This window comes from Podarcis pityusensis (assembly GCF_964106645.2).
Source record: "Podarcis pityusensis genome assembly, chromosome: 14".
NCBI lineage: Eukaryota > Metazoa > Chordata > Lepidosauria > Squamata > Lacertidae > Podarcis > Podarcis pityusensis.
In genome coordinates, this window is record NC_138039.1 from 2,278,534 (window position 1) to 3,410,084 (window position 1,131,551).

At 44.9% G+C, this 1,131,551-nt stretch overlaps 10 protein-coding genes and 5 long non-coding RNA genes across 26 annotated transcripts in view; 9 read left to right on the forward strand and 6 right to left on the reverse strand.

The window, feature by feature from the left end:
- Positions 1–43,487, forward strand: part of RADIL (Rap associating with DIL domain) — a 72,981-nt gene extending 29,494 nt beyond the window's left edge. The window contains exons 1-14 of one of the 3 annotated variants that reach the window (XM_080980960.1): positions 5,779–6,091; positions 11,228–11,562; positions 14,834–15,517; positions 17,578–17,615; positions 20,579–20,739; positions 21,344–21,456; positions 25,231–25,468; positions 26,760–26,932; positions 29,501–29,651; positions 32,192–32,382; positions 36,978–37,392; positions 39,560–39,699; positions 41,235–41,374; positions 41,538–43,487. In XM_080980960.1, coding sequence (XP_080837086.1) covers positions 6,085–6,091; positions 11,228–11,562; positions 14,834–15,517; positions 17,578–17,615; positions 20,579–20,739; positions 21,344–21,456; positions 25,231–25,468; positions 26,760–26,932; positions 29,501–29,651; positions 32,192–32,382; positions 36,978–37,392; positions 39,560–39,699; positions 41,235–41,374; positions 41,538–41,646 — 2,895 coding nt within the window. In that variant the 5' untranslated portion in view covers positions 5,779–6,084 and the 3' untranslated portion in view covers positions 41,647–43,487. Of the gene's footprint in view, positions 1–5,778; positions 6,092–6,331; positions 6,619–11,227; positions 11,563–14,833; positions 15,518–17,577; positions 17,616–20,578; positions 20,740–21,343; positions 21,457–25,230; positions 25,469–26,759; positions 26,933–29,500; positions 29,652–32,191; positions 32,383–36,977; positions 37,393–39,559; positions 39,700–41,234; positions 41,375–41,537 lie in introns of those variants that run through there. The other 2 variants (XM_080980959.1, XM_080980958.1) reach the window with 2 other exon arrangements.
- A 1,665-nt stretch (positions 43,488–45,152) lies between these two features.
- On the reverse strand, positions 45,153–67,862 carry AP5Z1 (adaptor related protein complex 5 subunit zeta 1). Its single transcript, XM_080981024.1, has 17 exons — positions 67,709–67,862; positions 66,445–66,582; positions 65,949–66,135; positions 65,513–65,657; positions 63,671–63,780; positions 63,149–63,317; positions 61,012–61,152; positions 59,588–59,625; positions 59,323–59,485; positions 58,064–58,242; positions 56,018–56,160; positions 54,052–54,198; positions 53,242–53,353; positions 51,932–52,029; positions 50,216–50,348; positions 48,570–48,784; positions 45,153–45,796 (listed from the first exon to the last, which is right to left on the reverse strand). Exons 1-17 carry the CDS (start codon positions 67,747–67,749, stop codon positions 45,526–45,528), a joined length of 2,430 nt encoding a protein of 809 aa, XP_080837150.1. The 5' UTR covers positions 67,750–67,862; the 3' UTR covers positions 45,153–45,525.
- Positions 67,863–88,157: 20,295 nt separating this feature from the next.
- FOXK1 (forkhead box K1) lies at positions 88,158–175,872 on the reverse strand. The gene is made up of 9 exons (XM_080981056.1): positions 175,445–175,872; positions 129,435–129,632; positions 105,394–105,550; positions 103,564–103,710; positions 103,242–103,435; positions 101,917–102,083; positions 100,551–100,832; positions 98,678–98,902; positions 88,158–92,041 (listed from the first exon to the last, which is right to left on the reverse strand). Exons 1-9 carry the CDS (start codon positions 175,855–175,857, stop codon positions 91,821–91,823), a joined length of 2,004 nt encoding a protein of 667 aa, XP_080837182.1. The 5' UTR covers positions 175,858–175,872; the 3' UTR covers positions 88,158–91,820.
- A 39,797-nt stretch (positions 175,873–215,669) lies between these two features.
- LOC308462462 lies at positions 215,670–216,019 on the reverse strand. Its single transcript, XR_013979164.1, has 2 exons — positions 215,969–216,019; positions 215,670–215,729 (listed from the first exon to the last, which is right to left on the reverse strand). It is a non-coding gene; the product is annotated as an uncharacterized lncRNA (long non-coding RNA).
- Positions 216,020–230,779: 14,760 nt separating this feature from the next.
- Positions 230,780–259,984, forward strand: LOC308462994 (cytochrome P450 3A12-like). The gene is made up of 13 exons (XM_080981113.1): positions 230,780–231,082; positions 237,691–237,784; positions 237,935–237,987; positions 239,336–239,435; positions 240,858–240,971; positions 241,445–241,533; positions 242,582–242,727; positions 246,348–246,475; positions 251,516–251,603; positions 252,841–253,001; positions 254,716–254,942; positions 255,783–255,945; positions 259,613–259,984. The coding sequence occupies exons 1-13, from the start codon at positions 231,012–231,014 to the stop codon at positions 259,709–259,711; spliced, it is 1,533 nt and encodes a 510-aa protein (XP_080837239.1). The 5' UTR covers positions 230,780–231,011; the 3' UTR covers positions 259,712–259,984.
- Positions 250,895–347,157, forward strand: LOC308462996 (cytochrome P450 3A9-like). Its single transcript, XM_080981116.1, has 14 exons — positions 250,895–250,900; positions 327,034–327,106; positions 331,827–331,920; positions 332,721–332,773; positions 334,212–334,311; positions 335,114–335,227; positions 336,640–336,728; positions 337,533–337,681; positions 338,792–338,919; positions 339,674–339,761; positions 340,889–341,049; positions 343,046–343,272; positions 344,708–344,870; positions 346,298–347,157. The coding sequence occupies exons 2-14, from the start codon at positions 327,036–327,038 to the stop codon at positions 346,385–346,387; spliced, it is 1,527 nt and encodes a 508-aa protein (XP_080837242.1). The 5' UTR covers positions 250,895–250,900; positions 327,034–327,035; the 3' UTR covers positions 346,388–347,157.
- LOC308463122 lies at positions 265,344–267,753 on the reverse strand. Its single transcript, XR_013979454.1, has 2 exons — positions 267,529–267,753; positions 265,344–266,106 (listed from the first exon to the last, which is right to left on the reverse strand). It is a non-coding gene; the product is annotated as an uncharacterized lncRNA (long non-coding RNA).
- LOC308462993 (cytochrome P450 3A9-like) lies at positions 267,900–282,473 on the forward strand. Its single transcript, XM_080981112.1, has 13 exons — positions 267,900–268,059; positions 271,589–271,682; positions 271,833–271,885; positions 272,043–272,142; positions 272,412–272,525; positions 272,665–272,753; positions 273,145–273,293; positions 273,790–273,917; positions 274,307–274,394; positions 276,358–276,518; positions 277,189–277,415; positions 281,569–281,731; positions 281,978–282,473. The coding sequence occupies exons 1-13, from the start codon at positions 267,989–267,991 to the stop codon at positions 282,071–282,073; spliced, it is 1,533 nt and encodes a 510-aa protein (XP_080837238.1). The 5' UTR covers positions 267,900–267,988; the 3' UTR covers positions 282,074–282,473.
- Positions 285,914–298,935, forward strand: LOC308462992 (cytochrome P450 3A29-like). Its single transcript, XM_080981111.1, has 13 exons — positions 285,914–286,073; positions 289,931–290,024; positions 290,175–290,227; positions 290,385–290,484; positions 290,763–290,876; positions 291,372–291,460; positions 291,624–291,772; positions 292,324–292,451; positions 292,822–292,909; positions 295,032–295,192; positions 295,858–296,084; positions 297,747–297,909; positions 298,540–298,935. Exons 1-13 carry the CDS (start codon positions 286,003–286,005, stop codon positions 298,633–298,635), a joined length of 1,533 nt encoding a protein of 510 aa, XP_080837237.1. The 5' UTR covers positions 285,914–286,002; the 3' UTR covers positions 298,636–298,935.
- A 12,377-nt stretch (positions 347,158–359,534) lies between the features above and the next one.
- LOC308462995 (cytochrome P450 3A24-like) lies at positions 359,535–382,836 on the reverse strand. 2 transcript variants are annotated; one of them, XM_080981114.1, is made up of 13 exons: positions 382,601–382,824; positions 380,319–380,412; positions 378,521–378,573; positions 377,655–377,754; positions 376,352–376,465; positions 374,662–374,750; positions 373,344–373,492; positions 371,181–371,308; positions 370,998–371,076; positions 369,037–369,197; positions 366,409–366,635; positions 363,899–364,061; positions 359,535–360,798 (listed from the first exon to the last, which is right to left on the reverse strand). In XM_080981114.1, exons 1-13 carry the CDS (start codon positions 382,675–382,677, stop codon positions 360,703–360,705), a joined length of 1,530 nt encoding a protein of 509 aa, XP_080837240.1. In that variant the 5' UTR covers positions 382,678–382,824; the 3' UTR covers positions 359,535–360,702. The 2 variants fall into 2 exon arrangements, with proteins under 2 accessions (XP_080837240.1, XP_080837241.1); XM_080981115.1 differs by lacking the exons at positions 359,535–360,798; positions 363,899–364,061 and adding an exon at positions 364,505–365,566 and having other exon boundaries at positions 366,359–366,635; positions 382,601–382,836.
- Positions 382,837–405,582: 22,746 nt separating this feature from the next.
- Positions 405,583–972,395, reverse strand: SDK1 (sidekick cell adhesion molecule 1). 7 transcript variants are annotated; one of them, XM_080980906.1, is made up of 46 exons: positions 972,267–972,395; positions 967,990–969,535; positions 856,128–856,287; positions 846,057–846,163; positions 838,057–838,204; positions 747,696–747,829; positions 658,732–658,843; positions 657,445–657,638; positions 641,082–641,165; positions 631,784–631,978; positions 623,374–623,490; positions 623,075–623,242; positions 618,356–618,458; positions 615,897–616,028; positions 605,315–605,451; positions 588,073–588,220; positions 587,181–587,321; positions 577,392–577,573; positions 563,630–563,745; positions 557,980–558,172; positions 548,750–548,848; positions 542,825–543,016; positions 541,627–541,748; positions 522,073–522,182; positions 518,377–518,527; positions 516,161–516,398; positions 506,469–506,584; positions 504,749–504,938; positions 502,050–502,148; positions 488,101–488,295; positions 480,691–480,892; positions 476,447–476,550; positions 473,262–473,332; positions 469,159–469,297; positions 468,184–468,243; positions 466,260–466,361; positions 445,960–446,075; positions 442,460–442,646; positions 440,817–440,954; positions 437,825–437,986; positions 436,743–436,868; positions 429,149–429,313; positions 424,299–424,436; positions 419,340–419,511; positions 417,153–417,282; positions 405,583–406,239 (listed from the first exon to the last, which is right to left on the reverse strand). In XM_080980906.1, the coding sequence occupies exons 2-46, from the start codon at positions 968,432–968,434 to the stop codon at positions 405,967–405,969; spliced, it is 6,813 nt and encodes a 2,270-aa protein (XP_080837032.1). In that variant the 5' UTR covers positions 968,435–969,535; positions 972,267–972,395; the 3' UTR covers positions 405,583–405,966. The 7 variants fall into 7 exon arrangements, with proteins under 7 accessions (XP_080837032.1, XP_080837031.1, XP_080837033.1 ...); XM_080980905.1 differs by having other exon boundaries at positions 615,897–616,031; XM_080980907.1 differs by having other exon boundaries at positions 419,340–419,460; positions 615,897–616,073.
- Positions 406,255–408,812, forward strand: LOC308463136. 2 transcript variants are annotated; one of them, XR_013979470.1, is made up of 3 exons: positions 406,255–406,957; positions 407,805–407,855; positions 408,639–408,812. It is a non-coding gene; the product is annotated as an uncharacterized lncRNA (long non-coding RNA). The 2 variants fall into 2 exon arrangements; XR_013979471.1 differs by lacking the exon at positions 407,805–407,855.
- LOC308463147 lies at positions 502,797–506,441 on the forward strand. Of its 2 annotated transcripts, none has more exons than XR_013979486.1 (3): positions 502,797–503,030; positions 504,337–504,400; positions 506,155–506,441. It is a non-coding gene; the product is annotated as an uncharacterized lncRNA (long non-coding RNA). The 2 variants fall into 2 exon arrangements; XR_013979487.1 differs by lacking the exon at positions 506,155–506,441 and adding an exon at positions 504,640–504,737.
- On the forward strand, positions 533,589–549,786 carry LOC308463119. The gene is made up of 3 exons (XR_013979451.1): positions 533,589–533,698; positions 547,036–547,131; positions 548,777–549,786. It is a non-coding gene; the product is annotated as an uncharacterized lncRNA (long non-coding RNA).
- A 143,641-nt stretch (positions 972,396–1,116,036) lies between the features above and the next one.
- The window catches only part of CARD11 (caspase recruitment domain family member 11), a 308,118-nt gene continuing 292,603 nt past the window's right edge, over positions 1,116,037–1,131,551 (forward strand). Inside the window, exon 1 of the mRNA XM_080980956.1 lies at positions 1,116,037–1,116,210. The gene's annotated coding sequence lies outside the window, so the exon portion shown is untranslated. The remainder of the gene's footprint in view (positions 1,116,211–1,131,551) is intronic.

A 1,131,551-nucleotide genomic window follows, 5' to 3' on the forward strand; every position in this document is an offset into this window, starting at 1 on the left:
AGGACCAAGGCAGGACACGAGGCAGGAAACCAGGCAAGGTCAGGCACAGGGTCTCAGGCAGGCTCTAGCAAACAGCAATGTTGCTCCCGCAACCTGGGGAGGGATCCGACAGCCTTTTATCTTTGTCGGGGTAACGGCAGGTCCTGATCCTCCGGCGACTCACCTCCCTGTCTTGCCCAAAGGCGAGCATTCCTCCTGCGAGTACTCAGGTCTCTCCTTCTCTCAGACCTCAGTCTCTGCAGCTCGGGAGACGTTGGTGGGTTACTAGACCCAGAGGCCGCCTCAGCCTCCCCTGACCCAACCGCTAGTGGAGCAGCTTAAGTGATGGCCCAGCTGAAGGCAACGAGGGAATCCCTGCATCTGGAGCCAGGGCAGGCTCAGGACCCAGACTCGGCCCAGCTGGTGCTTGTTGTAGGGGAACCTGTGCAGACTGGGACTCTTCAGGATCAGGCCCCAGACTTGGTACAGATCATGCTTGAGGCAAAGGATCCAGTGCGGACTGAGACTCCTCTGGTTCCGAGTCCGAGCCCGAGTCCCAGGCCATCACAAGTCATATAGTTGGTGGGGCTTCCATCCTAAGCCTCTGCAGGGATTGCTCTCCTCCCGAGGAGGCTTGGGAGGCAAGCTGCATGCCCACATATGGTTGACAGGGCACAGCTGGTGGGCGTGCAGGGAAAGGGGAAGCCGCACAGCTCCCCCACTCCCTGGGGCGTCCCTGAGAGGCTGGCACCCTGGCACGAAGCGCCATTAAGCTCTATGGGAAAGACGGTTTTGATCGCAGAGGGTTGGACTAGATGTCCCTTGGGAGTCCCTTTCAACTTTACAGTTCTATAATTCTATGATATCCCTGTTTGTAAAATGCGGGCAGCTATACCACACCGGAGATCGACAGGAGGGTGGAAGGGGAGCTGCTAGCGAGGGACTTCGACCCCAAGAAAAGAGGTATAGAGGGACTTTGTTATGCTCAGGAAAAGTCCCTGTTTATCTTTCCAGTGTGGCATGGAGAGTTTGAACGGTGTTAGAAACGGGAGCTCTCTCCAGCGTCAGAAAACGCTGTGATTTCCCACCCCACCGAAGCAAAACACACACAAAAAGCCCTGTTTTTTGCTATGCAAAATAAATACAGAAGCTTCCTTTCCTACAGATAAGGAAACTGAAGGCTGCTTTCTCTAGTGAGAGAGCGTGAGAGTGAACTTCGAAACAAGCGTATAGTTCCAGCAGAGCATTTCCCTTTCAGCCGCCTGTCATTGCGTCTGATTTCACTGGAGAGGCAGGGCTGGCTTTCAAGATTTGGGAGGGAGGGGGCCACGGGGTGGGCTACAGATCATTGCCAGACCCTTTCGCCACAAAGAGGCAGTGAGTGCACAGGTTTAGGGTCCACAGATTGTCTGATTCATTCATTTATGCAGTTGATATACAGTGGTACCTCGGGTTACATACGCTTCAGGTTACAGACTCCGCTAACCCAGAAATAGTGCTTCAGGTTAAGAACTTTGCTTCAGGATGAGAACAGAAATCGTGCTCCAGCGGCACGGCAGCATCGGGAGGCCCCATTAGCTAAAGTGGTGCTTCAGGTTAAGAACAGTTTCAGGTTAAGAACGGACTTCCAGAATGAATTAAGTACTTAACCCGAGGTACCACTGTATAGTGGTACCTTGGTTCTCACACTTAATCTGTTCCGGAAGTCCGTTCCAAAACCAAAGCGTTCCAAAACCAAGGCACACTTTCCCATAGAAAGTAATGCAAAACGGATTACAGTGGAACCTCGGGTTACAGGCGCTTCAGGTTACAGACTCCACTAACCCAGAAATAGTACCTCGGGTTAAGAACTTTGCTTCAGGATGAGAACAGAAATCGTGCTCCGGCGGCACAGTGGCAGGCCCCATTAGCTAAAGTAGTACCTCAGGTTAAGAACAGTTTCAGGTTAAGAACGGACCTCCGTAATGAATTAAGTTCTTAACCCGAGGTACCACTGTAATCTGTTCCAGACTTTTAAAAACAACCCCTAAAACAGCAATTGAACATGAATTTTACTATCTAACGAGACTATTGATCCATAAAATGAAAGCAACAATCAATGTACTGTGCTATAAAATAAATAAGACAGTATTGTAGATGATGAAAATTAAAATTATTTTTTTTCCTTACTTGCTCTGATGATAGTCATTGTTTGGAGGGGGGCTTTTATCCATTTCCGCAATCACACAATCAATCAATCAATCAGCTGAACTGGGTTCCACACAGTCACAAAAACAAATTAACGGAAAAAGCCTCAAAAACAAAATCGCAAAATAAATAGCAAAACCAAAAGCGCCAAATACAGTGGTATCTTTGTTCTCAAACTTGATCCGTTCCAGACTTCCAAAGTCCGTTTACTTCCAAAATGTTCAAAAGTTGAGGCGTGGCTTCTTATTGGTGCAGGCGGCCCGGAAACAATAGCCGACAGCCGCATTGGACATCCAGCTTCTGAAAAAAATTGAAAACCAGATCACTTACCAGTACTTTGTTTTCGGGTTTGGGAACCAAAGTACCACTGTACTTCCCTTCGTCAAAAGACCACAGTGCTGTTTGCAACACAGAACGCAAATACCAATACTGATGTCTAATATCAACACGCAAATGTCAATACATAGATAGCTGTGGAGGATAAAAACCGAAACAGTTGTACGAATACAATTACTATAAGGAAAAAATACAGATTCTTACAACCACAGAGAAAATCAGAAACAGGAAAAATACGGAAAACAGTGCACAGGTACAGAATCTTCCTTCTGCCCAAAGGTAGCTTTTATTTGTGTCTTTATTTCAAAACATTTGTACACTGATTGATTGTCAAAAGAGAAACCTAAGAGTGGTTTACAAAAAAAAAGAGTGGTTTATAAAAAAAAAATTGGGGGGGGGGGAGAATCAGTGCATTAAAACATGCAATAAGTTAAAATTCACATCAGCTTTCTAAGCTTTCTGGGGTAGGCTTGTCTAAACCAAAATTGTCTTTAGCAGTTTTTATATTGACCTGCGCAAAAGGGTTTATATCTGTGTAATAAATGTATTAATAAATGAATAATATATTGTGACCTGTATGTCACTCATAATGGGGTCGGCCTTTTTCGTTTTATGGTGTTTCCTTTGCAATCTGCCTGTGCAATGTCTCTGGTGAAAACCGGGAAGAGAGCTGGGCTTGCAAAGGGAGGCAGGGCTGCAAAAAGCGCTCTGCTGCGTCCGATTCCTGCACCGTCGTCCCCAAAGCCTGCAATTTCGTGGCACATTCCTCCTCCTCCTCCTAGGCCTCATTCCTGCCGCTTGCCAGGAATAACTTGGCACCAGGGCTTCCCATTCATGGAGGAGCTGACTTGCTCTGCTCAGCACTTTCTTCTGCAATAGCCGTTCCGCATTGGTAGGAAAAAAACAAACTTTCGGCATCTGCACTTTGGAACTCCCTGCCGATGGACACCAGGCAAGAAACTTCGCTGCACTGTTTGCAGCGCCTGCTAAAAACATCTCTGTCTGGCCAGATGTGCAAAAGGCTGGTGTGTGTTTTCACCTGCTTCTTAGCCTATTGCTCTTTTTAATTACAGCGGTACCTCGGTTCTCAAATGCCTTGGTACTCAAACAACTTGGAACCCGAACACTGCAAACCTGGAAGTAAGTGTTCCGGTTTGCGAACTTTTTTTGGAAGCCAAACGTGCTCTGTTTTGAGTGTTACGCTTCCATTTTGAGTGTTACACTGAGGTCTGTCTGTTTTTGCTATTGGGTTTGCGTTTTTGTTTTTCCGGCTTTTTTGTTTTGTTTTTGTGATTGTACGCAGGGGTGTACGAAGGGTGGCGGGGGGGCGGTCCGCCCCAGGTGCCACCCACGGGTGGCGACAAGATGGCCTGCTGCCTCCCCCCAGCTGTAGAGCGGCCGAGGCCGTGTTGTCAGTCTTTATGGGCTGCCGCACATGCGCAGTCCGTACAGACATTGCGCATGCGCAGCTGGGCGGTTCACTCCGCTCCTCGGCTTCCCACCCCGGGTACTGGAGAGGGTTCCTCCACCACTGACTGTGTGGAACCCAGTTCAGCTACTGATTGATTGATTGTGTGACTGCAGTACATTGTTTATTGCTTTCATTTTATGGGTCAGTGGTCTCGTAAGATAGTAAAATTCATGTTAAATTGCTGTTTCAGAGGTTGTTTTTAAGTCTGGAATGGATTACAGTGGTACCTCAGGTTAAGTACTTAATTTGTTCTGGAGGTCCGTTCTTAACCTGAAACTGTTCTTAACCTGAAGCACCACTTTAGCTAATGGGACCTCCTGCTGCTGCTGCACCGCCAGAGCATGATTTCTGTTCTCATCCTGAAGCAAAGTTCTTAACCCAAGGTACTATTTCTGGGTTAGCGGAGTCTGTAACCTGAAGCGTATGTAACCTGAAGCGTATGTAACCCGAGGTACCACTGTAATCCATTTTGAATTACTTTCTATGGGAAAGCACGCCTTGGTTTTCGAACGCTTTGGTTTTGGAACGGACCTCCAGAATGGATTAAGTTTGAGAACCAAGGTACCATTGTATTTAATTCTTTCTCGGTGCCACACATACATGTGGTCACTTGTGGCTAGAATGCACGCAAGTCGGGGAGACGCCTGTATTTAGTTTGTTTTTATTTCACAAATTTGTACACTGCTTGGCTGTAGAAAAACCCCACAGGCCAATAGGATGAAACAAGGAAATCTAGAAAGAAAACCAGAGCCATGCGGTCAAAGCATACAAAAAGTTCAAATACCCAAAGAGATTGAAACTCACACCAGCTTTCTAAGCTTGCCTAAGCAAGAATGCTTTTAGCAGGCAACAAAAAGAGAACAGCGTAAGCGCCTGCTGGGTATATCAAGAGGCAGGGAGTTCCAAAGTGCCACACTGAACGACTGAGTTCTTACAAATGCAGAACGGGGATCTGGTGGCACCTGTAGCAATGCCAGTTTGGCTGATTGAAGCGGCAAAGTGGGATAAGTGCTCCTGTTGCGACCCACCAGTTGAAGACCAGTGGATGGAGGACTGCCCTCTGATGGCCGCCCTGTCTGACAAACCTCTGACATTTGAGAGACGAAGCTGTGGTCCTCCAGAGGGTCTTGGGCACCTTCAATCCCAGCCCCCTTGGCCATTGGCAACGCAGTCTTGGGGTGGTGGTGAGTCAGAGCCCCTTTAAATATAAATTTAATAAATAATAATAATAATCCTGCAAGGACTCAGTTTCCTCCTCTTTCTTGAAAAGAGTCTGGCTTTGGCCCGTTCATCTTATCTCTCTCTCTTTTATTCACGGAAACCTGGCAGAGCCCTGCAGCTGGCATCACTCAGGTGCCATTGCAGGACTCTGAAAAGAGCCTTGGTGCGAGTTCACGCGCATGCAATTCCTTGGCAAAGGGGCGTCCAAATTTTGCCTTGTCTTCTGGCCGCGTGCCACGAACGCAACTCCTGCGTGGACTCGCGACTGCCTTCCTTTGGCTGAGCGGCTGGGGCAGGTTTGTGGCCGCGCAGGACTCTGGTTTTGCCTAAAACGGCTGCAGGCCACAGCGCCGGAACACTGTGCTCTCTCTGTCCACCTCTTCTAATCCCCAAGGCATGTAAACAGTATGGGCAGCCCTCCCCGCTCTCCCCCTTTCCCTGGTCACCTCTTTAATTTTCCCAGCAAAGGAAGGATGGACTTTAAAAGAACAACAACAACAAAAATGAATTTTGGAACCCAGGGAGAGTTCCTCACCAAATAAGGCACTAGCTTGGATGTTGGGATCAACATGGGACACACAGCTGGCTGGCTCAGACTTAGAGGGTTTTGCCTGCTCTGTAAAAGAGTCTTGCTCTCTCGTGAACAAGGTGGGGGTGCCTTTCCCGGCCCCCTCCCCAACTTTGGCAGAGGGGGAAATCTCTGTTTCCAGAAGAGTCTGTCTTCTGCATGTGTCCAGGCGGTCATTTTTAGCAGAGAAGAACCCAAAGAAAATGCTTCAGGGGCTTTTTGCTTTTGGATTATTATTTTTTAAAGCACAGGAGTGGGAAATGGTGGCATTCACCAAGTAGAGGCTCCCGCTGGATTTACATCATAGACAAGATAGCAGTGGATGCAAGGTATGAAAGTCGCCCGGCTCTGCCATTGGGCAGGGGGGGCAAGCAGATTTGTGGGCACCATGCTCATCATTTCGCCGCTCGTTACATTGCTGCGTTTGGGGTTTGCAGCCTCTGGCACACAACTGCTTCGGGTCCTCTTTCTCTGCCTGCTGAGAAGCTCCCTAACTTTGCTCCAACTTTACACCTTGCAGCACAGAAGAGCGAGGATGATTTGCAGAGGACTGTTCCACTTTGGGGAGGGGGAGGAGACTCTACCACTTGGGTCCAGAGCAGGGACGCCATTTGGGCTTTTGCATTTGGGTGCTCGCAAAACGCCCAGAGTCCCACATTTGTCTTCCTGGCAGCCTTCCTCTTCTTTTTTTTCCTGAAGAGACGGTGTAGAGAAGTTAATTATTTCTTGCCTCTGCAGCAAAGCGAACAGGAGGCTCACTGCAGTCTGCAGGTCCTGCCAGCCTTGACTGCAGGAGGCAGGTGCCCATAGCCTATGCCAGAGAGGGTCTGGGACACCGCACACCCCCTGATCCATGGTAAGCCATTGACTCCCCCCCCCCAATCCATCCCTCTCAGCTGGCGGGGGCAGGGGGTGTATCGCCTTCTGCGTTCCAGCTTTTGCTTTTAAATTTCTTGTTTGGTTTTTTGGAAAAATGCCCTCTCTGCTCACTACAACGCCAGCCAGCTGTGGAGGGATGCTGTCAAGCCCCCAGATGGGTTTCTTTGATGGGGTTGTGGGGGGGGGAGGTTGGGTTTCTAAGAAAAAGGAGAGTGAGAGAATTTGGGAGGGGGAAAGGGAAGCTGGAGAGAAAGCTGTCAGGGAAAGATTGGACTATTGCCGTTGTTTTTACAGCTGAGCCAAGCAGACAGTTAGCGGGGATGGAAATGGTTTTGTCTCTCTCTTTCCCCCCTTTTCGCATCCTCAGTGTGTTGTCTTGGAATGAATTTTGCAATCTGGATTATATCGCTGCATGTTTCGGAGACGAGAGCCAAATGGGGGCCAGGAGGGTGGGGCATGATGGTGTTTTTTTTAAATGATGGAAATCTGTTATGCTTCCTGCCCTCCCCCCTGGTCTGTTCCTGAACTTTTCTTGCTAGTTTAAAAGCAGTCATACCTTGAGATCCTGCACACCTATGGTGGGGACTTCCATCAATGACTTTGGTCTTGGATACACAAGCCCTGTGCTCTAATCCTGTGACTACCCCGATAGAAACCAGCGTGGCTTTGCTTCCCGGTAAATGTGCTTTGGGAGGGCAGCCTAAAAACTGCGGGGGGCATAGCGGGAGAGCTGAGTGCAGGAGCTGTGAGCCAAGAAGTCCCTGGCCAAAGTCTCCTTCCAGCCAGACGTCCGCCAAATAGCATTTGCCTATCCACAAGCATTAAGTAATAACTCCATATATCCAGGAGATATCTGCAACTGAAGACGGTACCTTCAAACAACTCTCTGATTTTTAGAAGACATCTGAAGGCAGCCCTGTTTAGGGAAGTTTTTAATGTCTGATGTTTTATTGCGTTTTTTTATATTTTGTTGGCAGCTGCCCAGAGTGGCTGGGGAAACCCAGAAAGAAGGGTGGGGTATAAATAAATTATTATTATTATTATTATTATTATATTATTATTATTCAGATCTATATCAATCTCACATGCATCGTCTCAGTGCAGGCCGGAAGTGGCAGAGAGAGAAGGAGGGGCGGATATTGGCCATCAGAAGAGCTGGTTGTGTCGACCTTGTAAATAAGCCCATAGAAATTACTAGCCTGCAGATTTTTTTACTACCCAGCTGGCAGAGGAGCGACAGCGAGTGCCCTCCCCCCTACGGCATCTGTCCTGCATTTCTTGGTTGGTTGCAGAAGAGCTGGGCGTGGGCTTTCTTCCCCTGGCATCTGCTTGCTTCCTGTGACTGCCAGTGACGTGTGGTCAGTGGACTAAGGGGACGTGGCTAGTTCCCTAAATGTTCCTGGTAAATTAGAGTAGTCATACCTTGGGTTGAAGTAGCTTCGGGTTGAGCATTTTTGGGTTGCGCTCCGCGGCGACCCGGAAGTAACAGAGCGCGTTACTTCCTGGTTTCGCCACTCACGCATGGGCAGACGCTCAAAATGACATCACGCGCATGTGTGGTAGCGGCGAATCACGACCCGTGCAGGCGCGCAGATGCGGGTGGTGTTCACTTCAAGATGCGAACGGGGCTCCGGAATGGATCCCGTTCGCATCCAGAGGTACCACTGTATTAAAGTGTTGTAAACAAAATCTGCCCTTTTCCCCTTATGGGGTACCCAGAAGCCCATATAGAGTCCTTAAGTGGGTTCCCTATCGGTAGGAGAAAATAACAGGGGCCAAGCAGAGAACATTGAGAAGCAAAGCCTGATCTTTATTGAACTTCTGCAACAGGGTCCTCACTCACCCCATGCAGGAGGGACCCCGAACAATGGTGTGCACAGCCTTATATAAACTTTTTAAATTGCCCACCCTGCAGCCCAAGACTCCCCCCCCCCATACATCATACATACCGTATTTTTCGCTCTATAAGACGCACCAGACCACAAGACGCACCTAGTTTTTGGAGGAGGAAAACAAGAAAAAAAATATTCTGAATCTCAGAAACCAGAACAGCAAGAGGGATCGCTGCACAGTGAAAGCAGCAATCCCATTTGCTGTTCTGGCTTCTGTGATAGCTGCACAGCCTGCATTCGTTCCATAAGACGCACACACATTTCCCCTTACTTTTTAGGAGGGGAAAAGTGAGTCTTATAGAGCAAAAATTACGGTACATCACAGAAGAGGCATCTACAACAGAATCCTGTCTGGCAAGAAACCTGTTGATGGGTTTACCTGGCTGTTAATGGGTTTACCAGGAGAGCCTGGCCATCCTTTTGTGATGATAAATACTTAATTCCTGAGTCAGGGTCACAGGCTCCACCATATTCATGTGCCCTTATGGCAGGTTTTGTGAGCAAAGAGACAATGGGGAGGTTTTTTCCATTTCCTCTCTCCTTGCAGAGAAACATTTGAGGTCAATTTGGGAGAGTTAAAATGGTTCCAGGACTATTTTCCTGTACTGTTTCAGACATGTGGTTTATATATTTATTTATTTGTGTGTTTGCCTTGTAAATTTATGAACATTTAATTTGTATATTTGAGACCTTAAATTCTTATGACAAAAGTACAGTGGTACCTCGGGTTACAGACGCTTCAGGTTACAGACTCCGCTAACCCAGAAATAGTACCTCAGGTTAAGAACTTTGCTTCAGGATGAGAACAGAAATTGTGCGGCGGCAGTGGGAGGCCCAATTAGTTAAAGTGGTACCTCAGGTTAAGAATGGACCTCCAGAACGAATTAAGTTCTTAACCCAAGGTAAAGGTAAAGGTAAATGTAAAGGGACCCCAGTCATGGCTGACTTTGGGGTTGCGGTGCTCATCTCGCTTTATTGGCCGAGGGAGCCGACGTACAGCTTCCGGGTCATGTGGCCAGCAGGACTAAGCCACTTCTGGCAAACTAGAGCAGCGCACAGAAACGCCGTTTACCTTCCTGCCGGAGCAGTACCTATTTATCTACTTGCATTTTGATGTTCTTTTGAACTGCTAGGTTGGCAGGAGCAGGGACTGAGCAATGGGAGCTCACCCTGTCGGGGGGATTCGAATTGCCGACCTTCCGATCGGCAAGTCCTAGGCTCTGTGGTTTAACCCACAGCGCCACCCGCGTTCACTGTATTAAAGCCAGGCGCCTTCTTCCCCAAACCCAGGAATCTTCTGCTCAGCTTAGGGAGGGAGGTGTGATGCTCATGAGCACGAAGTTGGGACATCGCGATGTCGCCCCCCCCCCAATCGCCCTCGTGAGCTGGCACCTCTTTCCCTAATTGTTCCCCTGTGAAAAATGTCACTGCCACTGACGACTGCTGTGCTGAGAGCTACCTTTCAGCGGCTCAAAAGTTTTCTTCCACCCCAGAAGAGACTTCTGTTTGCACTGTTATTTTTATAATGATGGAAGGGGTTTCTTCCCCCCTCCAGCATGTGGCGTGTAACCCCCCCCCCCTTTGTTCACACACAATGTCTCCTCAAAGCACCACATAACGCACAACACCACACAACTCCCAACGTTGTTCTGCTCAGGGAAAAGATGGCTACCGAAGGGGGGCGGGCTTGGGAAACTGGCAAAAGACAGCCGTAATCCCCGAAACCTGGGATCAGCCTCTTGCATAAGAGATCATAGCTGGCATCCTGGCAAATGCGTGCGAAAACAGGTCGGCATCCTGTGGACAGTAGCAAACCATCCAGGAATGGATGAGGTTCTTGGTCAAGAGGTGTGATCAACCAGGAACTTGTCAATATTTCTTTTGTCTTACTTGATGGGTGTGAGGTGGAGGTTGAGGGAATTGTTGTCCTTTAGTCGTGTCCGCCTCTTTGTGACCCCCTGGACCAGAGCACGCCAGGCACTCCTGTCTTCCACTGCCTCCCGCGGTTTGGTCCAACTCATGCTGGTAGCTTCGAGAACACTGTCCCACCATCTCGTCCTCCGTCGTCCCCTTCTCCTTGGGCCCTCCATCTTTCCCAACATCAGGGTCTTTTCCAGGGAGTCTTCTCAATTATTGGCACTATTTAGTGGGAAGAAACTCCCATGAAAAGCCTCGTTATTGCACCTTTTACATGGCTGTTTATTTGTATATATTTTAAAATTTTATATATGGATGTTTTATGATGGCCTATACTTGTAATGCTTAATAAAGGTTTGGCGAAGTAAGTAAGTATGGTTTTAATAGATTTTTCTTTTTTTCCCTTTTTATACATTTTTATTAGTTTTTTAACATATCATTTCCAACATTCATTTAACATAACTTCTTATCTTATACAATATTTTAGACTTCCGTCAACAACCTCTGAAGATTTTTCGTTCTTTATCACTTGTTCTGCATTTCTTAATTTCTCTGTTACTTTTAAAATTGTCATTTAACTAATAATTCTCTTCATGGTTTTAATAGATTTTTCACATATGTATGCTTAACTTTTTAACAATTCCCCACCTGTAAGCCGCCTTGAATCTCTGCCAGGCAAAAAGGCAGGGCAATAGTAATAATAATAATAATAATAATAATAATAATGTGTGTTGTTTTGATGCCTGGCATGAAATCCCCTCTTGTTCCCCCTCCCAGGGATCAATGCTCAGGCCCGGAAGCTCCAGCGCAACCGCACCAAGGGCACCATGACGCTTCTGACGGGGTGCAAGAGCCATGCCACACAGACCTCCCTCCGCCGCACCGTCAGCGAGACCAGCCTCAGCCAGGCGGGCAGCGCCAGCGCCGAAGGGGGGCAGCAGGAGGAGCAGCTGAGGAGGCACTACTCCACGCTGCCCGAGACCCTCCAGTGCCTGGAGAGCGGCAGGGATGCACAGACGGCGCCCGCAGGGGACCAAAGTGGCAACAGCCTGCGCTACTCGCTGTACCAGTCTCCGCACCTGCTTCTCCTGCAGGGCTACAGCCAGCAACACGTAAGCAGGCGAGACGCGCCTTTGCTAGGCTCTGCGGCATTTAGGTCTACCGCTTTATATACAGTGGACCCTCTGGGTACAAATTTAATTTGTTCCGGGGGTCCGTGCGCACCCGGAAAAATCCGTATCCAGATGCGCTGGTTATGCGCATGCACACAGCACGATAGAGTGCTTCTGCGCATGCGCGAGCGGCAAAACCTGGAAAAATACTTCCGGGTTTGCCATTTTTGCAACCCGAAGTTTACGTTACTCTAGAGTAACATAACCCAAGGGTCTACTGTATGTCTGTGTATGTATATGTGTGTGTGTGTGTGTGTGTGTGTGTGTATTTGTGAGTGGTGTGCAGAAAAAACCGAAGCAACAGCAGGCAACTTAATCCGTGACAATTTTTGCAAAATCAAAGTTGCTGTCATTATTACTACAGTGGTACCTTGGGTTACATACACTTCAGGTTACATACTCCGGTAACCCAGAAATAGTACCTCGGGTTCAGGATGAGAACAGAAATCGTGCTCCGGTGGCACGGCAGCAGCGGGAGGCCCCATTAGCTAAAGTGGTGCTTTAGGTTAAGAACAGTTTCAGGTTAAGAACGGACCTCCGGAATGAATTAAGTACTTAACCCGAGATACCACTGTACAGTGGAACCTCGGGATCCGTTCCAGAGACCCCGCCGCAACCCGAAAATGATGCAATGCAAAGTATTGCATCTGCGCACGTGCACGATTTAGCGCTTCTGCGCGTGCGCAAACGTTGCGAACCCGGAAGTAACCGAATCTGGTACTTCCGGGTTTGCGCTGGTCTCAATCCGAGGGTGACCTAAGCCGGAGGCAACGTAATCCGAGGCTCCACTGTATTTACCAAGCTTTGTACAACCGTCCTTCATTCGAAGATCTCAGGGCGGTTCACAATGTAAAAAAACAAAACGAGAACATGAAATGCACAATCAGGCAAAACCAATGCACCAAGAATGCACCAAAACCAAAAATGCACAAGGCAAAACCAATAACCCACAAACACATGTAAGAGGACCCATGTGTTAGCAGCGAGTAAGGCAGATTTCAGTCTTACATGACAGCACCCTTGAATTCGGGAGGGCTGGGGCCATGGGATCGGCTACAGATCGTTGCCAGGCCCTTTCACCACAAAGAGGCAGGGGGTGCACAAGTTTAGGGTCCTCAGATTTTTTAATTCATTCATTTATCCAATTCATTCCTCACTGCCTCCTGATTTGGGGAGTTCCACAGTTAACTCTGTGCTGCATGGAGGATTTCTTTTTATCCGTCCCAAATCTTCCCGTTCTCAGATTCATCGGGTGCACATTCAAAGCACATCCTTTCCCTAAAGCAATTCTGGGGGCTGTAGTTCACCCCTGAAAACAAAACGGCCAATAACCTAATGGCATTAAAGAAATCTCTCGTGCAACCGTGTTTGTCATGCTATGTACGGTTCCGGTGACCACGCGTCAGAAATATCTTACGGAGCTGAAAAAGGTTCAGAAAAGAAGTGAGGGAAGGAACAAGTCCCTTTCGAAGAAAGCTTACAATGTTTGGGGCTTTCTAGTTCAGAGGAAAGGTGAGCGAGAGGAAACACGATAAGAGATGTATAAATTTATGCAAAGCGTACAGAAAGTGGAGAGGGAGTTTTTCTCCTTCTCTCGTTACACTAGAATTCGGGGAGATCCAATGAAGCCAAATGCTGGGTGATTCTGGACAGGCAAAAGGAAGCTCTTCTTCATGTAACACAGAGTTAGACTGTGGAACTCCCTCCCACTTGAAGCAGGGATGGCCATCAACTTGGATGGCTTTAAAAGAGGACAGATTCACAGAGTGACAGATCAAGTTGATGGATTATGCCAAAATGGCTAAAATGACCAGAAGAATCAGAAATCAGGAAGACCAAAATTTTAATAAGGAATGGGGAAAATGTATAACTTATCTTAAAGACCATTGTAAGCAGTTAAAATCATTAGTAGGATTGGAATAAACCTTGTAGTTTAATGGTGAATTTTGGATACAATGGAGAGATAAAAGATTTGGAATTATATTATAAAAGATGCAGGAGGAAATGATTAACAACAGGACCCACAAAAGGGAGGAAGGAAGTCCGGGAGATTTGTGTTTATGTTGTATGTTGAATATGTGACTGTCAAATTTTAATCTGAAAAAGCAAATATATATACAAAGAGAACAGAAACTAGCCAGGTCAGCATGGAAGCTGCTCCCTGGTCTCTGGTCTCCTGTGACTCGGTAGTGAACGGAAGGCTCTCTGCACATCCTCAGAGGCACCATCTCCTTGCTTGCCACGCCGACCACAGCTTGCAGTAGGGTTGAGCCTTGTCATTTGGAAGGAGCTCAGGGAACAGATTGATACTGAGTCCATCAAGGCGGGCCTGATCCAGCAGGCTCTTCTGACATTCTTAGGTTCCATCCTTAGCATCTCAGCACCTGAAACCTTGGAGAGCCATTGCCCCCCAGTGAAGACAATACGGAGACAGATGCTCCTTCATGGACTCAGCATCAAACTATTTCTTGGTGCTTGTTCCCCTGCAAAAAATGGGAACATTATTAGGAAAAGGGAAACCTCAAAATGATATATAATGAGGACCCACAAAGGGGAGGAGAGACGTCCAGGAGATTTTTGGAACCTTGTGTTTATGTTGTATGTTGAATATGTGACTGTCAAATCTTAATCTGAAAAACCAAATAAATACATTAAAAAGAAAACAGGATGCTGGCCCAGATGGGTCATTGAGATGGACCATTGACGGTGGAATATAATAGGAATAAAGATAAAGGTAAAGGGACCCCTGACCATTAGGTCCAGTCATGGCCGACTCTGGGGTTGCGGCGCTCATCTCGCTTTATTGGCCGAGGGAGCCGGTGTACGGCTTCCGGGTCATGTGTCCAGCATGACTAAGCCGCTTCTGGCGAACCAGAGCAGTGCACAGAAACGCTGTTTACCTTCCCGCCAGAGCGGTACCTATTTATCTACTTGCACTTTGATGTGCTTTCGAACTGCTAGGTTGGCAGGAGCAGGGACCAACCAACGGGAGCTCACCCTGTCGCGGGGATTTGAACTGCTGACCTTCTGATCGGCAAGTCCTAGGCTCTGTGGTTTAGACCACAGTACCACCCGCGTCCCATAAATGGAATAGAATCATAGAATTTTAGAGTTGGACCTCAAAAGCCATCTAGTCCACTCAGTGCAGGAAGGAAGGAAAATATCGAATAAACGTCTTTCTCTGTGTATGTTTGTGGTTTTCTCTGTGCAGGACAGCTTGGTCTATTTGCTGAATCGCGACCAGCACACCGTCGGCCAGAGGACTCAAGCCAGCAAGCCCAGCATCAGCCTCTCTGCTCCCGACATCCTCCCCCTCCATTGCACCATCCGGAAGGTCAAGGCGTCCAGCCGCTCCAGCCACCGCCCTGAAGAGAAGCTGGTCCTGGAGCCCATCGCAGGGGCGGCCGTCTCCATCAACTTCTCCGAGGTGGGCAGGACGGCGGCTCTCCACCACGGCGACCTCATCTCCCTCGGCCTCTACTACCTGCTGCTCTACAAGGACCCCGTGAAGACGCAGCCGCTGCCCGCCCAGACCCTCATGAGGCTGAAGGCCGCGCGCCGAGCCTCCGAGCCTGAGCTGCCCTCCACCTGCAGGGTCTGCGGCAGCCAGGCGAGGGACAAGGGCTCGTCGGCCAAGAAGGCGCCAGCGCCGCCGCAGGGACCCTCTGGGCGGAGGGGAGGCCGCCGGAAGCTGCAGCTGGAGTTTGACAAGGCCAGCGAGGACCTGCTGCTGCGGAGGATCGTCACGCTCATCGAGCCCACCAGCGACGACCACAAGCTGGCACCCGCCTTCCTCCTCTGCCTCTGCGTCCAGCACTCGGCCGGCCACTTCAGGCCCGGGGAGTTTGGCCATCTCCTCCTCAAGTTGGCTAAGATGATACAGAGGACCGTGTGGGTCAGTATATATTGGATATATTGTGGGATGTGGTACGTAAATAGCAGTCAAGTACAACATTCCTCGTTTTCCTAGAGTGGACATGCAGGGGGATGTTTGGTCCAGCCAGTCGAAAACTTCCTGTTTCCTCCTGGACTGGGACATACTTCCTCTGGCATGTGACCAGGTTACCTGTGCAGGTAACAAAAGCACAAGGCCCGCAGCCCTCCTCCTTTCTTTTCCATCTTCCTTTCATCGAAGTGACTGCCAGTCTGCAGTCACTGGGATTAACCCCCCATATGGGTTAGACCCACATGTATATATCTTTGTAACTAAGTCTGCCTTCAGGGATCCAACTGTGAACTGATGATGTGAGTAAACTACTTTTATATACTTTACACAAGATTGTGGAGTGTTTATTCTTTTAAGAGGGAAAGGATCTTACCAGGAATCTATACTGAGAAGCTTAAACAAGCCTGCAACCAGCTACCTGCTGTGCGTTCAAAGGGGAATGTTAAAACTCTGCTCAGTTATAGAACTTGCTAGCGCGAGTTAGGAAGGATATTGAACATTCCCACATATATAACATTCCCACATATATAATTGAATCTCTCTCCTTCTTTCGGTCAAAGAGAACAGGGCCTTTTTAGTGGTGGCTCCCCATTTGTGGAATGCTCTCCCCAGAGAGGCTCACCTGGCACCATCACTGCACGTCCTCTTTAACCAGGCCTTGGGCCGTTAAACCATCTATATGAGCTGTTAAATGCGTGGAGAGGAGGGACTGTTATTATGACTATGTTATCATGATGCTGTGTATTATTAGGCTCTGGGTTCCGTTTTCCTTATTATGCTGCGTAAATTGATTCATTGATTGATTGTATTTCTATGCCGCTGTTCATTCAAAAGAATCTCAAAGCAGCTTACAACCAATAAATAACCATAACATAATAAAATGTAATAGCACATTGCGAATACAGCATGCATCATATAAAATAATTAACCAATTATCAATAAAACAGTTGCAATCTAAGAAAAACACACACACACCTTAACAAAACAGCAACTAAAAATTAAGCTAAACCTCACAATTACGGCAAGTCATGTGATTAACAAATCAATGCAGCATTTAGAATTTATAAAACGATATTTAAAAAATTAGCAAAATAGCAGCTAAAAATATATGCTAAGCACTAAGTTCATTCAGACAATCTCTGCAACCCCATGAGGTTATTAATATTGTACACCACCCTGGGATCTTTGGCTAAAGGGCAGTATATAAATAAAATAAAATAAGATAAATAAAATAAGATAAATAAAATAAGATAAATAAAATAAAATAAAAGTTAGGTGCACTTGTGTGGGAAAGCAAGGTGGTTAACCAGTTTTGGCCCAGGGTGTTTTCCTTAATGTCAAGCATCACTCGACAAGGCCTGCTTAGATTCCAACTAAACATTAGGAAGAACTTTTTCCAATGGTAAGAACCATTCAACAGTGGGACAGAATCAACACAGTCCCAAGTAAAGCCTTTCTCTGCTCAATACCCCAGAGAGGAGCAGCTGCCAGTCAGAAGAGATAATAACGAGTGAAATGGACCAGCAATCTGACTGATTCATCAGTTGCTTTATTCCTTAGTATAAGACAGCTACATTGGAAGCCGCCCAGAGTGGCAGCGGAAACCCAGCCAGATGGGCGGGGATAAACGTTGTTGTTGTTACATGGACTCCTTTTCCTGCAGCATGGAGTTCCGCTGTTCAAGATTCCAGCCTCTCCATTCTGTCCCCCTGTTTTCCACAACACCCGCCGGTAATTCCACGGCCACTGAGCATGCTCAGTCTTGATTAGCCCGTCCTTTGGAATTTTCTCCTCTGAAGATTGGTTATCCTTCTGCAAATCTTTGGGTTTGCCTGCTGCGAATGAACACTCACTAGGGGGGGAGGGATGAGAAGTTTATTGTGAGAAAACGTGGCTAGCAAGCAAAATTGGGACTGGCTGTGCAGATTTGGGCACTTTCTCATCTTCACAGTGTCAGTGATATTTCATTCCCTTTCCCTTTCTTTCTTTGTTTCCTTCCTCGATTCCAGGAGAAAACAAACGAACTAGCCGAGAAACAGTCGCAACAGTAAGTCTTCTGCATCCAGGATTTCCGCTTCTTTCTGCGAAAAGTTGCTTGCAAATAAATGTGCATGTAGGTTTCGGTTTGCATGTCTCCCAAACCAAACTCTGTGTCATCCTGGGGGGTGAGGAGGATGCCTTCAAAATATAGCATGCAAATGCATCATATAACAAGCAGTATTTATCTTAAAGGCAGTCTCCTAACGAATGCAAAGCCTATTCAGTTGCAAAGCAAATGCTAAAAGGACCTGGTTCTCACAGTACAGCAAGCCATGGTTTATTAGTGCTTTGTGTGAATACCTGAACCTAGTGCAGCAGACTAGCTCTGTTTTGTTTTCTGGGAAGAAATTGTAGCGCAATGTCATCGGTCGTTGCTGTTCTCGTTGTTTTTGCTAATTATTCACAGCCTGGAGAAAGGGGAGCGAGATTTTTCTTCTTCTTCCTACCACTAGAACTATTGGACATGTAGTGAAGCTAGATTGGAAGATTCTGGGTGGATAAAAGAAAATTTCCTTTTTTCTATTCCGAATCTTCTGACATTCAGATTCAACTCCCAAGAGATAGCCTTTAATAGGAACATTTCTTAATTCAATTTGCTTCTGCGGTTGCATAACCATTCTGGAGAGAAATACAACCTCGGTTTTTGAGCGTCTTGGAAGCAGAATGATTCGGAAGCCGAAAACCGGGAAGTAATTGCTTCCGTTTTCGAATGCGCCTCGGAAGTCGAATGGTTTCCGCTGTGTGTTCTTCCATTTTTTCAATGGATTTTGCCAGCCGCCCATTGATCCTTGGTTTTCGAACATTTCAGAAGTTGAATGGTCTTCCGGAACGGATTATGTTCGAAAACCGATGTTCCATTGTACTTCCTCCAAGAGAGGGGATGAAAAAAGGGTCGGAGTGGAGTAAATTGGCTTGAGTCCAGATCTGCTTCCTGACATGTGTATTCTGCAATTCTGCTCAAGTACAGAAAGGCCTCAGAGACCCCAGAGGGATTTGGGATTTAGCATCCACTTAAACCCCTAGGAGAACCTTCGAACGTCACCCAAAGGCATCATTCTGCCTGCTGGTAGCAGGAACCAATGTCACAAACCTGTGTCCCCTTCCCTCCAATGCCTGGCCACACACAACATACAAGGCCACCTCCTGTGATTCCTAATTCATACCCTAGAGTCCCTGATACTTGTCTATCTGTTTGTCTATTGCATTTATTTATTGCATTTATAAGGGACATGGGTGGCGCTGTGGGTTAAACCACAGAGCCTCGGCCTTGCTGATCAGAAGGTCGGTGGTTCGAATCCCGGCGATGGGGTGAGCTCCCGTTGCTCGGTCCCTGCTCCTGCCAACCTAGCAGTTTGAAAGCACCTCAAAGTGCAAGTAGATAAATAGGTACCGCTCCGGCGGGAAGGTAAACGGCATTTCTGTGCGCTGCTCTGGTTTCGCCAGAAGCGGCTTAGTCATGCTGGCCACATGACCCAGAAGCTGTACGCCGGCTCCCTCAGCCAGTAAAGCAAGATGAGTGCTGCAACCCCAGAGTCGTCCACGACTGGACCTAATGGTCAGGGGTCCCTTTACCTTTATTGCATTTATATCCCACCCTTTTCTCCAGGGAGCTCAAGGTGACATACATATTGCTCCCCCCCCAACCTCATTTAATCCCCACAACAGCCCTGTGAGGTGGGCTAGACTGAGAGGCAGGTAACCAGCAAGCAAGCTGGCTGAGCAGGGATTTGAACCCTGGCCTCTCCCAGATCCTAGTCTGATGCTCTAACTGCTACACCACGCTGCCTCTCACACTGCAAATTTTGCTCCAGATGCATAATCCACGTGGGTTGCAGAATGCTGCTTGCCTTGGCACGGAATTAGGGCTGACCGCCTTACAGAAGCCTGATCACTTCTTGCGGTTGTTGTTCCGCTCGATGCTGACAAACGGAGTGTGGAAAGGACAAATGTCTCTGTGTGCCAAGTCCGGCCTTTTTCGCTCTCCTTTTCTTTGTGTTTATTGTGGCCTTATCTTGTTTGCACAGCAACTCAGCCAGGCTCTTTTAGTGTCCTTTATTTGCTCGGTTGCATTCCTCCTCCGATTCCTTAACAACCCGCGAAGGCATCTGATGAGAGAAGGAGGGGACTTGATTAAGACAATCCATTCAGACAGGCTTGAATTATTATTGCGGCAATCTATATATAAAGCAAAAACAAAAAGCAGCACTACGTTGCAAGGGGAAGAATGAAAGCAGATCCAGATTTCCTTGTCCTCTTTAGGTAATTGGAACAGTCTTAATATAAGGGAGCAGAGCTGGTGTGTGTGCAGTCTCTCTCTGGAGTCTATCATTTTGGTGAAATGATCCCATATGATTTTATTTATTCTTTTGGAATAAACAACCAGTCTTGGCGCCTGGAGACTGGAGAGACTGTAAGGAAACGCTGGTGGGAAGAAGAGGGGCATATCCTTCGGAAAAAGAAGGCTGTTTCTCAGGAAGCTGGGGTTAAGCAGAGCCATGTGGTGCAGTGGTTAGTGCAGCCTATGCCAACATCTGGCACTCTCCAGATGTTTTGGACTATAGTTCCCAAGTGCCCCAGATTTTCTACAGGAACCTCAGGCGGAATAGCCATCCCTGCACCGATCAAAACCCTTCCACGTTGTGCCACATCCAACTTGCGCAATTTCAACTTTGTGCGCTTGGCAGCTGGCCGGCTGAACTCGCCCAAATTAAATGCACGGAAGGCAAAGAGCTTAAAAGCTCTTTTGGGGCAGCTTTCTCCCTAAGCTCTCCGCCTTGCATTCAGGGCTCTGGGAGGCTCTTGCGGAAACCCAAGGCGGTTGTGTGAGATCTTGCGAGGGTCTCTCAGAGCCTGGTGAGCAAAGTGGAGGTTCGAAGATCTGTTTGAAGAGGGGTGGTGTTGTGTTTGTGCGCGAACTGCATACCTGTAGCTCTGCCGGGATGCCTCTCAACTCTGCGCTTGTCTCGTCAGCCAGGATCCTGCGTCTCTCTCCCGCTTCACCATCAAAGACCTGCTGCCCGATTTGCAGCACGTCCTTTTCTGGATGTCGAACTCCATTGAAATCCTCTACTTTGTCCAGCAGAAATCCCCGGTTTACATCCAGAGCATGGAGGAGGAGCTGGACATGAAAGGTGTTTTATTATGCTTTTAGATTGGTTGGAGTGGGTGGGGTCAGGGCTGGATTTAGGTGTGATGAGGCCCTCAGCTACTGAAGGTTATGGGGCCCTTGATATGTCCAGGTGTCCTTTGTCAACAAGAAAGTGCCGCTGTTTTTTGTGTTGAATATATGCTAGTATATGGTAATTTATGGACCTAATAGGTATCGGTTTAAAAGCTTAGCAAACTTCACTGAGTTATTTCACACACGCAGAGTTGTGGGAGTCTCTCCATCTTCACATTTGTGGAGTTGGCCGTGTGGCTCTTTCCATGCTGACTTGGAACCCCTTCGCATTCTCTGTCTTTTCCTGGCGCATTATCTTAACGCGATTTTTAAAAAATGATACTTAAATTAATTGCTTTATGGGATTATTAAGCGTGTTCACCTCTCTGGGTTCCTGCAGCACGAGGGGCAGTTTGCAAACGTGAACAATAAATAAACACATTAAGGTTTTGGCCTCCGAATGCAAGGCTTTTTGGGAAAAGCTGCAGAGGTGCCTTTTCTCGAGAAGCAAATGCTCAGCCCCAAATGCTGGGCTCAGCTCTCCTCATTCTTTCTTTTTCCTGTTTCCCTTTTAGGATCCAAGGAATCTCTCATTTCCCTGACCATCACTGCCAGCGAAGAAGCCATGACGGTCCTTGAGGAAGTCATTATGTATACCTTCCAGCAGTGTGTCTATTACATCTCCAAGGTAAATATATGTCCCAGGGAGCAGTGGGGCTGAGGGTTGCTTCTCCTGACCGAGGTCCAAAGACTGGGGGGGAAACCCCATATTTATTTTATTTATTTGATGCATGCGCCACTCAAGCATAGAAATCCTCAAGGCAGTCTACGGAAAGAATAAAACAGTGAGGTTATCAGTCAGACCAGCTAAAACATTTGAACATTAAAAACTAGCAATAAGCTAAAACACACACCAGCATTCTATTCTTCTTCCTCTTCTTCTTCTTCTTCTTCTTACTATTAAATTTGTATTCCGTCCTATACAATAGATCTTAGGGTTCACAACACAAAATTAAGATATAAAAAATACACAACACATTCTAGGTATCTGGGTAAAGGTAGAGGGACCCCTGACCATTAGGTCCAGTTGTGGCCGACTCTGGGGTTGTGGTGCTCATCTCGCTTTATTGGCCGAGGGAGCCGGCGTACAGCTTCCGGGTCATGTGGCCAGCATGACTAAGCCACTTCTGGCGAACCAGAGCAGCGCACGGAAACGCCGTTTACCTTCCCGCCAGAGCAGTACCTATTTATCTACTTGCACTTCTTGCTTTCGAACTGCTAGGTGGGCAGGAGCAGGGACCGAGCAACGGGAGCTCACCCCGTCGCGGGGATTCGAACCGCCGACTTTCTGATTGGCAAGTCCTAGGCTCTGTGAAAAGGTTTCTTCAGCAGGTGGCGGAGAAAAGACAGTGAAGACTGCCGCTGCTTGGTGTCCATCGGCGGGGAGTTCCAAAGTGCGTAGGTGACGCCAGTCTAAAAGATCAGACTCCTTACAGCTGAGGAAGGGGTATTATGTGGGTCACTTCCTCAGATCGAAGGGGTCAAGAGGGTATGCAAGGGGCAAGGCGATCTTGCAGGGAGACTGGCTTGCGGTAGACATTTCTGAAGGGTGGACATTTCTGAATGCAAGGCAACCCCCCCCCCCCCTGCAAGCAGAAATCAAGCCTGTCGGGGAGAAGGTTAATGTTGATCTTTGCCTGTCGTGTGAAAGGGGCCCTTTTAGCTGCCAAACCAACCTTTCTGAGGATGAAGAAACTGAGGTCCATGTATCATGGTCTTTACCCAATGTTGCAGCGGAGGGGGGGGTCCTCGTTCTAGACCTCCCCAGGAGCACCCAAGATTGCTTATTTAGCTCAAATCATTCCCCAGTTGCAGTCAGAGGCACAGCTCTCTCAACCTTTGCAGAGCTCATTCTGTCCCCCCATGCAGAGAAACGGCTGTGTCTCCAGGCCTGGCCCTCTGCTGCACGCATGGCTGGCACCGCGCAAAGAGAAAGCGTCTCCTTGCAGATGTAGCTCTGCACATCCTGCACTGCACCACAGGCGCAGCCAGCCGTGCATGGCAGTGACAACTGTCGCTGGCTGTGGTGATGTCACAGGGAGAAGGGGAAAGGGAGGGAGGGGGAGATCGGAGGGGGCCAACTTCCAGCAACCTGCAGACATGATACATTACAAACGGTTTTGGGTAGACATCGAGAAGTCAGCAAAACAGAGGGCTTGTCTTTTTAATCTCCTGTTTGCAAACTGTAGGGACGTGGGTGGCGCTGTGGTCTAAATCAGAAGATCAGTGGTTCGAATCCCCGCAAAAGAGTGAGCTCCCGTTGCTTGGTCCCAGCTCCTGCCAACCTAGCAGTTTGAAAGCACACCAAAAGCGCAAGTAGATTAATAGGTACCGTTCCAGCGGGAAGGTGTAAAATCCGAAGTGTAAGCTCCTCGAAGGCAGGGGACTCCTTGCTCTCCCCACCTCCCTGCTTGCTCCTTTGCAAAGCTCCGAGTACCCGGGTTGCGATGCTCTCGTCTCGAGCGCCAGGCGTCTGGCCGAGAGGAACCTCTCGCGAAATGAATCAGGTCTCGCAGCCTGGAAGGCCAGAGAAATGAACACTTTTACCGGAAGGGTGGGAAAACACTTTCCGAGACGCTATATTTGGAGGGGTGACTCTGCCTTTCGCCAGTTCTGGCGCACATTCGGCAAGCCTCCAGGTTGGAAATCTGCCTGTTCTTTCCCTTCTCAGCTTTTCCTGGTGCCCTTCCCACTCTCATCTTAATTTTTATTATTATTATTATTATGGAGAAAGCAAGAAAAGCGACTCAAGGGGGAAATGCCACGCAGGGTTAACAAAACCCTCAATAGTGTACTCCACGCTGGTGCAATAAAAATAGAATGATATGACTATTGATTTCAAGCCCAGAATAAAATGAAAACCCACGACTGTTGTGGGTTGAGATGAATCTTAAAGAGGAATAATATGCTATGGTATTGAATTAGCCAAAATCCATTGATTAGCAGAGGGAGGGGACAAACTGTTTTCCTCTTTATTGACATGTGTTAACACAATCAAGCCAGACAGCTGCAAACTTCTCATTCTTTCCATCTTGGTGATTGGTCCAATGTTCCAGCCGTCTCCATATCTGCCTGCCCTGCCCTGCCCTCTCTCACAGCAGACTTCATCAACGCCAGACCACTGGCAGCTATAAAAAAATGCATTTCTGAAAATTAAAAATGTATGAAATATATGGCACAGCAATAAAATTGCTAGCATATTTGCAAAGCTAAGCAGGGTCCAGTATGGTTTCGAATTGGAAGGGGATCCACGTTTCGAAATTCCTGTATTGCAGAGTCCCTTCCAGCGCTACAATTATATGATTCCAGTCCTGATTTATTGCCTTCTCTGCAATACTCTTCTATTTGTGAGGCCTTTCATAGAATCATGGAATTGTCAAGTTGGAAGGGACCTCGAGGGTCATCTAGCCCAACCCCTGGCAACCTGAGCGCATCTTAGTTTAATTTGTGTGCTACCCAATTATATTTTTTTTTTTAATTTCAGAAATGCAACTTTCCCAAAATGCCAGATTTGCACAAAAGAGCTGTCAAAAGCAAAAGTTTGAAAAAGGTGTGTGTTTGTTGGCTCCAAACCAGGAATCCTGAGGCCTGTTGTGGGTGCAGAAATAATAATAATAATAATAATAATAATAATAATAATAATAATAATTTATACCTCGTCCACACTCTGGGTGGCTTCCAACAAAATATTAAAATACAGTAATGCATCAAACATTAAAAGCTTCCCTAAACAGGGCTGCCTTCAGATGTCTTCTAAAAGTCTGGTAGTTGTTGTTCTCTTTGACATCTGATGGGAGGGCGTTCCATCTAGATAAATAGATGTTGTTGTTGTTTAGTCGTTTAGTCGTGTCCGACTCTTTGTGACCCCCCTGGACCAGAGCACGCCAGGCACTCCTGTCTTGCACTGCCTCCCGCAGTTTGGTCAAACTTGTGTTGGTAGCTTCGAGAACACTGTCCCACCATCTCGTCCTCTGTCGTCCCCTTCTTCTTGTGCCCTCCATCTTTCCCAACATCAAGGTCTTTTCCAGGGAGTCTTTTCTTCTCATGAGGTGGCCAAAGTATTGGAGCCTCAGCTTCACGATTTGTCCATCCATTGAGCACTCAGGGCTGATTTCCTTCAGAATGGAGAGGTTTGATCTTCTTGCCGTCCATGGGACTCTCAAGAGTCTCCTCCAGCATCATAATTCAAAAAGATAAATAGATACACACACACACAAATATCTAGATAAATAGATACACACACACACAAATATCTAGATAAATAGATACACACACACATACAAGCTGCAACGCTTCCCCAGCGCTACGTGGGACCAAAGTGGGTCACCCGCCCCTCCTCAGAACATTTGGTATGAGAAGTTCAGAGCTGAGCCGCCCTTTCTCTCTCCCCGTCCCTGTCCAGTCTCTGTACGTGTCTTTGCCACCCTTGTTGGACTGCAACCCCTTCCAGAGCGAAGGGCGAGAGGGCTGGCTCTCTTCCCCGCCTCTTCCTGAGGAGATACGCAAAGTGGTGTCGACCTACCAGGCCAGCTTGGACCTCCTCCGCCAGTATGAGGTGCACCTCGAAATCAGCTCCCAGATGTTTGCCTACCTGTTCTTCTTCTCCAACACCCTCCTCTTCAACCAGCTGATGGAAAAAGGTGAGTGGTGGGAGGAGCTTCCAGGTGGGAGGTGTGGGGTGTGAAACACAGAGCAGTCAAATACAACATTCCTAGAGTGGACATGTTTAGACATGAAGAGGGATGTTTGTCCAGCCAGTAGATAAACCACCTGTTCCCTCCTGGGCTGGGACAAACTTCCTCTACAGGTGAGCAGAGGTGGGTGTGACCTTACCTGTGCAGGTAACAAACAGGGCAAGCAGCCATCTCTCTCTCTCTCTGACTCCATTCCTCAAAGAAGCAACATCTCCTTAGCCTGAGATGCTCTCTTGGTTTCCAGCCAAGAGAGGACAAAGGAACTATCTCCTTATGGGATAGATTCCAGGTGTGTATACAGTGGACGCTCGGGTCGCAAACGTGTTCCGTGCGGGATGCACGTTCACAACCCACAGCGTTCGCAACCCACAGTGGCGCGTCTGTGCACGCGCGGGTTGTGATTCGGCGCTTCTGCGCATGTGCAAAGCATGATTTAGCGCTTCTGCGCATGCGCGACCGCCGAAACCCGGAAGTAACCAGTTCCAGTACTTCCGGGTTTCGCCAGTCCATAACCTGAAGAAACACAACCTGAAGCGTCTGTAACCCGAGGTATGACTGTATTTTGTAACTTAAATCTGCCTTCTGGGATCCATTTGTGAACAGAACGTGTGAGTAAAGTCTTTTATACTTTTGTACAATACTGTGTTGTGTCTATTCTTTTTAGGAGGGAATAAAAGGGGAATTACCAGGAAACTTATTTTAGAGGCTTATGCAAGCCTGGCAAACCTATCTGCTGTATAAATTTAAAAGGGGGTGTGTGTTACTCTGCTAAATCATAGAACTTGTTAACACAAGTTGGGAAGGATATAATTAAACAATATATCCTCTCCTGCCTCCCAGAACATTCCCACAGGAGGACCAAGGATGCTGGCAAGAGATCATCATCATTGTCATTTTATTTGTACGCCGCCTTTCCATAGTTAAAACAATGCTCAAGGCGGCTTGGTCTGGAGACGGGGATCTGGAGCGAGATTTAATTCTATCAAGGTTTAATTGTTTCATAATTATCGTTCCCCACACCCTCTGTTTTTAGCTGTCAATCAATCAATAATTTAATAAGTAAATGAAATAAAATCTAAGAAGCGCTTGTAAATTATTTGAAATGGAAACACCTGGCAGAAATGAGGATCTCAAGAGCATCATGGGGTCAGCTGGGCAATCTGACAATGCACATCTGAAGCTGGTGATCCTTCCATGACCTTCCTCTTCTCCTCCTCCTCTTCCTCCTCCTCCCCAGGCTCCTCCTTGGGCTGCTTCCATTGGTCGAAAGGCGTGAGAGTCCGTGCCACCCTTCGGCTGCTCCTGGAATGGGCACAGCGTGTGGGCTTTGGGCAGCTGGCGGACGAGTTCTTTGGCAAGCTCTCCAGCGTGGCCAGCCTCTTGGCCATGCCAAACTCCCAGCTGGCGCAGGTGAGGAGCCCTTGGCCTCAAAGGGGCACGTCCAGTTGGGCAGTCCAGCAGGGGGGAGTTTTATGTGCCCGCAGCCACCGTCTTGTGAGTAGGGTTGCCAGGTCTCCGGGGGCTGACCCAAAGTCTCCAGGCTTGTCTGCTAACCCCTTGCAGGTGTCAGGACGGACGGAGGGGGCTTGACTCTCCAGCTGGGTGAGGGCACCTTAAAAAAAAAATAATTTAATCGAGGAGGCTGCCTGCAGCTTGAAAGCTTCAGCCCAGCAGGAGCTGGATGAAGATTGTTGCATGGCCTCAAACGGGGCAGGAGTGTCCTGCCCTCCTCCCTTCTCCCAATCAACTTCCATCTCTTATTGCATAGTCTTTCTGGGGGTAATGCTCTCCTCCCCTCCCTCTTCCCCTCTCCCAATTAACCTCTATCTCTGAAAATTTTTGCATAACCTTTCGGGGGGTTGATGCTCTCCCCCCCCCCCAATTAACCTCTACCTCTGCAAATTATTGCATAGTCTTTCTGGGGGGTGATGCTCTCCTCCCCCCCTCTTCCCCCTCCCAATTAACCTCTATCTCTGGAAATTATTGCATAGTCTTTCGGGGTGGTGATGCTCTCCTCCTCCCCTCTCCCCCCCCCCGTTAACCTCTATCTCTGGAAATTATTGCATATTTATGGGGGATGATGCTCTCCTCCCCCCTCTTCCCCCTCCCAGTTAACCTCTATCTCTGGAAATTATTGCATAGTCTTTCGGGGTGGTGATGCTCTCCTTCCCCCCTCTTCCCCCTCCCAATTAACCTCTATCTCTGGAAATTATTGCATATTTCTGGGGGGGTGATGCTCTCCTCCCCCCTCTTCCCCCTCCCAATTAACCTCTATCTCTGGAAATTATTGCATAGTCTTTCGGGGTGGTGATGCTCTCCTCCTCCCCTCTCCCCCCCCCCCGTTAACCTCTATCTCTGGAAATTATTGCATATTTATGGGGGATGATGCTCTCCTCCCCCCTCTTCCCCCTCCCAATTAACCTCTATCTCTGGAAATTATTGCATAGTCTTTCGGGGTGGTGATGCTCTCCTTCCCCCCTCTTCCCCCTCCCAATTAACCTCTATCTCTGGAAATTATTGCATATTTCTGGGGGGGTGATGCTCTCCTCCCCCCTCTTCCCCCTCCCAATTAACCTCTATCTCTGGAAATTATTGCATAGTCTTTCGGGGTGGTGATGCTCTCCTCCTCCCCTCTCCCCCCCTCCCAGTTAACCTCTACCTCTGCAAATTATTGCATAGTCTTTCTGGGGGGTGATGCTCTCCTCCCCCCCTCTTCCCCCTCCCAATTAACCTCTATCTCTGCAAATTATTGCATAGTCTTTTGGGGTGGTGATGCTCTCCTCCTCCCCTCTCCCCCCCCCCCCCCAGTTAACCTCTATCTCTGGAAATTATTGCATAACCTTTCTGGGGGGTGATGCTCTCCTCCCCCCTCTTCCCCCTCCCAATTAACCTCTATCTCTGGAAATTATTGCATAGTCTTTCGGGGTGGTGATGCTCTCCTCCCCCCTCTTCCCCCTCCCAGTTAACCTCTATCTCTGCAAATTATTGCATAACCTTTCTGGGAGGTAATGCTCTCCTCCCCTCCCTCTTCCCTTCTTCCAATTAACCTCTATCTCTGGAAATTTTTGCATAACCTTTCGGGGGGATTGATGCTCTCCCCCCCCCCCCAATTAACCTCTACCTCTGCAAATTATTGCATAGTCTTTCTGGGGGGTGATGCTCTCCTCCCCCCCTCTTCCCCCTCCCAATTAACCTCTATCTCTGCAAATTATTGCATAGTCTTTCGGGGTGGTGATGCTCTCCTCCTCCCCTCTCCCCCCCCCTCCCAGTTAACCTCTATCTCTGCAAATTATTGCATAACCTTTCTGGGAGGTAATGCTCTCCTCCCCTCCCTCTTCCCTTCTTCCAATTAACCTCTATCTCTGGAAATTTTTGAATAACCTTTCTGGGGGGTGATGCTCTCCTCCCCTCCCCCTTCCCCTCAGTGAAGCAGGGGTGGGGGGGCAGGAGGAGGAGGTGTGGAAGGCCTTGACCAGGCATAGGCAAACTCTGCCCTCCAGATGTTTTGAGACTACAATTCCCATCATCCCTGACCACTGGTCCTGTTAGCTAGGAGTGATGGGAGTTGTAGTCCCAAAACATCTGGAGGGCCGAGTTTGCCTATGCCTGGCCTTGACTCTCCACCTTCCCAATCCATCTCTCCCTCCTCTGGCACCTGCTCTTTGCTTTCCAATCTTGCAGCTTCTCCTGCCTCTGAGCCTCGTCTTCCAGGCTCTCCCAGATCACTGATCCCTTCCTCCAAGTCAGTCTCCAACCCCCCTTCTCCCAGTGCCCGCTCAGCAGTCTCCGGCCACCACCTCTCAGTGTCCAGCCGGTCCCCTAGGTCTCAGGTTTGGTCTCTGAAATCTCAGCATCTAAGATCCTCACAATCCCGTGATGTTGGCAGCGCACGTCTGAGGGTGGCGCCAGCCGCCCAGTGATGGCCGTGGGAATCATCCCTCTGTAACACGTCACCCACCCCTCTCTTGCTTTGCTCAGATGACCTGGCCTGTGCTGAGAGCCGAATTCCCTGCCCTCAATCCTGCCCAGCTACACCACATCCTCACCCAATACCAGGCCTCGTCCGACATGGGCTGTGTACCAGCCTGGCAGCCCAGCAAGGAGGATAGCCTGGCAGCCTTCAGGACAGGTAAGATCAGCCACGGCCGGGTTGCCCGGCGAGGGATTCTGTCGAGAATCGTGGGGGAATTGTAGAAGGGGAGAGTCAGAAGGGGCAATGGGGGAAATGCTTAAAGAAACAAATGTGTATGCCATGGGTAGGCAACCTAAGGCCCGGGGGCCGGATGCGGCCCAATCGCCTACTAAATCCGGCCCACAGATGGTCGGGGAATCAGCATGTTTTTACATGTGTAGAATGCATCCTTTTATTTAAAATGCATCTCTGGGTTATTTGTGGGACCTGCCTGGTGTTTTTACATGAATAGAATGTGTGCTTTTATTTAAAATTCTTCTCTGGGTTATTTGTGGGGCTTAGGAATTTCTTTATTCCCCCCCCCAATATAGTCCAGTCCCCCACAAGGTCTAAGGTACAGTGCACCGGCCCCCTGCTGAAAAAGTTTGCTGACCCCGGTATATGCAGTTCAAATGTCCCCATTTCTCTGCCACTGAAAATGAAATGGGACGGACTTCAGTGCAGATTGGATGCCCACCCCTCGTCACCAATTACATTCCTGCCTTGATGGGGGGTTGGACTAGATGACCCTCCGTGTCCCTACAATTCTACAAATCCCTGACACCCCAAGCAGGGCTGGGGAAGTCCCCTTTCTGAAACCCTCTGCCAGTCTTTCAAAAATACGAAAACACTTCAGAAAAGAAAATCTCAAGTCGAGCGAGGACCCGATGCAGCCCTAACCGTGCTTGGTGGGAGGGGGGCACAGATTACTGGCTGATTCTTGTGGGAACGGGGGACGGAACGGAGCGCTCTGGGAAAGGTCGTCGCAGCCGAGACCTTGAACAGGAGCACTTACTGCAACATTTTGCTGTGGGTCCCAGGCGTAGCTTCATATTTCATAGGTGAAAGTCATTTTGCAGGGCTGACCAATCCGCTTGGCTCGCTCCCCTGCTCCCCCCCCCCAAGCACACGTTTTGATTAATGGGAGACATTTGAGGGGCACATTGCTCAGAGAGAGGTGAGTGCCGCATGCGGTCCTCGCACCGTTTGCGCACAAGGGAAACGGCACCAGCCACAGCCTTTGCATGCGCTCTTGTCTCGGAGTACGGATGCCCATCATTCCCCACAGAGCTTTTAGGGCGAAAACAGGAGGCTGCTGAAATATCATGGTGGAAACAAGCGTTCCCCTGCCAGGAAAGGCAACCTTTTAAATCAACATTTGGGGAATGATTTTGTGTCAAGTACCCAAAGCGATCGGCAGAGAAGCCTCATCAGTGCCAAAGCAATTAGACTGAAAGATGGAGACAGGGCGGCCGATTTCTGCTTCCTTGGCTGGTTTAGGCAGGGCTGGAAAGCGGTTCTCCCGTCCCATGCCAACGGGGAGTATGTGGTAGCACCCCTCCAAACAGCACAGAGGATTCTGGGGCACATAATAATAATAATAATAATAATAATAATAATAATAATATTTTATTTATAGCCCACCCTCCCCAGCCAAAGCCGGGCTCAGAGCGGCTAACAACAATAAAGAAACACAGCATTCTAAAAATCAGTTCATTCTAAAATCAATTCAGAATCAAATTAATGGCAACCATTGGGCTAGAGTTCTATGAGGATTACAGAAGGAGAGAGGGGTCAGACTGTGCTTTGGCCAAAGGCCAGGTGGAACAGCTCTGTCTTGCAGGCCCGCAGGGCCCTAGTCTCTTGTGACAGAGCGTTTCACCAAGTCGGGGCCAGTACTGAAAAGGCCCTGGCCCTGGTTGAGACCAGTCTAACCACCTTGCGGCTTGGGACCTCCAAAGTGTTGTTATTTGTGGACCTTAAGGTCCTCCGTGGGGCACACCAGGAGAGGCGGTCCCGTAGGTACGAAGGTCCTAGGCCGTATAGGGGTTTAAAGGGTAAAGGTAAAGGGACCCCTGATCATTAGGTCCAGTCGTGGCCAACTCTGGGGTTGCGGCGCTCATCTCGCTTTACTGGCCGAGGGAGCCGGCATACAGCTTCCGGGTCATGTGGCCAGCATGACTAAGTCGCTTCTGGCGAACCAGAACAGCACACGGAAACACCGTTTACCTTTCCGCCGGAGCGGTACCTATTTATGTACTTGCACTTTGACATGTTTTCGAACTGCTAGGTGGGCAGGAGCAGGGACTGAGCAACAGGAGCTCACCCCGTCACGGGGATTCGAACCGCCGACCTTCTGATCGGCAAGCCCTGGATTTTGTGGTTTAATCCACAGTGCCATCCGCGTCCCTTAAAGGTTAAAACCAGCACCTTAAACCTGACCCTGTACTCCACTGGGAGCCAGTGCAGCTGGTATAGCACTGGATGAATGTGATGCCGCGGCGAGGACCCCGTAAGGAGTATCACCATGGGATTCTGCACCCGCTGGAGTTTCTGGGTCAGTCTCAAGGGCAGCCCCACATAGAGCATATTACAATAATCAAGTCTGGAGGTGACTGTTGCATGGATCACAGTGGGACGGGGGGGGGCCTGTTATTTCTGGTTGCATCACAAAAACCCAAAACTCACGCATTTGCTTCCGCCACAACGGGCTTTAGATGACATCCTGGAGTCCTTTGACAGCCACCCGCCAATCATGCTGCCCAGTGTGGGGTTCAAGGTAGACCTGGAGGCTGAACACCTGGACGACAACATTTACCAGCACTTCCTCTACATCCGCCACTTCCTGTGGAGCTTGCGCAGCAAAAGCCCCCACCCCAGTGACTCGCCCGAAGCGGAGACCCCCAAGGTAAAACTCTTTTGCCTTTCCAGAATCTTGAGGGTTTGGTCTCACATCTTTAAGATGTAAGAAGGGCCGTCGCAGGGAGGGAACCACCAGAGCTGGACCTCAGTGTCCAGGCTGGACGATGGGGGTGGAGACGCTCCTTCAGGTATACTGGGCCAAGGCCGTTTAGGGCTTTCAAGGTCAGCACCAACAACACTTTTGAATTGTGCCCCAAAACACACTGGGAGCCAATGTAGGTCTTTCAGGACCGGTGTTATATGGTCTCGACAGCCACTCCCAGTCACCGGTGTAGCTGCCGCATTCTGGATTAGTTGTAGTTTCCAGGTCTCATTCAAAGGGAGCCCCACGTAGAGTGCATGGCAGTAGTCTAAGCGAGAGATAACCAGAGCATGCACCACTATGGTGAGAAGAGGCGTTTGGATTTGATATCCCGCTTTATCACTACCCGAAGGAGTCTCAAAGTGGCTAACATTCTCCATTCCCTTCCTCCCCCACAACAAACACTCTGTGAGGTGAGTGGGGCTGAGAGACTTCAGAGAAGTGTGACTGGCCCAAGGTCACCCAGCAGCTGCATGTGGAGGAGCAGAGAAGTGAACCCGGTTCACCAGATTACGAGACTACCGCTCTTAACCACTACACCACACTGGCTGGTATTTCATGCTAGCTCATCCTGAACTTGGAGAAGAAGCAGGAAGGAAGTAAAGCCCAAAAGGAAGTAGTCTAATTTACCAACAAGGAGCTTCTAAGAAAGGAAGAATCAGTGAGGAGAAAGGACAGGCTGCCTTTTCTGTCTGTCGCTCCTCTCCCGGTTCAGCTAAATCATTTCATGTGGTGTTGCTTAGTTTACACACCTAATCCTTGCTATGCCTGAGGGCTGTCTGGGCAAGATCCAAAATGATCTTCCCACACAGGGCCACTGAGATCTCCCCTCCACCCCCCCTCTGCCCCATGTTTTGCAGAATATGTTGAGAGCTGTTGAGATGGGGGGGGGGATGCATTGGATTGTTTGCAAACCTGTGGATGTGAGATACACACACACACACACACACACAAACATATACACACACACATTTTTCTTGATTTTTTAACATATTTTTTAACATATCAGTTCCAACAGTCATACAACATATCTCACATCTTATACAATATTTTTGACTTCCGTCAACACCTCTGATGATTTTCCATTCTTTATCACTTATTCTGCCTTTTTTAAATTTCCTATTACACTTAATTATCCTTAACTAATCATTCTTTTTGTAGTCTTTCTTGCAATATTTCAAATAATCCACCTTAATCCTTAATCCACCTTCTTGCAGTCCTGTTCATCCCAATTACTTTTCAGATAGTTCATATATTTACTCCAGTCTTCTAAGAATCTCTGGTCCCGCAGCTTTTGAATCCTTCCTGTTAATTTATCTAATTCTGCATAGTCTCGGACGTGAGATTGTCAATGGGGTCCACCCCGCTGGTAGAGAGTTGAGCAAAAGGGCAAGTCTTTTCTCCTCCCCCCCCCCCAAATCTGAAATATTGTGGCTCCTTCCGTCGCCCCAGGGCTCACGCCCAACCAGCAAACCAGCTGCTGCTGCAAGCCCAACATGAAATCCAGCAGCGATTCTGAATAATTGAAAACCAGTCGAGGGCTCAAATTCCAAGGCGTGCACATGTTAAACCCCCACCAGACTTGCGCCTGCACCTGCTCATCGCCTTTCCTTCAACACCACCTGCCTGTTTCTGCTGAGTGTCTGCAAAGAAATCTTCCTATAACCTGAATTGGGAAGGACAACAATATTGTCCACCTTCTCCCTGGGGTTGCGAGTTCACCTGGTTGTGAAATCAGCACCCACACATTTTCAGGTCAAGGCAACAAATGCAGCTTGCAGTTCTCCAGATCAGGGTGTCAGCTGGCCGGCCAGCCCCTCTTGCAAGAGAGTCCATTCCGCTCTCGATAATACAATAATCTTTATTGTCATTGTCCCATACAGAACAACGAAACTGAAAAAATCTACGTCAGACATTCAAAAACCCACAAGCCTGCTATCCCAGCCTGGTTAGCCCCCTAAAAACTCTGATACCCCATAATTAAATACAACATACTCCCGTAGAGACTACCTTACACTGCGTTTAAAACCCAAATCGCATTTGGATAGAAACTGTTTCTCAGGCGGCTAGTCCGAGTCTTTATGACCCTGTACCTTCTCTTCCAGAAGGCAGAAGCTGAAAGAGATCATTTCCGGGGTGCGCACTACCCTGCGCTATCTCTGCAGCTTTCTTATGGCACCTGGAAGCATAGATTTGATCCAAGGTGGGAAGAGTGTGCCCAATTATTCTCTCTGCAGTCTTTACAACCCTGGACAGCATTGTTTTTCCCCGACCGTGCAGCTCCCAAACCACACACACAGACCATAAGTTAATACACTCTCAACAGTACAGTGGTACCTCAGGCAGCGAGTGGCCCCAAGGCCATGGCTGAGAGGCGATTCAAACCCTGGTTCCCCACAGTTGTAGTCCAATATCCTGTCTGTTAAATCACACTGAGGCCCCGTCCACACTATACAGTGGTACCTCGGGTTACAGATGCTTCAGGTTACAGACTCCGCTAACCCAGAAATAGTACCGCGGGTTAAGAACTTTGCTTCAGGATGAGAACAGAAATTGTGTGGTGGCAGCGCAACAGCAGCGGGAGGCCCCATTAGCTAAAGTGGTGCTTCAGGTTAAGAACAGTTTCAGGTTAAGAACGGACCTCCGGAACAAATTAAGTACTTAACCAGAGGTACCACTGTACAATGGTAAAATGCCATCAACAGGCCCTTGGAGAGATTGTTTTTCCGGAGGATTCTCAGAGAATTCTTTGTTGCTGCAACTCGGTTCGTAGTAGCGGAAGCTGTGGGAGTTTTGCAAAGCGAGACAAGGGGCGCCGCGGCGCTCCGTTTATGCAGGTGGTCGTAATTTGCTTTTCTTCCTGCTGAGTTTTAGTTATCTCAGGTGGAATTGTGATTGCTTTTCTGAGCAGCCCTTAAAGGGCTGTGTCTGACAGGCACCAAGGGAAAAGGGGCTCCCTCTGAGTCTGGCAAATCTCTTCCTATCGATGACCCCATGATGGCACCTACTGGGAGCCACCTGCTGGCGCTGGAGACCAACTCCTCCTCGCTTTGCCTGATCTCCAATTGCAGCCCTTCCTGGCCTTTATTGAAAGCCTCCCTGGGCTGATGCTTCAGAGAGACAGAAGCCAATGCGAGGGATTAGTGCTAATTCCCTAACCTGAAAGCGAGGGGATGGAAAGACGGCGGAAAGCTCCTTAGCAGGGCTAAGACGGGGAGAGTTAGCCCTCGAACTCGTGGGCATCCAATGAAGGAAGCTGAATGCGGGAAGATTCAGGACGGAGGAAAGCAAGTCCTTCTTCGCGCATCTCAGAGATGAACTGTGGAACTCCCTCCCACCAGAGGTGGATTTCCCTTTCCGTGGATTGTAGAGAGATTAGAACAGGTTAGATGGTGCCTTGCATGTCCTGCATTTTGGGTCTAGACCTTTCCCTCTTCTTCCCATCAAGGAGGATGAGGATGCTGTGAAGGCTCCACTCTTCTGTAGCATCTGGGCTGGCTGCCCCTCTGCTACGGAGCCAGGTTCACGGTCCTTGTATTAATTGACAAAGCCCTGAACAACTTAGGGCCTGGATGCCTCAAAGACCACCTGAATCCTTCTATCCCACCCTGGCAGGTTCGTCCGACTACATGAAATGCAGCAATTAGTGTCACCAGCCCAGTCCTGTGGAACTCTCTGCCACAGGAGATTCAGCAGGCACCTTCTGTTCCAAATTTTTCAGTGCCTCCTGAAAACGTTTCTGTTATGCCAAGTTTATGCGAGCAATTAAGAACAACCAGAATTCAGCGGCCGGGTTGCTCACCAGGGCAAGGCGATTTGAGCGTATTGCACCGATCCTGGCCCTACTGCACAAACTGCCAGTTTCTGGGCCCAAATCAAAGTGCTGTTTTTGACCTATAAAGCCTTAAATGGCTCAAAACCACAACACTTCAAGGACCGCCTCTCCCCATAGCAACCGACCCAGAACCTGAAATTGTCCAGTGGCTGTTCTTCACAAGAGGTCCAGAGGGTGGCAACACGAGAACGGGGCCTTTTCTGCAGTGGCTCCCCGCTTGTGGAGTACTCATCCCAGGAGGCTCACCTGCAGCCTTCATTATACACCTTTAGGTGTCAGACAAAAATGTTCCTCTTCTCCCAGGTCTTGGGCTAACTATGCAACCTACGGCCTTTTAAATGTGTTTTCTGGGGGGGTTGTATTTTTTTCTTTTCTTTTCCTACTGTTATAGCACGTATTTTGTGTTTTATGCCGTTAACCTCCCTGTGGTTTCTTGATGAAGGCTGGTATATATATTTAGTAAATGGCAATAATAACCTCTGCACAATAGTTAGCTGATTTCTGATTTTAACATTCTTTTTCAATATGGTTTTCATGGTTCTCCTGTATGGCTGTAGTAAACTGCTGCGACAGCTTTCCCCCCATGAATTTCAGGATATAGATGTTTCATATAAGTAAAAGAGAGACTGACGCCTCCTCTTTCCCTGTATCTCCCTGTTAAAAGACAGATGCCATCGGCTGCCAAACCACCCCCCAGGCGGACTCGGAGGCAGAGGTGACGGGGCATTCCTATGCCCGGGCGAACTGGCAGCGCCGCAGACCCGTGAGCTGCGTGGAGCCCAGGGCAGCTGGGGGTCCCTCTCCTGTCCCGCCGGGCGCCAACGGTTCCGCCGGGGATAACGAGGCTTGTGAGCAGCGGCTCCAGGAGAGTCTCCACCAGCTCCACCTGCAGGCCTCCCAGGGGAAGGGCAGCATCCCATCGGCGCCGGCAGACCCCTCCTGCCTGCTGACCCCGCCCAACACACCTCTGACCTTTGACCCAGCGGGCCTCGAACTCACCCCAGAGGCCACCCCCGGAAAGGCCACGGCAGACCCTCGGAGGAACGGCCTCAGCGGCACCAAAACCACGACACTTGAAGGTAGGAAATGAAGAACACTTTCTGGGGCAAGCGAGTTGAACCTTCCAGGAAGGCTGTTATAATAATTGGGAGTGTGTTTCTGCCAAATTATTCTGTTGAGAGTTATTGCAAACTGTTACATCTGAATGGATTATCAAATACAGTGGAACCTCGGTTTTTGAACCTAATCTGTTCCGGAAGACCGGCTTCCGAAAAGTTTGAAAACCGAGGATCAATGGGCTGGCTGCCAAGTGAAGGGAGAAAAATGAAAAACGCTGCTCAGAAGCTGTTTTGCTTCCGAAATTGTTCAAAAATGGAAGCATTCACTTCCGGGTTGTCGGCGTTCGGGTTCCAAATTGTTCGGCTTCCGAAGCATTCAACAACTGAACTTTGTTGTATTTATTAGATCTGTAAATAGCAGAATAACTAATCACATTGCAGTAATCTAGTATTGAAGCAGCAAAAACATGAACTGCTTGTGACCAGGAATGGCCATAGCTCTCAGACCAGGGACAGAGCTGGCTGCAGAAGCAGCCCCCCAGCTGCAAACTTGCTCCTTCGGGGGGAGGGCAACCCCACCCAGGGCAGCCGACGGACCACTTTCTTGGGCACAAGAGCGACGCAGTGCCTCCGTCTTGCTAGGATTCGAGCTCCGCTAGTTTTTCTTCACCCATTTTGCCCCTGAATCCACACGGTGATGCCCCGGCGTCTATGTGGCCTCGCCTGGTCTGGACACTGGTTTTGGTCTCCCCGTCCCACGTAGCAAGGGATGCTGGTCCCCGTGGCTTAAGCACTAACACTGCCCAGAATTCTCCAGCAAGTAAAGCAGGAGGGAGGGAGGCTCTAGCATTAGCTTGGGGGTAGTTTTCTACATGTGGGGAGGTTTTTTCTCTTCCCCCAAAATGGGACCTGCCACCCTGCAGGCTGAAGTGATGCCAACCTCTCAGGAGGCGCTGGCGCACTAGGGCAGATGGGGTGCTGCCTCACCAACCTGCCTGCCCTCTTACTTCAGTAATAGCCAAAGGCAACACGACAACCAAGTACAACGATGCGATGTCAATATAAACTCCTCATATAATCTCTACAGAACATTAAACAATATGAAATATGCACTCTCTGCAAAACCAAATAAACAGAAATCTTCTAAATCTCTGAAAGTCACAAATTATGCACTCTTGATGGATTCTCTTGAAAACATAGAACCAAATAAACACAAGTCTTATAGGTCTCTGAAAGTCTTTGTGGGCTATGCAAGTCTCTGAGAGAAGCAATAGGTCAGATTCTTATCTGGTGAAAACAAGCTGTAAATATTAATATTAATATTAATGGAATGTATAGGCCTCCCTTCGCCTGAGGATCCCTCTTGGTGATTGCCTTGTAGAATTCACCAGGGAAGATGGGGGGGGCAGTCGGGACTAGAATTCGTTGGCTTTGCTTGTTGTTGGCTCTGGCGCCCCCTGGTGGTGTGCTCCCTGCTTCCTGCCCTACCAGTTGCCTTCTAGGACTCTTGCCTAGGCTTGCTTTGCAAGAGCTGTGGCTCACGAGGCAAGCCCATCGGTGGGCAGAGCCCGTCCGCGTTGGAATTGCAGCTCCTGGGAGGGAATTGGAGGTAGACGGGAGTCCATTTCAGTTGCCAAATCCTCTCCCAACCTTCGGCAGCAAAATGCAGAGTGTTACCACCTTGTGCTCCCGCCTCTGAGTCACTGGGTGGAAGCAGCTGGGAGCAGCCCTTGCCAAGTCCATTGGCAGCTCCAGCCTTGGGCTGGGCTCGGTGGCTTCTGACGCTTGGCCTCTGAGATCCCATTTATTTCACAAAAACAGCCGCACTTTGAGGGCTCACTGCAGCCTGCGCAAGCTCCCAGCGCTGGTTGTGTGCACTTGGTCAGAAGGTCCTTGCAGTTTAAATGTGATTTACAGCCGATTTACCATACTGCTGACAGCAGTGAAAGAGTGTATTGCTCACAGAAATGGGAAAATAAAGACTATTGACCACTGGGTCAGGAAAACCTGGCCAACAATAAAACTTACATATGAGAGAAACGCTTGCTGGATCCTCACGGGCGTTTGGTTGGCCACTTGGAGAACACGACGCTGGACTAGATGGGCCCTGGGCCTGAGTTCTCGTATTTAGAAGGTGTTGCTTGCGAGGAACAGACAGGCTCACAAACCGCCTTCCTTCTGACCCCAGGCTCTTCGCCAACGCCCTACGATTTTCCAACGCCAGCCTCTTCGAGCCGCAGCTCGGCCGCAGACGATTTTTGCTACGTCTTCGTCGTGGAGCTGGAAAAGGGGCCCATCGGCTTGGGAATGGGGCTGATCGATGGCCTGGTGAGTTTCTCGCTCTCCCAGCTTCAGTTGCTTTCGGTCTGCTGCCAAAGAAGGGCTGGTAGGGAAAGCTGCGCAGATGGAGAGGTACATAGCTCCTGGCCATTGTCCATGCTGGGACCAAGGGGAATTTGGAGCCCAACAAAATCTGGAGGGCACCCCTACCCTACCCATGAGCCAGCCGTAGTCCATGCACAGAGTAGTGTCAGGTCTCCAGGGTTTCAGCCCTGCTTGGAGACACGAGGGATTGACCCTCTGGCATGCAAAGTACACCCCCTGTCCCTGAGCTACGTCGAGCTTCTTCCATGTGCTAAAATGGTCCCTGGCAAACTTCTTAGGAAGGCCTCTGGTTGTGTTGCTGCAGATGCGCCAGGGCGTTTATGCTCTCTGTGCTCCTTCCAGCGGTCATTCCTCTTTGGGTCACTGCTGCAGATGCACAACCCGATCGATTTTCACCAGGCACTGCGGTCGTCTGCAAGGGACAGGGGTTGATGTTGTCATGTTTGCAGTAAAATAAATAAGGCGGTGTGGCGATCACACAGGGTCCCCGGACGTTTAACGGTCTGTTGATCCCTGTGCCACCACCGTGCTCACTTCCCCGCTGCCACCAACCCGTCACTCTCTGGTAAAACACTGAGTCCAGTCAGTTGTTAAAAGTGGACCAAAAAAACAAGTTTATTTTACAGACATTAACAAGTTTATGGTTTCTCAGATAATATTCCTGTCAGTATCTTAACTTTAGTTTCTTTACCGGCCTATACCTTCCTAATACCTTCTGACTGATTATCTCAACTGTTTGACTGACTCCTCTTAACAAATTCTCTCCCTCTCTCACACCAGACTAGCCCAACCCACAGACTTTTCTTATCTGTCTCTTCTAACTCCAGACTGTCTTCTCAACAACTCTAACTCTACTCCCCCCCAAAAAACCCCTCTGTGCTTAAACCTTATACACAGTTAACTCTGCCCCTTGGGTTCCCATGGGTTAGTCATTTTACAATTAGTTAACCCTTTCCTTATGAACCCAGTATGATGTCACACACCTAGGAGGGCAAACGCCACAGGCGGGTCTTTGGGTGGCGTCAAATCCCAGGGCAAAGAGGAAGCTGTGCAGTGAAGGCGCCTGATGCCCCTCTCCAGGGAGGGAGTCCCACAGCTGGGACAGTCCCACGGGGGGCCACCACAGAGAAGGCCCTCTCCTAGGTCACCACCCCCTTCTGAGCCTCTGAGGGGGAAGAGCCAGGAGGGGGTCCTCCACCATAGCACCCGAGGGAGTCTGGAGGGGAGAGGTGACCTTTCAGGTCTTTGCATCCCGAGTTGTTCGGGGCTTTAAACACCCAACAGGAGCCCCTTGAATTGAGCCTGGAAACGAACTGCCAACCAGTTGCAAGAAGGGATGGCAAGAAGGCAGCCCAGGAGTTTCCCAGTGAGACTGTCCAATGTTGGGCTCCTGCAAACGCCTCCATCCATTGGCGAGAGAGCTGGCGTTGACCTCTCTGCTGACTCCCGCTTTGCCTTCTCCCCCCCATCCTCTTCAGCACACGCCCTTGAACTCTCCCGGGATCTACATCCGGACCCTGATCCACGACAGCCCTGCAGCAGCAGACGGGAGGCTCTCCATTGGGGACCGGATCCTGGCTGTCAACGGCACGAGCCTCATTGGCTCTGATTACCAGAGGTAGGGAAAGAGGAGGGAGGCTTAGTGGGGGGGGGGGGAGGAGAGGTGTTGCAAGTTGGACCCCCGATTATGTGGCTCAGTGGAAGGCTGCATCCTGCCTTCTCGCTCTCACCCACTCCTTTTGATGGGCTTTCCCCTCTCCCTGCTCCCCTTCTTCTTTCAGTGCCGTCGACCTCATCCGATCAGGGGGCAAGAAGCTGCGATTCCTGGTGGCCAAATCGGACCTGGAGGCTGCCAAGAAAATCAGCTTCAGCTCCTCACCTTCCCCTTAAAATAAAAGAAGAGGTGCCTCCGAAACAGCTCTCCTGGGTTCTCCAACAGTGCAAGCTGCATCAGGCACAAGGGATCGGGGCCGTGGGCATAGCCTAGGGAGACTTCTTGCAATGGGGCATCCCGGCCGCAGGCTCCCACCAGCCCCTCGGAAGTGCCTGCAGGCGGCAACATCAGACTATGCTGGCCTCAAAAGCAAACTCTGCTCTCCCAGCTCTGGAACCGTCAAGATGGTTTGAATTGCTGCGGTCTCAGAGTCAAAGGCTGGGCTTCGCTCTTGCAGACATCAGGTGCCAACAGCTAGCGACTTAAAGAGGCAGCGCTGCCCCATTGTGGCTGCCTGCTCTCATTGCAACTAGAGAATTTCGAGACCAGCTGTTTGTGCACCCAGCATGGATGGGACCTTAGCCTTGCAGCAACATCCCAAGCCCTCGACTGCTGCCTCCCTGCCTCTGCTGCAAAAACATCTGGGAGAAAATGAGCCCACTGTTGCTTAGTTACCTGCTAATGCACAGGCCCAGGGGGAAGAAGCTGCCGTGGGCAAGCTAAAATGAGGGTGCAAAGTAAGGCAGGGTGGGGAGCCCACACAGCATGACCGGTTTCTCTGCACTGGGCACCGCAACTATGACATAGTTCATGTGCAGGATGAGAGGGGGCCCCTGGAGCCTGACACTCGCTCGCTGTTGCTGAACTACAGTTCCCATCATCCTGACAGGGGCTGATGGGAGTCAGAGTCCGCAGGATGCCTGAGGCCTGGAGCAAGGGAGAAAAGCTAAACCCATGAAGTCCCAGAGAGGGGAAACGGATGTCAGGCAAGAGAGAGAGATGGGAGGCTGGGGACATGTTCCAGATGGGCGGGGTATAAATAAAATTATTATTAAAGGGGCCTCACAGCCAGCCCCTCCCCTCCCCATTTATGGCTATTGGCCACCCCAAATGCACACCTCTATCAAACCTAAGACCCAGTGATGGACAGACACGGGGACTTTAGCGGATGGCCCTAAATCTGGCAGGATTCCTCCAAATTTGCTGGGCTTTCTGAACACCTGCTTAAGAAGTGCATGTGAGAGCCATGCCAGCTGCAACAGACCTAGTCTACGTCTCCAAGCCCAGGAGCCTCTCTCTGAATCGCGGCTGGGCAAGACGCCTTCTTCAGGGAGCTCGCAAGGAAGACCGTGAAGGCAGCCGCTCTCCCTGCAGCCGGCATTCAGCAGCTCAACTGCCTCTGAGCAAGGAAGTTCAACAGGGCTGCTGTAGCCAATAGCCAATCCATCTTCCTCGAATGAACTTGGCCCTTTTCAAATGGACAGGCTCTTGCCATGTCACATGGCAGTTCCACTTATTACGGCCGCAAGAGCTACGCTGCCCACAGTCCTTTGTGTGTCGGGCGGCAGATCAGGAAAAGAAACCAAAATATGCCAATTATTCAAGCGAAGTTTCATCAGTGGTCCCATTCACGCAGGGAGACTTTATCTCATTTACACAGGACCCCCTCCATACCCCGATGAACAGGAGAAGCTTCCGTTTTCTAGGCGAACAGTATTAAAGCAGCATTTATCTCAAGCCGAAAGACAAACATTTTCAATCCCTTCTGCCGGGATGAACGTCCTCGGTTCACTGGGCTGAAAGACAGCTGTTTTTCACCCTGGATTGAGGAAGGGCGACAACCTTTGTTTGTTAATACTGTGCATCTTTTTAAAAAATAATAATAATGTATATATAGTTACAGTATTGCAGGCGATGTGATAAAGAACGAGGCCAGGGACAAAGGGCCGGTATGTCCAATCTCCTTTCCTCTGGGTTAAATAACTGGATACAGTAAAACTAGCAACCGTCGTAACAAGGGTTGGCAGCCGTGTCTCATTCTGGGCTCTGTGTTCATTTTTGCAAAAGGGAAGGCAAAGGAGTGCCGGGAAGGGGAACACCATTCACACAGAGTCAAGAGGCGCACGGTTGCAGAGCAGGCCGGCAACTTACAGGGAGGTTACATTTACAGCGGTTTGTGCACAAAGGCAGAATTGCGCCCAGTCCGGAAAACGCCCAGTGCGACGATCCCTACCATATAGCGCCCTGGAAATGTCACGAAAGGACTCTGGAAGGCTGTGAGGGGCTCCAAAGACCTTGCACGACCTTCCCAGAGCCTGGTGTCAGCAAGACGGGGGGCCTGAAAATGCCTCCTGGCAGAGGAAAACTCAGTGCGGAAAGAGATGCTGGGCCAAATGGGCCACTGGCCTGATACCGGCAGCTATTATTAGGTTGCACTATATCAGAGGTGGGTGGCGCTGCGGTCTAAACCACAGAGCCTAGGGCTTGCTGATCGCAAGGTCAGCCGTTTGAATCCCCACGACGGGGTGAGCTCCCATTGCTCGGTCCCTGCTCCTGCCAACCTAGCAGTTCAAAAGCACATCAAAGTGCAAGTAGATAAATAGGTACCACTCCAGCGGGAAGGTAAACAGCGTTTCCGTGTGCTGCTCTGGTTCGCCATGATGGCCACTTGAACCGGAAGCTGTACGCCGGCTCCCTCGGCCAACAAAGCGAGATGAGCGCTGCAACCCTGGAGTCGGCCATGACTGGACCTAACGGTCAGGGGTCCCTTTACCTTTACATCACAGGTAAAAGGTTGGACACGGGTGGCGCTGTGGTCTAAACCACTGAGCCATTTGGGCTTGCTGATCAGAAGGTCGGCAGTTCGAATCCCCACGACGGGGTGAGCTCCTGTTGCTCGGTCCCAGCTCCTGCCAACCTAGCAGTTCGAAAGCATGCAGTGCAAGTAGATAATAGGTACCGCTCCGGTGAGAAGGTAAACGGCGTTTCTGTGCGCTGGCTTCCATCATGGTTTCTCGTTGCACCAGAAGTGGTTTAGTCATGCTGGCCACATGACCCAGAAAGCTGTCTGTGGACAAATGCCGACTCCCTCAGCCTGAAAGCAAGATGAGCGCCACAACCCCACAATCGCCTTTGACTGGACTTAACCATCCAGGGGTCCTTTACCTTTTACTATATCAGACCATCTAGATAGCATTGCTGAGAATCGCAGCTGGGCAGAGGGGTCTTGGGCGCAGCTCCCGCTTGCGGGCTCCCCATCGGGGCATCTGGTCAGCTATGGTGAGAACAGGATGCTGGACTAGAGGGCCAACTGGCCTGATCCAGCAGGCCATTCTGGTGTTCTGCTGAGGTCAACGCCATTAACGCTGGTTGGCAATGGCTCTCCTGGGTTTCAGGCTGGGAGCCTGCAGATGCTAAGGACTGCACCTGACACCTTCAGCCGGGCTGAGACCCCTGACTTTTCTGAATTGGCTGAAGCTAAGGAGAGCTGGGGGAAAGTAATGGGGGACTGGCTCAGAGTTGCCCGTGGGGCTAGCTGAGAGTGCAGAAACGCCCCAAACCCTTTGCTGCTCCAAGGGAGTCCAGAGACTCAGACCCCAAAGATGGAGCTGGGAGCCTTCTGCCCCTGGAAGTCTGCTTTCTGAGGCAGCAGATCAAGAAGCAAGCTTGCACTGCGCCTGGCTATGCCAAATCAACATTTTATTCATAGGGAAGCCCAGATCCAACAATACTGATTACAGGGTTGCGGAAAGAAGTCTGCAAACTGTTTGCCCAGTTACAAGCACAGGACAGGCAAATTGAAGCACCTGAGAAGTCAGAGAAGGGAGGCAGAATCGCCCCAAACAATGGGGAAGGCAAAAATTAAGCCAGTTTTCGAAAAGGAAATTGCTCGACTTGGCCAATTTCATTCCTTCGCCCACAAACCTTCCCTAGAGAGACTCCCTCCACCCTGTTGGTGGGGGGGTTCCTGTCCCACACCCTCCCAAACTCTGCCTGTGCCTCTGGCAGCCCCCTGCAGCCAACAGTCCTTGACGATACGTTTCCATCTGAAGGACTCAGCCAGGAACGGAGCTTGCTCCCCTCTCCAGAATCTGGCTGGCTGCCTTCATGGCGAGAGGCAGGGAAACGTTTGTGTCGCGGTGGAACCGGGGGCTCGAGACCTCGGGGGACGGGGTCAGCACAAACTGAGCCACGCTGGGCATCTTCAGCAAGTTCATCAGCTCCGTGGCCCGGGTCAGGATGGCCTCAGCATCCTCGGGGCTGTAGGTGGAGGAGACGGCCGGGTTCTGGATGAAGGTCCGCATCTTGGACAAGAAGAGGGATACCCTGTGGGGAGACACGGGGAGAAGAGCGGGGCTGAGCCACCTCACAGGAGAGGGCGGGAAGGAGAGCACCCCTCGCTCCCTGAGGTTTTGGGCCAGGGGAAGCAGGCTTCCTGCTGGAGTGGGGTGGTCACTGGGGCTGTGGGCTCCAAACCTGATCACTTGCCATCTCCAACATATCCTGCACACCTCACCCAGGTAAGGGGTTCTGGGGAAGTTAAGCAAAGCGTTTTGGGGGGAAGGCAAAGGAAGTACTTCACACTAGCAAACAGTTGAACTATGGAACTCACTGCCACAAGAGGCAGTAATGGCCATTAATGTGGGATTAGGCAAACTAGGCAAGGCTAATAATGGCTACTAACCATGGCTAAACCACAGAGCCTAGGGCTTGCCGATCAGAAGGTCGACAGTTCGAATCCCCCCGACGGGGTGAGCTCCTGTTGCTCGGTCCCTGCTCCTACCAACTTAGCAGTTCGAAAGCACGAACTGCAAGTAGATAAATAGGTACCGCTCCGGCGTGAAGGTAAACGGCGTTTCCGTGTGCTGCTCTGGTTCGCCAGAAGCGGCTTAGTCATGCTGGCCACATGACCCGGAAGCTGTACGCCGGCTCCCTCAGCCAATAAAGCGAGATGAGCACCACAACCCCAGAGTCGGCCACAACTGGACCTAATGGTCAGGGGTCCCTTTACCTTTACCTTTACCCATGGTGGCTGTGCTGGTTTGCCCCAGACTACCAGCCACTGGAAAACGTGAGGGGGGAGAGAGCACCTCTGTCTTCATGCAGGTTTCCCATAGGTCTCCACCGTGGGGGCCGGCTTTTGGGCGAGATGGGCTTTGGCCAGACTGAGCAGCCAGGCTCCTCTGGGGTTCTAAGGACCAGAACTGAGTTGGGAGGGAGGACTCGGGTCCAAAATCCTACGAAGCAATTCACTGGCCACACCTGTCAGTCCAACAGGGTCTCATTCAGGGTGGCAGGTTCAAGCTTTGCAAAGGGGAACTTTGTATTTTACCGTGGAAAATGGCAGCAGCTCAGCCAGGCAAAGGAAAATGCCAAGTCTCTGAGCATATGCTCAGCCTAGGAATTGGTGGTCCAAGTCATGGAGGTAAGTTTTATCACAGCAAAACCCCACAAGCTTCTGGCAATTTTTTGGGAGGGAATTTGAAGCTGTTGCTATTGCTTTTACAACTGGAAGGCAAAAATCCTTGCAAACCACCTGCCACTAAAGCCAGATCTGGTACCAGCTGGCCAGTAGGGCTGTGTTACTGACCAGGCTTTGCTGCCGACGACCAAGAGGGGGAGAGGCAAGGCACAGGATAGCACCCATGGGATCTGCCTCCTGATCACCACCCCAAGTCTAGGTGGCTGCCAGTGGATTAGCAAAACAGCAGGTCTTTCTCACTACCTAAGATGCTGGGACTTTTCACATCAGCACTCCCCAACCTGGCTGGGGCTGATGGAAGTGATACTCCAAAACAGGGGTAGGCAAACTAAGGCCCGGGGACCGGATGCGGCCCAATAGCCTTCTCAATCAGGCCTGCGGATGGTCTGGGAATCAGCGTGTTTTTACATGAGTGGAATGTGTCCTTTTATTTAAAATGCATCTCTGGGTTATTTGTGGGGCATAGGAATTTGTATATTTCCCCCCAAAAAATACAGTCCAGCCCACCACATGGTCTGAGGGATGGTGGACCGGCCCACGGCTGAAAAAGGTTGCTGACCCCTGCTCCAAAACTTCTGGCCCAGGCTGGGGAAAACTGCTCTCCTTTCAAGAGGTGGGTGCTTCCCCACCAAACTGCACCCCAACCATATCAAGCTGGTGTCTAGGGCACAATATATTGTCAGGTCAAACATTATGAAAGCGATATCACAGTATGGACTTCAAACTTGTTTTGGACAATATCATCCAAAACCAGTTTGATATCACTTTCATAATTTTTTACCTGGCAGTATATTGTGAAGAAGAAGAAGAAGAAGAAGAAGAAGAAGAAGAAGAAGAAGAAGAAGAAGAAGAAGAGGAAGAAGAATTTTATTTCCCCCCTGTCCATCTGGCTGGGGGCATAGCTATGCAAAAATCACAATCACAATGGGGGGGACGGGACGTGATGTCAGCCAATGCTTCACTCGATTCCTGCAAACTCTGTTGGCTCGGCTGTCCCCCGCCTCAGCGAATCACAAGAGCAGGCGCTGTCTAGGGCACAATATATTTCCAGGTCAAAAATTATGAAAGCATTATCACAGTATGGACTTCATACTTGTTTTGGACAATATATCAATATATCGTCCAAAACCAGCCCATATTGTGATACCGCTTTCATAATTTTTGACCTGGCAGTATATTGTGGTGAAGGAGGAGGAGGTGGAGGAGAAGAAGGAGAATTTTATTTTTACCCTGTCCATCTAGCTGGGAGCATAGCTCTGCAAAAATCACAATGTGGGGGGGAAACGTGAAGTCAGCCAATGCTTCACTTGATTCCTGCAAACTGTTGGCTCGGCTCTCCCCCGCCTCAGCGAATCACGAGAGCAGATGCTGGCAGAAATCACGCTGCAGGAAAAACCGTGAAGCCAGCCAACGCCTCTATATAGCTCCATCCTTATATCGTGATATATCGGTATAAAACTAGACGTTTAGCTGGCGACATATCACAATGTTGAAAAGCAGACGTCGCCCAGCCCTAACGGATGTCCTCGTCAGTTCTTACCAGGTGTGCATACGCAAACCAGAGCGGACGTTCAGTGCTGCTCCCCCCCCCCCCCCATCTGCCCCCCGGGTTCAAACCTTGGGATCAAGTCCTGGCTGCGAGATGCCAGCTTGGTGAGTGCAGTCATGAGGACGGCGATGGCGCGAGGAGAGTATTTGGGGATGCTGGCCAAGGGCCGCAGCTGGGTGATCTCGAAGAGCATGGCCTCAAGGACTTCGAAGAACCTGTTGATCTGCTCCACCGTGCAGCGCTTGTCGTGCGCTACGGACGCGTACTCCCCAATGGTCCACACCTGTGGGAAGGGACACTCCTTCAGAGCGGGGCATACGTACCTCATTACCTCACAGAGGGCTAGAAACGTGAGAGGGAAGCAGCAGAGAAAGCCTGCGGGACCCTAGGGGTGGGCGAACTAACCAGGAATCGACTCGCCTGCACCTGGTGCCTCCTCCTCTGTCCCTGGCCAGGGAGAGATCAGCAGTTCTCCTTAGGAGAAAAGGAGGAGACACTGGAAACCAGGAGGAGTTTTCGGAGGGTAAGAGCTGTTTTGACAGCAGAACCAACTTCCTAGGAAGGTGGAGGTGCGCTCCTTCCTTGGAGGTTTTTAAACAAAGGTCGAGTGGCCATCTGTCAGGGGTGCTTTAGTTGCGATTCCTACACTGTAGGGGCTTGGACTAGATGACTCTTGTGGTCCCTTCAAACTCCACAATTCTACAATCCTGGGCCTCCACAATCCTGGGCCTCAGGCATAACTTTGCAGGCCATTCTGCCTGGACACTGAGGTCCAGTGCTGAGGACCTTCTGGTGGTTCCCTCACTGTGAGAAGCCAAGTTACAGGGAACCAGGCAGAGGGCCTTCTCGGTGGTGGCGCCCGCCCTGTGGAACGCCCTCCCACCAGATATCAAAGAGGAAAACAACTACCAGACTTTTAGAAGACATCTGAAGGCAGCCCTGTTTAGGGAAGCTTTTAATGTTAAATAGATTATTATATTTTAATATTCTGTTGGAAGCCGCCCAGAGTGGCTGGGGAAACCCATCGGGGTCGCTGGATTCCCATCAGCCCCAGCCAGCCCTGCTGAGCCCATTAATCAGGGATAATAATAATAATAATAATAATAATAATAATAATAATAAATTTTATTTATACCCCGCCCTCCCCAGGAAAGACCAGGCTCAGGGCTCAGATATAAAGCAATTGATTAAGATACAACTTAAAAACAAGATTAAAATACAACATTAAAATGCAGCCTCATTTCAGTAGAAACTCAAATCAAAAACTTTTGGGGGCTGAAAACATCAACTCTTCACCAAGGCCAACTATCCAGACTGGTCCTACATGGGCCAGAAAAAAGCCAGGGAAGTCCCCAAATAGGAGTTCCATCGCAGAAGGAGGAAGGATAGAGGGGAAAGGGATCAAGTTGATTCCAAGCCAAAGGCCAGGCGGAACAACTCTGTCGTACAGGCCCTGCGGAAAGAAATCAGATCCCACAGGGCCCTGGTCTCATGAGACAGAGTGTTCCACCAGGCCAGAGCCAGTGCTGAAAAGGCCCTGGCTCTGGCTGAGGCTAATCTGACTTCCTTAGGGATGATGGGAGATGGAGTCTAGCAACATCTGGAAGGCCAGCAGGCTCCCCTCTCCCGGCATAAGGGATATAATCAGTATCCCAGATGGGAATGTAGGGGTGGGGGTTGTCCTACCCGCCAGGGCAAGTGGGTTTCTGCTTACCACATCAGTGAAGAGGTCCTCTTTGCTCTGAATGTTGGTGACCGTTCCCGAAAACTCCAAAAGCTGTGGGGACAGCTCCACCACCAGCGAAGGGTGCAGCTTGCACAGAACCGACAGCTGGGAGCTCATCACCCTGGTAGGGAAAAGAGAACAGCCGGGGTGACCAGGGGTGCTCTGCAACCCAGAGAGCAAGGCTTCCAAAACAGCGTTTGGGCCACTTTCTGCTTCTGAATAGGCATTTGGAGTGGTCTCTGGGAGTGGCTGTCGCGGCAGTAGAGGCCTTGCCACAAAGACTTTGATGACACCAGGAGAGCAGGCATCGGTTAGGGCTGCAACGCCAAAGGGATTCATCTGTTGGCCTTGCTGTGTCAAAACACCCTCAGATCAACTGAAAACTTGCTCTTGATTTATTTGGCAGGGCAGGTTTTTTTAAATGCAATTTTTTTGTAATACAAATGTGTATAATGTAGATGAAATTCTTGGGAACTGTATTTCTGGGGTGGTTTTGTATGCCTGCTTTCTCTTGTTTTTTTAATGCTTACTTTAAACTGCATTTATATGCTGGGGGGATTGATTTTATTCACTTTTGTACGTGCTACCCTGGAACCTTTGCATAAACGGCAGCTAGGAAAAATTTAAATTAAGAGACCTGAACTTAAAAAAGAGAGACATTCTCTCCTTTTCTCTTGTGTGCACAGGAAAGAAGGCCTCTGAAGATGCACACAATATTAAAGCAAAGAGAGCTGGTGTCTCGCATCAGAAATGCCTTTCTTTCTTTTTTTACACCAATATGCAAATTTAGATGCCAGACTCAGTCTCGTGTGATTAATCAATTAACGCTTCTTTAGTCAAGTTGCTGCCCTGGCATTTTCTCAAGGGCCACCTCTTCTTCCAATCAATCATCCTCAGACTTTTCTTATCCAAAGGCACTACTGTCTCCATGGCTCACAATGCTTTTTTTTTTAAAGCTGTTTATCGGCTTGGTAATGGCATAAGAACATGAATGGAGCTGGTTTTTTCCTCTCTCCCTTCCCATCATTTTTTTCTTTGTGTGTGTCATGTCTTAAAGAGATTGCAAGCCTGGAAGTAGAGACTGTCTTACTACTGATTTTTGTAAGCCACTTGGGGAGCCTTTTCAGCTAAAGAGCACTCGGTCAGAACAGTGTCAGTAGTTCAGTTGCAATGTAATATACACATCACTTGGAAACCAAGCCTTTAGCGTCACCTGCGTCCTGTGGAACTCTCTGCTACTAGAGGTTCAGTAGACAACTTCTGTCTCAACTTTTAAATGCTTGCTTAATTTTTTTTCTAGTCCGTCATGCCTAAGCAGGCAATATACCTTTCCACAGTAAGTTAGCTGATTTCTGATTTAAACTTTTTAATATGGTTTTTATCGAATGAGTTTTGTGTGCCATTGCTGTAATCTGCTCCAATTTTTTTTTAAAAAAAAAGAATTAGCAGTAAATAAATATTTTTATAAATAAAACAAATGAATAGACCACTTTCTACCAGACTTGGGATAGAAACGTAAGCAACCAATAGTTCAGGGCAATGAACAGAAAGATAATATCCCAAGAGGAACCTTGACTGTAAGGGACAATCTGTATCAAACCAGAAAACCGCTCCATTGGAGAGAAAGGCTCAAGGAGAAACTCCCCAGCCTGGAGATGGTAGATTTTGCCCTCTCCCCACCTGAGATGGTGAGTCTGCACTCACCTGTACACCTCTGCCTTGAAAGCCGGGATTCCATAAAGCTGTTCGCTCCTCTCCAGGACTGCCAGAACCAGCTTGTTTGCAAGAGCCCCATCTGCAAACTGGAGAAGAAGGAAGAGAAGGACCGTTCAGTGCCTTAACTCAGCGAAGGAAGATCCGCGAATCCCGGGGAATCCCGGGCCCTTGCGTCCTGCGCTCATCCCATCGCCTGCTACAACAAAGATCTACTGAGCAGATCTGCCACCCATCTGCATTTTGAAAAACATCAAGCAACACATAGGCTAATAGTTTATTGACAATATTTATATAACACTATCAAACTGTTTCAAAATTCATAGATAGAAGACGTGTAATATGTGCAGGGAGTCACAAACTAATAAGAGTCAAGTAACTATTCCATAAGCAGAATGATTAGAATGGTATGTCACTATAAAGCATGACCGAAATTGAGGCTGAACACCTTTCCACAGTAAATATCAGATCCAAAATGTTGTCGAGAGTGAGCTGGAGCACGGTGGTGCTATAAGAACAGATTAAATACAGGCCTGTCATTTCAGTCTCTGTATTGTATTTGAATGTAATGGATTTCATTTTATATTATTGCCAGCTGATGAAGAATTATCATTGAAAAAGTTCATTATCCTGGAAGAACTGTTTTGTCTGCTGCTGTGCTTGGAGCACCCTTTTGTGACGTTTGGAGCACCTACCATCTCACTTCTGGGTTGCTGTTCTTATACATTTGGATCTGATATTTACTGTGGAAAGGCATTCAGCCTCAATTTCAGTCATTCTTTATAGTGACATACCATTCTACCAATACAGATTTGGGAGGAGGCGAGGAACCTAGATACAGTGGTGCCCCGCAAGACGAATGCCTCGCAAGATGAAAAACTCGCTAGACGAAAGAGTTTTCCGTTTTTTGAGTCGTTCCGCAAGACGAATTTCCCTATGGGCTTGCTTCGCAAGACGAAACGTCTTGCAAGTTCTTGCGAGTTTGTTTCCATTTTCTTAAAGCCGCTAAGCCGTTAATAGCCGCTAAGCCGCTAAGCCGTTAATAGCCGCTAAGCCGTTAATAGCCGCTAAGCCGCTAATAGCCGCTAATAGCCGTGCTTCGCAAGACGAAAAAACTGCAAGACGAAGAGACTCGCGGAACGGATTAATTTCGTCTTGCGAGGCACCACTGTACCTAAGCACTGGATGCACTTTTGACGTTTGCATTTTTAAAGCCCTAGTTTAAAACCTTCACTGAAGGCGGCGTATTGGAGGATATGCAACTGGAACAGATCCTTGCCAGGGGGGGAAGCAAACCTTACCTCGGCTACGACTCCAAAGTAGAGCTGCAGTAAGACAGGGACGCTCTCCGCACACTGCACCACGCGAGGGGAACTGGCCATGGATCCCAGGAGCTGGCGGATGGGAGTCAACCTGGGGGGGGACGGGACCACAATGGAAGAACCCAGAAGAGCACCAGAAGAGTCTGGCTGCAGCTAGATCAGACCAAAGGGGCAAATATCTGAAGGGCCGTCACATGGAGGAGGGAGCAAGCTTGTTTTCTCCTGCTCTGGAGGGCAGGACTCGAACCCATGGCTTCAAGTTACAAGGAAGGAGATTCCGACTGAACATCAGGAGCAGTAAGAGTTGTTTGACAGTGGAACAGATTCCCTCAGGGGTTGTGGACTCTCCTTCCTTGGAGGTTTTTAAGCAGAGGCTGGATGGCCATCCGCCATGGATGCTTTAGCTGAGATTCCGGCATTGCAGGGGGGTTGGACTAGATGACCCTCAGGGTCTCTTCCAACGCTTAAGATTCTATGATACAGCACCAAGGATAACCATCAACACATCCAGGAGGGAGTGCAGGAAGTCAGTTTCGGAAAAACGTTAAATTTGTTCAGATTTGGGGAAACGTCTATTTGTTTCAATTTAATTTGTTTTAATTAGTGACCAATTTGGACAAAAAAAATGAAAATCATTAAGAAAAAGATTTGCCACAAAAACCCCCACAACCACAACAGTACTTTGATTATATCATAAGATGCCTTGGGAACTTTGTTTAGCGGGCAAGGTATGAGTACCCGCAAAATAGACAGCATCAAATAAAGTAAGAAGAGCAGCTTGTCTCTTACCTGCCAGGGTCTCCGGGAGCCGACTCGACCCGAAGGAGATACTGGAAGAGGGCTCTGTAGTCCGGGTGGCGGTAAGCTTCCAGGCAGGTGGCTGGCTTCAGAGAAGGGTCCACAGGAGTCCTCTCAGGAAGGGGAGTCAGGGCAGACCTAGCAACAGACGAAAAGCCCACACACACCTTGATCAAAAGCACAGTCCGTTAAAAATGTGGAGGAATCTCCTACAAGAAGCCCCCATCCCTTCCTATAAGCCTGTAAAGGCACATTAGCTCAGCCTTGCATTTAAGGATGAGCTTTTTCCATTTTAACTGATCAGCTGCCTTGAGTCCTGGTCTGGGTATAAATAAATATAAAATAGGACAGTGGTACCTTGGTTCTCAAATGCCTTGGTTCTCAAATGCAGAAAACCCAGAAGTACGTGTTCCAGTTTTCTAACGTTTTTCAGAAGCTGAACAACCGAGGCGGCTGTCGGCTATTGTTTCCCGGGCACCTGCACCAATCAGAAGCTGCGCCTTGGTTTTCGAACATTTTGGAAGTCAATAATAATAATAATAATAATAAATTTTATTTATATCCCGCCCTCCCCAGCCGAAGCCGGGCTCAGGGCGGCTAACAACACTAAAATAGTGCAACATTATAAAAACATCAAAGAATTAATTAAAATCAAAATTGATGGCAACCATAAACTAAAGTATTGTAAAGATTGCCAAAGGAGGGAGTCAGGCTGCGCCCTGACCAAAGGCCTGGTGGAACAGCTCTGTCTTGCAGGCCCTGCGGAAAGATGTCAAGTCCTGGAGGGCCCTTGTCTCTTGTGACAGAGCGTTCCACCAGGATGGAGCCGCAGCCGAAAAAGCCCTGGCTCTAGTTGAGGCCAGCCTAACCTCTCTGAGGCCTGGGACCTTCAAGATGTTTTTATTTGAAGACCATAAGTTCCTCTGTGGGGCATACCAGGAGAGGCGGTCCCGTAGATACGAGGGTCCTAGGCCGTATAGGGCTTTGAAGGTTAAAACCAGCACCTTAAACCTGATCCTGTACTCCACCGGGAGCCAGTGCAGCTGGTATAGCACCGGATGAATGTGATCCCGCAGCGAAGACCCCGTAAGGAGTCTCGCTGCAGCATTCTGCACCCACTGGAGTTTCTGGGTCAGTCTCAGGGGCAGCCCCACGTAGAGCGAGTTACAATAATCCAGTCTGGAGGTGACCATCGCGTGGATCACAGTGGCTAGGTCAGGGCGAGAGAGGTAAGGAGCCAACTGCTTAGCTTGGCGGAGATGAAAAAATGCCGCCTTTGTTATAGCTGCAATCTGCGCCTCCATGGAGAGGGAGGTACTTCCGCAACAGAATAAGTTTGTTGCTTTTGTTTTTGCTATTTATTTTGCGTTTTTGTTTTTGAGGCTTTTCGGTTAATTTGTTTTTGTGACTGTGTGGAACCCAGTTCAGCTACTGATTGACTGAATGATTGATTCATTGTCGAAACAAAATAAAAAAATTCCTTCCAGTAGCACCTTAGAGACCAACTAAGTTTGCTATTGGTATGAGCTTTTGTGTGCATGCACACTTCTTCAGATTTAATGTGTTACTGCGGAAATGGATAAAACCCCCCCATCCAAACAATGATTATCATCAGAGCAAGTAAGAAAAAAAGAGTAATTTTAATTTTCATCAACTACAATGCTGTCTTATTTATTTTACAGTACAGCACATTGATTATTGCTTTCATTTTATGGATCAATGGTCTTGTTAGACAGTATAATTCATGTTCAATTGCTGTTATAGGGGTTGTTTTTAAAAGTCTGGAACGGATTAATCCGTATTGCATTACTTTCTATGGGAAAGCGCGCCTTGATTTTGGAACACTTTGGTTTTGGAGCGGACTTCCGGAACGGACTAAGTTTGAGAACCAAGGTACCACTATAATACCATTACTCTGCGCTACCTGGCACTAGGCTGCTGGGAGGAGAGCTATTACCTCAGCTGGACATCCAGCGCCACTGCCACACAAGGCAAGTCGAGCAGCAGGTGGAAGATCTCCAGAGCCGTGTCGGTCCCAAGCAGGGCTGGCAGAAGGTCCATATAATCAGCGACAAGGGCTGGGCTGTTCCATGCCAGGAACTGCAAGGGAGGGGGGAACGAGATGAAACTGCAATGAGTGGGCCTGCTCTCCCTCCACACCCCAAGTGGATTCTCCCACTATAGATCCTCTCTCTAGGGAAGGCAGCAGAGCCAATGATCCAAGGGGGAAGGAGGAGGGGAAGGCCAGACCCTAAAGCTCCTCCCATACAAAGGAACGGCGATGCCTGAAGCTTGGGCAGGCCATTGGGCCCATCTAGAACAATGATGCCCACTCTGGTTGGCAGCAGTTCTCAAGCGTCCCAAGTCTTCCCTAGCTGGAGATGCTGCAGGCTAAACAAGACAACCTCTGGCTCTTCCTCAATAGTCACAGCTGGCCACACAGGTGGGTCTCCCCCAGGGCTGGATTTAGGTTGGATGAGGCCCTAAGCTACTGAAGGTAATGGGGCCCTTTATATGTCCAGCTGTCCTTTGTCAACAACAAATTGCTGCTGTTTTTTGTGTTGAATATATGCTATACGGTGATTAATGGACCTAATAGGTATCTAAAGCCATTTGCACATGCCGAATGTAGGCACCCTATATATAGAAAGGAGCAAACCAGGGATATTTGAGGGAGCAGGCTAGCAGGCGGGGCCAATGACTTACATCAGAGGAGCCTACACAACACTAAACACTGTTGCTGTATGTAGGTTTTATTTTATTTGTTTTTTATCTTATATTTTGGAAATGTATATCCCGGGCTTTTTCCTTTAATTTTTTTTGGGGGGGCCCAAGAGAGTGGGGCCCTAAGCTATAGCTTGTTTAGCTTATACGTAAATCCGGTACTGGTGTCCTCTCTCCCTTGGATCTCCATTACTCCTAAAGTTGTGGCCAGATTGCTGACTGGGGCTGGTTACAGGGAGCAGGTTAATCCCTTCTTCAGGGTGCTAATTAAGCCCTGTGTGGCTTTGGGACAGGCTACCGGAAAGATCGTATCTCCCTCTGCAAACCTGCCTGGGGATGCTAAGGTCCTTGGGTGAGCACCTTCTCTCGGTCCCATCAACATCAGAGGCATGGTTGGGGGGTGACCCAACAAAGACAGGGCCTTTTCTGCAGCTGCTCCCATATTGTGGGATTCCTTCCCAAGAGAGGCCAGCTGGCTCCCTCCCTGTCATCCTTCCACTGGCAGGCTAAGACCTTCCTGTTGAAACAGGCCTTTGGAAACTAACGTGCAGGCAATGCTGACCACTGGGCTGCTGTGAGAGCAAGGTAAAGGTAAAGGTAAAGGTAAAGGACCCCTGACATTAAGTCCAGTTGCAAAAGACTCTGGGGTTGTGGTGCTCATCTTGATTTACTGGCCGAGGGAGCCGGCATTCGTCCGCAGACAGTTTTTCTGGGTCATGTGGCCAGCATGACTAAGCCGCTTCTGGTGAACCAGAGCAGCGCACGGAAACGCCGTTTACCTTCCCACCAGAGTGGTACCTATTTATCTACTTGCACTTTTTGGGGTGCTTTCGAACTGCTAGGTTGGCAGGAGCAGGGACCAAGCAACAGGAGCTCACCCCATCGCAGGGATTTGAACTGCCAATTGGATTTCCAATCGGCAAGCCCTAGCCTCAGTGGTTTAGACCACAGCGCCACCCGCAAACTGGATTTTAATTTTGCTAATTCTAAATGTTGTTTTGATGTTTTTCCACCAGTTTGTTTTTATTCCTTTGTAGTTCATAATGTCGCTTTTAAATGGTGGAAGCTGCCTTGAATCTCAACTTGGGAGGAAGGCTGCATATAAATACGTTAAATAAAATAATAATAATAATAATAATAATAATAATAATAATAATAGCGGCCCTGAGAAAGAGCCGACTAAGAGCAGTTGGATGAAAAAGCAGAAGCCACCTGCACATTCTCCAACAGCTTTTAACTTCTGCCCATGAGGCCCCGTGAGAGTCTTGCTACCAGGTACCTTGAATAGGTTTGGGAAGTTCTGTCGGAAGATGCTGAGTTTCTCAGTGAAGAACCGAATGTTGTGCCTGCAGAACTGGATAAACTCAAAGGCCAGCATCGGGCTGTGGAAAAGCTGAGCGGGAACTCTGGTGAAGAGGTGCCTGTAAACAGCTTCGGAGTCCACAGCCGCCGTCTCACCTGGGGAGCGAGGATAGAAACACACACGTACGCTTGCATAAATTTAACGTTCTCCATCCTGCTTTAGTCAGCCCTGGGGAGGGGGGAAACTGAGGGTGCTTTCGTAAAGCCCTTCACGGCCTAGGACCCTCGTACCTACGGGACCGCCTCTCCCAGTATGCCCTGTGGAGGACCTTAAGGTCCATAAATAGCAACACCCTAGAGGTCCCAGGCCCTAAGGAAGTCAGATTAGCCTCAACCAGAGCCAGGGCCTTTTCAACACTGGCCCCGGCCTGGTGGAACGCTCTGTCTCATGAGACCAGGGCCCTGTGGGATCTGATTTCTTTCCGCAGGGCCTGTAAGACAGAGTTGTTCCGCCTGGAACCAACTTGATCCCCTTCCCCTCTATCATTTCTCCTTCTGTGATGGAACTCCTATTTGGGGACTTCCCTGGCTTTTTTCTGGCCCACGTAGGACCAGTTTGGATAGTTGGCCTTGGGGAAGATTTGAAGTATTCATCCCCAAAAAGTTTTTGATTTGAGTTTCTACTGAAATGAGGCTGCATTTTAATGTTGTATTTTAATCTTGTTTTTAAGTTGTATTTTAATCAATTGTTTTTACCTGGTGTTAGCCACCCTGAGCCCGGTCTTGGCTGGGGAGGGTGGGGTATAAATAATTTTTTATCATTATTATTATTATTATTATTATTATTATTATTATTATTATTCCTCTCTGCTTTCCCCTTTTCTAATAAAACGTCCCTTTCTCAGTTTAGACCTGATGTCTGGGGGCGGGTTTGTGAGAAACCCAATTTCCTCCCGCCACCCACCATGCATTGCTTGGAGTTCAGCTTCCTGCTTTTGCCGAGAGGGAAACGCAAGGCAAGCAAACTGCCCCTTGCTGCCTGCAAGGACAGGAATCTCCAAGGCAGTTGCTGCCTCTCCCTGGCAGGAATTTGGCTCCCATCTCTGGCCTCCCTCCCCCGGGCAGAGTCAGAGGGAAAGGGAGGCTGTGGAGGAAGCTGTCTGGCATCGCAGCTGCCCTCCCTACCCAGGCAGTTTCGGAGGCAGAGCTTCGCTTCAGCCGGCCAGCCTTACTCACTGTGGTTCAGAAAGAACTGGGCAATCGGCAGCAGCACCCTGGCATAAGACAGGTCCCCACTGATCCGGCTGTGCACGTTTTTCAGGCAGGAGAGTGAGCGGTAGACGTAGGAAGAGTCCTGTCTGCAAATGATATCCATGATGGTGATGGCTTCAATAAGGCACTGTGCGAGGGAAAGCGGGGGAGAGACGTCACCGTCAGGGATTCCGGAATGGCTGCCCAAGATCCCTGCTCAAGCCCCAAAACCTTCCTTCAGGCTACTTACGGCTTTCTGAAGCTCACCGTCGGCTTTCTTCAGAGCCCCTGGCAGACAAAACAAAATTGATCTCATAGAACCACAGAAACATAGAACTTGGAAAGGGACCCCACGGGTTATCTCCCGCTTGCACTACTGCCATGAGCTGTACGTGGGGCTTCCTTTGAAGGTGACCCAGAAACTGCAACTAATCCAGAATGCAGCAGCTAGACTGGTGACTGGGAGCGGCCACTGAGACCATATAACCTGAAAGAGCTACATTGGCTCCCAGTTAAGTTTCCGAGCACAATTCAAAGTGTTGATGTTGACCTTCAAAGCCCTAAACGGCCTCGGCCCAGTATCCCTGAAGAAGTGTCTCCACCCCCATCATTCTGCCCGGACACTGAGGTCCAGCGCCAAGGGCCTTCTGGCGGTTCCCTCCCTGTGAGAAGGGAGGTTACAGGGAACCAGGCAGAGGGCCTTCTTGGTGGTGGCACCCGCCCTGTGGAACACCCTCCCATCAGATGTCAAGGAAATAAACAACTATCTGACTCTTAGAAGACATCTGAAGGCAGCCCTGTTTAGGGAAGTTTTTAATGTTTGATGTTTTATTGTGTTTTTAATATTCTGTTGGGAGCTGCACAGAGTGGCTGGGGAAACCCAGCCAGATGGGTGGGGTATAAAAAAAGTATCATCATCATCATCATCATCATCTAGTCCAATCCCCTGTGATGCAGGAATGGCAGCTAAAGAACCCCTGACAGGTGGCCATTCAACCTCTGCTTAAAAACCTCCAAGGAAGGGGAGTTTGCCACCTCCCGAGGGACTCTTTATAATAATATTATACCCCGCCCATCTGGCTTGGCTTCCCCAGCCAATCTGGGCAGCTTCCAACAAAATATTAAAATACAGTAATGTATCAAACATTAAAAGCTTCCCTAAACAAGCTTTCTATGCCCAAACAGCTCTTATCATCAGGAAGTTCTCCCTGATGCTTAGTAAGAATCTCCTTTCTTGCAATTTGAATCCATTAGTTTGGGTCCCGCCCTCTGGAGCAGCAGGAAACAAGTTTGCTCCATCTTCCACGTGCCAGCCCTTCAGATATTTAAGGTGGCTATCACGCCACCTCTCAGTCTCCTCTTCTCCAAGTTAAACATACCTAGCTTGTGACAACTGAATTAGCATGCGAGCCAAAACAGTCACCTCCACCTGCGGCTTCTCCAAGAAAAGCTGGGCTTTTCCTTCCCCTCACAGACAGCTGGAGGAAAAGTTGGGAGGAAAGACTCCAGAAGGGGATTCAGAAATATGGGCGCATGAAAAAAATTAATTTCTGTGCAAGTTACAATGCGAAATAGGAGACGGAAAAGAGAAGAGGTGAAAAAGCAAACAGTATCCCTAAATCTCTGCCACCCTCACCAGCAGGAAACAAGCCAAGCACAGAAAAGGGGACTCACGGCGGTTGCTTTGCTCTATAAGCCTCTGGCAGTACTCAAAGGCCTTTTCCCGCAAGCGCTCCTTGGGGGGGAGCAGGCGGCTGGAGGTGGAGGTGACGGAGACCATGGACATGACGGAGCCGTCCACCTCCGATTTATCATCTGCAAAGAAAGTGGGGACAAGGTGAGCAATTTATCCGTGCAAGCGTGGTGTAGGAACATCGCAGTCTTGAAAAAAGATTTCCCACAACCTACGTTTGCTGCAGGGTAAAGAACAGCCGCAGTCTTTGAGTGCAATATGGTGGGACTTTGTTTTATATACCTCTGAATCACACAGACAAAAATGTCTGTTGGCAATCACCGAGGCAATTTGGCCTGCATGATCTCCTCCCTGTCTTCTATTAAGATTCAGCTCCTATTCTTGTATTTGTACCTATTTTTGCCTCTCACTGATGTATGGTTTTCTTATTTATGGTCCTAACTCCTGTTTTGTTATGGGGGGAGGTTATATGTCAACTTTATATTTTCTGCTTGTTCTCTATACGATTTAAAATCACACACACAACCAGAAAGATGGGGCAAGATGAGTCAGTGAAAGGTTTCCTCGGTTTCTTTCTCTAGTAATTTTATTAACTTAAAATCAAAATAGAGCGTACAAAACATTCCAAATCAGCAAAACACAATCAATAAATTCAGCCTGATACAATCTCACATTTTATGCAGCTTGTCTTTTACAAGATAAGAAAAAGAAAATTAAGGAGAAAGAAAATAATTAAAGACAGGAAGGATACAGTTGTACCTTAGAAGTTGAACGGAATCCGTTCCGTTCGACTTCCAAAACTTCGGAAACCGAAGCGTGGCTTCTGATTGGCTGCAGGAAGCTCCTGCAGAAAGCCGCGGAATCCCCACCGGACGTTTGGCTTCCAAAAATATTTTGCAAACTAGAACAGTCACTTCTCGGTTTGTGGCGTCCAGGAGCCAAAACGTTCAAGAACTAAGCTGTTTGAAAACCAAGGTATGACTGTAAGGCTAAGAACCTACCAACATACTAAGTAGGTTCAAGTTCAAATTTCAAATCATTATTAAGTAAATATCTATCTGTCAATTTCCTATTTTCCTCAAAGGTCCCCTAAATTTCTAACACACATTCTAACGCAATTAAAACTGAAAGTGCAGCTCATTTTTTTTCATACAAGAGTGTTTACTTTTAAGACCGCAAGATGGTAAACACTGCCTAGACTTAGAAGGGCCCAACTTCTTTGCCCACCCCAATGTTTCTGCTTGAGTCCCTGTTCTGGGCACAGTTCCTCTAAGGGCCGCTAACTCTACTGCCTCTCTGCATGAGGTGCAATTGAATGGTCTAATCACACTCAATGCAGAGACACAGCACAACTTAGCTGCCCCATCAGAAGCCCATTGGAATAAGCAGTGGGTTGTGCAGAGTTGCAACAGGAAACCTCTCCTCGTGAGACCTCGTGGTTTAATTCGTGATTGGAAAGTCACACTCTCTTCACTATATATTTATATATAGAGAGAGAGAGGTTTTGTTTTTTTAAGAAATACAAATAACATATCAACCCAAAAGAAAAGCCCCCCCCCCCCCATTATAACAAACCAATAATATTGTATTTAGTGAGACGCGAGTGGCACTGTGGGTTAAACCACAGAGCCTAGGACTTGCCGATCAAAAGGTCGGCGGTTCGAATCCCCGTGACAGGGTGAGCTCCCATTGCTCGGTCCCTGCGCCTGCCAACTTAGCAGTTCGAAAGCACTTCAAAGTGCAAGTAGATAAATAGGTACCGGCGGGAAGGTAAACGGCGTTTCTGTGCACTGCTCTGGTTCACCAGAAGCGGCTTAGTCATGCTGGCCACATGACCCGGAAGCTGTATGCCGGCTCCCTCGGCCAATAAAGCGAGATGAGCGCCGCAACCCCAGAGTCGGTCACGACTGGACCTAATGGTCAGGGGTCCCTTTACCTTTACTTAATATTGTATTTATTATCTATCCGGTATGGAGCATGCTGCTGTAAACAATGCTGTTCGCCATCTGATCCCTTGGTGTCTTACCATAACAGCAGATGTGTTGACGGCGGCTGCCAATCATGTTCCTCATTGGCTGTATGCACAGTGCCCTCCCCTCCACCTCTCTAGATCCTTACCTGAATTTGGACTACTAGCTCCGTTGCTCCCGTAGCACAGCAGCCACTTCCGCAGCATGGAGAAGGCCTGCATGTTGAACCACTGGTCCTCTGTGTAATACTGGCCGACTGAGAGCACAGTGAAGAAGTCCGTGGTGGCTGTGCCGTCCACCTCCATGATGGGGCCAGGCTGTGGGGCGGAAGAAAGAGCAGAGTAAACCGCTACTTAGAAAGCAGGGAATCAGGACCAGAGAGCCCAGGTGTTTAAAGGCCAGACATGAGAATCAGACCAGCGGTCCACCTTGTCCAGCGTCCTGCTGTTCTCACAGTGGCCAACGGGATGCCTGGGGGAAACTCCCACTGCTGCAAGGGCAAAGGTGAACTATGCAAGTCACTCCGAGCTCCTTGGAGGAAGGGCAGGATTCAGGGTCACCCCAGTGCAGAATCTGCGTCTGTGCACTTGACTCGCTGGGTGGTTTTTCCATGTGCCTTCTCTTAAAAAGCAAGTCCGGGTTCATGCCCCCTGGAGCTGCAGTTCCGCACCTGTCTTGCTCGAGGGTTGAAGAAGCCTCCTGAGGACTGGGGGACTCCTTGCTGGACGCTGGCATACCTCAGCCAGTCCACCATCCTTTTGCTGAGCAGGTTGATCTGATCTATGGATCGAAAGCAACACAGCCCGTCAGAAAGACAAAACAGAGGACGACTGCGGGGAGCCTTGGCAATTCCAATGGTTCACCATCAGGCAGACTCAGGTCCACCTACAGCTTCATCTGTCGCTACACTGTCCAGAGAAGAGCTTAGTGCTTGGGGCCAGGAGCGAGAAAACTCTGCAGATCAACAGAAGAGCTGTTCCTGTGAATTTGCATCTTTGACACCCACAATTTATTCTACCCACGCATCCTCATCTGTGGAGAAAAGAGACTGGAACTGGGATTCTTACCAGGAACCAGAAGAGACTACCCTTCTATAAACACCTCCAGCATTTCCTAATTACATTGGGCTGGCTGCAGCTTATGTTTATGGCACTTAATTGCTCCTGCGAAACAGCAAACCCCTTAGCCTCTAAAACCTCACCTCTGTAATATTGGCTGAAAATATATTGGGTGACTGCCTAAGCAGAGCAGAACAGCTACCTGCTTTAGACATTGGCAGTGTCTAGGTTATTATTATTATTAAGTATATTGCCCTTCATCCACAGACCTCAGCATGGTTCAAAACATTTTAAAAACCTTCTTCAAACTGCTCCCCTCCTGAGGTTCTGGATGACAAAACCCATAGTACCAAATTTGGCATGGCCAAAACATACGCCATGCGCTACACTGGGGAAGAATAGTCTGAATAATAATAACAATAATAATGATTTTATTATTTATACCCCACTCATCTGGCTGGATTTCCCCAGCCACTCTGGGTGGCTCCCAACAGAATATTAAAAACACGATCAAACATAAAAAAAACTTCCCTAAACAGGACTGCCTTCAGATGTCTTCTAAAAGTCAGATAGTTGTTTATTTCCTTGACATTTCGTGGGAGGGTGTTCTACAGGGAGGGCGCCACTACTGAGAAGGCTCTTTGCCTGGTTCCTTGTAACCTCACCTCACCTCTCTGAGTGAGGGAACCTCCAGAAGGCCCTTGGAGCTGGACCTCAGTGTCTGGGCTGAACGATATACAGTGGTGCCCCGCAAGACGAATGCCTCGCAAGACGAAAAACTCGCTAGACGAAAGGGTTTTGCGTTTTTTGAGTCGTTCCGCAAGACGAATTTCCCTATGGGCTTGCTTCGCAAGATGAAATGTCTTGCGAGTTCTTGCGAGTTTGTTTCCTTTTTCTTAAAGCCGCTAAGCCGTTAATAGCCGCTAAGCCGTTAATAGCCGCTAAGCCGCTAAGCCGTTAATAGCCGCTAAGCCGTTAATAGCCGCTAAGCCGTTAATAGCCGCTAAGCCGTTAATAGCCGCTAAGCCGTTAATAGCCGCTAAGCCGAAAAAACCGCAAGACGAAGAGACTCGCGGAACGGATTAATTTCGTCTTGCGAGGCACCACTGTACTGCCTTTCTGCTGAGGCACCCACAGTGGTTTACAATTTCAAAGGACTAAAACAAATGTTCAAAGTCCCAGCCTCAAACTAACTTGGTTGTTTTCTACAGGAGGGTGGACGGAAGGCAGATCTGGGTCTACCGGCAGATCTCTAGGAGATACGCAAGGATTTCACACCCCCTAGTGTCTCAGAATAGCACCTGAACAAGACTCTTAAAATGAGGAACGCTAACCAGAATTGAAGTTTTGTGTGAAAGGACTCTCAGATTAGTTCAGTTCCTCAGCTCAGAGGTTGGGGTTCTAGTAAAAAAACCAAAGTAAATCCAACCAGCCTGCCCACTTCTTGCACTTACCTTCATTAAGGCTCATCGGTAGAAAGCTGATGATTTTTGAAAGGAGGGGGAGAAGGTGCCGTGCATTTTGACCTTCAGGAAGCCTGCCTTCCAGGACTTTCACCACACGCTGCCCAACAGCTTCCACCACTGCCTTTTTACTGCCCTTTGGATAAAAGCAAAGATTTTGAAGGCTCACAAGCCACAGGGGCTGAGCTTACGCAAAAGGCACCTGCCCTCTGGCAATTCATTTAAGATTCTGAGTGAACAACTAAAAAAAGTTTAGGGTGCCTGGAATTTGGCATAGACCAGATCTCGCCAGATGGGGGAGCATTTTTAAAAAACGACAAGAAAAAACTATACCATGTCCAAAATCTGGGTGTGAAACGGGCCACAGTCACAGGGAAACAAAGCAAAGAACCAAACTGTGGTCTTTCCAGAATCACAGTTCACTTACCTGGGCTAGCACGATGGAGAAGGCAAGGCTCAGGAGCTTGGTGTCCTGGATGTTATCCCAAGACACAGATAAATCATTACAAAGTGACGTCTCTCTCAGGATGGCAGCACAAAGAAACTGGACTTGCTCAGGAGTCTTTGGCAGATGCAACACTGTCTGCAGAAGTTCCAGAAATTTGCCATCTATCCTGCAAAAAGCATCATCAACATAAGCAGCGAACACAAAATGAAGAGAAGCTAAGGGTGCAATCAATGCACACATATCTGGAAGTAAGTCAAACTGGGAAGCCATGTATAGCATTGCACTGTAAGATGTTTTAATATTTGTTATATTCTACTTACTGAACACCAGTATGAAAGGGAACCAGCCCAAGGTAAGGAAAGCCACTCACATCACATGTTCTACGGAGACACTTGTAGCATTTGATTAACAGAGCTATAAATATGCTACAGATGTTTGCTTGGACTTATTAAAACCAGCATTTGCCTTCACTTACTTCCGTCCATATTTAGTGGCTGAGACGATCAAAAACAGTCTTTGCAAGCTATCGACAGTCTCATTTCCAAAGTCTTGATTTTGGAGAAAGCCTGTGATTCGTGAAATGAATTTTCTCAGTTCTTCATCCTGGATCTCCCTAATAGGAAAGCATATAGAAATTAAGAAATCTCCGTTTTGCAAACTTCCACATCAGGCCTTTGCCAACCACGACAGTAGTTGCTTTGCCATACACTGGGCTGGGAAAGGCTCTGCTGGCAACTTCAGTAACAACTGGATGGGCTGGATGGCTCGTGGGCTGGCAAAGCACCAGACAGAAACTTGCATACTCTTATATTTCCATTATGAAAATGGTTTGCAAGGAGCAAACCAGAGCACTGCATGTTTTCCAGAGGCATCTGGTTGGCCACCGTGAGAACAGGATAGATGGGCCACTGGCCTGATAAAGCAAGGCTCTTTCTGTGTCCTTATATCTTAACCAAGAGGAAGTCTCCACATTTCACAAAATCCCGTGAAGCTCCCTGGTGTCCTTGGGTCAGTCACTGCCTCTCAACATAACCTCCCCTCACAGGGCTGTTGCAATAAGTTAATATAATAATAATAATAATAATAATAATAATAATAACTTATTTATACCCCGCCCATCTGGCTGGGTTTCCCCAGCTAATAATAATAATAATAATAATAATAATAATAATAATTTATTTATACCCCGCCCATCTGGCTGGGTTTCCCCAGCCACTCTGGGCGGCTTCCAACAAAATATTAAAATACAGTGCTTTGGATTAAAGTTTTAAGCTTTTCGCATTTATAATTTTAAATTTATTGTTGTACATTGTTTTAAATGTTTGTTTTCCTTCTGGGATTGTACCCCCAAGTGTGTTTTATAAGCTGGTCTCCGACCGTAATAAATTATCTATCTATTTATCTAACAGTACTTTGGATGTCCAAAGCATGCATTAGTTGAAGAATGAAGAACCGTTTATTTTGTATTTCTCATTTTGTTTATAATATCTATTGTACAGTTTTCTGTTATAAAGTGTTCAATCAATAAAGCACACAAAAAGCACACAAAAAAGAATATCTGCCGGGGCAAAAGGCGAGGCACAAATAAATAAATACATAATAGTAGTAATATTAATAAAGAAGAGGAAGCTGGCAAGCCCCAACTCAGCCTCCCCCGAAGAAGCAGCTGGAACCCAAAGCCTCTGGAGGGCTTCTGCTCCCCCCCCCGGGGCTCCCCCCCCCATTTTGCCTCCCCCTACCTGGCCTGGCGCAGGAAGCTCTCCGTCCCGGCGGAATACATCCTATTTTCCAAAAAGAAAAAAGGAAAATGGGGGGGGGTGTCCGGACTTATTTTGGGAGTGCACAGCCAGCGCTTCCTTTGCTTCCGGGTTATTCTCCGCCCGAACACTTCTGGGCATGCGCGCGGGTCCCTCTTCAAATCCGTCCGTGTGGAAACCGGCCTCCTCGGCGCCACAGTTCCGGGAGGGAGGAGGAGGCGGCGCCTCTTCTTCCTATATGGGATTTGGCGAGCTTCTTTGCACGTGGGCTGGGGATGGGGGAGGCCCTATTGTGTTGGGGTGGGAGGGGGGTGCAGAGGTCTTTAATTGTCAGGTGCGCGTGAGGGCACAGCTTTAAGGGCTGGCCGGGGGTAGGATCTCATAAGGAGCAGGAAATGATGGGAGAGGACACAGAGGACTAGCGGCTTGAAAATGCAGTTTGTTTTTTTAATTTCCTTTTTTTTAAAAAAAGTAATCTTTACTAGTGTAAATTACACACATATACTCAACAATTTACAAAGAATTCACACTTGCAGGAAGAAAAAATAAAGGGGGGGGAGAAAAGAAAAGGAAGAGAGAAAAAATTGCAGAAAAGAAGGGGGGAAACAGAAGAAAGGAGCAAAAACAAATTTACATATGTAATCTTCCTATTAACATCTTAATAAGCACTTAAATAAAAAGACTTGATAAAACGAGTCTTCCATTCGTTCTCATTTCACTGTTTATACTTTCTTTTTGTCACACAGTTTCCTAATCTTTAGTACTGTTCCTATTTACTCCAAAAACGATGTTTGTTATGCATTTTGTACCACTCGAGTTCTGCTAGTATTGTATCGTTGGTATATAATCCTTAAATATTCTCCATTCTCTAAATATTTTCTGGTTCACTACTCCTCTAACTCTTCCTGTCAATTTTGCTATTGTAGGTATTCTAGCATAAGTATCTGCCCGTCTGTAATTGTCAGCATTTTTTCATCTTTCCAGTTTCTTGCCACAAGGATTCTTGCTGCTGTGGTGGCATACATGAACAGTGGTCTTATGTCTTATTTTATTTTTTAAATTTCCACATTGCCCTTCATCCGAGGATCACAGGGCGGTTACGTTGTAAAAACACGGAAAAGGTGTGCCCCTGCTCAGAACGAGGGTGGATTTGATGTAAATCAAATTGATTTAAATCACAATTTAAATCACTATTCAATAAGACTTGATTTAAATCACTGGTCAGTAAGACTAGCCTAGCATCCCACCTTCGTCACCAGTGAAGTATAGGTAGGTTCCCACGAGGCAAGACACAGCAATAACAGCAAGAACCTTTATTGAGCTACATAGCTGGGTAACAGGGGCAAAGCAACTGCCTTATATACATACCTGAAAGCCTGGACCACTCCCACTCCCAACATGATTGGCTGTCTAAACTTCCAAGCTGCAAATCACGACTCAGAGTTCAAGGGCCAATGGCAGAAGCTCAAATCCTAAAGTCTTCTGTGATTGGACATCATGTATCGAATCAGAACACACAAGCTCAGAATCCTTAGTCCAGACTCAAGCTCAGTCAGACACAGATTTACCTTTGGATTAGTGGTTTTCAACCAGTGTGCCGTGGCACCCTGGGGTGCCTTGAATGATGGTCAGGGGTGCTGCGGATAACAGGGGCCTCTGTCCCTCTTTCCTTCTCTCCCTCCTCTGATGCCCTTTTGCATCTCTGCCTCCCAAAGGCTTGCACAGCTGTTTGTTGCAGCAGCCCTGGCTCCAAGCTCCCCAAGCGAATGGTGCCTCTGGGGCTGGTCAGGGGGTGCTGGTTGCCAGGAGCAAGCAAGCAAGCCAGTGGGCGAGGGAGCCCAGCCCACCAGCCCTTGCTGTTGGGAATGGGCAGACAAGTCCCAAGTCCCTGTGGGGGCAGTGTGAGGAGGCATCTCTCCTTGGGGCAGCTCAGAGACCAGGGGCGGCTGCCCGGAGGACTCCCAAAGAGAGGGGAGAGGAGAGGCGGCTCGGGGAACACCCTACAAGGGAGTGTGTTCGAAAAAGGGTGAGAGGCTGCCTGCTCTGCAAGCAAAGGGTGACATAACTGGGCCCCTGAGCCCCACAGGGGTGCCAAAGAAAGAATGTAGTCGGCCAAGTGAGCCGTGGACTCAGAAAGGCTGATAACCTCTGCACTAAAAAGGCATATTTCTATTCCTCCACCCCTTCCCTTGTGCCTCAGGTGCAGATTGCTGCCATACTTAAAACTCAAACAACCCCTCCAGCTGCAACCTTCACCAACCTGAGGCTAGGCAGATGTTTGGGGTGGGAACCAAGGCTAGGCTGGGCCGGACAGCACTTGTGCTCAAAAACATCTGGAGGGGGCCCCAGATGCCGGTTATCTTCTCTTGGAATGGAATCCAATGAATTTGGCTGCATCAGCAGGTTTTGGCAATTTGGAAATGTACAGTACTAGGAGCTACAGTGGTACCTCGGGTTAAGAACTTAATTTGTTCCAGAAACTGTTAACCTGAAACTGTTCTTAACCTGAAGCACCACTTTAGCTAATGGGGCCTCCTGCTGCTGCTGTGCCGCCAGAGCATGATTTCTGTTCTCATCCTGAAGCAAAGTTCTTAACCCGAGGTACTACTTCTGGGTTAGCGGAGTCTGTAACCTGAAGCGTATGTAACCCGAGGTACCACTGTATTTGGGAGTAAGACAGGGCGGGTGGAAATCAAACAGGTGCACATCTAAATATGTGCTTCAAGCAAAGGGTGACATAACTGGGCTCCTGAGCCCCCCAGGGGTGCCGCAGAAAGAATGTACAGTAGTTGGCCAAGGGAGCCGTGGACTCAAAAAGTTTGAAAACCTCTGGATTAGACTAAGCTTGGGGATAGCTCAGCTAGTTAGAGCGTGGTCTGATAACGCCAGGGTTGCAGGTTTGATCCCTGTATGGGACAGCTGCATATTTCTGCATTGCCGGGAGTTGGACTAGATGAGCCTCAGGGTCCCTCTACAGTTCTATGAGGCTATGATTTGTATTTCACTCTTGATTTAATTTGTCTGACTTTTAGCCAGACCCTATGGGAAAACAGATGGGGGGAGTTAATTATTAATCACTGTCCATTAAATATTCTCATTATTAATTATCAATACATTAGAACACCATTGCACAGTTCCGTCACTGTAGTTCATTTATAGGTACAGATGTAATGTTTTTTGGGGGGGAGAGAGAATTTCACGTTACTTCCGATGACCTCCATGAAAAGTTGCTTTGCAAAGCTTAAACAAGGAGATGAAGGGTGTAAAGACTTCCTTGGGAAGAAAAGGTTAAAAGACATTAATGTCTCTGCATCAGAGACGGATTTTGCTCTGACTGCTAATTAGCCAGAAGCCGCTTCTCGCAATGAGAGGCATCAGAGAGATTTAATCAGGAAGCAGGCTCTCTGTCAAAGGGAGTGTGCTGCTGCCATTTCCCCGAGGTGTGTATGTGTCTGTCAGGATGGACCAAGTGGGGGGAAAGTCATTACAAGGAAACAGTTATGCGCAGTTATCCTGTTGGAAATTCATCCCTGCCTCCCAGGAAGAGAGACAGAGTGTCAGGCATCTGAGCAGGGAGAAACTTCTGCATGGGTTTCAGAAATACATGTGAGTCAAACATTTCTAGAGTGTCTTGTGACCCAGTCTGTCTTGTCCCCAAAAAACATTGATTTCCTGTGTGTGATCTAGTAACATTTATGTTGGTTGGGAAAGAAAAAAAGATGGTATATAAAAAGAAGAATTCCTGGATGCATAGATTCAGGTTTGGGGCAAATACTCTTTAGTGAGAGAACCGCAGCAGACGTCTAAAATCACAAAATATGCAGCAAAAGTGTGGAAAAATAGGCAGTTAGATGTTTAAATATCCCCTTCTAAGTTGCTTCCAAATTTCCCCACTTCCTGTAGCACAGAAAGAAACCACACGTTTGGTAAGTTAAAAATTATTTACAGTACTTACAAACTCTTCAAAGGTCAGGTTCCTGTGCCTTTCCATACAGCAGTTATAAAAACCCAGGCAGTAAAGCTTAAGCTACCAGCATGAGTTTGACCAAGCTGCAGGAGGCAGTGGAAGACAGGAATGCCTGGCGTGCTCTGGTCCAGGGGGTCATGAAGAGTCCGACACAACTAAACGACTAAACAACAACAAAAAGGGGAGTGAAAGGCGATATATCAAGTCCAAACTCCTCCTCCTCCTCCTCCTCCTCCTCCTCCTCTTCCTCTTCCTCTTCCTCTTCCTCTTCCTCTTCCTCCTCTTCTTCTTCTTCTTCTTCTTCTTCTTCTTCTTCTTCTTCCATTTAACCGGGGAAAGTCCCATTGCATTCATCAGTACCGACTTCCAAGTAAACATCCACAGAATTGGGCCACATCTCTGTTAGCAGGAACTCATCAAATGTCTTTCTGGCAAGACACGGTATCTCATCCTCAAGCTCTCTTTTCTCACCATGAAATCTGTAGTGTGGGGTGAGTATACCGACCTACTCTATAGGGCTGTTGTTAGGATTACTGAGATAATGCATGTGAAGAACTTTGCAAACTTAAAAAGAGTGTGCAATAAAATGCCACTATGATTTAGCTGATGGAAGTTGTCGTTCTAAACACCAGGTTGGTGAAGGCTGGACAAAAGCATTCACTTGGGGTATTCTAGTTTGGGGACCTAAACTCTTTGAGTTTTTGCATCTGACTTTCCCCTTGTTGTTGTTGTTGTCTAGTCGTTTAGTCGTGTCCGACTCTTCATGACCCCCTGGACCAGAGCACGCCAGGCACTCCTGTCTTCCACTGCCTCCCGCAGTTTGGTCAAACTCATGCTGGTAGCTTTGAGAACACTGTCCCACCATCTCGTCCTCTGTCCTCCCCTTCTCCTTGTGCCCTCCGTCTTTCCCAACATCAGGGTCTTTTCCAGGGAGTCTTCTCTTCTCATGAGGTGGCCAAAGTCTTGGAGCCTCAGCTTCAGGATCTGTCCTTCCAGTGAGCACTCAGGGCTGATTTCCTTCAGAATGGAGAGGTTTGATCTTCTTGCAGTCCATGGGCCTCTCAAGAGTCTCCTCCAGCACCAGAATTCAAAAGCATCAATTCTTCGACGATCAGCTTCTTTATGGTCCAGCTCTCACTTCCATACATCACTACTGGGAAAACCATAGCTTGAACTATACAGACCTTTGTTGGCAAGGTCCTCCAAAATCAAACAGCATTACCAAGTCTTTTTAATCCCTGAATTTCTGAAGCCAGCAGGACTACAAATAGGGTACCCCTCTGCTGATGTTAACACCTGGGATAGTCTGTATGGAGACAGATGGGTCTTTCGGATAATTGGGGTCTAAGTCATTTAGGGCTTTAAATACTAATTGGGCACAGAAGCAACTTGATTCTGGAGAGTAATACTTAGACCCCACTGATATTATAGTCCTGCAGAAAAATCATTGGTTTGCTAATGAAAAGAACAGTCCTGGACTAGAGGGGAAATGCTTGATATTTTGTTCCAGCTGCTATTCCCTTGCCTCTTGTCAGCAAACTATGGTAATGGGGAAAGAAGCAAATATCCTATAGTCAGCTGCTGGCTGGTTTTGTGGAGTCTGGCTGCATCTTCCTCCATCCTCTCCCCCAGGAATTTAAAGATCATATAAATGCAAAGCATGTTTGCTAGAGATGGGTTTTATGTTAGTGCCTTGACACTGTATGAAATTTACAGCTAGATTTCTCTCACAGCCAAGCAGAAAACCTTCACACATTGCCATAGCTCATCAACTAGAGAGACTAGGGGGGGGAAATGTCTAAAAACTCCTCACTCTGTGCAGGATTCCTTTTTGTTTTAAAGAATATAAGAACATGACTGACAACTTTAAGACCGCTTTGCAATTAATCTCCTTTCAATTGTGAGATAGAATTGCATGAATGTATCTTCATTGCTTTCTTGAGATAGACATAACACCAAACCTTGGTTTGATGGTAATGGATGGGCAGAAGGCAACTCGATAAACTCATCCCACTCTGCTTCCCTTTGTACAAAGCAACTCTCTTTCTCTGATGCTTGTTTGGGGACAGACGATGATCTGCACTTCCCCTGCAAACCGGGATCAGACCCTGCTTGCAATGTTTGCAGGGCAAGCAACGCCACCAGGACTTGCAAGCTTTGTTCTGCTTCTTCCAAAGCTGGGTTCTGGGAGTTGGGAGCACTGATGCAGTTCCTAAAATCGGGGTCCCTTCCCCCAGAAAAGGAGTTCATGAAATATGCTACCTGAAAATGCGCCTGAGGGGAGTTTTAAGTGCAGTGAACAGGGCTGGATTTAGGTTTGATGAGGCCCTAAGCTCCTGAAGGTAATGGGGCCCTTTATATGTCCAGCTGTCCTTTGTCAACAACAAATTGCCACTGTTTTTTGTGTTGAATATATGCTAAATATATGCTACATGGTAATTTATGGACCTAATAGGTATCTAAAGCCATTTGCACATAACAAAATATGTATTTTATCAAAGTAACTGATATAGAAATGAGCAAACCAGTGATATTTGAGGGAGCAGGCTAGCAGGCGGGGCCCATGACTTATATCATAGGAGCCTACACAACACAAAACACTGTTGTTATATGTAGGGGTTTTTTTTTGTTTTACCTTGTATTTTGGAAACGTACATCCAGTTTTTTCCCCTTTAATTTTTTTTGGGGGGGGCCAAGAGAGTGGGGCCCTAAGATCTATAGCTTGTTTAGCTTATACGTAAATCCGGCACTGGCAGTACAGTGATACCTCAGGTTAAGTATTTAATTGGTTCTGGAGGTCCGTTCTTAACCTGAAACTGTTCTTAACCTGAAGCACCACTTTAGCTAATGGGGCCTCCTGCTGCCGCTGTGCTGCCAGAGAACTATTTCTGTTCTTGTCCTGAAGCAAAGTTCTTAACCCGAGGTACTATTTCTGGGTTAGCAGAGTCTGTAACCTGAAACGTATGTAACCTGAAGCGTATGTAACCCGAGGTACCACTGTAAATACAGCAGATGTGGATTCAGTTCGTGACAGATTATGTCTTTTTTGTCAGGTGAAATGATTCACCTCAACACTGGAACTCAGCATTCAAGGAAGCTGAATTTTGGGAGACGCCGGAAGACAAAATAAAACCCTTCTTCGTGCAGCACATGGTCAAAGTTGCTGCCGCAAGAGACAAAACTGGCCACAAACTTGGCTGTAAAAGAAGATGAGGGAAATTCATGGAGCGAGAAAACTGTTGATGGCTACTAGCCTCAGAGACAGCCATGCTTCTGAATTCCAGTTGTGTGGCGAGTCCCCGTCCCCACAGTGGAAATAAAGACACATGACGCAATTATTAAGGTTAATGGGCTAAATAAGGCCACAACTTTATTGGTTACAGGTGATGAGCGGTATTGGCTTAGGCATTGGTCCTAACCAACTATATCCGACTCCAGCCCGTTCGCTTGAAGTCCGGGAAGGGTTAACCACCAGTAGGGGGAGTCCTGCTGATGCACATCAACTAGGAACTCCCCCGGGGTCACCGATAGGGGGCGTGCCTTAGGCCCTCACCTCCATAGGCTTCAGACAGCGCCACGCCCCCCGGAATCCTTTATCGGACTACCCTTCAATATGTGGGGCAGGTGATGGTGCTACCTTCCCTCTTCCATCTACAGAACCATACCAATGCCTAACCACCAATACCAAGAAAGTTGTGACGATTTGCTACGAGGTAGGCAAAAACCAAGTGGCTGGTGCCAATTTGCCAAGTGGAAAAATTCCTACCAGGCGCCTTAACAGCGACCAACCAAGGTCCATAGCAAGGTCAAGGAACGAAAACCTTATAGGGCAGGAGGGTGGGAAACAGGAACAGCTGGTAGGTGGCAAAAGAGGGAGATCTACCTTAAATAGAGCAGGCCACGCCCCCAGAGCCAGCCGATTGGCCGACCAGGGGGTGACGCGGCTGGGGATTCATGGGCCGTGAAGCCCGCAACCCCACCTCCTCTGCAGGGCGGAAGTGGCTTTACTGGAAACCACAGGAGGGGAAAGTTGCTCTTATCCTGCTTACTGGTTTCTGCAAGGAAATTCTTCAGTCACTGTGAGAACAGGATGCTGGACTAGATGGGCCATGGGCCTGATCCAGCTGTCTCTTCTTATGTTCTTATGACATTTTTCACCTCAACAGTCTTCCTAGCAAAATGCAGGACTCACTGCTACCAGCATTTAGTCAGCCCTTCTCTAAGTTTGCATCCGCCAGATTGTAAATTATCCATGCAATTTCCTCTCCGCCCATGCCTACAGAAATCCCTATCATTATTTTTTTAATTTAAAAAACGAGTCGAGGCTTCAGGGACAAGCAAAATCAAACGCGGCTGGGCCCGCTGACCTGTGTTCCACTCCAGAGTTTGTTCCACAAACTTCATGCAAATTGAGGTCACTGAGTTCCGCTCCTGTTAGATTTGTGTCCTGATGTTATTAAAATGTTATGTTTTTGATATGGAAATTGTGAGGGGAGGAAAACGCTTGTACAAGCAGGTTTTAAAGATAGAGCTGCGCCTCCAGGTCAAGCTATTGCTGCACTTAGATGTAGGAATTTAACTGGGGTAAATGTTCCATTATACGGACAAGGCGCTTTCTTGAGTGCATCTGTCCATCATAACTTAAGAGCTGCAGCGTTTACATCGCTCTTCAAATCGACTGTGTCGTTAACTCATGAACAATGGCCTCCAGGCATTTTGCAATTAAAAACAGAAGCAGTTTGTAATCTGTGCCACAGGAACCCCTGAACACATTTGGTATTGATCAAGGGACGTGTAATTAAATCTAGGGATGGGTGTTAAAAAAAAGTTCCATTCTGCTCTCCATCTTTTAAAAAAATGGTTAATGTGGTGTCACTAAAACTGTCAAATATAATGGAATCACAGAATCCTAGAGTTGGAATGGACCCCGAGGGTCATGCAGTCGAACCCCGTGCAATGCGGGAATCTCAGCTAAAGCATCCCTGACAGGTGGCCATCCAAGCTCTCCTTAAAAACCTCCAACGAAGGAGAGTCCACAACCTCCTGAGGAAGACCGTTCCCTTGTCAGAAAGCTCTTCCTGATGTTTAGTCGGAATCTCCTTTCTTGTAGCTTGAAGCCATTGGTGTGAGTCCTACCCTCCAGAGCAGGAGAAAACAAGCTTGCTCCCTTGAGATATTTGAAGATATTTGAAGATGGCCTAGGATTTGCAGATCAGGTCTGCGGTTCAAATCCCCACCACGGGGTGAGCTCCCGTTGCTCAGTCCCAGCTCCTGCCAACTTAGCAGTTCGAAAGCATGCAGTGCAAGTAGATAAATAGGTACCACTCCAGCGGGAAGGTAAATGGCGTTTCCGTGCACTGCTCTGGTTTCGCCAGAAGCAGCTTAGTCATGCTGGGGACATGACCCGGAAGCTGTACGCCAGCTCCCTTGGCCAGTAAAGTGAGATGAGCACTGCAACCCCAGAGTCGGCCATGACTGGACCTAATGGTCAGGGGTCCCTTTACCTTTACCTTTATCCTATCTCCTCTCAAGTCTCCTCTTCTCCAGGCTAAACATACCGGAATCTCTCTGCCGTTCCTCCTAAGGCTTGGTTTCCATCTGTTTATTGCTGTCACAGTCCGGTTTATGGGTGGTTGAAGTCCCGGCTGAGGACGTCGGGACCGGGGGCAAGATGGCGGGGTGGGAGCAGGAACGTGAGTCCAGAAGCTAGGGGTCCGAGGGTCGAGAAGCGGGGAGTCATGAAGTCAAGGGTCCGAGGGTCGAGAAGCAGGGAGTCATGAAGCCAAGGGTCCGAGGGTCGAGAAACAAGGAGTCGTGAAGTCAAGGGTCCGAGGGTCGAGAAGCAGGGAGTCATGAAGTCAAGGGTCCGAGGGTCGAGAAGCAGGGAGTCATGAAGTCAAGGCTCGAGAAACAAGGAGTCCTGAAGTCGAGGGTCCGAGGGTCAAGAAGCAGCGAGTCACGAAGTCGAAGGTCCAAGGGTCAAGAAGCAAGGAGTCACAAAGTCAAGGGTCCAAGGGTTGATAAACAAGGAGTCAAGAAGCCAAGGTCTGAGGATCAGGAAGCAAGAAGCCAAACGCAGCAAGGCAGGAAACGAGTTGCTGTGGCAAAGAGCCAAAGGGAAATGCTGACCTTATATCCCTTCCCAGCTCTTGCCACCAGGTGCAGTGAGTTACCAAGCGGCCTCACCTGTGAGCCTTGCCTCTCTAGAACAAACTTAGGAAGGCCCCAGTCCTGCGAAGCCCTACTAGTCACAGAGCCTGGCTCCTGCATGCACTCCTGACACTTGCCACCAGTCGTGTGGAATGATTTCGTGGCTCCTGAAGACCCTTTCCACATGTGCAGCTATGAATTCCTCACACACCAACCTTGAAATTTGTTCCCATGTATAACGTCATCCCATTTCCAGCTCGAGTCTGGACAACAAACAGCCGTGACGAATGTCAGATTCAGAGAAAGAAAAATGACCCTGCTCTCCATCTGGGGTTGAAGTGAGTTATTTAATTTACCGTATTTTTCGCTCCATTGGACGCACCCGACCATAGGGCGCATCTAGTTTTTAGAGGAGGAAAACAAGGAAAAAATATTCTGAATCAAATGTTGTATAAACTACTGTATTTAATAAACAACCGGTATATCAGAATCACATTACAGCCATGTAAAGTGAACAGCAGTCAACAATGGCATTAAGAACCATCATCACTGTCATTAACAAATGAAGAGAGACTTTAAGGTTTGAGTACTCTTCTAGTCTTCTGGGAACCCCAAGAACTCATCACTGCTAAAGTCAGAATTTATGAAGCTCAGTTGCTCACAGTCACTGACATCACTTTCTTCGCTATCTTCATGTAAAATACCATCTTCATATCCATCCAAAGCATTGCTAATGCCACATTTTCCCCTCTCAATCCTCTTCCTCCCCTCTCTCAGCGAACAGCCTGCCAGCTGCTCACAAACATTCCCTTTACTTGAATTACAGTCAAGAAACAGCCAAGCAGAGCTTCTCAGCGGCAGGCTTGGGAGGCTTTCCTTTTCCCCACTTTTTTCTCCACCCCCCCCCAAGCAGAACAGTCCCCTTTTCCAGCCTCCTCCTCTCCATCCCTTTCACCCAAACTCCTCAGGTGATGTCTACAATTTCTCCCCCTTCACTGCTCCCTCTCCTTTGCCCTCTACCATGACTCTCCACTCACAGCAACCTATGGTACCTCATCTCCCTTCACCCAGCTTCTTGGTCCCCCTCCTCTCCGTCCTCTTCCTCCCCTCTCTCAGTGAACAGCCTGCCAGCTGCTCCAAACCTTGAGGGGAAGGGCAGGCTGTTGGCAGAGCAGCACCCCCCCACCCCCATTCAGCAGCCCAGGAGTGTGGGGCATGGGCGCACAGCCTGCCCACTGCTCCAAACCTTGAGGGGAAGGGCAGGCTGTTGGCAGAGCAGCACCCCCCACCCCCATTCAGCAGCCCAGGAGTGTGGGGCATGGGCGCACAGCCTGCCCACTGCTCCAAACCTTGAGGGGAAGGGCAGGCTGTTGGCAGAGCAGCACCCCCCACCCCCATTCAGCAGCCCAGGAGTGTGGGGCATGGGCGCACAGCCTGCCCACTGCTCCAAACCTTGAGGGGAAGGGCAGGCTGTTGGCAGAGCAGCACCCCCCACCCCCATTCAGCAGCCCAGGAGTGTGGGGCATGGGCGCACAGCCTGCCCACTGCTCCAAACCTTGAGGGGAAGGGCAGGCTGTTGGCAGAGCAGCACCCCCCACCCCCATTCAGCAGCCCAGGAGTGTGGGGCATGGGCGCACAGCCTGCCCACTGCTCCAAACCTTGAGGGGAAGGGCAGGCTGTTGGCAGAGCAGCACCCCCCACCCCCATTCCGCAGCCCAGGAGTGTGGGGCATGGGCGCACAGCCCTCCCGTTGCTCCAAGGCTTCACGGGGCTGCAGAGGGAAGCCGAGGCTGCCGGCAGACGAGCAAGGCTCTCCCCACCTCCCCCATTCAACAGCCCAGAAGCACGGGGGGTGAGCGCACAGCCCTCCCGTTGCTCCAAAGCTTCACGGGGCTGCAGAGGGAAGCCGAGGCTGCCGGCAGGGGAGCGCGGCTCCACCACCACTACCAAAGACCAGTCCAAGAGTGTGCCTCACTCCGGCAATTTGGCTCCAGGGACCAACACATTCGCTCCATAGGACGCACAGACATTTCCCCTTACTTTTTAAGAGTAAAAAAGTGCGTCCAATGGTGCGAAAAATACGGTATTTAACCCACATTGAAGTATCTAAGAAGCCCTTAAAAGCTCTACAGGTAAGAACGGCTGTGGTCATGACTGGCCTGAGGCAAAGGACAAGATGGCGGTTGCCTGCATTAGTTGCACAGAGACAACTGGGTCCAACTCCAGCATCCTCCATTGCACCTGAAGATCACAGGGCAGCTGACAGCATAAAAATACGAAATGAAATTCCTTCAGGGATGCAGGAGAGACTGCATGGCTCAGGCCAGGGGTCAGCAAACTTTTTCAGCAGGGGGCCGATCCACCGTCCCTCAGACCATGTGGTGGGCCGGACTATATTTTGGAAAAAACCAAAATGAACGAATTCCGATGCCCCACAAATAATCCAGGGATGCATTTTAAATAAAAGCACACATTTTACTCATGTAAAAACACACTGATTCCCGGACTGTACGTGGGCCAGATTTAGAAGGTGATTGGGCCGGATCCGGCCCCCGGGCCTTAGGTTGCCTACCCATGGCTCAGGCACACACATAGGCCCAGCTGTTGCTGTTCGGTATCAGCTTAGCAGTATTTAGCACAAATCCATCACTCAGCCAAATTTGTCTTATGAAATAAAAAAATATTTATTTATTAATACCAGGGAGTGCTTGATGCTGCCTGGGAATTTGCTGAAACCATTTTTTTGTGTGTGTGATTTTTAAACGGGTACTTCAGTTTGTGAGGTAGGACCCGCCACGCCAACAACTGAGCAAAGTCACATTTTTGTCTGCCATCTTGATTCAAAATGGCGTCTGGCACCCAAACATTGGCAGAGGCCCCCTCCCCCAACTCGGGAATATTTGTGGTATACAATTTTTAAAAAAATAAATCAGTCTATAATCAATCAATTGATCAGTCTACAACCTTTGGCAATGCCAACTGTTGTCTGAATGACCCAGGCAGAAAAACAGAGGAACATCGGGTTATACCAATGGTCCATCTATATTTCAGTATTGTCTACACTGGGTTTCTCAGAGATACTACTGGGGACGGACATTCTGCATGCAAAACACGTGTCCTACCACTGAGCACTGCCCTACCCTTTCCCCCTCATGCCACCGCAAAAGGGAGGAAGCTGCTGAAAGATGAACAGAGGCCAGAGGTTTTGGAAGAAAACTGAATTAATATTGGGTCAGAAGTTTAAAATTTAAACACTTCCTCCCTCTTATTCTCTTGTAACTCAGAGGCAGACATGTTTTGCAATTTGTTGTGGTCAGGGGATTTCAAGTCCTGTATCGAAACCGTACAGGTTTTGACAAACGGCCGCCCAAGTGTGAAAGATGGATTTGATGCAACAAGAATATGAAGCGATACGGATGAAAAGGTGTTTGTGCAGAAATGGTCATTTTGGTTTTGCAGCATCTTCTGGGATGCCCAGCCACGGTCTCACCTGCAACCAGGTCAAAGGAAAGACCTCGAGATCCAACAGAGAGAGAGAGAGAGAGAGAGAGAGAGAGAGAGAGAGTAAAGCAATAATCAGCTCAATGATAACTTGCAAATCCAGCATAAAATGAGGGCAAATGTTGATTTTTGGTATAGCACTGGCTGATTTATGAGACTGCAGGTAACAGGAAAATTGCAAGCACTCAGAGAACCTGGGATGTGCCCAACTCCAACCTCTCTGCGTGGCGTCTTCCAGATGTTATGAACTACAAGTCCCTTCAGCCCCGAGCCAGGACAGCCGTGTCTTTTTATTTCTTTTATTTTGTAAAATCTATGCACCGCTTGATTGTAAAAAGAACCAACCGCCTCGAAGTGGCTTACAAAACGGCAAAACAATAAAATCATCAGGAGAAAATTGCAGCAATAGTTTAAAACATACAAAAAGTGAAAATACTAAAACAGATTACAATTTTCACACCAACTTTCCAAGCATCTGCAGAGGCAAACCAGAATGTTTGCAGCCAAAACAGATACAGCGAAAGCGTCTTGCTTGATATCATGAGGCAGGGAGTTCCAGAGTGTAAGTGCTGCCATGCTAAATGACCGAGTTCCTACAAATGATGTTGCAGCTGACGGGAGTTGCATTGCGAAACCTCAAAACAGGTTGGGGAAGGGCTTGTGTAGAGATGTGCGATCGTCACAAGCGTAGGCAAACTCCGGCCCTCCAGATGTTTGGGACTACAATTCCCATCATCCCTAGCTAACAGGACCAGTCGTCAGGGATGATGGGAATTGTAGTCCCAAAACATCTGGCGGGCCGGGTTTGCCTATGCCTGGCAAAAACAATGGAGGGTCATGTGGCACATTAATGGCCAAGATGTTTATTGCGGCATAAGTTTTCATGAACTAGAGGCCACCTCCTCAGGGGCTGCTCTGTGGAAGCTGGTGCCAGCCTTTGTCATCCAGGTGTTCTCCAGATGTTTTGGACCACCCCATTCCACCAGTCTCAGCAACTGCAGCCAAGCAGTGCAAAACATCTGAGGGCACCAAGATGGGGATGGCTGGGTCACGAGTCTGCAAGTGTGCAAGACTCTCTGCTGAGACAGAACGACTCTCTCAAAATACTTAACCCCGCAGGGCCCCTTCCGCCTTCACAGAGTTTAACACAAATCTATTATTCGCCTTGGGAGAGAAAACATGCTTTCTTGGACCATGCAAGAACATGGGTTGAAGAGAGTGGCCTGTCCCACTAGATTGCTCCTTTCTCAATAAAAATGTGTATTAGGCTTTTTCTAAAGGCGAGAAAGAATTCTGTTGTGCCAAGGGCTTGAGTGGGCGATTTCACCACTAAAACAAAAGGCCCCACTCTGTATCAAAAGCAATCTAAATTCTAATCGTCAGATATCATCACAGCACATGGCCTTTACTGCTGTCCTAGGCTTGTCCAAAAACTACCACTAAAGCCCACTCCTTTTGTTGATAGTCCCAGAATAGTACTTTGAAGCAAGCCCTGTCTTCTTATGTAATGCTGGATGGGCGACGAAGTGCCATGTTAGTATGCCAATGTGCTTTGCTTTGCTATCACTCCACCCGGTTTTTATTCCTGCATTTCAGAAGGGGGTTGGACTAGATGAGGGGGTCCCTTGCAACTCTACAGTTCTGTGGAATCAGGTGTCTGGCACGTGCAATGCTGCACTGGTTAGGTTCTTCTTGCTCCACCCAGAACCACGTCTCAGTCAGTCCGGGGTGCCCTGAAATCCATGGAACTTGCCTGTTGAGAAAACTTGCTTGGCACTCAAATGTCAAGAGAGGACTGCTTGCATTGCTCATGGTCTCCATTCTTTGCCGCTCCCAATGGGCAGCATGGCTGGAGATTCGGAACCCTAGAAATCCACTGTGCTTTTGTGTCCTTAACATTCGTCTGAAGACTGCCCTGTCAAGTTACGCTCAAACCAGCAGGGCAGTTTAAACTTGCAAAGCGGGTTCGATTAGATGAGCAACATTCTAGGATTCTATGAAAGCTGTCAAGAAGCAGTAGGCCACAACCATTTTCATTACCTCCTTTCTCCATGCATGCCTGGGTGCCAGTCGTTTATGACGTAAAGGAACATACCCCCCCCCCCGAGCTCCATAGACATAGAATCATACAGTTGGAACGGCCCACAAAAGTCGTCTAGTCCCTGCAATGCAGCTTCCCCTTACGGGAATTGAACCTGCAACCTTGACATTAGCAACACCACACTCTAACCAACTGAGCTACCCGCCAGTTCCTTTGCCTGGTGAGATTGCTACTTGCCACAGGTGAGCAGGTGTATGTTTATCTGCAAGTCTGGGTTACCAAACGCACCTCTGCAAGCTTGACGCCTATGCAAAGGATGCCGGAAATGTCAGCTCGGAGCAGGGCAAACCTGAGCACAAAGAAGGGGCAGGATAGTTCAAATCCCACATGCTTAAGGCTTCACTGCTTTGTGGATGCATAGCACATACTGTATAACAGGAAAGCAAGACTTTCGAGGGTAGCCCTTTGAGAAGATCGGGAACTGCAAGCAAGCTTCCTTGGACTACAGTTTTATCGTGCATTGTTATCCATCTTCCCCTGCAACATAAAATCAGTTTTGGTCATCTGTTCTCAGTTCCCTGCAATGCAGGAATTGCATGCAGTCACAAGAGTGTCTTGGCATATCCTAAGGCAGCCTCCCCCAAAGCGTTGCTCTCTGTATAATCTGGCGATTCCAACCCGCCATGACTCCAGCCAGGTTGGCCAAGGAGTTATGGGAGCTGTGGTCTGACAGCAGGTAAGGGCGGCCAGGTTAGGGGTGGCACTCCCAGTTCCAGGGCTGGACCAAAGACACTTGGGTGTCTGAGGTGAGACATTCAGGCAGCGGCGCTCTGTACCCCATTCATTTAAAATGGGGTGCAAGTCACCAGGAAGTTTTCAACGGGAGTTGTGCAAGAGCTCTCGACGGGGTTGCAACGGAGAATCTACTAGTGGGTCGTGTCCCACAGGGCTGGATTCATCTTCCCTCTCCAACAACCTGAACGTCCACCTTCAAGGCTGATGCCTCTCCCTGTGCCCAGTGGTGAAATCCATCAGGCTTTGGCGAGGGCTGGCGATGATGTGTCTTAGAAGAAGCCTCTGCGACAGCAAGTCATCACCACTGGCAAAGCAAGAGGGAAAGGATTCCAACCCTACAATAGGAGACGTCAGGGACATATTTTGCCCTAAGTTACCCCTGGATTCAGAAGACACACAAACCAGAGTCTGAAGTCAGGGCTCCTCCACACTTACTACCTACCCCACAATTTCTAGACACAGGTCCATGCTTTCCTGGTCTGTGTCTGAGATTTTTTAAATAAAAAAAAATCCCGCTGCTTTTTCCAGGAAAAGCTGATCTTTACTGCTGAACCGGAACAAACAGCAATTAGGATTTTCCACTTAATTGTTTTCAGTGGTAAAGAGCGAGTCTTCGTGGAGAAAGCGCTGGGGCAATAAAATAAAACAAAACTAAAAAGCACTCGGACACAGGACCTGGATAGCTCAGACCTCTTCCTAGAAATATGAAGCAAGGTTAAGTGTGGATGAAGGTTAAGTGTGGTCCTACAACCATAGCAATGTTTCTGCTTCTGCAGTCTCTTCCTTCAAGGGATCCAAATGATTAGAGCCTCACCTCCATTCAAGGATGCTGAAATGTTGTTTTCCAAACAGAAAAAAGTGACTTTAAAATATCAAATAGGTCAGAAGTACAGAAGTTGGGTTTTTTTTGGGGGGGAGGGATGTTTGCCTGGGCTCTCAAATTCATTACACTGTGAAGGAAGAAAACAAGAATGAAAACCCAGAAGAGGATGGAGATACACCCCCCCCCCATTTCTTAGGGGAGTCTCAAGTCCACACTCCCCAAGCTGAGCAGTCCCATCCCCTTTGGGCTGCACTGGATCCAAGTGCCTGGGATTTAATTCAATTTACCAGGGCCCTGCAGGATCTGGTTTCTTTCCGCAGGGCCTGTAAGAGAGAGTCGTTCCGCCTGGCCTTTGGCTTGGAATCAACTTGATCCCCTCCCCCTCTTTCCTTTTTCCTTTCTTCTTCTGTGATGGAACTCCTATTTGGGGACTTCCCTGGCTTTTTTCTGGCCCATGTAGGACCAGTCTGGATAGTTGGCCTTGGGGAAGACTTGACGTTTTCCTTCCCAAAAAAGTTTTTGAGTTTCTGCTGAAATGAGGCTGCATTTTAATGTTGTATTTTAATCTTATTTTTAAGTTGTATTTCAATCAATTGATTTTATACCAGTGTTAGCTGCCCTGAGCCCGGTCTTGGCTGGGGAGGGCAGGGTATAAATAAAATTTAATAATAATAATAATAATAATAATAATAATTTACACCGTGCCACACAGCCCTTGCCCAAGGAAGCGCAGGGCGTCCGCCGTAGACAGCTCAGTCCCTCACAGCCGGCGCCATTTTGCTGTGATCAAAGTGGGCAGCTGGAGTGGGATTTTTAACAAAAAGCCTCTGTGTCTGCACGCAAAGGTAGGCAGGCAGACGTGCAGCTGGTTGGCCCTGGAGAACAGCAAAGGTCTGTCCCTTTCCTTATTCAAGCTCAGCTTTGCTTCCAGACAATGCAAACCCCGGCAGGTGTCTTGTGATCATCCTCCTCCTTGCAGGTTCACGGTTTCCTACAAGTTTGGGTAACTGCATCTGAATGCATTCAGCACAACGCTCTCATTCCTTCAGGAACCCACTAGAGACACTTCCTTCCTTCATTTTAGACGAGGGCAGAATTACTGCTTGCATAGGAGAAGGGACCGGACAAAAGGACCTCCAAAACTAATAGATCATATGGAGCAAGATCTTTTTCTCCCAACTGAATTGATTTCTGGTGTGCATGCAGATTTTTGGCACCCAGATGCTTAGAACTTCCGGGGGAAGCAAGTGATCAATTCTTTTTTTCTTAAGCTGGCAAGCAAACTTTTTCACGCAGAGAACAGGTCTTCCTCTGCCTGTCTCGCAACGTTATTTCTGTTCTCTCTCTTGCCTGCAAGAGTCCACCCCGGGGCTCCTAACTTGATTTCTCCTTCAGAATAAGTTCAGACTATCTGTTGTTATACAGAGCTGAGACTGCCCTTCTCCCACGACAGCTGAGAGATTTACTGGGACTGTTTTTGTGAATAAAAATTTATCGGCACCCTTTGCGCATCACAGTAAACCACAGGTAAGGAATGTCCCTGATTTGGTTGCTTGTCCCTTTTCGACTAGCATTAGGAGGAAATAAACCGCAGGCCCTGGTTTAGACATTATTATTATTATTATTATTATTATTAGACTTTTACTAGCATGTCCCAGGGCAGGTTGCAACAAATACCAATTCCGTATTGCTAACAGGTAAAACAAATTGCGGTCCCAGGAATAGGATGGGTCCTGAAAACACAGACCTCAGGTGTCAAAGTTCAGGAGAAAGAGGTGTGGATTTGTCAGTTGCAAAAAGCTGTGCAGAGGGAGATGCAAAGCTTAGGGGCCGCTAGAGAGAAGGCCCTCTTGTCACTGCTACCCCCAAATTTCTGTGGGGGGCGGGACAATCAAGAGAGTGCCTAGGATCCACGTACCTATGGGACCGCCTCTCCTGGTAATGCCCCGCGGAGGACCTTAAGGTTCACAAATGACAACACTTTGGAGGTCCCAAGTTGCAAAGTGGTTAGATTGGTCTCAACTAGGGCCAGGGCCTTTTCAGTACTGGCCCCGACTTGGTGCAACACTCTGTCACAAAAGACTAGGGCCCTGCGGGACTTGACATCTTTCCTCAGGGCCTGCAAGACAGAGCTGTTCCGCCTGGCCTTTGGCTTGGACTCAGTCTGACCCTTATGTTTCCCTCCCCTTATGGTTGTGATCTATTGGCTACTTTTAAAATGAGGCTGCATTTTAAATTATATTTTAATCTGTATTTTAAAATTGTTTTCCCCCTCCCCTATTATGTTTTTAGTGTAATTTTACTGGTGTTAGTTGCCCTGAGCCCGGCTCTGGCCGGGGTATAAATAAAATTTATTATTGTTGTTGTTGTTGTTATTATTATCATCATCTGCCAATCTGAGAGGGAAGGAGGGGGTCTCTCCCCGATATCCTATGTCAGGGGTGGCCAACTCCCAAGAGACTGCAATCTACTCAGGGCAAAATTGTTGAGCTATTTTTGAGGAGGAAAGCCCCGATTTTGGGGAGCTGCAGGCTAAAATGCTGCCCATTTTTAAGGGAAAAGGGGAACAGCCGCTCACCAACAGATTGCTGGGGAAACAAACAACCTCACTGAGTAGACTCTTGTCTTCCTTTCTGCAAATTGTGCAACAATGGAGGGCAGGGCGGGAATCGATTTTTAGCAACGCTAAGGAAAGGGACCCAGCGATCGACAGCGATCTACCAAAACCTCCTGGGGATCTACCAGTAGATCGCGATCGACCTGTTGGATGCCCCTGTCCCATTAACTATGGTTTACCGCGACGTGTGAACAACACCCCCCCCCGAACATCAGGTAAATGTTCAAAGAGGTGTTGCAATGCTTAAATTCAGAGGAATTCAGAAGTATGGCTGGATTTACAAACACGCCTAAATCTTAGGCCTGCCTTTCTTAATAAGGGCCTGCAAACAGGGAAATAAATAAATGGCTTGGAGGAATGCATGGGGTCATGCGCTCATCCTTACGCCCCCCCCCCCCGCCAAGCTCAGCACTGAGCAAGATTTGCTTAAATTTGGGCTCTGAAAACCCACTTGAAGTCCCGCGGATACGAAGAAACCCTAACGAGTGCCAAGCGGTCGATGTCTTAACCTTCACCCACGGGACACGGGGACCGGAATCATACTTATTCATTTATTTATTGCATTTATCATTTCACCGTTTCAGCTCAAAAGTGGCGCACGTGGTTCTCCCCACCCCCTCGTCATTTAATCCCCACAACAACCCTGTGAGGTAGGGGAGGCGGTGAATGGCCCTCAAGATCGCACCCAGCGAGTTTCGCCGTGTGAGGATTTGGACCCTGGTCTCTGCCGGGCACTAGTCCCAACGCTCTAACCACTACACCACCGCTGTCTCTCATGAGATCCAATGACGAGTCATGAACATCTTTATCCTGCCCTTCCTAGAATCATAGAGTTGGAAGAGACCACAAGGGCCATCGAGTCCAACCCCCTGCCAAGCAGGAAACACCATCAGAGCACTCCTGACATATGGTTGTCAAGCCTCTGCTTAAAGACCTCCAAAGAAGGAGACTCCACCACACTCCTTGGCAGCAAATTCCACTGTCGAACAGCTCTTACTGTCAGGAAGTTCTTCCTAATGTTTGGGTGGAATCTTCTTTCTTGTAGTTTGGATGCATTGCTCCGTGTCCGCTTCTCTGGAGCGCATCCTGCTTGAGGATGCGCTCGTAGTTCTCTCCAATCTCCCCCCTTTCCTTGCCACCCAACCTACCTCACAGGGTTGTTAGACGTGCATGACCTGCCCACCCAGAGAGCATTATGGCTGAGAAGGAATTTGAACCCAGCTCTCTCTGGACCAGTCTTCTGCAGCAAAAGTTGCCGTCCAAAACAAAAGGCCACCTGAGATGGAGTCTGCTCCTCTTAATGCATAATCTGGGCTCTCAAGGGGCATAGCTGTCAACATTTCCCTTTTTTAAAGGGAAATTCCCTTATTCTGAATAGGATTCCTGACAAAAAAAGGGAAAAGTTGACAGCTATGTCAAGGTGTGGCGAGCAATGGGGCAGCGCCCTCTCTAAAGGTGAACAGTTATTCGATTCCGGTCTTTCTCCCTCTCTCAGGCTCGATGGACAGGAACGGCACCAAAAGGTCCCAGCTGGTTACTCCCTCTTAACAAATCCAGACACAGCAAAGCCCTGCCTAGGTTGTTATGTAAGAGGAGGTTGTTGGATCAGGCCAGTGGCCCATCCAGTTCCAGCATTGCCTGTGGGAAAACCGCAAGCAGGATACGAGCGCAAGAGCAACTCTCCCCTGAGGCTGTAGCCATGGACGGCTCTTCTCTTCCCTGAATTTGCACCGTGTTAAATCAAGCCTGGAACTAGACACAGATCAGGCATAGGCAAACTCCAGCCTTCCAGATGTTTGTGGGATATTGCACGCCAAGAACTAACAGTAGCAGCAGAGAAAACATGTTCCCCTCTTTATTTTCAACTTTATTGGGCACATGAAACTAACCACAATTACCTTGAATTTCTGCTTAACCCTCAAGAAAGAAGGGCATTCTCACTGGCCAGGTTTAATTCAAATCCATCCAACCTCCTTTGGGGAAGGTTCTCAGGCAGGGTGGAAGGAGAAAGAACTTGCCCATGTGAAGACCACCTGGTGGAAACCCTTAAAGGTAAAGGTAAAGGGACCCCTGACCATTAAGTCGAGTCGTGGCCGACTCTGGGGTTGCGGCACTCATCTCGCTTTATTGGCCGGGGGAGCCGGCGTACATCTTCCGGGTCATGTGGCCAGCATGACTAAGCCGCTTCTGGTGAACCAAAGCAGCGCACGGAAACACCCTTTACCTTCCCGCCGGAGTGGTACCTATGTATCTACTTGCACTTATACGTGCTTTCGAACTGCTAGGTGGGCAGGAGCAGGGACCGAGCAACGGGAGCTCACCCCGTCGCGGGGATTCGAACCGCTGACCACCTGATCGGCAAGTCCTAGGCTCTGTGGTTTAACCCACAGCACCACCCGCATCCCAATATGGAAACCCTTACACATATGGTTTCCAATTGTAAACTATATGCTGATCTCCACCAGCAATTTCTGGATCAACTCTGTATCCCCAAATGGAGGTCAAACATTTTCAGAGGTCAGAATCAGAGGTCATACATTTTCTATTACTGGGGAACGATCAGGAGCTCACAAAGTTAGTGGCTAAATATCTCTAATTGGTTTTTTGTTGTCAAAATACACTGCAGACGTCTGATCTCCCTGGAGACCAGAGATATGGCGATAAGACTGCTCTGCCTCCTTTCTTTTTGCAAATGTTTTGTGCCACTGGGGAAGCGGTAATTCTGCAATGATTTGTTTTGGATGTTGTATGTGATGCCAATAAAGGTTTTACGATACGATACAATTCCCATCATCCCTAGCTCACAGGATCAGTGGTCAGGGATGATGGGCATTGGTAGTCCCAAACATCTGGAGGGCCGGAGTTTGCCTATGCCCGCTGTAGATGCCAGAAAATGCAGCCTCACTTATACCAACCCAGCAAATGTTGAGCATAGAATTATAATAGATTCTGGAGGATTCTCTAGTCCAATGCAGAGTTGTCAGTTATGGGGATCGGACCTGCAATCTTGGCGTTGTTATCAGCACCATGCTCTAACCCAGGGGTCCCCAAACCTAGGCCTGCGGGCTGGATAAGGCCCAAGGGACTCGTTTATCCGGCCCGCAGTGACCCCCACTGCCCGCTCTTACTGGCACTGCGTGGCTGCCCACTTCTGGGTTGGAGAAGCACCGGAAATAGCTTGTGTGCATGCGCAGGTGTTATTTCCGGTGCACATCCGGGTCAGAGGAGGCCCGTGCACATGCGCACAAGCTACGTCCGGTGCTCCTCCGACCCGGAAATGCACCGGAAATAGCGTACGCGTATGGGCACACGCTCTCCCACCCTCCGCACGATCGGCACTGGAGACACTGGCCCGAGGCGCGGTAAGTTTGCTGACCCCTGCTCTAACCAACTGAACCACCGACTTAAACCGGTATCCCGACACCTCTGTGCTGACAGTTTCTCAGTCCCTTGGCTGTGGGGCACGTTCTTTTTTGGGGGGGGGGGGAGATGGGGAAGAACACTGTGCGCAGCAATACAATGTTAGAGCATGGGTCAACTGGTGGGAAGAATGAACAGGCCCACGAGGCTGTTTCTGGGGATACCGGCCAATATAGCCTGCAATGTCTAACTTTTCGCAAAGCCCTTCCCAGCTGGGCTTCCTCCGGATTTTGGGTTTCAAAGCTCGGGGGGCAGGGAGGCACATTCCTGCGTGTATGTGTGCGCATACATATATAAAAAGAGGCAGAAGTAATCTTTGGTGATCACAACCTGCCCCAGCCTCCTCCAAAACCACACGTGCCTCTGTCCTGCGTTTAATATGCTCACATACAAAGCCCAATATTTGAGGGAAAGGGAAGGAAATTAACGTGGGGAGAGGGGGGAAAACCCCAGCAGTCGTACAATCAAATTGTCTGTATTTGTTTCTTTAATCTAAAAAGGAGGTCGGGGGGTTTTGGGTGGGGGGAGAGAGAGAAAAGATCTCCAGAGTAAAAGGCAAAGCAGACTTCTGTGTAGCTGGAGGTTTCGGCCGTTCATTTGGCACCTCGAGACCATCCTGTCCTGTTAAAATCTTAACTTTTGGAAAGGAACTTAAAAAAAAACAACAACAACCCAAAAAAGGTGTTACAGATGTAGTTTTTTCTCCTTCTTTCTGTAGAAGAAGAAAGACAATCCCACAAAGGTCGTGCGCCGTGCCTCTTTCAGAGCATCCCGGTTTCCTTATTCGCTGGCCGCCTGTCCTTGTGGAGCCGTGGAAGTGATGACGCTGCCCGTCTGCAAGGGGGCCGCTGCTGCCCCCCTCAGCTCCTCCACCCGAGGCCTCTTGACCTCCGGCTCGCCAGGAGGGTCCTCTTTCGTCACAGCCTCCGCCGCCTGGCTGACCACGGCCGGAGTGGAGGAACTGGCCTGGGCAGCCAGCAGCTGCAGTGGATTTGTGAGGGCTGGAGGAGGAAAGAGAGGAATGTATTAGATAAAAGGCAAAGAAATATATAATAATAAGAGTACCGTATTTTTCGCTCCATAAGACGCACCAAGTTTTTAGAGGGAAAGCAAGAAAAAAAATATTCTGTGCAGAGCATGTAAGCGGCTCTCACTTTTCCTGCTTTAAACCCTTCCGTCCCTCTTCCCACTTCGCTGAGAAGCCAGCAGAGCAAGAGCGATAGCTGCGCAGCGCCTCTTCTGCTGGCTTCCCAGCAAAGCAGGATGAGGGACGAAAGGGAGCCCTTACAAGGGAGCGCTGAGCAGAGCCTGGCAGCGGCTCTTGCTGGCTTTTCCGGGAGGTGTGGGAAGTGACAGAGAGCAGCCCGTCAGTCCCTTTTCCCTCCTTGGGGAAAAGCCCCGAAGAGCCGCACACACGCTCCACACGGCTCTTTAAAGGGAGTGCTGAGCAGAGCCTCCCGTCCGCAATTCGCTCCATAAGATGCACACACATTTCCCCTTACTTTTTAGGAGGGAAAAAGTGCGTCTTATGGAGCGAAAAATACAGTACATTCAGTTGTAAAAAAAGGAATATACAACGGGATAGACAGGAAGTCTAGTGTGTTGGTATGCATATGATTTTGGGGGGAGATTGTTTTTGTTTTTTCTCTTTGTTCTTTCCTTTTTTTTCTTTCATTTTCTTTCTAGGTATATAAAATTTGTATATAATTTTTGTATACATGTTGGAAATTATATTATAGTAAGTCCTGTAATGTAATATGACAACGTTTACCGATGTAATATAAGAACGTTAACAAATAAATAAAATGCAAATTGAAAAGAAAAAAAAGGAGGAGGAGGAGGAAAGAGAGGGGGAGGGAGAGAGAGAGAGAGAGAAAGAGGAAGAAGAGCGTTAGCCTCGCTGATGCCGGTTTTGTAAACGCACAAGACGCATTTGGAACCACCTCTTCAGGGAACTGCAAAATAACTAAAAATTATTGTGAAATGATTTATAATGAAATGAAAATAATGTTTAAACAGTGGTGTCCAAACTTTTTTCAAAGAGGGCCAGATTTGATGAAGTGAAGGGACGTGAGAGCCGTCCAAAGGGTTGAAGTTGTTGACCTTTTTAGAAAATATTCCTCTATGCCACATGAGAGGCAAGGATCCTAATTGCTAAAAAGTGGAAAAAAGAAATTGTGCCAACAAAAAAGGAATGGCAAGACAAACTGTTAGAGTATACTGAACTTGCTAGATTAACAGAGGCAATTAGAGATCACACTAGTTAAGAATTTCAAAAAGCATGGAGGAAATGCAGAGAATACTTCACAAAACAGTGCCCTAAAATACATACCTGGACTTGTTTCGATTAATATCTGCAGGAGACTTTGTGGATATTTAAGTTAGAAAAATCTTATTATTCAGAAAGGAAACAGCTTATAAGAAGTAAATAAGGAGACCAGATACAGGATAAAGGAAGTCTTTTACAGTATTTGATTGCTTGTATTGTTGTATGTTATGCTCATTGTATGTTATGTTCACGTTTAATGAGGGTGGATTTCTGTATTGGGGGTGGGGGGTTTATGTTATGTTGTGTAATAAAAAAAGTTGTTGACCTTTTTATACGATTGAAGTCGGTGAGGTTTTTTTAGGATTTCACCCTGGGAAATAAACTGCCGCAGGGGGTGGATTCAACCGGCCGGCGGGCTGGATTAGGCCCCCAATACGAACATTGAACATGCCTGGTTTAAGATAACTTTTGTTATAAGTCCAGAAGCCCCCCCTTTTTTACTAGGCGTTACAGGTCAAAGACTTGCCAAAAGAAGAAGAAACTTTTTATGTACGCCACAACTGCAGCTAGGATACTGCTAGCCCCCAAATGGAGAAGTGACAAGATACCAACTACAGAAGAATGGCAAGAAAAACTGATGGAATATGCTGAAATGGTGAAGCAAACCGGAAGACTCAGAGATAAGGACAAGAGAGACTTTAAAAAAGACTGGGAACCATTTATGTTGTAGCTGCGGAAATACTGTAAAGAAATGGACTCACTAGCAGGGCTTGACTAAACACTTACAATTAACAAAACAAAATAGAAATCATAAACAGAGTGTTAGAATGATAAGAACATATTAAGGCAGCCCTGTTAAATAGGTTATTGTATTTTAATATTCTGTTGGAAGTCGCCCAGAGTGGCTGGGGAAACCCAGTCAGATGGGCGGGGTATGTATGAATAAATGAATGAATGAATGAATAGATAGATAGATAAATAAATAAATAAATAAATAAGTATTTAATTTAGAGAATGCAATATCAAGGTATAACAAAACAAGCAGGAAAAATCAGTATGCTAAACAACCAGATGAAGTTGAGGGAAGTCGCCGGGGGGGGGGTGTTCAGTATTTTTCTTTGTATTAGACATATTATTGTGATGAAGATGAAAATGTAAAACTCAATAAAAAATATTTTTTTTAAAAAAAGAACTATCTCTACATATTGCAGTTGTTTCTTCTATCGCTTTCTCATCTTGGACGCCGCTTTTCCACAGTGAGCCAGCTGTCCCCCAAAGGGGCTGGCAACCGATACTTGAACCATCAAAAAACACAGAGCGTTGGAAATACAATTGCAAGCCAAACACACAGAGCGCTCCAGTAAATTCAACAAAAAACCAACAATTTGGCACACGCAGAATTAATTTAGTATTATAAACAAACGAACACGTTCCCCCCAAAACAATTCAAGCTTAAGTACACGAACACAAAGCAAAAGAAGTGTTAACCCAGGGCTTTTTTTTCCAGCTGGAACTCAGTTCTGGCACCTCTTAAGTGGGCACCATTTCCACTATAAGAGAAAAAGCGAGGCGTTCATGTTGAGTTCTGGCACCTCTTTTTCTAGAAAAAGAGCACTGTGTTAACCGACGCTAATCCATAGTTATCCATATGGATCATTCATCCAACCCTTGCATTAAGTCAATATTTAATTATTATTTAATAATAATAATAATAATAATAATAATTTGTTATTTGTTTCCCCAGCCACTCTGGGCGGCTTCCAACAAAGATTTAAAATACATTAAAATGTCACAAATTGAAAACTTCCCTGAACAGGACTGCCTTCAGATGTCTTCTAAATGTCAGGTAGTTGTACTCTCTGACATCTGATGGGTTGTTTCACAGGGTGGGCGCCACTACCAAGAAGGCCCTTTGCCAGGTTCCCTGTAACTTGGCTTCTCACAGGGAGGGAACTGCCAGAAGGCCCTCGGCGCTGGACCTCAGTGTCTGGGCAGAACGATGCGGGTGGAGACACTCCTTTAGGTATACTGGACTGAGGCCGTTTAGGGCTTTCAAGGTCAGCACCAACACTTTGAATTGTGCTCGGAAACGTACTGGGAGCCAGTGTAGGTTTTTCAAGACCGGTGTTATGTGGTCTCGGCGGCCGCTCCCAGTCACCAGTCTAGCTGCCGCATTCTGGATTAGTTGTAGTTTCTGGGTCACCTTCAAAGGTAGCCCCACGTAGAGCGCATTGCAGTAGTCCAAGCGAGAGATAACTAGAGCATGCACCACTCTGGCGGGACAGTCCGTGGGCAGGTAGGGTCTCATCCTGCGCACCAGATGGAGCTGGTAGACATCTGCCCTGGACACGGAAATGACCTGAGCCTCCATGGACAGCTGTGAGTCCAAAATGACTCCCAGGCTTCACACCTGGTGCTTCAGGGACACAGTTACCCCACTGAGGACCAGGGAGTCCTCCACACCAGCCCACCTCGTCCCCCAAGAACATAATTTATTGTTATTATTAGTATTATTACCCGCTTTTCGCCCTAAGGTTCTTCCCTTGGGCAGCAAAAATGTGGAGCTACCACCAAAAAGGCTCTACCAAACCAATTTCTTGAAAAAAAGGTGCCCTATGAGAACAGGGACTCATCCTGATGAGCAGAATTAAAGCCCTGAGAGAACGCAATCCCATGGCACAGATAAGCGAACACCAATGTAATTAACAATACTTATCTGCCGGCAAGTGGTGTTAAAATAAGCGGGGCCCACTTCTGGGCGAAGGCTGTTAGGATTTCATCGTCAAGAGGGGAATTAAGTTCTCAGTGGAGCAAAAGGGAAGAGAAACAGTCTCTTTAATCTTCACCTCCCCTCTCGCGGCGGAATGGGTGCTTCTCGATGGAGATTTGCTAATCACCACCTTCGGCTCGCTGAAGTATTCCAGGCAATTCCAGGTGATTGTTTAAGGGCTTTGAGCACAATGAGCAATTACCTGGTGCCCGACGCTTCCATCAGGCCTCGTTGGACAGCAGAGGGGCTGTTGGCAGGTTTTGCTTTTTAAAATCTTGCTACCAACACACGTTGTGCGGCGGAGGCGAAAATATGAATTAGCCAGCTTTCCTCTTGCTTGGAAAACTGCAACACCACAAGGACAGAAACACACGCCGGAACCACAAGCCCACCAGGCTGAGACCCTACCTGCCCGCGGACTGTCTCGCCAGAGTGGTGCATGCTCTGGTTATCTCCCGCTTGGACTACTGCCATGCGCTTTACGTGGGGCTACCTTTGAAGGTGACCCAGAAATTACAACTGATCCAGAATGCGGCAGCTAGACTGGTGATTGGGAGCGGCCGCCGAGACCACATAACACCGGTCCTGAAAGACCTACATTGGCTCCCAGTACGTTTCCGAGCACAATTCAAAATGTTGGTGCTGACCTTGAAAGCCCTAAACGGCCTTGGTCCAGTATATCTGAAGGAGCGTCTCCATCCCCATCGTTCTGCCCGGACACTGAGGTCCAGCTCCGAGGGCCTTCTGGCAGTTCCCTCCCTGCAAGAAGCCAAGTTACAGGGAACCAGGCAGAGGGCCTTCTCGGTAGTGGCGCCCGCCCTGTGGAACGCCCTCCCATCAGATGTCAAGGAAATAAACAACTACAGTGGAACGAAGCGCTGTTCTGCGTGTGTTCATTCAGCGGCAGCGCCATTCTGCGCATGTGCAGACGGCGGCAGCCGCTTCTGTGCGTATGCAAATCGTGGCAAACCCAGTATTTACCTCTGGGTTTGCCGCGGTCACAAGTCGAATTGTTTGCGAGTAGGGGTGGTGGTAAGTCAAGGTTCTACTGTATCTGATTTTTAGAATACATCTGAAGGCAGCCCTGTTTAGGGAAGCTTTTAACATTTGATGAATTATTGTATTTCAATATTTTGCTGGAAGCCGCCCAGAGTGGCGGGGGAAACCCGGCGAGATGGATGTGGTATAAATAATAGATTATTATTATTATTAATTTTAACCCTTGCGCTAAGCCGAAGTGGCACGGGGGGGGGGGGGAACCCTAAAACCAATCACCGTGACACAAATTGTTAAGGGTCATTACGGAGATCTCCAAAGGGTCCTCTCCAAACTGAGCAAATGGGAGGTAAAATGGGATATGCAATTCCATGTAAGTGTGCGCAAATCGATGGGGGCACGTCAAGGAAAAGGATCTTAATGTCTCATATATTCCCGTGGGGTCTGGACTGTAGGTGAGCAACCAGGAATGAGGCCAAGGGGACATAATGGAGAGCTCAAGGATGACGTTGACGCAGTGTTGGTTACTGGAAGAAAACTGCTAGGATCATTATGCGGTTCCAAAAATCTCTGGGTCGACCACATTTGCAGTACTGTGTCCAGTTTTGGTTGCCTTGCCTCAAAAAGGAGACTGAAGGGTTGGGAAAGGCTGCGGTTTCTTAAAAAAGGCAAGTAAGAGGAGAGACATGATGGAAGTTTGTAAAATTACTCGGGGCATGCAGAAAGTGGACAGAGAAATGCTTTCCTCCCTCTCTCCTAAAACTAGAACTCGTGGAAATCCAATGGAGCTGAAGGTTGGGAGATTCAGGGCATAGAAAAGAAAGCACTTCTTCAGGCAACACATAGTTAAATCTCTGGAACTCACTTCCGCAGGGACAGCCGCCAACCTGGATGGCTTTAAAACAGAACTGGGCTAATTCATTGAAGAGGGGAGGGCTATCGATGGCTGCTAGCCACAAAGGCTATGCTCTGCCTCAACTGCCGGAGGCGATATGCTGTGGCGTTTCCAGAGCCGGGGTGCCGCAGCAGAAAAGGCCCTGTCCCAAGAGGCTCGTGTAGGTCCTCCGGCGGAGCTTCTCCTGCTGATCTCAGGAGCAGGCAGGATGAGACAGGAAGAGGCACTCCTCCCAGTACAGCGGTGCCTCGCAAGACGAAATTAATCCGTTCCGCGAGTCTCTTCGTCTAGCGGTTTTTTCGTCTTGCGAAGCAACCCTATTAGCGGCTTAGCGGATTAGTGCTATTACCGGTTTAGCGGCTATTAAAGGCTTAGCGGCTAAAAGGCTATTAGCGGCTTAGCGGCTTAGAAAAAGGGGGGGGAAAGCGAAAAAAATCTCAAGACTCGCAAGACATTTTCGTCTTGCGAAGCAAGCCCATAGGGAAATTCGTCCTGCGAAGCGCATCGAAAAACGGAAAAGCCTTTCGTCTCGCGGGTTTTTCGTCTTGCGAGGCATTCGTCTTGCGGGGCACCACTGTATCACTTCTGTGGCTGAAGGGTGCAGCCCAGACCTTGGGGCCTGAAGACAGACGCCATGGACAACGGGGTTCGTCCTGGGAACCCCAGGGGCACCAGGGCAATGGAGAGAAGAGGGAGGGATGGCCTACCGTAAGCGCTGCCGGACAGGCTGTTGGTGGGCACGGCATGCTTCCCGTTCTGCGTCACTGCCCGGACGGGGAGCTGGTGTTGCCCAATGGTCATGGGCGCTGCTTGCTGGAGGATGGTGACTGTTTGCCCCGGGACCCCCTGGCCCATCTGACTGGCCACGGTTTGAATAACTCGACTGGCAGTGGGGATTGCAGCAAACGCAATGGTTGGCTTCTCATCCATCCCTGCAAAAGAAAGAAAGATTCAATTGTCGACCTGGCTGTTCATTCTGGGCAGAGTCAGAGAATTGAGCTGAATTGTCCCTGTTATTGCCCATGCAGCCTCGGGGACCTGTTTCCTCCGCCTTGTTTCGCTTCTTACTCCCTTCCTCTGGATGAGCGGTACGGAAATATTATTTTCAGTAACGCCTGCAATTTCCACCAGTGCCTCTGCAGGGAACGGAGAGACAGAGGGCATGCCTCACACCCCCATCTCTCAAAGTGAGCTGCAGTAAAAGTTCTCCTTTCCGAGTTCAAGTGAAATGAACGCTGATTGATTCCAGAGGACATCTTATTTATTTACTTGCTTTCTTAGCCTCCGCGGAGACAGAAAGGCCTGACTTTGGGCTATCTGTCAGAGCAGCAGCAAAATCACATAGATGCTCAGGACAACAGAGAGTTATTTGGACAACTAAATTTATGTGATATAATATTGCTTTGAGATGACTGGATTAACAGCTCTGCAGTTTTGCCTTTGGTTAATTATTCATCCGATTTATTCTGTATTAAATACCAGGGTCTCCCTGCTGAAATACGAGAGGCAGATGTCAGAAGACATACCAGTCCAGACCAGGGTTTCCTTGAAATGAACTTCTGATCCGATTGTTTTAACTTATGCTTCTTTCTTTTAATTAAGGAGGTCTCAATGCTATTGTGCATATTAATAACGGACTGATTTTACAGTTGTAAAAAAAGTAAAAAGGTAAAAGTAGAAATAAAAAAGTAAAAAAACTGCTGGACGGTTAAGTCCAGTCAAAGGTGACTATGGGGTTGTGGCGCTCATCTCGCTTTCAGACCGAGGGAGCCGGCGTTTGTCCACAGACTGCTTTCCAGGTCATGTGGTCAGCAGGACTAAACTGTTTCTGGTGCACCGGGACACCATGACAGAAACCAGAGTGCACGGAAACGCCGTTTATCTTCCTGCCAGAGTGGTACCTATTTATCTACTTGCACTAGCATGCTTTCGAACTGCTAGGTTGGCAGGAGCTGGGACAGAGCAACGGGAGCTCACCCTGCTGTGGGGATTCGAACCGCCGACCTTCCGATCGGCAGGCCCAAGAGGCTCAGTGGTTTAGACCACAGCGCCATCCGTGTCCTATTTACAGTTGTAAACCACCTAGAAAACACTTTGGCATATAAGTGGTAGATAAATGAAATTATTATTATTATTATTATTATTATTAGTGATGATTTGTAGTGCAAATGTCAAATGGAGCAAAGCCTCTACAGCTCTGTGTCTCCAGTCCATATGATACAATTGAAGGATGCTATTGTTAAATCCCTTATGAAGAGAGTTTGCCCACATGCTTGAAGATGTACCCCACTCCTAACTGGTTTGCCTAATCTGCAAGGACTCGAGGGCAGCCTTGTTCCAAGATTTAAATGGCCGACAGATGGATTGGGCACTTGATTAATTTTAAAAGGGCATCGGATGCCAACCAGCCAAAGGCCTGGCTAAACAGAAACGTTTTCACCTGGCACCTAAAGGCGTATAATGAAGGTATCAGCTGAATCTCCCTGGGTATTTCTGTGAGTTTACTAAAGCAGTTTGCAAAAGGATAGGCAAAAGCGTTCCCCGTGGGGAACCCACATCCCGTCAGGAGTGCTACGCTACCTCTGGTCTCCCCAGCCAGGTCCAAGACGGCTCCTGCTGCTTCGTGGGCGCCCGCGGCCGGCACTTGGTTGGTCAGTATGTACCCATTGGCCGAGCTGGCTGAGGTGGTGACCACCCTGACCATGGTGACCGTGGGGGCCTGCTGGACGACGTGGATGGCGTGCCCCGAAGGCTGCTGAGAGGTCACGATGGAGGCTGGCATGTAGGCCACCGGCTTGGCCACGAGGGCCGAGGGCCGGGGAGGGAGGGCCATGATCACCGGCTGGGCACTCACGGGCGAGCCTGGAAAGAAAAGGGAAAGGGAAATTGGAAATTCGACCCCAAGAACACCAGCGCTCAGGCAAAGCAGGGAGGCTGCTGGGCTCCAACTCCTGTCCGCTGCGGCTCAATGACTCTGAGACAGCGATGGCAAACCTTCATTACAGACCAAGTGCCCAAACCGCAACCCAAAACCCACTTATTTATCACCAAGTGCCAACATGGCAACTTAACCTGTATATCTCATTTTTCCTGTGTGTTTCACGTTTCTTCTTTATGACTGCTGTTGTAATAAATAACCCTTCATAAAAGTTATTGCATTACATTCTTCATTAAATTATCTTTCCGTTGATATATAATTTTATGGTATAACTCAGTGCTTTTTTTTTTCTTAAAAAAAAAATGTTTAGGGATACTCTCATTTTGTCTCAAAAAAATCACCACCGGGGAGAAAATAAATACAGTTCAAATCGGGGGAAATAAATACAATGGATTTCTTTTCCTGTTAGATTCACAAAATGTGTAGGGGGATGCGTCCCCTTGTGTCTCCACAGAAAAAAAGCACTGGTGTTACTCCAAAACAAAGTTCCTTTGGCTGCCGTTGGATCGCAGCCTCCACGGAATGAATTTTTCATGGAATGAAATCATGAGATTCAGAGATTCTCATATATGGATGTGGTAAAAGTTTTCCCCCTTTATTATTTTGAATTGTTCTTGTAAAAACCAATAAAAAATATTATAACCCCCCAAACCCCAAATATTTAAAACTTTTTAAAAAATCTGCAGTGGGCTGAAAGCAGATTAAAATATACACCAACATTCTGTGCACCTCTGCAGCAAAATGATTCTAGCAGGCGCCAAAAAGAGTACGAGCTGTGACCATTTTGCGCGCTTCCAATTGACGTGCGGATCGTTTTGGACTCAGAAGAGGGTGGGCTTATGCATGCAAGGACCAGAAACACCCCGCCCCCCATGCAAATCTTGGGTTGCCTATACAAAGAAGGCGCCTGCGTGAGCTTAATAGGCAGGGAGTTCCCAAGGGCAGCTGCTGCCACACCAAATAATGCAATTCCTTCTCTCCCGCAAAGAAACGCCACAATTTACTCACCAGGGGCGCTCTGCGAATACCGATACTCTGGGACAGAGGCTAGTTTTGAGCCGAAGTCGTGGTCGTGCGGAATGGGTGACCCCTCCCTGGACAGGCACTCTGGGGTCTGTAGGCCACTGGTGTGGGGCGACAGCAGGCCAGGGTGAGTCGGAGACGCAGGGGCACTCCTGGAAGGCAAGGAGGCAGTGAGCCAAAGGCGAGGGCAGCAGGAGGCTCGGCTAAGGCTCCTAGTTGGGCACTAGGAGAGCCAGCCGCTGGACTGGACGGGACTCGCCGGATTTTCCTTCATTTGTGTGGATCTGGTGACCGTGTGAATCATGCAGCCAGAATCACAGCACAGAGCAGCCACATGCCCCCAACCCTGGAGAACCTCGCCCATTTACTTTACAAACAGCTGGGCCTGATAAGCATTTACTGTTCCCAACCCTAATCCTACGGAAAGTCATCTAATTAGATTTTAATTTGATCCTGACTTGTTTTTAGGAGGGATTGTATTTCTCGCTCCATAAGACGCACCTAGTTTTTAGAGGAGGAAAACAAGGGGAAAAAATTCTGAATAAAACAGTGGATGTATGATTTTTGTGGTTTATGCTGTGGCCACAGACATGTGATTTGACAGGTGAGTTTGGGGTAGCCCAATGCAAAAATCCTGAGAATCCATGTGGATCCGTGCTTTGTAACCACATTTTTGCACCACTGGGGCCCCACGAAACAGCGGATGTGTGTTTTTTTTGGTGCATGCTGTAGCCATCGACATGCTATGTGATCTGATGGTAAATTTGGGGTGACCCAATGCAAAAATCCTGAGGAAGCCTCCTTTCTCTCTAGCGTCCCTTATCTCCCTCCCTGATTGCTTGCCAATCAGCTGCTTCCTTTCAACACTCCCTTCCCTCTTGTTTGCCTTAGTGTCTTTTCCTTAGCTGGAGCAGTTTTTTGCTCCTCCTTTTCTTCTAACTTCTCTCCTCATTCCTTTAGTTTTCCTGTCTCCTCTCCTTGCAAGTTCACTGTCTTTACCTCCCCCCTCCCAGGCAGCCTCCTTTATTGCTAGCGTCCCTTATCTCCCTCCCCAATAGCTTGCTGATTAGTGCCACCCACAGCAAAATGGGTTTGACTTGGAAAATCCCCCCTATAGTTATTCAGATGGTTAATCAAAAGCTTGACTGAGCGGATAAGATGTATGCTGCCCCTTTCAGCCTTGCCAAATCTGGCATGTTGGCAGGCTGCCAGTGGGAAGTGCATGCCAGGAGTTGGTGCTACCTTGAGTCCCTGTGTCAGGAAAAGATGGGATATAAACTACAACAACAATGAGAACAAAAACAACTTACCGGGATGAGAGAGGCCCGAAGGGGGTTCGGAAGCAGGAAACCCCCCTCTGCCTCCTTTTCCGGAAGGCCTGCTCCACCAGTTTGCCTTCGGAGGGGGGATCTATCCTCCAGAACGAGCCCTTCCCAGGCTCCTCCTGGGAACGCGGGACTTTAATAAAATAGCGGTTCAAGGAAAGGTTGTGCCGAATGGAATTCTGCGGGGAGAAAGAGACAGGAGGATGACGACCGCAAAGCCAAGTGGTGAATTTAATTTTGTTTTGAGCGAGACCGAGAGCTCCACCTCTGCAGGACGCCCCCCCCCCCCGGCAAGGCCCTTGCTCACCTGCCAGCCTTTATCCGCCGTCCTGTAATACGGGTAATGCTTGGTGATGTGGGCATAGATGCCACTTAGTGTTAACTGCCGGTCCTGGGCCGACGAGATAGCTTGGACAATCAGCTGGGCGTAGGAGTACGGAGGCTTGGACTCATCCTGCAGGTGGGTGGCACAAAAGACAGGCGTGCAAGGGAGGTTTTTTGTGTGCTTTATATAACTTTTTACTGTTTTCCTTTAAACAACATTTCCAACATTACAAAAAGAAACACAAAAAAACCCTTTTTGCTCTGCCAAGCTTACGACTTCCTTCCTTCCCTTCAACAGGTATCACATATCAAATCCAATCGCACAATTTAACTCTTTACTATATATCCGCATTGTAGGATTTACTTCAATCCTGCTAGTGTCTTCAAATTTTTGCAATGACGCAAGGGAGTTTTTGGCGGCCCAGCAGCTCATTAACTGTTTGGGGGAGATTTCGCTGAGCACAACGGCAGCTGCCAAGGCAGATGCGTCCCAAGTCAAAAGCAAACCACCCTTCTGTGTCCCACCCCCCACCCAATGAAAGTTTCGCAATGGAAAATCCCCCATATCGCTGCTTCTAAGGCCAAACCGTGATTCCTCCACGTGACCCAACAGCCACTGGAGAAGCTCTGTTTTGCTTTTTTAATTGCATAAAGTCTTCTCACGATGAAAGCAACAGGGGTGGGTCGTGTCCTGTTTGCAGGCTTCCCAAAGGCATTGATGCTGGACCAGGTGGAGCTTTGATCAGATGTTGGAGAGAAATTCTTGTGCTGATGCCTCTTATAACGCCTCTTACAGAGGCAACCTCTGATATTTTAACCAGCAGAGATTTGAACCTGTTTTTAAAAAACCTTTAAGCAAGCCTTTAAGCAGATGTTGAATGACCACCTGTCGTGGACGCCTGAGTTGCGATTCCTGCCCTTGGGGGCCCCTCGAACTCTGCAGTTCTATGACATTGCGCTTCTGCTTATAAAAACTGCTTTCTTCTTGTCTTTTCCTGATGCGGTGCATTCAAGATACAGTGGTACCTTAGTTCTCGAACTTTATCTGTTCCGGGAGTCCATTTGACTCCCGAAACTGTTCGAAAACCAAGGCGCGGCTTCTGATTTGCTGCTCGCAAACCGGAACACTTACTTCCGGGTTTGCAGTGTCTGGGAGCCAATTTGTCCAGGAGCCAAGCCATTCGAGAACCAAAGTATCACTGTACACTGGCTGCGAACGGGATCCGTTCCGGAGGCCCATTTGCAACATGAGCAGAACACAACCCACGTCTGCGCGTGTCAAAATTCGCCGTTTCTGCACGTCATTCTGCGCATCTGCGCGTGCGGCAAAACCCGGAAGTAACCCTTTCCGGTACTTCCGGGTTGCCGCGGGACGTAACCTGAAAACGCTCAACCTGAAGCAAACGTAACATGAGGTATGACTGTATTGCAATTCCAACTTTTATCTTATTTAAGAGCGATGGTTTCAACCAGCAATGGAGAAAAGCTGAGAGCGCCACTGAGTCGAACACCCTTGCAGCTTTTGCAAGACCCCCTCGAGAGAGAGAGAGGCCTTGTATGCAACGTTACGCCAACCTGCCTGGCTGGACAGGAAGAAGCAGCTCTCGCTCGACCATCGAGGGGAATCCTTCGGCAGGAATGCACCTACAATTTACTCAACTGTCTGGTACCGGAACCGGGGAGCCCACCCCGTCGCGACCCTAGAGGGGAGGAAGTTGACAGCTGAGCTGCCGCCGTTAGCAGTGATTAATGGAACGCCGGGCTCCCCGGCCTTTGCAAGGATGCAGAAGAAGAGGGGAAGGTTTCGTGGTACCTTTGGGCTGTCTCCGCCAGATGCATCCGCCTGCTGCTCAGACGTTGCCTTGGCCGCATATTCCGCCACTAGCTGCAGGTCCGAGGTAATATTCTGTGCGAAGCGGTATCCTGAGGAGCCAGCGCCACGTGGACTGGCTGGGCACGAGTTGGGAACACTGCGGAGAAAAAGCAATAATAATAATAATAATAATAATAATAATAATAATAATAATTTATTATTGGCAAAATTGACAATGAAACGAAGAGGAAGAGATGACAACGAATTTAAGGAAGATTGGAAGGACTTTACTGCATATATACAGAAGCAATGTACACAGGTTAACACATCAGCGTTCCAAAACCAAGGCGCACTTTCCCATAGAAAGTAATGCAAAACGGATTAATCCGTTCCAGACTTTTTAAAAAACAACCCCTAAAACAGCAATAGAACATGAATTTTACTATCTAACGAGACCACTGATCCATAAAATGAAAGCAATAAACCATGTACTGCAGTCACATAATCAATCAATCAATCAATCAATCAATCAGTTAGCTGAACTGGGTTCCACACAGCCACAAAAAAAAACAAAAGAGCTACAAAAACAAAAACGCAAAATAAATAGCAAAAACAGACAGACCACAGTGTAACACTCAAAATGGAAGTGTGGCATTCAAACCAGAGTATGTTCGGCTTCTGAAAAAAAGTTTGCAAACCAGAACACTTCTGGGTTTGCAGTGTTTGGGTTCCATGTGGTTTGAGTACCAAGGAACTAAAGTACCACACTGTACAGTGGTACCTCAGGTTACAGACACTTCAGGTTACAGATACTTCAGGTTACAGACTCTGCTAGCCCAGAAATAGTACCTTGGGTTAAGAACTTTGCTTCAATATGAGAACAGAAATCGCGTGGCAGTAGTGGGAGGCCCCATTAGCTAAAGTGGTACCTCAGGTTAAGAACAGTTTCAGGTTAAGAACGGACCTCCAGAACGAATTATGTTCTTAACCTGAGGTACCACTGTACTGTGATTTATTAAATTTGTATATTGCCCTTCATCTGTATATCGCAGAATAAAAATACAAGATTAAAAAAAACACAAAATATGTAATAAAAACAAGAACAGAAAAACACCCCCCAAACCAATGAACTCCCCCTCCCCCATTTAAAAAGGGGTAAAAGATGTCAATCGGTCAAAGGCTTGGCCGAAGACAAACGTTTTCTCCTGGTGATATATACAGTGGTACCTCGGGTTAAGTACTTAATTCGTTCCGGAGGGCCGTACTTAACCTGAAACTGTTCTTAACCTGAAGCACCACTTTAGCTAATGGGGCCTGCCGCTGCGCTGCCGGAGCACGATTTCTGTTCTTATCCTGAAGCAAAGTTCTTAACCTGAAGCACTATTTCTGGGTTAGCGGAGTCTGTAACCTGAAGCATATGTAACCTGAGGTACCACTGTAATGAAGAAACCAGCAAAAAAAACCCATCCCCACCCAGGGATAGCATCGCACAAACAGGGAGCCACTGCAGAAAAGGCCCTGTTCTCGTGCTGCCATCCTTGGGACTTTAAAGCATTTAGGTCCCAAGTAGTTTACGGCTTTATAAACCATCATAGAAATGGAACAGTGATGTATCCCTCGGCTAATCCCTGCAATTTCTCCATCCATTGACACCTCCTCCACCCCAATCTTATTCTCAAGAGAACCCCACCAGGCAGGTTGGCTGGGCAGGTCACTGAGCTGAGATCACCCAGGAAATCTTTGAAACCGGGTCCCACTTCTCGCAGACCAACGTTAAAATCAACAGACAAGGAGGCTGGATTTCCCAACCGGCAAAATAATGCAGAACCACCCTCAAAATGTATCTGGGCAGCCCATGTCCCTCTTAGTGCTTCTCCTGGGAATCTCAGCTCTGCCCTCCCGATTGCAGAAATTAATATATATGAAAAGTGACGGAAATGAACAAAGCCACCGCTTGTTCAATATTCACCATTTCTCCACTCCGTATCTTCAGAGTTTTCTCGGGAGCTTTCAAGAAATGTTTTAATACCTTGCTGCCCTCAAATACTGGAAAAGTAATTACTGCGCGGGTCTGCCAATTACTGCTTGCCTTTTATCCTATTCACGAGGATGACATACAAATCTTGTACCCTGAAGACTCCCGCTCCACCCTGACCTGGTTTCAGTGTGGCCCTCTGAGCTGGACGACCGACTCAGTCCTGGAACGAAGAAATCCTAAAAGTGACCAGGTGAAGATTCAGGGACATGGAGGAAAAGCTCGGAAATCCAAACCTCGAGTCTGCCATAATATTCTGTGTTTTTCTGCAGATACATATATGCCTGTAGAGGTGCAATCTCTCCAGCATTCAGGCCAGGTTCCTGGGTGTATCAGCACCAGCTTCCATGGCATTAGGTACCAGCTACAGGTAAGAATAGGGATGCGGGTGGCGCTGTGGGTTAAACCACAGAGCCTAGGACTTGCCGATCAGAAGGTTGGCGGTTCGAATCCCCGCGACGGGGTGAGCTCCCATTGCTCGGTCCCTGCTCCCGCCCACCTAGCAGTTTGAAAGCACATCAAAGTGCAAGCAGATAAATAGGTACCGCTCCGGTGGGAAGGTAAATGGCGATTCCGTGCGCTGCTCTGGTTCGCCAGAAGCGGCTTAGTCATGCTGGCCACATGACCCAGAAGCTGTACGCTGGCTCCTTTGGCCAATAAAGCGAGATGAGCGCCGCAACCCCAGAGTCGGCCACGACTGGACCTAATGGTTAGGGGTCCCTTTACCTTTACCTTACAGGTAAGAATCAAGGTGAGTCCCCTTCTCTGGACTGAGATGGATTCGAAGGGAGGCTTAGACCCCACAGTTAATCCACTGGGTAGGGTTTATTTCGTATCCCACGTTGTGGCCCCACTGGCCTTTGATTGCGGTAAGGGGGTCTTGTAGGGTCTTGGGAGTAGCATTGGGAGTAGCATTGTGTATATTGTGAATCGGTCCAGGGCTTTATTAAGAGAAAGGGGTACACTTACAGCAAACCAGCCCACGAGGTTTCTGAGTGTTTACAGATGGACGCTGCAGCAAGGAGATGGTTTGTCCAGACCCAAGGGAACACTGATATATTCCTTATAACACAAAGCAGCATATATCAGTTTGGCCAGGACTTCCCAGGACTTCTGACCGGTAGGGCTGGGCGATATATCCATATATCATCCCAAACCAGTTTGAAGCCCATATCGTGATTATCAGTTTCATGGTTTTTGACCTGGTGATATACTGCGAATCAGGGCTGGGCAATATATTGTCAAAAGCTGGTTTCAAGCACATATCATGATATGGTTTCATAATTTTTGATGTGTTTGCGCCACTCAAAATGACTATGTGGGAAAAACTGTGAAGCCAGTCAAGGCCCCTATTAAGCTCCAAGCTTATTTCAGACATTGTGATATATTAGTGTATCACGTTTAGCTGGTGATATATCACGAAGTTGAATAACAGTTTCATCTTTATTTCAGACGTGATATATCAGCAGGTCATGATGTTTAGCTGGAGATATGCCATGAAGCTGAAAAACCAGATTATCCCCAGCCCTACTGACCAGGTGACGGCGTAGGTGGCAAATACCCAAACTCCCCTTTCTGGGAGCCCAGCACACCAAACCCCACAGAGATAAGGATAGCATCAAAGCCAGCCAATTAGCTTATATCAAAATGAGTGACTATAAACCTATATGAGCTCCTTGCTACAACAACTACCTATTAATTGTGGAGTTACCTTGACTACCAAGAGAGCGTTTTGCAGAGCTTCTGGAATGGTTCACCTGTGGTTCCAACACAAGCAAAGTAAGGTAAAGGTAAAGGACCCCTGGATGGTTAAGCCCAATCAAAGGTGACTATGGGGTTGCGGCACTCATATCGCTTTCAGGCCGGGGGAGCTGGTGTTTGTCCGCAGACAGCTTTCCGGGTAATGTGGCCAGCAGGACTAAACTGCTTCTGGCGCAACGGGACACCGTGACAGAAACCAGAGAACACAAAAACGCCGTCTACCTTCCCGCCAGAGCAGTACCTATTTATCTTCTTGCACTGGTGTGCTTTCAAACTTCTAGGTTGGCAGGAGCTGGGACCAAACAGTGGGAGTTCACCCCGTGTTGGGGATTCGAACAGCCGACTTTCCAATCAGCAAGCCCAAGAGGCTCAGTGGTTTAGACCACAGCGCCACGCGCATCCTTGTATTCTAACACAAGCACCTGCATAAGGGACAGGTAGAAAGAATCTGGAAGCTGCTGGCCTTGATACCAGACTCCTTAATCCACATCAGCAGCGACTCTCTTTCACTGGAAGAGATTTTGGCACCAACATGCAATGAAAGCGGCAGAGAATCACAGTGAGGAGAAGTGCCACAAGATGGCACTCATGGCACGAGCTATAAATCTGGAGGAGGGGGCTGGGGGGGCAGAAGAGAGAGAGAGAGAGAGAGAGAGAGAGAGAGAGAACGTGTGCCAAGCAACAAAGCAGAAAAATAATGACTGCTTGCTGAAACCGCTGCCTCTCCCAGACAAAACAGGAGCAACTGGGAGGATTCATAAGCAGGTCAAGACAGATTATCAAACAGATTGGACTGGGTGCGGGACGGGGAGAGAAGGAATGTTTTTAGGGGGGTGAATTGCAACGGGGCAATTCAGCACCGGGGCGGAGGGTGGGGTTTCTGCTATCCAGTCACCCGCAAGGAGCAAGCCCTCAGCACCCACAGCTGAAGGCGGCAGGCTATCTACTCTGAACAGAATAATAATAATAATAATAATAATAATAATAATAATAATAATTTATTTATATCCTGCCCTCCCCAGCTGAAGCCGGGCTCAGAGCACCCTTGACAGTCATGCACAGCACACGTTCCCTCCATGCCCTCGGCAAAGGACCAGGAAAATCTACAACAGGCAGTGTGGTGCAGTGGTTAGAGTGTTGGGCTAGGATCGGGGAGACAAGGGTCCGAATCGCCACTCAGCCATGAAGTTCACTGGGTGGTCCAGGGCCAGTCGCTGTCTCTCGGCCTGACCTACCTCGCAGGGTTGTTGTGGGGGGTTAAAAAAAGTAGGACCATGTGAAGCACCTTGAGCTCCTTGCAGGAAAAAAGTGGGATGGAAATGTAATAGGGAAGTAAATAATAAAATCGATGGACACGGTTTAACTGGCACCACCAATGTTTATTCTGTGAGATATTTATGCCTGTCTGTCTATCTTCCATTCTTCCTCCACAAAGCTCAGCTTTTCAACACAGACACCGAAAAGCTAAGCAAAATGCAAGTTCAGGGTAGAGGCAATTGTTGTTGCAGCTCCTAATAATACCGAAACAAGGCCTGCTAAGACACAGTGCAGAGAGGAAGGCCAAGCCTTTTGCATCAGTGTCTGTGTGCCCACGTCTGACTTTGCAGATATCCCTGCAGCCCAGAAATGGAAGCAAGAAGAAATTCTGACGAAAGAAGCATGGCAGACAAAATTAATGGACTACGCAGAATTGGACAAAATGACAGGAAGGATTTGAAACCTGCGGGACCAGAGATTTACAGAAGATTGGAAGAAATATACGAACTATTTGAAGAGCACTTTCTTTGGAAGCCAAACGTGCTCCGTTTTGAGTGTGATGCTTCCGATTTGAGTGCCACACTTCCATTTTGAGTGTTACGCTGAGGTCTGTCTGTTTTTGCTATTTACTTTGTGTTTTTGTGGCTCTTTTGTTTTGTTTTTTATGACAGTGTGGAACCCAGTTCAGCTGCTGATTGACTGATTGTGTAACTGCAGTACATTGTTTATTGCTTTCATTTTATGGATCCATGGTCTCGTTAGAGAGTAAAATTCATGTTAAATTGCTGTTTTAGGGTTTGTTTTTAAAAGTCTGGAACGGATTAATCCATTTTGCCTTACTTTCTATGGGAAAGCACACCTTGGTTTTGGAACGTTTCGGTTTTGGAACGGACTTCTGGAACGGATTAAGTTTGAGAACCAAGGGACCACTGTACAGTATTAAAATCACTTAAAACAAATTAAGAGTCCAGATGGGTGGGGTATAAATGAATGAATGAAGGGTAGGTCATATGTTGTGTGCATGTCTATCTACCATTATTTATTATCTATCATCAATCTATCAAGCTATCAACTGTCTGTCAGCTGTCAAAGGCTAGGATAAAGTTCTGCATCTTCAGCACATGACTGAAACTCCACAATGTCGGTGCCAGATGCATCTCTGTCGGGAGGAAGGTTGCAAGACATTGCGGGGGGGGGGGGGGCGCTGATGGCCCGACTGCCCAGTCTGAGTGGAAGGCTACTCAGGGGCAAGCCCGATTGCTCACAGTCAAGACTTGTGATTTCTTGGAATCTGTACTGGCAGGAAAAATTATTCCACCCGGAGATGTTGATCACACACTCAGCCAGCTGTGATTCGCTTCTCTCTGTGTGTCAATTTGTCCTACAGACCGAGAATTATTCATGTACATCCGCAATCCTTGGTCTACGAGACACAGACACATGTGCCTCTGCATTTGCTTCGCGGAACAAAAAATGGAGCTACATCCCAAGCCAGCGAAATCAGAGCCCTGTGGTTTAGGATAACGTGGAAATGGGAGCGGATTGTCTTAGGAACTTTCCATTATGCACTGAATACAGTCTACAGGTTAACAAGCTTGCCGTGCCAATTAAAAAGACATCAGAGAAAACTGCCAGTGGGGGAGAGAGAGAGAGAGAGAGGTAGGAAGGTACATCTCTAATAGAAAAACAAAGCTATATAATCATACCTCGGGTTACAGACGTGTCAGGTTGTGCGTTTTCGGGTTGCGCACTGCGCGGAACCCAAAAGTCCCGGAATGGGTTACTTCTGGGTTTCGTCACTTGTGCATGCGCAGAGATGCTAAATCGCGCTTTGTGCAAAAGCACCGAATCCTGACCAGCATGTGTGCAGACGCGGCGCTGCAGGTTGCGAATGCTGCGGGTTGCGAATGTGCCTCCTGCACGAATCATGTTAGCAACCTGAGCGTCCACTGTAATAATAAAACCAAACTAGCACCCAAGTACTTATTCTTATGCAGCAAAAAGGGGTACCATCCACAAAGAAGATGAGGGAGATATTGTGGATCTGGAACAGGCTCAGAAAAGGAAAACTCAAATGATGGGAGGGGATTCAGTGACTCCCCAGTGAGGAAAGGTGGCAGCATTGGGGACATTTTGGCTTAGAGAAAATGAAAGTAAGAGGCACCACAATAGGAGTTTATGAACATATGCGTGGCATGGAGAAAGCGGAGAGAGGAAAGCGTTCCTTCCTCCCTCTCTCATAATACCAGAATTCACAGCCGTCCGATGGAGCTGAATGTTGGAAGATTCAGGACAGATAAAAAGGATGGAGTTCTTTACGCTGCACATAGTTAAACTATGGAACTCCCTTCCACCGGAAACAGCGATGGCCACTTTAAAAGCAGATTGGACAAATTTATGGAGGAAAGGACTATAGATGGCTACCCTCCTCAGTGGCTGTGCGCAGATGGTGATGTTTCTGAATATCAGTGGCTGGAAACCACGGGACGGGAGAGGCCTCTTGGGTTTGAATCCTGATTGTGGGTTTCCCACAGGTATCTACTTGGCCGCGGTGAGAACAGGTGGGCCATGGGCCTGATCACAGAATCATAACAGAATTGTACAGCTGGAAGGGATCACAAGGGTCTTTAGTCCAACCCCCTGCAATGCAGCAAACTTTTCGCAAAACATGGGGCTCCAACTCACAGCCCTGAGATTAAGAGTTTCGTCTCTCACTATATATATATATATACACCTATCTCTCTATCTATCCTGGACTTCCATCCTCCCCCTTTGTGGGTCCTATTATTTCCTCCCGCATCTTTTATGACAGTCCAAATCCTTTGCATCTCCACTGTGTCCAGAATTCAACCTTAAACTACAAGTGATATTCTAATCCTAATACAGTGGAACCTCTACTTAACGGATGTAATCAGTTCCTGAGGTCCATCTGTAAGTCGATCCGGGTCTCTGATAGAAGTGTCGTTGTGCGCAGGTACATTCGGCGGCGGTGCGCATGTGCAGACGGCGGCAGCCAATTCTGCACACGAGCAAATGGCAGAAGCCGTTTCTGCGCATGCGCGAATTGCGGCAAACCTGGTATTTACTTCCGGGTTTGCCGCGGTCGCAACTTGGATCGGGCCCAAGTAGAGGCGGTCGTAAGAACAGGTTCTACTGTAATGATTTTAACTGCTTGCAATGGTCTTTAAGATAAGTTATAAATTTTCCCCATTCCTTATTAAAATTTTGGTCTTCCTGATTTCTGACCCTTCCGGTCATTTTAGCCATTTCAGTATAGTCTGTCTACTTCATCTGCCATTCTTCTCTTATGTTTTCTACTGACGAGCTGCAGCCCTCCTCAAAAAGCTCCCCAAACTCCTTGCATGTTAGGATGGGATGCAAATGAAGTGAATGGCTAAATAGAGTGAATTTAAGGAGCCATTCTTTGAGCCTAGTTCTTCTCTGTGTTCTGAACAGATCCCGGGCGTCTCTTAAGCAGAGGGATATTCTAGCCTGGCTGCTTGGGATTCGGTGAAACGGCAACGACGGCAAGGCAACCAGAAGCCTTTGCTATGAAAAGGATGCGCTGTGTGCCCCTGAGATATGCCGGGGTCCTCAGCTGCTCTGATCCGTATGCGATGCCAAGCCAAACTATTGCTTGGACAGAGCCAGCCGGAAGGAAAACACAGCCTGCTTCGTTCAGCCCTTCTGCTGTCATTGCTCCTCAGAAACTAAGCTGTGGTTTTGCTCAGTGCAAAGCTTTGTAGTTGACTTACTCCCAACAAACCATGAGCTGTAACCAAGGTTTGTTCCTGGTTTAGTGCTTGTGGTTGTGCCAGAAGGGGCTGGTGGGATTTGTAGCCTTACAACCTCTGGAGAGCCACAGATCTCAACTCAAGATATATAAGCCAGGAGTCAAATGGCTCCTGAAACCAAGATTGCAGTTGCCAAAAATGGAATGTCTAGCTGCCATTTTGGGACAAGATGGCTTAAAAGTCTTATTTCTCAAGTGACGGACTGACCGTGATTGATTCTCGGTTGAATATCTGGCTAGTTCAGATGACAACTTTCAGCTAGGTTGAGAGCTTTGAGTACTTAAAGAAGAAAAGTTGCTTGATCCAGCGACAGTCCACATATATATTGGCCTATTCCGACCTCTTTTTCTTTATGCTGACGGCTGCTGCTCAGGCTGCACAGAAAAAGCAATTTAGTTCCAGAAATTCGTTCCAATTGTGCAGATAAAACATAACTGATAGAATTCTACAGGATGGGGTATTAGTGTGTGCCTGGCTAATTTCGAACACAGATCCCAACCCGTCCCGGATTTAGATGACATCTTTTATTTGCACGGCACACACTTGAGATAAATTTTAGAGGACCCTTGTATTCTATCAAGCGCATTATTCATTCTCATAACGAACTCTGGGGAGGGTACCTTTGCTCCCATTTTAGAGGTGCAAAACTAAGGCAGAAAACAAACCTAGCACAGACTTAAAGCGTGCCTAAGGCGACAAAGGGACGCGGGTGGCACTGTGGGTTAAACCACAGAGCCTAGGACTTGCTGATCAGAAGGTCGGCGGTTCGAATCCCCGCGACGGGGTGAGCTCCTGTTGCTCGGTCCCTGCTCCTGCCAACCTAGCAGTTCGAAAGCACATCAAAGTGCAAGTAGATAAATAGGTACCACTCCGGCGGGAAGGTAAACGGCGTTTCTGTGCGCTGCTCTGGTTCACCAGAAGTGGCTTAGTCATGCTGGCCACATGACCTGGAAGCTGTACACCGGCTCCCTCGGCCAATAAAGCAAGATGAGCGCTGCAACCCCAGAGTCGGCCATGACTGGACCTAACGGTCAGGGGTCCCTTTACCTTTACTAAGGCGACAGAAACTGGCACATGGCTCTTCATCATGTTGCGGCCACTGGCTAGCCCGAGACAGCCAGCGATCCTGACGAGCATTTCGATACGTGAGATCGAAATGTGACACGCCAGCCACAGAGTCTCCCGGGAGGCATTGCCAACAAGACCCAAACGAGAAAGAAAGAGCGAGCGAGCAATGAAGATAATCTGAGCAATTCCAGCCTCATGCTTTCCCCATAAAACCCTGCTGTTTCCAATTAGGGCACAATTCAATTTAGACATGCGTTACGAGAAACAGAATGCACACATCTGAAGACCGCGGACATTTGCAAAGGACGCGCATCTCTGGGGAGAAGGCAAGGCAATTATATTGAAAGCATATTTTTTTTGGAATGTAAGCTATCTCGAGAATCAAATCTGCACTGATCTGAGACTCGAAGATGAACACAAATCTAAGCCGGCCTCCCCCTTTCACGCTCTGTGGCTCCGCGTCACTCATTTCCCTTGACAGCGAGCTCCTGCAGAGTTTCGTTTCCCCTCTTTCTCGTGAGCCACCAATGCAGCCGTCTTCTGTGGTCCACGCAGGGAACTCCAATATGTTCAGGGCAGCTGCTGTTGCGATACTGGCAAAGCAACCTGTGTGGCTTCCGGCCCACGATCGTCGCAGTTACCTGCATTTCACAGAGTTTGCAGGAGAAGCATTCAAGTTGGCACAGATGTCCCAGGTCCCCACGTGGGGAAATACAAAACAAAAACACATAGATTCCTTGAACGTAAAACTTAGGTTTAGAGGTTCTAGGGTCAATCTGCTCAATCTGGTTGCCGGGTTTGTTTTCTATGATATACATTTAAAAAACGTATTCATCTTTTTAACGGGGAAAAGCAACTTGCAACATTAAGAACCACCATGAAACAGCCTAAACCTAAAGCAACAAAACCATGGACCAGAAACAATCGAGAACATCTAGCTAAAAGTTGAGCGCTGAAAACAAGCCAAAAATCAAACTGCAAATCAAGTTAAAAATGGCTGGGAAGACAGGAATGTCTTTGCCTCGTGCCTATGAAGCTGGCAAAGCGAATCTGCTAGCCGAGGGGCCACCACTGAAAAGGCCTTTTCTCACAGCGGCGAGGTTATTATTAGCCCAGGTTTGGAAACAACAGCAATTGCCAACAGTAGAAGAATGGCGACAGAAGGTAATGGAATACGCTGAAATGGCTAAATTAACGGGGGAAATTCGAGAACAGGGCGATCAAACATTTCAAAAAGAATGGGAAAAATTAATGTCATACATAGGAAAAATAAGGTGAAATAGTGAAACCAGTAGAACTGAAACAAACCTCACAATGTAAAATACAAAGAAATTTACTGGATAATAAAAACAATAAGAAGTAAAATGTACAATGTGACTAATGTAACTGACAGTAGCTGTAAATGAATATAGACAGACAACAAGAATTGTATATACAGAAGGATTTGTTTGTTTAGAGATATTCTGTGGACAAATATGGAAGAACAACAACAATACAGTGGTACCTTGGGTTACATACGCTTCAGGTTACATACACTTCAGGTTACAGACTCCGCTAACCCAGAAAAAGTGCTTCAGGTTAAGAACTTTGTTTCAGGATGAGAACAGAAATCGTGCTCCGGCAGCGTGGTGGCAGCGGGAGGCCCCATTAGCTAAAGTGGTGCTTCAGGTTAAGAACAGTTTCAGGTTAAGTACGGACCTCCGGAACGAATTAAGTACTTAACCCAAGGTACCACTGCATACAAAATGGATGAAGACAATGTGAAAAATTTAGATGTGATATGAAAAAGCCAGAAGAAGGAAGGAGGGAAGCCAGCTCTTAGGAGCAAGTATAAATGTAAAATGTAATGCAATATGTGTATGTGGAGTATGTAACTGAAAAGATTATCCTTAAAAAGAAAAAAGAAAAGAAAAGGCCTTTTCTCCCCTTTCTGCTCCCTTGGAAGAGGCACACAGAGATCGGGTCCTCCTGAGTTGACTTTTTTTTTCTGGCAGGGGAGCCCTAAGCGAAAGTGAGATCTCTCCACCCCCCTATCTGAAGTGGGACAGGCTGCGCTATCACCTTCATCCCAGTTCTGCCTGCTACATGTTAAGGCCAGTCCAAAGAGGAAACGAGAGAGGAAGGAGAATCCTAGAATTGCAGAATTGGGAGGGACCACGAGGGTCATCTAGTCCAACCCCCTAAAATGCAGGAATCTTTTGCCCAATGTGGGGAATCAAACCCATGACTCTGAGATTACAGAGTCTCACACTCTACCAGCTGAGCTGATTCTGGTTTGATATTTGCATCCCGCTTTCCCAGCAACAAATGCTAACATCAGCGGTCCGACGAAAGAAGAATGGCAGACAAAATTAACGGACTACGCAGAATGAGATAAAATGACAGGAAGGATTCGAAACCTGCGGGACCGGAGATTCACAGAAGATTGGAGGAAATATACGAGTTATCTGAAGAGCAACTGTAATCAACAAATTACGCTAGTAGGACTACAAGAGGTTTTGTAAGGAGGAATATATGAAACACTGCAAAGTAGAGAAAGAATAGAGATATTAGTTATGAGATCTAAATGTAATAGTGAAAGTAAGAAATGTAAATTAAGGGAATAGATTGGAAAATTTTCAGATGTGATTGATGGAAGTCAAAAAAACTGTATAAGATATAAAAGTATGTTTAATTATTGTTGAAGATGAAATTTTAAAAAACTAATAAAATTTATTTTTTTAAAAATGCTAACATTAGCGGCGACCCAAACGCAAACTACAGAGTCAAACACGGTAACCTATAAACTGAGCAAGCGTCAACAACAAATTTGTCCGAACAATCAATACAAGCCAGTGAAGTGCTAATACTTCAAAATATTGCAGTGAATTTGCTGAGCGCCAGCCCTGTTTCGGATGACACCCTCTCTCTGCGAAGGGGCTTCTTCCTTCCTCCCAGGCAGTAAGAACTTCAATGGTTTTTTAAAAACCGGTTGGCTCAAAAACTTTGCGTTTAGCAGCCATTGCAGAGTTTTAGCTTGTTTTGACTATCGAGTCCCGAAGCTGATTTGGTTCTGGAACGAGGCAGAATTGTGGAGAGGCCACACCAGAGCCCTCAAAAGGGCCTGATTTGTACTCTCCCCCACCCCAGGCAACCTAAAAAAACAAAAGTGCCTCCTACCTAATGTCTGCAAAATCTTTGCTTGAAACCGGCTGCTGTTTTGGCCGTCCTAAGTGAGCATGATCTCACAGACAGGATGTTTCTATTGGCTTTCTCTTGCAAGGCTGAATGCCACATTTCTCTCAGTTGTGCAACATGGCAATACAAGCTCCCCATCCCCTTTTTAATGCTTTATTTTTTACCACAAAAATGCACGCTCCGTATCTGAAACAAAGCACAAAACAAGCGGGGCTCAGTCCAGCAGGCGTGGGTCATTTCCTCCCTCACTGAAACCCTGAAAAAAGCAGTAAGTTATCTTTTTTGTGGAGGGTTCTCAATGACTGTCAGAGGCAAATATTTCAGCTGCTGGAGACCCTGGGGGGAGCATGGGTTTTCCCTCAGGGGCATCTGCAAGAAGAGAATGCTGGGCCGCGAGGGCCGCTGACTTCCTATGTTCTCAAACTCTGATCTCCCAGGTCCTGGGAGGATGTCCCTTAGAGAAGGACCTAAACTATTTCCCTTGAAGCCCAAGTTTCGCAGAATCATAGCGAGTTGGAAAGGACTCTGAGCATCACCTAGTCCAGGGGTAGGCAACCTAAGGCCCGGGGTCTAGATGCGGCCCATTCGCCTTCTTAATCTGACCCGCGGACCAGATAAGGTTCCTGTATACTCATGTGCTTTTCATACCGGTAGACAACTGCATTGGATCATCTAGTCCAGCGGTTCTCAACCTGTGGGCCCCCAGATGTAGTTGGACTACAACTCCCATCATCCCTAGCTAGCAAGGCCAGAGCTCAGGGATGATGGGAGTTGTAGTCCAACAACATCTGGAGACCCACAGGTTGAGAACCGCTGATTCTAGTCCAAGGGTAGGCAAACAAAGGCCTGGGGGCCGGATCCGGCACAATCGCCTTCTAAATCTGGCCCACGGACAGTCTGGGAATCAGCGTGTTTTTACATGAGTAGAATGTGTCCTTTTATTTAAAATGCATCTCTGGGTTCTTTGTGGGGCCTGCCTGGTTTTTTTTACATGAGTAGAATGTGTGCTTTTCGAATTCTTTCTTAAGAATGACCAGAAACTGTTTTTATATGCAACATCAGCGGCAAGGTTATTGTTAGCCCAGGTTTGGAAACAGCAACAAATGCCAACATTAGAAGAGTGGCAATACAAGGTTAGAAGAATGGCGACAGAAGGTAATGGAATACGCTGAAATAGCTAAATTAACGGGGGAAATAATAACAATAAGAAGTAAAAATGTATAAAGTGACCAATGTAACTAACAGTATTTATAATGAATACAGACAGACAGCAAGAATTGTATATATAGAAAGATTTATTTGTCTACAGACATTTTATGGAAGATTATATACAAATTGGATAAAGACAATGTGAAAAATCAAGAGATGACACAAAAAAGCCAGAAGAAGGAAGGAGGGAAGTCAGCTCTTAGGAGCAAGTATAAATGTAAAAAGTAATGTAATATGTGTATGTATAGTATGTAACTAAAAAACTAATAAAGATTATCTTGCAAAAAAAAAGAAAAAAGAATGTGTGCTTTTATTTAAAATGCCTCTCTGGGTTATTTGTGGGGCACAGGAATTCGTTCATTATTTTTTCAAAATATAGTCCAGCCCCCCACAAGGTCTGAGGGACGGTGGAACGGCCCATGGCTGAAAAAGGTTGCTGACCCCTGATCTAGTCCAAACCCCTTGCAATGAGGAATATTCAGCTGCTGCCCATGATGGGGCTCAAACCTGCAACCCTGGCGTTCTCAGAGCCACGCTCTAACCAACCCAGCTGTCGTTTTCCTCTGGGTTTGTTTCATTTGACGTTTTAACGCGCCGCAAACCGCCTCGAGTTATTTTCCTTTAAGGTACAAAGCGGTACAGGAATAAAACGTGGAATAAAAGCAACAGTGTCTGCTAGAGGCAAAGCAATTAATTGCTTAATCGAAAAAAGGAAATTCAGAAGAAGGGGGAAAGGAGGGGAAGCGGAGGAGGAGGAGTCTAATAATAATTCCTCAAAGCAGCAGCAGTTTCCACAGTGGAACGGCTGAAGTGAGCATGCTGGGCTGGGCTTAGTTGACTCAACTTTTCTCCAGGTGCCGGGAAAAAAGAAATGCAAACTTTCAAGAAGGGGGAGAGAAAAAAGAAACGGAAGAGGTTCTTTTTGCAAAGAGGAGGGGAGATTTCTGGGAAGTAAACAGAGAGGCGGGCAAGAGGCAGAAGGGGTCAAGGGATCGTTTGCTGGGCGCTGCCAGGCTGCCTCTGCCCGCTTTGGGTTTCTGTTCCCTTGCAGTTAGAAAGCCCTGCCCCTTAAGTGTGGGGAGGAATAGGAAGGGGAGAGGCCAGCCGAGGCACCGGTTTCCAGAAAGGAAAGTAAACTTAGGATCTGCAAAAAGTGCCTCCCCTTTCCTTCCCTGCCCGGGATGGCCAATCAGGGCACGGCGAGGCAAAGGCGCACCAAATTAGGCAAGTGAAACAGCTACCAAAGCAAGAAGGGGGGGCGGGGGGGGGAGAAAGCTGAGCTGATGAGATCAGACTCCCAAGGGAGGGGTGGGGAGGAAGGGCTGGGAGTCCCCACCCACCTCGCTTTCACAGAAGGATTGCTGACATTCTTAGAAGACGAGGAGGAGAAGTTGCTCCCACAAAAGCAGCCAACCCCAAAGAACCACATTTCAAAAAAGGCCAATTTTCTTGCAGAGGGTCAATGGGCAAGGGGGGGGGGAGTGTTGCCACTGGACAGGGGCTGCGATTCCAACAGCCGGCCAGCTGGAAGCAACCTGGAAAACTGCTAAGCAGGCACTGTTCCTGTTTTTGTTTTTTTTAGCTCCAGGTTCCTGCGACACGGGTGGCGCTGTGGGTTAAACCACAGAGCCTAGGGCTTGCTGATCAAAAGGTCGGCGGTTTGAATCCCCGCGACGGGGTGGGCTCCCGTTGCTCTGTCCCTGCTCCTGCCAACCTAGCAGTTTGAAAGCACATTAAAGTGCAAGTAGATAAATAGGCACCACTCTGGCGGGAAGGTAAACGGCATTTTCGTGCACTGCTCTGGTTCACCAGAAGCGGCTTAGTCATGCTGGCCACATGTACGCCGGCTCCCTCGGCCAGTAAAGCAAGATGAGCGCTGCAACCCCAGAGTCGGTCACGACTGGACCTAATGGTCAGGGGTCCCTTTACCTTTACCTGCGACACAGGGGTAGGCTGCCTCTGGGCATGGAGGCTCCACTGAGCTCACGGCAGCTGAACGGTTCTCCTATTGACCCCGCGAATCTGCCTAACCCACAACTGTCAATCACCGGAGCTTGCAGGAGCAAATCCTGCAAGTTAAAAATTGTGCAATGCGAGGAGAAAGAAGAGCCACTTTGGGCCCCATAGGCAGGGAACTCGTATTGTAGTTCCAAAGGCTTCTTCCCCCTTGTTTTGTGCTCTCAAGGTAGCTCAGGCTGACCGATGGTTGACTAGGAAGCTGTCTTCCACAGAGTCAAGACGAGTGACCCAGGCAGCTCAGTGCAGGCTGCACTGGCCGGCAGCGGCTCTTGAGCACTTCCAACGAGGAAGAATGTGTCTCAGCCTTGCACCACCTGTGTCTGGGGCGTTCTGCATGCAAGACAGCTGCTCCACCCCTTCCCAGCCCAAGCACAGCCACTAAGCTTCACGACCAAGAGGGTGTCAGGGAGTGCGCTACCTGCTTGCCTTTAATGCATGAAAAGCACATTATTATTATTATTATTATTCAAATATACTGAAGACGGCCAAACTCATTCATGTCCGGAGGAAGAAAAGCAGTTTAGAGGAAACCTCGAGAGGTGTGCACAGAAAGGGGATGTTTGTAAACAAGAACGAAAAGGTTGAGCAAAAGAAGGAAACCTCAAGAAAGGCTTCTGCGGGCTTTTTTTCCAAGAAGCTCAGATAGATTTGCTTTTTGCTGAAGCCCCAGCAGATGTTAAAAGCGCTGAGCATCTCACAGCCCTTTTCTTGCAAGACTACCGGTGGGAGAAGCCAGGGCTATTGTCTTCAAAGGGGGGCAGGGAAGCAGAGGAGATATTATGATCTCGGGGTCCCTTCCAATTCTATGAGGGGGGCAGCATAAAAAATTATGCAGGTTATGCGCTGGATAGCTTTGCCCCCCTCCCTCAAAGCGGTAACCTGGAAACCAACCCCCAAGGTGTGGTTCTTTGTCTGAGAGAGGGAGGGTGTCAGGTGAGGAAACCGCAAAGGCTGCTTGCGAAAGGGGCTGAAAACAGAACTTGCTGCCCAGCGTTTCTCCTGTTTTCACACATGCAAGCTTTGGAACTGAGTCCTTGTAGAGGAAAAGGATCCTGAGATCACGTTAAGGGTAGCCAAATTCTGTGCAACTGCCATTAAACTTAGGGAACAAGCTGTGCTATCGTAATGATTAAGGCCTGCTTAAATGATAATTTTAGGTTATATGTTAGCGACTAAGTTTTAATTTATATATATTTTTAACTGTTGCTATATCTGTATTAGTAGAGACATCACCTTGCCAACAAAGGTCTGTATAGTTAAAGCTATGGTTTTCCCAGTAGTGATGTATGGAAGTGAGAGCTGGACCATAAAGAAGGCTGATTGCTGAAAAATTTATCCTTTTGAATTATGGTGCTGGAGGAGACTCTTGAGAGCCCCATGGACTGCAAGAAGATCCAACCTCTCCATTCTGAAGGAAATCAGCCCTGAGTGCTCACTAGGAGGACAGATCGTGAAGCTGAGGCTCCAATACTTTGGCCACCTCATGAGAAGAGAAGACTCCCTGGAAAAGCCCCTGATGTTGGGAAAGATGGAGGGCACAAGGAGAAGAGGACGACAGAGGATGAGATGGTGGGACGGTGTTCTCGAAGCTACCAGCATGAGTTTGACCAAACTGCGGGAGGCAGTGGAAGACAGGAGTGCCTGGCGTGCTCTGGTCCAGGGGGTCACAAAGAGTCGGACACGACTAAATGACTGAACAACAACCAATATCTGTATGGTTCCTGTTATACCTAATTGCAAATTCAAATGTATCCCTATCGTGTTTTATGGCTTCCTTGATATGGTATGTGGGCTGGAACTTGTCTGTGACCGAAATAAAAATAAAAAATTCACAGATGCAAGCTTTGGAACGGAGTGACAAAGGGCACTTTGGGGCTGTTTCTCTTCCAACCACCAAAGGAAGTCAGGAAAACCCAGGGAGATGTCTCCTGCCAGGGCAAGCCATGAGCCCACCACTGCCTCTCCCAGCCTTTCCCCAACCTGGTGCCTTCCAGATGCTTTGGACTACAGCAGCCATCAGCCAGAACAGGCCTGCCGCTTGGGGCTGATGGGACTTGTAGTCCAGAACATCTGCAGCAGTGGTTCCCCCAGGGGGGCGATACCACCCCCTGGAGAGCAGTGGGGATGCTTAAAGGGGTGCAAAGAGGCAAGGGGGCAACAGGGGCTGCAAACGACAAACAGAATTTGAAAAGTTGCCGCCGCTGGACCAAGGGGTTGGATTAATTAAACTGGATAGTTTTAATTGCACTTTGAATAAATGTGCAATTGACTGTTTTGGCCGATCGATGACTTAAGAGCATCCTTCTTCAAAGATGTAAATCTCCCAGTTGAGAGATCGACTGGGTATGTGATTAACTTTTTATTAGGGGACAGGTCGTCCCTCCCATTTCTGAAGAACTGGGCTGTTTTGCCTATAGAGTGGCGATTTTAAGGAGAAAAGTTTCTGGGGATACGTTAGGTTCTTCAGGGGAACAAACTCTTACCTGGCGGAATTACCTGGTTTTAATAATGTGTTTTATGCATTTGCTCTGTAATGGCTTTGGCTGCGTGGATAAGTAACAATCACCCTATTTGTTACCTCTCCTGAATTTTATTGTGTTGTTATCATCCTTCGGGGGCAGTGCAAACCGCTATTCTGAATAACGCAAAGGGCAGGAGGCAAAGGGGATGAGTTTATGGCAAGAAGAGGGCAGTGGCCCAAACCACTTGGTCTAGGGAGCATATTCACCCAGTCCTTTACCAGTTGCACTGGCTCCTGGTGGAGTATCGGGTCAGGTTTAAGGTGCTGGTCTTGACCTTTAAAGCCCTTTGTGGCTTAGGGCCCTCGTATCTATGGGGCCGCCTCTCCTGGTATGTCCCACGAAGGACCTTAAGGTCCATGAATAACCATAGTTTAGAGGTCCAGGGCCCTAAGGAAGTCAGACTATCCTCCACCAGGGCCAGGGCCTTCTCAGTGATGGCTCCGACCTGGTGGAATGCTTTGTCCCATGAGACCAGGGCCCTGCAGGATTTAACTTCCTTCCGCAGGGCCTGTAAGACAGAGCTATTCCGCCCGGCTTTCAATTTGAACTTAGCCTGATCTTTTATTCCCCTTCCTCCCCTCCCCATCCCGTTTTATGAAGATTACCCACTCTGGGATCCCACAGCTGGTTCTCCCCTGGTCTCCTCGCTGGCCCAAGTGGGACTAATTTAGCCAGCTAGCCCTGGTGATCATCGAATGTTTATTAGATGGATTTCCCCCCTAAATTGTTATTCACACTTTATACCATATTTTATGCTGTGGGGTTTTTTATTGTAGCATCAATTAAGTGTTTTAAATTTGTTGTTAGCCTCCCTGAGCCCGGTTTCCTGAACCGGGAAGGGTGGGGTATAAATAATTTTTATTTATTTATTTATTATTATGGGTCACCAAGTGGGCTAGCAGCCTGTGCCTGTGCATTGCCAGGGAGCTACGGCCGCTCCTTCTTGCAGGAGCCCTGCCCCACGTCGCTCCCTACAGCAGGCATGTCCAAAGTCCGTTTTGGGGGCCTGATCCAGCCCCCTGGCCGGTTTCATCCAGCCCCAGCGGCAGTTTATTTTCTTGGGGTCAAATCTTAGAAAAAAGCTCAACAACCTCAAGCGTAAAAAAAGCTCACGCATGTTCATTTCATCAAATCTGGCCCTCTTTGAAAGAAGTTTGGGACCCCCTGCGCCCACAGCAAGCTCAGGCCTGCGTCCCTTCTGAGCGACCCACGACAGAAGCTGCCCTGGGATTTCGCCAGCTGATCTGCTCAGGATGGCTCTGTTAACCATCCCTGGCTTTGTGAAGTCTTCCGAGTAGAGGCCTTTCATGGAGACCTTCTCCAGGCTGAGATTCTGCTCTGCTGTGGACAGGCTGTTATCTCTCAGGCAGTGCGAGAAACTCAGAGATATGAGCTAATCGCCAAATGGAACCTTTGGGTTGTGGTTGCCACAATGGAATGTCCTAGTGCCTTTTTAAAAAAACGGGGGCCGTTGTTGTTAATTTCATTTCTATACCGCTTTATATTTTAAAGGGGGGGTGGGAATCTCAAAGCAGTTTACAACACATTAAAACTTCAAATAAGACAATGCAAAATGAAATAAACTCAAGCTTCAAGGAAAACAGGTCAGGTCCTTCTCTAAGGGACATTTTGCTTTCCCCATATTTATTTACCTACTTAATTTCTAAAGCTGCCCCATAGCAGAAGGACTCTAGGAAGGCAGTGGGGTGTAGTGGTGAGAGGGTCGGATGAGGACCTGGGAGATCAGGGTTCGAATCCCCACTCACTGGGTGACCTTGGAGTCAGTCACAGCCTCTTAGCCTACCTCACAGGATTGTTGTAGGGATTAATGGGGGGGGGGGGGTTGAGCCATGTCCTCCTTGGAGGAAAAAGTGGGATATAAAGGTGAAAAATAAGCTAGTCTGCTGACCTGCTTAAGAAAGTTGGAAGGGCCAGCCAGATGGAGATGTCAGGTGCCAACTTGGAGTCCAGAAATCTCCATGTGGTCTGGAGTATACCTTCAGTATACCTGAAGGAGCGTCTCCACCCCCATCGTTCTGCCCAGACACTGAGGTCCAACGCTGAGGGCCTTCTGGCGGTTCCCTCACGGCGAGAAGCCAAGTTACAGGGATCCAGGCAGAGGGCCTTCTCGGTAGTGGCACGCCCTGTGGAACACCCTCCCACCAGATGTCAAAGAGAACAACTACCTGACATTTAGAAGACATCTTCTAAACTTCAGGGAAGTTTTTAATGTGTGACATTTTAGTGTATTTTTGGTCTCTGTGGAAGCCGCCCAGAGTGGCTGGGGAAACCCAGCCAGATGGGCGGGGTACAAATAATAAATTATTATTATTACTATTATTATTATGGTCGCAATTGGACCCGCGCCACTTGCAAAACGCACCTGGGAAATTTTTAACACTGCTCCCTGGCAGACTCAAGGGCCCCTGTGACTCCAACCGTTGCACAGGAGGGAGTCACAGGTGGGTGCCGAGTCTCACTGCCCCCCCCCTTTATCTCATTTGATGCATTTATATTCTCCCATTCGGCCGAGGCACTCAAGGCAGGTTACAACTCAAAATGCAATAAAACAAATAAATGGTTCAAAGTATTAAACGCCAAGACTCCTCTCAGGCTGACGGATGGTTCTCTTCACGGGAGCCCATGGCGAGCGCTCCCTGAACAGAGTCACATTAAACTGCTGATTAGAACAAACAACGGTTCAGTGTGAACAAGCAAGTCGCCTTCTCGACTTTGCAACACACCCCCCCCCCCTTCAAGGGAGCCGGAGCAGAGCGCAAGGAGTCGTTCCAGTTTAGCTTCACAAGAATTCCGTCGGCAATTCAGCAAGAGTCATGGTTCTGCGAGGACTGGAACTCAGTTCCAACAGTATCACTGCGTCCTCACAGTGCCGCGACACAAAATACAGTGGGACCTTGGTTTAAGAACAGCTTAGTTTATGAACAATTTGGATTTGGAATGCTGCAAACCCAGAAGTAGGTGTTTTGGTTTGTGAACTTTGCCTTGGAAGCAGAACATGTTCTGCTTAATGATGAGTGTGTTCCACGTGTAAATTGAGTCCCCTGCTGCTATGGGAATGGTTTAAGAACGCTTTGGTTTAAGAACAGACTTCCGGAACGGATTAAGTTTGTAAACCAAGGTACCACTGTACTGCCCGGTCTGAAAATCACCACTGGGCATGGCTACTGAGTAGCAGAGGAGCCCCCGTTTCCTAGCAATCCTGGAAAACCCAGCCCCACACCAGGGCAAATGGCTAGAAAGCAAAGTTTGATAGAAAGCAGAATTTGATGTATAGCGCTCTTCATGGGCGGACTCAGAGCAAAAACACGCTCCTGTGCAAAGAAGGAGCGGTTTAGAAACAAAACATAAAAGTAATCCATTAACAACTTGGTTTCGTCAAGGTGCCAGCAAAGCAGACAGGGTAATGTTATGTATACTTTGCTTGCTGCTCAATTGGCACAGAGTTTCACAAAATATGCATCATAACAAATCCCTTCTTCCGCCTCCACCAGGTGCCTTGGTTTCCATACAACCACGGAGTCGTTGTGAAGAAAGTTGGTGTAAATTTTAATTTGTTTCGGTACTGTAACTTTTTGTACACTTTGATATTGTTGCCATTTTTTCTCCATTTCTCTTTTTGCAAACTGCTTTGAGGTTTTTTGTTAAAACAAACAAGCAGTGCACATGTTTTATGACACAAAGAAACAAACCTAACTTAACTGGGACATCTTCTATACGAGAGCCAGTCTTGCTCTGAATGTTACATAGCGGTTCTCAAACTTTTTTTTCTCTGAGCCATACTTGCAGAACAAAAATTTGCTCGTGCCACACTGATTTTTTAATAGACAAGAAATCACAAAAAGCAGCAGCTCCTAGCAGTGCTTGGTTTAGAACATGGAAGACTTTCTAATATGATCATGGGGAATCTAGTAAGTATGAAACAATGCAGCTACAAAGGAGCAATTCCCAAAATATATTACTGAATATTGTCCTCGAATATTCCTGCCACATTTCCCATCCTCTCCTGCCACACCAGGGTGGAGAAACCCTGCTCTAGCACGAGCCGGGAGAAGCGTAACTTGGCCGTGTTTCGTGATAGAGCCCGTTTAGTTTGGGGTGGCAAAACCTGCTTCCCCCCATCGCTGGAGTTATCAGGGGCAATTTTAGCCATCATTGCAATGGTATCCCCATTTGGGCGAAGGGGGGGGGGACTTGGGGACAGAAGGCCCAGCGTGACGTCCTCTAAAAGGCGTGCCAAGGCAAATTTTACTTTTGTGTTGTATTCTGTGAACTGCCCCATGATCTTTTGACGAAGGGTGACATGTAGAATTAATAAATACAGAGGTACCCTGGTTCTCAAATGCCTTGGTTCTCAAACGCCGAAAACCTGGAAGTGATACGGTTTTCAAATGTTTTTTGGAAGCTGAACGTCTGATGTGGCTGTCGGTTATTGTTTCCGGGGTGCCTGCACCAATCAGAAGCTGCACCTTGGTTTTCGAACATTTCGGTAGTCAAACGGACTTCTGGAACAGATTAAGTTTGGTGCTTTTGCTTTTTAATTTGCGATTTTGTTTTTGAGGCTTTTTCAGTTAATTTGTTTTTGTGACTGTGTGGAAGCCAGTTCAGCTACTGATTGATTGATTGTGTGACTGCGGAAATGGATAAAAGCCCCCCCTCCAAACCATGACTATCATCAGTACAGGTAAGAAAAAATAATAAATTTCATTTTCATCATCTGCAATACTGTCTTATTTATTTTGTAATACAGTACATTGAATATTGCTTTCATTTTATGGATCAGTGGTCTCGTTAGGTAGTAAAATTCATGTTAAATTGCTATTTTAGGGGTTGTTTTCTTAAAGTCTGGAATGATTAATTCGTTTTGCATTACCTTCTATGGGAAAGCGCGCCTTGGTTTTGGAACGCTTTGGTTTTGGAACCGACTTCCGGAATGGATTAAAGTTTGAGAACCAAGGGACCATTGTAATAATAAAGGAGCCACATTTGCACTGCTTGCCTAAAGTCTCTGCAGCGCTAGCCGCCTCTTCATTGCCCTGACCCCCCAAAATGACAGGCCTTTCTCTCGCTTTGCGCATCAAACACGTGAGCATAGACTGATGGGCTCCTTTTGGGGGGGAAGCGCCCTCAAACTGGTCCCGCAATGGCGATTTGGTGCGGAACAGCAAAGCTCCTCCTTACCTGATCGTGCCGGTGGGAGAGGGCAGGGGGCTGACCAGGCTTCGGAGGTCCGGCTCCGGAATGTGGATCTTAAGCGGCGATATCTGGGGGTAGAGCGGCCGAAGTGGAGGCGACGAGGCTGCTTCCTTCGCCTCCTCTCTGTGGTAGAGCGACGTGAACTGGATCTTGATGATTGTGCTGGGAAATCGAATAGTACACCTGGGGAAGAGGAAGGAGAGGGAGAAAAAAGGGTCAAACGGCCTGCAAAACGTTAAGGGCCAATGGTTCGAGACACGCAGCGAGGAGAGAGTCAAAACGGCTGGTTTTCTAAGTCCCGCAGAAAAGTCCTTCTGCACACAACACATAAACTATGGAACTCCCTGTTGCAGGAGGGCTGTCAGAGGCTACAACTCCCATTAGCGCCAGCCAGCACGGCTAACTGTCAGGGGATTTGGGAGTTGTAGTTTAGGACCATTTCCAGGGCAGTGTTAGAAACTCAAGATGTATCAGCTGGGCGCCAAATGGCAACTTAAATCAAGGTCGCCACAACAGAATGCCTATTTACCCAGGGGGTGGGTGAGTGGGTATTTATTTTTGTAATTTGTATACCACCCTATACCCGTAGATCTCAGGGTGGTTGGACTAGATGTCCCCCAGGATCCCTTCCAACACTATATTTCTCCGATTCTACGATTTAAACTACATTGCTTGTACATCGCTCGCTCTTACAACAATTCACTTGTACGCAAGGAGAAACACGCACTGTGGAAAAACGGAAATGTTATTAACTATGGACTAAGTCAGGGGTTTCTAAACGGCGGGCGCAAACCTGGCGCCCAGAAATCTCCACGCAGTTGCAGCTGGACCCGTGCCGGTAGGAAAACGTGCCTGGGAAATTCCAAATACTGGTGCCACCCTATAATCTATAATCACGCCAACAAACAGCATCTCTCCAGGGGCTCAGGCGGGGGTCTTTCCCAGCCCGACCTGCAGGTGCCGATGAACAAATTTGGGACCTCCTGCGAGCAAAGCAGAAGGTGGCACTATCATCATCATCATCATCATCATCATCATTACAGTCATACCTCGGGTTACAGACGTTTCGGGTTGCGCGATTTTGGGTTGTGCACCGCGCCAAACCCGGAAGTACCAGAATGGGTTATTTCCAGGTTTCAGCGCTTGTGCATGCACAGAAGCACTAAATTACGCTTTGCGCATGCACAGAAGCACCGAATCGCAACCCGCACGTGTGCAGACGCAGTGCTGCTGTTCGCAAATGCTGCGGGTTACAAATGTGCTTCCAGCACGGATCACGTTCGCAACCCAAACGTCCACTGTAATAAATTTATTAAATTTATATACTGCCCTATACCCTGAGGTCTCAGGGCAGTTTGCAGCATAAAATCAAAATATAAAACCACAAAATATATAGTCAAAATAAAAACAACGCAATAACCCCACCACCACCACCATCAAGCCAGGGCCCGTGCCCTAATGAAACACACCAAAACAAAAGGGTTTTCCTCCTCATGCCTTGTGCAGGTTGCTTTGCTCATGTCGACTGCAAGGTCCCAACTGCAAGGGAAGCCTTCTGCATGATCACCTGGGCTGGGCTGAGCAGCCCCCCTGCAGCGATGAGATGTGCTCCATTCGCACGTCAGGACCCCAAAACGCATCTGCAAAGGTGCACCCTTTGCAAACCGCTGCCGGAGCGTCACTGGTGCCGGGTTCCCCCAGTGGGTCGGCCAGGCCAAAGCAACCCGTCCCAAAGTCACAGATGCATCTTCTCCTCTGTACAGTAGTACCTTGGTTCTCAAATGCCTTGGTACTCAAACAACTTGGAACCCAAACACTGCTAACCCAAAAGTAAGTGTTCTGGTTTGCAAACGTTTTTTGGAAGCCGAATGTGCTCTGTTTTGAGTGTTACGCTTCCAATTTGAGTGCCACACTTCTGTTTTGAGTGTTACGCTGAGGTCTGTCTGTTTTTGCTATTTAGTTTGTTTCTCTGACTGTGTGGAACCCAGTTCAGCTACTGATATTTTGACTGTGTGACTGTGGTGCACTGTCTATTGATTTCATTTTATGGATCCATGGTCTTGTTAGATAGTAAAACCCATGTTAGGGACGCGGGTGGCACTGTGGGTTAAACTACAGAGCCTAGGACTTGCTGATCAGAAGGTCGGTGGTTCGAATCCCTACGACAGGGTGAGCTCCCATTGCTCAGTCCCTGCTCCTGCCAACCTAGCAGTTCAAAAGCACAAAGTGCAAGTAGACTGATAGGTACCGCTCCGGCGGGAAGGTAAACGGTATTTCCGTGCGCTGCTCTGGTTCGCCAGAAGCGGCTTAGTCATGCTGGCCACATGACCCAGAAGCTGTACGCCGGCTCCCTCGGCCAATAAAGCGAGATGAGCGCCGCAACCCCAGAGTCGGCCACGACTGGACCTAATGGTCAGGGGGCCTTTTACCTTTTTTAAAACCGATGTTAAATTGCTGTTTTAGGGGTTGTTTCTTAAAGTCTGGAATGGATTAATCTGTTTTGCATTACTTTCTCTGGGAAAGCACACCTTGGTTTTGGAACGCTTTGGTTTTGGAACGGACTTCCAGAATGGATTAAGTTTGAGAACCAAGGTACCACTGTTCTCCATACAGCGGTGGAATAGCCAGAGGAGCTCCACCCGCTCTCACAAGCAAGGAATTGCCAGTAGGCACACCCTCCACCCAGCGTGGCACAGCAATTAGTAGAGGAACCATTCACCTCTGACCCCAGTGCATAGCCATCGTTCTGCAAAATGAACCCCGGCTCCCCAATTTGTCTCGAAGAAGCTTGCTCAGCAGCTCGGGAGCTGAGTGTGGCAAGAGTTTTATCGTGCCCCAAAATCACGTCAAGGAAAAGGCCCATGAAATGGAAAATAAACTTCCTCAGTCATTGCCTGGCTGCTCTCCATCTATCCTTCTGCGGCGAGCTCCCTTGCCCTCCGCAGCAAATTTGCAGGGGGCTTTCGGACTCACGGTCAGGATGCTGTTAGCGCCACTCATATGGCTGGGGGAATGAGAAGGCCGGGCTCCCGGGGGCAACCCCTGCAAAAATGGGAGCAGCTCAACACGCCGCAGCCGAGTTTGACCTACAAGCTTTTGCTGAATTGCCGCTCACCGTTTCTAAGCTTTTTATTCGCTCCGCAGCCTCCTTCCAAGAACGCGAAAGCTTTATCGTCCGTGCTGAGTGTCGTCGCAGCCTAAGGTTCTGAGCCTGTAAAAACTCAGCCATTGCTTTGTGTGATAAAATAAGTCCCCCCCCCGCCACATTTTTGCGCTGGACTGCCTCACAATATGACAAGCGACAATGGAGCTGTTTGTTCCACACCATCAGCAAGCAGCCCAGGTTTGCCTCTGCAGTTGGGAAGAAGCTAAAGAACCCTGCACTCACTTGAACCTTTTTCTCGGCTTTTTCCAGCAGCAAAGCAGGAACGAGCTCAGCGAGTTTTCGCAGCCTCCACCAGGCACCTTGGGATCAATACATCACCGCTCTGTGAAATCCTCGCATAACCTGCATTCCCCAAAAAACCAAAACACTCCACCTGCTTTTTGCTCCAGGGAAGGCTACACCATTTCGGCGGACATTCTCCCAGCCAGCAGTTATGTCCGATGGCAACCGGCCACACAGACCTCATACGTGCTATAAGGACGGGCCGTTATGATGGACATTGTAGCATACAAGTCAATTTTCGGCGGGCGCATTTTTCTCACCGCCAAGACGGCTGGCAGCGCATTGCCAAGGTTACAGCTACCTCTCTACGTCTCTCTTAACAGCAGCCTCTTAAAGGGATGTGAGATCACAATTCCAGCTCAGAGAGATGCTCCGGGGTGGAAGGAGCAGCAGTCGCCGTCGTGAGTGGAAGTGCCAAGAGCACAACTCCCGTTTCTCAGGCTCACCATTGTTTTCCGGGAAGCACTCTCATTCTGGCAGTTAAGAATAATGTTTGCAAATGGGGAAAAACCAAATTAAAACTCTCGAACATGCACGCCCACTCAACTCTGCCACCGTGGGCTCCTTCAAGAGGAAGTGCAGCATATAAATTCAAAAAATAAGTTACTGTATTTTTCCGTGCATAAGACAATGTATGTTTTTTTAAAAAATAATTTTTTAAAAAAATTGGGGGGGGGTCATCTTATACACAGATAGTGCAGAGGGGGGACGGGTAACTGGTGACAGCGGCGAGCAGGAGATTGTCAGCAGTGATGGGGGGGGAGATTGGTGGCTGCGGCAAGGCCTGCTGGCGATTGGCTGTGGCAATTGGCGGCTGCTGGCGGGCAGACGATTGGTGGCTTCGGCAAGGCGTGCAATTGGCAGCGGCAGACAGGCGAATCATTGTCAGCAATCCACCCTCCAAAAGCTCAACAACTCTGAGCAATCTGCCCCATTTCCTTAATGGGGTTGTTCCACAAATGGAGAGCCACTGCAGAAAAGGCCCCGTTCTCATGTTGCCACCCTCCACACCTCTTGTGGGGCAGGCACCCAAAGAAGGTCCTCAGATGAAGATTGCAGGGTCCGGGCCGATCAAAAAGACCACTCTACCCTCAACATCCAAAATTTAAAAGCTCACAGAAGATTAATACACGCCTAAAACTTGAAGAGCGCCATAATAAACATTTGAGGCTAATGGAATTTTTAAAATTATTTTTTTAAAATGCAATTACTTTGCTGTCCTTCCCCCTTAATTTCAAAAGAATGCATGTTCACCCAAAAAACGTCATTCGTTTTCAACTGCTGCAGTGGAGGGGGGAAACGAACAAACAGACAAACAAACAAACAAACAAACAAACAAACCCTGTTCCTTATAACAATAGTAAAGGAGAATAGCAGAAGAAAAAAAAAAAGGATTCCTTTGTGAATCCCTTCTGTAAAACATCCGAAATTCAACAGCAGCTGCCAAGAATGCATGAATAACACGAGGCTGTAAAGAAAAAGAATAGCAGCGTTTGAAAGCTAGAGATCAGAGAAGACGGGAGAAATACCAGATTAAAAAAAAAAAAAAATTAAGAGAAGTGTACGGCTGTGGGAAAAGAATAAGCAGACTGCAAACAAATCAACAGAGGGAGAAATAAGACTTGGGGCCTCTCCTCCGCCTCAGGCTTTCTTTTTTAAAAGAACACCTTTTCACAGTTCGCCGGGCGATAGGCGCTGTAAACAAGGCCGTATAAATAGGAAGGCTTCCATAAATCACCGCGGAACTGTAAATTCTGGAGACGTCTTGCATTGCTCAATCCCTGAAAATATTTGCACTATCGGAGCTTGTTTACACGCTCGAAAGATCCAGAGGCCAGTTTGGAAGGTTGTTCTCTTGACACAATAATCCTGGCTGGGCTCACATTGGTTTTTTTCTTTCTTTCTACAAATGGCTGCGCCCTTTTGCTAACCGTCTCTGGGCGTTCACTTAGCAGGGCACCCCCCCCCTCCACTCGGGTTTATCCCACGCAATCTCCTGTGCAAGTTGCTTTACTGAAGTCCAGTGCCGAGAGCCTTCTGGCAGTTCCCTCCCTGCGAGAAGCAAAGCTACAGGGAAGCAGGCAGAGGGCCTTCTCGGTGGTGGCGCCCGCCCTGTGGAACGCCCTCCCACCAGATGACAAAGAGAACAGCAACTACCAGACTTTTAGAAGACATCTGAAGGCAGCCCTCTTTAGGGAAGCTTTTAATGTTTAATAGACTACAGTGGTACCTTGGGTTACATACGCTTCAGGTTACAGTCTCCGCTAACCCAGAAATAGTACCTCGGGTTAAGAACCTTGCTCCAGGATGAGAACAAAAATCACGCAGCAGCAGCAGGAGGCCCATTAGCTAAAGTGGTGCTTCAGGTTAAGAACAGTTTCAGGTTAAGAACGCACCTCAGGAACGAATTAAGTACTTAACCCGAGGTACCACTGCATTCTATTTTAATATTCTGTTGGAAGCCACCCAGAGTGGCTGGGGAAACCCAGCCAGATGGGTGGGGCATAAATAATAAATTATTATAATTACAGTGGCACCTTGGGTTAAGTACTTAATTCGTTCCGGACGTCCGTTCTTAACCTGAAACTGTTCTTACCCTGAAGCACCACTTTAGCTAATGGGGCCTCCTGCTGCTGCGCCGCTGGAACACGATTTCTGAAGCAAAGTTCTTAACCCGAGGTAATATTTTTGGGTTAGCAGAGTCTGTAACCTGAAGCATATGTAACCCGAGGTACCACTATATACAGTGTCCCAAAATTCTCTTAAATTTGGAATCTCTTTTCTTGCAACTGGAATCTCTTGGGTTGAGTCCCAGCCTCTGGAGAAGCAACTACCAGCCCCATCTTCCACCCAGCAGCCCTTCAGATATTTGAAGATCACCTCCATCTTCTCTTCTCCAGACTAAATGTCCCTCAACCGTTCCTCGTAAATATTTTTAATATCACTGACGTCTTCCATTGTTGCACCTCGGCCTGGGACCTTAGGTAATATAATTCCCATGATAAGAATCAGTCTGTTCCTTCACAGCCAAACCATCCATGAAGCTGTTGTTGAAACATTGGCAGGTCCAAAAATGACCCCTGCGGAATCTCTCAGCGGAAAATGCTTCCTGGTTTAGTACGTTAGTGACTCCCTATTTTGGTGCAAGGTTGTTGTGAAGCATACAAATCAATATGGCTAACCTGATCCAAAACACCCACCCCACTCACACAGGAAAACAAAGATCACCACAGCCAATCACAAACAAACAACCACACCTTGGCCAACCCCAACCTCTCTCACCACCAAAGGAACACAAGTGAACAGCGCAAGCAATGATGACACCAAACCCTACATACATTAAGCATAATAGAAACATCGCCACCCGACCCCCCCCATCTTCCCTCCCTCCACCTCTCCCCCCCCCTTTTTCTTTCTTCTCCCCCTAATGTCTCAACAAATGAAACAGATTTGTAAAAATGTTACATGGAAAAAATACGAGGCATTACACTTACTTCTGTAAAACAAGAAAATCTATAATTAAAAAAAATAAAATAAAGCACTTTAAGACCGGGGGGGGGGCGGGGGGGGGAGGTTGCTGTGGGGCAGTTTAATTAAACCCCATGGTGAAATTAGGGAGCAGACTGTAGGAAATGCATCCTTCTCAAGATCCACCTTATTTTGCAGAGTGAGGACCAGGGCAAACCAGGCATCCCAGCCAGATGGGCAAGGTATAAATAAATAAATTAATAATAATAATAATAATAATAATAATAATAATAATCCTGGAAAGGTTGCTTGCACGTTCAATCGCATCCTGAGACAACGCAAACCCACAAAAACATGTGCAAATGCGCCCCATGACTTTTGACAGAGACTCTACTGCTGCCCCCATTAAAAACCATTTTTTAAAACACAGCCTGGACAGCAGGTCCACATGGATACAGAACTGATGGATACTGCAACCGACTTAAATCCACCCATTTCCATTAGTCTACTCGTGAGTGGGACTATCATTTTACCTCAAACCCCCCCCCCCAAAAAAAAACCAGGTGGAACATTAATCTAAGAAAATAAATATTGGGTTTGTTCCTGCTGAAAGATCCTTGAAATATTAAATGGTATATAAATGCTTTTAAATCAATCAATCAATACACCAAAGAAGCAAAAGGTACAAATTCCTTTTACAGTCGTACCTTGGTTCCAGAACGCCTTGGTACTCGTACGTTTTGGCTCCTGAACGCTGCAAACCCGGAAGTGAGATTTCTGGTTTGCTATTGTTTTTCGGAACATCGAACATCCAAAGCGGCTTCTGATTGAGAGCAGGAAGCTCCTGCAGCCAATCGGGAGCCGTGCCTTGGTTTTCGAACGTTTTCGGGAGTCGGATGAACTTCCGGAACGAATTACGTTCAAGAACCGAGAGGTATGACTGTCCTGGCCTATTTGGTGTTAGCAGTTAGGCAACCACTAGGAGCTTGATGCTGATTTCAAAGGGGGGGGGGAACCTGAAGATCCCATCATTACCCCCAGCCTCCAGAAGATTGAGATATGCAGCAGAGTGAGGTTCCCCAAATCCCACCTCACTGATTTGCTTCTGTCATTGATCATGCTGAGTTTTAATATTACAGGAAGCGAGCTGTGCATGTTCCATGCCTCCAGCAAACAGATCAGGGCCGGCCTTGTTGTTGTTTAGTCGTGTCCGACTCTTTGTGACCCCCCTGGACCAGAGCACACCAGGCACTCCTGTCTTCCACTGCCTCCCGCAGTTTGGTCAAACTCATGCTGGTAGCTTTGAGAACACTGTCCACCCATCTCGTCCTCCGTCGTCCCCTTCTTCTTGTGCCCTCCATCTTTCCCAACATCAGGGTCTTTTCCAGGGAGTCTTCTCTTCTCATGAGGTGGCCAAAGTATTGGAGCCTCAGCTTCACGATCTGTCCTCTCAGTGAGCACTCGGGGATGATTTCCTTACGAATGGAGAGGTTGGATCTTCTTGCAGTCCATGGGACTCTCAAGAGTCTCCTCCAGCACCAGAATTCAAAAGCATCAATTCTTCGGCGATCAGCCTTCTTTATGGTCCAGCTCTCACTTCCATGCATCACTACTGGGAAAACCAGAGCTTTAACTGTACGGACCTTTGTCAGCAAGGTGATGTATCTGCTTTTTAAGATGTCTGTGGCCTTGATAACAGCACATGACACCCAAGTCTCGTCTAAGCCTGAAGGGGAAGGAGGGGGACCCCCAAAACCCCTCCCCACAGCAAAGTGCAAAGCCGTTTGCTTGCTCCCCCCTCCCCTCTTTTGCATTCCAGTTAAAACATTTTTGCTCCATTTGGCAAAAATACATTTGGGCTCTTGGAGCGATGCTAAGCCTAGAAAGCACTCAGGCTGGCAGGATCCTCTCTGCCAAGTCCCCAAAAGGACCAAAAATAGCAAAGCTCAAAGGAAGCTCTTGTGGCCAAACACGACAATGGTGCCGGCGGTCAGGCAACACGTGCGAAGGATTCAGCTAAGCAGGACTCCTGCTTGTTAGCTAGGATTTGACGTATTAAAATAGCTCCTTGGCACAATCTCCCTCTGAATCCCTCCTGAATAAATCGGCCTTTTTTGTGTGCACGCAAAGCCCTGAGGCAACTCCTTCCTCCATCCAAACAAAGCCGGAATATATGCATTTGTTTCTGCTTCATATTTGCTAGTCAAATTGCTCCAAATTCAGACTGCAAGAGCTCCAGGGGCAGGGTGCTATCCTGGCGCCAAGGCTGTTCTAGGAAGCACCGTGTTGCGCAATTCTTTGCGGATGAGCTGGTTGCTTTTTCATCCTGAATCCTGTCCGGGACTCAACAGGGAGAAACCGGATGTTGTCTCCAGATTCACAAAGCTGCGAGCATAATGCACACTCAGGAATTGCCTGCACCGCGCAAAGCTGGGCCTTGAATACTGGGTGCACCCACGAGGGCGCTGCCAATAATAGTAATAGTAATAGTAATAATAATAATAACGATGATGATGTTCCAACAGAACATTAAAAACACAATAAAACATCAAACATTAAAAACTTCCCTAAACAGGACTGCCTTCAGATGTCTCCTAAATGTCAGATAGTTGTTTATTTCCTTGACATCTGATGAGAGGGTGTTCCACAGGGCGGGCATCACCACCAAGAAGGCCCTTTGCCTGGTTCCCTGTAACCTCACATCTTGCAGGGAGGGAACTGCCAGAAGGCCCTTGGAGCTGGACCTCAGTGTCTGGGCAGAACGATGGAGGTGGAGATGCTCCTTCAGGTCTACTGGGCTGAGGCCGTTTAGAGCTTTCAAGGTCAGCACCAACACTTTGAATTGTGCTCGGAAACGTACTGGGAGCCAATGTAGGTCTTTCAGGACCGGAGTTATATGGTCTTGGCAGCCACTCCCAGTCACCAGTCTAGCTGCCGAATTCTGGATTAATTGAAGTTTCCAGGTCCCCTTCAAAGGTAGCCCTACATAGAGCGCATGGCAGTAGTCCAAGCGAGAGATAACTAGAGCATGCACCACTCTGGCAAGACAGTCTGCCCACTCTTATGTGTGGCCAAAAATTGTAAGCACAGGAGAGGAGGAGACACGGCAAGCGTTATGTGCCCTGAACACCACCTCAGACTTGCAAGAGGCCCTGTAGGACCTGGAAGAGACCAGGGTTCAAATTCCAACTTGGCCATGAAGCTCCCTGGGTGATCCTGGGGGCCTGGTGCTGCCTCTCAGCTTAGCAATATCCCTGGCAGGAGGCAGTCAGGGCATATGTGCAATGCCCAACCCCTGCTAGACCGTCTCCACCCCCATCTTTTGGCCCGGACACTGAGGTCCAGCTCCAAGGGCCTTCTGGCAGTTCTCTCACTGTGAGAAGGAAAGTTACAGGGAACCAGGCAGAGGGCCTTCTTGGTGGTGGCACCCACCCTGTGGAACGCCCTCCCATCAAGGAAATAAACAACTATCTGACTTTTAGAAGACACCTGAAGGGAGACCTGTTTAGGGAAGATTTTTAATGACTGATGTTTTAATGTATTTTTAATCTCCTGTTGGAAGCTGCCCAGAGTGGCTGGGGAAACCCAGCCGGATGGGTGGGGTATACTATATCATCATCATTTGGGAGTGGGCATGCCTGTTTTTTGCCTGCAAAGGTAGAGCACAGTAGATATCTGCATGTGGACACACGGCTTTGCAAACACTGGGTACAATAAACCTTGCCTTCACGTTCTGTTGGTGTCATTGTTGGAAGCTGGAGAAAGTCAACATTTCGCCAGCTGGTTTCAGGCAGCATGGGGAGTCAGGAAACAAACGCGAGAGAATCGTTTCCCGCACCGCAAAAACGTACAAAAAGCTGCTCAAAGCATGTCAACATTACGCGTCCAGGGGAATCGGGAGAAAAACAGCCTGGAAAGATCAAAGTCTGCTAGCAGATCATTTAGGCTTAAACGCTTGGCTGCAAATACAGAAAAGCCACTGGGATGCAGAATTCTGCAAAATCATTAATGTGACAATGTACTGTTTCGCTGCGAGGGGCCTTTTTGTGTGACCATGGCCAGAAGACACCCAGGGATCTGGAAGGCGTAGCAGTTAAGCGTGTCCGACTACGACCTGGGAGACGGGTTCAAATTCCCATACTCGGTCACAAAGCTCACCGGGCGACCTGGGGGAACAGTCGCCGTCTCTCAGCCTGACCTACCTCACAGGGTTGTTGTAGGATCAAATGGGGGGGGCACGTACGCCACCTTGAGATCCGTGAAGGAAAAAGGTGGGATGGCAATGCAACAAACAGATGAAAATAAATAGTCAAGCCTTGCAGAATCAAACCGTGGGGTATTCAATCCGGACTTCAACAACCTGTTGTGCCGTCCAGATGTCTCAGACCACAACTCCCATGGATCCTAGCTTGTGGCATTGGGATGGCTGCAATTCATGGGAGTTGGCGGTCTAACAACAACAACAACAACTTATTATTGCCTGCTGAGGGCCTGAAGGACCCTGCCCTTGCCTCTTTCCACTGGGCTTGGGACGGGGCCTTACAGGCTGCACAAGGACTGCAGCTGCTTTTAAACTGTTTTTAATTTTTACCTGTGTTGTTTTAAATGAGACCATCTTGGTTGTGAGCCCTGGAAGACCTGTGCCCTGCCTTGCCGGCCCTTTCCCATCTGGCCTGGGAGAGTGGAGTGCGGACTGACTCCAGCTACAAAAGCTGAACCTGTTAAACAGATTCTCAGACTGGAGTATTGTTTCCGGGGGGTTGAGAGAGCTTGTTGCTGTTATTGATATTATTGTTGTATCCATAGTTTTCGATCTTACAATTGATGTGGAAATTGTTTCCACTTGTTATATACTTTTTGATGTGTTTGATTGATTGTTTATGACTTCTGTTATGTTTGTAATTCTGTAAATCTTGTCATGTTGTAAGCCGCCTTGAGCACACAGTGGTACCTCAGATTATGTTACCTTCGGGTAACATAATTTCGAGTTACAAACGAGGCAAACCCGGAAGTTTATACTTCCAGGTTTCAACGCATGCAAATGTGCAGAAGTGCTGACTCCGAATATGGACTTTTCGTGGTAAGTACGGACCCCCTGGGACAAATTAAGTTTGTATCCGGAGGGTCCACTGTAGTTTCAGCTATGGGAAGGCGGCATACAAATCAAATGTTGTTGATGATGATGACTTATACCCTGCCCATCTCAAGAGTCTCTCATTAAAATAGGCCAGAAGCTGTTATTGCAGACCCCAATTGCAATCTATGTTCTTGTGCCATTAGAGAGAGAAAAGGAGGAGGACCAGGGGTCAGCAAACTTTTTCAGCAGAGGGCCGGTCCACTGTCCCTCAGACCTTGTGTGGGGGCCGGACTACATTTTGAAAAAAAAAAGATGAACAAATTCCTATGCCCCACAAATAACCCAGAGGTGCATTTTAAATATAAGCACACATTCTACTCATGTAAAAACATGCTGATTCCCAGACTGCCCGCAGGCCGGATTGAGAATGCGATTGGGTCAGATCCGGCCCCTGGGCCTAAGTTTGCCTACCCATGGTCTAGACGGGTGGGGATGAGGGACTGGGAAAGAGGAAAGCTGCAATGTTAACACACTGTTGTTAAACTGCACACCCTTCCACCCCAGTTATTAGAAAGGTTACAGGTTCTGTGAAGAAAGTCATTTGAGACTATCAACTTCCTGAACTGCGGGCGGCATGCTCTCTCTTTTTGCTTCCACTCTGCTGTTTAACCAAGCAAGTCATAACTGTAATGTGTGGCCTTTTTCTTCCTCTTCTACAAATGCCACAAGTTATGTTCGTATTGAAAAAAAGAGAGAGTAAAAGTTACTAGAATAACATTACCAGTGCTTTCCAGAAGGGAAATAAGGTCCCCAAACCGAAGCAGAAAGATCGTTTGCAGAAAGACTTTGATTTCCACAAAGTTCTCCTCCTGTGTTGTGCAACTGCTGCAAAACTTAGCAGTCCTGAAAGTAACCTATTTATCTGGGCCACACAAAAGAAAAACGTGGCTTCAAACGACCATCCTTCTCAGCTGTCCAAACAAATATTCTTCCCCCCATTATGTCACCGTATATTGTAGAATAAAGCAAAGCTTTCCATGAGACATTGCGCACACCAGATGCACAAAGGCTGTGAGGCTCAAGAACTCTCTTCTCATCACTCCACAAGATATGGCAGCGGCAAGGTTCACAGTCCTTTAAAAAATATCTTCCCTTTCTTGAGAACAGCAAACATTTACTTGTTGCCGAAGAGAAAAAGCAACAGGCAAATAAAATCCTGGGCTGGAGAAGAGGCCTGACAGCTAGAGGGGCATGACAGCAAGCTAATACAATGCTAGCCTAGTCTGCACTTCGCACTAAGACAAAAAATATATAATTTCGCACTAAGACAAAAAATATATAATTTTTTGCAACATAGCTTTTATTCATTTTCATCTTTAAACTGTTTAACATGGTTGCACTGAGATATGTCTTTGTTTACATCAAAGCATGTGGCATGTAACAACTGCAAAAAATTGAATATAAATGACTCTAAACACTCAAGACAAACGTTTCTGAATATACTAACAAAGTTGTGTCAGAATGTATATACAGTGGTACCTCAGGTTAAGTACTTAATTCGTTCCGGAGGTCCTTTCTTAACCTGAAACTGTTCTTAACCGAGAAGCACCACTTTAGCTAATGGGGCCTCCTGCTGCTGCCGCGCCGCCGGAGCACGATTTCTGTTCTCATCCTGAAGCAAAGTTCTTAACCTGAAGCACTATTTCTGGGTTAGAGGAGTCTGTTACTTGAAACGTATGTAACCTGAAGCATATGTAACCTGAGGTACCACTGTACCAAAATTACAGCTATTACAGTGGTACTTCGTGTTACAGACGGGATCCGTTCCAGAGGCCCGTCCATAACATGAAATGCCCGCAACTCGAAGCGCTGCGTTTGCACATGCGCAAATTGACGCTTCTGCGCATGCGCGATTTAACGCTTCTGCGCATGCAGTGAAACCCAGAAGTAACCCGTTCCGGTACTTCCAGGTTGCCGCGGGACATAACGCGGAAAGACGCAACATGAAGCGGACGCAGCACGAGGTAGGACTGTATATGTATGCAATTATTTATAGTAACACATAGAAATGGTGCATACAGACCATAAGTTAAATGTATTTTGTATAGGAATTTGCAGGAAGGGGGAGGGGGGGCAGGGAAATTGCCACTGGGAGCTGAACCTGGGCCCCCCGGACGCAAGGCAGCTGGTCTACCTCTGAGCAGCATCCCTGCAAATTTCTGAATTCACTGAACCTTACATCTGTTTTGCATTTTCAGCGGTGCTGCTTTCCGGCTGGGTTTGCAAGCTGCAAAGGTATCTGGCGTAGATTCTTCCTGACATGGCTATGCAAAGTGGAATGAAGCCTGGGGCGATGTTTGGGAACCTCTGGCCTCAAGAAACCAAAGGCCTGATGCGCCAAAGGTTCTGGATACTCCTCCTACAAATACATAAAGAGATTGCCACAGGCCAATCCAAGATGAATGAGCACCATTCTCAACCTGAACAGGCCTTGTGTTTCATGCAGTGAAACATCGTCTTCCCTCCCCTTATCTCGCTCCACCCCCAACCAGGGTGGATAAAAATAAATGAATTTTTAATTTTTTTAAAAAAAATCAGGTTTTTTTATTTAAATTGGATTTTTAAAATAAAATGCTTTTGGAGGAAAAATCTTCCTAAAGATAGTTTTCTATTTAAGTTACATTATAGTCCAAATGCTATTCATCAGGAAATAAGGATTTATTTTAAGTTTTTCATGTGTGCTAAAACTCAGTCTAAGTTGTTTAAAAACAACAACTGTTTAACCACATCAGTTAACAAACATGGATCCATATGCTATAATGTTATTGTTTTAGTTAAATAAATTGTTTAAATTGTTATTAAGGAAATGGAACAGGTTACACTGGGATGTGGCAGGCTCTCCTTTTCTGGAGGGGCCTCTAACTTGGGGAAGCTGTAATTGCAAGACTCCTGTCATTGCAGATTCCGCACTCTGATCAAGGGAAGGGAATAGATGGCTGTTCAGATTCCTTCCCTGGGTCCAGGGCTGAGAGATCTCCCGCTCCAGGGTGCCCTTTAGGGTCTCACGAAACGCAGCCAAGGCACAATATCATTTGTGTAGTTGCTTCTGGCAGCAAAAGCAAAGCTTCTCCATTTGAGACAAACTGCTACTGCAGACTTTTCCCCCCAAAAAAGTTTTTATTCATTTTATAACACAAATAAAAAACACAGACAGAAAAGACAAACAATAAATTCTTGTCATATCCTTATTTTTCTAAACATTGTTAAATTGGCTTCCCCAAGTCCCGCCTATCTGATTTTCATTTTACTTCATCTTTAGCCGTTTACATATGTCATAATTTCTAACCATCTTTTTTTAAAATCATACTTAAAATAACTTCACATTTTATCACTCACAAATAATATTTTAAAATACCCTATCTTCTACTTCTAACCCTACAGCCTATATCCACTTCCAAAGCTATTCTGTTTAAATATTAACATATTTTTTCATATATTCTTTAAACTTCTTCCAGTCTTCTTCCACCGTCTCTTCTCTCTGGTCTCGGAGTCTCCAGGTCAGTTCGGCAAGTTCCATATAGTCCATCATCTTCATCTGCCATTCTTCGATAGTTGGTAAATCTTGTTTCTGCTACTGCAGACTTTCAAGGGCCTTTTGAGGCTCAGGGTTAGGCAAGGGAAGGGCAGGAATATTTTTGCACAATTGGGTTAAAGTGTTTTTGTTTACCCGTAACTCACTGCCTATTATCTACTCAGACGCACGAAGGCGTCCTTGCAAAGAGGTGCCCCCAGCTTCACAGTTCCATAGGAGGGAGCTGCTATTTCTTTGGAGGTCGGCTGCGGAAGAAAAGAGCCACTAAAGCAGAACAGAAGGGATACAGACATCAAAGGACTTGATCAATAAATGGATTAGAAGCTTTAGTTGATTTAAGGGCAAACTTGCTTCTTGCTTTGCGGCTATTTCTGTTCTGGTGTGTAAATACACAGCAGGTAACAAGAACGACAACAAAAACAAACATTATTTCTACCGGCCAAGTGGCAGGTCTTTATTAAGCCTCGAGTCATCTGAAAAAGGCACCTATATTGAGATTTCGATAACAGGACGTTTATTTGATCAATTGGCCCAGAGGCAGATCAACAAAGCACGGCTTTTAATCAGTTGCCATCCTTGCACAGGCCTTATACCAAGATAGTTTAAGGGAAAGGATGGAGTTCAGCAGTGGAGCAACTCTGTTTTGCATGCAGATGGTTCCAGGTTCACTGTCCAGCAACTCCAGGTAGAACTGGGAATATACTCTGTCTGAAGTCCTGAAAAGCAGACTCCGTGCAGGCAACGCTGGGCCAAGGTCAGGAGCCGGAATCACAAGCAGGTCCGCAATAAAAAACACTGGTGTCTGTGAAGTTAGCTCTTTTTTCAAGTAAACCAAAGCAGCGCAGGCCTAGTGGTCACAGCAACTCTTCCTACTAGGTCTTGCTCCAATGAGGCAGTGGCAAGGACTGAAGGTCCCTGCCTTCCCACCGCTCCCTAGGTCTCCTCCCCAAGCAGACCGCGGCGCCACCGTCTTGTCTCTTGTTGCTCTTCTCATTTCATCCCTCTCTTCGTGTTCTGGGAGATCGGGGGGAAGAGAGCTGGTCGAAGCAGGAGGGGGAGACTCCCTGGATTCTTCAGCCTTTCTCCACTCTGGACCTCCTCTGCTTCTGCCTCTGATGCTAGCCTGCTCTCTGCCGCAGCCTCTTCTTGCTCACTAAACCCTGTTGCCTCTTTTGCACCTCCTCCTACCAGTCTGCTCCCCCTTCTCCCTTGGCATTGTCCCACCATCACTCCTCAGGCTCTGAGCCTTCTTAATAATAAATAATAATCATTTTTTATTTATACCCCACCCTTCCCAGTTCAGAAAACGGCTCAGGGCGGCAAACAACAAATTTTAAACACTTAATTGATGCAACCAAAAACAGCATAAAATACAGTATAAAATGTGAATAACAATAAATTCAGAATTCGAAAATCAATTTAGGGGGGAAATCCATTCAATAAACATTAGATGATCACCAGGGCTAGCTGGCTAAATTAGTCCTATTTGGCCCAGCGAGGAGACCAGGGAGAATTAGCTGTGGGATCCCAGAGCAGGTAAGCTTCATAAAAAGGGGAGGGAAGGAAAGGGAATAAAAGATCAGGCTAAGTTCAAACTGAAAGCCAGGCAGAATAGCTCTGTGTTACAGGCTCTGTGGAAGGAAGTTAAATCCTGCAGGGCCCTGGTCTCATGAGACAGAGCATTCCACCAGGTCGGAGCTATCACTGAGAAGGCCCTGGCCCTGGTGGAGGATAGTCTGACTTCCTTAGGGCCCGGGACCTCTAAACTATGGGTATTCATGGACCTTAAGGTCCTCTGCGGGGCAGACCACGAGAGGCGGTCCCGTAAATACAAGGGCCCTAAGCCACAAAGGGCTTTAAAGGTCAAGACCAGCACCTTAAACCTGACCCGGTACTCCACCGGGAGCCAGTGCAACTGGTAAAGGACTGGGTGAATATGCTCCCATGGCAGGGACCCTGTAAGGAGCCTTGCTGTGGCATTCTGCACCCACTGGAGTTTCTGGGACAGTTTTAAGGGCAGCCCCGCGTAGAGCGAATTACAGTAGTCAAGCCTGGAGGTGACCGTCGCATGGATCACTGTGGCCAGGTTGGGGCGGGAAAGGTAAGGGACCAACTGCTTGATGCGGCAAAGGTGGAAAAATGTCGCCTTGGCTGTTGCTGTAACCTGCGCCTCCGTGGAAAGGGAGGCGTCAAGGATTACACCCAAACTCTTAATGGAAGGCAGGTATTACCAAAGTAAAGGCAGGCAGATTGGCAGATCTGGGTAACCTTTTAGCTTCCAGGAGCATGCCAGAGGTCATTGTTACGCTTTTAGTTGGCCCACCCTGAAAACAGAACTGCCTATTCTTGCAGATCACTGAAATCCTGCACAGGAAAAGTTCTGTTTAATAATAACCCCCTTGCAGGCTGAATTCTTGCATTCCAAATTTTAATTTGCGCACACCACCCAAGGAATACGACTGAAGTATGAAAGTATCTACGGTTGCAAGACGGATCCTGCTTCCTCCCCAAAATACAGCCTGGAACCAATTTTTCAAGGGATTCGCCGTTCCCAGAACCAAATCGGAATCCACGAGCTCCCAGCAGTTCTTAATTGGAAACACTCGCGCCGCGACCCGATGACTCACCAAAGGCCGTTACAGGAACCACTCTCCGAAAGACACACATCGTGGTCATTTGGCAGCCCCACGGGGCCTGTCTGCTCAGCGGCAGCAGGAGGAAACAGAAGAGGAGGAGCTGTAATTGCACCGCACGGCCGTGTCCGATTTCAAAATACCAGCATCGGTTTCATAACATTTCATTCATTCAGAACTGCGCTTGCTGGAGATGAGAATCATCGCGGCCAGACAAAAGCCAGGAACTGCGGGATCTCGCGGGAGAAATGCGGAGCTCAGCGAGTGATGGGAGAGGAGGGGAAATAACATGGCAAAACCAACATGAGCCACACAGGGCAGCTTTCCTTACCTAGCAAACTGCCAGGGCAACTGTGCGGCGGTTTGTGATGCTCTCAGTGTGTACTCAAAGTGTCCCACCTTCCAACCTTTTCAAAATGCTTGACCTGTTTTTATTACGATTATCTCTACGCGTGTGCCGTAGGAAAATACTGCAAGCCCTGTCCGTCCACAAACAGCTCTGTCCCCTTTCAAGGCATGCACACACGAGTTAATTTATATTCTACGGTCCTGCCTAGATGTTGAGATCCACCAAGGAGGCTTTTCTCAGCCCCCCCCCCCGCCCCAAGGAGTTACGCACAATGCAGGAAACAGGGCGAGGGGCTCCTCTGGGGCGGTGCCACACTAATGGAACGCCTTCCCCACTGAAATCCAGCTCACACTGAATTTGCTGCTAGTGAGACACCAGCTCAGAATGTGGTTATTTCGCCACGCCTTTGCTCACCTGAAATTCTTAATCCAGTTTTCAATGGCTTCTGCTCATTTAATTTGTTCTTATTTGCAAATAGACTGTTGTGTGTGTGTGTGTGTGTGTGTGTGTGTGTGTGTTTATGATACATGTTCTCTCTCTATATATAGATGTGTGTGTGTGTGTTTCTCATGGATAGATAGATAGATAGATGTATGTATGTATGTATGTAAAGGTACCCCTGACTGTTAGATCCAGTCGTGGATGACTCTGGGGTTGCGGCGCTCATCTCGCTCTATAGGCCGAGAGAGTTGGCATTTGTCCATAGACAGCTTCCAGGTCATGTGGCCAGCAGGACTAAGCCGCTTCTGGCAAACCAGAGCAGCACACGGAAACGCCGTTTATCTTCCCACCGGAATGGTACCTATTTATCTACTTGCACTTGACATGCTTTCGAACTGCTAGGTTGGCAGGAGCAGGGACCGAGCAACTGGAGCTCACCCCGTTCCGGGGATTCAAACCGTGACCTTCTGATTGGCAAGCCCTAGGCTCTGTGGTTTAGACCACAGCACTACCCACGTCTATATATATATATATATATATATACACACACACACACACACACACATACACACACACACACATATATATATATATATATCTCACACACATATATATGCTCTCTCTCTCTCTATATATGATATATATACATAAAACACACACATATCACACACACAGTCTATTATCTCTCTGTGTGTATTATATATGTGAGATATAGATACAGTGGAATCTCGGTTTTCGAATGTAATCCGTTCCAGAAGTCGGTTTGACTTCTGATGTCTGAAAACTGAGCATCAATTGGCTGGCAGCGAAGTCAATGGGGGAAAAATGAAAAACGCACCTCCGAAGCTGTTTGACTTCCAAGGCGCGTTCAAAAACAGAAGCATTCACTTCTGGGTTTTCGGCGTTCAGCTTCTGAAATGTTTGGCAGCCGAGACGTCCGAAAACCGAGGTTTGACTGTATAAAGATATATCCCCGCACATACATTTGTACCATACTCTATATTTTTTAGGATGCAGAGTTGTTAATAATTATATACCGATCTACACACACACCTATGTATCATAACCTAACAGCGACATAAACGCTAGATTGCCCTTTGCTAACTTCTGCTCTTCAGGAGTTCTGAACTACAACTCCCAAATGCACTGGCGGAGTCTCGTGGGAACTGGAGTTCACAACATCTGGAAGGTGACCAGACTGGTGAAGACTGTACTCAATGTTTTCTGCATTTCCTGCCTAGCTCCTCCCCGTTCCCCAAGGCTATGGACAGAAAAGGAGCTCTGAAGGATATTCTGAAGGATGATAGACTACCCCTGTCCCAGGCCCTTAAAAAAGGAGGAGTTCCTAGACTAAATATATCATCCTGCGCCCAACCCAGCAGCTGCCTCCAATTTTCACTGGCACTTTGGGGTCGCTGCAAGACTGTGCGAGCAACACAATACAATGTCAAAACATAATGGGGGCTGCCTGCCTCAGTTAAATAAATCTCAGGCTGAGCACAGGAGTTTTAGATGATCAATTAAAAGTTGGGCAGAAGTAAAACACAATAGTTGCGAAGCGAGAATCAAACTAGGGTGACGCATCCAGGCTGCAGGCTTTCTTAGGAGAGAATCTGCCTCCTACTTGAGAGGGAAAGGATAATGCCTCTTTTAAGAAAGTGTATAAAAATAAGCTTTAAAAAAAAATCTGCTGACCTATTTACTGAAACCTCATTTTAGTTATCTTTGAAGAGACGCAAGCGACGGCGTCTGCTGACGTCCGAGAGCCCACAAAGAGCCAGACGCTGTATCTGTGCTATTGGTTCAACTGCCACAGTGGCTCCAAGGAATCTCTTGCAGAATTACAGGACCCAAACTTCATAGGGAAAGAGGTGCATTGCCAGGCCTGCGATCGTTCCTAAATTGTAGAACAGGCATAGGCAAACTCGGCCCTTCAGATGTTTTGGCACTACAACTCCCATCATCCCTGACCACTGGTCCTGTTAGCTAGGGATGATGGGAGTTGTAGTCCCAACACATCTGGAGGGCTGAGTTCGCCTATGCCTGATGTAGACATTCCCCCGGTAAAACCTTTGCCAACCCAGTGCCACCCACCAGATGATATGGACTGCAATGTCTGGAGGGCACCCAGTTGGTGAAGAAAGAGGAGTTCCCCTTAGACAAGGAAACAGAAGAGCACCCAGTTTCCAGGCCCATCACCTTGCAAATAACCAGGACGGAGAACAAAGGGCAGGAGAACGAAGATTCCCATTTCAAGGTTCGCAGTAATTGCTACGGCAGATGCCCCACTCTTCTCAGGAAACGTAATGAGACTCTCATCCTTCTTCCTGACTGTGGGATGGAGGTGGGGGAACCTGAGAGTCACAGTTCCCCTGGGCATCTAAAGCACACTAATCATCTCTGAAATGCAACGTTACAAGCGAAACCCCCCCCCCAAACTTGAGCATCCTCTGGATAGGGGGTAGGGCATTTTTTCAATGGCTTTGTGACCCTTCAGAGGTGGTTGGAGAGCATCTCCAAGCACCAAAGAGTCTTCTGACCACCTTCTCAGCTCCAATCTCTGTGATGTAGTTGTTGTTTAGTCGTGTCCGACTCTTCGTGACCCCCTGGACCAGAGCACGCCAGGCACTCCTGTCTTCCACTGCCTCCCGCAGTTTGGTCAAACTCATGCTGGTAGCTTCAAGAACACTGTCCAACCATCTCGTCCTCTGTCGTCCCCTTCTCCTTGTGCCCTCCATCTTTCCCACCATCAGGGTCTTTTCCAGGGAGTCTTCTCTTCTCATGAGGTGGCCAAAGTCTTGGAGCCTCAGCTTCAGGATCTGTCCTTCCAGTGAGCACTCAGAGCTGATTTCCTTCAGAATGGATGCGTTTGATCTTCTTGCAGTCCATGGGACTCTCAAGAGTCTTCTCCAACACCAGAATTCAAAAGCATCCATTCTTCAGCGATGTAGTACTGAGCGTCAAAAGCCCCAAAGGAGGTCAAGGTCAAGACTTTGCCTTGGCAAACCTTGGGACCCGGCAACCACAACTCTCCAGTTGGCCACCACCCAAACGCTGTGGACCTCCAACAACAGTCTGCTCATTTGTTTTCAGAATTAGCACAATCACCAAAGCTGCTGACGATTTGAGCATCTTCGTTCACTGTTCTGAGTTATGAGGTAAGTGTTGGTGCTGAACTTTAAAGCCGTAAACAGCCTCAGCCCAGTATACCTGAAGGAGCATCTCCACCCCCATCGTTCACTGAGGTCCAGCTCCGAGGGCCTTCTGGCAGTTCCCTCCCTGGGAGAAGTGAGGTTACAGGGAACCAGGCAGAGGGCCTTCTCGGTGGTGGCGCCCTCCCTGTGGAACGCCCTCCCACCCGATGTCAGGGAGATAAGCAACCATCTGACTTTTAGAAGACATCTGAAGGCAGCTCTGTTTAGGGAAATTTTTAATGTTTGATGTTTTATTCTGTTTTTTCTCTGTTAGAAACTTCCCGGAGTGGCTGTGGCAACCCAGTTAGATGGGCAGAGAGTGATGATGATGATGATAATTTGTTGGCAAGAACTAAAGCAATGGTTCCAAAAGCAGTTGGTACTCTCCCTGGGCATGGTGTGATTTGCTAGGCAGGTGCTAAGAGGCAACGGAGTGCCCCAGAGGTGCTGGACTTTGAAAAGCTGCTATCACTGGTTCAAGTTCATCCCTGTCATTGCATTAGTTAACCTAAATAGTTTTCATTGGATTTTGAATAAATGTGCAATGAACTGTGACTGTTTTGAATTTTACTGTGTTATTATCTTCCTTAACGCGGAATGCAAACTGCTGTTCTGATTGGTGCTTTTTATAGGGTAGGGTAAAATGGAGATGAGTTTATGGAACTATGGTAGTCACTGAACCAAAGCGTTGCAAAGCTATTGCAGCGGTACCTTGCTTCTCAAACTTAATCCATTCCGGAAGTCCGTTCCAAAACCAAAGCGTTCTAAAACCAAGGAACGCTTTCCTATAGAAAGTAATGCAAAGTGGATTAATCTGTTCCAGACTTTTAAAAACAACCCCTAAAACAGCAATTTAACATGAATTTTCCTACCCAACTAACGAGACCATTGATCCATAAAATGAAAGCAATAAACAATGTACAGCAGTCGCACAATCAGTAGCTGAACTGGGTTCCACAGTTACAAAAACAAGAGCCACAAAAGCAAAAACCCAAAATAAATAGCAAAAACAGTGTAACACTCAAAACAGAAGTGTGGCACTCAAATTGGAAGCATAACACTCAAAACGGGAGCACGTTTGGCTTCCGGAAAAAGTTCGCAAACCGGAACCGGAACACTTACTTCTGGTTTTGCAGTGTTTGAGTTCCGAGTTGTTTGAGTACCAAGGCGTTTGAGAACCAAGGTACCACTGTATTCTACTGCTCACGTAGACGGATGTCAAGTCCGCAGGATCTATTCCTCCACCCCGCCCTAGAGAGACCCCAGAGGCCCACTTGCTAGGGCCACCTCTGAGCAGGGGTTTGTTCTCAGAACTGAGCTCCCAGCTCTTCCATGCAAAAATCCACTCCTGGTTTTCCCCACAAGCTCGCTTCATTTTATCAACTGAGTTTCCAAGAAAAAATGTTTTTGCTATGGTTAAAACAATGGGGGGAGGGGGTCAGAAATCCTTGGAGATCAAATGCAAAACACTAGCAGATGCCTATCTACCTTCTGGACACACACACACACACATCCCGCCCCCAATGGACCACCTACGATTTCTGTACCACATTATCTCAGTTACCCTCACAACAAATCTGTTGGTGCATGAGTGCCTCATTTAGGAGGCAGGGAGACTGAGAAAGGAAATCTTGCTTAAGGACATCCATTGGGATCTAAACAAAAACAAAAAGTCTTTTTTTTAAAAAAAACCCCACAGCGCAGCACCAGCCCTGAAGGGAGCCAGGAAATAATCTGATATTCTGTAAGCAAGTAATGGCGTAGTGCTTGGGTGATATCGCTTTCTGTACTCTGCCTCCCAACCTTCCTGTGTCAATACAACTCAACAGCCGCTGTTTGAACAGTGTTTAATAATAAACAGATTTCAACAAGCCCAAGAATAAGAGCAGAGGCAGGGCTCAGGCGGAAGACGAGTGCAAGAGGCTCAAAAATGAGAAGGGATGTGTGTGTCAGTAAAACCCAGCTCTCCAGCGGATAGGGACTTCTCTCTCTCTCTTCCAAGCTGCAAATATTTCCTTTAGTACAGTGGAACCTCGGAAGCCAAACGTAATCCGTTCCGGAAGACCGTTCCACTTCCGAAAAGTTCGAATTCCAAGGTGCGGCTTCCAACTGGCTGACAGCTAGGCTTTTTGAAGACCGGAAGCCACATCCGAAAAACGTTCGAAGACTGGAACATTTACTTCTGGGTTTTTGATGTTCGGGAACGGAGTGGTTCGAGAACCGAGGTTCCACTGTACATTTACATTGAGGGGCGAAGTATTTGATCCATAGCTGTCAAGCGTCTCTTATTTGGAGGGACAGTCCCTTATCCCAACACCATGTCCCACTGCTGTCCCGTATTGATGGATGTCCCTTAAATTTCCCGGGTTTCAAAGGAAGCAGCTCCTCTCCCTCCCTCCCTGCTGGCCAGGGAGGAGGGAGGCTCCAACTGTGTTGCTTGGCTGCCCGCCCCGCCCCCCTCCGGCCTCCTCTCACCAGCCTCGGCCCCCGGGAGCCCCTCCCCGCCGAGACTGGTGGGAGCCTCGGGCCCTTCCACCGCCATCCTCCTCACGGCCGCCGAACTGGGCGTCTCTGCCTGGGGCCTCCCCTCTGCCCATCGCCACCACTCCCGCTAGGCAATACTGCAGCTGTGCCACCGAAGGACCCAAATGAGATGGGCAGCCTGGCATGGTCTATGAATTGATGAGGAGCCCTGAGAGGAGAGCGAGGGCAACCAGAGAAAGCAGTTCAGAGAGAGGAGGAAGAGGAGGCGGAGGCGCGGGCAGGTGTTCCAAGGGCTACAAGGGAAGGACCGCAAGCGTTTCTCCCATAGGTTTGTAGTGGTAGACTAGCATAGATGGTCTGATCTGCGGGTTTACTTCAGGCGCTATTTCCCTCCCCCCCCTCCCGCCCCGCTTGATGGAATTGAGAGCTGCAGATGGAGCACAGGAGAAAAGATACAGAACTGCAGCAGCATCTTCGTAGCTTGGACTTCGTTTTGCGCGAAAAGTGGTTGCTGCTTGTAGTTATTTAATTGCAGTGTTTCATCGGCTGGTGTCTTGAGCAACAACCTCTGGAAACGAAGGGCTAAAAACCAGCGCTGCTCTCCAAAATTATCTGGCCCCTTTGAACTGGTTGACTAAAATCCCTTATTTTGGCTGCTGGTCCATTATTTTCAAGGCTGCTGGTCCCTTATTTTCAAATCTATAAGTTGACAGCTATGATTTGATCCCCTGCTAAATTTGCCCGTTTGCCTCTGACGAAGTGCAAAATGATGTCACGCGCATGCACAGAAGCGGCGAATCGCAACCCGTGCATGTGCAGACACATCGCTGCGGGTTGCGCTCTTTTCGTGTTGCGAACAGGCCTCCGGAACGGATCTTGTTCGCAACCAGAGGTACCACTGTACTAGTCAGGGGTGCCCAAACTGTTTTAGAGGGCCAGATTTGATGAAGTGAACATGCGTGAGGGCTGACCAGAGTTATTGAGCTTTTTTTTAGGGTTGAAGTATAATTTTATCCTAAGGTTAGGCCCCCAAAACGGACTTTGGACATGCCTCCTCTAAGTAAAACGTAGTTGGCTACAACCCAACGATATTACCCATCTGCTTGCCCCAGAACCTACTAAGATCGGATGACACTCTCTTCTACCCAAAAAGAACAACAAGGAGGGTACATAACATTGTTTTGAGTTCGGGGGGGGGGGGCTGTATGCCTGAGTCTCCTTTTAATACATGGATCCAGCACAGATTCAACTGCTGGAATAGCCCGGCCAGCCTGGTAGTGGCCCACCAAATATGGGTCATTAAGGGAACAAAGGGAATGGCTCTATGCTAGAGAGGAAATGGGTGCCCCCCCCCCAACTGTCTGGGAGTTAGAAGAGTTAGAATTGAGTTGTGTGTGATCCAGGCAGGCTGTAAGCCAGGCAGCTGAGAGACCGAGCCATGCCTGATTTCTGACGGATCGATGGGAGAATCAAGGCCCTCTTAGGGTGCTGATGCTATGAGCCCCTCCATCTTGGGCTCAGGTTGTAGATGCATGTGACTAAACCGCATATCATGAAGACCCCACAGTCTCCACTGTCCTTCCACTGTCCTTCCACTATGATTTCCACAGCTATGATTTGATCCCCTGCTAAATTTGCCCGTTTGCCTCTGGCGAAGCGCAAAATGATGTCACGCGCATGCACAGAAGCGGCGAATATCAAATCATAGCTCCACTCCTTCCACTGTCCTTCCTAAGGGAGCTGGGCATGTTTAGCCTGGAGAAGAGGAGGTTAAGGGGTGATATGATAGCCATGTTCAAATATATAAAAGGATGTCACATAGAGGAGGGAGAAAGGTTGTTTTCTGCTGCTCCAGAGAAGCGGACACGGAGCAATGAATCCAAACTACAAGAAAGAAGATTCCACCTAAACATTAGGAAGAACTTCCTGACAGTAAGAGCTGTTCGACAGTGGAATTTGCTGCCAAGGAGTGTGGTGGAGTCTCCTTCTTTGGAGGTCTTTAAGCAGAGGCTTGACAACCATATGTCAGGAGTGCTCTGATGGTGTTTCCTGCTTGGCAGGGGGTTGGACTCGATGGCCCTTGTGGTCTCTTCCAACTCTATGATTCTATGATTCTTCCTTCCAAGGAAGCCAACACCTGCCTAAAAGCTGATGCCGCTAAGATATTGGGCTGGATTGCAACAATATTCTTGGATACAGTACTCCTAAGGACTCCTCTGTGCAGCGGGGCACTTTTTTATTACTGTACAGCCCCCCCCCCCCTTAAAGTCCTCAGGCATTTTCAGGAGAAAAACGCAGTCATTTAAAGAGTCCAGTTCATAAAGTAGCTTAATAGCAAAATCTCCAAGGGAGAGGCATTGTGTTAGCATCTTTGCTGGATACACCAGACTGGTTTAATTGTTATGCAAATTACACTTGCTAGGCCATCAACTTTCTCTTAATGGGCCATTCATCACCGCAAAGTTTTCTTTGAAGGAAGCAGCTGCTCTCCCTCAGAGGTCCCCCAAAACATCTTAGGTTTCAAAAAAAGCAGCAATTTTGCCCTGGAGTAAAAAAAACAACAAGAAATAGGAGAAATCTCAAGCTCACAAACTCATTCCACTCCCCTTAAGCATGGAGGGAAGTTAACTAACCATTAAATAGAGTAAAGGTTGCTAACAGCCTGATTCACAAGTCAGTTAGTCCAAACTACCTTGGCAAAGCTGCTGAAAAGCAAAAGGTAGCTGCGCTGGCCTTTGGGAAATGCTCTGAGACCCACAAGGGGAAAATGCATTTATTGAAATTTGAAAAACAGTGTGCGAGTCTTTGAATTCCCAACACCTCTTCATCAGGCTAGATCAGGGGTCAGCAAACTTTTCCAGCAGGGGGTGGTCCACTGTCCCTCAGACCTTGTGAGGGGGTCTGGACTATATATATATTTTTTGAGGGAGGGAATGAACAAATTCCTATGCCCCACAAATAACTCAGAGATGCATTTTAAATAAAAGGACACATTCTACTCATGTACTCATCAACGACTTGGATGATGGACTCAAGGGCATCCTGATCAAATTTGCAGATGACACCAAACTGGGAAGGGTGGCTAACACCCCAGAGGACAGGGTCACACTTCAAAACGACCTTGACAGATTAGAGAACTGGGCAAAAACAAACAAGATGAACTTTAACAGGGAGAAATGTAAAGTATTGCACTTGGGCAAAAAAAATGAGAGGCACAAATACAAGATGGGTGACACCTGGCTTGAGAGCAGTACATGTGAAAAGGATCTAGGAGTTTTGGTTGACCACAAACTTGACATGAGCCAACAGTGTGACGCGGCAGCTAAAAAAGCCAATGCAATTCTGGGCTGCATCAATAGGAGTATAGCATCTAGATCAAGGGAAGTAATAGTGCCACTGTATTCTGCTCTGGTCAGACCTCACCTGGAGTACTGTGTCCAGTTCTGGGCACCACAGTTCAAGAAGGACACTGACAAACTGGAACGTGTCCAGAGGAAGGCAACCAAAATGGTCAAAGGCCTGGAAACGATGCCTTATGAGGAACGGCTAAGGGAGCTGGGCATGTTTAGCCTGGAGAAGAGGAGGTTAAGGGGTGATATGATAGCCATGTTCAAATATATAAAAGGATGTCACATAGAGGAGGGAGAAAGGTTGTTTTCTGCTGCTCCAGAGAAGCGGACACGGAGCAATGGATCCAAACTACAAGAAAGAAGATTCCACCTAAACATTAGGAAGAACTTCCTGACAGTGAGAGCTGTTCGACAGTGGAATTTGCTGCCAAGGAGTGTGGTGGAGTCTCCTTCTTTGGAGGTCTTTAAGCAGAGGCTTGACAACCATATGTCAGGAGTGCTCTGATGGTGTTTCCTGCTTGGCAGGGGGTTGGACTCGATGGCCCTTGTGGTCTCTTCCAACTCTATGATTCTATGATTCTATAAAAATATGCTGATTCCTGGACCATCCGCGGGCAACTGGACTGAGAAGGCGAATGGGCCGCATCTGGCCGCCAGGCCTTAGGTTGCCTACCCCTGGGTTAGATCAACAGTAGCAAAGGCAGGAGAGCTAGAAACTCAGGTATATAAGCGAATCGCCAAATGGCACCTTAAACCCAGATTGCGGTTGCCATAACACGGGCCTTTCCAACAGGTCGATCGCAATCTACTGGTTAATCGCGGGATGTCCCTGGTCGATAGTCGATCTTTGGACCCCCGTTAAATCTTCCGAAAAAAAGTCCAATAACTTCGGCTCCCTAAAAAAAGATCACTGCCATCTTGGCGCCTAGACATCTTCACTTGGTCGCAAGTGGCAGATAGCCAGGTGCAAAATGTGCTTGGGAAATTTCAAACGTTGCCACGCGAAGATTAGAACCCTGGTCTCCCACTCTAACCACTACACAATGCTGTCGCTTTTTTATCTTGCCCTACTCTACCAAGTACCTGGGGTGAGAGCAACCGAGGCACAAAAGAGGGGTTCAGCAGGATGACGCAGTTGAAGTAACACTGAAACAATAATTGAGCAACTATCTGAAATATTAATTACCCTGCTAAGATGGGGGGGGGGAGAACCACCCCGCTTTTAATGCCTAATAAAAGTGTATGCCTCATAAGAAATTAACCGCCATAAGGAATGTACAAGCACACTTCGCTGAACCGTTCCAGAGGCGGTCTTTAAACAGGAGATTGATGGGCAGGAGGTTCACAGATAATAGAAAAAAGAACCGTAACAAAAGCTTAGGCTGTGCCCTAACTCGCTTTCCAAGCCAATACTGCCTTGCAAGCCATCGACACAAATGTACATACCCAATTCGAATGGGAATTGCTTCTGTCCGCTGCGTAAACTTGCAACGGCTTCTTCAATCCAAGGAGACAGACCTGGGCATATATATCGAAAACTTCCCCCCACCCTCTAGCTCCAAGTCAGTCTCAAACACTACCGCTTTGCAGAAATGCAGAAGGCGTGCTTTGGAAAGAGCAAGTCTGGAATCAAACCAAGGCACAATTTAGTAAGATAAGGCTGAACTCCTAAGCATTACTACTGTAGAATAAGTCCAAATGAATTCCATGGGACTCACTTCCGGGCAAACAGGCTCAATATTGTGCTGTAGGAGTGTTTTCAAAGACTTAAACCAATTTCGCCTGAAGATCGACGTGTACATCACGCCTTACATTAGCAAGAAGTAAAGCTTTGTTGTGCTTTTGCAGATGTGGTCTCTTGTTGACACAACGTGAAACTTTGCTCCATCGAAAATGCAAGCAGAAGAGGAGGATGCAGACAAAATCCTGAGGCTCCCCGTGGCTTGTTTGTGTAACGTTAAACCACGGTTTAGCGTTACAAGCAACACTAAACCATGGTTTAGAATTACAAGTGATCCCGGCTCAAGAATATCCTCCAAGCAACTGGTCAGAACTTTTGACACTCTCTCTTCCCCCCAGGGCCCTTTTAAACCAGTCATCTAACCCGGCTAAATGGGGGACCTCTTTGTCGGTAATTTTAACTCGCCTTTCTTGTGGATTCATCTGCCAGATTGTTTTAACAATATTCATGCATGACATGAGTGGCTCAAAGGAACTTTTCACTAAGGAATCCTACTTCAACACACTTTTTAAAATCAAATAGCCGAATAAAAAAAGCTCCATCCCAGGCAGAAGACTTGAAAAACCTGCCCCCGCCCCACAATCCAGCTGCACCCTCTCATTTCCAAAACAGACCCAATCCAGAAAACTCTTCCTTGCAAAATCTGCCTGTTTAGATATGGCGGTGAAGAAAGCTGTATTGTAACTTCCGAATAAATGTTTTAAAACAATAACAGGAACAATAATAAAGAAATGAAATGAATAATATCAATAATAATTAATTTCACTGCCAAAAAAAAGGTGACTAGACATTCCATTGGGGGGACCATAACCTAGGTTTAAGGCGCCATTTGGTAATTAGCTTATATATATATGAATTTCTAACACTGGCATGTATATCCCTGAACAGATTGACATGTATTTTAATATTTTGTTGGACGCTGCCCAGAGTGGCTGGGGAAACCCAGCCAGATGGGCGGGGTAGAAATAATAAATTTTTGCTATTCCTCTTCTTATTATTATTATTGCAAAGGAGAAGCTGATTTATGATCAGCCCATTTGCACTGGCAACTTGGAAAAGAAGCAATCTGACCCCCCCCCCCCAAGGTTTCTTAAAAGCTGAACATTATCAAGGGGACTACTTGACTCACACAGCATGAATCTGCTGATTTCAATGGGTCTTCTTCACATCCAGGAGCGGCTCGGAGCCACGTCCTTTGACATAACAAGGCAACGGGAGCACAGGGGAAATTCTCCAGCGCCTGCTCAAAAGCACACAAGGCATGTTTCTCGACCGCAGAGTCCACATTTCCACTTGGAACTGGAGACAGGAAGCTGGCTCCTCCACATGTGTGCAGCTGTAAGCCAGACAGGGATTGGCTCTGTGAGCGGATTTCGGGATACAGCATCCTTTGGGCTCCACAAACAGAAGAACACACAGACGCTGCTGGCTCAGAGGCCAAGAGACCGAGGCAGCTCCAAAAGAAGATTAGCGTGCGCACACACACACACACCCCGGTGGTTTGATGTGGTGATGGGCATTTGGAGAGGTCCGCCCCAGAACAAACAGAGACGGCTAGAAACAGCGGCCCAGTTCCGAAAAATCATTTAACCGCTACCGAAAAGCTCTCGCTCTCTCCCTCTAAAGAATATTCCAAGCTTGGCTACCTCCAGTTCCTGCAGTTTCCAACAACTGTGTGCAGAAGAACATTACAACAGCTCCATCACTGAATTGAACCAACTTATAATTCCACTTCCAGGCTGGCCCTCCCCCCACCCCAGATGATACTGGGAAGCTAATAATAATAATAATAATAATAATAATAATAGGAGAAGATGGTGAAATGCAAACAGGGGACACAGAAAGGGCTGAACTCTTCAATGCCTTCTTTGCCTCAGTCTTCTCCGATAAAGAAAACAATGCCCGACCTGAAGAATTTGGAGCAAATGATTCAGCAAAGGAAACACAGCCCAGAATAACTAAGGAGATAGTACAAGAATACTTGGCTAGTCTAGATGTAATCAAGTCTCCAGGGCCAGATGAACTGCATCCAAGAGTATTAAAAGAACTGGCAGATGTGATCTCAGAACCACTGGCAGTCATCTTTGAGAATTCCTGGAGAACAGGTGAAGTCCCGGCAAACTGGAGGAGGGCAAATGTTGTCCCTATTTTCAAAAAGGGGGAAAGAGAGGACCCAAATAATTACCACCCAGTCAGTCTGACATCAATACCAGGGAAGATTCTGGAGCAGATCATTAAGCAAACAGTCTGTGAACACCTAGAAAGGAATGCTGTGATCACCAATAGTCAGCATGCATTTCTGAAAAATAAGTCATGTCAGACTAACCTGATCTCGTTTTTTGACAGAATTACAAGCCTGGTAGATGAAGGGAACGCAGTGGATGTAGCCTACCTTGATTTCAGCAAGGCATTTGACAAGGTGCCCCATGATATTCTTGTAAAGAAGCTGGTAAAATGCGGTCTTGACTATGCTACCACTCAGTGGATTTGTAACTGGCTGACTGACCGAACCCAAAGGGTGCTCATCAATGGTTCTTCTTCATCCTGGAGAAGAGTGAGAAGTGGGGTGCCACAGGGTTCTGTCTTATTCAACATCTTTATCAACGACTTGGATGATGGACTCAAGGGCATCCTGATCAAATCTGCAGATGACACCAAACTGGGAGGGGTGGCTAACACCCCAGAGGACAGGATCACACTTCAAAACAACCTTGACAGATTAGAGAACTGGGCCAAAACAAACAAGATGAATTTTAACAGGGAGAAATGTAAAGTATTGCACTTGGGCAAAAAAAATGAGAGGCACAAATACAAGATGGGTGACACCTGGCTTGAGAGCAGTACATGTGAAAAGGATCTAGGAGTCTTGTTTGACCACAAACTTGACATGAGCCAACAGTGTGACGCGGCAGCTAAAAAAGCCAATGCAATTCTGGGCTGCATCAATAGGAGTATAGCATCTAGATCAAGGGAAGTAATAGTGCCACTGTATTCTGCTCTGGTCAAACCTCACCTGGAGTACTGCGTCCAGTTCTGGGCACCACAGTTCAAGAAGACAAAGTGGAACATGTCCAGAGGAGGGCAACCAAAATGGTCATAGGCCTGGAAACAATGCCTTATGAGGAACGGCTAAGGGAGCTGGGCATGTTTAGCCTGGAGAAGAGGAGGTTAAGGGGTGATATGATAGCCATGTTCAAATATATAAAAGGATGTCACATAGAGGAGGGAGAAAGGTTGTTTTCTGCTGCTCCAGAGAAGCGGACACGGAGCAAGAATCTTACAAGAAAGAAGATTCCACCTAAACATTAGGAAGAACTTCCTGACAGTAAGAGCTGTTCGACAGTGGAATTTGCTGCCAAGGAGTGTGGTGGAGTCTCCTTCTTTGGAGGTCTTTAAGCAGAGGCTTGACAACCATATGTCAGGAGTGCTCTGATGGTGTTTCCTGCTTGGCAGGGGGTTGGACTCGATGGCCCTTGTGGTCTCTTCCATGATTCTAATATTTATTATTATTATCATTATTAATTATTATTTGTACCCTGCCCATCTGGCCGCATTTCCCCAGCCACTCTGGGCGGCTTCCAACAAAGATTAAAAATGCATCAAAATGTCACACATTAAAAACTTCCCTGAACAGAAGGGCACAGAGGCACCTTGCCCCTAATACAGTGGTACCTCGGGTTACATACGCTTCAGGTTACAGACTCCGCTAACCCAGAAATAGTGCTTCAGGTTAAGAACTTTGCTTCAGGATGAGAACAGAAATCGGGCTCCGGCGGCGCGGCGGCAGCAGGAGGCCCCATTCGCTAAAGTGGTCTTCAGGTTAAGAACAGTTTCAGGTTAAGAACGGACCTCCAGAATGAATTAAGTACTTCACCCGAGGTACCACTGTAGTTGCCCCTAAGACCAAATATTTACAGACACACTGCGTTGAAATGTGGCGATTATTTCCTGGGTGTCATGGCTCCACCCTAAGATTCCGCACGGGCATAATCAGCTTCTGTCTTTAAAAAACTATGGTTGGAATAAACCTATTCAAAATAAATGATTGCATATAGTTTGCAATCCTCCTGCCTGCCCACCAATGCTTTTGGGTTGCAGAGTTACTCCCCTTTCTTGCACCCAAATGAAATGAGAGCTAGGATCGCGCTAACAGACGCACAGCTTAATTGAGCTGCACTGGATAGTCATCCTCAAGCCCCCACTCCAGGACTGGGCTAGGAAACAAACTACTTCAGATTCCTATAAGACAAGATCTGCATAATACTTGAGAAAGTATTTCACATTCCTGGGCACGTACGTCACTTTCAAGGTGGCCGGCCACATTTTTCCACCTTGCTCTAGCTAGGGCATCTTCCTGTGCTCCAAAAGTTTTCAGACTACAACTCCCATAAGACCCTGCAAGTGTTGGCTGGAGCTGATGGGAATCGTGGTCCCAAACATCTGGAAGGTGTCAGGTTAGGAAAGGCTGCTCTAAAGCTTCCCTAAACTTTATAAATAATGGTCAAAACAAGGATAAAAGCTGCTGCCAGGCAAAGAAATAACGATACAATGTCTTCTGTCTAAAAACACAGCGTAAAACATGAACAGGACTTCCTCCTCACTTGCTCTGTCTGAAAAGGTGGGCCATCCTCTTCCAAAACAGTTTTTAAACGTTCAGACAGCCAGATCCCTCTGTTGTTTACACCAGGGGTGGCAAACTTCCAAAAGACTGCGATCTACTCATAGAATAAAAAACTGGCAGTGATCTACCCCCGTTTTTTAGGGGTTCAGGTCAAAGTTGTTGAGCTTTCTTTAGGAAGGGTTTGGTAGGCATAAGTTGCTTAGCTTTTGGGGGGGCACAACATTTTTACATTATTTTGGGGTCAAAGAGAAACAGCAACTCACCGAAGGATCGCTGGAGGGAAAACGGCCTTGGTTTGTAAACTACGTCTTCCGTTCTCTATCAATGGAGGGCAGGGCGAGGTGGCAGGGCCAGAAGGGGGGCAGCGATCGACTGCAATCAACCAAAAGCTCGCAGGGATTGACCAGTAGATCGCGATCGACCTGTTGGACATCCCTGGTCTACACCTACCTGGTCAAAGCTCACACTGTAAGCACTTCGGGGCAGAAATCTGGCTTGATTTTTTAGAACAGCTCAGCCATGGCAAAGTGCAAAATGCACTCGCAGGGTGCACCTCTAAGAACACGGGGAATGATCCAAGCAGAATTAGGCTCTTTTATGCCCCACCGATACCGCCAGAAATATTTAAGTCGATGCTTAGCTCTCCATCAAAGTCAGCGGTGCAAAAGCTAATGGCTGGAATACGTCTCGTGGGTTTGTTTTAACAGACACAGACGCATCTTAAAAGAAGGGGAAATGGAAGATGATTGAAATTTTGCTACTTGAGCTTCTGTTGTGTAGTTGTAGAAAACAGAACAGCAGAGGAACTTGTGATTAGGAAAAAGGTGTGTAAGAAACAGCTCTGGTTTTGCACTGGTGGTTATGTGGTGAAAGTAGTTCCTCAGAGAACGGGCCTTGCTGTTCTCTCTTACCCTGGGCATGCAGAAAAACAAATGCACACACACACACACACCCTGATAATGTTGTTTTAACCGCAAGAATGGAGCGTCCAAGTGGTTTGTGAGATCATCAAAACACAAGAGCGCAGAAGCCACAACGAGCCTTTGGCAACGACGAGAGCTCAGCCCTGCAAATTAGAAGACTGCATGAGTGACTTTGGGCTTTCAGATACTTGCTTTTTAATGTCAACACCGTAAAGAAAGGGAATACGAGGCTAGCTCTGGCTTGCAAAACTGGCCTTTGCATAGTTATCGCTGCTACTACCACTGTTGCTATTGCTGCAAATATCACACCCGTCCTCCCTAAGGACCCCAGGATGGCAATGTCATCAATATGGTGGCCTGGGAGTAAGGAATGCCCTAAGATAAATCTGACAGTGCCTCGTACCTGCACTGTCATATGCTTCCGTCATATGCTGAAGCCTCTTCACCATTTGACTCCTGATACATACACACACAGGACCTCCCCTAATCTTCTGTTTGCAAATTGTTCTAATTAATTTTAATGCTTGCACTTTTACATCGCTGCAACCAGTCCCGGGGCACTATTGTGAAGGGCAGGTTAGAAACCCAAGCAGCAGTTAACAATATCGCCTGCATCTTTTTGAATCCCTGCATAGAAAGCTTCTGCCAACCTACAGCAGTTCGAAAGCACACCAGTGCAAGCAGATAAATAGGTACCTGCTTCCTTTACAGCAGCCTTCTGCAACCTGGTGCCCACCATTCTGGCTGGGGGCGGATGGGAATGGCAGTCCAAATTGCCTGGAGGTCACCAGTTTGGGTCAAGAAAGCGGATAGCCAGCCAACCCCCCATTTTAAAGAAAAAGTCCATACTGCAGCAATCTACGATCTAAGTTCAGGAGCACTATGTGTGCTCCTTCCACACAAATCTACAAATGATATAGAGTTAAACAGCTATAGAATTTTTCATAGACATCTGCAGGCAGCCCCCCATGTCTGGAAGCTTTTGTTGTTGCTTTCCCTCTATTTTTGGTTCCAGAGCCTCTGACATATTTTATCCTTGCAGCAAAAGTAGCCAGGATCTTCTCGGTGTGTTTGGTGGGAATGAGGGTTAATGGAAGTTGGGATTCTCAGAAACTCCTTGCTCGCTGCATGTCACAGAAACAGATCTCTTTCAAGAACTGACAGCGTCGTCCTACCAGAAAGTGCATTTCTGGTTAATCATCTGTGTTTTCACTTCACGACCTGCCTTCAAGCTGAGCTTGCTTAGCCCTGATCGCAATGACCCCTGTGAAACGGCCTCCCAATCCGTCCCTGTGCGATGGTGCTTTAATTATTTTTCACAGTTGCGCTGTCTCATCTGCGAAGTGGACACAAATCCTGCAAACGACACAGCTGCGAAAGACGAGCCTATTCCTTGCCGGCGACATTCTGTCTGAAGCAGAGCATAAAGCATAAACCCTCGTGGAAGCAACACAGGAGACCTGGCGAAGTTTCCAGCAAGCTATAAAAACTCTCCTCTATCCAGAGGCACAACTCTTTCCAGGAGGGAAGGCCCCAAAATAATGGCATTCTCCTAATGGAGCCAATGTAAACTTTAAACATTAGAAGGCAGAAGAGAGGGACATACGAGGCACCCTTCCTAAAGCTTTGCCACTTTTTGTGTGTGCAAATAATTCAGACTTGTGGAGCAATTCTCAAATACAGTGGTACCTCGGGTTACATATGCTTCAGGTTACATACACTTCAGGTTACAGACTCCGCTAACCCAGAAATAGCACCTTGGGTTAAGAACTCTGCTTCAGGATGAGAACAGAAATCGTGCTCCGATGGCATGGCAGCAGCAGGAGGCCCCATTAGCTAAAGTGGTGCTTCAGGTTAAGAACAGTTTCAGGTTAAGAACGGACCTCCGGAAGGAATTAAGTACTTAACCTGAGGTACCACTGTACAGCGGTACCTTGGTTTACAAACAGTATGGTTTGCATGTTTTGGATTACAAACACCTCAAATCCGGAAGTGCATGTCCTGGTTTACAAACTTTTTTTGGATTACAACGCATTTTTTTTTTTTTGATTAAAACATTTTTTTTTTGAGGCCCCATTGGTGAAAGCGCACCTTAGGTAAGCAACCTGTTTTGGCTTACAAACGGACCTCCGGAACGGATTATGGTTGTAAACCAAGGTACCACTGTATACTTCTGCAGACTCTGAATCCTATTTGAAACAGAAATGGCCGGCTTGCAACATCTCACAAGTGCGCATACGATTCAGGATGTATTTCCCGTAGCAATAAAAGTGTAGGGTTTGGGGTTTGGAACATGGGAAGCTGCCTTGTACTGAAGCAGACTATTGTTCCATGTAGCTCAGTACTGTCTACACGGGCTGGAAGCTGCTCTCTGGGATTTCAGGCCGGAGTCTCCCTCAGCCTTCTGCTTGCAACGGAGAAGCTCTGCCACTGAGCTACAAGCTCTTCCCCTTAACGATATTAAATATTTTCATATTCAATATTTAGCCGGAGGAATTAAGATTGTGCCAGAAGTATGGAACTTGCCAATTTGCAAACCGGGCCAAATATTCTCAGGGAGACACAGCCAGCGGATGCCAGTACAAAACAAGCATCATCCATGGAGATACAATTGCCCGACTCGAGTTCAAATCCCTCCTTCGTCACGGGGGCATAAAATGGCTCGGGTGACACAGAGCCTGAACGGCAGTCCTTGCAAATGCAAAGATGCCACCGGCCGTTATGCGACGATGTAGTCTTCGCCTACCTCTCTCTCAGCTCTGACTCCCAAGCTGTGCAAAGGAAGCAATCGCTTATGTCCCAGAGCTGCAGTGAATTGTACATAACGCTTATATTTTCAGGTGGCCTCAGTGGCGCACTTTGGCTGGTGGCCGAGCTGTGCCCCAATCTGGACAGGGATAGCCTAACTTCTCTGCTCTGCTCACCTCGAGGTTAGATTACTGCAATGCGTTTTGTCTGGGGCTGCCTCTGGAGTCAGTTCGGAAACTTCAGCTGGTGCAGAATTTGGCAGCCAGGCTGCTCATCAGGACAAGACAGTTTGAACATGTGACACCTGACTGCACTGGCCGCCAATTCATTTTTGAGCCCAATTCAAAGTGTTGGTTGGAACCTATAAAGCCCTAAATGGCTCAAGAAAGCGATACCTCTGGGACCATCTCTCTCCATATAAACCAGGTATAGGCAAACTCCGGCCCTCCAGATGTTTGGGACTACAATTCCCATCATCCCTAGCTAACAGGGCCAGTGGTCAGGGATGATGGGAACTGTAGTCCCAAACATCTGGAGGGCCGGAGTCTGCCTATGCCTGATATAAACCATCCCAACTCTGCATTAATCTTCAGAGGCCCTTCCTCTGTGTGCTTCTTCCATGAGAGGTCTGGAGGGCGGCAACACAAGAACGGGGCCTTTTCTGCAGTGGCTCCCCACTTGCAGAATGCTCTCTCTAGGGAGGCTCGCCTGGCACTTTCCTTAGATCCCTTTAGGCGCCAGGCAAAAATATTCCTCTTCAACCAAGCCTATGGCCAATTAACATCTTATATCCCTTTTAAATGTGTTTGTGGGAGGGTGAGCTATTGGTTTATTGTTGTTCTTGCTTTTATCATGTATTTTGTGTTTTCCTATTGTATTTTTATGTTGTGAACCCCCCCCCCCCCCCGAGATCTGCAGATGAAGGGTGGCAGACAAATTTAATAAATGCTACTAGTTGTTGTTGTTTAGTCGTGTCCGACTCTTCGTGACCCCCTGGACCAGAGCACGCCAGGCACTCCTGTCTTCCACTGCCTCCCGCAGTTTGGTCAAACTCATGCTGGTAGCTTCGAGAACACTGTCCAACCATCTCGTCCTCTGTCGTCCCCTTCTCCTTGTGCCCTCCATCTTTCCCAACATCAGGGTCTTTTCCAGGGAGTCTTCTCTTCTCATGTGGTGGCCAAAGTACTGGAGCCTCAGCTTCAGGATCTGTCCTTCCAGTGAGCACTCAGGGCTGATTTCCTTCAGAATGGAGAGGTTTGATCTTCTTGCAGTCCATGGGACTCTCAAGAATCTCCTCCAGCACCAGAATTCAAAAGCATCAATTCTTTGGCGATCAGCCTTCTTTATGGTCCAGCTCTCACTTCCATACATCACTACTGGGAAAACCAGAGCTTTAACTATACAGACCTTTGTTGGCAAGGTGATGTCTCTGCTTTTTAAGAGTACAACTACTCATAAAGCGCATTAAGAGTTGGTTCTGCTGCTGCTTGATGAGCGAGCAACGGCGTTCGGGAGCACAGGAAGAGGCTTGCAGGATCAGGTCCCGAACTCACCCAGCAAGGCATCCTGTGTCCCACTGGGACCAACCAGATCCCTCTGGGAAGCATACGAGAAGGGCGTTGCAGCCGAGAGAGCTCTCCTTCCTCCTTCTCCTGGCAAAAATCCTTGAAAGCGTTGTTGTGAGTGGCATCTGGAAACAAAAGCCACACACACGAAGGCACATGACGAACCTAAAAAGTGACGGAGTTGAATTCCCACGCTGCTTCCCCCCCCCTCCTTCCAGCGTTGGATGCAACAGGTAACGTACAAATTTACTCTGTATCAGCCGATCTCCTCGCAAGTAAGAGGCGAGCAAACTTCATTTCGCAAACCATCTGCGGCTGAGGGAACATAAAGGCTGCAAAGAAACATTTCTGCAGTCGAGGCCTAAATGCTCGTGTGCCGTAAAGAACACAGGAAAAACTGGAACTGTTTACTTTGCAGGAACTGGAGGGCAAATTCCATTCAGGAAAAAAAAGGGGGGGGGAGAGTTACATCATCTGTTTTACAACTCAGAAAGGGAGGGGCGTGCCGTTTATTTACTGTGATCATAAACAGTGGCCGAGAAGACATTTTATTGTTCAGGGTTCCCCGCAGCATGTAAGCCAGTGTACATTAAGACCTCCTCTCCTTTAAGGGCTTGGAAGGAGAAAGGATTTCTCCAACCACGAGTGAGAGGCTGTCTCTTTTCGCTCTCCTTCCATTTGGCAACGACAACTGCAATTCGGTAAACGAAATAACAAGGTACACAAGAGCTTATGGGAAAAGTACAAGAATGCCCCCAGCTCCCCGAGAAAAGGAATCGGAGGGGAAAGGAAAAGAGAAAGCTGCTTGTTTTACAAGCAGAAATTAATTATACTGACATAGTCGAAGGGTATCGCCTTCGAAAAAGGAAAACATTTCAAAGCCCAAATGCCTCAGAGGAAGCAAGCGGCTTGGGATTTATAACAAAATTACTAAACACAAGGAAAACAGCCGGCAGAAAAAGCAACTTATTAAAAAAACAACGGATCTGCTAGATACGAGGCTGGTGAGCAAGAGTCGTGCCCTTGGGTCTGCGGGGAGGAAGAGAAATTGCATTATCCTCCACCCCCAGAATGGAGAATATCAAGTTTTAGGGCACCTTATAATAATGGCACATCTAAGCAACGCTGTGCATGTGGGGAGATGTTCAAAAGTGGCATTTTGACAGATGGACACTTCATGCCACTATGCCAGGGGTTTTCCTAAAAAAACGACAACAACCCTCTCTGCTGTCAAGGAACCCCTTTCTGCATCAAACAACAGAATCAGCGCTTGTCCTCCAGTCCACAACAGTAGCAAACACAGACAAGAGGAAAGATTCTGGGACAAGTCCCTGGGCACACGCTGGGCTCAAAGGAAGCACGTGCCAAACGTTTTGGGTCTTGTCACTGCCCTGAATGAACCGGGGCGCACAACTTAGCTGTGATTCCTGCACTGATGATTCTTGGGGTCCCTTCTAAAAGTTTAAGATTCCACAGTGCCCACACCATGCCGCCTTCCTCCAAACGCAACGCAATATAATTTCCCCATTTAATCCGGATTTTACCATTACTGCAAAAAAAAAAAAAAAAAAAAAAAAAAAAGCCCAGGAAGTTTTTTAAAGCATGCATGCAGAAATGGTAAATGTAGGTTGAATGGGGTGAGGGAAGGGAGGGAAGTGTCATGTCGACACTACGGAAAAACGTACAGGGAGGAGCAGAATGAAGGCCACAATCCAGCGCCACAAGGGAGCACCCTGCTTTGAAGGAACTCCAGAGGTTTCCTGGCCTACAGTTTGGAAACCACTGCAATGGGCCTGCCCCTGTTGGGGTGGAACGCGACACTGATGCGCAACGCAATCCAAGAGCATGTCATGGCTGTGCAGGAAAAGTCGAGAAGGAACTTGCTTGCACCCTGGTCACTAGCGGAGAATTCCCTATCAACAACCAGGTTCCCGGATCATCTTGCTGCAGCGAATGAAGAGGCAGCTTCTCCTCTAACCCCTAACCTCCATCAAAAGCCTCTTCTCCGCTCTTGCAGGACCAAGTGGGATTCCTAGGCCATGATTTGGGTACCCTACTGGAAAACCAACCAACCAACAAGGGACTGTGATTTTGTACGGATGAAGTCTGCTTTATCTTGGCAGCATCGGAGAAAGAGGAACATGTTCACGCGCATAACTCGTCCGTTCTTTGTGGACCAAGGTGCTTTCCATCTCCTTTGGCAAAGTTTGCCCCTGTGGCAGGCCGACAGCTGTCGCTCTGCTTTTTCCATCAGTGGAATCTTATCCTCACCCCCCAGAAAGCCAATATCCCTCAGGAATCTCTCTCTCTCTCCCCCATGGTGCAGCGAAACCCAGCCCAACTAGGGAGTATTGTCATTTACGGTTTAAGCAGGGCTAACCAACTGTGCTCTTCAGTCCAAGAAACAACTGGCTTCTCCATCTTGCCCTGCTGCTCCCCAAGGCATTATTTTCCTACTTCAACTTTCCTCCAGGTCCTTCTCCTTTCTTTGCCCCAAAAGTCCCAGCTGCGTTTGCAAGACATGGTTTACGGAACATGGATACGGTGCACTGAGTAAACACTGGGCAGTCGCCTTCCCCTCTCCTCCTAAGCACACAGCCGGGATGGTTTCTGGGGATATTAGTTTCGCTTTCAAAGAATGCCGGCTGAATCCCATCTTGGATGCTAGTTGGTTAAACAAGCCAAGTTCATACCCCCCTGGTTTCAAAGTTGGCACGTTTTAAACTCACCGGAGTTCGCTGTCAGCCAGCATTGGTAGGACACCATATTCTCCGCAAATGGCACTAATCTTGGCAAAAGCCCATCATGCCAGCCAATTTGGGAGGACGGGAAATGCACAAGCCCAACATTTCACTTGCCCTTCCTGCAGCTTGTCCGTGCAATGCTAAACCACGGTTTACCGTTACCTGCGAATGCAACCACTGCGTTCGCCACAGATTGCCTGGAGCAGGTCGTGGAAAAGAAGTCATCTCCTGCTTCGATGGCAGAATCCTTCCCTTTCACATGTCCATATGGTCTCTGGGCTTCATTAGATAAAAACTGCCATTTCCATCCGCTAGCTCACAAAGCTCTGGCTTGTCTCACTGTCTCCCAGCACAAACAACTCTTTTCGTGGGTTTGTTTGAAATTATTCTGTTAGCGCTGAAATTTATCGCAGATGTAAGTTTGGGTCCCTCTAATCAGCGATGGCTAAACTTGGCCCTCCAGGGGTTTGGGGACTACAACTCCCATCATCCCTAGCTAACAGGACCAGTGGTCATGGATGATGGGAACTGTAGTCCCAAAACAGCTGGAGGGCCGAGTTTGGCCATCACTGCAACTCATCTCTCAATTGCAGAAACGGTCAGAGATGCAAGTGCGTCGCAATTCAAGATGGTGCCCCACAGCCATCATGAGCTGCGTAGACCTTAAAACTCCGACAATGAGTTAAGGGCACCGAAATGAACATCTGCGCCAAAATTCAGCTTTAACCAATGCGTTTCAAATGAAAATAACCTTCTCTTTGAGGGGAACCCCATTTCTACACATCTGCTTCAGGGCCCACTGTCTTGCTTAGACGGGGAGCTCAACAGACATCTGCCTCCTCAAAATCCCCAATTTGACCCCAGGGCGTCCTGCCTGCTCCCCCCCCCCCCCCCAGAAGGCAGGCTCTGTCTCTATCTCTCTCACACCATCCCAGGAGGAATCACCTTTAAGATGAGGGAGCTGGGCCTTGCAAGTCTGCTGCAGCCCCGAGCCATTTCAAAAGAAAAGAAATTAATAAGAGAACAAACAAGGCGGATTCAGGGATCGATAGGGATGATTCCGTCCCCCAGAGCTCCATCTTCCAACGCTTTTCCTGTACTCTGTACTTATCCACTCATAATCGTTTTTCTTTTTACTGCTGACGGACCATCGCCAACCTAGATTATTTCCTATTTGTCTCAACCAACACCCCGCCTCAGAACCTGCTCAAACTCCGTCCTGGAACATGCAGCAAGACAAGAGGGCTCTGAGGCATGCGCAGAGTCCATTTCCTCCACCACGGAGCAACTGCAGAGAGCCGGGTTTCCATGCGGACAGGCAGGCCTCCATCCCATCGCCAACTTAGTGCCGCTCGCAGATCCTCCTTGCCCATCTCAGGGCAGGAGGCGCAAGGAAACCCATTTCTCAGTGGGCACAATTCAGCTCTGGGACCTAGTTTATTCTATTAATTATCAGATGACCGCAAGGGGAAATTCGCCTGAGATCAGAACGCTCCGAGTTTTGCTCACCAACTCATTCCTAGGATGGGGGATCCTGCCCCCAACATTCTCCCTCTCTGTCCCACGGCCATCTTTCCCCCCACCCTGCTCGAATGGAGACACCCACACCTAGGTACCTGGGTTCCCCTTTCTCAGAGAAAGATCCCTTTTCTCTCTCCAAACGCATAAGTCTTCCCTCCACACCTTAAACCACATATGGGGTTCCCCCTTTTCAAGGCAGAAACCCACACTCGACTCTCTTTCGTCCCCCCAGTTTTCCAAGCCCAACATCTTTCCTTTAGAGTGGGTGTGGGTTTTCCGTGCCAAAATACACACAAACGCAGAAATAGTTTGGGGTTCCCCTTCAGAAGGGGCATCTCAAGAACTGCCACCCCAGAGGGGGTTCCCCTTGACCACGGCTCGCAAACCCACCCTCCTACGTCGACCCCCTCCAGGGCTTCCCCCTCCCAAGTAGGTTCCCCTTTCCCAAGACCCCCAAACCCCGCTTTTAAAAGTCCGTATATTTTCGGACTTTCTTGATTTGCCATTATTTACATCCTGCCTTTCAGCATACAAATTATTCCAAGGCTGCTTGCCATTAATGAGATTATTTTAGGGGGGGAAACCCACATGGAAGGCCTGTTGGGGGACGCCCTTCCATTCCTCCGCCCCCATTCCCAAGACCCGTAAAACCCACGTGTGGCTCCACCTGACAAGAGTCATGGGGTTTCACTCCCACAGACGGGTTCCCCCCCCCCCGACAAACACCCTTTTCTTAACACCCAAACCCACGTGCGAAAGTTTCCTTCCTCCTGTTCCTCACCCCCTTCACAAGACCGATTCAAACCACATGCAAGCGCTCCTTGTCAAACACACACACAGCGGCTGAATTCTATTTTAATGTCAATTTCTTTTCTTTTTTTAATGCTTCTCCTTCGTTGGCCACCTTGGGCAGAATTGTTCCAGCAAGGCAGCCTGTAAATATTTTCAAAAATAAAAATACACCCGCCCGCAGGATAACTTTCAGGCTGGGGATCCCTTTCTGAAGACCTGTGAGACTGACACATGCAAACTTTCAATAATAATAATTTTATTATTATGTACTCTCAACGTGGGGCTCGGCTTCCTTCTCTCCTCCCCACATGAAAGGTAGTCAGTAGTCTTCCCCCACACCCCTGTGGGTTTCCCTTCCAGATTAAGGTTACCAGATTTTTTTCCAATGTATCCAGGGACACTTTTCAACTTCTGTTGATGGAGATGGATTTTGTCAGGTGACTGAGGTGTAAATCCAGGGACTGTCTCTGGGAAACTGGGATGCCTTACTCCAGGTGGGGTGGGCTTTCAAAAGAATAACCCCGCTCCCGCAAAATGCGGTCCTCCAATTCTCTTCCCCAAAACCCATTTATTAATACACAATACACATAGACGCGCGCACATAAGCATCTCATTTTCTTCCCTCAACTCTCTTTCTGAAGACCCATTAGCCCACACAAGGGTTTTCCCTGCCAATAAACACAAGGGACACCTGTGGGTCTCCACCTCAGGACTGGCACCCCCTTTGCGCATAAGCTCCCCCTACAACACCCTAAGGGGGCTCCCCTTCCTTCACCCTCCCACAACCTCTCTTCCCAGGACCTGTTCATGCGCATGTGTGGTTTCCCCTGCCTAGGTGTATATGGTGTTTATGTTGAGGGTGTTAACCCTCGTGGGTTAACATCCCACCACCACAAATTCTCAACACACCTCATCTGTGGGTTGCATTAATGCTCACCCCTACAACGCAGCTTACACATGGATCTCCCACACCCCCATGGCCCAGTCTACATGCAGGTCTTCCATGCCCCCATCCCCACAACCAGCCTATACACGTGTGTGTGCCTGCACCCCCCCCACAACCCAGCTTATACACCTCTCCCTAACCCCCTTCCCCACGACCCAGCGTGTGCATATGCTTCCCTAACCCAGATCCCCACGACCCAGTCTGCACCCGCGTCTCCTTAAGCCCCATCCTCACGACCCAACTTGCCCGCGTGTCTCCCTAAGCCCCACCCACCCCGCAGCTTGCACGCCTGTCCTCCCACCCCAAATCCCCACACGCCAGCCTGCCCGCGCGCGTGTCGCCCATTCCCACGACTCACTGCGGGGGCAGCTGCAGGGCCGGGCCTCCCCTCCTCTGGAAGGCGCCGTCGACGAAGACGCCGTTCTTGCCCAGGCAGCGCAGGTAGAAGTGGGGCGCGCGGAAGGAGAGCTCGAGGTGGCGGCGCGAGATGAAGCTGGAGCGGCCCATGTTCACGTCCACGGCGCCCTGCGACGAGTTGCGCCCGATGGTCACCGTCGCCTGGCGCATCACGAACTCCACGTCGCGGCCCTGCAGGCGCGCCAGGGCCGACGGCACGGCCAGGGGCAGCGCGGGCGGGATCGGGGCCGGCCCCGGGCCCTGGGGAGGCGAGGCGGCGGGCGCCCCGGGAGGCAGCGGCGGCGAGGGCGCGGCGCGCTGCAGCGCCAGCAAGGCCCTCGCGCCGGGCCCGTCCTCGCCCGCGGCTGCAGCCATCTTCGCGGCGGCGGCGGCCCAGGCAGGCAGGCAGGCAGGGGCGGCCGCCGACTACGCACCGCCGGCCTCCGGGGCGGGGCCGCGGGAGGGGAGGCGGGCGGACGGGCGGGCGGGGAGAGAGGCCCGGGCTGCCCAGGCGGCGCGCTCGCAGGCCGCGATCGGGAGACGGGGCGCACGGGGTCCGGGGCGCTTCTCTCCTTCGCAATCCCCTCCCTCCCCGACTGCCTCCTCCTCTTCCTCCAAAGACCTGGCAATGGGGTGAAAACACACCCACACGCAGCGCCCTGGGGTGGGGGAGCTGCAAAAATAAAGGGGGGCGCACGGGTTCGGGGGAGTGCGCTCCCCAAAGACAGGGCAGCGCGCGTAAAGGCGCACGCTCCGGTGGCCCGCGGGCGGAACGGGGGCGCACGGCTTCGGGGAGCAAGGGCCACTTTGTGCTTGGTCTGGCTCTGCCCCACAAGTCGTCTCCCGACCCCAAGGCAACGCTGGGGGGACGGGGGACGCACAGGCGCTCGCTCTGCACCCTTGGGTGGGTACGTGGGGGAGCAGCCGCCGGGCCAAAGGGGCGCGCAAGGGTTGGCGTGGCTGTGTCGTCGATTTCTTCCTCCCAGCGCCCCGGTCCAAAAGCAGGGCGACGCACCCGGAGGTGCTCGCTGTCATGCCCCTGGGGTGGGTGAAGGGGGTTACAGAGTTTGGGTGAAGGTGCCCTTTTCGCAGGGTGCGTCCCCGCTGTTATTTCTCCCTTTCCCAAAGGCGGGGCGACGCGGGTGAAAACACACCGGGGCACTCGCTTAATGCCCCCGGTTGTGGGTGCTTTTGCAAGGGGAAAGGGGTGCCACGTTGGGGTGCCAGTGCCCGTTCCGCAGAGCGCCTCCTTCCTCGCGCCACGCTCTCCCTTCCGCTTCCTCCTTCCCCTCTGCAAAGGGACGGCGACATGGGAAGGAAAGGCGCATAAGCGCCCTCGTGCAAAGGGCGGAAACCGGACGGGGCAGCGCCGCGAACCGCGTGGCACGGAAAACAAACAAAAACAAAATTGCGCGCGCAAACATGTGCGCGCGCCCTCCCCTTCTCCCTTTGCAGTTCCGTCTCTGGGCCGGGGAAGAGCCGTGCAAAAAATAAAATAAAAAGTGCGTGGGTGCTCGTGCAACGTTAGGAGACGGGGCGTGTCGGCGCGTGAGAAACGGGTTTGCATGGGAGCGAAGAAGGCGCTTGAGCAAGGGTTTTGGGGGGGGGTAGAGCACGTGCTCGCCCTTCGCTCTCCATTGCAGGCAGCTGTTGGGGGTTTTTTATTTCAAAAGGCAATGGGGTAGGGGAACGAGGCGAGGGCGGTACTGCACAACGCTCTTGGAAGGGAGGGTTGCGGCCGCGGAAGACGAGCACGGCGGTGCTGGCTGCTCTGAGCCCCGGGTGCGAAGCCATCCAGTCCCCGGTGGCAGAGAGGCGACGCGGAGATTGCAGTCAGAAGGAAGAGTTCAGATGGTACCTGGTTGTGCATCCGCCTGACACGATAACGCCCCTTCCCCGCACTATGCATTTAAAGAGCTACGGTGCCATTTTAACTGTCCTGGCTTCTACGGGAACTGTAGTTTGCAGAGGGTGCCGTGAGTCAGTGGCGTAGCGTGGGGGGTGCAGGGGGGCCCGGCCGCACCGGGCGCAACATCTGGGGGGGGTGCGCTCGCACTCGCAGCTCTCTGCCCCTACCTGGCTCACTCACTCTTTCTCACTGCAGTGCTGGCTGTGCAAATCCGATCCAAGCCGCTGGGTCGCCGCCCACTGTGGAGGGGGTGGGTGCCAGGTGTGCGGTGCGGAGAGAGAGCGAGGGACTATCTGGGGGAGGGACAGTGCAGCGGCCGCCCAGCGCAGCGCTGAGCGCGGGAGAGAACCACACCAGACCAGCCCAGGCAGCAGCAAGAAGAAGCTGGCAGCGGCGGCAGGTTAGGGGTTAGGGGGCGCAAATTACTTGCCTTGCCCCGGGTTAGGGGGCGCAAATTACTTGCCTTGCCCCGGGTTAGGGGGCGCAAATTACTTGCCTTGCCCTGGGTTAGGGGGAGCAAATTACTTGCCTTGCCCCGGGTTAGGGGGCGCAAATTACTTGCCTTGCCCCGGGTTAGGGGGCGCAAATTACTTGCCTTGCCCCGGGTGCTGACAACCCACGCTGCGCCGCTGCCGTGAGTTGTTAGGAGGCCCCTCTTCCATACCCGCCAACATTTCTCCAGTGAAAATGGGGACATCTAAGGGAAAGTGGGACATTCCAAGATCAAATGAGAAACTGGGGCGGCTTCTCTAAATCAGGGACATCCTTGGAAAATAGGGTCACTTGGAGGGTCTGCTATTCCCCTCACAGAGCTAGCATTCCCAGTGCTTACCTGGGAAGAGGGATTGAACGTTAAACCACTCTTAAGCAGAGACATCACCTTGCCAACAAAGGTCCATATAGTAAAGCTATGGTTTTCCCAGTAGTGATGTATGGAAGTGAGAGCTGGACCATAAAGAAGGCTGATCGCCGAAGAATTGATGCTTTTGAATTATGGTGCTGGATGAGGCTCTTGAGAGTCCCATGGACTGCAAGAAGATCAAACCTCTCCATTCTGAAGGAAATCAGCCCTGAGTACTCACTGGGAGGATGGATCCTGAAGCTGAGGCTCCAAGACTTTGGCCACCTCATGAGAAGAGAAGACTCCCTGGAAAAGACCCTGATGTTGGGAAAGATGGAGGGCACAAGGAGAAGGGGACGACAGAGGACGAGATGGTGGGACAGTGTTCTTGAAGCTACCAACATGGGTTTGACCAAACTGTGGGAGGCAGTGGAAGACAGGAGTGCCTGGCATGCTCTGGTGCATGGGGTCACGAAGAGTCGGACACAACTAAACAACAACAACAACAAGTTTTGTAGCTCTGTGAGGTCTCAACAACTCATTATGCTTCATAAACGATTGTTCCCAGGTATTTTGCAAATGAAGCTCTGCCATTCTCTTGTTGGGGACCGATTGCAAAAGGGATGATAGGCTTGGAGTTGCGAACATCAATGCATCCCCTCACAAGACACAGTGGTGTCAAGACACAGTAGTGACTGAGAAGCAGCAGGAAGGAATACACACTGCCGTTGTGGCGCTTGAAATGCCCAGAGGCAACTTCCAGCACTAAAATTCGTACAATGCTTATTGTAGGAGTAAGTTTGTGGAGCTGTGTTGCTTGTTTGTATAGCAATATGGCATATCAACGTGCACAGACTTGGAATGACATAAGCAACAAACACAAGGGCTTTGCCCCAAGGAGATTGCAATCTAAATACAATAGCAGTACAATAAACAGCAATGTTAAGAAGCAAGGTTAGTCTGCCCAAATGCAGCCTCAGATAAGGGCAGCCTGATTCTAAACATGTTTACGTAGAAGTAAGTCCAGATATTTTCAGTGGGACAGGGAAACCAAATCGGGGGTTTAGGATTAGGATTTCAGATGGGTGCCCCCTTGCTGATTTTTTCTTTTCTTTACATGCCTTTAAAATATTTTATATAACTTACCATATTTTTCGCTCTATAGGACGCACTTTTCCCCCTCCAAAAATGAAGGGGAAATGTGTGTGCGTCCTATGGAGCAAATGCAGGCTTTCGCTGAAGCCTGGAGAGTTCCCGCTGGGTTCCGAAGGCTTGCGGATAGCAGCCTGAAGCCCGGGTGGGGAGCACAGCGCCAACTCCCACTGCGCACCCTGGGCTTGTGGATAGCAGCAGCGAAGGTGAAGCAAAGCTCGGGCTTCCCCCGCCCCCGCCCCGCGGCTAAAAAGGGAATCCAAGAGAGCCAGCGGGATGGATCCCACTCGCTCTCTTGGCTTCTTTGCTCTTTGTGGCTGGGGGGGGGGGATAATTTTTTCCCCTTTATTTCCCCCCCCCCTAAAAACTAGGTGCGCCTTATGGTCCAGTGCGCCCTATGGAGCGAAAAATACGGTATATCCAGCCCCCTTGTCATAATCGACCTCAGGGCATGCCATAGTGATGTAAAACACAGCAAATAATCACAAGACAACAACACAATTAAGAAATACGGTAACAATAACTAATCCATCAGTCAATACAGCCATGCCAATGTATGTGCAAGGCATATAACCTCACTCGCCCAATACAAAAAAAAGAGAATTTTAAATGGGGCTGGCATATAAAACAAGGCAGCCATCAATATGCAACACGACACTTCTACATGAGAAGGGGAAAGAGGCAGGCTGTTGCCCCAAGAGCCTTCGGTTTAAATAACAACAATAGAGAGAATAAAGTCAACAAAGGCTTTGCTTACTTCCGGGAAAACATGCATCGTGTTGGGAGGGGGGGTGAGGTTCTGTGCTATTGAAATGATGAGAGTTGTTTGGCAGGTAGGCAGTCACCAGGTTCAGCTCCCCGCCCAAGCCGTGTCACGAAGCATGCACTGTAAGCAGCTCAGGTCTTGTGTCTGCCACCAGTTCATGGAGTGGCCTTGTGGAGACCTCTCTCAAGCCTGATGCAAATGCTAGTTCTGTATTATATTTATTATGTCCACCAGCTTTGCCCTCAAGGGAGCTCCAGGTGGTGGACATGGTTCTCTTCCTCCCCCGTTTTGTCCTCACAACAACTTTGTGAGGTAGGTTAGGCTGAGCGACGCTTCCAAGGTCACCCAGTGAGATTCATGGCTGAGCAGAGAATTCGAACCCTGCTCTTTCACAAGTACTCTGAGTGCTGCATTACACTGGCTCTCTTTATTAGTGGCAAGCTCGGCTTTTGCAAAGGAGGGGGCCTCTTCTGTGGTGGCTCCCCAAATCTCTGGAATGCCCACCCTAAGGAAGACAAACACCTCGGGTCTTACGGGATTTATGGCACAAGATTGTACCATCTTCCTAATTTCGCAGCTGGCATTTTAAGTAATTAGATGGTTGGTCAGTGTTAGTTGGTTGGTTTTAACTATGTTCTGTTATTTTTAAAACTTTAAGGGTGTGTGTGTGTGTGTCTTCTCTTTTACTGTGCTTCCTTGTTTTTAAATTGTTTAAATTGCACTTTTGAACACAAGCCACCCTGGAATCTGCTGGTCAGGTGTGGCTAAGAAATATTTGATGAAACTAATACAATTCAGGCCTGCCCCAACTGCAAAATGGGGCAGGAGGTTTGCAAACTTCTAAAAATTTCACTTTCATTACTATGTTGTTACTGTTCCATTAACCTCCCTTCATCCGAAGATCTTGGGGCGGTTCACGTCACTTCAAATACTCCCGAGGCTGCAGTACCTGTCAGGGAATAAGTTTTGTGGAGTACAGAAGCCACCAGAAACATTCTGGTACATTCTAGTGTTCAAAAGGTTATCAGGTCTCTCCAAGGTAGAGAGAGCATAGCTCTTGTTTTCCTTCTATGCTTTCTCTAGACTTCAAGGCCATTTGCTTCGGAGACAAGACTATATCAACTTGTCTGCCCGGGGTGCCCCGTTATTCTCTCTTTCTCCTCTTGCTATTCTGTTCTCGCTTTCATTTTTGCATTTATATTCGTGTGGTGCGATTCTTTTTACTCCTGGAAACTGGGTTTGCTCTAAAATGAGCTGAGTTTTGCCTTGCTAGGGAACCAGCAACAAACTCTGTGATTTATGCTTTAGTGAATCTTACGAAAGACATTTTTGGCTGCCTGGGTCTTGTTGGAATTCAAGCAAAGTTCTGCTACTCTGCTAAACAAACAAGCTTGGGGCACTAGTTCTCGCCATACCCTGCCTCACAATGTGGTTGTGGGGATTGAATCTAATCTATAATCTACATCTAATCTGTTGTGATGCCCACCAGCAAGCAGGTGAGGCTGGCTATCGCAGGGGCCAAGGCTTTTTTGGTGGTGGCCCCCACAATTGCAGAATACTCTCCCAGATGATATTAAACAGGTCTCATTTTGGCTATTTTCAAACGCGTCTTAAAAACCTACCTTTTTATCTTGACTCACTAACTGAGGCTGGGGATCTGGTTGCACAGCTGGGCTTACGCTGTATTTTTTAATGATGGAGGGACAGCAACAATTTTATTATTTATACCCCACCCATCTGACTGAGTTGCCCCCAGCCACTCTGAGCAGCTTCCAACAGATATAAAAACATAATAAAACATTAAACAAAAAAACTTCCCTATACAGGGCTGTCTTCAGATGTCTTGCAAAGGTTGCAGAGTTACTTATCTCCTTGGCTCGGGGGTTGCATAAAACAGGATTATTATTTGTTTTGTTTTTTCGATCTTTAGAGAGGCTATACAGTACTTTGTGAAGAATGTTATTCCTGCAAGACAGTGTAGAAATTTACACTGGTATTTTTTTGTATTGCTTTATTTTATTTTAATATTTTTTAAAGAATATTACAAGGAAATGAGTTAAGAAGAAAAGAAAGAAATACAAAAAAGAAAGAAATACAAAAAACATTTTAAAAGGTAAAGGAAAGCAATCACAACATGACCAGAAAATATAATTAAGACTACAGAACCATTTACATATCTGTTATATAGCTCTGTGAATTTATGAAATAAAGTTATCACTGCACGTGTTTTATTGGGCAAAGCTTAACTTGTAACTGAATTTGGAACAAAAGCAACAAAGGGCCGTATTTGTTATGGGATGCACTTTTGCAGACGGCACTTTCTCAATGCCATAACCCAGAGCTTTGCAAACTCTGCGTTGAATGGTTCCAACATGAAAAGTTTGGAGAGCTCTGCCCTAACACATTTGTTGGTGGTACGAGACTTTTTCTTGGTTTGTTTTCTGCGGCAGCCTGTTTGACACAGCTCGCCCTCTGGGATGCTGGATTTGTGCTGATCAACTGACAGCCTGGGAGCCACACGGGGGGGGGGGGGGGAATTAAAAGGTGGCAGCGCTCCCAGCCTAACATTCGCATCTTTCCCCGGGCAGAACTCATGTTGCTTTTAATAGATGCCCAAAAGGTAGACATAAACAGGAGACGCTCGCTTGCCAACCATTTCACTGCACAAAGCTGTGCTTCGATCTGTGCCATAAAAACACAGGAGCCCTGGGCAGGAGGTAAAAGCTGTCCCAGTCTCTTAAGCTCCAGCATCTTAGTGTGCAAAGCTTGTACCTGGATGCAGCAGCACATGCCGAAGTGTGCAAAACTTATCTATCCAAGCGCCTTCCTTAGTCCTCTCCAGGTTGGGAATAGGATGCTTTTCAGGTATGTTGAAAGCAGAAGCTTGTGCCAAACACACAGCCTGAATTGTGCGTAGAAGGAGGCCTATTTCGTCATGGGCGATCCTGGGCACATGGGAGTGGTGGTGCAGTAGAATGCAATTTCTTTCTTTCCAGTCGTTCTTACCTGCCTTTTACCGTCAGCTCTCATGTTGCTCATGCAAGCCTTTGTTTGTGCTTACCTAATCGCATCCGTGAGTTTCAGGACATGAAATTGTAAGCAGAATGGGTTGAGAGGAAATGGAAGCGTGTGAAGGCATGCAGGAGTGGATGCAAACATGAGCAGGCTGCTGCTTTTTCCCCTAAAACGGCTTTCCCCCAAGCTTCCTCTGGAAGTTTCAGACTACGGCTCTTATCAGCCCCAACCGGCACCAGAACCTAAGAAGAGGCCTCTGGATCAGACCCGTGGCCCATCTAGTCCAACGTCCTGTTCTTGCCAGGTGTTCCAATGGGAAACCTGCAATCAGGATTTGAACACAAGACCACTCTCCTTCTTGGGTATTCAGAGGCATTGCTGATTCTGAGCAGGGAGGCAGAGCAGAGCTGTTGTGGCCAGGAGCCTTCAATAGCCGTCTCCTCCATCCAAGTTGTCGGCCATCGCCGCCTCCTTTGGGAGCGAGTTCTGAAGTTTACATGTTGTGTGATGAAGTTCTTTATCATAATAATAATAATAATAATAATAATAATAATAATTCATACCCTGCTCATCTGGCTAGGTTTCCCCAGCCACTCTGGGTGGCTCCCAACAGAATATTAAAAGTGCAATAAAACATCCAACATTTAAAAACTTCCCTAAACAGGAATTCTCTTCTTGGGAGAAAAGCAATGACAAACCTAGACAGCATCTTAAAAAGCAGAGACATCACCTTGCCAACAAAGGTCCGTGTAGTTAAAGCTATGGTTTTCCCAGTACTGATGTATGGAAGTGAGAGCTGGACCATCAAGAAGGCTGATCGCCGAAGAACTGATGCTTTTGAATTCTGGTGCTGGAGGAGACTCTTGAGAGTCCCATGGACTGCAAGAAGAACAAACCTCTCCATTCTGAAGGAAATCAGCCCTGAGTGCTCACTGGAAGGGCAGATCCTGAAGCTGAGGCTCCAATACTCTGGCCACCTCATGAGAAGAGAAGACTCCCTGGAAAAGACCCTGATGCTGGGAAAGATGGAGGGCACAAGGAGAAGGGGACGACAGAGGACGAGATGGTTGGCAGTGTTCTCGAAGCTACCAGCATGAGTTTGACCAAACTGCAGGAGGCAGTGGAAGACAGAAGTGCCTGGCGTGCTCTGGTCCAGGGGGTCACGAAGAGTTGGACACGACTAAACGACTCAACAACAACAAACAGGAATCTGTCCTGAACTTTGCAATATTCAGCTTCGTTTCATGTCCACGGGCTCCACTGTTCTGAGAGAGGGTTTTGGTGCTTTCAGAAAACAGCCAGTCCGCACTGTGTATAGCCTATTTCTGCCGCTAGTTAACAGAACCATTCTGAGCTCAGTCAAGGAGAGATGATTTCCAGAGGGCTCATCCACCTGGAACATAAACAATACATTTCTAAAAAAAACCCCGGAAATATAGCCCAACCAGGAGAAGGAAACTCTGATCCTAAACCTCTGCTGGCTTGCGGGATTTTTTGGGGAGAAGGAGGAGTTAAGGAGTAAACCCTACACAAATCCAGAGTGAATTCCCTTAGATGGTTGGATGGCGCCTTGTACGCCGCCTTCTGGCAACTCTTGCAGCCAAGCTGGTGCCCAACATATTGATTTGCTTTCCTTTGGACCCCATCAGTGAGGCTGTGTCACGGTCCGGTTCACTGGCGATCGAAGTCCTGGCTGGGGACGTTGGGACCGGGGGCAAGACGGTGGGGTGGGAGCAGGAACAGGAGTCCAGAAGCCAGGAGTCAGGAAGCCAGGAGTCAAGAAGCCAAGGGTCTGAGAATCAAGAAGCAAGGAGTCACAAAGTCAGGTGTCCGAGGATCGAGGAGTCAAATGCAGCAAGGCAGGGAACATGTTGCTGTGGCAAAGAGCCAAAGGGAAAATGCAGACCTTATATCCCTTCCCAGCTCTTGCCACCAGGTGCCACCAAGCGGCCTCACCTGTGCGGCCACACCTTGCCTCTTCAGAACAAACTTAGGAAGGCCCCAGTCCTGCAGAGTCCTATTGGTCAGAGGGCCTGGCTCCTGCACGCACTCCTGACAGGCTGAGAGAGAGGACTTGTCGTGTAGGCAGCCCTGGACCTCCAGACACACTGCCCAGGTTGTGCCCCGGAAAGGTCACTCTGATGCTGTTAACACAGTGGTTTGACTTCACCCCCAGAGGCTTACTCCATTGTCTCTTGAGACAGATGGATGCCAGCAACAAAGCTCTTCTAGTTTTTGCAACAAACACAGCAAAAGACTAGCAAATTTATTCTATAAGCTTTGGTCCTTTATTTCATCAGATACATGAAGTGCTCTCCTGAGTTGCAGGTCTCTTCTCTCTTTGGCGATCCCTTGTAGCCGAGTAAGATTGTCTTCCATGAACACGGTTTTAACAATGAGTCCATAAGTGACTGTGGAGGCCAATTCTGGATCCACACGTCCTTCCACAGTGGGGACATAGGTTTCTGGGTGGGAGTTGATAATGGTGTGGAAGTGCCAAGCGTGCCTTCCTCTTAGCATGTTTCTCCCTTGCGTCCTGAGTTCAAGTGTCTTCAAAGTCCATGACGCCTTTGGTAAAAGGTTGTTCTCCAACTGGGGCGCTCGCAGGCAAGTGTTTCCCAGTGGTCAGTGTTTATACTACATTTTAAAAGATTTGCCTTGAGACAGCCTTTAAGCCTCTTTTGTTGACCACCAGCATTACGCTTTCCATTTTTAAGTTCGGAATAGAGTAGTTGCTTTGGAAGACGATCATCAGGCATCCACACAACATGACCAGTCCAACAAAGTTGATGCTGAAGAATCATCGCTTCAACACTGGTGATCTTTGCTTCTTCCAGTACACTGGCGTTAGTTCGCCTATCTTCCCAAGTGATGTGTAGAATTTTTCTGAGACATCGTTGATGGAATCTTTCGAGGAGTTGCAGATGGCGTTTATAAGTGGTCCATGTTTCAGAAGCAAGGTATACTAAGGTTGGTAGTACAATAGCTTTGTAAACAAGCATTTTGGTTTCCCTGTGAATGTCCTGGTCCTCAAACACTCTGCACTTCAATCGGGAGAAAGCCGCACGTGCAGAGCTCAGGTGATGCTGGATTTCGGCATCAATGTTGGCCCTTGTGGAAAGATAAGTGCCCAGGTAGGAGAAGTGATCGACATTTTCCAACATTACACCACTGAGTTGTAGACATATACTCATGCTTGTGGGTGAGGAGAGGTCAGAAGGAAACAGCATGCAGAAAATTATGGGCTGGGATAATTATTTTATTAACAGCGGCTATTCACATTTAAAAACCCCGTTGTTGGTGTTTTGGCAAGCCAATTAACACACATAGGGTGGATCTACACACAGGAAAAAATCCACTGTAAGTCAGAAATTAAATCATAACAAAAGAAAAAAAATGCTATGGAAAATCGCATAGATTTTTTTTTTTACTCTCCGTCGCCATCTGGTGCTGCATGTTTATAACACATTCAAAACACTGTTTTTTGACTAATGGCAGCTGAGTCCATAGTGCAATGAAAATACACAGTCCTGATTCACTCCACAAGTGACAGCCTGAGCCTCTTGATGACTTGTCATTTGGCAGTTTGATGTTAGCATGCCTTTGAAGTTCCTTTGTTCCAGAGAAACAAACAAAATGCAGTGAATGTGTTTCCGCAGACCCCCCTCCAAATCACTCAGATTATGTGCTTCTGTCAGGCCAGTGCATTTTGATGTTGAAATTGTATTGTTACCACAACAGGTTTGCCTTGATGACCACATTATCACCTGTGCAGGTCTCACCTGTTGGTGGACTTCCTGACCTGCCATAGAAATGGCCCCTTTGTGGGCTTGTCCGACCTAGGAGATAACCTCTCAGTAAAAATAGATTTAAAACATTAATGACATAAACAAAAGCTCCCTTTGCAACGGAGCTGGGAACCTAATGACCACAATTAGACGAGAATGCTAATCATTATGCATGCAAATATCATTAATTAGGTTCATTACAGTGTGGTTGCAGTCAACGGCATGCACTTACCATTTTTAGAAATGGAAGCCTTATCAGCCTGAGACTTCAAAGGCTTTCACAGTAGGGCTTAATATGTAAATTGTCCAGGTGGCTAAATAGCTCGAAATTAAAGGAAATATCACCTAATCAGGATATACAACATAGATTTTGCCTTATTGAGCCCACTGGGATACAGCTGGATTTTAACAGTCTTGGCTCGTTTCAGAAATCAGACACCTAACAGCTCCTGCTTCCAATCATTCATATATAACCACACTTACAAATTCCCATTCCTTTATTTAGTTTTTTATGGCCATTTATAAGCAGGGCATGTATACCTGGAGTTGCACCCAAGAGGGTAAACCAGATTCAGTTCCCGAAACACTGAATTTGGGGGAGGATGCTCAAAAAGACCACCTTCATGACGTTGCTGGGGGGTAAGCAGCCTCATACAACTAATATGCGTAAGTCTAAATAACACATGAAGGGGTTAATGGCATAGAGTAAGCTGTCCTGCCGGGCTTAGGTCACTTCTCCTCACCTTGGGAGGACTGCAATCGCCTATTGTTGGACCGTAGTCTACCTAATGAACCAACAGGAACCGTGGTTGGAGCTATCACATTGGCTTGGATGGGAATTGAAGAGGAGAAAGCTATCTCTGGTTGCTGGGCTTTGGAGCGTGGTGCAGAGGTGTCCATTGTGAGGGACAAAGAGATCCCTGCTGGCCATGTTGACTTAATATCCCCGTGCCTCGGTATCCCAGTGTTGGGCAAATAGAAGGCCTTTGGTGGAAAGAGGGACAAGAAGATAGATTTCTCTTTTGCTCTCTGCTGGGCTTGTGTTTCAGTAAGCAAACACACACTCTGGCGCAAGATAAGTGGCCCGAGATGGGCTGGATCTCTTCTAAAGAGCATCCCAGCAAGCAGGGCCAATTATGGGTGTTTCCTATTTTCAAATCCCTTTTGAACAGCACCCACAAACACAAACTCTGACCGCCGCACCGCTGTCTGCAAGAGACCCTCGTTCAATGGCAAGAAGCGTTTCCAAACTCATTAGGCAAGGAAAGATTATCCTAACGGGTGCAGCCGGACTGAGGGATTCTTAAGCAAAGCTATCGCTTTAATGCAAAGCAAACACCTTATTTTGGTGCAAATGGGGGCTTGCTGACCCCGATATCAAATCACAGGCCGTTCTCCTGATTAGCCAAGGAGTTGCAGCTTCAAAGTGCAAGCTTAGCTTTCTGCTGGAAATAGTGTGAGGAGACAAACCCCCAAATTCCTCTTCAGGGGTGTGCGGTGAAATTTTCCGTAGGGAACGGTTAGGGCCAGAGGTGCCAGCTTGTGAGGGTGATGGGGGGGGGCAATGTCACAATGTCCTAACATGTGCATGAGCATCGCACCTCCCTAAGTCGGCAGCAGCTTCCTGGCCTTTAGGGATGCCAGGCCTTTGACAAGATACTGGAGTGCTCCTGCCTGCTTCCCAAACCAAGGTGGGCTTTGGGGAGGTGGTGTAAAGGCTCTTGGGCCCCCTCCCTAAGATGGGCAAAAGCTTCCTGGGATTTGAGAAGAAGGAGCCAGGCTTTAATATTTTAATTTACCAGGAATATTTAGGGGACCAACGTAGTCACCCTAGTCCACTGACCGCATGTCTCCACCCCCATTGTTCAGCCCGGACACTGAGGTCCAGCTCCGAGGGCCTTCTGGCGGTTCCCTCGCTGTGAGAAGTGAGGTTACAGGGAACCAGGCAGAGGGCCTTCTTGGTGGTGGCGCCTGCCCTGTGGAACGCCCTCCCTTCAGATGTCAAGGCAATAAACAACTATTTTGCTTTTAAAAGACAACTGAAAGCGGTCCTGTTTAGGTTTTTAATGTCTGGTGCTGTATTGTTTTTAATATTCGGATGGAAGCCGCCCAGAGTGGCTGGGGAACCGCAGCCAGATGGGCGGGGTATAAATAAATTATTATTATTAGTAGTAGTAGTAGTAGTAGTAGTAGTATTATGCCATTGTTCCTGTTGAATGACTGCCATTCCAAAATCTGCGCTGTTCCCATGGACCAGCCTCCCGCTGCCTGTTTGCCTTGACTGAAGTTTTCATTATTGACACACTTGTTTTGAGTTGCAGTCATAACGACGTCTTTGCATTATTTTATCAGGCTCCTGCAATCTCAGCAAACCGCGATCTCTCTTAATCATCTAGGTACCATCAAGAGGAAACTTCGTGTGAGCAAATGACAAGAAGGCTTCTGGAGCTTTAAGGCTACGGAATTGCAGTGAGACTTAACGTAAAATATGCACATGCAAGAACCCGCAATGCACTGTGAATGAGTATAGGGGCAGCTTTAAGACAAACCCTTAAAAACACACACAACAGAGTACTGTATAGATTTTCTGCCTTTATCTTTAAATAGCTCCTGTTACGCCTGTTCTGTAATTGTAAATTCTGCTGTCTGAAAATATTCCTCTCACAGTTTGTGGCAGCTTTGACTGCTTGGATTCTTGTAACTTTTTAAAAAAATATGCATCAAGAATATATTATCACAGTAAGCCCTATTCTTTAAAAATAAAATAATTGGACAGAAGCCAGTTGCGATCAGAACTTGAATGCTGCAGAGACTTGCTTTTCTTGCCAACGTTTTGTAACATTTCCTTGCTTGGCTCCTTAATGCGAGAGTTTGTGTTGGGGGGGGGGTATCATAAAGGCATGGAAATACTGGGGGTCAGGTGAGGGGCGGAGCAAGCCCCTCTACCACTCTTGATCCCCTGTAATTGGGCAAAGGGACGCATATTCAAGGGAGTTAAAGGCAGCCTCGTCTGCGTTAAAAGACCTCGCGGACCCTTCCTGCAAAAATAAAACAAAAGCCACAGTTTCTCACAGCAGCTGTGAAGCCGCATTAGCGCCATAATGACAATACGCCATATTAACGGCACGGTGCCAGCTGCAAAAATCATATGCTGCCAACAGATTTATTTACCCAAATTAATTTTTTAAAAAGCCTGCTCTGCTGGCTGCAAGCAAGAGCATGTTGTTGTTTTTAAATCCAATCTGCCCACTCTTTGTCTGGCTCTTATTTTCTTCTTGCTCAGAGCAGCAAAGGTGCCTCCGCCCACTAGGCCGCCGCTGCTGCCATGGGAACTCGGGCTGCGAGTTCAGATGGAGAGGGAGAAGAAGAGAGGCTGACGTCTGTGGTGGAGCACAGGCTTTGAAGGGGCTCCATCCCTGCTGTGGAGCCTGCTCCCACAGGGGCCAGTGATGGCCACGGACTTGGGTGGTTTGGGAAGAGGATGAGACACATTTAGCCCCTGGTGGTGTAGTGGTTAGAGCAGGGTTCCCCAAAGTTGGGTCCCAAAGCTGTTTTTGGGGACTACAATTCCCATCATCCCTGACCACTGGTCCTGCCAGCTAAGGATGATGGGAGTTGTAGGCAAAAAACAGCTGGGTTAGACAATACTGAGGTTTGAATCCCCACACTCATTGGGTGACCTCTCCGTCTAACTCACGGGGTCATTGTGAGGATGCGCCAGGGCAGGAGGAGAACTATGTATGCCACCTTGAGCTCCTCAAAGGAAAAGTGGGAGGATATAAATGCAATCGAGGATATAAATGCAATCATAATCATATGATTCTTTGTGGAAAAGGCCACCTTGGGAATGGTAACTCTGGGAGGGGAAGAGGGGTGGTGGTCTCCTATCAGTTAAACATCTGGCTCAGTTCAGATGACAACCTCCAGCTAAGTTTTGAGAACTTATAGAAGGAAAGCCACTTGATCCAAGATGATGTGGGACAGTGGAACCTCGGTTTTGGAACGTAATCCGTTCCGGAAGTCCGTTTGACTTCTGAAACGTTCGGAAACCGAGGATCACCTGATCCTAAACACCCAGCCACCCCACTCACACATGAAAACAAAGACCACCACAGCCAACCACAAACGAATAATCACACCCTGGGCCAACCCCAACCTCTCTCACCACCAAAGGAACACAAGCGAACAGCAAAGAACCTGCACAAGCAACGCTGAGACAAAACCCTACATATAGGAAGTAAAATAGAAACATCGCCACCTGACCCCACCCCCACCCATCTCCCCCGCTCCACCTCTTTCCCCCATTTCTTCCTAATGTCTCAACAAATGAAAATGATTTGTAAAAATGTTACATGGGGAAAAAACAACAAGACAGCGACATTGTACACATTTTTCTAAATCAAGAAAATCTTTAATTAAAAAAATAAATTTAAAAAAGAAAAAGAAAACCAAGGATCAATGGGCTGGCTGCAAAGTCAAGGGGGGGGGGAATGAAAACGCCATTCGACTTCCAAGGCGCGTTCAAAAAAGGAAGCATTCACTTCCGGGTTTTTGGCGTTCGGCAGCCGAGATGTATGAAAACCGAGGTTTGACTGTGTTAGTGTGTGAAAACGGTCCAGAACCAAGGATCCCCAAGGCATACACCTCCAGATGGAGATGTCAGGTGCCATCGTGGCACCTAGGCATCTTCACTTGGTCAGCTGATAGGTGCAAAAGGCTCCTGGCGCCTGGCTAATTTCTATGGGCCCTGTAGCCTATTTTGGTCTGCGAGACCCGACACTCGCACCAGGTCCCGTGCTTCTGTGCCACAGCGAGCGTTCCCCCGCCTTAACATCTCAGATAATGTGGCACCCCTGATCTCGGCTTTGAAAGGATCTCGCTGGGCAGAGCTGGGAATGAGGATGACAGACATGGCCAGGAGCTGCAGAGGCGAAGGAGATGGGAGCTCACATATTGATTTGAAACAACCAGCCGAAACCTTGGCCGCTGCAGGCCTTTGGTTGCGTCTAATTTACTGGAACAGACAGGCTCTTCCTTCAAGTCTTGTTTTCCACCCGCGCTTCATGTAAATATGAGGCTGATTGGTAAATCCATTATTGCACCCCACCAGCGATTGCCCCCCAGCCTCTGCCTTGAATTATTAATTCCTTCCTAAGTCATTACTCTCAGGGTCTCTTTTTAGAAAGGATTTTAAAAACCATTTCATTCAAAACTTGCAGGGCAAATGCCAACTGCATCTGTCGGGTCGCTTCAATCAAATCTGCTTGCTTTTGCTTGGAATTTGTTTTCTGAGCCTCAAAGCGTTTGCAAATATTTGCTGGGGTGCCTCTCCTCTTTTTACCCTGGAGAAGAACTCCCCTTTTCATCCGCCCCTGGAAATCCAATTTGGAGGCTGTGTTGTTCTTTGCCTGTCATAATTCCTTCAAAATTTCTTCTGTGGTGCACACACACACAAGAACATAAAAGGAGAGCTTTCTGGATGAAGCCAATGGCCTATCTAGTCCACCATCCCATTCTCACAGTGGCAGAATTCAAGCACAAGAACCCTCTCCCCTCCTTGGGTTTCCGGCAACTGGTTTTCAGAAGCATTATAGCCTCTGTGTCAGGAGTGCATGCAGGAGCCAGGCTCTGTGACCAGTAGGACTTTGCAAGACTGGGGCCTTCCTAAGTTTGTTCTGAAGAGGCAAGGCATGGCCACACAGGTGAGGCCGACTGGTAACTCACAGCACCTGGTGGTAAGAGCTGGGAAGGGATATAAGGTCAGCATTTCCCTTCGGCTCTTCGCTACAGCAACACATTTCCTGCCTTGCTGTGTTTGGCTCCTTGACCCCTTGCTTCTTGATCCTCGGACCCTTGATTTCGTGACTCCTTGCTTCCTGACCCTCGGACCCTTGATTTCGTGACTCCTTGCTTCTTGATCCTCGGACCCTTGATTTCGTGACTCCTTGCTTCCTGACCCTCGGACCCTTGGCTTCTTGACTCCCGGCTCTCTGACCCTCAGAATCTTGGCTTCCTGACTCCTGGACTCCCGTTCCTGCTCCCACCCCTCCATCTTGCCCTGGTCCCGACGTCCTCAGCCGGGACTTCGATTGCCCATGAACCGGACCCTGACACTGTTTGTAGAGGCAAAGCATGACCATCCTGGCTAGTAGCTTTTGATAGGTCTCTCCTCCATGAATTGGTCTAATTCTCTTTTCAAGCCATCCAGGTGGGTGGTCAAAACTGCGTCCTGCAGCAGAGAGTTCCGCAGAACCGATGGGCTGCCTGAAGGGCTTTTTAAAACCTATTCTGAATCTTCCCACCTTCAGCTCCATCCCGCGAATTCTAATGTTAGGAGAAAACCTTTCTCCAGGCCATGCAGAATATTACAAACTTCTTTCATTCCTCCTCTTACCTTTTCTATAAACTGAAAAGTCCCAAACGCTGCAACTGGTGTTGAGAATCTGAGGCTTTCTCTTCCCCTGCCCAAGCGGAATTAGCATCTGGTGGGACCTGCGATTGGAGCAGGACCTTGTCGAAGATGGCAGCGACTGCTAAGCAACGGAGGAGCCATGTGTCAGCGATGGAGAGAGGTCAAAGGGGCTCTTTCAGAATCGAAACTCGGGACAGAAGGCCAAGGAGAGAGGATCAGTTAGAAATCCCAACAATTGATTTGTGCTGTGCTCTGATCCATTCATCTCATCTGCACATTTCCCCAGCAAATACTTTCTTGATATTCTGCGGCTGGGAAGAGATTCAGCAAGAATCTTCCTAGACCCCAAGACCACCCTTTGAAGTCCTTATTTGTGCCAGGAGTTCAGCAGCCTACACTCGAGTAGGACCCTTGCATGGACACATGCCCGACTGGAATGTTCTCTCCCTCCTGGTCGATCGTTTGGGAGCTTCATAAGCTTTCTTCAGCCCAAATATCTCGGCCAACAGACATCGGCACACTTAGGGATCCGCAGAGTTTGCGCATCATGTGTAAAAGACCTCAGCAACTCAGCATTTTGGCTAATCTACTTTATTTACATATAAACACACACAGAGCACTGCAACATGGCTCCCTCTCTCTCTAGCAACAGACAGCAAAGAGAAAAAGAGCAAAGGACAACAGTCCCACTTCACAGAACACAGGAACACAAACATCCTGTCTCCGTCACTTCCCACTTTGTGGAGTCAAAACATATGCCGTCATGTGAAAGACAACAATCCTATGACTGCAGACACGGAGCAGGAATTCTAACAATTTGGGTGCTGCTTCTGCGAGAGGTTTGGAGGATGCCAACAAAGGTCAGGGCCTTTTTAGCCGGCAAAATGCTCTTCCTAGCAAATCCTGTTTGGTGACGACACAAACATCTCTTTGGTGCCAGCCGTCTGTCCTTATCTCCAGTGTTTAATGGAACATGATCTTGCTGTGAAGGCTAGCGTTGATTCAGATTGCCCATGTTTTTGTTTTCTTTGGAATCTGGTGTCATTTTATCTATCGTTTTGTTACATTTTGGTTGCCATTGTTTGTAAGAATTTTGTGCATTTAAAAAACTTGATTGTAAGCAGCCTAGAAATTGCTCTGTGTTAGATTACTAACATGATCAGCTCAATGGCCCATCTAGCCTAACATCCTCTAGGCAACCTAAGCTTATATAGGAGTCATTGCTACTTTGTCAAAAGCTTTTTGAAACTTCAAGTACACCATGCTAACCAGATCGTCTCTATCTATGTTTGTTGACGCTCTCAAAGAACAGTAGTAGGTTTGTGGGACAAGACTTGCCCTTGCAGAAGCCATGTTGACTCTGCTTCAGCAAAGCTTTTTCTTCTATATCATATGCATATTTCTTTTATTTTTAACCATATTTTCCACCAGACATTAAGCTAATTGGCCCGTAAGGTCCAGAATCTGCCCTGAAAACATTTTTTTAAATGGGTATTACATTGGCTACTTTAATAACATAATATTAATAATAATATTTATCCAAATTAAATTATTATCAATAATATTTATCCATCTCCAAAACTCTTTAGAAATGTTGCTGTTGTGTTGTTTAGTCGTGTCCGCCTCTTCGTGACCCCCTGGACCAGAGCACACCAGGCACTCCTGTCTTCCACTGCTTCCCGCAGTTTGGTCAAACTCATGCTGGTAGCTTCAAGAACACTGTCCCACCATCTCGTCCTCTGCCGTCCCCTTCTCCTTGTGCCCTCCATCTTTCCCAACATCAGGGTCTTTTCCAGGGAGTCTTCTCTTCTCATGAGGTGGCCAAAGTATTGGAGCCTCAGCTTCAGGATCTGTCCTTCCAGTGAGCACTCAGGGCTGATTTCCTTCAGAATGGAGAGGTTTGATCTTCTTGCAGCCCATGGGACTCTCAAGAGTCTCCTCCAGCACCACAGTTCAAAAGCATCAATTCTTTGGCGATCAGCCTTCTTGATGGTCCAGCTCTCACTTCCATACATCACTACTGGGAGAACCATAGGTTTAACTATATGGACTACAGTCTTATTCTGCGGTCTCCTGCCTCTGAACCTGGAGCTGATAGCTGTTGGCAGACTTGCCTTCTATTCACTTTTTCTAATCCCTGACTTAACCAATTTTAAGCATAGCTGGAATGACAAGAGAGCAGATCTATGCAGATGGCTCCGTGATTCTAGGGTTCGCAGTCCAGCAGATCCTTAAAACCACCCCCTCTCTGTATGTGTGTTATGTCCATCGACAGTTCTTCTTTGTGCTGCAATCTCTCATACTTGCTCTCAACCCAAAGCAGATTAAAAAAAAAAAAAAATGTGTAAGAAGGCTGAAGAAAACCCATTCAGCTCTTTCTGCCTTATCAGAGCATGAAAATTACTTCTGGTTTAGAGGGGGAAAGAAAAGGCTTCCCACTGCCTTTCATTCTTTGCTCATTGGCTTCAGAATTTAGTGGGGAGATGAATTTGATCTGAAGTGTCTAATTTGGCATGTACACATCCTCGCCTGGAAAAAGGAAAGCGGTGCTTTTATGGAATCATCAGGGACAAACCCTGATTGCGAAGGAAATTAGATGTTTACAACTGTGTTTCAAGTGGAGTGTGGCATGTTTGGTTACCATTGGCAGGGCTGCTGAGAGGCAGCTAAGGGGGTACTGATGCCCTGGGACCAGACTCAGGAGGGTCCCCAGATTTTTAACTTTGTTTTTTTTAAAAAGTAAACTTCTAGCCCTCCTAGAAAGAAAGTTATGAAACAAAATGTGCAGGCAACCTTCAAAGCAATTTCTGCGAGAGGAGGCAGCCTGACTCTTCCTGCCTTTCAGTGTTTTTAGCCAATAAACAAAGGCTGGAGCTGTGATTGATGCGCAAATCTGTTTGGATACAAGGCGCTGGAATCCCAGGGGTGCTAAAGAGCTGTGTTCCCTCCCCCTTTTGTGCACTTCTGCCTTGTTTTCCTGCTACTGCCTTGTTTTCTAGCTCTTGGAATCGCAGTAGTTCACTGAAATATACTCAGAGTCGAGAGTGGATTTCATGCTCTTTATTCAGCTCATAGTGGTGAGGAGGAATGAATGAAAGTCCCCTCAAAGTATCTGCTTTATATACATTATTTACACAATGGGCTGCACGTGATTGGCTAATTCCGGAATTCTCCTGTAGGCCAATCAGGTTGTGGATTCACTTCCATCTGGAGCTGGATTGGGTGGCTCCTGCAGACCAATCATACTGCTGCATTGTTCTAGGACCAATCAGACTGCTGCATTCTGAATCCTATTGTTCTGGGACCAATCAGACTGCTGCATTTTGGATCCTATTGTTCTAGGACCAATCAGACTGCTGCATTTTGGATCCTATTCAACTCAGTACATAACATTCACCCTTCCTTTTTTCCCCAAGAAACCTGGATGCATCTTCCCTATGGTGGTGCCAGGGAATGCAGAAGTTCTTGACCACACTGCCACAAAGTGGTCGTAGATATTCAATAACGATTATGAAGGTGCTGTCTACTTAGGTGTCTGTGCTTCCAGGTCCTAGGGAAAGCAGCTGGGATCTTTAATTATATTTATAATTCCTTGCATTTGTAGACCACCCTTCCTTAAAACCACTGGGCAGTTTGCAATACACATAACATTTAAAAATGTAACATATTTAGGAGAGCACCACATAACTCAAAAACAATCATGCATCCTGGTAAGGTGAGACAGTGGCTAGGCTCAGTCGGCAGAGCCACTGCAAGACTTGGAACCCTTTTCTGCCTAGAGTGCTGCTCCAACTTGCAGAGTGAAAAGTGAATGCGTTTTGCAGCTTCCTGAAGCTCAGGAACAAGGCAGCTGCACCTTACTTTTTCCTTTTATCTGTGGTCTGCAGACCTCCTCCCTCTTCACCCCCGTTGCAGAGAATGAACCACACTTTTTAGTAAGGTAAATGGAAGGTTTACTTACATTTCAGTGCAGGCAGCAAATACAATGCAGGTAAGAAAACTTCTCAGGCACAAAATACAAAAGTTGTCTTCAAAATAGGGTGCATGTACCTGGAGCACCCAGATGCACATCATCTTAGTTTGGAAGCATGGTGGAAAGAGAGTCTTCTCAGAGGCAGTCTCTCCTTTGCTGCAGAATTCCTGCCCAGAGGAGGTAGGGAAAGTGACCACACACAGAAGGTCCTCTCTAGGAAGTTTTAGGAACTCTCTGTGTACTAGTCCTGTGCTTGTCTAGTAAAATATGCATTTGTTATTTGGCTACACACCCCACAACCCTGTGGTCTTCCCTGCATTGTTGAACTTCCATCAGCCCCAGTCAGCATGGTATATGGTCAGGGGTGATGAGAATTGAAGGTCAGCAACCCAAGAATAGACAATGATAGTGATTTGGCTTTTAGCGATGTTCATACCTGTGTTGGGTACAGGCGGATACTTTTGGTTTTAAGCGATTTTTTCAGATGGTTATGTTTAGCATTTGTTTTATTTATTAAATTTCTATCCCATCCTTCCTCCCAATAGAAGTGCAGGGCCGGGCCGAAATATTGGGAAATTTTGGAACAAGAAGGAGACAAATTGAAATTGCAGAGTTTTGAGAAACTAAAAAATAAAGTGAGAGATTGGCTTCATTATTATCAGATAATGGAGGCATATAATCTGGATAAGAAAATTGGCTTCCAGGTGGAAAAATCAAAATTAGAAACAGAACTGTTAGAACCCAAAACTAAAAATTTGTCAAGAATGTATAACTTGCTGTTGAAATGGAATACTCAGGATGAAACTGTGAAATCTGCGATGATTAAATGGGCACAAGATGTTGGACATAATATTATTTTTGCTGACTGGGAACAGTTATGGACCACAGGTATGAAGTTTACGGCATGTAATGCCTTAAGAGAGAATATTATGAAAATGATATACAGGTGGTACATGACCCCAGTCAAGCTTGCAAAAATCTATCATTTGCCCGATAATAAATGCTGGAAATGTAAAGAAACTGAAGGTACATTCTTTCACCTTTGGTGGACGTGCCCAAGGATTAAGGCTTTCTGGGAAATGATATATAATGAACTGAAAAAGGTATTCAAATATACCTTCTTGAAGAAACCAGAGGCCTTCCTGTTGGGCATAGTCGGCCAATTGGTGCCAAAGAAGGACAGAACTTTTTTTATGTATGCTACAACAGCAGCAAGAATACTCATTGCAAAGTATTGGAAGACACAAGATCTACCCACTTTGGAAGAATGGCAGATGAAGGTGATGGACTATATGGAATTAGCGGAAATGACTGGCAGAATCTGAGACCAGGGAGAAGAGTTGGTGGAAGAAGATTGGAAGAAATTGAAAGACTACTTACAGAAATATTGTAAAATTAATGAATGATAGAATGATGTTTGATAGTAACTAAGTGGTTTCTAGCTGTAATGCTTTAAGAGAATATGAAAAAAAAGGTGATAAATGGGTTAAAATCTAATGGTAAGGATTTGCTGAACCAATAAATTGAAGTGGAATACAAAAAAGGGAGGTACGAGGAGGTCCGGGAAACAAGCTAAAGGAAAATAAGTAACTGGAAATATGTGTGTTTTTAATTGTTTTTATTTTGTATTTTTCTCTTTTCTTTTTCATTTTTACTGTAATCTTTCAAAAAACCTAATAAATATCTTATAAAAAGAAAAAATAGAAGTGCAGGGCTGAAAACGTTTTAAAAAGTTAATTTAAACAGTACAATTTAAAAATAAAATTGAATAACATACTTAAAACACGCCAAAGCAATTTAAAAAGAAACTGGAAACATTTCAAAACACTTAGAACATCTAACAACACTTGAAAGCACTTTTGTGTCGTTTTAACAGCAGCAAATTCATTTATGAATCACATTCCATGGGATATCCCGAAGCAATTTACAATACAATGAAAGAAAAGAGGGACAATTGCAAATATAAAAACAATTAAATAGCAATTATATGTACAAAAGCAATTTAAAACAACAGCAGCAGCACACAAACATATAGCCACAATACATTCAAATTCAGTGCAGGTACCAAATTAGAAGGCTTGTTGAAAGAGGGACATTTTTAGCAGGCGCTGAAAGTCTTGGGTTTTAAATTGGTTTAGCAGAGTGAAAAAGCTCGGAAACTGGAGAAGCCCAGACACTTCTCCACCAGCTCTGCCTCATTCGCACATCGCTAGCATTTCCTTAAAGATCAAAGAAAAAACCACAGAGGACCCATCAGAATGGAGGGGTGGGGGGGAGAAGGGAGTTTGTTGGCTTCGAATTTTCAGCTCACAGGAGGCTCTGGAGTTTCTCGTCGCTAGGAGATTGGGATGCATGCAGCAGTTTGCATTAAACACGTAGTCGTTATCTCTGAGAAACGTAGAAAATAACAGGATATAATTATCCGAAAGTCTTCAAACTTACACGACCCTTAAAAAAATTGGCTGATGAAGGTGAATACATCAAAACAGGGCCCTGTCCTGGTTTCTGATCCATAATTGACATCTGCTCAATGATTGAAACTAATATCTTCACATCGAATCTGACTGGACTAACATGATCTTATCTCTACTCATAAACTCTTATTTCTAATTCTGCCACGAATTATTGTGTTATACATATTCTTATAGGGACGCGGGTGGCGCTGTGGGTTAAACCACAGAGCCTAGGACTTGCCAATCAGAAGGTTGGCGGTTCGAATCCCCGTGACGGGGTGAGCTCCCGTTACTCGGTCCCTGCTCCTGCCAACCTAGCAGTTCGAAAGCACGTCATGTGCAAGTAGATAAATAGGTACCGCTCTGGCGGGAAGGTAAAGGGCGTTTCCGTGCGCTGCTCTGGTTCGCCAGAAGCGGCTTAGTCCTGCTGGCCACATGACCCGGAAGCTGTACAGCGGCTCCCTCGGCCAATAAAGCGAGATGAGCGCCGCAACCCCAGAGTCAGCCACGACTGGACCTAGCGGTCAGGGGTCCCTTTACCTTTACCTACATATTCTTATGAGTTTGTAATCTCTGTTAGAGTTTGTTATCTCTATTTGAGTTTGTAATCCTTGTCAGAATACATACTTTTGAATGGATTAGTTTTTGTTACAATTGACCATTGATTTGCGACTAGGGACCACTCCCACTACTGAAACTTACATTGGCCTGAGTTCTTGGTGTGCTTTTTTCCTGGTGCATTAAATAAATAGCATGCTTGTGTCTCTTGTGAGATTTGAATAGGGATCTTTCCGGTTCCCAGCCGCTTAGCCCTGATGAAATTGTGGCTCTGGATCCAGCTCAGAGCTGGGCTGGCCAAACGCCAAAGGTTCTCTTGGCGATCCCCACACTTGATCCCCTGTCCCTTTCTGCCACCGCAGCTGCTCACAACCCTACATCATCTAGCCGTGCACAGCATTGACCCACAGGTGGCAGCAGAGGCTCCAGATTGCAGGTCTGCTTCCCCTGCGTTTAATTTCTATCCTTAAGAGGAATCACATTTACTCGCGCAGATATATACAAAGGTACTGGAGCACTCTGAAATTGTGATTTGAAATCAAACCTGCCTGAGTTGCCTGCTATGCCTTAGGGGGCCGTACAAGGCCCCCACGGAGGCTGTCCTGCCAGGCCGCTTGAAGCTTCAGCGCAAAGAGTTTGGTTTTAATTTTCCACTCCATAAACGGCTTAGGGTCAGGATGACTTAAGAACGGCCTCCTTTTTACACAGACCTGCCTGGCTACTAAGATCCTTGCTGGAGGAGCGACTTGGCGAGGGTGGCAGTGGGTTTGGGGTGTGTGTGTGTGTGTGTGATGGGAAAAGGTGTGACCCGGGAGAAGGTCCAGCGGCGTTGGAGGAAGAGGTTTGGATTCCCAGGAAGACTCAAGGGAGCTGACAGCAGACCTCCTGGAGGCTTTGGCACATGCAAGTGTGCTGAAAACTCATCTTTTCTTTGAATTCTGAAGGCAGCCCCGTTCAGGGAAGTTTTTAGTGGTTGGCGTTTTACTGTGTTTTAAATATTTTGTTGGACTGGTTGGATGCCAAGGGGTTCGTGGGAGGCACCAGCAGGGGAACCCCGAAGGAAACCCCGGGAGGAAGATGGCTCAGAGACCAGGGGGTTGGTGGTGGGATGACAGAGGGAGGAGACTGGGAGGAGGAGGTGTCAGAAGTGGAAAAGGCAACGGGGTTTAGTGAGCAGGAAGAGGCTGTGTCAGACAGCATTGCAGACTCCGAGGCAGAAGTGGAAGCAGAGGAGAGGGTGGCCAGGAGTCGGAGGAGAAGACTGAAGCCTGGGAGTTTCCCACTCCTGCTGTGGCCAGCCCCACTGGTCTCCTAGAACACACAGAGAAATGCAAACAGCAGAGCAGAGATTTCTTGTGTGCAGACGCCATTTGTTTTTTGATTGTTTTAAGTTTTTATTTATACTTTTCAAGCTTATACAGTTCATTCATTTTACAATCGTTTTAACATTTCAAAGTTTGACTTCTTTTCCCCTGTTTCTGTGGTTCCTTAAATTTATTTTTTTAATATCTTCTGCATGTCCAAATTCATTTGCTCATTTAATTATCTACTTTAAATATATACTCTTATGAAATCGCAGGTTATTACAGTAATCCTGCCAATGTTTTTATCTGTTTGCAGTTTATCTGCAAATACTCAACAAACCGCTTCCAACCTTCCACAAAAAGTTTGTTATCTTGATTTCTTATTCTTCTGGGAAGTTTTCCAATTTCTGCATATTCCATAAGTTTTTGTATCCTTTCTTTCTTTGTTGGGACTTTCCAGCCTCTTTCCATTTTGGGACGAGTAACATTCTTGCTGCTGTCGTCGCATACATAAATAAATCTCTATACAATTTAGGTAGTTCTGCTCCTGTAATCGCCAAAAGAAAAGCTGCTGGGTTTTTTTTACGAAGGTTATTTTGAACATCTCCCCCTCTTGCTGTGGCCAGCTCCTCTCCCCACTGGTCTCCTGGAACACACAGAGAAATGAAAAGAGCAGAGCAGAGACTGCCATTTGTGACTGTTTGTTTTTTTTTAAATAATATTTATTAAAATTTTCAAAAATACAGAAAGTAAAAATTAAAATACATTCATAGCCCTGTTTTCATATATCCACTTTCTGGGACTCCCCCCTTCCCCCACCCCTACCATATTCCTTTTTCATATTGTTGGCTCCACAAGCTCTCAGTTCTGATTAAAAACTTAATTTGTTTAAACCATTATTCGAATTTAAAATTTCTACACTCCTCATCAATACCCTTAATAAAACACAAAAAATTTCTTTCCCAGGGCCCACCCCATTTTCATTCCACAATTTCCCTTTTTTTAATAATAAAGACACCCCACATAATAGAAATATCAGAAATAAGAAATAAAAGATATAATAGATAAAACAAAGCCAGTTCAATAAAAAGAAGTTGACAAGCCTTTGGGTTTTTAGTTCTCCCCCCCTGTCCCCGGTTCAATTTCCCCCTGACCACCAAACCATGTTATCCGCCTGGAATTCTTACAATCCATAAATCACCTATTTCCCCCAACTCCTTGCTGGGTTTTTTTTTTTTTTTTTTCCCTTTCATAGTTATTTTTAGAACACTTAACTTCAGATCTTTAATAAAGCTCCCCCCATTGTTCTTTCCAAATTGTAGTCCAGTTTCCTCTTGTTCCGCTGCTGAAACGTTCTAATTCAGAAGCTTAGTAAGTCTGCAGGGATTATTATTATTCAGGAACAAAAACTTGCGTTCAGTCCCTTCCTTTCTTCAATAGAAAATTCTATTGTCTCCTTTAGCTGAACACCCTGTAGACAAAATATTATTTCCGTTTTGCAGCTTTCCCAGGAGATAACCAGTCCTGTGAAATTCCAATGGTATTTTTTCCACTTACGACCATCTTTGTAATGTCCCGAAACTCCTCTAGGGGGATTGTTGTAACTTTGTCTTCTCTAGTCCAAAAGTCCGATTGTTATCCATGTTTTCGCCATTTTATATCCAAGTTTTAACAAGTTGTAGCAAATTGTAACAAATTTAGCCAGCAAAGTTCTCATAGTAAGATCCTCTCTACTTTCCGACTTTGACAGCTACTTTGACAGCTGTCAAAATCTCCGACTCTTTTCACCAGGCTCTCTCTTCAATCACCCCGGTTCCCGGGGGGGGGTTACGTTTCTTCTCCCTCAATTCATCCTCCAGCACAGTTCTTATGATTCCCCATCGTGGAATTCTTAGTTTTTATCAACAATACAAATCTTTTTGGACCTTGGTTTCCCCGTCCTTGTCTTGGAAGGTCTACAATAGGGGGGGGGACTGACTTCCTTTTTGGATCCCCCCCCGCTCGTGTCCAATTCAAAAAGAAATTCTTTTTTTTTTCCTCCTTTTAAACCCAGTTTCCAAATTACTCACGGGTTATTGTCTAAAAGTCCGAATTTTCAATGGAAGAAGTCAGCGCTCTCCGCCGGATGGCATGCGGCTGCGCTCGGCAGGGATAGCAGAGGACTCAAAGCACCACGCTTCTCCCCGGCACCCGATCCGTAGCCTTTAAAAAGGCTCCTTCACGAGTCGGGAGGGCGCTAGCGGTGCCAGCCGAGTCTCCATGTCCACGACCCTCGTGGCCGTGGTTTTTAAGGGTCCCCGCATCGCCGGTGCGGTAGGACCCAGCCCCTGCCGAGCAGGCTCCCTCCGGAGCTCGGAGGGAGTCCGCCATTCGGCGATGGCGCCAACCCGGAAGTCCCATTTGTGACTGTTTGGGAAAGATTCTAAAGGGGAGGAGCCTTAGAGCATGGGTAGGCAACCTAAGGCCCGGGGGCCGGATCTGGCCCAATCGCCTTCTAAATCCGGCCCACGGACAGTCCGGAATCAGCATGTTTTTACATGAGTAGAATGTGTCCTTTTATTTAAAATGCATCTCTGGGTTATTTGTGGGGCATAGGAATTCGTTCATTTTTAATTCTTAATTTTCAAAATATAGTCTGTTGTCTGTCACCATTCTGGGTCTTTGGGTCCTGGAGCTGTAGTCTGGATGCACGGTGAGATGCTGTGTTGCCTGTGGCGGCTATGTGCGGTGCATGGCAGACAGCTCAGCAGGATCCCACCTTTGTTGCCAGTGAAATATGCTCGGAGTTCTGCAATAATTTCATGCTCTTTATTGCAGCTTGTAAAACAGTGATTGAATTGCCCGCCAAACCTCAGGCTTTTATATACATTATTTACACAATGAGTCCTGTCTGATTGGCAGATTCTGCTTCCCTCCTGGAGCCTGATTGGTCTTCTCCTGCAAGCCAATCAGTTGTTGCATTCTAGGATCCTACTTGCCTATTGTTCTACGATCCAAGTTAGTACATAACACCCCCCCCCCCAAAATATAGTCCGACCCCCTACAAGGTCTGAGGAACAGTGGACCGGCCCCCTGCTGAAAAAGTTTGCTGACCCCTGCCTTAGAGGATGGTGGAAGGTGGGGTCCTTCGGTGCTTGTAACTGCCTAATTGGGGCAAGACCTAGTAGGAAGAGTTGCTGCGATCTCTAGGCCTGCACTCCTTTGGTTTCTCTGAATAAACCTCACTGAAACGGTGTTTTTTAATTGCTGACTCCAGCTCCTGACAGCCAGTGCAGGATTCTACCGTATTGCCCCAAATATAAGCCACGCGTTCCCCCTGAATTCCAACAGCGAAAAGTTAAAGTGTGGCTTATATTTGCAACCTTACGGTATGCAGCCAGGAGCGTGGGGCAAACAGCGCCAGGAGCGCAGCAAAGTGGCACTCGCCCCATGCGTAGTCCCCCGTCTTCTCCCCCAAGCCCGGGAAGGGAGAGAGCAAGGAAGGGGGAAGGCTGCCGGCAACACAGTGTAGCTCCCCGTCCCCCAGTATACAGCCAGGAGCAGCGAGGAAGGGAGTGTTATATTTGGGTATTTTTTCTCCCCACCCCCTCCAATTTTAAAGGTGCGGTTTATATTCGGGTGCGGCTTATATTTGGGCCAATACGGTAATCTCAGTGTGCTTTCAGTTTCGCAGGAATGCAAACCTTTCATTTGCTTACAGCGGAGCAGTTGCAGTGCCTACAGGCATTCCGTAACTCCGCATCCACTCACTTGGCCAGGGCTGGAGGCTTCGCTGCCCTGAGTTCGAGACACTTCAATGCTATGCATCTACAGTGCACACTGCAGGCTGCCTCTGATATCTGGGCATCCATCCTGTCTTTCCTGTGCACATCACTTCGCATAACTAGAAACAGGGGTAGAGGCACCCCACCCCCACCTCCCACGCTTCCTATTTACTCTTCACCTTGAACAAACAGCCCGATTAACAGCTCCGTCTCCACCTCCCGGTTTCCCGAGCCGGATGGATGAACCGGCGGTGCCGTATCTGGCTAGGAGACGCACCAGGCTCCTCTGCTGAAGGATTCTAAGGCAATCTTACACATCAAGAGGATTCAAACGACAAGAATGAATGGCAGGGGCCAGGCGTGCTCCTTGATGTTCTGATGAATTGATGGCCCAGCACATCCATCACTCTTGTCCTGCTGTCAAGAGGACTCCCAGATCTGGAAGATGAGTGTGTTTTTCTTCCTTGGTGTTCTGCGGAGAGAAGGAATGCAAATCCTACGGCCGCAGCAATGCATAGGCAAGGATGCTAGAGGCCCGCAGAACGGCTTCCACTCCACATAACAGCCCTCAGAAAACCTTCAGAAATCCTTCGCGAATGGGGAAGACTCATTCCGCATGCAGATGTGGTTTAGCCACAGTAGAAGGGTCTGCGAGGGCAGGCCAGAGCCCCTTCTAATCCTGTGTCCTGTTCTCACAGTAGTCAACCGGACACAGAAAATACATTAAAAACAACAACAACCTAAAGGAAAACGGGAATGCAAAACCTCCATACAGTGGTACCTCGGGTTACAGACGCTTCAGGTTACATACGCTTCAGGTTACAGACTCCGCTAACCCAGAAATAGTACTTCGGGTTAAGAACTTTGCTTCAGGATGAGAACAGAAATCGCGCGGCGGCAGCGGGAGGCCCCATTAGCTAAAGTGGTACCTCAGGTTAAGAACAGTTTCAGGTTAAGAACGGACCTCCAGAACGAATTAAGTTCTTAACCCGAGGTACCACTGTATTTCTCTCCAAAGGCAAGAACACCTCAAGAAAGACAGCCACAACCCTAAGCTCCGACAACACGCATGTGTTGAAAGTTGCAATGTACACACAACAAGGCACCTGCCTTGTTCCCAATCCTTTCACCCATTCTGAAAAACAAATGCAAATGATTAAGTAAAAAAGTCTCTTAACAAATACTAATAAAAAAACAAACTGCCACACCCTCCCTCCTGGCTGTCTGCAAAGAATGTGCTGAGAGCTGTGAGGAGGTGTAGCCTTCGAGGAAACAGTCCCGAGCATGCTCAGAACAGATGTCTTGGCTCCAGGGTCCCCCATTACGGTAAGACTTACCAACCTTAGGCTGAATCTAGACACATTTATATATATAAAAAATGCTGTGAAAATGCTGTTTTAAAAAGCGTTTTTTAAATTTGCCATTAGCTCACCATCGTCATGCAGTGCCACTTTTGTATAATGCACTTAAAACATTGTTTTTGCAGCTGTATAGCTGAGTCCTTAGGTTCTGTAGCTGGATTGCCATCATGACAGGAGGTTGGGTGTGTGTGTGCAGTGGGGACAACTTCACAACCAGAGCTAAGAGCCCGTAGCCCCAGTAAGATACAGATTTACCATCACATATTTCCCCCCCTGCCTGGAGCCAGAGGGGTGGGACCTCCCAGTCCTAGCAATATTCCCAGATGGTGATTGGCTGAGGACTGCAGAGTGCTTATTGGCCAGAGAATGGGAGATGGACAGAAATATCTCCAGGAGCCGAGCCGCTCTGAGCTGAAACGGGTTTCAGAAAGGTTTGTGAAGCAGCAGAGGGTGGGGCTTTGAGATTCTGCCTGCAGGGAAGAGTTGACAGAGTTGGGTATGTCTAGGCTGGACAAGAGAACATTCAGGAGAGACCTGATAGCTGCCTTCAAATATTCAGAGGGCTGCCCTGCAGGAAAGATGGAGTTGTTTTCTGAAGCCCCACGGGGCAAGGCGAGAACCCGTGAATGGAAACGGCAGGTGTAGCGATCACACAGGGTCCCTGGACGTTTCACCATCTATTGATCCCTGTGCCACCACTTTATTTCTCGCTGCCACCACCCAGGCCCTTCCTGTTACAATACTGAGTCCAGTCAGGGTTAAATTGGAACATAAACTTCTGTTTATTTATTGCAGTTTAACAAGTGTGTGGTTTCATAAACGGTAGCGGTCAATTACAGTCATGGGGTGCCTATCCAGACCTATAACTTCCGCTACCTGCTCTCACTCACTAAGCCGCCTCTCAGATATTTACTTGTCTTCCTAGCTCCTAAGTGTTCCTGACTCAGCTTACCCACAGACTCTATCCCAATTCACTCCCACTCCAACCAACCTCCCAACGAACTCCTCCTTTCGCCCCTCCCAGAGCTGGTTTTATAGTCACCCTGACGCCACCCCTCTGGGTTCTGATTGGGTAACCTGTTTAACTATTTCACCTCCAGCACTCTCGTATGTTAATGTCACAGTAGGTGAGCAGATTCTGCCTAAGGATGAGGGGAAACTTCCTAATGGTCAGAGCTGCTTGGCAGTGGGCTGGTCTCCCTCGCTGCCTCAGGGATGTGCAAGATGGCTGCACCGAGAAAGGGGTTGGTCTACATGACCCCCAAGACCCCTCCTAGCTTTCAAGTTCCTTGCTTCTGAATGGAAGGGGGAAATAGCCGCTGTTGAATGCTCCAAGGATGAACCTCTCGAGGTGGCAGCTATGCACAGCACCGGTTGCCAATCTGCTACCAGGCCAGGTTCAAGGTGTCGCTATTCGTATGCAAAGCCCTTCCTAACTTGGGACCAGTTTTCCTGTGAAAATGCCTTGCCCCATTTGACTGCTTCAGTCAGAGGAATTGGAACTACTGTTGTTGTTGTTTAGTCATTTAGTCGTGTCCGACTCTTTGTGACCCCCTGGACCAGAGCACGCCAGGCACTCCTGTCTTCCACTGCCTCCCGCAGTTTGTCCAGACTCATGTTTGTAGCTTCGAGAACACTGTCCAACCATCTCGTCCTCTGTCGTCCCCTTCTCCTTGTGCATCCCAGCATCAGGGTCTTTTCCAGGGAGTCTTCTCTTCTCATGTGGTGGCCAAAGTCTTGGAGCCTCAGCTTCACGATCTGTCCTTCCAGTGAGCACTCAGGGCTGATTTCCTTCAGAATGGAGAGGTTTGATCTTCTTGCAGTCCATGGGACTCTCAAGAGTCTCCTCCAGCACCATAATTCAAAAGCATCAATTCTTCGGCGATCAGCCTTCTTTGTGGTCCAGCTCTCACTTCCATACATCACTACTGGGAAAACCATAGCTTTAACTATAGGACCTTTGTTGGCAAGGTGATGTCTCTGCTTTTTAAGATGCTGTCTATTTTTGTCATTGCTTTTCTCCCAAGAAGCAGGCGTCTTTTAATTTTGTGACTGCTGTCACCATCTGCAGTGATCATGGAGCCCAAGGAAGTAAAATCTCTCACCGGCTCCATTTCTTCCCCTTCTATTTGCCAGGAGGTGATGGGACCAGTACAGGTGCCAAATAATCCCCGCTCCGCTTCTGTAAGAACTTGAACATCTCGGGGGGCGGGGGGGGGGTCTCTTCCGGCTCTATGATCCTATATCGGCGGCGCAGGTGGCTGTTTTGGAAGTTTTTGTGCCTGCCAACTCCTGCCTGCCCAGCAGGGGGCAATGCATACCTCTGCTATACTTTCTCTCCCTGCAGATTCCCCGAAACAGCCCCCCCCCCTTACAGAGAATCAAGGTGAGCAGGGAAGGCCCTGCTTAGTGAAGACATCTGTAGGAACAGCAGGAAGCCAGAAGAGTTTAAATAAGATGCAAAAGAGCGCACCTCTGCTCCTAAGCATTGACGATACCCATGCAGCGTTTAGAGAACTGGATTCAAAACATCAGCACCCTGCCTCTTATGGCTGCTCCTCGTCTAAGGGGTGCCAGCCTTACCCATGGGCAGAATGGGGCAGCTCTGTTGCAGGTGGTGGGGTGGGGAGGGTAACAGCAGTCCCCCTCCTGTTCATCCCCATCTTTTCAAGCTGCAGTACTGGGAGAAGCTTGACCTGATGGATTCCTGCCTGTCGTGCTGCTGTGAAAGGCACAGAAATTCTGCCGATCCGCCATTGCTATGGGAGGAATTAAGCACCCTTTCCAGCGATCCCACGAGACTGCGGCTTGCCAGAAACACAGCGGCGTGACTTTGCCAGGAGTGGCGGGGAATGGCACAAGAGCGTTATTAATGTACTGGCACAAATTCAATTACTAGGCAATTACTCGGATTAATTACACACCCCTGCGCCAGGCTCGCAAGATCTTGGCATCAGATTTGTCAGAGCGTTGATTACGAAAAGAGGAGACGGGAGGAAACAGGGGGAGGAAGATGGATTAGGGTGGGAGAGCTCATAAGGTGTAGCACGGGGTTGGGGGAACCTGGGGAGAGGGCCCTTGAGAGGTCGCCGGACTCCAGGTCCCAGCAGCCAGTGGCCAAGGATGCTGGGAGTTGTAGTTCAATAAACACACAAGACGTAACCGGCTGTACATTTGAAAAAATAATAATATATACTATTCATTGTATTGAATTGTTGATTTCAACAGAAGTAGCTCATAAAATGTGATATGATACATATATGATATCACAGGACAGTGGATCTTATAGCATAGTAGTAGCTGCTGTAAACAGCAACTTTTACCAGCATGATGAAGCCTAGAATGGCGAAACAAGGCTAATATTCCAGAAATCCTTGTCTTAGACTCTGTGAAAGGATTCTGTGGAACTGCAACAACTTTTTGTGTGGACTGTTGGACTCTAGGAACAGACAGGTGGAATAGACACTTTCACATATATGGACCTTATGCATAAACTGATTAGAGAATGAACTGATCCACTGGGTCTTCTACATTTTTCATTGAACTTTATGAGCTACTTCTGTTGAAATCTACAATTCAAAACGGTGAAATCTGCTATGATTAAATGGGCACAAGATGTTGGACATAACATTATGTTTGCTGACTGGGAACAGTTGTGGACCACTGGTATGAAATTTACGGCATGTAATGCCCTAAGAGAGAATATTATGAAAATGATATACAGGTGGTACATGACACCAGTCAAGCTTGCAAAAATCTATCATCTGCCCGATAATAAATGTTGGAAATGTAAAGAAAACGAAGGTACATTCTTTCACCTTTGGTGGACGTGCCCAAAGATTAAGGCTTTCTGGGAGATGATCTATAATGAAATGAAAAAGTTATTTAAATATACCTTTCTAAAGAAACCAGAGGCCTTCCTGCTGGGCATAGTCGGCCAATTGGTGCCAAAGAAGGACAGAACTTTCTTTATGTATGCCACAGCAGCAGCAAGAATACTTATTGCAAAGTATTGGAAGACACAAGATCTACCCACTCTGGAAGAATGGCAGATGAAGATGATGGACTATATGGAACTGGCGGAAATGACTGGCAGAATCCGAGACCAGGGAGAAGAGTTGATGGAAGAAGATTGGAAAAAGTTTAAAGACTATTTACAGAACTATTGCAAAATTAATGAATGCTAGAATGATGTTGGATAGAAACTAAGTGGTTTTTAGCTGTAATGTTATAAGGGAATATGAAAAAAATGGATTATTAACAGGTAAAAATTTAATGTTACAATATACTATGATTAAAGACTAGGATATACAAAGAGGGGAGGGATTTGCTGAACCAACAAACTGAACTGGAATACAAAAAAGGGAGGTGTGAGGAGGTCCGGGAAATAAGCAAATGAAAGATAAGTAATGGAAAGAATGAATTGTTTTTAACCATTTTTATTTTGTATTTTTCTCTTTTCTTTTTTCATTTTGTAATATCTTGAAAATCTTAATAAATATCTTATTAAAAAAAAAATGAAATCTACAATTCAATACAATGAATAGTACCTGTATATATTATTATTTTTTTCAAACGTACAGCCGGTTACGTCTTGTGTGTTCATTGAATATTTCACGTAACCAGAGGTTTGTTGTTGTTTTGCAGGAATTGTAGTTCAACATTATCTGGAGGCAAAGGGCAAGGTGGTTCCTACGTCTCCCCGTCCCAGGCTCAAGAGTTGACTGCAGTGGCTGCTGAATCTTATTGGACAGCCATCTGTCTTGGATGCTTCAGCTGAGATTCCTGCATTGCAGAGGGCTAGACTAGATGTCCTTTGGGGGTCCCTTCCAACTCCATGATTCCCACACCCACAACATTATGGCGTCCTGGGTGACACTGGCATTGCAGAGACGCTCCCCTTGGGCTGGATCGGTGACTCCTGCAGAAGCAGAATCGCAGAATTTCCCGAGCTCGGAAGCAGCCTGGGAGTCATCTAGGCCAGGGGTCAGCAAACGTTTTCAGCAGGGGGCCAGTCCACCGTCCCTCAGACCTTGTGGGGGGCCGGAATATATTTTGGAGAAAAATAAAAGAACGAATTCCTGTGCCCCACAAATAACCCAGAGATGCATTTTAAATAAAAGCACACATTGATGTAAAAATACGCTGATTCCTGGACCATCCATGGGCTGGATTTAGAAGGCAGTTGGGCCGGATCTGGCCCCCGGGCCTTAGTTTGCCTACCCATGATCTAGGGCAAACTAGATTCAGTACAGGAATGGTTTTGTTTTGCATCTGTAGCAAAAATAGTGCTGAAATTCTTCTAGTAAGAGAGCCCCCGCCCCAGGTCTGCCCCAAGGCAGACTGTCAAATAACTATTGCCATTTTTTTGGAGTTTCCTCTAATCTTCAGCCCCAATCTGCTTGGTTTCCACCCATTAACTGCTGCTGCTGTTGTCCCTCTTCCGTTTATTTTTAACTTGCTCTGTGTTGAAAATCCCAGAGGCGTTGGGTTCTGCTCCTGCCCTCTGGAGCAACAGAAAAGAAGTGTGCTCCATCTTCGAAGTCACGGCCCTTTAGATATTGGGAGAGATACCTGTATATAGCTATATTCTGACATGATTGCTTTGGAGGGGCTGTTTTCTGTGCTGTTTTGGCTTAGTTCTGTCAGTGGAGGTGGGAGAGTTATCACCTGAGGGCTCCAACTGCAGCATCCTCTGCTGATTTAGCCCAGCGCAAAAAACAGACGTAGCTCAGCAGAGCCACAAGCAGAGAGAATGTCAGATTTAGACAGTGCAGTAGACCTGAATTCTTTCCTCTTCCAAATCTGTATTTGCAACCCTGAGACGTAGGAACTTCTGGGTTTCTTATTATTATTATTAAATTTGATTTTAGATTTTTTAATTGAACATTTAATTAGCAAAAAGAAAAAAGAAAAAGCTAATGCTAATCTAGGCTGCATCAACAGACGTCTTGTGTCCTGGTCAAGGGAAGTCATAGTCCCGCTCTGTTCTAACTTGGTCAGACCGCGCCTGGAGTCCTGTGTCCAGCTCTGGGCGCCACAGTTTAAGAAGAAAGTTGACAAGCTGGAAGGTGGGCAGAGGAGGGCAACCAAGATGATCAGATGTCTGGAAACCAAGTCTTATGAAGAATGGTTGAAGGAGCTGTGTGTGTTTAACTGGGAGAAGAGGAGACTTCAAGAATTTGCTGAAATGGCACAGTTGACAAATAGCCTGAGAGGCAATTCAAAACAAAAATTTATGGAAAAGTGGAATAGATATAAGATATATGTTCGAAAATACAGTAAAGGTTCGCTATCTGTGCTAGCACTGACGTTGGAGAGAGACTGAGTTGAGAAATCAGACCAAGGGTACATATTGATATAAGAATGTATTAGATAAAATGTAAAGAAATATACAATAATAAGAGTACATTCATTTGTAAAAAAGGAATATACACCGGGAAAGACAGGAAGTCTAAAGTGTTGGTACATATAAGATCTTGGAATAGTTTTTTTCCTTCTTTTTCTCCTTTAGGTATATAAACTTTGTATTCATGCTGAAAATTATATTATAATAAGCCTTGTGATGTAATATGATAAGGTTTACTGATGTAACATAAAAACGTTAATAAATAAAAAACTGAAACAAAAAACAAACAAACCAAAAAACAAATGTCTGGAAACCAAGCCTGATGAGGAATGGTTGAAGGAGCTGTGTGTGTTTAATTGGGAGAAGAGGAGACTGAGAGGAGATACGAGAGCCATCTTCAAATATCCCCCCAAAAGATGGAGCAAGTTTGTTCTGGAGGGTAGGACCCCCAACCAGTGACTTCAAGTTACAGGAATGGAGATTCCAGCTAAACGTAGGGAAGAACTTTCTGACGATAAGGGCTATTCAACAGTGGAACAGATGACCTCGGGAGGCTGTGGACTCTTCTTCTTCCTTGGAGGTTTTTAAGCAGAGGCTGGATGGCCATCTGCCAGGGCTGCTTAAGTTGAGATTCCTGCATTGCAGCGGGGTTGGGCTAGATGACCCTTGGAGTCCCTTCTACCCAATCTGGTGGAACGCTCTGTCACAAGAGACTAGGGCCCTGCAGGACTTGACATCTTTCCGCAGGGCCTGCAAGACAGAGTTGTTCCGCCTGGCCTTTGGCCAAGGCACAGTCTGCCCCCCTTCTTCTGTAATCCTCACAGAATGCTAGCCCAGTGGTTGCCATTAATTTGATTCTGAATTGATTTTAGACTGTACCATATTTCAATGAATTGATTGTGATTTTATGTAAACTGTGTTACTTTTACTGTTGTTAGCTGCTCTGAGCCCGGCTTCGGCTGCGGAGGGTGGGATATCCCAGTAAATAAATTATTATTATTATTATTATTATTATTATTATTATTATTATTATTATTAATTTTCTCAGGATATTGAATGCTTTCCCGAGCCTAAGCTTGTTGGAAATGGCAAAATGCACACTTGCTTTTGAACAGGATTACAGTGCAAGTTCTGCCATGTGAACAAAGCTGCGTCTTGGATCTCCCTGTGGGTTTCCATTAGCGCATTCGCCCTGCTGTTGCCGTTTCTCGCCTCTCTGTTTCCCTGCCACGTTTGTTGCCACAATACAACTCCTCCAGGAAGCATCGTTCCTCCTGCGGGGGAAGAAAAGTATTATAGGATAATGTTAAAGGTTATTGGCTGCAACCCCTGAATCGAACACCCGCAATAATAGAGCTGAAGTTGCTGTATGTTTATTACATCATTATCTCTCTCTGCCTCTTTCTCTCTCCCGGCACCCAGGGAGATGGAGATCTTGGTGTGCGCAGCGCAAAGCCTGGCTTGGCTTAGAGTCGACTCATAAGTCACCACTGTGCCGAGAGCAACAGAGGAATCCTATAGGATCCGTCCAACGTCCTGTTTAGTCCAGCATCCTGCTCTCATAGGCCAAGCGGATGCTTTTGGGAAACCAGCAAGCGAGAACTGAGCACAAGAGCAGCTCTTCCTTCCTGGGGTTTCCAGCAACTGGGATTAAGAAGCATTGCTGCTCCGAACTGTGGAGGCAGAGCAGAACCATCCTGACTAATAATAATAATAAACTTTTACTTGTATCCCGGCCGAAACCGGGCTCAGGGTCAAATATATAACATTGGTATAAAATTAAACAACAATTAAATTACTTCCTAAAACAAGCCAGGATCAAATTAAAATCTAATTACCGTATTTTTCGCTCCATAAGATGCACCTGACCATAAGGCGCACTTAGTTTTTAGAGGAGGAAAACAAGAAGAAAAATATGCTGAATGAAACAGTGGATGTGTGATTTTTGTGGTGCAGGCTGTGGCCACAGACATGTGATCTGATGGTGAATTTGGGGTTACCCAATGCAAAAATCCTGAGGATCCATGTGGATCCATGCTTTGTAACCACATTCTTGCACCATTGCAGCCCCAGGAAACAGTGGGTGTGTGATTTTTTTGGTGCAGGCTGTAGCCATGGACATGCTATGTGATCTGATGGTGAATTTGGGGTGACCCAGTGTAAAAATCCTGAGGATCCATGGGCTTTTACCTTTCCCCTCCCAGGCAGCCTACGCTAGCGTCCCTTATGTCTCTCCCAATCCCACTGATCAGCTGTTTCCCTTCAACACTCCCTTCCCTCTTGTTTGCCTTAGTGTCTTTTCCTTACCTGGAGCAGTTTTTTGCTCCTCCTTTTCTTCTAATTTCTCTCTTTATTGCCTTAGTCTTCCTGTTCCCCACCTTTGCAAGTTTGCCGTCTTTACCTCCCCCCTTCCAGGCAGCCTCCTTTATCTCTAGCCTCCCTTATCTCTCTCCCTGATCGGCAAACGATCAGCGGCTTTGTTTCCACACCCATTTCCCTCTTTCAAAAAAGAAAAAAGAAAAAGCATGATCTGCTTTTCACCCCTGGGCAATTTGGCTCCAGGGACCACACATTCGCTCCATAAGACGCACAGACATTTCCCCTTACAGTGGTGCCTCGCAAGACGAAATTAGTTCATTCTGCGAGTTTTTTCGTCTTGCGAAGCACGGTTACCCTGGGTATTAACGGTTTTAAGAAAAAGGAAACAAACTCGCAAGACGTTTTCGTCTTGCGAAGCAAGCCCATAGGGAAATTCGTCTTGTGAAGCAGCTCAAAAAACGAAAAACCCTTTCGTCTTGCAAGTTTTTCGTCTTGCGAGGCATTCGTCTTGCGAGGTACCACTGTACTTTTTAGGAAGAAAAAAGTGTGTCTTATGGAGCAAAAAATACAGTAGATGGCTTTCCGCAGGATTAGGGTTGGGAACAGTAAATGCTCATCATAGCAGATGTCAATAGCCTTCTCTTCCTCCATGAATTTGTCCAATCCTCTTTGAATGCCTTCCAAGTTGGTGGCCATTTCTGCCTCCTTCTGGAAGGAGTTCCATAGTTTAACTATGTGCTGTCTAATTTGAATGGTGTGGGGGGGGGGAGTGGATAAACAATTAACCGATGCTGAAATGTGGGCAAGCCCTAAGGCAGCTTCCTATACAGGGCAATTGTGTTTTATGCGGGGGTTTAGTTGTGTGGCGAGTTCCCGTCCCCCCCAGTGGAAATAAAGACACATGACACAATTATTAAGGTTAATGGGCTAAATAAGGCCACAACTTTATTGGTTACAGGTGATGAGCAGTATTGGCTTAGGCATTGGTCCTAACCGACTATATCCAGCTTCAGCCCGTCCGCTTGAAGTCCAGGAAGGGTTAACCACCAGTAGGGGGAGTCCTGCTGATGCACATCAACTCCCCCGGGGTCACTGATAGGGGGGCGTGCCTTAGGCCCTCACTTCCATAGGCTTTGGACAGGGCCACGCCCCCCGGAATCCTTTATGGGACTACCTTTCAATATGTGGGGCAGGTGATGGCGCTTCCTTCCCCCTTCCATCTACAGAACAATACCAATGCCTAACCGCCAATTCCAGAAAGTTGTGACGATTTGCTATGAGGTAGGCGAAAACCAAGTGGCTGGTGCCAATTTGCCAAGTGGAAAAATTCCTACCAGGCCCCTTAACAGTGACCAACCAAGGTCCATAGCAAGGTCAAGGAACGAAAACCTTATAGGGCGGGAGGGTGCGAAAGGAGGAACAGCTGGTAGGCGGGAAAAGAGGGAGATCCCCACCCGTGCCTGCATTAAATAGGGCAGGCCACACACCCCAAACCAGCCAATTGGCTGTCCAGGGGATGACGCGGCTGGGGATTCCCTCAATCGCGCAGAGGCTGAGAGCCAGCCACCGCGCGTGTGGTAGGAGCGTACAGCCTGCAACCACACCTCCTCTGAAGGTGGAAGTGGTTTTCCAACAGTTCCACGTATGAGCAGAAACACATCTACTCAAGCACTTGGGACCAAACCCCAGCACAACCATCCCTGGGCTTTCAAAACGAGAAGCCCCAGGATGTTCTTGTGTAATCTCATAGGGCCGTCCGAGTTCCTGCGAGATATCACATGAGAACCCAAGACCTGGAGAGAGGAGAGGATGATTTCTGTTCCCTGCACATTCTCAGCCTCCATAAGACCAGACAGGAAGCATCTGTGCAGGTGACAGCTCAAATTTTAATTGGATACCACCCAAACAACAACCCGGCTCTGCAGAAATATTCTCAACCCCTGAACTGGGCATCATCTCTGAGGAAGCCTGTCTATTAGCAGAAGCAGCTGTCCTGATTTACCAGCGAGACATCTGTGGGCCATCAGTTGCCTCAAACCAGCGCTCACGTCTGGGGGGAATCACTGTGTCAAGTACGGCAGAGACTGAAGCCAGATAGCGTTCTGAGGAAATCAAGCGAGCGCTCCATCGAAAGAGGCCTTTGTAAGTGGAGATTCGGGGTTGGCGTGGGCAAAATTGCATAATGATTGGCTTGGCACGAATTGCATGATGAGTAAATCGGCTGGAGAGAGAAGGGGCATGCAGCTGAGAGGCCAAACACCTGCTGGGTGTGCAGAAGCTCAGGGTTTCAAGCCCTGGGTTCTCCAGGTGCAGCTGTCAGAAACCCTGGAGAGCTACTGCCAGCCAGTGTAGAGGCAATCTAAGCTAGATGGGAACATAGGAAAAGCCTGCTGGATCAGGCCCCTGGCCCATTTGGTCCAGCATCCTGTTGCATGTTCAGACTCAGAAACCTCCCCCCTAAATAAGTTCACACATGACTCAAATTTTGGTTTTGGTTTTTGGCAGAATTTAGGCCACAACTTTATTGATTACAGAAAGTGACTTATTGCATAGGCTCTGGTTCGACTAGCTCCCTGCCATGCAGGTAGCTCTGACCCAGGGTTCCAGCATAGGTCAGCCAAGGGTGAACACCTGGATAAGTGGAAAGCCAGGAACAGGCTATCTCCGCCACCCAAATGCCCCCCTGGACTCAGGCACGGGCACAACCCCCTCACAGGGGTTGACCAAACCATCAAGTCCCTAGATTCCTTTAACAGAATACCCTTCACATAGGGATGGCAAGAACGTTCTCCCATCCCTATCGCCTGAACCAGAGCCTATTCGCTACCTTACAAGTTGTGACGATTTGTTACGCGGCAGGCGAAACCCAAATGGCACCAGCCAATCAGCCAAGTGGAGGAAATTCCTGCCGTGCCCCTGTCCCAACGACAGACGACACACAATGGCATAGCAAGGTCAAGCGCACAGCCCTAAAAGTAGGGAGAGGTGGGTGGATGTTCTGAATGCACGCGCCGAAAGAGGAAGCTCTGGGTCACGTGCATGGGCATAAATAGGTCCCTCGAACCATTTGGACTGCGTCCCATTGGCCAGATTGCACCCAGCTTTGAGGGACTTACCAATCGGATGTTGCAGCTGACCAGTTGTACCCACCCACAACACAGGGTGTCGGTTTTCCAGGTCTCACCGCAATATGTGCCCTCTTTAAGGGAGGACCTGATTTCTCACAGCAGCCAGCCAATGGCCCCAAAGGGAAACCTACTGTGATGGCCTGGGACTCGGGCTCGGGCTCGGAACCGGAGGAGTCTCAGTCTGCACCGGATCCTTTTCCTCAGGCGGCATCGGAACCAAGTCTGGGGCCTGATCCTGAAGAGTCCCAGTCTGCACAGGTTCCCCTGCAACAAGCACCAGCTGGGCCGAGTCAGGGGCCTGAGCCTGCCCTGGCTCCAGATGCGGGGATTACCTCGTTGCCTCCAGCTGGGCCATCACTTACAGCTGCTCCACTACTGGTTGGGTCAGGAAAGGCTGAGGTGGCCCCTGGGTCTAGTAACCCACCGATGTCTCCTGAGCTGCAGAGACTCAGGTCTGAGAGAAGGAGAGACCTGAGTACTTGCAGGAGGAGTGCTCGCCTTCGGGTGAAACAGGGAGATGAGTCGCCAGGGGATCAGGACCGGCCACTACCCTGACAAAGATAAAAGGCTGTTGGATCCCGCCCCAGTTTGCAGGAGCAGCATTGCTGTATGCTAGATCCTGCCCTGCCCTTGCCTGGTTTTCCGCCTTAGCCCTGTCGGACTGACTCCTAGTGGAACCTTTGGATTCTAGACCGGTCCTGGACCACGTTTCATGGGTTACCCCCGGGCCCAGCACACCCACAAGCAGGGCCCAAGCATGAGAGTCCTCTCTTCTCCCTGTGGTTTCCAGCAACTGGGATTCAGAAGCACTGCTGCCACCACCTAGAAGGCCCTCTGCCTGGTTCTCTGTAATCTCACTTCTCGCAGGGAGGGAACCACCAGAAGGCCCTCGGCACTGGAGCTCAGTGTCCGGGCAGAACGATGGGGCTGAAGACTCTCCTTCAGGTCTACTGGGCCAAGGCCATTTAGGGCTTTCAAGGTCAGCACCAACACTTTGAATTGTGCTCAGAAACGTATTGCTTGTTTTGTAGTGAACCAGTTTCTGTATATATAATATCTGCAAGCACAGGGGGGGGGGTGAGAGAGAAAGGAGGGAAATGGTATTTTGAGAACTGGAAAACAACAGCACGCTGTCAGACTCTTGCAATATTTGGAAATTAATTCTGTCCTGCAGCATTTTTGAGGCTGGCTGGTTCTGAGAATGCCATCATTTGAGAGCTGCGTGATTCCTGAATCTTCCCTGTGCTTCTGTGATAAACCCATCTGCAATATTTCCATCTGTCCTGGCGTTTCCGTTAAGCCACAAAGAGGCAGGTTTGTTATTTGGAAACATCATTCCCTGCTCCAATAAGTAACTGGTTAAACAGAAGAAGAAATCAACAGCTGGAGCCAACCTGACAGCAGAGAATTATCAAGCCTATCAGGAAGAAAGCAAATCCAGACTGTGGGTGTTTGCCTTCCAACACACACAATGCAAGAAGCGGAATAAAGTCCATGACCCTGGCCAGGAACTCTGGTTGCCTTGTGCGCTTTGATCTCTAGCACAAATTCCTCTGGTCAGGAACAAGCTTCTCTGAACCTGCAACTCATTCATAAACCAGGGCTGCCAAAACAGCGAAAGAAAATCAGATCCTCAAGCCCTACGAAGGAGGAAGGTTATTTGGAGAGGGCAGAAAGCACAGCTAGGTGCCGTTGTGTTTGAAAGTTAATTCTGAGTTGCCCGGCATGAACCTCTACAATCCTGCAGCCATGAACTCCACTCATCTTCTGAACTTGCCCTCCAGTATGAATTCACCTGGGTGCTGACGAAACCAACCCCTGTATCTCTCCTTGACATCTGATAGCGAGAGAGGCTGTGGAAAACTGCAGCTGTTGCTCTGAGGTCAGTGAAGAACTGGATGTGGGCCACTAAATTGATCCCAACAAGCTTAATCCAAACGGAAAAAGGAGGTCCGTGGCAGAGCATCTACTTTTCCAGGAAGGAGGTCCTGGGGTTAGCTTCCAACGCACCTCGCTTTTCAGACTGCATGAAATGCTACTGAAATGAGATGGGGAGAAGCCATCACATTGTCTTCGGTCAAGAATTCAAGGCACGTGATGTGGTATCTCTCACCCCAGGGAGGGATAGATCCAGCCTGCAATCTTGGAGCTGAGTCTGCAAGCTGACCTACAGGCTACCAACACCCAGCCTAATTTTTGCAAGCTGGTGTGTGTATGTGTGACGTTTTCCTCCGTTCCCCCTGTGTTATGCCACATCTTGCCCAATGACAAGTAGAGCTCAAAAGATTGCCAAGATTTTGTGATGTTTCAGTCAGTCCAAATAAAGGTATTGGCCAGCTGTGGATTTGGGGATGGGTATTTCTGGGGGGAAAATATGGCCTCGCCTTCCCCACTTTTCTACAGTAGCTTTTGCCCCAGCAGAATAAATGTCAAGAGAGGGCACCAACAAATTATTTATTGATCCTATCCAATCCAAATAACTTTATTGTACTTTATTTATTTATAGAAATATTTATACAGTATCCCACTATTGTGTGTCACGGTGTGTGTTTGAGTGGTTTATAATAGTTGTATATAAAACCAAACAACGAAAACCAAATTAAAAAAACAACCCATATATTAAAACCAGAAATTGACCAACTGCTGTGAAAATATGTGTTCTTAATTGCCGGCATAAACCTGAAGGAATAGAAAAGCTTTCAGCGGGTGTTTAAAAGTTGAAATGGAAAACACTTGTGGAATCTCCTGTGGCAGGGAGTTCCATAAGTCTGGGTAGCGACACTAAAGCCTTGGTGTCTTGCTGTTGTCAAGTCAGCCTCAACAACTTGGAGAATTACCAGCAATGCTCATGGGAACAATCTCGGTGATGGGGCTGGGATAGAAGGCTTCAGGTGGTCCCAGAGGTGCCCTGGACCTAAGGTGTTGAGGGCTTTGTTCCTTGAACCAGATGCGCCCATCAGCAACATGGCCTCCATGTTCTGCCTGAGCTTTTGAACTGGTCCCAAGGGCAGCTCTACAAAGGGCACATTGAAGTAGTCCAGCCTCAAGGTTACCAGCACATGGACTGCAGTGGTTATGCTGGTTACCTTTGTTGTCTCTCATTTGGGCTACCCTGATGCACCCCACCTCTACATGCTGGGAATCCTTGTGGGCTTTCACTGTTAGGATCGTCCTACTCGCGTGTAGGACCCTGGTAGAGACACATGCCCTACTGGCATGTTCTCTCCCTGCTGGTCGATCATTCGGGAGCTTCAAAAGCTTTCTCCAGTCCGAACATCACAGCGACTGATACCAAAAGGCATCAGCACGCTTTAGGATCCTGCAGAGTGTGGCAGTTTGCGTAACAGAACTCAGTAGCTCAGCATTTTGGCTAATCTACTTTATTTACATATAATACACTCGGAGCATTCTGACTTAGCTCCTTCCTCTTTCTCATCAGACAGCAAAGACAAAGAACAAAGGACAATAGTCCCACACCACGGAACACAATAATACCAAAACATCCTTTCTCTGTCACTTCCCACACTGTGGAATGAAAACATACACCGTCATGTGATAGACAACAATCCCATGACTGCAAGCACGGAACCAGAGTCCTTGTGGGCTTCCCAGAGGGCACCTGGCTGGTGACTTTGACCAGTGCCTGATTTTCGTGTAAGCAAAACAAGCTATAGCTTAGGGCCCCACACTCTTGGGGGCCCCAAAAAAATTTAAAGGAAAAACCCCAACAAAATATAAGATAAGTTTAACAATTACTTTGATAAAATACATATTTTGTTGTGTGCAAATGGCTTTAGATACCTATTAGGTCCATAAATTACCATATAGCATATATTCAACACAAAAAACAGAAACAATTTGTTGTTGACAAAGGACAGCTGGACATTTAAGGGCCCCACTGCCTTCAGCAGCTGAGGGCAGCATCAAATCTAATCTGGCCCTGACTTTGACACCAAATGCTGGACCAGACGGGTCTTTGGCCTGATCCAGAAGCCAGACTCTTTGCACGTGGGGCTGCCCCTTAAAAAGTGGGTCAAAGCTTTCAGCTGGTCCAAAACGCCACCACTAGAAATTTGAACCGGAGCTATTAAAATGTTTGCCCCATTAGTCAGGAGATATCTGGTGAGTTATTTGATGTCAACATTTGCAGAGGCAATTTTTGAGAAAGGCGTCTGTTTGGCTCTTGTGGAAATAGCAGTGACACAGTGGGCTTCCCCTCTTCTTGCTTGTTCACACGTTGCTGTCTTCACCCCACCCACTGTGGTTTGAGCAAAGTGTTCCTTTCGTGTAAATGCACTCCCACCTCTAGGTAGAGGTATAGGGACGCCTGACCATTAGATCAAGTTGTGGCTGACTCTGGGGTTGTGGTGCTCATCTCGCTTTATTGGCAGAGGGAGCCGGCGTACAGCTTCCAGGTCATGTGGCCAGCATGACTAAGCCGCTTTTGGTGAACCAGAGCAGTGCACGGAAATGCCGTTTACCTTCCCGCCGGAACAGTACCTATTTATCTACTTGCACTTTGACGTGCTTTCGAACTGCTAGGTTGGCAGGAGCAGGGACCAAGCAACGGGAGCTCAGCCCGTCATGGGGATTCGAACCGCCGACCTTCTGATTGGCAAGTCCTAAGCTCTGTGGTTTAACCCACAGCGCCATGTGCATCCCACCTCTGCTTGCTCCCAAATCGATTCCTTCCCCCTGGGAACTCTCTTCTCCCTCAAGATGGCCCAAGCAGCATTTCCTTCAGCGAGGAAGGCTCTCTCTCTCTCTCTCTCTCTCTCTCTCTCTGTGTGTGTGTGTTTGCTCTGGATTTGCATAGTAATTGTGCATCCTCTCTGCCACCTATGAATTTTTAAAATCTTGCCAATAATTGAGGAATTCCATGTAACACATTCAGCGCTAGCGGGCAAATTACGTGGCAGAGTGGAAGGAATACATCTACAGCTGTTGCCATTAAATATGTTGACGGTTTATCTTCCCTGGACACAGCTAACTGGTGCCATGATCACTCACTTCCATCATGTCCCACCCAGGAGGAGACAGTATTAATCCACAGATTACCAAATATAAGAACATAAAAAGAGCCTGCTGGATCAAGCCAATCACATATCCAATATATAACATAAAAACAAGATTCCAAAGAATGTGCTGGACTTCTTCCCTTTGTGGGTCCTCTTGTTAATCATTTCCTCCTGCATCTTTTATAATAATCCAAATCTTTTACATCTCCATTATGTCCAAAAATTCACCACAAGTGTTATTCCAGTCCTGCTAACAATTTTAACTGTTAACAGTGGTTTTTAAGATAAACTCTAATTTTTTCCTGTTCCTTATTGAAACTTTGGTTTCTGATTCTTCTGATTCTTCCAGTCATTTTTGCCAATTCAGCATAATCCATCAACTTGATCTGCCATTCTTCTCTGGTAGGGACTTTGTCTTCTTTCTGTCTCTGGGCCAATAATATCTGCGCAGTCGTGGTCGTGTTCATAAATAGTCTTTTCTGCTCCCTTGGGATTTCAGCACCTAGAATTCCTAAAAGAAAAGCTTCGGGGTTTTTAGTGGCCAATCAGATGCACTGGCTCTCTGAGTGATGAATAGCTGTTGGGTTCGGAGAATTGGAAAATTGGGGAAGGGGAATTCTGGGAAAAGGAAAGGAAAGGAAATGGGGCGTTGTGACAGAGCACCCTATAATGCAACGCTTGTTATTTTGTCATTGCATCAGTTTTGCATCAGCCAAAACAGCACCCTTCCGGATATGTCCAAACTCAGCCTATTGGTGAGCAAGTGAGTAATGTTTGAGACTTGCAATCTAGACATGTCAAGAGACATCCTGGAGTGTGTCTGACTTGGATGTTTCCTCTCTGATTGAAGTGGATGTTAAACTTGTCAATGCAACATCAGCTGCCCCCTTGCACACCCGTTGCATCAGATATTCAGGAGCAGGAGGAACTGCTGGAAGAGGAACACACAGAAACAATTTCCTTTCTTCACTTTTTAAATTTTTCGGGTCAAACCAAAGGGCTTTGATACGGTCCCTGCACAGGATCAGTCAGCAAAAATGTGCCACTGTTGGGGTAAAGAATTATCTAGAGATGTTATGGCTGTATCGAAAAGAGAGGGGGGAAAGATGTGGGGGGGGGATGGAATAAGAAAATGTACTTCTATACTTCTGAATAAGATGAAAGAAGGTTGTGAGTTTTGAGGTTATGACTCTATCTGCTGTGCAAACATCTGATACAGGGTTTTGCAAAGGGACGAGCGCCTGGGCATTAGAATCCAGATGAATTAATTGCTTTCGCTGAGCATTATTAACACTCCAAGAAATATAGCTCTTATTTGGGAAGGGAATATCTTGCCAGCATCCCTTCTGTTAGGGCTGAAAGGTTGCTGGCAACTCAGGTTTAGGTTCTGGGGCTTTAGCAAACATGCCAACCGGATCACCAGTTCTTGGGTTCCTGTATCTGTGGGGGCAGAAGGAGGGATATGCTGAGTGTAATGATCTCTAGCAGACAAGCAAGTTTTGATAAGAAGTAATTGACTCTCCGGCAAAACGACACACCCAGAGCCTGGCTTCTCCCCTGCTCGCAATTACTTTTGTTGGTCAGCCTGAAGTTTCGCTCCTCCCACAGCAGGAAGGATGCCAGACTCCTGCCTTTCCCCTCTTGCCCTTCCATTGCCTTCTGATTTTATTCAAATGCATGGATCGGGGTCTGAGAGGCTGACCTCTCCCCTCCTTCTCCTTCTCACTCTCACTCAACCCAGACTCAGAGCACTTCTTATCTGCTGATTGCCTAGCAACACTTTGACTGCCTACCAACTCTTCCTCTCCTTGAGAGCTAATAGAGCCCTCTCCAAAAGCGGGGGTCAAATTGCCCTTTCTCAATTCTGACAGGCAGTTCTGCAGAGTTGGCCCCTAGTTCAATCTCGGAGTCTAACTCATCCCCTGTGCTCTGGAGGGGGGGGCACATTCCTGACACTGAGGTTGGAATTGCCTCAATTAGTTCTGTTTCCAATTGGTCCCATTGTTTTGCGGTGTCATCTAAAATAAAAGGGATGGCATGTATTACTTTGCAAGTAATAAAATATCGCTCCAAGTTTGGGATGACCCAGCCTCCTTCCACTGTGGGAAGGTACAGGAGTTTGGTATTCCCACCCCGCCGCCAGTCTTTTGCAGGAAGAAATAAATCAATTTTTTTCCTGCCACGTTTGTATCTGGTTGAGTGGGATCCAAATTGGGAATGACAGGAATAGAAACGGCAGTTTTGTTAGCTTCATCGTTTTTACCACTGCTAATCTGCCTGAGAAGGCAAAATGGGTTTTGCTTCATTTTCCCTGCTCCAGATTTTGCAGAATGGTTCACTCAGAAATGAAGCCATCAGGGCCTTTTTCAATTTTTTTTGAAGAGCATTGTCCATTTCTTCTCAGGAGATGTGGCTATCTGTCTCATCAGGAGATAGTGATGGGGGAAAGGAAGAGAAAAGTCAGGGCAGGGGCAGGGGGTTGGGTTAAAGGCTAAGATCAATGACCATTTCACCCGCCCAGTAGACCTGAAGGAGCGCCTCCACCCCTATTGTTCTGCCCGGACACTGAGTTCCATCTCCAAGGGCCTTCTGGCGGTTCCCTCCCTGCGAGAAATGAGGGTACAGGGAACCAGGCAGAGGGCCTTCTTGGTGGTGGCGCCCGCCCTGTGGAACACCCTCCCATCAGATGTCAAGGAAATAAACAACTATCTGACTTTTAGAAGACATCTGAAGGCACTCTGTTTAGGGAATTTTTTAATCTTTGAAGTTTTATTCTGCTTTTACTGTTCTGTTGGGAGCTGCCCAGAGTGGCTGGGGAAACCCAGCTAGATGGGTGGTGTATAAATGATATTATTATTATTATTATTATTATTATTGTTATTATTATTATTATTATTATTATTATTATTATTATTCCATCCCTGGCCCCCTTGTGCATCAGTGGAGAGCAATATGTGTTAGGTAGATTTATTGCTTTATTGTTCGGCGTCCAGCACACTTCCCCCTGCGGGCCTCTGCAGGTCGTAAAGCAATTAGCAGAATTGCACAGCGTCCGTGTTGAAAGGGCAGTAAAACAAGTCCCACACGTTTCTTCTGTCCTAATATCCCTTTATTTGCTCAAAAGTAGCATATTTACAATTCATAAAGACCATCAGATTGTAGCTGCATTTTCTCTGCGTCCTTCTCTCTCAGTTTGCAGCTACGCAACAAAACTGCTTTCACTTTCCACTCAGCTCACAGCATTCCAAGCTGCTTTCCTCACGTCCTGGCTTACTTCCCTTGTAAGCGCCTCCTCTCAGCCTCGAGACACAGAAGGTTAACCCTTCACTACACCCAACAATATGCATGCCCCAACCCATTACACCGTTACACCCTGCCCTTTCCCCTGCTCCCTCCTTTTAGTGACATTTTCAGTCACTTCTGGGTTGGGCACTGTGTGCATGTTCGCAATCTCACAACGTTCAGACGCACATTAACCACCTGTTTCCTGTATTTAATTCCAGCTTCTTGATTTTTAATCGTGCAAGCACATAGATTTCCCCTTTCCTCCAGTGTTTCTTAAGCCGGGTTCTGCATCCCAATAACTGAGCCGTTTTTTAAAAATAAGTGATGGATATTAAGAACCTCAGTTTGTGCCCCACTTCCTCCTCCTCCGTCCTGCAATGGGCAAAACAGACAATTATATCCTGGAGGGGGGAGCTCCCTCCCTCAGTTTGGGTCCGAGTGTACTGTGCGCCCGTTCATCAGAGGCCCTTTCCCAAGGGACCCCTTTTGCTTTCTGGGTTGTCAGCCACTACTGCGGAAACCGCTGGCATTCAGAAGTGGCCGAACCTCTGCCCCCAGCTTGTGTGACAGCCTCGGCGTAGAGGATCATTGCTATTCTGCACTGATCAATGCCGATTGATTTCTACCTGAAGGCCGAGGAAAAGGTCACGGGCTACAGATCACGATGCTCATCAAAGTCTGCTTCGAAATCCATCAACAGCACATTTCTATCCCCAGATTTCTGACTAAGGCGGTGGGGTTGGGGGGCTGGCCATTTACCCTTTGCTGGAATGCATCTTCAACAAAAAGGGCAAATGAGGTGTGTGGTATAGTGGTTAGAGTGTCGGACTAAGGCCTGGGAGAGGCCAGGGTTCAAATCCTGACTCGGCCATGAAGCTCGTTGAGTGTGATCTTGGGCCAGTCACTGCCTCTCAAACTATCCAAGTGCCAGTTTGGCCCCGCAACCATGGGTGCCATGCAATGTTCATGGCTCTGGCCAGTGATGGATTTACGTATAAGCTAAACAAGCTCTAGCTTAGGGCCCCACTCTCTTGGGGGCCCCCAGAAAATTTAAAGGGAAAGAAACGTGGATGTACATTTCCAAAATATAAGATAAAAATCAAATAAAATAAAACCTACAGTACATCCAGCAACAGTGTTTTGTGTTGTGTAGGCTCCCATGATGTAAGTCATGGGCCCCGCCTGCTAGCCTGCTCCCTAAAACATCACTGGTTTGCTCCTTTCTATATATAGGGTGCCTACATTCTGCATGGACTGGTTGCACGGCAAGATGTGCAAATGGCTTGAGATACCTATTGGGTCCATAAATCCCCATATAGCATATATTCAACACAAAAAACAGTGGCAATTTGTTGTTGGCAAAGGACAGCTGGACATAGAAAGGGCCCCATTACCTTCAGGAGCTTAGGGCCTCATCAAACCTAAATCTGGCCCTGACCCCAGCACTGAAATTTGTGGGTGCTCGGCCCCTTCATGGGGAATTCTGTGGGTGCTCGGGCACTCAAGGCCTGAGGGCGCCGGCACCTATGCCTGCCTCAGAGTTGTGGTGGGGATTGAATGAGGGAGGCGAGAAGCGTTTGTGTCCCCTTGAGCTCCTTGGGGGGAAAGGCAGGATAAAAATGTAACAAAGAAATAACATTAAATACAGTGGGCGCTCGGGTTGTGAACGTGATCTGTGCAGGATTCACATTCGCAACCCGCAGTGGTGCGTCTGCGCATGTGCGGGTTGCGATTCGGCATTTCTGTGCATGGGCAAAGCACAATTTAGCACTTCTGCACATGTGCGGCCACTGAAACCCGGAAGTAACCCATTCCAGTACTTCTGGGTTTCAGCGGTCTGTAACCTGAAAAAACACAACCTGAAGTGTCTGTAACCCAAGGTATGACTGTACCCATGACATTCAAGTGATGGAGCTCTTCAGGAAGCTATCAAAGAAAGAAGAAGAAGACTTGATGAAAGAAGAATGGATACAAAAACTGATGGACTATGCAGAAATGGCAAAACTTCCCGGAAGAATAACAAATCAAGATAACATTTAAAAAAAATAAAAATAAAAGAATGGAAATGGTCTATTGAATATTTACAGATAAATTATAAACATATAAAAACATTGGCAGGATAATTGTAACAACCTGCAGTTTTATAAGAGTACATATTTAAAGAAGGTGAATAAATGAGCAAATTAAATGAATTTGGATATGCAGAATATATGAAAAACAAGTTTAAGGAACCGCAGAAAGAGGGGGAAGGAAGTCAAGATTTTAAATGTCAAAATGACTGTAAAATTATTGAAATGTATACAACTGAAAATCATAAATAAAATATATTTAAAAAGAGACCTACTCCATTTGAAGATCTCTTTTTGAAGTGCCAAAGTCCAGTTCAAAGAGAAAAAGAGCCCTAAGAATGTAGTGTGGTAGGAGGGGAGCCTGAGGGGGCCTTGGAATTACCAGAAAAGACATTTTAAAATAACTATTTAAAAACCAGTTTTAAAAATAATTAAAAGGAGCGATAGGCTAAGAAGCAGGTGAAAACACACACCAGCATTCTGTACATCTGAGCAGGCATGGTCAGACAGATATGTTTTTAGCAGGTGCCGCAAACAGTGCAGCGAAGTTGCCTGCCTGGTGTCCATCAGCAGGGAGTTCCAAAGTGCAGATGCTGAAAGATTGTTTTCTTACCAATGCGGAACGGCTATTGCAGAAGAAAGTGCTGAGCAGAGCAAGGGCGGCAGTCAGCTCCTCCATGAATGGGAAGCCCTGGTGCCAAGATATTCCTAACAAACAACACAAGCAACACGAAGACCAGTATACTAGATAGCACTGTAGTTCTTATTGCATAATATACATGATTACACGGTTACGTATCCTCATGACCACTGCTCCTTGTGCATTTTTCTAATCTATGGGGTATGTACCTTTGTCCTTCTTATTGTAGTTGTAGCATATGTGTTATGTACTGAAGTTCTCACCCTGGGCCAGCAGGGGGATACTGTAGATAGTTCAGGTCTACATATGCAAATAAGGGATCGAAAGTGACGTTCAGTGATTGGATAGTTTTAGAAAATTGTTACAGTTACGTTGTACTGGAGCTCTATATAAGCAGGCTGACTGAACCCTTCAGTTCAGTTCTGTTCTGGCCTCTGAACAAACAAGAGCTGTTTGAAGAATCGCTGTGTTGTCTGATATGTTCACCCACAACTTAACAATATGGATTGTAATGTGTGAAGTTTATATAGCTTTCATGTACACAGGTCATTGTTTCATATTTGAATTCTTTTGTAGTTGTGCTGAAGAAGATTCCAGTGAAACAGTCAGATTATCCGAAATCACTGTCTACATTGTTATTCACTTACTACTTTGGCACCATGAATGCCTAAAAAGTTTTACCGCTCAGCCCACAGTAATAGATAGCATCTATTACTTTGTTTCAACCATAGACTTATTATACTTTTACGAACTTTCAAAGATTGACAGACGTGTGTTCATTTGTTTTCAAATATACCAGAGAATTTACAAGTGTACACATTTTGTTTTGTTGTACTAAATCATGTATATTATGCAATAAGCACTACAGTGCTATCTAGTATACTGGTCTTCGTGTTGCTTGTGTTGTTTGTTGTGTTAAGTTTGCAACACAGGAGTTTGTTGTTCTGTATTAGCCAAGATATTCCTGGCAAGCGGCAGGAAGGAGGCCTAGAAGGGGGAGGAGGAATGTGCCACGAAATTGCAGGCTTTGGAGGCGACGGTGCAGGAATTGGACGCAGCAGAGCACCCTGGCTTCACTTTTTGCAGCCCTCCCTCCCTTTGCAAGCCCAGCTCTCTTCCCGGTTTTCACCAGAGACATTGCACAGGCAGATTGCGCCCTCTGAAGAGGTTGGCATGAAATGCTGTTATATAAGAAAGGACCCATGGCAACGCAGCCTCTCCAGCCTTGCCCCATCCAAGAGAAGGAATCCCAACCCGACCTCTTTTCATATCGAGCTTGGCCCAGTAATTGCAGTGAACACAAACAGATCGCCAACGATATTGTGAAATTCTTTTCGCCCTTTGAGCTCCAGCATGAATCAAGCAGAAAGAGAATAGAAATCTTCCATCAAAGCCAGAGGCAGAGAGACGCCAAGGGCCAAGAAGATGAATCTCCTTCCAAGCTTCTCCACTGAGACATGGTCCCTTCTCGTTGTCCTTCTGGGCCTTTTCATGCTGTATGTACCACTCTCTTGTCTTCCTTTTCTTGGGCTGTTTTCTAATTGTGAAAAGGAGAAGGGGGGGATTTTAAGTCTGTTGCTTCCCCTGAAAGCCATAAGAGATGCCAGTCTCTGAACTGCAAGGATATTCCTTCAGATTTAAGGAAGGTTCTCTCCACAATCCCTTTATCCAGGAAGGTCTTTGAAATATACTCAGAGTCGCAAAGTGATTTCATGCTCTTTATTCAGCTCATAGTGGTGAGGAGGAATGAATAAATGTCCCCTCACAGTATCTGCTTTATATACATTATTTACACAATGGGCTGCACATGATTGGCTAATTCTGGAATTCTACTGTAAGCCAATCAGGTTGTGGATTCACTTCTATCTGGAGCAGGATTGGGTGGTTCCTGCCAACCAATCATACTGCTGCATTGTTCTAGGACCAATCAGACTGCTGCATTCTGAATCCTATTGTTCTAGGACCAATCAGACTGCTTCAGTTTGGATCCTATTCAACTCAGTACATAACACCCCTCCCCTCTAAGTTCCAGTCCTGCCCGGGAGGTCGCATTCATAGTCCTCAAGGTATGCCGGCGGCCTACGTGTGCGTTGTGGCCTGGGGTGTTCCCTGGTCCGGGCTCCGGGTTCTGGCTCGTGTTCCAAGGATGCTGGCTGTGATGCGGCTGTTTGGTCTGGTGCAACCGGCTCGCTCAGTCGTGGTTCTGGTTCCGGTGTCCTTTCGGCCTCACGGGTCCTCTCTGTATTTACTGATTCTGCCTCTCCTGCTGGCCCCTCCTGCTCTATGGGCCTCACTGCCCCGCTGTTCCCTTGGGACTCCTCTGACCTGTCCTCCTCCTGGTTTTCTCCCGGGAATCGTCGCCGTATCTGGTCGCAGTGGCGGCGCCAGCATTGCCCCCCATCCGTTAGCACCTCGTACGACACGGGGCCAGTGACCCTGGTGATTGTGGCGGGTACCCATGCTGGGCCTGCCCCAAAATTCTTTGCGTACACTGGGTCCTGGGCCTCGAAGGTCCGGGGGTTCCTGCCTTCCCCCACCACTACCTCATCCTGAGCTCTATCGGGGTGAAGGCGGTCCAATCTGATTGCAAGGCGCCGACCCATTAGTAGTTCAGCGGGGCTCCGGCCAGTCGTTGAGCTGGGGGTGCTGTGCTGTGCTAGAAGGAATGTGGCAAGGCGGTACTCCCAGTCCCCTTGCGTCATGCGGCGAAGGGTGTCCTTGGTGGTCCGCACCATGCGTTCTGCTTGGCCATTGGTGGCAGGGTGGAACGGCGCCGAACGGATGTGGCGGATGGCGTTCTGCGCTGTGAAGGTTTGGAATTCTCCTGACGTAAATGCAGTCCCGTTGTCTGAGACGAGAGTGTCAGGGAGCCCGTGGGTTGCAAACAGCCTGCGTAGTACCCGGATGGCTGCGGACGTGGAAGTGGACGGTACCAGTGCGACTTCCAGCCATTTGGTGTAGGAGTCCACCACTATGAAGAATGTTTTCCCCTGAAAGGGGCCAGCGAAATCCACATGCAGGCGTGACCATGGTGCTCGGGCGGACTCCCAGGACTGGACTGGGGCCCTTGGGGGATCTGGGCGGGATTCTTGGCAGGCCTGGCAGTGTTTGACCCAGGCCTCTATCTCTCCATCGATCCCCGGCCACCACACATAACTCCTGGCAAGGGCCTTCATTCTTACTACCCCTGGATGTGTCTCGTGTAGGGCTGTGAGGACCCTTTTGCAGAGGGGCTGGGGAACAACGACTCTGCTTCCCCATAACAGGCACCCCTTGTGGGCCGACAGTTCATGTTTGCGGGTTGTGTAGCCGGCGAATTCTGGCCCGGGGCTGCTGCTGGGCCATCCCCTCCACACCCAGTCCAGGACCCGGGAGATGACCCTATCTTTCTTGGAATGGTGTGCAACTTCTTGTGCCTGAATGGGGCGGTCGGGAAGCAGCTCCAGGCTCATAACCTCTTGTGCAGGTGCTGGGTCAGGGCCTGTTTCCGGTAGTGGTAGCCTGCTGAGGGCGTCCGCATGGCCCATCGCCTTCCCAGGTCGGTGAATCAGTGCATACTGGTAGCTGGCAAGGAAAATTGACCACCTGAGGACGCGAGGAGACAGCACTTGGGGGGTCTGCTTTTCGGGGGCAAACAAGCCAAGCAACGGCTTGTGGTCAGTCACCACGGTGAAGGGCCGCCCGTACAAGAAATCATGGAATTTTTTTACTCCCTTTACGATTGCCAGACCCTCCTTGTCGATTTGCGAGTAGTTCCGCTCGGTTGTGTTGAGTGTCTGGGAAAAGTACGCCACCGGTACCTCTCTTCCATCCGGGAGTTGGTGCCCCAGGACAGCTCCAATGCCATAGGGTGAGGCGTCGCATGCTAGCACCACCGGCAGCCTCTCGTCGAAGTGTGCCAAGACCGAGTTTGAGACAAGCAAGTCCTTGACTGCCTGGAATGCGGCCTCCTGGCGCTGGCCCCACACCCAAGGGGCCCGCTTGTCCAGGAGTCTGTGTAGGGGCTCCGCTACCGCCGCCTTGTGGGGAAGGAAGGAATGGTAAAAGTTCAATAGTCCCAAGAAGGCCTGAAGTTCAGTCTTGCTCTTGGGCGCTGGGGCATCACAAATGGCCCGTACCTTGTCCCCAGTCGGGTGGACCCCTTCTGCGTCCACCATAAATCCCAGAAAGTCCACCTGAGGCACTCCTAGTAGACATTTTTCCCGCTTCACCTTGAGACCCGCCGTCTGGAAACGGTGCAGAACGGTGCGGAGGCGGTCCTCAAACTCCTCTGGTGTGGGGCCGGCAATCAACACATCATCGAAGAAGGGGGTGACGCCAGGAATCCCTTTAAGGAGAGAGTCCATTATATTCTGGAATATGCCTGGTGCCACGCTGACACCGAATTGCAGCCGCTTTACCCTGAACGCTCCTCTGTGCGTCACAATCGTCTGTGCCTCTGCTGTGGCCTCATCTACTGGCAGCTGTTGATATGCTTGGGCCAAGTCCAGCTTGCCAAAAATTTTCGACCCAGCCAGGGTGGCAAGGACATGGCTGACCACTGGCACTGGGTATGCGTGGGCCGTGAGGGCCTTGTTTATGGTACATTTGTAGTCTGCGCAGATGCGGACCGAACCATTAGGCTTGACGGGTGTGACGATTGGGGTTTCCCAGGGAGCATTAGGCACCGGCTCCAGCACTCCTTGCTCTACGAGTCGGTCCAATTCCTCGTCTATACGGGGTTTCAAGGCGAACGGGACCCGGCGGGCCTTGAGCCTGACCGGTCGTACTGCGGGGTCAAGCTGTAGCGCAATGGGGGGGCCCGTATACTGTCCCAATTTCCCATCGAAAACCCCTGGAAATTCCTTGCATATGGCGTCCACGTCCACTTGTAAGCTAGTGTGGTTCACCCCGGTGACAGCTAGCCCCAGTGGTCCAAACCATGCCAATCCCAGTAAGCTAATGTAGGGGCCCTTGACCACAAGCAAGTCCAGTTGCCGCGTCCGCCCTCGGTATTGCACCCTGAAGGTCCCCACCCCCATTGTGGGGACCTTACGTTTCTGGAAGTCCCGGAGGGTGAATGGGGCCGGCCTGAGTTTGGGACCCCCAGTGGGACACAGTTTCCTTAAGGTCCTTGCCGAGATTATGGATAGAGTTGAACCCGTGTCAAGCTCCATGCGGCATGGGGCCCCCTCTATCTGTACCTCTACATAAATTTTCTCTACGTTGGGGTGGGGCAACTGGTATACCTGGAAGTCCGTGAGCTCCGTCGAGTTGCCTTGGTGCGTTGGGCCCCGGGACCTGGGGCTCTTGGATTGGTCATCTGATGCCTGGTGTCGGGTGGGCCGAGCCCGACACACCCGGGCGATGTGTCCCGATTTTCTGCACTGCCTGCACTCTGCGTTGCGGAAACGGCAGGTCCTCCTCTCGTGACTCTCCCCGCAGCTTGCGCAGTTCCCTCCTTCTCGTCGAGGCAGCTGTGGTCTGTGCGCTGCTTGAGTGCGCTGCTGTACTCGGTGCACCTCCTCCCTGTCAGATCCTGAGTCGTCGGTGAGGTCTTCATGGTGGACCCTCGGTTGGGATGGCAGGCTCGGCCGTGCCTCTTGGGTCGACCTCTCGGCAGCTTCTGTTGCCAGGGCCTCCTCCAGAGCGACCTGGAACGTTAGGTCCTTCTTAGCGTAGAGGCGTCGTTGCAGCTTCTCATCCTTCAGGCCACCGACGAGGCGGTCACGAAGCATGTTCTCCAGCTCTGAGAAGTTGCAGAACCGGGCGGCTTGGCGGAGAGAGGTCACAAACCCAGTTATGGTTTCCCCAGGGGCTTGCCGCTTTGCGTAGAAGGCATTTCGACGAGCCACCACTGAGGGCTGCGGCGAAAAGTGCCCCTTCAGCTGTTCCATTATTGTTTTGTATGGAACAGTAGCGACGTCTTCAGGCGCAAGGAGAGCCCGGGCAATTTCAAACGTCTCCTCTCCGCAGACGCTGAAGAATATCGCCCTCTTCTTGGCGTCTTCTTCGTCGGTGACCCCTTTGGCTTCTAGGAGGAAGGTGAAACGGGAGGCGTACGCTTCCCAGTCTCCAGATGCTGGGTTGAATGGCGAGAAGCTGCTGTTGGCTGCCATTCTGAGTTCCTTGTGCCCCGGAGCTGAAGCCTGGATACACGGTGCGAGGCAGCGGTGCGGCAGTTGGCGGTGCTGCGGTGCTGTGTGTGGCAGTCAGCTCAGCGGGATCCCACCCTCGTCGCCAGTGAAATATACTCAGAGTCGCAAAGTGATTTCATGCTCTTTATTCAGCTCATAGTGGTGAGGAGGAATGAATAAATGTCCCCTCACAGTATCTGCTTTATATACATTATTTACACAATGGGCTGCACATGATTGGCTAATTCTGGAATTCTACTGTAAGCCAATCAGGTTGTGGATTCACTTCTATCTGGAGCAGGATTGGGTGGTTCCTGCCAACCAATCATACTGCTGCATTGTTCTAGGACCAATCAGACTGCTGCATTCTGAATCCTATTGTTCTAGGACCAATCAGACTGCTTCAGTTTGGATCCTATTCAACTCAGTACATAACAGTCTTCCAGCAAATAGGTGTGACCTGACCTGTTTACAAAGGATTAAAGTAAGAACAAGCCTTAAAAAGAATAAATGCTAGACAACAGTTTGGGTTTTTTCTTTCTTCCTTCCAAAGTCATGTAACAGTTAAAAATCAGTTTACATTCCTCTCTCATCTTCCTCCTGTTGGGCTGTTTCCTGACTGTTAGGAGGAGAACAGGGACATTTTAATCCATTGCTTCTTCCAAAAGCCACAGGAGATGGTAGAATACAGAAGTCTAAAATGCAAGGCAAGCTTTGGAAGGAAAAGTTCCATGCATTTTTTTCACTCCCTTTTGCAATGCAACCTTAAGCGAGTTTACTCAAAAGGGAGTTCCTTAAGCTTTGGCAGCAGTCCTAGATGCACTTCCCTGAGGCCAGGGTAGGCATGGACTCAACGGGACTTACTCCTGAGTAGACACAGGGTGTTTAATCTGCAATGTTCTATTATGTTTTTGTATAAGCTGGAAGCCACCCAGAGTGGCTGGGGCAATCCTGTCAGATGGGCAGGGAACAAATAGTTGTTGTTGATGATGTTGATGTTGTTGTTGATATGAAACTGCCAGCACCATTTCTGACCCCCAAATGAATTGGGTGGTGTGTGTGTGTGTGTGATGTCCAGGGAGCCTCCCGGGGGACCCAGCTGAGGAGGGTCGCCTCAAACATGGAGCCAGCCCAAGGAAGGTTCCCGGGAGATGCCGAGGACTGAACCTGGGATCTTGTGGATGCTAAGCAGGTCACCTGACCACTGGGACCAGAAGACGTCCCAGCTCAAACCACCTGCAATTGCATCCTTTGGTCAGCAGGCAAGAACAGATGGAAAGCATCAATGCACCTGCAGGGCTCTCCTTTTGAGCCCTGTCGTGCCACCCCCAAAAGGTTAGCTCTGTGTGCATGTGTGTTCAGCAGGAGGTGCCTTTTGTCAGGAGTTCAGCCTACACTCGAGTAGGACCCTGGAAGAGACACATGCCCGACTGGCATGTTCTCTCCCTCCTGGTCTGTCATTCGGGAGCTTCAAAAGCTTTCTTCAGCCTGAACATCACAGCGACCGATGCCAACTGACACCGGCACGCTTAGGGATCCGCAGAGTTTGCGCATCATGCATAACAGACCTCAGCAACTCAGCATTTTGGCTAATCTACTTTATTTACATACAAACTCACACGGAGCACTGCAACATGGCTCCCTCTCTCTCTAGCATCAGACAGCAAAGAGAAAAAGAACAAAGGACAATAGTCCCACTTCACAGAACACAGTAACACAAACATCCTGTCTCCGTCACTTCCCACTCTGTGGAGTCAAAACATATACTGTCATGTGATAGACAACAATCCCATGACTGCAGACATGGAGCAGGAATTCCAACAACTTTATCAGGCACAACAACCTGCCAGGTTTCCCCACGGAACCCTTAACAACTTTTTATGCTCTGCTGCTGTCAATGATCATCTGCCAGATTTGCATCTCTCTCTCTCTCTCTCTCTCTCTCTCTCTCTCTCTCTCTCTCTCTCTCTCTTTTCATTAAAAAACAGATATGGAATTTGGCCATACAGCCATTTTCGAAATCTGGGCATTCCAGGTCCGAGGCCATTGCCTTTCATCGGAACTCTCTTGTCGTATCGTAAGGTGAGTGTCTGGGGACATTTCTGCCATGCTTAAGAGGTTTGCCAAGACCCCTGTCTGCTCCTTCCTCTAGGGATCAGAGGTGCTCCATAAATTGGGTCTTCTTCTGGCCCAGAAAGGCTGTTCTTAACTTTCTGAAATATTGTTCCGCAGGGGTTTATGAACTTTGATACAGAGTGCTTTCAGAAATATGGGAGGAACTGGGGGTAAGTGACCTTTTATGACCAGTTTGTATTTCTTTTCCTTTCCCCCTCCAACAGATTATTTAGGTTTGAATGAAAATGCAGAGGTTAGTATCAAACATTCAATATCTTTCTATCAAGGATTAAAAAAAACCTAATCCAAATAAAAACACAAACTGAAAATAAGTGTGTGTGTGTGTGTGTGTGTGTGTGTGTGTGAGAGAGAGAGAGAGAGAGAGAGAGAGAGAGAGAAAGGAAGGAAAGGGAAAAAAGAAGAGAATTTCTGATTCTGACCAGCTTGTATTTCTCAGGGCATCCCAAGCCCCATTGTTTGATCCCAAGGAGGAAATATTCTGAAACAGAAACCTTAATCTGCAATGTCTCTGGGATCTCAAAAGCTTGCCATAAACGGTGAACATGCTGGTAGCCAGAGACTCTCCTGACTGCCCCACCTTTTTTAGGTTTTCCCTTCTGTTGCCTCCAGCTCTTCAGTGCTCAATCAGAGCAAATGGCAATTGGGTTTTGTCCAGATTGCTGTTCATTCTGATTTAGAGTTGAAGAGTGGGTCCTCCCTGGGAATGGAGTAGGGCAAGGGGAAAACTGCTCTGACTCATGTCTAGAGATAAAAGGTAAAGGTAAGGTAAAGGACCCCTGGGTGGTTAAGTCCAGTCAAATGGGGTTGCGGTGCTCACCTCCGCTTTCAGGCCGACAGCTTTCTGGGTCATGTGGTCAGCAGGACTAAACCACTTCTGGCGCACAGAGGACCGTGACAAGTGCCAAAGCGCACAGAAATGCCGTTTACTTTCCTGCCACAGCGGTATCTATTTATCTACTGCTGCTTTTGGTGCAACAGGACACCATGACAGAAGCCAGAGTGCAGGGAAATGCTGTTTACCTTCTTGCCGCAGTGGTACCTGTTTATCTACTTGCCCTGGCATGCTTTCGAACTGCTAGGTTGGCAGGAGCTGGGACAGAGCAACGGGAGCTCATCCCACTGCGGGGATTCGAACTGCCGACCTTCTGATTGGCAAGCCCAAGAGGCTCAGTGGTTTAGACCGCAGTGCCACCCGCATCCCTATCATGTCTAGAAAGCATGTCTCATGTAGGAAACGACCCAGAGCTCTGCTTTCTAGCCATGGGAAAAGCAGGAACGAGCCCTTAGTCAGCCTCCACAGATCAGGCACCATTGAGATATTTGGGACTACAGTTGCCATCAGTCCTTGTCAACATGGGGTGATGGGAGATGTAGTCCAACACATATGGAGGGCGCCAGGGCAGGGAATGCAACACATAGCTCAGGGCAACACACTTGGCTTTTCAAAATATAAAACTGGTAGGATGTGCCTTCTTCTCTTCCTTATTCTTCATCCAGGTTTTACGATGGCCGGCAGCCTATATTAGCCACGATGGATCCCGTCATTATTAAAACTGTCCTCGTTAAAGAGTGCTACTCCACCTTCACCAACCGCCGGGTAAGGGCTCATGTCTTAAGCGATGCGACAGGAGAGCACGAGAAGGGCGGGTTCTTCATGCCACTAAATTGGGAATGCTAAATTGGGAAGGACTGGGTAATGTCTTCTTCTTCAGCGATCCCTCGTAGCTGAGTAAGATTGTCTCCCATAAACACGGTCTTTACAGTGAGTCCGTAAGTGACTGCGGAGTCCAATTCTGGATCCACACGTCCTTCCACAGTGGGGACATTGGTTTCCGGGTGGGAGTTAATGACGGTGAGGGTTTGCCAAGCGTGCCTTTCTCTTAGCTCGTTTCTCCCTTGCGTCCTGAGTTCGAGTGTCTTCAAAGCCCCTGACATCTTTGGTAAAGGCTGTTCTCCAGCTGGAGTGCTTGCAGGCCAGTGTTTCCCAGTTTTTGGTGTTTATACTACATTTTTAAAGATTTGCCTTGAGAGAATCTTTAAAACTCTTTTGTTGACCACCAGCACTATGCTTACCATTTTTAAGTTCGGAATAGAGTAGTTGCTTTGGAAGAGGATCATCAGGTAATGTGGCAGGTAGATGAAGACATCTCCTAAAGTCAAGTGTGAACTTGGGGCTCATTCGCCCTTCATTCCTGTCATCTTTAGTATAACATGTCCTTAAACTTACAAGCAGCACAGGCATTTCAAAACGGGTCTTTTCTTTGAATAGGATTACGATGACAACAACATTATCCATAATTCAGTTAAGACAGACTATTCGCAATTAAATTAGTGTGTTTATTAAGCAACCTGGACTCAGAATTCAGCAGTGCTTGAAGTGGGATCAAACCCAAACTCTCCTGTCTTCTTTATCCCACTTCAAGTACTTCAGATTATAAAAGTACAAAGAGCGTCTCCAAGTGTATGTTTGTAGGGCCCAGCTTATTGTTTATGCTGTTTTAAATTGTTTTCATATTGTGTTTTAATGCCCTGAGACCTTAGAGCAGAAGGCGGGAAATAATTAAATAAACAAACAATAAATAAACAAACAATAAATTTTGTGGCCTGTTTCTAGGCACCGGTCCAGATTTTCGATGTCTGTGTCTGGATGTCTGAGTGTGTGTTGTCTTGGTTCCCCAGGAAAACCTATCTTCTACCAATGAATCAGAGCAAACAGCAATCCAGTTTGCTCTGACTCAGTGGCAAAATGTGGGTTTTCCCAAGGAAAGCGTCAGGATGAAAACAACGACAGCAATGCTTGAACATGGATCTGGGAAGCCTGGACTTGGGCCTAGGAAGCATGGAGCAGAGGGAAGTGTGACCGAGTCCTTAGTCACCCAGTCACCACTGTACTCCATGTTCATTGAGTTCATGAGTCCCCCCTGGCTCTCACTGAAATCCCAGGTTTGGGATCTGTCATGGGTTCAAAAGCCGACTCATTGTTTTGAAACCACCTCACTGCTTTCTTGCTTCCCTCTAGAATGTAGGTTTAGGTGGGCTGTTTGAGTCTGCCATCACGATGGTGAAGGACGAACAATGGAAGAGGATTCGCACTGTGCTCTCTCCAACCTTCACCAGTGGAAAGCTAAAGGAGGTAAAGAAAAAGAAAAATATACTGAGCCTTGAAGAACTCAAATATTCAACACTGGTCTGTAGGGTCCTTATAATTCCAGCACAATTCACAGAAGCTATTCAGTCCGAAACTGGAGCTTATCATGTTCCAATTATGTTGTTAGCAAGAATGGGTTTAAATCAGCCCATTTCACATTGTCATGAAATGAGATGACTGGCATTTGTTTTGTTTTAAAGTGATGTTTCAACATTGCATCATTTCTCCAGGTACTCAGTGCATCCTGCCAATATTGTATTTCCTTCCTCTCTGAATTTTCTGTTTGGAGCTGGGAGACTTTGCCTCAAACCACTTGGGTTGATCTTCTATAGAATTTGCCCCTCTTTTTCTCTTCATCCTTGAATGAAGACCTTTCTGCGACCCCACAGGCTTCTGTGCAGCTGCTTCCAGTTCCTTCACAGCACCTTGAAAGATCCCCATCATTTATTGTATTCCAGATGTTTCCCATCATCAAACACTACGGGGAAGTTCTGATCCAGAACGTTCAGAAGAAAGTGGAAAAGGATGAGCTTCTGGTGGCAAAGGAGTAAGTCACTTGGGGCCAGGGAAGGCTGCCGTCAAAAACAGAGCCCTCTTCTATCCTCCTGTGACAACGTGGGCTGTCTTGGGGGTAAATCCAGACCAGATTGGGTTAACAAAGTGAGCAGCCATTAGGTGGTAAAAGCTTGTAAATTCATGCTAAAAGTATCCATTCAATAAGATGTTCATGGGACTAAAGCTAGATGTTATAGGAAAAAACTGCTCTTTTCCCCTTGTACCCAAGAGCCCGTACAGAGTCCTTATATAGGTTCTCCATCGGTTGGAGAAAATAACAGAGGTCAACCGGAGAATATTGAGAAGCAAAGCAGCTAGTAAGCCTGATCTTTATTAACTGTTGCAACAGGAAGGAGGAGGAACCCAGAACAATGGTGCGCAAGCTCTTGTATAGACTTTTGAAATTGCCACCCTGTAGCTCAAGACCACCCCCACAATACATCATGCATACATCACAGAAAGAGGTGGTCCCCAGCAGAAATACATCACAGGGGGGTGGTCTACAGGAGAATCCTGTCTGGCAGGAAACCTGTTAATGGGTTTACCTGGAGAGCCTGGCCATTCTTTTGTGATGATAAATACTTAATTATTGAGTCAGGGTCACAGGCTCACCCTATTCATACCCAAATGTGCCCTTAAGGCAGGATTTGTGATCACAGAGACAATGTGGAGGCTTTTCCTATTTCCATCCACACTGCAGAGGAATATTTGAGGTCACTGAAAGAGTCAAAATGGCTTTAGGACTGTTTCCCTATACTGTTTCTGACATGTGGTTTATATATTTGTGTATGTGTTTGCCTGGTCCATTTATGAACATTTATTTTATATCTTAGACCTTATAATTCTCATAACACTAGACATCCTCCTTCCTTGGACATGAGGAATCTGGACTCTTTACTCTGTGAACACCATCAGGCATGCCATGCATTCCTGAAACTTCCGTTCCGATAAGCCTTCAGGCAGGGGTGGTCTCCTCCTTTAAATCGTTTGTTATTTAACACACCTGAGAGCCTGATTTGGCTGCTCTGTTTCCTCCCCAGCGTCTTTGGGGCCTTCAGCATGGATGTGATCACCAGCACTTCGTTTGGTGTGGACCTTGACTCTATGAACAACCCTGATGACCCTTTTGTCAAGGAGATCAAGAAACTCACCAAGTTTTCCTTTAATCTACATATACTTTTAGCATGTAAGTTGGCTACAGATTTCCTTTTTATATCAATTTCATTATAATACAATAAAAACCCAGCTCCCAACTAGTATAATAATAATAATAATAATAATTACAAAGAAGAAGAATAAAGGAGAGAAAAAGGATAGAAAGAGAGGAAGAGGAAAATAAGAAGAGAAATAAAACAACAAGCACAAAGTTGTGTGTGTGTGTGTGTGTGTGTGTGTATACTATATATATGTCTACCGGCGTGGTTGCTTGAGAGCGAACAGGCAAGATCCCCGCTGGTCTTTTCAAAGGCTTTATTAGTCACTAGCAGAATCTGAGAGTGGGCGGTCCTTAAACTTTCCCCAGCAGAGTAGTCTCTTGACCCCTAGCCGACGCCTCCCCTCTCTGCGCAAAAACCGACTGCGCAGAGAGGGTGTGGCTAAAGGGGGACCTGCCTCCCCCCTGCTTTGCTCATGCACGGTGTCTTGGCTCTCCCTTGCATCCTCTGAGCCTTGCCTCCCTTCCCCACTAGAGCCGGGGCTTCCCTCCTCTGCGGAGGAAGTGCTGCTTCTCATGATCTTTGGAGGCTCCCTGTAACCCAGCTACCCTTCCACCTCTCGCCTCTGAGCTGATGGCAGTTCCCCCCCCCCCCCCACAGCCCTCTGTTATATCTTAATTTTCAATCCACATACATAGATGTGAATCCTCTCGGATCTCACCTGGGAGAACTTCCCTCATCCTCAGTCTCACGGCCTGAGAAAAGCCACTCTGTCCTGCCTCTCTCACAGGTTCCTTCTCTTCCTCTCCATCACCTCTCTGTATGTATATTCATTTATCCTGAATTTAAATCTTCAGAGATCAAAACATATATATGAATACTATTAACAGAGAACTATCAATAACTAAAGATCTTAAAAAATAAAAAAGAGGAAGAAAGAAGAAAAGAGGTACTTCTGCTTCTCTATCTACCAGTTATGCATATAACAATTATTCTAAGCATTTAGCATATGCACTCCAGAATAGTTTCTAGCTGCAATTGATATCCAGCTTTCTCCTATTCTGCTAGATGGTGTTTCCACAAACTTCCCTCCCAGGCCACCAGAATTCATCTTTCTGCCACTCAAAAAGTCCAATATAACTCTTCATTTATTGTTATCTTTGTGTATCTTTCTCCAGTTCCTTGTGACATGTTCTCTTCAGGGGTTCCAACAAATCTTAGTAAATCCATATTTATTTGCCCGTTGCATTTTCCTTAAATCGTATTTGATCCTTGTGTTTCCTTCTCCCTCCTTTTCTTCCAGTCCTTTATCAGTCTAAACTCCAGTAGTTGAGTTGCTTTCTTTATTTGCATATTTATTATTCCACTCATCTCTTCTTTGAAAGCATGTTAAGCACGAGAGACCATGCTTTGAACCATCGTCAATTCTCCTTCTGACTTTGCAGCAGATTCCTTCATCAGGTCCAGCCCTTTAGACAACTGCATATCTGCCTCGCCAACATCTGCTGATTTTCCATATTTAAGCAAAGATCGTTCATCATCCACAGAACCTCCCTGTTTAATCAAAGATAGCTCCAATTCACTGTCCGCAGATTCCACACCTTCTCCCTTTTCTGTAATCGAATCTCTCTGGTCATCCCATGAAGTTCAGTTTTTAGATCTGCTGGCTGTGGTTTAAACAGCCCTTGCATGAAGCATCAATGAACAGGGCCATCTTACCCATAGGTGCTAGGGGTGCGGGGCACCCAGGCGCTGGGCTCTCAGGGGCACTGGGCCAAGATGGCCAAGAGTCTGGTGCCTGAGAGTTGAGTTCGGGGAAGAGCCCGCCCGTTGGTCGGAGTGCCATGGCAGGCTCTTCTGCTGCGCCACGAGTTTGGGGGTGACCCAGCCAGTGAGATGTTGTACTTGAAAGGCAACAAGGCGGGTTGGGGCTGCTGATTCTTCTAGACCTGTCAGCAGCCTTCGACATGGTCAATCACGAACTCCTGGACCACCACCTTGCTGACGTGGGGATCCAGGGCACAGTCCTTCAATGGCTGCGCTCATTTCTCTCTGGTCAGGGACAGAGGGTGGCGCTTGGGGGGGGGGAATTGTCATCGCGCCACTCCTCGGTGTGTGGAGTGCCTCAGGGTGCGATTCTCTCCCCGATGCTTTTTAATATCTTTATGCGCCCCCTCGCCCAGCTTGTCCGGAGTTTTGGGCTGGGTTGCCATCAGTATGCCGATGACACCCAACTCTATCTGTTGATGGATGGCCATCCTGACTCAGCCCCAGACACACTGACCAGATGTTTGGAAGCTGTGGCTGGATGGTTACGTGGGAGCTGGTTGAAGTTAAATCCTTCGAAGACAGAGGTCCTCTGGCTGGGATGGGGCGATATGGGATTGAGGGGGCAACTCCCATCTCTTGTGGGGGTGCAATTAGTGCCAGCATCGTCCGTTAAGAGTTTGGGTGTAATCTTTGATACCTCCCTCTCTATGGAGGCGCAGATTACAGCTATAAGAAAGGCGGCATTTTTTCATCTCCGCCAAGCTAAGCAGTTGGCTCCTTATCTCTCTCGCCCTGACCTAGCCACTGTGATCCACGCGACGGTCACCTCCAGACTGGATTACTGTAACTCGCTCTACGTGGGGCTGCCCTTGAGACTGACCCAGAAACTCCAGCGGGTGCAGAATGCCGCGGCGAGACTCCTTATGGGGTCTTTGCTGCGAGATCACATTCATCTGGTACTATACCAGCTGCACTGGCTCCCGGTGGAGTACAGGATCAGGTTTAAGGTGCTGGTTTTAACCTTTAAAGCCCTATACGGCCTAGGACCCTCGTACCTACGGGACCGCCGCTCCTGGTATGTCCCACAGAAGAACTTACGGTCTGCAAATAAAAACATCCTGAAGATCCCAGGCCACAGAGAGGTTAGGCTGGCCTCAACTAGAGCCAGGGCTTTCTCGGCTGCGGCTTCAATCTGGTGGAACACTCTGTCACAAGAGACTAGGGCCCTGCGGGACCTGACATCTTTCTGCAGGGCCTGTAAGACAGAGCTGTTCCACCAGGCCTTTGGTCAGGGCGCAGCCTGACCCCCTCCTCTGGCAATCTGCACAGAATTTTGCTTAATGGTTGCCATCAATTTGATTTTAATTAATTTTTATAATGAAAGGTTTTTAGAATGTTGAATTATTTTGATTGTTGTTAGCCGCCCTGAGGCCAGCTTCGGCTGGGGAGGGCGGGGTATAAATAAAATTATTATTATTATTATTATTATTATTATTATTATTATTATTATTATTTTATCTGATTCTGATTGCCCCAGCTAAAAACCTTGCAACCTTTGCTGTCACCTGCTCATCTTGATCTGCCAAGAGAAAGGACACGGTGTCAGTGGTTGGGCAACAATAAAAGAGGGGTGGAAAACTCATTCCTCAAGTCTTTATAAAGAGTGCAGGCCAGAAGGGCATGCGCCACCAATTCGGTACTGCACATTATGGATCTGTAACCCTGGGATTCACAATGTGTTTGGGGACTGACCACATGCTATTAAGGCTTACAAGCACTGACCCTCAGAGCAAATAAACCAAAGTTTACTCATGGATTTCTACAGAACTATGTCTGTCTGATGTTTTGCTTCCTGTTCACTGTGAATGTCTGTTTCTTGCAGTTGTGTTCCCATTCATGGTTTCTATCCTCAACTTAATGAAAATCACTTTCTTCAACCCAGAAGCTATGAACTTCTTCGAGAGGTCATTTGCGAAAATAAAGGTGACACGGGAGAAAGAAGGCCAGGCGGTAAGCATTCAGGCCACACTGAATTTTGAGGGTGAAAAATTCACACAAAAATTTCACACCAGAACGAACTTTCCTTGGAGGGGACGAAATTATTCACCCAAAGATCCCTCAAGACTCACCTCAGGTGCCCTCAGGTGTTAACCTCACCCTAGCGGCCGTCCCTTCATGTAATTTAATCAATAGCCACAACAGCCTTTTTTCTATGCCCCACTTTGCCAGTTTTTCCCATAACAGCTCTCTAGAGATACTGTCAAAAGCTGCCTTCAGGTCTATAAAAGCGGCACATAGAAGACCATGAGTAGGGGAAGAATACTTCCGCGCCAAATGATATAGAATTATAGCATGGTCAATAGAAGCGCGATTTGGTCTAAACCCGACCTGTTCATGGCCTATCAGATTGGAATCTTCGGCCCATTGGGTTAGTCTGGTTAGCAAGAAGCGAGTGTAGATTTTTCCGATGATTGATAATAAACTGATATTACGATAGTTTCCTGGGTCCTCTGGTGGTCCTTTTTTATATATAGGAATTATGATGGACTCCTTCCATGATGTAGGTATCTGGCCCGTGGCATTGATTGCATCAAAGATTTTTGCAAGAATTTTAGCCCACCATATTGGGTGTTGTTTAATAGCTTCCGCCGGGATCAGATCGGGCCCTGGGGCTTTATCAGTTTTCAGTTTAGCAATTAAATCTACTATTTCCTCCGGGTCAGTATCTGGCCATATGGGCAAGTGACTTGAGAGAGTATCAGATTGGATGTTAGAGATGTCTGTCTGGGAGAAATATTTTCTTAGAAATTGTTCCCATGTCGGGGCTGGGATAACCGTCAATGGGTATTTCCTCGATCTTTTGTTGATTAAATTCCAAAAACCGCGAGAGCTGCGAAGCTTAGAGGCAGCAATCAGCGCTTGCCAACGTCTTAGCTGCCACTCGTGCTTGGCTGACTTCTGTGCCTGTTTGTAAGCAATTTTGGCCTGCAAGTACTCTGGGGGGAGAGTTTCAGCTCCAGAGGCTTTATATCTGTTGTAGATACAACAGAGAGAGAGTCTAGCTTGCTTACATTTGGCATCAAACCAAGGTGCACCGAACCTGGGTTGATCTCGGTTAGCCAGGTGAGCCGGCATCGTAAAGAAGCTAGTTAAATCTGCAGAACCACTCCAGTATCCTATTTGGTTCAGACAGCTCCGCCAATGAAACAATAAGGGATTCGGAGCTATTCCTCTGGAAGAATTCTGCATATTTTTGGGCCTGTTTCATGGACCATTTAATGCCTCTTACTTGAGCTGTGGCATTTAAACCTACATGAATTGGGTGTGTTCCGCTAACCGGGTGCCAGTCAAGCGTTAGCTTGGCCGCTAGAGGTAGGTGATCACTGGATTGTACATTATCTACTTTGAGATAAAAGAAGTTTGAAAATAGGTCTTCTGAGACTAGAAGATAATCTAGGACACTATTTGATGTTGTGCCCAAATGAGTGAATTCACCTGGCACGTCCGGAGGGCAGTTGCCATTTAGAATGTTCAAATTCATACGAATGGCCAATTGATAAAGAAGGACTCCCGCCTCATTCACTCTGTTGTCCTTAGATCTTCTTGATGTGAAAGAGATTAAATCAGATTTTGGGTAGGGGGGAGATACCCACCACTTGGCCTTAATTATCCCATTCCAGTTGGCAGCTGTACGTGCATTGAAGTCACCACCCATTATCGATGGAATATTAGGGTACTTAACATAGCATGCCAATAAATGATCTTCCAGAGAATCCCATCTATAATGAAGGTCTGATATCAGACCACCTGGAGGAAGATAAACATTGGTGATTAATAGTGAGAATTTTTCACTTGAAATCAGACCAGTAAAAGCAAAAGGAGGAAAGGTATGAACTAGCGAGAGTTTAGCTCTCATTTTAAGCGATATGGCGATTGCAAGACCGCCTCTGGACCGGCCACCTTTCTGGGAGGGGATAGCTGGAAGTGATATCAGTTCAAAGCCATTTATATCTATTTTATCTTCTTCCCATGTTTCTTGCAAAAGGATTATCTGGAAAGAGTTTATATAGGACAGAAATTCGGGATCTAATCTTTTCCTTTTCCAGCCAGCAATGTTCCAACTTAGGACTGCTAGCTGGGGACTTCTATGTTGTTCTTTTAACAGTCAAAACGGAGGGGGGGCAGGCTCTCTGTTAAAGACAGAAGATGTAACAAAAAAGTCAGTTATTTTACTTTGGGAAGATGGTAACTGTGAGGCGCCCTGCAAATTAAAGTTTTTAACAATTTGGTTCGACTGTTGGCACACCGTGGATGATCCACTGAAAGTAGATCTCTGAACAGGAAGTCTCTTCATTTCGAAATTCTTGGTACAACTTGACAGAGAAATACCCAGGTAGGGGGAAATTGAGTCCGTCGGGGTAAACCCTCTCGCAGATTTATCATCCGACATTCGGATTATTTTATTGATGCGTCCCATTGGGTCTTCAATCGTTTCTGACGGCGGGTCCCGAGGTGTAACATTCGCAGTTTCCTTTGAAGGAGGTAATTGAGGGGGCATCACGGGGGTGGAAATTGCGGAAGACTCTCTCAGGGGCATCACTTGTGGACTACTTCTATATCTGGACGAAACTGGAGAAGATTCTAGCTCTGGCATAGATGAGTGAGTTAAAGAGGGATTTGAGTCAAGCAGGGAAATCAGAATTTCGTCCTTAGGTATGTTAGTTGATGAATATAGATGAAGGTTCAGTGAGGATGTCAGAGCCTGGTCGTCTCGTGATGTAGCGCACGCTGCAGAAGCAACTTGAAGATTTGAGTCTTGTCGGATGGTTTTTGAATTCAGAGTGGGGCTGAGCTGAAGAAGGTCAACCACTTCTGTCCGGTGGGCCCAAGTGGGATTATTTGAGACATCGTTAGTATCTTCCCCTCTATGTTGGACTTGCAAAAGCTGAGATTTAAGCGTGTCAAATCTTTGCATCATCACCGACTGTTCTTTCGGAGGGAGGGCTCTGAATGAATCAATAAGTTCCCTTTCGTCGAGGGCAGTCTGCAGATTATCATCCTCATATATAGCAGTTTGAGAGGGTATCGAGTTTGGTCGCGGATGGCACGCTGCAGAGTCATCGCGGTTGGGCCTGACAGTATTTTGAAGTAAGGCAGAGTCTCTTGTCCTAATGTCCTCACCGCCAGGGCACCTATTTAGAAGGGGTTTGATCTTGCTGTCTGTAAAAACCCTCGTTGCTACAATGTCGGCCATGGACAAAAGCGTTTTCCTCCTAACAATAATAGATGGTATCTTTTCAGAGTGGAACGCAAGTATCACCTTCAAGAAGTTGGTCTGCCGGGGAAGGGGCATCACAGCATATAGGTCAATCTGATGTTTCTTAATTTTTAAAAGTTTGCTTAAGCAGTCTTTAGCTCCTTCTAGCGTTGACCATCTTCCTATTTCCGACCTGACAGAAAGGCAACTTTTCTTGGGTTGCAGAGTTAATATCTGATTGTTCAATTGAGAATTTAAGACATATTTAGTTTTAGTCTCCAGTATTTTATCTGAATGGGGGTGAGGCAATAAGTTTTTGACCTCACAAACTGAAGATTGTGTTGTTGATTCAAGTTTTCCGATTTTCAGCAGGATATTAGATAATTGTGAAGATACCTCATCCAGCCTTTTAAAAATACAGTGAAGGGTCTTAATTACTAAGTGTAACTGCTCACAACTGGGGAACTCCCCCATAACAGATGCCAAACCATCTTCCTGCGATGAGAGTTTTTCTTTCGTATTCTCCTTTACAGGCTTTACATTTGAAACATTTTGAGTCATCGGAATCGGAGTAGCTTCTAAATCAATTAGAGGTTGGAAGCGATTTTGGGTTTCCACTGCAAAGCATTGCTCGGCATGGTCACTCCCTCCTCCATTCCGGTGTGGCACCAACCTTGATAGTTTTGGTTTAGGGGATGATAGGGGCTCGTCAAAGTCTCTCAAGCGTTTTTTCTGACCCATGCTTTCCTCAGGCCAGAGATTATACGATTCTTAAAATAACATAACACTTGACACGCAATTAAGATAATGGCGTTCTCAACTCCTTTAGCAGCTAAAGCCAGCCCGCTGATACAAGAGAAACAAAGAGCAGCTTGCAGCAGTCTGGAGCAGGGCCAAATCTCTCAAAGAGTTTCCATAATATGCGGCTGCAGCAATTATAAAATACTTCAAAAACTGACTGAGTCAGTTGAGATAAAAGTATAAAAGATTAAAAGAAGATTAAAAGAAGTCCGAAGAGCACCGGTAAGCGCGTCTTACCTCGGCGCCATGTTGGCTCCTCCATCTATCTATCTATCTATCACCTCAGGTGCAGGCACCAGCTGAGTCTGCTCTGGCTCCTGAGGGGGTGGAGGACCCATTGCCTGCAGGTGCTCCACTCTCAGCCCCGTCAGAGGAAGCGGAGGTTGCCTCTGGGTCCGGTAACCCTCCAGCCTCTCTTGAGCTGCGGAGGCTCAGGGCAGAGAGGTGGAGGGAACTAAGTTCCCGCAGGAGGAGTGCTCGCCTGCAGGCCAGGAGAGGTGAGTCACCTGTGGACTGGGGCCGCACTATGCCTCGGGGCAGATAAAAGCTGGCCAGCCCCAGTCCCTGGTTGCGGGAGCAACATTGTTTGTAGCCTATTCCTGCCTGCACCCTGTTCTGCTCTTCTGCCAGAGTTCCTGACCTCACCTGACTCCCTGCCTTGGACCCAGCTTCAGCTTTGATGGACAGCCTCCATACCGCACCCTCAACCTCAGACTGGACTCGGACCTCGCCGCACGGTTAACCCTCGGGACCAGCACATATTTTCTAAACAAAACAACCTAACGATTTGACTCTTTTGCCTCCTCAGTATGTCCTGTTCTGCCTAATAACAGCAAGATCACCAAACAGCCAATGTCCTTAAGGGCAAAGGCAGCCGACTCTCAGGGCTGCATTTAGCCCTTTAAGAAACTTGGGGGAGCAAACCATCTCGGTCTGTGGGGGATCTTTCCTCAGCTTTCTTTCTCTGCTGTTTTATTTGTTTCTATGCTTAGGGCCGGGTGGATTTCCTGCAGCTGATGATCAACTCCCAGAAGTCCAACAGCGAGCACCAGAGCAACGGCTCGGATCCCTCCTATAAAGGTAATGCCACTCCTGGGAGTCAATTCAGTGTAACTTCGAGGTCTCTGAAACCGAAGGGAAACAAGCCCCAAAGATGTCAGTGAAGGTGCCAAGCAGATCTCACGGGGGAGGGCATTCCACAGATGGGGAGCCAGGACTGAAAAGGCCCTTTTGCGATTTAGGGATGAAGTTCTGATCCAGGTTGGCAGAATGACCAAAGCAAACAAAGCCAAGAGGCTCAGTGCATGGCGCTCATTCCCAGACTTCAGGGAATCAGTGTCCTCCCCTCCCCATTGGCAGTAGATAAGCAGAACAAAGGAAAAGGGGTCTTTTTACCAGTTAAAAACTTTAATGATCACAGCGAGAGAACAAAGAATCCATTTCCTAGGGATGGCGGTGCTCCCAATTAAGGGTTCCACCCACTTCCTCCCTAATCACTACCGCGTCTTGTAACCAGATCTTGTAACCGCTGTGCTTTCTGTGCTTCCACCTTATCAGCTCTTCTTGACCTTGGGCTGAGCAGTTGAATGCCTTCCAGAGACAGTGAATCTGTTAACTCTCTCCTCCCCAGTGTTTCTTCTCCTAGCTGTTCCCCATCCAGTATTTCCCAGCTTCTGCCTTCTGAACTATGTCCCTCTGCAAACCACTGTTCCAAATCTATACTGTCCTGCTCCTGGGAAGATTCAGGATTCTGATCAGGGGAGGCTCCCACCATTTCTCCTCAGTCCAGACCTCCTCAGCATGGTCCCTGACATTACCAATGCAGATCATTTCCCCACCTAGTATATGTGCTGCATTATTGGGGCTAATAATAATAATAATATATTTATACCCTGCCCACCTGACAGGGCTTCCCCAGCCACTCTGGGTGGCTTCAAACATAGTCTGAAAACACAACTAAGCATCAAATATTTGAAACTTCCCAATACAGGGCTGCCTTTAGGCCTGTCTTCGAAAGGTTGTTTAATTCTTTATCTCCTTGACATCTGATGGGAGGGTGTTCCAGAGGGTGGGTGCCACTACCGAGAAGGCCCTCTGCCTGGTTCCCATCTTGCAGTGAGGGAACTGCCAGAAGGCCCTCAGAGCTGGACCTCAGTGTCCGGGCTGGATGATGGGGGTGGAGATGCTCCCTTAGGTATATAGGACCGAGGCTGTTTAGGGCTTTAAAGGTTAGCACCAACACATTGAATTGTGCATGGAAACAGTCTAGATTAGTTGTAATTTCTGCTTCATCTTTCTGGCCTTTGTTTGTTTGCAGGCTTGACCGATGATGAAATCCTGGCCCAAGCCTTCACTTTTGTCTTTGGTGGATATGAAACCAACAGCAACTCTTTGGGCTATACGGCCTACTTTTTAGCCATTCACCCTGATGTCCAGCAGAAGCTTCAAGCTGAGATAGATACGATCCTGCCCAACAAGGTGAGAATGTGCAAGTTGCAAAGGTGAGTCTGGACTCAATGGAAAGGGTTTTGGGGGTCTGGAATTGTAGAACTGTAGAATTGGAAGGAACCCCCCTGGGGCATCTAGTCCACCCCCTGCAATACAGGAAACTCAACTATAGTATCCCTGGCAGATGGCCATCCAACCTCTGCTTAAAAACCTCCAAGGAGAGAGAGTCCAAAGCCTCCCATTGTTGAACAGCTCTTACTATCAGAAAGTTCTTCCAGATGTTGAGTTGGAATCTTTTTTCTTGTAACCTGTTGTCAAGTATGGGAGTTCCCCTCTCCCTTTTGGTAACTCAGCAATCAGAATTAAAGAGCATTTGTTAGGTTTACAGTGGTACCTTGGTTCTCAAACTTAATCCGTTCCAGAAGTCCATTCCAAAACCAAACTGTTCCAAAACCAGGGCGTGCTTTCCCATAGTGAGTAATGCAAAATGAATTAATCCATTCCAGACTTTTAAAAACAACCCCTAAAGCATGAATTTTACTGTCTAATGAGACCATTGATCCATAAAATGAAAGCAATAATCAATGTGCTATACTATAAAATAAAAAAGACAGTATTGTAGATGATAAAAATAAAATCCACCCCCCCTTATCTGCGCTGATGATAGTCATTGTTTGGATGGGGGGCTTTTATCCATTTCCGCTGTCAAACAGTCAATCAATCAGTAGCTGAGCTGGGTTCCACACAGTCACAAAAACAAATTAACCGAGAAAGCCTCAAAAACAAATATGCAAAATAAACAGCAAAACCAAAAGCGTCAAACTTAATCCATTCCGGAAGTCCATTTGACTTCCAAAATGTTCGAAAACTAAGGTGCAGCTTCTGATTGGTGCAGGCGCCCCGGAAACAATAGCCAGCAGCCGCATTGGATGTTTGGCTTCTAAAAAGTGTTCGAAAACTGGAACACTTCCTTCCGGGTTTTCGGCGTTTGAGAACCAAGTTGTTTGCAAACCAAGGTACCCTGTATAGTCCTTTTATTACAGCATTATGTTGCAAGCATAAACAGGCAACCCTCTGCAAAGATATCAGTTGCCTACTCTGACTCCTCCCCACTTCCGCAGCATGAAGCATGCCAAAGGAATGTCTCTCCTCTGCTGCATCTCCTTTGTTCTCTGACACGCTCGGACCTCCAAGTTCAGGGGGAGGGAGGGGGTTCTCCCCTACTTTCGAGTGATGTATCACCCAGCTGCTCCCTCCCTTCTGGTTGCTTAGCTACTATTTCATAGCTGGGTAGCTCCTCTCTCAACTGTGCAGCTTCTGTGTCTGCCTGTCTCTCTGCTTTTGGAAATGCTGGAAGCGGGGGGGGGGGTATTCCTCCTCTTCTGTTAGGAGCTGATCTCCCTGCAATTGCATTCCCCAATCTTCCGATCCAGACCAGCCCCTGACACCTGAAGCCATTGGTTCAAATTCTACCCTTCAGAGCAGGAGTATAGGAGATGGGTTTTGAGTTTTTTTAAAAAAAGAAAGATCAGTTGCATTAGCTTCCTTCCACCTGTGTTGGATATAGCCCAGAGAGTTTTCCCCATTCATGGACAGAAATCTTAGAATAAGGCTACCGAGAGCTTTCCTTCTGAAGGCCTCTGTGTCTGGGCTCCCCTGCTTTCCCCAAGAACTGCAGAAAGACGGAGCCCGATTTCAGATCCCACCAAGTACGACTAACCTTCCTCCTTGAATCACCCCAAAGGCTCCTCTCACCTACGATGCCATCATGCAACTGGAGTATCTTGACATGGTCCTGAACGAAACGCAAAGGCTGTATCCTTTTGGAGGGAGGCTCGAAAGGCTCTGCAAGAAAGATGTTGAAATCAATGGCGTCACTATCCCCAAAGGCACGTTGGTGATGATCCCACCCTACACGCTTCATCGGGACCCCGAATATTGGCCGGAACCTGAAGAGTTCAGACCTGAAAGGTAACAGCCCTGCCCTGAAAGGGGAAAAGAAGAAGCCGGGCTCAGGCTAACACCAGTAAAATTACAATAAAAACATAATGGGGGGGGGGGAACAATTTTAAAATACAGATTAAAATATAATTTAAAATGCAGCCTCATTTTAAAAATAGCCCATAGATCAAAACCATAAGGGGAGGGAAACATGAGGGTCAGACTGAGTCCATACCAAAGGCCAGGCGGAACAGCTCTGTCTTGCAGGCCCTGCAGAAAGATGTCAAGTCCCACAGGGCCCTGGTCTCTTGTGACAGAGCATTCCACCAAGTTGGGGCCACTACTGAAAAGGGCCTGGCCCTAGTTGAGACCAATCTAACCACCTTGCGGCCTGGGACCTCCAAAATGTTGTCATTTGTGGACCTTAAGGTCCTCCGCTGGGCATACCAGGAGAGGCGGTCCCGTAGGTACGAGGGTCCTACAAAACCAGCACCTTAAACCTGACCCTGTACTCCACCGGGAACCAGTGCAGTTGGTAAAGCACTGGATGAATGTGATCCCGTGGCAAGGACCCCATAAGGAGTCTCACCACGGCATTCTGCACCCGCTGGAGTTTATGGGTCAGTCTCAAGGGCTTTTTATTATTTATTTATACCCCACCCATCTGGCTGGGTTTCCCCAGCCGCTGTGGGCGGCTACCAACAGAATATTAAAATACAATAACCTATTAAACATTAAAAGCTTCCCTAAACAAGGCTGCCTTCAGATGTCTAAAAGTCTGGTAGTTGTTTTTCTCTTTGACATCTGAGATCTGCCCTTTCCGGTCCCTTATCCAGCCTCCATTTTTCTTGTCTCTGTGAATGCAACCAGGTTCAGCAAAGAGAACAAGGACAAAATAGATCCCTACACGTACCTGCCCTTTGGAGCTGGTCCCCGGAACTGCCTGGGAATGCGCTTTGCTCTCGTCACGATGAAGGTGGCAATTGCAATCTTGATGCAGCATTTCTCCTTCAGTGTCTGCAGGGAAACACCGGTGAGGAGGCTGGATGTCTGGCACACCTCCGTGTGGAAAGGGAGGGGGAGGTTTTCCTGATCTTGTCTTGATCTCCTCCATCTTCTCCTGTTATGCAAGAGCCTTTTCCTTCGGAGAAGTGGGTGGCCGTAAGGTAACAGGGACTACAGTGGATGCTCGGGTTGCGAACATGATCCGTGCGGGAAGCACATCCGCAACCCACAGTGTCTGCAACCCGCAGTGCTGCGTCTGTGCACACGCGGGTTGTGGTTCGGCGCTTCTGCGCACGCACAAAGTGTGATTTAGCACTACTGCGCATGTGCAAGCGCCAAAACCAGGAAGTAACCTGTTCCGGTACTTCCGGGTTCAGCGCGGTGCGCAACCCGAAATCGCGCAACCTGAAGCATCTGTAACCTGAGGTATGACTGTATAATGCAATTTGGGAAAAGGAGCAAGATGGACATTGTCTTCACCTGGGGCAGCAGTAGGGGATCCTGCATTTAAGAAACACTGCCACTTGTGTTTTCCAACCCCTATGCAGTGGCGGAGCAAGCCGATTGGGTGCCTGGGGTGACATGTGTGCCTTGCGCCCAGGGGTGGGGACAACCAGGGCAGGACACTCCGTGGGGCCTCCAAGGAGTCTACCTGTCTCCTCCCACTCAGCCACCCTATAGCTCAGGGGAAGGTGGCGCAAGGACTGTTTGGGGCAGCCTGGAGCCTGCGGGCGCCCAAGCCACCGCGTCACTCCCAGGAGAGACACATGGCTTGGGTGCGCTGCAGGCCCCACAGTGAGTGCCGCCTGACATTTTGTCACCCCCCTCAGTGGTGACACCCGGGATGACCTGCCCCCACCGCACCCCCTTTCCTCTGCCCCTGCCCCTGTGCTGTAACCTGCAGCCTGTGCAAGTTTATCACTGGCTCTGTAATTAAACCCCAAATAATGACTGCTTTTCATCCTTCACTGCTATGATGAATGCCTCTTACAACTTTTTGTTTTATTGGTGTATTTTGGTGTATTACAATGCTCTGTTTTTTTTTTTTTTTTTAATGTTTTCTTTGGGCTAACAACAAAAGCAGAAATGTGCACCAGGCTGCTAGAATAAAAATAAAAGGCTGAGTATACCTTTAAACAGAGAATGAAATAAAACTCATTATTGTCATGGGTGGGATGAATCTTAAAGAGGAATAATATAATATATTATTGAATCAATTAAACCCGTTGATAAGCTGAGGGAGGCGACAGACCACATTTTTCTTATTGACATAAGTAATGAAATCAAACCAAACCTTTGTGAATCTATCCTCTTCACATTGCCCCCTGGAAATGTGTAGTTTGTTGGTCAACTTATCAGGGAAGTTCCCAAATATTGGAATACTAAAAAGAAATGTTGGCTCCATTTGGATGTCTCCAAAAATGAGTCACTGTGGCTCTAATATCTTAAGTTCAGTATATTAAGTATATTATAGGTAAGTACAGTATATTGAGACCAGCTTCTCCCAAAATAGATAAAAGCGCAAGCTGGGGAGAACGGGTATTATAACAATTCAAAATTGTATGGATTTCTTTAAAAACCACATTTACCGAATTTTAGAAAGGCCTGAGTCTTACGTTTCTGCACTTGGGAACTGCTCTCTGGTGGCACATCCAGGGAGAGTTTGCCACATGGTGCTCACACGGGGAGTTGTTTGGAGCGGCTTTACAGCTCGCCTCTGATGCGCAGGTGCTGAAAGCAGCACCTGTGAAGTCTTTGCAACTCTGGTGCAGAATCAGAACCATCACCGCATCTGCCACTGGGATTATTTAATAGATAAGTTGAGGGCAATTTAAAGTTTGCTGAGTCGAAAGAAGAAATAACGTCTTCGCTCTATGCATCGACGGTGATCTGAGACCATGTCTGACAACCACTGAACTCCACATTGTCCTCCTCCTTGGCAAAACATGAGGTCAGTCATCCCACGGAGTCTTGGCAAAATTGATGGACTTTAGCATGAACACAAGTATGAAAAGTATTTATAGTGCTTTAACACTGCTCGCATAACCATCCATTTGCAGAATGCATTTGTATAACTTATAAAGCAGTATCCTGCCATTGGAAGGTTGCTGTTATTACATTCCCATAAACAAGAGAGTGGGTAACTTTGTAAGCGCAACGAATCGTTCAACCAAGTCTATATTAATAGGAATGCTGAAAAATGCTTAGTTTGGATGCCTCAAGTTATAAACAGGCAAACATTGCAGTTAAACTGCATGAAACTGAGCACTGTTGAAGGCGAGAGATCCAAATTCATGTGACAATAAAATGTTGGGCCACCGTACTAGGTTAATTTGAGCTTGGAGCTTGTCACATCAAAAAGGTTGGGAACCCCTGGTGTAGTGGTTAGAGTGATGGACTAGGGCTTGGGTGACCTCAGAGAGCAGGGATTGAATCCCCACTCAGCCACAAAAACTCACTAGGTGACATAAGAACATAAGATCCAGCTGCATCAGGCCAGTGGCCCATCTAGTCCAGCATCCTGTTCTCACAGTGGCCAAAGGGTTGCCTGTGGGAAGCCAGCATGCAGGATTCGAGCACAAGACCATTCTCCCCTCCTGTGGTTTCCATCAGCTGCTATTCAGAAGCATGGCTGCTTCCAACTGTGGAGATGGTGCAAAGCCACCATGGCTAGTGGCCATCAGTAGCTCTCCGGCCATCAGTTTGTTTTGTTGGTTGGCATCCATCTGTCTCGGGAGACAATGGAGGAGTGTGCCTTGGGGGGTGAAGTCAAACCACTGAAGAGTTGCAGCGCCTGCTGTGGCTGTAGAGACTGATACAGGAGAGACATGCTGTATTGCAGTCAGGGCGGATGAAGTTGTCCGGTTATACCGCTGCAGATGCACCAGGCCGTTTCCTTCCTTCCTTCCTTCCTTCCTTCCTTCCTTCCTTCCTTCCTTCCCCCCCACTTACTAAATTGCAGGTTATCTCCTGGTCCGGTTCAAGGGCGATCGAAGTCCCGGCAGGGGACGTCAGGACCAGGGGCAAGATGGCGGGGTGGGAGCAGGAACGGGGGTCCAGAAGCCAGGAGTCAGGAAGCCAAGGGTCCGAGGGTCAGGAAGCAAGGAGTTATGAAGTCAGGGGTCCGAGGGTCAGGAAGCAGGGAGTCAAGAAGCTGAGGTTCAAGGATCAGGAAGCAAGAACCCAAACACAGCAAGGCAGGAAGCGTGTTGCTGTGGCAAAGAGCCGAAGGGAAATGCTGACCTTATATCCCTTCCCAGCTCTTGCCACCAGGTGCTGTGAGTTACCAATGGGCCTCACCTGTGAGGCCACGCCTTGCCCCTTCAGAACAAACTTAGGAAGGCCCCACTCCTGCAAAGTCCTATTGGTCACAGGGCCTGGCTCCTGAACGCACACCTGACACCTTCCGAGCGACCCTTATTTTCAGAAAGCTCTTCCTACCATTCCCTTCACACCATAAGACTGTGATCTTACAAATCAGGGGTGGGTTTCTCTGGAGGACTCTCAGGTGCTGTTAGACCCCACTTCCCATGGTCCCTAACCATTAGCCATGGGACCCGGGGCTGAAGGGAATTAGAGCCCAACCACTTCTGGAACATAGCAGGACCCCCACCCTTGCTGTCAAGATTTGCTGGTGCTTAAGCTGGGTCTAATGGTTTCCTAAGTGCTCTCTTTCCCTTTTCATCCTGCTGCAGATTCCTCTGGAGATGAGCAACGAAGCCTTCTTAGTGCCAAAGAAACCAATAGTTCTGAAGCTGGTGCCACGAGGTGATCCCCGGGAGAAGGGGGAGTGAAGCCTGGCCCTGGACCTTGGTAGAAGATGCAGAAGCCTCAGGTGTTGCTTTGAGAAGTTCCCCCTCTGCAAAAACTTCAGATAGTTCCAGAGAATTGGATTGATTCGCAAACTGAAACAGAGCTCTCTGAAAATTCGTGCATCTCTGAATTTGGCACTGTGGTTTTCCAGCCAAAAAATGCACACAAAATGGGAGTCATTAGTACATCGCCAAAAATGTGTATCTTGGTGAAAGTAGCATTAAAAGATGTGTTCCATTAAGGAAAAACCAAAATGCTTGCATTGTATTCAGGCTTGCCAAAATATTTGCACTGTGAAACAGTCATACAAAAGTGTGTCTACTAGGAGAAAGGGGCACCAGAAATATGTACAAATGTTCATGCAAACCCCTCTGTGGAAATGGGGTAAAGCACACGTAAGAAAGTGGGAAACCTAAATTCTCAGATTTTTCCATCCCCTAACATTCCTTATTTGCCTGATCTGTCGCTTCTATTGTTTCAAGGCTGTTTTGGAGATTTTTTTAAACAATATTATATATATTTGGTTGCAAGGCATCTTGGAAATTCTTGTACTATAAAGTAGATTTAAAAAGCCCCCTTTTAAAACCAGATCATCAATGATGATTAATTGGAGCATGCCCAGCCTACAATTTTGTATCAGTCCGAGACCAGTTTACCAGTCTTGGCTTCCCCCATGGAATTCTGGGAACTGTAGTTTGGGGAGGGTGCTGAGGAGATTTCGTTAAGGGATCCATATAGAACACATGCAACTTGAATTCCTCAGGGTTGCTTGGGAAGAAAGAATCACTATGGCATCAAATCATGTCCACTGAATGACCGGAAACTCAATCGGTGCAGGCCAGGATTGCAAAAACCCCTTCCTAGAATTGACACACATCACAGTCCTGGGTAATGTGATTTATTTGGGTCCCTGTGACTCAGATGCATTCTTTCAAAACTTTGTGTGAGGAAATGCACTTGCAGAAACAGGACCCATCCACCAGTGCAAACCCAATTTAAATACCACTCTGGAGAGAAATAAGATCTGCTGTGGTTTAGTAGATTAAACTTCCCTTGTTAAATGCAGGTTTCAGCTTTCACATTCTGTAGTTTGTTGAGTTGTTAGAGTCACCTAACAGTGTGTAAAACTGGGTCTGGAAACAGCTCAGAAGCTGTAGTTGCAGTTGGTAAAAGACCCGTGTAATGTGATCTGCCTTTGGCACGATATACACTACAGTACACTGACGCCTGGTATAGGGGGTGCTTGGGACTCCTGCCCCCTCAATATTTTGAATCGAGGGCCGTGTGAACAAACCCTAATTTCATGGCTACAAGAGCATGAACAACTGAGACCAGTTGGGTTGTAGCTGGCACATCAGTCTAAGATGGTACGAGCGTCTCTGTGCCGTGGAAGCAACCTGTGATTTTCTGTGACCTCCTTGTTGCACCATATAGCATGCTCCAGTAGCCTTTGGCTGCATGCACACATCCTCATTTGTAGCACCGAAATGTGGTTTTCCTCAATCTGGAATCACTCATGCTTAGCCTCAAAATGCTGCTTTCCATCTAGACCGGTTCTTAATCCTGGCTTCCATAAGGGTGTGAGTGTATACATTTGAAAACCCTTCTCTTGATGAAATAAACTGCAACCTTTTCCTTCCTGAGCACAACCAAGGTGAATGAAGAAGAAAGCTGTGATTGTGGTCTTGGCATAGAAACATCCACAATGTCATTGGATGTTAAGAATAGGTCAGCAATAAAATCTTCAAAAAATGCCCCCCCTGCATTGTCCTTGCAAGCTGGCACCTCTGGCCCTAACAGTCCCCCCCCCCCCGAAAAATTTCACCGCATGCTACTGGCAAGAAGGCACCTGAGACAAGACACCCTCTCTCCAATTTCACCTCTGTGACAAGCAGAACTCCCCTGGCCTCTTTTCACATCAAACATAGCAAGCTTGTTCGGAGTCAGCCTGCCAGACATCAGAGCAAAGGTGAACAGATCGCAAAAGATATTGTGAAATTTTAATTTTTGTCCTTTGAGCTCCAGCCCTGAAAGAGAATAGAAATTCAAACAAACACGGTAGCAACAGGTTGTTATTTTTTTAAAAAGCCATGTGAGAGTTTTAATTCAGTTAAACAAAAAACAAAAAAAACCCCCAGAAATTACAGTGTTAGGTATATTCAGCCAGGTAAACCCAAGGTCATTACATAATAGGTTACTTATTAACGGCAGCAAGAATATTGATAGCCAGAGATTGAAAAGAAGCGAAGGGTACCAATGTACCAAAAACGGTATCACATAATTTGGGAGACGGCACTTTGTGGGAAATGGACACAAACAATTTGTGAGGGCAACCAGCATCCCCCCCACCCTGAACGACTTTTAAAGCAGACTAGTGGCTGTTTATTCTGCCCAAGAACAAAGACTGCAGGACAAAGTGTACCTGTCACATTTCGTATTATGCGGCTGTGCTAACACTTCCCTTTATATTGACTGCAGCAGGGCTTTTTCCCAGGGGGAACTCCCAGGAACTCAGTTCCACCACCTCTCAGGTGGGTTCTGGCACCTGTCAGGTCGGCACCTAAGAGAAATTCCTGGTGAGTTCCATCATCTCTTTTTCTAGAAAAACAGCCCTGGACAGCAGCAACGATTGGACTCTTTCTGCTCCAGGGCTTATGAACTCTCCTGTTTTTATTTTGATCTCACCTTGCCAACAAAGGTCCATATAGTTAAAGCTATGGTTTTCCCAGTAGTGATGTATGGAAGTGAGAGCTGGACCATAAAGAAGGCTGATCGCCGAAGAATTGATGCTTTTGAATTATGGTGCTGGAGGAGACTCTTGAGAGTCCCGTGGACTGCAAGAAGATCAAACCTATCCATTCTGAAGGAAATCAGCCCTGAGTGCTCACTGGAAGGACAGATCCTGAAGCTGAGGCTCCAAGACTTTGGCCACTGCGTGAGAAGAGAAGACTCCCTGGAAAAGACCCTGATGTTGGGAAAGATGGAGGGCACAAGGAGAAGGGGACGACAGAGGACAAGATGGTTGGACAGTGTTCTCGAAGCTACCAGCATGAGTTTGACCAAACCGTGGGAGGCAGTGGAAGACAGGAGGGCCTGGCGTGCTCTGGTCCATGGGGTCACGAAGAGTCGGACACGACTAAACGACTACACAACAACATCAACATGCCTTCAGGTTGGGAGGGGAAGGTGAGATGCTGAGTTTGGCATTTTCATCTTTTCACATATAACAACATACACACACATGCAAGAATAAAAATAATGATTTTTTTTAAAAAAGTACAGCAAAAACACACAAACACAAGGGTGTTTGCTATAGATAAAGTTGTGGCAACTCTAATTGCAGAATAAGGCAGTGGGATTCTGGGCTGCCCCACTTCCACTGGGCTGGGTCTTCTCCAGAGAGAAAGACTCCTGCATTAAATGATGCACGTCGGGGAGAAGGACAGGCTAAAGTTCAGCAGTTATGAATACCTGAACGAGGGGATTTCAGCTGCACTTCTGTGTGCTCTTTGTCTTAAGACGTCACGTGACTATGTTCATTGCAGATCACTGCAGATATCATCCATTATTTTATTTATTTATCGAGAAGCATTTGTATTCTGCATAATGAAAAAAGATATATCTCTCAAGCGGTGTACACAAAGCAATTAAATATGATTAATTCCTCCTCTCCATGCATTGAGGTCCTGATCAGTTTACGCAGTAAGCTTATGGTTCAGGGAGCGCGTGAAGAATCCTCTCATAGAGAACAGGTACCCTGGAGAGAAGGAGCAAGCGATTAAACCAGCTTAAATCTGTGGTGTAGATATATCATTGTTATTACTTATTTATTGCATCCATAGCACACCTTTTCCTCCAGGTTGATGCACCTGTGTTTTGGTGCCTCCTGCTAAAAAGCCCCAAACCATTTTCTTCCTTACTCTTAATCCAGGATTTACGAGGACTGACAACCTATATTAGCCATACTGGATTCGGCTATTACAAAAGCCATCCTTGTGAAAAAGTGCTACACCACTTTGGCTTCCTGGCGTAGGGATGACAGAGAGGGAGCCAGTTTGACCTCTCTCAGGAGGGGATCCCATAATCTGGGAGCAGCCACAGAAAAGGCTCTCCATGCACCCACAAAAATTTTTTTTATTCATTTTTATTTTTCATTCATTACATACATCTCAAATTCTTAACGTTTACTATATATTCCTCACTCCCTCCCCTCCAGGGCTTCCCCCAACTTCCGCTTCTGGTTTGTTTCTCTTTTCACCCACTTTGCTATCTCCTAACAGAAAAAATTATTAATAAGATAACATCAAGCCTTAAAACATGAAAATAAAAGGTAAACACACCATAATATTTCACTATCTTCTAAACATTTTCTAGTACTAATAATGTGAATGTTTATTTAAATCCTGCCATCAAGTCTATTGATTTTCTTTGTTTCTACAAATATAATATAAATGGTTCCCATTCTTTTTCAAAGTCGCTGTTGTCTTTTTCTCTTAGCCTTTCTGTCATTTTTGCCAGTTCTGCATGGTTCATCAACTTCTCTTGCCATTGTTCTTTAGTTGGTATTTCTCCAGTCTTCCAATTTTGTGCAATCAACATTCTTGCTGCTTTGGTGGGGGACTGTAGTCTGCTGTAGTGTAGAGGACTAAATAAAGTCCTCATTTCTGTTGGTATGTCTTGGCCTAAAATACCTAGCAAAAAGGCTTCTGGTTTTTTTTACGAAAGTTATTTTCAACATTTTCTTCAATTCATTGTATATCATTTCCCAGTAGGCTTTTACTTTTTTACAATCCCACCATATTTGATAAAACATACCTTCTGTTTCACATCTCCAACACTCTTTCTTTTTGTTTTTATACATTTTTGCCAATTTAACCGGTGATAAATACCATCTATACATCATTTTCATATAATTCTCTCTCAATAATATACAATCTGTAAATTTCAAATTTACTTTCCACAATTTTATCCAGTCCTGAAATTGCATATTATGTCCTACATCTTGCGCCCATTTGAATATTACTCCATGAACCACACTTCTGATATTGATGGGACTGAAAGAAGGTGCTCACCTGGGGATCTTAGCACCTTAAGGTGGCAACCTGTACCAGCCAGGGGGCAAGCGTTGAAGGCAGGGGAAGCTTCAGAGCTGGAGGAAGAGGCAGGCCAGGCAAGCCAAGAGCCAGGTGCTTCCCCACCTTCTCCTGCACCACTGTCTCCCAGAGAGGAGGAGGCAGAGGAGGCTTCCATGCAGGAAAATCTTCATGGCTTTGTGTGCAGACCATAGGGTCCCATAAATAGGTGGAGGGGGAGCGCCCCCTGTTGCTGCAGCTGCTCCATTGTGCTCAGATTTGGGAATAGCTGCCTAGATTCTATGGGAATGTTCAGGGTGCCAGGAGAGGCTTTCTTGTTTATTAATATCCTTCCTAACTTGCACCAGCAAGTTCCTTCACTTAGCAGAGTTTCACATCCCCCTTCTCACACAGCAGAAAACTTGTCGTGTGAGTTTCTTAAGGCAATACGCAATCTGGCTTGTCCAGATTGAAAGGTGTTCTAATATTTTCCTGGTAAGACCCCTTGAATCCCTCCTAAAAGAATAAAGACACCACAGTCTTATTCATAAGTAACAATAAGAAAGTTTACTTACACTCAGACAGAGCACAGTGTGATCCCTGAAGGCAGGCTTTAGGGTTACAGTTCCAAACATATACAAAAAGGTTTACCCCATAAGGAGATTTACCTAGTAACTGCAGGCTAGCAGTCCAGCAGTTCACAGGATGAACGGAAGATGGAAAAGAGAGTGGCAGCTTGCCTTTTCCTTTTACACGCCCACCCACTAGTCACATGCAAGTAAAGATGCCGCAGGCCAGGAGGAACGGGAAGTTCTGACTGGCTGGACCAAACATCCCCTTGCACGTCCACTCTAGGAAAACAAGGAATGTTGTACTTGACTGCTCTCAGTGGATTATATCCCACAGATTCTAGATGGGAATGTGTGGGTATCCAGAGCTTTGGAAGAAACTGTGTTACCTTTGACAATAAAGAGTTAAGTCTCTGCCGTGTGCTTTCCTTAACTGGCAAGTGTCCTTGACACGTAAGTTGCCTTCTGCCTGTGCAGCTGTTGAATGCAACCGATGGAGATTTTCACATTCATGGACAGAAATCTCAGAACAAGGCCACCTCAACTGAGATCTTTCCCTCTGAAGGTCTCTGTGTCAGGCTGGTTCAGGGTCCCACCGGTTCCAGCTAACCTTCCCCCTTGAATCACCCCAAAGGCTCCTCTCACATACGATGACATCATGCAACTGGAATATCTTGACGTGGTCCTGAATGAAACGCAAAGGCTGTATCCCATTGGAGGATGGATTGAAAGGACCTGGAAGAAAGATGTAGAAATCAATGGGGTGACTATCCTGAAGGACAGGATGGTGATCATCCCTCCCTAATGGGTGTCATCAGTGCATTGTCAGTGAAGAATTCAAGCAAAAATGTGTATCTTTGTGAAAGTAACATTAAAAGATGTGTTCTGTACAGGAAAAACTAAAATGCTTTCATTCTATCCAGGTTTGCCAAGATTTAGTTTACTTATTTTATTTATTAAATTTGCATATTGCCCTTCATGACGCCTTGCAGTGTGATGAAGTCATCTTGGAAACAACTCAGAAGTAGTTGCCATTGGAAAAACACCTGTGTAATATGACCACAGCACTTGTTCCCAGGATACAACCTTGGAAATGTATTTTGAATGATCTCCCTTTTGCAGAGTATAACGTACTACGGTAGCCTTTAGCTGCAGGCACACAAACCCATTTGTAGCACAAAAATGTAGTTTTTTCTCAATTCAGAATCGTTCATGGTCGTCTTCAACATGCTGCTCTCAAGCTATTAAATCATCATAATAATTTTATTATTTGTACCCCTCCCATCTGATTCAATATGGTTATTGATACACATTTGAAACCACTCCTTGAAGAAATAATCCACACCTTTCCCTCCCTGCAGTGATTGCATTCTTGGTATAGGCCTACCCACAATGCCATTGGGCAGGTCTGGGTACACACACCTCATGGGTGAGACTACCTACATATTTTTTTCAAATTGACACACTGTGGGGGATTGCAGAACCAATCTGCATTGAACTTTTGTTTTTGGAATGGAAGCAGTTTATTATGAAGCATTTCAAATGGAGAGCTAGATTGTGTGTTGGCTATAAAGGAAAAAGAACTAGTATCCTCCATTGGTCCCAGAATACCATGCCATGATGTCATGGACTGGCTGGATGCAGAGGAGGGGGGGGAGGCACCAGCTGGGGAGACCCCAAGGAAACCCCCAGGGAAGGAAGCTCAGAGCCAGGGGATCGGTGGTGGCATGAAGACGAGTAGTCAGAGGGAGAGGAGGGAGCTGAATGGGAGGAGGAGGTGTCAGAAGCGGAAGAGGCAACAGGGTTTAGTGAGCAGGAAGAGGCTGTGGCAGAGAGCAGTCCAGAAGTGGAGGCAGACGCAGAGGCTGGAGAGGAGGTGGACCAAGAGGCAGAGATAAAGCAGACTGCTGAAGAAGCCAGGGGATTTTTCCCTCCTGTTGCAAATAACACGTGTTGTTCAGGGTGCATTTAAATATCCACGTTATAGTTATGCAACCTCTGTTGGGAAAGCCTCCAAGGAAGGAGAGTCCACCACCTTTGGAGGTAGACTGTTCCACTGTTCCACTGTCAAACAGTTCTTACAGTCAAAACATTCTCCCTAAGGTTTCGAAGGAATTTCCTTTCTTGTAACTTGAATCCATCAGTTTGGGTGCTCACCTCCAGAGCAGTAGAAAGCAATCTTGCTCCATCTTCCAGGCACTTTGATAAGGCAACTGTACCCCATAAAAGGCGGCCAAATGATACAGCCCCTTCGTTTTTCAGAGATCTGAAGGGCACCAGGTGAGCGAAAGCTGTTCTGTAGTAAAAGGAATCAGAAGATGACATCATGCATCTCCTGGAGCGCTTGGCAGGAGATGTTTTTACATAAGAAGGCAGCCAAGGCAACACACCCTCTCTCAGTCCTTGCCTCTTCTGTGAAAGCAGAACTCACCTGCCCACTTTTCACAGCAAACAAAGCAAACTTGATCTGAGGCAGCCAGTCATCAGAACAAAGTTGAATGGATAGCAAAAGCTATTGCGAAATTTTTGTTTTTGCTGTTTGAGCTCCAGCCCTGAACAAGTATAAAGAGGGCAGAAATCCACATTCAAAGCCAGAGAGTCATCAAGGGCTAACAAAATGGATCTCCTTCCAAGCTTCTCCACTGAGACATGGTTCCTTCTCATTGCCCTTCTGGTCCTTTTCATGCTGTATGTATCATTTTCTTCTCGTTTCTTTGGCCGTTTTCTAATTGTGAAAAGGAAATGGGGGCGTTTTAAATCTGCTTCTTCTTCTGAAAGCCATAAGAGATAGCAGCCTCTGAACTGCTAGGATATTTACTTCCAAGGAAGCTTGCATATGGTTGGGTTGTAGAAGCAGCTCTAGAAGCACAGCATATTGTCTTTGGCATGCACCTAATCGTGGTCCTTGGAAGGGCTTCCATCTTCTGGGTGCCAACCATGATGCCAGAAGCCTTTTATTTTGAACTCACATCCCAATGGCTCAGCAGCTGAGGGACAGGGAGAAGGAATGGAGACACAGGACAAAGTTCTTGGGCAGAAGCAGCCAATTCCTAACCCACTATATCTAGCCCAGGACTGCGAGGCCTTTAAAGCTTAAAACTAGGGAAGAAGGTGACAACTCTGGAGATTGATGAAAGGTTGACCTCATGCGGTTTGATCAGCTGGCCATCAACAAAACACTTCTGGCTATCACTGGGCTGATGCAATTTTCTAAACTGCTTTCATGGACACAGCCATGTAAAGAACATTATAGCAATCTAGTTGAATACTATAGTCCTTACGGAGGGCGGGAGGTGGGATGAGCTTTTGCTACCCAGCTCTTTGCTACCCAGAATGTAATTACTCTGTTGTTGGGCTCTCTGTGTTGTATCCAACCAACTTTCAGTCAGAGTAGACCCTCTGGAATTAATAGATCTAAGTCATGTCCTTTAGTTTCTATGAGTCTGCTCTTAGGAGGACCAGCAATGGTTGCAACCCAATATGAATAGAACTCAGCATGTGTGTGTTTGTGTGTTTGCTTTCTGTTTCTGATTTAATTGTATCCCACAGTTAATTTTTTTTAAAAAAAGAATATCTGCTTCTGCTGCTTTCAACTTCCTGTGACAGTATTTCTTTTGCTCTTTATCTTTGATTTATTAATAAAATGTTTTTTGTTTGTTTTTTAAAAAAGATATTTATTAAAAGTTTAATAGTTACAGAAAAAAGAAGAAAGAAACAGTAAAAAGTTCACAATACATCAAAAATAAAGAGAAAAAAACAAAAAACCAATACAACAAAACAACAATAAAAGCAAAAACATTTTAAAAAACACCACATCCAATATCTCTATATCTCTACCTTTCAGTTACTTGTATCATCGACCTCCTCACACCTCCCTTTTTTGTATTCTTGTTCAATTAGCTATTTCAGCAAATCCTTTCCATCTTTCTCAATTTTTGTTCTATAATTTATCTTAATTTATTTTAACCTTATCTTGCCATAAAAAGCCCTAAAGCTTAAAACTTATTTGTACATAACTCCTTATAGCATTTCTACTAAAGCCAAATAGTTTCATTCCAACATTTTTTCTAACACTCATTAATTTTACAATATTTCTCTAAATGAATTTTTAAACTTTCTTCCAATCTTCAACCACCGTCTCTTCTTCCTGGTCTCGGGTTCTGTCAGTCCTTTCTATCCATTCCATTTAGTCCATCAACCTGGTGATCTTCTATCCGAGGCTCTTAACTCTTTTCCATGTCCCTTCTGCAGGTCTTCTTCATATTTATACCTGCACCTTACTTTGTCTTCTGCTGATCTTGTTCTTAGTTTCCTTCCTTTATCGCTGAGGAGTAGATCTCGGGGAGACTCCAACCTAACAATGTCTTTATCCCTTCTCGACAGGTCGGCCCATTCTCCATAGTCAGCACTAAAATCCAAAAGATATTTCAAGGCATGTTTCAAAGTCCCTCCAAAGTTAAAGGCCCCCACAACTCCAGACTCCCCCCGGCGCAAAACCAGATCCCAGAAGCCAGAACAGCCCTGCATAGGGGGATCTATCCAATTTCCCATCTCCAATCCAAACGAGACTCCATCTCTCCAAATCTGACTTTCTCCAGGTTCGGTCATCAAAAACAACAGCTTATGTTCCTGCAAAGCCTCGGCTCTCTCCACATGTATTTCTTGAGGTTCAACAGCAACCTCCTCCTTTGTCTTCTGCACAACTTGCCCTGTCAAAGCAGATTCCTGGGTCGGTTCCTGAGTGGTTTCTACATAGGTATTCACAGTTTGTCCAAAATTATTAACTGCAACAGTCATCAAATCCATCTTCTCATGTAGCTGTTCCAATAAAGCACTTGTCTTGCAAAAAGCAATCACTAAGGCTTCTTCTGGGCACATTCTTGTTCAAGGTCAATGTCTGGTTCTCACAATCTTTAACAGCAGCAAGAATATTGATAGCCGGAGATTTAAAAGAAGCAAAAGGTACCAATGTACCAAAAATGGTATCACATAATTTGGGAGATGGCACTTTGTGGAAAATGGACTCAAACAATTTGTGAGGGCAACCAGCATCCCCCCCCCACCCTGAACGACTTTTAAAGCAGACTAGTGGCTGTTTATTCTGCCCAAGAACAAAGACTGCAGGACAAAGTGTACCTGTCACATTTCGTATTATGCGGCTGTGCTAACACTTCCCTTTATATTGACAGCAGCAGGGCTTTTTCCCCAGGGGGAACTCCCAGGAACTCAGTCCTGCCACCTCTCGGTGGGTTCTGGCACCTGTCAGGTGGGCACCTAAGAGAAGGTTCCTGGTGAGTTCCAGCATCTCTTTTTCTAGAAAAACAGCCCTGGACAGCAGCAACGATTGGACTCTTTCTGCTCCAGGGCTTATGAACTCTCCTGTTTTTATTCTGATCTCAGCTATGCCTTCAGGTTGGGAGGGGAAGGTGAGATGCTGAGCTTGACATTTTCATCTTTTCACATATAACTCAACACTCACACATGCAAATATAAAAATAATGTTCCTTTTAAAGTACAGCAAAAAACCAAGGGTGTTTGCTAAAGACAAACAGAACAGGGAAGGAAAGATCTGGATTTTCAGGGGAGAGATCAGCTGGTGGACTTTGGAGCCTGTTTATTGCTGTATATATGCAGAGCAGGGTATAGGAAGTAGATCTCTAGGAATTGGTGGGTGATTTCATTGAAGGAGCTGTGCAGGCCAGTTGCTTTCTGCCCACATCAACCCCCGGTTTAAAGCTTAGTGAGGTGGGGCCCACAAATCCCTGCCTTGTTTTCTGGCAACTTTAATTGCAGAATGACTTTGTTCATTGTAAAAACAGTGCTTTTTTCTGGGGGAATGCAGGGGTACATATTCCCCTAAACATTTTGTGCATCTTTGTACTTTTGCCCATTTAGTGTATTTATTTTTCCTGATTTGAACTATAAAATGGTGATTTTCTTGAGTCAAAATGAGAGTACTCCTAAACATTTTTAAGGGAAAAACAAACCCACTGGTTAAAAAGACTCTTAATGTAACAACAAAGTTAATCAAACTCATGTGTGCCAATTTTTTTGCCCTGTGGTGCTCATGTCAGTTCCTTGTGGGATTTTTTAACAGGAGGAGCCCCCACAAAGGTGCATCAACCTGCCAGGTTTCCCCTCTGAACCCTGGACAGGCTTCCATGCTCTGCTGACAGATTTGCATCTCTCTCTCTCTCTCGTTTTACAAAATAAACAGATATGGATTTTGGCCGTATGGCGTCTTCAAGAAACTGGGCATTCCAGGTCCATCGCCGTTGCCTTTCTTTGGAAATATCTGGTCCTATCGTAAGGTGAGTGTCTGCTGACATTCCTGCCCTGCTCAAGAGGTTTCCTGAGGCCCCTTTCTGCTCCCCCCTCTTGGGATCAGAGGTGCTCCTTAAAATGAGCCTTAATCCAGTCCAGAAAGGCTGTTCTTAACTTTCTTAAATGTCTTTCCACAGGGGTTTATCAACTTTGATACAGAGTGCTTTCAGAAATATGGGAGGACCTGGGGGTAAGTGACCTTTTATGACCTGCTTGTATTTCTCATGTTAGCCCAAATCCCATTGCTTGATCCCAAGGAGGAAATGTTCTGGGGCAGGAAAATGCTATATCTGCAACTGGATCTCTTTGGGATCTCAAAAACATACCATTCTTTACTCTTAATCCAGGATTTACGAGGGCCGAAAGCCTATGTTAGCTACGCTGGATCCGGCTATTATAAAAGCTGTTCTCGTGAAAGAGTGTTATACCACTTTCACCAACCGCCGGGTAAGCATTCACTTCTTAAGCTGTACAATAGCATCATGGAAGTAGGAGAGTTTCTACACGTCCCTCCATTGGCACCAAACTGGGGTAATGGGGAGGGCAGATTAATCCCTCTCCAAAAGTCAAGTGTGAACTTTGCCACCCAGCCATCACTGCCCTCCATGTTTATTCCGTTTACAATTCGCTGTTGGATATTATTGGTTCCACATCTGTCATGAGTTCAAAACCTGACTTTGCCACTCATTGGTTCCAAACTGTTTTGCTTCCTCTAGGATATAGATTTAGTTGGGATCTTGAAGTCTGCCGTCTCACTGGCAAAGGACGAACAATGGAAGAGGATTCGCACTATTCTCTCTCCAACCTTCACCAGCGGGAAGCTCAAGGAGGTAAAAAAAGGAAAAAGATATTCAGTATTAAGCACTTCCACTGGTAAATATGGGTTGTACAGTTCAAGCACCATTCAAACTGTTCAGTCTGAAATTGCCCATAGGTGTTTACATCTCAGTTCATTGATTTGTATTTCAGATGTTTCCCATCATCAAACACTACGGGGAGGTTTTGATGCAAAACGTTCAGAAGAAAGTGGAAAAGAATGAATTTGTGGTTATGAAGGAGTAAGTGGTTTGAGCCAGGAAAGGCCTCAGTCAAAAATAGCATAGCATACAATGTAGGCTGCCTTTGAGGTGAATCCAGATCACATTGGGTGGCCAGAAACAGGCCTATGGAAAATCCTAAGTACAGTGGTACCTCGGGTTAAGTACTTAATTCGTTCCAGAGGTCCGTTCTCAACCTGAAACTGTTCTTAACCTGAAGCACCACTTTAGCTAATGGGGCCTCCTGCTGCCGCCGCGCTGCTGGAGCACGATTTCTGTTCTCATCCTGAAGCAAAGTTCTTAACCTGAGGTAATATTTCTGGGTTAGCGGAGTCTGTAACATGAAGCGTATGTAACCCGAGGTACCACTGTATACTGAGAGCCTGATTTGGCTGCTCTGTTCCCTCCCCAGCATCTTTGGGGCCTACAGCATGGATGTCGTCACCAGTACTTCGTTTGGTGTGAATATTGACTCTATGAACAACCCTGCAGATCCTTTTGTCAAGGAGATCAAGAAGGTGACCAAGTTTGCCGCTTTTGATCCACGCTTCGTTTTGATAGGTAAGTTGGTTTCTGATTTCTGATGGCCCAGTGGAAGTTTGCAGTCTGGTTATTATGGAAACATAATAACTGGTCCATCAAGCACAGAATTTTCTACAGATTTTTCTACTAGGTCCTCCAGGGTTTCTGACAGGGGGCATTCCCAGCCCAGCCTGGTCACGAGGACCAAATGTGGGTTGACCATTGAGCCATGATGGCCTTTCCAAAATAGGATTTCTTTCTAGACTGCACTTGCATCTAAAATATTGTGAGGATTATTCTAAGAACTGGCTTTGCCCCCACCCTCACCCCCAGCTGGATACCTGGAGGTTCCCGCCTAGCATCGACAATTAACCAATCGCAGCTGTGGGGGACGTTGCCAGGGGAGTTGGCCAGGTAGGGTTACGACAGCCCCACATTCACAATAGAGGGTGTAACTTACCTGTTAGTCCTCAGTCCAATGCTTTGCTTCAGGAAGGTTAATTCCTGTTCACTGTACGATTTCTGTCTCTTGCAGCCATGTTTCCATTCTTGACTCCTCTTCTCAAATTAATGAATGTGAATTTATTCAACGCAGAAGCTTTAAGCTTCTTTTCAAGGTCCTTTGCAAAAATGAAGGAAACACGGCAGAAAGAAGGGCAAAAGGTAAGAATTAAGACTGTGCCGTAATTTGGGGGTGAATATCTTTGGCTTGGAAAAGGGCTTTCATTTTGTGTGTGTGTGTTGTGTGTGTGCGTGATTTTTCACTGAAAAATCCCCTAGGATTCAACTTTTCACTGTGCTGCTTCACTGCTTTTTGCTCCACAAAACAGCCTAATATCTTGACTCTCTTACCCCCTCAGTATGTCCAGTTGTGCCTAAGTACAGTGAGATGATCTCACAACCAATGTCCTCAAGGGCAAAGGGGGCCAGTTCTCATGGCTGTATTTAGCCCTTTAAAAAACCAGGGGCTTCAAACCATCTCAGCCCAGTGGCCCCCGTGGGGATCTCTCTGCCACACATTTCCTCCACTGGTTTATTTGTTTTCTGGTTAGGGCCGGGTGGACTTCCTGCAGCTGATGATTGACTCCCAAAGTGCCAAGACTGACCACCAGAGCAATGGCTTGAACCACTCCTATAAAGGTAATGCCACACAATTTAACTGAACTGAAGGGAAGTTGTATTTCCTGAAGACTTGAAATTGCCTATCCCAGTCTGAAAAATGCAGTGCAATGAATGTTACCTACACAGATCATGTTCCCAAGTTGTCTTTCCTGAGGAGTTGAAATTGCCCAAATCCTCGATGACTTAGGAACTTCACTTGCACCTGAATAATAATAATAATAATATTAATAATAATAATAAAGCTATTATTTATACCCCGCCCATCTGGCTGGGTTTCCCCAGCCACTCTGGGCAGCTTCCAACAAAATATTAAAATACAATAGTCTGCCAAACATTAAAAGCTTCCCTAAACAGGGCTGCCTTCAGATGTCTTCTAAAAGTCTGGTAGTTGAAGACAGGCTCCAGCAGATTGAGTGGAAGAGACCAATAGTGTGTCCTACGACAGTTTCTGCATGTGCTGTAGAGGGAAGTGAGGAGCAAATGGGTCTCGTCCACCTGGGAAGGCAGCCCATCTAGGAGTGGGAAAACTCTGATCCTAAACTTTGGTGGGATATCTTTGGGAGAAGAAAAGGCTGAGGAGTAAACCCTACAGAAATTCAGAGCGGAATCCCTAAGACAATTAGATGGTGCCTTGTACGCCTTCTTCCAGCAAGTCCTGAAGCCAAGGTGGTGCCAAATGTCTTGCTCTGCTTTCCTTTGGACATCAGCAAGGCCAAGAGGAGGGTTCTGGTCTTCTGGGCAGCCCAGGACCTCCAGACACACTGCCCAGGCTTGGGGTACTGGAGGGGTCACTTCAGTCCTGCAAATACAGCGATTTGACTTTACCCCCAGAGGCACACTCCATCGTCTCTCAAGACAGAAGGATGCCAGAAACAAGACTGCACCCACAGACACGATTCCAAACCAACCCCACACAGTCTTCTAACACTACGTATGTTGTTGATGATAATGACTTTTCAGTCTCTTGTAACTCAAAGGTCTCCAAGTGACTTTGTTGTTGTTGTTCAGTCATGTCCGACACTTCGTGACCCCCTGGACCAGAGCACGCCAGGCCCTCCTGTCTTCCACTGCCTCCCACAGTTTGGTCAAACTCATGTTAGTAGCTTCAAGAACACTGTCCAACCATTACGTCCTCTGTCGCCCCTTCTCCTTGTGCCCTCCATCTCTCCCAACATCAGGGTCTTTTCCAGGGAGGTGGCCAAAGTATTGGAGCCTCAGCTTCAGGATCTGTCCTTCTAGTGAGCACTCAGGGCTGATTTCCTTAAAAATGGATAGGTTTGATCTTTCAGTGACTCACAGCATATTTTAAATATAAATATATTATAGCACAAAACAGAACAAAGCAGGTCCCATAAACAGCCATAGGAAGCTTGGGCAGCAGACCAGTAGCAGCAAAGCATCATTTCAGTCTATCAAAAGCCAGGGGGAAGCCTTTCCTGGTGTTAAAAAGAGGTCAGTGAAGGTGCTTGGCAGACCTTGCAGGGGAGAGTTTTGCACAGAAAGAGAGCCACAACCTAAAAGGCCCTACTCTCCCTTGTCATTACACTCAGTGGTAAAGGCCTCAGAATATCACTTCCCCCCTTATTTAAGTTGCCTGCAGGACTGTTCCCAGGAGTAATTCCCATTTTTTTCCTGCCCCCCCTTGATTCCACAAACTCATTCTCAGTACCTCCTCCCCTCTCAAAATCATTACTATCCAAATAGCGATTTGCACAACACCCTAAGGCACAATAAAATTCAAAACAGCAACATTTGATTGCACATTGATTGAAAAATCACATTAAAGGGGTTTAGTTTAATTAATTCAACAAAACTCATGAACTTGATCTTGTGAGACCAGCTTTTCAAAATCTGATAGTCATTTATACCTCCAGCAACCCCTTGCCTTGCAATGCATGTTACCTACATGGATCATGTTCCCAGCCAGACTACAGGCTGTACTTGTTTACACTTGAACTCTCTCACTTCTGCTTGTTTGCAGGTTTGACTGACATTGAAATCCTGGCCCAGTCCTTCATCTTTGTCTTTGCTGGATACGAACCCACCAGCAACTCCCTGGGTTATGCGGCCTACCTCTTGGCCACTCACCCAGATGTCCAGCAGAAGCTTCAAGATGAGATAGATACCATCCTGCCCAACAAGGTAAGAATGTGTGGGTTGCAAAGGTGAGGCCGGACCTAATGGAAAAGGTTTTTTGGGTGGGGTGGGGAAGTTACAGGAGAGTTATTTATCTAATTTGGGGGGCAGGGACAGAGGAGTAATAAAAATGAACCAGTTAGAAACTAAAGCGAAAATACACCAAAACACAATTTAGTACCAGCAGTTAAAATCCAGTTTGCCCTGACATCAGCCCAGTGGTCAGCATCACCCGGACCTTAGATTTCAAAGGCCTGTTTGAACTGGAAGGTCTTAGCCTGCTGGCAGAGGGATGACAGAGAGGGAGCCAGTCTATCCTCTCTTGGGAGGGAATAGTGCAATCTCAGAGCAGCCACAGAAAAGGCCCTGTCTCTCTTGAGTCATCACCAGCTGGGCTTCTGATGTTGATGGGACCAACAGAAGGAGCTCACCTGAGGATCTTAGCATCTGAGCCATGTTAGATTGGGGCAGTGGAGAGAGAAACAGATCAGTTGCGTAAGTTGCATCCCACCTGTGCAGCTGCTGAAGGCAACCCACGGAGGTTTTCTCATTCATGGACAGAAATCTCAGAACAAGGCCACCTCAACTGAGATCTTTCCTTCTGAAGGTCTCTGTCTGAGCCTGGTTCAGGGTCCCACTGGTTACAGCTAACCTTCCCCCTTGAATCCCCCCGAAGGCTCCTCTCACGTACGATGCCATCATGCAACTGGAATATCTTGACATGGTCCTCAGCGAAACGCAAAGGATGTATCCCCTTGGAGGACGGCTGCAAAGGACCTGCAAGAAAGATGTAGAAATCAATGGGGTGACTATCTTGAAAGGCATGAGTGTGATTATCCCGCCTTACACGCTTCACCGGGATCCCGAACACTGGCCGGAACCAGACGAATTCAGACCTGAAAGGTAACCCTCCCAACCCCAACCCCTCCAAAAAGCCTTGTGCACCTGATGAAAGGCCACATTTTACGAATGACATGAGTGCAAGATCTACCCAACCACTAGTAGATCACCAGCTGCTCCTGATTTCAGCCTCAGCTGGGTTGCTGACATCAACATCACCACCATTTTATTACATTTATTTATATCCCACATTTTTTCTAGACAGGGACTCAAGACATAGAAACATAGCAATTAAACTGTAATAGAATTTAACTGTGATGAAGGCATATACAAACATCACAATGCCAGCCAGGATATCAGCATTTTGCAGATGCCTGGCTGGAGGTGAAAATAAAACAGACATCACTTTCACTCTCTCTTTAAATGTGAGGTAACCAGAGGTTTCATCTTCTCTTAGATCTGAGTATATTTCACTCAAAATTCCACATCCCTATGGGTGTAAGTATAGCATCCAGTTTTCCTCAGAAATATTTAAGTCTTTACAGGTCCATTCAAAACTAAATAGGAATGCTGGTACATCATCACCTTTTACTTACTTTTTAAACCTTTTTACATTAGCTGAGGTAAAATCTCCACCCCCCAACAATTGTTGTGGCAGTTGTGCCCTCAGCTTAATTTCCTCCATTTTTAAAAGAAACATATCTTTTTCATGGGCCATCTTGGCCTCCCTTTCCCTGTATTCTTGGGCTAATCTGGCATCTCTTTCTTTCTCTTTTTCCTCCTGAGCTAATCTGCTCTCTCTCTGTGCCATATCTCTCTCAGCCTGTATCTGTGCTAACTGAATGTCAGCTGCAGTTCTGGCTTGTTCAGCTGCTAATTTTGCCTTTTCTTTCTCTGCTTCAACTTTAGCCAATTCTAACCTTAACCTCGTCATTTCTAACTCAGGACTAGGATTTTCCTCAGGTGCAGTAGCTCCCTGCACTGGGTCATCCCGAGTCTCTTTTGCTTGCCGCTTGCTGGTCATTTTCTGACAGGAAATTTTCCTTCTTTTAATAAAAGAACTTCAGTACTTTATTAAACTGGTTGTTCTGTGTCTCTGGGTACGTTTCTGTGTGGGTTTTAACTTCGTATCATGGCGCTGCAACCAAGTAATATGCTACGGGCGAAACAGCACTTTTCCCTCTCAAGCCGTTGGGCCCGTTCTCATTCAGATAATTTGCCCCCCCCCCCCATTTACCCAAAGGTTTTTTTCTCCTTAAAATTCTAACCCAGATTATCCTATGGGGGACCGTTGTGAGGGGAAACCTGGTAAATTGGAGTCTCAGGCCGGTTTTCTTTAAATAAACAATAAAGATTTATTTAAGGCAAGATAGTATGTAACACAAGTGAAAAAAACTTAGGTTACTTCAGGAATGCAATGCTATTTCACTTTAACTGAACCTCAGTTGTTTTTGGTTGCGTTATACGCAGTGGTGTCCAAACGTTTTTCAAAGAGGGCCAGATTTGATGAAGTGAAGGGCCGTGAGGGCCGACCAAAAGGTTGAAGCTGTTGAGCTTTTTTTTAGGATTGAACATGTTGAGGTTTTTTTACGATTTTACCCCAGGAAATAAACTGCCACAGGGGCTGGATTAGGCCCCTGAAATGGACTTTGTACGTGCCTGCAGGTTGGTTCCTTTATAAGGTGATACATTCTTTCAGCTACCCACCCCCTTTAACAATCCTGCTCCTGAGGAACTTTAAGTAATAGACCAAAGGGATCTTCACACGCCATCCCTTCACTGGGTCTGGGAGCTCCTTCTTTTCCTCAGAAGAATCTCTCCCCTCCAGACTGGATTGAGTCCCAAGGAGGCTGTTCCTTTCCAGCTCCTCCTTCTCCTGCCTCAGTCTCTGCCTCCCAGTAAAATTCTGGTCTATTCCTCCTACAGGACACCACACTTTGTCCTTCACAATACGCTCAGAGCGGAAGTTCTTTCTTCTTTTTGTTTGGAACCAACTCTTTCTCCCCTTCACTCCTTTTACCTCAACCTGTCTCCTACCCAGGAATCATAAAACAGAGAAACCGGTAGGAGAACACTTCAGTCTCCCAGGACATTCTGTACAAGATCTTAAAGTGGCTGTCTTATTGCAAATGAGTTCCAGAAATACACTTGAAAGAGAAGTTGCTGATTTACAACTCATTACCAAACGAAAAAGGGACGCGGGTGGCGCTGTGGGTAAACGCCTCAGCACCTAGGACTTGCCGATCGAAAGGTCGGCGGTTCGAATCCCCACGACGGGGTGAGCTCCCGTCGCTCGGTCCCAGCGCCTGCCAACCTAGCTGTTCGAAAGCACCCCTAAGTGCAAGTAGATAAATAGGGACCGCTTACTAGCGGGAAGGTAAACGGCGTTTCCGTGCGCTGCGCTGGCTCGCCAGATGCAGCTTCGTCACGCTGGCCACGTGACCCGGAAGTGTCTGCGGACAGCGCTGGCTCCCGGCCTCTAGAGTGAGATGAGCGCACAACCCTAGAGTCTGTCAAGACTGGCCTGTACGGGCAGCGGTACCTTTACCTTTACCAAACTAAAAACTATGGCGAGACCTGGTCTGAATAGAGATATTGGATTCATGTCCCATTATACATGCTAAAACTAATTTTGGTCATCTATCCCTTTAGAAGTCTTTTGCCCTTCCCTGTGGAACCAACTGCCATCCTTGACAGCCATCAACAGTTATAAGGCTGAAGCGACCTCTACTTCAGAGTATCTGAAAAAGTGTGTATACACACAAAAGCTCATACCTAGAAAGCTTATACCTAGTTGGTCTTTAAGGTGCTACTGGAATTATTTTTTAAAAAATGTTTTTTGGGGGAAATATTCTTTTAAAGACTGTCTTAAGACAAAAAGACTTGATTCTCTTAAGGGAGTTCTTTTTGGATCATCTTTTAATTTTATTTTATTTTTAATCTTCCATCTTGTTATTTATTATCTCTCCTAACCTGCCTCCCTACCTATCTCCCAACCTCTCCACCCTCAATTCCAACTCCAACTCCCTGTCTCTCTTCAAATCCTCTCCTTTTAAACTCTTCCTCCTGGAACCATGGCCAATCGGAGGCTGCCGTTCGTTAACCATTTACTGGCAGGGAAAGAAAGAAAAAAGAAACACTTGTTGAACCAACCTGTCCAGCAAAACCAACTTTCTCGTCGCAACGTGGCACAGAATGGCTGCTGTTGAGAAGGCGTGGCAAGTCACCAAATGGGTGCCACGTCTGCAAGGGCAGAAAAGAAATGGGACCCCAAAATGGTGTGGCCATGCCCCACCCGAGCTGCCCCAATCTGGTGGGGGAAGGTAAAGGAGGCACTGCCCTCCCCTATTCAGAATGGGAGGGTTGGCATCCAATCCTGACCCCCGGGCACAAAAGCCTGAGAAGGGCGCATCCAGACACCCCTATAACAGGCTCCCTCTCTTGGCTGAGGTCCTGCCACCTTCCAGAGCCACAGGGAGGCAAGCTGAATCCAGGCCGGGCCTTTGGGTAAGGTTACCAGATTTTTTTCAGTGAATCCGGGACACTTCATTGAAATGAGTCGGAATGATAGGATTTTGTCAGGGGACAGATTTGTAAATCTGGGGACTGTCCCTGGGAAACGGGGACGTCTGGTAACCTTACCTTTGGGGCTGGGTGGCGCCTCCTTCTCCTTTTGGCCTGGCCAGCTGTCCTGGCTAAGCTGGAAGGTGGCTGAGCCGCCAAGCCAAGTAGAAGCATCTCCACTGCCATCAGTGGCAGAAGCGTTGGCAGCCATGTGTCTCCCTGGCTCTGCACTCCCTCCCTCCTGACACACCTCCACCCTACCTGCCCAGTCCATGGGGGGTGGGGATTTGCTTCATCCTGGCCATAATGAAAGGGGTTTCTTCAAACAGTGTAAATAGGGTCTGAGCAGGAAGAGCAAACAGACTCTTGAGGGACCTTTTGCATCACAGACACCATAGGTGGTACCAGTGGGTACTGCACTCATGACCCTCATTTGCGCGACACTACGCAGCATCGTCCCCACTTGATTCAGCTGGTGGATGCACCTGAGGACAAGCAACTGAGAACCAGCTGGTGGTGAGCAATGTCCCCTTGTTGTGAGCCCTGAGCTGCGGCCTTCTTCTTCCTTTGCCTCTCCCATCAAGGCATCAGATCTGCCCGTTCTGGTTCCTTACCCAGCCTTCATTTCTCTCATCTCTGTGAATGCAACCAGGTTCAGCAAAGAGAACAAGGATCAAGTGGATCCCTACCTATACCTGCCCTTTGGAGCTGGTCCCCGGAACTGCCTGGGAATGCGCTTTGCTCTCGTCACGATGAAGGTGGCCATTGCAATCCTGGTGCAGCATTTTTCCTTCAGGGTCTGCAAGGAAACGCCGGTGAGGAGGCTGGATGGTGTGTGTGTTTGTGTGTGTGTGTAAAAGGAAGGGGCAAGGGGCATGACACTTGGAGTTTCAATGTCTGGCACCAGTGCCCAAGGCATAGATAGCATCATACTGCATGTTTTGATTTAAGCCAGGGAAACCAAAACATTGAAACTCCCCTGTGATCTTCTGCTGGGGTCTTGATGTTAAGATGGGTTGACTGATGTGCTGATTGCTCTCTCGATTCTCACCCTGCTGCAGATTCCCCTTAAGATGAGCAACAAAGCCTTCTTAGTGCCGGAGAAACCAATAGTTCTGAAGATGGTGCCACGAGGTGGTCCCCAAAAGGAGGAGTGAAGCCTGGTTGTGTCTCAGTCACTTCGGCAGCGAGTGCAAAAGCTTCGGGTGTTGCTCTGGGAAGTTTCCCCAAAGAGAACTACTAATGGTTCCAGAGAATCAAACTGATTTGCAAACCGAAACGAAACTCGCTTTTAAAAACTGCACTTCAATAATAAAGGATGGGGAAGTGTCAGCTCTAAGTTTCTATCGTAAACCTTTTGCAAAATAGAGCCTCCTTCCCCTTTTCCTTTTTTTACACACACAGTTCTGTTTGCTGTTATATTCCATATTTATAATCCAATATCTTCCATCCTCGCTTGTACAAATATAATGTAAACTAACATTCAGAGGAAGGTTGCTGAATAGTAAATATAGAGAAGAAAACTTTCAATAAAGAAACCATAGGCTCCTCCCCTCACTGGCTTTTGTACTGAGTGAAGTCTTATCTCAAGTTCAAACCTTAAGGTTTGTGATCTCATCTCTTCTAGCATGCACCTGTACTTTAGTCTGCTTCTTAATGGTGGTGTTGCAGGGTTTTTGGCAGGCGAAGTGCTTTTGCACTCAGCTTTTCCCTGCCTCCATGCTGCAGCGAGAGTCAGGTACCAAGACGAATCATCCATATTTTTCCTTCACCAATGATCTCCTGTTGTCATGGAGGCTGCCTCCATTACGGCAGTGTGGAACCGGAAGCTGTTGGAAATGTATTTTGAACGATCTTCCTTATTCAGAGTATAACACACTACAGTAGCCTTTAGCTGCAGACACACCAACACATTTGCAGCACAAAAATGTAGTCCCCCCCTCAATTCCTAATCATTCATGTTCATCTTCAACATGCTGTTTTCAATCAAATGAATCATCATAATAATTTTGTTATTTGTACCCCTCCCATCTGATTAAAGATCTTGCTGTCCATAAGGGTGCGAGTGGTTACTTGATACACATTTGAACTCCCCCCTTGAAGAAATAATCTACACCTCTCCCTCCCTGCACACAACCCAGATGAATGAAGGAGAAAGAGGTGATTGCATTCTTGGTATAGGCCTACCCACAATGCCATTGGGCAGGTCTGGGTACACACACCACATGGGTGAGACTACCTACATCTTTTTTACAAATTGACACACTGTGGGGGATTGCAAAATCAATCTGCATTGAACTTTTGTTTTTGGAATGGAAGCAGTTTATTACGAAGCATTTCAAACCAAATACATTATCAAATCTAAAACATCTATATCTTCCAATAAAAATCATTCTTTCAACCAGCAAAAGGCTGCAGCTTCAAAGTAAATCCTTAAATCTGGCAGAGATAAACCCCCTCTCTCTTTCACATCTGTTAATAATTTAAACTTAATTCTGGGATTTCCCCCTGCCAGATAAATTTAGATACCGTATTTTTCGCACTATAGGACACACTTTTTCCCCTCCAAAAATTAAGGGGAAATGTGTGTGCGTCCTATGGAGTGAATGCAGACTCCTTAGCTTCAGCGATAGCAACGTGAAGCCTCCGAAGCGCAGAGGGAGCGCTCCCTCCGCACTCCGGAGGCTTCGTGTTGCTTTCGCTGAAGCCTGGAGAGCGAGAGGGGTCAGGTTCCTTTCGCTGAAGCTAGGAGAGTCTTGCTCTCCCGGCTTCAGCAAAAGGAACCCGAAGCCTCCGGAGTACAGCGGGAATTTGCACTGCGCTCCGCAGGCTTCAGGTTCCTTTAGCTGAAGCCAGGAGAGCAAGACTCTCCTGGCTTCAGCAGAGAGGGAGAGCTGCGCAGCGCCCCTTCAGCCAAGCGGGAGGAGAAATGGAAGGGGCTCTGTTTCTCCTGCCGCTTCGTTGAAGGGGCGCTGAGGAGAGGGGGGAGATTTTTTTTCTTGTTCCCCCCCTCTAAAACAAGGTGCGTCCTATGGTCCGGTGCATCCTATAGAGCGAAAAATACGGTAATACCTTTTGCCATTCCTTAAAACAATTCAGCTTATTAATGATAGGAAGTACTTGGAACAAAAATAACAACTTAGGCAATACATTCATCTTTATCGCAGAAATTTGGCCCAACAAAGATAGTTTCAACCTTGTCCAGATTTCCAAATCTCTTTTGATATCTTTCCATAACTTTTCATACTCCTCTCTGTACAAATTCAATGGTTTGGCAGTCATATTTACACCCAGATATTTCACCTTTTTTGCAAACTTCAGCCCTGTGGTTTCCTCTAAATTAAGTTTTTCATATATCATTAATTCCCCCCCCCTAAAACTTTGGTTTTATTCTTATTCAATTTGAAACCTGAAACTTGTCCAAACTCTTGAATTATCTTCAGTGCTTTGATTGCACTGATCTCAGGGTCCTGTAAAGTCAATACCAAATCATCAGCAAAGGCTTTTAACTTATATTGTTTAGTTCCGACTACTATGCCTTTAACTTCCTCATCCTTCCTTATCATGTTCAACAGCACCTCTAGGGCAGAAATAAAAAGCAGGGGGGAAAGTGAGCACCCTTGCCTGGTTCCCTTCTCAATCCTATTTTTTTCTGAGACCACATTGTTAATTATAATTTTTGCTTTCTGCTCAAAGTAAATTGCATTAATACCATTTTAAAAATTTTGACCGACCCCCATATTATACAAGTTCTGTTTCATAAAACTCCAAGAAACATTATCAAAGGCTTTCTCTGCATCAATAAGCATTAACATTGCTTTAGTATTCTTTTTCCCCTCTAATCTTTCCAGCACATTCACTATATTCCTAATATTATCTTTCATATGCTTCTCAGGTAAAAAACCTGATTGATCTTTATGTATGTGCTTATTCAAAATCTTCTTCAGTATTGTAGCCAAAATATTTGCAAATATTTTATAATCCACATTCAACAAAGAAATTGGTTGGTAATTCTTTACTTGAGCTCTATCTGTATCCAGTTTGGGAATCAGAATGATGAATGCCTCTTTCCAGGACTCGGGTGCTTTGCGACCAAGGAAGTTTCAATCCCATGATGAGGCCTGAATCCCAACTGGAATGTGTTCAGATAAGAGAATGAGTGTTCAGAGGGAGAGGAGGGAGCAGACTGGTGGGAGGAGGTGTCAGAAGAGGAAGAGGCAACAGGGTTTAGTGAGCAGGAAGAGGTTGGGGCAGAGAGCAGGCTATTATCAGAGGCAGAAGTGGAGGCTGGAGAGCAGGTTGGTCAAGAGGCAGAGATGAGGCAGACTGCAGAAGAAGCCAGGGGATTTCCCCCTCCTGTTGCAAATAACGCGTGTTGCTCAGGGTGCATTTAAATATCCACTCTGTAAAGATGCATGTGTTGATTGGAGTCTTATCCTGGTCTTTTTGCCATTTATATCACTAATATAAGAAAACCAACCTCTGCTGGGAAAGCCTCCAAGGAAGGAGAGTCCACCACCTTTGGAGGGAGACTGTTCCACTGTCAAACAGTTCTTACAGTCAAAACATTCTCCCTAAGGTTTCGATGGAATTTCCTTTCTTGTAACTTGAATCCATCCGTTTGGTTGCTCACCTCCAGAGCAGCAGAAAGCAAGCTTGCTCCATCTTCCAGGCACTTTGATAAGGCACTTTTATCAGTACCCGGATAAAAGGCAACCAAATGACACAATCCTTTGGCATTTCTGAAGGGCACCAGGTGAGAGAAAGCTGTTCTGTAGTAAAAGGAATCAGAAGATGACATCATGCACCTGCTGGAGAGGTTGGCAGGAGGTTTTTACATAAGAAGGTACCTGAGGCAACACACCCACTCTCAGGTCTCGCCTATTTCGTGACAAGGAATACTAACCGGGCCTCAGACAAAGGAAACTTGGACTGAGTCAATCTGATAGTCATCAGAGCAAAGGCGAATGGATAGCAAAAGCTATTGCGAAATTTTTGTTTTTGCTCTTTGAGCTCCAGCCCTAAGCAAGTATAAAGAGGGCAGAAATCCACATTCAAAGCCAGAGAGTCATCAAGGGCTAACAAGATGGATCTCCTTTCAAGCTTCTCCACTGAGACATGGTTCCTTCTCATTGCCTTCCTGGGCCTTTTCATGCTGTATGTATCATTCTCTTATCATTTCTTTGGCTGTTTTCTAATTGTGAAAAAGAAATGGGGGCCTTTTAAATCTGCTTCTTCTTCTGAAAGCCATAGGAGATGGCAGCCTCTGAACTGCAAGGATATTTACTTCCAAGGAAGTTTGCATATGGTTGGGTTGTAGAAGCAGCTCCAGAAGCACAGCATATTGAAAGAGCCTTATCTTATAAATCTGAAACAAAACTGTCTTTGGCACTCACCTAGAAGTGGTCCCTCAACAGCAGAGGGAGAGAGTGAAGGAATGGAGACACAGGACAAAGTTCTTGGGCAGAAGCAGCCAATTCCTGACCTACTCTATCTAGCCCAGGACTGTGAGGCCTTTAAAGCTTAAAACTAGGGAAGAAGGTGACAACTCTGGAGATTGATGAAAGGTTGACCTCATGCGGTTTGATCAGCTGGCCATCAACAAAACACTTCTGGCTATCACTGGGCTGATGGAATTTTCTAAACTGTTTTCATGGACACAGCCATGTAAAGAACATTATAGCAATCTAATTGAATACTATAGTCCTTACGGAGGGCGGGGGATGGGATGAGCTTTTGCTACCCAGCTCTTTGCTACCCAGAATCTAATTACTCTGTTGTTGGGCTCTCTGTGTTGTATCCAACCAACTTTCAGTCAGAGTAGACCCACTGGAATTAATAGATCAAAGTTAGTCACGTCTATTAATTTCAATGAGTCTGCTCTCAGGAGGACCAGCAATGGTTGCAACCCAATATGAATAGAACTCAGCATGTGTGTGTTTGGTTCCCATTTCTGATTTACCGGTAATTATATCCCATAGTTAATGTTTTAAAAAAGAATATTTGCTTCTGCTACATGGATAGATCTATATGGGGATGGTATCTAGAGTTTGTAAGAGCTGTTCAAGGTTGGAACAGGCTCCCATGAGAGGTGGTGGACTCTCCTTCCGTGGAGGTTTTTAAGCAGAGGTTGGGTGGCCATCTGCCATGGATGATCTAGGATTCTACGATTCTGTATCCAGTGATAATTCTCAAGAGGGGAGACAGTTGAAGCAGGTCTCTCTGCCTGACTTGTAAGCTAAATTCCTGAAGAGATGATTTGGAAAAACAACACCCCCTGAAGGTCAACACCTACTTACTTCAACTTGCTATATCAATCAACATAAAGAACCATATAAGTAAAGAAGATTTTTTACTAAGCTGGGGGTCACAGAATTGTAAAGCTGGAAAGAATCCCCAGGGGTCATCTACTCTAACCCTCTGCAATTCAGGAATCACAGGGCAGGAATTATTTTGTGTGTGCTGTTTTGGAACAACAAGTTCAACAACAATTCTCAGCCTTATGCTGCTTTCAGCTTCCTGTGACAGTATTTCTTTTTGCTCTTTATCTTTGATTTATTAATAAAATATTTTTGGGAACCCCGCCCCCAACCCGAAATAGCATTGTTAGGTATATTCAGCCGCGACAACTCTAGGGCTATTATATGAACATATGATTGATTACTTAGTAACGGCAGCAAGAATATTGATAGCCAGAGATTGAAAAGAAGTGAAGGGTACCAATGTACCAAAAATGGTATCACATAATTTGGGAGATGGCACTTTGTGGGAAACGGACGCAAACAATTTGTGAGGGCAACCAGCATCCCCCACACCCTGAACGACTTTTAAAGCAGACTAGTGGCTGTTTATTCTGCCCAAGAACAAAGACTGCAGGACAAAGTGTACCTGTCACATTTCGTATTATGCGGCTGTGCTAACACTTCCCTTTATATATTGTCAGCAGCAGGGCTTTTTTCCAGGGGAACTCCCAGGAACTCAGTTCTACCACCCTCGGGTGGGTTCTGGCACCTGTCAGGTGGGCACCTAAGAGAAGGTTCCTGGTGAGTTCCAGCATCTTTTTTTTCCTAGAAAAACAGCCCTGGACAGCAGCAGCGATTGGACTCTTTCTGCTCCAGGGCTTATGAACTCTCCTGTTTTGATTTTGATCTCAGCTATGCCTTCAGGTTGGGAGGGGAAGGTGGGATGCTGAGTTTGACATTTTCATCTTTTCACATATAACTCAACACACACACATGCAAGAACAAAGATAATGTTTCTTGTTAAGTACAGCAAAAAGAAAAAGAAAAACAAGGGTGTTGGCTAAAGATAAACAGAACAGGGAAGGAAAGATCTGGATTTTCAGGGGAGAAATCAGCTGGTGGACTTTGGAGCCTGTTTATTGCTGTATATATGCAGAGCAGGGTATAGGAAGTAGATCTCTAGGAATTGGTGGGTGATTTCATTGAAGGAGCTGTGCAGGCCAGTTGCTTTCTGCCCACATCAACCCCCGGTTTAAAGCTTAGTGAGGTGGGGCCCACAAATCCCTGCCTTGTTTTCTGGCAACTTTAATTGCAGAATGACTTTGCTCATTGTAAATCTCTGATACGTTTTGATTAATTAAAGTTTTGAGAAACTTCTTTCACAACTGGCAGTTTAAACAGTGACAGTTAAAAACAGTGCTTTTTCTGGGGGTACGCAGGGGTACGTATTCCCCTAAACATTGTGTGAATCTTTGTACTTTTGTCCATTTACTGTATTTATTTTCCCCGATTTGAACTATAAAATGGTGGTTTTCTTGAGTCAGAATGAGAGTACCCCTAAACATTTTTAAGGGAAAACAACCCCCACTGGTTAAAAAGATTCTTAATGTCACAACAAAGTTAGTCAAACTCACGTGTGCCGAATTTGTTAATTGATAAAATTATGTTTTTCAGTATCCAACAATGTCTGCCTTTTTATTTTTTGCTTTTTACCACTCAGCCCCTTCATTGCATAACCATTCATTCGTAAATGTTTAAACCATTAAAAAATGAATATATATATATATACAGTATGCTGAAACAGAATTATGAAGAACAAGAAATGGCTACTATGTCAGCAGAAAATGAAAACTAACCTGTCAACGTGTCAGAACCACACAATTAACCAAGCAATCCAATTACTATCTGCACACTGGCAACTGTCAGAGTTACAAACATCATGGGGACAAGGAGGCTAGAGAAAGAGGCGTCTGTTGCACCTCGGTGGAAGTATGAATGTCTTAATTATGATTTCCTTAAAGCAAGCTATGGAACACAACAGTGTTCGTATATTCAAAGGGGAAATCACACTATAAATAGGTATTATGTAATTCACCGATCAGGATTACATAAGGAGATATGGCCAGAAAAATATGGTAAAATGTTGAAAAATTTTGTAGAATGTTTGAAGGGGAAGGGCACATAATTTTAAATTTCTCATTGCCCCTAAGAATTTTGGGTCCAGGGCAACTGGCTCTGTGGCCCCACCCATTCTGCGCCACAGCTCAACAATGTACTTTGAGTTATTCAGTTGTACTTGTGTGGTGTAGTGGTTAAGAGCAGTAGACTTGTAATCTGGTGAACCGGGTTCACTTCCTGCTCTTCCACCTGCAGCTGCTGGGTGACCTTGGGCCAGTCACACTTCTCTGAAGTCTCTCAGACCCACTCACCTCACAGAGTGTTTGTTGTGGGGGAGGAAGGGAAAGGAGAATGTTAGCCGCTTTGAGACTCCTTTGGGTTTTGATAAAGCGGGATATCAAATCCAAACTCCTCTTCTTCGTCTTCTCTCTCGAAGGCCTGGGTTGCATATTAGCCCATATCATCTCATTTTTTGCCCTGTGGTGCTCATGTCAGTTCCTTGTGGGATTTTTTAACAGGAGGAGCCCCCACAAAGGTGCATCAACCTGCCAGGTTTCCCCTCTGAACCCTGGACAGGCTTTCATGCTCTGCTGACAGATTTGCATCTCTCTCTCTCTCTCCCCCTCCCTCTCTCTCGTTTTACAAAATAAACAGATATGGATTTTGGCCATATGGAGTCTTCAAGAAACTGGGCATTCCAGGTCCATCGCCGTTGCCTTTCTTTGGAAATATCTGGTCCTATCGTAAGGTGAGTGTCTGCTGACATTCCTGCCCTGCTCAAGAGGTTTCCTGAGGCCCTTTTCTGCTCCTCCCTCTTGGGATCAGAGGTGCTCCTTAAAATGAGCCTTAATCTAGTCCAGAAAGGCCGTTCTTAACTTTCTTAAATGTCTTTCCACAGGGGCTTATGAACTTTGATACAGAGTGCTTTCAGAAATATGGGAGGACCTGGGGGTAAGTGACCTTTTATGACCTGCTTGTATTTCTCATGTTAGCCCAAATCCCATTGCTTGATCCCAAGGAGATAATGTTCTGGGGCGGGAAACTGCTAAATCTGCAACTGGATCTCTTTGGGATCTCAAAAACATACCATTCTTTACTCTTAATCCAGGATTTATGAGGGCCGAAAGCCTATGTTAGCTACGCTGGATCCGGCTATTATAAAAGCTGTCCTCGTGAAAGAGTGTTACACCACTTTCACCAACCGTCGGGTAGGCATTCACTTCTTAAGTATACAATAGTATCATGGAAGGAGGAGTGTTCATACACGTCACTCCATTGGCGCCAAACTGGGGCAGGGTGGGGTAATGGGGAGGGCAGATTAATCCCTCTCCCAAAGTCAAGTGTGAACTTAGTCGCCCAGCCATCATTGCCCTCCATGTTTATTCCGTTTACAATTCCCTGTTGGATATTATTGGTTCCAGATCTGTCATGGGTTCAAAACCTGACTTTGCCACTCAATGGTTCGAAACTGCTTTGTTTCCTCTAGGATTTAGGTTTAGTTGGGATCTTGGAGTCTGCCGTCTCAGTGGCAAAGGATGAACAATGGAAGAGGATTCGCACTATTCTCTCTCCAACCTTCACCAGCGGGAAGCTCAAGGAGGTAAAAAAAGGAAAAAGATATTATGTATTGAAAAGAATAAAATATTCAGTTCTTCCACTGGTAAATATGGGTCGTACAGTTCAAGCACCATTGAGTCTATTCAGTCTGAAACTGGGGGATAATCCAATTCTGTTGATAGTCAGAGTGGCTGAAGCATAATGCCTAAGAATGTACGGTTGCAAAGTCTATGTTTTGGATTTTTTCTCAGCTTCACTCTCTTAAAAAAACAACCACAGATATCAAGTCAGTGGATCTCTTTTGAGATATCACTCCATATACTGTAATTGCAAAGTAGTATCATTACGAGCTAGATCAGCCAGTTCTCAACATGGCGAAACAAAAATGCCAAAGCGAAGCAAAAAATGAAGCCCATCTTTCGGGATTGCATTTTTGATGAGTCATGAGCAAGTCACAGGATTTCCAGTACTCCATTGCAGCCAGGAAGGACAGCTGCCATTAGGTGTTGACATCTCTGTTCATTGATTTGTATTTCAGATGTTTCCCATCATCAAACACTACGGGGAGGTTTTGATGCAAAACGTTCAGAAGAAAGTGGAAAAGAATGAATTTGTGGTTATGAAGGAGTAAGTGGTTTGAGCCAGGAAAGGCCTCAGTCAAAAATAGCATAGCATACAATGTGGGCTGCCTTTGAGGTGAATCCAGATCACATTGGGTGGCCAGAAACAGGCCTATGGAAAATCCTAAGTATACTGAGAGCCTGATTTGGCTGCTCTGTTCCCTCCCCAGCGTCTTTGGAGCCTACAGCATGGATGTTGTCACCAGCACTTCGTTTGGTGTGAACATTGACTCTATGAACAACCCTGCAGATCCTTTTGTCAAGGAGATGAAGAAGATGACCAAGTTTGCCGCTTTTGATCCACGCTTGGTTTTGATAGGTAAGTTGGCTTCTGATTTCTGATGGCCCAGTGGAAGTTCGCAGCCTGGTTATTATGGAAACATAATAACTGGTCCATCAAGCACAGAATTTTCTACAGATTTTTCTACTAGGTCCTCCAGGGTTTCTGACAGGGGCCATTCCCAGCCCAGCCTGGTCACGAGGACCAAATGTGGGTCGACCATTGAGCCATGATGGCCTTTCCAAAATAGGATTTCTTTCTAGACTGCACTTGGATCTAAAATATTGCAAGGATGATTATAAGAACTGGCCCTCCCATTAGGTACATGTGTGGGAAGTTCTGGGAGGGTGTAATCAGTGTGCATGCAATGTAACAAAATGCACATATCTTCATACATGGATTGCATATACAGAAATTGCAACCCTGAGATTCACAATGAGGCTCTATTAAGGCTTGCAAGCTCTGATCCTTAGACCAAACCAAAGTCTATCAATAATTATCTACAGAAATCTATCTACCAATCAGCATATCTAATGCTTTGCTTCAGGAAGGTTGATTCCTGTTCACCGTATGATTTCTGTCTCTTGCAGCCACGTTGCCATTCTTGATTCCTCTTCTCAAATTAATGAATGTGAATATATTCAACGCAGAAGCTTTAAGCTTCTTTTCAAGGTCCTTCGAAAAAATGAAGGAAACGCGGCAGAAAGAAGGGCAAAAGGTAAGAATTGTGCCGTAATTTGGGGGTGAATATCTTTGACATGGAAAAGGGCTTTCATTTTGTGTGTGGGTGTGATTTTTCACTGAAAAATCCCCTAGGATTCAACTTTTCTCTGTGCTGCTTCACTGCTTTTTGCTCCACAAAACAGCTTAATATCTTGACTCTTTTACCCCCTCAGTATGTCTGGTTGTGCCTAAGTACAGTGAGATGATCTCACAACCAATGTCCTCAAGGGCAAAGGGGGCCAGTTCTCATGGCTGTATTTAGCCCTTTAAAAAACCAGGGGCTTCAAACCATCTCGGGCCAGTGGCCCCCGTGGGGATCTCTCTGCCGCACATTTCCTCCACTGGTTTATTTGTTTTCTGGTTAGGGCCGGGTGGACTTCCTGCAGCTGATGATTGACTCCCAAAGTGCCAAGACTGACCACCAGAGCAATGGCTTGAACCACTCCTATAAAGGTAATGCCACACAATTTAACTGAACTGAAGGGAAGTTGAATTTCCTGAAGACTTGAAATTGCCTATCCCAGTTTGAAAAATGCAATGCAATGAATGTTACCTACACAGATCATGTTCCCAAGTTGTCTTTCCTGAGGAGTTGAAATTGCCCAAATCCTCGATGACTTAGGAACTTCACTTGCACCTGAAGACAGGCTCCAGCAGATTGAGGGGACGAGACCAATAATGGGTCCTACGACAGTTTCTGCATGTGCTGTAGAGGGAAGTGAGGGGCAAATGGGTCTCCGCCACCTGGGAAGGCAGCCCATCTAGGAGTGGGAAAACTCTGATCCTAAACTTTGGTGTGATATCTTTGGGAGAAGAAAAGGCTGAGGAGTAAACTCTACACAAATCCAGAGCAGCAGAAGAAGAACATATCCCACTTTATCTCTACCTGAAGGAGTCTCAAAGCAGCTAACTTTCTCCTTTCCCTTCCTCCCCCACAACAAACACTCTGTGAGGTGAGTGAGGCTGAGAGACTTCAAAGAAGTGTGACTGGTCCACGGTCACCCAGCAGCTGCAGGTGGAGGAGCGGGGAAGCGAACCCGGTTCAGCAGATTATGAGTCTACCACTCTTAACCACTACACCACACTGGCTCTTCCTCAGGGGTTTGTGCCTAAGTCCCTAAGATGACTGGATGGTGCCTTGTACGCCTCATTCCAGCAACTCCTGCAGCCAGGCTGCTGCCAAATGTCTTGCTCTGCTTTCCTTTGGACATCAGCAAGGCCAAGAGGGGGGTTCTGGTCTTCTGGGCAGCCCAGGACCTCCAGACACACTGCCCAGGCTTGGGGTCCTGGAGGGCTCACTTCAGTCCTGCAAATACAGCAATTTGACTTCATCCCCAGAGGCACACTCCATCGTCTCTCAAGACAGAAGGATGCCAGAAACAAGACTGCACCCACAGACATAATTCCAAACCAACTCCCCAATCTTCTAACACTACGTATGTTGTTGATGATAATGACTTTCCAGTCTCTTGTAACTCAAACGTCTCCAAGCGACTTACGTCATATTTAAAATATAAATATAAATACATTATACCATAAAACAGAACAAAACAGGTCCCATAAGAGCCATAGGAAGCTTGGGGAGCAGATTAGTAGCAGCAAAGCATCATCTCAGTCTATCAAAAGCCAGGGGGAAGCCTTTCCCTGGTGTTAAAAAGAGGTCAGTGAAGGCGCTTAGCAGACCTTGCTGGGGAGAGTTTTGCACAGAAAGAGAGCCACAACCTAAAAGGCCCTACTCTCCCTTGTCATTACACTCAGTGGTAAAGGCCTCAGAATATCACTTCCCCCCTTATTTAAGTTGCCTGCAGGACTGTTCCCAGAAGTAATTCCCATTTTTTTCCCCTGGGCCACCACCCCCTTGATCCCACAAACTCATTCTCAGTACTTCCTCCCCTCTCAAAAGCATTACTATACAAATAGTGATTTGCACAACACCCTAAGGAAGACAATGACACAATAAAATTCAAAACAGCAACAATTGATTGCACATTGATTGAAAAATCACATTAAAAGGGTTTACTTTAATTAATTCAACAAAACTCATGAATTTGATCCCGTGAGACCAGCTTTTCAAAATCTGATAGTCCAGCACCCCCTTGCCTCTTGGCACCCCCTAGGAAATCCCTCCCCCCAGATTGAGTTACTGCCTGCTTAGGGAGCCACTGCTCATTGCATGGTCCTTTATTATGTGTGTGCTGTAAGGACTGATCAACAAGGTGTTGCTGCTCTACCTGTGAACCAGGAAGTTGTTTCCCCAGAGACTGCTGGATTGTTTAAAACAACAGAGAAAAGAAGACAATATAGGGTTTTGTGGTTGTTGTTTTTAAAAGCCAAGGTGTTATTAGTAACCTTGGGAACCTGGCCATTTATTGTCCTTGTTCTTGAGTGCCTCAAACAACCGCAGAGGGAGAGAAACGCATGAGCTACTGTTTTGATTTCGGCACTATTGTTTGGGAAGAAAAGAAAACCATTGCATTGCAGTGCAATGCATGTTACCTGCACGGATCATGTTCCCAGCCAGACTACAGGCTGTACTTGTTTACACTTGAACTCTCTCACTTCTGCTTGTTTGCAGGTTTGACTGACATTGAAATCCTGGCCCAGTCCTTCATCTTTGTCTTTGCTGGATATGAACCCACCAGCAACTCCCTGGGTTATGCGGCCTACCTCTTGGCCACTCACCCAGATGTCCAGCAGAAGCTTCAAGATGAGATAGATACCATCCTGCCCAACAAGGTGAGAATGTGTGGGTTGCAAAGGTGAGGCCGGACCTAATGGAGAAGGTTTTTTGGGTGGGGGAGTTACAGGAGAGTTATTTATCTAATTTGGGGGGCAGGGACAGAGGAGTAATAAAAATGAACCAGTTAGAAACTAAAGCGAAAATACACCAAAACACAATTTAGTACCAGCAGTTAAAATCCAGTTTGCCCTGACATCAGCCCAGTGGTCAGCATCACCCGGACCTTAGATTTCAAAGGCCTGTTTGAACTGGAAGGTCTTAGCCTGCTGGCAGAGGGATGACAGAGAGGGAGCCAGTCTATCCTCTCTTGGGAGGGAATAGTGCAATCTCAGAGCAGCCACAGAAAAGGCCCTGTCTTTCTTGAGTCATCACCAGCTGGGCTTCTGATGTTGATGAGACGAAGAGAAGGAGCTCACCTGAGGATCTTAGCACCTGAGCCATGTTAGATTGGGGCAGTGGAGAGAGAAACAGATCGGTTGCGTAAGTTGCATCCCACCTGTGCAGCTGCTGAATGCAACCCACGGAGGTTTTCTCATTCATGGACAGAAATCTCAGAACAAGGCCACCTCAACTGAGATCTTTCCTTCTGAAGGTCTCTGTGTGAGCCTGGTTTAGGGTCTCACTGGTTACAATTCATCTCCCCCCTTGAATCCCCCCAAAGGCTCCTCTCACGTACGATGCCATCATGCAACTGGAATATCTTGACATGGTCCTGAGTGAAACGCAAAGGCTGTATCCCCTTGGAGGACGGATTGAAAGGACCTGCAAGAAAGATGTAGAAATCAATGGGGTGACTATCCTGAAGGACATGAATGTGATCATTCCTCCCTATACGCTTCATCGGGACCCTGAATACTGGCCAGAACCTGACGAATTCAGACCTGAGAGGTAACCCTTCCCATCCCACTGCAAAAAACCTTGTGCTCTGAATATACGCCGCCTGATGAAAGGCCACATGTTCGAATGACATGAGTGAAAGATCCACCCAACCACTAGTAGATCATCAGCTGCTCCTGATTTCAGCCTCAGCTGGGCTGCTGACATCATCACCATCATCATTTGGTTACATTTATTTATATCCCACAGGGACTTAAGGCATGTAAACATAGCAAACAAACTGTAATAGAATTAGAAAGTGATAGAAACATCACAATGCCAATTGTGATACCAGCATTTTGCAGATGCCCAACTGGAGGTGAAAAGAAATCAGACATCACCAACTTTTTCGGGCCTGGGGGTACACCTGTAATTTTGAGCAAGTGCTGGGGTTGCTATTCATAAAATGCCTGCCACGAGGTGTGACGTGGCACAGGATGGCTGCTGTTGAGAGGGGGTGGCAAGCCACTAAATTGGTGCCACGTTCACAAGGGGAGAAAAGAAGTGGGACCCCAAAATAGTGTGGCCATGTCCCACATGAGCTGCCCCAATCTGGTGGGGGCAGGGAAAGGAGGCACTGCACTCCCCTATCCAGAATGGGAGGGTTGGCATGCAATCCTGACCCCCGGGCACAAAATTCTGAGAAGGGCACCTCCAGGCATCCCTATAACAGGCTCCCTCTCTTGGCTGAGGTCCTGCCACCTTCCAGAGCCACAGGGAGGCAAGCTGAATCCTGGCTGGGCCTTTGGGTTTGGGTGGTGCGTCCTTCTCCTTTTGGCCTGGCCAGCTGTGCTGGCTAAGTTGGAAGGTGGCTGAGCTGCCAAGCCAATAATAATAATAACAATAATTTATTATTTATACCCCGCCCATCTGGCTGGGCTTCCCCAGCCACTCTGGGCGGTTTCCAACCAGATATTAAAACACTGTAATGCATCAAACATTAAAAGCTTCCCTAAACAGGGCTGCCTTCAGATGTCTTCTAAAAGTCCCTCTGCCTGGTTCCCTGTAATTTGGCTTCTCGCAGGGAGGGAACCGCCAGAAGGCCCTTGGCACTGGACCTCAGTGTCCGGGCAGAACAATGGGGGTGGAGACGCTCCTTCTGGTATACTGGACGGAGGCCATTTAGGGCTTTAAAGGTCAGCACCAACACTTCGAATTGTGCTTGGAAACGTACTGGGAGCCAATGTAGAATAAATGTTTCCACTGCCATCAGTGGCAGCAGCGTTGGCAGCCATGTGTCTCCCTGGCTCTGCACTCCCTCCCCCCCCCGACACACTTCCCCCCCAGCTACCCAGTCCACTGGGCAGTGGGGATTTGCTCCATCCTGACCATAATGAAAGGGGTTTCTTCAAACAGTGTAATCTGAGCAGGAAGAGCAAACAGACTCTGGAGGGGACCTTTTGCATCACAGACACCATAGGTGGTACCAGTGGGTACTGCACTCATGACCCCCATTTGCGCGACACTACGCAGCATCGTCCCCACTTGATTCAGCTGGTGGATGCAGCTGAGGACGAGCAACTGAGAACCAGCTGGTGGTGAGCAATGTCCCCTTGTTGTGAGCCCTGAGCTGCTGCCTTCGTCTTCTTTTCCCTCTCCTATCAAGGCATCAGATCTGCCCGTTCTGGTTCCTTACCCAGCCTCCATTTCTCTCATCTCTGTGAATGCAACCAGGTTCAGCAAAGAGAACAAGGATCAAGTGGATCCCTACCTATACCTGCCCTTTGGAGCTGGTCCCCGGAACTGCCTGGGAATGCGCTTTGCTCTCGTCACGATGAAGGTGGCCATTGCAATCCTGGTGCAGCATTTTTCCTTCAGGGTCTGCAAGGAAACTCCGGTGAGGAGGCTGGATGGTGTGTGTGTTTGTGTGTGTGTGTGTGTGTGTGTGTGTGTGTAAAAGGAAGGGGCAAGGGGCATAACACGTGGAGTTTCAATGTCTGGCACCAGTGCCCAAGGCATAGGTAAAGGTAAAGGGACCCCTGACCATTAGGTCCAGTCGTGAACGACTCTGGGGTTGCGGCACTCATCTCGCTCCATAGGCCAAGGGAGCCAGCGTTTGTCCGCACACAGCTTCTGGGTCATGTGGCCGGCATGACTAAGCCGCTTCTGGTGAACCAGAGCAGCGCACGGAAACGCCGTTTACCTTCCCGCCGGAATGGTACCTATTTATCTACTTGCACTTTGACGTGCTTTCGAACTGCTAGGTTGGCAGGAGCAGGGACCGAGCAACAGGAGCTCACCCCATCGTGGGGATTCGAACCGCCAACCTTCTGATCGGCAAGTCCTAGGCTCTGTGGTTTAACCCACAATGCCTCCCGTGTCCCTTGCCCAAGTCAGATAGATAGCACCATACTGCATGTTTTGATTTAAGCCAGGGAAACTCCCCTGTGATCTTCTGCTGGGGTCTTGATGTTAAGATGGGTTGACTGATGTGCTGATTGCTCTCTCGATTCTCACCCTGCTGCAGATTCCCCTTAAGATGGGCAACCAAGCCTTTTTAGTGCCGGAGAAACCAATAGTTCTGAAGATGGTGCCACGAGGTGGTCCCCAAAAGGAGGAGTGAAGCCTGGTCATGTCTCAGTCACCTCGGTAGCAAGTGCAAAAGCTTCGGGTGTTGCTCTGGGAAGTTTCCCCAAAGAGAACTACTAATGGTTCCAGCAGATCAGACTGATTTGCAAACTGAAACAGAGCTCTCTTTACAGCTTCACACTTCTCTGAATTTGGCACTGAAGTTTTCCAGCCACAGAACACCCACAAAAATGGGTGTTGTTAGTGCATTGTCAGTGGAAGAGTCATGCAAAAATGTGTATCTTAGTGAAAGTAACATTAAACAATGCGTTCTATTCAGGAAAAAACCCCAAAATGCTTTCATTCTTTCATTCTGTTCAAATTCGCCAAAATTTACAATAGTTTATTTATTTTGCTTATTAAATTTGTATCCAGCCCTTCATTTGTAGAACTCAGGGTGGTTCACAACATAAAAAGACAATACAAAAAGAAAATGCTTGCACTGTGAAACATTCATACAAAAGTGTGTCTGCAAGGAAAATGGGCATCAACAGTGTGTGCAAATGTTCATGCAAACTCCTCTGTGGAATTGGGGCGAAGCAAATGTAAGACTGGCAAAGTGGGAAACCCAAATTAGCAAATTTGTCTATCCTTTAATATTCCTCTATTTGCTCGATCTGTCGCTTCTATTATTTCAAGGCTGTTTTGGGGATTTTTTGAAACAATATTATATATATTTGGTTGCAAGGCACCTTGAAAATTATCGTAGTATAAAGTAGATTTTAAAAGTCCCCTTTAAAACCAGATCATCAATGATGATTAATTGGAGCATGCCCAGCCTACAATTTTGTATCAGTCCAAGACCAGTTTACCAGTCTTGGCTTCCCCCATGGAATTCTGGGAACTGTAGTTTGGGGAGGGTGCTGAGGAGATTTCATTAAGGGATCCATACAGAGCACATGCAACTTGAATTCCTCAGGGTTGCTTGGGAAGAAAGAATCACTATGGCATCAAATCATGACCACTGAATGACAGGAAACTCAGTCGGTGCAGGCCAGGATTGCAAAAACCCCTTCCTAGAATTGACACACATCACAGTCCTGGGTAATGTGATTTATTTGGGTCCCTGTGACTCAGATGCATTCTTTCAAAACTCTGTGTGTGGAAATGGTCTTGCAGAAACAGGACCAATCCACCAGTGCAAGCCCAATTTAAATACCACTCTGGAGAGAAATAAGATCTGCTGTGGTTTAGTAGATTAAACTTCCCTTGTTAAATGCAGGTTCCAGCTTTCACATTCTGTAGTTTGTTGAGTTCTTAGAATCACCTAACAGTGTGTAAAACTGGGTCTGGAAACAGCTCAGAAGCTGTAGTTGCAGTTGGTGAAAGACCCATGTAATATGATTGTAGCACTCCGTCAGGGAACTGCCATCAGTGCCGGAGGGAGAGAGAGAGCTCCAGAGGGATCCCAGAGAGTGTCCCGGGATTGGGAGAGGCAGCCCATCTTCTGGGGAAGGGAATCAGCTCAGCTCCAGTGGAGAAGGGGGGCAGATGGGGGAATCTGGGAGGGAGTCACATGACTCCTTGCCTGGGACCAGCGGGGGGAGGAAGGGTCCTCCGCTGCCTACGCCTTCCTTGCGCAGAAGGCTTCGGCGCAGGGAAAGTAGGAGGAGACTGGGCGTGAAAGAACTTCTTTGCTGGAAGAAGTTTAAGAAACGCCCACTGATGGATTCTGCCAGCGATTGAGACAGCCACGGGTGAGTGGCTGTCCAGACAGAAAAGGTTCACTTAGGCAACCCAGCCAGGTGTGGGCATCGGCTTACGCACGAGCAACCCCTTGAACCATTACACACTCGTTCCCAGGAAGCAATATTGAAGCTCTATTTTCAATTATCTGCCTTTGGCACGATATACACTACAGTACACTGGCACCTGGTATACGGGGTGCTTGGGACTCCTGCCCCCTCAATATTTTGAATCGGGGGCCGTGTGAACACACCCTAATTTCAAGGATACAAGAGCATGAACAACTGAGACCAGTTGGGTTGTAGCTGGCACATCAGTCTAAGATGGTATGAGGTTCGCTGTGCCATGGAAGCAACCTGTGATTCCGTAGACAGAACTGGATTGAGGAGCCCCCCCCCCCCGACTTCAAACCTATTTCTTCTGGAGGGATTGCAGTTCCATCCGAATCTGGGCAGGTGCTGGTCATCTGTGCAGTCAGACCATTTAGAAACAATACTTCCATCTTGTCTGGATTGAGTTGCAGTTTATTGGCCCTCATTCTGTCCTTTACTGCACACAAGCAACAATTTAGCATTTCTGCTGTCTCCCTTTAATACTCTGAAAAAGTGAATCAGAATTGGGTGTCACTCACTGGCATGACTCTGGAATCTGGACATGGAACAGGACATGGAGTCACAGTCTACAGTATCATCAGCTGAGGAACAAAACCAGGTTCCTACTGCTTCCTTTTAAAAACAATTATTTTTGTTATTGATTTCTCCCAAATACAGCAAAACAAAAATATCCACACTATAAAGATGCATCTGTTGATTGGCGCCTAATCCTGGTTTTATTGCCATTCACATCATTAATATAAGTAAAACAAATCATGTCAAATTTATCCTGTTTCTCTATACCTTTGCCTATCCTCCAGGGCTGAGTTGAGTATTCGGACATTGCCACCATCCCTTGGAGGTGGCAGTGGTGTATTGTGGGTTGCTAGTGCCCGGGGCAAGGCAAATATCCTTGACACCACCTGCCGATAGGCTGGAACAAAGGGGCAATAGCTTAGAGACCTGAGTGGCAGCTGTGGTGCCCCATGAGTACTGAGCACAGCTGAGAGTGGGACGGGAGATTGGTCAGGAGCAGGTATCTTTCTAAAGCCCATACAGAGGGTGCCCTAACAACTGGCCAATGCCCAAATCTGCTCCTCAGTCTGCCCGTGTGAAAACTGGGAGATATGCTGTGTGAGGCAGAGGGCACTCTATTCTTAATTTATCATTACAGTGGTACCTCGGGTTACAGACGCTTCAGGTTACAGATGCTTCAGCTTACAGACTCCGCTAACCCAGAAATAGTACCTTGGGTTAAGAACTTTGCTTCAGGATGAGAACAGAAATTGCGTGGCAGCAGCACAGCGGCAGCGGGAGGCCCCATTAGCTAAAGTGGTGCTTCAGGTTAAGAACAGTTTCAGGTTAAGAATGGACCTCCAGAATGAATTAAGTTCTTAACCCGAGGTACCACTGTACTACTTTTTTTTCCCTTTTGAATTTTTGCACCCCTAATAATTTTGCACCCAGGGAAACTGCCCTGGTGCCCCCACCCACATGACACCCCTGTGAGGTGGGGGTGACTGCGGCCTTTCCATGACTGGCTACTTCTAGCCTCACAGCTGCCAGAAGCATTTGTTAATCTTTGCAACGTAGCCCCATTCACTTTCAATTTTGATTTCACTGCAGATATTCGCCACCAGACATTGATTTCTCAATGCATCTAAGGGAGCCTGAGACTGAAGCTGCCTTTTTGCTTGCTCAAAAGCCTGCCGCCTGCCCCATTTCTGGGATCCTGGCTCTGAGCTTGATGTTATGTGATCAGGAACTTGCTGAGGCCAGAGACTGGCAGGCAAGAGCTCTCTGGATTTAAAAACACAGCATCAGGGTGCAGAGGACCAGAGTTGGACCCCCTCAAAGGTTGCCACCAGAGTAACCATGGCAGCTGGATCCCCCCTCAATCTGTCTTCATGTTTGTCATAGAATCATAGACTTGAAAGGGATCCAACCTCTGTTTAAAAGCCTTCAAGGAAAGAGAGCCCACCATCTTTTGAGGAAGTCTATTCCATGGATGCGGGTGGCGCTGTGGTCTAAACCACTGAGCCTTGAGCTTGCCGATCAAAAGGTCAGCAGTTCAAATCCCCATGACGGGGTGAGCTCCCGTTGTTCCTGCCAACCTAGCAGTTTGAAAGCATGACAAAAAGTGCAAGTAGATTAATAGGTACCACTCCGGCGGGAAGGTAAACAGTGTTTCCGTGCGCTGCTCTGGTGTTGGTGTTCCATTGCGCCAGAAGTGGCTTAGTCATGTTCACCACATGACCCGGAAAAACTGTCTGCAGAGTGGACAAACGTTGGCTCCCTTGGCCTGTAAAAGCGAGATGAGCACCGCAACCCCAGAGTCGTTTGTAACTGGACTTAACTGTCAGGGGTCCCTTTTACCTTTACCTTTACTTATTCCACTGACCCATGGCTCATAGAACATTGTTCCTAAGGTTTATCCTTTCTTGTAAGTGAATCCATCGGTTTGGGGGCTCGCCCCCCCTCCCCCCAAAGCAACAGATGGAAAGCTTGCCCCATCTTCCAAGGGAACCAGCCACTTCAGTGACAAGGAATTCTCACCTGGCCTCTTTTCACATCGAAGGAAACAAGCTTGGCCCAGTAATTACAGTGAAGACAAACAGATCGCAAATGATACTGTGAGAAAACTTTTGCCTTTTGAGCTCCAGCCCTGATCAAGCAGACAGAGAATAGAACTCCTTGATCAAAGCCAGAGGCAGAGAGACATCAAGGGCCAACAAGATGGATCTCCTTCCAAGTTTCTCCACTGAGACATGGTCCCTTCTCATTGCCTTCCTAGGCATTTTCATGCTGTATGTACCACTCTGTTATCTTCCTTTACTTGGGTTAATTTATAACTCTGACAGTAGAAGGAGCATTTTAAGTCCCCTGAAAGCCTTAGGAGATAGCAGCCTCTCAACTGCAAGGATATCTACTTCCAAGTAAACTTGCATAGGGTTGGGATGTAGAAGCAGCTCTAGAAGCACAGCATGCTGAAAGAGCCTTATCTTATAAATCTGAAACAAAACTGTTATTTGGTACCCACCTAGAAGTGACCACTGGAGGGGCTGTAGATATCTTCCATCTTCTGGGTGCCAACCATGATGCCACAAGCCCTTTATTTTGAACTCACCTCCCAAACTCTCAACAGCAGAGGAAGAGAGTGAAGGAATGGAGACACAGGACAAAGTTCGTGGGCAGAAGCAGCCAATTCCTGACCTACTCTGTCTAGCCCAGGACTGCGAGGGCTTTAAAGGTTAAAATCCGGGAAGAAGGTGACAACTCTGGAGGATGTACAGGCCACACTTGGAATACTGTGTCCAATTCTCAGCACCACAATTTAAGAAGGATGTTGACAAGCTGAAACGTGTGCAGAGGAGGGCAATCAAGATGATCAAGGGTCTGGAAACTAAATCTTATGAGGAGTGCTTGAAGGACCTGGGTATGTTTAGCCTGGAAAAGAGGAGACTGAGAGGAGATATGGAAGCCATCTCCAAATATCTCAAGGACTGTCACATGGAAGAGGGAGCCAGTTTGTTTTCTCCTGCTCTGGAGGGTAGGACTTGAAGCAATGGCTTCAAGTTATAAGAAAGTAGATTCCAGCTAAACATCAGGGAAAACTTTCTGACAGTAAGAGCTGTTTGACAGTGGAATGGTCTCCCTCAGGAGGTTGTGGAATCTCCTTCCTTGGAGGTTTTTAAGGAGAGGTTGGGTGGCCATCTGTCATGTATGATCTCGCTGAGATTCCTGATTTGCAGGAGGTTGGACTGGATAACCCTTGGGTCCTTTCTAACTCTAAGATTCTATGATTCTATGATCATGTGGTTTAACCACTTGGCCTTGAGCAAACTCCCACTGACCATAACTGAACTGATGGAAGTCTCTGGACCACCTTTGTGGACACAAACGCGTAAATAACATTATAGAAATAGCCCTTATGGGGGGGGGGGAGAAGGTTGTGTGACCTTTTGCTACCTAGGCCTGTGAAAAAAGAATAATGTTGGGCTCCATGTGTTGTATTCAACTAACTTTCATTCAGAGTACACCCACTGAAATTTAGTTTGCCATTTTCATCTTCTCTTTATGTAACTCAACACACACTGAAAGCATAAAAATAAATAATGATTTTTTTATTATTATTATGAAGTACAGCAAAAAAACAAGGGTGTTTGCTCAAGATAAAGAGAACAGGGAAGCAATGAACTGGGAGAAATCAGCAGGAGGACTTTGGAGCCTCTCTTTATTATAAATGCAGAGGAGGGTGTGCAGCAAGTTGATCTCTAGCAATCGGTGGGTGATTTCATAGAGGTCCCACCAGAAGGAGCTGTGCAGGCCAATTGCTTTCTGCCCACACCATCCCCCTATTGAAAGCTTAGTGAGGCGGGGCAGACAAATCCCTGCCTTGTTTTCTGGCAACTTTAATTGCAGAATAAGGCAGTGGGATTCTGGGCTGCACCACTGGGCTGGGTCTTCTCCAGAGAGAAAGACTCCTCTGTTGAATGATGCACGTCGGGGAGAAGGACAGGCTAAAGTTCAGCAGTTATGAATACCTGAATGAGGGGATTTCAGCTGCACTTCTGTGTGCTCTTTATCTTAAGACATTGCATGACTTTGTTCATTGCAGATCACTTTACTACTTTATTTATTTACTGAGAAGGATTTGCATTCTGCATAATGAAAAAACAACTCTCAAGCGGTGTACGCAAAGCAATTAAATATGATTAATTCCTCCTCTCCATGCATTGAGGTCCTGATCAGTTTATGTAGGGCATGTGTGAATAATCCTCTCCTAGGGCCTTACTCCTCCCTGCGAAACCAGTCTGGCAAGTATCTGTCAAGCTGAGCAGACTGTCGATAGAGCATCTTCTGTGTATCAGTAGGGGTAATTTTGCCAAAGGGATCCAGGGAAGAAAGTATTTATCATGACAAAGGGCAGGGATTTTTTTCAGAGGGAACTCACAGGAACTCAGTTCCAGCACCTCTCTGGTGGGTGCCACTGCCATTCTAAAAGAAGGAGGGAGGTGTTCATAGTGAGTTCCGGCACCTCTTTTTCTAGAAAAATTGCAATGACAAAGGGATATTCCCATACTGGCTCAAATAATGCAAACTGCGACCATTATCCAGTATCCTGTCAAGACACACACTAAAATTTCTGTCTGTAGACCACCTCTTTCTGTGATATTTTTGGGCGGTTGGGCAATTTTCAAAAGTCTTTAAATAGTCTTTGTACACCTTGCGTTGAGTCTTTGCCTCTTATGAAGGAGGCGGGGAACTTGTAATAGGTGACTCTGAAACAACAGCTAATCCAGAATGTGGCAGCTAGACTGGTGACTGGGAGCGGCTGCCGGGACCATATAACACCATATAAAGAAGAAGAAGAAGAAGAAGAAGAAGAAGAAGAAGAAGAAGAAGAAGAAGAAGAGTAGTAGTAGTAGTAGTAGTAGTAGTTTGGATTTGATACCCCGCTTTACCACTACCCAAAGGAGTCTCAAAGCGGCTAACATTCTCCATTCCCTTCCTCCCCCACAACAAACACTCTGTGAGGTGAGTGGGGCTGAGAGACTTCAAAGAAGTGTGACTAGCCCAAGGTCACCCAGCAGCTGCATGGGGAAGAGCGGAGACGCGAACCCGGTTCCCCAGATTACGAGTCTACCACTCTTAACCACTATACCACACTGGCTCTCAGGACATTTCCAAACACAATTCAAAGGGTTGCTGCTGGCCTTCAAAGCCCTATACAACTTCAGCCTCAGCCCAGGATACCTGAAGGAGCATCTCCACCCCCATTGTTCAGCCCAGACACTGAGGTCCAGCTCCGAGGGTCTTCTGGCAGTTCCCTCACTGCAAGAAGTAAAGTTACAGGGAACCAGGCAGAGGGCCTTCTCGGTGGTGGCACCCTCCCTGTGGGACACCCTCCCTTCAGATGTCAAGGAAATAAACAACTGTCTGACTTTTAGAAAACATCCGAAGGCAGCTCTGAATTGGGAGGCTTTTAATTTTTAAGGTTTTACTACATTTCTATATGTACTATAAGCCGCCCAGAGTAGCTCGGGAAACCCAGCTAGATGGGCAGGATTTAAATAATAAAATTATTGCTATTATCAACAGAATAATAAAGATCAGCTTTGATTTCACTGGAACTTGCCTCCACTTATTCATCTCTGACCGCTAACAAATGGGGGGACTCTGAATCCCTTAAAGGGGGGGTTAGGCTCTGAAAGGCACCCCTCCTTAAATATGGTAACACTGCCCCCCCCTTGGGATCAGAGGTGCTCCTGAAAAGTGGCCAAAATCCAGCCCAGAAAGGTCGTACTTAACTTTCTTAAATGTTTCTTACAACAGTATGATGGTTATTTGATATCGAGTGCTTTCAGAAACATGGCAGGACCTGAGGGTAAGTGACCTTTTATGAACAGTTTGTATTTCTCAGGTTAGCCCAAATCTCATTGTTTGACCCAAAGAAGGAAATGTTCTGGGGTGGAAAAATACTTAATATGCAACTGGATCGCTTTGGAATCTCAAAAACATTCCGGTACTTGTCTGTAGTTTTCTGCCTTTTATTTTGTGGGCTTATTTAGCATAGGCATTCTAAAGAATATAGCTCCTTCAGTTTGCCAGGAGGCGGTTGCATGTCTACTCAGAGGTAAGCCCCATTAAGTTAAATGGGTTTCACTCCTGTTACCCTTCGGAGGGGTCTCATTATGCCAGAGCATATGGAAAGAATACAGCTTTGTTCAGGCTGCAGCAAGAATGGCTCGGTGGATGTTTCCAAAAGCTGGGTGGAGCATGAAAAATTCACGACACCTTTATAGTATTTTTCATACATGATTGTGGTGTGCGCAATCCTTTCTAACAATATTGTTGGCTCTCTAAGCCAAGGAACAGCTTGTGGGCCCTTCAAGTGAACTTTCAGTTGGAGGTTCCAAACATGAAGTTGTCTCAGTGGCTGCTGACACCACAAAACACCGGTCTTGAAAGACCTACATTGGCTCCCAGTACATTTCTGAGCACAATTCAAAGGGTTGGTGCTGACCTTGAAAGCCCTAAATGGCCTCAGCCCAGTATACCTGAAGGAGCATCTCCACCCCCCATCATTCTGCCCTGACACTGAGGTCCAGCTCCAAGGGTCTTCTGGCGGTTCCCTCATTGTGAGAAGTGAGGTTACAGGGAACCAGGCAGAGGGCCTTCTCAGTAGTGGCACCCGCCCTGTGGAACGCCCTCCCATCAGATGTCAAGGAAATAAACAACTATCTGACTTTTAGAAGACATCTGAAGGCAGTCCTGTTTAGGGAAGCTTTTAATGATTGCTGCTTTAATGTATTTTTAATCTCCTCTTGGAAGCCACAGAATGGCTGGGGAAACCTGGTCAGATGGGCGAGGTATAAGTAATAAATTATTATTATTAGTTTATTATTATTATTATTAGTTTATTATTATTATTATTATTATTAGTTTAAATGCCTTTCTCATCTGTTAGGTTCTGGCTAATGTTACAGTTGGCATAATAAGCATTATCTAAGGTGTCAGTTATGAGGGTCTCTGTGCCCAACTTGCTCATTGCTAATGCCATTGCTAGGAAAGGAAGGCAAAAAACATGCAGAGATAAGACCCTGCCTTGTAGTGGCCTCTGATAGCTTATTGCCTAAAATCAAAGGGAAGATAGAGTTTCTGAGCAGAAAGAAGACTATGAGCCAATATTGTCAAAAAGGGGACAGAGAGGTCACACTCCCAGGCAAGCATGTGTCAGATTGAAGCTTAAGGCTCTGAGCTGGCGGGTCTTCCTTGCTCATGCATGCAAATGCTTCCACAGGAGCTCTCAGGCAGTATCATGCTGTGCCGGAAGCCTCTTGCATTGACTTTTTTCTTTGCTTCAGCAGAGTAACAGGGCAACCCTCCTTCTGGGATGTGTTTTTCTAGTTAGTTTTGACTAGCAAAAGATGTTGTTCCCTTGGCTTATAAAATGATGGAGGATGGCAGACTCCCTCAGCCAACCTTCACCAGTCAGGCGCGATGGAGAGGCTTTGGACTACAGCTCCCATCAGTGCCTGTCGCCATGGGTTGATGGGAGATGGAGGCCAACACATCTTGAAGGCACCAGGTGAAGGCTACCTGTAGCTCACTTGTTTTCGATTCACTAGAATGTGCCTCTTCTTCCTTACTCTTAATCCAGGATTTACGAGGGCTGAAAGCCTATATTAGCTACGCTGGATCTGGCTATCATAAAAGCCGTCCTTGTGAAAGAGTTCTCCACCACGTTCACCAACTACTTAACTATACAATAGTATTACGAAAGGAGGAGAGTTTCTACATGTCACTCCATAATGGGGAGGGCAGATTAACTCCTCTCTAAAAGTCAAGCGTGAACTTAGTGACCCAGTCATCACTGCACTCCATGTTTATTCCATTTACAATTGCCTGTTGGATATTATTGGTTCCAGATCTGTTGTGGGTTCAGAACCTGACTATGCCACTCATTGGTTTGAAACTGCTTTTGTCTTCTCTCGGATATAGGTTTAGATGGGATCTTGGAGGCCAACACATCTTGAAGGCAAAGTACGAACAATGTTCCCTCTCCAGCCTCCAACCTTCACCAGTGGGAAGCTCAAGGAGGTAAAAGAAAAGAAAAAGATATTAAGTATTGAAAAGAATAAGATATTCAGCTCTTCCACTGGTAAATATGGGTCATACAGTTCAAGCACCGTTGAGGCTATTCAGTCTGAAACTGGGGGGAATAATCCAATTCTGTTGATAGCCAGAGTGGCTGAAGCATAATGCCTAACACTGAGAGGTGTCAGTGGCAAAGTCTATGGTTCAGATTATTTCTGCAAAAAATCAATCACATCAGTTGTGTCAGTGGATCTTGTGGAAGATCTAATGGACAATTAATTAGATTAACTGGACTAATTAATTGGCACCTGCACATCACAGGTGAGATGGAGGTTGATGCCTGAAGGTATCACTCTATATAAATGCAAAGTATTTATACTGCAGTCCTGGCGCAGCATTTCTCCTTCAGCGTCTGCAAGGAAACTCCGGTGAGGAGGCTGGACGCCTGGCGCACCTCTGTATGTGCGTGTAAAGGGAGGGGTTGTCCACCATCTTCTCCTGCTATGCAGGACTCCCTTCCTTTAGAAATGCAGCTGGGACTACATCTGACACTAGGCTAGCACCCATCCTGCCTCTGTCACCCAAGAGACATCAGTCCCCCAAAAGGAAGGTGCTATGTGCAAGTCAGTGTCTGGCGCTGTTGCCCAAGGCATGGATAGGATTGAGCCACATGTTTTAATTAAAGCCAGCGAAACCAAAGCGCTGATACTTCCCTGTGAGCTTCCGTCAGGAGTCTGAATGTCAAGCTGGGTTGACTCATTAACTAATTGCTTTCTTTTGTTTCTCACCCTGCTGTAGATTCCCCTGGAGGTGAGAAAGCAAGCCTTCGTAGTGCCGGAGAAACCAATATTTCTGAAGATGGTGCCACGAGGTGCTCCCCAAAAGGAGAAAGAGGGAACCCTGGTCGCATCTCAGCCCCTCTGAGAGCGGGTGCAGAAGCCTCAGGTGTTGCTCAGGTGTTGTTCCCAGAAGAAAACTGGAGACACTTGCTAGTTGTGTACAGAGAGACAAGCTCATGGCTGTAAATTGCTTCTGGACCTCTTAAATAGGCATGGAGGAGAAATCAGTTCATGTTTTAATCGGAACCTGCCAGATTCACATTTCTCAAACTAATCTGCACCTGTCTTTCAAAATTCTCAGTTACAGTGGTACCTCGGGTTACATACGCTTCAGGTTACATACGCTTCAGGCTACAGACTCCGCTAACCCAGAAATAGTACCTCGAGTTAAGAACTTTGCTTCAGGATGGGAACAGAACTCGTGCTCCGGCGGCGCGGCAGCAGCAGGAGGCCCCATTAGCTAAAGTGGTGCTAAACATTGGGTGACCCTGTTCTACACAGTGGCCTGATAAAATGTCCAGGAACATGTTCAGAGCATGGCATGTTCCTGGAAACTCTAATGAAAACACCCCCAGACCAATCAAACTAGCCCAACTGGCAGATGAAGAAGGCACCAGGGCATCTTTCCATCCGGCAAGTAGGGGGATCAAGTAAGTTCGTGGCACACTTATCAGTTCACAGGCTGGTCGCCCTTCTGCGTACACCGCAAAGCAAACAGTCAGGATTCCCCCCACCTGGAGCTGTCAGCAGAAATGCCAAGAAGCAAACAAAACACCATGCGAACTCCTTTCACCTCTGCAGGGACATGAATGGCAGCCACGGCTTCTGGGCTATTTTAACTTAAAGGCACTAGAAACTTTCAGCCCTGCTGCAAAAACAAAAGCCTCCTTTGCTTCCGCCTTTCTTGTGTTTGGTGCATTGGGAAGATGGGGGTCTCAGTACAGTGGTACCTCGGGTTACAGACGTTTCAGGTTACATATGCTTCAGGTTACAGAATCCACTAACCCAGAAATATTACCTCGGGTTAAGAACTTTGCTTCAGGATGAGAACAGAAATCGTGCTCCGGCGGCAGCAGGAGGCCCCATTAGCTAAAGTGGTGCTTCAGGTTAAGAACAGTTTCAGGTTAAGAATGAACCTCCAGAACGAATTAAGTACTTAACCCGAGGTACCACTGTATATGGATTTGGCAATGCAGTTCTCTAGCCGTAGAATACACGTGGGAAGGATCCCAGGACAGGGAGAAGGAGAGTCTGCTTTTATGTTTTGAAACCCCCTTTTTATTCTTCTGTTCTGATTTTATTCCTCAAACATTTGTATCGTCTGAGGTGCAATAAAAAGGATTGCAATAAATGAAATAATATGAACATGACTAACGGTCATGACTACGTCTTTGCAGTCGTGAAGTCCATAGACAATTGGTTGTCAACCAGTGCACTGTGGCACCCTGAGCAACATTCAATGAAGCCCCAGGGGGAAGCAGCGGAGCAAGCTGATCGGGTGCCTGGGGTGACACGCGTGCCCTGCGCCCAGGGGTGGGGCCAGCCAGGGCAGGACACTCCGTGGGGCCTCCGAGGAGTCTGCCTGCCTCCTCCCACTCAGCCGCCCTACAGCCGAGGGGGAGGTGGCAGGCGGACCGTTTGGGGCAGCACGGAGTCTGCGGGCACCCAAGCCACCACGCCAATCCCAGGGGAGATACGTGGCTCGGGCAAGCTGCAGGCCCCGTGGTGAGTGCTGCCCACTATTTTGTCACCCCCTTAGTGGTGACACCCGGGGCCCCTCGCCCCCCCACCCCTTTCCTCCGTCCCTGCCAGGGGGCCCTCCTTTCACTAACTTGAAGCCCTTATTTCCTGCATTATCTCTCTTTCTCTCCAAGGAAGATTCAGGAAGCCAGTGGCTTTGACCTGCACCCCCTTATCTTCCAGTGTAAGTGGTTCCCACAAGAGAGAAGAATTGTGCTTGGTTAAGGGAGCCGCAGACTCAAAAAGGGTGAAAACCACTGCCATCGACAGTTCTCCCAGATCCTCATAATTTGCTATTGTGATGCAAGCCCATCCAATATCCACCTGCATTTTACATGCAAGGCAGCGATGCTCAAAACATGACTCAGGACACCGAAGGGGGAAGAGACACAGGAGGTGCCGTTCAACAGAGAACATTCCCCCTCAGCTCACTTCTGCTCCAACTGCAATATAAACAGATCAGACACAATCTTAATTAAAGACAGGCATACACATCCAGGAGAAATCACTAGCAGGTTAATTAATGGCTTCAAAAGAGAAGAAAAGATATCAGCAAGCTCCCAAGCTCCCCAACGTTCAAGGTGTGCTCTTTTGCTTGGAACAAGCAATTGTTACTCAAGCAACGATAATGCATTGAAAATTGTCCTTGCACAGCAATCTGAACTGTCAGAAAGAAAGGCATTAGCGTGAATGAGACTCCGATTCATTCTAGCAAAGCTGGTGTGTGGGTGGGTGTCCTGCAGAGACAGGACCAAGCCACCAGTGCGAGCCCAATTTAAATAACTCATAGGCGCTTTGGAGAAAAACAAGACCTTCCATGGTTTAGTATATTAAACAACCCTTGTTAAATGCAGGTTCCTGCTTCTACACGCTGCAGTTTGTTGAGTTGTTAGAGTTGCCTAACAGTGTGCTGAACCGGACCTGGAAATGACTCAGAATTAGTTGCAGTGGGTGATAGACCTGTGTAACATCACCATAGTATTCATTCCCAGGAAGGATTCTTGAAGTTTTATTTTCAGCAATCTCCCCTTTACACAGTAGTAGTAGTGTATCCCAAGCCGGAATTAAGATTGCCGGAAAAAATATCAACAACCTCGGATATGCAGATGACACACCTTGATGGCAGAAAGTGAGGAGGAATGAAAGAACCTTTTAATGAGGGTGAAAGAGGAGAGCGCAAAATATGGTCTGAAGCTCAATATAAAAAAAAACGAAGATCATGGCCATTGGTCCCATCACCTCCTGGCAGATAGAAGGGGAAGAAATGGAGGCAGTGAGAGATTTTACTTTCTTGGGCTCCATGATCACTGCAGATGGCGAGAGCAGCCACGAAATTAAAAGACGCCTGCTTCTTGGGAGAAAAGCAATGACAAACCTAGACAGCATCTTAAAAAGCAGAGACATCATCTTGCCAACAAAGGTCCGTATAGTTAAAGCTATGGTTTTCCCAGTAGTGATGTATGGAAGTGAGAGCTGGACCATCAAGAAGGCTGATCGCCGAAGAATTGATGCTTTTGAATTATGGTGCTGGAGGAGAATCTTGAGAGTCCCATGGACTGCAAGAAGATCAAACCTCTCCATTCTGAAGGAAATCAGCCCTGAGTGCTCACTGGAAGGACAGATCGTGAAGCTGAGGCTCCAAGACTTTGGCCACCTCATGAGAAGAGAAGACTCCCTGGAAAAGACCCTGATGTTGGGAAAGATGGAGGGCACAAGGAGAAGGGGACGACAGAGGACGAGATGGTTGGACAGTCTTCTCGAAGCTACCAGCATGAGTTTGACCAAACCGTGGGAGGCAGTGGAAGACAGGAGTGCCTGGCATGCTCTGGTCCAGGGGTTCACGAAGAGTCGGACACGACTAAACGACTACACAACAACAACAACAACATGCCTTCAGGTTGGGAGGGGAAGGTGAGATGCTGAGTTTGGCATTTTCATCTTTTCACATATAACAACATACACACACATGCAAGAATAAAAATAATGATTTTTTTAAAAAAAGTACAGCAAAAACACACAAACACAAGGGTGTTTGCTATAGATAAAGTTGTGGCAACTCTAATTGCAGAATAAGGCAGCGGGATTCTGGGCTGCCCCACTTCCACTGGGCTGGGTCTTCTCCAGAGAGAAAGACTCCTGCATTAAATGATGCACGTCGGGGAGAAGGACAGGCTAAAGTTCAGCAGTTATGAATACCTGAACGAGAGGATTTCAGCTGCACTTCTGTGTGCTCTTTGTCTTAAGACGTCACGTGACTATGTTCATTGCAGATCACTGCAGATATCATCCATTATTTTATTTATTTATCGAGAAGCATTTGTATTCTGCATAATGAAAAAAGATATATCTCTCAAGCGGTGTACACAAAGCAATTAAATATGGGAGGCAGTGGAAGACAGGAGTGCCTGGCATGCTCTGGTCCAGGGGGTCACGAAGAGTCGGACACAACTAAACAACAAAATTTAGAGGAAAGGTGGGATGGCTTAATTAAATAAATGGGGAGCTTTGGAGCCTATGTATTGTATTGCTTGTCCGTCATCTCAAGTTCTCTGCATCTACTTAGGCTCACCGATGGAAGTCAGGGGCCAGTTTCCTTCTCACGGGAAAGCTGTGTTCTCAATCCCTGTTTCTGTTTCCATGAGTGAAAGGGTGTGAGATTTTCTTCGGGTTTCTTAAATGGCAGGTGAACCTTCAGGGTGGGGGACCTGGAATTCCCTGGAAGAGCAAACCTTCTCCCCCTCTGCCGACCATAGCTATGGCCCTGCCTAGACTTTACACTGGGGGGTACAGTGTGTTGCAAGGTCTGTGTCTGAACCCCCCACCTTTGGGTCTCCTTATACACACTGCCAAGAGATTTAAGACCTTTTGCTAGAGTTATAACATGTGTTTGTTATGAAGTGGTTTTCACCCTTAATCTTACACCCACAAGAAGTTCTCACACTGGAGCAATAAAGAAAGGTTGGTTTTATGGCATGAAATGGAAGAGACGGAATATATAAATGCTGCTTCAGGCAGCAGATCATTCATTGCATACACACATTGATCCAAAGAGTAAAAGAATCCCTAACTATTCCCAAAAGCCTAAAGACAGTGAGTCTGACAATTTTGCCACAGAACCCGCATAAAAAGCAAAGCGAGAAAGGGAGGAGGAAAGGTATATCCGTGTGTGTTGATTCCTTGAGAGCGTTGAGTACAGTGAAATTCCTTGTCGGAACTTGGAGAGATAACCAGCCATTGAAAATCTAGGGTTTTTATACTCATTTTAGCCAATGCATCCAAGTGGAGAGGAGAGGTGGACTTTGGGACGAGCAATTCTTACAGTTCCAATATTTTTTCCTTCTGATTGTTTCCTCTCTATTAAAACCCTGGCTGTTTGCTTAATTGGTAGTTGAAAGCATATAGTCCTGGTGAGCAATGACTCAACAGGTTATCTTTGCTTCATGCCTTAATGTTATCTCACTGCAGTCTAACTCTAATCCAATCTTCTACAGGAGCATTGATTAATTTTTGCTAATTTCCAGATTACTTGTGCTGACCTCTGCACAAACTATTAGTTGTTCAGGATGTCTCCTTGATGCTTGACAAGATACATTTGTGATAAGAACTAGGACCAGGTTCAGGAAAGTTCATTCAGCAAAACATTCCATATTGAACGATGCCAGCTGCACCAATGCCACAATCCACCGCAATCAACCATGGAAATAGCTCCGATTGCAACCTGTATTGTAAATTGTCTGCAACATATATTTGTGCCCTTGGAGCTCCTCTATGCTTGCGCAAGAGAGAGCAGAAGTTCTCTCTCTGGACATGAACTTGGCTGGCCTCTGGGCTTACACAAACATGTTGACAAGAGCCGGTGTACTGAATCATCGTTGGACTTTGAAAGGCATCTGCTCTGCCCTTAGACGTTTGCACGGGAGTAGGAAAATATGGCATATCCACATTTTACTGCTACTCTGGCATTTCTTGATAACTTTTACAAGCTATGGAGGAACTGGGTTCCAAAGTATGGAGATGTGAGAACAAGCACATCTCACCTGCCAAGTTTTCAGGGGAGGAGGACACAAAACCTTGGCCTGATATTCTGACTTTACCCTTTCGTGAACCCTTCAGGATCACATGCCATGGGCAGGGTGTGCTGGCTTCAGGGAGCACCTTGCCAATATTGATTCATGGTTGCTTCACCCAACAGAGAAAGGAGGTAATACGCCGAGAGCTTTTTCTGTCACACCCAGCATTATCTCCAGTGGCAAGGTCGTAGCTCAAGGGTAGAGCTCGTGCTTTGCTTGGAATGGTGCCAGGTCCCATGCGTGGCATCTCCAGGCAGGGCTGGGGAAAGACTTGCAGGCTGGCTTCACATTTAGCACCAGGATACAGTTCGTAAAGGTTTACAAAGCATGGCTCAACAGCACTCATTGACCAAGGAAGCCATGATGGGCCCCAACTTGGATGACTCAAAAAATAAAAGGATTAGACAGATTCCTGTATGCTCTGCCTCCACAGTCAGAGACAGCAATGCTTCTGAATAGGTAAAAGGGAAAGGTAAAGGACACCTGTCCATTCTTAAGGAAATCAGCCCTGAGTGCTCACTGGGAGGACAGATCCTGAAGCTGAGGCTCCAATACTTTGGCCACCTCATGAGAAGAGAAGACTCCCTGGAAAAGACCCTGATGTTGGGAAAGATGGAGGACACAAGGAGAAGGGGACGACAGAGGACGAGATGGTGGGACAGTGTTCTTGAATCTACAAACATGAGTTTGACCAAACTGCGGGAGGCAGTGGAAGACAGGAGTGCCTGGCGTGCTCTGGTCCAGGGGCTCATGAAGAGTCGGACATGACTAAACAACTAAACAACAACAACAACAAAAGGACACCTGGACGGTTAAGTCCAGTCAAAGGGACTATGGGTTTGCGGCGCTCATCTCGCTTTCAGGCTGAGGGAGCCGGCATTTGTCCACAGACAGCTTTCTGGGTCATGTGGCCAGCAGGACTAAACCGCTTCTGGCGCATGGAGGACCATGACAAGTGCCAGAGTGCATGGAAATGCCGTTTACCTTCCTGCTGCAGCGGTACATATTTATCTACTTGCACTGGCGTGCTTTCGAACTGCTAGGTTGGCAGGAGCTGGCACAGAGCAATGGGAGCTCACCCCGTCGCGGGGATTTGAAACGCTGACCTTCTGATCAGCAAGCCCAAGAAGCTCAGTGGTTTAGCCCACAGCGCTACCCGCATCCCTAATGCTTCTGAATACCAGTTGCTGGAAGCCACAAAAAGGGAGAGGGCTGATGTGCTGGAATCCTGTTAGCTGACTGCCCACAGCAGTGACGGATTTGGGCTTTCAAATTTCAGCGACCCGGACTTCAGAAGCCAGGGCACGCAATTAGCAGAGTGTGGTTCGCACACAGAAGTAGGCGTGAGGCGTAAGTCATGCTACAGCTACAGATTTATTAAGCATAAATCAGAACAAAGGAACATGTCGTCTCTCTCTCTCATGTTGTCTCGGGGAGAACAGCAAAAGCAAAAGCTATACACAAACGGAAGTTCCCAGCAATCTGTGCTGGAATGTAAACAGACATGTGACACGCAACCATCTTAGGCCTGTTCCTTAAGGGGGAATAGAAATGTCAATAGTTTGATGGATGCTCTCACCACAATCCTGCAGGGGTCTCCTGCAGATGTTCTGAGGCTCCTCCAGCCTTGGTCAGCACAGCCAAGAACCAGCGACAATGGAAGGCTCCAATAACATCTGGAGGGCCTTGTGTAGGCTACCCCTGCTTTTTAGGTGCTGAGCAAAACCTGTCCTGTTTTCTCAACCTCAAATAGTATTTAGCTGCTTTTACAGCTTCTCCTCCTTGAAATTAGTATTGATTCTTGGCTGTCTTTATTCAACTTCTTTCAAAAAAAAAATTTTTTTTTTTTTTAAAAGAGTTTTAAGCACCTTTTTATTCTTTTGCTTTTGTATTTATGGTTATTACTTGCCCTGGGACTTTCGTTGATTTGGTGGGGTGTAAATTTACAAAGGCAAATGAACAATTTATTTTACTTTGGCATTTATTCACAGCCCGCTCTCAGTGTCCTCCGGGTGATTCACGCAAAATGCATTGAAAACAAGCACCCGGCATAAGCAGCCTGAAATCATCTTAAGATAGCAATTAAAAGTAAATTGTTCCAATTGCTAACACAGAGATAGGGGAGACACAGGGACTCCAGACGCTGACAGACCATCCCTGACCACTGAGCGTGCTGGCTGGGGCTGACGGAAACCCAACCATATTTGGAAGGTCACCGGTTCTCCGTTCCTGGACTCAAAGATGATCCCAAAAGGCCCGGGAGAGCAAGATGTGATTCACACAATTCTATTTCCCTGACATTTCCATAACCGCATCGTATATGCTCCAAGTGTCCCGGTTTTCCAGGGACAGTCCCAGAATTACAGAAGCCATCTCGGTTTCTGATTTGAACCCCAAATGTCCCAGTTTTTCTTTTTCCTCCACTCCTCATATTGATTAAAAGCGGTGGAGGGATCAAACTGCCACCCATCCTCTCCTTTTTGGAAACAGGAGCCTTTGCTGAGGGTTTGGACGAGTCCTGTTTATCCTGAAAATAAAATCCCTGCACCAAATGAAGGAAATGGTTGAAGCTGCCATGCGAAGCCCTTCCTATAATTTTGAAGGAAAAGGTCACCAATCGACCTTAAATTTTTTCATAGCGATGCACATACACAGTGCCGGATTTACGTATAAGCTAAACAAGCTATAGCTTAGGGCCCCACTCTCTCGCCCCCAAAACATATACCGTATTTTTTGCTCTATAAGACTCACTTTTTCCCTCCTAAAAAGTAAGGGGAAATGTGTGTGCGTCTTATGGAGCGAATGCAGGCTGCGCAGCTATCCCAGAAGCCAGAACAGCAAGAGGGATCGCTGCTTTCACTGCGCAGCGATCCCTCTTGTTGTTCTGGCTTCTGAGATTCAGAATATTTTTTTTCTTGTTTTCCTCCAAAAACTAGGTGCGTCTTGTGGTCTGGTGCATCTTATAGAGCGAAAAATACAGTACTTCTTCTTAATTGTATTTCACTATTAATATACCTTATTTATTTATTTATTTATTTATTTATTTATTTATGTATGTTGCAATACATATATGAAATCTTTACATAATGAGACATATACATTATATTCGTAAACTCACATTTTCACATTTCATTATGTACCAACATTTATCCATTTCTTATTTCTTGCCCTGTGTCTTCCCTCCACCCGTGCGTGACATCCTTGTTATTATTTTGTAACTTTATTATTGAGATTGTGGACTTCCGGGTTGGCGCCATCGCCGAATGGCGGACTCCCTCCGAGCTCCGGAGGGAGTCTGCTCGGCAGGGGCTGGGTCCTACCGCACCGGCGATGCGGGGACCCTTAAAAACCACGGCCACGAGGGTCGTGGACATGGAGACTCGGCTGGCACCGCTAGCGCCCTCCCGACTCGTGAAGGAGCCTTTTTAAAGGCTAAGGATCGGGTGCCGGGGAGAAGCGTGGTGCTTTGAGTCCTCTGCTATCCCTGCCGAGCGCAGCCGCATGCCATCCGGCGGAGAGCGCTGACTTCTTTTATTGAAAATTCGGACTTTTAGACAACAACCCGTGAGTAATTTGGAAACTGGGTTTAAAAGGAGGAAAAAAAGAATTTATTTTTGAATTGGATACGAGCGGGGGGGGATCCAAAAAGGAAGTCAGTCCCCCCCCCTATTGTAAACCTTTCAAGACAAGGACGGGGCAACCAAGGTCCAAAAAGATTTGTATTGCTGATAAAAACTAAGAATTTCACGATGGGGAATTATAAGAACTGTGCTGGAGGATGAACTGAGGGAGAAGAAACGTAACCCCCCCCCCCTGGGAACCGGGGTGATTGAAGAGAGAGCCTGGTGAAAAGAGTCGGAGATTTTGACAGCTGTCAAAGTAGCTGTCAAAGTCGGAAAGCAGAGAGGATTTTATTATGAGAACTTTGCTGGCTAAACTTGTTACAATTTGCTACAATTTGTTAAAACTTGGATACAAAATGGCGAAAATATGGATAACAATCGGACTTTTGGACTAGAGAAGACAAAGTTATAACAATCCCCCTAGAGGAGTTTCGGGACATTACAAAGATGGTCGTAAGTGAAAAAAACACCATTGGAATTTTACAGGACTGGTTATCTTCTGGGAAAGCTGCGAAACGGAAACAATATTTTGTCTACAGGGTGTTTAGCTAAAGGAGACAATAGAATTTTCTATTGAAGAAAGGAAGGGACTGAACGCAAGTTTTTGTTCCTGAATAATAATAATCCCTGCAGACTTACTAAGCTTCTGAATTAGAACGTTTCAGCAGCGGAACAAGAGGAAATTGGACTACAATTTGGAAAGAACAATGGGGGGAGTTTTATTACAGATCTGAAGTTAAGTGTTCTAAAAATGTTTATGAAAGGGAAAAAAAAAAAAAAAAGAAAAGAAAAAACCAGCAAGGAGTTGGGGGAAATAGGTGATTTATGGATTGTAAGAATCCCAGGCGGATAACATGGTTTGGTGGTCAGGGGGAAATTAAACCGGGGACAGGGGGGGAGAACTATAATCCAAAGGCTTGTTAACTTCTTTTTTTGAACTAGCTTTGTCTTATCTATTATACTCTTTATTTCTTATTTCTGATACTTTTAGTATGTGGGGAGTTTTTATTATTAAAAAAAGGGAAATTGTGGAATGAAAATGGGGTGGGCCTTGGGAAAGAAATTTTTTGTGTTTTATTAAGGGTATTGATGTGGAGTGCAGAAATTTTAAATTCGAATAATGGTTTAACAAATTAAGTTTTTAATTAGAACTGAGAGCTTGTGGAGCCAACAATATGAAAAAGGAATATGGTAGGGGTGGGGGAAGGGGGGAGTCCCAGAAAGCGGATATATGAAAATAAGGATATATGAAAATATGTAAATTCTTGCTTTCTGTATTTTCTTTTTTTTTTGAAAATTTTAATAAATATTATTTAAAAAAAAAAAATATTATTGAGATTGTATTTTTGTATCTTAATAATTAACCATTCAATCTTATATATCTGCTTAGCTTTGCTTAACTATTAATATACTTCTTAACTGTATTTCAGTTCAACAATTACTTTGATAAAATACATATTTTGTTATGTGCAAATGGCTTTAGATACCTATTAGTTCCATAAATTGCCATATAGCATATATTCAACACAAAAAACAGTGACAATTTGTTGTTGACAAAGGACAGCTGGACATAGAAAGGGCCCCATTACCTTCAGGAGCTTGTGGCCTCATCCAACCTAGATCCGGCCCTGGACATAGACAGTATTCCAAATGTGGTCCCACCATAGATTTGCATAATGGCCTTTTGATATGGGCAGTTTTATTTTCAGTTCCTTTCCTAATGACCCGTTTGCCTTTTCCACGGCCACCACACAGCGGGCTGACATCTTCATTGAGCTTTCTGCTGTGTACCCCCTATAATAAATGGAAATCTGCCCCTTGTTCCCTTATGGGGGACACAAGAGCCCTTATAGAGTCCTTTGCAGGTTCTCCATTGGTCGGAGAAAAGAACAGAGGCCAACCAGAAAATACTGAGAAGCAAAGCAGCTAGTAAGCCTGATCTTTATTGAACTGTTGCAGCAAGGTGCTCCCCTCACTCACAGGAGGAGGAGGACCCAGAACCCAGGTGTGCCCACCCTTATATAAACATTTTAAATTGCCCGCCCTGGAGTCCAAGACCACCCCCAGAAACATCATACCTACATCACAGAAATGGTGATCTACAACAGAAATCTGAGTGCGTTGTTTACCTCCTGTCTGGAGGGTTACCTGTTAATGCTTACTTGTTAGATACCCTGGGGAGCCTTGGCCAGTCTTTTGTATAATAAATACTTAGTTCCTGAGCCAGGTCACAGGCTCACCCTATTCAAACACAGACAGACATACCCTTAAGACAGGATTTGTGAAGGAAAAGACAATGGGGAGGCTTTTCCATTTTCCTTTGACTTTGCAGAGAAAACATTTGGTCAGTTTGGGAGCCAAAATGGTTTCATGGCTGTTTTCCTGTGCTGCTTCAGACATGTGGTTTATATATTGATGTACATGTTTGCTTGGTACATTTATGAACATTATATATATTATAAATTCTTATAACACCCCCAAGGTCTTGCTCCAGTTCCATCACACCCAGTTCAGACCCCATGGGCCTAAACAAACATTGGGTGACCCTGTTCTACACAGTGGCCTGATAAAATGTCCAGGAACATGTTCAGAGCATGGCATGTTCCTGGAAACTCTAATGAAAGCACCCCCAGACCAATCAAACTAGCCCAACTGGCAGATGAAGAAGGCACCAGGGCATCTTCCCATCCGGCAAGTAGGGGGATCAAGTAAGTTCGTGGCACACTTATCAGTTCACCGGCCGGTCGCCCTTCTGCGTACACCGCAAAGCAAACAGTCAGGATTCCCCCCACCCCTGCCGCCGCTGGAGCTGTCAGCAGAAATGCCAAGAAGCAAATAAAACACCATGCGAACTCCTTTCACCTCTGCAGGGACATGAATGGCAGCCACGGCTTCTGGGCTCTTTTAACTTAAAGGCACTAGAAACTTTCAGCCCTGCTGCAAAAACAAAAGCCTCCCTTGCTTCCGCCTTTGTCATGTGGGGTGCGTTGGGAAGATGGGGGTCTCAGTACAGGGGTACCTTGGGTTACAGACGTTTCAGGTTACAGACGCTTCAGGTTACAGACACTGCTAACCCAGAAGTAGTACCTCGGGTTAAGAACTTTGCTTCAGGATGAGAACAGAAATCGTGCTCCGGTGGTGCGGTGGCAGCTGGAGGCCCCATTAGCTAAAGTGGTGCTTTAGGTTAAGAACAGTTTCAGGTTAAGAACGGACCTTCGGAACGAATTAAGTACTTAACCTGAGGTACCACTGCACTGGGTTACTACAGCACAGAACGGGAGTGAACCCCCCTGCCTTCCTCTGTCCCCACTGGACCACACTGGTCCTGTTTACGCTACGTTTAACCTCCTTGCTTCAAAGAAAGATACTCTTTTCCTGCTCTGGTTTGCCCCCAGACAAGTCTGAGCATGTTAACTGTGGTTAAGCGCAGAGCAAAGGTTTTGAATGGCAGCAGAAATCCTTTCACTGGCTTTTTGCCTTTCCTGGGGTGGCCCTTCTGTGATGTAAAAGACGCTGGTGTTGCGGGAGACCCAGCCTGCCTTGTCTCCACCCGTTGTCCTCAGGTGTGTTAGAGAGGATGCTGAGCAGTGTTGATGGAAGAGTCTTCCTGCTTGGCAGGGGGTTGGACTCGATGGCCCTTGTGGTCTCTTCCAGCTCTATGATTCTATGATTCCTTCACCCCAGCCAGCAAAATATCTGGGGACCCCTCACAGAGCTACAATTCCCAGAGTTCCCTGTGACAATTCCTGCAGAAGGGTTGGTTGTTAAATCGCTCTGGGAACTGTAGCTCAGGGAGGTGAATGTGGGGTCTTCTGACAACTCTCAGCAGCCTTAACAAACTACAGCTCTCAGAATCCTTTTGGGGGAAAGCCACAACTGTTCACAGTGGCGTCATAGAACTTTAAATGTGTGGTGTGTATTACCAGAGGCCACCTCTCTGAAGTTCAGAGGAACCACGGAGTCAGCACTGCTTGTATAGGACTCACTCAAAAAAGTCCACAAAGCCCCCCCCCCCATTGCCATGGTACATCTCCCCCCCCCCCCAATCCCTATTCCACCAGTAACAGCTTCAGAAAACAGAGTTTTGGTGCTTAGATGCTGAACAATCTAGCAATAATACCACCACAATACCCTGCATTCAAAGGACAAACATTTCATAATTAAAGACAGATGGATATCACTGTGAAGTATAGTTGCAATTTCCTCCCCCCCCCCCAAGAAAACAGATCAATGTTTTACTAAGGCCTAGGCAAATAAAAGTGTTTCTACCTAGCACTTAGCACTTATGAAACTGGGGCTTTGAACACATTATTTCCACAAATGCACACACACCGCATTTTAAGTTGCCTTGTAGCCAAGGGGGTGGGGGCAGGGAGGGGCAGCTGCCCCCCCCAAATCAACAAAAATCAATAAAAATTCTGAGGTTCTGCCCCACCAGTTGCCTGCCCCCCCCCCACAAAAATCCTTGCTCTGCCCATGTTCCCACCCAGAGAGAGGGGAGGCATGTCTTCACCTGATGAGCTTTACTTGTTTGGTTTCCCTGAGACTGAAACCCCCTCCTATTTATGAACTACTTATTTCATTAATCAGGAAGCTGTCATTTGAGCAGTCTGAACTGTACAGAGCTCAACTTAGTGGCGGCTGCCATCTTCAAATCGGACGGAAGCTGGTTTGAAGGAAAACGTACCAGACAGCAGTATTTCATGAAACTCTGGGATACATATGAATTCTGGCTAAAACCAGAAGCCCCCAGCTTTGGACACCAGCAGCTGGAATGTGCTGGAGCCAGAGGGACTGGCAATGTGCTCGCAGCCCTGATGTTAGGCAGGGGGACCGCAGGAGAAAGCTGCAGAGCTGAGCAGGCAGGAGGACTGCGAATGCGCACCACTGCCTGACCTTTGGTCCGAGCCAGCAGGACTGCCATTATGCTCAGGGTAAAAGAGCAAGGAGCCATGTAATGCAAGGAGACCTATTGAACCCATTTGCAAAATAAAATCAGCTGGCAAAACCTTTAATTGGATTTCTTCTGGTGGCAGCAGCAGCTGTGGTCATTTCTGGCTTCTGGAAAGACCTGCTCTAAAATCTTGGGGGTAGAAAAGAGTGGTGTGTAGCCCTTGCTGTAAAGCTGTTATCGACAAAAGGAATAAAACATAAGGATGCTATTATTGGAGAGTGGAAGGATTTTGTTGTCTTTAGAAATACACCAGAAAGTAGCAGGCCAGCCCCTAGGATTTGTTTGTTTCTTCATTTAGTGCATTTATAAACCCACCTTTTTCCTATCAAAGGAGCTCAACCTGGGTTATACGATTCTCCTCCAGCTCCTCATTTAATCCTGTGAGGTAGGTTAAGCTGAGAGGCAGTGGCTGGCCCAAAGTCACACCCAGTGAGCTTCCTGGACAAGTGGGGATTCGAACCCTGGACTCCCAGGTCCTAGTCTGACACTCTAAGGAATTGTTATTCTGAAGAAGGGGGTGACATATCCAGAGTGGGGGCGACAAGGAGGAGAAGGCCAAGAAAGACCCTCAGCGTCTCTTTGTTGCCCCACTTCAACACAACAGTCCTGCAGTGCTGCCAGAGGCCTTTCCCTCAGGTAGTTTCTGCCACCAACCTTCCCACTTACAGCCTGACTCCCTCGCAGGGCTGTTGTGAAGATTAATGGGGAAGGCGAGAGCCATGCATTGTGCCTTGAGCTCCATGGAGGAAATGGTGGGAGGGGGGCTATGGATTGGCTTTTCGTTCTTGATTTTATCATGTATTTGGTGTTTTTTATATTGCATTTTTTATGTCGTGAACCACCCTGAGATCTGTGGATGAAGGGAGGTGTACAAATTTTAACAACAACAACAACAACAGCAACAGGAATAAATAAATGACAGGCACAAGAGGAAAGTGCAGTCCCGTGCACTTACCGTATTTTTCGCTCTATAGGACACACTTTTCCCCCTCCAAAAATGAAGGGAAAATGTGTGTGTGTCCTATGGAGCGAATGCAGGCTCCTTGGCTTCAGTGATAGCAACACGAAGCCTCCGAAGCGCAGAGGGAGAGCTCCCCCCACGCTCTGGAGGCTTTGCGTTGTTTTCGCTGAAGCCGCCTGAAGCCACCAGAGTGCAGTGCGAACTCCCGCTGCGCTCCGGGGGCTTCAGGCAGCGGGAGTTCGCACTGTGCTCCGGGAGCTTCAGGCAGCTATCCGCAAGCCTTCGGAGCACAGCAGGAGTTCCCGCTGCGCTCCGAAGGCTTGCGGATAGCCACCTGAAGCCTGGAGAGCGAGAGGGGTTGGTACACACCGATCCCTCTCGCTCTCCGGGCTTCGCTTCGCTGGAGAGGCGCAGCACAGTTTCCCCTCTCTGCACAGCGCCCCTTCAGCGAAGCGGGAGGAGAAATGGAAGGGGCTCCATTTCTCCTCCCGCTTCGCTGAAGGGTCGCTGAGCAGAGAGGGGGAGAATATTTTTTTTCCTGTTCTCCCCCTCCTATGGCCCGGTGCGTCCTGTGGTCCGGTGCGTCCTATAGAGCGAAAAATATGGTAATTTCAGCCAGCATATAAAGCAGTTCTAGGACTGCTAAAAGCTGTCACAGTAGTCTCTGAAATGCTTTTACACCAAAGCAATGTTGTGCCATGTATATTTAGAAAACTTATGTCATAGCACATCAGCATGGAACGGGGATGATTTGCAAACTTCCCAGAAGCCATAAAAAGACAGGTATTGACAGGATCCTTTGGGGATGGATTTCCATAGTTCCAGGTATGAGTTGGGGGAGAAGGGGAGAAAACCCCATACAGTGGTACCTTGGTTCTCAAACTTAATCCCTTCCAGAAATCCGTTCCAAAGCCAAAGCGTTCCAAAACCAAGACACACTTTCCCATAGAAAGTAATGCAAAATGGATCGATCCGTTCCAGACTTTTAAAAACAAACCCTAAAACATCAATTTAACATGAATTTTACTATCTAACGAGACCATTGATCCATATAATGAAAGCAATAAACAATGTACTGCAGTCACACAATCAATCCATCAGTAGCTGAACTGGATTCCACACAGTCACAAAAACAAAACAAAAAAAGCTGCAAAAACAAAAGCAAATGGCAAAAACAGACAGACCTCAGCGTAACACTCAAAATGAAAGTGTGGCACTCAACCTGGAAGTGTAACACTCAAAACGGAGCACGTTCGACTTCTGGAAAAAGTCTGCAAACTGGAACACTTATTTCTGGGTTTGCAGTGTTTGGGTTCCAAGTTGTTTGAGTACCAAGGCTTTGGAGAACCAAGGGACCCCTGTATTGCACTAGATTTCACAGCACAGCACAGCACAGTCCATTTTATCTGTAGGGCTCCTTCATTACCTTCAAGAGGACAGCACATAATGGGGACACTTGCTCCCTGTTACACAACATGTTTCAGAGAAGAACAGGCCTGTGTAATGTTGAAACTGCTCGTTCTCTTAAAAAAACAACGTATCTAAATAAACTGCTGGTTCTTTTTTTAAAAAAATATATTGGTGGATTGATTTCTCTTCCCAGTGGCTTAGAGTTTTCAACTCTTTTCAACCCTGGTGATTAAAATTTGATTACACAACCTTCTGCAGGTCAATGTATTTCCTTTTGCTCCACCCATCTCAGAGGAAATAAATGTCCACCCAAGCCTCCTTTAGTCACTGGGCTACTTTGGTATCAGAAGACAAGGAGCTCTTCGCTACCCTGAAGCACTTCCTTGCCTTACCTCTGCCCCAAAGTGCCAACCTTCTCAATGATGGACCTCCTGCCATTCTCCATGGAGACTTGGGCTCTTCTCGCCCTCTTCATAGGCCTACTGATGCTGTAAGTAAATTCTGGTATTATTGTTCAATTCCTTGGGGCATCATCTGTGCAAAACTGGGAATTTCAGCCTTGGCCAACCAGGCTCCATAGTCTTGAAGGTCCTGTGGGCAAGTCCTCTCTCGCCCTTCCTCCCTTGTGAGTCCACCTCCTCACTGCCTTTATCAGCAGGTGCCATTTCTGGTTCTGGTGCAGAATCCTGGGAACTATAGTTTCTGGTGCAGAACCCTGGGAACTATAGTTTACGACTGCCAGAAGAACCCTCTAGTCCAGCATCCTGGTTGGTGGCCAACCAGATGCCCATTATGGGAACCACACAGACAGGGTTTGAGAGGTGGGAGAACCACTCTCACCCCCCTGTGGCTTCCAGCAACTGCCATTCAACTTAAGCTTGATGGGAAATGTAGCTTTGTGAGGTCCGCATCCCTAACACACTACAGTTCCCAGAACTCTTCATGATGCACGGTGCAGGTGTGAGCAGCTGCACATCTACTGACCCTCATGGGCAGGTAAAACAAACAAGCAGGTTTGCTGTTGAAGTACCAACAGCAGGGATCATTCAGTTAGTAGCCTAAGGGTTAGTTGTTAGAGGTGGGAGGTGTTGCCTAGCAAGCTGTCAGAATGGCAGGCTACTGGCTGAGGCCACTCGTGCTCTGATTGGCTGTGTAATTCTGAGGGAGTTTCCCCCTGTATGCTTAGTTGAACAAGGCCTGTACATGGACAATGCCTGTAAATAATAATAAAAACCCCCACTCTGTTTATTTTATATGCTGCTTTTCTTCCATTTACCTCAGTAAAGTATGATCAGCTTCTTTTCTCTCTCGATTCCACCTCCATTATTCAAGTGACTCTGTTAACATACTAAAGGTGACTTGCAGTCACCAGGACTAGAAACCTGAGAAATTTCATCTTTGCGAATTTTACTATGGAACAATATGGTCTGCATCTCCCAGGCTAATGTGCAATTCAGAACTTCCTTTTACACTCCCCAAACGTTCTGAAGCAGTCCTTAGCTACAGAAGCAGAGAAAAATGCATTTAAAAATGTGCATTTTGAGAGAAAATACATTTTGGGCTATTTATGTGTTGAACCGCAGCTAGCTGGGGCTGATAGGAGTTGCAGCCCCAAACATTTGGAGGTGATGTACATTGTTTTTTCCCTCGCTCTCTATCTCGTTAGCTTTGTAAAGCAAAGGTATTAATGAATGTTTACTTACCTGTGTGTTCCCCCCTGAGACAAATGGCGTATAAGTTGTGTTCTGTATTCATAATTTAAAAAGAAAAGAAACATGTGGGGTTTTTTTAATAGAGTAAATACATAAATGTGCATTGTGGGAGAGAGAAATGATTCAAGGCTTACATTTAAATGCAAATTCTTTTGCAGAGTTTCTTTCAAAAATAGCAGATTAACGAGTGCAGTGGTAAGGTTTATTTTGGGGGGTCTGCCCTGCACCCCCTAGGCAAGACTGCCACCCCTTCAGCAGTGCCAGAGTAAAATCCAGCTGCCAATCTACTTGGAACGGGGTGAAGGACACCATCTTGTTTTTCGCCTCAGGCAGCAAAATGTCTTTGTCTGGCCCTGTGTAAATGAACTCTCACATCCAGGCGACATGGGACACAGTCTCCCCAGACATTTAAAGTTCTGTGACCCCACTTTAAACAGCCGTGGCTTCCCCCGAAGAATCCTGGGAGTTGTAGTTTGTTGAGGGTGCTGAGAGTTGTTAGGAGACCCCCTTATTCCCCTTGCAGTGCTATAATTCCCAAAGTGAAGGAGGGTTGATTGCTAAACCACTCTGGGATCGCCAGTTCTGCAAGGGGAATAGGGGGGTCTCCTAACAGCACCCTTCACACACTACAACTCCCAGAATTATTCGGGGGGGAGCCATGGCTGCTTAAAGCAGTGTCACAGAGCTTTCAATGCAAGCTGCAAATGTGTCCTGAATGAACTTTGCCTGAACAACAAAAAGTGGTACGTGGTTGGCCAGGAGCGTGAGCAAAAACTTGGAGCGATACCCTTAAAAAAAAAAAAGAAATTGGGTTTTGTTTTTTTAAGCAACTTAAAACAAGGAAGAAGAAAAACCATAATCCCGAAATGAATAACTTCTTTGAAGAAAACCCAGTTCAGGCTGTAACTCCCAGCTCCGCTTTGATTCCTCAGCAATAAATATGTGTAAGCAGCATTTTTCTCCTGTGCTTCCTCCTCCTCCTCCTCCTCCTCTGTTTTTCTGCCTCTTCGCCTTGAGCTGGCAATGAGCTATGAGCCCAGAAAGAGAAGCTTTGCTTTTTTAAAAAAAAAAAAAAGGGAAAAAATATCTATTTTATTTTATTTTGCTAAAGCCTTTAAGGACCCCTTTCCGCTGGGGCACCTTTTTCCTTTATGAAATGATTGCTTTTACCTCAGGGTTATCTCTCTCTGAAGATTTCCGCCGAAGCAGCAGGCACCCAGCCTTTTATCAACGGGGGCGCTTATTAAACAGCCTTACAAAGTAGTGATTGCCAGAGTCGGGGAGGGCAGGATCCGCCCCCCTCCTCCTTCCCAGAGTAAATGCTTAATTCCTGAGTTAACATTAACAACTTGAGCGCCTCCGGGAAGGGTTTTGAAGATCTATCATCCGAACATTGTGTTCTATTTATTAAGGGATGGAGAGAGAGCGGCCGTTTTTAACAGCTAAGCTAATTTCATTTAAACAGAACATAACTTTCTTTCTTTTTATCAGCAGCAACCAGAAGTCTGGTTTTGTCTTCCCCCTCAGCGGCACAATGGCCTCCTTCCAAAATGGAGGCCCTCATGCGTTACCCTCTCTGCCCGCTCTGCCCCGCTGTCTGTCGCTCTGAATCATTAGCAGAGAGCGGAAATGGCAAATAAGTCACATTCCCTCCAGATATTTAAAGCACCATGATACCGCTTTAAGCATTTACGGCTTCCCCCAAGGAATTCTGGGAGCTGTAGTATGTTAAGGGTGCAGGTGTTTGTTAGGAGGCCCCTATTCCACCTCACAGAACTACATTTCCCAGAGTCAATCCCACTTTCCACGAAACCAGGGATTGTAGCTTCCTAACAACGTGCCGCTCCCTCAACAAACTACAGTTCCCAGAATTCTTTGCAGGGAAGCCATGACTGTTTCACGTGGTGTCATAGGTTTTTTAATGTGTGTCATGAATGTCTTCTTCCATGTTTCTCAACAAGGGGGGCGGGCTTCCCACACTCTCATGGACCCAACTACCCACAGACACAATCAGGCATTTACCTGGTGGTATTGCAACCTATCCGTCACTAACTCCTTTATTTCCTCAAATGTTTTTAATTTTAACTGACTTCCTACCTCTGTCAATAAATATTTCTATGTGGCCCACTCTCCTTTCATATTTAACTGTTTTTACTGCTATTGCTTCAATTAGAGAGAGCCACGAAGGAGTTTTACGTTCCAATAAATTTTTATATCTATTCCACACACACACCTCATAAATTGATTTTCTTCTTGTGTGATTCAGGAATCCTTTATGCACTTTTATTTTATCATACCATAAATATGCGTGCCATCCATATCGATTATCATAACCTTCCAAATCCAGTAAATCTGTATTCTCTAACAAAATCCAATCCCTCAACCAACATAGACAGGACACTTCATAATATAGTCTCAAATCTGGCAGGGAGAAATCAGGCAGACGTACTGTTTGCTGACTGAGGGTTATGGGAGTTGGAGTCCAGAATATCTGGAGGCAGGGTTGCCATATGTCCGGAATTTCGTGGACACAACTGGGATTCGGCAGTCGGAAGCAGTGTCCTGGCGGAACTCACTGAAATGTCTGGGGAAATCTGGATGTATGTGGAAGAACCTGGCAGTGTGAGTCAGCTCTTAGTTGGATAGAAAAGGATAGTGGCGCACATGTCAAGCACAGTTGCTAAGAACAGCCAACACTGCCCCAACATTAGATTTGTGCACAGTGGTAGAACTTGCAGCAGTCAAAAACAGTAAAACTGAGCGGGTTAAAAGGCTTAACCATTCCTTCTTCCAAAGTCCTATCTGTATCAGAGATCATAACTATTTTATCAAGCTTTAGAAACTTTGAGGAAGGGGCTTGGCTCAGTAGTAGAGCACATCCTTTACATGTGCAAATGGTCCTAGGTCCTTAAGGTAATTACGTCACATTTCCAGAGCGGATATACAAAGGCTCCCTGGAAAACTGCTGCCATTGTGTACAATAGTGAGCAAAGGGAACCAGTGGCCTCTCGGTGATGGAAGGCAGTTTTCTAAGTTCTTAATAAATCAGCAGAGAGTTCAGGGGCCCCAGACCAGAGGAACAGACTTCCACTGGGGTCTTGTTTCAGGGGGTTCATTGGGAGAGGGCTAGTTGTTGTTATTAATTATTTTGTATCTTTATTTTTATCTCTTTTTTTTTAGATTTATGTGAAAAATGTCCAATTTGGTTGTTTACATTTTGATGAGTTTTATTTATTGTTTGACTACTTTTGTTATGTTTATAATTATGCTTGTGGGCTTTGAACTATGAATATTCTTGCACAGACACACAAGCACACGCACTGCCAATTCATCCTGCAGTTGCTAAGTGATGTATTTGCACCAAACTTTAGTGTCTGAATAGCCTTCTTTTCCTCATGCACCTGCCCTGTTACTAGGATCATCGATGCTGCAAAGCAACACCCCACTCTTCCTTTTGTTTTTACCAAAGCATAATGGATCTCCCTCATTGCTTTTCAGATATGGCATTTGGCCCTATGGCGTCTTCAAGAAACTGGGCATCCCAGGACCAAAGCCAATCCCTTTCTTGGGCACTGCAGGCGCCTATCGCAAAGTAAGCTCACAAAGGAAGACCATTTCATTAGCTGAGGGGCACTGAGGTACAGTGGTCTCCTGGTTCTCAAAAAGAAAAGGAAAAAAACCACACCAATTTAAAATACAGGTTAAAATGCAATTTAAAATGCAGCCTCATTTTAAAAGTAGCCGATAGATCAAGACCATAAGGGGAAGGAAACATAAGGGTCAGACTGAGTCCAAACCAAAGGCCAGGCGGAACAGCTCTGTTTTGCAGGCCCTGAGGAAATATGTCAAGTCCCACAGGGCCCTAGTCTCTTGTGACAGAGCGTTCCACCAAGTTGGGGCCAGTACTGAAAAGGCCCTGGCCCTAGTTGAGACCAACCTAACCACCTTGCGACCTGGGACCTCCAAAGTGTTATTTGTGGACCTTAAGGTCCTCCACGGGGCATACCAGGAAAGGCGGTCCCGTAGGTACGTGGGTCCTAGGCCGCAGAGGGATATGATTCTGTCTCGCCACAGGTGAGCAGTTACTTAAAGATTGGCATTATTTACAGAATGTTGTGCCATTACGGACGCTGTGTCTGGAAAACGTGATGCTACGCCATGGTTTGTTAAATAAATTACAAGTCATCTCACAGATGAGCAAAGGGCCTCATTTCTCCCAATCTTGGTTTTGTTTCGCAGCTGCTCTTGCCTCAGGCCTCTGTAGTATAGCAAGCATGGTTAGTCGGCTGGGTTGGGACAAAGCACACTTTGGCTAAACAAATTACGGCTTTGCATTGTCGGGGAAACCAGGCTTAAGCTGAATTTAACTCTGTATTAAAATATCCATTACAGGGAGTAACGGAGTTTGACAGAAAATGTTTTCAAAAATATGGGAAAATGTGGGGGTGAGTATGCCTTTTCGTCTTCTTTCCTTAAGCTGGGAAATTCAGTCAACTTGCAGAGTGATCGGTTAACATTTGGGAAGAGAAACTTTTAGTTGGTGGAGCTACAGACATGAAGTTGCATTTGATTATCACTGGATTGCTATTTTGGTTCTGGTGTGTTTTGAAATGAAGAAGAGAAAGTTAAAGGTGGTCCTCCTTTCTAGAAGCAACCTTAGTTTATTAAATTATAATCTATTTCATGCTTTCCTGAATAAACTCTGGCAGACGCAGAAACATTGAGGTCTGAGTAAAGTAGATATTTGTTTAAACGCAACCAGGTGAAGGTACGCTTCTCTTGTTCCTGCCTCCTGTGTTGTGAATTAATTGTGGCAGGTCAGGATTGCTGCCCCTGCATTAATGGAGAAAATTGGTCCCTTAAATATTGCGGCTCTAAAAAGCACACTTTGTTTGTATTTTGCAAAGATTTTTATTTTTTTAACTGAAAAGCAAAACCCCCAAAATAAATCCCAAGAACAGCACTCCTCCTTCCTTTTAGTTTTACCCAACCTGAAAGCATAGCTCAGCTCCAGTCATACAGTAGGGAGAATCTGAAAACTGCTGGTGTCAATATAAAGAAAAATGTTTAAGTGTGTGTTCATATTTACTGCTGTGCCTGAGCACTCCTGTTCCTAACTGCAAAGCACTTACTGACTGGTGGTGCCAACTTTGGAGAGGTGGCAGGATATAAATACAGTGGTACCTTGGTTCTCAAACTTAATCCTTTCCGGAAATTCGTTCCAAAACCAAAGCGTTCCAAAACCAAGGCACACTTTCCCACAGAAAGTAATGCAAAATGGATTAATCCGTTCCAGACTTTTAAAAACAACACCTAAAACAGCAATTTAACATGAATTTTACTATCTAATGGGACCATTCATCCAAAAAAGGAAAGCAATAAACAATGTACTGCAGTCACACAATCAATCAATCAATCAATCAATCAGTAGCTGAACTGGGTTCCACACAGTCACAAAAGAAAAAAGAGCCACAAAAATACAAACACAAAATAAACAGCAAAAACAGACGGATGGAAGTGCGGCACTCAAACTGGAAGCGTTACACTCAAAACGGAGCACGTTCGGCTTCTGGAAAAAGTTTGCAAACTGGAACACTTATTTCTGGGTTTGCAGTGTTTGGGTTCCAAGTTGTTTGAGTACCAAGGAGTTTGAGAACCAAGGGACCCCTGTAAAAGGATTAACTGATAGGCTGATTGCAAAGCAACTTATTCTGGGGCTGTGGTTTGAGGGATCAAGTGGTTTCTAAAGATGACAGAAGTTGGACAACCATGCCTTAAAACCAGCCAGGAAGTGCATGGCACAGTCCAGTCACGCTGGGGCAGTCCATAATTTCCGATCTTGCCAGCAATGGCACAGCTTACTCAGAGGACTATTTGTCCTAGGTTTTATGACGGCCGGTGGCCTGTGCTGGCTGTTACTGATCCAGCCATCATCAAAGTTGTCCTGGTGAAAGAGTGCTACTCCGTCTTCACCAATCGCCGGGTAAGTCCCTATTTTCAGTCACTTTCTGAAGGGGCCCTTGAAGGCCCAGCAGGGCCTCATGTCCCAGGAAACAAAGCTAAGAGGCAACTGTAAGAGGGACCTGAAAGAAAAAGGTTGCAGTGTTATCGCTACCGCCTTGAGCATTTTGTTGCTATATTGGCTCACGGTTCCTTGTCGGGGGCCATTTGAGGGGTTTAAATATATGTTTATTTTAATATACAAATGCCTACATTTCTGCATACCTGGGAAGTGCCCCCCTCCCCTAAAAAAATGCACAGAAAGAAGCTACAACCTAATTTTGGGGTGGTTATGTTTTGTTTCTAGGGTTGTAGCTCCATGACAGAGCGTCTGCTTTGCATGCAGAAGGTTCTGTGTTCAATCATAGAACCTTGAGTTGGGAGGGACCCTGCGGGTCATCTAGTCCAACCCCCTGCAATGCAGGAATCTCAATGAGATCATACAGGACAGGTGGCCATCCAACCTCCAGCGAAGGAGAGTCCACAATCTCCTGAGGGAGACCATTCCAATGTTGAAGAGCCCTTGCTATCACAATGTTTTTCCTGATGTTGAGTCAGAAACTCCCTTCTTGGTTTGAGTTCTACACTCCAGAGCAGCAGAAAAGAAGTTGGGGCCATCTTCCATGTGACAGCCCTTCAGATATTTGAAGACAGCTATCAAATCTCCTCTCCTCCTTACTACACTAAATATACCCAATTCCCTCAACTGTTCTTCATAAAGTCTCATTTCCAGACCCCATGATCATCTCTCTTTCTCTCCCTATTTTTTTTTAACCTCCTGACAGACGTTCGGTCCAACAGGCAAGCTGAAATCAGCTGTTTCAGTAGCTTCAGATGACCAGTGGAAGAGGATTCGCACTGTGCTCTCCCCCACTTTCACCAGTGGGAAGCTTAAGGAGGTAAGAGCTGGGACTGAGCTTGCAATAAATGCTTAAAAGACCTGACAGTATTTCCTGCAATGCCCAGTCCAAGTCCCTGACCAGGAATGGCTTAGCCAGCAAAAACATGTTAATAAAGTGTTCTGGCACGTATATTCTCCTATCCCTTTCTAAATGTTGCGAATGATCTAGTCTTTATTGCGCAAAAAGCATTTCCCTTGAGAATCTCGGCGGTAATTCTTTCATCAGAGAAGCCTAATTAAAAGTGCTGGTTTTGACCTTTAGGATACACCCAAAACTGTGTGGAGGACAATGCGGATTGGGATATGTCATCCCTTCAATGTGGGAAGCAGTAAATGCTGCTGAATGCCCATTGCTTGGAATGACAAGTGTCACTGTTGTGCTTGAGTCCTGCTTGTGGGTTCCCACCGGGGCATCTGGTTGGCCGCTGTGAGAGCAGGATGCTGGGCTCAGACGAGCCCCCTTTGGCCTGATCCAGAACCCACACTATTCTTAGGTTATTGCATGTGGACTAGGAGCCGCTGCTCTCCGGCCCTGCCAAACCCCCACCCCTTTGCCCACTCCCATCCCACACAGTTCCCCATCCCCTCACAAGTCCTCATTGTTCCTCCATCCCTGCTTTGTTCAAACTTCCGCTGTTGTTCAAAACTGCCACTTTAAAACCTCCCCTTCTTTTTTGTTGCCCTCCCTTCCCCTGGCCTGCCTTCATGCAAAACCAGGGTTGTGATGGGGACACTACAAATCCTCCAGTGGGGATTGCGTGATGACAACCCTACATTTTTATGCATATAGGAAGATATACACTAGGCTGCTTCTAAGGTGAACTTGAAGAGATCGGGAGAGTTAGGAAGCAACAAGTCTGCAGTCAGGGAGGGAGTTTCAGTTTGGTTTCCTTAATACAGGGCGTACTTTTGTTTTTGGGGTGCCTTTTGATGTTATTGGGATGCGGGTGGCGCTGTGGGTTAAACCGCAGAGCCTAGGGCTTGCCGATCAGAAGGTCAGCAGTTCGAATCCCCGCGACGGGGTGAGCTCCCGTTGCTCAGTCCCAGCTCCTGCCCACCTAGCAGTTCGAAAGCACGAAGTGCAGGTAGATAAATAGGTACTGCTCTGGCGGGAAGGTAAGCGGCGTTTCTGTGCGCTGCTCTGGTTTGCCAGAAGCGGCTTAGTCATGCTGGCCACATGACCCAGAAGCTTTATGCCGGCTCCCTCGGCCAGTAAAGTGAGATGAGCGCCACAACCCCAGAGTCGTGCGCGACTGGACCTAACGGTCAGGGGTCCCTTTACCTTTATCTTGATGCTATTGCAAGCAGCAGTGGTTGGAGGACCAGGCAGGATATAAATGACCCCCTTTCTGCTTTGTGTTGCCCTGTGCCCCCTTCTCTCCCCTCCTCACCCTGTTGCCGCCACCTAAGATGTTTCCTATCATCAAGCACCACGTGGACAGCCTAGTGAAAAGTATTCAAGGCAAAGCAGAGAGGGCGGAGCCTGTGGACATCAAAGAGTGAGTAGCTGCCCAATACGGCAAGTCATGTGACTCTTTGGGAAAACTCACCTTTCAGGGTGATAAATAGGCCTATGGTCTGGGGGGAGGGGAAAACAAGGTTTAGTGTGGCTGAGACTGGAGATTGTGGAATTGCCTTGGGCAGGGGGAGTTAGTGTCATTCCTGGCTTCCCTTGATCAGAACAGGTTGAATTCCCTTCCAAGAGAGGTTAGGCTGGCTCGCTCCTTCTATCCTTCCACTAGCAGGCTAAGACCTCTTTCTTTGGGCTGAAACTTGCAAGCTGCTTGCACAGTACTCAGTATATAATTAAAGATGCTCTTGACAACTTGGAGAGTCAAGACTTGCCCCTGCCCCCTGGAGGGGGCCAGGCAGATCTGAGGATTTGGCAGTCCTAGACCAGAGACACAGCAAATACCCTCCCATGCAAAAAACCCCCCAAAACCTCACCCCTCCTGATTTTCACCGAATAGGGCAAATTCAACCCACTTGTTCCAGTTACAGATAGGTAGCCGTGTTGGTCTGCCATAGTCAAAATAAAAAAATTCCTTCCAGTAGCACCTTAAAGACCAACTAAGTTAGTTCTTGGTATGAGCTTTCGTGTGCATGCACACTTCTTCAGATACCAAGAAGAAGTGTGCATGCACACGAAGAAGTGTGCATGCACACGGAAGCTCATACCAAGAACTAACTTAGTTGGTCTTTAAGGTGCTACTGGAAGGAATTTTTTTATTTCCACTTGTTCCAGGCTTTCTTCTTCTTCCTGATTTCTGTCCTGTGTTTTATTTTATTTTTTGTCTGTTTAGGAAATTTGGGGCCTACAGTATGGATGTGGTGACCAGCACTTCCTTTGGGGTGAACACGGATTCCATGAACAACCCCAAAGACCCCTTTGTCAGGGAGGCGAGCAAGCTGGTTCGGTTTGACCTGTTCTCCCCAATCTTCATTTTATTATGTACGTTACTTCTGCTGCATATAAATATAAATATCCCTTCTGCTCCCAGAGGCCAGAGTCTCAGGGCTTACCTCCCAGAGCTTTTGGGAGGCACCACACTTTCCAGGCAAAGCTCCATGCTTTAAAATTCTATGCCCAAAATATTTTTTATTTTGTCTTGGCGCTTTCCCCAGGAAAACCCAATTGCCATTTGTTCTGATTTTGCATTTGAACGCAGGTTTTCCCAGGGAAAACACCAGGACAAAAACACACAAGTGCTTGGACACGGAGCTTTAAAGCCTGTCCCTGTCCCTAAAAATGCAGCACAAAATGAGGTCTGGATGAGCCCTTAAACCAGTTGCCCTTCATATGCTGATTTGATTGACATCCTGGGATTGGGGCTGGAGAGTCACTGGCCTGGTTCAAGCGAGGAGCTGGGCTGGAGATGGTCTCCTGCATTCATGGTGGCCAGGGCAGGCTGTGGACCGTTTTCCGCCTGAGACAAGACACCCCTACTGACCCCACCCCACAGACCTGGGCCCATGCTCTGGCAGGGTGGAAGGAGACCAGTGGCAACAAAGCTGCTCTGCGGTGGAAAAAACCCTTTTGGATGGGAGTCTTGGCCAAGAGAGGGTGTTCCGTGAGGTGCTGCTGCTGTTCTCCTTGGCTTTGGATGAGTCTTCAGCTTACCAAAACCCAAGTTGGCAGTTGCCACCACCACCAAGGCTGAAGAGGGGTGGCAGCTGGAAGGAAAGGGTTGGAGGTGGGGTTTTGGTGGTGGAATCAGGGTCTCTCGCCCCCTGTGGAACATGGTGCCCAAGGCAGGTCGCTTCAGGATGCCTCAGTGGTGTGCTGGCCGGCCGGGAGAACCCCTCCAGCACATAGAATCATAGAGTTGGAATAGACCACAAGGGCCATCGAGTCCAACCCCCTGCCTGGACCCTTGTGATGCTGGGATGCCAAGCCATGCTCTCTCCCTTCTAAAGGGTTTTCTGACTGCACAATCCAAGCCTTCTGTGCATATGAGTACCTCCTCAACTGTGAGGCTTAGGAAATGGGGTCTTGCATGCTGGGATAATGCTGCCGCTGCTTCCTAAGGCTTCTTCTTTGCTCTCTCTCCCCTCCAACTAGATTTCTTTCCATTCCTAAGTCCCGTTCTGGACAAGATGAACTTCCATATCTTCCCCAGCAGTGCTGTGAACTTCTTTGCCAGGGCAATCGCGAACATCAAGAAGGAACGGGAGCAAGCGAAAGGAAAGGTAAAAAACTACAAAAAAAAAAATCCTCAGTGAGTTAACCTAGATGAGGGGGAAAAAATCATTTTAGATTTTTTAGATGGGGGGGGAGTGCATTGGTGAGTCCTGACACTCTGATGTGACTGGTTAATTTTCTGAGTTTTTTTTTTTTAAAGATTTGTTTATAGAAGAATTTTAAAAAGATTGGAGACTGAATTTAAAAAATTAAATTCTAGTATTTGTATACCGCCCTATACCTGGAGGTCTCAGGGCAGTTCACAGAATAAAATCAAAATATAAAACCACAAAATACACAATCAAAATAAAAACAACAACCCAATAACCCCCCCAAAAAAACACACCACACCACACACACTCATTTTAGAATGGCATAGGATCCTCACAACATTTAAAACAAGACAATTAACAAACCTGGACAGGAGCCACTCATTGGAAAGACCGTGATCTCAGAAATGTCTGTGGCAATATTGATTGGCAACCAACTTGGCCAGGTGCCTTTCTGATGCAAAAACAAGAAATAAGAGGGGGAAGGGGGAGCTATCCAGTCCGACCCACCCCCATTCAAATTGCATTGCTTATAAGGGTAAGCCCTCATGCCGGGATAGCTCAGTTGGTTAGAGCAAGGCACTGAGAATGCCAAGGTTGCAGGTTCGATCCCCGTATGGGATAGCTGCATATTCCTGCCTTGAAGGGGGTTGGACTAGATGATCCCAGAGTTCCAATGATTCTAAGATTCTGTGGTTATTTTTGTTCCCAGGGCAGAGTGGATTTCCTACAGCTGATGATCGACTCCCAAAAGTCAGATGTGCAATACGAGAGCAATGGTGTGAACCACAACTATAAAGGTAACATGTGCTGTAAAAGGAGTTTCCGAAGTCTGTGCATGTGCAATGGGGGCTGTTGCATAGCTGTCAACTTTTCCCTTTTCTTGCGAGGAAACCTATTCGGAATAAGGGAATTTCCCTTAAAGAAAAGGAAACGTTGACAGCGATGGGTTGTTGTGGTGTTTAAATGGGGAGGGGAACCATGTATGACACCTTGAGCTCCTTGGGAAGAAAAAGGCGGGATAGAAACCAAATACATAACAAATAAATAAAACCAGGTGCACAAACTCTAAACATTGGAAGGAGTTTGGCAGCCACACCCATCCTGTGAGGGAGAAACGAATTTGAGCCTCAGGCTCTGTGTAGCTTCTGCATTCGTCGCCGTAAATTTTATTTCACAATAATAACAGCAACAACTTCTATTCCATCCTGGAACTTCTGGGCTGATCACTGATATGCCCCCACCCTGAGCTCCTTAATTGGAATATATATACTGAAAAGCAGATTTTGCAACCTTGGCAGGAACCCATGCTTCCTTTGATGTTTTCTATGAACATTAATTAACAGTACTAGGAATTCATTATGCGATTCCACCCTCCAGCCTTGCCTAGGGATAGGCATAAAAGCAGGTGAGCCCATCCCATTTTAACTCATCCTGTTTTCAGTGGCGGACCTACATTTTGGGTGGCCCTAAAGCTTGAACTGTCATGGAGACCCCTTCTCAACCAAGAATGAAGTCTAGGTAACGACTGTTCTCGTCTTAAATGGGGTTGTTCCATGACAGATCAGCGCTTAAAAACCCCCCAAAAAACTACTACATCTCAGATCTGGATTAAAATTTCTGTACTGGGTTATCACACATGTCAAAGTCATTGGTGTGAATAAATATTTCCTATGCATTATAGTTCTCAGGTTATTGGCGGGATCGAAATAATATACTTTATTAGTTTCACATACCCTCCAACATTACAATAGAGACATCCTAAGGGAAAGTGGGACATTCCGGGATCAAATCAGAAACCGGGACGGCTTCTGTAAATCCGGGACTGTCCCTGGAAAATAGGGATGCTTGGGGGGTCTGGTTTCCTAGTAGATCTGCCTGAGCTTCTGTCCAAACTTTCACCTTTCTCTTTCCTTTCTCTGTACAGCATTGACCGAGGAAGAGATTTCGGCACAAGCCATTGTGTTCATTTTTGCGGGATATGAGGCCACCAGCAATATCCTCGGCTACATGGCATACGAATTAGCAACCCACCCGGACGTCCAGCGAAAACTGCAAGCTGAGATTGACGCTGTCCTGCCTAATAAGGTATTTAGCAGCGCTCAGGGCCAAGCAGTAGAGGAACCCCTTCCATCAACCACATCCATTAAGCAGCACCTGCCTGTGACCTCTTTTACTATTAAAAAAGCAGATATAAAGTGGCATTGTATAATACAGGGCCTCTGTGCTAGGGATGTTGGAGGAATTTGGCACCTGTGAATTCTGATGCAAGCTCACCTGGCCGTGGACTGTTTAGTGCAGATTGGAATGCAATCTGCCATCTTTGAGGTTGTGTGGGAAAACGCCCTGGGGTGCCCATGCAGCCCCCAAACTCTGAGCATCTTCCGGTATGCGCAGCTCTGGAAAAGGCATTTCCCTTCTTCTCCAGTGCGCTTCAGCGACATATATCAAATGATATATGCACACTAATCTTCTGGCAAAACACAGCAAGAAGTGTGAGACATCGTAGACGTATTTATTTACACACTATGTACAGACAAAGGATTCATGGTGCCCTTTCTCTCTGAGAGATGAACAGACAGAAGTAAAAGCAAAAGTAGAGTACAATAGCTATTACATCGGAAGAGATAAGACTGTCTTCCGTTCCCACACTCTTCCCAGACAGGCATGTGATTTACACCAATCTCATCTGCAGTTTCGGAGGCATGACATGCTAACAGAGGTTTCACGGACTCCATATTTTGCAATGTGTTTCTCGGCTCAGAAACAAATGGAAAATCAATGCACCAATATTCATACATTCAGTCGACGCAAAGGCAAAAGAAAGAATTATGTACCCAAATTTAATGATTTGTTTCATGAAATGAATACACTACCTGATTACCTTCCTTTTAATTAAAAACACACACACCCTTAGAAGCAGTTTACAAAAGAAAGACAAAATATTGGTAAAAACAGTTAAAAGCAACTGTTTTAAAACATTTTAAAATAAAATAAAATCAGCTATAAATGAAAAAAAAGATTAAAGGAAATGGTAGCATTCTACATACTACGTATCTGGGACAGCTTCTCTAAACAAAAATGTCTTTAGCAGGCACTGAAAAGAGAACAGTGAATGTACTTACCTGGCTGGACAATGAGGAGTGGAGGGGAGTGGGGGTCCACCTGGAAAACCCCCGAGAGAAGCCTCAGGAGAGAAGGCTCAGAGCCAGGGGAGTGGGACACAGAAGACAGGTCAGAGGATGAAAGGGGGGCAGAATAGTTGGATGCTGAAGAAGCAACAGGCTTGAGTGAGAGAGAAGAAGAGGCAGAAAGCACTGCAGACACAGGACAGGCAGCTGAGGAGGAGGTAGGGACAGAGGTTACAGCAAACTTGTAGGAGCCTGACGGTCCTACTGTATTCAGCTCCCTTCCTCCCTTGTCTAAGGGCATAGAGGACCCTGTATGTAGCAGAACAAAGAGGACAGAGGGTGCAGAGCCCTCCTCCCAGATCGAGTTTAAGACTGTTGGGAAAACATCCAGCCAAGGAGGAAGTGGGAGGAACAGATGGTCAGTTCTGGCAACTGCTTTGCCCGTAGGCTTCTCTGTTTGTATTCTGTTTCCTTGAACAAGGGACGCGGGTGGTGCTGTGGGTTAAACCATAGAGCCTAGGACTTGTCAATCAGAAAGTTGGCGGTTCGAATCCCTGCGATGGGGTGAGCTCCCGTTGCTCGGTCCCTGCTCCTGCCAACCTAGCAGTTCGAAAGCACATCAAAAGTGCAAGTAGATAAATAGGTACCAATCTGGCAGGAAGGTAAACAGCATTTCCGTGCACTGCTCTGGTTCGCCAGAAGTGGCTTAGTCATGCTGGCCACATGACCCGCAAGCTGTACGCCGGCTCCCTCGGCCAATAAAGCGAAATGAGTGCCACAACCCCAGAGTCAGTCATGACTGGACCTAATGGTCAGGGGTACCTTTACCTTCCTTGAACAAAGAACCAACTTTATTACTTCTATCTGAGTTTCTGTGTTGGCCCCAATGTAGACAGTGACCAACTTTTTAAACATAACTCTCCCATCCCTCTCTTTCTCCTTCCCTCCAAAAGGCTCCCATCACCTATGATGCCGTCATGCAAATGGAATACCTTGACATGGCCACCAGTGAAATCCTCCGGATGTACCCAGTTGGTGGGCGAATCGAAAGAGTGTGCAAGAAAGACGTGGAGTTGAATGGAATCACCATTCCGAAAGGGATGACGGTTATGATTCCACCGAGCATCTTGCACTACGACCCAGAATACTGGCCAGAACCCAAAGAATTTAGACCAGAAAGGTATTGGATGCAACAACCACCTCCTCCTGCCCCTCTTTGCTTCTAGTCGCCAGGGTGTGTGTAAGGCAAGGACTGGGAAGACTCAGAGGGAAATCCCCACTTGGCCATGAAGCTCGCTGGGTGATCTTGGACCAACCATGGTCTTCCAGGGTTGTTGTGAAGATAAAGGTGGAAAGGGAAGAGAGCCAGGAGCATTGCCCTCAGCTTCTTGGTAGAAGTGATGAGTATAAATATAATCATTAACCATAAGAGGTTGTGCGAGTTTGGGGACAGCATAAGGGTTCTTGTTTGTGGCTGTGGTTGAGTTACACAAGAACATGATAAGAGCATCTGCTGGAGAAGGCCAGTTTCCCATCTAGTCCAGCATCCTGTTCTCCCAGATGCCCCAATGGGAAACCCACAAGCAGGATTTGAGCACAAGAGCAAATCTCCCCTCCTGTGGTTTACAGCAACTGATATAACCTCACATTGGATGAACTACTTCTCCTTTATCAAGGATGGGGAGCATGTGAGACCCAGCCAGCATTGCCAACAGTCAGAGATGATGGGACTTATAGACCAACATCCTAAGGACCACACCTTAAGCTTCCTCATCCTTGCCTTGCACCAACCAACGCTTCTGAAGGCATGGGTTGCAAACCTCCATCCTTGTTCCCAAGTCTGAGGAGGCAACAACTCCCCCTCTCACACAACTCTGGCCTTTGTCTTTCTCCCTAGCATCTAGGTGAGGGGAGGGTTAGGGCTAGGCCCCTTCAACCCTTCTCACCGGCTCATATGAGATCAGCACAAATAGCTGGGCCTGGGGAGCCCTTAATGTTCCCAAAGCCATAGTTATAGTTATAATTCGTGGGTTGCCATCTGATTTTATTCTGATTTTAAGCTGTATTTCAACCAATTGTTTGATCTTATGTTTTAATGTATTATATATTTGATGTTAGCCGCCCTGAGCCCGGTCTTGGCTGGGGAGGGTGGGATATAAATAAAAATCAGCATCATTATCATCTAGCTGGGTTTCCCCAGCCACTCTGGGTGGCTTCCAACTAAATATTAAAAATGCAGTAAAGCTTCCCTAAACATAGGTGGTACTTAGGTGGCCACTATCTCACAACCGAACTTCCCTGGCTAGCTCAACAAGCGAATCCTCCATTAGCTTGTAACCCTTGCTGGATCCAGGACCCCAGGAATTAGAAGGGGCTCGGGCATCAGGCAGACTTAGCCCCCAGACTCACAACAATGTATTTGAGGGAAGAGTGCATCAAAATGCTTTCAGCTCCCTGGTTTGGTGGTGCTGGGAGGACAGCATGAGAGCCTGATCTGCAGAACTCCTGAGCCCTGCCAGAGACCTGACAGGCAATGCAGGGGGTCTTTTCTTAAGCCCCTTCACTGCTCAGACGGTTGCAAATGACGGTTTCTCCTCCCTTCTGTCTGCTAACAGATTCAGCAAGGAGAATAAGGAGAGCATCAACCCTTACATTTACCTGCCATTCGGAGCTGGTCCCAGGAACTGCCTTGGGATGAGGTTTGCTCTCCTTACCGTGAAGGCTGCTATTGCTAGCCTGATGCAGAACTTCACCTTCAAGCCCTGCAAGGAGACAAAGGTGAGGCACCGACCCTACCGTCGGGTAGAGGGCAGCAGCTGCCTTGGGCAGCAGCTGCTGGGAGGCTGGGGAAGGACAGCACCTGGCCACCCGGCTGCTGAGCTTGGGTGCAGTGGAGGGGCTGCTGTCCGCATGCCGGTGCTGAAGTCAGAGTCCGCTGCCAGGCCAGGCGGCTTAATTTGTGGATGGGGGGGGGGGGCAAGCGGAGGGTGGATTTTGCCCCAGGCAGAAAAAACTCTTGGGCCAGCTCTGGGACCTGGGACTGATCTGTGCTGCTGTCTACAAGGGAGACAGCCAAACTGAATCAGATGGAGCTTTTCCGCCATATGGAAGTGTCAACAGGTTATGCCTCACCTGCAACACAGGTGGTACTGAGTGTTCCAGAAGATGCTGCCATTTCTTCTCAACCCTTTAGTGCTCCTCCCCGACTGAGGGCTTATCCACACCTCCCTTTGCTCCACGGCTTTCCCTCGGGGAAACCCAGTCTTTAGCACTGAATCGGAACAAAGGCAATCAGATTTTCTGTGGGCTGCCGCTTGTGCTGATTTAGTGCTAAAGAGTGGGTTTTCCAGGGGGAAGCAGTGGGGCAAAGGCAAAACCACTCAGACCCATGCCGTGGGTCAAGTGGAAAACCACACAGACTGAGGTATGGTCGTATTTCACTCAATATTTATTATCTATGCCTTTCATCCTTTTGGTGCACCCCAATGAGGGAAAGCCAGCTGTGGAAGGTTCTTTTCAACTGCACATCTGATGCAGAGACAGAGGCACCTCAGGAAAAGGCACCTCCAGATGTCCCTATGTTGCAGGGGGGACACATGTCAAGGGTGGGTGGAGCTGAAACCAGTGGCGGGCAAAGCCACAACCCAAAGTGGGTCAGGTTGCCACCTTTTTTCTCTTTCTCCCCCTCTCTCTTTGCCAGGAAGGGACAGATTACTCTTGCCAGTTGTCAAAACCGATCCCAATCATTTGCAGAGCTGCCATTTTTTTTTAAAAAAAAAAGCCAAGGGCTGTGAACAAAATGGAGAGGACCATAGGCTGCCATTTTCTGATCATATGCTGTCCCACGTACTGCTCAACTACACAAACATGCCTATTAATTGGTCATGGGCAGCAGCCCTCTTAGCTCCAATAGTGCCTGAATAGGCTTGCAAATGCACAGTGTTCATTTCACACGGGCTGAGATTGTTAGGATTGGGAGGTTATGGCTGCAAGTCCTCTGGCTATGGGGAAAAACACATTATTCCTTTTAGACTACTGCACTCTTGTGATAAGGGCGTAAACATGTAGTGGAAGAAAGTTGAAGGGTTTGCGATATCTCTGAGTCCATGCCTCTTCACCATCCTTAAGATCTCTGTTGCACCTCCTTTTTCAAAACCCTTCTGTTTTCTGGCCTCTAAATCCAGTTTCTCCCTCTCATGTTCCAGATCCCAATGGAATTGGTCTCAATAGGACTGATAAAGCCCAAATACCCCATCATCTTGCAAGCCGTCTCCAGAACCAGCTCTGCACAGTAGTGGAGTTTTTCCAGCAGAATCCGATGACTTCGGCAATGCTGAGAGATCTGTGGCCAGCGTATCGATCCTTTGGACCATTCTTCTGGTGAAATGTGTTTTGGCCTTTATTTGCACAAACTCTTCCATCCCTTGCCATGCGATGACTTGGACATCTCAAATTTTCATACTTCACAATTTTCTACTGTGGATCCATGAGCACGTGCCTGAGGTTGCATCGATGGAAGCCTAGCAACTTAGCAGTGAAAAAAAAAGTGGCAAAGGGTTTCACCTCTGAAAGCAGCAGTTTCCTGAATAAGTTCTGCTGGCCCTTACATGTCTAGCTGACTATCATCACCCACGTGGCCAGTTCAGAAAGTGTGGCTGTGATTGCCGGTGTGACTGACCCAGGGAGCAAATTCATTCACTCTTAATCAGCTGCATTTGCTTCAATAATGTCAGGATGCAGGGAAATCAAATACTTTACATGGGTCCTTGACTTCCTGGGATTGCTTTATGAAGAAAGAAGTCCTAAATAGGAACAAAAAATGTGGTTTGAAGAAGCAGCTGGGGGAAAGGCAGTAACAAGATGCAAAATACTCCTAGGGATCAGGGTCTGCTGTTATTTTGAGTGATTATTTTAAGCCCCTTCCTCCTCAAAAGTCCTAGTAGTTTCCACCAAAACTGGAATCGATAAACCTTCAAGTATGTGTGTGTGTTTGTGTGTGTGTTTGTGTGTGTGTGTGTTTTCAGAAATAAGATTGTACCAACAAAAATAAAGAGTAAAGAAACAACGCCAGCTGTGTGGAACATTTATTGCGGGTGCCATAAAATGGGCAGACTGTTCAGGATGCTTTGGCAGATATAGAATCATGGAATCCTAGAGTTGGAAGGGACCCTGAGGGTCATCTAGTCCAACCCCCTGCAATGCAGGAATCTCAACTAAAGCATCTGTGACAGATGGCCATCCAACCTCTGCTTAGAAACCTCCAAAGAAGGAGAGTCCGCCACCTTCCGAAGGAGACCATTCCAGCTCTTACTGTCAGAAAGTTCTTCCTTTAGTCAGAATCTCCTTTCTTGTAACTTGAAGCCATTAGTTTGAGTCCTACCCTCCAGAGCAGAAGAAAACAAACTTGCTCCATGTGACAACCCTGAAGATATTTGAAGAGGACATCATCAAAAACCATTGCACAAAGGGACATTTTGGACGTACGAGTCACATATTGATAAGGTAGCCTCACAACATAGAGGTGTTTGTTCTTGGGACGCTGTGGTCTAAACCACGGAGCCTCTTGGGCTTGCTGATCAGAAGGTCAGCGGTTCGAATCCCCGCAACGGGGTGAGCTCCTGTTGCTCTGTCCCAGCTCCTGCCAACCTAGCAGCTCAAAAGCACGCCAGTGCAAGTAGATAAATAGGTACCACTGCAGTGGGAAGGTAAACGGCATTTCCATGCGCTCTGGCTCTCATCACGGTCCTCCGTGCGACAGTAGCGGTTTAATAATAATAAATTTTATTTATACCCTGCCCTCCCTGGCCAGAGCTGGGCTCAGGGTGGCTAACAACAGTAAAATTACAATAAAAACATAATGGGGGGGGGAGCCAATTTAAAATACAGGTTAAAATGAAATTTAAAATGCAGCCTCATTTTAAATGTAGCTGATAAATCAAGATCATAAGGGGAGGCAAACATAAGGGTCAGACTGAGCCCAGACCAAAGGCCAAGTGGAACAGCTCTGTCTTGCAGGCCCTGCAGAAAGATGTCAAGTCCTGCAAGGCCCTGGTCTCTTGTGACAGAGCGTTCCACCAAGTCAGGGCCAGTACTGAAAAGGCCCTGGCCCTAGCTGAGACCAATCTAACCACCTTGTGACCTGGGACCTCCAAAAGGTTGTCATTTGTGGACCTTAAGGTCCTCTGCGGGGCACACTAGGAGAGGCAGTCCCATAGGTATGAGGGTCCTAGGCCACATAGGTCTTTAAAAGTCAAAACCAGCCCTATAAACCTGACCCTGTACTCCACCGGGAGCCAGTGCAGTTGGTAAAGCACTGGATGAATGTCCTGCTGGCCACATGACCCAGAAAGCTGTCTGTGGACAAATGCCGGCTCCCTCGGCCTGAAAGCGAGATGAGTGCCTCAACCCCAGAGTCACCTCTGACTGGATTTAACCGTCCAGGGGTCCTTTACCTTTACCTATGCAGTGTGCTTTTCTTCTCTAAAGCATGCAAATGAAAACCCGCAAGCATCAAAATGGTCTCACATTGTAGCCCCTCTTAGAGCTCTCCTACAAAGGGTTAACTGCTCAGACAAGGCAGCAGTCCCACCGCCTCTCAAACTATCCTTCCATCCATCATGCACAGCTATATTTCATATCACTAGTCATGCATGCACACACAGAGCGATAATTTGTGAGTGATTTGGTTCTGAATGTGTGCGTTGGCAGAGAGAAATGGCGCTGCAGAATACAATTTGTGAAACGCTCATCCTCACCCTGCTGGTGTTCTTATTTCATGACTAACATTACTTACATATGAGTTTGGGGTGCAATTCCATTACAGGCACCCCAATACAAATACTCTCCATCAGCTTATTTATTGTAGCGTAAGAAAGGGAGCCCCAAGTCATGCCAAAAAGTGGCCTAGGGGGTCTGAGGGAGTCCCAAGGTTGTGGGTTCGAGTCCCAAGTTGGGTGAAAGATCCCTGTATTGCAGAGGTTGGACTAGAGTCCAGGGCTCAGCAACCTTTTCCAGCCGTGGGCCGGTCCAACGTCCCTCAGACCATGTGGTGGGTCGGACTATATTTTGAAAAAAAATAATAATGAACGGATTCCTATGCCCCACAAAGAACCCAGAAATGCATTTTTTTTAAAAAGGACATATTCTACTCATGTAAAAACACACTGATTCCCAGACCGTCTGCAGGCCAGATTTAGAAGGTGATTGGGCTGGATCCAGCCCCGGGCCTTAGTTTGCCTACCCGTGGACTAGACAACCCTCATGGTCCCTTCCAACTCTACAATTATATGATTCTAAGTTGTGTGTGTGTGTGTTTGCTGGCGCGCGCGCGCGCGCGCGCACACACACACACACACACCCCTGATGAACAGCAAGAACCTAATACCGGTAATCTAATAACACTTAAAGTGCTTTAATTGTATTAAACATTAATAAAATGTAATTTTATGATACTGAAAAATTGCATGCCTTGTGCTTTTCAATTTAGCTAGTGCCTTTGCACTCACTTATTGCTTGCTGAGCACTTAGGCAGAATATTGCCTGCATGTTTTTCCTTATCTCAACAAAGAAAAACAATAATGGAGATTTGCTTATTTTTTAAAAAAACACCCACAGACCCACATGACATGGGGAAGCTCCTTCACTTCCCAAATTGTGTTCTTCTGGCTGTGGGTAGATTGCCCCATGCCAGAGTCCATTCCCCTTGGAAGGGTCAGAGTCCATTCCCCTTTGAATTGGAAGGGTCAAAATGCCTGTGCAGAACCACTGGCAGGCCAACCGTTAAGCGTAAAGAGTTGGTTGTCTTTCTCATGACAGCAGCAACACAAACAGTTGCTTCCAGTTGGAAAGAAGCCACCATCCGTTATATGTGGAATATAGCTCTTACAAAGCGCTTAACTCACCATCAGAGGGTGATAAGAGGGATAGTAAAGATGGCTTTGACTCTGTAGAGTATCAATTTATATCATTTATTAACAACGGCACAGTAATCTCCCTTCCGTCTCAGCCGCTATGGACAAATTATCTGAGTGCTTTACTCTGAAGTATACCCTGTGGATGTGAGCTTCATCTGTCATGCAAAAGATTTTCTAGTTCTGTTTTGATGCCATGTGGATGACTGCATACAAGACTAAACAGCTGTACATGTATTTGTTCTGGAAGACAATGCTTTATTCTTGTAATTGGTTTTTTAAGAAGTTTGTAGGAAGGAAGGAAGGAAGGAAGGAAGGAAGGAAGGAAGGAAGTGATGGCAGTGGTCTGCCTCCAATGCCCCACTTCTGTCTCCTTGGCTCTTAGCTCCCCCACTAGGTAATCCCAATCCCGCCCCGCCCCCACTTTGAGAACCATTGATTTACTCCATTCATGTTGAGACTGCGCACCTGCTCTAGAGATAGCAAAAGAAAAGAAAACCGACTAATTACAAAACATTTGCAACAGCGGTGGGGGTGGGAAGCATGAAAAGAATTGAGAGAGAGCGAGATTTTGGCATTCAGTAAGCAAAACATGCACTTCTAAATGGGATATTTAAAATGAATGATTGTTAATCTAGCCATAATACGTCGAGAGCGCCACATACCCAGTACATGAAGTCTTCAGAAACGAAGTCATTAGTGTAACTACATATGCCTGCTCATTCTTTTCAAGATAGGGAAATGTGAATAATTCCCTGCCAAGGGACAATTACAGCCTGCCATTCCAGCCTCACGAGGCCGTATGCATCAAGGGGCAACAAGATAACATTAATAAGTATTCTGCAGAGAAAATTAGATCAATAATGGTTTGGCAGCATAACATCTAATTTGAAAATGATATCCACAATGCCGTGGCGGTTGCACAAGAGAGGTGCCTGCCGCATATTCCAAACATTTCTCGCTTTTGCCCCCCTCCAGAATTCTCACCTTCATTCCACCTTCTTTTATTTCGGCTTTGGAAAGAATCCAGGCAACAGAGACTCGATCCAAGCTGCACAAAGTTCAGCTGGATTTGTGTCAGAGGAAAGCAGAATGGCTGTTTTGAAAAGCAGCATGTGTGGGCTTCGATAGCTCTTAACCAGGATGGCTGAACCAGCCTCCGTAGCAGGGAGAAAGTGGAAAGAGAAACGGTTTTCTCCCTCTCTCATAACTCACGGAAACCCAATCAATCATAGAACTGTAGAGTTGCAAGGGACCCCGAGGGACATCTAGTCCAACCCCCTGCAGATTCAGGACAGATAAAAGGAAGGACTTCTTCACATGACACAGAGTTAAACGATGGGGCTCACTTCGCCAGGAGACTGATGACCACTAAACTAGATGGCTTTAGAAAAAAGATCAGACAAATTCACCAAGGAAAAGGCTATCACTGGTTACTAGCCATGATGGCTTTGCTCTGCCTCCACAGCTAGAGACAGCAATGCTTCTGAAGACCAGTTGCGGCCGGGGATCTCCCTCTTTTGCCACCTACCAGCTCCATCCAGCATGGCCAGTGGCTAGGAATGATGGGCAATGCAATCCTATGACTTTTGGAGGACACCAGTTTGGAGAAGGCTGAGACAGGCCTGTGGTTGCCCTCCCAAGTGAATTCCTTTGTATGTACTTAGTGGAGTGGATGGCGCAGTGGTCTAACTACTGAGCTTTTTTGGCTTGCTGATCAGAAGGTTTGCAGTTCAAATCTGCTCGATGGAGTGAGCTCCCGTTGCTTTGTCCCTGCTCCTGCCAACCTAGCAGTTTGAAAGCACACCAGTGCAAGTAGATAAACAGGTACCACTGTGGTGGGAAGGTAAACAGCATTTCCGTGCGCTCTGGCTTCTGTCACGGTGTCCCATTGCGCCAGAAGTGGTTCAGTCATGCTGGCCACATGACCCGGAAAGCTGTCTGCGGACAAACGCTGGCTCCCTTGGCCTGAAATCGGAGATGAGCGCTGCACCCCATAGTCACTTTTGACTGGACTTAACCACCCAGGAGTCCTTTACCTTACCTTTATTTACTTACACACACATCCTGCCTTTACAGGTCCCCTTCTTTTCCTAATACCCCACGAGACACAGATGCCAAATTTATTTGTTATTCAAGCTAGAACACAGTGGCTGTTATTACCAATCCTTCTAGGCTGCCCTGAATGCTCTCCCCCTCCCCATTTTTTTGGGCTGAATTGCAGGCATAAAAAAATTAATCCTTTAAATAAATAAATAACTGTAGCCTTCTCTTCTCCTTTTGTATAGAGATTTGAAGGAACTTTCTTTTTAAAATACATGTTGCAATAAGTGTGGTCATGAAACTTACTGCAATACAGTCCTCATAGGTGATGCAAGAGTTGTGAGGTCGGATGGGTAACCCCAATCTGATGCAACATGGAGACAACTAAGGAAATTGCTTCATCTTTTTCTTTTAAGAGACGGATGCAAAGAAAAGCATTTTCTGATGAGACATCATTGTAACATGGGCTTGTCCTTGAATTTGCATATTTTTCAGTTTTTAGATAGATTGCTCCATCCTATTTGCTGGCGTCATGGGCTGGCTGGGGAACCCCCAAAGGAAGAAGGTTCAGAGCCAGGAGATTGTGGTGGATGACGACATGTTGTCAGAGGGAGAAGGGGGAAGAGAAGGTGTCAGAAGTGGAAGAGGTGACGGTGTTTAGCGAGCAGGAAGAGGTTGTGGCAGAGAGCAGCCAAGAATCAGAGGCAGCACGATGGGAGATCAGCTCTGCCCAAGGCAGGATGCAGAACAGCAAGAACCGGGAAAAGAGAGACATAATAGACATAATATGAAGAAACATCACGGACAGAACAACTGCCACACATAGGAAGAACAAGGATATTGTTTGAGCGCCTCACTTGTAGTGTTATAAATGATTTATTGTGTCAACACGAATAGAAGTTATTAATATTGCAGTTGTTGTATAAGGGATTGTTATTTTGACCAGAGTGTAATTGAAATTAATAAGATTTTGGAATACAGAAATAAAGTAAATCATCAAACCATCAATTTCTAGCACGCCTGGGGGGACGACACGCACACTTTAATTGTGTTATTTGGTGTCTGAATGATTGGTATTGGTAATTCTATTATAATTTGGCATTGTTATAATCAGGCTATTATCGGGTTGTAATTGGAAACTAACAAAAAATCTTATCACGAGAATCAGAGGCAGGAGCGGGGCCAGGAGCAAAGGCCTAGCATCTTCTATTGCCGCCCAGGATAGGTGCAAGTCGGGGGGCATTCACATGTGTTGGAGGTGGGTGGGCAGGGCATGCCAGGGGGCAGGGCACACTGTTGGGTGATGCCCTCATGCACCGGAGCCTGCTGCTTCTGCCCCCGGGTCGGGCCTGACCTGGGAGTGAAGCTGCAGCCAGTTGCCAGCATTGGGCCACCGTGTGAGGGAACTGCCTCCACAGCTCTCTCACACATCCGCAGCCCAGGGGAGGAGAGGGGCCTTGAAGCAGCCACTGCCTCCCCTTCTCTCCTTCACTTCTGCCCCTGGGTCAGGCCTGTTTTACCATGATGCATACTCTGTACAAAATCAGTTCCGCTCAACTCTGCACCTCTCAGTGCATTTATTTGGTGGTTGGAATTGGGTTAGGGTAAAGGTTTTTGTTTTACTCATAAGAAGAGCCTGCTGGATCAGGCCTATGGTAGGGTTACCAGACGTCCCTGTTTCCCAGGGACAGTCCCTGGATTTGCGAATAAGTCCCCGGGCAAATTCCATCCCTGGAATGTCCCCGGATTTCATCTAATGTCCCCGGGAAATGCAGCCGCGGCAGTCTCAGCAGCCCGGAGGAGTTGGCTCTGGCTGGCTTGAGGAGCTGCTCAGAAGTCCCCAGATGATGGTGGTGCAGGGGCTTGAAGATGCAGCTTCCGGGATGCCTCCACCTTCCCTGACCCCAGCAACTAAGCTGTGAAGGGAGGCTTCATGCTGCCTATCCGAGATTGCATGCAAGCAGGAGGGGGCATGGATCTCTCAGTTAGGCAACGGGAAGGCTTCCTTCCCAGCTGAGGGATCCCCGCCCCCTCCTGCTTGCACGCAAGTAGGAATGGGATTGGGGCTGCTCCGATGGGAAGGCAGGCATCGTGCTGTCTGAGCCGCCACTCTCGGCCCTCCTTCTCCACCTTCCATGCCTGACCCACCACGCACCACTTCTCCACCACCACCGAAGAACCAACAACTCAGGGGCTGCCCAGGCTTATAGAGAAAGGAGACAGAAGCTTTGGAGGAAGGGGAAAAGTGGTGGTTGAGGTTAAGACAGCGGCTGCCTCTCTGCCACTGCCATCGCTGCAGCATCAACTTCCCGAACATGTAGTATTTATTTATTTATTTATTTATTTATTTATTTATTTATTGTGTCCCCGGTTTCATTGAAAAAAATCTGGTAACCTTAGCCTATGGCCCATCTAGTCCAGCATCCTGTTCTCACTGTGGCAAACCAAGATGCTTGGAGGAGACTTGCAAGCAGCACCTGGGGGCAAGAGAACTCCTACTCCTCCCATGGTTTGCAGCAACTGGGTTTCAGAAGCACCGAAGACTCTTCAGGTCTCCAGAAGAAGAGAAGAAGAGGAGTTTGGATTTGATATCCTGCTTTATCACTACCCGAAGGAGTCTCAAAGCGGCTAACATTCTCCTTTCCCTTCCTCCCCCACACCAAACACTCTGTGAGGTGAGTGAGGCTGAGAGACTTCAGAGAAGTATGACTAGCCCAAGGTCACCCAGCAGCTGCAGGTGGAGGAGTGGAGAAGCAAACCCGGTTCCCCAGATTACGAGTCCACCGCTCTTAACCACTACACCACACTGGCTCTCAAATCCAGGGACAGTCCCAGATTTATAGAAGCCATCCCAGTTTCTGATTTGATCCCAGAACGTCCTGCTTTTCCCTAGGACGTCCCTATTTTCATCAGAGCAATGTTGGAGGGCATGGAATAGGACGTTCCCAGGGCTTTTCTACAGCCAGAACTCACCCAATCTCAGTTCCAGCATCTCTCAGGTGGGTGCCTTTGCCATTCTGAGAGGACAAAGGAGGTGTTCATGCTGAGTTCCAGCACTCCTTTTTCTAGAAAAATAGCACTGGACATCCCAGTTTTCATTGGAAAAATGTTGGAAGGTCTGGCAGTGCTGCCTCCGTCCATGGAGAACCATTATGGCTTGTAGATTTCTAAGCTTTCCATATCTGTATTGCCCCCTGATCCAGCTGAATGGACAGCCCTCCTCTCTAGTCCACACAAATTCATTCATTTTTTTGCAAAGGAATGAAGAAGCTGATCAAAGTAATTGTCGCTGCATCCAAACCCTCTGGAAGAAAGTAATGCTAGGGCTGTCTTTGAAGAGCAAGCACTGAACCCGGGACTTGGTATTATTTTAGATGCTTCTGCACTGTGGAGAGTCGCTGAGGGGAAATAGCCAGATGTAAGCTGGGGAGGAGACATGGTCAGACATCAAGGATTTCAAAAATGCAAAGCACAATATTTGCTCTCTTAAAAGTTCTTCCACTCCACGCGTTTTGATTCTGTTTGGTTGGCAGACTGTCCCCTGTTCCTAGTTAGCAATGAATGATGTGCTTCCAAAATGCCCCATCATCTTGCCCCTTTTTTTACTTTCTCGCAGTAACAGGTCCTTTGCAACACTCCAACCGTTCTTCAGCTGCAGACTTATCAATTTACGCGCTTGCATGGAGGAGGGAGTCTCACACAAACAGCCAGAAATGTCCTTGAAACCTATGCTGTCACTGCATGTCCAGCTGTCAAGCCAGCTGTTTCTCTGAAGAAGAATGCCTTAGAAACTGTTTGGTGCTTGTGTGCCCAGTAAGGGCCAGGATGAGGTCTGGTATGCTCTGACGCAGTTTTGAATGCCTTAGAAGCTGCTCCCTGCTTCTGAGCCCAGAGAAAACAAGACAATAACAATTCTTGGGGCGGGTGGAGAGCTTTTCAGGCTCTGAGATGCTCTCACAAGATCTCACTGAGCCTCCTGAGTTCCGGAGAGATCCCATGAGAGCATCCGCGAGCCCAGTAAACAAGTCTGAGAGCTTAAAAGCCCTTCCCATGCCGGCAAAACCCTGTGCAAAAAGAGCTTTTAAGCTCTTTGTCTTCCGCGCATTTATTTTGTGTGATTCCAACCAGCCGGCCTTCACCTGCGTGATGTTGAAATTGCACATGTGAAACGCACAGAGGTTATGATTGTACGGCAATACACATTTATCATTGTTTGACATCCGTTGTCTGTAATGCCTTGTGGCCTCTTTATGATCTACGCCCATAAACTGCGCCTGGAATTTAATTAACTGTGTTGGAGAAAAATTACAGCTAAACTAGCTTCAGCAGTTGAAACATTGGCCTGGTTTTATGTCGGGCTGTTAAAAGAAGAGCCAGAGGGCAAATGGCATCGAGCCGCAGAAATGCCCAGTGGACGGGTAAATGGGCATTCAGGAAGTTACATTTAATCGTTTGGTTTTTCAGACAGAAAAGATCCTCTGCTCAGAAGCCTTCTGTCAGGTCAAGGCATGGAAAAGCAGGCTAGAATGGACAGTATCCGTCGGAGGGTCTGGCTTGTTTGGGGTCAACGATGCATTCTCTAAACCCAGCTGTTAAAATCTGCAGTCGAAAAACACACACACGATTGACTGCTTCAAGCACTGAATGATTGCGAAGGAAGCACCTATCCACAAAGGGAACATCAGCAAACCAGCTGTCTATCAGCAAAATGCCTTGGGCCAACCCTGCAACGTAGGATCGTGAATTGGCATGCAGGGTACTTCACAAACCACATTTGAACGGGCAAGAACACAACTTCTGCCAACTTTGCAGCCTTTCCCCAGTGGTTAAAATAATGCCACCTTTGTGTTGGAACTTCCCATTTTGCCTTTCCCAGCCCATTCCCATCTAATGATGCCGTACATAGCACAGGATATGCATCACTGCGCATCACAGAGGAAACGTGAAAATGTGACCCGCAGATGCCTTTCACAGCAGCACCCCCGTGTCTTTTGCAAGGCGTAGTTCTGATCTGGGGCCAGGATGAGGTCTGGTATGCTCTGATGCAGCTCTGAATGCTTTAGAAACTGTTCCCTGCTTCTGTGCCCGGAGAAAACAAGAGCCCTTTCTTCAAAAGCTTTTCTGCTGATTCAGCTCATCCCGCGAAAGGGGTCTGTGCCGTATCGTTGCTGCAGCTACGCAGTGAAATGATTGCAGTGCTGGCATTCCTGCATGAGCATTCGGGACGCCTTCTGATTGTGCCGCACATCATGCACGCTGCAGATGAACACAAACGATGGAGGAACAGGGTGACCTTCAAAAGTGTGTCTGCACCAACCATTCCCCATTTGCAATATGGCCTTGGAAAAGAGAGTTGCCATTGACAACACATCCAGCAGGATCAGTGATCCAATTCTGAGCTTGGTTGTGGGAGAGCTTTCACAAAAAGGTCTCATGGGGCTGAGCTGAGCAAACAGACAATGTAAGGCAACTTTGGATCTCCTGGTGGGAAGCCTAGAAACACGGGAAGATATCCTACAGCAAGCCAGGCCACTGGGCCACCTAACTCAGCACTGATCTTCATCTGGGGTTCCCAAAGTGGGGTGTGGTGTCCCCTGAGGGTGGTGGGGTTACCTGCGAGTTCTCAAAGGCAATGGGTGGCAAAGAGCTGCTGGAAGTGTAAATGACTACCAGCCTTTGGAAAGGCTGGCACCGGTGCATCCATTCCACCCATTTTGTTGCATTAGCTAATCAAACTAAGTAGTTTTAATTGGATTTTGATTAGATGTGCAATTAATTGTTGCTGTTTTGGATTTTATTGTGCTATTATCTTCCTTAGTGTGTCATGCAAACTGTGCGTCAGGGACTGGCTGGACGTGGAGGAGTGAGCACTAGGAGAAGGGTGGGTTGGAGAACGACCTGGAAGAAGGGATCGGTGATCTGGGGGAGCCTGTTTAAGCCAGGAGACGAGAGGCAGGAGAAGCTGAAGGATTGGAGAGTGAAGTGCAGGTGCGGGAGAGGGAGAGATCGGTCAGGCCGGTAGAGAGTCAAGGACAGGCATAGGCAAACTCGGCCCTCCAGATGTTTTGGGACTACAACTCCCATCATCCCTAGCTAACAGGACCAGTGGTCAGGGATGATGGGAGTTGTAGTCCCAAAACATCTGGAGGGCTGAGTTTGCCTATGCCTGGTCAAGGACATCCACGCCTCCTCCTCCTCCTCCTTCCCCCAGGGGTGTTCCAAGGGGGGCAGCAGTTCACCCTAGGTACCATTCAAAAGGTACAACATGCTGACCCCTGATCGGCAGCACCCCCCGGGGCACGCACCAAGCCCCCTGGGACAAGCGCCGCTCCGGGTACTGGAGCAGGTTGCTTCGCCTCTGCCTGCCCCACCTCTCCTGCTCCACTGTCTCCCAGAACCAGGAGAGGACTGAAGAGGGAGAAAAAAGAGGCAGAATAGAAAAGCAATACATCAACAATAAAATAATAGCCAGCCAGGGAGTGCTAGCAAATAGGCGATGGGGGGCACAAGGTGTTGAGAATTCCGTTCCACCTTAAGGAACAGACGTGTGGAATTGTTGCATGTTCCATTCCAGCACAGCTTGCTGGGAACTTCCATTTGTGTATAGGATTTGCTTTTCCCATTCTCTCTGAGACAACATGAGAGAGAGAGCTGACATGTTTCTTTGTCATGATTTATGATGAATAAATCTGTAGTTATAGTATGATTTCACAAGCCTCATGCCTATTCTGTATGCTCAGTACACTCTGCTAATAACGTGCCTTGGCTCTTGAAGTCTGGGTCGCTGATTTACGTTGGAGCACAGGCCAATGGATGGAGACAGCATAGCTGGGGCTTGCCAGCTGGCCTCCCGGCCCTCTGCATGTAGACACAAGGCACCCCTAGCGATGCTCAGTGTCAGAGACCAGACTGAGGATGACATCTCCGAAGAGGAATGGTGGGAACCCTCCCCCTCTTCCTGCTCCTGACCAGGATCCTGAGGCTGCCTAGGAATAGTGGAGCAGTATAGATTTAGAGAATTGGTTTGCAGAGGGGCATAGTTTGGAAAACAACAGCTGGGCAGAGCCGAGTGGGGAACAGCTAGAAGAAGCAGAACAGGAAGAGAGAGAGAGATAACGGACTCCGCTTCACTTGACACTGTCCAGCCTATCTCTCCAAAGGCAAGGAGAGCTTATAAGGTTGCTACGCAGAAGGTTCAGTGCTTGCGAGATCAGGTTGCAAGAAGGGGGAAGTGATGAAGATAACTTGGGGAGGGGGAGTAGGAGTGAAGCACCTTTATTCAGAGAATGGCTGCGTTGTTCTTTTGCTCCGATCATTAAACATTCTTAAACTGGTAAGAGACTCTAACTGCTTTGTTCCACTGATACACAGTCAATGGGGGTGGGGAGCAATTCTCCGAAGTCTGACACTCAGGGACCCAGCACATGTCACACACCCTGGGCACACCGACCTCAAGATCCACCCATCGCTCAGCCACAGGCACCAAAAGAACTGTTGCAAACCATAGATTTATTTATGTTATATATGTCTATGTATATCTATGCATATTTATGAATAGAAGGCCTCTGGGTGGCACAGAAAACTGAACAGTCCAGCAGCAGACATAATGCATCACCAAAAAAAATCCACATTCAAACATGTGCTGCCACACTGGAAATTGGCAAAGGTGTTCAAGAATAAAATCTAAACCTGTGACGTCTAAGAGAAAAGTGGAGTTTTAAGGTGGCACAGAAAGGTCAGTGGTGTTGGGGCTTGGCAGATCGATCCATGGAAAGAGTTCTGCACACACACAGGGGGCCAACACCAAGAAGGCCCTGTCTCTGAGAGTCATCTGGATGTCTCCCCTCACCTCCAAAAGCAACCCAAGTTGAAGACCTCTGCCTTAAAGATCTTGGCAACATACGGGAGGTAAGTAACAGAATACAGTGCTTCGCCTTGGGGAGTGGGGAATGGGTCTTCCTGTTTGGGTCACAGAGGTAGGGGAGATGATGAGGAATTTAGTGGAGTGGAGCTGGGGGAAAGGGAGAGGGGGATTTTCTGGCTCAGAGGTGCAAATGTGGGAGAACCACAAAGTGCCTCAGTTGGACGCTACCAAAACATTGCAAACCTCAGCCCTGGGCAGCAAAGTTGCACAGGAGGCTAGAGGTTGCCTTTCACTGATGGGTGGGGATCCACTACAAGGTCACAGCCTGATTTAAAGTGGGTCCCAACTGCAACATGGCCACCATTCAAATACATGATTAATATAACCTTAAGGAATGCGTCCTGCAAATCCATGTTTAGGTTAAAATGGGATCTCAGGTCTGAAAACACTGACATCTACTGCTACAGTACATATTGCAATTTCTTTCTTCCCATGATTTTAAATTATGAAACCTTGACCTTTGGCCAAGAAGCAGCATATATAACCCCCAAACTTCTAAAATCTAAAGATAAGGTCATAAAAATTGCATATGTCTTCAGTCTTCACTGCGGCTTACCACATAAGCTTAAGTAAACAGATTATCAAGTCAGTAATACTCTGAGAAATAAAAGGCACAATTTCCTCTGCGCAGTTCTGTCAACGCAAGTCGCTAGTCCTCAGTGAGGTGAAGGCAACACAGTGTGGAAAGAGGGAGGTAGCGCCTGTCTCTGCCTCTTTGCTGTGTCCCCTTCCTTTATTCCTCTGGAGAAGCAACGGCTCTGGGGACCAGCTTCAGAACGTTGGGCTTTTTCGGTTTCATGAACCCTTTGCTGTCCAGTTCCATGGGGATCTTTGTCATCAAAAGAAAGCAAAAATGACCAGTAAGTGGGATGGAGCAGGGAAGATCCAGCAGAAGCAACTGCAAAGTTCACACACACATCATTCTGCATGAGAAGAGCCATTCAGAGGCCTGTGGGAAACCAGGAAGCAGGATCTTGCTGGTTTCCAGCAATGGATTTAGAAGCATCACTGTGGAGGCAGGACATAGCCATTGTGGCTAACAGCTGTCAGTAGCCCTCTTCTCCTCCATGAATTTGTCCAGTCCTCTTTAAAAGCCATCCAAGATGGTGGCCGTCACTGCAGCAGGGAGTTCCACAGTTTAACTCTGTGCTGCATAAACAAGGACTTTATCTGTCCTGAACCTTCCGGCATTTGGCTTGATAAATGTCTATGACAGGGGTCAGCAGACCTTTTCAGCAAGGGGCCGGTCCACTGTCCCTCAGACCTTGGGGGGGGGGCAGACTATATTTTGGAGGGAAAAAATGGACGAATTCCTATGCTCCACAAACAACCCAGAGATGCATTTTAAATAAAAGGACACATTCTAGTCATGTAAAAACATGCTGATTCCTGGACCGTCCGTGGGCCAGATTTAGAAGGCAATTGGGCCAGATCCGGCCCCCGGGCCTTAGGTTGCCTACCCATGATCTATGAGTTCTAGTGTTAAGAGAGAGGAAGGAAAACCTTTCTCCATGCCAGGGATAATTTTAAAAACTTCTATCATCTTGCCTCGAACTCATCTTTTCTCCAAACGGGAAAGCCCTAACTGCTGCAGACTTTCTTCATCAAAGATTTACTCCATCCCCTGATCATTTCTGCGGTCCCATTCTAAATCTTTGCCAACCTCCTTTCTGAGGCGAGGCAACCAGAACTGGACACAGTAGTCCAAATATGGCCGTATCAAACGCTACGGCCGTTGCTGGACCAGGAAAGCCTGGCCACAGAAGTGCATGAATCGCGCCTGTTCCTTGAGATGTCTGAGTTGGCCACAAGGACACAGGCCTTAACTGCATCCTGTTTGGATTACTGTAATGCTGTCAGTTTGCATTTCTTAGTACAGAAAGTATTGATCTGATGTCTAGAGATCTTTTCTATTCTACTTAGCTCAAGAGTGTTCTGGAAGGTTTCTTTCTATGTGAAAGAAGCAGGCCGAAGGTTTCTGATGTTTAGCCTACTCCTGGGAAGCTGAGTACCGTTGGTTTAAACTGGCTCTGTTATCCTTTCTGTCAAGGTCATGCTGACTATAATAGTCAGGCCAGGAGGAGCCCTGGGTTTCACTCACTTTCTCTTTCTATCTCTTTGTTCTGGTGTGGTGGTCTGTATGCTATACTGTTAAGGTTTAGACCTATTATAAGTTACTGTGAAGTTTAAGTTAAGTCTGCTGCAACTGGACTTCTTACAGACAGTGCCAGTCCTGAAAGTATTGGATTTGTGACCATGATGCTCATTCACCTTCAGTATCAGTAAAGCTCTGCTGGATGAGATACAATTGCCTCTGGTCTATTTCTGGGGAACTTTGCAACGTATTTTAAGTTTTCCTCCACACACGACACTCTCTACATGGGGCTGCCTTTCAAAAGCGCTCAAGAATATCAGGTTTGAATAACGGATAGCTCAGTTGGTTAGAGCATGATGTTGCTAATGCCATGGTTACAGGTTCAATCCTCCTATGGGACAGCTGCACATCCCTGCATTGGGGGGGGGGCTGGACTAGATGATGTTCAGGATCCCTTCCAACTCTATGGATTCAACAGTGCTGCTTATGACTTATATAGAACCCTACACAGCTTAAGCCCAAGTGATCTGAAAAACCACACTCCCTCATACAAATCTACTTGGGCTCTGAGATCTTTGGGGGTAGCCTTTCTCTTGGTCTCGCCACCCTCACAGGTGGGGATGAAGAAGAGGGCCTTCTTGGGGTTGGCTCCGCCCAAGCAACTTTGTGTGGGATGTGATACATAAGTAGCAGTCAAGTACAACATTCCTTGTTTTCCTAGAGTGGACATGTGGGGGAATGTTTGGTCCAGCCAGTCAAAAACTTCCTGTTTCCTCCTGGCTGGGACATACATTCTTTGCATGTGACTAGAGGTGGACGTGACCTTACCTGTCAAGGTAACAAAAGGACAAGGCACGCTGTACACTCTCTCTCTTTGACTTCCTCCATAGTTGGAGCAGCTTTTTAGCTAGAGATGCTCTGTTGGCTTCCAGAGGACACTGGGGTTATCCCCACATGGGATAGATTCACATGTATATACTTTGTAACTAAGTCTGCCTTCAGGGATCCATCTGTGATCTGATGTGAGTAAACTACTTTTATATACTTTACACAAGATTGTGGCGTGTTTATTCTTTTAAGAGGGATCTAAGAGAACTTACCAGGAACCTAATAGTGAGAGGCTTACACAAGCCTGCAACCAGTTATCCACTGTGCATTTAAAAGGGGAATGTGAAACTCTGCTAAGTAAAGGAACTTGCTAGCGCAAACTAGGAAGGATATTAATAAACAATATATCCTCTCCTGCCTCCCTGAACATTCCCACACTTCAGACTCCTTTCCTCAAGAAGCTAGACTAGCTCCCTCCTTGCTGTCCTTCTGCCAGCATGTGAAGTCTTTCTTGTTCCAACAGCCATTTGGGAACTGACTTTTTTTAAGGAAATGGCAGAGGCTGTGCTGTTTTTATTGTAATTATGTGTATGTTTTAATATATCTTTATATAGCTGGATTTAATTCTATTAATGCTTTTTTTAAAAAAAAGAAAGATTGGATTTCCCCTCCCAATGTTTCTTAGCTGTTCCTATTCTATCTGCAAAATGCCTTGAGCCCTTGTCAGGGGAAAAAAAGCAGGCTAAAAATAAATATAATAATAATTGGTTACTTCAGGGATGGATTTATCCAGAAGCTGCCATGAGTGCAGAATGCCACAGCGTGATTGAGACCTTGTCAGCACATCACACCTGTGCTCAGAGACAGGTGTGATTCCTCTGGCCCAGGAATGAGGTGTGGAGGGGGAAATAAAATGTATACAGCCATCTGGTTTTAGCAAACAATTCAGTGCTAATAGAGCAGTTGGCCTTGCGTTAAGGCGAAACGGACAGAATGCTGGGCTTACCGGAGTCTCTTTGCAGGGACGGAAGGAAAATCGTTGCAGCAAGACCACCATCGCCACTTTCAAGACCAGGAGGGCGAAGCGCATTCCTATGCAGTTCCGTGGACCCGCACCGAAGGGCAGGAAGACATACGGGTCAATGGCTTCCCTGTTCTCTTTACTGAACCTGTTTCCAGATCGGAAAAGAGAGAAGTGTGAGGTGAGGAAGGATACTGGAAGCAAAACACACCTAATGTTCCTCCAATGCTGGGCGAGACAAGTGACCCCATCTGGGGCTTGAGAATCAAATTATGGAGGGAATTTGATTGGCCAAGCTATGGATCAGGGGTCAGCAAAGTTTTTGTGGCTTGGGCCGGTACACGGTCCCGCAGACGCCGTGGTGGGCCGGAGTGCGCGTGTGCACACATGCGCAAACGCTATTTCTGATGCTCCTTCCAGGTGTTCCAGCAGCCAATGGGAAGCTGGCCAGCATCGCGAAAGGCAGTCCCCGCTCTGCTCCGTGACGGTTTAGTGCGGTGCACAGGAGCTGACTGAGCGGGCGTCGGGAGTCCCTGAGCAGGTGGGGGGGTCCATGGGCCGGTTAAACAGGCATGTTCTTCTTCGTTATTACATTGATCTTGCCCATTTCCTGCAAAAAGCTCAAGGTGGTGTAAATGGCTCTTCCCCTCCAACTGAGTTCAGTAACCAGTCATTATGCATACCTTTGAATAGATCCCATCAAAATGAATGGAGGTGGCTAAGGCTCCATACATACTGTAGCTTTAAAACACTCTGAAACATGTTTTCCCTGCAAAGAATTCTGGGCAATGTAGTTTCCCCTTCCAAGAGTTGCAGTTCCCAGCAGCCCTTAGCAAACCGCTGTACCCAGAATACTTTGAACGGGAGAATCTGCTTCAAATGTGCTTCAAAGACACGGTATACATGCAGCCTCAGCTCAAGCAGTAGTGAAGGAAGGCAGAAATTAGAGATTCAAGAAATGTTATGAAAATAGGATTCTCTTTCTTGATAGTAAGATATTACTAATTCAGCTTAGATACTAGAGATGAATGGGGAGAAAGGATGAAAGTTGGGGAAAGATGCTTATAGCACAATTAAACACTTTGGTTGGATTAAATGTCACTTATTAGTTAGGTTTTGATATGGCAGCTAAGCATTTTCTATCTGGATTGTATCTTGCTTATTAATCAGATTTTCACGCTCAACTCATTTGAAATCACCAGGAAAATATAATTTAATCTTCTTTTCTGTATTGCAAGTATGTTGTGGACATGTAAACCTTTTCAGTGATGTAAATGCAAAATATGGACAAATCATTTTCCCATTATCAATAGGAATTAAATCATTCCCCCTCCCCAAACATTGGAAGAAGTATATCACTTTTTGGCTTTCATTTTCTGCAAGCATTTTCATGGCTTGGCACCAGCTGCCCTATAGCTCTTCTTTTAACCGCTGGGCATGAAACCAGGCCAATGTTTCAGTCGCTGAAACCATCTAGGTGTCATTTCCCTCAATACAGTTAATTAAATTCCATGCACAGTTTATGGGTGTAGGTTATAAAAAGTCCCCGCATGGCAGCGCGGACAGCGGATGTCAAACAATGATAAATGCATTGTGTAGGTGTTGTAAGAATCACACCCACTCTTGGGTTTCCTGCTCCTGTCGCCAGGATTTCTTATTACAGTGGTGCCTCGCAAGACGAAATTAATTCGTTCCGCAAGTTTTTTCTTCTTGCGAGTTTTTCGTCTTGCGAAGCACGGTTTCCCATAGGAATGCATTGAAAATCAATTAATGCGTTCCTAGGGAAACCGCTTGCCAGGCTGGCGGTGCGGAGAAGGGCTTTTCTCCCCACCGCAAGCCTTCAGGACAGGTACGGGAACAGAGGGGAAGGCGCACAGCGCTTTCCCTCTGTTCCTGGGGCTTGCGTGGGAGGAGGGTTTTTCCTCCCCACCGCCAACATTCAGAACAGCATTCTGAATGTTGGCGGTGGGAAGGAAAACCCTCCTCCCACCCCAAGTCTTCAGGAAAGCCATCCGAAGCTGGGCGGCGGGAGAAGGTGTCCCCGCCCCCCCGCCCGGCATCGGAGCTTCGTTCCGATGCCGGGCGGCGGGAGGAGGCGTTCCCCCCCCCGCCCGGCATCGGAGCTTCGTTCCGATGCCGGGCGGCGGGAGGAGGCGTTTCCCCCCCCCCGCCCAGCATCGGAGCTTCGTTCCGATGCCGGGCGGCGGGAGGAGGCCCCCCCCGCCCGGCATCGGAGATTCGTTCCGAAGCCGGGCGGCGGGAGGAGGTCCGAGGACAGTGGGGAAGACGCGCTGCGCTTCCCCGCTGTCCCGGAGATTTCCCTATGGGCTGTCGTCTTGCGAAGCAAGCCCATAGGGAAATTCGTTTTGCGAAGCGCCTCCAAAACGGAAAACCCTTTCGTCTAGCGGGTTTTCCGTCTTGCGAGGCGTTCGTCTTGCGGGGTACCACTGTATCTGCTTTCGGGAGAAGGAAGAGTCTCCTTCCTTGCAACACACCTTTCGGGTCTGAACTCCTCCGGTTCCGGCCAGTGTTCCGGGTCACGATGCAAGACATAGGCAGGGATCATGATCGCTGTTCCTTTGGGGATCGTCACTCCATTGATCTCCACGGTGTTTTTGCAAACCCTTTCGATCCGCCCTCCCGGAGGATAAAGCCGAAGCGTTTCGTTCACCACCATGTCCAGATACTCCAACTGAAGGACGGTTTCGTAGGTGGGAGTGGCCTGCAAAAGAGGGAAATAAAACATCAGGAACTTAAGGCCAATGGCCCATCTGGTCCAGTATCCAGATGGGCGGGGTATAAATAAATTATCATCATCATCAGCTTCGTCACAGTGGCTGACCAGATGCCCCTGGGAAAGCAACAAGCAGAACGATGAGCTCAAGAGTCTTCTTCCTTCTCATGGTTTCCTGCAACTGGTTTTCAGAAGCATTGCTGCCTCTGACTGTGGAGGCAGAGAAGAGCCGTCATGGCTGGTAGCCATTGGTAGCTGTCAGGGACATGACTGAATTGAATGCGTGGGAAGAGTCTATTGGGATGTGTCCAAGGAAACGGGGGCAATTTGCAGGCCCCCAGCTGGCTCCAGCCCACCGGCCGGTAGCTGGGCAATCTCCGGTCCTTGGCACAGTGACCCGCAGCTTCAGAACTCTTCAGAAGCTGGAGCACGCTCTAATCAGCAAAAAACTCTTCGCAACAGAAGGGCAGAAAGAGGCATATGTAAAGCATATTTACAAGCCGTTTATTCAGGACAAAGGAAAAACATAACTTCTCCCTTTCATGTCCAAGCAAGCAGCTAAAGCAAAAGCTGTACACAAAACGGAAGTTCCCAGCAAGCAGTGCTAGACTGTAAACAGGCATGTGACACACAACAATCATGCCTGTTCCTTTTAAGGTGGAACGGAATATCCTAACAGAGTCAAGCTCTGGAGATGTAGGATTGCCAGTACAGAGAGGGCCAAAGTCTGACTCTGGAGATGAAAGAATGAAGGAGGGGGTTAGCTCCCCCCCCCTTCACCAAGAGTTCCCAGACACAGACAGTTCGCAGACAGGGGGAGGGGAAGAGATGGACGGCATTAAGGGGGTTGCTATGCAACCAGCAGAGAAACAGCGTTCAGAGGGCTCTTGTTATGAGGGGGGGCGTTTCCCACCCACCTTCTCGCCAAACCAGAAGAGCTGAAAGGGTTAAAATACAACAGAAGTACAATAGAGGACAGACTGGACTTTGGCGCCTTTCGTGTTGTGACAGGGGCAGAGCCTCAGAGTGACTGACTCATTGCTAAGAGCGGCAGGCTCGGAACCGCACTCTCAATGTGATTTGTAAATAAACATGCCATACAACTGCCAGAGACTCATTAATTCTTATCGGGGCTTGTTTGCCTGCCTGAGATCATTGCAGTAGCCTTCTCCTCCTCCATGAATTAGAAAAACTACTGGATGAGGCATAATGGTACACTCCCCACCAGTGCCACTCATGGACTGCCTGGCCTGGCTGAAAGGGAGGGAGGGGAAGCAGAACCCAGTTGCTGCCCAGCCATTTTCCATGAATTCTATCCCTCCAAATTTCTGGCCCTGATGAAAAATAAAATCCATGTTTGATAAACAGACAAATATAACCCCCCTCCCAAATTTATACTATTTGGTTTGCACACAAATACTTTGCTTTGTTTTTTTCTGGTCGAGAACTCCCAGACCCCTAATTTTACAGCTTTCTTAGATGAGTCCGCTGGGAAAGGTAGGATTATTTAGCAAACATATATTTATTAAGGGCAGGATTCAGGAAAATTAAGCTCCAGCCTTCAGTTCTGCAGTTCCTATTTGCCCCCTTCATAAATTCCACCAGATTTTATTGCTTTGTTTTCTTGGATTTGCTTTCCCAGTTCACCTGTGATCTCTTTATACCAAGCAGCAGAATGCGTTTCCGCCCTCTTGAACCTGTCCACCTTTGTCCAGAGTGGCAGCCATGCAAGCCCAACACAAATCGTGGTGGCACTTCCAGTACCTCCATTCTTGTCAATTAACACTATAGTGGTACCTCGGGTTACAGACGCTTCAGGTTACAGACTCCACTAACCCAAAAATAGTACCTCGGGTTAAGAACTTTGCTTCAGAATAAGAACAGAAATCATGCTCCGGTGGCACAGCGGCGGGAGGCCCCATTAGCTAAAGTGGTGCTTCAGGTTAAGAACAGTTTCAGGTTAAGAACGGACCTCCGGAATGAATTAAGTACTTAACCCAAGGTACCACTGTACTGCAATCCTGCTCAATTACTGGGAATTTGGATGAAAACTGCCAGTGAAATCTATCTGATGGCTTCAACATCTTTGTTTTCCCCACATTCCACTTCTGGTATGTCAACCTTCTAGACCAGAGGTGAGGAACCCAAAGGATTCCAAATGTTGTTGGACTACAACTCCCATGATCCATCACCACTGGCCATGCTGGCTGGGGTGATGGGATCTGGAGTCCACCAGCTTTCCCACCCGCCATCATGCTTTTGAGGCTGTCCCACGAGCCACCAGGAGACAGGTTTCTCCATGCTTGCCTATGTCCCTCCAAGCCAAAGCATTTATCATCAGACAGACCTGATGAGCATCATCCTTGGAGACCAAAACAGAGGCTCTTACCTGGTTGGGAAGAGCCTCATCAATCTCCTCCTGTAGCTTCTGCTGCACATCTGGGTGGGTGGCCAGGCAGTAGGACAAGAAGCTGAGAGTGGTGCTGGTGGTCTCGTAGCCAGCAAAAATAAATACAATGGCCTGGGCCATAATCTCTCTGTCCGTCAGAGCTGCAGAAGAAAGCAAACAAGGAGGGAAAACACAACTTCATCTCAACACTACAAACAAGCCGTCAGTAAAAATCGGGGTGGGATCAACAGTCTTACTATTCATGATATGGTACTTGTCTCAAAATCACTTGCGGCCTCATTTCAATCCATTTCAAAATACATCTACTCCTACTTCTCCAGTCCCAAAGGCACAATATGCACCCATCATCCACCCCCCATGTCTTATAACTATCTCTCCTAGTTGTCGTTTAGGTAACTAGTTAGCTAAACGACATATAGTCCTGACAGGCTATAAGGACTGCTGCTGCGGCTACCACCCAGGAGGACTCCCCTGCTCAGCACCTGAGGGCCCCAATCCTGCCACTCAACACCTGGCCTGGGCTGATGGGCTCTATAAAGGACTGCTGCCACTGCTGCTGCTGGGCAGAAAGGGCTCCGTTTTCTTTTGTTTTTTGTTTAAATTGCTGTTATTTTTTACCTATGTCATTTTAAACTGTGATATTAATGCTGTATTCTTGGTTTTGGATTTTGATTTATGTGGAAATTGTTTCCCATTTGGTTGTGCATTTTTTTGATGTGGTTTATTTATTGTTTATGATTTTGGGAAATGATATACAACAAATTGAAGAAAATGTTCCATTTAACATTTGTTTAAAAACCCGAGGCATTTTTGTTGGGGATTGTAGGGAAAGACCTGCCAAAAAAGTTGAAAAACATCTTCATGTATGTGACAACGGCCGCGAGAGTTCTGGTAGCACAAGGATGGAAGACTGAAGAAACCCCAACTAAAGAATCATGGCAAGAAAAATGCAGACTATGCAGAACTGGCAAAACTGACATATAAGCTACGGGACAAGGCTAACTGTGACTTTAAGGATGAATGGGAACCCTTTACAAAATATCTGAAGATGCAACAAAGCAAACTGGACTCCTTGGCAGGTTTTGAATAAACATTCACAAACTTTTTATTGATAATAATCAGCTAAATAGTTTGAGGATCTATACAACTGTGTAACATGCAGAAAACAGCATTCTTAGAGAAACCAAAGACTGGAACTGAGGGAAGTCGGGGGGTGGGGTGGGGGTGGGTGGGTTTTGTGTGGGAGGGGGGGAGGGAGGAAAAATGAGGGGAAAAACAAGGATGCTATGTTTTTGGATAATATGTCTTGTTATAATTTTGAATAAATAAATAAAAATATTTATTGTTTATGATTTTTTTAATTATGTAAATCTTGTTGTGGTGTAAGCCACCTTGAGCATTGTTTTTTTAACTGTGGAAAGGTGGAATACAAAAATAAAAAAAAGATGATGAAAGTGTGAAGCATCGTATTCTCAGCTCCCAAGCAGTATTCCAAAATCCAGTTGCATATCCCAAAGGGTCAGGTCCCTTAGGTGTCGCCCTTTGGCAGCTTCCCAAAGCCCAGCACAATTCAGGCTGCATAACCTTTTTAGCCTCCCTGGAGCCAAGGCAGAGAAACAAGGTTATGCTTAGGTTTGCTCTGTTAGTATGTATGTATGCAATGGCACTTCTACTCCCTTCTGAAACCTAGCAATCCCTGCTACCAGGAAATACACAATGAATGGTTTTAAAGTGAACAGTCAGGTTTTCACCTTGAATGAACTTCAGCAGAGCTAGTTCACTCGCTTTTTCTAGGCGTTGGCCAGAAATGTCAAGGATCTCTGTAAAGGTGGAATCCCAAAACAGGGAGTACAGCCCTGATATGTCAGAGCAAAGAAAACACCCTTCAAGCCGTAGCACAAAACACAGCCACTGTTTGGAGGTGCCACCTGTCTATTTACCTTTATAGGAACTTGCTTCATTGGAGACGTTGCCTGAGATCTGGGAGTCCACCATGAGCTGCAGAAAGTCAACTCTGTCCTGCAAGGGAACAGAGACAGAGGCAAGGGTTAGCAGGAGAGAACGGAGTGTCAATCACGCACCCGACCTTCCACATGCGATGTTCAGGAAGGGGCCACACTGACCGTGTGCTGGTTCTTTTGACGGTCCTTCTTGATTTTTGTGACAGCATTAGTAAAGAAGTTTAGGAAGGCGGTAGATGACAGGGTGAAGTTTAGTTTATTCAGCAGCGGTGTGAGGAACGGGAAGACGACTGGAAGAGAGAAAAACAGAACAGCGTTTTGGGAGGATACAACGAAGCAGCAGTCTAATAAGAACACGCAGTCAAGGAATCTTGCCAAGCTCTTCTTGAGAGACAGAAAAGCTAGGAATACGATAGACCAAAGTTGCCTCTCTCTTTGCTTCTTCAAGAGACAGAACTCCTTTCCCCGGAGATTTTTAGGTAGAAGCTGAAACCTGGACAGTTCAGGTAGAGAGCCTGAGACCTGGCAACCACATGGCAAAGTTTTCTGTGCAAACACCCTTTCCATGCAGTTTCAGCCCTGCAAACCTAAACTCTTTATAAGCACACATTATAGATAATAATAATAATAATAATAATAATAATAATACATTTTTATTTATACCCCACCCTTCCTGGTTCAAAAACTGGGCTCAGGGCAGCTAACAACAAATTTAAAACAATTGTAAAAGCAGCATAAAATACAGTATAAAAACATGAAGCACAATAAAATTCAAAATTCAGAAATCAATTTAGGGGAAATAAGCATTAGATAATCCCCAGGGCTAGCTGGCTGAATTAGTCCTACTTGGGCCAGCGTGGAGGCCAGGGGAGAATTAGCTGTGGGGTCTCAGAGCGGGTGATCTTCATAAAAGTGGAGGGCGGGGGAAGAGAAGGGAAATAAAAGATCAGGTTGAATTCAAATTAAAGGCCAGGTGGAATAGCTCTGTCTTACAGGCCTAACGGAAGGGGGTTAAATCCTGCAGGGCCCTAGTCTCCTGGGACAGAGATTGCCTTCAGGTCGAAGCCATCACTGAAAAGGCCCTGGCCCTGGTGGAGGATAGTCTGACTTCCTTAGGGCCCAGGACCTCTAAACTATGGTTATTCATGGACCTTAAGGTCCTCTGCGGGGCAGACCCCCGCCCTAAGCCACAAAGGGCTTTAAAGGTCAAGACCAGCACCTTGAACCTGACCCTATACTCTACCGGGAGCCAGTGCAACTAGATCCAGGAAGATACAAGCACATTAGTTTTCTGCATTTACTGCTGCAACAATAAATCCTAGCCCTGCTTCTCACTTCTGGCTTTTGTCTGACTTCTGCATCACTGGAATTTAGCCTACTGTGCAAAGCCATGCTGTCAGGGGTTCAGGGACAGAGGCACAGGGTAGGCAGGAGATGGAGAGCGATGGGGATGAATCCCAGGACAGCGAGGAAGAGGATGACGATGACTCTAGAGATTCCATGAGTCTTTCCAGCGAATCAGAGGATTCCCAGAAGGGGGCGCCGGTGGTCAAGGCCAGGGGAGCCCCAGGGGGGACTTGTCAGGAGCAGGGAGCCAGCGGGGGATCCCAAAGTGGCAGCTGGGCGTCAGGACCAGCCTCCCCGCCAGAGTGCAGCGAAGGGGGTGGAGGTTCCAGTGTATCAGGGGAGGCGGCTCCGGCAGTAGAGAAAGAAGGGAGGTCGGAGCAAGCCACCCTCCCGGAAGGGGAGGGGAGTAGTGAAGGGAGTAGCGTAGCTGTCAAAAGGAAAGTTAGAGGTTGGGGGCGCGCGCCAAGTTCAAATGTAGAGGCGCGCGGAAGTACAGGGAGCCCGGAGGAGGGGCCAGGTCCCAAAGCCCGCAGGAGGGGGCAAGAGCAGTCTGATTCCGCGTCGGAGGAATCCAGGAGGGGCGAAACCCCAGCGGGCAGAAAGACCCTGCGGAAAAGGAAAGAGAGAAAGAGGTGGAGCAGCGCAAGCCTCTTAAACTGGTGCAGGGCAGGGACAGATTCAGAAGGGACTTCAGCGGTCTAAGCCTAGCAGACGTAGGGCTGCGCGCCTCGGATCTGAAGCAAACAATGAACTGCAATAAACACTTTTGTATATAAGAAAAGAAAGGCGTTGGTCTTTTGTGAGCTGAGACTTGAGGCAGCCCTGACACATGCCGTGACCATTGCTTGGTTCCTTGTTCCCACTAAATGCAAGAGATCCCCTGGAAGCCTGCCCCTGAAGGTATGCGGTGCACCAGCTGGAAAAGGTCCTCTCCCCAACCTCTCTGCCTGCCCACTTTAGCAGACAAGTGTCTCTTACCTATCAGAATCACCAATGGACTCAGAAAACTGAACTTGAGGAACTTCTTGATGTTCTTGACGAAAGGATCGTTGGGGTTGTTCATGGAATCGATGTCAACGCTGAATGAGGTGCTGGTCACAACGTCCATGCTGTAGGCGCCAAAGATACTGTGGGAAAGGGAAGCAGGAAAGAAACACGCATGAAATGTGATGGCTGTTGGTCACATGAAGTTCTCCCAGAGAAGACCCTCAGCAGAAAGAAGCACACAATGAATCTTGCAAGGACTTTAAACTCAGCTACGTGATCCGCATGAGCTCAGGCCTTCCTGGCCCGTGAGTCAGCTCTTTTTATTGGATACATCTCAAGCCTGTACAAGACTTCATCTAAAAATTACATGTTTATTTTTAAGATTCCATAATGGTGGGGGAAATCGTACATCATTAACTTTCTTCATTATGCTGTTTCTGTTTAATAGCTTTGTTAAATGCAATTATGACTTCCCATGGATTTCTTTTCATAGTAAAATGTGTCAATTAAAACATATTTAGCAACCACATACTTAATATTTCAAAACATACACTTAAAAAAATTAAATAAAGAACAATGCTCCGCTGCAATATCATCGTACTCATTCCTTCCTGGGACTAAAAACAGCACAAGCTGAACTGGAGGCTAACTTTTTGTTTGCATTACTTCCCCACAATGTGTGTATATATTCTAAGAATATATATAACTTTTTGTTTGCATTATTTTCTCTAGGTTTTTTCCTATAGAAATTTGTTTCGTTTTTTACATGGGAGATGTATTCAATCATGTATTCCATAGACTCATAGAACTGAAGAGTTGGAAGGCATCCTGATGATCTTATAGCCTGACCCCTGCAGTGCAGGAATACGCAGCTTTTCCATACAGGGATGAAACTCCTGCTGAACTCTGCACTGAGACACTCCAGAAAACACTCAACCTTGTAATTCTGCAAAATGTGTCAATACAGTGGTACCTTGGTTGCGAACGGGATCCGTTCCAGAGCCCCGTTCGCAACCTGAAAGGAATGCAACCCGCGTCTGCACATCTGTGCAGGCACAGGTCATGAATCGCTGCTTATGCGCATGACGTCATTTTGTGCATCTGCACATGCGCAAGTGGCGAAACCCGGAAGTAACCTTTTCCGGTACTTCCAGGTCGCTACGGGACACAACCTGAAAAAACGTATCATGAAGCAAACATAACAAGAGGTATGACTGTACTCAGAATTCCTCCTGGAAGTTTCCTGGAATTCATTTTGGTTCTAACATGGGCTCCTTTCCCCCCAACAGCCCCCCAAGAAATAACTCACTCTTTCATGTCCATGGGTTCATCGTTGTCTGATTTCTTTTGGACGTTCTTCGCCAGCATTCCTCCGTATCGGTTGATGATGGGGAGCATCTGGAAATGCAGAGAAAAACCTGAATGGTGGTAGAGACCCCATTAAAATGGAGCTATAGAACAAGCAGCAGTTTGGATTGGCCACTTCACAATGTCAAGAGACTGGCCCTGGAGAAGACACCCACAAGGAGTGGGAGAGGTTTTCTTCTGGGGGTGCATTCTCAAGCTCACTGTGCTGTGCCAGGGGGTTAACCCGAGCAACACGGTCCAGGTCCAGTCAAATCCAAGGATTCCATGAGGAGTCAGTCCAACAGGGTCAAGGCAGGAAACCAGGCAAGGTCAGGCACAGGGTCTCAGGCAGGTTTTGGCAAACAGCAATGTTGCTCCTGCAACCTGGGGCGGGGTCCAACAGTGTTTTATCTCTCACGGGGTAACAGCCGGTTCTGATCCCCCGGTGACTCACCTCCCTGTCTCGCCTGAAGGCAAGCACTCCTCCTGCGAGTACTCAGGTCTCTCCTTCTCTCAGACCTCAGTCTCTGCAGCTCGGGAGACGTTGGTGGGTTACTGGACCCAGAGGCCGCCTCAGCCTCTCCTGACCCAACCGGTAGTGGAGCAGCTGTAAGTGATGGCCCAGCTGAAGGCAACGAGGTCATCCCCGCATCTGGAGCCAGGGCAGGCTCAGGCCCCTGACTTGGCCCAGCTGGTGCTTGTTGCAGGGGAATCTATACAGACTGGGGCTCTTCAGAATCAGGCTCCAGACTCGGTTCAGATGCCGCCTGAGGCAGAGGATCTGGTGCGGACCAAGACTCCTCCGGTTCCGAGTCCGAGCCTGAGTCCCAGGCCATCACACTCACCCAGGTTGGGTTCATTTTGTTCAAATCAGTCAAAAGTTCAACTCACCCCACTCAATCCTTGGGTGTAACCTCACATATTTCAACCCACATAAGAGGCACTCCAGTGCCCCCCCAGTCCCTCGAAGGGAGTGGCCTAATCACATTCCTGAGTCCCCTTCAGGCTTGAGCTCCAGCAATCCTGGATTTGGAGCTCTCTGGCTGCCATGGCATGGTCAGCAACTCCTGGTTCTGCTCACTCCCTTCAGCGTCCTGCCCTGAGAAGGTGACACCGAGGGCAGGTAGGGCTCTCAGGGAGTGAGGAGGATGGGGGGCCCTGCTCTCTCTCATTCCTTGCTCCTTACCATCCAGGCTAGCAGTCCTAGGGTCAACAATTATGGACCCCAGAACAGAAGAAGAACCTGCAGGATCAGGCCAATGGCTCACCTAGTCCAGCATCCGGTCCTCACAGTGGCCGACCAAATGCCTGTAGGATTCTGGCAAGCAGGATTCGAACGCAAGAACCCTCCCCGCTCCCATGGCTTCCAGCAGCTGGTATTTGGAAGCAGCCCCCAAAATATAACCCAGAATCCTTTGCGACACACGTAACTTCCCTTGCAGACAAGGCGGTGTGAAAACAGTTTCTGGAGGGCAGGGAAACTCATTATGGCCGTGGGCAGGATTCCTGCATTGCAGGGAGTTGGAATAAAATCAGGGGTGGCCAAATCCCAAGAGACTGCGATCTACTCACAGAGTTAAAGACTGGCAGTGATCTACCCAAATTCCTCTTAGGCAATATGGCATCAGAGATGGGTCGGTCTGAAGACTTACTTCCTTCAGCCTCCCGCTGGTGAAGGTGGGCGAGAGGACGGTGCGAATCCGCTTCCATTGCTCATCTGGGACTGTGATTATTGAGGTGTCCAGTTCTCCATTCAAACCAAAGTCCTAAGCAGTCCAAGAAATCAATACTGGGAGTGAGTTGCAGCTGTCACCACCAAACACTCTTTTTTTTTTTTTTTTTTTTTTTTTTTTGTACAAACGTAGAGATTGACTGCATTCGAACAAAGTGCCAAGCCATGGTTTGTTTGAACTAACCAAGATCCACCTCACAGATGGGGGAGGGAAACATGGTTTACTTCCCCAAAGCTTGGTTTGTTCCCTGTCCTCCACCCCAACACTTCACCCCCTGTCTGATATCCCCCCAAACCATGACACCCAAGGATTGGCATTGCCTCACCACATCACCTGAACTCTGGCTGACTGTGCAAGCTGAAAAGGAAAATATTTTGGGGGAATCTGGCTGGCTTCCCCATCCCTTTGCCACATGCCTGCCAAATGCACTCTTTATCTTTGAATTTCTTAACGCTTTCCTGCCACCTTGAATGGGGCAACAGACTTCTGCCAGCTTATCTTTTCCTTTTATGAGAAACAGATATGAGTGCGTAGTTTGAAAGGTCAGCACTGTCCCCCCCCCCCCCCCCCGAAAACCTAATTATAGCACTGCAAGTAGGTTTAGAAAGTAGGGTGGCCAGATATCAGTGGATCAGAGCCATAGCTGTCAAATTTTCCCTTTTCTTGCGAGGAATCTTATTCGAAATAAGGGAATTTCCCTTTTAAAAAAGGGAAACATTGATAGCTATGAATTCAGAGCTTGGTCAGAAAGCATTGCAGAACAATGGTCCCTTTAAATTTCCCCCATTCCTTACAAAACAGTCACAGCGTGGGAAAGAGCTTCCTTCAGAAAAAGCCCTATTGAGAATTGCTCAGTCATGGGAGTGGTTTTGTTTTCTAGCTGCTCATAGCTCACATCTCTATACCTTGCCAAATGTCTGGCCTGGGGTGGCAAAATACACCACCATTAAGGGAGGGTGTTGGGTTTGGACATAAACAGCAAACCATAGATAAAGCAAGCCACAGTTTGTAGCCCAACATCAAACCATGGCTTCACATCAGGGTTTGCCAAACCATGGTAAATTTGCTCTGCTGAGTTTTGATGCCTGAGCAAGCCACAGTTTGGCTGAGCAAAGCACAGCATCACATTCTGTGAGATCCAGGCTGTTGTCTAAGTTTTAAAAAGAATTCAAAATCCATCCCCATCTCTCTTGACAGAGACAGTTCCCCAGCAGATACCTACCCGACGGTTGGTGAAATGGGTGTAGAATTCTTTCACCAGGATGGCTTTGATCATGACAGGATCCAGAATAGCCATCATGGGCTGCCGGCCGTCAAAAATTCTAATTGCCCAGAAAGAAGAAGAAGAATCTTGGTAATTCTTGCTTGGATGCAACAATTGGTTTGTGGCAAGAAGCTAGGAACAATGAACCCTGGAGCTGGTTCCTAAAAACCATCTAGGCTGACACCGTTAGATGCAGGAAATCCAGGGATCTACAGCATTCACAGCAGGTGGCTATGCAACTGGGAGAGACCACCACCCTAACAGGTAATCAGGATTCTTTTTTGGTGTCAGATTGGGACTCTTTACCTAACCTCCAGCTGCAATGGTGGAAAACCTGTGGCTCTCCAGGTGTCATTGGACTCCAGCTCCCATCAGCCATAGTCAGCATGGCTGATGGCCAGGGATGATGGGACATGTAGTCCAAACAGCCCCTGGAGGGCTACACTTCCTCCAGCCCTGCCTTTTAGCCAACACTTGGAATGATTACCTGTTAAAACCTCAGAAGCCAAGAGCCAGAGGAATAAAATGACCCGCTGTTGGTGACAAATGCTACTCTGACGATGAGCAAAACCTGGACAATAAATTCTACCAGAAAACGTTTGCGGAGCAAATTATGCTTAGTGTATCATGCACACCTTCTCAATCTGTATCATAGGTACAGTATGCAAAATGTGGGTTGCCTGAGCACAGGATTGTATTCTTATTCTATAGCAGCAAGGAACACCTTCCACTTGGGCCACAATTTGCAGGAAGCAACAGGCACACCTGCCTTCTCCAGTGACCAACCTCCCCACACACCCGGTTCTCCTTTGCGGGACACTCACCCCCAGATTTTGCCATACTTCTGAAAACACTCCAGGTCAAAATCCAGAATCCCCTGCAGTGATAAAAACAGTTGTCAGAGAAACAGGCATCTCCCATCAGTGCAGCTGTGCTGTCTTAAGGGCAAGGCAGACTTAGGGGCTGTAAAGAACTTTGCTTTGTCTTAGAAGCAGCCCAAACACACCCAAACACACCACAGGAATGTGATTCATCCTCCTCGTCTGTTCACACCACAACATGACTGCTAGAATACACTTGGGAAATAGCTTGTTTGAAAACACCCATCTCATCTCCTATATGTAGACACAGGCAACACGGACAGCCAGAACTGAATGCTGGTCTTGGGTTGCAGAGACCTGAGTTCGAGTCCCTGCTTAGCCTTGAGTACTCCCTAGGTACTACCTTAACATTTCTTGGAAGGACAAGGTGAAATAAAACTTGAAGGAAGGGTGGGACAAAAATGTGGCAGAGAAGGAAGCTTGTATGTTGTGGTTGTTTATTATTTACCCTAAGATTCCAGGCTACCTGGAATATTGCATCTCCCTGTGCAAATCTGCCTGGGTGCTAAGAACCTCAGGTGAGCACCTTCTCATGGTCTCATCATGGTTGGTGGTGACACAAGAGAGAACCTTTTCTGCGGTTGCTCCCAGAATGTGGGATTTCCTCCCAGGAGAGGTAAGACTGGCTTTATATTTTCTACCTATTTGCCAGCAGCCTAAGGCCTTCCGATTCAGAGAAACGTTTGGAAACTAAGGTGCCAAGGATGAGGACTCAGGAAAAACTGGATTGGGCTTGCTGGTTCTAAGGGCTTGTCCACACTTTTTCTTGTCTCGTGCTTCCTAGGCAGGGGCCTGGGGATTTTTCCATTTGCCCTGCTACTTTCTCCGGAAAAACCCACTCTTTAGTGCTGAATCAATCCAAAAAAGTAGTTGACTTTTGCTCTTATTTAGTGGTAAAGCAGCAGTCAAGCAGAAGCCGGGCCAAGCCCTTCATGTGTTTTGAGGCATTTTTATTATTGTTCTTAATAGTTTGTTTGTTTTTATTACTTTGCACTTCATAATACCTTGGGGAAAGGGGGGCAGTAAGCATAACAATACACTGCTAAACCATGCCTTAATGCAAATGTTTGCAGGTTGGTTGACACAAAGTAAAAGAGTGTAGTTTTTTAATACATAAAATTTCTGTGTGGATGTTACTGGCCCAGAGATGGAAAGATGATAAGGTCCTGACCAGAGAAGAATGGCAGATTAAGTTGATGGATTATGCTGAAATGGCAAAAAATGACCGGAAGAATCAGAAATCAGAAATACCAAAATTTTAATAAGGGGGGGGATTTATAATCTATCATAATAATAATAATTGTAAACAGTTAAAATTGTTAGTAGGAATAACACTGTAGTTTAATGGTGAATTTTGGATTTAATAGAGATGTAAAAGATTTGGGTTATTGTAGAAGACGCAGGAGGAAATGGAATCTTGTTTTTAGGATGAAGGTTGGATATGTGATTGCAAAACTTTAATTTGAAAAACCATCTACACTCACTCACACACACCAAAAATCACAACACACATTTAACAAAACAATTCAAAAAATCAATTCTGAGGGTAAATCTCAAAATGTCCCATGGTATTAAAAGTTTTTCGTTTGTCTCCAAAATGACCAGTACAGGACATAGGGAGTCACATACAAGCTACAGACTCCCTGTCCCATCCAAAGTCACCTACTCTCTCCCCTCCCCTCCCCAATCCTTTGATTACCTCCCAGGGCAACTGTCACAAGACTGGCTGCAGAATACTCACTTTCCGGTATTCGAGAAAGGTCCCGATGAAGGGCAGAGGCCTTGGACCAGGAATTCCCAGCTTCTTAAAGAAATTGTATGGCCAGATCCCATAGCTGGAAAGACAACCAGTGAAAGAGAAGTCAATGAGAAAAGTGGTTTGAAAAACAAGATATTCCAGTCCACCTGGCCTTGCAGTTATCTGCTCGCCCAGAAGCCACAGGCAACCAGGAATTCCCTGCAGGTGAACGAATGAGCAGCCTGGCTGAGGATGGACGGGTGGCTGTCTCCATCTTCTTCTAGCCCTCCTGGCTTCCATGCTAGCCAGTGAAGAACAAAACTGCAAGCAGGATTTGTGCACAAGAGGCCTCAAATTTCAGAGGCATCCTGTGCGACATCAAATTTGGGCGCCCCCTGCCTCTTGCCTCCCATTCTAAATAATAGTTGCAGCGTCCCCAAGGCTTGACACCCAGTGTGACTGAACTAAACACTCTCCTCTAAATCCACCTTGGTTCCAGGGAGGCCTGGGAAAGAGCCCTACCTAAAATCCTGCAGAACTGCTGTTAGTCAGGGCAGACACTATTGAGCTACTTTCCTATGAGCCTGGCAAAGGCGAGGCAGAGTGAGCCTTCAACCTCCTGGCCAGACTGCATTGCCAGTTTTAGAAACTCAGAAATACAGTGGTACCTCGGGTTAAGAACTTAATTCGTTCTGGAGGTCCGTTCTTAACCTGAAACAATTCTTAACCTGAAGCACCACATTAGCTAATGGGGCCTCCCACTGCCGCTGCGCGATTTCTGTTCTCGTCCTGAAGTAAAGTTCTTAAGGTACTATTTCTGGGTTAGCAAAGTCTGTAACCTGAAGCATCTGTAACATGAAGCGTCTGCAACCCGAGTTACCACTGTATAAGCTAATTGCCAAATAGCACTTTAAAACCAAGGTTACAGGCGCCACAACAGAACGTCAAACACCATTTATTATTATTATTATTATTATTATTATTTATTAAACATTTCAGTTCCATATATCTATAAGCTGACTGGGTGACCTTGGGCCTGTCACAGCCTCTTGGCCTACCTCGCAGGGCTGTTGTAGGGATTAACTGAGGCGGGGAGGTCAACCATGTACTCTTTGGAGATAAAGGTGGAAAATCAATGCAACAAATGAGCTCTTCTGCTGCCCTGCTTAAGGAGGCCAGGGGCCAGCCAGGTGGAGAGGTCAGTTGCCAACCTGGCGTCCAGAAATCTCCACGTGGTTTCAAATTGGACCCACACCAGTCACGAAATACACAGGGCACTGCAGATTTTACATTTTTATTTATTTTGCTAGCCTAAGAAGCTGGTTGCTTGCTGGCGGGCTGTGGTGGCACCAGGGCAGGGCTTGGGGGTGGGTGTCCGGGCCGCGACTCTCACTTTTGACCCTTGCACCTTGGAGCTGCAGCAGGCGTCGCCTCCATCGGGCACAGCCTGGGACAGAGATTAGATTAGAGCCAACACAAATGACCTCTGAAGGCTACAGACTCAGCAGAAATTCATCAGGTAGCACTTTTCCTGCCACAGAACTACAGGGCCGGGGGAAGCTGCTCCTACAGAACAGCTGCCTGCCTCGTCCAGGTGGGGAGCCCTTTGTAAACATGTGGAGGAAGAAGAGAGATCCCTCTGCTCTATGCAGCGACCCTGGAAAAGTACCAGAGCTGCTTGCCTCCTCTCTCGCTTTTAGCCTCTTCCTTCCCAGCTAACAGCAGCTTGGCAAAACGGCACCTTTGAAACGCAGGAAGCTGCCACAGAACAAAGTCAGAGGACACAGTCTCGAAGTGTCGGCACTGACCGGCAGCATTCCAGGCAGGGCTTTCTCCCAGCCCCGTCCGGAGAGGCCACGGGGGACTGAGCCTTGGTGCCTTCTGCCTGCAAAGCAGGTGCCCTTACCCCTTGAACCACTACAGCCTTTCTCTCCAAAAGCCAAGTTCCCAGTCCTCAGGATCTGAACAAAGGGCTGATTTCGACTTCTACCGAGTGAGGCCATTGCTCCGTCCAGCTCAGCGCTGTCCCCGCTGAGCGGCCCTAGGAGCTCTCCAGGGTTTCAGAAAGGGCGCCTGGCCCAAGTCTTCCCCGGAGAGGCTCCAGGGGCTTAAACCCGGAGCCCTTCTGCGGGCAAGGCAGAGCGCTAAGCGCGGGCGACAGCGCTTCCCCGAGCATCTCGCCAGCCCTTTCCTTCCTGCAATCCCGCAGCAGCAGGTTCCGCCGATCCCGGAGAAACAACCGCCGCCCGCCCGTGCGCGCTCCCTGTTCTCTGAGTTGAACTCACAGTCCCAGAAGGACCAGGAAGACGAGAACTAGCACCCAGGTTTCTGAGGAAAGGCTGGGCAGGAAGAAGAAGCCCATCCTGCGGCCAGGAGGGTGCCAGGACCAGCAACTGCGCTCTTTCGTTCCCGAGGCCGAGGAGGAGGAAGAGGCTTGCTTTTGCCAAGAGTCAGCCTCCGAGGCGCAGTTTTGCTTTTACTTGGCCGCCACGTCACGTGAAGCCCGGAGAGGCGGGTGGTGGCTCTCCCCGTTGCGTAACACACACTCTCTCTCTGTTTCCTGGTGGCTCCCAGCCCGAAGAATTGCGCTGGGTAGTTTCGTTTTGCAGCATCAGCATCACATCCTGTTGCGTCCTGGGTCCTCAGCAACCCGGAGCGTCAACTTGCAAAGCAGGAGGAGACGTGGGCGCAGCTCACAGGGTCTCTGCAAAGCGGAACTGTTGGCATCAGGAGTGCCAGCTCGCGACCGTGGGTGCCCGAGGTCGTGGGTGCCATGTAGTGTGCATGGCCCTGGCACTGAAATTTGTGGGTGCCTGGCCCCTTCATGGGGGATTTTTCTTTTTTTCTTTTATTTCAAAACCAAAAAAAATATTACAAACATTCTGGTAGGGGAAAAATGGTGGTCACACCATGATAGCCGATTGGCACCATGTACAGCAGGCACCCCCAAACTCGGCCCTCCAGCTGTTTTGGGACTACAGTTCCCATCATCCCTGACCACTGGTCCTGTTAGCTAGGGATGATGGGTGTTGTAGTCCCAAAACATCTGGAGGGCCAAGTTTGGGGATGCCTGAGTCTGGGTGTTTTTGCATTTATATTCTAACTTTTTCTACAAGGAGCTCAAGGTCATACAGTGAGCTCCAGTGTGGTTGTGTGGCGGGATTTGAACCCCCGTCTCTCCCAGGTCCTAGTCTGGCACTCTAACCACTGCACCCCACTGGCTCTTTCCCCTTCTCTCCCACTTCCCTCTCCAAAGTCTCCTCCAGGTCACTGCAGAGCATAATATGGAAACTGAGGGAGCAGGTCACATAAGTTGTGCGCACACATCACCTTGAGAGCACATTAGAAGCACTTTTTGTCCCACCGAGGCACTGTAGTTGTTGATTTTTTTACCTCTCAGAGAGTTAAGATTCTCAGCAATGTTGGACAAATGATAGTGCCCAGACTTCTTTGAGGAGTGTAAATGTGCTTTGGATATGCTTTAAGTCCAGATACTCCAACTGAAGGACAGCTTTGTAGGTGGGAGTGGCCTTCAACAGAGGGATATAAATCATTAGAAACCCAATCAGAGTCTGGTGGATCACACCAAATGGGACTCAGCTAGCCCAACATCCTGCAAACACAGCCACTGTTTGGAGGTGCCACCTGTCTATTTACCTTTATAGGAACTTGTTTCATTGGAGACGTTGCCTGAGATCTGGGAGTCCACCATGAGCTGCAGAAAGTCAACTCTGTCCTGCAAAGGAACAGAGACAGAGGCAAGGGTTAGCAGGACAGAATGGAGTGTCAATCACACACTTGACCTTTCACATGCGATGTCCAGGAAGGGGCCATACTGACTGGGTGCTGATTCTTTTGACGGTCCTTCTTGATTTTTTTGACAGCATCAATAAAGAAGTCTATGAAGGCAGCAGATGACAGGGTGAAGTTTAGTTTATTCAGCAGCAGTGAATAAACTCAACTGCGCCCTGTCCCCCCAAAACAGTACTTCTGTATTGTCAGGATTCAACCTCAATCTGTTAGCCGCCATCCATCCTCCAACTGTTTACCTCACCACTTTTTCCAGGAAAATGCACTCTTTAGCGCTGAATCAGAGAAAACATTAATTTGCAGAAATCCTAGTTGACGTTTCATCAACTCACAAAGCCAGCTGCTCTCCCTTGCCACAGGGCGACTGTCACAAGACTGGCTGCAGAACACTCACTTTCCGGTATTCAAGAAAGGTCCAGGTGAAAGGCAAAGGCCTTGGGCCAGGAACCCCTAGCTTCTTAAAGAAACTGTGTGGCCAGATCCCATAGCTGGAACGACAGCCAGGGAAAGAAAACCAGTTTAAGAGGTGTTGTAATGAAAGCATGTGCAGGACCAGAAAAAAATGGCTGAATAGCAAGCAACCTAAGGGTTAGGTGCAGGGTTTTTGTTTTGGTTTGTTTTGATAGTTGGGTTTGTTTGTTTTTGTATTGGACTACTTGCTTGGACTACTGCCAAGCGCTCTACGTGGGGCTACCTTTGAAGGTGACTCGGAAACTGCAATTAATCCAGAATGCGGCAGCTAGACTGGTGACTGGGAGTGGCTGCCGAGACCATATAACACCGGTCCTGAAAGACCTACAATGGCTCCCAGTACATTTCCGAGCACAATTCAAAGTGTTGGTGCTGACCTTGAAAGCCCTAAACGGCTTTGGTCCTGTATACCTGTAGGAGCGTCTCCACCCCCATCATCCAGCCCAGATGCTGAGGTCCAGCGCTGAGGGCCCTCTGGTGGTTCCCTCACTGTGAGAAGCCAAGTTACAGGGAACCAGGCAGAGGGCCTTCTTGATAGTGGCGCCTGCCTTGTGGAACCCCATCAGATGTCAAGGAAATAAACAACTGACATTTAGAAGACATCTGAAGGCAGCCCTGTTCAGGGAAGTTTTTAATGTGTGACATTTTAATGTATTTTTAATCTTTGTTGGAAGCTGCCCAAAGTGGCTGGGGAAACCTAACCAGATGGGTGGGGTACAAATAATAAATTCTTATTCTTATTCTTATCTCTCTTCACCGCTCTCTTACCCAAGAGGTGGGGGCTATATCACCAAGAAGTTACAAACCACAGGTGGGAGGTGATGACCCAGCCGCTGCTGTAAGGGCAGAAGGCATCGCCGAAAGACATGTTCACCACAACCAGCTACGCCACCCACCTGCTCAACTCCACCCCCAACCGGCTCCCACCCCCCAGAACGCACTGGGGTCAAGAGAGCCAGAAGCTGATCTCATCATTGCAAAGGTCCTGCCTAAACTGAAATCAATGCTAATAACTTTCTGGATTTTTTGTTGGAAAGGGTAAATGAGGAATGGATGCCTACGTCAGACATCGCCGTGCAGACTCAGAAAACATTGCAGCATCCATCCCACAATAAGCAGCCACCTGGAAGGCCCCTCCCTGCCGGCAACACTTTGCAGCCAATGACAAGGACACTAGTCCGCATGAGTTAATGTCATAATCAGCGGTCCACAAGGTTCTTTCTTGAATCCTTGTATTCCAGGGCTGACATATGTCTGAATTTTCCTGGACATTACCAGGATTTCAAGGGTGGAATTGACATCCGGGGGGGATTTCCAAAAGGCGGTGCTTTGTCTTGGATCTTAGGCAAGTCAATTGAAAAAAACCGTGTGTTTTCGAACCACTTTAGGGTCTTTTTTTAAAAAAAAAAAACAACAACCTCAACAATTTTTTGGGTTTCCTGGTGTTTACTTTTTGAAATATGGTAACCTTATTGTATTCCATCTTGATCACTGAGATTATCTGCTGGGGCCTTGTCGGTCATTTCTCTGCTTGAAGGCAACAAGAAATGGAGCCTTTAGTGACATTGGCCTAGTCCTGTGGAACTCTCTGCCACTGGAGATTCCTCAGGCACCGTCCAGTCCAACTTATAAATGCTGGTGGAAAACGTCCCTGTTCCGTCAGGTTTATGCAAGTAGTTAAGAATACATATTTTCCCAATGGTTACTGCAGCTGATTTCTGGTTTTAATGTTTAAAATATGGTTCCTATTGTATGCTTTTATACACAAATATTGTAACCCACTGATATTTTTATAAATATTTTTTATGAATAAATGTTGGAAAAAGTCAACTTGGATCAGAGAGCCCTTCACACTGAGGATGTCATCAGAAAGAGAACTGCCTTCTGCAATGGAGGACACATGGCCACCGTATGTTCTGTGTGTGTGTGTGTGTGTGTGTGTGTGTGTCTGTGTGTGTGTGTGTGTGCGTGCGTGCAAGGACTCACGCTTGGAGGAGGAAGCTGATGTCTGTAGCTTTGCCGCACAACCCTTCCCAAGCTGGAATTTGAAAGCAAATTGATTTAAGGGGGGGATGGACGACTAAAGCGCTAGCAATTATTTTGTCATTTGAGGATAATAAGCCTGTGGAAATGCAAGATAACGCAAGAAAAAACGAGTGTGCTAACCAATTATTTTCTTAAAATATAAAATAGGAGGAGGAATAATCAATAATGTTAAAACTACGTGGCAGTCGTTTTAGGACGATTGCTGCTGTTTGTGTCAACCTGCTTCTCGAAAACAAGACAATCTCTTTGCTGGAGCTTCCCAGCTTGGTTTTTTCTTTCTTTCTTTCTATGAAGAGCCCCTCCCTTCAAGAACAGAATCCTGATTTTGCTCCAGATAGTAGGGGGATATTATGCTAAACCAGATTTTGGGAGTATTATATATATTTTCCACCAGGGAGGAGGGCTGTGCCGCCCCCATTCCGCCGAGTTGTAGCAAGAATCCAGGGAGTCCCAGGGTCTGTACTCCTTCAGGGAACTGAAGACACAGCAGAGACTGTTGTTGCTTTAATAAATATGATCTATTCACCTATTTACACCTTCAGTCTGCATGGAGAGAGCCCAGATCTTACAGCACAATCCTTTCTAGAGGGGCTTGTCCCTCACAGCAGTGCAGCCCTGGAGTACAAGGCATCTCACTCCGCCAGCCTTCAGCCAACCTGCCCAAGATGGATCCCAGTCTTCCTTCTTCGTCCTCCCAGAACACCTGACCAAAAAACTCCCCTTTCCTGTCACTTCAAACACACACTCCATCACCTTGGCAACATCTGTCTCCCCAGGCCAAAGGATTCTGCTGGTCTCCAATCTTAAATGTCAAAATAATTGAAATCTTACCATTTATTAATTCATAGGGTTTACAGAGGTCCCCCAAAATCTATAATAATATGTGTCTATCCGTTGCCAAATACCTATTTGCAATATTAAGCCCCATCTGGAAGTACCCAGAGCCACAAGGCTGGGCTTGATCCAATCTGGAAAGGCAGCTCCTAACTGGTTTAGGTGCAGAAATAGAATCAATCAATCAAAACAGAGACTGATGTGTCCTTCATGATGGAAATGTCAGCTTTGCTCTCCAGAAGCCTCTCTAGGAAGGCCTGTGGGATCTTGGGAGAGAAGGTAATCCTGAGCTGGATAGACCAGTGATGGCGGCTAAGAGATTGAGGTTGAATCCTGACAAGATAGAAGTCCTGTTCTTGTGGGACAGGGGGCGGGCAGATGTGGGGGACTCCCTGGTCCTGAATGGGCCAACTGTGCCCCTGAAGGACCAGGTACCAGCCTGGGAGTCATTTTGGACTCACAGCTGTCCATGGAGGCACAGGTCAATACTGTGTCCAGGGCAGCTGTTTAGCAGCTCCATCTGGTACACAGGCTGAGACCCTGTCTGCCCACAGACTGTCTCACCAGAGTGGTGCATGCTCTGGTTATCTCCCGCTTGGACTACGGCCACGTGCTCTACGTGGGGCTACCTTTGAAGGTGACCCAGAAACTGCAACTAATCCAGAATGCGGCAGCTAGACTGGGGACTGGGAGTGGCTGCCGAGACCATATAACACCAGTCCTGAAAGACCCACAGTGGCTCCCAGCACATTTCTGAGCACAATTCAAAGTGTTGATGCTGACCTTGAAAGTCCTAAATGGCCTTGGCGCAGTATACCTGAAGGAGCATCTCCACCCCCATTGTTCAACCCGGACACTGAGGTCCAGCTCCAAGGGCCTTCTGGCAGTTCCCTCACTGTGAGAAGCCAGGTTACAGGGAACCGGGCAGAGGGCCTTCTCGGTAGTGGTACCCGCCCTGTGGAACGCCCTCCCATCAGATGCCAAGGAAATAAAGAATTACACAACTTTTAAAAGACAGCCCTGTATTGGGGTGTTTTTAATGCTTGATGTTTTATTATGTTTTCAGATATGCAGGAAGCTGCCCGGAGTGACTGGGGAAACCCAGTCAGATGGGTGGGGTATTAATAATAAAATTGTTGTTGTTGTTGTTGATGTGACTTCATATTAAGCCTGGAGCTGGAGTTGACAATATCTGCCTACTCTTCCTTTATAGAAGCTCTTCAGATACATTATATACTAATGACTGATGAAGATAGAAAATGAACAAAGTGTTGAGGCAGAATCAGGGCCAAGCATTTTCGAGTTCAAGCTGTCCTTGCTTGAGTTTAAGATGTAATCGTGAGTCAATGGCTTGAGGCAAGGAAGGGAGAGGCTGAACCCTGGAAGGGAATTTCCCTGCCTTGTTCAAGAAGAGTAAAGTGCAGTTTTCCTGCTCAATGTGATCTTATGACAGAGATGCTGGCTGAGGCAAGAGGAGTGAAAGTCTTGCGTCTTCCTCTGGCTGTGGACCGGATGTGCTGGGCTGGAAAACACCTCCAGAGAAAGAGGAAGCCAGCCTGGTCTCGTGGTTTGTCTACAAGGAAATCCTTCTCCATGCAATGCATAGTTAAACTATGGAACTCACTCCCACGAGGATTGGACTATTAGGATTTTACATAACCAATGCTGGCTAGTATGATTAGTATAAATCACATGAGGTGTCTGAGAAGAGTGTGGGAACGGAAGACTGTCTTATCTCTTCCGTCTGAGACTGTTATTGTGCTGTACTTTCACTTTCACTGTATGAGTTCTGCTTCTGCTTTTGAATTATGGTGCTGGAGGAGACTCTTGAGAGTCTCATGGACTGCAAGAAGATCAAACCTCTCCATTCTGAAGGAAATCAGCCCTGAGTGCTCACTGGAAGGACAGATCCTGAAGTTGAGGCTCCAAGACTTTGGCCATGAGAAGAGAAGACTCCCTGGAAAAGACCCTGATGTTGGGAACGATGGAGGGCACAAGGAGACAAGGAGGACAGAGGATGAGATGGTTGGACAGTGTCATAGAAGCTACCAGCATGAGTTTGACCAAACTGCGGGAGGCAGTGGAAGACAGGAGTGCCTGGCGTTCTCTGGTCCATGGGGTCACGAAGAGTCGGACACGACTAAACGACTAAACAGCAACAACAAATTCTGTTTGGAGGGCACAGACGTGATTATGGATTCTCTGTATATATTGTGAATAAAACGTAGTTTAGATCTACAGATGTCTCTGTCTTCTTGCTGTGTGATGCCAGAAGACTTGTGTGCACTTTTCATATGAGAAGTGTCGCAGAGGGGCACTCTGGAGTGATGGGACATTCCATTCCAGAGACGTGCCTACTGGGAGATGCTCGGAGGTACTGGGGGTCTGCCGTCCCCCCAGGAGCATTTGCCAATATGGACAAGTTCGTGGAGGAGAAGACTATCAATGTCTATGCTCTGCCTCCCATAGTTGGAGGCAGCAGTGCTTCTGAATTTTAGTTGCTGGAGATTATGGGAGGGGAGGGGGCTTTGTGAATGGTTCCGGCTTGCTGGCTTCCCACAGGCCAGAGGGAGTCCCTCGACCTGATCCAACAGCCTCTTCTCATGTCCATAAGACTACCTCTGCCAAAGGCTGATTTAGTCCAGATGCACCAATGGGAAACCTGCAAGCAGGACAGCACTCCCCTCCCCATTTGTGATCTCCATAAAACAATCATATTTCCTCCCACAGAGGAGGGAGAACATTGCCACTGTGGCTCGTGGGCATGGATAGCTTTCTTCTCTATGGATTTGTCTAAGCCAGGCTTCCGCAACCTCAGCCCTCCAGATATTTTTAGCCTACAATTCCCATGATCCCTAGCTAGCAGGACCAGTGGTCAGGGATGATGGGAACTGTAGTCTTAGAACATCTGGAGGGCCGAGGTTGAGGAAGCCTGGTCTAAGCTACCTTTCAAGACACCCCTACACCACGTCGGGATGAATTCCACCATCCCTTTTGTCTGTCTGGGGCCCATGTATCATATCACTTTAAACAGTCATGACTTCCCTCAAAGAATCCTGGGAATTGTGGCTTGTTAAAGGTGCTGAGAGTCTGAAGACCCCCCTAGTCCTCTTGCAGAGCCATGATTCCAAAATGGATTGACAATCAATCACTGTGGGAACTGCATCTCTGCAACAGGAAAAGGGGGTCACCTAACAACACTTAATGCCCTTAACAAACTACAGTTCCCCTTTATTTTTGGGACAGGGGGAGCCAGTGTTGTTTAACGTGCTTTACTGAGTTGCTTCTCTCTGGACTTGTCCTTTTGAAGGGACTAGAGAGCCCTCTTGGCCTAAGTGTGCCCATAATGACGACTTCTCCCCTAGTTAGATTATGCTTGCAAATGACAAAAGACGTCCCGGCAATAAGGCAATGCCCAGGTCGAGGAAGTGTGAGTGATGGGTAGTGACCAAAGGACTCTGGGAACTGAGCCTGAGACTAGCAGGAAGACTAACCTCAAGGTCTGTGCTTAATGTTATGTGTATGTAGCCCACAGCAATCACGACTACATGCTCTACATGTGTAATAATGTACTGGGATTATATGAATAAGTGCTTTGTGCTCCTCGCAATGGCACAGATTATTTTTTGGGTGCTAACCTAATCTATTGGCTTCTGCCATGGCTGAATTTGACTTTCCAGCTCGGTGTGGTCATTGGCTACATTCACCCCAACTCAATGGGACATTTGCCCACAACAAAGTTGTGAAAGGAGTGCCTTTATCCCGGCCATTGCTCCCCAAATTCTATTACAGTGGTACCTTGGGTTACAGATGCTTCAGGTTACAGACGCTTCAGGTTACAGACTCCGCTAACCCAGAAATAGTACCTCAGGTTAAGAACTTTGTTTCAGGATGAGAACAGAAATTGTGCAGCAGTGGCAGCAGGAGGCCCCATTAGCTAAAGTGGTACCTCAGGTTAAGAACAGTTTCAGGTTAAGAACGGACCTCCAGAATGAATTAAGTTCTTAACCCGAGGTACCACTGTACCCTGAAATCTCCAGACTAGTATACGTCTGGAAAAGTAGCATTTGGAAGTATTGACCCAGAATGAACTGTGGAAGCCCCTGCTAGGACAAGGTCAGTGGCTGCTTGCTGCTATATTCATTGTTTGCTGAGTTGAGCAGTGACTTGTGTGCAGGGACAGCGATGGACTGGGAATGGTTGATTTAGTGCCAAGTACATTGAAGAGACACAGTGGGGGCAATGAGGCTATTGTATCAATAAGGTAAGAAGTACGAACAGAAATAAAAGACATTAAAGGATATTAATATTATTTAAGATAAGTTCAATGCACAAATATATTCTTGTTCTTTTGCACACATTTCCTAATGTTTACTAATTATTAGTTTGTTTGAACATGGTTATGGGAGAGATATGGAAGCCTTTGCTGATTTCAAAAGCATGCTCCTTCCTCACAGATCAGAGACAGAGATGATGAAGAATCTGTCTAATTAGTTTAAAGATTAACTTTGGTGCAATTTGCTTCTGTTTACTGTGCTTGTATGGTATGTGCGGGTTATGTTCCGGGCCTCCGCACAAGTCAGTGAAGTGCACATAAATGGGAAGCACCCTGGCTCACGAGAAGACCCACCCAAGAACCCAAAGAAGACGTCCTCTTCAGGCTCCATGGTGCTCTCCACTTTTGGGTTTGACTTCTGGGTCCCTGGCAAGGTAAAAAAAGGTAAAGGACCCCTGGATGGTTAAGTCCAGTCAAAGGCGACTATGGGGTTGTAGCGCTCATCTCACTTTCAGGCCGAGGGAGTCGGCGTTTGTCCACAGACAGCTTTACGGATCATGTGGCCAGCAGGACTAAACCGCTTCTAGCACAACGGGACATAATGATAGAAACCAGAGTGCATGGAAACGCCATTTACCTTCCCACTGGAGAGGTACCTATTCATCTACTTGCACTGGCGTGCTTTCGAACTGCTAGGTTGGCAGGAGCTGGGACAGAGTCAAGCAGATTTGAACCGCCGACCTTCCGATTGGCAAGCTCAAGAGGCTCAGTGGTTTAGACCACAGCACCACCCGCATCCCTTGGGTCCCTGGCGCCGCATCAGTGCATGGTTATGTGCAGATAGATCACATGTATTGTAAATGGGGAGCCACCTGCATTGGCCTGGCCAACTCATAAAGTTTCTCTGACTGGTATGTGAAGATGTCATGTCACAGCTGAAGTGGAATGGGCAACGTGAAAGTTATTATGTAATGAGTAGGATGTACAAAAAGCTGTGCGAAACCTGTGATCAGTGCAGCACCCATCCCTTCAGGGGACTGTCCTTTACTGCAGTGAAGTCCATAAAGAGGGGTATCATCTTGCTTGGATATTGGGTGTGTTTTTAGTTCCCTATCTGGGCAAACCAAGGGAGTGATTTTGGCCACCCCGTGACAGTTTGATCGTGGACCTGCTGCTGGATCTGACAGTGGCGCCTGCCTCCCAGATCAGCGCAGACTTCTGCTGTGGGGTGTGTGTGTGCAGGAACATAGGTGCCCAAGCACTCACAAAATTCCCCATGAGGGAGCCGGGCACGCACAAATTTCGGCTCCAGGGCCATGCACGGTGCATGGCACCCGCAGCCCTGGGCACCCATGGTCGTGGGGCCAAGCTGACACTCCTGGCGGAAATTGGCTGGTGTGATGAGTGGGGTCCACACTGCTCCCCCTTGGCTCCCTCCATTGCAGCTCTCCTATTCCCCTCCCCTGCTGTTTACTCCAATACACCGTCCCTTCCTAAATCACTGCTTTACATTCCTCCATGGGAATGAATGGTAGCCATTGACCGGTGCAGGAGGCAAGGAGGGTACCCCTCTCACCCACCACAAGAGTGGCACCCCAATATGTTACTGGCCCCTCTCCAGCACGACAAGAGCTGGCTTCTTTTGTCCTGTGGGAGGTGTGCACAATGCAGCCCGCCTTTCAGAAAAAGCTTTGTGCCTTTGGGAGTTACTTTCTTCACTTAACAAAAAGGAGCATTGATTTATTTCCTCTCTCTCCCTCTGCTCATCTCGCCCACAGACTTGCGGACAACCTGCTTCTCTGCCATTTATACATCGCTAAAGCTCTGCCACAGCTGACCTTGGCTGGCGCAGCCTTCCCATCGATTTCAAGGCAGTGATGCTGATCTATACCAGCAGCCAGGGAACAGGGCCTGCTTCTCTCTGGGCACGACTCATTTGCTTTGGAGGGTATGTGTGTATGTCTTCTGAGCTCAGGCTTCAATTTCTGGCTCTCTGGTTTCAGCAGGGGGATTTCGGTATTGCATGGAATCTACTCTTATCATGTAATGGATGTGGGAACTCTCAGGGAGGGGAGCTCAGAGGCAGCACAGTCCCTTTGCCTTGAGGAGTAAAGGTACCCCTGACAATTAGTCCAGTCGCGCACAACTCTAGGGTTGCGGCGCTCATATCGCTTTACAGGCCGAGGGAGCTGGCGCCCGTCTGCTTTCGCAGACAGTATTTCCGGGTCATGTGGCCAGCATGACTAAGCCGCTCCTGCCAAAGTCAGAGCAGCGAATGGAAACACTGTGTACCTTCCTGCCAGAGCGGTACCTATTCATCTACTTGCACTGGTGTGCTTTCAAACTGCTAGGTTGGCAGGAGCTGGGACCAAGCAACAGGAGCTCACCCTGTCGCGGGGATTCGAACCACCAACCTTTCAATCGGCAAACCCAAGTGGCACAGTGGTTTAACCCACAGCGCCACGCATGTCCCTGCCTGCTTTGAGGAGTTGTTGTTGTTTAGTCCTTTAGTCGTGTCCGACTCTTCATGACCCCCTGGACCAGAACACACTCAGGCACTCCTGTCTTCCACTGCCTCCCACAGTTTGGTCAAACTCATGTTAGTAGCTTCGAGAACACTGTCCAACCATCTCGTCCTCTGTTGTCCCCTTCTCCTTGTGCCCTCCATCTTTCCCAACATCGGGGTCTTTTCCAGGGAGTCTTCTCTTCTCATGAGGTGGCCAAAGTATTGGAGCCTCAGCTTCAGGATCTGTCCTTCCAGTGAGCACTCAGGGCTGATTTCCTTTAGAATGGAGAGGTTGGATCTTCTTGCAGTCCATGGGACTCTCAAGAGTCTCCTCCAGCACCAGAATTCAAAAGCATTCATTCTTCGGCGATCGGCCTTCTTTATGGTCCAGCTCTCACTTCTATACATCACTACTGGGAAAGCCATAACTTTAACTGTACGGGCCTTTGTCGGCAAGGTGATGTCTCTGCTTTTTAAGATGCTGTCTAGGTTTGTCATTGCTTTTCTCCCAAGAAGCAGGCGTCTTTTAATTTCGTGGCTGCTGTCACCATCTGTAGTGATCATGGAGCCCAAGAAAGTAAAATCTCTCACTGCCTCCATTTCTTCCCCTTCTATTTGCCAGGAGGTGATGGGACCAGTGGCCATGATCTTAGTTTTTTTGAAGTTGAGCTTCAGACCATATTTTGCGCTCTCTTCTTTTACCCTCATTAAAAGGTTCTTTAATTCCTCCTCACTTTCTGCCATCAAGGTTGTGAAATCTGCATATCTGAGGTTGTTGATATTTCTTCCTTGAGGAGTGCCAACTGGCAACTCTCCTTTGAAAAAATTTCCAATAAGACCCTCATCTTGCCCCTTTTGCTTTCAGATGACATATTCACAATGGCTTCGTGTCTGCAGGTCCAGAGGAAGTCTGAGGAGGAGGAGGCAGAAGCTGTAATCAGGATGCAACCTAAGAGGTATCAGTTTAAACTTTAAAGGCTAGCAAGGTTAAAGGTACAGGGATAGTCTAGGAACCTGGCAATCCCTTGCTGTTTAAATCCCATGGAAACCCCTTTCTGCAAGCTGTTGCACCCAACTTTCCAACAACATGCTCGCTTTATGACTAAATGTCCTGAAAAGGGCTAAGAGGTGTATTTGAAGAGGAGTGAAATAGCCTGGGATTCTTCCCTGTTACTTCTTTATTTTTTGTTCACTCAAGAATGCAGCTGGCAAGACTTTCTGAGAGAGAGAGAGAATAGAAACTTCCAAAGAAACATACAATTTCCAGGAAAAAAGCTCCCATTTTTATTGGAAGCAAAATCTGGGAGCTGAGCAGGGGAAGAGGGGAAGCATGGTTTCCATATAAAACAGCTGAAGCAAAATTTAACAATAGGTGGTAGAATAAAAACAGGCTGAATTTTCAGGAACTTCTCCATCTTTCCCCAGCCCAAAGCTAAAGCAAGGATTTCTTGACTGTGATATTGTTAAGGAAAGATTAATTTTTAAAAGTGGCAAGCTGTATCGGTTTTGTTCTCTAAGCTGACAGCAGGCAGGCATGTTGAAAGTTTAAACTGAGTGTTGAACAATACTGTTTTCTCATTTTTATCTCTTTTTACTTCGCTACCTGAAAGTTAGTGCTGCGAGTGGAAAGCTGTTCCCTTGAGAGTTTTATTGGCGTTACAATATTACTCCTCTCTTAACCCATTTAACACTGTCATCCTATCTTGGGCCAGATGATTTAACTCACGTACCTGTATGATTGCATTTATAAATCCAGAGAAGAGGGAGAAAGGTGTGTCCAAAGGTAGGCATGAAAAATCCCCAAACAGCATCGTCTTCCGGTGCTGCTCTTAAACCTCACACACAGGTACCTCTCTGCTCACTTTCAGCCACAGGCCAGAGAATTTGTGTTTGATATCTGAAGGTGAGAGCAGAGGTGGACTTTGGGCGGGGTATAAATAAAAAATATTATTATTATTATCTCTGGGCCCTGACTGTACTTGCCAAGTGCTGGGGTTGCCAGTGTTTGCAGACCTGCTCCCATCATCCCCTGTTTCCACATAAATCATACAAATCTTTCTATCCACCACAACCTCTTCCTCTGCTGCTGTAAACTGAGCAGGCTAAAAGCCCTCGCCTTCACCTAATGAACTGCCCGGCTATGCCACCTGTCCAGAGCATGTAAATTGATGCAAATCTGCCCATTTCACACGATTTATCCCACCTTCCTGAAATCAGCCTGAAACAGCTTGAGAGAGGCTGGGAAATAACTGATAGCAGAACTTTCACACATTGCAACATTAGGGCAGCCCAGTTTCCGGAGGGAAGCAATGAGAGAGGCATCAACAGACTATTTCCAGGTAGGTGGGGGAAACCAATCTTGTTAGATCTTAATGTGAGACTTGCCAGAGGTGCCGTATTCAGCATTAACAGAAAGATAATCAGTTTCTTTTCTTCAGGCAAACAAGCCACCTGCCCTTTGGACAAATATTATCCACCCACCGCTGAGGCTTAGGACCAGTTTATATACTCAGCAGAATTAAGCTGTATGCTCTCTCCCCCTCCCCCCAATTTTACCTTTTCAGGCTCTGGGTGCAGACAGATTGCCTGCTTACCATGGAAGTTTGGGTGCAACTCAGACAGGGGTGTACCTAGAGGTTGGCAAAACCTGCTGGGGGTGCAAAAATCACCCGAGAAATCTATCTCCAATTATCTGTATAAGGTTCTGAGTTTAAATAAGAGCTGGGAGCTGAGTGTTAGGAGAAATGGCAAGTCAGTATGAAGGTAGCCTGCTGGAGACTATGGAGTGTACAACATAAATGTGTGTGGCGATGGGATGCCGCTGTCGCAGTGAGATTGAATGTAGGAGAAGCTCCCCATCCCTCTTTCACTCTGGACCAAAGTTGTGCATTTTTTCACTTTTCCTCCTTGCCTTGCCCTCACCCTGGATGCTTTGAGTACTTCTGTAAAACGTAGTGATTTATAATGTGGCTATTGTGGTAAAGCGACTTTTTCAGGGTGGGGGTGCCAATACAGTTCCTTGCCAAGGACACAAGGGACGCTAGGTATGTCCCTCAACTCAGCTTGCCAAAGTGGGGAGGTCTTGCGTGGGTTAAGAAGACAGATAGAGTTAGGGACCTCCAGATTCCCAGACTGCCCCTGTATCTTTTAACTTCTTGAGCTGACCTCTCTGTCTCTTTCGATAGGAAGACTGATATTCTCAGGTTGCACGCTGTTTTACAATTTCCTGCGCCCCTCGCACGTCTCTCTCAGACCCCAAGATGAGAGGCCACGCTGGAACTCAAAAAAGGATATTGCAAAGTTGAGAAAGGGCGGCCAGAATGGATGGAGCAGCTCACCTATGCAGAAAGGTTGCCACGTTTGGGACTTTATAGTTTAGAGAGAAGGCAGGTTTATGGCGTGGAGGAAATGGGTAGGGAAAAGTTGTCCTCCCTCTCTCATTAACACTAGAACTCCAGGATATCCAACGAATCTGAACGTTGGATGATTCAGGACAGACAGAAGAAAGTCCTTTTTCAATGCAACACATAGTTCTCCCATAGGAGGCTGTGATGGCCACCAACATAGATAGCTTTAAAAGAGGCTTGGAAAAAGTCATGGGGAGCTATTTAGGGCTAGTAGCCACAATAGCACGGGACGCGGGCGCGCTGTGAGTTAAACCACAGAGCCTAGGACTTGCTGATCAGAAGGTCGGCGGTTCGAATCCCCGCAATGGAGTGAGTTCCCATTGCTCAGTCCCTGCTCCTGCCAACCTAGCAATTCGAAAGCACGTCTAAGTGCAAGTAGATAAATAGGTACTGCTCCAGTGGGAAGATAAACGGTGTTTCCGTGCTCTGCTCTGGTTCACCAGAAGCGGCTTAGTCATGCAGGCCACATGACCTGGAAGCTGTACGCCGGCTCCCTCGGCCAATAAAGCGAGATGAGCACCCAAACCCCAGAGTCGGCCACGACTGGACCTAATGGTCAGGGGTCCCTTTACCTTTTACTAGCCACAATGGCTATGCTCTGCCTCTATGGTCTCAGGCAGAAATGCTTCTGAACACCAACTGCTGGGAACTACAGAACGTGAGAGTGCTCTTGTGCTTGGGTTCTGCTTCCAGGTTTCTCACAGGGATATGGTTGTGAGAGCACTGTGAGATACTCGACTCGTTTGGCTTGATCCAGCAGACACTTCTTATGTTCTGAATAGGCAGCAAGGATTCTGGCAATGCTGCCGGCAGGTGAATGACTGAAAGCCAAGCAGCGCCCTCTGCTGCCTTGTCCTCCATCCTGCACCCAAGGCCCAGGGCTTTGCTGCTTGGCAACGCGGCAGAGGCATCAGATTAACAAAAATCTCCCAGTGAAAATGCTCTGCGGTCCATGGGGAGAGTAAATGTGCGGAGCTTGGTGGAAATAGGTGACACGTCAGGAAGGTGAATATCATGGGAGGGCAACAGTTGCACTCGTAATAGGACAGCAAACGGTGCTTTTGATATGGTGTGTGGGAGAGAGAGAGGAAGCTGGTGCTGAACTTGCAGATGCAGATTCTTTAGCTGAATTTGAAGATTATGGTTTAGGATGGAACTTTGCAGTGGGGCCTGGGCCCTGTCACTTCCAGATTTTGAGAGGCTCGTCATTCTTCTCTAATGAGAGGTATGTGGTGTGGAAGCTGTTTGGGGTAGAATCGTGGGCTGGCAGGATGCCCTTTCCAGAGCCATGCCCCTGTGGCTCCAGAATGCAGCCAGTCTCTCCCTTTTATGAATAGAAGGCAAGTTCCTGCTGGCCAAAGCAACAAGGAACCCATCCCACTGGCAGCCGTCTCTGTGGCTGGCAAAATGATGCTGTTTTTGGCATCCGTCTGCGGAGAAAAGGCAGCCACCCCACCCCCTGCCTTTGGAAGCCTCATAATAAGTTGTTGCAGAAGAGGGACTGTGAGCATCTTTACAGGAGGTGGGTTTCCAGGGCCAGGTGAAACTGACAAGCCCCCTTGTTATTTTCCCTATTGCCAGGAGGCGTGATGTTGTTAAACCTAATGTCGTTACATTTATAGCACTGAAATCTTCCTTTTCGCCTGCTGTTACATTTCCTGCTGCTTTGCCATTTCAGTGTGCTTGCTATTAAACTGCTCTTGCATTGCTGGTTTTGAGATTTCTCACTGTCCCCTTTGTTGTAAGCCACCGGGAGCCTAATCTGAGGAGAGGTTTTGTGAAAAGGTGGCATATAAATTTACTTGTTTTCATAATATCTCTCTGCTACTTGGTGGTTAAAAAAACAACAACAAAGCGGTTTACGAAAAGACCGAAGCACTAAAATCATCAATAAAAAGAGTTAAGAACAAGTGTTTAAAACATTCATACAAAACTTGAAATCAGTAATAATTTTTTTAAAAAAGCACAGGCTAACCAAAGATGTTTTTAGCAGGTGCTGGAAAGAGCACAGTGAAGGCACCTGCCTGATGTCAATAGACAGTGGATTAAATGGTGATGGAGAAGGTGGGGATGAAAAGGAACTGCTGCGCTTGTGGGATTCAGAGCAGTCATGGAGGCATTCAGGCAACTTCCACCTCTGCCTGATTCCTGCTCTGTTGGTTGCCAACTATCTAACCCATGGGTAGGCAAACTAAGGCCGGGGGCCAGATCCGGCCCAATCGCCTTCTAAATCCGGCCTGTGGACAGTCGGGGAATCAGTGTGTTTTTACATAAGTAGAATGTGTCCTTTTATTTAAAATGCATGTCTGGGTTATTTGTGAGGCATAGGAATTCATTCATTTTTTCCCCAAAATATAGTCCGTTCCCCCACAAGGTCTGAGGAACAGTGGACCGGCCCCCTGCTGAAGAAGTTTGCTGAGCTCTGATTCTAACCTGTCTGCTTAGCCTTCCTGAACAAGGTCAGATGGCCTGCTGGGGGAAGCAATGGATGGCCGTAATCTTGGGCACACCTGCCTTGCACAAACTCTGCCTTGTCCACAGAAGATGCCTGGTGTGAGGACAATCTGTTCCTTCAGGCAGCCCCCCCCCCCAATCTCATGCTGTTCAGGGAACTCCCTTCCATTCATGCTATATAGGAACCGAAGCTCCTCTCTTTCCTAACACAAGAACAATACTTGCCTTGTCTTTAGATGAAGCACCCGATCTTTTTTCTCTCATGGGTGAAGAGACGCAAAGGAGTTCCCCTCCTGAACAAGCATCAGGTGCCACCATGACTTTGTCTTTGGAGCCATGATTCAAGGTAAGGAAGCTCTGTTCCCCTTTGCACATGCTCTCTCCTTGTCTTCTGATTCTCTTACTGAAGAAAAAACTGGGGAGGGGAGAAAGGAACCCCCAATAAAACCATCAGTGCTGCTTCTGCTTAGATCTGTTTAGACGAGGGTGCAGTGGACCAGCCAAAGTCTGGTATTTGGGCAAGCCTCAGGTCTTTTGAGCCACCTCCTCCTAACTGAGCACATGCGTGGCAGAAACTAGATAGAATTATAGAACTATAAATTTGCAAGGGACTCTGAAGGTCATCTAGTCCAACCCCCTGCAATGCGGAAATCTCAACTAAAACATCCACGGCAGATGGCCACCCAACCTCTGCTTAAAAACCTCCAATGAAGGAGAGCCCACAACCATCTACTGTTGAGCAGCTCATACTGTCAGAAAGTTATTCCTGATACAAGAAAGGAGATTCTGACTAAGTACCGGTAACTTGAATCCATTGATTCGGGTCCTACCTCTGGAGCAGGAGAAAACAAGCTTGCTCCATCTTCCATGTCACAACCCATCATATATTTGAAGAGGGCTCTCATATCCTCGCTCAGTCTTCTTTTCTTCAGGCTAAACACACCCAACTCTCTCAACCATTCCTCATAAGACTTGGTTCCCAGGTCTTTGATAATCTTGGTCACACTTCTGTGCACATGTTTCAGCTTCTCAGGAGCCTTCTCAAACTGGGATACCCAGAGCTGGACACAGGACTGCAGGTGGGGTCTGACCAAGGCAGAGTAGAGTGGTACTATTGCAGTGGACACTTTATTTCTGTTGATGCAGCCGAGGATTATATTAGCTATTTTTGCTGCAGCATCACACGGTTGACTCATGTTAACACATGGTGATGTGTTCGCAGTGGATCAACAAGGGTTTCTGACTCCACAGCAGCGACTGCCCCCACCCTCTAAATTGGGCTGCTGAAATAAGAGATACCAGGAGTGCTCAGTTCTGGTAACTTGTGGGAGAACCATGTAAGAAGATGTGCTCAGAGGCACCTTCAGTATCAAATCAAGGGAGAGGTAGTACCTGCCTGACTCCCACTCTGAAAGAAGAAACCAAACCTGCTCTGCTCAAGCTGCAAGTGGGCTGCACAATCGTCCCTTGATTCAATACAAGTTTTTGTTGGGTTCGTTGTTCTCTCCATTGAATGAGCAGGTCAGAGAGGGAAGCTGGTGATTTTATAAGTAGCGGGAAATTTCTTGAGTGTTCTAAAAATGGTGGGAGGGGAAGACAAATCTGGATGAGCTGAAAGGCAAAAATAACAGGCTATTTGTGCATCCTGGCCTCTCTAGATGAAAGGTTGCGGAAACATTTTAAAAGGATATGTTCTCAACAAGATTATGATTCCCAAAGCTTTTAGCTATACAGGAAAGCTTTCTTGCTAGACCTAGCAATTTATGGCACATCTATGGTAAATAGCAAAAAAAGGAGAGAGAAAACCCCCAAACCCCAACCCTCTCATGATTAATCCCATTTTTATAGCTGCTGTGGTGGCTGCATAGGGGAGCCCAGCCTTGTCAAGTCCCTAATACATGATAATGAAGGGAGGGAGGTATAATTTAATTCCTGTGTCTTGAGGATATCCAATTCTGTGCTTTTCAATTGCCCTCCCCTCTCTGGACTCAATTGTAACTGAATAAACACAGCCAATAAAAACACAATTACAGAGATGGATGTGGATTGGGAGAACAGAAATTACTCTGTTAGTGTCAACGAGTCTTATAAGAATCACCCCTGATGTCTCCCATTTGAAAGGCCAATGGATGGGCAAGGAGGGAATGGCTTTCTGGATTTCCTCTTCTTCTTGTAAGTCTCTTTCCATGATAAATTCTTGTTTCGGGGGCTATGGTGGCTGTCTAAGACCATCCCCTCAAATGCATTAAGAAGCCGGGGGGGGGGGAGCCTTCTGAAAGCCAGACTCCTTTCAGAGAAGATCTCCTTTCAGAGAATCATCCCTCAGAAGGCCTAATTTATTTTACCTGGTTCTCATATTGTGTTTTTACACTGTAGTAACCAGCCCTGGGGCTTCACAGTAAAGGGCAGTTGAGACATCGGACAAATAATAATAGGTGAGAAGACAAGTGGAACCTGCAAGAAAAAGTTGCAGTGTGGCGTGTGCCAGCCAGCCATGCCCTCCGGAACAATACTCCATTCCGTTCCCTCTCTGAACTGTCAGTCAGCATTCTTTTGCACCTGAACACATTCAGTCCTCACTGCGCTATTTTTAGGATTCCCTTTAGGATTTTCCCCCTCTAGTTCTTTCTCCCCTGAGTCTGCTAACCCCTCCCTCTTAAGTATTGCTGATGGTGTTTCCACTATGGCACTCACACCTGAGTGGAAGAAGACAGAATGAAAGCAGTCGGTTGTTCAGCCTTGCTAACTAAATGGGACTCAGCTGCAATATACTTCTAACTCTGGAGACAAGGGTCAAAGAACAAGACATGACCTGTCTTCCCAGTGCATAAGGCTGGCTGTATGAAAGAGACAGGTTGGTGCACTAGATGAACTTTGGTCTGATCCATGAAAGGCAATTCTTATTTTTACAGATTGCAGGAAAAGTCAAACACACTGGTCCCATTTAGTAGAAGAGACCCAGCAATGTTCTATCAGCCAGTCAACACCACCAAACCACTGCAATTCCTTGGATTTCATGGGGAGATGCACTGCATAATTTCTATTAATATGCACGATTTCTATTAATATATAAAGTCAGCTATATCCAGGTTTGTGTTATACCCCAAAGACACAAAATGGAAGCAAGCATGATCAGTTAAAGCAAGACTTTGGAGACTCGTTGAAGTGCAGAGAACAATCATGGCAACACTCTTGGTTCTTTCCATATTTCACATCATTCCATCTGGCCCCCTTTATTATATGAACACAACCCTGGAAGCTACGAGGAAGGGAGCACCCTCTCTGTAGCACTTTGTACCTGTGACACGGAGGAGTTCCCTGGAAATGTGAACAGTGACCTCAGCTTCAAAGGCCTGGAGGAGGAGGAGCAGGTGGTGTTGCTGGGAATCTAACTCTCAAGCTGACCTAAACAATTGGACTTGCTGTCAAAGATGTGCAGTTGCTACGCATTCAGAAAATATAATATGTTGAGTTTCATAATTCAAACGAGGTTTCATGCACAGGTCTTGTGAAGTGAAACTCAAGTTCTGAAACCTAGAAATGGAAGCAGTAGGGAACTCAAGGCCATTCGCCCATTGACCATTTCAGCTCTGGAAATTTCTATTTTATGCATCATTTTTTCCCCTTTTGCTTCAGCAGGAAACAAACCCAAGATCAGCACACAGCGTGACCTTGCTTGTTCTTACAGTGCAATGGACAGGATCAAAGAGGCCTCTCTCCAGGAGGTGCCGAGGGACCCTTCAGGAGGTTCAATGCGGCAACTTCGCAGTCTGTGTATCTGCGGTGAAAGCAACACACCACCTGCCACTCCGATTTCACTTAAATACAAGTTTGGCTTGATCCAGAGATTTAAAAAACAGAGGCGGAAGCAGCCCAGATGTGCAAACGCAGCTTTGGCATAACCTGCCCTGCCCCGGCTGGACACAAATGGGAATGACTCATGAGACTGGCAGGACAAGCACAACAGAACAGCTTCCCGCCTCCTTAGCTTGGGAACAAAGAGCAAACAAGAGCGTCAAGGCTGGAAGCCCCGAGAGGAGAGCCACAGGCAAAGATGAAGGCCAGCTTTTAGGGCCGAGCCCTTGTTCTGGGGGGCCGGGCAGGGACCCGGGGAAGCAGCAATTCTGAAGATGCTGTTTGTGTGCAAGCAGCCCTTTCTGTTCCAGGGCAGTCACCACCAGCGCCTCCCTTTCAGATATGCAGCAATGAACATAATGTGCCTTGGCATAAAAGAGCCAGCGGCTTCCCGTGCGGGTCAAAGACGGGGCAGCCTGCAACAAGGGGAAGAACAAAGCCGCCTTTCGGGAGGGGCTCTCTTGGCTGCAGACCACAGAGGCAGCAGTGCAGGGAGGGAATGGGCAGGAGGCAATTGGTAACGCAGTGGTTCTCAAACCCACCGGAGCTTCACTCCTCAAGGTCTCATGGCTGCTTGTCTTGCACGCTCAGCTGAATCATTACAAAAAGGCACCAAAGAAACCCTCACCCAGTAAAGTCTGATGTGTCTTTGTATTTTTTTTAAAAAAATCATTAAAAATATACATTTTATAAAAAAAATCAAATAAATCTGGTGTTAACAACATGTACCCCCCTCTCTTTTTTTTTTTACAAAGCTGCAGAACAGCATCCCAGCAACTGAGGGAGGGGTCGGTTGGTTTCCTTTATATGGAAAGACGCTTTTTAAAGAAATGACAGAAGTGTTGTCCAACTAGCGCGTTCTCCCCACCGGTCCACAAATGCTGCATTCATTTCACAGACCCTCTTCTTCTTGCTGGCAGTTTTTCCTTTTCTTTCAGATTTACAAAGGACATTGGCACATGCAATCAACAAAGGAGGAACCAGACCCACAATAAGCGCAAAACAGATACCTCCTCAGGCTTCTTTCCCCGGCTGCTTCACCTAACGCAGCCCAGATGTTGTTGGACCACAACTCCCATCTGCCCCAGGCAGAAGAGGGGTGGAAACTGTAGTCCAAAACATCTGGATGGCACCAAGATTGGGGGGGAGGGAGGCTGACCTGACATTTTTTTGGTGCTTGTCAGCTGACATGTCTGACAGAAACCCTGGAGAGGGGAATATCTTTAGGAGCACAACAAGCTCAACTGGAACAGAACAGAAACGAAGGCGAGAGAGAAGGTTGATCACAAAACCACCAGGAGTGAACCTCGCAGGCATACAGGAAAGACATGACATTGAGACTAAGTGATTCTGCTGGTGCTTCTAAGGCAGAAGCAGCAAAGAGTGTCTGTGTGTGTGAGAGAGAAACCATTCTTAAAAGTCCCCCCAACCTCCTAATTCACCCAGATAACAGGAGAAGGGAAGAGTGTTCGGAAGGCAGGATGGTTTCAGCTTCAAATTACATCACGATGGGGCCACCAAGTTTCCACAAGAACAGAATTCATCTCCTTGGCTTGAGAAAGGAAAGTGGGGGAAAGAGAGGAACACATCGCAAGCTGCTTCCAAAAGCAGCATTACAAAAGCATTTTTGTTTATTATCAATTAAAAAATCCCCTTAAATCATATTCCAAAGTGGTTAAAATTGCCATCATTTGTGTGTGATAGGGTTTCTTTAAGGAGGAGGAGGAGGGGAAAAGAAAAATCAAAGCAAGTTCATCTAGGTCAGCTCCATGTCTTAAAGAGTTGATTGTCTTGGGAGGGGAAAAATAGAAGAAGACATTCACATGTACATCCATTCTACCCTGATAAGAGAATTTTTTTTTTTACCCACAGTTCACTGCACCTGCCACGCATACAGTCATCCGGTTGGGTTGGCGGTTGCCCCGAACTCAGCTGGTGGCTGAGTTGGTGTGGCTGATTTCCCCTCCTTTCCTTCTCCCCCCCCCCCAAGTGTCAGACGAAGGAGGAGAAGCCGGTCACTGGAGTCCGTGAGCCTGGCGCAGGCTGTCCCGTCGGGGTGTAAACCCCTCCTGAGCTCTGTGTTGTGATGACAGTCTGGAAGTAAGGCTCGGCCTCGCTCGCCACACACTCCTCATACCGGTACGGCGCCGGGTGCTTTGTGGTCTTTGGCTGGCGCTTCCACGAGTTGTAGTACGTGGGGTCACTCATGTAGTGGTTGACAAAGGAGTGCTTGGGCAACTCGTCCTCGTAGTCCGAGTCCGTCGCCTGCAGGTTTCAAGAGAGAAAAGGTCTGTTAGTGTCAGAGACCAGACTGAGGATCACAGCTCCAAAGAGGAATGGTGGGAAGAAGAAGAAGAGTTTGGATTTGATATCCCGCTTTATCACTACCCTAAGAAGTCTCAAAGCGGCTAACAATCTCCTTTTCCCTTTCTCCGCCACAACAAACACTCTGTGAGGTGAGTAAGGCTGAGAGACTTCAGAGAAGTGTGACTGGCCCAAGGTCACCCAGCAGCTGCATGTGGAGGAGCAGGGAAGCAAACCCGGTTCACCAGATTATGAGTCCACCACTCTTAACCACTACACCACACTAGAACCTCTGCCTCTTCCTGCTCCTGACCAGGATCCTGAGGCTGCCTAGGAATAGTGGAGCAGTATAGATTTAGAGATTTGGTTTGCAGAGGGGCATAGTTCAGAAAACAACAGCTGGGCAGAGCCGAGTGGAGAACAGCTAGAAAAAGCAGAACAGGAAGAGAGAGAGAGAGATAATGGACTCCCCTTTGCTTGACAGTGTCCAGCCTCTCTCTCCAAAGGCAAGAACAGCTGATAAAGTTGCTACGCAGAAGGCTCAGTGGTTGCGAGATCAGGTTGCAAGAAGGGGGAAGTGACGAAGATAACTTGGGGAGGGGGAGTAGGAGGGAAGTACCTTTATTCAAAGAATGGCTGTGTTGTTCTTTTGCTCTGATCATTAAACATTCTTAAACTGGTAAGGGACTCTAACTGCTTTGTTCTGCTGATGCACGGCCAAAGGGGGGGGGGGGGAGGAAGCTGTTTCTCCGAAGCCTGACAGTTAGTGACAGATGCTATTTTCACCCACTGGTCCATTGAGCAATATATTTCCGTATATGGTGGGAATGCACACTTGTGCAATTATTTTGGGAAACGGTCTTGTTACGGGACGGGCAATGCAACCTCATCCGAGGCTGGCTATAGTCGATCTGATTATAGGTGACCCTAAGAGATTATTTCTCTTCAACATTTTGCTTCCATGCCCTTCCAATTTGCTTGCCTGGCCAAGATTTATTATATCATGCCCCATGCAATGACTGCTGGCCCCTTTCCTTTATTGGATAAAATTCATCTGCTTCCTTGTTGTTGCTGATGTAGAACATTTTCCCCGTGCACAGTTTTTTTTTGTTTTTTTTACTTGAGTACAACAAAATTTAAATAAAAATATACTATGCCATACTTTCAAATCAACGAAAAGCCTCCCCTCCATACCAACTCAATCAGGGTTTAGCTTCTCTTGTGCAGAGGATTTTGGCCTGTGGCTTAGATCTGCTGGCTGCCCACCCTACCCAATTAACAGCCCCCAAACCCATGGGGAGGAGGAAGGTACCTCAACCATCTTCAATTTATGGCAAGGCCAGTTCTGACCCTGGCTCAGGGCGATTGCTATTTATCTGTCGGGAGAAATTCAAAGGTCCAAGGATTTCATTTATTATCTTTAAATGCAACATTCTGTATTTTAGCTGTTTCTTAAAATGCATTTGAGAACCCTAAACCTTGCAGGATACAGTTTGAAATGCATAAAATCAATTCACACTTTGCAGCTGCCCGTATAATGAGAAATTCCATGTCCTGTTTTTCAGCAGTGGATTTAGGTAAGAAGCTGCATGTTATCCATGTGAATTTTTTTGGGGGGGGGGTGAGACATGGGGGTGGGGGTGGGATTGAATGGAACAAGATAGGGGAAATCCAGAATGGGCAGAGAGCAGGTATGCAAACTGCACATTAGGAAAGGCACGCTGGCTAATTAGGAAAGGTAATGAAGAAAAGTATTTGACCATCCAAAATACGAAGCCTATTGAAAAAAGCTCCACAATATTTTACATGTGTTAACAAAAAATGATGATACTTATAACAATAATCAGTATAGTCAAGAGATTATGAATCTAGTACCTATTTAAGCATAAGCCTTAATCATGGAACTGGTCAAAAATACGAGGCAGGTGCTATTTACCAAAATGACATTGTGGGTGCAAAATGGGGATTTTGCTTAACAGTGATTCCAATGAACATGCCAGCAAATTGCAAGGACAGTCAGTCACATGCACCAGATGGAGACCATTGCCATTTTTCGAGGTGCCTTAACTTGTGGGGGCTTCCCATCTTGAGGATTTACAAATAACTTCAGAAATGAAGGATGTTGACATAAGTGAGCAGTTGTGGCCTTTGAATTGTCCCATGGCATGGGGAATGCGTTCTCAAATTCCCTCTTGAAATCAGCCTTTAAGATTCCGGACTCTCCAAAATTAAAAACCACTAGAAGAGGGAGATGGTCTTAAACACCACCTTATGTTGTCAAGGACAGACTAATGCTCCTAGGGCGAAGATCACACCTAAAAAGCTATCATCATTAACCCTTTGCCTTTTCTCCTCTTTAGACAGGCTCTCCTCTCTCTACCCTGTTGACCTTCTGATATACGAAGACAACGACTCCGTGGGAACACACACCCTCCCCCAATGTGTCAAAAAGACCTCAGGAAAACCATCACATCCTGCTATGCCCATCAGAAATATCCTTCCATTATTAGGAAGCATATAAATAAGGAGAATTATTTATGTATGTTATTTATATATTGCCCAACAACCAGGGCCTCTGGGAGGCTTACAAGGTAATAAGGAAGCCAGCCAAGCAGAAACAAAATGAAATGAGAGGGGCCAATTTCCTTCTCCCCTTCCATCTTTACATAATGTTGATGCCACCTCCATCTCTGAGTGGTATTGTTTTACCAGGGTTTGGCTTCCTTGGCATGAAGGACAACAGAGACTGTGGTGTCTTTGTGATATATGGTTTATTTACACATATCTACAACCTGAGCTTAATACGGACGGGCTCACAGCATTAACACCCCAAGAGGGTCTTCCTTCCCCCCCAGCTACAGCCTTGGATTTCACCAGAGCTCAAGCATGGCTCTGTCTCCCAGCTGCCAGCCTGCTTCCAGCTCACACACCCTGGACTCTGGCTTTTGTCTTTCTAACTAACAGAAAGTTGAAGGAGAGGGCCCATCCATTTGTCCTCTGGCACAGAGCCACTCCCTTTGTTACCTTGATGACCCAGACTTAAGGGGACCATTACCAAGAAACTTGTCTGGCCATTCTAGCAATTGAATCCCTCTTGGATTCAAGAATTGGAAGGGACTCATGCCTTCAGCCTAGTCCCACCTCCCAAACTCACAGGAATAGGAAGCTGCCTTGGAACGAGTCAGACCCTTGGTCCATCTAGTTCAGTATTGTCTACACTGACTGGCAGCAGCTCTCCCCTGCTACCTGGAGATGCTGAGGGCCTTCTGCTTGCGAGGCAGAGCCTGTACAGCTGAGCTGTGCATGGGTCTGCACACCCTCCTTACAAAATGCACGCTGGGATGCTTTAGAGAAAGGCAAAATATAATGCATAAAATGGACCCAAGCAAGCAAGCAAGCAAGCAAGCAAGCAAGCAAGCAAGCAAGCAGATAGATAGATAGATAGATAGATAGATAGATAGATAGGCAGACTTCTCTGTACTGGGCATGGCAGAAGACCAGCTGAGTGACCTGTCCACATGCAGACACTATGGGAAGCGACCCCTTGGTCACAGCCACCTCTGTGATCCCAGGCATGTTGGGAGCGGAAATGTAAATCAACCCTCTTCTGATACACGGAGGAAGGCAGAGCGAGGAAGGTGGCGGCCAGGTCTGTGGAGGTGGCTGGTTATGGGCAGCAGGAGACAATGGGGCGATCCAAAAGGGCCGATGCGTCTCCAGCCTTCCCTGGTGTGTCTGAATGTTTTAAATGCAGCCGCAGCTAACAATTGCCCAGCGCGCCATCTGGAACTCGGTGGGTTCTGGGAAAAGCAATCCTGGTGCTCTTAACTCAGGGGGACTCTTGAAGTCTGTTCCTCCCCCCGCCTCTCCCCCCCCCCCATTATTACACAAATTGCTCCTCCAGCAGGATTATGCTTTAGAGTGGACATATTATTTTTAATGATTCAAAACTATTGACAAAATGGAAATGCTGCAGGGCCGGCGTCTCCTCGGCTGCGCGGCAGGCCGGCCACTCCTCTGCCGCATCTGCAGGCCGGTTGCCCAGGCAACGGCAACGGCCTTGAATCTGAATGGGTGCACCGCTAGATTAGAAATTGACAAGCAAAGGTGTGCGGATGCCTGGGAAGCAACAAAACAGAGAAAATGCCTGACAATTTAAAGTATTTTTTTATTGGCGAGATGAAAGAAACAAACGCTATTAGGGGGACAAATTAGGGACTAGCTGGCTAGTTTAGTCTAAGGCCGGCATTACATGGAATTTAAAAACAGTTGTGGCTGTCAAATTTCTTTTGAAAATGGCTGGAGAAAAGGAATTGTGTGCATTTATTTATAGCTGGCGGCGGAGGGAACAGCTCCGTATATCCATGAGCTTTCAAAAGACTGCGGTGGAAATACGCCCAACACTGTCGGGGGTCTCAAGGAGGGTGGGAATGGGCTGCCAAGTCCTAAGTGGGCCCTGCCTTTGTCCGCCTCCCTGTTCTGACTGGCTTGCTCTGCATCCTCTCTGTTCCGGTAAGAACAAATTCTCTGCTAGTTAGTCACAGAAGAAGAAAGGGTCTTGTGGCTCCTGGAAACCTGTATGAGTCTTAAAGTGGCCCACAAGCAACTGCCTGTGTGTCTGCTTTGGGAGACAGAGTGGTCATGCTGTGGGCAGAAGGTCCCAGGCTTGTAGAACCATACACCTGTAGAGGACACCAAGGGTCATCTAGTCCAACCCCCTGAAATTCAGGAATCACAGCTAAAGCACCCCTGACAGATGGCCACCCAACCTCTGCTTAAAAACCTCCAGCGAAGAGAGTCTACCACCTTCTGAGATGGTCCATTCCAATGTCAAATGGAAGCTCTCCCTAATGTTTGGTTGGAATTCCTTTCCTTGCAATTTTAATCCATTGGTTTGGCTCCTACAGAAAACAAGCTTGCTCCATCTTCCAAGTGATGGAGGTGACCAGGGCCGGATTTAGGTTTGATGAGACCCTAAGCTCCTGAAGGTAATGGGGCCCTTTATATATCCAGCTGTCCTTCGTCAACAACAAATTGTTGCTGTTTTTCATGTCGAATATATGCTATATCGTAATTTATGGACCTAATAGGTATCTAAAGCCATTTGCACATAACAAAATAAGTATTTTATCAAAGTAATTGTTGAATTGAAATACAATTAAGCAGAAGTAAATTAATAGTGAAATTTTGGGGGGTCCTCCAAGAGAGTGGGGCCCTAAACTATAGCTTGTTTAGCTTATACATAAATCCGGCACTGGAGGTGGCTATGCTATCACCTCTCAGTCTTATCCAGGCTAAGCAGATCCAACTCCCTCCCAGACCCTTGATCATCGGCAAACCTTCCAGCTTGTCAATATCCTTCTTAAATTGTGGCACCCAGAACTGGACACAATACTCCAGGTGCGTTTTGACCAAGGCAGAAGGGAGCGGTACTATTGGTTCTCTTGATCTGGACACTAGACGTCTGCTGAATCTCCGGCACCTGCAGGTTGGGATGGGAAAGCGACTCCTGCCTCGAACCCTGGAGAGCAGCTGTCAGTCAGTGTGGACAGCAGTGAGCAAGATGGACCAGTGATCTGACTCACTATAAGGCAGCTTCGTGCGTTCCTATTTGGGCAAGCGCTCTCTCTCACTCTCACTCTCTCTCTTGTCTCTCTCTTTCTCTCTCTTGTCTCTCAGCTTTTTGCTCTGTATGGCTTTTCTAGCAGTGTGGAGGGGAAAAAAAACATTATTTATGCAAGTGACTTGACCTCATTAAAAGCCTTTATTTATGTTGGAGGGCGTCCAAAACTTTCAGCTTAACAGCCATGCTGCTTAAATAGGGTCACAGGAGGTCAGTGTGGGTTCAGGGCACAACTATGTGTCTGCTTCAGCAAATATATGTTTTCGACCCCATGGCTGAGGAAGGCATGGGGCGGGGTTGTAGGGAGAAGAGGCAGGGGAGGGGGTGTTGGCGCTTCCTCACTTCTGCCAGTTCTCTTGTGAAATGCAACCCTCGGTGTCCCCCTCCCACCCCATCGGGTGTTCTCTGGTCTCCATGCCTGGCTAAATGGGGAATGGGTTAAGGGGGAGGGGGCTTCTGTAGAGCAGAATTGGGCAAGGCGTTAAACTGCCTTGGCTTGCCAGGTCTCTCTGGCAAACGCTCCACCCCTCAAGTGCAGGTCTGTTTTGGAATGTGTTCACCTGCTCTCAAATAAACAGGATTTTGGAGGATGTCACTCCCACTTTCACTGGGGGTGTCGTTGCTACACCCCAGCTCTCCTGGGAAAGAGGACACAGGTGGTATTGCCCATGGCAGGAGTTGGGGGGTGTTCACATGGCTATTGCAGCCTGTTAGGTTTGAGGGGGTAAAGGCTATATTAGGCTGCTCCTCCCCCAACTTTCCACTCCAGCGCCCTCCTTCCCTAAGCAGGATGGGCTTTTGCTAGCTGCCTGTATTTGGGGGGTTGAACAGGAATTTTTGGGGGAGCCCTTGATTGGCCTTTGGACTCTGCCTATTGATAGGGCTGGCCCTTCTGCAGACCCAAGCAAGCAGTGTTGGGGGAAAGCGTGTATGTATCTAAGGCCTGCCCTACTGCCATAATCCAGCCCCTGCCCTCCACCCACACCTGCCCTCCAAGCACATGAGCGGCTCATACTGTGGATTTGAGCACTGGAGTGTTTCACTTCAGTGGCCAGTGATAGATCCAGGGCTCAAATCTACAGCATGAGCCGCTCGTGTGCTTCGGAGCCAGGCTGCAGCAACCACAGCATCAGTCACGGGGACGTGTGTGAAAGAAGGTTGCCTCTCCATCACGAGCACAGCTGCAACATCTTAAAGCCTGGGGATGGAGATTTAACGGGAAAATGTATCGAGATGATTTTGGCCTTGGCTGTCTCAGCATTTGATGGCATCCTGTACACAGGAAGTTTTATCAAAGGGAAATGGCCCTTTGACAAGCTTAAATAGGCTCGGCCGCGCACGGAAGAGCATCTGGCCAAGTCCTCCTAAGAAATGAGGTGCTTCGTCCCCTACATCCTGCACAACATCTTTTCCCCGTGAAGATGGAGTGGTTGAAAGCCGCGGGTAAGCAAAAGCTCATCTCCTCGGAAGCCTTAGAATAACAAAAGCTGAAGGAAAACAACAGCCACCACCCTAAAATGGCACCAGGAAAGATAATAGAATGAGATAAAATTGATGCACCACACACACACACACACACAAATATGGCTAAAGCCATTTTTCCACGATGATCAAAAGAGCCTGTCACCTCTGAGCGTATCCATTAGTATTTTCTCCAAGTGCACACTGCTGGAAACAGGCAAGCATCAAAGGGCCAGTGGAGACTGATTGGATATCAAAGCTCTGGAGGAAAATGGGGGCCTCATTTTGCCTGCCACAAAAGCTGGCCTGTGCCTCAGCTGCGAGGCTCTGCTAGGAAGCCCTGGGCTCCGTATGCTTGACATCAAGGGCAAGGAAAGAGCATAACGAGAGAATGGATAGACTCCGGCGACCTCTGCGTCTGCCGCGCCTGCATGCAGGAGTTGCCTCGGGCAGGAGATGGTCATTATGCACTATCAGGAACCGGCACATGGAACTCCTGACATGAATAACAAAAAGCGGCATGGCGACATTCATATTTATGCCCAGCACGCTCCGCTAATGGCAGGTTTAATTCCAGGTTGTCAAAGGGAGAGGAGCAGAGCCACTGGGAGTATAATCTCAAGATAATGTATGTACATCGCCAGGAACGGCTGGAGACGGGACAACGAGGGATGCTGCCTACCTGGCAGGCTGGCCAGAGGGCAACGCAAAGCAGCCAGTGGTCGCCAGAGGCAATTAAGGAGAGGAGGAAGGCAGGCAACCAACAGAGAAGGAAGGCGGACTGTCATCTGGCTCCCTGCTCCGTTGCCTGAGCTGGGTTCTTCTCGGATTCTTCTTGATAAAAGGGCAAGCTAGTCCTCTTTCAGGGCCCACTGCTTTCTCTTACTGATTAGACCAGCTAGATTTTGGTCAGGATTTCAGCAGAGGAACATCGGAAGCTACCTGATTCTGAATCAGGCCACAGGTCCATCTTGCTCTGTATTGCTAACATTGACTGACAGCAGTAACTTTCCAGGGTTCCCCCTCTCTACTTGGAGATTCTGGGGATTGGGACCTTCTACATGTAAGGCAGATCTCTGCCACTGAGCTACAGCCTGTCCACATAGGAGGGGTGCAGTTTACAACTGAGTTCACAACCGACCCTTCCAAACACCACTTCTAAAATTTGCCTACTATCTTAGGCCTGGCCTTCTGTCACTGCTGATAAGCAAAGAACAGAATCGTATGATTTGGAAGGGACCCCAGGGGTCATCTAGTCCAACCCCCTTCAACGCAGGGATCTTTTGCCCAATGAAAAGACAAATAATGGGTAGACAAAGACCGCACTGCATTTCGAACCCAGTACCATTTGGATAAAAGCCACAAGAGGTGGCAAAACCCTGGGATGAGTCTGACAGCTTTTTCCTAAGTGCCGTTTCACAAGTATTTTCTCTCTTTCGTTTCTTCTGAGCCAATCCCGCCATAGATTAGGCATGGACAGATGTTGGTAAACATCTGGGAGGCTTGAAAGAGAGCTGGGAGTGGGCTCTCAAGATATAAATGTAAGAAAAAGGCTTCTGGTAATTCCCCAAGGTTTCCACAGCATCTTCCCAAAATGCCCCTGCATTCTGTTCTGCCACTTTCAAAACCAAATTGTAGGGAGAATTTGATGGAGGACATGCACTCTTGAGCCTAGGACACCCACCCCACTTCACCATTTTAGCTTCTCAGGGACTTCTGCTTTGAAACCAGACCCCTATGGGTCACCTGAGTCCAAGAGAGGCAAGGTGTGCAGCCACTCTCTCTGCCTCCAACCAGTCACGGAGGAAGGGGCTTTGGTACCCGGGGCGGCGGGGGCATGGCATATCGCACGTGCAAGTGTCGTCCCAATGGGGCGGTGCCCACCTGAGCGAGCACCCCAAAAGGGAGGTGCCCATCCGCGGCGATGCCACCCCCCCCAGGCCCGCCCCCTGCCCCCTTCCTCCGCCACTGCCTCCAACCTCCTTGGATGGCATCAGACTCCAGCAGCGCTACAAGCCTTTTAGCATCCTCAGGACAGATGCTACTTATCTTGGATCTGTGGACATGTGGTGCTTGGGAAGCAGTCAGTCGTTTCCTTTGTCAAGTTATCTCAGCCCCGTGCCAGGCCTTCTTAACATACGAGCCTCGTACTTTAAGGAAAGTTAATTATTTCTGCACGTCTCCGAGCCAGGCTACTTGTTACATTTGCCATGCAGACAGTAGCCTGGCTCGGCCTGTTCAGAATACTGAGAGATCCCAGGAGGCAAAGCAGGGCTTGGCACGCTCGCCGGTGGCGGGAATCTTCCCTCTTCCCATCTTAACTGCTTGGGCACATTAGCAGAGTGCGCCCGCAAGACAGAAGGGGGAGAGCTGGAGCTCTCAAGCCTGGGGTTTTTAGTGCAGAGAAAAGGTGAAAAAGAAGGGCCAGGACAAATGCATATAACATCACGCTTGGTGTGGATGAAGGGCCCAGGGAGAGGTTTTCCTCCCTCTCTCATAATGATAGAACTCCAACAAAAATGGATGTTGGCAGAATACCGTGCCCAGTTCTGGTCGCCTTATAACTTGCAGAGTTAGAAAAGGTTCCGGAAAGGGCAACCCAAATACTCGAGAGGCACCCAGGAGGAAAGGTTGCAGCATTTGGGACTTTTTAGTTTAGAGAAAAGGCGAGTAAGTGGAGACGTGATAGATGCTGATGAAATGATTCAGGAAAGTTAAAAGAAAGCCCTTCTTCATGCAGCATATAGCTAATCTATGGAACTCCCTCCCACTGGAGGCTGGCATAGCTACCAACTTGGATGGCTTTAAAATAGGGTTAGATAAATTTACGGAGGCAGGGGTGCCAACTTGAATAAAATATTTTTCAGGGGGGGAGATAAGTCCCGTTCCTATAATTGATCACATAACACAGTGCACACACCCCCTTTGAATGGCAATACCCATTAAACTTTACGGGGTGTTCAGCCCCCTCAAATATTTCATTGGGGGGCCTAGGACCCCTCGGCTCCTAGGAGTTGGCTCCTATGCAACAGTGTGATTCAGCAGCAAAAAACCCTAATGCTATTCTAGGCTGCATCAACAAAAATTTGGTGTTCCGATCAAGGGAAGTCATAGTTCCACTCTGTTCTGCCTTGGTCAGACCACACCTGGAATACCGTGTCCAGTTTTGGGTGCCACAATTTAAGAAGGATATTGACAAGATGGAAGGTGTGCAGAGGAGGGTGACTGAGATGATCAAGGGTCTGGAAACCAAGCCTGAAGAGGAATGGTTGAGGGAATTGGGCATGTTTAGCCTGGAAAAGAGGAGAGTGAGAGGAGATATGATAGCCATCTTCAAATATCTAAAGGGCTGTCAGATGGAAGATGGAGCAAGCTTGTTTTTTCCTGCTCCAGAAGGAGGACCCAAACCAATGAATTACAGTAAGTTACAGGAAAGGAGATTCTGACTAAACATGAGGGATAACCTTCTGACTTTTGCTCTGTTTTTATATTTTGTTGGAGTGGCTGTGGCAACCCAGCCAGATGGGTGGGGTATAAGTAAGTAAATAATAATAATTCTGATGTTAAGAGCTGTTTGACAGTGGCACGTACTCCCTCAGAAGGTAGTGGACTCTCCTTGACTGGAAGTTCATAACAGAAGTTAGATGGCCATCTGTCAGCAGTGCTTTAGCTGAGATTCCTGCATTGCAGGGGGCTGGACTGGCTAACCCACAGGGTCATTTCCAATTCTACGATTTTATGATTCTATAAACTTGCCTGCCAACCCTCAACCATAGGGCAACAAACTCACTTCTGATTCTGAAGCATCTAGGGGTTTCTCACTGAGGGCGACGCTTTCCGTCAGCACTGCTCCATTGTACTTGTTACAGATGTCCTCGTCGGAATAGTGGAGTCCACCAGGGCTTGGACGAGGAGGAGATCTGGATGCAGAAAAAAGGGGGAAAGGTTATGAGCTATCACAGCTATCAGGAAGAACACATGTACTCAAATCTTTCTTTCTTTTTTAAATTCTGTGTGCATAGCTGAAACTTGAGGGCATTTTGTGCAGCTCATTTAAAAAACAAACAAGCAAAGTATTTTGTGAATTTCAAATACAAACCTAAAAAACAACAACCAGTTATGTGGGGAGAAACTGGAAAAAATGTATTGAAAAAGTATTCAAGGACACAGGTAAAGGAGGCAAGTCAACAGAAGCACATGTGTATTATTGCTTCTTACCCTGTAACCAGGGCCGAATTTAGGTTTGATGAGGCCCTAAGCTACTGAAGGTAATGGGGCCCTTTATATGTCCAACTGTCCTTTGTCAACAACAAATTGTCGCTGTTTTTTGTGTTGAATATATGATATTTGGTAATTTATGGACCTAATAGGTCCATGCACAACACAAAACACTGTTGCTGTATGTACGTTTTATTTTATTTGTTTTTTTATCTTATATTTTAGAAATGTACATCCAGGCTTTTTTCCTTTACATTTTTTGGGGGCCCCTAAGAGTGTGAGGCCCTAAGCTATAGCTTGGTTAGCTTATACATAAATCCGGCACTGCCTGTAACACATGCGTGTTATATAACCAAAGTTTTCAAGCGCTGTTGCATGACCATATCACAAATTTGGAAGAATGGTGATCCATGTCCTTCTATGCAATTATCGGGGTGGTAGACCGGCTGGGTTAATTCAGCCACAGACTCACAGAGCAGATGGAGGGACTTTGATGCTTATGACAGCTCAGCCTACATGATGTGGGTTGTCATGCTGTCTTCCTTCCTTGAGGCTTAGCATGGCCCAATCCTTAATAAGGGGCACTGGCACATCAACAGTCATTTGGCTGCTCCAAGGACCCAGAATCAAGGTTGCACCCAACACGGTGGAGCAGAAACTGGCCTATCTGGGCTGAGGGGGGAGGATGTGTGTCTGTGCGAAGAAAACCATTTTGGATGTGGCTTTGGGGTTGCTTTAGGATTTCATTTCGGACCAGCACAGTCTGGGCTGGCTTCTGCGCACCTGTAATACTTGCTCAGCCTAAAACACTGGTAACTAATAGATCACTCCGAAGACACCATTGATCTCTCTGGTGCTCTTTCATCTTAAGGAAAACTTGCTTCCCAAAGACTGCGCTGAGCTTCTCATTGCCGAGGGGGAGACTGAGTTTTGTACTAGCTTCCCCCACCCCAATCCATGCTCAAGCAAAAGAGCTGCCTGCACCACAGCTGTTGAATTTACTGTGCCCAGGGAGCATCTTTCAGAAGCGTTATGTCTAATTTGGCTGAATTTTTCTTTTCTTTTTGCAGGGGTGGGGGCTAAGCTGGGTAAAGTGTGTAGGCAGGAATGAAAGATCTGGAAGGTGTAAGTTCATACCTCCCAACGTTTCTTCGATGAAAATAGGAACGTCCTAAATAATAATAATAATAATAATAATAATAATAATAGTACCCCATTCACCTGACTGGGTTGCCCCAGCCATGCTGGGCTGCTTCCAGCATATAAATAATAATAATAAAACACTAAAAAAACCCATCCCTATCTAGGACTGCCTTCAGATGTCTTCTAAAGGTTGTATAGTGACTTATCTCCTTGGCTTGGGAGTCGCATAACTCCATACCCTCCAAAATTTCTCTGATGAAAATAGGGACGTCCTAAGGAAAAGCGGGACATTCCAGAATCAAATCAGAAACTGGGATAGCTTCTGTAAATCTGGAACTGTCCCTGGAAAACAGGGACACTTGGAGGGTTTGTAAGTTTTTACCTCTTCATGTTTTGTTTCAAGGGGATATTTTATGTGTGCGTTTTTAAATATGCAGCGATATGCCCCTAGCCCTGAGTCTGGCGTGGGTTCCAAACTGGAATAAATAAGCATATAAAACACACTCCTTGATGGCAAGGGTCTCATCCTGCCTACAGCCCTTCTCCAGAGCGCCTGTGCTTGGCCGGATGCTGAGAGCCATGGGTCCAGGCCGCGTGGGGCTCAGAGCTGCCTTACCTCGTCCCATTCTTCTTGGAAAAAGTGTTTTTGACGTTGAGGTGCCGGCTGTTGAGCTCAAGGGCCGTAAACCCCCCATTATCCAGAGTGACAGATTCTTCCACATTGGAAATACTTTTTCCTGGGGACAAACGGCGACAGAATGAGCGCAGGCAAAGTTCCTGCCCTGGCTCTGCATGAAGACAGGGAGAGAACCGGCATTTTCAGACAATCATACTTCCTTTTAACAAGGTCTTTGCTATGAAGACAAGACAGTTTGTCACAGGAATTTGCTATGCTTCCCTCATTATTGGAGTACTACCAACGAGGCAATTTTTCATCCATGTTTTCACAAATAATTTCTACAAAAGGGCTCACCAACCTGGTGCCCACGGGCGCAATGCTGCCTGTTAAAAGTTTCCAGTGGGCTTCCTGGGGAAGTGCCCCAAACTTTTGAGCTTTTTTTTATTTTTAAAAAAGCAGATCTCTAGCCCTTCTGGAAAGAAAGTCACAGAGCAAAATGTGCAGGTACCTTTTCTTATTATGATTAATTATTAAATGTCTATACCGCCCTTCATCCAAGGATCACAGGGTGGTTTACAATATAAAAACACAAAAATACATAACATACTAACATAGTTTAAAGCCCATAGATTGTTTAACAGCCAAAGTCCTGGGTGAAGAGTAATACTTTTGCTTGGTGCCTAAAGATATGAAGGCACCAGGCGAGCTTCCCTGAGGAAAGCATTCCACAAATGGGGGCCACCACAGAAAAGGCCTGTTCTCATGTTGATGCTCTCCAGACCTCTTGTAGAGGAGGCACACTAATAAGAGCCTCAGATGATGATCACAGGGTCTGGGCTGATTTATATGAGGAGAGGCGGTCCTTGGTGTATTGCGGTCCTGAGCTGTTTACAGCTTTATAGGTCAAAACCAATGCTTTGAATTGGGCCCGAAAAGTGACAGGCAGTCAGTGCAGTTGGGCAATTTCTGTGAAACCTGAGAGGTGGGGCTACATTTTCCCCAGTACTGAGGATTGCTCCCTGTTGTTATTAGACAGCAACATCCGTGCATCTCTCTGTGTGTGATATTTCCGTAACCAGGGCTGGCAGAACATCGTTGACATCTCACAGCAAGCATAAGGTTGTCTTTCTAATTTTGCATTGTTATTTTCTAATTTAGGCATTTTGTGACTGGGACTCCCAGAATGCTCCCAAAATGCACTAGTCCAAAAAGGTTGGCAACTCCTGACCTACAATGTCACATTTCATTAGGACAACACCAGCAATTTGCAATTCCTTCTTTTGTAAGGCGTTCCCCCCCCCCCCCGAAGGGGGTTCTGGGGCTCTGATGGTAAGCAAGATTTGTAATCACATACAGGTTTCGCCATCAGGCATAGATGCCTGGAGCAAAATTTAAAGCAAAGAGCCAGATTAAGTGCTCTCAGGCTTAAACAGCTCATCTCACCTGTGCACCCCGAGAGCACAAGAGAGGCTTTCAAGTTACACAGCCCCCGAATCTCATTCAAGTTATCTTGAAAGTAAAGCTCCATTGATTTCAGTGGGATTTATTCCTGAGGAAGTATGTTTAGGATTACAGCTCTGGAGCCTGCTCCTGCCATTGTTTACTGAGAAACACCTTTGACTCAGCTCAGTGGCACCCAACGTCTGGCCTGCATGCAACAGAATGAGAAGACTTAATAGCAACCTGAGGTGGCAGAAGGGATCAACGCCCCTTCAGAATGCAGGGTTATATTCCTGAATATTCCTTTGCATAAACTCACTGTAAGAAGAAAATTAGCACAGGAGGGAGTGGGCTGGGCTGTAACTTTTCTCCCTTGTATGCTCATGTTTGTTTATTTGCAGGGAGCATTTTTAAAGGTATTCACCATCTTTGGTCTGAAGTGTTACTGTCTACAGTACCACCTAGTTTGCTGCTACATCGCATTCTGTCTCTTTTCCTGGTTAAGGGCTCATCCACACCCACATTTCTAAGCACAGGTCCTGGCTTTCCAGGTCTGTGCCCAAGTGTTTTTGTTTTTGTTTAGTTTTATTTGTCCTGGCACTTTCCCCAGGAAAGCCTATGTTTAACTGCTGAATTGGAACAAGTGGCAATGGCATTTTCCGCGATTGCTATTTGCTCCAGTTCAGAAGAGTGTGGGCTTGCCCAGGACAACAGCACAGTTCTATGTCTGTTTGCTCGAAGAAATTTACTTGCACACAAGGAAGGCTGTATTGGTTTGCACAGTTGCATCCCTGCGAGTTGTGAGCTAGACATATTCCAGCTTCTAGTGCTGCCCAGAGCGCTCACTGAGAACAGAATCATTGCTCCACTATCTTCATAGAAGAGGCCACATCATGAGCTATAGGGACAGGATAGCATTTCCAAAAAATCAGCTCTTAAAGAAGAGTGCCAGAAGCTAGAGAAGCATGAGGAAATATATTCTGGGTTTACTAAACGGTAAACAGATCTTACACCCAACGTGCAATTTGCTCAGGCTTTAAAATGCAGAATCCAGAACAGAATTCAGTGCTTGTATTCCACAAGGGTTAGTAGCCAGAGGGCTATATGCCCAAACCAAGGGCATCTCTGCACAGCTGGCAACCCATCTAGATGAGTGTAGTCCACCTGCCAGGGGCTCAACAACCCATCCACCCCACTCTCATTTTGCAGACCAGGGCAGGCAGGAAAAACAGGATGTTTATTTAGCCCCTGGCTGACCACCATACATGGCGGGTGACTTGCTTTTGACTTAGAGGGTCACCTGTTGCTCGGGCATCCTGAATTAAGGCAGGGGGGTTAGCTTTGCATTTAGTTACTTGTTATTGATACATTTCAGCTTCATGGAGGGAACTCGGAGGACATTCCTGTCCCTCCCTTTATCCTCACAACTGCCCTGTGAGATAGGTTAGGCTGAGAGATGGCAACTGGCCCAGCGACCTCCATAGCCGAGCGGGGATATGACCTAGATCTCCCCAGCACGATGACCCTCTGAGCACATATAGCAATCTCTGAGCACATAGGCAGCGCGATTCTCCAATATATAGCATCTGTTGTGTGCCCTGCAACTCAAGGGCCTTGCTGCCCCAGCTGTGTAACCCCACAGGACTCTGAGAGGAGAGAGAGAGAGAGAGAGAGAGAGAGAGAGAGAGAGAGAGAGACACACACACACACACACAGCGAGAGCTCATTTAATGAGCATGCTCTCCTCCCACCCCACCCCTAGGCCAGCCATAAATCTCCTCTGCTACAACAGGCAGCTATTTGATCCCAGACTTCAGCTGTGATGCTGCATTAAGGCTTGGCAGAAAGGTGGAGGACGGAGCTGCCTTTTCATGTGCATCCTCCAGATGGAGAGCACAAGGAAGGAGATGAGAGATTTGTCTATGCACTGTGCATAGAAGCCTGTAATAGCATTAGCTCAGTAAAATGCCATGGCATTCATACATTTCAAATCCCAGGGGAATAAAACCTGATTTACTAACACTTGTTAGAAGTGAATTTATACTGGGGGAAGGTGGGGGATATATAAATCCTTTCTTTGAGCATTGAATCGCTGAGTCTTCAGAAAAGAAAAGATGGCTTTCCTTAGCCAGTCCCTAATACTCCCTCTTCCCATTGCCTTGCCCCAAATCTTTTATTAGCGGTGCAGCACCACAGAGCCCAGGACACAGTGACTTCCTCCACCTGCACGCTAGAAGTTCCAGGAAACCCCTGGCTCTTAAAACTAATGCATATTTCACAGGTCCGTGCAGGTTACTGAAGCATCACACACAACTGGCAGCAGCTGGAAAGACTTGGACATCTCAGGAGGAAAACGGGAGGGAAACTGATTTGAGAAGTTCCTGACGCAGGATTCAGGGGCTGAGCAATCCATATATAAGCACCCCTTGTGAAAGGCCAAGAGGCCAGGTTTAAAGAGAGGAGGAGGGAGAAAAGAAGAGGTGACTTTTGCTGGCATTGCAAAGGGTGCTTTAAAAGCCCAAAGGGTAAGGAAATCACAATGGGGAACAAAAGTTACCAAGAGACATGCAATCCCGCAGCAGCCGGGCAACAGCGAGCCCCACAGCCAGGACAGGACAACCCAGACACAAACATATTTTTCCACTGAATGCCCAGAATGGTCAGGCATATGGTGATGCAAACAGATATTAGCATTTTATCACATGACAAATTCCATATGCACTCAGGTGACGACACATTTCAGCAAGAGCAGAGATTTTTGGGAAAAGCAGAGATCACAGCGGTGTTGTTCAAAATCACGTTAAGCTTTTAGCAAGACTCTCCCCTTGTTTTCTCTATGCATTTTGAAATGTAGGTGCCCCTGGTTCTTTTTGGAAAGCACCCAGGTTAGGAAGGGTCTCCTATACATATGGTAACGTGAGCTAGCAAAATGGACAGCACCATTTCAGGCAGCAGGTGGGGGGGAATTTCATCTTTTGAAGCTCTCTTGTTTTAAAAATTCACTGCAACTAGCAGATCAGCACAGCAAAGGGCTGAGTGAGAACCTTTCTCTCTGATGCACTAGTTTTCTATCCATGGGAAACGGATTCTAAATTTGTATCCATTATCCGGGTGAGGGTGCAGTGCATTGTCTCCCTGCAGCTTTCTACGGGGAGAAATTTTTTTTGTTACGTTGTTATGTTCATAATACAGTCATACCTTGGTTCTGGAATGGAATCCATTCGACTTCTGAAAATGTTAGGAAACCAAGGTGTGGCTTCCGATTGGCTGCAGGAGCTTCCTGCACTCAATCGGAAGCCGTGTCGGACGTTCGGCTTCCAAAAAGTACCTGCAAACCCGAACACTCACTTTTGGGTTTGCAGCGTTTGGGAGCCAAAACGTACGAGTACCAAGGTGTTTAAGAACCAAGGTACGACTGTATTGTAGTCTCTGTTTCTACTACATAGTATTCTTTTGGGGCCTGTAAGTCACAGGCAGAAGGGCAGGATGCCCGGTAGCACTGAGAGGCCATCTCACCTGTGTTGCAGTTCCGGTATTTCTTGGTCTGGCCATGCAGGATCAGGGCAAACACCACCATCAAGATGAGAATGAGGCTGCAGAGAGCCATCACGAGCAGGAACCACCATTCCTCATAGAAAGGAGATTCTGTATGAGCTGCAAGCAAGGAGATCGGCAGGGTGGGGAGGCGAGGGGAAGACAAACAACCTGTTTAGGAATCAACCTTGGAACAAAATAATCTTAATCATTTGCCCAGCTTAACTCATCCCATCCAGAACTTCTATTCCTTTCATTATTGATTTTGTGATCAAGATTTCTCCAAAGGTGACAATGGCTCAGGTCAGGCATATCAAAGGTGAATAGCAAAAGTTTCCAATTTTGGAGAAGCCAGAGTTTCCCTTGAAAATGAACCAGGATCTGAAGCCATTATTTTTATTATTGCTTGTTCCCACTCCCTGTGCGCAGAGGCAGTTTGCACATCTCTTAGGTTCTGCTTTGGGCAACAACAAGCATGAATAACGGGAAGCGCGGACAGCCACATTTCCCATTTCCCCTGCCACTCAGAAAGATTATCTGCTGCGAATCTGACAAGGACCAGAGCAGCATCCAAGCAGCACTGGCTGAGCTCCGCTGTGGCAAGGCAAACCACAGGCAAGTCTGAGAACGGGTTTAATTAATCACACTCGGCTTGAGTGGCAGGAGCCTGTAGTGCTCTGCATCCTTTATTCCTGGAGCTCCCAACAGAAAATGATATTCTCCCCTGTGGCCGATCTGAAGCAGGCATTAGGGCATCACAAGGAAGTGGATGGTTAAATAGTTCCACTCAAGCGGAGATCACATAAATATGCTGTTTACTTGCAAGGAGTTGCACCTATCCCTGGGAGGCAACAGAGCCACCCCAGAGGAAGGAGTTGCGGCACTTTGCAAAGTATGACTTGCGTCCAGGCTACGGGAAATATTGCATCTCCCTAAATGAACCTGACCAGGTCCTGAGATTCTCAGGTGAGCACCTTCTCTCGGTCCCATCAGATGCACCATTGATGGTGACACGAGAGAGGAAGAGCCTCTTCTGTGGCTACTTTGCGATGGTGGGATTCCCTCTAAAGTGAGGTCAGTCTGGCACCTTCTCTGTCATCCTTATGCCAGCAGGCCTTTGGAAACTAAGGGGCAGGTGAAGCTGGCCACTGGGCTGCTCTCAGGACAAACTGGATTTCAATGCTGGTACTAAATTGTGCTTTGATGTACCGGTATTTTAACTACAGTTTTAAACCAATCTGTTGTACTACTTTGTATCTTATAATGATGTTTTAAAATGTTGGAAGCCGCCTTGAATCCCAACTTTGGGAGAAATGTGGGTTATAAATGCATTAAATAGTAAATAAATAAAGTGTCCCTTTGAATGGGCTGGAGCCTCTGTCCCTGCGCCACCGCTGCCCTTGTGGGGATCTGAAATAGGAGCTGCTCTCCTTCTGGGGGGGGGGGGAGAGTTGGGGTTCAGCTATGCAGGGCCAGAGCAGGGGCAGGGAAGGTAACTGCGATGATGGGGGCGTTTGGCTCCCACTTTTGATTCTCCTTCTGCTCAACGGTGTTTGGGCATCTCACACCAGGAGCAGAGAAAAATGATGGCAAGAGAAATTTCTTTTCTTTTCTTTTTTAAGGGAAAAGAAAAAGAGAGAGTAGTGCGAGGCTTGCAGAACTATCCGAATCCCCCCTCAGGAACCAAACTTTTGAACCATGAAAAGATTTATTATTATTTTAAAAATAAAAAGGTTTTTTCTTCTTCTCAGCTTTTGCTGAAGCAGCAGAAGTGATCTGAAAAATGCCTCCCTGAAGCCAGAAAGAGACTTTCAGTAAGCACAGGGAGATCTCTGAATGCTGGGTCTAGCAAGGCTTCTAAACCTGCAGGAGGCCACCGGTTGATGCTGCCTATAGGAAGTTGTGTTTCCCCCCGGCAAAACACAAATCTATGTACAGTGGTACCTCGGGTTACATATGCTCCGCTAACCCAGAAATATTACCTCGGGCTAAGAACTTTGCTTCAGGATGAGAACAGAAATCGTGCTCTGGCGGCGCGGACCTCCGGAATGAATTAAGTACCACTGTATCTCGGGTTAAGTACTTAATTCGTTCCGGAGGTCCGTTCTTAACCTGAAACTGTTCTTAACATGAAGCTCCACTTTAGCTAATGGGGCCTCCTGCTGCCGCCGCGCTGCCGGAGCACGATTTCTGTTCTCATCCTGAAGCACTGTATCTGGATTCTTTTCCAAGCATTTGGGTAGGCCACCTGCAGTTTGGAGGCCAAATTTGGTCTCCTCACTGTGTCCTACTGTTCAGATGCAACCCGTCTATTGCCCCCGTTAATCTTCTTTCCAGAAGTTGCATCACGGACAGTCAGATCTTATTACACCACATTGTGGGCCTAGCATTACAGTGGTACCTTGGTTCTCAAACATAATCTGTTCCGGAAGTCCGCTCCAAAACCAAAGTGCTCCAAAACCAAGGCATGCTTTCCCATAGAAAGTAATGCAAAATGGATTAATCCATTGCAGACTTTTAAAAACAAGCCCTAAAACAGCAATTTAACATGAATTTTATTATCTAATGAGACCATTGATCCAAAAAAGGAAAGCAATAAACAATGTCCTGCAGTCACACAATCAATCAAACAGTCACAAAAACAAAAAAGCAGCAAAATAAATAGCAAAAACAGACAGACCTCAGCATAACACTCAAAAAGGAAGTGTGGCACTCAAATCGGAGCATGTTCGGCTTCCGAAAAGAGTTTATAAACCGGAACACTTACTTCTGGGTTTGCAGTGTTTGGGTTCCAAGTTGTTTGAGCACCAAGGCGTTTGAGAACCAAGGTACCACTGCACTTGAACTCTGAGCCATGTTCTTTCATTCAAAGCAGTTTTGGCAGCTGAGCAGTGGCAGGGAAGTTGGGCCAGGGGAGGAAGGCCATGTACATTTAAAGCACAATGATATCATTTTAAAAAGCCATCCCCCCCTCCAAGTATTCTGGGAGCTGTAGTTTAAGGGTGCTGAGCGTTGTTTGGAGACCCCTCCTCGCCAGTGCCACGGTTCCCAGTGGTTTCACAATCAAACCCTCTGGAAACTGCAGCTCTGTGAAGGGACTGGTGATCTCTGAATACGCACATACATACATAATTTTATTTGCGCAACCCGTGCTCAAGGTGACGTACAACATAAAAAAAATACATAACTACAACGTAACAAAAGTAGTCATAAAAATAATTAAAACGCTTAAAAATATGCAACCAAACTGAACAATTGCCACATAAATCACAACAACATTTTTTTAAAAGATACAGAAAACCACCAGCAGAAACCCACCACCCAACAAACGCCCCCCCCCCAAGCAGCCCTCCAACCCAAGAGCCAGTTTTTGTAGCTGGAGTCAGTCCAGGCTAGGTGGAAAAGGCCGGCAAGGCAGAGAGAAGATATTCTAGGACTCACAGCCAAGATGTTAATGCGCTTAACAAATTACCTTATTTTTTGCACCATAACACTCACTTTTTTCCTCCTAGAAAGTAAGGGGAAATGTCTGTGCGTGTTATGGAGCGAATGCCTGCGGGTGGCGGGGGGGGGGGATCTGCTGCAGTCGTGAGCAGAGGATCCATGGTTCCCCTTCCTTCCCTCCTCCGTGGTTACAAAGCATGAATCCACATGGATCCTCAGGATTTTTGCATTGGGCTACTCCAAACTCACTGTCAGATCACATGTCTGTGGCCACAGCATGAACCACAAAAATCATATATCCATTATTTCGTTTAGAATATTTTTTTTCTTGTTTTCCTCCTCTAAAAACTACGTGCGTGTAATGGTCTGGTGCGTGTTATAGAGCGAAAAATACGGTACAGTTCCCATGTGGGCAAAGCCATGATAGTTTAAAGTGGTATGATACTGCTATAGGTGTACAGTGGAGGGGGGCAAGATAAGTTACTCTGAGTAGTTCCATGGAGGAAGAGCAGGTTATCAATGAAGCTGCAAGCTGAATGCTGGAACATTCAAGGTCCCATCTGCACTGTACACCTAGAGCAGAATCATGCCATTTTAAACTACCATGGCTTTCTAAAAAGATGATAATAATAATGGGAACTGTAGTTTGTTGAGGATATTAAGAGTTGTTAGGAGACCCCCTACCTCTCTACAGAGCAACAGCTCCCAGAGTTACCTGGGAAGAGGAATCGATCATTAAACCACTCTGGAACTGCAGCTATGTGAGGGGAATAGGGGTCACCTAATACCTCTCAGCACACTTAACAAACTACTGTTCCCAGGGATACTTTGGTGGAATATTGAGACTGTTCAAAGTGGTGTGAATGTGGCATAAGAATAGTTTGATTAAAACATTCATATCCTGCCTTTCCTCTGGGAAACACAAACTGGGTGCATGTCTCCCATGTATCCTGCCCTGTTTTAGAAAATTGGGCTTTAATGCTTTTGCATTAATGCAGCATTGACCCCTGCTCTCTGAATTGCGAGGTGCTGTCACCTTTACACTTTGAAAAGATCCCTGGCCCTGAATGGTGTTGGCTCATGAAATAGAGCCACACAGAACGGGCACGACTGCATGTTTACATGTGAGAGTGCAAGTTTATACTGCTGCAGCTTCTCCTGTTGCAGTGAGCCCCCTTCCCAGATTAAAAAAAGGCCCCAGCTGTGCTCCAATTCAAACAGTCACTAGTGGACTAGTACATTGCAGGGGGCTTTGGGTTCCTTCTAGCTCGGCAGTTCTGTGATTCCATGACCAAATCCTACAATGGGAGGAGTCGCTAGATGTTGACCACCCACAATAACCAGACTTTGCCCAAGTCCCCGGTGAGGCACTGGCACAGTTTACCCACCTGATACTGCAGTGGAAGGAGCGCTGGGTTCTCCGTATCCAAACTCGTTCACAGCCACCACCCGGAATTCATAGCTCACTCCCTGCTTCAGCCTGTCCAGGCCTACTGTATAAGACGTGGCGCCGCGGGGAATGTCCTTCACAAACAGGTCCCACAACCCTTCGTCTAGAAAAGAAGCAAGGAAAGGGGTTTGGGGGAGCATTCCTGGACCTTTCACAGAAACATGGCGTGAGTGCTGGCCACCGATGAGCTCCACTCCCAGAGTTCACAAGGATAACCTATGTGCAAGGGTAGGAAATCCCATTGTGTGCAGTCGCGCAAGTGGCCTTCCAACTGCACGCTGAAATATGCCAGTATCAGGTGTTCCTAACTGATGAGGGAACACAGCACATGATGTGGAGCCCATCCTTTGCACTTGCCAAGACTCCAGGTTCATTCCTTGGCACCTCCAGCTAGAAGGGTCAGGTTGGAGGAGATGGGGGGAAGCTAGTAGCCATCAATAGCCCTCTCCTCCATGAATTTGCCTAATCCAGGTGGGTGGTCTTCACTGCCTCCTGTGGGGTCCACGGTTCAACTACGCGCTTTGTGAACAAGTCCTTTTAAATCTGTCCTGAAACTTCCAACATTCAGCTTCATGGGACGAAAGCATAACTGGTTTATGGAATTCTTGCTTCAAGAGAACCTAAGAACAGGAGAAGAACCTGTTGGATCAGCTCAATGGCCCATCTAGTCCAGCATCCTGTTCTCACAGTGGCCCACCATGCGCCTGTGGGAAACCCACAAGCAGGATCCAGGCACAGGAGCATTCCTCGCATGGCTTCCAGTCATTGGTATTCCAGAAGCAATACTGCCTATGGAGGCAAAGCATAGCCAAAGCCCCTACTAGCTTTTGATGGCCCCCTCCTCCATGAATCTGTCCAATCCTCTTTTCAAGCCATCCAATTTGATGGCCAACTGCCTCCTGTGGCAGAGAGTTCCATAGTTTAACTATGTGCTGCATGAAGAAGGACTTTCTTTCTGCTGTCTTGAATCTTCACCGGATGCCCATGAGTTTTAGTGTTATGAGGGAGAAGAACTTTTCTCTACCGCTTTCTCCATGTCCTGCGTAATTTTATAAGCTTCTATCCCATCACTCCTCGCTTGCCTTTTCCCTAAACTAAAAAGTTTCAAAGGCTGCAACTTTTCCTCAAAGAGGAGTTGCTTCATCCCCTTGATCAACTGAGCTGCTCTTTCCTGAACCTGCTTGAATTACTATACAGAAGAGGCATTCAATGCCCACAAAACTGGTTTCTAAGAGCCTAAACGGTACGATTTTTTTCCATAAAGGAACTGTGTGCAAGGCAGGGGAAAATAAGACATTTCCTTTAAAACAAAAACAAAAAAACAACAACAATAATCCTACAATGTAATAAGGAAAGCCTAGACTTTTATTTAAAGTCAGAGGGCAGATACACAGCAACCGAGAAGGTAGCTTGCAGTACATAAAAACAAATAAAAGCTTCATTTCATTCTGCACCACATCCGTGTAATAGAACAGGCTGTCTGTGTTAGTAAATACTGAGAATTTCAATTTGAGGGCTGTCTGGGTGGTGGCTTCCCTCTATAAAGGCAAGATCCCATTGGAGGATCCCATTAGTGAAGTGACTGGGAATACCTGCTTTTGCTAAATTAGGGCTTTCTGCCATGATTACCTGGGTATTACAACAGCCACTTGGTCCACAATGGAGGTGGGGGTGGAGAATCCAATTACCTGGAGAAGATCTACCAGTTCTGCTTGCTAGTTGGCCTTTTTCTTGACCTGGAGCTGCTATTCTTGCAGGTTTCTCTCAAAAAAAGTTGTGTGCACAGGCATTTAGAGTGTCATCCTGCTGAGGTTTCCCTACTTGTAAGAGTCTGGGTCTGTCCTAGACAGCCTATATACCCACAGGAAGCCTCACGCTGAGTCAGGCCATTGGTCCATCTGGCTCAGCATTGTCTTCACTGACTGGCAGCATCCCCACTATGGTTTGAGACAGGAAGTCTCTCCAAGCCCTACCTGAGTTACTGGGGATTGAAGCAGGGACCTCCTGCAAGTGAGGCAGATGCTCTACCACTGAGCTATGGCCCTTCCCCAATCATATGATGCTTCCTCCTAGCTCAGTAGCCTGGACCTCAGAGAATGGTGCTTCCCACCACCAGAGATCCCTTCAGCTGGAGATGCCAAGGATGTGCTTTGGGCTGTCTCCTTTTTATGCAGAATAGCAGCTCTTCTTCCTTTGAATCAGCAGCCTGCCTTATACTGCAGGCCCATCTCTAGCCCACTGTGTTGTCTAATCTGAATGGGAGCTGCTTCCCAAGGACTTGGGGAGGGGTCTCTCTTAGCCCTGCTACTCAGCCTTCTTCAACCTTAGGCCCTCCAGATGTTGTTGGGCTCTGACTGCCAAACTGGTGCCAAGCATATTGCTCTGCTTTCCTTTGGACCAAATCAGAGAGGCTGAGAGGGAGGTCTGGGGTCTTGTTGTCTGGCAACCCAGGACCTCCATCCACACTGCCCAGGCTTGCACCGCGGGGAAGTCACTTCAGTTCTGCTAATGCAGCAATTTGACTTCACCCCTGGAGGCACACTCCATTGCCTCTCGAGATAGATGGATGCCCAAAACACCAGCTTTTCTTTTGAGGCTAAAGGGGAACACTCTAATCACAATGTGCTAAGGCTTTCTGTAACCAAAAGCCATTGCAACGAGCTTCCTGCCTTCAAAATGTTTGCTTGAAAGTGTCAGAAAACAACGCATTGGGGGGGGGGGAGGCCATTTGGTTAATAGGACCTGGAGGTTGGGCTGCATTTTTCATTCCAGAGAGATCACTTGTGGGCTGCAAGCAATGCACCCCCTTCCCCAACACTTGATAAGGGAACCCTAGAATGCAAAAACCTGATAAAGGGCTGCTTATGATTAAGCAGGGAGAAAATACGCTTCCTATGCCTCTCACACAGAGTCCCCGGCCCAGCTGCCCCCCCCCCCCCCCAGTTCTTGGGTAATGTACTGTGAGATGCAATGCAGCTGGCTGTGGGGTTATGAGAGGACAGCTTGCCATGGGCTTTTTGAAACACCTGTCCTTTCCCTAACTTTGCTTAGGCTGTAGACACATTTTTGCAAGAGAAGGGGGAAATGTAAAGACCATAAAAGGGAAATTTCTTCCTGGTGGGGGCAGGGTAGAGGGAAAGAATCCTGTTATTATGAATCCCTCGCTGCTTCCTAAGCCCATCCAAGTTGCCTACAAAGGGGTGGGGGCGGTGGTCAGAGGGAAGACACATCTTGCGCCAAAACACTTTAAACCTCCTACCAGATCCTGAAGCAGGTGCAGGCATTGCCAGAGAAGGCAATAATGACTCCCACCTGGCCTCACTACAGAAAGGACAAAGCAGAGCTGGAAAAAAATTCAGAAAAGAGCAGCCAAGGGGTCGAGGGGGTGAAGCAACTCCCCTGTGAGGAAAGCTTGCAGCATTTGGGACTTTTTCATTTATAGAAAAGTGAGCAAGAAGTGACACAAGCGTTAGTGGCATAGTGGTGAGCATAGGTGCCTTCCAAGCAGTTGACCCGGGTTTGATTCCCAGCCAACGTGCCTTGTATGGAATAGCTCCGACAGCAGAGCATGAGACTCTTAATCTCAGGGTCCTAAGTTTGAGCCCCATGTTGGACGAAAGATTCCTGCATTTCAGGGGGTCAGACTAGATGATCCTCGTGGTCCCTTCCAACTCTACAGTTTCCATGATAGAAGTTCATAAAATGACGCCCGGCAGGGAAGGGTGGATGGAGAAGCGTTTTCCTCCCTGTCTCCTAACATTAGAACTTGTGGGCATTCAGAGATGCTGGAGTTTGGAAGATGCAGGAGGAACAAAAGAAGTGACTTTTTCACGCAATGACGGATCTCATTCCCCCCAGGATGGCCACCAGCTTGGATGCCTTTAAAAGAGGATTAGACAAATTCCTGGGGGTGGAAGAAGGCTACCCCTGGCTACCAGCCAGGATGGATGTGCTCTGCTTCCATGCCGTGATGCTTCTGAATACCAGTTGCTGGAAACCATAGGAAGGAAGAGTGGGTTTGTGGGTTTTGCACTGAGGCATCTGCTTGGCCACAGCAAAAAGAGGGTGCTGGATTAGTTGGCCAACCGCCCTGATCCCGCAGGCTCTTTGGGAGTTATCACGCTCTTTTTCCGGCGCCTCAGAAGCACTCCTGCACTGTGTGCTTTTTTAATCCTTCGGAGGGGGTGAGCGGCAGGCACCGCGCGAGCTGCAGGTGTTAGAACAGACGCGGCCCCGACACAAGAGCGCGATTTCACGGACAATTAGTCAGGTGCTCTGGGCTGAAGCAAACTGCCAGTCAACCCACAGAGGCTCCTAGACCTGATGGCGTGCAGGCCACTAACAGATGCCTGCCAGGCTGGAGCAGGAGATGGGGACGGCTGGAGAGCCCTCTCTTGCACACGCACCACCAGGGATTTCCCTGCCCTGCTTTTTGGGGTCGGAGAGACTGTGCTGTAAATGTCGCTCCCCCTGCCGCCCCAGAAGGGCCCGACAAGAACCGGGGTTAATTTGTTTTTAAGGAGGAAAGGCTGAGTTTATGGCACAGACCAGATGCCAAGCGAAGGCTGGCAAACTGTTGACGTGCTGCCAGAGGGTGGGACAAGGCAGGGATGGTGGGGGGTGGCCGTTGTGGCACAGGGATGAGGCAGAGAGGCAGAGACTTTGCATTTGACTGGCTCTTGCTGGTTTGCATCCACATCTGAGATGGAATAAGTGGAAGCAATGCAATAGGGGGATTGTGCCAACAGGCACTCTTGGTTGCTACTTCACTGGAGCCTCACCAAAGCCAGGGCATTTTTTTAAAGCTGTAGCAGGTCATGGTCATCAAACCATTGGGCGGAATGGAAGGCTGCTGGCTGGGTTCCTTAGCCACCTCCACAATGGATCGATACCTCTTGGTCCTGTTGTCACAGCCAACAATACCCCACACTGCAGGGGTTTGAGTCCCTTTCAACTCTACACTTCTATGATCCTCTGATATTCCCTTACTTCTGGGTTGGCAATCAGAGACTGGCACCTTTCACTGCTGGAAACTGGTAGTAAAGAATTGCTTGCTGTTCTGATCCTGCGCCTTCTAGCTGTTTGAGCAGGTCCAGCAATCTGGGGCAGGAGCAGCTGGTACTTCTCAGGGGGCTGCACCTGGCCCTGTATTGCCCCTTCTGCCCCAGCTGTAAGGTTTTCTTACTTGGCTGGCTGGTGATCAGTAGCAGGAAAAATTTCTGGTGGAGGCATCAGACCTCAGTTTGAGGCTTTGTTTTTTTTAAAAAAACAAAACAAAACACCTTCATCTGTTTGTTTTCTGTCTTTTAAAATATGCTTGCCCAGCCAGATTCTCTGGAGTTGGGTGAGCTCAAACAAACAAACAAACAAACAAACAAACAGGCATAGCTTGAGGGCTTTCTTTTAAAAAAATAGTATGGTAAAGGACCCCTTTGATAGTGGGAAAAACACTGAACGCTTGTCAGGTAGAAGCAACTGGAGGTAACACCCAGCATGGTTTCGCAGTGCATTTTCAGTTCCCTGGCTGAGAGCTACAGCAGCAGTTGGGAGGAGGAAGAAAAGAAAGAATGCAGCATTTAACGTTTAGGGTAATGAGGCCTATAATAGATGACAGCTGAGATGTGGAACCCTAAGGTAATGGTAAGTTGTTTAAATATTGACAAAGTGCTCACGCTTTTCATTTGCCTATTAAGACGCCTTGATTGTGGTTGCACAAACACAGAGGTCCTTCCCCCCTCTGGGGTTTTATACACAAAGAGAGCTGGTCTGGGTCAGCCATTTGCCTCCCGCTCAGGGCAACACATCGCTGTCCAGGAGCAAAGATGCAGCAAAGGTGCAGCATAATCTCCAGCGTTAGTTGTAGAGCAGTGACTCAGGGAGGGGAACTGTTGCCTCTTCTCTCCGGCTGAGCTCTGAACTCGGAGAGAGAGAGAGAGAAACTCTACACAAAAGCGCAGGAGGGGCATAACTGAGCGAGATGCAGAACGTTTTAATGAAGCTGAAGCATGTGTGAAATAAGCCAGAGATCCAATTATTATCCTCCCCTTGCCTGGATTGCATTTCACGCTCTCTGCAGATTCTGCCTGAAAGGAAGAATAGGAATCCCAGCACACAAACAGCCTCGTTCGTTTATTATGGTGGCATGAACGGGATTAAAATAATCTGTGGAGAATTAAGAGACTCAGTTGTTAGGCCCAGCGAGGGGCTCTCTCTTTCTATGCACTCCTCGCCCAATCTGTTTGCAGATGCAGTGGAGTGGGTCCAGGCTGCACAAAGCTGTGCTAATGTAACTGAGAACCTCACTGGAAGGACTCTCTCAACTGTCTCCAAGTGAGACAACGCACGACATACCAGCAGGTCTGGCACAGAGAATGGATACAGCGTTGAACAATGGATATGACCCAGGGAGGCCAGAGGAAGCTGCCAAGACTTTGCAGATGATGGAAGGCCCAGCCCAGGACGTTTTGTCGCTTTGGGCTAAACAGAAAATGCCTCTATTTCTGCCCACCATCATAGCTGTGCATGGAGAAGGTGGAGGGCAGCAAGGAGGGCAGGTAGGCACAGAAGAGGCAGCAGAGGAGGCCACATCTGCTGCCTGAGGCAACTGCCTCGCCTCATGGGTGGCCTGGACTCTGGTCCAGCAGAACCTTCTCCTTTGCCAATCTTGTTGAAATGATTGAAAACTGAGCAAGGAGAACACAAGAAGAACCATGCCAGATCCGCCAATGGCCCATCTAGTCCAGCATCCTGTTCTCACAGTGGCCAACCAGATGCCTCCATGGGAAACCCACATGCAGGATCCGAACACAAAAGCCCACTCCCTCCTGTGGTTTCCAGCCACTGGCATTCAGAAGCATTGCTGTCTCCAACTATGGAGACAGAGCAGACTCACCAAGGCTGGTAGCCAATGAGAAACCTTTTATCCACGAGGTTCCTTCTTCCTGGGTTAGGTCACCTAAAGACCTGCAAGTCAGGGCTGGCACTTAGCCTCCCTTGCAACTCAGGAGAATCTGCCCTGAGCAAGAAGGAATCGTGGCTCCAAGCCAGGAGAAGAGCTATTCCAAATGGTCGCAGCTAAGGTGCCGTTCTCCTAGCAGGAGGCAGGCCAAAGTGAGGGCTCGTCCACAATGCCAATAGCCATGTGCCGAAAAGCACAGGGCTGAGGGGTTTCCCCCTTGCCCTGTTCCTTTCCCCAGGGAAACTCACTCTTTGGTGCTAAATTGGAGCAGACATCAATCTGGAGAAAACCTGAATTTCCGGTTGTTCCGACTGAATGCTAAAGAGCGGCTTTCTCTGAGGGAAAGCAGTGGCACAAGAAGCCCTAAATCTCACCCCAGAGAACATGTGGGGTCAAGTGTGAAAGGAGAAATCATCCATTTGTCAATGTTTTGGAGCTTGTCAAAATGTGATAAGATATTACCCCCTCCCCAACTTTCCCCGCTCCCATCTTCCGTGCCCCCACCCCACCCCAGACCATGTTTTTTAGGGATCAGATGATCTGCACACTCTCTTTCTCCATTTCTGTGGCCTACCTGATGGTCTGGTTTCTATGATGTAGCCAGTCGTGGGTCGGCTTCCTGGTACTCCCTCAGTCCAGTACAAAGTCAGTCCAGAGGCTGTTTTTGAAACCAGCACATGCTGAGGGGAACCTGGAGAGCCTATAGGGAGGGGTGAAATGGAAAGAACAAGCATGAGGCAGGGTGAAAGGAACAGCCATTTCCACCATGTGGTCCAGTCACTTTGGAGAGATGAAAAATCAGGAAGCCTCTGGCAAACAGATGCCTCTTTCGAGAAGAGAGTTACCTGGTGCAGCTCCTCTGTTCTCGACTCTCCCATTAACAGGCTCTGCACCACCCAGGCTGGGTCATGCCATGAGCAGACAGGACAACCCTGTGTTCACTGTGGGAAGACAACTGCACTGTGGAGCCTGGACCGGTGTGTCATGAAGGCCACTGCCCATCTCTGCCAAATGGCCTCCTGAGAAACTCAGACTCCCTTAGAAAAAGGGGCCAGGTCATTTCCAAGCCTTTACAGCTACAAAGATTTGATTGAATGCGCAGGATAACTGTTGAGGAGCCAGGAGCCAGAAAGCTGGGGGATTTATTTGTTAAGTCCCCCCCCCCCCCCAATTTTCAGTGGCAGGGATTCAGAGCCCTACTTAGGTCTGCCATCTTTGTTAGTAGCAGTGCCAGAATATGCAAAAATAATAAGAATAACCCAGTATTAATGCAAAATATGCAAATTTGCCTGATTTATACAGGTTGTGGAATTCAGGGTTTTTTTGGGGGGGAGGGAGGGATGAATCCAAAAGCCACAGTAGAGTGAGGACCCGATTGTCAGTTGGGTGTAGTTTGGGGAAAATGACCCCATGCAGTAGGGTCCCCTCTCAACTAGTCTGTGGGCTGAGGCCTCTTATGTAGAGACACCTGGACATTGCCACTGTCTGTGAAGGAGGACATGAAATCATGCCTTGCCGCTTAACTTTCCCCTGGCTTGAAAATGCCTTTTGAACACCTTTCCTTGCTGCTGGGTGCTGCGTTAATGCAGTGGGCTCTGTTTGGTCTCCCCGCCTCTTGCCTCCCTCGCCTTGGCACGTTCCTCGTGTCTCACTTACCCTCTGCTGGCCCAGCTGTGATGTTGGCTTGCAGCTCTGGCCCATAGGTGATGGTCTTGGCTTGTACTCGGAACAAGTAGGTCATGCCCTTGGTGAGGTCTCTGACTTTCAGCCACCGCTGCCAATTCCCATTGATACCCACGGTCACCACTTTGCTCACCCCTGGAACAGAGCCATCCAGATGGGGGGCGGGGGGGGGGATAAAAAATAAGACAAGAGTGTTAAATGTATTAACAAGAAAAGAGGAAGGCAGTGGAGCAGTGGAGCTTATCCTGTCTAGATTACCAGTGAAAATTATCTAGCCATTTGCTAAGGAAGTATTTCTTACAATTAGTGGGAATTTAAGGAGCGATAATGGCCAATTTTCAGCACAGATAAGTGTAATTAGACTTTAAGCTTGATAAGTGGGCACCAAGAAGGGGGGGGGGGGAATCTTACAGCGCAATTGGGAAATTACCAAGAGGCTGGAGACTACCTCACTAATTACATTAGGATGGAGGAAAGAGGTGAGTTTAGCGGATTGTAAGCAGTAGCTCATTCCGCCCAGCTTGTCTTCACCTGGGGCCTCTGGGCCAATCACTCTTTCAAATCACTCCTGGGGAAAATAAATTCACCAGGCCAAACCTCTGTTGACCAATGCCTCATCCATGGACAGCAAAGCAACAGGAGTGAAAATCTTCTGACCTTTCAGATTGGATTAATTTATTTGTGTTCAATTTAACCTCCCACCCACCCCCGTGGAAGAGGAAGGTGAATGGAGTCTAGGTAAGTGTCCCCCCCCAAAGGATCTTTGTTTGAATTTCCCTGTGAATAATTCAGATGCATAACCCGCTGATGTAGTTGTGTTAACATTTCCCACAGGTAGGTGCTGTGTTGGAGTCTGGCCTTTCAGTGAGGAATGGGTATAAAGAGATGACTTGAAAGCACAAAAATGTTAATACCTGCCACACTGCAGCCTTGGGTACCGGCTGGGGCATCAGGATGAGCATGGAGCCTGTTCTGAAGGAGCAAGGCTGGATGCCTCTTTGCTTGGGAGCCGAATTCAAGGTGCTCACCTTGGTGTTTGGAGCCCTAAATGACTTGGGCCCCAAATACCTGCAGGAGCACCTCCTCCCCTATGTGCCAGTCAGGCTGTTATAATCTGCAGCAGGAGAGTTCTTCTTAGGTTGCCATTGAAGGTGTGTGTGTGGGGGGGGGGTGATGACTTGAATACAGCCTTCTCTGCAATGACTTCCAAAGCTATAAACTGTTGTGTGAATGTAGTCTATGTGTGTCCCGTCCACTCTAGTGGGTGGGGAATGGTGGGATGAAGTCACACTGTGTGCTGCCGTCCCCTCTCCTCAGTGAGTAGTTCCCCACCCTCCCTCAGTTCCAGCACCCAGCAAAACATCACAACTCATGTCAAAAAACCAAATCAAACTGCCCCCACAACGTGCTTCAGTATGTCCACAGTTGGGCAACTTGAAATAAATGGGTGGGAAGAGCAGGTTGCTACTTGGATGAGGACAATGCCATGTGGGTGACACGAAAAATGTACTCAAGGAGGAAGCACTCAATCCATTCTAAACTGCTGTGTCCACACAGCCTTGATTCTTGTGTCTAAGCTTCTTTTCTCCTTCTGGAATGTGTCTAGTGTTTTAGATTTTAAGCCTGAGAGCTTAAGGTCTATAGGCTACATTTATTTTCTGCAGATGCAATACAGTGGGCAAAGAAGGTCCTCTTCACCGTCGCTATCGCCACTTGGTAGGCTCGACGTTGAGCTCTAACCTGTGTTCAGTCCAATTCAGAATGAGTTTTCCTCCACAGGCACTCTAGCTGTCTCAGCAATTATTTCATCGCCATCAGCTCCAGGGAAAACCACAGGGCCATCCATGCAATTGGAGAGGGAAGTCAATAGCCCTAGTTAACTCCGCATTCCAGCAGGCCACCAGGGAATCAGCTGGAAGGCCATCAACATGGGATAAAACATCTCCTACCACTCTTTGGAAACCATTTGGATCCATTAAGTGGTGGGGGCGGACCATGTGAATCGGTCCCACCTCCCTGCAGTGGGGAAGGGCTGTTGAGAAGGCCAGTTGCCTGGAGTTTTAAAGGTGATTTTAAGAGTGGCATAATAGTAGTTTCTTTAAAAAGAAATATTTTCAATCTCTTGAAAAATGCTTTTTTTCCATATTACATTTGCCTTCCTGACTGCTGTGTTATATTCAAAGTTTCCCGAAAAGTGTCAAACTCCTTGGACGACACAAGAGTTCATTTAAAATCTGACAGAAGTTGGTTGGATCAAACTTTTCAGAGCGCATTACATCTGCCATGCTATCATCCATCTCTTTAGTTTATTACTAAGTTATATTAAAGATATTTATCTCAGCTTTTATTGGCTAAATCTAAAGAAAGAAAGAAAAGAAACATGTCTAGTTCAAATTTTCTTTCTAATTAATATTTTAATTCAGAGACATATTATTGTTCAAATGCCCCAACAGAGGAAAATCACACTGGACATCACCCAATGTCTCCGGAGGGGGTGTTATTTAACTGATCAAAGAAACTAGAGATGAAGAAGACCTCGCCCCCCCCAAAGCTGTTTTAGAGCAAGCTGTGAAAAACAGCTGCAGGGTTCTTTGTTGTCATCTATGACTCAGGTTAAAAGCAACATCCCATAAACATTCAAGAATCCATAAACGGGGACTGCAAGTGAAAGTCACCCGAGCAGAAAAATCTCAACAGAAAAGAACTCAGGGTGGGCCCCCACTTCTTTGGGGGTCTCTGGAAATGGGGGGGGGGATGCAGAGAGAGATACAATGAAAAATTAGAGCTGAATCAACTCTTTTGAATGCATGTTTCTCCATCCATGAGGTCATAGCAAACCACAGTTAATGGAGATGTACACAGGGGTGGGTGGACATATACTGTATATTGGGAGACCAGACACACTACTGCAATGTGCGTCTCTCTTCCCCATTTGGGCACACTGATCTCTCCTGGGCACTCTTACCTTGCACTGGGGCCAAAGGCTCATAGATCACCCGGTAACCCTGCAGAAGGCCATTGGCTGCAGCTGGCTCCCCCCAAGACACGTTGACGGTGGAGCAAGTGATTTCTGAGAAAGCCAGGAAGCTGGGGACGCTTGGAGCTGAAAGAGGGATGAACATCAGCAGAAACAACTAGCGGCAGGAAGATCGCAGCTCCCCTTCCAGCCCATGACATTGCTCATAATCTATGGCTGCGCACACATTACTGGTCGTTCTTTTTCTCAGTTTGGATCAAAGATGGTTTGGGGGGTAGATAAAAGATGGACATGAATTAAACCAGCATACATGGCTGTGTCTGTGGCATGTCAGATGGGAGCGTGGCCTACGGCAGAATCCTCTTTGTAGTCTAGTCTGCTTCAGTGCCTTTTGCAGCAGTAATTTTAGTTAGAAGATCCCAAAGCACCACCTCTTTTTTTTTAAAAAAAAATCCATTAATCTCACTTGCCAAGTGAAACTGCCTTGTGACTGTTCAGTGCTTGACATCTAAAAGTCTAAAAACCTTGCTCCCTTTCTGTATTTGGAGGCCTCAGAACAGTGGGGGGGGGGGGGACACCAACAGCTCTCCCGAAGTCCTTGGACCACAGCTCCCATCTGCCCTAGACCAACAAAGCCCATAGTCAGGAATGATGGGAGCTGTAGTTCATGACATCTGGAGAGCCACAGGTTTCCTCTCTGCTGTCTTAGAAGGAAAAAAAATAAATAAGGAGCCTTATGCAGGCAGAAGCTGAGGCTCCAGTACTTTGGCCACCTCATGAGAAGAGAAGAGTCCTTGGAAAAGACCCTGATGTTGGGAAAGATGGAGGGCACAAGAAGAAGGGGATGACAGAGGATGAGATGGTTGGACAGTGTTCTCGAAGCTACCAGCATGAGTTTGACCAAACTGCGGGAGGAAGTAGAAGACAGGAGTGTCTGGCGTGCTCTGGTCCAGGGGGTCATGAAGAGTTGGACATGACTAAACGACTAAACAACAACAACAATGCAGGCAGAGCTGTAGCAGTATAAACGTTGTTTGTTGTGGGCTGTGGGTGGGTTTGATCAGAATTGCTCTGGCACAGTCTGCTACATGTTTGACATGTGTAGCTTCAATCTGTGCAAAAATTATGAAGGCCACTCATCCTAAGAGTGGATGTCAGATCAATGTGATCTCAACCTCCCACTGCACGTAGAATGGGTGTCTGGAGTGACAGGTGTATAGCTCTAAGGCAGCCTTTGCCAAACTTTTGGCTTCCATATATATTGACCGAGAATTCCCATCGGTCCCAGCCACTGGTGGGCAGCGGCTTGGCAAAGGAAGCTCGAGGAGGCCTCTGATGTCCCATTGCCCATGTGCGCAGGGAAGTAGTTTGGTAAATGCCCCCCAAATGCTCATCTTCGTAATGTCGGAGAGCATTCAGCTTTGAGGACAGGGCAGGAGCCAGACATTCTGGAAAAGGTCCTGGGTTATTGAGGCAGGCTTCATCCTTGTGTCTGATCGTTATGACATTCACAGGATGTGTGGCTTTGGCAACCTTCTATTTAAAACACAGAGGGGAACACACAGAGTTGGAGGTCATGCAATAGAGGTTCCGGCTTCGCCATGCTTCGTCCATGGCAGTGGCATCCTTACCCGCCTGGTGGGTCCTGCCTTGCCCAGGGCTGCTCTTTGGCCCATCGCCTGCTGCGTTGAAAGCAGAGATACAGATCAAGTACTTAGAGTAACTGGTGAGGTTCTTCAGCCGAATGCTTGTCTCTGGGTGGAAAAGGACCTTCACTTTTTCCGTGTCATTCTGGCTCTCCTGCTGCCAGTAGTAAACCTAATTGGAAGAGAAAGGGTGACTTAATGTGGATTTTTACCCTACCTCTCTAAAGTTACCATCTGTTTCTCTGCTGCCTCTAACTCACCCCCCACAACATGTTATAAATTAATGATTTTCTCTCTTTGCTGTGTCCATTGGACTTTCTCTTTTTCTCTCTCTTTGCTGTGTCCACTGGACTTCCAGTAAGGAGCAAATAAAATTCGACATAGTTTGAAGGAAATGGATAGGTGGAAAGCAGGAGAGAAGTGTCTTCCTCCCTCTCTCATCCTGTAATGATTGGGGGTCATCTGTTGAAACTGAGCAGCAAGAGATTCAGGCCAGGCAAAAGGCGTAACTGATTTATGGAATTCTAGCTGCAAATTAATATAAGAACACCAGAAGAGCCCTGCTGGATCTGTCCAATCCCCCATCTAGTCCAGTCTCCTGCTCTCACAGTGGCCAGCCACATGCGCTCTCCCACCTGTGGTTTCCAGCAACTGGTATTCAGAAGCTTGGCTGCCTCCAACTGTGGAATCACCATTGCTAGTCATCATTCATAGTCCTCTCCTCTGGGAATTTGTCCAATGCTCCTTTAAAGCCATCCAAGCTGGTGGCTATCATCACTTCTTGTGGGAGTGAGTAGCACAGCTCAACTATGCACTGTGCAAATTGCTGTCCTGAATCTTCCAACATTCAACTTCCAAGATGTAGCTTTAAGATAAGATTAGGCTAATTGGTGGAGGAGAAGAGGTCCAGCCATGGCTATTACTAGCCACAAGGAGAACAGCCTTGGCCAAAGGTGTCATGGGCTTTGAAGACACTCAAACTCAGGACGCAAAAGAGAAATGTGCTAAGAGGAAGGCACGCTTGGCAAACCCTCACTGGGATCTATTCCCGCCTGGAAACCAATGTCCCCACTGTGGAAGGACATGTGGGTCCAGAATTGGCCTCCACAGTCACTTGTGGACTCATTGTTAAAACCGTGTTTATGGAAGACAATCTTACTCGGCTACGAGGGATCGCCAAAGAAGAAGAATTACTAGCCACAAGGGTTCTGCATATCAGTGTTGGGGAGGGGGCAACTCAAGGTGGGGCTACTGCCCAGCCACCCTGCTCGTGTGCTTCTCAGGATGTATCTGGTTGCCATGGTGAGAGATAGGATGCTCTCTTAGATGGACCCCTAGGCTGCTCTCATGACCACGCCACATCTGTGGCCTTTTCAGTGCCTGGTGGAAAAACTGCAAACACTCTCTTCTCCCCCTAACGACACCCCAGCAGGAACCCCACCTTGGCTGTGGGACAGCCACAAATGGGTGTAACAGTTAATTGATCCTCTCCTGGACAAACTGGGAGCCTGACCCAAGAGCCCAGCCAAGACTCTGCCTTGGTGCTATGAGCCAAGCGATTAGAACAGCCTGTGCACAAACAAAAGCGGAAAACACACAAATTGTTATAGCAGGTAGCTTGCTCCTGCCAAGAGGCGATGCCAGATCGTTTCCATTGGCTCAGCCTCGCTCCATTTGCTGCTCTGACACACAGGTGGGGGTGGGGGGGATGAGCCAGGCAATGAGCGCCAGCCAAGTCGCAGGGCTTGCAAGCAGCAGGCTGCTTGTGGCCTCTCAAAGTGACAGAACTGCAACAGAGCCACGGCCAAGTGGCTAGAGCATCGGACTAGGACCTGGGAGAGGCCTGGGTTCGAATCCCGACTTGCCTGTGACGATCACTGGATGACCTTGGGGGCCTGTCACTGCCTCTTGGTATAGTCGACCTCACAGGGGTGTTGTGAGGACAAATTGAGGGTAGAGACCTATTTATGCCAACTTAAGCTCAGTGTGGGGGGGGGGAGTTGGGAAATAATTAATTAATTAAGGACCTAGGAGACCTGGGTTCAAATCTCCACTTGGCTGTGAAGCTCGCTGTGTGACCCTAGAAGCCAGTGATGGTCTCTCTCAGCCTAACCTACCTCACAGGGATGTTGTGGGGATTAAATAAGTAGTGTGAGAAACACGTGCACCACCTTGAGCTCCCAGGAAAGAAACATGGGATGCAAATGCAATAAATAGTATTAAATATAAATAAAGAAGAAATATTGAGTATGATCCTAGATCTAGTGCCACTAATGGATATACAGGTGGCAGCCATGAGTGTGCCCACCTGGTGGTGTAGGAAGGGGGGTGCGGTGGGTGTGGGCTGCCCCGGGTATCATCACTGAGGGGGGTGGTCGCAGGGCCTGGCCTGCAGCATGCCCGAGCCACACGTCTCTCCTGGGGAGTGACACGGTGGCTCGGGCACCTGCAGGCTCCGCGCTGCCTGAAACGGCAATGTGGGGCTGGTGGACTCTATGGAGGTTCTGCGCAGCGTGCTCTGCCCTGGCTTGCCCCTGTTGGGATTCCATTCCACCCTTTGCTGCAGACATGGGATTGTTGTGTGTCACATGTCTGTTTACATTCCAGCACAGATTGATGGCATGAGCAGAACTTCTGCTCTGTAACGCTTTTGTTTTTAGTCTCTCTCCAAGAAGACGGCAAGGAGAGATGCCATGTTTTCTTTGTCCTGATTTGTGTATAATAAATGCGTAGTTTAGTATGTGTTTACAGCCTCAAGCCTCTTCTGTTGTGCAGCTTACACTGCTGAGTAAAGTGTGCTCAAGTCTGCAAGCTTGAGTCACTGATCACGTCGGAGCAGAGGTAGAGGGATCTCCGTAGCGGCAAGGCTGAAGGGAGACGCTCCAGCTGGGGCCGAGCCAGCTGGCCTTTCGACCCCCCCGATTCTGACAGTCCCGCCCTCCGGTGCAGGGTATTTGTACTGCCCTGGGCACCCGAGCAGCTAGCTATGCCGCTGTGCCCACCCCACCCCCAACTGGGGCTGGCATACCAGCTGCTCCCTTCCTCTACAAGGAGGAACTGCTCTGCCATTATCCAGATCAGATGTGCCACGCTGCAATGGTAATCTCCAAGTCCTGTGCAAAGACTTACCACTGAAAAGGCACAAAAGGAAAAAGGGACTGGGAGGGTTGAGGAGAAAATTCCACTTATTGGAGCTAATTGTTGGAGAGTCTAAATCCACCATTGCTCAGATACCAGTTATTGGGGATCTGCATGTTGCTCGTGCACTTTCTTTCCAATCTTGTTTGTGATTTTAAGTCACTGCAAGCTGCCTGTTGCAGGCACCTCTCTTCTTGCATCTGGGTCATGCACATGTGAAGTGACCTGGCTGCAGCAGAGAGGAATAGCCGGCCCCCATTTCCATGCCCAAGTCTTATGGAAGCTGGAAATATTAATGACAATAGGAAGAAGATTTGCAGTAGTGGACACACACACAGAGCACTTGCCTTGTAGCCTTGGATATTCCCATTCTGGCTGTCGACCGGCGGAGGGTCCCAGGCAACTTCTAGCTGGCTTGCGGAGAGCGCACTTATCTGGATGTTCTGGGGCGGCATCGCTGGTGCTGGAGAAAGAGAGAAGAGGGGAACAGAGAGGGCAGAGAAGGAGAATTAGAAGTGAACGTCAGAGCTGGCATCTTGAGCTGGGAGGGGGGATTCAGGCTGCAGTGGGGGCGTGTTATTGGGTTATTGTTCTTATTTTGATTTTATAGATTGTGATTTTATTCTGTGAACTGCCCTGAGACCTCTGGGTATAAGGTGGCATATAAGTTCAAATAATAATATTAATACAAGCACACAAGTTGTGTTCCCCAGAGGCTGCTCTTGCCTCTTACAAAGTCTTTGGAAACCTTGCCCACTCCTTTAACACATTCTGCACCAAAAGTGCACACAGAATGCTTTTAAAAGCAGGAGGCAATGCATTCAGAATGAATTAAAGGATGCAGAGAGAGCGCTGTTTGCATCATGGGGCAGCCCCTGGATTGAGGAATTCATTTCACACAGAGGTCTCCTTGAACACTTTCTGCTGGGGGCTTGCATTCAACAGGGAGGGATAACAAGTAGGCGGTTGGATTCTGCTTGGCTGTTCTCTTTTTATTGTGTGTGTTTTGTCAATTTCAGGCAATAGTCCACCCAACCCTTCAAGACCGGATTACTGCAATGCACTCCAAGTGGGGCTTCCCTTGAACTTGAAGCTGCAGCCAGTGCAGAATGCTGCAACACAATTGCTGACAGTAGTGAGGCCATGCCAGCACATAACACCTCTGCTCAGAGATCTGCACTGGTTGCCAATTTGCTACTGGTCCAAGTTCAAGGTGTTACTATTGACATTTTGGGACCAGTTTACCTACACCATCACCTTACCCCACAGGTGCCCACTCGACTGTGTTGATCTGCTGAACTGGCACAGTTACAAGTGCCACATAATATCTGTTCTGCACTTGCAAGAAATAAATCTTTTAGTGTGGCAGCACTTACACTTTGGAACTTCCTGCCTATTGACATCAGGCAAGTGCCTTCGCTGAACTGTTTTTGGGGTCTGCTTAAAACATTGTTTTTGCAAACCTATCCAGACATTACATGTGCCTTATGACTGTTTAGCTACTGTTGTTTTAAGAAGGTTTTGAATATTTTAAAACAGCTTTTCTGTTTTTTATCAATAAGCCTAAAGTTTTATCATATATATATTGAAAAGCACTTAAGAGGCATGAGGCTAAGTGTTCTTCCATACCAAATGAAAGAAAACCCCCACACTTAGAAAGCTAGGGAGAAAACTCCTAGCCTAGGCTTTTCTGTTGACATGCTAGCTTTCTGTACACAGGGATGTGATTTCCTGGGGAAGAATTCCATCACAGCAGAGCCAGCCCTGGTCTGAAACAGTATTCTCATCCTGAGTTAGATATCAAACCTGCTGCTTTGGGATACTTCTGTGGCATCCGTAAGACCAGCTGCTCCTTGGTTGCATTTGCTCCTTGCACAAGGGATGGCCTGCTAGCACATCTTTATGCAGATCTCCGAAGAATTGATGCTTTTGAATTCTGGTGCTGGAGGAGACTCTGGAGAGTCCCAGGGACTGCAAGAAGATCAAACCGATCCATTCTGAAGGAAATCAGCCCTGAGTGCTCACTGGAAGGACAGATCCTGAAGCTGAGGCTCCAAGACTTTGGCCACCTCATGAGAAGAGAAGACTCCCTGGAAAAGGCCCTGATGCTGGGAAAGATGGAGGGCACAAGGAGAAGGGGACGACAGAGGACGAGATGGTTGGATAGTGTTCTCGAAGCTACCAGCATGAGTTTGACCAAACTGCAGGAGGCAGTGGAAGACAGGAGTGCTGGCGTGCTCTGGTCCATGGGGTCACGAAGAGCCGGACACGACTAAATGACTAAACAACTAAACATAATCAACAACAAATATGCGTACATATGCCTCTGTCCACTACTTCTGTTGTGAAGAGTTCTTATCTCTGCTAGCTTGCGTGCTCAGTCTCTAAAGGTCTCTGAGGCCTGAGTCGCAGTTTTGATGCTGTTCCAAGAACTGGAGTTCACCCGGCTGCCGGCCGGTGGGCTGGAGCCAGCTGGGGGCCTGCCAATTGCCCCCATCTCCCCGGATGCATCCTAACATGTGCAGGCACCCCGGGTGTCACCACTGAGGGGGGTCACAAAATGCTGGGCAGCACTTACCACAGGGCCTGCAGTGCGCCCGAGCCACATGTCTCTTCTGGAAGAGAGGCGGTGGCTGGGGCACACACAGGCTCCGCGCTGCCCAAACGGTCTGCCCGCTGTAGGACAGCTGAGTGGCAGGAGGCAGGCAGACTCCAGAGGCCCCGCAGTGTAGCCCGCCCCTATGGGCGTCTCACCCCTCCCTCGCCCTGCCCCTATGGACGGCTTGCCCTGCCCCCGGGCGTGCCACCCCAGGCGCCCGAGCGGCTTCCTCCGAACCCACCTAAGCCTATTTTGAGTTTTTGCTAGGAACTAACTTTTACAGGGGTGTCCAAGTGAGACCAGAAAGCAGCAAGCTGCCTGCAGATGGTCTTGTCATAACCTCTGCCCACGGTGCTTGGGAGCTGCTGCCTCCTCCCTCCCCACCCATTTAATGGGCTGCAAATGGAAGCCATAAACTGTTTGCCACCCAAGGAAGGCGAGAGAACCCTCCTTAGTTGCTCCTCCTGAGGCCTTTTTCTTCACGGACAGTGACCTTCGCCAGCTGCGTGGTCGTTATATATTTATATATTTCGCTCCCTCCTTCTCTCTGGGGTTACGAAATAAAATAGTAATTAACACCCACTCAGCCTGACACCAACTATTTATTTTGTTCTAACTGCGCTGCTTCCGTATTATCGCTGCCCACCCTGCCGTTAATGGAAATGTTAATAACCACAGCCAGGTTGTTGTGACAGATGCTTGGGCTCATTATCAGAAATTCTTATTTACCGCTCCATTAAACGACAGAATCGCACACCCCAAAGAAAAAAGAAAAAAAGGAGGAGAAGAAACAATTCAATCAAAACTAACTGGAGGAATTTTATGAGCTGCATTAATAATCCAAAACATAAATAAAGTTGATGGCAGTTTGGGGTGGTTTTTTGTTTTTGTTTTCTTACTGCAGGTCTGCCACTGGCAACTCAGTTGCAAGATAGGACAATTAAAAAGCAAGAGGCAAAATGGAGAATAGCCATTAGACTAGTGCTTAATTAAAACTGATTATCATTATTATTAATAATAACAACAGGAATAATGACACAACATTTGCTAAAATCATTCTTAGTTAGACAAGCCCACCCAGAGGTTTACAAAGCAGATGCAAGTTCTAATCTGTTTTTAGTCCATTGTTATTTTAACTTTTTTTTAAAAAGTTTTACATTATTGGCAATTTCCCATACTGGTAATCTGATTATCTTTTTTTGTAAACTGCTTTGAGGCGAGTTTTTGTTTTTGTTTTTTTAGAATCATGCGGTATACAATGGAACCTCAGAAGTCAAACATAATCTGTTCCGGAAGCACGTTCAGCTTCGGAAACATTTGAATTCCAAGGCACAGCTTCCGACTGGCTGACAGCTAGGTTTTTTGAAGATCAGAAGCCACGTCAGACATTCGGGTTCTGAGGAATGTTTGAAAACTGGAACCCAAATGTCCGGGTTTTCGACGTTCGGGAGCCAAAACGTTCCAAAATGGAGCTGTTTGGGAACCGGGGTTTGACTGTATAAACTTTAAGAAAACCGCACCATGTGTTAATGACTACTGCCTTTCCAAAGGTGCCTGGTGCTCAAGAGAGCGCAAATGAATGTTGCTTCATAAACAGAATCCCTCTAGCTAGAAAAGTCTCTTGTGGATCTCACTGGAAAAATAACTGCAGACAGCAGGTGAGTTCATGGCTGCGCCATGCTGGTCCTTTTCGGGCGCTGGGGGAGAAAAGGGTGGCGAAAGGTCCCTCTTGTGGGCCATATGCATTTGTGCCACTAGGAACCTAATAAACTCTGGGGACAGGCCAAAGAGATAAATTGGAAGAAAACTGGCAAAAGCTTAATGACATGTCTAAGTTCTCTGCCCCTGCTCTAGGGGGTGGGATGAGTTTGGGGCCTGGCTATGTCTACATAGGTTAGGCATGTACCCGCTGCACTCTATTAGTGGTTAGAGTTATGTTCTTGTTTATTTATATGCCACCTTTAAGTCCAAACAGCGCCCCCCCCCCGGTGGTTCACACAAAATAACATACAAATGCAAAATCCAGAGTGCCTGGCTGGGATTTAGGAGACCAGGGTTCAAATCCCACTCAGCTATGAAGCTCACTGAGTGACATCGGAAGCCAGTCACTGCCTCTGTATGCCTAATCTACCTCACCGGGCTGTTCTGAGGATTAAAGAGGACTAGGAATTGGGAATTCAAATCCCTCACTTGGCCGTGAAGCTCCTCAGTAGTGGACCCTCTCCCATCCTGTGGTTTCCAGAAACTGGGATTCAGAAGCATCTGTGGAGGCAGCACTTAGCCATTGTGGCAAGTAGCCACTGAGAGCCCTCCCCTCCGTGAGGGTCAAATGGTCATCTAGTCCAACCCCCTGCAATGTAGGAATCACAGCAAAATCTTAGAGGAAGTCCTGGATTTTAAAGGGCCATCACTATGAAATGAAATTCACCAGAGTGCCATAGAATTTCACAGGTGCCCTATATTTCATGGTGCTGAAGCTCTGTTGAAAACCCACAGAAGCCAACGGAAGCGCTGCAGACCCTCTTGTTCCTGAAATTCTGATCTGGGCCTGGCTACGACTGTGTTGTGGGTCACAAGGCACCAGCTGGAAACCCACATCCGAGCGGATCTACAGTGGATGCTCGGGTTGCAAACATAATCTATGTGGGATGCACGTTCACAACCTGCAGCATTCGCAACCCGCGTCTGCGCAAGCGCGGGTTGCGATTTGGCGCTTCTACACATGCACAAAGCATGGGTTAAGACTTCTGCGCATGCGCGACCCCCAAAACCCGGAAGTAACTCATTCCAGTACTTCCAGGTTTCGGCAGGTCCGTAACCTGAAAAAACGCAACCTGAAGTGTCTGTAACCTGAAGTATGACTGTGCCGGGAAAATGAAATGCACGTTTCTGTAGAGAACCAGCCATTTATGCTAACCTGACAGTGTGTTCAAAAACAACAGCAGCTTAAAAATTCTTAAGAAATCATTTGGGACTCCTAAGCATTCACTTAAATCATGGCGTGGGGAGGGGCAGAAACCCCAGAAGTACAAGCATATCTGTGTTAGACATGGAGGAATTAATGGCCTCTCATATCCAAAAGGCACTGGCAATTCCAAGCTATGCGCTCCCTGCTAATCCCTTGCTGTCACACATATGCAAACAGGGCTTGGTGTGGCATTTTTCCTGTGGCTTTAGGTGCTGGTTATCAAGCGTAACAGGTGCAGCAAAGAACCCTGAGGGCCTAAATGATGTTGTTGGCAAGCAAAGAGGCGCCATTTTTGGGGAAGCTCTCGTCTTCTGCTTGGGGATACGGCACAGCTTCCCCCTTTGTATCTGGTTGCTACTTGGAGAATGATTTGCTTTACCTTCCAGGCACAACCCCCTTGATGAATCACTCAAGAGAAAGGAAGAGCAAATAGCAGAAAAAGAGCAAGCGGTACAATTAATTAATTCTTTTTTATACATATATAAAGGAATCACTAACCGTGGCTTTGTAGCAGTGCCAAGAGAACAGAGAGTGCAAAGGCAGGAAATCAATTGGCAGTCCCAGACACACCCCCAGGCACAAACACAGGAGGAGGCTTGTGCCAGAAAGGGGTTGCCTCTGCTGTGTGCTCTGTGGCGGAATGGGAGACGGGGCAAATCTATGCAGAACTTAGAAATTGTGCACACATGCAAAAAAGGAGGCCGCGGTTGCGGTTCAGAACTGTTGCAGAAGGAACATGAGCACTGTCACGGACCACAAAGAAGCAACCTAAGTATACAAAGGTCAGGGTTACATTTTTCAGCAGGGAACAGAAGTGCAGCTGTAGCCAGATCTTGTTAGACTCCCATCATCCCTTCACCTCAGAACCAGGGCCGTCTTACCCATAGGCGCTAGGGGTGCGGGGCACCTGGGCGCCGGGCTCTCAGGGGTGCCAGGCTGAGAGTCCGGGGCCCGAGAGTTGAGTCCGGGGAAGAGTCTGCCCGTCAGCTGGAGCGCCGCGGTGGGCTCTTCTGCTGCGGGTGGCTCTGCGCCGGGAGTTAGGGGGCGAGACACTGAGGCAGCCAGCTGGCCCCCTCCCGCGTGCCTGGACTGGGCAACCGGGGGGGGGGCGCCAGGCGGATCTTTGCACCCTGGCGCCGTATATGCTTAAGACAGCTCTGCCCAGGACCTCAGATTTGTTCCTACCATGTGGACTAAGACAATGCTAGCATCCCTAGCCTGGCATAGCTACTCCACGTGGTTAGAGTTCAGGTGGAAATGAGCTGGCAATTGCATGGACCGTTTCCAATCCATGTAGGACTGAGCTGGGATGGTAGAGCACGAGACTCCTGATCTCAGGGTTGTGGGCAAAAGATTCCTGCACTGCAGGAGGTGGGACTAGATGACCCTTGTGGTCCCTTCCAACTCTATGATTCTATGGGGGGGGGGAGATCTTGTCTGGTGCTCCTGATCCCAGAGGGTGATGTTCAAGAAGAAGCAGTGGAGCCATCACTGGACCATTTCCATCCTGGTTAAAGAATGGGTGCACAATGATAGATATGAGTTGAATTGCCCCGCAGCCATGGTAATCAGAGAGCTGCTCCTGACCAGCCCCAAAAGGGCTGTGAAAAAAATGAATTATAATGCTTTTGATCTGGTCACCCAATGATCTGATCAGCCAATGTTGTGCCCTTCGGATGCTGCTGGACTCCTGGCTCCCATCATCCCAGAGCGTTGACCTGGAGGGCACCAGGGTAGGAAAGGTTGATCTCCAGACCATCTCCCAGACTGAACTGGGTTCCATGGTAGATGTACAGCAGAGAGGTCGATTGGAAAAGGGGTTCCCTGGGGTGGGGTGCAAAGGGTCTTAGCTCAGTGGCAGAGCCCATTCATTAGTTTGGAACATTTTTCAGACCATTTAATCATAAAACAGAATATCCTGGCTTCCGTCTCCAGCACCTGCCATTTTGAAGTTGATATTTTAGTGTGGCAGCACCTGAACTTTGGAACTCCCTGCCTATTGACATCAGGCAGGTGCCTTCACTGTACTCTATTTGCTGCCTGCTGAAAACTTTTTAGTTTGGACAACCCTACCCAGATATAAATGGTATGAAAGAAATAAAAGAAGCAAATAAAAAGGAGGTGACGGAAAAAGACCCTTAGGGCCCAAGACCCCCAAGACCTCTGCCAGGGAATGAAGGCAATGCAAGGAAGGTGGACAAAAATCCCAACCTTGTCTAAGGCAGCTTCTGCTATTTCCCTGGAGGGTCTGAATGAATGAATCTTTATTTGTGTCAGCCATTGGTCATGGCAATAAAACAACACTACGATATACAAAGAATAGAATTTAAAAGTCATTTACATAAAATACATTTTAGGGTTTTTGAATCAATAGTCAAATAGTGGATCTTATTCTGATTGTTAGTGATGTATGGAAGTGAAAGCTGGACCATAAAGAAGGCTGATCGCCAAAGAATTGATGCTTTTGAATTCTGGTGCTAGAGGAGACTCTTGAGAGCCCCATGGACTGCAAGAAGATCAAACCTCTCCATTCTGAAGGAAATTAGCCCTGAGTGCTCACTGGAAGGACAGATCCTGAAGCTGAGGCTCCAAGACTTTGGCCACCTCATGAGAAGAGAAGACTCCCTGGAAAAGACCCTGATGTTGGGAAAGATGGAGGGCACAAGGAGAAGGGGACGACAGAGGACGAGATGGTTGGATAGTGTTCTCGAAGCTATCAGCATGAGTTTGACCAAACTGCAGGAGGCAGTGGAAGACAGAAGTGCCTGGTGTGCTCTGGTCCAGGGGGTCACGAAGAGTCGGACACGACTAAATGACTAAACAACAACATTCTGATTGCCCCAGCTAAAAACCTTGCAAACTTTGCTGTCACCTGCTCATCTTGATCTGCCAAGAGAAAGAACAGTGTGGCAGTAGCTGGGCAACCCGGAATGGACAATAAAAGAGGGGTGATAATCTCATTCCTCAAGTCTTTATATAGGGTGCAAGCCAGAAGGGCATGCACCACCGATTCGGTACTGCCATCCCCTGGAGAGACTGACGTGGAGAGGAGGGCATCTTCTCCTAAGCTGCCTCACTGACATTTTCTCATCAGTCCCTGCCTTGTCAGCCCCCAAAGGCTAGACACATGATGTATGCCTGGAACATACCGCGCACCAGCTTTTTTTGCACCCCCCTGAAATGTAGCTTTCTGAGAGTTTAGAGCAAAGGGCTCAAGTTGAGAAAGGCAGAGATTAATGCCCATCTCTAACACGGACACAAGCACCTTGCCGATGGCAGGAACAGTCAACCCGGGGTGACGGAGAAATTCAGCTGAGAAGAGGCGCTTGGCCACGCTCACCTTTTCCTTCAGAGGCTCCGAAGCAGGTGATCAATGACTCTTGGCAGGCTGGGATCCTGCTCTCTTTTTCTTTTTCACTGCCTTCCACAAATGTACAGTTAGGGTTGTCTTTAAATTTCCCTCAGCTACACATCACCACTGTTTTTTCTCTCAGAATTGCCTAGCTAGGAAAGCTGTACATCCCCCCCCCCCCAAGCCTTCTCCCAAAGAAGAAGAATCCGTTAATGCTGGCTTCTCTCAGATTCTCCATTTTCCAATCTTAAATTTAATTTGCCCCATTTCTGCTTACGTTTGCCTTTTTTTTTTTAAAAAAAAAAGGAAAGATCAATATGAAAACTTGTATGCATTTTTGCAAGCTGTTTCCCCCAGCATAATGCAATTTTGTTTGTAATTTTCACCAACATACACATTTTTTGCATGCACCTTTCGCTAATACATTCATTTTTATGATGCATGTTTGTACACACTTTGTAGGTGGAGAACTGCAAGGTGAGGCTCAGAGAAAGGTGAGCTTTGCAAGGGAGAACTGTGCCTCAGTTTGCATATTGCTTTGAGCAGTGTGAATTTGGTAAGATCATGCTAAAATGGAACCTGAACAAATTCATCTCCCATCCCTGAGTGCGCTAAGTTGCGTAGGTGTGTCTTTTGGCAGACACTAGATTGCTGGGGCACCCTGATGCTTCTTTCTTGCTTGTAAGAAATAAGCATTCATACTTAGAGTTTTCTAATCCATGAAGCCTCCCTCAGTTTATAGAAAGGACCCCCACCCCCTAATGAAGAGCCATTTACACAAAGGAGAGAAAGAAGATCTCTTTTACAGCTTGCTATCTAGATTGATAGTCAAGAGCTAGTCAATGTGTGAATGATTCAAAGAAAGGGAGATGAATTGATGGCTGAATTTCAGCACGTCCCTCATTGATTCTGCAATTGTCCCAGAATTGAGCCTCTATTGTGCAGCCACATCCTTTTTTTTTTTTTTTTTTTGCAAATGAGTTTCAGTCCAGTTTTCCTATAATTTCTCAAAGAGCTGAAATTCTCGTTTACTTTTCATATAGAAGCAGTAAGGATGATGGTGGTGGTGACGATTTTTCTATAGGTTGCTGCTGGTGAAAGTAGCCTGTTTTTAGGGCAAGAAAGTAGAATCATTTAAACTGGTGCTTCTCAAGCTATCTGATGTGGTGGACCAAGATTCCCCTCCCACAATGTGCCAGGAACTGGTACCATATTTTGTCCCTGAAGAGTCCCCCCCCCCAAAAAAAAAACCCTGGGCCTTTGGAGAGTCACTGGGGACCAGCAACTGATGTCAGATGAACTTGCACCAGTCTGCGGGCCACCACTTCAGTAGCACTGATTTACACTAGACTGTGTTACCCAAATGAATTTGCTGCAACAGGGCATGGTGGTGATGGATACTCTTTTAAATGTATTGTTATCAAGAACATAAGCAGAAACTGCTGGGTCTGGCCAGTGGCCCGTCTATTCCAGAATCCTCTTCTTACAGTAGCCACCAGATGTCCATGGGAAACTAGCAAAAGCAGGATTCAAGCACAAGAGTTCTCTCTCCTCCTGTGGTTTCCAGCAACTGGTATTCAGAAACATTGCTGTCTCCAACTATGGAGGCCGAGCATAGCCATTGTGGCAAGTAGCCTTTGATAGAGTATAGATTCCTGCTGCGAGGAGCTTACAATAAAAATTGCCAACCTGGGGGGAAACAGATGGCTTTTAATAAAGAGTTTGATCAGTTTGAAAACATTCCGGGGAACATATGCTCAGGGCAGCCTCATGCTCTAGTCACGGTTTCTCAGGGCAATCTGGTCAGCCACTGTTGCCGCCAGAATAGTGGACTACATGGGCCTCCATCTTATCCAGCACATCCACAAATTCTTCAGAGAATAACAATGGCATCCCATAGTCTAGGGAAACGTCCTTTTAAGTGCACAGAGACTTAGCCATATCTCACACAGGGCCTGAACAGTTGGAATCAATGCAATTAGTTAAGCGACTCATTTCACCTGAGCAGTTTAACACGGCTGCCCTCTTCTTCAGGGAACAGATTTTGGCATCAAAGGCCATTAATCAGACAGCGATTAAGGAGGGCAGAGTCGGATCACAACTGCGGTGACCTACCTATACAACAAGGAAATTCCAGGGTAATTTGCCAGCGACTTCTACAAGGACTCCTGATCATTGCCCCAGGGAGCCCAAATCATTAGAGACGGGGATATTTTGAATTATGGGTTTTCATGCAACAAAGAGGGATAAGTTAATTAACTTTCCTGGAAATGAGAAAAAGCCAAAGGAACGTTGACGTGTGTGTGTGCGTGCATGCAGTGGCAGACTTTGCGCTCCCAAGTTTCAGCAGCGGCCTGCGTGATGCAAAAATTCAGTGTCCCTGCCTCTCACACTCCTATATCATTGTTGTGGCGCCCCTGCAGTGTGGCACCCAGTGCAACTGCACTGGTCATGCGACCCTAAAACCACCTTTGGTGTGTGTACACACACTTTGGCCTGCCCCTTGTCCTAGTGTTGTGGCTCCACCCCAAAGGTGAGCCGCTTCTGCCTGTCTCCATAAATACCAGCTGGAATCTTGAGATCACCCTTCCCTGTGCTCTCCTGAGTCCTCCATGGGCTTTGAATCACTCTCTTCAGAGAGGTTCACCGGACACTCATTATTATGTCTTTCCAGCATCTAGCAAAAACCTCCCTTAATTTTTATTTTCTAAGGCTGGCGAATAAGTGTTTTGTTCCATCACGTTCATTTTTATGCTGCTTTAAAAATGCCTTCCCCCCGCTTGTTATTACAATGTGCTTTAAAAATATTTTATCGCAAGCCACCCTGACAACTTGATCAAAAGGCGGGATATAGAATTGTAGAATTCTAGAGCTGGAAGGGACTGGATTGGGTTATCCAGCCCAATCTCCTGCGAGGCAGCAATGACAGCTAAATATTCATAAAGCAAATAATTAAAATCAAGCATTTGTTGTTTGTCATTATTAGATTTGTATAGCTTCCCATGAATAAACATCCCCTGAGCGGCTTACAAAAAAGTATGAACAGCACAATAGATTGCTGGTGCTGGTAGCAAGAATTCTAACAATAAGAGCCAGCGAAAGCCCTCAGTGTATCAAGGCGGGATAAGCTACTTTACAGCCCGGGTTTAAAGCATGGTGAAAATGTTTGGGGCAGAACATGCGGAGCCATATTTCTGCTGTTGGAGAAGATGTGCAATGCCTGCCTCTCTCAGTTAATGGCATTTGAGGTACCAGAAGGGAGGCCAGGCTGCATCTTCGCTCCTAATAACATTATGCCTTCTCATTACATTACTGTTGATTTTACAAGCCTATTTTCTTCCCTTTAAGAATCAGAAGCCGCGTTGCTCTTGGTCGTTGTCGATTTCCTTCGACGGAGATGGGAGCTCACCTCCTGTTACCACTAGGGGGGGCTAAGACCGCTGCAAACCGTTACCGTGCCGGCGCTTCCCGCGGATTCAATGGGAAATTAGCATACAATTGTTCTATTAAACCGCAGCAGCGCATGCATTTCGAAATTGCTAGTTTTCTGCACGTCTCCCTTCCTTTGCTGCCCTTTCTAATGAAAGTATTTTGATTTCGTGGCCGTCTCATGGAGGGAGCCTGTTATGTACTGAGTTGAATAGGATCCAAACTGCAGCAGTCTGATTGGTCCTAGAACAATAGGATCCAAATTGCAGCAGTCTGATTGGTCCTAGAACAATAGGATTCAGAATGCAGCAGTCTGATTGGTCCTAGAACAATGCAGCAGTATGATTGGTTGGCAGGAACCACCCAATCATGCTCCAGATATAAGTGAATCCACAACCTGATTGGCTTACAGTAGAATTCCAGAATTAGCCAATCATGGGCAGCCCATTGTGTAAATAATGTATATAAAGCAGATACTTTGAGGGGACTTTCATTCATTCCTCCTCACCACTATGAGCTGAATAAAGAGCATGAAATCACTTTGCGACTCTGAGTATATTTCAGAGCCCAAAGATGCAACTGAAAACTAAACCAAAGGAGGAATGCAAGAGCTTAGGGTGCAATTGGCAGGTGATGGTGGAACCTCTGACATCTGCTCTCTCTGAGCTTACCCACATCTACGGTTTGCCCCCCTCTTTCCAGGTACAGGTTCGCACTTAAAAGCTCTGCGTCTGAGCATTTATTTAATTTTCATCCCCTGGAGATTTTCCCCACAAAACCCCAATCTTTAGCACTCAATCAGAGCAAATGTCAATTTGGGTTTTCCACAGATAGCGGTTTGCTCTGACTGAGCTTTAAAGAGCAGGTTTTCACAGGAAAAACTTTGGAGAAAGAAAGAGGACACAGAGCTTTTAAAGTGGAGGAAAGAAAAATGTGGCTGGAGGGGGCTCAGCCCAAACCCTGCCCCCCATTAGCCATGGAGTAAGCATAAGCTTCTTCCCCACCTCCCAATGTGACAAAACACACCACTTTGCTTAGGGCTGCCATGTGTCCTCTTTTTCCAGGACACATCCTCTTTTTCAGGTGTAAAATTACCGTCCAGGGGGATTTTTTTAATTTGCCAAAATGTTTCTGGCTATACTTTGTGGGTGAGACATAACTGTTGGTCAAAGACTTGCTTTCCTCTTCTCTTCTTCTGCCCCCCTCAGCAATATATCACAGCTTCTATAGTCGACATGTAATAGGGCTATTTAAAATGAGAGTCCTCATAAAGGTAAAGGTAAAGGGACCCCTGACCATTAGGTCCAGTTATGGCCGACTCTGGGGTCGCAGCGCTCATCTCGCTTTATTGGCAGAGTTAGCTGGCGTACAGCTTCCGGGTCATGTGGCCAGCATGACTAAGCCGCTTCTGGCGAAACCAGAGCAGTCACGGAAATGCCATTTACCTTCCCGCCGGAGCGGTACCTATTGATCTACTTGCACTTTGACGTGCTTTGGAACTGCTAGGTTGGCAGGAGCAGGGACCGAGCAACGGGAGCTCACCCCGTCGCGGGGATTCGAACCGCCAACCTTCTGATTGGCAAGTCCTAGGCTCTGTGGTTTAAACCACAGTGTCACCCCCTCTTATTTGCTCTGCAAAATATGGCAACCCTACTTTGCTAAGAGTTAAAACAGGGAGCTGCTGCCTCACCATGTGTATGGAGAACTGCTTATGAGTAATATTAACAGCTTAATGAGCTGCTAATGAGGCGCTCAGTCAGCTGCTTCAGCTTGCAGTATGAATCCAGAGCAAATTATCTCCATGCATTTTCTGCCTTACCAAGAGAGAATTAAGGGCAGCAGATAAACCAATCTGACATATGTCTCAATTTGGACATTATTTCCCCACGTTTTGTTTTAAGGGTACCTTCTCTATAAGGAAGCTCAACTTGCTCTGACTGCAGAATGGGGAGTTTTCAAAAAGTTGTCTCCCTCCCCCTAGCCCACCCTTTAAGCCTGGTCCCTCTCTGGAAGCCTGCGCGGCTGTCATCCTAAAATGCTGGTGTCCTAAAGGGGCAAGGGGGGGCAGACGTGGACCACCTCACCACGATGAGGAGGGTGGCCCTGACCAGCCCTTGCTCCCCTCTAGCTTCTTGAGCCCTGGTGCCACTCTGTCAAAGGCAGCCCAATATTTATGCAAACCAAAGCAAAAGGGAAAAGAAGGTCAAGGCAGAAGAGAAATGGCAGTGTGCTGGGCCAGGGGTAACCCAAGCAACACGGTCCAGGTCCGGTCCCAAATCCAAGGGTTCCATGAAGAGTCAGTCCGACAGGGCCAAGACAGGAGACGAGGCAAGAAACCAGGCAAGGTCAGGCAGAGGATCTCAGGCAGATTCTGGCAAACAGCAATGTTGCTCCCGCAACCTGGGGCAGGGTCCAAGAGCCTTTTATCTCTGACGGGGTAACGGCTGGTCCTGATCCCCCAGCGACTCAGTTCCCTGTCTCACCTGAAGGCGAGCACTCTTCCTGCGAGTACTCGGGTCTCTCCTTCTCTCAGACCTTAATCTCTGCAGCTCGGGAGACGTCGGTGGGTTACTAGACCCAGAGGCCGCCTCAGCCTCTCCTGACCCAACCGGTAGTGGAGCAGCTGTAAGTGATGGCCCAGCTGAAAGCAATGAGGTAATCCCTGTATCTGGAGCCAGGGCAGGCTCAGGCCCCTGACTTGGCCTAGCTGGTGTTTGTTGCAGGGGAACCTGTGCAGACTGGGGCTCTTCAGAATCAGGTCCCAGACTAGGTTCAGATGCCGCCTGAGGCAAAGGATCCAGTGCGGACTGAGACTTCTCTCAGGACATCACAGGCAGCTTCTTCAAGTCTTTACATTTATCTCTTGCTTTGCCCAACTCTCTTGTATTCCAAAAATCATAATGTACGTTACTATTAACATAAGATGCAAAGTTGGACAGCCTGTCCTCAGCCCAAATTTAAAAACCAAATGGAAATATATCCAAACGTATAGCCAAAGTAGAAGACAACTGTAATACTATTTTACAGAAGCCCAACAACTCTGATGATTTTATAAATATATATATTTATGAACTTTCCCTTTATTTTGGTTTTCATTGTGGCCAGGGATATCTCTTCGTTATCTATGTACATGCATCTACTTCCTCAGCACAGTTTTTGGAATGATAACTGTGTTTGGCTTTTCTGCAGAATCCAGAATACTTTTTTCACAAGAACTGGTGTAGAAGAAACCGTGGGAATGAAGTCTTGCTTGACAAGGGGACAAATCTGGATCTGGCATTGGCTTCAGGGGGATCTGAGCAGCCTAAGTGCATGCAGGATTGTGGGCCAAGGAGAGTCGCCAGGGAACCCGAGGGAGACACTGGGAGGGGAGGGGTGCAGAGAAACAGGAGGATCTGCACGCAGGGTGCAGATGGAGCACCAATGTCCTTGCTGAAGGTACCCAAGGCTTTCTAGAATTCATGGGCATCTGCAGATGGGATGTTGCCACCCTGCAATAAACCATAAGCCCCAGATCCCCAGCTTTCCTTCCTTGCTTCCTTCCTTCCTTCTTTCCTTTAAAAAAAAAGAGTATAGGCTTCTCAGGCTTCTCAAATTTTTAAAAACTGAGATACGGGGCAAAATGCACAGGTACTATTCTTCACTTCGTGTGTGTATATGTGAGAGAGTGTGTGAGAGAAACTAGACTGCTGTTTTGTTTTATTTTCTTACTTATTTATTGCATTCACATCACACCCTTTTCTCCAAGGAGCTCAGGGTAGCATATCAGGTTCCCCAAATCCTCATTTAATCTCAGTGAGAACAGGGTGCTGGGCCACTGGCCTGATCCAGCGGGCTATTCTTATGTTACACCCAGTAGACTCTGCAGCCTGACATTGAGCTTGGCCGAGGCTGGACAGAATTGCAGCAGAAACCTCATTATACATTACATTTGCCTCTGCTGCTGAAGATGTATTTGAATGAGGGTCAGAACCAGGAGCAGCTGAAGAATAGAGCCCTCCAAGGATACCACCCCAGATGCTCCTGGTAGATGTCCTTCGCATCCACATGCCCTCTTAACATCATGTAGCCTCCCTGTATAAAAGCATACGTTGCTCAACAGGCACTGTGTTACAACTCCAATGTCATATTTTGCAGGTGGAAGACAGAACAGCAGCAGGAATATAATACTGACAGCTCAATAGCAAGAGCTGCCCCAGAGCGCTCAGAGAGAGCACAGCTGCCCTGATTAATTTATGGAGTTTTAGGGAAAGATAACAGAACATTACTGTGATGTTTGAAATGAAAAGGTCAGAAGGAGCTAATAGCTTGTCCAAGGCCCAAGACATCTCGGATTTAATGAAACTGTAATGAAAATAATTCTGGAATTTGAAATGGAACCTTTGCATGTTAAATATGAAATACCAGGGTAACGGAGGTGAAAGTAGATTGAGTCGCATTAGCTGGGGGCACGGGTCAAATCTGACGCAAGGAACCTCCATCGCAGGAAGGCAGACCAGAGTGCAGATTCGGGTGAACAGAGCAGGAAAAATAAGCTTGTGCAGCAGAAAGGGAGTTGGCATTGACCGAACGGCCTAATGCCGCTTTGGCCAGGGGTGTGTGTGTCCAGATGTCTGGGGCTCCAGCAGCCACCAGATCCAGCATCCTATGGCCCTGCTGGCTGGGGGTGATGGGAATTGTAGTGTGAAGCACCCAGAGGGCACCAGGCTGGCAAAGTCTGGACTAATGAAATTTGCATTACGGAATTTTGGGAGCTGTGCTGTGCCGTCCGTGGGATATGGCCCACCAAGGTGGACTAGAGGGCATGGGTGGACCGCCTGGTTTTTCTGCCTGCCTGAAATAGGGAAATTGGCAAACATACCCATATAGCTACAAAATGCTGCTGCTGCCAATTTCATTTCATTTCTATTCCTTTCTTCCTCTAAACAGAGTCCTGGGCAGTGAACAATGATCAAATACTGCAATTGTATGCAATATTTAATTAAAGCAAAACCAACCAACACGCCCCCCCCGCAAAACTCAAATATTAATGTTCTACAGCATCACTATTAAGACCCAGGGCAAACTTCATGTCCTCTCAGCTTGGGCAGACAAACATGTATAAATTGACCCCTAAAGTTTGACAGTGTGTGGAGAAATTGCATGCACCCCCACCAAGGGAGGGCATTCCACGGGGGTGCTGACACCAAAAAGGCCCTGTCTCAAGCAGCCCCAGGCCGGGCCATGAGAAGGGTTTCCTCACCCCAGTATTGGGAAAGGGCTCTGTTGAGCACTTCTGTACAGAACCCTAAGTGGCTCAGGACTCTAGAACTGACACCTCCAATTGGGCCCAGTGGCTCACAGCCAGCCAGTGCAGTGTTTTAAGGGTGAGTGACACATGATCCCATCTCCATGCAGTGGCACCCGACATCATGTACACCTTCCGGAGCAACTTCAAGGGCAGCCCAGCATGGTGTGCAGCCGGCTAACAGGCTGACTGACCGAACCCAAAGGGTGCTCATCAATGGTTCCTCTTCATCCTGGAGAAGAGTGACTAGTGGGGTGCCACAGGGTTCTGTCTTGGGCCCGGTCTTATTCAACATCTTTATCAACGACTTGGATGATGGACTCAAGGGCATCCTGATCAAATTTGCAGATGACACCAAACTGGGAGGGGTGGCTAACACCCCAGAGGACAGGATCACACTTCAAAACGACCTTGGCAGATTAGAGAACTGGGCCAAAACAAACAAGATGAATTTGAACAGGGAGAAATGTAAAGTATTGCACTTGGGCAAAAAAAATGAGAGGCACAAATACAACATGGGTGACACCTGGCTTGAGAGCAGTACATGTGAAAAGGATCTAGGAGTCTTGGTTGACCACAAACTTGACATGAGCCAACAGTGTGACGCAGCAGCTAAAAAAGCCAATGCAATTCTGGGCTGCATCAATAGGAGTATAGCATCTAGATCAAGGGAAGTAATAGTGCCACTGTATTCTGCTCTGGTCAGACCTCACCTGGAGTACTGTGTCCAGTTCTGGGCACCACAGTTCAAGAAGGACACTGACAAACTGGAACGTGTCCAGAGGAGGGCAACCAAAATGGTCAAAGGCCTGGAAACGATGCCTTATGAGGAACGGCTAAGGGAGCTGGGCATGTTTAGCCTGGAGAAGAGGAGGTTAAGGGGTGATATGATAGCCAGGTTCAAATATATAAAGGGATGTCACATAGAGGAGGGAGAAAGGTTGTTTTCTGCTGCTCCAGAGAAGCGGACACGGAGCAATGGATCCAAACTACAAGAAAGAAGATTCCACCTAAACATTAGGAAGAACTTCCTGACAGCAAGAGCTGTTCGACAGTGGAATTTGCTGCCAAGGAGTGTGGTGGAGTCCCCTTCTTTGGAGGTCTTTAAGCAGAGGCTTGACAACCATATGTCAGGAGTGCTCTGAAGGTGTTTCCTGCTTGGCAGGGGGTTGGACTCGATGGCCCTTGTGGTCTCTTCCAACTCTATGATTCTATGATTCTATGCTTAGTGAACCATCCATTGTGCCCCGGTCTTGGTGGGAATGGCAGAGCAGCTCTTTATGAAATCTACAAGCTTCATCCAGTGCCAGGGCGGAGAGCTTCATCCAGGGGGCGGAGAGCAGGCGGGGGTGGGGCTGGCATGCCGCCCAGGGGTGTGACGCTCCACCCACAGGGGCGTGACGCGTGTCCTGGGGGCGTGGCACGCCGGCTGCAGGGGCATGGTGCCCAGCGCAGGCGGGGGCGGAGTAGCCACGATGGCACCCCACTGGGATCGAGCTGCCGGGGGCAGTGTGCTCCCCCCGCACTTCTCTTCCTCCGCCAGTGGCTTCATCTCAGGCAGGGGGCCCACCCAATTTTAGTGAAATCACCCCTACCGCACGCTATGCCCTTCTGAAAACACTGCCTACAGGGGTCCCACTTTGCATTCCCTGTATTCCCCTCACTAGCCTGAGCTCAGTCACACACTGAAGTCCATTTGTGGAAGGCATGTATGAATTCATCCAATTTTCATCAAACCCCTTCCTCCAAGGAACTTACAGACACACTGTTGTTATCCTACAGCTTTATAGATTAAGCTGGGAGGTGGTGTCTGACCCAATAATATTACTTTAAGCACAGTTGTCCCCCCACCCCGCAAACTTTATTTTCACTGACTTAATAGGCCTTATTTATCTTTTATTGTATGTTCGTATATGGATATTGCATTAAACTGTGAGTTGCTCAAAGTGTATCAGTGCATATCATTAGTTCTGCCCTTTACGAGCGTGTAACAGAATAATGAGCACAGTAATGAGTTCCTGGCCTGTTTTTCCGTTCTGTTCTGCAGAGTATTTGGTCCCCACTCACTGCAATGTTCACACATCCAGCATCTGTTAAGAGGCACCTATATGAATGCAGCAACCTGCACAGAACCATCCCCTCGGCAGACATCCTGCCCAATGCACGGACTGCACAGGTGACCACTAGAGGCAGACCCAGCCACCCCATTCAAATGGAGGATAAATGCACGGAGGAATGAATCTCTGCGAAGGTGCAGAGGAAGGTTGAAATGAGATTCAGTTGTTTTAGCTGGCAGCGCACAGCAAATCTAAGGCAGGGGCATTTCTGCTCCCGGCTCTGACCAAGCTTCTCTGCATTGAAAAGGGACTTGGTCCTAAATGATCTTCAGGAAAATATGCCATTCGTTCAGCATTGGATGCCAAAGGCTGCGTCTGCCTGCACCGCATCATCACGCACACGCAAAATATTTTCATGTACGCTTTGGGTTAAATGATATTTAAAATTCTGCTCACATCACAGGCAAACCAAATTCTGCACCAAGAAAAGTTGAATCCTGCAGCAGGTCTATGTTATACAAGCTGAGTGAATTTGCCTGATTTCTCTTACGTTACAGAATTGATTTTGTAATCATGGCTTTCTTACGTATTTTTTTCTGCTTTGGGTAATCTTGGGAAGGACAGAGAGCTACAGCTAAAAGCCTGCTCCCCATCCAGGATTTTCCCGAGACTTCAATAAATTCTCCATGCATTTTCAAACTGATCTCTGCATCTTGCTTTTTTGCTTACAAAATCATTATCATCATCATTTTATTATTCATATGCCACAATCTCACTTCCAGAGAACCAAACTACTCTGCTCTGTGCTTCTTTCATACACGTTTAAATATACTGGCTCTGGGGTACCAGCTGCCACCGGCTCCACTAGGGGCTTCCTTAGAGTTCTCCCCTTCCAGCAGATCTAGGGAAATCGAGTCAGATCTACATACAGGATTTTAGCAGCCAGCTTACTTACCCGCTTCCCCAACAAAGACTTCCACAGGAGTGCTGGCAGGGCTCTCTCCAACAATATTGTATGCTGTCACGACAACTTCATATCTCTTGTACTTTTTCAGCTCTGGAAACGTAAAACAATTGGGTTACAAACATATTCGATGTCCCACTTAAAAGTTCTCAATAGCCCAGAAGACAGGTGAATAAATGGAAAGGTATCAAATCGCTCTGATATTACTCCGATATTCTAGTTGGATTTCTAGGAGGAGACATTATTTTGCTTTCATATCAGTTCAAATCATTCCCCGCAAAGAATACTGGGAATGACAGTGTGGTGAAGATGTGAGAATTCTCTTTTGGAGCTCCCTAGCTCATCTCACAAATTTACAGTGTCCGGCATTTGGAGCTCAGTGCTGAAGCTGAGAAACTGTTGAACTTCTCTTCTTTCCCCCCCACAAGAAATGGTCATTGCCTTGTGCAGTTTCTCTGCCCATAAATAACAGTGGTGGATTCTGAGAGGCTGTTTGCACATGGTTGAACCCTTTATCTTATGTTACATGCAGCAAGGAGGACCAAATCCTAGTGATCCTTAAGATGTATCCACAGCAGAAACCATTATCCATAGCAGAGGCCATTATGGTCTCCTCCCCAGAGGCACTGGGTCCAGAGGAACTGACAGAGCGCAAGAAGCATGCTTGGAAACGCAAGAGTCTTATTTGGAGGTGTGTGTGTGTGTGTGTGTGTGTGTGTAGAGACGTCCTTTCCCCCAGGCAATCATAGCTTGAATGCTGAGCACACAAAACCGAGAAAAGATTTTGACATCACCAGCTTTGCCTTTGGCCACTGGGCAACCATTCCTGAGCTCAAACTCAGGAACGAGCATTGACAGAGGCAGGAAGGGGATGGCAAAAGGAAAATAGGAGGGAGACCACAGAGGAGCGGCAGGGGAGGGGGGAGCCCTGAGCACATTTAATAAGCAAGATCGTGGCAGAAAGGAGCATCACATCCATGTCCGTTCGGTCACAGAGACCTGCAGATACTTGCGGTGCCATGATTTGCATATTCAAATCAGGCCACCCATCTTACAGAGGACACGGAGCATCTTGGGAGCCCACCAGCGAAATACTGCCAGGCAGCTGGGCTGGAAATGTCACAAAATTGTGCAAGCATCGCTCTCAAGCTCTTTATTTGCATATCAGTTCCTCCACAACTGGCAAGTTACCCTTCAGCTTCGGTATCACCGAGAGTCGCAGCAAACCATTATCGTAGGAACAGTTTCACGAGTTCAATAATGAGCCCTTCTAATTTCAGATTTCCCGAAGTATTTACCAGTATTCTGCCCACGTATCTGAGTCAGAGAGCAGTGTGTTGCCTGCCGGTTTCAGGTAGACAGACAGCTGATGGTATCTGATTTACTGCTTAAATTTTGCCGGCATAATAAATAAAACCATCTGATATATTATATGAAACAGACATTTTTACGGACTTTCAAACTCCTGCCAGTTCATACACAAGAGCATTTGTTTTGGGGTTTGTTTGTTTTTTTGCTGTTGGAAGGGTGATAATATTTCCCAGGCAACGTGGAAGAAAACGGGACTGAGGCAGGCCACAAAATCACTGTGGACAGATTTCATGAAAATTCATGAGAGCTATTAGGAGACCCCCTATTTCCCTCCCAGAGTGACAATTCCCACAGTGGTTTAACAACCAACCTCCCTAACAATGCTCATCACCTTTAACAAACTACAGCACCCAGAATCCTTTGGGGGAGCATGGTTGTTTGAAGTGGTATCACAACACATTAAAAGTATGGTGTTAATGTGGCCCTGGTATAAGGCCCTAAAAGGTCCCCAGGAATTTCGCCTATTCCCCAGTATTGCAGCGTTCTCTCTCTCTCTCTCTCTCTCTCTCTGTGTGTGTGTGTGTGTACATCCGCATGCACTTACGTGTTAATTCATACGTCGTTAATGCAGAGCTGCTGTTCACTGTCTTGAAGCTGCTTTGGGCTATTCAGGGTAAGCAAAGCAGAAAGTTGTTAAGAGGGCAAGGAAAACAGTTATTGCACATGATGTACAGCACAGGCAGCGGGAAATGATGCGGCGCACGCAGAGACAGCTTTAAGCTTGAGGACTGCACCTTGACAGGCAATAAAAGCCACATCACTTTCTAGATAACGTGTCGAAAGATCATCAGTCACGAGGGCTTGCTCAGCCTCCTTGCCACAGAGAGAAATCAAACAAGCAGGCAATATGAGGAAGCGTAAGATGTCCTTAGAGTCGCGGAACAAACAGGCACCAGGCAAGGTTGCTCTAGGGCAGAAGGCCCTCTCCAGATCCTGCCAGGGCTGGAACACAGGGGATTTGTGCTAGAGAGTGTGAACCAAGGAGACAGAAAGACAACACCCCCTCCCGGAAATTCCATGTTATGCATTTACTTATTCACATTACTGTCTGCAGCATCCTCAGAGAGCAGCGCCTCTGACGGCGTGGCAGACGATGCTCTGACTGGCATGGCTCAGGGTCTCCCACTCCCCCCACCCTTTGCTCTTCTCTCCCAATCAATAAAGCCTTTAATTTGATGGAGCTCTGAACACCTGATTTACTATCGAGATAGCCACAACATGGAAACAGCAGAAAGCAGGAAGCAATAACTGAAGGTGGGAGAGGAAGGACAGGAGGCCCCCTGAGTGACCCCACTGGAGATACCGTAAATCCACCAGCCAGTTAGCAGAGGGAGCTTCAGAGCATGTGCCTGTCTTCCTCTTGTCTTTTCCCCAGTAACCATTTTCAGCACTTGCCCACCTTGATGCAGATGCCAAACAATTCAGTGCCCCTTCTAAAGCCACTGGAGACTGAGCTGAATGGTAAATAACTGGACTGCATAAAGGGGGGGGGGAGGCACACAACCCACTGGCTGCTCACCTGTAAGCTCTGCTCGTAAAGCCGAAGGGTTTTTAATGACCTTGGACTCCAGTCCTGGGACCGTGCTCTCATACTCCAACTCCCGGTAATAAATGCGATATCCCAAGAGAAGACCGTTCAGGCTCTCAGCATTTGGAGGCTGCAAAATGTCCCAGTGAAAAATAGGTTAGGTAAGATAAGGCTTGTGCCCAGTATTAGTCCATAAATGAGATTCAGCCTAAATGTTGGTTGTTAAAATAGTCATCCATGCAGACTTGCTTTAAGATGAAGTGGAGATGCCCTGGTGCTAGCCCAAGATATTTCACCGCATGACTCAAAAGGAGCATCCCTTGCAAAGTCAAAAGGACATGAAAGAGACTATCCAGGACACCACAAGCATCTACAAGAAGTTGCTTAGGGCATGAGGCACAGCAACATGCAAGGTGTCCTGTACCTAAAAGGCTGCTGGGACACAACCTGCAGCCACAGTCTGGGAGGTGACTTGAGAATCCCATCCCATCATCCTTTGCAATACTTCGTATATGGGAGCCTCTCCGCCTGAACAGATTCACTCAGTGGTTTCAGGTAGATGTTGAAAAGCAAGGGGGACAAGATGGAGCCACGTGGAGGCAATACAGTTTGACCTGACCACATAGGATCCCAATGGCAAACTTCTCCAGGGAAAACCAACAGTCTCTTGTGAAATCGTCCCATCAGCTAGGAGCAGAACCACTACAGAAGAGTCAAAGGTCACTGGCAGATCCAGGGTCATGCTCCCTGAAGGTAAAGGTTGTCACGTAGGGTTTATCTAAGCCAACACAGGACATCAACAAGAGTGACAAAGGCGGTTTCCATCCCAAACCTGAGACGCAAGTCAAAAATGGATCCAGTTTGTCTGAGATTTTACAGAGTTGTTAAGTGATGGCCCACTTGCCAACCTTGGCTAGGAATACAAAGTTTGAAACTAATGCATAATTTCACCAAGTCAAGGGGCTGAGTGGTGGCTTCGATAATAGAGGTCTTGCATTACTCCCTCACACAATATGCATTTAATGATAACCTTCAACAAGGCTTCACCAGCCAAGGACAAGGGCCAAGCAAGCACTCATCAGTCCTCATTTTCATCCAAGATGACACTCTGGATGATGACTCTGCTTTGGACCTGGATCCCAAAGCAGAATCCAGGCCAGGAATTATCTCAGTGATTTTATCCTCAAAGTACTAAGCAGTACTATCATGGCATGCCACTGGAGCATCCAGCATCCCACATGGATAGAGGCTAAGCTGGGGCATTTCTTTCCTCACCCATGAAAACTCAGTTGAATGTTTGGGGATGAGCTACGTGCAGTCAGAAATGTCATAAGTTTCCATCCACCTGAGCTCTAGACGCTGTCTCTGCTGCTATGTTCCTTGCAACTCTGTAGGTCATCAGGGAGACGGATGACTTCTGATAAACAGGGAAGGGGGTTCTGTGGAGCTATTGCGCCAACAGCTTGTGTGTTCCAGGAACTCACAAAGATAACAGAGAGTAAACTGGATGCTCCCTTAGGGCCAACAGAAGACCATCTGACTCCATTAAGTTTGAGGTGTGTGCGGACTATCACAATTGAGCTTTTAACCACGTGAAGGAGGTTTGAAATAAGAGCAAGTCCAACCTCAACCAGGCTGAGAACTGCCAATGATAAAGAGGCACCAAGGAGTTCTTCCCCAAAGATCAGCTTCATCCTGTCCAGTACAGAAAACTGGATCCAATGTATGAACTGCAGCAGCTGCTGGGCCTAACAAACATTGAGACAGACCCATGGTTGCCACGGTGTCTGTGAAATCCTGAGCTGTGCTGATTAAGGAGACGTCAGCATTTGTAACTGAAGCCTACCCAGAGATCCTCAACATCGCATCTGTCACCTTGGTAGTGGAGGCTGTGAAGCAGCAGGACAATAGGGAGCTGAGCAGAATCCCTCTTGTGGCTCAGTTGCTTGACACTAGCTGTATCCGTGCTTCAACGTGGCTGCATCTTAGACAGGGAACTCATTAAAAGAGACATGTAACCCTTATGGATTACAGCAACTCCACCTTCTCAGTCACTGGTCCTGTACTGATGGATGAATTGGGTCCACACATCCATCGCTTTCTTCATGCACACATCTGCCTCATCTCCCAAATATATGCTTGGTGCAGTCAAGGTGGGCCAGGAATAGCCTCTTCCATTTCCACAACACATTAAGTTTGACTCCAGTACAGACATGCATATATGAAGTAAAAGATTTGTATTCTTTACATTCCTATTTCCTCCAACACCTGGGTCTATTATACTGCAGCCCCTGGAATAAAATAGCATGGTCTCATTTCAGACTCCCATAACTTCTTATCACTTCTGGGGCTCTGAATATTGTATTTGCTCTCCTAATTCCAGGTTGGGGTTGATCTCGAGGCCTCAAGGACTCTTGCAAGTAACATATTTTGATACAGTCTTGTGTCATCTGCCTGAGGCCAACTTTTTGAACAGCCTGGGGGACCATCCGTAACATTTGGTTAATTAAAAATGTGAATAAGAATGAGGGCTGTTTACATAGGGCTGCCTTGATCAGAATCTACGTAGGGGAAATGCAGCCAGTTCAATTAACAAGTAGTTTTTGATAATCAAGTTTCTGATAACGAGGGCTCCACAGCACCCCCGCCCCCAATTTCTATTTTTCCTGTCCCTCATAAAAGCCTCCTGATCCACATCAAGCCCGATTAAAAGGCAAGCAAGCAGGATTCCCTCTGGAGTCCAGATCTTATGTCAGAATCAGAAGCTATTTAGATACCTGGCACAAAGGGACCTAAGAGATAAATGGCAAGGGAAGCTCTTTCCTTTCTGCCTCCCTGATAATCATACTTCTGCCTTGGAAAAGGTACTTTGCTGAAAGGTCAGGGCATCCTGCTCTTATCCGACTTTCATGGACAAAACCCAGCTTTTGATGGTAATGGATTATTTAGGATTTTCTGTCTATCTCTACGAGAGGCCCAGAGGATCTGCAGAGGCAGGTAAAAGTGATTATGAGTAGCAGCCAGCCAGGTCTGGAGGAGTAAGAATGGCTACTTGTTTACACTGCAAAATTTGGACAAATTATTGGATCAAAACCAGAAATGGACTAGAACAAAGCGCCCAAGTTAAATTTAACACTAAAGGGATTTTGAAATCACTCTTGAACTACAGAACCATCACCTCATTCTACAAAGAAGTCTCAATTCATTCCAACGGGGGTCAAAACAATGAGCTGAGAAGCTTCAGTGCATTTCCAAACAGCATGTTAAAACATTGCCTTGTGCTGGGTAACCTATGATAACTGCTGTTTTGACTGTGTTTCCTCAGCATTTAGCTAGTTTAAGCTTATTTTACATTTTTTTCATCTGAAAACTACCTCGCGTCTAAATTGCTGAGCACCCAAATAACATAAGCGTGGTAATGACATGTAATTGCCTTCAGTTCTTTCGATGTGGCTCGAGTGCAACTATCCCATTACATTTTCATGAAATAAAAAGCACTCAATTATCTAAACTACCACCTATTTCACATGTATTATCCACCCAAAATCTATCAACAGGATCGGCCTTTATTCCTAACACGTGCCCCTTTCGCGGTCCTCTGTCTGCATTTCCGCTTGTTCCATTATACGACTGACTGGGAGGTGAGCTGCTGATTGATGCCTACACATACCTCCTTGGGTGAAAACATTCAACACACCTTGCATTTGTTCAGCATGTTGTAACTGAGAGTGTTCATGCTGCATGAACAAGGTCTTCTGTGCAAGCTAAGCCACACCGCAATAGACATCAGTGAGACAGCAGCGACTGTTAACATAGATAGTGATGAATTGCAGGGAGACTCAACCAAAGTGTGTGGTCTCAGGGCAAATTCTGGTTCGTGTGCATGGGCTGGGAGGGCATCCGGTGGCTGTGGGCTTTCAGTCTTGCACCCTCCTCAGAAGGTTAGAGGTGTGCAACTTCCCCTCTGCCCCCACGAGTGACTGGAAAAAGGTAGGAATCGTTTGGACCACCAGCCCTTGTATATTTCCCAAGAGCCTGCATTTCTGCGCTCCCCTGGTCAAGAGACCCCCCCCCAACTTTTATATGCTACTAACCTTCCACTGCACGAGGACAGAGGACGTGGTATGCGGGGTCACAGACACAGAATTTGGTGGTTCACCTGGAACTAAATATGGATATATAAAGGAAACAGGCATTAAAGTGAGAAACAAGCAGAGAAGCAGAGAACGCGTTCTGTTGCTGGAAGTTCTTCCTCGCCTGGCTTGCCACAGAGGCACTGCTGTGCCGCAAAGGAGCGAGTGGGGGCCTCCCTCCCGCCATTCCCCCACCCCACCTATGAGAGGCCCAGCTGCCTAAACCTGCTTTGAGCATCTATCCTACCTGTGCAGCAAATGCACGGAATGTATCAGGGACAAAGCCGGGGAAGCTTATCAGGCGCTCCCAGCTCTCCACACTAAAATGCTCCACTAGCCGCAGCAGGTTTGCTCAGCAAAATAAATCCTCTGAGTTTGCTGAGGAGGTGAGCAGCTTTTACAGTTAATCATTTCTGTTGTATAGAGGCCAGTGGGGGCCCTGGGTTTTCCAAAACTCAACCCGAAGTGCACTTTGGGAAGGATATATCTATCTATGTAGACATATATAATGGGAATGACCCCCAGAACATCAGCTGCGCTAGTCTGCTGCAGCAAGAGAGAGAGAGAGAGAGAGAGAGAGAGAGAGAGAGAGAGAGAGAGATGAGACAACCCGTGGCAGCTTAAAGATAAGGATGGGATTCAAAGGCCAACTTTCAGCACATCCCAAGGCTTGCGGACACCTCTGGGGATTTCTGCCTCCTGATACGGAGCCACAGACTCTACCCCTGCCTTTGAAACTCCATTTACATCCAATTCCCAGGAGACACAGGGAGAAACACTAGCCCAAAGCCTGCTTGGAAGCCCAAAGATAGTTGTAGGGTCATTTGCATTGCAAATGGTTTATTTTCAAAGGAGCTCACCCTGATGTTGGTGGATTTATAACAGCCAGGCATTTTATGATCATCTCAGGTAAAACTAAGATTATGGAGTTCTTGACAATATGCTCAGTGAGGGTTGCTTTACTTAAACAACTTTTCCAACTTGGAATCAGCACACATTCAACTTTGCAGTTGATTTGCCTGTCCAGAGAACAGAACTAGATGCTCCCATGCATGCTGTTTTTCATGCGTTATGCTAAAAGGGGCTTCTTAAGCTATTATGCACTTTGCACATCACTTATGAATGCTCTTAACGGAGAGTTTATGAATAACAGAGAGTTTTCAGAAGAGACGCTGAATGTACACTGCAGCCAATGCGGGTTTTAAAACAAAAATGATCCAAAGTAAACTTGACACATGAAAGCCACACAAACTGGAGTCACTCATCTTTACAACTGCAGAGTTGCTGTCCAAGAGGAATAGTATCCTCCACATTACAGCCACAATCCAGAAGCTCTTTGGACATGGGGGGGGGGATGCAATGGACACACCCCGCTCAAGCTTCCTCCTATCTGCAAACCCATTCACTCCTGAATTCCTCCTCCAAAACTATTTGAGCATTGCAAAAGTCCAAATGTGTGAAGCAGAGCACCCTCTTCCCTGCAAGTCCCCACTCCTGCTTTCCGCAGGAAGAAAGGGGTGGTGGTGTTAATAGACAGGATTCATTAGCATCCTTTAGTTAGACCCCCCCAACCTCTGTTATCTCTTTTGCAGGGAGGGGTAGATAACAGCAGAGGTGCAGTGGGAACACATTTAGAGCTTGGTCTTATCCACACTTTGCTCTTTCCAGGCACAGTCTACAATTGAAAGCTCCATGTCTGAGCACCTACCCCAACCTCCAACGCTTTGCCTGCAAAAACCCACTCTTTAAAGCTCAATCAGAGTGAGCGTCAATCTGCAGAAAACCTGAACTGAGTTTGCTTCAACTGAGCACTAAAGCTCAGGGAGGGGGGAAGCCTGGACATGGGGCATGAAAGTGCTAGATTCTGCCAGGAAAGAGCAAGGCCAAGGGTGCTTATAAGCCTTCTGTCCTGGCATGAAGGAGGTTGGGGCATTATCTGAAGTGCAGTCACAGATTTTGAGAGGAGTGAGCTCACGTTTTCCACCCAGCTCCATTGGATGCTTTCTGTAATACCTCTCTTCCCAATGCAAGAAAGATCTGGGCATGCATCTTCATCTCAGATCAAGATCTGTTCCCAATAACACACCAGGAATCTCAAACACACACACACACAGGTTCTCCTGGCTGGGCCCAAGCATGCCATTGCTTGTGTTTCAGCAGGGCAGCTTGCCAAAAGTTGTATCCTCTGAAGCTCACTGGTTCAGCAATGTCAGTTGTTTGAAGAAACCGTTGTGGTTTCACTTGCGCTTATGGAGCCTCAGATTTCATCCTGATGTGAGAGTCTTGTCTCCCGAGAAAGACAAAGTTCCTGTTGGACCAGTGTACCTGTTTCTCTATTGACCTGCTAGATTGTTTATCAGTGTACCTTTTGGCTCACGCACCTGTCTGCTACCACCTTGTCTTGCCTTTCCTCAGTCTTACCATCAGGCAATTACTTTCCTTTCGCCTTCTGCCTGTCCACTGGGGACGTGGATGTGCCTCTGTACCCTAACCCTTGATACCTTAAAGACTGCCTTGAATAGGAAAGTTCATGTCTACATCAAACAACCGTACACATGCACCGAACAATTACTGTACTCCATTTATTATTATTGAACAAAAAGCACCTGAAACTCATCCGAGACAAAAGGGTGGGGGGAGAAGCACTTTGCAATTGTAAATTGCTTTTTGCCTGTACAAACTAGCAGTCTAAAATGTTTGTGCTTGCTGGACATGCACTCTCTCTCTCTCTCTCTCTCTCTCTCTCTCATTCAACCATTTAGCACTTCTGCAGCCTGAAAGTGGATTTGGAGTGAAAACAATTGGAGAAAGTTCTCCAAACATAGGCTCAATTCTACATTCATTTTTAATGTTCCTTGTTAAATTATTCAATTTCAGGAAAGATAATGGTTCGTTAGCACAGAACCTGGAAGACAATCAAACGGGGTTTAAATCAGCAAGATTCATTATCTGAAGGCACTGCAGGGCAGTTCACTGTTGAGGAGGCTAAACTGTGCTACTGCCTCTGTCAATAGTGCCCAAATGGTGAGTTTTAACCCTATGCATCTTCCTGTACCCTAATCCTGAGATGCAATTGGGGGATGGATCCCCTGGATTACTGTGAAAGAGAAACAGCTATGCTCAGTTTTGAGCTGGGGCACCCTTACCATCCTGCAGCGTTGTGACTGCTTCCGTCTCGGCTCCAAAGTCGCTGTCTCCAATATCATTGGTTGCTTTCAGACGCAGCTTGTAGGAAGTAAATGGGTTGAGTCTGCAAAATGGGAAAGGGTTAACAGAATGGGGATCAATGCTTCTCTCTGGCTATCCACAGCTGCCTGGAGCAGCTCTCCCCACAACAAATATTGTAAGCGCAGCTTGTATTACCCAGTATGTCTTCCTTTTCCTGAAGCCACACTATTGCACCATGTTAAACTGTGGAATTTGCTTCACCGAGAAGCAGGGATGGCCACCAATTTGGATCGCTTTACAAGAGAGTGGAGGCAAATTCATGGAGAGGGCTATCAATGGCTAACAGCCACAATGGCTGCGTTCTGTGTCGGAAGCAGTATGCCTTGGAACATCACTGCTGGCAATCCCAGGTGGGGAGTGCACCACAGTCATACTCCAGTCCTTCTTGCCTTTGGGGCTTCTGTTTGACTGCTGTGTGGAAGAGAAGGCTGGACTGGATGGGCCCCCTTTGGCCTGATCCAGCTGCAGCCAAGCTCTTCTGATCCAGTTCAGAGGCACGAGCTGACACCCAAACACCCCCCTTTGCAGAGTTCCTGTTTCTCAAGTGCTGCTCACGCTCTTCAACATGACCTTTCTTTCCCGGTGATGGTCAAATAACACCTGCCCTTGCTCCACTTGCAAGAGACAACAGTGGATTAATCCAAGGGCAAGCAGAGCAAATGGAAGAACAGATGAACCGATGATGTGAGCTCCCAGCCACAAGGATCTTGGCTAATCTAGGAGACTGTGCTCCAGGAGTGCTGCTTTTTAATCGCGGTTGCGTTTCCAACTAATAGTGTTACTCAGCTTATTTAACACAGACAGTGACAGGGGATTCCCTGCAGGCTTTCTGTGTACTCAGTGACTTTAAGATATGCAAAGACTGACTTCCAGCTGAGGTGACTTCAGCAGAGCTTCCAGCATAGCCAGCGGGAGGCTCCCTTTGAGTCGCTAACAAGGTCTACTCGGGTCCAGAGTCCCGCGTAATAGGCTTAGCTAATTAATCGGTTGAAGCCAGTTGCTGGGCTTGGTCCTGGAGGGCCAACGAGCAATGCAGATAAGATTACCAGGGACGGAATAGTCAAACGTGGTGGGATAAAACAGAGGCGTGATGGACAGTGTGCGCTAAATTGCTCTGAGCAGCGGGGGCAGGGAAAATGCTCTTAGGAACCTGGCGACACATTTGCCCCTCCTTGGATCTTGGTAAGAAAGGGGGGGGGAATAAAAATGAAGACGGGAGACTGGCTGCTATGCACATGCATGTTCTAGAGTTGCTGCAATCATGGAAATTGCAGAGGGAGAGCAACCTGTGGGTCTGCAAGTTACATTTCTCCGTTGGATTGAACGGGGAAGTGGGAAAGCCGCAGCTGTCCTGTTAGACCGTAGGATATAGATGCTATTTGATCCATTCTTTCACAACAGGACAGGGGTCCCCAACCTTTTTTGGGCTAGTGGATACACTGAGAATATTGAGGAAGTGCTGTGTGTACCAATCAAAAAAATGGTTGTGTGGCACAATACAAAACTAATGAGAATATAGTCACTTCTGCTCCCCCTGGAAAACCTCAGACTTGCCCTGGGAAGTCAGCTATGTCCTGGTGGTCCTGCTTGTGGAAATCACACAATATTCACACACCCACACCCAATATATACACAATGAGGATGTTGTAGTCTAATAACAACAGGGAGCTTTCCCCAAGACCAGAAGAAAATATACAGGTTGGTCATCTCTCTTTCCCCCTCCCTCCCTCTCTCTCTCTCTCTCTCCCCCCCTCTCTCTCACACACACTGCTGCACACATACAGACCACAAACACACAAATACCACTCTCTCTTTCTCAGTCACTCACTCATGCACAAGCATATCACACAGACATCTCTCCCTCTGTCTCTGCCCAAGTGCATCTCTCCCTCATGGGCTCGTCCATTCCACGTCTCCAAATGCAGTACAGTTCTTCATACATGTACAAATATGGTTTTGGTTTTTTACCCTTGCCAAAACTATGTTTTGCATTAAACTCGTAGTAAACAAATCTCAGAATCTGCACACACACACACACACACAGAGAGAGAGAGAGAGAGAAACATGTACACGACACAACATTCATTGGGCTGTATAAGAATATAAATCCATGACAAACCCACAACAGCAGTACCAGTAAAACAATACAGGCAAGGCTCAGCACCTCAAGATTCTTGTCCCAATATGGTTTTTTTTTGGCTGGGGGGGGAGGGCTGAGATGTCCTCAGTCCCATAGAATTGGTGCCTATGACTTCATGTAACAGCCCTGTAAGCACATCAGAATCAATGCTCAATAAACAGATCACCCCTGTGCCCTGCAGCCCATTATTTTGATAGTGAAAATTATTGCCCGGCGAAGTAATTCCTCACACTTGAACATTTTCAAACTGCAGTGAGCTGGTAGTTTCTAATTTGATGCCAAAGATCCGCATCCCATTAGCCAGTTTCCTTTGCTGGTATGCCAATACGATTTTCAAAAGAGCCTCATTTCCTTCAGAGGGCTGTGTGTGTGTGTGTGTGTGTGTGTGTGTGTGTGTGTGTGTTATGAACAGCAAGTGGCAAGTCTCCTTGTAGGTACAGGGTGGCTTCAGCAAGCAATCACTTCAAGAATTTTAATTCCAGCACAATCTAATGAAGGCTGGATAACGCAGTTTAAACAGGGCGATGTTATCTCTCTATTCCTCAGTATGGCCATACAGATAAAATTGCCCTCATTTCATCTGAAAACAAGATAAGGAACTCACAGAGACAGAATCTCAATGCAGCAGAGGGGAATGAATATCAAGTATTGCTGCAAAAAAAGGGACTTTGCAAAGGTCTGGGTTTTCCTGCATTGCTGACGGGCTGGGCAAGGAAAGGAGGAGGAGAAGGCGGAGGAGGGGAAAAGCCAGCCGTTTGCCAATTATCTCATGTTAAAACAATTGGAAAACAATTTGTCTGGGTTTAAAATTTCACCCTCCCCTCTGATAAAGACTTTCCACATGGAGTCCAACTGAGAATGAGGGCTGCTGCTCCCTGCCCCAAAAAAACAAGACTGGAGGGAAAACAGGGTGGATCTTTGTAAGCAGCCATCATGCTACCACACCCCCACCAAGGCAAAGCACACATTTGCATGGAACTTGTTCACCTTCATTGATTCGTCAGAATATTACCGCCGTAGACTAGAATCAGTAGCACTTTCTTTAAGGTTGGGATGGGGGAGCATTACACACTGTATATCTGCAGTCAACCTAAGGCTGAAGAAAAGCAGTGTCTCTGCACACCACTTAATACAGTGCCACAGAATCCAGCTGCTGTCCCTTTTACTGCATCCTGTTCAATGTGAACAGAAGAAAGCAAGATTAAAATGATGGATCAGGCCAATCATCTATCTGATCCAGCATCCTGTTCTCACGGTGGCCAATCAGATGCCTGTGGGAAATCCTTAAGCAGGATCCAACCACAAGAGCCCTCTCCCCTACTGTAGTTTCCAGCAACTGGTATTCAGATGCTTTGCTGCCTCTGGCCCTTGAGGCAGAGAATACCCAGTGTGCCCAGTCTCTCCTCCATGAATTTGCCCCACACTAAAGCCATCCATCACACCAACCCACCTCAGGGTCCTTGTAAACCATTCAAGGGCACCTGGGATTTCAAGGTGGAGTTGGAAGAGGGGCACAGGACTGCAAATTTGTGCCAGGACTAGAACCATATGTACAAACGTAATCAATAACCTATTACTTTATTCTGGATGAGTTCCCAGAGCCACAACCCAAAACCTATTCACTCCCAGAACTACTGCATTCACTTTAGCAGGCCTGCATTAGAGCAACTAGATGGAGGGTTGCCACTTGATCCTCTCTTTGCAAGTCAGGTCTTCAAGTATGGACAGTTCCACACCATACATGTGTATATTCAATGCACATGACTTCCTTGAAAGAATCATAGGAACTGAAGTTCATCACAAAGCTATCATTTGCAGCACCAATAGCAAACTACAGTTACCAGGATTATTTGGGGGAAGCCATGTGTGCTGAATGTTCCTCAAATTCTGAAGCAATGCCATTGACCCCCTTCCTACAATGATGGAGGAGTCTCTCTGGGCCTCCGAGGTCAGAATGTGCTACCTGCGGTCAAGGTGTGCTGTGTCTCCTGCCATTTCTGGCTGTGAGTTTCTCTGTGGTACCTGTCAATTGCGCAGGAGGTAGCTTCATGGCTGATGGATGAAGAGTATGTTTGCCACTCGCCGCCGGGAAGCTCCTTAGTTTGCACCGTGAAGTAGCGCACCGGAGAAGACCCATCGCTCCCAGGAACCCAATGTAGCTGCAAACTTCGGGACGTTACTTCGGACTGGGGGACTTTCAGGTCACTGGGAGGAGCCGGTCGTTCTGGAATGAAATATAAATATTGTTATTCTTAGGAAAAAAATAAGATGGTAGGCAATAAACAGAAGATCCCCAAATGCAGAGACACTGAGCCCAACTTGTTCTTCCATATGTTAACAATATAATAATAATAATAATCTATAATTTGTACCCCGCCCATCTGGCTGTGTCTCCCCATCCACTCTGGGTGGCTTCCAACAAAGATTAAAAATACATTAAAATGTTGTTGCATCAATGCTAAAAGAGGCAATACGGCATGTTGTACACTGAAAGAAAAATATATGAAAATGATGTACCGGTGGTATTTGACTCCCAGTAAGTTAGCAAAAAATGTATAGGACAAATACAAATATCTGCTGGAAATGTAAAGAAAAAGAAGGTACCTTTTATCATATGTGGCGGACTTGTATGGTAATGAAAGCTTTGGAGATGATGTATAACGAAGTGAAAAAAATGTTTAAAACAACCTTTGTTAAATAAAAAACAGAAGATTTTTTATTAGGAATTAGAGGCACCAACATTCCAAAGGAGCAGAAAATACTTTTTATGTATGGAATAACAGCTACACGGATGCTACTAGCACAGAGGTGGAAAGAAGACAAGAGAGAAATGGCAAACCAAGCTGATGGGACTATGTGAAAATGGCAAAACTGACTGGAAAACTCAGAAACCAAGAGGACAAAAACTTTATAAAAGTTATTTAGGAGACCACTGTAAGCAGATGGAAACACTGGCAGGATTTTGATTTCACTTGTAGTTTAACAAATACCATGGACATTATGGACTGATATAAAAGTTATATGGAGGAATATGCAGTTGTAAATGTTCAAAATGGGACCCCATGGAGGGGATGGGGGGAAGTCGTGAGATTCAGAGGAATCTCTGTATATGGATTTATATTTGGATTTTGATAACCTTGTAAAAAAATCAAATAAAAATGATTTTTAAAAAATGCTGAAAGTGGCAATTCTGCTCCCTGTTGAACAGCCCTTGCTTCTCTGGGCCTTGAGGAAAGCAAAAGCAAAAAGGAGGCTTCACAAGGGTCACCAAGGTCAGAGAACACCTGTGGTTTCCACAGGTAGAATCAATGTAAGGCTGAGATGAAATGGTTGTGGAGAACTTTGCCTGAGAAAGCCCATAGCCATGGCTTGAACAGAGGCTGCATGAGACTGAAATTTCCTTATTGAACTCTGCTCCAATTTTCCAGCCTGCCTAGATACTTCCACCCAGGTTCTTGCCCTCTGTTCCAATTCTCCCTCCCTCCCCCAGTCGTCACTGGCGTCATGCTCCAGTCTAGCACTTAGATCCTACACCCTGCCAAGTTCAATGTGTTTTCTGCAAGCGCTGAGGTGATGCCCCAGTTTGCCAAAGGTGACGCAGGTGAGATGGAGAGGAAGGAACAGACGCCCACACTTGTAAAAGGCCAGATTCAGCTAACAGAAAGCCTGGATCAATATAACTTTTCTCTGTACCATGTTCATTCTGTTTTTATGCCAATCACAACATTATTCCAGCCCTAACACCATTCCCCCCTCGTGTTCTAAGAATGTGAGCTATTATTTCTTCTTATGAATATAACATCCCATGCCAGCCTTGGTTCAGTTCAGTTCAGTTTTTGTGTGTTTGACTCATGAAGTTCTATTCTGTTATTTGGGTTATATGGATAAAATTCAACAAAAATATCTTTTTAAAAAGGGAAAATCTAAAACACATTCAGATTTTTAAAGGGCAGGGTTAAAGCATCCCACCCCATCTCACCCACTCAAGGAGGCCACAGATAATTTAAAGCCAAAGGCCTGGCAGAAAAGAAATGTTCAAGTAATCAAACAGGGCATTTTTATGAACTCCTCTTTATGATTATCTGCAACATCCCTTGTTTGTTCCCAGGCAACTCCAAAGAGCAGATTTGCCCAAGACAGCAAGGAGCCACAGCCCTCTGAGTAAACCCTGGGGAGTCAATGCCGTGCTCTTGAACTGCTCCCCTCAGTCCTAGCCAGCATGGCCAATGGTCAGGAACGATGGGAGCAGAGGTGTAGCAAGGTCAGGTGGTACCCGGTGCAGAAAATTTCTTGTCACCCCCCCCCCATTCAAATTATTAAAAGAAGGAAAAATAAGATACAGTCGCAAGTGTTATTTTCTGGTTTATTTACTGAACATTGTGAGCATAAGCAGCTTTGGCTTAGCGGCCCAGGAGGTCGTCCGTGGTGCCTGCACTCCCCAGAACCCAACCATTGTTGGCGGCCACTGTAGCCTTGGCCTCCATGTACGGGCCACTGTTTCCTTGGCAGGCTGCCACCACAGCCCAAAAAACCGAACCGCTGCTGGCAGGGGGCTAAGGACGTCAGCCTCGGCAGCATCAGCTGTTTCCTTGCCTTCGCCCTGCCCGCAGCTGATTGGCCAGCTGGGTTGGGGGTGGGGTGAAGGTCCCAAGGGAAGGAGGGTGGCATGCGGGACCTGGGAAGCCCCACCCACTTCTCGGAGAGGAGTTTCAATAAGTTTATTTTTAAAATACAGTGGTACCTCTGGTTGCGAACAAGATCTGTTCCGGAGCCCCGTTTGCAACATGAGCAGAATGCAACCCGTGTCTGCGCATCTGCACGTGCATGGGTCGCGATTCACTGTTTCTGCGCATAACATCATTTTGAGCATATGCGCATGCACAAGCGGCAAAACTCAGAAGTAACCCTTTCCGGTACTTCCGGGTTGCCACGGGACACAACCTGAAAAGATTTAACCTGAAGCAAATGTAACAAGAGGTATGACTGTACTTACTTTTTTCCAGTTTGTCACCCCCCCCTTCAGTGGTGGCACCCAGGGCGGACTGCCCCACAGCACCCCCTTCCTACGCCACTGTATAGGAGTCCTGCAGGATCCCTGGAGGGCAGCTCATTCGCTGCCCTGGAATAGATAGCATTAAGCTGAGGAGATTTGCCTCCCCTAGCAAAATGGACACTTCGCACATGGCTGTGTTGCACACACATGCGCCAACATCCCTGCAGTGCCGTGCAGCATTTTAGGGCAAGCCCAATGAGTGAAGCAGGCAGGGACTCTTCTTGAGTCCCTGCACTTAATCACTCTGAAGCGCCAGCGTTAAATAAGCCAGCCTCTCACAAGCAGCCAGGAAATCTCTGGAGGCAGTGAACGGTTAACCCTCTCACACGATGAAGGAACGCCATACTAGAGCACTCCCACCCTGCAACCGTCTCTCCAAAGCAGCACCCATTGATTTCAACCGAAAAACTCAATAGAGTGAGGAATAATTGTTTAATTGTTTATCATGGAGCTTATCGATTCTGATTAAAATGTGTGGCATGTAATAAAGCAGGCATTGATCAGTGAAGCCACGGCGGCTCGCCTCTAAACAACTCGTTCCATCCCACCCCATTGGCTCCCGGTTCCACGAAGAGGGACGTACAGCAGCTCAGAAACCTCCAGCCACTTCCCACAAAGAAGAGTTTGTCTCCCGAGTTCCTCTCTTGCCCTGCCTCCCTGGGAACGTTTGCTTTATGGCTCAGCACCTCTCAGCAGCCCTCTATCAGCAGACGATGCCAGAAGAATAGAAAGCCATCAGCTTCAGAGAGTCCTCAGCACTGATGGTTGGAGCCTTACAGGGCGATACAAAGGTTGGTGCTTAAGTGCTCAGGGTTATTCTCTTGGAGGAAGCAAATGTTTGCTGGTCCCCCAGGGGGGTTGGATTCTCTCTTCTCATGTGTGTACCTTAAAGCAGGAAGCAGGGCTGCATCTTGCATTCTCTCTCTCTCCCTCCCTCATGAAATTTATATACTCTTTGATGGTAGGAAAAAAACCCCTCAAAGCGGTTTGCAAACATGATAAAACAATAAAATTTATCGCTAAAAAAATTGCAACCGACCATAGTTTAAAACATACAGAAAGTTTAAACCATGATAGAACAGACTAAAATAAATTAAAATGCATGCAAACTTTCTAAACTTCTGGGTAAGGTAAAGGTAAAGGGACCCCTGAGCATTAGGTCCAGTCGTGATCGACTCTGGGGTTGCGGCGCTCATCTCGCTTTACTGGCCAAGGGAGCCGGCATACAGCTTCCAGGTCATGTGGCCAGCTTGACTAAGCCGCTACTGGCGAACCAGAGCAGCGCACGGAAACGCCGTTTACCTTCCTGCTGGAGCGGTACCTATTTATCTACTTGCACTTTCGACGTGCTTTCGAACTGCTAGGTTGGCAGGAGCAGGGACCGAGCAACGGGAGCTCACCCTGTCGCGGGAATTCGAACCGCCGACCTTCTGATCAACAAGTCCTAGGTTCTGTGGTTTAACCCACAGCACCACCCGTGTCCCTTAAACTTCTGGGTAGGCTTGTCTAAAAAAAGAATTCCATGAAGGCACCTGCCTGATATCAATCGGCAGGGAGTTCCAAAGTGCTGGTGCTGCCATACTAAATAATGTAGTTCTTTGAAATAATGTGGGGGTATTATGTGGCACCTGTAAAAGTGCCAACTCCACTGATCAAAGAAGTTGAGTGGGCACAGATGGGGGAAGGTGATCTTGTAGGTAAACGGGTCCCAGGTTGTTAAGGACTTTATATGCATATAATTTGGACCAGAAGCAATTAAGCAACCAGAGCAGATCTCTGAGCCCAGGTGTTATATGCTGATAATGCCTCACTCCCGTCAGCAATCGTGCTGCAGCATCCTGCACTCATTGTAACTTCCAGATCAAGCAAAGCAAAAGTTCCAGTCCTTTTCTTTGTAATGATTTCAAAAACCTCCCACATTGCCCCATAAGCTCCAAAGCTGCTAGTAGGAAATGGTACCAGCCCACAGGAGTTTAGACAATCCTAAGAACAATTATTTCTGGCAGGTGAGTCCAACAATAACCCCCAACCAAGCAGAGAGTCCATGAAAGGGACTGAAGCTGGGAGATCCTGAATGTCAAGTGTATCCACAGCTCATGATCTGCAGTCCCCCTTCAGTGTTGTTTTTTTAAGGGCACAAAGTCTTTCTATTGTCCCTCCTTCAAACAGGGCGAGAAAAAGTGATTTCTTGTTAGCAGCAGGGATTGCCATGCAGAATCTCGCAGCTCCACTCCGGGCAGGCTGCATCGAAAGCCTAAAGGGCATCTCTGTAACACTGAAATCCATAGGATTATAGAAATCCAGGGCTGCTTTGGTCTTAACAAGTGCACTGGGCTATAAGGAGCTCAGGACATGCTTTGTATTTCTACATAACCGATTGGCACATAGGTTCCTAAAGGAGCTTAAAGGATTACAGAGGTGCCCAATTCCCAGTCCAATGTGAATGAAATTTAAATTTCGGAGTGTCCAACTCCCAAGTGCTCCACCCCAATTTTTGGGTGGAAAAAGTGAGATGCTGATCATAGGGTTGTCGTCAGAAACACCAACCCCACGTCCAGTTTCTCATTCTCTCCCCACAAGGGGAAAACAGGGCAGGGTGTGGTCACATCACACGCACAGCCCAGCCCCAGCAGCACCCTAGAATATGGAACAGGGGAGGGGAAATAAACACTTTTATGTTGTAATCACCTTACAAAACATGACAGGGAGAAGAAAAAGGGACTGGATGCAGAGCTGCCATTTTGCGTGGTAGGACTGTGACCCACATCCTTTCCAGTTTTGCTCAAATGTGACAGTAAAACAAGAGCCACACCACACGGTATGGAAAGATGCTGGTTTATCCTGCAAACCTATTTCCGAGATCCTCCGTCAACTGTGCCTCCCTGGCTCATTCCTCATCTCGTGCCTTTACATATTAGACCATTTGCCATTCTAATGAAAGACCAGCTCCATCAGGCCTACTGTCCCCTCAGCTGTCACCTGGCAGAACGTATTCCACCCAGCTGCCTCCGCGGGAGAGATGAGAAGCAGGGCTCATTCATCAGCCTTGCTTTCTCAGGCACCCCCTGCCCCTGAACTGTTTCTGTGCCACCTGGTCATTACAAGTGCTACTATTAAAGTAGTGGTGCCTGAGTTTGCTTTCTTCCTCTCCCCTCCCTGTCCCTTTCCCCTTGCATGTTGCGTTTTGTTTAAGATTGTAAGCCTTGTTTTAATTTATTGCAAGTAAGCTACTGGGAGCCCTTTTAGCTGAAAAGTGGGGCACAAATGCTTCTATATGGACACTGCTGGGGAGGTGCGAAGTAAAAACTTACGAGTTTTATTTCCAAGTACCCTCCCTGCACTTAAATGCATAGCTGTACAGCAAACCTCGTGCGTAGTTGCCCCCTAATTTTAGTACATGCACGGTCAATTTGTGTTTTTACGCCATCCAGTTCTTAGGAACCTAACTACTTTTCTCTCTGATTGCTCAGCAGGGTGTGATGTAGGCAGGACACAAGGCCATACATTAGGGGGGAAGGCTGTATTTTATACAGCGGCTCTTGTATTCAGAGAACCCTAAGTGCTTAACAGTAATGGGGCCCATTGTTATTGCTACAAGAGAGAAGGAAATTATGTGATGCAGCTATTAGGCACACAGCAGTGTCTCTCACATAGTTTTGTTAAATTAGCTTTATCTTGGACAGGGAAGGAGAGCGGGGAAAGATGCTTTCCAGAACAAGAGTACTCTCCTTTCTATTCTATGGAAGAGTGTCTATTTGGGGAAGGGGGGGGGAGGAAAGGGATGATCACATGGATAGGCTTAAAGAGAACGGGATACTGCTCATTCAGAGATGCCTGACAGATGCAGATGGTTGTAAATGCCCGAAATTTCAGGGCATTTCACCAGGATCGCACAGGGCTTGGAGGTTGCAGCAGATGTGGCAGCAGACGTGGTTAGGAACTGGTGGGCCATCGGACTTAATTGGTGCTATATATGATTTGAAGTACGTACCCCTCCCTGCCCCTCCATTTGGCGTGTATAGTGCTATGTGCTGTCAATATTGCCTGCAAGGGGGGCTTGATCCCCATCTGCTCACTGATTGTTTGCAAACAAACGGTTTTATTACAAAAGGCACCGTATATCTCCAGCATGACCTACTTGCAAATAAGCTGACCCTCTAAAAGGCAACCCTGCAAGGTGGAGTGCATGGAATGGGTTGAGTCACAGAGGTCCAGGTTACTTCCTGTAACCTCTTAACCCTTCTATCCCAGATCGATCAGTGAGATCACCTGCAGGAGTTTCAATGGTTGTTCCCTGAGCTGGTGAGCATCATTGGACAACAACAGGAAACAGAGTGTCATGACTGCACCCCCCCACCCCCCGCAGCTGCTGCCATTACCTCTCTTTTCCGTGGTGATGACTGTGGCTTCCAGAGGCTCCCCCCAGCCCTGCCGGGTCTTGGCAGACGCTCGGAAGATGTATGCTGACTCAGGGAGGAGATCTGTCGCCACAAACTGCCTGACGGTGGAGCCAACTTCAACGGTGGTGAACTTGTTTGGGCTGCTGGTTGCCAGACGGTAGGCGATTTGATAGCCTGAACGCAGAACAATGACAAGAAGAACATGGAGAGGTTAGTTTCCCCAGTCTTTTAGTAGAGGGTAAGAGCCAAGACTATTAGTACATCCTAATTACTTATTTATTTGAATGCAAAACAATGGAATTTGCTTCTTTTAGTGTTTACCAGCTGAGCTTTAGAACACACACGCCCTCCTCCAACCGCCCGCCCAATGCAGTGTATTATCTGGGAAATTACTGGCTTGGTGATGAATGGAAAAGCCCTTCTGAGTGATAATCCACCATGAAATTTGTTTCACATTTCATTCTTTAAAAGAGTGAGATACGAGAACAGTTTCATCTTCCTCGGGCATATTGATGCGCTGTGAAAATGCCACCGATACCAAACAAAAGTAGACACATACACACACAGAGCGGATTTTGACAAGGCAAGGATGCTCGAGGAAATATATCAGGCTCTCCTTACCTCAAACCCCCAGAGAAGGGACTGAGCAGGGGATCTCAGCAGCCCTTCAAATAACAGGTGCCTAGGCAAGAGGCCCTAAACACAGACAAGATTATGGTGCCCAATGTACTTTTTCAGAGTTCTTTCAGTAGAAAGACCCACAGTTCTCATCACACAGTTTGAGGGACAATCAAGCAAACTGGCTGAAGCAGGCAGTGGTGTGTGTATGGAGGGTATTTTATTTGCTTGTTAAGCACTCGAGCTTTCTTCCACCATGGTGATGAAGGCAGTGCATATAAAGATCCCAGGGGATCTTCCAGTTGCCTACCAGACCCAGACTGGCTTATATTCGGGGGGAGGGCTGCATTATACACCAATGAGAGGATGCCCAGGGGCATGAGAGAATAGCTGGAGACAGGTGAGGGGTAAGAAATTACCCGGCCTCTGTAGAAGCCTTTCCAATAGTTCTCACTGGACTCATTACCTTGAGAGTCCTGCATCCAGTTCTGGACTCTTCAGTTTAAGGAGGATATTGAGAAGCTGGAATGTATGCAGAAGAGGGTGATCAAGATGGTCAATGGTCTGGAAACTAAGCCTTAGGAGGAATAGTTGAAGGAGCTTTGTTTAGCCTGGATAAAAGGAGACTGGGAGGACATATAAGGCCTGTCACATGGGAGATGGAGCAAGCTGGAGGTTTTTAAACAGAGTTTGGATGGCCATCTGTCAGGGATTCTATAGCTGTGGTTCCTACCTTGTGGGAGGGTTGGACTCAATGACCCTTGGAGTCCTTTCCACCTCTACAATCCTACTATTCTATGAGTCCAAGTATCTGCATCAGTGTAGCATCCAACAGCACCTCATGGGCTACTAGTTGGAGGCTGCACCAACTGCTCAAGCTCATTCTGCAAACACCTGCCAACATGCCAGCCTCGTTTTCTTCTGCAGCTCATGACAAACCCAGTCCAGCTGTTGAGCTCCAAAATCAATTTCTATCTGGGATGGCAGGGATGGTTTTGCTCATAGCGAGAACAGTTAAATGCTCCATCAAGTTACATGGTGGGGAGCATGGAGAACGGCAGCCAAATAAACCCCAAACAGAAGCAGCTGGTCTTGACTGTGACAGACATCTGCTAGCCCTCTGACTGTCCTTTGAACTCCAGAGTTCTGCAGAAACATGAAACTGATGCCCATCCCCTCCGTGGAACTTGATATCCCTGCTGCGGTTTGGAGATTCGCCAAATTTCAATTGCAATGAAAGAAAGGGAAAGTGGAAGCAAGAGAGCATCCTCCATGGATGGAGAACAGCAGAAGGATGCTGGTGGAAGGAAAGGCTGGATGGACAGCATGATTCTCCTGCTGAAGAGTAGCAGTGATGACTGAGGCAAGGCGAGAGGTAATAAAAGAGGATTTGGAATGTACTTTGTAGAGCCAATTTCATCCATACTATGTATTCTCATGCAGGCTTTGTAGCTTAATTGGGATACAGATGGTGGTAATTGTGTGCAGTGGGGCTAGTGATGCTTTTGCAGATATCCAGTCCTCTCCCTATATGTCATTGTCTTTCCCCACCACCACCCTGGAGGAAAGAGGATAATTTGTGGCAGCTGAATGAGAAAATGGATGCTTCTTTTGTTTCCCCAGTCAAAGTGTCATTGTGAGTCACGTCTCATATACTTTGCTGCTTCAGAGGCGCCAGAGGAGAAGACCATGTTTCATTGATACTCAAATTGCAGCAGACAAGAGTTGAGAGCAAGCCCAGTGGCTGAGGCCCATTTTGGAACTAGGAAATGCACAGATGAGAGATTAGAAGAGCAATATAGATTTTGAAACTTGGCTCTGTAAAATCAAGGACCTAAAGTGGGTTGTTGCTTTGCCAGAGCACCTGAACCACGCGTGGGAGCCAGGAAGGGTTACGAGGCGAGAACAACCAGAACCAAAACAGAGATGGGTATATGGTTCATTTTCAAACATGCATAAACGACTCTGCCCTTAATGGCCAAAAACAAATTATGGAAAGATCAAAAGCCCCAACATAGCTCTCATAGAATAAAAAACTAAAAAAAATTAAAAACCCCTTAAGAGAAGTGCAAATGTTGCCTTTATATTGTTACACGTCACCCCAATCTCCGAGTGCTTAGAGACTCCAGGGGTTCCAAGTGTTTTTCCCAGAGTTTGTTTTCCTTGGAACGAAGGTCAATGAAGACTGTGGCGTCTTTAGGATATATGGTTTTATTTACGCATATATGCAACCTGAGCATAGGATGCAGGGGCCCACAGCATTAACACTGAAACAGATTTTTGCTTCCCCATTAGGATTGTCTCTGTTCTCCAGCTTCTAGCATCACTCCACATACGCACAGACACACAACTCTGGCTATTGTTCTTTTAACAAGAATCATGTGGCATCCAGCCAGGTGAGGAGAGTGGAGGGAAATGCTTAACCCCCACTTTCCTGGAGAGCAACATCACTTAGTTGTAGCTCTTGCAACCCAGCTCATTCTTTGGGATGCAGATGAGGGCGCTCAACTGGCCAGCCAAAGCCATCACCTTAACTGGTTTGGCAGGCTCTGCAGCCTCCTCTACTAGATTCTAGCCTTTACTGGATACAGAATCACAGGCCTGGAAGGGATGCAAAGATATCATCCAGACTGACCTTCCCCAAACTCATAACCTCATAACCTCGGGTTAAGTACTTAATTCGTTCTGGAGGTCTGTTCTTAACCTGAAACTGTTCTTAACCTGAAGCATCACTTTAGCTAATGGGGCCTCCCGCTGCTGCTGTGCCGCTGCTGCACGATTTCTGTTCTCATCCTGAAGCAAAGTTCTTAACCCGAGGTACTATTTCTGGGTTAGCGGAGTCTGTAACCTGAAGCATATGTAACCTGAAGTGTATGTAACCCGAGGTACCACTGTATAGCTTTTGTTTAAATTGCTGCTATTTATTTATATAATTCCTGCCCCACCTTTTAGGCCAAGACCAAGCAAACACTAATGTTCAGAACAGGGGCTAAACTGGAATGAGCAACTGACACCCACCCACCCAATCTATAAGAAAGGGATATGCTCCAATTTTAAACAAATGCACATTTATTGCACAAGTAACTTAGATCCTGCCCAAACCTCTTCTGAAACCTGGATATTTTCTTGCTTCAGCATGACTTGTATTTAAAAATACCGGCTCTACATTCTGTGTAAGAAATTGGCAGTTGACCTAGAGAAGAGCGAAAGGATTCATCCCATTCTTTGATCTGTTTGGAATCTGCAACATGTTAACAGGAACATTAGATGAACATTGTACCAGCTGGGTGCTGTTAGGCATTCACATTAAAAAGAGTCAATCTTCAGAGATCATTAACTACGCTCAGCTCGTATAGCAACCAGAAAGAGAGAGAGAGAGACTCAATTTTGAATCTATTTAGTTTTACCCTTTGCAAATGTTATGTAGCCTGCCCAGGTATGTGTATCTCACAAGGCACAATGTGAAATCTAGGCCCAATTTAACAAATGCTACAGCACTTTATTTAACTATTTTTAAAGCTTTGGAAAAGAGATCACATCGAGGGAGGTGCCAAAGGGGTATGCTCTGACCTTTTCCAGTTTCTGTACGCATGCAGAAAGCAGAACGAAAAGGCGCAGCAAGCTTCGGCTGGGAAAAAATAGGCTGGAGGAAGCAAGGGTCGGGGCGAGAGGAAGCGAGAAAGACACTGCCATGTGTAGGAAGCCGCGAGGAGTGCAAATGTTGGAGAAGAAATTAAAGTAAGCACTGAATCAAAACAAAAGCCTTAAGGGGAAACACAAAACATTACGAGGAAACCAACCCCAGTCCATAAAGTTATTAGAGTAAGTACACATGCTATCAAGAGCAAACTGTTTCGATCTGTTTCATTTCTTGCTCTGTTCCCCTTCAACTATAATGTCAAGTCAAGCATGTACAGGATTGATACAACGGCATATTCAGCTATTAGTGCATTCAAACACTCGCTCAGCTGGTTGATTATAAGCATCTGCTTGGATTCTCTCAGCGAACGGCACCATCCATGCCCTCTACACGCATGGCTCTGTGTGTAAGGGACGGGGATTCCTACTGGGATCCACTTGAGATTCTTTCCCACTGTTGTCACCAGTAAATGGAAGATGTCCCTGATCTCACATAAAAGGATTCAGTGTGTGGCCAAGTTCTATTTTCTCCGCGGGCCAAACTCACAATATTGTCGCACGCCATTCCAAACTCTGAGTGGCAAAAGACTTCAGGGGTTCCTGCCCTTTCCTGGGGTTCGTTTTCCTTGAAATGAAGGTCGGTGGAGGCTATGGTATCTTTAGGATACAGTGGTACCTCGGGTTAAGTACTTAATTCGTTCGGGAGGTCCATTCTTAACCTGAAACTGTTCTTAACCTGAAGCACCACTTTAGCTAATGGGGCCTCCTGCTGCTGCCGTGCCACCGGAGCACGATTTCTGTTCTCATCCTGAAGCAAAGTTCTTAACCCGAGGTAATATTTCTGGGTTAGCAGAGTCTGTAACCTGAAGCGTATATAACCTGAAGCGTATGTAACCCAAGGTACCACTGTATATGGTTTTGTTTACACATACACACAACTTGAGCACAGGATGGAGGGGGCTCACAGCATTAAAAACCAAACATATTTGCCTTTCCAGGGATGCTCCAAGTCACCACTTTCGGTTCAGCACAGAGCATGCATGTCTCTGTTTCTCCAGCCACCAGAATCAGCCAAAACTCTCCCTCACACACAGTACCCCTTGGCTTATTATTCTCCATCCTAGGATGACATGGCATCCAGCCAGGTGAGCTGGGAAAAGGCCCACCCATTTATCTCTATAGCAACAGAGCAACCTCTTTGGACATGAAAATGGCAGTACTTAACTGCCCAGCCAAGGTTAGCAAAGAAGTGGTTTGGCTGGTTCACCAGGTTTGCTCTTATGCATTCTTTCCCCGCTCCCAAAATTGTAAAAATATAACACCACCACTGCCCCCTTCCTTCACCTGCTCACCTCCAGGGCATGGAAGGGAAAATGTGGCAGCAGGAGGAGATTGGGGCAGGGAGAGAAGTGAGCTGGAATTCTGGATGCTGCCCATATGAATCAGCAGAACTGGAAGTATCTAAATTCTTGCATAAGTATTTCTAGGCCTTTCCTTGCCAGGCAGTTTTTCATCATTATCATTTATTTCCCCAAACATTAGAGTCTTTCTATGCCTTGAAAAAGTATTGCTGTTGCAACCTCATAACATATCCAGGCTCCATTCTATGCTGAGTCTATTCCTCTATTTTTTTATTGTGATGTTCTTTACTACGTTCAGCAATCTTTTGAATTCTGTTTTATACTGAGTTTCTACTCCTCATGTCTTAATGGCCTTTAAAATGCTTGCTGCATTTATTGCTACGTTGCTTCTGTAGCCCCAGGGCATACATTAATTTCTCTTTGAACACTTTCCATTTACCTCTATCGATTTCTCTCATTTGATTTCACCCAAGCAGTTTCCCTAGTCTTTGCTTCTTTTTTGTTGCAGAATTTTCCCATGGAATGATCTCACTTCTGCATTATTGCCATGTCTGGAGACTGCTTCGCACAACCATTGTTTTGAGCTGATTTTTCAATCCATGCTCTGCTCCAAGTACAGACTTCACATTTATGTAGTACTAGGGGCTGCCCCCCCATGCTCCTGTTGCTTGCCATGAATGCCTACCCCCACCAAACTTCCTACCCTCCTTGCCAACCCTCACCCCTTCTTTTATACCTCACCTGAATCCCCATCACCTCACAGCTCCTCTGTGTCCCTCCACCCCTTCTTTATTCAAACTTCTGATGCTGTTTAAAACCACCATTTTAAAATCTGCCTTTTCTTCTTCTCCCTCTCGCCCTGCCTTTATGCAAATCCTCTGAGGGAGGCTTACATTTTTATGTATATAGGCAGGGCCATCTTTAGCATATGTGCCGCCGGGGTGCAAAGATCCACCCAGCGTCCCATCACTATAAGTGATGAAATTAAAAAGTGCTGTTGTGAATGACAAGCGCCGCCGCTGGCGTGGTGGGTTTTTGATAAATGAGCGCACAAAGTCGAAAGTTCTTTAGTGAAAAAGTAGGAATACATTTCAGTTATACCTGTAATACCTACAGTATATGTATTTTGTTTTTCTAGCTTGGTCAAAATTATTTATTATTTCATAACAGGTAGATAGTTAAGAGCTTAGGCGGCTTCAGCGGCAGGCGCCTGGTGCCCCCCAGAATTTGGTGCCCAGGTGCCCCGCACCCTTTGCACCCCCAGGTAAAGATGGCCCTGTATATAGGAAGAAAAAAAGGGGGGCTTTTGTAGTGATGGCAAGCTCCCCAGAGACTCAAGTCAAGTTGACTTGGAATAAGGTTTTCTCCCACCACACAAAATTGGGAATTAGCTCAGCAATGCAAACAAGTGTGTGCCAAACATTTGCAGGCACTCCAAGCACCCATCATACCCTCCATTGTCATCTTTGCCTGCTCACACAATGCCACAACAAACCTCACTCATGGCAGGAAAAGTAGCAGTGGCAGAGACAGAGATGACTGGCATTTGGAACGGAATGGAGACTGGATATATTTTTAATAAGCAAAGCTTTCACCAAAACTGCTCCCTCCCCAGTGATTGACCAGAGTGGACAGTCATTCAGATACTGCAGGGCACTTAACAATCAAACTTAAAGGGATTTTTGACTGGCAGATTACATAGGGTGACTGGCTGGTGCAATAATACACCATAAAATCAAGGGTGGTGAGAGGGCACATCAAGGAGATACTGACAAGAGGAATAGTGAGCAACACCCAACGGCTGTGCTACCAAGGATGGCAGTATAAATAAGACCCAAAGAAGCACTCTCTGGAACTGAACATCCCAGCATCCTCATTCCAGCAATGCCTCTGGAAAGTGCAGAAGGTGCAAGGGCAACCAACTGACCTCTTGTTTGTCTCCAGCATAAGCTACTCGAGGGAAAACTGCCTCTGAAGAGCTATGAGCTGCTAATAGACCTGTCATCCATTATTTTGTCTAGCAAAGAAAATCCTACCGAGAAGCACATCCCATCACATGCAGTGGTACTTACTCCCAGGTAAATGCACATAGGACTGCAGCCAAAACTGAAAGTTGTTTTTGTTTTTTAAAAATAACTCAGCTTTGCTCGCCACATTTTATGATTGCATGCTCTGCAAATTTACTACATGTTGTACAAACACCTGCAAATTTATTACATGTTATACAAACACCTGCCACTCTCGTTTGGGTGTGACTCCCCATATAAACCTGACACTTGCCTCTTTCAGGTTACTGAGAGTCCTTCTTTAAAGTCTGAATTTTACAAAGTGTGCCAAAGGTGGTCTTCTAATGACTGTTGTACAAAGCAAGTGACTTTGGCATGCTGGAGCTTTCTGAACCAAATAAAAGGCAACAGTTGAATGTATCTGTTAAATGTTAGGTCACTCCAAGGCACCTGCTTCTTTCCCCAAAGCAAACAGGCAGGAGTGTGGCTTTGTACTTGGAATACTAATGCTGCTTTTATGCTCATCGTCACCATACAAAGCCCTTCAGAACCAGCACCGGCAGCCTCTAGAAGCTGCAATGCATACCTGAAAATGCAGACATTTATTAATTTGTTGCAGCACTTGAGGAGAGAAGGGGGAAACACCCTGCATAATACTGAAAGGTTAAAGTTGCTCCAGTGTGGATTTTTAACATTTAGCATTTCAAAGGCTGGAGGTGGGCATGAATGCAGCATGAGGTCAAAACACCCATTTTCTAACTTGGGCTGTGTCCAGTTCTGCAGCTGACGTTTTGAAATACATCTGTATTTCCAGAAGTAGCAAGACAATGCTATGCCTAAAGTGGGGAGAGGGAGAGGTCCAAAAGAGGTCTCCATCAAAAATACAAGGGACATGGCACCTCTTTCACAGTCTCGGAAATAAGAGTTGGAGTTCACCAGAAGGCACTGTGAAATATTTAAACTTTTCTCTCTAGGAGCCTCCTGGTTTTTCATACTGCCGATCTCCAAAAGGCTGAGTTATGTTTTGATCTAAGTTATTAAAAAACATTCATTGCCAAGCCCTTTGTATCCTCACAGGGCTACAAGATGACAGCAGCAAGACCAATGCAAACAGATTGAATTAAAAGTTATTTTTGGAGGCAAGAGCATCTTAAAGAGGCCTGCTTAAGCTTTCAGAGGCACAGAGTCTTCTCTCAGCTTTTCCATACAGAACAGCTGAGCTGGAGGGGGTTATCATCCCTTCCTGACTCATCAAGTGATTGACCTGGTGTCTGGGGAGTAGGCAATATGTACCCCCATTAAACTGTTAGGCTGGGCAGAGGCCATACCCCACTGCTGTGTCTACATTCATTTATTTATTGCTGCAGCTACAAAATCAGTGTGGTCTTTGAGGGGGCAGATCAAATGTCCAGGGCATTGGTTAGCCACAGCTGGTTTAAGTCATAGTTTATTTCATAAACTACATGTTAAACAGGAGTTGTCTGACAGGCAATCAAACAAGCAATGGCTTGTTTCTCCAAAGTTTGATTTGTTTCCCAAATCTTCTTGCCTTGTGACTTTGTAGCTTGATGAGCATCAGAGACAGCATCTGCATGTAATATCAGGCCATAGTTAAAATGAACCAAGGTTTATAAGCCAACCACAAGCAATTACATATCATGAACCTGATCAGGAGAGCTTTTAACTAAACCTGAAAGGGTGGGGGGGAGGGGGGAGAGAGAGAATATAACAGATGGCAGGGGAACACCTGGTGCTCGGTATAATAGCTTCATTGATGAATAGGAAACTGAAGCAGTAATCCAGAAACCTGCTAAAGGAAGGAACCACAAAAAGGAAGTAGGTACAGGGAATGACTCTTGGTTTTAGTTGTCTCTGTACTAATGCACAGAGTATGGGAAACAAACAAGATGAATTCGAGCTTTTAATACAGGATGGCAAAAATGGCTTAATAGGCTTTGCTGAAACTTGGTGGGATGAGAATCATGACTGGAATGTAGAAACTGAGGAGTATAACTTATTCAAAAGGAATAGACCAAACAGGAAACAGCAGTGGGATATGTAAAGGATGTTTACACTTGTGAAGAGATCTATGACCTGGAGCATGGAAGGCATATTGAGAGTATATGGGTAAAAACGATAGAAGCGGGAAACAACCACAACCTTAGTGTGGGTATCTGCTATAGACTACCAAGCCAGAATGGGGACTTGAACAATGCCTTCCTATAGCAGATTACCAAACATTCAAAAAGAAGAGATGTAGTAATCATGGGACACTTCAGCTACTTCCACATCTGTTGGAACTCAAATTATGTTAAGCAATGCTTTTTTCTGGGGGGACGCAGAAGTACACATACCCCTAAACATTTTGTGAATCTAAGTTTGGCCTCATTGAGAGGCAGTATTTCAATGAGTAGGAAAATGAGAGTAGCCCTAAACATTTTTTTTTAGAAAAAAAGCACTGATGTTAAGAATGTAACGTGGATCCACGATACAAAACAGTACTGGTTTTACACCTGCGTTGCTGCCTCTCCTTCTCTCCCAGCGTTCTGAGAATTCTCTACTGGAAGATCTTTAGCTCCTTCATGATTTACTTGGAGAGAAGACATGGCAGTCAATCCATTTAATTGTACAGCACAGACAAGTCTTCAGTATACTTCTTGCTAATGTATCAGAACATCTTTCCATCCTATTTTCTCCCCTGAGTTCAAAATTACTTAGCCTTGGTCCCAAAGTGGAACATCAGAAAGCCTTCATTTTTTAGTTTCTCAGTTCTTTACAGAACTCTGTTCATTCAGTTTTCAGCTCATTCATATATTTTCCCTCCGCTGCATTACAAATGCACATATGCAGATTGATATAACTCTGCTAAAAAAACCACCCTGCTTTGATGTGATCGTGCGCATGACTGAAGCAGGAATCTTTTTCTGCAGAAGAACAGAATCAGCAGCACAATTGTAAAATGAACAACAAACAGTCAAACTCCACCAAAACCCAAACACCTAAAGCACATTTGTATCAAGAGTGGGGGAGAGCATGTCCTCATCATAAAAACAAAGGAAAAAAAGAATATTGATGTGATCACATATAACCACTTAAAACAGTGTAATTTTGCAGTGCTTTATTGGCGATGCAATGTAGAAAAATGGATACTAGTGAAATGAAGAAACTGAAGTTATGTATGAACCTAGGGAGCTTACATCAAGTCAAACTGTCTACCTCCACTGTTTGGTAGCAAGTCTTCAGGATTTCAGAGATGACTTTCACTGTGCCACCTGGAGATGCTAGGATCTGATGCTAGGAGATGCTTGGACTGAACCTAGGATCTCTTGTATGCAACGCATTGTGCTCTACCTACAAGCTATAACTCTTCTTCTGGAAACTGGACAAATTCCAAGGGCAGAAGAAAATATTAGAAATGTAATGGTTAAGTTGACATTCAGGAGGAGCAAACTCAGGGTGAAGCAAACCAGGGAAACACTAAAGGAACATGATGGGGAAGATCTTCTCACATCTTATATTTCTTCATGTGAAAGCAACATTAAGGTACTAGTAGGTGGGCACCAGAGTGCCCAGATATGGCAAGCAAAGGCACATTTTACCCTTCTGTTGTATTGACCTTGCACCACCATGACTCTTTTAACACAGTCATGTTGGATTCCACAATGCCAACAAATGAATACAGTGAACAATCTTTCCGTTTGATGTGCCTATTTGAAGAACCACAAAAGCTGTCCCAAAGAACAACAATGTTTCATATGCCAAGGGTAACCAATGTGGTGCCCTCAAGATGTGGGGGACTACAACTCCCACAATCACCTGTGTCAATTGGCCATGCTGGATGGGGCTGATGGGAGTTGGGAGTCTAACAAAACCTGGAGGACACCAAGCTGGCTACCTGCCCTTGGCCTTCACATTGAAACCCCATGGGCAAGCTTGTTTTTCTTTCATCACTGGCCTGAGAATGAAGCTGTGGATTTTTGAGTTTCACACTTAACTAAGAATTCCTTCTCACCAGTGAAGAATTTCACGGTTTGAGAATAGCTCAAGATCTCACCGCAGCAGAACCTCACAACCTCACAAACCCCATCCAGAGCTGCTCAGCAGTGCAACAGGGACACAGAACAAAAGATAAGTATTTATGAGTTGTTTCAGTAGGTGGAATTCCTCCTTATACACGAATCCTGTGTCTCAGTACCTGGGCTTAATTTGGTAATAAGCACACAAGGCACAGAGGTCCCTTGAAAATAAAATAAGCAACTTGAATGTCAGGAGTACCCAACAGGATTCTGCCTGTGATGAATCTTTCCTTCTTTCCAAGCAGTTTCTGAAAGAGCTGCTTTTAGATCATATCTAATGATGCTTCCAACTACCTTGTGGGCCTTGTTATAATCAAGGGAGAATTTGGGGCTGCAACACACCATATGAGGAAACATTGTTGTCCGCAATGAGTGGTTCCAGATTTTATTTGACACAACGCATAAAGTAGCTCACCATTTAAGGGGGCAGCCTTAGGTGGCAAAGTCAGACAAGTGCAATTGTCTTATCATATATCACTATGGGGCAGCCAAAAAATGCCAAACAACAAATAGGTTTGCTAGATTTCCCAGGGAGGAACTCAGACAGCTCTTATCAGACATTGCTAAACAGGCAAGCAAGCAAGCAAACAAACAGCAAAATAATTGCATTGCTTGGAGGTACCTAGCATTATTGACTTAACATTAATCAGAAAGACTTAAGCTTTCATTTTTCAAATGTTGTCCATTGGTTAATTGTGTGCAATATGTATCAGGGGTGAACCACAAGATACTAAAGCTGCAATTTCAGCAACCTTTTAAAGCTGGTGTGAGAAGCTTCCATGAGAGTAGGGGCAAAATTATGTGTATTTCCCGGAAGGAAATTACTGTAGTGGTGAACCAAGATCAAGCAAGACCAACAATGTCACAATTCCTTGAAGAAGCTCATGCATCAGGGCAAGCAGAACTGATTCTGTCCCAAAACCAGGCTTGAATCCAGACTGAAACAGGTCAAATCATCAGTTTCCTCCAAAAGCGCTTAGAGCTGGACTGCTACCAAGCTCTCAAGCACTTCCCTTCCCTTGAAGGGAGTATTTGTGACGGGGTACCAGTTGTCAAGTACTTCAGGGTCTGGATTGGGGTGACTTCATTAAAACTGGTTGCACTACTGACTCCCTTCAAGGTGCCAGGTGCTCCTACCACCACGTAAAGATACATTCACCACTTCACAGACTCATCTGGCCACCCCACCTCCCTTGGGTACTAGCTCAAATTAGTCATAATGGCTAGGAGTCAAGGAAGTCTACATTTCAGACCTCATCAACAGAGATCCCACAAAATCAGGCAAGTTGCTGTGTTAGACACCTCATCTGGCTCTGTAACAGCAGCAGCATTTGACTCAACATGGAGATCTGCAATTTTATCCTCAAAATGTAGTCTTTCTACTGCCTATGGCAAGAGCAGAAGATTTGTGCCCTACACCCTGCATCATTCCAGAGGTATTTGGTGTGGTGGAGGAATGCTGAGAAGGGAACTGAGAAGAGCCTCGCTCCCACACAGAGCTCTGTGAGAGCAGAAGAAATTTCACAGCATGAAAATTGTCATTGCAGCACGATTGTATCTTATGTGCAATTAACTTGTGTGATTTCAAACTTGCACCGCTGAAAGCCAGCTGGTTGAAATTGCGCCAATTAAATGAACGCAAGACGGAGAGCTTAAAAGCTCTTTTTTCCTTTAGGTTTTCCCAGCGCAGAAAGAACTTTGAAGCTCTCTGCCTTGCTTACTGGGCAAGTCCCACTCAGCATGTGGGCTCTGGGATGCACTCGTGAGATCTAAACATCTGAGTACCCACAAGATTTCGTGGAGGCATCCCAGAGTCCACACTCTGAGCAGAACATCTCTGATAAGCTCTCTGCCCCACTGTGGGTGCAGTGGGGTGGGGGGTAAGGGGCACTTGCGATCCCTGGACAGTAGCATGCATGCCATCTATGAGTTCCTCACTGTGCTATTTCTTGCTTTCTGCCCCTAGTTACAGAATTAAGACCCCTGGCCTGGCTTTAGAATGAGTGCATTCAAACCCTCAGAATTCACACCAAGCTAGTTTGATGGGTTGAAGGCAGAGTAGGCCACAGGAAGGGATACCACGTGAACCACTGCATTTTCCAGGCTTCCATAATGCCTGGTATATATGCACACCTTCAAGTGATTCAAAAGCATGCGCTGACAGGCTACTTCTATGGCTGCCTCTTTTGGTCCCCCCACCCCTTGACACAGCTCTTGCTCTTGCTTACCAAGAATAATCCCATTGGGTTCTTCAGGGGGCTGCCACACAATCCGGACAGAGGTCAGCTTCACCTCAGGGAACACCATCCGCACTGGAGAGCCTGGGGCTAAAAAGACCAAGAGAACGGCCATTAGATAGGCCTGGCAGGTACAAACTTATCCCAATTTCTTTTGTGTGCAAGAGGCCCCAGGTGCAATTTTTAGCTGCACATCCTGTTCAAAAAGGGATGTTATCTGCCTAATCTACCTTTGATTTAACAAATAGCTCAAAACCATGATTGCAAGAGGTTACTAACACTGCAGGATTTCCTAGGAAAAAGCTCTACCAAGGATGGGTCTCTCTGCTAGCCTTTGTTATGACGTGGTATGGAATCTCAGGGAGAAAGGATCTAAACTGGTGCCTTTGGATCAAGAGTCTTGATAAGCTAAGGCAAGTGATAAAGCTTTGGACTTGTGCAAAACTGGTCTTAGACCAGAAGAGACTTAAAAAACCCCATGCAACATAAAAAGCTTACTGTCTTTCGAGGTCAAGTTAGCCATCAGTTCTTGTTATATTGCAGCTACCGACTTCATATGTTTTATTGCATTAGTAAATATATTTATGATAATGTTTTGATAAACTAGGGTTGACCTCAGAGGGGACAATCATGCTGGAGCCTATATAATGGGACGTCTGTATGCCAATCAGATTCTGAAAGGCATTTCATAGCTCTGGTTATAGCATATTGCTTCATATACTGAATTTTTCCTTGAGAGGTTAAGCAGGTTTCTTAAGTCGTTACACAGTTGCCGAAGCTGAATCATATTCTCCAACCATGTAGCTAACTCTCAATTTGCCTTCCAGTTTCACCTAGGCATCTGGGAACCTCTGTTTGGCCATAAGCATCAGAGGGGGAGAAGTTGTGCATTGCCACAGACAGCAGGCAGGCCGCTGAATTACCTCTATCAAGGTCACCAGGGGGAGCTAATGATAATTTGCAAATCCAGAGGTACTGATGTTCACCCCCTTAAGCTGAAATCCCACCTCTGCTCTCCCCTATGATGCTTTTAATTAAATTGATCAGGAAGGAATCAAGCAGGCTTATGTCAGGAGTGTGGGGATGGAAGAACAAATAGCAGCATTTGACAACAGGTAATGCAGGAAGGAAGAGGACAAGATGCTTATTACACGGCAGTTCGGGCATGTATTTGTTTATCCAATGGATTTGTAGCCAGAGAACGGTATATATGACATTATCATGCTTTATCCTCCTCCCCCTGCCAGCCCATAACTCTAAGAGGTATTAGCTTCTGTAAGGAGCAGCCTGCCCCAACTTGGGCTGTGTTCACACGGCAGTTGATTCAATTTCCCTGATGCATCCCTAACTGTTGATTTCCACATTACATCTGAGCTTTCATGTGACTTTATATAGTGCATGTTTAATGCTCACAACCAGTGCTTTTTTCTGGGGGTACACAGGGGTACACATACCCCTAAACATTTTGTGAATCTAAGTTTGGCCTCATTGAGGGGCAGCATTTCAATATGAGTAGGAAAATGAGAGTACCCTTAAATTTTTAATGAGAGTACCCTTAAACCAGCCAGGCAGGTTCATAGAGTGGGAAACGATCTTTCGGGTAGCCTGGGCCCAACCATACAACAAGCAGCAATTGAGCTGCTGGCTGCCTTTAAAAACTGCTGTCCTTTGAATGACTTTTTGGACTGGTTAGTCAGTGTGGCGCTTTAAATATATATATAATATTTACAATGTTATTTTTCTTTCATTTGACCTCTTTTCTCCTCAAACCATTTGATTTTTCTCAGATTGTGGGTTCCTTAGGGACAGAATTATTAAAACTGAGGGAAAATGCTGCTGTAAAGCTGCTCTAAGCTCATGGGATAGCAAGCAAGCCAGTGGATAATGATAAAAAGAGAAATATTGTTAGAATTTTAGGGGGAGAAACATTCAACAAGAGCAGACAGAAAAATGCTTGGGGCTTCCCCTCTGCCAGCCTGAATTCTCCCCCACCCCCTGCTCCAGTTAGCCAACACCCCCAGCATCCAGGCTTAGCAGAAGTGGGCAACTGGTCTGCCGAAGCTGTGAAGGTGAGCCCTGGAGCCATGAGTCCCCTGAACATCCATGTGGCTAATGAATACACATTCCTTCCATCAGACCCCAGAAAGCCTCTCGTCCTTTCAATATGTCAAACCCTAAACGGGAATTCTCAGGCTTACAGATAGTGTCGGCGAGTAGAACAATACAATGTTCATGCACTAATTTCACAAAAGGTCATTTTATTATTCTTTTGTTCAAGGTTGGTCTAGGCACACTCTTGGGACAGGAAACACCACATCGCGCTCACATTCAATCACAGCAAGGTTTGTTTATCACGTCCCATTATCCCACAGCTTTTTTTTTATTACTATGATTGGATTTCTGTAGGAGTTCATAATTGGGCTGTAAAAATTTGCTTCAGGCTGGAACTGGCTATAAAATATCAGGTTTTAGAGTGAAACAATCTTTTTGTCAATTACTGGGAGGAGGGGGGAAATAGACTGCAATTTTTGGGAGCAGATTCGCAGCTAGAAACTAATAGGACTGTGCCTCTTTACATTAGGGGAGGATCCGGTTCTTTGAGATTAAAAACGGAATCCACCTGATTAGCTGCTGATATGCACCCCCCCCCAAAAAAAGCTAGAAGGTTCTAGCGATCCACATACACTTACCATCGTCCTTAGTTCTCTCGATGACTGGAGGGGAGCTGGGGATCCCATCCCCAATGCGTGTGAATGCCAGAACCTGAATCTCATAAAGCACATATTTCCGCAAACCAGCTAGAAGGATGGAAAGGGTGTGGTTCCCTCTCACAACTTGGCTGCTTAATTTGCTTTCCACATCTTTGGGCTTGAACAAAATCTGAAGGGGGGAAAAGAAGAGTATGATAAATACATATAGAATGAAATGAAAAGGATAGGGGATATTACCTCGCTCCCCACAAGCAGCAAGGCATTCCAGGAACAATATTTTACAGGGATGGCAACAACAATGTAACTGTACCCTGCTCATCTGATTGGGTTGCCCCAGCTACGTTCGGTGGCTTCCAACAAAATAGAAAAACACAGGACAAAACAGCAAACATCAAAAGCTTCCTACCACAGGCAGATGTCTACGGAAAGTCATATAGTTATGCATCTCTTTGACATCTGATGGGAGGGCATTCCACAGGGTAGGTGCAACTACAAAGAAGGCCCTCTGCCTGGTTTCCAGTAACTTCGCTATTTGTCAGAAGAGAGAACTGGGGATATATGTTTGCAACCCTATCTACTAATGGCAAACATTTTGCCAATTCCTATGTAGTCAAATCAGGGGGTATCAGCAGGCTTGGGAGAACACCAAGATTTGCAGAAGTATCAAAGAGCATTACACAAAAAAAAAAAAACCTTGGAAGGAGGAAAAACCAAAAATAGGTCCATGAGGTATGCTGAGTGGTGTTGCCGTGCTGAGTGTCTGTTGAAGGGAAAACCAGAGACAGGGAGTGGAGGAATGAGGAGAGCATGGCTGGCTGAACAAGAACACACCACTCAGCAGTGTTTGTTGTGGGCCCCACTTTCTAGTTGCAAAGTCAGAAGCGTGCTTGCATGGGGACAGACTATGCTAGGCTGTTCAAAAGCAGCAGCTTCCCCAAAAGCAAACAACATGTCCTTTGAGTCCCCAGCAAGACTTCTCTGCTGGGTTAAATTTCTCTGCTGACTACAATCCCAAATCTGCAGTGTTTCTCTGTAGCCAGACAGACACAGAAAGAACATTGGTATCTCTCTCACACATAAACAAACAAACACACCTGCCCTGCCAGCCCCAACAAACACGCAGCAATGGGTTAGTCTTGTCAGGTAGATGGTAGTTGCCTTCCATAAACAAGCAATCATCTCCTAGTCATTGGTGCATGTTAGCAGGACGTCAAAAGTATTAGCTAGACAGTACACGAGAGACAAGGTAAACTCTTTAATAACTCGCATGTATGCTGTATTGTATGCTGAACATTCAATGTTCAAACTGCAGTCTTCTGAGTAACTCGAACTGATAACCTGTCCTGCGAAGTGAACCTTTTCAATCTGCTCGTTTGTATCTGTAGGGAGATCTCACTGCTGATAGCTTAACTGATGCAGCACGGAATATGCTGTGCCACAGGATTCTCTTCAGCTCGTTGTGTTTCAGTCTGACATTAGTAGCAATCCCTAAATTCCTTAGAATGGAACCTTTCAGCTACAATACAGGAGATCTGTATGGGATTGTAGTTCTGGGATACACCTTACAGCACTTAGTTCAGCTGCCAGGACTTTAATACCCCAATACTTACTAGTACATAGATAACAACAAAATCAAGTAAAAACAACACGCTGCTTATCCAAAGGCAGAAAAGACTCAGCAGCGCTTGGGAAGATGTACCTTGTATCCAAGGATGAGCCCGTTCTGTTCAGGTTCAGGGACAGCTGCCCAGGTCAAGAGGATCTGAGTGGAACTCACAGCTTCAGCCGACACGTTCTCTGGGGGAGCCGAAGGAACTGCAAATGTCCAGATTTAACAGACATTAGAAGCTGATAAAATCCATTCATTCATCATCTAGGATTTGCCCAGTCATCTCCAATGGTCTATGGGCACATTGAACTGCACCAGTGTTAGAAACTGAGATATGAAAGCTAGGAGCTAAATGGCACCTTAAACCTAGGTTATGGGTGCCACAACAGAATGTTTAGGCGCACTTTTTAATAACAAGAATACAAAGCTGAAAATGAATGAACTGCAGCTAAAATCTTACGTTCATTTTTCACATGGTCTAGTCCTCATCTGAAGACTGCAAAAAACAAAGCCATGCTTCCCCTGCCCACCCCCCTAATATTCTTAAGAGGATCTCTTCTCCAGTCTTTGGAGAGTGGCAGGAGGTGGGGAGGAAGAAAAAGATCCTCCTTTCCCTCCACTGTGCAGTTTTAACCTGAAATGTTAGGTGCAGTACTGTGCCCAGAGCTCAGAAATTGCTTGTGCTAATGAAATTCCCTGTCACAAAACATGCCTAGAACAATGGGAGCTTTGAATGCTGAACTGCACCTAGGGCTTGCTGGGGATGCCCTCACCATCTGAGGGTAGCAAGGACAGAGCCTTGTGATGGCACCCAGTCTGTGAGCACCATTCCCAGGTACATGAACCAGGATCTACCACTTGCTGGCAAAAATGCTTCCTCTTACTTAGTCTTTCCAGATCACCTGAATAAAGGTTGTCTGCTGTAATTTATTTGGCCTATCATGTTGTTTTAAGTGTATCCTAAGTGTGTGTGTCAACCATCTTGGAGATCAATCTTTGGTCAAAAGGATGGATTAAAAATATTTTCAATAAATGAACAACAACAAAAAATTCAATCCAGGATCCTGATTCAAAATGCTTCTTCCTCTTTACTTGAACAGTTTCTGTGTAGATAATGTGGACTTCCCTGCTTGTAATTGTCCAAGATGCCAATAGGGATAGCATGAAGAAAAAGAATTTGCTTTTTCAATAAAGAAAACCAGCAACCTCAACATCCATAGTCTGGATCCAGGGCCAAGGACCCTCTCCTGGACCACTTCAGTAAGCCACTGCAAGGAAGTGTCCCCAAATACTGTGCTTTCTTCATCATGCACTTTCTGGAAGTAGCTCTCCTCCATAGCTTCTCAGACACTCAAAAGTTCTTCCCAGAAACTCCCTTGGTTTCTAGCATCCGGCATCTCACCATCACCATCACACATTCCCATACGAACCAACGTGGCTCCTGCTATCATCATTTCATGCCCATCTTAGTGTGCCTCCTCCACACGAGGTCAGGAAGGTGGCAGAGCAAGAATGGGTGGTTCTCCGCTTGTGGAATGCTCTCCCCAGAGGGGCTTGCCTGGCACCTTCATTACCTGTCTTTAGCACTAGGCAGAAATATTTCTCTTAGCCAGGTGTTCAGCAGATTAACAGCCTATGGCTTTTAAAATGTGTTTGGGGTGAGGGGTTATTTGTGCTTTTTCTTGTTCTTATTTTTCTTGTGTATTTTGTGTTGATGACCCTTTGCGTACCTTCCAACTCTGCAATTCAATGATTCTACAATTCTATGATTTTGTTTTCAGCCAGGCAAGGATCTTGCCTGACCCTTTTAAAAAGCCACCTAAGCTTTTGGGATTCAAAACAGACCTCAGTGCTTAGTAGGTGACATGGCCTAAGTAAGTATGTGACTTTTTTATTTTGTAAAAAAAAGAGAGAGAACAAAACAAATACACCCCCCTTTTAAAGCCAACTTGGCAATTTAAAGGTCACAACAGAATTACTGTCACTAACTTTCACCAGACAGGGATAAATCCAATGTATTTTCCCCGCATTACTTCCTCTGACCCGCCCCCACCCACCAAGCTCCTTTAGGCAAAGCTAACACCAACTCAGTTAACGTGATTAGATTTGGAGGCTGCTTTAAAGGTCTTGACGGAGATTTTTAAATTTTATTTAGCTTCTTATGCCTCACCCCCCACTCTACATGCACACTCTAATGTCTAAAGGGCACAGTTTCTCAAAGAGCACGATGCACCTGCCGAGCTTCAGAGACCAGTGGAGGGAGGGAGGGAACTTCTAAAGGCCTTTTGAGGTGATTGTTGGAGAAGAGAGAGAAATAGGCTTTATTCTCAGTGCTGAAGCCACTAGTGCCGGTCCGGAAGCAGTTGTGGGGCTCTGCCTTGTGGTGCTGAAAGGGGAGCATAAGAGATAAGCTCACCAGGATGAGAAAGGCCTCTGGCCTCCAGGATGCTTGGGGAATGCCCAGAAGCATCTCATTGATGGGAAGGGAGCGCAAAGAAGCTCTGGCCTGTGACATCACCAGAGAGGTGCCCCTATGTCTCAGGTTTGGGCCCTGAAATCTCAGAGTCTCGGATGCTCCTGACCAGGCAAGCCTCAGTCCCCATTTCTTTTTGTCCAGCATTGAGTCTGTAGCTACTATTTTCATGTTCTTCTGAAGGAAGGAGAAGGAAGCTCCACCCTGTACTTCTGCAGGCTCCATGTTATCACTACAGCAGTTTCTCTGTTAGCAATTAGCTGGGGCATGAGAAATGGAGCTCCTCTGATTTTGCTGGCAATATAGTTTTGTCTTCCCCGCTCCCCCTGCTTCTCCCAATGCTGGATTCTCTCCCCCCCCCCATCTTCTCCTAGATTTATCCTCCACAAGGATATAATTATGTTAAAGGAATATAGATTGCCGGGAGCCACAAATGTCTTTGGACGGCTGCCACAGCCTTATCCGTAGATCTTCACAAAGCACTACTCCCACATGAATCACTTCATAGGGCACGAGAAAGAGGTGTGCCAGATTTCGGTGTAAAGAAAAACAGCCGTTTTCCAAGCCGCTCTTGCTCAGATATTCGCTTGTTTGATTTTGCCATGCAAGGAAGGAATGATTTCTTTATTTTGATGAATACCTTTCTTCCCTGGTTCAGAAACCAAAGCATCCCTTTCACTCCATCCCCCAACACCAACACTCTGGATGGTTCACAAGAAGCTGAGAAGGCCTTCACATCTTCTTTTTTAAAAGATGTGTATAATAAAGGATCACTGCTAGGGGGAGTCTAAGCCCCAACAATGCAGAGAATGTGGCTTTTCTTCCCTCTCTGCTTTGGCCAAGGCCACTTGAGGCACTTGTTTAAATGATCAAAAAGGTGGTGATTGTGGGGAGGTCCTAGTATGAGCAGATAAGATCTGACATTGGGTCCTTTTGGGTTTGTAAACAAATCCACAGAAACCGCAAGCTCTCTCTGTCTCTTTCTACCCAATCTATCTTCCAACTTAAGAAACCTTAGTTGATTAATCAGATGAGCTTTAGTCAATTCAGTAGTTAATTATAACTGCGTAAATTGAATGGGGGGGGAACGATGGATATCAGCTGTCCCCTCCCTCCACGGCAAGGACGTCTTCATGGGGTTTCCAGCATTTTTATCACGCCAACCTTGCCTGTGGTTTATTTGTAGATTGCTTCATTGACACAAAACAGACATCCCTGTCCTGATCCCCATGACCCAAACAAATTTCCATGTTCCTTCCAGGCCAATTTCACCATTTGTCAGTGGCAGGATGAATGCCATGCCACTCGCTTTTCTTGATCACATAGTTATTTTGAAAGATGAAGCACAAGATGGGTACTTTGTTTTCGCAAATGAGCTCTCTTGAAGTTAACTGGGTTACTATCAGTGTGTGTGTGTGTGTGTGTGTGCAAAGAAGAAGGAAGTAGAGTGGTACCTCGGGTTAAGTACTTAATTCATTCCAGAGGTCCGTTCTTAACCTGAAACTATTCTTAACCTGAAGTACCACTTTAGCTAATGGGGCCTCCTGCTGCTGCCGTGCCGCTGGAGCACGATTTCTGTTCTCATCCTGAAGCAAAGTTCTTAACCCGAGGTACTATTTCTGGGTTAGCGGAGTCTGTAACCTGAAGCATATGTAACCTGAAGCGTATGTAACCCGAGGTACCACTGTAACCCTTTGCAAAAATGTGTTTCAGTACAAGGTGAGGGGTCAGCAAACTTTTTCATCAGGGGGCCAGTCCACTGTCCCTCAGACCTTGTGGGGGGCCAAACTATATTTTATGGGGGGGGGAATGAATGAATTCCGATGCCCCACAAATAATCCAGAGCTGCATTTTAAATAAAAGCACACATTCTACTCATGTAAAAACACCAGGCAGGCCCCCACAAATAACCCAGAGATACATTAAATAAAAGGACACATTCTACACATGTAAAAACACGCTGATTCCTGGACCGTCTACGGGCTGGATTTAGAAGGCGTTTGGGCTGGATCCGGCCGCCTGGCCTTAGGTTGCCTACCCATGCTCTATGGGTTCATAAGAACCTTGAGTTATTTAAACTTCCTTGTCCATAAGACTGATTAAGCTCTGTAAGGCCAAGCCCTCTGCTGCTGGAAAGCCATAGTGGAACTGCTTTGGGGACATATTTATACCACAAACTTGGACTGATTTAACGATTTAGTCAATCCCTGCCTCCTTAGAACTGTGATCTGCTGAGCGGGTGGCGAGGCAAGTGAATGCTAACAGAGAATTCCAAGCACCCTCCACAAATTGCAGTTTTCTGGCTTCTTTGCAGATCTTCAGTGGCTACAGGCTACAGTGGTTACTTTCTACCTTCGCTATCGCAGGCTATATGCCTCTGAATACCAGCTGCTGGGATCTACAGGGATCTGGGATAGAACTGCTGCATTCAGGTTCTGTTGCAGGCATCTGGTTGGCGATTGTGAGAACAGGATGCTAGACTAGATGGGCCTATTCCAGCAGGCTCTTTTTAAGTTCTTTGGTTCTTAACTCCTTCTATTGCTCTTCCAGTGGAAGGAATCCTAGATTATGGCATAGTTCAAGTCAGAGTTAATAGGAACGCCACTGTATGAACAGAACCTTTTCATGGGTACTTCTTCTTCTTAATAAAAAAAACCTCCTCTATTTCACACCATAATTCATTTCTGATGCATGGTGTCCCTGCTGCCCTTATATGTACTGGCCCCCGGATAGCGCATATCCACAGCTACATAGTTGATAAAGTCAGCTATTAGATTATCACGGCCACATTCAGAGGCGAGGGTCAAGCTGTTCAGAGCTTTGTAGACTGATATTCAGGATGCAGCTCAGTTTGTGCTTTCCTGTGGCGTGTAGGCTAGGAGAAAATGTGCAGGAGCCTACAGTTGTTCAGGAAGTCCCACACATATTATTTTTGTCTCTTGGCCTTGCTAGGGGACAAGACAGACTTCCCTCATTGCAACATCTCTAACAATTGTTGTGAGCAGCATGGGGGCAATCCACAGTCAGAGGGACTTGCTCTCTCCCCCCCCCCCGTTCAAAATCCCACTTAAATGATCTCTAACATCTTTCCTGCCAAACGTGTTTATCTTCTGCTCCTTGACCACTCTCTCCCTGTTTCCAGGTGCCCTTGCCCCTGCTTGCCCCAGCAATATATTCTGAACTGCCCATTTCTAGTAACCTGCTAAGCTGCAGCTTTTGATTCAAGGTGTAGTGGCAGCAGGGCTTTGAAGGCTGTCCATTAAAATATGGCCATGTGTCTAGCAGTTCCACCAATCTTTCAAGTGTGTTGCAAAAGTGTGTGCTTTTGCCCAAACACAAGCTCTGGAATAAGAGTAGCATATATAAACTGCAGCAGGCAATTAGGTTAATACCAGTAGATAAGCAACTACTCTATTCTCAACTTAAAAATGGAAAGCGTAATGCTGATGGTCAACAAAAGAGGCTTAAAGACTCTCCCAAGGAAAATTTTTAAAAATGTAGTATAAACATCAACAATTGGGAATCACTGGCCTGCGAGCGCTCCAGTTGGAGAACAGCCTTTACCAAAGGTGTCATGGACTTTGAAGACGCTCATACTCAGGACGAAAGGGAGAAACGCACTAAGAGGAAGGCACGCTTGGCAAAGCCTCACATGATCAACTCCTGCCCGGAAACCTTTGTCCCCACTGTGGAAGGACGTCTACAGTGAGTGGACTCACTGTTAAGCCATGAAAGACAATCTTACTCGGCTACGTGTGATTGCCAAAGATGCCATATTTGAAGCTCAGCTACCGCCAACCCAGGTGCCTGCAAGGACATTTTCCTTTTGAATAAAGGAATTATTGATTTTCCTAAGGCAGGAACCCCATATATTTACCCGGATTGCACCTGCAAATTTACTTTTTTCTGTTGTAACTCATCCTGAGGTCTATGTACAAAGGGCAGGATATAAATTGTTAAAAAATAATACATAAATATCCAGCTACCTGTAATCCCAAGTCCTGTCCTGAATGGGTTGGGTGACTAAATTGCTTATCTTCTTTCTGCCACTTCTCCTGCCATCCCTCAAATGAGAACCTTACTTTTCCTGGTAAAAAACAGCAGCAATATCCCTATCTAGCTTTCCTGAGACTAACGGCAAGCCTCAAACTGCAGTTATTAAGGGTTTTGGAAAGGAGATTCTTCCAGCCCTTCAAAAGCCACATTTTATTTCAACTGAAGAAAGGATCAAAGCTGGGGCTTCCCATATGCAAGGCACACACTCTTGAAGGAAGAAGACTCCTTTCCTTTGAAGAAGATGCAGATCTAGAGAGACTCGCCTCCTTTCTAAGACCAGCTATTGCCTCTCGCTGCTTAGACTGGCAAATATGCATGAAAAATGATGGGCTGCTCCAGTTCCACCTGAGAGCCAGTGTGGTGTAGTGGTTAAGAGTGGTAGACTCGTAATCTGGGGAACCGGGTTCGCGTCTCCGCTCCTCCACATGCAGCTGCTGGGTGTCCTTGGGCCAGTCACACTTCCTTGAAGTCTCTCAGCCCCACTCACCTCACAGAGTGTTTGTTGTGGGGGAGGAAGGGAAAGGAGAATGTTAGCCGCTTTGAGACTCCTTAAAGGGAGTGAAAGGCGGGATATCAAATCCAAACTCTTCTCTTCTTCTTCTCCTGTGGGAACAGTTTTGTCTTGATAGCATTGATTGTCTTTGCAATCCCTCAGAATCCAGAATGGGGGTGGGGGTGGTAGGGTTAGGATTATGGGCTCTTGCCTCCTTGAAGCATGTGATGTGACTGAACACTAAAGATCAGCTCATAATTTGTTTTCTTTTTTAAAAAAAATAGACATATTAAGTTACTGCACATCTCACTGAAATCTATGGAATGCATGCCTGAGTAAATATGGTGGCCGTTGAGCAATTAAATCTGATTAACTCCACAAACTCCTGCTTACGTGGTTGGGGGACTGGCATGCCCATAAACCTAGCTGTTTTCTACTGACCCCATAGAGATGCTTGAAACGGGTCGTGTGGTGCACTGATTATGTAAAACGGGTATCGGTGCATCATACTTATTTGTCATTGTCACCCTCACTAACTCTCTCTCGCCTCTGCATCCTGCCACGGCTCCTCTGGCTTTAATTGAACCCTTACCCCAGCACTAATGAAAATATGCAAATTTGGAGATGCTGAGCTGTTTATAACAAGAAAAAAGGCTGAAATCTTGTTTAAAGTGATAAATGGGACCCAGCCTTAACCATGCAGTAGCAATGGGCAGCCCCTCTATGATTATGGAGACAAATTGCAAACACAACCCTTGCTCATTGTGCAGGTTAGCGAAGACGGTGATTTACTTTCACTGTTGAATACTTAATTCAAGAAAGGTCACTCCGCTCAATTATTCACCCGCAGCAGAAAGGTAAATTACGTCGGATGCATGTGGGCTGGAGCTGAGAGAGAGGAGCTTTGCTTGAAGTTATCTAGATAACAGCTTAATAACTACCTTCCACAGATGCTAATGAGCGAGCATTGCTTATCCCTCGTCTTGCTGCCGCTGGGCAGGAGTCCCAGAGCCTTGCCTGGTGGAGATTTCTCCTTGCAAAACCTGGACCACCCAAGTAAGCACGTTCCCAGATTACAAGAGGTGAAATGTTTGCTGTTGAGAGATGTGCTGGCAGAGGTTGTAGAAAGCAAAATAATAGATGCATTTTGAAACCCATTTCTCTGTGCCCACCCTCCCTGGCCGCCCAAAGGTTCTAATAACTAGTAGCTGAGGAAGTCGGTACCTGTCATTCCCTGAGCAAATTCTCTGCAGCTTGAGAGGGCTGCTAGCATGCAATGAGAAAGAAATTGATTTCATAATTAAAGGCTCCTACGAGGCTCTAGGTGGCCTCCTTTTCATCAGCCTCCCAGTAAATCAGCAAAAATGGAATAGGGAGTTCTGCTGTATCTTTGCACTGGGACTGAATGAATGATCCAATCAACTCCAATGCGGGCAAGAGGCAGAATGACTCACTCTCTGAAGAGGCTACCCACTGCATCTATGACTGAGTCACTGTTCTGGTCAGGATTCCTTACCATTGAGGCCATCAAGCAAAGGTAATGATGTATCTGGGACCCAGAAGGATGATGCTGAACACAAGAAAATGGCCACAAGGTAACGAGTTCAGCTCAACCACCCCTCACATGCAGTCCTCTGCACAAAATTCCTATCTCCTTTGCAGGAGTTTCATTTACAAATTTCAGGGCATCCCCCCCCCCCCCATGAATTTGTATGTATTGTGTAGTTTTCGAAGAGCTTTGCTGGATCAGACCAACGTTCACAATTCACAGTGATAAATCAAATGCCTCTGGGAAGCCTGCAAGCATCAGCTGAGCACAGTCACTCTCTCCCTACTTGCAATTGCCAGAAACTGGTATCAGAAGCCGACTGACTCTGACACTGGAGGTAAAACATAGCCATTGGCAGCCTTATCCTCCACAAATTTGTCTAATCCCCATTTATTATTGATACCTCTAGTAAGGTTTTCAAATGGCTTTCAACAGCAGAGATACGAAGCTAAACTTTGTGCCTTAGTCTCTAGCACTCCAGGTTCTGTCTTATTGCCCCCTGGGCAAGAAGGAAGATTGTGCCTCGGAGCGCCGCGTCTGCATCAGGGAGCTGCATATGACTTATGTAAAAGTGCCCTCAATGCATAAGCATATTGCTAAGTTGCTTTGAGACTTTTATATACATATATATCCAAAGAAATGCAATAAATAAATAATAAATCCAACGTCAGCTTGCCTTGGGCCCAGGCTACCTGAAAGACCATGTTTCCCTATATGAACGTGCCTGGATCCTCAGATAAGCATCTTCTCTCAGTCCCATCAACACACTTAGTAGTCACACAAGAGACAGAGAGAATGCATTTTCTGTGGCTGCTCCCTGATGATGAGATTCCCTTTCAAGGGAGAATAGACTGGCTCCCTTTTTACCACCCCTCTGCCAGCAGGCTAAGACCCTCATTTTCAGACAGGTCTTTGGAAACTGAAGTGCAGACTGTGCTGACCACTGGGCTCTGTCAGGGCAAACTGTACTCTAATGCTGGTTCTAAGTGTGCTTTAATGTATTTTAATCATTGTTTTCATGTCATCTAATTACTTTGTACTTCATAACGATGTATTTAAACAGTGGAAACAGCCACGAATCCCAGCTTGGGAGAAATGCAGGATATAAATACATTAAACAAGCCAGCAGGAGGCCAGTGTAAAATCAGAAGGAGAAGCAGATACCATTTTAGGAGTTTAGCTATCACCGAGAGTCATCCCACACAACCTACCTGACTCCCGCGTGCGACCTCGCATCACCTCGCTCCAGGGTCCTGCCCCAATGGCATTGAAAGCTTGGATCTGCAGCTCATATTCTGTCCACTCCTCTAGATCCTCGATGGTGTGCTCCCTCTCCAACCGATCATTGATTACCTTTGTCAGTATCAGAGGCTGCACATCCACACACCAGTATTTGATCCTGTAACCCACTGACTCCGGGTTCCCATTGTACTGGGAGTCAGGCAGAGGCTGGACATGGAGGGAAAGGGTGGCATGTTAGTGATGGGCAAGATGGAGGTTTAAAAGTGCAGGGTGTGGTCTTCTGTGACATTTGTCACCCACATTGGGTCAGGTTTATTCTCCAAGTGTGGATCCTGAGGGAGGTATCTGGAAGGGCTTTGTTTTTTAGGGGGCTTGCAGGAGTTTAGGGGGGAAACCCAAGAACACCCTAATGAGGAGTGAGAGTGCTCAGTGGCCAAAGAATGTTGAATGTTCATCGACAGGCGGACACCGCCCCTCCCCTTCCAAAAGGAGCACATGAGGGAGAGGTGGAATGAAATGGAATATCCTGGAACAGGGCACACCTAGCTAGCTGGCTGGTACCTGAACAGGAACATGTCACACTGTAATATTTTGTTCATTTGTGGACCGTGAACATTGAACTTGGCACCAGTACAGTCGTACCTTGGATCTCGAATGCCTTGGCTCCCGAACAAATTGGCTCCCAGACGATCGAAACCCGGAAGTGAGTGTTCCAGTTTTCAAATGTTATTTTGGAGGCTGACTGTCTGACGGGGCTCCTGCAGCTTCCTGCAGCCAATCAGAAGCCATGCTTGGGGTTTCCAACGTTTTGGAAGTCGAACGGACTTCCAGAACGGATTCTGACTGTATGCATTTAGGGCCTTGGTGTTAAGGCTGCAGTGACCAGCCCTGGAGTGGATCAGTCATGTCCATGGGAATGATGGGAAGGGGAGCAGAAAACTCCTCTAATCCCAACCCTGCACAGGATCAGCTCAACATTGCCACAACTTGCAAGCGCGTTGCAGATAGGCAGATCTGTCTTTGCTCCTCAACTCAGCAAGCTCAGAATATTCTCCTTTCTTCCTTCTTTCTTTTTTGTCTGATTGGCCCATAAATGAGGCTTTAATTCATGGGTGTAAAAATCTCCGGAGCTGATAGTTCTTTCTGGACCATTATCAGAGACGCACAAATGGCCAGCAACAATATTAATGCAGTTAATTGCAAAGTCACATGATACGCCCCTTTCATCTTTGCCTGCCTCACTGGCTCTCTGCCCATTCATCCATCTTCTCTGCTTACAATAACTTCCCGCCTCTTTGACCGGGATCCAAAGAGCTACTTTAGGCACACACCCAAAGCTTGGGTGCACCTGGCAGGATCTGCAGCTTGCTCTCCCTTGAGCAGCAAGCTCCCAAGACCAGATGCCAAATACGAGCAGACATTTATTCCCTGTTGTTATAGGAATGCCCTGATGACTTGGAGAATTCAAAGGGGTTCTGAGCATTCAGGAAACGTATGCACAAAACGTTTTCCTGATTGCCAGACGAGCTGCAGCAGTTCCCGTCTTACACAAGAACCTCTGGGAGCATCCACTGGGAAGATAACCAGGAAGAAATATCCTTGGGAAGGCTGTTTGGAGTGGAACAGCAGAGGAAATTGGAATAATTGAATGGATTTCAGTCAGATAGGCTGAGGGGTGGGTACAGCAGTCAAAGCCACATGATAAATTCATTTATCAATGGCCCTGCAATTTATCACCCGATTCCAGAGTTAATCACTTAGCTCTGCAATCTATCACATGGATATAACCTCCACATTGGCACTGTTTCCTTCTGTGTAGGGGGAAAAAAATCTCTTTGCAATTTCAGTAACTTAGGATGAAAGTGGCTACACAATGAACCGAATTTCATGGCATTTCTTCAGAAACACATCAACATAAACAAACAAGAGGCAGCATCTGGTCTACTCCAATTATATCACATTTATAATTCCTTGCTATGCTTTTATTGTTTGGTCCATTAGTGAGCACATCCTATCCTGGCATATAGCCAGAAATGTGGAGCTTCAGATATGACCGCAGTGCTTGGGAAAAAGGAAATAAATGGCTTTCTCTGCAAAAGTCATTTGTGAGTTTTGGACTCCTTGCCTAAGGGAAAAGTTTGAATGTTGTTCCTCCTCCTGCTCTGTCTTGTTACAATCAACTTACCACCCAGCGGACCCACAAGCTGGTCTCACTGGCTGTGCGCACAGTCACACTGCCAGGCGCAACGTCTGGTGGTGCCTGGAGAGTTTGGATGACCCGCGACGGCTGGCTGAGCGGACTTTGCCCGACCACATTCACCTGCCTCATCCTGAACCTGAAGGACACAGAGAGGAACAAACAGAAAGTGTACAGAAAGATTTAGAAGAGCCACACAGGGTTGAAAACAGAACCTCTGGAAATCCTTCTTCATCAAACTGATTTTTTAAAAGTGACTAACAGCAGCATTGGTCAAAGATAAATGGCAGGTGACATATGTTCCTTGCTCTGTTACAACTGTGAGATTTTCAAGGGGCAAATAGATTCTTTTTGATCAGATAACTCAAACTGAAAGAATGATAATGACAGCTCACTGAGCAGGTCAAAAATATATATATTGGAAAGTGCAATATAAGAAAATGGCAGATTTCTTGTTTGGGCTTTCAAGTAATTACAGAAATTTTAGTTTCTAAAATTTCACTCCCAACATGCCACTAACTGTGGCCAAGGTTTGTTCTTGGCTTATTGATCATGGTTTGTTGGAGCAAAACTAACCAGGATTCCTAGTTGGGATGTCATGCTGAGCCAGAGGTCATGGTTTGTTTCCCCTCAACACCTGAATATTTCCCTGTTTCATTCTTTATTATTTCATTCTTTATTACAGTTTCACACGAAGACCAAACAGCATCTAAAAATGAACAAGGGTGAGCTTGACTCTCAGCCTCCCTGATTAAAATTTTCCTCCCCAATTAGAACTGGCCATCATTACCTAAAGCTTTAGTTGGTTAACCCACTGATTAAACCAATTAGAGGTTGCTTCCCTTCTCTTTGCAAATGTGGCTATCACATCGAGTTCAATCCAGAAAGAAGCAACCGTATCCTTAATTCCATTTAGGTTTGACCAACTTTCTCTGGAATGAGTCCATTGCCAAAGACTTCCCTAATGATCCCTGCCCAAACACCATTGATGTGGAACAAATAGCTTGCCTTTGATGCAAGATTTCCAAATATGAACACTTGGATCAAAACCAATCCCATTTGTTCCAAATTATGACAGCAATCACTCCTCCTTGTGATGGCACCAGTTTTAGAAAAGGCATTAGAGGTGCATACGGCCATCATAACAAAAGAGACAGGAGAGACTGTCCGTTCAGGCTTCCTTGTGCTAACACGTTAGCTGCTCAACTTGTCCCTGCTGACTGCTAGCTTTCTGGCATTAAAAGACTGGGATTGAAGAAAGGTTGTGCGAGCTTGTGTAATGCCATTAGTCTATCTGCTCAGATCTCGTTAAGGAAGTGCATTAAAGGAAAATGCATTAAGCAAAACAACACCATTAATTTCCCAAACACTGACAGGGCACAGTACAAAAGAAGCACATTTGACAAAGATGCAGTCTAAGTCCAATAATTAGTGCTTTCTATTCCCTCCCACCTTTTCATCATGTAGGAATGCCGTGCCAAGACCTGGCAAGATGATGGAGCTGATAAGCCCAAGTGGCATTTGGGAGACGCAACTCATTTCATCATCTTATGGACAGTCACACAATGGCTTCAGAGGGCTCAAAAGGATGGCGAATGTGATGGGAGAAATTCAGTTTGGAAATCAATTTGCAAAAGTGTAATGGATGGATCAGAGCAGACTCTTACATTGGGTGAGCTAGTGTCGTATAATGGACTTCTCATCAAGCAATGCACCCAGGTAGCATTGCCAGCTGTCCCCCTGCCTGCCCACCCTCCTGTCCTGCTCCTGTGTGGCAATCTGATACAGGGAAATGAAGCAGGAACAGCTTTTAAGTATGATAAGCAAGTAGGACAGTCAGAGCTATTCCCCAGCATATTCCTTCATGCCTGTTCCCAGATGACATTATTCAGTTGGTCTCATAAACATCCAAAAGTGCTGTTAATGCAATCTATTATGGTGATGAAAAATTTCACCCAACTTCAACTCAAAGGCTGGGGCTACAGAGCCAAGTAAATGCATATGCATTACTGTAAAAGTAGCAAAGGTGTCGAGCTGGAATGAAATAAGCCAGAAAGAAAGGCTGTTTCTATTTTCTGGTGCTCCCTTGTTCCTTACAAAGAAGTGGTCCATTTTCCTCTACGGAGAACTCTCTCACCACTTCTGTCCCAACACTTAGCTTTATCAGAAGCATATATGAATGCAGCAGATGACTTATATAAATAACTGAATCTGGTCAAACATACACCAGGCCTATTTTCTGAATCGTGGGAACGTGACTCACAGAGCAATTGCTGCTAAAAACTCCTCCACTCCAGGATCTCAGAATGCTTTTAGGCAACAATGTTCTATTGTGAAGAGTACTTGCTAAAATAGCAACATTACAGACCTTTGCCCTTGTTCCTCGCCATTTGATATAACTTATTTAGACCGAAATGCCTTGTCAAGAGGGACACATTAAGTTGATGCTGAGGAATAAGTATGAACAAGGGAAATGCTATCAGCAACCTTATTGCATTTGCAAATACTTTCCAGAGACTCTCTTAGATCAGGAACAACAAAAAAAGCCCATGGCACTTTTAAGTCCTAACACATTTATTGTGAAATAAACAATGGTGGCTGAGAGGCAGGAGGTGAGAAGGGAAGTGAGGCTGATGAAAGTGCCACTGGTTGCCTGCTTTTGTGGTGCCACGCTAATATGCAGCTAACCTTCTATGTAATTTTTTCCAAATATCATTTTATATTGAAATATGTAATAATATAATTTTTTATTGAAATGGTGAGGTTGTTTAAAAGTAAATGCGCTGGAGTGTTTGATTTGCATTTATCTGTCTATCTGGTGAAAGTGCAGCCTGCCCTTTGATGTAAAGACATTTCCAGGACAAAAATTAAGGCAAAAACAAATATAGTAAACAAGAGATTAAAAAGCAACAACAATAAACAAAGCAGCAGTTTAAAAGTGTTTCCACCCCAGTTTTGCACCAAAGGTTTTGTTTGTTTTGTATTTTTACCAAAGCCTGGAAATAATGCCTCTCAGGCAGCAACCAGACCCAGACCTGCTTAGCTTCAGAAAAGTTATTGATCCTTAAATCCACATTTCTGGGGCAGCTTCACAGGCTAAGGAGGTGGAATTTTCAAATATAGTCAAAGAAGGGCAGGTAGAAATGTTAAATTAAATTAGGAGTGGGATGTCCCGCTTATTGACGGCACTTGGCATTGATGGGAGTCTTGTTTGGTTCTGCAACACCCCTGAGTTCATTTAAGTAGAATGATGGGGCTGGGGTGAGAAGAAAAGAGAACTGAGTTATACTGACTTCAGCCACTGAATCAAGCCAAAGTGATATAATGAGCATTCAGCCAATTTCAGTTCAGCTTCCCCACAAACGAAACAAGATCAATTTTAATTGAACTGGTGCAACTTTTAGTCTAGACAAAATCTGCATCAGGTATGTGTTCAGTTATTCAACGGCACTATTTAGCAGTGCACTTTACATACCTTACTCCCATTGCCAGATTGATTAATTATTTTGCTACGTGAAGGTGACAATTAAAATACATCAAGTGGGGTCGTTGAAGTGCAAACGCTTTCAAGGTGTAAATTTTCCTCCATCATTCCTCCCACCAGCTGCCTGCAGGCTGGGAAGCTGCCCCTCACTGACACTTGGTAGCATGTTGGCGCAGCAATTAATTACTTGCTGTTCTCACCTGTAATGAGTATACGGCGTGAGGTTTGGGATCTCCAGCATCTGAGCATCTGATTCTTTCTCCACTTCACACAAAGTTATCCATTCCTCTTCCTCTCCTATAACACCAACCTGTGGAGAGGGTGGGAAGTTATCTTTTCCTTCGTCATTTAGACAACATCACACTTGGGAAATGTTCCTTGAAATATAGTCAGACATGCCCTTTTTCTTTTCAGTGGAGAGAATCACACATTGGTTCCCTGTCTACCCCATCACATCCCCTTCCTCTGTTATTTCCCCTGAGTTGAATTATAATTTGTATGATCTTCGGGGTGAGGACCTCTATTTAGTGCCATGAACACTGAGAGCACTAGGTTAGGTAAGTAGGTCAGGCTGAGAGTGTGTGACTGGCTCACCTAGTAAGCTTTGTGGCAAAGTGAATCCTGATATCTTGCAGGTCCTAGTCCAATGCTCTAACTATTACCCCACACTGATATTAGAATCCTTGACCTCTGTGCCCACTTCAGTGGGGAACAAAGACCTGCCGTTCCCATTTCCCTGATCAAGACTATCGACCATCATTTTCAAGGCATGTTGCAAGTACAAACAAATTGCAAAACCAAAAAACGATTGTTGGCTAAAAAATGGGAAGAGGGCACCAAACTGAACAGCCGAGGGAGGGGAAACCCACCACAAATTAAGTGACCCTGAAGGCTCAAGCAAACAAAACTCCTAAAAATGGGTGCCAGGTGGATAAGACACTGCAAAGCCAAGGCACCCCAACTGAGGATTCATGGCTTCTGACAGAAGGGCCTCTCCAGATGGTATCCGCCAACAGGCCATCTTGCACAGGAGCAAGCAGTCCTTTGCAGGCAAAGTCGTTATCCCATCGCCCCTTGCAGTATTCCTTTAAAAGGACACAAAACTCATGGTTACACTCCCCTTGTGAACTGCTGGCTTTCAGGCAACCCAGGGGAGCCATCAGTAACAATGCTTGATGGTACCACAAGCCCAGCAAGCGGTAGTTCGAGCAGTAATCCAAGCATCAGTTTTTGCAGACAGAGAAAGATCCATAATCCACACAAGATCAATGATGATGGTGGAGATCCAACCCAGAGGTTGATTTCTTGTTATGAGATATGGGATAACATGGAACGTTCTGACTTCCACCATGGGCTACTTCAAGGCGCCTCTCATCAGGGAGTAACTCACAAAAACTCAAGGAGTCAGTAATGTTTTATGACTACATGCAAAGCCATATTAAATGTCAAGATTATCCAGTCCACGAGGGACTTTGGTTTCTTAGCATTTAGCTTATTTTCTTCACACATTACATTATTTTATGAAACCATCCCTGGGCTATAAGTGCAATCGTGCTCCCACCCCTGATTTTGCAACTGTCAAATTTCATATAAATTTCCATAGTAAACTTTGCAAAAACATGCATTTTATTTGTTCGTGGTAGCATAATTTCTTTTCTTTTCTTTTTGTTATCCTGTTTGTACTGTTCATATGTTTTGAGTGCCCTGGAAGAAGGATTTTTCTAGAATACACTGGGTATACAATAAACCACATTTCCAGCACCGGAAATATAGAAGAGGATTCACAGAAAAACAGAGGTAGGTCAGAAAAGTAGGTAGATCCAGGGTGCCTATCCTTGCCTATTGAACAAATAAAAAATAAAAATGCCCACATGCTTCTAGCTCCGAGAGCTAGAATCTTTAAAAATAAAAAAATAACTCAAACACTCGGGAGTTTGCTTCAATGTCTGGAATCTACATTGGACACTACCTCCAGCACTTTGCAGAGTGAAATTTTTTTTTGCATCCATTTCCAGAGCTCAGGGATATTGGAGGATCATGCTTCTGTGCAAAGATCTGAAATGGAACAATAGCCGAAGAACAAAGGAGCTTTAGATATCCCTGCTGGCTAAGCAGCTTGGAGACTATGCAGCGCTTTGTATTAATTAGCCACTGTAAGTGGCCAACAGCCAGCTCAGCAAAGCCCATCTGCAAGAACTGCGCCAGCAGGGTCAGAGCGCTAATAGGGATTTGAAGCATTTCTTCCCCCATGGCACCTTTAGGGGAGAGGGCTGGGCACTCTTAAAGAGGAAGAGATGGGAAAGAAGGCAGCAATGGCTGAGGTCTTAAAACAGCGGGAAGGATACAGCAGGCTAAAAAATTTACAGCAATAAACAGTTGCCGCCAACTTATTGCAGCAACAACACATCCGCAAAAAACAACAACCCCACAGCGATCCTCCCACAGTTAAGAAAATGGGTCCGGAAAGTGACATGCAGCTTGAATTTCCACTGTTAAATTGAAAGCCATTTTCTATAGATGCAGGTAGGGCATCCCCCTGATGAAAGCCCTATTTGACAGGCATTGGCAATTAGAGTGGTGAGCACATTTGGTTTCGTAAGAGGAGTGCCACTCAGAGCTGTTTTGGGTCTAGGTCTCTTCGGTTCCCTTTGCCCATCTTTCTTGTCATCATGACAATTTCAATCTTTAGCTGAAGCTCCACCTTAACTAATTAAATTGAAAGGTTTCTACCCCACCTTTCATTCAGATGATCCTTGAGGTAGCTTGCAACAGATGGCAATGATATAGAATGCAATAATACAGAATGAAGAAACAACAGACACTTGCAGGCCTTAGGAGTCTACAGCTCTGCAGTCCCGGGGCAACTGGCTGCTAGAGCAGTTCTTTCTGCGGGGGGTGGGGGACGACAAAATAAGCTTCCACCGAAGGCTGGCCATCTCCCTGCTGTGCTCTTCCTACTACAATCCACAAAAATCAATGAGGTACCTGGGAAATCCATGATGAGAAAGAAAGATGGGAAGCTGACTTATACTGAGTCAGAGCATTGATCCATCTATCTCAGCAGCTCTTCAGACGTTCAAAGGGGACAGGTGGGTTTCTGTTCCAGTCCTACCTGAGGACGCCAGAGATCAGGAGCAGAAAAACGTCACAGCAAAGGAGTGCAACCCCACAGTGGCCCTTAGTGGCCGTGGGGAGAGGGCGTTTCCCTTCAGGGAAGTGGCTTAAAAGCCCCAATGTCCTTCATGTCCTTCTCTGTGTGCCTCCTCCTCGAGAGTTCTGGAGGGTGGCAACATGGAGAACAGGGCCTTCTGTGCAGTGGCTCCCTGTCTGTGGAATGCTCTCCCCAGGGAAGTACGCCTGGGGCCTTCCTTATACACCTTTAGGTGCCAGGCAAAAATGTTCCATTTTTAATCAGGCCTTTGGTTGATTTGACTGACATTCTATGCCCTTTTGAAATGTGGTGTTGTTGTTTTTTGCGGGGGGTGGTGAGTGGATATTGATATATTGTGGTTTAATGTTTTGATTTTGTTCTGCCCTATACCTTGAGACCTCTGGGTATAGGGCAGTATATAAATTCAATAAATAAGTAAAGAAAAATAAAATGACAGAAAGGTGGGCTAGAAATGGAATAATGCAAAGATAAACGCAATAGGCTGCCAGGGCTCGGGTCAGGTGTAGGGCAGCAAAAAAACAACAGATCTCCAGAACTTAGTAAAGTTAACTCTTTCTTCAAAGTGAAACAGAAGCACTCTGGTGTAGTGGTCCCAGCAACCCGTCTCTGCAGATCTTGCCTGGAGGAGGCAGGGGTGAGGACTGAATGCCTTGCCTTCTCAGTACCCATTAATGCTACTCCTTCCCTGGGTCTTTCCAAAGCAGTCTCAAACTACGCCTGCGAACAACTGATTTCAGCCCACTTCATTTCCCTGTGTGCCCTGGGAGACCAAGGGGATGGGGAGAAGCCTGGCTTCTGCAGCAGGAGGGGGAGACTCCTGGGCTTCAGTGTTCTGGCCCCACACCTCTCCAGACCCCTCTTCTGCCTCCGAGTCTGAACTGTCCTCTGCCCTGACTCTTCCTGCTCACCAAACCCTGTTACCTCCTCTGCATATGACTCTTCCTCCTCTCAATCTGCTCTCCCCCACCCTCTCCCTCTGACCACTCACTGTCATTCCGCCACCAATCCCCTGGCTCTGAGTGACTTCCCAGGGGGCTCCCTTGGGGGTTTCCCCGCTGCCGCCTCCCACCAATCCTTTGCATCCAGCCAGTCCGTGGTGTAGACTATCGGTGTCCATGGTATTTTTCAAAGTAATATAAAAGAAATCAAAAAGCAGGAAAAGAAAAGAGAAGGCCCCATGCAGTGAGGAGCTTACAGTAGGAAATGGGGAGGTGAACAGCTTTCTGAACATTAGTCTTTAAACAATTTAGACTCATGGAGCAACAAATGGGCAAGCACCAAGAAAGGATGTCCCGAGTGAGTCTTCAAGCCAGAGCACAGCTTTCAATCATTAAAGAAGATGATTGGTAAGGTCTCAGAGGGGACGGCTGACTCAGGTTATGCCTGGCATATGAGAAGATTCCTCCTTGAAAAGCCAGCTGGATGACAGGTGGCCTGCTACCTGCTTTGGGGCCTGGGAGGCCATAGATAGAATGGCTGCAGTCCAGAGACAATAATTATATCTCTCTCTTGCCTGGAAATTGCTGAACGTTGTTTTAAAATGGAGACAAGGGGGGGCGGGAACGCAACCAAGCACTTTGCCTTCTCTCAGTAGAAATAGCAAGCAAGAATTCAGAACAGAGTTAAATTGGTTTCCCAGTCAATGGAGGAACTCACTGCCCAATAGACATGGAGAGTTAGTAGAGGCTTGGGATGGGCTCCTGGCTGTTTCCCACCAGGTCTCTGAGAAGCCTCATCTTTTTTTTAAGGGGTAGCATCTCAGCTCCTTTCTTCCCACAGAAGCAAAGGGCTCTCCAGCTCTACTGCAAAGTGCTCTATAGCTAAGCTGTACCAGGAGATGCTCAGATATCTGGAGGATGGTTCATTGGTGTTTGTGGACTGCAGCAGAAGTGAGCATCACCATCTCACCCTATGCCGTCTGTATATTTCATTCTCCCAGCAACCCAAGGCATAACTCCATGTTGCATGGGAATTCCATGAGCAGGAAGATAGATGGGATGCTGCCTCAGTATGAGTCAGAACAATGGTCCATCTAGCTCAGTATTTTCTATGCCCTAAACGGCCTCGGTTCTGTATACCTGAAGGAGCGTCTCCATCCCCATTGTTCAGCCCGGACACTGAGATCCAGCGCTGAGGACCTTCTGGCGGTTCCCTCACTGCGAGAAGCCAAGTTACAGGGAACCAGGCAGAGGGCCTTCTCGGTAGTGGCGCCCACCCTGTGGAACACCCTCCCTTCAGATGTGAAGGAAATAAGCAGCTATCCTATCTTTAAAAGACATCTGAAGGCAGCCCTGTTCAGGGAAGTTTTTAATATTTAATGCTGTACTGGTTTTAACACTTGATTGGAAGCCGCCCAGAGTGGCTGGGTAAACTCAGCCAGATGGGCGGGGTATAAATAATAAATTATTATTATTATTATTATTATTATTATTATTATTATTATGCTAACTAGGAGCAGCTCTTCAGGGTTTCAAAAACAAAAGGGGTGGTCCTTCCCATTCCTACAGGGAGATGCCAGAGATTGGGAGCAGGAACACTTTGCTTGTGTACCCCGCCCACTAGCCACAGACTTCGCCTACAACCCCCTCAAAGTTCAGCTGTGAGCTATATTGCCTTAATTAAAGGCTAATAAAGCCCTGGTCCTTTCATCCGACAGCCCTTACGTTGGATGGGATAGAAATGTAATAAGCAATTAAACCCCTGCCTACAAGCATAATTGATTCAATACACCAATCTGGCAAAAATATTGTGTGCATTTCAAATACTTCTCGCTAAGGCTGACAAAATCTTATTTAGAAAGTAACAAAAAGAAGGTATAGAAGTATAAGGAGCAAGGCCTAATCCTATCATCCATTTCGGCAAGTATTCTTATTCGAGGTTTGTGATCTCAAAATTCTCCTAACACAATCTCATGCCAAATGGACATTCCTGAAAATAAATGTTTAGCTTATGGCAAGACCCACAATATCTAATACATTTTTCAAGCACAGAAAGATCAAATATAAGGCATGAGCATTGCTTTCTTAGCCTCAATAACTGCAGCCTTACATCAAGATCTTTATAAAAATCAATGAGAAGTTTCATGTAAGCCAAAAGCATTTTCTCCCCAAGAAAACTTATAAAGACATTCCTTTTACACCAGATGTGTGAAACCTCACTTGAATCTGAAGTAATTGGTGCTCACAATACGGTAAATCGACCTTGAAAAATTCAGCTTGCCCACTTGTGTCTGCATTGGTAAATTTTCATGACAGTTTTGCAAGGGCGCAGTAAATGTCCAAGAGAACACCCTTATATATTCTCCCTAGTCTGCTTGGCTTATGAACGGCATTTCCAATCTGTCTTGATCATCAATTCTTTGACGAGGATGGGATGGGAAAGGAATAAAGTTTAAAGTCAAGACAACTTTGGTAGGGAGGCAATATCCATGATGGCCAACGAGACTGGAAAGGGCAATGCAAGGAAGTCAATATCACTTTTTTATTGGAACCATTTCTCTTGGTGAGCATACGAGTTTTCGAGCTGCACAAAACTTTTCCTGTAAATGAATAAAGAAGTTTTAAGATAAACTCTATGACAAGGTTGCAGTTGACCTGTTTAGACTACAATCCCATGCAGGCTTAATTGGGCATAAGCGCCATTGAACCCACTGCGGCTTATTTATGAGAAAACATGCGGATGATTTTCCTGTTCATTTCATATATGAACTTCCAAAAAAGTGATAGTTTGTGCTCTCCTATCTTCATCAGAAACAAGTTCTACAGTATTATGATCCAAAGTATTATTATTATTATTATTTTACTTGGCATAATCAGAGTCTTTTTGATCAGAGGTTTGATGGCCCAGAAACTTGTAAGTATTTTAATGAATTGGGACCTGCTTCAAAATAAGCAACACATCTGACTACCATGTAGGCAAAAGTGTGCAAGCCAGATACGGCTTTCATGCCCAAGTGAGGATCTGATGGGAAGACTGGCTGTTGCTTCCCAGCATGGTTAGGCAGAACGTAAGACATATATTCACAAGCAGTGAATGTGGTGGACATGCAGCTTTCATACATTTTCCCATGAGAAAGTATGAAGCAAACTGGACCAGTTTGATGTGGCCCTAAGGCCTAGACTTGATACAGAGGTGAAGTTGCCTTTGGCAATTCTCTGATACCAAGGCGCTGAAATCAGTTTTGGTGCAGAAATAGAAAAACTTCTCTAGGAGTCACACAAAACCAAGTGCTTGGAGAGAGGGACTATGGCCTGTCACTCAGCTCAGATATGAATGCAGACTCAGGGGTGAAAATCTGTAACTTTTCAAGTACAGGCAAATTTGAGACAGCATGTGGCAAAGTCAAGACCAAGCTCAGCATGGATGGGACCCGAGACTCCATGTTACTGCCAAACCCCTTGAAGCATATCCTGACCCTGCCAAGAACTGAAAAGATAAGCAGTCTGTGAGGGTTTTGGTGGGACGTGCAAGATAAGAAAGCCCCTGAGATTTAAAAGATTTTAAAAGAAAAATGATTCCAGCCAAAGTTAATTAAATACCAGAATGAAAAGTAAGAGTCGCCTCTTTTTCTTTCCCAAAGACAAATGGTAATATGAAAGGTGGGAAATGTTTCCAAAGCAAGAAATGGTGATCAGCTCCTCGTCACTTTCAATGGGAACACAATGTTTCTCCATTGTTACCCAGGCACCCTGTGTTCAGCAATAGTTCAGGCTATGTCACTGTTTTCATTATAGAGGTTTATAACTCAGTCATTTGAAATCGCTTTGGGATGAAATTTGGTACACAGCCTGTCAGCCCGGATGCAATTTTTTCCTCTTACAAAAGAGTACTTAAATCGATTCAGCTGTTTTTGATTTAAAGATCGGCAAAAGCATAAAATTGTCAGAGTCTCGGGCACTTTATTTACCAAGCTCTAAAGTGAAAACGACATCAAGAGGAGCGCCTCATACAATGGATGAATCCTAATAGCTCCGTTGACATTGAAAATCGGACTTAACCCGTGGAACTAGAGAAACTCGTAGAGAAGTTTGCCAGTGCAGTCCTAAACTAAGTGCATCTGTGGCTAAGCACAACAGTCACATTTCATGGTATTTCCCAACACAATGGCAATATGTATTATGTGTTGAGCATCTTAAAAGACTAGATACTGTGCAGAATTCATTTAAGCACAGGCTGAGTCAAAATAAGCTTACAGTCCAATACAGGAAAGGGCTATGTAAAGGGGCTGTTGCTCCATGGCCTAAGCCCCAGTTTGTGTACGGGGGGGGGGGGGCGGCAATCATGCTCCATGCCAGCTGCACCAGTGGACCCACCATATCCATTAGTGCTATGGTGAACCTCCCAGTCATGCAATTCCCACCAATGTTAACCCAGCATGCAACGTTATACTGATAGCAAACAGGTGTTGAAGTGAGCGTAAGAATCACTGGAGAAAATGCTGCCACTATACGCCAGCAAAGTCATCCCCAAAGCTTGGGATGACTTCAACGCCAAAACAAAAATGGCATGATTGTATGTCCTTTGGAACAGACTTTAACAGATTCATCAAAATTTCTCTTCTGAATCTTGGGACCCTTCCCAGAGTTTGCGACAAGTTGCATGTTTTACAATAGCAATCTCTAAATACAGCTGTATAGTTTTTAACATAAATGGCCTAATTCGTTGATTTATTTTTTTTAAAGAAGAGATGCCTTTGCTTTGAAGTTCAGCTTTGCTTTATTAAGCTGGGTTCAAGTGTACAGTCTGAGGGAGATGAAAAATTAGCACTAATAAATTTTAATAGACCTTTTAAGAAGTATGTCATATGGCTCTTCTATAAATCAAGATGATGGGATTACAAATTCAAGAACATCTTGACCTGCCATGAGGTAAGGAATAAAAAAAAACAGATTCTGTTCTCACAAGAGAGGGAATAAAAATGAACAGACCAATTGGCATAAAAACACGAGAGAATGCCCATACATAGAAAATGCAGAAAAGATGTAAACCAACTCATGAAGAATTTAGGATTGATTTTTGAATTCAATATGATGTTTGAGAGATACTTGGCTGTTTCTTGAGAAGCACGGATTCACTGGGACGTTTTCATGGGGAAGCCTTGAAGAAAACAATGGGAGCTGCCATAGGTGGTCGATCTGTTGTCCTCCAGATGTGGTAAACTCCATCTTGATTCAGCCAGTGATGATGGCTGCTGCTGTCCAACAACCTCTGTGGGTCACAGACTAAGTGCCCTCGACCAATGGCATTAAATTAGTTCACCTAATTTGGGCATTTGATGTATTTATTTTTGTACTTTATGGTTGTTTTTAAATTTTCAGATACTGTTGAAGGTTTCTTTGGTCAGTGTAGAGGTGTAGAGATGAAGCCCTTGGTCACTGGCGGAACCTGGTTGATTCCATGCATCCAAAAGGTTTTGAGGGACTTCATGTTTTCCTACATGGGAAGCTACTTTTGAAATGAAGATTCCAAAAGCAGCTTGCAATACCCTGTGTTTGGTATGTGTTTGTTATTTTTTTCAAAAACTAAACCTATCCAGAAACCCTAGTAGGAATGTCAGCTAAATGCTGGCCATATATTTCTGACTATCGCATTTCCTTCCAGGTGGCTGGGTCTTTGTAGGTGCATTGGGATTGCAATGTATCCAAAATCTGTAACCTGAAAAAAATGTGTTCCCACTGCAATCCTGTAGCAACTTGCCTGAGAATCAGCTTCATTGAAATCAATGGGACTTACTTCTGAGTAGACTAAGCTCGAGCTGTTTGTCTTATTGACAAACATTTGACTATCAACAAACTTCCTCAGATGTTCTGCCAGAAGAGGAACCTCCAAATTCACTTCAAAGTTTGCTTCAGGCAAAATCTGGTGATCTCTTAGGGATGATCTATATCCGTACAAATGGGATTATAACAACCCTTCTGAGAAATGTCACTGGTTCCTATTCAGTTTTGCTTAAGGATCAACCAACACATTTGCTTGGGGAGGGGAAGTTTGCTTTAGGCAAGATTTTGATAGGCACCTGTTTCCTGAAGGATGCGGGGTGGTAGAAATATATTAGAAACCTGGCTGTCTCATATTTATTTATTTTTTTAATGGCACAAGCTACCTAAGCTGATACTAAAGGCTGCTGCAGCATTTTATTAGATTATAAGGCAGCCCTGATTCGGAAAGCGTTTAATGTTTGATGTAGTTCACCCCCTCTCCTGTATTTTGTTGGAAGCTGCATAAAGTGACAAGGGTAACCCAGACAGATGGGTGGAGTATAATAAATTCATTATTCTTATTACTCTGCCTTTGCCCTGCGCTCTTTAGCGCCAAATCAGAACAAATAGAAAACCAGATTGCTGTTTGTTCCGATTCAGTACTGGACTGCAGGCTTTCCTTGGAGAAAGTAGCAGGGCAAATGGAAGTGAGCCCACACTTAACATGGACGGATTGTAACACTGGAGATGTCTGCCGTGATATCAGTTTCCAGATTCAAGTGCCAGCTTCATGCCTAGGACTTATTAATAAACCAAGGCAGCAAATAATGCTTCACCCACCAAACTTTTGGAGTGGGCTTCAACTTCAATGCTACAGAGTGGCAAAGACTTTCCTGTCACCTTGGGGACCTTGAATCCTGGTTCTTATCCAAGTTATGCTCTCCAAGTGCCATCTGTCATCTCAAAGGCAATGGAGTACATTTACAGTTGATAAAAGGCTGCTTAACAAAGCCGAAAAAGTATTCTTGCTCTGGGGTTGGGGGGGAGGGGAGCATTCAGAGCCAGGGCTGATGTACAATGCTATTTCAAGCTTAGTGAAGGAGCCAAGTCACTCTGTAAAGACCATCAGTTCTTCATCAGGTTTATAATCAGCCCCTTTGTACATAGCTGAAACTAAGAAATTGGCTCGGCTCTGTCTCTGCAGTTGGAGGCAGCAATTCTTCTGAGTACCAGGTGCTGGAAACCACAGGAGGAGAGAGGGCTCTTGTGCTTGGGTCCTGCTTGCGGGCTTCCTATTGAAGCATCTGTCTGGCCACTGAGAGACAGGATGCACTTGAAAAGTTACAGATTTTCCCCGAAAGTCTGCATTCATATCTGGTTCTTTTAGATGCATCTCACTTTTCTTTCTTGTTGGAATTGTCTGCATTTGTGTGTTCAATATTTCACTTTTAAGAAACTCCCACCCCTCCTGGACTCCCTTCTCTTTGAATATTTCTGACCATGGGATCTCACCCAGTAGTTCCTTAAATCAGCATACTTCAAGTCCAGAGGGCATGTCTGACTACACTCAGCTTTCCTTTGCCTCTGTATTATGAAAGCCAGGAGGCCATGATCCCTTCCTCCCATGTCTCCCAGTGCTTCCACTTCGTCAATCAGTTCCTCCCTGTTGGCGAGGCTTCTCCTCCTCCCAGAGGGGAGGGGTTGTGAGCGGGAGCAGCTTTCCACTGGGGCAGGGAGGTGTGCTCGGCTCCCTGCTCCTGATTGCTTCTGCTGCTGCGGCCAAGCCTTCCAGCTGACCAACAGGGCAGGCTGGTGGGTGGGGCTAGCCGTATTTAAACAGCCGCAGCAGCCCTCTGCTCCCAGCCTGTTCCTGCTTTCTTTGGGTCTCCCTCCCTCCCTCTTCGGTCAGCTCCTTGCTATGGACCGGTTGGTTGCCTTGGTTGCCCAAGGGGCCTGGTAAGACTTCTTTTTATCCAGTTGGCAAATTGGCACCAGCCTCTTGGTTCTTTTGCCTACCTTGTAGCAATTCGTCACAACTTTCTGGTATTGGCAGTTAGGCACTGGAATATGTGTGCTGTGTTGGAGGATTGGGTATGGGCCATCATCTACCCCTCCTCTTTTGGGTATTCTGTTAAATGAATCCGGAGGTCGTAGATCCTGTCCGATGCCCTGCTGGTGACTAGGGCCATGGCACGACCCCCGTGACATCATGGGGGAGCTTCCAGTTGTATTTGCATCAACAAGCTCCTCCCATTGGTTGTTAACCCTGATATGACTCCTGTGAAGTCTTGTATTGCTGTTTCATCCAATGCCTAAGCCAATACTACTCACATGCTGTAACCAATAAAAGTTGTGGCCTAATTTTGCCCATTAACCTAAAATAATGTGTCTTTGTGTCTTATTATACTCCTTTGTGGGTGGCGGGCCCTCGACTCACAAGGGCCAGTTCTTCCAGCTTGTGGAAAATGAAATTGTCTGCGAGGCAATGGAGGCATTTGTTAGATCTTACATTTTTGTCAGAGTTTGAGTTCCAACAGATATTTTACTGACTATGGCATTTTGGATATTTGTGTAACAAATGTAATACAGGTACAGTCTTCATGCTCAATAAGAGCTCTGTGTATTTTCTATCCGTGGGTCTGTATTTGACTACAAAAATGTAAAGGGTGAGTAAGCCCTGAGAGATTCATAATACCAGAACTGCTGTGCCTCTGAAATGTGAGGGAAGCATTTTAACATTAACTACATTTTAATTTTGCAGTTTGGGAAAATTCTATTTCTGTTGGTGAAACACACTGCCCTTCAGGCAAGTGTTATGACAAGAAGCACACTGAAGAATTTTGTGCTATTCTTAAAGGAACACCCAGATGCCAACTCTGATTCTGTCTAATGATGCAGAGTAAAAGCTTTCAATTTGCAAACCACAGGCTGTTTCCAAGTATACTGCAGACACATGATTTAGAATGACAAAAGAACAGACCAACTCTAAAACTGAGTCTTGCAAAGTAAAATGTTAGCAAGATGCGAAGGAAGGAGGAATTGACTTGGAGCTGTAAAAAGCCAGAGGCAGCAGATAAAGAAAGATTGGCTCGGATTAGCAGGCATTATATTTCAGGCTACTGTTCTTATGTCTTCAGAATGGTTTACATGGGACGTCCAGACACCAGTACAAATCCTTATTTCTGCAGTTTAAGAATGATACATCTCAACACAAATGTACCCGGTGTAGCTTTTTAAAGCAAAATGTAGAATAGAAACCATTAAGATGAAGAAGCTGGGAAAACGAGGAAAGAAGCAGAAAGATTCAGAAAAGGGCCACCAAAATGAAAAGGCGAGAGAGAGGTGATGTGAGAGAAATTACACATGGCATGGAGAAGTGCGTAAGAGAAAAAATAATTATCCCTCTCTCCAACAGTAGAACTCACAGACATCCAGAGAAGCTAAATGCTGGAAAGTTCAGGAGAGATAAAATAATGTACTTCTTCATGCAGCGCTTAGTTAAGCCATGAACTCCCTCCCACAGGGTGAGAGCCACCAACTTGGATGGCTTTAAAAGAGGATTAGACAAGTTCATGAAGGATAAGACTGTAAATGGCTGCTAGCCAAGATGGACATAGGAAGAGCCCGGTGGATCAGGCCAGTGGCCCATCTAGTCCATCATTATCCAGTTCTTGCAGTGGCCAAGCAGGAGAGCACTCTCCCCTCCTTGCATGTTGTGAGTGTCACAACCATCCCCAGAGGTGCAGGGAATGTTGTTTCAGCAATGCACTGCAGTGTAACCATGGCTTATGTGCTGACTGAGATCTGCGGTATGAACAACATCAGCATGATGCCCTGGAACCTGGATACTGTTCAGGAATCACATGCCGAGGTAAAGGTTAAATGGAAACCTCGAAAGATTCCACCAATGGTGTCTCCCAAAAAATGTACACATCACTTGGGAAGGCAGGCGAACTAATGCCAGTGTACTGGAAGAAGCAAAGTTCACCCGTGTCGAAGAAGTGATTCTTCAACATCAACTTCGTTGGACTGGTCATGTTGTGTGGATGCCTGATTATTGTCTTCCAAAGCAACTACTCTATTCTGAACTTAAAAATGAAAAGCATAATGCTGGTGGTCAACAAAAGAGGTTTAAAGACTGTCTCAAGGAAAATATATATATAAAATGTAGTATAAACACCAACAATTGGGAAACACTTGCCTGCAAGCACTCCAATTGGAGAGCAGCCTTTACCAATGTGCCATGGGCTTTGAAGGCACTCAAACTCAGGACGCAAGGGAGAAACGTGTTAAGAGGAAGGCACACTTGGCAAATCCACACCATGATCAACTCCTGCCCGGAAACCTATGACTCCACCATGGGAAGACGTGTGGTTCCAGAATTGGCCTCCACAATCACTTACAGACTCACTTTTAAAATTGTGTTTATGGAAGACAATCTTACTTGGCTACGAGAGATTGCCAAAGAAGAAGAAGAAATGGAATGCCTGTATGCATCATTCAAAAGGGACCAAACAACTGGAAGCAACCTCACTACCAACGAATGGTCAGTATAAAGGAATAGTCTCAGGAATTCAGCATTTAATCTTAAAAGTACCATATAATATTATTTATAGAAATCTGTAGGTGGGAAGGAAGGAGCAGAGTTTGCCTGACAGGAGAATAAATGAGGAACGGCTAGTTGGAAATAAATAAATAAATCTAGGACACCACAGCAGAAACAAAGAGGGACATTGTTCAGAGCTAATGGAGAGGAGTATTTCTCTGAGGGACACTTAAAGACTTAAGGTGAGAAAACTCTAGAGTATTTCATTACTCAGGCACATGAGTGATTGGAAGTATATTGTAAAAGGCAATTCATCCTGTACTACCCCCTTGTGGCCTATAATTTAACGCACACAACCCCAGACAGCCTGTTTAGCATAGAAACTCATGAAACAGAATCTAAAAGCAGATTTCTCCACTGAGGATCAGATAAACTCCTCAGCGAGCTGGACTACAGATATAGAGGCGTGTCTGCAATTCCTGTTGTGGCTTTCTTTCTTCTGAACATTCACAAAGATCTCTACAATTTATTTATAGACTGCCACATATCTATTATGTAGTATCTCACAACAAGAAAGTCTTCCAGCTATTTCATCACTTCCTTTACTGCACTGCAAAAAACAAACAAACAAAATGAAAATCTGAAGTAGCTCAAGAGTAAAAGAAGAGAAGTCATCTTTCAATCTTGCTGACTGTTTCACATCCTGGATTGATTTTTTTATTCCCCTAATGGGGCAAATTCTTAAATAATGCATACAGACAGATTAAGGATGAGGAAGGCCCAGGGGTGTATTATTTTTTTGTGGGGGGGGGGACAAACTTGTGGTATGATTAGGATTGCCTTTCTCCTCACAGAAGCTTTAAGATGTACAGTGGTACCTCAGGTTAAGAACTTAATTCATTCTGGAGGTCTGTTCTTAACCTGAAACTATTCTTAACCTGAGGTACCACTTTAGCTAATGGGGCCTCCCGCCGCTGCCACGCTGCCGCCGCGCGATTTCTGTTCTCATCCTGAAGCAAAGTTCTTAACCTGAGGTACTATTTCTGGGTTAGCGGAGTCTGTAACCTGAAGCGTCTGTAACCCGAGGTACCACTGTATTTCATTTCACTTTTAATTTCAATACCGCCTTTCTATATTATTATTCTATGCTCTGGATCCATTCCAGTCCGGCTTCCACGCTGGTCATGGGACTGAGACGGCTCTGGTTGCCCTAACAGATGATCTTCGTAGACAGCTGGATCGAGGAGGGTCAGGGCTGCTGATTCTTCTAGATCTGTCAGCAGCTTTCGACATGGTCGATCACAAACTTCTGGACCACCGCCTTGCCGACGTGGGTATCCAGGGCACAGTCCTTCAATGGCTGCGCTCGTTTCTCTCTGGTCGGGAACAGAGGGTGGCGCTTGGGGGGGAATTGTCATCGCGCCACTCCTTGGTGTGTGGAGTACCTCAGGGTGCGATACTCTCCCCGATGCTTTTCAACATCTTTATGCGCCCCCTCGCCCAGCTTGTCTGGAGTTTTGGGCTGGGTTGCCATCAGTATGCTGATGACACCCAACTCTATCTGTTGATGGATGGCCATCCTGACTCGGCCCCAGACACACTGACTAGATGTTTGGAAGCTGTGGCTGGATGGTTACGTGGGAGCCGGTTGAAGCTAAATCCTTCGAAGACAGAGGTCCTGTGGCTGGGACGGGACGATATGGGATTGGGGGGGGGGGCAACTCCCATCTCTTGCGGGGGCGCAATTAGTGCCAGCACCGTCCGTTAAGAGTTTGGGTGTAATCTTCGACACCTCCCTTTCCATGGAGGCGCAGATTGCAGCTACAACAAAGGCGGCATTTTCCCATCTCCGCCAAGCTAAGCAGTTGGCTCCTTACCTCTCTCGCCCTGACCTAGCCACTGTGATCCACGCGACGGTCACCTCCAGACTGGATTATTGTAACTCGCTCTATGTGGGGCTGCCCTTGAGACTGACCCAGAAACTCCAGTGGGTGCAGAATGCTGCAGCGAGACTCCTTACGGGGTCTTCGCTGCGAGATCACATTCACCCGGTGCTATACCAGCTGCACTGGCTCCCGGTGGAGTACAGGATCAGGTTTAAGGTGCTGGTTTTAACCTTTAAAGCCCTATACGGCCTAGGACCCTCGTACCTACGGGACCGCCTCTCCTGGTATGCCCCACAGAGAAACTTACGGTCTTCAAATAAAAACATCTTGAAGGTCCCAGGCCACAGAGAAGTTAGGCTGGCCTCAACTAGAGCCAGGGCCTTTTTGGCTGTGGCTCCGATCTGGTGGAACACTCTGTCACAAGAGACCAGGGCCCTGTGGGACTTGACATCTTTCCGCAGGGCCTGCAAGACAGAGCTGTTCCACCAGGCCTTTGGCCAGGGCACAGCCTGACTCCCTCCCTCGGCAATCTTCGCGGAGCTCTGGCCCAATGGTTGCCAGTGGCTTGAATTAGTTAATTTTATAATGAATGATTTTAGAGTGTTGTTTGTGCTGTACTTTTGTACTGTTTTATTGTTGTTAGCCGCCCTGAGCCCGGCTTTGGCTGGGGAGGGCGGGATATAAATAAATTTATTATTATTATTATTATTATTATTATTATTATTATTATTATGGCGGCTTACAAGCTGAAGAAATGACAAAGACCTTTCAACAATCTGATCCAATACGAAAAAGTCACAATAAAAACGTAATTTTGAAATGAACAGCTTCTGTCAAATAAAGTAGTATTCAATAATCCATTTGAATACAATAGTATAAGACGCACAGAATTGCACAAGGCACAGATTTCTCCACCGTGGTGTCTCCACATAGAGAAAACTACACCTGTTGAATTATATCCTACTAGGTAGGCATCAGGGACGTGGGTAGTGCTGTGGTCTAAACCACTGAGCCTTGGGCTTGCCTATCGGAAGGTCGGCGGTTCGAATCCCCGCGACGGGGTGAGCTCCTGTTACTCGGTCCCTGCTCCTCCCAACTTAGCAGTTTGAAAGCACATCAAAGTGCAAGTAGATAAATAGGTACCGCTCCGGCGGGAAGGTAAACGGCGTTTCCGTGCGCTGCTCTGGTTTCGCCAGAAGCGGCTTAGTCATGCTGGCCACATGGCCCGGAAAAACTGTCTGAGGAAAAACGGCGGCTCCCTCGGCCAGGAAAGCGAGATTAGCGGCGCAACCCCAGAGTCGTTTGTGAATAGACTTAACTGTCAGGGGTCCCTTTACTTTTTAGGTAGGCATTAAAGGCACAGAGTCTTAATGGGGGGGGGGGGAATCTTGGTTTAGAAGGTAAATGTAAAGGGAGGGCTTGTTTTATTTTCATTTTTTGTACATCAACTAACAAAGTTTAGCACATAAATACTGATAATATCCCTTGGTATGATGTCTCTCCTCTTCCTTACATGAGAGGCTTCCTTCTCAAATCATAAAACCCAGCACAACATTTGAGTATTTCTTAGTCTCTAACCAGTTGCAGAATTCCAACATTCCAATTTAAAACTGGCTGATGCAAAAGACAACAGCAACCAGTTAGATGCCTTGGGAAGTTCATTAAGGGGGCATGATGGAGGGTCCCTCTAGACTAGAGACTGTTGGGTTTTTGTGAGTATATTCTATAAGGTGTCAGAGACGCAACAAAGAACATTAGTTGTGGATTTCTAAAGAACATCATCTTCCTTCACTAGTTCTGAGGTATGAAAAGTGACAGGATTTCAGCAGGAAATTATGGGACATGCACAGGTTGGAAGCAAAGCCACGTAGCCTCAAACTTTTGCAGGTGTGGACAGTATTGAAAGCAGGATGTTGTAGAACCACCCCAATACCACCATGGGCACAAATAATCAGAAATAATCAGAATAATAAGAAAAATCTCTAGTGGGGTGCTAATTGTGGTGCCCCTATTGTTTATCATATACACCACAATCAGAGGTACATTGACTTTAAACCATGGACAGTAAATTGCATTTGTTATCCGTTGACAGACTTAGTTTCCATAAACTTGCCTAATCCATTAAAAGAAAGAAAGAAAGAAAAAAAGAAAGAAAGAGATTGAAAGAGAGAGAGACAGACAAATAATCATTCCCAAGGCCAGTGAGCTGAGGCACATTTTTATATTTTTAGATCCTGTACAATTGCAAATGTACTGATAGTGACATAAGCATCAAACCTTAATAAAGTGCTCAAGATGGAAATATTTTTATACAGCCAAGCAAGAAGATCAGGCTTTTGAAAATAGCTTTCATCTAAATGCATTTCTTAGCATTTCTCCCTTGCTCTCCCTTTGAAGAAAGCTAATAGCTTACACACTCTTAATTATCAACTCGGTGCATTTAAAGGCAACAGTAAATGCTCTCACCTTTGCCCCTGTTCTCTGAATAGAATGGAAGGCCAGCCTTGTTCATTGTCTGTATGCAATTTCTGTTCCTTCTTAGTGGAGAAACATCTATCCCCTCTTTTAACAGGCATCCTGTTACCACTTCCCTGTAGCAGAAAAGCCAACCTCTTGACTCCCCTGCAAGCCAGGCAGATCCATCAGCTCACTTGCTAACTACAGTGGTCCCTTGGTTCTCAAACTTAATCCGTTCCAGAAGTCCGTTCCAAAACCAAAGTGTTCCAAAACCAAGGCACACTTTCCCATAGAAAGCAATGCAAAATGGATTAATCTGTTCCAGACTTTTTAAAAACAACCCCTAAAACAGCAATTTAACATGAATGTTACTATCTAACGAGACCATTGATCCATAAAATGAAAGCAATAAACAATGTACTGCAGTCACATAATCAATCAATCAGTAGCTGAACTGGGCTCCACACAGTCAGAAAAACAAAAGAAAAAATCCACAAAAACAAAAATGCAAAATATGTTCGCAAAAACAGACAGACCTCAGCATAACACTCAAAACGGAAGTGTGGCACTCAGTACGGAAGCTTAATACTCAAAACAGAGCACTTTTAGCTTCCAAAAAATGTTCGCAAACCGGAACACTTACTTCTGGGTTTGCAGTGTTTGAGTTCCAAGTTGTTTGAGTACCAAGGGGTCTGAGAACCAAGGTACCACTGTATAGTTATTTGGTACATTTGCTCTAAGCCCTCACTCAGGAACGCACAGCCAAGAGCCTACGAGATATCGCTCTTGTGAATCTGATGCTGCAACAAAACAACAACAACATCTTTTTGAGGTGAATCACCAACTTCGATATTGAACCTTTTCAAATTGTTTTTAGGAGACTCTCGTGGTCATACTCTAGCAGCTTAAAATCAAATGTGATCATATTTTTAGTTCATCAGAATTACTTAATTAAAATGGGAATCTTAAACCTCATCCACAAATATTTGGCATACCTGGCCTTCCACTATCCATTTGGAGATGGATGTTTTCCCATCGTACCCAGGCCGGAACTGAAGGGTGGCAGAGCGGGGGCTGATGTTGGAAATGACCAAATTGGATGGTGCACCAGGAAGCTCTATATATGGCAACGCACCAAACAGAAAGAGAGGGAGAAAAAGAACACAGAGTCAGGGGATAAATACACAGCTCAACATTTCAACAGCTTGAACAGCTGCAATAGTAGTAGTAGTAGTAGTAGTAGTAGTAGTAATTTTATTATTTATACCCCACCCATCTGGCTATTATTTTCCAGTGGCAGATCTGAACATCAGAAGTGATCTACTGGATCGCAAAAGAGCCCACCTGGTCCAACATCCTGTTTCTCTCTCTGGCCTCCAAAGAAACAACAAAGAGGACATGAAGGCAAAATTCCTTTCCCCATTGTCACTCTCCAAGAATTGATAGTAACAGGACTATTGACTCTGAACCAGGACATTGTCTGGAAGTTTTGAAGATGAACCATTCTCTGCTATGGGTATCAGAAGAATATTTATATCTTATAGAGCTCTATGTGCATTCAAAGCTTGGATAATACCTCAAAGCAAGTGACTCCTTGGTAGAAATGGGATTGCCAGTGAAACAAAATAATCATGATAAATGCATAATGATGCAATTCTGGTCATTGTATGTGGATAGCAAGGCACTAAAAGTGGTTTGAGTGCCTCCTCATCTCACCTGCCACTCAACTCCCCACATGGGCTACCATCCCTCAGAAGTAGGAGAGGGGAGGAATATCTCAGCTCAGACTATTTCCTTCTCCTCAGCCCCAGCAGCTTGCTAGAGTCCAGATTCTAAGCCTCTGCAAGGCATTCATGATGGTGTAGATGCAATGGCACAGAGTTAAGGGCACTACATTAATGCAGGGACTCGATTCCTTTAACTACTCATTTCACCATTAGCCTTGAAAAGGCCCCAGTATAACCTTCCACCCAAATCTTTCCTGAATCAGGTTATATGACAACCATGCACCAGACCATTGCAAATATGAAAGATATACCAATGTAAATATATCTCCTGCATTTCCATTTTTCACTTTACTTCTGTTAGTAGCCCTTGTGATCCTTTGGCATTCAAAAAAAATAGAAGAAGAATTAATTATACCCATCACACAACAATATTTCTGGGGCTGTTCCGATTTCTGTTTTTACCAACCTGGAGGAACACCAGACGAAATGGTTGATGAAGTGACCATGCCGGTCCCCTTTGACGTCTCTGCTGCTACCTCTATCGTGTAAGTGGTGAGAGATGACAAGCCTGTAATTTTGTACTCAAGGGTTGTGTTAGCAAGAGTGCGAGCAAGACGCGATTCATTCCTGCTGTACACCTCCCAGGAGATTTGGTAGCCTGGAAAGGGAAGGGGGGAAAAGGACAAAGAAATCAAGCAGCTGTTATCAGAGGCGTCTTCCACGCCTGTTCCCTGTGCAGTCTTAAAATCTGTTCAAAGAACAGCTCAGTGACTTGGCCAAGGAGCCTCCAGTGTGTTGATACTCTCCTTAAACAGAAAAGCACTTTTCTATGTAGCAATGTTCGCTCATTAAGCTGGTGTCAACTGCAGCAAAGCAAAGGGTCCTGCCCCCCTGGGCTGAAGGAGCTTCACCTGCCCATTCTGCTGCCCATGGGGCTTCAGAGAGTGACATGCCTACAGAGCCCTCAGCTGTGTTTGCAACCCAAGGGCGACTCAGTGGCAGCTCAGTTCTTGCTTCTTCAACATCCGCCTCAAGCATCAGGAAATTTTATTTCTGGATCATTTTATTTCTCTGCTCCTCCCACAAGTAGCTATTCCCACATGCATAACCAACAGGTTCACATGTGCTTGTCCCCAACATCCAGGTTTGAGGGTTATTTCCTGCAGCGCATAGCCAGATTATAAGTATACTACAGGTATAAACAAATGTCAGGGACACCCCCCCCCCCTCTGTCCCTGGCTTATGGTGGCATCTTCAGTTGCTGGCAGGAGGGGGCTTACAAACACTTCCTTTTGTGCCATGTTTCTTGGCACAAGTCTATGCTTAAAGCTCCGTGTCCGAGTGGTTGTTTTGTTTTGTTTTTTGATCTCGGTGCTTTCCCCAGAAACCTGTGTTTTACTGAGCAAAAGACTATCAGTTTTTCTGTGGATTGCCATTTGCTCCAATTCAGCAGTAAAACATGGGTTTTCTTAGGGAAAGCACTGGGATGAAAAAAATCCCAGATGCTCAGATACTGAGCTTTAAAGCCCAGACCTTTACAGTGGAACCTCAGTTCTCGAACATCTCCATTGACAAATGATTTGGAACCTGAACGCCGAAAACCCAGAAGTAATTGCTTCTGTTTTTGAACGCGCTTCGGAAATCAAACAGCTTCCGCTGCGTGTTTTTCCTTTTTTTCAATGGATTTTGCTGACCACCCATTTATCTTCGGTTTTCGAACGTTTTGAAAGTCGAACAGTCTTCTGCAATGGATTACTTTTGAAAACCAAGGTTCCACTGTACCTGGAAAGCACTGCATGAAAGGAAGTCCAGATGAGCCCAGGGCCATGTTGCATGTTTTGACAAGAGCAGCATAAATCTTATACAGTGGTACCTCTGGTTACGTACTTAATTTGTTCCGGAGGTCCGTTCTTAACCTGAAACTGTTCTTAACCTGAAGCACCACTTTAGCTAATGGGGCCTCCTGCTGCCGCCGCGCTGCTGGAGCACGATTTCTGTTCTCATCCTGAAGCAAAGTTCTTAACCTGAAGCACTATTTCTGGGTTAGCAGAGTCTGTAACCTGAAGTGTATGTAACCTGAAGTGTATGTAACCCGAGGTACCACTGTACCGCGTCAGACCATTGACCCATCTAGTTCAGTATTCTCTGCAGTGACAGGCAACAGCTCTCCAGGATTTCAGGCAGGATTCTCTCCCAGCCTTACCTGGAGAGGCCAGCAGGAACTGAGCCTGGGACCTTCTGCATGCATAGCAGATGTTCTCTCACTTTGTATTAAGCAAGCCACTATTACTCTTATTAACTACAAACCAGCCAACCAACAAATACATCTCTCTTTCCTTTCCTGCCTTTTTATTTATTTGTATTTGAGGATTTCGAGGAAAGAAGCTGTTTACTCATCTAGATTCTCTATACCTTCAAGGAGTCCATCCACTACTAGATCTGGTTTGTAGAAGCTTGTAAGAGTTTGAGATCAATTGCTTAATGCTGGTGACATTATTGGTGCAAATATTTTTTAAAACAGTTCAACAAACCAGAGGAAAAACATCTGTGCGTCTTTACACAAGTGATATCTTGTACTAGGCAAAAGCTACTGTCACTGATGAGACCTTATGGAAAACCTTACAAATGATATGCTACTCAACCCAGAAGAATATGCTGAGAATTTTAAAACAATACGTGGGGGGATCTCCACAGCTGCCCTTCCATACACTTTTTTAAGCAGGGTGGATCATTATCTTGCCTTTTCCAACCTTGTACAGCAAAGCCATTGTCCTTATCTGTGCAGCACCTAACCCTCCAACCTCACTTTTCTATTGTAGACTTGCTTGTTAAGCCATTCACTCCTTTGCTCTTTCATTTCTGCCTGCCTTCGGTGAACTTTCCAGACTGTCTATAACCCAATTTTCTCAGTTTTGCTCCTGATTTTGCTTGTTCTCCTCTCTCCCTCCTCTGAACCCCTGGTGACAACTTTATTAACTCTGGAGCACATTTGTGAACCTTTCTTGTGACAGCCGAGAGAGAGCTGGTTGGAAAAGTTTGCTTGATTGCAACTTCCCTGGTGATTAGGATCAGGGCAGGAAGGTACAGGACACTCTTGAAGGGATGCGAATAGGATGTGATTCAAGCTCACTAGCGTAAGAGAGGACAGCTCTCCAGCAACTAGCTTGGTCATGAAACAACCACATTGGCCCTTCCAGGCTTGAGAATGACAAACTTGGATGGGATAGTATTTTCAAGGATAAATAATGATGATTTTGACGTGATACACCATCATCTCCTATCTTTTATCTGAAAACGGTCTCAGAGGTAGAGACATAAAATATATAAAGGAATAACTCAAGTGATTTCTAATAGTAAAAGTGTCTTTCAGGAAGGTCAAAAAGATTGCTGCATGTTTACCAATGCAAATCTACGAAATAAAAGGATGTCTTATCTGTTTTGCATCACATAATTGCTGGATTTCGTATGGCGCACTCAATTTTTCCATGAGCCTCTACTGCCACGTGACCACAAAAATCTATGTGAGGGCAAGATATTTTGTTTTGCACTCTTATCCTTACGAAAGTTATCTTCAAAAGCATTGCTTGCCCATCTGATGAGCTCTGCAGCAGTTGAAGTGCCAAAGCTTTATCCTGTCACCTTGCCACAATGGTTGCATGAACTGGCCCTGAGCAGGCAGAAAAACCCACCATCAACACACCAAATGTTCTACTTCTGAAAAGGAGTCCAGCCAAACCAGATAAAAACAAAGCACATGGAGCCCAACCTTGCTAGGAAGGAACTGAACTTGCAGAAGAAACTATGAAGTCCAAAGGAAGAGGCAGATGGAAGGAAGTTCCTTCCATCTGCCTCTTCTTCCTTTGGACTTTTTCTAACTTTTAAAAGGCAGAAACTGTGCAAGATGAGTAGCATCCTAGAAGAACTGAAGAGGCAGAGGCAATTGGGTTTTATCTGACTCCAGTTTCAGGCAGGAGAAGAAGCATTCCTTGTTCTCTGGCATTAGCCCCTTCTCCATAAGCTGCAGCCTAACTGAAACTAATGACCAGAAGAGTTTCAGAAATAATTTTCTGTTGATCTGGAGTAAATTCTGTATGAGAGAGCAGTACATCCAATCACAAACTGTCCGTCTGCATCCAGGCCCTCATAAATCAGAGTTTGCTGAGGGAGAGAGGAAGATACTGAAATTTACAATGAGAGCAACGGGCAATTTACCAAAGCTGGCTTGCTCCCTCCTAATGCCCTCTGCGCTTTCCTCTCATTCCGCACACTAGAATTAAAAACCAAGTCACAGCAAATGACATCCATGCACCGAAGTGATGAAGTGGGAGCCTCCTAAGCACTCTTAGGTTTCTAAGCAGCATTGGATAAGCCACTGAACCATTCAAGGGAAATGAATGATTTCGCCACCTCCCATCTCCCTGCCTTAAATGCAATGTTCACCGTAACAGGGGAACTTTTTCTTCCTTATAAACCTTGCCTGACATGTCTCTAGGCCTACATTTCCTCATAAATAAAAGGGATCTTCACTTTCCTCCCCCTTTCCTAAAATAATTTGATTCAGGTATAGAACGAACTGTCACCTTACTAAGCCAGCTTCAAAGCTTCCATAGGACCTGCTTGCATCCCCGTTGGCTAGGGCCATCTTGCTTCATCTTGTTCTCTGCTTTTGTTTTCTAGCAACCACATGGACTAGCCCTGATTTTCTCCAGGAGGAAATGTTTCATAACACATCCACAACGACATGGCACAGAATCCATGATGGAATCATTACTGGTTTGTTACTTATACTTTTGACACTAAAAACCACAAATAACCACATTTAACAGTCTAAAACACAACCAAAAATCATAGCTGTCAACTTTTGCCTTTTCTTGCGAGGAATCCTATTCGGAATAAGGGAATTTCCCTTAAAAAAGGGAAACATTGACAGCTATGCCAAAAATGCAACATTTAATAAATCTACATGGCGGAGGGGAATGAATAAAGCAATCCACCAAGCAGCATTTCACCTCATCCCTCTCAAAAGTTTGGGCAAAGAGATGGGTCTTTAATTATCAATAATGTTTGGGCATAACACACCTCTGAGAGGAGGTCATACCATAAGTTGGTTGGTGCATGAGCTCAGCACATGGGTATGATTTCATTGCCTAGTTGCCACATTTTGGGTTGAAAGCTTCCAGCAATTGTTGAGATCACTTTCAAGCAGGCAGGCAGGCAAGCAGATTTTATTGTTTTTTGTGACCATATAACTTCCATAGAAGGAAGTATCCAAGTCAAAAAACACCAAAACACATTTTTAAAAACAACAACATTAAAATACATTTTGGCCTGGCCTGGCAGCCCTGTGGTCAGCATCGTCTTCACCTTAGTTTTCAAAGGCCTGTCTGAACAGGAAGGTCTTAGCCTGCCAGAGGAAGGGTAGCAAGGAGGGCACAAGGCTGGCCTCTCTTGGGAGAGAATTCCACAGTATGAGGGTAGCCACAGAAAAGGCCCTGCCTCTCTTGAGCCACCACCAACTGGGCCTCTAATGTTGCTAGGACTGGGAGAAGGTGCTCATTCAAGGATCTTAACAGCCAGGCAGGTCCATATGGGAGAGACGATCTTTCAGGTAGTGGGGTCCAAGGCATACACATAGACCCAATTAAATCACATGCATGTGAGAAATACGCGCAGCACAGAAGGTTATTAAAACTCTTTAAAGCTTTTTGTCCAATACCCACACTGTCTCTGCCTAAATATGTGGGATCCGCTGCTGTGTGGATTACCAATAATGAAGCAATGGGTGTCTTTGCATTCCAAAGGTCACAAGTTTCATGTGCATAAATAGCAAAGAAGCATGGCCCAGTGAAACCTCTGCCACTGACAGCAAAAGAAAACACATTCTTTTGGAGCACATCATACATGAAATACATAAATGGAATTTTGGTCAACAGGGAACTAACATTTTCCAGACCCAGAGGGCCAATATGAAGATTAAGATTTTAATGGATTGTGATGTCCTTGTTATAAATTCATCCCTAAAAAGTCTTGACAACTGTGGCTCTCCAACCTCGTTGAGTTGCAGAGAAATAGAAAGTACCATGTGCATGTCATAGGGGTGGGGAGATATGAGATTTTACAAGCTCAAATAGATGTGGGGAGCTAAATTGCCCCACAGACAACTTTTCTAGAGGCCATGACTGTGAGCTGGTTGTAACTACCCAATGACCTCTCAATACACACCTTTGCTGACGCTTCAAGCTTTAAACAGTAGTAGCGGCAAGCTTGAATTCTCCGCCAGAAGCTCTCGATAAAAGCGGGCCATATTGATCACTGCAGTGCAATGAGTTTCTTTCTTTTTCTCCTATTGCCCTCCCCATCTTTTCGTAAGTGGCTGCTTGCTGATACTTGCCTGTAATGATGCCATTTTTCTCTACAGGTTCTTGCCAGCTGACCTTGAGCGAAGTGTCCAGAATCTCCGTGAAGCTCAGGTGCCCCACAGCTCCTGGCTCTGGCAATCAGAAAAAGAAATCTGTTATAACAGGAGAGGCTCTGTTCACTTCAGATCTGATTTAGCCAAAGAGAGAAAACAGGCACCTAGGCCAGGGCTACTACCAGCAGAGAGTGCTGTCAGAGCAATCAATGTGCTAAGGACCATTCTAATTATCACCTGCATGAAAGATTTTACCCCATCCTCCTTTCACAGAGCTAAGGAGAGTGGCAGGAAGAGATTTAGCCACACTGGTTCAAATTCTCTTCTCTTCATTGAATATAATCAGATCAGGCTGAATCCTGAAAAACAGCCTCATGTGCTCTTGCCCCTTGTGGAAACAAACCATCTTGTTGGAGGGTGTGTGTGTGGTGTTGGGCTCACATCACCACATGTGGCAGACCTGTGAAAAGGTGGCCACATTCTGAGAGGAACTGTTGAAAGAAATTAGAGGCATAACTGCACAAAATATAATCAAAGGGCATAGTCGCCTTTACTTAATCATTACCTAGTGGTCAATATGAATCTGCATTTTAAACATCTTATTGGCCAGCTTTTACTAGCAGCCAAGGCAGTAATAGCTAGATATTGGAATTTTTAGAGGCTGTGCATTGACCACATGGTCTAAAGAAGTCTGGCAATTAACATGGATAGAAAAAAACTGACTACTAAGCTAAAAACAGAAAGGGGAACAAAACGAAAAGATCACATGTTTCGTGTATTGTCATACTGTTATTATGTACAGCACAAAAGAAGAGGGCATAGGACCTCATCCACATTACAGACTTTCTTTGGTTGCTGTGCTTGCACACAACTGCAACTGTCACACAACTGAAATACAACAACTTAAGGGACGGAAGTGTGAATGTAACAAGCTCTGATGTAATTCAATCCCATGCCTTTGGACAGGATGGGTTTTGTAGTTTTGTAAGAAAATAAATTTCCTGTCATATTTCTAACTGGTTGTTATTTCACCTTCATAACAAAGTCTTTAAAATAATAAAATAAAGAAAGCCAACCACCTTTCCCCCATGTCTTTTGCAGGTGCTGAATAAATGTCTGCAGTGTCACATAACATTTGAGCAGGGACTTTGCAATAGTGAAGGGCACATGGAGGTCAAGGATATCCACCCACTGCTTAGAAAAGCCCATTCCCAAAAAGCACTTTCAAAATACCACTCACAGGGCAAGGATCTTCAGCACATGCGTGTAACTGGGCGGAACTTCTAAAGGAAGCTTTACAGCTTAAGCTCAACAGCACTTAAAACAGTATTCTCTGGTGGGCAATGAAAACAGTGTAAAATAGAACTAGCATCCAAAAAAATGTGCTGTCTTAGTTCAATCTTGATCTTCAATGAAGGCACAGAGACTGATTTGTGGGACTGCTAGCTCTCCTCACTTCCACAGATTTATTGAGAAGAGAGAATCTTCTGCTCACTTTGCATTCACTATGCTTCTAATACTTGGATCCTTGCCAGACTGGGAGGTCTTCCTGCTCTGCTGACATCAGTTGGCAATTCATATTCTGTTTCCTCTTCACTTTTGCACAGGCTCTGATTCCTCTCCAGCTATGCAGAAGAAAGATAGCTAAGAGGCTAGTGCTAGCCAATTTCCAATTCTACACCTGCAATTCAGGGGACACTGTTGAAACTTCATTCTTCAGCCTCCAGTAATCAAAGCATTGCACAAAGAGAACTTCTGGTCCAAGACAAATCTAGGATTCTCTATTAATGGATGCACTATGACCCAACTCTGGCCATAGGAGTGTCAAATTCAGGCAGACTTTTGAATCAATAAGCCAGAGTGGCTCAGAACACACTCATAGAATCATAGAATCATAGAGTTGGAAGAGACCACAAGGGCCATCGAGTCCAACCCCCTGCCAAGCAGGAAACACCATCAGAGCACTCCTGACATATGGTTGTCAAGCCTCTGCTTAAAGACCTCCAAAGAAGGAGACTCCACCACACTCCTTGGCAGCAAATTCCACTGTCGAACAGCTCTTACTGTCAGGAAGTTCTTCCTAATGTTTAGGTGGAATCTTCTTTCTTGTAGTTTGGATCCATTGCTCCGTGTCCGCTTCTCTGGAGCAGCAGAAAACAACCTTTCTCCCTCCTCTGTGTGACATCCTTTTATATATTTGAACATGGCTATCATATCACCCCTTAACCTCCTCTTCTCCAGGCTAAACATGCCCAGCTCCCTTAGCCGTTCCTCATAAGGCATCGTTTCCAGGCCTTTGACCATTTTGGTTGCCCTCCTCTGGACACGTTCCAGTTTGTCAGTGTCCTTCTTGAACTGTGGTGCCCAGAACTGGACACAGTACTCCAGGTGAGGTCTGACCAGAGCAGAATACAGTGGCACTATTACTTCCCTTGATCTAGATGCTATACTCCTATTGATGCAGCCCAGAATTGCATTGGCTTTTTTAGCTGCCGCGTCACACTGTTGGCTCATGTCAAGTTTGTGGTCAACCAAGACTCCCAGATCCTTTTCACATGTACTGCTCTCAAGCCAGGTGTCACCCATCTTGTATTTGTGCCTCTCATTTTTTTTTGCCCAAGTGCAATACTTTACATTTCTCCCTGTTAAAATTCATCTTGTTTGTTTTGGCCCAGTTTTCTAATCTGTCAAGGTCGTTTTGAAGTGTGATCCTGTCCTCTGGGGTGTTAGCCACCCCTCCCAGTTTGGTGTCATCTGCAAATTTGATCAGGATGCCCTTGAGTCCATCATCCAAGTCGTTGATAAAGATGTTGAATAAGACCGGGCCCAAGACAGAACCCTGTGGCACCCCACTAGTCCCTCTTCTCCAGGATGAAGAGGAACCATTGATGAGCACCCTTTGGGTTCGGTCAATCAGCCAGTTACAAATCCACTGAGTGGTAGCATAGTCAAGACCGCATTTTACCAGCTTCTTTACAAGAATATCATGGGGCACCTTGTCAAATGCCTTGCTGAAATCAAGGTAGGCTACATCCACTGCGTTCCCTTCATCTACCAGGCTTGTAATTCTGTCAAAAAACGAGATCAGGTTAGTCTGACATGACTTATTTTTCAGAAATCCATGCTGACTATTGGTGATCACAGCATTCCTTTCTAGGTGCTCACAGACTGTTTGCTTAATGATCTGCTCCAGAATCTTCCCTGGTATTGATGTCAGACTGACTGGGCGGTAATTATTTGGGTCCTCTCTTTTCCCCTTTTTGAAAATAGGGACAACATTTGCCCTCCTCCAGTCTGCCGGGACTTCGCCTGTTCTCCAGGAATTCTCAAAGATGACTGCCAGTGGTTCTGAGATCACATCTGCCAGTTCTTTTAATACTCTTGGATGCAGTTCATCTGGCCCTGGAGACTTGAATACATCTAAACTAGCCAAGTATTCTTGTACTATCTCCTTAGTTATTCTGGGCTGTGTTTCCTCTGCTGAATCATTTGCTCCAAATTCTTCAGGTCGGGCATTGTTTTCTTTATCGGAGAAGACGGAGGCAAAGAAGGCATTGAGGAGTTCAGCCCTTTCTGTGTCCCCTGTTTGCATTTCACCATCTTCTCCTCTGAGTGACCCCACTGTTTCTTTGTTCTTCCTTTTGCTACTGACATACCCATTAAAGCCTTTTTTGTTGCTTTTAACCTCTCTAGCAAGCCTGAGTTCATTCTGTGCTTTAGCTTTTCTGACTTTGCGTCTACACGTGCTGGCTATTTGTTTGAATTCCTCTTTGCTGGTTTCCCCCCTTTTCCATTTTTTGTACACATCCTTTTTTAATCTTAACTCAGTTAAAAGTTCTTTAGATAGCCACCCTGGCTTCTTTAGGCACCTTCCATGTTTCCGTCTCATTGGTATTGCCTGACGTTGTGCTTTTACTATCTCCCTCTTAACAAACTCCCAGCCATCATGAACTCCCTTTCCTTTTAGTATTACTGTCCATGGGATCTCACCCACTCATTTGGTCCTAAGAAAGCTTCTACATCAAGCTGGCTTGCTGGTCTCAACAACTAGGGAATTTTATTCAGGCTGTGCCTTGTTGCCTGTAACTACTACCAGCAGGGGAGCTTATCTGTTGATTGACTCCTCTTCAGGAACATAGGAGGTTTCTCTCTATCTTGGAGAAAAACAGGGGGAGTGAGACCATGCTGATTCTCCTGGACATCTCAGTGGTTTTCAGTACCATTATTCACAGTATTCTCCTGAATAACTGTCTGGGATGGAAAGTGGGGACACCAACTTATGGTTGTTGCATTCCTGTGTTGACAGCCAAGTCTTGGACATGTTGCTGAATGACTACTGCTGGGGTTCCTGATGTTTATGCCATTGGTTCCCAGAGGGCTATATTCTGTCTTCCTGCTACTCAACATACCCATGCAACTTCTAAGTGAGGGCATCCAGAGATCTGGAGTGAGGTGTCATTAATATATGGATGGCATCCAACTCTGTTTCATATTATCATCAAATCCAGATGAAGAAGTCAAGTCAGTCAAATTTATTTGCGAAAAACCACTGGTCATTACAAAAATGCAGACATAATTGAGCTGAGATATATATCAAAGAATAAGTGATTCACCCATACGTTAGACTCCATTTGGCATGATAATTTTTGTCTGATCCATTGCATGGTAGAGCAAACACAGAAGCATTATATACTACCAACCAAATAATATAGTCTTTAGGGAAATCAGACTTCTGAAGCTGGTATTTGCTTTGGGAGGAGAAGCACTGGAGGATTTTCCTCAAATGCATAGAGAAAACTCTGCCCCCCATTCATACACTCTAGCAACATGACAAAAATTACAGTGTTAATATTTACACTTTTCACTTCATAGCAGAAGGAGCTTTACAGGCATCTCAGTCATGTCAATATCCAGTACTTTTCTATCAGTGGCCTGAGCACTGGTGCTTTTCTTGCTTCCTGTTGCTCTACAGCAAAGGACTCAGCTGGGTCCCCTGCAACTGCTAGGTGGAAATTGCTATTCTCTTCTTCTTCTTCTGGAAGCAAACATAGCCCAGATTCTCCTGCAGTGAGTGACAAGAAGAGCTTCCCTTTCACTGCTGCGTGGAGCTGACTGTGAGCTACAAAGCCTTTCCTATCCAAAATGGACAGGATGATGAACTCAGGAGCTTTAATGCACCATAGTCTACCTTGAAGGAAGAAACAGTCAAGCACAGAGAACTACAGGTAGGCAGAATAAGTGGGTTAGAATGATCCTGGGTGTGTGTATTTGTGCGTGTAAGTGAGAGAGAGTGGAGAAACAAAGCAGGTGAAGAGTGTGCATCTAGCCCAGTCCTATCCACTTGTCTGACTGGCAGCAGGGAAATGATGAAAGTGCATAACAATTATGCATGGCAGAGGGAACATGAAAAGAAAAAAGGCTTTTCTCCCTCTCTCATAACACTAGAACTTGTGGACATTCAATGAAGCTGAAGGCTGGAGAATTCGAGACAGATAAAAGATGCCGGTTTCCTACAGGCATCTGGTTGGCCACTTTGAGAACAAGATGCTGGACCAGACGGGCCACAGGCCTGGTCCAAAATACCTTCCTTGTGTCCTTATATTCAGTTCTTGCAAGAACACAAGAAACTGCCTATATGTCCATCTGGCCTACTATTCTCTGTTCAGATTGGTCGTGGGTCTCCAGGAGCTCACATAAAAGCCATTCATATCCCTAGCCAGCAGGTTTGTTTTTTTAATAGCTTAGTAACTGGACCTGTGATCTCCACTATGCTAAGCAAGTGCTCTGTCCTTCAACTAAAGCCCCCTTTCTTGCCAAAATCACAAGCAGAAATATTTCCCAGTTCTAATTCTAATTCTAATTGCCAAGGACAAAACCTGGGAGTTTCCACATGTGAACTATGAAATCTCCTGCAGAACTATGGTCCTTTCCTATGTGCCATGGTAGGAAAGGAGATAAGAACTAATCTCTTGTGGAGCAGGCAAAAGAAGAAGAGGGGGAGACAGAACAACTGGCCTAGAGCCATGTTAGATGTACACACTTAGCAACCACCTGATCAGTTGTGCTGGTTTAATGTATGTCAACGGAATTTTTGAAGCCTTAAAAATCTGATTATTTCTGAAGTAATTAAAGCAACAGTTCTGTCTTCTGCTTTGCAATTCTGAATTTAAGTAAACACATTTGTAGTTAAGCAGCTTTGCAGATATCCAGTGGTTAGCCTGCAATCTGCTAGCATGCAAAAGTTCTGATGGCAGAAAATCTGTTCTTTGAACATAGAAGTATCTTTCCCAACAAGTCTCTCCCATGGCCAATTTGTCAGCATTTGGAATCAGACTTCTTTAGCACTGAAGCTGTCTATATGATTCGTCTTTGTAGGAAGAGTGGCGAACAGATGGTTATTCTCGAAGCATTGGGAAAGGAAACAACCACATCAAGAAGCTGTTCGTATCTCCTGCATTGTCTGGGTTTGTCTCTACAGCAGCAGGGGTGAGATTTCAGATGGGAAGCGGGGAATTGAAGTGAAGAGTACTTGTGCTGAACACCAAAGAAAATGTTTCTTCTCTCTGCAGGCTTTGATAAATTAGGCCAGGGGAAATGACAAAATAATAATAATAATTCTAATACACATCATTGCAAATTTGACATGCTATGCATGCCTTTTCCCCTTGTTTATTTTTAAATAAGATTTGTAAGTTGCCAAGATGTTCTGAATGGAGCTGTGTTGGGAACAGAACTGTGCTGTCTCACGATTAAATTTTGAATCTGGTGCTGAGTATCTCAGGGCCAGCTGTGCTGAACTGGGACAGCCAAGTACATACAAAATTGCCATAGCTATAGGGAGCCTCAGGTTCCAAATCCTCCTACAACAGTAGCTGTGAGGCAGAGGAGACAGATCCATTCCCTGGTCCTTCCCATTTGAATCTACTGGTACTGAAACCCGCATCTCATGTCCTGAGCTCCAAGGAGACACTTCTGCCATCAGACTCTGATGACTGGACCATAGACTCCCTGAAAGTTCAGGAAAAACCCGAGGAACTTTTCCTCAAAATGCCCCTGCAGCTTGAAACCCATCTGCTTAGAGTAAGCAAAAAAACCCAAACCCCCAGACCATTGACTGTGTCCAGATGCAGCACTCATTATGTAGGTTTTCCATCCCAGCTACCTGAGCAGAGACTCTAAAAACCTGCCCACTGCTCTAAGACACAGTTGAGGCAACTAGAATTTTCTGTCTGCTAACCATGGTCCTGAGCCAGCCCCTTGGTCTTTGTCCATGGTCCTGATCTTGCTTTGCTTTCCCTCAACTTCCAGTCTGTTCTAGAAACCAGGCTTATTGTCTCTATCTTGCTCTGGCAATACCTTCCCTTGTGGTGGTGGATATCACAAGAGATCGAGACAAAAGCATGCATGCACATAGAAGGATGACTTGGGAGCAATAAAATTTTACCTGTGGCCCAGCCAGCAATCATGCTTTTATAAGCATGATTGGGCACAATTTAGAGGGAGCTTCTCCAGCACAAGCTTTGTTGGAGGGAGGCTCTGGTCTTGCACAGCCTCCATTAAGCAAAGCATAATCCTAGCAAGATGGAGACAGTCGAGAGCTGGTGCACATTTGGTGAAATGGCATTCCTTCTGGTGGCGATGCGTTTTCAAAAGCATCAGGTCTCCAGATTTGGGAGTCCCTTTTGCCCACATAAAACTGCTCAATAAATCTTCCTCAAAGACCCCCCTCATCTTCCTCCCACATCTTGGCCTTCAAAGTCTTATTATGGGTGGAAACAGGGCATAGAATCATTTGGTTATAGTACTCTGGCTCAGGAACGCTCTCCCCACAGAGCCTCAGTCTCAGTCAAGCTGAATGTCTTGTCGGCAGAAGGTAAATAAAACTTTCTATTTACCCTCACTTTACAGATCTTCCTTTCATAATTTTATGTTTCTTCCTAGTGGATATACCGATGCTTTGCTTCTGTTTCTATTGTTGTTTTACTTGTTTTTTGTGTCTGAAAAATACATTGCAAGCTGCTCAAGGTGTTCCTTTGGGAACTGACAGGTGGGGAACTATACTCCCAAGTGGATGGATTAACATGGATTCATTGGAGTTTGCACAAGGGGGTATCTGCAAATTATACACACTGTGATTGCAAATCTTGTGTGTGGTGGCAGTGGACAGCATGGTTCTACCTGCCAATATATTCCCCAGTTTCTCTAAAACAAAACATATAAAATAATATGTACCCCTAGAAGAGTTGACTGCATCCCACTCTCACAGGAGGTTTCCACTGGCAAAAGCTGCAAGGATACAGTGCTATCACGGAATCATAGAACTGTAGATGCTCAGAAGCCTTGTACATGTTAATCACATGTTTTCTATCTCCAAACTTGATGGTGTCTTACCATGGAGACACACCGTGGACAAGCACAAACTCTTCTGTCCCACAAAGTGTAAAGTGGCTCTGATTTAATAATTAGAGTGGTGCCTCGCAAGACGAAATTAATCCGTTCCGCGAGAGTCTTCGTCTAGCGGTTTTTTCGTCTTGCGAAGCAACCCTATTAGCGGCTTAACGGATTAGCGCTATTAGCGGTTTAGCGGCTATTAAAGGCTTAAAGGCTTAGCGGATTAGCTGCTAAAAGGCTATTAAAGGCTATTAAAGGCTTAGCGGATTAGATAAGGGGGGGGGAAGCGAAAAAAAAATCTCAAGACTCGCAAGACATTTTCGTCTTGCGAAGCAAGCCCATAGGGAAATTCGTCCTGCGAAGCAACTCAAAAACGGAAAACCCTTTCGTCTAGCGGGTTTTCCGTCTTGCGAGGCATTCGTCTTGCGGGGCACCACTGTAATTAACAAACGTTAATTGAATAATAGTTTGTTCTTCGGGGGAAATTTAAGGAAGATAACTAGTTATTATGGTTGTTCTGGTATTATTATTAATTTATACAAATAAAATTATCTACCCAGAAATTAAAGTAAGTCTGTGTTTTCACTGGGAGCTGTTCCATGTTGGAAGGGTATTCAGTGCCATAGCTATAAAGCCCTTCCAGCACGGAACAGCTTCCAGTGAAAATACATATTTTCAGTCTGTGGTGGTTCTTTGAATTGCTTAGTAAGTTTGATGAATGGTTTCAACCTAATTAGGAAGTTAGGGTTATTTGCTCATCAGCCAGCCAGGGATCATGTGTAAAAGCTGTTTATTGGCATTGGTCACTCTTTACTTACTGTCTTCATGAGTCTTGAGCAGCTGTGGCGAGCTCCGTGGCCCATCCCCTGGGGTGGTGAAGCAGAGGACTGAGGTGTAGTAAGCAGTAAATTTCTTCAGGTTGGTTATGTAGCCACTGTGAACTCCATGAAAGTCCGGGGTAATGGTGACGGCAGTCACAGTTTCTGGCGCATCAACTGGCCAAGCCAGGAGCTGGAAATGGGAACATTGATTAAGAAAGCATGAAATCACAGCAGGGATGGTTCCCACTCACAGTCCAATACATGGGACCGCCAGGACCTCATTAGTTCACTTGTAAGAGAACAACATTACTATTAACACAATTGTTGCCAATTGGCTGGATGTACAAATTTAACCGTGTTGCTGTGCTTGATGAAAGCCTTGTGCATTACTTCCAGCTATAAACAGAGAATTTTTAAACTGTGCTGCTAAAATCTGATTCTTAAAAAAAGGCAAACACAAGTGCTTTAAGCTAAACTTAAGGAGTTACATAACCCCGACAGAGAACCTCCTCCTGCTTCCAGGAATGAATAATCAAAGGGATGAGAAAATAATCAGCCAGTTGCTAGAGAACAGAAGGGCTAGGAAAAGGGAGGCACTTGCCCAAAATGCACCAGATTCAAAAGAAGCTTGCAGCGAGCCACAATCATGCCAGGAAGATGAGGGCCAGGCCCACCAACCTTAGGAGACACTGAAGGTCTAAGCTTGAAAAGGGGCAGGGTTTTGGTGGGTGTCATGCTCAGGAACACTGAATTCATCTTCCACTATTCCCCTCAGTAGACCTAAGCCTCCAGCCTCTGCTCTCTCTCTTCCATTTGACTTACAGAACTGCTCCAGGTCTGGGTTCAGAGCCCTGCCAGGATGCTGTCATAACCCTGTCACATTACCAGCACCTGTGGCAAAAATGCTCAACACACAACACAGAACCTTAAAACAAACCCTTCTGGACAGGGGAGGGGGTGGTGCTTCCCTGTTCAAGAGCCAGGGAGAGCAGCCTGAGCCAAACACTGACTGCAGCATTATGTGGGGCTGGAAGGCATCAAGGAAGGAACAGCCAGGCCTGTTCCTAAGTGACCCCAGAGACAGGGATGTCCTTACCATTTAGCCATCTCAGATGAAGGATGCTGGCAGTCCCTATGCTCATTCTGCCTGAGCCCCTCCTGAGTTGGCACCTTGGGAGTGGAGATGCTTGATTGCTACTGCCTTGGGCTGTCTGTCTTGCCTGGATATTTACCCTCAAGGTAGCATAAAGCAAAAGGTCCTTGAGTGAGTAAGGAAGCAGGGTCAGCCAGGCCAGGGCACACACTCCAGCAGGCATCGTACATGCACTGCTTATATGACCCATGCCACTGCCATTGCATCGCATCACTGCCTGATCAAACAGGCAACAGTGGAGCACTGAACAAGGGGAGACAAGACGTTGGATGCTGCTCTAGATGTGTCCTGCAGCCAGCCCTGCACTCCCCAAGCTAGACTGCTGCCCCCTAGTGCAGTGGAGTCCCATTGCCACTGTTGGTGCAACATCCAGCAGTCAGTCTGCTCAGCTCCTGAAAGCGCAATGGAGAAGAAGTCACCTTGTTCTTCACCTTTGGTCGCAAATTGTCTCAGGCTGACTCTGCCCAGAGAGAAAGCCAGTCTTAATCGTATTTCTTTGAGAGTGTGTCTTGGCACAATTGGTAGGATCCTTGGTAATTGAACGGAAGTCAAACAGCAAGCATGATCCAACTCGCTGAAAGGCTTATTAGACCTTGCTCCCCTGATCACCTTTTATAGCACAACACTATTCAACTGCTCAGTGCTGTTAATTGCTGTTAATTTGTGCTAATTGTCCCCAAGAGCAGTTAACAGAGCCTAAAGGGGACTGCTTGATGCATGGACACATTTGTTTCACTGGCTACTGGCAATCGCAGAAGGAAGTTCCCCCCTGCCAGTAGTTTTTTATGTAGGTTGACCAGGGACAAAGATTTTCACAGAAATAATAATAATAATAATAAATGGTTCCCAATCCTGTATTCTGACACTGGGACAAAATTTGGGCAGGACCACACAAGGGTAGGGCCCAAAATTTAACCCACCCTTCAGACTGCAGTTTTACAAATCAGCCTGCCAACTCAATGTTTCTCCCGTACCTGCAAAGACCTTTCATGGAAAGATTTAAGATGATTTAAGATGACCCTACAAATGAACCTCCAAGCCATGATCCCCACCACAGTAACAATGTCACATGGGTCCCTTCTTCAGTTTCCAGTGAGTAGCTGGAGGTGGAGAAACATTAAGAAGGCCCTCGTTTCCCTTCCACTTTTAAAAGAAACAACAACTCTAGATTCCCCCCTTCTTTTCTCTGCCACCTTAAGCAAAGAAAATGCAAGCATCTTCCCCAGGATTGGGGAAATTCAAACTTACTCTGAAAAGGAGGAGGAGGAGGAGGAGGAGGAGGAGGAGGAGGAGGAGGAGGGAGCTGTTATGCACTGCAAGCATTGTGTATCTGCTTGTGGAAGAGCATGGATGCCATGCTCAGCTGCACCTAACCAGCAAGCTGATGACAATCACAGATGTGCCCAAGCTCTAGGCAACCAGAACTTAGCAGCGCAAGAGAAAGCAAGTTGTTCCTCCTTTTGCTCCTCTTCCCCCCAGCCCTGTGCATGGAACTGTCACATCATGTTCAGAAGACTCACTGAGATTCAAGTGAGTGTCAAATGAAAATAAACCATTACATAATGACAAACGCAGAGCCTCACTTCTCCTTTTTTGAATCCTAGCTATGAAAGAAAATGGAAAGGTCCAAATGTTAGTGACTGTGTTTTTACTCTTCCTCATTTCCAAAGAATTTAGCACCGCACAGTTCCATTAATCGAAGCCAAGTGCATTTGCCACATAAAAGATGCAATGGGTGGTACCAGCTTGGCAAGAAGACACTCAAAAAATTGACTACTGGTAATGTATAAATCATTACACAAATTATGCAGTACAAGTAAATGTGATGGAAATGTCCTCCCCAAACTATCCATATTACAGTTAAAGAAGCTATAAGAGAAATATGAACTGTGCAGCTGTTTACGTCTCAAGGAACTAAAGGAAAGGAAAGGAAAGAGAAAGTTGACAGTTGAAAGCACAGAGATCACTTCTTCTTGACAAGTGTGAATTAGCCTGTGAATCACTTCATATGTTTTTTTTTTTCCAAATGAAACTGCATTTTAAAAGCAAATTGGGCATAAAAACAAGTTTGGGTAACAGTCAGATGAAAATGCTGGATTCACATGTTTAGGAAAGAAAGAAAGAAATCAAAACTCACAATGGAAATAACATACCAATCTCAATTCTCAGGACTTTTACTCAGGTGCACACCCCTTGGCATCTAGAGGATAAATGTTGCAGCTACGGATTTGGATACTATAGTAGTGAGTATCTAGATTTTCAAAGCCCCTTACACACACCTGAAACAACTCTGAATGGTGGAAGCACAACTTTAATAGTCAGCCATATTCATTTTCGTTTTATGGATGCAGAACCAATCCTGGAGGCTCATGGCCCAACCCAGATGCTTCAGTCACTGCTCCTCTATCTCTACCAGCCATCTAAAACATTCCATGCACGTGGCACAATCTTTCCCTTCTGGGAAAAGGGAGGAATATTGTGCAAATTGGGGTGGCTATTTTACAGGCTTCGTGGAGTGTGCGTAGAGGAATATGTGGTGAGTGGAGTGGGTGAGATCTGCGCCATTTCTCCACCATTGCAGAAATGTTTGAATCATGGTGAGGACTTGCCAAGATGGTCACTCATTTATTTGTTACAAATTATTTTCATCCCACCTTTCAATCCTGGCAGAGTAGAATAAAACAAATACGAATGTTAAAATACCCCTAACAAACCATCCATTCAACAGTGGCAGCTCATACAGTGCCAAATGACTGCTGGCATAAAAGGGAATGAAGGTTTTTACAGCTTGCCTAAAAGCTATTAGTGAAGAGTCTTGATGGGCATGGGAGAGTCCTACGCACCACACTTCTGAAGGGCATGGACTCAGTTGTAGGTCTGATTTTGCAGACAGGGTCATAGAAACATAGAATTGTAGAGTGAAAGGTAATGATTATTTCCCTCTCCTACATTTTTTTTTATCCATATGTTCTCAGTCTGCCTTCCATGTTCCATGTCATGGATCTCCTTGCAAGTGTACACACCTTTTATATATAATGCTAGTTCCCCTTCCTGTTTGGTCTATTCCTTTTGAATAGGTTATATTCCTTAATTTTTGCATCCCAGCCATGAGTCTCAACCCACTAAGTTTCAGTAATACCTATTAGTTCATATTTGCCATCCTGCATTAAGAGCTCAAATTCATCTTGCTTGTTTTCCATACTTTGTGCATTAGTAAAAAGACAATTGAAATCATGAGTCATTCCCTCCAGCTGCTTCCTTCTTGTAGTTTTCTGCCCTTTATCAGGTTTCTGAAGCACCACCTCAGTTTCCTATGCATCAATGAAGCTATTCTCCCCAGTACCAGGTGTTCCCCTGTCATCTTCTGATCAGTTTCGTGAGACTCTTAGCAAACACATTCTTGCCAACTGTTGTGAAGTGCAACTCATCTCTTGCCAGAAGTCCGTCCCCGAGAAAGCAGAGACCATGGTTCAGGAAACCAAACCTTTTCTAATGACACCACCTACACAGCCAGTGGTTTACTTCCAGTATTTTCTTCTCTCTTCCTGGGCCATGACCTTTAACAGGAAGGAGTAATGAAAAAACCGCCTGTGCCCCAAGACCCTTCAGCTTCTTATCTAGAGTCTCACAGTCTTTGGGGTAGATGCAGTCTTTCAGATCCTTAATTGTCTGATGAGTACTTCAATCCAGGCCTGTCAGATTGATCCACCATCACATTCACTGGATCACAAGTGGTTATAGTTTTTAGATATCTGAGTGGGAGAGATGGGAAGCAGGCTTCATTTCTTCAGCCCTGCAGAAGGACCAGCTTCAACAAGTACTTTTTGCCCCTGAACTGTTTCATTCCAGCTGGGCACTGTACAAATTACTATTTACTTTTAAGAACTGGTGCCTGAGTTTTCTTTTTTCCTCTTCCCTCCCTGGCCCTTTCCCCTTTTCGCTGTGTCTTTTATAGTGTATGTCTGTGGATAGGTTCTGTCTTTAATTAATTGTATATAAGCTGCAATTGAAGCCTTTGGGGTTGAAGAACAGAGTACTAATGCTCGGAAATTCTCTAAAAGTTCTCCCAAATATGTATGTGTGTATTATTAGACAGACAGATAGATGGCTCACACTCTGGGAATCTACAAGAGAACTTGTCTCCACTATGGTACTTGGTAAACATGATGCCAAAAATACCCAAAGGTATACCTTTTGAGACAACAAATATGCAACAAGCATATTCAGAAATACAATCAATCAATCAGAAATACAAACGATAACAATCCAGTTTCTTATATCTGTAGAACTACATCACAGTAAGTGATGACTGGCATGCCAAACATTAATAAAGTTTACGGATAAATAAAGTAAATTTATTTAATACAGTAAATAAACAGTTAATTTAAAATGCATTCAATTTAATAAATCTATAATTTTATGGGGGGGGGGAACTGTCTTGTGGTCTTTGAATGAATATAAATTTAATTTAAAATAATAATAATAATTTCAAACCTTGTATCCCTGATTGATCCCGTTGATGAATTGCTGTGGAGGAGGGTTCCAGAAGAATTGGATGGTGGTAGAGTTCACTGCTTCTGCTTGGATGTTCTGTGGAGGAGCTGTAGGCACTGGAACACCAGTCAGGAAGACGACAAAGTAAAATTGATTGCAGGCAGGGAGAAGAAATGGAAGAAAGGAGAAGTGAAAAAGAAGAAACCTTTAGCCGCCACTCATGATTCAAAGCAAATAACAGTGGTTTGAAGAGAGACCTGTGATTTATGTTTCCGATAGTCAGTGGTGACTTTAAAAGAAAGTTAATTGGGTTATTTCTCATTTTCTGTTTGGAGATTCCTTCAACAGGCAGGGGAAGAGATGAAATGGTTCTTGTGGATTATTATTCTACAGATGAGGTTTTTCCCAAAGACCTAAGATAGAAGCACAGATGGTGATGGGTGAATACATCTCTCTCAATTATCCATGGCTGTAATGGGAACCTGCAGTTTCAAGAAGAAACTCTCACAGACCAACAGCAACCCTATAACCTCTCTCAGGAAATCAGCAAATTTCTTGTATGTTCATACTTGAATTGTTTTTTCCTTTATATGCTTGTTAATAATGGGATATTATATATAAATATATATGTACATATTTGATCCTAGAACAACGTTTGCTGTCTTGTATTAGGGAACTAACTGTCCAACCCTATGCAAGATTACTTGGAAACATCTCATTAAGTTAAATGAGGCTTACCCACATGTAAGCATGTTTGCATATGACTGCAGCCTAAATTACACAGTTTCAAACAAATAATGCATTACATCAGTGTACACTGGACAGTTGGAATGATATTTCCTATAGGATTTTATTTATAAACTAAGAAGGACCTTAACAAAAGTGAAAAACAGTAAGTTTTAAAACAATCGTTATAACCTCCAAATTAAACTTCACCTATTCATAAGGATTCTGGGTGCAATATAACAACTATAGCTGCAAATGACTGATGGCTGACCAAAGCAGTGCTTGGCAGGTTGTGCCCCAAAATCAGGATGATGCCCTGATTTGATTGTTAACTTGGATTGTTAACTCTTCTAATCACAGAGAGTTGAGAACAACTATTCTATAATACACTCATAAAAATGTGAGAAGTTTATATTGAACTTGTATGTCACTTTTGGCTTGATGAGTCAGATCTGCTGTAACCTGCTTGAATAAGAAGAAAACTGTGGACAATATGGATGCCATAATTGGTAAAAAGTTTCTTGGCTAGATAGCATCAGTCCTCATTGGTCATCTGCACTGTTAAATTGAGGATAAGTTATGTGTGTACAAGACTACAGTAACAGAAGTCATCCATCACTTTAATTCCACAACCTGAAACTGATTCCTGAAGTCACTGCATGTATGATTAATCACAAGACTTTATGGAATCACAGGACATTTTGTGCTACTCTCATATCCAGTGGAATATATCTTGCTCAGGATGCCTTTGGAGAAGGGTTCAAATATTTCCCCCAGTGATCAATTGACATAATAATGTTCTGATGGTGCATGGTAAAGCTTTACATATGGCATCCTTCCTAAAACCCACTCCCAACTTTCCTTGACATCATCAAAGAATTGTGAAAATTATATCACGCCCTAGAGCTCAGGCCCCCGTTACTGGACAACACAGAGGCTTTGGGAACACCAAGGGAGAAAGTTTATGAAGTAACCACCCCAATAGAGACTCCCACAAAGGAGGAAGAGGAGCTCTAAGGAAGAGCATGCCTCCTGTCCTCTGCACTTGAGGAGAGGATTGGTTTGTCCCCATCCTTTGAAGCCAAAAACTTGTTCCCAGAACCATGCTTTCACATCATGTCCAGGATCAGAAGGTGGCTTCTCTCCCATGCTGGAGCAAAGCCACATGGGACTGGATGTGGACCCAGTCTGAGGAGACATTCACCTGGCCACAGGGTTACATAAGATTTGGCAGGACTGCAAGCTCATATCTTGTCCATTTGCTTTGTATTCAGTACACCTTTGGTTTGTATCTAAACTACAGTGAACTGTCCGTGGTCCTGAACAGCTACAGCCTACCGTTGCCTCTTCCTACGCTTTGCCGCAATGGTTCTGGAGGTGTGTGTACGTTACTTTTTCAGGAAAAGAAAGTAAATAGAGAGAGTATAAAAGAGGAGCAAAAGAAAAGGGTGAAGCTAACAGACTACTGTGTGTTTCCAAAGAAGAGACCTTAGTGGAAGCAGTAAGTTTAAAAAAAGACTAAAAGTCTTGCTTAATTTATCATCAGTAAAATAAAACTCTCTGTGTGTGTGTGTGTGTGTGTGTGTGATGAATAAGTCATAAAGCCACTTGCAGGGCTGGCCCAAGACATTTTAATGTCCATGAATAGTCCAATCCCAATCAATTTAGAAGCAAGTTCTTGGGAGTGGTACTTACTCTTAGGTTAAGAGGGTATAGGGTCACAGCCTTAGTTAACAAGGGGCACAAACTCCTGGCTTATTAAACTTGTCTTTCACTTTCTGCTAAAAAGTCCCAAAGCAGTTTGTAAGCACATAAAAAATACAACAATAAAATCACAAAAACATATTTAAAACAGATCTAACAATATTGGGAAGTTTTCCTGTGCCTATTGAGTTGAGTGGGGCCTGAGCAAGAGCACAAACATTTCATTTCAAATGGGGTTTACACATGAGAACTTTCCTGTGATTCAGGATGTTTTCTGTTGTACAGCCATTTATGGTTCCCAACATCTGTCACATGATGTTTTCCATTGTCACCAGCCCTTTATGGTAGGGTCATTTCTATTGCATTGAGTGAGTTTGTGAAGTGATAAATATGGCAGTTGCTGGACAAGGGGGAAACTGTTACGGAAGGGACTGTAAGCAGTTTTACCTCCTTGGGGAGTCCTGCCTCACACTTTGAAAAACTCAGTGACTTCCTGGCGGATGCTAGACTGAAGGTTCTGAAAGCGTTTCCCACAGAGCTTGCCTACAGAAGTCATTCTTAAGCATTTTCCTGCTGCCTGCACACTGCACACCTCTGAGCGTCACCTTTTTCTTTGAGAATTCTGAAGCACTTTGAGGAAGAGGATGAGCTACCTTTAGGGACCAACTGTGGTAAAGGAACTCAGAATGTCATGAAAGAATGCAACATGCAAACAAAGTTTCTGTTCATTACCCTTACTTTTGGAAGCTAAAAAAGCTGCCCAGGCAAAGATACCAAAGTATCTACTGACAACATCTACAGGAATGTGACAAACTCGGTGTTGTTTTCCTCTATTTCAAAATGGAAAATGTTCTGGTTTTGTGAGAAGGTGATGTTTTTGAACTCAGAAGAAGAAGCACTGTGGCTTAAAGGATGCCTGTCATGAGAAGGGAGGAGGGGAGGGGGAGATAAAACCATGTGTGGAAAAATGGCAGCTCAAGAAATAATAAATTATGCCATAATTATTTCTTTCAGAGAAAAATCAACTTCTGAATCTCAATGAATGCATTTCATACATGGATAAAACAAGACTGACTAATGTGCATAAGCATCTTTTGTGTACAGGAGTATAAATATCCATATTAATGGATTTATCAGCAGAAGTGCCATTTGAACTCCATGGAAAGTTGCAGTGTTACATTTTATTTATTTATTTTGTTTGGGTTTTTTATTAAAGATTTTGTTGATTTACAAAAGTGTGCAATGTCTCTCTCTCGTGTTTTTCCCCCCATGTAACATTTTTACAAACCGGTTTCATTTGTTGAGACATTGGAAGAAACGGGGGAAAGAGGTGGAGGGGGGAAAGATGGGTGGGAGTGGGGTCAGGTGGCGATGTTTCTATTTTACTTACTATATGTAGGGTTTGGTGTCAGCGTTGCTTGTGCAGGTTCTTTGCTGCTGCAGTGTTACATTTTAAATGAAGGATGGCAATCCTGCATTTTATGTGGATTTCTCAGAGTGGCGCGTGTGCCAGTCCTTCCCTTTTGCACTGCTCACAAATGCAGTCCTTCCCATCACAACTGCAGATTTGGCAAACCAAACCAAAACAGATCTGAACTTGTTTCCCCAAGTGTGTGCAGTTTTCTTGTGAATGGTTTGAGGAATCCCCACAAATTGCATAGCAGAGCTGGCGTGACAGAACCAACCTTTTACATTCCTCCTGATAAAGTTCACTTAGCTGGAAATGCATTAGAACTCAGCTGGTCAACCTACAAGGTATTATGTAGCATTCTAAAACTGTTCTTAGCAGAAAAGGTCAGGAAAGGCAGTTGTGAATAAGAGGCATTCAGTGGCCTCTGGCAGAAAGGTAAGGGGAAAACGGGAAGGGATTTAGGCCAAACATATTACTGCTGTGACTAGCTACTTGTGGACATGAAGAAAGGAAGAAGAGCAATTTTAAAGATGAGCACTCAGCATAGGCTTGAAAGGTCTCCAAATAATGTTTTGACACCTTAATCTGTCAGTTTCTACCTCTAAACATGGCAGCCTCCTCGGATTTCAGGTTTGTCACTTTCCAAGGTTTCAATTTTTCTCTTTAAGGACTAGCTTAGAATATACCACTGTGGTACATACTCCACAATTCTAAGCACATAGATTTCATGGATTCGCCAGATTTTCAACAGAAACTCATTTGCAAATCTGCTTGACTATTTGGACTGTAAGCTTAGCAGTGCACCCACAGTTATAACTGAAGTGTGCTTTCTGGTGCATCTGTTTATGCGAGCAGCAGATTACTGCATGCCTCTCCCCTAAAGCATGTGGGTTCTGCATTTCAAAAAATGAATGAGAGCACTTGCTATTTGAAAGGTAGTCTTTGGGCATTTCTACACTTTTCTTTACTACAAATGCAAACAAATTTTAACCCACACGGTTCACCACTCCTATGCAATTTAGGAACTGGAATTATTTTGAAAAACACTGGGGATCTCTGCAATGAAAGTTTCACAGCACACCCAGGAAAACAACGAATTCCCAGCAGTCCTCCAGGGAATCCCAACTGAAAAGGTGGACTAAGTTTGGAAGGCTTAGGAATCTTATATAAGGGGTTATTAAAAAAAAAAAAAAAGCATTCACTTAGCAACCAGGATGAGGTGGATGTAGAGTATTTTACTCCAAGCAGCCCCCACCAGGATGCTCTGAAAATCCACCATTCTACTGGAGACCAAGCCAGAGAGAAACAGGAAGATATGGTCATTTGAACCAACACTGATCGCTTCCTTAGACCAGCACTCTGGAGTTGTAGCAGGCAACCCTCGGAGTGCTTTCTCTTAGGATAACTGGACATTCATGTAAACTGTCTAGGTCATATTGATCTGCAAGCCACATAGCACTTCTCATTTGTTCAATTTCTGGACTTTCTTACCAGAAACAGCTTTTTAAAAAATAGTTTGCATCAGGGGTGGGGAATCTGAAAGGTGGATCTTGAGATGTTGTTGCACACCCATTCCCAACAGTATGGCCAAAGATCAGGCACAACAGAAGTTGATTTACATGTCCATTGTTGATGCCATAATGTCAGTGTCTCAGTGTACTTGAGAAGCTCAATATCTCACTGACTATGTCCCATTTCTTATTAGGTTTTCCCAGGCAGGGAAATACTCCAGGAAAGAAGTCTCCAAGGCAGATATGAATACCCTGATCTACCTTCTTATCGTATAAACTAGACTTCACGCAATGAAACATGTTTTAATAATGGATGAAGATCTAAATTTGCTTTTGCATCAAGAAGAGGTTTCTAAATTTCAGAAATATATAGTGAGGAAAAAGTCATCCAAACACCACAGGCAAAAAAAGGGAAAAAAAGATCATTGGGCCCTCCTAGGTAAATTTGAAATGTCCCACTAATAAACTTTTCACACAAGTGTATCTGAGATCCTAATTTTGCATATGCAAATACCAGTAAAAACAGCATGTGGGCCACAGTCTTCTTTGTGCCAAAAACAAATAAACACAAGTCTGAGGGGACATCAGAGGAGGAAAGAGCCGTTGTAATGAATGATAGCAAACATATGTAAGGTCAAAGAGCTGTGCTGAACACCACTCTGAAAAGGCTTTTCAGGTTCAGAGAGTCAGCTCCTCTGAACTCAGGACTACTCTGCTTTAATGCTGTGCCAGCAAGTCTCTCAAGAGAACCTAAGTGATATTATTGTGTTGGCACTAAACAACTGCTCTGTTAAGAACAGCAGTAGTTGCCATTTTTCTGGCAGGTTCCTGTCTTCTTGAACTCTTCATGGCTTGGCTATTCCTTTAGAATGGTAGACTCCTAAATTTCTACAGTCCTTCTCAGGGACCAGGGACCAGATGTCAGAAAGATTCTCCAACCTGAGAGCCTGGCAAGCCGTTGCCAGTCAGAGTGCACAACACTGGGCTATATACCCTAAGAGGGTGACCTAGTGTGAAGTGGTTCCCTGTGTGTTCAAGTCTTGAGGGCTTGGCAGCACATTTGTGGGGGTTTCTACTTGCCAGCATGGATTGTCTCAGGGGCTTACACAAGTCAATTGAGATGGATGATTAAGATTGTGAAAGGAATTTGGTGTGCTGGTCTTCTCCTTGCACTTTCTTATAACTGAACTTGATGAACTCCTAGATGCCAGGGGTCTACCTGGAGGAATTTACAGTGCGCATTCCTATTCACAGGATCTCCTGGGATATTTAATGCTCCCTCATGGTATTCTGATCTTGTAGGATTGTAGGAAACTGCTTTTATCAGAATTATGAAAAATAAAGTGTACAGCCACCCTGACAACTTCTTTAAAGAAACACAAATGAGCACCAGCTTCAGCTTCCCAGCTGTCTGCCTGTGAAGATGAACTGAAAGCAGAATGGCCCTTGTAAAAGGAAGCATCCAGATGGCTTTAAAATGGCATTCGATAAACTTAAGGGGTGGGATTCAATTAAGCTTATACTCAGAGTAGACATATTGAAATTAACAGGCTTAACAGTCATTTTCATTAACTTCAGTAGGTCTACTATTAGTAAAACTTAGCTGAATACCACCTATGGAGGATAAGTCTATCCATGGCTAATAGTCATGATGGCTACATGCAACACAACCATTTGGAGGTAGGGAACTGCAAATGAAGAGGGCTACAGGCTTCATGTTTTGCTTCTTGACTTCCTGGACCTAGAGGCATCTGGCTGGCCTCTATAGGAATAAGGATGCTGGACTGAAGGGGGTCCCAGTTTGGTCTGACCCTGAAGGGCTCTCCTTATCAGACAGACATCATTATAGCAGCCAGGGAGAAGGAGGACATTTCTTTGATGGGCCTTGAGTCCTCCTACCTTGGCCATTCATCTACTCAGCTTCTAACACAAATATTAGCAGGCACAGAGAAGAAAGCCAGAAAGGTGGAAAGGCCAACAGCTTCTATTTTTCCACCTTTTTATAGTACAATGTGGCTTCCTTCTCTCTTGCCCCTGCCTGCCAAATTTTGTTTTTTTTAAATTCTCACCCTGGATTTAGGAGCTGTTTATTTTATTTGGGAGTGAAAAATGGTCACAAGCAGCAATTGCCTGGACATTCTCCAACTGCAGAGCAATAAAGGGAAACCCATCATTTTGCTCTGAGGCTCTGACATTAATAATCTCTCAAATGAGACTGAGACCAAGCCGCTTGCTCCTCTTTTGGCCCCTTTCCACACCAAACAGAGAAGACTTCAAAGGGAAAGCCTAATCAAACACAGTTCAATAAAGGCCACATTATCACATGGCAATGCCCATGTCTGAGTAATCTGTCTACATTATGAAGCACTAACATTAAAATAGACTACAAATGTCCAGCTTTTAATCTACACCCAACCACAATCCATCAAATAGTCAAAGATCCTTGCCCAAGAATGGCACAGGGCCTTTTACGCTCTCTTGCATTCTAAATACCATTCTCTGTCAGTCCCCTAATGCAGAATGGAAAGCTTTCAACTTGCAACGCAGGATTTATATATTTATAAATGACTACAGACAGCTGGTCAATAAATGATGATACTAACATCACACAATATCAAGCAAGCTATGTTAGCACCAATTGCGGGGTTTAAGGAAAGGGACTGGAGGCCTGAAATTAACAAATGCACCAAAGAAAATGGCTAAGGTACTGGGTCAACCTGAAATATCAAAAGAAAGGGAATGTCAAACCTTAAAGGTAACAAAAAGAATGTGATTAAAATGAATGCAAGAAATGAACATCATGGTAGGTACAAACTCATACACTATAGAGCTCTTGCTGGCAGTGAAGAATACAAGAGAAGTGCCTTGATTTTAGCAGGTTGGTCTTGTATAGGCAAGCAAAAGAAAGAAGACTGCATCAATAGCAGGCAAACCCAATTAGGTACACTAATAATTTAATGACTGTTTGAATCAGGGGAAATTGTCCGGTGGTTAAATAGAAACAGCATGAATGAAATGCTAGGAGATGCAACCCTATGTCTGTTTAAATATTGAAACATTTCTCCAGACAAAGCTATTTGAAAATCAGCTGGGGATTTGTTAAATTATTATTGCCCCTATTTGGCTTTGCCTGTTGCACTTAATCTTCCTTATGGATAGTTTTGTGGTTCTTTCAAAATGTCTGGAGAGCTTTGATTTTTAAGGAATTTTAATTGTATTTCCATTCCCAGTTTATAACTTTAAAAATATATTTCTGGTTTAGTTGTGCCCCCCCCCCCCGATATTTCTCCTGTAGTATTTGAACTTGTAACACACACACCCCACATGGCTATTTCCTGTAGTCCAAAGATCCTATATGTTAGACAACTGTACATGAGGCTGCCTTTGAAGATAGCTTGGAAACTGTGGTTTGTTCAAAGCACAGCTACTGAGCTGCTAACTGAGATCAGACACTGGGATATCATGTGCAAACAACTTTGCTGGCTCCCGATCCTTTTTCAAGCTCAACTCACAGTGCTTCTGCTTACATTTAAAGCCCTACAAGCTTTAGGGTCTGTGGGCTATTCACATCTTGGACTGCCTCTCTTCAGACGAGCCTGCCTATTACTGATGTTATCATAGGAGTAGACCTTGGTGAGCACCCACCCAAAGTTGTTTTAGGGGGAGCACTCGCCACTATCGCCACAAACCCAATCCAGCACCTCTTAGGCTGAAAAAGAAGCTCTACTGGTGCCTAGTTTAATGCCACTTTCCATTTTGCCATGCTGTCCATACGCTTGAAGCTATTGTGGAGTGGTATTTTACATACTGCTTTCATTCTGCTGTTTCTGTTCTTTCTGACTTTTTGCTTAATGCTGCTCTGTGTTTTTAGTTTTCAAATGTTTGGCTGCCCAGAAACATGAATGTGCGGAAAGTGTGAGATATAAACTACTAACCAAGTAAAAATATTAATATTATTTAAAATAGAGACGGCACAAAAAATAAACTCATGGAAGTAGTACAATAGTAGTACAATAATTAATTCAACCCATGTTCTGTGTGTCCTGCAGTGCATAGGACTAGACCTTGACACAGTGCTCTGTGTTTTTGTGTTGTGAGGGGACCCTTAAGAAGAGCCCTCCTGGATCAGACCAAGAATCCATCTGGCCCAGTATCCTGCCTCCAACAGGGGCCAGCCAGATGCCTCCCAGGTGCCCAGAAGCAGAGTCTGAAGACTCAGTATTGCTGTGTCAGCAGCTGCTGTCATTGATGGTTATCCTATATCGCTGAACTCCCTACTCTGCTGTAGCACATTAGAACCAAAGACTTAGAGGGGCAGGAGTTAGAGCAGGCACATACCCCAGCCACCACCCAACAGGAGCACAGGCACCTGTATTTGTGTATCCTCCATGTACAGTATCTTAGCATCAGAAGCTTCTCTTGTTTCTTTCAAGCCGATTTCACTCATAAAAAAATGCCTGGGCAAGTCAGTTGTTCCTTTTATTGACCCATTAAGTTGCTGTTGCATTTCAACGTACCTCACACCCCTAACCAAAACACAGAAACAAAAATATTCTCGCAAGGCAAACTGTATTTAATCATGTAATAATATTGCTCTCCTATTCCCAGTCAGCAAAACCGTAACATGCACTTTACTGATTATGAAGTAACTGATGTACTGTGTCTCCAATGGGAAGTTTTAATAGCTCTCTTGCTTTTTACAGCCCACTAAAGCAAAGACCGTGACACTCTCACTACGGCTCAAAATTCAACATTGGCCTGCAATTTGGGGGCATCGGTGGAAGCAGCAATGGCTTCGTTTTCAGTCACAAGAGGCTTTTAGCAATGATTAGGAAGCTTAAAAGGGGTTTTGACGTGAAGAGGACAGAAGGGCTCAAAAGGCTGGAGCCACACAGCTATTTTTTTTTGGCAACCATTAAATCTGCAAGGAGGAAGTATTCCAATCACTGTCGGGAGCCAGTGGGGAGATAACTGGGAGCCTTAAGTTCTCATGTGCACTTGCCCCAAATGGCTCCCTTAGCCGTTCCTCATAAGGCATCGTTTCCAGGCCTTTGACCATTTTGGTTGCCCTCCTCTGGACACGTTCCAGTTTGTCAGTGTCCTTCTTGAACTGTGGTGCCCAGAACTGGACACAGTACTCCAGGTGAGGTCTGACCAGAGCAGAATACAGTGGCACTGTTACTTCCCTTGATCTAGATGCTATACTCCTATTGATGCGGCCCAGAATTGCATTCGCTTTTTTAGCTGCCGCGTCACACTGTTGGCTCATGTCAAGTTTGTGGTCAACCAAGACTCCTAGATCCTTTTCACATGTACTGCTCTCAAGCCAGGTGTCACCCATCTTGTATTTGTGCCTCTCATTTTTTTTGCCCAAGTGTAAAAATCCAGATAGGGATGATAGGGATACAGCTGTTGCTCTCCAGGGCAGCCTAATTTCAGCAGCCTAATGTAGCCTAATTTCAGAAATTTTTAATGATAATTAGAATGGCACTACTCTGGACAAGAACACCTTTAAAAAAAACTACACACAACAACAACTTAGCAGTTGCTCTAATTAACCCAAGGACAAGAGACACTACAAAGTAGGGGGAGAATGTATTTATGACCCAATTAAGAGTGGTACATGGGTCCGTAAGCATTTGGAGTTTCACAGTGCTCTTAATCAGGTCAAATTGTGCCTGCTGAAGAATTCTGAAAGTGTTTATATTCCTTGGCCTATCACAGTTGGTCCAACACAGAATATATTTAATCTACTTTTTACCTGTCTGGGTGTGACATCAGATACAAAGTAGGAAGATACAAGCTGTGCAAATACTTCTGCTGGTTAAATAAAAACAAAAATGCACTATTTGGCATGAAACAAAAGGGAAAGGTAAGAAGCACTTGATCAGATGCTACTTCTTGGTGCACGAAAAGGCCTTTTATCACCTTTTGCTCAGAACTCACTTTTGCTCCTTGGAAACGGGATCAGAAACAGCCTCCCTCCAGGAGAATCTCCCTCCTACACAGACACACTTTAAAAGCTATACACTACCCTTCACCAACCTGGTGCCCTCCAGGACTTCCGGGTTAGCGCCTCCGGCAATGGCGGAATTCCTCTGATCGGGAGGAATCCGCTCCATGGAAATCAGGGTCTGGCCGCCACGGTGAAGGCGGAGACCCACTAAAAACCACAGGCGGGAGAAGCTTGTGGACATGGGATTCGGCTGGCACCTTTTGCGCCTCCCCTACTCGCGGGGAAACCCGGTTTCAGGGATCCGGAGCGACGTGGGGTGAGTGGCGCGGTGCTTCGAATCGACTGCTTCTTTCACGGAGTGAAGCCGCATTGCTGTTGCAGGAGAGCGCTGACTTTTTCCTGTGGACAATTTGATCTTAAAACAACTACCCGTGAGTAGAACGGAAAATTGGATTTTTAAACGTCTTAATTTGGCACCGAAACGGGGAGGTTTCAAACAGGAAGTCCGCCTCCCCCTTTTGTAAATAGATTGAAGCAAAGAGACTGCAAACTAAAGCCTTGGAAAGTCTCTCATAAAGGATTAAACTTCCATCGGTTAAATCATCAAACCCCCCTTGGAAGCAGGAGAAGAGGGGGGAAATTTAAGATCGCGTAAGCCTGCAGGAGTGAGTGAAGAAAGTCAAATTACCGCCGCTCTGAACCTGGAAACGGGCTGCTAGTAAGATTGAAGTTTCGGATATGCTCATTGACTGTGAATAGATCGTCTGCTGACAGTAAGTTAAAGAAGAGAAATACATTGTTTCCATTGTCTCCTTCTGTGTTTAAAAAGGAGTAAAAGTAACTGAAAATTGAAACTAACTTTATTGTTTGAACTGTGCTTAAAAGGATTGATACAAATAGAAATTGTTTCCCCCTAGAGGAAGCCTTTGAAATTGTTACAAGAGCTGAGCTGGGGGAATTTTCCACCTGCAAGATAAAACTGTGAGAATCTGGGATTGACCTTGAATCGTTAAGAATGTTGACAGAAGAAGCCTTAGTGGTTGCATTTTGTAAGATTAATGATTCACTGGAACAGTTTTATAAGAAGATGGATGCGAGGACTATAAAAATTGAGAACTTGGAACAAAAAGTGACTAATTTGGCACAAAAAGTCAATATTAACACAGAAATTATTCAGGAATCGATACAGGGATCTATTTTGACATGTCAAATTGAGGAGAAGGCGGGGGAGAAAGTTTTTGCTGTGGAACCTAAAGTGGCACAAGTGGTGAGGGAGTTGATGCCTTCCAAGACTGAATTTAGAGAAAGTCAGACTTTTAGGATTGGAGCCCCGCTTGGACTGGAGAAAGAAAGTTGGATAGATCCCCTAATGCAGGGGTTTATTGACCTTTGGGACCTGGACTTGGGTCAGGAGGAGACTGGAGTTGTGGGGACTGCCAGACTTGGAGGAACTTTGAAACACGACTGGAAATATCTTTTGAATTTCAGTTCTAACTATGGAGATTTGGCTGACTTGTTGAGAAGGAATAAAAACATTGCTAGATGGGAATTTCCCGGAGATCTACTTTTCAGCATCAAAGGAAGGAAAATAAGAACAAGATCAGGAGAAGACAAAGTAAAGTGCATGTATAAACATGAAGAAGACTTGCAGAAGGGACCTGGAAAAGAGTTAAGAGCCTCGGACAGAAGAGCACCAGGTTGATGGGCTATATGGAATTGGCGGAAATGACTGGCAAAACCCGAGACCAGGGAGAAGAGACGGTGGAAGAATATTGGAAAAAGTTTAAAATCTGTATATGGAAATAATGTAAAATTAATGAGTGTTAGAAAAATGTTGGAAGGGAATTATACGGCTTTAGTAGAAATATTTTAAGGAATTAAGTATAAATAAGTATTATAGTATTAATGGAAAATAAGGTTAAAATATGTTAAGATAATTACATGACAGAAAATAGAGAAAGATGGAAAGGATTTGCTGAAACAATTAATAGAAATGGAATACAAAAAGGGAGGTGAGAGGAGGTCGATGAAACAAGGGAATGAAAGAGAGGATATTGAGATAGTATGATGTGTGTTTTTTGAATTGTTTTTGCTTTTGTTTTGTTTAATGTGTTAATGTTAATGTTGCGTTCTGTATTGTTTATATATTGTATTGTACTGTTTTCTCTTTTGCTTTTCTTCTTCTTCTTTTTTCTTCTTCTTTCTTCTTTTTGTAAGGTTTAAAAGCAATAAATATTATTTTTTTAAAAAAAACAACCTGGTGCCCTCCAGATGTGCTGGACCTCAACTCTCATCAGCTCCAGTCAGCATGGCAGTATGAAACCGGGGTTGATGGGAGTTGTAGTCCCAAACATCTGGAGGGCGCCAGGTTGACAAAGACTGCCATGTGCAAACAAGCTGATTGACCAGTGCCATTTCAGTTACCAATGAGAGGAGATCCAGGACAGAACTTACCTCCTTGCAAAGTATATTCGGTGACTGCCCTGCTGAAGGCTCCCAAGCCAGCTCCATTGTAAGATGCAACCTGGATTTCATACTGAGTCCAGATGATCAGGTCCTTTATCAGGCAGTAATTGATCTCTGCGCTGGTGATGTTCTTGTACTGGTATTCTCCGGGGAGGCCAGCCAGGCGATACCTATGCATATAGAAAGAGGATCATTTGCACGAATTACTTCAATTAAAGCAAATACATGGACTAACAAAACAGCTTCCTTTCTAAGCAGGCAATATGAAATGTCCTACCCACTTGGGAGGCTGCTGCTTTGGAGCACCCGACAAATACTGGCTGGTCTCACCTCCAGAGCCTCCAAAAATCATAGAAACAGTGGTAGGCCTGAGTGGAGACTTGGCCTGGAAGGGGTAGTAATCATCTCCCTTTCCCAAGCCCTACTCAGGAAGAGGAAGCCAACACTCATGTGTGCTCCAGACCAACTGACTCTGTTGCAGGTGCCACATCATACTCACGTCAAGCTTTGTTAGAAATCAATCTTTGAGTGCAGCAGCACCCATACTGTGTAACTCTCTGCCAACTGATATCAGACTGGCGCCTTCGCTGCACTCTTTTTGGTGCCGCCCTCCAACAATTTTCTTTAGGCAAGTCTGTCTAGAAGGTTGGCAGGTGTTTTAATCAAGTTTTTAACTTCTGGTTGATTTGAAATATTAGTCGAATATTTTAATTACCTGGGTTTTTGGGGGGGGGGGTAATACTACAGTGGTACCTTGGGTTAAGTACTTCATTCTGGAGGTCCGTACTTAACCTGAAACTGTTCGTAACCTGAAACACCACTTTAGCTAATGGGGCCTCCTGCTGCTGCCGTGCCACCGGAGCATGATTTCTGTTCTCATCCTGAAGCAAAGTTCTTAACTTGAAGCACTATTTCTGCGTTAGCGGAGTGTGTAACCTGAAGCATATGTAACCTGAAGCGTATGTAACTCGAGGTACCACTGTATTTTTACTAGTAGTTTAATACTTTTATTTGTCTTGTAAACTGCTTTGAGAATGGTTTGTTTCTACAATCAAGGGGCACCTAATTTTGATTAAACAAATAAAGGTCTGGAAAGTGGTGAGGTCACCTGGAACAGCTGTGAACTTGCTCAGTTGGTGCCATGGTGCTGATGCACCATGTGGCTCAGCTCACCGTTCCAGGGGACTCTGGCGCTGGACAGCTCTCCCTACTGCTTTAAAACTGCATCAACAGAAGTCTAGTGTCCAGATCAAGGGAAGCCATAGTACCTAGTACGCTCTATTCTGCCTTGGTCAGACTACATTTGGAATATGGTGTCCAGTTCTGGGCACCAACATTTAAGAAAAATATTGACAAGCTGGAACGTCTGTAGAGGAGGGCAACCAAGATGGTTAAGGGTCTGGAAAACAAGGCTTATGAGGAATGGTTGAAGGAGTTGTGTGTGTTTATCCAAGAAAAGAGGAGACTGAGGGGAGATATGATAGCCATCTTCAAATGTCTAAAGAGCTGTCACATGGAAGGTGGAGCAAGCTTGTTTTCTCCTGCTCTGGAGAGTAGGTCTTGAACCAATGGCTTCAAGTTACAAGAAATAAGATTCCAACTAAACATCAGGAATAACTTTCTGATGGTAAGAGCTGTTTGACAGTGGAATGGACTCCCTCAGAAGGTGGTGGACTCTTCTTCCTTGGAGGTTTTAAAGCAGAGGTTGGATGGCCCTCTGTCGTGGATTCTTTAGTTAAGATTCTCTTCCAACTCAATAATTCTATGACAAACCTTCCCCATCTCTCCTGCTAGACAGCTTCCCAGCCTCACTGGAAAGAGATATAACTGAGGCATATAACAGAGGTGGCAGAAATAACACACAACATCCAAACTCTGTATTATTATAATAACAATGTCAATTTCAATAATAAGAATAATATCAATGCTAATCAGACACATCCATGGAGGAGAGTGCTATCAATGATTGCTAGCCATGAAAGCTATGCTGTGCCTCCAGAGTTAGAGGCAGCAAAGCTTCTGAATACCAGATGCTGGAAGCCACAGGAGGGGAGAGTGCTTGAATCCTGCTTGCTGGTTTCCCACAGGCAGCTGGTTGGCCCCATGAGAAGAGGATGCTAGACTAGATGGGCTATTGGCCTGATCCAGTAGGCTCTTCTTATGCTAATAACAATGCTATTGATAGGAAGTTATAAATAATATATTCTTAGGTTTTCTTTATTGTAACAGAGTGAGCAGCAAAAGCAGAGGAAGACTGACTCCTGCCTGACTGCTCCAATATTTATATGCTGATCTCACCAAGAATACATGCCTAGGGCTAAGCAAAACTCGTGTTTTATCCTGCTTTATGGCTGTAGAAAAATTACAGCTTGTCTAATAAAAATGATGATTTAGTGTTCAACTTCCCTTTGCATGCCCCCTCACCACACACTTACAGATTTTTCTTTTTTTTGGTCATAGTGCAGCAATAAATCTGTTTGAGCAACGTTTATCCCTTAGACTTTTGGCCCCAAAATGGAGTTGTGGAACCACATTCATAGCACAAATAATGACAATTGGGGGAGGAAAATGGCTTGCTGGAGATTTCCAGAGAGTGAGTAAAAGGGTTGAGCAGGAAAGAATAGAACATCTAGCTCTGTGTACACCTTGAGCAACAAGGTGAATCACAGCAATTCAGGTTGTGATCTCATCTGAGTCAGATCTCACCATGAACAAGGCATCTCAATGTGGATCAGGTGCCCTGAGTCACTCTGTGGAAACACCCAGAGCTCAAGAGGGGAGGGGATAAAGAGGTGGGGGAAATCTTTCCTTTGGATGGGCAGAACACAAGAAGAACCCAATGGATCAGGCCACTAGCCCATCTGGTCCAGCATCCTGCTCTCACAGCGGCTGAACAGTTGCTTGTGGGAAACTAGGAAGCAGGACATGAGCACCAGAGCTTTCTCTCCCCCTGTGGTTTCCAGCAACTGGGATTCAGAAGCATCACTCCCTCCCAACTGCAGAGGCAGAGCACAGCCATCCTGGCTAGTAGTCTTCAATAGCCCTCTCCTCCATGAATTTGTCCAGTCCTCTTTTAAAGCCATCCAAGTTGGTGGCTATCACTGCCTCTTAGCGAGCTCCATAGTTGAACTCTGCGCTGCATGCAGAAATACTTTCTTTTATCTGCCCTGAATTTTCCAACACTCAACACATCTTACTTTCAAGTGAAGGGAATTATTTTCTGAGGCCACTCGAATCAGTAGGTGGCAGAGGGCTACTTCTTTCCCAATTGTTTTTTCCTCTAACAATCAATTTAAAATCATACCTCTCTCCCTCTTTTTCTTCATGGAAAGGGAAGGAATTTCCATGAAGGGTGGTGGTGAAAAATTATGATTTTTTTCAGGGCTTTAAAAATAATAATAAAGAAAGTAAATTCATTGAGTATAGTCTGAACTTTCACAGTTCTCTTTCTCAAGAATCTTCTTCAGGTCCCCAGTTGCTCACAAAAAAAAAAACTGGGCAAGGAAACATTTTTATTTTCCTACCCACAAATAGCAAAGTCTTATCTTGTGGGAGAATGCTGATGCATCTTTCTAAAATTTGACATGCTTCATCTCCTCAGAAGATGCCTGCAAACTGCATCTACTTCTGGCTATTTTTTTTAAAAAAGTTAGAGACTTTTTCTTTTTTAAAAAATAATTAAGTAAGTAAAGGTTCCTCATATGAAAACCCCTAAATGGGTATGCCTGAACTTTGGCAGCATTAATCCACTCTGTTGGGGTTTCTTTGCCTGCAAACTTTATACACTTGTGTGGAAAGGATGGGAATTTACATTCATTTTTAGATTCCCCATTATAGCCAACATTTCCAATTTAATAGATCAGATTTGGATCCAAAAAAGAAGAAAATTAGAATGACCCAGAGGGGATCTGAACTACATCAGGTTGCTTTCACATATTACAGGTACAATTACAAGGTGAATCTTGTCATCATTGCACACCTCTAGTAGCATCCATGCAACTAATAACAGGCACAAATTGCCTTCATGGCCAATTGCTCTCCATTCTGTTACCACTCCTCTAATGATGATCCACTGCATGCAAAGGCTCAATTCATAGTAGACAGCATACCATATTTTTTTTAGTGTTGTTAAAATTCCTATTCAGCCCAATGCCACATGCATTCACTTTCACTGCAAGCTGCCTTGTGAATTCACTGGATGAATAAAAATACAGATAAAGGTAAAGGTAAAGGTACCCCTGACCATTAGGTCCAGTTGCAGACGACTTTGGGGTTGCGGCGCTCATCTCGCTCTATAGGCCAAGGGAGCCGGCATTTGTCCGCAGACAGCTTCCGGGTCATGTGGCCAGCATGACAAAGCTGCTTCTGGTGAACCAGAGCAGCGCACGGAAACGCCGTTTACCTTCCCGCCAGAGCGGTCCCTATTTATCTACTTGCACTTTGACGTGTTTTCGAACTGCTAGGTTGGCAGGAGCAGGGACCGAGCAACGGAAGCTCACCCCGTCGCGGGGATTCTAACCGCCGACCTTCTGTTTGGCAAGCCCTAGGCTCAGTGGTTTAGACCACAGTGCCACCCACATCCCAAAAATACAGATAACATTGCCTTAGAAGGCCCCAGAGCCAAAGGAATATCTGGTTTGAGCCTCACAGCTACTCTAGAGGCAGGTTGGGCAAGCTTCATGGCTGAACAGAATTTGAACCTAGGTCTTCCTGGTCCTAGTCTGACACTTTGCAACACTGAATTTATTCATTTATTCATGCCTTTCTACCCATAGGCACTGAAGGTGGCTTAGAAACCCATAATTACAATCTGTGCAGTATTAACAAGGCACTATAAAGCTGGCTTATGCTGGTTCAGACCATTTGCCCATCCAGGCTAGTGGGCTGGCAGGTGCTTCTCGAGAGTCTCTGAGTCAGGTCCTCCCCAACTCTACCTCCTCAGATACTGTAAATGGAGATGCCAGAACCTGGGATCTGCAGAACTGTGGGTCCTTTCCTGCCACATAAGAAGTTACCAAGGCATGAAGGCTGTCAAGACCTGGTCCTCCCCAAACGGGTGCAACTGGTGGAGACAGAACTAGTATACAACAACGTGTCATTGTTCCTGCAGGCATTGGGCTGGCCGCTGTGAGCACGGATGCTGGACTAGAAGGGCCATGGGCCTGATCCACCAGGCTCTGCTCGTGTTCTTAGGCACAATGATACAGGTCAGTCTTTGCCAACCTGGTACCCTCCAGCTGGTCTGGACCATCTGCTTTATTTAACAAGATTCATATGCAGCTTCCTAAATCAACAACTCCCTCCCCATGGCGGGGAGCACCATGATGATGCGCCATCATTATGCAGCTTCCAGAGAATGCTGAAAACGCACCTCTTTACCTGGCTTTTAACACTTGAGGTGTGTAATTTTTTGACCCATCTTATTGTTGCTTTGAACTGTTGTTTTGAACTGTTTTTAATGCTGCATTTTGATGTTGTGACCGACCCCAGGACCTTGGAATGAAGGGTGGATAATAAATAAAATATAATAAAAACAATAGCAGCAATAACAACACCTCTAAATGATTTTTATGTACTGGCTGAGACTGATGGGAATTTTCATTCAAAAAAACTCTCTCTCTCTCTCTCTCTCTGTGTGTGTGTGTGTGTGTGTGTAATCTCAAGCTCTGATTATATGATAGAACAAATACAGGAACATATATATTCACTTTAAAACAAAAAGATATGAGTTGCAGAGGAAAAGAAATCAAATCAATGTCTCTACGTAGGAGTTATGACCTACATGAAAGCCAAGGCCATCTGGTGAATCCCTCAAAGCCCTGTTCTTGCACTCAGCGGAGGGAAAAAACCACATTGAAAGGAAATAATTATCAAAAACAAACAATCCTCGGAAGCCTGAGAACTTGCAGGCAGGGAGGGGGGAGGAGGAGAGATGTTTGCCTATTCCCCTTCAGGAAACAAGCTGTACAATAGCTGTTCAGAATATGCTAATCCACATATCAGAAATAAGTAGACTAAATAGCCGTCTGACTTGCAAATGAGGCATTATGACTCTGGGAGACGACAAACATGGAAATAGTTATATTGCCTGCACTTCTATTTATCCCTAAATTAACAAGCCACAATTGTGGGGAGGGGTTTGGGCAACAAGCCAGGCCTGCCTCAGGTTTTCCCGCTCAAGGCTTTGATGGCTGCACAGTGGCAAACAACACAGGACTGCATCCATCTAAGTCATACTCAGAGTAGACCCATTAAAAATAATAATGGATGGCTAACTTACGCCTGCTGTTTTCAGTGGGTGTGCACTAAGTATCACTGAGCATTTGGATACCACCCAGTGTCAAGCTGCATTGACTCCCTCTGTAATGTCTGGCCCAACTGACCCCAGGTCTTGAGGTCATGATAAAATGCATCTCCTCCAACCCTCCCTGCTCAACACTGCTAATTTCCACTGGCAGGATTAGGGAAACCACCTTGTCATGAGATCAGGTCATAGGTCAAGTTGATCCAGATGTTATGGGAGAAGGAAACATGATCTGGGAGCTGTGATTTGAACAGCAGCCCCATTTTCTTCATACCTCCCCCCTCAAAAGAGAGAAAGATGGCCTGTCTCACTTGCAAATTCACACTTGAAGAATATTCATCCAAACTCCAGATGCAAAGTTATGGCTCTCTCTGGGTTGTCCCCCACACATCTAGGTGAAAACCTAGCTGAATAGAAGAATGTGGAGAAGCCACAGCTCAGCCGTAGAGCAAGGGCTGATTCCTGGGAGTTCTAGTTTTTAAAAAGGAGCCCATTGCAGATGATGCAAAAGACCCCCATCTCATAGCCTGGGGAGCTGCTGCCAGCTAGAGGAAACCATACTGGCTTAGATGGGCCCACTGTCTGATTTGGTATATGCTCTGTGCATCCTGCTGTTCTCTTGAAGTCAAAGCATGGGTTGTCCCTGGGATTGTGCTCTTGGCTTAATGCTCATTCCAGGTTCTCTGCGTCCAGCATCTCTCTGCTAGGGAGCAAGGGATGGCCAGTTTGCAAATGTCACATCCTTCTGTGTCCCACCTCACTGTGAGCTTTGACATATATTATAATGGAAGGTTCAGTGCACCTTCAGGTGTTAGAGGAGTTGGACAACAGAAAGGTGGTCTACTTCTGGGCCTGACAACATCTATGTCTGACAGGCATGCAACACCTTACGAGTCTCAAAGTTTAAATTTACAGCTATAGTGTGTCAACTCCCAACTGCATGCTTCAGTGAAGACTACAGCTGGGAATGGGGGGGGGGGGAGAGAGAATGCTGCTGACAATTGATGCTGCCAGAAACCAACAAGAAGCTCGCATCCTGCACTGGAGCAAAAATGAAAGCAAACAGAAAAGAAAGCAAACTTGGGAGGGGGGCTGCTCTTTCATCAAGAAAGGTTAGTCTAGTAACAGACAATGCTTGCCTGCGGCATCTCTCTCAAGGACAGGCTTGGGATGTTAAAGAGCAAGGCTTCAATTCTGTAAGCAAATAAGCAAGGCTCACTAATCAGCTACTGGAGGGAACTAGTAGAAGAGGGCTGGACTAGATGAGAGCTACCCAGTTCTGCAACAAGATGCAGCCCATTTTCTGTTTCAGGAACTGTTTTCTCAGTCCTGCACCCAGGCCCTGGCAAGACATTTCCTATGAGCTGTTCATGGCTCCTTGGTTTGCCAATGGAGGCTACCATTCACTGCTCCAGTAAAATCAATGTTAGAATAGTTATCTGATCACTGTCCTATTACCTGTGTGCATCTGCTGGGAGTTATGATAAGCACACAGGCAGAAATGTTTGAACATAAGAACGGAAGCACTCTTACAGGACAGCCCTGGTATAGTGAGCTCAATGGAAACCTGGTGGAAGAGAGGTGACGAGTTGGGCATGGTTTTCTCTGCATATAAACTTTATAAGAGGGAAATGGAAGGACATCCCAGAGGTGGTGGCCCTCTGTACATCGAAGAGAATATTGAGTTCAGCAAGCTAGAAATTCCAAAAGGAACAGACACCATATAATTGTACTGGGCCCCAAGAGTATTTATAATTTAGTACTGGGGATGAGCCATTGTCTCCCTGATCAAAATGGTCAGGGAGATCTTGAGATGAAGAATGAAATTAAGGAAGCATCTGAAAGAGGAAATGTTGCAGAAATAGGTGACTTTATTCTTCACACAGATTGGATACATATGTGTTCCAGTCACAACAAAGAAATAAAATCACCAGATATCCTAAATGACTATGCCCTCAAACAGCTGGTCATGTAACCAACCAGAGGGGCAGCAACCCCAGACTTAATATTGAGTGTTGACCAGGATCTGGTGCGAACTGTTAGCATTGCAGTGACCATAGTGCTATCAAATTAAATGTGCATGTAAATACTGTAGTCAATTGCCAAGAAAATCCAACATGCTCACATTTGACTTCTGAAAAAGGAAGCTTTCCTCAAAATGAGAAAAAAGGCAAACTCAAAAGAATCAAATCACTCCAAAATGTTTGGAAGTTGTTTTAAAAAAACAACCCCTCAATATGAGAAGTTCAATTGGAGTGTATACTAAAGATGAGGAAAGGTACCATGAGGCTCAAGAGAATGCTTCATCCAAAAAATAGAAGGCTACTATCCATGATGACAGTTAGAGGCAGCAAAGTTTCTGAATAAGAGCCACTGGAAATTGCAGTTAGGGAGAATGCTCAAATTCTGCTTCCAGGTTTCATACAGTCATGTGGCAGGCCACTGTGAGAACAGGATAGGACTAGGTGGGTCATTAGCTGGATCCAGCAGGGTTCTTCCTGTGTTCTTATTACTGTTGAAAATGCTGAACTATGAACAATTACGGTAATCGGAGTCTGGCACTTCCAGCTTTGTAAAACCATTTTAATAGAGTTTCTGCTTGATCAACAATACATTCCTCAGAGCAAAAACCTGCCCCATCTAATGACAATAATAATTATTTTATTATCCTGACTCTGGGCACTGTCCCCACCTTTGATCCTTATCATAATCTTGAGAGGTAGCGATAGGCCCAAGGTCACTAAGTGAGTTTTGTGTCCAGGGTTTCTCCCATCTATATCCAGCACTCTAGCTCAAGTGTGGGGAACCTGTGGCCCTCCAGATGTTGCTGAATTCCAACTCCCATCATCCCAGGTCACTAGCCATGCTTGAAGGGGCCAGGCGATCAGCTGCTACCCCATACTGTCCCTGCGGCGTGGTGAGCAGGTAACCTTCCCCAGCCTTGTGGCCTCCAGATGTTGGACTATAACTGCTATCAGCTCTGATCATCGGCTGCTTTGGCTGGAATTGATGGAGTCCAGCCTGGAGGAGACCAGGTTGGGAAAAGCTGGTATAGTACATATGTACTCGTACTGCAACTATTCAGTGAGGTGTTAGGGGGAGAGTAGGACTTCTGTTGGAGGAGGAGTAGAACCTTTGGTGGGTGCTTTGGGGGCTGGCAGAGAGGACATAGAGGGAAGCTAGGAACTTTTTTCCAGTCCAGGAATTGATCCAGGCTCAAGAAGTGAGGGTGGAACATCAAAGCTCACCTGTCCTTGGAGGAAACGTTTTATGAAACCAGGAAGTTTCCAAGCCAGATAAACATGTAGATCATCTCTAAAGATAATCACTGGGGTGAAATTGGGGATGCTCCATCAATATACTTTCTTCAAATTCTTGATTGCCAGATGTCACAATGAGACATAGTTCATCGCCACTTTTGTTCATAGCTTAGACAGACTTCAGACATTTTAGGGCAGGTGAAGCTCACTTACCGTAGGATGTAGCCATGGAGAACCCCATTGTGCTCACTTTCAGGAGGGGGTTGCCACTGAACCATGATAGACTGATTGGTCCGCCCGCTAGCCACAATATTTTTGGGTGATGCACTTGGAGGTTCTTCAGGTAACATCAATCTATATGCAGTCAGACATGGAAGAAAATGACAAAAAGACCCTTAGCTGATGTCTTCACTTAAAGACAATATAGCGTTGTTTTCAGAGTTCTAGTTGAAATAGTTGCAACAAATCAACATAGTAGAAAGCCAAATAAGCAAGCAACAAGAGAGACAGCTGCTGATTCTGTCTGAATCACTCAGCTTGCCATGATCTCTCAAAATGATTGCACGTCTGAATGAATTTACACAACAGCCAAGAATGCATGATTTCCTTCAAATTTCCCCACCCACCATATAATATACCCACCTCCCCCACTCCAACTCTTTATCTCAAAATCTCTGCATTTCAAAGCCCTCTAAATTTTGGGTTCAACGAAAGACCAATGCATTGGAAACCAAAGGTGGAATTTCACCCCCCCCCCCCATTTATGTTTTGTGGGACAGATCAATGGCCAAAGGAAATGTTATAACCATTGCACAGTTGACCAAAACACAAGTTTTTAGTTCAATGCTCATCTTGACAAGTAAAGACTTAAATGGTTAGTCTCAGCATTCCTGAGAGTCTCCTAGCACTCGGCACGGGGGTGGGGGTGCTTTGAAGAATTTACAAGAACATAACATCTGCCCAAAAGGTTTAGACAGTGACTGGTGGGGTGAAGTTTCCAAATACGTTGATCATATCTAACATAGAGGTCCTTGTTTTCCTAAGCATACTTATACCCAGAACAATGGTCACTTAATGTTCACAGAGGGGTTTTGTTTCATGGTACCTGCTGGTTTCTATGCTGTACTGGCCCTTGCCCACTCGGTTCACGGCACACACTCTGAATTGGTAGGTGCGAGCGGGAGTTAAGCCGCTCACAGTGATGCTGGTCATCTTTGGATCAATGTCTGAGAGGTGCACTTTCCATGGAGAGTCTGGTGGAGGGAAGCAGAATAATGGCATCAGCATTTGACTAGTATAGCAAGTAATCAGATCTGGATGACCCACAAGAAGTTAACAACAGAGAAGTCCATTCCTTATGGAACACCTTTCTTCCACTTGCCATTGCTATTTCCATCTTTCATTGATTTGTCAAGCCTTATATTTCAACCTCACCATTACACTGAGCAAAGCACCCTGCATAGAAGTATTCAAAATGGAACCGTGAAATCTATTCATAATGTCCAAATTAGGGCTATCAACTGATCAAAGGTTTCTCAATCCCTAGAACCATTAATCCAGGACACTTGGCCTCAGACTATTTAGCCTCATTGATTACTATGAAGATAAAGGCATGGGAAGGGTCTGAAATATCTGGAGAAAACATGCCAGTTCTGAGAATATTTGCATCTTTTCACACCTACCATTCTCCCCACCCCTATTTGCTGAGAATAAGCAAGCTCAGTTCAAATCAATGGCTCTTGCTTTCAAGTAAATGCTCTTAGAGTTGGACTGTTAGTCAATGAATAGTCTCACTTTCAACCAATTAATCAACTGATTAACTTATTAAAATAAATACGGAAGCAGCTTAATAAAAGGGATACTTTCCGGATATTTAATCAAGGTAACGGGTTGTATTGAATTAGCAGAGACATAATTTATTCTCCAGAAAAAAATAGCATTCTCTCATTCTTTGCTTGGACAGCTATGTTTACAGCAACACCATCAGCAGCAATGAAAACATTTTCATAAAGGAACAGATTAACATCCAATTAAAATTAACCTGTTAATCCACCTTGTAATTATTTTATATACCTTTTATCGAGTCCTCCCTTTAGCTGCAGTCTTTTCTAAGTTGAAGAACCATAATCTTCTTAAGGCTTTTTCTGACATTACCTCTTAAAGATATGAGCTCTCTCCTTCATGTTATACCCATGTCTGAACATAGCTAAAAATGCAATATAAGAACCAGACTTTCATGTGCATAACCTCCACATACAACACAATTCTGAAAGGGGCACAGAAGTTCAGTATTTCTCCATAGTAATGGCTTTATGTGATTTTCCATAGTGGATTTTTGTCCATAATGGTTCGATATGCCGTTTAACTGCAATTGCTTCCCCCAAATAATCCTTTGAATTGCAGGTTGGTGTGGAAAATTTACTGTTAGAGATTTCTTGCTTTCAGGGAACTACATATCCCCAGAACCAAGCCAGGGCCACCCATCCTTTGCTCAGCTGTGCAATGCAACCCTGGCCAGGCCAAAATTCTGCACACACAAACTGCAGAAAGGCACTCAGAGCCAACAGCACAAGATGATTGCACCTATCAAGCAACACTTAAACCATTTTCACTGTGGAAGTGTGTCAAGAAGAGCACTTGCATTTTCAAAACATAATGTGAAAAGCTGCCCTTACACTCACCCTATGTGGGAAGCATCCTGCAATACTAACTCCTTTCGTTATCTTTCCCCATAATCTCGCTCCCAGAACTGTTACTTAAAACAGTCATTTCATTCTCAGAATGCCAACTTAACGCCACCGCTTTCCCTCTTGCTTCTGATCTTCACTCAAAGACCCACTACTTCTTGAAGTCTTCAGAATGAATCCTTAGCCCTCACCTCCAGCTGTAACTGCATTTGCTTCATTCATTCTTTGAAAAGAAACAACCACTTTGAATCATGGAAACATCCCGTTGAAAGGTGGTGCATGTGTGGGCAAGGACCTGTTCTTATGTCACATTGTTAGGTACTATGCATAGTAAGAACCTAAGAATATAAGAAGAGGCTGCTGGATCAGGCCAAAGGCCCATCTAGTTCAGCATCCTGTTCTCATCATGGCCAACCAGACGCCTTTAGGAAACTCGGAAGCAAGACCTGAGAACAAGAGCACTCCCATCACTGGGGGGGGGGGGGGTCCAGTAACTGGTATTCAGAAAGGCATACTATTTTTGAGCATGGAGGCAGAGCACAGCTGTCAAAGAATCATAGAATGGTAGAGTTGGAAGGGACACCAAAGGTCTTCTAGTCCAACCCCCTGAAAACACAGCCAAAGAATCCCTGACAGATGGCTACCCAACCTCTGCTTTCAAACCTTCAGTGAAGGAAAGTTTGCAACCTCCCAAGGAAGACCATTCTACTGTGAAACAGCTCTTACTGTCAGAAAGTTCTTCCTAATGTTTAGCTGGAATCTCCTTTTTGTAATATGAATTCATTGCTTTGAGTCTTCCCCTCTGGAGCAGGAGAAAATAGGCGTATTTAATCTTCAATCTGACAACCCTTCAGATTGTTTAAAATGGCTATTGTATCACCTCTCAGTCTCCTCTTCTCCAGACTTAACACCCCCAAATCCCTCAACCATTTTTTATAAGGCTTTGTTTCTAGCAGTCATTGATAGCTTTCTCCACCATGAATTTGTCCAATCTTCTTTTAAAGCCATCCAAATTGGTGGCCATCACCGAGATATATGTATATATATTTACTGATGAACAACAGTTCAGCTGTGCCTTTTGGAATGGACTATCAAGATGCATTCCTTGGTCTCAAAGTTTGGATGTACCACAGATTTATATGAGCTTTTCAAATATCCTCTATTTCCTACCCGCTTTAAAAACTGGTTGCTTTCCAATTCCCACCAGGTGTGAAAGTGTTTCAGACTCGACAGTCATTCTCTTAACTTTGCGATGAGAAGTTTCTGTTTGGGAGAGGAAGAAGCCTCCCCCCTCAGACCACATGGTTAAGCAGATTGAGCATTTCTCCACTGAAAAGGGATGCTGCTGCACATGTCACCGCATAATAAATAAAAACTATATTCATTAACATTTTAATAAAGGAGGAAATGAGCATGATAAGGACAGATGGGCTGCATATTTCTCAACCCATCTGTTTGGCAGCCCATTCACAGCGCCACACCCAGGAGCAGCTCTGGCTGAAGGCCTCGAATGAAATTCACAGTGAGCTTGAAATATCTCCCTCTTCAGCTTCCATGCAGGTATAGAACCGTGACTTTCTCAGCCAAATCAGCTCACTGCTGCAAGCCTCAATGCAGATTTTCCTGGGGATTCTGCATACCTCAAAGTGTGTGTGTGTGTGTGTGACATACTTTGAGTATGTTATTTAGCCTAAACATCCCTGAGAACGTATTCTCCAAAGAAAGATAGTCTTGATAGTATAGTCAGGGCCCACTTTAGGTTTGTCAATTTTATTTACAGTGGTATCTTGGTTCTCGAACTTAATTTGTTCCGGGAGTCCATTCGAATCCCGAAACGGTTCGAAAACCAAGGCGTGGCTTGCAATTGGCTGCTGGAGCTTACTGCACTCAAGCGGAAACTGTGTAGGACGTTCGGCTTCCAAAATATGTTCGCAAACTGGAACACTTACTTCTGGGTTTGCGGTGTTCAGGAGCTGATTTGTTCAGGAGCCAAGCCCTTCGAGTACCAAGGTACCACTGTATTTCTTTACTAAAACCCCAAGATCTACCAACTAATAATAATAATAAATAATAATAAATTTTATTTATATCCCGCCCTCCCCAGCCGAAGCCGGGCTCAGGGCAGCTAACAACAATAAAACAGTACAAAAGTACAGCACAAACAACACTCTAAAATCATTCATTATAAAATTAATTCAAATCAAGCCACTGGCAACCATTGGGCCAGAGCTCCGCAAAGATTGCCGAGGGAGGGAGTCAGGCTGTGCCCTGGCCAATGGCCTGGTGGAACAGCTCTGTCTTGCAGGCCCTGCGGAAAGATGTCAAGTCCCGCAGGGCCCTGGTCTCTTGTGACAGAGTGTTCCACCAGATCGGAGCCACAGCCGAAAAAGCCCTGGCTCTAGTTGAGGCCAGCCTAACTTCTCTGTGGCCTGGGACCTTCAAGATGTTTTTATTTGAAGACCGTAAGTTTCTCTGTGGGGCATACCAGGAGAGGCGGTCCCGTAGGTACGAGGGTCCTAGGCCGTATACGGCTTTAAAGGTTAAAACCAGCACCTTAAACCTGATCCTGTACTCCACCGGGAGCCAGTGCAGCTGGTATAGCACCGGGTGAAGGTGATCTCGCAGCGAAGACCCCGTAAGGAGTCTCGCTGCAGCATTCTGCACCTGCTGGAGTTTCTGGGTCAGTCTCAAGGGCAGCCCCACGTAGAGCGAGTTACAAGAATCCAGTCTGGAGGTGACCGTCGCATGGATCACAGTGGCTAGGTCAGGGCGAGAGAGGTAAGGAGCCAACTGCTTAGCTTGGCGGAGATGGGAAAATGCCGCCTTTGTTATAGCTGCAATCTGCGCCTCCATGGAAAGGGAGGTGTCAAAGATTACACCCAAACCCTTAACGGACGGTGCTGGCACTAATTGCGCCCCCGCAAGAGATGGGAGTTGCCCCCCCAATCCCATATCATCCCGTCCCAGCCACAGGACCTCTGTCTTCGAAGGATTTAGCTTCAACCGGCTCCCACGTAACCATCCAGCCACAGCTTCCAAACATCTGGTCAGTGTGTCTGGGGCTGAGTCAGGATGGCCATCCATCAACAGATAGAGTTGGGTGTCATTGGCATACTGATGGCAACCCAGCCCAAAACTCCAGACAAGCTGGGCGAGGGGGCGCATAAAGATGTTGAAAAGCATCGGGGAGAGTATCACACCCTGAGGTACTCCACACACCAAGGAGTGGCGCGATGACAATTCCCCCCCAAGCGCCACCCTCTGTCCCCGACCAGAGAGAAACGAGCGCAGCCATTGAAGGACTGTGCCCTGGATCCCCACGTCGGCAAGGCGGTGGTCCAGGAGTTCGTGATCTACCATGTCGAAAGCTGCTGACAGATCTAGAAGAATCAGCAGCCCCGACCCGCCTCGATCCAGCTGTCTACGAAGATCATCTGTTAGGGCAACCAGAGCCGTCTCGGTCCCATGACCAGCGTGGAAGCCGGACTGGAATGGATCCAGAGCCGATGTTTCATCCAGAAACCCACCAAGCTGTTCAGCAACCGCTCTCTCAATCACCTTACCCAGGAACGGAAGATTCGAAACCGGGTGGTAATTGGATAGATCTAAAGGATCTAATGATGTTTTCTTTAAGAGCGGGCGCACCACTGCCTCCTTCAGTTCCCCTGGGAATGTCCCCGTGCCAAGGGACAAATTGATGATATCCCCCAGGAGGGCCCGCACCTCGTCTGGACACGCTCTAATCAGCCAAGACGGGCACGGGTCGAGAGGACAAGTGGTGGGCTTTCCAGCTCGGAGGAGTCTGTCCACATCGGCTGGGGATATCTGGTCGAAGTGGTCCAATACTGGACCCGAGGACAGTCGAGGGGCCTCCAGTTCCTTTATTGTATCCAAATTGGCAGGGAGGTCATGGCGGAGCAACAAGACCTTCTCCGCAAAAAAGCTCGCAAATGCCTCACAGCTGTGTGTCAAATTGTTATTTAAATTTGGCTGTCCCTCAAGGGACGTTAAAGACCTGATTATACTAAATAGTTGCGCCGGGCGAGAGCTAGCGGATGCAATGGAGGCCGAGAAGTAAGACTTAGCGGCCTTCATTGCCATCTCATAGGTTTTCATAAAATCCCTATAAGATGTTCTTGAGGCTCCGTCATGGGCACCCCGCCATACTCACTCTAGCCGTCTGAGGTCCCGCTTTATTTTCCGAAGCTCCTCGGTAAACCAGGGAGCCCGGTTTCTGTGGGGTCGCAGAGGGCGCTTAGGTGCGATCTCATTGATGGCTGCCAGGAGCTGGATATTCCAGCCCTCAACAAGCTCAGTCAATGAGTCGCCAGGGGGAGCAAGGTCCCGCAAGGCTTGACGGAATCTATCAGGGTCCATCAGCCTCTGCGGGCGAGTCCAAATCGGCTCGCCACCTAAGCAGGGTGGGGGTGGAAAGTCAATCCTGGCTTTCAGAGCGTAGTGATCAGACCATGGCACCTTCATCGAAGGAGACATGATCACATCTATACCTACGCCAAAGATCAAATCCAGCGTGTGGCCTGCTTGATGTGTGGGGCCCGAAACAAACTGGGAGAGCCTTAGTGTTGCCATGGAAGATACCAGGTCCAGAGCCTGTGAGGAGGGAGTGGCATCAGCATGGATGTTGAAGTCCCCCAATACCAATAGGTTAGGGAACTCCAAGGCCCAGCCAGCCACCGCCTCCAATAGGCCTGACAGGGTGGCTGCTGGTGTGCTAGGTGGCCGGTACACCAGCCAGACAGCCAAGCTCTCCTCAGAGCCCCACACCACGCCAACACATTCAATGCCGGGGATCGATGGCGATGGTAGAGCCCTGAAAGGACAATATTTCCGGATTAATAATGCCACCCCTCCCCCCCGGCCCACAGTCCGTGACTGGTGGAGGACGGAGAAACCTGGGGCACCAACTAGAGCCAGCTGCGAAAGAATTACAGTTTTAGAACAGGGTGCCACTGAGCACATTCACAGCCTAGGAATTTGGAGTGAGCTCACAATAATTTTGCACAAAAAGACCACTCCTTGTTAACTTCCTTCATTTCACTAACCTAATTTAGGTGGTGAAAGTTGTCCTGTTGTTGCTATTGCTAAACAACTGGGAGTAAGAAGTCCTTGCTGACCTACTGCAAATCATCCAGAGATTTGCCAGTAGATCCTGATCTACCAGCTTCTGCCTACCACCAATGTAAGTTGCCTCACTGACAATTTCTGTGTCTCACAAACTGAGTTTCTTCATTTTCAGCATGGCATTAGAAAGTTTGCTGCAGAGGAATGAAAATGCAAATCATGTGAGAAAGAGAAGTGCCCTCCTTTAAATCTGAGAGGTGGGAAGAAGAAACAACTTCTTTCATCAGCATCAGAAGGGACTCTTGGCTTTCAGTGACATTTCAGGGATCACCACAGACAGAAGGAAACTAATTCCCTATTCAGGAAATATTGACAAGAACAAGCTTCAATTACCTTCACATTCTGGGACCACGTGGATACCGTTGTGACATCCTTAGAGCCATAGCTAGGGGGAGAGGGGTTAGCTGGGTTTTTTGTCCCAGGTGAAGCCTCCAGAGGGGTACCATTGAGGCTCCCAGTCTGTGTGTGTGTGTGTGTGCGCGCGCAAATGCATGTGGGGAATGCTAAACTGGGTCTTTGACCCAAGTGAAATAAAGCCTAATTTTGCCCCTGACACCATCATTTTCACCACATGGTGCTGACTGGCTAAGATCACATTGTGAAAGAGAAGAGATCTCTAAGCAAGGACAAAATGAAAACACAAAACTGGCACATTGGGGGTGCAGGGGCAGAGGTATAATGGCTGATGTGAAAAGAGGCAAACATTCTCTGCAGTAGCAGTGCATTTCCAGGAGATGTTCCTGGCCGCCCAGAATCTTTATAAAAAAGGGCCAAGGAATTACTCTACCTTCTGGAGCCCCAGCACTAAACTGATTTGAAAACATAAAATAGCATTTTGTGAAAAGGTAATACCAGCTCTTTTCATGTATCATTCATGTTTCATTCTGCAATAATCAAGCAACTTCAGAGATTCCATCTAAAGAAAATGGCATCACATCCAGGCATCACAGTCTTCTATTTCTGCTCTTCGTGGTTGCTAGGGTGAAGTCAATGACTGTGCAATAATGACGAGAAACTATACAGGGGAAACGTCACACCAGCATCACTAATAGAGCTTTGCTAGCAAGAACAAGAACAAGAACAAGTTAACTTCCACTAGGATAGTCTGCCAGCTGAGTTATGAAGGCTGCATCTCAAAATATATTTATTGTAACAGGGTTTTTTGGGGGGAGAAAGTCCAATTTCTGGCACAGTGGGAACCAGGAATATTAGGGGAGGCTGTCACTTGAAAAAGAGTGCAAGGAAGCCTGGAAACTTGCAGGAAGCCATCAACAAAAAAGCTGGCCTGACAAAAGATTTCCCTGTATCTGTGATAGCTGTGATTCAATGATGTGTGTGCACCAAAGCTATCTGGATTTATTGGACCAAGTTATTCTCTAGTAAATCACAGCACTGAACCAAAATGCTGTTTTCCAAACACCCCTGGAAAGCTGCTAAAAGAGAAACAATCAAAGAAACAACGCTAGTCCTGCTTGGGAGTAGACCTAGTGCAATTAATGATTGTGGCTAGTTTAGGTCCATAATTTCAGTGTGTCTATTCTGAGTAAAACTTAGTTGGGTGCAATCCAGATACTTATACACTCACGCAGGTCAGAGTCTTCACCTTATCAATGTCAAATCCACCCCATATTGGTGCTAAATGAGAGTTGTGTGCATAATTTTTGATGGACCCCACATATTAGGGATGTTCTACTCATGGAATTAAATTCAATGTATCCCTTCATGTTGGACTCAAGATGGATTTTCTCCTCATGGCCTTTGTATCAAATCCTAGAGCCCATTTCATACATGCATATCAAAAACTTAAAGCATGGCTAAATTGCAATATACGTGTGTGTGTGTGTGTGTGTGTGTGTGTGTTTGACTTCCAAGTATGGGTGCTGAGCAGCAAAATGTGGGAGAGCTACTGATTGATTGCTGGATGAGACCCAATGCTATGTGAATCACAGATGGAATATAGCAAAGATGTTCATATCCCCACCCACTCAATAATAGCGGAGACCCCTCCTTTCACCACCATTTGTTGGTCTTTCACGGTTGTTCTCTTATGAATCAAAATAATGTGTGTTGTGTGGTGACTAAAGAACGAACAAAAATGAATAGGAAAGAGAAACTAAGGCCAGACTAAACTAATAAATGGATTGGAAGAGGAGGAGGAGGAGGGGGAAGAAGAAGAAGAAGAAGAAGAAGAAGAAGAAGAAGAAGAAGAAGAAGAAGAAGAAGAACCTTCTAACTAGAATGCTAAATGTCCATAGATGACCTAATTGTCACCGGTCTGTTTCATGGAGCAATTTGGTTTCATCCATTAACCTCAACTGTAAACACCACTCGAGAGTGCTTAACCCAAGCCACTTGATCTAGTGAACAGTTTGATTCAACAATGGAGCCTATTAATCTCTCTACCAGCTTAGGGTTGTGCTCTGTTTATATGCTGCATCTGTAGAATACTTTATTTATTCTTCTTCCCTTCTCCTGGTAGAAGATAAAAGATCTGGCAGGAAGAGGAGATTAAACAGAAAACTAATATAAACGAACCCTATTCATCTCCTGGGCACTCTGCTTTGCACAGAAAAACGTGGTTGGAGGGGGAAGATTTGCTTTCTCGTGGAGCCAAGGATTGAGCAAGTTCGCAGAGTACCTTTAAAATTTAAATAGCAATCCTCCTCTTGACAATCAAACTAAACCTTTTCAAAGGCTGCTCCTCCCTTAAGCCTTTAAGGAAAAGAAGAAAGCTGAATGGCAAAGCGGCTTCTTGCACTGTATAAAAAGGACAAGAGAGTTTCACATGCTGGATCCATTTGGTTGCCCTTTTCCAGCCTCCTCCCAGAATAGGAAACATTCCATAAAAATGTCAACACCCCCTTCGCCTTCCTCTGGGGATTACTGTCACTTGCCTGACACAGAGAGCCCAGAGAAGCTCCGCGCTGCAGTGACAACAGACACAACAGGTCAAGCTATTAAATAAGCCTCCATTATACTGAACAGACAGTGCTAATCTTTCATTTTGCGTAAGCTACCCTAGAATACATTTCTCAGGCTGTACTTGTTCTCTCTTTTTTTGCTGCAGCTCACACTATCTGAAATAGCTCCCATTTTCAGTTGTCAGTTTTCAAAAACATAACATCCTACTGTGGATGGACACTACAGTATTTGATATGAAATTCAAGTCCCGGGGGAAAAAAGATTCCCCAATAAGATTGGTTGGGGTATATCTGTAGGTCACATCAGGATGTGAAGTGAAATCCACATGGCTGGCTGAAAACAGGAGTCTTAGAATGATAGAATTGTAGAGTTGGAAGGGACCATGAGAGTCATCTAGTCCAGCCCCAGCAATGCAGGATTATTTTTTTTGCCCTATGTGGGGTTCAAACCCACAACCCTGATATTAAAAGTATCGTGTTCTACTGACTGAACTATCCATGAGATCAGGTGTACCCACCAAGAATCTTCCATGTCTCGCCACCTGAATTAGATGACTGGCCACCTTTGCTTCTTCCTTTGGTTGCCTTAGAGCAGTGGTGGCCAAACTTGGCCCTCCAGCTGTTTTGAGACTACAACTCCCATAAACCCTAGCTCACAGGACCAGTGGTCAGGGATGATGGGAACTGTGGTCCCAAAACAGTTGGAGGGCCAAGTTTGGCCACCACTGCCTTAGAGTGTTGCAAGAGTTTGTCCAAAGTTGGCTTGCATAGGAACTCCAAGGGTTCTTAAGAGTCAACTCAAAGATCCTCCTCTGGTGCAATGGGTCAATGCATCTGGCTGTGAACCAGAAGTTTGGTGGCTCTAGCCCATTCAGAGATGGCTCTGGGCAGGATTCCTGCATTGCAGGGGGTTGGACTAGATGACCCTCTAGGTCCCTTCCAACTCTACAACCCTATGATTCAAAGGAGAGGGGGGCTTTTAAAATCCCTCCCCAGAAAGCCTAAGTTCAATATCTAGGCCATAGAAGGGTCCCCATTCCCACTCTTTTTTTCGAAGTAAGTAGTGTGTGCAGATGTCTCTTGGAATGACTTCCAGTCTCAGAGGGCACTGCCCTGGAAACCCCGATGTGCTCTAAAGCACGACAGGGCAACGGGGGGGGGGGGGAGGAAATTCTCCTTCCTCATTATTTCTCTCCTTGGTGTGTTGCTGCCACTCAAAATTGACTGAATGGGGATGGTGCTCTGGAGAGCCCATAGGATGATCTGGGGGGGGGGGGGGAGGACTTTCAAACAATCACCACCACCCCAGTCCAAATCCTTCAAGGCCAGAGGGTGCTGCTTTGTTGGACTCCTGAAATTTGGAAGAGTCACTCCCATCACACATACCCTATCGCAGAAACCAAAGGCTATGAAATAAGTGAATGGCACTTTAAGGGCACAGGCAGAAGGCTGGGGCCAAGAGCAGGACTCATCCGGTCAGCCTTGGAAGGCTTTTGCACTTTGCCGAAGCAAAAGCTCCATTTCGGTGTTGGACTTTTAACTTTTCAATCATCCATCCATCCATTCATAATTTTGTTTGTATGCTGCCTTTCCACAAAAAGTTCACAGCAGCTTACAAGAAAGAAAACTGGAAAATATCTCAAAATCACAAGATTGTCACAGTTAAAATTGACCCAAGAACAAATTCATGATACCATAATAAAAAACAAAATAGCAGTAAAATAGAGTAAAAAATTAAGAAGAAATGGGAGATAGTCCCATTAAGATGAGATAGTCAAAAATAATATTGATAACACAGCGAAAAGAAGAAAAGAAACAAAGGAAGCCACATATAGGTAGAGGGAAGTCAAAATTTATGTCTGTATGTTTACCGTAGTTTGTATGTTTGTTTTCTTTTTTGTAATCTAAGTTGAGAGGTGCATGTATCTATGTATAATAAGTTTGTTTAGTGTTCTGGTTCGTGTTTGTTTGTTTTTTCTGGGTGAATGTGCATTTTTATTTATTTATTTATTTATTTATTTATACAACAAGAAAAAAACACACACAAAAAACATGAATACCAAATTACACACAAATTACAAAAATAACCATAGACACATAATTCTCTTGGCAAACAATAAAATATCTATTGGTCTTAACACTAGAGACCCAACTTCCCGTCTATTCCATATTTCAAATTCATATTACGTATTGCCAATACACATTTTTTTCATAATTAAACTTATTCTCAATAAATCTAATTTCTTCTATCTACCTAGCAACTATCACTGAAGTTCCTCGAATGCTGCAACAGAATTTAAACTACTATATTTATTTTTCAGATATTCTTTGAAAACCTCCCATTTAGAAACAAATTCCTGTTTTGATTTATTCTTTATTTTTTCTGATAAACCATCTAATTCGGCATATTCTGTCAGCTTTTGGCTCCAATCTTGTATAGAGGGAATTTCATTACTCTTCCATTTTGCTGTGATCAAAACTCTTGCTGCCGCCATCGCATATAAAAAGATACCCTTCCTCTTTTGTGGAATATCCAAATCTGTTATTCCCAGGAAGTAGGCCTCTGGTTTTTTATTGAAAGAGATCTTTAGTAATTTTTGCAGTTCTGCATGTATACTCTCCCAGAATACCTGGTTTGTGTTTGTAAGTATTGCATTTATCAATAAAAGTTTTAAAAAGCCAAATATATCAATATTTTAAAACATTTCAGTGCTATAAATATAGCAAAATTAACAACTTCCTGCCTTCTGACAACAGTAAAGATAACAAGACAGCCTGACAGTTTCAACATGGTGCAAGAAACCCCCTTCCTATGATGATGTTGCTCACAGTCTCTCTCTTGCAACAGCTTCTTATAAGGCTACCATGGCGTAGCTGGGAACACCCCTCCTATGATGTTGCTTCAACCATCTTTTGCCAAGTGCTCTGTTCAAGGTCTGGACAGACCCCGCCCCCCCCCCCCCCCATGAGAGCTTAGAGTCTGGCCAGGACCACAGTCAGACAAAGGAGAAGGACAGGGAGAGAGGCTTCCTTTTGGAAACCTCAAGGGTTGTTCAAGAAATCCGCTTTTTCAGAGTCAAATCAGCTTACTCCTGGATCTATTTGGGGAAGGGGAAAATTGATAACAGGAAAAGAATAGGAATAGTCAAAATCCTGCAGCTGAAGAAGCATAGCTGGAAAGTGAGTATTAGCAATAAAAAAAGGACGGCCAGCCTGCACAGATCAACCTTCCTGGACCATTCAGCTTTTATTGCCTTGCAGGTGAAGCGGTAACAAGCAATTGTAACTGAAGAAGAGGCAAAAATGCCAACAGAGCGAGGCATATAATGTTGATGGCAGCAATTTCTGGCCCTGTTCTTTGGCCATGACTCCTGGCTTGTTCTGTGGTCCTACTGTCTTGGTTAATCTTCTCTTCTGAAGGCTCACAGCTGGCTCTGGACTCCTGGCTCCAAACTGCTGCCCATCACCCAGCCCTGACAGTCTCCCTAATACTATGATTACCTTTTTCTTAGGGCTCATCCACACTTTCACGTGCCCTGTGTCTAGAAAGCACTGGTCCAAGCGACTGACCACTTGACCTACGCTTTCTAGCCATGGGTCCGAGTGGTTTCCCCTTTGCTCCACGCTCCTTTCCCAGGGAAAGCTCACTCCTTAGTGTTAAATCAGAGCAGACGTCAATCCGGAGAAAACCCAAATTGCCGTTTGCTCCGACGGAATGCTAAAGAGCAGTTTTCCCTGGGGGAAGGTAGCAGGACAAGAAGAAGTGCGGACAAGCTCTTGGCTGAATGGCACTGAAGGAAAAGTGCTGTGTCAGGTCAAGTCGGCCAGGCAGCAAGCGAATAGTCCTCCGAGATTTGGACTTGCTAAACTACCTTCTTTGGCAACAAATAGCAAACGTTATGAAATCTCAGGCTACTTGCACATCCAGGGCAACGGGTGCTACTGGTCTTATTAAAGCATTCTGTCCTCAACAGAAACAGTGAACAAATTGAGGACACAGCAAGGTAACAGGCACACATTATAAAAACAAGTTTCTGTTAGGCTTCCTGATGAAAACCCCTCACAGTATTAAAACTTTACAGCATTGTGCCTGCAATACACCCTTAGCAACTGGAAAAAAAGTCATGCAGAGGCTCCCATAAACTGGGATTAGGATGCATAACACATATTGCACCACTGCTGACAGTTAAACAGCTACAAATATAAGCAAATGAGCTTGGGGGAAGCATATGTAAAAACTAGCAGCAGTTAAAATATATGAAAAGGCACCTGTACCACCAAACGAACAAACAGAAGCACTGAAAGCAATTTTTGACTGAAAGGACAAAGGAACTTCCGGATGCAGAGACAAAAGTGACGGTGTGTGTAATAGCAAGTATAGCCGCACACAAAGATGCTGGCATAAAACTGACACAAAGCCTGCCCTAGAGATAGAGCAGGGGCCAGGAAATCTACACCAGCAAACAAAAGATGAAAGCATTAACCCCACTCTCGGGTTGCATGCTGCCAAACATGCTCTTCTTTTACACATGCACACACTGGCAGTTTCCGTAGTATAGTAGCACTTCACGGGTGATTGAAGACACATGAGAAAGGAAGTGCTTACATATTCCTACCACCAGTTGGGCTGTTAATCGCAGGAAAGGCTTAATATTTAAATGCAATGAGGGAAATGCAGAATGGCAGCTAGAAACCTGGGGTTTTTATATGAGGAACACCAAACAATGCAGGGCCTTGGTTTCTCCTTGGAACAGCTACATGTACAACAGAGTATTTGATGCTTTTCCTACTTCCTTTGACTAGTAGAATTAAGCAGTTCCCCCGCTTCAAATGCTAAGAATCATTTCACACACTCCACAGAATGAGACACAGGCTGACACTAGACACAGCTAAGAAGTGCTTAAGAAAAATGCATTGTAACCTTTATATTGAGAAATCGAGTGGGCAAAAATGGAACCCCACAGTGCCATCTGGTGTCACAGTGTTATATTGCATATAAAACGCATATAAAACGCTTTTTCTTTAGCAATCTAGCTGAGCTCACAGAGATGATGAAGTTCTGGGCTTTTCCACTTCAGGCTTTAGGGTGTTGCAGTTTTTAATGCTTATGTTAAAAAAAATCTATGTGTATAGAAAACTAGTATGTCAATGAGAAAGGCTTAGCATAAACTGATATGTTAGTTCACTAGATGAAAGAGGTTTTTTTAAAAAAAATATAGAATGGGGGAGCATGCAAAAACATGGCACTCCTCACTTGCAGTTTGAAGTGGAAAAATCCAGAGTTCTACCACCTCTGTCTACCGATTGTATTGAATAACCACCCATGGACAGTCATTTTGAGGGCTTACTTGGGCTGTTTGTTTGCACCCTCTTTCCTCATGTCATAGATGGGATGCATATATTCCATGTGAATCACAGAGGCTAAAATGCAGGAGGCTAAAACGCAAAGGCTAAAATGCAGGAGGAGGAGGCAGGATAAAGCCTGCAGGGCAAATACTGCAGCTGACTCAGAGACTGCTGATCCCCGATTTTAGGATGAGGATGCTTGCCTCTCTCCTAGGATGGCATTCATGAAGGCTGGAAGTTAAGCAAAGTTGCCCACACTGCAGACCGTATCATTATTAATCCATCCCAATGTTCAGAGGGTTAGAGTGCTGTCCTGTGTGCCCTCTCTGTTTGTAATTTTGAGAGCATCAGTTTCCCTGTACTGCTAGCCAGTGACCATTTCTGTGGTGCAAAGGTGCAAAGGTCAACAACCCACTGATTTTTACAATAACTGCCCTGTATGAAATACAACACAGTGAATCATTCCTTCCTTTGCAGATGATGAACACAAACCAAGACACAACAACTTGCCTAGGGTTGCCACAGGAGTCCAGGACAGCCAGGATTGAAATCCAAACTCCACCTGGCATCCCTTTCCATTACCCCTCCCCAAAAGCATTGCTGACAGGAATGGCTCTGTACTTCCCTAGGCTGTGTCTCCTTTTTGTTTCTGTGCTTCCAGACAAAAAGCTTTGTGAAATTTATGCACAGAGAACTAGCCTGTGGTAGATTACGATGCCATCAGCTAAAATCAACGGATTTGTCTGACAGCGTGTGAGAGTTCAGAAAATCCCTTCGTACCCTTCAGGATTATCAAAGCAATTTCTGTAGGATGTTATCAGATCTCGACTGAGCTTCTTACAGATTTTTAGAGGTGAATTACTATATTTTCCAGTTGACAGTATCATCCCTATTTCCAGGACAGTCTCCTGCAAAGCCTGATATTCTGGATTACATCTGAAGGCCACTCAAAACTGCATGCCGAAGCCCATCTTTCTAGCCCCTGAATATTGTGGTTGCATTTATATTCCATAGTGTGCGCGCTGAGCATGGCCAGATAAACAACAGAGTGATTGAAGTACAAGGTAGGGCCCTTGGCTAAAATAGATACTCGGCAGCAGACCAGATGTAGCTTCCCCCCCCCCAAAAAAAATTAACATTCATGTAAATAAACATGAAGCCTTTCCATTTACTTTGAAGCCCTACAGACATGGATAAAGTATGTATCCACTGATGTATGTGTGTGCCTGCATGCACACACACACTCCACTCTTCCTAGACTGAATCTGTCTCCTTCATTTCTCCATCTCAGTCACCTTGATTTGGCAGGAAGAGAGAGAAGCAAAGGCTGCATCAGAAATAAGGGTGGTATAGTTGGTGTGTGTGTGTGTGAGCGGGGGGAGGAGATCAAATGGGCAGAGGAGGAGGCAGGGAGGTTCAAAGGTATGAATAAAGGCTGCCTGCTTCAAACCTGAATCTCCCAACCTGTTGTTAAATCAGGGACGTGGCAGCCACAGTTTCTCAGCTCTAACCCCTGCCCCACCTCCCTTTCCTGCTCCTAGGAGCAGGACTCTGGGGCAGGAAATTAGAGGAAGAAGCCCTCACTTCCTCATCTCTTGGTTGTAGGCAGCAGACTTCATGCCTCTGCAGCATGAGCTGGACCCAAGGAGAAGCCTGGTGGTGAGAGGGTGTGTTCCTCAGGAGAGGAGACGAGATGTGGACAGGGAAGAAAAGGCTCTTAGTGGAAGATGCATGGAGAGTGAAGAAGGGCAGGTGGCCTTCCACTGGACTCTGAGACTATGGGAGTCCTGATAAGAAAATGCCAGCTCAATTATATTTTATGAGAGTGACTGCCATGACAACACGCCTAAGCCGAGCATCAGGATTACACCGGGCTGCATAATTGCACTCCTGAGCAGTGAACATCCAGGCAGTCGCCCTGGCTTCTTAAGTCAAAGATAATGCCATGTGCAACAGGTCTGAAGAGCAGCAGTGACTGGGGGGGGGGAGGAGAGAGAGAGCTCCCAATTAGAGTCCCCAATGGGGCAGAACATTTGCCAGGGGAAATGGTTGTTCTTTTAGAATAAAATTTCTTATTTAAAAATTATTAATAATCCGCATGCACATTTGCAAGAGAAGAAACAGGTACCCAGGCTTCGCATGATTTCTCACGCCTAGCCAAGAGATATCTGGGAGGGGAAGGGAGGAAAATAACAACTCTAAATAAAATGTCTTCGCATAAATGGGTGAAAATCAGTTTCGCCGCACTTACTGTTCTCAGACAGCTCGACGATGTAGTACAGGACGGGGCTGTTTCCATTGAAGGGACGCACCCAGGAGAGGACCACGCTGCGGCTGAAGGAAGCGTTCAAGGTGGCCAGGAGGTTCTGCGGTGGGTGAGGCAATTCGCTGTGGAAAGCAGGGTGGGGAGACAAGGAGAAAAGGGCGCCAGAAATTAAAACAAAAAACAAAGAAGGAAGAGGTCCACTTGTCACTCTGTAGGTCACAGACACATGTTTAAGACATCAGATTGGGACAAATGGATCAGCTTAACGTAGAAGTGAAATAATAATAATAATAATAATAATAATAATAATAATAATAATATTCAGAGCAATGCTGAGTTTTTGTGTGGTTTCTCAGTGGTGATTTATGTGGAAATTCCTAAGGTTGACACTTAAATAGCTAATGGCTCTGTTACTTAACATGGGAAAAAAGCCAGTTTTCAAATTTGTTTTTTTAATTGAGACAACTTGGCCCATAAATTCTTTTTACAGCGAGTTCTTAGTAATGGAATAGCTGTAAAACATATGAATAGGAAACCAACGCCTGAGGAGAAAGGGGGGGGGGGGGAGAGATGATTTAAAGTGGGATTTTTCATACTTGGGCGAGCAGAAGACACTGCCACCATCCATGAAGAGTCCCCAGTCAAAATTATTGTACGTACTCTTAGGTTGCTACTATTTAAGATTCATGCTGCAGCCTCAGTCTGGTAGATCCCTAACAAAATAGAGGTGCTGTTCTTTTCTAAACCACCCAAGCGAAAAATGCCTGCAAAAAACACCTGGGAATGCTAAATGGAATGCTTAAAATCTAAAGTAAAATGAACAAAACATAGGATTTAGTAAAGCACACAATATCTAAAAACAGACACACAAATTATGAAAAGTAAGCACCCACAAATATGTGGAAGTAGATGGGTAAGGCATATTGCTTATGGCTTCAAAGCACTGGGAAAACTTGCTGTGAGTCCCAGCCAGCCAAGGCTGTACAAGACAAGTCCCAGTGCCTGAAGCAGAATAGGGGAAGCTGCCTTAGCTGTCAGTCCATTTGTCCATATAGTTCAGTATTGTCTACACTGGCGGGCAACAGCTGTTCAGGATTTCAGAGAGGAGCCTGTTTCTGCCCTACCTGGTATACCAGGAATTGAACCAGGAACCTTCTGCTTGCAAAGTACCGGTATGTGTTCCACCCCTGATCTATGGCCCCCACTGCAAAACTGAGAAAGGAGCCTTTTACCAAATTAGACTATTGGTTCATTTATCTTAGTGTGCTCTACACTGGCTGGCAGCTCCTGGCCAGTGCTCTTGCCCAGCCACTACCTAGAGATGTCAGTTTTGCTTGCAAAAACATGTATCCTACCTAACTTCCCCCTCCCTCCTCAGACTGCAATAAAAATATTTTATTTTATTTATTGCATTTTCATCCAAAGGTGGCATACATGGTTCTTCTCTCCGTCCTCATTTAATCCTCACACAACAACCCTGTGAGGTATGTTGGACAAAGAGGCAGTGAGTGGCCCAAGGTCACAACCAGTGAGCTTCATAGCCAAGTGGGGATTTGAAACCTCGTCTCTCAGATCCCAGTCTGATCCTGTAACTACTGCGCAACACTGTCTCTCTCCCAATAATAAATCAAAAGACTAACCATTTGCTAGCCATTAATGGCAGACCAGCACCCGTCACCTGAAGTGGCCCACTCTTCCCAGTCACATGGTGGGGCTTGTCTTGGCCTGCATCATGAATTTAAGCGAGATAGTAGCAGGTTTCGGGTGCCATCAGCGGGCAATGATCCCACCGTTCAGGTATATATAAACAGATATATAGACAGATAATTGGGGTGTGGGGTGTTGAGGGAGGGAGTTTGCATTCTCTGCCTCAGCTGTTTGAATGTCTTGTGTGAGACCTACTCATAGCTAAAACGACCCGGATCTTTTTCTTCTTGGCAATTCCCATCAAAGTGAAGCCCAAATCTCTTGCGTGGGAAAAGCAACCATCCTAGCAATTTGTCATGGACTGCTCAGTGGAAGTTCTCTCTCAATATCAATTATTGCTGACCCTGGCTGGTCAGACCAAAAAGCAGTAATTGTACTTGACATTCTTTAATTAAAAAATGTACTCATTTCTTTTCATAATTTATTAAGCTGCTGCACACTGAGCACCGTCTAAAACCACAACGAGTCCACATTCATAAACAAGTGCAATTTCAGCCCAGGGATGTGGCTTTAAATCAGAGCTGCAAAATGCATGCCCTGAATTTTAGATTCCTTCCTGTGGTTGAAGCGAAGAGAGGAGAAATGAATTTAATTTTGCATTAACTTTGAACCGTGGCCCATAGTTTATGTAGCCCACATCAGGCTGCATAGCTCGAACTGAAAAACAAAATTATGCTTGGGCTAACATAAGGCCGTAAGAGCCCTGCCCCATCAGGCCAAAGACCCATTTTGCCATCTGCTCTTACAGTGGTCAGCCTGCAACCAGGACCTGAGCTCAACAGCCCTCTCCCCCACCTGCCATCCTCAAGAACTGGCCTCCAAAGACCTTCTGCCTCCAGCCGTGGAGGGAGAACATAGCCCTTGTGGCTAGCAGCCATGGATGGGCTTGTCCTCCATTAAAAGATGCTGGAAGTTGATGACAGAAAGGGCTTTTTCTCAAACTCCAAGCCATGAGGGAAGCTTTTCTGCACCATCAAGCAAAAGGAAGGCATTGTTACATCAGTGGAAGCCCAATGTCTGCACTGACTTCTGGTAGCACCAGGTTCCGAGACCTCGCAGGACCTTGAAAGTTGTGTTGGGGCCCCTGAGGTATAGGTGCTAAGCACCCACAACATTTTTTTGTGGGTGATTGGGCACCCAGAGCCCCCTATAGTTGGTGCCCTTGCAGGAGATTGAAGTGCTCCTTGCAAGCAAAGTTCCACTGCATAGAATGGCTGGAAAGGGACCTTTTCTACTTGCTTCAGAGGAGACCCAATGTAAGACTCACATACTGTTTGTAACTGATCATGTTACTGAGATCTGTCACGCCCCAGTTAAAGCTAGCCATTCTGTAGTGCTGGCAGGATTCTGTAGGAAACCAGTGAAATTGATCAAAATAGGAATGTATGGTATCTTGGAGTGTGGGGTGGTTTTTTTTGGTTTTTTAATGTTACAATGTATTTTTTTCCATATGTAACTAACTCTGGGAACTTACAAGGAAGAGAAGGTTAATTAATAATTGTAAGAACTTTTTTTTTTTTTTTTTGCTTTAACTATTTATTTTGTGCTTTTCATCTTGTGAACTGCCCCAAGATCTTTGGGGAAAGGGCAGTATATAAATTTAAATAATAAATAAATTGATAAATAAATGGTACCTAACCAATGCAGAGCAAAATATGCAGTTGTGGATTCAAAGCGAGAGATCATAGAATCATACAGCTGCAGATTGGGAAGGGGCCATGGGGGTCATATAGTCCAACCCCTTGCAATGTACTGTAGGAATCTTTTGCCCAGTGTGGGGCCTCAGGCCCCACACTGGGCAAAAGATTCCTACAGGCTCTACCAACTGAACTATCCCAGCTATAAGTAGTGTTTGCAGAGGCACCAGGTGGTTACAGAAGCACGAAGTATGAACATGCCTGTCACTGTACTTGTGTTTATTGGCTAGGTCTGTTTCCCTGTCACTTTAAAGATATCCATTCAAAGCTACTCTACAGTTACCAGCCCAGGCTGCTCTCATTTTGCTCAAGTAAACAGTTGATACAGAAGGGAATCGTTTCCCCCTTTCAAATTCTAGCCTTTAGTGGAAATTTAAAAAGGCTCCTTGATATCTGAAACACTGAACATCTAGCTTGTCTGTGCTTATCAAGAAAACAGGCTTGATCTCCATTTGGTGAAACTCTGTAAAAGCTAATATTCCTGTTAGGTTACTTCAAGTTTAAATGCAAGTTCCTGTTGAGGATTTGATTTGAGCAGATTGTCTTGCAAGACTCCCTGCAAATTTTAATATTGATATTTTGGAGCATCGATCAATTTGAAGTTCTTGAACTGTGGAATTTGTATCCCTCTTCATTAGTACACTGTGTGCTCATTAGAGCTGATATATTGGAGCAAACTCATTTTGTCTCCTGTATCAGGTGTACAGTAAAGGCAGTCACCTTGAGTCCACACTAGCAAGGGCAAACCATAACAGGTCTTTGGGGCTAAGCAGCCCTCTGTACTAACTTGTTAAGGCCATAAAATATAAGAGCAATGAACTGTTGCCTTCTGAACTCAGCAACTGCCAGCACATGATGATGCTTATATACAGAAGTCCCTGGAGGCAGAGGAAATGAGCATGCAAGAAACATCTCTTGCCAGAAAGGATCGTTTACAACTGAAGAGCACCTCTCGAGTGAGGAAATGTATTGGTCTCTCAGTTGTACACAAAAGTGGAGGTTAACCATTATTAATCTCTCTTGAACAAATGCCTCCATGTCACATATAGGAGAACACTAAAATTAAGAGTGAGGAGGGTGAGAAATTAGTTACCACCACCATTGTGAACAGTTCTGTCCATCTTTCATTGGGAAGAAATTAAAATTTCCTTGCTCTAAACATCCATGGAATTATTGCATACTAACTGGATGTCAGAGTGGGATTGGGGGGGAATCAATATTGGGCTATTTCTATGTCAGAACAATTTATTTATTTCACAATATTTATATACCAGTTGATTGTGGTAAAACCTCAAAGCTGCACACACACACACACACACACATAACCAAGAAGGAAAGATTGCTAAGTCAGAGGCTGCTGAATGACCAGCTGGGAAATTGGATTGGGCTCCTGAAACTGGTGGTCTGGTCCTTGGGTTGGGTCTTTCACAGAAGATGTCCCCAAACTTGGACTCACCAGAGGAATTGAGTGCTTCCCATGCTACCATGCATGGTATTTGGGAGGCCATCAAAAGGCAAAGAAGTGCTCCGCTTCAGACCAGGATGTGGGCGATCAAATCACCTCAGGCTTCAGGCCAAAGTGGGTGGGGCTGGAGATGAGACTCATAAGGCGCGTTCACCTCCAGTCTTTGTTGGAGATTCAGGATAGAAAGAACATAAGAACATCTGAAGAGCCTGCTGGATCAGATCAATGACCCATCTAGTCCAGCAACTTGTTCTCACAGTAGCCAACCGGATTCCTCTGGGAAATCTGCAAACAGGACCTGAGCACAACAGCACTCTCTCCTCCTATATTTCCCAGAAACTGACATTCAGAAGCATTGCTGCTTCCAATTGTGGAGACCGAGTACAGCTATCCTGGCTAGCAGCCACCAATAGTCTTATCCTCGCCCGTGAATTTTTCTAATCCTATTTTAAAGCCACCCAAATTGGCGGCGATCGCTGCTCCTTTGGGAGTGAGCTCTGCAGTTTAAATCTGTGCTGCATGAAGACGCCCCATCTTTTATCTGTCCTGAATCTTCCAGCTCTCAGTTTCATTGGATGTCCACAAGTTCAAGCAATATGAGAGAAGGAGGAAAACAGCAGAATTCATTACTGGAATCTGCTGCCACAAAATGTGGTGATGTTCACTAGCTAGGAAAGCTTTAGAAGAGGACTGGACAAATTCATGGAGCAATGTTTACCAATCATAGTCATGATGAAACCTCCAGGTTGAGAGGCCTATGCCACTGGAGACCAAAAACTGGCTTTCATGCCTTGCTTGTGGGCTTTTAGAAGCCATCTAGCTGGCTGCTTTAGGAAACAAGAAAGACCGTTTCCTTGACCCAGCCAAACCCTTCTTCATGTTCTTAAACAGTTCCTCATCCTTTTACAACATGGTGTGAAGAATCACCCAAACACGTGTGTGCTAAAACCATTTGCAAAATGCACACACACCAGTTGCTTCAGCGCTTGTCTAAGCTCTAAACCATCAAAAACAGCGCACTGTTGGTGACAGTCTCCTGGGACTCTGGCGAAGTCCCCATTTGCCTTCCTATATAAACATGAGAGGACTGTTTCACTGCTGTAGTGAGGCTGGAGGAAAAAAGGTAAGGTATTCAAAAAACGATACATGGCAGACACAAATACCCTAATGTTTGAGAAACAGTTTGTGACTGCCAGAGGATGGCTGAAGAAATTTACTCAACAAACACCCACAGAGTATCTTACAAAATTAGCTAAAAGCAAGCTATTTGCTAAGGGAAATAAACTAGGCATGTTTTTGGAAAGATTTCTCAGGGAAAAAAAGAGCCCAACAGCAGGTAATTAGAGAGACTGTGACTGAAGAGAGGATTATCAAGAAGGCGAAGGAGATTAAGCAAGCCTCCTTGTCAATTTGAAAAAGAAGAAGAGAAAAAGCTTTCCTTCCTGGTCACAAAAGACTGTCTAAGCCAAATCTGCCATGAAGTTTGACTTGCGGTAAGTGGTTCAGCAGGAGGATATTTTAAAGGGGAAAGGCGTCCTCGGTCCCTCAGGTCTCCTTTGTGCTGAGGAACCAGAGGCCACTGGACCATTTGCCTCAGCCGTGCCTGCACTGACTAGCAGCAGTGCCTCTCCTGCGTCACAGGCAGCGGCCCTTTGCAGCCTTATCTGGAGCTGCCAGGAGCTGAACCTGGGACTTGGGGCAGGCAACCCTTCCTCTAGCACAGGAAGCCACAGGCGTAGCAAGCTCAGGTGGTACCAGGTGCAAGCCCAGGTGGTACCCCCCACATCGACAGCTCAGGGCAGGCTTGGGAGTCGCAGGTGGGCGCCAAATGTCATCTCCTCAGCGATGAAACCTGGGGTGGTTCGTCCCCCCTTCCTACGCCTCTGTGCTTCCACCGCCATGACTCCCAAGTACCCTCAGCCGTCGGGGGAAGGGGGGAGCTATGACGTTTTGCCGGGGCACTGGCAAAGCTGTGCAGCTTGTCCTCTTGGGAGCCACGGCTCCCGTCCGTCCATCCGTCCCCCTCCCCGGCTCACTGTAAAGTGGCAAAGCAGGAGCCGCTTACGGCGAGCTGGGGAGGTAGGAGGCTGGGAGGGGGGCCCCCAGCTCACTGTAAGCGGCTCCTGCCAGCAGCGGAGGAATCCCACCGCCGTCTGTACAGCCCTCCAGTGGCGCCAATGACAAACAGCTATGTACAGCTCATGAGCGGGGTCGCTACACACAGCACATGCATGCAACACCGCACATGCATTGTAAATAGAGGCTTGCTGCTGGCACCACCTGAGAGCCATACAGGCAGTGGCGGGATCCTCCACTTGCGGCTGTAGCGGTAACGGAGGCATCCCACCACCGTCCATACACCGCTCAGGCTGCAGCCGCAAACGGAGGATCCTCCACATGTGGCTGCGGCGGCGCGGTGGCTTCTTGTGCCACCGCACCCAGGGATGGCAGGGTGAGCACCCCGTGGGGTGCGTTCTTGTCACCCCCCGACATGGCCCCTGGGGTAAACCGCCCCCCCTTACGACGTCACTGCAGGAAGCAGCTGTATATGGAATGTTATCTATTTCATAAAATGTATACACCACTCGATTGTAAAAACAAAGAAAAATATCAAAACAAAAAGATGATTTTTAAAAATCAGTGACGAGCTCAACACATGCAAAAAGTATGTAAACCTGGGTAGGCCTGCCTAAACAAAAATGTTTATTAGCAGGTGCCAAAAGGAGAACAGTGAAGTCACCTGTTTGATGTCAAGAGGCAGGAAGTTCCAAAGCATGGGAGATGGATTTCTGACAGATGTGGAATAGGTGTTTTGAGACTCCTGTAACAGGGCCAGTTCTGCAGATTGAAGTGGTTGAGTGAGCCTATTTGGGTAAGGTGATCTCCCAGGTAAACCTGTCCTGAGTCATTAAGGGCTTTATACACTAATAGTAATACACTGAACCTGGTTTGGTAGCAGGCTGGCAACTAGCGCAGCGCTCTTAGCAGAGGTGTTATATGCTGGCAAGCACTCCCTCCTGTCAACAATTGTGCCACAGCAGCATTCTGCACTACCTGCAGATTTAGGATCAAACTCAAAGGAATCCACACCCGGAGCACATTTCAGGATCATACCATTGATCCATTTGCACTGACTGGCAGCTGCTCTCAGTTACAGGCAGGGAACTTTCCAAACGTCACCTTCAGATTCTGGGGATTGAACTTGATGCCTTCTGCATGCCAAGCATGTGCTTTTAACACTGTGTTCAAGCCCCTCCATAGATGTTCATTCTGTATTAGCACTTAAAATTTCTCATAACCCTAACCCTAACCCTCCTTACAGTTTTTTGTCAGTAACGATTTGAGAGAAACTTGAACATACTCTGGGGAAGACATTTCAATTTCACTTGCATAACACTAAATTTGCCTATGGATCTGACCCAAAGAAAAATTGAGGATCTCAAACCTGTGTTCCATATAGGGACATGCATTGCATTTGAAGAGGAAAGAGATTTGTGTATGTGTTTATGTTTGTGTATACATGTGTGTGTTTCCCCCCATTGAAGGTACATTATGAAATAGGAGTAATATTTCTCTCTTGGATAACAGCCCACCAGAAAAGCCAGAAATTACTAAAAGAAAGAAAAAACCACCCTTCTCTATTGTGTGGAAAAGATAACCTGCTTTCTGCCTGACTTCTTTCTGATTGTTCTCACTTAGATGAAGCATGCAAAATAAAAAGTACAAATGGGAAGAGGCAGTCAGTGCAATTTAAGGAATATATGGAGATGGAAACCACAACAAGATGGTTTTTTAACAGGGTGTCATTTGGAGTTTTGTTACTATACATCTGTGAGAATCACTATTATTAACTCTCACTTAATAATGGACACATTCAAACTGTGTTTAGTTTGCATTGTTTGCCTGATGCTGGCATCTAGTCTCTTCTTTCTGATGCTCCTATAAATTGCTCGTGATGATGATTCTGAGACAACATTTTGGGGGGTGTATGACCATGGAATGACTCCTGCCACCTGACTTGTTTCACATTTGAGAGGTTTGGGAAGAACAGCAACTATGGGAAAGGAAGTGGGCTGTGGGAGAGAAAGGAAGACCCCACCAGAGCCCTGACCGCGAATGTTTGGTGTCATTGGCAGGAATCTCAGCATAAAGACAAAACACATGCTTGGTTTGCAGAAGATCCCAGGTTTAATTTCTGGTGTCTCCAGTTAAAATAATCACAGGTAGCAGGCTGGTAAAACCCCCCAACTTTAGACCTTGGTTGGCCCCTGCCCAGAAGATGGAGATTACAAAGGATGGTAAGAGTTCAAGGGCCTGGAGAGGCCTTTCACAGTTAAATGCTCTCAGCAGACATTGGCCTTTTGGCTTCAATGTCACAATTTTAAAGCCAGACCCATCCTTGCACCAAAGTCCCTAAAGAGGCACAAGAGACAACAAATTAAGTACGGGAGGTAGCAATCTGTTTGGAATTTTCTCCTCAGCCCTGGATTTCTACCAGCAGCATAAAATGCACTCCAGGATAAGAACCAAAGGAGAGGATGTAAAAATGGATGGCTTCAGAACAGAATTCAATTTGGGCTTGGCACTGAAGAGGTGATGCTGTAATGAAACCAAGATGGATGTAACAAAATCTCAGAAATGAGCACGTTAGACAGCAGGGCTGAAGAAGCAGCCTCAGGCATCTTCTCCAAGAAAAGATTAGGTACAAGCAGACGGCAGAAACAGATGGCTTTCCAAAAAATATTAGTACGCAGGTTTACTCTAAGCGTCAGTCATATTAGAATATCACCTTCTCTTGCTCAACAAGACTGACTGCCTCACTCACATTCTACTTCCATCAGAGCTTAGGGATCAGTTCAGCCAAGAAAGAACAATCAATGCAGGCCTTTTTCAATTTCATAGGTCTCAACAGAGCATTTCATGATTATTTTTAAAAACCTGCTTATATGCTGCCTTGAAGAGTAAAAGCTCTCTCAAGGCGGCTTCCATAAAAATAAACAGTACAAAACAAGTGTAAAACAAAAATATGAATTACTCAGAAAGCAATTTTTTGGGGGAAAACCAGGAAAATAATAAAAGCCAGAAAACAATAACCAAACGTCCAGCCCAGAGTTAAAACAAACTCCAAACCAACAAGGAAGCAGAACATTTTTTTTAAGCCTTCAAGTAAAAGCCAGCAAGAATGGGGTGGGTGTTGGATGTGGTTGTGAATCAGATCTTTCCCAAAGGCCTGTGGTGATGTGACAGAACCCAGTTGGCAGAGTCCCAGAACTGTAGGGCTACTATGGGGAATGCTCTCTCTAAGGAAATCCTTGGTCAAATTCAGACCATGGTCAGGGACTCCAGCGTTTGAAGCTCATGGCTGGTGCCTGGGACTCAGCCTAATGAATTACCTGGAACTGCATGTTCTGAGCAGGCTCATACGAGGGAGTCTGGAAAACTACAGCAGTCATAATCTGCTTGGGCTGACCCTCTTTGGGCTAGCCAGTTTCCCTGATCTGGAAACACCATAAGTGTGGTGAATCAGATTCGAGCTTAAATAGCACTGGAGACAATTGTACTAAAGTAAGGAACTGGCTGTGTTTCTTATAACAGTTGAAAAGTCAAAGCAGAAGTTGCAGGGGAGTGGAGTAAAATAAGAGGGAGGTGCCAGCCATTTGCAGTTTCATTCAAAGCTGCCTGCCCCTGGGATACTCACATCACTTCCAAGCGGGCCACCCTGGAATCATTTCCTCCAGAGGATGTGACTTCACAGGTGTAGTCTCCGATGTCTCCGGACCACGTCTGGCTGATGGTGAGGCTGCCATCTTTCTCCATGGTGATTCGGGAGCTGCTAGATGGATTTATGACAACGTTGTCCTTCTTCCAAACATACCTGATTGTCACAGTATTTCAGACCGTTAAAGTCAGCTGTCTATTTCGTTAAAAATGATGAAATATCAAGTGCTGAAATTATATGGTAAAAACAGAGCTAAATAACTATGTAGAACAGAGATGCTCACTCGCAACCTTCACCAAGGGCTCATTTGGATGCAGTGAATGTCTGACAGGCCGGCAAGACTAATAAAATGTACGATAGTTCAAGGTGAAGGGTGCAATCCTACTCCTTAGAAATCAATGGCAAATTTCCCATTTATTCTTTTTTAAACAAAGCAGGTTTGAAGTGATGGTTGCCAGCCTGACCCAGGCTTTACTTGGTTTGATTTTGGATCACAGAAAAACAAGGGAGCAAGGACATACAGTATTCCGGCTGGATGTGTGTGTTGTTGCTGACCTGCAGACCATACACAAATAAACAACTTTTGTGCTTGACTCCAGACTAGGCTTTCAGACCCTTCAGAAACTAGTGGGTACCACTGCAGACCTACCTAGTCCTGAATCTCCTCTTGGCTTAACACCCAGAACCTGTCAGGTATCAGATATTTTATATTTCAAGAGTCTGAAAACCTACTTAGAACCCAAGTTTTACTTCATTTAAAAAATACATTTTACCATAGAAGGCAATAAGAGGTTTACACAATGCAAACAGATGTACTACTAATGGATGCCTCTCTACCGCTGACCTGTCATTGCTCTTTTTCTCCTTTCTACGTTTCTTAGACTGAGTCTATGTCACAGGAAAGGCTACAGTATTTCCTGCCTTGTTCCCCTCTTGCCTTTGCCCCTGCATAGGTAAAAGGTAAAGGGACGCCTGACCATTAGGTCCAGTCGTGACTGACTCTGGGGTTGCGGCACTCATCTCGCTTTATTGGCTGAGGGAGCCGGCGTACTGCTTCCGGGTCATGTGGCCAGCAGGACTAAGCCACTTCTGGCAAACCAGAGCAGTGCACAGAAATGCCGTTTACCTTCCCACCGGAGTGGTACCTATTTATCTACTTGCACTTTGATGTGCTTTTGAACTGCTAGGTTGGCAGGAGCAGGGACCGAGCAACGGGAGCTCACCCCGTCACGGGGATTTGAACCGCCAACCTTCTGATCGGCAAGTCCTAGGCTCTGTGGTTTAACCCACAGCTCCACCCGTGTCCTTGGGCCCAATTTTCTGTGGATTAGGGCCAGAGTTTACAGGTGGGTGCATGGGCAGGCAAAATGTATAACCAAGGGCTACAACAGCTTCCTCCTGCATATATTTGAATTTAAATTGCAGAACACAAAACAGAACAACAGCAGTGAATTTGAAGGATATTTGTAGTAGTTCCTTTAGTATATGAATCACAAAATATACCCTGGCCTGCTATACAAGGGTGTTGTAAGGAACACAGAGGAATTGTATGTAAGAATCTTTGATGCTTGAAATACACTACACAAATGCTAATTATACTTAGCTTTAAACCTTTCTGATTTTTTATTCATGATCCATTTAATACTTTTCTCCCACAAGTGATTTCAATGTTATGATTAATAGAATAGAGCTATTCTAAACCATCTATAGCAAAGCTCATAGTCATAATCCTACCAGCCCTTAACGGGGGGAGTGGGGGGGTGGCGACAGCAGAGAAAGCTCCTAAAATACCATCCTCTTCTTAATGCAAGACTTGATGTCTTTCCTTTCTCTTTTACACAAATGCCGTTGTTTAACATTTTCTAAAGGGAACTGTGGCATCCTTCCATGGCCTTTCCCCTTTTCATTTGCCTGTCTTTCATTTGTGTACATGCTCATCCTGTCAAAGGAGCAGAGAGGGAATTCCTCTGACTCCTTGCTTGTAGAATCTGGCAGTTTAAAGACATATTGTACTTTCTGCAAGGCTGATCTGGCGCTTTGTTCAAGAGCAGAAAGGATGCTTTCAGGAATTTTCAAGACTCTCTCTGCAAACGTTCCTACAATCCCCTCAAATCACTTTGGGTTTCATTCTCATTAAGTATCAGCTTCTGACAAGTCAGTTTTATTGATATTGTATTAACCTTGACAGTAAATCATGGGTAGTTGTATTGAAGTCATGAAGTGGAACGCAGTTCATTGTAAATAATATATAAGGTTGAAGTGGAGAAATAAAAAGGACTTGACATGAATAATAGCTCAACCTGCAACCCCAGAGGATGCCATCACTGGGAATACCAGCACAAAACCAGGTGCCTGGAAAGAGCTCGCCAAACACGGTGACCACATTTTGTAAAATTAAGTTCAAATATACGGCAGAAGCAAGTGCAGACACCACCAACCTGATTGAAATTCTTGGGTCATGAGCAGCCTCGCAGTGCAGCATCGCAGTGGTTCCCTTAATAACAGTGCTGTCCTCAGGAGGGCGAACGATAAGAGTGCGATCTGAAAAGAACACGACCCACAGTTCAGGTAAAATTGCCAACTTCCATCTTGGCTTGGGTGTTTGGCCTCTGAAGGCAGCAAGCCAGGTCATTTGTCATTCCTGACAAGAAAATTTCTGCTCCTCCATCCCCCTGCCTCTAGCAAATATGTGAAAGTGCAAAGTTCTCCACAGCCAGTGTTTACTGGAAAAGTTTAATGCAGTATCACATCCCCTTCCCATCTTTAATTTCCCCCGGGATTCCAATTCCAGGGGCCCAGCGATATTAGAAAAAGAGACCTAGAGTAAATTTTACTGCAGAGTGTTTGTCATGTGTTAGGGCAAGTAGCCACCTCTTAAGCATGATTAAGGAGCCAGCCTCCCACCTTGCTGTAGACTGACTCTCCTACTCGCAGCATAACCACAGTTTAGGGAAATTGTCACAGTGATTTTTAATCATGGTAAATGCAAACCACAGTTCCCAAGTAAGTGGAGTCTGAAACAACAGCTCAAAGTGAGTTTCAGATCCTGGGTTAAGAAGAACTAGCTGCATTTATGATGTTAATGATGAAGATATTTCCTTTAATTGCTATTGTAGCAATATCCAGGTCTACAATACTGGTGGGGTGAAGAGAGGACAACTGGGAAGAAGTTTCAGAGGAGAAATGACTGACAGGGGAAGCATCTTTTCTCCTATGCAAACTGCATCCCTTGAGGATGCTTTGCAAGATAGAAGTGCAACATGCAGTTTGTGGAACATCAGCTAAGCTCGAAGTTGAAGAGTTAGCTGGACCAGACTATTGGCTTGCATCAGTCGTTCAGGTAGCAGCTGTGCATTCTGTGGCTTAAAGAGCAATAGTGACTATGTGTGCTGTGGTGTCAGCATTCAGCAGTGATCAGGGCACAGAATAAGAGGTTACGAGGACACTGGCTGAAGAAATGGACCAGGCTCCTGGCTTTGAGGCTGGCAAACAGGAGGTTGTTAAATCGGATCCTGCAACACTCACTGGTGGAGGAAGAGGGGGGCAGGGGGAGTACACCGCCCCCGGCACCACAATCCTGGTGGGGTGCCATCATGGCTGCCCGGCCCCACGCTAGGTGCCACGCCTCCAGGATGTGCGCCACTATCCTGAGGGTGGCGCACCATGCCCCCGGGACATGCACCACACCCCTGAGGGCAGTGCGTTATGCCCCTGGGATGCACACCATGCTCCCAGGATGCACACCAGCCATGCCCCCGGTGCTGAAGCATGAAGCTCCACCACTGACAACACTGGGGCCCATATCAAACTAAAGCCTGCTCCTGGATCTGATGAACAGAGTGCCTCATGCAATGCCTCACAATTTGGAAGGTTCTGATTTGCAGGCCCAAAGGAGAGCCTGTGTGGGTGGTTTGGTGCAGGGATACCAAAGACAGATGTCAAAAATGTCAGAATGGCCAGTTCTAGTGCTTTATTAAAGCAAGGTGTAGACTTACAACACAGCCGACAGAGAATCATAGAATCATAGAGTTGGAAGAGACCACAAGGGCCATCGAGTCCAACCCCCTGCCAAGCAGGAAACACCACCAGAGCACTCCTGACATATGGTTGTCAAGCCTCTGCTTAAAGACCTCCAAAGAAGGAGACTCCACCACACTCCTTGGCAGCAAATTCCACTGTCGAACAGCTCTTACTGTCAGGAAGTTCTTCCTAATGTTTAGGTGGAATCTTCTTTCTTGTAGTTTGGATCCATTGCTCCGTGTCCGCTTCTCTGGAGCAGCAGAAAACAACCTTTCTCCCTCCTCTATGTGACATCCTTTTATATATTTGAACCTGGCTATCATATCACCCCTTAACCTCCTCTTCTTCTCGGCACCAGTGCTTTTGCCCCTGGGGATACTCAAGGGTACGCAGTACTGCAACCTCCCCCCCCCCCAAATTTTAAAAGTGCGGCCCTTACTGTAAGAATTTCACAGTGAGTACCAGCATCTTTTCTTTCTAAGCACTGCTCAGCACCCTTCAACTACAGCTCACATAATTTTTTGGCGGAAGCCATGACTGTTTAAAGTGGCATCTTAGTGCTTGAAATGTATGGTGTAAATATGGCCACCAGTTCCTCCAGGTTGTTTGTTTCTTCAAGGCTCTGATCTCCCTCTAGTGACAACCCGCGCAGCTCCTGCCTTGCCCCGCTGTTGTGCAGGCTGCTAAGGTGCAAGGTGTATTCACGTGTCTTGTCACGATCTCCTGTCAGGAGAAACCAGGAGATAAGTCACACGTTCCGTTTTGCCGCCCTGCTGCCTTTACAGACCTGGGTGCCAAAACAGCAGGACACTGTCATGACTTGTCCACAAAGTGCTAATACAAGCTACATAGGCTGGCATCAATAGCCCAATCATCTCACTCCTAGCTTAGAGACCCCTCCCCAGTTTGTATCCATCTCCCAGAAAAGGGAATAGCTCACAGGCAGGCAGCATGAGAAGCCTCTCCTGAAGCAAAACTGAAGCTTCAAAGCAGAGAAACATATACAAGCTCATTCTTGCAGCAAATAACAATAAGTCCTAAAGTTATCTTCGCTACAAAGATGGCATTTACAGGCCTTCCGGAACATTTTCTCTGTTTGGTTCTACACAGGAAGAGGCGGTGGATCAAAGAAGTGCCCCCCCCCCCAAGTCAGACTCCCTTCAAGTTGTCCAAGTGGAGTGGAGCCCAGCAGAACTGAACTGGAGGCAGAGGCTCAAAAGCCCTTATTTCACCTCTAGTCCTCCTAAATTGCCCACTCGGACCTCATCATGATGCTGCAACAACTGACCTGCCTTGCTGGGCCCAGTGAGACTCCTGTTTGGGACCAGAACAGCACAGGCGGTGCTTAGGTTTACCAGCAAATAAAGAGGCATTTGGCCAACCAGTCAGTTCAGAAGCTGGGATTAATATAGGAAAATATTGCATTCTTTGGCAGAAGCTTGTTCTGCACAGCCAAGGGGGCTTTGCTGTTTTGGTTCGTCAGTAACAGCCTCGTTTATGATCTCAGGATCCTGTAGCCTCGTTTATGATCTCAGGATCCAGTCATGACCAGGACACTGAGCCGGAGGCTACAGTGTTGCCTCCTAAGGATCTCTGAGCTAGATGCAGGTGATCAAGGGTCTGCTGAGCCAGAGACCGGCACGCAGGAGCGCACTGGACCTGATGCCACAGCACCAGAGCTTTGACTCTCACTCTGTTCCTCTCTCTCTAGCTCACCAGTCTAATGGTGCAAGGAGCACATCAGGTGGGAGGTCATGGGACGCAGGAGAAATGCTGATCTTCAGGCCAGAGAGTGTGCCCTTTAGGATACTCTAGTTCTCCAAAATGAGGAAGAGGAGGGCTGGGCTGGAGGCAAGAGCTCAGATTGCTTCAGTTCACTTCCAAACCTTGTTTTAAAAGGAGGCAGGGAGATTGAAAAAGGAGTTTCACATGGGAAGGCATGGAGGCTTCCAAGATCAAAAATCCCACTAGGGAGACCTACATTATTTTCTTAGACTCCGTCTCTTTTTGACTGGAGGCCATAAAAGAGTAAACGCTACATTGTTAATCAGCCCTGCGATTGTTTCATGTTAAACCATAGAGCGGTGTGTGTTGGCTCATTTGTATAGCCTTCAAAAGCTTCAAAATACGTGGAAAGGCTGGACAGCACCCAAGCAACACACGCAAAGCTGGTTGCGGATATGAGGAGAAAGACGGGAAGAATCAGATCAAGTGGCTCCAAAGACACAAACTTTTCCATAATATTCTACACACATAAGAGATGACATTTACCCAAATGTTGTTAAATCCCCGTCATTCAAATATGCCCGGGAAATGGAGGTCACTGCAGCGAGTAATTAAGGCACAAAAAGTTCTCCCTAATGCCTCAACATATAAAGGGAAAAGCCGCAGATCACATCAGCTGAATCCAGGTGCAAGAAAGGAAGATAAATGGAAAATGGGAGCAAAGTCCCATTTTCCAGAAGCAATAATACACCATAATGCCAGAAAAGATTTCTGTACAAGGAACAAGAGTCAAACGGTAAGTGTGAACATCAGACACCATTAAGCACCATGTCTGAGAGTGCTGGATTTTTCTGTTCTACCCCTTGGGTTATATAACAGTTTCATTCTCGTTGCTGTGCATACAGTGTGTGATGCAATTAAATCAAATTTAAAAGGTTTAAGCAGGACATTAAAATGAACTGGCAACCTGCGCATACTATACAGTGCAGCCTGTTCAGAAGGGAACTTCCAGTGGAGATTATTAGCTTCTCCTACAACCACATTGTGATATGTGTATCAGTTGCACGTTATCAGGATGACACAATGAGAATGTACAGGTAGCAGCCATGCCTCGTAGTGCATGAATTACTGAAATAATCTGCAGATATCTCCAGCTGTGTATATTAGGATGGCTTTGGTGAAACTTAATGTCTGTTTTGAAATGCAAAGTTGTCAAATGAACACTCTCCCTTGTAGATCTCTCCAAATCAGCTCTAAAATCCACAAACATAATTTCTATTAAATTATTCACCCCCTCCCTTCCACACATACACACCATGAAATGGAAATGTTGTAATTGGTTTCCTGAGGGCACAATGAGAACTGATTAAGCCTTGATTAATATTAAACTCTAAAACAAACATGGTCCTTACTCCACACGGTGAGAGCAGCGGAAGCATTTAGGAATCCTTCAGAGTTGACTGCACAGCAGGTATAGTCACCAGCATCCCGAGCAAAGACTGGGGCGATCTGAAGCCCTCCGGATTCGAGGAGAAGGAACCTGGGGATCTGAATGGAGCCGCTGGCCAAAACCTGGTTGCCTGAAAAACACCATGTGAGAACAGCTTCAATTCTCTGATTTGCAGTGCATGAAAACGCTAATGCTATGCTAATTCTTCTTGGTGAGCAGCAGCAATTAGAGTGATTTCCCAACAGAATAATAAGGCTTTACCTCTTTTCCATGCAATGGCAGGCTTTGGTGCTCCTGAGACATCACATCTTAAAACTGCTGTCATCCCTTCGGTAACGGTGGTGTCTGTCGGCAGTCGTGAAAACGTTGGTGCAATATCTGGAATCAAATTTTGTTTTGTTCCTAAGGATCAGTTCTTTGAAAGATCTCGCAACTACTTGTGGAATTTTGTATCCATATTTATCAGGCTAGTAATGGACCGGGGAATGACAACAATAACATGAAAACTTTTTCAGAAGAGACAGTAGCTTTTCATTATTCACCTCCTAGGAATTCCCCAAGTGTGGACTGTTGGATAAATGAAAAATGAATTCCAAGCAGTTTCCATACAAGGGGAAGCAAAAGGACTTTGTGGTAAAGTAAAAAGAAGAAGAAAAAAAGAAGCTGGGGGGGGGGATAGATAAATTGAAATAAACAAAACTATTTGCTGTCAACCCCATTACATAAGGTGAAAAGCTTCTTGAGCCTGATATGAGTTTGCAGAGCTGAATGTCAGCCAAAAAAAGTCTCCATTTGATTTTCATCTATGGTATCTCTGTCCCCCTCCCCATTTCCTCATTCTTTCTATCTCCAATGCAAGATCAAACAGCCCCCCCCATTATCTTTTGCCCAGAAAAGATATCAGACCTTATGTGAGTACCATATGTGTTCAGAGGTAAACCTAGCAAAGATCTAACGACTTAGCTCAGTGCCAATCAGCAAGGCAAGGAGATGCTGCAGCCAAGCATCCGTCCATCACGCCTAAATAAAACTCCAGCCGAGAATCTCTCCACTTTCCCCCACCAAACCATCTTTTGTGAAGTTGAGGTCACCAGAGCAGACAACCACCAGGTACTCATCCATTTTGGCAATGACCAAGTTCACATTTTCGACGCAGAACAGAATTATTATTCTAGATCAGGGGTCAGCAACGCCAAAGACACCAGAGGGATCTCTGCAGGACCAATCCAGCCCAGGCAAGATAAACCTTGCCAACCCCTGTTCTAGATGCTGCCACTTGTTAGTCAGGGTGTGGAATTGACCTCCTGGCCTCATTTCCTTATCAACTTCAACGTATTCTAGAACAGCCTTCCCCAGCTTGGCACCCTTCAGATATTTGGGGCCATGGCACCTGTGATGGGACGATGAGCTGCTTGTGTGTAAAATCCTAGTCCCTCAGAGTTTGGTCAAGTTTGCAAACCTCTGTCTGTAACGGAGCCCCTTAAACATGGCTCCGTCAGTCGCTGGCAGATTCCGACAGTGGTTGCTTTCGGAATCGCTTCCAACATAAAAGCTCCTTAACGGAAACACGTCTTCTGGACTCTCTGCGTGACAGTTTCCGGCGAGGAGTGGGTGTCCCTACAGGAGGTCCTGAAACCTCCCCACTGTTTTCGCTGGAAGTGTCTCTGAGCCATCCCTCCAGCTCCCTTCCCCTCAGCCCAGCTCCTCTCCCCCTACTGGTTCCCTCTTCAGCTGCTGAGTCTCTCCCAACCTGTGTGAGCCCTTTCACTTCCCTTCCTTCCGATGGCAGTTCCCTGACATCCACCTCCCCTCCAGGGCCCCCTTCATCCCCTCTCGCCCCCTCCTCTACGGGCGGTGAGGAGGCAAAACCCCGGAATGAACTTCCTTCATCTTCCGATGTCCCGAACACTTCTCTCCACCTGTTGCGGTTCCTGGTCTCGAAGTACTCCTCCTCCTCAGAGTCCATCTCCCCTTCCCCTTCCGATTCCGAGAATCCTTCCAACTCCTCCTCCTCATCGGTGGTCCCAAAGTATTCCCTCCGGAACCTCTCCACAGGCTGAGGTTTCCTTGGGAACCTTTGATGGAACGTTTCTATCAATACCTCGTCATTGATATCTTCTGCCATTACCCAAGTGTTTTCTGACTCCGGTTCTCCTTCCCACGCTACCAAATACTCCACCTGATCCCCCTTCCATCTGGCGTCGAGGATTTCTGCCACATGGCTGCTGCATTCCCTTTCTTCTATGACCGGTCCCCGAGTGGCCATCCCTTCTCGTCCCCCCTCATACGGTGACAGTAACGACCTGTGAAATACTGGGTGCAGTTTCATGTGGTTGGGTAACCGGAGCCTGAAAGCCACTGGGTTGACCTGTTGAATGACCTCAAAGGGACCCAATCTCCTGGGTCTTAATTTCTTACAACCTCCTTTGAACGGCAACCCTTGGGTTGACAGCCACACCCTATCTCCCACCCTTATGGTTTCACCTTCCCTTCGGTTCTTGTCTGCCTGCCTCTTGTATTCTTCCTTCGCCCTTTCTAAGTTGAGTTGGAGCTGACGATGGATTGCTTCCATTTCTTCTACAAAATGCTCGGCTGCCGGGACACCCCATCTCTCCCCTTCTCCCCCTGGGAAAGCCCTGGGATGACACCCATAATTAGCCAAGAAGGGGCTCATCCCTGTGGACACATTCTCGGCATTGTTGTAGGCAAATTCCGCCAGCGCCAACTTTTCTACCCAGTCATTCTCTCTGTCATTGACATAACACCTCAGGTATTGCTGGAGGACCCCGTTTGCTCTTTCCGCCTGCCCGTTGGTTTCAGGGTGCCGGGCAGTCGAAAAGTTGACCTCCACCTGCAGTAAGCTCATGAGCTTCCTCCAGAACCTGGACGTAAATTGTTTTCCTCGGTCTGAGACCACCCTCAATGGCACTCCGTGCAACCTAAAAATGTGTTCTACAAATAACTTCGCTGTCTCTTCCGCCGTGACTGCATGCGAGCAGGCTACAAAGTGGCACATCTTTGTTAGTAGGTCTACCACCACCATGATGGCTGTTTTCCCCTTGGACTTCGGCAGATCAGTCATAAAATCTATCGACACTGCCTCCCAAGGTCGTTCTGGGGTTGGTAAGGGTTCTAATAGCCCCGCCGGTGCCCGCCTCTCCCCTTTGGCTCGCTGGCATTGCTCACACCCTCTTACATACTCCCGTACATCTTCCCTCACCTTAGGCCACCAAAATTCCCTGGTGACCAACCACATGGTTTTGTGTTGTCCAAAATGCCCCGCCGTGGGGCTGTCGTGCAACTGCTTGAGTACCCTCCCCCTTAAGTCTCCTTCAGGGATATACAGTGCCCCTTTGTAATACAAAGCTCCATTTCTTTCCTCGAAACCCCCTGGTTCCTCTCCCTCACCCCTAAGACCTCTGAGCTTATTCTGGGCGTATTCATCATTCTCTGTTTCCTCTACCAGTTCTCTTTGTCCCACCAATGCCGCCCCACACACCCAGCGGTCCTCTGGAATGACATGTCTCTCTTCGGGTGCCCCCTCCTCCTCCAAATATTCAGGTTTGCGTGAGAGAGCGTCCGCCCTAATGTTCTCTGGGCCTGGCACGTAACAAATCTCAAAGTTAAATTTGGAGAACTCCTGGGCCCATCTCACTTGCCGTTGGTTGAGCACTCGTGCCGTCCTCCAATACTCTAGGTTCTTGTGGTCAGTGCACACTTGCACCTTATGTTGTGCGCCAATTAGCAGGTGCCTCCATCTCCGGAACGCCTCATGAATGGCTAGTAGTTCTCGGTCATACACCGTGTAGTTCCTCTCGGATTTGTTCAGCTTTCGCAAAAAAAAGGCACACGGTCTCCACTCTGACTCCTCCTTCCCTGGCTGCAGAAGCACCGCCCCAATCGCTCTGTCTGATGCGTCAGTTTCCACTCTCATCGGTTTTTGTAAATCCACATGCAGGAGTTGTTGTTCCGAGGCGAAGGCCCTTTTTAGTTCCTCAAATGCTCGCTCCGCCTCCTCAGTCCAAACGAACTTCTTCTTACTGCTGAGACAGTCCGTAATGGGCGCCGTCAGGTGGGCAAAGTTTCGGATGAACTTACGATAGAAGTTCCCAAATCCTAGGAACCTCTGCACATCCTTCCTTGTTTTGGGTGTTTTCCATTCCAGCACCGCCTGGACCTTGCCGGGATCCATGGCCAATCCCTTGTCTGACAGGCGATACCCCAGGAATTCCACCTCCTTGGTATGAAACTGACACTTCTCCAGTTTCACCCACAGCTGGTTGGCTTGCAGCCTGCTCAACACTTCTCTGACGTCTCTCACATGCTGCTCCTCATTCTCAGAATACACCAACACGTCGTCTAAGAAGGCCACACAATTCTTGTAAAGCAAAGGCCCCAGGACGTGGTTCATAAACGATTGAAAGCACGCGGAGCCTCCTTGTAGGCCGAAGGGCATAACTAAATATTCAAATGCCCCCAAAGGGGTGAACATGGTGGTTTTCCATTCATCCCCCTTCCTTATTCGTATCAGGTTGTACGCCCCCCTTAGGTCCAGTTTAGTAAAAATCTTTCCCTTCCTGACCCTTGTCAAAATGTCGTCAATCCTGGGCATAGGGAAAGCCACTGGTTCTGACACTGCATTTAAGGCCCTGAAGTCACACACAAGCCTCGGCTTGTTCGTGTTTTTTTTATCCACAAAAAACACTGGGCTGCCCCCCACCGCCCTGGACTCTCTGATGAACCCTCTCTTCAGGTTCTTGTCAATGAACTCTCTTAGCTCCTGCATCTCTCTGTCTGACATGGCGTACAGCTTGCCTACAGGGAGCTGTGCCCCAGGGAGTAAATTGATTTGACAGTCAAAGGGTCTATGCGGGGGTAATTGGTCAGCTTCCCTTTCGCTGAAGACGTCGCGGAGATCTGCGTATTGTCGTGGTACCTTCACGTTCTCCGTTACTTCAGTCCCTGCTAGGGTGGCTTGGGCCCCTGCCAAACCCTTTCCCTCTTTGCAGTGTTCTAAGCAATGTGCTGAACCAAAAGAAACCACTCTCTGATGCCAGCCCACCAGCGGATCATGTAACGCTAGCCAGCTCATCCCCAATATAATGGGAGCTCCTCCCAAGGTGGCCACATTAAACGCTATCAGTTCGGTGTGCCTTGCCACCTTCATTATCATTGGGACGGTCTGCAAGCTGACTTCTCCTCCCAACAGCTCCCTGCCATCGATCGTGGTCACCTGCAGGGGGTTGCTTAAAGGGATCGTCTGTATCTGGTGTTCAGCTGCAAACTCTTTGCTCATGAAATTGCAGGAGCTGCCTGAGTCCAACAGCGCCTTTATCTTTAGAGGGTGTCCGTTTGGCAGCTCTAGCGCCACTTCTATCACTAGGGCGGGTTTAGGAGGTTCTGGCGTGGGCACTTTCACTGCTCTTTGGCCTGACTGCTGTGCCCCGACGGTGGCAGCCAGGCGTTGGCTTTTACTTGCTTCGGTATTTCTTCCTCTCTTCCCTCCACAGCTCCTACCATCCCTTGCCATTCCTTCCTCTGGGGGCAGACTCTGGCAAAGTGACCTGGCTGTTGGCAGAGATAGCATTTCCGGGCGCCTTTTCCCTCCTTCTTTCCCCCCTCACTGGGCTTTGAAACTGCGCGCGCGCGCGCTGTTCCGATTTCCATCGGCTCTGCCGGCGGGAAAGTTGGCTCTGGAATGTCTGGAATGCGGAACTCCTTCCAACGTTCCCCCTTCCCTTCCCGCCTCTCCAATGCTCTCGCCTCCTGGCGCGCTCCTATGGTCAGCGCTGATTTGGTCAGCTGGTCCATAGACTCCGCCCTGGGCGCCCGGGAAAGTTCGTCTTTCACAGCCGAAGAAAGCCCTTCTTCAAAAAGCATTTGAATGGGTTCCGCCGATAGATCCCACCCCAATTTATGGATCAACATGGTGAATTCAGTCCAGTACTCACGGACAGATCGGCTCCCCTGTTTGCAAGCCATTAACTGTCTGCGGACCACTCCCTGTTCAATATCGCTGGAAAACATCAGATCCATGGCGCGAAAGAACTTCATCGTGTCCTTTAGGACGTCACTATTCGCTGCCATCAGGGGTCTAACCCAGTCTCTCGCCCCCTTTTCAAGATGCCCAATCACGAAAGCCACTCTTGATTCCTCGTCAGGGAATTCATCAAACTGCAGATTGAGGGCATATTGCATCTCTGTCCGAAAGCCATGATAGTCTTTGGGCTCCCCCCCAAACTTCTGCACCAATCCTGGTACCTTTCTGACGAGCTGGGTGTCTTTCCCCTTTTTGTCTGCATCCTGAGCCCTCCTCTCCTCAAGCCTCGCCGTCTGCAGCGCTAGCTGGACCTCCAACACCCGGTACCTTTCTTCCAGGCTTGGACCCGCTCCAGCTCCTGCTTCTCCGGTTCCGGCTGGGTTGCTCATGATGCCTTCTCCTGCACAAGCTGCTCACGAAGACTGTCGGAATGCTGTGATGGGACGATGAGCTGCTTGTGTGTAAAATCCTAGTCCCTCAGAGTTTGGTCAAGTTTGCAAACCTCTGTCTGTAACGGAGCCCCTTAAACATGGCTCCGTCAGTCGCTGGCAGATTCCGACAGTGGTTGCTTTCGGAATCGCTTCCAACATAAAAGCTCCTTAACGGAAACACGTCTTCTGGACTCTCTGCGTGACAGTTTCCGGCGAGGAGTGGGTGTCCCTACAGGAGGTCCTGAAACCTCCCCACTGTTTTCGCTGGAAGTGTCTCTGAGCCATCCCTCCAGCTCCCTTCCCCTCAGCCCAGCTCCTCTCCCCCTACTGGTTCCCTCTTCAGCTGCTGAGTCTCTCCCAACCTGTGTGAGCCCTTTCACTTCCCTTCCTTCCGATGGCAGTTCCCTGACAGCACCCATCACAGCATAGATGAACACTGGGGGGAGGGACACTTATGGGAGTACAGCTGTGCTGGCTGGTGCTGATGGGGGTTGTAGTTGAAAGCATCTGGGGCCACCAGATTTGGCAATGCCATTACAGAAGTGAAGGTGGCTTCATTTGACATCAACTACAAAAGCTTAGGCTTGTGTTTGTTCAGGTTGCATATGGGTGGGGCAAATATGGAACTGTGAATTCAAGTGGTACCAAAAGGAGCAGGGCCATTGCTTCCCAAGCAGAAGGCCCCAGGCTCAATCTCCAGCATTTGCAAGATAGACCAAGGGTCTGGCTTGGTATACAGTAAGGCAGCTTCCTGTGAGTAAGAAGGTGGACACTTGTTAGGATTTTTTGTTGTTGTTTGTGAAAACAAAACAAAAAATGGCACAGACTTGGAAGGGAGAAGTGTAAGGAGGGTTGAAAAGGGAACATATGATAACAAGGGGGAAATAATATTAGAATACTGTAAGCCATCCCTATCCTTTAAGAGAGGGGAGATTATGTATGGGAATGAATTAATGAATAAACAACTAAAAATAGCATCTCTCTGGCATGACTTCAGGATTAGTGCTGGCATATGTTATTCTAAACCTACTTATTAAACGTTGCAAAGGCTGCATAACTGTAATACTGCTCTGCCTTAACGTGGGAAGACAACCACATCATTCCCACAATAAATGGCCCTTAACTATAACAAAAGTGTGAATAACGCATATGTTGTGCACTTGTTGCTGTATCTCAATGATCACTAAAGTGCCCTCTAGATGTTGCCTTGTATCACCTCTGACCATTGACCAGGCCATCAGAGGCTGATGGAACTGGAGTTCAAAAACTTCCAGAGGGCACCACATTATTCAGGGACACGCAGCAGGGAAGGATTACTTGTGCGTCTGATCTAATACTGTGGCCACAGTGCTTAAATTGCTACTTTAAGATTATTATTCTGAATCAAAGAATTAAAATATATTGTACCCTGTGATGGCCTGCTGTATCCCAGAGGAGGTGTGCACAGAACCCTTCACTACACAAGTAACTTCTCCCCAACCCAAAAAACGAACAAACAAAGAAAAACAAAATATAGAACAGGGAGGCATTAACCTGGCAGTTCCTGGTTCATTCACATTTGTGACACACCATTAATGCATTATACTGTGCTTACTTTTTCTCAGCAGAACTATTAATATGAAAAAGGGCTGCATGAAATGTTCCTTTGTGTTTAAGCTTTTAAAAACAAAAATAATACCAGTCCCACGGTCCAAATTCCTAGTCATGTGAGCTCAGATTGTTTCTTCCAAGTCACAGGAATCCCCTGTGGAGACGGAGGGAGGACCCAAGCCCCACGCTGCTGTTTCCGGCAGCGCAGAGCCTGCAGGCAGCTGAGTCACTGCATGAATTATTATTATTATTATTATTATTATTATTATTATTATTATTATTATATCTGTGAAAGGTACCATGCTGGAACAGGCTGTCCTAGGATGTGTTGTAGTTCCACCAGGAGGCTTGGAGAAAGCCTTAGGGGGAATACAACATAATTGTTCAATCATTGTAAGCTTTTTCTGCTTGCTCAAGGAAAGAATCTTCCCTCTCCTCCCCCAGGCACTGCTCTGGGGTTTCTCCTGACAGCCCCTCCCCTGTGAGCTTGACTTCCTTTTCTTTTCTTTTTACTCTGTACCACTGGGCTGCCTTAGAAAGATGAATGCATTGTGCCCCAGAAACCTTCCTCTACCTCCCCTGCCCAACCCCCACGTAGGTCCAGACATACTAGTCACATCCAGGAAGGTACGACTCTGCATCTCCCCAGCATCATTCCTTGCAAAGCACTGGAAGATTCCAGAATCGTCAGGCTGCAGTCCCTGGATCTGAAGACTCCCATTGAGCAAAACCTTGTAACGCGGATTCAGCAGTTTGTGGATGGGGACAGCATCCTTGTACCAGACCAGGACAGGAAGTGGGACACCTGAAATGTAGTGGAAAGAGAGAAAACTCTTCATGTGTGCCCAGGCACAAAGCATTGCCGCCTGCTAATTGCCCATTTCCCATTACAGAGTTTTATACAAATACACTATTCAGAAAGCAACTGCTACAAAGCATGTATTAGCCTGTCAAAAGAGGGGAAATACAACTGAAAAACACGAAGGCAAATACTTAACTACCCATAATGATTTATGCCATGGCGACTGTGTGCCTTCATTTGCTGTAATCAAATTGCATGCCATTTTTTAAAGCCTCAGATTAAATAATTCAGTTTGGGAAATAGGTTAATTGTGTCATCAAATGAGCCTTGAAAAGGTCAAAAGGCAGACAAGGCAGTGAATTGGTAAGACTTAAGCAGGAATCTTATGCATCCTTTCTAGGAAGTATATTCTATTGCACTCAATGAGAAAAAGTATTTAGGAAGGGAGTGTTTTGGAGCATTCTAAGCACTTTCAAATACATTATCTCAACAATCCCCATATTGCATAAACCGAGGCTGAGGTTAGCAGCCCAATGAGTGACAAAATCCCTTTACTGAAGTTGATGCAACAGCCCAAAGGCTCACAAAAAGGCCACTCTCAAAGACCCTGGACCACCCAAGACATGTGATTCTGAGCAATGAGGATTTGCAGAGGGAAGGGGCTACTCATGGTGTTCACCATTCTCATGTTGTTACTCCTGTCCAGTTGTGAGGCAAAGGCCTGTGAGCAAAGTTTCCCAGCAGGCCAGGGAAACTCTTTCTCACCTCACTAACCAAGAATAGTAAGTGCTCACCAAGGAAGAGCCAACAAAGCAAGGTTTGGGAGGATAAGGTATGCCTATGGTGTTAAGCAGGGACAAAACTAGGCTTTATTTGACCTGGGTCAATGACCCAATTTAGCACACAGACATTTGCATATATACACACACAGGCTGGGAACCTCAATGGTGTTCCTTTGGAGGCTACTTCCTGGGCAAAAAACCTGGCTAGCCCCCTACCCCCAGCTATGGCTCTGTGTTAAGTCATGGAGCCTGAGGACCATAATCAAAGATATATAAAGGAAATCTGATTGCTTCAATAGAGGAATTAGGACTTCAAAATGGCATGAGAAATGGAGAATAAATAATCCTAGAAACTTTCAGGTTAACGTTGAGGGTTCACTCACACTTCCACTTGTGCCATGCCTAGAAAGGACAGCTTTGAGCAGTTTTCCACTTAACTTGCACTTTCTAGTCATGGGTCCAAGTGGTTTTGCCCTTGGCCTGCTCCTGTCCTCTCTAGTGATAGATCAAACAAATGCCAATCTGGGGGAAACTCCAATTGATGTTTTGTCCAACTGAATGCTAAAGAGTGAATTCTCCTCTCCCCACCCCCCGGGGTGGAGGGTGGGGACAGTAGGTCAAGAGGAACTGGGGATAAGCCTCTACCCAGAGTGGATTCCCCAATTCATATACATTTGCAGTGTTTGTCCTTAACAAATGGCCTTTGCATTGCTTTATGTGAAGGCTAGTAACATCAGCCCTGCCTTTGGGGAATCCCTTGCAGACAACCGCAGTGCCTAGAGACAGGCAGTCAGGTCACGTATCCATAGCAGTGACCAGAGGAGGAATGACTGCTGGGAAGAGGGCAAAGAGAAGAAATGCCATCAGCTCAAAAGGACACCTTCATCTGCCCCAGCTGGAACAAAACATGTCTCTCCTGCATCGGTTTCTACAGCCACAGCAGACACTGCAAGCTTCAATAATTTGACCTCACCCCCAATGACATATTCTTCCATTGTCTCCTGAGTGAGACAGATTGCTATGAGAATGTTCGATCTCTGTACATAAAAATCTGACTTCGCAGAGATTTCTGAATGAGGATAAACACATTTTATTACCTAGGATTCTAAATGTTTCTAACAGCAAGCATTCAAAGCATGTTCAAAGTAAATATCGCTTGATCTATTGTGCGTGTTTAGTAAGGCAATAAAGATACAGCAATTAAAAAAATTCAAGGCAAAATCTGCTGAAAATACTTTTATGTAACCAAATATAATAACAAAAACCTACTCTTTTTAATATACTCATTCTTCTGAGGAGAATGAAAGATACATTATTTTCCAAGAAAGGGGGGGGGGTAGTTGACTGGTCATGAAATTATATTTCTGTACAAGGATGTAATCAGTTCTTGAAATCGCATTTGAAACTTCCATTTTGCTTGAATAATAAAGCTATTTATAGCCTACAGGAATCACATTTTGTGTGCAATGTGTGTGGTTTGACACAAAATAGATGCAGTGTACCACTGTGAAACAAACACAATTTTAATTTCATACCAAAGGCCCATTTACAGAATTTGTGTACAGTCTGATTGTCAGAATTCTCAGTGAAATGTAATTCATCTCATCAAATCCCCTGGGCCAATACAAATTATCACTGAGTAATGAGGAAACAGATGATACAAAAATGGAATCGTACTCAGAATAGAGGACACAGGAAATAGTTTGAAGCTTAAGTAACAGCATTTCCATTATATTTTATAGAAAACGCAATAGAATGAAATCTGGCATTGGGCATTATTCCCCATAACAGCATAATGGGCTAAACATTTTGAATCCTGACAGGAATATCAACATTCTCTGCTCACTGAAGCTTAGGTTGTCTTCTCCAATTAAGCCACAGATCAGCTCCAAACCCCACTGTACTTAAAGGAATATAGAGAAGTCAATCTATATATTTTCCTTCCGATATTTCAGGAGGCCTTAAAAGATCCTAGTGATTTCGCTGTGTGAGTCACACCATCAGAACTAGAGAGAAGGTGCTTTTTTCAAAGATCTTTTTGGAAAGACAGACACCATGGAAGGAGTCCATTAGTTAGACCAGGTGTGCAACAGACAAGGGGCGTCTGAAATTATGAGGGGTACATCAGAGCGCGGCAGGAACTTGCAGACGGATCTGCCAGAGGAGGCAGCTGCAGTCAAGAGCCACACTGAGCTTCAAAATGACTGTGCTGGCTTTTAAAAAAGAAAAAGAAAAGAACTGGTTTTCTTTTTAAAAGAAATTATGTGTCCCTTATCATGGCTAACCAGGATAGAAGGAAAATATATTCTTTAGGAATTTAAGGATTCATATATATTTGTTTATTTGGTAATCGTTTGTTTCTTCTGTATCTTATTTGGAATGTATAATTTTTACCATGTAAGAAAACCAATAAAAAGCATACTGAAGAGGAAAAAAAGATTGCAATCCTAGAAGAAAGAAAGAAAGAAAATATATAATTGGAGAAATAAGACTTTTCCAGGGGTCCATCTGAAGTCATGCATTTTTTAATGTATTTATCAGGGCTTCAAGTTTAGCCTTACCAATCTGATAGTTCATATAAAAACATTTTGATCATCTAAAAATTTGCCCCCAACTCATCTGTCAGCAGATTTTGTTTTTTATAAAAACATTTAATGATGCTGGGAAGAGCCATGTTTGCAGAAGGGGCCAGGCTAGCCCCCTGGCATCTCCTGGCAAAGGCTGGGGAAAGGTCCTGCCCCTCTGCGAGTCAAGGGAGGCGATGCTGAGCTTTATGAACCAAAGGTCTGATTCTGTAGCAGGTAAGTATGCTCTTCTTCCTTCACAGGCAAATTTGTGCAGTTTTAATTTGAACTCTACTGACTGCTGACAGCATATAATCCAATTAGTGTTATATATACAAATATATTGTGTTTTAAATGCTTGCAACTTGAGTAGCCTCTGAGGAATAGAAAATGGAACTTTGTTCCCAAGGAAACTCCATTTACAATGAAGTAAAAAGCTGTCTTTTGCAGGCTTTAATTTTATTTATAGTTAATCTATTTGTATCGAGCAAATTTAATCTGTGTCTCCCACACTCACAGTGCACAAAGATGGAATAAATGGCTTTTGCGCCAAAGAATCCCATAGGAGTTGTGACAAATTGAAACGTCCTGCCTGTTTATGGCCAGGGCATGGAGCAACTTCAGGATGTGTCCCAGGGCTGTGATTCAAGCACCTGAGCTGGCACCCCCACACCCCCTCTTCATTTTATGTCCTCTCTGAGACACAGGGTAAGAAGTCAGTGGCCAGACAGCTGTTAGCTTTAGTAGTGAGAAATCTGGAAATGCAGCACTCATCTGGACAGGGCACAGAATAGGTGAGGATGGAAGAAACCACTTTGTTTGTTGAGCGAGCAAAGAGAATAGTTTAGTGAAAAGGCGAGAAAGGGGTGACATGGTAGAAAATTACAAAATTATTCAAGGTATAGAGAAAAGGTTTTCTCCTGTTATAATATTGAAACTTGGGGAAATCCAATTAAGCTGAATGTTAGAAGATTTAGGACAGGTATAATATTTATTTATTTATTTATTTATTTATTTATTTATTTATTTATACCCCACCCATTTGGCTGGGTTTCCCCAGCCACTCTGGGCGGCTTCCAACAAAGTATTAAAATACAGTGGTCTGTTAAACATTTAAAGCTTCCCTAAAGAGGGCTGCCTTCAGATGTCTTCTAAAAGTCTGGTAGTTGTTCCTCTCTTTGACATCTGGTAGGAGGGCATTCCACAGGGTGGGAGCCACTCGCAGGGAGGGAACCATCAGAAGGCCCTCAGCGCTGGACCTCAGTGTCCGGGCAGAACGATGGGGGTGGAGACGCTCCTTCAGGTCTACTGGACCGAGGCCGTTTAGGGCTTTCAAGGTCAGCACCAACACTTTGAATTGTGCTTGGAAACATACTGGGAGCCAATGTGGGTAAAAGAAAGTCCTTCTTCATGCAGCACAGTGTTAACCTATGGAACTCGTTTCCACAGGAGGTAGTCATGGTCATCAACTTGAATGGCTTTAAAAGAAGATTGGACCAATTCATGGAGGAGAGGGCTATTGAAGGCTACTTGCCACAATGGCTATGCTCGGCCTCCATAGTTGGAGACAGCAATGTCTCTGAATACCAGTTGCTGGAAACCACAGGAGGGGAGAGAGCTTTTGTGCTCAGATCCTGCTTGCACATTTCCCACTGGGGCATCGGGTTGGCCGCTGCGAGAAAAGGATAAGGGACTAGATGGGCCATTGGCCTGATCCAGCAGAATTTTTATGTTCTTAAGACTGGTATGCAGGGCCGGATTTAGGTTTGATGAGGCCCTAAGCTACTGAAGGTAATGGGGCCCTTTATATGTCCAGCTGTCCTTTGTGAGCAACAAATTGCCACTGCTTTTTGTGTTGAATATATGATATATGGTAATTTATGGACCTAATAGGTATCTAAAGCCATTTGCACATGCAGAATGTAGACACCCTATACACAGAAATGAGCAAACCAGTGATATTTTAGGGAATAGCAGGCTAGCAGGCAGGGCCCATTACTTACATCATAGAAGCCTACACAACACACAACACTGTTGCTGTATGTAGGTTTTATTTTATTTGTTTTTGATCTTATATTTTGGAAATGTACCGGTACATCCAGTGGTTTATTTCCTTTATTTTTTGGGTGCCCCCAAGAGAGTGGGGCCCTAAGCTATAGCTTGTTTAGCTTATACATAAATCCAGCACTGCTGGTATGTCTCAGCAATGCGCCCTGCCCATACGAACTCCTCCTGCTTTTGCAGGGCCAAAAAATTCTCCATTTCACAAGACATTATTCAAATGGACCCCAACTTGTGGGTTTGGACTAATGACTGTCCAGTTGAAAACACCACCAACACAACCCCTGCCTTTTAAGGGCCACATCTTTCTACTATTTTTATATCTCTGTTAGGCTTTATTCTCTCTCTCATTTAGTTTTAAGTTGTTAAATTAAGTTAGTTTGCTTATATTTTTACACAATGTTGTATATGTTGATTTTTTGTTAATTTATGTACTGACAATATGAATATTGGTAATTGTTCTTCTGTTTTTTTCCATTGCTGCTGTTAATTTGATTTGTTGTAAACTGCTTTGGGTACAATCGTGTAGGAAAGCAGCATATGAATAAAACATTGATGTTTAAAAAGATCATAAACAGCAAAGACCATAAAATAAAGTATCAGTAGCAAATATGAAATGAACATCATCAATAAGACAGAAGGAATTAGGTGCTATATTTTGCAAAAGTATGAAGCCAACCAGCACATTATTGGTCAATAAATGTTGCCTTGAGTGAGGAGAATAGAAAATGCTCTCTGCCTTTCACTTTCTTTGAGTCTGTCCATTTGTGTGCTCTTTCAGGATGAATCTAATAAGAGTTCCTTAAAGTTCTCCCAGCAGGATGCACATCAGGATCTAGATCAAAATAGCTTAGGAAGTAGGGCTGCTAATACCTCACATGAGACTTTTGAGAGCTGCTGTCCATCAAGGTTGACACTCTAGGTCAGATGTACATAAGGAATCAGCACTAGGAAACTTCTCATACATTTACAACTTGGTTTCCCTATCTATGGGGCCAATACAGATGAGGCGGGTGAAGAGGGAGGCAATAGCTGAGCTTCAGACTAATTAATATCCCAGGAAAGGAAATGGACTGTTGTTTGTATGCTTGTTTGGCGTGTGTGTGTGCGGAATATCTTAGCTATACACCCAACTGCAAACTGCCTTAACCTGCTATACAAATGTTATAACCAAATAAGTGAATAAAATGAAATGTAATGTGTGAAGAGGCACAAAAGTTTCCAAGGACAGGTGGGTTCTCAGTGGCAGAGTCAATCTCTCTGGATTTGACTCCTGGTCTAATCAGTAGATTACACTTATGTATTTAAAAAATTCAAGGTTTCTGCATGTGCTGAAGAGGGAAGTGAGGGGCAGATGGGAATTGTCAAACTGGGAAGATAACCCATCTATGAGAAGGACAACTAAGATCCTAAACCTCTGCTGCCTTGCAGAATATATTTGGGAGAAGGAAAGGCTAAGGAGTAAACCCTACACAAATCAGGAGTCCCTAAGAGGGTTGGATGGCACCTTCCAGCAACTCCTGCAGCCAAGCTGGTGCTAAATATATTGCTCTGCTTTCTTTTGGACCACACCAGTGAGGCCAAGAGGGGAGTCTTGTCATCTGGGCCGCTCAGGACCTTCATACACACTGCCCAGGCTTGTGCCCCCAGGCAGTTTGACTTCACTCCCAGAGGCAAACTCTATTGTCTCTCAAGGTAAAGAAAAAGATAAAGGACCCCTAGACTGTTAAGTCCAGTCTCAGGAGACTATGGGGTTGCGGCGCTCATCTCGCTTTCAGGCCAAGAGAGCTGGCATTTGTCCACAGAGAGCTTTCCAGGTCATGCGGCCAGCAGGACTAAATCGCTTCTGGTGCAACGGAACACAATGACGGAAACCAAAGCACACAAAAATGCCATTTACCTTCCCGCCGCAGCGGTACCTATTTATCTACTGGGCCTGGTGTGCTTTCAAACTGCTAGGTTGGCAGGAGCTGGGACCGAGCAATGGGAGCTCACCCCATCGTAGGGATTCGAACCACCGACCTTCTGATCAGCAAGCCCAAGAGGCTCAGTGGTTTAGACGACAGTGCCCCAGATGGATGCCGACAACTAACATTTTTTTTAAAAGCATCCTATGAACCTGCTTCTATACAACTACTGTTGATCTCTTTAGGTGGAATGATAAATATTTTGAAGTTTTTAGTGGCGTTTGAACACCTTCTAATTAAAATTTGAATGAAAGACGGCTGCCACAGAAGTGTAATTTCGCTTGAATGTTTCTGCAGCCGACGTTTTCTCTCTCTTTATTGGGATAACTTTTTATTGGGTTTTATAAGCAAGGAATAATAAATGATACAAATAAATAGTCCAAGTCTTCTCATGTCATAGCATGATAAATTTGCAGTAATATCAACAACATATGGTTCATTATTAGTTCTTGGTTCGTGAATTGGTTTAAACAAAAACAATGGGGGAAACAGGATAGAACAGTTAAAAGATAGCATTCAACACCACATAGTTAAATGTCTAATCAGGAGCCCTTGTGGTTGTGCTTAGATTAAGTATTTCCCCTCTTATGTTAACAATGAAACAATATAAAGTGTTGATATACTGATGAAAGCGGGAGGGGTTCAAAGAGAAAACAGTAATTTAGGTTTGAATTTTAATTTAGATCAAATAGATTGAGCCAAATGTTAATGGGGGGATTGCTCATTTTCTGGAATAATGACATATGTTATGAAATTCAACCACACTGGTGTAATGTCATCTTCTTGATCTGCCCGTGTGTCAACCATAATTTATTTGTTATTTGTCAAGGAAGGATGTTTCTCAGACTATATTGTACCAATTGCCTATCATGATGCCAAAAAGGTCTTTCCAGTGTCTGGTTATGTTGAGGCTCGTCACTTGCAATAAATGGCTTTTTAATTCTTTATTATGTAAGCCCAGACTGTTGTCTTGAAATGTATTTAATAAAGTTAATTTTGGTTTGAATTGCAATTGTTATTCTGTTATTTTATTAATTACTTGGAATATTGAATTCCTGAAAGGTTGGGTTTTTTTACATTCTCACCACACATGGAGATATGTACAGGGTATGGGGCAGCAAGGCACAAGGATGGATCATTGCCAGCTTCCTGGGGGTTAGGTATCATGTATATATGGGTTAATTCTCTACTGCAGGCTTCCTCAACCTCAGCCCTCCAGATGTTTTGAGACTACAATTCCCATCATCCCTGACCACTGGTCCTGTTAGCTAGGGATGATGGGAGTTGTAGGCAAAAAACATCTGAAGGGCCAAGTTTGAGGACGCCTGCTCTACTGCTCGCAAAAATAGACTTTGCAGCTGACATTTTCCTCCTATTGTAAAAGCTCCATCATTTTAAGAAACAAGGAGCTTTAACTATTGCAATTATTGATTGTTTCTCGGCAACTCAGCTTATGGGTCCCTAAGCCACTGTTTCACTTACATTAATTCACTCAGCTCAGGACGCTAATTCTTTTTACCTGCCCACATTTGTTGAATGCATCCTGTCAGGCACTGAAGCCCAAACAAAAAGCAGATGGGGCAATTTGCCCAGCAGACAAGCATGATTCATCTTTTCAGATCATGTTCCTCAGATGCAGCCTGCTTCTTATCATGGAAAATTGAAAGTTTACTAAAGAGGCTCAAAGGTAAACAAGGAAAAAACAAAGACCACTTGTTCCCTCCCCACTTACCCATTGCCTGGCACTGGATATGCACAGTCTTCTCCACTTCGGCCAAAATTCGGCTTTCCGGCTCAGTAGTAAAATAGGGTGACTCTAAAGAAAGATAAACCAGAATACTGTAAGAAAATATATTCATTTAGCTTGAACACTTGACCTAACCCAGAACTCATCATGTGCTCAGGTTCAAACCCAAAAGCTCAGAAGTGCACAGGGATTCCATTAATTTCAATGGAGGGACTCGAACGCCATGATTTGTCACATGTGAACTCAAAACCTTTCACTCGAATGAATGGAAAAACTCTTACAGGGCAGAAACTGATGTGCTCCTAAACCCAAGTTTCCTCTGGATTAAGAGGAATGTATTTAATACAGTGTTACAAATGGCCTAGTTTGACTTCTATTTTGGGTTTATGGTTTCTTTTAAGTGATAGCCTCATAAAACAACCTCAACAATTATATGTGATGATGAATATGAATTTCAAAGAGCACTGAGAAACTGCCAATTTATATTTAGGGTTTTACACCGCAAATTAACATCAGAGCAGGGGCTGCTTTTCATTTTACAGGCGTGAATCAGAGAATATTTTAATTCTCAGCTTAGACAAGCCATCCCGGGAGGTCTATAAAGGGTTTTATTTACAGCAACACATTTTACACAAGGACTTGCTTCAATATCTAATACACCATACCATGTAGCTTGAGACATAAAGAACCACAACATGAGGATAAATCTATATCAGCAGGTTCAGTAAGAATTGTAACAAGGTAGCTCAAGAAGCAAAGCAACAAATATGTGCTGGGTCAGGAAGATTTTGGGCATCACATGCCAGGACAGATCCTCAAACAAAGATGTACTCTCCCAAGCCCACACTCTCCCAGCGTGTTCACACTCCTGTCTCAGCTACGTCTATGCTGGTTTGGTCATGTCCACAGAATGGAAAATGGCAGGATCCCCAAGGACATGGCTTCCAGTACCAGGCCAGCTGGCACACCAACTCTGTGTTATAAAGATGTTTGCAAACATGATATGAAGGCTCGTGACATTAACCCTGCCATATGTGAATCCCTTGCAAATGATCACAGAGCCTGGAGAGAGACAGACAGGTCATGTATCCACACCAGTGACTGGAGGAAGAATGACCATTGGGAGGAATGGAGAGGGAAGAAATGCCATGGTACACCTGTAGCAGCAAAACCAGACTTCATCTGCCACAATGTACCTGCAGGCATCTTGTGGCTCTCTTATCTGTGTCAATGGGCATATTTAGCAAGTAACTCGGTGTATTAAAGGGCTCAGGTTACAGCATACTTTGTGGGTTGTGGTAAGAGATTGCAGGAACTGTTGAAGGCTAGCTGTCGGAACTGTGGAATTGAGTGAAGACTTTTTAAAGAGATCATCTGAGGAAGAAATTGGAAAATTGCCAGACTTCAGAACTCAGAGAACCCTTTGCAAGCAACTCAACTCAGGACTCGGCTGTGGTGTTTAACAGCAAGGACTTTGAAGCAAAAAACCTTATCTGGGCTCAGATAGAGAAAACTACTTGTAATACAGTGTTATCTCGGCTTACGAACTTAATCTATTCCAGAAGTCTGTTCTTAAACTGAGATGTGCTTTCCCTAATGAGGCCTCCCACCACCAGTGCCCTTCCACCGTTCGGCTTCCGTTTGTAGACCGAGTTAAAGTTCGCTAACCGGAACACTACTTCTGGTTTTGCAGAGTTCGTATATCAAATAGTTCATAAACAGGGCTGTTCTTAAACTGAAGTACCACTGTACCGCTAAATAGTACGTGATGTATAGCGGTGTGTGTTTGTGTTGGCCTAGTAAAGACAACTCTGTTAAATGGCTGTTTTCTGTGCTCAGATTAACTGTGTGACTGAGCTTCCATAGTGTATACACTCAACAACCCCAACGCTTTCTGTCCTCTTGTGACTTTTACATGCAACTTGCTAATATTTTTTTATTAAAAATATATCTCAGTTTGGGTTTTCCATTTTCTTCTCAACAGAGACATCAGGAGGCAGAATTTCCTAGAAAAATTAAGCCTTCAGAGTGAAAGTAATAAGCAGAGCTGTTTGCATGATTTATTGTTTTTTAATAATATCAATGTAAGGACATTATTGATCTTTTGCAGCTAAGTGACGGTTATTAACACAAACAATATATAAGTGCATGAAGTGACATATTTACTGAAAAAAACAAACTTTAAAGCTATACATTATTGGGAAATTGTGGTGGACAGAACGTGCTTAATGCTGAGGTTTTATGCCTTATCTAGAAAAGTACCAAGGCACAAGGAACACAGAGCTGTAAGCAGCTGAGTGGACTGTTCATGCATTTGAAAAGCGCAAGGGACACATGGAGGCTAAATGGATACACAGCTAGCAAGTTCCAATATAAGGTGGATAAGAGAAATGTCAGCATGCCAAAAGCTGGAAGTAACCTGTAGGTTTTGGCTGGGTTGCAAAACACTTAGTACACTAAACTACAGATGGAATGGCAAGAGGAATGTGAGAAGGGCATTGCAGCAACCTGAGATTACTCCTGTCACACCAGGGAAGCTTAAACATGGCTTCTGTCTTCTCCCCATCAACCCACATATATTCTGTTTTCCTTTGTCTTAACAAGCACCCAGTTCCTTTTTCTGTTCAGCCTTGGCTCCAGCAAAGGCATGAAGGCCTGAGCTACCTCTGTCTGAGCCTTCCACCCATAGCTTCCATATATAGGTCTGCAAACAGCACCATCTTCTTGAGAAGTCCTGGGCTACTGTGAGATTTGCTCCACTCCTTGCAGGTGGAGTTGCATCCCTGCCACCAGGACAGCAAAAGGTCTACAGCCCACCCTGTCACTCAGGTATGGTCCTGGAGGATCAAACCGCTCTTCATTTATATTTGTTACTGAATTTTTAACTTTTATATTTGTTACTGAATTTTTATCCTACTCTTCTTCCTGGTGGAACTTGTTGGGTGGCCAACAAAGATATCAAGAAAATGTTGTTGTTGTTTAGTCGTTTAGTCGTGTCCGACTCTTCGTGACCCCATGGACCAGAGCACGCCAGGCATTTCTGTCTTCCACTGTCTCTCGCAGTTTGGTCAGACTCATGTTTGTAGCTTCGAGAACACTGTCCAACCATCTCGTCCTCTGTCGTCCCCTTCTCCTTGTGCCCTCAATCTTTCCCAACATCAGGGTCTTTTCCAGGGAGTCTTCTCTTCTCATGAGGTGGCCAAAGTATTGGAGCCTCAGCTTCACGATCTGTCCTTCCAGTGAGCACTCAGGGCTAATTTCCTTAAGAATGGATGCGTTTGATCTTCTTGCAGTCCATGGGACTCTCAATAGTCTCCTCCAGCACCATAATTCAAAAGCATCAATTCTTCGGCGATCAGCCTTCTTGATGGTCCAGCTCTCACTTCCATGCATCACTACTGGGAAAACCATGGCTTTAACTATACGGACCTTTGTTGGCAAGGTGATGTCTCTGCTTTTTAAGACGTTGTCTAGGTTTGTCATCGCCTTTCTCCCAAGGAGCAGGCGTCTTTTAATTTCGTGACTTCTGTCACCATCTGCAGTGATCATGGAGCCCAAGAAAGTAAAATCTCTCACTGCCTCCATTTCTTCCCCTTCTATTTGCCAGGAGGAGATGGGCCCAGTGGCCATGATCTTCGTTTTTTTGATGTTGAGCTTCAGACCATATTTTGCGCTCTCCTCTTTCACCCTCATTAAAAGGTTCTTTAATTCCTCCTCACTTTCTGCCATCAAGGTTGTGTCATCTGCATATCTGAGGTTGTTGATATTTCTTCCGGCAATCTTAATTCCGGCTTGGGATTCATCCAGCCCAGCCTTTCGTATGATGAATTCTGCATATAAGTTAAATAAGCAGGGAGACAATATGCAGCCTTGTCGTACTCCTTTCCCAATTTTGAACCAATCAGTTGTTCCATATCCAGTTCTAACTGTAGCTTCTTGTCCCACATAGAGATTTCTCAGGAGACAGATGAGGTGAACAGGCACTCCCATTTCTTTAAGAACTTGCCATAGTTTGCTGTGGTCGACACAGTCAAAGGCTTTTGCATAGTCAATGAAGCAGAAGTAGATGTCTTTCTGGAACTCTCTAGCTTTCTCCATAATCCAGCGCATGTTTGCAATTTGGTCTCTGGTTCCTCTGCCTCTTCTAAATCCAGCTTGCACTTCTGGGAGTTCTCGGTCCATATCCTGCTTGAGCCTTCCTTGTAGAATTTTAAGCATAACCTTGCTAGCATGTGAAATGAGTGCAATTGTGCGGTAGTTGGAGCATTCTTTGGCACTGCCCTTCTTTGGGATTGGGATGTAGACTGATCTTCTCCAATCCTCTGGCCACTGCTGAGTTTTCCAAACTTGCTGGCATATTGAGTGTAGCACCTTACCAGCATCATCTTTTAAAATTTTAAGTAGTTCAGCTGGAATACCATCACTTCCACTGGCCTTGTTATTTGCAGAGCTTTCTAAGGCCCATTTGACTCCACTCTCCAGTTGCTCAAGGTCAGCAACCACACTACCTGGGGTGTACGAGACATGCCACTTCTTCTTGATGTCTTCTGCTTCTGTTAGGTCCTTACTACTTTTGTCCTTTATTATGGTAATCTTTGTACGAAATGTCCCTTTCATATCTCCAATTTTCTTGAACAGATCTCTGGTTCTTCCCATTCTGTTGTTTTCCTCTATTTCTTTGCATTGCTCGTTTAAGAAGGCCTTCTTGTCTCTCCTTGCTATTTTTTGGAAATCTGCATTCAATTTCCTGTATCTTTCACTATCTCCCTCGCATTTTGCTTGCCTTCTCTCCTCTGCTATTTGTAAGGCCTCGTTGGACAGCCACTTTGCTTTCTTGCATTTCCTTTTAATTGGGATGGTTTTCGTTGCTGCCTCCTGTATAATGTTGCAAGCCTCCATCCATAGTTCTTCAGGCACTCTGTCCACCAAATCTAAATCCTTAAACCTGTTCCTCACTTCCACTGTGTATTCATAAGGGATTTGACTTAGATTGTATCTTACCGGCCCAGTGGTTTTTCCTACTTTCTTCAGTTAAAGCTTGAATCTTGCTATAAGAAGCTGATGATCTGAGCCACAGTCCGCTCCAGGTCTTGTTTTTGCTGACTGTATAGAGCTTCTCCATCTTTGGCTGCAGAGAATATAATCAATCTGATTTCGATGCTGCCCATCTGGTGATTTCCATGTGTAGAGTCGTCTCTTGTGTTGTTGGAAAAGAGTGTTTGTGATGACCAGCTTGTTCTCTTGGCAGAACTCTATTAGCCTTTGCCCTGCTTTGTTTTGAACTCCAAGGCCAAGCTTGCCAGTTGTTCCTTTTATCTCTTGACTCCCTACTTTAGCATTCCAATCCCCTATAATGAGAAGAACATCCTTCTTTGGTGTCAGTTCTATAAGGTGTTGTAAGTCTTCATAGAATTGATCAATTTCAGTTTCTTCAGCACCAGTGGTTGGTGCATAAACTTGGATTACTGTGATGTTAAAAGGTCTGCCTTGGATTCGTATCGAGATCATTCTATCATTTTTGAGATTGTATCCCAATACAGCTTTTGCCACTCTTTTGTTGACTGTGAGGGCCACTCCATTTCTTTTACGGGATTCTTGCCCACAGTAGTAGATATGATGGTCATCCGAACTGAATTCGCCCATTCCCGTCCATTTTAGTTCACTGATGCCCAGGATGTCAATATTTATTCTTGCCATCTCATTTTTGACCACATCCAACTTACCCAGGTTCATGGTTCTTACATTCCAGGTTCCTATGCAATATTTTTCTTTACAGCATTGGACTTTCCTTTCGCTTCCAGGCATATCCGCAACTGAGCGTCCTTTCGGCTTTGGCCCAGCCGCTTCATCAGCTCTGAATCTACTTGTACTTGTTCTCCGCTCTTCCTCAGTAGCATGTTGGACGCCTTCCGACCTGAGGGGCTCATCTTCCAGCGTCATAACTTTTATATGCCTTTTGTCTTTGTCCATGGAGTTTTCTTGGCAGGGCTACTGGAGTGGCTTGCCGGTTCCTGCTCCAGGTGGATCACGTTTGGTCAAAACTCTCCACTATGACCTGTCCATCTTGGGTGGCCCTGCACGGCATAGGTCATAGCTTCTCCGAGTTATTCAAGCCCCTTCGCCATGGCAAGGCAGTGATCCATGAAGGGGATCAAGTGATCCATGAAGGGGATCAAGAAAATGCAATCACATTAAAACCACAAAGCACTAATTAATCCAATTGAATGCTCATAGCAGCAGCATGTATGGTCATCACCAAGTTTTGGAAGGACCTTAAGGGAACCGCCGTAACAACTTGGTACAAGAGAGTGTGGGAAATAGCTCTCATGGAGAAAAATTGACAGAAAACCCGAAATTAGCAAAAGGAATAAAATACAAGGACACGTTCTCTGTAAAGTGCTGGAACTTTTTTTATGTACTCAAAGCATTCCAGAAAATGAAAGGCCCAAAGCCAACTTGTGGATAGTGTAATCATCAGTATTTTGTTGTTTCTCCACTGTCATAAAGCAATGTGCTACTACTGTAAGGCAAATACGAGCATCACTTTGGGGTCCCCAGTACTGCAGTTGAGGGTGATGTTTTTCTGTGAAAAATCGTTGTTCAAACTCTGTTTCACAGGACTGTAGGTCCTGAGCTGCTGGAAAATACCAAATAATATTTGAAAAGAAACACTAATTAATAACGTATAAAGAAGTATATTCCTGGGTGTTTGATTTCTCTTGCACTCAAGGTGGCAGGTGAATGGACTACGTGCAGAAGCAGCTGCTGCAGCTGCATTGGTTCTCCTTCAGAAACAAGGATGAAATGACAGAAGGGAATAATCCACTGCTGCACGTGTGACAGGCTACCAAGTGAGAAACATTAAGGGATTTGTGGCACCTAACTTCAAAAATATCCAGGATCCATTTACAGAATCTGCACAGGAAAAACAGGTCTATTTACAGCAGCATACTGATGTTCAACAGGACTGGTACTAGGATAACAAACCAGCCAGAATCAATCCATGCAGCTGAAGTGGCAGCTGTCATCAGATGTCTATTGGCTAAACCTGCTCCCTTGAGCATTGAATCACTCTGCAATATCCTTCAATTTCTGCCAAAGCACATGCTTTTGATGTGAAGTCAGAAGAGCCCTGCTGGGTCAGATTAAAAAAGTCCCCTCTATTAGTCCCACATCTCCTTACCCACAATGGCCAAGCAAATTCCTTTGGGAAGCCTACAGGGAGGGTGTGAGCATAACAGCCCACTGCTGCTATTGTTGCCCAGTAACTGGTATTCAGAAGAATTGGTGCCCAGGACTTCCAGGACTTCCAGAAGAGAGCTAGAGTTGGCCAGCAGACCAACTTTGACAGTTGGGTGTGACTATTCACATGCCAATCACATCATTAGAACATCTGGTGTCAAGTTCAAACAGGCTTACTGCGACCACCAATGACCTGAGTAGTGGTCACAGTGAGCCCCTTCAAATTCCATCTGCAGGTGCAGTTTGGATTGGAACACAAACTGGGGCTCTCAGCAAACCACTTTGAAGGCATACTATCAATCAACTTATTGGTGCAAAAGTGTTCTTACAAAATGGCTTGCTTTGGCATCAATCAGCTGCTTGACACTGACTGAGCTCCCTCAGTTCCCTAATGGGAAACATCCTAGTGCAACCCACCCACCATCGCTCCCCTGCAAAGAAACAATGGGGAGCTCACTTGATGCTCCTGATTGTTCCTGTGGAGTCACATCCCTCCTGCCCCACATGGGGCAGTTTGGGAGAAATTGCCTTGCAGCCCATATTGGGATCCTTGTCCCCACCCCAGTAGACTTAAAACAATTACTTCAGGAATCTATGGGGTAATCCACAAAGGGCATTGCAGCTTCCCAGCACAAAGTGTGTCAGAGTGAGAGGTAAGAAAGAAACAAAAGTGCAATAGAGCAGCTTCAGCCTCCCTTCTGAAGCAAAGCAGTGTTTTTCTAACTAGCCTTTTCCGGCTGGAGTGCCAGATGGAGTGATCAGAGTTTTTCGAAATATGTTTGCATATCTACAGGGACTGGGATCATTGTGTCGTTTGCCATAACTAACAGAGGAACAGCTGTTAGTTGGTGGTGATTGTCTGTTATTAATCACCGAAGCCTAAGTCCAAATGGGTGACCTAAGATGGAGTAAGGTGCCACCATAACCCATTACCTCCCCCCGGAGGCATCTATTTCACACTGAAATGATCCCCGATGATGTTTTAACTAGGCCATTCACTGTTCCAAAAGGCCATTCCAATCCTATCTGAACATACTGCATATTTGAAGGGCATGAAATAATGACGTTGAAATTACACAATAGGCGAATTTGAGCATCCAGATCAAAGGAGGAGGGTGTAGCGTCGGCACATCAGCCGTGTTGTGAAATTGCAGTGCCCTGCAATGTTGACGGTGAAATGGTCCAGAAACTATCAGGATGATAGTAGCCATTTTATGGGATCAGGCCAAACAATTTACATTTAATTACTGGAAGGTTAGGAGCAGAAAAGGTTTATTAGATTAAAATTTGCTAGGGCCATGAGGGGCCAAATAATCTTTCTTTGGGAGCTGGAGTCAACCTGTAGGACCCCAGCTGGCCATCCCTGAGCATGAGGTCATTGGCAACGCAAAGTGTACGTCTGGCTCCCGCTAAAAAAAGCTGTTGCTGTTTTTCAGTATGCAAAGTGGATGCATGTGAAGATCCCCTAGGCATGCCTGAGGAATGCTATTTTTTTGCAAATTTTGACTTCCACTGACCTGATCCAAACTTCCCACGCTAGTGTGTGGCTTAGAAGTCACTCTCGGTCAGATTTCACACATCTCCAAATGTTGCGACACAGTCATTACCTCAGAAAATGTATCGAAATGCACTTTAAAATTATAATTTGAGGAGAAAGGGACATTCACATTCATACATATGTATAAAATGCTGGTTTTCATAAAAAATTAAAATCCTCAGATTAATGTGGAAACGTCATGGAACAGACTTTTGATAGGGTTGAGGCAGGTAAAAATAAAATGGGTTGGACATAAAACCATTTGTGCCTCTCCCTTTATGGCTTGGGGTGGGTGAGAGGGCACTAAATATTGTTCTTCCCCAGGTGAAAGGTGGAGAAAGGTCAGGTGAGAGCCAGGAGTGAAGACTGCCTGTCTGCCAATATGGGTGGGTAATTTTTGAAACATTTCCACATTACTTATTAAGTGGGAAGCTGAGATTGATAATGGCTTTTTGTGAATGGCAATTTTATTATTTTCCTAGAGTTTGCCTTTATTCATATTCAATTGGTTTTAAGCTGCTCTCTGGAAATCGTTTTAATTTATTAGTAGTACAGTTGATGTTGCATTGTTGAATTTTTGACATTAGGCTTATTTATATTAATAACTGGGGGGTGCAGAATCCTACTGAATCTATTGTTATAGAGTTGTGTTTGCTATATAGCTAGGCTTATAGAATGGGATTGTGTATTGATGGGTTCCTGCTATACTTGTGATCTACTTTGGAACACAATCCTAAAATAATCTAATGTGGGAAAGCAGATCAGTTTTTCTTAAGCATGTTTGCTCAGAGGAATGTTCCATCAGATTCAGTGGTGCTTAGGACTGTGAATTAAGGGGTCAAGAAGGAAGATCCACAGGAAAAGAAACAATTGTGCCAAATAAATAGCTCTAATATTTGCAGAAGCTTAATATGCATAGGGAGCAGCATCCTTTGAAACTTATGGGGAGCTGCCAAAGATTTTCTTTAACATCCTATACATAGTAGGCAAATAATTTTGAACTTCTTGAATAATTTGATTGGTATCCATTTTCACTCAGCTTCCAGAAAACATCCCAAACACATTTCACAATCAAGCAATGTGCACAGAGATAGGAAACCATTGTACAGATTCTGTGACAAAATGGTGTTCCTGCACAGCTAATGAGGAAGCCTGCACTCAGACTCATCTTCTGCAAGTTCATTTATTGGCGAACAATTTGTAAAAGGGAACAGCTGCCATTCATTACATTTCCCTGTCCCTCAAAATGCACCTTTCTATATATAAACCAGATTTGCTCACTACAAAACTGCAGCCAATACCTGCATCCAGCAAATGTGTTGATCTATGATCCTTTATATTTGCGCACGCACACACATTATCCTGTTTGCCTTAATGTAAATGCTGCCTGTGTTAGACCTTGCTTAGATCTAACACAGACTCCATCAAAGCGTGCGTACGGCTGCTCCTTTGCTTCCACCTTATGACACAATTTGTTCCCAAAGGGAGATATTATACACACACAAACACACATTTTCCCCCAGCTACGAAACATGAATCCTAGTCACCACAGAGCAAGCAAGCACCTGGAGCTAAGACACTTCACCAGCAGCAGCAGCAGCAGCCCACAATGACTCCTGGGGAGGAGGGTTGATTCATTCCTCACTGTGAATTGGCAACTGTCACAGGACAGCATCTTTCTGCTGCAGAGAAAATGTCAAAGACCTCTCTCAGATCTCAGAAGCCTGGTGTCATCAACTCCAAATTTAAAGCCAGCCTACAACTCAACTGCTTCATCAGAGCTGCTGGAGAAAACAAACTTGAAGCCAAGGTCCAAAGCCAGAAATAGCCTATTGTGGGTCAAATCTTTGATTGGACTGCATTCCTTGCATTGCCTATTCTCTCTCTCCTTGTCTTGCTTCCTCGCTTCTGCCCTTCTTGTCTTGCTTTCTTGTTTCTATCCTCTAGCCTTTTGTTCTGGATACAAATTCCAACCAACAGCACAGAAGTAAGTCCTATGGAACATACGTTTACCGGGGCTAGGATTGCAGCCTGCCTTGCTAGGTTAAAGGAGTACATTGATAAAATGTTATTAAGTATGAAGAGAGGTCAGGCATCCTTTAATAAGAATGGAATGTTTGAGGGCTTTGTAAAGACAGGATTGGAGTCTTCTCACTGTGCCTTTTGCCTCTGCTCCACCTTGTCAACGTCCAAGGGGTCAACGGCAATGAGGCATTGTGGCCTCACACTGCTTTGTCCCACCTGACTATCCTGACATCTTTGTATCGTTGCTTTTTTTCTTTTCCCCTTTGTCCAGTTTTATTTTCAGCCACAGCTTCTGCTTTAAAGCACAATTGTTCATTTTATGTAGTGGCAAGATTTCATAAACTCTTACTGAAACGGCAGTATAAAAATAACTGTTTGGAGCTATTATATTAAAAGACCTCCAAGAACATGAGGAAAACATCAGTTTTTGTTTTTGTTTTTGTTTTAAAGAATTAGTCCCATTTCCAAATGAGTGCAATGGCAATACTTAATCTTTGGATGACTACTAGCAGAACAAATATGTTCTTATCTAATCTGCAACAAATCTTCCCCAAAACTGCTGCTCTGCCAGCACAGGAACACACTACCCTTTTAAAAAATTTATAACAACTGCAGCTAATAAAACCAGAGTTTGGAACCACCTTAGTTTATCTTTGCTAGAACTGTATGAAGAAATCAAAGAAAGCTTTGCCACACTAGTTGGGAAATTGTGCTATGTGTTAGCAGCATGATGGGGATCATTTTATTTCTTGATGCATCATGGATACACCTCACTAAATATTCAGATTGGAAGCATTTTGCAGGAATTTCTGACTGATAGAATACCAGGGCACTGAAATGCATTCATGTGACGGAGTGGGACCTTAGTTTTCTATTGAAATGAAAGGGGTGCAATTTAAGGCCCCTCAAATCAAGGGCATTTAGCATATGAGCACTGTCTGCATTGCAAAATCCAGGTTAGGAGTTTACATGACAGAAGTGGATCTTGATCGACCACTACGGTGGCAAACAATGGCATCAGTGCTTTCTCCAGTCATGCTAGTTTATATGATTGCACAGGAACAGCCAGTATTCTCCATCTAAAATATAGTCCAGCAAATTTTAAACTGGAGCCATTTTTAATTTGTTATGGGTTTAACAGCATCATGTTTCTATTTTGCACTGCTCTGCGGTACACAGGACCTGCTCATCACAATATAATACGAAATAATAATAATAATAATAATAATAATAATAATAATAATAATTTATCATTTGTACCCCGCCCATCTGGCTGGGTTTCCCCAGCGACTCTGGGAGGCTTCCAACAAAGATTAAAAATACATTAAAATGTCACACATTAAAAACTTCCCTGAACAGGGCTGCCTTCAGATGTCTTCTAAATGTCAGGTAGTTGTTTATCTCCTTGACATCTGATGGGAGGGCGTTCCACAGGGCGGGCGCCACTACAGAGAAGGCCCTCTGCCTGGTTCCCTGTAACTTGGCTTCTTGCAATGAGGGAACCGCCAGAAGGCCCTCTGCACTGGATCTCAGTGTCAGGGCTGAACGATGGGGGTGGAGACGCTCCATCAGGTATACAGGGCTGAAGGGCATATCGTCTGTCCTTTACATCAGAATGAGGCCTTTTTGCTTCCAGTGGCAGTTTGTGGTGCTGTGTGACAACCTTCTGGGCTACAATGAAGCATGTGTGAGAGCTCAGATGATGTCTTGCAACAATTCAGCATGACCAGCCACCACAAGACTGTGCGCAATGAGAGCAGGAGATACAGTATATGTGCCTCTTTCCCACCTTCACTTGTTCAAGCAGCACAACCCACCCACCCTCCTCCCCTTTGAGGAAGAGCAATGATTCTCTCTCTCTCTCTCTCTCTCTCACACACACACACACACCACACACACACCACACACACCTAACCTGATTAGCATTGGATTGGCACATTTCCCACTTTCCCTAGGATGCTGCATTCTGGGTCAACTGGGTAGAATGATTTGACTGATTGATTTAATGATTTCTAATTGTCTCAAGACAGCATCTTAAAAAGTAGAGACATCACCTTGCCAACAAAGGTCCGTATAGTAAAAGCCATGGTTTTCCCAGTAGTGATGTATGGAAGTGAGAGCTGGACCATAAAGAAGGCTGATCGCCGAAGAATTGATGCTTTTGAATTATGGTCTGGAGGAGACTCTTTTCCAAATTCCACTTTTCCCCTTCCCTGTAACATCACATTCATCCGTATTTTGTCTTTGTCTGTTTTAAAATTTCAATTCGAAAAGCTACCAGCACTTGGTCTTCAACATGTTGTAGAATCACTCTGTAGCAAGGGGCAGGGGGATGCTAGCCATTGGCTAAGCTTGCCACAGCTGTGGGAATTATAGTTCGGCAAAATCTGTTGGGGGAAATGTCCCCCACGTCTGCTTTACAGATTCCTGAATGAATTATTTCATATTCCCATTGCTCTTGTTAGTGTACGATCCATTTGTGTTTAACCTACTTAAGCCACAAAACAAAAATATCTTCATTAAGTACCCCTCTGAAAAACACTACATTTCATTCCAATTTCTTATCCCTGTTCAGATTTTTATCACTCCAGAAGCCAATCCTCCCTCTCCAGGGTCCCATTTTGTGAAGCCTGGTAGAAAGAATTTCTGCTCCGAATGAACTTTCCGGTCAGTTCTGGAGTGCTTGTCTAGCACAACGTCTAAGCAGGCTCAGGAAACCTTTTGTTTTCTTTATGCCAAGACATGCATGGTGTTATCTACTTGTGTACCCTACAAATATTTTATGTGCAGAAATGGACAAGCATAATAGAGTCCTTAAGTGCTGCTAAAACAGAATTTAATAATGTAGGCTTCAGAAGAAACACCTTCAAGAAAGCTCAGAGAGAATGATCCCTTTTATAGGGGCTCTTTATCATATTTGATTCTCGCCTGCACCTTCCCCTTGGTGCTGTGCCCTGACTAATTAAGAGATGGCACTCTTCCATTTTGGAACGCCAGCTTTTTTCATGAATTATTCCACTACTGGGTTGTTTTAGCTTCCTGTTAGACACCCCTCCTAATGTTCCACAAATACATAAATCCCCCAATGCAGCTGACACTGGGAGTAAACAAACCAAACGAGAGTGGCTTGCCGCATGAAAAGTGCAATAAAATTAACTGATAACCAATTTGTTACTGATTTCTTTTCATCTGCTTCTTCATACTGCAAGCTCTTTTCATGACTTCATTCACCAGTGCCCCTATAAAAACTGTTATAATAAATAAAACATCTCAAATAAGAGTATGCAGACAACTCTAATCAAAGTTGTCATTGCAACACTCAAAATCTTTCCCCTAGCATTTGGTTTTTCTGTTCTAGCTACTTAAGCACCATCTTCAGTTGGAGAATCAGGGGTTGAAATAGTGCAGGAAGCAGGATCCGACAGGACAGCAGCAAAATTAAATTAGTCACAATAAAATGGTGGGGATAAAAAAGGGCTTAAATCAGAATCATAAATAATTGAAATGGGCTTTTGGTCTTTTAAAAAGGGAAAAGAAGCTGGGAGATAATAATCTGCAGGAATAAAACAAAAGAAGAACCTTAGAATCAAAGTTCACACAATGCATTCTAAAATAAAAAGAGGACAAGGAATAAAAGTGGAACACAACTTTGCAAAGGGGAAAAATGAGAAGCACTTCTTGACTTGCATAAAATGCTCCAAAGTGCCTGAAGTTAATAAAAGCCATCTGCTACATTTAGAACAAATACATAAAACAAAGTATGAATTCACCACATGTACACTGAGGGTGCACATCATGTGTCAAGAAGGAAGATGGGAAGGCCACTGACTGACCTCAGAGCTGCTCAGAGGCAGCAGAGGTGGCTTGCACACTTTGAGAGCCATTCCTTCTCTTCCCATGTCTCCCTCATCCATCCTAAAGGCGCAATCCTATACTGGTGCTAAATCAAGTTGAGATGGAGCAAAGTATGCCAGACCCATTCTGCATTCTGGAGCAGGACCACGGCTGGCTGAGCTGGCCTAAGCCTGACAGAGGGAAAATAAGCCTTTAAAACACTGTGAGTCACATGACCTTTCTTGCCAGATTAACTTATACCAGGTTGCCAGGTCACAGGACTGAGCTGAACAGGCTTAGGATCCAGGCTAAGTCTCATCCTCTCTGGTCCTACCAAGATCCACTGGCTCCCAGCTGAGCTGGGATGGAGAAGATACCCTGGTATATCTCCAACTGAGTCAAGGATGGGGATTTATGCTGGTATAGTCCAGCTGCACTGCAAACTTCCTGGTTTAAGTGGAGTTCTGCTGGATCCTAACCCTGCTCATTCTCATGGATCTTGCTATAGGATTGTTACCTTTGTTCATTCATTCATTCAAAGCAATTTATAAATATTAAAATAACAAAATAAAACTACTGTGGCAACCTTAAGAATGGTCAATAAAACCACAAATTATTGTCAGAGTTTAAAAGTACAAGCTGATTAAAATTCCCAGTTGTATAAAAAGTGCAATACTCTGTCATAGAGATTGTGGAGCATTTCCTTTCTCGGCTGACCCACAAGAGCTGTCAACTGAGCAACCTTACATGTTGGGAAACACAAATTAGAAATGTGTGCCAGGTCTGCTCTGTTTGCTAACACATTCCGTTTCAGCGGCCAACTAGCTGGTAGATATAACCAAAATCCTTATAGGTGGTCTATCAATACAGCAGACACCATGGCCAAACAGCAAATCTTGGACCAAACTTCTTTAGGGTGCAGGTGGTAGACCACATGGATGAATGCTCAGAAAATAGACACACACGTCCAGCTCATCCGAGACCAGTGGATCTTACGCAGGTCCCACATATCTTATATAAATCCCTAAAAGTGGGCATTCTGGGGAAGTAGTGGAGGGGGGATTGGGGGGAGGGACTTAGAGGCAAGTGTGTGAAATTTGTTTCTCCCTTGCAATAATGCCTGGAGGGCAAGGAAGTTTCTTCTTTCAACAGCCAGCATGCAGTTAAAAGCAAGAGTTTCAGAAGGAGGTGCTGTTTAAGCGTTGAGGTCCCATAGAGGCCTGAAGGATTAAGAAATGGCCAGTTAAACTGAGGGCCTTGTGGCTAGATTGCAAGGTAGCTTGGGGATACTTTATGACCACGACCATTTCCTCTCCAGAACCTCAGATTTCTCTATAAGCGTTCACAAGTAGAAAGCAATACAGAGCAACTTTCTTAAGTGCTCTGCCAGGAATAAGCTGGCAATTAGACAGGGCTTCATCCAGCTGGAAACCAAGACATGTAAGCTGCCTGATAACTATTTAATATACTATGTTTCTTCCAGTTTCATGATCACAGTTTAAGATTCACAATGTTTTCCATATAACATTGCTGTTAAGGGAAAGAATATCCTTGATGAAGAATTAATTTTGAAGATAACCCTACTTCACCCCTTTTGTTCCATTCACCAAGGAGAAGTTCAGCTGTAAGGTCGGTGAAATATTAAAATAACCATTTCTATTTCCTATTGTACTTCAGTTCAAGGCTTGTGTTATGAAAAAGGAGCATTACCTAGGATAGACAGAAAAGCCTTTGCTCTCTCTGGCTCAGCGGCAGCGCTGCCTCTCAAGTGTGCCTCACAGACGTACATTCCAATGTCAGCAGAGGTTGGGTTGGCAATAGCAAGACGTCTCCCAAAACTGCTAACTCCACTGGTTATTTTGATCCCGTTCCTCTTCCAGGCTATGCTTAATTTTTCAGTAGGCCTGTGAGGGTAAAAGTCACACCAATTATTACTGTGAATTATGTTATCTGCAGTAATAACACACTGAACATATGACTCACCTAACTCTTCCAGGATTGCAGGCACATTGAGCAAGGGACACTTAGAAATAAATCTAGACGCCGCTCCGAGGTCGTAGGCAGAAGCATGCATCAGAGGAGGGGAAGAGCAGCTCGAGTGCCATCAAACAAGCATGGCTAATTGTTACAGCAATGGAACTTTTAAGTGCTAATGATTTGCTTTGCCTAAGCAAAGGATGCTAAAAATAAACACTACTCAAGGGACACAGCTGTATGGGAGGCACTTTCATTATAGCTCAATTTTGGAGGTGGCTCTAACTATTATCCAGAATGCCTCCGCTTTTGCAGGAAGAAGCAATCAATTGGCTCTTGGGACATTTCGGATCTTTATCTCTCGCGAGAGATCTTCTGCCACCCTTGCACACATTGTAAAAAATTCAATTCACTGGTAAGAAAGCATCAAATTCCCAGTACTCATTTAACATTATTGAGGTACTTGAAGAGCAGAACAGCTATTGTGGCTTCCCTTTCCATATCCAAAGACTTCCTTGGGATGAAGGGGATAAGTAGTATCTTTAATGAATAAGGATAGCATATAAATTAACATATTTATCAGTGCTGTGATTAATTGCAAGGATGTCTAACATTGTAGACACCTGTCCACCAAGACGAGTTGCACAACTTTAATCTTCTGTATAAATAATACTGACAAAATTATTATTATTTTAACTTGCCTATTCCTTTCTGCAATTCAGGGAATAATGCACATCACTGTGAAAATAAACACTACTCTCGGGACTCAGCTGTATGGAAGGGAGTTTCATTATAACTCAGTTTTGAAGATGGCACTAATTATGATCAAGAATGCCTCTGCATTCACAGGGAAGCGGCAACTAGGAATACAATTCAACTCACTGGGTTTAGATTCCACACTTCTTGGGGGGGAAACCAATTCTGCGTATTAGAACTTTGAATTAAACAGATATATTCTCTCCTTTTTCAGGGTTGACATGTTCCTTAAAATGAGTTCTCATTCTGTCCTGGCTGTTACATTACCTGCCATTGGCCACACATTCCAGGATGGCTTCATTACTCCCAGCGACCACACTGGTATTGCGTGGAGGAATTACGATGACAGGAGCTGCAGTGGAGGACAAGATGTCGGGACCTACAAAGGAGGAAACCAAAAAAGTCATAAACATTTGGTATGTCTGGTTCAGGAGAAACATACATGACTAGAGTCAGTATTTACCCAGGTCAGCGAAGTTGTTGCCCCTGAAAAATCTGTCCGTTTTTGGAAGATGTATGGGGACAGCCTTTTAAAAATGCTATTAGTACAGTAACTTTAATTACATTACACATGCAGTAAGAGTTATTATAATCCAGTTTCATTGCCTCCTCTGTGCCTCTTAACAGTTAATGCCCTAAGCAAAGATAGATTCATCTTGACTCAAGCACATATTTTCCTAGTGTATAAAAATAATTAAGAGGCACTGCCATTTTTACTGTATTATGCGACTGGACCAGGGCATGAAGAAGAAGAAGAAGAGTTTGGATTTGATATCCCGCCTTTCACTCCCTTTAAGGAGTCTCAAAGCGGCTAACATTCTCCTTTCCCTTCCTCCCCCACAACAAACACTCTGTGAGGTGAGTGGGGCTGAGAGACTTCAGATAAGTGTGACTGGCCCAAGGTCACCCAGCAGCTGCATGTGGAGGAGCGGGGAATCGAACCCGGTTCCCCAGATTACGAGACTACCGCTCTTAACCACTACACCACACTGGCTCTCCATGATGGGGAACCCCTCTGTTCTCATACTTGGGATCACTGCATCCCAACCCAAGATGCTTTTGGTCTCGCAGATGGCTCTTCTCCACTTGCTGCAACTATATATTGTATTCCTATGTTCACAACAGCCTGTCCTGCATTGTATTTGGACACATGATAATAAACTTCAATGTCAGTCTGCTTAAATAAATGAAAAAGAGCTTCTCATTCCCATGGATCGTTTGGTACTTATTCTAGAATAGTTGCAACTTGGACACCCTCAGTGATGTTTATTCTCTGGGAAAAGTGGTTATGGGGGTGGTTGGCATTTTGTGTTTCCACAACAAAGAAAGACCAATTACAAGCACACATAAGTACGTCTACTTTCATTGATGAAATTCTTCATAAACAGCAAAATATATATATATATATATATATTTTCACTTTTGCTCTGCAGTAGATCTCCATCCTTTCATTAGCAAATGCCTCTTTGGTCATTAAAAAACAAACAAACTGCTTTCCTTATACTTTGCAAACCCCTTTTATTTTAGTACTTAAAGCTTCATATCACTGGAAGCCAAGAGAGCCTCAGGGCTGCTCCCAAGCAACATGGAGGAGGCCCCTTTCTTGGAGAAGAAATAAACAGAGCTCCAAAGAGGTTTTTCCTGCTACCAAGCACTTTTATTTTTATCAAACATTTGCTGACTTATATTTTTAAGATCTTTTCATGTTTTGTTTAATCTTACTATTTCCATGCAGTTTCAAAAGAGCCTGCAAGTACTTGAGTGAATTCTTTTAAAAGATTTTTATACACTAGGGAGCAAATACGAAATTAACAAAGCAGCATATCACAGCAACTTCAATCCTCTTTTCTTATCAGAAAAGTAAATAACCCAAATCTGCTTCTCTTTTGTGAGTCTACAAACTGTAAATAATTTAGCTTATGCAACTCGGCATGCTGGGGGGGGGGGAATGGCAAGGGGAGGGGGAAAGCTGCTGTCTTAGGCTTGTTTCTTTTAAAAAATTTCAATGCATGTATTTAATAAGTGAATTAAAATACCAATATGTTATTGCTTTGCTTCAAGCTATTCATTTGGGGGAAACACTGCATTGTTTTCACTACATGAAAAAGAGTATAATAAAAGATTGCTAAAAATAAGGATTGCAATAAAAGAGTTGCAGGGGGAAAGGAAATTAAACTACATCTAAACCAATGAAAATCCAAACTGGCTTATCAAACACTATACATTAAGGCAGCTTAGCAGTTATAAAATCTGCATTTACAAGATGATGCAATTAGGAAATGGCAACTGGAAGTTTCCAAATCCTTCAGTCACTTGCAGAAAAATCTATCATGAAACTGCAGAGGATGAAAAATATTTGTGGCATATTTACTTCCGTTCTTTTCTTCAGATGTTCAGTAGTACAAAGGTTTAAAATGTGACTAGCAATAGAGAAGAACTGCCCCCAACCCAAAAAAATTGATTGTGCACATTCATAAATGGCATTGAAGTCTTTGTTTTTTAACCTATCAGATATGACTACCGATCTGACCAATTGTGACTTTCAGCACCACCACTGGTTCTACCCAAATAGCTCTTTGAGCCTGACCTTTTGTGCCATATCCTCAAAACTAGGATCACAGTAAAATCCTGATACTGATGACAAGTTAGTTTGTCATGTCTGCCCATGCTCATTAAGCCTAGATCGCTGCAACCTTTGTGTGAGGCCAGATATTGATTGCTGTGACCTGTCACTTTGCCACACCTAGCTCAATGCAGTTGTCCCTTTCGACTCCATCCCAGAACGGTTGCAGGATGTACTCACAGGTGCATGTGAAACCAACCAATCATGACATTGCAACATGCACCATGGTGGCAGAAGACATAACAAGGTCTGAAGTTGCACTTCTTTAATGCACATGTGCAGGGATCTTCGGAAAATAACCAGTGTTAAGTCAAGATTATACAGTGGATTTCAGTAAATAGCAAAACAATTAAGTTTTCCATAGAGTACGTTCATCAATCCCTAGGTACAACTAGTGGTGTATGTTTATTTGTTTGTTATAACAGACACACACACACACACACACACACACACACACAAATTATTTATCAAACTGCTTTTCAAACTCCCCACTGCTTAAACATTAGATTTTCATGTGAGACGGCTTAATGTTAAACAAACTCAAGTCCAACCCCTGCCCCAGACTCTGGGCATGTGTGAACCCCTCACCCCAGAGCTTGGGTTTATAGGATTCTTATAGGACTCAAAGAATACTAGCATGTCACTGTTCAAGAAAGGATCTGTTCAAAGGCATAGCCACAAAACCTGACCCTCATGAAGAATGGGGTATGCCCTGTGATCATGCTTGCCATGTTTGTCTAAGGCACTCCAGATATTGTTGGTCTCCAAATCCCATCAGTGTCAGGAATCATGGCTAATAATCAGATGGTGGGAGTTGTAGTCAAGTAGGCCGCACACTGGCTACTTCAGTCTAGGAAAATGACCAACAGTAATGAGAGGAAGAAGAGCACAAACTGCTTGGGCCAGTTCCTGATATGTGGGGTGTTTGCAATTCTCAAAACCTTTACCACAAGGTCAACAATATTGCCCTTTGGGCAGTCTTTCAGAGATCATGTCAAAAATAGAGGGAGAGAGCAGTCAGTGACCCCTGTAACCAATCCAGGAAGCACTCAAGCTCAATTGGTTGATTTGCCCCCAATGAATTCATCAGCCAAATCTGATTTGGAACATAATATCACTGTGTTATTTATGTGATCCCTGATTGGCTGAGATCATCTGCCTCTAACAGAAATCAATCCTGCGAACGTTAGAAAGCAGTATCAAGGACAGAAGGGAAATGACAGCAATACTATTTTGTTAAAAATATGGCCGTAATTCTATGTACATTCACTTGGCAGCAAACTTACTTGATGATGCAGTGGCACAGAAATCTGGAAATTAATAAATAAATAACTTTGCTTCCACTTAAATATGCATACACCCTTGTGCAAATTAATTGAAACAAAGCATGTTTTCTGTCTTAATCATAATCCTGTACTCAAAACAAACACAGAAAGTCAGTTTGATCATTTTTTATGTTGGCTGATGCAATCATTACATCAGCAGCTGCTGTATTGCATCAGATTTTAGAATCCTGTCTGGCCGCCGTAGTATATGATGCAATCATTACATCAGCAGATACAGTATTTCAGCTTTTAGAAACCTGACCATATGTGATTCGACCGCCATTCAAGATGGATGTGACACCTAGGAAACATACAAAGATCGGAACTCTGCACGAACACACAGCTAAGAAGTATCAAGAGACTGCTTCAGCGGTTGGTGTGAGTTTAGCAACTGTCAGCCGTGTCATCAAGTTGAAGCAGGAAACCGGATCGGTTTCTCCTAAATGTAAAGGAAAGTGTAGTCGCAAAAAGAAAACAACTCCTAGAGGTGATGCTTACTTGCTTTGACAAAGCAAAAAGGATCACCGCAAGACGAGTGACTCATTGAATATGGATGTGAAGGAGAAAGGAATCCAAATCAGTTCCTCTACAGTTCGCATTTTTGTACAATAAACTACTAAATTCATTGTTTGTTTCAATTAATTTGCACAAGGGGGTAGACTGGGGATGTAAAGTTTTGGGGTTTTTTAAGTGTGAAACAAAACATTTTATGAGCTGCTTGTTTCTTTCAGTTGCATCTATATCTTTACCTTTATTTGTTGGGGGGACATTTTTGTCCCAAGGCCTTCGTGTTACTTGCCATTATATTCTGTGGGGAAAGGTGCTTATTGTTATTTTGAATCATTTATTTTTTGCTTCTGAAGGCTGAAGCTTTTACTAACTCCTCGTTTCTAATGTATGGGACTTAAATATGGAAGGATTGCCTCATTGAGTTTCAGACAAGGGGAGAGATTAGAACAAAGCCATATGCTGAAAGGCCAATAGACAAGGTACTAATTTGGCAATAATGCCCACCTCCACCTGCCATGCCACCAGCCCTGCTCTTCATCTGCTTCAAAAGAAGCCAAAGAACAAATGAGGACATTGTGGTGACCTCTAACAGATCACTCTGGAAGAGAGTCCCTTTGTGCTGCAAATAGATAAGCGAGGGAGCTGGGGTGACTTCATTGTGCTTGCAATGAGGCAGATATAGGCTGGACTTCATTTGCTAACTTCTTACTAATTGCAAAGTGAACAATGGTGAATAGCGTTCGCACTTATTTCATTTTCATTCATGCTACGTCCTGGAAGAAGCCTATTAGCAAAATTAGCAATCTGATAATGGCTTCTGAACATGTGGGGTTAAGATGATGCTGATCAAGACCTAATATATTTCTTTTGAATCTTGCCATAACAGTAGAATAATACTGGCTTTTTATCTAATGGAGGACTAATGTGCTGAGGCTTCTAAATAGCGTATAATATGTTGCTTTGTTCAATTATATTAAACTCATCAAAATGCTTCGTGATTGGCCCATAGAACATCAATTGAAGAAATAATTATTAGCAAACATGTAACCAATATGTAACACTTCACATTTCTGAAAGGGTCTTATAATTAGGCAGCATATTAGTAGTTTCCTTGTAGCTGAAAAGGGTCATTTGCAGTTTTGCACAACCAACTGCTCACATTTGTACCCACAATAGCCCCTTCTCTCTAATTGTGATCCCCAATCCGCTTGTGGGAGTCCAACGTCAAATCTTTCATGAGTTAGAAGCAGAAGAAGAAAGAAACAGAAGAGCGGAGCTATTTGCAAAGAATCATGGGCAAGATACCTAACAGCTGCTACAAACCAGAAGACCTAAACCCAAGCCCAGTTTGTTGTTCTGAAAAATTCACTAGATCCTGAAACACCAAGCTTGTGGCCTTGTCCACAAAGTCATAGAATCATAGAATTGTAGAGTTGAAAAGGACCATGAGGGTCATCTAGTTCAACCCCCTGCAATGCAGGATTCTTTTGTCCAATGTGAGGCTCATACGCACAACCCTGAGATCAGGAGTCTCATGCTCTACTGACTGAGCTATTCCTCAGTAGGGTTCCAAAGCAGACAGAGACAATTTGTGTTCCATTTCTCTTAAGGCAGTGGTGGGAAATGAATGACCCTCTAGATGATGCTGTACTACAACTCCCATCATCTCTGACGTTGGAAGCTGCTTTATACTGAGTCAGACCATTGTTACATCCAGCTCATTAGTGTCCACAGTGACTGACAGCAAGCTCTCCAGGGTTATTTCTAGCCTTATCTGAGAATAATGGGAAATGAAGCCGATGCCATTTACATTCATTCATTCATTCATTCATTCATTCATTTATGAATGAATGCATGGAATTTATATACCACCTGTCAGGGAAGAAGAGGAATTGTGGAGACCGCCTCCCGATCCTGACCCTTCCAGGGAGCAGGAAGAAGAAGACAGTATAGATTTACAACAGGGGTTTGAGGGAGGTCACAGCTCAGAGTCAGATGAGGGGAAAAGCTGGGAAATTATGGGACAGCTGGAACAACACCCAGCTGACTTGTTGTTATTAGAAAACATTCCAGACCCTCCATCTCCCAGAACCCAGCAAGTTTTAAAAGTAGGAGAGCAAAGAGCTCAAAGGCAGAGAGGGCACTTAGCAGAACCCGTAGAGGAGATGATGAGAATGACGAATGAGGAAGTGGGAGAGACAGGTGATGACTCAGGACAACGCCATTATCCAAAAGCCTGGGTTCTATAGCCTCTCTCTGTAAGGACTGACATAAAAAAGCACAGTAAGAAACATTTCCTTGTCTTTATACTTTCCTGGGCAATCAGTCAGGAGCTGCTGACAGCATCCTGACACCACCCTATAACCACAGGTCTCAGGGCGGTTTTACATGCAAATGGAAGCTTTACATATTGGACTAATGGGAATTAAAATTTGGCAACATCTGAAGAGCCACAAGTTCCCCACCCCTGCCTTATGGCAAGAGTGAAATGGCCAACTGGCCCTCCTTCTGGCCTGATGTCATGGCTCTGGGATCAGCCAAGGGGTGCGGAGTAGTCTGAGGTGGAGGACAGGCAGGAATTACTCTCAGCACCTGTCCCAGGTGAGTTCCTTCGCTCAGAAGCCCCAATGCTTCAATCTTGCCATCTCCCCAGCCTGAGGAGTGTGCATTGCTATGATACTCAGAAATCACAGTAGTGACAACAAGTTCCACCAACACTGCAGAAGCCAGCACTTAAAACAGACAAAGCCCTTTTAAACAGAATTGGCTTCTCCCAACATCTAAGGAGCTAGCAGTCAAGCTGAGCCATGGCCCTTTCAAAGCCTTAGCTTTTGCTAAATCAACATTTGCTCCTGCTTCACTTGGGAGTTATTCAGGATCCACCACTGAACTTCTGATGGAACCCCAGTTTTGTGCTGGAACCACCATAAAGAACAGAACAGTAATTTGCAAAATATAACCAGGTCAAGCTTTTCTCATCACCTTCTCTTCTTTGTGCCTAGAAAAGAATAATCAGCATGTCAAATTGTGATATGATGCACAGGTAAAGAGGGCTAGTCAAAAGTTGGCAGCTCCCATTGACAAGTTTCCATTGTGTGCTTTTAATCACATTTAGGGAAGCTTCCTAAGATGCAGTTTGAGAATCTCCCAGGAAGAGAGGATTTCCCCAGTGGTTCATGCATGCCATTTCAGAATTCTGGGGGGGGGGGGGGTGTCGATAAATAGGCCTACACACAGATTCTAATTTACATCAGGAGAAAGCATCTGTTACAGCTTGTATAACATCTGTGCTAGCTCATTGTAAGCAGAGACATGGGTTCTTCTGAGAAATAGTTGTATGTGGTCTGAAAGTGAGAAGGGGACACTTCCCTTTTCCCTAAATAGTCCCTTCCCTGCTCCAGGGTGCTCTGAAGCAGTAAGATGGCAAAACCCTCAGCCATATTACTCCTGCACTGAATGCAATTCCTCAAGAGGTTGTGCATATTGGCACCTTTCCTCCATAGCCAACCTGCTTCTTCAGGTGGAAGTACACAGGGGGTACCCTTAAAAGACAAACGAGAGGTTGGTGGTGACCACTAGCCATTCTCAACCAGCCTAATTTTCTGGTGAAAAGTGGTTGTGTTCATCCTCCTTTTCCCTCCTGGCTGGGATCCTGCACCTTTATAGCTAAATGAGATACAAAATCAAGGAGGTCATTCCTCACTGGAGCATCTGCGTGCCAGGAAAGGCTTGGCTGGCTAAGTGATTGTCTGAAGGTGTCCCATCAACTTTCAAAATACAGGAACCTTGGCAGATGCTGGCAGCTCTAGGAATGAAAAAGGTTTGGGGGAAAGGATTTGCTACTCTCAAGTGTCTACCTCTCCTTGCTTTTTTGCAGCCTCCATGCTAGACAGTGGATAAGTGGAACTGCATATGTGTAAATGAATCAAGAAGACAGGAGTGCCTGGCATGCTTTGGTCCATGGGGCCACGAGGAGTCAGACACGACTAAACAGCAACAACAAATGAATCAAAATCCAGTTTGCAGCATTTCTCTTCCACGTTTAGTAAAGCAATTTTCTCTCCCACGCTTGGGGAGGGGGGGCTGTCCACACTGGAGCCAGCCTCTAGTTTCAGGAACATTCCAGAATCAATTTCAAACATTGCAGTGTTGTGGAAATCAAGTTAGTACATTATTATTATTATTATATAGCCTTCCAGTTCCAGCAAGGCTGCTGAGCTCAAAAGCAAGCGCGATTTCTCTTCTCCACTGTGAACTAGCCTTCTGACAACTCTTTGTACTCAAAGAGCAATTTGGGAGTTCAGACTCTGTCACTGACCTGACCTTCCCCTCAATGCACAGCAAGGAGCTTCTTTTAGCAACGAAATGTACCATCTGACACATCGTCAGAGCTTTTAACTCAAAAAATATATAGCCACAGATCATTTTATCTAAAGAACACTCAGGTAGCTTTTCATATTTTTTAATAGCTTTAATATCAAATATGTGGCTGGCAGGGGTGTGTGATCTTATTCAACATTAGTTAAAAGGAGCCAGTTCTGCAGTTGGCCAACGTTATCATTTAACCCTTCAAAGAGCATAAGGCAGCATATCCTACCCCAGATAACCACCAGGGGGCACCAGTTAGTTTATAACGTTTGCCCAGCCACCAAGAGAAATAACATTTTGTCCTGTTAATGATGGCATCTGCAGTGTGACAGCCTGCATTTCGGAAACGAATTTAAAATATCTGATCAGTGGAACTGCTGCTGTGGAGGGCTATATATTTTTATGACACTAAAGCCAGAAACACATCTTCATCAAAGGTAGTATTCTCTCAGGAGGAAGGAATGGGCTGGCTTTGTGGGACCGCATACCAAGGTCATCAGAAAGGTGCCTTGCATATAAGTCTGGCAGCAATGCTTAAGAGTCCACTGCTGCTGAAAAGGACAAAATCCTTTGTCCCATACCTGATGCACTGTTAGCTGTACATCTGGGGCATTTTCATTAATGATACTGTATTCAGCATTTCCATGACAACACTTGACATTTATGGAACATTGTGGTGTTTCACAAACATCCCACCCTCCAAAAAAACCTATACAACAAGTTCCTTGTGCCCAAAGCGGACTGTGGGCCAACATTTCCACAATAGCTATTTACCCATTAAAAAAACTGTTTTAGGGAAGCTATCCCAAACAATTTCTGATAAGGCTGAGCTGAATGCTTCCTAATGAGTATTTTTGGCTCTATATTTTTTGAGATGTGGGACTGGGAGTTTGTGTTGGATGGCCAAATGTAGAGTTTGTGACGTCAGTCTGAGTTTGTGCTCCAGATGTTTCAGACTACAAATGTAGCAGTCTCCACAGCTATGATGCCTCCAGACCCAGCATCCTAAAGCCAGGCTGACTTTCACCAATGGGAGCTGCAATCCAAAGGGCAAAGGCTGTCTTAAGGGATGAAGAGGACCAAACAATGAAAAGAGAGTGCAAACTTTAATGGTTTTATCTGCTGAGGTACAACCACTTCTGGACTTGGACAGGTTTGCACATATCTGTATACGGTAATCTAGCAAGCAATTGAGCTACTATTCTCTCCTCGATTTCTAGCATGCCTCCATTTTGAAATGAATGGGAAACAACAAGGAACACCTTCTCACTTGGCTCTTATTAGGCCCAAGGAAAATGAAAAGTGACAAAGGAAAGCAGATGCTGGGAAGCGAAGTTTCAAAGAGGCATTCTGAGGGCGAGGAGACACTTTGGGATGAAATTGCATAAGAAATTGCATTGACTTCAATAATAGCTTAACTATGGGGGAATAACGGGGGAAGCAACAGCTGCTTTTTGATCTCTACACTCAGCTGGGAAAAAATGTTTTCTTTGTCTAACCATGTGTCAGTATGCTCATCAGATTACACCCATCCCTGGAACATCTGTGACAATGTACCTGCCCACGATGCTGGCATAACATTTCATAGCACAATGGCACACGGACACAGCAGTTGGCTAGCTCACTCTAAGCACATGCATAAAATCACAGCCGTTCTTTAGGCCAGGGCATAAGGATTTTAAAAATCAGTCATCCAATTCCATGCCTCCCTGCCCGAATGTTGATCATGATCTTCCTTCTCACTCGCTCTTAAAAAAACCAACGGAAGGTTCCATCAAACTTTGCACCCCCAAAGCCCCTTGAATTCTCCTGACTTGTTGGCTTGTTGACCCCTGGCCATCTTGCTCTCTTCTCCCATGACTAACTCTAGCCCCCCACAGAGGCATTTCCAGCATAGGGAAGTTAGAGGGCCAAACCAGGTGGCTAGAGCTTGTGCTGTTCTTATCAAGCTGCCTGTTTTGCTTTGTTTTTCAAGGAAAAGAAAAGGAAAAGAATATTTTCTATTCAATTCCCCCTGAGAGCAATGGAGCATCATTGAAAGCCCACAGTGGCAATAACTGCTCCAGGCTGAAAGTGGCTAGATTACCTATTTTTAAAAGTTACAAGAATGCGTACACACACACACACACACACATAACAGAGGGAGTTCTGCAGTCCTTGAATCACCTTGTAAAGGAATGCACAAGACTATGGATACTGTTAGTGGATCTATTATTCAATTTGAGTTATGATCTGCTTTTAGAACCCAAAGGTGGATTCCTCTCCCATCCCTTGTCTGCAGTCTTCAATATCAGCTGACAGACAGTGCCCAGTTGAAGGTAAGGTAAAGGTAAAGGACACCTGGATGGATTAAGTCCAGTCAAAGGTGACTATGGGGTGTGGCGCTGATCTTGCTTCAGGCCGGGGAAGCCGGCATATGCCTGCAGACAGCTTTCCAGCATGATGTGGCCAGCATGATTAAGCTTCAAGCGCAACAGAACACCATGACGGAAACCAGAGCTTTAGACCAGGGGTGGGAAACCTGTTGCTGTCCATATGTTGTTGGACCACAACTATCATCCTATCGTGATCATTGGTCACTCCAGAAACATCTGGAGGGTCCCAGGTTAGGGAAGGCTGGTTTACTTAATCTGGCATGTTATTTCCAGCAATGACCATCCAGTTGTTCACACAAGCAGGGCAGGAAGGCAACCTATGCAGGGCCACAGGCTAATCACTTAGGGCATTGGTCCTAAGCACACCTACTGTGTGACATTAATGATTTTGTATGTTCAGACTAGTTGTAGGGGTGCAAATTGTGCTGTGGAAATACCGGGTGCAGGTATCTCTAGGGGGGAAATATTTTGCATATATCTTAGCCCTTAAATAGGCTAGTATTTTGCATATATCTTAGCCATTAAATGAGGTGACTTGAAACTACAAAAGGACAAGACTGATGAAGCAGCACCTGATTAAAGAAGTGACAATCCTTTCTGCTGTATGAACATACTTTTCCTCAATTAACCTGAATAAATGCAGAGTTTTTTCAGCTGCAGAAAGCCAGTTAGCTCAGTTGGTTAGAGTGCGGTGCTGATAATGCCAAGGTCTAGTGTTTGATTCTCATACGGGCCACCTGCATATTCCTGTATTGAAGAGGGTTGGACCAGATGACCCCTGGGGTCCCTTCCAACTCTATAATTCTATGATTCTGTGAAAACAGTAAAGAACTGTGACATACTTCACATGCAAATCTGGGAGAACAGCCCAAGCCCAGAAAATGTCAGCTGGCAGTAATCAAAGGATATTAGCAGAGGCAATGAAATTCCACAGAGAATTGAAGCAGAATGTAAAGAGGAATTTAATTCCAAGTCCACCATTCTAATATAAACAGCTCACTCCATAGGAAGGGTGCTTAGAATTGCAGCCTCCGTTCTCTAAAGAACGGCACAAACTTTCTCTCACACCAAGGACTGTAGAAAACTGGAGACTCTTAGGCACGTAGACATTAGTTGATTGATATACATTTATCCATGCATATGGATGATTCATCTTCCTGTGGAATCTATGTGTCTTTGATGCCGACTGATTTTTACTCCAAATGATTAGAATCACTGTGTTGGAACAGCCAATCAAAGTCCAGCTCCCTTCAAGACCAACCCTCTGCAAGAAAGCCAGTTAGAGTAAAGATCTATCTATCTATCTATCATCTATCTATCGATCTATCTATCGATCTATCTACCAACAAGATAGTTATGCATAGGGCTGCCAACAATTCTGGGATCTTCCTTTTAAAAAAGCTCAACAACTTTTGGGGTGTCCTAGTTTTTACTTTTTGAAATATGGCAACACTATGTAAGCAAGTGTAAAGTGACGGACCTTGTTGGGTGAGGGACTATCAAAAGCTTTTTGAAACACACTTTAAGTTAGCTGGCCTGTAATTTCCTGGGTCCCTTTTTAAAAAATTGGCATTATACTGACCACTTTCCAGTCCTCTGCTATGAAGGCTGATCTCAGGGACAAGCTACATATTTTTGTTAGAAGATGAGCAGTTTCACATCTGAATGCTTTAAAGAACTTTCAGATAGAGGCCATCTGGACCTGGCGAATTCTACATTTTTAATCTGTCAGCGAGCCCCAGAACCTTCTCTTCTGTCACCACGATTGACCTCAGTTCCGCATATCTCCTTCCTGTGAAAACTAGCTCAGGCACAGGGATCTGTCGTTTACTTCCTGCAGTGAAGACAGATGCAATGAGTTCATTCAATTTCCCTGCAACCATCTTCCCCTCCATCAAAGGCCCAAGTGCCTTCCTAGCTTTGTATTAAGGCAGAGTTCCCAAGTGGATCTGAATGCAATAGCAAACATCAGGAACACAAGAGAGAAAACTGACAGAAGGAGAGGGGGACGAGGAAGGAGCATCATTTGAAGCAGACCAGTGAGGGAACTGAGCAATTCCAAGAAGGCTCACTCACACATTCCTATTTGCATTAAATTATTTGTTCATTCTTGAATGTGTGTGTGTGTTCAAACGGTAAATGCAATCTTACAGCTCCTCCCTTAATTTTATTTTTAGGCTTGTTCCAAGGAGCTACTGCAGAACAATGTCTGGAAAGCCAGACTGAATTTAAGTGGTTTTTGGTTGGCCTCTGAAATCATTGCTCACTCCAAGGAACACAGCACAGTGCGGCATTTTAGGTTCAAGGTCAACTATTGTTCCCTTCTATTGATATAGTTATATGGGAAACATGTTTCAAGATCCAGATTGCTATCTTGGCTCCCAAAGGTCTGTTGTTTTCTGGGCCTTTTCTCATAACAGGAGAAGTGAAAAGAAAAGAAAGTACCCCTCAGCTGTTCTCCGGCAACTAACAGGAACAAGCATATGGAATGGCTTGTCACAATAATACATTGTGAAAGAGGTTATTGAGGCCCCGGGTCTATTAGGTTGACATTCTCCACCCACCAGGCCAAAATGCTATTTTTTCTTCTCTGCTTCCTAAGGAAACATATTTAACAAAAACAGAATTGTTCGAGTCAAAGAGATCTAGAAACATATAGAATGCTTTCATATGCAAATCTAGTACAACTGCGAAAGCTATGCTCAGGACTCTGCTGCAACCAGAGCTAGAAATCTTTCTTCAGTGTAAAAGAAATAAGGCAAAGAAACAATAACAACACAAAACAAAAAACCCCACCCATTGAAGCACAGATATTGTTCCAAACAAAAGCAAATCTCTCTCTTCCACCCTCCACTTTGTGATGATCAATCTTATGGATGTTTTATATTATATGATTGTCTCAAAACTCAGCAGGGAGGGGGGAAATGTAGAGAGCTAGACTCTGATTGCCAGAAGAAGAAAATAACAGCAAATGGAAGAAATGCTTCCCAACAGTGGAGAATGGGCCAGTCAAACGAAGTATACAAACTTATTCATTCAAAAATAATTCCACAGATGGATAAGCATTTAATTTTCTAAATTCACAATAAAGCAGCATTTTTCTTGTAGAAACTGGAATGAGTTTTTGTATTTATCTATTTACATACAGCTTGTACAGTCACGCAGCGAGCATCGTAGTCAGTCAGGAAAGCTAGGGGGAAGTTATTACTAAGGGTCTTTTTTGTTGCAAGTGATTTTTGTAGTGCAGGCAGCATCAGCATTGTTAAGAATAAATTGTTCGATGCCCCTTCCTTGGCCAGTACTCCTGCTCACATTGATGCAAGATCCGTTATCTAGTGTTCGCAGATAAAATGTGGTTCAGAAGCACAGTCTCTCTTGGATCTTGTATTGACTCTCCACTTTCTATTAAAAATAGAGGTCATTTCCCTCCCTCCCCCCCACAGTAAGGAAAGGAAATAGCTCTCCCTGAACAAAGCAGGGGACCACCTGTCTAGCAGCAAAATAGGAGCTTGTGGCTACAGGGAGCTTCTGACAAGATGTGTTTTATAACTCTGACCCTGTTGGTGGTTCACAAGAGAAGGGCAAACAAACAGAACCCTACGTTAAAAATAAGGAAATAGATCAACAGTGTCCATTGTTTAAAAGACAGAAACAAGGCCTCTGTTAGGCTTGACTTAAACGGTAGACGTTAATGCCATTCCTGTTCAACCTTTGATAAATATTAACTATATGGTTCTTTTACAAATGATTCTATCTATTTAGAACATTCACTAACCCTTTTCAGTGCAACAAAAGATCTCCCGATCTTTCTTATGGCTTTTAAAATGAAACCAAACACCTCCTCAGTCTGATAAAAGATAGGTGCTTTTCAGTTCCACAAAATAAAAAATGAGAGAAAAGATGGCAGAGAAAGGTGATTAAGAGGGTCTTTAGAGCCACATTACGCATTCAGTAAAATATCATGGGAAACACTTTCGTGCACAGTTACAGGTAGGTAGCTGCGTTGGTCTGCCGTAGTCGAAACAAAATAAAAAAATTCCTTCCAGTAGCACCTTAGAGACCAACTAAGTTTGTTATTGGTATGAGCTTTCATGTCCATGCACACTTCTTTAGATACACATTTCTGCACAGTTCCGCTTCAGACTGCAGGTGGCAAATCACATTTGTTCCCTAACTACCATAAAAGAACTGGCATGTAGAATGCTATCACCATCAGGAAGACATGTTTTAACATATTCCTTTCCCTGATGTTTTGATTTTCTACATGGAGGTATTTCTCTGATGTTTGTTGAATGGGAGATGCATTAGTCTGTAGCCCTGCGGTTTTGAAAGGTATTTATCATGTGTTTTTGCCAAAAGTATAGATCCACCTCAAACCAGTCAGTTTTATAGGAAATGGTTCAGAACACATGGCAATATCCATTTTTGTCTACTAGAAGCTTTGTTATATTCAAGTTAATAAGGACAGAAACTTTTTCTGGGTTGTGAACAGTCTAAGGCACAACACATATGATTGAAATGTGACTGTCTAAATAGTAATGTGAGCAGCAATGTGCTGTGTGGATGCTCATCACCCAGGTGATGACAAAACTCATTCACTTCTTCACATTCTCTCTCTCTCTCTCTCACACACACAGAGGAATATACAAACATGTTCCAAGGTTGCGAAGAATGCAGTTTAGCAGCGGCAGGGGGGGATTAAACAGAAAAAGAAAGTGTTCTAATTTATTGTCTATACCACCACTTCATGGAAAAAAGCAAAAGAATCTCCCCTGGAGTACAAAAAACACAGAGCTCAGTGAATACAAGGCAGATTCTTACATGACCTCAAATAACATGATCAAAACCAACTTCAGTTTCTGGTCTAAGATTTGACATGTATAGTTGGCAGAATAGCTTAATCTTGGTTTGTTATAAAATTAAGAATACTATTGTTGGCATTTGATGGTTGGGGGGGGACTACTCTGAAAGCTGTTTTTGAAAGGAAAAGCAAAGAAAAGGCAAACCCTGAAAGCATCAGTCTGAAACGAATAAACAAACCTCATTTAAAAATAGAAATTCATTTATATACCTGGATGGATTCAGTCTCTCTGATACCGCAAGGAGGAGAGTGAACCACTTCTCATACCTATAAAAATGTCTTTCAGATACAGATTAAAATTATGTCAGGCAGTTTGAAATTTTACAGGAAGCCATAATGAGAAGTAGAAAGCAAACCAGATTTTAGTGATTGGAAACAGAGTTTCAATCTGAAGGATCTCTGTAAGCCTGCAGCACTGAAAGTGTACGTATTCCACTGTTACAGCTTCAGCCACCTCAGCCCCACACCCTTTCCTTTTAAAAAAGAAATTTGCCATTGGCTTTGAAAACTCTAAGCAGTGAAATGGCTCGCTGTGAGGGGCTGAGCACATGAGGGCTACGCATTTTCTATCTAGTCCATTGTCTAGGTGATGTGTAGCTGCTCCCTCAAGACAACGGCAAGGGGAGGGGTCACTCAGTGGTAAGAAAACACCTGCATGCATACAACAGCATATGTGGCCAGGAATCTTGGTTTTTTGGGCAAGGTTCTTGAGCATAGCTATTGTTGAATATACATTAGGGTGGCCACATGTCCTGCTTTCCAGTCCTCTGTTCAAAGAAATCGCCAGTTGGAAGGACAGGACAGTCCAAATCTGGTTCAAAGAGAAAATACCCTAAGAAGGGAGTGTGTGTGGGGGGGTGTCATTTGGGGTTACCTATCGTCGATAATTTGCAACATCTGGACAGTGGATGGAGCAGGCACCCAGGTCACAATGGTGAAATATATTTTCCCCCTGTTTAAATTAGGGTAATTATTACTAATTGTACATTGGTGCATATAAGCAGATACCATGCAAATTGGTCTCCTCATCATTGGTGATGTGTAAATGATCATTCTAGTATGCATATGTGTTCTGTTCTGGCATTCACATTTTATTCATTTTTTCTTTTCCACTCCACCTTGTCAAAAAAACTAGGGTTGCCATACATCCAGAATTTTCCAGACTACTACTACTACTACTACTTCTTCTTCTTCTTCTTCTTCTTCTTCTTCTTCTTCTTCTTCTTCTTCTTCTTCTTCTTTTCTTCATACAAATAGTATCGATTTTACACTGATACAATATCCCAAACATGAAAGAAATGTTCAAACATATACAAAATCCCAAACAATTATAGATCATTGGTACAATGATTCATCAATGAGTCCTTCTCAAATTCTTGCAAGTGACTGATGGCTTCTAATTTTCAGCATGGCTTTTATTTTATAGAGAAACGCATTTGGTAACCCCTAAGCGACTTCATTTTGGTATTTCTAATTCCAATATTATATAGCATGTTATCAAGAAGACAATTATATTTTAGGAAGGAATTTATTATTTAAAAATTGTGTAGTAAGTTTGACGAATTGCACCTATCATACCACTGTCTTGGGAGGCTAGTGTTCATTACTGATTCATGGCAGAATCATAAAAAAAAAACCCTCAGAAGCTGTTGATCAGTTACCTGAACCTGGGAAAGACTCGTAGCTGAAACTGATTTTTACCCATGATCTGTAGTTGGTAGTTCATAGAATTTACTTGGGACTTTGTATGTGTATCAAAAAAATTTCATGCACTGACCTTTAGTATTGGTATAATAGGGAAACAATTTGTAGAAATTTGGGCTATTTATGTGGATTGTTTATTTTTGCTGCTTGTTGCAAGGCTCCTCTTGTTTAAGTACTGCCTATATAATCAACCTTTCATTTCTGTAACAACCTGCATATTAATCAATCTTTGTCCTTTGTAATTAAGTGTGTATTCTTTTATTCTATGCTTTGGCCTGTTGCCTGGTTACAAATTCTCCCTGGAATTAGGATAATTTGCCCCATGGCGGGCCTGACTCTGTGCTCCACACGTTTCTCCTGCACAAGATTATCATGCGCTGTCAACTCCCCAACACGCACAGGCGACCAATGCTTACAGGACACTGTTACTTCACTAGCTGGAGCTACAGGGGGTGAGGAAGCTGCCTGGATTTTGAAACACATGAGATGCTTCTCATCAGCACAGGAACTAATCTAGCATCACCAAATACTAAACTATAGAAAAATGGAGACACCTCTTTACTCTGGCCTTTGACACCTGAGATGCACCCTATTCTTGTAAATTTGTTTTTAATAGTGATTATAAATTGCTGGGACCTTATGGTGAAGGGTGGGTGATAAATTGAATACACATGCGCATGCACACAGAGACACACACACACACACTTCTGAGTATAGAATATTTTTCCCTGTCTACTTTTGAACCACCTGTCTTTAGGTTTTGAGTGCTATCATTTCTGAAAAAAGGATACCAATGGAACTTTTTTGGGCAAGCAAACTGGGGAGGGGGCAGTGAAAGCCCTGCAGGGAAGAAATGAGTAGAACTTCCTCCTAACTTGCTGCTATCCTGACCTGGTTCAGAGCCCCTGCAGCAGCAACTGCTGTTTAAAAGTATAATTAAGTTAAATGCATTTAACTAAGATGTGGTTTTGTCTTTAAGGGCTCTTTAATGAAAAAAATAATTCTCTCTTAACTGACCTGTACTATCATTTGTTGAAGATTAAAGCATTTTAATTGTTATAAACTGCAATTAATCTGTGCATATTTTAATGGCTGTTTCCTTATTTATTTGCTGAGAGTTTGTGTTTCCTAAAGGGACCAATTTGCTTGCGAGGAATCATGTGTCTCTTGTCTCTTCCTCAAAAGCAAAATACAATTTCCTGATAACTCTTTTCAGGTCATGTGGTGGGAAATAAATGGCAATTTATTGAATTCGTTTGGCCTCATAATAAAATTGTAGAAACACAACACAGGAGCAGATGAATCTTAACTGCAGTCTCTTAAAAACATGAGGGCTTTGCCTCTCCTTAAGCTAGACTACTGTTTCTCCAATGCGCATTATCAAAGGGCATGGAGGGGGCGGGAAAGAATTGCAAGCATTTTGTCCCCCTTTCAAGTGAGAAGCATGATAATAGCTATTGCCAACATAATCAAAAAAGCAATTAAAATGAAACAAAGTTTATTTTCAAACACCTTGCATTTTCCCTGCCCTTTCATAAAAAGGTCTGTTTGTAGGAATGTGAAACCTGTGCAACAGAGCCACACAGTAACATTAAACGTTTTAAGCAGCTCATCTAATTATGCATGAAGCCCTTCCTCCTTCTCTTAAAGAGAGAATAATTCATTACCAAAGGAGAGACTGAAAAGTCACATCAGGTCTTAGCAAGCGCAAAGTGAGCATCATACCTGCTAAAAATGTGTCTCATTTCAGAACTATATAAATCCTAGCCATACAAAACCAACAGTGAATTTCCCATCTGTGTATAATTTATTTAACTTAACTGTATTGAGATACTTTCTCTGCTTAAAGCGGTATCCCACTCCAATCTCTAAGAATGAGTGGATGAGAAAAAAATGGATGAAACATACATACATAGCTATTGGAGAAACTAATAATGTTCCAATGTCTTTCCTCTCTTCTCAAAGTCTTATTTCAGCCTAGCTACAGACACCAGCTAACATCTGACTCACAATCTGGAAGTTAAATGTGCAAGCCCATTGGGTGGCATGGATGCCAGCAAATGGGATAATGGGAGGCAAATCTGACTATCTACATGTGCAGGACTTGATAACAGGCCATTCTGACAGAAGGGAACCATACCCTTGGTCAAACCCACCTCATAACTGACTCTCTAAGGACCCTCTGACGGGGGGCAACAGGCCATACAACATGCTAAGTGGTGACCTGGTGGTATTGCCCTTTAGATCTGTGTCATGAGGAGATCCTTAACCCCAGGATCCATAGGAGCCAACTCCTAGGGACTTTGGCCCCCACAATAAAATATTTGAGGAGGCCGGGCCCACACAAAGTTGATGGGCATTCACATTAAAATGGTGTGTGCGAACTGTGTCACATGATCAATTATGTGGGGTGGGCTTGCTCGGGCCCCCACAATATTTTATTCAAGTTGGCACCCCTAACGGGATCTTCCCTGATGGACTATCAGCCAGCAACCGGGTTGGCCAATTCAAGATACAATGAATGTCAAAGCCTACATACATCTGTAATCCATAAAATGTTGTGACCATTTCGATCCCAAAACAGTGTCGTATCTTTCTCTGCTGCTCCTGCTCCAGCTACCCATCCCCGATGGTCTCCAACCCACTGTGCATGGGCCCACACCAGGCACTCTCTCTCCGCAAGGGAAAGAAAAGAAAAAAGAAAAGAATGAGGCTTCCCTCAGTGAGACAGCCCATGGTGTAATGGCAGCATCCTAACTGTGCTGCTAAGGAAGGGGGGTCAGCGGTGGAGCTTCATGCTCCGGCACCGGGGCTGGTGCGCATCCCAGGGGCATGGTGCGCTGCCCGCAGGGGCGTGGCACATGTCCTGGGGGCGTGGCATGCCGCCTGCAGGGGCATGGCTACTGGGGGGGCAGCCGCGATGGCACCCCACCAGGATCATGGTGCTGGGGGTGGTACGCTACCCCCACCCCTTCTTCTTCCGCCAGTGAGAGGGGTGTTAATTTGTTTCCCACAGAAGAACATCTTGAGCCAACTATGCATCAGACACAAGACGGCTCTGTATTTTCTCATTCACTTATGCGTCAGCTGAATGAACCCATCTCTTAATACATGAAATGCCCTTTTGCAAGTTGGGTGCCTGTGGGGACTTGCAGGGCCAGAACTCTCTTCTTCCCTAACAATAACTGAGGAGATGAAAGTGGTTCAGAGAGAATAGTGGGCGTGCCCTTCAACATAGTCAAAATTCCCATGCTGAATTGCTAGCCTTGAACCTGAGCTCAAACTCACCCGCCCCTACTCTGTATGAGGACTGAAAGAATAGCATGTTTTGCAGCAGTCCCTGCACATGAGCTCTTAAGGCACCAGAGGCATCAGGTCCGGCTCTACAACCAGCCAGTCAGCCACCAGCTTCCAAAGCACAATTACAGAAATATATATCTGGCTTTCAAGTTTGATCCTGAAATGGGCTTGGGCAATGAAAGAGCCACACACTGTCAGATACTTAAAGTGGCAATGAGAGTGGCATATGCTTGTATTTAAGGCATGGTGAGTCTTAAGACTCTAACAATATGTGTTGTGTAAGAAAAGTCCCTCAGTGTTGCCCATAACAATCACTTGGATTTGTACTGGTTTCAAAAACAGCAGATGCCATATGGCATTACAAAATGGCAAAGTGTGTAAATGAAATACAAGTCAGAAACAGCAATAGACACAAAAAAATTGGAATCTAGGTTGCTATAAATACCAACCAAAAATTAAAAACAGGACAGGTCACTTCATAAAACCACACAAGAAGAGCTCATCTAAAATTTATCCCCCACTCCCTGTTATTAGACAGATGAAACACTTCACTAAAAGCTATCAAGCTCCTTTAGGTGCTCCCATAACAATGGGAAATGAAAGGAATACTACAGAAATTCAGACCTGGCTGTGTTGCAGCTGAGATAAAATATTTGACAAAATGTTGAAACACAGCCTCGGGATTATCCTAGAGGTACTTACAAAATTTTAAGCAGAGCACTGAAAGCTGGTTGCTTCTCAAAGACATGAACAGATGGACCAAATATCCAATTCATTTTTTTTAAAAAACACACACACAACCAGACACCCTCAACATAATCAACAACAAAGGTATTTCAGCAATATCAGCACATTGTACTGCAGCATCATCAGCAAAAGGATAATTCAGTACCTAATGAAACATTAACTAATCCATGAGAGCCAAATTGGGTTTCGCCCTGGATACAGAACTACTGGCCGTGCATTTACAATATGATCCCTCTTCAGCAGCGTTATTTTAAGAAACACAACAACAGAGAGTGGAAAGCATCCATTTCCCTCATTGACCTAAAAAACCCCCCAAACTTTATTCCATCTGGAACCTATAAATTGCTGTGAAGTGGAACTAGAAGGGAAACATATGAGCTTGTCACATCCATGTACCAGTACAGCATACTCCAAATGAAAGAGCCAAGCAGTGTATAACAGGAACCTGCGTTTCATTCTGCCTTATTCTAGCCCTCAACACCTTTGGGCAGAGTCACCAGACCCAAGAACACATCCAGGGGTAAAGGACCTGCTGCACACACAGAGGGCATGTCCATTGCATACAGAATACCCAAAACTTTACAGAAACACAAATCCACAACTTTCCAAATTATACTTAGATGAGGTTCCTCATTAATAGTTCAGGGAGTCTCAGACTAGCTATCAAAGCCCTGCAGGAGGACGTTCTATGAGCTTCTGGTGCAATTAAAAAACCATTGATGACAACAAAGCTGCCTCTTGGCAGGGGCATCCAGCCTCCCTTTGGTGAGTTTGAAAAAGACCCATGATCTCATATAAAAAAGAAACAAAACAAAAACAGTTTATAGAGAAAAACTCCACAAAAGCTCATAATATTTATCAGGGGTGGGTGTTTTTTTTTCAGATTTATGTTCTGCCCACCTGGCTTCAAAAAGCCCTCTGGGCAGCTCACATTTTAAAGCAAGGTTGGATGCAACAGATGTGGATCTGAAAATTAGACAAGAATAACAATAACTCCAAACTCCCAACTTTTATCCCAACAGGAATTCCACACAAGTCCCTCAAACATAATCTGGCCTAGACTCTTCCCTCCCACTGTTGTACACTCCATTTAAACCCGATTAAGGCAGGCAGTGATAATGAAGATAAGATATAAATAAGCAGTGGGTGGTAAGACAGGCATAGCTAGATAAATAGGCCTAGGTAGCACCTGTGGCCGAGCATCCTACCAAGACATTATTCTGAGGCATTGGGGGAGGGAAGATATCCACAATGGATTATGACAGACAGTTTAGGAAACTGGTCTTCATATATTATTTGGCAGCACCTATAGATTTTGCCACACCAACAAACTGCATTTTAACTATAATGGACAGCTCCAAAGAGACACATGCCAGGGAGAAGGGAGGCTGTCAAATGATGCCAGGCAAACACGTGGGCAGCTGGTAGTGTGCGACCACAAAAATCTGGTTAGAAATGTCTTGAGAATGTAATCCAATTGAAGCAATTCTATGGTTACAATCTCATCCATACTGAGATCTACAATGGCAGCCTTTATTGCATGTCTGCCTCTAAGATAGTGAAGTTGGTGGCCATGAGGGACAGGGCCTTTTTGTGCTGGCCCCATGACTCTGGAGTTCCCTGTCATTGGATCTGCAATGGGCTCCTAAGCTTCAAGCCTTCTGTAAGGTCCTAAAGACATATCTGACTGCCTTATTCATGGCAGAGGCTTTATGGCCTGGATTGTGATTTGTTACTGCTATGGAAAGTGACATTTTTAATTATTGTAATCCACCTTGGACATTTCCTAGTAAGGCAGTCTAGAAATCTTTAAAATAAATAAAATACCTGTGTCTAATGCTGCAGACTAAGCCCAGTGACAAAGGAAGTTGTGAGAAAGCTGGTTTCTTCTTGATCATCCAGTTAACAGATGGGGAGTGATGTCCAACCTAAACATTAGCTAAGCCCTGGATGAAGGTGCTGAACTGCACATATATTACTCATTTATAGAAGATCTCCCTACCATGTTGAGCACAACTGAAAACAATTAAAAAACACATCTTAATTATTATTTTAGATTATTTTAAAGCTGCATTTTAGAGCTATGCCCTCAGAAGGCAACATAAAGGAGGCAGTATAAAGGAGTATACAAGAGATATAGTTGGCATCCTTCTGTCTTGGGAGACAAGGGAGGAGTGCGCCTTTGGGAGGCGAAGTCAAACTGTTGGAAGGTTGCTATGGCTGTAGAGACTGATACAGAAGAGACATGTTTGGCTGCAGCTGGGGAGGATGAAGACATCTAGTTGTGCAGCTGCAGATGCACCATGGCATTTTTGCGCTCCTCCCAGTGGTCATTCCTCCTCTGGTCACTGCTATGGATACACAGAATTATAGAGCTGTAGAGTTGGAACGGGCCCCAAGGGTCAACCAGTCCAACATCTGACAATGCAGGAATCTGACTGTCTGTCTCCAGGCACTGTAGTCGTCTGCAAGGGCTTCCCATGGGGCGCAGTTGATGCTGCCAGCCTTCATGGCACATTTGCAGACATCTTTGTAACACAGAGTTGGTCTTCCAACTGGCCTGGTGCTGGAAGCCAGCTTCCCATAGAGCACATCCTTGGGGATTCTGCCATCTTCCATTCAGTGGACATGACCAAGCTAGCGTAGACGTCGCTGAGACAGGAGTGCGAACATGCTGGGAGAGTGTGGGCTTGGGAGAGTACATCCTTGCTTGAAACTCTGACCTGCCATGTGATACCCAAAATCCTTCTGATGCAGTGCATGTGGAAGGCATTGAGTTGTATACGACTCACTTCCATAAAGCAGTGAGCTCAACACTGAAGCCTGGTAACTGAGGCTAGATCTGGCCACACCAGATAGGGCCACAACTGCTATATATAACAACGCTTATGAAAAGCATCCCAAACCCTTACTGCTCCTGCACCTGTCCAGGTAGTAATGAGTCCACCATCCAGGCTGCGTACCAACAGTTCTTCAAAGAAGAGAAACCTTGTCCAGAATTAGTTTCACACCACTTTCCAGACTGCTGGACTTCCCAACCCAGAAGAACATCAGTCTCTCCCCTCCTCCACTTCTTCATCTTCATTTTTCAGATTCAAAAGTTCTCACCAGCTCATTAAGTGCTCTGTGGGAAAGGCCAACTCAACAAAACATAATGCACGCACAAGTCAAGGGAAACGGTGTGTTGCCATTATTAGGTGATCTGCTTCAGGAATAAACCCCTTTACCTTGGAGACTGGATATTAATAGCAATCGCTTCGTTTAATGACTGCAGAAATGCAGAGCCTCCTGCCAATAACAACTTGAGGAATGAACGGGTCGCTATAGAATAGGTTGTTTATGCATCACTGCCTGCAATTGCTATACGGAAACAGTTTTAATAGACTCCCATTCCCCTCCAGCAAGTTCGTGCAGCCTGGGATTTATGATTGCATTACCCATCATAACTTAACTGATTTACCACATTATTCACAGTGACACAAAATTCTAATGATATTGAAGGGTTTCAGTCTCATGATCATTTTTGCCCCCCCCCCCTTTAAAAAATGCAATATTGCAACTAAAATGGAAACAGAAGCGTTTGTTGAGTTCTTGGTTGTGATGAAGAAAATGCAACAATAGCCAGAGCAGAAAATCTTGTAGTTGACAATAGAAGTGATGGCTAAAATTGCAAAGAGGAAACAGGATATTGGAACTAGCCAATAGAGTCAATGGGCCAGGATCAAACTAGCAAAGAGCAGTTGGTAGATGCTAAAAAGTGCTACTGCAATCTGTGGGGGAAGGAATGCTTCTTGGGTATATTATTGGCAGCTGGGCTAGCACAGGAGGAGTAGGACAGCACATTTGCCTTTTGAAGCAGTGACATCAGTAATTTGCTCAGGAGGATCAGAGGATCAGGAGGAGAGACCTCAGTCCAGTTTTCTTATTTGTATTCACATTGAGTGGGCATGGCAATGCCAACACACCAAATGGTTATTTCTAATCTGTATTTGTAAGTGAAGACCAGGTTGATTGAATGACAGAGTAAACAAATGAAGAGAACATTTTTAAAAAAAAATGTCACGGAAAGCATTACTCCACCCCCATTGTCCAGCCCAGACACTGAGATCCAGCACCAGGGGCCTTCTGGCGGTTCCCACACTGCAAGAAGTGAAGCCACAGGAAACCAGGCAGAGGGCCTTCTCGGTGGTGGCGCTCACCCTGTGGAATGCCCTCCCATCAGATGTTAAGGAGATGAGTAATTATTAACATTTTAGGAAACATCTGAAGGCAGTCCTGCATAGGGAAGCTTTTTAAGGTTTAATGTTTTACTATGGGCAGCTTCCAGCATATATAAAAACAGAGTGGCTGGGGCAACCAAGTCAGATGGGTGGGGTACAAATAATAAAGAAATAGTTCTTTTTAGAAAATATACTACTACTACTACTATCTCCTTTTGTTCCTTTGCTTGAAGGCATTTAGAGCACAGTTTGGAAGGGTAAAAGGTATTGGGGAAGAGTAAGTAAAGAAAAACCAACCCAGGAGAAATATGAACAGGTGCAGTGAAAGAATTCAGGAAGAAGACAGGAGATTTAATGTTGTAAAAGCTTTTTGTTTTACTTTTTAAAAATCAATTTCTCTAAACCATTCCTGATGGTGGCACTTTCCATTCCTCTCATCTTTTATGTTAAATGCTCAATTAAGAAGTTGTTTGGAACACTGTTGCTGAACACCTACAGCTAAGCTATTTATATAAAAGATTAAGACAGCCTTAAAACTCTGCAACTGTGGAGCCTGCATGCACATCTCATAGCTGCAATGCATACAATGCAGAAGCAAACAGCTCTCTGGCACTTTTTACTATTCCAATCCCTGTACAGGCTATTGATGTACAGCTTGTTAATACCTTGCAAATACCCACTGCTACGTGTTGCAGTACACTTTCTAGATCCATTCTAGTCTGGTTTCAGGCCTGGTTTTGGAAGTTGGACACCCTGATTGATGGCCTTTATCAGGAGACACAGAAGGGGAGTGCAACCTTTGGTTGTCCTTGACCTCTCGGAGATATTTCATACTATTAACCATGGGACTTTGAGGCACTGAATGTATTGCAGTTGTTTTGCTACACCCATGCCCCCTCACTTCCTACCGGTAGAAAGGTAGCTATTTAAATGTTTTGTTTGTAAATAGAACATGTTTTATCTATAATTTTTTATGATTTATACAAAATACACTTACATAAAATGATAGGAACATAATGAAATATTGTTGAAGCAGAAAAACATACAGTCATCCTTCTAGTGCAACCCCCTGAAATGTAGGAAACTCTGTTAAAGTGTCCATGACAGATGGCCATCCAATCTCTGCTTAGAAACCTGCAAGGAAGGAGAGTTCACAACCTCCTGAGGCAGATCCATCTTCCATGTATTATAAAAAGTAAACAACACTTATGTGATGCCAGTTATTTGACACAGAGGGAGAAACCTACAGATACAGTCCAAAAGGTGCACAGGAAGTTCTTTTTTAAAAAAAATTATATTTATTAAAATTTCAGAAACAAAAAATTACGTAAAAAAGACAAGGTAAAATACAACAAAAAAAGAGAAAAAACATACAAAATACAAAGTATAGAATTTTTTTTTAGAAAAAACACTTAAAAACAAATTAATCCTTCCATATCTTACATTTCATTTCCTTACTTCCCTGACCTCCTCTCACCTCCCTTTTTTGTATTCCAATTCCATTGGTTAATTCAGCAATTCCTTTCCCTCTTTGTTTTTATCTTAATCCTTTAACTTAATATATTATAGCTTTAGATTCTCACCTATTAACCATCCATTTTTGCATACACCTTTATGACATTGCTGCTAAAACCACTTAACTTCATTCTGACATCATTCTAACATTCATTAATTTTACAATATTTCTGTAAGTAGTCTTTAAATTTCTTCCAGTCTTCTTCCACCGACTCTTCACCCTGGTCTCGGATTCTGCCAGTCATTTCCGCCAATTCCATGTAGTCCATCACCTTCATCTGCCATTCTTCCAGAGTGGGTAGATCTTGTGTCTTCCAATACTTTGCAATAAGTATTCTTGCTGCTGTTGTAGCATACATAAAGAAAGTTCTGTCCTTCTTTGGCACCATTTGGCCGACCATGCCCAGGAGAAAGGCCTCTGGTTTCTTCAGAAAGGTATATTTAAATACCCTTTTCATTTCATTATAAATCATCTCCCAGAAAGCCTTAATCCTTGGGCACGTCCACCAAAGGTGAAAGAATGTACCTTCAGTTTCTTTACATTTCCAACATTTATTGTCGGGCAAATGATAGATTTTTGCAAGCTTGACTGGTGTCATGTACCACCTGTATATCATTTTCATAATATTCTCTCTTAAGGCATTGCATGCCGTGAACTTCATACCTGTGGTCCATAACTGTTCCCAGTCAGCCATCATTATGTTATGTCCAACATCTTGTGCCCATTTAATCATAACAGATTTCACCGTTTCATCCTGAGTATTCCATTTCAACAGCAAGTTATACATCTTTGATAAAGTCTTAGTTTTGGGTTCTAACAGTTCTGTTTCTAATTTTGATTTTTCCACCTGGAAGCCAATTTTCTTGTCCGAATTATATGCCTCCATTATCTGATAATAATGAAGCCAATCTCGCACTTTGTTTTTTAGTTTCTCAAAACTCTGCAATTTCAATCTGTCTCCCTCTTGTTCCAGAATTTCCCAATATTTCGGCCATTTGGCCTCCATATTGAGCTTTTTCAGTGCTTTCGCTTCCATCAGTGACAACCACCTTGGGGTTTTATTTTCCAATAAATCCTTATATCTTATCCAGACATTAAACAATGCTTTCCTGACAATATGATTCTTAAATGCTTTATGTGCTTCAACTTTGTCATACCACAAATATGCATGCCATCCAAATACATTATTGAAACCTTCTAAGTCCAAAATGTCTGTGTTTTCAAGAAGCAGCCATTCTTTCAGCCAGCAAAAAGCTGCTGATTCATAATAAAGTTTAAGGTCTGGCAGGGCAAATCCACCTCTTTCCTTTGCATCCGTTAATATTTTTAATTTTATTCTGGGCTTCTTGCCCTGCCAGACAAATCTAGAAATATCTCTCTGCCACTTCTTGAAGCAATCCATTTTGTCCAAAACTTGCAATGTTTGAAACAAAAACAACATTCTAGGCAATGCATTCATTTTTATTGCAGCAATACGGCCTAGCAGTGAAAGCTTCAAATTTGACCAAATTTCTAAATCTTTTTTCACTTCAGCCCAACATTTTTCATAATTGTCTTTAAATAGATTCCCATTTTTAGCTGTCATATTAATCCCCAGGTATTTCACTTTCTTGGTGCACAGGAAGTTCTGTATATAAGGGAGAGTTTTCAAAAGCAAGTGGTCCTCACTGACCTGGTGCAAAAAGATCCTGTCAGCCAGAGCAGCCCTGGCTGCCTAGATAAAACACTATAGCCCCCCACACCCTTACCTGGGAGTAAGACCCACTGAACTCAGTGCAGCTTTCTTCTGAGTAGACACTTATTTTTTACTAGATGCAAGTCAGCAGCACCAGACAACCCCACTCTATGTCACATAGAGGAGGGAGAAAGGTTGTTTTCTGCTGCTCCAGAGAAGCGGACACAGAGCAATGGATCCAAACTACAAGAAAGAAGATTCCACCTAAACATTAGGAAGAACTTTCTGACAGTAAGAGCTGTTCGACAGTGGAATTTGCTGCCAAGGAGTGTGGTGGAGTCTCCTTCTTTGGAGGTCTTTAAGCAGAGGCTTGACAACCATATGTCAGGAGTGCTCTGATGGTGTTTCCTGCTTGGCAGGGGGTTGGACTCGATGGCCCTTGTGGTCTCTTCCAACTCTATGATTCTATTCTATGATTCTATGGTTAGGCACTGGGGTGGATTTCACCCCGCACCTTGCAGAGTTGGGCCCAGGCTGCCATTGGGCCTGGCACTGGCAGCAGCAATAGGTAGTTCCAGCTCACCCAGTCCTACCCATTGCCACCCCACCACCACACTAACCTGACTTGGGGGTTCTGGATCACAGGCTCCACTGGTCAAAACAGGAGGCTCTGCCATCACCCTCTCCCTCTGGAAACAAACCAGGACTGCACCAAGAAAATGCATGTGGCAAAAAGGAGCATTATGCCCTGGTGATTGGCCAAGTGGATAGCCAGTCAGTCAGGATTTTAAAAATATATATGAAATTTCCCCTTCACTTCTTCTCTCCCTCTGTGGCCCCCTAGCCTCATGCTGTGGCCCCTTATTTACACGATTTTCACCTGTGACTCCCTTAGAATATCCTGGGGGCCCCCAGTGGGCCATATGGCTCCTGGTTGGAAAACACTGTGCTAGATTATTATATGGTGTGGGATTCAATTAAGTTTACTCAAAGTACACTCACTGAAAGTTTTCTGAGTAAAACTCCCTTAAATACCACCCAAGTTGATACCATTTTAAAATTTCAACACCCCGGGAACTTCCATTCCAGTCTTAGCTTGGTTTGCTTGTTTGAGCAATATACCATTGTCTCCAAAAACTATGTGGGTCGTTTCACCATTCCTAGGTCAGTGGAGAAACCATTCTAGAAAAGTGAGAGAAACCGTAACTGAGGATGGAAATATTGACATGAACAAGCATGAAAATGCCAATTGCAACCTAACAGCTTGTGGTTTGTTGTAGTACTTGTCTTGAATTCTGTTTCATGGTGACCTCATTTGAAAAGGCAAAAAAGAAATCCTCAGTGATTCAAAGGCTGCAAATCTTGAAACAAACAAACAAACAAACAAACAAACAAACAAGGCCAGGAATTGCACGAATTGATTCTGAAAGTTCTATTTAGTTTTTAATTACTCAATAGACAGTAATAGCTCCTTTGGAGCAGTAACATTTTATTGTGTCAATTTGCTTACCACAAATGCACAGCTAAAAATCATTCTGAAATTATTCTTGGAAGAGGTTGCTAGGCATGCGCTGCTCAAGCTTTTCAAATTCCATGGCTTACGTTTTGTTTAAAAATTGCTTTTATAAATAGCTAAAGAAATTAGATTGCCGCTCTGAAACAGACAAGAAGCTTCTCTTTAGATCTAAGATAACCCGAGTTGCACAGGCACAAAGATAACCTCACCTTGACATGCTTCCCCTTTCTCTCCCTCCCTGCTAGACCCTCACATATTATCTAAGTCCATATAGGCTCTGTCCTTTTAAACTCCCCTCACTTTTATGAAGTCAGTGACAGGAAATCTCTCAAAATATTTCAAAACAAGGAACAAACTGAGAAGCCTTCAGAGGTTTGCGGGGGGGGGGGGGGGATGGACCACAAGCCAAAACAACATAAGGAGATAGAGGGAAGCAGAAGAAAGAGAGAGATTAATTCAAAGCATTAACTACAGCAGATGAGCTGTCTTGGACACTAATTACATTAAGACGAGATGGAAAGGAGACAAGAATGTGAGAAGGAAAAGCCAGATGAGGCTTAATTGAAATCACAGCCTAAAAATAATGAATATGGTTTAGGGGTGGGATATATAGAGACTGAGATATTTAGTTAAGAGAGAGAGAGAGAGAGCACTCCCACCCCTTGCACTTGGCATTCACTTTTGGCTGTGTCACCAATCCATGAAGACATAGCAAAGAGACAAATTGATAAACAGCTCTACTGAGGGAGCTTCCTGGGCAAATTTGCACCATGTTACCGTAGCACATTTAATTGCATTGCATGAAAAAAGGGGAGCTTTCTCAAGTAGCAACAGAGGGCACCTTCAGCTAACCAACACCATGCAGGCAGCTTCTTCCTGCCACAGAAGGCAACCTGTTGACTTTCAGCTCTGCAAGCCTGCTGGGACCACCAGTCCTTTAGGATGCCTATTTCAAGTGCAATATGGAGCCACGCTAAATATACAAGGCTTTATGTTTTCTTTTCTTTCCTTTCAAAAAAACACATTTTACTCAAGACCACCTTGGGAGATGCTCTTGAAAACACAAGTGCTTTAAAAACAAGTAAGTGCTTATTGGTGTTGTGGAGTTATAAGCCATTTTAAGCACTGTAATTGTCTTGGTCTGAATGCACCCCAAGGGGTAAACAGGATGTCTTCTGAGATTACTATTCACTGACAAAAAAGGACAAAGGGCTCAGACTCAGACCAATAGATTCGGCTGTCGTAAACAGTGTCTGGGCTTAAATGTCCAGACGTATGGCAAACCATGTTGTTAGTGTAGATTTTGGCAAATTTCCTTTAAAAAAGCTCAATAACTCTTGTGTCTGGATTTTCACTTTTTGAAATATGGCAACCCTATACTAAGTCAAACCGTGGTTCTTTATGGAGAGTAATCTGCTATTGGTCCATCTTCAGGCCTGGCCAGTTACTGGATAGGAGGCTGACCAATAATAGCATTATCTATGCTACTACTGTGAACAAGCTAGTGGAAGAATACAAAGGTAACCAAACCAAGAAGAGAGGCAGAAAATAAACTATTCAGTGAATTAGAAGCAAGTCTACAGAAGTTATGAGCAGATTTTTAAAAGGACTTCATATTGATTTATAATGTTTACATTTTATGGCAGAGCAAACATTTAAGTAAAGTAATTTGAAAGAACACAAGATTCTGAAAACACCTAATTTTGTTGTATTGACTTTATTTTTATGTCTGGGTCAAGGAGTGGGACCCACGCAGGACAGGATTGTACAATGTAACAAGGAGTGAAGATTATTGAAAAGAGATGTACAAGGTTACTCCAGATATTGTCATGAAGATGGAAATGGCCCAAAAGCCTATCAATACCATGCCAATACTGCAGGGCAAGACTAGCTGCCAGCTATTCATGCATCAGCAGATGTATGCAGAGTGCAGGATGTGACACACAGAAGCCACAGTAAGGTGTCTACAGAGCAATAATCGAATGACTAGGGAAATTTCTGAAGCATAAAGAAATCCTAACTGCTGTCTCAATAACTTCCAACTTTGCCCAGATAAAAATAGGGACGAAAAAAACAGAGGTTAATTGCATACCAAAAATCACTGTATTAATTTACCTTCCCTGCGCTGATTTATAGCAAAGTTGGTGGCAGATCTTTTCGGGCTAGAAAAAGCATAATGTTCCCACAGTAGATTTGTGTGTGAAATGGTAGCTTGTGAGTTGCATGTCACTTTGGTGTTCATGCCATGAGTGCTAAAGACAAGATTCATCCACCCACCCACCACTCAAAGACTTAACTCTTAGAGATGAACCTGAAGAATAGCCATATAAGCAACTTAGAAACATTTCAGCAAGGCATCTCCAAAAAGGGGGGTTGCAAATATGGTCAACTAAGAAAAGTTGGAAGGCAAGTGACTCTTCCTGGATAAATTTTATGGGGCATAGCTCCAGGTATTCCAACATCAGGCTGGTGGTGAAAAAGTGAAATTTCAAGCTCCTGCTCAGCTGGAGCTCAAAATAGAAATGATAGCAGACATTTATTGAACTCTGCCTCACCCCCAGTATCTTAACTAATATTGCCAGCTTGTAAAGATTCCTTACTTTTTTAGAGACCCACTGAAGGTATCCTTCCATACTGTGTAACCTCTCCCAGCACTGGTCTGGTGGGGATGACTTTGCCTAGAGAAATGATCATGTCTCTAAAACTCTTGAAAGGACACAGGAGCCCCAACACAGTTCTGGACCTGGCAAGAAAGTCTCAGTAGAACTGATAGAAAGGTCCCTGTCCCCCCATTTCCCAACTATGTTTGTTAATGATCAATATGCATTCCTTAGTTCTGGGGAGATATATATGGAGAGTTGAAGAATTTAGCATCTCTCAGTTCTCCTTTTAACACATCATCTTTATTAAAGAGAGATAAATAAAGGAAACAGAATTGCTGGATTAAACTACCTGACAGCTTGCATCTTGCCTAGCTCCCTCACTTCATTCCATCACCCATACACATTTTTTCTAGATTGCTAAATTAGGTAAATTTACCTTGTATTACAGGGTCTGGAAAATAGCACTTCCAAATCCACACAGACTGTAATATCACCATGGTAATGCAAATCTACACAGAAACCACGCATTTAAAATTTCCCTGGGTCCTGTCGGTTTAGGGTCCATTAACAGGGATTTGGATACACAGCCAGTACCTTTGCACATCCCATTTAACTGATCCTGGCCTAGATGACAAAATAGTGAAAGAAGGGTTTTTACAATAAAAGACATAGTGATATTTGATTATTGGACAGCAATCACAACATATTCTTTTAGCATAACATATCCTATACAAGCAGAGTTCTGAGCTTTAATATATTAATGAAATTTTAAATGCATCTTGAGAATAAGCAAAATAAAATATGTAAACTGATAGTTAAAGCGACACAAATTGCAACTTTTTATTTTCTTTCAGACCTTCCATCATTCATAAGAATAAGAGTTCAATAAATCTGTGAACCATTTGGGTATCTTGTAGAAGAAATATAACTAGGGGAAGTTTATTACACACTGTTGAATCCTGTAATCTTCATGCAGTCACACAAGCAGTATTTTTTATTATTATTATAAATTACTTTTTACTAAAATCACTGTGATGTGTGTAGAAACACCATCTGAAATACAGTCTCTTGCTTGATGCTGGGTCAAAGAGGTTGTGTTATTAGAGAAAACGTTAATATAACAATGTACAAAATATCAAGCAAGGTTTTGAACAGATTTTAATGAGAATGATAAGAAACCAAGTTGAAAGAGAGGAAAGTTTCTCTTAAAGAATGTTCTACAACAGAAAATCTCTCTCTCTTTTCCTAGATATTTTGACCAACTATTAAAGCACAGGAAAGCCAAGCTGTAGGCTGGCCTGGTGTGGTCTGGCCAACACAAAACAGTAAGGCAAATTATGGTTTACTAGGACAATGAGAAAGGGGACAGCGGGTGGCGCTGTGGGTTAAACCACAGAGCCTAGGACTTGCTGATCAGAAGGTCGGCGGTTCAAATCCCTGCGACGGGGTGAGCTCCCGTTGCTCAGTCCCTGCTCCTGCCAACCTAGCAGTCCGAAAGCACGTCAAACTGCAAGTAGATAAATAGGTACCGCTCCAGCAGGAAGGTAAACGGCGTTTCCGTGCGCTGCTCTGGTTAGCCAGAAGCGGCTTAGTCATACTGGCCACATGACCCGGAAGCTGTACGCCGGCTCCCTCGGCCAATAAAGCGAGATGAGCACCGCAACCCCAGAGTCGGACACGACTGGACCTAATGGTCAGGGGTCCCTTTACCTTTACCTTTTTAGGACAATGAGAACATTTGCACTGTCAGAGAAAAGCTTGGCTCTGCTTCCCAGTGCTTTTTACTCTTGGTTTGGCTTAATATGTCATCTGAACCCAGGCTCGTGGTTAAGCTATCTGTTCACTAACTACAAACTGGAGCCATAGCTCAGTAGAAGAGCATCTGCTTTGCAGATGGCTCCAGGTAGTACTGGAAATGTCTCTAGTCTGAAACTCTGGGGAGCCATTGCCTGTCAGTGTGTGGAAAGTACTGAGCTAGGTAACCAGGGACGTCCAACAGGTAGATTGTGATCTACCGGTAGATCACTGGACATCTGTGGCAGAGCACTGGCTCCCCCCAAAGAAGCTCAACAACTTTGACCTGAATCCCCCCCCCCCCAAAAGGGGGTAGATCACTGCCAGTTTTTAACTCTGTGAGTAGATTGCAGTCTCTTGGGAGTTGGCCACGCCTGAGGTAGACCAATGATGTGGCTACCTACAAGGCAGCTTCCTATGTACACACACATACTCCTACACATAAAGTGCACAGACTGAGAGTATAGGAAGTGTTCTGGGAAGAGGCAACTTCCTGTGCATATTGTAGAACTTGCGTGGACCTGATAAGTCATACTGTTATCCATATAAATATGGGCCCATGAAGACATACATGCAGGCAGCTGCCTCTGTCTCTCCCACCAAACCGCCTACCCATATTCTGGCGCACTGAGAAAGCAGCTAGTATTCATAGCATGAGACCTGATCAGCATGCAAAGCTAATAGCAAGTTGCTAGATAGAAGTGGGTTGCAGGCATGGAAAATGGGGTAGAGAATTGGGAGGGGGCAAGGTTGTCTGGTGATTACCACAATGATGGATTGTTTAACACATGCTCAATTTTGCAATTTTATTTAGCATCTTTTCCATCACAACAGAGCAAGACAGTACACATGAGAAAGTAAATGATGAAAGCAATTTTTTAATAGGATCTGGGGAGGGGGAATGGCAAGCCTATTAACGAACAAGAAAAGTAATAGACCTTCGCTTGCCGAAGCGTACACTCAATCCATAGTACATGCACATTTGGGTGAGGTTAAGATTAAGGAATTAGATGTATTCATTTCCATAGTTCTGCAATTTAATCAGATGGCTGTTTTTACTAATATAGACATGATTAGTAATATAATGAAATTCACCAGAAAGCACAGAACATGTTTCTGGGCTGCTTAATGAAAAGCAACCACAATGATGCCAGAATAGTACTAGAGTGAAGCAACCACATATTTGATGTTTGCTTACTTACTTATTTCCAGAACTACTATTTTGCCTTTCATTGTAAAATGCCCACTTCTGCGGGTCGTAGGGGACAAAGGCAGGGTCCAGACCAAAGTCTGAGCCAAGCAGAGAGCAGTCAGGACCTTGGGGAGCTCCAAGAGGCCCTGCAAAGGCACCTACAAGAGATATGTTTGGGCTGAAGAAACCTGGCATTTGATAGGCTCTGCCTCCCTGGAGGAGCTGTCTGGCTGGTTAAAGGGCCTTTGATTTCTGCAAGGCTAAAGAGACAGAGGGGATGTAGGAAACTTCTGCAGTCAGGAAGGCCAAGGATTTAGCTTGACCCTCTTCCTCAGCAGACTCATCAGCCATTCACTGCAAAGTCCCTGGGTCGTGGGATATGGCCTACAGTAAGGTTACCAGATTTTTTTCAGTGAAAATGAGGACACTTTAAATAAATAAATAAATAAATACTACACGTTTGGGACGTTGATGCTGTAGTGATCACGGTGGCAGAGGGGCTGCCACCACCACCTTGACCTCAGCCGCCATGTTTCCCCTTCCTCTGAGGCTTCTATCTCCTTTCTCTGTGAGCCTGAGCAGCCCCTGAGTTATTGGTTCTTCGGTGGTGGTGGTGGTGGTGGGGAAGCAGTGTGCGGTAGGTCAGGCACGGAAGGGAGAGAAGGAGGGCTAAGAGCAGTGGCAGTAGTGGTGAGGCTTGGACAGCGCAATGCCTCCCTTCCCATCGGAGCAGCCCCAATCCCATTCCTACTTGTGTGCAAACAGGAGGGGGCAGGGATCTCTCAGGCAGTGGAATGCCTCCCTTCCCATTGGAGCAGCCGCCTGCCCCCTCCTGCTTGCACGCAAGCTCTGATAGGCAGTGTGAAGCCTCCCTTCACAGCTGAGAGATCCCCGTCCCGCTCCTGCTTGCACGCAAGTAGGAGTTGGGAAGCTGCTCCGGTAGGCAGCATAAAGCCTCCCTTCACAGCTTAATTGCTGGGATCAGGGAAGGTGGAGGCAGCCCGGAAGCTGCATCTTTGAGCCCCTGCACCACCATCATATGGGAACTTTGAGCAGCTCCTGAAGCCAGCCAGAGCCAACTGCTCCAGGCTGCTGAAACTGCCACTGCTGCGTTTCCCGGGGACATTAGATGAAATCCAGGGACAATCCAGGGATAGCATTTGTCTGGGGACTTATTCACAAATCCAAGGACTGTCCCCCGGAATCAGGGACAGCTGGTAACCCTAGCCTACAGATAATCTCAGGGCAGATCACTATGTTCATTATAACATGTTGCCTTGTAGATATCCATAGAAAATACTTTTGCTACCTATTTTGCAAGGAGGAGTTATGTCCCAGGACCTGAGGGACTCTAATTAAAAGGGCTCTGGTAGCAGTCAATGGGTAATATCTTGGCTAGAGAGATGCAGGCTGCAGCCACTCAAAGTGGATGATACTGAGCTAGTGGGACAAAGAGTCTTATTCAAAATAATTCAAGCAATACATTTTCAGGAGTTGGAAGTGGTAGGATGAAGTATTACTGTCTGTGTTGTGTAAACCTCAATTCTTTTGAACGCCCCAATTTCTGGACAAATATGACTTTAAAATACCAGGGGCAATATAACTATGATTTAGACACACTAAGTGATAGTTTAGTAGGCCATGAAGGAGCTGGAAAGAGCCCCAAAGAGATCTCTCTCCTCCCCACACTGTGACCCTTAAGAAGGGCCTGGGGACTGTATACAAAATTTATATTATTTATATTCCACTCTTCATTGCTCACAGGATCTCAGGGTGGGGGGGGGACATTAAAATACAATAAAAATATTTCATTGAAATACAACTTAACTTAAAAACAGGCAATTTTTCAAAAATATAACTTCATCAGACAGGCAAGCGGCACCACTTTAACCAAACACATAGGTGAATAGCTACATTTTTACCTTACCACAGGACTACCTTACCTTTATTGAACTAAGAGGGTACCTTGTCACATCACCTGAATCCAGAAACTGTGACTAATGTTATCTTTTCTTGGAAATAGCCAAGGTGGGGAGTGGTGTACATGAGCCTGAGGCTCACTGCAACTTGTTCTGGCCCATTCATGTCACACTAAACTATGGTGTAACATGGCAATTGAATTCAGCCAATGGCTCTTTCACAGACCAACTCGACACTCCGAAAGGAGAAAAGCAAGGAAGATAACTGCTCACTTACTGAACAGTGCTGTCAAATAGTTTTTAAGCTAGAAATCAGACTTCACATCCAAAATAGCCAAAGGAAACACGGCATGTAATAAAAGGAGAGAGAAAGAGAGAATTAAAAAAAAAAAAGTGTCACAGCTAGAAGAGGAGGAAAGGACAGAGGGTGAAGAAATGGCTGTGACTGGAGGGGAGCCCTTTCTGCATCCTTTGGACCACCTGGGAAACTCAACAAACCTGCTGCACCTGGAACAGGGTGTACAGAGTGCATCTCAATGGGACACAGCTGTGGGCAGCCTGAAGAAATACCATCCACCTTGGACCTGCCCATAAAAAGCAAGTCTAGAGTGAAAGACTACGGTGTTGTCTTCTGTTTCCAAGAACTCTTCTCATTATAACACTTTTGTGGGTGAGCTGACAAGTTGTTTGGACCCTAAATAAGAACCCAGAAGCTGTGAGGCAGTGTGTCAGAAGGAAAAGTAATCAGAATTGATGAACCATAAAATCATAGAGTTGATACTGATCTTTATATATTAGTATTTTTAGTGATGTAATATTTTGTTTCAGTTGTCTGTTATTGCTTCTCTTTGTACACCACTTAGAGATATTTTAAATATATTAAGTGGTATAGAAATTAAATAATCAATAGTAATATTTACTGGACCTCAAACACTTTGCAAACCTCCATCTATGCATTGGCCTCCTAAAGCATTTGCTTTTAGGCAGTCTTCATGTCACCATATGCTTTTCAAAACAAAGGAGCAAAGTTCTGTTTCAAAAGTCAATTCTCCTCCTTTTATGTATGTAAATAACTATTCGTTTTCACTCTGAAACTGCATAGATGAATGTCCCCTTTGCCTACTGCTACCATTGTACTCTCTGAGTGCCTACTAGATGGCCAGATACAGCATAGAATCCTTTGCAGGCATCCAATTTCTCTAAACCTTCTTCTCCTGCTATCTTACCTGTATGATCAAATTCAAACAGGGGAGAGAGCATGATTTAAATGCACGGCACCACTCATGCTGCAATCCAATTATGTGTGTCACTTTAAGGATCACACAAGAGTCTTTACTGAATAAACCACATCTTTTGGATAGATTAACAACCTTCTCAAAATGTTTGAATGGGAGAATATTAATTAAACATTTTGTATGATTAGAGCAGGCTGATAATATCTTGCATATATGAATAGGAATAAAAAAGCAGACAAGGCCGCCATTGTTTTTCCTGTAAACATTTCTGTAATTTTCACTGAGATGAAAACTGCTTGTGCAAGGTTCTTCTCTCCACACCCCCAAATAGCATACAAGTAACACAGGAAAAACTAGTATCAAGGTGCCAAGTAGCATTCTTCTACTACTACAGTTGTAGTCCTGTAAGTATTAACACGACCCTTTTAGTATCCCAGTTCAGAACCCCAATTTTCAGGAAAGCTTAGAACTTAGAATAAAAGTCTCATAATGAATCATTTTATACTTTATGGCACACATTAAAATGAGGACACAGAGAGCAGGAAGTGGGATCAGGCTCACTGGTTGCACCCCTGCCCCTACATGCATTCAGCTTAGTTATTTTAAAGCATTTATATATGTACAAACTCTACATAAGACCAGTGGTCCTGCTTCTCCAGGGTTCTAGGCTGCACATGCCACTTGTAGGGTTGACTTCAAGCAAGGCTAGCAAAAGCACCCTGTTCCCTCAAATATGCATGCTGTTGATTACCTGCAATTGGCCCACACATTGCCCTCTCCTCCTTTTCCTGTACCCTGCATCTTGAGGTGTCTTCCTGAGATTCTTCTTGCACTGTAATTTTTCACTTCTCCACTAAATCTTTGGGAATGTGCCGCTGATGGCCCCAGGAGCCAGAACAGCAAAGATGAAGTAAAATGAGAAACAGAGCTGTCTTGTTTAATCTATGAGTGTTCACAGCCAGGATTCTGTGTAGAAATTTGTAATCAGGTTCTTCACAGGTGATAGTGGGGAATGGCTATCAAAGCTAGGGTTTGTGTCACTTGCAAGACTTGTAAAACAGTAATTCATGGGCGTCTGCTACTTTTTCAAAAAGCATAAGGATTCACAAAGCCATCTTGCAATATTAGGCATACTCAAAATGTATACCTGGTGCTATATCCATAAATATGCCAGTCTTTTGCCATAGGATTATGTCATGAACCTCTCTAATTTAGTATTTTCTTAGAATCATAAGGAACCATAAAAAAAACTCCTGTTGACTAGAAATGGAGGTGGAAATTCTTTCTTCATCACCAACATTACATTTTCCACTCCAGTTATTATAACAAATACCTGCTCTTTGCTCTGCTGAGGCCAAAGGAGCAGGTCTGCAGGAAATTTGCCCTGAATGCTACAGAATCACCCTGGTCTTGGGAATCTTGCCAATCCCACACCTCCTGCTGCTATAAAGCTCTGCTGGAATCCCTCAGTCTAGGCATGTTACTGTTTGTCGGTTCTGCCCAGCATACTGGATGGCCTGCTCAAGCTACTTGGAAACACTATCAGTTGACCTCAGAGTATTGAACTTGGATGTGGGAAATCCCACCTTGAATCTCTGCTCACTGATGCAGCTCAGTATGATCTGCACCGCTGGGTTATTGTAAGGCTAAAAGACTGTTAAGGCAGCTTGGAGGAACAGTGTAATGTAAATGAAGGCATCTGTTTTGTTTCCAGCAGTGATCCAAGCTGGTAGACAGAGGATTGTGCTGGGCATGGAGTCCAGGGCCACCAGATCCCATGAAGTTAGCACCTGTCCAAAGCCAAGAAGCAGAGCTGGGCCAAGCACTGATCAGCTTCTAGCAGGTGAATGTCAGACACTGTAGAGGGCAAAGTAGCAAGTTCAAAAGGCAACAAGCAAGCTGGGTAGCACCCTGGACAGCTCCAAGTGGCGCTTTCCTTGGAAGTCAGACAATGCAGACTTGAATGTCGCACCAACCAGCAAACTCCAACTGAGCCTTAAATAGGCCTGTAGCTTTCTCTGAGAAGCTAATCTGAACCCGGATGAGTGTCAGACAGCGTGGAGAAGACCATGAATTTACTATAGCTTCTGAGCTGGAGTCAGAATTCTCAACCCTTTTCAGGCTAGAGAGGTGCTGGCATCAAGAATACTTCAGGTGAACAGGCAGGGATCTCAAATGCTAGTTCAGAGAGCACGTTCTCCTCCTGATTTGACATTCTCTTTGAATGCATCCTCTCTCCTCCTCAGGATGGGGAGTCCAAATCCTGGGTTATAGCAACATTTTCTGTGTGTGCTTATCTCCACATTGTTTTGCCTTCTTTTCATTCTTCGGGTACTAATTAATACAACACTGGTGTTAACCTGGGCTTACTCTTGCTTTTAATGCTGCCCCGTGTCACCATTGGTTCATCATCTGATTCATAAGATATTCTGTCATTCCCATTTTTCTGTTACTGCCCACTGTCATAGATATATCACAACCATCCCTTCATCTAACAGGGATTTCCAATTTCCCAATGATAATTTTAACTGACTTTTCATTAAAATAATAATAATAATAATAATAATAATAATAATAATAATAGATATCCTATTCAGCATCTAAATACCATGTGATCAGCAATAGTGATTGCAAAATATCTTGCATTACAGAGCCTTCAATATGGCAATGGTATCTAACTTCATATATTTCTTATTCTGTACGGTCATTTGAAATAATTCAGCCATATGATAGAACCCATAAGAACAGCTAAAAATAACCCTAAAATGATGGGGAAAGCCTGATCAAGTGGCAGAACCTAAGACACCACACTCTTCTAGAAGTAGCAGTTATGTATCTTATCCAAAATGCCTTGACCTTTTTTTTTCACCATATCCCCAGATATGTACAACCTGCAAACACTAGGCTGGACATATATCCACAAAACTATGCTCTCTTTGTAGCCTAGCCATGACACTTTAAAACACCTTGCTTTATTTGGGCTTGAAGAAGACAAAAAGATAACATGGACACACACACAAGCCTACCCAGATATTTAAAAAGATTGTATAAGTTTTAATTTGTTTTAGTCTACTGCAGTTTTACCTTTTTGTATGTTTTAAATTATAGTTATAATTTTTTTAGAGATAGTTTTATTGTTTTAACTGCTTTGTAAACTGCTTTGAGGTTTCTTCTACAACCAAGTAGTATATAAATTTTATGAAATACATAAGATGGCCCTGGGGGATCAAATGGGCAGCCATTTTGCATCCTCTCTCTGGATCCTGGAATCGCAAACAATTTCCCAGAGCCAAGGGACACAGATAAATGCAGCTAGCAGAAGTGCCACAATTCAGAGCCTGCCCTATCCTTGTTGCTTAGGGCCAGCTGCAAATACAGTGGTACCTCGGGTTAAGAACTTAATTCGTTCTGGAGGTCTGTACTTAACCTGAAACTGTTCTTAACCTGAAGCACCACTTTAGCTAATGGGGCCTCCCGCTGCTGCTGCGCCGCCGGAGCACAATTTCTGTTCTCATCCTGAAGCAAAGTTCTTAACCTGAAGCACTATTTCTGGGTTAGCGGAGTCTGTAACCTGAAGCGTATGTAACCCGAGGTACCACTGTATTTTCATAACTCACACTTAAAGTGGGGAGAGAGTAAGAAAGAGAGAAAGGAACATTGAGAACTGCAGTGCCATACCAGGGCCAAGTCCACACCCCTTATTTAAAGCACTATGACACTTTAAGCAGTCATTGCTTCCCCCAAAGAATTATGGGAGCTGTAGTTTGTTAAATGTGCTGAGAGCTTTGGGAGGTCCCTGCTCCCCTCTCAAAATGTTAATCCCCAGAGTTCTCTGTGAAGAAGGATTCATTCTTAAACCATTCTGAGCAGGAGTGCCAACTTGAATAAAATATTGTGGGGGCCCAGGTAAGCCCTGCCTCGCGTAATCGATCACATGACACAATGTGCACACACCATTTGAATGGGAATGCCCATTAACTTTGTGGGCGCCTGGCCCCCTCAAATATTTTATTATGAAGGCTGAAACCCCCATGGCTCCTATGAGATGGCTCCTACGACTCTGAGAACTGTAGCTCTGGAAGGGGAAAAGAGGTCTTCTAACAGCTCTCAGAACACTTGACAAACTACAGCTCCCAGAATTCTTTGAGGGAAGCCACAACTGTTTGAAGTGCCACCAGGGTTGGAGCTTGGTAATATGTTGCCCTGTGTGAGGCCAACATTTGATGCCCTCCCTGCAGCATTCATGGCTTCTCAAATCCCAGTAAGAACTTGTCAGGCATTGAGGAGACACCCTCCTCAGCTGTGTGGCCAGTGATTCTGCCCTGCTTGCTTTAGTGGCTTGTTGTTGTTGTTGTTGTTTAGTCATGTCTGACTCTTCATGACCCCATGGACCAGAGCACGCCAGGCACTCCTGTCTTCCACTGCCTCCCGCAGTTTGGTCAAACTCATGCTGGTAGCTTCGCGAACACTGTCCAACCATCTCGTCCTCTGTCGTCCCCTTCTCCTTGTGCCCTCCATCTTTTCCAACATCAGGGTCTTTTCCAGGGAGTCTTCTCTTCTCATGAGGTGGCCAAAGTATTGGAGCCTCAGCTTCAGGATCTGTCCTTCCAGTGAGCACTCAGGGCTAATTTCCTTAAGAATGGATACGTTTGATCTTCTTGCAGTCCATGGGACTCTCAAGAGTCTCCTCCAGCACCATAATTCAAAAGCATCAATTCTTCGGTGATCAGCCTTCTTGATGGTCCAGCTCTCACTTCCATACATCACTACTGGGAAAACCATGGCTTTAACTATACGGACCTTTGTTGGCAAGGTGATGTCTCTGCTTTTTTAGTGGCTTAGATGTGTGCATATATGCACATGTCAGCCAAAATTATACATAAAGCAGGGTGTGGGGGGGTGTTTTCTATATCTGCTTCAGGCTCAGCTCTGATACTGCAATGAAAAGTGCTTGAAGCAAGAGACCAAAATGCAGTGAGTGAAGGGAGGGATGGCTGGGGAGAAATCAGGATTTAACTTTGCTCACATAAATGCATCTTTTCTGTGTAAAAAAACAACAACAACACCTCCCATATCCTGCATAAATATCCCTCTAGTTTGGTATCCACTCTTACATTTTGGGTAGGCTGAATGTTTTTTTAAACTTTTGTTTGCTATGAAAAGACTCAAGAACATCCTCCTTTTTTTGCCTCCCACACATTCACTCAACTTGCCTCAAGCACCATGTTTGTCTAAACCTTTAGCCCTCCAAGTATAATCATCCAGGAGTAAGTTCTGAACTTGTCTGAAAAAAAGGCACATAATAAAATTATATGCACTGTGGGAGATTTAGCTTGCACAAAGAGAATTGCTTAAACTGCAGTTCCAGCATCTATAGTAATTTCATGTATTTCATGTTTATGACAAGCCAGAGTTTAATCCCCCATTGAATAACCTGGCCACTGCATTTCAAAGTATTTGGTAATTTGATGGGGAGGGGAAAGCAGAATCTCCCAACTGGCAAACATTAAAAAATTGTAAAGGATGGGAAAGTCTCCATTTTATAATACTTTTTGATTGCCATGGGTAGGCAATCTGCCATCTGCCTCGGTGCAGGTATTTTGACTGTGGAATTCCTGTGCTATGGTTGTTTGCCTCTCACTTTCCCCATGTAGCACATGTCCATTTTTTTCAGAAAGAAAATCCTGACCTATGAAGCTCCACTGAACAAAATAAGACTGCATTACTGCTGGCAGGCACCTCTGAGGAGCAAATCTGGCCTCTTAATGAAAAGTCACAAGCCCTCAATTCTACGGGAAAATGAAAGAGAGCATATTTATTAAAACAATAAATCACTGTAGCAGCAAAGGTAGCAAATAGTGTAGGCTTGCAGGAGGTAATTTGGGGCAACAGAAGGTTATCACCTGACCCACACTCCACTGGTTTTTCATGGTTACTCCATTTAACAGCTTTCAAGCACCTCTTTCTAGCCCTGGCAGAACTAGCCACAGCTGGCTGTAGCGTGTTTTTCACTACCCAGGTTGGCTGTAATTCAACTCAACTCTGGCATACATTGATACATATATTATTATTAATAATTATGTATCTATTAAATTTCTATACTGTCCATTGTCTGAGGATAACAGGGCAGTTTACAATACAAAAACACAAAAATATATACCTAAAATAGTAACAATTGAAAATAATACCCCCACATGGTTTAAAAGGCCATAGATTGGCTAATTAGCCAAAAGCCTGGGAGAAGAGGGGTGCTTTTGCCTGGTGCCGAAAGAGATGTAACAGTACACACACACACACACACCCAAAATCCACAAGTTAACTTCAACAGGTGTTTACTAAAAAACCTGTGATCCCCAAAGACACGCAGCTACTATCTCATCTGAAAATTCACTTCATGTACGATGCCTGCAGTTATCTGCAGCAGTTTAATGCATCTTGTCTAAATGCTGACCACTGTTGATCCATCTTTTACCTTATTGATCACTCCAGCTAGCAGTCGTGCCAAGATCTTTGGTTCAGCTTCCTTGACTGTCTCAAGATAGTTACCTGCCACTACCTGCCTCTGCCTGGTTCCTTAAATATGGATTCTCTCCCTCCTTCTCTCTCACGCAGAGAAAGACAGCATGTTCTGCCACAAACCCTTTGATTAGGGTCTTACTAAAATGGAGAGGGAGATGCAGCATGGTAGACAGAAAGAAAAACCCACCAAGCAACCCAGGATAAGTGGAGAAATCCTCCTTATCCACCCCTAAAACAACTTCTTTAAAGGAGTTCTGTACTTGTCCTATTAGCTTACCAAGAACTCCAATTTCTCCAGGCTCTTTCCCCTCATTTATATGTCTGTGCCTGAGTGTTGGGGAAAAGGTTATATAGGTGACCAATTTCTATTAACAGTAGAGGGAATTGCATCCGTAAATCTCCCAGGCACTGACTCCTTTTCTTTTCCCATTAAGTTATTTCTAACATTTCATTTCTGCACTTGTGTGTTTCTTTTCCATATATTCAACGTATTGCTTAGATTGCCCTTGTTAAGAAAAAGGGTCTCCCTCATCATACACCGACTGCCTTTGCAGATAAATTGAGTGCCACAGCGATCTTAGTAATATTTGTTTCTCCTTCATCGGATAGGTAGGTAGAGAACCTGAGAAAAATGAAATGACCTTTCAACTGAATGATCCCTCCTCGCTTCCTTGCTTGCCTCCATGCCTCCCTCCCCTGCACTGCTGTTGCTGCTTCTGCAAGTTAAACCCAGAATAAATAAGTAGATAAATTCTTTATCTGGGCGGTCTTCTTCTTATGAAGATGGAGGAAGACAGTGCAGAAATTTATCTGAAGGTGTCTTTGGAAGGAAGGGGCAGCATGCTTAGCACAAAGAACTGTTGGTGGGTGGGGGTGGGATCTGCTAGTAAGCAGCTAACTAGACACAGTGGCCAACATTTCTAAGAATTGAATACCAAACTTAATTAGTAGCTAGTTAGGAATTTGGCCTCATTTGGCCTTATTGCAGCTAAGCAAGGTATGCCCCAAGTACAACCCCTCCTGGGAAGAAATAATCAAATCCCTACCCTTTTGAGATGCTAAGTCCTGTCCTGGTCCCAAGGAGGAGGCAAGATAGGTTGGCAGTCCTAGCACCATGGAGAGCTCAGAGTGAGAAACATGCGCTGGGAAGGGCTGGATCTGAAGTGAGGGGCATTCTGAGTCTCTGCCTTCAGTCCACCTCTCCTGTGCTCTTTCCCCTTTGCTAGATACTACAGACTCTTTGTCCTTCTCCTTTGCTCCACGGCCTCATGCCTGGTTCACTCCCTGCACTGTTGTAATGGTGAGCTAGTCAGAGAGCAACTCAGATATGACTTTCAGAATCATAGGATATTGTTAGGGCGGGCAAAATACATTTGAATCTAAACTTAAACAGCAGCTTCAATGTATTTATTCAAATATATGAATTTCTCAGAGTTTTCTCCCTTCACCCAGGCCAGACTTTCCTGTAACCATTTGGCCTGATCCTATGTACATTTACCAGCAAGTTCCACTAATCTGAATAGAACTCAAGCTGCATACACGCCATACATTTAATGCACACATCATCCGCTAAAAGTACCCTGGGAACTGTAGATTGTTAAGGAATTGTAGCTCTATGGGGGTAGATTAAGTTTCCAGGCTTCTTTGGGGGCACTCATGTGATCAGAATGCGCTCAGAATATGCTTTAAATGTATGGTGTGTTTGCAGCAAGGTGCAGTGAGCATCAGATTGCAACGTGGAATCAGTAAACCCTCCAGTTTGACTTTCAGTCACAACCTGGGCCATTCTTGATACAGCAGTCACCAATCACATTAACAACTTTTTAGAAAAGGAAAGAAAACAGAAATAAAGATGTTTTTAATGGGCTATTTAACTTTATCTCTCATCAGACTTCTGTCAGGTTCCTTCAATGGTAACAGCTAAAAACATTAGTTGAAAAAAGTTACAAAATCGATTGCTACCACAGAGTAATACTCAACATGGTTTAACTAAAACAGCAAATCCAGCAAAACACATTACCATCTTCAAAAAGGAAGAGAGACTCGTGGCAAAACAGCAGCCAGAAGCAAACCAGAGTTCTGTGAGATAACTCTGATTTTTTGCATGATAATGGCCAACATCCTTATTTCTAAGAGGATTCTCTGATGGAGAGAGAAATAATGCTAGATACATTCAAAGCGTATGTTACATATTTACATTACTTCTGCTTCCAGATCACATCCATGCTAGCTGGAATACTGTAGATTTACTTTCCTGTGTGTACCGAGGAAGTAAATTGAACTCAGCTTATCTCAGAATAGATACATGAAACTTAAACCGTTAAAAGAAATTCTTGGCATTTTTTACCTTTGATCTGAAATTCTTTAAATTATGGCTGCATAGCACTGACGGCCTTACTTATACCACATGTTTCAACCAGAATTTTTAGGAGGCACAAGCAGCATATAAATAGCAGCACCTGCCTGTACCCATGCATACAGATTTCCCTGAATTAGATCCACATTCTAAATAAAGCATCCTTTTCATGTTTAATTTATCCAAGTCATTTCCATTGTGGTGATGCTTGTATTGTTTTGAAATGATAGGCAAAGTGATTGGAATTTTGCTGCTTTATTAAAAAAAACACAAATGCTCTGTGCTTAATCCACAAAAGCTTCTGCACAATAAACCCACTGCTTTATTACTACCTGTGAATTGCTTCCTTTTCATCTGATACTTTTTACTTCCTGATTATCATGATGAGACTCTTTGTTGTGTGTTTGTTTTCCTACACCTCTTGCTGCCTCTCCAGTCTTATTCTGCATCTCCTTGTGAATTTCTGGCTACCATATCTCTTTCTGCTCTCTTCACTGGGATGACTCGGTGCTAGCTCAGATTATGCCGCTTTCTCTCCAAACCATTCCCCTCGTCCTCATCCCATTTCACTGTTAAAAGTTTTCATGCTTCTGGACAAACTTACATTTGGGGAAGGGATGCGGCTCGGTGGTATAGCATCTGCCCTGCATGCAGAATTTCTATCTCCAGCATCTCCAGGTGGGGTTGGCAGAGACTCCTGCCTGGAACTCTGGAGAGCCCCTGCCAGTCAGAGCAAGATGGACCAATGGTCTGACTCAGGATACGGCCACTTCCTATATTCCTGCAGCCTCTATTATGATATTCTTTTAAAATTATATTTCCTCAATAGTACAGCCCTATACATGTCTACTCAGAAGTAAGCCCCAGCCATAGGCAGCAGTCCTATATGCACTTACCTGGGAGAAAACTCATTCAATGAATGGAACTTCCTTTTTCTGATAAACATACAGAGGGCTGTGTTGCATCATCAGCAACCGATCTTGTGCACCTTTCCTCTTATATTGCTTGTTTTGGTCCCTGATTTATTATTTTATCTCATGCATATTGTTTCTATTATTACTGTTAGCCACCCTGAGCATCCCATTCCTGGGATGCAGAGGTGAGAGATAAACATTTTAATGAGAAAGTGAAATTATTTCCTGCCTTGATTACTGTAAAGTTTGATTTATCGTCTCTAACATTCAACCTCTATGCTCAGCATCTTATTCCTACCTACCCACTTCACTGCATTAAAGCATATCATTCCTGTTCTCCAATCTCTCCACTTCTTCCTCCTGTTCCTTGGATCCGTCTTGGCTGTGAGTCTTGGGGGACCCGCTCCCTGCCTTTCAGACTTTTTCCACTTGCCGTGGGATGGAGGGGCCCTGACTGATTCCAGCCACAAAAGCTGAGGCAGCTGAACAGACTTTTGGGTTAGGGCAGTGTTGCAGGGGATGAGGGTTGTTGCTGTTATTATTGCTCTAATTATTTGAAATTGATTCATGGTCTGGAAAGCAAGCCCTATGAGGAATGGCTGAAGGAGCTGGGAACATTTAGCCTGGAAAAGAGAAGACTGAGAGGAGATATGATAGCAATCTTCAAATATCTCAAAGACATAGAAGTTGGAGCAAGCTATTTTTTCTCCTGCTCTGGAGGGTAGCACTCAAACAAAAGGCTTTAAGTTACAATAACGGAGATTCCAACTCAACATCAGGAAGAACTTTCTGACACAGATGGGTAGCCGTGTTGGTCTGCCATAGTCGAAGTAAAAAATTCTTTCCTGTAGCACCTTAAAGACCAACTAAGTTAGTTCTTGGTATAAGCTTTCGTGTGCATGCACACTATCTGAAGAAGTGTGCATGCACACGAAAGCTTATACCAAGAACTAACTTAGTTGGTCTTTAAGGTGCTACAGGAAAGAATTTTTTACTTCAACTTTCTGACAGTAAGAGCTGTTTGACAGTGGAACACACTCCCCCAGGTGGTGGTGAACTCTCATTCACTGGAAGTTTTTAAGCAGAGGTTGGATATCAATCTGTCATGGATGCTTCAGTTGAAATCCCTGCATTGCCAGGGGTTGGACTAGATGATGCTAGGGGTCACTTCCAACTCTACAATTTTATGGTAGCACTGTTTTAACTCCTTTTGCCTTGTTTTTAAATGGGGGATTTTGTTGCTTTTTTAAAAATTAAGGGATGTAAGATGTTCCTGGGGCTGGGGAGAGCAGGGGCAACCTCAACTGCAGCGGTTCTGGGCAAGGGGAGGTATGGTGTGGGGGTGGGGCAGGCTGGGTAAGGGGCACGTGGCACAGACAAGTTAAAGGTAAAGGACCCCTGACAGTTAAGTCCAGTCATGAATGACTCTGGGGTTGCGGCGCTCATCTAGCTTTACTGGCCGAGTGAGCCGCCGTTTGTCCGCAGACAGTTTTTCTGGGTCATGTGGCCAGCATGACTAAGCTGCTTCTGGCGAAACCAGAGCAGTGCACAGAAACGCTGTTTACCTTCCCGCCAGAGCGGTACCTATTTATCTACTTGTACTTTGATGTGCTTTCGAACTGCTAGGTTGGCAGGAGCAGGGACCGAGCAATGGGAGCTCACCCCGTCGTGGGGATTCGAACCGCCGACCTTCCAATCCTAGGCTCTGTGGTTTAGACCACAGCACCACCCGTGTCCCTACAGACAAGTTAGCTCTCATTTAATACCTCTTTTTTTTATTAACTTTTATATTCTTTCTCACATTCCTCTGTTTTCCCCTCAACAGGTTTTTAACTCTGATTCTGCCATGCCTTACTAAATCTTCAGCCTGCTTTCTAATGTTTCCCTCTGCTATTGTATCATGTCTATTACACAGCACCTTGTATATTGTAGATGCTGTAGAAGTGTACGATGACAATTCGGATTTGCCTTACAGTTTGTTTCTTTTTAAGCATTTAGAAATTTCACTTTCGTAGAAAGTCAGTGAGATGCAAGGGAATAGGCTATGAACATCAATCTCTTTATTAAGGTCAGTGACCAGTATTGTGCAGGCGAACAAAAGCCTTTTTCAGGAATTCTGGTGCAGGATCAGGCCCTCCTGACTTCAGCTGAGAAGTGATGGGCAATGAAGAGCGAATGAAAGGCTATAGGGCAAAATGCAGAAGAGTCTGCTGGGATGGTAAAGATGGACTCAGAGGTCAGCCAAGTCCAACGCTGAAGCCAGGGTCATAAACTGGAGGGCTGTCAGGCCAAAGGCCATAGGAGATGATACTTGTAAGACAAGAAAATGAAAAGAAAGAAACCAAAATAGAGAGAGAGAGAGAGAGGGTCAGAGAAAATGACTGCAACTGGAGGCTTGGAAAGCTACATGTGCAATAATATTTCCCTTCACATATTTGTTATTTATACCTCTTGGTAGCTAATCTGACCTCCATCTGGTCTGGGGTTAGAAAACATTGCCTGTCTCAGCAAAATGACAACATCCAATGGATAACCTTAACCATCCTCTATGGGCATCCCTCTCCTAAAGTGATGCCAGCTGTTTAAACCATTTAGTTTAATAATATTCTTTTACTGTAGGGTTTTTTTAAAAAAAAAAAAAACTTAAGAACTAATTCTGCTTTGTCCTTACATTTATTTAGTGGCTGGAGTCCATTATGTTGTGGCAGGGTGCTTATCCAGTGATTGTAGTCCTTAATCATCATAACCCCAAAATTTAGCTGGGAACTGAGGAAAGAGTGGGAATCTGGCTGGTAACTGGGATGTCAAGCAATTATCTTTAAAATCCCCAGATTTGTATGGTACTATGTTCAGACTGATTGTACTTGCGGCTCTCAAGAGAAATAAGGACTCAGCGTGTAAATGGGAACAGGCTTACTCTCTTTTTGTTTTGTCTAATAACAAAGCAAATGAGTCAGATCAGCAGCGGCGGCAGCAGCAACCGTGGCTGGAGGCATTTCTTGGGAATTAATGAGCAACTGTCACATGTGGCCAGAGGCAAAACTCATCCAGTTGGTCAGAACTGCCAGAAAATATCCAAGGCCTTGACCGTGTCTACTAATGCTGCTTTGTCTCTCTGTAAGCTTGAGTCAAAACCATTTTTAATAAAGCTGTATTCATTCTGCATTTTCCTAAGAAAGCATTAACTCCATCACGTTGGGAGATTTCCCACATAATCCTTCAGATAGCAACAGATAATATGAGCTGGCTTCTCTTCAGATTAATCTACTTCTGTTCACATAATAAAACAGATTATATGCTTGATGGCAAAATAAAATTAAAAAATAAGGCAGGTGCGATGAGAGCTTACTGTTAAATCAAAAGCTTTAAGCCACAACCTCAAGTGTAGCTATCAAAGCAAGAAGAAATGGAGTGGATTTCAAAGTGTGATCCATGTCATATTGTTATTATTCATGATTCCTACAATACATCTGATGCACAATTACAGTCTTTACGTCAAGCATCCTCACAATAACCCTGTGAAGTAGATCATTAGCATCTCCATTTACAGATGTGGTAGCGGAGTGACAAAGGCCACCTGGCAAATTGACAGATGAACAGGAACAAATTGAACATTATCCAGTTGATTCAATTCCATTAACAGGTGCATAATTTGTATTCCAGAAATCAATCTAAAAGTTGGCCCAACAATTTATTCAGGTCTTTCTTGACTGGTGTTTTCTTCATGCTTACACGTCTTCTTTATTATTTATTATTCAGTAATCTATATCCCGCCTTTCCAAACCATGTTTAGAAAACAAAAGCTGATTAAAAAACAGCAGAAAACCCCCAGAGACTAAAACAGTAGTCAGTTCAAACCTGTTAGAAACAAAGCAGCAAAGAGTCAGATCAAACTGCAAGCCTTAAAAGTCTGTCTGAATAAAGATGGCAGTAACCAGGAAGCATGAATGAATGAGTGAGGAGCCCAGAGGAAGCAGGGAGATGGATGGACATACAGATAATATTTAACATGAATGACCACTGTCACTAGTGGTCACTTCTTCTGTCCCATTTCCATACTAACTTTGCAAAGGGGAAAAAGAAATAAATCTGCATTAAAAGTCATATATATATATATAGTGGTTTAAATTTTATTTATTTATTAATTTTGCATAACACCCTTCATCAGTAGACCACAGCACAGTTCACAGCACAAAAATACAAGATACAAACATAAAATGTGTTTTTATTCTTTTTTTGAGCCAAGAAGTGTGTTGGGACATTTGGGAAAGGTGAAAGCTTAAAAATAACTAAGGCTCTAATCCCAACCCCACTTTGCTGAGTGCATGTCCCCTTGAATTCCACTGGACGTATTTCTGAGTAGACATGATGGTTAGAACTGCTCTGTAAATTCCTACTTGTGCATTAATCTGAAATGGGCAGATGAGGGCAGTTCATATGGATATCATGAAGATCAGATTCCTCAAGCATCCCTACTGAATACTGGTCTTCCCCCAGGCCACAGAGGCAGCCTCAGAGCCAACTGCAGTGTTGAATTCTAAGTGTTCAAGTGTGATTCCATTTGCTGAGAGTTCTTCAACTCACCCATGCTGTCAAAAGACAGCAGTAGTTATTAGGTGAGGAATATAATTGTGGTCACATTCACACCATATATTTAAAGCACTATGATGCCGCTTTAAACAGTCATGGATTCCTCCAAAGAATTCTGGGAGCTGTAGTTTGTCAAGGGTGCTGAGAGTCCCTTCACAGGGCTGCAATTCCCAGAATTCCCTGTGAAGAGGAATTGATTGTTCAACCACTCTGGGTTTAACCAAATAATGTGTATTAAAATGCTTATATGGAGGTAAAGTTTGCATTGAAATTCATATATATTACAATGCATATATGTATGAAGATAGCATTAAAAATGCATTGCATTAGGAAAATTGCTTACAAAAATGTATATTAAGGCAAAATTGCATACAATATGTATATTAGGAAAAATCCTCACTAAAACACAGATGAGGACTTTCTAATGATGATGATGATAATTCACAAGCTGATGTGGAAACATGAAACCTAAACTGGAAGACTGGAAGAATGAGAAGTGGACAGAAACTGAAATTGACAGATGAACCTATCCCTGCATGCCAGTGCTTGGGACTTTATTCCCTATGAAATAATTCACCACTGCTCCAATACCTTTCTTCTCCATGGCCTTTGACCTTGGTTCATTTCCAAGCATCTGCCCTGCCTTGACCTGTACTTTTAACACCAACTAACCTCATACTGGTTTCCTGTTGTGCTTTTGCACCTTGTGGCTCTGCATGATGCAGGAAGCCTTGTGCACCCTCCACAAGGACATCATCTTTTGCTGATCATTCCTCACTTTTATCTAGGACATCATGAATTTCAACCTTGAGATATAAAGGTTTCAAAAATCATTCCTTTGTTGACATTTAATCATTAGTGCTACTTGAAGCTGAAGCACATAGTTCCCTGCAATTTTCTGTCCTTATACTGACATTCTAAGCCTAGTTCAAGCCACTATCATTTGTTCATGGCCAATAAAAGTGTTATGTTCTGCCCCATCATTGTTTCAGCAGCATTCAAAAGAACTAGCTACATAGGTGTAGTCGGGGGGGGGGGGCAGGGAGGCAGCTGCCCCCCCATCAAGTAAAACAATAGAAATACTTAACTTAGTGACCCATCACGTCAGTTCTGCCTTCCTAACAAAAGTCCTGTCCCTCCCTAACTAAAATCCTGGCTACACCCATGACCATTTATTTACTGTTGTCTATCTTATATATAGGCTTCCCTGGTATATCTGTTAAACAAGTCATCCCTCAATAAGTTATTTGCCTTTACTTCATATTCTTTGTTTCGGTCTTTAGTTCCACATCCAAGGTCACCTTCAGTTAAACCTGCATTTTTGAAGTCCTCATTCAATGTCTTGTATAGTATGTTTTTCATCATAATTTTCCGTTTTCAATACTGAGAAAAGGGCATCTGAGATCTAACAACCTGCACATTTTTTTTAAGCAAGGTGGGTTTCCAATCACCTTGTAAGTATGTGCAGTATGAACCATGTGGGGCTATTTTTATTTCAGTGTTCATCACCCACACCAAAAATTCAGAGAGTGTCCATATCTTTGTGGTCAACACAATCTTATAACCATAGAAATCTACAATTTGTGTTTTCAATTCCATCCTACTGATCAAAGCCAACTTATTCGAAAATGTGAGATCCACGGGCAGCTAGAGGGGTTTTTTCAAAAAGATGGTGGAGTGCAAAGAACCCCAAACTCAAAAGGGCCATAGCTCAGTAGCAGGACATCTGCCTTTGGTACAGAAGGTCCCAGGCTCAATCCCCAGCATCTCCAGGTGGAGCTGGGAGACGGATTCTGCCAGTCAATGTGGGCAATACTGAGCTAGATGGACCAATTGTCTGAGGATAAGACAGTTTCCTAGATTGCTGTGCACTCAGTGACATGTCAGCAGCTCTTGTTCCCACAGCTTTGACTCTCCATGGCACTCTCACATTTTGACTTGAAGGAATCTCACACTGCTTGGAGTTTGGGGTGGCATGTAACAGTGCCTTGTACACATAGATCTAAGCCATGTGACAATGTGAAGCACAAGAGTGAGAAGCACTGGGGGTCTTTTCAAAGCAGGAACACATAACTGAGTGAATTGAAGGACCAGCACCCCATCTGCAAATGAACGGGCTATTATGACAATTATATTACAAGCCTATGCATGTCTACTCAGCAGTAAGTCCAACTAGGTTTGTTTGTTTATCTCTGGCATTTCTATCCCATCTTTCATCCAATGAGCTCAAGGTAGCATACGTAGTTCTCCTCCTCCCCACACCATCCTGTGTGGTAGGTTAGGCTGAGAGGTCAGTGGGACTTGCTCCCAGGAAAGTGGTCATAGGATTGTAGTCTTAATTTCAAGGCTACTGGTATAGCTTTTCTCTCTGAGTCAATTTTTTTGTCTTTAAAAAAAAAGCCTTCAGCAGAAGTTTTATAAAGCATCCCTTGTCAGTACAAGTGGAACAGTTTTATTGATTAAGTGTGTCTTAAAGGTTAAAGGTTTAATAGCACTAAAGAATTGCTGTGGGCACCATGCCCAAGCCTTTGATTAGGGAGTAGCTCATGTAGCCTGCTAAATGTTACTATGAAGTGCTGAGCATCCTCACTAGTTACTGTACCTGGGAATTGAGTTGTGGATGCAGAGAACTAGATAAAGAAGACTCCAACATGCACTTTTCTGCATTAACTTACTTCCAGAAGTCATCCCTGCTGCTAATGATGAGCATGCATAGCGGAGGCCACATAGCTTCCCCTGTTATTCTTTGAATAGCTAAGCCCAAAACCTTACATTTACTCTTTCATCTCTCTACAGGCTATTATCAATAAATATAGCACTACGGAACTCAACAGCATACATGTTTTGACCTGCTTCAATGAAGGAATATCCCCAGCCATGAAGGAAGAATTTTTTCCTCCAGTTCTCTCTCTCTCTCTCTCTCTCTCTCTCTCTCTCTCTCTCTCTCTCTCATGCAGAACTGAAATAAATGGCATAGTAAACACTACAGTTTGTCCTGCAGTTATTACGGCATCTAGGCTACAGCTTCCTTTCCTTTTTCCAAAAAATGTGCCATACAAATGACTAGTCTTACATTGTCTTGTAAGACAGCTGGAATTGGGAATTTTCAGGTCTAAAATTGCAGATAGGGTTGAGCTACCAGAATCCGGAGACCCAAAACCATCACCTCTAGAAGAGATGTTCCTTTAAAAAGGCCATGTTTTCCAAAACCCTCCTCACCTAGCCTGTTTCTATAATGGATTTCACCAAGGGCACCTTGTGTTAAGCCATGTTCCATCCCTGCTCACCTGTCTGCTGTGACCTTTTGCCTTCCTTACATGATCACTTGGGACATCAGTTTCCTCAACCCCCCCCCCTTCTTCTCTACCCTCTGCATTTTGCAAGTGCACCTTTGCTAATGTGTCCCTCCTGCTGCTTGATCAACTGTTAGGGAGTTACAGCAATATTTTCTCCACCTTAGCCTTGGCAGCAAGAGGGGCAGTGTCCTCCCTTCTCTGCTCAACACACACAATCCTGTTGCTTTTCAGAGACCAACCTGAATGAAATGCATCCATTCACCCATTTATCCACCTCAAATTATGAAAAGGAACATTATGTTCATTAAATAATCTTTTCATAATTATGACATCCTTGATATCAGGAAGGCTCAAGAATGATTGACCTTGGCATCCAGGATTAAGGCTGCATTCTGTTTCTTGATTACGGGCAGCAGAATAGTGGGTAAAATTATAAAGCCATTGAGAGGATTAATACTGCCTTGATCTCTCCCCCCCTCTCTCCTGGCTCTTTATCTCAAGTGATTAAAATTCTTAAGGGGGTGGAAATTGGTCATGTAGCATACGCCGGCTGCCGTGGATAGATACAGTATCGGTTAAAGGCATCAGCTCCCCATGACAGCCAGCGCAAAGGTTAATTATGCATGCTGTATATAGTTTTAATCACTTTAATCAGAGCACCATTCTGCTCCATCCCAGGCTATAACTTTTATACAAGCAGGAGAAGCACTTCAAGCATGGCAGTGTTTGTTTAGGAAGGACGGAAGAGAGAGAGAGAGACAGGAAGAAAGGTGCTACATTAGCCACAGACAACAAAGATAATGTTGTTGAAAGCTATTGACTAAAGGAGACTTGATTATGCCTTTAGTGAATGGTTATGTAATGGCTAAGAGTGACTAAGGCCAGCACCTGTCTGCCTTGCAGGAGCCCTTGAAGTCTCCACTCCCAGATCAGCAAAGACAAGCTCTGACCAGCAAGTTTTACAGCCCTACTAGATCCAAGCTGTGTCTCAGGTGAACAGGTTAAGATGAGGAACATCATGCACTCAGAGACTGATTCCATTTAAGGGTTCTTGACTGGCACTTGGTTGGTTCCAGTTGCTGAATCTATTATTGCTGAATTGTGATTGAGCATGCAACCCTAGTGGAGGAGACATCTTTCCATGCTTTCAGTGTCTCCTCTTTGTCAAGTCAAACCTGGAGTTCATAGGGCCATTAGCTTTTCCATTATTTGTATATAAAAATATGTATGTAACACCTAGTCATGTAAGATATCAAGGTCCAACAATACATATAAGTATGATAAAACATCTGCTACATAAAAACAATACAAAATAATAACAAAAATGACTGGCTCATCTTATTTACAACTACAATGTCCCCCCAAAATGTCTTAAGGCCTATTTGGGAAACTTGTAAAGTAATCATAAGGGAGACTAACGCAGCAACAATCCAGTTATTTTGAGAGCAAAGGCAGGTCAGAGTAGCAGAAGGATGACAAAGGTGGAGCTGTCCTTATAAAATGAGTTGGAAATGTTAGAGCAGTGGTTTTCAACCTGTCTGCTGTGGCACCCTAGGGTCAGGGATGCCGTGGGCAACACTGGCCTCTGTCCCTCTTTCCTTTTCTCCCTCCTCTGATGCCCTTTCACGTCTCTGCCTCCCAAAGGCTTGAACAGATGTTTGTTGCAGCAGGCCTGGCTACAAGCTCTGCAGGCAAATGGTGCCTCTGGGGCTGGTCAGGGAGTCCTCTGCAGGCCCCTGTGGGGCAGTGTGAGGAGGCACCTCTCCTTGGGGGAGGTGGCCAGCTCAGAGATCAGGGGTAGCAGCTGTGGCTACTCAGAGGAGGCTGCCCAGATTCCCAAGGAGAGGGGAGAAGAGAGGAGGCTGAGGGATCACTCCACAAGGGAGGGTGTTTGAGAAGGGGTTAGGGGCTTCCGACTCTACAGGCAAGGGGTGACATAACTGGGCTCCTAAGCCCCACAGGGTGCCACAGAAAGAATGGAATTGGTCAATGGAGCCATGGACCCAAAAAGGTTGAAAACCTCTGTGTTAGAGGAAAGAGTGTCGTCCTCTGTCTAGAGTCACATTCTTCACAGAATAATAGCCCAATTCCTAAAAAGCCTAAAATAAAAATACTGCAGAGTGAACAGAATATTCTGAATGGATTGGATTTTTTTATTGTTGCTGTAAATGTGCAGATAGGCATTTTGCCATTGGGAGCAAAATGTCCGAGTAGTTTTAAATTTTGATATCATTGTCTCTGGATATGAAAACTATAAATATTCCATTACTGTTTGAAACATGTTATGTTAAGAAGATGGTTGCCAGTTGGGATGCCTTGTGAAATACCCAATATTCTCCACCCAGAAAACCCTTAACCTTTCAATGCGTATTGTCAACAGGCAGGAGCCAAATCCAGCTTCTTACTGTTGCCCTGTATCACCCTCCCAAACTCCAAGGAAACCATTTTAATTGGGATTTGTTGACATTACACAGGAAGGCATCTAGTGGCCAAACTGGAAGCAATAATAGCAGTCATGTTTCTTCTTTTTTGCCTGCTCTGCACATGTGCAAAGTGGGACTGAAAGAGGTTTAATTTTCACATCAAAGGGGGACATGAATAAGGGGAGCTAAACCTTATCCTTCCCTTCTTCCCCCCACCCCATCACTCAAATTCATTTCCCCCCAACCTAGCTCCAACAGTAGTGGGCATATTTTAAGTTCTCTCTCTCTCTCTCTCTCTCTCTCTCTCTCTCTCTCTCTCTCTCTGAAACACCAAAGAATTGTCTAAAAATAATTATGTCAGGGGCAGAATTGGACAATATTTTCAGACCTTGTCACCATTTCTGAGGGCATGAATGCTGGCAAATTCCAGAGGGACAGCCGCAGTGGTTTTCCTGCAAGGACAGCCATTACAGTTTTAAGGTGAGTAAAAAAAAGGGGGGAATGTCTCCCATAGTGTTTTGTGGGCAATTGGATGGAGGTGCCACTGCATGACACCTGTCACATTGCAGGTAGATTGGTCCAGGGCTTTTGTGCTACAGTATATACCTGTTACAATGAATGCAGGAAATAAGAGACTTTCTCTGTGGCTAAAATAATCCTCTCTGATTACAAACTGAAGCGGTCAGTTACAGTGGAGCTCTCCCTCCACCCTCTCTGGTGTTTGTTCTCCCTTCCTCAGCCACCTCGCTCTGGCATTATGGTGTTATGGCAGTGGTGTTGCATCCTTTGCTGGCGCCCGGGGCACGTGTATGGCGGGACCAGGGGTAGAGCACAGAGGGTAAACAAAACCCACCGTTTCAGCCTAGCCCTCACCACCAGGCAGGGGTGGAGCAAGGAGGGTTCACAGGGCTGAACTGCACCGCCTGCCCACCCACCTGAACAGGGAGGAGCCCGGCTGGCCAATACAGCCCTTTGCGAGCACATCCCTCTGACATTGGCCAGGCGGCCATAGTAATGGATGTAGAAGATAATGGCATATTCAGGACTTACTGAAAGTCAAATATTTTGAAACCAATACTTCAATACTGCAGTCTCAATCATACAGAAGCTGTGCATTAAAAAGAAACGTAAACCACCTGAGCCAGGTTACATTTCTCTCAGAAACCAGGACATGATGTGCCATTTATAAAGCTTTTCTGCTTGAAATGTACTAAATAGCAATGCAAATTAGCTCTCATAACAGGATAGTGAACCCTTAATTGGGTGTCACTGGTGATGGAAAGTCAACACTGATGAGGCATCCTTCACTCTCTCTGCTGCAATAAAGTTTAGTTTCCTTATGTAGGCAGTTTCAATCTCATTATACTGAAGATTTTGTTCAACAGTATTTAATAACCCTAGTGTTATCAAGAGACACATCCCTTTGGTAGAGATGCTACTGTTTACTGGAATAAATTATATACCACATTCCCCCAGAATCAATGACTAGTGACAAGTTTGTTTACTGTTCATTAGCAAACAATAAAAGGTTTCAGTATTGCTGAATAATACTGAGGTTACTTGATTACATTTCCCTCCAGTTATTACAACTGACCTATAACTCACTTGAGATCTCAGCATTTATTCTGAACTTTGTGCAGAATGCAGCAGCAGCCCTTCATTGTGGCAGATAAATATGCCAGGATTAACATTCTGCTCAACAATCAAACAGAAAATTATACCACAGTTGTAAAAGGAGGGAGGGTATTATGAGAGAGTTTTATGCAACTTGATGATTCTGATTGGCTCCAAGAAGATATAAAGAATAAATAATGGTCCACCAGGAGGAGATGATATTTATCTCTCTGTTGAGCAAACATGCCTGGCCCTGATAATGAAATGAAAAAGCCAAAGTAGAAATTGTAGGTCTTTTAAACCTAAAGTGATACTATCAGAGATAATTATAGAGCACATCAAGACTAGACTACAATACCGGCAAAAACACCTCTATGCCTCAAAATTAAGTTGTTTTACTATGCATAAAAAATCCAAAATGAGGAACAGACCTGCTAAATAAATTCTGCTCAATGTCGTTTACACTAGCATGGGAAGCCGGTTGTTCTAGCAAATGCAAAAATTCATTCCTCCCTCTCTACCAGCCTTACAAACCGATCAAAATTTAGTTAACCAGCAGCATGCCAAGTTTATCCATTAAATTATTTTGCATTATAATTAATTAAATAAATAAATTTCTACACCGCCATTCATCTGAAGATCACAGGACAGTTTATAACATAAAAATACAAAAAATAAAACACAAAATGCATAATAAAACAAAAGCAAAACAAACAAACCACCTCACTTCCATAGACACATTTAAAAGGTCGTAGAACGTAAATCAGTCATATGCCTGGTTGAAGAGTAATGATTTCATCTGGTGCCTAAAGATATATAATGAAGGCACCAGGCAAGCTTCTCTAGAGAGAGCCTTCCACAATGGGAAGCCACCACAGAAAAGGCCCGTTATAACACTCAACAATCAAGGTTTTCTGGGTGGTTTAGATATTTTGAAAACCATGATTGCTACATGTTAATGAATAACAATAACAATTCATCATGGGATTCAGAAGCCTTCCTGATTCACATCTAAGTTCAGCACAACTGGTGCGTGAGGCAGTATGGTTACCTAAGACTTCAGCACTATCTCCCCAGCTGTCCCCATTTGCCTCAGTGCTATTTTTATTGGATGCTTCATTGTTATCTCAAATTCAACATGCCCAAGACATCTTTCTTCTACTTGCATACTTTTCTTTTCCATTGAGACTGTTACCATATACCTTGTTTAACAGGCATGTAGACTTGGTTCTGTAGCTGACTCCCTTCCCTCTCCTTTGTTCTTTCTATTCAGTCTTGTCGCCAAACCGTGTTGCTTCTTCCTTTACACCACTGCAAAGGCATGGATGGCCCTTCTTCCCTATATCAGCCACAAACATTCTGAGCCATACCCTGCTAGTCTTTCACATAGACTATTGCAGTCTTCTCTCTGGCCTTCCAAGTGTCACCTTGGTCTCATCATGTCTAAGTGATAAAACATTTAAAACATCTACAAACAATTCCAATACAGATGAAAATGTTCAAATAGTTTAATTCATCTTTTCCTGCTTGCTTTATAGATGTGGAACTCCCTTTCTGTGGAACTATGAAAGGTCCTTTAAGAGCAGATGCGCCTTGAAGACATATTTTTGTTCCATTCTGCCTTTTTTCAACATTGCCTTTTTTAATCCTGAGATTTAGTGCTTCTTTGTGATCCTGGATTTCTTCTTCTCCCCTTTAACCATTGGGATTTATACCGCAGAAGGCAGAATAGAAATACTTTTTAAATAAATAGAGATAAATAAATAAAGCTCACATTTGACTTCTCTGAAAGACTTGGATTTAAAACAAACAAACATGTTTGCTGGTTTCCACCTCCAAAATATAACCACACTTTTGATGATTAATTGCATATCTTTGTGGCAATAGAAACCCGTCACCATGGTGTAGGAGACTGGCTTTCAAGTCAGTGTGATGACTATGGGTCTTTCTGTCAGGCATCTTAAGAAAATCATGTGTTTTCTCCATTAAACAATCTAATGCTGTTGTTGATTCATCTTGATGTCTCAATTGGAGAGAACCCAAGGGGAGGGAGAAATGTTTTCAATCAATATTTCTCTTAAGAATCCAGCCTGATGTGACCTCAGTTGCCTTGTACAGTTACAATGCAAAGTCAATACCAAGCTCTAGCCAATGGCTTACCCACAACACCAGTCATTTTTCACTGAGGCATATGTTGCACATCAAAGTTAGTTTTATCTCCTTATTGCAAACGGACTTTATTGAATGTCTACAGTCAACAACAACAGAACCAGTACTTCAACCACTTCCTGATTTTTTCTCCTAGAAGGAGATTTCCCCTTCTGCTCATAAATGAAATACACACAAACTCTTCTAATTTAGTAATCAGGAAAGATAATCACACCCCTTGAACTGACCTCCCCCGATTTAGGTTCATGTCAATAAGAGGTGGTAAAATTAGTCCACAGGCCATCTGAAGTTTACTGCTTGCTGATTAAAGCTCTAATTGATTCAGAATGCTTTACAAATCAATCTCTGAGAATTGCTTTGGGATCACAACAGCAACCCATAAAGAAACATTTAATCAAACCTCTCCCCTCCCTGCTCCCACTTCTCTTGCCATCTTCACTGAGAGACAAACAAGCATTAAGCGGCCCCACTAGAAAAGCACCCTCTCCAACAGACCACTGAAATAGTCCTAAAGCAAAGGTAGAAGTACTTGTCCCATTACTTATTTCCATATCAATAAAAACAGTTGCAGCAGGAAGCAAGCTAGGAACTGAAAAAGAAAATAGAATCAGAAACTTGCTGGCTATGGGTCAAATCTGGTATTCCATCTGCCCCCAGCTGTCAACCCATAAACAAGAGGGTTAAGCGTGTGGATGGAGCAAAGGCAAGTAACTTGTCAGCAGGCAACTGTGGGGAGGATTGGCAAGGGCTAGCCCAGCCCAGCCCTCTCCATACCCTTCACAAAGCAGCCCTTGCTGGTAGCACACATGGCCCTCTCTTCCCAAACATTTATCACTTCAAATGATGAGTGTCTTCTCTAAAAATTGGTACTTTTGAGAGAATCCCACTTTTGAACAAATATTTTTCCCACACCATGTCTTGTGACCATAAAATATGTCGAAAGTGCAATTATATGGTGTGAAAGAAAATGGCTAGATGTTGTTGTTGTAAGAGTGTCATCTTAACCAAACCAACTCCTTATTGGTCTGGAAAATCCTCTTTGCTTGGATGGGTGCATGCATGTCTTATTTCCTTTGAGGATCCAGTAGACACTTCTAAATCCCCTTTATAGCTGCTTATCATCAAGATGGATGTTTGTGTGTGCTCAATTTCCTGTCTCACCCAGGTACTCTTGCATGTGGATTTACAGGTCACGTTGACAGATGATTATGCTATCCTATGATTGGGGGAATTTTTCCATCCTCTCCATTTTTGGCTGGTTTTTCAGTCTTCACTGATTCCCATTCCAGCATTTTTTATTTCTGGGATGATTCAGTCAGTGGCGGAGCTTCATGCTTTGGCACCAGGGGCAGGCAGGTAGCAGGCGGGAGCGGGGTGCACTGCCAGCAGGGGCGAGGTGCGTGTCCTGGGGTGGGGTGCACTGCCCTGGGGGTGGGGCGTGACGCCTGCGGGGGTGGGGCACCCAGCGTGGGGGGAGGGGGGATGGAGCCGCGATGGCACCCTGCTGGTTTTGACCTATAAACCCTAAGGATCACAATACCTTAAGAAGTGCCTCTCTCCATATTAACTGTCCCAGTCTCTGTGTTCATCATCTGAGACCCTTCTTCACGTGGCTCTTCCACATGAGGTCCAGAGGGTGGCAATGCAAGAACGGGCCTTTTCTGCAGTGGTTCCCCATTTGTGGAATGCTGTCCCCAAGGAAGTTTGCCTAGTGACTTCATTATATATCTTTAGGCGCCACATGAAAATGTTCCTTTTCAACCAGACCTTAGGCTGAGTAATATTCTACAGCCTTTTAAATGTCTTGTTTTTGTTTTAACTATTTACATGTGCTTTTACCTTGTTTTTATCTGTGAACAACCCTGAGCTCTTGTGATGAAGGCTGGAATCATCACCATCACCATCATCATACCAGCTGAGTTCATTTAAAAAAACCCCACTTGCATCACTTAAAAATACTATATCTACATATTCAACTTATTTCTGTGTGTCAAATCACATCTGCATTGAGTGTTATGCAGTGTTACATTAAAAAGCACACACAGAGAGAGAAAAACCTGAATTTTAAAGCTGTTGTAGTGATCAAAGATAAAATAGAAGAAAGCCTTTACATTGTTGTTCTTAAAGACTCATCACAGTGAGTAGCTCTCATACTAAAAGCAAGGTAAGCCCTTTCCTATTCCTGGGCTTGCAGAGGTCAATGTCTCTACAGTATTTTGTTAATGCAGCCCTCCTCCTGCCCCTGCCCTTTCCTCTGCAATGATTCATTTTGCTCATGGCAGCTCAAGTCTGAAAATGATAACACTCTTGTCAGTGTTGAGACCACTTAATCCATACCATTGCACCATTTCTCTAATAGAAAAGTCTGTCTTCCATCTGATATTCCAACTCCCCCCTGCAGAAAAAGAAAGAAAAGAAAGAAAAAGAAAGAAACCTGCCAGTCATCACAAAGTGCTGCACCCTTAATTTTGAGTCACCTGCTTTCTGAAATTACATGAAGGGTCATGAGGTGAGCCACAGACAACTTAAATCAATTTTAGGCCTCATCTCATTCATCAGAATGGGCTGCACAACAACTAAAACATAACAAAATAAGTGGCATAGAAGAAAATGGAACAAGTGACTATGCATAGGATCACACTGCAATTTATTTTAAAAGTGTCTGCTTTGCTTTCATGTTTTGATCTTCTTTCATTCACTAATTTCAAATGTTTATTCTCACAAGGAATGTATGTACCCAGGCAAACTGCTACACGCCCCCCCCCCCCAACAATCTACAGTCCCAAATGCTCCAATGTTATGTTTGGCCTTTGGCCATGTACATACATCGTCCCCAGTGACAAAATCAATTTTAAAATGTGTTACAGACACTTTAAAATGGCTCTGGTTTGTGCTTAACAAACAACATGAAATAGAAAGGGCAAGAGGAGGGGGCACTGGAACTGTTAGCTGCAGCCGTAAGGGATGCAAGTGCTGCTAGTTCACTCTGTGCTACATAACGCAAAGTGCTATATAATTATTCCTTTGATCGCTTTACGATCTTTACACAGAAACGAGTTGAAATACTGAAAAACTGATACAGCTGCCACAAATACACAATGGAGAGGCAGAGAGCCAGGTTGTTTCTGAAAGTAAAGAAAAGGAACATGTGGATGTGATCTACAACCATGGAGCCAGCCTCAGTTGTCTGGGGAGAATAAGAACAGCTTTGCATTCAGCAATGCAAAGCCACTTATATTCAGTAGGTGTGATAGTTGATAATGATTTCTGGTGCGCCTGCTCCTTTGATGCAGCTATGCGTGCAGCATCATGTGACTTGGGTAGGTGGCACAACTGACCTACAGGAACCTCAGAGAACCCAGCCAATGGACAACTGACCCAGTCCTTTCTTAATGGTCCACCTCTTCAAGCGTTGACTACATTAGGAAGCCAGCCTGGCTTATTATCTAACATGACTTATATTTTAACATGCTCAATTCAATGTCTGGCACCCCAGAATTAGAAGGGGAGTCCAGACACCCCACAAACTTAAACATTATATTTATGTTCAGCCCTCTGCTGCCCCCCCAATCTTACGCTCAAAACAACTCTGAGTTAGTGATTGATCTAAAGTTTCTTAGTGCACTTAATGTATGAATATTTGAACCTAGGTTGTGTACATATTACTGGCTAAGAACACAGTTGGGTTGTTATTTTTCTCATTTGGTATCAAAAGTGGTTTGGGAAAAACACAGTATTCCATACAAAACAACAGAATAGATCTGGATTGTCACTAACATCATTCCCAAACCAGCAGTGTGAGTGCATTGGGTGCTGAGTTAAATGGGAACATGTACCTAGTCTCCCCAGGCCTCTAGAGCAGATTCACACACCGTACACTTAAAGTGCATTCAGCACACATTTAGAACACAATGCCCTTCCCCTACAAATAATCGTGGGAACTGCGGTCTCCCCCTCACAGACCTACTATACCCTTAACCAGGCATAGGCAAACTCCAGCCCTCCAGATGTTTGGGACTACAATTCCCATCATCCCTGACCACTGGTCCTGTTAGCTAGGGATGATGGGAATTGTAGTCCCAAACATCTGGAGGGCCGGAGTTTGCCTATGCCTTAACAAACTACCATTCCCAGGATTCTCTGGAGAAAACCATGTGCTTTAAATGTGATTTGGATGTTAAATGTATGGTGTGGATCTGATTCCTAGTCTGACACCCTAGACCACGGGTAGGCAAACTAAGGCCTGCGGGCCGGATCCGGCCCAATCACCTTCTAAATCTGGCCCATGGATGGTCCGGGAATCAGCGTGTTTTTACATGAGTAGAATGTGTCCTTTTATTTAAAATGCATCTCTGGGTTATTTGTGGGGCACAGGAATTCGTTCATTTATTTTTACCCCAAAATATAGTCTGGCCCCCCACAAGGTCTGAGGGACAGTGGACCAGCCCCCTGCTGAAAAAGTTTGCTGACCCCCGCCCTAGACACAACACCATGCTCACAGGAACTGCATGGTGCTGGTCAAAGATGCTACACTGTGAAAAAGCACACACTTGTGAGTGCTTTTCAGCAGAACTTGCAATATGCTATGAAAGGACGCAGACACACAGGAATATTATAGAGTGTTAAGTACCTTGGTGTCCTCAATCCATGTGAGGCGCCCTTCATTCTGCTCAAGTTTGAGGAGCTCATGTACATCAATTTAAACATACTGCGGATAGTAGCTTACAGTTATAAACAGAGTGAAATGATGGAGATATTTCACTGTTGTCCAGATTTTACTCAAGCCCATCTGGAATAATGAGAGCTGTCTGCACAGAAAGGGTTACTGGTGTGCTGTGAATAATCAGTCATAAACCAGCCTATAAATCACATAACTTGCACTGCAGGTTAATCCAGCTGCATTTGGAAGACAGTTATTAAAAATATGATTGGCAAGTGTTCGCATCACAAATATTACTAATAGAAATTGTAGCTCACAAGGGATTAATATTTTGAAAATATTGGCCCATTAAAGATACCTGCTTATGATAAATCTAATATCTATAACAGATTAGTTTTATGCTTCCAACCCTGGTGGTAGACTGCATCATCAAGCAGGTGCAAATATTGCAGCTAGAAATTGAAAATCACCAAAATTGCTTACAAGATTATCAACAAGAAACTGGAATGAATTACCAGCTAAATCACACACTCTAAAAGAAGGATGACTGGCTCTTAAAATCTTACTTTTACTGAACTCAGTAATCAGATTTGTCATCCGATTTCATAAAAACATGTATTTTAAAGGAACAGCTCTCAGATCAAAAGTTTTATTTGTGCGGTTTTACAAGCACCGAAAAGTGCATTCCAGTGAAAACTTTTATCTGCTCCTATCAACAAATTATATTTGTAACAGCTTCTGCAAAAGTGCCAAATTATCCACAGTATTAAGTTTACATATTTACATTTCAACAGATCTATAAATCTCTGTAATTCTGAAGTTACAGTGAATAAATGAGAAGCTGCATTTTCTAAATTGACTAGGCAGGGGCTCTTCAGGGTTGCAGGTCAATCTTTCCCAGCTGTACTTGGAGATGACAACAATGGAACCAGGAACCTTTGTGCACAAAACATTTATTTTATTTATTCATTAATCTCTCACCCTTCCTCCCAAAGGAGTCCAGGGTGGCAAACACATCTACAATAAAATAAGATACAATTAAAAATAAAATAAAAACATTTAAAAGATTTTAATCCCATTAAAATATATAAAAATTATAAAACACAATGGAATTTTTAAAAAAACCAAGATGCAATGGTTATCAAGATGTAACCAAACAATGTGTCTGGATAGGCCCTCTAAAACAGAAAAGTTTTCAGAAGGTACCTAAGAGAGTACGGTGATGGCATCTGATATGAGCTTTACCACTGAGCTACAGTCTGTCCTCTAAAATAGAAGTAATATCATTTGGGGATAATTTTTCAAAACTTCTCCTACAGTCACAGAGAGACAACTGAGGGACCATACTAAAGTGCAGAGGATGTGGAATTGCATGAAAGCAGTGACTGTGCTCAGAGGATTTTCTCAATCCAGTACACTGCATATGGATGGAGCTCTCTAGTCCACTCACCAATAATGCCACACCCTTGCCCATCCTTCCACTCTTACTGGTGCTGTGCTATATACCCAGGTGAGCAAAGCCTCCCAACTCACCTGCCCAGGTTCCAGTGATGCACCAGGTCACCCACCTCATCCATGATCAAATCATGAACAAAAGTTGTTTTATTGTGGGCTGACAGCACCATCAGATCAGAGGGCACTTGCCTACGATGACACTGTATATGATCCATTCCATACTTCCCAGTATGTTTCCAAGCACAATTCAAAACTGACCTTGAAAACCCTAAATGGCCTCAGCCCAGTATACCTGAAGGAGCATCTCCACCCCCATCGTTCAGCCCGGACACTGAGGTCCAGCTCCGAGGGCCTTCTGGCGGTTCCCTCCCTGCGAGAAGTGAGGTTACAGGGAACCAGACAGAGGGCCTTCTCGGTGGTGGCGCCTGCCCTGTGGAACGCCCTCCCACCAGATGTCAAAGGAAAAAACAACTATCTGACTTTTAGAAGACATATGAAGGCAACCCTGTTTAGGGAGGTTTTTAATGTTTGATGTTTTACCGTGTTTTTAATACTCTGTTGGGAGCCGCCCAGAGTGGCTGGGGAAACCCAGCCAGATGGGTGGGGTATAAATAATAAATATATTCTTCTTCTTCTTATTATTATTATTCCCCCCTCCCCAAGACTTTGGCAATAGAAGGCCTCTGAGCTTTGCCTCACCTGCTCCCTGTGACCCAGACACACGCTGCTTTAAGATCCATTGACTGATACCATTTTAAAACACTGTCAACAAAAGCAAATACCTCTGCTATTTGACTGGTCGTAAGTGACAGCATAAATCCACATTCCAATCTGTAGCAAAGATGTATAATTGTATGAGACTCTCTTGGCAAAATGAAGCCTGCATTATAATCCAGAGAAGAATTCCGCAGACACCATAATGTCCAAAAAGGTCTGTCAGATCCCATCATAATATTCCTCTGCATTAGCTTCTGAAGTGCAAATAGCTCTCTCCATCAATGAGTGCAGTATCTGATGTCTCATCTACTGCTTAATCAAAGGCTGCCTCTATTTCTTCTTGTCCTTGCTCCTCCTGCTTAATTCCGGGGGCGGGGGGGGGGCTGCTATATTCAGATGGTACTCATGTCTATTTTGCAGTATGTTCAAGCTTTTCCTACATGTATATGTATATAAAGCTATATGCTATCACTCAGGCACTGACATATTTTTATATGTTTCTATTTTTAATTGTTTTGTTCTCCTGTTGATGTTTTTTGCCACCCTGGGCTCCTTTGGGAGGAAGAGTGGACTATAAATTCAACAACTATTTAATAATAATCTTGCATGATCATTTCATTTCAAAGCAAAAAAGATTTTCTTTACAGAAGAAACAAACACATTTATGCACATTGTTTCTGACAACCTTGTATGTGTATGCGATGGGAGGGGGGCAGTGGTACAGGCACAATATGAAATTGATAATCACCATTTCCCCCCTTTGAGCTTCCTTTCTCTGATACATAAGCCCTAATGCAAAACTATATATGGCAGCTGGCAACACCCCTGCACTTTCACATACTGTGTGCCCCATGTAACTCCATTTACTTCAGGATTGCATCAGCCAGAGTCAAGGTCAAAAGAGATCCTTCCACAAGCGTAATCAACTTCAGTGATCATAGACAACAGCAGCCAACTATAAGAATTACCTCTAGACTAGTGTCATGGCCATCTAGAAGTTTTTCAGAATCAGGCTCAGAACATGAACTAGGCAGTAGGGGAAATACAACTTATTATTTATTTCATAAAATTTACACACCGCTTGGTTGTAATAAACAAAAACACCTCAAAGCAGTTTACAAAAAGATAAAACAGTAAAATCTATAGAAATTTACAGCCACCTTTCTACCGAAGTTCAGTGAAAGTGATGTGGTCAAAAATTCATGAAAGTGAATATTATAGGGGAATTGTTGGACCCACCTGACAAAATTAGCATTTATGACTCATTAAAAAGAGTGCCAGACAGATCTAAAAGTCAACCATTTTATTCATTTTTATGTGGGATAATCAGTTTAGGAGATCTATATCACTATCAATATTTATAGATTCTTTGCCCAGGTTATTCAGACTCCCATGAGATAAAAAGAAAGTCAGGTTTGATGCATATGCAGTCCAAGACACGTACGAAACAGTATACATACAAATGTAACAGTTTTACTGCAGTCTCTCTCAGGTCCTAAGAGAATCTGTCTCCAGTTTCAGTCACAATCCTGAATGGTGGCAACAGGGAGACAAGCACCTCGTTTACACTGCAATCCAAATCCCAGCCGGACAAAGCTCTGTTCCTGCCTGGTGCAGCGACTGGGCTTCCATCAGGCCCAGTGCTGTCAAGTGGGCCCTATTTGGAGGCTTTGCGTGGGCTGCAACCAGCAGAGATCCCATCCACATGTTCAGCAAGTGAACTGGGGAGCTCTCTGTCAAAGGAAAGATGCTGGCTCTGCGGGTAGAGGCTGGCAGAGTGGTAGGGCTGGGTAGAGGGACAACTCTGCCCCATTAAAACTCCCCTCCGCCCCAATAGGGTTTTGAGGTCCCGTAAAAAGGTACACGATGGAGAAGCTGCTTTATCCATTATTTGCAGAACTGGGAGCAGAGAGAAGCATGTTTGACATTGACTCAAAAATTCAGTGTTCTGTTACATTTAGGGTATAGTATATTCTTTTTGTCTCTTTCACATATCCTTTCAGCTATCTTTTAAAGACTCAGTTTAATGTCTCCAATCACCTGGAAAAGATTATCTGCAATTTTAATCACTCTCTACAAATTACCTCTGGCAGTAGCTGCTGGACTGTCACTCACACACTGATAACTGGGATAAATCTCCTACGTCAAGGGAGAGCTGCTGCCAGAGTCAGAGCATTTGGAAATTCAGAACTTATACCAGGGATGGGAAATCTGTAGACTTGCAGATGTTGCTAAACTACAAATCCCATCATCCTTGACTGTTAGCTATGTGGCGGGAGCTAATAGAAGTTTGGGAGTCCAACAACATCTGGATGGCTACAGGTTCACCATCCCTAATTTACACTGCTCATTAACTCTGGTTGGTGTTAAAATCCTGGAAGCACCAAATCCTGGAAGCAAGTCTATTATTTGTAGAGTGATCTGCAAAATGTACTGAGATTTTGGATGAAGTAAAAGTCAAAGCAAATCTGAGGAGCAGGGGTAGCCCATCTAATTTGGCCACCTGAGGCAGAACAGGAATTATCGCCGCCTCCTCCCACCACCACCACCACTTCCACCACTGCACCCAAGCTCTCATTAAACTCAGTGGGAACCAGGGTGCTCCTCAAAGCATGGTCACAGGAACGCCCTGGTTCTTGCCAAACTTTACAGAAGCTGGGACGCTTCTCAAAGTGTTGTCACTCACTTGAGTGAGAGCCAGTGTGGTGTAGTGGTTAAGAGCGGTAGTCTCCTAATCTGGGGAACCGGGTTCGCGTCTCCGCTCTTCCACATGCAGCTGCTGGGTGACCTTGGGCCAGTCACACTTCTTTGAAGTCTCTCAGCCCCACTCACCTCACAGAGTGTTTGTTGTGGGGGAGGAAGGGAAAGGAGAATGTTAGCCGCTTTGAGACTCCTGAAGGGGAGTGAAAGGCGGGATATCAAATCCAAACTCTTCTTCTTCTTCTTCTTGTCTGCTGAGAGGTGGGGAAGATGAGAGGCAATGTCATGCAAGGTAGTGGACTCTCCTTCCTAAGCAGAGGTTGGACGGCCATCTGTCAGTGATGCTTTAGCTGAGATTCCTTTCCAACTCTACAAGTCTGTGAATCTACTATCATCCCAGATTTTTGCCTTGCTGGCTGTGGATGATGGAAGATGTACAGTAGTCAAACAACATGTGGGGCGACAGGCGACAAAATGATGGATTTTTTTTTTCCATACACAAAAAGCTTTTACTTGTTGCTGCATTGATTAGTAATCAAGGGGGAGTTTGCTAACAATTTCCATAAGGATGGCATTGCACCCCTTTAGCTGTTATATACACCTGGGGAAAACAAAAGGCAAGCTTTAAGAGACAAACTTACTAACACTGCATCTCCTCCACTGTTCAAAATGCTTCAACATTTGCCAAAAGAAAAACTACGTATGTGTGTTTATAGTTGAAAAATGACTGTCTCAGCTACTTGTCATATATCCCTTTTTATGAAAAATTTAGCTTACATAAAATAGTTCCTCCTTGTAGTTTTGCAAAGAGCTTCTTTGTTAAGAAATAATGAGAATGTAAAGAACAAGTAAGTGACAAGTTTAGCAGGTAATGCAAACACTTCCCACCCCACAAATTTGCCTTAGAGTGGTTAAAAGTGGATAAAACACGGGATATGAATCCAGTTTCACACACTGAGCAAGTCATTTTTAGACATTATGTATATAGTTATTACTGAGGGCTCAACCCTGCAAGAAGTCCACTTGCATACAGAAACCCAACTTCTGGATGTGGATAGCCTGACATCAGTTGCCTAAACTCTGGAAGCCTCCAAGTTAGACTACTGAAATGAATTGTACTTGGCGCTGCCTATGAAGATGATTTGTAAACCACGGCTAGCACAGATCACAGTTGCTAGCTTGTTATCTGGAACAAGAAAACTTGAATGCATAACACCAGTTCCAGTCCCATTACAATGACTGTCCATTTCTTTCCCAGCCCAATTCAAAGTGCTGGTTTTTACCTTTAAGGCTTCAAGACCCCTATACCTCAAAGACCACCTTTGCCTGAGCCCTGAGATCATCACATGAAGCCCTTCATTGTATACCACCTTTAAGGGACCTCCATGGGAGGTCAGAAAGGTGGCAACAAGAGAATAGACCTTGGTAGGAGCCTCTTGGTTGAATCATCAGATAGATGCCAGGAATGACATTTTTTGTTTTCCTGGGCATTTGGATAGCACAATTAATATTTTCAAAAAATGCAATTCTTTTTAAGTTTTTTTGAAAAGGATAGTTATGCAAATCATAACAATGACACAGGAAACACAAAGATTATAGCAAAGGTAAGTTAAAGAAGGGGGAAACACTGACCATTGCCTAGTCTAATGAATCTGTCTTTTTTCACAGGCTCATGATGGTGCAGCATAGAGTTCCAAAGTTACCATCCTGCTAGACTCAGATATCCTGTCTTTTTAAAGTTAAGAATTCCACAAACGTGGAATCTTGCCAGTTTTTTTTAGTGCCTCTGCTACTCCATTACTGTATTTCTTAAGATCAAACTGAACCAAATAACACATGTCCTGTTTTGACTGTCATCTGTGAAAACGAACTTTTTGCATTAGTTTTTCCAAGTTAAACAGAAACCATACTTTTGTCAGGAAAAAGCACCAAGGCAAAAGCCAGCTCCAGATGGCTGGAATGCAAAACAGTGCAGATGTACTGTTGGAGAAAAGGTGGAGCCTATTCTCTGTACTGAGCACCGGATGTTAGCTCAGTGTGTCATATGACCTGTGCTGGAAGTACAGGGGAGGAGTGTGTGACTCTTCTGATGGAGACTGAAGGGTGCAGACGCATTTCTATGTACTGTTGAGTGACAGGAATAAAACATGTAGAAAGGACTCCTGTCTGTCTCTTCTTCCCCTCCCTGGGAAGGAATGCAGGGAGGGAGGAAGGAGGAGGGTGTGTCCTGCTCACGTTTGAGGAGGATCGCCGGTTTGTTTACCTAGCCTGCCGGAGGTCGCAGACGGACGGTAAACACACAGTATCTCGCTCAATTGCCTCGGGGGAGGCCAGGTACCTCTGCCTGTGGGCTGGTGATACTGACAACTTTCCCATACCAAATCTCCACTGCAGCCTTTTCCAAACGTTTCTAAAAAGACATGATGGTCAGTCTTGCTGCCATCAGTAAATATCCAAATAGTTACGTATTTTTGATATGACTCTATTGTTAAATTTGCTTTTAACAATGCTTGTGGTTTTATTATTTGGTTTGTGGTGTTGTTTTTACTTTGTTGGGACTTTTTTAGTGGTAAGTGATAGACAAACTCAAAAAACCTGATCTAACCTAAGCAAACCATAATAATTCTGTTGCCCGGTCTGATCACTTAAATGCAGCCCAAGTAGAAGAACTTTGTAGAGTATATATTGATACAAATACCAGGAGACTGAATTTTCCCATCTGATTTCACACAGTAGACCCTAGTAGTCCTGCCATAAAATATTCACTTTAAAAAAGGTAAATGAAACAATCACAAGAAAAATACAACTTTTATGACTATGTTTCCTCTAGAATTAATGTTGCATTCAGTACGCCCATCACTAAAAATATTATTGGCATAACACTACTGGTGATTTTTTTTTTTTTTTTTTAGAAATCTTTGTAACAAGTAATAGAGTTCATGTACCTTCCATGGCCGTGCATTTTTAGAGTGGTATAAAGGGAAGCAAAATGTGTGTTCGCTTTACTGAGGAAACAATAGTTGACAAATGATTTTGAGAGTAAGTCTAATTAGGCTGCCTCATGATGTGGACTTAAAATAATTTTAGATGCATTTGCTGCTTGGGTGGGCTTTCTGTGTTGGGGTAAACTGACATCCCAAAGGGTTATGGGTTATTTGTGGTCAGGCATCTAACAACCCGAGGAAATGCTCACCGCGGGACATTACTACTGAGCGCTAATGAAATTTCTAGTTCAATAATAGAATAAATACCATCCATTATCTGGGAATTTTTAACTTTTAACTTTGGCCTTGTAACTATGCTAGCAACTGCAGTCATTTTATTAAGAGCCTCATCAGAGCCGAAGTTATTTTATAATCCTGCTTTCTCCATCCACAAATGTCAGTTTTCATTGAAATAAATGTTTCTAGTTAGCAGAAAGAAGCCTATACGAAGCAAGGCATGTGCTGAGGCTCACTTCCCCCTCTTGAATAAAGTTTTCTCTTTCGTCATCCAGGAAAAACTGCGGTCACAGATGCACATTGTGGGGAACTGCACACACAGCTACCAACTGTGGGATACAGGGACTACACATGTAATGGCCACTGAGCCAGCAGGGCCCCCAGATGCTTAGCTTTCATTAAAAATAAAAAGTCAATCAGACATTCCTGAAGAAAATTAGAGCACAAACCATGGAGATAACTCTAGGGTTTCAGCACTCGCCAGGCAGCGCTATTGCCAAAGAGGCTTTACCAAGATGATCAAGGGTCTCGAAAGGAAGCCTTATGAGGAACGGCTGAAGTAGCTGGGTATGTTTAGCCTGGGAAAGAGAAGACTCAGAGAAGATATGAAAGCCATCTCCAAATATCTCAAGGACTGTCACATGGTGGACGGAGCAAGCTTGCTTTCTCCTGCTCTGGAGGGTAGGACTCAAACCAATGGTGTCAAGTTACAAGAAAGGAGATTCCGACTAAATATCAGGAAGAACTTTCTGACAGTAAGAGCTGTTCAGCTGTGGAACAGACTTCCTTGGGAGGTTGTGGACTCTTAAGTAAAGGTAAAGGGACCCCTGACCATTAGGTCCAGTTGTGGCTGACTCTGGGGTTGCGGCACTCATCTTGCTTCATTGGCCGAGGGAGCCGGCGTCCAGCTTCCGGGTCATGTGGCCAGCATGACTAAGCCGCTTCTGGCGAACCAGAGCAGCGCACGGAAACGCCGTTTACCTTCCCGCCAGAGCGGTACCTATTTATCTACTTGCACTTTGACGTGCTTTCAAACTGCTAGGTTGGCAGGAGCAGGGACCGAGCAATGGGAGCTCACCCCGTCGCAGGGATTCGAACCGCTGACCTTCTAATCAGCAAGTCCTAGGCTCTGTGGTTTAACCCACAGCGCCACCTGTGTCCCTGGTGTAGACTCTTACTGGATGCTTTTAAGTAAAGGTTGGATGGCCACCTATCAGCGATGATCTAGTTGAGATTCCTGCATTGCAGGGAGTTGGACTAGTTGACACTCAGGGTCCCTTCCAGCTCTACAATTCTCTAATTCTCTGATTAATCACTTAATGACTGTTGCTAAGCAATCACAGCAAGAAATGCTGATCAGTCTCACCTGCAATTTGGGAAGGGGACCTTTAGGGGCAGCAGAAAAAGCAAGGTTGGCTTACTGCTGCTGGGCTGATGCTGAGCAGAGGGGGCGTATGGGAAATGCACCCGGAAGACAAAAATGTATTGAGGAGTTAGTGATCTGACACAGTTACCTTTCCTGCCTCTGTTCCTTCCACCTCCCCGCTCTTATTAAGTTTTTTAATGGTGTGAGAACAGTTTTCAATGTCCTGAGAACGTTAGGAGGAGGTGAAACCACACACACAGCTGCTTTAATCAGTTGCGGAGGATACTGCTGGGCACTTCTTTGATGTTGGACATTGTTTTGAGACATTGTTTGGACATTGTTTGGGCAGAGTTTCTTTGAAGCTCATGCATGGACTGATCGGCTGCAGGGCCGTGCAAACTGAGGCTACCTGGGGGAGTCGCCTTGCTGTTTCTTAAGGGCTTCCAAGTGGCAGGCTGAAGTGCTTGCTTGGTATGTATACATTGCTTGCTGTTTTTGAATAAAATCTTTAACCTTCTCACTCACTTGTGCATTATGTATTGCTTCTGAATCTCATTTTAAAAGAACCACCTTGCCTTTGGCAAGATAGGGGGGTGGTGTCCTGGGCTATATTTGTTTAAATACTTTTATCCTTGTCCAAATTATTTCACACTACCCAAGTGAATAAAACACAATTGGCTGCTTGGGCATGTTAAACTCAAAAGCAATTCCTTTAAAATAAACAAGACTTAGAAACTTTCCTATTTAGGACTTTCCTATTTTTTTAAAAAAAATGGTGCTATTGCAATATCACCACCCCCAGTTTCCCATGTACCCCACTTAGCCACTACTAGGCTCTTGGCATCACTGGGCTGTTGTTCATTATTAATAAAGAAACTATAAAGCAACAGCAGCAATAAAAATAATTTGTAAAATTAGTTTCTGAAGATACTGCGAATATTCTCATATGTCCATGTATGGAGGGGGGAGTTTACGATTTTTAATGTAACTAATTTTAAACTGTATAAATGGGGGGGGGAATGAGTGAATATCTGAAATAAATACCATCTAGAGGATTGACAAAGAGGGAAAGATCACAGTTGCTGAAGGCAATCTTCAATTAATGGGACTCAAAGCATCAGATTAAAGGAAAACAATATTCTATGGGAGATAACATGGTGAAATAACATTCCTAGGAAGAAGAAATGTCACATTTAAAACAGTTGTGCTCACTGGCTTACATGCATCCAGGTTTTAACACTAGCTTATTCTTTCCTATTAATAACTGCTCTCTTATGATTAGCTAATCCCCCCAGTGCTTCTTCTCACACTAGTATAGGAAAAGGTCCAGAGAAAAGCAAGTAAACCAAAATACTTGTACAGAAAAAAGTTTTTCAGGTATCATTCTAATGAAAAATCAGCACAGTTTGTTCAAGGCTACATTTCCCTGGTTGGCATGCATAATTGATGTATGTCACATTTTATATAATGATTGCAAGGTAAATTCAATTTTATATTTTCCTTGTTTTTGTCCTCTAAGAAGCTCTTATCATCACATATCAATTCCAGTGCACAACAAAGATAGGAAACAAATCACTCCAATGAATGTAACATCAAAACTGATTAGAGACAGAGAAAGATTAATTGCTTGTGTCAGAAATAAATAAAGGAGGTAGGATGAAATTGCTATTGGATTCTAAAATATAGTGTGTCTGTGTGTGTGTGTGAGAGAGAGAGAGAGAGAGAGAGAGAGAGAGAGAGAGATCAAATATAAATGCAGCACAGGGCTATAAAGTGATTTTTTAAAAGTTAAATTTAGAAAGGCCATATTACAAAATACCTCAAAACAACTTTTGTTTCAGTAAGATGAAATAGTAATGGGTTGGATACAGCTGCAAGTGCTGGTCTGAAAACATTTGCACAAGAGTTTATGCAACACTGTAAAGTGAATTCTACAGCAGTTCTGCTGCTTCGGCTTCCACAAGAGGTTGCATGGGTGGAAGAACACCTTTGGATCTAGTTTAACTATCCTGCGTGAGAATAGTGAACAGTGTGTTCTAGTGTGAGGTGTGAAACAGAGCTCCCATGAATAAGAGATGCCTTCTGCATGCAGAACGGCATATTTGGATCCAAGTATTTGTTGCTCTGTGTTGTAGGTCTTAGATGCAGATGGAGTGAGGGAAGGGGGAGCCAGGCCAGACCACAGGTGAGGAGTGGCTGACAGATGACACTGGGGAGGGATCCAGTGACCTGGGAAGCAGAGCCCAAGGAAGATAAGCCTGGGAAGGTCCTGGCAGGTGGAGGATATATCCTACCTCCCAAGCAGGACTGTAACTAACTAAACACTTGAGAAGTAACTATGTGCAAGAAAACATTCCTGCAGTCGGCTAGCTAGGGTGGAGCCTGCTGACATTTCCCCAGCAATAGAAAAACTACATTTTGGGCAAGTACAAATGCACCCATTGAGAATGGTGTTCAGCACCCATTTGCCAAGGTTGTGGCAGTCCATTTTGGGTAGAAGGCTGGAGCCTTCCTCACACTGGAAGTGAGGCAGTGTCATTGCTGCTGTTAGCAGCTGATTTTGTTCTGAATGGGGGAGAATTTTGTGATTTGTTGACTTCTAGGAGGGTAGCGGGGTCTGTTCCATGGTTTGTTCAGCCCTGTTTCCAAAAGTTCTGAAATGATTGTTGTAGGAATGTGCTGAATCTTTCCTGTTCGGTTTCTTGTCATCTCTCTTATGAATGATCAGTATCTTGCATTTATTTCTGTATTTAACTAGAATGTCTTTCAGAGCTTCTTCTCCAAAAGGTTTGCCAGCCACATAGGGGGCGATGCAGAAGTTAACACAGGACTGTGTATCTGCTTCCCAGTGTCAAAGCCATAGCGTGTCTGGCCACTACATCAGGTACGGGGCACAAGATGCATATTCATCATAGCATCTACTGTGAATGTTGCTGAACAGTGTAGATTCAGTACGGTTTAGCGGGGTGACTCATATCCTGAGTAGGGTTGTCTAAGAGGTCATCCACTCACATTGAAGATGCACAAGCAAACATTGAAGATGTGCAAGCTGCTCAGATGGCCAAGGCATTGGCTTCCTGTGCCCTGTGGATGACATAGTCAAGGCAGTGTTCACTGGGATCCTTCAGCTGGGAGTCTCCTTCCCTTGGAAGTAGAGCCTTGGAAACTACAGTGAAAAAAACTGGATCCACACTGGGCAGTTTAAGGGAGTCCATGAAATCAGAGTCTAGGTAGTATAGCTTATTAGCGAGCACCATCACTTTTTTATATTGGAGGGGTAAATCTCATTACGCTCTGGTAACTTTTTTGAGCAAGGCTGGAACTGGAACGTCCAGCACAGAATGTTGTGGTTCCTTTAGTACTTTAGCTTTAGATGGAATTGGCGATGGCTCTGCAGGGGGATCATTAAGCTCTAAGGTAGCGAAGGCTTTACCCAGGAAAGGAATATAATGAGAATCCTGAAACAGCCAGTGGGAGGGTTGTTGGGGAGTTAGTGGGTTGTCACTCCATTCATCTTCATCTTGATCCATGAAAGCAAAAGGATCAGAGAACTAAAGACTGTTGGGATTGTGCTCAGTCTTGGGTTACTAGATTAAGATCCTTTTACATCCCAAAGGGATTGAAAGACTGGGTTCTGGTTGTAGACTGCAGTCTGGCTGAAGCAGATTCCATGGAATGTATGTTAGTTTGCCCAGAGTTGAGAGAGGGCCTTTTAGGCACTGTCTGTGCTTTCTTGCCGGCAGGTCTTGTCTGAGATGATGAAGAGGCTTTTAAAACAGGCAGAAATTCAGCTGTAAGCTGATGGAGGAGGGCCTGCTTGATTTGATTAAGCACATCCTCAGACAGGTATTCATAATAGCTGGAGGGGGAGGACCCCAGAAGAGCCCTGGTCCATATTAGTAGCTGGAGGAGAGGATTCTTCCTCATCTGATGATTAAGAGGGGCTATTGGAAAGTAGAAAATGTGTTTAAAGCCTTTTGCTTGCCTCTTTTCCTTTTCCCAGTTGGGATCTTCTTCAGAGGAGGGGGTAGTGGTCTGTTTCCCCCCAGTTATTTAGCCCTCCTAGCCTCTCCAGACTGATTATTATTTAAATGAATAATCTTTTAAAAAGAAATCCCAAATGCTGAATCAGAATGGATAGCAGGGGAATATAGCACACCCAATCGATATATGAGTGGGGTGGATGCAATCTGCTCTTAAGTGAAGATGTAAGGCTTTCCTTCTGGAGAAATGGCTTTAAAAAGCTCAATGAAGAGGTTTCCTTTTTGCAGAAGGGAAGAAATGGCTTTCGCGCCAAAAGACGTAGCTTGCATGTCTCTCCAGGCTTCCCCTTGCATTCCTCCTTCACTACAGCTGCTGTTGTAATGGAGAAATTCCCTTTTATCCCTTGGCCAACCACTTACAGCGGGAGGAAAATGATGAAAATATTAAGATTTCTTTTTAAAGAACAGCAGAGAAAATGGGAAGTGGGTAGGTAGGGGAGCACACTCCTATAACAAGGAAATAAGCTGCAGAAAGCTTTAAACTTAATGATTAAATAAAAGTCTAAGAAGAAGTATTGAGCAAACTACTTTAGAAATACAAGATAAAATATTTTTTAAAAAGTAAAAGCCTGAAAGATCAGAGGGAGCTTGTGGCAACTGGCTGCACTTTGACCGGAAGGCAGGAGCAGAACTGCAGAACTACCTCCCAAAAGGTTGCTGCCTGCCTTCAATCAAGGGGTGGTTCTGTCAACCCATCCTGCTGACCTGAACTGGGAATATGAGAACAGTTTTCACCTGCTGCCAGAAGGATAACAAAGAGGGAACCAGTCTGGGAGCAGCCACTGAGAAGGCCTTATTCTGCATCCCCACCAAGCGTGCCTGGTAGGGGAGGACCAAGAGAAGATTTCTGCTGAAGATCTCAGAGCCCAAGCAGGTTTGTATAGGGAATTATGGTCCTTCAGATAGCCTGGCCCTAAGTTGTATAGGACTTTATAGCCTAACAACGTCAGATAGTATCAATAACCAGCTGACAAAGCATTGTAGGGTATTGAAAGCAAACTGTACTCTTCCAGGCATGTACTAATTCACAAAAATAGGCAATCAACTTGTCAGCAGAAGGTAAAAAATGCTGGAAAGATTCCACTCCAGCAGCCCTGGCCTCCATATAGGAGGGATTTGTAAATGTTATTCTGCAAAACAGAGATACAACAATAGTGTCCACGATTGTTCAACACATCATACATGGATGGCAAACTGTATGTAATGTGTTGCGTGGAGGCAGTCAGCCCAGATACATCCATGCCTGGCAGGAATCAAACCAATCTTGTGCATGTATTAACTCCCTTTGGAACTGGGGAAAAACAACAAGATCTTGGTGGCAAGGGAAATTTCAATATGGCAGCGAATTATGGATAGCATTTCTAGCAATAGTATCCATATAGATCTAGCTCAGTTCCTAAACACTTGTGCAGCTGCTTGAAATTAGCTTTCTGGGTGACAAAAGAATATTGAATGATTGCTGGAGCATACAGCAGATATTCGTCTACATGACAAGAGCAGTGGAGAGAACAAGTCAATGCAGAATTTCCCCCGGAATTTTGCTTGACAGGAAGAAATCTTAAAGGTTATCAAGAAAGTGAGCAAAATGAAATGTCATTATTTCCAAGACAGATTTAAACATGGCACAACTCATAAAGCACTCTGATTTGGGGCTGCGCTAGATTTCCATCCTATTTGTTGAGCAAACCAATGCTGTATAAAGTTGAGTCACAGCAGAGAAATCCAATTCCCCCCTCAACTTTTATGTACCTTTTCTTCACATGAAAAAACAATCTTATTGGAGCATTAATTTCATTTTTGTCAATCTGATCCATGGAGGCTAAGCAAATGCAAAATCTGCAGCCCCGCAACCCAGCATGAACTAAAAGCAGTTTGACAGGATGATACAGCTGGTCTAAGCCTGACCCTGGCATTGCAAAGTCTGTTACATGGAGGATTTGGCCTGCCTTGCTTTGTTTTCTTCCCACTCCCTACATCTTAGCTGCTGGAATTCCCCATCAAAAATTAATGCAACAATATGTTTAAGACACTCCATCTGTAGCCTCAACATCTGCTGAGTCTGCCTCCCCATTAAAACCTCAAAGTGAAATCCTTTCTCCTCACCTGCCATTCCCTCCACTTTTGAGCACACCTTGATGGTAAATTATTGTTTAGCAAGATTTACTTCCTCAGTTGAAAACACCAAACAATAAGTTTATCTTCACAATAGTGATGAAAGGAAGACTGTACAGAGGGAGGGGGGATTGTAAATGAGCAGAGGGGAGATTGCTAAAGTAGGACAGCAACTTGGGACTAGTTCTTAAAAGGCGAGTGTTTCAAAGGGTGGTAAATCATTCTGTTAAAACAATAGATAACACATGAATCTGCCCTGTGCCCTGAGATAATCTGGGGTTCAGGTTCATTTGCTTATTGAGATTGGGATGGGGAGGCTGAAGAATGGGCCTTTTCTGGTGTGGCACCACTTTTTAGGCTGTGGCCACAAATCATGGTAAACCACAAATCCCAGCACAGGAAAAAAATCTCTCCACTCATGGAGGGAGGGAGGAAGCGAACCATCAACTCTTGCTTAACATTAGGTCTGGACTAGGGTTTGGTTTACTCCCGTGGTTTCTCTTCTGGTTCTACTGGCTGTAGTTTGCTGGAACAAAACAAACCGCAGTCCCTGGCTCAGACATAAGGCAACATCAGGGTCATGGTTTGCTTCCTCCATGCACTAACCACACCCCATTAAGGTTTTTTATGAGAAGGGATATAAATATATTTGATAAATGGTTCAGACTAATTTATTTGAATTACATGGTGGAGGCATTCAAAATGTTTGGGTAAGTATAATTTCTGATGAATAGGAATGCAGTTGGCACCAGAATAATAACAACAATTTTATTATTTGTACGCTGCCCATTGGACTGGTTGCCCCAGCCACTCTGGGTGGCTCCCAACAAAATATTTATAACACAATAAAACATCAAATATTAAAAACTTCCCTATAAAAGGGGAAATACCACAAATGTTCTGGGATATTATTTTGGGTACTTAAATATAGCACCATAGAACCCTTAATATTACCTCCTTCTAGAGTTTGTATTATAAATAAGGCTAACTGAATCACTAGACAAATTTGAGGAAGGAGCCATTTAATGCAATCTGGGCACCTCTGATGCCTTGGGACAAAACAGCTTGTTACTACAAATGGAAACTGGCTAGGCCAACATGACATCCTTATATTTCAAATTAATTACAATATAACCAAACCAAGAATTAAATTTCAGCCCCCTCACTACTTTAATCTTATCAACAGGACAATGGGTTCCTTCCTTTACATTTGCAGTTCTTGGGAGGACGATTTATCTTCGTTAAATAATAATTGGCTTTATTATCTTTTGACTCTTCAGAACCACAGGCTGGCAAGGTTTTTAAAAATTTCATCAATCTTATTTTGCGTTTTTCAAAGCTGGCACTGAAAGCTTGGAGGGAAGACGTCAAAGCCTGCAAAACACATTGTATCTCCTAACATTATGAATTGGGCTCGAGAATATCTAATTTACTAATACATCTACTAAAGTGACAGGCACCTCTATATTTCATAACTTGAACAAGGAATTCCAGAAGCAAAGACCTGAATTGCAGTTTCAGATGATTAGTGTTGCAACAGGAATCCAACCTTCCAAAAACACTTACAAATGCTCACCTTTTGCAAACTTGCTTTTTCAGCCATTTACTCAATCTACACTTCTTGTGTCTTTCCACAAAGTGTTTGAAGATACACAGAGATATAATGTTGCATTGTTAACACTTCTAAAGATGGGATACTGTATATTGGTTAAGAGATACATATCAGGCTCTGAATTTTGCTCTAGACATAACTGGCCATCAGAGGGGCCAGGATAGAGGATTAAGGATTGAGGGGTTCAACATGACGTGACCTTGCGCACAGGGCCCTCTGAACATTGAGGCAGCCCAGCCCCCTCAAAAAAAGATTGGGGGGAGGGCACAGTGCCTCAGCCCCCAGGAGCCAACGCTCTTGTTGTCCATCCCCTACGGGGTGATTTGGGTGACAAGTCTTGTTTTTTTTCTGGCTTGTAAATTCATCTGGGGGCCTATGCACACTGGGGGCCTATGCTGTTAGCCACTCTGAGCCCGGTTTTGGCTGGGGAGGGCGGAATATAAATAAAATTTTATTTATTATTATTATTATTATTATTATTATTATTATTATTATTTTGTTCATCCCTTGTTTCCTTCTGCTTGTCACTGTGCAGATTAGTACCACCACAAGTTTTGACTGGAATCCTGGGCCCACCTTGCTCTGCACTATTTCAAGGAGGTGTCCCTGAAAACGCACAGTATATCCTGTCCATCACATTGTTTTGCTGTTTCACTTTTTCTTCTTCTTACCTACCCCTTTCTGACCCTTCCACTACATTGCGCCACAGTTGCACATGCCTTCATTTTCTACTGCTTTTTTGAGGGGGGTTCTTGTCTTCCTGCACACAAGCCCACAATATCCTGTTGTTGCTTCTCTCCCCCGCCCTCCTTGCCCCTCCTGGACAAAGCCCACTCTTTTGCAGGCTCAGTGGACTGAAATGAACACACTGTTAAGAGCTGGTCAACAGTGGGGCGGACTCTGCTTCATTAGAGCTTCCAAAGCAGAGGTTAGATGACCATCAGTCAGGGATTTTTTTAGTTGTGATTCCTGCTTCACAGGGGGCTGGACTAGATGAACCTCTGGGTCCCTTTCAACTCTACACTTCTACAATTCTATTATTCCTGCCTGGTTGCAATCCTGTTCAGCTTTATTCATGTCTGTTGAGTTTAGTACATTTATTGTTTCCTTTCTTCTCAGTTTCAATCTCAAGGCACACACCATTATATTGTTTTCTTTAAAAAATATATATAGGTTAACACCTTAAAAGCATTTCAGCCACTCCAGTACTCAAATATCATCAAAGCAGTTCTTATCAAGATTATGACCTTTTCATTGGCAAAAAAAAAAAAAAAAAGGCCTCAGATTTCAGTTTCTCCTGTTATTCTCTAAATCATTATCTCCCCACCCTCACCCCTATTAGTCAAAAGACCACCTGTGTGGACTTCAAATCCCACTTTTATTTCCCCCCTCTTCATTTTGTTTTCTTCACTATATGTCCATGCCATTCTTTGTAGCCTACGGTGTGTTGCAAATGTTTTATTCACATGGCCACAGACTGACTATTCCCAAATGTTAATTAAGATCAGAAAATGAGCTGCAGAGTGCATTAGTGGTTATGTAATACAGACCATTAAAGCCTGCTTTATAAATGAATGTCATTAAATTCTAAGTATAGCTGTTTTTCCTCTGCTGCCAGGGGGGAAAAAATGAGAGACACGGCACCTTTTATTCAAGATTTTTCAGGCAACTTAGCAAGGTGGAGGGGAACGTAATTATCAAACCCATTTTGTAATGTAAGAGAAGAAGTCTGTGCCAAAAGCTGCAAGGTTTTCTGGGTTTGGCTCCTCATTATGTGACAGTAGCTTAGTTCATCCCTAACATTGAGCCAAACCATGGTTTAGCATGAACGCTCAAGTTCCCAGAGATGCAGGTCATGCCTGCTTGGTTCTCCCTCTCATTCTGCTGCTGCTGCACTATTGGAAGTTTAGTCATGGTTTTGGTTATTGTGTCATCTGAACATGGGCTTGTGGTTTATTTTATATTGAAGTTTTTGAGCTATTGTTAAGGGATATTGCCAAAAATGACACTGCTCACAGGGGTTGCCATCTATCTGGTTTTCCCCTGACATTTAAGTGATATCTGCCTGGACACTGTTTCCGATGGCCGATTACCAACTATGTCTGGGAAATTGCGTATGGCAACCTTTTGGCATGAGGAGGTTGGTATAAGCAGTGACAGGAGCAGCGGCATAAGTTAGTATGAAACTAACTTCAGTTCTGCATCCAAAATATGAGCATGGCTTGCAAATCCTAAGCCATTTAAAAAGCACATCAACCAGAAATAGCTATATAGAATCCGTGAAGATAGACAATTCTAAAATGTGTGGAGAAGTCTACACCTCACTCCCATCTCACAGAACAGCTGGATCATGACACTTATGCCACTCCCAAGGTCCCAATAAGCTCTGCTTGGCATTGTTTTTTCCATGGCAACCCTGCATTTCTTATGCGGCTGACCAGCAGGCCTAGTTCAATCTGTCGTTTCTTTAGCAAAACACTTGCATATTTAACTAACTGCTCTCGATTATCACTGGACTGCTCAACAATTCATTTTTAGAAAATAGACCTTAGGCAAGTAGATGCTTTGGTCACCAAAAAGCAAGCATTTTACCTTTTAAATTATATGTATTAATCATTTTTTTCTAAAAAGAAAGAATCAACAGTAGATGCTGGACATAAAAAATACAGAATGTGTGTGTGATATAAACCAACCACAGAAGCAGTTGATCTGAAATGGTATGAAATCAAGAGCAGCAAAATACCAGTAACTCAACTCACGAAGAGAAAACATAAACAGACTTCTGTTTAGAACAGGTATTTAAAAACACCCCTTCAAAGCTATTCTTTTTCTTTTGTGATACAAACTGTTTAATGCAACCCTTTCATTTTGGTGATCTTTGAAGAATAGTTTCACTTGTACAAGGTACTTTTAAAAAAGGAGAAAAGTATCCACTATACTAACACTATAACACACCTTTTAAAACCTATATTAACCCATTAATAAGGAAACCAATTTCATTTTGCCTTACTTGCTTCACAACATCTGAACAACATAAAACTGGCACAAAATGCCTGTTTCGATCCATCATCTTTTGGAATCTGTGAATATAACAAGGATGATTCCCTGCCTAGAAATTTTTTGGCTATCACACCTTCACATGTTCTAATTCAGATCATACAGCAGGATGCCCATTATCTCATTATCTGAGCCATAGTTTGCACAAACCTCTAATCACACAGACCCACTATGTTTCCTGTAGGTAAGGTTTAAAATGAAACTGCACTGGTTTAAAGGACCCAAGGATCTGCTAGGAGGCAAGTATACCATAGTGCAGTAGCATCCTCAATCATCAGCATATTAGGGCTCATCCATACTTCCGCTTACCCCATGACAAGGAAGCACAGGTCCAAGGGGTTTTCTGCTTGACCCACATTTTCCACGCATGGATCTGAGTGATTTCCCCCTTGCCCTGTTCCTTTCCCATGGAAAACCCACAACACATTGCAAATGCTTCCTTTGGGGCACAAATTATGATAAAAGCCACATCTAGATGCTTCAAGTGAGTGATATTGAATGTATGCGCTGGGTGTGTGTGATGTGGTCATCACTTCAGTTAAGAAGTCATCATAGAAAAATACTAATAGCATAAGCTTTTCAATGCACACAAAAGAAAAGAATGCAAAAGTCCAGCCTTAAAAAATACTGATTGATTAAAGAGTTTTCATTCAAAAGGGCACCCAAATGTGTGGCTTTTTTTGTATGAATTTCTGCAAGGAAAGTGACAGGTTTAAACCCTGAGACTGACTCTTCTTTGCTTAATGCACACTTAGAATCTGCTAATCAAAGAAAGGCTCAATTCCTTCCAGGGTCTTGCTTTTTGTAGGTAATACTGCTACCTCCAAAATTGCTGCTAAAGCTGTTTTTTTGTGGGGGGGAAATGTCTCTCCATGGAACACATGTCATCCTTTTCAGAATACATTTTTCAAAATCAGTACTCACCTGTCACACTCAGGTAAATAAATGGGCTTGTCTTATTCTCTCCGTTTTTTTCATTGACTGCCTGGACATAGTAGCACCCAGCATCCGCTGCTGATGTCGCAAGAATGACCAACTGATTCTCTAGTGTGATGGTTCTATTTGGAGGAAAAGGCAAAACAGGGTTTGTTAAATTAGGACAAGAAGACTAAAGTTGCAAAATATATCTCTCAAATCTGGCAGGCTTGCAGAAGAAATCCCTCTCAAACTGCCTGGAAATCATTGAAGTTCATTGATCTCTCTTTCTTTAGATTTTTTATGATTTTTAATTTGACAGAGGCCAGAATCTAGAACACTCAGGAATGGGCAATGACTGGCTTATACACAGTGGGGTTTTTGAATATATTTATTTTAACCCCATGCTATATCAGAAACTGCTTTTGAAACTCACCTTGATTTTAAAAGCAATTCATCATTCAGCATGAAAGGCAGCTGCTTGAAAAACACAACCCAGTGTACACATAGTTCTGCAATTCTTTGCACTCTAGCTATAGAAAGATTAAAAGGAGCACCTAAAGCAAACTGCATGAAGCACTGGAGATCTGTATTCAGATAAAGGTTGTATTTTTACCTTTAAGCAGCTTCTAGGGTTCTGATTTTGAAGTAGATATGCTGTGCAATAGGTGGTTTAATCTTTTCCTTCTGCTGTTTTCTAAATCTAAGTTCCATCCCTATGGATCTAATAGCAGGTGGGAGTGGAAGAGACATGATTTAGATCAAGAAAACAGCACAGAGGTAAAGTTATCCGCTCCCTGAGCACCAGTGGCAAAGATTTTTGTATTTAAATGTTGGCAAATGCAAACAAAGATCTTCTGCATCTTGGGCAGTTTGACTCTTAGTGACACCACCAACCTGTAATATTTAATTCAAACAATTGACTCCAGTCATCCCAGTAAATACTATTTCATTGCAAAGACAACAACAGCAGCAATACAGGAAGAGCTACCCTATTGCTTCTTCAGACAGACCTGCTTCTTAAGCATTCATCCTTATTTGCTTGTCCAAATCCTATTTTAAGGTTATATGATATTCACTGTTTGTTGAGCACTTGTTCTGATTTTCTTCCAGGAAGATTATACAACAATGAACAATCATCCTGATTTTTGATTGCATGGGAGTGATATGTCTTTCCGTCAATTTCCTCATCACTTTCCTAACTGCAAAAAGACTATTGTTGCTTTTAAAGTGAATTTGTTGTGCCAGAGTACCTAATTGAGTACTGTCCTTAATTACTCAAATTTAAATTTTGCAGTCTGCAATCAAACTCCTCTTGCAAAATACTTACAGCAGAGGTAACCTTATGAAATGTCACTGTTAAGAGAATGCTAATGTCCATTTCTGGGGAAGTTAGAATGTGTGGAGACAGATCAAAGTCATCAGAATTTCAGGAGATACAAATGTATGGCCTATGAAGCTTCATATACCAAGAGCTGCAGCAAATAGCTAATTAACATGCTTAGCTCGAAGAGGTTATAGAGAAAAGGAAGAGCAAAGCTGCTTTTGACAGCTGTAATTGTACCACCTCCTACGTTAGAGCCCATCCACACTTTTGTTTGTCCTGTGATTTCACGTGATTTCAAGTCATGGGTACGAGAGGGTCATTTGTTTGTTTCTGTCCTGCCACTTTCCCCAAATCTAGATTCCCCAGTCTACTGCTGAATCAGAACAAACTTCCATCCACAGAAAACCCAATTGATGTTTGTTCTGATTTAGCAGTAAACAATAGTTTTTCCTAGGGAAAGTGATGGGGCAAATAATACTAATAGTAACAACAATAAAACTTTTCAGACCCATGACTTGAAATCACTTGAAATAATGAGATAAACGGCAGTGTGGGTGGGCCCTTAGCATGGCATCTTCTCAGAGGAATCAGCAAAGTCTAGTATAAATTTGCCCTTTCTTGTAAGAAATGCTTCTATAAACCAGTCCTTGTAAAATTGCTCTAGCCTTTTACGTCCACTTGCCTGCAACACTAGACTTTCCACATTTACTCAGCAATCAACCTCCAGTTTTAAATTAAAATCTATAACAATTGATGGACAAATCATTGTCAAAGAGTTTTCCAGCACGCTTCTTCAAAAAGCAGAGGCCACAGAGGGGAAGAATGGGGACGATGCATGATTTGTGTTTGTTATCTTGACTTCTGGGAGAAATGATGCTACCTTTAAGTTGTAACCAATCTCTCAGAGGCTGCAATGGTCTGTGCTGTAGTAACCATCTCTCCAGTACATCTCTTGATTGCATTCATCTCTTGAGTACATTCATATATAGTGCTAATGCTACTGCAACCTGTTCAGCGGCGGCAGCAGCACTTGGAGAAGGCACAAGAGAGCACTCAAGTGGCTCCTGCTGCTACTCGGAGGGAACATTCCATTATAAGTCTTAATAAATGTGCACAATCTTAGTGGTATTTAGTAACTTGGGGCCTATGTGCCCATATTGATAACTCCCCTCTCAGATCTCCAAGACCTATGTCATGTTCTCAGACAGGCAGGTATAACTCTGCTTGCATGGAATGATGGAGAGGAACTAAGCGGTTGGTGGTGACGAGGCTTTGGTAAGGAGGTGCCAAGGAGGGCAGTGGGACAATGTTAGCATCAGCAAAAGGTGACTTATTGGTGGCCCAGAAAAGACTTTGGAATAAGCGAAGCTCCCACACAGAGGGCTTGCTCACACGTCCGCTTGCCCTGTGCCTAGAAAGCAAGGGGCCAAGCAGCTTACCCTTGCTCCACTCCTTCCACAGGGAAGACCCACTCTTTAGTGCTAAATCAGAGCAAATGTCAATCCGGAGAAAACCCAAAGTGCTTTTTTGTCCGATTGCGGTTTCCCCCCAGGGAAAGGAGCAGAACAAGAAGAGTGGATAAGCTCTGAAAGCGGGTGGTTAGGAAGGATTTTTTAAAAAAGAAAATGGAGTGCTGGGACTGCAATTAAGGTAAAAGTTGACAGGGACTATATTGTTGGACAAGATCCATTACTTCAAAGATTCCTGCATTTCAGGGGGTTTGACTAGATGACCTTTGGGGTACCTTCCATCTCTACAGTTCTATGATTCTACCTAATAAGCCCTCATTTTAAGGGGTCTGCACTACATATATGGAAGACAGGAAAGTAAGACAGAGAATGTTTCAACTGGAGTGGGGTTTCCAACTGGGAAACCTTTAATTTGAACACAGTTAAATTAAATACAATATATTCAAATACAAATTATCTATTTGCCCTTCCACAGAAAGAGTAATTCTAAGCATGTTGGCACCAGTGGGGATTTTTTTTTTAATGGCTCCTAGACATGAAAGGTGGCTGATCCAATCCAGTCTCAGGGATGGAGTGAAGAGATCCACCTTTTCCTTGCCTTCACAGAAAGTATTGACACCCCACCCCGCCCCAGTTAAGGAAAATCAAGATATTACAGTAGACCTGCTTCATATTACGCATACACCTAAAAAGGTAAAGTTAAAGGACCCCTGACAGTTAAGTCCAGTCATGAATGACTCTGGGATTGCAGCGCTCATCTCGCTTTACTGACTGAGGGAGCCGACGTTTGTCCGCAGACTATTTTTCCAGGTCATGTGGCCAGCATGTCTAAGCTGCTTCTGGCTAAGCCAGAGCAGCTCACGGAAATGCTGTTTACCTTCCTGCTGGAGCGGTACCTACTGTATTTATCTACTTGCACTCAACATGCTTTCGAACTGCTAGGTTGGCAAGAGCTGGGACAAAGCAACGGGAGCTTACCCCATCGCGGGGATTTGAACTGCCAACCTTCTGATTGGCAAGTCCTAGGTTCGATGGTTTAAACCACAGCGCCTCCCGCGTCTAGTATGTATGTACGTATATCATACATCTAGTATGGCTTAAATCCCTACTGAGTTCATTAGGACTTACTCCCAGCTAAGTGTGTATAGGGTTGTAGCGTAAATCAGGATAATATTTAGATAAAAGTAATTTATGGTATTGCCTTGGGGTGATTATCTTACATGAAGAAATGATTTGTGGAAATCAGTAATGGAGATTACTTAATTTAAGATGGAAGAAAGTTTCTTCAATTACTTAGTGCACTCAAAACTGGAATGTGAAATTGCAAGTCTTAACAAATCTGCACACACTGAGAACAATAGTATCTTGTAATTTTGAGAACAGGTAATACTGTAACTATATTTAATATGATAGGGGAGACTTAAGCGAGCATCCCCATTAGACTCCATGGGTGATAGTTCTAGTTCCAGTTGCATTCCAAAGGATCTCACAACCAACTGTATGCCCTGTACTGTAGTGTTTTGTTTCTTAAACTTAGTAGAATTTCATAAGTATTTTGTGAAACGCAATTTGATGAGATACTAAGTTTGCTATTCAGTCCAAAGCTTTGCCTAACAACACAATCCTACTCAAAGTTCAATATAGATTTTTGAACTTACTTCTAAATAAATTGGTGTGGGATTGTAGCCAAGAACAGCACTCTGGATGGAGGCTCCTATTTTCCACATGAAAATGAAAGTGCTTTGAAAAAGTAAACTTTACTTTCAAATGTGAAGTTTCTGTTTCTGGGGGGTGGAGGGAAGGCCATAAAGCTTGAGGAAAAACAGTTTCCATCTTCAGTGTTGTTATTTTTTACTTATCCCAGTGCCTTGGGTTTCTAGCCTAAAGTCTGATTCCAGGATGCTTAGCTTGTTAAACTTTTTAAGGTAGACAAAAATGGCATAATGGCTTTAATCTGTCAATATTTTACAATTGGCACAGAGAAAGAATAGAGTACAGTATGATGCACTGTTGAATTTTGAGAAATACGTAAACATGCCTAATGGAAGATTAACATGCAAATGTATATCACCACCTTGACTCTCCAGGTTAACAAAGATGAAGGTTAACTAATTCTCCAAGGATAATCTGAAACATAAGCCTCTGGAATCAAATGAAAGGTCAAGAGGAAAAAGAAAACAGCAGCCATCATAGGGAGAATAATGTCTGCTTCCTGCCAGATGGTAACCTGGCCCCACATACATTATTGAAAAAGTCACTATGTTAAACACCGAGGGGGGGGGGTGCAAGGCACCTGTCTACCTAGAGCAGTTAATTCTGCCCAGTTGAAACAGTGATAAGCAAAATATAGATTAATAGCCTGCATGGGGCATCAATGATGCATTTTCAGCCCTTGAGGCAGATGTGTGAGAAGGAAGAGCAAGCAGGAAGAAAAAGACAGGAACTCATGTCTGTAGTAAATTACTTGCTGTGCGGTTGAAGAAAGGCCCCCCTGGGGGGGGGGGAGTCTCTGTGTGCTACAGTTTCCACACTGAGAGAAGAAAAGTGGTGGCTTTAAACAGCAGAAGTTTGGATAAAGCAGCAGTGAAGGAACACTATGGGGGGAACAGTCATTTTAAACACCACCATATAAACTCCCTAATTTCCCCAAACTCAAGATGCTTACTAAGAGAGAGAAAAAATTGCGTTATTTATCAGGAAGATGGCCAGGGTTAGGCTTTACAGGGGTTATATGTAAAACAAGGCAAGATTTTTCCATTTATGGATCTTAAGAAGATCATTCCTCCCCACTGCAACCATCAATGGTCTTATATGGATGCTGAAGGAGAAAAGTCAGAGGATTCTTCCCTGCACCTCAATTATTGAAGAAGAGGGAGTTCAGGGCTTCATTTTTGTTGATTTCTCCCCCTTTTCATCCAAGACACCAACTCCTGGAGAGTTAAATATTTGCTAGCTTTATAGTGACTAGATTGCATGATAAACAGATAATGCCAGATTACTGTATCATAACAGAATAAAATCCAAGCCACGGCAAAACCTGATTTGGTCTATACTTACAACACAGCCATCTGTTTAGGAGCCAAAGTGCATTCTATTTTGTCAAAAGGCCTAGATAAAGCTCCCTTTACAGAGCTGCCACACAGCTAATACAAACATCAAGCTGCTTTTTGTGCAATATTAAATGCCGGGGGGGGGGGGAGAGGGATCTATGTGCCTTATAAAAACTTCAGTTTGGATCACATCTAACTGGAGCTGATCCTTCTACGCAAGAACTTAAGCGACTCAGAAACAGCGAGTCTAGGAAGAAATGAGGAGATTACAGGGCAATAACAATGTAATCACTCAGGGATTCCCTGTAGGATTGCCATCCTCTGGCAAAGTCTTTCTGACATGAGCCTGTCAGAAAAAAATATGCTAGTCATTCTTTTGTAATTATTAATTGCAGTTTCATTGCTTTTAACAAAGAAAAGGAAACGTACAAATGTATGCTCAATATTTGAGGCTGGGGTGGAGAACCGGTCCAGATGTTGTTGGACTCCAACTCCCATCAGCCCATTATAGCCAATGGTCAGAGAGGGTGAGAGTTCTAGACCAACATCTGGAGGGCAGCAGGGTGCTCACTCCTCTTCTTGGCTTTGTGCCACACTAACTTTCACAAAGCACTTGTTTTTAAATACATTCTAGGGAACCGTTAGAAGAAGCTTATCAAGTGCTATTTCAGGAGAAGATCAGTAATAGCAGGCAAACTATTTTGGAAGGCAGATTTTTACATGATTACTGAAGTCCCTGGCTACGCAAAGAAACTGAGAGTGCCCCTAGCTAACTCCTCCATTCACAGAGTGTGGCCCAACAGACCAAACCCCAAGGCAAGTGAAGGTCCCAGAAGGTCCCAGCATTCATGACAACAGGCAAACAAAGAAATGTCCCTGATGCCAGCTCATTGGCAAATGACTGCTACTGAAAAATTAATACTCGCCAATCCCACAACTGTTTGAGCAACCACAACGCAAATGGCATACTCTTTGTGGAAACTAGGTTTGTCTGGTTTTGAGGTATACTCATTTCCAGACCAGTCCATATCCACAGAGCAGAATGATGTACCATGATGTATAGAGATAGCCACTTTAAATAATAATAATAATAATAATAATAATAATAATAATAGCAAGATAACATTTTCTTCTCCAGGTAACTGCCTCAGCTTCTCACTTGAATAAGAAAATGCTTGATCTTTTTCTAAATGCTTCTATTTGTACATGATACATGAGATCCAATCTAGAAAGAGCCTACCACACAGGTTAGCTACCACTTGAAAAGTCGTGTGGTTCTGCTGTCCAGCATCCCTCTCTAACAAAGTGAGTTTTAATGTTTTAATTCACTTGCGTTTAAAACTGTAGCTCAGCTTCTGATTCAGCAAAGGCCTTTCATGTTTGAATGTCTACAAAACACCCAACTGTACACAGATTTTCATTTTGCACATGCTTGAAGATACTAAGATATGGTTTTCAAGTCCTTTCAAAGCAGGTGTCTCACACTGCATGTATAAAACTGGACCCAGTGATGTGCAAACTCTCTATTTAATTCAGAACTGGCATAGTAATTATAAACTATCTCCCTGCCCCCCACTCATCAAAAGACTCATTTATTTTCTGAGAATTCTCTCTTGGCATGGAAGGGTGGGATATGTGTGATTAGGGTGTTGCATAGTCCCCTGGAAATTGTAGCTCACAGCTACAGCCACTGCTGAGAGCCACTTCGAAACTGAACCACCCACCCCCTGCCAAAACAAATATTAAGGGGAATACTTAAATCTGGATTGGAGACAAGAACCACATAAAATGTTTGCAATAATCAAATCAATAGAAGTGACTCAAACAGAGGGAAGGTACCAAGCTTCATTGTCATGGAGTCTCATTATGTTGATCACAGAAATCAAATGTTTCACTCATCAAATATTTGATAAATTCTGTGCCTAGACCTGCAAAGCAGTCTTACTAACAGAATCAGCAGAAGTGTAATGTTACATATGAAGCCAGAGAAGAACTTCCTAGGCAAAATATGATAAATTCATTACACAATTAAGCTTGGTGACCTCAGGTAATTATGAAGCAAAATTATGAATTATTAGCTGAACCAGGTAATTATGAATATCAGTGATATAGTGAAACACATGTTCATCTTCTTAAAGAGTCCAGGCTGAGATACTTCTAATTGCTGTTCCACTATTTGCCGAGTTTAAAAAATAGGCTAAAATCCAGAAAAAGTCAAGTATTTTTATTTTTCACTGATGCCAATGGGATGCCCACTGAAATCAAGAGGACTTTATAATGCTTAACTTTGGCTGGATTGTCCTGTCATTTTCCATCTTCACCTTCAGAACCCACCATGGGACTGCTCTAAATTTCCTGAAACACGCACTCATCCATTATGAACTCAAATTGTCATGACAGCCCTTTTCCACCGGGACTGTCAACCTAGAGAGTTGTTTGCAACAATGCTACTATTTGACATTCATCCATCAGTGCAAAACAAGAACAGGGCTTATTTTCAAATCTATACCTCAGCCTTAGTGGAAAAGACATTGACGAGGAATTATTGACCCTTTTATAGCATAATCCAAAAACAGGGAGAGAGAAAATGAAAATAAGAGATGAGTTATCTGGACATGACATGGCAAAATAATAAATAATACCTGGTCTTGAAGTAGACATAGTAAACTTGGGCAGGTGTCACTTATTAAAGAACACAATTATAGGGCCAGTTTGCACTAAAAAAATCAAAAAGTAATGTCTGACCACTTTATCCCAGGAAGAACATTATATGTATAGTCTTAATCCAGGCACTGAACAGACCCAGACCTGCTTGCCTTCAACCAGGGTGCTATGTCTTGTACCTTAAGACATTAACATATGCTAGGCATAACCCAGAATGTATTAAGATTTTGCAAATATAAACACAGACGATTGTAGCTCTGTTTTAGGACATGAATCGGGTTCTACAACTTCTGTCTGTGACCAGATCTCTCTCAAACAACAGAAGAGGGGAGGCTTAATTTTGTTTCCGAAAAGGGGGATGCAGATGTTCTTGAAATCCAGGAGTTATATAGCTATGGTCAAAGTGAATAATTAGTGGACTCCCCCCTGTTTGTTGGTTTGTTAAGAAGTGATTGATTAAAAAAAAACCATCACCTTTAATGTCACTTTTTCTCTTACTTATCATGAAAAGTGATTGTTTCAGAATAGCCATCTTTTGCTGAACAGGATCCCATAGTGTGTCCAAAATGCTACAGTTCAGTGCCTAGAAACCATGGGTCTCAGCGATTTTGCCTTTGCCCCACCATTTGCCCCCCGGGAAACCATCTCTTTAGTGCTAAATCAGAACAAACGACAATTTGCAGGACACTCAATTGCCCTTGGTTCTGATTCAGCGCTAAATGCAGGTTAATCCTGGGGGGGAGGGGCAGGGCAAACGGAAGTGTCGATGAGCCCCATTCAGCAGCAGAGCCGCCTCCTAGCTTGCGTCATCACTCTGGTGTACACTAGGGGGCCAAACAGGCTCTATCAATATATTCAATATTGATTCTATTTAATATATCACCTTATATTCAGCTCATTTAACTCCTCCGCCTGTTGAACTCCCCAGTCTGGCAATTTCTGTAGACAGAGCTAGCAGTCATTGGAAAGCAGAATGGTAAAATTACTTAATTAAAAAGGAGTATTTCTACACAATCCAGATTTCCACATGACTGGTCTGCAAAGGGAACTGTCTGTACTAATGGTGGGCACGGAGCTGATTTGCATTTGGAAGGCTGATGACCAGTTTTCAAATACAAATAAATACAATCATTCATTGTCTCACTATGCAATGGCGTTCTTTGTTGGCACAGACATTTTCGCCGTTATCTCGCATGTTATTAAAATAGCACCTAGCTTTCAGATATATTATAGCACCACCAGAGCATGCTATGCTATGGAAGTAGTCAAAAGCTTTATTAAGCCCTCTGAGGATGTGATTGATGGTCCCCCCCCTCGCTGTTCCAGTGGCAGGCCCACTTGAAAATACTGCGCTGAACAAAAAGCAAATTAGTAATGAAATGCACCACCCCTTTGTCATAGGGTAACCTGGTGAGCAGATGGTGAATGAGGTGACAGTGACAGAGATGAATTTTTAATGACAGAGCAACAGTTTTAGTCCATAAATTGAGAAAAGCTTTAGCACTGCCAACCTTGCTGTCCCACAGCTGCTTCTATCCCCATATTCAGCCACACCGCTGTTGCTAAAGTGAATCCGTTATCTTTGAGCTACATGTTCTGACATACACTGTTTCAAGGCTCTGTAGTCCTAATGGCTCGAAAAAGTGAAGCATGCCATCGTGTGTAAAAAGACCTGCTTTCTTGTTCTAGCAGGCTTTTTTGGAATTGACTACTTTTAATTAAAGGGCTGGTGTCGTGCTGTTTTTATTGGAATTATTGGTATGTTTGAATCAGATTTGATATATGTATATAGTTTTAATTCTATCAATGTTTAATTATATTTTAATGATGGATTTTTCTGTGTTTTTAGCAATTCTTGGTTTTCCCCCTGTAAACTGCCTTCAGGCCTGTCAGGAGAAAAGACGGGGTATAAATAAACATGCAATAATAATGATCATAATCATAACCATAGTTGTTTTAGAACCATGAGCTCTAATCTTTTACCACACCTTTGACTTGCATTTAGTTTGAACTAATGTAGTATTGACCGATTCCTTGCTTGATTATAAATTCAACAGCAGATCCTTCAAAGCAAGGATTGCCAGCTGACAGCATGAGGCTCCTCTACCAAATTTGATTCACATCTACGATTGAAAAGTCTTTCCAAAGTTCAGTCATAAATCTAATGTTTTCAAGTCATAAGTGATGGTCTTCATTTGTTAATGTCGACAGTATGAAAGTAGTTTGTGATCTGGGCAACACATTGGAGAATAAGTGGCCCAAAGTAAATAAGAAAGCTTGGATATTCCTGCTTTAGAATACTGAGAAGTCAACACACCAGGTGGGGCAGACTCACTATGCTTTCTTCCTGGTAGGTGAGTCACTCTTACGTACTAGCAGAGGTGAGGTGACAGGAAAGTCAGTGAGATGCAAATGTCCCAGCAGAGCCAATGCAGAACTCCTTCCAATGAGTTTGCACAGCACCAACTTCTCCCTCCTGGTAAGCAACAGTAACCCACCTGCTGGGAAGAGAGCATAGTAGAGGCACCCCACTTGGTGAGCTGTTTCTGCTGCACACTCCACTGAGCGGGGGACATTTTCAGGAGAAGCCAATTTCCTCAGCTCAGGAACACTAATGACTGGAGCTTGGAAGAAAGTTGTTGCTTCTGCAATGAAGCAGTTCAGACTGGGATGCTATATCACTTCCTGGCTCTCACCCAGGCATTGACCCAGGTAGCTGGGCACTTTGGCAGTAGGCTCTGAAGCTCCTGCATGGCTCACCATGTCCTCTGCTCTAGAGGTGAGGGAAAATCTGGGAGCCTGCCAGGAACCAAGCCAGCTGGTATGGGGACCTCTAATCTTCTGGTAGGGATGTCCACCTCCAAGGGCTCTTTGGAGGGGTCCTGCTTCCAATGTTCCTTCTCTGAGGAGACTTCAGGACAGTACCAAGAGAATTTCCACTCTCTTATCTATCAGGCCTAGCACATTTCACCACTCTTCTTCATGAGAGCTTCCCCCTTTCAAAAGGAAAATAAGAATACAATGAGAGCTGTTTGCAATAGACGTTATTCAAATGAGACTGGAGGATCAGGGAAACAGTTGAGATATTGCCAGGTGGTCCTTCAGCCCATAGATGAAAAAAACCACCCCAAACCTTAAAACCTCTTGTGCTCTGTTCAGTAATTTTGCGGCCAAAGTTCTTTCCTATACCCCCTTGAATCAGTTACAAACAAGAGAACAATTACCATCCTGCTGAAGCAAATATATGGTTCACCACCCTGTATTCAGAGGTGGAGGCATGACATATGATTATGCTGGTGGCACTAGACCAGGACACATTTTGTTTCTATGGAAAAGCCCAAAACACAATGCAATGTTTTATTAGTCTTCCCATTCAGTTTGAGTCAAAGGGCTTTTTTAAAAAATCAAGTGATGTTCTCTTGAGGGAGAGAGGAATATGTATGCCCTTCCTCTGATCCACACAAAACAAGGGCAAAATGATTTTGCAATCAGCCTTTCTTGTTTGAGTCTTTCTGGCTTCCTAACTGAAAGAGGTCTGTGCTAAGAAACCACAAAGAATCTTCTGATCCCAAACCAGATTTTGTATTTCTCCCAAGATGAGTTATTTTGGATATGGCCTAGGAAGAATATTCCTAGATTCTAACACTGTAGAAGAAAACACTGGTGCTGCTTACCCTTACAAATCTGGATCTAGTGCTTATCAATGACAGGACAGTGGTTTAAGTGTATTATCTCTCCAACACAGGAAGATTTATATATCGTGGAGGTTCTCCTCCTTGATGCGGTACACAGAGAAAACAAGAAGACAGAAGATGTCTTAACATAAACATTTATAATGTTTTATTGGCATATTTTTAATGTTTCTCATTTTTAACAACATGTTTATTGCCTTTGCTATAGGATCAAATGCCTCTCTTGTGATTCAGTTTATTGTATTTTTATGTCACCCTCCAGTTATATTCCCAGGATGGTTTAGAAAACCTACACAATTAAAATGTTAATACAAAAATTAGAACACACAACAGTTTTCCACCAATTGCAAAACAGTGCTCAAGGAAACTTCATGATCAGGATTTCACACATTAAAAAAAAACACACCCTGAATAGCAGCTGGGGAATCAAATCTGGGCTGAAGGGCTTGGGAAACAAGGGTTACCTGTTTCCACCATGCCATTTCTCTAAATTCATCCTCCCCAACCTCCTAGTTGCCATGCTGAGGGGAACATATAGGGGCCCAAATGGCAATTGCATGTTTTACATGCAATAGAAAGCAGAGCATTTGGGACATGGTTGTTTTAACTGGGAAAATGGTGCCATGGAAAAAGGATTAGCCCCTCTGCCACCAACATTGTAGCCTCACATACTGGGCCTTTGGTGCTTATTATTAGAAAGAAAGAAAATAGAGAAAGGGAGATCCTGTTCACAGGTCTTGAGCATCATAACTAGTTTCACCCTATTAGGAATTATTTTAGAAGTATTTATTTATTTATTAGGGCAACCCAAAGCAACTTACAACCAAACAAATGTCCCAGTCATTAAACAGTTAAAAGTTTGCAAATAACTTGAAAACAGGGGATGGGGAGTAATTATCTCAAGTCTAAGTATTAGTCTTATTAGTATTATGGCTTAATTTCCCCTACTTCTGCCTAATGCCTTTTTGTGCGCCTGTCAGACATTCTGTTATGACTGCGGGGAAAAGACAACTGCTACTTTCCTGCTCATTTTCAATTCCTTTAATAGCACTTGAATTACACACAGTGGGTGGGCGGGTATTTCAGTTTTAAACAGCAGTTTCCCAACAACCCTTTGTATTGGAGTATGTTGCATATCACAATATTCACGTCCCCTGAATTCACACTTTGCATGAAGTATAGGCACATACTGTAATGGGCATATTTATCTTTCTCACTGAGTAAGAGCGTCTTCCCCAAAATCTTCTTTTATTTATGTTATTTTGAAGTTTGTCAATCAATCCAGTATGCCTTGAATACAACCCTTAACACAAACACATTAATGTATCTTAAACATATAGATATAGACACCCAGATTCATATCCAATGTTAGTCAGACTCAGGGTTGACCAACTGAGAGAAATGGACTTAAATAATGGCCAATTCTGAATATGACTGGGTAATGGGACATCACCCCTAAGTGAAAGTGCAGCTAAATAAATTAAATTTTAAGACTTAACATACTGACTTCAACTCCAAATACATTCCATCAAGTATGTCACACTGGTGTGGACGGTAAACACAAAAATAAATTTTGTAAGCATTGCAAGTATGGATAAAGTCATAGCTGTCAAAGCTTCCCTTTTTTTAAGGGAAATTCCCTTATTCTGAATAAGATTCCTCGCAAGAAAAGGGAAAAGTTGACAACTATGGATAAAGTATGAATGAAGGCACACAAAGGCACAGACAGAAACAATGACCCACAAATGCATGAATGTCTTAGTGTGGACACAGCCCTAGTTAGCTATTTCGTTGCTCATTAAGGATAACTTATGGCAAAATTCACTGCAGATCTCACTTCACAATGCAAAGCCCAAATAATAATAGAGTAGTAGTAGTAGTAGTAGTAATAATTATTATTATTATTATTATTATTATTATTATTATTATTATTATTTATACCCCACTCATCTGGCTGGGTGTCTCCAGCCACTCTGGGCAACTCCCAACAGAATACTAAAAACAGGATAAAACGTCAAACATTAAAAATTTCCCTGAACAGGGCTGCCTTCAGATGTCTTCTAAAAGTCAGATAGTCATTTATTTCCTTGACATCTGATGGGAGGGCGTTCCACAGGGCGGGCGCTACTGCCTAGTTCCCTGTAGCTTCACTTCTCACAGTGAGGGAACTGCCAGAAGGCTCTCGGCGCTGGACCTCAGTGTCCAGACTGAATGATGCAGGATTCAATATTGCTTATCCTTGATTAAATAAGTCTGTTCCTATATCTTGAGCCAACCCACAGCAGCATCGGTGAAAGTCCCTACACGGCTTACATGAATAAATGTCCCAGTGCAAATGTAATGTCCCTGATCTCCTAAGAATTGTTAGGAGATGGGGAGAATGCTGTTGGCTCATCCATTTCCTGTTAATCCCTCCACCTGACTTACATAAACCCTCATCTCCATTTCAAGATGTGTGCAATGATGTAGGATTGAAAGAGGTTTGCCAATCCTGACTATTATGGGGAATCCTGGGTCCCAATAGTATACTTTCTGTAAAGAACGTTTTTCTTCAGAGGCCCTTGTGAATCAGAAAACTTAAAAGTACACAGTCAAACAACATATTTCCTGCATATATTCATATTCAACATATTCATGAGAAAGAGACATTCTTAACACACATATAACTGAAGAGCAAGAACTGCTATAAAATAAAGGAAAGCACTTGAGGAAGGACACTGTCTTAATAATGATCCACTGCTTCCTCTCTGTCCCCTTTCTAAACAAAATGTTTGCTCCTTAGGAAGCAAAGACTTCAAAAATTAGTCAAAGTGCTCTGCCTGGGCTTGATTATTTTGTGGTAAAAGCTAATGGGACTATCTCATGGAAACTACAGAGTCCACTCCACAGTCAAAACATAACACTAAACTCTGGTAACTAGATGACATACTTTGTCCCACATTAATCTAGACATTCAGTACTGGGGAAATATAAGACATATGCTTAAACTTCCTTCAGGTTTAAATCTAGACTACATTTGCCTGCGTGAGCTTTGCCCGTGAGTTACCAATGCGTCTTCCTTTTCTGGAGCTGTGAGCAGAATGCTGATGCTCCTCACCTTGCCTGGGACTTTGATAATAGCCATGCCAAGAGCTGAATGCCTGTAATTCCAACATAGTCTTCACTGCATATGTCTTCACATATTTATCTCTCAACTTGCAGACATTTCTGCTGCTGAGGCTTTGGGGATTTGCTTGTGCAACACAGCAAAATGCTGGTGCCTGTGAATCCTCTCGTCTGGAGAAGACGAGGCGCTATTACTGAGTTAATGGACAGTATATACAGTTCCATCACCCTCAGTTACTGATTCATATTATCCACTTCACTCTGTAATGAGGATCTCACTTTACTTGCTCACATTTATGTAACAGCAGCATCAGCTATCCACTAATCCTGCAACACACTAAAATGTACAGGCAGATGCTGGGAAACATTAAAAATGTCCTTATCGCTTCGCTGCAGGGATATCAACTTAAACAGGGGAATTGATTTCCAGTTAAAAATAACCAAATAAATATATTTTGCTTCTTAACTAAACTTTGTCAGTGTCAAAAGCTTAATTTTATTATTCCTGCCATTAGTATGGATGGGGGGGTATTCAATTAAATTTTATTTAAGCAAGATAGTAACATATCTATTACCTTCTTAATTTTTTTTTCCTTGATGGCATAATTAAAAGCTGGGCAACAATATCTACATGATCACTCCCAGAACTGAGCTAAGGCTGGAGTGGGGGAGAATGCTACCCACCCAAATGAGACAATCAATTTAAATTAGGGAGCACTTCTGGATTTCCCCTATGTGATACTTGGTGACAAGATTTGTCCAGTCCATCAGGAAAGCAGCACAAGTCATGAGTAAAAGGGAAAAATTAAGCTCTAAATAAGGAACTGGAAGTGTGGGGGCCAAACACAGCTCCCAGGAGCTTCCCAGTCAGTCACTGACCTCCACACACACACACACACACACACACACAAAACAACCAATCAAATCTGTACCTTTATGGGGTTCCCTGAACCCCAGGACTTCCCTCCCCCCACCCTTGGCTTCCAAAGTTCTTCCTCTTTTAACTGCATTTAATTAATTTATCCCAATTTGTTCTACTTCATTTTTATCCTTTGTTGTTTTAAATTACAAGTGTTATGCAAATCCTGCTAATGTTTTTAACCTTTTACAGTGTTCTTTGATATATATTCAATAAAATTGTGCCATTCTCTGCTAAATTTGTTATCTTCTTAGTGCCATCAGGCACCAGGCACTGACCTCCAAATGTTCTATTACGTATTCCTGCATGATTCAAGATTCAGACAAAGGGCTCTTTGACCAGCCATTTGGAATATTTCACTTTTTGAAATATGGCAACCCTAGCCAAGATGGTGATCTCCAGTTGTAATTGAACTCCAGTTCCAATCCTCACTGACCATTAGTGATGCTGCCTTTCATTGATGAGCGCTATAATAAAACAACATCTGGAGGTTGGCACATTGTAAACACATTTGGCTATTATTCTCCAGAGTCAGAGGCAGGGGACATTTTGAGCCCTATCTAGAAATGCCAGGAAAGGAACCAAGAATCTTCTGCAAAGCATGTAGCCTACCACCACCAGCAACTAGTAAAATTTTGACTTGGTAGAGCTGCCATTTTTAATTTTTTTTCTTTTCATCACAATAGGACTTATTTAGAAAAGTGAGCCATTACGTATGTGCAGAGTGCAATTGTCTGCTCACATCAGTTATTCTCTGCACATCTGGAAACCAAGCCATATGAGGAATGGTTGAGGGAGCTGGGTATGTTTAGCCTGGAAAAGAGAAGAATGAGAGGAGATATGGCAGCCATCTTCAAATATCTAAAGAGATGTCATATGGTAGATGAAGCAAGCTTGTTTTCTCTTGCTCTGGAGGGTAGGAGTCAATCCAATGGATTCAAGTTACAACAAAGAAGATAAACCTCAGGATGAACTTTCTGATGGTAAGATCTGTTTGAATGAAGTCCCTCAAGAGCTTGTGGACTCTCCTTCATTGGAGGTTTTTAAGCAGAGGTTGGATGGCCATCTGTCATGGATGTTTTAGTTGAGATTCCTGCACTGGAGGGGATTGGACTAGATGACCCTCCAGGTCCCTTCCAACTCTACGATTCTATGATTATGATTAATGGACAGGGGAAGGTATTCCATGTAAGAAGGTCAAAGTATGATTTTCAGGCAAGGTTCACACAATAGCTCTTAGATAGAAATTAAGCCATACCACATGACATAAGTTTTTTAAATTAATGCATCAATTACACTGATACATCCATTACCAAAAAACCTAAACAAATACACAAAAACCTTTAAAATGCATGCAGTCCTCCTCCTCAAAAAATCAATTTAATTTTTCATTATTCAAAACATTTTTTCTTTAAATTAAAAAGAACAAAGTATCCCAACCTAAAAACAAAAAAAAAATGATTGCTTCACTTGAGCAAGAGCATAACAGAAAATATTTGCAATGCATGGCTCAGTCCTGAAAATGTGAAGTAATAATCCCTGCTTGTATGCAGAGTGCATCACACCAGTGAATAATCACACTTAGCCTCTTATTTCTGAGAGTAGAGAGAATATCTTTCAGAAATTTGGGAAGCATGTGAAGTCAGTCAGAGTGACATCCAAAAAGGCATGAAGCCCAAACTTTTCATTGACAAACTCACAGAAAAGCAAATAACAAAAGCACCAGCATTTTCTTCCATTCTGCCTTCTAGAACATTTTAATATTAAGCTAGGGAAATGCATGTTTGAAGCAGAGCAACACACTTTTCCTGAAAATATTATGGAAAACACTCTAGAATTGCCTATGGCTCTGACCAACCTGACCTGATTCACCCAGCACTGGCTGCAGCCTTAATGGGTGAATGCAGGGAAATGATTATTGCAGAGTTTGTTCCAACACATACACAAGCCATCCACCATTTCTCCTCCCAATCCCCCAATGCAAAATGATTAAGTAAAATAAATAGCTATTTATTAAAGAAAAAGATTCACATTGTGTCTGTTGTTGCTCTGGAAGAGTGTGTGGCTTTGAGATTTTGGGAGGTGGGAGAGGAATTTTTAAAAGGCTTAGCATTTTCCTTCTAATGGTGAGCTACTACGAACTTCAAGAGCGGCTTTTGCAGAGCCTTCCATTCATTATGTCCCACCCCCCATCCACTTTCTCTCTGAGGCTTGTTACTCATCCTCTCCTGCAGCATGGCCAACAAAAGAAGGCAGGACCTTCCACTGCTCACTCCAGTACAGAAAGAAATAAGAGTGAAAAAGCTGAGTGAGATATTCTGTGCATTGGTTATGGTGGATGAGTGGGCAGAGCCCTTCAGCCTTTGCTCAGCTGAAAATATGGTGTCCAATTAAAAAAAATAAGTTGCTAAACAAGGGCATAAATTGTTGAAGCATTTATTATATGTTAACCTCAGTTAACATTGCTGCTATTATAACACTCAGTTGCAGCTAAGGCCGACAGTGGGAATTCCCATTCCAGAGGGGAGAGGGTGGGAATAATCCTGCAGTCTGCTCTTGATTGCTTAACCAGTTGGTTAAACAATTGGCAGCCTTATGTCTGTACTGGCCCAATGACACTTTTGATAAAGCAATATGCTAAATGCAAACACTGTAAAATAAACATCTTGATTAGCTGTTAGCTCACACAGCTGAGCAGAACCAATTCGATACTTGAGAAGCAATGGTGCATGCATGCTGACACCATCAATGCCACAGATATAAGGAAGCGAACTTCTACAGAGCACAGCATGTGCTTTACAACCTTGCTAATGCATGCAACAGTTGTCCATGCTATAACCTTGCCTCTTAAGGACACAGAGATATCTCCTATTATTAGCAGTAGCAAATGAGCTGGAGTAAATGGTTAGTGGTTGCTACTCCCGTGCAGTAACCATGAGGAAGGGAAGCCATGTGATGCTCTGATTGGCATCAGTTGAAATCAGTCTGTTAGAATCTTCTGAAGTCATGGGCCCAGCAACCCAGCTACCAGAGCCTAGCTATAAGCTATCAGAGGTCAGAAGCTGGAAGACAAAATGTTATGTAGACAACTGGACTCTAAAAGATGAGAAAGTGCAAGCCACAATTGCACTGCGAATGGAAGACAGTCAATTGTTAATAATTAGAGGCTCAAGCAATGCCAAGGCAATGTGGATAGCTTTGCAAAACTTTTACCTCTGTGCAACAGCTGGCAGCAAAGTATATTTGACATGGAAATTACACAGGGCAAGCCTAATTCCTGGAGATTCTCTGTCATTGCATCTTCAAAGGATTGTAGGTCTCTTCAGTGAAGTGAGCCGTGGGGAATGGAATTTATAGCAAAGTGCTATAACATTCTGTCATCAATGGGATGGGACCACCAGGACAATTGAAGCCATGCCAGAGGATGAACTGTCTGTGGAATTTGTGACCAGCAGACTGCTTGTGGAGTGGGAGAGAAGACAGAATTGGAAAGACATTTCTTTCTGCAGGACATAGCCAGAATCTATAGGAAGCGTGACAGGGAGCCAGATTCTAGAACTCTTCATGTCTGAAGATGCTTCAATTATGGGTCAGAGACACATTTGAAACACAACTGTCCAGAACTGAAGAAGGGGCAGGGGCAAAAGACACAAGCTGAAGGCGTTTCAAAGAGGAAGCAGTTTCAGCAGACAATGCGTAAGCAGGCAACGATTACAAAAGTAAGCAATAGCAGCCAAGAGTGGATTATAGGCAGTGGGGCATTGCAACACATGTGTTTTGATAAGAATGTGTTTCTGTCCATGTTTAAGACTAAAAGGGAGGCGGTATCTATTGCTTACAGTATGAAACTGCAAATTGAAGCTGAAGGGTCAGTTCATTTGGAATGTTTTTTGGGGGGCCTGTAAAAGCACTATTTGTATCAAAACTAGATAGTAACCTGCTATCTGTAGCTAAGTTGACAGAGAAAGGATATGGAGTCAAGTTTACTGGTGGGGAATGTAAAATATTCACGGCAGAAGGAGTGTTGTGTACTATGTGATGTTTAAAAGATTCTATGTATGTTTTGAATATTCCTAAAGTGTCTGGAACTGCCACAGATGTGCAGACCAGGATATCAAATACACATATATACACACACACGGAATGTATACACTTGTATCATAGAATATTTGGGCATGCAAATTTTAAAGTGATTTCAAAAATACCAGGTTTATGCATATGTGCACAGTACATGCGCTGTAGCTCTTGTGCAAAGCGTGAATCAACATGTGTTACTGTGTCTAAACACAGTAGCAGACAATCAAAAAGACCTAGTGAGACCATTTTCTCCCAGTCTGCTTTAGAAGAGGATGATCCTGAACATGAACCAGAATTCATTCCCAGATGGTCTGAACACATTACAAAAGGGATACCTCCCAAACGGTACGCAGATCATGTAGTTACAGCATGGGCCATGTGTACAGCAAATAGTTTTAAAGAGACTGAAGATATGCCACCCAAATTGGTTAAGCAGTGGTGTGAGACCATGAATAAGGAAATGTGGTATAGTTTAATCAAATGTTAAATGGTATGTGTCTACCTGTGTTAAAGCCTATCTCATGAACAAAATTAAAGGTGTGTTGGAGGAACCGGACATGGAGGAAGGGGTTAATTTCCTTCATGAGCACAAATCACTTCATGTATGAGATAAGCCAATGGGGTTTCCATGCAATACTATGCTTGGTGCGTTGGGATGTTCAGAATAGTTGGAAATGTTTCAGAAAAGGGCAACCAAAAGCAGATGGAGCTATTCTCTTTTGAGAAAAGGTTGCTGCCTTTGGGAATATGTTCTTAAATGGCTAGTGTGCTCCAAGTTGGTATGGTCCATTGGCACCACTGGCCCATATCAGGCCCTGCTTGCCATTCATCACACTAGTACCCCTCAGCTGCAAACACTCAAGGGTAAAGGTTTAGGGTCCCCTCCTCCAGGTCATCATTGAAACCCTCAACAATCCCACCCTTGCCTTCTACTATTGCTAACTCATTTACAGTGGTACCTCAGGTTAAGAACTTAATTCGTTCTGGAGGTCCATTCTTAACCTGAAACTGTTCTTAACCTGAGGTACCACTTTAGCTAATGGGGCCTCCCGCTGCCGCTGCGCGATTTCTGTTCTCATCCTGAAGTAAAGTTCTTAACCCGAGGTACTATTTCTGGGTTAGCAGAGTCTGTAACCTGAAACGTCTGTAACCTGAGGTACCACTGTATATTGAACAGTTCTCTTGTGCGGCTCCCCATTCAATCTTCGTAGAACTCACAATGATTTTGTGTTGTTGTACAAGCATCTACAACTTTTAATAAAATGTCTAAAAATCAAAGCAAGAAGTGTAAGCTGCTATCAAGAGGAATATTTACATTCTTCAGAGTACCATAGGAAATGTGGCTGTCCTGTTTTCAGCATTCACAAGAGAAAGCCCTTCAAATTAAGTTTCCTGTGCTCTCACGTGAGCTGCTAAAAAGATTGCATTCAAACTTGTTTCACAAGGGAAATTAGGCAATTTTAGCAAAGCTCTGAATACTCAAAGACTTACACTGCATCTACCTTTAAGTGGTACCTGGCATTTCCCAGGCAAATAAGATAAGCTTTGTAGTTTTCATTATTGGTCTTTATTTCCAAGTCTGTATGAACAGTATGGGGGGGGGGAGAGATATGAATGTATTCTCCTATTTTTTTCCAGTAAAAGAGTCAGCATTTTATCAACAGCACAGACTGTGTAGATTTAATACATCCAGCTGAAAGAGGCAAACATGGTATTAGCTGCCAATGGCAATTTCAAGCTGTGAGACGCTACCAGCTTTAAACTGTGTGTCTTTCCTTCTGTAGAATTCAAAATGACCTTGACAGAATGGGAAACTGGATGGAAGCTAACAAAAGGGACAAATGCAAAGTTCTGCTTTAAAGAATAATATAAAATAATACACAGGATGGGCGACACTGGCCTGGCAAAAGTGCACGTGAAACAGACCTAGATCATCTCTAGCTGAACATGAGCCAGCACTGTGTTGCAACTACAAAAAAGGCTAGAGAGATTTTAGTCTGTGTTAGTAGAATGTTTGCTCCAAGACAAAGGAAGTAATAGCGCCACTTTATTCTGCAGTGGTGAGGAAGTAGGTTGACAAGGTGGAATGGGTTCAGAGGAAGATAAAGATTGTAAAGAGCATGGAAAGCAACTCTTTTGAGCAAAGGTTGAAGCAAATGGGTATTTAGTCTGGCGAAGAGAAGACTGACGAGGAAGAGGAGGAAGGACATTCAAATCCCCAAGGGAATGTACTGGGCTGAAGTTACAGGAGCACAGATTTTGGCTGAACCTTAGGAGAAACTTACTAATGATAAGTGCACTTCAACAATTTACTCAATCACCTGTGCACTGCAGATCTCTAGAAGGTTGGACTAGACGACCTATGGAAGATAGCTGTGGAAAGGACAGTGTACAGAATGATTCCTGCCACTTGTCAGAGGAGGAGGACACGAGTGGTAGTGGTAGGTGACTCTCTACTGAGGAGGACAGAGTCAGCAGTGTATGGAAGTAACAGGATGTCCCGGGAGCTGTGCTGTCTTCCAGGTGCAAAGATTCAGGGTGTAACAGAGAAGTTGCCAAGTTTTATAAAGCTCACTGGCCAAAACCCCATCCTTCTGATCCATGTGGGTACACAAGATACTGCCAGCCCCAGCCTTCACCATATAGCAAAAGGGCTGTGAGACCCTGGACAGCGAGGCAAAAGGCCTTGGGGCACAGATGGTCTTTTAATCACTCCTTGCCCTAGGAAGAGAGATGGAAATACTGGAAACAAACTACTGACTGTGCAGATGGTGTCATCAGGAAAGGTTTGACTTCTTGGACCATGGTCTCTGCTTCATTGAGGAAGAAATTCTGGCAAGAGATAGGTTGCACCTCACAACGGTCGACAAGAATGTGTTTGCTAAGAGACTTTAAACTAAATCCTGAGTGGGAGGGAGACAATATTACAGGCAACAGGGGAACACCTGGTACTGGGGATATCAGCTTCATTGAAGAAACAGAGGAGGTGTTCCAGAAATGAGAAGGCAGGGTCACAAAACCTTCAAAACAATTTTACTTCACTTGAGGAAAGCTGAGCTAAGGAACTCCTTGTCACAAGGAAAATGTTGCAGCAAAGAAATTTAGCAATTTCCAAAGATGGGTCAGATATTAGTGGAAAGAGATGTCATTAATGGTATCAACAAAATAACTGCCAGCTGATTGTGCCAAACTCTGCCTCCATCTGCCACCACTTTGTGACTATTTCAAGTGATCCCTAGAGGCAGAAACATTGAGAACACCTGGTATACAGGATTTTAGCCTAAACAAATATTTAGCAGCAGCAAAATAACACAAAAAAACACAAGAGTGTGATACAATTTAAGATCTAAATTTAAGATCTAAATAACAGTAGAATTTATAACTTTGCTATAATCTAAGGCCATTAATATAATGTTAAATTAAAGTTTATTAATAATTCAATTGTTCAGCAAATTCCACCTGGTAAGTTTTGAAATGCTTGCCTCTTTCAATTGAACTATAGTGATGCTATGGGAGACTAAACTCTTATGTAAGGAAAAAATGATGCCTGTGCAAACTTTTCCCCAAAAGGACTATTACTTCTGATTAGAGCTAACAACTGCAGTAAGAGAGCCAGAGAATAATGGATGGCAAAGGATTCTTGCACATCTCTTGGAACATTATAGCCCCCAAAGCACTAAGGAGCCATCATTGGGGATATTCTGTGGGGAAGAAGTTGACAGTAAGACATACACTACAGCATGTTAAAGGAAAGCCCATGCAAGTGTTAAATTAATAAGGAAAGTTTGATTGCCGCAGAGAGCTTTTGGTAGAGAAGTAAAATATCTTCCCAATTATACTTTTGTTGTTGAAACGGTGGGCTTGAATTCAGACAAATAAATTAACAGTTTCTACCTAAAAAAGAAATCACAGGTGCACAAATATCCCATTTGGTATGTTCACATTTTCCTTCCTGTTGTCCTCCTGGAGATATTCATACTTCAATGAGCACATTAGAGTGCTCAAGTGCTTCATATACATAATAATATTACATTATCTTTAAATGGGGACTTCCTACTTCACAGCTCTGCCTCTTACATTGAAATCCTATTCATGCCTGCTCCGATCATGTAAGTCCCATCCCAAATCCCCTGTGCATCTTGCAGCAACCAGGTGGAAAGACTTCTCTGTTGGTGCTTCTAGCCTTCTGAATTCCCTACCCCAGACGTACAAACACCAACCTTAGCTGTGTTTTGTTGAAAGACTTATCTATTTCTGAGGATGGCTGCTCTGTGGCCCCACTGGTCAAAACCAGGTCTTAATGGGCCTTGAAGAATTACTGTATTTTTTTTTTATAATAAAGAAAAAAGTAGTGAATTGATAAGATCAGTTTTGAGCACACACATAGTCTCAAAATCAAGCAAACATAGGTAGATGTTCAGATGGGAGATATACCTTATGATCAAACAAATATTAAAACAATCACCTCATGGAACCCTCTGTTTAAAAACATCCTACCAAACTGGCTCATTTTCAGCTATGTCTGCCATGGGGCATTCCCACCATAGGTTAGAATATGATCTTCAGAAACCCACATGGTTTTTTTATACATAAATGCAAGAAGCAAGACGTATGATTATTGCCCCCACCCCTCAACAACCGCTTGCCATAATTTGCAATTCATGGTATCAAATGACAAAGAACATATTTGCTCGAAGCCTTGCCCCACTTCAGGACAATGATTTACTGCAAGCTGTTTTTGAATCACTGCAGTTTTAATGTAATTGACTTCTGCAGCATTAGGCAACTTGGCAAACGTCATCTCTGTAACCACTGTATTCTGAATTTTTGACAATTTATTTTGAACTTCTCCCTAGTACACACTCAGACAGATTGTATGTTTATTTTTCACATCAATCAATGCAGGGAAGGACGTACTGCAAGAAAGGGAAACCCATAGAGCTCTTTGTCGGAAAAGAAGAAAGGAAAACATCAATAATTTAGTACTGTCTTTGTTAATTTCATTTTTCACTCTCAGGCATTCAATTAAAGTGTCACGTAATAAAAGCAGCCGGTAAAATGAAAATCCAAATCCTATTAAGTGTCAAAGATGTTAAATCTACAAAACTAACACATTCCTTGCTCTAAGACGATTTAGCAACTTTTTAATGCTGTCAGCAAATATCCCAACTGAATAGTGTTTCGCGGATAGTGTTTTGGCTATCAAATACAATCATTGCAATACACTGAAATAATGAGCCTCATAGGCCTCTTTAACCTTATACAATCTGAGTTACACAATTTTGTATCCACCAGTTTTGTTTAGGGTGTGATTTGAAATATAACTTCAAAGAACATTTCTTTCAATCACATTCTAAACAAAATGTCCTCGTTTGCATTTTTAAAAAAATGTTTAAAACAAACAAAGCATACTTCTTCCTTTTTCGTTAAGGAGGCTGTGTTGGATCCTAATGGCGGCCTGTTTAGTTCAGCATCCCATTTAGTTGACATAAAGGTCTTTCTAGTTACCAGGCAATAGTCAATAGATACTATTATTGTACTGTGTATTTGGGGTCTGTGGGCCACAAGAAAGCTGTGTGTGTGTGTGTGTGTGTGTGTGTGCATTCTGTTTAGGCAAAATGCCTCTGGGAAGCCCAGGCTTCCAAGTAAGGCGTAAAAGCAAGGGACCCCTTCTCTTAACTTAAAACTTTGACGGCATATTCCATAAAACTTGCTACAAATGTGTCTTCTTTTCAAGAATGTTTTAAGGCAGGCTTCCTCAACCTCGGCCCTCCAGATATTTTGAGACTACAGTTCCCATCATCCCTGACCACTGGTCCTGCTAGCTAGGGATCAAGGAAGTTGTAGGCTAAAACCATGTGGAGGGCCGAGGTTGAGGAAGCCTGTTTTAAGACAACAGTTGATGCAGTCTTACACTCAGATACATTGGGTAGTATCCATCTAAGTTCTACTCAAACTAGACCAATTGAAATTAATGGGCATGACTAATTTGGGTCCATTAATGTCAATGGGTCTACTCTGAGTATGACTTCAGTTGGATGCAACCTATATTTACATTGATTTCAAATATATATTCTGGGTAAATTGAGAGCAATTTGGAAAGTAAAAGCAATGTTGTTTACAGATAATGCGTTCCTCTTTATAAACAACACGGCTGATGCAATCCCTGAGCTGAAGCAGCTCCTTCAGGAATTCTATGATATCTCTGGTTTAGGAGTAAATTAACAGAAGTTGGCACTGCTGTGCATAGCAACACCCTCGGAGGCACAATGATGATTAGGAAATGACATGCGGCTACTTCTCTGCAAGCCTAGTAGAAACACATATGTGTAATTTTGTCTAAGGAAGCTCTGCAGCTTAAAAAAACCCCACACAATTATGCTCCATTGGTTCAAGAGGTCAAGTGGGAATTGTGATCCTGGTACAAGTTGCAGCTCACATGGCTTGGGAAGGATGCAGCAGTAAAGATGGCTATCCCTCCAGAAGTATCTATACCTGTTCCAAAGTCTCCCTGTATCGTTAGAACAAAATCAGAAGGCCAGGGTTAAGAAAGATAAAATGGATACCAAACGAGGGTTGGGAGCTCCACACCTGCAATTTTATTTTGATGTGTGTAATCTTAAGCAACTGATTCATGTGTTGTAGGGAGAAACAATGATGTGAACTGGGTAATCCTGAAGCAGGTCTGAACCTAGACTGAAAGGGAAGATTGTTCTTTCAGGGCTCTACCTTCGCCATCGATCCCCGGCATTGAATGTGTTGGCCTAGTGTGGGGCTCCGAGGAGAGCTTGGCTGTCTGGCTGGTGTACCGGCCACCTAGCGCACCATCAGCCACCCTGTCAGGCCTGCTGGAGGCGGTGGCCGGCTGGGCCTTGGAGTTCCCTAACCTATTGGTATTGGGAGACTTCAACTTCCACGCTGATGCCACTCCCTCCTCACAGGCTCTGGACCTGGTGTCTTCCATGGCGACACTAGGGCTCTCCCAGTTTGTTTCGGGCCCCACACATCAAGCAGGCCACACGCTGGATTTGATCTTTGGCGCCGGTATAGATGTGATCATGTCTCCTTCGATGAAGGTGCCATGGTCTGATCACTACGCTCTGAAAGCCAGGATTGACTTTCCACCCCCACCCTGCTTAGGTGGCGAGCCGATTTGGGCTCGCCCGCAGAGGCTGATGGACCCTGATAGATTCCGTCAAGCCTTGCGGGACCTTGCTCCCCCTGGCGACTCATTGACTGAGCTTGTTGAGGGCTGGAATACCCAGCTCCTGGCAGCCATCGATGAGATCGCACCAAAGCGCCCTCTGCGACCCCGCAGAAACCGGGCTCCCTGGTTTACCGAGGAGCTTCGGAAAATGAAGCGGGACCTCAGACGGCTAGAGCGAGTATGGCGGGGTGCCCGTGACGGAGCCTCAAGAACATCTTATAGGGTTTTTATGAAAACCTATGAGATGGCAGTGAAGGCCGCTAAGAAGTCTTACTTCTCGGCCTCCATTGCATCCGCTAGCTCTCGCCCGGCGCAATTATTTAGTATAATTCGGTCTTTAACGTCCCTTGAAGGACAGCCAAATTTAAATAACAATCTGACACACAGCTGTGAGGCATTTGCGAGCTTTTTTGCGGAAAAGGTCCTGTTGCTCCGCCATGACCTCCCTGCCAATTTGGATACATTAAAGGAACTGGAGGCCCCTCGACTGTCCTCGGGTCCAGTATTGGACCACTTTGACCGGATATCTCCAGCCGATGTGGACAGATTCCTCCAAGCTGGAAAGCCCACCACCTGTCCTCTTGACCCATGCCCGTCATGGCTGATTAGAGCGTGTCCAGACGAGGTGCGGGCCCCCCTGGGGGATATTATCAATTTGTCCCTTGGCACCGGGATATTCCCAGGGGAACTGAAGGAGGCAGTGGTGCGTCCGCTCTTAAAGAAAACATCATTAAATCCCTCAGATCTATCCAATTACCGCCCGGTCTCGAATCTTCCATTCCTGGGTAAGGTGATTGAGAGAGCGGTTGCTGAACAGCTTGGTAGGTTTCTGGATGAAACATCTGCTTTGGATCCATTCCAGTCCGGCTTCCGCGCTGGTCATGGGACCGAGACGGCTCTGGTCGCCCTAACAGATGATCTCCGCAGGCAGCTGGATCGAGGTGGGTCGGGGCTGCTGATTCTTCTAGATCTGTCAGCAGCCTTTGACATGGTCGATCACGAACTCCTGGACCACCGCCTTGCCAACGTGGGGATCCAGGGCACAGTCCTTCAATGGCTGCGCTCGTTTCTCTCTGGTCGGGGACAGAGGGTGGCGCTTGGGGGGGAATTGTCATCGCACCACTCCTTGGTGTGTGGAGTGCCTCAGGGTGCGATTCTCTCCCCGATGCTTTTCAACATCTTTATGCGCCCCCTCGCCCAGCTTGTCCGGAGTTTTGGGCTGGGTTGCCATCAGTATGCTGATGACACCCAACTCTATCTGTTGATGGATGGCCATCCTGACTCGGCCCCAGACACACTGACCAGATGTCTGGAAGCTGTGGCTGGATGGTTACGTGGGAGCCGGTTGAAGTTAAATCCTTCGAAGACAGAGGTCCTCTGGCTGGGGCGGGACGATATGGGATTGAGGGGGCAACTCCCATCTCTTGCGGGGGTGCAATTAGTGCCAGCACCGTCCGTTAAGAGTTTGGGTGTAATCTTCGATACCTCCCTTTCTATGGAGGCGCAGATTATAGCTATAACAAAGGCGGCATTTTTTCATCTCCGCCAAGCTAAGCAGTTGGCCCCTTATCTCTCTCGCCCTGACCTAGCCACTGTGATCCATGCGACGGTCACCTCCAGACTGGATTATTGTAACTCGCTCTACGTGGGGCTGCCCTTGAGACTGACCCAGAAACTCCAGCGGGTGCAGAATGCCGCGGCGAGACTCCTTATGGGGTCTTCGCTGCGAGATCACATTCATCCGGTACTATACCAGCTGCACTGGCTCCCGGTGGAGTACAGGATCAGGTTTAAGGTGCTGGTTTTAACCTTTAAAGCCCTATACGGCCTAGGACCCTCGTACCTACGGGACCGCCTCTCCTGGTATGCCCCACAGAGAAACCTACGGTCTGCAAATAATAACATCCTCAAGGTCCCAGGCCTCAGAGAGGTTAGGCTGGCCTCAACTAGAGCCAGGGCCTTCTCGGCTGCGGCTCCAATCTGGTGGAATGCTCTGTCACAAGAGACTAGGGCCCTGCGGGACTTGACATCTTTCCGCAGGGCCTGCAAGACAGAGTTGTTCCGCCAGGCCTTTGATCAGGGCGCAGCCTGACTCCCTCCTCTGGCAACCTGCACAGAACTTTGCTTAATTGGTTGCCATCAATTTGATTTAATTAATTTTTATAATGAAATATTTTTAGATTGTGTGATTATTTGATTTTTTGATTATTTGATTGTTGTTAGCCGCCCTGAGCCCGGCTTCGGCTGGGGAGGGCGGGATATAAATAAAATTTATTATTATTATTATTATTATTAGAGGTTTCCAACCTTTTTGAGTCCATGGCTCCCTTGACCAACTACATTCTTTCTGCGGCACCCCTGTGGGGCTCAGGGGCCCAGTTATCTCACCCTTTGCTTGAAGAGCTGGCAGCCTCTTACTCTTTTTCAAACACCTTCCCTTGTGGTGGGTTCCCTCAGGCTCCTCTCCTCTCCCCTCTCCTTGGGGGTTCTCTGGGTAGCCAATGCCCCTGGTCTCTTAGCTACCTCCATGCCCCAAAGCAAGGTGCCTCCTCACACTGCCCCACAGGGGCCTGGGACTTGTCTCTCCATTCCCAACAGCAAGAGCTGATGGACTGGCTGGCTGGGCTCCTTCACCCACTTGCTTTAGTCCTAGTCTGAGGCCACCTCAGCTCCTGGCAACCAACATCCCTTGACCAGCCCAGAGGTACCATTCACCTGAGGAGCTTGTAGCCAGGGCTGCTGCACCAAACAGCTGTGCAAACCTTTGAGAGGAAGAGACATGAGAGAGAATCAGTGGAGAGAGGGAAGGCAAGAGGGACAGAGGCCAGTGTTGCCCGTGGCACCCCTGACCATCATTCAAGGCACCCCAGGGTACCACAGCACACTGGTTCAAAACCACTGGTCTAGATGATCAATTTCATTCAACAATGCCTACAACTGCTCTACTACAACCTTCTGAATCACCTTCCCAAGACAAAGTGCATTAGCTCTCGGTCAGCAATTATTGCATAGGATCCAATGTAGTATTATTATTATTATTATTATTATTATTATTATTATTATTATTAACATCCACCACAACCTGAAGCAGCTTGGGCAGGGAATCTTTGGTGCAGTGGGGAGGTCAGTACAGCAAAAGGAATCCTGTACTGCCCCTATTAAGGGACATAGGTGGCACTGTGGTCTAAACCACTGAGCCTTGGACTTGCCGATCAGAAGGTTGGTGGTTCGAATCCCCGCGACGGGAGGAGCTCCCGTTGCTTGCTCCCTGCTCCTTCCAACCTAGCAGTTCAAAAGCACATCAAGTGCAAGTAGATAAATAGGTACCACTCCGGTGGGAAGGTAAACAGTGTTTCTGTGTGCTGCTCTGGTTCACCAGAAGCAGCTTAGTCATGCTGGCCACATGACCCAGAAGCTGTACGCTGGCTCCCTCGTCCTATAGAGCAAGATGAGCACTGCAACCCCAGAGTCATCCGCGACTGGACCTAATGGTCAGGGGTGCCTTTACCTTTACCTTTACTGTCCCTATTGCCCAACTTCCAGAACATGCACTCAGAAAACTGGGTCTTCTCAATAGGATGGCTGATGCAAGCTAATGACTTCATAAAAATCACTGCAACCACCACCACCTGCCACCCACATGACCTGGGTTGCTGCGCATAAGAGAAACCTGGTGGACAAGCAGTGGCAAGAACAGGCCCATCTGCCTTGTCCATCCAAGTCTCCGTTACACATGCCAGGTCAATTCCTCCATCCACAATCATGTCGTGGATGGCAGTGGTCTTGTGAATTATTGACCTGGCATTGCACAGTAGCATCCTAAGGTTTTGTGGGTCTCCCTTGTTGATTCCAGTATCCTTCCAGTCAAGACCAGACCCAGAGGCAGGGATAGTCTTCAAACAATGACTAAACCTGCCTCCTCAGTAGTGACATGGTCTGGTCTTAGCGTAACTTCTCCTCCTACCTGTGATCAATGAGATCAGGTGTCCCAGTGCATCTCCCCCTGTAGAACCTACCCCAGCCATTCTGTTGGCTGGGGCCCACTCTCAGGCAGCCCTGAGCCTCTCCCCATCAGAACAGAATACAGTATGTTATGCAGACTATACAATAAACCAATAAAACAGTAGAAACTAATAATAAGAAACAAAATTTACAGTTAAACTAAAACTAAAATAATCCCCCACCCCAACTAAATGTTTATCCCACCCCCCAAAACAGCAAAAGGGGGGGGGCAGATTAAAAACTATTTAAAAACATTTAAAAGCATTTTCGACAGTTGCCCCAACCCCAGCGTTTGCCCCCGTGAATCTGGGCTCTTCAGCACTCACAGCAGGGCACTATCCCTCTGGCCTCCCAGGAGTCTCTTATGTTGAGCAGGGTGAGTCTGGGCCCTGCCCCCTAGGCCAGGTGGAAAGGGCCTTGTAGGGAGCGGCCTTCAGCACTCACAGCAGGACATCGTTTGTTGTTGTTTTTTATGAGAGATTGCACCATGCCTCTTTCAAAGCAGTAGGCACAAAGTCATCCCATAGTGATGCATTCCTCACACCCTGGACCCATCCGGTCATTTCCTGCTGGTTAGATATTACTAACCACAAGGGAGACAGGGATCAATTAAGCATGTGGTAAGATGTAGAGCTGCAAGAACTCTGTCGACATCTTCAGGTAACGTCAACTGAAAAGGGATCCTATCAAAGGAGGCTTAACAAGGCATTACACACTTCGTATAGTCCTGCACCAACAATGATGTTAAGATCGCCATGGAGCCAAGCAACTTTACCCCCAATGTGACTCTGAAGGGTCTGAGGAAACTCCCTCAGGGGGCAATAACTTACTTCCAAACCTGCCTGAAGAGCTCCACTTCATACTGTCATAACTTCTCACTTAATTCCAGTCTCGATTCCCATTTCAGCTCATTTTCTTCTCTAGCCTTTGTTCAAAATGTGGGTTTCCTGGATTCAGCACTGCCATCTACCAATCTGCTCTTGGCTCCTACTATTCATACTTGACTGCTAATCCTGCCTGACACTGCACACTGTTCATTTCTTGGAATGCTCACCGACCATTTCTGCCAAAATATCTGCACTGGCTCTTATCCTGCGCACACCACCTTTGCCACCTTTGCCCCAGTGGTGCAATTCAAATATAAATCCTTCACAAAGCCAGGGCTTTCATATGTTTATTCTACAAACGGGTTTACTGATAAGAAGTTTTCAAATGGCACATACTATGTCCATTCAGAGGTGATAGTACTGATGATTTCTCCTATGAGAGAAAATGTTAAACACCTGCCCAGCATGGTTTGTGGGATACGATCTTTCATTCTGCTATGAGTTGGTTTTATTTTCTTGGTTTTTAATCGACATGCTTCCAGTAATCTCTGTGCTAACAACCTGCAAAAGCAGACTTCAGACTATGGCAAGTTGTATCCCCACAGACACTCGGTTTCATCTATTATCCAGAGAGAAGTTCTCCTACTTATGAATAATAATATTGTGTGCACAGAGATTTATACTCTGTATAAATACAGTATCATCAAGACAAGGCAGGTTGAAAGTCGCAAACTACAATAGCTGTGGTAGGTCAACATTTGCAAGGGTACTGAAAATAATCTGGGTCATTATTGCCACAAGGCAATGGCCATTTTTGAATTATTTATAGAATGTGTAAGGAATGTATTATATTATAAAGACTGTATTATATTTTAAATTTTCAGTATTTTCAGTATGTCAGAAAGCTGCCTTAAGTGGTGGATATTAGAGAGTAGTGGATATTGGTTGTGGCACCCACCCTGTGGAATGCCCTCCCATCAGATGTTAAGGAGATGAGTAATTATATAACATTTAGGAAACATCTGAACGCAGCCCTGTATAGGAAAGGTTTTTAAGGTTTAAGGTTTTACTATGTTTTTCTATATGCTGGAAGCTGCCCAGAGTGGTTGGGGCAACCAAGTCAGATGGGCGGGGTACAAATAAATAATTAGTATTAGTATTAGTAGTATTAGTATTATTATTAGTATCATCATCATCACCATCATTATCATCATCATCCCTGGAGTTCAGACCAGAACCACAGCTCTAGGCCAGGTCTCAGAAGAGGGGAGGCATCTCCCATGAAACTATGCTGCTTACAACAGTATATATGGTGGAAAGAGTTGGGAGGCTGATGAAGCATTGGTTTACATCTTTACTCAGTCACTAGAAGCAGCAGGAGGGAAACATAGGTGGACCTTAAATTTCTTCCCCCATCCTTATCTGAGGCCCCAGATGATGGTGGTGGTGATGGTGATGATATGATATTCTGTATGGGAGTATATTATATTTAAAAATGGGGTATCAGAGTTTTTAGGGGGCTAACCTGGTTGTGATGGCTGGGATAGCAGGCGTGTTGGGTTTTGAATTTCGTTGTTCTGTATGGGACAATGACAATAAAGATATCATATCATATCGTATCAGTGATGATAATTTTTATTTATACCCCGCCCTCCCTGGCCACAACCGGGCTCAGAGCAGCTAACATCAAACGTTTAACACATTATGCATTTGGAGGGTTGGGAGAGGGCAAGCTGGTGAGACTAGTGGGATACACTCCATCCTTGATGGCTAGAAAGGAGTGCCACGTAGAGAAACCTGAATTGTGAGTCCAAATCCACAAGTGAATAGCATGGGCATTCTGATTATTGGGATGGTGCAGAAGAAGAAGCTGAGTGGTAATGCCTTAAGCGAAGTGAAGGGCAGGGGCTCACAGCATAGGCTCCGCACTACACCAACATTGCTATGGTGTCTTCCCTAGAATAAGGTATGGAAAATGTTGACCAAAACACTCTAGCAGCTTTTCAAATTCTGTGCTGGTGAATAAAGATCTAATTTTTAAAATCTGTTTTGTTGCTGAAAATTATATGATGCATACAGAAGACAAAGCCCTTTCCCCATCAACTGTGCTTGAGAAAGAAATCTATATGAAACCCAGATAAATATTCCCTCCCTACTCATCTACCGATGCTACAGCTAAAATCACTAATCATAAATCTTTCAGCTACAGCAGGTTCAAGAAACGGGAGCACATGTTGTTTGCAGGTAATGATATTTGGACTATGTCTAAAATGGATCTGATTACTGAAGCATGAATTTACAGAGCATTCAGACTGAGATGGATGGAGAATTAGTTTGCATATTTTACATGAAATGGTAAGAAGGCAGATCTGATCATGTTATAGAGTGCTAGTGTTCCCCAGACATGGAATGCTAAGGGTAGCACATTTTGTAAGATGCAGAATGCCAGTCTTCAAATGCAAAATGTTAGATCTGTCTTTGAAAAATGTGATATTCTGTCAGGTACAACCATGGATGAATGTCAAATCAAATATAAAGCCCTCTGAAAAACATCCAGAGTTCTTGCTAGGCAGGTTGAAGCTGCCTTAAGAACCCAAATTGAAAAAGCACACATATAGCTCCAGGATAAAATATTCAAAATATTGTGCTGCTTTCAGAAATTGATACCCCTCATAAAATATACCAAGTATCATAATTGTGCAACAAAAATGCCTTCCAACATGCAAATGAGTGGAATATAGAATTACAGTCAAACGATTTTAACCACATGCAAAATCATGGAACCAGCTTTCCCCCTCCCAATCAAGGCTGGTGTGAGACATTTTGGCCACTGAGATGAACCCCAAAATGGTGCCCCACCACCACCACAAGTGAAGAAGGGATGGGGGAAGAGCTACCTCAGGAACAAGCAGGGAATAAAGATCTACACTGGGATCTGCTGCAACTGTGCTTCCTGCCATCTGAGGCAGTTGCCTCACCTTGCCTCATGAGTGGGTCGGCCCTGCTCCCAACTGTACGTTCCCTACTTTGGATGACAGTTCTCTATGCCAATTCTGTCACAATATGGACATTAGTATAATGTACCTTTTCTTTTCTTTTTACTTACATGACCAACCTGTAACTGGAACTGGATGTGGAGAGTGGCAACCTGAGGAAGCTCTAGTTTGGGCCTGCCCATAGAAAACAAACCTAGAGTGAAAAACTAGGGTGCTGTCAGTAGTTCATAGGAACCTCCTCTCTGTGAGATTTTTGTGGGAGAGCTGTGAGTTTGTTTGGGCCCTGGGCGAGAGCCAGGTTTATCTGTCCACTGTAGGTCCTTGAATGCAGCTTCACATACAGTTAGATAAATTCTCTTTATAGGAAATCTGTTCACTTTGTAGAAGACCAACCATCAATGTTTGCAACTAGCCATTGCTGAAAATGCCACAAGTGATTAGAGACAGGAACAAAATCACAGAAATGTGCCACCAAATAAATATCAGGCAGAACCAGTGATCTCTAAAGGGGAAACTTGGGATGGCTTCCTGTGCTGCAATTCACTTTGAAAGTTAAAAAAAAACCACACACACACTTTTGAACTTGTTGTATTCCCCTGCCTCATCCCATCATTATTTCAACACTTGCTGTTCACAGGGAAACAGGTGCTATCTTGTCTAACGAGCCTCTCTTCCTTTTACCATCCTGGAGTTACTCACTGTGTATTGTTACAGCTGACAAGGGCTCTTTTTTCCTTTTTGGTTACCTGGAAACCGGGTCATGCTGATATAGCTGGAGTGCTCCCTGAATAACCTGATGTTTTGGGAGAGGGCAAAGGAGCAGGGGAATTGTTACATGTTCCACAGCTTCCCTCCAAGGAATTGCAATGAATTAACAATGGCCTGAATCCAGATCCCAACTAGAAGAATTTAGCCTGCAACCCTGCAGAGTGCTCAAAGTGTGAAGTGAGCCTCCCGAATGTGGAGCAGGCCATTCTGCCGAGAAGCAGAAATCTCTGATTTTCGGCATAATTTGGTAATTTTAGGTCAGAATATCAAGTAATTTCTTGCCGCTATTTCCTACCCGTGCTGCCCCCCAATCGCTCCTTATGCTTTGAAATTTACTCACTCACTCATTCGTGTTAATTTGTTGTCTTTTAAGCACCAGGTTTTTCTCCTGTTCTCCTGTCCTATACCTTGCATCTAAGATCCTTTTGAATGCTGTTTTAATTTTTAAATATTGCATTTTTATTTGGGTTTTCCTTATTTTCTTTTGGAAGTCACCTTAACAGCTTTGTAAGTCCAAACGAATGCTGTAAATTCTCGCTCTTTCTCTCTCATTTCATGGAAATAACCATTCCTGTAATCTGAGGATTGTGTTGTGTTATATTATACCAAAGAAGAATCCAATCCTGCTACATTGTTTACTGTCTGATGAGGTGCTATCTGCTATGTCATGCATTTGAAAGGCATAATATTAGCTGGTTTTCTACAGATCAGGATATTGCAGGAGCATGAAATTTTAGCTGTTGCTAATTTTGATAACCCCATGAGTGAAGTAGTGAGGCCTAAGCAACTTTACGTATGTCATGAGGGAAATATCAGTATGTGTTAAATGCCTTGTTGGTACAGTAGTTTGAAAGTTATCCAGAAGGAGAAACAGAATAAAATTGGCTGCAGGAAACAACATTTGATATCCAACACGACAATAAAGTTCAATATTCAATTGTGAAGCATACACAAATCCCCAGAGCATATGAAAGCTAGACAATTGCTTAAAAGTAAGTGTTTGCCTTCAAGTGTGTTTCAGTTCAGTTGAATAAGAAAATATCTCTTTCAGCACAGCTTACATAGATCTTGTATTGCATTACCGATGGCTATTCGGAAACCCATGTTCCAAAACAAGTACTGAATTTTCTGGGCAAGCAGTATCTTGGGTGGGGGGGCAACTTTCAAGGGGGAACATGAGTGCAAAAAAAAAAAAATGTATGCAATCTAACATAACTATTAAAAATTATCAAAACTAAAAGTTTAAAATAAACCTTTTCCTTAGTCTCGCATTGTCCTTGTTCTAAAACCAGTAGTGGAGCAGTTCTTTTTTCTTTCTTTCTTTCTTTTTTTTTTTTGACAGAAAACATAAATGATGACATTTGAAACAGAATGATGATGGTGGTGACACTGCAAGTCGAAGTTATGCTTGTCATTTCTGCCCCAGAAAATGATTGAATTTCCAGACAATGCTGCTTATTTATGCAGTCCTAGTTGTCCAATGTAAGTATAAAGCTTTATGCATATAAAAAGTCGATACCCCAGAGACCTCCTTGCTCTTCACAATGACACTTAGTAACATTTGTAATACAGTCTTCCCTGGTAACAGCTGAAAGAGGTGTTCTTCTAAATGATTTATTGCAGCAGCCAGCTCATGAGGTAACACTCAAAATACTGAGCTAGATCCACAAGTAAGCCAAGCCTTGAATGTTTAAAGCTAGTGATATACGAAAAACCTCTCTCCATCAAGTGTGCATGTGGAACAGACAGGAAGCACGGACCAGAGAACCATGTTATAAAGTGCCACAGGAGGAGGTGATGGAGGAGGGCTGGTCCTCAGGATTAAAGCCTTGATTCAGCTCCTTGAAAAAGCTGTTGGGGTGGGGAGAACGTAAGACGGATGTGTCTCAAAGAGAAAGCAACTTTGGACCTGTTCTTACGTATTATGTACCGAATAAGGACTATGTGACATTTCTGAGAATCAGTTAAGCCTTCCTGTTACATTTACCCAGTTAGGGTAATGTAATCCAAAGCATAGAGAACTTTAACACGGCCACTGAGGCTGAGAAGTCCCTAGCAATACGTTATCCCCATGAAATATAACAGCTGCCTCTTTCTCTAGTCATTATTTCAGGTATGGATAGTGCTGGTTTTGCTTCATGGTGAAACAGATTTTGTCCCCCCCCCCCCCCCCCGCTCCTGGACAGTTCTACCCTTATTATCCCATGCTGGAACCTTTTGTTTTCTGCTTCTATGTGATCAGCCCATACTGCAGTCCCACTGGATCCCATAAGTTGAAACTCGGGGAGTTGTGCCCTTAGTTGCTCCCTGGGTGTGCTTCATGGCATGGCCATATCCTTCCTTCCTGGGTTTCAAGAAAGAGTTGTGTTCTCAACAACTGAGGTGGAGATCTCTTCACCATCCCTTCCCAACAGATGGGCAGCACCAAAAAAGAAACAAAAAGTCTTGTAAATAAATATCTGATCTAAGAAAAATTGCCCCCAAAGGCCATTTTGATGGAACACATAACCAAGGAAGTTAAACTGGGCTACTAAATTAATTAAGTAAATTGATTGTAAAAATTTAAAGCCCTACACAACACAGAATAAGTGCTGTGGGAGGTAAGTTACTGAAGTCAGTTTTAGCCCTTCAACCATGAGGTACTTGTAAACTGCCTCATAAACTCCATCAATAATGATGTACAAAGAAAACAGAAATGCCCTATGCAGACTAAAGACTCCAAGCAATAAATGGCTAAGGGCACCAAGTGATTTTGTTTTTTTTTCCCCTTTGTAGAGAAAACCTATAGCTTCATTCATTCACAATATTTTTCTTTGTGCATGTTATATATTTGCATTAAGTAAATAGAGTGATTTCCCCCCTCTATATATTTTTCTTTAAGTACAAGATTGTAAATCTCCTTTAGTACTTAGGGGATCTCAGGCCTGTTTTAAATAAGTGACTAAATTTCAAGAACACACTTCACAACCAGCCCCCAGATATATTACATGATAAAACAACAGCAACAAAAAATTTATTCCACCCTTTGTTAAAGGAGTTTGGAGCGAAGCATATGACTCGTTATCATCAGTACAACCTTGTGAAGTAGGTAAAGCAGAGAGGGAAGGGAGACATATACAGTGGTACCTCGGGTTACAGATGCTTCAGGTTACAGACGCTTCAAGTTACAGACTCCACTAACCCAGAAATAGTACCTCGGGTTAAGAACTTTGCTTCAGGATGAGAACAGAAATCGTGCTCCGGCGGCGGCATGGCGGCAGTGGGAGGCCCCATTAGCTAAAGTGGTGCTTCAGGTTAAGAACAGTTTCAGGTTAAGAACGGACCTCCAGAATGAATTAAGTTCTTAACCCGAGATACCACTGTATAGGCCAACTTCACCCAGTGTACTTCAGGGATCTCCCCAGTCCAAGCCAGACACCCTAGCCACTATACCATGTAAATCTCATCTCCCGAGATGCCTACATTGGTGCTGAAGGGGCATTCATAGGTTCAGATCTGAACTGCAGTCTGAGTATCACTGAAATTTCAAAAAGAACAAGGAAAGCAGGGAATAGCCCAATACTCCAGGAATTCATTACCCCACCCTTTCCAGCTATCCTAAATTTGCCTCCGTAAGCTACATTGTGTTATCTCAACTTTCCAGCAAATCCCAAATCAGGGAACTGGAGAGGTGTACAGTAGATTCCTAGGGTCTGCATCTCAGAGGCAGAAGGAGCTCGGGACATTGGGCTGCCTGGAAGAGAAACTTCAAAAGATATTCTGATCATCATTGTACAAATAATGCCTTACCATGTAAAGGTGAAGGGACCCCTGACCATTAGGTCCAGTCGCGGACGACTCTGGGGTTGCGGCGCTCATCTTGCTTTATTGGCCAAGGGAGCCGGCATACAGCTTCCGGGTCATGTGGCCAGCATGACTAAGCCGCTTCTGATGAACCAGAGCAGCGCACGGAAATGCCGTTTACCTTCCCGCTGGAGCAATACCTATTTATCTACTTGCACTTTGACGTGCTTTCGAACTGCTAGGTTGGCAGGAGCTGGGACCGAGCAACGGGAGCTCACCCCGTCACGGGGATTCGAACCGCCGACCTTCTGATCAGCAAGTCCTAGGCTCTGTGGTTTAACCCACAGTGCCACCCATGTCCCGTGCCTTACTATGTAGCAGTGCATTATTTCTATGCAAGAAGGTGCCTGTATATACCATGCCCCCCCCATCCCCTCCACCATCCCAATCACCAAAGCGCATTCCAGGAACTTGCCTGACAATTGTAAAAGGATCATGCCAAAGTAACTCCGTCATGGGAAGAAGCAGCAGTGGCAGACAAATGTGTGGCGCAGGGGCGAGAGAGCTGGTGGCATAGCATATTGGTGTAAACCACCTCAAAAAAGTGCTGCCATGTAGAAAGATGAAGCAGGCATCTTTAGGTGACAGAATTTAGGGGAAATAAATGAATGCAAGAATTAATGTCTCCATGGCACAATGAGACCTTAGCTTGGGGAAAAGGCATGGTGCTCCACTTCAAGATCAAAATGTATTGTACGAGCACTGCTACAAACCTAATAATTGTTGCTGGCTATTTGCTGACCCTTATAAGTACCTTCAAACATGCTGACTGAGGCAGGCTGCCTATCTCTCTTTAACAGTAAGGTTAGCCCGACTTGGAGGTAGAATTGGCTTCGCTGAGATCCAAGATGTCTTTCGAGGGAGTTCCTTGTTCAACTCCATGCTAGAATGGACACCCTTAATCATAAATAATGTCCTGTACTGGAGGTGTGAGATTTGTAATATCATTTGTGACAACATTGCAGCTTCAGGGTAGGAAGCCAGTGACAGGTTCACTCTTCGGGAAAGAAGAATAAAGACAAAGGACAAGTTAATTAAAACTGCTGTCTCCCTGAGAAACTTTCAATGGGAAATACTTCCTCTTATGAACCTGGGAAAGGATGAGAGCCAGGCCAAAAATAAACAGGGATTATCTTGAACATGGCAATGACCCCAATTGGTGCATTTATTGATGGCAGAAAGGGAAGTATGCATACTGGCTCCTATCTCAACCAAGACACACACAAGAAGGAGTTCCAGAGAAAATTTATGTCATTCCCAATAACCATACACATTCAGCCCCAAAGACTTTAAGCAAACTAGAGACTGCTTTGCATTACCTTTTACTGTAAAATATACCAGCCTCCATGATAAAAAAATGTGTGGGATTGTATCTAATCATGGTTTTCTACTTAGTGGAAAGTGTTCATAAAATGAGGTATAGTGGTACCTCGGTTTCCAAACGTAATCCATTCTGGAAGTCCGTTCGAGTTCCGAAACATTCAAAAACTGAAAACTGAAAGCGGAAGCCTCAGTGCGGAAGCCTCAATACGGAAAACTCAGAATGGAAGCCATGTTTCCTGTTCAACTTCCGAGGCATGTTTGAGGACTGAGGCACTTCATTTTTTATATAGAAGTAGAAGAAACAGCCATCTAATCCTAAGGACCCCTGCCAGTTTTCTTCTTTAACATGTGTGTCCCTTTTATATTCTGACCTCTTTGGTGTCCTTATTTCATATGGCAGATGTCCTTCTCATTTGACCTTTTTTTCTTTTTACATTAAACTGTCTGATTAAGCCACGAGGTGTGGAATAATGAAACTATGGTCTATAAAATATTCTCATTACCCATTTTGTTTCCTTCTGCATTAAGTTTTGTTTTGTCTCTCATTTCCAAGATAATAAATCTTGTGACAGGATCATGGTGTCACTGATGCCATTAAGTTTTTTCAGCAATGAAAGACACTGAACTTAAACTGCAAGCACAGCATGCGGTGGCAAAGGCAGTAAACTAGCTTTTATGACTGCTGCAAATAAATAAAAAAACCAGAAGAACCATTAGTTTTAGCACTTGTTTCTATTTTAAGATACTTGGTTTGGGGCAAAATTATCTTTTTCACATAGGAACTATATTTACTTGCTGGACTAATAGCATCTTGCACGAAATACTAAGCTGGAAAAAATCCTATCCCAAGCAAGGCTGCCACTTCAGATAAGGGTGGGGAGATTCCAGGGGTTGGGTGGGAAGAGAAGATGCACAGCAAGATTCAAATACTGACTTCAGACATGTTCGAAATTAAACTGCAAAAGGGCTCTCACCTGGTTAAAGAAATTCTAGCCAACTGATTCTACGAACTTTAGATGATTACTGAAGCTTCTTTAGATCTGCATATAATGCACAAAAGCTAATACATCTAAAGAAAAATATTATTTCTGGGTCAGGCTACTAAGAAGTAAGTCCTGTCTTATAGCCTGCTCAGTACAGCAAGAATGATGTTTTGCCTGGGTGGTGATGCAGGCTACTAGTTTTTCTTAGTTCTGGTAGCTCCTTCAAGAGACAATGCAAGACCTGGCGATGGTGCCAACATGCAACAGATTCTACCTCTGGACCTAATCCATTCTCCTGAGTTAGCCATCCAAGGAGAATAGAGTGGGGGCGGGAAAGTCAGGCTCCAAGATAGAGCAGGAGGGAGGGAGAGAAGTCAGTCTGATTAATCAATTAAATGGGGAAAAGGGAGAACACTCAAGGTAGGGTTGCCATACGTTCTCTCTTTTTCCAGGACACATCCTCTTTTTCATGGGTAAAGTTGTCGTAGCGATCCATAGTTAAAAGTAGAAGTCAGCAAATGTGTCTCCTTTTTTGCTCTTCAACATATGGCAACCCTAAACTAATTGTGTTGTGGGGCAGGGATTGATCTGAGCCTACTGGGCCCAGCATCCACATGCTTATAGATGCCATGGGAGGCAGATTCAATCCTAAGCAGCATTGATGTCAGTGAGGCTCTTGGTAATAGGGCAACAGCAGTGTCAAAAGACATGGCTGCATACCTGGGAAAATCTATCCTTCAGTACATCTGAATCTCAGGATGTTAATAGTCATCCAGGTTCCAATCAAACACAATTCACCCTGCTGCAAAGGGAGTAAATGGATGGTTTTACTTTCTCATGACCTAAAACCAGATTCCTTTCTGTAACTAAAGATAAAGCACATTTCCACATCTCTTTCAGGTTCATTGATAAACAATGCCCTCTGTGCTCCTTCTGGAGTAGTTTTTCAACCTTTGGTCCTCACCCAGCACAGCTCTCACCTGTAATTCCTATGAGCTGCCAGCATGCAACAGTGGCCAAACCCCAGGAATGGCTTTGAGTGGCTGGCTCATCAAACTGGGAAGGTAGCCCAACTAGGAGAAGGAAAATTCTGATCCTTCAGGAGACCAAAAGGCTCAGGAGTAAACTCTACACAAATCTGGAGCCCCGAAGATGGTTAGATGGCGCCTTGTAAGCCTCTTTCCAGCAACTCCTTCAGCCAAGCTGGTGCCAAACATCTTGTTCTGCGTTCCTTTGGACCACATCAGTAAGGCTGAGAGGGGTAGGTAATGTTTGGGCAGCCCAAGTCCTCAATGCACACTGCCCAGGTTTCCGGGAAGATCACTTCAGTGCTGCAAACACAGCGGTTTGACTTTGCCCTTGGTGGCATACTCAAAGGTCTTTCAAGACACACAGATGCAAACAGCAACAACATACACACAATTATCTGGCTTTACAATGAGCTTCCTTCTCAAACTCCTGACTCCCAAATCAACCTTAAGTTCTCTCCTTTCTCTCTCATCCCCTGAAGCCTCTCCTGTTAGCTACAGCCAAATCCTTCCAGACCCTTTTGCACCAAGGCTTCTTGCCAAACCCAATATATACTTCCCCTGCACCTTTTGTCCAACCTCTTCTCAAGCTCTTTTAAATTATACTCCAGTAGTATGGGGATTAATGGCAGGACAACAAAAGTGGGTTTTATTAGCTTTTATAGTCACCAAGGGACTTGTACTCACATGGAAGGACAAACACTCCCCCCCCCCCATCTATTACGCAATGGTCTGAGGACTTCACTGCCCTGGCTATGTTTTAACACATTTTTATTAGCATCATCTTTGTGTGAATACCTATTCAGACATTTGGGTGGAATATATCAATTTTTATGTTTAAACTAAAATGGATGTATTGATAGCTATTGCATTTTTAATGTGAACTGGGTTTTCTCTCTCTTCTCACCTTTTCTTTCTTTGTCCCTCTCTCTCTCTCTGTGTGTGTGTGTGTTACATGTGAAAAAGAGACAGGAGATAGATGTCAAATAGTTTATTACATGAATTTGCATGGCTCCTGGCATTTCATTCTGAAAAAACTGTCACTGTGAGATGGCTGTCATCTGCCTCTTCTAGAACTGAAAGTACTTTTTTGATATAACACTCTGCTCTTCAAGATCAACCAATTTAAACTGGGGTAGTTAGATGCATGATGGGTCATCAGCATAAACAAAACACACTTCACAAAAGCAATGCTGTCTGCTGCTAATTATGTGCACTACCTAAAACCAACATGGCATTATTATTTAATTAGTTACTGCTTTTGCTTCCATAAGGTTCCTGGGCCTAATTTGTAACTGTTACTCGATCATGCCTTTCTGTAGCCAAAATTGATATCCGTTTGACAGGCTCTTTCTGAACTTTACTTCCGGATTTAAGTGTTACAAACTTAAACTATATGTGTTCATGCACACACCTACACTCTCCAAGCCACTGGTGAGTAAGTGCCCATTACAAAATGTGGAAATAGTACAAGTACCTATAAACACAAATTTGTAGCAAATCTCAGCTCCTGCAAGGGCAAACACCAGGAAAGCAGGGACAAAACATAGCACTAATAATAACACTAATAAATATCAATAAGAGATTAACAACAACATCTAGATACTGCTGTGGGTGGTGCTCTTTGCAGTCCATGGCAGACATCTTTAGAAAATTGCAACAATTTTTTTTGAGCTGCTATTATTTTTGAGCTGCAAAGTTCTGTACTTTGAGGTCACCATCTAGCCTGCAGTATTAGCATGCCTGAGCATTGTCAGCTGATCCCAAGGGCCAATCCTGATCCACCAAATGTTGGTCTCAGAGCATGGGTCTTAATCTGAGGAACTCCTCTCTTAACATTTACTTATCTACTGCTATCTTTTACTGAATGATGTTTTAGATCTTGACCTCTGCCAGTTCTGAGTAGATACTACTGGCCCTCCTGATCCTCCTGATCCTCTTGCTACCTTCAAACTTGCCCGCTTTGGAATCTGATCCCTGCCAGTTTGAGACCATGGCCCTTCCTCTGATCTACTTCTACTGACAGAACAATGATCAGAACAACCAAGAAGCCACCTCTAGCCTGGAAAAAAGAAGAGGGAAATTTCAGGTGCTTGAATAAAAGTTTAATGCAAGTCTAATGCATTACATAGTAATCCTTCACCAAGGACATTTTTAAAGTATCAATTCTCATTATAGTGATAAGTGGCACTTAAAATTACCCCTAAATGATTATTCCAAAACGTGTGGATCCTTTATTCAATTTTATTCAACTTATTCAAATACCTGCAATTTCCTCCTCTTTTCTTCACTTGGGCACCATCTGTACTATAAATTTAAAGCAGTATCATAGCTTTATCCCAAAGAATTCTGAGGCCTGTAGTTTGTCAAGGGCTTTGAAAAGAGACCCCCTCCTACCCTCAAAGAGCTACAATCCACCAGAAGACCAATTGATTGTTAAATCACTTTGTGAATTGTAGCTCGGGGGGGGGGGGCTTGGGTTCTCCAAACAACTCTCAGCATCCTTAACAAACTACAGTTCCCTAGATTCTTTGAGGGAGGCCACGGCTGTTTAAAGTTGTATCATACTGCTTTAAATGTATAGTGCAGATGAGGCCTGGGATTCAGCCAGCACCCAGACTTCTCAGGTGCTAGAACCCGACAACTTATAGTATACCCTAGTTGTAGTGTGGTCTGGCATGTTCCTATCCTTTCAAGAAATCATACACCACTCATTTCATTTAGAAATGGATAATGTATGCATGTGATTCTTCCCAAGACAAGCTCAACATCATTTCACATCTAGTTAAGTCTGTTCGGGGCTTTTTTTAAAAAAGCCTTTGCAAGAGCTGTGGAATAGTTTAAAACCTTCTGCTCAATAAAAGGTAATAACAGATGTAGATTTCCTGTTATAAAGAATGAATTCAATGCCACTGGGCCTAATAGCCTCACTTGGATATCTTTAGGTTGAAGGCCTTTCTACTGCTGTGCAGCCAATGTTCCAGAAACTGTAACTGGGTCTAGCCTGTGCGCCACACAGGGAGAAACAAAGGTAACAAAGTGTGAGTTACAGCACCGCTGGTCGCTGCTTCAACATACACACACCACCTTTCTCCCAGATATATTGCTCTCACTTAAACATCAATTGAACAGGCCTAACAGAACGTTAAAGTGGTATGTGAATAATGATGACTCAAGCAAATTAAGTGTGCCTCTCTGAATGTGAAGGGTCTTAATAACCCTATTAAAAAGAATATATATATATTCTATGGTAACAGAAATATGACATTCGTATGATCCAGAAGACATATGTGATTAAGTCACAGAGCCAGTAAATTGAACACAAACTGGGTAGTTTCCTCATTCAATAGCATCTTCCACTCCAGGACTAGAGGCCAAGCGACCCCTGCACATAAAACCTTAAATGTTAGCACTAAATTAGATGATGGAGGCAGCTTTATTGGACTATAGGCTGAGATAAACAACTTTATAATTATTCTTGTTAATCTTAAAGAGCCAAATGGAGATGACCCTAAGTTTTCTTCTGTGATTTGTTCCTGAGTATGAAGGAAATTGGAATAGTGTCCTCCCTTTGGCTGCTGTCCAGAGATATCAAGTGTATGTTACCAATAGATCCTCATGTACAAACAAGGCTTTCTCACTCATATGTGGCCACAATGTAGGAAGGGGTGGGAGCCACCAGATATTTCAGTGGAAAATAGGCTGCAGCTTGATCTGTTAAAACCAACTTCATGTTATTACTTGGGTGAAGATTTTCATTCTACAGCGTGGCAGGACTGGGAGTGATAGGAACTGGAGGCTTCTTAAGAACTACAGCAATGGGAGTAGGTTTTGAAAAGGACCACCATTTTTGGTCTGAAATGCTGCATATGAGTAAAATGGAATAATAATAATAATAATAATAATAATAATAATAATAATAATAGTACCCTTAATACCCTTCCTTCTCCCTGCTTTACTGTCACTGCAACCTTCTCTATGTCTTACTTGAATGTAACGGAAAGGTTGGGCAGGTAAGGTGGACAGGTGGCTGAGGGGGCTGTGGAAGCTGGGGGAGGATGGAAGCCTGGAGCTTTCTCCAGCCTGGATTTCAATCTGGTGGGAGAAGTATGTGGGATGCTCAGATTTGTTTATTGGTAGCTATTTGCAGCAGCAAACAGCATGATGGAAGCACTTAGCTGACCTGCTCAGCAAGCGAGCTGCTGCTGCTGCTGCTTACCTGGAAGGAGAGAGGGACTGGAGAGCTTGCAGGGAGGATGGCACAGTGCAAATGCCTAGCAGGAGCATTAAATCAGCTCAGCCAATGCATTTACACAGCACCAACCTTGCCACCACTTCCTCTCCCAGTAAGTAGCAGCAACTGATTTGCTGGGAGGTCAGGTAAACACCTCTGACCCACCACAGCATCGGTCACTGGTGTCTGGTCATCAGACCATCACAAAACAAAACAAAAGTTTAACAGTGTGAAAGACGCAAGTAACACATCCGCTCAACGACAACATAAGGAAACTTAAAATGCATTATTTCCTGATGTGAGGTGCTCCACAAGAGCCTTAAAAACTTGTCCCTTCTGGGAGGCAACCTTTTAAGAACGTGGGAAGTCTGTTACTGAGCTAGGCTTAGGGGACATCTCTAAGTGCAGCATTTACCCTCCCTGCTTCCATCCTTGCAGCTCACCTAGCACAAATCTTTTTGAACCAAAATTTGTCTTGGAAGAGGCAGCTTCATCTAAAAGTAGCTAGTTAGAGGATTTCCTATACACAAGGAAGCACATTTATTTTGCATCCTTAGAAAGGCTTCCAGCTTGAATAATTTTGTCATGCGTTGAATGAGCCCAGAGCAGTCTGCCTATGAGTCCTTGCTCACGCAAGTAAGAATCCTCAGCTATTTTCCTTGTTGATGTTGCTATGATTTAAGGGCTATAAACTGACTTGAAAAGAGAATATGTTGGAATACACAATATAAGTTGGAACTAGGTTGTACCTGCCAAGCAACATGTATCTTCAAAGCTGCAGGCAGATGTAGGAAGCTATGGGAAGCAGAGTGCTCTAATCTCTGCTGCAGGTGGCCTTCAAAAGTGCTTTGGGCAAGTACAAAAACAAGGGCTTCCTTGTATCCTTTGACGGTATTATGTGCTGGCTTCTGCAGCATAGGAAGAAGTGAGCCACACTTCTCAGTGAGAAGCTTTTGCCAACTATTAGTGAACCTCAGTCCAACAGAAAACAAGACCTGGCTTGCATATAAAACTCTGTAAAACATTTACCTTATAGAACTCTAATACTCACACAGTGTCTGTTGGGCTTATTATTACAACAGCTACATTAAAAAAAATCAAAATGTAATGTAGTGGACCTCGTTCACCATAATAGCTTCCTCAATAAGTTACAGAAGCTTTGTAATTCAAGATGCAAGAGAAGGGCATTTAACCTTAGTTCTTTCAGTGCTGAGTAAGAGAACAGATTTTGAAAGGCTGACCTTCAAAGCAGATAAAAATAAAAACATTACTGTACAGTAAAATATTATATTTTAGTTTGTGGCAAAGAGAGGAGGCATTATGAGCTTTCCACCCACCATTAAACATTTAAAAATACTTCAGTCTTTATATTCCTATGTTTCATTGTTTTTAGATGACATTTATGTAGTTAAGAGAAGCCCATTTCCTAAGAGTTGCCATGCTCCCTTGACTACTATTCAATGAAATAGAAAACCTCCAAGAGCAACTGTTGAGAGCAAGAACTCATCTGGTGGCTCTCCTAACAGAGAAAGATTCAAGAACCCTGGAGAGACATTTAGCGGCTGGAAGCACAGGAGATGCTGAGCAGATTGGCGCAAAATATGTTTAAAGGTTTAATGTTTTCTAAAGAAAGTGAGTATTCAGGTCATCACTGATTTCCATTTACAAGAAAATATGTAAGGAAAAAGAATCCAAGTTTCATTTAAAAGCAAAGTTTACATAATGGCCGCTTGCCCAGTTGAAGGTGGGCAGTGGTTGTGGCCCGTCATGGTGGCTCCGCTGCCCCAAAGTAATGCCATCATGGCTGTGGTTGTTAGCTTCTTCCCCAGGCCAACCCTGCAGCATCATGAGCCCCCATTGGGCCAAGTTTGAGTTTGCACCAATCCGCGACATACTGGGTGGGGGGGCTAGGGAGCGCACCTGAGTGCAGAAGTCTTCACTCAGGTCCGCTCCCACCTTTTATAAATTGGCTGAATCTGCCCTTGGTAGCACATATGGCCGGGAGCATCACCCACCCATCCCACTCTCACCACTTTGCTTGAGTGTTGGTTTTCTTAAAGTTTTTTCTTCCAATATCTGCTGCTATGGTTTTAATGGTTGCTGTATTTGCATTCCCCATAGCAATAGTCACAACTTTGGCAACTTAGGCCTTGGGTGGAATTCTTTCGTCGAACTTCTGGTGAAAGTGTGAAGTGGTGACTCACCCTCATCTTGCAGCAGTGATATCAGGGTACCCCGTTAGAGGGGTCTTGAAGGATGTCTGTGTCCGAAAAGTCAAAGCGTATGGCTGGAGGGGCTTGGGCAGGGGCAGAACCATAGCTAGGGAGGGTCTAGCCAGGGTTTCTGCCCCGGGTGAAGCCTCCGGGGAGGGGGTGCCATTGAGGCTCCCAGTCTCCCAGCATGTCTGGGTTTCAGCCGAGGAGAAAGATGAAAAAGTGAATGGCAGCTATGTTCTCCATCCTTCAACTTCATGGGGAAAGGGGAAGAAGGCTCATTTACAACACGATGCAGGGAGAGGGAGAGTTGGAAAATCTGTGGCTCTCCCCAGTGAAGCAGAAGACAAGGATCCCCTGTGGGTTTGCAACTGTGGGAGAAAGAAATTTGGGGAGTGGGAGCTGAGGAAGAGAATCAGTTGGACTAGACGGTCCTTGGAATCCCTTCCAACTCTACAATTCTATGATTCCATGATCCCTTCAGAACTTTGAATGTGTTTAAATAGCTACGGTTGAGTCATTTTACAGACTATACTATACACACAGGAAAGTAAGGAAGGTGTGAGCACTCATATTATTCCTTTTTATTATGATCAATTATTTGAGAGGGAAAATATGATGCAATTAAATAAAACAACGCACGTCATAATTTTTATAACTTCCCCTTTTCCCACTGTTTGGGCAGAAATTGAACACAAGCCTTGTGCATCAGAGAAACACTTTTGTAAAACAATCTCCCCACCTGCAAGGTCAGCATTCACACTCCTTGGAGAATGGAAAGAAAATAAAAAACCCCACACAAACTGCACTATAAATGGAATAACACTACTTGCACTGGATATAATATACAATACGACACCATCTCAATGCTGTGTAATGACATCATAAAGGGTGACGGGGGAGGGGGGAAAGAGAAATTGCAGGGGGAGTCAAATAGTGTGAGACACCCACAGCAAGAAAGGTGAAGAATTTGAGCATGTTTATTGCACACTGCTGTCTGGGGATGTCTCTGTTCCATTGGCCACCATGTTTGCTTTAAGATATGTTGTGTTTATCTGGATGGGATTTGCTTTGAAACAAGCGTGCTGACACATTGTTTTTATAGAAACCACACTGAGAGAGTTTTTACTCCTTAAAGCAGCCCATAAATACATACTATATCTTAAATAAATAAACACATGCATAAGGGAAGGCAGCAAAGGAAGGTAAGGAGAGTGGGAGCTAAGCCAGGTTTGGCAGGTGCAAGAGAGGGGGAAGAGGTGAGACAGGAACAAAGAGGGGAAAGGGGACCTATAGGGAAGGAGAAGAACAAAAGGGGGGTAACAGCGTTGTTATTCCAACCCCTGCTCTTGAATCTTCCAGTAGAGCATACACAGGTCCCTATCCCATGTGAATTGGGTACCTGAGACATACACCCCTCCATTGTGCACATATTAGCAAATGAACAGGTCTGCACAGTGCTGGGTTTACGTATAAGCTAAACAAGCTATAGCTTAGGGCCCCACTCTCTTTGGGGCCCCACAAAAATTTAAAGAAAAAAAACCCTGGATGTACATTTTAAAAATATAAGATAAGAAACAAATAAAACCTACATACAGCAACCATGTTTTGTGTTGTGTTGTGATGTAAGTCATGGGCCCCGCCTGCTATATAAAGGGCCCCATTACCTTCAGTAGCTCAGGGCCTCATCAAATCTAAATCCAGCCCTGGGTCTGCAGACAGCTAACAAGTCAAATATGTCCTCCTCTACATATTATTTTTTGTGATCTGCAGTGTCCTTGTATAAGCAAAATATAGAAGGTTATAACTAATCATTTCGACTCTTTTTAAGAAAACAGAGGAAGTGAGATAAACAGATTTCCTGCAGTGTGGACAAGGTGGACATTACAGAGCTGTTGACTATATTTTAAAACAACAACCCTTAACTTCACCTTCTCTTCTTATATTCTGATTTGATCTTGACGGTAATGCAATCCCAGAAGGCAAATTATCAGGAAGGTTTTATTTGAATCCTCCTCACCTTCCCTGGCTTGACTCATTTGGAAACATGAAATTATGACAGTGTTTATATTCCTGTGGCTTCTATCATCTCATTCTAAGTGGGATGACAGGTTGACAAAAAGATGGAAAAATTTATCTACTTAACTCTCCTTGTGAAGATGCACACTGAGGTGAATCTCAATTACAGAACAAATTAAAATACACCCTGTATGCAGTACAAAAACAGCATCACGGACATGCCAACTTATACAAGGCAATGAAAGCAGGCCTGTCATCAAAGGAACATCAGGGTGTAGAGAGTTTGCATTTTATGCTATCCTACTATAACAGCATGCAGAGGAGAAGTGGGCAGGGGGGGGCTTAAAAAACTACAATAAATACAAAGAAAACAAGCCACAACTGACAACCAAATCAGCAGTTTAGCCAAAGCAATCCATAGCAGCATCCTCAACTGCACAATGTGACCAGTGATGTTTTCATCCTAGCCCCTAATTACTGGGCCTGAAGATCCAGATGAGGGCAAATGATAGACCTGTGGAACACAATATGCTTCTGCTTTGTTTAAAAACAATATGTATCCAACACACCTCTATTCCTTGAGATCCCAATTGCAGATTGGGATGACATTTCAGTCCACAGGAGGCTGAACTCTCCTTCCTACAACTATAATAGCAGGGTTATTCTCTCCAAATAACTCAAGTGGACCTTATTCATTTGGTATATGTGGTGACTTACACATTATATCTATAATAAGTGGTTATGAAGCTGACCCACTTTCTTAGTTTGGCTCATCCTCAGAGACTATATCTTGAGTTTTTTACCCTAGTATCTTCCAGAATGTTTGCTTTCTATCTGCTTTTTTTGCCTGCAAAATTTATTATTAAATATATGACCAAATACAAACACTTCATGGCAGACTAATCCATTACAACACAATCCTATACATGGCTACACAGATGTAAGCATCATTCAGTTTGATGGAATTTGTTCCTAAAGGTGGTAGGATTATACCCTTTTAAAAAATGGACCTAATTTCAGTTGCTATGTCTTCTATTTTTTTAAAAAAAGTCATTTAATTGCATGCAATGGTTTGCACAGCATGCTAGGCCAAATCATGGTTTAGCATGGACGTGTGAGGGCTCTGGGAGAGGAGATCACAGTTCCCTTGCTCCTCACTGGTTGCTCTGACGTTGCACTGTGCTAAGCCATGGTTTGGCTTAACATGTCATACAAATCTGCACTCGTGGCTTACCTAGGCCAGACAAACCATGAGCCAAAGTAGAGAACAAATATTGTTCACAAACTCATGTTTAGCCTGGAAAGACCTAAACTGTGAATCCGGTTTCAGCAGACATGACATGCAAAACCATGGCTTAGCCCAGCATAGCAGAGGATGACTGGGGAAAGAACAATGAAGCCACAATCTATGCTGTTTAAAATTTAGTTGGATGCAACCTTGGTTTGTGTACCATTTTATCTTTTTTTAAAAAAACAAACAAACTATGATGAAAACCTACTGTACTGAAAACAGAGTAGCAAAGCTTAAATCAGGTGGGTCCAGTGACAGCTATGCATCATGGTTGGTAGCTATGTGGAATTTCAAATGTGGAATGTGGAATTGATGTCCGGGGGGGGGGGGGGGGATTTCTGAATTGTGGTGATTTGTCCTGGATCTTAGACAAGTCAATCAAAAAATCATACTTTTTTGTGTTTTGTTTAAAAAAAAAAAGGAAAAGCTAAACAGCTTTGGGGTTTTCAAAAAGAAAGCTCAACAATTACCATATTTTTCTGTGTACTGGGGGGAAGATATAACTGTGTATAAGATGACCCCCAATTTTAAACAATATTTTCTAGTTTAAAAACCTAGTCTTATACACAGAAAAGTACAGTACTTGAAATATGGCAACCCTATGCATACCTCCAAATACCAGGTGCTGGGGGGAAGGCCACTGTGTGAACTAAAATACAGAATTGGAGGCTCATCCAGGAGGAGCCCTCCAGGATATCCCACCCACACTGCAAGTTCCTTACAATGTGAAACCAATTAGACTTTACTCAGTCTCTTGATGGTCAATAATGACACCTCTCCCCATCACTGGTGCCTTCAAATTGTCTTCATACATGATATTTTCACACCAAGTTTGAATGCTGCAAGCCCAGAATCCAAGGACCACCTATGTTAAGGTTACCAGACGTCCTTGTTTCCTGGGGAGAGTCCCCAGATTTAGAAGTCAGTCCCCTGACAAAATCCACTGAATTCAACTGAAGTTGAAAAGTGTCCCCGGATTCATTGAAAAAAAGCTGGTAACCTTAACCTATGTGGCTTATCTTCCAGCTTTAAGTGTGCATTCTCTCTTTGATTTCCTACTGGAAATCGCAGGGAATATACCTCCTTTGAAAACAATGGAGGTACTTGGCCAGCTGGAAAACCAGCTGTGTTTACAGTTCTAGCATCTGGTTTCTAAATAATACACACCACATTGCATAATGAACCTGTAGCATTTATGATCAATCAATTTCACAGTCCCAGTCAATACAGTAAGCACTCTGAGTAGCTGCAAACTGGACTATTCCCCCAGACTAGTTTCAGAGTGGATGGGAAAATAAGGACCACCTGAAGGACAGCCACTAGAGAACTAATTTGGCTGCATGTCTGTATGGAGACAATCGGCTTTAGCCTTTTAGGCTGCAATCCCATCACACATATTTAGTGGGGCTTCCTTATGAGTAGCATGCATAGGACTGCACTGTTAAAACACTGATCCTCACTGTCTTATGTTGTCAACAGTCTCAAGATCAGAAGCGTACAATGGAACCCGCCTTCAGGTTCAGCAAGTGTTGCAATATACAGTGGTACCTCGGGTTACATATGCTTCAGGTTACAGACTCCGCTAACCCAGAAATAGTACCTCGGGTTAAGAAGTTTGCTTCAGGATGAGAACAGAAATGTGCTCCGGCGGTGCAGCAGCAGCAGGAGGCCTCATTAGCTAAAGTGGTGCTTCAGGTTAAGAATAGTTTCAGGTTAAGAACGGACCTCCGGAATGAATTAAGTACTTAACCTGAGGTACCACTGTATCATGGTTTTTGTACCTTGGGATAACATGACCATTATTATCATGTTCATCTGTTAAGGCAAGTCAAATCAAAGACAAATTCCACAAATTCCTCAGTTTGGTTTTCTTGATCATCCTACTCATTTCTTAATTTTTAATTTTCTTTATTTATTGCACTTTTAAACAAAGTAATACAACAAACCCAGGAAAAATGTGTAAACCAACTCTCCCATCATTTTGCAGGCTGAGGGTGTATAATAAAAATTGCAAAATTGCAAAAGGAAGAATATAAGTTGCAAAAAAGCAAGGAAACAAAGAAACAACCAATAACATATTATATCTATATTCAAATAAATTAATATTTAGCTGACACGAGGCCTCTGAGAGATTGTTTATTCACATGCATAATTAAAGTCCACCAAACTGCTCCAAAATCTTAGGCTCTGTCTCACCCTTCAGTGCTCTCAGGTGGTAGGTCACCTTTTCAGAAATAGCAATATTTCTCCACATAATATTGGTAGTGCCTTTCCATCTTTGGGCAATAACCTGCCATACAACTAAATTGTGGGAAGTTTTATAGTAATTTGAGTTATCTTAATAACATAGAAAGGACACATAGTTTAGGGTCATGGTAACTTTGGCTGATAATTCCAGTCAACACAACTGTCCAGAAGACACTGACATGTGGGCAGGCCCACAAAAGGGTCAATATACCCCTGGTGCTTCATTATTTATCTATTTAGTAGATGTATAGTGCCTGGCATGCTCTGGTCCATGGGGTCACAAAGAGCCGGGCATGACTAAACGAGTAAACAACAACAACAACAAATATCCCACTTCTCTAGTAGAGTCCTTAAAGCACTTACAACATTTGTGCCCTGATAGGCAGGGACATAAGCTGGGGTTGAACTGAGCTACTTTTATTTAGACCTTAGATTAAAATCACCAGAGGGGGATGGCTATGGGGGGCGGGGACTAACTTCACTGTATAACTATAACCACTGGGAAATCTGCCCTTGCCTAAAGAATTAGGGCACAGCTCCCTAGCCTGCCCCGATTCCCGAGCAACACCCTGAAGGTGAGGAAGGGAGGCCTTAGCTTATCAACTCCCAGGACCTCAGAACTCCAGGTGGATGAGGGAGTTTGGCCTCAAAGGAGGCCCCAATCTTACCCTCTGAATCACAAAGTCCAAGAAGTGAGCCTCAGGGCTGAGCAATCACCTGAATGGTGCCTAAAGGGCATCACCAGGCTAAACCAAACTATTTCTTTTCCCACACCTAAACTGCCCAAAGTGACCAAATCTAGAAGATGAACCTATTTAAACAACACAACAGACCAACTAGCAATCTGTCCTGCTATTGAGTGTGAAGTAGGTAAATTTTCCCAATCTGCATTTTGCAATCCAAAATGCGGATTGGGAGGAAGTCCTACCGGGCCCCCTAGTGGTGACCCCGAAGCACACAGGGTGACAGGGAGGGAGAGCGAGAGCTGCTGCAAACTAAGAGGTTGGAGGAAAAGTAGATTGTCCCTTTTATAGGGTCCAAGCCCTGTTCCCCCTCCTCATACCACCTTAGGAATGCACCCATTGGTGCCAAGGATTTTCCCACTCTGCCTTGCTTGTCCAATGACTTGCAATGGTGCCCAGCCTTTAAGGCATCATCTAGGCCATTTGGCTGAACATTTTTATAAAATAACAGTGGATACATGAAGTACAATACAATCAAAGTCAACTCCGAAACAACCAGCCCAACTGGATCAGGACCTGGTACCTGATATTCCTTCCCACAAGGCAGAGGTGAAGGGGGACAATTAGCTGGCTTTGCTGCCAGACTCACCCACTGTCTGCCTAGAGGCTCCAAATTCCTTGTATAAGCATATGCATTGTATGAGTGCAGCAGCTGCACAGCACTAGAATTACTGTAGGTTAACTTTCTAAAAGGTACATGGAAAATATAGAGAAATTACAGTTTATCGAGCCACTTTGAATCAGTCTAGTAAAGCCACATGGGCCCATTTCTATAGCACTGACAAAACTGACTGAAGTGATTGATGTTGACTAGAAATTGCTCTGAGTCACAGAGTAAACGCTCACTCATATAATTCATTTTCAGTGAGTACAGTAGACTCGGCAACTGGAGATGTAAGGGCCAAATTCAGCCCCCCAAGGACTGCAAAATAGCCCTCAAATGTCTGTTCAGAGTTAAGAGGTGTGAGGTTTTCCCCCACTGCCACAGCTGTTCCCAGGACTGTAACCAAGGGAGAAGGCAAATCCAGCTCTCCAAGTTTCCATCACTAATGTCCTCCACATGTTGATTCGGATCATTAGCTGCCTTGAGCAGGCCACTAGAAAGGCAAGGTATAAATCCAACAAAAATAAATAAGGTACACAATATGGGGAGGCAGTGGTGGATATGGCACCAAGGCTTGTGGTCAATTCATCCAGGCAGTGCCGGGGGGGGCGGGGCGGGGTGTGGCTGGCCCACCACCTTTAACACTTTGTCAGTGGTGATCCTGTAAACCTATTTGCAGACCAGGATAGTCCAGCCATCATCATAGGATAATAGTGCCTTATCAGTTTCTTCTGGTGAGGTCCCTCCACCGCACCCCCCTGCCAGAATAGAAACAAGATAAAAGGTGGCATTTATCACATCCGATAAAGGTCTTGAGAATTCACAGGATCTCTCTCATTGTAAATATACCACCCTTCCAGCAGCATTTACTACAATGTAATGTTCACATGTCTTCCAAGAAAGCAGTGGCACTTCTAATGGACAATTCAGAAAGGATAACGCATTTGGGGGTTTTCAAAATAAACCCCAGCTTTCTTGTCATTTCAAACTAAGAGATAAGGCACTTACTGAATGTCTTTCCTGTTTAGCACTTCCGATTCAACATTAGATCACTCGACACAAACAAACAGGAGTCAGATAAAATCAATGCAGCAACAAGGCTGCCTTTTAAACTAAAAGTAAGTGGATTCTCTTTCTGCCATGTAAACAGTCACTGAGCAATATGTCTTTCCCAATTGTCTATTTATGATGTAGGCTAGAAGAAAGAAAAGAAAGAAAAGATCAGTTGCCTTCAAGGAAGGGAACCATTTACTGTCTGGGAAAAACACCAGCAAAGGACCTTTGCTTTTATTTTTCCTTTTCAGAGGCAAGCCACTTACTTCGTTGACAAAAAAAGCCCTGTGCTAGCAATGCCAATCAAAAGAAAAGATCATAAAGTTTTTTCAGCAGATGAATGTATGTTAATTAGCATATGATTTGCATCCCTTCTGTTCCCATTGCATAACAAGATCACTTGCCTTTAAACCCTTACTCTCAAGTAGTTTCAAAGTCAATCGGAACAAATAATAGCTTGGAAATAATGATTTCAAGTGAATGGATCATGGCCTTGCTATATATCATAGGCTGAAGAAGCATTCATGGCCTGCTAATCAAAGCTTAATTATCTGTCTGCCTGTGAAATCGATCTGGTCTTGACTGGCATTCTGCAGAAATTGATTATTTTGTGTCTATAAAAAGGTGGCATGTATAACAAAGGAAACAAGTAGACATTGTCCACCGGTGTTATATCACAGACAGGGAAATCCTTCCGCAACAAAATGTATTGCTTAAAAAAAAAAATTAAAGAAAAAAATCAGAAATGTAACCACTGGAAAAGGTCTCAAGCTTTTAATGCTGCAAAGTTACTTTGAGCTTCTGAACTACAAGATGATAGACATGAGGATTTTGTGTGATTCAGATGTCATAATAAACCACAGTTTATCATAAGCAATGAACAGCAGCTCCTAAACATTTCACTTGGAAAGAGTCCCACTGTCATTAATATACTATAACCTCACATTTCTTCATGTACAGTTGTGGAAACATTTTGCTGTAGCATTTCAGAGCAGTCACAAAATATGTGAAATGCACAGTTTAGTCCACTAAAGAAAAAGGACAAAACTTGTGGCATTTAAAAAAAAAAGCCATACAACAGCAAAGAAACAGAAGAAATTTTGGATTAGATTTTATACAGCTGAAAACTCATATAGTTTTGGATTGTTCTAGAGCCATCACTGAGATCTGCTAGCACTATAGGTTCAAAACTGCTGTTTGTTGCAGCCAAAAAGCTAAGGATAATAATACTACCAGTAATAATCATTAGGGATTACTGTATTTACATGAATCTAATGTGCACCACAATTTTCAAAATCTTGAAACAAACAAACAAAAATTGCTAGCAAATGTAAATGCGCCAGCAGATCTAAAGCACACCTTAATTATAGCAACATAATTTGGCCAAAAAAGGTGCACATTACATTTGAGTAAATATGGTATTTGTGATTTTCTTCCAAGGAGCAGTTTACATGCAGAACTCATACAGCTGACCCACCCAGGCAGGTTATAGGACAAGAACATCCTAGTTTTAACAGTATAATTGAGTCATGTACCTGAAACATGTCTCAGCCCCAAATCCAGACTGGAGAGGATCATCTGTTTCATCTAATTAAACATGGAGTTGGGTCACTGCCACCAGCTCATCACTTTTCCCCAAAATGACAAATTTGAGAGGTGGGGACTGCCTGAGCAAAAGGACAAGATGGCACACACTCATGTCTATTTCATTTACAGAAGTCTAATGTAACTTCAACACTGCCAATACAGTGGTACCATGGGTTACAGATGCTTCAGGTTACAGATGCTTCAGGTTACAGACTTCGCTAACCCAGAAATAGTACCATGGGTTAAGAACTTTGCTTCAGGATGAGAACACAAATCGTGCTCCGGCGGCACGATGGCAGCAGGAGGCCCCATTTGCTAAAGTGGTGCTTCAGGTTAAGAACAGTTTCAAGTTAAGAACAGACCTCCAGAATGAATTAAGTCCTTAACCCGAGGTACCACTGTAGTATCCTCTAGCACAGTGGGGGGCAACAGGCTAGCTGGTGGTGGGGTGGGGGCACAAGATAGGTTGCATGGCCCACAAGTCTGTCTTCCAATAGCTCAGTGCTCCTCTTTACCCAACAGCATCTGTTTCCTGCTGCTGCTGCCTTGCTCTGCCTCATAGGAAATCCACAGTGGGCTCCAGAGTCCAGTCCAATGCATGCTTTTCAGGTGGGTCTGATGACTCACCTGGCACATTCACCGGTAAATGTATGAAACATGTAAAATGTTTGGTGTGTGCTCAGGGAAACTGAGTCACACCAAGCAACTCCCAGTTCAGAGTGGGCAGAGGGCTAGACCTTACGAAACACTTTGAGCAAACAGGGAGCACCTCAAGGGAGGCTGTGAAAGAGAAAGAAGATAAACTGATAGCTAAGTGCTAGAAATTTGTTTGGTGGAGGAAATAAAGGTGGTTGCCAGCAGTGCCAAATGCAACAGAGAGATGAAATAAATTAAGAACAAAGAACCTCAAGGAGATCATTTGTGACTTTCATGAGAGCTTCTCACTCTAAATATGGTAAAATATGCCCCATCTTGCATTCATTAGAGAATTGGCAGACAAGGAGTAGAAATTTCATTTCTACAGGCCAGTTAAAGCAGCATAGATGTCTAGCATTGGTAGCCATCAAATTAGGAGAATCTATTGCAGTACATCAATAAATGGGGTCTTCCAAGTTAGCAGTACTTAGAGAAATTTAACTCGTGTTAATTGAATGCTAATGATATGTGCAATTATTCTGGATCACAGGGAGCTATAAGTAAGGCTGCCTTAGCATTCAATATGAGTCCTCAAGCCATCACTTGGAAATTTGAGCTAATTGAGAGGCTTGGGGTTTCCTAACATCATTCTCCATCTATTTTGCTTTAATAAGTTTTTGATATTGTAGCACAGAAGGTCACACCAGGGGAAAAAATTAAAGATTTTCATACTCATAGAAGTTTACATAGAGAGGTAACACTGTAAGAGAATAAGAAGTTTCAGGTGCCTGATGCCATTTCCTGATTTTGCTTCAAAGCGATTGTTTGCTCTTCAAATCAGTACAGTACTTTATCTTGGTGTGCATCACAAGAGCAAGATAAAGTAGGAGTGGAGTACATCTTACATGTTTACTGGTTCTTCGTCTTTGTCTTAAATTAAACATACCCACACTGAAATCTGACAAAGTGAGATTAGATTAGATTAGATTAGATTAAAGGCTCATTTTTATGTTGCTGTTCATTTTAGGCCCCAGAAGCCATGCACATGAATATGAAAATGCAAATGGAACAGAACAACTGTACAAGAGGAAGACAAGAAGCTGCCTTACTCTGAGCCAGACCATTATTGGCTCATCTAGCCCAGTATTGTCTCTCTATACCAGTTGACAGTAGCTCTCCAGGTTCTTGGCATGTTAGGATTCAGTTTCACACAGAATCTACCAGGGGAGGTAGTCTATTCAATGGGGGAAGGTGGGGTGGAGAAGAGGACAGGTAAGAGTCCAAAGAAGCTCTTATTGAAGTTCTGTGACTTTCCTCTCACATTTATGGTGTCACCTTGCTTACCGCCTGCAAATGCTATTAATGTTGTTTTAAAGGGCAATATATTTTAACATTTCTTCCCCTCAATTTAGTTTTAGTGTGAGAGAATTTATATGGAGTTTGGTTTCAGAGTATGTCATTCTGGTCCTGTTCTGTTGGCTTCTTTGAAATTCTTAAAGTGTAATAAAAACAACAACAAAATACCAGGAACAAACCATTCAATCTATACCATACCTACTTCTGAATTCATACTGGACAAGCAATTTTGCCTTTGCTGTCATTGATCTGTTTCTGCATTTCTAACAAATAAACAAAAATCTAAAGTCTGTGTTCTGCTTAAAAAGAGCAAAGTGTATGTTCTCTGCATCAAGGAAATGAAAAGAGCACAGCCAGCACAGAATTTGTTTCATTTGAGGAAGCAAATGCATTTGGGCCAAATGAAGGTCACTCTAAACAAAGGGTTGGAAACCTGTGGTCCTCAAGAAGTTGTTGGACTACAACTTCCATCATTGCTAAATAATAAAATCCCATAATCTACATTTGTCCATCTGCTTGTTGAATGCATATTGACTTTGGTCCTGTTGATATATTTGCATGAATGCAACAAACAAATTGGCTAATCTGTGTGTCCAAGAGATGCATTCCGCAGTTAGCTATAAGTGGACGCAGCTCCCAGATACCACAGCAGAAAGACCAACCTAGCAATTCACATTTCTCCAAAGTCCCATGGGTAGCTCATTCCCTGAACAGAACTACATTTTCCCACCAGGCCCAGGTTGCAATTGTGGGGACAGTGGAAGCATGCAGTAATGTCGGTGCATTGCACCGATCCTCTAGGAATCGACCTGAGGCTAGCAACTTACAGTAGCTTGTGTCATGCTGATTTTCCAGGCCACATAAGTGATGGTGGAAATGGCTGGCAGTGTGCAGCATGTGAAGGACAAAAAGCAACTGCAAGGTGGCCTTGCAATGGCAGCCCCTGTAATGAAATCAGACAAACACGAACTCTGAGGTGTTCACCCGTAGAACGTGCTCCTTTGGTGATCTGAGCGACTCTTCTCTGTCTCTAAAGGCAACAAAAGTCTTCAGCTCAGGGCTTATCCACACTTCCTCTCATCCTGCTGCTTTTCCCTGGGGAAAACCTCTCTTTGTTGTCAATTGCAGCAAATGACAATCGGGTTGTCTTCAGATGGACGTTTGCACTAAATAGTGGGGTTTCCATGGGAAAGGAATGGGGCAAAGGGAAAATGGCTCGGACCCATGGCTAGAAAGCACTGGTCAAGCAGAAAACTCATTGTGGACCCATGCTTTCTAGCAAAAGTGTGGGCGAGCCCTCAGACATAAGATTCAAAGGAGGATGCAGAAAGGAACTGGGTTTTTAAAGGCGGTCTCCAATCAATTTTGTTATACAGTCTGACTCCTAGTGGCCTGAGAGCAGCATAACTCATCTTGCAGAGTGGCAATTAGGACAGTCTGGAAAAGCAAAGCACTGGATGCTTGTCACTAGACTACCAAAATGCCATGCTAGTAAATAAAATCTGGCTTGGGACTGAAAGGGTATGTGAAATATTAGCAGTCTGGTACTATTCTCAGCATACAATCATTAGTAGTTAGGATTTATTATGAAATGCAAGCTGTTGATGTTGTACGCCTTGTTTTGACTGTCAGGCACTGAATTAGCTTTTTACACGTTCTCTGAATTCTCAAGAATTTGAGCCTAACTAGGAATAATATTAGCTGAAGCACATTCATTCTTACACTAAAAGAAAAAGGTCATGGTGAAAAAGAGAAAAAAATCGATACAATTGTTCTGCGTTGGAGCTGGCTAGACAACATTTCCCCCAATATGCCATAACACTAAAAGGCAAAGATTATATAATTATTTCATATGACTAAGCCCTGCTATTCAGAAGACGGCATCCTCCCCCCCAAAAAATTGATTCCAATGAAGAGCCACAACTCCTGTTATACCAAGCATGGTGGCATGAAGATTTTTAGTTCACTAAGCCTTGTAGGTGGGTTACAACAACAACAACTTACTATAATTCCACGCATATCTTGTGGGAAGAAACACAAAATGCCAATGCTGATGTTTTCCACAGTAAATACAATGCACAGAATCATGCACACATCTTTACATGTATACCCTTGTGAAGGAACTCGGGACACAAGGAGAAACCCCAAACATCTGCACACAGGCATTTGAAGTATTGAGTATGATGTCCAGACTTGAAAAGTTTGTTGTGAGAAGCTGAACATACACAGATCAGAGCTGCACTGGAAAGTGTGGAGATTCCCTCAGAGTTAATGCACATGAGTTCATATGCACGAGGGACCAACAGTGGACTTCAGTCTACTTTCAGGTGGTCCCCACCACCAAAGGGCATCCATGCTTGTCTGTGTCCTCACTTGCTTGCCTTGGGGGGGGGGGTGTTGATTGGTTTGTGATTTTTGTTCTTGTTTTTATCATGTATTTTGTGTTTTTATGTTGTGTTTTTATATTGTGAACCGTCCTGAGATCTACGAAGGAAGAGTACCAGTAGTACACAAATTAAATAAACAAATAGTGTTGACTGAACCAGCAGCCCCAAACAGGCACAGCATGTAGGAATGCAAAACAGAGAGTTAAGAGAGTAAGTTTGGGGCATGCATGGTTAGAGGCAGGGGAGGAGAAACGGACATATGGCAGCTCTAGCTGCTCCACCTTCTGGCGCTTACCCTTCACACAAACATAAACACACAAATACACATTCATATCTCCACACCATGCAAAAGAGGCAGAGAAGAGGGGTGAAAAATTGTGACCCATCCATTTACATGTGAAATGAGAAGGGGAAAACATGACAAAGGAGATGACTGAAATACTTTGAGAGGCATGTGGGGAGAGAGGGGGAATGAAAGTACAAAATAAAAGGCCTGGTTAGGAAATTCTGCCACAGTTGGAGAGGCTGAAATGCAGCAGGAGGTGATGGAGGTGCTTAGGGTGGATGCAGCCGAGGGGGGCGGGCAGGGGGCAACTGCCCCCTAAATCAAGTAAAAAAAAATAAATACTTAACTAACTGAGCTTCTACCTCCCTAACATAAATCCTGGCTATGCCCATGGGTGCAGTGGTGACCAAGGTGGGGTTGGGAGCAGGGCTGCTTGTCATACCAGAGGGGAGGAGGAGATGTCAGCTGCCTGCTATCAGGCCCATGCTCACCACAGCTGCCTGAGTGTACGCATGTTTCCTGCTCGTTCACTGTCTGTGCTTTAGCCATGTGTATCTCATAGGATGTTTCCATTAAATAGGTCCTTTGGCAACTCCCCACATATGCTGCATGTTCTTTGGTGTGGAAGATGACAGTAGCCTGTGTACATGTCAGGGCTGCTTGGGAATTGTGTGATGCTGCTATCAAATCGGCTGTACAGTAAATAAATGTACTGTTGTTATTTGTTTTTTTTAACCCATTACCATCCAGGTTCTTAACATTAATGGGACTGTTACCATAATGAGCCATGGAATTAGGACTGAAGCCACTGATACCATAGAGGCAACTGGAGGGGAGGAAATCTATACTTTGTCATAAGCTGTAGCATGGCAAAAATAGTTGCAATGCAAATTGTGTGCCATAATAACATCTGTCAAGATGCATCACAATGTCGAGCATGAAGCAACCAAAACTTCTTGTCATAATGTAAGCAATTTTTTATCTGATTATGTTATCAAAAAAGATTGCTTTCAAAGACTATGCCATTAGTTCTGGTACTCTTGGGAAGTCTGTCAAAGAGAATACATCATTTTTAAAAAAAAAAATACTATGTTTTTAGGGATATTCAAGTTTAATAATACAAAAAAACCGCACAGCTATGGCAGGTGGAAGGAAACAGAATAATGGGTATTAACAGCAGCATTCTTGACTGCTACTGCTGAATACAGCACTTTCACAAAAATGGGGGAGAGACACTTTTTGCAGTATAGAACGTAACATGTAATGAGCTCACATCTCCAGTAGTGATAAAGACTTGTGAAGGCATCACCTAGCAAACATACCTCTGCCATCAGGGAAGAGAGTATGAAATTAACAAACAGGAAATGCTTCAAAGTTCCAGCGAGAAGTAGTGCCCCAAATATAGAGCAATATTTTTAGTACAGGCTAGCATCCACATAAATGCAAAGTTGTGTGTAAAAGCAACATAAATCTGCAAATGGTTCAAGCACAACTATGAAGAGATCACAAGGGCTGAGCACTTTAACTGTATCCAGAACGTTTTCAATGCTTGTATGTTCCATGAGACTCACGTAAAGGATTTGCAGAGTGAAGCCCCCAGAATGCACATGTTGAATGCAAGCAGACAAACCCTGCCTGCTACCTAGGTGAATAACTCTCATTTCAATTTAAAACTCTCTCTTTATAATTATCTATTCTTTCTATCCTTTTTTCCTGTCCACTTGATTGCTATTAGACTGCCATGACACCTCTGTTGTGTTTCTTGTGTTGTGTGTGTGCTTGCACTGCATTTGCTTTCACAATTGCACAAACAGGACGTCCCAGGAGATGTCCCGCTCCAGGTGCAAAGATTCACGTTGTGGCAGAGAAGTTGCCCTGTGTTATAAAGCCCACTGACCACAACTCCTTACTCTGATTCAGGTGGGTACAAATGATACTGCCAGACACAGACTTCAACATATAGCAAGGGACTATGAGACTCTGGGCAGGAAACTGAAGGGTCTAGGGGCACAGGACCTGGAGCATGGAAAGCAAACTGAAAGTATATGGTATCATAGGAGAGAGAATTGTAGGAGTGGGAAACAACAGTGACCTTACTGTGTGTGTCTACTAGAGACCTCCAAGCCAGACCAAAGACTTGGATGATTCCTTTCTAGAGCAGATTTCCAAACATTCAAAAGGAGAGATATAGTAGTCATGGGAGACTTCAACTACTCCAATATCTGTTGGAACTCAAACTCAGCCAAGAAGGAAAGGTCCAGCAAATTCCTCCATTGCCTCACTGACAATTCCATTCCCAGCAAGGTGGAGGAAGCAACAAGGGGAACCTGGCCCTTGCCAACAGGGAGGAACTGATCGACAGAGTGAAAGTATGGGGAAAATTGGGAGGAAGTGATCATGGCCTCCTGGCTTTCATGATACAGAGGCAAAGGAAAGCTGAGTGTAAGTCAGACAAGCACTCTGGGTTTTAAGAAGGCTGATTTAAAAAGCGTAAGGAACTACTGGGTGAGATCCCATGGTCAGAAACACTCAAACAGAAGGGAATCCAAGGTGGATGGGAATTTCTTAAAGGTGAAATACCGAAGGCACAAATGCAGACAATTTTACCATGGGGGGGGGGAGTGGGATGCATTTAAAGAGACTGATGTCCCAACTCCCACCATTTGAATAGTTAAAATGCTTACACTATGGACAAAATCAGCCTATTATATGCTAGTTCTACTTTGTGAGCACACATGTATGTTCTCATTTAATTCCTAAATAAGATTTAGAAAAACATACTATTTCTTTCTTTCTTTCTTTCTTTCTTTCTTTCTTTCTTTCCAGGTATGCTTTTGTGGGAAAGGAAAAATACTGTGTTTTGATGGCACATAAAGGCAGCCTGAGTTATATTAACACAGCTGAATGCACAGTGGCATCACATCTTCATTGTCTAGTGCTATAAGGTGCCCTTTTAATACAGTAAGTGAAGTCTTGGTGCACAATTTATTATCTCAGGTTAAAAATGGCCCCTTAACTCAGCTGTTTTACAGCTATGGCATTCATGAGTTATGAGTTCTCCTTAAGCTGGATGTCATAAGATATTATGTACCCTTGTGGAATGCAGCCCTGCTCTCTCCTAACCATTCCTGTTACTGAAAGGAAAAGGAAAAAGAACAAGAAAAATGTGTAATGAAAGGACCTTAAGCAGAATTTCCAGCTTTGTCTCCCTTTTAAATATTGCTTCAAGGGAAAAAAAATTACGTTATTGAATATATTTGTTCAGGATAACATTTGAAATGGTACCGTCAAAGTTTGTCTCCATTAATCAGAGATATACAGTGCCTCAGAGGGGTCACAGCTCTGGAACATAACATGTGTTTTGCATGTAGAAATTATTTTAAATATATTTATTCTATTTATGTTATTTATATTTTATTCAAGTAGCTTAGATGGCAACATTTACTAGCATAAGGCTCTTTTCCAACATTAATTTTGTGGCATGGGATTCATTGCTGCTCGGTGGCAGGAGAAGCTGCAGGCCATGGGGAAGAAGCCAAAACGTATGTTTTCTTCTATATGGCTTGGATCTTCTGGCATTACCTGACAGCATAGGAAACATGTGGATGTATGGAACTGCCTTGTGCCAAGTCAGAGCACTGATCCATCAATATCACTAGCAGTGTTCCTTTCCTTCCACCTGCCATCAGATTGTGCATGTGTTCAACTCTTCAACTGGAGATGCCAGAGACTGACCCTGAGACCTTCTGTGTTCAAAGCATGTGCTCCATCACTAAGCTGCAGGGACTCTGCTTTTGTGCCCATGGAGCTCAGGGCTTTGCCATTGTAGGAGATGAATATGTTACCAGCTGAGTAGGAAAAATAACCTAGAATATTGGGGGGGGGGGGATGTCACACCACACACAGCAGCAAATACTCTTTGTGGGGAAAGAGGATTATTCCATTTATGTAGACTCTCTGCAGCATGAAGAAGTGAAGAGAGATGATGCAGATGCCAATTGCAAGGAATATCCTCCCAATTCCTACAGATGATTTATTAATGCCAAACTGCAGATACTGGGCAGCACCAGGGTGCTGCTCAAAGAAAGCAGGACAGCACCAAGACAACCAGAACCACCACCAACATCAGCAAGGGAGGAAGGGAGGAGGGCAACTCCTCTAAGCCTCCTCCTGTGGAGATTCCACGTGGCATCAAGTCAGTTGTCTGAAGAAAGAACTCTAGGGAGGAGCCACCTTGATTGCTTGGTCCAGACATAGTCACCTACTCTGCTCCCAGATCTGATCTGGGGTGGGGTGTCCTCTCCTAGACAGACAAAATCTGTAGACAGAACTATGTACTTGTCTCATTGGAGCCATCAGGGCTTGCTAGCCTTCCTCCTCCTCCTCCTCCTTCCCACAGCTTTTTCCTACTGATTTTTGCAAGCTGTTCTGGCAGTCTTTTTTTGGCTAAAAGGTGAAATATAAATGGTTTAAATAAACCAAATGCTAAGGAGGAAGAGAGGAAGTGTCCTCTTACAACAATGCACAACCTTCCTTTGATTTGCCCATCCTCTCAGATGAGTGCTGACACCTCTCACTCAATCTTCATTTGTTGCAAACGGGGAGGACATGCAGCAAATTCACTCCTGCCCATAAGCTGCAGGCTGTGATAGCACTAGTTGTTTCATAAGCATTTAGGACTCCCCACCCCACCCCGGCTTTGTTGTTGTTGTTCAGTGATATTTCCTTAAACATTGTTACTGAAGGACTAAAAGAAAAAAAAGTGTAAGAAACTAGTAAGATGTGACCTAAATTTAAAGCATGTGACTGGGGTTTAAACTGTTTTTCTCACTCACATGCCTGGCTTTCTAACTAGATGGGTTTTCCCTGGGAATAAAATAATAATAATAACCTTTCCCAGATTTCAGGCAGACTATGTAAGAAAATCTTGCTGAGATCTTTTTAAGCTCTTTCAAACATGCTGTTCTTTCACTCCAAAGACTGTAATTGAAAGTTATATGGTACAAAAATTGATTTACTTTTGCTGAAGGACCATTTAAAATTATCTGAACTAAATGAAATGCAACTCTATTTTAAAAGAAAAAACCCACATCAATAATTCTACCTTCAATGTTTATTTTAAAGGGAGAGTTGGAACAAAGCAATACAATGTAATTTAAAAATGAACCAAACATTTGTTTTAGTTCCCTCAGAGTGCAGTTTATTGGCTGCCATATAGTTAAGTGAAAATACCAGGCAGAGAATAAACAAAGCAGCAGGAAGCAGAGGCAAGAAGAACAGGTGTTTTGTGGCGAGGATTAACCTTTTCACTCACTGTAGAGACAAGATAGGGATAACACTGCCTACCATGTTGGGGGTAAAAATTAAGATGTCACCTGATATCAGAAACAAGAACAAAACTGTCATACTGTATCGGAATACTAAGGCGAGAATTGCCAACCCAGTTCCTGTGGACCCATGGCACTGACAATGACTTTCATTGGCACCCCAGCAGGGGCCCCAGACTCTGAGGTTTCATTTTTAAAAGTCTCTAAAGTTATGCAGAAAAACCAGCCTAAGCAATTTCTGTGATATGAGTCAGCCTAGCTGCTCCTGCCTGTCAGTGCTTTCTAATGAGTGACATCAGAGCTGTGATTGATAAGTGTTTTGACACCAGGCAAAAAGTAAGCCCTGAGGTCCTAAACAACAGCTGTTTTCCCTCCTCTTTAGTGTGCTTTTCCTATTTCTGACTTATTATAGTCCTTGAACTCTTCATAGTTTGCCCTTCATTTCCCTCTAACAACAAGGGCACAGCTTGCCTGTGGGGGGTTCGTCTGAGATCAGGTAGTCCCAAGAAGTGTGGGTGGATATTTTTTAAAAAACCCTGCAAAAGACAAATATGAAAACTTTGATAAGAGGTTTAGGCATGTATCCTGCTGTGCAGGAGCTAAAAAACAGGCCCTTGTTAACAACCCACTGTATAATTAACTGAAAGTACAATGGTATGCATATCTACTTGGAAGTAAATCTCTTATGGTAATTGGGCTTCCTCACAGGTCAGTGGGCATAGGATGGTAGCCTAGGTTTTGGTTCAGGACTGGAAGGGGGAACAATTCTTGAGTTTTTAACTGTTGTATGGCAAGCAGAAATTCAGCAGGTTAAGTCCTGCCTACTATGGGAATATAGTTATAGAAAATTGTGCCAGGTGCATCTGCTTGCTGCTCTATTTTGCTGCCAGGCAGCTGTATTGTAGCAGGCAGCTACTTAAGAGACTTCGTTTTTAAAAAAAAGTATGTTGGGTTGGGAAGGAAAGTGTAGGAATCACCTGTCAACCATTTTTCTGCCTGCTGGCTGTATGGAACCATCAACAAGCAGCTGTTTGATGAACTTTTTGAAAATGCAGGGGTGGAGGAAACTACATGGGAATCCCCCTCCTGCTGCTCTGGTTTTATTTTAATTTTTCCTATTTTTTAATTTTTATTTTTGCTGCCTGCATGTGGAAAAGACATCTGCTTGGGAGAGGCCTCAGTTGAATATGTGTGGGGAGGCGCAGCAGCAGAAGGAGGCCCCATTTCCTAAAGTGGTGCTTCAGGTTAAGAACAGTTTCAGGTTAAGAACAGACCTCCAGAACGAATTAAGTACTTAACCCGAGGTACCACTGTACCAATAATAATGCTAAACCTGACAGTTACCTGAAATTTATTCAATAAACAATTAAAAAGAAGAGTGTTGTCTATTAAATGAGCACATATATTTAGTTACCATGATTATTCAAATCTGAGACCTAGTACAGACTGCAAATTATTTGAAAAGATTAAGTAAATTTGCTATTAAGAAGTCAAAGCTACAAGGCTTATAACATAACCTTCAAAGACTAACTTTCTGATGGTAAGAGCTGTTTGACAGTGAATGGACTCTCTCGGAAGATGGCGGGTTCTCCTTCAATGGAATTTTTAGGCAGAGGTTAAAGCAAAGGTTAAAGGATTATTTTCAAGGATGCTTTAGCTGAGATTCCTGTATTGCAGGAGGTTGGACTAGATGATCCTTGGGGTTCCTTCCAGCTCTGCAGTTTTATAATTGTATGACTCATAATTCATAAGCATATTTCAATGAAGAGCAACAGAACTTTAAAGAGTGTGCTAATCAATAACTAGAGTTACCCATTAGTTGTTCCTTTTGGGGTCCCATTATACACTATCAAAAAGGATATGATGCTTTGCATTAGAGAAATCCATATACTTTTATAAAAGGTAAAAGTGCAGTTCTTCATCCTATATATTGGTTTTTCATCCTCTATTCTAAATCCTCACGGAGTTTCTTCAGAATTAAATTGGTTTATCATGTACTGCACGGAGATGACAAGTGATATTTTACCTTTATGAATCTTGATTAGCAAAACCTCAGAGCAATGAACCTTTCTCAAAGGGAAAAAAATACAATGGAATTAACACTGACAGCTATAGATTAAAAGCTATCAGGCATTAAACTATTAAGGCTTTTTTTTTACTTCCGTAAAAACATTTTCCTTGCAAACTACCAACCCATTACATTATCAATGATATATCAGTTTTACTCTGTTAATGGAAATCTAAATCACCACCATGTCAGAAATACACTATTTACAAGGTCACTAATCAAAACAGGATATTAAACAAAGAGTGGGGCATACTCTGCTCAAAGACAGTACAGAAACTGTTTCTAAATTTACAGCACTAGGGCATTCACAGGTCATGAGACACCCCCACAAAAAATCAAATTACATCTCCTCTTCATTCTCAAACACTACGTACTGTGTGGTACCATATGGGGCCACAGCCACCCAGGATCTATATACGGCACCACTGCAAACTTTTGAGATTGTGTTGCTGTCCCACAACCAGTCCAGTTCCACAACTCTCAACAGTCATTCATGTAGGCCTCACATACAAGTGCTGTCAGGCTGTCTGGCTACAAGCACTGTCAGTCTTGCACACTTCAGAGGTGCATGTGGGAAGCTGTCAGTAAATTCAACCAGCCCTTAAACCAGATGAAGCAAATCCTAGGGTAAAAGATGTGTTAGTTGTTAAGGTGCCACAAGACATGTTGTTGCTTCAGACTTTAGATGGGCAAGTATACAACTTCTCAGCTCACTCTGCATTCCAGTCCTAGTCCCAATTATAAGAAAAGCAGAACCTCCAACGAAACAAGACTGATGCATATTTAACTGTGTGCAGCACTGCAGCCCAACTGAAACCTGAATGCATAAATAATTTCGTCTTGATTCAGTATTACTGCCTCATAGCTCTTGGATACAGAATAGGCAGGTGATCAAGTGTAAGGGCCTGGTAGAATTTCAACCTGATACATGTGGCTTTGCTTTCCTTGTTCCATGGTCAATGGATTAAAAAAAAAAGTGCAGAGACTGCACCAGACTCTGGCTAGTGACATATGAAATTGGTAACTTGTAGATGTAAAGGAATATTTTTGCAGCAGCCTGAATAGTTCATACAATAATAAAACTGTAGAGTTGGAAGGGACTCCGAAAGTATTTTGGGAGAACCGACCCCACTCACCAGACCTTCTTGGCACAACTACAGACTCATCCTTCTCCCCCTTTCTTTATTTGGCAATAGATTACCCTCTTCAATGTTACCAATTCCCAACTCCAATAAAAGAATTGTTTTATCAGCACTATGCCCAGAAACATGCACACCTCGCTGCTTGAAAGTATTAGAGGAGCAATAATAAAAATTGTGAAGTGGCATGATATCGCTGAGCAATTTCACAAAGGTCATCCTGTGGATCGGTGTTGATATTAATAACCAATATGTAAGTCCATGTTATATCTGGATTTGAAATTTTCTTCCTATGTGCATAAAAATGCAACCCCTATTAGATTTGTAGTGCCACAACACAATCTTGAATTTGCATGAAGTCAGGGGAAGGTAGAGAAAAGAGATGGCAGGTTTTCCAATGGAGGTTTTAAACTGCAACAGAGGTTGGAGTAAAGCAGAGATGTGGAGCCACAGAGGAGCTGTGAGGATGTTGGTGTGGGACTAGTATGTACTACATACAGGCACAAACACACACAAACCATGGACGTGGGGGTTATGTTCTGTGTTACCTCACACATCAATAACATTTTTTGAATATATTTAAATATAGTTGGAAAACCACTGTAAACCCTGCAAACACCCCATTCCACTATGCCCCATTCCGCCACACCCTAGTCTACTCCTTTTTGTATCATTTTTGCAATGTTTTGGGTCACTTCCGGGTTCAGCATGATGCTTGGGTGCACCATCAGGCACATATTGAATGCGCGTAAATGGGGGGTTGCCTGTAACTGGTAGTTGTCATTGTTTTAGAAAGCTGTCCCCCTTCCCGCTAAAACATTCAGACACAGGGAGAGTTAATATTCTCAATGACATGGTCATAACGGTCATAACCACATGCAGAAGACATTGAGGGACAAGAATTTGCTATTATCCTCCAAAGGAATGACAACAGAAATGGGAAATAGGTGCAAGAACAAATACTGTTATCATGTTTGCCTTTCTTTCCCCAGTGTAAATCTACATTGCTCCATGACAAGTTTTGATGATACACAGAGCATGGGAACATATATTAAAATAATTTATTAGCCACCATTGTAGAAGTGGACAAAGGTTAACCTGGAAAAAGTTTCTGACCTGGCAATCATTAATTTTTAAATATACACCTCTGTATTCATCACCCTGTATTCATCAACTTCTCAACAAGAGAGAGAGAGAGAGAGAGAGAGAGAGAGAGAGAGAGAGAGAGATTGTCCATGGATAAAGTAAAAGAAAGGTTTTTGTCTGCTTCACAATTTTTAATTAATGTAATTCCAAAATGAATCTGTAGTGGGATTCAAAATAGGGCTAGTTCCAATATCTGCAGACACTAAAAGAGAAAGAAAGAAAGAAAGAAAGAAAGAAAGAAAGAAAGAAAGAAAGAAAAGCATCTATAGCTAGTCAATTGCCAGAACTAAAATTTACAAGCTCCCCAATAAACTCTGCTTTCTCAATGTTCCCTCCCATTTTTGTTTCCATGGGAACAATAGATGATGGATTGCCCAAAAATGTGACCTGAAGTTTTAAAATAATCAGTGCTTTGAACCAGTGATCATTATTAAGAAAGTCTCACATTCGGTGTCTAGTAGAGCAGGAGTCCTAAAGGAGGAGAAGGACAAGAATAAATGGCGGCTGGCAGCCAGCAACAGAGATTTTAGAGCACCGGCAGGCGTCATTTGGTACTAATCAAGATAAACTGCTTCTTTCTCTAAAATCAAATGCAGACTTCAGTAGGATCAACCATCTTCCATTTTCATACATAAGATATAAAACCAGAGGTGTGAGTAAGAAGAATCCATCAGACACAATGTTGATGAGGTGTTCCCAGTATGCATTTCTTTCAAACATACCACTGAACGTGCTTCCCCAAATCATTTCATTTTCCAGATTTATAAATCGCTTAATAGCCAAAAACTATTGAAGCAGTGTACAATAGGAATCATGCATGAAAACAGTTCACAATGAAAAGCAAGCATCCTCTGCTTTCTCTTCATAATAGCTAATGAGATGTAAAAGGACATTTAGCACTGCATGAGAAGTGAATGTATTGCTCTAATATCTGGGGTTTGGCCAGCTGAGGGTTATGGTCAGTGGGCCAAGTTGTGAGACACATACTTCGTTAGAGAAACTACAATCTGATAACTGGGTAATGGTGGGCACCCCGTTGCCTCTAGCAGGGGCAGGGGGAGCAGGAGAGCCAGCTGCGAGCAGAGAACAATATTCTGCAGTTTTGTGTCACAGACTGAAAAGGGGACAGAGATATAGAATGACAGGGAAAGAGAGCTGAGTTTGGGCTTTGTAAGCTAGCAGCACTGGCCATGTTGGGTTGGTCATCTTGCCCTGGAGATACAGTGCATTGCTTTTTCCACTCTACAATTTGAGTCTAATTAGATTTAGAGTTCATTCTTTCAAGTTGTTAGACTACCTTTCCTGTTGGTCCTTTTCAATATCCTAAAACCTCCCTTACTTTTCCGGGGATGGAGAGACACTTTCTGAAGAATTGTGCATGCACACGAAAGCTCATACCAATAACAAACTTAGTTGGTCTCTAAGGTGCTACTGGAAGGATTTTTTTAAAAAAAATTCTTTCAGCTAGGTATTAGGGTTGCCAGGTCAGGAGCACCGCAGGCCCTGAGATTTCAGAGCCCAAATTTGCGACTTAGGGGGTAGTCCTGGTGCTGTCCTTGGGGGTGGGCTCCAGTGACATCATTAAGTATGACATATTAAGCATTAACCAGTTTCTGAATATGTCCTTGAAATAAAAAAATGCAAAGTCTAGCAAATGAGCAAAGAGGTCACTAGTTAGAAATTAAGATAGAAGCCTTAGCTAAAGAATGTGTTCCCAGGTCCAGCTGAAGTGAGAGGACCTTTCTTGCTCACCTGCTTGTGAAGCCTGGGTAGGGAATATTTACCGTATTTTTCCATGTATAAGACTAGGTTTTTTTCCTTTAAAATAATGTCAAAAATTAGGGGGGCATCTTATACACGGGTCCATCTTCCCCCATTTTCTGAAATCTAAATTCCCCCAAAATAGGGGCCGTCTTATAGATGGAAAAATACAGTAATCTACCCTACTTGCTTCTGGCCAGAAGGGTTTAAGCAACCAGCCTTATTAACATAAACAAAATTTAAAGGCACTTTCACCCATCTGCAGATTCAAGTCTTTCCGCTGCCAGCAGCAGAGGACCAGGCAAACCTGGAGACTTCAGGTTAGCCCTGCAGATCTGGCAACCCTGAGTTCACAGAGGAGAAAAAAATGCTTTACCAGCTGCAGACAGAAGGTCAAGCATTACTAGATATGCAGTCACAGCTGCATATGTTGTTTGAATGTGATTCACTCCATTCCCAGACACGTGTGATGGGCAGGCTCAGCAACATCAGTGGATATATAGCGGTATTTATCATTTCTAATCTCTGAGCAGCTTACAAATGCAAAGCAAAAAGCAACATCACCATAACGAAATACACTATCAATATCTGAATGACCGATAGCAGTGATATAAACCAACACTTGCAGGACAATTACTTTCTGTTTTGAGCAAGTTACTTCCACAATTTGTTGACATCATGTTCCACAGTATTAGATCTGCTAACAAATTCCAGTTGGGGGATTTCATGTGAGAATCTGTCTCGGAAACTCAGTGTTATCGCTGCTGTTTTTGGCAAGGATAAAGTCTGCCACAGGATGTCCTGGAAGATTAAAATGCTTCCCACACTGGTTCCTGAGTGTTACTGTGTTTCAGGCTGGCCTGCTGTCCACTTATTCTTTTCCTCAGAGATTGACCTTTTTATCCTATGTAAATGTTTTAAATCCACAATAGACTCTTCTGTATTTTAAGAAATAATATAGGTCATACAAATTTTGCTGAGTAATGACACATTCACAAATGCAGATGACATTTTAAAACATGCATCAGAAATGGGTTTCTTTGTGGATATTTCTGGATTGGTTTGTGTGTTTGCTTGTGTGTGTGTTTCTTTTTTCTAAGAAAAAAAATCCATTTTTAATTGCACACCTGTTACCTAAAGTTCTGGTGTGACCAGGAGCCAAACATCTAACATACATCAAAGAGGCCCATGAAATTTCAGGCGGGCCATTTACAATTTATTTAAATGAATTTGCAATCTGTTAGGTGAGGGCCAGACACAAAACTGCTAGAGATTCCACTCACAGTAAAAGATCATAGATAAGCCACGGGCAGGCTGCCAGTTCCTTCTTTTCTCTCCAGCACTAATTAATGCAAAGTCGGCTTCACATTCCTTTCCATGGACCAAATGCTTCAAATACAAGCTAAGTTTTGTTCAGCACAGTTGACCTGATACTCATAGGCTGAAAAAGCCAAAGCACATCGCAAGCATGCAAGGGTTGCTTGTTGTTTTGTTTACTGAATCATGAATAAAGCTTTCAAACATGAAAAGGAAAGCTTTTAAAGCAGTCCTCTAAAAAAAAATAACTTGCATCAAAAATCCATAGCAATAGGTTATGTAACTGGCCAAGCAACATTCTGCACTCTGTGGTTCCTCTTTATTTCTAGCTGAATAACAACAGCTATTATTGTTATAATTAAAAAATTCAAACAAACACTGTCAAAACATAAGGAAGGAAACATGTGTCCAACTAATGTTCCACTAGCGCAAGCACTGTTCTCCTCTTGCACACCTAAATATGTTTTGGGGGCATATGGAGAAGAGAGGAAGGGCAGCTCAGAGATGGAAGGAAGAGACAGCCCCGACCAAAGAAGAATGGCAAACCAAGTTGATGGGCTATGTTGAAATGGCAAAATTAACTGGGAAGCTCAGGAACCAAGAAGACAAGAAATTTTAAAAAGAATGGGGAAAGTTTGTAACGTATATACAAAATCATTGCAAACAGGTTAAAGCATTAACAGGATTCTAAATACACTTGTAATGTAACAGATAACTGAATGTACAGATAACTTAGGAAGATGAAAAATCGGAGAAGTATTGCTATGCAGTTGAAAATAGAATTAAGAGGACCCATGGAGGGGATGGGGGGTGTCAGAAGATTCAGAGTAATCTTGACATGCGGAATTTGTATGATCTTTTGATGGAAGCTTATCTTTTTTTCTCTTTTTTGCTTTCTTTATTTTTGAAAATCAAATAAAACAAATTATGAGAGAGAGAAAGAGAGAGAGAGAGAGAGAGAGAGAGAGAGAGATCTACTAAGTAGTGGAAAGGACTTGCACAAGCAGAACTTTTATACGTAGTTGGATACTGTCCAGAGTTATCAGCACCAATGCTATCAGTATTAGGGGGAATTAGAAACTGTTACATACTTTGCAGATGGGAACCCTTAAAATGCACTGAGTCCCTGCATCATACCACATGCCTTACAGGCACTGGAACTGTCACTTTTGTTGGGTATACAGAAGAAGATGGCAATAGATTCTGTAATTATCAAGCTGGTCTCGCTACACAAATTTACTCAGACTTCAGAATCTGGTTGCTTCCAGGCAGGCTGTTTATTTGCACAAGATCTGGTTGTTATCCCACACTTTCTAGTGTGATTATCCCAGCACTTGTTTAAACATGAAAAGAGCCCATTAGGAAAAATGCCCTGGAAAATGCAGGATAACAACCACTAGCTGGCAATGTTGTATAACTCCAGTGAGGGGGTGGGGCTCTGGTTTCCATTTCCTCCTGGAGCCTCTTCTTGCACAGATAGAGGAGGCATCCCGATATGTACCTGTATAATGGAGGGTGAGCATCATCTTAGGCCATCTTTGACACCAATTTAAAATATTTTTCCTTTCCCCATTTTTATTGGCAGCCAATGGGAGATATTTTGTCAGAAGTACCTTCTGTTATCGCGTTGTTGGGGAAGGCTTTGGTAATTGCAGCCATATTTCGATGGGGTAGGTTCTGATCATTATTGCTGGCCACTTTGTATGTGTTTGTTGCAGATTATTTTGAATTTTGTTTAAAGAATTTTTAAAGAAAATTGTTGTTACCCACTCTGGGATCACAAAATTAACAAGGAGTGGAATATAAATCCAAAGAAAAAAATGATAAAAAATAATCTCTGAGCAGACATATCAAGAGGAATGCTGAACAAACAGTTGTTGCCATATAACCTCTGCAGTTTTGGGCAAATAATATGAGAATGAATATGGTTGCCTGACTTTTGTGGAACAGCATCTCTGTAGAGAAAAGACAAACTCCCACTATCTGCACTTTCCAGTAACACTTAAAGACATTTTTGTTTTGGCAAGCTTTTCCAGTTGGATGAAAAGCTCTCTGCCTTAGGTGTCCATTCTGTGTTGTTTTTAAACTCATTTTGTGTTGTAGTTCGTACTGCTTTAACAACTATTTTTAGCTGCTTTTATGGCATGCTTCTAAATAGCCTTGAGATGCATGCAAAAGGCGATCTATGCCTTAAATAAATAAAATGAATGAACACTCATTGAAGAGCAAGCCTGCTGTTCTTCCTAGGTTTATTTTCTCACCACAATGAGGTAGCGACCACACTTCAACTGGAGTAAAACTGGCATACGATTGTGATATAAATATGCCCCAAAGACATTCCATTGATAGGTATCCAGGTACACACTTTCTTCTTTTCCTACTTGTGATTTCTAGAAGCATTAAGCTGCAGCTCTTGGAAAGGGGGGGGGGAGTCTTCTTCTTCTTCCTTCTTTGGCAGTCACTCGTAGCTGAGTAAGATTGTCTTCCATAAACACAGTTTTAACAGTGAGTCCATAAGTGACTGTGGATGCCAATTCTGGATCCACATGTCCTTCCACAGTGAGGACATTGGTTTCCAGGCGGGAGTTGATCATGGTGTGGATTTGCCAAGTGTGCCTTCCTCTTAGCACGTTTCTCCCTTGCGTCCTGAGTTTGAGTGTCTTCAAAGCCCATGGCACCTTTGGTAAAGGCTGTTCTCCAACTGGAGCACTCGCAGGCCAGTGTTTCCCAGTTGTCAGTGTTTATATTACATTTTTTTAGATTTGCCTTGAGACAGTCTTTAAATCTCTTTTGTTGACCATCAGCATTGCGCTTTCCATTTTTAAGTTTGGAATAGAGTAGTTGCTTTGGAAGACGATCATCAGGCATTGGCACAACATGACCAGTTGTACAGGGACAGTCAGTGCAGAGCCAAGATAGCATTGTGGCCAGCACCAGCCCTCTGAACATCATCACAATGGCATGAAGGGAGGCAGGGAAGGCCAAGAGATTATTTGCTCTGATAGCACAAAAGGCCTGCCCGGCAGTGGTGTTGTGGACACTGGTTGTTGATTTAGCTTTTTTGATATCTTGTCTTGCTGCTACTCAACAAAAGAAATGTCTCTGAAAGTACATAAAGAAAGGCAGGAAAGGCAGAGAGGTCAATGATCATCAAGAGAGATCTATAGAAAAACTATAAGAGAAGAGGTCATGGCCTGTAGTACTGATATACTTTTTCGCTCCTTGAAATGTACTAAACTATGTGCTTTTCACTTTAATTACTAAGATCACTGTTAGATATGTGTCCCAAAAGGATCCTTTCTGAACATCCTACTCACACACTGTGGGATATATCAGCCTCATACAACCAACATGCTCAACTCTAAAAAAAATGCATGAATCCTACCAGGATTAGCTAGGTTGCACCCCTCACCATGGGAGGAAAGGAACCAAACTCTTTGGTTTTTTACTTTCACCACATGAAGGAGGTCTAAGCTGGATGCCCCAAGCTTAGACAGTGTGGCTTAAGCAAACCATATTTGTGTTTCTATACAAATAATTTAGAAACATTTACCTTTTGGGGAACCTAAGCCTGTTTTTTCCTACTGTTGCATAGAAAAAGCCATGTAACTGACCTTTGAAGAGATTGTGAGTAAGAAACTTAGGAGGAGATATTTTAAAGGTCTAGAAGCCTAGATTTCCATGCTTTACTTTGCTACATGTTTTGTGATTTTAAATCACTGCTGGGGCTCTCTCACCAAAGAGATCTTGCCCCAAACCTGGATCTTAGATATCCAATGAATTCTCTTTTTTAAAATTTTATCATAGCTAGGTTTTTTGGGGGGTTTTCCCATTTTAACCAAATTAAAACCAATACACACAGGACTTCTAGGTCAGTGAGCATGTGTGTAACATAGGCCCTTTGCATGTTGGAATAGTTGTGGCACATCAACATCCATTGCTGGCAACAAGATAAACTTTTATGTCTACATCCAGGGTGGAAATGAAGCAGGTAATGAAGCATTAACAGCCACCCAGCAGTGGAAAGCGTATTTGAAGAGGCCATAACAAACTGAGATGATTTAGGAGGCAGGGTTTGTAAGAATTACTCAAATTAAATCCTAACAATGGGAGGGAAGCTTCATTGTGTTGGCTTTTATATCTCTAGCTGTGTAGCTCAAGAAGGCAACCTATACAGATCTGGGAGTTTTAATGTATGTATGGATAAATACTGACATTCTAAAAATAAACCTTGCATATTTAAAAGCTTCATTTTCTTTTCTCCCCCCACCATAAGCAGCAGTATTATTCAGAAAATGCACCATTGGCTTGGCAATCTCAGAATTTATTGTTCATTAAAAATACATGCTAATTATCACAATTTTAATTAAAGTATTATCTGGTATATGTGAAATGCAATTATGTGCAACTGGCATAAGCTGTAAGGCAGGCTAATATTTGCAGAAAAGTGCAGCATTGGTATTGGTTCAGCAGACGTACAATAAAGTGGTGTTTGTTTTCAAGTGAAAAATGGATAGATAGAACATTAAGCTGAGCCATTGCATAATCAAAGCAAAAACTGCAAGCCCTAGCAGGTGATTTTCAGAGTTTTATTTATTTATTTATTTATTTGCTTCCTTTTCTAGCCATACAAAGGTAACCGACTATAGCTATGATGTTCTAAGTGTTCCATTGCAGTCTTTGCCAATCTATCTTAGCAAGAAAGGGCACAATATGCCTGACAACATTACATGCATGAAAAGATGTTAATAAAGACTTCAACAGAACAATTACAAAGACATATGAGGTTAGGAATTTCCTTGTTTAGGCTCTCCACCAATGGATGAGGTCAACAGCTTTGTATTAGTTCAGCTGTACCAACTCTTGTGAACACTCCTCACATATGCAATATTTTTTGTTTGTGATTATATAAATCTGCCCTGACAAAATTCCAGCAGCGGGAGAGCTGGGAAGCAGGGCTCATTTCATCAGATTTGCTGGAGGCCCAGCTTCACCAGGCACCTCCTGCCCCTCAACTATGCCAGCTGATCATTATAGGAGCAACTGTTTAGAAACTGGTGCCTGAGTTTTGGTTTTGATTTTTGCCTTCCTACCCTGCCCCCTTTCCCTTGTGTGCTGCATCAGTTTTTAGATTGTAAGCCTGGGGGCAGGGACTGTCTTGTTTTGAAGAAACTGAAGCTGCTTGAGCCTTCAGTGATAGAGCTGTATGGTAGTTCTAGCATTTAAACACACAATAATGCCTAGATTGTATATAATTCACCTGAGAAGATCTAGCCACCTGCATGTGACAGGCTGCTGATATTATTGCACAAGCAAACTTAACACAACAACAGAATCTGAAAGTTTGAGGTGTTTCATCTGTGTATTGCAGGAATTATAGGACACCATAAGAGGATGACACATGTAAGAGGTATAAGACACTCCTGTTCTTGGCTGGAAGAGAAAGGAATGCACTTTGATGGAAACAACCTATAGTTAAGTAGAAGCCTGGCACTTTCTAAAACATGTATTCCTGTCTACTATGATAAGCACCTGCAGTGCTTGTTTCCTCAGATTGACACTAGTACATACATACAATTTCCCAAGGGAAAAATTATATACTAATCTCTTTATGAGACAAGATAAAATTAAGATAATTTGCTCTTTCAAATCAAGGTTGTATTGGATTTTGCATGAGCAGCTAGTCTCCTTGCAGATTTGCTACTGCAGAGAAAGCATGGCTTCAAATGTACACCTACCATAAATCTGTAGTTTTATGTTAGGCATCCATACACTGCCTTATCATTTGATGCTCAGGGCAGCTTATGAAAAGCCACAAATATATAAATAGCCACTTACAAAACAAGCACGCACTGATATACTGTTGTTGAAACATAGAGACGCATGTGAATCTGCACTGCATAGGTCTTGGTATTTCTGGTAAAGTGCCAAAAGGCAGAGAGCTTTTGAGATAGGTGTTCAGTCAACTATGAAAATGCACAAACAGGCAATATTGTTTTATGCAATTCTAAATTAATTACAATATTACTTTATTTTACACATGCATAGGATGGCTACAGGGTCATGTGCTTTCTAAAGTGTGTGGACAAGGAGCTTGGAGAGGCCCAGCTGGCCACATGTATACTTAATTCTTACCCTTCCTGACTGATAAGATCTGCCTGCTAGAGACTGGCCAGCCCATTGAATTTGGTGCTCAGTGGGTTCCTTGCCCAAAAGGATTCAGCCCATTCCTTCTTAGGTGAGGCCTTAAGATTCTGCTGAGAAATAACAGCAGGCTAGTCTTCATTTATCATTTTTGGAAAACCTTCTTGATCATGTGGCAAATCAGCTTGACAATTGATGGGATCTGCATGTTACATATTGCACCAGAGGAAGATCTCTGATGTGACCTTTGCACAGGAATAAATCTTCTTTAACACAAGAAATAAGTTCCTTTCCTTGCAAAACCTGGTTTAAAATGTTACAAATGGCAAAAGATACATTGTTTTCAGTCTTATAAACTTTTTTACACTAGTCCCAGTGTGAGCCTTTAAACATCTTTTACTAAAATGTAGCTTTCTAACAAAAAAACAAAAAATATTGTTTCTCCCTCTTTCTTCTACTGCAACACCCAAAGACCAACTGCTACATGCAATTCTTTGTGTGTCTGTATAATGCAAGCAGCTTGATTGCACATATAAACATTAGCAAAGACACTCAGGTTGCAGGTTCTTTCATCGTCTTGTGATTCAGCTTGTGACCCAAACATAAGACTCAGCCACAAGGTAGCCTACCACAACCTTGGGTTGAAAAACATCAGCTACCTATGGAAAAATACTGGCTACATGCTTCTTCTTTATAGCAATCTGAATACAATGCAACTAAAATATAGCAATTTATGTAAAATTAAACATAATTTCAACCCTGCAGAAATCTGGCTACTAGCCTGATTTTTAAGACTGAAACTGCTTGGGCCACTCTTGTGAAGAACTAGCACTGGGAGTGGGAGAATTCCTCGCAGGTTTTGAGGGTGAGACAGCCAGAAGAAGCCCTGCTGCACATGTCTTGACTTTGCACAGACAGAAACACTAAGTGTGCCCTTGAGGAGCTCCTGCCAACCTAGCAGTTTGAAAGCACGTTAAAGTGCAAGTAGATAAATAGGCACCGCTACGGCGGGAAAGTAAACGGCATTTCCGTGCACTGCTCTGGTTCGCCAGAAGCGGCTTAGTCATCCTGGCCACATGACCCGGAAGCTGTACGCCGGCTCCCTTGGCCAGTAAAGCAAGATGAGCACTGCAACCCCAGAGCCGTCCGCGACTGGACCTAACACTCAGGGGTCCCTTTATCTTTACCTATGCCAGACAGCACGGGGCAGCCTTTGGACACCCATCATGCAGCTGAAGAAGAAATACAATTGAGGTGATTCTGATGACTTCCTTGTTCTTGCAAAGAAGCCAAGGAGAATGAAATATCTCTGTCACTTTTGATGAGCTACATTTGCTGATAATTTTTGCCCGGCAATCCATAACTTTATTACAGTCATAAGACCCATTCAGGTTAAAATACAGAGCACAAACTATACACAAAATATACAGTTTCTCCAGTTTTGTTAATATGGTCAGTTGCCCTTTTCTGTGCAAGGTAATTAGGAAAAACTTAGCCATCTGTTCAGTTATATAAAAGATCTTATCTGAAAAAAATGCTTTACTAATTGTTCTTCTGGTTGCCCTAGCAAACTAGTCATAAAGTAAGTTATACATCTCAAATGCTACTGATTATCAAACAATAACTTGAACTGAACTTGTTCTATACCAAAAATAATTCCATTAACTGCTAGAAGGAAGATTTTCTTGAAGAAAAAAACTAATAACCAGGCACTTTCTTTCGGATACTGAAGACTGTAAATTAATTTAAATAGCAGCACGACTCAAATAAAAAAGCAACCACCTAGTGAGAGTTTTTTCTGTCTATAAATATAAGGAGTGAAACATATAAGCAAACCCAAAAGATGCTGAAACAACTTAAAGAGCTTAAAATGATAACATGTAATGAAGAGATCAAAATTAGTAAATTGGATTACTACATTCCTGGCACAGAATGGTAAATCATCCTATCACAGTTGAGCAGGGGTGGCGTCTACAACAGCTGGTGTATCAGAAAATCCTCAAGGAAATCAGCAAGTACCAAATGGATGAAAGCAGTGCAGAATATTTACTGTGGATGGATTTAAGAAGGGAGCAAATCATGCAGTCTACTTCTCTATAGACACCTTCTAGATAAAGTCTTAAAAAGATATAACTTCACTTCCGTTCTTCAAAGCAGTGATCCAGCAAGCACAAGGGAGCCTTTAGATGCAGCATTTCAAGCACAGCATGCATTAAAGAACTATTTAATAAATATGAGAAATGACTACCAAAGCACTGGGCAGCATAATTAATAAAAAAATTCCAAAACAGTTTAATGCAAAAGCCAATAAATTGTTCAGAAGCAGCCTAATATCTATCACTTTACAGTGCACTATGACAATGAAGGCATCTAGATTTCCACAATTTAGAAAAAGTCAAAACAATATTCTGATATTTGTAGAAATACACAACAGGAGAACTCAAAGATAAGCTTTGCTAAGACAGGTATTTATCAAAGGCTACTGATAAGCTGTACTAAGGCAAGTTCACAATCAAAAGTTCAATGTTAACTAACAGGAGCCTGGAGAACAGCCTTAATGGGAAAGAATTAATGTGGAATATCCACTCTTCAGCCAAATTGCCCGGGAGCTGCAAGCCAGTTTGCTCAAGTTTGCTATGCACCACCAATAGAAAAGATCAGGATGACCCAATGAACAGGTAACCTCTTTTCCCATGGAGTACAACTATGTTGACCCCATAGTTAGGCAGTGTGAGAAGCTTGCCACAGTTGGTAGATGATATGGGATGGAGCTAAACTTGTCCTCCCCAATCCATCCCTCAAAACCACAATAATGTGTGTGCTCTCTCTTGAGAATATTCCATTTCTTCTTTTGCTGCTAGAGGAACCTGGCTAAATACAGCATGGAGGCTTTTGCTTCCCAGAATAACTGATCTTTCATTGAACCATAGAATTGCAGAGTTGGGAGGGATCATTCCACTGTTGAACAGTTCTCACTGTTCAGAAAGTTTTTTCTGATTGTTTAGTCAGAATCTCCTTTATTGTACCTTGAATCCATTGGTTCGAGTTCTACCCTTCAAAGCAGGAGAAAACAAGCTTGCTCCATAGTCCTTGTGACAGTCCTTTAGATATTTGAAGATGTCATCATATTTCTTGGCAGTCTCCTCTTTTCGAGGCTAAACATACGCAACTCCCTCAACTGTTCCTCAAGGCTTGATTTCCAGACTCTTAATCATCTTGGTCACCCTTCTCCTTTGCTTGAATGCTTTTAAGCTGTTTGGACAGGGCAGATCCCAAATTTTGGGAGTTCAGAGTTAATGAAGCTGACTCAGTTGATTGTTTGATCAAGGAACTCCAATCAGCAAAGCATCTTTCTCCATGAAGCAATAAAGTTGTTTAACTGCATAAGGTTAGATGTGAAATGCTAACGGTCAAAACACCCTGAGGCTGTTAAAATACATTGGAACTTTTCTTTTTTCTTCATAAGATTTTTGTTAAACCCTTTTCATGAAAATACAAGATAAAAGAAACTAAATAAAAACAAAAACAGAGAAAGAAAACACAGAGTCCTCTCTTAAAGGTATTTCTTAACCCTTGTCTCACACAGAAAGCGGTGAGCCCTCCCAGCTTTCACCTGGGAGCTTTCCCTTCTTCTCCCAATCTCTCACCCTGAGAGGTCTTCTTTCCCTTCCTCCCACTCAGGGTCCTTCCATCCATCCATTACCTCCATGTGTGAGTGTAATCCTTGGACCCCAATAATGGCTCAGAGCAGAGGACACCAAAGGAAAAATAAAAGAAGAAGAAAGAAGGAAAGAAAAGAATGAAAGAAGAAAAGAAAAGATTAAAAGGACTTCTAGTTTTCCGACTGTCAGTTACATAAAATAAATTATTCAAAACATTCACTCTAGGATGACATCCAACTATTCTACTTTCTGTTAGGCAATATTTTCTCAATCTTCAGACCCAAATCTCTCAAATTCTTTCCCTTTCCTTTTCCCACAAAAAGTCCAAAACAATTAACAATGGTTTTTCTCTAATCAAACACGTCAACATTGCCTCCAATAATTTCAATAACCATTCCTCCATATTAAACAATAATAAAAATACAATTGCAAGTAAGACCTATTCATGTTTACTTAGAAGAAAGTTTCACTTATTTAAACGAAAGAAAGAAACACACAATGGATGATCCCATTTCTGAAAATGTAAAATCTCATCTTTACTGAACCAGCTTCTAGCCTTAAGCAAAACATGCAGATTGTTAGGTATAGGACAAGAGTGAAGAAAAACATTGCATTTATTCTGAGTTTAAGTGATTTACTAGTAAAAACACACACACATTAAAACAGAAGCTAAATTTGGTAGCATTACTGGGATAGAGAAAATGTAGCCTTCAGAAATTAAAGTCTCACCTTTAGATGGTAGAATGTGACCTTACAGTTTTAAGATTCCACTTTTGAACTGTTTTTAATGTTATTTCTGTAGAGCATTAAAGAGGCTACCCTAGCCACAACCAAAGTGAAAATGGAGCATCTTGGAGTGTACAACATGACTCATCTCTTGAAGAACCAGCCAGAAATGTAGCCAAGGACAAGGTAACAATGAGTAGTGTGGTCTGTGTGTGCATGTGTTTTACACACTGTATTTAATGTGCAATAAACTGCTAGCAAAAACAATCCTTGCCAAACACAGCTAAAAAAAAATTGCCGGCTGAATCAATACATAGTTGAACGGTTAAAAAAAAAAGATTATTCATTTTTGAGTTAAGAAACTATTTAATTTACAATCCTTAGTATCTGAAATAAATTGCCCAGGGGCTTTTCTTCCCCCTTGAAGAAAACTCCCTTCTTCAGTCACTGCAGTTTCATATATGCAGGCTCTCTCTCTTGACTTTTGACGAGGGAAGGAAGGTGAAAACTCATCTCTTCACTGAATCATAATGGTTTTCTATCCTAGCCTAAATAACTGACAGTTCTTAACTTAATGACCCACTTAATGACCCACAAAGAAGAATAAGAAATTGGACTATTTTCTCTACTTATTACAAGTTCAGGGTGTCTCTAGTAGGAACAGAAACCATCTTAAGGTGTCAATAGTAACCATTAGGAAGAATAAGGAGGAATGAACAAAGTTTGCAAAAATATATCCAGAAGAAGAATGATGAGATAATGTGTCAGGAACTATTTGAGTTCTCTCTCGACAGATTATTTAAAAAATAAAAAGTAAATTAGTATGTTAATGTTAAACATCAGAATATATAGTTTCTACTTTACAGATTTATCAGTGATAGTAAGTACTATCTGAGCATTGGTACATACAAGCCTGGAAAATAACAAAAATAGATATTAAAATGTAAATTAAGTGAGTGCTGTCTATATTTTGATACATTTTAATTCTAACATTTATATTTCTGAAGCAACGGAACCCCTAGTAACCCCATCCTGAATTCCACTGCCTTGATATTTAGTCTTTTGTTCTGACAAAGCTGCCCCCCATATATTCAATGGCATAACATTTATTAATATACAATTAAAGGTAACCAAATATTCATTGTGTTTAACAAGGAAAGGGTAAAAGCATTACAAAATTAACAAGACAGAATGTTCTCCCTGATTAAAAGTATTTTTAATAATAAATTCTCATTAGTGTCCATGGTACTTTTACAGAGAACAAGAGGGCAGATCCCTGTCCCAAGAAACTCAGTGTCTAAAATTTGATACAGGGCCATCAAAAGATGGAGGAGAGGCAGAGGTGAACAGGGAAACAACATGCAGTGGCTTCAGTAACAAGGAGTTATGTTACAATATAGATGGGGTTGTGCCAAAGGCTTCAAATAAAAAGTAGGTTTGGGGGAGGGATTTGAAGCAAGAGACATAGTATCATGCAGGTGTTCCAGGAGGCATTTCCACAGATTATAGGGCAGCAGGAGGAGGAGTCTTTTGAGGCCATCTGCAGGGCCACCTGCACTCATATCAACCTGCCAGAGCCTTACTCTTGGCTTCTGAGGCCCTGCTCTCTGGTCCTTCAGCAAAAATTGTTAGGCTGGTAAGTACCAGAGACAGAGCCTTTCCTGTCATGACCCCATCACTTCTGAAACCTCTTTGCCAGGGAGATGCATATGGCCTCCTCTCTGCTGCTTTTTAGGAGAAGCCTACAGATTTTTAAAAGAAAGCCAGCCAGCTTTTGAGTGAGTTTAAGTCTATTATTCTCTTCCAATACTGTTTTAGATTAGCTGTGTTTTACATTATAGCTTTATATTTGTGTTATCTTATGCTTTGTTTTAATAAGTTGTGAGGTACCTCAGGGAAGAAACATCCCTGAGAAGCAACATATAACTAATGAAATGAATGACAATTTTTAGGGAGGAGCCAGGAAACTTCTGAGGGGCGAAGCTAATGGCCAGAGACCAGTGCTGGATTAATGTATAAACTAAACAAGCTATAGCTTAAGGCCCCACTCTCTTGGGGGCCCCCCAAAATCACTATTAATATACATCTTCTTAATTGTATTTCAGTTCAACAATTACTTTGGTAAAATACATATTTTGTTATGTGCAAATGGCTTTAGATACCTATTAGGTCCATAAATTACCATATAGCATATATTCAACACAAAAAACAGCAACAATTTGTTGTTGATAAAGGACAGCTGAACATATAAATGCCCCCATTACCTTCAGTAGCTTAGGGCCTCATCAAACCTAAATCCGGCCCTGCCAGAGACATATCATGATATAAGAGTCGAGAGATAAGGAGGGGGGGTGGTCATAGAGGGCTTAACAGCAAGAGACAAGGAGCTACAGTCAGCTATTACATACACAATCCTCCTATAACATTCCTTGGACAGCTGGATGTATGTACATTGCTCTTCTGACATTGCTGATCCACTACATACAAAAAGCCTTGATGATCCATTAATTGCTAACTAAATTACATAAGGGAAATGCTGGAGGACTAAAATATGTTTTAAAATACCCTAATTAACAGGAAGGGTAAAGCTCAAGTTAAAATCAGATTGGCATTTTAGATGTGTCAAAATTGAGAACACTGGTACACCTAGAGACAATGCTTAGGTAATCAGAGTGCAACTGTTTCACTATGAATGGGTGATGTGCTAATTAGACCAAAGGAGGAAAAAAAACACTGTCATTGCAGGGTAAAAGAGTATAAAAGAAAACAAAAACTAATTGCCATTTCATTGTCAAAGAAAAGAGTATCAAGCACAGCAGCACAGTATGCAAAACCCCATTTTATAAGCAAATACCAGAAATCATTGCTAGTCAGATAATTGTGTGCTTTCCTAAAAGCATGCCAAGACAATAGTTAGAAAGAGCAGGGATCAGGCTGCTACAGGAGGAGGCCAAAATATTATCATCACACAAATTATTCTGCTGAAGGGTTTTAAACCCAGTCCTAAAACACCCACATATCTCCACTATACAGATGCATTAGCTTGCTTTATTATCTCCAGACCTTAATTAGGGTGCTTAACGTGTAAGCAGCATTATCAAGTGCAATTAGTCATATTTCAATCAATAATTTACTTTAACTTACATTCTGCTGCTTGGTATAATCTTGTGCCCATCTCTAAACCAAGTCACTTGCAGTCTGGGGTAGCTTGTGATGTGTGGAAAGTTTAGGATTGTGGCTTGCCCTTCAGACACTGTTTTCCTCTGGTCCTCATCCTGGAAATTCCCCATGTCTGCAAAGAGAAGTTAGATTAAGAAACCCAGAAGTTTCATCTTACATGAGGCCTCGTTTTTTCAAAAGGGGTCACAGAGAATAATAATTATGTTTTATAGCAGTCATTGGCATTGCCATAATTAAGCAGCAAGAGATAACAACCTTGGGGTAGTGCTGAGGAGTGCAAGTTTGCGGGTGTGTACCGAGGCATGAGGCAAAGCCCAGTGACTCTAGGAGGACACCCAAGAAATGTCTCTGTCAGCACTAAGGCATGCTTGCATTTCCTTGGACAGGCAATTGACTTTTCCCCCCAATTGAAAACTGACACATTTAACAGCAGAAGAGCTTCTAAAATGTAATTTTGCAATATAAAAAAACACTCCTAAGGCACATGTAAGCAAAACAGCTTTACGTTGCAATTCTATGGTAGCTCTTTCATGGGGACTTTGGGCAAGTAAAGGGTAAAAAGGTAACCCTGACCATTAGGTCCAGTCACGGACAACTCTGGAGTTGCGGCGCTCATCTTGCTTTACTGGCCGAGGAAGCCAGAGTACAGCTTCCGGGTCATGTGGCCAGCATGACTAAGCCGCTTCTGGCGAACCAGAGCAGCGCACGGAAACACCGTTTACCTTCCTGCCGGAGCGGTACCTATTTATCTACTTGTACTTTGACGTGCTTTCGAGCTGCTAGGGTGGCAGGAGCAGGGACCAATAACGGGAGCTCACCCCATTGCAGGGATTCGAACCTCCGACCTTCTGATCGGCAAGTCCTAGGCTCTGTGGTTTCACCCACAGCGCCACCCACGTCTCCTAAGTAAGGGGTACCAGAATCTTTATTTTAATAGAAATCTATCCCACCTCTCCACTACAAGAATGCTATCCAGAAATAAACATTGCCAAAATAAAACATCAGCACTGATCAAACCAACTATGCAAGATAAAAGCTAAAAGGAGAAAAAATAATAATAGTGAAAATAGTGATAAAAACTATTGACATTAATTTTAACGTCATCGGTGGATCAGGTGCCTAAGTTTCTGCCATGGGTATCTATTTTCTGTAGTTTTTAAATTCATCTTTTTAAAAAAATATTTTTGACTTTTCTTCTCTTTTTTTCTTTTTTTGTTTTGTTGCTCCATTATATCTTGTACACTGCCAGTGACAGACTTGGAGCTATCAAACTTCAGCGCCCTGAGTAAGGCTAGAATTTGGTGCACACACACTCAAATACACACCTCTCACGCTCTGTTCTACAGCATCTGGTGCCCCCTGCAGTGCAGTGACCAGTGCAACTACCAGTCATGCCACCCTAAAACCACCTGGACACAGCCTTGAGACATACAGTAGATGTGGAAGGCTATAAATAAATACTAAAATAATGAGAGAGAAAATGTGAAGCAAGCTTCATCACTTCGAAAGATGGTGTGGCACCACACTAATAATAATAATAATAATAATAATAATAATAATAATAATATCCCACCCATTTGACTGAGTTACCCCAGACACTCTGGGAAACTTCCAACAAAATATAAAGGGACAAAATGAAACTCCCCCCCCCCACCCTGAAACAGGGCAGCTTTCTACGAAAAGTCATTTCATTGTTTAATTCTTTAACATCTGATGGTAGGGTGTTCCACAGGATGAGCACAACTACTGAGAAAGCTCTCTGCCAGGTTCCCTGTAACTTCACTTCTCACAATGAGGGAACCACTGGAAGCCCCTCACAGCTGGATGTCAGTGTCCAGGCTGAACAAGGGGGTGGAGATATTCCGCAAGTATTCTCTCTCTCTCTTTTTCCCCAGTAGACATCCACCTGAAAATGGGGAAATTGAGAGAAAGAACTTAATTGCCAGCTTGGCTCATATGTCCTGTTACCACTGGGCTTCTAAGTAAACAGGGAGCTTGCCAGCAGCAGCCAAAGCAGTATCCATCACCAATCCAAGCAAATGGAGTGCACAACAAAGGGTCAGGCAAGAGGCAAGGGTAGAGCAGTCCATGGGTAGGTACAACATAGACAGGAGATCTGAAGACAGGCACTGAGCAGGTACACAGATATTGTTCTAGTGGCTCTTGCAACCTAGGAGTTTTTGAGTGGAGCTTTTGGAACCACACCCCAACCTCATCTGACTCCCATCAACTCCCTTCCTTCCCATCAACTCCCTCCCTTCCCGAGAGGAGGGTCTTACTCCGAAGAGGCTTTAATTACCGGTGTGATTTTTCTAGGATTAAAATAATTAACTGCATATAGTTCGCAAAGTCTGCATCTTTTGTTTACTATTGTAATCAGATTACCTACTTAAAAAGAAGTATTGAACCATGCAAGTAGTCCTAATTAACCCTGTTGTTAAATGATCAGTTTAGCTTTCACAATTCAGACATTTTCTAATTAAGAATTGTTTAGCAATTCTTATGTGTCTCTGTCTGCATTAATTTACAACTCAGCTAATTATTTCAGGGGTATAATGATGGTCTGCACCATAAAGGTTGCCTAAGAATGTTGTTGATGTTTTTCCAGGAATGTTATGAATTTAAACTTTGACATGTATAGAAAAATACTTCAAATGTAATTCATTGCAAGCTAGAAGCACGGTGACACACACCTTAATTGCATCCTGTTTGGATTACTGTAACACACTCTATGTGGGGCTGCCATTGAAAAGTGCTCAGAAACTTCAGCTGGTTCAAAGAGCCATTGTTGGCTGGGGCCAGTTATAGGGAACACATGACAACTTCTCCACTGGTCACCAGTCTGTTTCCAGGCACAATTCAAAGTGCTGGCTATGACTTAGGTAAAGGTAAAGGGACCCCTGACCATTAGGTCCAGTCGTGACCGACTCTGGGGTTGCGGCGCTCATCTCGCTTTATTGGTCGAGGGAGCCGGCGTACAGCTTCCGGGTCATGTGGCCAGCATGACTAAGCCACTTCTGGAGAACCAGAGCAGTGCACGGAAACGCCGTTTACCTTCCTGCTGGAGCGGTAACTATTTATCTACTTGCACTTTGACATGCTTTCGAACTGCTAGGTTGGCAGGAGCAGGGACCGAGCAACAGGAGCTCACCCCGTCGCTGGGATTTGAACCGCCAACCTTCTGATCGGCAAGTCCTAGGCTCTGTAGTTTAACCCACAGCACCACCTGCGTCCCTGGGCTTACAAAGCCCTATATGGCTTAGGTCTGGGCTGTCTGAAAGACTCTATTCCCTCTTATGAACCCATCCTGCTCACAGTCTTACCAGGCTTTGGAATTCCCTCCCCAGAGAAGTCAGACTGGCTTCACCCCTTGTTGTCCTTCCATGAACAGGCCTTTGGGAACTGACTGTTTTTGAGGAAAAACAGATTACCAGTTGCTGGAAGCCACGGGGGGGGGGGGGGACACTCCTCAGCTTGAGTCCCACTTGCACATTTCCCACAAGCATCTGGTTGGCTACTGTGAGAACAAGATGTTGGACTAGGAGGGCCACTGACCAGATCCAGCAAGACTATTATTATGTTCTTATGTTTAAATGCCTGGAGGGAAGCCTGGGTCATTTCTGGCTGTCCCACTGGGGCTGCTGGTGTGGGTGCACAGTGGTGTCCTCTTGTGCTTTGCCTGCTATGGTGCAGGAGGTGTACTGGGGAGAGAGCATCTCCATTATATATTCATTGACTCTTTCTGTGTGGGTGGCCTGTGGATGTCCCTCCTAGTACAGTGATTGGCTGGTGAGCTGTGTCGGTGTTGCCAGGAGAGCTGTGGACGTATCTGCCATTTTTCTCCTGTCTTTATATTTTTTGCTGTGTGCAGTTTTCCCCTCCCCTCCACGCTGAGCACACACTGGATATGGCAGGGATTCACTTGGAACAGCGGCAGTGTCTCTCCAGTCCTGGTGTAATGCGAGTACAAGTTTTCTCTGTCAATTCCCTTATCAGAGGATTTAGCACAACTAGTGCCTACACTGGAAACTGGTTTCATCTATCATACCCTATGAGAATAATTATATTCTAGGACGATATACCGTGTTGGCCTGAATATAAGCCTCACTCGCCCCCCCCCCCAATTCCGACTGTGAAAAGTTAAAGTGTGGTTTATATTTGCGATCTTATGGTACGCAGTCAGGAGTGTGGGGCAAACAGTGCCAGGAGTGGGGCAAAGTGGTGCCCGCCTCACACATAGTTCTCCGTCCTCTCCCCCGAGGCTGGGAAGGGAGAGAGCGAGGACAGGGAAAGGCCGCCAGCAATGCAGCGTAGCTCCCCCCCCCCCCCCCCAGAATGCTGCCAAGAGCAGTGAGGAATTGAGTGGCTTATATTCGGATATTTTTTTCATTTTTTCTCCCCATCCCTCCAATTTTAAAGGTGTAGCTTATATTCAGGTGCGGCTTATATTCGGGCCAATATGGTATGATTCCAAAAGTGCTTTTCTAACAAAATGAGCATGCAACATGTAGCTGTAATGCTTAAAGTATTTATGTGGGTGTTACTGCTTTATATAATATGCTACATTATGTTAAATTACATTATGTACATACTATGTAATGCTTAAGTGAGATGAACATTCACACTTCAGAATGGAGGTGGAGAAGAATTGGGCAATTTGACAGTTCACTCAAGATGTCTTAGAACATGTAGCGTTGTTGTAAGGCCCCCAGTGATAGAAGGGTGGGACAGAAATTCTATATAATTGTATATAAATAAATAAAGAATAAACAAATATGGCTAAGATAGCCCCACCATTAGTTTCTGCACAAATCCAACATTGGTTAAACCTTAAATATTTTACAGTCCCATTAGCTTTTTTAACCAGTCTGTGTTGCATGATATCTGCAGAACAGGAATTAAATAATGACTAGCTAGAAGAGTGGGTGGCTGCTTGACCAATTCATACAGCATTATACATTATTATTCTTGATGCTAATATTAAACTGCAGGAAAAATAAATTGAGCACATTTTCCCTCATGATACCTATCTCCTCCATTTAATCACTTCCTTGTAAATGGTCATGTCTAATAAAGAATTCCATTCACCCACTTCATCTTCCTGCCATTTATCAAATGACAGCCACTGTTGCTGACCTTCCAGTTAAGTGCCCCGAGGAACAATAATCAAAGTCTCAGACAGAGACGTGTAGAGTATAAACAAACAGTGAAACTTCATCTTACTTGTGATATTTCTACTTGTCTTCTCCACAGGCAGATGATGATATGGAACTGGTGGATAAAATTTTCCACTAACAGAAGAAGTTAACTGAAGATGCCTCAACTCCATGGGAAGCACTCTCCATATTCTCCTCCAGTAATACCAGATCTTGGGACCAGAGCCATCTTTCCCATAGGGGTTAGTGGTTCATTGTGCCAGGGCGTCGGCCTCTCAGGGGCGCCCAGCGAATGGGGAGCTGTGTGGCTTTGCCAGCGGCCTCCCCTTTCCCTGCACACCCGTCAGCTGTGCCCCGCCAACCATATGGCTGTCAGGCGTGCAGCTTCCTTCCCAAGCCTCCACGGGAGGAGAGCGATCCCCACAGAGGCTTAGGATGGAAGCTGCACCCCGCCAACCATATGGCTGGCCAGCGCGCAGCTTCCCTCCCAAGCCTTTGCGGCAGTGCACAGCTTCGCCCCCCACTATCGGTGGTAATTTGGGGGTGCTGGGAGGATATTTGCACCCCAGCGCCGCATCTGCCAAAGACAGCTCTGCTTGGGACATAATTTCTAAACTTACTAACTTACTGATACAAATTAAGTTTTTTTAAAAAAAAATCCAGTTTCAAAGTTCTCCAATATAGAAAGAAGAACCTTCCGTCAAAAGGCTTAGATGGTGCCTTGACAGTTGGGCACCTTTGCAAGCGAGGCACAGTGGGAAAATCCTTGGCACCAATGAGTGCATTCCTAAGGTGGTCTGAGGAGGGGGCACAGGGCTTGGACCCTATAAAAGGGACATTCTACTTTCCCTCCAACCTCACTCTCCCTCGCTATCACCCTGTGTGCTTCGGGGTCACTACTAGGGGGGGCCATGTAGGATTTTTCCCCAATCTGCATTTTGGATTGCAAAAATGCAGATGGGGAAAATTTACCTACTTCATACTCAATAGCAGTACAGAGTGTTTGTTGGTTTGCTGTGTTGTTTAAATAGGTTATTCATCTTGATTTGGTCACTTTTGGCAGTTTAGGTACGGGAAAAGAAAGTTTGGTTTAGCCTGGTGATGCCCTGTAGGCACCTTTTAGGTTATGGGTCAGCCCCGAGACTCACTTCTTGGACTTTGTGGTTCAGAGGGTTAGATTGGGGCCTCCTTTGAGGCCAAACTCCCTCATCCACCTGGGGTTCTGAGGTTCAATGGGTGTGCGTGACAAGGTAAGGCCTCCCTTCTCACCTTCAGGTGACTGAGAGGAATAGTTTAGATTGAGGAAACAACACAGGGAAAGGGAGTTTAATACCACTGCTCCAGTCCAACCAGTTTGGCCTGATTTTAAGCTAAGATCCTGCTAGTCTCCATAATGTGATGTTTGGTCCTGAGTTATAAAGAAACAAGGCAGGAGAGGGCGGGGGACAGCTCCAACACTGGTTGGACTGAAATAATTCAGAAGATGAAGATTATCTTGCAAATGCCCTCCATCTGCAAAATAATCTGAGCCTTGAACAGTATAAACCCCAACTACCCAGTACAGCCTTCAGTAACTGCTCTCTGAAAAGTTGGCTTATCTAGCTAATGAGCTTTTCAGCAGACGTAGATATAAATGTTTTTGGCCTAATCAACCAAAAAGGTTGGCCTAAACAGCCCTGCCTAGTCATGCTTAGGTGGGAAAATGAAATGGAGAAAAACCAGAGGAGGAAGGGAAGACAATTTACTTTGTGAGTCACCTTGAATGCCCCTTGAATGAAGAAGAAGAAGAGTTTGGATTTGATATCCCGCCTTTCACTCCCTTTAAGGAGTCTCAAAGCGGCTAACATTCTCCTTTCGCTTCCTCCCCCACAACAAACTCTCTGTGAGGTGAGTGGGGCTGAGAGACTTCAAAGAAGTGTGACTGGCCCAAGGTCACCCAGCAGCTGCATGTGGAGGAGCGGAGACACGAACCTGGTTCCCCAGATTACGAGATTACTGCTCTTAACCACTACACCACATTGGCTCTCAGAATGAGCAGAAAGGTGAAACAGAAATACTGATATAGGGTTTTTTGCTAGAAAATCTTAAAGGAAATCTAACAACTGAATCACAGTTTAGAATATGTACACTAATTTATATCTACAGTCATGTTTTTCAGAGTTCAGATGGAAACTTTTTTAAGTTTGGAGAGAATATTGGCTATAAAAACCCCCAAAGCACTGGCTGATTATGAGATCAGACTCATTTTACAAGGCACATGTCTTGGCATCTATAATTGAGAATATCAACACTTATGCCCAAGTAAAAGTCAAGTATTTAATCAGAGGTCAAGCTTGGCAGTTTCTACAATCAGAGGTTGGGATGTGTCAGCCCTGAATGAGTTGGCTCATGCAGTCTTACTGGAGTAGTTGACTGTCAACCAACCCATTAATTTCCAGTTGAATTTAATTTCTGCTGAATTTAAACCTGACCTCTCTTTTGGGTGCTTTGTATGTGCATTTTTAGCAGCTTCCTAACCTCTTCACATTAAAGGGCGGCTTATCCTTGCTGGTCTTTAGCTTGCCAAACTATAGGCATAACAACTGTCTGCATTGTCAACTGATATATTTGGAAGATGGAGTTAATGTCCAGGTAAGCACTCACCTCATACTAAGCATGCTTTGTGAGATGAAATGGGGACAACTTTATTCCTTTCTGAGACAACAGAACTGGCCTGAGCTAATGGTCAGGAAAATGACTATGACATTGTAATCTGCAAAAATGAGCAAAAATTAGGAAAATTTTGAAATAAATGCCAAACATACATACATGCCACTTGAACTTCCGATTTTCTTTGCAGGAGTGCCCCCATTCTGTTCCTCACAACACACTGATAAAAACCAGCATCAGATCTTTGCAAGGATGGGATAACGTACCTGTAAGACAGAAAGGGATATCACAATTAAAACATGTACTTGGACTTTGATATCTGTTCTCAAAAACAGTTTGAGCCCCAGGCAGCAGGATCCACAGGGGCAACAGATCTCAATGTAGCTCTTTATTTGCCTCCCTTGTTCCTGATGTAGATCTTCACTCACTCTGTCCATGATTTATCAGTCCTCAACTCTTTTTTTTCTTTTTTTGCATGATTCTACAACATGCTGTACAAAAAAGTATATGTGAAAATCTGAGATGAATTACATCACACTTCCTCTTAAAGAACCATTTATAAATAGATTGAATTCCATACTAGCATTATAGAGACATATCTGAGCATCCTCTAGCACTCAAATATTCCTCCATCTACAAGGCAGGAAAGCAAATTTCTTGTCCAGTTGCGACAAGAAGCCAAACAGAAATCTAAGTGATGATATTGGGGAAGATGTTCAGCAACATAAAATCCCCACTTTTGAAGTCTTTTTTTTTAAAAAAGTGTATAGCGCAATCAACTGAACTCATAAAAGTACTGAAAAAAATAACGGATGATTAAGAAAAAATGATCACAATGAGTACTGCCTTCCTTTTCTCAATAAGCTTCCACAAACACACATCCTGCCAGTTCTGCTTTCCTCTACCCCATCTGCATTTCCTCCCTTCTGAAGGCAGTTCTCTAGAGCCATCATTGCCAGGACAGGTGTTTAATTTTTTGCATCTTGCCATGATTTCTGGTTAAACCAATTTTCATGGTTTCTTATGACACTTCAATCTGTACCCTGCAAAAGTCAAAATCAGAAGAGCACATAAATCTACTACAGCAGTGCATTGCAGTGAGATTGTCACAAGCCCAGATGATGAGTAACAAGCCCAAAGCAATCAAATATTATATAATGGTGGTTCCTCTGCAAGCACCCCTTTTTAACTTCAACTCTTTTTTTCTTTTTTCTTTTTTGGAAGCCCGCATCCTGATTATTGTAATATTACACTCTGTTAATTGAGAAAATATATAATGACAAAAATCTATTACAAACTCAGTAACGTTTTAAATTAATTTTCAAATGTGCCAAAATAAAATAATGCAGCAAAAATTCATTTCTTTATTTCCCCAAAGTATTCACCAATGAACAACTCAATTAATTAATTCAAAAGTTATGAAAGTTAATACATTTACATTTATATATATGTATATAAATTTATTTATCTTTCATGAATTTATTTATTGCCCTAATACAGACAATACAGAGCTAGTTGGACCAACGGTCTGACTCTGTATAAGGCAGATTCCTCAGTTTATACATTATGTTTTAGAGTATATCTCTATAGTCTTTTAAAAGTATTCAAATAAGTTCTTGTACATTCTCAGTAACCCTAACAACAATTAACTAAGTTTAGATGTAGCAATAGTAGCAGCACATAAGACTAAAACAGTTCACCCAATACACCTTAGTATTTGGCTCATGAAAACATTTCCTGTTTTAATAAATCACATACATTCTGCTCCTGGAAAGCTCAAAGTGTCTTTCACAGAGATCTCAGGCAGATCTTCCATTCAGACATTTGACATGCTGAGTGCTGCTTAGCTATAACAACAGGCGGATGGCGCTCGGGCTTGCCAATTGGAAGCTTGGTGGTTCAAATCACTGCGATGGGGTGAGCTCCTGTTACTCTGTCCCAGCTTCTGCCAACCTAGCAGTTCAAAAGCACACCAGTGCAAGTAGATAAACAGGGACCGTTGTTGCTTGTGCCAGAAGCGGTTTAGTCATGCTGGTGCCATGACCGGGAAAGCTGTCTGTGGACAAACGGCAGCTCCCTTGGCCTGAAAGCGAGATGTGCGCCGCAACCCCATAGTCGCTCTTGACTGGACTTAACCATCCAGGGGCCTTTACCCTTTTAGCTTATTACAACATAGCATAGTAATAGCAGTAGTAGTAGTAGTAGTGTAACTGATTTATTAAACACCTTCTAAACTACCATCTTGATGTGATTTACACATAAAATAATTTTAAAAAGAATGACAACCCAAGGACTCTCATGGTAAAGACCCATTTACCCAGCTGGGAAAGCCCATTGGAACAAAAATGTCTTCAACAGTTTCTGAAAAGTGTAGATAGTGGGCACCTGTCATTTCTCGAAAGGGATGCTATTCCACAGGACAGGAGCAGCCACTTTAAAAACCCTGCTCTGATTTACTGCAGAGTGGGCTTCTGTAGTCTTTGGAACTTGCAGGAGAGAATCTCCCACAGACATCTACTGGGTATATAAGGAATAAGGCAGTCTGGCAAGTAATGTGGTCACAAGCTATGTAGGTACTTATATGTCAGTACCAACACCCTGAACATGGCCCGGTAGCAAACTAGCAGCCAGTGCAAATACCACAAGCAAGGTGTTACATGCTTGTGGGCATTAACCCCCACAAGCAACCTAGCCACTACATTCTCCACCAGCTGCAGCCTGCAGATCAACCCCAAGGGAAGTCTCACTTAGAGTGCATTGCAGTAATCAAAGTGTGAGGTTACCCATGCATAGATAGCTGTGGTCAAGCTATCTGGTTCCAAGAATGGCTGCAGATATCATAGCAATCAAAGTTGGTAAAAGTCACTCCTAGCCACTGAGGACACCTGTACCTAGAGTAACAGGGTTGAATCTAGGAGCACATCCAAATTATGCACCTGCTCTTTCAACTCCATCCAGGGCAGGCAACTTACCAACTTCCCAGATCCAGGAACTACTCGCTCACAGAGCCTCCTTCTTAACAGGATTCAGTTTCAGACTCAGTTTATTAGCTCTCATCCAGCCCACCACTGCATCCAGACACCGGTCCAGGGCCTCTCATTCCTGATTCAGATGTTACCAAGAAATAGTATACTGATGACACCTTGGTCCCAAACTCCCAGTGACTACTCCTACCAGCTTCATATAGATGTTAAATAGCATTGGAGGCAATATAGTCCCTATAGCAGCGGATAGCTCAAAAGCCAAGAAGCTGAGGAGCATCCAATGCTACCTTCTGAAAGCATCTCTGGAGTTAAGACTGGAACCACTGCCCCTGATACCCATTTCCCATAGGCAATCCAGGAGGATACAATGGTCAATGGCATCAAAAGCTGATAAAGGTTATCCATCAGGGCTACCAAGCCAGGTTCAAATCTGAACCCAAATGGAGATGGGTCTAAAAATTCAATTTCCTTGAGGAATGCCTGCAGTTGCATCTCCACGACCCTTGAGTGCCTTGCCCACAAAGTGGATATTTGCAACTGGACAGTAGTTATTGAATATCATTAGGTCTCAGAGCATTCTCTTGTTGCATAGTATCTTTGAAACTTGCATAAAAGGGTGTACCAGGTATTAAATGCTAAGTTTATCCTCAAATGTTAAGAGTGTTTCCCAATAATAGTTTTCTAGTGATTTTGCATGCAAGAGAGAAAAAGGCATTTCCATTGTCTGAAAGCCAGAAGGGCACTTAAAGTTTCTGCAGATCTGAGCAAGCAATTTAGGAAAATGGACAATTTGTTTTGAGTGGAGCAGCCTGGAAGAGGCTTGCTGCTTAAGAAAATATAAGACAGAAGATGGATAGTACATCAATAAGTGAAAATATCAATGAAAACACTGGAAATTATTCCTAGTGTTTCTTTTCCTTTTTGTTCCAGAGCTCAATGGCTAGATTAGGGCTGTCATGTCTTAAGTGCCCAAATTCAAAATCTGGCTTCCCAAAGACTGGAATGCATTTTATAGTTTTCAGTGGCACCTCCAATATGGATTAAAACATTTATTTATTTTTAAAATGAACATACGAAACTGACTTATGTCAGCTGGTCCATATATACATAATTATATTTGTAAACCACCTTTCCACAGTTCAAACCATGCTAAAGGTGGCTTACCACACGAAAAATGCGTAACTGCAACATAACAAAAGTAGTCATAAACAATAAATAAAACATCAAAAATGCAGAAGCAAATGGAACAATTTCCACATATATCACAAGATCTGAAAGAAAACTCCAAAAAAACCCAACAACAACAACACCCCTCACTGACACACTTACACAACAAAAACTGAAACAACACCCCAGCCCAAGCGTTTGCTTGGGGCTTGCTGCCTGCCTGTGATCATACCGCTCTTGGTTCTTGTCATGCTAGCTTGGTTTGTGCCAATTCTTAGTTCACTTTAGCAGTACAGTTTCAGCCTATAGCAGGTATATCGGCAGTGAACTAGGCTCTGCTGTCAAGCTTTAGTCTGCTGAGCCCAAAACATTGAGCTGCAAGCCTGAAAATGCAATGACTGATGTCAACTCTAACATAAACCATCTCCTCCCAGGGCAGACAAGAATGGCATAGAGAAGAATGGCGTGCTTTTTAAGGTTGTTTCTGTATTGCATATTCTGTAATATTATATGCATTTGTTTTAATGTTGTTAATGTCCCCTCCACAAAATAAATAGTTTTGCTTTGCCGTTCTGACCCCCCATTTGAAATTCTACATATTATTTACATTCCCCCCTCCAGTCCTCTTTGCCTCAGCCAGCCATTTCACCACAGGATCCTTTCTTTGCCTGCAGGGGACAGACACCTAAACAAATAACATTATTTCCCCCCCTACCTTAGCCTTTTCCTCTTTGACAGGATTACCTAAAGTACCAACCACATCCATCCTTAATCTTTTAACTGAGTTCTCCAGACAATATTTTATTTTACAATAAAATAGAATCAGAATTGCAGAGTTGGAAGGGACCCCGAGGGTCATCTAGTCCAATCCTCTGAAATGCGTGTGTGTGTGTGTGTGTGTGTGTGTGTGTGTGTGTGTGTTTTACTATAATTTAAAAATACTAATAATTTTTACTAAATTTACTAAAATAAAATTAGTATTTTAGTAAAATTAGTATTTCAAAGAAATACTGTATTTGGAAGACAAACAAGAGTCTAAACAAAGCTACATGACCAGCACTATAAGACTTTTCAACTGAATTTAATTTTTAGTTTACCTTACCATGATGTACTGGGAAAGAAAGCCAAGGCACAGTTAGAATCATCTGGCCACCGTCTCATTTTATTTACAAAATAAAATGAAATATATTGTTGTAGTAAAAATGTGAAAAATAAGCATTTAATTATCCTTGGCTTTCCTTGAAAAAATACCTGCTGCCTAAAAGCAAAGTGTATTTAATTAGTAAGTGAATATTTTCTTAAGAAGATGTTGAATATTCTGACTAATACAAAACATTTCTAATTCAGCATAAGATTAAGTCTCTGAATGGGTAATAGATGGGGGTAATGGAAGAAAAGAGTGTGCATTGCTGTAAATCAAATAAACGCATGACATCACCTTCCCATAAGAAATAAAAGACTGTTTATTTCCTAGCTTTTCTGCTTTGGGCAATGCATGTTGTTGATTGCTGACAGGAGTAGAGAGAATCTGCCTTTTTTAAAAAAACGGGGCTTGTGTATGTCTGTTGCATAATGCCAATGGAGGGCACAGGGTCATCACCTAAATATAAAAGACAGAGTGCACAGACAGTTCCAATGCACAAAAACAATGGCAGAGTGCCAATCAGAGTTATGAGTTTAAGCACAGAGATCGAGAACAGCGGGGAGTAAGAAGTTTGGGGTGAAAAGTTTATCATAAGATTGGTATTGAAGACTGCTCATGAGCTCTGCACAAGCATGCAAGCTTTGAAGGCGCTAGCTCTTCAGCTGGCTTTTAATGAACTTTCCCACCATCCCTACTTTTGACAATCAGTTGGCATTTTTTTAAAAAGAGAAACTACAAGCCATGCTTAGTAATTTCCAGTCCTGCAAAGTTAATGAAATATACTCAGAGTCGCAAAGTGATTTCATGCTCTTTATTCAGCTCATAGTGGTGAGGAGGAATGAATAAATGTCCCCTCACAGTATCTGCTTTATATACATTATTACACAATGGGCTGCACATGATTGGCTAATTCTGGAATTCTACTGTAAGCCAATCAGGTTGTGGATTCACTTCTATCTGGAGCAGGATTGGGTGGTTCCTGCCAACCAATCATACTGCTGCATTGTTCTAGGACCAATCAGACTGCTGCATTCTGAATCCTATTGTTCTAGGACCAATCAGACTGCTGCCTTTTGGATCCTATTGTTCTAGGACCAATCAGACTGCTACAGTTTGGATCCTATTCAACTCAGTACATAACAGTTAATTTAGAAACTGAAGTAGTTCAGCCAAATGAACTTTTTAGTTTATAAAATGTTCATCCTCTGCATTCAGTGTTAAAAACTGCTCTGCTGAGGTATAGGGCCCAAGAGCAAATCAGGAGCCACATATAAGATTTTTGACAGACAGACTATCATCAGGTGAAGCTTTCCCCTTTCCCCATAATTATATTTCCATTAAAATATACAGGCTTACCCAGTTTAATTTGTGCCAGTCACACAGCTACTAAAGGCACAAAGTATCTTTCACTTTGTTCCTGATATTCATGATGCAAGCTGCTCACCTTAGAATAGAGGAGAGGGAAGATGCAGACAATGCTTCACATTCCTTCCTCAGTCCTGCCTTTTCAATGCTTGCAGCAAACTTTCCAAATATTTAGAGTGTCAGACTAAGACCTGTGAACCCTAGGTTTGAACCCCCACTTGGCCAGTCACTGGCCAGTCACTACTTCTCAGCCTAATCAGGGTTGCTGTGGGAATTAAATGAGGAGGGGGAGAACCATGTTTGCCACCTTGAGCTCCCTGGAGAATAAGATGGGATATAAATGCAACAAATAACATTTCAGCTATGAAAAGTGCTTATGCAACGATTTTCTAACTTGCACTCTGCCCTATATCAAAGGAATGCTATAACTAAAGAAACAGAAATATTCAAATTCATGACCCAGTTAGAACTCACACAGTTAGGTGCAGATTAAGGGGGCATTCTTTGCAGCACCCCTGAGAAGAGAGGAAATAAACAGAATAATGAAGCAAATGAGTATTGTTAAGGTGCCAGGCCCAGACAGATTTTTTGTGGAGTGATCCAAGTGTCATCTTGACTTATTAACCCCCAAACTGCATTCAGTTTACTAGGAAGCTTTGGAAAGATCCTCACTTTCCCATCCTTCTCTGTACGTAACACAAATTCCAAATTCTGTAATTCCAAAACCTGGCAAACACCCAAACTCTGTGAGTTAAATCTCACTAATCAACACTGACAGCAAAATCCTTGTAGCAGTTCTAGTGGACAGGCTTCAGGAAGTGATGAGCATCCTAATCCACCCAAACCAGGTTGGATTTATATGACACCATCAAAGGGTAGATAAGCTCCATCTTGTAATTGATCTAGTAGCACTCAACAGTACTAGCACATTGCCATTAGACTTGTTCTCCTTGGATGCTGAAAATGAATTTGATTTGGTGCAGTGGCTCTTTTTCTTTATCCTAGGGCACTGGCTCTGTGGTATACTCCAAGAACATGTGCACTGGGTGAAAACCATGTACATAACACCCATGTCCAGGATACAGGCAAATGGCATATTGTCAGGGCCCCCCCCCCATGCAGAGGGTAACCAGATGGGGATGCCCCCTTTTCCCACTGATATTTCATCTTTTTCTAGAGCCCTTAATATTTGCCATACAACAAAATACCAAGATCTGGGGTGCGCAATATGGGGGGGATTTGAACATGCAGCTTGTTGACGTGATGAGACTAAGGCCAAATATAGCCCAATGTTATTCAACCAAAAGAAAATATACTTTTTTCTGCAATGATTTCATCTTAATGAATAAATGCAATTCCCTGCATATAAATACAAAAACATCCAGAGTGTATTTTGGTTTTTGGAAAGCAATTAGAAATAAATAATAGAGCTGAAATATTCATAGCAATATATTTATTCAAACTTTATAGTAAATTTTGATTAGCTTTCCATGCACATTCTGTAGAAGACAAATGCTTCAAGTATTCAAAACAAGTTAATCAAACCCTAAACAAAATAAATATGGTTTTCATGGCAACCTAAGGAATTAAAAAAAACACAAAGTATAATATATAAGTGCAGCGGGCAGCACTTAAAAGGAAAGGTCTTCTGTATGTCCCTTCAGTAGCAATATGTAACAATACACTACTTGGTTTTTGTATTACAGAATTATAATATAATATTAAGTAATGCAAGACGCTGGATGTGTAACAATCGTCATACTAAGGCCTGTTCTATTTCCTATCCTCTTTCCTAGCCCACTGTACTGCTTTCTTTTACACCTCCCAAATATTGTTGGTGTCCCATCAGAGTTGTGTATTTCTGTTCAGTTTTTTGGCTGCTGACTGCAGTAAAGCACCCCCATTGATCAACCCAATATCAAAATCACAGACATGCTTTCTTCTGTGATTAATCAAGCCAGTAGACGTTGTTGCCCTAAATAATAATTTAAATTGCCGTTCCATACATAACAATCCTGCATTCTGAGTGTTCCAAGCACATCACAGCCATCAGCAGCTGGTTGGCAATGGAGGTTTATTTTGCATGGACTAAGGGCTGAAGGGCCAGAGATGCTTGTTCTGCCCAGTGAGTCACTCTTATGCAAGCTAAGACAGAGGCATGACATTTCTTCCTCTCTCCTACACAAACATAGGCTTTGACAATTTTATACGGCAGGTATGGGGCTGACCTGAGACAGCAAAACTTATCTAATACCACTTGTTGAATTCATGGCTTGAAGCAGAGACATTTTAGCTCACAGCTGATACGTGTAGCCACTATGCAATGCCACCTCTCAGCGAACAGTTTCCACACAGATACCAAGCTCAAACAGTTCAGACATTAAGTGATATGGCAAAATGCATATCTCCATCAGACTATGTTTGGTAGAAAGTTCAAATGCAAGCAGTTTGCCATGGGATGCATTGAACAAATCACTACATGTAGATTACCCCACCCATCCCTGAACCCCACAGTGAATCACACTGACAACCTAAGAGGAGCCCTTCAGCTGAATCAGACCAAAGGCTCATCTAGCCCAGCATCCAATTCTTCACTTGCAACCACTGAGACCTTGACTCCACTATTAAACCAGATGAACCTCGAAAGGTGTCCAGAGCACTGCCTAGTCCTGTTGGATGAGTTTCTGTTAGTAAGGCTTGAGGATGCAGACATGGTGCTTGGATCAGTCAGGGCAACCACTTGCACTCTGGACCTTTGCCCTTTTTGGCTGATAAAAACTTGCAGGGATGGGACAGCTGGCTGGGCCAGGGAGGTGATTACTGCCTGCTTCGAGAGGGGGTGGTCCCTGCCTACTTGAAGGAGGCAGTGGTAAAATGACAAATGACCTTTTGTTTGCCAAGCATTTAGTTGTTTAAACATTTGTAATCTGTCAATATAGGTTTTCATAACAATATCTATTTTGATAAAAAAAGTCTATAATGCAGACCCTCCAAGTGTCCCTATTTTCCAGGGACGTCCCTGATTTTGAGCAGCCGTCCCAGTTTCTGTTTTGATCCTGGAATGTCCCATTTTCCTTAGGATGTCCCTATTTTCATTGGAGAAATGTTGGAGGGTATGGAGGTATCCGACTCCAGAGCCATCTAAAGGCATTTCTGTATAGGGAAGGGGTTTTTTAATATTTAATGTTTTATATATGTTGGAAGCTGCCCAGAATGGCTGGGGCAAGATGTGTAGGGTATAAATAGTAAAATTATCATTATGGAATGGGACATCCCTATTTTCGTCAGATAAATGTTAGAGGGTATGTACAATGTATTAGAACAAAGGAAATACATTGCAGGGGGTTGTACTAGATGACCCTCGGGATCCCTTTGAGCTGTACAATTCTATGATTCTATGAGATATCACAAAGGCAGCCCATAAGATAGTTGTACTGTCTTAAGTTTTAACTGTATTGTATGTTTACCCATTTTGTTCTTTTGTGATGCAATGATACAAAAATAAAAATCTTTCCTCATTACAAAGCTGAAAAATATAATCTATAGATTGCTATTCTAAAAGCCACTTACGTGTACTCGTTGGTGAAGGCCGTGGTTTCCCTGCCATTGTGCAGCCATTTAAATTCCAAAGGCCAGCTACCTTCTGCCAAACATGTAAGCACGAGGCGGTTCCCTTCTAGGTGAGTCTGGGGCAAGCCTGGCTCTGTCTTGAAATAGGGTGCAACGTCATCTGAAATAGGATAGAAAAACAAAGTCAAAATGAGGGAACAAGGTTGTGAAATTGCTTTATGTTCTTTTTCAAGACAGACTACAAATCAAGCGCTTACGGTTTTGATTTTTCTAGAAAGGGTTCAGGTACCTCCTAGAATTTCACAGCAACCAAAGAGAACAGACAGAAAATGCCTATCCAAATTCTTTATTTAATCTTCCCATCATAGGTGTTTCAATACACATCACATATATGTACATATTGCTACTCTGATAATCTAACTTCTATGCAAATAAGAACATAAGAAGGGTATGCAGGATCAGGCCCATCTAATCTAGCTTCCTGTTCTCATAGTGGCTCACAGACACCTGCAGGATTCAATGTCAATGGCACTCTCCCTTCTGCGGTTTCCAGCAGTTGGTATTCAGAAGCATTACTGCCTTTGATCATGCAGATGGAGCAAAGTCATCCTGGTTAAAAGCCATTGTTAGCCTTATTCTCCATGAATTCATCTAATCCTCTTTTAAAGCCATCCAAGTTGGTGACCATCACTACTTCCACTAATAACAATAACAAATTTTTTATTATTCGTATCCCGCCCATCTGACTGGGTTGCCCCAACACTCTGGGCGGTTTCCAACAGCAGTGTACCTATTTACTACCGGTCGAGTTTTGAGAAATGATTTTTGTTGAAATTAATTTAATCACAAAACAGTAAGTACAGTGGTACCTCAGGTTAAGAACTTAATTCGTTCTGGAGGTCCGTTCTAAACCTGAAACTGTTCTTAACCCGAAGCACCACTTTAGCTAATGGGGCCTCCCGCTGCCACCACGCCGCCCCCGTGCAATTTCTGTTCTCAAACAGAAGCAAAGTTCTTAACCTGAGGTACTATTTCTGGGTTAGTGGAGTCTGTAACCTGAAGCGTCTGTAACCTGAAGCATCTGTAACCTGAGGTACCACTATATTTCCAGCAGTGCCAGCCTGCCCATGAGGCAGGCTAAAGCAACTGAGGTTGCATGGCGGTGGCTTCTTCCAGTGAGATCTTGCAGAACTTGCATGAGATATCACAAGATATTGCCATAAACCATTGCAGCCACACGACCCCCGTAAGCAAGACTTAGGTGAGAAGGACAGCTTCTTGTTTCATCTCAGGTGGGGAAATGGGACGGGGCAGTATTGGGGCAATTTTTTAATAAAAAAATTAATGTTTGGCAAACTTTTATTCAGCATATAAATAAATGATGGAAATAATATTCAGACCCTCCCACCTCGATACGCCTGTATTTTGAATGTTGTTGTTTTTTTTGATGTTATTGATTATTTTTGATGGAGTTTTAGATTCTGTATCACTTACATGTATCTGCCCAAGAATAGAGAGAATAATAATAATATTGCTTTATAACATTTCACCACTCACCTCCTGCTCTGATAATTAAAGATAATAGCTGTTTCTTTTTTTCATATCCTATTCCATCCTTTCTCAGACTAGTAAGCTTTTCTTATTCCTTTCTTCTAGGTATGTATGTATTTATGGATCTCTCACTGCCCACTTATCTCAATATAAGCCTGTATCTTTCTTTGTACTGAAAATTAAATCAAGATAAATTAATTTCTGAAAAATCTTCATCAGTGGCCAAAATGTTGAAAAGATAATGGGGGGGGGGGGGGTTTGGAGGATTAAAAAACAGAGAGAGACACACACTTACACACACACACACACAGAGAGAGAGAGAGAGAGTTAGGATCTTAGAGGAATGGATATCTATACTGAAGTTATATCATTATTCTGCCACTCATCCTTAGTCCCTAACTTTTTCCATATTTTTTTTTAAAAAAATGCTTCATAGAATGAGAGCATACCGTATCGCTGTACAAGATATTTGAATCCTACACAAAAAACAATGAAGGGAAAATACAGTGATAGAACTTGGTAATAAATGTATGCCCTTTCCTTACATTTCCTTACATGCCCAAGTAACTTACAAAACCAATATGTTACCTTCCCTCTCATCTTCCCATTCCAGCTCCCCACCCCCTGCATAAAACTTTAAAAAGCCATAGTAGGGCATAGCTGCCTGCTGTTATTGCCTTTTTCACGAAGTCTGTATGAGTGTGCTGTCTCACACTCAAATTTAAATAGATGTGGAATTGATCTCAGAAGCAACAGAGAGGGAGAAGGTTGGGAGGAAGAGGTGTCAGAAACTGAAGAGGTCACTGGGAGCAGGGAAAGTTTGTGGTGGAGTGAAGTCCAAAATCAGAAACAGAGGCAAAGGCAGAAGCAGGAAAGAAGGGAGGCCAGGTGGTAGAGATGTTTTAAGGGGGGTGTCTCCTGCTTCTGCTGCAGCAAGCTCCCCTCCCTCCTGGTCTCCTAGGACCAGAAGAGGTATGAAGAGGGAGGAGCAAACACAAGCACATCAGCGTAGTCTCAGATTGCTTGGGAAGGACCTGCGGGGGGTGGGGTGGAGAGAGATTTAGGCAGCTGTGGGAAGGCAGGGAACTTCAGCCTCCATAACTGCCTCATAGGGACAAGACGTACAGAGAAGAGTTGCTGGGCTCACTAGGCCTGGTACACCTGAGCCAGCCTTGTTTCTGCTGATAAAGATTTAACTCCATGTGATGTTTTGCTGACTGGGTCCCTGACACTTGGTTCACCCTCTCAATTTAATTATTTTAAATTTAAGCTGTGAACTAAAATCCAGGCCTGGTAATGTAATTAAACTGTTTCTGTTATGGTTTTGTACAGTATTGTATTGTATGCAAATATCAAGGCCCAAGTTAAGCAGGATATAACAATCCTTTTAAACTTCATTGTTTATACTCAGCACTCACATATGATGAAAATGTTTATAAAGCTGTTACAAAGTAATATCTTATTCAAAGTTTTTTATCATGCATTGTTTTCTTTTGAAATGCAAAGATGTGATTTGTATTTATAATTTCAAATGTTTAATATAAATGCAATTTTATTAAAAGTTTTACCACAATAAATTTATTATCTGCACACAATGAGAGATTAGTTGCACAAAAGACTACAGAAGATTGTGCAGCAAGAGCTGGGGAAGATGATAGAGTCTAAGTGTCCAAGTCTAAATATATGACCCGACACAATAGTTTCCATGAGGGGGGCATGGCAGTTGAACTAGGTTAAACACTATTCAGGTTTGCTGTTTAAATTAAATAGCACTGAATCCAAAGTTCATCTGATATTACCTATAGCTACTGGAGTTGTTTACCATCCACCACAGGGAACTGCTGTTTAGCAGGCTATGTACTCCAACACATTCAGCCCCGAGACTAAAGTAAGTTATATGCCTCCATTCAACAGGGCTTACTTCTTAATAAATGTGCATAAGAACACACTCATAAGTTGCTAAGCTTTCTTGATGTTCAAGCAAAGGCACTCACTTCCTAACAGTGTGCATTGTCCTGAACCCATATTTGATTCTTGTTAGAACTTAGTTCTATTAATTTCAATGGGTCTACTCCAAGCAGAACTGTTTCAAGTCTTGGAACTCTTGTTACTACTCTTGAACTTCTGAAACTTGGCCTTTGTCCTCAAATTGGATTTATTGTTGTCACTCATTTGCCTTGTAAGAGCACCTGGATTAGCTGCTGCTCTTGCCTAGCTACTGTGTTTGTACTGTTAAACAGGTATAGTAAAAGTTTAGTACTTTACTTTTACAGTAATCACCTCTTAGGTGGGAGACAGGACACGGGGATTGTAATGTAGAGATGTCCTGTAGAGACATCTTGGCAAGGCAAGGGGCAGAGGAATGGGACAAGGCTGTGGAATTGGATTCTGGGGTGGAGTCCAGTGGTTGGGGGGGAGGTGTTGATATGTTTGTTGGGGAGGGATTAAGCAGGTTAAGTCAGGAGTGCTCTGATGGTGTTTCCTGCTTGGCAGGGTGTTGGACTCGATGGCCCTTGTGGTCTCTTCCAACTCTATGATTCTATGATTCTAGGTTATTGATCTGAGGCCCTGCCTCATTACTATTGGACATCCCAAGAGGAGAGGAGGAGCTGCCTGACCTGTCTTTGGCACTGCTTCCCATCCTAGAAATGCGCCCCAGCTCCAGGGAGGTGCCTGAGGATGAGTCAGACAGTGGTCCAGCCTGGAAGAAGAGGTGGGCCAAAGGACTTACTGCTGAGAGGACACTGGGCCATAGGCAAAATCAGATGTTGTGAAGCAATATTACTGGAATAAAGGCTGACATACAGCTGACCAGATATTAGTTGGTGCCTTCTTTGAGCCCTCTGCTAGGTATGGTCCATAGAAAGTATGAAAAATGCCTCCTTTGATGTGCCCCTTCCCCAGGGGCAGAGCACAATATTCTAATAAAGTATGCTCAATTTTTTTTTTTACTCTTTACTGTATTTGAAGTTCTGACCTCAAATATAGTTGTGTTTATACCCTCTGGTATAATACGTGGTGCTAGGCTGTTCTGCTTCTTGCATTCACAAGAATTAAATCCAGTTCATTAAACTCTCTTTAGAAAGTTAGAAAAGTAAGCTTGGATGAAATGATTATCACAGCAGGACATGTCTCAGGATAAATGAAGAATTTTGATAGCAGCTTTGAACAAAAACATCCTGTAGAACAGCAAGATTAATGTGCCTTTCAACATTGTCTTTAACCAGACGGTCTTAAAATTACTTCTTTTTTTTTTAAGAAAAAATCCGCTTTGGGGTTTGAATGAGAGAGTTTTTAATAGTGTGCAAGTGTTGGATATAGTTTTGAAACTATCATCAACCTGTGGATCAAAATTGCTAACAAGATTCCATGATAGGAAAGCACAAGCAGGAGCTGGAGAATCAGTCATAAAAAGGCTCTTCTTCAGCAGGGAGAAAATATCAAAGAGCATTTTTTTATTCATTCTATGCCCTTTTGCAGTTATTTTACACATCAATAGGAAAAGGATCTAGCCAACATTATGTATGATCTCTTACCAACCCAGCCATAATTACTATGTCAGTCCTTCCGTTCCAAATCTAGAACCAACCAACTTTTAAAATTAAACCTATTTCAAGTTTTATTTAGTGTAAGGCTTGTTCAGGAATGCACTTCTAAACACACTTTATTTTTCTACAATTTATATGAAACATGCAAACTTAAATTGGTTGGTTGTATTCAACTAAGTTCTGCTTGGAGTAGACCCATTGAAATTAATAGGTACCACTCCAGCGGGAAGGTAAACAAGGTTATCCATCTACCCAACAAGCTTTTATGCAGTCAGAGAAGACTTGATTACTCGTGAGAGTCCCTCTATCTGCAAGAATTCCTAGACTGAAGAAAGGCACTAATCTCTGGGGCAAGGGAGTCTCCTCTTGTCTCTTATGGCATTGTTTCTCCCTGGAAGGCATTACCAGTCACCTCCTCCTCCAAACTCTTCCACTCTGTCAGAACAGTCTGGGCCCTGGGTATCTCTCATCCTCCACAGACTGGGAAGCCCCAGGGTCCCCCAACTCATGCAGTCTTGGCATGTCCAGAGGCAGAGTGGCAGCTTCATCAAGTGGGTTCTGCTGCTTAGTTTCATCCCCCTCCCCACACACCTCAGGTGCTGTCCACATTGGAAACGACAACACTCTGAAGCTCTTATTCGTTCAAGCTCTTATTTGCTTCAAGTTACAAGAAAGGCGATTCCAACTAAACATCAGGAAACATTTTCTGACAGTAAGAGCTGTTCAACAGTGGAACGGTCTTCCTCAGGAGGTTGTGGACTCTCCTTCCTTGGAGGTTTTTAAGCAGAGGTTGATCATCTGTCATAGATGCTTTAGCTTAGTTTCCTGCATTACAGGGGCTTGGACTAGATGACCCTTGGGGTCCCTTCCAAATCTACAATTCTTTGATTCTATGATTCCATGAATGAAACTTCCAGTTGCACCAATAACTTTTTTTGGGGGGGGGGGGTGGATGATTATAATTGAGTCTGCAGTTGTAGGGAAGGATTAACCTCCCATTCCTATACACCATGCACATATTTATCTCCCCACAGCTGATATTTAAAGGAGGGGATGCCTAAATTTGCTAAATGCAATCACACATTTAAAATACTTAGTTTGGCCCCTCCTAACTTGTCAAAGTGTGTGGCCATTTCCAAGTTTGCACTCAGTTATTTTTCTGGAACTTCAGCCTTATTCTCAAGATATAAAAGACCCCCCTCTACATGTCCCTTCCAGGTATGATAGCAGTTTATGTGTGCTAATACTGCATTGCTGCTTCCATGAGCAGTTGTATGAAATCAGAAAGTGCAGGCAGAATTCTATGCACACAGAGTTTCTGTCTTCCCCTGCACACAGTCAGATTATTTTTATTTTTAGCATAAACAAAATCACAGGAAAACTGATATGAAATATCAAAGCAAAAAGAAAGTAGGGTCAGAAACATTGGTAATGCATTCCAGACTGTAAGTATAATAAAAATTATAACAAGTCTATATAAATAAAAGGGATGCGGGTGGCGCTGTGGGTTAAACCACAGAGCCTAGGACTTGCCGATCAGAAGGTCAGCGGTTCGAATCCCTGCGACGGGGTGAGCTCCTGTTGCTCGGTCCCTGCTCCTGCCAACCTAGCAGTTCGAAAGCATATCAAAGTGCAAGTAGATAAATAGGTACCACTCCGGCAGGAAGGTAAACGGCGTTTCCGTGTGCTGCTCTGGTTTGCCAGAAGCGGCTTAGTCATGCTGGCCACATGACCCGGAAGCTGTACGCCAGCTCCCTTGGCCAATAAAGCGAGATGAGCTCCGCAACCCCAGAGTCAGCCACAAATGGACCTAATGGTCAGGAGTCCCTTTACCTTTATATAAATAAAAATGCCATGAACATAGGTAAAGGTAAAGGTACCCCTGCCCGTATGGGCCAGTCGTGCCCGACTCTAGGGTTGTGCGCTCATCTCACTTAAGAGGCCGGGAGCCAGCGCTGTCCGAAGACACTTCCGGGTCACGTGGCCAGCGTGACGAAGCTGCACTGGCAAGCCAGCACCAGCGCAGCACACAGAAACGCCGTTTACCTTCCCGCTATAAAGCGGTACCTATTTATCTACTTGCACTTAGGGGTGCTTTCGAACTGCTAGGTGGGCAGGAGCTGGGACCGAAAGACGGGAGCTCACCCCGCCGCCGGGATTCGAACCACCGACCATACGATCGGCAAGTCCTAGGCACTGAGGTTTTACCCACAGTGCCACCCGCGTCCCCGCGATGAACATGGATATCCCTTATTTTCAGGCGAGGGGGAGTTAGACTCTGTTGATGTGCTGTGCACCAAATTCTTTAATACAATGCATAGGATTTCCTGAGCCAAGAGTAAGTCTTTCCTCCAAGGGTGGGAGCTAGGAGTCCAAGATCTGCCCCTAGTCTCCTCTTCCAGGATGCAGAACAGCAGTGGACATTATGGGTGAAGAAGGAGCAGAGCTTGAGAAGAGAGGTTCCTGGGTATAGCAGTGGGCAAGTCAAGCTCAATGTGGAACTGCCATCTTTCTAATAGAATCTAGAATACAGGCACTGAATGGAAAATACTCACTGCTCCAGGCTTAGTACACTCTGAAAGAGAATTCGGGCTTCACTGATGCCCATGGCAAAACCTCTAACTATTATCAAAGAACTTCTGTTAGTAACATTTTTCTTTAAAACTACAAGAAAAATGTGTTTTTAAAAAACCCACCCACAGTAGGTTTCAGAACTATGGAGAAAAAGGCATAAAAGTTTTATATAACTTAATTATGAACAGTTTGCATGCTGCAGCCCATAAGCAAGTAAGTAAAGTTTGCCCCAGGGTCCTCTCAAATCAATGGGAATTGCCAGCATGTGTGAAAGGCAGTTGTGGAATAAATCCACTAGTCCGCTTTTCCCCCCTCTAGGAAACTACTGAGCTATCCAATGAAACTGATGTCTAAAAACCAAATAGTTACCCAAATTATCTCTTTCTATCCATTTTCATTAGTTTATACCAACACCTACGTTAATAGAAAGATAATTCCACTCTGGGGATATTTTCCTGTTTCTTCTTTCTAGCTTAATCTTCTCCCCATATTCTTTTACTGTCCCCCAACCGACACTTCTTGTATGTTACAAAGCTGTTGTCGGCGCCTTTGGGCACTTGCCTCTCTACAGCTGATGAGTAAAAAGAAAAAAAGCTTGAAAATAAGTCCTCAACAATTGCAGCTGAAATACTTGCATTATATTTTACTGTGCTGAAGCACAGATCAACCTTCCACAACAAGGGGTTTCTTCGGCTCCATGGTTTGAACAGGAAATATTGAGGTCTAACTTGGTGAGCTGCTATAAACCTGGTGATGCCTGAACAGATTAGAAGGAAAATGGGCTTCTGACTAATACCAATTCCTACAACTGGCAGGTAGTATGATTTTAAATTCTGGGAGCCTTGGTATTCTGCCTTTGCCTAGTCAAGCACCTACTGAACAATACCTTCAGGTCTAGATCTAAGTACAACCATCCATGGTCTTGGCCTGTCCATGACCAGGAACACCTGGCAACTCCAGCTGTACTCGTCAAAGTTTAAGGTCATTGGATATTATCTAGAACTCCATCTGACACCTGAACTTCTACAATTCAAATGGCACTGTAATAAAATTGTCCTCAAAATTCAATATTAGTAGAAGTTTAATTTTAATGGACCTACTAAAGCATTATTAAAAGAATATAGTTTTAAAGTTTATAAAACACTCTGATGCTCTAAGATATAAACCCTTCAAGAAATTGTATCGCCTTTAGATTTGTTTTTCACATTAAGTACAAACCATCCATTTATAAGTTACACTAGCTAATCAGCATACACTCAAACTGAGTTCAAACAAAATGGAAAATAAGCAAGATTTCAATCTGAAAAGGTTATCACAACCATGACAATTATAAATTCCTATTCCCCTGGCTCACAACAATTTGAGAGTTTACTAAGTATTTTATCTCCCTCGATACACATACCGTATTTTTCTCTGTATAACACGCACCCGACCATAACACGCACGTAGTTTTTAGAGGAGGAAAATCTGTAGGCATGCTACCCGTAGGCATTCCCTCCATAACACGCACAGACATTTCCCCTTACTTTCTAGGAGGAAAAAAGTGAGTGTTATGGTGCAAAAAATACGGTAAATATGACTAGGAACATTTCTACTGTTTCCCCAGATGGAAACCACAAGATATTCAATGTTGGTTATGGAATAGCAGGCACACTATTGATTGTTTTGAATCTCCAAGAAGTAAATCCTCTTAACCCCAAATGTTAGTGATAGTGGTCAGCTGTTTTTGAATATCCACCATTCTGTATTATACATCTTTTCATGAAAACATGGCCCAAGGCCCCAATTTACCCCATAGGATCATTTTACCTCAGTTATGAGACATTTTGGTCAAAAGAGGATTCTGAAACAATACAGAAACCTGCAAAAGCAGTTAAATTTGTATACTCCCAGGTCTTTCCTCTTGGGAAGTAGAAATCTCTAAGAAATCTTCTGAAATGAGTGCAGAATGAACTTAGAAGGTGATATAGCCAGTGGTCACATGCCTTCTTTAGAGCAGGCATGGTCAACCTGTGGCCATCCAGATGTTGTTAGACTCCCAACACCTATCAACATAGCCAGTGGTCAGAGATTGTTAGAGTTATAATCCAAAAACATGTGAAGGGCTGCAAGTTCCTCACCCCTGCTATAAAACAATTCTAGATAATGGTTCCCTGCAATACTAAGACAAATCCAACCATTTAGATCCTTAGTGCTTGGTTTTAACAAAGGAATACTCTATGACACCAGGCTAAGAAGCTGTGGAATTGCCAGCTACAAAGATTTCTTTTATTTCTATTTTCCTTTGTTTTGTCTTCTAGCTTTTCTGAGCCCTGAAGTAATTCCTGAACTTTCTAGCCCTTCAGTTCTTCAGGGACACATACCTTTTTTACATTCTAAAGAAAAAGTCATTTCATACAAAATTATTATTGCTGATAATATAATTAATGAACCTATTGCAACTGATCAGTATAAAGTTTTTCATCTTCCTCAGTTACCTTTACAGAAACAAATCAAATGCAAATCCCAATACTAGCAGGTTAAATCTGCAATATGGGATGGTGTGTGTGGGTTCGGGAGAGAGACTTCCTTTGTATCAACAATTTGACTCCATAGCAAGCAAAAGCTTATATACAAGCCAATACAATACATAATTATTCCCTTTGTAGCAAAGCCTAATGTACATTATTACAAAATTACTAAGTAATATGCTATCCGTTCCCCACTACACTTTCAATCATGCTGTTAATTAAGAACAGGAAATCTTCAAAAGTACTTTTGAGTTGCCTGCGTTGCTGGCCTAGAAGCAGAGGGAAGGGAAGCAATTTTGGGAAAGGTGGTGAAATGGACAGAGTAAAATCTTCGCTTGATAAGATTCAACATGCTTTACCAAGACCCTTCAGTAAATAGACTAGCTGAGTTTGGCAAATGATTCTGAGTTCTCCAGAGGGATTAGATGCCACAGTACATGCTCCAACTTCAGATTAGAAAGGTCTTTCAATTACTAGGGGGCATGAAGAATTATATCACCAGACCTGCACTAATCCATTAAATCATAACTGAATATTTTCTAATAAAAGGTGCAGTCTGAACTATGAACTCAGAAGCCCCTTCCTACACTTAAAAGGAAAGTTTGAGAGTTCCTTGGGAGGGAGTATGTTTCCATTCCTAAGAAATCTTGAGGAGATGCTATAGAATGCACAAAGGTTCCTTTCTGTCACCTCCAAATAAAGTTTTGAGTACTGATCAGGTAAGAAATGGAATGCAGTCACATAAATTTTCAATCAACAGTTTATGGGTAGCATTGTATGTCCCTGCCTACACTGACCTTACACATGAGTGTACTTTGCATTTATGGATTTTATAAGGTTTCAAACAGCTCTTCATTACAGGTACAGTTGAATACTTTTCTCATTACATGGAGGGGGGCCTTCATATTATGTAGCTCACTAAAGGAGAAAGCAAGGACAGGGCAGCCAGTTCACAATGTTCAAATCCAGTCTCTCTGTCCATTTCCCAGTACACTGTGAATCAGGAGTGGCCCGTCTCATTTCACTGACTGAGTTGAAAAGGCAAGATGCTGCCCACCCCCACACTGCTGCCCCTCTGCCAAAGCCTCACTTACTGAGGCCGTGAAGGATCTAGCTGGAAGCTGCTGTCTCCACTTCTCCTTACTTCCCCAGCAGCAGTGGCAGGGACAGCCAGACTGGCCAAGTGGGTGCTGCCCATTGGGATTCCACCACCCGAGGTAGTTGCCTCAGTCTGCCCCATGGGTGGGTTGGCCCTGCTGTGAATCCTTAGCACAGGCATAGGCAAACTTGACCCCCCAGATGTTTTGGGACTACAACTCCCATCATCCCTCGCTAACAGGACCAGTCATCAGGGATGATGGGAATTGTAGTCCAAAAACATCTGGAGGGCTGAGTTTGCCTATGCCTGCCTTAGCATAACCAAGAAACAGAACCCAGAATGGATGAAAGAAAGCTTCATTCTCAAAAGCTAAAATTATCAGATGCAGGAAGCAGATGTGTTGTGCGGATGCCCCAAGTCTTGTGCACGTGACACGAGCAAGCCCCATGGTGTGCATGCTGTATGGCCAGCACAAAACTTAGAGGGCTAGTCCCTTCATGGAAAATTTTCAGGAGAGTGCCCCCTACCCACTTGGCGACCCTGGTTGGAGGAATATTGAGCACAGTGTTTGTGGTGTATGTGTGCAATTGTAGCATCAGTTTGTGTTTTTGCTTGATGTGCCCATATCATGCTCACCACCTTAGCTCTTTTGAAAGGACCAGTTAAGGTACTGATTTGTTTTAGAAAATTGAAGTAGGCATAAGATGCGGTACAGAAAAGTTTATGTGAGAGAATGGAGAAATTAAATCCCAAATAGCATAATAGAACAGTTTTGAAATTCCAAGGCAATGTGGCCATATCACATGAAATGTCTGGTTCAGTCACAAAGATCAACAATTTTCAGTTATTAAAGGCAACATATATATCCCATTCCTTTCTGATATTATTCTGTTCAAGTTTGTCAGTCATTAAACTAGAAAAGGTCATCACCTTCATATTTAATGCCAAAAGTAGCTTTGCGCTGTTTCACATTTTATTTTGTATGCTGTTCCTTTCCTATTAATTTCTGATCCTTATTCGTGAACTAGAAACAGTTTGCAAATTGGGGGGGGGGGGACTAGCCCTCTGCATTTTACGAAGAACTGATTCTCACTGTGAATTTTGCACTCCAACATGGATACTAGAGCTCTGCAACCAATTTGTCCAAATCCCAAACAGATTTGTTTACAATTTGTGCTGAATCCATATAGGCAGCTACAAATCACTTCACAGCAGGTAGACCCAATAAATATATTTGTAGTGGGTTGTGCTGATCTAGAATGGAAGAAACCGTCTCTCTAAAGGCAGAGATACAGTCTGTAAAATGTTGCAAGTATTAATTACAGCTCCATATAATGAGAATGCCAAGGGAAGGAGAGGGGAAGGAATGAGTTAGATGGATTCGGAGGCCAGGATAGGATAATATTTATTATATATCCTTCCTTTGACCATCCCTTTTGCAGCATAAAATGTGACAAGGGTGGGACAAGGGTGCTTAACCTTATTCATAATTATCCTGGATGGGATCTTCCCCTTTTTATCCCTCTAAACAAAACAATCACAAATAGCTTTATAATGTAAGCAGTACAATGCTGTTTACTTACATAAAGGTTCAGACTTGATTTCATCAGTAAGTAGCAGTGAAAGACAAGGCAGGCAGAATATACTTCTAGATCACAAAATACATGGTTACGATTTTTTTAAAATGGAGTCTGTGCTCAGGAAAGCACAAAAAAGCATCCTCTCTCTAGTTACATAGCAAAGAAAGGGACTGAGCTCTGAGCAGGGAGGAAGTACAGTGGTACCTCAGGTTACAGATGCTTCAGGTTACATACGCCGCTTACCCAGAAATAGTACCCTGGGTTAAGAACTTTGTTTCAGGATGAGAACAGAAATCGTGCACTGGCAGCAGCGGGAGGCCCCATTAGCTAAAGTGGTACCTCAGGTTAAGAACAGTTTCAAGCTAAGAATGGACCTCCAGAACGAATTAAGTTCTTAACCCGAGGTACCACTGTAATAAGGATTATTTTCCTTTTGATTTTCCCACCAGGGCAAGCAGGTGATATGACCTCACAGAGTGCCTTCTCTAGGAATTTACAGGGGAACTCCATGTGCTTTTGCTTATCTAGCAAAACCTGACATTTTATTTTGGCTGCAATATAATTTCCCATAGAATGGAACTGGGCTTTGCTGATTGAGCACTCCAGTCCAGGGCTAGAATATCACCCAACTTTCACCAATCACAGTGTCAGATGGGGGGTGGGAGTGTAAGGAATGGTGAAGTCTTAAACTGCAGCACCTCCACTCTTTTGTAAGTTCTGTCTCTTCAAATTTGGTGGCATTTTCTCATCTCGTGTTTTGTTTCCATCACAATATCCAACCCTGCCTTATATCTATTTGTTATCCAACCTTTCCCAATCAATCTCAGTTTCATCATTATACAAAAAAGGTTTCTTCTCAGTATTAGTTACTTAGGCAATGTCACTTTCCTTATCCCCACCACCACCATTTTGTCCCTGGTTTTTTAGGCTAGGCTTGCATTTTAGTTCTGTTTTCTGTGTGTCTTTACTAGTACTGTGTGTGTAGGTCTTATAAGTCAGTGCACAAGCAACACACATACAGTGTAATATTACATACATCATTGCAGTTCACTTAAGGTATATTAGCCAATCCATTCTGAAGAACTCTTAAATGTTTGCTGTCCATTAGGAGCTTTACAGCTGGGAGTGTGTATGTGTGTGGAGAAGATGAAATACTTAATCAAAAGCAGAAGTGAAGAAGACAGAGACTGAAAATAAGGGAGAAGGAAAGGGATGACACAGGAAAATGGGATGAGATAAAGAATCAGAATGGAGGTAGAAAGTAAGAATGGAAACATGAAAATTCAACGTTTTCTTTTATCCTTGAACTAAAGTAGTAAAATAATTATCTATTTGACAAAAACGGCATAATACAATTCCTAGGAAGTCTATACTCTGTTTTAATCAGCTTCAGGAATATATAGCTCACATAAGCATTATGGCTGTACAAAAATTAATTTTTTTGCATAGATTCATGTTAATGCTGTCTATTAAAGCTGAATAGATGGAAGTGTTTGAAAGCTACTGCTTTAATCATTTGTACAATGCACACTATTATACATTTGTCACAAATCTTTTTTGTCTGCATAATGGATCTTTGACTAGTGATTCCACATGAAACATGAATATGGGCAAACTGAAAGGTAACTTCTACTTAAGTCATTCTTAAAAGCTTAGATATTTCGAAAGTTTCTTTTTGTTCATTCAGTTAACAATTTCTATTAAACTTCTAACCAGACACGGAGACCTTTGCTTAGTCCAGAACATGCTACCCATAGCACAATATCAAACTATTCCACTCACCACCATCCATAGTTTATGCGTACTTTGTAACAGCCAGAGTGCATGTCCAAACTGAGCCAACATTTAATAAACTCTTAACATTGACTCCAGAGGAATTTCTGTGTCCTGTTGAGCCTACAGGAAACAATCTTTTCTACTGCTCATTTTTTAAACTCTCTGCTGCATCTTACAAGAGCCTACAGTCATCTGTTTCTGTTGCATGATACATCATTTGAATGACAATTCAGAAATTGTACCAGATGGATGTGTAACCCAAAACTACAAATAAGTTTCCTAAGAGAAAAAGCTATTAATAATCTAAGTCGCATACTTCAAAAACTGTGGAGGAGAATGGGTGCGTGTTACATTTTCAATTGTGCTATATCACAGCTTTTTGCAAATCTGAGGTCACTCATCACACTCCACCTGATCAGAAAGAGAAAGTTAGAGAGACAGATTCTGAAATATATCCTAACAGTACCTTCATTGCTGTCTCTCAACAAGTGTCACAAAACAGAAAACAAGATAATTCATTTCACCAGATTCTTATCACAGCCACATGTCTTATGTCACTACTACATCTACTCCCTCTGCCATTATTTCATGGAACAAACACAGCTGACAATCACAACAGCATCAAGTTTGGACATTAAGACCAATCAAATTCTAGCAATAGAATAAAATTCATTCCTTGGCTTAAGCAACAAATAGAAATGAGTCGCTTAAATCAGTAAGTTATCTGTGCACTCTGAATTTTGAGTGTCTAGCCAGATATTTGCTATTAAACTTCTTGAAAATCAATCTTACCTGCTTATGCCTTGCGTTACACACAGGAGAGTCTCGCCTTGTGCCTGTGCACAGCACTAAGTAACACAATGTCTTATTAGTCTTGCCTCCTTATTGTCTGAAGGAACCTGAATATTTGTTTCAAGCTGGCATTTAGAATACCTGCATTACACTTTTGAAAGGGAATAAGACTAGACGGTACTTAATAAAAAAACTGGAAAGTAAAACTGCACTCACTATGTTCACATAGGTGCTTCTCTAAACCTTATGTGGAAGAAAGCTTTAACTCACTTCTTTTTTCAAGCTGAATTAGAGAGCATATTTTCTTGAATTTCCCATTTTTTAATGTAAAACCTCAGGGAGCCTTAATTTTCTCCATCCAACTAGCAAGGGTACTTTTTAATTTTTTTATGTCTACTTTCTGTTCTATAGCTTTGCCAATGCATATGCTAGAATTCATTTGTTCCAATACCTTAGACAAAGGATGTATGAGCTTAAGACATAGTCCCAATTAGTTTTATCATAGGTGCTTTGCCAGGAAAGACAAGCATATATGTGCACATATCAAAAAACGGGTCTTAAATCAAAGCGCAAGCATATACTATTCCCCTTCTGTTCTGTAAATCAATCAAAGTGAATTTGGAAATGTAAGGTCTATTGAACTCCTGATAATCCAGATGGAGCTCAGAAGGCTGGTCCCTGCCAACAGCTCAGCTGCCCTCTCATTTTGGAACACCAATCATCACCTGTTTCAGAAATGAATAAATAACCCTCAAACCTCTTCTCATTTCTCTTCACTCTGTCTGCCACAAGAAAGCCATGAACAGCTTTTCTTTTCTTTCCTTCCTTCCTACTATGCTCCTTCCTTCCTTTTGGCCCTCTCCTGCCATCTCCTCCTCTTCTTTGTTTGCAAACTCCAACTCAGTTCCATTCTGCAAGATCTCCCCCTCCACCATCAGTTGCTTTATTTTTCCTACTGCTAGTAAAATGCTGTGAATGCAAGGCAATGAATCTGGGCATAAAATGCCCTCCCAAACACTCCCCAAAATGTATCTTAGGTTTGCTGCCTCTGTGTTGTGGAAGCAGCAAGGCAGCAAAAGCAAGTACAGTAGCCAGTTCCTTGTCATCTTGTGGCTCCCAGTAAGAAGGCAGGAAATTGTGCCTGCCCAGGCAATTGGATGGATCTTGCTATTGCTGACATATATAGTGGAATATGGTGTGACTAGGAAATGAAGAAACACCCATATCCCTGGTTTCATGGCTCATATCTCATAGCGGGGAGGGAGGGGGTGTTGCCCAATTGTCTAGATAACTGGGCAGCAACATTCTGTCCCCATTTGCAGTGCACAGCACTGGAAACAAAGGTGCCCCTGCATTGTCTTGGCAACTGCATATCTGCTATCTTCCTGACTGCAGCAATGGGGAGGGGGGAGCATCTGTCACGGTCCAGTTCACAGGCAATTGAAGTCCCGGCTGCGGACATCGGGACTGGGGCAAGATGGTGGGGTAGGAGCAAAAACGGGAGTCCAGAAGCCAGGAGTTGGGAAGCCAAGAGTCCGAGGGTCAGAGAGCGGGGAGTCAAGAAGTCAAGGGTCTGAGGATCAAGAAGCAAGGCGTCACAAAGGCAGGGCTCTGAGAATCAAGAAGCAATGAGTCACATGTCAAGGGATCAAAGAGCAAGGAGTCAAGGAACGAAACATAGCAAGGCAAAGAGCTGAAGGGAAATGCTGACCTTATATCCCTTCCCAGCTCTTTCCACCAGGTGCTGTGAGTTACCAATCAGTCTCACCAGTGAGGCCACACCTTGCCTCTTCAGAACAAACTTAGGAAGGCCCCAGTCCTGGTCACAGGGCCTGGCTCCTGCACGCACACCTGACAGCATCATCCATTTGCCTAGGCACTTGAGCAGTGTTCCTTACCTTCTGGCATGATGCTAGGATAAGTTGGAAAGACAGAAAAGAATGCCCAGTGAGCAAGGCAAGATGGGTACCGTCTTCCTTGCCCCTATCCCCCAGCACTCTGGTTTGTAAGGCTCTCTCTCTGAAGATCTGGTGACAGGCAAGGCTCCATCTTCACTGTCATTTCATTTGTCCTTTCCCGACTTTATTCTGTTGGCTCCTGATACTGACCTTGGAGCATTTTGGGGAAATGGATTAGAAATATGTTTCTTTTTAAAAAGGAATGTTCCGAGAACCTTATTCCAATTTCTCATTACCATTTCACAAGCTCTTCCCCAAGTTTAGGGGGATTTTTTGTGAGTTCCCATTTCAGTCCTGTGTCTCTTAGTTCTGAAACTGATGAAATGGCTTACACAGCTGGTTTACACAATTTTTAACACAACTGAGAATACATAAAAATTACTACTCCATGCTTTCCGAGAAGAGAAGAAAAAAACCAATGGCAGGATTGTTGAATGTGGATCAATTTTTATAAGGTGTACAGGGAAGGAATATACCCATCCCTCCAATGCATTATGCTCAGTGCCTATATTATACAGCTGAGTAGACCTACAAACTTCTAAATTAAACCTAGTATGTATTCTAATGCATTTGATGTGATATACCAAACTAAACATTATACTAAATTTGTGGCTGCTGTGAAAATGGCAAATACATATTGAGCTTCCCAGCTTCCCTTTAATAACAGAGTATAAGTTCTTCCTCCTCTCTCTCAACCCCTTTTTCTTATGTGTCATATCTTTTAGATTGTAACTCTAAGGGCAGGGGTATTTGAAGATGGTCTAGGAATCTTTTAGGCTGAAGAGCAGCTTTAAAACCCTTGAAATGAATTTAGCCTGTTTAATATTATAGTGTTCTGAATCTCCATGTGCTTCCCCCAGCAGCCAGCAAACCCCATACTTTACGAGGCACATTCTATTGGATATTACGAAAAGGGAGACCTGCTGTTTTGTTTTCAATTACAACTGCAAGTTTACACTCCTCTCTGGCTGGGCTCTGTGTCTCATACAATTTCTTTTTATCTATTGCCACCTGATAGTATCAGATATTTACAGCTGCGTATTACTGTTCTGGGTTTTAAGAAGAATTCCCTGGCTTGCCATTTGTTTACATTTGCTTACATTCACATATAATGAAAAGGGATTATAACATTAAGGCCTCTCTCTGTAGTTACACATATCATTGGAAGCACACACTTAACCACAAACCTTTGTGACTGATGTAAGGTGGATTCAAATAACAACATACTATTATTTGCTCATTAAAAAGCAAATGAGCTGCATTTTACCTTGTTTGCTTAACATCCTCAGGCAATGCTTAACAGGTGCTAATTCAGAAATTGGTTTCAGGTGCAAATAGATTAAATTAGCATGTTTCATGATTACAGAAAACACTTACTGGACAAAAGCCAATTCAGAAGGCTAACAGCAAAACAGATACATTTTCAATTAAACCAACACACATTAAATCAAAATGCATTAGAGTGTTTTCTGCATGCATTCTCAATAGCTTGCAGCATCTGGCTACAATATGGTCATTTACATAGCTGTAATGCATCTTCCACAGGAAATATGAAGCACAACTTTGTCAAAGCGATTGACATGTTGAAAAAAATGAAGTTTCAAAGAACCAGCATTATCTCTCCATAATATGCATACAATAGGGTTTCGTGTCATTGTTATAATGAATTCCTTACTGCTTTTAGCAAAAATATTTTGCCAGTAATTGGGAGAGGTTAGCAAAAACATTTTGCTCGCAAATGTACTGTATAAAGTTACCATAAGTACGTTATTAGCCAGTAACAATTATTATATTTACTGCTTATATGACACGAGGCCAAAATCAAGTAATTAGGAAGGCCCTTAAGAACTTAGCTCCAGGATACCTTAAGCACCACCTGATTCCTTAAATCTCTACCTCAGAGCTTTCCAAACTGTGTGTTGCAACACATTTGTGTATTGGCTGCAGTATGTAGGTGTGCATTGCGAACACTCCCATGATCCTCCTGTGGCTAGAAAGGAGTTAGTTTATCCTACAGTTTGCTGGGAAATTACTGGATTACTGTGTTGCAAAACGATGCATTTCCAAAAAGTATGTCACTTACATGAAAAGTTTAGAAAGCTGTGTTCTGCCAGATCACATTAAGTCTTTGGGGGATCTCCCATGCTTCAGATGCATGGCTTGTATCCAACAGGAGTCATGTAGTCATTATTGTGGGCCAGATTCTGTGGAATTCCCTCCCAGATGAGATCAAACGGATCCCCTCCCTGTTGAACATTGAGCACATGGTGAAGACCTTTTTTTTACAGGCATTCAAAGTCGCCGTCCCCCCCCCCCTAAATTTAGCAGATTTTACCTTTATTGTTTGTTTTTCTTGTTTCTTTCTTATTGTATATCACTTAGAGACGTCTATAGAAATAGTACAGAAATTGTTGTTGAAATAAATACATAATAAATAAAGGTTCCTCTTGTGTACAGTCAATAATCCCCAAAAGAAGCTTGTTTTAATTAAATGTAATTGTGGCTGACTACAAACACACGCACACAAGGATTTCACACTTGGCTACTCATTTTTCAATGTGCAGGTAAAATTATGAATATACTTGTTAAGATATTACCAATGCCACTGGGCATGTCTCAGTATGGGACTTACCTCCAAGTAGACATACATAGTGTTGTATTACCTGTAAAGGAGAGAGTATATACAGGGCAAGATCCAAATAGGAATTCATACTAAGTAGGTATAGACATGTACTTTTATATATTCAGAAAGGTTCCATGAATTACTACCAGACGCTGGGCCCCAAGCAACAATCAGACATGGTTTGGCATAAAATACACAGATCGGGGATACTAGAAACTAAAGGAGATGAATGGCAGCTGGCTCAAGTAGTAATAAGATTACCTGTCTTCATGACATGAAAATGTTTTTTTAATTTAAAACTGTACTGTAGATTCTGAAAACGAAAGCATAGAAGCCAGCGCGAGGAATGTGTTCTAATTTTTTGTTACTTGCATCACTGGGTGGGGGTAGGAAACTGAGCAATTAATTAGCTGTCCAACTTTTATAGTTTTATATATTGGAGTGGCAAAGGATATGGTAAAGCACAAGAGGTTCTGATAGAATTTGTTGACTTGGTCTAAAGCACTGAGCCTCTTGGGCTTGCTGATCAGAAGGTTGGCAGTTCAAATCCGCTAATGGGGTGAACTCCCATTGCTCTGTCCCAGCTCCTGCCTACCTCGCAGTTTTAAAGCACACCAGTGCAAGTAGATAAATAGGTACTGCTGTGGCGGGAAGGTAAACGGTGTTTCCATGCACTCTGGTTTCTGTCACGGTGTTCTGTTCATAGCTGTCGACGTTTCCCTTTTTTTAAGAGAAATTCCCTTATTCCAAATAGGATTCCTCAGAAGAAAAGGGAAAAGTTGACAGCTATGGTTCTGTTGCACCAGAAGCCGTTTAGTCATGCTGGCCACATGACCTGGAAAGTTGTCTGTGGACAAACGCCGGCTCTCTTGGCCTGAAAGCGAGATAAGCGACGCAACCCCATAGTTGCCTTTAACTGGACTTAACCGTCCAGGGATCATGTACCTTATTACAATAAATAAAATATTTTTTCAAAAAGAAAAAAGGATGTGGTAGTTTCATACACATTCCAGATTTCCCTTTTCATTGAACAATATCATTATAGCTTTTTATAGATTTCCCTTCAACACACCACTAATAAATTATTATTATTTACTGCGTTTTTTTCACCAATTGTTGCATAAAATGTCTCAAAGTGACTTACAATTGTAAAAGGACACAGAATACAAAATTAAAAACATCAAATTTAAAGTAATATCCAAAAAGGTGTTTCATGTCTTTTTGTAAACAGCTTTAACGGTTTTGGGGTTTGTTTGTATATAAATTTTATGAAATATGCAAAATAAATAAAGATGTCTCTATTTAAAGTTACTACAAAGAATTAATATCACATTGGGCCAGGATATGAATAACCACATAACTCAAGTAAATGAATGGGCTTGTATTTCACTGTGCATGGCAAATTACTTTCGGAACTGAATTATTTCAAGAGTAACTGGGATCTGAGGGGTGGTGTTGCTGTTCAAATTTTTAAAATTTTCTTAAAACCAAAGCACCATAGGGGACAAATAAATATTTGAGTTCAGTGAAACTAATTCTTTTGATCCCAAGTGGAGTGATTACAAATTCTACAATTTTGTTTAATACTGGGTTTGAGATCTAACATGTAACTGAGTACTTTTACATTAGAAAGCTTTGAAGATGTATTTTATTTTGGGCTAGCAACCAATCTATTGAAATAAAATTTCAACATCTGCCTAATGCTCAAAGGCTAAGTCTGTGATAAGCCCACTGGTTCCCTGGGGAGCCCAGGAATTTCCGTGTAAACAATTCCTCATTCTTTTTCATCCTTTGAAATCAATGCTATTTATTTTCTACCTCTTGAATTGTTGCTTCCCTTCCAAGCAATACAGATCACAGGAACTCAAATTCTTCATTGCGTTGAACAGACTTGACATTGGTAGCATTGGAATGCAAATTTAAAAGATGCTCTTAGGTGCTCTATTGGCCCCATGCGCCTTTCCTTACTAGGGTTTTCCAAACAAGATGGCACTCTGCTGCCACCATGTGTGTGGTTCGCACTTTTTGCTGCTGGGCTACAGCCAAGTCAAGGGTCACTGTTGTTCCTCCCTTATTATATATTTTCATGGTTTCTTAAGAAGAGCCCTGCAGCTGGATCAGACCAAATCCCTATGTAATCCAGCATCCTGTTCCTTGCAGTGCCCAGCTAGATGCCTCTGGGAAGCCCACAAGCAGGACACAAACACTCATTGCAGGAGGTTGGACTAGATGACCCTTGGGGTCCCTTCCAACTCTACAATTCTATGATTCTTCCACATGGTCCATTTATTCATTTTCTAAATTTATATTCTGCCCTTCCTCCCCAAAGAGCCCAGGGCAGCATAATTTGCTTGATGCCATCAAGCAGACTGCCCTAAATGCATTTTAACAGCAGTACTGATCTTTCCAGATTCCACCAGTGTTGCACCCTTGTCTTTTCGTAGGACTATCATTATCGCTCTTGTATCCAGCCTAATGTCTGTCACTAGAGAATCTTGCAGTGTTGGTGCAGTTCAAACATAATTGAACTTAAATGCATTCTGGCAGCTACAACTATTGGAAGTCAAAATGGATAGACATGGTGCTTGATTTCTAAGGTGATGCATTCTTCAGAAGTCATGCTACAAAATGCTAAGTACCTCTCAAGAGAGATTTAAAAATGAAATTGATCCCATAAAGTTACTGTCAACTATGTTTATAGGAACACCTTTTTATCGAGGAAAATTGAAATAATAGAAAAACAGCTTAAATGAGGGAAATGCAGAAGACTTAATATCACAAAAGCTTAAAACTATTGGTAATGTCTGAGGAGTAAATCAAAATTCTATTATAAAATGAATATAGGTAAAAGCTCCTAATAGCAGCTTCATTATTCTTTCCATATGTTTTGCCATCACAATATCTGGAAATGAGGCTATTTAAATTTATTGGTGGGGGAGAGAAGTGCCACGAATTTGATCTTCTACCAATGATCCACCAAGTTAAAAACAGAACTATATAATTTTTTTTGTTCAGAAAGTACAAAAAATCCTAGCACATCTTGTTCCCCAGATCTTATTTAAAATATAGAAGGGGCATACACGACTTCCCATCCAACTCAGTTCACCTAGAAATGCTTGCATTTTCAAGATTAAGTTTGACCTTGGAAGTCCATGTCATCCTGTCTGGTGCCAAAAACATTGGTGTCTTGCGCCAATTTTCCCCCCTAGATTAGACTTGGACAGTTTGCTATATAAGACAAAATGCAAATTATTGTTGGCTACATCTAACAGAAGCCAGAACAGTTTGTAAGGGGGGTGGAGTAAAAACAGGCCAAATGAAACACTTTGGTACACACTAGTGTTCTTGGATGAAACTGATTATCTTGACCCATTTCAATCTGGTTTGAGGCCTGGTTCCTGAAGTGAACTGGCCTCGGTCACCCTGATGGATGACCTTTCTTAAGAGGACAGGGAAAATGCAACCCTGTTATTTTTACTTGATCTTTCAGCAGTTTTTGATACTATTGACAGTGGTATCCTTCTGAGACAACTTAGTATGATGGCTATTTGAAGCATTGTTTTACAGGCGTTCTAATCCTATCTCCAGAGTCGGCTTCAGAGAAGAGCATTGAGTGGTTGACTGATCAGTGTTGCTTTTGTTGCATTCATGGGGTACTGTATTCTCATTTGTAACACATGTCTTCACATCAAAAGTTGTAAATGACGTTTTTCGCAGCGTCATTTGAAATACTCTTCATCAGAAGCTAGTTAAAAATAAAATCAGGGTTAGGCACCGTTCCCCCCACCTTAAACTAATTCCAAAAAATACACTAAAAATAATACATATTTATGTGACAGTTGCACTGGTATTTTACTAGGCTCATACTTTTTTTGAACTTTGTGATTTTAATGGCAGATTATTTTGTGCTCCTCCATGCACGTTTTATAGTCAGAAATAGCAATCGGTCAAGAAACAGAAATTTGAGGTTCAAAGTGGAATATTTATGGAACTTTTAAGAAATGAAAAACTAGTATTTAGAATTTACATGGAGCTTGGGAGAAGAGTTAGGTGTAAGGCCTGCATGTGGAAACCAGAAAGCCTGCAGAAAAAATAAACAGAGAGAAGGAATGAGATGAGAGTTTTTAGCAGGAGTCGGCACTAATTGGGGTGCAGCCTTGGGAAGGATATGTCCAAATTGCTGTCTTTGAACCTGCCTCATAGGAGCACCGGTTTGTGTCCACAAATTCTAGCTTGCATATTTGTAAATAAAGCAAAATCTGACAGAGGCACCACAAATATCTTGTGATCTCGTATCTGAGGGAAACTACACCTGGGATTTCCTTCAGTCAAGAGTTTTACATTATGGTACATACAAAACTTATCAGACAGAAATAAGACCTCATATAAACTTTCCCTTCTCTGTTCAGCAAAGGACCACTTAAAAAGGTAAAGGTACCCCTGCCCGTACGGGCCAGTCATGTCCGACTCTGGGGTTGCGCGCCCATCTCGCTTAAGAGGCCGGGGGCCAGCACTGTCTGAAGACACTTCCAGGTCACGTGGCCAGCGTGACAAGCTGCATCTGGCGAGCCAGCGCAGCACATGGAAACACCGTTTACCTTCCCGCTAGTAAGCGGTCCCTATTTATCTACTTGTACCCGGGGGTGCTTTCGAACTGCTAGGTTGGCAGGCGCTGGGACCGAGCAACGGGAGCGCACCCCGCCGCGGGGATTCAAACCGCCGACCTGACGATCGGCAAGTCCTAGGCGCTGAGGTTTTACCCACAGCGCCACCCGCGTCCCCTTAGCTATCTCCAAAAAGCTCACTTGTCACTTGCATAGGCCAGCCAAGAATTCAACCTGACTCTGCAGTTACAGAAAAGTTTTACTTCTGAAAAACACTTGGAGCTGCTTTTATGTAACAATCAAATTTGATGAAACATTGTGTACATTTTGAGACCCTTATGTCAATCGTTTTCTGTTACACCATTCCTGGTTTTTAATTAGGGCTGGCTCCAGATTTTGGAGACCCCATACAAGGGAACTGAAGTTACCTCTTGTAGCCTCTCATGTCATATTTTTTCATTGTGTTTTATTTGCATTGGACCAGATTGTTACAGGATGTGTGATCTATGTTGTATATTTTGTGGTTTTGCCTTGTGTATGGCAATGTAGAAAGACAGTATACCAATTAAAAATGAAATGAAATAAAAAAGAAAAAGAAAAATCTGTCTATGCACATTCTCTCTCACACAAACACATCTGTAACACAGTCTGAAGCCTAAGCAGCCCAAACACTTGCTTTTTAGCGGGGGGGGGGGAGGTACGTGAGTAGGTGGCATGTTGAGGTGGTCGAAAGAATATATTCTGTCCAGTGCAGTTTCTGTAGCTTGTATCCCAACTAAGTTTTTCTAAGAATAGACTGAATAAAATGAAATAGACCTAAGTTAATAATGTGAATTCGTCTACTCTGAGTTTGGATACAATCCCCATATTTCTATGGGGCAGATTGTGGCAGCAGAGCAAGATCCAAGCGCAGAGAGCTCCCCATACCTCCTTGTAAGTAGCTTCACGTCTGCCCACCTACACCTTCACTCTCATGAAACGGAAGTCATTTAGAGGTCAGGAAGTCATTTAGAGGTCAGGAACCCTCTAGTCCTTCCATTAGGAATGGAGGGAAACTTTCTGGTGAAACTGTACTGTGCTGGCAGTAGCTCTCCTGAAACCAGGGCTTTAGTACCAATTTCACCAACTGAAGAGGTTGAGTGGGCACATGTTGGGTAAGGTGATCTCAGAGGTAACAGATCCCAAGTTATGAAGGGCTTTGTATACTAACAGTAACACCTTGAACCTGGCCTGGTAGCAGATTGGCAACCAGTGCTGATCTCTGAGCACAGGTGTTATAAACTGACAGGGGGATAGTATTCTGCAGTAACTTGCAACCTCCCAATCAAGCGCAAGGGAAGCCCCGCATAAAGTGCACTGCAGTAATCCAGTCTTGAAATAAGCAATACATGAGCTATTGTGGCAAGGCTTTTCTGCTTCAGGAGCGGCTGTAGTTGTCAAACCAGTGGCAGTTAGTAAACTGCACACTTCTAGCTACCTAAGCGTCCAGTGACAGAACTGGATCCAGAAGCACCCCCAAACTGTGAACCTGCTCCTTCGGGGAGAGTGCAACCCCATCCAGAGTAGGCAACCGACCAATTTCTCAGACGTGTGAGCTACTCACCCACAGTGCCTCCATCTTGCCGGGGTTCAAACTCAACTCATTTTCCCCCTTCCATTTCACCACTGTGCTCAGGCAATGCCCCCGGGGCTGTGTGGCCTCTCCGGATTCAGATATTATGGAGTAGTAGAGCGGAGTGTCATCAGCATACTGAAGGCACCTCACCCTGAAACTGCTAAGGACCATTCACAACGTCTTCATGTAGATATTAAGTAGCACCAGAGATAGTCCCCTGCAGCACCCCACAGTGTAGCTGCCAGGGAGCTGAAAGACAGCCTCTCTATGCTACTCTCTGGACTCAGTCCTGAAAGTAGATTTGCAAGACTGTCAATCTAACAAATGTGCGTGGTCTTGAGAATGCACAACAGTGGCTTCCTGAAAGACATTAACCATATCCATGACATCTGCATGGCACCTTAAATTGCTAGGGCATTTAAAAATTAATAGCCTATAAACACTATTCAGCTCCATTCTTTCTGGCAAGGCAAGAGACTGCTCCATTAGATATAATAAAATAAAAATTAATGCCAGTGAAGTATCATTATGGATCAGCAGCTCACAAATACATGAGAGACAGAATAAATCTAAAATCAGACTTCCTTTGTTTAATACATAAAGCAATCAAGCAATGGAGCATACAGAGCCCTGACTAAATTATGGAAAGGTAGTTTGTGATCAAGGTAAGGAGTTTCAAGATAAAACATAGTAAGCATGTCTGAAGTATGTAGTGAAAAATGAAAAGTTACTGATCCCAGCAGAGCAGCTTATATGAGTAAGTGCTCATCAACACCAGTATTTTGATGAACTTCATCATAAGAGGACCGTCTTGTTGTAACCCTTAGCAACTCCATAGCAAGTTACATGAGCATTCACTTGCTGTCAGAGTTCTTTCAGGTAATAAAACTTAATATCATGCAAATGCAAATAAGGGCATAGATGAAGTATCTCAATAGTCATACTAAGGCTATGAATCCTTCTCTCAATGCTACCGCAAACTGCTACATTCCCTGCTCTGCCTTTTCTATGGTGTGGCGTATTCCTTTCCTCTGCAATTGCCTCTCTTGAGGCTGTGCCTTTTCCAATCGCCAAGGCCATGTTAAAAACTAGGCTGTGGGACATAGACTGCCAGGAACTAAACTCAGCTGCGAAAAAAACATGTTCCCCTCTTTATTTTTGACTCTCCTGGGTGCAGGAATTTAACCTTAATTATTTACAATTATTTACAATTTAACCCGCAAGAAAGAAGGGCTTTTTTGCTGGCTAGGTTCAATTGTAATCCTTCTAACCTCCTTTGGGGTAGGTTTGCAGGTATGGCAGAAGGAGATAGGATCTGTCCATGTGATGCCCACCTGGTGGAAACTCTAGCTCACATGGCCCTTAATTGTAAAATATATGATGATCTCCGCCAACAATTCTTAGACCACCTATGTATCCCAACATGGAAGCCAGAGACAGAGGGTATACGCTTCTTATTACAGGGAAGAGACCAGGAGTTCACCAAGACAGTAGCCAAGTTCCTCTATTTGATTTTCTGCAGCTGAAGTATGCTACAGGACCCTGCCTTTGCTGGAGTCCCACAGAGGTGAAATAGATTGCCCACCTCTTCTTCCATTTGGCAAATGACTGTACTGTTGAAATGGTGACAAGATCACATTGGCCCATTTATTCTGAATGTTTGTAAGTGATGCCAATAAAGGTTTGATGATGATTGATTTAAAAGCCAGGGGGGTGCTTGTTCTTTGGGGTTAAAAATACACTTAAAAGACATAATTGTCCTGCACCAGGACAAAATGCACTGGCTCAGAATGCACCATAGTAGCTACAGTGGCAGGATGTGAGCTGCAAGGTGCCTTAATGTTCAAGTTCATGCACTGATATCAGGAGTGCTATGTTGGCTCTTCAACCTGAATTTTAGCTTTGAGACGCTCTGGGGAGTTGAATTCTGAAGAATGAAAACTGCATCAGCTTAGTCCAATGACATTGCAACAAGACAAAAATAAGGATGACATGGAATCAATATTTATTAGGATGGTACGTTTGAGCTCATAGAAACATAAGAAACAGCCTCATATAGAGTCAGTCCAACGGTCCATCTAGCTCAGTATTGTTGACATCAACTGACAGGAATTCACCTGTCGTTTCAGGCAAGAAACTTTCACCAATCTGCCTGGAAATGCTGAGGATTGAATCTGGGATCTTCTGCATGCAACAGATAGTCTATTATTGAGTTATGACCAGGAGCACCTCGCATGATGGGCAGTGACATAGAAGCACCCTACCAACTTTAGTGTCAACGCTGCTTATGAAGCGGGAGCAGGGCAGGGCAGTAGGGAGATTAGGGTACCCTGGGCACACTAGAGGTGTATAAATAACTTAAGTAAACAAAAATAATTGTCATGTTCAAGGCATTTTATTTTAGACATACTGTAAAATGAATACTTCTGTCTTAGTGCCAATGTTATTTATACACAGTAATAATAATCTCAGTTCTCTTAATGGATTTATTGTAATATTTAAAGTTCTGATTTCTTTAAGTTTAGCCTTTCAAACAGAATGAATTTGCAGCTTTAAAAAATATTAAATACCTTGAATCAGTGTTATTAAGTTAAATTCTTGGAGTTTGTTAAGCAATCATTTCCTTGATGGGGACTTATTCAAACTGTGCAAGAATTTCAGTACCTGAATATTTGCTTATACTCTAATTTACTTTTGATGGGCATATTAAAATGTACCTATTATGAATCTGAAACAGAGTATGAAATTCTTATACATCTCTGTCTATTTGGAAATGAAAGGTTATTAACTTGACAACAGAAACTGGATTGCAAAGGAGAGTAGACACCTTTGTTTTCCAGCAATGAATTGTTGTATTACTCTTCCTGCTATTAAGGTGCTTCTCCTGGGTCCCGATGCACAGGGGTGCCTGATAGCTAGGTTTGGAATGGGCTAGCAGAGAGATGCCCATTAATTTACAGAGGTGGGAGATGCCCTAACCAACTCACTTTTTGCAATTCTCATTTGAGGTAAGCAGTTGGAAAGATTTCGGGCGTTTCTGAGCACAGAGAGATCACAAAAAGTGAGTGGAAATGCAGGCCAAATGAGAGTTTACCTTTTCTATGCCAAAGTAATAGATATCCATTTAGCCTAAGCCAATTTAGTTTTGCATGAATATCTCACTTAACTCACTCTAATTCAAAATAAACTGCTTCCAATAGGAGGTGCAAAAACTGGGGGTATACAATACATGTGCGACAAGATTTGACTTGCATCTGTAGCTTTGGGAGGCAGCCTGATCTGTTTCAGAGCCGTGTCTTTCCAAATTGCCTTGTTATTTGGGACCGAATTAGATAATGGGGAAAATAAATATGGATTCCCTTACCTTTTCACAAAAGCATATGAAATTTTCAGGAATAGTGGCTCATCAGTAATGGATTAAGCCTGCCAAATTGTAGCCAGATACTTCTAGGGGAGTTTCATCTTCTGCCAGAAAACGTTTTCATCTTTTGCCAAAATAAGCTGATACTTGCAGGCATAGTCACCCCTTCTGAAGGGATGAAGCATGTCAAATTTGAGAACGATGGTCACAGTGGTTCTTCCACAATGGCAAACTTTACCATTTGGGGATGGATACAATAGATATCACAGGGGAAGGCTTCAGGGGGGGAATAGCATAAATGCACAGAATAGACTGTACTGAAATAAATGTCCCCGTCCCCCCATGAAGTGCCCTGTCACCCTAAGAGTAATTGATGGTGAGTGGGCTTCTGCTTTTCCCTACATGGATTCTCGGCAACACAGTGGAGATCCTCCCATTGGCTTGCATAGGGGAAGGCAGGGGTGCCAACTTGAATAACATATTCTGGGGGCCCAGGTAAGCCCCGCCCCACAGAACTGATCACATGACACAGTGCACACACACCATTTGAATGGGAATGCCCATCAACTTTGCGGGGGCCCAGCACCCTTCAATATTTTATTGTGGGTGCTAAAGCCTCCACGCCCCCCAGGAGTTGGCTCCTATGGGAGAAGGTATAGATCCACATGAAAAAACAAACACAGGGCCAAATTCAGCTACCTGGTTCTGTTCACATTATATTCACATTTAAAATCTGAGGTATTTCATTTATTTATTTAATTTCTATACCACCCTGCATCCGAGGATCACAGGACAGTTTACAATATAAAAACACAGTTCAACAGGACACTCAACATTAGAGCTGACAGTTATTTGTCCTCAAGTGTAATGCTTTGTTATTTTAAAAAATACATTTGAACTGTAGTATTTGGTGTTTCTCCTGGTTTCCCAATACGGCAATTTTTTTCAAAAATATACTGAAATGTATTGACTGACATTTTGAGGCACAATTCAGCAGTGTTATCACTTGACTTGAGCTCAAAAGCAACCATTTTGTATTGTAGAAAAGATTATTGGTGACTTATTTCCTGAATGGGTTACAGAGTTTTACAAGAGCTATGCGGAGAGACAGCCTCTGCCTCAACTAAATCCAAGTTCTGCCAAGCACCAGGGAGAGACAGAAATCCACTGCTGAGCCAACAAAAGAATTCCGATGCAAATTTTCAAAGGGAACTGAATAAGGAAGAACAAGAGAGAAAAGGTAACAGGATGTACGGAAACCACAGACTTAAGATCTTCTGAAGTCTACACTGATGTTTAGTAGTTTAGCCAACAATTTCTGTATGCTTAACAGTGCAATCCTATGTGTGTTTTTAAATATAGAATCATAGAATCATAGAGTTGGAAGAGACCACAAGGGCCATCGAGTCCAACCCCCTGCCAAGCAGGAAACACCATCAGAGCACTCCTGACATATGGTTGTCAAGCCTCTGCTTAAAGACCTCCAAAGAAGGAGACTCCACCACACTCCTTGGCAGCAAATTCCACTGTCAAACAGCTCTTACTGTCAGAAAGTTCTTCCTAATGTTTAGGTGGAATCTTCTTTCTTGTAGTTTGGATCCATTGCTCCGTGTCCGCTTCTCTGGAGCAGCAGAAAACAACCTTTCTCCCTCCTCTATGTGACATCCTTTTATATATTTGAACATGGCTATCATATCACCCCTTAACCTCCTCTTCTCCAGGCTAAACATGTCCAGCTCCCTTATATTGCATTGTATTCAGTGGGGCTTATTTCTAAATAAGTGTGCATAAATTTTACACCCCAGAATATGTATTTATAAAACCAGGAAATAAATTTCATGTCTGATGAAAGATAAAATATCTGGCATATCTTTAGCAAAGCAGAATTATTTATAAATAATTTAATCAATCTGCTATAGCATTTCCCATAATAAAAATAAATAGCAGGATTCATTCTTGCTTGCAAAAGGGTTAATATTACATGACTGTGGTAGCAAGGAAGAGTTTTGCTTTGTTTCACTGTTAGCATTGCAATAACACCTTGTGCTGTGGGAATAATAATAATAATCAGTGGTATTTTCTATTTTTTTAACCCCTATAATAAAATGGTTGAAATCTGTATACTTTTAGTTCCACACCTATCTTTATAAATTTTGCCAGAGAGCAAATGCTGACAAACTGAGCAATCTACCACTTTGAATTATGTTTTAAATTTGCCTCGAAGTGGATTTTTATACTTTGATCTAAAACTATTACCCAAGTCTTGTACAACGTAATTAAATAAATCTAACCAGCCCTTGGGGACCTCTTGCTCCAAAATGAAATTTCAGATCCAAAGAGCGCTTGTAACCATTATTGTAACTGTGTCTATGCTGTTTGTAATTTCAGCATGGTAATCAGATCTCCATAGAAAAGCAGACACTTGTTGATGTGTTTACAGATGTCCCCTGGGACATATTTACAACACCATGATTTGCACAAACCCTGTTAAAGCACAATACTTGTAAAAGGATATTATGAGTTTTGAAAGAATGCACCAGGAGCAGTAAGGGTCAGCTACAAATCAAGATATGGTCTTCATTTTCTCTCACACACCAAATAGATAACAATGCTAGTATTTGAATGATGGCCTTGTTTGTTATGCATATTCTCTGTAGGGTCCTTCTGATTACTATTTATGCACTGCTGTCAGGAGAAGATCTTTGTTTTTTTAGCTGATGCACCTGAGTTCAGTTTTGTGCACAAGGGAATATTATATGGCATTGGCCATGGTTGAAACCCATCTCACTCCTCACCCATCACATTGACCAGCCTCTCACAGGACCATACAGCCCACCTAAATTCCCACAGTGTGTGCTAAATGTAACATAAGTTTGTAAACCCCCTCTGAAATTGCTTGCAATGAAAAACAGGATAGGAATAATTTTAACAAATAAACAGCGGCACACCTTGTGGCAACTAGCAGGGCTGGCCTGCCCATGAGGCAAGGTGAGGTGACTACCTGAGGTTGAAGGATCCACAGAGGCAGCCAATCTGGAACGCACCACCTGCCACTGCTGACATAGTGCCAGCAGCGGCTGCAGCACACTCTTTGGGGGCTGGATCTGCTGCTTCCTCAGTAGCCCACCCCAGTGCTGCCTCCACAGTGGCCTCTTGGCAAATAGAAGGCACTGATGTTCTCCTCCCACCCCCACAGAGGAAATGGTGGGGGCTGCCCTCTGAGGTCTGCACCCACCATTGATTCCCAGTTCAGCCATCAGGTAAAGTTGATTTGATCCCTCCCTAGTTCCTAATGTAGATCTTCACTCCCTTCCTCCCTGGCAGATGGGGAGGCACCATTTTGTGGATTGCCTCAGTTGCCAAAATGTGTTAGGCTGGCCCTGGCAACTAGTGTCTCAAAAGAGAAAGCTTAGGAAGTCTAGAGCTGAGATAAGAGTTGTTGCTTCAGTAATGAAGCACCTCAGAGTGGCAACTTATATAAGGCCTTTGCCCCTTCCTGGCTCTCACTCAAGTTCTGCTCAAAGCACGTGTTTCCATGCACTTCTTCCTCCTTCCAAGTTGCTTTTTATGGTACTTTAGTGATGGCTCCAAGGTTCCTCCTTGGTTCACAATTTCCTCTACTCCAGTAGCTCTGGAGGAGCTGGGAGTGTTGAAAGCTAGAACACAGTCCAGACCTACTGACTCCTCAGGATCATTGGAAATATAGAGATCTGCAGGAGGGTCCTGCTCATATCTGTGGAGACCTTAGGTCTGAGTTCTAGGTAGAACCTGGAACAGAAAATATTTCCTCAAATAAGAACTGAAAGTTATAAAAAGAATCAGAAATCATCTGAACCTACTCACAAATTATATGTGTTGAGCTGGTCCACTAAAGCATATTACCACTCGCAATTCTGATTTGGAAACAAAATACTAATCCTATCCAGACATTATGAAGAATTATTGAAGATAGTGGTTGCAAATTTAAAGAAAGCAGTGTAGAATGACTGGAGACATGCAATATAACTCTTCCAAACACCTTGCAATCCATAGGTCATTAATTAGGCAGAAGAACAAATTCAGAGAGTACTGCATTTCATGGAGAAAAAATGGAAGGACAATCACCTCAATTTGTTATACTAGTGAAATGCTAATGAGATATCTGAACAGCTAGACTGCATTGTTCTATATCATTCTGCAAAATCCTTGAGGAACCATGCCTTTTACTGAGCCCCTGAGAGTTATGGTAAGCTGTCCTTTTCTGTGCATGTTAGGGATGCACACAGCTTTGGAAAGACTTCAATTATCTCCAGAACAAATTGAATCTGTTAAGAAGCTGTAAATGTCTAAATACTCTAATTCCTTGTAATACACTGGATGAATCCCTAAATCATAGTAAACACACACACCTCTCTCCCTCTCCCCCTCCTTCCCCCCTCCTTCATCTATTTAACTAAATTCTTCAATTAAGATCCTACAAATTATATATAATTTAAATATTTCTGGTTTATACCCATTCACAGTTTGCAAAGTGAAGATACTGGTGCAGCTAACCTTACACAAACTGCCATTTTAATGGAGAGAAATGCAATGTATTAGAAGAATCATACAACAGTATATACTGAATATCATCTAATTGAAGCTCAACCTGGGGTGTATGTATACATTTCTAACGGAATAGCCCATATAAGAAAGATATAAAGATGGAACAAGATGTTAACATGTGCCAAGACTATACATAGTTAAATTATTTAGAATGTATAAAGGTGTTCCAAATGTTTGCTGGAAGTGCGAAAAATATGAAGGGGCATTTTATTATGCTTGGTGGACTTGTAAAAGAAATATCTAAGAAGTTTCAGCTACAAATACATACACTGATGCAGATGATTTTAAAATTTAACATTCAGTTGCTACTAATGTAAAAGCAACAATGAAGAATCACTAGCCTACCTGATATGGAAGAAACTCCCTCCTAAGTTGACAATTTGCATCAGAGCAGTCCATACCCTTCCAATACATATTCCCCCGCCCATTTGTTGCCATCTACTGTGTCTCATGCTATTGTTTTTGCTTCTGGGGTTGTTCTAGCATGTGCACAAATATACAAACTGAATTGGAGTATGTCTTCATTGCTGGGCCAGAATTCTTTCCTCATGTCTGAAGTGAAATATGGTAATAGTTATTCCGCAGCAAATAAAAGCAGCTGAACAAAATGTTTACATCATTTTTTTTAAAAAAACTTTATTGCAAACAGATTGCAGAAGCGATTAGGTGACTGGGTTAAACAATGGCTCCAGGTTTATTACAAACCCTCACAAAATACATTGGAATATACCTTGTTCAAGTCAATCCCATGACAGGTACTTCCCCCCCCCCCAAACTGTATGGATACATTTGGGTATTAGAGACTTTACCATGCTGACAGGTAACCAAAAGCTGCTGTGCAAGAAAAGCAGCAGGACATCAGAGGATCTGTAGTAGCATCCGTGTGGTTCACAAGTTGTTTTACTGACTGACAGCATAAGGCAAAGGCAAGATGGAAGCCTGGATACTACATGGGGAAAACATTCATCTACACAGATTGGGGTATGAAGGGAAGGGGCAGGTTCACATTTGTTTCCTATCCCAAGAGAGAGAGAATGAGAATGAATTTTGGACAGCAATTGGCACCAATTGTTGCTCAGACAAAATACTGTTAAGATAGAAAACAATTCTAATATGGGGGGGGGGGTCAGAATACCAAGAAGGCTGCCAAAATAAGTCAGTAGATCCATATACTGCCATGGTGAGGGACCCCTGGCCTGTGGGCCAATCTGGCCACTCAGGCTTCCCCATCTGACCAGCAAGACTGGTTGGTCATGCCATGCTCACCTTCCATACCCTTTATCTGGGACAGATAAAGATGTATCCTGGCCATAAGTTGAATTTGCAGGCGTGATGGATCAACTGATTAATGGTGCCAGCACATCCTTTACTTTTGGTAAGGATCATGGCAGCAGTTGCAACCACTTGTTCTTTTGCCCACATGGTTTGATTTCAGATCACATGAGCAAAGGAAAATGGGCCTCCCAGTACCATTGTGGTGTCAGGCGACTACTTCTCTCTGTCAACCACAGATGCACAGACAAGTTCTGTAAGACTCTATTCTTACCAACAGAAGGGAGGCAGTGCAATTTAGTTGATTTTGCAGGAGGGAATACCTCCTCCCTTCTTTCAAAAGAAGAGTAACCTAAAACCTTTAACTACCCTTGTAGAAAAACAAAGTAATTTTAACCAGCCATTTTTACAATTCATTTCAGTTTTAATTAAAGCTCAAACAAAGGTGAAATGTATTAATTATATCATTTTCTATTTATCCCAGAATGTATGATACATTCTATTAATATAATAAAAGTTTTAGCAGAGTTGAGATGATATGCATGGAAGAAATAAGCCACTGAACTGGACAAAACAAAGGGTTTGGAGTAGAAAACCCTAAGGGTCCAAATCTCCAAATAAAAAGTATGTCAAGTTTTGCTGTGGGGTTGAACAACATCTAGCTTTGGAGGATCAGTTTCCTTAAATCAATTATGATCAATACAAGCCAGATGGCTGAGCTGTCACGCTGTATAGAGCTGTCTGTGTGATAAGGTCACTGCATCTGTCAGTGGGAGACGACTGCAGAGACATCACATCTGAAAACTCCCTAACCTCACAGCCCATCTATTTGAGAACACTCCATCAGGGATTAAGATGTGCAGTGAAGGGATTAGATGGGGTTACCATGTTTGACAGTATTTGTCAAATGATTTAAAAAAGCAACAACTTTCATGTGAAAATAAGGTACACCAAAGCAAAGCTGTTGCCCTGACAGCCAGTGCATGTTTTAAAGGTTCTTCATCAAAGTGCATATATTTTACCCCCTTCTTAAAAAGTTCTTTTTATGTCCTTTCCCACAAATTGCATAATCTTAAAATACACCATACTGAGTACCTGCTATCTGGAAAGCTAGTACTATAATTAAATGTCATTTCTGGGAGGGGACAGACATTACAAGTTCAGACTCTTCCGTATCTAATATTGTATTGCAATTTGCAAAAACCATCTCACTCCTGCTGTTTCAGAAACCCACTTTCAAACAGGAGTGACTATTAGGCATTTCTTTCATCATAAAGCAGCTATGATTTCTATAGTCATAAAAAGAGAGTTATTATGGACGGTAGATCATACATCACTGTGGGGGGAAATAATGTACAAGCAGGTTGGACGTGCCTTTAATGCCACTGACAACAATAAAACAAACAAAGGTACCTTCAAGAAAGATTTTGTGAGCATCTAGTTTTCTTTCATCACCTCTAAACATCAATATTTGTCATGGATATTTGCTTGAAATCTTTAAGACATACTTTCCCCTAAAGGAATATTTATTGTCGCTTAGGCTATTCAACTTTGCAGTATATATATTATTATTTCACTTCCTGGCTCCCCAAAGCTGGTACAAACAGGAGGGAATGCCACTTTTCACACACCCACACACCCCAGAAATATGATAGTTAATAGTACTGCAATGTTTAATAGTGTAAATGCCAATAAATATTTTACTTCAGAAACACTTAGCAAATATTCAAACATCATTTGACTGGAACACTTCATATAATTTACATAAAATAGATTACCCAATGAAACTAACTTTTCCATTAGCATAAAGTGTTTCACATGGAACAAAAAAAAGAGAGATATTTGTACTCTGATGTATTTTACAAAAGCAGGAGGTAAAAATTACAGAGCTTTTATTGTCTTCAGACATTTGTCTATGAAAATATAATATAGAGGGCATTGCACTCATTAACTAATTCAGAAGAGAAAGGTTTCATTTCATTCATTTGTATTATCACAAAGCTATTGGACTGCATTTTAATCTGACAAAATTCTGCTCTCTGAATAATTTTATCGCAATCACAGCAAATTACAAACATTTATAGTGTGCACAGAAAAAAATACAATGTATCTACTGTATTTTGGCTCTTCAACTGTTATTGGATTACAACTTCCATCAACTCCAGCCACTGATCAGGAGTCACAGCAATAGGCTTGTATCAACTGGTCTTAATTCTTGTGTTTAAATCTATTTGCTTAGTCCAAAGAAGCTGTGTTTAATTCCCCTAGATTTCAAAAAGTCTTCAGTGAAAATAACATTTCCTGAATCTGATTTTCCACCTGGCAGAGCCATCCAAATGCCCTTTTGTGTCAGGCCAGGGATGGGGCTGGATTGGGCAGAGGTGATCCACTTCCAGCCTCAGTCTGCAGAGTAACACCTTTGCCTCTTCATCAGTGCAGCACTCCCAGTTACACCCACAGGATCCCTGGTGGTGACAATAAGGTGAAATGCCCCCAAATACGGCAATCTAGGAAAAAGAGGGGCTGAGCCAGTCTGGGATTCATCAGATCTCAAGCCAGCCCCACTGTCACCATATGATGGTATCAGCTCAGCAATCTGTCTACTCCTCCACCTCTACCAGCTGGTAGGCTCAGCAGGGCTATGGATACTGTTGTTGCCCTGATAGGCAGCAACCACTATTAGGATTGCACCCTAAATAAGATATGAGGTACTTGTCGTCCTTCATATGTTTTAAAGTATAGACTACCTATAACCTTTCAGCATTCTTGCAGAAGAAGTGAGGTCCCTCCAGACTGGAGGTGGGCAAATATTGTCCCCATCTTCAAAAGTGGGGGGGGGGGTGATCCAGGTAGCTACTGAAAGGTCAGCTTGATGTCAGTACCAGAAAAGGTCCTAGAACAGATCATTAAATGGTCAGTATGAGAACTTAGAAGGGACACAGGTGGCGCTGTGGGTTAAACCACAGAGCCTAGGACTTACCAATCAGAAGGTCGGTGGTTCGAATCCCTGCGACGGGGTGAGCTCCCATTGCTCGGTCCCTGCTCCTGCCAACCTAACAGTTCGAAAGCACCCCAAAAAGTGCAAGTAGATAAATAGGTACCACTGCAGCGGGAAGGTAAACGGCATTTCCGTGCGCTGCTCTGGTTCGCCAGAAGCGGCTTAGTCATGCTGGCCACATGACCCGGAAGCTGTACGCCAGCTCCCTGGGCCAATAAAGCGAGATGAGCGCCGCAACCCCAGAGTCGATCACGACTGGGCCTAATGATCAGGGGTCCCTTTACCCTTTACCTTTATGAGAACTTAGAAAAGGATGTTGTGAGTACTAAAACCCAGCATGAGTTTTTCAAAAACAAGTAATGGCAGACAAATCACATCTTCAAATATCTTAAGTTTGTAACATGGAAGATAGAACAAGCTTGTTTTCTCCCTCTCTGGAGGGTAGGACTCGAACTAATGGCTTCAAGTTACAAGAAAGGAGATTCCAATTAAACATCAGGAAGAACTTTCTGGTTGTAAGAGCTGTTTGATAGTGGAACAGATTCTCTCAGGGGTTGTGGACTCCCCTTGCTTGGAAGTTTTTTAGCAGATATTGGGTGGCCATCTGTCATGGAAGCTTTAGTTGAGATTCCTGCGTTCTAGGAATGACCTACAGGGTCCCTTCCAACTCTACAATTCTATTATTCTATAACTACCATTATTTCTGAATATTGGCTATGCTGGGTGGATCTGATGGAAGTTGCAGTCAGCATCAACTGGAGAGTCACAGGTTCCCCAAGCCTGGTCTAAGTAATAACCAGTGACAGGCTTTTACTTTTTGCAATTAAGGGGTACTGTTTATTGTCTTCAATTTATGTGATGTATTAACAAACCATAAATTTAGAAAGTTGTACCTAGAGCACCCACCTTCCTTATCCCACTGTTTCCATCTCAAAGCACAGATATATAATCTCCAAGGAGCACATAGTCATTATCCACTTGGCTCAGATAAGTGATAAAGCTGGTCCCATGGAAGCAAACCTACTTCTTTCACATTTGATTTATTTTGCTAGTAAACAACTGGTTAAGCTTAGCGCTAATATTGAAAACATGTTTGCCAAATCTAGAATTGCTTTGAATTACAAGAAATCAACTGCTAAACCTTCACGGTTTTCTGTGAAAATAGCTACATAGCAACATAGAATAACGTGAGCATTTATGGGATCAATAAGCATTTGTAGACTCACAAACCTGGACCAAATGCTCTAGAAAGCATGCCTCACCACCAGCAGATATTGGTCAAATAAAGATATTAGCTGATCCAACCATGTTCTATATTCTTATAAATTAACTTATTTATGCTGTCGTGTTTAATCAGGATGGAGATTTGAATTTATTCATACTAAATAACCTTTCTCAATGAGCCATAAACATTGTGCAGTATTTCCACAAAACATGTGCCACATGCCTAGCTGCATTTGTTTAATTTCAGCAGAAGACAGAATGAATTACAGCCCTTTAAAGCACCAAAAATGTAAACTGTCACGTTTTCCTCAAAAAGATTAAGCCCCTTGGTACATGGAGCACTACTGTTTGATTTTAGTTTGTCTTCCTTAAGGTTTCATTTTATGATCCTGATAACACTTTGAGAAGAACTTCAAACAGCTGTTTCATCATTTGGCAAGCACAGTGTCACAGCACCTGGGCTTTTCAGAGATGGTTCTGTGTCATATAGTTCCAGATCAGCAAAGTTCCATAGTGAAGAGCACAGGAAAAAGTCTGGTTGGGGTTCCAACACAATATAGAGGACTATTTCCACTTGACCAAAAAAAACCTAACAATGCGGCCAGTTTGATTTTATCTGTTCCCTTTAGTCTCTTACAAAATATCTCCCCTTAAGATGCTTGGCTATGTGAGCTGGATGTGTTGCTTTTGATTTAGTTGACCTCACCATTCTAGGCTACTGCTGCTGCAGCAGCCTTTGTTCCCAATCATCAACACTTGCTACGCCCAACTGGTGGTGGCCTCAGCACTGTATTGCCATTTGTACCACTTCTCTCTGAGCCTCCTGCTCTCTCTGGGCATCTTCCCTCTCTCCTTCATCTTCCCTCTGCTCCCTCTTCTCGGTTTTCCCACCTACTAGCTCTACGCTTCATCCTGGCTTCTTCAATCACTTTGTAGCTTCTTTGCTCCCTTGTGGTTGAGTGCACCACAGCCCTTTCCTCCTAACTTGTGTTGCTGGGTCCTGTACTGTTTCTGAGTCCCTCCTCTGGCTGACACCTTGCACTCCACACATATTATCTATGACAGACAGGAAGCAATGGGATTAAAAGGAACACAATCTGATTCAAATTTCTCTACAGTTCGTGCTTGCAAATTGATATTGTATTATGAGACTGAATGTGGTCATGGTAATGTATATATTTCATAAATCAATTGGAAACCTAGAAACTTGTTCTGTTTATGTCATAAATTCACTCTGCAAAGTATTTGCCCTATTATTCAAGACAAATTATTTATGAAAACAGTTTCCTTCACAGTGCCAAAGAGCAGTGCAATTAAGGCTGGCCTTGCAGCATTTGCATGGGCCTCTACATGCAAGTTAATGTATCAGTTCATAGCACTTCTCCTGAGATTGGCCAAGAGTTATCCATTTTGGTTGCCCTTGAGTTCCACCTTTCTTTTCCCAACTTCAATTTGCAGGACTTAGTTACCTTGGATCGCTCTGAACTCTTTCTTTCATACATACCTTCCATTTTTGTGGCATGTGACAGATGCCTGTGTTGGCAGAGAATATTCTCTAGGTATCATGACCTTCTTGAAAACAGAGGCTTCCCTGCCTGATTGACTTCACACAATCAACTGGTTCTACCATGCAGAACTACAAAAAACCTTTTAAAAGTAGCACCATGGTTTTGTCAGGGCTACTGCTAGAAATGTTCGAGACATCTGGAAATATGTTCCATATGTCACAAACTAGTTTTTTGGCTTTCTCAGCAAAGAAAGACATCATATTGTACCTGGGGAATATTAACATAGTTAACATATTTGTTTACCTTGGGTTCCAACTGGCTGAAATTTCATGCGCTGGTGGTGTTTGCCCACACCAAAGTGACTGAAACATGTGACAAGCTGAACACAATGATGATAAAATCCAGCTACCTCTGCTTTCCTGGACATTTGCTGACTGTTATGTGGTGCACCTGATGCATGCAACATCATATTTGTGACAGCTTCCTCATGAAAGCATGGTTCAATGCAATTGTTGTACTGTTTGCCTGGTGACTATGGTACTTGAACCTCCAAGGTGTTGTACACTTGTTTGCCTTTTTAAAAAAATTAACATCTTCTGTCAAGAGATGGAACAGATCAGTTTTATCTTTATTAAAGCAAAGGAGGCAGTTCTATCAACCGACACCCCACACTTTTGCCTCTTCTTTTGTTTCTGCTTGCTGCCTACCTTTGATGTAGGCATCCCACACTATGTCTAGTTTGTCCACATACTCTAGGCATTGCAAAATATAGGGCAGGAAAACTGTCAGTGTATTCTTGAAATGCTTGTGACGTTCCCAATGACAGCATTCAATCTATTACACCACTATCTGGGACCACTACAGACAATTTCAGGGTTTGTTTGTTTATTAAATTATATTGATTGATTTAATTAATATTCAACGCTTCCTCCCAAACAAGCCCCGGACAACAGACAAGTGATAAAACAAAGGCTTCATCTGCTAGTGTATTGAGCTCCAAGAGATGTTCTGCTTTGCTACCAGAGTTCACTAGAGTTTGCAAACAGTGGAGGCAATGGCTGGTTCTCATGCCTGAACATGTATTCTGCCATCTCAGGATCACTGTACTATGTACAATCTGGAGAAAAAAGCATGACCATTATTCAGTATTGTGACATGGACCTTCCTGCTTTAGAAAAGACTTCTTTCTTGAGAACAGTGGCAGCTTGCTCTTCCATATTCTATCTGTAATTGGTTTGGATTGCTCCAGAATGAATTAACATAAGAGCAGTTTGGTACTAACCATTCAGAGATTTATCAGTTTGCTGGTGTCTAAGTATTGCTGCACTATATGCATTTCTGAATGTCAGAGGATATGGAACCCAGGCTTACATGGTAGCAAAATGGTTCATATTCCAGTATCAGAAACACTGGCAGGAAGACCTCATTGCTCTCTTGGTATTTCAGCACGCAACATTCCCATCAGCAGCAGTTTAGGCTTCAATTCTATGCCCACTTTCCTATTGAACTCAATGAAATTTAAATGGCTGTTGAGGGACATAGGATGTGTGGCTGAGGAGAACTCAAGAAGCTGAGAGGGGGCATGGGTAGACCTTACCAGTCTGGAGGCTAGCTTTTGTTATATTCTCCCGCCACTGGGATCCATGTAAAAAAATAATGTTTGCTGGGATCCATATTAAAAATGTTTAGTATATGTCTGCTCCACTACTTCCCCTCTCAGCATGCATGTAAAGTCAAATCAAGTTCACTCAACTTTGCCTACTTCTTTCTTACATAGATCTTGAAACAGTCAGTGCCATGAAATTTCCAGGAATAAATTTCTGCAGCCACAAACATGTATAGTTTTCAACCATTGCTGGATCAAATGGTTGAGAGACTAAACACAGAGACTACAAAATTTGATTCATAGTGATTTTTCCATTATGGACAACGTGCTTTCATATTTTCATAATCCTACAGAAATAGGATATATGAACTTTCCTTTTTTTAGTTCTATGAATTTTCCCCCATCACTTTGTGAAGGAAAAAATGCTGCCTTGTTTTTAAGCAATCAAATTAATCCCATCAAAAGCTCAACTAAATATTTTGATTTTTCTTTCAGTCCTTTAACAAATGTGCACCTACCTATGTCTGTACAAAACAGATAATGTAGTAATACCAAGGAGAGTAGACAGACAAAAGCTGAAAGACTGGGGCAAAAATGATTCCTCCTTCAGCTGTTAGTAGCTGTGGAAAGCTTCCCATTCTCATTGGCCTGGCTTGCATGCCACAGTAAGCCAGACCACACAAACATGCTGGCTCACAGAGAGGCGCTCATACCACCTTTGCTCCTTCCTTGGATTTTTGGCACATGGTGACACTCTTCTCCTTAGCCATGATCTGGTTTGTCCTATAATTTACCTTATGGTGTGCCATGTTCTGTGCTAAAAGGACTGGGAAAAGGAGCCAGCACATTCCCAGGGGCCTGATAAGCTACAATTTGGTTTACCATGGCATGCAAACAAGGCCACTGTATGTAGATTATATCTGTATTCCTGCATATAGGCTAATATAGATTCTTGAGAAATATAACTATTAACACCCATTGACTTGACATTAAGGGTGTAATGAGCCCCATGGAGACTTCTTGGAGATACTGGTCAGAGGAGGAATAGGATTAGAGTGCGGAGTTTGATATTGGAGAGAGGCCATATGTTGGGAGATGCGTTATATGTGTTTGTATAGAAACCTCTGGTATGTGCAGATTTCTGTCACCTACATTGTTACACCAGCTTTTGCATCTGGCCCCCAGAAGGTTGTTCATGAGGGAACATGACCCTCAGGGTGAAAAAGTTTCCACAACTGTGAGCCATTACCTCTTTTATTGTTTTGTCACAAAGCAAGCATGAACCAGATATCTGATTCCCCTTTTGAGAAGAGAAAAACACTGATCTGTTTCTCAGAAATTATTGGTGCTGTTTTAAATCTGGGAAAATAGCTCAATTATTAACAAGGTGACAGCTTTCATATATGCACTCTGCATTTGTAAACAAAAGTTTCTAAAGGATGATGATTTTGATTGTCAAGGTGATAATTAATCATTATTACTTATCACTTATAAGCAGTTTAATTAGTAAACTCCAGATGTCCCTTTATATAAACATCACCAATCAGCAAATAAGTGTGACAAGTTGCTGGTTGTGCTTATTAGTTAGAGGTCCCATTTGAACTTCCCAGTTGCATTATTCTAATGCAGCTTTTCATTGCCTGAATTCATCAACAGAACTGAACATATTAATCCCACAAATCTGCTCATCCCATTCCCATAAAATCTTCAGACAACCAAGGCAGCAGTACTATGGGTACTTCTTTCCAAATGTTTACATTTCTTTCTGCCTTGTAAGAGAAATTACACACAGATCGTGTGCCACTTTCTACTTATTCTTGATGGATAAAAGCAAACTGCATTGTGATCTTCAGTTGAAATCATTTTGTAATTTCATTCAAGGACCGTAATGCTTTCTAATTATACCAATGGTGAGTATACAAAAGTAAAATGTGCATTCATTACTTCTCTCACTTTTGCCTCTGGCCCTGCCTATCCCTGGCACATTGGCCTATGATAGTTGCCAAAAGGAATGAAGCCCTTGGGCTGAAAAGGGTGCCCCAGCCCTGCTCTACACTGTGACAGTTCAGACTCCTTGGAAATTTGCATTTTTTTGAATATTTGTTCTGGCATATAGAAAGCTGCTATTGCAGGGAGAAAGGAAAAGGGATAGCCTAGACCTACAGACAGTTTTTCTACTTATGGGCAACTTTTGTTGGGGTCTTTTAAAAAGTAATTTAATTATTTGTTTGTTATGACCCCCCCCCCACACCCTTTTTTACTCAAAAAGTCCCAGGGCAGGTTACAGCAGCAAAATATACAGTTATAAAACAAATAAAAGCAGTTATAACCATGAAACAAGAAAAGTGTAAAACCAATTAAAACAGTTTCATATATAAAACAATTGCAATCAATCCCATAGATAAAATAGTTAAAAAAATAGTTCCAGTACAGATGCATACTTTCACAGTACAAAGGGACATTAGAAATGCAAATTGTCCTGCAATCTCAAGTGGTGCAATGTGCAATGCCACCTCATTACCCACTAATTCTGCTGATTGTATGTACCAGTTGCAATAACAGGATATATTTAATAAAGGTTTGAGGAATCTAGGTGCTATATATATATGTACACACACACACAATAGAAGGCAAAGTTAATAAATATAATCATTGGAGATTCTCAAGGCCGATAAAGTATGTGTTATTTAGATGCAGATTTTTCTCTCTGGATTTACAGTGGGAGAGCAATTAGGACCTCAGACTTTTGCACCCGTGAGGTGACTAATGCAGGGCCCTCGCCTGGATGCAGCAGCAGTCTTCTGACATTCCTTTGATGGCTCGCTCAGGCTCCTCTGGCTGTTTCCCATGACAAATGATACAAGTCATGTATCATTAGGGAACTACACAAGCTATCTGAGAATCTATTTACGAATAATTACAGGCCTAATACTGTTTTGAATATGTGGTCTTAATTCATACATAAATCCTCAGATGTCACTCCATAACATGGTCACCACTACCACTTCTTAAGATACCCACAAACGCACGACATAGTTAAGCAGTGTGCAGGAAGCAATCCTACACACCCTGGGAATAAGGCCCACTCCATTCAATAAGTCTCACTTCTGAATAGACATACAGAATATTAGTGTTCCATTTCAAACATCCAACCAATCACTAAATGGAGTGGTTTTTAACTAGAAAATGAGAAGACCTTAGTCTCAGCCATTCAATATGCAATTGTTCCCTGTGTTCTGCAGGAGTGAGCATCCTGCAGATACCATCTTAATAGGAGGTCAGTTCTGCAGGGTGTCAGAAATGGACCTTTGGTGTGGTGGCACCTAGCCTTTGGAATTCCCTGCCATTACATATCAGGCAAGCACAATCTCTATTGTCTCTTTAGTGTTGAAGACTTTGCTCTTTCAAGAAGTGTTATCCTTGTCAGTATCTGTATTGGATTTAAAATTGTTTTTTATATATGTGATGGCTTTTGTATTTGAGTAGCTTCATGGGAGGAAATTAATAACTGAAATAAATAATATGATTAGTTAGCTCATTTCACTGTGAGTAGGGATTTCCCTGGTAGTTTCCCTAAAACTTTGAACTGATCATTAATACATAGGATATGTACACTGCAAACCTAATCATATTTAAGCAGATATAAATCACATGAGCTCAATGAGGTATTTCTCCTTAGTGAGCTTAAGATTGCACTGCTAAACACAATGTTCTTTATTCTTCTGTACTTTTTTCTATTTTCTATTTATCTACAGTATATATTTAATAAAATATTCTTTGTCTTCAGATACTTCACTTGACTTATACTTCCACTTCTGCCTGAGACTGCATTTGTCACAAATAAATAAGCTTCTGAAGGCAACCAGAGCTACCTTCAATTTCTGTCATACAGTCTGCTCCCCAAGATGATGCATTGCATTTTTGTCAGGTTTAATAGTCCTAATTTGGTTTGTCTTCTTAGAAGGGCTTTTCAATTGTTTGTAACTTCATATGTTAACATTAAAAAAGAAGTTGATGGAAAAGTCCATATAGAGACAACTGAACTTTCTGAGATTAAAGTCAATTACTGTAAAATTGGTGTCAGTGTTCTGGAGCAAAACAGTTAACACCTGGATAGAGTTCTACAAAAGGATAACCTTTTATGGCACAGAAAACAGAGGAAAGTTCAGCACCAACCATGTTAAAAGGTAATAAGCCATGTTGTTTCAATTGAGTATGTGTCATCTTGGGAAAAAGAAAATTGGAAAACTGTGGGGTGGGGGGTGGGAAGACTTTGTGGAGCACAGCATGGTTTGACTGGCTATAAAACTGAATGGAAACATTCTTGCTAGGACAAAGGACATGCAACAAAATGGTTTGTTTGTTTACTACTACTACTACTACTGCTACAACTATATTGTTGGAGTAAAAACAGGATAAAAGTGGCATCTTTTTTTATTAAAACCATTGAATTTCAACAGTCACTGAAACCATCACTTTACAAAACTATTGGTACTTTCACATGATAAAGATTTGCTGCTCACAATTGCATGGGCATTTTTACTACATTGATAAAGATTCAAAGAACATGATGAATTTATGCAATTAAGTTTTTGTTTAGATTATTAGAACGAGTCATAATTGATTGCTCATCTCCCTAACTACATTAATGACTCCCTAATTAGCAAAACTTATCAGTATCTGTGGCTGGAGGGTTAATGCCTAGTGAAAAAAGTACAGGTGTGAAATAACTCAATTTACAATATCAGAAAATGTTAATGATCTCTCACAAAGAAGCAAGGTCCCATGAAAAATAATCTGAATTCCTATTACTACCTACTGACAATCAGAGTTTTACATCATGCAGAAATTACTATACTTATCTTCTCATTAGCAACTAATCTCACTCATTCTTCTTGCCAAGCCAATTATAAGAAATTTTCTAGACTGAAATGAATTAATAGGACATTTGGACCTCAGTCATTTTTCTCATGACTGAATAATTGATAACTACTTGTACATAAAGCCAACACTGTTGTGTTGTGTAATCACCAGAACTAAGGACAATAAAAGCTTTTAAATATAAAATTAATATAAACTTCTGTCACTTTATAATGAATTAGCCATCATATGTTTTTAGTATAGAATTATGTTATACTGTTGTAGGGAAAATATGAAATACCAAATCTCACCATAAAATTAATGTATTAGAACCAAAAAAAATTAATGAACATATTAAAATCATAGACAGACCAAAATAAAATTTGGAATTGGGTTTCTATGTGAGACTTTGGGGGGGGGGTTGAGTGTCTGGGTATATGAAATTAATTTTGAGTTCAACAATGGAGAAAGCATCCACTGGAATATCAAATTCAGATTCTGAATTCACAACTGAGGTGAAAAACAGACAATTCTGAAAATGTAGGGTCAGCATCTAATCATTAATTGCGAAACAATATTGAGCAGCTACCATGGAGCTGAGAAGGTTTTAAGATGAAATAAAATAATTCATATGTGAACAAGCCATCAGAATTATAATATTCTAAAGAGTAGTTTCATTTATTTAAGCCACAGTTTTATTGATGTTTTATCTTTGGAGTTCAAACCAGAGTAGGCTTTCTATACAGCAGATAGAGTCCCTTTCTACATTAAATCATAGGGACAATGGCTGTTTCTGATCATTGTCTGCAGGCTGTGAATTCTGTCATAAGCCTCACAGCAATGCTGAGATAAGGTTTGAATTGTCAGGCTCTGACGCAAGAGGAGGAGGTAGAAACAGAGAGGGGGCTACATGGTAGAAACCTGGGTCGGAGGAGGGGGGAAATCTCTTTTCTCACCAACTACAGCCACTCTGAAAAGGGGAGCAGGGATGCCACTGCCACCTCTCCCCAAATTTCCTGCAGAGTGAAGACCCTCAGTGGGGGCTGCGGAGAGCTTTGAGCAGCCAAGAGGAATGGTGGAGCCGGAGGCTGAAGGAAACAAACAGGAGTTCCAACAGAAGGGTGCAATCTTGATGCCTAGAACCAGCACTGCCTTGCAGGTGGAAGAAGACCCACCCATCCAGGAAGAGGACACATTTGGAGGCTGGACATTCCCACAAGGTGAGTAAATCTCACAAGTGAGTTAATCAAGCATTGCTTTTAAAAGTTTGACAGGCAGGACATGGAAACTTGTTGGAACGTCTTTGTTGCTTCCATCCTGTTCTGAACTTTCCCCCCTTCTCTAGAACTCCTGAACCATGACTCCCAAGCCTTGTGTCTGCTGCTGAACCTGTTATTTGCCTCAATCAAAAACTCTTTCTTGCTTACAAATAAGAGCCTATGCTTGCATGTTGTGGGGTGGGCAAATTTTTCTAGAGAACAACAGAGACATTGATTCTGGTAGCTGGAAGGGCCAGCTACTTCAACATTCCCTAGGTATAAACATCTACACCTGCTCAAAGTTTAGATCTGCCTTTTTATTGGCCTTTACCAAGATTAAGGACAGCAACTATCTAGGGCTCCTTTCTGACTATTTTGAAGTCAAGTTAGGAATGAAGGGGCAGACTGTAGATGCTTCTTTTTGAAACCTCTAACATATCTGAGGCACCTCATAACAGATCATTTTACCAATGCATCAAAGCTATGACAAATTATACCTTCCACTGTATTTTAATCCATTTGCATTTTATGGGCCTTTGGACCAACTCTTTACAAATGTCTCTTACCTCTGCACCTGTGTTTACATGGACTTTCCTTTAAAATAGTAAAGGCAAACTATACATGACAACAGGAGACACATTTCTTCCAACATGGGTCTTCCCATTCATGTCTATAGCTGGGTTGGGATGCTATTTAAAGCAAACTGAGCAGGAGATGAACAAAGAAAGAACTCCCACTTTCAACAGGAAATAAATGCCCACTAGCTTTGCTTTTAATCTTTTTAGTTAAAATATTCTGAAGATCAAAGCGGCCTTTTCATGCCAATGGCTAGTATAAGAAAAATGCCTTCAAGCAAACTGTTCAGTGAATCCATAAGTCATCACAGAGCAGAACAGGGAACACAAATCTGCAAAAGGTCAATGGATAACAAGAATTTTTTTTGCATTCTTGAAAAACTTTCATTTGAAAACTACTTTGAAATAACCAGTAAAAGGAGAATAATTGGGTATGGGTCCTACTAAACAGACAAGTGCTAAATAATCATAATAATGAACTTCAGGAATAGGATCAAGTGAATAGTATTGCACATGTGTATTGAGAGGAATTGCTACTTTTTATTTATTCTATTTGCTACCTTCCACCAAGCAGTTCAAATAAGCACACACGGTCCCCACACCCCATTTTATCCTTGTAACTACTGTGTAAAGTAGTTTACACAGACTTAAAGTAGTTTACGCAGAGATTGTGACTGACTCAGTGAGCTACATTGCTGAGCAGTGGTGTGAATTCAAGTCTCCCTAGTCCTACTCCAGACTTAATATACTGAACACTTCCATGGGTGCATGAAAAAATAGGCATAAAAGGGGAATTCCTGGATGCCAAGATCCAGGTTTGGGGCAAGTATTCTTTGATGTGAGAACACCAGCAGAGATTTAAAATCACAAAATATGCAGCAATGTAAAGCAATGTAAAGCATGGAAATATAGGCTGTTAGACCTTTAATATATGTGCCCTTGTGAGTTCCAAAAGTGTCCCCTTAGATCGTTGCTCCCCCCAAATATGCCCTTCTAGTACTTCCAAAGTTCCCGTCTTCCCCTAGCATAGAAAAAGGCCAAACAATTGGTAAGTTAAAATTTGGTTAATTTACAAGCTCTTCAAAGGTCAGGCTGTGTCCATACATGAGTCAGAAAACTTGGCTTGGTCACAGTGATGAAGTGTCTAAATTATTGGTATAGGAACTCTCAAGAAAGGCTTGTTAGAGCCATGTGGTCTGAACTTGGAGCAATCAGCTCAGAACCTCTTCACACGTTGAGCTTCTCTGGTAGACCAGGAAGAACAATAGGCTTGATGATCCCAAGGCGAGGGGGAGTGACCTAGTTAAGTTTTGCAGGACAGCTTACTTCCTTCATGCATTAATTAGACTTAAGCATGTTAGTTATATGAGGCTAGTTTCCCAACAAACCAGAAACCCATAAAAGTGAAATAAAATGTCACTATGCGCTATTTTGCTGCACCATTAGCAGCACTATTGCAGCTTGTTATTTCACCTCATTTTGTTTGCTCAGATCACAAGTTTAAATTCCACATATTCTATAGTCACCCAAAGAAGTATATTGTGTTAAAGCTCTATGAAGTTACAATCTCCTTCAGGCTAGTTAAAATTACATTAAAATTTCACTTATACCATATAAATACTTTCACAATACAGTACAGTCAGTGTGAGTTAGTGAATAGAGATTCTACTAAAATCTGAGAGACCCAGGTTCAAATTCCCACTTCGCCACAAACTCCTTGGATGCCCCTGGGCCAGTCCTCCTCTTTCTCACAGTGTTGTTGCAAGGATGAAATGGGGGAGGAGACTATATTCATCATGTTGAGATAATTGTAATAATAATGATCATTGGCCATTTACTAGAGGATACTATAGTATAATGCCTTCCAAACATTTCAGATCAGAAACCAATAAACAGGAATATACAGTACAACCACTTACTATTTCAATTGATTGTTTCCATTTAAACTGAGAGAAAACAAAGTATATTTGAATTATTATGAGCGGGACACAGAGGAGGTCCTCACTTATTTCTTTGTGATGTCTTCTTAGCTACAGTCTTTAGAATGCTACAGAAAAATCACAATTTGGCCAGAAGGAGGAGTTTATTGATTTCATTCAAATCCCCCCTTGCATTTGCTTTCATAATTCAAACACTGGCTTCATTTGCACATGATGCTAGTTTAAAATAAACCATAGTTTGTTTAAAACGAGGCTTAACATGAACAAGAGAGTGTTCACTTCTCCAAAAAACCATAATTGGACGTCAATGTTTATTCTTGGCTTACCACTCATGATTTCTTTGGAGAAACCAGTAATAAGTGCTCGTCTGCATGCAGACCAGGAGTCGAACTCCGGTTTCTTTCTTCCCAGTGTGGTATGTGTAGGAGCAGAGGAGAAACAAATCAAGCACTATTGAGTAGAATGCACTAACACATTCCTTGCTAGCTTTAAACCATAGTTTGTTTAAAATATTAAACTCTGGCTTGATGCTGCATGTGAACCAGGCCACAATCAACTCAGTATGTAACTTTTAACCAAGATGCAATGTTTTGCAAGGGTAAAGAAAGACTGAAATGGCTGTAAATTGGTTTTCAAGTAACTGGAAAACAAACTTCTCAGTCTGCATGCAGGGGCCATTAGAGAAAAAAAGTATTTTAAACATGGCTAACATTTCAATAAACCACACTTGTTGTTAAGAAAACTCAGTAGACAAACTGCAGCACAGCACATGGTTTCCTGGTAGACTGACTGCATGAGAGTTTCACTGAGGAGCAGTACACATTCCATGAATGCACAAATGCTCTTCAGAGACATCAAAATGTGATTTAAACAACTGCTTCCCTTCTACACATAATTAGAATGTTAGATGGCCAAGTGGATATTGCACTCAGAGCTTCATTCTAGCCTTTAAACAGACAGTGATCAGGTGGCTTATTATCTTTATACCATAGTTAACATAATTAAAAATTTAAACCTATTTTTCTCTAATCCTACAGATTGTTTATAGATATGGTTTTGAGTATGTACGACAAAACAAAATGACTCTGAGAGAGAACGGCAGACTTATTTAGCTACTCACACCAAGGGTTAATTTAAATCCTGATAAAGTCTTCAATCAAGCAATACTCAAATTTTACAGATATTCAGCTGTAATGTCATTTTCTCGCACTAACCTGTCAGTCAGAAAGGCTAAGGAATGATAAAACTGCCATCCCCACTAGCTTATATATATCTTGCTTGATTAAATCTCTTTCTGGAAGACATCCATCTTTTGTTCAATCTCCAGTGAGCATTTGTGTATTGATTATTCTCTGGATGAAAGAACAAAACAAAAACTATTCAATAGTCAAAAAAATTAATGTAAAGGGATGAATGATAACTAACACAGCAGCAGGATTTTCCTAGAAAACTATATGACATCTGCTCAGTATCTTTAATAGTTCCAAATGAAAAAATCACCCAAAGGGTGATTTTATAATATAAAAACTCAAAAATATATAACATAATAACAAAAAATAACAATGACCCCCACATACAGACACAGTTTAAAAGGACATAGATTTTTTTGTAATTAGCCAAAGGCTTGGGAGAAGAGGAATGTTTTTGCCTGGAGCCTAAAGACACGTAATAAAGGTGCCAGGCAAGCCTCCCTGGGAAGAGCTTTCCATAAGGGGGGGGGGGGAAGCCACCACTGAAAAGTCCCATTATCATGCTGCCATCCTCCAGACCTCTCACATGAAGAAAGGCCTCAGATGATGGTTGCAGGGTCCAGGTCAGTTCATATGCAGAGAGACAGTCCTTGAGGTACCTTGGTCCTGAGCCATTTAAGGCTTTAAAGGTCAAAACCAGCACAAATCGGGCCCAAAAACTAATTGGCAGCTAGTGCAGTCAGGCCAGGATTGGGCCTGTAAGTGACTAGCAGGAATCTGAGCATTCAATTCCTTCCTTTTAACTGTTGCTACTTGAATGCCTCTTCTGCCTATCCAGAAAAGCAGAGTCTTGTGAAACATGTACTGTGTTGCAGCATCAATGATGAGACAATGAAGCAGAAAAAAGAGGCATTGCTGGAAATACCTTGTCACAACCTTCTGCAAAATATGCCAAAGCTACTGAGAATGACAGGCTCAATGTGTTTATTATTCTCAAATGCCAAACCAGGCTTTCTAAGGGCAAAGATCCCCTAAAAATGGCTCGCTCCTATTTCATCTTGTGGGTTGGATATCACATACTAAAGAATAATAGCAACAATGGCAACACTTAAGCATTCAAGCTATGCTGCACTCATATTGCATTTTAAGGAAACGGTATGATTCTATTAGTCTTTGGGTGAGGTGGACCATCCAAATGGGCCCATCACTCTTGCAGGGAGGAACTGTCACCACCATCCCAAACTTTACCAGATGCTGGACTGACCATGACAGTAGAATGCTTTGCATCAAGTGTTTGCCCTGCTCATTGTGTTCAACCAATGACCATTTGATACAACCCCATGGTTGGGACAGAGGCTATGAAGTCCTAGGTTGTAAAGCAGCAGCCTCCATGCAGATGTTAAAGTCACCCAGATTAGACAAATTCATGATGGCTATGCTCTACCCCCACAGTTGGAGACAGCAATGCTTCTGAGTGCTCTTGTGCTCATGTTCTGCTCCCTGGTTTCCCACAGGTTGGCCTCTGTGAGAACAGGATGCTGGACTAGATGGGCCATTGGCCTGATCCAGCAGGCTCTTCTTAGATTTTTATGTGAAGATTTATGCCTACAATGACTTTAGATAAGTCCAAGAGATGAAAAAATTCTTGTAAATTGTTAAATGGACAGAGGACGTGTAGAATAAATACTGTATCAATAGTGTTCAAAGTCTGTTGAGAGAATTATGGCACAATCCTACGCATAGCTAACTCAGAAGTATCACTGAGTTCAGTGAGACTTCTAGGGAAGTGGGTATAGGATTGCTCAGTTGCTTCAACAGGAATACAATGCCTATTAGGGTTGGGGGGGGGGGGGCTTTGTGGTAACTATGACAAGGAGTTTCCTCAATAGTTGTGTGTATGTCATTTCACTATAACTACCAAATTGCTCAAATTTGCATAATGTAAGTACGGCAGATTGTGTCTGTGATAAGCATCAACCGGGTTCAATGTTACAAATCAATTTCTTCTCCTTCCTACATGCGAGTGTGAACAACTTCCATTTTTAAGTTGCATGTTAAAACTGAACCTACTAGTTAGAAATTGTTATTACTGACATTTTTACTAAGGTACATGGGAGGGTTTTGCTAACCAAACTCCTGCAAACTGAAAATATGAGGCTAATATTAGTCTTCAGAAAACATACCATATTGGCCTGAATATAAGCCTCACTTTTCCCCCAAAATTCTGACCAGTTAAAGTACGGCTTATATTTGTGACCTTATGGTATGCAGCCATGAGCACAGGGCAAACAGCACCAGGAGCATAGCAAAGCGGCACCCGCCCCACGCGTAGTCCCCCGTCCTCTCCCCCAAGGCTGGGAAGGGAGAGAGCAAGGAAGGGTAAAGGCTGCCAGCATAGCTCCCCTCCCCCCGCCCAGTATGCAACCAGGAGCAGTGAGAAATGGAGCAGCTTATATTCAGGTATTTTTTCTTCCCCCCCCCCCCTCCAATTTTAAAGGTATGGCTTATATTCGAGTGCGGCTTATATTCGGGCCAATATGGTATTGGTGCTGAACATTTTTCTGACATGACCAATAAATATGTAAAGATTCACAAATTACAAACCCTGTGCTGAGTTCATTGGCTTTGACTGGTGTTTGATTTGTTGAGAGAAGTCCATTGGTGTCTTTTTGCAAGTGAGAGGTAACATTTCATTGACCCTCAGGGTCCCTTCCAATTCTACAACTCTATGGATGAAGCTCAGGTCTAATATAAGGCACATGTCTGCATTATAATATACAATGGCCAGCGCTAATTTGTTCAGTATACACCATTATTGTCAAATAGGAAGCGTAAGTAAATTGCTGTACACTGTTCTGGTTGAATGACATGAAGTAGTGAGGTATAAAGAAACTATCATTAGAATCGCTTCACAAAGAAAGAAGAAAATGAATTGGCTCTTACTGTAGTTAAGGAACAGATACTAGTATTTCTTAAGTAAAGATGCTTAAAATAAGAAGGATGTAGTTCAGGAGCCTGGATCAATAAGTTCATAACCATATTGATTGAGCATCTATCTTCCTGCTTCATGTCACATCACCCACAAGATGTCACTCACACAAATGTCTCCCCAAATTTCATGTATCATTTTTGCTACCTGCTGCTTAATGGCTGACTTGTTCACTGGATAAAAGTATATAGCTAATGACAGAAAAACACAAATGCAGTAATTGGACAATCAAGTATTTTATATGTAAGATTGATATAGAAGGGCTCACATAAAAACTCCTCCATTCAATAAAAGCTAAGAGAAATATATCATTGCATATTCTATCATTTCCTTCTATCCCAGAAGTGTTCTACTCACAGCTCACCATATAAATAGCAAGTAAATAGAGAGTTGTCTTGTGCTTTCTTGTAAATTAGGGACATTTCCCTTCGCTGTTCATAGATTTAAGTTTAGAGCTACTGGGTAATTTTCTACACACAAGGGAGCCTTCAGCCACTCTGTTGCTCCCCAGTCATTTTTTTATTTTATTTTATTCCTATGACTTGCTGATCTAAGCCAAGGTTTGACTTAGTTTGTTCTCTGCTCCTGGGCTTGCGGTCAAGCACCTCTCTAACACTAGCTGTAAACAAGAACAAACTCTTGGATAATGAAGAAGGGCCCAGGGTGGATGGCATGATGTACCAAGCCTTGGTTTAGCTCAGTGAGGGACAGAAAGAAGAGGGTCGTGGAGGAGGAAAGCAGCTGCAAGTGCCTCTCTAGGAACATGCGCATTTGTGTGCTTCCACTAAGCCATCGTTTGGGGCTTACCATATCATGTGAATCAGGAGCTTCATGCTAACAGTTTAACTGTCATTAAATATCTTGATTGGTCAAGGATTTGATCTTGCATTACTGTTTGGGGGTTTTTAAGAGAGGGGCAACAATCAAGAGATTATAGTGGCACAACAGTAATAATCAGCCTCAAGGTGACACTTCCCTCCACTCCCTGGCTGCTGCTACGTTTTGTAGCCTATGGGTCACATTTATTTATGTGCATATTAAAAGATTTATACCTCACCTTTCAAGACAAATGCCCTCACAAGGCTGAGTACAAAACCAGTGATAAAATATATAGCATCAGCATTTTAATATCTACAATTATACTACTTTAAATGAACAGTAACGATATCAGTAAGACTCAGCAACTAATGAAAATTAATGAAAAATCTATTGGAATACAAACATGGCATTGCACTGCCAGATTGTGTAGCAAACAATACATTTTCCCATCACTGACCTTAGTGGGACATACTAAGACGTAGCACAACTGTCATCCTATTTAAGCTAATGTAAGCATTCTTTAGAACTATCTTTTAGTTTTATTTTATCATCTGTTTAAATTGCCTGTTTAGTTTAATTTGCTGTATTAATTTGTATGCTTTAATATTATTATTATTAGTTATTACTATGGTGGTTATTTTTATTTGTATTCTTTGTTTCTTAGAAGACTGTTAGCTGCCCTGAGAATATAAATCTATGTTGAAGGTACAAAATATAAATTATGTAAATAAAATAAATAAATAACTCCAATTCTATTTCACATTTCTTAGAATACTGACACCTAGTCAAAAAAGAAAGAAAGAAAGAAATAGACCTTCAGTTTTCTTAAATCTATTTCTTTTCAAATAAATCACTTATTGGGACTTTGACTGACTCTTGCATAAGGTACAGCCATCTTTTCCTAGATGAATGTCACCTTAGAAAAATAGCATGAACAATCATTTTGCATGAAAAAATTTTTTCACCAAAGGGGTTGCCCTGTTAAATGAGGTTCTGAATAAATACCATGCCCTGGATCAGAATTTCCTATTTAATTGGTAATTGTAAAGACATAGCCCCATACAGCATTTTAGTACCAGAGTCTCTAGAACCATTTGGGAACAATTTTGTCATCTGCTGCTTTGTTGAAAATCTGGAAAGATTTTGCATAAAACAAGCAATCAGATGTAGAATGTGGCTGATGACATCTTATTAATAGGTTTGCACAGTATCATTTTTATTAGCGTAATAGACTTGCTCCCCTAGAAGACTCTTTTAAAAAATATCTCATTTCACTTGAAAATGTTATTGTATATTGGAAACAAATGAATATGTGAAATATGCATCCAAACCAGTTTTACAACCAAACTCCTGGTTATATGCAAAATGTGTTGCTATATCACAGTTCATAAGTTCTTGTTCCACTGCTCAAGGAATACACTCTTAGGGTTCCAGTATTGTTACAATGGCTTTAGTGATACTTTGGTCAAGATTTTGGTATTCTTGCACAGTCAGCTGAACCGTCTTCTGATCTAAGTGAGCAATTTCCCTCATTGCACTCTATGGAATGTAAAGGCCCACAGAAACCATATAGGCAAATATGCAGTGACTAAAATAAATAGATCAATGGTGGGAGATTCCTGCAGGACCAAACTGGCCAAGTCTTCTTGTACCACCTATCCCATGGGGTCAGGACGCCTAAGAATTCAAATCAACCTTCTGTCCATTCCTGATCTAAAGGACTCTTTGGAACCTGACCATTGTTAAGAAAACACAGGTATCCTGTGTCTCTGCAATATTTTAAAAAGCCAGTTTCTCAAAGGATTGCTTTATATAACAAGGAGAAATACTTTTGTTTGGTTCTCTTGGTGTATCCAATAGAGCACAAAACTTTAGAACCAATAGAATTCTGCCCACAAGGCATATTTTCCCTATTAACAAACTATGCTTTTCAAGTCCTTCACAGCATTACTGGGACATAAACATCCCTATTAACAATAGTATGTTCTTCACCTGCTAAATCGGTTTACCCCTCAGATAGTAATTTGACTGGTGTGCACAAAGCAAAAGAAAAATTTGTGTGCATTTGCAACCTACTGATCTATTTCTAACAAAGAAAGAGGCATAACTTTCAAACTACAGGTTGCAGTCAAGGTTCCTCTTGAAAATTACATCAAGGAAAGAGCCAGAGCTTTGTCACTTTTCAAAAGCTTGAGCTATACCAAGTAAAAATGGTAACTTTAAAGTCAGGAGTGTTATTAAGTCTGTCACTTGCTGTCACCACAGGAGCTATCTTCACTTGTAACAAACACTTATGATGGCCAGACTTCTTTTGTCTGGGAAAAATGAGCATACCTTTTTCCAACAGAAAGTAATATTCCTTAGACAAAACCAATTTTACCCCTACACAGTTACATAAAGTAATATTAGAACACTTTATTGGATAATAAATGTGGGCTTGAATTTAAGAAGAAGTGAAGAAGAAGAAAAACCAGACCTCTTCAATCTGTTCATATACTGAACCGATTTGTATCCCAATTTAGTTACTGAAGAGTTGATAGACAAATTGATATATGAATATCCCCAAGCTCTGAAGGTTTTATCTAGCATTCTGTAGAATTGAATATTTACAAGCAGTAACGATAAGCTGAGAATTGCAGGCTGCAGAAGTATGAACGATGAAATGCTTTACTAGAAAAGTAATAGAACACCATCTACCTCCATTATGATTTGCAATGGATGGCAAAATTCCTTTTGGAGTGAGCAATTAGATTTTTGTGTATATGCTTCTACCAATATAAAATACTAGCAACAGAACAATATAGCATTCTACATCTGTTATAAAAGCTAATGTGCTAAATTATCATTAAAAGCAGCTAAAAAAAACCTAAGCTCAGCAGATTGCTCACCATCTAATGCACACTGGAGGAAATTCTACTCAAAAGATTGTATATCATAATATATTGTTCCACCATCTATACCACCCCAAAGAACCTTGCACCCAAGGCTTTGTTTTAATACACTACACAGTTTCTGTGTTCTTACTACAAAGAGCACAACCAGCATCATTTTGGTTACAGAATAGGGTTTTGCAACATCTGTCTCACACACAAACAGTTTACATCAACATGATTTTAAGAGGAAGCAGTGTATGTGATGCTACAAACAGAGATTATATCATGATCCATATAGGCCAAGATCCAAAGACCCACCCAACTACCTTCATGTACCTGATGGCTTTTGAATTGTATTTCTCAAGCCTTACCTATTTTGCATGCAAACTGCTCTTGAAAGTGTGAGGAATTTAAAAAGCCTTTTGTGATGCAGCATATGGAAGGGGAGGAACCCTGATGTTCAAAGGAAAGACAGAGAAGGATATCATTAGATGTTGCAGTCTGGCTATAGTATACTACATACTACAATATTCTGTTTTACAGCTCTCTATATTGAAGTTCCCCCCAAAATAGTTTTCTTAGGGTACACTAATTGGCAGGCAGTTCATAGCTGTCTCTCAAAGTTCACATGCACCAGCACTCCAACCAGTGCTTGCCCTGGAAACCAATACTTGCCAAGCAGTTGACAGCCACAGTATCATTGTAATTCTATTTTTAATAATGATAAAAAAATGTGTGCACATTTAGTTCAAAATGATGTTGTGTCTATCATGTGTCCCAGCTTTCCCCCAAAAGCTTTGGGCAGCGGAGGAGGTGGGACTTTTCCTTCCAAAGGAAGTTCACAAATCACTCTTCTTTTTAACCAAAACAGTCTTGCTATCCTAAGGATAGCAACTGGGCTTGTACCAAATCAAACCTCCACAAAAATGAGTCAAACTGCTGCATTAGCAGACCAAAGTGACCTCCCTGGGGCACAAGCCTAGGCAGTGTGTATGGAGGTCCTGGGCTGCCCAGACAACAATACCCGTGCTGAGGAAAACTGCAGGAGTTGCCAGAAGGAGGTGTAAAGAGCACCATCCAACTGCCTTAGGGACTCTACTCTGTATTTCTGTAGGGTTTATTCCTTAGCCTTTTCTTCTCCCAAAGATATTCCACAAGGCAGCGGAGGTTTAAGATCAGAAAAGTCCTTCCTCTAGATGGGCTATCTTCCAAGATGGATGAACCCCATCTGCAGTCTTCCCTCTACAGTACTTGCAGAAACTGCCTTCTTGAATGTGGGACCCACCATTGGTCTCATCTGCCAGAGCCTGTCTTCGCATGCAGGGGAAGTCCCTAACTCACGGAGGGTTTGAGACCCATCAGCCACATTCACCTGGTTTAATCCGTTCAACCAGTTGAACCCGTTTCCTGAGATGTGGCTGCTGCCACATGCTGGCAGCTTCTAGGAGCCACAGGTGAGAGCTGAGTGCAAGGTGTGGACCAAAAGTGGACAAACTACCCCATATATCTGTCTGTGTATTAAATTTTGTTTAATAAATAAAAATATTAAAACTATTAATTGTGTGTGTATTCTCAATTAACTATATTAATTGTGTATATTAAATAATAACTCCTTAATTTATTATATAGAAATTTAATTTAGTTTGTGGCCCGCATGTTCTGTGTCTTGCAGTCTGAATGGCTGGATCACCCTTGGGTACAAGATGGAATCCTGTGGGATACACAGGACAGCTCCCATGGTACTGAACAGTAACCTCCCATGCTTATTTTCTGGAAACAGACCAAGAGGTAGGAGTGGAACCACTGAATTACAGTGCGCACAACCCCCACCTATCTGAGACGCCTCTGTGGTATCGAAAGCCCATGAGAGATCAAGGAAAACAAGCAGGCTTACTCTCTCCCAATAAATGCTATCAACCACAGGCAACCAAAGCAGTTTCAGTGCCATGGCCAGGCCTGAAACCAGACTGGGATGGATCCAAGTAATCAGCTTCCTCCAAGCATGTGTGAAGTTGGACCACCACTACCTTCCCAAACACCTTGCCCAAAAAGGAGCTGTAATGAACCAGGATCAGTCACTCACTGCTACAGCTTAAGTGAGCTGTGTCATACAACAGAAGTCCAGGTTTGCCACCAAGTGTACATTTAACAGCCACAACCCATCCAGCTCTCTGATGAGTGTGCCTTTATGATTGTGAACACATTCTTAATGCATTCCTACAGCTTATTAAACATCTACTTAAAACCACAAAGTGAACCTAAGAAACAATTGAAAAAAGAGTGAATTGGCAGGTGCCCTCATTATCAGTGAATTGGCAGGTGCCCTTAAAAAAAAAGGGGGTCATCAATTTTGATTTCCTAAAAAAGGCTCAACAACTTTGGTCCAACCCAGGAGCCAGCGGAGGTTGCTATGGTGCTGCAACAGCCATGCCAAATTTTACTATGGTTGTGTTTTCAAGTGACATGAACTATTATTTTTACAAAAGAATTACAGTTTTCTACTCTGTTGTAGTCTTCTTTTTAAGTTACTTGCATCAAAGAGAATTCCTACTGTTTTCAAATGACTTTTTGGCTATCAGACAGATGTTAAATCACCAGATAAATTGCACCCAATCCCCCCCCCCCTCGTATCTCCTCTAACTTGTACTTTGAATTAACTGTTTAAAATTGTTTTCCTCCTTGCTGAACACTCTGGAATGAATAACCGTACTCTCATTTTGGAGTCCATGGTTTAGAAATGTAATGTCAAGTAAAAGCATGCTTTTTATTTGTTGGTTGACTTAGGTGTCTAAATAGCTACCCATACACTAGGACCTTAAATACTATATAATGATTTAAATATCAATTCATACATGATCTACATACAGAAATATTTTGCAGATGGTGTTTTTAAAGAATGTCACAATTTAAAAAAATGTAAAACACAACTGCTATGCTGAGTGTGCTTTGGATGATAAACGTCCTTTGTAAGTTGCCAATGAAAACAGATCCCTGCTTTTTTAAAACAAACAAGACTATGTTCCTTAAACCTGGGTCTTTAAAACAGGCTTACTTAATCAATAAACTGAAGTTGTTCGGTTCCTGCCGAATCAGCACAATTAAAACATACCAACTCTGCTATTATCGCCTCAAGCTACAGCCTTCAGCCACAGCATTTTTACCTTTTTATGTTTGCAAGAGGATCTGCAACTGCTGATGTGGGGCTTTCCACACAACATCTACAGGGACTAGTTCATAAGAAGTACAGAAGTATGTTTACTGGATGCAGAATTGCTCAAAGATCATCCATGGCACCAAGAAGAAAAATGCCTGTGATGTTTTATCTTTCAGCAATGACCTGCACAGGGAGGAAACAACTGACACTCCATTAGCCTCCAATTTGTCCTCCAAAAGTGTAGGGTCAGAATTTAAATGTAATCACAGGCTGTAATACCACAATTGTCCTTATTCAAATATATATTTAAAATGCATATAGAATGATAATGATCTTTAATCATTGAGGCACATATTAAATACATCCCTAATGAAAAAGGAACATTGTTTTCACAGGCCACAAGCCAATGAATTCAGAAACTACCTCCATGCAGCAAACTAATATTTTCTCACTCTATTTTTATCCATCAAACAATATTCCCATGAGTGATGTTATCAACTTACTTTTGAAAACTCAAGAGACTTTATAATATTTGTCTGGCAGGGAGTAAAAAAAAGTACACTAGTCTTAACAAAAAGATCTATGACCTTTGCATTTTATTAATTATTCTTATTCTTATCATTTCAATCAAAGTATTATTGGTTCATTCATAGCCATTTCAATTTGTCACTCTTGGATAACGCCAGGACCACCAAGGCAACAAAATAATTCCTAATGTTAGAATACAAGGGATATTGGAGTAGGTTAGGCTGGCCGGCAGGCCAGGCAGGTGGCATGAGTGACCAGACCATCAGTGTGAGCAAGCAGGCCTTCCCATTCTCCTCCTGTTGCTGTTGACATGGCAGCGGGGAGGGGAATGAAGAGAAGAAATATTTTCTGTCCTTCATCCTCCCCCTGCCACTGCCAGAAGGAAACCTGCAGAGGTGCACAGGACAAAGGGGAATAAGACTTTTCTCCCCTTCATTCCCCTCCCACCACCAGTTGCAGCAGTGGCGGGAGGAGGACTGGGATGGAGGAGCTGTAAGGGGATGGGGGAAGAGATTTTGGGGTGTGCTATGGGGAAGTGGGGTTGAGCAAGTTGTGAGGGGATAGGGGAACAGATACTTTGGGTGAAATGTAAAGGGAGAGGGTTGACAATGGAGTGGTAGGTAGGAGCATTTGGTGAGCAGTCTACACAGGGGCAGCCCTTAGTAAATTCAAATTTACTAAACAAATAATCTAAATACACAAGTACAGAGCAAAACTAAATCTAACAAACAATAAAGTTCACAACTTCTGCTGCATATCTCCAAGAAGCTTCAACAGCCTAGGAGATAGGACCTCTCATCATGCTAAATTGCTTGCAGAGGAGACTGACAGCAGCTCAAGGGAAATACTAGGGAGAGTATGAAAGTTTCAACTGTTAGTGCAGGTCTTACTGCATTTCCAAAGGCCAAGTAAAGTGTTAAAGTGTCTACCTAACTCCAGAAAGCAGAAGAGACTGTTAAAATTTCCCTAGGAAGGGAGTTCCATTTCACAGTCTTCACTGTCACTGTGTAAGCCAAGTCCAGAAATCTTGCTAGCAATTATCAGCAAAGAAAAGAGAACTGTGTGAATTCAAAGTACATGTTTTGACAATAATAGTATGAAAAAGCAGCACGGCCCCTGCAACCCTTAGTTCTTCCAACTCAGTACCTAGGCCTGAACTAGGAGTATGTTGTCAAAGTCATCAGGGAGTCTCTTTACAAAGTACAAACTAGTTGTTCTTCTTTACGAGCACTGTCATGGCCCCTAATGATGAGGATTAGAAAGCAGCAAGCAATACTAGCAAGAATAAGAACAACTTTGTCAGAGCTAGAGTCCTTGATGGCCTTTATGTTAAAAGTAGCATCAGGGTTGAGAGCATGCCAGAAATTTCCCTTCATTCAGAACCTTGTTTGTTGTGTGAAATGGAATGACTGGAGTTGACTGAAGATTCTGTTCCACAATTCATATTTGGGTTTCCCCGTCATAACATTTCTCTGCTCAGAAGGTCCATCTTCTGATATTCTTTCCATTAGGGTATAAATCTGGATGCTAGTAGCTAAGATTTTGCTTTTACTGAAGGCCAATGCCGTGTAGTTTAGTTTTTGGGAAAGCATGAACATGGGCTCTAAGTAGCATTTGAAATCAAGAATAAAGGAAGTCAGTGTCATCAGAGTGCTCAAATGCTGCTGATGAGAAGGCATGTGGTTTCTGATTCTGTGACTTTGTATCAATGCCATCTGCACTGAGAAACCCCTTGGTACTGAGACTGCGGTACTCTGGTTAATAAGGCTAGAGCTTGAAGCCAAGAAGATCTCTAAATAACAAGTGTGTTGCTTGGTATCAAGACTGTCCATGCTGAGAAGCTTTCTAGGCACTGATTCTATAATTTGGCACAAAGAAATCTCTGCTCACTTACCTATAAATGGTGTGACAGTTGCAGCTCGACACAGTCCCACTGCCATCATCTGGCCTCTCCGTGCTAGGCCAATGGCAGATAGTCCCGGAAGTGGGACCTTGGTAGGGCAGAGCTGACTGGGACTCCTGAAGGAGTCTTCATTCAAGCCTGCTCCACAGCCTTAAAATCAGGCCTGCCTCCTTGACCGACACCACCGTTGCCTCTCAGATCTCTCTCTCCTAACTCATTGTTGCAATCTTTCACTTGTGTGTTATATCTTATTCAACCTTGCTATGAATCACTTCGGTTGCCAGATTGAAGGACAGGGAGGAATTTCGCCCTCAGGCTAATTGGGCCCATGTAGGGGTTATTGCCTACCTCACAGCAATCGTTACAACTTTGGGGGATATGACATTGGGTAATATCTTTAGTTTGTGTCAGAGGAGGAAATATAAGCTTCTGCCTTCCTCTCCAAGGCGGTGGGGTATCCCGTTAAAGGAATCCTGGCGTAAGGTGCTTCTGTCTGTACACTGAGATGGGAACCAAGGACCATAGCACTCCCCAATGCGGTGAACCTGTTGGGATTGTACCTATTTGATATATATCATATGTCAACCCTTCCGCAGATTTGACCCTTCTGGTAATTGTCCAGCAGATGGGTTGGATGATATGGGTGATACCCAATGCTAAGCCAAAACTCGCTTATGTAGCCTAATTTGAACCCAATAATCATTTCAGTGGTCCTTTCATAGGGAGCTGGTGTTTGTCCACAGAGAGCTTTCTGAGTTATGTAGCCAGCATGACTAAACCGCTTCTGGCGCAATGGGACACTGTGACAGAAGCCAGAGAAGAAGAAGAAGAAGAAGAGTTTGGATTTGATATCCCGCCTTTCACTCCCCTTCAGGAGTCTCAAAGCGGCTAACATTCTCCTTTCCCTTCCTCCCCCACAACAAACACTCTGTGAGGTGAGTGGGGCTGAGAGACTTCAAAGAAGTGTGACTGGCCCAAGGTCACCCAGCAGCTGCATGTGGAGGAGCGGAGACACGAACCCGGTTACCCAGATTACGTGACTACCGCTCTTAACCACTACACCACACTGGCACATGGAAACACCATTTATATTCCCGCCACAGTGGTACCTATTTATCTACTTGCACTGGTACACTTTCAAACTGCAAGGTTGGCAGAAGCTGAGACAGAGCAACGGGAGCTCACCCTGTCATGCAGATTTGAACTGCCAACCTTCCGATCGGCAAGCCCGAGAGGCTCAATGGTTTAGACCACAGCGCCACCTGCGTCTCTAGAATCAGATGGTATCTTTACAGGAGTAGAATTGTTGGAAACCCAACAGCTTGTTATTGGGTGTTAACTTTTGCATATGGATTTTTTCCCCAAACTTTATATAAAAAACTTAATAAAAAAAGAAAGAAAAAAAAGAAAGAAACCCAACAGCTAATTCATGATTGTGGTCTACAAGCCAGAGTCAGAATCTGTCATCCTCAGGGCCACATAGTCAACAAGTGTTGTCAAGACTATTGCAGCAATGAAGGCAGGTGTTCCAAGAGGCACCTGACAGTCCATACCTGGTTTAGTAAACTCATGCTGTGGTCAGGCATCAGACATTCTGAGGCCATACCCCTGGAGATAAAGGCCAACAGTACTGGGGTTGGACTGGGCTTCCAAAGGCATCAGTTCAGGGGATGTTCAGTTAATAAATCCCCAAAGCCACAGAGCCTGAAGCCTTGTCATGAAATGCTTGAAACCAGTACAATGTCAGAGACTCATCTGCCTGTAGCCCCTCTCTCTTTCTTTTCTAGTTTTCTAGTGGTGGACAACATAAATATAAAATATATAAAAACATATAAAATATCTTTCTGATGAGAAAAGAATACAAATTTGTAAATAGAATTCCCATACTGTGGCCACCCTATGGTGGTCAAAAAGAGCATTGGTCCCATCCCTGAACCACACAAAGACCCAGGGGTCTCCTGCTCAGGGCAGGAGCTGCAGGCCCTGTTAAGCTCTATGCAGCTTCATATCCCATATGGTTGACTGAAAAAGGAAACACAAAATATGCAACCTTTTAAAAGTTCAGAACACAAGCAATGGCACCACTTTCTCTAGCAGCAATGCCTCATGGCTAAATAACTTTTAAAATAGTTTTACTTCTAGTCAATTTCATTCACAAGAGGGAACATGCTTTCCCCTCTTAAAAGTGAATCTGGTATGACCACCTCTATAAAGAAAAGGGCAGGAGACCCACACAATGACCTTTGCTTCTTTACATCAAAGGTTCCACCCTTTCTTTTTAATCTGTGCATTTGGCACACTGTACATGATGTATTTGTGACTAGAGCAATAGGAGTGCTGGGCATAGGGATGAGGACTTCCATTTATTCCTACAAATATTATCTGCAACTCTCTGAGTGACTAGCAGTTACATTGGTCTCGGTGGAAGTGTAGTGATGAAATTTCACCATCACAGTCTTCGTTATTGATACTGAAGAATGAGAAGAGGTTGGCACTGAAGGATCTGAATTAATAGCCAAAGGGACTGCTTGGAAGAGAATGGGATCACTACAGTCGGAGGCATTGATTTAGTGAACCAGCTTAGCGTGATATCTTAAATGTGTTTCTGAGTACTCACAGGCTTCAAAGTACCTTTTCCCTTGAAATTTATCTATATTTAACTTCTTGGACAGAATTAATTTGTCTCTGTGTCAAAGGAGAAAAAATACCTGCATCTTGTTCAGCTTGGAACTCAAGAGGTTTAAGGAGGTTGATACTAAGGTTACTCTTACTTTTCCTTTTACCACATGCCAATCTGAAAGCTCCTACCACATCTCAGGGACTGTTTTGCCTGATAAATGAACTGGAGTCACTGATTCCCCTGGCCCAACTGGGGAAAATTCTGCACATAAAACTTGATATTGGAGCAAAGAAAGGAAGCAATCCTTTCAATCATCTGTGAAGCAAAGCTTTGGTTCATGAAGCTTAACTAAAGCCAGAGGATCTTGTGGTCATAACAGATGAGCTTTAGAAAGTCTGTCTCTATAATGAGCCACTAATATACTCTTGGTCTGCTGTGGACAGCTTATTGAAAGTCCCCTCCATGCACCAAGTTCCACTTCTTATAGCACATGCTGGAGCACGCTCAGTAGTGAACCCACTTTCATAAAGACTCTGTCTAGTGAAGCCCATTTTAGTCCAAAGCTGTAAGTTTTCTGACTGAGATAAGTTACTCATGCATCTTCTGCAGAGAAAAATGCCTTTCTTGGAACTTCCCATTTGAAGGAGCAAAAGGAGACTCCTTTTTTGTTTCTCTTTAAGACCCATCTCTCAGAAACATAGGACTGATTTAGTGGTCACCAAACAGCAACCCTATCAGTATTTCACACAAGGTGTATAACATTTAGAAGATCCTTATGCGCCAACCCATAGGCATGCAGTGAATACATTCAGTGAAATATATCTTCCTTGTATATTTTAGGCAGGCACTAACACTGGTAAGAACTTTTCATTGACCTCCACAAGAGGGGCAACTGCATTAAATATGTAGACAGTTAAATTTAATTCAAAGTGTCCTGCAAACTAGACTCTGAGTAACACTAAAATATGGCGAGCACTGGTAGGACATCTATTGCTGTAAGATATCTGTGTTATATTCAATTCTATATTTTAAAATGTCACTACAATGCCACTGTGTCTGTTTGCAGTTCTGGTTCCCTTGCTTCCATCTACCTGCTCAATTCTTGGTGCTTCTGGTGGCTCTTTCACTCCCACTCTCATGGTTACCACCTACCTGTTTTGTTTAATCTAGAACTACTCTGTGAGTTTGTTACACTATTGGTTGCAGCTCCTACTGCCTTGCTGACCAGTAGGATTTGCTGCAAGCAAATTGACTGTCCATGGTGGTGATGCTGATTACATATTTCTTTTATTTATTGAATTTATATACCACCCTATACCCGCAGGTCTCTAAATGGCTGATTACACACTTTAAGCTGGAAGTGGAGCATGGTATAAGAAAGTTAAAATCACTGGGGAGGAGATGGAGAGAGCAAAGAAGAAGAGGAAGAGGAAGAGGAAGAGGAAGAGGAAGAGGAAGAAGAAGAAGAAGAAGAAGAAGAAGAAGAAGAAGAAGAAGAAGAGTATCAACTACTGGGAAAGAATAAACGGCACCTAAGAGGATTTAAAAAGATACTTGTTATGAAAGTGATCAACATTATAAAATGGTAGGAAGTAGAAACTGAAATACCACAAGAGAAATTAAACAGAAGTTTAGGCTCCAAAATTAAAACACTCATTGAATGGTTCTCATTAAAAGTCAAGCATTAATGAATATTCATTCCATAAATCATGAGTGTATGGCTTATAGTTTGTCAGCTGTTTGCACATCCTACACAATTAGTTCAAGAGGTTTATGGATTCGGTTCCATCTGGTAGAAAGTTTCACTTGTGCATCATATTTTGAATTCAGAAGAGTACCTTGTGATATGTTTCCCAGCATTTTAGCATAACATTTATCTTTTAAAGCACACAGCTTATCTGAAAAAGGATGTTGACATCAACTATGTTTTCAAATGTAGTGTATCCCCTTTGCTTATAGTAAGTTATTTAAGTCACTCATTTTTTCTACCTTTTGGTATATGTGAAACCATTTGTTAACCTCAGTCGAGATAATGAGTGAAACTCACTTTATTTAGCTAACATCTCCGTCCCATACATATTTACTCAGAAGTCCTCAAAATTCTATCCTGAAAATGTTCATGACTTTGCAGCCTCATATTTGCAAACTAAGAAAAGCATGTCATTTCCCTGTGAATAGTGTAAGGTTCTTCAGTAACACTAGGGTAAAGCCATTATGGTTTTGTTACAACAATATTAGTATCAAACAAGTACTGAAACTGAATCCTACCATAATCATTCATGGCTCACCGACTAGGTCTAGCTTGTGTAGCGGGAGAGCATGTGCCCTAAAATAAAATCTGAAACCAATTTCTATTTCCAGTAGATCCTGGAGAGCATTACTCCCTTCAAGATGGCTCCTCCCTCCAACCAAGGTTGATAGGTTCTCCAAAGTCTTCCATGTTACTGAGGGAAGAAGTCAGCCTGCCTTTCAGACTGGCTGGCAGATCAGGAATAACCAGGCAACCCCCAACCATGATTCTGAACAAATCCATGGAATGAATTCCCTAAAACGGCCAGAAAACTGACCAACCGCTATTTGAGGGGCATAAGTCTGTTTAAAATGGTGACATGCATAGTACGCTCAATCAGGCTGTCCAAGTTTCTTCCCTTTCCATAAATATTCTGTTGACTGAAGTTTTCAATTGTTAAGTTAGCAACTCTGAGCATTTTTAAAGTCTATCAGTTCAAAGATAACCAGACTGAAAGGAGACATCCCTAAGGAGCACATGTTTTTATATACTTTTGATTACAACAGACACACAAAGATAGCAAATAATAACAGGCAAAAGCCTGTACAAAAATAATAAAAAGAAACAACTTTTCCGATGGAATTCTCTAGTTACACTATTAAATAAAAACAAGATATAAAAACTGAATTGCTTTCAGTAAGTATTTTCAACAGGACTATACTGTATTGAATTATTTTGAGGTCCCTTAAATATATACCTAACATCAGTAGATTTTCAAATATACTAAAAGATTCACTGTTGCCAATATCCAGCTAAGAGCCTCAGGCAAAAGAAGTGCAATTATTACTTCAAACAAAGAATGAAAAGATCCAATACTACAGATAGCCAGTTTAAGTGTTTGAATATTCAAATGGCTGGTTTACATTAACAGCTACAAACTATTCAACTATTGTATGTTTACTTGATTGAAAATTACAAATGACAAAATTAGTATCCTTAAGGAAGTTAGTTCTTTTTGCTCTGACATTAGCTATAACTTAACTGTAAATTTCCTATGTAGAAAGTTATGATGACTTTCTACATACTAAATAGTATGGAATAGAAGATAGACACAGATCCTGTTTTTAGATGGCAGCCATTCATTATTGTCCTGTCTAGCCTAGCTCCAGAAAACCTTTCTTACTTCTTATGTAATCTTTTTATTTCTAGTGTGAGCTATTTCTACATACTTATACAAAATAGTCTTCAGTGGTAGGTTTATTAGTTATAAGTACTATATGTTTCTTCAGTTGTATTAAATGTTTGTACCCAGTGGTGGCTGCTGACTACTACTACTACTACTACTTATTATTATTATTCACATTTTTATACCACCCTTCATCCAAACATCACAGGACACTTTACAATATAAAAACTGCCCACAAAAATAAATACCATAATAACAAACAAAAACAACACCTCCAACACACATACACACACACAAAAAGGCCATAGATTGTTTAATTAGCAAATGGCCTGGGAGAAGAGGGATATTTTTGTCTGATGCCTAAAGATATGCAGTGAAGATGCCAGGCTAGCTTCCAGTACTTATTTAGGAAAGTATGCTATTACACATCAAACATCAAATATTCTTTGCAGACCTATGGAAAGGGAAAGAGCTTCCATGCAAAAGTGTCCAAGTATGATTTTCAAGCAACATTGACTCCAAGCCTCCTATTTCAAACTCTCCAACATTTCTCAGATGAAAATAGGGACATTCTATTCTACATCAGTCCTCCCACTCCCCCTCTACTGTATTTATGGAATACAGGGAAAGGGTGGGGCTGGCTGAGCTGCCCCAATGGCTGTTACCATACCGGCAAATGTCTTCGTTATATGTGGGTGCATGAGATTATTTGTGATAAAACCATGAGGCTTCCATCTGTACACCTTGGGCATCAGAGGAGGCACCAGCACTGGATGCTTATAATGCGGCATTTCCTTTCCAACAATGTAGTCTCTATGACCACAGAAGGGTCCCTGTGCAAGCCGGGCCCTGCTAAGCCGCTCCTGCCTCCCCCATCACCGTAGTCAGATGCATTAAGTGGTACTGACAAGCAGATCTGAAGAGCACAGCAGCAGCAACTGGTAACCCCTCCCCTCCCCATAGATCCAGCTGTGTCAACATGAGGGGCCAGTTTACCTCTTCCTCCTCCCCCTAACCCCCCTTCCCGAATGCAGGAATCATGATTCTGCATGATATTGTGCGAAGTCTATATAGTGAGATGGGTTTTCGTGATGGCCACGATATTTTGGGGGCAGTTGGGGACTATGCTATTTAGAAATTAAGCCATGCCATGTAAGTTTTTTAATTCATGTATTATTTATACTTACACCTCCATGCCCAGTAAATAAATAAACACTTTTAAAATGTGATGGAACACTTGTTTCTACCATTTTCTCCCCAAAAAGATCAATTTAACTTTTCATTATCCAAAATACTTTTTTCTCTAACTTGAAAGTATTATAAAAAAGTATTGGGTAGATATTGACACAGACACAGCTTTTATGGAAATACTCTGAAAAATACTCTGGAATTGCACGTGTCTCAGATCAACCTGCTGTGCCTTTTAATGAGTACAGAGAAATGGTTAATACTGTACAGAGTTTGTGGCAACACATAAACAAGCCATCACCATTTATCGCTCCAATACCCCCAGTCACTTTTTTTTTTGGCCCAAAATTGTTGTCACTGAATAGTTTTGAGAATGAAAATAAACTTTTATTCTCAAAAAGGGCATCCCTACAGGCTTGAGAAATATGACGGTATGTATAACTAAATGCACTAGAAATGCATGTACCTTAGCACCTCTTTTATCACTTTCATTTTCATTTTGGTGATACATAGCAAAATAGGTTTGGTGATATGCTATTTCTAACTTCTTGTTTTAGGATAACGTCCGAAAGGTTCTGTACTGCTTTTGTTGTGGCTTCTGTGCTTTGTCACAATGTAGTTTTGGATTTTTGCTATCATTTATTTTGTTGTAGGAAGATTATAAAAAAGGTGGTAAAGGAAAATTATTTGGTTTCTTTAGAAAAAGAAAATGGTTATATATGTTGTTTTAGGAAAGCTGGGGCGTATACACACATAATATAAATATAATATTATAGGTATAATAATGCATATAATACATGAAGATTTTTCATTTTTAAAAGCAAATTTGTCATTATTTTAACTTGCCTCTAATGACGATCAAGAAGCAAGATAGAATTAGAAAAAATCTGGGAGGATTAGCTCAACATCAAGATCTTCAGAAATGTCCATCCCTAGCCGAGCCTAGGGTTCTCTTTTTCACCCATTCTATTTAACATCTATATTAAACTTATGGGAAAGGTTATATGGGTCAGCTGTCATCAATATAAACTGATGACTTGGCTCTATTTCTCCTTTACATCATATTCAAGTTAGCATTTAGGTCTCTGTGTGCCTGTTTAGATTCAGTTACTAACTGGATGAGGGTAAATAAACTAACTAAATCTAGGTAGGATTATTTTAGAGCAAAAGAAGAGCCCTGTTGGATCCAACCAAAGGCCTATTTAAACCAGCTTTCTTTTCCCATAGTCACCAATCAGATGTCCCAATGGGAAGCCATGAGCCCAATACCACTCTCTGGCTTGTGTACCCAAAACTGGTTTTCAGAGGCATACTGCCTTTGATAGAGAAGATAATTCAACACTGTGACTAGGAGCCATTGATAGCCTTATCCTTAATGAGTTAAAGGCCATCCATGTAGTGAGAAAGTTTTTGATCTACCTGCCTGGGACAGAGGCACGCGGCAAGCACACCTGAAAGGTAAGGTTAACAGCCTGGGAATGCACAATATCTCTTTACTAATAAGTTGAAGTGCCCCACTTCTGGCTGCCTTACAACAAACTTGAAAGAATGCTGTGTTCAGAACTGGAGGGGCTGACATACAAGACAGCGATGAAAGCAAATTAGCTTGCAAATGCATTTCTCTTTTCCACATGTGAAACATAACCAATGGTGAGAAATTAAAACTGAAGGAGGGAAGAAAGTCAGAGAACCACAAGGTTATAAGTAATTAACAGGAGCTGCAGAGCTTGAAATACACTTTTAGCAAAAGACATACCAGAAGAAGCCAAGAAGCAAAGGTTTAAAAGGGCATTAGTGGTAAAAATATGGTTTGTGCAAAGGAGCAGCAGATTTCTCTGTCAAAGCTGTGTGTGCATGTGCGCGCACATAGAGAGATGCACCTCTGTGTGGAAGGCCAATTTAGGGGCTGCCATGGAGTATGCCTTCTCCCAGACCACCACCCCGTGAACTTTTGAGAGCAGTGAAAATACTCTGCTCATCTTAACACTTCAGAGGGCCTGTCAGGATGGAGACCCTCTCAGATATTCGGGTCTAAGTTGTTTAGAGCTTTAACCAATGTGAGCACCTTTAACTGGACCTGACATTATGGGTCTGCTACCATCATGTGCATTCTGGCTCTTACTTCAAGTGTAAAAAGGTACAAGCTTAGACCCTGACATCTTATGATAAACAAACTCTATCCAACTGGCCAAGAAGGAGGGGCTCATGTAAAATACTTTGTAAATGCATCTTAGTCTCTTATTAAGAAACTGGCTGAGGTGAATAGGAACTCATGACCAAGTGTTCAGAAATAACAAGCCCTGTATTGAGTAAACTCACTGAAATTGCATGGTGCACTGGCTGGAACTTCCCAGTTCAAGCTATCATACATAATATGCCAAAAAGAATATTTCAAGAAGCCCACTTTTTAATGTTCATTAGACATGTATGCCCTTTTGTCCCCATTATATTATGTTTATTAGTTTTACATATTTGGGAACTAATTGCATCCGTCATAAAAAGAGGATTAACATTAGGCCTTCTTTATTTGTATGAAGGACAAATAAAAGACCTATTTTGCCAGCCAAGCCATTTGAATGGAAAATTAGAAATTTGTTGAATCACAGGTCCCTAAAAGACCAATTTTCCTAAATGAGGGGTATACCAAATGTTTAATTGTATCATTTATGTGCAGCTAAAAAAGAGCCAAATACTGTATAGAGCTGTGAATGACAGAATCACACACATTACATTAGATGCTTCATTATAACATGAAGTTAATGAACACCAAGGATTTATCAATCTGACAACCTATTAGAATGAAACACAAACATGGAAGGTTCTTTTATAAATTCTTAAGTAATGTAAAAGGAGTAAAAAAAGTCCTTTATATTACAGAAAATATAGACTAGAATATCTAGTTTTGATAATAAACTGACTTCTCAGTATCAAATTCACAATCATAATTAAAACACTGTTCTCTTTAAGACATTTTGACTATTAACTTCATTTTACAAATGACTTAGTCTTTGTGGCTTTTTAAAATTAACTCCTCTTGGCTTAAAAAAGAATTAGACTGTAAACACATTCTGGAAAGTTTGAAGTCTATTTAAAATTCTTCATGCTTTCAAATACTGTATAAGCCAGACTTGGGTGTCTCCATTCTTAACCACGGTCTAAGACACAGTAAAGACAGAACTAATGAAGGCTAGCAGATTATAGTGAATTAAATTGTGTGGTTTTTTTGTTTTGTTTTTTGTATATATTTTACCCCTCCTCCCAGGGTGTATACCTGAAATATAACATCTGTGATAATTGTTGGTCAGTCCTATGACCAGACAGGGCTCCACATTTTGTCCACCCAGAAGGGACAGGCATGACAACTCCTAGGGGCAGAGGTGTCTTCGGTCACCTCAATATCTGATGGCAAGGGGCCCAACCCCTCAATATTGAAGGGGCAGGGGAAGCCAAGCACTGAGCCAAGAACGATGTCGTTCAGTGGCTGACTCCTCCTGAGTGCAAGCAAGAAAGCTGCACTGCACTGGGCTCTGAAATCGACTTCCTCCCAACAATGCAATGTTGCACACGTGATACATGACATGCGCATGATGTCATGTGCACAACGTGAGCCAAGCACACACACATCAATTTTGGGTGCAAGATGGCGCCTCTGGCTAAGGCTTGCCACATTGTGCATAGGTACAAAAATGTATTTTCAGTAAGCAACAGGGAGTGGGGAATCCTCATGCAGAACCAGATTAGTCTTCATGCTTGAAAGAAATATTTTATTGTAGCCAATAAAACAGATTGTGGTATGAGGTTGGCTGTGTGGCATCCCAGCCAGATGGGTGGAATATTATATTATATTATATTATATTATATTATATTATATTATATTATATTACATTACATTATATTTTATTTTATTTTATTTTATTTTATTATTATCTGTTTATGATGCCCAAAGCTCCTCTGGTTTTCAAATATGTCCAGGGACCCCAAAAGATTGACAACCCTGGTATAGAACTATGCAACTAATTCTGTGCACTCAAGGAGTTTTAGGACATGGTTTACTGATTTTTCTAACAGCAGTTCTCAGTGATGCCCCACTAAGAGGGTATTCAGTAGGGTCTATCTGAGAATCACAAGTGCAAAACTCCACTGGGCATATGGAACTAGTTCTGGGATGTTTCGGATCCTGGCTTTAGAATCATTAATTGGTGGTACCATTTTTAAGCATATAAAGATTGCATACTGCTCCCATCCATTGTTCATGAATCTCTGGGATATGAATCTTCAACAGAGTACCAAACTGAAAACAACATTAAACATGCAAAACAGTTACACATAGCAGAAAATTCTACACATTTATTCGCAGAACCTGCTTGCACTAGGGCAATGCCTTTTCAGCAAACTGTTCTTTTAAAGTTTCTAGAAAGATTTACCATCAGGTAGCAATGAGTGCTCTATAACCAGCCAACAAGATAACGAAGAAGGTGTAATGTGATTTAGAACAGATCTGCTTAATTTAAATGTTACCACAGAAACACAAAAAACCTTTATCACAAACATAAAAACAGTTCCATTTTGAAACTTGTCCTTTGGGTCACACCCATTTGTCCAGTAAAAGCTTCTGGATATGCAAATTATTCAGATAGCACTGGAATTTAATCTGTACTATGCATCAATAGTGCTCTGTAGTCATTAACCTTTTAGGACTTCAATAATTTGTATAATTAGCCTCAGGGAAATAATTTTTCTTGGGTACATAATTTTGTGCCCATTTGGGGGAAATTGCATATTTTAAGCTTCCTGTAACAATAACTGTTTCAGTACAGTAAATGTCAAGAAGCATCTTCCACCTTAATCTATTAATATCCCAATAATAAGTAATATGACTTTTGATTACATGCCTTTAATTTCTTTTTAACCAGAATAATCAGAAAAATAACATGATCTTTCCACCTGTAGGTCTGTTTCAAATGACAGTCCATTAAGAATGGATGGATTTGAAGACAAATAAGGAAAGCTATTCAGAGGTAATAGTACAGTACTGTGCTTTAGTTTCTAAAATTACTTGGAGTGCAAACCACATCTTCTATGAATCAACATGTCTCCCATGAATCACCTATTGTAATCTTACCTAATTCTTTCTTGCTGGTATTTTCAACTATGTTCAATGCAATCTGAACACAGATCTGACACAATTTCTGTCACTGAAGCTAATGTGAACCAGCTTGGATCAATACCAAGTACTTTTAAACTCCAAACCGAACAGTTACAAAACTCAAAATACCATGAAATATGCTGGGAAATATTAAAATTTACAATGCATATACAATAACTTGACTAATCAATTTCATTTGAATTTATACGACCCCCACTGCTGATTTGTTTTGTACAGCTCATGCAGATGTTATATAAATGTTTGTTAACTTTTAAAGTTTAGTTTGATGATGCAGTACTTTGGAATTTTCCAGTAATAGCAGACATAGAATAAGATTTAAAAAATCATGTGCAATGGAGAGGTCTCCTTTCTTGCCTAAAATTTCTATATACTCTAGAAATGTTTATATTCCTTCTTTTTTAAAAAATGGCCTAACCACCTATTATTGAAAATAACAATTTCTAAACCTTTGATTGGTGCATCATCTAGTATAGGACAACATGGCATTTATATAGTGGGACATGCCACGCTCAACTTTAAAAAGGCTGATTTCAACAAGCTTAAGGAACTATTGGGAGAGGTCCTGTGGTCAGAAATACTCAAAGAGAAGAGAATCCAAGATGGATGGGAGTTTCTTAAAGGTGAAATATTGAAGGTTCAAATGTAATAAGAAAGTTAAAAGTGGGAGGCATCTAAAGAAACAGGTGTGGCTGCATAAGGAGCTTACAGATGAGCTGTGATTTAAGAAGGGCATATATAAGATATGGAAGAAAGGGGAAATCATGAAGCATGACTATGCATGAGTAGCCACCCAGAATGGCTGAGGCAACCCAGCCAGATAGGTTGTCACATGGCAGATGATGTAAGCTTGTTTACTCCTGCTGTGGAGGGTAGGACTCAAACCAATAGCTTCAAGTTACAAGAAAGGAGATTCTGACTAAACATCAGCAAGAACTTTTTGACAGTAAGCGCTGTAACCAGCTCCCTTAGACGGTGACTTTCCTTCATTGGAGATTTTTAAGGAGAAGTTTGATGGCCACCTGCCCTGGATGCTTTAGTTCAGATTCCTGTATCTCAGGGGTTGGACTAGATGACCCTTGGGATCCCTTCCAACTTTACCGTTTTATGAATCTGTGATTCTTTAACAGCATGCAGGAAGCCTTGTAACTTTGATGCAGGAAAGTTCCTCCTGCTTATGCAGCAAACAACTTAAATACACAGGCAAAAGTTTTTATTGCTTTATGTGAGGTGCCCTAGGAATGCCAATCAGCACTAAAGGGCAGAATAAAAACCATAAGAATGATTAAAGAAAAAATAAATTCTGACTATATGGAGATGTCCCATTTAAAAACTTCACTAGTAGGTTATATTTTGCATGTTGTCCAAACACAAGTAGTTCAGGTATGTCACACTGAGTATCAATATAATGGTGTTTCCTTTGTATTTCTAAGAATTCCTAAACCTTGGTTGGGCAGTTCAGCAAGCACCACATCCCAAGTCCTACTACTTGGAGGGCGTTATTGGGTTGTGGGGGTTTATTGGGTTGTTTTTATTTTGATTATATATATATTATGGTATTTATGTTGATCTTTTCTGTGAACCTCCCTGAGACCTCCAGGTATAGGGTGGTATATAAATTCAATAAATAATAATAAATACTTGTGCCAGACAGGTTTTTCCCTTTTTTTCCTACCAACTCCAGGCTAATGTAGCAGACTACCCTGAAATGCCCTGTGCACCTGTAGTTTATTGCCCTCCATTATATAGAAGCAAAATTCTATATGTTAGCTCCACTGAACACAATGGGACCTACTTCTGAATAAATTTGCATAAGATTCCTCTGTATTTACTTGCCAAGCCTCTTTCTTAGAGATCACAGAAATCAAATACAGCTGTAAAACTGGCTCGATACAAACTTGCTCCACGGTTTTCAAATTAGGGGTCAGCCTCAAGACTGTACGCACCCTTCAAAATCTCCTCTCTGAAGCTAATTCACATTGTTTTAGTGTCACATCTACATAAACACTAATGATGGTCAACACTAATTGTTTTAACTAGAGACTGAAACAAGTGTTTGAAGTGGACTTGTTGCCCTGATTAAAAAAGAGCCTGGTTATCATCAATTGTGGTTAGCATATGTGCAGTGTTAAACTAAGCTATTGTTAAATCTGATTAGGGTATTGCACTTCCCTTGTCTTGAGATGAAGAGTAGACTGGTTCCTTAAATCACAGGGTATGTCTCCATGGAACCACAGGACATGTTTCTACCATGTTTTATGTAAGAATACACTGATCAAAGATGAAGAACCGAAAATACTATATAGCATAAAACCACCATCAGCATAAGTTATTGCACACAATGGTTGAAATACAACTTAGGTAAGAGTTATCAAGAACCTCATAGAATGAAGAATACTACAAATATAATTTACAGTATGTCGGGTGGCCCACTTGTGAATTGGAACACTTTCACGCATCCTTTGCCATGATTAGAAAAGTCAAAAAGTACTTATGTGAGCAAATTCTTGCAAAGGTTCATTTGGTTTGGTATCATCTGATATGACGACATTTTGTCTTTGAAGTAGAATGTTGGACTAGGTGATCTTTTGGACACCATCCACCTTGAGAAACCTGAAGCCTGAGGCATATTAAAAAGAAAGTTGGCAGACAAGTTCCAGTAGGAGCATTATATGCTTTTGATTGAAACACATGAAAGGCAGGGGAAATAAGGTAGCAGAGAAAGAAAATTATAAGCAGCCAACATAAAAATATCACCAGCGTGGTCCTTCTTACAGTTAATCATCCTTTTGGCAGTAGTGGGTCTGGTTTTGTTATTTGCATCTACATTGTCTTCCCCAAGTGCTGGTCTGAAGCTGTAACAGTTGGAATATTTATTTTGTTGTTTATTAGTGTATCTGCTTTTCTGGGCCATTGGGCCTCATTTTATTTAATTGCTTTAAATTTGTACAGCTTTCAAATCACCTACCAATGGGGGCTTTAGAAAATAATAGAAACAAAGCCTCCAAACTGCTTGAAGCTTTGCCAATGTATTTTCATCTCATACAGCTCTATCCAGTCCAAGATGCTAGCTAATTCCCTCCTAGAATAGGTTAACAGAAGATGCTCATTTTCACTATCAATAAACTGTGAAATGTATTCTAACATGTTTTAATTACAAACGGCATTCACAAGGCCTGTATTTGTGGGCAGGCTATTCTACTGAAATATAATGTGATTTGAAATGCTAGCAGTGTGAAAATCCATAGTAAAATAGCTTCTAACTTGGTTACTAATGATGGTTTAACAGCCTGAAGAAAAATTCACTGAATGTCTTAATACAAATGCTTTTTTAATTTACATTTTTGTTTGCAACACAATTATTTAATTAGCTTAACATTCAACTTAAATCGTCCTCAGAACATGTTTAAATTCCAAATCTTTGAGAAGCAGGTTCTGTAAGACATATAACAAATGTTGCAAAAAAGAACAGAAAAAAGTGTTCTCAAAATTCCCATCTCAGTTAAAAGGTAGAGTGTTCTGGTTTGCGAACGTTTTTCTGAAGCCAAACGTCCAACGCAGCTTACGCAGCTTCCAAAGCTACTGACTGAGTGCAGGAAGCTCCTGCAGCCAATCGGAAGCCGCACCTTGGTTGTTGAATGGTTCTGGGAATCGAACGGACTCCTGGAACGGATTAAATCCAACAACCAAGGTATGACTGCAGGGCCGTCTTTAGCAGATGCGGCGCCGGGGTGCAAATATCCGCCCAGCGCCCCAAATCACCACAGATAGTGTTGGGGTGGCCGTAGTTTCACACTGCCAGCCATGGGGGGGGGTGCAACTCTCCCTCATGCTGCTGTAGGAGAGCAATCCCCACAGAGGACTGGGAGTGAAGTTGCGCCCCTCCCAAGCCTACTTGGGAGGAGAGCGATCCTCGCAGAGGATTGGAAGTGAAGTTCTGCCCCTCCCAAGCCTCCATGGGAGGAGAGCGCAGCTTCCCTCCCAAGCCTCCTCAGGAGGAGAGCGATCCCTGCAGAAGCTTGGGAGGGAAGCTGCGCGCCCGCCAGCCATATGCTTCCACTCTAAGCCTCAGCGGAGATCGCTCTCTTCCCGAGGAGGCTTGGGAGGGAAGCTGCATGCCCGCCAGCCTTATGGTTAGCGGGGTGCAGCTGGCGGGCGTGCAGGGAAAGGGGAGGCCGCTGGCAAATCCGCACAGCTCCCCCACTTGCTGGGGCACCCCTTAGAGGCCGGCGCCCTGGCACAATGCACCACTAACCCCTATGGGAAAGACGGCTCTGTGCGTCTGTATAACTATAAGTTTCTGCAAGTAAAGTTTTTGAATGTTAAAGTCTGGACAATGGTTTAATTTCCAGAGAAGGGTGTCGATCATGTATATGGCTTGAGCTGCTTAGCTGCGTTTTCACTACTCTTACTTCAACATGGGTCCCTACTCTGACAAAGGAATCTGCTCTGTGCCAGAGGGCAAATGGATGTTAGTGAGAAAGACAAAAGCCAGAGTGGTGTGTGTGCTGGGCTAGAAGCAGGCAGAAGCCAGAGAAGGAGAGACATGCTTAATTTCGGCTGAAATCCGTTGCTGTGGCTATGGGAGAAGAAAGACCTTATGGAGTGTTAATGCTGTGAGCCCCTCCATCATAGGCTCAGGTTGTATATATGTATACAAATAAACCATAATTCCTAAAGACACCATAGTCAGCGCTATCCCTCATTCCAAGGAAGTCAAACCATGGGTAAGCATCTGGAACCCCTGGATGGTATAAAAAAAAAATAATGAGAATAATGACAATGATAATAATAGCCTAGAGAGAGCTAAACCATGAGCCTAGGTTTGGACAACATCCTAAGCCAAACTATGGTTTTGCTCAGCACAGCAGCAGTGAGGTGACTGTGAAGGAGCAAAGTGACCACAGTCTCCTCTTGTTCTAACACATGCTTTGGATTAGTGTGCTTATTTGAGGTAATTCCTGCACATTATTTCCTGACAGTCAACAATCAATGCTTTAATTCAGTAACGCATATATAAACGAAACAATTACAGGCAACTCCCCATCTGCGCACATTTGAGGCACACACAACTGCTCCTGAGTCCCATTGCAGGGAGGAGGAGAGCAGAATAGGACAGGCTTATGAGCATCCCACTGATGCACACGGTGCCTCGGAATGCAACCCTCGCACAAATGGGGTGTTACCTGCGTTATTAGAGAATATTAATATTGCAATATTTAAATGACCATAAATTAATTTCTTCTGGTACATACGTACTTCTTGCCACAGATCCATAGCTGTCAATGTTTCACTTTTTAAAAGAGAAATTCCCTTATTCCGAATAGGATTCCCCGCAAGAAAAGGGAAAAGTTGACAGCTATGCACAAATCTGTGGACCACATCTGTTAAGTATATGCTAGGATCTTCCTGGCGTTGCAGTTGTCATAAACTTGACCAGAGGCAAACTCTGATTTTCATACCTCATTACCAATACAACCACATGTTGTTAATACATCGACTTCCCCAGATGTAGAAAGCCAAGAGTTTGCACTCATCTGTAAACATTTGCATTTGTACATCTAAAAAGGTTTTGAGGGAAGGACTTTCTTCAGTTGTTTGAACACACAAACCTTTCAGAAGATGAGATGGACAGAAATAATTCACTACTTACTTTCAAGGACCTAACATTTATTTAGTTGCCTCCTTGTTGGCACAATCCATACTGAAGAGAGAGAAACATGTGTCCAACTTTCTGGAATAGCATATTTGTCTTGAAATGCCCATGCTAAAAGGCAGACAGCCCAAAATTCCATTTACACAAAATTTGCTTTATGACAATCCAGTGTTAGCCTCCTGAGCATTTTTTTTCCAAATGGTAATGAAATGTTTGCAGTAGATCAGAACAGAAGTGCATAACATTCCTTCTACAACAGCCGTCATCAATCAGAAGTCCCTGAAAACTGCACAATCAGGGTATCATGGAAAAAACCAAATTCAGTTTCAGAGATCCACAAATCTTGCTGCACTTGGTAGCCAGACATTAATCCTAGGAGCTAGTAAGGCAGGTTTCTTGCTTCACAGATGCAAACTAAGGCCATCCTGCTTGTAACCATCGCCTGATTATCATGATTTGACAAGACCAGTGAGTGGGTGGGGGATATGTGTGTTTGTAATAACACTTCCCCTTCAGCCTCTGACCCTGATATTTCCTCGCAGCACAAGACACAGACTATTGTTAGACATTATTCCTGTGGCAGAACATACTGTGGGTTTAACCATACTTATCTTTCTTCCACACTTTCCAGGCACAGTCCATGCTTTAAAGCTCTGTGTTCAAGTGCTCTTTTTTTTCACCCTGAAGCTTTCATTGTAAAAACGCACTCTTTACCGCTGAATTGGAGCAAATGGCAACCCACAGAAAACCTGAATTACCATTTGTTGTACTTCAGCTTTAAAGAGCGGGTTTTCATGAGGAAAGCTCCAGAGTGGAAAAATAGTGCTCAGACACAGAGCTTTAACACAGAGACCTGAGCCTGAGAAGTGTAGGGTGAAAGGTAGGTGTGGATAAACTCTGAGTTATCTCTGTGCTAGTCTACAAAATTAAATTGCTAGTAGCCACCAGTGACTGTATTCATGGACTCCTGGTCTTTTGTTTATTAGAATAATCAGAAATGTACCGGGGGGGGGGTCTTCTCAGCCATTATTTATTTATGGTTAATAGCCATTGACAGAGCATCTTCCATTAATTTGTCTAAGCTTTTTAAAAGCCACATATGCTAACAGCTATCACAACACCCTGAGGCAACGGATTCTATAATTACATGCTGTGTGAAGAAATACTCCTTGTGTGTGTACAGACTGCCAATTGATTTTTTATTTTTTATTTTTTATGCTGGGGATGGTTGGATAGGAAGAGTCTGATAGAAAAAGGATTCTCTGTTCTAACCCTTCGGTTCCAGTCAAATATTTGATCACACTAATCTTAAGAGAAGACAAAAGCCTTGAATCTATGTCCAATGGAACACTAGTCCACAAACACAATTCATACAGGAGAACTTTCAGCGTCTGGAATGGAGATGCAAACAGATCTCTATTTGATACAGAACAGAATGGTAAATGTTTCTGCCTACATGAGAACTCTTCACATCCACAGGAATCCCTAGATCTGATGGTGCATTGTCTAATTTATTACAACACCAAGTTTTGTATGCAATGGGCAACATCATCAGGTTCATGAAGCTAACTGAGATGGTCTTATATATATTCACATGGGTTGATGTACTCTAAGGCATTGGTCTTCAACTGGTGGGGTGTGATTCATTACCAAGTCACAATCTGATCTAGATCAAGAGTATGGTGTAGTGGTTATACTATCAGACTAGGAGCTCAGAGTCCAGTGTTCAAATTCCCATTTAGTCATGAAGCTCACTCGGTGACCTTGGGTGAGTCACTGCCTCTCAACCTAATCTACCTGACAGGGTTGCTGTGGGGTTTAAATGAGGAGGGGGAGAACCATGTATGCCACCTTGAGCTCCTTGCAGAAAAGGTGGGATAGAAATGCAATAAAATAAATAAATAATCTAAGATGGGTTGCAACAGCCGTACTACCATACTGCATCCAACAGTGAAGCTGGACCATAGCCATCTTGGCTAACAGCCCCTGGTGGCCTTATCCTCAATGATCTTGTCTGATCCTCTTTTAAAGCCATCCAGTTTGGTGGCTATCACTACCACTAGTGGAAAAAAGTCATTAGTTAAACTATGCACTGTGTGAAGGAATATTTTCCTTTTGTCTCTCCTGAAACTTCCAGAATTCAACTTCATTGGAAATCCTATTCTAGCATTTTTGAGAGAGGGCAAAAACCTTCTCTCGAACACAATATTCATAATTTACATACCTATGTCATATGCCTTCTTTCTTGTCTCTAAACTACCGCCAGCCCATCTGAGGCAACAATATCCAAGGGACACCTGCACAGACATGCTCCTCACCCCGCCACTACCGGAGAAGCAAGGAGGAACAGTTGCCATGGCTTCTGGGGTTTGGCAAGTTCTTGGGAGAGCCCCATTGAATCACACAGAGGCTTCCATGAGAGCTTCCTGGAACTATGCAATGTTGGGCGGCACCTTCCCAGTTCACCTCAAGCATCAAAACAGGACAGGCCATCCCTGCTCTAAATGATTAATGTAATCTTCCTTAAAAAGCAGTTACTCCAACCTCTTAATCATTTTGGTTACTCCTTTGTCTTTTCTGATGGCTTATATGTTCAAAAAAGAAACCAGATTACCCTCATCACTTCTCTTTGTGGCTGATCAGATGGTGGAAGGAGGAGGTACTATGTCACTATAGAGATTCTGATATAAATTTATGCTTTTAATTTGCAAACACTTTGAGTGCCTTCCAGCAGAAACAGAGACTCAAGTACAAAAAATTATTAATTATGTAAATGCAATGATAGGTACCTATAATAATATGAGTATTAAATAATTTATTTAGAAAATACTACTTTTGGATAACTAGGCAGAAAAATATAAACTATTAGTGCAGCATTGCATTCCATTTGCTAAATATTTTTGTTAGTGCTCTCCGATACAGTTCATATGGAAATATTTAAATTCTTCTAAGTTGGCTATATTATTGCCACTAGTTTTTTCTGGAGATATGCTTTGACCTGCAGAACCAGAGTCCCATTCTGCCTCCTCAGACATTTTTGTCAAGATGCTGTCAGAGTATTTCTGTGTATTCACAGCAAGAAGCACCAGCTTGGAGTTCTCCTTTTCCACACAGATTATTGCAGACCTAATTTAGGCTAAGTCACTAAAGGAATAGCAATTACAGATGGGAGAGCCATTGGGTCACCTTGTCAATCTAAAATTTGTGCAGGATTGCTCTCTGTTGTACTTAACTCCAGCCTGGGTTTAAATTAATCATTCTAGTCTTTTCTACTGTCCTTGGGAGACTGTTCCATAGAATGAAGTACTTCACTGTTGATTCATCACATTTTAATGTCCAGTTTTCTTTGATTACTTTAGTTTCAAACCAAAAGAATGTCCTAGACAATTATTCTCTCTTTGTACTTTTATAATCTTACAAACATTGCAAATGCTTACACACCACTGCTGCCTATTCTCCAACATGCTTTATTATTATAATTGTTCCATATAATAGAGATAAATGCTATTTACTCTAATGCAAAGCCCCCACATATGTTGGCACTTCTTCCTTGAGGTGCCCATTTCTCCACTTCCAGTTTAGTGATTAATGAACCATGGGATTCTCCTGCCATCTGGACAGTTTCTGAAGCACTTTGAGTGCTTTATAGAATTCTGTGCAATTTTAACCTAATTAGTGCAAATAAATATCTTTGGATCAAGGTATTGGTGTCTTTATATTGACTAAGTACAACTGAAAAATAATGCAAGGATTTAAAAAATAAATAAATAAATTCACGAACAATAGCTGAGATACAAAAAATAGGACCCTAATGTAGGACCCTAAAGAGACAATATTGTCTATTAGGCTGCTGCCAGAGGCAAGTGACAAGAGATGGCTATCAGTTTTTAGGGGCACCAGGGTGGCCAATATAGGAGGCTGAATGGTGGACTTATTTTCAACAATTTATTTTGTGTTGTAAGAAACCATGTGTTCTCATTTTGCATGTACTGAAAAGCTTCACAAGAGTAAGTTGAAATGATATTGACCATCACCTTAAACTATTAGCTAAAATTTCTTACATGCTTTGTGGATCAACTTCACTCAAATACAATTAAAAGGCAGTTAAACAGTATGAAACTGAGATTATAGCAAGACTAAATGAAATGCCAGGTTGCTAGTCTCTTAGTCCTATGAACACAGATCCTAATTCTGACACTAGGCCACAAGATATTCCATGTAAGTTAGTTATTTGAGGTACAAACATGTCACAACTGTTTATTCATGAAGTTAAATCATTCAAGTAGCTTTCTTAGATATTGTATTGGGAAAGCATTATATTATTTGCCCAGGGTGAAAGAAACATGAGCTTTATCAGCTCTTAAGAGAACTCCAAACTAATAAAGGTAACAGCTCTGGCTGAGAAAGTGATAGAATTTGACATATGTAGATGTTGGTCCCTTAAGATTGATTCCAATGTCACAGCTTGTGTATGGGGAATGCACTCCAGAACAGTAAAATCAACATATGAACATATGAGCATTAAAAGGAACATTTAAAAACCATGGAAAAGGAAAGAGATAAAGACTTAAAACAGTTGTAACCTTGATTTGCAAGGATAGTCTGTAAACACTGAAGAAGTAACACTGCATATCACTAATTCAATTCCTGAAATGGCTGCAGAAATATAATTATATTAAGGGCCTTAAATGTTGTATTCATCTATTTAGATTTATTTGTAAAATCTAGTGGGCCATAAGGTTTAATCTTACCATATGGTGCTAATGTTATAGAAAAAATAGGGGGTCTGGCTTTTGCTGCCCAACTCCCCAAGGGACTGAGCCCACTAAGTCCACGATTGGTCAGAGATGAATGGATGGAGGCAAGAGCCATAGCAAACAAGACAGATCTTTTTATGTTGCAAGGAGGTAGGACAATGGTGCACAAGCCTCTATAAAGACTTTTGAAATTGCTCACCCTGTAGCCCAAGGTAAAAGTAAAGGGACCCCTGACCATTAGGTCCAGTCGCAGACGACTCTGGGGTTATGGCGCTCATCTCGCTTTATTGGCCGAGGGAGCTGGCGTACTGCTTCCGGGTCATGTGGCCAGCATGACTAAGCCGCTTCTGGCGATCCGGAGCAGCGCACAGAAACACTGTTTACCTTCCCACCAGAGCGGTACCTATTTATCTACTTGCACTTTGATGTGCTTTTGAACTTCTAGGTTGGCAAGAGAAGGGACTGAGCAACGGCAGCTCACCCCATCACGGGGATTTGAACTGCCAACCCTCTGATCGGCAAGTCCTAGGCTCTATGGTTTAGACCACAGTGCCACCCGCGTCCCTTGTAGCCCAAGACCACCCCACAAAACATCATACATATATCACAGAAGGAGGCGGTCTCCAGTAGAAATTTGAGTGTTGCTTCTCTCCTGTCTGCCAGGATACCTGATAATGCCTTACTTGATTGCATGTTCTGGGTAGCCTGGCCATTCCTTTGAGATGGTAAATACCGTATTTTTCGCACCATAGGACGCACCGGACAATAGGACGCACTTTGTTTTAGAGGGGGGAGAACAAGAAAAAAAATTTCTCTCCCTCTCTGCCCAGCGCCCCTTCAGCGAAGTGGCAGGAGGCGCTGCGCAGAGAGGGGGAGAACTTTCCCCCTCTTGTTTTCCGCTCTAAAACAAGGTGCCGTTTAAGGTGCGTTCAGGCGGCTACCTTGGAAGCCTGGAGAGCGAGAGGGGGCGGTGTGCACTGACCCCTCTCGCTCTCCAGGCTTCAGGTTCATTTCCACCTGCTCTTTGGGGCTGGCGGGGGGAAGCCCACCACCAGCCCCAAAGAGCAGGTCAGGGAGCAGCGGAAAGGCGCAGCAGAGAGGCTCCTGCCATAGCCGCCCGTCACCTCTCCAGCCGGGAGAGCGCGCGCGGGGCTAAAGCAGCCCCCTGCGACCCTCTCCTGGCTGGAGAGGTGACGGGCGGCTATTGAGGCTCTTGCCATAGCCGCCCGTCACCTCTCCAGCCGGGAGAGCGCGCGCGGGGCTAAAGCAGCCCCCCGCGACCCTCTCCCGGCTGGAGAGGTGACGGGCGGCTATGGCAGGAGCTTCTATAGCCGCCCGTCACCTCTCCAGCAGCCCCACGCGCGCTCTCCCGGCTGGAGAGGTGACGTGCGGCTATGGCAGGAGCTTCTATAGCCGCCCGTCACCTCTCCAGCAGCCCCACGCGCGCTCTCCCGGCTGGAGAGGTGACGGGCGGCTATGGCAGGAGCTTCTATAGCCGCCCGTCACCTCTCCAGCAGCCCCACGCGCGCTCTCCCGGCTGGAGAGGTGACGGGCGGCTATGGCAGGAGCTTCTATAGCCGCCCGTCACCTCTCCAGCAGCCCCACGCGCGCTCTCCCGGCTGGAGAGGTGACGGGCGGCTATGGCAGGAGCTTCTATAGCCGCCGGTCACCTCTCCAGCAGCCCCGCGCGCGCTCTCCCGGCTGGAGAGGTGACGGGCGGCTATGGCAAGAGCCTCAATAGCCGCCCGTCACCTCTCCAGCCGGGAGAGGGTCGCGGGGTGCCCGCGCGCGCTCTCCCGGCTGGAGAGGTGACCGGCGGCTATAGAAGCTCCTGCCATAGCCGCCCGTCACCTCTCCAGCCGGGAGAGCACGCGCAGGGCTAAAGCAGCCCCCCGCGACCCTCTCCTGGCTGGAGAGGTGACGGGCGGCTATTGAGGCTCTTGCCATAGCCGCCCGTCACCTCTCCAGCCGGGAGAGCGCGCGCGGGGCTAAAGCAGCCCCCCACGACCCTCTCCCGGCTGGAGAGGTGACGGGCGGCTATGGCAGGAGCTTCTATAGCCGCCCATCACCTCTCCAGCAGCCCTGCGACCCTCTCCCGGCTGGAGAGGTGACGGGCGGCTATGGCAAGAGCCTCAATAGCCGCCCGTCACCTCTCCAGCCGCCCGTCACCTCTCCAGCCGGGAGAGCGCGCGCAGGGCTAAAGCAGCCCCCCGCGACCCTCTCCCGGCTGGAGAGGTGACGGGCGGCTATTGAGGCTCTTGCCATAGCCGCCCGTCACCTCTCCAGCCGGGAGAGCGCGCGCGGGGCTAAAGCAGCCCCCCACGACCCTCTCCCGGCTGGAGAGGTGACGGGCGGCTATGGCAGGAGCTTCTATAGCCGCCCATCACCTCTCCAGCAGCCCTGCGACCCTCTCCCGGCTGGAGAGGTGACGGGCGGCTATGGCAAGAGCCTCAATAGCCGCCCGTCACCTCTCCAGCCGCCCGTCACCTCTCCAGCCGGGAGAGCGCGCGCAGGGCTAAAGCAGCCCCCCCGCGACCCTCTCCCGGCTGGAGAGGTGACGGGCGGCTATTGAGGCTCTTGCCATAGCCGCCCGTCACCTCTCCAGCCGGGAGAGGGTCGCGGGGCTATGGCGTCTTCGCTCCATAGGACGCACACACATTTTCCCTTCATTTTTGAAGGGAAAAAAGTGCGTCCTATAGAGCGAAAAATACGGTACTTTACTTCCTGAATCTCTTGCACATATTGAGAGTTTATTCAGCTTCACAGATACAGTGGTACCTCAGGTTACAGACGCTTCAGGTTACAGACTCTACTAACCCAGAAATAGTACCTCGGGTTAAGAACTTTGCTTCAGGATGAGAACAGAAATTGTGCTACAGCGGAGCAGCGGCAGCGGGAGGCCCCATTAGCTAAAGTGGTATGTCGGGTTAAGAGCAGTTTCAGGTTAAGAACAGACCTCCAGAACAAATTAAGTTCTTAACCCAAGGTACCACCGTACTTGCCAGACTGTATTTGCAGGAAAGTGTACCGGTAAGCCCCTATGGTTCAAAGACAATTGGAAAGCTTTTCCCATTTCCTTCCTCCTTGCAGAGAAATATTTGAGGTCAATTTGGGAGTCAAAATGGTGTCAGGATTGCTCTCCTTACTATTTCAGGCACCATACTTAGGTATGTGTGTTTGCCTTATACATTTATGAACATTTATTCTATATTTGATTCCTTAGAATTCTTGTAACACTAACATTTTGAAAGCTTTTCAAGAGTGAATTAAGGGGATACCACAAACATAAACAGACTGTCAGATAAATTTTAATTAAATGCTGCTTCTTGAGTTTCTTAGCATTCCTAGGGAAAAGGTAAAGAGGGAAAACAAGGTTTTCATATAAAACAGAAAGATTCCATACGAGACTTTATTAATCTCTGAGACTTGCTCCTTTTACCTTGTGGAAGCAGCTTAGGCTGTTTTTCTCTTGCTTCCTCAATGAATTTAGACTCCCTCTACTGGACTACTACAGGACATATTCTTTACACATTTTTTTGCTTAGCATCTGTATCTCCAACTAAGGAGTGCAACTACTTTTTTCAGTCAGAGGTTGATAAGTGCAACTTAAGGGCAGATATTCAAGCAAGGCTTGTATAGGGGTCCTATCGGCACAATGGTTAATTTTAACTTGACCAGCCAATTTCCTTTGCTGAAATAGTCAAGCTTGACTTTAAATCAGAGAAGGCAATGAAGAAAAGTATATCACAGCTTCTCCAGGACCTCTTATGTGGCCTGCTACACCACTTTTAATGTGCACCAACCTTTATTATAAATGCCAGCTATCGGCCTGTGTTATGCAAAATTGGAGGAGATAAAGTATACATCAAAATTCTGAGTACCCAAAGGATTCTGGCAATTCCTAATAAGCAAACCCACAGGACATTCACAGCTGGAAAATATACACTCACAGGTAAGTAACTCACAGGTAAAACTCTTTCATGCTGTGCTTTCATGAAAATGCCTATACAAATCCAGGAAACATTTGTCAATTAAAAAAAATGCTAAAAATTGCATACATGCTTCGTTCTATAGCAGCAACACACTGCAGTATCCTGGTTCTACATCAATATTAAAATGTCTTGCAAGAGGAATCCCATACTACAGTAAATATATGTATTGTATTGTATTAGATTGAATTTCCACCAGCTAGAAACCTGCAAAAAATAACCACAATAACCTTGCATTTTTAGAAGGCTCACAGCAAGAAATGAGAAGTAAATCATGCACTGTAAGTCAATAAGAAATGGCATAAAGCTAACTACAAGCAGTTTAATATGTTTTAATGTATTATGTTTTAATAATATATTGCAAGTACCAAGTGCTTGCCAGTCATCTTATTAAGTCAATTCAGAAAGAATAGCAAAGCATGACTTCTTATTACGAGCTAGAGCAGATACAAGACTAAGGCTAACCTCTTCCTCCTACTCTACTTCCTCTGTACACAAGGGGAAGAGATTAAAAGCGTCCTTTTATTGTTAACAGTTATTGATTGTCGTTATATATGGTTGAGGGGCTGCATTCATATACAACAGTGAAAGAGTTCTGGACCACAGAAAATAATGAAAATTCTCAAAAGGCTACAGAACAGTAGAGGAATGCTGAATCTCATACTACAAGTTGCCCTTTCTTAGACCAAATAACAAACTTTTCTTACAGTCTTACACACATGTACTTGGGAGTAAAGTCAAGTCATTTTATTGCGGTTAATGACCAATATCAGGATAAAATCACCAATTACAAAGTTTAAAAACCTCAGAACAAAGATCCCTTGAACTAAATGGGACATTTTAAATTAATTTACAGAAGCCATACCAACAAAGCAGGTTACTTAAAAACATATTTAAAATAATAGGACACCACATGCTAAAAACTCAGAAACCACGCAGCCATTACAAACAACTTACACCTGAATAAGCATGCATAGGGGTTACCAATCTGCTTCTTCTGCAAACAACACTTTTTATCAGATTTTAGATCAAAGGAAATTATCACTTAAAAAAAAAAAAATCCAGTCCAGTACTAGAATTTTGTTTTAGTTGCAGCTGTATCAACCCTGATGAGGGCTGCCACATAAAAATAAATAATCCAGTGTTTATATTTTTTACTAGACACATCCAGCAAAGGACTGTTTAATCAGGTCCTTTTTCAGACTCCACCAGCTAATAAGGTGTCAGTGTCCCTCAAAGGCCCATTATATGATGCACAGTGGAACAATGCAGAGACACAACTCAATCCCATGTCTCTCCTGCTTGTGCCATAAAGCTGCACTTTCCCAGTCTAGCATGGAACAAACAGCTGAGCAAAAGCATCAGTGGCTGCTTGTGTATCAGCAATAGGGCCAAAAAGGACATTATTGGAGACTCCATCCCAGAGTCAGCTCTACATTATAGATACTGTGAATTATGTACATATGTAATTAACACCAGGTGTGCTAATATGTAGTCTGTTGCTCTGACACTGATGAGACTTCAACACTTTTAACAGCCTTATATTTGATGAGAGGCTCCAATGGACACTTAAATGTCAACTGTTAGGTACACTGCTAATAAGGCATGCAATTTTTGCCAGAGTAGCAATCTAGCTCAGAGTATATGTGTTAAAAATGTTGATTGTACAATAGAATGAAGCAAAGTGCATTTTGATTTGCAGCTTCTATATCTATACCCTACTTTTGGGGAGGAAGTATGAAATAGCATAGATCAGGATGAAAAATACTTCGTACTAAGGCTTTCCCCCCTTAATATAAAAAGAATAATGTTTTATTGTAGCTGTATTAGATGATTAAATATGCATTCATATACCCACTTATGTTGAAGAAAGCCCAACTGATCTCCATAAGACTTTCTTCTGAGTATACACATTGATAATTATGTGTAATAAATTATTTAGACAAAAAATCCCAAGTGTTAAAATGACCATAAGACAAAATGACCAAAAACAAAATTAAAATTCTGATCATCTCACTAGAAACTGCAGAAACTCATTCAACAGCTTGATATGCAAAATGAGGGAATTAAAACAGCACTGAAGGGTTCTACATGAGAATATCCCAATCACCCATCCACAAGCAGCATCTGGAACCAACCTTCCATTAACAAATGGAACTACTTGAGAATGGCAATCTCCAAGGACACATCACCCACATCTTCTGATCAACAGGATCAGACAATTGAAAGATCTAACAGATATAATAATGTAAGTGTCTGGAAACAAAGTCTTATGAGGACCAGTTGAGAGAGCTGAGTATGTTTAGCCTATGATGGCCATCTTCAAATATCTCAAAGGCTGTCACATGGAAGATGGAGCAAGCTTGTTTTCTCCTGCTTCAAGTTACAATAAAGGAGAGTCTGACTAAATATCAGGAAGATCTTTCTGATGGTAAGAGCTGTTCGACAGTGGAATAGAAGGTTGTGGACAGTGGAATAGGAGGTTGTGGACTCCCTTAGGAGGTTGTGGACTCTTCTTCATAGGTTTTTAAGCAAGCGTTGGATGGCCTGGCCTTCTGTCCTGGATGTTTGTTGAGATTCCTGGATTGCAAGGGGTTGGAGTAGATGACCCTCAGGGTCCCTTCCAACTCTACAATTCTATGATTCTAAGCTCATGAGACCTAGGAGACAGTCAGCAGGCAATCTGGACGCTGAAGCAGGGGCTCTAAAGTGGACTGGATGAAGATTTCACGTATTCAGATCTGTTCAATGGGTATGTAAGGAGGACACATGATGCACTCAACATCACAGTCCTCACCACAATTGGACACTCAATTACTGGTGTAACTCTATTTCAGGTGTGAATTTATATCAGTAAAAGAAATGTAAGAGCAACAGTAATAAAAGCAAAACAATTTACACATTGATATATTAAGGAATGGGATTAATCCTAATAACTTCAACAGTACTTATTAGTGGGCCTTGCTCTACACCTAAATTATCCATACAAAAATTATGAGCTTAGATGCTACAGCCAAAAGCTTGCTTTTAGAACTCCCTTATAAAATATACTAAGAATTTCTATTACATTAAAATATTAATACTACAATAAGAGTTCACTGGAAGTTAAGCAAGCCATAATTTAGTAATGTAACAATGGCATGCAGATTAGATTTTCGAACACCTGGATTATTACAGTGGGTTGTATCCAAAGGTAGCTGTACATAAATGGAAGGTAATTCATCAGCAGAACTGGGGGGAAGCAATCCATGGCAATCCCTCCTCACCTTGGCAACACCCCATACCCCCCTCTAAATCAACTCTAGAGGAGACTGGGTGGGTGTGGGTGGGTGTGAAGTTTTGTAGATGGGCAGAAATTGCCAAAAATTGCCTTCTTCCCTTTTCTGCTGTCATCTGTGGACAGTCCTTTTCCTCAGCAGAAAGTCACCATTGGATTCCACCCAATGTAATAATATTATAACTAAAATTAAAAGCAGGCATGTCTTCAAAGAATACAGCATTTGTTATAAAAATATTGTCATGTAAGAATTAAGTTGGCATTACAGTAAATTTATTGTTAACAAGGCCGGGGGGGGGGGGATTCTTCCATACAGTGGTACCTCGGGTTAAGAACTTAATTCATTCTGGAGGTCCGTTCTTAACCTGAAACTGTTCTTAACCTGAGGTACCACTTTAGCTAATGGGGCCTTCCTCTGCCGCTGCACTGCCACCACGTGATTTTTGTTCTTATCCTGAAGCAAAGTTCTTAACCCGAGGTACTATTTCTGGGTTAGTGGAGTCTGTAACCTGAAGCGTCTGTAACCTGAAGCGTCTGGTGCATGGGACAGTGTTAAGTAGCTGCCGCTATCTAGAGATGGGTAAACTGGACTCTATCCATCATGAGAGTGGTCTCTGGCATGGTATGAAACATTCCATACAATACAGTGGTGCCTCGCAAGACAAAATTAATTCGTTCTGCGAGTTTTTTCATCTTGCGAATTTTTCGTCTTGCGAAGCACGGTTTCCCATAGGGTATTAACGGTTTTAAGAAAAAGGAAACAAACTTGCAAGACGTTTTCGTTTTTCGTCTTGTGAAGCAAGCCCATAGGGAAATTCGTCTTGCGAAGCAACTCAAAAAACGAAAAACTCTTTCGTCTTGCGCGTTTTTCATCTTGCGAGGCATTCGTCTTGCGAGGTACCACTGTAATCACAATATTAGAAACTGAATTGAAAACAGATATAATCCAGGCTATAATAATTTGGAATATCATTGCTTATATGTACCTGTAAGCATAAAATGGCAGCAATAATATTTTGAAAGTGAAGCCAAGGCACAAGTTTTTCTTTTTTACAAAGCGGGCATGACAAAAAAACAACAGCAGTGACAAAAATAGTAACAAATGAATTTCAGCTCAGAAATCAGTTTCAAGACAGGTTTCAATCACCTACTCTTTACTATTATTTGGTATCTCAGGTTTCTGAATTCTATTGATTGATTTAAGTTGTTTTAATGCAAGCAATTATTTTTTGCCCACTGAAACCGATACACAATCCAGTGCCTAGAAAGTAGAAAAATACTACCAAGTTCTATTCTGCTTAACTTGAGGCTAATTGGGCCAACTCCAAGTCTGAGGGACCACCCAGCCAAATGCTATCTTGTGAGTCTCAGCACATTATTCCCTCCTGACAGGCTTACCAGCAGTAGTGGGTGGTGGGCAGGGACCCTCTTTTTACAATTTTCCACAATGCCTAAATGGAACATTTAGGGAAATTTAAAAGGCCAGGGAGCTTCCCCAAATTCAGCTACTCTCACCAAATATGTATGCACCAGGGGAGACAGGTGGGCAGCATCAATGGCGGTGGGCTAGAATTCATGGTCCCCAGCAATTGCCTGAAGGTATTATAGTTGGCCCTGCAGGTAAGTTTCATGGTCTCCTACACTATCAGTTTGTGTTTATTTTTACTGACATCTGTATGTAGGATGCTCCGGAAGAGGGTGCAAAGGAACCCAATTGCAGATTCCCTTCTGCTAAGCCAAAAATATACAAAAACTAGTGCAAAAGGCAGCAGTGCCAGGCAAGGACTAGGAGAGAGGTTAGGGCCAGAGTCATCCTGTAACTGAAACTTCTTACGATGGCAGCAGAGGGCTTATAGCAGAACCTATGTGTTGCCACCACCTCAAGTAGTAGCTCAGAGGATCTAACATTTGTCCCCAATAACTCTGCATCAGTTATCTTTCAAGTGGTAACAATATAATTATCCATGACAGTAGCTGTAAGGTTCAAAACTAACACTTGCTGCATCTTAGTAGCAATTCTTGAACAAAGGAACAAAATGGGGATAAGCAAACTATGAAAAATAAAGAGAGAGGAGTATGTTGTCAAAGTTAATGCTATAAAAACAGACATCTTTGCTTGAAAGGCTTTGTTAACAGCACACACAGTGCCCACTTTGGGATGATACAAATGTCATTTTCAGCATCTTACTGGGTATTTTTGTTTTCCTTGCTCCAAGCTATTTCAGCCAGATCCCCTGCTACTTCTCTCAGTGCTAGTTTGGTCAAGTGAAAAGCATTTGGGGGGAGGGACAAATACAAGCTGTTGCCTTTGGAGCAGCATTTCCCAACCTGCACTGTGTCTTGAAGGCCATCCTTTCAAACAACCACATGACAAGACATGCCAAGCATCATGCCATAACCTGACCCCAAATGACAAGAAGCATCTTTCTACACACACACATACATGTCTAGTAAGGATGCTACAGACTTAATTTACAGATTAACATTTCCTTTTAAAATGTCATGCCAAAAAAATCTGGACCAATTTGTTCTATTCTCACATGTGCTTTTTTTTTTTGCCAAAAATACTGTACATTTTGGCTTTCTAATAATGAAATGAATCAAAGGGAGTTATTTTATTCCACTACTAAAGGGACTACCTATTAACTTCACGTGTCAGGATCTAATAAACTTTCCTTAACGCTAACAGATGATAGAAAGCAGATCTATATATTATATATCTGTAGATAACAACAAACTCAGAATTCAAATGTGACTGACAGTTGGATGGTCTAATCTTGCCCAGCACTAAGCTGACAGATGGGGAAATAAAGGTTGAAGTATGTCATCATTTACCAAAGCAGCAAGACCTATTTGTTTCAAGCTACAATGATTCTGAAGTAAGCATCACACAAGCACACTATCCACCTAAAACAATTGACAACTGGAAGTTATTCAATTGCAGTGACAGAATATACAAAAACTATTTGTATACAGTTCAATAGATTTGACACAATAAGTATAGAAAGAGTCAAAGCAATTTTTTTCTAAGTTATTCGTATATATTTATGACACAATACTTCTTATAAAAATAGTTTGCAAATACATAAGCATACCCATTCAAGGCTGAAAGAATATCCAGGTTGAGGGAAAGGGCTTAACCCAATGAATCAGTGAATACAAGTACCTAACCATGTATTTTCATCTTTGCCCTCACCCCCTGAAATGAAGATACAAGACTTGAACTAAAGTTGTACTGCTTATGAACTAACTCGAAAAATCGGGAACTGATATTCTTCCTTCAGCAGCCAGTGCATATTGTTTGACAGATTCTAAGATGCAAAGTAAGAAAGGCAGAGCCTTATTGTCAGCCTAATTTCGGCAACTGCATCTGCTCTCAAAGCAGCAGATCAGTGAAAGAACTTGTCCTTCTCCTCACTACCAACTCACCTGAGGAGTGGAGTTTTCAGCCAGTGAGCTATGCAGGTAACTAGGCTGTCAGGACACAAGGGCAGGCATCCTGGCTCCCTCCATCTGATGGGAGACTAGAACACATGACACTGGATTTGCCAAGGGCTTTCATTTCCAGATTAGAATTATACATATGTCCAACCACCCCCTCCATGAAACTCATGACCAGTAGTTCTCTTTCCAGATTTCTACCCCCTCCCCAAACTTAAGAGTTTACTTTGGGGTAAGTGTGTCTTCACTGCTATTATGCTTTAAGGTGCCCAGTGGTTTTTACCATCACTGCTCACTGAGCCTGCACCATTGTTTGTGATCTAATTAATCACCTACCTAGCCCAAACAGCACTAATCAGCCTTAGCAACATTACAGTTAAGTAAATGAAGCAGGCCAATTAGGAAAAGGAGAAAAGCAAATCCTCTTCATCCTCCCAGGTGCATAGGCATAGGATTTTTGTTAGGGGGGCAGCCACAGTTGTTACGGGGGGCATGCTTCTGCGGGGGGGGGGGGGGGGCAGAACCTCAAATAATTAAGTACTTTCAATAATTTTCAATAATGATTCTGGATCTAGAGGGGGCACTGCCCTCCACCCGGCTACACCCATGGCCAGGTGACTAGTTAAAATTCTCCTCACCCTCCTCTGAGGTGACCAGTTAATTCTACACTGCAAGGAAGTTCAGATGGTGAGCGAGCTTTCTCATCACCTCGAACCAAAACAGAGGGAGAAAAACAAGCACTCCAATGACAATTCCCCCTTGATTGTATAGTTGGGGGCCATAACTAGCCAGTTTTCTGACTACATTTAGGCTATAGACTGTTTAGAATAGATCATATTTTATTGTTATTGCTATAAAAATAATAGCCTTTTTATTTTATGTTGTAAATCACCTGTATAGCTTTTTGTTAAATGGAGACCTATAAATTCAGTACATAAATAAGTTTCACATTGTTTCCCAGCTAGAGGATGGAGGCAAAACTGGATCCTGCTCTGCATAAGTCTTTTATTCAGGATGTGCATCAGCAATGGAAATGCTATCTAGGGAAATAATTCACTCATTCTTCTCAGATACAAAAATAATGTGTTATTATTGCAACAGAAGCACAACTTCAAGCCAAGAAGTCTAGATCATAAACAACAAATAAATTAAAACTGTGGTGTTGTTGCAGTGAAAACTAATTGTCTAGGCAACTTAATATGCCTACAACCAAGTTCAGTGCATAAAAGGGAAGCTTCTATCGGGAGGGCAATGGAAAAAGAAACAAGAGGAACTGCAATATTTTACAGTTCAAAGTAGATAAACACCTGATTGGCAATTATTCAAGGCAAACTAGGCAGCAACATATTGTGGTATTAATACTTTGAAATATCCACTGTGGCAACTGAAACTAGACATCTGCAAAGTAAAGCCATGGAATGCAATAAACATTACAGAATTTGGTGTCCAAAAGAGCTCCACGATGGCAGAATATCTGGCAATGGGCAGAGACATTCTCAGTACCTAATGAAAATCCATTATTGTTCTGCAAACCTGATACATAGCATGTTATGAAGAGCAAACTGTACTTATCTGAAAGCAGCTGGTATTCTGGGGGATAAAGAAAGAGAACAGCTAAATTTAAGAGGAGAGCATTGTGCTATGTTTGCATACAACAGCTCCTAGCCAGACTTTTCACTGTATGCAAAATGCTACCAAAATTCACAACTCATTATTCCCTTTAACAGCTTCATATATAAATAACTACTGCTGTCTTATAAAAGAAGAATAAATACCTACATTTTGTAGCCTTTCTACGGACAAGCTAGGGAAATGAAATCTAAAAGACAGATACATATCACAGTTACTATAGAGGTTAGTTACAGTATATACTGTAAAAGGAAGAAACCTGAAACTTCACAACTGCAATTAGAAGAGAGGAAAAACAAATTAAAGTTTCACAATAATAATGTAGGAATAAATTTTCACAAGACTCCCACTCTCAACTTTAGCTCATAGAGGTCTAGTAGAATGTTTTAAATATATGAAAAAGTTTTCCTAGCACAGTAAAAGAATATGATATTTTGAATAGAAAAAACCCCACCAAGTCATAATTTGAGAACCAGAACCCGTGTCACATTTCAAAATATTGGAAACAATGCTAGTTTTGACTGACATACTTTACACCAAGGATGCTTTGAATTGCATGCAATGTGACTACAATAATATTTGAAAGGTTAACAATTCTGAGAAATAAAGTTATAAAGCACCCTAGTAATCTTCCTTTCATCTGTGGCGAGCAACAATTGCCTGCAGAGGAGCAGCGGGAGTTTGCCATTCCACTCTCCATAATTCTATGCTGGTTCTCACTTGCATAAACTCTCCTTTCCTCCCCCTTCCATTGAGGTTTCTGGAGTTGTAGTCCCAGCATCTAAAAGGGGTCATAAACATGTAGGAAAGCCACCACAGTAATACAACCAAATTAAATGTCAAAACACAGTTGTGTGGAAAGTTAGCCTGTGATTGCTTATCTCACACCTGATTATCTACAGTGAGTGAGGTAGCAGGCAAAGCATGATATTGGATCTCTGCTTGAATCCTAACCTCTTTGAGTGCTGATGCAATGAACCACTCCATCATAGGCTCAGGTTGTATATATGTGTAAATGTTATATATATGTATATATATAAATGTATATTTATATATATAACAGCTTACTGAGCTTACTCAGAAAGTCACTTTGTGTATGTATGGGCATACTCAGTATCTGAGGAGGCAAGTGTAGGAGAGCTTGTTAACTTTTTCATTGACCAACATTTTAGAAAAAAAATATGCCTGCAGCACAATTAAAAAGCAAAAACTATTATTAAATGTCACACTGTATTATGTACAATAAAGTGCGAAACAGAGAGATGAAACTACTGGCAGAAGAAGGGGGTGCGGTGGGTGTGGTCCACCCTGGGTGTCATCCCTGCGGGGGTGACATCAACGTGCCACCCCCCTGGGATGCTCGCCGTGGGTGGATAGACCCTCCCCTCCAGGCAGCTAGGCCCACCCCCGTGGGTGCACAGCATGTGCGCCGCTCCAGGTGCCAAAGTAGCTAGCTCCGCCTCTAGATGGAACTAATTCTATCTTGAACCTGACTACCTGTATTGCCAGAACCTAAATAGATAGGGAAAATATCCTGTTAATATATATTAGTGCATGGACAAGCACAGCAGAACATCAGAATCACAAACTGATGAATTGAGTTAATTAGACAATCACTTTACAGAATGGAGAATAATAGAATAGAGAGCTGGAACCACCTCCATATATGTTAACTATTAAAACCAGCAGATAAGGACATATATTCCAAAATCTTCCCTTTCCCCCATGCCTTATTGGATAGGGAATCTGTGGCACCTTTTTAGCAGCAAGTATCATCAGATGCATGGAACACTCTAGAATGGTTTACCTCTAGGCACATTCTATAGTAGCTGCTGTGAGGCCTTCCAAATGCTTTTGGACTGCAATTCCCATTATCTCTGAGCATTATCTATCTTGGTTGAAGCAGATGGAACTTGTGGTCCAACAACATCTCTTGGCACCATGATGACTACCCCTATCCTGTTGGAAACTTTTGCCACAGAATTTAAGAGAGGAGTTGTTCATGCACACTAGGATAAACACCAAATACTGTATGTCTCTTCGGTTAACAAATGGGTTGGCAGCACTTATGCAGAGTATTAAAATGGTTTGTTGTCAAAGCCACAATATTCTGAACTAGAACCATGAAGAACAATGTTATATTTGAATAATTTGAAGAGAATTGTTCAGTTTTCCTCAAACCATTATGAACATAACAATGCTGTACTGGCTGTCTTTCTAAAACCCATTAACATACTCTTAGAGGTCTGCTAACAATATTCACCCCATTTGGTCACACCAAAAATTGTGTGCTTTGCCTTGTAGGTTATTCAGATTTGCCTCAGGCCAGAGCTTAGGGTGGGGGTGGGGACATAGCTGTCAGAAACAATAATAACTGTTTTAAGAAACATACTGTAATCACAGAATGCTGTCCAGGAAAAGAGCAACTCCTTAATATCAAGTTAAGTTCACATTTCTTCCAAGCCAATTCTTTGTTTAATAAAATCTAGGCCACGTGTATAATCTGCAGGGTTGCATTATTTCTATTATGCAAAAACTTCAAAAGGTGCCTATGTTATTGATGTAGCACATCATATCACATTATCTCATATTTTTATACAGTTATCAAAAAGGGCTGACCTTTATCTATGTCACTAGTACTCATATTATGTGCATTTCAGAGTCCACTTTTATTACTTGTATACAAAGTGAGATTAAGATCAGGGTGCCATTGTTCAGACACTATGGAACTTAAAAAGAGTAAGATGCCTATCTCCATGTTATAGGTGGGAAAGGGTAAAAAAAAAATAACAAATAACTCCTTTGGTAGAGTAGGCTGGTAGCAGCATTAAAGCATAACCTGAACACTGCATGCATTGCAGGATGATAAACATCGCATGGTTTCTAAGTATTAACAAATACAACGTTTCAGATTGTATAAAGCTATCACAAATCAAATATCTGTTTAAAGTAAAGGCTCCAAAATTATTACTGTTCCCTTAACTAACATATGTGTTCACCCTCTTAATATCAAGCTATTCCACAATACTGGTGCAGCCACTAAGAAAGCCCTATTCTTATCCCTCTCATTCATGCTTTCACTCCAGGTGGAACACAGAATGGCCTTTAAAAGATCAGGAAGGCTAACATACAGGGAAGACACTTGGAACCAAGCCGTTTAGGGTTTTACTGGAAATCACCAACACTTTGAACTGTGTTCAGAAACATAATACTAACCACTGCAAATGTTACAGGATGGTTAAAAGGTAAAGGGACCCCTGAGCATTAGGTCCAGTCGTGACCGACTCTGGGGTTGCGGTGCTCATCTCACTTTATTAGCCGAGGGAGCCAGCGTACAGCTTCCGGGGTCATGTGGCCACAATGACTAAGCCACTTCTGGCGAACCAGAGCAGTGCACGGAAACGCCATTTACCTTCCCGCTGGAGCGGTACCTATTTATCTACTTGCACTTTGACATGCTTTCGAACTGCTAGGTTGGCAGGAGCAGGGATGGAGCAACGGGAGCTCACCCCGTCACGGGGATTCGAACTGCCAACCTTCTGATCGACAAGTCCTAGGCTCTGTGGTTTAACCCACAGCGCCACCTGCGTCCCTTACAGGATGGTTAGCCATCCACTAATACCCTTGCTGCAACATTCTGAACTAATGGAAGTTTCCAAAGACTTTTCTAATATAGCCCTGTGTAGAACACACTGCAGTAATCTAGTCTGCATGTGTTAGGCCAGACGATCCCCTTAGGAATGAATGCAACTGACCAGTCCCAAGAACTCTTTATGTATATATAAATCATTGCTTAGGGGATGTGTAACCTTTTGAGTTACAGAGAAGTACAAGGGTCAGTTTACAATTACTAGAGTAGCCTGAGTTGCAAAAATGGAACAGTCATTCTGATCTGCTTTATCAAGTCCGGAAAATGCCATGATAAGGAGATGAGTAAATTATCTCCATAGGAGCCCACAGTTCCAGCACACTGGGTTTTTGCTTTAGAGAATATCCACACTTTTACTCTTACCAACACTTTGAATCTCCAGGTGAGGGGGGGGGAGGATATATGATCTCTCCCTTCCATCTACTCTCCAGGATGCTGCTTGTGCACCAAGGAAGAAAGGCACCAGTGGTTCTTGGGCTATTGTCAACAGCACAAGTACACAAGCACCTCTCTAAATCCAGTTTTCCATGGTTAGAGTGAGTGAGGTTGCATTTCTTATGTGTTAAAAGTCATCTCAGGGCTGGGTCTAAATTGACTCAACTAGACTACTCCAAGAGTCAATGGCAACTTGTTAATATGTATTTTCCAGTTCTGTAAGTAACCATCCAATATGCCTCACTGATGAAACAGTATAGACTGGGAATGACCACAAATAAATGCTAAAAATATATTCTCTTTTAATGACTTTAACCCTATTTTAAAACTGAAATCGCATCTTACAGTATAAAGTTTATTCTGTTTGTTGCTGCTGTGCAGTAACTGACATCTCACACACATACTTGTCTGACTTTTATAGGATAGCAAGTTAGAGTTTATTTGTAAATTGCACATCATTTCAAAGTTCTTCATCCTATATATGTCAAATGCAGCTTCTGTTTTCTATGGAATAATTGTTGAAATTAACACATTTGCTATTCCCGCCAGGTCATAAATTCCATGGCTTAAAAGCCCCTTTGTCCCATAAAAAACATGTTCCTCTAGCATCCATTTTCCTATTCTAGCAAAGTATAATGGACGTTAGTGCCACTTTAAATAAGCGTTCAGCTCCTTATACAATTTTAAATTATAGATTTGATCAAGTGGCATAAAAAATTACACTATCATCTCTTTTAACCTAAGAAAACCAGACAAGTTCTCTTTCTTTAAATATTAAGGTACTATTTCTCATTAAAAAATGCTTAAAGCTATGCACAAGGGTTTTATCTCCCTAAAAAAATCAACCAGCTATTGCTGTAAGTGCCAAAGAAAATGATATTTCTAGGTTGCCTTTTAATACTTAAAGTATTTCTTTGCTGCTAACAATTCTCACTGCATTTAAGAAAGTGGCAAATTTATTATTTCCTTTCAAAGATAGTTCAAAATGCATTGTAATATATTAGTATATTACATCTACCACTCTAGTAAGGTTTTTTTTATACACACCAAATGACTAAACCTATCTGTAATTCTGCAATGTCTTTCACAACAGTATGCCTTCTGTTCAGAGCAAGAGGCCTGTACTCATAAGAATCTCGCTATCAAATTAAGGCCTAAAACTATGTATTCCACAGCAGTACAGAAGTCATTCCATTACATTCCACATAGTAAGTGTATAACTTGTGTATAATTTCACATCTTGAATAATCCTAGGATTAAAAGTTTGGGACAGCTCAGACAATAAAATTATCAACTATGGCCTTATCAGTCTGAATGCTAAGTGCTGGCTTTGACCAATAAAGCCTTAAACAGCTCAGGACTGCATTACCTTAAGAACTGTCTCTCCCCATATGAACCAATCCAGACCCTGCAATCATAATCTGAGGACCTTATTTGTGTGCCTCCTCCACAAGAGGTCCATAGGGTGGCAACATGAGAAGAGGCCTTTTATGCAGTGAATCCCCACTTTGTGGAATGCTTTCCTCAAGGAGGCTTGCCTGGCACCTTTGTTAGAATCACAGAATCACAGAGTTGGAAGGGACCCCTAGGGTAATCCAGCCCAACCCCCTACAATGCAGTATTCTCAACTAAAGCATCCATGACAAGTGGCCATCCAACATCTGCTTTAAAATCTCCAGTGAGGGAGAGTCCACAACCTCCCAAGGGATTCTGTTCCACTGTCAAACAGCTCTTACTGTCAGAAAGTTCTTCCTAATGTTTAGTTGGAATTTTTGCAGAAAAAGACGCTCAGATTTGGGAAGAGGTAGACTCCACCATGGGAGCAGGGCTGGGGCAGAAGAGTGCTAGAGTCCTGTCTAGTCAAGTTGCGTGGATCAATTCCAATCTGTTACCTCTGAGGATGTGGACAGGCTGCTTGGACGAGTGAAACCAACCACCTGTCTCCTTGATCCTTGCCCATCCTGGCTTATAAAAGCTAGCTGGGAAGGGCTGGGTGATGGGCTTCATGGGGTGGTGAATGCTTCTATCTGTGAGGGAGCCTTCCCAGACCCACTGAAAGAGGCGGTTATCAAACCGCTTCTTAAAAAACCATCTTTAGATGCGGCCAATATGGCCAACTATCGCCCAGTCTCAAATCTTCCATTCTTGGGCAAGGTGATTGAGTGAGTGGTTGCTGAACAATTCCAGGCATTCCTGGAAGAAGCGGACCATTTGGATCCCTTCCAGGCAGGATTCAGGCCTCTTCATGGGACTGAAACTGCCTTGGTCACACTGGTCGATGATCTCCAGCAGGCTAGGGACAAAGGTGAAAGCTGTTTCCTAGTTCTGCTGGATCTCTCAGCGACTTTTGACACCATCAACCATAACATCCTTCTGGACCATCTAGAGGGGCTGAGAGGGAGCTGGGGGCACTGTTATACTGTACAGTGGTTCCGCTCCTTCCTCCTGGGCCGTGTTCAGAAAGTGGTGGGGGGGATGAGTGTTCAGACCCCTGGGCTCTCATGTGGGGTGCCTCAGGGTTCTGTCCTCTCCCCCATGCTTTTCAACATCTACTTGCAGCCACTGGGAGAAATCATCAGGGGGTTTGGGCTGGTTGTTCATCAGGATGCGGATGATACCCAGCTCTACCTCTCTTTCAAATCAGAACCAGTGAAGGCGGTGAAGGTCCTGTGTGAGTGTCTGGAGGCAGTTGGAGGATGGATTGTGGCTAACAGATTGAGGTTGAATCCTGACAAGCCAGAAGTACTGTTCTTGGGGGACAGAGGGCGGGTGGATGTGGGGGACTCCCTGGTCCTGAATGGGGTAAATGTGCCCCTGAAGGACCAGGTGCGCAGCCTGGGAGTCATTCTGGACTCACAGCTCTCCATGGAGGTGCAGGTCAATTCTGTGTCCAAGGCAGCTGTTTATGCAAGCTATTGTGAATCCCTACCTTTTGTCCCAACATACCTATCAAGTTATACATAAGTAAACATCTCCATGAAATAATTAACCATTTTGGTCAAAAAATGCACACCAGCTCCATTGATCTCCAGTTCTGATAATAAAAAGACTACCATGCTGCCTGCTTCACAATGGCAACATTAATGCATTCTGATTTTTGTTAGATGCATAAATGAATGGCTACTGGCTTTTATATTTTTCAAACGGAAAACAAGCATATACCGTTGTAGTCTCTGTTGCAGTCTGCGATCTTTTTGAACCAGGCACAACCTAACCTGTGTGACGCCTTCCTCTGTTCCATTTTAGAACAATCACAAGCTACAGACTTCAATTTTCACCTTGTCTTGCAACAGCCCTTTCTCTCCCACTCCTGAAAAAGTATTGATTTGCATAACATACTGCCTTATGAAGAGATTTAATTAACACAAAAACTTGAACACTTATTTGTGACCTTTTAACACAGGTGGCTCTGTGGGTTAAACCACAGAGCCTAGGACTTGCTGATCAGAAGGTTGGCGGTTCGAATCCCCGCGATGGGGTGAGCGCCCATTGCTCAGTCCCTGCTCCTGCCAACCTAGCAGTTCGAAAGCACGTCAAAGTGCAAGTAGATAAATAGGCAGGTAGGTAAACGGTGTTTTCGTGCGCTGCTCTGGTTCACCAGAAGCGGCTTAGTCATGCTGGCCACATGACCCGGAAGCTGTACGCCGGCTCCCTCGGCCAATAAAGTGAGATGAGCACCGCAACCCCAGAGTCACTCACGACTGGACCTAAGAGTCAGGGGTCCCTTTACCATTACCTTTAACAAAATATTTACTGTACTGTTACTTTTGAATTCAAAATTCCCTCTGAGTATATACATGCACTGAAAGATCTTAGCCTCTTTCTGTAGACCAGCAGCATACTCATATGTACAAGTATCTATTGTATCATGTAACAATATATATAAACCATCTTTCACTGCAAAGTAATCCCAGAGCAGGTTTCAAGAGTATTTAAACAATATCACCAAGCAAACCATAAAATACTAATAAACATTAGTATAAACGATTACAGTAAAAGTAACAAAGGAACAGACAAAGACCTCAACCAGTTAAAAGCAACACCTAAATAAGTTTCAAAGCCAGGGGCACCACTACACAAAAGCCTGTCTCTTGTCATGGCATAGCAGGCCACACCCACCAGTGGGACAAAAACCAATGCATCCTCTGTCAATCTCAGGATCTAGGCTGGTCTCGTTAATATTTATTTATTAAATATACTTTTGCCCTTCACCTGAATATCCCAAAGCCCAGCGCGCGCAGACACAATCTATCTATCTTGTGAACAATAATTCACCTAAAACCACAGTACATTATTCACAATATAATCTCAATAAAAATGATATGGCAACCCTAACCACATAAAACACAGTCACAGTCATCGTTATACTTCACTATATCCAAAGGTCTAGGTAAAGGGAAAGGCACTCCAACAAGTACCTGGGTTCCAGGTAATTTGGGGTTTTGTAAGACAACCCTAATGCCATAAAGTTGTCCTAGTAACAAATACAGGCACCCAGTGCAGATCCCACAGAATGGATGTTATATAAGCTTAAGCACCTGAACAGCATTCCGCCCCAGCTGCAGTTTCTGTACCATCTTCAAGGATAGCCCTATGTAGAGTGTATCACAGTCATTGAGATATGAGGTTACCAGAGTGTGTATTACTGTGGCAAGTTTGGTCTAGGAATGGCAGTAGCCAAAGAACAGCTGGCTGAGGGAAGCAGGCCAAGAGAAAAACATATAACCACCTTAAATGTATGTAATTATCCACTTACTTTCAATTATTGACCTTAGAACCAATATTATTGCATGCCATTATATTATTTCCACTACTAACAATAATCATATTTTATAGCAAGATTTTACATTTTGTTTCACTTATTTTTATCTGATGCAAAGGGATAGTCACAAAATGCTCCTGATCAACTAATCAATCAATTTGAAGCATCAATAGAAACTCCAGACATCTCATTTTCAAGATAAGCTTTGATCAAAGTATATAATCTAAAATATGCATTTCTAATAAAAAATGTTTTAAATGATGAGATACAAATAAATGCAGAGGACAGCGAAATTTCATCCCTTACAATTTAAACCTCAAGTTAAGTTCATCACACTAAAAAAGAAAGCACTCCTCTATAAATCAATATAATTTTCAAAGGGTTGCAGAAGTCATCCTTCATAACAAGGCCACAGATACTTTCTTCTTATTTCCTGCAGTGAAGTGTTCATACTTCAGTGAGTCATTTGAACATCAGTCACAATGTAGAACACAATTGAATCTCCACTCCACTCCAAGGCTTTTAGGTCAGTTTTGTTCTACTAGCAATCATACACACACTTCTATAACTGGGGTTTACTTCTGAGCAATGATGCTATTAATTGCATTACACCTTGAACATTGCCAAAATGTTCATAGAAGACATAGGAAACAGCTTATACCAAGTTGGACTTACTAGCTTGTCTACACTGACTGGCAGTGGCTCCCCAGGGTTTCAGACACACTTCCCTGAGAGTAAGTCTCATAAAGCTCAGTGGGACTTCTTTCTAAGAAGACATGCATAAGTCATGAATAGCAGCCTTAACTTTCTTCACAATGAGTAATTTATTTTTCCAGTCCATAATGTTCCTAATTGAACACTGTAAATGACAGTGAAATAGTAAATACACTTCTCGTAAAACTACAGAAGACCTCAAAAGTTAGATGTGAATGTCTTCTGTAAGATCAATAATGCCTTTGGCTCTTAGGCATGGTCAAGCATTTAAGTTGAATGGGGCTTACTTCTAATTAAGTGCTCACAGGCATGCAGTCTTAATATTTGCACTAAATGCAGTCACAAACCTTTCATTATGATATTACCTTACATACAAATATACATACTTTCCGAAGCAAGATGAAGGTTACTTTCACCATTCATCCACAGAAAACAATATTTCTTAAAAAGGTCACTTTAATTGATTGAGGCATATGCATGTAAAACTGGCTTCACTGCAGACTTCAGGAAATCCAATTTAAATAGCTGTTCAAATATTTGTCTTGAAAAAGGTCAAAATTATATTTAGCCAAAAAGAAAAAGTATACAAAGTAGGGGGAGGAAATGTGGAGTTTAACTTGCTAAAAGATTACAAGAGGTTTGGTATAAACATAACACTATTCTGCAGAGATTTCCAGGCCCTGATTGTCAAACAGTTCAGGAAAAGGAGGGACTGGGAGCATACACAATGGGCCGGAAGAGGCAGCCTCATGAGGCTGGAGGCAATTAGTAAGGAGCGTTTTATACCAGAATTAAAACTTCATCCTGAAGTAGTAAACGCTGACAAGGCATGGCTGGAAGCACACGCTTAGTTGCGTTGCCCCTCCTCTTACCGCTCGAGCGAACGCCGAGCTGCTCCTCCCTAAGTAATTCTACAACTCCCCAGAAACTGGGAGGAGGCGAGGGAAAGATATTCTGAAAACTTCTCTGGGCTGCCTTCAAGTCAAGCTTGAGGAATACTCTCATTACCAGAGGGGGGGGGGACCCCAAACACCATTTACTTCTCATTAATTCTCTCGGTTGCAAAGGAGCATGCAGGCAGCATCGTGGTCAGCCATGTAATTGCTAGCAGGAAGAAAAAAGCAACCTTCAACCTTTGCCTTGTTTCCATTCTTTGTTTCTGTAAAGGAGCTCATAGGAAAAAAATGGACCACCGCGTGTGGGGGGGGGATATATAACCAAGAAATCGCTCTGCTTATGACAAGGCAATGCTTGGGCAGATCCAACGCCCTCTTTCCCCGGCATGAGTAACTTCCACATGCTTCTCACTAACTCAGCCCCACGACGGACCAGCAGGATGCCCAACAGACCGCTCCAGCCCAGCTTGACAAACAACCACCAACAGCACACGCGCCGAAAGTGAAAGCAGCGCTTGTTCATCAGGTCACTCTGCATAACCAACTGCAATACGCGGAGCCCACGTTGCAATATATTATGTTTTTCACTCCGGCGAAACATTTGGAATTTGCGGAGATCTGGCCATTAAAATGCACACGCGCGCGCGCACACACTCACACTGACAATTATTCTATCCAAAGTGCCTGGCACTGGATCTCTGAAGCCTGTTGTTCCTTTCCTCTGCTATATGACCCCATCGTTCGACTATAAAGGTCCTTGATGTGGAAATGTGGAGACACGAATCAATCGCACCGTTTGTCTGTGTTAAATCCATGTTGTTGGCAACCTGAATGAACAGCGCTCAAACATACAATGGTACTGTATTCATTTTCTCTCTCTATTTTTTTAAAGCACGCCTGATTTAGCCTTAGCTGGCAGATTTATGGGCCCTCCTTTCTCTTGACAGCTTAGCTCAATGTATTTCATATATGCACACACACACACACACACACACTCATCCAAAAAGTTAACTCTTCCATTGCCTGGAAGTATTGAATTGCAGATTCATCCCCAAACAGTTAAAGGGTGAAGATTAGCAGAGGCTCAGATAGGATTACACCAATGGTAGGGTGGAGGGAAGTGGGGAGGGAAAGGGATATCGTGGGAGAAAAGATGCCAAGACACATCCTATGGCTGTTTATGCCGAGGCAGCCCTTGTGATCCGAAACCCATTGTCGAAGGGAAAGGCTGCAACGAGAGGGTTGTGTCTCTGGTGTGAAAAACAGAAAGCCAGGGCTGTATACCTAACCTATCACTCCAGTTCCCCTGAGCAGCGGGATGCCTGACGTCCTTTTTTGCAAGGGAGGGAGACAAGACTATCCCAATAAGCCCAAAGCGTCTCAAAGCAAGGCTTACCTTGTGCCAGAGCTTGCAACATGTGGAGCTGAAGGAAGAGAAACGCCCACCATCCCCGGCAGAAGAAGAAACAGAAGTTTAACTTTATCATCACTCGATCTCGCCACCTATTCCTCGGCGGAGCAAGGTTCCCAGCCCCCCTTCTCCGGATCACTATTTGCTCCACACGATCCGAGGAGGGCCCGCCACCAAAGCTCACTCCATCCCCCAGAGAGGCCATGTTCTGGCGGGGGGGCCTCCCGCTGCGGCCATCCCGAAGTTTTCGGGGGACCCGAGCCCCCGCCGGGAAGGAGCCGTGGTCTCCCTGGCTCGCGCCCACTTTGCATAGAAACCCCAGGCGAAAGCATTCCCTGTGCATGACTGCCTTGCAATCGCCGCCCCAATCGATGTGTCTCGTGGAGGAACTGATTGCACCAAAACAAGCAGGCAGAAATGCAAAACACATGTTCCTCTGGACTCCTCCGATGCCTTCACCACACACACAAACAGAAAGAGAGAGAGAGTGTGTGTGTGTGTGTATTAAGTTTACTGGCGTCAATATCTCAACAGATCGCGGTTCTTCATCACATCCCTAGCAAAAAGCAAAAGCCATCAGAGCACGGCAGGAGGAAGAGAGCGGTCCATCTCCGCCAGGCACCGGCAGACAATCCAGAGAGCACCTTCCATAGCCACCAAGATGACGGAAACTGCCCGCCCCCCTGATGCTGAAGAAGCGTGGCTACGGTTTCTGCGCCGCCGTCCCTCTTCTTCCTCCCCTCCTCCTCTCCAGAGCAAAGACCCTGCGCTCCTGAAGTTCTAAATTCTCGGGCAAGTCCTTCAATCTCGAGCGAGGCAGGGAGGAAAAGCGATCGTGAGATTCAAAGAGTCACTCCAGCCCCGCTCCAGTCAAAGGAAAAAAGTGGGGAAGCCCCACGCTGACAGGTTGGGCTGGGTCCCGATGAACCTTCCCTTCTCCTCCTTGCAGAGCCACGGAGATGTTCTTGCGCATCCGATTTCCTTCATCCCTCCATCCCTCTCCGGAGTTGCAATCGCGGCGTGTCCCCCCCCCCCCTTTGGACAGCAGTCGCGAAGGCTCGTAAGATCCCCAGCCGAGCAGGTAAACTGAGCCCGCGCCTGGCTGCGCTGCTCTTTCCAGCTCGATTTGCAACCAGTTACACGCCAGGGGGAGGCGGGAGCGGAGGGGGGGGTGTCTCTCTCTTGAACTCTCCAGCGAAGGTGGGGGAAATCTGATCAGGTTTCCCTCGCAGGAGACAGGAGGAGGTTGCTGGGAGAGAGGGAGAGACGGGGAGAGGAAGCAACAGCTCACCTCCAAGGAGGCTTCCTTCTCCTCCTTCTTCTTCTCCTCCTCCTCCTCCCCACTTCTGGGTCAACTGCGGAGGCAGCCCAAGGCAGAAGCCCCCCAGCCGAGCAGGGAAGGAGACCCACGGAAGCAGCAGCAGCAACAAGGTGAAATCCTCCGCTTGGCTGGCCACCCCCGGCGTCCCTCGTTGCACAAGCCCGGAGGGATCTTCCTGTGCTCGCTCGCTCGCTCTCTCTTACGCAGAAGCTGTAAACACAAGGAAGGGAGAGGAGAGCCGGTCAGAGAGCGAGGACGGAAGGCGACACCGCGACACCCCCGGCGCCCGCAGACCCGGGTTCAAAAGTGCTTCGAAGATGCATCCCGTTTCCAACTGGGACCATCGCCACGAGATGGATGCTTAACCCTTTCGGGACTGCCTGCAACGCTTCTTTATTTCTGGGACTTGACGGGCGGGGTGCACAAATATCAGGTGGGGCACCGAAACGAGCCGGGGGGAAGATTGGCTCACCTTGGTGGCTACGTCCCACTTCGGCCAAGGTAGCGATCCTAAGCACATGCTTGACTTGCATACAAGCCCCAGGAAACTGAAGGGGGCTTGCTCGCTGCTGAGCAAGCAGGCTTGGTGTAGGGTTTTTTAGTCTACACATCTCTTCTCTGCTCCCCCCACCATGATATTGAGTGAGATCTGCTCCCAGGTCCATTGATTTCAGTGTGCGTGGTATGGGAAACACCCTCCCCCCCAATAACTTTTTCAGCCCCTTTTGTCTACAGTGCAGTCCTAAGCAGCTTCACTTAAAAGCAAACCCCACAGACTAGACCCATAGATGGGCGTCTGGATTAGACCCATAGAAACCGGACCTCAAATGAGTCTCACTTCCCAGTGTAGGGTTTCAACCCCCAGTTTCTGTTTCTCTCACCCCTGGAGTCCTCACACTTAACTTTTCCGTCCATCACTCTCCATCCCTGAAATCCACCCTTAGTTATCTATTTAATAAAATTTGTATACTCTTTGGCTGTAGAAAAAACAACAACCCTCAAAGCAGTTTACAAAAAAAGATCAAACAATAAAATTGTCACTGAAATGTATCATTATTCTTCACCCCACCCATCACTCCTCCTCTACCCTGTAAGCTTTACCCAGCTTTCATATTGTTCTCTGTCTGGCCTGCATTTCCCTCCCACCCAGGGCCGGCCCACACATGAGGCAAGGTGAGGCGAATGCCTCAGGCGGCAGGATCCACAGGGCAGCAGATCTGGCCTCCAAGGAATGCATCACACACTGCTGCTGCCAATCCATGCACTCCTCAGAGGTCAGATCCACCTCCTCCTCAGCAGCCCCATCACCACCAATGCCGCCTCTACAGCAGCCTCTTGGGGAATAGGAGGCAGTCCTGGTCTTCTCCCACCCTTGTTCCCTTCTGGCTGGGGAGGGCACCATTTTGTGGTTTGCCTCAAGTGCCATAAAGCATTGGACCAGCCCTGCTCCCACCCCTCTCTCAAATGCATTCCCTGAGACGGGGTGGGGTGGAAGTCCCCTATTGCCCTATCCTACCTCACAGGGCTCTTGTGAGGATAAGCATAAGAGGTTATCTTTACAATCAAACAGCCTGCGAATTTCACAAAGCAAATACATGAAACAAATAATAATAGTCTATGGCCTTTTAAACAAGATGGGGGGAGGGTATTGTTTTTGTTTATTCCTATGTTACGTATTTTTGCGTCTTTATATTGTAAACTGCCTTGTGATCCTTCAGGGAAGGGCGGTGTAGAAATTTTCATACCAATAATCATCTTAATAATCAGGGGTTGTTGTTTTTCCCCAGCCGGAACTTGCCGGAATTCAGTTCTGGCACCCCTCAGGTAGGCACGTTGCCATTATAAGAGAGCAACGGAGGTGTTCATGGCGAGTTCTGGTACCCCTTTTTATGGAAAAATAGCACAAATGATAATAAACAAGCCTGGGAGACAAAATAGCCACCATGCCAGGCTTCCCTGGGGAGGGGAAAGGAAGGCAGGATTTTGTGCTTGGAAATGGTCCTAGTTGCCTCCTCTGAGAACCAGTCCCTGCTCCTGTGAGAGCTTTGGTCTTCTTTCTGTCAAGAAGACTGAGAGAGAACTTGTTTCTATCGAGAACTGGGAGACTGAGAAACCTGCTCCCAGAAGGGGCCTCGGAAAGCCGGCCCACCCATGAGACAAGCTGACACAACTGCCTCAGGCAGACAAGGCCAGAGGAATCCTACTCCATGAGGGGAGGAAAAACTTCCTTCAAATGTGTCCTGAACTGGGAGACAGTATGTCAGTTATGACTAATAATAATAATAATAATAATGGTGGCTAATAAATATAGTATATAAAATAAAAGCCTGTTTCCCCCTCTCATGAGAGAAGTGCTTCCTTCAAATGTGTCCTAAATAGAAGCAGCATGTATGTATCTCTTATAATTATTACAGATGCACACAACAGCAGCTAATAAATAGGAATATATAAAATAGGAAAACTATCTTCCCCCTCATGAGGGGAGTAACGCTTCCTTCAATCATGTATTGAACTGGGAGACAGCATGTATGCATGTCTGGTGTGGTTATTATTACAGACACACACATTAATAAAAACGTTAATATAGAAATATTTATACTTTGCTTTTCCCCAAGTGAAGCTTCCTTTAAATGCGTCCTAAATAGGGAGGCAGTGTATATATAACGAAAATATATTTAAAAACAAAACAAAAAACCTAAAATGAAACAATTTGTGCGGGATGGCATTACATTCGCCGCATACTGTTTACACATCTGTTGTTCTGAATAACAATGACTAAGATAGAGAACCAGAAATCTTAATTTTAAAAATCTTAAAATGTGATGATTTGTGAGGGGTGACTTTACATTCGCCGCATACTATGTACATATCTGTTGTTCTGAATAAAAATAGCAGGCGCAGGGAAACCTGCGAAGGGGGTGGCTTTACATTCGCCACATACTTTATATATACTTTTATTGTTTCTTATTTCTCGGCCGCCTGCTCTCCCCACAGGCGCTGAGAGGCGGGCACAGAAGCTCCTCGCCTCAGCGCCCCTTCGCAGAGACTGACGGAGTCTGGCGGGCGAGAGGGAGAAGAAAGAGACGTCCGCTTTCCCGCCGCTAAAACCTCCCGCAACGCTCCGCCCCCCGCCCTCGAGCGCCGCCTTCCCGCTCGGCGATTGGCCAAGGAGGCGCGTGAGGGGAGGAGCCCGGAGCCCGGAGTGGGTCCTCCGCCACCGCCCCGCCCCGAAGGCCGCGCGCTTTCCCCCCCCCCTTTTCTTTTTTTCAAACCCGTCTGCCTAACGACTGGGCGCGCGCGCGCTCAGCTTCCCCCGCCTCCCTGCCCGCTTCGATTGATTGGTTTGAACCCGGCGTTCTCCCCCCCCCTCGCGCTTTCTGGCTCCGTCGCGCGCCCCCTGCAGGGCATTGCGGGGAAGCGCCTCTGCAGCAGCAGCAGCAGCAGGAGCGAAAGGGACGGCGCCGCCGCCAGAGAGAGCGTTTGCGAGCGGGGAGACACGCCCTGGATCGGGGGCGGGGGGGGGGGAGAATAGAAATACTAGCCGTGGGAGGAGGAGGAGGAGGAGGAGGCTGCAGCGGTCCTCCAGGCTGCATGTTTCCTGCCTTTGTGTCTGGCAGATCCTTGCTGCCGCCGTTAAATTTTTGCAGCAAGCAAGAGAAGGGGAGGCGTGGGATGCGGGTGGGGGTGGATTTGACAAAAGCCAGGAAGCCGTGCAAGGGGGGGAAGGAAGCTTTTGCAAATACCTCCCCACCGCCCTCCTCGTCGCTTTAAGGCGCTGCTGTTGTCTGCCCGGGCTTGGCTTAGTTTGTTTCGCTGAACGTGCTTTTGCTTGCACACACCAGGGCTCTTTAAAAAAAAAAAAAATTAGTTTTAAATACCTCGGCAAGCTACGTATTGTGGCAAACTCATTCAGCAGTGCCGATCAGGTCCCGTGCCATTCCTCTTCATTTGTGCGTGTCTCGCTCCGTGTGTACTGTATTATTAATGGACGGCATTAAGAGGATCGGGCCAAGTGTTTTGAGAGGCGTTTAAATCAAAGGAGTGCAGGCACGCTTTCTGCACGCAGTTGCCCGTGAAGCTTGCAGAATAGATGGTACCAGCGCTCCCTGGGGATGTCGCCTGTTTTTGCCTCGCCATCACTCCGGGCCCACTTTTTCTTTTCAATGCACCAACCTGGTGCCTCGCGCCTGCGACCATCGCCCTTTTTACAGTTTCTTACACCTACACTAAAACACACACACACACACACACACACACACACACAGCACTTCCACCCTCTTATATTTGGCACTGCAATTTGTTTCATTGCATCGACTGTTATCTTTCGCCAAGAAGAGAGCCAAATATTCCAACAGGGCTCCCGCATCCTTAATCTTCATTTCATTCATTCGTTTGAAACACTTTTGAGTTGCTCTCCTACCTGCGTTTCCAAAGCAAGGTACAATGGTAATACATAATAATAACAGCATCCCTGCATGTCATTAAACTAATTCAACAAACATGAAATAATAAGAACAAATGGCAGGACACCAAAAGCTGTTAAAATCCCAAACCACCTACACAAACACTTTCATAGCCGAGTAGTCCATTAAAGGTCATGGCAAAACATAGGGAAGCTTCAGCTGGTGCCAATGTGTCAAGAAGGAAGAATACAGGATTGGTTTGAGGACCTTATTTCAAAGATGAAGTGCCCGGCCCCAGAGTGGCCATTTATTTATTTAAATTAAATATCAAAACATACAAAAAGATAAAAGGAAGTAACCATTTCAGTGCAGAGTTGAAACAGACTCTAGCTAGGTACATAATATAATATAGGTACATAATATAGGTACATAATAAAGAAATGATGAGGGTGGGGTGTTACTTTTAATCTGCACCAAGATAGCCCTGCGCAAATTATAATGAGATGCACAAATGTAGGATCCTGTGAAAAGGATCTAGGGATCATAGTAGACCACAAGCTTAACATGAGTCAACAGGATGATAAAGCAGCAAAAAAGAAGAAGAAGAAGAAGAAGAAGAAGAAGAAGAAGCAGCTCATGCTATTCTAGGCTGAGTCCACAGAATTATAGTGTCCAGATCAAAAGAAGTAATAGCACTGCTCTGTTCTGCCTTGGTCAGACCACACCTGGAATACCGTGTACAGTTCTGGTCACCACAATTCAAAAACATGTTGACAAGCTGGAATGTGTGCTGAGGAGAGCAACCGAGATGATGGGGGGGGCACATGCCAGTGATCAGCAGGGTCAGAGGCAAAAGAGAGCTATAGCTGCTGTAAGCTATGGGAAGGGTTGCAGCTGAGTGGTAAAGCACATGCTTTTCATGCAGAAGGTCTTGGGTTCAGTCTCCAGCATCTCCTCCAGGTAAGGCTGGAAGAGATCTGAAATATACTTGGAGTCGAGTGTGAATTTCATGCTCTTTATTCAGCTCATAGTAGCAATGAATGAAACTTTCCCCAAAACGTCTAACTATATATACATTATTTACACAATGGGCCCCGCGTGATTGGCTAATTCCGAGCTGCTCCTGTAGGCCAATCAGGTTGCGGATTCACCTCCTCCAGAAGCCTGATTGGCTGCTCCTGCAGGCCAATCAGGTTGCTGATTCACTTCCACCTGGAGCTGGATTGAGTGGCTCCTGCGGACCAATCAGACTACTGCATTCTGGATACTATTGTTCTAGGATTCAGCTCAGTACATAACAAGATCCTTTCCCTGAAACCCTGGGAAGCCATTGCCAGTCAATGTGGGTGGATTATGAACTAGATGGGCCAATCGTCTGGCTCAGCATAAGGCTTGTGATCAGATGGGAGCACTAGGACTGCATTAAATCAAGCACTGTTCAAAGTGAGGGGCTTCCCTGAGCCCCTTAGTTCAAGCTCTGATTTCAGAGCAGGCTTTGCATGTGCATGTGATTTTTACAGGTTGCCATGTAATCCACCTGCCAATCATGTGATGCCATGCGGCTGACATGGGATTTCCCTGCATCTGCTAAAATTTGGCTCAGGGGGTGGGGCCTGGTCTTACTATGTTTGTATAGTAAGCTGCATTCCAGCCACGCAGAAATCAGGGGTTGCTAAATACACACACAAACAGCTTCTCTCCCCAGGCAAGCAAGAAGCATCATCACAACGGGACACACTCTAGCTAGGCAAAAGCACTTGAGGAGAGGCTGGAGCAGAGGCAATGCTTGCTTGCAGAGAGGGCGTGTGGCCTAGGATGGGTCTTGAGGACCAGGGAGAGAGTCCTAAAGAGCCACATTTGGATCCTTGGGCTTGAGGCTCCCATGGCCCAGAATCCTTTGCAACATGGTAAGTTTCTGTGGCTGACACAATCAGTTTGTAAATGTGTTCGCTGAAATAGATTCCCTAGGAAATGGGCAAAACATTGGCAAAAACATTTTTGCTGAGTTCTAGCAAAACGTTTCACTTGATATCTAAGGACCAGGGCGGTGTCTGTGTGTGGATGTAATCTGCTTTCCTATCACAATACAGATATGCAAAATATATTGTGTTCTGTACTTTACACTCTTCCCTAACTATCTATCTTGGAAAGAACCCAAATCGAGCCGAGTGGTACAGAGTGCTGATCCCCAGAGAGAGCTTGAATTTACAGCGTCTGCTGCACAATTACCAATAGTTAATTCACAGCAGCAGAGAAGAGTTACCTTGATCATAGGGTTTTTGAGGTGCAGGCAATATTTAATTTACCTTCGCTGGAAAGGCAAAGCACCCTTAATTGGGTTTTTAATTACTACTAACAAAGAGTAGAGCAAGCAAAAAATAAAATAAAAAATCTCCTAGCAAACTAGTTTTCCATTCTCAAGGTCAGTTGGGAGTGTAGTAAGGACTATCTGGGTGCTCACTTCTGGACATATGTCAATTTAGTCCCTACACTAGTAAGGGGAAGAAAGGTGCATTTAAAGTCATCCCAAAATTTGTATACAATGAAAAGTTGTATAACTCCCATCAGCCTCAGCAAACATGCACTTGGACTTAATTCTGGGTCAGAATAAATAGGATTTGGCTAAACAGTGGTACCTCGGGTTAAGTACTTAATTCATTCCGGAGGTCCGTACTTAACCTGAAACTGTTCTTAACCTGAAGCACCACTTTAGCTAATGGGGCCTCCCACTGCCGCCGCACTGCTGGAGCACGATTTCTGTTCTCATCCTGAAGCAAAGTTCTTAACCTGAAGCACTATTTCTGGGTTAGCGGAGTCTGAAGCGTATGTAACCTGAAGCGTATGTAACCCGAGGGACCACTGTAATGAAATGTGGTGGTGGTGTGGTGCAGTGGTTAGAGAAAATTTGAGGAACCTGAAGACCTCCGGTTTCTCTTGGGCTTCAACTCCCATCAGCCGCAGCCAGGAAGGGGCAGTGGTTGGGGATGATGAGAGTTAGGAGTACAATAGCAGCTGGAATGCCTCAGGTTCCCCACTCCAGGGTTAGAGTGCTAGACTAGGAAAATCTGGATTCTAACCTGCTGCTTGCTCTTGAAGCACACAAGGTGATCTTGAGCCACCTCTCTTTCTCTCTCTCTCCTCTCTCCTCTCTCTCCCCTTAACAGATCTCACAAGGTTGTGTGGAGGTAGATAGGGTGAGGAGAAATGTATGTCAACCCTGTTTTCTCATTGGAAAGTCAAGATCCAAATGAAATACAAACCAGAACTGAGCTGAAACTTCTCAGAAGAATTCCACCCCCCTGATAATTTTCTTTTTCGAACCTTGGGTTGGGGAGGCAGATCTTGCAGAATACTCTCCAAATGTTCACTACTGTGTGTGTGTGTGTGTGTGAGAGAGAGAGAGAGAGAGAGAGAGAGAGAGAGAGTGGGGGGGGGTGGGGGGACCACCAATGCTTGCTTACAATGCCCCTTAATGATGGCCAGGTTGCCAACAAAATTGGTTCTGGCCACCACCAAAAACCTTAAGCAAAAAAGCCATCCTGCTGTCATGGGCAGTTCTGACCTTAAGAAACTGTTAAGAGATTTTTCTCTTTCCCCTGAAGGATATTGTGTGAAACCCAAGACTCCCCAGTTGCTAGACAATAGCATTTTCACTCCAGAGTTGTATAGCCTAATCGGAATCAATTTGACCCAGAAGTATGTGCCGTTGATTTTTCAATGGGAAATGCTTCCCAGTAAGTGTGCTTAGGTTCAATATCTAAATTTCAAAAATCACTGAGCATAGGTTTCGATGCAAAGACGGAGATCCAAGGAGCTATTTTAGGTAAGTCCAAAGATTTGCTGGCAACCCAGTTTCCCCCCCTTTTCATTCCTTCAAACAGCAGACATCCATGTCAAATGGCAAACTGCATTTGAAACTTTTCTAGGTTTCAAAAATAGCTTGCTTCGTGGAGTGGAGAGCTGCCATTCCAAATTTCCTTTGGGTATGCAGAAATAGTGGAAAAGTTCTTTAGATCCCGGCCATATATGGAGAGGAGTCAAGAGCACTAAACCAGTAGCATTGTAGGACTATATGTATATGTATATGTATATATGTGTGTGTGTATGACTAATAAACATTTCATTCATTTTATTTATTTATTATTACATGTATAGCCCACATTTTCTCCAAGAAGCTCAAAATGGTGTACATGGTTCTCCCCTCTCCATTTCATTCTCACAACAACCTTGTGAGGTAGGTTAAGGTGAGAGACAGTGGCTGACCAAAATTACTGAATGATCTTATGGCCGAGTGAGGATTTGAACCCTGGTCTCGCCCATGTCCTAGCCTGACACTCTAACCATTACACCACACTGACTCTTTCTGTTTTGATTAACTTTAGGTAGAAAGGCAAAATCTAACAGAGAACTGATGCTAAAAGCAGTTAACTGCATAAAAAACCCCAGAAGTTACTCTTGACATTGAAGTGCTTATGCGTTTTTAAATAGAAAGTCAATGAGCATAGATTCCAGCAGGAAATATGCCTAACACAGGGTACGAATGTCTAGGCACAGCTCTGGAGCTTGTATTTTCCCTTCATATCCCAAATATTACCTAAATACTACTGTTTATTATATTTTACCATTCACAAGCAGACTTTTGTACTCCAGATCTATGACAATATTCTTGTCTGGAACAACAAGGCAAGAAATTCTGTGAAAGGTTATTACAGTACCATGAAGACAAAGGTCTAAAGAGCTAGTCAAACACCCCAATGTGAGTGGAAGTAGCAAAGAGAAGAAAAAGTTCTCGCTAGAGGGATACAGGATGAGCTAGAGGTCAAAGTGCAGGGCTGCATACACACTGACAATTTCTAGCACGAAAACGAAGTTTCTATCAATCCAGAGAAGTTCATCCTCCTCCAGAACATGCTGTTTTCAATCTAGATTGATTGTGGTTACTTGATGGGCATTTGAAAACCCTCCCCTTGATTTGCTCCATGGTTTGTCCTCCCTGCACATGTAATAATAATAATAATAATAATAATAATAATAATAATAATAATTTCTTATTTATACCCCGCCCATCTGGCTGGGCTTCCCCAGCCACTCTGGGCGGCTTCCAACAAAATATTAAAATACAGTAATGCATCAAACATTAAAAGCGTCCCTAAACAGGGCTGCCTTCAGATGTCTTCTAAAAGTCTGGTAGTTATTGTTGTTGTTCTCTTTGACATCTGGTGGGAGGGTGTTCCACAGGGCGGGTGCCACTATTGAGAAGGTCCTCTGCCTAGTTCCCTGTAACTTGGCTTCTCGCAGTGAGGGAACCGCCAGAAGGCCCTCGGCGCTGGACCTCAGTGTCTGGGTAGAACGATGGGGGTGGAGACGCTCCTTCAGATATACTGCCACAGGTGAATGAAGGACGAAGTGGCAATTGTGATCTCGATATACGCCTATCTACAACGTCATTGGGCGGGGGTGGGGGTGGGCACACTCCCTAACCCAACCTGGCTCCATCATGGGTCAACCACCCCATTCCCTGACAGTCCGTGTGGTCAATCCTCTGCTCACCAAATGCTATTTTGCCTTACAGGCCAGCAGTCACGGTCCCAGAGCCCAGCAGCAGTAGAGATGCAGTGTTTGAGGGGTGGGGCTTGGGAGATGTGGGGTAGAAGAAGAGGCTCAAAAGCCCTCCCCGCCCCCAGCCACATTTGGGTTTTGTTGAGAGCAAGTTGCTCACTTGGTGGTCTCTATAGTGCTTCCAGGCATGCTTTTCTCTCATTTTATTCTCTGTTGTCCATTGTAAAGGCCTTTGGCTATATAAATTGGCCTTCCATTGCCCCTCCCACCTGCCATTCCACTTCTCAGCAGAGACAGTTGCTGGAAAAGAATCTTAAACGACGGGGTTTAGAATTGTGCCTGCAGAAAAATTTACGTTCAATATAAAATTGGCCAAAGGAAAGGCAAAACCTTTTGGCGTTTTTGCTGCCTGGATCCCACTTGTGGAATAAGTTAAGAGGCTTCCGTCCTCTGCCATTTGGAATCTATCATTTATTCCACTTTGGATATCCTCAAAAGCTTTTCAGCTGCTTGTTCTTGCATGGGTGGAGGAACTTGCTAGTCTCCGTGGTGGTGGTGGTGTTGTTGTTTTCTCATGAAAATTAAAAAAAAATTTTTAAAAAAGAAGACTCAGTAGCTACCAGGCATGATGCTATTTATTACCTCCATGGTCAGAGATAGTAATACTTCTCAATACTAGTTGCTGGAAATGGCAATAGGGGAGAGTGTCTTAATAATGATAATAATTTATTATTTATACTCTGCCCATCTGGCTAGGCTTCCCCAGCCACTCTGGGTGGCTTCCAACAAAAGATTAAAAATACATTAAAAACATCAAACTTTAACAACTTCCCTAAACAGTGCTGCCTTCAGATGTCTTCTAAATGTCAGATAACTGTTTATTTCCTTGACATATGATGGGAGGGTGTTCCACAGGCCAGGCACCACCACCAAGAAGGCCCTCTGCCTGGTTCCCTGTAACCTCACTTGCCGCAGGGAGAGAACTGCCAGAAGGCCCTTGGAGGTGGACCTCAGTGTCCGGGCAGAACAATGGGGGTGGAGATGCTCCTTCAGGGATACTGGGCTGAGGTGTTTAGGACTTTAAAGGTCAGCACCAACACTTTGAATTGTGCTTGTGCTTAGGTCCTGCTTGCGGGTTTCCCAGTAAAGGTTTGCTTGGCCCCTGTAAGAACAGGATGCTGGACTAGTTGGGGTATTGGCCTGATCCAGCAGGCTCTTCTTATGTCCTTAAGGCATGGTATTAACATTTGGCAAATAGGATGAGGAAAACACTGAAGATTGTCATAGCAGCAACTGGACTCTGTAAAAAGGATCCCTTTGTTTACTTGTGTGGAGTTCTCTGTCCTGGGTCTCCCCATTGGAGTAGAGTTTAGTGCTGAATATTTTTGTGTCCAGCATCTTGTGGTCTTTCTCTAGTTCCTCCTGTGAAATGGCACTTTATTCCAGCCTCTTTATTAAAAGAAACACAATAAAATAAACAGAATTATGCATTTGTCATAAATGACTAATTGGTACTGACTCATGCAATTATTTTGAATAATGCCACCACTGTTACAACTTTTCGCCCTCTCCACCAATCAAACTCCCGTGGAGAGGTCTATTGTAAAATGGACTGATTGGAAACGTTCTGTGTTTGCAACAAATGTTCTCCTACTTATTCTTGTAAAACTCTCCCACTTGCTACAGTGAATTGCAAGGCCGTTCCTGCGAGCAGTTTTTCCAACCAAGAAATCACTTTCCTTCAGTTGCTTATTTTAGCTGTGTAATTAAAAACTGTGTCACTTGTTGACTGTCCATTCTTTGATTCATTTTATGTCAGCAGGTGGTATTATCCCACCTCCCCAGCACCAATCTGCTCCTTTGGATGACATTTTTAGAGCAGAGTGTTGATCAATTATGCCGAGTGGAAAACCATGCAATACTGAGGTGGGATTAGTCACAGGTTCCCTGTTACCTGTAAAGGATATAGTTTGCTACCACTTCACTAGAAATGGGAGAGAAATTTGACTCAGTTTGCATTTAAAGGCAAATCTAACAAATTTGCAGTGTCTGAAATAATGCACAAACTGGAACACAGCCATCCTCCAAAATTCACACTTCTGCAAATTTTGCAATACAGTTCTCCGGTCAGTAATGTGTATGAAAATGCATATACTAGTGTATAAAGTGTGCATATTAAAGAAGATCACACACAAAAATTATACTAGGGATCATGGCTTTGTCCCGCCCCCCAATATGTGTATATTAGGCAAAATTGCATACAAACATGTACATTAGGAGAAATTTGCACTGAAATGATGAGGGAAAAATTAATTAATTGCAAACCGATGTGCAAATGTGGAGAACTGAACTTCAGATTTGAAAAATGGGAAAAGGGGAGAAATCAAACTGACAAATCCACCCATCCCTACCCTTGATGTTACAAACCACAGAAACATACCCTGTTATTAATATAATCTTCTGAGACCTTTCTCTGGGTGTCCCCATCCTCTGCAGTGAGACAGATGGCAACTGGGGACAGGGCCTTTTCAATCATGGCACCCTGCCTTTGGAACGCTCTCCTCAGGAAGGTCTTCTTTCCCCTGGTACTCACGTCTCTTCAGCACCTCAGGTGAAGATCGTCTAATCTGAATCAGCCTTTAAGACCTTTTGAACCAGGGCAGGGAACCTGTGGCCACCCCGTTGTTCCTGGGCTACAACTCACATCAACCCTCACCCTCAGCAATGCTGGCTGAGGATGATGGAACATGGAGTCCAGCGACATTCCTTGTTTTAAAACCTTTGCTCTGGTTTTAATCCTGTTAAAAAGGGTACTGCTCTCTTGTTTCAACAATATTGTATGGCTTTTCCAAAGTTTGGTTGTTTTTTTCAGTTTATTGCCGGTGACCCTGGGAACACTTTAAAACTGAAGGACAGAGTACAAATTATATTAAATAAAACAATAATAATATTTTCTACTATAACACCAACTTGAGGATTCTTGGAGTTACTGAACAGAAGAGAATTTCAGCTCTGAGATTCCAAAAGCCAATAGTCTGGTATTTATCTTATGAAACATCCTGTCCTGAGAGCTCAGCCAAGAGCACCTCTGATTGCTTTCTGCTGACAGGTAAGGACCCACCTTTCTCACAGGTTTTCCCAACTGCTGATTGAACTGCGCTGTTATTGCCGTTGTCATTCTGCTTCTGTTCCTCTCACTTTTCCTGGATCAGATCCCCCAAAACCACACAACTCGTTTCACACACCCGAAGCAGCTTTGGATCTGCCCTTTTGAAACACCATCTTGCCAGCCGGCATGGTAAATTGACTTTGAAAAATGGGTGGGGGGAGTTCAAAATCTTGTGATACAGTGTAAAAGTCTGCTTCTTCAAAAAAAAGTTTCAAAATCCTGCTAGGCATGTTTAAAACTAAAATACATATTTATACTGTGGTCAGGTGTACAACCCCATCCCATGTACACACACTTGAAAGTAAGCCACACTGAATGCAATGAGACACAGAATTTATAATCAAATTTATATCCTGCCTTTCCTAGGGCAGCTAACAACATAACATCTGATAAGATCATATCCAAGGGCGATAACTCGAACGACCTGAATGTTCCCCTTCCCATTTTTATTTTCCAAATCAAAATTTATTTTCCAAATAAAAATAATAATAAAAATTCCAAATAAACGTAAAGACTGCGGAGAGAATAATTGGGTGCGCTCTTCCCACCTTGGATCAAATCTATGCTTCCAGGTGTCATAAGAAAGCTGCAAAGATAGTGCAGGATAGTGCACACCCCGGAAATGATATCTTTCAGCTTCTGCCTTCTGGAAGAAGGTACAGGGTTATAAAGACTAGGACTAGCCGCCGGAGAAACAGTTTCTATCCAAATGTGATTTTGGTTTTAAACGCAGTGTAAGGAAGTCTCTGTGGGAGTATATTGTATTTAATTATGGGGTATCAGAGTTTTTAGGGGGTTAACCAGGCTGGGATAGCTGGGATAGCAGGCTTGTTGATTTTTGAATGTCTGATGTGGATTTTTTCAATTTTGTTGTTCTGTATGGGACAATGACAATAAAGATAATTGTATTGTAAATGTCCTCAAATTCTGCTTGAACATGGCTAGGAATGGGGACTGCCTGATCTCACCCACAAAGGAATTCCATAGATGGGGAAGGGCTTGCCCTGGAGGGGAAAAAAGTCCTCTCTCATACTCACTGCCTGCTCACCATCAGACTTCTGGCACACTCCTAAATCACTATCGTGCCTCACAGGGCTGTCTCAGGTTGTCACCAACCTGTTGCACAAGGCAGGGCTTATCCTTGACTTCCTCTTTGCTACAAATGAGGAGAGGGGTTGGTCTGGAAATAGAGAGGAGTCTCTGTGACTCTCGTGTCATGGCTAGACCACTTCCTGGTGAAGTTTGGACTCAGACCAGCTGTCTCTCTCCACAAGGGTCGGTGATTTGGATAGTGCACCATTCTTACAGGTCCTGCTGGGTTCCTGGATGCTTTAGGGGACTTCCCAGTGGACAGATCTTGTTGAGGCTGTCATCCAGGGCCAGCCCACTCATGAGGCAAGGTGAGACAATTGCCTCAGGTGGCAAGATCCACAGGGGCAGCAGATCCAGCCTTCAATGAATGCATCACTGCTGTGGCACATGCCTTGAAGGCCAGATCCACCACTTGCTTGGCAGCTCCCCACCCCATGCAACCTCTGGAGGAGCCTCTGGGTGAAGAGGAGGCACTGGTGGGGATGAAATGGTAGGAACTGCCCTCTGAGCTACCCCCACCTCGGGAACTCACTCTGAGTTTGGCGATGATATCATGAGAGGTGTCCAAACCTGCAGAGAACAGACAGACAGACAAACCATTTCCCAAAATACGGTATATAGTAGGTGTTGTACTCGACTTGGGGGGGGGGGATTAAACAAAAGTGTGGGTTGCAAATACATAAATACATAAATACATAGAATACTCACTTCTATGTCAACATGCATATAGTTGCATCATTAGCATTTTAACTGGTCGTGAAAGTGTTGTGCTTTTGGCCATGTTAATGTGATTCTGTAATTGTTGCAACTTACCTTGAGAAAGGCTTTATTAATAATGAACATGTCCTGAATTAATGTGTGTGTGTGTGTGTGTGTGTGTGTGTGTGTGTTTGGCATAATCACAAGCATTATTCCCATATGTGCATAGCCCCAGTTTTACTTCTTGAGTTCTCTAACTGAATCCTGCAGTCCATTCCTAAACTTAGATTTTACTTTAATATAAAACAATTATTGAAATGCATATCCAGGACAAACAACACTATTACCTTAATCACATGGCTGTCCCAGAAGACTGGATTACTGCCTTTAACGCACACTCCCTCCTCTCCCTAGAGAGGGAGCTTTTGAAAACAACAGCAATGTGAGTAGGAAGCTGGTGGGTTTTAAAAGAGGATTGTTCTCCAGCTCTCTGAGACTGCAATCCTATCCTTCCTTGCCTGGGAGTAAGTTCCATTTAACTTAATGGGCATTACTTCTGAGTAGGCATGCATAAGATTGCTCTGTAAATCATCCTGAGTGCTAGAAGCACTCAGAAGGTGCCGGACACTTTCTAAACAAGGGAATATTCCCAGGAGTCAAAAGGCAGCTGTACTGCTTTTATGGTGTAAATCTGTTTCTGCATCAGTAATAGAGAATGGAAAAGAATGGAAGAAATATCCCATTACATAGCTTGAAATCTGTTGAGAAGCATTAAAACCATGACCTCACCATTCTTCTGGAAGGCTGTGCCTTGTGCCTGTTGGGAATAATCCACCAGAAGAGAAATCAAAAACTCCATATGGAACTGCAGTGGTTTTAAAAGGACTCCAATACGCTATTGATAATGATGGATTTGGGTCCCCTTTCTGTTTCAGAAAGGAAACAAATTAAGGAAAACAAATAAATTCCAGTTCTAATGGAAGGAGTGGACTACTTTAATTTACAAACATAATATTCAGAATCCACTGTTTGTGCTGTTATTATCAAATGTATTACCTGGCCTTCTCCAGCAGGTCCCAGGGCAGGTTACAACAATGTAAAATTCAATTAAAACAATTACAATGAATGACAGTCACAGGTCCTGAAAATACCACATCTCTTAGGTGTCAAAGGCATTTGCAGTACATTTACTACGGCCAACCAAAATGTCACGAAATAGGAAACTTTCGAGCTCTCCAAAACTCTTCATCAGGGAAAACGTTACACAAAGAAGGAGATGGGAGATGAGGAAAGTTTTGCGTTTAAAAAGCATTTTAAAAATGGACTGGATGTTTAAGCCATGAGATCAGCTTATAGATTCAGTTCCAGCCAAGATGGAGATTGCAGGCTGAAGGCATTCCTCCCAGGCCACTTCAGATATTAGGTGACACATTTAGGATTCTGGGATAAAGAAGCAATGGCTGCTCCATACATATAGGCCAGAATTGTCCCTTGTCTTAGGCAAAACACACAGATTGGTGTGGCCATGTGCAGAAGCTAAAAAGAAATATAGCAGCCTTTCTAATAGCAAAACCAAAGATTAATTCAGGATGGGTGCACTGGGGTGAGAGAGTCAACAAAAGCCAAAGTGAGTAGCATGACCCAGTGGTTGGAAGGAATGTAACCCAAAATGGTGCCCAATCTCAGTCTCCAAGGTGGAGAGATTCAGGGTGCCTGCACCTTCCCAGGTCTCACTTTCCTTAGGATTAAGGTCAATGGAGACTGTGGTGTCTTTAAGATATATGGTTTTCTTTACACGTAGATGCAACCTCAGCATTTATTCATTTATCATCACTTTAAAACCCACCTTTTCTCCAAGGAGTTCATGACGGTGTTCGCCCTTCTCCCCGTCTCCATTTAATCCCTGCAACAACCTTGTGAGGTAGGTTAGGCTGAAAGGCAGTGACTGGCTTCCAAGGTAGCCATTATGGCTGGGTAGGGATTTGAACCCTGGTCTCCTAGGTCCTAACCCAACACTCATAGTACTACTTTCCGATAATGACCCTGCATGTAGTAGCAGAACCATTGTAACACAAAGCCCCCAACTCCCACCCCAGCGCCGTTCCAGAAGGGCACTATTGCCATCAGTCAAGGTGATCAAGGCTGATTTGGTACTAAAAGCCAAACAGAAACGGGTCTAGATCATTCCTTCAAGTATACCTGCAGCTGGCTGATCACCACCCTCTGAATGGTCACAGAAAGGGACTCTTGGAGATTGGGAGGCAATTGTTCAAGACCTCTGGATCCAGGGAGGACCTGTTCAAGAGGGTCCACTCCATCAGGCATAATACTCCCATCCAGTCAATCTTCTCCTAGATTTCGTGTAACCCATCAGCCTATAAAAGCCTGCTAAAAAGGTGAGTTTTCATCTTTATAAAGGAATATAAAGCTGGGGGCAAGGTGAACTTGAATGGGAGGTTATTCCACAGATGCAAAGCCATCAGTGACAGAAAAATAAGTAAGTTCCAGCTTACAGGGTGGTGGTGGTGGGGAGAGTTAGATACTTTAATCTATAGATTCTGTAATATTCAGAGTTGTAAAGAGCCTCAGCTTACAGCTCAACATGGTTGTATGAAAGTGGCTAGATTCCGGCTAAGGCACAGCAGTTAAGGCTGAAGGCAGAGAGAGAGAGGGATTGAACTTTCTGCTCTATGTCTTTTATGGGTTTAAGACCTAGGCTGGTAGGGCTTTTAACAAAGCTGCCTTGAATATCGTCCTAAAGTCAGATGAGTAGCTCAGGACAGAGTCTCTGTGTTTCCCAGGACGTGATAAGTGAAGTCTTTCCATTATGCCATCTTGTGTATTATCCCAGCGTTAACACAAGCCCATCCCATTTCCATGTCAAGGGAGAATTTGCGGTGACCTGGCCATATTGCCCTGCTGTGTTTTATGGAATAAGAGACAGAAACATCAAGACGACTTCTGCCATTGTTGAAATGTTAAGACACTTGAAAAACTTCTTAGAGGCTCCAGGTGGAAGATTCTTCTCCAGACGAATTTAGATAGCGAATAAGTGAGCAAGAAGTATCGGCAGCCTTCAAAGCCCCATCTGTTCTAACAACCAACAATGGCTCCTCCAACGTGAGGCCAAATTACTAGCTTTTCATGGTTCAGAAGCTGCCCCAGGAACAAGTGACCTGAGCGTCTTAAAGAATGGCTGGTATCATCCATAAATCACGGGGAGTAGAGTTACAAGATCTATACAATATTTCAAACTTTCACGTTTCATTTCTTTCACCTGACTACAGGAAGGTCTCATAGATCAGTGATGGGGCACGAGATTGGCGCCCAGTACATTTCCGAGTTGGTGCTGACCTTTAAAGCCCTAAACGGCCTTGGCCCAGTATACCTGAAGGAGTGTCTCCACCCCATCGTTCAGCCTGAACACTGAGGTCCAGCTCTGAGGGCCTTCTGGCAGCTCCTTCATCATGAGAAGCGAGATTACAGGGAACCAGACAGAGGGCCTTCTCAGTGGTGGCGCCCGCCCTGTGGAACGCCCTCCCAGCAGACGTCAAGGAAATAAACAACTATCTGACTTTGAGAAGACATCTGAAGGCATCCCTGTACAGAGAAGTTTTTAATGTTTGATGTTTCATTGTGTTTTAAATATTTTGTTGGAAACTACCCAGAGTGGCTGGGGCAACCCAATCGGATGGGTGGCATATAAATAATAAGATTGTTGTTGTTAGAAGGTTGCAGGTTCAATCTCCAACATCCCCCATGTGAAACTCTGGAGAGCCACTACCTGTCACTGTGGATGATACTGAGCTAAAGGGTTCAATGCTTTGACTGATAATAATAATAATAATAATAATAATAATAATAATAATAATTTATTGATACCCCTTCCATCTGGATGGGTTTTCCCAGCCACTCTGGGTGGCTCTCAACACAATATATAAAAAAGCAACAAAACATCAAACATTAAAAACTTCCCTAAACAGGGCTGCCTTCAGATGTCTTCTAAAAGTCAGATAGTTGTTTATTTCCTTGAAATCTGATGGGAGGGTGTTCCACAGGGTGGGTGCCACCACCAAGAAGGCCCTCTGCCTGGTTTCCTGTAACTTTGCTTCTCGCAGTGAGGGAACTGCCAAAGGAGCTATACCTCAGTGTCTGGGCTGAGCAATGGGGGTGGAGACGCTCCTTCAGGTATACTGGGCCAAGGCCATTTAGGACTTGGTTTAAAGCCCCTTCCTATGTTCCTGTGCCTCTTTCCTCCTGCAGCTATGTATTGCATTCTGAAACTGTTTGTGAATCACAATTAAATATAGTGGTAGCCAACATAGTGCTCCATAGATGATTTTGGACCCCAGCTCCCATCAGCCCGTGTCACAGTCAGTGTTTGGTGCCAAGGTCTGGGGAGGGGGGTTGGAGTGCACTCAGGGTTCATCACCCCCCCACAACAGCAGTTCAACATCCACAGTTCGAAACCCCCAGCCCCTGGTCCAACCTGGTGGCTTGCAGCCATTCTCTTTCCTCCACCATGCAGGGGATACTATCAGTGCTAGGAAACAGGCATAGCTCAGGGGTGGGTCACTAGTTTTGCTTGCAGGAAGTCCTATGTTCAGTTCTCAGCATCTTTAGGCTCTAAGGCAGCGTTGTCCAAACTTTTTTCAAAGAGGGCCAGATTTGATGAAGTCAAGGGCTGTGAGGGCCGGCCAAAGAGCTGACCAAAGTTGTTGACCTTTTTTAGGATTGAAGTTGTTAGTTGTTCAGCTTTTTTACAATTTTACCCCAAAGTTGTTGACCTTTTTTATGATTTTTAACTGCCACAGGGGCTGGATTAAACTGTCCAGCCGTCCAGGTTAAGCCACTGAGACAGACTTCGGACATGCCTGCTCTAAGGAGTGCAGCCTCTTTGACTGCACCGGTACAGAGCTTCTGGGGCACCGCAGCAGGTGCCGCAACTATGACATTCAACAGAAAGGCAAGGGGTGAGGGGCACCGGATTTTGGCACTGCACAGGGTGCCACTGAAATTTGAGACACCAAGGTCTACCACTGTCTACACCAGCCATAGGCAAACTCCGGCCCTCCAGATGTTTGGGACAACTATTCCCATCATCCCTGACCACTGGTCCTGTTAGCTAGGGATGATGGGAATTGTAGTCCCAAACATCTGGAGGGCCGGAGTTTGCCTATGCCTGGTCTACACTGAGTGGCAGTGTCTCTCCAGGAATTTGGATCAGAGTCCATTTAGAGGTACCAGAAACCGAACAAGACCTTCTACATTCAAGGCAAGTGCTCTCTACACACTGAGCTATGGTCCTTCCATATTTTTCTCTTTTTTCTTTTTAAAGGAAAATAATTAAATGTATACAAAGATAACATACTCTGAAAAAGCATTTTGAATCTATTTTGAAGTCCTGTAATTAATTTAGTTGACAAATGTGCAGGGAAAGAAAAACAAACAAACATTGCATTGATTCCATTACTATCTAACTGCCTTTCTTTGAATGGCCTGGCATGTTTATAATAGAATAACTTTTTTATTTATTTAAAAAAAAAATCGTGTTTAGCTCAAGGTGATAAAGAGATAATGGAGAGACGGATGAAAACAATTACTATAAGGGTCTGAACAATCACATTTTACTGAGAGAAGATAAAAACCCAAGTGCCCCCTTGCCATATTAATACGGTAATTGTCTGCAGTTTGCCCATTGTTGTAAAATAAACCTATCATGAAATGAGAGAGTAAGTTTCAAAACACACATAGGAAGTGGTTTAATGTGATCACAGTGCAGGCTTGCCTGACTTAACTGTAAATTATTTTTTTTCATTCAGGAGGATGGGGAAAGGGTATTAATTAATGGTGATTTAGACGGAGATTCAAATCCACCGGAATTTGCTTTAAGGCTGCTTTAGGCAGACGGCTTTATCACATATAAAAGCACTGCTTATCTTAACGGTTACCGCACCACTTTGCTAATCTTCTGTGCGTGCATCTGCTTGCCTTTCAAAGTGTTCTCCAGAGTTACTGACAGCTCGAGCTCAGACGTCAAGTTGAAATTTCATAACTCCAGGTGGCAAAAGAAAAACTCCACCAACCCTTGGAGAAGATGATGTGACTTGAGGGAGAGGAAGAAGATAGATGATGAGAGTAGATGAAGTGATATGCCAGCCAGGCACCTGTCTTTTGCAAGTTCTGGGATCCTGACATTATCTATCTATCTATCTATCTATCTATCTATCTATCTATCTAATCTATCAATCATCTATCATCTATCTATCTATCTATCTATCTATCTATCTAACATCTATCTATCTGTCACAACAATGTATAATAACAGATGCAAAATAAAATAAAGCAAAAGTCGGGAGGAATATCTGGAACTAGCCATAGAGGATCAAATTTCCATACCAAGATCAAACACAGGTAAAAGGTAGAGGGACACCTGACCATTAAGTCCAGTCATGGCCGACTCGGGGGTTGTGGTGCTCATCTCGTTTTATTGGCTGAGGGAGCCGGCGTTTGTCCGCAGACAGCTTCCGGGTCATGTGGCCAGCATGACTAAGCCGCTTCTGGAAACCAGAGCAGCGCACGGAAACGCCGTTTACCTTCCCACCGCAGTGGTACCTATTTATCTACTTGCACTTTGACGTGCTTTCGAACAGCTAGGTTGGCAAGAGCAGGGACCGAGCAATGGGAGCTCACCCCGTCGTAGGGATTCAAACCGCCGACCTTCTGATCGGCAAGCCCTAGGCTCTGTGGTTTAACCCACAGATCAAACATAACAAATGAATATTGCATGCTCTGAGTAACACAAATGGGTTTACAATATCCTGTCAGTGGTAGAGTATGTGGGTGGCACAGGGGCGGTTGCCCTGGGTGCAAGTTTGTTAGGGGCTCAACATTTCAACACCTGGTACTGCCTCAGTAGAGCTGCACACTTCTTTTGCTGGATTCCATTGAAAACGGCTTCTCCATGAGAACCAGGAAGTGGCGTCTCCAGACAATGGAATGACTTTTCTTTTCTTATATCTATGGTTGCAGTCTCCTGGGTGACGTGGACGTCGTTAGGCAGTTGAATGTGCCTGTGTGCTCCAGGTATATGGCCCCAGGCCCTGGCAACCCACGCTACACCACTGTATCCTATGCCTTATTATTCCAGTATGTTAAAGACATTTCTCAATAAAAATGCTATCTTGTGGCCTGACCTCTCTGGTTCTCACCATACGTGTAAGCTTGACTGTGCATGCTATGTCCCAGACTTCAGTTAGCCATTCTTTTGTAGATGGTTTTCTCCTTCTTCCCCCACCCTCACCCCAGTTTTAACAAATAATTCCGGCAGCAGCTAAGAGGTGTGGTATTAATTCCCTGCCCTCTTTTAGTGCAGTTTCTTTAATACATCCAAATAGTAACTGGGCCAGTTGTTACTTCAATTTCCATTACTATTTTTTGTTTTTTTAAAACATATTGTCTGTGGGTTTTGTTCCCAAGCCGTTTGGCACAGTAAGGATGCACCAATCGCCACTCATCCTCTAGCAGCAGCCAAAGGAATTTATTTGTTGCCACCGTCCTCCTTGGCACCTTCTCTGTGTATATCAACTTGCCCCTTCTCTGAACTGACTCCCCATAATTCAGCTGCACAGTCACTGTTTTTCCAGCCAGATTCTCCTCGCTTCTGTGTGTGCAAAAGCAAGCAGGATATTTAGTGCCCTGTGCCCTTGAAGGGAGATTTTGATTATGGCCAGTTTATACAACCATGGATCAAAGTGTTCCCCACTACAACAGCTATAGGTGGTGTTGCAGAAAGAAGGGTGTTTGGATGATTCTCTGGGGATCTCAAACCATTTGTCTGTCTGTTTGTTTGATTGTTTGTTTGGTTATTTGTTATACAAATATTTATATCCTGTCTTTCACACAAAAAAAGATCAGCGCAGTTTACAATCATTATACATAAAACCATACAATAAAAACTGTATTAAATATTAATATCAAAACTAATATTTCAGGTTTTTTACATTTTATTTTCGTTTCCTGTTAATTACGTTGCTTTGAACGTAGACTATATATTTGATTTCCTTCAGTAATGTTTTGTTCTGGATTGTTTTATTTGATGTTTTAATGTGTTGCAAAAAGCCTTTGAGATTTTTTTTTCCTTAAAAATATAAAGCGGTACAGAAACAAAATGAATAATAAACATAATAATATAAAGAAAGTTAAAATCATGAATCAGATAACTGTTGTGGAAAGATGTATTCTGAACTACCTGCATAAGTCTGACTGACCAGGAGAAGTTTTAAGCAGGTGTTGGAAGAGAAGTTGCCTGTTGTCTCTCTCTTGGCAGAGTGTTCCACAGGACTGGGCCAATGATACTGAAAGCTGGGTTTCTTGCTGTTGTCAAGGGAGTCTTGCTAATATGGGAAACGGCTAACGATGCTCCTGCAGGTGATCACAGAGATCGATCTGGGGTGGGAGGGTACAGGCAGTCCAGAAAGAACTCTGGACCTAAGCTGTTCAGGACTTTGCAAATTACTACAACATTTAGGAATCGGTCAGATTCTCTAGGAGTCAGTTTAAAATGTGGGAAGGCCAGAGAGGCAAAAGCATGCCAGCGAAAGGGTCTGTTCCTAATGGTGTGATCCAGTCTCTTTCCACTGCCCACCACGAGCACACAGTATTTAACTGAGAGCCTCTAGGAGGAGGAATGTATTCAGTACCAGGGTGAAACTGTCAAGCTCCCTTGTTATTTTCACTATTGCCAGGGTGTGTAATGTTTGCATTGTAGTGCTGTTGCATTTATAGTGCTAAAATCTTGGTTTTTGTATGTTGCTATGTTTCCTGTTGCATTGTGGTTTTACTAAGTTATTACAAAACTCTTCGGTTTTTGAGATGCATTCCTGTTTTCTTTGTGGCAACCTCCTTTGATCATGTTTCTTTTTATGGAAAGGCAGCATACAAATAAAATTATGAATGGGTGAACAATCCTGTTTTATAGTGCCCTCCAGATGTTTCTGGCTGCCAGTCCCAGGAATGATGGGAGTTGTGGTCCAGAACACCTGGAACACACCAGGTCGGTGTTACTGCTTACATTTTTGCCCTCTGTAAGCAGCTCGTAAAATGACAGGCTGCCTTGTGCTCCTTTTATCATACAAAGGCACGGAACAAGGACTTTTGGCATGTGCAGCTGCTGCTTCCTTCTTCTACACAGCTATTAAAGGTACGTGGGGAGAAGGGGGGGCAGTGTCCTTTGCATTCTATCCATCCTCCAAAGCAAAGAGTGACACCATTAAAAACATTCCACATTTTGAAAGCCCTGTAATAGCACCTCTGGACTATTGCACCATTAGCGAAGGTCCAGTGAGCGCTGCACTCATGACAAAAGGGGGTGTGGAGCTGGAATTCAAGGTCAGCTCCCTTAATAGCTTCATTCCTGTTTCTGTAGTTAATATGTAAGTACTTGGAAATGCAGCTATATATCCATTTCCCTTCCCTGTAATAAAAACAACTACCTCACCACAACTCCTTTCTGTGTTCGCAGTTGACGGGGTCCTGAAAGTCCAGTTTGCAGCCCATAAAAATCCCATTAAACTAAGTGGGGGACACACACACAAACACGAACACCCTACTGTATTGGGATGGGATGTGGGTGGCGCTGTGGTCTAAACCACTGAGCCTCTTGGGTTTGCTAATCAGAAGGTCAGCGGTTCAAATCCCTGTGATGGGGTGAGCTCCTGTTGCTCTGTCCCAGCTCCTGCCAACCTAGCAGTTTGAAAGCATGTCAAAGTACAAGGAGATAAATAGGTACCACTGTGGTGGGAAGGTAAACCGCATTCCATTCGCTCTGGTTTCTGTCACGGTGTTCTGTTGCACCAGAAGCAGTTTAGTCCTGCTGGCCACATGACCCAGAAAGCTGTCTGTGGACAAACGCCAGCTCCCTCAGCTTGAAAGTGAGATGAGCGCCCCAACCCCATAGTTGCCTTTGACTGAACTTACCTGTCCAGGGGTCCTTTACCTTTTTTACCTTTACTGTATTGGGAAACTGAGCAAGGAGATCTTGAAAGCCTCCACCGTATTTGTGGGTGAAGACATTGGGGAGACCCATTTTACTGAATTTCTACAGGGCAGGGTTGACGTGCCTGTACTCTGCCCTCACTAAAACAAAAACCAAACTGACTGTGTAAAAGGCTGCCCTTTGTGATTTATGCTGCTTTGGAAAGTCAGAAGCAAAAAAGTATTTTCAGGGCTTGTTCTGTATCTCTGCTCTCAACATGTTTGCATTGCAATACCATTCAGTGGGCACATTACTGGGAAGCAACAGAACATCATGTTATCTCCTTTATCGTAACAGAAAAATCCATAGGCAGAAGGTTCAGAAACAAAATGCATCCATTTATGAGAGTGGGTTATTTTCTCCTCAGATTCTCCAGATGAAAATAAGAGTTTTATGTTTTCTCTGCAGCTCCCATGGGAATAATTATTGATTGCTGTGATTTTCTAACGTGCCATATATATAATCCACAATTTGTCCTTGGAGTTGCCCAGCCGAGAAGGTTCCTGGCACAGAGCAGCCTTTTAAAAAAAAAACCTGAGGGATTTTAAAGTAAACAAAGGAAGACATATCAATTCCAAGTGCCTATAGCAAAGCGGAGATGGAAGCCATAAATATTTATGCATCCTTTTATTATACTGTATATAGATACACACACACACACACACACACACACACACACACAATTGAGCATGTGCATACATATATATATTTGTTAAAGAAAGTCTGTGAAAGGAGAAATTGAAATTTAAACTTTATGAGAAAATCTCTAGGTGAAATGTGCTCTGTAAAACCAGATATTGCAAAACTTAAAAAGGCATTGTCCAGTCTTCTCTTCAGCTCAGGCAATTGACAAACGCAGCCGAGCTGCATAATTTCTTCCTTGCTGTCTTTTAAGATCAATAGCACAAACCTGCATATATATATATATATGTTTTTTAATTTCAAAGGCTCTCTTTATTTCATTTCTCAAAAGGAAAGAGATCTGCAAAATGCCTTGGACATCTTACAAGCATATATCAATAAAGAATAAATTGCACCTGAATGATGGCAAAATCCAAAACCATATGCTCAGGGACGCAGTCTATTCACTTGTAATTAAATTTTTATAAAGTGACTTTTTTATTCTTCTGTACTTTTGAGACTTCTTTAACCCAAGTAAATAGCTTCGAGAACCTTAGCATATTGGTGGTGTTTGATTCATTTTAGGGCATGATGGGGGATGTTTTTATATATCACAAACTCAATCCTGAATCGGCCTATTTGAGCACCAGCGTCTGGGTGTGAGGATGCATACAAAGATATATGTATAAACCAGGACTGAGCAAGACATTTCTTTTCAAGAAAGTTGTTGGCAATGTTGAAAAACACCCCCTTTTATGATTTCCAACAAAACATCCACCTGCTTGCTTACATTCGTCTGTTGCTTTCTCAGCTGATTTAAATTTGCCACAATGACATCATAGAACCAAACGTGACTGGCAATGCAGTGTTGTGATGTCACCCACTTCGCTGTGTGATCCCTGGTTGTGTGAGATCAGCTGTGGGACTAACTGAAGGAACACGGCCTTTACTCGCCATTGTCCTTATTTCCCGTCAGTGACATCATCACACGCCCAAGTCTGATTGACATAGGCTCATTCACTCCATGATCTCTGCTTGGCGCTGCATGTGAAGGAGGGAGCTGAATCTCCATGCAAAGCAATTTGCGGGGAAATATATCCACGCCACCAAACAACTGCTTCCAACCTGGGCATTGAAAATGGAGAACATTCAGCACACATTTATACTATATATATAAAAGGTAAAGGTACCCTTGCCCGTACGGGCCAGTCTTGACAGACTCTAGGGTTGCGCGCTCATCTCACTCTAGAGGCTGGGAGCCAGCGCTGTCCGAAGACACTTCCGGGTCACGTGGCCAGCGTGACAAAGCTGCTCCGGCAAACCGGCACCAGAGCAGCACACGGAACGCCGTTTACCTTCCCGCTAGAAAGCGGTACCTATTTATCTACTTGCACTTAATTGTGCTTTCGAACTGCTAGGTGGGCAGGAGCTGGGACAGAACGACGGGAGCTCACCCCGCCGCGGGGATTCGAACCGCCGACCATGCGATCGGCAAGTCCTAGGCGCTGAGGTTTTACCCACAGCGCCACCCGCGTCCAATACTATATATATATATGTATGCAATTTCAAGTGTTCTACCCAACCAACACACAGGTGAGTCAAATTAGTGTGTATATATGCCCATAGGCTCTTCATCAAAAAGGTATGTTTACCATCATGATGTTCAATGTAATTCAACACCTTATAGGTGTTAATAGCAGGGGTGTAGGAAGGGGGGCGGTTGGGGCGGCTCGCCCCGGGTGTCATCCCTGAGGGGGGTGACAGAATCCCTCCTGGGCAGATCACTGCCGTGCCAATCGCGCCCCCCCCCCCGACAGATCACCCCACCTCAAGGTGCATGGCATGTGTGCTGCTCCAGGAGCCCGAGCGGCTAGCTCCGCCACTGGTTAATAGATGTCTTATGTATCCTGTGGTCTGTGTTTGCCTTAGCTTGAGTTTGGACTATGGGTGTTCTGATTCGATACATGATATCCAATCACAGAACATTTCAGGATTTGGGCATCTGCCATTGGCCCTTAAACTCTGTGTCATGATTCGCAGCTTGGAAGTTTAGACAGCCAATCCCGTTGGGAGTGGGAGTGGTCCAGGCCTTCAGAAATGTATATAAGCAGTTGCTTTGCCCCTGTTGTCCAGTTCTGGTTGTTCAATAAAGGTTCGTGCTGTTATGACTGTGTCTTGCCTCGTGGGAACCCGCCTACACTTCAAGATGTATCCTTGAAAGTGGCAGAATTAATAACTGAAGATAGGATGGGTCATTTTTGGATGACCAGAGGTCATTTGGGTTTGGCAGCAAGCACTTGCATGGAGGAAAACCCTTTATGACTGGAAGATATTAAACCAGTAGCCCATCTCTTCCTGCACCCTGTTCTCACAGTGGCCAATCAGATGCCCCAATAGGAAGGCCACAAGCAAGACCTGAACACAAGAGCACTCTGCCCACCTACAACTCCCAGCAACTGAATCCCTGTGAACCTTCCTCTTTTTTAAAGTTTCCATGCATACAAACATACTGCCTTTCTGCATTATTAAGTATGCTTAATGTATTTGCACTGAGTAATATACAAATAACTTTTATTCCTGATGTTGTAAACAAAATCTGCCCCTTTTCCCTTATGGGGTATCTAAGAGCTCGTATAGAGTCCTTAAGTGGGTTCCCTATCAGTAGGAGAAAATAACAGAGGCCAACCAGAGAATGCAGTGGTACCTCAGTTAAGAGCTTAATTAGTTCTGGAGGTCTGTTCTTAACCTGAAACTGTTCTTAACCTGAAGCACCACTTTAGCTAATGGGGCCTCCTGCTGCCACTGCGCCGCCGCTGCACGATTTCTGTTCTCATCCTGAAGCAAAATTCTTAACACGAAGTAATATTTCTGGGTTAGTGGAGTCTGTAACCTGAAGCATATGTAACCTGAAGCGTATGTAACCCGAGGTACCACTGTATTGAGAAGCAAAGCAGCTAGTAAGCCTAATCTTTATTAAACTTCTGCAACAGGGTCCTCACTCACCACATACCCTTACTTTTGAAATTGCCACCCTGTAGCTCAAGACACCGCCCCCCCCCCAATACATCATACATACATCACAGAAGGGGTGGTCTACAGCAGAATCCTGCCTGGCAGGAAACCTGTTAATGGTCACTAATTGGATTACCTGGGCAGCCTGGCCATTCTTTTGTGATTGTTAATACTTTAGTTCCTGAATCCAGGTCACAGGCTCACCCTAGTCATACCCAAATGTGCCCTTAAGGCAGGATTTGTGAGCACAGAGACAATGGGGAGGCTTTTCCCATTTCCATCCAAACTGCAGAGGAATATTTGAAGTCGATCTGGGAGAGTCAAAATGGTTTCAGGACTATTTTCCTGTACTGTTTCAGACATGTGATTTATGTATTTATGTATGTGTTCGCCTTGTAAATTTATGAACATTTAATTTATATATTTGAGACCTTAAATTCTTATAACACTGGGAAATTGCTGTGATACGTGCACTCATAAGGTGATGCAGAGGTGAGTTTACTGCTCTTCCTGACACTTTTGAGATCTTTACACACACCACAGGAATGATGTGCAGCTACGTGTTCAGGAGATACATACCTCAAAAGAAACAAGAGTGGATTCTTGAAGGAGAGTTTTATGGCCACTAACATTTGCCATTATGACTGCCAGCGGAAATATTAGAGCACTTATGATTCAACGTAGTAACTGATCACCGCAGGAGTAAGGGCAAAGATTCTACTGCAATATTACTGTGGTATAAAACATCATACATCAAAAGACAAAAGGCAGAAATTCCCCCTCTGCATAACAGTATAACTGATGGATGAGAATCCGGAATGTTTTGTTTATTGGTTTATCTGACCTCTCTCTTGAAACATCAGTTTTAGGTGCGGCAAGACAGATATTGAACTTGTAAAAATGATCTTGCCCTGCGTTGCAAAATAAAATTAATTTGGAGGTCTGGGGTGGGGGTGGAATTGTGTGGGCTTGCTGGTACTTCGATCCAAGAACAATTTCCAAACCAAAACCCTTTCCCAGGTGAGCTACGCACCCACTGACTAATGGATACAGGCTGAGCCCAAGATATTTTGGTACCTGTGGCATAAAATCCAAAACTCTGCCCCCTTCTCACTAATTAACATGGGGCACAGTTCCTAGGAAGAGTCCTGGAAAAAGAGGAGGAATGAGTGAGGGAGCTGGGTATGTTTAGCCTGAAGAAGAAGAGACTGAGAGGAGATATGATAGCCATCTTCAAATATCAGTGTCCAGCCCGGACACTGAGGTCCAGCTCCAAGGGCCTTCTGGCAGTTCCCTTGCTGTGAGAAGTGAGGTTACAGGGAGAGGGCCTTCTCGATAGTGGCGCCTGCCCTATGGAACGCCCTCCCAGCAGATGTCAAGGCAATAAACAACTATTTTACTTTTAAAAGACAACTGAAGGCGGCCCTGTTTAGGGAAGTTTTTAATGTCTGACACTGTATTGTTTTTAATATTTGGTTGGAAGCCGCCCAGAGCGGCTGGGGAAACCCAGCCAGATGGGCGGGGTATAAATAATTTTTTTATTTTTATTATTATTATTATTATTATTATTATTATTATTATTATATCTCAGGGGCTGTCTCATGGAAGATGGAGCAAGCTTGTTTTATTCTTTTCAAGAAGAGAGAACCAATGGCATCAAGTTACAAAAAAGGAGGTTCTGTCTAAACATCAGAAAAACTTTCTGACGGTAAGAGCTGTTCAACAGTAGAATGGATATGCACGTGTCGTGTATGCTTTAGTTGAGATTCCTGCATTACATTTGACTAGAAGACTCTCAGGATCCCTTCCTACTCTACAATTCCATGATCCTATGTGTCAGAGCTTCACCCAAGCTGAAATGACCCCTCCCTCTATTTTCTTGGTGAAGGGAGAAATGTTCACTGTTTGGGAGAGGGGAGGGTGGGCAAAATTGGAACAAAGCAAGATGGCATCCCAGCAACATCTCCTTTTGTTCCCTCAGAAGAAGAAAAAACCCTTTGAAGAATGGACCCTTTGAAGCCCATGTCATTGAAAGACTCTGCAACTACCCCTCATTAAGATCGGGGATAATAAAGTGTTGTTAGTAGTTCCAAGGTCAAACCACAGTTCCTGCTATGATAATAGAAGTGAGGAGCACATTACCTTGTCAAGTTAATACAGTGTGATAGACTTTCTCAGGCAGCACATCCAGAAAGACTGTAAACGTCTAATAGATTTAGGGAAACTGTACCTCGGGACATATTAGAAAGAAGCCATCAATGGATCAAATTGCTCACTGAGTATTACTTATTGGGGACCAGCATGGTTTTAAATGATTGCTCTCTTATCAAAAGCCCGGAGACAAATTGCATGCCTTAGATTAACTTTGCAAGAGCAGGTCAATAATTTATATTGGATAGCGTGCCGCGCTTTCAAGGGGGTTGGGCTCCTTGCCTCCCCCTAAACAGTAGCATGGGCAAGCCATGTAATTTCAAATGCTGTAATTATGTTCTGGGGAGTATTTTTGCCAAATGATTTTCAAATTACTTAATATGCTGTTTATCCTCTGTCATTCTTTAGAGATGAAATTGGTCATATCTGCAAAGTCTCAGAGGCGCTTGCCTCTAATGACAAAACAACTTTAATTATAAAACATGTTTATGGGAGGTTTGCATTAATCAAACAACTCCAGCAAAGTGAAAAGGATGCTCAAATGTTTGGAGGCCTCTAAAACATATGCCAGTTGTGGGGTTTTGTTTTTTTTAATCCATAGAGATACAAACTGTAGGACAATATTTAGAATAACTGAATTTTAGAATTCAGAATCATCCCTTGTACGCCTAATGCAATTCAGCTTATAGTGGGCTGGCTTGGAGATGAAAATGTGACCCACAAAATTCCCTATTCGAATCCCATTTCTGCTGCTTCCAGGCCCGGTAAGATTGAGTACATGGAACAGCTGATAATGAGAGCAGTTATTAAGTGAATAAATGCTGCCTGCGTGATACAAGATAAAGAACCATGGATGTCCAGTGGAGCTGAATGTTGGAAGATTCAGGACAGATTTTTAAAAGTCCTTCTTCACACAGAGCATACTTAACCTATGGAACTTATAGAATCATAGAATTGTAGAATTGGAAGGGATCAAACCCACAGGGCTGCAGCCTTGGCCTTATCAGCACCACTCTCTAACCAACAGCAGCTAAGATGCACAATTGGGGAAGGGTCTGCCAAAGCCTCTTCTTTCTACTCCAGCAGAGAGAGGGCTAAAGGGCATTTGAGCCGCATCTGGCCTGGGTGGGAGCCAGGACACAAAGTCACTGCTTCTTCTGCCCTTGCCACGTTTGGAATATGGCCCCTGAAGTCCCCAGAGAGGGGCTGTTGGCTCTCTAAGTGCGATTACCTGGAGGAAAACAGGCATGAGAAGAGTCTGGACCAGAACGACCAGTATGTTCACAATCTCGATGAAGGCCGGTGTCTGGCAGAAGTACATCATGTCTGCTGTGATGTGGAAAGCATCAAAGAAAGAGTCTTATTAAGCCTTGATAGGATCACGTGAAGCCGGCCATTATGATGTCCAGGGGCGCATCTACTATGAAACTGATGAAGCTTAAGCTTCAGGACCCATAATCCTGAAGGGGCCCCAGAAACATCTTTAGTCCACAATGCTTTAAAAAAAATGGGTCTAGTTGACCCAATTTGAGTTGCACAGCTCAAATTGATTAATTATTTTCTGTATCTGTTTCAATGATCCCAAAATATGAGAGTCAGCAGCATCAGTGTTTTAACCTATCCATTCTGAAGGAAATCAGCCCTGAGTGCTCACTGGAAGGACAGATCCTGAAGCTGAGGCTCCAATACTTTGGCCATGAGAAGAGAAGACTCCCTGGAAAAGACCCTGATGTTGGGAAAGATGGAGGGCACAAGGAGAAGGGGACGACAGAGGACGAGATGGTTGGACACTGTTCTCGAAGCTACCAACATGAGTTTGACCAAACTGCGGGAGGCAGTGGAGGACAGGAGTGCCTGGAGTGCTCTGCTCCATGGGGCACGAAGAGTCAGACATGACTAAATGACTAAACAACAACAACGATCTGTCATTGAACTACCCCATTGAAGAAGGTAACAGGGGTTACCCAGACCTCATTACTGGTTGCAAATGGGCCCCCATGGCTGTTCAAGCTTCAGGGCCCCCAAACTGTAGGTCCGCTATTGATGATGCCTGATGCTACATGAGGCTCTGTACGATAATGATAAGTTGCTACTTTTTACCGCTGTTAAATGTATCCAAAATACGGCACTGAATCTCTGTGTAGTGAACCAGACCAATAACACTGTGAAAATATTCTCGCTGCATTTACACTTGTCAAAACAATGCAGCAACAGGCGTATACAGGCAACCTTAAGAGAGCTGGATGAGGATCTCTGTCTTTTCATTCATTGCTTTCCATATTTGTTCCTCTCCTCTGCAATTTTTTTTATTTTTTATTAGCTTGTTTCCTGGGTGTAATTTGGATCAGAATTTCCGGTCCACAAGAGTTTCTTAACTGCTGCTGAAATTGGAGGGTTATTTTTATTATTCAATTGCATTTTTCTCCCCCTTTCATTATGCATGTCTCAGTTAAAAGGTTATTATGTATTGGCACTCAGCTATGTTAACCCCATTATGTTCAAGCCATTTAAAATCATGAGCATCTATAATGCAGGACTTCAGGGAGAAAAGGGTGAGAAGCTTTATGCTGACGGGGTGGGTGAATACATTAGACAAATAAGCATCCCGTTCTGGAGCAATTGTTATGTACAAGGTGTGAACCACGATCTGTGGATTTCATTTGTTAGTAAATTGTTTTTCCGTAAAAATGAGCTGTTCTTTATCTTTTGCAGGATGCTCATTTGCAAAATGTCTAGACAATGCTGGTGTGGAGCAGGTCTCCTCTAAAGGATGACTCCCAAGCATTTTTTATAAAAGCAGCATAGCATGAAAGAGCAGTTCGCACACCACACAGCAATGTGCCCAGATTTCATCTCCAAATGTACCATCCATAGGTAGCCGCAGAAGACACGCAACAGCTTTGCACCAACTCAGACATTTGATCTATCTAGCCCACTTTGGTCAGCTTCAGCCTCCTCCAACCAGAGGTGGAGGAAGGGGGATGCGGTGGATGCAGGCCGCCCAGGGTGTCCCCACTGAGGGGGGTGACAAAATGCCAGGCGGCACTCACCACAGGGCCTGCAGCGCACCCAAGCTACGCGTCTCTCCTGGGAGTGACGCAGTGGCTTGGGTCCCCACAAGCTCCGCACTGCCCCAAATGGTCTGCCCGCCACCTTCCCCTCAGCTGAAGGGTGGCTGAGAGAGCCAGTGTGGTATAGTGGTTAAGAGTGGTAGACTCGTAATCTGGTGAACCGGGTTCGCTTCCCCGCTCCTCCACATGCAGCTGCTGGGTGACCTTGGGCGAGTCACACTTCTTTGAAGTCTCTCAGCCTCATTCACCTCACAGAGTGTTTGTTGTGGGGGAGGAAGGGAAAGGAGTTTGTTAGTCACTTTGAGACTCCCTTGGGTAGTGATAAAGCGGGATATCAAATCCAAACTCTTCATCTCTTCTTCTGAGTGGAAGGAGGCAGGCAGACTCCTTGGAGGCCCCATGGAGTATCCTGCCCCTGCTTGGCTCGCCCCGCCCCACTGGGCACAGGGCACATGCGCCGCCCCAGGCGCCCAATCGGCTTGCTTCACTGCTGCCTCCAACCTAGTGGTCTAAAGCCCCATGCTTTAGACAGTGTATAAATGCTTGAAATAAAATCAAAACAGTACACTTTCTGCCTGCAAGCCGCATGGAGATTGTGTGAGTGTGGACTCCCCCCATGCAGACCGAAGGTGTAAATAGGTGAATAAACCACATTTCTTAAAGCTACAATAGTCTCTGCCGTGTCTCAATTCTCCAAAGAAACACAGACCCTGAGTGAGCACCTGAAACCCCCTGGAATTTTGCTACCGCTCAGCATAGAGTGAAGGGTGGCACCCATTTTTTGTAACAGCCCCCTTACAGTCCCCAACCAGAACTCCTGCCTTCATTCCAGTGGGGAAGGAGGAATAAAGAACTACAAAAAAATGTTGAGTAATTTGGCACTAGTTTGGAGTGAATCAGGCAATGTTCGATTTTGGGGTGTTAACTGCGACCCCCAGTTTAATGTAGCAATTACTCGGGGGGGGGGGTTGGGGGCGGTACAAAACGCTGGGCTCACAGTACAAACCAGTGCAAAATGAGTACAAAACTTTGGCATTAGTTTGGAGGGGATTCCAAATTTCAGGATTTGTGTTTAATGCAGCTCATTCCTAGGGCAAGTAAGGCGCTTCACTGACTATTTGAAAATCTGCCACAAGGTGCTGTTACTTCTCTGAGGAAACCTCAGGGGTCAGAGCCTGGCTAGGGCTGAATCCTGTCACCTGGACTCCTCCAGCAGGTTCTCCTTGGAGTGGCTTGTTGCTGCTGTTGCTTTTAAACATATTGCATTCCCATATCCCAAAATCCCTGCAACATGCTGTGCTCTGTGCCCATCCTGTCCATCGCAATGACTAGCACCGTGCTAATGCTAAGTAGTGACCACAGCTCCACTGAGAACAACTGGAAATATTCTGAGCATAAAAATGCCACACTTGAATCCAGATTTTAGCCTCCCTCCTTCACCCCTAAACCAGCAAATTATACCATTTGGGCATAAGACTACATGAGCTGATTAATGAGTGGAAGTAAATTATTTTTTAAAAAAGAAGACGCAGTGGAACATCCAAACAGGGCTGAATGAGAAAATTGCAATGTTTTCCTAAGATCGCTTAGATCCAAAATACGCAATACTGCCTCTTTGGAACTACAGATTCCATCAGTTCTGGGGTAAGGTATTTGTAGAAGTAACAAAAATACTGGGAAAACCTGGGAAGGAGAGGAATCTCCTGCAATAGCATTGTTAGTTATATTCAGTGAAGACAGCCAAGGGTTATTATAGAAGCTTTAAATCGGTTACTTATTAATGGCAGCAAAAAATATTGCAAGCCAGATACAGTCATACCTCGGGTTACAGACGCTTCAGGTTGCGTTTTTTCAGGTTATGGACCGCCGAAACCTGGAAGTACTGGAATGGGTTACTTCTGGGTTTTGGCAGTCACGCATGCGCAGAAGCGCTAAATTGCGCTTTGTACATGCGGAGAAGCACCTAATCACAACCCGCACATGCGCAGACACAGGTTGCGAAGACTGCGGTTTGTGAACATGCATCCTGCAGAGATCACAATCGCAATCCGAGCGTCCACTGTATTGGAAAGAAGCAAAAAGTTTAAATGCACCAAAATGATATCAAGTAATTTGGGAGACAGCACTTTATGAAAAACTGATGCAAACACTTTCTGTGACTAGAATGCAAAACCCCCCAAAAAACTTTTATGGTGGACTGATGGCCGTTTGTCCAGCACATGAACAAAGACTCTGCTGGACAAGCTGTACCTGCAGCAACTCATAATATATGGTTGTGTTAACATTTTCTTTTATATTGACTTTAGGACTAACTCTATTTCAGTGCTTGTGTGACATTTTGCTATTATTGTTTAGAGCTGAAATCTGCCCTCAGGTTGGGTAAAAGGAAGCAGGAGGGGGTGTTCAGTTTCTCACCAAAAAATATGATCAGCCCTAGCCAGTAAGGGTGGGGGGCATTGTCATCTAAAACCTCTGGAGGGCACCAATCGGGGGGGGGGGATCTTTTTAGAATGCATCATCCTTCAGAGAATCATAGAATTATAGTTGGAAGAGATTCCAAGGATCATCTAGTCCAGGCATGTCCAAAGTCCGTTTCAGGGACTGTTTCCTGGGGTAAAATTGTAAAAAACCTTCAATGACTTCAATCCTAAAACAAAGCTCAACAACTTTTGGGGTAAAATCATAAAAAAGCTCAGCAACTTCAGTCCTAAAAAAACTTTGGTTGGCCTTCACTTCATCAGATCTGGCCCTCTTTGAAAAAAGTTTAGACACCACTGTTCTAGTCCAATCCCCTGCAATGCAGAATCATAACATCCAAACTCTGTTTTAAAACTTCCAAGGAAGGAGAGTCCACCACCTTCTGGGGGAGACCATTCCACTGTCAAACACTTCTTACTGTCAGAAAGTTCTTCCTGCTGTTTAGTCAGAATCTTCCTTCTTGTAACTTGAATCCATAATTGGTTTGAGTCCTACCCTCTGGAGCAGCAGGAAGGAAACATCCTCCATCTTCCATGTGACAGCCCTTGAGATATTTGAAGATGACTATCGTATCTCCTCTCACTCTCCTCTTCTCCACACTAAACATACCCAACTCCTTCAAACGCTCCTCATAAGGCTTGGTTTTCAGACCCTTGATCATCTTGGTTGCAATATGGTTTGGGCACAATCTGGCCAAGTCAAGCCCTAGGCAGGACATTCATTGTGTGTGCACAAACAGGACCCAAACCCAAGAGCAAGCTCTGTATCCTGCTCTTTCCAGCAACTGGTGTGCTGAAACATTTCTGCCTCCAACCATGGCTAGAAGCCATCGATAGCCCTCTCCATGAATTTGTCTAATCCTGTTTTAAAGCCACCCACCACTGCCTCCTGCAAAAGAGAGCCCCACACTTTAACTATGTGCTGCATGAAAAAGTACTTTCTTCTCCCCGTCCCAAATCTTCTGACATTCTGCTTTGTTGGACATCTATGAGTTCTAGTGTTATGAGAGAGGGGGGGCAGGGGCATCCTACCTACAGAGGCTAGTGGCGCGGGGCACCAAGTTCTGGAGGGAGCTAGGGAAGAGGCAGAGGCTGCACTTGGTGCCTCGTGGCTCCTCGCCACCCTCGCCCGCCTCCGCCATGCCACTCCGAAGCAGCGCTGCCCCCGGAGCCTCCATCTGCCGTGGCCACCACGGCACGAAGCGGCCAGCTGAGCCAGGAGCTGCCGTGTCCAGCCTCTGCCTCTTCCCCGCCAGAGGAGCCACCCTCCAGCCGCTGCCCACCTCCTCCAGCCCCGCCAGTAGCGCCATCCTCCCTAAAAAAGACTCTGGGAAACTGGGGGGGGGGGGGGCGGAGGGAGCTTTGCACCACAGTGTCAGATATGCTTAAGACGGCCCTGGAGGGAGGGATGCAATGCACCTCACCATATTGGGAAAGGCCGTGTCGCTGTGACCTGCTGCGCTCCTGCTGCCCAGGTGATAACTCTGGAAGGGCAGCTTCAAGAACCCGCTCCCCTCCCCCACTTTCAGGTCACATGTGGATCCAACTGAGAGTAAAGTGAGGGACAACATGCCATATGAGATCACTTACATGCCAGGGAAAGAGTCATTGTTTCCCCTTTCTGTCACATATCCATGCCTAATTAGATATCCTGAGGCTTCCAAGTTCAGACTCTGGGAAAGATGCCAGGCAGTGAGAGCTTCTTCTATGCTACATGGAAATGGCATCAAGTTGTGCCCGTCTGCAAGCAGGGTGAGCTTTTATCCTAGGCCTGGGCTGAAAAAGATCCTAGGTGGATATGCCTAGTAGGGGTTTGTAAAAACATTTGTTTTCTTTGAACAGCCAACACCTCTCCCCGCCCTCGCCCTCGCCCCCAGCAATGTACGCAGCAAGCTCCAAGCTTGGAGGTATACAAACAGAGAACTCTCTATGCCACTGGTTTCCAAAGTGGGTGGTGGCACCTGCTGGGGGTCCATGGGATTACCTGGGGAGCGCTAAGAGGCAGTGGGGGGCTGGAGGTGTAAATGCCTTTCTGACTTTGGAAAGCTGGTATTGCTGGATCAAGCCAGGCTGGATGGCTCACTTGCTTACAACTGAGTTTCATGGTCCTGTAATGCCAAGGTTGCAGGTTCAATTCCTATATGAGACAGCTGCATATTCTTGCATAGAGCTTTCCGGGTCATGTGGCCAGCAGGACTAAACCGCTTCTGGTACAATGGAACACTGTGATGGAAACCAGAGCACACGGAAACTCTGTTTACCTTCCCGCTGGAGCGGTACCTATTTATCTACTGGCACTGGTGTGCTTTTAGGTTGGCAGAAGCTGAGACAGAGTAACAGGAGCTCACCCCATTGTGTGGATTCGAACTGCCGACCTTCCAATCGGCAAGCCCAAGAGGCTCAGTGGTTTAGACCACAGCGCCACCCACATCCCTGCTTTATTATTATTGTTATTAATATTTATTATTAAACAAATAGTTTGCTGATACTGTTTTGATTCTTATCTTATCTTATCATCTTATCTTATCTTCGCAAATCATGGCATTCTGAATAATGCTCTTTATAGGGCAGGGATACTGGTGACAAGTTTATGGAACCAAGTGGGCAGTTGCCTGAAAAAGTTTGGGAACTTCCAGTTTGCAGGCCACTAGGAACTCTGCTAAGATAAATGTACGTATGTGCAGGACTCTGGAGAAATGGGGAGGGAAGCGGGGAGGGGAGTGTTTGCCACTGCAACGCCACAACCACACCCACTTCATGGCCACACTTTTTACATCTGAAAAGGGCTCCTGGCATCCCTCTCTCTGACCAATCCCTCCATCCCTCCCTCTCTCTCTTATTTTGTTTGTTTTTGTCAGCTTCCTGATTCACTTATGCGGAATCCAAATCTCTGGAGGAGCACAAATGATTGCAAATAAAGCTGACTGTAGAAGACACAGGAAAGGGAAAGAAATGCTCGGTCAGGCTAGGAAAGGCACCGGCCAAAGAGCGCAAAGGCCTTCAAATGGAAATACAGTATTTTTTGCTCTTTAAGACTCACTTTTTCCCTCCTAAAAAGTAAGGGGAAATGTGTGTGCGTCTTATGGAGCGAATGCAGGCTGCGCAGCTATCCCAGAAGCCAGAACAGCAAGAGGGATTGCTGCTTTCACTGCATAGCGATCCCTCTTGCTGTTCTGGCTTCTGAGATTCAGATTTTTTTTCTTGTTTTCCTCCTCCAAAAACTAGGTGCGTCTTGTGGTCTGGTGCGTCCTATAGAGCGAAAAATACGGTAATTTGCACATAGAAAAAAATAGGCTCCGTTGAACCTCAAGGCACAATTTGGTCTTTCATCTGCAGGGATTCCTTTCCTGAGCAACTTGACCGCTGAGGAAGCCTTGGACATTGCAAAGGACCCGGGATGTGCTCTGGGGTACCATCTCCACCAATGTGAAGTTCAGTCAAGAATTGGATTGCAGGAAGTCATATACCCTTCACAGGAGCACCCCATCTTGTTTTGCTGCCAGAGGTGAAATGGGATGGTAACACACACATACCCTCCAACATTTCTCCGATGAAAATAGGGACGTCCCATTCCATAATGATATTTTTACTATTTATACCCCACACATCTTACTGGGTTGCCCCAGCCACTCTGGGCAGGTTCCAACATATATAAAAACATTCAACACTAAAAAGACTCCCCTATACAGGATTGCCTTCAGATGGTTTGGGGGGGGGGGTCGGATAACTCCATACCCTCCAACATTTCTCCAACGAAAATAGGGATGACCTAAAGAAAAGCGAGACATTCCAGGATCAAATCAGAGGTGGCTTCTCTAAATCAGGGATGTCCCTGGGAAATAGGGACACTTGGAGGGTCTGTACACACACAGCCAACACAGCCTCACTTACTGGAATTGCACGACTGTGGCTGTGGCTGCAGCTTCCAGATTCTGGAAAGGTTTTGTGGGAGGTCCACAAGATATCTCAAGAACCTGGAAGCTGCAGTCACTTATCCTTGCTTCTCTAGTGGCAGCAGCAGGGGTTGGGGGTGTCCTTGGGGGCACCACCCCTTGGTATTTTGCCACCTAAGGCGGCTTCCTCAGTCCTCCTCATGAGCAGGACGGCTTTGACCCTTGAAGACAAACTCGATAGGGAGGCCTGTAGCTCAGCACATTCTTTGCTCGAAGAAGGTCCCAAGGTCATTCCTTGACATCTCCAAGTAGGATGGATTCCTGTATGAAGTCCAGGAGAGCTGCTGCCATTCTGTCTGGACAATATTGAGGTAGACAGAAAATATTGAGCTAGATCGATATCCTCCCTAGTTGGGGAAAGCCAGTAGTGGGAAGTCTGTGTGGCGTAGAAAAGGGCTGAGTGTCTGACTAGAACCAGAATCAAGGAGACCACAGTTCACTTAATCATGAAGTTCACTAAGCAACCCCAAGGGTTTGCAGCAAAGACAAATTGGAGGGAGGACTGGCTCTGTCATCGTAAGTTCCTGGAAGGTAGGGTAGCAATATATATATATATAGTTGTTGTTTAGTCGTTTAGTCGTGTCCGACTCTTTGTGACCCCATGGACTAGAGCACGCCAGGCACTCCTGTCTTCCACTGCCTCCCGCTGGTAGCTTCGAGAACACTGTCCAACCATCTCGTCCTCTGTCGTCCCCTTCTCCTTGTGCCCTCCATCTTTCCCAACATCAGGGTCTTTTCCAGGGAGTCTTCTCTTCTCATGAGGTGGCCAAAGTATTGGAGCCTCAACTTCAGGATATATATGTATATATTATTTATACCCGCCCATCTGGCTGGGTTTCCCCAGCCACTCTGGGCGGCTTCCAACAGGATATTAAAATACAATAACCTATTAAACATTAAAAGCTTCCCTAAACAGGACTGCCTTCAGATGTCTTCTGAAAGTCTGGTAGTTGTTTTTCTCTTTGACAACTGGTGGGAGGGAGTTCCACAAGGTGGGTGCCACTATCGAGAAGGCCCTCTGCCTGGTTCCCTGTAACTTGGTTTCTCGCAGTGAGGGAACCGCCAGAAGGCCCTCGGCGCTGGACCTCAGTGTCCGGGCAGAACAATGGAGGTGGAGACGCTCCTTCAGGTATACTGGACCGAGGCCGTATAGGGCTTTCAAAGTCAGCACCAACACTTTAAATTGTGCTTGGAAATGTACTGGGAGCCAGTGTAGGTCTTTCAAGACCAGTGTTATGTGGTCTCGGTGGCCGCTCCCAGTCACCAGTCTGGCTGCCGCATTCTGGATTAGTTGTAGTTTCCGGGTCACCTTCAAAGGTAGCCCCACATAGAGCGCATTGCAGTAGTCCAAGCGAGAGATAACCAGAGCATGCACCACTCTGGCGGGACAGTCTGCGGACAGGGAGGGTCTCAGCCTGTGTACCAGATGGAGCTAATAAACAGCTGCCCTGGACACAGAATTGTATGTATGTAGAAGGGGAGGTGGCAACATCCAACCCCACCATGTGGGAATCCCTTGCAGACAACTGCAGTGCCTGGAGATAGACAGTCAGATCACGCATCCATAGCAGTGACCAGAGGAGGAATGATTGCTGGGAGGAGTGCAAAGAAAAGAAACACTGTGGTGCATCTGCATCAGCACAACTGGATGCCTTCATCTGCCCCAGCTACAGGAAAACATGTCTCTCCCGTATTGGTCTCTACAGCCACAGCAGGCACTGCAAAGTTCCAATGGTTTGACTTCACCTGCAAAAGTGTACTCCTCCATTGTCTCCTGAGAGAGACGGATACCAACCAACCAGAAAGTATCCACCATAGGAGCTTCTGAATCTGTGTGATCCATGTGGTGAATCACAGAATTGCAGGTGGCAGCTTCCCAGTGCAGGATCTTCAGGGCCTGGGATAACTCAATCCACCCAGGCAAGGCACGGGACCCTTCTTGTTTCAGCTGAGCCTTGCTTGAGCTGCTGATTACTTTATGGTCCTGCCTTTTGGCTTCTAGCTGGCTTTGTCATTCAGGCTTACCCTCTGGCTCTGACTTATTCATCAGTCAACCTCCTGGTTTTCCCCATGATTCTTGGATCTTGGCTCCTTCTCTCCTCAGACAGTTGCCTGCAGCCCAGCCCTGAGACCTTCTGATTGAGGAACCCTAGAAGAGCTTCCAAGGAACAGAGGGAATTTCCTGGAAGACAGCTTCAAACGACCTTGGCTTGGATCCAAAGCTGTCCTTCCATTAGCAGAATGAGTCTGTGACTGGAAGGATTTTTCCATGAGCAGAAGGAGGACATCTCTGGATCTCACCCAGCGATGTGCGTTATTTATTGTAAGACACTTATGTTTCCGTGAGAAAAGTGTGATGGGAAAGAAACACTAGAATCAATAAGTGAGCAGTGGGTGCAGACATTCACCTCTGAAGCCCACGCACATCCCCGCACATCCCTTTGCAATGAAATCACCCAAAGATATAAATAAACTCATCCCAATAAATCTCAGCTTGACTGCAGCATTAGCATGGCTGCTAATGTATGTGAATGCCAGCCAAAATAAATTAACCTGTGATCAAAGTCATTTTCGAGAAATTAATTATTCCAGGTGCACTGTCACTGTTGCCTCACTTGGACGCTTTGATGAACTCTTTTCCATCCATCCCAGAGTTACTTACTGCCTGGCATTGCTCCCCCTGCCTACACACCCACCCTCCCAGCCTCCCACCCTCTTGGTTATGATGACATCATTGGCTTCTTAATGAAGTCAGGCCACCTGATGCTGAGAATGAAGCGTTTCAAGCAGATGTCGTCATTATTAGCACACACAAATAAAAGAAAAATCTGAGGTTTTGCCTGGGATTCACAAGGGGAACTCTCCTTTCACTTCCATAGACATTTAGGTCATCGATGAAACTGTCGTTTTGATTTCCTTTATTGGTACGTTTTCTCAAAGACTACCATGCAACATGGCATCGTTTCACTCTCGACTTTAGACATAAACGGATGGATCAGAGGAACAGAAAACAGAATTAGGCTCAGGGGTTGACATTCTTGGCACACATATCTCCACCCTGGCATCGGATCCTGAAGCTTCTGAGGTCTTGTTTCCTAACAGGCATAGACATGACCCATTTGCGAGAGCATCGAGTGACAATTTGCATGTGCGAATGAGGTATCCGAGATTCATCACCACATTGTTGCTTTCTTTTCTTTAGAGATTTGTATACCACCTTTCCCTTTGGGAAATTAATAAGGTAGCATTTGATAGAGATCAGAAACACACACATCACCACAGTCAAACAAAACCAAAGCAAGAAAAAGAGAGTTGTTAGGAGACCCTTCCCTTGCAGGGCTTCTCAGAGCTTCTGAAAATTGAAGCCACCAATATAGAGGGACCTAGGAAGCCACCTCATACCAAGTCAGACCAGTGGTCTATCTAGCTCAGTATTGCCAACACAGACTGACAGCTGCTCTCCAAGGTTCCAGACAGGGTTTTCTCCCAGCCCTACTTGGAGATGCTTTGAACCTGGGACCTTCTGCTTGAAGATCAGATGCTCTACCTCTGAGCTCCCTCAGGGGGAGGAATAGGGACCTTCTAACAACTCTCAGTCTCTTGAACAAACTACAGTTCCCAGGATCCTTTGGGGGAAGCCATGACTGTTTAAAGAGGCATGACGATGCTTAATGTATAGTGCAAATGGGGCCATATACAAATAACATCCTCAATTCTCTGAGTGCTGGTCCATATGTGGCCATAAGGCACAATACATACATATCAGGAGGCTCAGCGGGAGACCTCAGAGTTTGCAGAAGAATAGCAGAAAATTGGGGGGTGGGGAGTCCTCTGTGGAACACCTCCCAGATGTTCAGTGGGCTCAGTGGGCCTGGGATACTAAAGGAGGGAATGGAAAGGGGTGGCTGGAATCCTGAATAGGGAACATCCTACACTGCAACATTTTGCTGCAGATATAACTTGTTTCTCTCCCCCCTCCCCCATATATTTCACTTATTATAATTTCTTCCCAGCGCCAACTTTAGGGCACAGAGGCGACTGCAGTTTGAAAAACAACACCCATAGATCAGACGCTTTAGTTCTCAAATCCATTCCAAACCTCCCCTTTACCTTGCCAGCAATTTCTCTCTCTTTGCTATCCAGGATTTATCTTGCAATCGTCTCTGTCCAGAATATTTCATTCCATATCTTGTCTTTTCACTCCCTTAAAACTATCCATTCTCCAAGGGGAGCAACAAGTTGTCGCCGTGGTTGTTTTTTATAATAAAAGTTTCACATGCCATGCTAAATGGCGCTAATAATAGAGGTCTGCCTATAGTAATGGAAAGGTAGACCTGGAGGCGAGACCTTCGCTGTTCCCTTTGGAAAGTTTGCTCACAGAGTGGGTTATAAATGGGCCCTTGCATTTAAACATATGAGTACGTAGAGAGATCATAATGCTCGAGGCGAGATTTCCCCCCTCCCTCTCTCTCCTGCTGAACAAAGCTCCATTCGCTTCCGTTCAGGGCTGTGATGCCTCCCCCAGACCCATTCCCATCACAGCATTCCAAAAGAGAATTGGAGCATATACTATTCAATTTTGCAAAACTGTTGCGCTGTGCACTGGAGGTGATAAACACAGACAGCATGATAAACAGCCTGTTTTTATTCCAGCAACTACATTTGTTTTGGGTGTGCGTGTGTGTGTGTGCACGCATTCTGTCTCATACGAAGCATCTAAACAGCAGCCCAGGGGCACGACCCTATTGCAATCAAACTGCCAAGTTTCACACATATATGCTACGGGGCGGGGGGGAGTTAAAAATACACATACACCCTGCAATAAATAAATGAAGGATTATGGCGAGTTGAAAAAGAGGCTGCCCTGTTTTTCACACAGATATATATATATAACCATTGCCATTGCAACTCGCTTTAAGACATTTGGAAGGGGATATTCATTACCTGCAGCATCAACAAACCCCCCACACCCTGACCGTCTGCATTCCTCTGATGCCTGGTGTGTCAGCAAACACAGAGGCTTGAATAAACTGCCTGGACTTCCAGCTCAGAGTGGCTACGAAGTCGCTGTCCATTTTTCTACCTTCTGCCAAACAACCCGAGGACAAACCTCCACATCGGCTTCGCGCACCAGTAGCAGCATGCTCCATCCTTTGAAGAGTTTCGATAACTTGGTGCAGGCAAATAGCTAAATTCCTTTGGGGATGATAGAGCAGAACCCTTTGTACAGTGGACGCTCGGGTTGCAAATGTGATCCATGCAGGATGCACGTTCTCAACCCGCAGCGTTTGCAACACGCAGCGGCGTGTCTGCGCATGCGCAGGTTGCAATTCGGCACTTCTGTGCATGCACAACCACCGAAACACGGAAGTACAGTCAGACCTCATGTTACATCAGCTTCATGTTACGTTCTTTCAGGTTACGTCTTGTGGCGACCCGGAAGTACCAGAAAGGGTCACTTCCGGGTTTCACCGCTCGCACATGCGCAGAAGCGCAAAATGACGTCACAAGCATGCGCAGAAGTGGCGAATCGCAACCCACGCATGTGCAGATGCGCCGCTGTGGGTTGCGCTCTTTTCATGTTGCAAATGGGCCTCCGGAACGGATCCCATTCGCAACCAGAGGTACCACTGTAACCCATTCCGCTACTTCCAGGTTTCGGTGGGTGCATAACACGAAAAAACGCAACCTGAAGCGGCTGTAACCTGAGGTATGACTGTAATAGATTTGCATGTCAAAGTGTCGCTATACAATGGTACATTGGTTCTCAAACTTAATCCGTTCCGGAAGTCTGTTCCAAAACCAAAGCGTTCCAAAACCGAGGCATGCTTCCCCATAGAACATAATGCAAAATGGATTCATCTGGTCCAGACTTTTAAAAACAAACTCTAAGACAGCAATTTAACATGAATTTTACTATCTAACGAGACCATTGATCTATAAAATGAAGGCAGTAATCAATGTACTGTAATATAAAATAAATAAGACAGTATTATTGTAGATAATAAACATAAAAATCAATTTTTTTCGTACCTGCACTGATGATAGTCATTGTTTGGATGGGGGGCTTTTATCCATTTTCTGCCATCACACAATCAATCAATCAATCAATCAATCAGTAGCTGAGCTGGGTTCCACATAGTCACAAAAACAAATTAACCGAAAAAGCAACAAAAACACAAAATAAATACCAAAAACAAAAGCGCCAAACTTAATATGTTCTAGAAGTCCGTTTGACTTCCGAAATGTTCGAAAACCAAGGTGCAGCTTCTGATTGGTGCAGATGCCCCAGAAACAATAGCCGACAGCCGCATCGGATGCTCAGCTTCTGAAAAAAATTAAAAAACTGGAACACATACTTCTGGGGTTTTGGAGTTTAGGAACCAAGGCGTTTGAGTACCAAGGCCTTTGAGAACCAAGGTACCACTGTACAAATGGGCATCAAGTAAGGGTGCAGCCTTTTCCTAATGCTTTTATTATGCCTTCAGAGTACTGAACATAGGAACATAAGCAGATCCTACTGGTTCAGGCCAGTGGTCCGTCTTGTCCAGCATCCTGTTCTCCCAGTGGCTGAAGTGTTGTCTATAGTAAACCTGCAAGCAAGACCCGAACACAATAGCTTTCTCCCCATTTGTGGTTTCCAGCAGCTGGTCTCCAGCTATTCAAGGGATAGCTCAGTTTTATAGCCTGAAACTCTTGAACTCAGGGACATGGGTTCGAACCCCAAATTGGGCAGAAGATTCCTGCATTGCAGGGGGCTGGACTAGATGACCCTCGTGGTCCCTTCTAACTCTACAGTTGTAAGAAGCATTGCCGCCTGCAACCGTAGAGGCAGAGCATGGCCATTGTGGCTGTAGATATCGATAACCTTCTCTTCTATGAATTTGCGCTGTGTACAAGCCTGGAACTTCGTAGACGCAAAAAATGCAACCACATGTCTAACCTGCCCTACTTATCCGAACCCAGCAGTATTGAGCGTGACTTAACTGGTATCCCAACAATTTGCAACCATCAATAGCCTTCTTCCCCCATTAATTTGTCCAGTCCTCTTTTAAAACCATAATTGTTCGTAGTTCTGGTTGCCTCACCTCAAAACTGTAGAGTTGGAAAAGGCCATCGGCTTGATCCAGCAGCCTCTTCTTATGTTCTTGAGCTTTGCTATGCTTTCACTGCTGTTGTGTCTTTACCTTTTTCTGTGCCCCCCCCCCACTTATTTCTTGATTGCTTGAGTCCCAAGAGGCCTGTCTTGCACCCCGGGAGAACGACATTATGCTAAGCCACAGAGATGGGGATCCCCCTAGAAATCTGTTGGGAGTTTTTGCTGTAGAGGCAGATCCGGCACTCAGTGGAAGTGTAAATGACGCCATACATCACAAGCCTACAGTGACCTTGTTCAAAAGAAGACAACTGAGGGCACCTGCCAGAACCCCTGAAACCACACTCCATTCGGCGCTTGGGCTGTGCCTAACAGTATGTTCCTGTAACTGTTTCAAGAAAGGTCCTTGGGGCTTTACAAGAGAGAGAGAGACAAGACCGCAGCTCGCTCACGTGAGCTGATGGTGGCACAGGGGAGAGAGGGTCTGCTCTAGGAGGCTACAGAGGCCGGGCACCACATAGCTACAGCCATTTTGGATTTCATACTATGGCCTCAAAACAAAGGAATTTAAGAAGGTGTCCATTTTTTCTGGCCTAATGCAGTGGTGCTAAGCTGCAGGTTTATTTCACAGCTACATTTGATAACGTTCTTCTAAAAGTGGACTGTCTAGCTCAAGGTGCACTATTATTTGTTTGTTCGTTTGTTTATACCCTGCCCATCTGGCTGGCTTTCCCCAGCCACTCTGGGCAGCTCCCAACAGGGTATGAACAATAACAACAACAAACATTAAAAGCTTCCCTAAACAGGGCTGCCTTCAGATGTCTTCTAAACATCAGATAGTTGTTTATTTCCTTGACATCTGATGGGAGGGCGTTCCACAGGGCGGGTGCCACCACCAAGAGGGCCCTCTGGCTGGTTTCCTGTAGCTTCACTTCTCGCAGGGAGGGAACCACCAGAAGGCTCTCGGAGCTGGAATCCTAAATGTGTGTTGTGACTCAGTCCGCCTTGCATCACTGTTTGTGCTATCACCTTCTTGCGAGACTTTGAGACTGGTATAAATGGCAAGACTCCACTTAGCTGACAAGCAGAATGTGTTATACCCCCCCCCCCCCCGCTTCTCATGGGTGCTGAAGAGGGGCTGTTTGTTGCTGTGCTGAAATATACCTGTCCTTAGATTGGAAAGATTATAACGAAACTCTCGTCCTGCTGTTATGCCCATTCGATAAATAAAGACAACTCCTTTCCAAGGCCAATAGGATTCAGGTCTTGACTCTAAGATGTGGGAAATGGGGAAAGCTATTGAAATGTATCAAGAGCTATCCTCTCGAGCCATTAGAAGATCATATTGTTTCTGAAGAGCTAAGTCAGTCTAATGACTGCGAAAAGCTTCCTAGCCATGTGTGACAAAAAATGAATCAAGATCCTGCACTCTCATTCTCAAGTTCCACTTTAAAACACGGGCGTACACACAGCAGCTTTTCCACAAGGGCTCTCTTCATCCCAGCTGTCTGTGTCAAGGATGCTGTTTGTATCTTGCAAATAGAAAATACTACTAATATCAGTAATAAAGAGTGGGAGTGTCCATGGTGGTGGCTCTTGGCCCTGAATTAAAATTAGCCGCATGCAGGCTGATTGGTCACTTTCGGTGGGCCCTACAAATTATTTCTCCTTGGCCTTTTCCCATTGCAAAACGGGGTGTTGATTGGCAAATTCCCCATGAATGCTGAATATTGCAGTGTCTCAGGAAGGCTCTCTGTCCATATGAGTAGTAAGTTACTGTATGGATTTTGCTGAGCTGAAAATGATTAGAGTTTCACAATTCAGAGCATGCAATCCAGTCTTCCTCTTATTGTCATTTATCTCCTCTAATTTTCATTGTCTGGATCTCTCTCTCCCTCTCTCTCTTTTAACCCTTGTTGACCTAATTCTTTTTCATTGGCTCCCTTTAAGCTTTTGCTAAGCTTGCAAGCTCTCCTTTCTCTCTCTCTGGGTTTTTTTTCTTTGCCAGCTGTGATTCTGTGCTGCTTAGGGAAATGAAAACATATCCCATAAAATGCACACATGCAAACACACCCAAACTCTTCCCTCTGGGAAGGGCTTGCTCATGTTACCAGCAAGACCCAGCAGTAACAAAACACCCTGCAAGGAAACACCAGGGCTTTCAAAAGCGCTGAGGGAAAAGTGCCCTTTGATCTATGATGGGCTTTGTCTAGCTTCTATTATGGGTTTGCCTTAAGTAAGACGCAGCACTACCTTCTATTTCACTCCCTGAAATCATATATGTCTCTATCTCAACGAACAGCACCGGTAATTCTCAAATATCCACTTGTGGGTTAATATGTGTTTAGATACAGCCTGCCACCCTTTTGTACAGTCAGAATAATACAAGGTTTATACGGCTGAATAGCAGCCTGCCTTTGAAAGAAAGGTGCTGCACTGATGTCATCAGAGCTCGGGCACTTTATCAATGGCTGCAGATCCCCGTGATTAAGTTGCATTCGGGTGGATCTGAGCACAATGTCAACTACTCTGCTTAATTGGCAACAAATATACAATGGCAGGCTGCATCCAGTCTCCAGTGGCGATCACATACCATTGACATTGCAGGTGGGAAAGCATGTAGATAAATTTACAAAGATTCAATGTCTGTGTGCTCTGCGCATATTTACACATGTCTGTACAAGAGAGCAAAGTAATCTCTGTTGCCTTGTGCTTGTGGCAGCGAAGCCTCTTGACGCTTAATTGACTGACCTGGTGCAGCGACATGGAGCGTTCAGTCACTCAGTGAACTAAGGAGGTTCAGCTCCTGCAGGGGAATGAGAAATTGTCAGTTTGGCTGGAATTATAATCTCCCACAGGGGCAAGGATGGACTGAGAAGAGGTTTTAGGGCATAGAGAAGTTAAGGGGAAGTTTGCCCAGAGACAAAGAAGTGAAAGGAGAGTGAAGAGTAGAAAATGGGCTATGGAAAAGGGAGGGAAATGAAGGAAGGGTAAGTGGTTTGAAGGAAAGGGCAGTGAAGATGAGGAATTAAGGCAGAAAGGTTTAGGATCAGAGTTTTCCTTCTTTCAGATGGGATGAGGCCCACCTGCTCATCACTTCCCTCGACAGCATGTCCAGAAACCCCCTTTTTGACCATTGGACCCACTATTGATCTTGTCCACTTTATCTGCCAGAGCCTCTCTTTGCATGCAAGGGGAAGTTCACAACTCACTGGGGATTTGAGACCCATTGGGTACCCTCACCCGGTTTATCTGGCCAGTTAAAGCCGTTCCTGAAATGTGACCACTGTCACATGCTGACAACTTCTATAAGACACAGGTGAGAGCTGAGTGCACGGTGGAAACCAAATGTGGATTAATTACTCCAGAAGGAGTACGACGTGTCCCCCACCAGAGGTAATACCCCTCCCCTAACACCCCACACACCCAGTGATAGAGGTGGCAGTGGCAGGAGAGGTGACGGGTTTAGTGAGCAGGAAGAGTCTGTGGCAGAGGGCAGCTCAGACTCTGAGGCTGAAGCAGAGAGGAAGGGGGTCAAGACAGAGGCTTCTGATGAATCCAGGGAATCTCCCTTTCCTGCTGCAACCAGCTCCCCTCCCCCTCGCCCCGGCCTCCAAGAATTGCAGAGAAATGAAAAGAGCAGAACAGAGTGTGCACAGTTGTGCACAGACACAGTTTGAGACTCCATGGGAGCCTAAGAGAAGAATACGAAGGTGGGGGCCTTCAGTCCTCGCAACTGCTTCACTGGGGCAAGACCTCCTAATAAGAGTTGCTGAGACCACTAGGCCTGAGCTCTGTGGTTTGTTTCCTTGAGTAAAGATTTAACTTCACCGATTTGTTGTTTTTGTTGCTCACCTATGCCTGACTCAAGCCCTGGCACCAAAACCATACCTGAATCAAAACACCTGTCCTAGTTCAAATCTTGCAATGCCGTTCTCCCGCCAGAACGTGTGTGCAAAAATGCATGTTTTAGGGAGAAAGCAAGCCTTAAAAATGCATATTTTAGTGAAGGTATGAAAATGGATTGTACTGAGGAAAATTGTGTATGTTAGACAAAAGTGCATGACAAAATGTGCAGAGGGGATGCGCTAAGAAGCTGATTTATTTCCATGAGGACTTTTTTTTTTAATGGCAAATGTGGCAAACTGAACTTTAAGACTGGGGGAAGGAATGAGAAATGGAGAGAAAGTGAAATTGACGGATCTATCCATCCATCCCTACCTACTCGTCCCACCCTCTAGCATCCATCACTTGAGGCAGCTGCCACACTCTGCCAGCACTCTTGTCACCCTAGAGCTGAAAAATGAAACTTCTGCAGTTCCCAGACTCCTGGATCACTGCTGTCTTGGAGGAATAACCTGTCTACCTGCGCTGGTGGAGCAGCCTGCAAAGGCACACAATGGTACGCTGCTGTTTTGCAAATTTATCTGACGTGTTTTTTCAAGAGTGGACCCTTAAACCTTGTTGGCAATTGCCTCTCCCCACCCCCTCCCCACCGAAAACTGAAATGGTGTCCCTGGATCCTGGTCTTCACTTACCAACCTATTACATAAATGCACTTTCCTGAGGTTAATGACTGCCCACAGCTTGGCATCTGGAGCTGAATAACGAGATCCAAATCACTGATATGTCATGAGATGTCAAGAGTTACTATTTTTGCAACTAGCCCTCCCCTCCCCGGCAATACATAATTCATGAGGATTAATTAGTTAATGTTTGTACAGCTCTTGAGGAAGGCAGCTTTTCTATGAGCGATAAACGCTCACAATATTAAATAGTGTGATTCAGCCTTCTGAGATTTGTAGATCAATGTCTGTCTTGCCTCTCTCTCTCTCTCTCTCTCTCTCTCTCTCTCTCTCTCTCTCATAATACAGTGCATTTCTGATATATTATACAAACCGTGTTTGGATTACTTACAAGGATAAATCAAGCCAGGTTTATGGTGGGCTCTTTTTTCTTTTTCTTCTTTTTTTTCTCGTGGATCTGCCTCCACTACTAATACAGAAGAATATCCTAGCTGTAATAAGAGGGAGAGAATGAAGTCGTCATTTGCTTTCTGTGCATTGTGGCGCTCAGACCTTGCATCGCTCAAACAGTCTCAGGATCTGCTCTCACACGTTGGACTTCACAGCCAATTCTCCATCCATATTCACATTTGTTGTGGGGACTGTGACCTAATGCAATGGCTTTTGCCATGGTCTGTATTGGTACATGATGTTCCTGGAGCAAACGCAAAGCAATTTGAAAGGTGAGATTTTTCTCAGGGCAGCAACTCTCTGGAGAGGGAAGTTGAGAGCTACGGGAGTTACTGGTCTCTCTCTCCAGCCCGAACAGAAGAAATGCTTTGCTGGATAAGATCAGAAGTTGTCCTAGTTTATATGTTTTTCTACTCTGCACAATTAGCTGGTACAGACATAGTAAGGTAAAGGTAAAGGACCCCTGGATGGTTAAGTCCAGTCAAAGGTGACAATGGGGTGCGGAGCTCATCTTGCTTTCAGGCTGAGGGAACCTGTGTTTGTCCACAGACAGCTTTCCAGGTCATGTGGCCAGCATGACTAAACTGCTTCTGGCAAAATGGACACCGTGACGGAAACCAGAGCACATGGAAACGCCGTTTACCTTCCCACCGCAGCGGTACCTATTTATCTACTGGTACTGGTGTGCTTTCAGACTGCTAGGTTGGCAGGAGCTGGGACTGAGCAACGGGAGCTCACCCCATCACAGGGATTCAAACCACGACCTTCTGATCAGCAAGCCCAAGAGGCTCAGTGGTTTAGACCACAGTGCCACCCGTGTATGTGACCTCCCTACACCTATACAAGTGTCAAATAAACCATATATCTTAAAACAGCCACAGCCCTTGCCATGCCTTGAATTCACAATGGAAACAAGACACTGGGTGAGTGTGTGGAACCCCTGGGATCTTGCTACCACTCAGCCGAGATTGGGATGGCATGTAACAATACCATAGTAACAAACAAAAGCAACAGTTTAAAAGGCATTGCATTTCAACGCAGCTAGGACCTCGGAAGCTTAGCTTTGAAGCTCATGGATCCAAAGGTAAACATGCCTTATTAAGGAAGACCCATGGGTGTGGGCACCAGTGAGAGCTCACTTGTGAGGAAGTGACAAAGCACTATGCCCAATGTTCTCCGCCTTCAATTTTTCTTGTTGAGACTAGCAATTTTGATGGGGTGACACTTTTATCTGGGAAACACCTAACTAGGCAAGTGCTTCCCTCTTTCCTTCCTGCGCCATTTATAGCTTTGAAACACAATTGCTGGAACACATTTCCTCTCTCCGTTCCAGGCACTGCGGTTGATTAAGGGTTGCTGGGAGCTGTAGCTCTGAGAGGGGTAAACCTCAGTGCACAGCGCCACTGATTCCCTTTGGGGTGGGTTAATGCTTCAATAGCAACCCCCCACTCTGGCAGATTGAACACACAGGCGATCCCATGCAAACAGGGAGCCTGCTGTGAATGGGATGACATCACAGGGCTAGATAACTAGTCAGATCTGGCCACCAGTTACTTGCTTCAAGGCAAGTTAGGGCAAAGGAATTTCACAAGGAGAAGAAGAAGAAGAAGAGTTTGGATTTGATATCCCGCCTTTCACTCCCTTTTAAGGAGTCTCAAAGCGGCTAACATTCTCCTTTCCCTTCCTCCCCCACAACAAACACTCTGTGAGGTGAGTGAGGCTGAGAGACTGAGTGCTGGAAAAGCAACCACACAAGGAAGGCATTTCTCAGCCCTGCCAAAAATGTTCCGAAAAATGTGAGTGTCTTTGGTTCAGCTCCAAAACTGACCCAGGCTAGCACCACTTATTCCTAAGAGATGAGAAATCTATCTATTTGTCACCCTCAATCCTCTATGTAAATATACAACAGTGGCAGATGGTCTGAGCTTGCACAGCTGCCAGTGAGATTGATAAGGATAGTTCTTTGCATTTTTATAGCACCTGCCAGCTGAGGATGATTCGGAACCTATGCTCACAGGTTCCTCCGTGTGGCAGCTCATTTGGCCAGTGATTTGTCTGAGGAACGTTCCTCAAGCAAGGAAGTTTAGGGTTGGGTGGAACCACCATGTTGCCCTCTAGAAGCATTTCGACAAAACTGGATTTCCCATCTGGGTTTTGCTAAATGTCTGAAATGCACTTTGGATTCTAGAACCCTAGTTCTGCTTCTGAGCTTCGTGGAAACTGGTAAATAGAAGTTTATGAAATTATGCAAAGGGGGCAGAGAAAAGCCCCCCCCCCACTTGAACTTCTGGGCATCCCATGTAGCAGAATGTTTGGAGGTTCAGAACAGATAAGTGAAAGTCCTTCACACAGCACAAAGTTAAACCATGGAACTCACTCCCACAAGAGGCAGAGATGGCCACCAATCTAGATCGTTTAAAAGAGGTTTAGACAAATTCATGGAGGAGAGGATTATCAATGGCTACTGGCTATTATAGCTATGCCCTGCTTCCACAGTCAGAGGCAGCTGTGATGGCCTTGGACTCAGGCTCAGACTTGGAACCAGAGGAGTCTCAGTCCGCACCAGATCCTTTGCCTCAGGTGGTGGCTGAACCAAGTCTGGGGCCTGATTCTGAATCTGAAGAGTCCCAGTCTGCACAGGTTCCCCTGCAACAAGCACCAGCTGGGCCAGGTCAGGGGCCTGAACCTGCCCTGGCTCCAGATGCGGGGATGACCTTGTTGCCTTCAGCTGGGCCATCACTTACAGCAGCTCCAATACCAGTGGGGTCAGGGGAGGCTGAGGTGGCCCCTGGATCTAGTAAGCCACCGTCGTCTCCCAAGCTGCAGAGACTAAGGTCTGAGAGAAGGAGAGACCTGAGTACTCACAGGAGGAGTGCTTATCTTCGGGTAAAACAGGGAGGTGAGTCGCCGGGGGATCAGGACTGGCCATTACCCGGACAAAGATAAAAGGCTGTCGGACCCCGCCCCAGGTTGCGGGAGCAACATTGCTGTTTGCTTGAACCTGCCTGAGACCCTGTGCTTGACCTAGCCTGGTTTCCTGCCTCATGTCCTGCCTTGGCCCTGTCGGACTGACTCCTCGCAGAACCCTTGGATTCAGGACTGGACCTGGACCGCGTTGCTCGGGTTACCCCCCGGCTCAGCACAGCAGCAATGCTTCTGAATACCAGTTGCTGGAAACTGCAGGAGGGGAGAGGGATGCTGTGTTCAAATCCTGCTTGAGGGTTTACCAAAGACTTTTGGTTGGCCACTGTGAGAACAGGATGCTACATGGGCTATTGGCACTTTCTTATGTTCTTACGTTCTTAAATTCTAGCAACCCTGAAAAATGAATCAGTGCTGTAACTGCTAACAATACTGCCCTGGAACATGCTTTGGTGAAGGCTGCCTTGGTGCTGTTATGAGAGAACATTGGGACAGATGCCCAGGGCCCAGAAAGATCAGGAGAGCCCACACACAGCAAGGCTGGCTTATTACACTTTGAAGAAAGCAAAATAACCCATATTGCCACTGTCTCTGTCTGCATAGTGCAGTGCAGCCTCCACGTTTTGGAGGGGCATTGAGCAAGACTCCCTTAGTGAGACTCCCTCCTCCTCCCCACAGCAAAACCCTGGGTTATGCCTATCCCTAACCCTGGGCAGGGATGCCTAGATATGGCAACCCTGGCCATGTGACCAAGTGGAATTTAGGATGGAAAAGGCTTTCACTCTAGCAGCAAGCCGGGGCAAGTTTCACCTGCTGAGTTTCCGCTTGGTCCAGAGGTGCTAACAGACGCCCTGCCAGGAAAGGAAGCTGGTAATCTGCTCTCTCTTCCAGATACCAAACAGAGCAATCCCCTCTCTCCAGGTGGCCAGGTAAGCGGCAGGAAACCCAAAGCACCTGCATAAGCTGCTCCCATTCGTTTCTGATGATTAAAGGTAAAGGGACCCCTGACCATTAGGTCCAGTCGTGACCGACTCTGGGGTTGCAGCGCTCATCTCGCTTTACTGGCCGAGAGAGCCGGCGTACAGCTTCCAGGTCATGTGGCCAGCATGACTAAGCCACTTCTGGCGAACCAGAGCAGTGCACGGAAACACTGTTTACCTTCCCGCCGGAGCGGTACCTGTTTATCTACTTGCACGTGCTTTCGAACTGCTAGGTGGGCAGGAACTGGGACCAAGCAACGGGAGCTCACCCCGTCGCGGGGATTTGAACCGCCGACCTTCTGATCGGCAAGTCCTAGGCTCTGTGGTTTAGACCACAGCCCCACCCACATCCCTTCTGATGATTGCATCCTGCTGTTTCCCCCACCATCAGCTCAGACTGACAGAGACTATGGGGCTATTCTTTCCCGTCAAGAGGATGATCCAGTGAAGCAGCTTAGGTGGAGTATGGTTCATACAAAGTCCCCTGTCTGTTGGCAGAGTAGCCAAATTGCAGCTAGGAAGCCAAATCACGTGCTGATTCTTTTCTTGAAATGAAAACCATGTCCAAACACTTGATAAAATATTCAAAAGCTTTAACTTGCAGAACATATATTCAAAGTATTTACAGTCACATGCTTATCCAAGCACGGGCTTAGTTTTACTTAGTTGAAGGTGACAGTGCCTTAAACATTCAAGCTAACTGTGTCTTTCTCTCTTTCCAGTCCTTGAACTCAGCCTTCTGCACATGACCCTGCTTGGCCATACAGCTGCTCCTCAGAGGTCCTTCCAGGTCCTTTCTCCTTCCAGCAGACTTCTCCTTACTGCTTCTTTGGAGAACATCAACTTTTGCACTTCTTTCTGCCATCTACATTCACACAGAAACATTACCACTCCTCTCCTGCATTTAAAGAGAGAGTTATCCAACACGGTCTCTTCTTCAGTGTTCATTGAGATGCAGCCATTAAGGTCAAGTCACACACAAAATGGTGAATGTAAAAAGATGCCTCCCATGTAACCAGAGTTAACAAATCACACGAGAGTTGTTGGGGAATATTCCAGAATTAAACACGCAGCAATGCATTTAAGCATTCTCAATTTCAGTAAATTCAATCAAGTGTGGATCTGAACCCAGAGTTCCCTGGTCCATGGCCAAAATAGCATCAAGGATGGCTTGCTATGTCTTCTTTGTTATGGCAGTATAGTAGTCGATATTTATGTGAAATATACCCAGAGTCCTGTAGTGATTTCATGCTGTTTATTGCAGCTTGTAAAACAGTGATTTAATTGCCCCCCAAACCTCAGGCTTTTATATACATTATTTACACAATGAGTCCCGTCTGATTGGCTGATTCTGCGTCCCTCCTGAAGCCTGATCGGTCTTTTCCTGCAGGCCAATCAGTTGTTGCATTCTAGGATCCTACCTGCCTATTGTTCTAGGATCCAAGCTTTGTACATAACATTATGAATGGAGACACTAGATGGGGAAAGATGTGCTTTTGCCTCTTTGGAAATGTAGGCCTCCTTTGATGCAGCAGCAGCAACAACGGCATAAATGTGTGTGGCTGAGGTGTCGAGCACTCACTTTGTGTGCAACAAGTCTTGAGTTCAATCCCCAGCATCTTCAGGTCAGGCTGAGAGAGGCCCCACCTTTAAATCCTGGAGAGCTGCTGTCAACCAATGTAGACACTGCACTCAGCTAGATGGATCAGTGGTCTGACTCTGTATAAGGCTGCTTCCTGTATTCTTAACTGACCTGATGACGGTTTCCTGGGACTTTTCTCCAGTTTCTACATCAGACTCGGAGCTGGCATCGCCCCTCCATTTTTATTTTTTATTTTGGATTATCAAACATGTGCAGTCCAAGAGCTGCAGCCAGTACAACAGCTGTCTGACTCCAGCGGCAAAGGCTGAGTCCACTGCAGAGGCCATCTTAGCTGTGTGTCATTGAAGACCTTGCTAGCCTTTTCCCACCTGGCCTAGGAGGGCCACAGCGCATGATGCACCAGGACAGCATCCCTGGCTCAGTGGTCCCCTCGGTAAATGAATAGAGAAGAGCAAGCGCTCTGTGGTCCACCTCTAACTCATGGAGTCTGCAGGCTGTCTTTTGCTTCCTCTTTCAAAAGAAAAGCTGAGCTGACAATTTGTCAAGAACAAGAGGTTGTTATAATGCGAAATTATCTGGAGTGAAATTAAAAAACATCTAAATTAAATTAACATGCTGTCTGACAACCTAACAAGGTGATAACTTTATCCCGCTAGTAATTAACACATAATGAAGTGCACAGCACCCACCAGCAGAAGTGTAACCGGCAAACAGGGAAAAGGATAGGCCTTAAAAGCAAGCAGGATACGGCCAGTATACATGGACCTGTGTCAGCTCCTCAGCCATGGTAGCTTCCAGAGGACGCCTTGGATGCATGAATGAGCTACCACAGGTTATTCACCTCAAAAGAACTTCTACAACTCTGTGGGATGTAATCCTCTGGAGCAGTCAAGTTCAATATTTCCTGTTTGCCTAGAGTGGACATGTGGGGGAATGTTGGTCCAGCCAGTCGAACTTCCTGTTGCACCTGGTTGGAGCATCCTTCCTTGGCATGTGACTAGTAGGTGGACGTGACCTTTCCAGACCTGGTAGGCCAAGTCAGGTAGCCACCTCCCTTCTTTTTCTTACTGCCTACTTCCTGCTTCACCTGGACTGCCAGCCGTCCCTAAGTTATCTCCTATATGGGGTAAACCTGTTTGTCCATATTTGTAATTTTAAGCCTAAAGCCCACCTTCAGGGAACACACTGTGCTGTGCCTGATCGTGAGTAAAACTTCTTTTTGTTAGTTATGAATAAGACTGTGGTGTCTTTATTCTTTTAGGAGGGATTCAAGGGGTCTTACCAGGAGCATCTCAATCTGGGCAAGCCAGATTGAATTGTTTATTATCACACGAGTCTGCTTCTTCTTCTTCTTCTTTAGCGATCACTCATAGCCGAGTAAGATTGTATTCCATAAACACGGTTTTAAGCATGAGTCCATAAGTGACTGTGGAGGCCAATTCTGGATCCACATGTCCTTCCACAGTGGGGACATTGGTTTCCGGGCAGGAGTTGATCATGGTGTGGATTTGCCAAGCGTGCCTTCCTCTTAGCATGTTTCTCCCTTGTGTCCTGAGTTTGAGTGTCTTCAAAGCCCATGACACCTGTTCTCCAACTGGAGCGCTCACAGGCGAGTATTTCCCAATTGTCAGTGTTTATACTACATTTTTTAAGATTTGCCTTGAGACAGTCTTTAAACCTCTTTTGTTGACTACCAGCATTACGCTTTCCATTTTTAAGTTCAGAATAGAGTAGTTGCTTTGGAAGACGATCATCAGGCATCCACACAACATGACCAGTCCAAAGAAGTTGATGTTGAAGAATCATTGCTTCAACACTGATGATCTTTGCTTCTGCCAGTACACTGGTATTAGTTCACCTGTCTTCCCAAGTGATGTGTAAAAAATTTTGGAGACACCGTTGATGGAATCTTTCAAAGAGTTGGAGATGGTGTTTATAAGTGTTCCATGTTTCACAAGCATACAGTAAGGTTGGTAGTACAATAGCTTTGTAAACAAGCATTTTGGTTTTTCCTGCGAATGTCCTGGTCCTCAAACACAAGAGACTGCAACCAGCTTTCTGCAGTGTAATAGGGGAATGCACTCTACTAAGTGATGAAACTTGCTTGTGCGAGTTAGGAAGGATAATATTAATCAATATATCCTCTCCTGTTACCCACAACATTCTCACAAACTCTTGATTGTTGGTGACTTGTGCATGTTGGTTGGTAGTCCACTGCACTTCAACTCGTGTGATGTGTCAACAGAGGATGAGGAGCCCCAGCAGAGGCTCCAGAGATTTCCTGCTCCCAGCAGAACAGCTACCATGTGTGGTAGTTTTGCCCATTGCTCACATTGCACCAACACTGATGTCTGCCAATGGACAATTTCTTCGAATGGGGACAGCTGAGAGCAGGACTGGCAACGCAGTGAGTGTGTGACTGGCCTTGTGTCAGGAGTGGGCCATCGGCAAAACCCTGGAGCAAGTCAGAACCCAGGAACCAGGCATCTTTACCAATCAGAACCAGGGCCGGATTTAGGTTTGATGAGGCCCTAAGCTACTGAAGGTCGTGGAGCCCTTTATATGTCCAGCTGTCCTTTGTCAACAACAAATTGTTGCTGTTTTTTGTGGTGAATATATGCTATATGGTAATTTATGGACCTCATAGGTATCTAAAGCTATTTGCACATAACAAAATATATATTTTATCAAAGCAATTGTTGAACTGAAATACAGTGGTACCTCTTGTTACGAATTTAATTCCTTCCGGAGGTTTGTTCTTAACCTGAAACCGTTCTTAACTTGAGGTACCACTTTAGCTAATGGGGCCTCCCGCTGCCGCCGTGTCTCTGCCTCCGCACGATTTCTGTTCTCATCCTGAGGTAAAGTTTTTAACCCAAGGTACTACTTCCGGGTTGTTGTTCTTGTTTAGTCATTTAGTCGTGTCCGACTCTTCGTGACCACATGGACCAGAGCACGCATTGTCTTTGTCCATGGAGTTTTCTTGGCAGGGATACTGGAGTGGCTTGCCAGTTCCTGCTCCAACTTCCAGGTTAGCAGAGTCTGTAACCCAAAGTGTTTGTAACCCAAGGTGTTTGTACCCCAAGGTACCACTGTACAATTAAGAAGAAGTATATTAATAATGCCTGATCACCTCATGTGTCTCCTGAGAAATCTCTATGTGGGACAAGAAGCTACAGTTAGAACTGGATATGGAACAACTGATTGGTTCAAAATTGGGAAAGGAGTATGACAAGGCTGTATATTGTCTCCCTGCTTATTTAACTTATATGCAGAATTCATCATGCGAAAGGCTGGGCTGGATGAATTCCAAGCCGGAATTAAGATTGCCGGAAGAAATATCAACAACCTCAGATATGCAGATGACACAACCTTGATGGCAGAAAGCGAGGAGGAATTAAAGAACCTTTTAATGAGGGTGAAAGAGGAGAGTGCAAAATATGGTCTGAAGCTCAACATCAAAAAAACGAAGATCATGGCCACTGGGCCCATCACCTCCTGGCAGATAGAAGGGGAAGAAATGGAGGCAGTGAGAGATTTTACTTTCTTGGGCTCCATGATCACTGCAGATGGTGACAGCAGCCACGAAATTAAAAGACGCCTGCTCCTTGGGAGAAAGGCGATGGCAAACCTAGACAGCATCTTAAAAAGCAGAGACATCACCTTGCCATCAAAGGTCCGTATAGTTAAAGCCATGGTTTTCCCAGTAGTGATGCATGGAAGTGAGAGCTGGACCATAAAGAAGGCTGATCGCCAAAGAATTGATGCTTTTGAATTATGGTGCTGGAGGAGACTCTTGAGAGTCCCATGGACTGCAAGAAGATCAAACGTATCCATTCTGAAGGAAATCAGCCCTGAGTGCTCACTGGAAGGACAGATCGTGAAGCTGAGACTCCAATACTTTGGCCACTGCATGAGAAGAGAAGACTCCCTGGAAAAGACCCTGATGGTGGGAAAGATGGAGGGCACAAGGAGAAGGGGACGACAGAGGACGAGATGGTTGGATAGTGTTCTCGAAGCTACCAGCATGAGTTTGACCAAACTGCGGGAGGCAGTGGAAGACAGGAATGCCTGGCGTGCTTTGGTCCATGGGGTCACGAAGAGTCAGACACAACTAAACGACTAAACAACAACAACAACATTAATAGTGAAATACAATTAAGAAGAAGTATATGGGGGGGCAAGAGAGTGGGGCCCTAAGCTATAGCTTGCTTAGCTTATACGTAAAATCGGCGCTGATCAGAACCAGATCTAGGAGGGGAAATAACAAATGTTCAGTGGGAGGCAGTATGGCCTAGGGAACTTGCATGCTCTACTTCCTCCCATATATGTGAGTATTCAGTAAAAAAAATCTACACCAATGGTATCTCACCTCCATGAGAGTGCCCCATATATTGAGCTGGAGGGAATGTAATGCCATGGGAACTTTCATCCATCTTTGGTGGCGCTGTGAGATAAAGTGTCCTGATTTTGTTAGCGGCCCTAACAGAAATGAGATCTGTTTGTAATACTAAGATAAATCCAACTCCTTTCTTAACCTTTCAAAGAATAATAGATGAATCAAGTCAACATTTATCTCACCAGGAGATGTTGACATTTTTGCTGGTAGCTGCTCGTTTAGAAAGTGCTGAACGCTGCCATTCTGCAACAGGCCTGTCAAGAGACCCGTGGTGTTCTCAGGTGTAGTCTGTTGCTCCGGCTGAGAAATTGACCTGCCAGGTCAGGGTGGCCAGAGGTAAAACGAGTCCTTTACCCTTTTACAACACCTGGCATCCATTTATCAACCAAGCCTAGCTTCCCCTGGAAACATCTGAAGAGGACAGATTGAACTAGAGACCTTAATATAAGGTTACCAGACGTCCACATTTCCCAGGGACAGTCCCCGGATTTACAAATCAGTCCTCATACAAAATCTGTTGAAGTTGAAAAGTGTCCCCGGATTCATTGAAAAAAATCTGGTAACCTTACTTTAATATGCACTAAAAACTTAGAACAAGTACCACTTTCAACTTAAAGCCTCTGTTACACTCCCCCGCCTCTGCAAGATGTGACTTATAAGCTGTTATTGTTATGGTTCGTTGTGTTTTAAATTACATTTGTCATTCAGTGGTACCTCGGGTTAAGAACTTAATTCGTTCTGGAGTTCCGTTCTTAACCTGAAACTGTTCTTAACCTGAGGTACCACTTTAGCTAATGGAGCCTCCCACTGCTGCTGCACAATTTCTGTTCTCATCCTGAAGCAAAGTTCTTAACCCGAGGTACTATTTCTGGGTTAGCAGAGTCTGTAACCTGAAGCCTCTGTAACCTGAAGCGTCTGTAACCCAAGGTACCACTGTATTTTAAAAGCAATGATATACTTAAAAAAACAAAAAACAAGCAGAATCAGAAAGTAAATTTTGGGTCTGGCAGCATCTGGAATTCATGACCACCTGGACGTATGTGAGCAAAATGGAGGCCTGTTGCAGCTCTCGTTGGGACAAGCTCAGGGTTCTCAAATGAGGCTGACTGGGGTGCAAAGGCCTTTCAGAGAGCAGAGCTGAAGAAACCACACCACTCAGAGCTTTACGGCTAGAAAAACACCAGCAATTAACCCAAATAACCCATTGAGAGGTCACAGCAGCAGGCAAGACGGGATGCAATTAGAGTCCTGATCAATTCATGCCCCCCCCTCGCCCACACAGCGCAGCTCAGGGGGAAGTGCCGCTGCAGTCGTTTGAACTTGCTCACCTGCTTCTGTACAGTCTCTTATCACTGGCAGGAGAAAGCACTCTCTCAGGAACCTTTCTGCACAGGCACAGTCACCTGAAGGGGCCAAGCTGTGCAGCAAAAGCATTGACTGTAGAACAGCAGTTTAGGCATTGTGGATTCCCCTAGAAAACCCTGGTGTGATGTGGTTCGGTGATGAGGGTGCTGTGGTCTCTCTGCTAGAGATCCCGTGGGTTATGCGGGTAGGTCTCCCTGGGCAATCTGCAGTAGGCTGGCTTGGGGTTTGCAACGGATTGGGTTTCTGAGGCCCAATTGTCTGGCAATAAGAAGAACAGAAAGGATATCTCATCCCCTCCACCCCACCCCTTTAAATTAGGCTGCTGGGATTTGCCATGAAATTTTGGGTTACATGAGCTCAATCCTGATGCCGAAAACATTTCTGGATTGAACAGGGGATCAGAGGTGCCTCAACTCTTTTCTTTTTTAAAATAATTTTTATTGATTTTCTTTTCTCATAACAAATATTCAATATCATCATTTAACATCCGTTTTCTAGTTTTCCCCATTCCTGTTGACTTCCCCCAATGTCCATTTCTGGTTTATTACATCAAATGTTACATTCTGCTGTTTATACATAATGTTCTGTTATCACTAATTATATTTCTTGTTCTCTGTAAATAAAGTTGTAAATGTTTATTTAAATCCTGCCAACGAGTCCATTTTTTTGTTGTTTCTGCAAGTATGTTGTAAAAGGTTCCCATTCTTTTCCAAAGTCACTATTGTCTTTTTCACACAATTTGTCCATTAACTTTGCCAATTCTGCATAGTTCATCATTTTTTCTTGCCATTGTTCTTTAGATGGTGTTTCTCAAAACTTCCAAGTTCTTGCTGATGTAGTAGCATACATAAATAATGTCCAATTTTTCTTCAGCATTTCTTGTCCTAGAATACCTAACAAAAAGGCTTCTGGTTTTTCCACAAAGGTTATTTTGAACATTTTTTTCAATTCATTATATATCATTTCCCAATTTTTAAAGTAATCTTACAATCCCACCACATATGATAAAATGTACCTTCCCCTTCTTTACATCTACAACATTTCTTTTGCTCTGTTTTGTACCTTTTGGGCAGTTTTAATGGTGTAATCTACCACCTACACATCATTTTCATATAATTCTCTTTCAACAGTATGCAATCCGTAAATTTCAAGTTCACTTTCCAAAGCCTTATCCAACCCTCAAATCGTATATAATGACCTATATCCTGTGCCCACTTGATCATTACTGCTTTAACTTCCTCATCTTTCGTTTCCCGTTCCAACAGAATATTATACTCCTTCTAAAGGTAAAGGTAAAGGGACCCCTGACCATTAGGTCCAGTCGTGGCCAACTCTGGGGTTGTGGCACTCATCTCACTTTACTAGCTGAGGGAGCCGGCGTACAGCTTCCGGCTCACGTGGCCAGCATGACTAAGCCACTTCTGGGGAACCAGAGCAGCGCACGGAAACGCCGTTTACCTTCCCTTCTAGAAGTGCCTTAATTCTAAGTATGTGTCCTCTTGCACCCAGTGGCGTAGCGTGGGGGGTGCAGGGGGGGCCAGCCGCACCGGGCGCAACATCTGGGGGTTAGGGTTAGGGTGCGCAAATCCACGGGTTAGGGGGTGCAAATTACTTGCCTTGCCCCGGGTGCTGACAACCCACGCAACGCCCCTGCTTGCACCAGTTGGTGGATTGTTGAGTTCCATGGTTGTATCCACCTACATTATTATTCATTCTGTTTTATTTATTAATCAAACTTATTAGTCGCTTGTCATCACAACAGATCTCCAAGTGACGTACATTGAAAATCACATACATAGACTCGCCATAAAATTGAGGAGATGGCAGTGGTAGGGAATAATATAGACATTAACATCCTGCCCATAACAGTGATAACAACATTGGCAGCATTGGTTATCTCCTGCTTGGACTACTGCAATGCGCTCTATGTGGGGCTCCCTTTGAAGGTGACTCAGAAACTGCAATTAATCCAGAATGACTGGGAGCAGCCGCTGAGACCATATAACACCGGTCCTGAAAGATCTCTCGAAACAAATGGATGCCAATAACAAGTTTGATATACACATAGGTGACCTATAACACTATAGTCCTATACACTTGCCAGCAGGTCCCAGTTTGGGAAAGATGCATGATACAAATAAACAGAAATAATAAGGTAGTAATAATAACAGGAGCAGGGCCTTTTCATTCGTGGCACGACATCTCTAAACTCCACCCCAAATGGGAGGCACCTTTACTGACAACATATAACCACCGTATTGAAGCCTTCCTATTTAACAAGGCTTTTAATGGATCCCTCTGCTGTTTTATTGTTTGATTTCATTGCTGCTTATTGACTGTTGCACTGCTTGTATTTAGTAATTGGTGTTTTGAACATTTTGATCGCTTAATTTTACCAGCATCTGGCTTTTTCATGACAGCGCATCACTTTAGATAAATGGAGACAAAGCGTCATAAATATTCTCAATCTATCAGCACACAGCTGCAACCCTCATTTAATTACACACATACATCGAAACTTCGTTTGCATTAGCCACTAGTCATAGCAATAAAATAAAATACAATTATTAGATTTACAGTTGTCGGACCTGGGCCACAGGCCGCACTTTGAGGTGAGCCTGGAGCTACTGTAGAAACCAGGAGCTGAGGCTCATCATTCAACAGAAAGTCCAGCATTAGGCCCCCACCTTGCTCCTCCTGCAAGACTTGTCCCCCGTTTCCACCTGACCTGGGAGGGGAGCAGTGTCTGCTCCAGGAGCCTAGCATGTTTTCCAGATGTTTAGGCAAATGTTAATATGAATGCCTTTGTTGGCTTCCAAATATAGATATAAAATACTGTAATATGAGACTGCGATCTCCAAGAGACTGTGCTTACGCAGGGTTCAATTTCATCCCAGTTGTCATTCCTCCTCTGGTCACTGCTGTGGAAACATGACCTGGCTGATTGTCTCCAGGCACTGTGGTCATCTACAAGGGATTCCTAAATGGCGGGGTTAAAGTCGCCAGCCTTCCCGTCACGTTTGCAAACTGCAAACTCTATTAATATTAACTGCATTTCAATATTGCCTTTCTCCTGCCAGAGCTCTCAAGACTTCCATTCTTGCCCTTCTCATCTGCAAGCATCAAGTGGGACACCTGCCTTTTTAAAATAAACCACAGAGCCTAGGGCTTGCCGATCGGAAAGTCAGCGGTTCGAATCCCCGTGACGGGGTGAGCTCCCATTGCCCGGTCCCAGCTCCTGCCAACCTAGCAGTTCAAAAGCACGTCAAAGTGCAAGTAGATAAATAGGTACCACTCTGGCGGGAAGGTAAATGGCATTTCCATGCGCTGCTCTGGTTTCACCAGAAGTGGCTTAGTCATGCTGGCCACATGACCCGGAAATCTGTCTGCGGACAAACTTCAGCTCCCTCGGCCAGTAAAGCGAGATGAGCACCACAACCCCAGAGTCGTTCACGACTGGACTTAACTGCCAGAGGTCCGTTACCTTTAATAAAGAGCAACATTTATCTTTTTATTTTCCTTGCAATTATATTCCACCTTTCTTTCATCATGGAACATTCAGTGGTACCTCGGGTTAAGTACTTAATTCGTTCCAGAGGTCCGTTCTTAATCTGAAACTGTTCTTAACCTGAAGCACCACTTTAGCTAATGGGGCCTCCTGCTGCTGCCGCACCGCCGGAGCACAATTTCTGTTCTCATCCTGAAGCAAAGTTCTTAACCTGAGGTAATATTTCTGGGTTAGTGGAGTCTGTAACCTGAAGCGTATGCAACCCGAGGTACCACTGTATTCATGAACAGCCTTCTACATGTGATTCAAGTCGATTTACAGGCATACAACAAAACAGTTAAAATAGTTGGGAAATGGTACCATGCAAAACTGCTCTGGGGGTGGGGGTTTCTGCCGCAAACTTGCAGAACAATTTTCTCCAGCACTTACCCCTGGAAAAGAAAAGTAATTTTGAAATGGCACCACTAAGAATACTTCTAAATTGGGCCCACTGTTCCAACAATGTCGCACCAGATGTATCTTTTCCCCCTTCTGCTATTCTTTAGCAAATAACACCTATAGCAAAGGCGCTGGCTTGAATCCTGCATGTTCCATTAGGTCTCCCTGAACTGAAATTAAATATTATCACTTTTTGAAAAATGGAGTTAAACTAAAGGTATACACAACACTTTCTCCAGAAGACACACGCTGGAATTAGCAGCATGATTGCAGGCAATAAAGATGGTGCTTCAGAGAGATATTCCCAGCCCTACATTCTCTGAGAAGTAAACAAGGTCTAACACAATAGATTCTAGCACCAACCTATACAAGAGAAAGAGGTTGATTATTCTCCATTTTATTTTTATTTTTTAGCCCAGCTGGCTAAAGGGAAAGTAACATGACACCAGAGCTTTGTTTCTTCTCAAGTTCAGTTCCAGTTTCGCTTGGCACTGAACCTGGGTGCAAGAGAGACCTGCTCCACCCCACCCCCCACACACACCTCCCCAGCTTTTGCTTTTGCTGTGATATGAGGATTTTGCTGCATTTTCCTGTCTGATTACACAAGTCCACTCCACTTCCTTGTGGGGAGGATTTGCGGTGGACCACATGGCCACCCACTCTCCCCAGGGGCGGGGGGCAAAGTCCTACATTACCCTGGGGATCCCGTCTGCGTCATCACTCAGCCAGCCAATCGGCTGGCTGGTGGGGGTATGGCCGGGACCATTTAAATGGTCGCGCAAGCCCGAGGGCTTCCTCTTGGCTGCTCTTGGAAAGACACGTGTGGCATTGCAGCAATTGCCCAGCTGCCACAGATCATGCCCAAAAACGCTTGAATTGTTCCATATCACAGAAGGTGCTCAGGATGGGTGGTCGGGTGATTGCATACCCCACCATAGTTTTCAGCAAGATGGCCCTATTTTGTGAGGATGGTGTACACCTTTCCGATTGGGGGAATGATATCTGGTTGGCCGGTATTGCAGAGGGTGTGAGGCACTGGTTACAGCTGTGAGGGTATTTGGCCGCGAGCCTTTTAGGCTCCAGTGGCGGTTAGGCATTGTTTGACCTTTTGATGAGGGAGGAGAGGTGTGGCCATCACCTGCCCCTCCAAGCTTAAGGGTATTCCTTAACATCTTGGGGAGCTTGAGTTGGTTTGCATCGACGGGGCTTCCCCTTCAGGTGGTTTACTCTTGCTGGACTCCCTGCACAGCGGGGAGGAGTCAGATATAGTCGGGTCCATTCAGTGCCTAAGCCAATTACCACTCACATTCTGCAATCAATAAAGTTGTGGCCAAAATTTGCCCAATAACATTAACCTAATATCTGTGTCATGGTGTGTTTTATTCATCAACGAGGGGTAGTTGCGGGGTCAATAATAACAACAACAGCAGCAACAACAACAACAATATATTATTTATACCCTGCCCATCTGGCTGGGTCTCCCCAACCACCCTGGGTGGCTTCCAACAAAGTATTAAAATACAGTGGTCTGTTAAACATTAAAAGCTTCCCTAAACAGGGCTGCCTTCAGATGTCTTCTAAAAGTCTGGTAGTTGTTCTTCTCTTTGACATCTGGTGGGAGGGCGTTCCACAGGGAGGGCGCCACCACCGAGAAGGCCCTCTGCCTGGTTCCCTATAACCTCGCTTCTTGCAGTGAGTGAACCGCCAAAAGACCCTCGGAGCTGGACCTTAGTGTCCGGGCAGAACGATGGGGGTGGAGACTCCCCTTCAGGTATACTGGACCGAGGCCATTTAGGGCTTTAAAGGTCAGCACCAACACTTTGAATTGTGCTTGGAAACGTACTGGGAGCCAATGTAGATCTAGGTCTAGACAGTTCTCTGCACTTTCCAGTTGCGAAAACCAGGGAGTTTGTCTTGTTAACAGAGCCTACGGTGGCCTTTGAGTCATTGTCCAGCGAGGCGTCGCATGAGCCGATTGAAAAAGCGCTTGCACAAGAAGATCAAAACTGTAACGGGAAGCTGGCACCTGCCTTTCCGATTTTTTCCGCCATAATCATGGCTTCTTTCAATTTCATTTTGCTTTGGTGGTATCGGGCAGGGAACCGCAGGAGGGGAGAGTCCTGATCTTGTGCTCAACTTATCCTTTGGGGCATTTGTTCAGCCACTGTGAGAACAGGATGCTGGACTAGACAGGCCATTGTCCTGGTCCAGCGGGGCTTTTCTTCTGTTCTTGGAAATGAGCACCTGAGGAGCTGGAGGCAGTGCCTATCCCAGTCTGACTTGCTTAGCCTTCAGATGAAAGGAATCTGACAGAGCAAAGTCAGGAGAGGCAGGGAGGAGGGAGGGAACTCCAGCTGACATTCTGATTACCACAACATAAAAGCCAATGGCATATCGCTCCTTTGAAAGAGCACATCCTGTAGGTCATCTAAAGGACAAAGTGACCTTTTAAAGGTCTTTTCAACTCCTAGCTTACAAAATATCCAAATAAATCTAGGAATGGTGGCGGCAAAATTAGTTTTTTCCACGGAAGATTCCCAAGGATGAGTTATATCACAGGTATCGGATAAAATGCCTGGTGTTGGGCGGCCATAACGATCCTCGCTTAATGACAGAGGCAAGGTAAAATATTGCAGAATCAGATTCAGGCGTCTAACCCCGCTGCCTTAATTTTTAGGGCTGCAAAAAGCAATTGCACTGATTTGATCAATTAAAGGTTTCATCCATCACAGATTGAAAATGGATTTTTAATCCGCTGTTAATGAGGGTTGTCCTCAGTGCAATAGATTCAGTGCTGATGGTGTTGTCGTTAAGCAATTTGGATAAGGCTGCTGCACAGCCACACCCAAACTTCACTTGGATTACATGAGGGCTCCGTCATTCACAAACAAAACTTAACAATGTACCCTTTTCTGGATGCCACCCAGAGTGGCTGGGGCAGCCCAGTCAGATGGGTGGGGTACAAACAATAAATTACTGTTAATTGTTATTATTATGCTGCTGCAACTGAAAGATACATTTTTTGCCTCTGTGATCTCAGCATTGGTCTCTGGGGCTGCAAAGCTGAAAGGATGCAGAAAGGATGCTTCCTGCCATGGGCCAGGGCTGTGAGGGTCACAGAGAGAATGCCCCCCTTTGCCTCCTCAGGAGGAACATGGGGCAGGGAGGCCTCATCCAGGCGGCAGAGATGGAGCGCCTGCAAGGAGCTTGCTCCCCACCTTCCTGCCAGAAAGTACAGGATGTTCCCACTGCCAGTTTCTGTTGGAACTTCAGAGCAAAAGGCAAATGAGAGAGAGAGGGGTGGGGAGAGAATGGGCGAGGGATGAGAGAGAATAATAGGAATGAGAAACAAGGAATGCCAGGAATGAGAAACAAGCCATAATGATGTTTGTGGATGCAGAAAAGGCCTTTGGCAATATAGCATGGGACTTTATGTTGAAAAATTTAAAATACATGGATGTTGGTAAAGAATTCTTTAATGGAATAAAGGCAATACATACAGAACAAAAAGCCAAACTGATTATAAATAATGTAGTTACAGAAGAAGTAAAGATATCAAAAGGAACAAGACAGGGATGCCCACTTTCGCCACTATTATTTATAACGGTGCTAGAAGTCCTTTTAAATTCGATTAGACAAAACAGAAAAATAAAAGGAGTGACAATTGGTCAAAATGAATATAAAATCAAAGCGTTCGCAGACGATTTAGTAATAACGATAGAAGATCCAACGAGTACTGCAAAAGAAGTATTGGAGGAAACTGAACAGTTTGGAGGAGTGGCAGGTTTTGGACTAAACAAGAAGAAAACGAAAATGATCGTGAAGAACATGGACCAAAGTGCAACTGAAATAATGCAACAGCAAACAGAGATAGAGGTGGTTAAAAAGGTGAAATATTTAGGAACATGGTTAACCTCTAAAAATATAGACTTATTCAAGAACAACTATGAACCAGTATGGAATGGAATAAGAAAGGACTTGGAGGTGTGGGGAAGAATGAAACTGTCCTTTTGGGGCAGGATATCTACAATTAAGATGAATGTGCTTCCAAAGATGTTATTTCTATTTCAGACTATCCCCATAATTAAGGGGAACAGGATTTTTAAAGAGTGGCAAAGAGCGATTTCAAGATATATTTGGCAGGGCAAAAAGCCGAGAATTCAATTTAAGTTACTAACAGATGTGAGAGAAAGAGGAGGCTTTGCCCTGCCTGATTTGAAATTATACTATGAGGCATCATGCCTTTGCTGGTTGAAAGAATAGATAAAATTAGAAAATAAGGAATTGTTAGACCTAGAGGGGTTTGATAATAGATTTGGATGGCATGCGTACCTATGGTGTGAGAAGAAGAAAATCCATAAAGGTTTTGAGAACCACATCTTCCGAGGTCCTTTGATTGAAGTTTGGGATAGGTATAAAAACCTATTAGAACCTAGAGTACCACACTGGTTATCTCCATTAGAAGTTATGAGTGTAAGGAAAATTAATATGAGAGGCAATTGGATCACATATGGCCAATTGTTATTTAAAGAAGGAGGAAAATGGAAAATAAAACCATATGAACAGGTTAAAGAACATGTATATGACTGGTTGCATTATTTTCAAATAAATGAAATGTTTAGGAAAGACATTAAAGAACGTGGTTACACAGACAAGGATTCAAAATTTCAGATAGAAATAATAAATAATGATTTTAAAATTTTATCCAAAATGTATAAGTTGTTGCTAGAATGGAATTTGAAGGACGAGGAAGTTAAGTCGGTAATGATACATTGGGCCAGAGATTTTGGTTACAACATACAATTAGAAGACTGGGAAAGATTATGGAAAGAAAATTTAAAATTTACAGCATGTATGACACTAAAAGAAAATGTTATGAAAATGTTTTATAGATGGTACATAACACCGGTAAAATTAGCGAAAATGTATAAGACATGTAATAAGTGTTGGAAATGTAAAGATAAAGAAGGCTCTTTTTACCATGTGTGGTGGGAATGTAAGAAAGTGAAAGGCTTCTGGGAAATGGTATATAATGAATTGAAGAAGATATTAAAATACACATTTGTAAAGAAACCAGAGGCCTTTCTGTTAGGAATTTTAGGAAATGAGATAAAGAGAAAGGACTGTAAATTTTTTCAATATGCAGTGACAGCTGCAAGAGTATTACTGGCTCAGAAATGGAAACAACAGGAAATACTGACGATGGAAGAATGGAGAATGAAGCGGTTAGACTATGCTGAGTTGGATAAATTGACTGGGAAAATTAGATATCTAAGGGACCAAAAGTTCATCGAGGACTGGGGAAAATTTGTGGAATATCTGAAAAGTATAAGTGAGGGACAGATAACGCTAGAGGGATTTAAAGAAGCACTGTGAAATTTGAGAAGTATTGTTTAAAGGGAATAGAAAAAGAAAGGTTTAAATAATGACAATACAAACCTAAGGAATGCGTAATTTAAATAATGACTGGATGATTTACGGAAAAGCTGAAGGAAGTCCAGAAAAGAGATAATTTGTGAAAAATTGGATGTGAAATTATTGTGTGTTTTTGTTTCTGTTGTAAACTAATAAAAATTATTTTTAAAAAAAGAGAGAGAGAATAATAGTATAACAGAACTGTAGAGTTGGAACAGGCCCTGAGAATCATCTAGCCCAACCCTCTGCAATGCGGGAATACTGTATGTGGCTTAGGGCCCTCATATCTATGGGACCGCCTCTCCTGGTCTGCCCCACAGAGGACCTTGAGGTCCATGAATAACCATAGATTAGAGGTCCCAGGCCCTAAGGAAGTCAGACTATCCTCCACCAGGGCCAGGGCCTTTTCAGTGATGGCTCCAACCTGGTGGAATGCTCTGTCCCATGAGACTAGGGCCCTACAGGATTTAACCTCCTTCCATCGGGCCTGTAAGACAGAGCTATTCCGCCTGGCCTTTAATTTGAACTCAGCCTGATCTTTTATTTCCCTTCTCTTCCCTCCCCCTTCCCTTTTATGAAGATCACCCGCTCTGGGACCCCACAGCTAATTCTCCCTGGGTCTCCTCGTTGGCCCAAGCAGGTCTAATTTAGCCAGCTAACCCTCGTGACTATCTAATGTTTATTGGATGGATTTCCCCCAAATTGATTTTTGAACTTTGAATTTTATTGTTATTCACGTTTTTATACTGTGTTTTATGCTGCTTTTATGTTGTATTACAATTAAGTGTTTTAAATTTGTTGTTAGCCGCCCTGAGCCCGGGTTTCTGAACCGGGAAGGGCGGGGTATAAATAAATTTTATTATTATTATTATTATTATTATTATTATTATTATTATTATTATGTAAGTGTTCCGTGCGGGGATCGAACCTGCAACCTTAGTGTTATCAGCACCACACTCTAACCAACTGAGCTATGCAGTGCTGGGAAAGGGCTGCAAGAGTTCACTTAGAGATATCATACAGAATAACCAGCCTAGGTGGAGTCTGCCTTGCACTATGCTCTGCTTGTACGTTTGAAAACAAACAGATACTCAGGAGACTGCAAGTGCCCAGTGCTATCTCACTGCTAGCTTTTAATGACCTCAGGAACTCCCTGCTGCTTGGGAGAAAGTAGGGTGAGTCGCTTTCCCCCGTCCCCATTTTGTAACAACATTTGTGTCACCTGTTCTCTCTTGTGTGTGCTTCGCATTTAGAACACTAGCAAGGATGAAACTCTTGGATAATGTCAAACACACTAATGTGCTTTACTTCTAGCTAGTAGTTAGAATAGGTTTGCAGGATTTATGGCCACACATTTCTCCCTTGCGGGGATGTGAATATGGGTAGGTGTGGAATTGCAGGCCTGGGCTCTGTGCTCAGCGCTGCAGCGTCTCCAGCTCCTCATATCACGGGGAGCTGCCACCCCAGGAAGACGTGGGCTGATATACTCTGATACGGAAGGGGGGGGCATGTCTTCTTCACCTTCTTCTTCACTACAATATATCCATTTATTTCCAATTGTCAATGTCAAAAGGGACTAAAATCTATAAAATTCATAGAAAATCAACGTGCCAATTTGCTCAATTTCTCTAGGACTCCATGACACCTCCCCTGTCCTCCACAGCGGCGTAGCGTGGGTTATCAGCACCCGGGGCAAGGCAAGTAATTTGCGCCCCCTAACCCGGGGCAAGGCAAATAATTTGCGCCCCCTAACCCGGGGCAAGGCAAGTACAGTAATTTACTCTCCCAAGCAGCAGCAGCAGCGAGGCTTCTCTTTCCCCCGCGCTCTCCTGGAGCTGCCTCTTTTCTTTCCTTTTTTCCCTTTCTCCAAGGCTTTTCGCTTTCTCTCCTTAATTGATTCCTCCTCCACACCGCAGCGTTTCCTAGCTGCTTCCCCCCCCCTTCCCCTCTCTCTCCTCCTCGCTCTGCTTGCCTTGCCCTGCACCGGCAGCAGCAGGCGCAGCCAGACCCCCGCCAGCCAGCCCGCCCGCCCGCCCACCCGGCTTCCTCTCCTTTTTTTGCCCGCGGCAGAAGGCTTCGCTCTCCCCCTTCCGCGACCTCCTCACCAAGCCGAGCGAGCGCGGGCTCCCTAACCCGTGGATTTTAGTAGGGGCAGAGAGCTGCTAGTGCGAGCGCGCCCCCCGCCCATGTTGCGCCCGGTGCGGCCGGCCCCCCTGGCACCCCCCACGCTACGCCACTGGTCCTCCATAATCCCTCAAGCAAGGTGTCAAGACCCTAATCCTGTCAAATCACTCTGCCAAGCCTTTCCTCCGGGCAATGCCAGGTGGCAGACTATGCATACATGGACCATTGTCTTCTCATCACCTGTACTCAGGATGTGCTTATCTGTGCATATCTCCAGCTCTGCATATTCCCCCCTCCCTCCTTCCTATGTTAATCCTGTGTAACCCAACCTCTTCTTAATGTGTTCATGATGTAACTGGGATGTATTTTGCACTGTATTCTGGGACATGGAGGGAAGTTTCAAAAGTTCATGTCACCCCTTTCTCGCTGTTCAATCTCGCCTTGAACCTGTTGCGCAATAAACTTGGATCTTCTGCAGCTTGCTCCTGTCTCCGGCTGAGCTCATTTTCCTCCGCACGGACCCGCGGACTTAGTCCGACGAGCTGGGTGGCAGAGCAGCCTCGCACCCAGATTTTACCGTAACAACTCTAAGTCCCAGGTGCTTGACCTCTGCCTGCTGCTTCAGGAGTGTCGGTTGCGGCAAATGTCAGTCCCTGAAAACTGTCTGGCCGTGGATTCAGGGGAGACAAAAGAAAGGTCTCCTTCATGCGGTGCATCCTTAATTTGTGGGATTTGCTGCTCAGACATGGTGTAGCAACTGCCCTCCCTAAACCACTAAATATATATTTTAAAAAGACATGGCAAACTGGGTTCTGCCCCATCCCCTAACAAAAGGCCTGCCCCTCCCAACAAAAGGCTTGCCTCCCCTAACAAAAGCCTCGGCTACACCCATGTGCTCAGATGTCCTTCAAAAAGGATAAGGCTAATTCATAGAGGAGAGTTCAGGTCCAGCAATGGCTCATTAGCCAAGATAGCTCTGTGCAGCCGCCATGGCAATGTGACACTCAATACTGATCTTTACGGGAACAACAGTGGAAGAAGAAGAGTTTGGATTTGATATCCCACTTTATCACTACCCGAAGGAGTCTCAAAGCAGCCAACATTCTCCTTTCCCTTCCTCCCCCACAACAAACACTCTGTGAGGTGAGTGGGGCTGAGAGACTTCAGAGAAGTGTGACCGGCCCAAGGTCACCCAGCAGCTGCATGTGGAGGAACGGGGAAGCGAACCCCGTTCACCAGATTACGAGTCCACCGCTCTTAACCACTACACCACACTGGCTCTTCACACTGGAAGAGAGCTGTTGCCTTCATGCCCTGTGTTAGGTTTTATACCCTGATATTTTGCGTTTCCAGAAGAGCGTCAGAGCCCCAGGAGGACTCTTACTTCAGAGTAAACCTGGTGGGACCCTTGCTCCTGGAGGTCAGGAGCCCTTCTCAGCACCAGATTCCTCCCTGGAGGCTTTCTGCGCAGCAAGGAGACAGGCCACTCTCATTCATGCATCTGCACACCTTGCTTGTGGGCATAGGAGCCAACTAGGCCTGAGGTACCATCACAAGTACAATAGGATTACCCCATCCTGTTAAATAGGAAAGCCACAAATCTCAGCAACAAATCATAAAAAAAAATATTAGCAGACAAATCAGCAACACAAACAGTAATCAGCATCCACAGTGCTTCAGTTTGGTTGAACATCATAAAGGCTTCCTTGAAGAAAGAAAAGAAACCGGTTTACCATTAGTGGGGAAGTGATTTTTGATGCCTCCTCCCTTCTCTTAATTATATACACAATAATAAGTCAGTTTGTACATGTCCGTATTGCCTAAATATATTGTTTTGTAGCCACTCCAAACCCTTGAGAGATGATTTCCTTATTACTCGGCCGCCCGCCTGCTGCCGCCGCCCTAATGTCTTTGCCAGAGACATTCTGGCAGGAATCAAGAGACCTCCCCAAGGTCATACTACACTTTGTCTTTATTGAGGATGGGTGAATATGCAGTTTTTAGTTTCTCACAGATCCTCATTTTCCAACCTCACCCCATTTCCACATCTATTTGCATTTCACCCCCTAAAAATCTGCATGAAAATTGGTGTGCCATTTATTGTGGGCTTTTGCATACAATTTCCCCCTAATATAGCACACTTCTTTTTAAAAAAAAAATGATATTTATTAAGGTTTCAAAGAAAAGAATTACATAAATAAAAAGAAAGAAAGAAAAATACAAAAATAAAAATAAAAGGAAAATACAAAATACAGAAAAAAGATAAAAAACACTTAAAAAAATACATCAGTCTTTCCATGCCTTACATTCATTTCCTTGCTTCCCGGACCTCCTCTCACCTCCCTTTTTTGTATTCCAATTCAGTTAGTTAATACAGCAATTTCTTTCCCTCTTTGTTTTTATCTTAATCCTTTAACTTAATATTTTATAACTTTGGATTCTCACCTGTTAACAGTCCATTTTTACATACACCTTTATAACATTGCTGCTTAAACCACTTAAGTTCATTCTGACATCATTCTAACATTCATTAATTTTGCAATATTTCTGTAAATAGTCTTTAAATTTCTTCCAATCTTCTTCCACCGACTCTTCTCCCTGGTCTCGGATTCTGCCAGTCATTTCCGCCAATTCCATGTAGTCCACCACCTTCATCTGCCATTCTTCCAGAGTGGGTAAATCTTGTGTCTTCCAATACTTTGCAATAAGTATTCTTGCTGCTGTTGTGGCGTACATAAAGAAAGTTCTGTCCTTCTTTGGCACCGTTTGGCCGACCATGACCAGGAGAAAGGCCTCTGGTTTCTTCAGAAAGGTATATTTAAATACCCTTTTCATTTCATTATAAATCATCTCCCAGAAAGCCTTAATCCTTGGGCACGTCCACCAAAGGTGAAAAAATGAACCTTCAGTTTCTTTACATTTCCAACATTTATTATCGGGCAAATGATAGATTTTTGCAAGCTTGACGGGTGTCATGTACCACCTGTATATCATTTTCATAATATTCTCTCTTAAGGCATTACATGCCGTAAACTTCATACCTGTGGTCCATAACTGTTCCCAGTCAGCCATCATTATGTTATGTCCAACATCTTGTGCCCATTTAATCATAGCAGATTTCACCGTTTCATCCGGTGTATTCCATTTCAACAGCAAGTTATACATCTTTGACAAAATCTTAGTTTTGGGTTCTAGCAGTTCTGTTTCTAATTTTGATTTTTCCACCTGGAAGCCAGTTTTCTTGTCCAAATTGTATGCCTCCATTATCTGATAATAATGAAGCCAGTCTCGCACTTTGTTTTTTAATTTCTCAAAACTCTGCAATTTCAGTCTATCTCCCTCTTGTTCCAAAATTTCCCAATATTTCGGCCATTTGACCTCCATATTGAGCTTTTTCTGAGCTTTTGCTTCCATCAGTGACAGCCACCTTGGGGTTTTGTTTTCCAGTAAGTCCTTATATCTTATCCAGACATTAAACAATGCTTTCCTGACAATATAGTTTTTAAATGCTTTATGTGCTTTGACCTTATCATACCACAAATATGCATGCCATCCAAATGCATTATTAAAACCTTCTAAATCCAAAATGTCTGTGTTTTCAAGAAGCAGCCATTCTTTCAACCAGCAAAAAGCTGCTGATTCATAATAAAGTTTAAGGTCTGGCAGGGCAAATCCACCTCTTTCCTTTGAATCCGTTAGTATTTTAAATTTTATTCTAGGCTTCTTGCCCTGTCAGACAAATATAGAAATATCTCTCTGCCACTTCTTGAAACAGTCCATTTTGTCCAAAATTTGCAATGTTTGAAACAGAAACAACATTCTAGGCAATACATTCATTTTTATCGCAGCAATACGGCCTAGCAGTGAAAGCTTCAAATTTGACCAAATTTCTAAATCTTTTTTCACTTCAGCCCAGCATTTTTCGTAATTGTCTTTAAATAGATTCCCATTTTTTAGTCAATACTAAGTCATCTGCAAATGCTCTCAACTTGTACTGTTTGGCTCCGACTTGTATACCTTTAACCAATTGGTCCCTTCTAATCATATTCAGCAAGACCTCCAGGACCGATATAAAAAGCAATGGGGAGATTGGGCAACCTTGTCGTGTCCCTTTTTCTATCTTAAATTCTTCCGTCACCACGTTATTTACAATTAATTTAGCCTTTTGTTCTGAGTAAATTGCACTTATACCGTTTTCAAAGCCTTGGCCTACCCCCATCCCCTGTAGGTTCTTCTTCATAAAACTCCAGGAAATGTTGTCAAAAGCTTTCTCCGCGTCCACAAATATCAAAACTGCCTTAGTATTTATGTTCACTTGTAATTTTTCTAAAATATTGATTATATTTCTCACATTATCAGACAAATGTCTACCCGGGAGAAAGCCTGCTTGGTCTTTATGAATCTCTTCCATTAACACTTTTTTTAGTCTTTTAGCCAAAATGTCTGCAAAGATTTTATAATCCACATTGAGCAATGATATGGGGCTGTAGTTCTTAAGCTGCGTCTTTTCAGTCTCTGTTTTCGGTACAAGTGTAATATACGCTTCTTTCCACGACTCTGGTGCCCTTTTCCCACCCATTATTTCGTTACAGACTTCCTTCAAAGGTTGTACTAACCATTCTTTTAAGGATCTGTAATATTTAGAAGTCAGTCCATCTGGTCCTGGAGATTTACCTAGTTGCATATTCTGAATGGCACCTTCTGTTCAGTTATTTTATAGTTCAGCATTAATTTACGTATTTTCCTGAGAGATTTTTTGTAATCCACTAATATAGCACACTTCCATGGAGATATGCATTTCTGTGCACACTTAGGGCCTGGAGAATTGCGTCACAAAACCAAGAGAAGTGTGAATTTCGAAAATGTGAGCTGAGTGAATTCCTTCCCTGTCCTTAATCTTCACCATGTGAAGCTGCACTGTGGGACTGCATATCACAGCAGCAGTCACCTAGGCAAAGGCGTCTCCCCCAGCAAGTTCTTCTTTGAAGGGTAGTCGGGTTGCCAAGCCCCCAGGGCTGATGAAGTCTCCAGGTTTCCCTGCCCTCTTTCCTGGTGGCAGGGGGAGGGCTTTAATCTCCAGGTGGGTGAGAGCATCTTCCTTACCTAGGGTCCCTGAGCAGATGAGAGCAATCCTCTTACTTCCTCCAGAACACCCTCTTTAGCTAAGATTTCTGTCTTAATTTCTGACCAGTGACATATTTGCTCACGTGTCATTTTTTATTTGACTGATCTGCTCTCGGCAACTGATGTTAATGCTTAATGGGTCCTGCTTAAGGACGCAGGCCCTGCCCCCTGTGACTTCACTGGGAGCCCCAGTGACATCACTAGGTGCTGCCTCTAGTTTAGGGTCTGGAATGCTCCTGACCCAGGACCCGTACAAGGAAGTCACTCAAACAACAACATGGACCAATGAAGGATTAGTCCACCTTTGCAACTGAGACCATGCTACTGTGGCTTGGGAACAGGACTTGCTGGGTGCAGCCTTCATCTTGGGATGTCTATGTCCTCTCTTAGGGCTCACCCACATGTAGGGCTAATCCATATTTACCTTTTGCCCCATGCTTTCCAAGCACAGGTCTGTGTACGAGCACTCCCCCCCCCCCGGAAAACCCGCTCACATGCACCTCCTCATGCACACACACCTTGCGCATCTCCCCCTGAAACCGCTGACACACAGCAGGAGAGCCAGTGTGGTGTAGTGGTTAAGAGTGGTGGACTCGTAATCTGGGGAACCGGGTTTGCGTCTCCGCTCCTCCACATGCAGCTGCTGGGTAACCTTGGGCGAGTCACACTTCTCTGAAGTCTCTCAGCCTCACTCCCCTGACAGAGTGTTTGTTGTGGGGGAGGAAGGGAAAGGAGATTGTTAGCTGCTTTGAGACTCCTTTGGGTAGTGATAAAGTGGGATATCAAGTCCAAACTCCTCCTCCTCCTCCTCCTCCTCCTCTTCTTCTTCTTCTCCGCCATCCTGCACTTTGTCCTCCACTGAGGCACCTTCCTCCTGTGCCCACATTTCTATAGCAGGCTCCCAAGAAGTAGAGAATCGATCAGCAGCAGATCCTCAGCTCCAGCCCTTCTCCCTATGCATGGTCTCCCCCCCCCCCCCAGCTTCAGCTACTAACTACATCTCCTTGCAATCCAAGTTCCTCAGCTGCTCATCCACATTCTGGATCTCTCTGGCCACCCCTTCCATCTGGGAGCCATGCAGCTGGGCTCTTGCATCACTTTTACCTGCCTGTAGCAGGGCCCTCCCCTTGCACAGAGTCACGCTTTCCTCTCCATGGAGGTTTCTTGTTCCCTCTGCTTGCAGCTGTTTTATTTCACTAAACCATTGATTCTGCTGCTCCATCCGCTGCTGGCTTATTTTGTCAAACAGCTGGCTTTGTCACTCCATCTGTTGCTGGAGTATCAATCTGAACTGCTCCAGGAATGTGTAGTGGTTAAGAGTGGTGGACTCATAATCTGGTGAACTGGGTTCGCTTCCCCGCTCCTCCACATGCAGCTGCTGGGTAACCTTGGGCTCATCACACTTCTCTGAAGTCTCTCAGCCTCACTCACCTCACAGAGTGTTTGTTGTGGGGGAGGAAGGGAAAGGAGATTGTTAGCTGCTTTGAGACTCCTTTGGGTAGTGATAAAGCGGGACATCAAGTCGAAACTCCTCCTCTTCTTCTTCTTCTTTTTCTCCCTCCATTTTGGCTCAGGCACATTTCGCTCACAGGCCCTCCTCCAGGAAACACAAATCTCAACTTCTGACACCGGCGTTGCATGCCACCCCAGTCTCCAAACTGTGCAAAATTCCAGGAGTTCCAGGCACTTACCCAATATCTATGCTTCCTTTTGGAAACAAGGCACAGCAGAAATTGCATTATCTTTAGGATATATGGTTTATTTACACATATATGCAATCTGAGCCTACGATGGAGCAGTTCACAGCATTAACACCCCAGAACGGTCTTGTTTCTCCCATAGCCACAGTCCTGAATTCAAGCAGAAATCAGCCATGGTTCTCTCTACTTTTTCTAGCCTGCAGCCTTTTTTTAAAAAAAAACCCTCTAGTTCACATCACACGCACTTTCAACTCTACTCCAAACTCTGGCTTTTTCTTCTAACTGACTCTGAGTTGGGGAGGGCCCCACCCACATGCTGCCTTTAGCTTCCCACATGAGTCCTTGGCTTTCTTAACGGGCCATCACTTTTCCTTTGTTTTCTTAATGACTCACTTCTCAGGCAATTACCTCATGAGGAAGCTAGCCTGCCTTATATTATAACACTTTAGCAAGGTCTGGCACCCAGTTTAACACTCCAATCCTGGATAAAATTCTAACACTGTACTGGATCAAGTAATTTATGCTATGAGTTTGTGGCACCCACAAACTCATAGCAATATGCACTCTGTACATATGTCCAGAAGTGGCTAAAGAACACCTTGTGCCCACAGTATTCTTTGTGTATGGCATTAGATCTTCTGTCCACCTGAGCACTTCAATCTGGCTTGGTGATAATAGGATTTTTGAAACTGACAGCTGAATGTATACTCACATATTTGTACAGCAGGATGCATTTCCTGACCGGCGAGTCACACCATTTCAAAGAAATGAGACGTGTTTTCTAATAAGGGGAAACGTACGAAACTTTGCAGTATGTCCAGAACACGTTGCTAGGTGGGATTATTATATTTTAAGGGCATGAAAACATGCCTCCCTCCCAATACTCCTCATAAAGATACTTCTGGGAGGCTGACGCTGCTCTTGGCTACCTCAAACACTGCCAGATTTATTCTCAAAATATGCAAAAAGTTTTTGTTTTTTTTAAAGAGAGAATTTGCTTCCAAGCTTTGGATTTATATTGCAAATCTCCACCCTGAGTGTATGTTTACAGTTGCATTAAGCAGAGTTTATAATGGAAATGCTGATTGTGTTTCTCGTACTGCAGAATTACTGGGACAAGCTGACAAGGTTTTGATTCAGATAATATTTCAGGTGGGTGTGGTGTTTTATCCTTGCTAGTGACATTTTCCAACAGTGAAGAATGTCTGCGTAATGAAATAGTTAGCTGTTGCGAGTCTGGAACTCCTACAGCTGCCTCTTGTCAACTGCAGCAATGAGGGTCCCTGCCCCCGCCTCCATTTCAAAAGGACAGCAACGTCCTAACATTTATTTTGTGGATGCAAACAAAAACCTAGTCACATTTGGGATACTGCTTCCAGTTCCTGGCACACCAAAGAGATACCGGGGAGCTGGGAAAGATGGAAGGAAGAAAGAAAGAAAATTTCAAAGGGGCCAGAGGTGTGTGTGTGTGTGTGTGTGTGTGTGTGTCCCCTTTGCAGAACTACAACTCCCTAGATTCAATGTATGGTTTGGATCAATCTTTGTCGCTCCCCTCCACACAATTTCAAAGCAACACCAGAGAGAGACACGTAGACAACACTGAAAGCCCAGGATGGTCGCACCCGCTTTCCCTTCACAAGTATTATTTTCCCCCCCAAAGCTTGCTAATTAAATCATTAACATTTTTTAAAATCTCCATTTAACTGTGGATAAAAAGCGTTTCATTAATATGCGCTGCCAGAGAGAGTGAGAAGCCCAAAGCTCTTGGAGGGGGAGGAGGGGGAGGAGGGAGGTGAAGATGGGATGGTGAGAGAGAGAGAGAGAGGGAGGGAGGGAGGGAGGGAGAGAGGCCTCTGTACAGAGTTCTGCAATTTTCTTGTTGCTTAAACCTGAACTATCCTGTACAAGCTGCTAGTCCAAGTGGAGGTCAGCCAAGCAGAGAGAGGTTGTGTAATCTTTTGCCCTTGTTGTTGTCCTGTTCAGATCCACCCTCCCCAAACTGCTATTTCATATTCATGTTAACAGCTTAGCTGGTTAGAGCATAGTGCTGACAATGTCAAGGTTGCAGGTTTGATCCCTGTAACAGCTGCATATTCCTGCATTGCAGGGGGTTGGACTAGATGATCCTCAGGTTCCCTTCCAACTCCATGATTCTATGAGATATAGGTCTATGAGAAAACGGGTCCTCCTCTTTATTTCCCTTCCCCTTCTCTCTTTTTCAGCTCCGGAGAGAGGGCAAGTTTGAGCAGGAAAACAGGAACTGAGAGGATAAAACAGCCCCGTCGTCCTTCTTCCTCCAAGAAGTAATCTGACCAGGCTGTTTTGGCAAGAGAGGAAGATGCATGGAACATGAGCCATTTTCTTGCCGTGGCTGCCCTTCCTGGAAACAGCAGGAACCAGACTGAAATAGGACTCTCCTGCCTCTTTCTGGCAGGGGTGGTTATTCTCAGTCCCTCTGGAGCAAGATTAGGGGATTCTGCTCCCCTCCAGATGTCACTGGACCCCACTTATTAGCAAATACAGGATGAATAAAAGAAAAAAGCTTCTTTATGCAATTCATAGTTAAAATATGGCACTGGCTCTCCCAGGAGGCAGTAATGGCCATCAACTTGGGTGGCTTTTAAACAGGGTTGGACCAATTCAAGGAGGAGAAAGTTAGTGATGCCTTCTTCTTATTGTTGTCTAGTCCTTTAGTTGTGTCCGACTCTTCATGACCCCATGGACCAGAGCACACCAGGCACTTCTGTCTTCCACTGCCTCCCGCAGTTTGGTCAAACTCATGCTGGTAGCTTTGAGAACACTGTCCAACCATCTCGGCCTCTGTTGTCTCCTTATCCTTGTGCCCTCCATCTTTCCCAACATCAGGGTTTTTTCCAGGGAGTCTTCTCTTCTCATGAGGTAGCCAAAGTATTGGAGCCTCAGCTTCAGGATCTGTCCTTCCAGGGAGCTGATTTCCTTCAGAATGGATAGGTTTGGTCTTCTTGCAGTCCATGGGACTCTCAAGAGTCTCCTCCAGCACCATAATTCAAAAGCATCAATTCTTCAGCGATCAGCCTTCTTTATGGTCCAGCTCTCACTTCCATACATATACATACATACATACATACATACATACATACATAAATACATACATACATACACTAAGCATCACAGGAATGCATTGTTACAAGCCCTGAACTTGAGCATCCTCTGGATAGGGGGCAGGGCATTTTTTCAATGGCTTTGTGGCCATTCAGAGGAGGTTGGAGAGCATCTCCTGCCCAACAAAGAGTCTTCTGGCCACCTTCTCAGCTTCAATCACTGTGGTGTAGTTGTTGTTTAGTCATTTAGTGGTGTCTGACTCTTTGTGACCCCATGGACCAGAGCACGCCAGGCACTCCTGTCCTCCACTGCCTCCCGCAGTTTGGTCAAACTCATGCTGGTAGCTTTGAGAACACTGTCCAGTGATGGCTATGATTGTTATACTCTCTCCCCACTGTCAGAGGCAACAATGCTTCTGAATACCAGTTGCTGTAAACCATAGGAGGGCAGAGAGCTCATGTGCCTTGCAGTTTTCCCTTTGGGGTACCTGGTTGGCCACTGTGAGAACAGAATGCTGGACTAGATGGCCCATTGGCCTGATCCAGCAGGATTCTGCAGCCAGCAATGCCAGCAGCCAGTCCAGCAACGTATGGAGAATTGTGGGTTCCTCATCCCTGTTTCATTCATTCATTCATTCATTCATTCACCAAATTCATTTGCTGAATTTATATCCCGCCTTTCCTCCCCAAAGAGCCCAGAGCAGCAAACAGATGCGCTATTTGAAAATGAAAACACTGTAAAGCAGATTAAAACATTTCAAAACAATTACAGTTAAAAGCATCTAAAATCATTTACACTTTAAAACCAATTCCTAAAGCAATTAAAAAGAGCAGCCAGATTGCTGGCCGGGGTTCTATTTAGCTATCCTATAGCCTATTTTAAATCAGATTGCTGCGCCGGTCACTCATTTGCTTCTGAGCCCAATTGAAGGTGCTCAAAACCAAGCCCTAAAAAACGACTCGGTCCCCAAATACCTGAAAGAGCACCCCCCTCCCTGCAGACCCCCTCGGGTGCTGAGATTGTTGGAGGGGACCCTTTCAGCAGCTCCTCTGCCCCCAGAGGCTTGTGGGGTGGCCCAGGGGGAGAGGGCCTTTTCTGTGGCAGCCCCTAAGTTGTGCAGCTCCCTCCCCACAGAGGTGCACCCGTCACTTTCATTGTACAGCTTTTGGCAAATGAGGAAGACACACCCTGGCTTTTGACGTTTGAGGTGTATATTTTTGGAGCCCGCCCTATTTCTATAATTGTTAGGTTATTTTGAACTATTTTAAACATTGTGTTTTAATTGTTGTAACCTGCTCTGGGACCTTAGGATGAAATTCGTCTAGATGGTAATAATTATTATAATTATTGTATGAATTAGCACATGCAAATTGGCATCCTCTTTTTTGGTGATATGTTTCCTTTTTATTTTTTGGTGGTGTGTAATTGGTCTCCCTGGGATCATCAGCTGCTTGGAGACTCAGACTGAGGTCTTCCAGGGCTTGGCTGGGCCCCCTCCTCCCTGAGCTGGAGACCATCTCTGCTGAAAACCACCTCCTTTAGGATCTCAGGCCTCATTTAGCATCTCTGACTGCTCCACCTGATCCGCTCAGGTGAATGTTCTCTGTAGCTAATGAATGCCCTTGCCACTTCTTCTCCCCCTGAGAAAGGCATTCTGTCTAACAGGGGCAGGAATTTGAGACAGGGTGATGAAATGGCAATTCTTTTTAGCAAGAGGTATATAGCTCTTTTTTCTATATATAAAAAAAATTAACATGCTTTACATAAAGCAATAAAAAACATCAATTGAAAATAGTGCTAAGGGACACTGGAAACAGTAGAGATAATAAACAAATCAAAATACAGGTGGAATCTAGACACATATAAAAAAAGTTGTGAAAATGCTTTGTTAAAAAGGTTTGAAAAAATATATTGAACTTGCAATAGCTCACCATCACCATCTAGTGTCCCATTTGTATAATGCACTTTACAACACACTTAAAATGTTTTATTTGCAGCTGTACTTTCCAGAGCTGGCATTCAGTAGCATTACTGTGTGAAGCCAGGGCACAGGCATGGACAGCCTTCTCCATGAATTTGTCTAATTCTATTTTGAAGTCACCCCAGTTACTGGCCATGACTTCCTCCTGGGGGAGTGATTTCCATCGTTTGACCCTCCAATCTTTGTAAAGGCGCAGCAACCATGGCGAACAGTCAAGAACCAGAGAGTTAACTTTACCCAAAAGAAGGAGAAAGGAGGTGTAGCCCAGCAACCTCTGGGCATTGGCCACCCTCATGTAAAATGTTTAAATTCTGCCTTTCGGAAAAGGCCGAACTAGTGAACAAAGAAAAAGAAATAAAGTACATGCATTAAAAAACGCAAGCAAGAGAATTCTGCAACAGCAAAACACCATTACTTATTAAGGCAGGAAAGGGACTGACGGCCCTTTGGGGGAAAGGGGGGGCAGCTGATCTCCCCTCCGTCTCGTATTGAGGGTGTGTCTTTTCTTGTTCTATTTGGTTGCTCCACACTTCTGCTCCTGCCATAAATAAATTGCTTATTGGCTGCTCGGCTTCCCCCGGGCATTTCATCATCTGTTGGAAAAGCTGCAAGGAAGAAAGACAACGCAAAGAACAGGGATTCTCACAGACTCACAAAAACCCTTTGCATTCCCTTCCTCCTCTCATTCCACCCAAACCTTCAATGTCATGATTACTCTGAAATTTTGCAAAGAAAAAGAAAATGTGGATGGAGGGGGGAGAGTCGAGAGAAGGAAGGAACCTCCACCCAAATCAAAGCATCGCTCAGAATGAAGCAGCTGTTGTTTTGTCAAGAGATAGCCTGTGGCTGGGGGTTTGAGCTTGTCATGGCTAACAACGCATAATGACAGAGTGCTGTTTCGAAAAATGGCAGCAGCAGCTATTAACCTGATACGTTTTGTAATGGGATAATGACGGAGGGCAAATCCCTCGATTTGGTTGAAATATTCGGAGAGTTTAAGGGCCACCTCAAGAAGGCAGCGCCGGAGAAGGCTAATTGTGCATCTCTCTGAATGCGCTGCCTTTCTGTTTCCTGAGTGCGCTGCTTGCTTGGCCTTAAAGCTTGGCTAGGCAAGGGGGAGGAAAGTCAAGGAGAAGCTTCTGCAATGCAGATAGTGCACTGGTGTCCCCTGAGCCCCCCCCCCCCAAGAAGCTCATCCCCATTAACGATCTGGTATGCCAACTGAGACCCTACCTGCCTATGCACTGTCTCGCCAGAGTGGTACATACCCTGGTTATCTCCTGCTTGGACTACTGCAATGTGCTCTACGTGGGGCTACATTTGAAGGTGACTCAGAAACTACAACTGATCCAGAACGCAGCAGCTAGACTAGTGACTGGGAGCAGCTGCCAGGACCATATAACACCAATTCTAGAGGATCTACATTGGCTCCCAGTACATTTCCGAGCACAATTCAGAGTGTTGGTGGACTGGATGGGGCAAGGACCAGCAGGCTCTTCATACATTCTCATAGGACATAAAGGAGGTTTTTCCACCTTCAGACATTCAGTGGGGCAAGGTAACCCTTCAGAACATAAGAGGTGCTATGGTGGATCACTCTAAGATCCATTTAGTCCAAGGATGGGGAGCCTATGGCCCAGCACATGGTCTAGAACAGGGGTAGGCAACCTAAGGCCCGGGGGCCGGATGCAGCCCAATCGCCTTCTAAATCCGGCCCGTGGGCGGTCCAGGAATCAGCTTGTTTTTACATTAGTAGAAAGTGTCCTTTTATTTAAAATGCCTCTCTGGGTTATTTGTGGGGCATAGGAATTCGTTCATCCCCCCCCCCCCATATATATATTTATATATATATATAGTCCTGCCCATGACATGGTCTGAGGGATGGTGGACCGGCCCACGGCTGGAAAAGGTTGCTGACCCCTGGTCTAGAACTCGCTCCATCCCCAACCACTGGCTGTGTGGGCTGAAGCTCATGAGAGGTTGTACCCAACAACTGAAGGTGCCAGTTCCCTATCCCTGTTTTACCACCCAAGAAAGCCAAGAATGCTTCACTTTTCCTGCCTCCGTTGATTCCCAGATGTTGCAATCTCTGGCTTGTCACTTTCACATGATGTATTTTGTGCATACCTGGGCCTGTGGCCACCTGCCAGCCACCCTGCCTGAACTGTCTTTTGATTTACACAGAGCCTGGATCAGGGATGCTACAGTCATGGGCTTCCTGCATCTACAGAGTGTTATCTTTGAGGCCCCTTCCAGCGTCTAATGCTCCCATCCCTTTACATTTGAATGCCCTCCAGGTGTCGTCTAATTCCCATCAACTCCTGCCAGTTTGGAGAAATTGCCAAGGGTTGTGGGAGTTGCAGTCCATCTGGAGGAAATAGGAGTCCTTAGGAAGCACAAGCCTGCCATCAACACCACATAGGGTTTCCATAGGAAACTACCGAAATTGTTGAGCTTTTTTAAGGAAACCCCCAAAATTATTGAGTTTCTTCTTCTTCTTCTTCTTCTTCTTCTTCTTCTTCTTCTTCTTCTTCTTCTTCCCCTAAGATCCAAGACAATACGTGCCTTTCAGAAATTCACCCCGGACATCAATTCTGCATTTGAAATCCCAGACGTGTGGCAGCCCTACCACCACAGGACACAGATATTTAAGAAAACCTTCTTAAAAAGGAAAAAAAAAAGGGTTTGCAGGTCTAACTCTTCCTTGAATTAGGACCACAGGAACCTGCCTTGTAGTGAGTCAGGATATTGATCCATTTGGCTAAGTACTGTCTGCATGGAGTTTCAGACAGGGTTTCCCACAGCCTTGCCTGGAGATACTATCAAGCCCTCCTTTGAAGATCTTCTGCAGGCAAAGTAGTATGTGTTCTGCCACTCAGCTACAGCCCTTGCCTGAGATGCAAGTTCATATACATGCCAGCAAAATGTTGCTTAATTGTGCAGACAACAGAATATCGCCCCTCTTGAAATAGTTAAGAGGTCTCTTTTTTTGGTACCGTCTTCTGTGTTAGAATTCCAGCTCCGTGATTGCAGTCACAGGATTGTTGTCTATCACATGACGGTGTATGTTTTGACTCCACAGAGTGGGAAGTGATGGAGACAGGATGTTTGTGTTACTGTGTTCCATGAAGTGGAACTATTGTCCTTTGTTCTTTCTCTTTGCTGTCTGATGCTAGAGAGAGAGGGAGCCATGTTGCAGTGCTCCGTGTGTGTTTATATCTAAATAAAGTAGATTAGCCAAAATGCTGAGTTGCTGAGGTCTGTTACACAACTGTGCAAACTCTGCGGATCCCTAAGTGTGCCAATGTCTGTTGGCATCGGTCGCTGTGATGTTCAGGCAGAAGAAAGCTTTTGAAGCTCCCGAACGATCGACCAGGAGGGAGAGAACATGCCAGTTGGGCATGTGTCTCTACCAGGGTCCTACTCGAGTGTAGGACAAGCTCCTGACATTCTGAACACGGTTGCTGGAAACCACAAGAGGGGAGGATGCTCTTGTGCTCGAATCCTTCCCACAGGCATCTGGTGGGTCACTGTGAAAACAGGACACTGGACAAGATGGGCCATTGGCCACCATCCCCCACCCAAAAAAGACCAGTTTTCAGTTGAAGCACCAACTGTTTCGAGAAGTTTAATACAAAACTGCAACCACCGGGAGCATTTGAACAGGATTAGACTTTTGCCGGGGATGTTTGAGACCAGAGTGCACTGGAAACCAGAGATGGGAGCCCTGCCCACAGAGCCATTCATCAGGTGGCAGCAGTTGCACAATGTCATGGAACAGGACCCAGGGCTGAGCAGATGGTGTGAGTCAGCTGCACACCTGGCACACACCTTGAGGAGAGCTGAGAGCTTTACTTATTATGTAGGCAACACTTGCTGCAGCTTGTCTTTCTGGGAAAGTTCCCCCTGCCTTGAAACTGGAGAGAGCTCTAAATGATTGCCCAGGCAATGTGGGCAACTTGAAACCATCTCTGAAGCAAGGGACAGAATTTTGTAGGTGGTGTACGTGACCTTTATTGTTTTTTACAGTCAGCGTGGTTCATTTGAAAATAGGAAGCTCTGATGAAGATGATGGACTACGCCAAAATGGCGAAATTGACCGGTAAAATCAGAAACCAGGAAGAGAAGAATTTCAAGAAGGAATGGGGGGAAATGATAATGTGTTTAAGAGAACATTGTAAACAGCTAAAAACTTTGGCGGGACTTGAGTCATGCTTGTAGTGTACAGAAAACTATGGTAGAAATGGATTATTATTATTATTATTATTATTATTAAAATGGAGAAAAATAGGGGAAGCAGTTGAAAAAAAGATTGATAATTGTAACCATGGAAGGGCGGAGGGGAGTTGAAGGATTCAGGAAATCCTAAATGATGGTGCAGATGTTTACTGTTTGAATTTGAACTTGTTATAGAATTATTATTATTATTTAAAAAAAATATTTTTAACAAAAGAAAATAGGAAGCTACCTTACATTGAGTCATACCATTGATCCATCAAGCTCAATATTGCCTACACTGACTGGCAGGGGCAAGGGTTCTCCAGGGTTTTGGGTAGGGGTGTTCCCCAACCTTACCTGAACCTGGGACCTTCCAGCTTCAGAGCGAGTGTAGCCATTGATAGCCTTCCCCTCCTCCATGCATTTGTCTAATCCTCTTTTAAAGCCATCCAAGTTGGAGGCCATCCCTTCCTCCTGTGGCAGAGAGTTCCACTGTTTAAGTCCAGGAAGGCCCTTTTTAAACATGGCAATGTAAACGTGCTACAGCCAACAACCATGAGTTTTCACCAGCCGTTTGGGGTTGCTTTTGCCTTCCTCTCAATCTGAGCTGACAAGAGTTTTGGAAGCAGCCTGTGTAGGTTCCTCCCCCCTTCTCAAAAGAAGCTTTTCTACCATTGAGCTGCAATATTCAGGTTAAATCCCAGGGACGTATGTAATTGCTCCAGGAACTGCTGCTTCAGTGGGTCGGCGTGCTGAAACATCGCTTTGTCTAGGCCGTTGGATTTCTTCTCATTGGAAACAATTTCTGAGCTCAGGCATCGGGTGGGCAGTGAGCGACGCTAACTCCAGCAGCACGAGTAGTTTAGCAAAGAACTTTGCTCCAGAAAAAAAGCTGAACTGGAACAAAATGATCAAGCAAGCCACCACCAGGTATGGCGGCTTGGGGGGTCTTTGGTGTATGGAACCAGTGAGAAAAAGGAGGAGACTAACCAGCCGCTCGGACATTGCTTATGTTCCAAATTCTCCTTCACATTGCTCCATAGGGCCAGATTGTCAGGAGTGCCTGCAGGAGCCAGGCCCTGCGACCAGTAGGACTTTGCAGGACTGGGGCCTTCCTAAGTTTGTTCTGAAGAGGCAAGGCGCGGCCGCACAGGTGAGGCCCATTTGGTAACTCACAGCACCTGGTGGCAAGAGCCGGGAAGGGATATAAGGTCAGCATTTTCCTTCGGCTCTTGGCCACAGCAACACGTTCCATGCCTTGCTGCGCTTGACTCCTTGCTTCCTGATCCTTGAACCTTGGCTTCTTGATCCTCGGACCCCTGACTTCGTGACTCCTTGCTTCTTGATCCTCGGACCCCTGACTTCGTGACTCCTTGCTTCTTGATCCTCGGACCCCTGACTTCTTGACTCCTTGCTTCTTGATCCTCGGCCCCTGACTTCTTGACTCCTTGCTTCTTGATCCTCGGACCCCTGACTTCTTGACTCCTTGCTTCTTGATCCTCGGACCCCTGACTTCTTGACTCCTTGCTTCTTGATCCTCGGACCCCTGACTTTGTGACTCCTTGCTTCTTGATCCTCGGACCCCTGACTTCGTGACTCCTTGCTTCTTGATCCTCGGACCCCTGACTTCTTGACTCCTTGCTTCTTGATCCTCGGACCCCTGACTTCGTGACTCCTTGCTTCTTGATCCTCGGACCCCTGACTTCTTGACTCCTTGCTTCTTGATCCTCGGACCCCTGACTTCTTGACTCCTTGCTTCTTGATTCTCGGACCCCTGACTTTGTGACTCCTTGCTTCTTGATCCTCGGACTCCTGACTTCGTGACTCCTTGCTTCCTGACCCTCAGACTCTTGGCTTCCTGACTCCTGGCTTCTGGACCCCCGTTCCTGCTCCCACCCTGCCATCTTGCCCCCAGTCCTGATGTCCCCTGCCTGGGACTTCAATTGCCCATGAACCAGACCGTGACACAGATAAGAATATAAGAGTAGACTGCTAGATCAGGTCTGTGGCCCATCTAGTCTGGCATCCTGTTCTCACAGGGGCCAAGCAGGTGCTTGTGGGAAACCAGGGAGCAGAACATGAGCACAGGAGAGCATTGCTGTCTCCGACTGTGAGGCAGAACATATGTCAGGGATGGAGAACCTCTTGGGGCCTCATGGTGCCCTCCAAGTCTAGAGTATTGGTGTGACAACTGCAGATTGGATTGTGCATAGGCTCTGCTATATGCACAAGAGGACTGGCAAAACCGACTGTCCTTGGATATCAAATGCAACAAAGCAGACACGTCCTCCTGCAATACAGTTAATAATGAGATTTGTTGGATGACCCTTCAAGCAGCTGCAGGATCAGGAAAACAGCTCAAGAACAAATCCACAAGAACAGAAGGAGAGCTATTGGATCAGGCCTATGGTCCCTCTAGCCCAGCAGCCTCTTCTCACTGTCAGGAGGAGGAATGGTGTAAACCTCCTCCCTATCCTGACCCTTCCAGGGAGGAGGAGGAGGAAGAAGACAGTTTAGATTTACAACAGGGGTTTGAGGGAGGTCACAGCTCAGAGGCAGATGAGGGGGAAAGTGAGGAAATGAGAGAGGAGGAAGAGGAAGTACCAGGGAGGCGAAAGCTGATGGACACAGTGTCTTTAGAAAGCATCCTAGACCCTCCCCTCCATCTCCCAGAACCCAGTGAGCCTTGAAAGTAGGAGAGCAAAGAGCTCAAAGGCAGAGGGCAAGGGCACTTCTCAGCACCCGTAGGAAAGACAGTGAGACTGACGAATGAGGAAGTGGGAGAGAAGGGGGTGGGGTGGAGATTCACTTGGGACAACGTCACTTTCCTGTGGTTCTCAGTGCCTGGTATTCAGAAGCATGCATGCCTCTAAGAAGAAGGGGAAGTCCATCAGCCCCACATGGCATGGTCAGTGATTGGGGATGATTGGAGTTAGCATCCAACAGCATCTGGAGAGCCCTTGAGTTTCCTGGCTTATGCATAAAGCAAAGGCCATTTCCTGACACCCTCCATCCCCCACCAAACCCCTCCATCCACACCAGCACCTTCTTTTTGCCACGTTACTGAGAGTCAACCCCACCATATGGGAACCCCTTGCATATGACCACAATGCTGGGAGACAGGCAGTCAGATTGCGCACGCACAGCAGTGACCAGAGGAGGAATGACCACTGGGAGGAGTGCAGAGAGAAGGAACACCATGGTGCATTTGCAGGAGCACAACTGTACGCCTTCCTCTGCCCCGGCTGCAACAAAACATGTCTCTCCTGCAGTGCCGTATTTACATATAAGCTAAGCAAGCTATAGCTCAGGGCCCCACTTTCTTGGGGGCCCAAAAAAAATGTAAAGGAAAAAACCTGGATGTACATTTCCAAAATATAAGATAAAAAACAAATAAAATAAAACCAACCTACATATAACAACAGTGTTTTGTGTTGTGTTGGCTCCTATGATGTAAGTAACGGGCCCCGCCTGCTAGCCTGCTCCCTAAAATATGACGAATTTTGTTATGTGCAAATGGCTTTAGATACCTATTAGGTCCATAAATTACCACATAGCATATGTTCAACACAAAAACAGAGACAATTTGTTGTTGACAAAGGACAGCTGGACATAGAAAGGGCCCCATAACCTTCAGTAGCTTAGGGCCTCATCAAACCTCAATCCAGCCCTGCTCTCCCGTATCGGTCTCTACAGCCACAGCAGGCGCTGTAACTCTCCTACAGTTTGACTTCACTCCTCTGTCTCCTAAGGAAGATGGATGCCAACCCACAGAGAGTCATCACAGCGGATCTTGGCGCTTTCAGCCTGTCTTTAAAATACGACAACTCTGCTCTGATACTCTGCTCGGCATTAGCAAACTTGCTGAAAACGATAAGGAAATAGAATCTCTGACTTCTGAGCACTATGCTATCTTTGTGCAACTCGCAAGACTCCCTTTCCCCCTCCGTAGCGCACGGAGCTAGCCAACACTTATTCAAAGTGGGTTTTTTAAATTTAAAAAATGTCATTTGCACAGCCCAGAAGAGATATCGCCAAACTCTCTTTGCCTTTCCCCCTCTGTATTTAGCTTCTGTTCAGGAAGAGGATGCTGCTGGTTAATTATTTATCCAATGATAGGAAATGGGAGTGTTTTGGGAGGAGACAGGCAAAAGAAAGTCTCTCTCTCATATGATTTTCAACAGCTTTCACTTATAAAAGTTGTGCGTGCACATTCCCCCCCCGTCCTGAATTTTTGGTAATGTTGTTCTGTCCCCAAAGGAAATCTTTTTTAACATTTTCTTTCAAATATTTATGTGAGAAGATGGTGCTGCTGAAATTCATATCAGCAAAAGCGGGCAGTTTGTGCATATTCATATCCACGTTTATGCCTAAATAAGAAGTTGGAAAGGTTACATCTGCAGACATCAAACTGACTCATTCCCTGTTAATTACCGACACCTGCAGTGGAAATCACTTTTTGCTAAAATGAAGCATTTTGGAGCGGGTTTCTCCACAACCCCCCCTCCAGCCGCTGCTGTAGTTAAGAGATGTAAGACATGCATTTCCCAACTGTCAAGGAAGCAACATATTTTTCGCACGGCAGAAGAGGAGGTGGTGGCGGCGGCAGTGCAGGGAAATGGTGTTTGCTTTTCCATTTATACTGCAAGGAAGGTTGGGATAACTTGCCAAACTGCAGTTGTTGTTGCTTCAGCTTTCTGAGTCTACAGGACAATGACTCTGGCTCTGTTAATGAGGCAGCAAAGTCGAAAACACACAAACCACCGTTTGCAAGGCTCTGCACCTCTCCTTCCTGGCTGCGGCCGGCATATTTCAGCCCCTGCTGGGGATTTGCTTGCCACTTTCATGTGATTTATATAATAATGGGCTGGGGGTGTTCATTCAGAGGCTGCAAACAGCCTTAGTGGCACCTAGCGGCAGCGGGAGAGATCTAGGGAGCCTGGTCTCTCCGGCTCCAACTGCCAGATCAAAAGGAAAAGGAGAAAAGTGTGCCATAGAGTCAAGGCACATGGGAAGAGACCCATTTAAGACTGGCAGACATCCAGGCCTGATCTGAAGTCTCCAGATTTGCCTAGCCCCCTTCAGAGGCAGGTAGATGAACTTGATTCTCTAAGTAGGCAGGAATGCCTTTAATTAAATGTGTGTGTGTGTGTGTGTGTGTGTGTGTATAATTGTTCATGCAGTTTACAACTTCAACCCAGAGGAAGTGGGCTGCAAATGATAGCCTAGATGTTTGGGGGGGGGTCCAATTCTCTTCTGCTCTGCTCTCCTCTCCCAATTAACCTCCATCTCCAGGACATCACCAGGGGGATGCCTCTAGAGCAGTGCTTCTCATCCTGTGGGTCCCCAGATGTTGGACTACAACTCCCATCATCCCTGAGCTCTGGCCTTGCTAGCTAAGGGTGATGAGAGTTGTAGTTCAACAACATTTGGGGACCCACAGGTTGAGAAAGGCTGCTCTAGAGTCTAGGGACTCAGTTACATTGGCAAAGAAAAAACGTTTTATATGTGTTGTTTATGCATTCTAACACTGTGACACCAGATGGCACTGTGGAGTTCCATTTTTGCTAACCCAATTTCTCATACACAGTTTGCAACACGTTTCACTTTGATGTGTCTAGATCCAGCCCTAGTCTCAGGTTTGGGCCCGAAAATCTCAGGGTCTGGGATGCTCCTGACCTGGCAACCCTAGGCCCTTTGCACAGATCAAAGGTCCCTCTTGCCTTGCTTCTTGCTTCCTACAATGGCCAGCCAGACGCCCCTAGGAAGCCCACCAGCAGGGCACAAAGGCCATAGCCCCCTCCCCTCATTTCCCCCCTGCAGCTGATATTTTTGGACGGGTCTATTTTGCCTGCTGCCTTTCCGCTGAAGGCCAATGTGGTGTTGTGCAGTGGTTGTACCAAAACAATCCAGGCAATGTCATCAATGTAGGTAGCAGAGCACACACAACGCACACCCTTCCCCTGTTACAACCCCCATTCATAGGAACACAGTTACTGCCTGATGCAGACTCAGACCATCGGTCCATCTAGCTCAGTATCGTCTCTACACTGACCAGGAATATCTCCCACCCCCTATCTGGAGATGCCAGTGGTGATTGGACCAGTGGGGTAGTGACAGGGCAGACACAGGGGCGGTTGCTCCGGGTGCAAATTCGTAAGGGGTGGGAAATTTCAGCACTCGGTGCTGCCTCCATATAGCTCTGCACTTCCGTCACTGGGCTCTGCTGAAAACGGCTTCCCCATGCGAACCAGGTAGTAACTTCAGCAGGCAACGGAACGACGCTTCTTTTCTTATCTCTATGACTGTGATCTCCTGGGTGATGTGGATGCTGTTGGACAGTTGAATGCGCATGTGTATTCCGTCTGTTTCCTGCACAGCCCCAGGGCACTGGCAACCCATGTTACACCACTGATTGAACCTGGGACCTTCTGCTTGCAAGGCAGACTTTCCCGGCAGCCAAACACAAGCTATCATTCAGGGCTCCAACAATCAATCCAAACTGCAGGTCCAGCTGTTCAGGAAGCCTTTAGCAATCTATGAAATGGAACATAGGAAGCTGCTTTCTACCAAATCCAGTGGTCTATTTTGCTCAGTGTTGTCTTCGCTGACTGGCAGCTTAACTCGGACATAGAGCATCTGCCTTGCAAAGGTCCCAAGTTCAACCCTCTCAATATCTCCGAATAGGACTGGGAATGTCCCCAGCCTAAAACCCTGAAGAGCTGCTGCCAGGCAGTGTGCCGTAATATTGAGTGAGATGGACCAATGGTCTGACTCAGTAGAAGGCAGCTTCCAGTGTTCCTGCCCTCTTCTCATCCTCCACCAAACTGCAGTCCTCTCCACCAGCGCCCAGCTAGCTGTGCTCTCAACTTATTTTGATTTGTTGTGTATCCGGGCACAACCTTTCCAAGTGCATATATAAGTCCTGCTTCCAAAAATTATTATAAAGCCATCTATAGCCGCCGGCATAAAATATGTTGCCCAATATAAATGGCTATCTGTATTTTTATACGTAGTTCTTCATAGTGGTTTGGAATCTTCCATCATTTTAAAGAACCCCTTTGTTTGACAGCTAGGTGCATTAGTGTACGTTTTTATGAGGACTGTGATATTTTTTTCCCTTTTGAAAGTAATTATTATTTTTCTCTTGTGCTTCCTGTGAATTATATCATGGTTGCTAATATTATTCCATACTTCTAGCATGTATATATTTTCATTATGCCTTTTAGGGCCACAAACACCTCTTGAGGATGGGGCTGCATTGCCAAGCGGATAATATCGGCTAAGTTGAGTCGCCCCGCAACACAAAATGCAGCTTAATAAATATGGGAGGAATAATTGGGAGGAAGGAGATTGGAAGAGGGCCTGTTGTCACCACCCAAAACCAACACAACTTGACTACTGGAGTTTTTGAGCAGCTTATTAACATCTCTAATTATAATGTAAACCTTTATGGCTCTTATCTCATTGTCGCTTTCAACAATACTTGTTTATGGATCACTTTAAGGAGTCGCAGAGGAATTGTTCCACCTCAGACCCCTGGAATGAGTAATGAAATGCCCGCCACTTGGAGGAGTCTTCTGAAGAAACAGAGCAGCCCTGCAAAGTCGCTCACCCCACATAGCCCTAGTGCTGACCTGATGGAGGTGTGCCTCTCCTGAGCTGACCTACTGCCCGTTGGGTCGCACACTTGGGCACCTGGCTGGCTTTGAGGGTATGCCAGCGAAGCAATTTCCGAAACAAAGGGCGGATCGCAGAGCTTCCCGGCCATAGGGAGCAAAGCCGTGCGACTGTTAAATAAACAATGACAGCAAAGATGTTGGTACATCATCTCTGGGAATATTTTGGAGCATGCAAACCAGCAACTGCAGTTTCCTAACAGCCCTTGTGGAACCATTCATAGTTATATGCCTACAGTAATTCTAAGAGCAAGAGCATTCTTCCCGGATAATGGACTCCTCCACGATGGTGCTCCAGTGGCACTCCAGGTTTCTGTTTACATGCAATCAAACCCATGTCAGAGTCTCGATTCCCCACTCGGTTTGCCTTCACTCTGTGAGCATTTCCACACTGCACATTAAAAGCACATGGCTTCCCCCAAGGGATCCTGGGAACTGTCACGTTTGTTAAGGGTTGCTGGGAACTGTAGCCCTGTAAGTGGCGAACTACAGTTTCTGGGACCCTTTGGCAGAAGCCACATGCTTCAGATGTATAGTGACAGGTAGCTAGATGCGTGAAGCTACTCTGTCAAAAACGATGCAGAAGCAAAAACGAAGCACAGCCTCTTAAAGACTGCAGTGCAGTTGCCTATGAAGGGTAAATATATATTACAAATCACACTTTAAATTGCAGTATCAGACTCACACGAAGTCCTCACTTCCCTGCTTTTATATAGTTGTGGAGTGTACAGGTGATGCTTCTTGTTTAACTAGAGTGCCTGCAGTCATTAGCACAGTTTATGCATTTTATTTTATTATTATTTTACTGCGCAGAAGCTCAAAGTGGTTTACAGAAAGCTAATGGAGTCCTGTCTCTTGGAGAACTAGCTGCCCATCAGCCCCCCCCCCAATCTTTCTAGCTGCAGCCCCACTCTGCCCCTAAAGAGTAATGAAATCATGGAGAGCAGCGCCACAGCCAGATGTCAAGGGAAGGAACCCCCTATTTGATGCAATGTGGCCCCCCTGTAACCGATCCCAACACAATTTGTCAACGTTGTGTGCTTACTGGAGGACATCAAGTTCTGAGCGCCGTTTTGCGGGCGCCAAATGTTTCTTTAGAAGAGATCCTGAGTTTTGCGTTTGATCCTTGGCAAGGCTGCTTAGAAAGTGAAGTGAAGACTCAATGGCAGGCTGGGCAAGGAGGTGGCCCTGAAAAGCACAGAACGTGAACTTGCTTTGAACTCCATAACTACACATCTGAGCCATCTCTGAAGCAGAGCAGAACAAAACAAAAATGTAGGCCGACTTTGTTCCCCTGCTCTGCTGGGGTTCTTTGTCTGAAATGCCCCCCGCCACGGAAATCCATTTTTTGTTGTACACACGCCCACATTGTCCTCCCTACATACAGTACCTGTACTCTGGCATGGGAATTAGATGCTCCACTTGTTTGGACACTGGCATATTTATTGGTGTTTAACGTTTCATCTTCTCTGTCGAGATGCTTGTGCAGGGGAACAAAATAACCTGGATCCTGCAGTTATATCAGAAGATTATTTAGCAAGCATGCCACTTTCTGTATTTCAGATTCATTTGGAGATGGGTATCACGGCCCCCGGAGAATATCTCAGTGGAGAAATGGAAATGAATTATAAACATACAAATAACTTTGCCGGGCTCCTCATTGGAGGCAGATGGCTTTTATTTATCATCTGGTTACCGCTTCTAATTTAAAGCTCTTGAAACATTTAGGAGGGACCCTTTGAAATATTAAAATGCTTTTTACCAAAATCAATTTAGGAAGGCGTTGGGTTCCAATGCCCTGTGTGTCGCTTCTGTGATTATCCTCCTCTCAGAGGACCCATATGACATCTGAGCATCCCCTGCCGCTGCCCCCTCCTGCCACCACGGCTGCCCTTCTCCCCATTTATCAGCCTGTTGTGCAAAGATGGAAAAAGGACTGCCAGCTGAACCCCAGCAAGGCAGGGTAGCTATGAGATCAATAAGCACCAAGGAGCTGTCACAGGGCGTCAGAAGTTTTCCATCTCCTCACTTCCCTCTCTGCTTTCTTTACCGCTGAGAGCCTCCGCGGCTGAAAGAGGAGACCGTGTCAGTGAAATGAAAAAACACTTAGAAACTCTGGCAGGAAATGATCGGGATCATCCAGGCATGTAACAAAGTGGCCCCACATGGGTCTTAGTTGAGAGGCAACGGGGGTCTTGTAAGGACCTTAGGCTGAAACGGCAGGGAGCCTTCAATCTCGTATCTCGGCACCCGGACAGTGCTGTTTTGGAGGGGGACCAAAGTAACCAGTGGGGGGGGGTGCATTGAGAAAGTGGAATCTGAAACATGATGGAAGAGCTTGAGAAAGCCAGCCTCAAACTAGAGCTGAAATGGATTTGGGCAGGGAGGAGGGGAGAAAATGCTCAAACAAATCCATTTCAAGTCTCAAATCCACTTCACGTTTCAAGTATGTATATTGTCGCACACCAAGCCAGTCTCTGAGTGGTGCGAGATTCCAGGGGTTCCAGGCGATTACCCAAGATTCATGTTTCCTTTGGAATGAGGTACCGTGGAGATGGTGGTGTCTAAAGTAATTGTGACGAACAGATTATGCTAGTAGGACTGCAAGAAGTTTTGTAAGGTGGATTATTTGAAATATTGCAAGAAAGACCATGAAGAGAATTATTCATTAAGGACAATTAAATAATGTAGAAATTAAGAAATGTATAATAAGTGATAAAGAACGGAAAATCATCAGAGGTGTTGATGGAAGTCTAAAAATATTGTCTAAGATGAGAAGTTATGTTGTATGACTTTTGGAACCGATATGTTAAAAAATCAATAAAAATGTATTTTTTTAAAAAAAGAGGAGATGGTGGTGTCAGTACAGTGGTGCCCTGCAAGACGAATGCCTCGCAAGACGAAAAACCCGCTAGATGAAAGGGTTTTCCGTTTTTCGATGCGCTTCGCAGGACGAATTTCCCTATGGGCTTGCTTCGCTTCCCCCCCCCCTTTTTCTAAGCCACTAAGCCGCTAATAGCCTTTTAGCCGCTAAGCCTTTAATAGCCGCTAAACCGCTAATAGCGCTAATCCGCTAAGCCGCTAATAGGGTTGCTTCGCAAGACAAAAAAACCGCTAGACAAAGAGACTCGCGGAACGGATTAATTTCGTCTTGCGAGGCACCACTGTATGGTTTATTTACATATATACTATGTGTCGTGGCTGGATGCAAAGGAGTGGTGGGAGGCACCAGCCGGGGGAACTCCCTAGGGAACCCCCAGGGGAAGAAGGCTCTGAGCCAGGGGATTGGTGGTGGAGAAGGACCAGACTGGGAGGAGGAGGTCAGAAGCAGAAGAGTTGACAAGGTTTAATGAGCAGGGAGAGGCTGTGGCAGAAAGCAGCTCAGACTCTAAGGCTGAAATGGAGGCTGAAGGGCAGGGTGCCCAAGGTAGGGTTACCAGACATCCCCGGTTCCCAGGAACAGTCCCCGGATTTGCAAATCTGTCCCCGGACAAATTCTGTCCCTGGAATGTCCCCAGATTTGCAAATCTGTCCCCGGGAAACATGGCAGCAGCAGCCTCAGCAGCCCGGAGCCAGCCTGGTAGCACAGTTGGCTCTGGCTGGCTTCAGGAGCTGCTCGCTGCTTGCTGCCATGGCGCCCGCCATTTTTCCTCGCTGGAAGTCCCCATATGATGTGTCTTGTGTGCAACACAGACTTCCGGCGAGGAAAAATGGCGGGCGCCACAGCAGCGAGCAGCTCCTGAAGCCATCCAGAGCCAACCACACTACCAGGCTGGCTCCGGGCTGCTGAGGCTGCCGCTGCCACTGCTGAAGGGGAACTGGGGACATCTGGCGGTACAGATCTCCTGCCCCCTTCCCCCTTTGTTTTGACTGATTGGGGGAGGCTCAGGAGTCGTGGGCGGGCAGCTGTTGCCCAGTTTTTTCAAAAACTCTGTGCATTTATGTTTCACAGGGTGTGAAAGAAGGGCTTTGCACCTTTACACAATATGCATGTGTTCTTGGGCCCAGGGACTTGTGCCCCACCATCCCCACTACTGACTCCCTGTTGCTACTCAGCTTCAAAAAACCCAAAGTCTCCCCAGATTCATTGAAATTTTTTTGGTAACCATAGGGCCCCAAGGGGCATAGTGGGGAGAGGCTGCTGAATAATCCAGGGAGTCTTCCCCTCCTGCTGTGACCAGTTCCTCTCCCCCCTGGTCTCCTAGAACTCGCAGAGAAATGAAATGGGCAGAGCAAAGGTGAGTTGTGCACAGACGCAGCCTGAGATGGTGTGGGAAATACCCTACAGAGGCGGCGTCCTAGTGGACCCTGGGATAGCGGGGACCTTCAGTCCTCACAACTGCTTCATCAAGGCAAGACCTCCTAGAAAGTGTTGCCGAGACAGACCCCTGATCTGTGGTTTGTTTCCTCAAATAAAGATTTAACTGCACTGACCTCGGGAGATTCATTGTTTTAGCTGTTGACCTACGCCTGACTCTGATCCTGACACATGGGGGTGTTCACAGCATTAACACCCCAAGAGGGCCTTACTTCCCTCATAATAATATTGACATTAATAATTTATTATTTATACCCCACCCATCTGGCTGGATTTCCCCAGCCTTGGATTTAAACAGAAATCAAGCATCGTTCTGGTTCTCTCCAGCTTCCCAACTTTGCTTCTAGCTTCTTAACTCACATCACTCAAATCTCTGTCCTCACCAGCTGGTTAAGAGAGGAGGCCACACCCACCTTTCATCTCACACAAAGCCCCTTCCTTTGTTCCCTTAATGGCCCCTTACCTAGGCTATCACCTCACCAGGAAGCTAGCTTGGCTATTCCAAGAATTAGAAGGGAACCCAGACATTCAGCCTAATTCCTTGCCAAAAAAGAGAGAGACTCATAACACTATGTTTCCACCAATTTTGACGCTCCCATCACTGTCTGTTGGAGATATTGCTAGACTTGACAACAATTGATAGAATTAAGTGTATTTAGGGGCCCCTGAAATCAATTTGCTTAACAGTGTGTTAATTTGCTGTAGCCAGGGAATTTGGGGAGTGGGGGGAGGATAAGTAGAAATATTGAGTTGAACAGACTGGTAATTAAGGTCTTAATGTTTGCATTTACCAACCAGAGTTTTTAAGATTTTGACAAAAATCCCTCTAAGTCATATTTCTATCTGGGGACTATAAAACAGCAGGACATCTTAGATGAGGAACACAAAGCTTCAGCTGGATTTCTGAGATGGGACCAGCTTTTGTGAGAACCAGCCTGCTCAGGTAAGACTGAAATAGCATAATTGTTGTGCATGGTGGTCTGTCGGGGGTGTGGAAAACTACTTGTTTTTTTTTTGATATCTCAGGTAGCCAACAAAACCTGGAGGCTTCTCCAGCCCAGGCTAGGCTGAAATATATCCAATTATGCTGCGTGTCGGAAGATTTAGGGCAGACCAAAGAAAGCACTTTGCTCCTGCAAGATGTAGTGATGGCCACCAAGTTGGGTGGCTTTCAAAGAGAGGAAGTGAAGCTCCTCTCCTCTCTCTCTGCATCATGTGGCCAGCAAAGAATGTGTGGTCTTGTTTCCAAGCTTACAGCATGAGTTTGAAATTATATTCTGTATTTTCTTCCCAAGAATATTTCTCCTTGCAGCTGTATGGAATGACACATGTATCAGACCTATGAATCTGTAAGTAAAACATTTTAAACTTACTTAGCGTTGTGTGGTCTGTTCCTTCCAAAAGGGGTAGAAAGAGGGGAGTGTTGTAAACAGGATAGAAAAGGACTAACTACCTATACTGCTAACGCTTCACTGTACTGCTAACTTTTGTTAGTTTAATACTCTGCTAGTGGGGCTCTCTTCTTTGAAAGTACTTTGTTTTGAATCCAGGCACCCAGCCAATTTATTTTGCTATTCACCCACACACATGGGTCCACAGGGATTCATATAGTCCCCTCCCCCCGAAAGGGCATCACATTCTCTAACCACTTTGGCAACCTTTCTTCATCCCATCTGAGCCAAGCACTCTCAAGGAACTCTCAAGCACTCTCAAGGAACAAAGCAGCAAAGGGTTTTGCACAGTATTAAAAACAAACAAATTTATTAAGGCATAGGTTTGCACAGAGTCCAGGGATGGGCAAACCTGTCAGTTTCTCTGCTCTTTGAACCTTTGGGGCATTTCCTTCTTCTTCTTCTTCTTCTTCTTGAAAAGAGATGTGAAGAAGAAGAAGAAGAAGAAGCCCTCACATAAATTTGTCAGCGTTTTAGGGTGCATTTCTTCCAATATACGTATTTCAGACTGCAAATCTCCCCAATATTCACATTTTTTGCACTTAGTGTTTCTTAATACAATCATTTTTTATATGCTATCTTCACTAATACATATGTTTTTCTTAATTCACACTGTCCCCTGACACATACATTTTGTTCACTTTTTTTTACGTTATTGGACTTCACCTCCCATCATCCCTGACCAAAAGTGGCCAACAGGGAGAGGCAAACAGCTTTCACCTGACCTCCCAGCAGTGGAGTCACTGCCACTTCCTGGGTGAGTGACAGGAACACGGGTGCTGTGTGGGTGCAATGGAGTCACCCTGGCCCTCCCACTGGCCCACCAGCACAGTTCTAGCCTCCCTCCTGTCTCACCTCACCTCCTCCCTGCCAATAAGCACAGGTGATTCAAGAGCTGGGAGGTCAGGGGTGGGCCAGCAACCCTCCATATTGGCTGTGACTGTTCTTGATAATTCTCTGTGCTTGCTGGGACCAATGGTAGTGCAGCAACATCGGGGGGGGGGCATAAGAAGATCCTGCTGGATCAGGCCAATGGCCCTTCTACTCCAGCTTCCTTTTCCTACAGTGGCCCACCAGATGACCCAATGGGGAGCTTGCAAGCAAGATTCAAGCGCACGAACACTCCCCCCCCCCCCCCCCCGGCTTCCAGCAAGTGATATTAAGAAGCAATAACTGCCTCTGACTGTGGAGGCAGAGCAAAGCCAGTGTGACTAATTGGCACTGATAGCCTTCTCCTCCATAGAATCATAGAACTGTAGAGTTGGAAGGTACCCAAAGGTCATCTAGTCAAACCCCCTGCAATGCAGGAATCTCAACTAAACCATCCATGACAGATGGCAATCCAAGTTCTGCTTAAAAACCTGCTGTGAAGGAGAGTCCACAACCTCTCAAGGGAGTCCGTTCCACTGTCGAACTGCTCTTACCGTCAGAAAGTTCTTCCTGATGTTTCGTCGGAACCTCCTTTCTTGTAACTTAAAGCCATGGGTTCGAGTCCTGCCCTCCAGAGCAGGAGAAAACAAGCTTGCTCCTCCTTCTATGTGACACAGCCCCACTAAATTTGTCCAATACTCTTTTAAAAGCTGCCCAGGTTAGTGGCCATCCGTGTTTCCTGTGGAAGTGAGTTCCGCAGGTTAACGATGCGCTGCTACCTCTGCCCTCCCATTTGCTCCTGGCATAGACTCCCTCTAGCGCCATCTCTGATGCCAAACTTCCCTGCCAACCCTGCAAGACGGCCTCATTCTGCCTGGGGCTTGTTCTCTCCCTTCCTTTTGAAGCACTTCCCTCAGCGAACATAGATAGATTTCTGGCCTTAGCCACCAGGGGGACTTAAATATGCATTGCAGCATGAAAATTACAGCAGTCTCATCGTCTTTGCAACACCGAAGTGTCAGGAGTCTGTGGATCTCATTCTCCAAAACTAGTAGTTAGGGAGAATAAGTACACGTCATTGGGCAGGAGATATTACACTGGAGGCTCGAAATGTCACATTGTTTTCAATATTGAAACAGAGAGGCTATTGCATTCTGGCTGTTCCTTAGCTATCATGTGTCACCGGAGGCAGAAAGTGGTGAGGGACAGGCCACTGAGAAGGAACAGAAAAGCTTCCTTTCACAAGTGGGTAGTGCAGCAGCCCATGATAGAAAGAACCAAGGTCCCTAAATAGCACCCAGCTCAGGGCCGGCTCTATCATTGGGCAGAGTAAGGCAGCCACCTTGAGTGGCAAGTCTTTGGTGTCATGAAAAGGCAGCAAATTCTTATCCCCCCCCCCGTACTTTTATTAACATTATTAACAACCCAAAACTGCAGTAGCAGGGTGCTACATTGTACCATACACAAAGCAAACAAGCAGTAAGTAATAAGAAAGAAAGGGCAAGACACAAAAATAAGACATCCAGATTTCCAGAGCTGGTGAATTTTGAGCATCTAAGTCCAAAGCATAGGACATATACTCCTACCTTTGACATGATCCTACATCCCCTTGGAAATGCACAGTTCAGTTGTATTATTCCCCCTCAATAGCCAAAGTCCTTAAGTTCTTACACCAAACAGAGAAATGCATTGTTCAAGGTTTTCCATTGCTGGGCTGTTGAAATCCTGGATGCAGCTAGCACCCATGTCAAAAGCAAATTCTTAGGTGTTGAATTGACTATTCTTGCATTTTTATTTGTAGAGAAGGAGAGAGCTGATTGTGGGATTTCCTGTCTTGGTTGGGAGGCCTTGAATCCTATACATCCTGACTTTTTTTTGGGGGGGGAGCACCATTTGCTATCTCCCTCCACCCCCTTAGGCAGCCAGTGCTACACAAAACGAATCAGACTAATCACAATTTCAGGGGTAAATTGTGAGGCCATCAGAAAAGGATCAGGCCAGTTGGCCCATCTGCTAGTCCAGCATCCTGTTCTCACAGTGCTGACCAGATGCAATGACAGTTTTAAACTGATGTGAACTGTACATTATCCTCCAGTTCCTTCACTCGCTTTCAAAATTGCACGTTCCGAAATGGATGCTGTGTGCTCCAGAGGGAACAGTGCTTTACTCGGTCCTGCCCTGTGTATTATTTTTACATGCACACACACACGCACAAAAGCGAAGAGCAATTTCAAGTTATTGGGCTGTAATTTCTGTGTTTTATGATGTCGTCAAAACTCCTCCACTGTGGCTGAAATCACAGCCCTGTAATTGACGCAGCTGATCACACTTCACACCTCCCCCCTTCCTTTTTTATATAATATGCCTCACCTGGGTGAAGTTTATTTATCAAAGTATTTATATGCTGCCCCCTCAACCCCCCCCCCAAAAAAAACACATTAGGGGGTGTATGTGAAATGACAAAAAACCTTTAAAACCAATGGCAAGTATTCATTACAACCAAGGGACATTTTTAACAATTTCATAGGTCCGTCGGCAGGAGGGGGGGAGGGGAGCCTTCAAGAGACACCAGAAACGTCAAAAGTGAGGACGCCATCTGAGGCCGCAGAAAGACTGCCACGCAGCATGGGATTGGTGACATGATATGTGTGGCTTCCAGTTGAAAGCGTTCAGGCTTCTGAAACACGAGGGACAGCTAACAGCTCTGCTCTAGATGATCCCAGTGATTGATCTGGGACCACTTCAATTGGGAGAACTGCCACAGTCAATGTTGTTGTTTAGTCGTTTAGTCGTGTCCGCCTCTTCGTGACCCCCTGGACCAGAGCACACCAGGCACTCCTGTCTTCCACTGCCTCCCGCAGTTTGGTCAAACTCATGCTGGTAGCTTCGAGAACACTGTCCAGCCATCTCGTCCTCTGTCGTCCCCTTCTCCTTGTGTCCTCCATCTTTCATAACATCAGGGTCTTTTCCAGGGAGTCTTCTCTTCTCCTGAGGTGGCCAAAGTCTTGGAGCCTCAGCTTCAGAATCTATCCTTCCAGTGAGCACTCAGGGCTGATTTCCTTAAGAATGGTTAGGTTTGTGGCTGCTTCTTGAAAATACTGACGTGTTGGATCTAGAAGGTTTTAATAATGTATTCGGTTGGCATGCATACTTGTGGTACGATAAGGTAAAAGTACATAAAGCGTTTAAAAATCATATTGTTAGAAAAGCATTGTTTAATGTCTGGATAAGATATAAGGATTTGTTAGAAAAGAAAACCCCAAGATGGTTGTCACCAATGGAAGCGAAGGCACAGAAAAAACTCAATATGGAGGCCAAATGGCCGAAATATTGGGAAATTCTGGAACAAGATGGAGACAGATTAAAATTGCAGAGCTTTGAAAAATTGAAAAACAGAGTGCGAGATTGGCTTCCTTATTATCAAATAATGGAGGCATACAATCTGGACAAAAAAGTTGGTTTCCAGGTGGAAAAATCAAAATTGGAAACAGAATTGTTAGATCCAAAAATTAAGAATTTGTCAAAAATGTATAACTTGCTGTTGAAATGGAACACTCAAGATGAAATGGTGAAATCAGCTATGATTAAATGGGCACAAGATGTTGGACATAACATAATGATGGCTGACTGGGAACAGTTATGGACCACAGGTATAAAATTCACGGCATGTAATGTCCTAAGAGAAAATTTAATGAAAATGATTTATAGGTGGTATATGACACCAGTCAAGCTTGCAAAAATTTATCATTTGCCCGACAATAAATGTTGGAAATGTAATGAGACTGAAGGTACATTCTTTCACCTTTGGTGGACATGCCCAAAGATTAAGACATTCTGGGAGATGATTTATAACGAAATGAAAAAGGTATTTAAATATACCTTTCTGAAGAAACCAGAGGCCTTTCTCCTGGGCATGGTTGGCAAATTGGTGTCAAAGAAGGATAGAACTTTTTTTATGTATGCAACAACAGCAGCAAGAATACTCATCGCGAAGTATTGGAAGACACAAGATTTACCCACTCGGGAAGAATGGCAGATGGAGTTGATGGACTATATGGAATTGGCGGAAATGACTGGCAGAATCCGAGACCAGGGAGAAGAGTCGGTGGAAGAAGACTGGAAAAAGTTTAAAGACTATTTACAGAAATATTGTAAAATTAATGAATGTTAGAAAAATGTTGGAATGAAGTTATATGGCTTTAGTAGAAATGTTATAAGGAATTAAGTATAAATAGATTAATAGAGTATTAAAGGGGAAAATAAGGTTAGAATCTGTTAAGATAATTAAAGGATAGAAAGCAGAGGAAGATGGAAAGGAATTGCTGAAACAATCAACAGAAGTGGAATACAAAAAAGGGAGGTGTGAGGAGGTCACTGAAATAAGTGAATGAAAGATAAGATATTGAAATTGTTTGATGTTTTTTAAACTGTTTTTGTTTTGTTCTGTTAGTTTAATGTGTTATGTAGTGTTTTTGTATTGTATTGTATTGTATTGTATTGTTCTTTTTTCTTTTTTGTGTGTTTAAATTGTTGGAAAAGTAATAAATATTATTTTTTTTTTAAAAAAAAGAATGGTTAGGTTTGATCTTCTTGCAGTCCATGGGACTCTCAAGAGTCTCCCCCAACACCAGAATTCAAAAGCATAAATTCTTTGGCGATCAGCCTTCTTTATGGTCCAGCTCTCACTTCCATACATCACTACTGGGAAAACCATAGCTTTAATTATATGGGCCTTTGTTGGCAAGGTGATGTCTCTGCTTTTTAAGATGATATCTAGGTTTGTCATTGCTTTTCTCCCAAGAAGCAGGTACTGCATAATTCCCACTCTCCTTTTCTAAGAACTCAGTCTTTTAGTGTGGCAGCACCTCCACTCTGGAACTCCCTGCCTATTGACACCAATCTGGCACCTTCAGTGTACTCTTTTCAGTAGGGATGCTGGTCTTAACCACTGAGCCTCTTGGGCTTGCCAATCAGAAGGTTGGTGGTTCAAATCCGCATGATGGGGTGAGCTCCCGTTGTTCTGTCCCAGCTCTTGCCAACCTAGCAGTTTGAAAGCACACATGTGCAAGTAGATAAATAGGTACCGCTCCGGCGGGAAGGTAAATGGCATTTCCGTGCGCTCTGGTTTCCATCACAGTGTCCCATTGCACCAGAAGTGGTTTAGTCATGCTGGCCACATGACCCAGAAAGCTGTCTGTGGACAAATACCAGCTCCCTCAGCCTGTAAAGCGAGATGAGCGCCGCAACCCCAGAGTCATTCATGACAGGACTTAATTGTCAGGGGTCCCTTTACCTTAACACTCCGAGAGTTCCAGCACTTAGCCAAGGTTCACTTTCCTGCAAATGAAGGGCAATGGAGACTGTGTTGTCTTTGAGATATATGGGTTTATTTAGACAGATATATGCAACCTGGTCAGAGGATGGAGGAGCTCACAGCATCAACACCCCATAGATATTGCTTCGCTTTTAGGCTTCCAGAGAAGTCCCTAAGTCCAGCTTAGGTTCGACACAGAGCAAAGCATCTCTCCGTCTTGCAGCTTCCAGCTCTCTCAAACAACTCTGGCTGTTTTTATTCTAGGCAGGCGAGGGGGGGAAATTCCCAACACTCCCATCATTCCTGTAGAGCACCATCACTTAGTTGTAGCTCTTGCACCCTGGCTCATTTTTGGGGTGCTTTTGAGGGAACTCAACTAGCCAGCCAAAGCCATTGCCATAGCAAAGGAACTGGTTTGGCATTCTCCTCAGCCTCTTCTGCTGGATTTAAAGCCCTTACTGGATACAGGATAGCAGACCTGGAAGGGATTCAAGGACATCCTCCAGCCTTATACAAACACCCCCGCCACAAACCCAGAACAATATCGATACAAGTGCATTGAACCTGGTCTGGCTGAAGATTTTTTTCTTCCAAGGCTCTCTCTCAAAAGAGCATTTTAGAAAGCACAAGAGTGAGATAATATCCTGCCGTGCCTGGAATTTATTCTTCAATCAGCTGCATATTGTTACAAACGCGACGTAAAGTGCTTTTTTTGCCCCGGTTTAGCCTGCTGAGGCATGTGATTTACAAAAACATTGCCAAATGAAAAGCAATTCAAGGCCGCAGAGCTAATAATGATTTGAAATGGATTAAAAAGCCGGCGAGAACAAATCGAGCAAGCCCACAATTTAAAAACAAAAGGAAATATTCCGTGCCACTGCGAGATGGAGAAGCTCTTGGCCTTTCGTAATGAACAGTCTGCTGAAAGTCAAGCGTCAAAGCGTTTAGGTCTGTCATATTTGCCTTCATTCTGGCATAATCTTTAAGCTAAACATATGCCTTGAGCTATACTGTCAAACATGCCTTATCCCCACCCCCTCTTGCTCTTTCAAAATAGAATCATAGAATCACAGAACTGTAGAGCGGGAAGGGACCCTAAGAGTCAATCTAATCCAACCCCCTGCAATGCAGGAATCTCAGCTAAAGCATCCATGGCAGAGAGCCACCCAAGCTCTGCTTAAAAACCTCCCAGGAAGGAGAGTCCCCTAACTCTAGAGAGAGTCTGTCCCACTGTCAAACAGCTCTTACCACCAGAAAGTTCTTCCTGGTGTTCAGCTGGAATCTTCTTTCTTGTAACTTGAATCCATTGGTTCAAGTTCTGCCCTCCAGAGCAGGAGGTTCCCTCTTCCATGTGACAGCCCTGGAGACATTTGAAGAAGGCTATCATATTTCCTTTTTTCCAGGCTAAACATACCCAGCTCCTTCAACCATTCCTCATCAGGCTTGGTTTCCAGACCCTTGATCATCCTGGTTGCCCTCCTCTTCACACTTCTCAGCTTGTCAACATCCCTCTTAAATTGTGGTACCCAGAATTGGATACAATATTCCAGGTGTCATCTGACCAAGGCAGAATAGTGGTATTATTACTTGTCAGGAGTTCAGCCTACACTCGAGTAGGACTCTGGCAGAGACACATGCCCAACTGGCATGTTCCCTCCCTCCTGGTCTATCATTTGGGAGCTTCATAAGCTTTCTTCAGCCCGAACATCACAGCAACCGATGCCAACCAACACCGGCACACTTAGGGATCCGCAGAGTTTGCGCAGCTTGAGTGACAGACCTCAGCAACTCAGCATTTTGGCTAATCTACTTTATTTACATATAAACACACGCAGAGCACTGCAACATGGCTTCCTCTCTCTCTAGCATCAGACAGCAAAGAGGAAAAGAACAAAGGACAATAGTCCCACTTCACGGAACACAGTAACACAAACATCCTGTCTCCGTCACTTCCCACTCTGTGGAGTCAAAACATACACCGTCATGTGATAGACAACAATCCCATGACTGCAATCATGGAGCAGGAATTCTAATATTACTTCCCTTGATCTGGACACTATTCTTCTGTGGATGCAGCCTAGAATAGCATTCTCTCTCTCTCTCTCTCTCTCTCTCTCTCTCTCTCTCTCTCTCTCTTTGCTGTTGCATCACACTGTTGACTCGTGCTAAGCTTGTGATCCAATAAGACCCTTGTTGTATTTACACCCCACCTGTTTCCCCAAGGAACTCAAAGTGATATATATGGTTTTCTCCACTCCTCATTTAATCCTCACAACAACCCTTTTAGGTAGGCTGAGATGTTCAACAGTGGAATGGAGTCCCTCAGGAGGTGGTGGGCTCTCCTTCCTTGGAGGTTTTAAACAGAGGTTGGATGGCTGTCCATCATGGATGCTTTAGTTGAGATTCCGGCATTGCAGGGGGTTGGACTAGATGACCCCTGGGCCCCTCCCAACTCTACAGTTCTATGATTCTATAAGATGCAGTAACTGGCCCCCGAGGTCATCCAGTGAGCTTCATGGCTGAGCAGAGAGTTGAGCCCTGGTGTCCCAGGCCCTAAAAGGTAAAGGTACCCCTGACCATCAGGTCCAGTCGTGACCGACTCTGGGGTTGCGCGCTCATCTCGCTCTATAGGCCGGGAGCTGGCGCTTGTCCGTAGACAGCTTCCGGGTCACATGGCCAGCGTGATTAAGCCGCTTCTGGCGAGCCAGAGCAGCACACGGAAACACCATTTACCTTCCCGCCGGGGAGCGGTCCCTATTTATCTACTTGCACTTTGCGGTGCTTTCGAACTGCTAGGTTGACAGGAGCTGGGACCGAACAACGGGAGCTCACCCCGTCACGGGGATTCGAACCGCCGACCTTCCGATCGGCAAGTCCTAGGCTCCACAGCGCCACCCGCGTCCCTCCTCCCAGGCCCTAGTCAGCAGTAAAAAAAATTCTGGCCGCAGTTAATAGATGATACATTAATTCCCTGTTGTCTATTAGTACAGCTTCTCTGAGGTATCCAAATATCAGAGGATCCTTGGGTAAAGTGTAGCTAGTTAATCATTTTGAAATGTTGGAAATTCTGTTCCTGAATCCCATCTAAGGTGGCCCCCTGATACAGGAGACACACAGAGGAGAGTCAAAACTGTTGTTCGTTTTGCTGGGGGCTTTGTGCCCCCATGAGAGCTTGAAAATTGAGTCTTGCAATGATAGCTGTTGCCGCTGGTTCTTCTAGGCGTGGAAGTCCCATTCAATGCACGAGAAGCTGCTCTTTATTTCCACAACTGCTAATGTTCGCCGCCGCTTGACAAAATGGCAGGCGAAGCTGTTTTATTGCTGACACATTGCTCTTTACTTTGCCAGTTTTCTTTCCCCCTGGGGGAGGGCGTCCCTCTCCCCCCCCCATGTGCAAAGGGCCCCCACTAAACAGCCTGTCACTCTGAGCTTCAAGCCTCCCGACTTCCGTCAGTTTAAGCGAGACCTTTAATGCTCTTTAAACACAGATTTCTGAAAGTAATAGAATCATGCAGGAGGAATGATGCCGTATGTCACATAAAACGAGATGTTAAAAGGTACCGTAATGCAGTAATGTGGTTCTCAAGTCTGCCAGGATGCCCTCGCTAAATGAGAATTGATTTCCGCCACCCATTCCCACCCCTTTCCCTTCTTCTCCCCAAGGATTCTTCAACTGGGCAAAATAAATTGAATCTACGTTTTAGTTTTATTTGTTTGAAAAATCTTTGTTCCCTCTGTTCAATGGGGGATGGAGATGCAGAGGAACATTGTAATAAATTAAAAGAAGATCAATTATACCCAACAGGTTGTTGAGCATTGCCAGTTATGAAATGTTTTATATCTGCAGAAGCAGAACCACCGCAGAGGAAGGGTGCCTGTAGATACATGAACATGTTGATTAATTGGCATTTCTTACAACTCAGATTGTGTAGCCGACGGGTCTGGCTCTCTTCTCACCTGATTTATTTAATTGTTCTGTTTCTCCTTTTGAAGTGAACTGGGTGCCTTTGACATGTGAGAAACAATCCTTTTTGCGAGTTCAAACCTTTAAACCTCCCCCTTAAATAAATTCAGACAAGACTCAAATTTTGGTTTGGTTTTTGGCAGAATTTTTGCCACAACTTTATTGATTACAGCATGTGAGTGGTTGCATAGGCTCTCGTTTGACTAACTCCGTTGCAGGTAGCACTGACCCAGGGCACCAGCATAGGTCAGCCTAGGGTGAACACCTGGATAAACAGAAAGCCGGGAACGGGCTAACTCTGTCACCCAAATACCCCCCTGGACTCAGGCACGGGCACAACCCCCTCTCAGGGGTTGACCAAACCATCGAGTCCCTGGATTCCTTTAACAGAATACCCTTCACATAGGGATGGCGAGAGCGTTCTCCCATCCCTATCACCTCAACCAGAGCCTATTCGCTACCTTACAAGTTGTGATGATTTGCTACGCGGCAGGTGAAACCCAAATGGCACCAGCCAATCAGCCAAGTGGGGAAAATTCCTGCCGTGCCCCTGTCCCAACGACAGACAACACACGACGGCATAACAAGGTCAAGCGCACAGCCCTAAATATAGGGAGAGGTGGGCGGGTGTTCCAAATGCACACGCCGAAAGAGGAAGCTCTGGGTCACATGCATGGGTATAAATAGGTCCCTTGAACCATTTGGACTGCGTCCCATTGGCCAGATTGCACCCAGCTTCAAGGGACCTGCCAATTGGGTGTTGTGGCTGACCAGTTGTACCCACCCACAACACAGGGTGTTGGTTTTCCAGGTCTCCCCACAACACTTGCCCTCTTTAAGGGAGGACACGATTGAAGTTGCTCCTAGGCCCTGCTCTTGACCTTCCAAAGGCTACATGCCTTGATTCAAAAGGCCTTATGACGCCAGGGGAGGAAAAGAAGAAGGAAAGCTGTGTCAGTCCTGGGTTCAAATGCTGATTCTGCCATGAGATCATCAGGTGGCCTTTGCCCTGCTGTTAACTCTCACCCTGAGGACCATCCCGTATATTAATAGTAAACTCTTCCTCCAGGCATGTAGGTGAAATGGCACGATTCATGCGCAAGAGGAAGCTGTGAAGAGGCTCAGGGAGGGGGTTGCAAATGTACATGAAAAAGTTGGGGCAGAGGATTAAACAGCTCGACGAGGACTGAGCATGCTCAGTGAGCATGGAATGCTGACTCGCGGGGGGGGGGGGGCAGGGTTGGAAAGGTCCCGTATTAAAATCAAGTCACTCTTTGACTATTTAATAAAAATAAATAAATTTCAAATAAATAATAACAATAATTAATAATAAATAATTTTAAAAGTTCATGTGATCAGCAGTTTTTAAACGCCTTTATTCTTTCTTTCCTGATATTTTATTGTGATGGCATTTTTACGTGGAGCGTGGATCAATTTGATGGTGATACTGCAACGTAAAGGTGCGATATAAATTTAATAAATAGTTAAATAAAGCTGTCTTGGTTTCTCTCTCTTTTTTCGTATGAACAAATGACTTCAGCAAAATGTAGTTTGCTTCTGCAAAAATATTAACTGAGCAAATTTATTCTCTCCCTCACCCCTCACTAATATCTTCTCCCCTCTCCTTACGGGGCCATTAAGTTGCCTGCTTGGCATTGTGTATTTCTTCTGGTTACTGCTCTGTTTCCACCTTTCCAGCTGGATCTCATCCAATCAGGTCTCAGATACGGCACCGTATGTCTTCACAATTCTGTATAGCCAGTAGCACACAGTTGTGTCATGATGACATACTAAGCACTGATGAGATTGTAATGCCCCCTCCAAGGGTAATTCAAAATAAAAACAATACTAAACCATGACTTTTTTATATAAAAAAATGACACAAAGCTTACATGCATGCTGTGATGGACATGCATGTATGTCATATATCACTCAGCTGTCTCTGTAAAACCGAGACATCCCTTTTTCCCACGCGAGAGCACGGCGGCCATTTTGGGCGCCACAATCTCACCCCGAAAAAGTGCTTTTCTGGGGCCACAATCTCATGCAGTGCCCCCAAACGTTCATTTTTTGGCGCCATGCTCTTGTTCGAAAGCACTTTTTTGGGGCCGCAATCTCGTGCAGGTCATGTACGACGTCCTGGTTTTTCACCTCAAAGTGTTAGAGGGTATGGTCACATATGATTTTATGTCACATATGATTTTGATCTCTGATGGTCGGTAACCCCCTGGTTTAGGTGGTGATGAGTAATAAAAAGAGAACAGGAAATAGCGGGAGATTGCTAGACTTAAACGCCGCTCTACAATCTTCTCCCATTTCCTCCATGATCACTGCTTAAATGCTTCTTTTATGAAATGACAAATGACAAATTCTTTTTATAAAAAATCTCATTTTTGGGTGCCCCTCTTAGTCTTTAACCCAGCACTGATGACCCAAGATGAGGACAACTGAGAAAGGCAGAGCAAGTACAAGGAATGAAGGAACGAACAGTTTCTGCTGAAAAAATCATTGGGAAAGGGAACTTCTTTTGGCACCATTGCAAAGGTTTGTGTAAAACAACGAATTGTTCTGGAGCAGAGCTGTGACTTATTCATTGGAATGGGAAAGTGGAGAACAGCCGAACAGCTGTGGGCACCATCTTTTTTCTCCTTGTGAAATATTGACCATGAAAGCACTAACCACAGCACTTTAGAAGCAAGGCCAAAAAAGAAGAAGAAATAGCTTATGGAAGAGAGTGGCCGGAAAGAGAATTGCTGGGGGGGAAACCACCCCAGGGCTGTCACCTGACTGAACAAATCAAGGTCAGTGAACCATAGGTGCCTGAGGCTGCACTTACCTGGGAGTAAGTCCCATTGAATTAATCAGGACTTACACTTTTGTTAAAAGACAGAAGCTTTCTAGCTAGGAATTACAGGTCAAGACTTGCCAAAAGAGCAGAAGAAATTATTCATGTATGCTACAACAGTGGCTAGGATACTACTAGCCCCAAAATGGAAAGATGACAAGATGCCAAAGAAAGAAGAATGGCAAGAAAAACTGGTGGAATATGCTGAAATGGCGAAGCTAACCGGAAAACTTCAAGAAAAGGACAATAGAGATTTTTAAAAAGGTTGGGAACCGTTTATGTTGTGTTTACAGAAATATTGTAAAGAAGTGGACTCACTAGCAGGGTTTGAGTAAACACTTACAACTAACAGAACAAACACAGAAATTAAGATAACTGGAAAATAACAAAGTGTAAGATACAATGTGAAAAGAATTGTGGAACAAAAATGACAAGAGTATAACTATATTTAATTTAAAGATTACAATATTAAGATAGAACAAAATAAGCAGGAGAAGCAAATATTTAAAGAACCAGAAGAGGATGTTGAAGAAAGTCACAGGGATGGGGGTGGGGGGTTCCCCCAGCCACTCTGGGCGGCTCCCAACAGAATAATTGTTTGTTGTTGTTGTTTAGTCGTTTAGTCGTGTCCGACTCTTCGTGACCCCATGGACCAGAGCACGCCAGGCACTCCTGTCTTCCACTGCCTCCCGCAGTTTGGTCAGACTCATGCTGGTAGTTTCGAGAACACTGTCCAACCATCTCATCCTCTGTCTTCCCCTTCTCCTTGTGCCATCAATCTTTCCCAACATCAGGGTCTTTTCCAGGAAGTCTTCTCTTCTCATGAGGTGGCCAAAGTACTGGAGCCTCAGCTTCACGATCTGTCCTTCCAGTGAGCACTCAGGGCTGATTTCCTTCAGAATGGAGAGGTTTGACCTTCTTGCAGTCCATGGGACTCTCAAGAATCTCCTCCAGCACCATAATTCAAAAGCATCAATTCTTCGGCGATCAGCCTTCTTTATGGTCCAGCTCTCACTTCCATACATCACTACTGGGAAAACCATGGCTTTAACTATACGGACCTTTGTTGGCAAGATGATGTCTCTGCTTTTTAAGATGCTGTCTAGGTTTGCCATCGCCTTTCTCCCAAGGAGCAGGCGTCTTTTAATTTTGTGACTGCTGTCACCATCTGCAGTGATCATGGAGCCCAAGAAAGTAAAATCTCTCACTGCCTCCATTTCTTCCCCTTCTATTTGCCAGGAGGTGATGGGCCCAGTGGCCATGATCTTCATTTTTTTGATGTTGAGCTTCAGACCATATTTTGCGCTCTCCTCTTTCACCCTCATTAAAAGGTTCTTTAATTCCTCCTCACTTTCTGCCATCAAGGTTGTGTCATCTGCATATCTGAGGTATATTAAATATTTAAAACACAATAAAACATCAAACATTCAAAACGTCCCTAAACAGAGTTGCCTTCAGATGTCTTCTAAAAGTCAGATAGCTGTTTATTTCCTTGACATCTGACGGGAGGGAGTTCCAACAGGGAGGGCGCCACCACTGAGAAGGCCCTCTGCCTGGTTCCCTGTAACCTCACTTCTCACAGAGTGGGAACCGCCCAAAGGCCCTTGGAGCTGGACCTCAGTGTCCAGGCTGAACAATGGGGGTGAAGACGCTCCTTCAGGTCCACTGAAACTTGGGTGAGATTTCAGAGCTCATCCCAGAGCTTTCCGCAGGTGGTACAATGAGTGGGTCTTGCTTCCCAGTCAAGGCGGAAAGCTTAGTAGCTTAGTAGCTCTTTTTTGTGCCAGGTAAGCCCAATCTGACCCAGCACTCCACCTTTTAAGCTCTCCACCTTGCTTGGGACTTGCCTTGTTCAATTTCAACCTGCCCAAATTGCACAAATCAAAAGCACATAAGATGAGGGATTACTGTATTTCCATTTAAACAATTGCAACTGTTTCTAAATTTGAGCCTACGCCTCTTTTGTGATGGTTAGGTACCACCTTACCTGAGACATCTGGTTGACCACAGTGAATAGATGAATATTTGACCCAACCCAGCCTCTTCTTATTAGCCTTAGACTTCTCATGCCCTTTATCTTGGCATAAATAAATGTGTGTGTGTATCTCTGTGTGTTGCCTGGTTAATTAAGGGCACGTTTTTAGTCAATCAGAAGGTTTTTAATTAATTAATATAGCCAATTAATCAGCTAAATATTGCAGGCTTTTTCTTTTTAAAAAGTGTATTATGAGGAAATTTATTACCAGGAGATGATTCCTCCCAGAAACAAAGTGGCACGATTGTCAGCACTTGAGTCGCTGGGCATGTCATTTTGAAAAATACATCTGAGTTGTGCGGATGAGAAAAGGCTTCGATTTGCTGGAGGTTGTATTAAAGCTCTGTGTCTTAATGAGCTCGCTGAATTTAAAACCATTGTGCATCTGTGTTTACAGCTGCGTCTTAGTTAAATGTTTGGCTTGCATTATTTATAGAGGCTTAAAACTCAATAAGGCAAATTTTGGAGGGGAAAAACAAGCCACAGAGTGATGAAACCAGGGACTTAGAAAATATATGTTTTCAGAAAAATAATATAACAGCTTCAGTGCTCAGTTGCATACTAAATAGGCCCAGCTACCCAGCAAGTAAATTCTCATAACCTGATATTGCATAAATTTACGAGGACACCAGCCATATTTGGAACTGAAAGAGCAGGCGCATGGCTACAGAAGCTCTTCACCTCTCAGTGGGCTTTATGCTATGTTCACAATGTACATTTCAAGAGCTGTGATACCACCTTAAACAGTTATGGCTCCCCCCAAAGAATTATGGGAGCTGTAGTTTGTTGAAGGTGCTGAGCCTTGTTAAGAGGTTCCTATTACCCCCACAGAACTGCAATTCCCAGAGTTCCTGAGAGGAGAGATTTTATTCTAAAACTACTCAGGGATTTGTAGCTCCAGGGGGGAATAGGAAAACTCTCAGCACCCCTTAAAAAACTACAGCTCCCAGGATTCTTTGGCGAGGCCATGAGTGTTTAAAATGGCATCACAGAGTTTTAAATGCATGTATGGATGTGTCCCTGATGTCGAAAGGACTTTTCCAAGAGTGGCCACCTTGGACCCACTGGATTTTACTTCCAGGTAGACTGGGCTGTGATTTACCTGAAGAGACAGGTAGCTTGCGACCCTTCAAGCTGAGCAGGGCTCACCTGAGTGGGTGGCATCACCAAAAAAGAGGAAAAATGAGAATGTAGTTATAGACCCTCGAAGTGTCCCTATTTTCCAGCGACGTCCCTGATTTAGAGAAGCCATCTTGGATTCCGATTTGATCCCAGAATGTCCCACTTTTCCTTAGGATGTCCTGATTTTCATTGGAGAAATGTTGGAGGGTATGGCGTTATCTGACCTTTGAGCTGCATTTATACATGTTGGAAGCTGCCCAGAGTGGCTGGGGCAACCCAGTGAAATGTGTGGGGTATAAATAGCAAAATTATCATTATGGAATCGTACGTCCCTATTTTCCTCAGAGAAATGTTGGAGGGTGCACTGTTTTGCATGAATTTTGCATATCGCCGTTTATATGTACAGATGAAAACTTATAATTACTATAATTTAAATAGAATTTTGACCAACCAGGTGAACCATGTGCCCAGTCTGTCTGCTGCCCAGGTGATCACAGCTGATGTGCAACTTCAATTCCCCCCATGCCCAGGTAGCAGGACCAGCGGTCAGGGATGATGGGAGTTGTAGTCCAACAACATCTGGGGATCCAAGGTTGAGAAAGGCTGATCTAGATCACAAATGGAGAACACGTGGCCCTCAGTATGTTATTGGACTACAACTCCCATCAGCCTCAGCAGAGGCCAATGACTCAGGGATGGTGGGAACTTAGTGTTCAGCAATGTTAGGACGGTTGCAGGTCTCACACCATGAGATCTAGCAACATGCTTTAGCTTTTTTAAATGATCATGTTGCCCAGCACAGTTTGTGTCAACTCCTCTTCCAAAGTACAAGTTCCAGAATACAATGAACAGGGGAGTTCAGCTTTGGGATTTTTTTAATGGTCTCCAAGTGCAGAGTCTGCTTCATGCAAAAATAAAATCAAAGAGAAACAGCATTTTTCTCTTCTCTGACAACATGTTTTAATGTCTCTGGCAATATCACTAGAGGAATATGCATATTTATACTCTCATAGGGCTTGGCACAGCTGCCTTGAAAAATGTAACTGTGAAACACATGACAATTGTGGCCGCAAAGCGCAAACACATGCAAATAAAACTTGCAAAACAAAAGTTTTAAAAGGGAGGAAGTCCATCATATATTCTCCAAAGCTTACGTAAGGAAGAAGGCCTTACATGGAGCGAGACCATTGCATCTGTTGAGCTCAGGTGACTGGCAAAAGCTCTTCAGAATTTCAGACAGGGAGCCTCTCAAAAACCGCCCTGGAGATGCTGGTGAGAATTGGAGCTGGGACCTTCTCTGGGGGATGCGGATGTGCATGTTCACAGCAGTGTTTCAGGGTCTGGGATGCTCCTGCCCTGGTAGCCCTAGAATTGAACCAGGGACTTGAGAACATGAGTGCCTCCTGGATCAAGCCAGTGGCCCTTCCAGTCCAGCATCCTGTTCTCACAGTGGCCAACCAGATGTCTGGAGGAAACCAGGGAGCAGAATCCATGTGCAAGAGCAGTTTTCAGCAGCTGGCGTTCAGAAGCATTGCTTCCTCTGGCTGTGGAGATGGAGCCAGTCTTTGGCCATCTGTCGTAGCCAAGGAAGATTGTCTCCCATGAACACGGTCTTAACAGTGAGTCCGTAAGTGACTGTGGAGGCCAATTCTGGATCCACACGTCCTTCCACAGTGGGGACATAGGTTTCCGGGCGGGAGTTTATCACGGTGAGGGTTTGCCAAACGTGCCTTCCTCTTAGTGTGTTTCTCCCTTTCGTCCTGAGTTCGAGCATCTTCAAAGTCCATGACACCTTTGGTAAAGGCTGTTCTCCAACTGGAGCGCTCCTGAGGGAGGAAGTTCCATAGTTTAACTCAGTGCTGTGTGAAGAAGTACCGTATTTTTCGCTCTATAACACGCACCCGACCATAACACGCACGTAGGTTTTAGAGGAGGAAAATCCGTAGGCATGCCACCCATAGGCATTTCCTCCATAACACGCACAGACATTTCCCCTTACTTTCTAGGAGGAAAAAAGTGAGTGTTATGGTGCAAAAAATATGGTACTTTCTTTTATCTGCCCTGAATGTTCCAGTCTTCCAACTTCTGATTCCTGACTCACTGTCTCCAGTGTTCAACAGGCAGAGAAGCATTTCCATCAAGCTGAGATGGTGCAAGGCTCAGGTTGTGTCCCTTCGTCTGCTCCAAGGTGTTCAGAGTCCTCATATTCATCTGGAATTGCTGGAGGTGGTGTAAAGGAAGGAAGCTGACTAAAAAATTTGTCCTCTACATCTGCAGGGGATAATGCAACGACATGTCGGCTGTCTTTTTATTCCACCCATTAACCATTTCGAAAACATTAAAAATGCACAGCCACGGGGAAAAAATCACACCTCTGAATTAGAAAAGAGTTATAAAAAATGTTGATTTAAACCCGTCGTAAAAACTAAAGGCGCCAAGACTGTAAGGAGGGCTTCCAGTCGAAAGAGACAGAGCAATATCCATTTAAATGCACAATAATTCATTTTGTAAATGTGTACATGAACTCACGCAGTTCCACCCAGCTATAACAAATGTTTCCATTGCAGCAAAAGGATTCCTTTCTCCTGGGTCCCCACAGCCGCTCCCTGGCACTGCAATGAACAGGCAAGTGTGGAGGACTAGAACATCTGTTTCTACACAGAAACTGGAGCAAATGGGGTAGTGAAAACGTGGTGCTCCAGAGGTTGTTTGACTCCAGCCCCCAACACCAACCAGCAAAGCAAGGAATGGTGGGAGTTGGAGTCCAACAAGATCTGCAGGACCACAGGTTCCCCACATCTGAGCAAGACCGAATTTCGGCTTGGGGACAGAGCTATGTGTGCTACTTAGACAGAGCTGCGCACGCTCCCTAAGTTAGCCTGCTGCCCTGCCCCATCACCACCAGTCAGAAATGAAATTCAACGGGCAATTCAGTCAGCTTCTGCACACAGAATGGGGAGGACACCATCGTGTCCTTAGCCTCAAACAGCAGAATGTCTAGGACTGGCCTTGGCTCTGAAAATGTAGCCCCCACAAGTATCTGGGTGGTTGCATTCGGCGCCAACAGGAGCTTATGTTTGTTGAAGAACTTAAGAAGAGCCTGCTGGATCAGGCCAATGGACCATCTAACCGAGTGTGATGGCCTGGGACTGGGGCTCGGACTCGGAGCCAGAGGAGACTCAGTCTGCACCGGATCCTTTGCCTCAGGAGGCATCTGAACCTAGTCTGGGGCCTGATTCTGAAGAGACCCAGTCTGCACAGGTTCCCCTGCAACAAGCACCATCTGGGCCGAGTCAGGGGCCTGAGCCTGTCCTGGCTCCAGATGCGGGGATGACCTCATTGCCTTCAGCTGGGCCATCACTTACAGCTGCTCCACTACCGGTTGGGTCAGGGGAAGCTGAGGCGGCCCCTGGGTCTAGTCACCCACCGATGTCTCCCAAGCTGCAGAGACTGAGGTCTGAGAGAAGGAGAGATCTGAAAACTCGCAGGAGGAGTGCTTGCCTTCGGGCGAGACAGGGAGGTGAGTCACCGGGGGATCAGGACTGGCCGTTACCCCGACAAAGATAAGAGGCTGCCGGACTCTGTCCCAGGTTGCGGGAGCAACGTTGCTGTTTGCCAGAACCTGCCTGTGATCCTGTGCTTGTCCTTGCCTGGTTTCCTGCCTCGTGTCCTGCCTTGGCTCTGTCAGACTGACTCCTCTCAGAACCCTTGGATTTGGGACCGGACCTGGACCGCATTACTTGGGTTACCCCCGGGCCCAGCACACCAAGCACCCTATGCTCACAGTGGCCAACCAGACGCTCATTATGGAAAACCTTCATGCAGAACGTGAGCAGAAGAGGACTCTCCCCTCTTGCAGTTTCCACCAAGTAGTCTTTAGAAAGCGCTACCACTTCTGACTCCAGAGGCAGAGAACAGACTTCATGACTAGTAGCCATTGATAGTCTTCTCTATGAATCTATTTGATCCTCTTTTAAGGCTGTCCAAGTTGGTGACCATCAAAGCTACATGGAGGACACATCAAGGCCAGCAGGACTCGGTAAACAATGATATGGAATGTCTTCTGCAGAGACAGGACACCTCTGAGTTGCTGGGGAACATCAGGGACACATAAAAAAGCTATTGCTTCCAAGCTTTGCTTGTGGGCTTCCAAGAAGCACATGGTGGCCACTGGATTTTCTTGCACATGCTTCTGTTCTCCCTGAGCAGCTCTTTTCTGACTCCAAGGAACCACAACACAAACACCGAGAGAAACCAGCTGTCAGTATGAGGGCCTAGGATGCTATCCATGTAACCCACTGCAGTTGAGTTTATGCAGTCACCCTCACCAGCTTCACCAGCTGCCAGGCCCAGTCCACTGATGAGGCAGGGTGACGTGCCCACCTCGAGTGGCAGAAGCCCAAGCAGCGGTGCCCACTTCATCTCTGCCACCCACCTCGCCTCCTCCACTGCCAGCAGAGAAGTGACATTGGCAGTGCCACCAGTTTCTGGTGATATCTCACCCAAATCTCATGAGATCTCACAGTGCACATGAGATCTTGCAAGCGTTTGGTGAGATTTCCCTGGAAGGTGCCGCTGCCAGTGCTTGCAGGTAAGTGGGGCTTGGCGGTGGGGTGGCAACAGGGGGCCGGGCAGTAGAAAGCAGGTGGCATATTCTCTGTTTGTCTCAAACGGCGAAGCGGGATGCACCACTCCTGCCTGCTACTTTTTTTGCAAGAGAGCATTCCTGGCCATAACTGTGCTGGGCAACATACTCTCCTTGTTTTGGAAAGTTTTTGAATAAAGCATGCCTCTAGATCAGGGCTCAGCAACCTTTTTCAGCCATGGGCCGGTCTACTGTCCATCAGACCATGTAGTGGGCCGGACTATATTTTGGGGGGGGGGGGATGAACGAATTCCTATGCCCCAGAAATATCCCAGAGATGCATTTTAAATAAAAGCACACATTCTACTCATGTAAAAACATGCTGATTCCCTGACCGTCCGCAGGCCGGATTGACCCATGGTCTAGATTTCATGGTGTGTCCAGGGGAACTGCAATGTTTCACACTTTCCTTCAATAAACGCTCTAGAAATTTTGCACGTGCACACACACACACACACACACACACTAACAGTTTGGGAAAGGTCCAAAACTGAGTGGTGCTTTGCACATAAAGGTAAAGGTAAAGGACCCCTGACAGTTAAGTCTAGTCGCGAATGACTCTGGGGTTGCGGCGCCCATCTCACTCTATAGGCCGAGGGAGCCGGCGTTTATCCACAGACAGTTTTTCCGGGTCATGTGGCCAGCATGACTAAGCCATTTCTGGCAAAACCAGAGCAGCGCATGGAAACACCATTTACCTTCCCGCCGGAGCGGTACCTATTTATCTACTTGCACTTCAAACTGCTTTCGAACTGCTAGATGGGCAGGAGCTGGGACCGAACAACGGGAGCTTACCCCATCGCGGGGATTCGAACTGCTGACCTTCTGATCAGCAAGCCCAAGAGGCTCAGTGGTTTAGACCACAGCGCCACCCACATAGAAGCTCCCAAATTCAGTTTGTGGAATTTCCAAATAAATGGCGAGGGAAGGACCTCAGCCAGAGTCACAGCCCATCAGAGTCAATGGACCAGAAGGCCAGTGGTCTTTGTTGGTGTGAGGCAGCTTCCTGGGCCCAGGTGGTGAATATTCCCCAGGTGGTGGTTGTTTTCCTCTGCAAAGATGCCACACGCAAGAGGCATCCTCTCGCAGCGTCCTTCTACCCGGACTTCATCACTTTTACAAAGTGCGCTGTGGCACATTTTGCTAGTACACTGCGAAGCCTGATGAATAATTAACGCCCAGCCCGCACTTGTCAGAAACAAATGAACAAAGCCCATTTTGGTAATGCGGCTTCCTTGATTTATTTTTCATCGCGTTCACTTAGAGCACTTGCTAATTCACAGCATCCAGCCATCCCGCCTCAGCCTTTGCAGCCGTTGAAGGCAGACAGGAGAAGTTTGGCCATTCGCTGTCATGACTTTGCAATGGGAGAATAGAAGGAGGTTGGGGGCAGGAAGCCAGAGCGGGGGAACTCACCACCAGGCACACGTCTCCGGAAGCGAAGCTCCCAAACATAAAATTGCCAGTTGAGTCCATTTATTTTGGCGGAGGGGGAGACATTTGCATTAAATTTACATTAACCCAGGAATATGGCAATAATTATGCCTATTTGCTATCTGACATTGTGCCTCAGGCTTTGGAGCAAATAACAACAGTGCATACTAAAAGCACCTATTAACAATTAACACATAAGCCCAGGCACAAGTGTCCATTGAAGGGCATTCTCTAAATTGTGGGGCCACCACAGAAAAGGCTCTGTTTTGACCATGCAGGTGGCTTTCAGGAGACTGTGCCTGCAACAGGCAGGGCAGATATATGCGTCTGGTACTGCGTACAGTTCTGGTCCCCAGACCTCCCCAAAAAGGATGCTTTAGAGCTTTCCTATTCACTCGGAAGTAAGCTCCACTGTGTGCAAGGGGGGTCATCATGGCTAACCAGAATCCGAGTCCTCCTTTAATCCCCACAATAGTCATGTGAGGGTGAGAGGAAGTGATTGGCACCTGAGCTTCATGGCTGAGTGGGGATTCACACCCAGGACTCCCAGGTCACATTTCAGCCCTCTAACCCCGGGCTCAGCAAACTTTTTCAGCAGGGAGCCGGTCCACTGTCCCTCAGACCTTTGGGGGGGGCGGACTATATTTTGAAGGGAAAAAAGAACGAATTCCTATGCCCCACAAATAACCCAGAGATGCATTTTAAATAAAAGCACACATTCTACTCATGTAAAAACAGGCTGATTCCCGGACCGTCCGTGGGCCGGATTGAGAAGGCGATTGGGCCGCATCCAGCCCCCAGGCCTTAGTTTGCCTACTCATGCTCTAACCTCTGCACCATCCTGGCTCTTAAGGTACCCAGACACCTGCCTTCCTATTGGCATTTTTGCTTCCGTAGAAGAAAAAAAACCCAAATATCATTTATCCAAACCAAAAAGGAGATGCTCAGGGTAGGCACTGATTCATTCGGCTTTCACCGAGCAAAGCATTAAACAGCAGAGCCTGCAGCCTTCCTTTTGTTTCCCAGTACAGTGCTATGTAATGGGCCGATAAACCACACAGTTATTGTCTTTTCAGATGCCAACTGCTTTCTGCAGGGGATCAACAAGCCACTATATAGGGCAAGCTGTAATCAGCTCTGGCAACGGTAAAAGCAAAATGAGAAATGACACTTTTCAACTCAGCACAAAAAGAGGGGAGAGAAAAGAACTGAAAGGGGGGGGACACGGAGGGGAGTGGGATCCCAGGTTGCCGCCCCTACAAGCACTTGCCCCCTTTGCCAGCGGGCACAGCTGTCACTTCAGACTAGGTTTGGGAAGGAGGAAGCCTCAGAGGCTCCCAGCTCCCCCATCTTCCTTCGCACTCTCTTTCCCTTGCTAACAATGTTGCTCTCACAAGCTTGCCTTTCCCCTGCTTGCACTTCTGCACAACTGTCCTCCTCTGATCTCCGGCTGGTGTATCGTAGCCTTCTGTGGAAAGCAAGCAAAGGCACCGGCCCCGCAATAAAATATATATATCACACAACGGTAGCAGAATGACAGCCTCTTATTTCGCAGCGGCTGCTCTTTGCGGGCCCAGAGCTCTTCCTCCTGGCAACTCCGCAAATGGTGGCAAGCTGGCATCTTTCCGGGTCAAGCCAGGGTGGCTTGTGTTGTGTTGTAAACAAAAAATCTGCCCTTTCCCCCTTATGGGGTATCCAAGAGCCAATATAGAGTCCTTACGTAGGTTCCCTATTGGTAGGAGAAAATAACAGAGGCCAACCAGAGAATATTGAGGAGCAAAGCAGCTAGTAAGCTTGATCTTTATTGATCTGTTGCAACAGGGTCCTCACTCACCACACGCAGGAGGGAGGAGGAACCCAGAACAATGGCGCTCAAGGCCTTATATAGACATTTAAAATTCCCTGCCCTGGAGCTCAAGACCACCCCTCCAGACACATCATACCTACATCACAGAAAGGGGTGTTTACAGCAGAAATCTGAGTGGTTTGTTTACCTCCTGTCTGCCAGGTTACCTGTTTAATGGTCACTTGATTGGATTGCCTGAGGAGCCTGGACAGTCTTTTGTAATGATAAATACTTAGTTCCTAAGCCAGGTCACAGCCTCACACCCTATTCATATCTTAAGACAGGATTTGTGAAGGAAAAGACAGTGGGGAGGCTTTTCCATTTTTCTTTGACCTTGCAGAGGAAACATTTGCTCAGTTTGGGAATCAAAATGGTTTCAGGTCGGTCTTCCTGTGCTGATCTATGTACGTGCTTGGTTGGTACACTTATGAACATTTAACATATATCTAAGACCTCAAAATTCCTATCACAGTTGGGATGTGAATACATCCAAGGAGGTGATATATTTATCCTTTTCCCCCCTCACGTTTGTAAATTCAGCAGAGTGCGATCCCTTTGTAGCTTAAATGGAAGCTCAGATAGGCCGGTTTTAGCCTAAGTAATCTAGGATGCTTTAAGGCAGACTGGCTTTTCCTGCTATTTCCCCTGTTTCTGCCCCTTTAAATAATAATCACACAAAGAGTCTTGTAAAAGGTAAAAGTAACATTTACTCAGAATACTTGTAGAAGAGGAACAGGTGCAGCGGCTTTGTTCAGGCAGGCTTAAAATGGTAATTCAGTTACAAAGACAATCTTAAGTCTAGCTAAAATGTAGCACAGAGCTCAGACTTAGCAGATGTTCTCACATTGCTGGCAAAGCAGAAGAGGTGGGAAAATGAAGAGGTTGTGCCCTTGCAGGTGTAATAAATTAAAATCTGCCCTTTTTCCCTTATGGGGGACACAAGAGCCCTTATAGAGTCCTTTGTAGGTTCTCCATCGGTCGGAGAAAATAACAGAGGCCAACCAGAGAACATTGAGAAGCAAAGCAGCTAGTAAGCCTGATCTTTATTAAAGCTGTTGCAACAGGGTGCTCCCCTCACATGCAGGAGAAGGAGGAGGACCCAGAACCAAGGTGTGCCCGCCCTTATATAGACATTTTAAATTGCCAGCCCTGGAGTCCAAGCCCACCCCCCGAAACATCATACATACATCCCAGAAGGAGTGTAGCTCAAGACCACCCCCCAGACACATCATACCTACATCACAGAAAGGGCGGTCTACAACAGAAATCTGAGTGCGTTGTTTATCTCGTCTGACAGATTACCTGTTAATGCTTACTTGATTGGATACCCTGGGAAGCCTGGCCAGTCTTTTGTAATGGTAAATACTTAGTTCCTGAGCCAGGTCACAGGCTCACCCTATTCATACACAGACATACCCTTCAGACAGGATTCGTGAAGGAAAAGACAATGGGGAGGCTTTTCCATTTTCCTTGACCTTGCAGAGAAATCATTTGGTCAGTGTGGGAGTCAAAATGGTTTCAGGGCTGTTTTCCTGTGCTGCTTCAGACATGTGGTTAATATATTTATGTACGTGTTTGCTTGGTACATTTATTATATATATAAGACCTTAATTTTTTTATTTCACAGGTAAGAGAATATACAGCTATTCCCTCTCCTGATCAGGGCACAATGGGAGTGTCTCTTTCAGAGTTCTCTCTAGCAAACTTACAGGAAAACTCTGTGAACGTCACCTCCTATCATGTGCCTCTCTAGCAAAACATGAATTGTTGGCTTGACTGCACTTTAAATACCCCACACATCCTGTTTTTCTCAGAAGCAGCAGGGAATGGCAGCTGTGGCCTCATCTCTTTTCAGGATGTTGGGTTAGCGAGGTTCAGTACCTCTGTGTTGTGAATGTAAGCCCAGTGTTTGGATCCAGGGCTGAATCAAGACCTTGGCAGGCCCCGAGCACCAAAAACACCACGGCATCTCCTTCCATATGTAATTCAAAATCAAAACAATACTAAACTGTGAAATTAAAATTTAATAACCTCAGATTTGTTGCAATACATGACAGGATCCGATTTCCTTGCATTGGTTTGATCTGCATTAGTAGGACAACCCCTGGCTTGGAGGGCGAGAGGTAATAAAGAGAGCAGAATAATGGGGGGGGGGGGATTGGGTAGAGTATGTTTGGCTAGGATAGGTAAGGAAGCCTTAAAAAGTTATGATTTTCCCCATAGTGGCTATTTAAATGCTTAAAAAATAATAATCAAAAGTCAATTTTTGAAAAAACCTCTCTCTTTTTTATGCCCCTGCTTTTCTGGTGCCCTCTGTACATGCTTAGCCTGCCTATTGGGCAATCCAGCCCTGCTAGGCTCAGTAGCCCAGGGCAGACGAAAGAGAAAGGGTCTCTTGGGTTTGTAACAGACTTATTGGTCCACTAGCTTTTTGCATGGCTGTTTCTTGAGAACTGTCCAAGCACCACTGGTAAGTTGCACAGGTGACCTGAGAAACCCCATTCACACAGAAGCCCTGGTTCACGTGGTATACTCTGAATGAAACATACCAAGACGCAGAGGCCACTGGCTTCAGCTTGAACCCATCCCCACAGTGAGAGGTCCCAGGTTCTGACTATTTGCTGGCTTAATCTTTACCTTTTGCCCTCCACATGTAGGTCCTAGTCCTGAGGAGGAATCCGAGCTCCCACAAGGTCCTAGTGCCTGTTAGCTATCTCTTCCCACTCCCACCTTAAGGAATTCCGAAGGCATTTGGAGCCGAGATCTGTAAGAATCGGCCTGCAATTTTGCAAAGTAGCTAAAGATTAATGGAATCTGGCGGGATAATGGCGCTATTCATATAAAGCATCATTTAATTTCATGGCACCAGACTGGCATGCGTAGATTTCTCACCCTCTTTGCTTTTGTTCCAAAGAGGGCCATTTGAAAAAATTCAACACTAGGTTTGACATTTATGGGTTAATAAATAGCAGCCGTATAATTCTGCATCCAGGTTGAATCCCACATAACTGTAATTATCAGTGAAATATGAGCACTATTTATAAGCAACCTGAGACTCTCTCCAAAATGATGTTTACTTTTGTTCCTGAAAAAGAATGGGAACGCCAGAATGTAGAGAGAGCAAATAGTGCCAATGAAAGTCAAATAATTTATCATCAGAAAATCGTCAAGCAATCAAATATACTAACAGTATGACGGTGATCTCCCAACATCACTTTCCTCCTAGCTCACTTAAATTCTAGGACTTTATTTGAAGAAGCTTTAGAAGTTGATGGGTGAGAGCCTGGCCTGCAGCTTCTAGTGTCCTTCCAGAGCCCTTCAGTTTATATAGCAAGTTAACTTTCAGGAATATGTTATATGACCTTTACTGCATTTAGCTTCACGAATCATCGAGAGGGTGGTCACATCTGCACAATGGATTAAGAGCCATTCACTTTCTCCCAGAGCTAGGAAATCTCCAGCAAAGTTTTTTCAGTCAAAACTAAAATGCACAATTTTTTGTAATTTTTTTTTGGGGGGGGGGAACGACTAAATGGACATTGAACTGCAGCAGGGCTCTTGCATGTTTAATTGTTCCTTCCCTGACGAGTCACACCAAATAAAATCCATTTTCCTACCCAGCCATTAAAGGCAGAGGAGCTACACCTGGCTACCCTCGTCCTGTTACTCCCATTTTACAGATGGTAAGCTAAGGCTGGAAGACAGCAACTTGCCTCCAAGCACAATGTGCTAAATCAGTGACTCCTGGACTTTTTCGAGTGCCCCTGTGATGGATGACCTTTGTTCCGAAAAGTGTGGTCAAAATTAAAGGGTTCAAGAACTCAGACCAGACCAAATTTCATGAAATCATACACACTCTTTACTAAAACAAAATTTAAAAATTCCTTCCAGTAGCACCTTAGAGACCAACTAAGTTTGTTATTGGTATGAGCTTTCGTGTGCATGCACACTTCTTCAGCTCATACCAATAACAAACTTAGTTGGTCTCTAAGGTGCTACTGGAAGGATTTTTTTTATTTTGTTTCGACTACAGCAGACCAACACGGCTACCTACCTGTAATGTTTACTAAAACAAAACTCTACAAGAGAGGAAAAACTCCAGATAATTACAGTGGTACGTCGGGTTACAGATGCTTCAGGTTACAGACTCTGCTAACCTAGAAATAGTACCTCAGGTTAAGAACTTTGCTTCAGGATGAGAACAGAAATCATGCTCCGGTGGCACAGTGGCAACAGGAGGCCCCATTAGCTAAAGTGGTGCTTTAGGTTAAGAACAGTTTCAGGTTAAGAACAGGCCTCCAGAATGAATTAAGTTATTAACCCGAGGTACCACTGTGTAGCACCCTGCTTGTGGTTAACGCTTAGCTGGAATGAAATATTCAACGCAGCAATAGAGAAATTAAAATAATAATTTATTTGTCAGACAAATAAATGAGAGGCACAGTGGTATATGGTTACCAAGCTCTGGCCTGGTCTCCTGCCATTATGGCCAGCACTTATATTCCCTCAGCCCAGCTCCCTTGCTCCTCCTTTGGCTGCCTCTGTCCAATCAGCCTGGTTGAATTTCCTATTGGCTGATTGCTATAACCAATCCTAAAACCAATTCCTATTGCCTTTTATGGGATACAAAAAGCTATATATTCTTCTATCTATAAATGACAAATAAGTAGTCATATATCTTACATTTGTCTCAACAAGGAACCTTAATTACCAGCTCACCTCTTGCCCTCCTTGCCCTATTGCCCTCCAAAACAGATGGTTAATAGTTTTAAATTTTTATCTTAAACAGATGTCAGAGATCTTGGGTTCACATTCTCATACATCATCAATGAAAGATCTCCTTTTTGAAGGTCTTTAAACAAAGGCCTGACAACCATATGTCAGGAGTGCTCGATGGCGTCTCCTGTCTGGCAGGGGGCTGGGCTCATTTGCCCCTCTGGTCTCCTACAGCAATATGACTCTATGAAATAAGAATTTAACATTTCTTTCTTTCTAGATCCTTTGCATAATTACATGTAAGCCAGTATATTTCATACATTATCATAGATAGCTTTTTAGAAGAATAAACCTTCTCAAAGTAACAGGAAGGAATCAGTTTACAGCCTCAAAATAAAATAGTAAAAAAGCCTCTTCTTCTGTTTACACTCCCCTTTCTTTTCCATTTGCTCTTGGCCTTTAACCTTAGAAAGATATGGCTCAAGTTTAATGGTTTTACTATTTACCAACTCTTAATTATGTAGGGTGGTGTAACCTTGCTCTCAGCCTGTAATTCCCTTTTACGACTTTGAGAATTGTTTTCTGCTATAAATCAGGGGGCCCCCTTGTCCAGGAGGATAAACATCTTGCCAAAGTACTTAGGCAGCTGGTCTTCTGCCTGGCATAAAACATTTGAAAATCTTTAAGCTCATTTTAAAATACAGACCCTAATCAAACTATAAGCCTTGATAAAAATGCAGGCTATGATTAGATGCCTCAACTGTACACACGTTAATATAGCTCAGAAGGTAAGACAACAACAAACACTAACTTATCCAGCTAGTTAACATAAACGCTTACACTTAAATCTCAGCAGGCTGTGCAAAGGAACAGGAAGCTGTCAAAAGCCCAAATAGATGCTGACCTTCTACCAATCCAGCTTTTATGGGAACTTAGACCATGGGCCTTCAAACATCTCTTCCACCCAGTGACCTTGTGACACTGGCCTTGAAGCCTTAACGGGAGACAACTGTCTGTGAGCTCATTGTTTCTGAGGTTCGAACCCATTCCCATAAACCAGCCTTAAAGAGGCGATATCAGCCCCCTCATAAATTCATCCCCAGTGCCCTATACCCCTAAAGGCATTATTCAGAATAGCAGTTTGCACAACCCACGAAGGAAGAGAACAGCGCAATGAAATTCAAAACAGTAATGATTAATTGCACATTTATTCAAAATCCAATTAAAACTATTCTGTTTAATTAATCCAACAAAACTGATGAACTGGATCCAGCAATACCAGCTTTTCAGATAGCCATTTACACTGCCAGCGCCCCCTGCCACCCCCTTGCCTCTTAGTGTACCCCTGTGTAATCCTACTATGTCCCAGGGGGCAGTACCTCCCACTTTGGGAACCACTCTTCTAAATAAACCATGATTCAATAACAGAGGGAAGGACAAAAGCAGGGTTGCCAGACCTCTAGGACTGACATGAAGTTTCCAGGTTTGACCCATTCCAATGACTTGAATCTCCAGATGGGTGAGTGTGGAGGAGAAGGAGGCTGTGCAGCTTGCATGCAGCTTGCAAGCTATAGCCCAGCAGCAACTGGTTGCAAATTATAACATGGAGACCCTGGTGGATCTGCTCTCCTCTGCCCCCCTCCCAATTAACCTCCTTCTCCAAAGACCACTTCCATTGCATCACCAGGGGACACTCCTAGATCTCAGGTTTGGGCCCAGAAATCTCAGGGTCTGTGATGCTTCTGGCCGACTACACATGTTGGAAGTGGCATTTCAAAGTTCCCATCAACCTCTCGATCAACTTTCCTTTTATTAGGCATTGGATGAAGCCTATCCATTCTGCAATAGCTGCTTCGAAGCTCAGCATATTTTTGCTTTCACAGTTTCATTTTTGTGACTGCTTGTTGCTAGTGATAGTGTCTATAGAAAAATAAAATTCACACCTTTTCTGGTCTGGAAAGCTGGCTCCAAATCAAATTCACCTCCAGGTGAATTATGTCCAGCGATGGTTCCTAGAGCTTTAAGAAATTTGTGGTGAAGAGAGATAGAACTGGTGCTCCCAGTCCAAAGCCAGGAATCTGGGCACCCTCTGTCCTACCGAACAGCGGAGGGCGGCACTGCCCAGAAATGAACGGGTATGTTCCAACCAGGCATGTTCCAGATGTTTTGCTCTACAACTCCCATCATCCCCAGCCAGCACAATAGTCAGAATACAATGCAATAAACAACAGTGGCCAACCAGGTGCCCCAGTGGGGACAGAGGTGGTTAGTTTACAGGCCCAATTCAAAATGCTGGTTTTTACCTAAGTAAAGGTAAAGGTAAAGGAACCCCTGACCATTAGGTCCAGTCGTGGCCGACTCTGGGGTTGCAGCGCTCATCTCGCTTTATTGGCCGAGGGAGCCGGCGTACAGCTTCCGGGTCATGTGGCCAGCATGACTAAGCCGCTTCTGGTGAACCAGAGCAGCACACGGAAACGCCGTTTACCTTCCCACTGGAGCGGTACCTATTTATCTACTTGCACTTTGACGTGCTTTTGAACTGCTAGGTTGGCAAAATGCCTCAGGACTGCAGTACCTCAAGGACCTCCTCTCTCCATATGAACCTACCCAGACCCTGAGATAATCTTCTGAGGCCCTCCTTCATGTGCCTCCCTCACAAGATATATGGAGGGTGGCAACATGTGAACGGGCCTTTTCTGCAGTGGCTCCCCGTTTGTGGAATGTTCTCCCCAGGGAGGTTCACCTGGCACCTTCCTTGTGCACCTTTAGGCACCAGGCAAAAATGTTCCCCTTTTAACCAGACCTTTGTCTGATAGACATCCAATGCCCTTTTAAGTGTGTTGTGGGAGGGCAGTTATCCCTCCCACAACACACTTAGTTGGTTTTTGTGCTTATTTTTATTATGTATCTTGCGTTTTTCATGTTGTGATTTTATGTTGTGAACCGCCCTGAGATCTACGGATGTAGGGTGGTATACCTGGCTGTAGCCATCAAGTAAATAAATAAATAAATACTTAACTAAAAATAGGGGGGAAAACTAGCTTATCAAACATCTTTGAATCTGCAAAGGCATAAAGGTAAAGGTAAAAAGGTAAAGGACCCCTGGACGGTTAAGTCCAGTCAAAGGCGACTATGGGGTTGCCACCCACAGCGCCACCCACATCCCTCCTGCAAAGGTATGGCACTCTGCTGACCTCACAAACATTAGGAAGGAGGGATAATAGCCAATAAATATATCCTCTTCAAGCATCTATTCACATCCCAACGAACGTTGTATGGATGAGGAGGAATTAAAGGAAACACAAGGGGAAAGGGAAACACAAGGGGTACATATTCATGTTAAGCCAAGGTGCACAAAGGCCTTGTGTGTCTCTCCTTGGCTCTAGCACCCCCTACTGTTCGGCTCCTTGCCGTCCACCCTACCAGTTCCAAGAGGCACCAGGCACCCCTGACAGAAGCGCCCAGTGCCTTAAGCAGAGATAATACCGCATTCTTGGAGCTATCCCTTTCTACACATCACTGCTGCTGCTGCCTGCATTGCACTTTCTCTCTCTCTCTCTCAAATTATTGTTTAGATCTCACTATAAATACATTGCCATATGTTAATCATGACAGTGGTGATTATGATTATTCTTGCTGCGCCTTTGCCTATCCCACTGTGTACAGCTCTTAAAAAAAAAAAAAGATTCCCTTCCTCCTGACCTTTCTTGCTCAACTTCAATGAGGTGATATATCCGTTACGAAGATATATCTGTGCAGGTATATTTTTTTTCACCTCTCAATTTGTTTCCATTTAAAAATTAGCTAATTGCTAATAAAAGAAGAAGAATCGTTGACCTTTAAAAAGATAGTACCGAGGTATTGGCTTCAAACGTTAACTTTGGCGCAGGAGGATAGAGATGGGAAAAGAAAAGAAAGATTCCCTGCCTTGCTCTTGGTACTTCTGGGTTTCTTTGACAGAATAGCCGTGGCGCTTGATGGATGCTGGAGCACTTTGCAGCTTCACTCAGGCGCTCTCAGGGCGGTGAGTGGAGTTGGGGGAGCAGGTGGGAAGTTCCTTGGTCCAAACCTGGGAAGCAGGCGTTCCCTTTCCTTCTGTGCAACAGATGTCTTGGGAGACCCCGGAGACAGAAGTTGCTTGGCTCTACACAAGCATCGTTTTCACCCGCTGTAAAATGGGGTCTTTGCGAAAGAGGCTGCCAAGTCAGAATGCATTTCTTGTGAAAGTTCTGGGGAAGAATGGATTTTAAAATACCATAATGAAAAGTTACAGGGAAGTAACTCAGGCCACATTGACACTGTGCGTTTATATACCTTCCAACATGATGCGGAGGAAAATTCGGACGCACATCTTTCGGGGCCACGCCCCCACTTTTCTTTCTAGTTGGAATTGTCTGAATTTCTGCCTTCAGAAATTCTAAAAACTCCCATCAATCACTCTTCTCAAGGAACTCTGAATCATAGCTTTGGGAAGAGAATAGGAAGCCCTCTTATAGTCTTCTTGTCCAGGAGGGTCCAATAGTCAGTTTGGGTGGACGATGTTAGGCCAAAAATTTAGCTGCCAACTTAATATTTGGTTCACTACATGGGTGAGCTTCACACATAATTGCAACCGCTCCTGATAAGCTGCCTGGTCTTAGGGGCAATATGAGGCTGTTGGCATCCATCTGTCTTGTGCCTCTGGGGTGAAGTCAAACCGCTGCATTAGCAGCACCAAAGTGACTACCCCAGGGTGCAAGCCTGGGTAGTGTGTCTGGAGGTCCTGGGCTGCCCAGACATACAAAACCCCTCTCTCGGCCTCGCTGATGGGGTCCAAAGGAAGGTAGAGCTGGGCTGCAGGAGTTGCCAGAAGGAGGCGTACAAGGCGCCATCCAACCGCCTTAGGGAATCCACTCCAGATTTGGGTAGGGTTTACTCCTGAGTCTTTTCTTCTCCCAAATTTGTCCTGCAAGGAAGTGGAAGTTTAGGATCAGAATAGTCCTTCTCCTAGATGGGCTCCCTTCCCAGGTGGACTAGCCCCGTCTGCCCCTCACGTCACCAAGTGCAGAAACTGCCTTCTCGACCCTTGGACCCACTATTGGTCAGAAGCCACCTAGAGTGCTTGTGGCAACCCAGTCAGATAGGTATCTTGGAAGTCGAACGGAATCCGTTCCAGAAGTCCGTTCGACTTCCAAAACATTTGAAAACCAAAGCGTGACTTCTGATTGGCTGCAGGAAGCTCCTGCAGCCAATCAGAAGCTGAGGAAGCCCCACGTTCGGCTTCCAAAAGTCATTTGAAAACCAGAACACTCACTTCCATGTTTTGATTGTTCAGGAGCCGATTTGTTCAGGAGCCAAGGCATTTGAGATCCAAGGTATGACTGTATTATTATTATTATTATTATTATTATTATCATTATCATTATCATTATCATTATCAAATAAAACACATTAAAGAAAAGAGCAGGGAACATCCACCCAAAACAGGCAACACTCCCACAACCAAACAATAAAAAGCACCTCAATTAAGAAATATACATTGGAAGGAGCAGACCTCTTGGCAGGTGTCATGGGGGGGGTGTATCTTGAGGGTGCCACATTGAGCACCCTAGATGTAGATAATTAGTTTCATCCAAAAATCTCTGCACAACTAAACAAAAACAAAAAAGCATTAATGTTTTGAAGGAGCCGTCAAAGAGGTGTTTAAACCTAGTTCGTTGCAGAGGATGGATCAAATATTACAACCGGCCCATTGAGTGCCTAATGGTCTGGCTTATTTTGCACTTGGGTTCCAGTGACTCAGGCAGAATGATGTCACAAGAGACGGAAAAGAAGATTTCGTGCTGACAGCCTTCCCGGTATAGAAATCTGTGCAAAGTTCTCTGAAATGCACTGCGCTTTGGGCTCCTGGAAATGCTGCTTGGATCTCTCTCACGAACCCCCCCCCCCACTTGTGTCTCCCTGTTTGACAGAAGAGGGACTTCTCTGATGAGAGAGCCTGGGGTTAGTGGCAGCTGTTCTGGAAGCCACTAATCCACAGGTGGGCAGCTGAACAGAATAACAGCCCTGGATGGGGAAATCAGTCCTCAGAGGGGAGAAATAATGGAGCGTGGACTACTATCATAATTAACGCTAATGATCTCTGAGGAGTCACTGCATATATAAAACATGAGGACACCGTTTACGGATGGCGTTCCTGAGCTCTAAAACACTCTGAGCAGTGGAGATGTTGGGCCCGCAGAGGAGAGTTCAGCGCTGCAGCAGTCAGGAGGGATGCAAGCGATCTGTTCTCAGATCAATAGGTTGCGAAATGCATTCCTCCTCTGGAGGGACTTCCTGGGCTGTTATGCTGATAAACAGCCATAGTTTTGAGGGGGGGGGCACTCCTTGCATGGGTTGCTGTGGAATTGCTCTCTAGGGAGGAGAGAGAGAGAAGTCTAAAAGTCAACAGATTGGGAGCTGAAATGAATGCACCTCCCAGAGCGATCAGACTCTCCAAAATGGGATGACTGTGAGGGAGTCTGCTGCGACCCAGCCTCTTTCCGCATTGATTTAGGACGGCCCTGGCAGTTCACTGCAGACCTTATGCTGCTCACAGCTTGGTGGGTCCCCCCCCCCTCTTTTCCAGTGTTGGCAAAGCAAAGGAAGATGAGAATAAACAAATACAAGAAGAAACCACATCTGGAAACCAAGCTTTAGGAGGAACAGTTGAAGGAGCTGGGTATGTTTATCCTGGAGAAGAGAAGACTGAGAGGTGATAGAATGCTGTTGTTGAGTCGTTTAGTCGTGTCTGACTCTTCGTGACCCCATGGACCAGAACACCAGGCACTCCTGTCTTCCGCTGCCTCCCGCAGTTTGGTCAAACTTGTGTTGGTAGCTTCGAGAACACTGTCCAGCCATCTCATCCTCTGTCGTCCCCTTCTCCTTGTGCCCTCCATCTTTCCCAGCATCCGGGTCTTTTCCAGGGAGTCTGCTCTTCTCATGAGGTGGCCAAAGTATTGGAGCCTCAGCTTCACGATCTGTCCTTCCAGTGAGCACTCAGGGCTGATTTCCTTCAGAATGGAGAGGTTTGATCTTCTTGCAGTCCATGGGACTCTCAAGAGTCTCCTCCAGCACCATAATTCAAAAGCATCAATTCTTCGGCGATCAGCCTTCTTTATGCTCCAACTCTCACTTCCGTACATCACTACTGGGAAAACCAGAGCTTTAACCATATGGACCTTTGTTGGCAAGGTGATGTCTCTGCTTTTTAAGATGCTGTCTAGGTTTGTCATCACTTTTCTCCCAAGAAGCAGGCATCTTTTAATTTCGTGACTGCTGTTATAGAATAGCCATCTTCAAATATCTGAAGGGCTGCTACATGGAAGATGGAGCAAGCTTGCTTTCTCCTGCTTTGGAGGACAAGACCTGAACCAATGGATTCAAATGACAAGAAAGAAGATTCCAACTAAACATCAGGAAGAACTTTCTGGTGGTAAGAGCTGTTTGACAGAGGAATGGACTTCCTTGGAAGATGGCAGACTTTCCTTCATTGGAGGTTTCCAAACAGAGACTGGAGAGTCATCTGTCAGAGATTCCTGTTTTGCAGCGGGTGGACTAGGTGAACCTGGTGTCCCTTCCCTCTCTACAATTCTATGAACAGTAATAAATCTGCTCCCCACCTCAAAATACACATAGAGAAAAACTTAAAGTAATTGGGTTAATAAATCAAATCACTTTGTCAAACCCAAGTGTCATACCATCAATCCCCATATTGGTAGCCTATATGCATGTTCATTTGTTGCCACGTAGGAAATAAATTTGTACCAATCTGAATAAAAAATTTCTGTCCATTTTTCATAAACATGAGTTGTTAGTTTATCCATCAACATTAAAGTTGTGGTAGCCAGTTCCCAAACATCTCTGTATTCAACATTTTCCAATATTTGGACGATGATTAGACACGGGTGGCACTGTGGGTTAAACCACAGAGCCTAGGGCTTGCCGATCAGAAGGTTGGCAGTTCGAATCCCCGCAATGGGGTGAGCTCCCATTGCTCAGTCCCTGCTCCTGCCAACCCAGCAGTTCGAAAGCACCTCAAAGTGCAAGTAGATAAATAGGTACCACTCTGGCGGGAAGGTGAACGGCATTTCCATGCACTGCTCTGGTTCGCCAGAAGTGGCTTAGTCATGCTGGCCACATGACCCAGAAGCTGTAAGCCGGCTCCCTCGGCCAATAAAGCGAGATGAGCGCTGCAACCCCAGAGTCGTCCGCAACTGGACCTAATGGTCAGGGGTCCCTTTACCTTTAGTCTTGCTGCAGTCATTAAGCTGGTGATTAGACCTTTGTGTGATGAAGTGAGACTCATACATACGATTTGGGGCAGACTGTCCCATACATGTGATTTTTGTGCAGCATCTATCCACACAGTGTCATCCTCATCAAAACACCATCCTGTATCTCCTATATCTTACCATTTCTGCAGGGATTTTGTTACCTATCAAATTTTCCAGGGAAACAATAAATCTGGGTTAAATGGAAATATGAGACACTGTTTTGATGAGCAGCACCGAGTACAAGATAAACTGCCATGTGGAGGAGCCCTGGGCATCCTGCTTTTACAGAGGGTGAACCTCTCTTTGAAATGTTGGCTGGCCTCAGTCCAGTTTAAAGAAATGGAGGAGGAGGAGGAGGAGGGAAACCTACAGGGTTCTTGAAGTTGTCCATCAACAGTCACAAAGACTGAGCAAACACGCAGCTCACCTGGTCACTGTCTTTCCCACTAGGATGGGATATATTGCATTTCTTATTTAAATTAAGGTAATGTCTGTCAGCAGGAAACCACTCCTGCTGGTTGAGAGGGGGAGAAGGTTGAGGTTCAGAGTGAATCATACAATCATAGAACTGCAGAGTCGGAAGGTAACCTGAGGGCTTGAAACAAAATTTTAAAATTCCTTCCAGTAGCACCTTAGAGACCAACTAAGTTTGTTATTGGTATGAGCTTTCGTGTGCATGCACACTTCTTCAGATACACTGAAACACAAGTCACCAGACCCGAGTGAGTGCTAACATCAAGGCTCTTTTAAGCTCCTGTGTTTGATGGCTGGTTCACATTGTATTATACAGTTCTAGTTTTTTGAAATGGCTATTGCAAAGCTTTCTTATGACTCAAGAACACATCTATGGGGACATCTTCTCAACCATGACTAAGTCTATTTCAATAGCTGGTGCCTCGGCCTACTTCGAAAGTAGGATAGGCTGAGCGATTGTGACTTGCCCATGGGCTTTGCAGCCAGGAGATTTGAAGCAAGGTATCTCGGGCCCATAGCCAGTGTGACATAATGGTCAGAGTGTTAGACTGGGACCTGGGAGAGCAGGATCTGAATCTCCACTCAGCTATGAAGCTCACTGGGTGACCTTGGGCCAGTCATCGTATCTTAGCCTAACCTACTTCACAGGGTCGACGTGAGGATGGACTGAAATGTGTACACCACCTTGAGATCCTTGGAAGAGAAAGGTGGTATATAAATGTAATAAACAAAACAAACAACCCCCTGCAACACAGGAATTTCAAGTCCATGACATCCAAGCTCTACTTAAAACCCTCCAAGGAAGGAGAACCCACCACCTCTCATGGGAGACTGTTCCACTGCTGAACTGTCAGAAAGTTCTTCCTGATGTTGTCCTTTCTTTCTTTTTTCTACTATCCTATAAATATTCAACAATGTCTTTTCAGTACAGTTGGAATCCCTTTTGGACTGATTATTGGACTGCCTTGAGGGCCCCTCTCCAATGCGCAAACTTGAAAAAGGATATTGTGGAGTTGGAAAGAGTTCAGCCAAGGGCAACCCAACTGATCAAGGGAAAGGAGCGACTCACTTATGAGGAAAGGTTGCCACGTTTGGGACTTCTTGGTTTAGAGGAAAGACGGGTTAAAGGAGACATGCTAGAGGTTTATAAGATTGTGCACAGCATGGGGAGAGTAGAAGGTTCACGGCAGATCAAAGAAAGAGCTTCTTCATGAAGCAAATAGTTAAACAATGCAACTTGCTCCCACAGGAGGCAAGAACCCACCTAAATGGCTTTAAAAGATTAGACAAATTCATGGAGGAGAGGGGTACCAATGGCTTGATTCTACCTCAACTGTTGGGGGCAGTGGTACCTTTTATCATGTGTGGTGGAACTGTAATGTAACTAAAAAAATCTGGGAAATGATATATAATGAAATGGAAAAAAATGTTTAAAATAACCTTTATTTAAAAAAACCAGAAGCTTTTCTATGAGGAATTATAAGTACCAAAATGCCAAAAGATCAGAGGAAATTGTTTATGTATGCTACAATGGCCGCCCAGATGTTACTAGCCCAGAGGTGGAAGGACGAGACAGCCCCAACCAGAGAAGAATGGCAAACCAAATTAATGGACTATGCTGAAATGGAAAAATTAACAGGGAAGCTAAGAAATCAAGAAGACAAGAAATTAAAAAGGGGGGGGTGTTTATAATGTACATACAAAATCATTGTAAACATGTTAAAACAGTAGCAGGATTTTAAATACACCTGTAATGTAATTGATTATACAGTGGTACCTTGGGTTAAGAACTTAATTCGTTCTGGAGGTCCGTTCTTAACCTGAGGTACCACTTTAGCTAATGGGGCCTCCCACCACCACCACTGCGTGATTTCTGTTCTCATCCTGAAACAAAGTTCTTAACCCGAGATACTATTTCTGGGTTAACAGAGTCTGTAACCCGAGGTACCACTGTATAGATACCTTAGGACGATGAAAAATAGGAGAAGTTTGATATGCAGTTGAAAATAGAATCAAAAGGACCCATGGAGGTGATGGGGGGGGGAGTCAAGAGATTTAGAGTAATCTCGTTATTTGAATTTTGTACTGTTTTTTAGTTGCATGTTTCTTGTTTTGTTATCTCTTTTTTATTTTTTGTTCTCTTTTTATTCCTTTTGAAAATCAAATAAGATCTATTTTTTAAAAAAAAAAACTGTTGGGGGGCAGTAATGCTTCTGAATGCCAGATACTGGAACCTACAGGAGGGGTGAGTAGTCCTGCACCCGTGTCTTTCTTGTGCAGGCAACTGGTTGGCCACTGTGAGAACAGGATGCTGGACATAGATCTGATCCAGCAGGCTCTTCTTCGGTTCTTAATGACCGCTCCCCACATTAAATGGGGGGGGGCGCCCTTTGCGTGGTCGTGCACAGCCCCCAGGACCCTATGCGGCACCATTAGCACAGGCTTGGCTTCACCTCCCCCCAAGTGGGATACCTGGAGGTCTCCACCTACCTCAGTCAGTTGCCCAATCCTGCCTGGGGAAGCGTTGCCAAGGTGATCAGGCCAGGTAGGGGGAGGGACTACCTGCCCACACAATAGAGGGAGGATCTTACCTGGGAATCGTCAGTTGGCTCCAGAGCTTCTCCCACCCTACCCACCCTCAGTTAAGAATTCTTTTGCAGGTTAACCTTTTCTCCAAAGGTACGCGGGCGCTGCTACGTCAAGGTCGCTGTTGAAGGCCGGAAAGGAATTCCCCTGCATTGGCAGGTTTGCCTTTCCTGTAGCAAAACATCACAACTTTGGCGGTATCAGGCCTTGGGCAGAATCCTTTAGTCTATCTTCCCTGAATGGGGGGGGGGCGTGCAGCAGTGACCCACGCCCCCTTCCTCTTTGCTGAGGTGATACCAGGGTTCCCCGTTAAAGGGGTTGTTTGAGGGGAGGCTTTGGCCGTATGCCTAGAGGTCGTCATTGCTCTCCTCTACGACGGTGGTGTAACGGGGGCAGGCTCTCTCTGCTTGAACATATGTTCTCCAGATCCACCCCCCACACACACACACACACTGGATAACCCTGATGTTCTCCAGATCCCTGGCGGGGAACTGGGAGGGATAAACGCCCAATGCCTGAGCCAAGGTCTACCCACATCTGAAATATAATAAAGTTGTGGCCAATTTTAATCCCATAGCACATTGTCTTGAGTGGTTATTCCACACGGGGGGCAGCCCAGGGTTTGGGGGACTGTCCATGCAAAATAACTTCCAGGGCCCCTAAAAAGGCAGAAGTTACCATTTCAGGCCTTTCCTCATGGCCCCCTGTGAAAGGTTGCCTCAAAGGGCACAGGACCCACAGCCAATCTGGCTCTTGAAACCACGTCTCCCCTGTCACTGTGCCGGCAGAGAGGGGCCTGTCTTGGCCTTGGCAGGTGGGAAATGTAGTACGCACACCCAGTCTTAGGCCACATGGCATTCTTGCAAGGACACACGGCAGGCTAGATTGGAGCTGCCATAAAAACAGAGGCAGTTGGCTATGTAACAGAAGGAGAGTTACAAAACCACAAGAGCCTGTGGATGTTTCAGAGCAGACATGCAGACATCCGCAAATTCAGCCCTCCAGATGTTTTGGGACTACAACTCCCATCATCCCTAGCTAACAGGACCAGTGGTCAGGGATGATGGGAATTGTAGTGCCAAAACATCTGGAGGGCCGAGTTTGGGGATGCCTGTTTCAGAGGACAGCAAAATTATCCTCCAGCAGCTGGAAAGGTGAGCATGACAAATACAGACTAGATTGCAACTGCCATTCAAGCATAGATGTGATCATTGGCAATGTAAGTGAAGGAATGCCACAAAACTAAGAGGGTTAGCCGGTGCTTTTTTCCTGGGGGTACTCACAGGTACGCAGAACCAGCACCGTTTTTCCTAGAAGAAAAGCACTGGAGTTAGCAAATGTTTTAGAGCGCAGCAAAATGACCCTCGGAGCCTTTTGAGATCAAGAAGGCACCTTCTTCCCTGTACTCTTTTCAGCTCCTTCGAAACACATTCCTATCAAGACAAAATGCTTAGAAAGTCTAGGTGATTTTAATCTGCTTTAGTATTTTAACTTCCGCATGTTTTAAAGTAGTGTTGATTTTTAAAAAAAATTGATTTCACCGTTTTATCTTTTGTAAACCGCTTTTAGGTTTTCTCTTTTTTGCAGTCAAGCGGTGTATAAATTTTATAAAATAAATGAGGTTCACAGAAGCAGCCAGCCTCTCCCTGTCAGCTATAGAGGAGGCTGAGAAAGATTAGGGGGGCGGTATCCCAGGGTGGCCCCTTGGAAAATCCGACACACACACCCCAAGCGTTTTTGCTCTGCTTTGCGCGCCCTGGTTGCAACGCTTCCCGCGTACCAAGCGCGCTGTCGCGGACTGTAGCGCTCTTCTCAATGTGTCAAGGTGATTGCGCGCGCCTGTGCGCGCACTTCTCTTTTGAAGTTTTTCTGCAACTCGGCTTCCTGCCTCTTCTCCCCGACACCCTCCTTCCCTCTTACCCCGCCTCCCGGCCTCTCTCCGCGATGCCTCATCCGCGCCCCTCCGTCGGGCGTCCCCAGCGCGGCTGACTCCGTTCCTCTGCCAGCAACTGCCTCGCGTCGGATCCGAGCAGCAACAAGCGCCAAGGATGCGCTCCAGGATCACCCTCTGGGCAGGCAGCCCGGCTCGCGAAGAAAATTGACAAAGACACCAGAGCCGGTAAGATCCGCTTCGCTTCCGATTCTGCTTCAAATTTTGTTTCTCTTTCAATACCGAAGTAAAAACTGGCTGGGAAGCTCGGTTCCAATGCGATCTTTATGGGACCGATCATGGACTCTCTTCCTGGCGCACGTGGTTAAGGATTGGCAAAATAATCTTTGGCCACTCTCGCTTGCTCAGTCCTGGGCAGCGTGGCATGCCTACTCCGGAGTAAGCCCAGCAGCGCCGTTCAGGAAGCAGGCAGTGGCGGAGAGTTATTGGTCTATTTCATTTATCTCATAAAATTTATACATCGCTTGATTTTTTAAAAAGGAAAAAACCTCAAAGTGGTTTACAAAAAGAAGAAAGCAATAAAATTATGGGCAGAAGCAGTTAAAAACAACTATTAAAAATTCTAAGTCAGTGATAAAAAGCACATGTCAGTATGCTACCTGGCTGGACAGGCTCGTCTAAAGAAAAAGCAGGTGTTTTTAGCAGGTGCCAAAAATGATACAGTCAATAGGCAGGGAGTTCCAAAGGGCCGTTGCTACAATTAAAGATTGATTTATTACCAATGTAGAAGGAATATTATGTGGTGCCAGTAAGAGGGCCGGTTCTGCAGATCAAAGTGGTGGAGAAACGCCCACAGTCCTAGTTATTACTCCCAATTTGAACTTTGACTACAACCGACAGCAGATTTCCTCTTCCCCTCCCCAAACCCAGAAATCACCTGGAAGTCACTGAAATTGCCTCCATCAGCTGGAGAACTTGGCCTTCACATTTCAAGTGGGCACAGTGGGAAAGATCTTCTCACTTACTACAGAAGAGAAGGTGCTGGTATCCCAGAGTTTCCCCTGGCTTTAGGCAGGAATCCTAACTCCATTTTCCTGGGAATAAGCCCCACTGAATTTAATAGGATTTCCTTCTGAATAGGCGTGATTAGCCTTGCACCGCAAGTCCCCATTCTCTGATGTAACTAAGCATATCTATATCTAACTGAAAGTAGGGTTCCCTCCCTTATGAAAGCTGGCGCAAGAGCTTATTGTTTATCTATTTTTCAAAATGATCACTTAGTGTAACAAAATCTCTGGATGGTTTACATCCTCCTCCTATTTTCCTTCCTTTCCTCCCTTGTCTCCCCTGATTGTAAGGTCTTTGGGGCAGGGATCTGCCCTGTTATCCTTCATAAAAGAGGCAGATCGATGACAATTCATCTGTCTACCATCACCATCATCGGTGCGACAGCAAGTCTCTCCTAAACTGAAATAGTCTTCATGAGTCAGACTCAACGGGACTTGTACATGCATGACTCAATTCATCTGTAAGAGGTTTTTAAAAATTCATTAATTCATTCATTCATTCATTCATTTATACATAACATTTCTGTTCCACTCTTCTTGTGCCCCTGCACCACATGGAGTGGCTTACAACAATTTAAAATTGCAACACAAATAAAAATATTAACAATCTTAAAAATTAATTTGTTAAGTGGGCTAGTGTGGAAATACCAGAGCATCATTTGGAACCTTAATTTTTGATGTGCACCAGTCCTATAAGGAGCGGTAGAAAGAGCTGACTGTGTTCAAGCCCAGAGAAGAGAAGAATCAGGTGAGGCATGATTTCGTCCCCAAAGACCACGGGAACTGTAGTTTACCACTCACAGCACCCTCACAAAGAGCCGTTCTCAGGATTATTTGTGGGAAGCCATGTGCTTCAAATGTGTGGTGTGTCTATCACGACAGTGATCTTTAAATATCTGTGTGATAGGGTTGTCACGCAGGACAGGCCAAGCGTGTTATCTGTTGCTTCAGAGGGCCAAAGAATGGAAATTGAAGATTTTGGCTAAAGGTTAGGAGAGGCTTCCTGCTGCTAAGAGATCCTGGGCAGTGGGAGCAGCCAGCCTCCAGGGGCATCCTGCTCTCCTTGGCTGGAAGCATTTCAGCAGAGGCTAGACTGGGTCATCTGCCAGGGCTGCTGTTACTGCAAGATCCTGCATTGAGTAAAAGGGCTAGGCTGCCAGGGTCCCTTCCAGCTCTGACAATCTATGACTCTGCATTTGTTCCTTTGCAAGGGGAAATTCCCTCTGTGTCTGCTCAGGGGCACTTGGTGCATTCTGGAGTTGAGTGTTGGCACTGAGCACATGCACGGGGGACCTAAGACATGGCACAAATTAACCTCTTCCTTTGGCACTTCGGCAACCTGGCGGAAAACAAGCAAGGCTATCTTGCCACTCCAGATGCTTCCAAAGGAACAGCAACTGCAAGGAAGAGGAAGAGAAGGAGCAAAAGGAGGTGGGAAAGAGGCAATTCTGACAAGTGGCCTCTGTAGATTGTATGCACATGAGCTTGGAGAGTTTGAATTGCTTCCTATCACATGGCTGTCCTTTTCAGGCTTTCTTGGCCAGACACCTTTTTCTTTCAAGAGATTCCTGAATGTTGCAGTTCATTCTTGAGCATGTTCCAAGGCATAAGCTGACAGAAAGCAGATTTGACGTCTATCGGGTAGATCACTGGGCGATCTGCAGTAGATCGGCAAGCCTTTCTGATTCTAAACATGTTAACAAAATTGAACAATATTGGACATAGACAAATAATTGCCTGTTTTTCAGCCCCCTGTAAAATAGGAGCATTACCTGGTTGTCTTTGGCAAGATCTTTGCTCAACTCCGCTGGCTGCTTTGAGCTTAGCAACCCTGATAATTTAAGAATTCAGATGTTGATCTGTTCTTGTAGATACAGACTAGCCAGTGCCGGATTTACATATAAGTTAAACAAGCTATAGCTTAGGGGCCCCCAAAATTTAAAGGAAAAAAACAACTGGATGTACATTTCTAAAATGTAAGATAAAATACATATTTTGTTATGTGCAAATGGCTTTGGATACCTATTAGGTCCATAAAATACCATATAGCATATATTCAACACACAAAACCAGCGACAATTTGTTGTTGACAAAGGATAGCTAGACATATAAAGGGCCCCATTACCTTCAGTAGCTAAATCCGTCCCTGAGACCAGCCCATTGTGTGGCTCATTCTAGTACCTGACACTGAGCCAGCATTTTGTATCTGACTCTTTTCTGGTAGACCATGAGAGTTCTTGTAAAAAGGAAGGAAGACGATCCCACCGCAAGCTTGAGGTCTGTCCACCACAGCTGCAGGGTGCCTCTTGGTCCTCACCATCCCCACCACAAAAGCAGCACACTTCCTACAACGCAGCCATTGCTTCATGCTGCACAGAGAAAATCAGGAGTGGTGGGCAAGTTGCCTTTCAGGGAAGCTCTGCCACCATTCCTGAGTTTCTCACTGATCCTGTTCCCCGGTGCACTCTTTGAAAACCTTTCTTTGGTGACCGGCCGAGAAGGGATAAAGACACTCTTAGGTTGTTCCCCCGAGATCTACTCCTCAGAGACAAAGGAAGGAAATTAAGAACAAGACCAGCAGAAGACAAAGTAAAGTGCAGGTACAATTATGAAGAAGATCTGCAGAAGGGACATGGAAAAGAGTTAAGAGCCTCGGACATAAGATCACCAGGTTGATGGACTAGATGGAACAGATAGAAAGGACTGACAGAACCTGAGACCAGGAAGAAGAGACGGTGGATGAAGATTGGCAGAAAGTTTAAAAGTTCATTTAGAGAAATATTGCAAAATTAATGACTGTTAGGAAAATCTTGGAATGAAACTATTAGGCTTTAGTATAAATGTTATAAGGAGTTATGTATAAATAAGTTTTTAAGTTTTAGGGTTTTTTATGGTAAGATAAGGCTAAAATAAATTAAGACAACTAAAGGACAGAATACAGTGAAAGATGGAAAGGATTTGCTGAGATAATTAATAATTAGAATACAAAAAAGGGAGGTGTGAGGAGGTCGAGGAAATAAGTTAATGAAGATAAGGGTATGGGAATATTGGATTTGTTTTTAAATTTATTTTTTTGTTCTTGTTTTTGATTTTGCTGTATGGTATGTTTGGTACTTTTTATTTTCTTTTTATTGATTAGTATTGTTTAATCTCTTTTTTCTTTGCTTTTCTTTCTTTTCTCTTTTCTGTAACTTTAAATTCCCAATAAATATCATTTAAAAAAAACAAAAAACGTTTCTTTGGTGATCCCTAGCAGCCGAGTAAGATTGTCTTCCATAAACATGGTCTTAACAGTGAGTCCGCAAGTGACTGTCGAGGCCAATTCTGGATCCACACATCATTCCCCAGTGGGTACATTAGTTTCTGGGTGGGAGCTGATCGCGGTATGGATTTGCCAAGCGTGCCTTCCTCTTATCATGTTTCTCCCTTGCGTCCTGAGTTCGAGTGTCTTCAAAGCCCATGACACCTTTGGTAAAGACTGTTCCTTGAAAACCATTGGCATGCAGGACCCTGGGTCTGGTCTACATGGGCAACAGAGAGCCCAAGGTTAGAATTAATGGAGGGGGCAGCATGGACTGTACCACCTCAGACTGCAAGTGGGAAATCAGGCTGTTGAAAATTATTTGCTATAGTACAAAAACAGCAGGGAGCCTGCAAGTAGAAAATTAGCAGCAGGAAAAGGCAGAAGTAGAAGCTGATGTTTTCTCTTTACAGTCAGTTTTTTTGTTTTTGTTTTATGTAGCATTCAGAAATGACATTCCCCACCCACAGTCTGCAGCGATGCAATTCATTCCACCATCTCTGCTTTCGCACCTGTGCATGCAGACCAGGCCTAAATGGTCGCTGTCAGAATGGGGTGCGCAGGCTTCAGGCTTGCGGGATCTATATTTTGCTAGAATCCTAAAGTCCATCAACCATCGCCAGGGCTGGGTGGGTGCAGGGCAGTTGGTGATGGCAGATACGGCGGCTCAAGTGAAGGAGGTAATTCCCAACATATCCCTATCTGAGTTCCTAGCACCGATTTCAGAATCAGGACTGAGATTACAGAACTGAGATCCACTCTCCACCCCCACCCCCAAGCATTCTTGGGGCACTTTCACATGGCCTGTATATGTACCACTTTGTCTTCAGGAAGAGTAGGCAGCTCCAGCTATTTAATGAGCACAGTTATCTCAGACTTACCAGTGCATCTCCCTGTCAATTTCCTTACTCCAAAAAAAGTCTGATCTTTTAGGGAAGCGGGTCTGTTTCGCAAGACCTCCCAATCAATTATAATTGTGCAACCTGACTTTGTCTGTGTGTGTAGGACTCCCACCCCGAAAGCAACATCAGTCTGGGAAAACCCTTCGTTTCAGGAGCCTGGGACTTGGGGAGGAAAGAGTTTTGTTGCCACTGTTGCCATTGGCAAACACTTATGAGTCATATACAGTGGTGCCTCGGGTTAAGAACTTAATTCGTTTCGGAGGTCCGTTCTTAACCTGAAACCGTTCTTAACCTGAAGCACCACTTCAGCTAATGGGGCCTCCCGCTGCCACCGTGCCACCGCTGCGTGATTTCTGTTCTCATCCTGAAGCAAAGTTCTTAACCCAAGGTACTAATTCTGGGTTAGCGGAGTCTGTTACCTGAAGCATATGTAATCTGAAGCATCTGTAACCTGAGGTACCACTGTACTATTGTAGATCTATCTTCTGGCTGACTCTGCCTTCCAGCATCCTGCAAGTAGGATCATAGATCATAGAATCATAGAACTGTAGAGTTGGAAGAGACCTTGAGGATCATCTAGCCCAACCCCCAGAAATGCAGGAATATGCAGCTGTCCAATGCGGGGATCGGACCTGCAACCTTGGCGCTATGAGCACCACACTCTAACCAACTGAGCTATGTAGGATCATCCGAATGCTGTAAGCTGGGGAACTGGTACTTTGCCAAAGGCCACCTAGGCAAGATTAGGGTTTGTCATCTTCATTATTAGTCATCTTTCTTAATGTTGTTTTGAGATATTTTTGGTGGTGTTTTGTTGTTGTTGTTTAGTCGTTTAGTCGTGTCCAACTCTTCGTGACCCCCTGGACCAGAGCACGCCAGGCACTTCTGTCTTCCACTGCCTTCCGCAGTTTGGTCAAACTCATGTTCGTAGCTTCGAGAACACTGTCCAACTATCTCATCCTCTGTCTTCCCCTTCTCCTTGTGCCATCAATCTTTCCCAACATCAGGGTCTTTTCCAGGGAGTCTTCTCTTCTCATGACGTGGCCAAAGTACTGGAGCCTCAGCTTCACGATCTGTCCTTCCAGTGAGCACTCAGGGCTGATTTCCTTCAGAATGGAGAGGTTTGACCTTCTTGCAGTCCATGGGATTCTCAAGAATCTCCTCCAGCACCATAATTCAAAAGCATCAATTCTTCGGCGATCAGCCTTCTTTATGGTCCAGCTCTCACTTCCATACATCACTACTGGGAAAACCATGGCTTTAACTATACGGACCTTTGTTGGCAAGGTGATGTCTCTGCTTTTTAAGATGCTGTCTAGGTTTGCCATCGCCTTTCTCCCAAGGAGCAGGCGTCTTCTCACAGGGAGGGAACTGCCAGAAGGAGCTGGACCTCAGTTTCCAGGCGGAACGATGGGGGTGAAGACGCTCCTTCAGGTATACTGGACCGAGGCCATTTAGGGCTTTCAAGGTCAACACCAACACTTTGAATTGTGCTCGGAAACGTACTTGGAGCCAGTGTAGGTCTTTCAAGATATGGTCTTGGCGGTTGTTCCCAGTCACCAGTCTAGCTACTGCTTTCTGGATTAGTTTGCAGGTCACCTTCAAAGGTAGCCCCACATAGAGCGCACTGCAGTATCCAAGCCAGAAATAACTAGAGCATGCACCACTCTGGCAAGACAGTCCACAGGCAAGGAGGGTCTCAGCCTGCATACCAGATGGAGCTGGTAGACAGCTGCCCTGGACACAGATTTGACCTGCGCCTCCATGGACAGCTGTGAGTCCAGAATGACTCCCAGGCTGCGCACCTGGTCCTTCAGGGGCACAGTTACCCCATTCAGGACCAGAGAGTCCTCCACACCCGCCCGCCCTCTGTCCCCCCAAAACGGTACTTCTGTCTTGTCAGGATTCAACCTCAATCCATTAGCCACCATCCAGAATATACTCTAACCCCCTGAGCTACGCACTTTCCCTTGCATGTGGCTTGGGAAGAGGTTTTCTTGAAAAGCTGCATACACTTTTATTAAATTAATAGAAATAAATGAGATCGTGGTTGGGGCAAGGTGAACTGGGGAAAGGATGTTTTGATCCTCAGACACACAGCTGGGGGGGGGACATTTTCCCTCCCTCGCTGTGCTTCCCTTTCGGGAAAGGATGTGTGACACAGACTTTGTCCTATAAATAGTCCCTTTGCATGTTACTCATTCACAATCTCGTCTTCTTCCTCTTCTCTGTTTCTTTCTTCTGGCCTCCCACACACTCTTCTCTCCTTCCCACAGTTTGCCGCGCTCTTAACTGCAGGCCCCGCTGTGATTATTTTGCTAGCAGAACTCTCACTGCTGCTTCCTCCCCAGCGACGATATTTCGCCCACGTGCTTCCTCTCCCTTTCGCTTCCCTTGATCGCAGGCAAAAGAGGAAAAGGACGATGCCGGCCGGCCTGCGGGGAAGACATAGCCTTGCTAGTTAGTCTGTGAAGCCTCGGGATGCATTTGTGTACAGAGAGTCCCTGCACATGCTCAGAGGCACTCTCCTCTCTGCAGTTGTTTCATGCGTTTCGAGGCTGCACCCTGGGCTTGGAAACAGGTTCTGGGGCTGAGCCCTCACAGGCAAGACAGTTAGTAAGACAGAGTTTGCACTTAATGGTTAGAGTGCCAGGCTTGGACCTGGGAGAGTCCAGAGTTCGAATCCCACACTCGGGCCTGAAGCTCACTGGGTGACCTGGGAAGTCAGTCAACTGCCTCTCTCTCAGCCTAACCTACATTGCAGAAAACAAATGAAATATCGTGAAAATCCCTGAAACGAGAAGTAATCAACTAGAAATTTTATCTTATGGAAATAAACTAAATAATAAAAATCAAAAAGTTAAGGAAAAAATTAGAAAAACCTAAAATTGAACAAAGCCTTAACAGGATGCCGGCTACAAACCTCATTTCACTGAACTATTCAGTTTCCTCAGAAGGAAATAGAGGAATCATAAACCTTAAATGACCAAAATTCAAAAAAAGGGGGTAAAACTCTCAAAAATTCTGAAGTACTATAATCCTAACTCGACCTAGGTGAAGCAAAGCGCAGTAATAAAGGATTAAGGACTCAAAGGCACAGTTTCTAATACTGACTTTACAAAAAAGGTTTGAAAACCTCAAGGGCAAGTTTTAGACACAGCCCAACTTAAAGAAAGCCAAGCACAGTAATAAACAGTTGAGAACTCAGCTGTGAAAATTCTACTATTGCCTTTATAAAAAGGTTTAAAAAACCTAAATAGTACAAATTCAAAGAAATTAATACAAGATAAGCTGTTTTAGATTTTAAACAAACTCAAGAACAGGGCTGAAATGCTCCCATGGTCTAGATGTTACTGCTGATGTTACTGCTAACCTACGGTACATTGCAGGGGTGCTGTGGGAATTAAATTAGGAGGGGGGATAACCATGAACGCCAACTTGGGCTCCTCGGAGAAAGGGGGGGGCAATAAATGAAATTAAATAAATAAATAAGTCACTATAAATAAGTCTCTAAAACCACCAAATCTGTCAGTTTGGGAATCTGTTGATTTTGGCTTCTCTCAGTTTCACATTCTCCCATTCTCCACATTCAAATATCAGTTTGTGATTTACTTTCTTACTATTCTTTAAAGTGCTCATAAAAATTCATCAGCGTCTTAGTGCAAATTTCTCTCAATATGTGCATTTTTGCAAGGAATTCCCCTGAATAGAATGCATTTTGGGATGTTATTTTTTTACATCTTTATGCATGCTTCACCCAAACATGCAGATTTTTGCACACATTGATTGGCTGGAGACAGTGACGTCTTTAGCATATACACCGCCGGGGTGCAAAGATCTGCCCAGTGCCCCCAATTTTACTTTAGCCACCCCCAAAGGTGTCAAAGGTGCCACTGACCCTGCTGCCGCATAGCAGCTCAATACAATAAGTAACATAATATTTTGATGTAAGAGTTAATTTCACGTGCTGTTGTCAATGACGAGCACTGCCACTGGTGCAGTGCGTCTTTGGTAAATGAGCGCACAAAGTCGAAAGTCCTTTAGTGAAACAGTAGGCATATATTTTGGTAATACCTAGGTATATATGTATTTTGTTTTTCTAGCTTGATCAAAATTATTTATTATTTCATAACAGGTAGATAGTTAAGAACCTAGTGCCCCCCAGAAATGGGCGCCCAGCTGCCCTGCACCTCTTGCACCCCCAGGTAAAGATGGCCCTGGATGGAGAAGCACATTGCAAAAAATAAAAATGGAGAAGTGGAAATTCTGACGGAGATTCACTTGTTGTGCGATTCAGTAGATCTGAATGGGATTTCTGCCCCACCTGCAGCCAAGGGGAACCATGTGAGTGTACAGCACGGCTGATGGTGCCGACTGGGCTAATGGGAGCTGTGCTCCCGAAATATCTGCAGGGCACCAGGTTGGGGAAGGCTGCTTTCGCCTGCTGGGCAGCCTCTCCAGAGGCAGTTCCAGTCTCTGTTACCAAATTCCTCAGCATGCCATGCTTGGATCCTGCTGGATTATTATGATGTTTTAACAACCCAATAGTGCAGTAGCAGGGTGTTACATCACATTACCCCCCTCCTTTTGTAATCTTCATACAACTCTAGCCCAATGGTTGCCATTAATTTGACTCTGAATTGATTTTAGAACGCATTGATTTTAGAATGTACAGTGGTACCTCAGGTTACATACACTTCAGGTTACAGACGCTTCAGGTTACAGATGCTTCAGGTTACAGATTCTGCTAACCCAGAAATAGTACCTCGGGTTAAGAACTTTACTTCAGGATAAGAACAGAAATCGCGCAGTGGCAGCGGGAGGCCCCATTAGCTAAAGTGGTGCTTCAGGTTAAGAACAGTTTCAGGTTCAGAACGGACCTCCAGAACGAATTAAGTACTTAACCTGAGGACCACTGTATTTCAATTAAATGATTATGATTTTATGTAAACTGTGTTATTTTTACTGTTGTTAGCTGCTCTGAGCCCGGCTTCAGCTGGGGAGGGCGGGATATAAATAAAAAATAATTATTAATATTAGTATTATTATTAGTATTATTATATACAAAGCAAGCGAACAATAAGTAGTAAGAGAAAGAAACTGATCCGCATTCGTCTGTCTCGGGAGACAATGAAGGAGTGCGCCTTCACAGAGGAAGGTTGCAGAGCCTGCTGTGGCTGTAGAAGCAGATATGGGAGAGACATGTTTTGTTGCAGCTGGGGCAGATGAAGGCGTCCAGTTGTGCTGCTGCAGATGCATCATGGCATTTCTTCTCTCTGCGCTCCTCCCAGTGGTCATTCTGCATAGATGTCACTGAGACAGGAGTGAATAAATGGGGACACACCAATGTAAATCAGGACACCCATATTTCCCGAGCTGGTGTGGATGGTGAATGTTGAGCATCTAAGTCCGAAGCATAATAATGTCCCACCAAATGACATAAATGCATTCTGGACCCTCCTTCCCTCTGGAGACACACAGTTTATGTGTGATTCCCCCCACACACAATAGCCAAAGTCCGTAAGTTCTTATACCACACAGAGAAATGCCAATATTTCACCGTTTTCCCATTCTGGGCTATTGAAATCCTAGCTGCAGCCAACACCCATGTCAAAAGCAAATTCTTAGGTGTTGAATTTATTGTTGCATTTTTACTGCTGGAGAACAGGAGAGGTGATTGTGGGATTTCATGCCTCAGGTCCCCAAAGGACTTGGGTGGCCTTGAGTCCTATACACCCTGACTCCTGGGGTAGCGGGTGCACCAATCGCTGTTCCCCTTTAGGCAATTTCATGATTTCCCATTGCTGGGCTACCAAAATCCAGTCTGCAGCTAACATCCACGTCAAAAGCTCTTTAGAGTGGGGAGCTCCCATGTTGCGTCCGTGTCTTCAGCTGTGGAAAAGCCTCAACAGGTGATTGACTTAGTTTAGATATTTCTTGATATCCTTGAGACCAGAATAATGAATCCCGCTGGTTTTGATGGTCAGGCTCCTTCGCAAAGCCTCCCCTTCGCTTCGCTTTCTGCTGCCTCAAAGCCCATAACAGGACGTTCCATCAGGATAACAGATGGACAGCAACTCTGCGTCCCCAGACCATGTAAACAAGTTGTATAGCTCCCAGCCTTTTGCTGTTTTATTAGTCGTGGGGAACTTTGGCATTGACCTCTGTTGCGAAGACTTGGGTTTATTAAACTGCCTTCTCTCCACTGCTCCTTTCATTATTATTTTTTAAGCTCGGTAGTTTATTTTCAGTTCTGCTGATGGAAAGCTCACAGGCATAGATACATGTTTGTGTGTGGAAACGCCTAAGAGTTACTTGCCTGTGCGAACGTTCCCACTGCTTAGAGGCTGCTCCCCACCCCCTCCAGCTCGGGTCAATAGTTTTAATGGAGGTGAACATTTTTTTGAGACTAGCCTTTCTGTTTTCCAATATCTTTGCGGGCTTTTTGAGTTACAATGGGTTGCTCTCAGAGGTGCGTAATTGGAACCTGTAGCACGAAGCCAATGAGTTGTAAAAAAGGGGGGGAGCATGTCTCTCCACTTCTTTCTCTCCTCTTTGATTCCCTGCAAAAGTTGCTCGGGGTTTTGCCCCTTTTCACTAGAGCAGGGTCGGCAACCTGTGGCCCTAGGGCTACAGACAGCCCCATGGAGAAATTTCAACCGCCCTCGTAAAATAATCCATACAAAGCACTGGAAGGAGCACTGCGTCTCTGCAGCAGAGGAAGAGGGGGGAAACAGAGAGTGAATGGGAGTAGCTCCACCCACTCGGGGGCTCTGGCCCCGCCCACTTCTGGCTTTGGCCCCGCCCACAGTTAGCATGCAGCTCCTGACAGATGTCCAGCAACATCTGGTACAAAGACAAGAGTCACCTTCATTGCTCAGCCAACTGTTGCCTCTAGCCTTTCTTCTTCTTCTTCTTCTTCTTCTTCTTCTTCTTCTTCTTCTTCTTCTGCTGCTGCTGCTGCTGCTGCTGTCAGGGTGGTTCACAACATAAAGTTACAATATAAAAAGGTAAAGGGACCCCTGACCATTAGGTCCAGTCGTGGCCGACTCTGGGGTTGCGACGCTCATCTCGCTTTACTGGCCGAGGGAGCTGGTGTACAGCTTCCGGGTCATGTGGCGAGCATGACTAAGCCACTTCTGGCGAACCAGAGCAGCGCATGGAAACGCCATTTACCTTCCCGCCAGAGCAGTACCTATTTATCTACTTGCACTTTGACGTGCTTTCGAACTGCTAGGTTGGCAGGAGCAGGGACTGAGCAACGGGAGTTCACCCCGTCACAGAGATTCGAACCGCCAACCTTCTGATCGGCAAGTCCTAGGCTCATGAAAAGCACAAAATACGTGGTAAAAATCAGAACAAAAACAAACCAATAATAACTCCTCTCCCACAGACACATTGCAAAGGCCATAGAATGCTAATCAGCTGGACACCTGGTTGAAGAGAAACTTTTTCACCTGGCGCCTAAAGATATGTAATGAAGGCACCAAGCGAGCATTCCTGGGAGAGCATTCCACAAATGGGGAGCCACCACAGAAAAGGCCGCTTCCTAGGTTGCCACTCTTCAGACCGCTCATGGGGGAGCCGCTCAAAGAAGGGCTGCAGGTGATGATTGCATGGTCTGGGTCAGTTCCTATAGGGAGAGGTGGTCCTTGAGTATTGCTCTCCTGAGCTGTTTAAGGCTTTGTAGGTCAAAACCAGCACTTTGAATTGGGCTCAGGAACTAACCGGCAGCCAATGCAGTCGGGCCAGAATTGGCATTGTATGCTCAAACCACCTTGGCCCGGTAAGCAACCTGGCTGCTGAATTCTGCACCAGCTGAAGTTTCTGAACCGTCCTCAGAGGCAGCCCTATGTATAAAGCATTGCAGGAATCTATAGGTGGCCCCTGGAAGTTTCCCGCACCCCAGCACTGAGGGCTCAAGGTAGGACAGTTGGCAACCTTACATTCAAGTTTCACGCTGCTGTAAAAGGATGCAGGCGAGGTGCGATAGACTCAGCAGGAAGAAAGGATGCACAACCCATTCTAATCAGGTCCCTTTGCTGCCTGCCGCGCAGCGGAAGAGGAGCGTATCAACTATCACCAGAAGATTATGGAAAATGTCAGTCCAAGGCTATAATTCTCCAGCCAATTCCTCTGAAAGCAGCCTGCCGACTTCGCTGGAACTACTCCAGAGTAAAGCGTCTGGAGACACACACCCGCCCCGGCCCTAAATGTTTGACATGCTTTTGTTGCAAAGGTTAAATATACACACAGCATTGTCTAAAGATTAGGAAGAAGCGGCTTTTGTAAACTGTTGTTCTCACAAAGGGCTGGCCTCGGGAAGCAGACGCAGCCATTGTGCCGGCAGAGGCTTTGCCTCCTCATCCCTGAAGCCCTTTCAAGGATGCTCTCCAGCTACACAAAGCAGCCTCTGTAGTTTGGCAAGGAAAAGATGTTGCATTTCAAAGCAAACAGGTGGAGATGATCAAGGGGCCATCCAGCCAGGTCCCTTAGTGAGCACTGGGGTGTTTTCTCGGGGATGTGCACCCTCAAAACTTTAAGGTTGCGCACACAGCATCTCTTGCAATCCATGTCTGCTTCGCAGCTTCCCTTCCCCGCAAATGCAAATATTCAGAACGCATAGGTTTCAATTTTTTATTTACTTACTTCATAAAATTTATACAGTGGTACCTCTGGTTATGAACTTAATTCATTCCGGAGGTCCGTTCTTAAGCTGAAACTGTTCTTATCCTGAGGTGCGCTTTCACTAATGGGGTTTCCCGCTGCGCGTGTGCCTCTGACGCGCAATTTCCATTCGCATCCTGGGGAAAAGTTCGCAGCCAGGAGCAGCTACCTCTGGGTTAGCGGAGCTCGTAACCTGAAGCGTTCATAACCAGAGGTACCACTGTATTCCGCTTGATTGTAAAAAAAGGGAAAAACCTCAATGTGGTTTACAAAAGGAATAAAACAATAAAATCAAGCAATTTAGACAGTCAAAAATATCAAAATACGCAACAAAGTGTAAACACACCAGCATTCCAGACACTTGGGTAGGCTTGTCTAAACAAAAAAATGTTTTTAGCAGGTGCCGGGAAAAGCAAAGTGAAGGCACCCATTTGATATCAATAGGCCTTTTTGTGGCGTTGCAGTTTGGTTGTGTTACGGAAAAATCTAGGTGCGAGGCTGCTCAGTCACCCAGCTGGTCGGGCAGAGCCCACGGGTCCCTGCGGAATAAAGGAAGGAGTCCAGCCACCAACCGGAGCAAATAGCTGTAGACCTAAGTTTATTGTGCAACAGGTTCAAAGAGGAATTTTGAACCCTGAGGATGGGGTGACAAGGACTTTTAAAAGTTTCTATCTTATCCCAGCATACGGCTCATTAAGCATCATCGCTACATCACTGCTACATCAGAAAAGGGGAGGGTTATACATGATTAACATAGGAGGAATGTGTTGGGGCAACAGGCGGATATAGGATATGTATTGGGAAGTATATTCTAAGAACCTACTACAAAGGGGCAGTAGAACTTTGGTTTGCATAGTCTGCCACCTGGGCAAGTCTGGAGGAGTGCCTTTGTCCAGCGATTGACACCTATGAGTACCTTCCTGTGAATACATGGCCTCCTGCTTAAGGGATTATGGCGGGGACCAAGTGGTTTCCAAGTCCTTGGGCAATGAAGCAAATTGGCAGTGGAATGAAGGAAATTGGCTAAGGAGTTGATTTTATATGATTTTTAAAGCTAGGTAACTTCCCTGAGCTGTCAAGTTGAAAGGATACCTTTATGCATAATATTTGTGACATTTAACAATTGTAAAGATGTGCCCCCCCCCCCCCCGTAATTTCCGTAACAGTTTGCAAGTTGCTTTGGGTTGCCTTGGGCAAGGTAAAGCGACCAGCAAATTTAATAAATAGATAGATGATTCCGTACTAGGGTAGCCTGATCTTGTGGCGACTTCAGCTCGCTTCTTGGTGGTGCAGCCACTCCCACGTACTTCCTGTTAGTACCGTTTCAGTGGAAACGAGTGAAGGTTTAGCACGGAGATTACATCTTTTATGCTTTAAAAACAACAACAGGTGATGGGGCAGAAGGTCGCCTGGGGCCCCGTGGGACTCTGGCACTAGGAGAGCTGGCTTCCTTGCTGTTGCCGCTGGATTGGTTGGCATTTAAGGAGCTGGTTAGAGGTTGCGTGGCCATCTGCTGGGATTTTTTTTGGTTAGACTAGATGTCCTTTGGGGATCCCTCCTGAATCAACAATCCTATGATTCTACGGAAAGCAGGAGGGGGTGGGTGCCTTTTGCAACGCTCCGTTGACACAA

What these genes read in the sequence shown, in the direction of transcription:
- AP5Z1 (XM_080981024.1), bottom strand. Translation starts at nt 67,749, where the DNA reads ATGTATTCCGCCGGGACGGAGAGCTTCCTGCGCCAGGCCAG. An exon ending in GCTCCCGGAGACCCTGGCAG is followed by an intron (nt 53,354 to 54,051) that starts GTAAGAGACAAG and finishes GTCCCCCCCCAG; the next exon opens with GTTGACTCCCATCCGCCAGC. An exon ending in AGCCAGGACTTGATCCCAAG is followed by an intron (nt 45,797 to 48,569) that starts GTTTGAACCCGG and finishes GTCTCCCCACAG; the next exon opens with GGTATCCCTCTTCTTGTCCA.
- FOXK1 (XM_080981056.1), bottom strand. Translation starts at nt 175,857, where the DNA reads ATGGCTGCAGCCGCGGGCGAGGACGGGCCCGGCGCGAGGGCCTTGCTG. An exon ending in CGGCGGATAAAGGCTGGCAG is followed by an intron (nt 103,436 to 103,563) that starts GTGAGCAAGGGC and finishes TTCTCCCCGCAG; the next exon opens with AATTCCATTCGGCACAACCT. An exon ending in CCTGGCTGGGGAGACCAGAG is followed by an intron (nt 98,903 to 100,550) that starts GTAGCGTAGCAC and finishes TTTCTTTTGCAG; the next exon opens with GGATGGATGAGAAGCCAACC.
- LOC308462994 (XM_080981113.1), top strand. Translation starts at nt 231,012, where the DNA reads ATGAATCTCCTTCCAAGCTTCTCCACTGAGACATGGTCCCTTCTCGTT. An exon ending in CTTCTGGGCCTTTTCATGCT is followed by an intron (nt 231,083 to 237,690) that starts GTATGTACCACT and finishes ATTAAAAAACAG; the next exon opens with ATATGGAATTTGGCCATACA. An exon ending in GTGTCTGCAGGGAAACACCG is followed by an intron (nt 255,946 to 259,612) that starts GTGAGGAGGCTG and finishes ATCCTGCTGCAG; the next exon opens with ATTCCTCTGGAGATGAGCAA.
- LOC308462993 (XM_080981112.1), top strand. Translation starts at nt 267,989, where the DNA reads ATGGATCTCCTTCCAAGCTTCTCCACTGAGACATGGTTCCTTCTCATT. An exon ending in TCCACGCTTCGTTTTGATAG is followed by an intron (nt 273,294 to 273,789) that starts GTAAGTTGGTTT and finishes TGTCTCTTGCAG; the next exon opens with CCATGTTTCCATTCTTGACT. An exon ending in CTTGAACCACTCCTATAAAG is followed by an intron (nt 274,395 to 276,357) that starts GTAATGCCACAC and finishes GCTTGTTTGCAG; the next exon opens with GTTTGACTGACATTGAAATC.
- LOC308462992 (XM_080981111.1), top strand. Translation starts at nt 286,003, where the DNA reads ATGGATCTCCTTTCAAGCTTCTCCACTGAGACATGGTTCCTTCTCATT. An exon ending in TCCACGCTTGGTTTTGATAG is followed by an intron (nt 291,773 to 292,323) that starts GTAAGTTGGCTT and finishes TGTCTCTTGCAG; the next exon opens with CCACGTTGCCATTCTTGATT. An exon ending in CTTGAACCACTCCTATAAAG is followed by an intron (nt 292,910 to 295,031) that starts GTAATGCCACAC and finishes GCTTGTTTGCAG; the next exon opens with GTTTGACTGACATTGAAATC.
- LOC308462996 (XM_080981116.1), top strand. Translation starts at nt 327,036, where the DNA reads ATGATGGACCTCCTGCCATTCTCCATGGAGACTTGGGCTCTTCTCGCC. An exon ending in AAAGAATTTAGACCAGAAAG is followed by an intron (nt 343,273 to 344,707) that starts GTATTGGATGCA and finishes GTCTGCTAACAG; the next exon opens with ATTCAGCAAGGAGAATAAGG. An exon ending in AGCCCTGCAAGGAGACAAAG is followed by an intron (nt 344,871 to 346,297) that starts GTGAGGCACCGA and finishes CTCATGTTCCAG; the next exon opens with ATCCCAATGGAATTGGTCTC.
- LOC308462995 (XM_080981114.1), bottom strand. Translation starts at nt 382,677, where the DNA reads ATGGGCTTCTTCTTCCTGCCCAGCCTTTCCTCAGAAACCTGGGTGCTA. An exon ending in TTCCTGGTCCTTCTGGGACT is followed by an intron (nt 380,413 to 382,600) that starts GTGAGTTCAACT and finishes TTGTCTTTCCAG; the next exon opens with CTATGGGATCTGGCCATACA. An exon ending in TCCATTGGTGATTCTGATAG is followed by an intron (nt 371,309 to 373,343) that starts GTAAGAGACACT and finishes TCTCTCTTCCAG; the next exon opens with TCGTCTTCCCGTTCCTCACA.
- SDK1 (XM_080980903.1), bottom strand. Translation starts at nt 968,434, where the DNA reads ATGTGTTTTGCATTTCTGCCTGCTTGTTTTGGTGCAATCAGTTCCTCC. An exon ending in TATTTACCTGAGTGTGACAG is followed by an intron (nt 658,844 to 747,695) that starts GTGAGTACTGAT and finishes CCTCCTTTGTAG; the next exon opens with GTCCCGACATCTTGTCCTCC. An exon ending in GGATCAATCAGGGATACAAG is followed by an intron (nt 558,173 to 563,629) that starts GTTTGAAATTAT and finishes TCCCATTTCCAG; the next exon opens with CTCCTGGCTTGGCCAGTTGA.